The following is a 1153433-nucleotide window of genomic DNA, read 5'->3' on the forward strand; positions in this document are numbered from 1 at the left end:
ATCATTCATTGATACTTTAAAAACATATGTTTAAAGCAGGGTCCTGGTCTGAATTAAATGCTGCAACTGCATATATCCCGATAAAGACGTGCAAATCTTTATTAATAATTTGAGTGTCAGCTGATTGTTGTGGCCATACCCATACGAATCTGGAGCAAGAGTCAACAGCGACTAAGATGTATTTGTTTGCACCATCAGGTGTCAAAGGACCACAGTGGTCCAGGTACACACATTGTAGTGGTTTGTTGGAAATTAGGAGGGGTGTCTGCGGTGGGCGCTTGACAGTGGATTATTTTATTTGTTGACAGATGCACAACAAAGGACATTCTGTTTGGTCTGTTTATATAGACCTGGCCACCAGTTACGTTTTTGCAATAAGGAAATAGTAGCCACTGCAACTGCATGGGCAGAAGAAACTCCCTCATGGACCACTTTTATTAACTCTGGTCTCTGCTCCTGGTTGGGGATCACACTATCACCCAAACCTGGGCAATGTTCTGTGCACTTATGTGGTAGGAATGTTTGGCGGGATATGCCTGTTAAGGGCTTGCTGTCTACTGAGGCCTTCACAGCAGCCAGTGTATCATCATCCAACTTCGTTCTGGAATTAGTAATTGCAGCAACAGAAGCCATGGCTACTGCTGATTTGGCTGCTTCATTGGCCAAAGTATTGCCTGAAACGTATATCACTAAATGTTAATGACCCATTGTATGAACTATTCAGGCATTGGGTAGCATCTTTTTCAGATCTGCTACTTTCCTCCAGAGTAATCTGTGTTTGATGGTGTTCCCTTTTGAATCTCTGAACCCATTTTTATGCCAGCAATGTATACATTAATTAAAGGACTAGACACAATAGTATGAATCATACACTATTAGTGTTAGCTGTTCCAGATCCTTATGTTCCAGTGGCAATACCAGAGCTTTAAGCTCTGCCAATTTTGCAGTGCAGTCCCCCAGGGTCTGCATGTAAGTGTTCTGATGAAGGAATTTGCCATCCTTCATGACACCACTCACAACCGCACAGGCTGCGGAGCACTGGTTTTTGTGCCTACCGCCGGTTGTGCTGAACCATCAATATAAATTAGTGTCTGATATTGATCAAGAGGCAAGATGTGTTGGCACTGAGTATTCAAGCTCTTAGTGAAGGAATTCCTTTGTCTGAAGTTTAAGGTAAAAAATGTAATCTACATCACTGGAAGTCAGAAGCATTGCTCATTGGTTCCAACGTGGATGTAATGCTTTAGCATTTGGGATGCTGGCTTTTGTAACAGCCTTTAGGGCTGGTATGGGGGTTACCCTGGGCTTGTGTTCTCTCTTTTATAACAGCCATCTGAACAGCAGTCAGAATCTTTTCTTTGGGAGCAAAACGTTGTTCAGCTGTGGAGTACAGGTGTGATTTGTATGATATAGAAACGCTATCACATTCATTCGGTATTACATAGGTGAATCCGATGGCACCAGCAATTACTCTGATGACCACATCTATTTTGTTATTACATGTGTAAGTGTTTTGCTTCAAGCATGTCTTGCTGCAATGCTCTTAGAATGTGTATGTGTTCGACTGTCCAGTACTTACCTGAAAGGTCGGAGCGTATTAAAGCATACAGCGGTGTAATGCGTTGTACATAGTCTGGAATATAAATTCAGCCAAAGTTGAAAAAGCCCAATAAGGACTGCAGCTTTTCAATGGTATTTGGTAGTAGTAATTGTGCACATTATTCTAGAAAATGGGGCACCGAGCTCTCTCCTTCATCAGATAACTCGTATCCCCAAAACATGACACAGAGAAACGCAATTTTAGTTTTCTTTAAATTTAATTTATAGCCTATTTCGGCAAATCCCAAAACAATGGGGGATACCCATGTCAAATGTTACAAGAGATCATCATATGTAAGGTGGATATCATGGACATAGGACAACGCCTCGTGGTCAATCTCATGTAGAATTGATGTTACACATGCTGAGAACAGTCCAGGGCTGTTCCTATACCCATCTGGGACCCTTTAAAATGTTTGTTGCAAGCTTAAAGGGCTAAATGCTGTTAAATCCCCGCCTTCCAGTGCTATATTATGCAAAAAAAAACTGTTGAAGATATCCAAGGTTGCTTTGTATTTTTTGCACACTAAGGACCTCATTACAACTTCAGGGGTCTTACAAAAAGACCGCCAAAGCTGCGGTCGGCCCTAAACCGCCAGTGCCGGTGGTATTTGTGGCTCCCTATTATGACTTTTCTGCTGGGCCAGCGGATGGAAACAGGGTTTCCCTCCGCTGGCCCAGCTGAAAAGTCACATCAACATTGCAGCCGGCTCATAATAGAGCCGGTGGCAATGTTGATGTGCAGCGGGTGCAGCAGCACCCGTCGCGCATTTCACTGCCCAAAATGCGGGCAGTGAAATGCGCGATGGGACTGTGCCTGGGGGCCCCTACACTGCCCATGCCAAGTGCATGTGCAGTGCAGGGGCCCCCAGGGGCACCCCGAGTCCCCCTTACCGCCAGCCTTTCCATGGCGGTGTTTACTGCCATGGACAGGCTGGCGGTTGGGGACTCATAATCCCCAGGGAAGCGGTGCTTACACCGCTGCCGTGGGGATTTTGACTGCCTGGCGGAAGCCTGGCGGTCAGCTGGAGGGAACGGCGGTATGGCCGCGGCTAATGCGCCACAGTCATAATACACTGCTGGTACACCGCCAGCCTGTTGGCGGTGTTACCGCCGGTGTACCGCCGGCCGCCAGGGCCATAATGAGGCCCTAAATTGTTAATCAGTGCTGTGCTGTCTGCATTTTGGATAGCAAATGTGCATGTTTAACTATTTAAGTGTCTGAAATGTAAAACTATTCTATAAGAATGGTCCGGCTTAGCTACAGGTAACAAGGTGTTGTTCATTGGTGAGACTCAGGGCTCAATTATACCCTGATACTAAAGTTGTGCGAGTATTTCTCTCACAGGTGTTTTTGCCTCATGTTTAATAGGATATTGAGGTTGAAGTTGTGGTTGTGATCCAATAGGTATTATGTAGTATGAAGAGTCTCCGTCTCACCCCACATGACTGCAGTACAGTGCAGTGGCTTGTGCCAATGCCCTATCTACTGCATGTGCTTCCCCAAAATCCCTAGAAATAAGAGTTAAGAAAGAGGGCATAGTAACTCCTTCTCTGAACAGAAATTTGTGAGCAAATTCTGGTGGCCAATCCATTTCTGTCAATAGGATATCATAGCACGGTGTCAATTTTTCCAGAATATTACATTAATTGTGCACTTAATGTCTCCTTCGAGGTGTAATTTAATTCGGTAAACTTTTTCGGGGAGAGGCACTCATGGCTGCAGTTTCGACTTCTATATGGTCGTTAGTTGCTGTCACATCCATAAGCCCTTGAAGATTCTGGCAAACTATTGTGACTTCTGCTGCACTGTTTAGCACAGTCAGTGCCCACCTCCTGTTCTTCATTAAAGCTCTCAACATGCGTGGCATTTCGTGCCAAAATAGATGCCACCTTTTTCTTTTTAAATTGTTTTTGTTGCGGAGGTTTCTCTTCCTTTTTTATGGAAGTTTCAGTTCGGAATGCCCACCTCTCTCACTTCGTTTATCCAGTGAATCCTGAAAGGAACAAGATTGTTGTGTATCAGTATATTGATATGTATCTGGAGATTTCAAACTATCTCTATTTCTTAGCTCGTATCATTTATCACAGGTCTCTGGACATAGAGACTCTCTGTTTTACATCATCATTATTTTGTTTTTGTTTATTCTAGCATTTCTTAGAACCCTCGGTTACTCGCTTGGTAGAATCCTTATTGGATTTACCTTGTAGTTGTGGTTTACTCAGTCTGGCTCCCAAACTAACCCGACCTATACTAGAATAGGTCTCAGTTATAATCTTTGGCAGCTCGTGCTCCTGATGCTGAACAGGAATATCTTGGAGCCGCATGCGGACTGCCAGAGGTACTGCTTCCCCTTTAAAAATCCTTAATATTATTGAGAATACTGTGGCATAGTTGCCCATTAATTGCATCCTCAAGTCTAAGGCTGGGGCAGCCCTGTATTCATCTTGAATTTGTTTCAACCCTTCTGGGAGATTTGCAAGTGTCGGTGTACCTTGTGCAGTAGTGTAGGGTGCAGAAAATACTGCACCCCATGTGGCGCAGCTGTCCGCTGAGGGAACCGTCTCAAATGGCAAGCACAGTGGGAGAATGCTATGTATATCTTACGGTCTGTATGAGGAATCACTGCTTCCAAAGCACTTATTTTTTATGCTAACCAAAAAGGAATTTCTTCACATTTGGTAGGTACCTTACCCCTGATCAAATGCATTGTCGCAGGATTAATGCCTGCCATAACCATCTGTGGTTGTGCTGGAGCAGTGTCTATATACTTGTACTAAATTAATATATAGGCACGCACTGCTACTGTCATGGTGTTAGCATTTGGGCGTGGTGTATATGTGGCCAGTAGGGGCCATGTAGGGCCTTCATCACTTAAAAGACCTAGGCCCATATTTATACTTTTTTAGCACATTGCAATTGTATTTTGTAAGTTTGCGCCGTTTTTGCATCAAAAAGCGGCGCAAATACAGCGCTACAAAAGTATAAATATGGGCCCTAGTCTAACGTTGTGTGCAATGTGTGGGGTGGGTGCCATCAAGCCAATTGTCGTGTTTTTTATAAGATAGAAGAATATCTAAATGTGCAGATGGTCTGTATTGTGCAAGTGCATTAAAAGGAGTGTAGTGCTGAAATACATATGTGTTTCCATCCACTTCTGGGAAGGTGTCCGAAGAATACAAAAATTCAGGACTATATGCTGGATTTGCCTCGACTACAAATGCAACTGCTCCTCCCTTCTCTGTGAGGCCATTATTTATTAAATGATTTGTGAGGTGGAACCTCATGTTTTCTGAAATTGAAACCCGTTGGTGTTCTGCCATATTTCAATGTTATGTAGTTCAGAGATAGGGACACCAACTGGGGATTTAATCCTTTTAAAAATTCAAGCTTGAACAGCCTACAGTAAAAATAGGTACTGTCTATCTTAGCTGAGGAGGATATCCCTAAAACCACAGACATCTCCATATAAGGTAATTAGGGTGCTTTTAGCATATAGTGAGACAGAGATACTTGGGAGATCCTTAATTCAGTGCCTAACCAACGTTGGGAGCGCCATGGCATAAAGACTCTTGTAATAGTAAAAAGACTGCTGGACTTGGGCGTCAGCACCACTGGGAGAGGGGGATTGAGTTTATCCTGCGCCGTGTGACAGCTGTCAGCCTAACCCTTCCAGCCAGCTAGCAGTACCTCACCAGTTCTCAAGAGTAAAAGGTGATTTGTGGCAGTCCTTAGCATGTCATCAGGATTTCTCAGGCAAATCTCAGTCACATATGTCTCACACATACAAAGCCATAAACGAAGTAGGACTAGGTTCAATAAATGTTATTTATTTAATTTATCAACTGCATTCTATGTAAAAAAAGCATATATTGTGATTATGAGGATAATAAAACATAATAAAAGCAAGGCAGTGACAAGAAAAGTGAAACATAGGAAAAGTCCCACCATACTGTCACAGTAATGGTTCTAAAATCCCTACCTGCACTACTAGGGTTCTCTACAAGAGCATGGCAGTGTAAGCCCTAATCTGCCCATCAGGCCCCCCTGAGAGAACCCCATACCTGTGATTGTACGTAAAGAAGAGGTCTGTTGGTCTACTGCGACTCCTCCCACTTTAAGGAAGAAACTTTGTCAGGTCTCAGCAGAAACTTGAAAAGGCGACGTGCAGTGTACGATGGCAACTGGTTTGAATTCTCATCTATCATGTAGGGGGCAGTAAGGTGTTTTATAATAAAACATCTGTGTTCTGAGAAAACTGCCCTGACGTGACAACACGTATCTTTCAGTGTATAAGAGTTGGGGACATTATGAAGGATTTGTACCGGCAATAAATTGTAACTTATCATGTACAACCTTAAAAAAGGCACAGAATGAAAATGCTGTGCAACGAAAACAATAACCAAAGTCTGTGTAAAAGGGCAAGTTGATAAAATAATAAAAACATCTCCACTGAAATAAGGCTTCTGCTAAATTAATGGAGAAATAAAAATGCATGCCTCGGGTGAAAGGGTACAAGCTGCAGGCCTAGGCTATAATAACATGCCTGTGTAATAGCTAAAGTAACCTCACGCCACCTGCTTCTGCTTGCCATCCAGCGAGCTCAGGCAGGTCATCAAAGGAGGCAATGTCCTCCTCAGTAGGTTCTAGAGCAGCCTCCTCTGGTGCCACATCCACCTCCTCTGAGAGACAAACAGGGGCTGGATTCCTACACCACCTGCTCTTCCCTCTCCGGGCAGTTGTATAGGCCATTTTTCCAGGCTCCAGACCCTTTTGAATTCCTTTCTGGGCAGCTATGGACCTGATGGTCGCACAGACCCACTCAGGCAACCCCAACATTCCCAGGTGGGACCTGAGCGTCACTTCCTTCCAGGCAGTGTGCCCCAGATTATTTCCTAATAGACAGTCTAAAGGCATGGCAGGGCTCACAGCAACTTTCAGAAGACCTGAGACTCTCCCCCTCAAAGGGAACTAGAGCCACAGGGTAGTGGCTCTCTCAGTTGTTTGCTACAGCTTAGTTGAATGTATTAGGAATGACTTGCTCTGAGGACACCAGACGACACCTTACTGTAGTCATGCTGACTCCTGTGTCCGTTAGAGCCTCCACCTTCTGCCCATTGATGGTGACCCACTGCCTATGCTTTGCAGAATTGGAAGGCATGTGGGCTTTGGGCACCATCTATTCCTCACCCAGGGACACTAGGGTAATCTCACTGACTTTCCCATACTAACTAGGGCCATCTCCTCCCCAAGCACTACACTCGCCAACCCTGGGATTTACCTCCAGTGGGAGGCTGTGCCCTCTTGGGACACTTGAGGTCACACTTGTAGTGCCCATACTCATAACACACATAGCACTTGGGGTTAGATTTGCTTTTACTTGAGAAGTCTTTCTTGTGGTGGCCAGATTGGGATGGGGACCCTTTCCCTTAAGAACTATTTTGGGGGCCCTGAGAGGACTCCTTCTTTTTACTTCCCAGCTCTTTCTTCTGGTGGGAACTCTTTTGGAAGTCCCCCCAGATGCCTTCTTGGACACTCTGGTGCTGGCCTAGAGGTCGCCTCCTCAGCAAACAACCTGGGGTCCGTCAGCTTGCAGTCTACCAGGTTTTGGTGCAGTCCTGTATAGCAACTATTGAGCATGTGCTCTCTCAGAATCAGGTTGTACAGCCCAGTGAAATCATCCACCTTGCTGACCCTCACCCAGCCGTTCAGTGCCTTGCAAGCATAATCCTGAAAGAAAGTCCACCCATGTCTGGATGGGAAGCTTGTGGCTGTCTTAGAACCTCTGTCTATACTTTTCAGGAGTCAACCCAAACGTATAAAGAAGAATGGCCTTCATGGGGGTATACCTAGTCCGGTTCTCTATCTCTAGAGTAAGGAGTTTGTCCCTCCCTACTGGAGGCATATATTTCCACAAACAACCTCGCCAGTGCCCCTCTGGAAATTTATGGGCCCTCAATGATTACCTCACTGACTGAAAGCCACTTATCTATATCATCCCTCACCCCATAACTGGACACCAGGTCTTTGGGAAGGTGGACTCTACCTCTACAGTAGATACTGTTGATTTGCTGCCACCATTGCTGCTGGACTCTGCTTACTTGGCTTTAATGTCCAGCTCCTTTGGGTTCAGTTCATGATCCAGCATGATCTTTTCCTCTTCTACCCTTAGTTTGTCCAGTTCTAGCTAGAGCTTGAGCTTCCTCTCCTCCCTCTTGTCCTCTAGCTGTACTTGAGGTAGGCCTCTGGAAGATACACTGCTCCCTGCCGCATCCCGGGAATCCTGACTCTCCTCCTGTGGGCAGGGATGTTCCTCCCGAAGTCCTTGATTCTCCTGGGGGCCTTGGTCCTCTTCCTCATCGAGTTCCAGGTCCCCTTCTGCATCATCCTCCTCCTCTGCTGCTGTTTGCAGCCTCTTGACCGTATTATTGGCCCAGAGGGCTATCTGTAATTCTAATTTAGAAGCCTTCTTGCCCACTTTTAGCCCCCTCTCCTTGCAGAGCTTTTGCAGCTCAGCCTTGTTGAGGCTGTCAACACTGATCAGATCCATCTCCATGGTAGCAGAGGAAGGTAGGGTCAGTTAAATTTGGAAAAAAACAAAAACGATCAATGGATACTAAGGAGAATCCATCAGTCCTGATGCCAAATTATTTAATTGGGATGTTCTTGTAAAAACCAATTAGTATATCGTCCTGCAAAAATACAAGTCCTGATCAACACCACTGAACACCAATGTGAGAAATTGGGTTGTTGGTTGACTGGGGTGTGAACCCTGTTCAAGTAACAGCCACAATCACTTGCAGGGTGAACCACAAAAAGCAACTAAATTAACCTGTGCAATGTGTTAAGTATATATGCAGTACACAAATGGCAACACAGTGAAAACACACAATAAAATTGCCAAACCAATTTAGAAAAATAGAGAAAGTTATTAATAAATTATTTTACACCAAAACCATGAAAAATCCAAAGGGTAGAACCAGAGTTCTGAAAGTTTTAAAGTTTAAGGTTAAAACTAGCAAGTCCTCAGTTTTAGAAAGCGTCCCCCTAGGCACTTTTAGTACCACAAACAAGGGTCCAGGAGTGGAGGGAGACCTCTTGGGGGTGCAAGACTCACTGGATCCAGATGCAGGTATAAGATGATGGGAGCCTGTTATGTCCCTGTGGCTTAAAACAGAACAGCTGAACTAGCCCTTGGAGTCACTTCTGGAGACCTGGGTATAGGTGGTGGTGCAAGGCTCTGCAGCAGGGCAGGTCTCTGAAGGTCCCAAACAGGCTCCAGACAGCAAAGCAGTCCTTTCGGGCACAGCAGCAGTCTGGCAGAGTGTACAGAAGGTCGCAGCAGCAGGCAGTCCTCTGTGAGTCCTCCCACACGCCCAGTAGTGAAGAACAAGTTAATTACCTTCGGTAACACATTATCTGAGAGACTATCTAGCTCCAGATTCCTTACCTTTGAATTCCCTGGCATCAGATTCGAAACACTTTGCCCTTCAGTCCTACAGGACTTCTTAGGGTAAGTAGAAATATCCGCAGCCCACCGCTAGGAGGTTATGGCTTGGGTATCTCTCCAAAGGTGAGAAATCCGCAGCTAGTAGTCTCTAGAAGATGAACAAGTTAGTTACTTACCTTACACCCACCCATGCCTCCCCACTCTGCGGATATGTTTAGTAGTGGTAAGGTTTATCCAGTGCTTAATTTGTAAATAAAAATGTGCCGGTGCCCAAAGCCCTCCTCTTAAACATGTGGCTGCTGCAATTAAATGTGGTAACTCGGAATCCTGTGGTGGCGTAAACCTGAAGGCATCTCAGGCCTTTTCAATCCATGTAAAGCCACTTCCTGCCCCTTGAGCTCACTCTTGCAGCTTTCTGCTTTCTCCCTTTGTGACGCTTTTTCGTTTTTCACTTCCTCCGTCTTTCCCATGTGTGTCTTTTGCTCGCAGCAAATGCTTGAGGCAGAAGAATAAGCCCTGGCCCTCAAAAATAAGTGCTGGTGCTGAGCACCGGAAACAACAAGCACAAATTAAGCACTGGGTGTATCCCTTTCAGGGCCCTAGTTTTGTACAGACAAAATGTTGGTTCTATCCATGACTCTGCACTTCTGGTGTGGAAGTTTTGTGGATAAAAGAACTAATGTACGCGCACCGGGGTGGCACCTTTATAGGCGACCGTGACGTCACAGACAACTCCAATTATGCTGATGAAGCCACACGGAGGCAGACGACGCACGCGGATCTTAATGAAGCCATCTGACGGCGCGCACAGGGTATTGCTCAGCAAAAAGATTCCGGATTCGAAGAAGACGTCAGGGAATTCAAAGGTAAGGAATCTTCAGCTAGAAGTCTCTATCAGATCTGAGGAGCAGGTCTGAGAGCACTCCTTTTGTACCCTGGTTCCCTGCTCCTGGAAGTTGAGAGAAGTTTCCAGAATGGTTCTCTGAAGTTCCAGGAATTTCTGAACTCCTCTGCCCTTGCTCCTAGCTGGCTGAACTGACAGTACAGGGCTGTTAAGCCTATTGTGTGGTGACAGAGCCCAGCCTATTCAGTTGCAAGTGGGGCTGTGCTTAGTTCCACCCCAGTCAAGTCAGTTTATGGCCCATTGAGGCTCTGCTAATCCCCCTCTTGTGTGACTGTCTGGGGTGAATCCACAAAGTTACAACTGTCAGTTACACTTAGTCATGTGACCTTAGGCAGGTTACAGGCACAGAAGGCTAAGGGCAGGAAAATGTCAACCTTTTAAAGGTTGCATTTTTGAACTTTTTATGATAAATTTGACTTTACCATTAAAGAGGGTTTATCATTACAAGTTCATGGGTACCAAACATGACATATCTACCACCTCTGGTTCAGGAATTACAACTTATTAATTTTAATAAAGAATCCCCAGTGTTACCCTATGGGAGGGGTAGGACTCTCAGTAGTGAGAAAATTAATTTGGGGATTTTTCACTAGTAGGACATGTAAAACTAAAATGTACATGTCCTACATTTTACTCACACAGCGCCCTGTCCTATGGGCTACTTAGGGCCTACCTTAGGGGTGACATATGAAATAAAGGGGGAGTTTAAGACTTGGCAATAGGTTTTAAATGCCAAGTCGACATGGCAGTGGGATACTGCTTTCAGGCTGCAATGACAGGCCTGGGACACGTTTTAAGGTGCCAGTTAAGTGCGTGACACAATACGTGCTGCAGGCCCACTGGTAGTAATTAATTTACGGGCCATGGGTATATGGTATACCACTCTACAAGGGACTTAAATGTAATTTAAATATCAAACCATTTTAGGGAGGTGTGCACTGAGTCCTAAGGCCAATAGAGCAAAAATCCAGACTAAATGGAGGCAAGCAGGCAAAATGTTTGGAGGACCGCTCCCCAAGGCTAACAGGTCTAACACCTGCACTGGGCAGAGGTGAGACCTCCTCTCCCAGGCAGGATGGACATTCCACGACAGGGAGCTTCAAAGGCCTTGCCGCCTTTTAAATGTGTCCCAGGTCTTTCTAAATGGCGGAGATGACTAACCCCCTGTCCTGACTCCTCTTTTGACAGCAGCAGAGGCGGGAAATTAGTTAAATTAGGAGGAATGCCCACTTCGTCCCAGTTGCATCCCTAAGGTGGATGAGCTAAAGGGGACACTACTTTTCAAATTCCTCCAGCTTGTTTGGAAGGAATTGGGCCACTAGGGTTAGGGTTCTGTCCACTTCCCAATGGAAGTGGGCATAAGAAGGGTGTAGCCACTCTAAGGGTGGTCAGCCCAATGAATACGACCTGGCAGTCCCTGTAACGACCCTAAATTGAGTAGTTAGGTGGCACCCCTGAACCCAAGAACTCAGATTTCAACAACATAAGACCCAGACAAAGAAGAGTTGCAGAACAGGACAAGAAGAAGCAGCTGACCTGGAACCAGCCCCACCGGCTTGCCTGCTGACCTCAAAGGATCCAGCAAAAGAAGCCAACTCGACCAGCCTTCAAATAAGGACTCAAGTCCCTCATGGGCACCAGACTTGCCCTGCAACAAGAAACTCCCAGGAAAGGACACTGCAACTGGTGGAACCCTAAACACTCAACACAACTGCATCCGAGGTCCACGACCTGAGGTGAAGCCAACTGACGGTGCCAACGTGGGACACAGCTGCCCAGAGACTAAGTCCAGTGTTGTCTCACTGAGAAGCCTGTAGCCTCTGCATGCAGGCCCCTCTCCCACAGATTTGTGGAGAGAGAAAATCCAACGGCTACAGCAACCAATGTACCCGTGACCCCTGACCACAGCTGAGGTGGGCAACTGGTGCCAATGACGTCCTCTGGCTCTGAAGGACTGGGGTCCACCCTGGGTCCACCCTGCCAGACTCCCCAACACCGCCTGCAGCCTCAATACACAGGACGTCCTGACCACGAGTACTCCTGGACATGAAAATCTGTTGCCTAAAGACACACCCCTGCACCCATCGCCCCTGAGCACAGAGGTAGAGGACCAAAGGTGCACCCACATCCCTGAGCACAGCACATCTACTACCTGCCTGTTTGTTGTCCCTGAATGGCTTCCTAGCCAGAGCCTGCAGTCTGGCTTCACGAGGACCAAACTCCCATAGGAAACCTTTGAGCACCTGTCACCTTACTGCACCTCTGCACCCGGCTGCCCCAGTGCCACCCGGTATGACCTGTTGGTGTGGTTCTGATCAGTGCCCAGTACTTACCTTAACTCCCTGAGATTGGCTTTGCAAGTCATTGTTAACCCTATGTTTGCTGAACATTGTTTTTTCTCCATTGGACAACATTGAGAGAACTCTGAAAATTGCACTGTGTCCATTTTTGAAACTACAAAGCATTAATGCTTAAAATTCTACTTAGCTGTTTATGAAGTTCTTGGGTTTGAAACATATAGAAAAAGAATTGTTATTTTTCTAAATTGGTCTCAGATTTTTTCCTTGAGTGTGTCTCATTTATTGCCAGTGTTTGACAACAAATGCTTAGCACTACCCTCTGATAAGCCTAACTGCTGGCCCACACTACCACAAATAGAGTATTAGTCCTATCTACTTTTGCCTCTGCAATACCAATTGGGGATCCACTGGACTCTCTGCACAGTGTACTCCATTTTAGTGCCTATATAGAAAGCCAACTTCCTACACTAGACACAAGTTCTTTCTGCAGAATCTGTTGGCATCGCCACAGCCACACATATTTGTATAGCAATAACAACATCTATGCTGAGCTCTTCTAGATGATTTCAAGACATCAGAACACTTGGAACCCCAATAAAAGCTAACACATGTTTCTAATTTTTTTAAGGATTAGGTATCATGTCATCCATCTTGGAAGCAAATAGACTGTGACCTCAAAAAGGCAGATGAAGCACAGGCGATTTCTGCAGACCCTCACTGTCCAATCTTGAAGAACGGCCACTGATCAAAGCCAATGGTAAAATGGCTGAGGCCAGACTTTGTGTGACTTGTAAAAGGGTTTCAAGTGAATCCAGTGATTTTGAACCACTTTTTAACATAGGAAAGGGTGTGCAATACACTCAGCACAAATTTTAAATTTACAAACAGATTCATCCAACACAGTCTCAGTCAGTGTTCACCATTCAGAAATGCTCCTTTATTATTATGCTTTCAGGGTATATCAGAAACATATATGTGTAGACATTCTGTACAAGGTAGACGCAAAGTAGGTTTGAAATGGATGAAGGAGCTTTGGTTCATAAAACTGTTTTATATTAAATAATTACAGAGTTTTAGCAATTTATCTTATGTACATGCACCGTGATAGGAATTGATACGTACCAGCACCATTACTCGTGGGTTTGTGCCTATATGTCAATTGTTTTAAAATGCAGATATTTTTATTAGGTTTCTAAAGTAATTATAATGATTTAAGGCTTTCTGTGAGATAGGCGATCTGCCCCTGAACAGATCCTCTTTAAGTGCGATTTCAATAAGCCACCGGTGACTGCAGCTGTTTCACCAGAGATTCTGCTGCCGAGGGGTGGGATGTGTTGGCAGTATAGATCTAAAAAGCAGGGTTTATAAAAATGTGCTTAGCAGGGATGAGTAAAAGTGGTCAGTTTGTGTCCCTCAGTATACTTCCCACGCTTACCCTGATGACAATAAATCACTGTTGTCTTGATCTGATTGGAGCTGCAAGAGACTCTCAAGACTCTTCGAAAATTTAACTTAAATATAAGTAGCTCAAAGTGGTAACATTTGAACATATCTGCTTCAGATTGTTCCTGGGTCCGAAAAAGTCAAATTTACTCTTAAATGTAAATCCAACTAAAACAGCTATGAACTTTCAAATTATAACTAATCTAGCTTTGCTACCACAGAAGAAAAACTGAAGGTCAACGAACGATGTGAATTGCAAAAAAATGCTTTTTGTGGTGGAGTGACTCATTTAACCCTCACCAATGTGTAACAAAATCTGTCCCACATACATTTGGACAGGTTGCTGATACATGCCTTTACAGCGTCTAGTTATCATATGATGAAGGTTTAGAGCATATGCAAGAGGAGAAAATAATTCTATGAAGTTCCTGGACTACTTCATAAAGCTAGGCACTCTCTAAGTCCCTACTTTGGTTGTAAAAATAGTTCCTTGAGGTATTGTTCTTAGTCCAGTAGAATAGATGGTCTAGACATCAAGAAGAGAACATATGAACTTTGTGGAACAATATTCTGTGATCCTCAACGCCTGAGGAAAGAAAATGTAAATGTGTTCAGCTATCCATGTGCTCAAACTGTTGTTTTCAGTGTGAATGCTGCACAGCTAATCATCCAGCTGGCAGAGTAGAGCAACGCCTCGTTTGATCCAATGCTGCACAGGTTTATCAGTCGGTAGCAACAGTCCAATGACAAAGTTCGTCGAGTGTCCTGTGGTGGACAAGGTTCCTTTGCGCTCGCTGGTCTTGTACAGTGGACACACATAAGCATTTGATTTCTTGATGGCTGATTTTTTATCTGGGGAAAGAAGTAACATATTACACGTATGAGACTAGAGAATGAAAAATGAATATGGATTTCAGATATTTTGCTAATATGCTCATTTTCTTTGGCCTTTTGCAAAACTGTAAATCCCTAATTCCTAAAAAAGAAAATGAAAAAAAAACGTAAATGTGTCAAGGACAAAATTCGATAAAAAGACTGATAAAGAGACCACCTGGAGAAAACAGTCATGAGGATACGAAGACACATTTAGCAAGACATAGTAGTCTACAGTGATATACAGATTAGTCAGGTTTATTCTGAATAATTACGTCAGAGTTGAACTCCATACCTCCGGTCACAATGTAAAAGTTACCATGAACTAGTGACTGGTCAGATGACCAGAACCATGTGCATCTTAGGGATTTCTTTAGTGCCGTATGTACCTGGAGTGAACTGATGTAATTCCATGGCATTCATTTTTGGTCCCATGGCACAGTCGACAGATGCAAGGGAGTGCCCTTTCTGGGCCTTGAAGGTTGCCTCCCACTGTCACCCTACTTTCTACATCAAAGCCATCTTACGACCATTGGCACATTTATCTCTACCTTAAAGCCAATGACAAGGTCGTACCTCCCAGCGTTTGTGATGGAGATTTGGACCTGGATTAGAATACAGGGCTGAATAAATTCTGGGTGCACTTGGTATTGAAACACCATCTTCGATATATAATAATTATGTGGGGTTTAAAGGCAGTTTTACTCGAAATAAGAAAAGGTAAATAGTTAAGTATTGGTGGGCCAATCAAATGGTAATGTTGGCTACAGACTGTAAAAAGAGTTGTAACACTAGTTCAAGTGGCTATATTTCAAATGCAATTATTGACTATTTTGTACAGTTTTGCGATAAGTATGATAAACCGGGTGCAATGCTTTCCTAAGAAACAATATAAAAATGTATAAAGCAGCACACTATATTTTTCATATAGTTATTGAAACTAATGGCATGTTGCTAAGTTTTGTGAAAAAGCAGTTGCCAATGTATTAAGTAATGTGTGAAATATTATCTTTATACAATTTTTACGTTTGTGATAATTTGTTCTGTTATATGATATATTGTGTTGCACAGGTACAACATAACAGTATTGTGAAGACTTCTATGCGTATGACAATTCCTTGAAAGAACATGGATTTAGGGGTCGCTCAATTTGATTCTTCATCTTGGTTTTTGGGAAAGAGGACGGTCAACTTTAACTGGTACTTGGGCCATTTGGTGGAGACTACAGGAGTGTTCAATTATCTAGGTATTTTATTTGTATCAACTGGCTTCTGGAGGTAAATCTGTCCAACACCCACAAAGGCATCTGATGCATTGTATCCTCACAAGTTGGAGGGGAAGATGTGACGGTGTGTCCTGTGGCTTTTTAATTCAACAAAATGGTCAGGGTTTGTGTGGACCTGTGAATGTGGGGACTGCGATGTAAACTGTAACCTAAAGGGCCATTTTAAAAACTATTGTTAACAATGGAAATATATTAAAGTGCAAAAAGTGTGAGCCATAAACATTCATGAATAAACTCTACATATCAAGTTGTGAGCTATGGTTCAAATGTAATAAATCCCTGGATAAATAAATAGCACATGATAGTGGCCTGTTCTAAATTCTATTTCAAAGTATTTGTGATAAAGTACAACTCTCTGTGAAGAATTGTGAGACATATTATAAATTCAAAACATTTTCATTGACCGTTTCTGAGCTGTGGTTTCATAATAATGGAACCACCAAATACTTTCAGAAATTTGCTGTTAAATTATACTGAAACTGATTGACAACTGCATTTGATGACCTTATAACTTTAACTAGAAAAAGTAAGGCTTAACGCTATGTATTGTTATACAGGAGTGCCAAGTGTTGATATGCCACATGGTAAGGTGTATGATGTTGCAAGAGTTGTAAGTAGGACTAGACTTTATGATGCCTAGCTGGTAACTGTGAATGTGGGGTAGCATGGTGTGAGAAAACAGGGCTGATTGCAGAGGCCCCATAACTTTTTGCCCCCATTTTCCACTTTATGCTGGTGTTTTCCTGACTCTGATGGTGCCCAGGGTACTGCTAACCAGTCCCAGGGCCTGTGCTCTGTGTAAAATGGATATGCAAATTAGGCTAATTATAATTGGCTAAGTTAACCTACCTATAAGTCCCTAGTATATGGTAGGGCATGTAGGTTTAGGGACCACAGCATAGGTGGTGCACACCTAGGTGCATTGCTGAGGTGCCCAGTGTCATTTTAAAAGCAAGCCTGCCTTGCTGGCTGCTTTTAAATTAAAGTTATATGCAAATTCGACTTTGGAATTAAAGGTACTTCCAAAGTCTTAAACTACCTTATTTTTACATATAAGTCACCCCTAAGGTGTGCCCTATGTGCCCCTAGGGCTGGGTGCCATGTAACTATAAGCAGGGACTTTATAAAAATAGATTTATAAGCCCTGGTGAGGTAAAAACAGCCAAATTCGTTTTTCCCTCATTGAAGTAAATGACCTTCATAGGCTAGAATGGGCAGACTTTATTTTAAATTTTAAAGTCTCCTTAAATGTTACATACCAAGAATTTGGTATCAAATTGATTGTTGTAATAAATCCCCCAACTTCCAGTTGTTGGATTTAATATAACTTGTTCAGGTAAAAAGTTTAGACTTTACCTAAAAAGTTGCCAATTTCAGCTCTGCATTGTTTTTGCTGCTGTGCTCTGATTGGCCAGCCTGCAGCAGCTTCTGCCAGGCTGCCTTGATGAGGTGTGAAGTGGCCAGACTTCACACAAAGGAATGTGCTTGGGGGAGAGAATCTCCCCTCAGCAGATGGTGAGGCAGGAAGGGGGAGGGCGGCCAAACTGGTCTTCAAAGGCAGAGAAGGACATTTGAAGCACCCAGCAACACCCCCACATCCTGCAACCCCAGACAACTAGGTGCCCCCTTGATTAGATTAAGAGAGGGCAGGAGAGGGGTGTGTTTATGATTTTTAGCCACACCAGTGGGTGGGCTCAGCCAGATGTAACCTCCAAAAATCAGATTCAGCCATGTTGGATTTTTGGAGACTGTTGCCTTTTGGGATGGATTTTTGCCACACTTCCCAGGAAGTGGTCATCACAGGGGGACGACCCTGTACCTGATTGGAGGATCAGGACCCCCCTGCTTTTCACCCAGGAGCAAGGATAAAACTGGCAGACCTGCACCCACGCCTCAGATCCCCTCCAGAATTCAACAAGAAAGGAACTAAAGAAGAAGAAGGACTGCCCTGCTGGACCCCTGGCCTGCACCTGGACCCTGCACTCAGAAGGACTGCACCAGCTGCACACTTGGGCTTCACCACAAGAAGGACTTTGCCTGGCTTCAACTGGTTCAAGGAGGGACTCCCTGTTTGCTACAGGTGAAAAATTGCTAAACCAGAGTCACCTGCACCAACTCCTGAAGAAAGCGACCAGCTGACCAGTGTCCAGTGGCCAAAAAGGAGTTTGCGCCAGGTGCATTCTGGGAGTTGAAGTCCGCACCCCCCAAGGACCATCACAGTACTTCTGGACCCTTGGGGTGAGCTGTGGACCCCAAAAGAACCTTAAAAGAACATCTGGGTGAAGCCCCAGAAGTTTGGAAAAGATTTGAGAATTTTTGGAAAAAAGCTCCAGAGAGGGACTGACCCGCCGCGGAAATTCTAGCCGGCTTGCCTCAACCGCGACCCGGCCTGACTTCGTGGTTCGTCCCGGTAAAGAAAAACATCCAAAAAAGAGACTAAGGGCCTGATTCTAACTTTGGAGGACGGTGTTAAACCGTCCCAAAAGTGGCGGATATACCACCTACCGTATTACGAGTCCATTATATCCTATGGAACTCGTAATACGGTAGGTGGTATATCCGCCACTTTTGGGATGGTTTAACACCGTCCTCCAAAGTTAGAATCAGGCCCTAAGTCCGAACGTAAAAAGTTGACCAGGACCTCCCAGCCATCGTATCCGAAAAGGGCTCCATGGACGTCGGATCAAGATCCAGGTTTACCCCGGTCGAAGGATTTTCATCTCGAAAAAACGACTAAGTCCGAAGGTAAAAGTCTCCACCGAGGAAACCCACATCGCGTATCCGGACAAGGGCTCCAGGAGGTCGGATTCAACTGGCAGGTTCGTCCCGGTGAAGAAAAACTTCAAAATAAAGACTAAGAGGGTCATTCTGACCCTGGCGGCCGGTGGCCGCCAGGGCCACCGACCACGGGAGCACCGCCGACAGGCTGGCGGTGCTCCAATGAGCATTCTGACCGCGGCGGTTCAGCCGCGGTCAGAAGCGGAAAGTCAGCGGTCTCCCGCTGACTTTCCGCTGCTCATTGGAATCCTCCATGGCTGCGGAGCGCGCTCCGCAGCCATGAGGATTCTGACCCCCCCTACCGCCATCCAGTTCATGGCGGGAAAGCCGCCATGAACAGGATTGCGGTAGGGGGGGTCGCGGGGCCCCTGGGGGCCCCTGCCGTGCCCATGTCAATGGCATGGGCACGGCAGGGGCCCCCGTAAGAGGGCCCCAAAATGTATTTCACTGTCTGCCTTGCAGACAGTGAAATACGCGACGGGTGCAGTAGCACCCGTCGCACCTTCCCACTCCGCCGGCTCGATTACGAGCCGGCATCCTCGTGGGAAGGTCGTTTTCCCCTGGGCTGGCGGGCGGTTTAACTGGAACCGCCCGCCAGCCCAGGGGAAAACTCGTAATACCCGCCGCGGTCTTTTGACCGCGGCGCGGTAATTTGGAGGGCGGGATCCTGGCGGGCGGCCTCCGCCGCCCGCCAGGGTCATAATGAGGCCCTAAGTCAGAAGGTAACTTTTTAACCGAGGCCTCCCGCGACCTGTAGCCGAGCAGGGCTCCATCGCGGTCGGCCTGAAAGTTTGACTTTGCCCCGGTCGAGGTGCAACCAGATGACCCGATTGGCGCTTTTTGTTTCTAAGCGCTAGAAAAGTAATAATTCTTTAAAAATTCATATCTCCGGTCCCCTGAACCGATTTTAATCGTTTTTGTGTCATTTTAAAGATAAAAATATAAACTATTTTTATAAATTGGTTTTGGATTTTTAAACTGTTTCCTGTGTTTTATTTAATTACTGTTTTGTGATATTTGAATGCTTTACACTTAGGGGGTCATTCTGACCCTGGCGGCCGGTGGCCGCCAGGTCCACCGACCACGGGAGCACCGCCAACAGGCTGGCGGTGCTCCAACGAGCATTCTGACCGCGGCGGTTCAGCCGCGGTCAGAAGCGGAAAGTCAGCGGTCTCCCGCTGACTTTCCGCTGCTCGTTTGAATCCTCCATGGCTGCGGAGCGCGCTCCGCAGCCATGAGGATTCTGACCCCCCCTACCGCCATCCTGTTCATGGCGGGAAAGCCGCCATGAACAGGATGGCGGTAGGGGGGGTCGCGGGGCCCCTGGGGGCCCCTGCCGTGCCCATGCCAATGGCATGGGCACGGCAGGGGCCCCCGTAAGAGGGCCCGCAAAGTATTTCAGTGTCTGCCTTGCAGACACTGAAATACGCGACGGGTGCCACTGCACCCGTCGCACCTTCCCACTCCGCCGGCTCGATTACGAGCCGGCATCCTCGTGGGAAGGGAGTTTTTCCCTGGGCTGGCGGCCGGTCTTTTGGAGACCGCCCGCCAGCCCAGGGAAAAACTCATAATACCCTCCGCGGTCTTCTGACCGCGGAGCGGTATAATGGGGGCGGAATACTGGCGGGCGGCCTCCGCCGCCCGCCAGAATCAGAATCACCCCCTTTGTCTCCTAAGTTAAGCCTTGACACTCGTTGCCAAGCTACCAAGGGTAGAGCTGGGATGAATTTACTGAGACCTAACTGTACCTATGTGGAGGTTAGTGGCTTGTTGCTAGGTGTAGGTACCTACCTGCCCTACCAATAACCCATTTTCCAACATAATTGGAAGCAGCGACGGGATCCTGTACTTGTGTTCAATATCACGTTACAGTTTTAGGTAAAACAAATTAAAAATCCTTTAAATTGTCCTAGTGCAAAAATTGTTTTTAATTTTTAATTTGGATTAATTTCAATTATTGAATTTTTGTAATTTTTCTAAATTCTTGTTTCCAATTTTTGCAAAAAGTTTTTGTTGACACAAAACTAGGGAACCATGGAGCTTGATCTGGCTAGCCTACCCACACTGACAGTAGTCCAGCTTAGGGGGTTGTGTATTGAAAGAGGGTTGCCTGCAACCACTGATCTCTGGAAGCAAATCCTGATCACATCCCTGACAGCATGGGCTGAGGCCCAAGAGGTAGAGTCAGAAGAAGCTCCAGAGGAGGGAGAAAGTAGGGAGGATGCAAGCTCTAACCACTCAGGGGAGGGAAGGCATCTGAGCCTAAGTGAGGATGAGGAAGAACGGTCCTCAGTAGATACAGTCACTAGGGGCAGACCCAAAGCTAGTGGTGGGAAGGGGGTCGTTTCAGGAGGAGAGAACCCATCCATCAGAGAAAGAGAGCTGGAGGCCCAGCTAGCATACATAGCTTTGGAAGCAGAGAAGCTGGCCCTAGACAAGAAAAAGTGGGCATACAAAGAGAAAAGAGATGGAAGCAGCGATAAAGAAGCTGAGGTGTCCATGGGTGGGGGAGTTTGCCCCAGATTACCCAAGGGGGTAGTTCCTGCTTATGTAGAGGGGGATGACATAGATAAGTGGCTAGGGGCCTTTGAGAGGGCACTCCAAATGAGAAGGGTTAGGCCTCAATACTGGGGTTCCCTTTTGTGGGAGTTGGTCCCCAACTCAGGGAGGGATAGGCTTCTGACCTTAAGGGGGGAGGAGGCAGATTCATACCCTAGCATGAAGAAGTGCTTAGCCAAGAAGTTTGGTCTGACCCCAGAGCAATATACAATGAAGTTCAGGGACACCCAGAAGGTCAGTACCCAGTCTTGGGTTGACTTTGTGGACATTTCACTAAAGGCACTAGAGGGCTGGATTATTGGTAACAAAGTAGATACTTATGAGGGGTTATACAATCTGATCATGAGAGAGCACATCTTGACCAATTGTATCCAAGAAAGGTTACGCCAGCATCTAGTGGACTCTAAGCAGACCAACCCTAGAGAGCTAGGGGAGGCAGCTGATGAGTGGTTGAGAACCAGGGTGGTTGTCAAGTCCCAGGGGGGAGACTCCAAGAAGGGGGGGACAGGTCCCCAAAAACCTAAGGAGGGAGGTGGTAAGCCCACCACAGAGACTCCCTCTGTACCCCAGAACCCTAAGAAGGAGGAGAGTAAATCCCACTCCCACTCTAACAAGCAGAGACAGGGAGACCCAGGGTTAAAAAAAACTCTTGGACAGTAGGGCTTGCTTTGACTGTCAGCAGACAGGTCACTTCAGAGGAGATGCAGCCTGTCCAAGGAAGGTGGTTAGCACTGGGCTGTCCAGTGTAGCCATAGAGGAGGATTCCTCAGATGATGAAGTCCTCCTAGCATTGTGCTGGGAGACAGGACCAGATGGTAAGCTGGTGATCCCTGAGGGTGGGAGTAGGCACTTCCACCACATTCAAGTGAATGGGATCCCTACCACTGGCCTGAGAGACACCTGTGCCAGTCACACTATAGTGAGTGACCGGTTAGTGACTCCAGACATGTATGTCCCAGGAAAGACAAAGAAAGTCAGGATAGCCACAGGGGAGGTCACCTCCAAACCTGTAGCCATAGTGCCCCTAGAGAGGGAGGGTATCCTTGACTGGATTAGGGTGGTAGTCAGTGCTGACCTTCCCCTAGATTGTATCCTGGGCAATGACCTCCCAGAGGTGAGTCTGGTCCCAGATGGGGTGGTCGCCCAGGGCGCCCCCCCAACCCAAAGTCCTGGGGAGTCAGTCCCTACAGTTAGGAGACAGGGGTCCCCAAGAAAAGGAAAGAAGAAAAGGAAGGGTAGGCCACTCTTAAAGAGAGTTCCAGGGAGCCAAAGGCCTTCTGCCCCAGTATGGGGGGAGCCCAGAGTTGGCACTGGTGAGGCCTCACCTGACCCCAAGGAAGTCCTGAGTAGTCAGGCAGCTGTCCAGATGCAAGGTGTTGCCCCTGCACTGACAGAAGGGAGAGTGGAAGGAGGGTGTCTGCCACAGGAGGTGGTAGCCCCCCACTCTAGACAGCAAGAGGGGTGCCAGGACCCCAAAGATGCCCCTAAAGCAGCTCAGCCACCTGTCAGTGGAGAGCTTAGGGTGTGGTTCTGGGTACTGACAGCTGTCAGTAGCCTCTGCTGGGTGCTAGCCTTCCTGGCAGCACTGTACTTGGCCTGGGAGGCAGACCCCAGGGCCAATAGCAAAGTATGCCCCCTGACCCTATTGGTCATGGTGGGGTTGCTCAAGTGTTGGGTGACCTCTTTGGGTAAGCTAGGTGTTGCCCTAGCAAAGTTAGGAGTAGGGGAGGTGGGCACCTCACTACCCAAGTTGGCAGAGAGAGAGGAGGAAGACCCCCCTAGAGGGAAGTTTCAGTTTGAGTTGGGTCCTTTTACTGTTGGGATGGCATCACTAGCCAGAGGGAGTGACCCTGACAGGAGGATATAAGGCAGAGTAGGCCCTGCAAAGGGACAGCGAGTTTTCTTCACTGCCTTCCTCGCCTAACAAGCCAGGAAGACTCTCCCAGGGTTGGGCTGAGTCTCCTGGGCGTGTGAGCTGGGGGGGGGGTTGTGTGAGAAAACAGGGCTGATTGCAGAGGCCCCATAACTTTTTGCCCCCATTTTCCACTTTATGCTGGTGTTTTCCTGACTCTGATGGTGCCCTGGGTACTGCTAACCAGTCCCAGGGCCTGTGCTCTGTGTAAAATGGATATGCAAATTAGGCTAATTATAATTGGCTAAGTTAACCTACCTATAAGTCCCTAGTATATGGTAGGGCATGTAGGTTTAGGGACCACAGCATAGGTGGTACACACCTAGGTGCATTGCTGAGGTGCCCAGTGTCATTTTAAAAGCAAGCCTGCCTTGCTGACTGCTTTTAAATTAAAGTTATATGCAAATTCGACTTTGGAATTAAAGGTACTTCCAAAGTCTTAAACTACCTTATTTTTACATATAAGTCACCCCTAAGGTGTGCCCTATGTGCCCCTAGGGCTGGGTGCCATGTAACTATAAGCAGGGACTTTATAAAAATAGATTTATAAGCCCTGGTGAGGTAAAAACAGCCAAATTCGTTTTTCCCTCATTGAAGTAAATGGCCTTCATAGGCTAGAATGGGCAGACTTTATTTTAAATTTTAAAGTCTCCTTAAATGTTACATACCAAGAATTTGGTATCAAATTGATTGTTGTAATAAATCCCACAACTTCCAGTTGTTGGATTTAATATAACTTGTTCAGGTAAAAAGTTTAGACTTTACCTAAAAAGTTGCCAATTTCAGCTCTGCATTGTTTTTGCTGCTGTGCTCTGATTGGCCAGCCTGCAGCAGCTTCTGCCAGGCTGCCTTGATGAGGTGTGAAGTGGCCAGACTTCACACAAAGGAATGTGCTTGGGGGAGAGAATCTCCCCTCAGCAGATGGTGAGGCAGGAAGGGGGAGGGCGGCCAAACTGGTCTTCAAAGGCAGAGAAGGACATTTGAAGCACCCAGCAACACCCCCACATCCTGCAACCCCAGACAACTAGGTGCCCCCTTGATTAGATTAGGAGAGGGCAGGAGAGGGGTGTGTTTATGATTTTTAGCCACACCAGTGGGTGGGCTCAGCCAGATATAACCTCCAAAAATCAGATTCAGCCATGTTGGATATTTGGAGACTGTTGCCTTTTGGGATGGATTTTTGCCACACTTCCCAGGAAGTGGTCATCACAGGGGGACGACCCTGTACCTGATTGGAGGATCAGGACCCCCCTGCTTTTCACCCAGGAGCAAGGATAAAACTGGCAGACCTGCACCCACGCCTCAGATCCCCTACAGAATTCAACAAGAAAGGAACTAAAGAAGAAGAAGGACTGCCCTGCTGGACCCCTGGCCTGCACCTGGACCCTGCACTCAGAAGGACTGCACCAGCTGCACACTTGGGCTTCACCACAAGAAGGACTTTGCCTGGCTTCAACTGGTTCAAGGAGGGACTCCCTGTTTGCTACAGGTGAAAAATTGCTAAACCAGAGTCACCTGCACCAACTCCTGAAGAAAGCGACCAGCTGACCACTGTCCAGTGGCCAAAAAGGAGTTTGCGCCAGGTGCATTCTGGGAGTTGAAGTCCGCACCCCCCAAGGACCATCACAGTACTTCTGGACCCTTGGGGTGAGCTGTGGACCCCAAAAGAACCTTAAAAGAACATCTGGGTGAAGCCCCAGAAGTTTGGAAAAGATTTGAGAATGTTTGGAAAAAAGCTCCAGAGAGGGACTGACCCGCCGCGGAAATTCTAGCCGGCTTGCCTCAACCGCGACCCGGCCTGACTTCGTGGTTCGTCCCGGTAAAGAAAAACATCCAAAAAAGAGACTAAGTCCGAACGTAAAAAGTTGACCGGGACCTCCCAGCCATCGTATCCGAAAAGGGCTCCATGGACGTCGGATCAAGATCCAGGTTTACCCCGGTCGAAGGATTTTCATCTCGAAAAAACGACTAAGTCCGAAGGTAAAAGTCTCCACCGAGGAAACCCACATCGCGTATCCGGACAAGGGCTCCAGGAGGTCGGATTCAACTGGCAGGTTCGTCCCGGTGAAGAAAAACTTCAAAATAAAGACTAAGTCAGAAGGTAACTTTTTAACCGAGGCCTCCCGTGACCTGTAGCCGAGCAGGGCTCCATCGCGGTCGGCCTGAAAGTTTGACTTTGCCCCGGTCGAGGTGCAACCAGATGACCCGATTGGCGCTTTTTGTTTCTAAGCGCTAGAAAAGTAATAATTCTTTAAAAATTCATATCTCCGGTTCCCCTGAACCGATTTTAATCGTTTTTGTGTCATTTTAAAGATAAAAATATAAACTATTTTTATAAATTGGTTATGGATTTTTAAACTGTTTCCTGTGTTTTATTTAATTACTGTTTTGTGATATTTGAATGCTTTACACTTTGTCTCCTAAGTTAAGCCTTGACGCTCGTTGCCAAGCTACCAAGGGTAGAGCTGGGATTAATTTACTGAGACCTAACTGTACCTATGTGGAGGTTAGTGGCTTGTTGCTAGGTGTAGGTACCTACCTGCCCTACCAATAACCCATTTTCCAACACATGGGACATGCTGGAAACAAAGAGTAGATGGCTTCAATATTGTTGTGTGAATTTAAACAGTTCTAAGTGCCTTGAAAGAAGGGTTTCTCCTTGTTGTTGATATAAAAAGCTCTCAGGTTTCTCATTTGTATGTTTATTTTCACTTGGACATATCCATTTCATTATACAGTTACTTTCTTGTTGTCATTAACATAATTTAGGTTCATTTGTTATATCTTGTTGCATGCATTGTTATGTTGAATATGAAGGCCACTCTTTTCACCTCATTCACAGCACCCATCTACTCATTTCAGTTTTACGTTATAGGATGGTTGCTTAAAATCTGAAGCTAAGAAGACCACCTCCTCCTGGCTCCTCCTCTGTGGCATTAGAATAAGTCCCTTTTTCACATTTACAGGATATAGGAAAATGATTTGAAGCTCTGCCTTAACTGTTTAAGTAAGGCTGGCCTGGTCATGCAGATCCCTCTCTGGACTGGCTGATCACAAATGAGGTGCAGATTATGTCACAAAGGGGCATATTTATACTCCGTTTGCGCCGAATTAGCGTCGTTTTTTTCGACGCAAATTCGGCGCAAAACTAACGCCATATTTATACTTTGGCGTTAGACGCGTCTAGCGCCAAAGTATGGGCAAATAGCGTCATTTTTTTGCGTGAACGCCTTCCTTGCGTTAATGAGATGCAAGGAAGGCGTTCCCGTCCAAAAAAATGACTGCGACGCAAATGCGTCGTATTTATACTCCCGGGCAAAAATCACGCCCGGGAGTTGGCGGGGCCGAAAACCCCGCATTTGTGCCACTTTTTAACGCCTGGGTCAGGGCAGGCGTTAAGGGACCTGTGGGCTCAAAATGAGCCCACAGCTGCCCTCCCATGCCCCCAGGGACCACCCTGCCACCCTTGCCCACCCCAGGAGGACACCCAAGGATGGAGGGACCCACCCCAGGGACATTCAGGTAAGTTCAGGTAAGTATAATTTTTTTTTGGGCATAGGGGGGCCTGATTTGTGCCCCCCTACATGCCACAATGCCCAATGACCATGCCCAGGGGACAGAAGTCCCCTGGGCATGGCCATTGGGCAAGGGGGCATGACTCCTGTCTTTACTAAGACAGGAGTCATGTAAATGGCGTCTGGGCGTCGTTTAAAATGGCGCAAATCGGGTTAAGACGATTTTTTAGCATCAACCTGACTTGCGCCATTTTTAAGACGCCCTAACGCCATTTTTCCCTACGCCGGCGCTGCCTGGTGTACGTGGTTTTTTTCCACGCACACCAGGCAGCGCCGGTCTGCTTGCGCCGGCTAACGCCATTCAATAAATACGGCGCCCGCATGCGCTTCAGAATGCCGTTAGCCGGCGCAAATTTTTTTGCCGCTAAACTGCGTTAGCGCAGTTTAGCGTCAAAAAGTATAAATACGGGCCAAAGTGTTTGTCAAGCACGCAACATAACACTAAGTTGTAGATAGCTAAGATAGTTCACAGGATCTGATAAATTGCCCATCGACTGGTAGCCTTACCCGGTGGTGTAGATTCAGAAGCTTTCTTGGCTGTGTGCAGAACCTTGAAAGCATCAGTGAAGATGTCATGTGAAAAGTGTAGGGGTCCAGGGCCAGGGCCAAAGAGAAATGTAAGGCCCTCACATTGTGGCAGACTCGCTGCTACGGTATTGGGAAGCTCTGACTCTGCCAGGCTGGTGGTGATTGTGTGAGAAGAGGGTGGCACAGGAGTATCAAAAAGCTGCCAGAAAAGAAGTGTAAGAACATGGCAGTGAATGCTTACTAGATTGTGTAGGTGAAAGGATGAAGTGTGGCTCACCAGTGCAGGTGTTTGGGATTCCATGGTGATGAGTGACCTTCTGCCAAGGCTTTTGCTGGATCCTAGAGCCTAGGTGTGGTGTTGGTGGGGGCTAGTGAAGCTACACTTCTACAAATTGGATAATCTCTTGTGATATCAGTGGGACACAGATGGTTGTCTTATTTCTGCATAGGGTGGTGGCGATATTTCAGGAGAAGTTCAAAGAGAGCTGAGTAGGGCCAGTCACAGGATCTGAGGTGGAGTTGAAAACCCTGGATTATCACTTTGATAATGGAATCTTGCCATTTTAGGAACAAAGTGTTCCTATATCTGATCTACAGTGAGTTCACTCAGAATAGCAATGACTGGGACCAGAAGCTAGTGCAGTGCAAGATGGCTGCCACTCTGACAGAAACAGAATTTTCAGTCAAATGACTGTTCCAAAGAGGCTTTGTAAGAAGGCTGATTTTCAAGTAAAATAGGCAGTCTGTGAAGCTTTGCCCTTCCTTTGTTAAAGGAGCACTGCAAAATACTGTAGTTTAACCAGATTAAAAGCAGGAGCTGCTTTTAATATGCAATACAGCCAGTCATCCTATTTGCTGAGGAGTTCCGCATTTGCAGTTTTAAACTTTTAATGATTGTTGAATCGTTCAAACATTTTGATTCACATTCTTGTGACTGAAACAGCCCATTTTTGGCTACTTTTGTTGCTGTTGCCACTAATTAGCCATATGTCCTGCACTAATATTAAAACTATGCAACAAAATTCAGCTAAAAGGAAACAGGTTATATCTCCACCAACTGTCACACCAATTGCAAGATATATCACTGAGAAAACACAACTATATTCTCCTGTTGCCCTAATACCAACACTTCTCTGCACATGTTTATCTCAATGTGCACTGATCAGTTAACTAGGTATGAATGTTGTTTCTGTATTAATTCGAAGTTAATTAACCTTAACTTGCATGCTATATTTCAGGATTCTCTTGGCCCTACCGGCCATTTTATTTAAGTTAATACATTTGCAAATTTTCTGCATCCTGTAGTAAAGTGTAGCCTCGTTTTCAATGTTGGCAATTAGAAGTGTGATTTTTAGAAAAGCAGTTTATTCAGCAGTATGCTTATGTCTCATTATCTTTGTCTCAAAGATTTCTCACATTTTCTCAGTTTCCATCACGTGTTTCTGTTCCATTGACGTGTACTGAGAGAAAAATGTGCATACATTTTAGCGTTACAGGCTCAAATTGGCTTTTTGAGTGAATACTTTGGTCATTTGAAATGACAATTGCCACTTAAATTTTGCTGCTGACCTTTTTTGCATTAAACGCACGTTTAACTTTTAGGCCTCCCCATGTGTTGTGATTTTTTTTTTTAATATCACTTGGGAAAATTACGGAAGAAATTCCTGTACTTGATAAAAACACTTACACAATTTTTTTGATATTAAATATCTTCAAAATTAAATGCCAGGGCTCGCAACAAAGTGTCACGTAATGAAATTAAAATAAAAGATAATAACATAGAAATTGTTCAGCTAACTTCTTTGGTTTGCCAGACAACACCAACGAATTAAATGTTGCTTGACTTAGAAAACGGAATTTGACAATATAATTTACATATTTCCAACCTGCCAGAGAGCAAAGCGTCACAACTGTAGAACTTTTCTTAGAGAGTATTCACTCGTAAAAATAAAATTCCCTTAAAATGTTGAAAATCGATAAAGCTCATTGCGTGCCTTTGCATTGCCAACCTAATCAAGCAAAACTGAGGCAAGTAATATTTAGACTGTTGCACCATCACCACCTTCTACTGATTCAAAAAACAGTTAGAGAAATTCCAAATGTATCGGTAAAGAGTAATGAAATATTAATTCATCAGGGCTTTGAGAAGGAAACTGTAACTATTTACAAAAAATTTCTGACATACCAGACTTAGAGAAGCTGGATATAAATAGACTTTTGTTTTGTAATGAGTATTTGGGAAAATGACATCTCTACATCCTTCACTGACCCTCAGAATTGAGTAAATATCCAGGCCAATATGTTCCGGTTGTGATGCACTCTCTGGCTTCTATTAGTCATGGATGATATCCTTCACTGCATTAGTAGTGTTTTTTGTTTTTCATATTAGCAGGTTGCTGTGGTGAAGTAATTCTTGGATCGTAACTCCCTTGTCTCGTGTTCTACTTTATGTGTTTCTCCTAAATACATTTTATATGTTATGAATTATGTTTGACCTGTTTGTCTGTTTATATGGGCTTCTTGTTAGTTGTTTCATTATTCAAGTGAGCTATAATATATTTACACTTCTTCATTTCTTGTAATAGAAACTGTTATGTCTATAAAGTATGGACTAAAAAATGCTTCCTTCAATATTAAGGGTTTACAACATCTAGTTAAGAGAAGGAAATTATTAGATTACTTAATCAAATGTAAGGAAATACCATGTTTTTTCACGAAATGCATGTAGGTCATAGTATACAAACCTACAAGACGAAAAGCTGGGTGGGTAATTTTTAATCCTCATCAGCAAAATCGTGGAAAAAAAGTGTTGCTATACTCTTTACTAATACAATGAAAATCCGTATCTTAAATCATAATAATGACTTGGAGGGCCGTTTTATTTATTTTCAAATTCAGAATGACAAACACACTGTTCATCTAGATAACATGTATGCTTCTAATCAGGATTATCTAATTTCTTGGAAAACCATGTCTTCAGAAATTACGAATATTGGTAATGGGCCACAAATTGTGGGTGGGTGGTGGGCCACAAATTGTCAGTGGTAATTTTAATAATATTTCAGACAAACTATAGAATAGCAGTTCCACAGTTAAATTTCATACCTCAAAACCCTATGCACTATTTTAAGCATTTTTAGCAAATGCCAAGATAATTGCTCACTGGAGCTTACATACAAATCCTAAAAAAAAGAACCTATCACTATGTTTGACCGTGCTTTAATTACATTCGTTTTAATACTGGAAAGCCTCCATAAACATATCCCTAGTTAGAGAATAAAGACTATTTGCATTATCTGAATATACACTTTACTACATTTTGATCATTTACATGATCATGATCCAGATGACATCTCTAAATTGTATACTGGGACATTTTAACACATTTACAAGAGGAAGTACCATTTCTATTATGGCCCATGAAAATGAAACATTGAACCCCAAATTGAATTCCTTGGAGAAACAAACTGCCAAAGACAATTTATAGCTTCTCCATATATGAAATTTAAAATACAACATCAAAATCTATGTTACAAATAAAATTCTCCCCTAAGTAAAAGAGCTGTTTGTTTAACCTGTATGTGCATCCATTAGCCAAACTCATTGACTCTTATGGCTTTAATTTCTACGCATATGCAAACACAAAGCACACTTTGATACTAGATGAGAATGCTGAAGAAACAGTGCATACATTTTCCTTGTCTTAAAGAATTATCTGTGTGGATGAATCAAATTTCTCTGACATGAAATAGTAACAAAAAAGAAGAAGTTATTTATGGCAGCACCACATTATGGGGAAGCAATTCGTCACCTGTGATTTGAGGTTGTCCTTCTGTATTGTATGAGTACACAAGAAATCTAGAAATCATTTTTGACTTGAAACGCTCTTTCAGTATGTGTGAAACCATCATTGGCTGATGATTGCCAAAAGATGACTATTTAAGGCTTTATGTCTGTGTCACAAAGCCATTTAACTGACTGGTCAAAGGATTTATATGTCCTGATTGTTTTCTTGGCAATTATCATCTTGATCCCTACCTTCAAATATTTCATAACGATTCCCAAGTTTAAACATGTCAGGTTTGGTGGCTGATTTCTTTCAATTACTACTATTAAAGCATGGAAGGCTGTACCTATTTCCCCATGAGCTTAACTCATTTCTAGTAGGTAAAAAAAAAAAAAATTGAAAACCTACATGTGCAATGACATAATTTACTCAATGGAACCATAACTTCTATGAAGCACTGTGTTTTCCATTCTTTCCTAGCACTAGAACCCTTCAGTCTAAGGTAGCTGTGAGCTTTATGATGTTTCATTCATTTACATCAATGTGATAGTTTTAACAACATCAGCATGTGCAGATGATCGTTATAGTATATATTAATGAACCACTCCACACCATTTCATTCATACTAAAATTATTAGTTTTGCATCTGTATCAGCCTATACACTGCCTCCTTTAAGGAAAACCGACTGCCTTAAAAGAAAATTGCATTTTGGAATACAATCACAATAATGGTGGTCTACCTTTCTTTGCAGGCCACTATCCCCTAACTGCAGTCAATTATAGGTGGTCACAAATTGAAACTGCCTAATGAATATTGATTGATTGATTTGTCCGTTTCTGAATGGACCTAATAATACATAGATTGATTCACAAAATCTTATTCCATTTACAAAAAGTCAGTCTCCAATTTGTAACTACTTTTTGAGAATGGAGTGATAATTTACTTGGCCCTTACAGATCAATCAAACAAATAATAATTAATTCCTATTAGAATATTGGAATATTGACAGATCAACGGAAGGTAGTTAAAGGCTCAGTGCCAATAATGGCAGCTATGGGCCTTCTGCTTCAACATTCCAATGTTTTCCTTTTTTCTTTTCCCTTTTTAATTTAGAACATTCCACCTACAGTGGCCGGAATGTTCTAACAGCATTATAACCATTCTGCCTCAAGCTACACCGGTTGTTAAAGTCATGCTCCCTCATTATATATTCCCTCTGGTTCAGGTCTATAACTCAGTTTAGTGACTTTAACAATCAATATAGCCGTTGTCTGCAGGCTGTATTGTTATAGTATAAAGTATTGCAAACATCCCCCATGCCTGTCATATAGGGTTGGCTATCAACATAAACTGTTTGTAAAATAAAGCTCTGTGCCTACTGTTTTTTTTTCAAATATAAGCATAAAACCATACATAAGCTAATTGTAAACTGACTTACTTGGTTTTATCCAAATGATTGGTACAGCATCAAACAGGATTTTGGGGAATTGTTCTGCCAGTAGACCCCTGAAGAGACAAAATAAGACATAAACAAGCATACCTGTTTTCCTGATATTAATACTATACAAAATACTAATTTTAGTTAGTTTAAAAGTGTGTAGTTTTCAAACTGTTGTCTCTAGGAATTTCTGACTGACCAGAGATGAAATGTAATAACTAGGGCCGTCTCAGGTTTTGACATAAGAACCCACATAAAAGAGTCAGGAAACATACCAAATGGAGGAAACTGAAGATAGGCAGTGGCGACTACAATCATGGAGGACAAAAGCTTCCTGGTCGGCACATTTTGCCCCAGCCATCTAAGGACTGGGACTAGACTTCCAGTTTAGAAAGAGAAGAGAGCTACAAAGAGTTATTGGATGTTCAAGACTATGCCTTGCATCATCAGTTGTACTGACTCTCTTGCTTGACACTCTAGTTCGCAACCATTTCTCCATTCCCCCACTATTGTTGCTTTTCCCTTTTTTATGTTCCCTCATCTCCCTCTTCCCTACTCCTTGTATTGGCTCTCATTTTGTCCTGGACTGATCTTGTTGTTTCACCTCCACTATTGCTTTAGAATGACCTCTGACTTCCTGGGGAATTCAGCTTTGACGAAAGGGACTTGCCTTTGTTCCTTGCTATGTATTTCCTATTAGGTTTGGTGATTAACATCCTACCTTGTGGTATAGAGGTGTGCATCTCATCTAAGGTTCTCGGGCAAGGTTTCTGGTTTGCCGGGGACTATTTACGGTGACAACTCCTCTCAAACCGAGTAGGCTACATCACATTTTTTAAATGATACATACGTATTATAGGATTGCTACTCAGTCATTCAATAGTCACTGTCTACTGTTTTTCCCTCTTGACAGTGATTCAAAGCATGCCTCTGTGCAGTCCAGGTTACCTGACAGACTATCTGCTGGAAAAGAGTGACCCACTATCTCACCCTCTAATCTATCATTCTCTTCTCCCCTTTTTGCGTCAGGTGCTCTCTACTCTCCAGGAATCTGATACAGGGAGTGGGAACACCTCTAAGGGGAGAAAGTGGGAATACTTTTTCTATCCTTTGAGCCACATTATAAGGGCTGTGACAGGTCATAATATGTGCCCATGTTTTGCTGCCCTAAAAACATGTGTCATTTAATTTCCGGGGAAAGATGTGCCCATAGACCTCCGTTGGGAGATGGACCAATTTATTTTTCAGTAATGTATATACATAATTTCGATTTAATGTTAAAGTACTTTTATTAGTTGTGAAATCACAAACTCAACTCTTGCTTCTCTGGGGACTCAGCAGCCAGAGGCTATTGGGCTATTGTGTACTGTAGGCAAATAATTTCAAAAGCACCAGCAGTCCTCTTTTAAACCACATGAAAAAACATGTAAATATTTAAACAAAGTTCAACATGTTACAAAAAATGTAAAATGAAAACAATAAAAAAGCTAAAGGCTCCCCTGACAGATACATTTAGAGCTCTCCAATAAACACTTATGGACAGGTATAGAAACGTTTTTGATAGATAATTCAGACACTAGCTTCACAAATGTCGGTGGGCTTAAACTATACGAAGGTGTGAAAAAGAATAAAGGGTAATCAGACAGAACAAATTATTTATTTTGAATAATTTGTATGTTTAAAGCAGGGGTGGGGAAATGTTTCTTCTCAGGTGAATGATCATTGGTAATGTGGTGAAGATCCACAGAGTCATAAATTTGTGGGTACTCACAGACATTTCCAATAGTTTACACACACAGTTTTCTTACTTTAATTTATTGCATAAAACAGTACTTTGCAAATTAGATGTGAAACAGTCACAGCCTTCAAATAATTTCAGCCGGCACATGGGAATGGTTTTCTCCATATGAAATAACACATTTCACATGAGGAAAAAATGAGAAAAAAACATTAAGATGCAAATGCACAAACCCTTCATATATACTAGAGGCAGTCTGTTGGTGCATGTAACAAGTAGATGGACAGCGCCTTGAAAATAACGATCTGGATTTTTGTTTTTTTGTGAATCTATGTAGAGGCCTCTGTTTTTATTGAGTTCTTGTATAATATACCTGCTACAACAACATAGAATTTAACATTACATGCTGCCTTGTTTCTATCTAAGAAACCATTGATATACATGTCAACATATAAGCTTTCAGAACCCTAATGTAAAAAATATTTGTGCCCTAACTCAAATTATCTCATTCCTGGAGCTTTGCAGATTTGCACAAAACAGTGAGTCCCAAATCATTTATGACATGTGCATCTTTAGGAGGCATTTGAGCAATTATTAGTATTGGAGTATATTTGTTTATGAGCATCTGTAGGACTCTTCAGCATTATCAAATTTCTTTTACCATTAATTAATGCTTGTAAGTTAAGATATAGATTGTGTACATCTGACTGCAAATCTCTATGAATTTGATCCATAGCTGTTAACAAATGCAGGTTTTCTGGTCAACTATACAGCATGTCATTGCTTATTTTTAATCACTTGTAGTCTCTTTCACCACATGGTTTAATGGAGCTTACTATTTATCATGGAGTAAAGTTGCACAGTAATTGACAGAGCTAGACATGCTCCCCATATAGTAAGGTGTTGTCCACCCTCATATAGCAAAGGCAGTGAGTCTTTTTAGGACTTTGGGAATGTGACAGCTATTTGTAACAGTCCTGAATTACATGTTTCAAACTGTAGAGCTGTATATGGATTTCATCAATTACTTTTCCCTTGAGGGGCATTGTACGACAGCATAAAGGAGCAATTCTTTAGTAGGCAAACCATGATGGCAGAGAAGGGAAATTACTTACTATCCTTTGTAAAGGATAGCAGTAACTAACATTTATGAAGGTATATTATATAAAAAAGCAATGATGATGGAATCAATGTATCTTGGACTTATCAGTAATCGTTTTAGAGATGGCATGATTTAAATAAATGTATAGCCCCAATACTTCTGTAAATCATATATTGTTTGCCAAAACTGAAAGAAATAACAATATTCACTGTCATGGCATAAATGGATTGCAATGAAAAACCTGACCCAGGATTTTGGTATGATATGGAACATAAAACGTGGATGATACAGCACTAAATGAGGACCTGAAAACTGTCTCGATAACAAGAGTTTACTCATCTTACTAACCTCTGCCTGTCCCAGCGAGCACCATCCAAAAACAATCCATGCACATAGACACCATCTTCTGGAGAGGAATCAGATGTATCTGAAGGAATTACCTAATGGAATAAAATGATAGTTAATAATAGGAAAACATTACTGTTAGTATGTTTCTACTTTAAAAAGCCTACTATACCATTTAAAATGTCTTCAAAACAAGACAAAATGCATCCTTCCAAAAGCAAAAATGTATGAGTGGAATGATCTGTATGTAAACATGTTAAACCTATAAAACACTCTTATTTAAAAAAGGAAAAGAAAGATTAGCATGCTATGCACTTGAAAATCAGAAATCTATGATTTAACATTTAAATATTCATCTGACAGTTGGTAGATAAATAACACCCAAATTTGCTTAGCCATTATTTATTAATCTCTTCATTTCTTGCAATTGAAATCTGGAGTAAGGACTAACGTTTTGAGTTTTTAGTCATAGGGATTATTGCAGGAGAAGTATGGAAGGTCTAGACATGTAACACGCAGTCTTTCAACTCCAGCTCTGCTCCGGTCCTTGTTCCATTCATCCAGTTTTTTGCATGCCACAAGCCCCGGTCTTCAACAGAGCCCTGTGCATGTCAGAGTCATAATGCTTAAAGTGAGCCACAATGGGTAAATGGCTGACGTGATGAGGGTATTTTTTCAAATGAAGCTGTGACACCTGGAATGTGAGCAAGAAAGTACTGGCAGTTAGGGGGTCATCCGGGACACCTACCAGGACCAAATGAGATAGGTAAACTGATGCTTAAATATGTGTACAATGAAGGTAACTGGAGGCCAAATATGCATTGCATTAGAAACAATTCCCAGGTACCTGTTCTTTTTAACATAATTCAAAAAATGTCATCTTGTTCATCTTTTGCTACTATGAAGATGCATCAACCCCAAAGAATTCCCAAAAATAGAACTCCAAAGAGAGGAAATCCAGGATGGAAGAAAGAAAAAAATGCCATTGATCCTGCTCAATGTCGAGGAAACTAACACTTTCCAATGGGATTAAGCCTACATATTCAATGTTGGGACCTGGATCCCTTTCAATGTTGATGCCAAAGCAGCACCATGCTTTGGCATTGGGCAAATTTTCGATGGTTAAGTAATCTTATCATCCTATATCTCAGACTCATTTGACGGCACACCACTCAAAGTTAGAGCTAGAAGAGGAAAACACTTATGAACAAATCTACAGCACCTCATCAATTGAGGAAATATAGCCATCCAAAAAATGACCCAGCTAACTTCGATTAGATCCTAAATCTAACTCTGTCATTGTCTTAAGGGTCAGGAAATGTCATGCCTCAGACCCCAACAAATCTGCTACTTAGATAGTGAAAGCAAGTGGATATATGCCATGTGGAAAAAGATGTGCTGTAAGACTGCCAGGACTACAGAGCTCCTAGGGTGGTATGCGGAGCCCTATGGGGAATGACGTACAAGTTTGCAAATGATTTTCCAAAAGAAAGAAAACAGGATTTCTGTGAGCTAGTGCGGCAAGACCACTTTATGTCAAATCAGGTTTAAATGACTCCTTTGAGTCTGATGATCTGGGAGTTTTCCAGTTTTTGTCATAGCATTATTTAGAGATGGTCAGCTTGGTTACAATTGGTGTCCTTTAAACTGGATGTTCCATTGAAGATTCACAACCTTCCATTCATTCAGTAAAGCTACAGAAGAAGAGATGATTTGCATCACAGATAAATCTGAGCTATTTAAACAGTGAAGCTTGGAGGAACACACACAATTCTTTAGATCCTTGTCACAAAGACCACAGATACTACCAGTGGCATAGGGTTCAATCCACTTGATGGGCTACCAACCCCATCAGTAAATAGCAATAGCCAAAGCAAAGGTACTCCTACCAATAAAAACATGTCTCTTGATCAAAATCATTCAACCAGCCACAATCGGCCAATCTGACTGTATGTCCTCCATTCAGTTGCAATGAGTTGTCAATGCTTCCCCTCCATACACCACTCTGGTGGAGGGTTGTATTTTGTATTGTCTAGAAGAGATGTGAGACATTACCAGTTACATGTGGGTGCTTACCCTTGTTCGAGATAAATACTCTCTTTGTTTCACAGCAACTCTTCTTTTTATTACACTAGTATCTACATCATCACAAAGTTCACAGTCGACTTTTGACTTTATAAACCAGGTACGCCACCAATCACACTCTGACTGAGTTGATGTCTTTGTCTGTTTACAGTACTCCTCTGCTTTTTGACAAGGTTTGTGCTACATATAAATGACCCACACATAACATACACACCAACTTGCGGACCTCAGCTAGGCCACTGACATCTTACTAAAGAAGATAGCAACAGAACCTATCTTCAGTCTTCAATGCGGGAAAGGCTAGCTAATAAAAGGATCAGGAGGGAAACATTCCATATGCCAGCACTTCATTAAATCCTCCCTGACCTTAAGAAAGAAGACTTGATGTGTGTAATTGATCTTCAGGAAGCTTATTTCCACTTACCCATTCTGATCATAAAAAAGCATCAAAGTGTCTCTGTGTTGTGATAGGAAAACCACCCTTCCAGTACAATCTCAAGTCCGCTTCTCTGAATTTCTCCAAACGTATGGTGTTAGTTGTAGCCCACTTGCGTTGTCAAAAGATCTACATTTATTTGTACCTGAATGTCTGGCTTCCCAAGGCTAGAAACCCAATCAAACTAAAAAAAGATCTTAAAATCACAACCTAAATTCAGGCTGCAGATCAGCTACCAAAAGTCAACATCAACTCAAGCTCAAACCCTAAATCATATGGGAGCAACTGTAGACACAGATCAGGAAAAGTGCTCCCTTAATAAGACAAAGAATCATACATTTGGGAGAAATGTAATCTCTTAAAATTGGTTTTTGTCCCAAGCAGGGATAAAATCTCTAGCCTTGTGGTGCAAGGCAGACAACCTACTGCATGTGTCCAATAAAATATTTAAAAATCCTTATTGAAGATATGATTAAATTCTTGGACTGATATTAGTATGTATTAGCTCTAGTTTTTCACTACCATCTTGGACGATAAAGGTTGCGGTCCTCGGATGGACCTTTTTATATTACAGAACCTCTTTCTGTTCTGTTCCATCTATATGGATCACAGTATGAAAAATATAGAGATGACGTAGCCTGAAATAGTTTATATGGTTTTATAGAGTATTGTCTTTTTGTATTATATGTGTATTTGTTGTTTTTTACAGCCCTGAAGAAGTCTACATCATGTAGACAAAACGCCTTGGCTTGTTATATCTGTTTGTCATATGAATTGAAATCCTGATGTGAGGAACACAAATAAAAGAACAATTGAATATATTGGAAATTTGTGATTGATATATTATAGATGGTGCATTGCCAGCTCCGGAATGCATGACATATCATCTTTTCACCTATTGGGCAACAGGTGTATATGGCAGTAGCACAAAGAGACTTCTGGGATTGGCCTGCTGCTCACATTTCTTTGTGATCTGTTTTCTTAAACCTATTGCATGTGGTACTATTCCTTCTGGATTATGCTAACCACATGGGTATAACAAAGGCCTTTATTTCAGGAGGGGATGATCATCTAGGACACCTGACTGTGCAAGATTTGCGGACTACAAATGAGAGGTCATATCACATTATTTCCAGGAGCTCAGGCTGGACTACCTGACTTGGAAGGCATTTTGGCTAGACTTAATTTGAGTAATTTTAGAAAATCTTTGTTACGCTTGTTATACGAAATAACGCCACTTCGCATAATACATATCAGTCACTGTAAAGATGCACCACATACATGCCATTTGCAGTAAAAATGTACAGCAAGTGCGCAGAAACAACTTAACATAAACTACTGTTGTTTGTGGTGCTCTTGTTTTTTTAAACTCTTTGTTGTGTGAAATATGTTCTTGCATCAAAAATTGGCGCAATTATGCATTCTGCACTAAAATATAGCACTAAATGATGGATTTGCATTTCTTGTAATTGCACATAATTTTTCTGAAATTTTATGAAAATATCACACACCCTATACTTAGCAGATGCTTTAAAGAGAACTGCAAATTAAGGACTTGATTTAGAACTCGGCGTACACGTTACTCGGTCACAACGGTGACGGGTATCCCATCTACCACAATCTAAATCCCATTCTATCCTATGGGATTTAGTTTTCAGCGGATGGGATATCCTATAGCAATATGGATTGCTATAGGAAGTTTTCCTGGACAGAGCTGTTACAATATATCTTTTCTCCAGTGTGCAAACCACATAGAGGCAAAGCTTTGCCTACAAGAGATGACTACTAGGTTCTCTTGACAATGCTATTTTGATGAACCGGTCAAAAATGTTAGTGTGCGCTTTCCCGCCCACCCTGTAACTCCAGAACTGATTTTTCAGGTTGCAGCCGTCGAAAGCAACATACTATTTGCCTCGGAGTGACGAAGGCAATGATGGTTCACAGACCTTCTTCAGCTTTCTCTGTCACTAAACAAGAAATTACCATGCAAACCAAACTTAACGACCAGGCCGCAATGTCAATTATTTCATCCAAACCTAACAACAATGAATTTAGCAGTGTGACTTTTGAAATCAGATGATTTGGAAATCTGAATTTGCCACAACCTTGCATGGATATCCTGAAGGAAGTGAAAAGACCTTTAATGAGAGTTTCTGATTTCTTCAATAGGTTGTGTTTATGGTGTCAGGAACAAGGCTGTAATCCTATATCTATCTCAAAGTTAAGATGCAGGTCTCCTTGTTCAAATATCAGCTGGCACCTATAATGAACTGCAGAAGAGAGTAGATTCATGCATTCTTTGTCAAACTTCGAAAAATAAAAGACTTCCATGAAGTCTTTAACATTTTTCTACCAATTAGAGCACATTCAAAACCTTGGGAACTAAATTTATTGTTTTCTAAACGAATGGGTCCGCTTTTCAGGTCATGAACCAAACTTAATTGCAGCATCAATCTTGGAAAATTGGCATTTTATGATGCCATCACCTCTTCTCTAAGAGTCGGTGAGTTACAATCTCTATCCTCTATTGATCCTTATACATGTTTTCCATTGCAATAGAGTAATTATAAGAACTCACCCTCTTTTCTACCCAAAGTGGTTTCAGATTTCCCTATCATTTAAGGTACAACCCTTAGTGTATTCTTCAGCAATCTGGATACACCTAATGAACATTTTCTCCACTCACTAAATGTCAGGTACATTTTGTGTTTTAATCTAGTTAAAACTAGGTCAACAGGAAAGCCTAATCAACTCATTATTAATTTTGGATCAGTATGTGCAGGCTTAGCAAGCTTGATACAGTTAATACGTTATTGGATTGTGTCTCACATGTCTTATTGTTATCAATTAGGTAAGACCTGAAGCCCATTCTGCCACAAAAAAAGCAGCCACTACAGACGGTTAGGAAAGATTCTGCTAGCTGAGATTAGTAAAGCAGCCAACTGAAAAACCTTTGCAAGGCACTATTGGCTTGAATGAGACACCAGAGCTGACTCCATAGTTTATGAAGCCACCATTAAAAATCCTTTTATTAAATGCTCATCAGAGTGCTTTTTTATGACATTGTAGAATTGCTGTTCTTTATTCCTAATGGCCAAGAGCTGCTGAAAGCTAGAGATGTCCTTGCTATTCTAGTCTAATGTTTATGAAGAGCCTACAATGCAGAGGAAATAGTTACATGTTGTCCTGGGTCTGCATTGTAGTGATCTTCATTTTAGTCGTAAATTACCCTCGCGCCTGCCTATCTCTTTTCCATGCCATGTCAGCTTAAGGTTAGAGATATTGCCTTTGTTAAAACTCTACATACCATTTAAAAAGAACTGATTCTGAGAGGCAACTGGCTGTACAAGATGTTCTGGGATTCAAATCATGTAGTATTCTTAAATGAACATGGTGGTTTTTCTTTCTTTTATGATAATGCCTATTAGGCCTCCTTTCTATTAGTGTGCTGCAATACATTTTGTAATGGCGTACATAATAGTATGTGTTTTGAGTGTTTTGGAGTCTCTGGACATAGCAGGGAATTACTATAAAGATTATGGGGGTCATTCTGACCCTGGCGGTCACTGACCGCCAGGGCCAACGACCGCGGAAGCACCGCCAACAGGCTGGCGGTGCTTCCTGGGCCATTCTGACCGGGGCGGTAAAGCCGCGGTCAGAAAAGGGGAACCGGCGGTTTCCCGCCGGTTTACCCCTGGCCCAGGAAATCCTCCATGGCGGCGCTGCTTGCAGCGCCGCCATGGGGATTCCGACCCCCTTCCCGCCATCCTGTTCCTGGCGGTTTTTACCGCCAGGAACAGGATGGCGGGGACGGGTGTCGTGGGGCCCCTGCACTGCCCATGCCACTGGCATGGGCAGTGCAGGGGCCCCCTAACAGGACCCCATAATGATTTTCAGTGTCTGCCTCGCAGACACTGAAAATTGCGACGGGTGCCACTGCACCCGTCGCACCCCAGCAACCGGAGCCGGCTTCATCGTTGCTGGGTCTTTCCCGCTGGGCCGGCCTTTTGGCGGTCGCCCGCCGGCCCAGCGGGAAAGCCAGAATGGCCGCCGCGGTCTTTTGACCGCAGTGCGGTCATTCGGCGGTTCGCCTATGTGTAGGAAAGTGCCACTGTTGGCATGGCTACCCCCCACTTTTTCTGAGTGAAAGTGTGCTGTGACTCTGCTAACCAGGCCCCAGCACCAGTGTTCTTTGCCTAACACTGTACCTTTGTTTCCACAAACGGCACAGCCCTGGCACACAGTTAAGTCCCTTGTAAAAGGTACCCATGGTACCAAGGGCCCTGTGGCCAGGGAAGGTCTCTAAGGGCTGCAGCATTTATTATGCCACCCTAGGGGACCCCTCACTCAGGACATGCAGACTGACTTGCAGCTTGTGTGTGCTGGTGGGGAGAAAAATATATAGTCTACATGGCACCCCTCTCAGGGTGCCATGCCCACAAACCACTGTCTGTGGCATAGGTAAGTCAGCCCTCTAGCAGGCCTTAAAGCCTCAAGGCAGGGTGCACTATACCACAGGTGAGGGCATAGCTGCTTGAACAATATACCCCTACAGTGTCTAAGTCCATTCTTAGACATTGTAAGTGCAGCCATATTGAGTATATGGTCTGGGAGTTTGTCATTACGAACTCCACAGCACCATAATGGCTTCACTTAATACTGGGAAGTTTGGTATCAAACTTCTTAGCACAATAAACCCACACTGATGGCAGTGTGGGATTTATTGTAAAATGCACACAGAGGCATCTTAGAGATGCCCCCTGTATATTAGCCAAACTGCTAGTGTAAGACTGACCGGTCTGTGCCAGCCTGCCACTTTCAGACAAGTTTCTGACCCCATGGGGCGAGTGCCTTTGTGCACTCTGTGGTCAGAATCAAAGCCTGTCCTGGGTGGAGCTGCTTTACACCACCCCCTGCACGAACTGTAACACCTGGCAGTGAGTCTTAAAGGTTCAAGCCTCGGGTTACAGTGCACCAGGGCACTCCAGCTAGTGGAGATGCCCGCCCCCCCCAGAGAAAGCCCCAATTTTGGTGGCAAGTCCGGCAGGAAAATTAGGGAAAACAGGGAGGAGTGACCATCCCAGCCACAACCACCGCTAAGGTGTCCAGAGTTGAGTTTACCCCCTCTCTGTAGAGTCCTCCATCTTGGTTTGGAGGACAGGGACCAATAGGGATAGGAATGTGCCCCCCCTCCCTAAAGTGAGTGGGCACAAGGAGGGTGTAGCCACCCTCAGGGACAGTAGCCATCGGCTACTGCCCTCTGAGCCCTAAAATGCCCCTAAATCTAGGATTTAAGGGCCTCCCAGAACCCAGCTCACCAGATTCCTGTCAACCTATAAGAAGAAGGACTGCTAAGCTGAAACCCCTCAGCAGAGAAGGAGGAAGATGACAACTACTTTGGCCCCAGCCCTACAGGCCTGCCTCTTGCTTCAAAGAACCTGCAAAAAGACCAGTGACGCGCCCAGTGGGCCCAGCAACCTCTGCCAACCCAAGGGGACTGCCCTGCACCCAAAATGACCAAATAACCCAGAGGATAGCGTCTCTGTCTAAAGAAATTTACAACCAAGGACTCCCACCTCACTCCAGATGCGTGAATCTTGACCACTGTGCACCCAATGCCCGTGGCCCATGTCCAGGTGGTTCACCCAGAAAGAGAGGGTCCCCAAGCAAGCACGTGCCCACCCTGGGTTGAACTCTCCACCCCTCTACGACGCCTCCTGCAGAGGGAATCCCGAGGACTCCCCTGACCGCAAAGCTCCAGACGAAGATATCCAATGCCTAAGAACACACTGCACCTGCAGCCCCCAGGCCTTGGAGAAACTGACCCCCATGCCTCAGCGTTCAGCAGGTGGACCTCCTCCCTGTATGGCCAGTGGTGTGCCCGAGACACCCCTCCCGGACCTCGTCTGCAGCCTCTGAGTGACCCCCGGGGTCTCCTCATAGACCAGCATTGGAAACCCGACGTACTGTTTGCACCCTGCACCCGGTCGCCCATGTGCCACTGAGGGGGTGTGTTTGGTGCCTACTTGTGGCCCCTCCAGTGCTCTTCTAATACCCCCTGGTCTGCCCTCCGAGTCGCAGGTACTTACCTGCTGGTTGACCTGATTCCGAGTACCCCCTGTCTCCGTAGGAGCCCACGTTAAATTTGCTCAACTTTGACCTCTGCACCCGGCCTGCCTCGTGTTGCTGGTGGTTGGTGTTTGGGGTTAACTTGAACCCCAACCTGTGGACTTCCTAAAACCCAGAGACTGAAACTGTAAGTGTTGTACTTACCTGTAAAACAATCTAACAATTTCTTCCCCCCAGGAACTGTTTCTGAAAATTGCACTGTGTCCATTTTTAAAACAGATTATTGCCAATAATTCAAAAACTGTATTACTTACCTATTTCAAACAAAGTACTGTTGATACCTGTGTGAAACATGAAACTTTTAAGGTACTTACCTGCAACTTGAATCTTGTGGTTCTAAAAATAAATTAAGAAAATATAATTTTACAATATAAAAATCATTGGTCTGGAGTTAAGTCATTGAGTGTGTGCTTCTTCTATTTTCTGTGTGTGTACAACAAATGCTTTGCACCACCCTCTGATAAGCCTAACTGTTCTACCACACTACCACAAAAGAGAGCATTAGTATTATCTACCTTGGCCTCTTTTAAGCCTCTCGGAACCCCTGGACTCTGTGCACACTATATCTCATTTTGATATAGTATTTACAGAGCTAGCTTCCTACATTATGACTATCAAGGAAGATCCTACAATACAGAAAGTGATGTAACACAAGACTATATATTTGGTTGCTTTAATATTTAGCATGTGGGCAATTTCCTAACACAGTAGCCCATGAAGATTTGATGATAAATGTTTAGGAACATCCGGTAACTGAATTAATTTTGTGAACATTGGATGTTTTCATCTTCTCAAAATGAGTTATGAAGTTAGTGTGGCACTGCACAAAACTTGGAGCTGGACTTACAGTTTGTGTGTGCATTTGCTAGGAAAATATCATAGAGACCCTTGATGCTTTCTTTTTAGCTACATCTGTATTAGTGTTTGTTACCCCTTGTTCAATGTCCCTCCACCTACACTCCAGCGTGATGTCCAGGGAACAGTCTGCTGTACATTGCTATAGATTTCCTTTATATTGTCTGTCTAAGCTGTCCCTCTGTTCTGCTTAGACAACATAGGTTAGATTAAGCAACTTTCTTGTTTCAGTGGTCCAAATTATGACAATCTGTATTTCTAGCACCCCTAGCTACCCTACCTGCAATTTCTATGATAATGTTTTCTACACTAGGGGCCATATGTACGAACACATTTTCCCATTGACACAGAATGGGAAAAACCCTTTGCTACATCTGGCCCTAGGAGTCTACCCCTTTTGCTCATAATCTTTATTAACTTGTGTCTTCACTGATAAAATATTGGTCCTAGTACAGGTTCTCATAAAGCCTGGTTGGAGAAATTGTACATGTGACCTACTTCATGCCATTCCATTTTTCAAAGTTTCTCTTTTTTGGATGAAGCAATATTTCCTTATTCTCTATGTCCAACATATCTGACCACATTTCCATCGGTTATTTAATTTGACTGAATAGAAAAAACAAACTGGTATAATTTGCATGCTTTTTGCTTGAGTCTCACTTTCAATCACAACAGGGGTTCTTATATTATCATACGCTAGTAACTATGCTACTGAGAATGCCCACTGTTTGTCCAACCTTCTGCTTTCTGTTAGGAAAGTCTTTCTTCTTATCTTAGTTTTTCAAGAATACAAAGTGATTTGAAATTGATATTGTGAGAATGTTCAAAGTGGTGTTACTATAGTCCTTATGACATTTTGTTGATGTTTTTTCAGTTGATGCACTTGCAGCGCTGCCCTGGCAGATTACATCCGCCGGGACCGCCAGACTGTAGGCTGGCGGCAGCCTGGCGGTGTCGGCGGTTTGACCATGGCGGCTCCGCCAAGGTCATAATGATACAGCCAGACCGCCACCAGGGTCATAATGACCCCCTAAGTGTCTTGTAGATTAGGAAGGAGTAAACCAGCAGAAGAAATAAAGGTGGTCAGACAATTATCATGACTTTAAAAGAAAGTGGGTCATCACACAATATTGGGCCGCTGTGCTGGTATAAGGGCTGATTCGTTGTGCACACAGCAATGGGAGGTGGTGAAATTGAACAGTTTAGCTACAAATGTGTATGTGCAATTCGTACATGTAGCAAGGATGCAAATTGTGTACTAAGGAAAAGCCAACTTATGCACTCAAGTTCTTTAAAGAATACAGAGGGGCTTTGCTTTCTCATCCCTCTGTCCCCGCTGCCATGAACCCTGGCCATCTACCGGTTAAATGGACCTGGTTGAGCCATATGACACCTCCTCACACAGCGGCGATGTCCCTGGAGGGCTGTAACTGCAGGTGTGGAGTCCTGTGGTGTCACAGAACAAAGAGTCTAGCCCCGACATGGCCGATTAGTAGATCCTCAGATGTCGGCGGCTGGGTGCTGAGGAAGACGACCTACCCATGGGAGCCGGAGACCAACACCTTGCAGACTGCGTCCGATTCCTGAGGACTGTCAGTTTCCTGGGGGACTGGAGCCTTGTGATATAATCCTCCGGCACCTTGCACTGGATGCCTCACCAGCAGCATGGTGGCCACGTGGCCTTAACATGATTGTGGACGCATTTCAGTGAGTACACCAGCCGCACAGAGAGCCGTGCACCTTGCCTTCACACGTGGCGCCAACATATTGTGCAGCTGAGAGGACCCTTGATCCCCATGAGGGATTTTGTAGCCGATAGAGCTCCCTCTGCCAAGACTTACAAAGACCCAGAATCTGCTACCACAGGTCAGGCGGCCATTTTCTTCCCGCTGGACTTTGCTGGCCTGCTTCGTTTTAACTGCATAACTTAACAATGGGCCCACAGTGTCTCCTCATTTTTGCGCCCTAAATGGTCACAGTGGTCTGCACCGGGAGAGACGCCCCACATTGACAAGACTGACACCAGGGGGCACTCTACCTCTTGAGGCTCCTGCCTGCCTGGGGGTGAAGGGGGAGGCATGTATTGAACAACAGACAACCTAGGTCTGCAGACTGGGCCCCGGAGACTGCCCACACTGCAAACCACATGCGACCATGGTAGAGGACCAAGAGTCCTTGCGTGGAGTGCACAGGGCATGGCACAGCACCGTCGTTTGAAGGCATTGACCTTTTAGGCCCAAGATGATCCAGCTGGAGGGGTGCCGCAAGCCGCTAATCCCTTCTTCTGCGATATTGAAACCCTGAAACATCTATCCTGGAGGTCAGCGCTGAACCCAGGTGCTCACGACTTCTCAACCTCGCCTGCACTGCTGAAGCTCCTGAGTCAGCGTGGGGTGTGCTGTGAGAGACACAAGACTGGTTGTGTTACCCACCTGGCATCTCTATCACCCTGGAACGGGATGTTTGCCCTTCTCTGGGATTCGTCCCACCATCACCTGCCGGGAACCAGGTGCTTATACTCACGCTGCTCCTCTCCAGGCCGTAGGGATGTTGGAGAAGTCCCTGTAGATACACCACTGAAAGGTCCATCTCCGTTCTTTAACTAAGCACTGCCCTCCCTCACATCCATACCATATAAGAGAGGTGATCAAGCCCGCACCAAGAAGGACCATACCAAAAAGGATATTCTGCCTAAACAGACTGGGTGTAGAATGGGAGACAGGCCTCCCCCTCAGATGGGTCGTGACAGGAAACTGAACAGCTCCAACAGGAAGTCATATGACTGACAACTGCAGATTGACTTATAAGCCCATGCAGAGGACCTTGAAAATCAGTCATGGCAGAACAGCATATACATACGTAGGCCCCTACCAATGCTGAAGAGGCTGACATCACGGCCTAAGTAAGGGCCCTGTTTCTCCAGATCCTGGAGGCGGCACCAGACAAGGAAATCCAGCCTGACAGGATCAAACATGGTCGGCCATCTGCGACATGAGAACACCCACCCAGCCAACAGCCTAGTTTGCGTCCCTGATTTTCAGCTTAAGGAACTGATTCTTCTCAAAGTCAGGAACCTGCACCCTTTGAAGTTCAGAGGTCACATGCTAGTCCTATACCAGTACTTGTCAGCTGGCACTCTACAAAAAAGGAGGGAGTTCCACCCAGTCACAACCCATCTTTGCGACAAGGGAATACCCTACTCCTGGGGACACTCCTTCCACATTGTCTTCCACTGGGAAGGGAAACTATACCAACTTCGATCCCTGACGGAGTCCTGAAGGGTGCTGCAGACTGAGGAGCCTTCTGAGAGCGCTCAGCAGGCTAGCCCTCGGGAGCATAAGCCCAGGAAATGCTCTTGATGATTAGGGGACAGCCTCCCCAAGCAGCCACCAAACAGATCCTGAGACTTTGGTAACTGAACACCATGTGCTAGAGTCATTGTCTGAAGAAGCTGGCAGGTGAGATCCTACTTGACCACAGTGGAGGCTCCAGGATGGTATCTGAATTCTGAATGGCCGGGATTGGTGGCGTAGTGGGATGGGGTCAGAGACAAGGCACTATGTGGATCTGCGGACCCCTCTGCCCACATACCTCATGGGACTATGCTGGGCATTCCTGGCTCTTAATATTTGTTGTGATGTTTTTGTTATTATTGTTTTTTTGGTTGTTGAAAATTGAGTACATTTATCCTCAGAAGGCACACTACACATTAGGTGGTTATCGATACATGAATCCCCTGAATTCTTGCCGCCTCTGAGTGTACATAGGGATACTCTCAAGGTGAATGATAGCTTAAGTGCTGTGACTGACACCCCTTTAACACACGATAAACTAAAAGTTATCACCCTCAATATAAAGGGGCTTAACAACTCAACCAAGTGCTGTGCCATCCTATTCTATCTAGAACAAACCAGAGTAGACCTGTGCCTTTTACAGGAGATGCACCTACTTTGCAGGGACTGCTATAGACTTAGATCCCGAGACTTCCCACACCGATACTTCTCATCTGCTGACACCAAAACAGTAGGAGTGGCTTTTCTAGTTTCACACTCCTTCAGTGGGAAAGTGAGAAAGAAACTGGCAGAGATAAATGGCGGAGCAGGGGCCATATCTTCCGAGGGGGTCCAATGGGTACGGGAACTGGGACTCACAGACCTCTGACGTGAACACTGCCCCCAGCCCTGAGACTACCCATTTTATTTCGACGCACAAAAGACCTATGCCGACGATTATTTTTTGGGGACCACAGGAATCCAGATTTTGCTTACAGACAATGAAGTAGAAACTCCTTCCCTATCTGAACATGCCACAGTCTCTCTTGTTCTAAGTCTCCTGCCCCCACAGGGGGCAGTTCGGCCTTGGAGGATGACAGAAACCCTTTTTCAAAGGCCTAAGGTAGTGGAACAGATAACCCAAGCAATCCCAAACTACCTTTACCTAAACGACACCGCTGATACCTCAATCTCCTTCCTTTGGGAGAATCTAAAAGCACTGATTTGGGGAGAGCTAATAGTGGTCTCTGTTGTGATAACAAATTCAGCGGGAAAAGAAGGAACAGTTGCACTAGCAAAGTGCTGCTGGTAGAAAGGATTCACAAACACACAAGTGCACCTCGCTTTTGGAGGCAGCTGGAGGCAGCTCTAACACAGCTCACAGGATTCGATTTTGACATGGCTGAGTATGCTTTGCTTAGAAGTCAACATTTCTTTTATGTGGGGAGGAACAATTGTGGGTGCTTGCTGGCCAACCTGATTCGTACCCTAAGACAGACTTCAGGGGTTGACTCCCTCCGGACGCACAATTACACCGAAATTGTAGGGGATGCCCCCATCGCATCAGCCTTCTGCAGATTTTACAAGTACCTCTACTTCTGACAACCCCTTAATATTCACATTCATAACTCAGAGGCACCTGCACCGAGCAACTGACGGCAGAGCAGGCTGAGTCGCTTGATCGCCTGATTAGGGAAGAAGAGGTTATATCAGCCATCGCAAGACTGAAGCCTCTTAAATCACCAGGACCAGATGGCTTTCTGGCTCTATTTTATAAGAAGTTCTGCCCGATCCTGGCACCCATTCTGATCCCAACTGTTTAACGAGATAACTGGACCGGGCATGGTCCTGTCTTCCATGGTGGAGGCATCTATAGTTGTCATTCCCAAACCAGGGAAAGATCCCCAACGGTGCGGGTCCTATCAATATCCCTCCTGAACATGGACATTAAGCTACTCACCAGCATTCTGGCATCCCAACTGAACCCTGTGATGCCAGGACTGATTGACCCGGACCAGGTGGGTTTTGTCCCTCAAAGACAACATAATGACAATACCAGAGGAATCATACACCTGTCTGATAAAGCCAAATGTTCCAAATGGTAAACTATGCTCCTGGCCCTAGACTGGGAGAAAGCTTTTGACTGGGTGCACTGGCCAGACTTGGTCCCCATTTCCTAACTACTGTGGGACGAGGCAGGGGAGTCCCCTCTCACCTCTGCTATTTGCTTTTTATATGGAGCCCTTCACGCAATGGGTTTGAGACACCCTATGCATTATGAGTGTCACCTTTGGTGGGGAGATGCATACCCTTGCACTCTACGTTGACTATGTCATTTTCACACTGGATAATCCTCAAGAGGCTCTCCCTGCCTTTGTAGACAGGAAAGAGGCCTTCTGCATTGCTGCAGGCTTTCAGATAAATATCCAGAAGTCACAGGCCCTTAACCTCTCGGTTCCCCCAGAGACGGTGATGCTCCTTGCACACCAATATTCAATAGAATGGCAGCCCATCTCTATCCCATTTTTGGGATTACAGCTTGCCCCAACTGTTCCCTTAATTACGAAACACTCCTCCAGCACATCAAAAGAGACTTGGCACAGTGGAAGCTTTATCCCCTCTCCTGGATAATCCGGACGGTAGCACTAAACATGATTGTGCTCCCAAGAATCCTATTCCTCTTCCAGGCACTACAGATTGAATCTCCAAGGGACATGCTTCAGTCACTGCAGAGCGAACTGCACTGCACTGCTTTGAGTGGTCCCAGATTAGCTGGACATTAAGTTATCAGTCGCCATTGAAAGGGGGACTGGGGATCCCAAACCTACCCTCTTACCAAGCCACCCAACTCTGCTATACGGTGGAGTGATCGAGGGAGGAATCCAAAAAGCGCATACTGTTATGGGCTGAGCAATCACAGGTACCTCCCTTTGGAAGATTCCGTTCTTGACCCATCTGCAGAGGCCGTGGGGGCCTTTAATCCTCACCAGTCACTAAAGCAGTCTTGGAAGTGTGGGAATGAGTTGCACAGCACAAGGGCTTTCCCCTCCCCACTGACCCCAATAGTCAGAAATGCAGCTTTTACACCTAGCCTAGATCAAGTTGCATTTCGCCACTGGTTGAGTGCTGGCTGTCACTCTATAGGACACTTTATTGATGAAGAGGGCCTGCTCTCTTTTGAGCGATTACGAGATGATTATGTACTCCCAGAGTCAGAAAAGATGCGATATATGCAGATCCAGCATTGGGTTATGCATCCAGTGGTGCGCTTGGGAGCACAACGCCACTCACGGCTTTAGGAAAATGGCTCCTCATGAAAAATAATGACAAATGCGTCATCACTGAACTATATGCAATTTTGCAACACACTCCCCCAGTGCTTAAGACACTGGCACAGAAATGCTGGCAACTGGAGTTGGGGAGGTACGCTCGTGGATAGGGAGGGGGAAGAGGTGTATTACAGGGCACAACACACAGTGCATAACACATCTAGAATGGAGACAGTCAAACAACTCGCCACATATTGGTACATATTGGTACGCTCGCACAGGGGTAATCCCACTCATACTTCAGATTTTTGGAGGCACTGTGGATCCCCCGGGATGCTGGTACATTTGCTTTGGGAATGCCCTAAACACACGCAATACTGGGAGGGAATTCTGAATGATATTGACACCCACCTCAACACTCAGCTACCCTTTCTTTCCTGCTCAAATCACGCAGGTGGTGACAGATTGGCTTGGCATTAGGGACGGCCATGCAAAACATCCTTGCTCACTGGGGCACTGACACACTCCCACCTCATGTCGGGTGGCTTCACCGCGTGTGGCATGTGCTTGGTATGGAGAAGCTCATGGTAGTCCTTACTGATCAGGAAGATTCCTTTAGGAAGCTCAGGCGTCCATATCTGGCTAACATCTCTAAGGAGTTCTAGGAGTTGACCTGTCCCAAATATTTGAGACTCCTGCAGCTGACAGATGTAGATGAAGAAAACTAAACCTGTTCCATATAAATGGGCGAACATGAAGACTTATACAATGAAAAACTCTTGTGTTTTTTTCTCTAAACACATGGAGCGGTTCTTCGTATGAAACTGCACATCAAAAAACTCAGAAACTCCTTGTTAATTGTAATTTCAGAATGATCACAAGAGACTACAACTCCAATGATTCCTAGGGGTTGTGGGCTACACACCTCATTCGCCGTGCTGCACCCAGCCTTCACTGTTTGATTTAAAAAAGTCATACAGCCGTCCAAGCTTGCTCATTGGCGGTCTATAGAAGTGTGTGTAGGTTCATCAGTGGTGTCGGATCCTTGACGAAGTAAGTCACCATCCACAAGGGGCTGATCAAAAATCCCACAGGCCGAAGAGAATATTTATTCTGTTACCTGATGCCTGCATAGGTTTCTAAGATGGGAGTTGTGAACCTGGGTCAATGGATTAATGCTAATAGAGGGACGATGTGAGCGATTACCTGTACCGGTTTTACTGGGCTGAACACACATGACAGTGCAATTATGTAATTCCTAATCAGAGAATTATCCTTACCGCACCCCTAAAAAAGGTCATCACCTGAGCCTTGGCGGGAGCTGTGAATTTTGTAAATTGATTACATTGCACATTTTAACTTTCACAAGTGAGGGAGAACGAATCACGCATCTCACCACCCGTGGCGTTCGGTGTAGGAAATAATGGTAGCATGAATTTTGTTGTCTTGCAATTACAGTTCATTTGATTTAGAGTCCTGTGTCATCTGGGATAGATCATAATTATGTTTGTATCACAGGGCCCAAGCTGAAGGAGGCCCCAAAATGTGAAATAGAAAACATGCATGGAGCCGATCTATATGGTGGTTGTGATTAGATTTAACCATCTGAAAAAGAAACATCACTGACCAATATTTTGACTGTACCTCCTTTTCTCAAGTGTGTGACTACAGGACAGCACCCCTGCCAGATGTGGCAGTGGCTTTTTTATGCATGCAGTTGGAATTCGTAAGTATGGGAATGGTGCCTCATGTATGACCAATGCATGTATGTGGCTTTACAGCGGACTTGCAGCAAAATATACGGCGCCATGTGTTTTTAAACCTATCCCTATCGATATGGTACTTCACGCATGACCAATGCATGAGCAGGTGTACCTAACAGCTTTACACCTGAATAGCTGCAACACAGTATTATTCACCAGCTTTACAGCAAAGGTGATGGGTTAGAAGGAATGACTATCCTTACAGCATGAGTACTTGACGGTTTTACAGCTTGTTAGCCGGAGGCTTTAGAGCAAGAGTGTTAAGTTTACACAAAGTCACTAGTCCTCACATGGGCCTTGGTGGCGTTTTGTCCCAAAATTGACAGTACAGTCCTAGGGCACAACTCAGCTTTAAACATTTAGGGTCAGGATTATTAAGGAGATTGATGTGGTGTGATGAAGCTAAAGAACAAGTAACATACCTTTGGTAACACATTATCTGGTAGAGACAGAATCTAGCTGCAGATTCCTTACTTTAGAATCCCCCCTAGTACACCTGCCTGTCTGGAAGAGGGTGTTGCGCAACTCTGTGTCAATGTCGTCCACCGGATGTGATGTCAGTGGAGTCCATATACCCGCCTCGCCAATGTGCTGATTTCAGTTTCTTCTGTGACTATTTTCCACGCTCAAAACATGGAGCCAAACATAGAAACTGCCTGTCGAAACAATGTGTTTTAAATAAAAGACACACTTGTGTTCAACAATCACCGAATTCTTAATTTTAGGTGTTGATTTCTAGAACAAAATCTTTTGAGACAAAAGAGGATTCAGTTCGCAGAGCGGGGAGGATTATTAAGGAATCTGCAGGTAGATCCTGTCATTACCAGAGAATGCGTTACTGTAACTTGTTCATCTGATAGAGACATCTAGCCTTAGATTCCTTACTTTAGAATCAGATAAAAAAGGATAGTAACCCGGAGGAGGGACTGCGAACTGAGACCTTCAAAAAAGTCTCTAAGCATCACAAAACGGGTCTAGAACAAGAGAAAAAGACCAGACAATCATAATAACTAAGGTGAGTGAAATTATACTGTATGACATTGAAACCTGTGGAAGGAACTACAAGTAAATAAAGCCATAAGACATGAAAAACATAGGAATAAGCTCATCCATGTTAGTATGTCAAATGTGTGTCAGAAGTGACCCAACAACATTGAACATTTCCAACCAGAAGAAAACTGGTCTAGTAGAATACCTGTAGGAGGCTGGCCAGGCTTATAATGGGTACCTGGTAATACTTACACCTTGTGCCAGGTCCAGTTATCCCTTATTAGTAGATTAGTAGTGTTCTAGTATCTTAGGCTGATAGAGATAGCTATAGCAGAGCAGCTTAGGCTGAACTAGGAGACATGCAAAGGTCCTACTTTACCACTTATATCATATAGCACTATATCATAAGAATCACAATACTCAGAGTTACTAAAAATAAAGGTTCTTTATTTTAATGACAATGTGCCAAAAATATCTAAGAGGATATACTCCCTTAGGAGGTAAGTAAAATACACAAAATATACACCCAAACCAAAATCACGTAAGTAAACAGTTGGAAAACTAGTGCAAACACTGTAGAATACAATAGGATGCAATAGGCCTAGGAGCAACCCAAAACGTATACTAAGAAAGTGGAATGCGAACCACTTAGGGACACCTGGCCTAGTGTATTGTGTAGAGGGTCACTGGGAGTGTAAGAAAACACTAAGGGTGTCCAAGGCCCTGAAAAGTAGGAGTAAAGTGATACTACTTTCCCAGAAACACACTAAACTCGTGATAGGAGATTATGCAAAGGTCACAACAGACTGCAAAGCACTGAAGACGGATTCCTGGACCGGAGGACCTGTAAAGGAAGGGGACCAAGTCCAAGAGTCACGAAAGTGTCCAGGTGGGGCAGGAGCCCACTAAACCCCGGATGAAGGTGCACAATGGCTGCCTCCGGATGGAAGAAGCTGAAGATTCTGCAACAACGAAAGGTGCCAGGAACTTCTCCTTTGTGCAGAAGATATCCCACGGAGTGTTGAAGGATGCAGAGCTGTTTCTTTGGAGAAAGACCGCAAACAAGCCTTGCTAGCTGCAAAGGTCGCAGTTGAAGAAAAAGGATGCTGCCCGGGCCCAGGAAGGACCAGGAGGTCGCCACTTGGAAGAGGAGACAGAGGGGGCCCTCAGCAACACAGAGAGCCCACGCACAAGAAGGCAGTACCCGCAGAAGTACTTGAACACGGGTTTAAGAAAACTGAGCACAGCGGTCGTCTCAACACTACAAAAGAGGGTCCCACTGGTCAACTCAGCGAGTTGAGCAATGCAGGACGGGGTGCTGGGGACCTGGGCTAGGCTGTGCACAAAGGATTCCTTGCAAAAGTGCACAGAAGCACTAGCAGCTGCAGTTAACACAGTACACAGGATTACTATCTGGAGAAGGGAGGCAAGGACTTACCTCCTCCAAATTTGGAAAGTTGGACCACTGGACAGTCTGGGACACTTGGTTCTACCACCTGTGTCCCAGGGGCCACGCTCATCAGGATGAGAGGGGTCCCAGAGTACCGGTGACGCTAAAGTTTGCTGCCTGCTGGAACAGGGGGAAGATTCCGTTGACCCACTGGAGATTTCTTCTTGGCTTCCAGTGCAGGGTAAAGGCAGACAGCCCCCAAAGCATGCACCACCAGGAAACAGCCGAGAAAGCCAGCAGGATTAGGCGCTACAATGTCGCTAGTAGTCTTCTTGCTACTTTGTTGCAGTTTTGCAGGCATCCTGGAGCAGTCAGCGGTCGATCCTTGGCAGAAGTCGAAGAGGAAGATGCAGAGGAACTCTGGTGAATTCTTGCAAGTTGTTATCTGAGGAAAAGCCCACAGGAGAAACCCTAAATAGCCCTCAGAGGAGGATTGGCCACCTAGAGAGGTAAGCACCTATCAGGAGGGGTCGCTGACGTCACCTTCTGGCACTGGCCAGTCAGAGGCCTCCATTGTGCCCTCACACCTCTGGATTAAAGATGGCAGGGGTCTGGGACACACTGGAGGAGCTCTGGGCACCACCCCTGGGGTGGTGATGGACATGGGAATGGTCACTCCCCTTTCCTTTGTCCAGTTTCGCGCCAGAGCAGGGACTGGGGGTTCCCTGAACCGGTGTAGACTGGTTTATGCAAGGAGGGCACCATCTGTGCCTTTCAAAGCATTTCCAGAGGCTGGGAGAGGCTACTCCTCCCCAGCCCTTAACTATTTCCAAAGGGAGAGGGTGTAACACCCTCTCTCAGAGGAAATCCTTTGTTCTGCCTTCCTGGGACTGAGCTGCCCAGACCCCAGGAGGACAGAACCCTGTCTGTGGGGTGGCAGCAGTGGTAGCTGCAGAGAAAACCCCAGAGAGCTGGTTTGGCAGTACCCAGGGTCCATAGTGGAGCCCCGGGGATGCATGGGATTGGCACCCCGATACCAGATTTGGCATGGGGGGACAATTCCATGATCTTAGACATGTTACATGGCCATATTCGGAGTTACCATTGTGAAGCTACATATAGGTATTGACCTATATGTAGTGCACACGTGTAATGGTGTCCCTGCACTCACAAAGTCCGGGGACATTCCCCTGAACTATGTGGGGGCACCTTAGCTAGTGCCAGGGTGCCCTCACACTGAGTAACTTTGCACCTAACCTTCACTAAGTGAAGGTTAGACATATAGGTGACTTATAAGTTACTTAAGTGCAGTGTAACATGGCTGTGAAATAACGTGTGCGTTATTTCACTCAGGCTGCAGTGCCAGTCCTGTGTAAGATTTGTCTGAGCTCCCTTTGGGCGGCAAAAAAATGCTGCAGCCCATAGGGATCTCCTGGAACCCCAATACCCTGGGTACCGAGGTACCATATACTATGGAATTATAAGGGTGTTCCAGTGTGCCAATTAGAATTGGTGAAAATGGTCACTAGCCTATAGTGACAATTTTAAAGGCAGAGAGAGCATAAGCACTGAGGTTCTGGTTAGCAGAGCCTCAGTGACACAGTTAGTCACTACACAGGTACACACATTCAGGCCAGAGACTATGAGCACTGGGGTCCTGGCAAGCAGGATCCCAGTGAGACAGGCAAAACAAACTAACACACATGTAAAAATGGGGGCAACATGCCAGGCAAGATGGTACTTTCCTACAATACCTATGAGGAAATACATTCTCGTTAGTAAAAGAATTGTGTATAGGACCACAGTAATAAAAGTTCATAAAGCGTTAACAGCATGGAGCTAGCATCACCTATGATCAATACCATTAAAAATCTGTCCCTAGAACAAAACTGGTCTAGAGCAAAGACTGGGCATTCATAATAATGTAGATGAGCTGTAACATACTTCACAACCTAGGACCCATGGGAGGAACCGCATATACGGAGTCATGAACATTCAAAAACATGGAATAAGGAAAAAACATGTTAAAATTACCAATTGGTGTTAGAGGTGAACTAACAGAATTAATATTAAACTACTCGCTCTCCAAAGGGGATGCAAACCCATGTACAAACACCTCATCAATTCTGTGGAAAGGACCACAACAATGACATCACAAAGATAGAGAAAATATCAGTAAAAAAAACTCTACCCATGACCATGGGACAGTGTTGCCAAATGAAGTACTAACTATAAATGTATTTGTTCTTATATGTACGTTCTACCCTGATAAAACACAGAACATCAAAACCTGTCATCAAGCATTACGTCTTACCCAGTACAGGTATACCCTATGAGACCAACACTATAAGACACACAGGCCCTCATTTTGAACCTGGCAGTCCGAAGACCGCCAGGGCCGTGGTGACAGTCTCACCGCCAACGGGCCAGCAGTGAAGACCACCATATTATGGGCATAGGGAGTGGCCTCTGCCAAACCGCCACATCCCTGCTTGTACCGCCAGGGCGGTTGGACAGCCGGGCCAGAGATTAGCATCTCCTACCCGGCGGTCCACTGAAGACCGCTGGCGGCATCACAAGTCAGCTTTCCACCAGGGTTTCCTGTCACCAGCAGGCAACTCCCCCAACCCCCACCTGCAATCCCAATACCCTCCACCCCCCTTCCATACCAGACCCCCCTTCCAGAACTGCACCCCCCTCCCGCATACACACACATATACACACACACCCACATGCACTCTGCATACACTCATTCAGCAACACTTACATACACGCATTCACTCACATGCATCCATACACGCATTCACTAACATACATCCATACACTCATTCACCAACACCTACATACATGCATTCACTCATGCGCATACATACACGCATTCAAACACACATACACACTTACATTCACACATGCAGACAACACCCAGTCACACATGATACCCCCCACCCTCCCACCCCGTCAGACGATCGACTTACCTTGTCCGGCGAGGAGGTCGTCCGGCAGGGAACAGGTGCTTCCACCACCGGTAGCGCCCCGCCATCAGGACACCACCAGGCCTTATTACAGGTCGTAATGCCAGCGCGATTACTGGAGGATTTGCACCCAAATTGCGGCAGAAATCCTTCAGTACTTGTAATAGGGGTGGTCGGAAGACCACCAGCACTGCCGGTCTTCTGTCGCCCGTGGCTTCGGCGGTCTTGTGAAAAGACCGCCGAAGTCATCCTGAGGGCCAGAATGTTTATCTCTTGCAGAAAATCATACAATTTCTTCTTTAATAAGGAGTTGAAGACAATAATAGCAACCATTTAGTATATAAATGTACCTTTCCTCAGGAAAAGTAGCTAGAGATGATAAAACATCTTCAAGATATTATTAATATATACCTGCTGACGTAGTAATATAATATACAAAGACCTATGTAGTATTATTATATATACCTCTCTTTTAAAAAAGGGGACCTTGGTAAAGTGGAGGAAACGAAGGTGAATATGTGACTTCCATGATGAATTAGGTTCTTCAACAGATGAACTATAAAAGTTGTTATGACACAAAAACTTTAAAAATGTCAAGATTCTTAAATAAAAAGTATTTGTCCGATTTTGTATACTCTGTTTTATGACAACACTTAATACTTAGTGAACTCAACCTACAACAACTAGAGTCAGGGCATGATGAAAACAGTTGTATCTAGAAGAGGCATTAACTCCTAAATGCACAACAGGTATAAATATCTTCATAGAGAAGAAAAATACCCCTGAAGAAGGTAAAACCCTTCAGAAAAGAAATCTTTGAATGCAAACACAAAAGCGCAGAGTAGCTCCTAAGAGTCACTAATATTAATATTATATACGAGAGTGAACAGAATCCACAGAGAGACACTTCTCAATGAAGATCCATGATAGCCTGACATAAGCCAGAAAAAAAGAAGAAGAATGTTCAAGGATCATGCCCATACAAATGTCTACACCAAAGTGTAGAACATCCAACAAACTATGGTGGCTACCCGATATAAAACCTTTAAGATCAAGACTGAAACAAAGAAAGTCTTAAAGTCGCCAAGATGATAATCTCTGATTTCCAATGTATCAAATCTACCAAAAGTAGAAAACTAATACTACCATATCATCAGTAAAGTAGAATGTACATAACAAACAGTGCAGAACAACAGCTACCTTGTTTGCCAGTTCAAGAAAGACTTAGGAAATAGACACCATTAGTGCTGTATAACACTAAGGTTGCATTAACAATTAGAGGAAGAGGAAGAAGAACTTCTTCACAACAATCCCATTTCTTAACCCCTTCGCTGCCAGGCCTTTCCCCCCTTCCTGTGCCAAGCCTTTTTTGGCTATTTGGAGCAGTTCGCGCTTAGGCCCTCATAACTTTTTGTTCACATAAGCTACCCACGCCAAATTTGCGTCCTTTTTTTCCAACATCCTAGGGATTCTAGAGGTACCCAGACTTTGTGGGTTCCCCAGAAGGAGGCCAAGAAATTAGCCAAAATACAATGAAAATTTCGTTTTTTTAAAAAAAATGGGAAAAAGGGGCAGCAGAAGAAGGCTTGTGGTTTTTTCCCTGAAAAGGGCATCAACAAAGGGTTTGCGGTGCTAAAATCACCAGCTTCCCAGCTTTCAGGAACAGGCAGACTTGAATCAGAAAACCCAATTTTTCAACACAATTTTGGCATTTTACTGGGACATACCCCATTTTTACGATTTTTTGTGCTTTCAGCCTCCTTCCAGTCAGTGACAGAAATGGGCATGAAACCAACGCTGGATCCCAGAAACCGCAACATTTCTGAAAAGTAGACATAATTCTGAATTCAGCAAGTGGTAATTTGTGTAGATCCTACAAGGGTTTCCTACAGAAAATAACAACTGAAAAAGAAAAATATTGAAATTGAGGTGAAAAAAACAGCAATTTTTCTCTACGTTTTACTCTGTAACTTTTTCCTGCAATGTCAGATTTTCGAAAGCAATATACCGTTACATCTGCTGGACTCTTCTGGTTGCGGGGATATATAGGGCTTGTAGGTTCATCAAGAACTCTAGGTACCCAGAGCCAATAAATGACCTGCACCCTGCAGTGGGTTTTCATTCTATGCCGGGTATACAGCAATTAATTTGCTGAAATATAAAGAGTAAAAAATAGCTATCAAGAAAACCTTTGTATTTCCAAAATGGGCACAAGATAAGGTGTTGAGAAGCAGTGGTTATTTGCACATCTCTGAATTCCGGGGTGCCCATAGTAGCATGTGAATTACTGGGCATTTCTCAAATAGACGTCTTTTTTACACACTGTCTTACATTTGGAAGGGAAAAATGTAGAGAAAGACAAGGGGCAATAACACTTGTTTTGCTATTCTATGTTCCCCCAAGTCTCCCGATAAAAATGATACCTCACTTGTGTGGGTAGGCCTAGCGCCCGCGACATGATATGCCCCAAAACACAACGTGGACACATCACAGAAAACAGAGCTGTTTTTAGCAAAGTGCATACCTGTAGATTTTGGCCTCTAGCTCAGCCGGCACCTAGGGAAACCTACCAAACCTGTGCATTTTTTAAAACTAGAGACCTAGGGGAATCCAAGATGGGGTGACTTCTGGGGCTCTGACCAGGTTCTGTTACCCAGAATCCTTTGCAAACCTCAAATTTTGGCTAAAAAAACACTTTTTCCTCACATTTCGGTGACAGAAAGTTCTGGAATCTGAGAGGAGCCACAAATTTCCTTCCACCCAGCGCTCCGCCAAGTCTCCCGATAAAAATGGTACCTCACTTGTGTGGGTAGGCCTAGCACCCGCGACAGGATATACCCCAAAACACAACGTGGACACATCACAGAAAACAGAGCTGTTTTTAGCAAAGTGCCTACCTGTAGATTTTGGCCTCTAGCTCAGCCGGCACCTAGGGAAACCTACCAAACCTGTGCATTTCTGAAAACTAGAGACCTAGGGGAATCCAAGGTGGGGTGACTTGTGTGGCTCGGACCAGGTTCTGTTACCCAGAATCCTTTGCAAACCTCAAAATTTGGCTAAAAAAACACATGTTCCTCACATTTCTGTGGCAGAAAGTTCTGGAATCTGAGAGGAGCCACAAATTTCCTTCCACCCAGCGTTCCCCCAAGACTCCCGATAAAAATGATACCTCACTTGTGTGGGTAGGCCTAGCGCCCGCGACAGGAAACGCCACAAAGCGCAACGTGGACACATCCAAACTTTTGAAAGAAAAAAGAGGTGTTTTTTGCAAAGTGCCTACCTGTAGATTTTGGCCTCTAGCTCAGTCGGCACCTAGGGAAACCTACCACACGTGTGCATTTCTGAAAACTAGAGACCTAGGGGAATCCAAGATGGGGTGACTTGTGTGGCTCGGACCAGGTTCTGTTACCCAGAATCCTTTGCAAACCTCAAAATTTGGCTAAAAAAACACATGTTCCTCACATTTCTGTGGCAGAAAGTTCTGGAATCTGAGAGGAGCCACAAATTTCCTTCCACCCAGCGTTCCCCCAAGTCTCCCGATAAAAATGATACCTCACTTGTGTGGGTAGGCCTAGCGCCCGCGACAGGAAACGCCCCAAAGCGCAACGTGGACACATCCACATTTTTTAAAGAAAACAGAGGTGTTTTTTGCAAAGTGCCTACTAGTAGATTTTGGCCTCTAGCTCAGCCGGCACCTAGGGAAACCTACCAAACCTGTGCATTTCTGAAAACTAGAGACCTAGGGGAATCCAAGATGGGGTGACTTGTGTGGCTCGGACCAGGTTCTGTTACCCAGAATCCTTTGCAAACCTCAAATTTTGGCTAAAAAAACACATGTTCCTCACATTTCTGTGGCAGAAAGTTCTGGAATCTGAGAGGAGCCACAAATTTCCTTCCACCCAGCGTTCCCCCAAGTCTCCAGATAAAAATTATACCTCACTTGTGTGGGTAGGCCTAGCGCCCGCGACAGGAAACGCCCCAAAGCGCAATGTGGACACATCCAAATTTTTGAAAGAAAACAGAGGTGTTTTTTGCAAAGTGCCTACCTGTAGATTTTGGCCTCTAGCTCAGCCGGCACCTAGGGAAACCTACCAAACCTGTGCATTTCTGAAAACTAGAGACTTGGGGGAATCCAAGATGGGGTGACTTGTGTGGCTCGGACCAGGTTCTGTTACCCAGAATCCTTTGCAAACCTCAAAATTTGGCTAAAAAAACACATGTTCCTCACATTTCTGTGGCAGAAAGTTCTGGAATCTGAGAGGAGCCACAAATTATCTTCCACCCAGCGTTCCCCTAAGTCTCCCGATAAAAATGATACCTCACTTGTGTGGGTAGGCCTAGCGCTTGCGACAGGAAATGGCCCAAAACACAACGTGGACACATCAAATTTTTTCATAGAAAACAGTGCCTACCTGTGGATTTTGGCCTCTAGCTCAGCCGGCACCTGGGGAAACCTAGCAAACCAGCGCATTTTTTAAAACTAGAAACCCAGGGGAATCCAAGATGGGGTGATTTGCGGGGCTCTGACCAGGTTATGTTACCCAGAATCCTTTGCAAACATCAAAATTTGGCCCAAAAACACTTTTTCCTCTCATTTCGGTGACAGAAAGTTCTGGAATCTGAGAGGAGCCACAAATTTCCTTCCACCCAGCGTTCCCCTAAGTCTCTCGATAAAAATGGTACCTCACTTGTGTGGGTAGGCCTAGCGCCCACGAAAGGAAATTGCCCAAAACACAACGTGGACACAACACATTTTTTCACAGAAAACAGAGGTGTTTTTTGCAAAGTGCCTACCTGTGGATTTTGGCCTCTAGCTCAGCCGGCCCGGGGGGGGGGGAAGAAATGCCCTAAAATAAATTTGACCCCCCACTCCCCCCAAATCCCCCCTGCCCGGGAGCGACCCTTGCTCCCCCTATGTGACATTGGCACCAAAAAACTAATCCCCGGTGCCTAGTGGTTTCTGCCCCCTTGGGGGCAGATTAACCTAAAATCGACCAATCTGCCCCCAACGGGGGCAGAAATGGTCTAAATACAATTTGCCCCCCAGGGGAGCGACCTTTGCCTGGTGGGTCGCTCCCCATCTCTAAAAAAAAAAAAAAAAAAAACTATTTGCCCTGGCGCCTAGAGGTTTCTGCCCCTCCTGGGGGCTGATCGGCCTAATACCAATAGGCCGATCTGCCCCCAGGGGGGGCAGAAATGGCTTAAAATAAATTTGCCCCCCCCCCCCCGGGGAGCGACCCTTGCCTACAAGGTCGCTCCCCTTGCGTGACGGCGCAAAAAAAAGATCCCTGGTGCCTAGTGGTTTCTGCCCCCCTTGGGGGCAGATTGACCTAAAATCGGCCGATCTGCCCCCAAAGTGGGCAGAAATGGCCCAAATACAATTTGCCCCTCCAGGGGAGCGACCCTTGTCGAAGGGGTCGCTCCCCATCTGTAAAACAAAAAAAACAAAAAAAACAAAAAAAATCCCTGGTGCCTAGCGGTTTCTGCCCCCCTTGGGGGCAGATCAGCCTAATCAAAATAGGCTGATCTACCACCCACTGGGGCAGAAATGGCCTAAAATAATTCCCCCCCCCCAGGGAGCGACCCTTGCCCAAGGGGTCGCTCCCCTTGCGTGAAATTCACGCAAAAAAAAAAACTCCCTGGTGTCTAATGGTTTCTGCCCAAGGGGGGCAGAAATGGCCTAAATATAATTTGCCCCCTAGAGGAGAGACCCTTGCCTACGGGGTAGCTCCCCACCTAAAAAAAAAAAGGAAACATTACAAAAAGAAAAAAGAAAATAAAATAATCCCTGGTGCCTAGAGAAAAGGCCTTCCCAAAAAAATGCCCCCCCTGGGAGCGACCCTTGCCCAAGAGGTCGCTCCCTTTTGACAATTTCAGTAAAAAAAAAAAAAAATCCCTGGTGTCTAGTGGGGTTTCAAAAGCCGGATTGCAAGCAATCCGGCTTTTGAAACCCTGTGAGAGACTTCAAAGGGAAGGAAATACATTTCCTTCCCTTTGAAGCCCCTCCGGGCCTCCCCCATGGGATTGAAAGATAAATTCTTTGCATTTCTCCTTCAATCGCGCTGGAAGCTCTGGGGAGACCCTGTGACTAATCAGCGCGCGCTCGCGCGCTGACGTCACAGGGGGGGGGTTGGGGCGGTCGGGGTGGAAGGGGAAGGGCTTCCCCTTCCACCCCTGACTTGGGCTGTGTGCCGAGGACGTAGTGGTTACGTCCTCGGCACAGCAGCACTGTGCCGAAGGACGTAACCACTACGCCCTCGGCACAGAAGGGGTTAAATAATATACTGACACTCCTATGGAGTTGTTAATATTACAAGTTCCCTAAAGGGAGATTATACCTTATGAATACAAGATCTCACCTTTTGCAGAGGGAGCAACTCTGCCCCCTCCCAAATGAAGGTGAAATAGCCCACAAGCTAAGGAATCCCAACTGTGTTGTATACATGTTCATTGGGCATACAGAACAGTATTCTACTTAGAGTAAGGTACATACTATGGAGGTATCAACTCTTGACCACCCGCTCTTCTTCAGGGTTAAGTAAGTAACACTAGCTTTATATCAGGTTCAAAAAGAGACAGACAGCTAAGAAGCTGTCATTGACAAGTCTGAAGTAGAGAACTACCACTTTCACCCCACGTAATAAAGAAATATCAGCCTTGAAACATCATGCATAAAACCTCCTGCAGAGTTCTAAAATAATATCCCATTACTTAATATCTAACAGTCTATAGAAAAAATAACAGCTGCTGAAAGCAGGAACATCCACTGGGTACCATCATTAGGTGGAACAGACATAGAACAGAAAAACTCTCACAATACTGCCAAAGCATGGCTGATCTACTAGTACAGGAGGTATTAACTAGACTGAAGGATAGTGTTCCACCACTATTGTCATGAAAACACCTTAAAGCAGAGTCAGCCTGTGCACCAAATAGACGGACACCATCAAAAGGCTTATCGGTTAATGTGGCTTGAACTGCCTCCAAAAATCCAGAGGTGCATAACCACGCACGGCAACGCAGTGCCACAGAAGAGGCCATGGCTCAACCCACAGTCAGTAGTATCCATACCGCAGCAAATGATTGCCTGCTGGCCATCTTGAAACATAGCAGCAAAAGAGTCCGTCATATCATCTGGAAGCATAGGCAAAATGCGTTCCAATGAGTCCCATAACTAATGTGAAAACCGAACCAGAATGCAAGACGTATTCACTGAGCATAAGGCAGAACTCATGGAAGAAAAAGTATGCCTTCCACAAACATCCAGACTTCTGGAATCTCTATCAGCTGGGGCATGTGGTAGAGCCTTAGTATCATGGGAGGCTAAAGCAGCCTGTACCACCAAACTATAGTGAGTGGGATGTCTAATTAAATAAGCTGAATCACACAGGGCTGGTCAATGCCTATGAGATATAGCCCGATCAACATGGGCCCCTGTATCAGGCTGAGCCCAAGGCCCCACCTAAACATCATGTAGGGCTTCACTGTAACGATGTCCTTGATGGAGAACATCAACATGAGGATCAGAGGACAATTTTACTGAAGGAAGTGTCAAATCCATAAACATAGCAACTTTTCCCAGCATGTCAGCTAGAGAGAAACTCACCTCCGTAGCAAGGACAGGGGGTGAAAGTTGGCGTGAGGGTTTGAAGAATCCAAACCACTAGCCGTAGCTAGGTCAGCTATCCAGCCGTCCTCTATAAGAGGCTGCTCCACCTATGAAATGTGTGGTACATACACAGCCTCTTCACCATGGTCCTCAGAAGTACAAACATGAGGGGACTCCCCAGAATATAGAGAGTGGTCAGGGATAACTGACATGACTGGTGCCATCGCCATACCTGACGTCGAGAGGATCCAATAAGGAAAATCCTCAACTTTGATGCCAACTTTAGACAGGGAAAGGGATGGGGGGTCGATAGGCCGCTGTGGTCAGCTGACTGGATACCAGTGCTGAAGGTGTGAACACCAAAGGGCTGTGCACCGGAGCTGTAACAGCTTTGTCAACTGAAGCCAGAGTCCTAACTGAAGCCGAAGACAAGCCCGTTGGTGTGGACACATTCAAGACGTCTTGCACCTCCTTGGGGCCCACATGCCCTCCAGGGGAAGGTGAATTCTCAAAAACAGTGTGAAGGGAATTGTAGAATTAACACATCTTGGTGATAGTGGCCCCAGCGTCAGGAAAGGGAGGGAAACATGGTACAGACTCAGGCCTCGCCTCCTCAGCCGAGGAATGATGAGAGGCCGAATGCAGGAAACTCAGTAACTTTATGACTTCGACCACTTACGTCAGGACTTACAGCATAATGTCAATGGAGAAGGACATCTACGAGAACCACTCCTTGACAGGCCCTGTGACCAGACTTCGGTGTTAGAAGGAGACTGTGACTGACATGAAAACTGGGACAGCTCCGACATCCATGCCGCTAGAAGCTTCATATGGAGCTCCCTCAGAGCCTTCGACCAGAGACGTTGGCAGGAGCGCAGTCTTTGGCTTTGTGGTGCTCTACCAGGTACCACATACAAACAGAGGGGGGGGTGTAGCCTCCATTTGTCATCCAGGGGACACTCAGGATTTAAAGCCTGAAGGCATAGACAGTAAAAGCACATTGTTCCTTCGAAGTAGGTCTAAAACGGCCTAACCTAAAGTTACCAGATGCACGTTGCAAGCGTGGAAAAGTAGGAACTGATATTGGCACATTGGCACATAGGCGAAGGGGTTATATGGACTCAGCTGATGTCACATCCAGTTGACGACGTCGACACGGAGTCTCCCAACACCCTCTAACGACCCGTAGACATACTAGGGGAAAAAAGTTTCTGGTTCCAGGCTCGCCCCTGGGAGGGATCCTAAAGTAAGGACTCTGCAGCTAGATGTCTCTATCAAATACCATATTTGCCTTTACAATATACAGTTCCAAATAAAATTAAGATGTGGTACCTTATCAAGACTACAGCATGTTTCGGCATAGCAAAAAATTGTTTTAGAGATAATAATTGTAGGAAATTGGCCCCTTGTTTGCAATACCCCCACCCCCTGTTTTTTGCAGGCTATCTGATGCTAACTTGACAGAGTATGTGCTGGGATCCTGCTAACAGGCCCCAGCACCAGTGTTCCTTCCCTAAACTGTACCATTGTGTCCACAATTGGCACACCCTTGGCACATAGCTAGGTTCCCTGTAAAAGGTACCAGTGGTACCAAGGGCTCTGTGGCCAGGGAGGGTCCCTAAGAGCTGTAGCATGTACTGTGCCACCCAAAGGGACCGCTCACCAAACACATGCACAATGCAATTTTAGATTGTGTATGCTGGTGGGGAGAAAAAGGTGAACTTGACATGGCACTCCCCTCAGGGTGCCACAAACCACTGCCTGTGACATAGGTAAGTCACCCCTCTAGTAGGCATTACAGCCCTAAGGCAGGGTGCACTATACCACAGGTGAGGGCATAGTTGCATGAGCAATATGCCCCTACTGTCACTAAGTCCATTCGTGTACATTGTAAGTGCAGTGTGGCCATATTGAGTACATGGGATAGGAGTTTGTCATTACGAACTCTACAGCTCCATGATGGCTTCACTGAAGACTGGGAAGTTTGGTATCAAACGTCTCAGCACAATAAACCCACACTAATACCAGTGATGGGTTTATTGTAAAATACACCCAGAGGGCATCTTAGAGATACCCCCTGTATTTTACCCAACCCTTTAGTGCAGGACTGACCAGTCCGTGCCAGCTGGTCACTAACAGACACGTTTCTGACCTCATGGGTTGAGAGCCTTTGTGCTCTCTGGAGTTAGAAACAAAGCCTACTCTGGGTGGAGGTGCTTGACATATCCCCCCTGCAGGAGCTGTAACACTTGGCGGTGAGCCTCAAAGACTCAGGCCTCTTGTTACAGTGCCCCAGGGCACTCTAGCTAGTGGAGATGCCCGCCCCTAGACCAAGCCCCACTTTTTGCGGCCAGACCGGTGGTAGTCCAGAGCTGAAGTGACCCTCTCCTTGCAGAATCCCCCATCTTAATTTGAAGGATAGGGACCAATAGGGTTAGGAATGTGCACCCCTCCCCAAAGGGAGAGGGCACAGGAAGGGTGAAGCCAACCTCAGGAACAGAAGCCATTGGCTACTGCCCTCAGACCCCTCTAACACCCCTAAATCTAGCATTTAGGGGCTCCCATGAACCTTACCCCCAGAATACTGGCGACCTCATGAAGAAAAAACAAGAAGAAAATAAAAGGACTGGTAAGCTGACCCCATCAGTGAAGACTCCAGATGACAAATGACTAGGCCCCAGCCCACCCGGCCTGTCTGCAGCTTCAAAGTCCCCTGCTCCAAGAAGGTGACGCATCCTGCGGGACCAGCAACCTCTCCAAACCCTGAGAGGACTGCCTACCCAGCTGAGGACCAAAAACTACCAAGGAAAGCGGCCCTGTCCAGAAGAAATCGCCAAAAGGACTCCAGAACTGCCCTGGATCCGCAAATCCTGTTCACTCTGCACCCGACAGCCTCGGCCCGAGTACAGGTGGCCCACCGGTCCAGAGAAGGTCCCCAGGTGATTCCGACCTCGAGTCCACCCTATGTTGATACTTCCTGGCCAACATAATGTCACCTGCAACCTGAATCCAGAGGCTCCCCCGACCACGACTGGATCCGACGAAGATACCCAAAGCCCAAGGAGACCCCTGCACCTGCAGTCCCCTGGCCTTGGGGAGTCTGACTGACAGTCCATCAACGTCCAGCGGGTGCCTCTCCTGCCTGTTCAGCCTTTGTTTTCCCAGAACTGACCCCCGGACCCAGCCTTCAGCATATTTTGTGACCCCTGGGGTCCACCCATTGAAAAGCATTGGGCGCCCAGCTCTGTGTTTGCACCCTGCACCCGGCCGCACCGTTGCGGGTGTGTGTTTGGTGTGATCCTATGGCCCACCTGGTGCTGATCTAAACCCCCCAAGCCTGTGTCCTGGAACCACAGGTACTTACCTGCAATCTGTTTTCTACCAAGCACCCCCAGATTCCATTGCAAACCCAATGCCAACTTTGACCTCTGCAACCAGCTGGCCCCGTCTTGCTGGTGGTGCACTTTTGGGGTCAGCCTATACTTTGACATGTGGACATCCTAAAACCTGAAGACTTGAATTGTAAGTCATGTACTTACCTATTTTCTGTGCTAACACTTCCCCCCTAGGATTCTATGGACTCCTATGGAAAATTGCACTGTGTCAACTTTTGAAACAGATAATTGCTACTTACTTATAAACTGCTTTATTTGCTAAAACCAAACAAAGTACATTTGATACATATGCCTGATACCTACTTACAACTGTAATTACCTGCAACAAAGTTCTTCTGATTCTAGTAATAAAGTCACAAAATATATTTTTGCTAAATAAAAACAATTGGCCTGGAGTTAGTTATTGAGTGCCTCATTTCTTGATTGCGTGTGTACAACAAATGCTTTGCACTGCCCTCTTATAAGCCTAATTGCTCAACCACACTACCACAAAAGAGAGCATTAGTATTATCTATATCTACTTTAGTCTCTGTTAAGCCTCTGGGGAACCCTTGGACACTGTGCACACTATACCTAATTTTGGTACAGTGTATACAGACCCATCTTCCTAAATTAATTACCCTATTATCAGTCATGTATATGTTGCTAAAAAAATGTGTGTGTTGTCTTCCTTTAGGTACTTTCGAATGTGAAGTTGCTTGTTTCTTGGACAGGTGAGAGCAATAGGCCTCACTCTTATGCATGAACTATGAGTGTAGACAGGCAGGGACATTTTGGCAGCCCTGACAAAGGCCCCAGACCAGATGGGCTCTTAGCAAGGACCGAAACATGTTAGCTTAATTAAAGGTTGCTAGGAACACTAAGGAACTATTGTTAACAGTTTTTTCTGGATACCTGCTTCTAACAAGTTGGTACTTTATCTAAGAACTCCCAAAGATTTGGTTGACTCCCTCCTGTTGGTATTATCCTACCAGGGTGTGGATCGGAGCCGACAATGAAGCATGCCAATATCAGTGAGTGAGGAGTCTACTCCAATCCTTTGGGATGACTAAATGGTGACTGCAATGGTTGTTCCCGGTTCTTGCACGCCCTCTGTTTTCAGGCCTAGCCGCTGTAGCGTGTGTAATAGATATAGATATAGATGACCCCTCCCCCCGCAGACCACAAGGGATGCCTAGGAGGTGCCAATCGGAAACACATTGGGGGTCATTTCAACCCTGGCGGTACAGGACCGTCAGGACTGAAATGACGGAAGCACCGCCAACAGGCTGGCGGTGCTTCCCTGGACATTACGACAGCGGCGGCAGCACCGCGGTTGCACCGCCGGGGCCTGCGGTTTTCCGCCACAATGGCCCCGGCGGTAGTAATCCTCCAGGGGGGATTACGAGTCCCCCTACCGCCAGCCTTTTCCTGGCGGTTTAAACCGCCAGGAAAAGGCTGGCGGTACGGGGAGTCACGGGGCCCCCTGACAGGGTCCCATGCGGCTTTTCACTGTCTGCTATGCAGACAGTGAAAAGAGCGACGGGTGTAACTGCACCCGTCACACGGCCGCAACACCGCCGGCTCCATTTGGAGCCGGCTCCTATGTTGCGGCCAAGATCCCAGCTGGGCCGGCGGACGGAAACCAGGTTTCCGCCCACCGGCCCAGCGGGGATCTCCTAATGACCGCGACCGCCGCGGAAACCAGGTTTCCGCCCAGCGGGGATCTCCTAATGACCGCGGCCGCACGGCGGTCAGATCTTGGCTGCGGCTGTAGCCGCCCGCCAAGGTCATAATGAGGGCCTTTGTGCCTTATCTTATGGAATTGTTGTTGTGAGGGGGTGGGAGGATGGAAGGGGTACAGGGTATTTTCATTGTTGTACCAGTTAAGTAATTTTCAAGGCACTACACCACCTCTGTGGTTGTTCTGTTTCAACTGTCATGCAATGATAATCTTAATATTAAAAAGATTTGAACCATAAAGAATACAGAGGGCTTGGCAGATGACAGGCTCAAGCGGTGCCAGGCTGGACCACTGCATAAGAATGCCTTTAAATCCTTCAGTGATTGAGAATGCCTGAAGCTGGTCAACATTGTTTAATGGAAGGAAATGTAGAAAGTGAGAGTTACATTTTTTAGGTCTGATTATGAAGCATATAATGAAAAACAATATAGGTTGCTACCTTCCTATGTACTCTTCTTTTATTTCATCTGTCTCCATGACTTCCACCACCCAACTGTTCCTTTGTCATCCAAAGTGGTTGGTTAAATATATTTCTGATTTCATTAAGGTTGGTTTTGTCTTGAAAGAAACTCCTGTGGCTGTTCTGAAGTTGACTTTTAAGAAGACCACGTTGGTGCAACACAAGATAAGCACAAACTGTAAACATCTAAGTTCATACTCTGCCTTAAACAAATATTTGAAAAATTATGTAGACTTACCTGAAACTCGTAGCCTAAGAGGTCGATAGGAATTGTGTACTTCCTGGCATAGTTTTGCATCGCACCAGTTAAAAATGCTTGAGTAAAGTAAAACCCAGAAACCCAGAAAACATGAGGTTTTCCATGTTCAAACCAGTCCTAGAAGAAAAAGAAACCCATTAACAGAGCGATTTTAATTTTATTAAACTGTGTCACTTATAGTTTTCTCATTGCACAATAGTATTGCTGACAAAGTTGGCAGAAAATCACGCACTGATACCATGAAAAGCATGTCAGTGAAGAAGTTCATGTTTTTCACCAAACTCTGGGCCTCATTACAAGGTTGTCGCGCCAACAGTCTGCCCGCCATTCCTGTGGAGAGGAGGCCGCCACAGAGCTGGCGGTCTCTCCCCAGGCCGATTACAAGGTTTACACTGGGCTGATCAGCGGAAACCTCAGAAACCATGGAAACCATGCAGCGACGTTGGACTCAGCTCCTCTTGGTGCTGAGGCCAATGCCATCGCATAGAGGGTGCCTCCAGCACCCTAGGAATATACACTGTCTGCCATGGCAGACAGTGTGCATTCCGAAGGTGCTGGGTGGGGGGGGCCCCTGCAGTGGCCATGACATGGTCGAGGGCAGTGCAGTGGCCCCACTGTGTCCCCCAGCATTGGCTTTCCGCCAGCATCTTTCTGCCATAGTTGCCCCCACTGTTTGCCTGGTGTCAGTGTGTTTAGACTGTAGTGCACTGGGATCCTGCTAACCAGGACCCCAGTGTCAGTGTTCTCATCCCTAAAGTACAAGTTGCTTACCTTCGGTAACACTATGGCCCTCATTACAACCCTGGCGGTCAAACACCGCTAGGGCTGTTTTGAAGGTTGCACCGCCAACAGGCTGGCGCTGCAAACTCGGGTATTACGACCGCGGCGGAAGCGCAGCGGTCGCACTGCCAGGACCGGCGGTTTTCCACCACAGTGGTCCCGGCGGATTTAATCGTGCAAATGATTGAGCTGAATGAGCATGCAAACCCTCAGGGGGTTGCTTTTTCACCAAAGCGTGGCACATCTTGATGCAGAGGACTACCTATCACGAGATGGTCCTCTTCTGCACCGCCTTCCCTTTCTCCGCACCCACATATCCCTCCCACAAAGAGTTGATCGTCCACCTGGAATTCTTTGGTACGATCTAGTTCAAACACCAACGCTCTTTTTGGGTCCAGACGGTGGAGTCTCTCCTCATGAGAGGCATGTGAGGGTGCATAAAAACTTGGCAAGGTTATATATTGGTCTATGTGAAAGGGCGTTATCACTTCGGGAATAAAGGAAGCCCTGGTGCAAAGCATCACTTTGTCAGGATCCACTGCTAGCAATGGTGGTTTCGAAGAAAGAGCCTGAAACTCACTTACTCTACGAGCAGAGGTGATGGCAATCAAGAAAGCTGTAGAGGACAGTTGTGGAGTGGCTCAAAAGGGGCACCCATGAGCTATGTGAGGACCAAATTCAAATCCCCTTGGGGCATGATGAACAGGACGGGAAAAAACCTTTGAGTGAGGCCTTCAAGAAACCTCCCAACAATGGTAGATTTGAAAAGAGAAGGTTGGTCTGGTAGCCTTAAGAAGGCAGAGATGGCAGTCAAATATCCCTTAAGGGTGCCCAGAGCAGAGCCCTGATGGGCAAGAGAGAGAATAAAGAGGAGAACCTCTGAGATAGGTGCAGAGAGGAGATCAACAGATTTGTTGATACACTGTGCCACCATTTTCTTCCAATGATAGACGAATACCGTTTTGGTGGAGGGACGCCTGGCTGCCAAGATGACATTACAGACTTCGGGTGGAAGGTCAAAAGCCGTCAACTGTCGCCGCTCAATCTCTATGCAAGGAGGCGGGGACTGGACAGGTTCGGGTGTGTAACCGTCCCCTGCTACTGCGACAGAAGATCCCCCCCAAAGGGGCAATCTGATCAGAGGATCGATGGCCATGCTCAAAAGCTTGGGATACCAGTCTCTTCATGCCCAGTCTGTCACCACCAAGATTACGTGGGCCCGGTCTTGCTTTATCTTCTTCGGCGGAAAGGCATACAGGAGGCCTGAGTTCCACTGATGACTAAAAGCCTCACCGTGCGGGTGCCGCCTTGGAAACTCCAAGGCGCAAAACAGCTGACATTGTGCGTTCTCTGTGTGGGCGAACAGATCTAACCAAGGCTCTTCCTGCTGCAGAAAGAGACCTTCCGCCACCTCTGGATGGAGATGCCAGTCGTGATTGACTATGCATTGACGGCTGAGTTTGTCTGCTCTGACGTTCAGAGAGCCCGCCAGATGTTGAACCACCAGGGAAATGCATTGGCGTTCCAGCCATGTCCAGATGCGAAGAGCCTCCTGACAAAGGGTCCACGACCCCACTCCGCCCTGGTTGTTGCAATACCATGTGTTGTAGGTGAACACCTGCACCACCTTCCCTGTGAGAGAGGGAAGTAATGCTTTCATTGCAAGTCTGATCGCCTGGAGCTCCAAAAGGTTGATGTGGAGCCCAGACTCCGCCAGAGACCAGAGGCCTCTGATCTCCACCTCTCCAATGTGGCCGCCCCATCCCGGGAGTGATGCATCTGTCACTACTGTGAGATCTGGTTGGGGAAGGGAGAGGGAGCTGCCATTGACCCAATCTGGATTCAAAAACCACCACTGCAGGTATTTCACAGTTCCCTCTGAGATCTGAACCATGTCGGAGAGATTCCCCTGATGCTGCGCCCACTGGAACTTCAGGTCCCACAGAGCCCACATATGCCATCTGGCATGTTGGACTAGCAGGATGAAGGAGGCCATGAGGCCCAGCAGCCTCAGAGTCATTCTTACCGAAATCCAGGATAGAGACTGAAACATTGGTATTATAGCACGAATATCCTGAACTCTCTTTTCGGGAGGATAAGCCCCAAACTGCACAGTGTCCAGAACAGCTCTCATGAAAGGGAGCATCTGAGAGGGAGTTAGGTGTGACTTTGGCACGTTGATAGTGAACCCCAGCGAATGCAGGAGGTTCGCCTTGGTCTGGAGGTGGGACACGACTGTCAGGGGCGTGTCCGCCTTCAACAGCCAGTCGTCGAGGTAGGGGAAGACTGGAACCCCTAACCTTCACAGATGAGCTGCAACCACTACCATCACTTTCCTGAACACCCGAGGGGCACTGGTAAGGCCAAAGAAGTGCATGGTGAGCTGAAAGTGCTTGTGAGCTACCACAAATCATAGGTAACGTCTGTGAGTCAGCAGAAAGGGAATATGGAAATAGGCGCCCTGCAAATCCAACGCAACCATCCAGGGTCCAGGGCAGAAAGGACCTGAGCCAGGGTTAACGTCATGAACTTTTTCTTCTTGAGGAAGAGACTGAGGGATAGGTTTAGGGCGAAGGCCCTTGTCCTTTTTGGGCACCCTCCCTATGGCTCCCTTGGCCAAGAAAGCTTTGACTTCCTCGCAGAGAAGTGCCAAATGGTCCTCCGATACATGATCGAATGATGGTGGTATGGTTGGAGGAGAAGTCTCGAAGGGGAGGGAGTAGCCCCTTTGGACGATCTGTAAAACTCACCTGTCCATGGAAATGGATTCCCAGTGGGGCAGGTGATGGTGAATCCTGCCGCCAACTGGTCCCGGATGTCCCAACAGACTAGGAAGGTTTTGAGGCAGAGGAGGGGATGGGGGTGGAATGGGTGGCCTGCTGACTCCCTGATCCACGAGCTCAGTGGATCCCGTGTCCGCGCAGGGGCTGTACAGCATCCGTGGGTCGGTGGCCCGGTAGAAATGGACGCGGTTAGGTGCCACTTCTGTAGCCACGAAAGGAACGAGAAGTGGACTGAGGGGGGCGAGGAGCGGCTGTGAGGCCAAGGGACCATGCCATAGCCCGGGAATCCTTGTCTCCGAAGAGACGAGTGCCATCAAAGGGCATGTCCATCAAAGATTGCTGGACATCCCCTGAAAAGCCAGAGGTCCTCAACCAGGCGTGGCATCTCAGTGCCACTGTTGATGCAAAAGATCTGCCTAGTGAATCGGTTGTATCCAGTCCACAACGTATCATGAACTTGGCTGCATCTCTCCCATCTGTCATGGCTTGGGAGAGAACATTCCGGGCCTCTTCCGGAACTTGAGGCAACACTTGTGTGACCGTATCCCAAAGAGTATGGGAATAGCGGTCCAAAAGGCATGTAGTGTTCACGGACCGCATCGCTAGACTGGCAGAAGAAAACATCTTCTTCTCTAAATTGCCCAGTCTTTTTGATTCCCTGTCTGGGGGAGCGGTAGGGAATGCACCAGAGGATGAAGAAGCCTGGATGACAAAGCTCTCAATCGTAGGGTGTTGGGTAAGGAAATATGGGTCATTCAGCGCAGGCCGATGGTGGCGGGTAATCCTCCTATTCACAGGAGCCATTGTGCTGGGTTTGGACCAGGTCCCCAGAAGACCGTCCGAAGGGCTTTGTTGAAGGGAAGAAGGGGTTCTGAGCTGGAGGCACCAGGTTGAAGCACTTCGGTCAGGAGGTTAGGCCTGACCTCCACAGAAGGAAGCTCGAGGTTCAAAACCTCAGCAGCCCTTCTCACCATCATAGAATAAGACGCTCCCTCCTCCATAGTCACGGTACGGGGAGAAAACATGCCAGTGTCAGGGGAGGTTTCCAACCCACTGGCATCACACAAATTCTGTACCCAGTCCATTTCAGGCTGAAGCTGGTCTTCTAAAGGGTCCAGCAACTCCACTACACTATCCCATTATCCATACCTATAGTAATAGGGTTCAGGATCAACCCTGGGCATAGCAGAGCCCATGGAAAACAGAATCGGCATCGAGCGACGTCGTTCTGGCTCTGGGCCGTGGGGAATAAGTATAGGGTCGATGTAGATTGTGCGCCCATATGGTGCTGGGAGTGTCGACATCTGACCTGACGCCTGGGAAGGTCGCGTTGGCACGACCGGCTTTGGGACGAATCCAGAAGTGGATCCTGATGTGCCCTCCTGAGTCGGGACCGAAGTCGCTGACTTTGAACCCGAGGAGGCCCTCACCGACTCCCCTGGGCCCAAAGGCACCGCTGGTGGGTCGGGCTGTTCAAATATGAGCCGCATGGCCTCATAGAACTCCTTAAGTTGGGCAGGGGTAGCATCAGCTCCCAGAAAATCGGGGAGGCACGGAGTGGACCCAGATTGAGGCTCCGAGGACGGAGGCCTAGAGCGTTGACGCTCTTCCCGCATTGCGTCGTGCGAGCGACAGGGCAAAGTCAAAGAGCGTTTTGCCTTCTTTGACTTCTTCTTACCTGAATGCCCAGATGACTTGGACAAAGAAGAATGGTGGTGACTCCGTGACCGGTCTCCTGACCTTCCTCTTGAACGGGACCGGGAACGAAGTGGAGTCGAGTGTCGGGCCGCCATGAGCTTCAGGGACTGCTCCCTTAAAGCTTTTGGGTTCATGGCCCGACACTCGAAGCACGACTCCGGGTTGTGGTCTCGCTCCAAACACGAGAGTCACACAAGGTGCGGATCCGTCACCGACATCATGCGGTGACAGGAGTCGCAGGGCTTATGGGACATCCCTCGACACATCAAAACTCAGCAAAATCGAATTCAACAAAATGCCACAGTTAGCCAAAAAATGACTAGGGTTGCTCTTCTTCGGATCTGCGCATAGGCTGGCATAGAAAGAAAAGAACTGACATCAGAGCACCGTGGTGGCACCTATATACGACCGCAACATCATCACGGCGACCACGACGCCTGCGAAGTCGACCAACCCCACCTAACGGCACGCAGGGGTACAATTCTAAGAAAAAAATCTCCATATCCAGTCTACGCCTGGGGAGATTCTAAGGTAAGGAATCTGCAACTAGAAGTCTCTATCAGATTTTAGTTGTATGGCAACTTTTACAACCAACAATTGGCATACTGGTGCATCCGTGTAAGTCCTTAGCATATGGTACTTAGGTATTTAGGGCATTGGTACACCAGGGGTCCCCCATGGGCAGCAGCATGTATTGTGCCACCAATGGGGGCCCACGCAAACTGTGACTACAGGTCTGCCACTGCAGCCTGTGTGAAATGGTGCATGCACCTTTCACTGCAGATATAAGGTTTGCTTTATATCATGGTCACTGCACTCTGACCCTGTAAGTCACCCCTAAGGTAGGCCCTTCAGCCCAAGGGCAGGGTGCACGGTTCTAAGTATGAGGGCACCCCTGCATGAGCAGCGGTGCTCCTACAAACCCCAGACTCTATTTCCTGGACTTTGAGATTGCAGGGAAGCCATCTTAAGGTATGTAGTGGACACCGGTCAACATGAGTTGTCCAACTACATAATGACTTCACCGAACACAGGCATGTTTGGTATTAAACATGTTGGAATCATGCAAGATAGAGATGTGGCCACTTCTTCTTTAGAAATAGGTGTTGCTGGGCTGTGGTGGGGGTGCCTTGGAGTCCCACCAGACTGCTTTGAAGGGCACATTTGGTGCCTTCCTTTCATAAACTGGTTTGCCCAGTGCAGGAACGCCCTGTTCCCGCTCTGGTGTGAAACCACAGAAAGAACAGGGGAGTGAGCACTTCCCTGTCCAGCTACCGCCATCTGCAAATCGATGACTGGTATGGGACACCTCAAAGACTACTCATAGGATCTTCCTGCATCGACTGGACTAAACAGCTGCACTTCTTCGTCCACCGTCCTACAGGAAAGCATCTCCAAGAAGGGTGGGCATTTCCCTCCTGCACCTGGGCACTTCCGGCTGGTCTGGACTCTGTCCCCTATCTCCTTCTTAAAGGAATCCACACCTGGTTTTCACCGACCTGGTCCACCGGTCACAACAGCAGCTGGACAACCGAGGTCCTCACTGACTTCAATAGGAGATTCCGACACAACTTCACCCCTAGGCACCTGGGCTCCCTTGTGTAGGTACTCCATTACTCTGGGTATCCAGGGGTGACGACCTTATTCAACCTCCCTTGTCCCAATGGGTTTCCTAGGGGTCCTCTGGGAAGGGTCCTTAAACGGGAAAACTCCAACTGCAACTCCCCAATTTTATCCTATGGACACTGACCTTGGGTTACATCTCTGCATACAGGGGAATCCTACCTACTTACCATTAGGGTTCCAGTACTTCCCCAATCCTTAGGGCTCTTGGGTGGTAGTGTAGGTTGGGAGTGACTTTCGCATCCCATTATTTTAGTATATGGTTTGATCCCCCATAGGGTCCCATATTATTTCATGCCTTTACTTAGCTGTTGCTAATTATATTTTTGGATGTTCATATCTTTAGTTAGGAGATATACCAAAGTTAGTTCTAGAGTGTGTGTTACAATAAATATAACCTATTTTTCTAACTCTGGTGTGGTTCTTTCCTATGTGTACATCACTGACTGACCTGTGTGTTATTTTTGAATTCTTTATACCCTCCTGGATAAGCCTTAGCGGCTCTCCACAGCTACCCTTATGAGAGCTCTGGTTATCGAGAGCTGCCTACATTATCACTAAGGGTTGCCTGGACTCAGTACCGGGTTCCTCACCTATAGGTGTACACAATACACTAAGTCAGCCTCTTAGAGCCGCCATCAAAAGACTGGCAGAACTGGACTTGTGATCAGCACGGTGGCGCTGAACTCAGCACCACCGTGGCTGACCACGATTCCGACCGCCGCCAACCCGCCAGGAACAATGTTCCTGGTGGTGCGGCGGTCCCCTGGCGGTCTGACCACCAGGGTCGTAATTTGGTGGTCAGACCGCCAGGAGAGCTGCGGTCCGACCGCCACCGTGATTCTGGCAGTCTAAAGACCGCCAGACTAGTAATGCGACCCTGTGTTTTTTTTGTGTTTGGTTTGGTGTTTGTATGGCAGTGGGATGGAAAGTGTTGATAAATATATTTATAAGCATTTTTAAATGTATTACTTATTAATTATGCAAATTGTTTATTTTTTCTGTGAATAATGTGTCATAAATATTTTATATAAAGTTTATAATTTTTGTTTATTTGGTTAAAATGTTTAATTCACAAACATTTGTTTTTGATTATGAAGTATTTTTAATATTTATATTTATTTTCTTTTATTTCTTTTTTTGAAAATAATGAAACTAATATTTATTTTTTTAAATAGTTTTTATGTTTTGAATGTAATGTCATTTCTATTAATATAAATTAAGAGATATCTATTTCAATAAATAAATATATTGTACTTGATACGTTTTAGTGGTTATAATTGTTAATTATCTTTGCAATTTCTTGTATTTAGTTACTTGGATTCTATATTATTTTAATATTTTTGTTCTGTTACCTAGGATTGGGAAGTCTAAATCTGATTTGATTAACAGAGAGTGTACTGCTATCTTAGGACTTTTAGGTACGATCCTTCCAAAGATGAACACTTTCCTTGTGGTTGCAAAGGTTGGAGTGGGAATTGGCAACCTGACCCGTACAATACAACACTCTCCTGCTGTTGCTTAGGTTGGAGATGGAATATTAAATATTCCCCCTCCAAAATACAACACTTTTCCTACTGTTGCTCAGAATGGAGTGGGAATAGTAAATCCTTCCCTTTGAAATACCCACATTTTTCCTATTGTTACTCAAGAGGGACTGGGAATAGTACATTTGATTTTCTTTTGACATATGTGCTTTTTTATTGTTCTAATAATGGGGGCTAATGGTTTTGTATTTAATATTTAACACATATTTTAATGTTTATTACATTGAAGTTCAAATTGTACATATGTTTTCGCTTCTAAGTTATATTTATTTTTATTAGTGTTTCTTAGATTTCTTTTTAGATTTTTTTAATTCTTTTGTATTTATCTAGAGTTTTTAAAATATATTTTTCATAAATGTTTTATTTTGATTGAATGTTCTTTTACATTTCAAATTGTGTTTTATTGATTGAGACATTACTTTCAGTAGTGTTTTCTATTTAATTTTAATGATTTAATAATTACATTGTATACTTCTATTTTTAATGTTTCATTAATTACATGTAGCTATTTATGTACTTATATGAAATTATTTGTATGTTTTTGTTTCATTGTTATATTTTTGCTTAATACTTTTATGTATTTATATATTATTTTAGTACATTTTTATTTTAGATTTATTTTAAGGTAACTGTTACATGTCAGTTATTTCATGTATATTTTTATATATATACACATACATTTCAAATTGTGTTTTATTGATTGAGACTTTACTTTCAGTAGTGCTTTCTATTTAATTTTAATGATTTAATAATTACATTGTATACTTCTATTTTTTATGTTTCATTAATTACATGTAGCTATTTATGTACTTATATGAAATTATTTGTATGTTTTTGTTTCATTGTTATATTTTTTGCTTAATACTTTTATGTATTTATATATTATTTTAGTACATTTTTATTTTAGATTTATTTTAAGGTAACTGTTACATGTCAGTTATTTCATGTATATTTATATTTTTATATATATACACACATACATTTATAAATGTAATATAATTTTGAAAGGTAATTGTTTCTTAAGGGCTATTATAATGCTAAACACTTTTAAATGTATATACTCACCAGTGTTATATAAATATTTTTGTCTATTATATTCTTATAATCAATATTTGTGTTCTTTACACAGTAAGTATGTAAAGTTTTTTTTTCCATTTCTTTTTATTAAAGATTAACACATGATACAACAAAATATTCATGTAGAATAACATCAAACAATACGTCTGCACTCCATAGTTCTGGATTACAGTGGATAGTCAGGGGTGTTAAACAATCCCATTTTGGGTGTATGTAGTAACAGTTAAGCCCTGTGTATGTGTCAACTCATGTAAAACATTGATAAGGGAAGGAAGGAAATAGTGCGAGGGGCCCGGGTGGATATTTGAAGGTAATAGTATCCACCAGGAGGGTCAGACAGCTGCTATGCCGAACAGGAGACACTTCATTGTGGTCACAAACATAACTATGTAAAGTTGAGACTTTTGTCCTCAATATTTTTAGGCAATATTTTGTATTGCAATATTTTTTACCTCAGTATAATGTCATAAAAACAAGTTGTAGTAAAATGATCTTAACTGCTTACAAGGTGTCCTATGATCGATGTGCCTCCCAGGACAACCTTTGGTTTTTGCCACAGTCTGGCATGGAAGTCTGTTCAGAGATGAGGACTACAGGGCACTCCAGCAGCCAAAAGGAAGCTGGATTCTTAGATTCTGGCATAGAGAATTATAGACTTGATGTTGACTGTGATGAAGGTCTCAAATAGTCAAATATATTTGACTCATGCTAGGGAAATTGGTTTCCATGAGGAACACCAGACTCACCCATGCTAGCTTGACACAACAACAAGCACTTCCTCAAAGAAAAAGAAGTGTGGTATATGTGTAGCACCACTTTAATAAACTTACAGTCAAGCAATAAGAAGATATATGTTTTAAAGATATATGTTTTAAACTAATGATGAATATGGTAAGTAGGGATCATGAATTATTGTAAAAACAAAAAGTGTTCCATACAACTTATTATGAAGTAAAAAAAGTGTTTATTCTGTGGGATGCTGTACATCCAGACTTAGGCACACTCCACAGTCAACTTGTGATTAAGTGCAGTCTGGCAAGAGCAGGTGGTTTGTCAAATGTATTACCCTCAGCCTCAGAATATTTTTGCACAAAAGTTTGGAGGTATTCACAGGCAGGGCTTCGCAGGACTTTTGCGATCCTGCAGTAGTTTTAGACATAAGAATTTCAGAGCTGGTCAATCTACTAAAGGTTAGCTTCAAACAAGTGGTAATGTCTTCAATTTGCAAGCTTACCACCTTGTCCTAGCCAAACAAATGAAGAGAATTCCCCACATTTTACAAAATCTTCTGTAACTTCCTTCCTTGTACTACAGTATTCTCCAAAGTTTTTGGAAAGACTCATTGGACATCAGATTACAAGCGCACGTTGTATGAAGACTCAGCCCCGCATTCAGTTCAAGGCCACACAAATGGCCTCATTATGAGTCACCGCCAGACTCACGATGGGAGTCAGACCGCTGCGGTCATAGTGGTCCAACCACCACATTATGACCATGGTGGAGCCGCCAAGCTGCAGCCAGCCTGCAACCTGGTGGTCCTGGCGGTTGTAATCCACCAGGGCAGCACTGAGTCCCATTCCGCTGTTTACACTGCTATGGAAAGGCTGGCAGAATGGAGGAGTCGGGGGGCCCCGGAAGCCCCTGCACAGCCCATGCACCTGGCATGGGCAGTGCAGGGCCCCCATGCACAGCCCCGTCACGCATTCTACTGCCCGAATTACAGGCAGCAGAATGCGCGACGGGTGCTGCTGCACTGGCCACACTGCCACATTGTAGCCGGCTCGATTACGAGCCGGCTGCAATGTTACGGCCCTGTTACCCGCTGGGCCGGCCCAGCTGGAAACTCAAAACAAAATATGGTTGGCAGGGTTTACCCCGCCATGGCGGTATGATGGCGTGATGAGTTTGGCGGGCGGCCTCCGCCGCCTGCCAAACTCATGAGGCCATAACGTCTAATTACAACTAACTTGGAATTCTTCAGCATCAGCTCCAACTCCCTGGTCTTCATGGGGACCTTTTTCACTACCCAGACACCATGGAGGTGTTACGCAGGCTGTTAAATCTACCAAAGACAATTAGTGTACAGATTTCTTTCCTAGCAGACAGCTTGTTCTATGCCCAGGAATTTCTGCATTTTCAGAGTCAGACTAGAACTTCCACAGGAAAAACAGGTGCCCTAGTTGGGTGTGGGCCACATGTCCTGGAGTTAAAAAAGATTCTAGCACCTCTAGAAGTGAATAAATATTATGGTTCTATAGATTCAAATGCAAAGATGGAGAATGCTTTCTAATACTGAAGCAGGGAGGCAGACATTCTTCAGAATAAGGAAAGTCTTCTTTTTATCACCACCACCAGGATTAACTTTCCAGAGAGTGAAACATGTAGACAAAATCAAACTGTGATCTATGACTCCCCTTAACACATCAAATTAAAGTTCCTGTATTTTCCCCTTCTATTATTTTCAATAGTGTAACCCAGTACCTGTTTCAGAGCAATGTTTTATGGCAAAGCCATCCCAGAGTTTTTCTCAGTATTAAGAAGCAAGATGTTTGAAGCCAAAGTTACTTCTCTGTATCTCTCCCTCTCTCAAAACTCTCCAAGGCCACTCCAGTTCCTCTTATCAAGTGTCAATGAAACTCCTCTCATCTCAGGCATCTTCATGGCCGTTCCTACTGAGAGAGGCTCCATCTGTCTGGGAATGGACACTCTAGAAAAGGAAATAAAGTTTTGTGGCTTCCTGTTCACAAGGAACTTGACCTAGCAGTAGGAGAGCAAGTTTCCCTTGTTGCTAACACCCACTGTGTTGGCATCTGAAGCTAGGAAATTGGCCACTGTAGCCCCAGGCAAGTTTAAGTAAGACAAGTTGTTCCTTAACACTGCAGCCCTCAATGCAAGTTAAAGACTAAATTCTGATCCTTGTGCAAAAATGTGTTTGAACAGGGATCAAAATATTGAGTTGTGTGCTAATTATCACACCCTCATCGTTTTTCCCTCACAAATTCAGGCAGATCAAACCAGCCAAAATTTATTGGGAAAAAAAGGCCTGGAGAAAAGGCAAAGCATGCAGAATTTGGAGTGTTAAAAAACAGATTCCTCCATGTTATGCCTCGTTTTCCTGTTGAAAACTCAGAACAGAATTATTTACCACATGTGGTAAACACCTCACACTGGGCTACTGGCATTTACGATGCGTGGTAGGTACCCCGCCCTAGACTGAGAAAGTTGTAATGATGGCCTACGTTTAAGATTTCTCACACTGCCTATGACCATAGGCAAAGATGTAGGAGCTGCCTAGAGACCACATGCCATGATATGGTGAGATTGTGTCTTTTTGGCTTATTGTGCCACTTCATATGTCTGCACAGTGTGGTGTCTGACTTGGACAGGAAGCAGAGCTTAGGCTAAGTCAACCCTGTGATTGCCAGTATGGAAGGACTCTCAGTTGTGCCTAAAGACGTATGTGGTATGAGCCACTAGGTGCCCTGTGCACAGCCATGAAAAAAGAGGACTGAATATTTTGACTAGATCATTTCGAAAAAAGGTTTAAACTCTATAGAAAATATTTCTTTTTATTTTACAGAATAACAAAGAATGGACAACTGAGGCATTTTACCAAGGTATGGATGTGTTCTATAACGTCTTTCTGCAGACATCTGCTGGGGTTGATGGTGTCAAGATGGTGGCAGTTGAAACTAGACCATGGAAATTCCTTAAAAAGCACTGAATTGACACATTGGTTGTGTAAATGCCCAGTTACATTGTAGTGCCTCTGTTTCAAGGACTCAATCAGAAATCAAATACTATGGCAAAAGTATTTGTTACACATATCAGTCAATGAATATCTTAAAAAGTCTAATTTTACGTATGATTTACCTAAGAAGGATTAAGAAGAAAGTGCTGTTAAGAGTGCAAATATTTGAACACTATACACCAAACCTTTAATCTGAACCAGACCAATTTACAAAGCTGAGGTATTTTCAAGGCGCCAGTACTTCAAACCTGGGAGTAAATGTACTATGTACTCATTGCTTCATTTTCAGGACCACGTGCTGGAATAAGACCTCTTTGCTGAAAATAATCTTCACACAGATAACCTGCAGCAATTAACTATAAAAATGCATAGTCACTTTGGCATTTGACAGGGTAAGCAAGCACTGCAATGCCAGATTTCTCCTCACCACACCATTCCATAACAATATGAGGTTCAGCCAGAGGTTACAAAACAGCAAAATATGCTCCATCTCCTAGATCTCTCCTACCTTACAGGAACAAAAAAGTTAACTTACGGGTAAAGTTTCATTAGAAAACATACTGAGCCTTGCTTGAGTCAGTCTGTTCCTGATATCTGGTGCCTTATTTGTATACACATACTTTTCCTTTACACATGGATATTTATGTTTAACCTCTTTCAGCAAACAACACCAATGTAACCTTTTTAAAAGGCCATGCCCAGAAAAATGCAATATCATGATTTGTGGGAAGTATGGCTTAATAAAGTCCCAACTGGGTTGGGAATTGTTCTGGAAGAGTAGTTCCCCACCCTGAAGGAATAAGATAGGGATTTAACATAGAAAAATAGTGTGATCATCAGGTGTATTTTGAGACGGAAATAGAGCTCATTGCTGCTTGGGCTACCATATTTCAACCAGACTTAGTAAAACATAAAAAACGAAAAGTACAGTATCCTTTGAGCTGTGTTCCTGTATTTGCATAGAGATTTAGGAGATTAGGATACGGATTTGAATGTGAGTTTGGCAAAGGCAGACAGCGTTCTTTCAGCCAGGGAAGCAGGGCAGCCAGTCAGTACTAGGATAGGACACAGGAATGACATAAGGGATAGCAAAGAGTGACAGGTGTTAGAGGAGTGGAGAAGGTTGCATATGTTTTCGGAAGATGGGTGAGATGGTGAACCTTTGAAAGGGTAGATAGTAAAACTTGTGGAAAGGGAAGAGACTTGAGAATAATGACCCTATGAGTATGTATTTGATGGACCAACCTTGGAAATGACACCTAGAGGAAAACAGGTACATTTCTGAGAAAGAATTTGAGAGCAATACTATGGTTGCAACTTCAAATCATGAACCATACATATAATAACATTCAATTCTCTAATCCACATGGATTATATATTACTGTTCAAAAGACATGTTGAGTTGTGTAAGATCAACAACAATGCAATTAGTTTTTTGCAACTTTATTAATGCCTCTTATATGCAGTTTATTTAAAATAGTATTAACCTGTAAAAACATTAGAGGAAGTGTGAAAAAACATACAGTCATCACTTATGTAGCATAATTTGACATACCTGTAAACATTTGAGCCTTGCAAGAAAATCTGTGACATAGCTTCCCAAGGGTTTAAGACTTGGATAGGACCGTTTAGCCCAGTTCTCCGGAACCTTCCCAACGAGTAAACTTCCAGAAATGGCTTCCAGCTCAGAATCCATAACAACCAGTCCTTTAATTGCCTTTTGAAGGTTCTGGAGCGTGGTGCGTACGGTTCTTAATAAACTGGAAATAACAATAACATCCATGCTAGTGCAAATCGGAATATAGTACCATAGGAACATCAATAGTACATCAAAAACACATGCATTGGTATTTTCACAACCCATACACACAAAATATTTAGAGGCGTTGCTTACATAACAGCCATTCACTCACCAATTGGGCCAAAACAAAAATAATGCTCTCTTAAATCAAATGGAAACATTTCTATGAACCCCTAGAAAAGTGTAAATAACCACCAGCATAATTTGTGTGCTCTCTTATCCAGGAAAGTCATGGGTTCTATGACTCACTTTGAACTTTTTCTCCAATATTCTGTTTGCATCACAACTGAAGAGTAGAAAGAAATCCTTGATTTTTGTGACCTGTGCCAAGAGTAATGTATTCCTGTTTAGAGATCAATCGCTGTGCAGAATAGTGATAGCTACGTGGGCATTCCTAAAACAAGGGTCCACTAATGTTTGTAGTCCAAGAATTTAATTTGCAACCAAATCTGAAATCGTCATCTCCTTAAATAATGGTGTCTAATGTAAAATCAAAAATTAGGGATTACAGGGATCTCTGCATGATTTCACAAAGGTGACAAGTAGAGCTCAAACACTAACAGTTATACTGAGCAGCCTAATTTGCAGGACTAATTCTTCCCACTAAAATGTAGAACAAATGAATCATGAAAATGGTCTGCTAAACTAAATATTTATAGAACTAGGGGGGTGGTGGTTGCAATCGCTACTCTTTAGGAAAGATTTTCTGCAGAGGTCTTAAGACTTGCTTACGTAAATTCTCTACGTTTTAATTTATCTTTGCTCACCAATATACTAGTGTGGGAGTCATAACAATACTGTACACTGATCTCTGTACTTATGTTCCTTGACTCGAAAGTTGGATGAATCTGTCATGCACACTGGAGAAAAATCTTAAATTCTAGTTTTCTGTCGTATGCAGTCACTATTGAGTGTTGCTTATACAAAAAGCAGGCATTTTTGATTAGTCATAAATTTTACCAACTACAAACCACAAGCACTGTCCTTGGCATTCTTTTATTGAAATGTGCAAAAATGAACCTTTCAGGTGAAGATATCACTGATTTGATATCTTCCCTCTATGACCTTAAAGGTACTGGAAAAAACAAGCAACTCATGACCTACCTGGAGCAGAACCAGCTATCCTCTACCTTCCTATCGCTTGCCCAGACTACATGCATCCACCAAAGCAGAAGTGGAGGACGTGCCTTCTCCAAATAGCAGCAAAAACATGGAACAGCCTCCTCACGCATCTCTGGACCATCACTTCTCATTCGGGAATCCATACAGCCTTGAAGACCTGGCTATTTAAATGAGCCACTGAGACCTGCAAGTGCCTTGATACCCTCGAAGGTGATTAGTCGTGCTTTACAAATCCTGTTTGATTGATTGATGGCCCTCACAATTTCAATGGGCTTGGTAATGGAAGTTACTGGCCCATCTGGAATTATGGAAATGCGGCAGATATGTTTTGTTTCGTTTCACTCAGAGATTTCAACTGGTGAAAGCAGCTGAATTGCCCAAGGACATCTTAGGGGCATAATGAGTAGTTATTAGAGGAATGGGTTACAGAATTACATTTATCCCCAGTAATTCCTCATTTGTTAGTGGACCCACATGGTGCAACTCGTTATGGCCTACATTATCTAAGGATTGGGAGTAAATTTGCTACCATTGATTAGAAAGCGAAGGGTGTGCTTTCGCCGGTTGTGATAATTGTAGCACAAAGTTACCTCAGAAAAAACTGTGAATGCCAATGAACCTTTTTCATTAAATTCATTTGCAGGAAGCTGGCCTGCTATGTGGTGAGCACATATGGTGTTATCACCTTATACCAGGTCCAGGTATGCCCTATTAGTAGGCAGTGTCTAGGAAGTCAGAGCTCTCTAGAGGTAGTGGTGGATGAGCAGCCAAGACTTATCTAGGATACATGCAAAACTAATGCAATACCACTATAGTCACACAGCACTTACACACATGAAAGAACCACACAGCGTTACAAAAATAAAGGTACCTTATTTTGGTAACAAAAATACTAAAATACTGTATAGGCAATACTATACTAGCAGGTGAGTAAACACACTATTATATACACATTAGTAGCCAGGAATTAGTATAGAAATAAATGGAAAACGGTGAAATAACAGAAAATAATGGAGATCCGAGGGGAGACCAAACCATATACTAAGTAAATGGAATGCGAAAGGCAGTCCCCCACCCAAGGAAGTGGAATCTGTAGAGGGGAGCTGGAGGAACTAGGAACCCAAAAAAGTAAGTACCAGGGTACCCCCCAGCTACCAGGAGAGAAGATGTAAGTACCAGTTTTTTCCCTAAACCCACAGGTAAGCTTTGGAAAAGGACTGTGCACGACCGAAGCAAGACTGGAAGAAACCAAAGGTGGATCCTCACAGAAGGAGACCTGCAAATGAAGGGGACCAAGTCCAGTTCCAGTTGGAGTGTCTGGTTGGGGCAGGAGCCACTACCACCCTTCTGGAGATGCAGGACCAGGTCGATAGTGAAGACCAGGGGTCGGCTGTACAGCACAGGAGCAGGAGAAAAGTTCCAGATGTGATGAAGTTGATGTCCTATGTTGGAAGAAGAGATGCAGTTAGTCAGTGGTGTGGAAAAATGAACAAAAAGCCTTGGCAAAGGTAAGAGTCGTAGATGAAGAGTTGCAGAGCTGCCGGGGACGAGGAAGCTTCAAGGGGGACTCAACCCAAGGAGGGGAGTCCCAGGTGACCCTCAGCAGTGAGGAGAGCCAGAAGATGAGGATGCATCCCCCACAGGCAACTCACAGGCAGCAGGCACAGGAATCGCAGGGAGGCCCACTCAGCACACCTGGAGAGGAGTCCCATGTTGCTGGAGCAGCATGCAGGAGACTGTGCTTTGCAGGGAAGTGTGCTGGAGGCCGGGGCTACACGGAGCCTGAAGATCCCTTGGAGGAAGAGCCAACAAGCCTTGGTACCTGCAAGAGTCGTAGTGCATAGGGGTACTGTCCTGCAAGGAGAGGCAAGGGCTTACCATCTCCCAAGTTGGACAGCTGATAGAGAGGACCAAGGGTACCACTCCAGACCACAACCTGTGTTGCAGGATTCATACTGTTTTGCAGGAGAGAAGCTCCATGCACCCAGTTGTCATTGCAGTTGGTTCCTGTGCATTCCAAGGGAGATTCCTTCTTGCTTCTTGTGCAGGCTGGAGACTCGTCACCCTTAGAGGATGCACAGCCAGGGAAATGTTGCAGTTGCTGGAAGGAGCCAGAGAAACAATGTTGCAAGGCAGAGTCGTTGCTGGAGCTGCAGATTGTCAGTTCCTGGAGCGTCCAGTTGCTGGCCCGGTGGCCAAAAGGTATAGTAAACGATGCAAAAGAGTCCTGCTGGAATATTGCACATCGAATCTGAGCACCCACCCAAGAGGGAGACCCTAAATAGTCCAGGAAGGTGGACTGGTCACCTAGCAGGGTGACCACCTATCAAGAGGGGGCTGTGACATCACCTGCCTGATCTGCAGCTAGATAGAGTCTCTACCAGATAACGCGTTACCAAAGGTAAGTAACTTGTTCATCTGATAGAGAATTCAAGCTACAGCTATTCCCTAACTTAGAATAGATACACAAGCCATAACCTCCTGGCGGTGGGCTGCAGACAGATCTCCTTACATTAGAAAGTCCTGTAGGAACGAACGGGCACAGTGCCCATCTCTATGGACCTGATTTTCCAGGCAGTAATGTCTTGCAAATGTGTGCAAGGATGCCCACATTTCTGTCTGACACATATGCAGGACTGGAACTCCTTGTGCTAGCACAGTGTTATCAGCCTTGCCCCAGGTGGAATGAGCTCACAAGCCCTCAGAAGGCTGCTTCTTGTCCAGTGCATAGCAGATCTTAATGCACAGAACGACCCAGCGCAAAATTGTTAGTTTCTGCACTGCCTGGCCTTTCTTTGCTCCCTGGTACCCCACAAAGAGTTGGTCATCCACTGGGAACTCTTATGTGCGATCAAGGTAAACGACAATGCTCTTTTTGGGCCCAATCAGTGGAGTCGCTCCTCTTCTTTTGAAGGATGCAGTGGAGCAAAGAAAGTGGGCAGGGTGATGTTCTGGCCTAGGTGAAATGGGGTCGCCACCTTAGGGAGGAAAAAGGCACGAGTTCTGAGTACCACCTTGTCCGGAAACATGGTGAGATACGGTAGCTTAGATGAAAGAGCCTGCATCTCACTCACCCTCCTGGCAGATGTTATGGCCACTAAGAAGGCAGACTTGATGGTAAGAAGCCGGAGGGGACAATTATGCAGTGGCTCAAAGGGAGCACACATAAGAAATGTGAGAACCAGATTTAAGTCCCATTGGGGCATAACAAAGGGCGTAGGGGTAAACATATGTACAAGCCCTTTGAAAATTCTATGTACAATAGATGATTTGAATAATGAAGGCTGATCAGGCAGGCAAAAGGACACCGATAAGGTGGAAAGATAGCCTTTGAGAGTGCCCAAGGCAGAGTCCTGCTGGGCAAAGGATAAGACAAAGAGAAAAATGTCACAGAGAGAAGCAGAAAGAGGATCAATAGATCTTTCTGTACAATAATTTACAAACGTTTCCAATGGCAGGCGTTTACCCTCTTAGTGGAGGGACGTCTGGCTGCCAAAATAACTTTACAGACTTTGGGAGGAAGGTCGAAGGCTGTCAACTGTCGCCGCTCAATCTCCACGCATGAAGGCAAAGAGTTGACAGGTTTGGGTGGAGAACCTTCACCTGCTGCTGCAACAGAAGATCTGCCCGAAGGGGCAGCCCGATTGGAGGATCGATGCTCCTTATCAGAAGCTCAGGATACCAGAAACTTTGTGCCCAGTCTGGAACCACCAGGGTTAATTGGGCCCATTTGTTCTTAATCTTCTAGAGAACTCTGGGTAGAAGTGGTATGGGCGGAAAGGTGTACAGGAGGCCTGAGCTCCACTTACGACAAAAAGCGTTGCCGAGCAAGTGCCGCCTTGGAAACTTCAAAGCGCAATACTGCTGACTTTGCGTGTTCTATGCGGAGGCAAACAGATCTAACCAAGGCTCTCCCCACTGCTGAAAGAGTCCCGGTGCCACCACCGAATGGGGACACAACTCGTGATCTGCTCGGCATCGACGGCTGAGTTTGTCCGCCCTGGCATTCAGAGACCCTGCCAGTTGTTGAACCAACAGGGTTTTGCCATGTTGGTTCAGCCAAGCCCAGAGACGCAGGGCCTCTTGACAAATAGTCCATGACCCCATACCACATTGCGGTGGTGTTGTCCGTTTGCGGAGGCGTTGTCCGTGATCACTTGCACTATCTTCTCTTTGATAACAGGAAGAAATGCCTTCAATGCTAGTCGGATCGCCTGGAGCTCCAATAAATTGATATGGAGTCCGGATTCCACCGGAGACCATAGACCGCTGATCCCCACCTCTCCCAGATGGCTGCCTCATCCCAGAAGTGACACATCTGTCACCACTGTAAACTCTGGTTGGGGAAGGGAGAGAAGTCGGCCTCTGACCCAATCCTGGTTCACTAACCACCACTGCAGAACTTTTACAGTTCCCTTAGAGATCTGAACCATGACGGTGAGATTCCCCTCTGGAACTTCAGGTCCCACTGCAGAGCCCTAATATGCCATCTGGCATGTTATACGAAGAGGATGCAGGAGGCCACGAGGCCCAGAAGCCTCAGAGTCCGTCTCACTGAAATCCAGGATAGAGGCCAAAACGTTGGAATCAGAACCTCAACTTCCTGAACTCAATGCTCAGGAGGATAGACCCGAAACTGCACTGTGTCCAGAACTGCTCTGATGAAAGGGAGCGTCTGAGAGGGAGTCAGATGTGACTTCGGCATTTTTATAGTGAACCCCAGCGAATGCAGGAGGTTCGCCTTAGTCTGTATTTGGGTGATGACAGCCTGGGGTGCAGAAGCCTTCAATAGCCAGTCGCTGAGGTAGGGGAAGACTGAAACCCCTAACCTGCGCAGATGTGCTGCGACTACCACCATCACTTTGGTGACCATTCAAGGGGCGCTGGTAAACCCAAAGGGGAGCACGGTAAACTGAAAGTGCTTGTGGCCCTCCTTAAACCTCAGGGAATGCCTGTGGGCAGGCAGATGGGTTTATGGAAATACGCATCCTGCAAGTCCAACGCTACCATCCAGCAGACTAGTGTGAGCATTTTAAATTTACCCTTTTTGGGGAAGAGACTGACGTCCCGCAAATCCAGAACAGCATGAAGATCCTTGTTCTTTTTGGTTTTCAGAAAGTAGCAGGAATAACAACCACTGCCTACTTCTGATATCAGGACCCTTTCTATGGCTCCCTTGGCCAAGAGAGACGTAACTTCCTCACGGAGTAAAACTAAGTGATCTTCCAACAGCCGTTCTTTTGACGGAGGCATAGGGGGAGGGAAAGACTGGAAGTGGAGGAATAGTCCTTCTGTATGATCTGCAAGACCCATTTGTCCGATGTTATGGACCGCCAACTGGACCTGTATGGTCTTGCAGAATCACACTAGGGGGACTTGGGCATTGTGGAGGAGGGGGGCTGGGTGGTGGACGACTTCTAGCCAGACCCTCTGGGTCTGAAGGCACCATGACCCCGTCCCTGCGCAAGATGTTGGTCTGGCGGACGATAGTGGCTGGTTTTTGGGTGTCGTGGTACCCTCAAAAAGCGTGAAAGACAGACTGCTGGCGAGGGACTGCAGAGAGGCCCAAGGACTTGGCCGTAGCCTGGGAGTCCTTGAAGTGTTCCAGCTCTGAGTCTGCTTTTTCCCATCGAAGGGCAGGTCCATAAGTTTTGCCTGGACATCCCCCGAAAAGCCAGATATATGAAGCCAGGTGTGGAGTCGAAGAGCCACCATTGACGAAATCGCTCTACCCAGTGAGTCAGTCTTATCCAATCCACACCTGATAGTAAACTTGGCTGCATCTCTCCCATATTTGACTGCTTGTGAGAGAGTATCCTGCACGCCCTCTGGGACCTTAGGCACGACCTGCGCCACCATATCCCATCAAGTATTGGAAAAACAGCACAAGAGACACAAGGTGTTTACAGACCTCAATGCCAGACAGGAGAAAGAAAACATCTTCTTCCCAAGCTGGTCCAGCCTCTTGGATTCCCTCTCCAGGGAAGTGGAAGGGAAGGCACCTTGGGAAGTGGAGGCTTGGACCACCAAGCTGTCCGGGGTGGGGTGTTGTGCGAGGAAGCTAGTATTACCCAGAGTTGGGCAATGGCGGTGACCAACTGACCTATTTACAGGAGGCCCTGTGCAGGGTTTGGACCATGTCCCCAGCAGGATATCCGTGAGGGCTTCATTAAACGGTAACATCGGTTCCGATATTGAAACCCCTGGCTGAAGCACCTCGGTCAGGAGGTTGGTCCTGACCGACACCGTAGGCAGATCTAGGTCCAGGATCTCAACTGCCCTGCGCACCACCATAGCATTTGATGCTCCCTCCTCCGTAGCCACCGTAGGAGATGAGAGCATGCCAGTATCTGGAGAGGTGCCCAGTCTACTGGCCTCTCCTAACTCCTCATACCAGTCCATTTGCTCCAATTGAGACTCCAGAGGGTCCTGAGACCCCTCCCATTCCTCACCAATGCCTGGCTGATCACAGAAAGGCTCAGGCAATGATCTGGTACCTGTTGGTGCCATTGGCACCGGAATCGGCATTGTGAGACATTGTGCCGGCTCCGGATCATCAGTTATTAGAATGGGGCTTGCACCAGGCACCGGTGGTGCCGGGAGCGCAGATGTCGGGATCGATGCCAGAGGAGGCTAACTGTGTGGTCTTGGCGTCGTTCCGTATCTGATATCAGATCCAAGAGACCCCATTGGCACGAAGCCACTGGCGTGGAACCTGATGGGGCCCCTGCTGACTCCACAGGGCCCAAAGGTGCACCCACGGGGCCAGCACGCTCAAATACGAGACGCATGGCCTTGTAAAACTCTATGAGCTGAGCGGGGGTCGCTCCAGCTCCAGGAAAGGGGGAGGGAAGCTCAGAGTCAGCCCTGGCAACAGTTCAGTGGAACAATGCCTGGAATTTCAGCTGACAGGCAAGGTGAATTCAAAGTCCGCTTGGACTCATTCTTCTTGTGCCTCTTCTCCAAGTGCCCGGAGGACCTTGAGTGGGACGAAGAGGACTTGGTGCTCCTGGAGCGGTCCCGTGACCTCCTCCTCGACTGGAACCGTGGCCTCTGAGGAGTTGCACCTGTGCCGCCGATTGCTGGGCTGCCATGAACTTCACGGACTGCTCCCTCAAGGTTTTCGGAGCCATGGCCCGGCAGTCGGAACACGACTTCGAGTCATGGCCTTGATCTAAGTACCAGAGACATACCTGGTGTGGATCTGTCACTGACACGGCACAATAGCATGTGCCACACAGCTTGCATCTGGTCTTTCTCGAGGTCGTCCTCGCATAGACACAAGAAATATCGACAAAAAGGCTGAAATCGACCTGTCAAAAAAAGGCAGAGGGTAGCTCTGCTTAGGATCTGTGTTTTAACCAGCATGAAAGGAAAAAGAACTGCCATACGTGCTCCTGGGTGGTGCCTTTATAGGCGACCGTGACGTCACAGACGGCTCAAGCGATGCCGATGACGCCACGCACATCCGAACGTTGCCACCCGACAGCAAAAGTTCTGGATTTTAATCTGACGCCATGAAATTGTAAGGCAAGGAATTTTCAGCTAGAAGTCTCTATCAGATATGTTGGACAAGCATAAATGACATACAGCTAAGGAAGAGGAGAACAGTCAAACCTAACAGGTAGCAGGATAAAATAAATTAAAAAACGAGGGATGCAGGGCAGCGTTACCATTGTTCATGCTTGGAGTGTTCTTTAGAAGCAAATTTATCAGAAGAAGACAACTTGGTTTCCTGAAATGGGGTGGCTTACATGTTTGGGGCTAGGGTCTTTTTTTTAACAGGGTCTCCTATTGTTTCTGACATTGGTTTCAGAATCCATTATTACACAAAATAACATGTGTAGGAAGCTGGCTCTGTTATGCTATATTGTAGGAAAATGCCTCTCATGGCATGGTTACCCCCTAACCTTTTGCCTTTTGTTGATGCTAGTTATGATTGAAAGTGTGCTGGGACCCTGCTAACCAGGCCCCAGCACCAGTGTTCGTTCCCTAAACTGTACCTTTGTCTCCACAATTGGCACAGCCCTGGCACACAGATAAGTCCCTTGTAACTGTTACCCCTGGTACCAAGGGCCCTGATGCCAGGGAAGGTCTCTAAGGGCTGCAGCATGTCTTATACCACCATGGGGACCCCTCACTCAGCACATACCCACTGTCTTACAGCTTGTGTGTGCTGGTGGGGAGAAAAAGACTAAGTCGACGTGTCAACATCAGGGCAGTGCGCGCTCTACGGGCAACTAGAATGCAAAAACCTAATAATTTCAAACTAACATAATTTATGCATTGTGCTGATATTATGTTGTTTAACCTTTTGCATTGCAGAGTTTAATCCTGAGGACTTATGTTCAGCATGCACATAAATACTGTTCTCATGTAATGTACTGCTGCAGGCTTTCAGACTGTGTCAGGGTGTGGTCCCTTTCCAGGGCCTTCTAGAAGCTTTCCCTGCAGCATGCCTGGGTGTGGTTGGTGGGCTGGGCTAAGACTCTATAAAAGGGAGCCAGCCCAGCTCCACATGCTCACTATTCAGAGGTCCCGGTGCAGAGCAGCAGCAACTTCCTGAGCTCCTGTTCCGGCGGCCTACTTTGATCCTTCAGGCCTTGCCCTTTTTTCACTTTCATATGTGATCCTAGATCAGGGCAGTAAGACGGAGGTCGGGCTGGGTCCCCGACTCCGTTATCGAAAACTCTCGAGTTCTTGGGCCTAATCTTTGCATGATAATCTATAGTACTCTTGTGCGTGTGAATGTGCGCTTGGTTGCTTCGCGGCGTTTGCATGCTGATACTCGAATCGGCAAGACGCGCAATTCGTTTTCTTGTGTGTTAACTCTTGATATTCATTGTGCGCTACCATTTTATGGCATTTACAAAGGTAGCATTCGAATCGGCAAGATGCGCAATTCTTTTCTCGTGCTTAATACTTGATATTCATTGTGCGCTACCCTTCCTAGGCAGTTACATGGTGGCATTCGAATCGGCCAGACGCGTGATTCGTTTTCTTGTGTGTTAACTCTTTATATTCATTGTGTGCTACCATTTTATAGCATTTACAGTGGAAGCATTCGAATCGGCAAGACGTGCGATTCTTTCCTCGTGCTTAATTCATGTTAGTCATTGTGCGCTACCATTCCTTGGCAATTACATGGTGGCATTCGAATCGACAAGACGCGCAATTCTTTCCTCATGCTTAATTCATGTTATTCATTGTGCGCTACCATTCCTTGGCAGTTACATGGTGGCACTCGAATCGGCAAGACGCGCAATTCGTTCTCTTGTGTCTTAACCCTTGATATTCATTGTGCGCTACCATTCCTTGACAGTTACATGGTGGCATTCGAATCGGCACACCGCGCAATTCGTTTCTCGTACTTGATTCATGATGTTCATTGTGCGCTACCATTACTTGACAGTTACATGGTGGCATTTGAATCGGCAAGACGCGCAATTAGTTTCTCGTGCTTAATTCATGATGTTCATTGTGCGCTATCATTCCTAGGCAGCTACATGGTGGTACTCGACGCGCAATTAATTTCCTGTGCTTAAAATCACAGTGTTCATTATGCGCTACCATTTTAAGGCATTTACTTAGTGGCTTTTGAGTTGGCAAGTCGTGTGATTTATTTCTCGAGTCTAATTTGTGTTATTCATGGTGCACAATCAACCTATGGTATTTTTACTACCTATGTAAAGATTTGCAATGTGCGCAATTCATGTTCCAGCAATTTGAGAGAACAAAGAACCATATTGTGTGTTTCTCAAACACGGTTCATATGATGGACTAGAAATCATTCAGATTCTTTCCTGATCCTCATGTAAATGATAATTCTTGAATTTGAAAATTGCATTTAACCTTTCTTGATTCCCTCACAGGTATGCAGTCATCTTGAAGCCTAATCATTTTAAGTCTATGCTTAGGTTGTCCATGTTTTCAGAATGACAATGCTTAGAGTCATAGGGCCTGATTCTAACTTTGGAGGACGGTGTTAAACCGTCCCAAAAGTGGCGGATATACCACCTACCGTATTACGAGTTCCATAGGATATAATGGACTCGTAATACGGTAGGTGGTAAATCCGCCACTTTTGGGACGGTTTAACACCGTCCTCCAAAGTTAGAATCAGGCCCATAGTCTAGTATTGATATTCATATGATGTAATTTTGATATTGTGTGTTTTAACCTTTTTGCTTCCTACAGGTCTCCTTCCCAGCTGTTCCCTTCCTAATCCCCTTTTCCCCACTTGGACTCTCTTAGACTCTGTGACAATTCTAATCAGAGTATTGGAGCTGTCTTGTGGTGGAAGTGTTGGGAACGTGCACAGACCCTGAGGATCTGGTGACTCTGACAACATGGCACTTCCCTCAGAGTGCCATGCCAACCTCACACTCCCTGTGGCATAGGTAAGTCACCCCTCTAGCATGCCTTACAGCCCTAAGGCAGGGTGGACTATACCACAGGTGAGGGCATATGTGCATGAGCACTATGCCCCTACAGTGTCTAAGCAAAACCTTAGACATTGTAAGTGCAGGGTAGCCATAGGAGTATATGGTCCGGGAGTTTGTCAAACACGAACTCCACAGTTCCATAATGGCTACACTGAAATCTGGGACGTTTGGTATCAAACCTCTCAGCACAATAAATGCACACTGATGCCAGTGTGCAATGTATTGTAACATGCACCCAGAGGGCATCTTAGAGATGCCCCCTGAATACCAATCCAACTTCTAGTGTAGGCTGACCAGTTTCTGCCAGCCTGCCACACACCAGGCATGTTGCTGGCCACATGGGGAGAGTGCCTTTGTCACTCTGTGGCCAGGAACAAAGCCTGTACTGAGTGGAGGTGCTTCTCACCTCCCCCTGCAGGAACTGTAGCACCTGGCGGTGAGCCTCAAAGGCTCACCCCTTTTGTTACAGTGCCCCAGGGCATCCCAGCTAGTGGAGATGCCCTCCCCTCTGGCCACTGCCCCCACTTTTGGCGGCAAGGCTGGAGAAGATAATGAGAAAAACAAGGAGTCACCCACCAGTCAGGACAGCCCCTAAGGTGTCCTGAGCTGAGGTGACCCCTGCCTTGAGAAATCCTCTATCTTGAGTTTGGAGGATTCCCCCAATAGGATTAGGGATGTGCCCCCTTAGGGTGGAGGCACAAAGAGGGTGTAGCCACCCTCAAGGACAGTAGCCATTGGCTGCTGCCCTCTCAGACCTAAACACACCCCTAAATTCAGTATTTAGGGGCTCCCCAGAACCTAGGAAACTAGATTCCTGCAACCTAAGACGAAGAAGGACTGCTGAGCTGAAAAACCTGCAGAGAAGACGGAGACACCAACTGCTTTGGCCCCAGCTCTGCCGGCCTGTCTCCCCACTTCAAAGAGAACTGCTACAGCGACGAGTTCCACAGGGTCCAGCGACCTCTGAAGCCTCAGAGGACTACCCTAGATCTAAAAGGACCAAGAACTCCAGAGGACAGCGGCTCTGCTCCAAAGAAGAAACAACTTTGCAACAAAGAAACAACTTTTAAAGGACTGCATGTTTCCCGCCGGAAGCGTGAGACTTTCCACTCTGCACCTGACGCCCCCGGCTCAATCTGCGGAGAACCAACACTACAGGGAGGACTCCCCAGCAACTGCGACCCTGTGAGTAGCCAGAGTTGACCCCCTGGGCCCCCCCAGCGACGCCTGCAGAGGGAATCCAGAGGCTCCCCCTGACCGCGACTGCCTGCTTCTAAGAACCCGACGCCTGGTAAAGACACTGCACCCGCAGCCCCCAGGACCGGAAGGATCCGACCTCCAGTACAGAAGTGACCCCCAGGTGGCCCTCTCCCTTGCCCAGGTGGTGGCTACCCCGAGGAGCCCCCCCCCCCTTGCCTGCCTGCTTCGCTGAAGAGACCCCTGGGTCTCCCATTGAACTCCATTGCAAACCCGAGGCCTGTTTGCACTCTGCACCCGGCCGCCCCCGTGCCGCTGAGGGTGTACTTTTTGTGCTGACTTGTGTCCCCCCCGGTGCCCTACAAAACCCCCCTGGTCTGCCCTCCGAAGTCGCAGGTACTTACCTGCTGCCAGACTGGAACCGGGGCACCCCCTTCTACATTGAGGCCTATGCGTTTTGGGCACCACTTTGACCTCTGCACCTGACCGGCCCTGAGCTGCTGGTGTGGTAACTTTGGAGTTGCCCTGAAACCCCAACGGTGGGCTACTTTGGACCCAACTTTGAACCCTGTAGGTGGTTTACTTACCTGCAAAAACTAACCAAAACTTACCTCCCCCAGGAACTGTTGAAAATTGCACTGTCTAGTTTTAAAATAGCTTATTGCCATTTTTGCCAAAAATGTACATGCTATTGTGTTGATTCAAAGTTCCTAAGATACCTGAGTGAAATACCTTTCATTTGAAGTATTACTTGTAAATATTGAACCTGTGGTTCTTAAAATAAACTAAGAAAATATATTTTTCTATATAAAAACCTATTGGCCTGGAATTGTCTGCGAGTGTGTGTTCCTCATTTATTGCCTGGCGTGTATACAACAAATGCTTAACACTACCCTCTGATAAGCCTACTGCTCGACCACCCTACCACAAAATAGAGTTTTAGAATTATTTCTTTTTGCCACTATCTTACCTCTAAGGGGAATCCTTGGACTCTGTGCATACTATTTCTTACTTTGAAATAGTACATACAGAGCCAACTTCCTACAACTCTGTCCCCACTATTATTTGCTCTGGCCATTGAGCCCCTGGCAACCCGGATGCGAAGAGATGGAGTGGGTATGGGAGTGGACTGGGGACACGCTGAGCATATCATATCGCTATATGCAGATGATGTACTCATTTACCTTAGAGACGGGGAAATTGGCGTCCCGTGGGCTCTCAGGATCCTGGAAGACTTTGGGGCGGTGTCTGGTCTTCGTCTTAATCGAGGCAAAACATATATGTTCCCCATAACACCGGAATACGAACGCCCGGTGGCTTGCCCAGAGGATGTGAACTGGGCTCCAGGCACCTTCAAGTATCTGGGTATTCAGGTGTTCCACGACGTGGCGGACCTTCGGGAGGGTAACCTTGGTAGAGCACTCCGCTCATCACGGGCTTCCGTGGGGTTCTGGCGATCCCTGAAACTAACGATTATGGCCAGAATAGCGTTGTCTATAATGATTATGCTCCCCCGCCTCCTTTAGTTCTTTGCTAATTTGCCCCTGCAGATCCCCTCGGCGTGGTTCCGTGAGTTGAATACCCTGCTTAGGGAACTGATAAGGGACGATGGCCGGAGACGTACCTCGCTCTCAACGCTCTGCAGAGCAACCCATCTGGGTGGTCTGGGCACCCCAGACTTTGAATCATATTATTTGGCATCCCAATTACAGTGGGTAGCCGCTTGGTTCGCCATTAGGGGGCAGTTGGACAGGTGCACCTCCCACAAAGCAATTGACACAAATTGGATTATGGCGTGCATGATAAACAGGAAACTCGTCCCTCAGTCGGACAGCTTGATGACAAGGGTAGCGATGTGGTGCTGGAAGAGATGTGCAAAGAAGGTTGGGGTTGGTTCTCCGTACTCCCCGGCATTACCATTATTGGTCCTGGTGCTCGAACCAGGAGGGAGCAACCCTTTAATGTTTTAAATCAAAGTTCTATACTCACCTGTGTGAAGTACCTTACAATTAATGTACTTACCTAATTTGAATATTGTGGTTCTAAAATAAATTAAGAAAATAATATTTTCCTACATAAAAACGTATTGGCCTGGAGTTAAGTCTTTGGGTGTGTGTTCTCATTTATTACCTGTGTGTGTACAACAAATGCTTAACACTACCCTCTGATAAGCCTACTGCTCGACCACACTATCAGAAAACAGAGCATTAGTATTATCTAATTTTGCCACTATCAACCTCTAAGGGGAACCCTTGGACTATGTGCACACTATCTCTCACTTTGAGATGGTATACAGAGTGCCAACTTCCTACATATATCAAAATGAGATATAGGGGGTCATTTGACCCCGGCAGTGAGAGGTAATCTGGCGGCAATACCGCCAACAGGCTTGCGGTACATACCACCACATTATGAGAATGGCAGGTTGGCTGCAGCCAACCTGCCACTTCTCCACTCATACCACCAAGGTGGTACGGGCTGCCGGGCCGGAGATGTCTATCTCCAGCCCGGCAGCCAGAATAGTACCGGCGGCGGCATTATGAGCCTGCCTACCACCATGGTTTTCGTGGCGTTAGCAATGCCACGAAAACATGGCGGTAGGCCCTACCGGTGACAGGGAATTCCTTCCCTGTCACCGGTAGGCGGCTCCCCCACACCCCCAACTCACACCTGGCACCCTCTACCCACTCCATCCAAACTCCCACCCACCCCCTCTGATTCTCACACTCACCCCCACCTCCTCTGATCCTCACACTCACCCCCCACCGATCCTCACACTCACACCCCCAACCCGCAGACATGCACCACGCATACACCCAATCACTCACACTGGCATACACGCATTCATACATGCGTACTTCCAGACATGCTGCACACATTCTGACAATGATCACACTGACATGCAGACACGCACTCACTTCACCATTATTACACACATTCACTCACATGCATACAACACACACAGACGCATTCACACCGATACTCAGACATTCATGCACACACTCAGACACACACACACAACACCCCCCACCCGCTAACCCCACTCCCCTGTCGGATGCCTGACTTACCTTGGTCGAGGAGGTCTTCTGGCAGGGAACTGGAAGAGGCACTGCTACCGGCAGCAGAACACCGCCAGGCCGTATTACTGGACATAATATGGCTGGTGGCGTTCTACTGGTATGATGGTGATGGTGGTAGCAGCGCCAGATTACTACCATCCGCCAGTATGCTTCCTGCCGGATTCCCGCCCTTCTTGTGGCGGAAGTCTGGCAGTGATCATAATAGGGCGGACGGATGGTAGCCACGGTCACAGTATGTTGGCGACCGTCACCGCAGCAGTAGGTGGTTTTAACCACCAATGTTATAATGAGGGCCATAGTGTGCACAGAGTCCATGCGTTCCCCAGAGGCTTAACAGAGGCTAAAGTAGATAATACTAGTGCTCTCTTTTGTGGTACTGTGGTCAAGCAGTTAGGCTTATCAGAGGGTAGTGCAAAGCATTTGTTGTGCACACACAGACAATAGAAAAAGTACACACTCAATGACTTAACGTCAGACCAATGGTTTTTATATAGCAAAAATATATTTTCTTAATTTATTTTTAGAACCACAAGATTCAATTTTCAGGTAAGTACTTCAATAGATTCGAATTCCACACATGTCTCAACAGCACTTTGTTTGAAATTGATAAGTTATATAGTTTTTGAAATATTGGCAATTATCAGTTTTAAAAATGGACACTGCAATTTTCAAAAACAGTTCCTGGGGGAAGAAAAGTTAGATTGTTTTACAGGTAAGTACAACATTTACAGTTCCAGTCTCCGGAGGTTAGGAAGTCCACCGGTTGGGGTTCAAGTTAACCCCAAACACCCACCACCAGCAACACGGACACGCCGGGTGCAGAGGTCAAAGTGTAGGCAAAATTAACATGGGCTCCTATGGAGACTGGGGGCACTCGGTTTCAGATCTGTAGACAGGTAAGTACCCGTGTCTTCGGAGAGCAGACCGGGACGTTTAGAGGAGCACTGGGGGGCCACAAGTAGGCACCAAACACGCACCCTTAGTGGCACTGGGGCGGCTGGGTGCAGGGTGCAAACAACGCATCGGGTTTCCAATGGTTCTCTATAAGAGGACCCCGGGGGTCACTCAGAGGCTGCATGCAAAGTCCAGGAGGTCGTCTCGGGCAAACCACAGGCTGGACAGGGAGGAGGGCCACCTGCTGAACATTGCTGAACATTGCTGCACTGGCTGTCGGTTTCTCCAAGGCCTGGGGGCTGCGGGTGCAGTGGATCTTTAGGCGTCGGATATTTTCTTCCAGAGCTTTCGCAGTCAGGGGGGTCCTCGGGATTCCCTCTACAGGCGTCGTCGTGGAGGGGTGGAGAGGTCAACCTTGGGTGGCAACTTGCTTGGAATCGCCTGGGGAGCCTCTCTAGCAGGTTGGGGTTGGGCCACACGGGGCGTGGGCCTCGGGTGCAGAGTGGTTATGGCGCACGCATTTGGAGTGAGGTTGGAGTCCTTAGTTGTTGGGTTCTTCTTGGACAGGGCCGCTGTCCACAGTAGTTCTTGGTCCTTTTGGGTGCAGGGCTGTCCTCTGGAGCTTGGCAGAGGTTGTAGTCCCGCTGGATGCGTCGCTGTTCTTTTGCAGTTTCTTTGAAGCAGGAGACAGGCTGGCAGGGCTGGGGCCAAATCAGTTGTCGTCTTCCTTCTTCTCTGCTGGGGTTTTCAGCTAAGCAGTCCTTCTTCTTGTTAGGTCACCAAGAATCTGGTGAGCTGGGTTCGGGGAAGCCCCTAAATCCTAGATTTAGGGGTGTTTTAGGTGTCAGAGGGCAGTAGCCAATGGCTACTGTCCCTGAGGATGGCTACACCCTCTTTGTGCCCACTCCACTTGGAGAGGGGGGCACAAACCTAATCCTATTGGTCCCTGTGCTTCAAACCAAGGCAGAAGATTCTGCAGAGAGGTGGTCACCTCAGCTCTGGACATCTTAGGGGTGGTCCTGGCTGGGGTGGTCACTCCTCACTGTTTTTCCTAATTTTCCAGCTGGACTTGCTGCTAAAAGTGGGGCTTTGATGGGGGCAGGCAGCTCCACTAGCTAGAGTGCCCTGGGGCACTGTAATCCGAGGCTTGAGCCTTTGAGGCTCACGGCCAGGTGTTACAGTTTCTGTAGAGTGGAGGTGTGAAGCACCTCCATCCAGGACAGGCTTTGTTTCTGACCACAGAGTGCACAAAGGCTCTCACCCCATGTGGTCAGAAACTTGTCTGAAAGTGGCAGGGTGGCACAGACCGATCAGCCCTACACTAGCAGTTTGGCTAACATACAGGGGGCATCTCTAAGATGCCCTCTGTGTGCATTTTTCAATAAATCAGACACTGGCATCAGTGTGGGTTTATAAGTTTAATGTCAAACTTCCCAGTATTCAGTGAAGCCATTATGGAGCTGTGGAGTTCGTAATTACAAACTCCCAGACCATATACTCAATATGGCTACAGTGCACTTACAATGTATAAGAATGGACTTAGATGCTGTAGCGGCATTTTGCTCATGCAGCTATGTCCTCACCTGTGGTATAGTGCACCCTGCCTTGAGGCTGTAAGGCCTGCTACAAGGGTGACTTAACTATGCCACAGGCAGTAGTTTGTGGGCATGGCACCCTGAGAGGGGTGCTGTAGGAAGCTGGCCCTGTATATACTATACCAAAGTGAGATATAGTGTGCAAGGAGTCCAGGGGTTCCCCAGAGGCTTGGCAGAGGCAATATTAGGTCATACTAATGCTCTATTTGTGGTAGTGTGGTCGAGCAGTTAGGCTTATCAGAGGGTAGTGTTAAGCATTTGTTGTACTAACACAGACAATAAGAGAAACACACACTCAATGACTTAATGTCAAAGCCCAGCTCACCTGAGTTCTTGTTCAGTTCTGATGGAGGTTGAAGACAATCCGACCCCACCCTGAAACTGCTTGTTCCAGCACACTAGTTTTTAAAACAGTGCACTAAGAACAGAAGCTCAAGGGAAGGGGGGAAGTGGATAAAATAAAAAAAAGAGAGACAACACCGTTCTTGCGTTTCCACTGTTGAAGTGCTGCACAAATCTGCGGCCCTTTCTGACTTCTGTAGAAACTGGTGCCTAATGAAACATAAACAAAGAACAGATAAGTGCAACCTATTCCTAAATGGGTTCCTGACTATCCCTTTATTTATTAGAAATTCTCTTCTAAAAGTACCTCTTGGATCCTGGTCTCTAGTTTCCAGGTTTGGAATGTGTTACTGCTCTGGGATGTGTTTTCTATTACTGTAAAACTTTTTTCCCATATTTCCAGAATCTTTTATAAAACAAATACTGTACTTTTACATCAAAATACAGCATGTAATTTGTGCAAGTCCTTGATTTACTGTTTGCCTTGCTGTTAATGGTTTCCACTGTTCGATTCTTAAAAGTTCCATGAGAAAAAACAATGTTTGCTTCACAAAGTTCTGCAAAATATTCTTGTAACAAAGAGTTTGAATCACAATGTTCGTGGAAGGTATTTCGTTTCAAATTGTCTATACACGAATCCAGAAATTGTTGTCAAAGTTCTTTCAGGTAATAAAAGGTTTTGTACTTACTTGTTGCTGGCAAGAGATACTGATCAGTCTAACCTTGTCTTCTTTCTCTTTTGCAGGTTACTCATAGGAGAGAGGCTGAAGCAAGGAGGAACCGGAAACCGGAAGAAGGAAGAGCCAGAAGCTGCGCCCATTGAAGTCAATGAAAGTTTGTAAAGAGCAGGAGTGCCAGCGCCGAGGGATCTGTTCTCAGGTAAGCGGGAGGTAGACGAGCACAAGCACTGGGTGAGGCTCGTGGGATGCCTTTTATAGACAGGGCTGGGTGTGGTTTGAAGGGCTGGGTGTGGTCCTCACATGCTGCACATGTTCTTGGAAGGTGTGCAGAGCTGGGTGTGGTTTGAAGAGCTGGGTGTGGTCCTCACATGCTGCACATGTTCTTGAAAGGTGTGCAGAGTTTCAGTTATTATGCAAATGAGTTGGATTAACACATGGCCTAGGGAGGAGTGTTTTAAAGAAGCCTTGGTAAAAGCAAGGCCCAATGTGTAAACAAAACAACACATTAAACAACATACACAGAAGCCTGAGGGGGGGGGGGGGGGAGGTGAGATAACAAGAAAGGCTTTCAATAGTAAGTTTAAAAGGGAGCTATTACAGAACCCACTAGTGCAGTGAGAGGGGACATGCTCTTTGCTGTGTACAAACCCTAACAGTTGCCCCCCTCAAAGGCCCTCCTACAGGACGGGGTTTTCCTGGATTTTTTAAATAAAACCGTCTAATCAGCTATGGGGCATGTACATATGATGCTGGTTCTCATGAATTCTCAGATTCATCATATCCTTTCCATTCTACTAAATAAAACAGACGTCCACTAATTCTTTTTGAGTCTTTTATGCTTTTCACTTCATATTCCAGATTTCCCTTAATTGGTATGGGTGGAGGTGGTGGTTCAGGTCGGGTTTTTGAGTTGTACGGCTTAAGCAAGGACACATGGAATGTAGTATGTACTGGATATTCTTTTGGTAAATCTAATTTTGCTGTTACCGGGTTTACTATGGCAGTTATACTAAAGGGTCCAATGAAACGTGGTTGCAGCTTTCGGGATCCCTCTATGTTTAGGTTCTTTGTGGAGAGCCATACCTTGTCACCAATTTTATACATTGGGGCCTCAGACCTGTGTTTGTCTGCTTGTCTTTTCATGCTTTCCTTGTACTTTAATAAATGTTTCCTGGCTTTGTCTTGTATGTCACCTAACCTCGTTAGTCTATCCGTTACTGTAGGCAACAGGGAATCTTCTAACAAAATGGGTATAGCTCTTGGATGATACCCCTGCAAGAAATAGAATGGTGAGCAAAGTAGAGCTGAATGCTCAGTATTATTATAAACAAACTCTGCTACAGGGAGAGCTTCCAACCATTCACTAGAATAATCAGCCAATAAACAACGTAGCGTTTGAAGTAAGGTTTGGTTCAGTCGTTCAGTCTGTCCATCTGTCTCTGGGTGGAAAGCAGTGGATAAGGCCACATCTATTTTCAGTTTTTCACATAATTTTTTCCAAAATCTGGAGTTGAACTGGCTCCCTCGGTCTGAAATCACTTTGCTTGGCAAACCATGTAAACGCACAATTTCCCGTATAAAAATATCGGCAAATTCTGCCGCCGTGGGTAATTTCCGTAATGGTACAAAATGTGCCATTTTAGATAAAAAATCCACTATAACCAACACTGTTGTGAAGGATTTTACAGGTGGTAAACCTACAATAAAGTCTACGCTCACGGTGTGCCACGGTTGTTTGGGTGTTGGCATTGGTATTAACAAGCCGTCAGGAGCCTTATGAGAAGATTTATGTCTTGCACAAATTGGACAGGTAATGACAAATTGCTTAATGTCCTTTCTTATAGTGTCCCACCAAAAGTGTTTTTGCACATTTTCCAGGGTTTTTACCCAACCAGGATGACCTGCCAAGGGTGAGGCGTGATGCCAAATTATCACCTGTGTTTGTAATTCAGAGGTGGGCACTAACAGCATGTTGTCGTGATACAATAAACCTCGTTGTATTGTGTTATGGGAATCCTTTAACCAATCCTGAGGTGCTATTTGCATGTGTGCATTATATAGATCTGTGATGAAATCCTTCTGTTGTACTGGTGCCAACAACTTTTGGGGAGGAATAATGGGTTCTCCTATTTTATCTTGTTTCATGTCTGAGGTATGTCCGTATCTAGATAACACATCAGATTGAATTTGTTGTGCACCTGGTCTATAGGTTATAACAAAGTCAAATGTGCTAAAAAAAATTAACCAGTGCATCTGACGTGGTGTTAGTGCTTTAAGTGATCCAAAAAACTGTAGGTTCTTATGGTCAGAAAAGATTGTAACTGGGTACTTGGCTCCCATTAAATGGTGCCTCCATTCTGAAAAGGCTACTTTGATAGCTAGTAGTTCCCTTTCAGCCACAGTGTAATTTTGTTCAGCTGGCAATAACTTTTTGGAATAGAAGGCTATAGGATGTAACTGGCCATCTACTGCATCTCGTTGAGAGAGAACTCCTCCTAAAGCTACTTGTGAAGCATCCGCTTCAACAAAAAAGGGCAAGTCAGGATCAGGATGTTTCAGAATTGGGGCTGAAGTGAACTTTTGTTTTAGGAGTTGAAAGGCGTGTGCCGCCTCATCAGTCCAAAGAAATCGTTGCCCTTTCCGCAACAAGGTAGTTATTGGGGCTGCAATGTCTGCAAAATGTGCAATAAACCTCCTAAAAAAATTGGCGAAACCCAGAAATTTCTGAATATCTTTTACAGAGGATGGTTCTGGCCAATCAGCAATAGCACTGATTTTCTTTACATCCATAGTTATTCCTTGAGGTGACAGGCAGTATCCTAAAAAGTCCACCTTGTTGACATTAAAAGTACACTTTTCTAACTTAGCAAAAAGATGATTTTCTTTTAACTTTGATAATACTGCACGAACATGTTGGGTATGTTCTTCTGAGTTCTTAGAGTAAATGAGGATGTCGTCTATGTATACTATGACACAAACGTCCAGGAATTCGTGTAGGGCCTCATTTATAAAGAACTGAAAGGCCGCAGGGGCATTACATAACCCAAAGGGCATTACTGTGTACTCAAATAAACCAAACTTTGTCTTGAAAGCTGTCTTCCACTCATCCCCCTCTTTTACTCGGACCAGGTGGTAAGCTCCCCACAGATATAGTTTAGTGTATACAGTAGAATGTCTTAATTGATCCAACAACACAGGTATTAGAGGAAGAGGATATTTATTCTTTATTGTAGTCTTATTTAGTCCTCTATAATCGATACACGCGCGCAGGGATTTATCCGGCTTCGGGATAAAAAAGAGTGGAGATGACACCGGAGATGTGGAATGACGGATGAACCCAGACTGTAGTAGGTCATCTAGGTAGGTTCTTAAGTATTTGGTTTCTTCGTCAGTCAAAGCATATACTCTGTTATTAGGTAAAGGGGCCCCTGGGATAAGATCTATACGGCAGTCATAAGACCGATGTGGGGGCAGCACACTAGCCTTTACTGGATCAAAGACGTCTTTAAAGTCAGAATATTCAGGAGGGAGACTTGGTTCATCTTGTGTAACACTAGCACAGTGTAATACTGTGCTCTGTTCTGTACCTGCTTCTTGATAGCAATTGGTTCTACAGAAAGAGGAATCCAAAGTAACAGTTCTATTCACCCAATCAATTTTTGGGTTATGAGTTGTTAACCAGGGTACCCCGAGAATCAAACCAAAATTAGGAGTATCTATCAGATCAAAGCTAATCACCTCTGTGTGCCCGTTCTGACAGACCATAACAAGTGGACTTGTTTGTTTTGTGATTAATCCAGAGGTCAATTCTGACCCATCCACTGCACATACTGCTTCTGGACAAGGCTTTAGGCACATAGGAAGTCCTAAGATTTCAGCTAACTTATTATCCACAAAATTTCCTGTCGCGCCTGAGTCCAGTAGGACAGGGAGAGAATGCCTCACTTGGGTAGTAACAATTAAAACGACCTGAATTATGAAATGTCTAGGTATGTGCGGTACCCTGAAGGCTGCAGCATTAGAGGTTTGATTAAGATGTTTTCTCGAACAAGTAACCTCTCCCCTTGTCGAGCTTAATCGTTTCCCGATTCAGTTGAGGAGGTGGAGGAAACAGCACCCTTTCGTGGAGTTTTAGGCTTTACTGGACATTCTCTGGCAAAGTGACCTGCCCTGCCACAATATAAACATAATTGAAATTTTCTCCTTCTTTCTTTTTCCTCTGATGTGAGTGGACCTCTGAGTGTCCCTATTTGCATAGGATCTGGTTCAGGGAGTTTATTATCTGTGTCTTTCTTCTTGTGTCTAATAAAAGTTAACCGTGATTCCAGTTTGTATTTATCTCCCTTTCTTTCTCCTAGTCTATGTTCTAATTTCACAACTAAATCTACAAAGTCTGAATAGTCTTTTGGCAAATCAACGATATGAGCCAGCGCGTCTTTTAACTCGTCTCTCAAACCTTTATAAAAAAGGGAGACACGCTTTTCTTCTGGCCACTGTGTCTCAGTGAGTAAACGATTAAAACTAGTGAGATAGGTCAATAAATCCTTGTTACCTTGTTTAAGATTTAAAAGCTCATTATCACTTGCCTGCATGAAAGTGTGTTTTGCAAAAAGGCTGGTCATGGTACGTTTAAATTGATTCCAATTATGGAGGATGGGATCATCTCTATCCACGAAAGGAATTGACCAATTGGCTGCTGTGCCACCCAAATAAGACAAGACGAATGCCACTTTCGTATCATCAGTAGGGAACTGTTGTGGCTTACAAATGAAGTGTAATTGACATTGATTGATAAAAACATGGAATTTGTTACTATCTCCATGAAAACGTTCAGGTGCTGCTAAGGGCACAACATTAGGAACATTAACAGTAACCTCAACTGGGGAAGGCAAAGTTGTATGTTTTGATGGCGCCCCTGTCTCTGAGGAGGTTTTAAACAAAGGCGTAGAAGCTGTGTTCCACTGAGATCCCCTAACTTTATACCTGCTTAAATCCTGTTTTAAAGAGGTATTCTCCAACTTTAATCTCTCTATTTCCTCTTGCATATGTTGCAAGATGCCAGACACTGATTCATTATGAGCCAAGTCCTCATTTAGGGCCTGCGCCATATCCGTGACGACAATGCCCTCTATTTCTTCCCCGGTATTCATCGTCCACCAGAACTGAAATTTTTTAAAGGCTTGTGCTTCTGTCAAAGCCCAGCTCACCTGAGTTCTTGTTCAGTTCTGATGGAGGTTGAAGACAATCCGACCCCACCCTGAAACTGCTTGTTCCAGCACACTAGTTTTTAAAACAGTGCACTAAGAACAGAAGCTCAAGGGAAGGGGGGAAGTGGATAAAATAAAAAAAAGAGAGACAACACCGTTCTTGCGTTTCCACTGTTGAAGTGCTGCACAAATCTGCGGCCCTTTCTGACTTTTGTAGAAACTGGTGCCTAATGAAACATAAACAAAGAACAGATAAGTGCAACCTATTCCTAAATGGGTTCCTGACTATCCCTTTATTTATTAGAAATTCTCTTCTAAAAGTACCTCTTGGATCCTGGTCTCTAGTTTCCAGGTTTGGAATGTGTTACTGCTCTGGGATGTGTTTTCTATTACTGTAAAACTTTTTTCCCATATTTCCAGAATCTTTTATAAAACAAATACTGTACTTTTACATCAAAATACAGCATGTAATTTGTGCAAGTCCTTGATTTACTGTTTGCCTTGCTGTTAATGGTTTCCACTGTTCGATTCTTAAAAGTTCCATGAGAAAAAACAATGTTTGCTTCACAAAGTTCTGCAAAATATTCTTGTAACAAAGAGTTTGAATCACAATGTTCGTGGAAGGTATTTCGTTTCAAATTGTCTATACACGAATCCAGAAATTGTTGTCAAAGTTCTTTCAGGTAATAAAAGGTTTTGCACTTACTTGTTGCTGGCAAGAGATACTGATCAGTCTAACCTTGTCTTCTTTCTCTTTTGTAGGTTACTCATAGGAGAGAGGCTGAAGCAAGGAGGAACCGGAAACCGGAAGAAGGAAGAGCCAGAAGCTGCGCCCATTGAAGTCAATGAAAGTCTGTAAAGAGCAGGAGTGCCAGCGCCGAGGGATCTGTTCTCAGGTAAGCGGGAGGTAGACGAGCACAAGCACTGGGTGAGGCTCGGGGGATGCCTTTTATAGACAGGGCTGGGTGTGGTTTGAAGGGCTGGGTGTGGTCCTCACATGCTGCACATGTTCTTGGAAGGTGTGCAGAGCTGGGTGTGGTTTGAAGAGCTGGGTGTGGTCCTCACATGCTGCACATGTTCTTGAAAGGTGTGCAGAGTTTCAGTTATTATGCAAATGAGTTGGATTAACACATGGCCTAGGGAGGAGTGTTTTAAAGAAGCCTTGGTAAAAGCAAGGCCCAATGTGTAAACAAAACAGCACATTAAACAACATACACAGAAGCCTAGGGGGGGGAAGGTGAGATAACAAGAAAGGCTTTCAATAGTAAGTTTAAAAGGGAGCTATTACAGAACCCACTAGTGCAGTGAGAGGGGACATGCTCTTTGCTGTGTACAAACCCTAACACTTAACTCCAGACCAATAGGATTTTTATATAGAAAAATATTCTTTCTTAATTTATTTCTAGAACCACAAGATTCATTTAGCAGGTAAGTACATTAAATGAAAGGTACTTTGCATAGATATAAACAGGACTTTGAAAGGAATCAACAATGTACACAGTTTTTCTTAAAATGGCAAACAGCTATTTTAAAGTCGGACACTGCAATTTTCAACAGTTCCTGGGAAAAGAAAGTACAGTACAGTTTTGGAGGTAAGCAGTCAACTTACAGGTTCAGTCTCTGGGGAATAGGTAGCCCACTGTTGGGGGTTCAAGACAACCCCAAACACCCAGCAACACAGGGTCGGTTAGGTGCAGAGGTCAAACAGGAGCCAAAATTATTTGGGCGCCTATGGAGGCAGGAGGTACTCCGGTTCCGGTCTGCTTGCAGGTAAGTACTCGCATTGTCGGAGGGCAGACCAGGGGGGTTTAGAGGAACAATGGGGGGCCTCAAGTAGGCACCAAATATGCACGCTCAGCAGGATGGGGCGGCCTGTTGCAGGGTACAAACAGGGCATCAGATTCCCAATGGAACTCAATGGGCGGACCCGGGGGTCACTTAGGCGCTGCAGGCAGGGCACAGGGGGGCTTCTCGGGCAAGCCACCTACTGGACAGGGAGGAGGGCCGCCTGCTGGTCACTGCTTCAGTGGTGGTCAGTTTCTCTCGAGTCTGGGGGCTGCGGGTGCAGTGCTTCTCCAGGCGTCGGATATCTTCATCCCGGGCAGTTGCGGTCAGGGGGATCCTCAGGATTCCCTCTGCAGGTGTCGTCGTAGAGGGGTGGAGAGGTCAGTCCAGGGTGGACACTTGGTCGGAATCGCCTGGGGGTCCTCTCTGGCTGGTTGAGTTCTCTGGACACAGGGCAGGGGTGTTTTGGTGCAGAGAAGTTTTGGACTCATGCTTCTGGAGTGAGATGGGAGTCTTTTTAAAGATGGTTGCTTTTTCTTCTTGTTGGACAAGTCCGCTGTCCACTGGAGTTTCTTGGTCCTCGGTGATGCAGGCACTCCCCTGGAGGCTTTTCAGGGGTTGCTGGTCCTGTAGAACGCATTGCTTTTCTTTTGCAGCTTTTTGAAGCAGGTGACGGGCCGGTAGGGCTGGGGCCAAGTCAGTTGTTGTGTCCTTCTCTTCTCTGCAGGGCTGTCAGCTCAGCAGTCCTTCTTTCTTGAGGTCATCAGGAATCTGGTGAGCTTGGTTCAGGGTCGCCCCTAAATACTAAATTTATGGGTGTGTTAGGGTCAGGGGGCAGAAGCCAAAGGCTACTGTCCCTGAGGGTGGCTACACCCTCCTTGTGCCCACTCCCTGTGGGGAGGGGGACACATCCCTAGCTCTATTGGTCCTAGTCCTCCAAAGCAAGATGGAGGATTTCTCAAGGAGGGGGTCACTTCAGCCCTGGACACCTTAGGGGTGGTCCTGGCTGAAGGGGTGACTCCTCCTTGTTTTTCCTCATTATCCCTCAGGACTTGCCGCCAAAAGTGGAGGCTTGCCTGGGGGCGGGCATCTCCACTAGCTGGAGTTCCCTGGGGCACTGTAACACGAGGACTGAGCCTTTGAGGCTCACTGCCAGGTGTTACAGTTTCTGTAGGGGGAGGTGTGAAGCACCTCCACCCAGTGCAGGCTTTGTTTCTGGCCACCAAGAGCACAAAGGCTTTCACCCCATATGGTCAGAAACTCATCTGAAAGTGGCAGGCTGGCACAGACCTGTCAGACATACACTAGCAGTTTGGCTAACATACAAGGTGCATCTCTAAGATGCCCTCTGTGTGCATTTTTCAATAAAACCCCACACTGGCATCAGTGTGGTTTTATTGTTCTGGGAAGTTTGACACCAAACCTCCCAGTATTCAGTGAAGCCATTATGGTGCTGTGGAGTTCGTAATGACAAACTCCCAGACCACATACTTAATATGGCTACACTGCACTTACAATGTCTAAGAATGGACTTCGGCACTGTAGGGGCATATTGCTCATGCAGCTATGCCCTCACCTGGGGTATAGTGCACTCTGCCTTAGGTCTGTAAGGCCTGCTAGAGCGGTGACTTACCTAGGCCACAGGTAGTTGTTTGTGGGCATTGCACCCTGAGAGGAGTGCCATGTCGACTTAGCCTTTTTCTCCCCTCCATCACACACAAGCTGCAAGGCAGTGTGCATGTGCTGAGTGAGGGGTCCCCAGGGTGGCATAATACATGTGGCAGCCCTTAGAGAGACTTCCCTGGCCACAGGGCCATTGGTACCATGGGTACCTTTTACAGGGGACTTAACTGTGTTCCAGGGCTGTTCCTATTGTGGGAACAAAGGTACAGTTTTAGGGAAACAACACTGGTGCTGGGGCCTGGTTAGCAGGGTCCCAGCACACTTTTAATCAAAGTTGGCATCAACCCTAGGCAAAAGGTGTGGGGGGGGGGTAACCATGCCAACAGTGGCATTTTCCTACAGGTGCCATGTTGACTTTGCCTTTTTCTCCCCACCAGCACACACAAGATGCAAGGGCAGTGTACATGTGCTTGGTAAGGGGTCACCTAGGGTGGCATAATACATGCTTCAGCCCTTGGAGACCTTCCTTGGCCACAGGACCCTTGGTACCATGGGTACCTTTTACAAGGGACTTAACTGAGTGCCAAGAGTGTGCCAATTGTGGCAATAAAGGTACAGATTTTGGGAAAGAACACTGGTGCTGAGGCCTGGTTAGCAGGGTCCTAGCATACTTTCAAAGTTGGCATCAACACTAGGCAAAAAGTGGGGGGTAACCATGCCAACAGCAGCACTTTCCTACAACATGCCAAGCAGCATTGCCCATATGGAGGCTTTTAAGTTACCGTTTTAAACGAACAGATCAGAGAAGTCCACTCTTCCCCCTCAAGATGCTCTAGACAGCTCAATGGGTTTTAATTGATATCAACTGACTTGTTCACATATCTACAGTTTACATACCCAAGGGAGACAAAGCATGTGCACGTGCAGGCAGCACGCAGCTAGCTGTCTGGGTCCTACATAGGGTATTGTGACCCTTTTCCCCACCAACCTTCAATGGTTAGATTGTTTGTTGCTGCACTAGTGGCAGAGAGAAACAACTGCAAGCCCATGGTGTTCTGGACTAACCTCTACCCCGTGGACCTGTGTGTTTGACACCCAGGTTAGCTCCTCTGCATGTCCAGGTATGCCCTATAATAGAAATCCTGTAGATGACCTTACCTCTGATGCTGAAGCAAACCCCTCAAAAAGGAAAGAATAGGGATTTCCTCACAAGTAGTGTGTTAACTCATAGGGAAATCCTAGGATTCCCGTTTTGTGTGGGGCGCCTCCACACCTCAGACAAAATGATGCCGGGGATCACCATAATGGGTTGGGCCCATGGGACTCTTGCCAGTGCTCGACCAGGTCCAACAGCTACTCCCACCATTATTCACTACCTCAGCAACAATTGGGATAATCTGTTCAGCGGAAGTTTGCCTTCAAAGGTGCCTTATTGTTGGGGAAAGGTGCGGCTTAATGGCCAGAGCTGCCCACCGTCGAACTTGGGAACCGAGTTCGCGTCCTAGCGTCAGCTCCATATGCTGTGATTCTGGGCAAATCACTTAAGCTCATCGTGCCAAGAAAATAAAACGTGTTCCTGTGTAATATCACTGGTGCTTACATAAAGCGTTCCAATACCTTCGGGTCAGATTTGAGCTTTATGAAATTTGAAGAAGAAAAAAAAAATCCAGCTATGGTTAAAGCTGTTGGGCTGTCCGCTAGTAATAATGTCTACACAAATTATGTGGTAATGGCATAGCCACAGACCCATTGTTATTCATCTCAAAAAAAATCTTTACAAATTTCATAAACAGCTGTAATTGTAGTTGCATAAGCACTGCTGAACAGTTCATTTATTTTAACTGTTCAAAGTAGAGGGTATTACACTGACCAGAAACATTTTGTTGTGACACTACCACGTGAGGGTATGGTAGACGACTATTGAGTTTCAAACATTCTGTTACCAAGGTATATAAAGGTAAGTACAATCTATACTACTTTTACGTACCCACTGTGTTGATATTTTGATTGTCAGTATGTGTGCTGTGTTAGGAAAAACGATAGTCTTGGAGAGCAGTAGGGACTTACGCAGTGCACTCTGGCCTATTTGCGTTTAGCCTTTACCAGCGATGCATTGAAAACTCTTTCAATCAGGGTTTCTAAAAGGCGCCCGGCTCGTCACATGGTGGAGGAGAGGCATCCTCCGGAGCTGTATGGTGACAAGGTCTGAAGAACTGCTCAGTTTGTTTGCTAAAGGTAAAAAAATATATATTAGAAGAAAGTGCGTTCCATATTTATAATGGCCTACTCTGCACGTACAATTTTTGGAATTTAAGAGAACACCTCTATCTTAAACCGGCTCATGAAAAACACACCAAAAGGAAACTCAAACTGGAGATTTCTCGTCTCGGCTAATCTGATTGAGTTAGTCCTCTCTTCCCGCAGTAATTTTATGACAAAGATACAGAGGGTTTAAGGAAGAGTTACTTATTGCATCAATCTCCTCTAATATTATCGAATGTGTCTTTAATGATAGTAACTTGTTCATGCTTTATCGTAGCTCGGTCAGTCCAGATCTCATTCAGCTCCAATATCCAGAAGAAATGCGAAGACATACTTTTCATGTACATCCTCAAGCAGCACCTTATCAAGGACTTTATTTCGTTTTTAGGGAAAAGTTCCTGATGTCATCTGGACTCTAAGGTGGAAACTATCCATTATTGACAGCTATCCCACATAGGATTTCATTTTGTGTATTACCCACCCCATAGCCACGTCCCCATTGTAAGATGAGCTCATGGAACAGCAGTATGGCAAAAGGAAGAGGAGCAACAGGGAGCCATGCACAACATGACATTCTTTATCAATCAATCCTTTAATCAATCAATCAGTCAGGATTTGTATAGTGCGGCTTATCACCCTGGGGGAATGCAGGCGCTGAGGATCTTCAGCCTTAGTCGAAGAGCTGGGTCTTTAGCACCCTCCTGAAGTCGGTGAGTGAGTGGGAGGTTCACAGGTGGAGGGGAAGGTCATTCCAGGACTTGACGGCGCAGTAGGAGAAGGAACAACCGCTACTGCAGCTCAGTTGGATGTGGAAAACATAAGCAAGGGCAAGGGAGGCAGAGTGAAGGTTCCTGGTGGGAAGGTGGGACGTCAGGTGGTGGTTGATGTAGGTGGGTCTGATGTAGAGGGCTTTGTAGGCGTGAATCATCAGCTTGAAATGGCATGACAGTTGGATGGGGAGCCAATGGATGAGGTGGGGGAATATGCTAGTCCATTTGGGAGGTCGGGATGAGTCTGGCTGCATTGTTCTGAATGGTCTGGAGCCATTTGAGGAGCTGTTTGGTGGTTCTGGCATAGAGTGCGTTTCATAGTCAAGTCGGCTAGAGACAAGGGCTTGGGTAACTGTTTTCCTGGTAGTGAGAGGGATCCAAAAGAAAATCTTACAGAGCATGTTGAGGGTGTGGGAGCAGGAAGAGGACATGGCGTTAATCTGGCACTTCATGGTGAGTCGGCTGTCTAGGATGATGCTGAGGTTGTGTGCATGGGCTGCGGGAGTCATTGTCGGGCCAAGTGCAGTAAGCCACAAGGGGTTGTCCCATCAGGAAGTGTAGTATACGAAGATAAGCACTTCCATCTTATCCATGTTCAGCTTCAAGCAGTTAGACCTCATTCAATTGCCAATGCTGGTCATGTAGTTCGGGAAGTTGGATCTGGTGGTGGAGGGATCTTCCGTGAGGGATAGGATGAGTTGAGTGTCATTGGTGCATGAGATGATGTTGGTTCCGTGGGTGCGGACAATGTCGGCAAGCGGCATCATGTAGGTGTTCAAGAGGGTGGGGCTGAGGGAGGAGCCCCGGGGGACACTGCAGATTATGCTTTTGCGTTTAGTGGTGAAGGGTGGTAGGTGGATCCTCTGTGTTCATCCTGTAAGGAATGAGGGCATTACCCTGGATGCCGATGTGGTGGAGTCTGGTGGTGAGAGTGTGGTGGGATGCAGTGTTGAAGGCTGCGGAGAGGTCAAGAAGGATCCGTGCTGCAATCTCACCTCGGTCGAGGAGGCTTCTGATGTCATTGGTTGCAGCAAAGGCATTGGAGGTGGTGGTTGGTGACAGCAGAAAACAGTCAATGCACCTGAAGCCTGTACCACGGGCAGAGATATTTCACCATTCCCAGGAGGTCTGTATTTTTCCTAATTGCTGGACGTAACTATTCTCTACAATTGCCATAATATTTGATGAGTCTGAGTGGATGTATCATATAATCAAAACACAATTGTATTGTGTGCAAAAAACTACTTTTCTAATACAATGTTCTTCCTGCATTTATTCTTCAGCAAGAAGGACAGCCGTATGTTTCACTGCCTTCACAACAAGCTATTAAAGAGCAAAACTGGTTACATTGGAAGCTCTCCACCTACCTGTGAGTAGCTCTCCAGTGTGCAGTCCAGCTTACTAAATTAGAAGTGTTTGCTTGGTTAAATTACTGCGTGGATACCAAAATTGAAAAGTGGGTATTTCAGATGAAAATAAGTGTATTTCCAGAACCCATAATATCCAAAATATATTTAAAGTTGATATTTGAATGACAAATCATGCAGACTTATTACTAATCTTATTACATTGGCGTCAGTTTCAGTGCAGATGTGGATGTTATGTATTATCCTTGTAGAAGCTTTTCAAATTGACAAAGTCTTTTTTACATTACTGCTAGCAAACCTGCACAAAGTGATCACAGCTGGTAACCTTTCATACAGTAGTGTAATCTTGTCTGATGTGTACAACACTGATAATATTAACAGCTTGGGATGGTTTTCATTTAATATAAATGTCTCCTATTACTGAAAGGTTTGGAGATCCCTGGTGTTAGTGAACATTTGTAACTGCAGGGTACCTGTGAGAGTAGATTGGTGTCAATTCTTCTTAGTAACAGCGTGGCAGCATCTCTCTCTCTCTCTCTCTAACTCTCTCTCTCTCTCTCTCTCATACTTCTCTGAATAAAATCATGGAGCAGGACTCAATGAATAAAGCATGATCCCTGAAAGAAAATGTCAGCTGGTTCTTCATTTTCCAAGCGTGCAAGTCCTGAAAAACAGAGATTGCAACACCACAAGAACCTCATAGTGTACCTGTACATGAGAGGCTGTTGGAGTTGCACTGTGGGAGGGGAGGGTTCCTTCTATAAAGAGGTTAATCAAGTAGCGAATGGAAGGTGAAGCAGAAGTTTTAATCCATGTAGTATCAGGAAAACCTTGTGTAGGAAGATGGCTCTGTACATACTATATCAAAATGAGATATAGGCGGTCATTCTGACCCTGGCGGTAAAAACCGCCAGGGCCGTGGTCCGCGGGAGCACCGCCAACAGGCTGGCGGTGCTCCTTTGGGCATTCTGACCGCGGCGGTACAGCCGCGGCCAGAAATGGAAAGTCGGCGGTCTCCCGCCGGCTTTCCGCTGCCCAGGGGAATCCTCCATGGCGGCGCAGCTTGCTGCGCCGCCATGGGGATTCCGACCGCCATCCTGTTCCTGGCGGTTTCGGCCGCCAGGAACAGGATGGCGGTATGGGGTGTCGTGGGGCCCCCGTAAGAAGGCCTCACTTAGAATTTCAGTGTCTGCTTAGCAGACACTGAAATTCGCGACGGATGCTACTGCACCCGTCGCACCCCTTCCACTCCGCCGGCTCCATTCGGAGCCGGCTTCCTCGTGGAAGGGTGTTTCCCGCTGGGCTGGCGGGGGGCCTTTTGGCGGTCGCCCGCCAGCCCAGTGGGAAACCCAGAATGACCGCCGCGGTCTTTTGACCGCGGTACGGTCTTTTGACCGCGGTACGGTCTTCTGGCGGTTCCCGCTTGGCGGGCGGCTCCCGCCGCCCGCCAAGCTCAGAATCACCCCCATAGTGTACACAGAGTACAGGGGTTCCCCAAGAGGCTTGACAGAGGCAATAACAGATAATACTAATGCTCTATTTGTGGTAGTGTGGTCGAGCAGTTAGGCTTATCAGAGGGTAGTGTTAAGCATTTGTTGTACACACAAGCAATAAGTGAAAACACACACTCAATGACTTAACTCCAGGCAAATAGGTTTTTATATAGAAAAATATTATTTTGTTAATTTATTTTTAGAACCACAAGATTCATTCAGCAGGTAAGTACACTAAATGAAAGGTACTTTGCATAGTTAGAGTTAGAACTTTGAATCAAAACAGTAATGTACACAGTTTTTCATAAATGGCAATATGCTATTTTAAAAGTGGACACAGTGCAATTTTCAACAGTTCCTGGGGAAGCGAAGTACAGTACAGTTTCAGAGGTAAGTACCACACTTAAGGGTTCAATCTCCGGGGTATAGGTAGTCCACTGTTAGGGGTTCAAGGCAACCCAAAACACCCAGCACCAGTAATACAGGGCCGGTCAGGTGCAGAGGTCAAACAGGAGCCAAAATAACATGGGCGCCTATGGGGGTACTCCGGTTCCAGTCTGCTGGCAGGTAAGTACCAACATTCTCGGAGGGCAGACCGGGGGGGAGTGGGAGGGGGGGTTTGGAGGAGTACTGGAAGGGCCCCAAGTAGGCACAAAAACCACACCCTCAGTGGCATGGAGGTGTCTGTGTGCAGTTTGTCAACAGGGTGTCGGGTTCTCAATAGAACTCTATGAAGGGACCCGGGGGTCACTTAGACGCTGCAGGAAAGGCACAGGGGGGGCCCTCGGGCAAGCCACCTACTGGGCAAGGGTGAGGGCAGCCTGCTGGTCGTTGCTGCACCAGTGGTCGGTTTCTCACAGGCCTGGGGGCTGCGGGTTCAGTGCTTCCTCCAGGCGTCAGATATCTTCATCCCGGGCAGTCGCGGTCAGGGGGTCCTCAGGATTCCCTCTGCAGGCGTCGTCGTGCGGGTGCAGTGAGGCCATCCCAGGGTGGACACGTCATCTGAGTCGTCTGAGGGTCCTTTCTGGATAGTTGGTTTCTCTGGACATGGGCTGGGGCGTCGGGTACAGAGTAGTGGCGACTCACGCTTCTGGAATGAGGTGGGAGTCCCTTTAGATTAAAGATTAGAGAGATTTGTAGAGCGCATGACTACCCGGAGACCTCCCATGGATGTCTTTGCTTCTTGCTGGGCAGAGCCGCTGCCCACGGGAGATCTTGGTCCTCGGTGATGCAGGTAGTCCCCTGGAGTCGCTTTTCGGTAGCAGGGTGTTTGAAGCAGGAGACAGGTCGGTAGGGCTGGGGCCAAGTCAGCTGTCGTCTCCTTTTCTTCTCTGCAGGGTTTTCAGCTCAGCAGTCCTTTTTCTTCTTGTGAGGTCATCAGAAATCTGAAGAGCTGGGTTCAGGGTTGCCCCTAAATACTAAATTTAGGGGTGTGTTAGGGTTAGAGGGCAGTAGCCAATGGCTACTGTCCCTGACGGTAGCTACACCCTCCTTGTGCTCACTCCCTCTGGGAGGGGGGCACATCCCTATCCTTATTGGTCCTACTCCTCCAAAGCAAGATGGATGATTTCTCAAGGAGGGGATCACTTCAACTCTGGGGTGGACCTGGCTGCAGGCTTTGTTTCTGGCCTCAGGGAGCACAAAGGCTCTCACCCCAGGGGGTCAGAAACTTGTCTCTCAGTAGCAGGCTGGCACAGACCAGTCAGTCCTGCACTGAAGGGTTGGGTAAAATACAGGGGGCATCTTTAAGATGCCCTATGTGTGCATTTTTTTAATAAATACAACACTGGCATCAGTGTGGGTTTATTATTCTGAGAAGTTTGATACCAAACTTTCCAGTATTCAGTGTAGCCATTATGGAACTGTGGAGTTTGTTTTGACAAACTCCCAGACCATATACTTAATTTGGCCACACTGTACTAACAATGTCTAAGAATGGACTTAGACACTGTAGGGGCATATTGCTCATGCAGCCATGCCCTCGTCTGTGGTATAGTGCACCCTGCCTTATGGCTTTAAGGCCTGCTAGAGGGGTGACTTACCTATGCCACGGGCAGTGTTCTGTGTGCATGGCACCCTGAGGGGGATGCCATGTTGACTTTGCCTTTTTCTCCCCACCAACACACACAATCTGCAATGGCAGTGTGCATGTGTTAGGTGAGGGGTCCCTTAGGGTGGCACAATACATGCCGCAGCCCTTAGGGACATTCCCTGGTCACAGGGCCCTTGGTACCACTGGTACCTTTTACAAGGGACGTATCTATCTGCCAGGGGTGCACCAATTGTGGAAACAATGGTACATTTTTAGTGAAAGAACACTGGTGCTGGGGCTTGGTTAGCAGGGTCCCAGCACACTCTTAGTCAAGTCAGCATCAATATCGGGCAAAAGTGGGGGATGGGGTAACTGCAAAAAGGAGCCATTTTCCTACACCTTGCTACTGCCCTACTCTATCACAGATACTTTGCAAGAATACACAAAGGTGGATCCCTGGTGTGCAGGGTACCGCCTTTGAGCACATGGCTACCAATTTTGAACAATTTCAAAGTTGCTGATTACAGTGGCACTGCAAATTTGGAGTTAGGTGCAAACTCCTTTTTCACCCAAAATGGGTTTATAAGTCAGGCACTAGTTGTACCTGAGATAGATATTTGTTTCAGCTACATCTTGTGCCAATTATGAAATCCAATAAAGCAACATGCCAGTTATGGGTGAATTCATACCCTATTTGGATGTAATTCACATTCCAAACTCCCAAACTCAGAATTAAGTGCAAAGTTTGCACCCTCTAATTGCCCATCTCACCCTAACTCTAATTGGCAGTTACGCAATGTGCACCTATATTTGGCAGCCCCATTACAATCAGCCCAAACAAATTTTGATCCTCTGACAGAGTCACTGTTTCAGCCCTTCTGTGAAGCAACCCTCCCACCATAGCTACCTTTCCTTTGTGCTTAGGTTCCCCTTTATTTCTAATATGTATACTGTTTATGGGAACTATGATGTTATAGAACACTTCAAACTACAAATCTAGTGGTGTTCAGGGTCACCTTTTGATGTTCAGTGAAATTGGGGGGAGAATCTGTTAGTCTGTCCTCCTTGCAGTCTACACTAGTTGCAACAATATAGAGTTTTGGAGTACCGCAGCTGCAATCAAGAGTAATGCCCACTGGTCTCCACTTCTAATTTCAGTCCAGTGGCCTAGGACAAATGTGGTCCATGCACACTGAATTAATTTATTAATAAATAGAGAAGTTTGCAAATATTATGTGCATAGTGCCTGTCTGACGTGTGCGCACAATGCACAGTTCACAATTGCCATAAGTGCACCCATCATTAATACCACATGGAGGTTAGCTGTTGCTTACATACAGCAGCAAGGAAAGCCCCATCCCCCAAATCATCTTCTATCTCCAGGACCTGTATGGAGAGAATATACAAGGGTTCCCACCACAGCGGATACCTAGATATTGTACCTGGCCAGCTTTACTTAGGCACTAGCCATTAAATTACATTCTTGTAATAAGGAATTGGGTGCCTTTCCTAATAGAAGGAAAATATCATCACATTTTCAGAGGATTACGAAACTCAAGAGCAACTAGCATTTCCATTGTTGCTGGAGCCACAGAAGTCAGACTCTACTGCAAATTCACTGCATTGCTCAGTATTGCCTTTTTAGGCTTTGAGGTTCAAGGTATAGGAACATTAATAGTGAGGGCTTTTTGTTGGAGGATAGATCAGCTGGTTTGAGTTACCCCTTGCACCATCCAGGCAGTCTTCTTTCTTTACAAAAAAAATTGGGGAATACTTACAAGCCTTTTTGCATCACTCTTAGACCATGTAATGTGGTGCATGAGTGAAAAACTGACAAATGAGATTTATGAAGCCACACAAGACCACCTCTACTTCTTAGAGTATCCTTCCACCAGCCATTGCAATCAACAATATTAGTTCTCACTTTAATTTTGTACTCTCAGCTAGGAGAAGAAAGCTATGCAAACAACTCAGCGTTAAACAAAATCCACTGAACTAAGCAGGCCAAACCAAAGAATATTTACATATGCAGAATGCAGTCGATGAGTATAGAAAATACAAAATATTGGGTGTATAATGGAATAATTAATTACATATAAACTTACTTGTTGAACCTCTCCATCTCCTGTACTAATACAGTGTTCATACTCTCTTCATATCTTACAGGATATTTTTCAAGTGCAGCTTCTATGTCAAAATCCTTTGGCAGCTGTGAAGAAATCACTTCATTAGAGAGGCTGATGATCGTTATTAATCATTTACATTGATAAGACATTCCCACAGACATTTGAACATCGTCTGTGTGGAAATGCTGCCTTTGTTTGCAATAAGAAACATCCACATTTAAAAATGAAAAGCACAGTGAGGGGGAATGGCTTGGACATCAAGCATGGCAGTCACAGCTTACTAGAGCTTCTGACTGGTACCCATCCACCACCACCCTGTTCACCATGGGCCTGGTACTTCCCATGGGGTAAACAAACGGAAAGCTTGAAGCAAAAGAGCCTGTCTGTTGGTGCTACACAGATGCCACTGTGAACCTCTTACTATTCTATACCATTCTAACCTATATTCCAAATGCTTACTGATTATAATGACGCTCAGTCAGCAAGTCATTGGCTACTGAGATCTGGGTTAAGCACTCCCCTGCCGACAAAAGATTGCCAGCACAAGTTCCCATTTGGGTGGTCTTCTGAAAGCTCAATATGAACGCAACAGAGCAGCAGCGTACCTGTGTCACAATTAGTTCTCTGCAATCTTATGCCCACAACTAAGGGGCTTACCAGTCACATTTCCTGTGTTCAAAGAAGCTTCTGGATCTTCAGCTATATCCATTTACAGATTTTCAGCTTTTAAGACACGGTTCTGAAATTCCTATTTATTCCAGATCATTGCTGGGTTTTGTGGAAACCAGCTTGCTTTTGTTGTTAAAGACTCCAAAACCTAGAATTCCGTGGTCACTGCTTTGTCTCCACTCATGCAGAGGGACCCAAATAAGGCTAGAGGAGTCCAACACACCAGTGACTGCTAGGTGCTAGCTTGCTCACAGCTGAGACGTGATCATAGTAAGCGCATTTAAGCTTCAGTTCTCTTCAGTCCAGCACTGATCATTGTGTGTTCCTGTTCGTCTGACCCTCTATTTCCAGAATGTTCTTGTTTCCTTAGTTAACGCTACCCCTTGTTCCTTGTAGTAGCACTGTTCTAGAGTGCTTCTTTGACTCCTGGTTCCTGAGCTAGCATTACTTTAGTGTATACTTTGTTTTCATGAACTCTCCCTATTTTTATAGTTAACTTTTTACCACATGGGGCATCAGCACTCATTTTTGGGACCAGCGCTTAATTTTCATCATGAGATTTTGGCCCAGAGCAACCGATAAAAAGGCACAAAAAAGGAGGAGGAGAAATATGAAAAGTCTGGGAAAAGGTAGGGATGAAAAACAACATGCAGGAGGGTGCTAAAGAGATAAGAGAGGGAAAAGTGATGAAATAAAGCAACACTAGGTGGATTCAACAGCCATGGGATTTTGCAACCTCTCCTTTGGCTGGAAAAACGTTGAGTCCCCTACACTATTTTTTTCTTCATGCAGTGAGCACTGCATGCAACTAAATAGGATCTTTTAGCCACAGGTTATTTCATTTTAAAATCAGTGATAGAAGCAGACCCTCTATCCTCCAATGTTACCCTTATTTTCCACTGTTCATCCACATTGGTTGGTTTAACCAATTTTCTTTACTCTATAAAGAAATACTGAGTTTCAACTGATGCACCCTACGCAGTACAGAATTGCCGCTGGCTCTATTATGAGCCGGAGACAATGCAGTAGGCCCTTTCCCGCTGGGCCAGCAGGCAGAAACTGTGTTTCCACCTGCTGACCCAGCGGGAAACTCGTAATGGGCCCGGCGAGGAGGCTGCCACACTGACGGCAACCTACCTGTCGGGACTTCGGCGGACGGGCTTTTCCATCCACTGAAGTCATAATAAGCCCATATTATGTGCATCAACACACCTTGAAATGTGTGCTGTGGGCACAAATATGGACAGTGCTCCCTATTACTGAGGCACTGCCCCCAGGGCAGACATGAACTCATGGCTGCCCTGGGGGCAGCGCAGTAGTAAGAGACGGAGTAGCTGCTTGAAGCAGCCATTCCATTTTTCACTGTACTGGAGGCACCCCCCTACACTTTAAAGCGGGGATCGAGATCCACCTGCAGGTGGGTGCAGTATGTGACTACACTTGCTTGCAGGGAAGTGTCTGTCTCTCAAATGGGACCCCATTCCGCTCCTTCAGAATGCTGCCCTCTGGGGTGCACTGACTATGCCACTCTTTTGTGGTGCACACTCAGTGTGCTTCCTTACACCCTCTTTGCTCCTGCACCCACATACATAACACAGCATAGAGGTAATGTGCTTCCCTCATTTGCAAGGGGCTATACCCTTATGGAAATGAGGGAATGTCACTTTAGGGTAGCACTGGTGCTACACGTGCACCAACACTTTCTGTGTTACAGGAGGGGGCTACACTAGTGTCTGCAGCTCATTCTGTAATAGAAAGTGCCCCAGAGGCACAGACAATAGGTGCACATGCCTGTTGTATCCCTATGACACTGCCTGTAAGACAGCCCCTGCTCAGATCAGCAGGTGAAATATTTGAATCCTATCAGGGTCAACACATGAGGTCAATTAAATATGCACTCATTTGCAACTGTATTAAGAATCTTACATGGATGTTTCACATAATCTGTTTTGACCAAAGAGCTATGAAAAAAAGAGATTATTATTATTTGTGGATGTGTCAGAAATTGTTAGGCAAAGGGATATATGATTTGACATGGACATTACAAGTGAAGCCAAACCATGGGCTCTCTGCTGAACACACTGATAACAAGAGTACCATCTAAAAAATACGAAGTGTGTTGTATATTTCAAGGACACTCAAAATGTGATGTAATCTTCAATTATGCTGGCCTTGCACAAATATTTTTGTCTGCTTACCTTATTGAGGACATCTTTTGCAATGTCAAACAAAGTGGTATCACTGCCCCCGGAAGAGCCGCCTGTTCTAGCTCCACCCTGTGTCAGCAGCAAAGATTCAAAAACGATTTTGGTCTGTTGAAGGTCCTTAGAAATGTCCACGTTTTCATGTAACCCAAACACCTCTGGGTGCTGGGCAGCAGGAAGTACCTGATAACAGAAAACAGTGAAATAAACAGGGTACAAAAATACTCTGCCTAACTAGCACATGATCTACAAATGGTCCATGTAAGCAACTCAACGGGATTACAAGCAGCATGGATTACAAACCAGACACACAGGAAGTGGCAAGTCATATTTTAAACTTTTCTAGTCCTTTACCCTTCCACCATTCATCAAAATACACTACATGAAGGTGACTTTCAGCTCATGGTCAGTTTTGGTAACCAACATTTTGCCACTGCTAAACAAATTAAAACTCAAACACATTTTAGTTTCATTGTATCGCTGATCACAGGCACTTCAACCTCAACCAGGTGAGATGTGAAAAATTTTTGAGCGTGGTTCTGGCTATTGGCCACAGCTCATTCCAATCACAGGGTTTTCATTAAAATACCAGCTCGAAGCAACCACCATAATAGAAACAGAGAGGTAACTTCTCAAGGAACAGTAGCTGATGGGAAACAAATTTAATACTCAGCGAAGGTATGCAGGTTAGAGACCACACAAGACCCTACAATGGACAATATGGTGCTAAGAAGTATTAGCTAGGTTCTTGTAGGGAGGAGTTTGTAGCAAAGATGATTTTATAATTTAAATCAATGATTTTCTGCATACCATCAAAATGTTGGAATTCTTTTTGATATAACCCATTTCTTTACCACTTTTATGCTTCGTTTCATAGTTACATTTATTCATACAATCTTCACTGGATTAGGTCGTCATTTTTTTAATGAAGACTTTTAAAGTGAGTCTATCCATGGGAATATATGTTTCAGAACTCACTAAAAATACAAACAATCCTGTAGGCTCACATGACTGATTGTTGAGCTATATGCGGCACCATAAAGCAATGCATGGGAGGTACATGGATTACAGCCTTCCAATGTCCATGGCTAATTCAGCTAAGCCTGTACATTGCCACATGCTTTAGGATGTCTAGAATTTGGTCACATTTGCTAGTAAGCCTGCAAAAAGTGTCAATGAGAGATACTGCAAAGAAAATGAGACAGAGCATTGAAAGGAAAACCACGAAAATTAGATGTTAGATAGACTGGTATACAGATAAGGATATGTGGTAGGGGGGCATCAAGGGGAAAACGTCTGAAATAGACCTAATGGAATGAGAGGGCGAGATGAACCAGAAACTGGAAGTGATGGGGGAGGTGAAAAATTGGTAGAGGTGGGGTGAATAGAAACTAAAAATAATGGTAATGGGAGAATGAGAATGGCGAAAATGGAGTTGAAAAAACTGGGAAAGATGATAGTAAAACAGGAAATGATAAAGATGGGGAGCACAATGAGAGGAATTACGTGAGAGGAAACATTAATAGCAATGACAATGATACAAACAAGTAAAATAATGAGTGGTAGATTTTGAGGCGAGAAAGAAACAGGTGAGAATTGGCAGCAAGAGAATGAGCAGTGTGGAAGTGAGAAAAAACAGGAGAAAAGGGAAATTAGAATTATGCTTTAAGAGAAAAAGGTGAGAAGCACAAACATGTGAGGCAATTTGGCAGAGAGGTAGATTTCAAGTTAAGAGAGGACGAGACTGGTAGGTGAGAGAGAATTTCGGGTATGATGGATGAGGAAGGGTAAGGCCAGAACTAGAGGTAACAATGTCAGAGGACTGGTAGTAAATGGGAAAAACTGAATTGATAATGAGTCTAATACAGATACAGGCAAAATGGAGCTATACAATTGGGAAGTAAAAGGGAAACTGGGAAAGATGCAGAGAAGAGAGTGAGGGAAATGAAATAGCGTTTCTCTTTGTTATGTATTTAATAGCGTTTGCCTTTGCACAAATCATTCATGAACAAAATATTTCAAAGCAGTTCTGCCTGGTAGGGGTACCTCTACTCTATCACCCATTCTTCTAAGTCATTAAAAGTGGATGGATATCTGACTATGACTCCAAGTTCAACACACTACCATGCTTTTCCATGGAAAATGGAATTACCAGGCAGCCTCACGGCCTCAATGACTTCAATCGAGTACATGGAAGTGATGATTGTAAATAACGAGAGGGACCATTTTGTTTAATTTTTAAAAATGAGATGCATGGCCATTTAAAAATAAATAGGAGGCACGAAAAATATCGTGCTCCATTCTAGTTAACAGTTTCCCATCACTGCTTTCTGGAGTGCAGCAATGAAACTGAGGGCGCACAGGCTGCAACAACATTCCGCCAGTGATAGCATCTGGAGATTGCTACCTGCAAGCCTACAACAAACTGACCCACAAGGGTTAATGAAAATGAATCCCGTCCGGCTCCCAACAACAAGTGTCCACTTTATGAGTGACAGTCCTGAGGTTTTCTAACCTGGATTCCAGCAGGAACCGAATTATTTTTTGCTGCCATTCCCCCCTTTCTGACTCTGCTCAGTGAATGTTAAAGTAATCTTCCAGCTTCTTGATCCCAGTCCTGGCCAGTTATCTTTAAATGCATTTTCCCCACCTGCCTTATTTTCCTCTCTCTACTGCATTATGTTCTAGTTTTCATTGAGCTGAACACATTCTGTATCATGCCAAAAGTCTTTCTGACTTTAACCAAATTGATATCCAAATACTGGTTTCTAAATAGTTGAACCCTGTAAAACCCTGTGCAAACCTCTGACCTTTTCTGCTTGGATACACCTACAGGAATATTTTTCCCGCATCCAGTATTTGTTGCCTGATCCTGTTCCTTCTCTATGACACATCCTTTTTTTCTTTCATGGGATATGCCTTGCTCTGCAATTTGTTGCCTGCTCTGCAGTTAGTTACAACCGTCCTCTGCTTATTTTGACTTTTTACCCTGTCTGTCCCAGCGGTCATCCACAAAGAAGAAAAATGGAAATAAACACTCAGAAGACCCAAGGATGAACTCTTCAACTACCTGAGTCCTAGTGAACAAGTTACTTGCCTTCTGTAATACATTATCTTTTGGAGACTCTATCTAGCTGCAGATTCCTTACCTTTGAATTTCCCCAGGTGTCAGGCTCCACGCGGAACCAAACTGAGCCACACGATGGCTCACGCAGGGGTATTGCACAAGCACATGTTTCCGGATCCAGTGTGACGCCTCAGGAAATTCAAAGGTAAGGAATCTGCAACTAGAAGTCTCTATCAGATATGTTGTTTTTGAGACCTGTGTGAGGCTTGTTTCATTTTGATACTGTTCCCTTATGCTGCGGTCTGTTCCCTACCCTTTCTGCCACAAATACCACTAAAAGTGCAATAGTGAGTAAGCACTTTGGGGGTGATTCTAACCCTGGCGGTCGGTGTTAAAGTGGCGGCCAACCCGCCAACAGGCTGGCGGTCCAAAAAATGGAATTCTGACCCTGGCGGGAACCGCCAACACAGCCCGCCAACTTAACACTCCGACCGCCGCGGCGGTACAGACAAACAGCGCGGCGGTCACCGCCAACAGGCAGGTGGCAGACAATGTACCGCCCACACTATCACAACTCACCAATCCGCCACCTTTTCCGGGGCGGGAGCACCGCCGATAAAAACACGGCGGAAACAGACTACGAACGGGAAAACGCTCACCTCTACGCACTCCACGAGGACGGAGGACAGCATGGAACCCGAATTGAACATCATACCTGCTCTCGTCTACCTTCTCATCTACCACGAGTACGAAGTCCGGCGCAGACGACAACGGTGAGTACTGCACCTACGACACACGGGAGGGGGAGGACGAAAGGTTACGGGCACACACATATGTGCCCCCCCCCAATCATGTACTCACCAATGCAGAGCACCAAGTCACAGTGACACCACCCAAACACCCCTGAAAAATGCTAGGACATAATCATATTTGGAATAAATATTTATGTACCAAAAAGCTCCAGAAAATTAGCGTACAACCATGAAAGATATCCACAACAAAACAAATGACATACACATCAGTGTATAACTGAAGTACCAAGTCCTGCACATCCTACGAATTCAGCATGTCCGTGGGCCAAAGTCTTGAGAAACAAGGGCAAAGCCCACACAGGAGACCTGAGTCCTTTGGAGAGAACACTGCAGGGGCATCAGATGTAAAAACTACAGGCACCTCAGGGGGAAGGGAAGGGGGGGGGCACCACAGCCACATGAGTCCACGACGCCAGATCCACGAGGAGCCACCATGCCCACTGTTCAATCCTGGGGAGTGCAAAGCCACAGTCTCTCAATGTCTCTACAGTGGGTGGGCTGCCCACTGGACCAACCTGGGGAGTGCAAAGCCACAGTCTCTCAATGTCTCTACAGTGGGTGGGCTGCCTACTGTTCAATCCTGGGGAGTGCAAAGCCACAGTCTCTCAATGTCTCTACAGTGGGTGGGCTGCCCACTGGACCAACCTGGGGAGTGCAAAGCCACAGTCTCTCAATGTCTCTACAGTGGGTGGGCTGCCCACTGGACCAACCTGGGGAGTGCAAAGCCACAGTCTCTCAATGTCTCTACAGTGGGTGGGCTGCCCACTGGACCAACCTGGGGAGTGCAAAGCCACAGTCTCTCAATGTCTCTACAGTGGGTGGGCTGCCCACTGGACCAACCTGGGGAGTGCAAAGCCACAGTCACTCAATGTCTCTACAGTGGGTGGGCTGCCCACTGGACCAACCTGGGGAGTGCAAAGCCACAGTCTCTCAATGTCTCTGCAGTGGGTGGATTGCCCACTGGACCATCCTGGGGAGTGCAAAGCCACAGTCCATCATGTGGATGACAGTCTCCACTGGTCAAGGAGGAGGCATGGTGGGCACAATGAACCATCAACGGTGCTTGAGACGGCGGGGCCCAGCGGAGCGGTGCTTGAGAGGAAGGGCCCAGCGGAGCGGTGCTTGAGAGGAAGGGCCCAGCGGAGCGGTGCTTGAGAGGAAGGGCCCAGCGGAGCGGTGCTTGAGACGGCGGGGCCCAGCGGAGCGGTGCTTGAGATGGCGGGGCCCAGCGGAGCGGTGCTTGAGAGGAAGGGCCCAGCGGAGCGGTGCTTGAGACGGCGGGGCCCAGCAGAGCGGTGCTTGAGACGGCGGGGCCCAGCGGAGCGGTGCTTGAGAGGAAGGGCCCAGCGGAGCGGTGCTTGAGAGGAAGGGCCCAGCGGAGCGGTGCTTGAGAGGAAGGGCCCAGCGGAGCGGTGCTTGAGACGGCGGGGCCCAGCGGAGCGGTGCTTGAGACGGCGGGGCCCAGCGGAGCGGTGCTTGAGAGGAAGGGCCCAGCGGAGCGGTGCTTGAGACGGCGGGGCCCAGCGGAGCGGTGCTTGAGACGGCGGGGCCCAGCGGAGCGGTGCTTGAGAGGAAGGGCCCAGCGGAGCGGTGCTTGAGAGGAAGGGCCCCGCGGAGCGGTGCTTGAGAGGAAGGGCCCAGCGGAGCGGTGCTTGAGACGGCGGGGCCCAGCGGAGCGGTGCTTGAGACGGCGGGGCCCAGCGGAGCGGTGCTTGAGAGGAAGGGCCCAGCGGAGCGGTGCTTGAGAGGAAGGGCCCAGCGGAGCGGTGCTTGAGAGGAAGGGCCCAGCGGAGCGGTGCTTGAGACGGCGGGGCCCTGTTCAGCGGTGCCTATCTCCACGGCGGGGCCCTGTTCAGCAGTGCTCTTCTGCACCGCGGGCCCTGTTCAGCGGTGCCTATCTCCACGGCGGGGCCCTGTTCAGCGGTGCCCATCCAGCAGGTCAAGGGAGCCAGACCTGGCCTGGACTCCGTGTTCAGTCGCCCTCGGACCGTGACGTATCTGGACCCTTCGGGGACGGACTCCTGGCCTCCTTAGTGTCCTCCTTCCCAGCTGGGATGTGGCATGTGGGGTCCACCTTCTCCGCGCTCCTGCTGCCCTTCCGCTCCTTTGATGGGGCTCTCGGGCCCTTGCCTCCCCCAGATGGTGTGGGTGGTGAAGTGGCCGCACATTGCTCCTTGGGGGCAGCCCTGTCGGTCCTCGCACGGCGGTCTTTGGTTTTGCGGGTCCTCTTGCCGGGGGGGGGGCTGGACGTGTCCTTGCTGCAGCTCGATGTGTCACTGCTGGCAAAGGGTGGGCTCCAGAACCCAGGCACAACAGTGACACCCGAAGCTGGGCTGGTGGTGGCTGCGGTGCTCTTGGGACTCTTTGAAGATGGATGGGGGAGGTCATCGGGGGGAAAGAGGTTAAGGTTAGCCAGGTAAAGTTTTTTAGGGCCAAGGTAAAGGGTAGGAGAAGTGGAGATGGAAGTGGAGGTAGAGGAGGTGGTTGTAGGATAGTCAGGTGTGCTGTCATTGGGTGAAGGTGCTGGTGCTGTAGGCTGTCGTGAGGTGGATGGCTGTTGGGTGGGTGGCTGCCTGCGTTTGTGTGTCTTGGAAGAGGGGTGACAGACACAGTGGGAGAGGACACAGGGGATGTGTACATGGCAGTGGGGGTGGTGACTGCACGAGTGTGGACTGTACTGGAGGGTGAGGTGGTGATGGAAGCACTGGCTGATGTTGGGGTGCATGCAGGTGTGAGTGTAGACGTCACAGGGAGGGAGGAGGGAGACAAGGAGGAGGGGGACACAGGGGTGGGAGTGGCTGTTGGCATGTCTGCATCTGGGTGTTGCTCGGGTGAGTGTTTGCGGGATCTGTGGTGCTTGTGTTTGGATGAGCTGCTCTTGGGTGTTGAGGTGTGTGCAGGCTGGTCTGATGGTGTGGATGGGATAGGCTGAGGAACAGGAGACAGAGACAGGCTGGAGGCAGTCAGAAGAGGGAGGCTGGAAACAGGGACAATGGCTGCCGTCAGTGCTGAGGCCAGAGCCGTGAACGCTCGTTGATGGGCAGCCTGACCCGAATGAATGCCCTCCAGGTACGCATTGCTCTGTTGCACCTCCCTTTGCACACCCTGGATGGCATTCAGAAGGGTCGTCTGCCCAACAATGAGCGTCCTTACCAGGTCAATGAGCTCCGCACTGAGGGCAGCAGGGGCAACAGGGGCAGGGGCTGAGGTGCCTGGGGCGAAGGAGACGCGCGCCTTCCTGGGCGAAGCGGCACGGAGCGAAGACTGAGGGGCTGCTGGGAGGGCGGGGCTGGTGCGCTGGGTGGCGGCTGTACCTGTAGAGCCGGGGGGCACGGATGTTGCCGCCACCCCTAGGGAGCTCCCATCCGAGGACGTGTCGCTTTCGCTGCTCTCACCAGCGGTCCCCGTCGTGGTGCTCCCCTCGCCCTCCGGATCACTGGTGCCCTCGGTGTCTGTTCCTGGGCCCACCGGGGCCTTGTGTCCTGCAGCTCCCTCGTGCTCCGATGCCATATCTCCTCCGCCTGATGATGCTAATGCACACATGCACAAGAAGATGAAGAGAAAGGGTGGGGGGAGAAAAAAGAAGACCAGGTTGAGTGCATGCAATGTCAACACCGTTGGCGGAGAGGACAGACACAGGTGCCTAATGCACTAAGCCGCGCATTCGGGGTACACTACTCAGTACTACTGACTAAGACAACAGGCCAAGAGACGTCAAACGCGCACATGGGAGATGCAGGACCTTCAATGGCTGTACTTGTCACCCTACAGAGGTGGGGGCCGGGGGCACAGGGCCATGCCTAAGGGAGAGGACTACACTACAGAAAGCGCCCTGGCTTAATGTCACCCACAGCCCTCCTCCCCCACCCAGACGCCTCCACTGCGCAGAAAGATAGAAGAATGTGCTGATACTCACCCCCTTGTGTCTGCTGTGATGTCTTAATGCGCCCATCCAATTCAGGGTAGGCCACCGCCAGGATCCGGGACATCAGGGGGGTCATGGTGCGACTGGCACCCCTCCTAGGTTGGGAGGCCATCCCCAGCAGTGTTTCTGCGGTCTTCCTTGTTCCGCGGCGGATGTCCTCCCACCTCTTGCGGCAGTGGGTGCCCCGTCTGTTGTGGACCCCCAAGGTCCGGACTTCCTTGGCGATGGCACGCCAAATATCGATCTTCTGATGGGCGCTGACCTATTAGACATGTACAGGGTGGAAAGGAGGAAATCATCAATGGCCTGCATGTTAGATGTAATTGCCCCCCCCCACCCACTTTGCCATATGGCACATGCTCTCATCTGTCGGGCGTTGCACTCCTCATTCGCCCCCCACCCCACCCCACCAACTTACATCCACCCCAATCCACACAGGCATAGCCCATTCCATTAGCACCCGGGGTACTCACTTGTTGGTCTGGAGGACCGTAGAGTAGCGCATACTGGGGGAGGACCCCATCCACGAGCTTGTCCAATTCTTCAGACGTGAAGGCAGGGGCCCTTTCCCCAGTCACAGCAGCCATTGTATCTTCCAGACCGAGGTCACAGCAGCACTTGCAGTATAGGTCCTCTCCTGTGGATGATCAGGTCTCGAGTGATTAAGCAGATAGAAAATGGCGGTCACGTCCGCGGCGGTGCGTACCGCGGCGGTGCGTACCGCGACCGCCGGCGCACTTCGTTATTGGCTCCTGAAACCCATAGGCTTCAATGTTAACCAATGCGGCTTTGCGCCGCGGTCTTCGACCGCCTACCGCACGGTGTGCCCCGCCAGCGCAGTGACCTCACATCCCATTGTCCCACTTCACAGGTCAGGCAGCCGCCATTTCAAGGGCCCACATGGCTTAATTTTGACTGCGACACACAGGCCTAGGCCTTGCATTGCCACACATACACGCCTTTCAACCCATTGCCATTCTTTAACTGTGCAAGCTGTCTGTACGTACCTGTGGTTTGGCTGACTCTGTGCTCCATGTTGTCCTTCCTAGGCACCGTCCGCTGGGACTTGGGATGAGAAGGAGGAATCCTCGCGTGTACCGACCGCTGGTGGACCTGTCGACAATGGAAGAACGCCATATAATCCTTCGATACCGACTTGACCGTGCCACTATCCATGAACTGTGTGCCCAGCTGGAGCCAGCCCTGATGTCCCCCATCCGCCAACCCACAGGGATTCCCCCTCTGGTGCAGGTTTTGTCAGTCCTCCATTTTTTGGCCAGTGGGTCATTCCAGACCACAGTGGCCATGTCATCTGGAATGTCTCAGCCTATGTTTTCTAAGATTTTGAGCAGAGTGTTGTCTGCCCTGATGAAACTCATGCGGAGCTACATCATTTTCCCCGAGGAGGGTGACTTGCCCACAGTGAAGGGTGATTTCTATGCCCTTGGACATATCCCCAACATCATTGGTGCCATTGATTGGACCCATGTGGCTTTGGTACCCCCAAAAGACGATGAGCAGGTGTACCGAAACAGAAAGAATTATCATTCGATGAATGTCCAGGTGGTCTGTTTGGCTGACCAGTACATCTCCCATGTAAATGCCAAGTTCCCAGGGTCAGTGCATGACGCGTATGTGATGCGAAATAGCAGCATCCCCTATGTGATGGAGCAGCTACAGAGACAACGTGTGTGGCTAATAGGTGACTCTGGTTACCCCAACCTGCCGTGGCTACTGACCCCAGTAAGGAATCCCCGGACAAGGGCAGAGGAACGCTACAATGAGGCCCATGGGCGTACAAGGAGGGTGATTGAGCGAACCTTTGGCCTCCTGAAGGCCAGGTTTAGGTGCCTGCATATGACTGGTGGATCCCTAATGTACTCACCAAAGAAGGTGTGCCATATCATCGTGGCGTGCTGTATGCTTCACAACCTGGCTTTGCGACGCCAGGTGCCTTTCCTGCAGGAGGATGGTCCAGATGGTGGTGTTGTAGAAGCCGTGGGGCCTGTGGAGAGTGAAGAGGAGGAAGACTCTGAGGACGACACAGACAATAGGGACAGAGTGATACAACAGTATTTCCAGTAACACCCAGGTAAGAATCACCCACGCCATTTCACAATTGCTTCTAGCCTCCTGCATCTATACTTTCTGTAGTTCCCCACAGATGTTTTTTATTAATTTATGCCTTTCCCTTCCCTTCTCAGTGCTGTCTGACTCAGTACCTGACTTCTGCTTGGTTCGCCCATGAAATACAGCGTATTGACATTGGTATGTTGTCATGACTAATTGACAGAACAGAAATTGAACAGTAATATGTTATCCCTTTGTTAATAATACAGCATGACTCAAAACAGGTTTGTGTGCAAAATGTGATTTATTTACAGTGCTAGATACCGGTACATGTGATTCTAAGGGTGATGGGTGGGGGTGGAGGAATATCCATGGCAGAGTCCAGTTCTCAGTCTCACAGGTGCATTGTTCTTTTGCCTGTGGAAGGATGGAGCATAGGCAGTTCATGGTTGGACAGGGTGGCAATGTGGGACAGTGGGAAGACTTGAGGGGGTATGTCCTGCTGGCGGGGGTCTTGACATCCTACTCTGTCTTTTTCTTTGGTCTCAGGCTCCTCTTACGGGGTGGTTGTTCTTCAGCAGGAGGTGGGGTTCTGGGGGGCTGTCGAGGTGTTGGGACCTCCTGTCCACTAGCGCCGGCGGAGGTGGTAGGCTGTTCCTGGTCCGGCCTAGTGACAGGGGCCCTGTGTGGTGCACCATGGTCCCGCAACGCGTCCTCTATCCTGTGGAGGGCCAGGACGATGGTCCCCATTGCGGTCCCGATGATTCTCAGCTCCTCCCTGAAGCCCATGTAGCGTTCCTCCTGCTGTGCCTGGATCTCAGTGAACCTGGCCAGTACCGTCGCCATCGTTTCTTGGGAGTGGTGGTAGGCCCCCATGAGGGTGGTGAGGGCCTCTTGGAGAGTGGGTTCCCTGGGCCTCTCCTCCCCCCCCTGTCGCACAGCAGCCCTCCGAGCTGCCCGGTTTCCCCCGGCCTCTGTCCCCTGGCCGGTGTGCCCGCTCCCACTGCCCCCAGGTCCCTGTTGTTGTTGGGGTGTCGGGTTAGCCTGGGTGCCCTGTAGTGGCAGACACACCGCTGATTGAGCTGTCCTAGAGACAGAGGCATGGGCCCGCTGGGTGGGAGCTGTGCTGGTGTCGGCAGAGGGGGTCGGGTCTGGTGTGGCCTGTGTCTGGGTGAGGGGAACCGACTGCCCAGAGGTCCCCGATGGTCCGGGCTGGTCATCAGGTTCACTGTCGACAGAGCTGCTATCCTCAGTGTGGGCCTGTTCCGGTGGTGGGATGGACACTTCTGGACCCTCCTGGCTGGTGTGTTGTCGTTCGGGTCCTGCATGGGGTAAGAGAGTTTGGTTATTGTTTCTGTGTGTGCAATAGCATGCGTGTTGTGGGTGCCCTTGTCCCCCAGTGCAGGCATTCCCTGGAGGGAGGTGTTGTGAGGGTATTTAGTGGGGGGGAGGGGTTAGTGCAGTGGTCATGCTTAGGTGATGGGTGTCCATGGATTGTGTTGGCATGCAGGAGTTGGTGTTGGGATGGGTGGGTTGTGCTGGTGAGACATTGTCAGGAAGGATGTGTGCTGGGGGGTTGGGGGTGAGGGTGGGGGTGTGGGTTGGCATGCTGGTGGGGTGTGGGGGATATAGTAGTTGAGATGGGACTTACCAGAGTCCATTCCTCCGGCTACTCCTGCGAGGCCCTGAGGATGCAGGATGGTCAAGACCTCTTGTTCCCACGATGTAAATTCGGGAGGGGTGGGTGGGGGTCCGCCGCCAGTCTTCTGGACCGCGATGTTGTGCCTCGAGACCATCGACCGGACCTTCCCCCGTAGGTCGTTCCATCTTTTGCGGATGTCCTCCCTATTCCTGGGATGCTGTCCCACCGCGTTGACCCTGTCCACGATCCGCTGCCATAGCTCCGCCTTCCTGGCTATACTGGTGTGCTGCACCTGCGAGCCGAAGAGCTGGGGTTCCACTCTTAGGATTTCCTCCACCATGACCCGGAGTTCTTGGTCCGAAAAGCGTGGATGCCTTTGGGGTGCCATGGGGTGGTGTGGGTGAGGTGTGGGGTGGTGTATGTGATGAGGAGTGTGTTGGTGAGTGGTGCTTTGTGCTACTATGTGGTGTGTGTGATGGTGTAGTGTTCCTCAGTGTGTCTTGCTTTGGATTGTCTGCTGTGTCTCTCTCTCCTTCTCTCAGTATTTGGGGTCGCAGGGGTTTGTGGGTGATGTGGGTGTTTGTTTTATAGTTGGTTGATTGTGTGGGAGTGGTGTGTGTATGTGTATCAGGTGTGTGTTTTTCAAATTGTCCAATGTGGCTGTGTTTTGGTGATGTGTGTGTATTCTGACCGCGGCGGTGTGTACCGCCAATGGAATACCGCGTTTGAATGACCGCCGTGTGGATTCGTGGGTTGTAATGGCATGGGCGTATTTCTGTTGGCGTGACGGTGGAGGTTTGGTCATCTCCAGTTTATCGCTGCCCGCCGATGTGGCGGGCTGCAGTGGAGGACGGATTTTTGGAGGTTTGGCCGTTATGGGTCAGAATGACCGTGGCGGTCTTCTGACCGGCGGTAAGGGCATTTTACCGCCGAGGTCAGAATCACCCCCTTTGTCTTCTATGAATTAAATGTTTTTCATGATGGCTCTGCTAGGGTAAAAAACTCAAGGTGCAATGACATTGCTGGTTTGCAATGTGTTTATGACTCACAATTTCCATGTTGACATTCATTGCAAACCACAAGGATTGGGGTGGAGAAGAGCCATTATTTTCCTTAGGATTCACAAGGACATGTATCAAAGATCTGCAATCAATCTGACACTTACAAAGCACTGAAAAACTACCCACTTCCATTATCAGTCAGTAGCCATTTGTATAATGAAAGTTATGACAGATTGTTAGACCTGACATCCTTTGAGTGGTATTACACCAAACATTTTACCTTCACACTTCCTGTCTTTGTTTTCTTTAGGACTCTGTGCATTTTCCCACTGCTAACCAGTGTTAAGGTGTTTGTATTCTCTTCTTCAACATGTTATAATTGGCCTACACCTAATTGACACATTTAATTTACTTGTAAGTCCATAATAAATTACACTAATGTCTCCAGGGCCTGTAAATTACATGATAATAGTTGGCCCGCAGCCTTACAAACCTGTCCCAGCCCTGCCATTGCAGCCTGTATGTGCAGTTTTAATATGCCATTTTAACACATATAAGTCACCCTTAAGATAGGCCCTAATGGCTGATAGGACAGGGCACACTGTAATAAGAAAGTAGGGCATACGTGCTTAAATTTTACATATTCTGGCAGTGAACAACTCCTAAAGTCATTTCTCACTGCTGTAAGGGCTATCTCTCCCATTGACTAACACTAGGTTACCTTATTACATTTGATAAGTGATAACTTTGGACTGGGTGCAGGGACATGCTATTTACACTCAAATTAGTTTTAATTTAAAATCCTCTTTAATGGTGAAGTCTGACTTTGTCACAATTCTGAAAATGCCATTTTTAGAAAATTGGCATTTTCTTGTCCTAACCATTTCTGCCTTCTGCCTGTGTCCTGAGTCACATGACTGTGAATGGCTCTGCTGTTGGTGTTTGTGTATTGCTTCTGTGGGCAGGATGGGCCATCCTGGTGGGATGACTGGGTGAGGCTGCACCCACCCCCACTTAAATATCAAAGGGCTTTGCCTCCTGTGCACACAAAGGGAACTGACACCGGGCCTACCCTGCCTTTTATCTTCCCAGACTTCTTCGAGTCTTGACAGTATATGGGAAGAACTTTCCAAAACTAGATGTGGGGGCAGGACAGGGCACCCCACACACAAAGTCTGGCACCTGGTCTAAATATTGGACCTCCAGACGAACTCTTGAGAAGAATCCCAGACGTGTGGACATTTTAGAAGAAGGCCTTTCTTGCTGCCAGAGGACTGTTTTGCGGTCTGAGAAGGAAGACTGGGCCTGCTTACCTTCATCCAAGGGTTTGGAGGTTTTGGATTTTTTTGTGCTGTGCTTTCACTTTATTCCTGTTTGTGTGCTGCATAAATATTTTGCACATTGCCTCAAAGTTAAGCCTGGCTGCTTTGTCCCAAGGTACCAGAGAGTTAAGCAAAGATTAATTAATTGACTTTCATGGTTCATCCTGACAAGGATTGTGGTTGTTCCCAGTGTGGTGATTCCAACCCACTTAACCAATAACCCAATTTCTTACAAAGAGGGACAGCTTCCAGTGCGCAAACAACAGCTGGGAGGGAGTAGGCAGCAGTATTTGGACTCCTGTATGCATACTGTCATGCCCTTTTGCAAGGTGACACTTTTCTGTATTGTAACTACTATCCCTTAGTGGATCAGGGGTTGCAATGCTATCAACATGCCAGCATGAATGTAAAAAAAGAGATGTGCTATCTGTTAACAGCCTCCATTTCTGTAGTTGCAGCTGGCAGCAAGAATTTGCAGAAGAAGCCCTGCCACGCTAATACTGATGAGGCACGGTTGAATTAATCATTGTGACCACCCACCTTGTGATGTGTCAAACTGACAAATTCAGCAGAGGGAATAGAATTTGCGTGGTCACTATGCAGGTCCCGTACAAACACAGTGCTGCAAAGTGATCTGGTCAATATTACATTCGGGCCATTGCTCCTTATATAGTTGTTCTGTCCTGCATATCATACAGATATTATCCCCTGGATGCATTTGGCCTGCAATATCAGTATTGTTCAACACTTTTGTGTTCAAATGTCTCTGTAGCGAAAAGTAATTAACAACATAAAGATCAAAAAGGTGATACCTGAGCTGGGCTCTTGCAGTGCCCTGCACAGTTCACAGTTTCGTGGCAGTACCCACCCCTCAGCAGATCTGGTGAGCTAACTAAATAGGCCAGCACCCCACAATGAAAATTGGTGCAGCACCACTGATTCTTGCTGGTTGGTTAGAATACAAACATAAAGCACATTTTAACAGTTTAGCTGAATCTTTGCAGATTGAATATCAACTGACTGCTAAAAGAACAAGAAGTACCTTAATAAATTCAATGTACTCTTCATACGTTAATTTTGGTGGTGCAAGATAGCTTCCACTTGGAGAAAATGAATAGCGAGGGTTGTCAATTATTTCTGTGTTATAAAAATCTCCTAGAGTTGTCAGCAGCAGACGCCTGTCCCAGTCATCTGTGACTCGGCCACCGTAGTTGCATTCACCAGTCAGGTATGTTATAGCTTCAAATGGCACATGGTCATATTCACTGATAAACAGCTGCAATGGAAAAACAAAATGAAAATCAGATATTTCAACTCTTTTTCAAGCAACTGCACGATTGTATGTTCTATATAATTTGGGTTTCATAGAGAGGAGGTGTAGGAAGCTGGCTCTGTACATACTAGCTCAAAGTGAGAGATAGTGTGCACAGAGTCCAGGGGTTCCCCATGAGGCTTGACAGAGGCAATAATAGGTAATACTAATGCCCTATTTGTGGTAGTGTGGTCGAGCAGTTAGGCTTATCAGAGGGTAGTGTTAAGATTTGTTGTACACACAGAGACAATAAAGGAGAACACCCCCTAAATGACTTAACTCCAGGCCAATAGGTTTTTAAATAAAAAATATTATTTTCTTAATTTATTTTAGAACTACAAGATTCAGATTGCAGGTAAGTACATTAAATGTAAGTTACTTTGCATAGGTAAAGATATGACTTTGAATAAAAACAGTAATGTACACAGTTTGGCATAAAATGGCAATAAGCTATTTTAAAAGTGGACACTGCAAAATTCAACAGTTCCTGGGGAGGTAAGTACAAGTTAGTTTGTGAGGTAAGTAAAGCACTTACAAGTTTAGTCTCCTGGGCATAGGCAGCCAACCGTTGGGGGTTTAAGTCAACCCCAAACACCCAGCACCAGCAATGCAGGGCCGTTCAGGTTCAAAGGTCAAAGAAGAGCCCAAATAACATAGGCGCCTATGGAGAATAGGGGTGCTCCAGTTTGTGTCTGCTAGCAGGTAAGTACCTTTGCTAGCAGGACCTTTGCTGGTCCTCGGGAGCAGACCAGGGGGTTAGTAGAGCACTGGGGGGGGGAGGGTGCCAAACAGGCACACAAAATACACCCTCAGTGGCACAGGGGCGGCCAGGTGCAGTGTGCAAACAAGGCGTTGGGTTTTGTAGTGGAATCAATGGAGGGACACAGGGGTCACTCTGACGATGCAGGCAGGGCACAGGGGGCCAGACTGGGCAAGTGTGAGGGCTGCCTGCTGGTCACTGCTGCACCAGTGGTTGGTTTTTCACGGGCCTGGGTGCTGCGGGTGCAGTGCTTCTTCCAGGCGTCCGGTTCTTTGTTACTGGGCAGTCACAGTCAGGGGGTCCTCTGGATTCCCTCTGCAGGCGTCGTCATGGGGGAGTAGGGAGGTCGGCTCAGGGTGGACACGTCATTGGAGTCGCCTGGGGGTCCTCTCTGAGGTGTTGGTTTCTCTGGACATGGGCCATCAGCGTCAGGTGCAATGTGGTAGGGACTCACGCTTCAGGAGTGAGGTGGGAGTTGCTTTAAAGATGTTTCTTCTTGATGCTTTGGACAGAGCCGCTGTCCATGGGAGTTTCTTGGTCCTTTGGAGATGCAGGGCAGTCCTCTGAGTCAGCAGGGGTCGCTGGGGCCGCAGGATGTGTTGCTGTTGCAGGTTCTTTGAATCAGGAGACAGGCCGGTAGGGATGGGGCCGAAGCAGTTGTCATCTTCCTTCTTCTCTGCGGGGCTTTCAGGTCAGCAGTCCATCTTCTTGTTAGGTCGTCAGGAATCTGATTTCCTGGGTTCAAGGTCGCCCCTAAATACTAGATTCAGGGGTGTGTTTAGGGCTGGAGGGCAGTAGCCAATGGCTACTGTCCCTGAGGGTGGCTACACCCCCTTGGGCCTCCTCCCTTTGGGGAGGGGGACATATCCCTAATCCTATTGGGCTAAATCCTCCATGCCAAGATGGAGGATTTTCTAAGAAAGGGGTAACCTCAGCTTTGGACACCTTAGGGGCTGCCCTGGCTGGAGGGTGATTCCTCCTTGTCCTTGCAGCCAAAAGTGAGGGCTGTGTCCGGGGGGTGGGTGGATCATTTCCACTAGCTGGAGAGCCCTGGGGCATTGTAACGTCAGGCTTGAGCCTTTGAGGCTCACCGCCAGGTGTTACAGTTCCTGGAGGGGGAGGTGTGAAGCACCTCCACCCAGGACAGGCTTTGTTCCTGGTCACAGAGTGCACAAAGGCACTCACCCAGTGTGGCCAGAAACTAGTCTGGAAGTGACAGGCTGGCAGAGACGGGTCAGCCTAACACTAGCAGTTGGACTGGCATTCAGGGGGCATCTCTCAGATGCCCTCTGTGTGCATTTCTCAATAAATCTCACACTGGCATCAGTGTGGATTTATTGTGCTGAGAAGTTTGATACCAAACTTCCCAGTATTCAGTGTAGCCATTAAGGAACTGTGGAGTTCGTGTTTGACAGACTCCCAGACCATATACTCTTTATGGCTACCCTGCACTTACAATGTCTAAGAATTGGCTTAGACACTGTAGGGGCATAGTGCTCATGCAGCTATGCCCTCACCTGTGGTATAGTGCACCCTGCCTAAGGCCTGCTAGAGGGGTGACTTAGCTATGCCACAGGCAGTGGGTTGTGGGCATGGCACTCTGTGGGCAGTGCCATGTCAACTAGGTCTTTTTCTCCCCACCAGCACACACAAGCTGTGAGGCAGTGTGCATGTGCTGAGCGAGGGGTCCCCAGGGTGGCATAATACATGCTGCAGCCCTCGGAGACCTTCCCTGGCCACAGGTCCCGTGGTACCAAGGGGGCCCTTTTACAAGGGAGTTATCTGTGTGACAGGGCTGTGCCAATTGTGGAGACAAAGGTACAGTTTTAGGGAAAGAACACTGATGCTGGGGCCTGGTTAGCAGGGTCCCAGCACACGTTTAATCAAAGATGGCATCAACAAAACGTTAGGGGTAACCATGCCAACTGTGGCATTTTCCTACAGGAGGCTTCAGCGTTCACCTTATGGAACCTTAGCACTGGAGAAAGAGTTACAGAGGATGCGTATCTTAATCCTAGCTTGGTTTAGCTCACTATTTCAAGACCTGCCTCAATACAAAAAAAATTGTATTGCTGCATGGCTCCAAAGCAAGCATGTACCAATGCCTCACTCTTGCCATCAAGATGATTAACAACCCAAGTGAATATTTTCGAAGGCTCGGATCTGATGAGACCGCATGCAGTAGGAGAAAAGAATGGCAATGTTTAAAGCAATTTGTTAAAAGGGAATATCATCTTTCAAAAATCGATATGTGAACTAGGCATGTGGAAAGACATTTAGGGCCTGATTATGAGTTTGGTGGACGGATTACACCGTCCGCTGAACTTCTGACGGGGAGGTTGCCGCCATACTGGCTACCTACCCGCCGGGTCCATTAAGAGTTTCCGCTAGGTCAGTGGGCGGAAACCTGAGTTTCCACCCGCTGGCCTAGCGGGAAACAGACCACAGCATTGAGAATTGAGCTGGCGGCAATGAAGTAGGATGCAGGGTGTTGGCCAAGGGGGTTCCTGCACTGCCCATACTAAGTGCATGGGCAGTGCAGGGCCTCCCCTGGGGCCCTCTGCACCCGTTCTCCGCCATCCTTTTCGTGGTGGTGCTACCGCCATGAAATGGCTGCTGGACAATGAGGTCATAAACCCCAGGGCAGCGCTGTAAGCAGCGCTGGGATGGCGGATAGGGACCGCCACACCGCCGGAATCCCTGATCCTGGCGATGTTGGCAGTCCCACCATGGCCCGACCACCAAAGTTGAAATATGGTGCTCGGACTGCACATTGGTGGTGGTCTGATAGTCATCCGTGAGTCTGGAGGTCTAGTGACCGCCAGACTCATAATGAGGGCCTTAATGTCCTGTACGTTTGGCATCCACTGTAAAACAGCCTTAGCCAGATGAATAGGCTGAGTGCATGTGTCCATATTTCAGGGTAGATTTAAATAGTTATTTAGCAGGTCCTCAGTGCTGAAGATGAAAACTTCAATGCTTATAGTTTGGGATGAAGAACTCAAACTCCAAACTGTATTAAGTGACACATGTGTGGCAACATGTTCAACCAAAATGTTTCAGATTATGACCCTTACCCTACCTACACGGTTGCCTTAAAGTCGGTCTGCTTTCTCTCTACAATAGTTTGCAAATTGTTCTACTTACCATTGGAATTGAAGTGTATAGTAATTTTGTGGATGAATCTACCCCTGAAACTCACCCACTGACTTGTTTGCCACCTGCCTGGTAGCAGAATGTTGCATGTATTCTTCTGTTTTTCTTGTAGATAGATCTATATTAGTCTATGTACATAATAGGAAATGCAGAACAACTTTCTGTCGTCCAGCGTCATACTCTTTTGAATCGTCGCTCCTGTTTTCTGCTTGCTGGTTTTGCAGACCCGGGACATGTTTTCCTCTGAGGTGCACCTTGTTTTTCAAAGTTTAGTTATGATTGTCTGGATATTATTTTGTACGTAAAACTTGGCTATTGACTGCCCCACTAGACTTATCTGATTAAGTGCTAATAGAAATGAACTAAGCAAAAACCTGTTCTTTCTTAATCCCTTGACAAGTATATTAAGCACCGTCTATTGCAAGGATCTCCCCTGAAAGTACTTCAAAACTTTTACTGCCCTTTGCTACTACTGATGATTGAAGGGTATCAAAGGATAATGCTTGAAAAGAAATTTGATTCAGAAGTTTTTTTTTGGCATCCCTGCCTTGTTTGTAAAGCCACTTACCCATTTATTGGTGAATAGCTGACCAGCGATGGCGAAGCAACCGCTGATTTAATTCTAAACTGCATTCAACATAATCAGTTCAAAAAACCTACAAGCATCTACCATCGACAGTCATCCTACTGACCTAATTAATGCAGTTAAAATTCTGGATTTTTGGTGCAGCAGAGTTTAGACGTCAGCCGCACACAACTCAGCTGTGCTGAATACAGTACTATTTTATATTGTTAGTATAAAATAATGTATTTTTGCTTGGCTTTAGAAGTTGTGGTTTCAAAACTTTATAAATTAGTTATTTAAAAATAAGGAAGGTATGAAATTCTTACATGACAAAATGTTGGAGGATGCAGACACAAGAGAACACAGAAATAGTTGGCAAAAGGCAAGAAGGATTCAGCTAGGAAACACAATTATTACTGTGAGACAGCTGACCACCGGAATACATGTGTCTAGTTGAGAAAATATAGCAAAATTACTTCAAAACTAACTATGTATTAAGATTGAAGAAATACAGCCAGAAAGACCACCTTTGATTGATCTAGCTGCAGAAATAGTGCGGAGAAACACAAAGTTAACACAGCTGGTGCATAGGAGTCTAGAATCATTGTTTCAGAAGCTCCCATATAAAAGACAGAGATCCCTGAGGCCCTTTGGCAAATGCAATTTAGTAAAGTATTCTATCTATATTTGTGTGCATTAAAATACTACAATAATACAAAATGAACTTACCATGTGTTAATTTTCCATACCATGCTTTTTTATTTTATGTCCCATTCCCTGTAATTTTTGGATTTATTTCTATATTTCTGTATATTTAATTTGTATATTTATCTTAGATTCAATATCAGGATGTGTAATTGGCTGAATCCAAATTTAAAAAATGAAGCATAATACAAAATAATATGTATTGAATAAAAGTGTTTCAGTGTTCTTTTGTAATGTGGACTACACAGTTGATAGCATAATAATCTATGAAAGATCAAACACTAGAACTGGATATTAACCACATTTAAGATTTATCAACATTAAACTGCATTTTACATCTACAGTAACATTCGGTTTTTAGATGTTGATTATTGTATAAATGTGGTCTTCGTGGCATATCTAGCACATATAACACCTTCCCTTTTTCAATGTCCTCTCTATATTTTTTCAAGGAACACAACTGCACCCTTATAAATACGTTGTATGTTATATTATCCCAGAAAAATATTGCCTGACATAAATATTCCATCTTAATTATACTCTACAACATACTGCCCTGATGGTTGCAGATTTTCTATAATTATCTCCAGTTCGGTGATACATTAGCAGACAATATTTAGGACACAATATTTATTTCAGGAAATATTCTGAAAATGATTTTCTGTTGCCACACCTACATAAATAGTTGTTCTGAACACAGTAGTTTTAGATTTGTATTAAAAGCACAAATCACATTTTATATTATTTTACTAAATACTATTCAAGGCTTCATTTACAGAGTCAAGGATTTCATTATACATTTGAAAACGTGTCAAAATATATAAATGCCAACTACTTCATTATAAAGTCACAACATCATAAAATATTGTTTGCTTCAACAAGGAGGCTGGACAATTTCACATGATCTCAAAAGGGTGATGAGGCAGACTATGCATCTCCTGCAAGAAATAAGTGAGTACATATATTAATTGTGTCCTTAGTACTGCAGTTAGAAAACTCTGACGAAGCACAGTGCGTTGTTATACTCCATGATTGCTCATGTTGAATGATCAGGAATCAACCCTCTGTAGAACTTCATGTTTCACATGTAGCAGTTATCCAGAAATAAAGGTACAGAAATAAATATACAGAGTTACATTACCTGCAGCTGTCTGATACTAATACGTAAATCAGACTCATTGAATCCATAAGGGATGTTCCAGCCAAGGGGACCAAATTTCTTCCTCTCTTGGACCAATGCATGGAAAAAGCAAACCCCATATAGCAGCTTCTCCCATGTCTTAAAAAAAGAAAATAATAAAAAAAATTGAACTTTGCGTGCTTTATTTGCATATAGTGATTTCAGCTCATTGTAACTTTAAGTAATCTAGACCATTGCTACCCAAAAGGAGACTTGGAAGCAGTTGCACATTTAACTCTATGGCGTTAACATTACTTGCATAATCAGAGTTCCTTGAAATATATATTGTCACATGGTATTGGTAATACTTTAAATACTTACAAACATGAATTTAATATGCAGCAATTTAAACACAAAGAGGTGGCCTCACATCATTACTTATCAATAAATGGCATTGCTCTGATTACATGGCTTCATGCAATTTGTACTATGCTCATATGTAACTGTCATTCACGGGCACAGTTCCTATTCCATCAGCTACCTGGACCCTCACCTCCTGCCATATTACAAATTGAGGCAATCTGGGCATTTATCAATAGATCAGGGGACTGTGGAAGGGCACTGAACAAAGGAAAGACACTCAAAATGAGGAGTAACAGTCAGTATAACATTACCACTACCCTACTTCAATGTCATAGTTCTTTCCTATTCTCAGCAAAAATGCAGATTGCACAGCATAAAGAAGAACCTGGGAGGAGGAGGGGAAGGCAGCGTTCTATAGTACAGGCTAAGGAAAACAGAGCTGCACAGAATGTAAAACTATTTCAGATTCCAGGAGGAACCCTTAAGACCACAGTGTCTGCAAAAATGAGGTGTTCGCCTGTATAGCTGGCCTGCACATCTTGCTTAAAGGTCTGTGCTTTAAAAATGTAGCAAAGCAATTTTATCTCACATTGTTTCTTTTTAGTCAACAGATAGCGAATCAGCTCCATGAAAGGTGCAACAGCAGGTGATAAAACAGGCAACCAATTTGTCAATGTTGGCCAAAGTAGCTGCTCAGTTGGAGACAAAAGTGACATAAAGTTCTTAAAGTTAATCAGTAGATTGGAGAGACATAGTTTTACCAACAGAAAAATGTAAGATTGACCTGACATTCAAGTTATTACCCAGGAGGAGCCGCGTGAGCCTGAGAAGAAAGTAGCAACACTAATCTCCTCATTCAAATGAAATTTCAATAGTGAACTAATAACATTCGTGGCATGTGCCCTCAATATTACCTTTTCCTGATCTAACATGGTTTACTTGTACTTCTGTGATCTACATAGGCCTAGCAGCTGAGTAATGCAACTGGCTAAAGGTATGACCACCAGCATGGAAGGCTGTCGGGAAGGAAGCTTGATATCAAAGAACACCATAGGTTCAAAAGGTTTGGGCATCAATCTGAACAGAATTATTTTGAAGTCCCAAAAGGCTGTGGCCACAGAGAACAGTGCTTCAAACCCATCTAAATACATTTGATGATTTAACATCCTCATTGGTGGAGTCCTTATGGCTGGTTCTATAGGCCTCAATAGCCACTATGTAGGTCCTACAAGTGTGCACCTGCACATACAAGTCAGAAAAGTGAAAATCTCATCCTCTAAGCAAGTGAGTGGATTAATCATCTTTAGCTAGGTCCAATTACAGGAACATAGTCACTTGCTTCAGTATTGCTGTACTGTGGTGGAGGACGTCGTGGCAGTCACCAGAATGCCCAAGTCCTCTACAGAGAGGCCAAGGCAAAAGAAGATCTAATTCTTCAGGAGAGAGAGAAAAAGTCTGCTGCAGCATGTTTCCATCCATCTCTGTGAAGGCAAATGTAAGGAAATGCCTCCTTGGCATGGTTGCCCCCTGACTTTTTGCCTTTGCTGATGCTATGTTTACAATTGAAAGTGTGCTGAGGCCTGCTAACCAGGCCCCAGCACCAGTGTTCTTTCCCTAAACCTGTACTTTTGTATCCACAATTGGCAGACCCTGGCATCCAGATAAGTCCCTTGTAACTGGTACTTCTAGTACCAAGGGCCCTGATGCCAAGGAAGGTCTCTAAGGGATGCAGCATGTCTTATGCCACCCTGGAGACCTCTCACTCAGCACAGACACACTGCTTGCCAGCTTGTGTGTGCTAGTGAGGACAAAACGAGTAAGTCGACATGGCACTCCCCTCAGGGTGCCATGCCAGCCTCTCACTGCCTATGCAGTATAGGTAAGACACCCCTCTAGCAGGCCTTACAGCCCTAAGGCAGGGTGCACTATACCATAGGTGAGGGTACCAGTGCATGAGCATGGTACCCCTACAGTGTCTAAACAAAACCTTAGACATTGTAAGTGCAGGGTAGCCATAAGAGTATATGGTCTGGGAGTCTGTCAAGCACGAACTCCACAGCACCATAATGGCTACACTGAAAACTGGGAAGTTTGGTATCAAACTTCTCAGCACAATAAATGCACACTGATGCCAGTGTACATTTTATTGTAAAATACACCACAGAGGGCACCTTAGAGGTGCCCCCTGAAACTTAACCGACTGTCTGTGTAGGCTGACTAGTTCCAGCAGCCTGCCACACCAGAGACATGTTGCTGGCCCCATGGGGAGAGTGCCTTTGTCACTCTGAGGCCAGTAACAAAGCCTGCACTGGGTGGAGATGCTAACACCTCCCCCAGGCAGGAGCTGTGACACCTGGCGGTGAGCCTCAAAGGCTCACCCCTTTGTCACAGCCCAGCAGGGCACTCCAGCTTAGTGGAGTTGCCCGCCCCCTCCGGCCACGGCCCCCACTTTTGGCGGCAAGGCTGGAGGGAACAAAGAAAGCAACAAGGAGGAGTCACTGGCCAGTCAGGACAGCCCCTAAGGTGTCCTGAGCTGAGGTGACTCTGACTTTTAGAAATCCTCCATCTTGCAGATGGAGGATTCCCCCAATAGGGTTAGGATTGTGACCCCCTCCCCTTGGGAGGAGGCACAAAGAGGGTGTACCCACCCTCAGGGCTAGTAGCCATTGGCTACTAACCCCCCAGACCTAAACACGCCCTTAAATTTAGTATTTAAGGGCTACCCTGAACCCTAGAAAATTAGATTCCTGCAACTACAAGAAGAAGGACTGCCCAGCTGAAAACCCCTGCAGCGGAAGACCAGAAGACGACAACTGCCTTGGCTCCAGAAACTCACCGGCCTGTCTCCTGCCTTCCAAAGATCCTGCTCCAGCGACGCCTTCCAAAGGGACCAGCGACCTCGACATCCTCTGAGGACTGCCCCTGCTTCGAAAAGACAAGAAACTCCCGAGGACAGCGGACCTGCTCCAAGAAAGGCTGCAACTTTGTTTCCAGCAGCTTTAAAGAACCCTGCAAGCTCCCCGCAAAAGGCGTGAGACTTGCAACACTGCACCCGGCGACCCCGACCCGGCTGGTGGCGATCCAACCCCTCAGGAGGGACCCCAGGACTACTCTAAGACTGTGAGTACAAAAACCTGTCCCCCCTGAGCCCCCACAGCGCCGCCTGCAGAGGGAATCCCGAGGCTTCCCCTGACCGCGACTCTTTGAATCCTAAGTCCCGACACCTGGGAGAGACCCTGCACCCGCAGCCCCCAGGACCTGAAGGACCGGACTTTCACTGGAGGAGTGACCCCCAGGAGTCCCTCTCCCTTGCCCAAGTGGAGGTTTCCCCGAGGAACCCCCCCCTTGCCTGCCTGCAGCGCTGAAGAGATCCCTAGATCTCCCATTGACTTCCATTACAAACCCGACGCTTGTTTCTACACTGCACCCGGCCGCCCCCGCGCTGCTGAGGGTGAAATTTCTGTGTGGACTTGTGTCCCCCCCGGTGCCCTACAAAACCCCCCTGGTCTGCCCTCCGAAGACGCGGGTACTTACCTGCAAGCAGACCGGAACCGGGGCACCCCCTTCTCTCCATTCTAGCCTATGTGTTTTGGGCACCACTTTGAACTCTGCACCTGACCGGCCCTGAGCTGCTGGTGTGGTGACTTTGGGGTTGCTCTGAACCCCCAACGGTGGGCTACCTTGGACCAAGAACTGAACCCTGTAAGTGTCTTACTTACCTGGTAAAACTAACAAATACTTACCTCCCCTAGGAACTGTGAAAATTGCACTAAGTGTCCACTTTTAAAACAGCTATTTGTGAATAACTTGAAAAGTATACATGCAATTTTGATGATTTGAAGTTCCTAAAGTACTTACCTGCAATACCTTTCGAATGAGCTATTACATGTAGAATTTGAACCTGTGGTTCTTAAAAATAAACTAAGAAAAGATATTTTTCTATATAAAAACCTATTGGCTGGATTTGTCTCTGAGTGTGTGTACCTCATTTATTGTCTATGTGTATGTACAACAAATGCTTAACACTACTCCTTGGATAAGCCTACTGCTCGACCACACTACCACAAAATAGAGCATTAGTATTATCTCTTTTTACCACTATTTTACCTCTAAGGGGAACCCTTGGACTCTGTGCATGCTATTCCTTACTTTGAAATAGCACATACAGAGCCAACTTCCTACATTGGTGGATCAGCGGTGGGGTACAAGACTTTGCATTTGCTGGACTACTCAGCCAATACCTGATCACACGACAAATTCCAAAATTGTCATTAGAAATTGATTTTTGCAATTTGAAAAGTTTTCTAAATTCTTAAAAGACCTGCTAGGGCCTTGTGTTAGATCCTGTTTAGCATTTCTTTTAGAGTTTAAAAGTTTGTAAAAGTTTGAATTAGATTCTAGAACCAGTTTTAGTTTCTTAAAAAGTATTCCAACTTTTAGAAGCATAATGTCTAGCACAGATGTGAATGTGGTGGAACTCGACACCACACCTTACCTCCATCTACAGATGAGAGAGCTAAGGTCACTCTGTAAACTAAAGAAAATAGCAATGGGCCCCAAACCTACCAAAGTACAGCTCCAGGAACTTTTGGCAGAGTTTGAAAAGGCCAACCCCTCTGAGGATGGCAACTCAGAGGATGAAGATAGTGACTTGGAGGGAAATTCCCCCCCTCCAGTCCTACTTAGGGAGAGCAGGGCTTCTCAAGCCCTGACTCCACAAATAATAGTCAGAGATGCTGGTTCCCTCACAGGAGGGACCAACAACTCTGAAATCTCTGAGGATAACTCCAGTGAAGAGGACATCCAGTTAGCCAGGATGGCCAAAAGATTGGCTTTGGAAAGACAGATCCTAGCCATAGAGAGGGAAAGACAAGAGATGGGCCTAGGACCCATCAATGGTGGCAGCAACATAAATAGGGTCAGAGATTCTCCTGACATGTTGAAAATCCCCAAAGGGATTGTAACTAAATATGAAGATGGTGATGACATCACCAAATGGTTCACAGCTTTTGAGAGGGCTTGTGTAACCAGAAAAGTGAACAGATCTCACTGGGGTGCTCTCCTTTGGGAAATGTTCACAGGAAAGTGTAGGGATAGACTCCTCACACTCTCTGGACAAGATGCAGAATCCTATGACCTCATGAAGGGTACCCTGATTGAGGGCTTTGGATTCTCCACTGAGGAGTACAGGATTAGGTTCAGGGGGGCTCAAAAATCCTCGAGCCAGACCTGGGTTGACTTTGTTGACTACTCAGTGAAAACACTAGATGGTTGGATTCAAGGCAGTGGTGTAAGTAATTATGATGGGCTGTACAATTTATTTGTGAAAGAACACCTGTTAAGTAATTGTTTCAATGATAAACTGCATCAGCATCTGGTAGACCTAGGACCAATTTCTCCCCAAGAATTGGGAAAGAAGGCGGACCATTGGGTCAAGACAAGGGTGTCCAAGACTTCAACAGGGGGTGACCAAAAGAAAGGGGTCACGAAGACTCCCCAGCAGAAGGGTGATGAGACAACCAAAACTAAAAATAGTAAAGAGTCTTCTACAGGCCCCCAAAAACCTGCACAGGAGGGTGGGCCCAGAGCCTCTTCACAAAACAATGGGTACAAGGGTAAAAACTTTGATCCCAAAAAGGCCTGGTGTCATAGCTGTAAACAGCATGGACACCAAACTGGAGACAAGGCCTGTCCCAAGAAAGGTTCCACTCCAAACTCCCATCCAGGTAACACTGGTATGGCTAGTCTCCAAGTGGGATCAACAGTGTGCCCAGAGCAAATCAGGGTCCACACTGAAGCTACTCTAGTTTCTGAGGGTGGGGTGGATTTAGCCACACTAGCTGTCTGGCCGCCTAACATGCAAAAATACAGACAGCAACTCTTAATTAATGGGACTAGAATAGAGGGCCTGAGGGATACAGGTGCCAGTGTCACCATGGTGACAGAGAAACTGGTTTCCCCTGGCCAATACCTGACTGGAAAAACTTACACAGTCACCAACGCTGACAATCAGAGAAAAGTACATCCCATGGCAATGGTTACTTTAGAATGGGGAGGGGTCAATGGCCTGAAGCAGGTGGTGGTCTCCTCAAATATCCCAGTGGACTGTCTGCTTGGAAATGACCTGGAGTCCTCAGCATGGGCTGAGGTAGAGCTAAAAACCCATGCAGCAATGCTGGGTATCCCTGAACTGGTGTGTGTGAAAACAAGAGCACAATGCAAGGCACAGGGTGAAAAAGTAGAGCTGGAGTCTGGAAAAATGGCCCAGCCTACCAAGAGAACAGGAAAGTCAGTTGGGAAACCAACTGCAACACAGCAAAAGAAAGGGAACCTCTCTTCTCAGGAAGAAGTTCTGCCCTCTGAGGGAACTGAGCCTTTGGAGCTTGAACCTTATCAGGTTGAGCTCTTAGGCCCAGGGGGACCCTCAAGGGAGGAGCTGTGTAAGGGACAAGAAACCTGTCCCTCTCTTGAAGGCCTTAGGCAGCAAGCTGCTGAAGAGTCCAAAGGCAAGAAAAATGGAACACATAGGGTCTATTGGGAAGATGGGCTCCTGTACACTGAGGCCAGAGACCCCAAACCTGGTGCCACTAGGAGAGTGGTAGTGCCTCAGCTGTTCAGAGAGTTCATCCTAACATTGGCCCATGACATTCCCCTTGCTGGACATTTGGGACAAACCAAGACGTGGGAGAGGTTAGTCAACCACTTCTACTGGCCCAATATGTCCAACATGGTTAAGGAGTTTTGCCTCTCCTGCCCCACCTGTCAAGCCAGTGGTAAGACAGGTGGGCATCCAAAGGCCCCCCTCATTCCACTTCCTGTGGTGGGGGTGCCCTTTGAAAGAGTGGGTGTGGACATAGTTGGTCCACTGGAACCTCCCACAGCCTCAGGAAATATGTATATCCTGGTAGTAGTGGATCATGCTACCAGGTATCCTGAAGCTATTCCCCTTAGGTCGACTACTGCCCCTGCAGTAGCCAAGGCCCTCATTGGTATCTTTACCAGAGTGGGTTTCCCTAAGGAGGTGGTGTCTGACAGAGGTACCAACTTCATGTCAGCATACCTAAAGCACATGTGGAATGAGTGTGGAGTGACTTATAAATTCACTACACCTTACCATCCACAAACTAATGGCTTAGTTGAGAGATTCAACAAGACATTAAAGGGCATGATCATGGGGCTCCCAGAAAAACTCAAAAGGAGATGGGATGTCCTCCTGCCATGTCTGCTTTTCGCTTACAGGGAGGTACCACAGAAGGGAGTAGGGTTCTCACCCTTTGAACTTCTGTTTGGTCATCCTGTAAGGGGACCACTTGCCCTGGTTAAAGAAGGCTGGGAGAGACCTCTCCATGAGCCTAAACAGGACATAGTGGACTATGTACTTGGCCTTCGCTCTAGAATGGCAGAGTACATGGAAAAGGCAACCAAAAACCTTGAGGCCAGCCAACAACTCCAGAAGTTTTGGTATGACCAAAAGGCTGCACTGGTTGAGTTCCAACCAGGGCAGAAAGTCTGGGTTCTGGAGCCTGTGGCTCCCAGGGCACTCCAGGACAAATGGAGTGGCCCTTACCCAGTGCTAGAGAGGAAGAGTCAGGTCACCTACCTGGTGGACCTGGGCACAAGCAGGAGCCCCAAGAGGGTGATCCATGTGAACCGCCTTAAGCTCTTCCATGACAGGGCTGATGTGAATCTGTTGATGGTAACAGATGAGGATCAGGAGGCAGAGAGTGAACCTCTCCCTGATCTTCTGTCATCAGACCCAAAAGATGGCACAGTAGATGGAGTGATCTACTCAGACACCCTCTCTGGCCAACAGCAGGCTGATTGTAGGAGAGTCCTACAACAGTTTCCTGAGCTTTTCTCCCTAACCCCTGGTCAGACACACCTGTGTACCCATGATGTGGACACAGGAGACAGCATGCCTGTCAAGAACAAAATCTTCAGACAGTCTGACCATGTTAAGGAAAGCATCAAGATGGAAGTCCACAAGATGCTGGAATTGGGAGTGATTGAGCGCTCTGACAGCCCCTGGGCTAGCCCAGTGGTCTTAGTCCCCAAACCTCACACCAAAGATGGAAAGAAAGAGATGAGGTTTTGTGTGGACTACAGAGGGCTCAACTCTGTCACCAAGACAGATGCCCATCCAATTCCAAGAGCTGATGAGCTCATTGATAAGTTAGGTGCTGCCAAATTTCTAAGTACCTTTGACTTGACAGCAGGGTACTGGCAAATAAAAATGGCACCTGGAGCAAAAGAAAAGACAGCATTCTCCACACCTGATGGGCATTATCAGTTTACTGTTATGCCCTTTGGTTTAAAGAATGCCCCTGCCACCTTCCAAAGGTTGGTGAATCAAGTCCTTGCTGGCTTGGAGTCCTTTAGCACAGCTTATCTTGATGATATTGCTGTCTTTAGCTCCACCTGGCAGGATCACCTGGTCCACCTGAAGAAGGTTTTGAAGGCTCTGCAATCTGCAGGCCTCTCTATCAAGGCATCCAAATGCCAGATAGGGCAGGGAACTGTGGTTTACTTGGGCCACCTTGTAGGTGGAGGCCAAGTTCAGCCACTCCAACCCAAGATCCAGACCATTCTGGACTGGGTAGCTCCAAAAACCCAGACTCAAGTCAGGGCATTCCTTGGCTTGACTGGGTACTACAGGAGGTTTGTGAAGGGATATGGATCCATTGTGACAGCCCTCACTGAGCTCACCTCCAAGAAAATGCCCAAGAAAGTGAACTGGACTGTGGACTGCCAACAGGCCTTTGACACCCTGAAACAAGCAATGTGCTCAGCACCAGTTCTCAAAGCTCCAGATTATTCTAAGCAGTTCATTGTGCAGACTGATGCCTCTGAACATGGGATAGGGGCAGTTTTGTCCCAAACAAATGATGATGGCCTTGACCAGCCTGTTGCTTTCATTAGCAGGAGGTTACTCCCCAGGGAGCAGCGTTGGAGTGCCATTGAGAGGGAGGCCTTTGCTGTGGTTTGGTCCCTGAAGAAGCTGAGACCATACCTCTTTGGGACTCACTTCCTAGTTCAAACTGACCACAGACCTCTCAAATGGCTGATGCAAATGAAAGGTGAAAATCCTAAACTGTTGAGGTGGTCCATCTCCCTACAGGGAATGGACTTTATAGTGGAACACAGACCTGGGACTGCCCATGCCAATGCAGATGGCCTTTCCAGGTTCTTCCACTTAGAAAATGAAGACTCTCTTGGGAAAGGTTAGTCTCATCCTCTTTCGTTTGGGGGGGGGTTGTGTAAGGAAATGCCTCCTTGGCATGGTTGCCCCCTGACTTTTTGCCTTTGCTGATGCTATGTTTACAATTGAAAGTGTGCTGAGGCCTGCTAACCAGGCCCCAGCACCAGTGTTCTTTCCCTAAACCTGTACTTTTGTATCCACAATTGGCAGACCCTGGCATCCAGATAAGTCCCTTGTAACTGGTACTTCTAGTACCAAGGGCCCTGATGCCAAGGAAGGTCTCTAAGGGATGCAGCATGTCTTATGCCACCCTGGAGACCTCTCACTCAGCACAGACACACTGCTTGCCAGCTTGTGTGTGCTAGTGAGGACAAAACGAGTAAGTCGACATGGCACTCCCCTCAGGGTGCCATGCCAGCCTCTCACTGCCTATGCAGTATAGGTAAGACACCCCTCTAGCAGGCCTTACAGCCCTAAGGCAGGGTGCACTATACCATAGGTGAGGGTACCAGTGCATGAGCATGGTACCCCTACAGTGTCTAAACAAAACCTTAGACATTGTAAGTGCAGGGTAGCCATAAGAGTATATGGTCTGGGAGTCTGTCAAGCACGAACTCCACAGCACCATAATGGCTACACTGAAAACTGGGAAGTTTGGTATCAAACTTCTCAGCACAATAAATGCACACTGATGCCAGTGTACATTTTATTGTAAAATACACCACAGAGGGCACCTTAGAGGTGCCCCCTGAAACTTAACCGACTGTCTGTGTAGGCTGACTAGTTCCAGCAGCCTGCCACACCAGAGACATGTTGCTGGCCCCATGGGGAGAGTGCCTTTGTCACTCTGAGGCCAGTAACAAAGCCTGCACTGGGTGGAGATGCTAACACCTCCCCCAGGCAGGAGCTGTGACACCTGGCGGTGAGCCTCAAAGGCTCACCCCTTTGTCACAGCCCAGCAGGGCACTCCAGCTTAGTGGAGTTGCCCGCCCCCTCCGGCCACGGCCCCCACTTTTGGCGGCAAGGCTGGAGGGAACAAAGAAAGCAACAAGGAGGAGTCACTGGCCAGTCAGGACAGCCCCTAAGGTGTCCTGAGCTGAGGTGACTCTGACTTTTAGAAATCCTCCATCTTGCAGATGGAGGATTCCCCCAATAGGGTTAGGATTGTGACCCCCTCCCCTTGGGAGGAGGCACAAAGTGGGTGTACCCACCCTCAGGGCTAGTAGCCATTGGCTACTAACCTCCCAGACCTAAACACGCCCTTAAATTTAGTATTTAAGGGCTACCCTGAACCCTAGAAAATTAGATTCCTGCAACTACAAGAAGAAGGACTGCCCAGCTGAAAACCCCTGCAGCGGAAGACCAGAAGACGACAACTGCCTTGGCTCCAGAAACTCACCGGCCTGTCTCCTGCCTTCCAAAGATCCTGCTCCAGCGACGCCTTCCAAAGGGACCAGCGACCTCGACATCCTCTGAGGACTGCCCCTGCTTCGAAAAGACAAGAAACTCCCGAGGACAGCGGACCTGCTCCAAGAAAGGCTGCAACTTTGTTTCCAGCAGCTTTAAAGAACCCTGCAAGCTCCCCGCAAAAGGCGTGAGACTTGCAACACTGCACCCGGCGACCCCGACCCGGCTGGTGGCGATCCAACCCCTCAGGAGGGACCCCAGGACTACTCTAAGACTGTGAGTACAAAAACCTGTCCCCCCTGAGCCCCCACAGCGCCGCCTGCAGAGGGAATCCCGAGGCTTCCCCTGACCGCGACTCTTTGAATCCTAAGTCCCGACACCTGGGAGAGACCCTGCACCCGCAGCCCCCAGGACCTGAAGGACCGGACTTTCACTGGAGGAGTGACCCCCAGGAGTCCCTCTCCCTTGCCCAAGTGGAGGTTTCCCCGAGGAACCCCCCCCTTGCCTGCCTGCAGCGCTGAAGAGATCCCTAGATCTCCCATTGACTTCCATTACAAACCCGACGCTTGTTTCTACACTGCACCCGGCCGCCCCCGCGCTGCTGAGGGTGAAATTTCTGTGTGGACTTGTGTCCCCCCCGGTGCCCTACAAAACCCCCCTGGTCTGCCCTCCGAAGACGCGGGTACTTACCTGCAAGCAGACCGGAACCGGGGCACCCCCTTCTCTCCATTCTAGCCTATGTGTTTTGGGCACCACTTTGAACTCTGCACCTGACCGGCCCTGAGCTGCTGGTGTGGTGACTTTGGGGTTGCTCTGAACCCCCAACGGTGGGCTACCTTGGACCAAGAACTGAACCCTGTAAGTGTCTTACTTACCTGGTAAAACTAACAAATACTTACCTCCCCTAGGAACTGTGAAAATTGCACTGTGTCCACTTTTAAAACAGCTATTTGTGAATAACTTGAAAAGTATACATGCAATTTTTATGATTTGAAGTTCCTAAAGTACTTACCTGCAATACCTTTCGAATGAGCTATTACATGTAGAATTTGAACCTGTGGTTCTTAAAAATAAACTAAGAAAAGATATTTTTCTATATAAAAACCTATTGGCTGGATTTGTCTCTGAGTGTGTGTACCTCATTTATTGTCTATGTGTATGTACAACAAATGCTTAACACTACTCCTTGGATAAGCCTACTGCTCGACCACACTACCACAAAATAGAGCATTAGTATTATCTCTTTTTACCACTATTTTACCTCTAAGGGGAACCCTTGGACTCTGTGCATGCTATTCCTTACTTTGAAATAGCACATACAGAGCCAACTTCCTACAGCAAACATCTTACTTCTAAAGCAGTTGAAGTTCTGAAAAATACATTTTGCAGAACAAGCTCCAGGCCACTTGGATGACTGACCCTCCTGGTCTGTCCCTAATCTTCTGCAGGACTCTCAGAGTAATGAAAGGAAAAGCTATGCTTCAATTCAACAACAAGCCATCTCCAGGTGTTGGGTTACTTGCCTATCTAAGATGCAAATTGAGAGCAACTGAAGTACAGGCGAACGAGGAATGTGAGTATGACTGGGCCATGCTACGAAGATGAAGTCAAGGTCTTCCTGGTGTGAGGAGAGTGGCGTCACTAGCTGTCTGCCCTTGGGGTTTTCACTCCCTCATTGTGAAACACTAGTAGAAACTTGCTTTGACTGATCACTCACTCCCACAGTGCCACTGCCATCTGATTTAGTTACGATTAACAAATGAACAATTTCATGTTTCCTGGAAAAAAAGAGGTGGTGTTTCCCATGTGAACCACCAATACTCTATTGAAAATAAGTCTTTCAGCATGACAAAGGTATCATTAAGCTTAAACACATTTATATGGAGAGACACATCTAATTTGTCCAACTTTGTTTTGCTATAGGAATACGCCTAGTTTGCTCTATATCAGTACGTTGACGAGTCAGCTATGGACGTTTGTGGCAGAAGAGTTACAAACAAAAGGCATAGCACTGTGAGGTTAGAAGTAGGGGCCAGATGTATCAAAGGTTTTTACCCATTCTATGTCTATGGGAAAATGTGTTCATACATTCAGCCCTATGTTCACAAAATCTCAAGGTCAGAACCAGGGCTGGGTGAACGAACAAAGGCTTGGACTAGCTGATCAACGATGATTTTAATGCTCCACCAGGGAATGTTTCAGAAGTTTGGTACTTGGTCCACTTTATGCAGGATGTCTAGAGTTGATGAAGTGATCCATTGTTAAGCTAGTGGCTTGATCTGATATAGAGCAAGTAATGCTGCTCTATGACTTAAGTCTCTTAGTGCCCAAATGAATTGTATTCTCTTGGAGAGAACACAGACACCTACGATCTCAGTCTTTCATTCAACACACTTTAGCTACCTCAGCCTTTGGTGCATGGTTCAGTAAGAATAAAACTACATTACTCAGTCTCGACATTATACATTATAATGGATCAACAAATGGAGGAAAACAAGAGATAAAGAACAGGAAGCAAAAATAGACCAAATAATTTTCACAGCAGTATCTGATAAGAATTTTATTGCCCAATAAAATAGCACAGACATTAAGCCGTGGGGTGGAGGAATGTTCACTTACTTTGGAAGAAAAGGGATGAGTCAGCTCTAGCACAATATAGTGACAACAGAACAATGCTTTTAGAAGGGTTGACATAAAATTAGTATGGGTAGGGATGTTTTGTTTTTACTTAAGACCTAGTCTTGCCAAAGGGTGGAACTATAGTTCAATATACCGGAAAAGGCTTGGATTGACTGCCTAGTAACTTATTTCAGTGCTCCACCTGGTGGTGATACAGGGAGCCTGTGTGGAGCTTGCCTTAAGGACGACTCCTATGCAAGATGCTTGTAGTCCTAATCACATCTGGAACCACTAGTGAAATGCCCTCATTTGTGAGGCAGTGTCTATGGGCTGGCTAATGGCTAGGTCTCTCTTTGGAGGAGAGAAGAACTCTGCAAAATCCTAGTCTAGTATTACCCCTATTAAACTGTATCTTTTGTGGGAAAACACATGATGTTGAATCGTTGACATGAAACCCAAAATCAAACTGAGTTTAGAAGGCCAGGGAGAGTCCAAACTCTACTGTTTCGCTTGCAGATACTATGATGAGACAATTGCCCAGATGTGGGTGCAGTGGACATTTTGCAGCTGCAGAAAGACAGACACCAGGCCAGGAGCTTAATAAAGTCCTGGCATGATGCAGTGAGAGCAAAGGATAATGTTCCCAACTGGTGGTCTTAGTTTCCCACTGATGATCACAAGTAATTCCTGTATTAAAGCAGGATGGGTGTGTGAAAGTCCTGTAGGTGTACTTAACATAACCAATGATTATTCTGTACACCATCCAGGACCTTTGTCAAGGTCAGCATCTAAAACTTTTGCAGGGGTGCAACTGATTGAGATCATAGAGATCTAGAATGGGTTGGAGTTTTTGACTGTAGTGGAGACAAAACGTTTACTGGTGTGAAGTTGCCTCTCAATGGCATTGATAAGAATGGTGCAGTACCAGAAAAGTAAGTAGGCCTTAGATTTGCCCTCTTGTAAAAGTCCTCTTCTTGGGCTGCAGACAGTAGCACCAGGAAGAGCATGTTGCTCCCAGAGGCTTGGGGTGAAAAAGGCTCAGGATTTGAAAGGTTAAAAAACATTGGCAAGGTTGTGGTCTGCTCATTACTTCCTGAATAGCACTAAGACATTTTGCTGTTCACGTTTCTGTCTTGTACTGCTGGAGGATATCATTAGTAGGAGGGAGCAGGTTCCTATCAAATAGAAGGTTGATTTTAGCAGTGGTGATGCAGTACCAGAAGAAGGACAGTTCATGCTTTGCTGCTTTAATGCCTTGGCTAAGCATAAAAATATACTTTTTCTAGGCACAGCTGAGCAAGGAGGTTTATCGATCAAATTCTTGTTACAAGTGTATCTGAAAGCTCACCACTGCAGTGCTGGCGATAGCCTATCTTAGTAAAAAAACTGTCTGACTAGAACATGTTTTCCCCACAGGATTCAAGACATTTGTCACCCTCTTCCACATGTGAAGAATGAGCTTTGCCCTTGAAAGAAGCTGTCATTACCATAGTAGACAGAGCAGAGACTGCACTATATTTGGAACCCAGTACTTGCTGATGAAAAGCTTGATTGTAGAAGCCTTAGCGTGTTGTTACCTGCAGATTTCTAGAGCTTGCTTGAAGGGATGGGACATTGCAATATACTTTGGCTTTGAGATATTCTGCAGGGAGATCTCCATTTGGTAAAGTATAGGAAACATTTAGAAAAGGTTAGTAAACTTGGAAGTTAGTAAAAATATAATTTTTTAAGCATTATGTAAATTCATTTTATATATGTATTTTACATGTAGAACAGAAGGAAAGAAAATGCTATAGCAATATTTACCCATTCAAAATAAATGTATAATTAAATTAAAGGTATTAAATTGAAATTATTTTTCTGAAGTTTAAATTGAAAAATAAATAACCATATACAGTCAAGTATTTTTATTATCAATTACTTATTATCAAAAGTGGTGTATAGAATTAATTAATAGTAATTTATTTATATTCCAATAGCATTTAATCTTACAGTAGTTCCTAAATTAAAAAAAAAAGATAAAATATATTATATATAAATAATAAGTTTTATTTTTAGATTGGTTACATTAAATTGTATTAATTTATATTTCTAACTACTTTAAAGACTTTTATTTAATTTTACATTATTTCCTATTTAGTTTTATTTTACTTCCCTACTGTCATTATTTTCTACGGAAAGTATTGTAGTATCAGTAGTTAGCCATGTGTGTTGCTGGACTTAATACTGTTTCATTTTGCAGTAATGAAGTAAATTTGGCACGTCTCCCTTTTTCAGGGGGTTGAGACATGTACGTTTGTACTTTTGAGTAACTTTCCACTCAGATTTTGTGACTAGCCATAGACAGTAGAGTTACTCCAAAGAAAGCATCTAAAACCTTTGCAGGGGGTAAACTTATTATTCACAATGAGATAGAGGCATAGTCAGGATCTCTCACGAAACTGGGGGCTGCTTGCCCACCCAGGTTAGTGCAATCAGTTGCGAGCGCTGTTGGTGCAGAAATTGGTTAGTGAGCGCAATAGGGAAACTGAGGAAGAGGTATCGAAATTTAGGCAGAATTACCATTTTCAGTACGGCAATGTGCCCTGCAATAGAAAGTGTCAATCAGGACCACGTGGAGACTATGGTCCTCATTACGAGTCTGGCGGTACCTAGACCACTAGACTTGCGGATAGAAGTCAGACCAATGCGGCAGTCGAAGCACCATATTTCAACTCTGGCGGTCAGGCTGCGGTGGGACCACCAGCACCGCCAGGATCAGGGATCCCGGTGGTAGGTGGTGGTCCTAATCCACCAGGGCAGCGCTGCCCTGGGGATTACAAACTCGTTCTCTGCCAGTCATTTCATGGCGGTAGTACCGCCATGAAAAGGTGGCGGAGAACGGGTGAAGGAGGCATGGGCAGTGAAGGGCCTCCCTGGCCAGCAACCTCCCAATGTCCACTGTCTGCTCTGCAGACAGTGAACATTGCAAGGGTGCTGGTGCATCCTGCATCCTACAGCATAGCCGCCGGCTCGATTACGAAACCAGGTTTCCGCTTACTGACCTAGCAGGAAACTCTTACTGGGCCCGGCAGGGAGGTAGCCATTATTAGACCCTATGTCTTCAAGCCACAAAATGGCACGGCCATACCTCGCCCTCCAGAGCTTGTCCAGGTCTCGGATGAGCCAGATTACTGGATATCACACTGGCCCTGTCGCATATTGGAACAGATGTTCATTGGGGAAAGGTAGAGAGCTGTCAGTTAATGGAAATAGGACCGATTTGGACCAGTCAATGTGTAAACCTGAAAAACCTTTGAATCATATTATTTCACAGGTCAGTGGTGTAAGGTTCTTGCGCGGTTTGTGAACCTAGAGTGTAATACCACCAGCCCTCTGGAAGTGAAGCCAATGCTGCAGTGGGCATGGCGCTGCCTCAGCTGCGCTGCCAAGGGCTCCATCACCACCTCAAAAAGGGCAGGCGAGAGTGGGCATCCCTGCTGTGTTCCATGGGTGACCGGAAAAGGCACTGATAACATGCTATTGAGTCGCACACGGGTGGTGTGGAGGCTAAAGAGGAGCCAGATTTGATGTAGAAATCGGGGGCTCAGTCCCATGTGTGCAAGCAGGGGGAATAGGTATGGCCACTCCAGGGAGTCGAAGGCCTTGGTGGCGTTAAGCAGCGCTGCAGCTGCTGGAACACAGGGATTCAAGTGATGCAAGAGGGTGTGTAGTTTGTGGGAGGTGGACCGGCCCTGAATAAGTCTGGCTTGATCTGGTCTAACTCTTTTTGGAAGCAAAAGGAGAAGACGGTTGGTGAGTACCTTGGCAAAAATCTTATCATCCACATTTATCATAGATAGTTGTCTGTAGGAGGAGCAGAATTTCACTGGTTTGCCAGGTTTGAGGATTATCACTATGACCTCCTCGCACAGGGATGGAGGTAAGTAATCCATCTCTTAATGATTCTTCAAACATAGCTAGCATGTGCGGTGCAACGATAATAGCAAATGCTTCATAAAATGCTGTTGGTAGACCGTCCAGTCCCGGTGTTTTATCATCCGGGAGAGTTTGGATGAACAAGTTACTTACCTTTGTTAATGCATTATCTGGTAGAGACTCTATCTAGCTGAAGATTTCTTGCCTTAGAATTTCCTGGCGTCAGCTTGGAATCCGGAATTTTTTGCTGAGCAGTACCCTGTGCGTGCGGTTGGGTAGCGTCATTGGATCTGCGTGGCCTCCTCTGAGTCATTGGTGCAGTCTGTGACATCACGGTCACCTATAAAGGCACCACCCCAGCACGCGTACGTCAGTACTCACGATCTTCCACACCAGAAGCGCAGAGTGATGGATAGAACCAACAGTTTGCCTGTGCAAAAACTAGGACCCTGAAAGGGATTAACCCTAACTCTATTAGACATATCTGCAGTGCGAAGAGGCATGGGTGGGTGTAAGGAATCTGCAGCTAGATAGAGTCTCTACCAGATAATGCGTTACTGAAAGTAAGTAACTTGTTTATCTGATAGAGACTTCTAGCTGCAGATTCCTTACCTTAGAATAAATACCCAAGCCATAACCTCCTGGCAGTGGGCTACAGATAAATATTCTCACACTAGGAAGTCCTGTAGGACCGAATGGGCACAGTTTCTGACTCTCCGGACCTGATTGTCCAAGCAGTAGTGTTTTGCAAGCGTGTGCAAAGATGCCCACATTGCTGCCTGACAGATATCCAGGACTGGAACACCTCCTGCTAGTGCAATGGTAGCAGCCTTGTCCCTGGTGGAATGGGCCCGCAAGCCCTCAGGAGGCTGCTTCTTGGCCAATGCGTAGCAGATTTTAATGCAGAGAACAACCCAGCGTGAAATGGTTGATTTCTGCACTGCCTGACCTTTCTTTGCTCCCACGTACCCCACAAAGAGTTGGTCATCCACGTTGAACTCTTTTGTGCGGTCAAGGTAGAACGAAATGCTCTTTTTGTGTCCAGTCAGTGGAGTTGCTACTCTTTCTTAGAGCGATGTGGTGGAGCAAAGAAGGTGGGAAGGGTGATGGTCTGACCCAGATGAAATGGGGTCACCACCTTGGGGAGGAAAGAGGCACGAGTTCTGAGAACCGCCTTGTCTGGGAACATAGTGAGATATGGTGGCTTAGATTAAAGAGCCTGCATCTCACTCACCCTCCTGGCAGATGTTACGGCCACTAAGAAGGCTGTCTTGATGGTGAAAAACCAGATGGGGACAGATGTGTAAGGGCTCGAAGGGAGCACACATGAGAAATGTGAGGACAAGATTTTAGTTCCATTGATGCATAACAAAGGGCGTAGGGGGAAATATATGTACAAGCCCTTTAAGAAATCTATGTACAATAGGAGACTTGAAAAGTGAAGGCTGATCAGGCAGCTCAAGAAATGCTGATAAGACGGAAAGATAGCCCTTGAGAGTACCCAAGGCAGAACCCTGCTAGGCAAGAAATAGTATAAAGAGAAGGATATCAGAAAGAGATCAGAAATAGGATCAATAGATCTTTCTGCACAATAATTTACAAAGTGTTTCCAATGGCAGGCGTATACCGTTTCAGTGGACAGGCGCCTGGCTGCCAAAATAACTTTACAGACTTTGGGAGGAAGGTCAAAAGCCATCAACTGCCGCCGCTCAATCTACATGCATGTATATGCAGAGTTGACAGGTTTGGGTGGAAGACCCTCCCCTGCTGCTGCAACAGAAGATCCTCCGGAAAGGGGCAGCCTGATCGGAGGATCAATGCTCATTTTCGGAAACTCGGGATACCAGAATCTTCGTACCCAGTCCAGAACCACTAGGATTACTTGGGCCTGGTCGTTCTTGATCTTCATGAGAACTCTGGGCAGAAGTGGCATGGGCAGAAAGGTTTTCAGTAGGCCTGAGCTCCACTGACGAAGTAAACTGTTGTTGAATGTGTATCGCCTTGGAAACTCCAACATGCAATACTGCTGACATTGTGTGTTCTCTTCGAAGGTGAATAGATTTAACCAAGGCTTGCCCCACTGCTGAAAGAGTCCTTGTACCACATCCAAATGGAGACGCCACTTGTGATCTGCTAGACATCGGCAGCTCAGTTTGGCCTTTCTGGCACTCAGAGAACCTGCTAGGTGTTGAACCACCAGGGTTATGCCTTGCTGTTCAGGCCATGTCCAGAGATGCAGGGCCTCTTCACAAACGGTCCACATCCCCACCCGCCCTGATTGTTGCAGTACTACATGGTGGTGGTGTTGTCTGTGAACACCTGCCCTAACTAACTAGTTGGAGTGCCCTGAGCTCTAACATGTTGATGTGGAGCCTGGATTCTGCCCGAGACCAGAGTCCTCTGATCTCCACCTCTCACATATGGCTACCCCATCCCAGGAGTGACGCATCTGTCATCATTGTGAAGTCTGGTTGGGGAAGGGAGCGGAATCTGCCTCTGACCCAATCGCGGTTCATTAACCACCACTGCAAGTCTTAGGTAGTTCCCTCTGAGATCTGGACCATGTCAGAGAGATTTCCCTGATGCTGCACCCACTGGAGCTTCAGGTTCCACTGCAGAGCCAGTGTATAACATCTGACATGTTTTACTAACAGGATGCAGGAGGTCTTGAGGACCAGCAGCCTCAGAGTCATTCCCACCTAAATCCAACATTGGGATCATAGCCTGAATATCTTGGACTCGCTGCTTGGGAGAATAAACTAGAAAGTACACTGTATTCAGATCTGCTTTGATGAAAGGGAGCATATGAGAGAGGGAGTCAGGTGTGACTTTGTCACGTTTATAGTGAACCCCAGAGAATGCAGGAGGCTCGCCATAGTCTGGAGGTGGGAGACGACTGCCTGGGGCAAACTTGCCTTCAACAGCCAGTCGTAGAGGTAGGGGAAGACTGAAACCCCTAACCTGCGAAGATGAGCTGCGACCACTGCCATCACCTTGGTGAACACTCGAGGGGCACTGGTAAGGCCAAATGACAGCACTGTGAACTGAGAGTGTTTGTGGCCTTCCTTGAACCGTAGGTAGCACCTGAGGACCGGCAGGATTGGGATATGGAAATACGCATCTCGCAAGTCTAGCACTTCCAACAAGTCTTCTGGGTCCAGGGTAGACAAGACCTGAGCCAATGTGGGCATTGTGAATTTCTCCTTCTTGAGAAAGAGATTTACGGTCTGTAGATTTAGAATAGGGAGAAGACTCTTGTTCTTTTTGGGTACCAGAAAGTAGCGGGAATAACAACTCTTGTCTACTTCTGATATCGGGACCCTTTCTATGGCTCTATTGGCCAAGAGCCGTAACTTCCTCTTGGAGCAGTGACAAATGACTCCCGCCAGCTGTTTGAATGTTCGCGGAATAGGTGTGGGAAAGGATTGAAAAGGCAGGTCATGGCCCTTCCTGATGGTCTACCTCCAACTAGGCAAGCATGGTCCTACAGATGCAAACTATGAGGGCTTAGAGGCTGCAGCAGTCAGGAGCTGTGTGGTAGATGACTTCTGGCCTGCAGATCCTCTAGATTGGAAGACCATGCCCATGTCCTCGCATACCATGGGTTGGGTGCATGGGATGGTGCCTGACAAAGGGCTGGCACTGTGCCATTCCCTTTCTGTAACCACGAAGGAGGTGAAAGGCAGATGGTTGATGAGGGGTTGCAGAGAGGCCCAAGGTCTTGGCTGTAGCCAGAGAGTCCTTAAAGCACTCTAGCGCCGAGTCTGCCTTCTTGCCAAACCACTGAGTGCTATCGAAAGGCATGTCCATCAAATGTGCTTCAACATCCTCCGAAAAACCAGATGTCCTCAGCCAGGCATGGCACATTAATGCCACTGTTGATGCAACCACTCTGCCCAGTGAGTCAGTTGTGTCTTGTCCACACCGTATGGTGAACTTAGCTGCATCTCTTTGGTCTTCCGCCACTTGGGAGAGTATGGCCCGGGCCTCCTCTGGGACCTGAGACAGCACTTGCGCAACCATGTCCAAAATGGTATGGGCGAAACAGCCAAATAAGCATCGAGTGTTAATTGACATCAGTGCAAGGATGGTGGAAGAAAACAACTTCTTCCCAAGATGGTCCAGCTTCTTGGATTTCCTTTTCAGGGGAGTGGAAAGACATGCGCCATGGGACGTAGAGGCTTGGACAACCAAGCTCTAAAGGGTTTCTGTAGGAAGCTGGCCTGATGTGTGGTGGACACTAATGGAGTTAGCACACCTGAAAGAACCACAAAGTGTTGAAACATAAAGGCACTTTATTATTGTAACACTGAACTAGATTACTTATAGGCAGTCCCCCAGTTGGAGGTAAGTACACATTATATATCTCCACAGTAATAATTAGGAAATAGCACAAGAAACAAGCATTGGTAAAACTTTGTGACAAATAGTGAGGGCCCTAGTGGAGGGCCAAACCACATACTAAAATAGTGGAATGCGAAGTGAAGTCCCCAACTCAAAGGTATGGGGTCCCACATCACTGGAGCAGCAGACAGGAGACTGTCCTTGCGAAGATGAACTGCTGGTGGCCATTGCTACTCGGAGCCTGAAGATCCCTTGGAGCAGGAGACAACAAGTGGTGGTTGCTGCAAGAGTCACGGTGCACAGGGGTACTGTCCTGCAAGGAGAAGCAAGGGCTCCCAATCTCCCAAAATGGGCAGAGGGCAGAGAGGACTCAGGGGACCATTCCGGAGTACAACCTGTGTTGCAGGATCCACACACTATTAGAGGAGAGCAGATTCACGCAGCTGGACATCATTGCTGTAGGTGCCTACAGATGCAAGGGAGTTACTCCTTCACTCAAAGGGAGATTCCTTCTTGCGTCTTGGTGCAGCTGAAGTCTTGTTGACCCCAGAGGATGCACAGCCATGGAAATGTTGCAGTTGCTGGAAGGAGCCGTGGAAACAATGCTGCAAGGTGAGGTCATATCGGGAATTGCAGTCTTGTCGGTTCCTGAAGTGTTCATTTGCAGTTCCGGTGGCCAGGAGCAGAAGTAGAGGATGCAGAGGAGTCTTGGTGGGGTCTTGCACACCGAATCTGGGGTCCCACCCCTCAAGGGAGTCCCTAAATAGCCCTACTAGAGGGATTGTTCACTTTGCATAGTGACCACATGTCAGAGGGGGTCACTGACATCACCTGTCTGTCCTGGCCACTCAGATGCTCCCAGGGGCCTCTGCACATCCTATTGTTAAGATGGCAGAATCAAGTAGCCACCTGGAGGAGCTCTGGCCACAACCCCCGGGGTGGTGATGGACAGGGGAGTGGTCACTCTCCTTTCCTTTGCCCAGTTTCATGCCAGAGCAGAGCCCAGGGGTCCTTGGGCTGGTACAAATCAATTTATGCAAGTAGAGTACCAAATGTGCCCTTCAAAGCAAACCGGTGGCTCAAGGGAGAGGGTGTTACCTCCTTCTCCCACAGGAAATCCTTTGTTCTGCCTTCCTCTGCCTGAGCTGGTCAAGCAGCAGGAGGGCAGAAGCCTGTCTGATGGATGGTAGCAGCGTGGGCTGCCCGGAAAACCCCAGAAGACTGACAGGAGCAATACTGGGGGTCCTCTAGGGAGCCCCAGACTGCATGGAATCATACAACCAATACTGGCAACAGTATTGGGGTATGATTCTGACATGTTTGATACCAAACATGCCCAGGTTTCGGAGTTACCATTATGTAGCTGGACATAAGTACTGACCTGTGTCCAGTACAAGGGTAAAATGGCTTCCCCGCTCTTACGAAGTCCAGTGTAATGAAACTGGAGTACGCAGGGGCACCTCTGCTCATCCAGGGGTGCCCCCACACAGAGGGACCTGCACCCTGCCGTCTGGGCCAGGAGGCCCTGCCACAGGGGTGACTTACAGTGACCTGGTGTAGTGACCTGTGGTGAAAGGGTGCGTGCACCTTTTCACGTAAGCTGCAATGGCAGGCCTGCATACCCATTTTGCATGGGCTCCCATGAGTGGCATAATATGTGCTGCAGCCCATGGGAGACCCCTAGTGTCCCAATGCCCAGGGTACCTAAGTACCATATACTAGGAACTTATAAGGGGATACCAGTATGCCAATTGTGGAGTGCACAAAGGTTCAAGGTAACCACATTTGGAGGGAGAGAGCACAATTACTGGGGTCCTGGTTAGCAGGATCCTAGTGAAAACAGTCCAAGCACATTGATAGCAGGCAAAAAGTGGGGGTGAACATGCCAAAACGGGTACTTTCCTTCAGTGGGGTGTTTACTGTGAAAGTTAGGGTCACCCAGAGTGGGTCGATGGTGACGGGCAATCATCCTATTAACAGGAGTCACTATGCTGGGCTTGGACCAAGCTCCCAGCAGGACGTCTGTAAGTGCTTCCTTGAAGGGCAAAAGGAGTTCAGATGCGGAAGCCCCAGGCTGAAGCACTTCTGTCAGGATGTTGGTCTTGACTGCCACTGAGGTCAAGGACCTCCGCTGTCCTATGCTCCATCATCACATAGGATGCTCCCTTCTCCGTAGCCACAGTGGAGGGAGAGAGCAATCCAGTGTCTGGAGAGGTGTCCAGACCACTGGCCTCTCCTAGCTCCTCATACCAGTCCATACCATACCAGTCCATGGATCTTTCTAGCTGGTGTTCTAAAGGGTCCAGCGAACACTCACGCTCTTCTCTCATGGCTGGCATTGTAAAATAAGGGTCAGGCAATGATCTGGCACCTGCGGGCATCGTCGTCACCAGAATCGGCACTGGATCACTGGGTATAAGAATGGGGCCAGTGGCTGAGAGCATCAGCATCATGACCATCACTGGGGAAGGTTGCCTGGGTATGACCAGTGCCAGTCCGTATCCAGGCTCAGATCCCTGAGACTCCACTGGCACTGAAGCAGCCGGCATTGATCCCACTGGAGTCTCATCTGATCCCGGGGGGCTCTAAGGGGTCAGACCGCTCAAATAAGTGGTGCATGATCTTGTATAACTCTTTAATTTGAGCTGGTCTAGAGCTGGGGCCTGGAAAAGGTGGGAGACTCGGAGTCAAACTGGCTAACCGCTCCACAGAACCCTACCAGGAACGCTGATGTTCCCTGCTCGTCTCATTGGCCGACAGACAAGGTGAAGTCAAATTCCTCTTGGACTTCTTCTTGTGCCCCTTTCTCGAGTGTCCCAGAAACCTCAAATAGGAGGAAGAGGACTTGGGGCTCCAAGATCAGTCCCGCAACCTCTTTCTCAACTGGGACCGAGACCTTCTAGGAGTAGTGGGCGCCGGTGTTGGCGACTGCCGAGTCGCAAGCAGCTTTAGGGACCACTCCCTCAAAGCCTTGGGTGCCATAGCCCAGCAGTCTGAGCATGGCTTGGAGTCGTGTCGAGCTCAAGGCACAACAGGCAAACAAGATGGGGATCAGTGACTAACATGGAGCAGTGACAAGCGCCACATGGTTTGAACCCAGCCTTCCTTGAAGACATAATTGACACACCCGTAAAAAAGCTCAACAACATGTCCAAAAAAGGCCTGTCAAAAGGCAACAGAGGGGTTGCTCTCTCTGGATCTGTGCTACCTGGCATGGAAAGAAAATAACTAATGCCTGTGTGCCTGGGTGGTGTCTATATAAGTGGCTGTGATGTCACCTCTGGCACCAACCACGCCACATGGAGCCAAATGAAGCCACTTGACGTGCACAAGGGGTATTGCTCAGCAAAAGTTACCAGATCCAGCATGGCACATGGGAAAATCAAAAGTAGGGTATCTGCAGCTAGAAGTCTCTATGAAATCTCATTGCTACATTTCAGTCTCTTGCTGGAAATATATATTTGGAAGGTGAAGGAAGTCTAACCATGCCTAGAAGTGACAACCTGTGTGTTTAGTATACCTTGAATTAGGGCAAAGCTCTTCATAGCTGAGTTGCAAAATTGCAAGGTGCCTCCTTTACAGATTTTTCTGTACTATACAACAAACAAAAAAGTAATGGTTTCAGAAAGAAGATCTACAAAACTGTAACTTGAAAATTTTTCAATAGTGTACCAGGTTTCAAACAGTTTACAAAGGAATACATATTTTTATTCAATCAATCCTTCAAGTTCAGTTAAAGACTGAGGTCCACATAATCAAATTTTAGGTTTTGCGACTCGCAGAAACCGATGTATTACAGTGTCTCAGACACTGTTAGGCATTCCCAAATGGGTTGCAAGGGTCTTCCCTCATTAATATTCATGAGGCAGGCCACAAATTGCGACCCATTTGGGAACAGCAACACTCAAAGGGTTGGTGGCTTGCTGGGGTCAGCAGACCACCTTGTGGGCTGAATTTAAAAACATAAAAAATAAACGTTTCAGTTTCATGTTTTCAGAGCAGGCAGTGGTCCGTAGGACCACTGCCTGCTCTGAAAAAATTTTGTGCCCCCATTCACAAAGTGGATGGGGTCCCTTGGGACCCCTTCACATTTATGATTGGGTTAGCACCAACATAAAATAGGTATGAACTGCGATTGTTTGTGACTGTATTCACGGTCAGAAAACAATCATACATAACACTGTGACTCGCAATTAGGAAGGGACGCCCTTGGCACGCCTCTTCCTAATTGCGACTCGGAAACCTATTTTGCGATTCGGTAAATATCAATCACAAAATAGAATTTGTAGATGCCAAAATGCTTTTTTCTGTGCGCAAATGGCCCAATTCTGGGAATCGGGCTGTTTGCGCATAGAAATAAACTTTGTACATCTGGCCCTAAATAACACAGTCCCTGACACAAAATACCAAGTAAGTCAACTGCTCCATAACAACAGAAAAATATTTACCAGCTCCTTTCCTGGGCATCCTTGAAAGAAGCTCATGTCAGAGATGGGGTCGCTGATGTAGGACTGAAGCATATTTAGTCTCAGACCTGTGGGTGGTTCATTGGTCATCTTCACTCCATTCTGAAGAATAGTAACTGGAAACTAGATGAGAGATTGACAATATCATTTAGAACAAAGCGCTCTAGTGTTTCTTCACAATTTACAATTTATAACTAAATTATTCACTATCCTGCTGCCTCATTTCACTGTTTTTAACCTGGAGCCCACTCACGCCGCCCTACTTTCAATACTTTTATATTATGTTGGCCCAGCTGAAAACTTATGATCCACAGCCACAGAATGTCGAATATTTCGTTTTGCCTTTTTTTATTCCACATGCTTTGTCATTACAAAAATAATGTTAACTATGAATCAAGTGTCAGGCCAGTTCTTGTATTGACTGAGTAGGTTTTGACTGCTAAGATAATGGAAATACAAGTAATGAACTGTAAAACTAATTGCGAGTAAAAGTAATTAAAACTGACATAATAACATGCTATGTAACTGTAAAGCAAAAGCCCACCCATGGGCATCTTGGAGGACAACAACAGACGTCTATTGTTATCCAAGTTAATCCTACTCATTTTAGCAACTACACATGATGAAAGACTGAGTGACTTAGTGGGATTTGGACCTATGAAGATGGGTCAAACATACATTCATGAAATCGGTGCATTAGTCCATTTTGCCACCAGACCAGGCATAATGCACCGTGGGAATAATGCTGCAACATGTTAATATGTGAATCATAACATGTGAGATATTCATAATGACTCCTTCTGAGTAAGCCTCCATTGTCTGAGCAGGTTGGCCACTCCACATTTTGGTCCACATGTACTACACTTTTTCCCTGTGGCAAATCTTCCAATTCTCTAAATCAAAGTGCCTGTGACAGGCGAAATGACTTTTCTAATGTACTAAATCTATTTATGAATTCAAAGTTGCTTTTCTCAATCAGTAAATGGGTTTAGAAATGATTACCAATTTGCAATTTTGAAGGGGCATATTTGGGATGTCCCTTCCTTACCATGAATCAGTAACTATGTAGAAATGGCTTGCAATAATAATTCTGGTTGCAACCACTGACCAGTTACAGACTATCAAATGTGGGTGGCAACTGATTCGCAAAGGGGAAGCAGGGTGCTTTGGACGCCTTCTCCTTTGGGAACCATGGTGGCAGCATCAGATGGAGTAAAAGTGGTCCAGGTCTATTTGGTGGTCCAGTGGTCTATTTAAATATAGCCATGCTTCCTTTAAAATAACACAAATGCTCCATTAAAAATGATTTCCAGTTAATAAATACTAACACAGGCATGGTGGTCTGCTGTCCTTTGCAACCTGCCTAATAAATATCAATTAGGCAGGTTGTTCTTGCACCCCTCCAATTCCTTATTTTGTATACTGACCTATTACTACATAGGTCGGTTCCACAAATGAAACGCTGGCCACAAAAACGTGGGTTGCAAATTGTGACCACATTTTTGCAACCATTATAATTGGTACACCAGCCCACAGTTTGGTATTTCACCATAGCGAGAAATATGTGAGCACCCCAGAATATACTTTCTTAAGGTGAATGAAAAACCCACAAAGTGTTTCGGGAGATTTCTGAGAATTTGGTTGTAATTAAATTAGAAGTGGGAGCGGGAGCTTGTTTCCTGAGAAATAAACCTAATGGCCTCTATAGGCAGGGAAATTTTTTCTTGTAAGTGAGGCCCATAAACATTTACCGTAAAAATAACAGGCTTGGAAAATGAATGATGGTCATCTCTCTCTAAATACTATGGTTATTGCTGATGAAGTCAGAAGAGGCTAAGCTAATGGTTACTCAACAGTTTCAACAGCTCTAAATATAGTTGGGAAATCTCAGGTTTGGGGAAGTAAGCATCAGGAACGCTATTTTTTATGTTATTTCTGTTCTACCAAACCCTAATAAGTACCTTCATCTGTTAACCGATGACTGGAAAACATTAACAGGCATGAAGGCTGATACCCAAAACATACTAATCACACTCACACAGTTTTAGTGAAAGGTTGAAAGACATGGATTATCTGTAGAGCCCTTCCAGGAACAAAACAAAACACCCACTCTGCACGTAGGTCTCTCAGAGTTGCCAAAAGGTTGAAGCTTTGGTGAAAGGTACAATAAGGAAATCAATGTAATAAAATAGAACATACATAAACCTGCAATCTCAATTGGTACCATGTTCATAAAGGATACATAACTTCATCTTAGGCATTGCCTGTTCAAATTAGTTTTGACAAATACAGCAATGAATAACAAAATATGTAATTGATTAGGAGCTGAATTTTATTAACCTTTGGTGATGGATAACTTGTCAGCCACAATCTAAAGTCAGCATGGCACAACTCTGGGTTGAAGTCTTCACAAATTTTCTCAAGTGTTGGCATCCAGGATACAGCAAGATGACAGTTTTGCAGACACACCCAGGTTCCTCCAGACATCGCCTCTTTAATCATTTTCGTAGCAATTGGTCCTTGCCCCTGACCCAAGGAGATGGCTTGAAATTTATCTCCAGTCATGTTTTTGTCATTGGCAAACTTAAGCAGACCTTGCAGGGTATAAATGACATGGTTATTTTCATTGGTAAACCTATCCCAAATGAGCAAATCAAATCCTCAATGTGTTATTTAGTTCGGCAAGTTGATTTCAGAAAGAAAGTATTTTTTCTGAATGGTTCTGTGCTATGCTATCAGAACATCATAGTCTATGTACTGTCTGACGAAAATATAGTGTTATAAATATTTTTTATTAAAATATTATCCCATTGCAGTTCAGAATTGAAAATCTACACCAACCGGAGAACAAATTTTGCAAACAATATTTAGGCAGCAATGTTTATGTCAGATGATATTTTTGTAATAGGTATTCTGAAATACAACTTTCTGGGGTTTTTCATTAAATAAAAAGGGAACAAAGTTATGAACGTGTGAACACGTAATCTGTAGTGGTGGTATGGGATTTACTCTTTTTATTTACATTTAGTAAGTATATATTACTAAAAGCAAAATTCTTTAATTTAATTTTATGAATAATGTTTGTCTATGGCGATTCTGGATGATCTGAGCATCATACAAACCCCCAAACCAGGCTGCTGCGAAGGCAAAGAGTTCAAATTTGCATCTAATAACATAGTAATGCAAATCCAATTCAAAGAATCAGATTTGTACTTGATTCGGAATTATATTACTCACAATTCTGTCTAGGTTAGGGTGGGAGTTGAAGGAGTCAGGGTAAAAATGAATTTTGTGTAATGTGCAATTGGTATAAATAACATTAAGCCCTGGTACAGAACCATATGAAGCAGCAGCAGCTGCTTTCACTTGGTATGCCAAAAGCTTTGGCAACACTGTTCACCCCATGGTTTCACGGATGTCCCACTATATTTGCTGATCATAAATAAGATGGTACATTCAATTTTTCCAACATCACCCATAGCTTATATCTAGGGATACGATCAGGAGTTGCCTATATGGTGGTGCATGCTATTTAATTGTTTCTTAAACTGAACAGACTTCATAACTATCAACATTAACTTAAATGCTTGTTTTTTGTTTCCATCCCAGATTGACCAGCTGGTTGTAAGTGTGCATAAACATTGTTTTAATCAATTGTTCTAATCTGCAAAAACACAGGTTTGCATACTTATACGTATAAGTAAGCTTATGGGACATTAGTTTTGCAGGGCCTCCCAAAATCCTTTCATGTAAATGGGATCTCACTCCCCCCAGCCTCCCAAGTTGGACGTGGTCTAACACCAGTGAAAATAGCACTTAATGGGCTGAGATATCAATATTTACAGATAAAAATCTGTTGTCTCTCTATCACATTTCAAACATGAAAGTTGGATAAAAATCTGTTCTACTTCCCTTTACATAAGCAGCAAATATAAATAGAATTATTTTTGCTCCAATTCCCATTGGAATGGCTCTTAGATACTCTTTTGAAGTGAGAAAGGGATCTCTTTGTGGATAGAAGAAGCACATCTCCGTGGATTGAATGTTGTGAGGCTCATGCAATTGATCAAACATCCCTAGTAATTCTTCATTTCTCATAACTTTCACCAGTGTACATGCAAACAGATCTGCATTGTTCATGCAGATCTCATAATTCCAACGGAGCCAGGAGAAGAAGCTACTTACCTTCGGTAACGACTTATCTGGTAGAGACTCTATCTAGCTTCAGATTCCTTCCCTTAGAATTCCCTGGCGTCAGCTTCGAATCCGGAATTTTTCTGCTGAGCAGTACCCTGTGCGCACCGTTGGGTGGCGTAGTTCGGATCCGCGTGCGTCATCCGGCTTCGCGTGGCGCCGTGAGTGTCGTTGGAGCCATCTGTGATTTCACGGTTGTCCATAGAGACGCCACCTCGGCGCACGTACGTCAGTTCTTTTTCCACAACTTCCCATGCCAGAAGCGCAGTCATGGAAGAACCAACAACTTTTTTATTTTTTTATTTTTTACGCTTGATTGTATGAAGAAAAAAGACATACCTTTAAGAAAGGCAAAAATATATAAACATGATATATATATATATATATGTATATATATAATATGTATATATATATATATATATCTGCAGAGCGGGCAGCTTGGGTGGGTGTTAGACCTGACAGCCTTAGGGTAGTCACCCCTAACTTTTTGCCTGCCTCCCTCCATTTTTTTGGACACTGTTTTTGCTGGTTTATAGACTCTGCGCACTTTACCACTGCTAACCAGTGCTAAAGTGCATATGCTCTCTCCCTCAAAACATGGTAACCTGGAATCCTACCTGATTGGACTATTAATTTACTTATGAGTCCCTAGTAAGGTGCACTTTATGTGCATAGGGCTGGTAAATTAAATGCTACTAGTGGGCCTGCAGCACTGGTTGTGCCACCCACTTAAGTAGCCCCTTTTTCCTTGTCGCAGGCCTGCCATTGCAAGGCCTGTGTGTGCAGTTTCACTGCCACCTCGACTTGGCATTTAAAAGTACTTGCCAAGCCTAGAACTCCCCTTTTTCTACATATAAGTCACCCTTAAGGTGTGCCCTAGGTAACCCCTAGGGCAGGGTGCTGTGTAGGTAAAAGGCAGGACATGTACCTGTGTAGTTATATGTCCTGGTAGTGTAAAAACTCCTAAATTCGTTTTCACACTACTGAGAGGCCTGCTCCCTTCATAGGCTAACATTAGGGCTGCCCTCATACACTGTTGAAGTGGCAGCTGCTGATCTGAAAGGAGCAGGGAGGTCATATTTAGTATGGCCAGAATGGTAATACAAAGTCCTACTGACTGGTGAAGTCGGATTTAATATTACTATTCTAGAAATGCCACTTTTAGAAAGTGAGCATTTCTTTGCACTTAAATCCTTCTGTGCCTTACAATCCACGTCTGGCTGGGCTTGGTTGACAGCTCCTTGTGCATTCACTCAGACACACCCCAAACACAGGGTACTCAGCCTCACTTGCATACATCTGCATTTTGAATGGGTCTTCCTGGGCTGGGAGGGTGGAGGGTCTGCTCTCACACAAAGGACTGCCACACCCCCTACTGGGACCCTGGCAGACAGGAGTAAACTGAAAGGGGACCTGGTGCACTTCTTAGCCACTCTTTGAAGTCTCCCCCACTTCAAAGGCACATTTGGGTATAAAACAGGGCCTCTGCCCTACCTCATCAGACACTTGCTGGAGAAGAAACCGGAACCAGAAACTACATCCTGCCAAGAAGAACTGCCTGGCTGCTCAAAGGACTCACCTGTCTGCTTTCTACAAAGGACTGCTGTCTTGCTGTTGCCCTGCTGCCTTGCTGAACTCTTGTCTGGCTGTGAAAGTGCTCTCCAAGGGCTTGGATAGAGCTTGCCTCCTGTTCCCTGAAGTCTCAGGACCAAAAAGACTTCTTACTTTCACTTGGACGCTCCGTGCGCCGAAAATTTCGACGCACAGCTTGTTTCGCGGTGAGAAAAACGCCGCACACCGACGCTGATCGACGCAACGCCCTCGGGACGATCGAGACTTCGACGCACAACCTCGCAAGGACAAAGCCGCCCGACTTTCCAGGAGAAATCGACGCGACGCCTACCGTGAGTGCGAAACTTTGACGCACGGCCTCGCAAGGACAACGCCGCCCGACTTCCAAGGAGAAATCGACGCGACGCCTGCCGTGAGACCAAACTTTCGACGCACGGCCTCGCAAGGACAACGCCGCCCGACTTCCAAGGAGAAATCGACGCGACGCCTACCGTGAGATCGAAACTTCGACGCGCAGCCCCGCAGAACGACGCGCAGCCGGAAAACAAGCAGGAGAATCCACGCACAGACCCGGGACATCTGGTAATCCCCGCGATCCACAAAAAGAGACTGTCTGCGCGCCGGAAAACGACGCCCGACTTCCCCGCGTGGAAAAGAACGACGCAAGTCGGTGTGTGCTGAGAGGAAATCGACGCACACCCCCCTTTTTCCACGCATCTCTTCACCTGTGGCCCTCTGAGGAGATTTTCCACCAGAAACCAGGTACTTTGTGCTTGAAAGACACCTTGTTACATTCTAAAGACTTAAGACCCTTTATATCACTTTCCTGTGATAGTTCTACAATTTTCCATTGCATCTTTATTCTTTTTGACCTACAATTATCCTGATAAATATTATATATTTTTCTAAACACTGTGTGGTGTATTTTTGTGGTGCTATATGGTGGTATTGTATGATTTATTGCACAAATACTTTACACATTGCCTTCTAAGTTAAGCCTGACTGCTCGTGCCAAGCTACCAGAGGGTGGGCACAGGATAATCTTGGATAGTGTGTGACTTACCCTGACTAGAGTGAGGGCTTTTGCTTGGACAGAGGGTAACCTGACTGCCAACCAAAAACCCCATTTCTAACATTGGTGATCAGCGGTGAGGATAGGACTTGTATTTGTGCAGTGACATACAGTAGCTAAGTATTTCACTACCTACCCACAGTTGAAGGTCAACTTGGTTTTTATCTCTTTTTGAAAATCCGTTTTTTCCTGACAATTTTCAAAAACTAAATCCTCACTCAACATGTCTCTGACTGGGTCTCAGACAGGGGACTTTGACCTAGTCCAGCTGGATACATACACGGTCAAACAACTAAGAGGATTCTGCAGGGCATTAAGGGTACCCACCCAAGGGGCCTCCAGAAAGGAGGACTTTCAAGTGGCGCTGAGGGCCTGGGCAGAAGCCCATTTAGAGGATGAGGAGGAAGAGGAGCCAGAAAATGGCCCCTCAGAAGGATTTTCACTATCTATGGATGGTGTTACCACTGCAATTGTGCACCCTTCCAGACCAGGGAGCAGTGTCTCCATGCAAAGCCTGACCGCAGAGGAAAGGAGAGAGGAAAGGGAGTTCCAATTGCAATTGGCAAAACTGAAAATTGAGGCACAACAGGAGGAGAGGAGGGCAGAAAGAGAAGCCAAACAAGCTGAGGCTGAAAGAGCAGCCAAACAGATTGAAGCTGAAAGAACAGCCAAACAGATTCAAGCAGAAGCTGAAAGGGCAGCCAAACAAGCAGAAGCTGAAAGAGCAGCCAAACAAGTGGAAGCTGAAAGAGCGTTGGTTGAAAAGAAACTATTGTTGGCTCATGAACTGAGTCTCAAGGAGCTGGAGATCAAGGCAAGACAGTCTGAATCCAGCAATAATGGTGGCAGCATACAGACAGGACCTGCTGGAGAAAAGAAGGTTCGTATACCCAAAAATGTGGTGCCCAGTTTTGTGGTGGGAGATGACATAGATAAATGGTTAGCTGCTTATGAAGTTGCACTAAGGGCTCATGAGGTTCCTTAAGGGCAATGGGGGGTAGCTATGTGGGGTTATGTGCCGCCATTGGGGAGGGACACACTTCTCACATTGGATCCACCGGATCAAAACACATACCCACTCCAGAAAGCCACTTTACTTGCCAAGTTTGGGCTGACCCCTGAGGGATACCGTCAGAGGTTCAGGGACAGCACCAAACAAACCACACAAACATGGGTAGATTTCTTTGATTTCTCTAGTAAGGCACTGAATGGATGGGTGCGGGGCAACAAAGTAGCAGATTATAAAGGTTTATATGACTTGGTCCTGAGAGAGCATATGCTTAATGTTACTTATACCGATTTGCGCCAGCACCTAGTGGATAGTAAGCTGACTGATCCCAGGAAGCTTGCTGAGGAGGCGGACCTCTGGGTTAGCACCAGAGTGTCCAAAAAGGTACCTGGGGGGGGACTCCCACAAAGGTGGTCAGGGTTCCCAACAGAAGAAAGAGGGGGGAGATAAACTTGCAGATAAGGAACTCTCTAAAGGCCCCCAAAAGAATTCCCAGGGAGGGGGTGGCAACCCTTCCTTTTCCAAATTTGGGAAAAAGCCAGGGACATTTGACAGGTAAGGAAAATCGAGCCCCAAATGCATGGAGTGTTACCAGTATGGTCACTATAAAGGCGATCCCCAGTGCCCCAAGAGGGCACCGTCCACTACTGGACAGGTCCCTGGGTTGACTAGTGTAGCACTCGGGGGGGAGATGGACCCAGATAGCTGTGGGGGACAGGTAGAGATTTCCCTAGTGTCCCTGGGAGAAGGAGAAATGATGTCCAAGGTCCACATGCCTAAAAATACTTCCAAGTACCGGCAGTGGGTCCTCATTGATGGGCAGAAGGTGGAGGCTCTGCGTGACACAGGAGCCAGTATGACTACTATCAAGAGTCAGCTGGTGTCCACAGAGCAGATAATCCCTAATACATTCCACCAGGTCATAGTCGCTGACAATCGCGAGAGTCACCTACCGGTGGCTCGGGTTCCCTTTGAGTGGGGGGGGGTCTCTGGTACTCTGAAAGTAGCTGTGAGTCCTGCCATGCCTGTAGATTGTCTGTTAGGCAATGATCTAGAGCATACTGCTTGGAAAGAAGTAGAGCTCAGATCTCACCTGGAGATGTTAGGGTTACCTGAGTGGGTCTGCATGACCACCCGGTCCATGGCTGACCGAGAGGGAAGTCAAGGGCATCTGGAGCCTGGAACGATGGCCCAGAGAGCTGCCAAGAGGAGGGACGAGGGGCGCGGGAAACCGGCCCCAGAAGTTCCCACAGTGGCTGACGGGGCTCCTGAGGAGGAGACTCCCGAGCCAACTGGGGAAGACATTGCCACCCTAGGTGACTTACCTGAGCTTGCTGGCTGGCAAGTTGAGGGTGGACCCACCAGGGAGGAATTCTGCAAGGCGCAGAAAGAGTGTCCCACTCTAGAAGGGTTGAGGAAACAAGCCTTAAACCAGGCAGCAGGTGACGCCTCTGGCAATCACCACCTATATTGGGAGAATGATCTCCTCTACAGTGAGCCTAGGGTTCCGGTCTTTGGGGCAGCACGTGTGCTGGTGGTCCCCCAATGTTACCGAGCCTTCCTACTGGGTCTGGCTCACGACATTCCCCTGGCAGGACATTTGGGACAAGACAAGACCTTCAACAGGCTTGTCACCCACTTTCACTGGCCCAAAATGAGGACACACTCAGACAAATTCTGCAGGGCTTGTCCTACCTGCCAGGCTAGTGGTAAAGCAGGAAAGAGGGTTAAAACCCCCCTGATTCCACTTCCTGTCGTTGGCACCCCCTTTGAAAGGGTGGGCGTCGACATTGTTGGCCCCTTGGACCCCAAAACTGCCTTAGGCAACAGGTTTATCCTGGTTTTGGTGGACCACGCCACCCGGTACCCAGAGGCAATCCCTCTGAGGACCGTAACTGCATCGGTGGTAGCCAGAACCCTGATGGGGATATTTACCCGTGTGGGATTCCCCAAGGAGATAGTGTCTGACAGAGGCACTAACTTCATGTCCGCGTACATGAAGCATCTGTGGGATGCGTGTGGTGTAACCTACAAGTTCACCACACCCTATCACCCCCAGTCTAATGGGCTTGTGGAGAGATTCAACAAGACCCTGAAAGGCATGATTGGTGGCCTCCCTGAGGCCATGAGGCGTAAATGGGACGTCCTCTTACCATGCCTTCTCTTTGCTTACAGAGAGGTCCCCCAGAGGGGGGTAGGGTTCAGTCCCTTTGAGCTTCTCTATGGGTACCCCGTCAGGGGACCCTTAAGCATTGTCAAGGAGGGATTGGAGAACGCTCCAAAGACACCCCCTCAGGACGTGGTCAGCTACATGTTGGCCCTCCGCAATCAGATGACCCGCTTCTGGAAAGAGGCCCAAAGTAACCTGGAGGCCAGTCAAGAGGTGATGAAACAATGGTATGACCAGAAGGCCACTCTGGTAGAGTTTCAACCTGGAGACAAAGTGTGGGTAATGGAGCCAGTAGAGCCCAGAGCTCTCCAGGACCGCTGGTCTGGCCCATTTGAAATAAAGGAGCGGAAAGGGGAGGCCACTTACCTAGTGGACCTCCAAACCCCTAGGAACCCCCTAAGGGTGCGCCACGTGAACCGACTAAAAGCTCATTTTGAGAGGTCGGAGATCAACATGCTTCTGGTCACAGATGAAGGAATGGAAGAGGAGAGTGAACCTCTCCCTGACCTCCTCTCTGCCCAAGAAGGTGATGGGTCCGTAAGCGGGGTCATTCTGTCTGACTCCCTGACTCTAAACCAGAAAGGAGACTGCTATGAGCTGTTGGAGCAGTTCTCCCCCCTCTTCTCCCTTACTCCTGGACTGACCCACCTCTGTGTTCATGATATTGACACCGGTGACAGTCTCCCTGTGAAGAACAAAATTTACAGGTTGTCAGATAAGGTGAAGACCAGCATCAAGGAGGAGGTCTCCAAGATGTTGACGCTAGGGGTTATTGAGAAGTCCAGTAGTCCCTGGGCCAGCCCAGTGGTGTTGGTCCCTAAGGCTACTGCCCCAGGCGCGAAGCCAGAACTCCGGTTCTGCGTGGACTACCGGGGTCTCAACTCAGTCACACGGACTGATGCTCACCCCATCCCCCGAGCTGACGAGCTCGTGGACAGGCTAGGCGCTGCCAAGTTCCTGAGTACGTTTGATCTTACTTCAGGGTACTGGCAGATCGCCCTGACTGAGGGGGCTAAGGAAAGGTCCGCCTTTTCCACCCCTGACGGCCATTACCAGTTCCGGGTGATGCCGTTTGGATTGAAAAATGCCCCCGCTACCTTCCAACGGTTGGTTAACGGGGTCCTGGCTGGCAAGGATGCCTTCTGTGCAGCCTACCTGGATGACATAGCTGTCTACAGTTCCAGCTGGGAGGAACACCTGCTCCACCTCAAGGAGGTGCTTCAGGCCCTGCAACAGGCAGGCCTGACCATCAAGGCTAGTAAGTGCCAGATTGGGCAGGGTTCCGTGGTGTACTTGGGGCACCTAGTAGGTGGTGGCAAGGTGCAGCCACTCCAGGCCAAGATCGAAACTATCAAGGCCTGGCAACCACCTCGAACCCAGACTGAAGTGAGAGCCTTTTTAGGCCTCACCGGATACTACCGCAGGTTTGTCAAGGGCTATGGTACCATTGTGTCCCCCTTGACAGAACTCACGTCCAAGAAGCAACCTAGGTTGGTGAATTGGACAGAGGCTTGTCAGAAAGCCTTTGACGCCCTGAAGGAAGCCATGTGCACGGCCCCCGTGCTCAAGGCCCCTGACTACTCCCAGGAATTTATCGTGCAGACAGACGCTTCAGAGCATGGCATAGGGGCAGTTCTAGCACAGCTGAATGAGGAGGGCAGAGATCAACCGGTAGTCTTTATTAGCAGAAGACTATTACCACGGGAACAGAGGTGGAGTGCTATTGAAAGAGAAGCTTTTGCTGTGGTCTGGGCACTAAAGAAGCTGAGACCCTACCTGTTCAGGACTCACTTCCTAGTTCAGACAGACCACAGGCCCCTCAGATGGCTCATGCAGATGAGGGGTGAGAATCCAAAACTCTTGAGGTGGTCCATTTCCCTACAGGGGATGGACTTTACGGTGGAACATCGCCCAGGGGTTGACCACGCCAATGCTGATGGTCTCTCCAGGTACTTCCGCCTTAGCGATGAGAGCTCCCAGGAGGTCGGGTAGCTCTCCCCACTTTCAGCTGGGGGGGACACATGTTAGACCTGACAGCCTTAGGGTAGTCACCCCTAACTTTTTGCCTGCCTCCCTCCATTTTTTTGGACACTGTTTTTGCTGGTTTATAGACTCTGCGCACTTTACCACTGCTAACCAGTGCTAAAGTGCATATGCTCTCTCCCTCAAAACATGGTAACCTGGAATCCTACCTGATTGGACTATTAATTTACTTATAAGTCCCTAGTAAGGTGCACTTTATGTGCATAGGGCTGGTAAACTAAATGCTACTAGTGGGCCTGCAGCACTGGTTGTGCCACCCACTTAAGTAGCCCCTTTTTCCTTGTCGCAGGCCTGCCATTGCAAGGCCTGTGTGTGCAGTTTCACTGCCACCTCGACTTGGCATTTAAAAGTACTTGCCAAGCCTAGAACTCCCCTTTTTCTACATATAAGTCACCCTTAAGGTGTGCCCTAGGTAACCCCTAGGGCAGGGTGCTGTGTAGGTAAAAGGCAGGACATGTACCTGTGTAGTTATATGTCCTGGTAGTGTAAAAACTCCTAAATTCGTTTTCACACTACTGAGAGGCCTGCTCCCTTCATAGGCTAACATTAGGGCTGCCCTCATACACTGTTGAAGTGGCAGCTGCTGATCTGAAAGGAGCAGGGAGGTCATATTTAGTATGGCCAGAATGGTAATACAAAGTCCTACTGACTGGTGAAGTCGGATTTAATATTACTATTCTAGAAATGCCACTTTTAGAAAGTGAGCATTTCTTTGCACTTAAATCCTTCTGTGCCTTACAATCCACGTCTGGCTGGGCTTGGTTGACAGCTCCTTGTGCATTCACTCAGACACACCCCAAACACAGGGTACTCAGCCTCACTTGCATACATCTGCATTTTGAATGGGTCTTCCTGGGCTGGGAGGGTGGAGGGTCTGCTCTCACACAAAGGACTGCCACACCCCCTACTGGGACCCTGGCAGACAGGAGTAAACTGAAAGGGGACCTGGTGCACTTCTTAGCCACTCTTTGAAGTCTCCCCCACTTCAAAGGCACATTTGGGTATAAAACAGGGCCTCTGCCCTACCTCATCAGACACTTGCTGGAGAAGAAACCGGAACCAGAAACTACATCCTGCCAAGAAGAACTGCCTGGCTGCTCAAAGGACTCACCTGTCTGCTTTCTACAAAGGACTGCTGTCTTGCTGTTGCCCTGCTGCCTTGCTGAACTCTTGTCTGGCTGTGAAAGTGCTCTCCAAGGGCTTGGATAGAGCTTGCCTCCTGTTCCCTGAAGTCTCAGGACCAAAAAGACTTCTTACTTTCACTTGGACGCTCCGTGCGCCGAAAATTTCGACGCACAGCTTGTTTCGCGGCGAGAAAAACGCCGCACACCGACGCTGATCGACGCGACGCCCTCGGGACGATCGAGACTTCGACGCACAACCTCGCAAGGACAAAGCCGCCCGACTTTCCAGGAGAAATCGACGCGACGCCTACCGTGAGTGCGAAACTTTGACGCACGGCCTCGCAAGGACAACGCCGCCCGACTTCCAAGGAGAAATCGACGCGACGCCTGCCGTGAGACCAAACTTTCGACGCACGGCCTCGCAAGGACAACGCCGCCCGACTTCCAAGGAGAAATCGACGCAACGCCTACCGTGAGATCGAAACTTCGACGCGCAGCCCCGCAGAACGACGCGCAGCCGGAAAACAAGCAGGAGAATCCACGCACAGACCCGGGACATCTGGTAATCCCCGCGATCCACAAAAAGAGACTGTCTGCGCGCCGGAAAACGACGCCCGACTTCCCCGCGTGGAAAAGAACGACGCAAGTCGGTGTGTGCTGAGAGGAAATCGACGCACACCCCCCTTTTTCCACGCATCTCTTCACCTGTGGCCCTCTGAGGAGATTTTCCACCAGAAACCAGGTACTTTGTGCTTGAAAGACACCTTGTTACATTCTAAAGACTTAAGACCCTTTATATCACTTTCCTGTGATAGTTCTACAATTTTCCATTGCATCTTTATTCTTTTTGACCTACAATTATCCTGATAAATATTATATATTTTTCTAAACACTGTGTGGTGTATTTTTGTGGTGCTATATGGTGGTATTGTATGATTTATTGCACAAATACTTTACACATTGCCTTCTAAGTTAAGCCTGACTGCTCGTGCCAAGCTACCAGAGGGTGGGCACAGGATAATCTTGGATAGTGTGTGACTTACCCTGACTAGAGTGAGGGCTTTTGCTTGGACAGAGGGTAACCTGACTGCCAACCAAAAACCCCATTTCTAACAGTGGGTGTAAGGGATCTGCAGCTAGATAGAGTCTCTACCAGGTAATTTGTTACTGAAGGTAAGTAACTTGTTCATCTGATAGAGACTTCTAGCTGCAGATTCCTTACCTTAGAATAGATACCCAAGCTATAACTCCTGGTGGTGGGTCTTGAGGATATATTTCACACCAGGAAGTCCTGCAGGACCTAGCGGGCAAAATGCCCCTCTCTCCTGACCTGGCTATCCAGGCAGCAATGTCTCGCAAACGTGTGCAAAGAAGTCCACGTTGCTGCGTGGCACATGTCAAGTACCGGCTCGCCACTAGCTAATGCAGTGGTAACAGCTTTTCCTCTGGTAGAGTGAGCCCTAAAGCCCTCTGGAGGCTGCTTCTTGGCCAAAGCGTAGCAAATCTTTATACAGAGAATGACCCAGCGCAAAATGGACCGTTTCTGTACTGCCCGACCCTTCTTTGCACCAATGTATCCCACAAAGAGTTGGTCGTCCACCCGGAACTCTATTGAGCGGTCAAGGTAGAACAATAACACTCTTTTTGAGTCCAGCCAATGGAGACGCCCCTCTTCCTTAGAGGGATGAGGTGGCGCAAAGAAGGTGGGCAGGGTGATATTTTGACCCAGATGGAAAGGGGTCACCACCTTAGGGAGGAAAGAGGCACAAGTTCTGAGGACTACTTTCCCAGGATAAATCGTGAGATACGGCGGTTTCGATGATAAAGCCTGCAGCTCACTCACGCTCCTGGCAGATGGCTGTTTTGATAGTGAGCAGCCAGAGAGGACAGTTATGTAAAGGCTCAAAAGGAGCACACATTAGGAAAGTAAGAACAAGATTAAGATTCCACTGGGGCATGACAAAAGGCACAGGTGGAAACATATGCACAAGCCCTTTTAAAAATCCTTATCTGATGGGAGATTTGAACAAAGATGGTTGGTTGGGCAAGCGTAGAAAAGCTGATAAAGCAGCAAGACAGCCCTTGAGAGTCCCTCAGGAGGAATCCTGTTGGGCGAGAGATAGAATAAACAAAGGGATATTAGATAGAGAAGAAGAAAGAGGATCAATAGAGCTCTCTGTACAATATGAAACAAAACGTTTCCACCGGCAGGCGTAAATCGACTTAGTAGAGGGATGCCTGGCTGCCAGCATGACATCACAAACTTCGGAAGGGAGGTCATAAACCATCAACTGTCACCGCTCAACCTCCACGCATGAAGCCGCAAGGTTGACAGGTTCGGGTGAAGAACTTTCCCCTGCTGCTGCCACAGAAGATTCTCCCGAAGAGGCAACCTGATTGGAGGACTGATGCTCATTTTGAGAAGCTCTGGATACCAGACTGTCCATGCCCAATCCGGAGCCACTAGGATTACTTGGGTCCGGTCGTTCTTGATTTTCTTGAGAACCCTGGTTAGAAGAGGTATGGGTGCAAATGCGTACAGGAGGCCTGAACTCCACTTGCGACGAAAAGCGTCACCTAGCCATAGCCCACTTGGAAACTCCAACGCGTAAAACTGCTGACATTGCGTTTTTTATACAGAGGCGAACAGATCTAGCCAAGGCTCTCCCCATTGCTGAAATAGTCCTTGCGCCACCTCCGGATGGAGACACCATTCGTGATCAGCTAAGCATTGTCGGCTGAGTTTGTCCGCCCTGACGTTTAAAGAACCTGCCAGGTGTTGAACCACCACAGTTATGCCCTGCTGTTCCACCCATGTCCAGAGACGCAGAGCCTCTGGACAAAGGGTCCACGACCCCATGCCGCCTGCTTGTTGCAGTACCACATTGCGGTGGTGTTGTCTGTGAACACCTGCACTACCTTCCCTTTCACAACATTAAGAAATGCCTTTAATGCTAGTCGGATCGCCCGAAGCTCCAACAAGTTGATACGGAACCCGGATTCCACCGGAGACCAGAGACCCCTGATCTCCACCTCTCCCAGATGACCACCCCATCCCAGAAGTGACGGATCTGTCACTACTGTGAGAGCTGGTTGAGGAAGGTAAAGGAGTCTGCCATTGACCCAATCGCAATTCACTAACCACCACTGCAGATCCTTTGCAGTCCCCTCCGAGATCTGAACCACGTCGGAAAGATTTCCCTGATGCTGTGCCCATTCAGGTCCCACTGCAGAGCCCTCACATGCCATCTGGCGTGCTTGACCAATAGGATGCAGGAAGCCATGAGTCCCAACAGTCTCAGACTCTGTCTCACCGTAATCCAATATAGAGGCCGAAACATCGGTATCATAACCTGAATATCCTGGACTCGCTGCTCAGGAGGATAGGCCCGATACTGCACAGTGTCCAGAACAGCTCCGATGAAAGTGAGCTTCTGAGAGGGAGTTAGGTGTGACTTCGGCACATTGATAGTGAACCCCAGCGAATGCAGGAGGTTGCCGTCGCCTGGAGGTGGGTGACGAGAGCCTGAGGCGTCAGAGCCTTCAACAGCCAATCGTCGAGGTAGGGGAAGACTGAAATCCCTGACCTGCGCAGATGCGCTGCTACCACCGCCATCTCCGCTGTGAACACCCGAGGGGCACTGGTGAGACCGAAAGGGAGCAACGTTAACTGAAAGTGCTCATGGCCCATCTTGAACCGCAAGTAATGCCTGTGGGCGAGCAGGATGGGGATATGAAAATACCCATCCTGCAAGTCCAACGCTACCATCCAGTCTCCTTGGTCTAGGACAGACAAGACCTGAGCAAGAGTGAGCATCTTGAATTTCTCCTTCTTGAGGAAGAAGAGATTGATGTCCCTTAAATGCAAGATAAGGCGAAGACCACTGTTCTTTTTGGGTATCAAACAGTAGCGGGAATAACAACCACTGCCTACTTCTGACATCGGGACCCTTTCTATAGCTCCCTTGGCCAAGAGAGCCGTAACTTTCTCACAGAGCAAAACCAAATGGTCCTCCATCAGACGTTCTTTTGTTGGAGGGATAGAGGGAGGAAAAGACTGGAAGGGGAGGGAATAGCCCTTCCGTATGATCTGCAAGACCAATTTGTCCGTTGTGATGGAATGCCAGTGAGAGAGATCAAATTGAATCCTCCCTCCAAATGGCCCTGCAGAACCACACTAGGAGGGCTTGGGCGCAGTGGAGGGGGGGCTGTGTGGTGGCCGACTGCTGGCCAGACCCTCTGGGACTGATGATACCACGACCACGTCCTTTCCCGGGATGGTGTGAAGCCTGAGGGGGGCTGAGTTATGGCTGGCGTGGTACCGCTCCCCTTCCGAAGCCTCAAAAGGGACGGAAGACATGCTGAAAGGCCCAAGGATCTGGCCGTAGCTCGAGAATCCTTGAACCTCTCAAGCGCGGAGTATGCCTTCTCACCAAAAAGGCAAGAGCCACCAAAGGGCATGTCTATCAAACTTGACTGGACATCCCCTGAAAAGCCAGTTGAACGTAGCCGGGCGTGGCGACATAGGGCCACTGTCGGTGCAATCGCTCTACCTAGCGAGTCGGCCATGTCCAATCCACACCTGATTGTAAACTTGGCTGCATCTCTCCCATCCTTGACAGCCTGGGTGAGAGTGTCCTGATCGCCCTCTGGGACCTGGGGCAGCACCTGTGCTGCTGTATCCCATAAAGTATGGGAGAAACGGCCCAGTTGGCAAGAGGTGTTTACTGACCTCAATGCCAGGCTGGGGGAAGAAAACATTTTCTTTCCAAGCTGATCCACCCGGGGGGAGCGGAAGGGAAGGCACCACGGGAAGTAGAGGCTTGGACCACCAAGCTCTCCGGGATGGGGTATTGGGTAAGGAAACTAGGGCCGCTTGGAGCAGGTCTATGGCAGCGGCCGACTGGCCTATCCACAGGAGTCCCTGTGCTGGATTTGGACCATGTTCCCAGAAGGATGTCCGTTAGGGCCTCATTGAAGGGCAACATTGCCTCTGATATAGTCACCCCGGGCTGAAGCATCTCTGTCAGGAGATTCGTCCTGACTGGCACCCTGGGCAAGTCTAGGTCCAAGACTTCAGCTGCCCATTGCACCACCATAGCATAAGAAGCTCCCTCTTCCATAGCCACATTACGAGGAGAGAGCATACCAGTATCTGGAGACGTGTCTAGTCCACTGGCCTCCCCTGGAGCCTCATACCAGTTCTGTTCTTGCTCCGGGTCGTACTCTAAAGGGTCCTCAGACCCCTCCCACTCCTCTCCTGTGCCTGGCTGTTTGGAATAAGGCTCAGGCAATGATCTGGGACTAAAAAGCGCTGTTAGAGTCAGCGTCATACGACGTCGCTCCAGATCATCCTGAATGAGGATGGGACTACCACGGGTATCGGATCCTGGGGTCCCCAAGGGTGCCGAAGCTGCCGACCTCGAACCCAATGGGGCCCCTGCTGACTCCACAGGGCCTGAAGACCGAGGGTGAAGCCCACTCAAAAACAAGGCACATGGCCTCTAAAAATTCCTTTATTTGAGCGGGGGTCGTTCCGGTCCCCGGAAAAGGGGGAAGACGCAGAGTTGGCCCTGGCGACGGCTCAGCAGAACCGTGCTTGGAACGTTGACGTTCCCTAGACGCCTCGTTGGCCGACGGGCATGGCGAAGGCGAAGTCCGCTTGGACTTCTTCTACTTCTTGTGCCTCTTACCTGCGTGATCGGATGACCTGGAATGCAAGGAAGAGGACTTGGGGCTCCGGGAGTGGTGCCGCAACCTCCTCATAATGCGGGACCGTCACCTCCTTGGAGTCGTGCCGACCGAAGACAGCTGTCGGGCCGCAAGACGTTTGAGGGATCTCTTCCTCAAGGTCTCCGGAGCCATGGCACGACAGTCGGAACACAAAGCCGAGTTGTGATCCTTCTCCAAACACCAGAGACACACTCCGTGTGGATCCATGACCGACATGGTGCGATGACATGCGCCACACGGTTTGAATACAGTCTTTCTAGAAGACAAGCTTCAAACAATCAAGACGAGAAAACCTCGATGCCTGTCGAAGAAAAGGGTAGCTCTTTCCGGATCTGCGCTTAACCGGCGTGGAAGGAAAAGAACTGACGTACGCGCAACGAGGTGCGTCTATATAGACAACCGTGACATCACAGACAGCTCTGATGACGCTGCCGACGTCACGTGGAGCCGGACGTCGCACACGAATCCGAACGACACCACCCGACAGTGCGCGCTGGGTGCTGCTCAGCAGAAAAATTCCAGATTCGAAGCTGACGCCAAGGAATTCTAAGGTAAGGAATCTGCAGCTAGAAGTCTCTATCAGATAACTGCTGTTAGTGGTCCCACTGAAATTAAAAGTCACCCCATAACAAGTCCCTTACAAATTTCTTTGTCAATCAGGCCCAAAGTGTACAAGGGAATAATATTTTGCGACATATTTAATGTGAAGCAGCCATGGTCGTCAATTCACCAAAATGCGAGGGGTAGTGGAAGAGACATCACATGCCATTTCATCTTTACTTTCACTCATGCACTAATGCTTACATATACATATACGTTCACTCATACACGCACTCTCTTTTACATAACCACACTCTCACCTGCAAGCACACATAACATACATTTTAAAGTGTTTTTACTTACCTCAGCTACCATGGAGGGTCATATCCAAGCTACTCTATTTTTTATTACACTAATAGTGAATAATTCATTATTCACTATTAGTGTAATAAAATACTGATTGAAAACAAGGAAGTAGAGCTCCAAGCAACGTCCTTAAGGACAAGCTACCCCTGTGTTCCTGGCACTGATTTTACAACCTCTGAGGCCAGGGGTCACAAAGGCAGTGCCAGGGGTCGCAAGGGGCAAGCTGGGGGTCGCAACTGCAACCCCTGGCAACCCCTAAATGATGTCCATGGAAGCAGCCAGTTAGGTACAGTGGAAGAAATAGGGTTAAGGTCAATATATCTGCATAAGTAATGAGAAAAAAGTAAATTTCCAATAAAACTTTCAATAGACACTCAAATAGACTATTTTTTTTTACAGTAGCAAAGTTAACAGTCATTGTAAAATAAAGAAAGGGAAGAAATAACAAGTTGTTCAAAGTCTTATAGACTAGCAAGGAAGTGTGTTCAATCACTGCAATAATAAGCTTAGCGTAATCCTACTTAAAGCTAATGCAACTCTATGAAATACACTAAAATAGTTCAAATAAAGCAGATTTCCTCTGATAACTTACTAGCCATAGGATCCGCTCCAGGGGACAGAACAAAGATAAGTGGAATTGTAGCATTAGAATCCAAATAGCTTTTTGACAAATCAAATGGTGGTGGCTCTACAAACTTCTTCCCAAGTTTGTCGGTCACATAATTAGATATAGCAGGACTAATCTGTTTGAAAAAAGAAATGCAACATTTAAAGGTAGACCCATAAATAAATTATCCTAAACATCCTTCCAAGTGCTTTTGCTACTACTGTAAATACACCACAGAAAGCAGTAATTTTTATTTCTGATAGTGACCTTTGTTCAGGCCATTAACAGTAGAAAACACCCCCTTGTGGTGATAACAGTCACCATTAACAACCCTCCCTATAATTTAGAGCCAGAAAATGATGGCAAATAATGAGGGGTAATAAGAAGAAAGAGTAATGAATACAGAGTTTATGTCTGACAGCTTGTGGGCAATATGTAGAATTATAGATGGGCAATAGCGAAAAAAGGGGATGGTTTTCACTGAGGTATTCTGAGTGACATCAAATAAACAAGGAGAGCAAAGTTTGAGCTGTTTTTGATGTCAGTCTGAATCTTATGTCAAAGCATCAGTTATTCACTTTTTACCTGTCTACAATTTCATGTTTTTTATGCCCCCTAAATCATCTGTTACAGTATTCAACATCCAAGCTAGGGCAGAAGCAAAATGGGACAGCTTCCCATAACATGAGCTCTCCTCTCTGTCCTAAATGTAAAAGAACATATGCCTGACAATCACACTCACCCACTACCCCTGTGCCTTCCTTTTCCTTTCCCTCCCACAAATGTGCTTTCTGCTCATCATCATCAGAATAGAGAGCAGGGCTGCACTTATAGACCCTCAGAGAACCCTGCCAAAAGCCTATAAATGTTTTCTAACATAGCAACAGTGATAAACAACTTTTGTTGCCCACTGTAGCTACAAAATAGCAACGAATAATCAGAATTACAATCTGGTATTCATTATAGTTTGTGTTCAGTGAGAGCCAAATGTAACATCAATAACTATAGTTGTTTAATAGTGACTAGACAGTGGAACAAGAGAAAATTTCCAATTGTCAATCAAAACCCTGATGTTACCTGGCACTCCACCATCCTGCCAACCTCCCACACCACCTTTAGCATTACCTTCTCCCTCCCACTTATCAAAGGGGACTTATCTGGCATCTTGCCATGTATTTTCACCATCTTCCGCATTTACCCTCCCCTCCTCAACTAAAATGTAAAAACAAATGATGTCCAGCCACCCACTCACACACACTCTCTTCGATTCCTCCTTCCTACACACAATTATTGAAAATAATACCTGGCATTCTGCCACCCTCCCACACAACCCTCTGCATCTTTGTTGGCTCTGCTAACTGAAAGTTCTGCTCTGTGTTGTCCATCAGAGTAGAGAGCCAGCACTGTTCTGAAAAGGTCCTAGACAGCCTTGTCCGAATGACCCTAAATTTCTGTAAGTACATAACAGTGGAAAAATGGTAGGAAACCTAGCCATGGTAATGGGCCATGATAACTGGATTTCAAAATAGGTATTGACTATAGTTGACAATATTTAGTCTCAAGCATAGCCATACATAACAAGACAATTAACACCTGTACACCTAATCTCAACACACGCCAACACATCTACCATCCCTGTCAGCTTCACATCACTGCTTCATACTACCACTGAAAATAGACTTCAATCAAACAAGAATTGTTAATGGCAGCATTTCAATTGACATAGTTAATCACAATATTACATACATAGGGCTAATTTTATTTTTACAAAACTTACATTAAGGCACATACATTGCAAAAGAGATCAATCACAAAATACTTTATCAATCAAATGCAGAAGGAATGCAGACTGTGTTAAAACAAACACCTGCACTGCTACCAAAAGAAAGTGACTCGTTAAAACTGAGTGGAAACAACACAGAGTACGAGAAGAACAAACAGCCAGAGGCACAGAGCTCTAGTAGTTAAGAATATGTAAGAACAGTTATCAAACCAGAGAGTAGGTGCACAGGACAATTAATAGTCAAGTGTGCTTAAGAAGCCAAGTGCAATGCGAAAAGGTCAAAATGGTTAAACAGAAGACATTTGAAGTCTAAGTTTGGAATTTAAATTATTACATTATATATATATATATATATATATATATACACACACACACACATATATATATATATATATATATATATATATATACATAGATATATTTTCCTCCAAATGGCCCCCATCAAAGCACGCTCTATTAAGTCGGTGCTCAATGTCAGGGACGGGCCAGCTCTGTGAAATATTTTTCACCAAGCAACACGAGGTCAAACACGGCACACACAGGAAACCTTGTGTTTGTTGATTTATTCTTACAAAAGAGATGAATATCCCAAACTACACCAACGCGTTTCAACCACCAAAGGTCTTGATCACGTGTAGTTTGGGATATCCATCACTTTTGTAAGAATAAATCAACAAACACAAGGTTTCCTGTGTGTGCCGTGTTTGACCTCGTGTTGCTTGGTGGAAAATATAGTGCAACTGTAATGCATTGTGCAGTATTGTACATGAACAATGGTAGAAATCAAATTGTAAGGAGTAAAATCTACTCCCAAATTACAAACAGTGTTCGATAAAGGAAGAGATCAACATAAAAGAGGTAAAAGGTAAAATTGGTCCAGGCACAAGACTGGTGAGTGATAATGAAAATAAAACAGTTTAGTGGGACTTATATGCCAGTAGCTAGTAAACATCCACACATTAACTGACAATAGTCAGTTAGAAACAGTGTAATAAAATAAGACATAGAGAAAAAAGATATGTGCACATCTTCAGCCTAGTAATCAGAAGACATTCCAAAGAAGTATTGCTAGAATCCAGAGTTTAAGGATGACAGAGAAAACAAAAGTATCTATTCTGGAAACCTTGGTGATTAAATGAATAAGTAAATTGGAACACAAATACTGACTAACTCAAGAAACAGCAGAAATACTGACTAACTCAAGAAACAGCAGAATGTCTTGAAAAATCAGACAAGAACAAAAATAATCCTGATTCCACCAGAAGAAAGGAAATTGTTAATAAGAACAGTGTAATTGACAATTGTAAACACAGCTGACATGTCAAAAAGAACAGAAAGGGAAAAGTCTTGATGGACAAGCACAGGTAGGATGATTTGTCATACAGATGGGTTTTGGTAAAGTAAAGTTACCTGCAGGAATAAGGACTGGAAAGGATACGGAACAGAGACCAAAAGGAGGTGGAATTCGCAAATCTAAAGGGCTGTTAATAGAGTACTCCAAAGCTTTGAGAGAAAGGAAGTAGAGATATATACCTGTTGTTAGAAAGCACAGAAGGGACCAGTGATAATTCCATAGTTACTGGCATGACTGGGTGAATGCTTGAAAGTTTCAGGAAATACATCAGCAGAGAGACAACTGTTCAGAGATTAAGCTAGGCAGGGAAGACTGAAAGGCAAATCAGATGGCAATATGTATGACTGAAGAGGAAAAGTAGAAGTACTGGAAGGATTAACGTTCTAAAAAAAATCTAGCAAATTTAGACTCTGAAATAAGAGAAAAAAGAAGCAAACTGAGAGAGTACAGGTTATAGAAATGAAAAAATGAAGATAGGAGTTTACTATAACTGAAGCAATTAAAGGCTGTTTGTGAAGAGTGAACAAAAAGGTTTACATGTGCTATAGGGGAATTGACTGTATGGCCTTTTGACTCTTTAGCAACCTGTACAAGCCTTAAAAGGAAAGGAAAGCAGTGTTTTTGTATAAATGGGTATGCATTACAGGCATAGCCCAAAAGAAAATAACAGAGAGCCTTACATGAAAAATGGTGAAAATGGTGATACAACCTTGGTGTTACATATATATACACAAGGCATTGGGGCAATCATGGTGCATCTTAAAATGTGAAACGAATGAACTTTTAAGAAGCACAATCGCCTAATAACATTTGGTAGTGTGAGCATAAGAGAGTTGCTGTTCTGTGTTGGTAGCATTAAATAGGATGAACTGAGAGTTAGTTCTGGATCCCATGTTTGCAGCAATGTTACTGAATTGTCATGTTACCTTTCAAGCAATGTTCTAAAGATACTTGTGCCACTCTGCTGGTGTCTTTTGAGGTGCATTGTCCAATTTACCAGTAGGTGATTGCTGCATGAGAATACTACTTTGTGGAAATGCTTGAAGGAAATGCATGAGAGGTGACAGTAAGCATTGCTTCCCAGAGAGTGTAGAATCATTTTGCACTCAACCTGTTTAGGATGTTAGCCACCGATTTGAGCTTGCAGACACATTGTTGTAGCAGGCAGACAAACTGAGTATTGTATTTCAAAATCTATAAAATGCTTAAAACCCCTATTTGGGGCACTGAAGCACTTGTGTACATGGTTAGCACGCTCCAGCACTTAGGGTGTGTGGTTGACAGTTTTTTTTATTCTATGTGGGAAGTGTTTCCAAGCCATGTATAACGACCACCAAGGTGTGGTTAACTTGTTAAGGAATGCAGCAGTTAGTCATGTGATGGATCAGGAAGTGTGAGGGAGAGGTATGAAGTTTATTGTTTTCAGTAAGCTGGCAGCATTGAGCAGCTCTGCAGGCCCCTTTATAGTATTTCTTATAATCATAGTCCACTTCACTAGTCATTTCACTTTTGATATTTTGCTTAAAGTTTATGGTCATGAGTCAGATATCTGATTTTCATTGTGAAATGTGAGATGCCAAGAAGTGTTTATAGTATGTAGGTTTGTCAAGACTAAATCAAAGTTCTCTGTTGGCCAGTGACACGCGGTAGATCTCTTCAGTTATTCCATGCCTGTTTAGTTAGTGATGGGTGATTAAATGCTGTGGGCTGGTACACAAATAGCTGATAGACAAAACCCATAGCGGTTTGTCTTATGTGGGTGTCAAGCAGTATAAGGGGATTATGCAGCCTGCATGAACCTCAATCTACAGCTGAGTATTATGGTAGTAGTATTGAAGTGTGCCAGGAAAGTCATATATTGTATTGTAATTGAATTTAAAATAACAGTTACTGCTCTTGTCAAGGAGTTAAAGTGCTTTACACTGGGCAGCACACTGCTCTGAAACCCAAGTACTGATTTTTTCGCAGGGGAATACCACAGCACATATTTCATGACAGTGTGAGGCATATTACAGAAGTTACTGGCTCCTTCTGTATTTCTAAAATGCAAAAAGGGTGCAAAACGTGGGCACAAATAACTGTTGCAATTGCAGCACTTGTAATCTAAAATGGCACTAAAAGTCTGTCACACTTGGTTGGATATTTTATTATTTACTGTTGGTTAAGTCATGCCCAGTATCATTTCATTGTCAACAGAGAAAAAGGAACATTGTAATCCAAAAATATTACTTCAAAAGCACGTAATAAAGAACCTGTTACTTACTTTCGGTCTTTTCAGACTTTTGATTGAAAATGTATCTTTTGTTAGGTGGTCATACCGTTCCCTACTGACCACATTAAGCCTGAAAATTCACCTGCATGTTCAGTGTGGGCCACTGAAAAGGTCTGAGAGGATATTTTTTTCTCTGCTAAATGGATAATATGTATAAATTTTCTCCCTACATTCACAGAAATCTAATGCAGCATTGAAATGCAGGCGAGATTTCATCAACAATATTTCCATAAACAGATAAGCCACTTTATTAAAGTGAAATCAGTATTTGAACTAAGCTTGTTACAGAATGATGACCGTCTAGCAGAGCTGATAAACTTGACTGATGAAGTCATGTCTCTTTTTACTTTTCCTGCAACATATGCTCCAGAACAGCTTAGCATCCTACGGGCCAATGTGGTGGCTCTTTGGAATGCCCCGAAGGCAGTGCTACTTTAGGCTGACAGAAATCTAATCCCTTAATGCCTTCAATTTAATTTGGCCCTAAAACTTGCTTCTAGGACAGTAGCAATGAAAGGATGTTTGCTATGCTGCTTGTTTTGTACACATCCTCTACAACTAGTTCTAAGATAATGTTGAAATAAAATATAGTTTCCTTGATAACTATTGTTTCAATTGGTTTTAATTGTATGTATAATTAATGTAATAATCCCTCCGATTCTCCTAACTCTACTCTGATACAACAGGAATTACCTTTACACTCTCTTGGCTCTCCCAGTGGTGTACCTTAAAAAGGAACTCTTTGTGAGTGCCTATGTTACTGGAAACGTGAAGTAAGGAAAGGACGAGATGGTGGTACAGCAAGTGTCTCTTAAAGGAATTACAGATGGACTAGCTTTTGAGATGAACTGGCTAATGTCAGGATATGTTTGTCACTATGTGCAACAATAAATGATGACGTTCTTGGTGGTCACAATGACCCTGGGGATATAATTTCAGAGGTGGACCTTATGTAGCCCCAAGGACCTTCATTATGAGTATTGTGAAGGTGTGGCAATAACAGAGGTGGGAATCTCTGGGGTGATGTGTGTCATTTGTGGTGGCAGGAGGAATGTAGGGCAGGCTTGTGTCTGTCTGGGGGAAGCACAGACTGCTCCTTCTTGGTTGATGCAGAGGCCTGACAAGGGCTGGGCAATTTCGTTGTCCGCAGCCCCTGTCCTTGCCGCATTGTATAGGCTCCGATATCTTTGGGTCTGAAATTATGTCAAGTTTGCAGACCTAATAATTCTAGCCCCAGAGTAACTTGGAATTGCGAGATGCAGAATTTCACCTGGAGTTCTTGTTCCATGTGAAATACAACTTGTGATGAGGGCCCATATGGTCATTCTTCGCTTAATTCAGGCTCCAGGGTCACAGCCTTTAAAAGTATGTTAAATCTAGGGACCACATTGTTGGACCATTACATTTTGGCCTCAGTTTTTACTCAGACCTCAGCAGACATTGCATCAACTGTAGCTTCTATAAGTTTATCCTATATGTAATTGAGTATGTCTTAATCACCCTATCCACTGACTGTTAATAAAGCTGTAGAAAGTTTGTTAGGGGAGAAGTTTTCTTTTTTAGATTTCATGCCAGCTATTGTGCCATGTTGCGGAACATCAGGATCACAGTTTACCTACGACAGGGTTATCTACTATGGTAGAAATCCCCTGTTATCCAGGCAAGCCATGAGATAAATGGAGGTGCCTAGGCTCATTCATTATTTTGGGTACATTGCACATTATTTTGTTAATTTCTAGAATCCAGAGTATTGACTTGTAGTTTGTCTTACGTTAGCCACAAATAAGCTGGTAGATCTAACACTAACATTAAAGTGCAAAGTGGGCACGTTGTACAAAAGCACATAATTCAAAAGTCAAATCATACACACATCTTATAGTGTACTTTCCCTGCAGTATCTCTTAACAGACATGACTTGGAAAATAGCTTTAGGTCGAGCACATAGGGACCTGCTGCATGACACTGATTTACTATGGCTGTGGCATGAACTGTCAACACTGGCTGAGCGAGATGCAGGGATTCCGGGCTCTCATTTTGGATTGGATCAGCTAACTAGTTTTATAGTCCCCATCAGCAGTAGTAAAGCCGTTTTTTTTATAAAAACTGCTCAAAATAAATATCTGAATGAAGAAACTGAAATGTTCATCAATGTTTTGATGTTTGAGGTTCAAAAATCATAGATTGTAATCCGTCTATGGTTTGCAGCAAATGATTTCACTCTATTATCTTACCTTATCAGGTCTCAAACTTCGAAGAATTATGATGCTTTGCAACGAATTTAAATTTTCATCCAGTGGTTTTGGCAATGGAAGGTTGTGTGGTTCTTTACTGTCATAGATTTTACGCCATTCATTTACATTTTGACGAACATGTTCCCTATAGAAACAGAAAATCTCATATCTTGTATACTTGTTAAATAATATTCTTTACTGTTTAGTTCACTCTACAGTACAATACTGATACACACCATTTTGCATAAAAAAAAAATATATAAAACAAACATTTAAGTGAACAAATATTTAATTATGCTATAACTAGACTTGAAAATAGTTAGACCCTTACAAATCATCTCAGGTGTTGTTCCTAAAAGTTTAAAGGACATATTATCATCTATATGATGTGACAATGCATAAAATAAATATTAAATATTAAACTCTTAATTTAGAAAACAAAGGACAATCATGGAAGTTGCTTGGGGCACATGTACAATTTACTGGTCACAAAATACTAGTTGCAATTTGCGATCAGTATTTCTACAAAAAGTAAATATATTTATGTACTGACCTACGTTCCATTGGTTTGGTTCTGAAAAAAACAGAATCAGGCTGAGTAGCAATATGACCTACCTCATTCATTGGGGAGGGGGAGGGGCTGGAAATCGTGACCTAATCACATGGATGGTGGCCTGTAAGGGTCAGCAGAACACCATCTCTGTGACTGATTTTCAATAAAGTAAACATCTTGTTTTTCAAAATATCAGCCTGCGTTTAAAAACGTTTTTTTGTTTTTTTTTAAGTTTAACAGTTTGTAGTTGTCCCCCAAACTACTGCCTATTGCTCAACGAAAATGTTTACATTCACAAAGGAGAAGAGGTCCGAGAGGGCCCCTTCCCTTTTGCAAATACATCACCATCTCCTTTTGGGTGCCATTAAATGTCCAGTTGCCTTGAGATTTCGGTCGCACAACATTGATACATAAGATGCTGATTCAGTATTTGCAAGGGATGCCTACAACATGCCCCCTTTCCAGATACCGAAAGGTTTTTCATTAAAAATCCAATTTTAGGAGTTAGACAAACTTCCCCAACTCTCAAAAGGGGGTTAGTGCGCAGGAAAAAGCTTTTTAAAAGTCCCAAACACAGAATCAGAGTGTTTGGGGTCCGATCAAATGCTTAAAACATCTGGCTCATAACACCAAGATATATTACAGTTTATACAGAATCTTTCCTTACAAAGATGTCTGAATATAACTTAGGGAGGTTTAATAATACAGCGGTACTATCTTCAAAGCATTAATTTTCAAAAATTGGGCTAAAGTGGATGTTTTTAGGGTCTTTTTTAATTTGGTTGCTAAATAAATAATTGAAAAAAATTTAAACATTTTTAAATTGAGGAATGAGTAAACCTGCAAATGAGCTTTATGCTTTACACACAGTGAGTTATTTGTTGATTGGTAACAAATAGCAAATCAGGATACAAACCAGCAGGAAATCGATTGCTTTGAAGTAGCTAAACCTGATTTTATTGGTCCATAATTGAGAAATAGTTGATTAGACAGACGTTCTGATTGGTTTATTCTTGTCTAAATAACAAAGTTAGACCCAACCGACATCTAATGAGTATGGAGAACACTCTGCTCTTATAGAGTGGTTGCTGAAGAATACAGAAAAGGGGATAGCTTGATTGATATGAAATTCTGAGATGATAGGCCTGATTGAATATTGGCCGATGTGTTACCCCGTCACAAAGGTGATGGATATCCCATCCGCTGAAATCTAAATCCCATTTTATGCTATAGGGTTTAGATATTGGGGGATGTGATATCCGATACCGCTGCAACAGAATAACAAATCTGCCAATATCGAAATTAGGCCCTATGTTTCGAAGAAAAGAAGGGTGAGTTCTCATCACCACTGTTCTGTATTGGAACACAGTAAAGGGATCGCCAGCCCCAAGAGCTTGTAGGTCACTGACTCTACAAGCAAAAGTGATGTCAACTAGGAAGGCTGTTCTCCAAGATAGATGATGCAATAACGCATTGTGTATGGGTTTGGAAGAAAAGCTCATTCATTCATTTAAAACAAGTATTAAATTTAACTCCCAAAGTGGAGAAGGCATTTTAACAGGATTGTACTTTTAAGCCATTGAAAACGTTATTTCCGACTGGCAGTCTGAAAAAAGAGACTTGGATAAAACCTCTCTTGTAAACTGCTATTGCCGCCGAGAGAACTCGATAGAGGTGAACTGCTATCTGACTTTAGCCAGATGTAATTGCTATGGCAACACCACTTCCTGACAGTCAATGGGATTAAAACTTTGTTGTGGGCACCACATATAAAATCTTTTCCATTCAAAAGAGTTTGACACCCTTGTGGAAGGTATTTTGCTTCTCTCAGGGTATCATTGCAAGCTTGTGGTGGGTTCTAATTTCAGGACCATGCTGCCAAATTCAACATCAGATTGGGATGACATATTTGGCCCAGTTGCCCTATCAGTAAGCTTGGTCTGCACAATAGTCTTTTGTGTGGGGACAGTGATTTGAAGAAGGGTTATGAACCACTACTGGGGCAATTATTATCATTGTTGACTTGGAGCTCCTCAGTTTCAGAATAACCACTCCTACTAGAAGAATTGGAAAAAGTATTTAGTAATGTTTCTGACCAGTTCATCAAAAGGCATTGCCCATTGACCACAGTTACAAATCTCCTGCAGTTATATATATAAATCTTTTGTTAGAAGCTCCAGCCAGGAAGATGGCTTGCAATACCTTTCTGTCTAGGAATTATTCATCATTTTCTTCAAAGAATCTGCTGAGAAAATCTGATGTTTGATTTTGTTGCCCCGGGAGATGAACTGCCTTTATGGGAAGTTCTGGGCTACCAACCATATCCAGATTTTCAAAGCTTCCAGCGAAGTGGGGTCTTGACCTGAAGCCAACTTGCTTGTTTATGTAGTGCAGTGTGGTGATAAGCTCTAAGATCTGACCGTCTATCAGGCACAACTGGAATGCCATGAGAACTAAGTGTACTGAGGTGCGCATCTCATCCCAGTAATGAGGTATCTGTTACAATCGCAGTTACCATGGAACTTCCTGCATTAGTTTGTTTGCTTTAACCACCTGACCAGAGACTGTTTAAGGAAATTTGAATTTGTTGTACCAGTTACTCTTCTGTTGCCCCCATTTGAAATATTGCTCCAGTGGCCACATACAGAGTTTTGTATTTGGCAAAATTACAATCTCAGAATTGATGAAATCTGATGGGCAGTAGAATTTGGAAACCTCTTGAGATGCTGACACGTTTATCAGATGGAAGACACTCTGTCCTCCAAAGAAATCACCCTTGTTTTGTATCTAGAGTCGCTCCCAACTAAGTCAGGTTCTGAACCAGAGTTGATATGGATTTCTGGTAATTGAGTTGTAGGCTCATCAATGAAGGAGCAATCTTGTGATTTGGAGATCTTCCTTTAGTCTGCTTGGGTTTCTTGATTTGAGAAGACAATCGTTCAGGTATTGCACCATATAGATCTTCTGGTGAAGTAAGTGGGCCCCTACCACTGCTATGCATTTGAAGAAGGTCAGAGGAGCGGGCTTCAGTCCAAATGCACAGACAGCATACTGGTAGTACACCTTTCTTACCAGAAAATGAAGAAACTTTCAGTGCTTCTTCATGTATAAGATGGGGAAATATGCATCCTGAAGATCAGTTGCACACATCCAGTTTGTTTGCACTGGATGAGGGAGAATTGGTTGGCTAGTTGCAGGTATAAAATGGGTCCAAAGTACTTCTTTGGTCTCACTATCTTGAATAGATGCCACTGACACTTAAGATAGGGGACCACTTCAGTTGTTTTTTTTTAAGCAAAGTAGCTGTCTCTTTGCACAGGTCAGCTAACAGTTTTTTTAGCTTGGATGCCAGCAGTATGGGCGGTGCTCTGAAACTATGCGAGTAACCATCTGCACAACACCACAACCCAAGTGTTGCTTTTAATGTTTCACCACTTTTTGCATGCTGTGAGATATGACCCCTCACCAGAGTTGAGCACTACGAGATAGGATAGATAAGTCACTTTCTGGTTTTGGATGGGTGCCATCCAAATAAGTTGGCTGACTGGGTTTATTTGATCATCGTGACTTGGCACCTTGTTAGTGGTGGTAGGAGTACCTCTGCTAAGCTTTCTCTTGCTGCTGATGGGGCTGGTGGAGTCATCCAGGGGACTGAACCCACCGCTGTTCATAGTATTTGCAGTTTTTATGGACATACATACACCCTAGTACTTCTTCCTTTCCCCTAATCCCGCCGCTTTTACAGTCTCCACATTGTTTTTCATGTGGACAGTTTCTTCTTCCATATGGTGTTCAAACAGTAAGGATCCAGAAAATAAAAGATCATTTGTGCCTCTGTTTTCAGAGATGTGAGCCAAAAGCAAGATGATCTTCTAGAAGTAATACCATGACAGTACCCAGTGATGTTGGCAAATCAGAAGAGTCTACTCATACAATAATGTTCTGTTTGAAATCAAGAGGACTTCCTGTACTATCTCAGTGAAAACCTGCAGTCTGTCTCTGGGCAACTGCTCTGCAAAATTGTATAAAGTTTCCTAGAGTGCCCAACCATATCTCCATATAAGAGCTGTAGCACTGGTAACCTTAAGGGTAATATTAGTTGTACCACAGATATTCTTTCCTGCACCGTCAATTCTTTAGATCTCCCTGTAAGTGGAGCAGGTGTTTCTGGGGACAAGGTGTGGCATTTTCTGACTGCTGATGCTATACCCGAGTAAGGCTTTTTGGTTAAGCTGATAGAATTCCAGAATGTGTATTTTTACAATAGGTAAGTAGCTGTGGTCTTTGCAGTACCCAGAGTCAGAAACATTTTCCTCTGCTAGCATACAAGACCATCAGCTAGAGGAAGTGATGGCCTGGTATTGAACAAGGCTGTACTTTCCCATGATCCCAAAGACAATCGTCCAGGTATTGGCACATGTGAGGAACTTCCAGAGGAATATTCAGTTTTGCAGCAAGGACATCCTCAAAGGCCTATAAGAAATGTTCCAGCTGGTGAACCAGAAAAAGATGTGGGGTTAAAAGAAGAAAAAGTGTCTGTGTCCCATCTGGCCATATTTAAGGACAATGAAGCTGACCTTTCATATTTATGCTTCCATGGCTGATGACAAACCTCTGAAGGAATATCTTGCAGCAGCACAGGTGAACATAGTGCCTCTGGTGGATAATTCTTAGGTGATTGTTTTAGGAAGAGGAAGCCTTTTCATAATTGGTGATGGTGAGTCTAGCCCTGAAACCTTTCCCTTTGATGTCAGACGTGGAGGCAGATTTAACAGTCTCAAAGGTATTTGCACCAGGTCCCCCACAGGAAATCTGAAGACGAAGCCCCAAGTGGAAATGGTGTTGCATCCCGGGTAAAGGACAATCTGAGACACTCTGTTCGTGAAAGAAATCTCTGCTATTGATGAGGCGGATTACAATGGAATGCTCAATGTTGGCCTTTGTGATCCTGTATAAGACCTGACCTTGAGTGCTTCGTCGTTGATGCATGTCTCAGTGGTGAAGCATATTTTGACACTGAATGGTGACGTTGATCGAAAAGGTGAGGTCAGACAATGGGCGTGTTTTGACATCCAAGATCTTCCTGATTAGTTGTTGTGCTTTGATTTCAACAAAGATCCAACTCCTGACAGCAATCTATTTGATGTCAACAGATCCTTAGGAGAAGAGGGCTTACTCACAGCAGGAGAAGAAACTTCTCAGGTGGATTTTTGTTGATTTGCCTTCTCTTTGGCCTTCAGATCCTTACGCTTGCCCCTTAGTTTGAGGCCTCATGATCTTTATGTATCCTTTTGAACACTTTGAAACAAAAGTCATATTTAGCAGTGGAATGTGAACTTGGGAGGCAGACCACACAGCCTTGATAAGTATCTGAAGCTGGTTTATTCCTGCCACATGAAGGGTAAATGGTGAAGGCATCATGACTGGAAAAACTGACTGGAAAATTCAAAGAAAGGTTGAAAATATTTTTGTGTGATGAAGAACTTTGAATGATAATGAAAAAATGGAAGCTGTGAGTGAAAAGCTGTGGAAATTGGCTAAAAGCAACTTCCACAATGTTTTGAGGTCCCACTCTCCAAAGCTGGAGAAAAGAACTCTCTGTCATCAGGAACTGCCAGAACACAGCATTTTGGGATAAGAAGCATCTGTAGTTCTTAAAGGGACAGGTGGCCTCTGTTTTCTACAATGCCAATAAAATGCCTATTGGGCCTCATTCTACCATTTTGTAGTAGCAGATTCGCATTACCAATATATTTCTGTAATGGTATTTTTAGTGCAGGAGTGTAAATTCTGGAAAACATTGCCCTTGAAAGGCTGTTTAGAGAGTGCTGTTTACATACTAGACATGCTACTTTGTTCATTAAAAGTTCCTGGGTCCCTGCATGCAGTGAGGAATTATATCAAAATGTATGACCATCAATGATGATCCTATGATGAAGAAAACCAGTTTGCTATTATTAGCATAAGTAGGTGTGCCAGATGATTATGATAAATTAAAGCTCCCATCTGCATTTTGTCTTCTAGGCAAAGCAAGCGAGGCCTGAATATCCCTCCTAAATTGTCTGCCCCAAAAGAAATGATGGAATCAGGCTTCCCCTCATACGTTTTTAAAATGGGGGCAAAAGAAGCACCTATGAGCATGATCAATTGTACTAAGCAACTGTAGAGCAGCATACTGACCTACGAAGGGAATTCCATTTTCGAAAGACAGACAACCGATAGCTTCAATATTTGAAACACTTGACCTGTTTCAGAGTTGCACCATTTAATATCATTCATATAATTTATCCTGGGGATTTGAGCCAAAAACATTTTTGGAAAAACATTAATTGAAACAATAAGCTACAGAGGATTAACCGAGCTTGCAATTTCTTCTATGATTGGTCAATTAACAAGGTAAAGTCAAGATGCATTAATTAATTTGCTTTCTCCTTTTCACTGCATCATTGCTCCAGTCACACTAGGGGGGAATTATTAACAATGTTGTTAAATAAAATCGCTGTAAATATGCAACTTGCTAAGCTAATTATTAAAGACTATCTATCAATGGTCCAAACCCCAGTCCAACTGTCAGGTATCAGAATACAACAATTTAGCTGCATCACAAATACTCGAGGAAATAAATACACTTTCTAAAATTTCCCATGGTAATGTATTTGGGATCTGTCAGAAACATTAGACATTTCAGTATAGGTCATGCATAGATTCCACAGTGAGATGATAAATTATTTGTCAGTCATCTGAGAAAAGATAAATGCTTGGTTGTCGATCATAAGAAATGTAGGAAAGCCAGCCGGCACCACCAGTAGCATTCCTTTTTCCTAGTCCCAGTCTACTAGGCATTGCAACTTTAACCTGACTAAAGGTTTACCAGCAGAAGTCAAAACTTATAGTAAGAATATGAGTCTGCAAAAGAGGGGTTTCCTTTCTTATACACAGGGACATAGGGGCTCCCAGGAACCAAAGAGGTATAAATCCTTCTTCCATTCAGACATTAAAAGCATTTTAAAAACACCAGCACTGGCCCGCAACTGATTTCAACATAATAGTTGTAATACTGTCCAGGCGTGTGGAGCGATGGCAATTTAATGATGATACACTTTTTTCAATAGGGGGATGTTGAGCCTTCAACGAATATGTCAGCCTTGTAAGCAAGCAGCTAGTATTTCATGACAATAAAATGAACCATAATCTTCAATGATAAAAAGGGATTTTGTGGTTTCTAGTTCTTCTCCTCCTTTGGAAGCCAACTGCCAAAATGGGGAGAGAGACTCCCCTGCACTAATCAAGGGCCTGCTGGGAGATGAAAAAATACATATTAAATTTTTCCACTGAACAATTTAGCCCTTTTTTCATCTAATTTCTCTGGAAAATCTCTTTAGTCTAAATCTACAACTGAATTTACGTTAAGTCCTTTAGGCCACCACCTCTAACTAGTTTAACTCTCCGCTGTTCGCTTAATGGGTATGTTGCATTTCACTGCAAAATACCCTGAGTATCATTAAATATCGACCCTATAAACCAGTTTAGTTCAATTGGCCTCAAGGATTACTAGAAATGGCCCTACATAAAATAGGAAAATATTGTTAATCTAACATACTCTTTGCCCCCTTTTTCGGTGTTCCAACTGATGATCCCGGAATATAAATTCTAGGACTAAATGTTGTACAAAAGGGAAGGTTTACAAAACAAAATAAAAAATGAACCACTGATAGAGCAGAATGTATTTGCTATAGGGGAGCCTGCAGGAAAAGAGAAAAATAAACAACTCTTTCAAAAAGGGTATTTTAGCTTTTACACAACACTCTGGTTAGAGCAATACTCAACACTCTATAATGGTCACAAATATCATGGCAACGAGAAGTCAGTGATTAAGTTAATACCGAAATCACCCATATTCCATGTTAATTAATTTAATGCTAAATCAGAGGTTTCCCAAAAAAACTGATTAATTAAGGTTAACCTCTCTTTCATAAGAAGGTTTGGTCAAAAATACATATTAATCACAGTTAGTTATTAGTCAAAGGAGAATTTGAGATCAGAGTACTGTGTGTGTGTGAATGTGTCACCAAAATAAGTTAGTTCTTACACTATCAGCAAAGATCACAAACTGAACAATACACAAGCCTCATATTTTAATTATTTATGAGACTAGTATTGTATCTTAAAAACACCCTTATCCCCAAAAGTCATTTTAAAGCTACAGAGACCAAGTCAAGTCCCGAATTGTAGTGCTAAGTCTTAAGTCAATTGTACTTACCGTAGCTCAGTATTCCTATGGGCATTTGTCCCTTTGGACCCTTGCCCGCTGTGGATAAGGGAGAGAGCAGAAAATAAAATGGATTATGATTAAAAGCCATGATGGCCAATAAACGACTTTATGAAACTAAGTTTACATCTCAATCCTAATTGTTATATCTGCCAGCTGTGCCCCAAAACAATTTTGTTCCGTTTACAGATCATTTTGTGGAAGCGCATTTCTGGTGGAAAAACAGGCAGACTCAGTGTTGAACGAAATTCCGAAGAGGTACAGGACTTGCTGACGTCCACAAAATTACTTATGTACCTGTAGCTCCTACTCTCCCGATTAGATATCTTTCATGCTCTTTGAATATTCTGTCATCAGGCTGGGATATAGTTGTACACGGAACTACCTAAAACAAACAACTTATCATCGATGTTACCTGAAATATGGCTTTTCTCTAAAGCCATTCTTGCATTTCGAGTAATTTGAAGGATAGATGTCTTCTCTGAGGCCTGCGAGTCTGCAGTTTGATAGGCTGAAAGAGCAGTTCTGCAGACTGAAAACTATTATCTCTAAGATTTATTTATTTCTGCATACCGCTATAATTCCTAAAGCTAAAACTCTAGGATGTGTAACCCGAGACACACATCTGCGGTATCAGGCTTGACCCTCTTATTTCTCCATCAGTGGACGAATAACTCTGCTGTGTAATGCCAGACCCTTGAATCCCCACAAGGGTTAGATCTGCTATCTACTTAAAGGTAAGGTTTATGCACCTGGGGAAGTTGTGGGGTATTTCTTCTGTGTGAGGCCAAACGTTATTATGTTTCGTGTCCTCATGTTCCATCATTTAGTTCTTTTATTTGGGGAGAGATGGGGATTTGAGTATAAGACTATTAATTATATCAGAAAACTCACTTTGAAAATCTAGTTTTTTACCATGTTGTTTAGTGGTGTTTTCCTTCATCAAAACCCTCAAGGCGCAAAGCCTACGAATTCCAAAATCATTGGGTATGTAACCATAAAATAGACACAAAAGCATTTTGGACTCACAAACAGGGTTTACCGACCCAAATTAAATACTAATTAGGAAGGGCTGTGAAAGGGGCATTACTTCCTAATTTCAGTTTGGTGTATCATGTATCAGTGGTTTGGGACTGCAATTGCAGTTGTGAATCTTTGACTAGTTACCAACACCTCAAAGCATGTGGGATATGAGTCAAATAGGGAATGTGTCTATTGGTATACCTTCTCTTTTGTGAATGATGATAACATCCTCAGCGTAGGTTGAGACAGGGCATTTTGGAAAGGGAATTGGCAGTGATCCAAAAGACCACTGCCATTCCACCAATGTTTTCTGCTGTACAAAAAAGTTTCCCATTTAGGAATGGAAACGCGGGGAGGTGGAGTGCAGGTAGGGTCACTAATATCCATTAGTACGTAAGTCCCACTGCAAAAAAAGAAGTTGCAGCTTGTTACCAGTCTCTTTGTACATTAGGCCCATAGTGTTTTGACATTTCCATTAATCAGTGTTAATCCATGCAGTGGCGTAACAAAGGCCCCCACAGCCTCCGCAGTCTGCAGTGCGGGGGGTGCGGGATGAGCTCCAAGGGCTCCCCTGAGCACAGTTCATTGTGCACGGACGCGAGGCCCCTGACTGGGTCCGGGGGGGAGAGGCCCCACCTCCAGGTACTTTACAGAGGGGCCCCCTCAAGTTTTGTTACACCACTGAATTCATATTTATATTGCTTTTATTTACCTCATAAATATACACTCACACCAGACTGTATGTAGAGCTTTAGCACATAAGGCTCTCATTACAAGTAAATCGGTAATACTGAACCTAGTGCAAACTGTTTTTTTTCGTCCAATGTAATCTTACAACCTTTATGCAGATTTCAGAACTTCCACGCCCACATTTCACCAGGTAAGACCTGGAGAAATTTGTCGGGGGTGGGTGGATGGGGAAGGCACGAAATTTGAGTTTTGGAGCTCGGAAAGAGCTAAACCACAAGGCATTACCTCATGTGCACATATACAGCAATGAAGCTTTATCAAGGAACCTTGGCATTTTAAATGCCCTTTGCTGTCAACGTGCACTGCTACTAGCCTTAAACGTACCAAAGCCAGTATGAAAAGGCAATTTAAAGAAGATCTAATGTGTGCATATTTCCATTTCAAAATACTTATACAAGCTGAAGATGGGTAAACAATTTGCTCTGTGCAGTAGGTATGTGTAAAAATCAATAAAATGAGGAAATTACAAGTGCATGACACTGAGACTGTGAGACGAATTCACCCAATATTTGGGGATACACATTTTTATCTGAAGGAACGTATATCTTTGAATATTACCTGAGTCCTTTAAATGATGGCAAATCACTAGCCCGGCATATTTCATCCCAGCTCTTATCTGGCAGCCATGAGGGGTCTGGATTTGGTAGTTTGTTCTCGAGACCAACTCCCCCAGTCAACAAGAACATGAATTCTGCATATTCAATCTCCTTCTTGGCCCTGCATGGAACCACAGTGCACAAAAACAAACCTTTTAAAGAGTACAGATACAATCTGGAATGACAGCCTGGTGGTTTAAATACATCAGATTCGCATTGGCTAAAACCAGCATATCTGACAGGGACACCTTAATCTGTCACGAAGGCCCATCAACTGATGGGATGGTTGTCTTTGGCACCACATCTCCTTACACATAACCACTTTAATTATTTCTGCGAAGGGAACGTTTGGTATCCCCACTGAAGAGCAACACGGTAAGCAAACAGCAATCTACATTAGCAATAACAGGGACAGGGATTTTGCATCTTACATTATTCATGACACTTATCCTAGAAATATTTTCAGTACTGGAGAACTGTTTGGGAAAATGGGATGAAGAATAAAGGACCAATGTAGGCGTGTGTTAATTATGTACACAAGAGAAGCAACGTATTTAGAAAGGACTTCCAGCCTTGTTTAGAGTTTGGTTGAGGTGGATACTTCTCACACAGATGGTGGAAGTCTCAGTCTGCCATATTACAAGTACATATCACTTATGGCACTTAAAATGTGGCAAACAGTGCGTCCTATCCGCAAACTCCAAATAAGTCCCTCTGCTTTAGAGTTTTAGACTATGGACAAGATATTTTCCACATACACCTGCAGAACAGTCTATTGAATGCACTTTCTGTACTTTTTAGGAGTAATTAAGCAGCTAGAATTAGCCAATTTGGCTTTGGACATGTTCCTCACATTTTTGTATGGAATGGTCTGCTGATCAGTAACATAAAAAGAGGTAAAAGAGAACAGTGTTGCTTATTATTTGTACAGTGCTTCTTACAGGCGTGAACCCTGCTTCAATGAGCTTGAGTTACTGCTAAACCTTGAAGCGAATCACTCGTAATTAGCACATAAACACCTCAAAACAAATATACGATTGAAAAGGCACATAAAAATGCTATTTTTAAATCACACTTGACCTTCAAGAAACAGGATCACTTTAGGGAAAGGAAAAAATTGTGTGTTAACAAGATTTAAAGTAACAGGAGTATACAAATACCAGGTTGCTCCTTCACATTTGCATGGAATTGCTGACCAATCGATCGACTTAAATTCATCAATGTCAAGGTAAGTGCAGCAAAATGAAGACTTTTGGACTGATGAACAGCAGAAGAGTAAATTAGTTTCTGGTGCAAACATAATTTTGTCATTGTCAATTAATAAAAAATTATCTTTTTCAAAGGGCAATGCAAGGACTTTTAGCCATTTGCTGTACGTCAGCTAAAACTAGCTTCATACTTCACACTTCAGGTATAGTGTGGTAAAATGAAGGCATATTACTATGTAAGGAATACCATATAATGCTTTCCGGCATCTATATACGTGAGCTACAGTTCTAATGTTACTGATTACAAGGTCCTGTTTGGAATCGTGTTTTCGTCACATGTTGATAGATTTGATGAAAATGTTCCCTCTCTAGATTTTCTTTAACTATCTCAGCTATAGGAACTGACCAAAAGGAATTTCTTAACATGATGTTGTAGTCCCAGTGGCATTACTTGTCTCTCATGCCGCACTGGCGTTGAAAAATGTTACCTGGATATGGTGACACCCAGCACATAAATGGCATTGGCACGCCTAACAAAACACAGCCACTGCAGGTTCACACCCCAGGTACGCAGTGAGAACTGTAGTGAAACCCAGAGAAAGATGGATTTACATACATTTTGATCTGTGGCCCCAAAGATGTTGAGGGCCATGACCAATAATGTTCAATGTGGAAAACCTACTTGTAATCCTAGTTTTTGACCATGGAGTTCTTTCCACATTAATAAAAGGTAGAACATTCTTCGGACATGTATGAGATCCTGGAACACTATATATAGATATATATATATATATATATATATATACACATATATATATATATATATATATCAATCATATAATAAGGGAGAAGTGTGAGAGTTCATTTTTCAAGTCCAGTGAAAATCATAACAAGAAGCCAGAGTTTAAGACAGTGGCCGCAAGTCACAGAAGGAGTGGAGAGCATTTTTGAATTTGGAGGGATTACCCATGTTTAAGAACCGGAATTACAAGTAACGCTTCCTTCTTGACAATGTGACTCTCTCCAATACTCATAAAAGTTAGAAGAGATGCTCCAAAAGCAGATTCTATTTCAATTGAATGCATATGAAACCCTTGTTGATGGCCGTTTCACCTCTGTATCATCAAGTGTCTGTATTGTAAGATATCTGGAGCCAAGCGGTCAATGTTTGAAGGCTGTGGTTTCAAATAACTCTTGACATCCTGGACATAAGATATGGTCTCATTGGAAGATTATTGTGCGGGTTCAGAGACAAGTGGAAAAGGTCAGGGAACCACCAGTGATGTGGCCAATCAAATCAATTAAAATCATTTTGGCAATCACCTCAGGGAACAGAGGAATTCATTGAATAGCATAGAGAAATTCTTTTTACAAATTTCTTGTAAGGGAAATTCTCAGACGTAATGGCTCGGAAGAACCTGGCGGCACAAATGCAACACTTTGGGGGTCATTTCAACCATGGCGGTACCGGACCGCCAGGGCTGAAATGACGGAAGCACCGCCAACAGGCTGGCGGTGCTTCTAGGGTCATTACGACTGCGGCGGAAGTGCCGCAGTCGCACCGCTAGGGCTGGCGGTTTCCGGCCACAATGGCCCCAGCTGTAGTAATCTGCCCAGGGGATTACTAGTCCCCCTACCGCCAGCCTTTTCCTGGCGGTTTGAACCGCCAGGAAAAGGCTGGCGGTACGGTGAGTCGCGGGCCCCTGGGGGCCCCTGACAGGGCCCCATGCGGCTTTTCACTGTCTGCTATGCAGACAGTGAAAAGCGCGGCGGGTACAACTGCACCCGTCGCACGTCCGCAACACCGCCAGCTCCATTTGGAGCCGGCTCCCATGTTGCGGCCCACATCTCCGCTGGGCCGGCGGGTGGAAACTCTGTTTCCGCCCGCCGGCCCAGCGGGGATGTCAAAATGGGCACCGCAGGAGTGCGGCCGCATTGGCGGCCGCATGGCGGTTACAATGTTGTAATGAGGGCCTTTGTGTTTTCCTCTGCTCCAAAAAGATCAATATCTAGTACTTCCCAAGATGTCTTTTAACACACTGTCATTCAAAACCCATTCATGCTATTTAAGTAAAAGGGAACTGTTTGGTGTTCAGGCTCTCTAGAAGGTGAATGGCTATGAAATGTATAATGAGTGTTGCAGACTTTGAAACCTAAGACATTCCAGTGTTTGTGGCAGATTGGTAGATACAAATAAGCATTGTACAGACACAAGATAAACATCCATTCCCTATGCTGGAGAGCGGGAAAATGTGATGAAAAGCTAACATTCTGAATCTTACCTTCTTTACCTATTTGTCTGTTCTTTTCAGGTCTATAGTTGGACACAACTACTATTTGGGTTCTATTTTGCTGAAAAAAGTAGCAAGAGTAAACTACTTTTTTCCACTGATGTGCTTTGAAACTAGCCCGGCCTACAGAATTCCTATCCAAGAAGCATGTTGTTTCTTGAATGCGCTGATACGGACTGATCAATTGAAGGGCCATAGATATATTTGTGACAAAATCAATAAACAACTTCCTCGCAGAGCTCTGTTCTCAACCAACCATAACCTGCTTTGCATTCCTAAGATTAAAAATGCCAGTACAGGAAGGCATTCCTTCTCTTTTTTGGCTCCGAATTTCTGAAATCCTTTGCCAGATCATATTAGATGAGACAGATGAGATAATTTATTTGAGGGCCTCCTGAAGACCCACCTCTTCAGAGAGACCTAATGTAGGCTGGTTCATCTTCTGTCTATTCTTTTACTGTGTCTTACTATCACCTAACACTGGGACATTCCTTTTGGAGCAACTATTTTGCGCTGTATAACTCTATTTCATTCATTCATCCAGCGTACAAGGATGTTTCCATTTCAGTAATATTTGTGGATGAGACGAAAACCTGATTATAGATGCTTCAACAACTAGGAGGAGGCCAGATTAATAAATACATGACTAAAAGAATTTGGACTTGGGGTCTTACAGTAAGACATTTAACACCTTCCTCAAAGCAAAATCAGTGCACACATATGGCTTGAGAGTGAAAAGGTCATTAGCTCAGAGGTTCAACGAATCTAGATATTTGTTTAGTCATCTAGAATGATCGTTTGTCAATTAAAGGTAAATAATTTGCTTTGCCTATTATGTCGGCGGGAATCAATCAACCTTCCATGAAATAAACAATAAATAAACGCTGGAAAGTCAAGTTCCAGTCTGGTATTGCATTTTGGCAACACTGTTTAAATTCATTTCTATAAAATAAACACTTTGAACGGCTCCATTTAACATAAGGTAATAGAGAAATTCGGCAACATCAGAATTAAATACGTTTTACAATCTTCTTACATGAGAAGGTTGCAACAGAGTAGAAATGAAAAGAGCAGCTTGTCCTTCTCAAACAGCGAGCGGCACACATTGCAGTACAAGTTGTAAGTGAAGTGGTCATTGAGGTAACGCAGACGTTTTTCCAAGATTTTGGATTTGTTACTGAAACAAGTAGAAAAAGATAAAATCAGATAAACATCCAAGCAGAAAAAGAGAATCGACAGAGAAACAAGAATTTACTTTTCTCTTCTGACTGTCTGTAATTAACAGATTAGGTACATTGTTATTCATGGCTGACATATTAATAAATACTTTAAAATGTAAATTACCTGAAACCAATGGTTCATAATAAAGTATTTTAGATTCATGGCGCTAATATATTTGAATTCGTGCTGTGTTGTGCGTAAAAACCAAGATTGCTGTATTGTGAGGAGGGTAAAAAAAAATTGTACAGCACTTCAATTTCAGAGCGGCCTGCTGTTGTCATACTTAGTGCTGTGCAAAAAAGCACAAAACGTTGTGCCATGATGCAAAGGTAAGCAAGCGGTGTTTAGAGTGGGGATGTTACTAGAGGAAATAGACTCAAGTACAAGTTTCTACGTGCACGACCGTAGATGGGTAGCTTGCTTAACCAGTATAATTGGCAGAAATTATATGTTAGAAATGTGAGTAAACCATGCGACTTTCCTTCAACCACTGTTTTGCACTTGCTTTCATTTGGCAGTAGGATTTATACACGGCCACATCACACTTTTAGGCAATCTGGCTTTTCTTGGAATTCTGGGGTGTCTGCTATGTTCCTGCCCCATTACATCCCCTTTATACCTTACCCAACTTTTGAAGCGAGACAATATTGCCATCTGCACTACTTAGTGACCTGTGGTGCAAAAGGGAAGTACATATGGGCCAAGGTCTCCCATCATAAGCCAATGTAGTACACTCATTTCCAAGTCAATTAATGTTTGCTCTGCTCCTCACCTCTAGGTATAACCCCCAAAATACACTGTGTACCATTACCTCATGTGGACTAAAATGTTGTCTCACCAAGTTCTTTTGCACGACATGATGTGATCTAACACATTTATGTGATCCAATATGATACATGTGCTAAAGTTAGTCAGTTCCTTATCTTAGGCTCAATGGTCCCCCATCAATTGTCACCGATATCCGAATCACATTTTCTACACAAACCCCTCCTGACAATATAAAAACTATACATCCTCAAACTCACAGCCAACAATTGACAGTAGATAATCTTCACAAGGAACAAAGCTTGGAAATGCAAAGCAAACCGAACTTCTTCACTGCCTCTTGCCAGCTGGCAGTTTAGCACCACTCCTTCATATCAATCAAAAAGGCAAATAATGAAGGGAGATGAGATGAGTATTAAGGAGCAAAACACCAATGGAAATACCATTAACACAAGATACTAGATCCCTTTCACACACCTTTTTAAGTTTCCAACCTAGTTACAGGAAGTAATGCTTGAACCTGTTTTACCAGGGTATTCCCCTCACCGCACTGTTTTTGCTGCACAAATCCCTACTGGTAACACAATACCAAGAGCAATTTGCATGGAACCCTTGATTAAAATCGGGTTGAAACACCATGTGTGACTGATTTTTAACTTCTCACAGAACTCAGTATGAGGTGATGGTGTGGTACGTCTGTTCCAAATCTTCAAGCAGATGTAGAGCGAGAAAACTGTAGGAAAAGATGAACCCCTGTTGTACAAGTGACAACAGCCTGGAAAAAGGAAGAAACTGCAAGTTTTAAACTTTAAATTTGTTAAGGTCTGATTTACAGAAGCTGCACCTTCTATACTAAATGTATTTTGATGACATGAGCTGTATACTGCAATGCCGTCTCCACAATGTTTTGTGGTTGCAGTCCCGCAGTGCACACAATTGCAGGCTTTGCGATGGCACAAAACAAAATCGCAGAGTACCAAATATCTTTACAAGTTATAAATCTGTTTGCATCTCAAAATACACACAATATAATCAGGGGTGGCTCCTCCGCTATGGAAGCAGAAAAATAAAGGGATAATAAAAATATTTTATTATCTCTTTCATTTTCTGCTTTTGTAGGGCGGGCGGGGCCATCCTCCTCCATGTCAACAAGTGGAGGAGGAGGAGTGGTGCACTTCTACTGTAAGTGTGCATGTCAGTTTGGCCGGCCCTGGAAGGTCAGCCAAACTGACATGCGCACTTAGAAACTCTCCACTCTGCTATATTTTACAACTGGGTGGAGACCAAGCGCAGTGCCCCATTCCCTCCCTGAGCGGCATTTTTGCCCGTTGAGGCCAATCGCAGCACTTCTTTCATGCTGTGTAACAGCATGAGAGAAGCATGGGATTGGTTAGGGAGGGAAGAAGACAAGAGGCAGCGGGAGTGGTGGATCACGAAGGGGCAACTAAGTTTTTTTTTTTTTTTTACTGTCCGCTTCCCTCCACCGTGCCCCCAGCTCTGTGTGCTGCCCCCTCACCCCTTCCTGGCAGCAGCCACAACTGATTATAATTTTTTGCAAATGTTAATGAAGATAGTTCGTGAAAGGAGAGTTTCCATTCCTTGCAAACAGCAATAAAATGTATTATTTGAGACCACAAATATGCAGAGGTCACAAATCACTAAATAGACAATGATACCTCTAAGGGGGTGGAAGCATTTTGCAAAGTGGAAGCTGTCCATTATGGACACCTTCCACTTTGAGCATGTAGGATGAAGCATCAGAAGAGCAGACAGCTATTCAGTTGGCCGCTGAAGCCTCCCTCTATGACCCTTTGCATCACGCTATTTTATTTTTAAATTGTGGCCCCAGTTATTTAAAAAAACAGCAGCTGCAATGCTTTTATTTTGTAAACGGAAATGGAGGGATGGAGAACTACTGTTGCTCTTAGGCCTCCAGGCCCTCAGTTGTAGACATTTGGACAGATTCGCCAATGGAACTGGGTGAGTCCTTGTAAATATGTTTTGTCACAATAGTAAATTAGTACATAAATGGCAGTGGAAGAATATTCTTGATCAGTGTGAGGATATTGCTCAGAAATGTCCTCTTCAATGAGACTCAAGAATGGTACACTGGCCACTATGTTGTTAATGTTGAAAAGACACTTTTTGTGCAGAAACAAAGGCCAGCCAGATTAGCTCATTGAAATTAGCACACAACGGTGACACTTTATTGTGCGCCTGGCACAGACCAGGACAGTACACCCGATAATGTAGAAAAAAATGTGCTATCTCTTGCCTGCAACTGGAGAGTGCAGTGTCATAAGGCAGACCAGCAGTTTCAAACCACTGGTCCACTTTTCAATGCAAGGGGATGCGCAGTTCCGAAAGTGGGGCTTGGATCCATCACAGATAGGAGCAGTGAGTGACTGTACTGGCCTGCAAGGATGTCTGCATGTTCCTTGGGGCCCTGTGTCCATCATTCATGGGTCACCCCTGGGGGTACAATGGTTGTGTGCCACCTCATAAATGGGACATATACCGTGTGCCTCACAACAGCTTTATGTAGCTGCATCTGTAATACGATGCAGGTGCAAGAACAATCATTTTCTTTAGTTTGCATAGGGTCATGGCCCCATGCAAATGAGCGACTGCCCTCTTGGGATCATGTGAGCAACAGGGTTTGACTGGCCTATAGGGCAACCAGGCAACACCAGGCTGGCTGGTCTGACATGTCAGTGTATGCACTAGTTCGTCAACTGATTGTGGGCTTGTTGTACAATGTGGTGGGTCGGTTTTACGGTCTGGTGGGCCCATTTTTACTGTTAATTTCTCTGATTGTAAAACAAACATTGTCTCAGCAAGCTCAACTCTGTTCAGGCTTTAATACCTTGCAAAAACGCTTACAAGTTCAAATCTGCCCCAATTTCCAAGCATCGGCCACCTTAGCTATTTAATTCACTAGTGGGGCCACTTATATTTTGGTGCATGGGCATATTTTCTGTCCCAGTCTGATCCTGGACTTCGAACCCCAACCCACATCTACGGACTTCCTCGGCAGATACACCACCACTGTAACCGACAAGAACCACACACTGACCACCTTAAACATCCTCTCCACCCAGGACATCACCTCCTTCATGAAATCCATCCACTCGAGAACTCCCACAGACCCATGCCCAAACCACATCTTCAACCTTGGAAACCAAAGGATCTGCCAGGAACTCACCACCCTGCTCAACACCTATATCACCACTGCAACATTTCCTGATGCCTGGAAACACGTTGGGGTCAGACCACTACTCAAAAACACTCCGCCAACCCCAGTATACCCAAAAACTACTGGCCAATCTCCCTGCTCCCATTCACAGTGAAGGTACTGGAAAATATCATCAACAAGCTACTCATGACATACCTGGAACAGAACCAGCTACTCAATGCCTCCCAATTTGGCTTATGCAGCAATCACAGCACCAAAATTGCCCTGACTGCAGCCACCAACGACATCCGAACCCTCCTCGACTGAGGAGTAACAGCGGCTTTGATCCTCCTCAACCTCTCAGCAGCCTTCGATACCGTATCCCACCACCTGCTGATCAAAAGACTCCACTACATCGGCATCCAAAGGGATAACCTCAGATGGATCACCTCCTTCCTCACTGGAAGAACCCAGAGGATCCACCTTTCACCTCTGAACCCATGGGGATCACCTGCGGGTCCCCCTGTGCCTATCCCTTAGCCCTACACTGTTCAACGCATATATGACCCTGCTGGCCAACACTGTCAGATACCACAGTCTATTTGGTCTGCTATTTGTTTATTTTTTATTTAGTTGTTTAATTATGACAACCACTTTAGGTTGATTGACTGTACACCTCTATGGGGCTCTTGCATTATTTACTTTGCATATATGTTGGTGGACTCTTTGCCACTTTGGTGGTTTTATTTCTTCACTGGGTGTGTGATGTACTGGCACAAACTGGACCTTGGATTGAGCAGATTATTCATTGTTTCTTTATCAATTTGTCTAGAGACTGACTTCATGGATGGAACCTCGCTCTCTCTGTATATTTTATAAGCCTTGGATAATATATCTGTGCCCTGAGGAAGGTGTGTGACCTGTTGGCCACTTTACACTGAAACGTACGTCGGCACCTTTGTTCATTAGGAGGAGCTTGGAATTTCCTGGACTATGACTCTGAAGTTCAAGATGTCCACAATCTACATAGCAAAGGATTATATAAGGAGGAAACAATAAAAGAACCCTTCTAGGAACAGTTTGAATTGGAGATGCACCTTGGTCATTGGTGGACATTGAGCTATATTCAATTTATCTCATATGCAAATGATATGATAGTGCCTCCTCTTATGAAATATTTGTTGACCTATGTACTAACTAAGTAATTTGCCTTTTTTACTCATTTTTTATTGATGGATGAGTGTGGTATACTTGAGTATGAATGATGGTAGAGAGAGTTTTCCATTTTTTTACTTTAGAGCGCTCGTACATATATCTATATATCAGGTATTTATGATGAATAATAAATTTTTGCTTACTCTATTTAATATAGCTTAGTTTTTTATGTATGTATATATATTTCTTGCTCAACGGTAATTATTTTTTTCAGGATTCTTGTTGGAACCTTGATAGAAGGTGGGGGTTTTTTTCTCCCTTTTCCTTAGATCCCACAGTCCCAACATAATTTCCTATGCAGAGAACACTCAACTCATCCTCTCACTCACCGACGACCCCTCCACCACCAGAACCAACTTCCACAGATGCATGATAAGCATCACTGACTGGATGAAGAACCACTGGCTGCAGCTGAACATAGACAATACGGATGTACTGATCTTTGGCAATAGCAGCAACACATGAAATGGCCATCAGACCTAGGACCAGCACCCACACCCTCCAACCATGCCAGAAACCTCACAATCATAACTGACAAGAAGCTCACCATGAAATCACAGCTCAAAGCTGTCTCCTCCGCCTGCTTCCTCACTTTGCGCATGGTACGTAAGATTTTCAAGTGGCTACCACTACACATGAGATGCAGCGTGACACAGGCCTCATCACCAGCCAACTGGACTACGGCAACACCTTCTATGTAGGAATCGATGCACACCGCGTACACAGACTTCAAACCGTACAGAATGCTGCAGCCAGACTCATACTTGGCCTTCCCCAACAGACCCACATTACACCCCACCTCAGGCAAATCCATTGGCTCCCCGTACAGAAGAGATGCCTATTCATGTTGCTGACCCACCACACAAGGCTCTACACCACCAAGGACCTGTGTACATTAACAACTGCCTGAACTTCCACCAACCGTTGAGAAGACTATGCTGTGCCACCCTTTCACTTTCCCATAATTCCTGCATCTACCAAAGCAGAAGTGAAGGAGGCTCCTTCTCTCACATTGCAGCAAAAACCTGGAACAGCCTCCCCACACACCTCCAGACCATCACCTCACTTCCGCAATTCCAAATGGCCCTCAAGACCTGGCTGTTCGAATAAACCTTCAGGACCTGAAAGTGCCTGGTTACCCTATCAGGTGATTAGCCACGTGTTATAAATCCTGATTTATTGATTGATTGATTGGACTGCACACGTTTTATGCCAGTGTGGACCTTATTACAGAAGATGCAGTCAGTGCAAGTGTACTGGCTCCCCCTGTATTTCCAATGTGCACCCAGGGTGCAAAAAGCAGGTGCAAAAAGCAGGCACAAATGCCTTGTGTGCCCCTGGGCACAGTACATGCCATGGAGTCAATCACACTTGGTTGTTTTTTTTTGTTTTTTTTTACTGTGTTTAAAGTTACACCTCAGTGTCACACTTTCTGTGTCAGCAGAGAAAAACATTAAAAAGAAAAACATTGAAATGCAAATATATTCCTTCAAGACAACATAATAACAAAATCAAGGGTTTCAGAAGAAAGCTCACTGTTTATAAAGGTAAATGGAGGGAAAAGCTGACCAAAAAGCATGTGTGTGTGTGTGAAGGGATGTTTCAGTGAAGGGATGTTTCACCTGCCCTACAGGGTGCAATGGCCTACAGGGCAATCAGGCACTAACCAATGGGCTGGCCGTTTCTTTTTTTTTTTTTTTAGCAATTTTAGTTTTATGACCAGGTGGATCGGTTTTTGTTAATGTTTATTTCCAAATTTTACCACTTTATCCCATAGTAAAATTTTACATCTGGTAATAAAAGAATGATAACTGGAGATAAGCTTGTTATGCCGCCATCTGCAGAAAATATTAAATTCAACATTAAAATTAGCATACCATGCACGCCACGAGGATTTACTTTATTGCATAAAGTGCAATGCAATGTCTGTTTGTAAAACTGTATTAATAGTTAAGCATCTATGCATCCCCAGCATAACATCTGCACAGTACAGAGGTAGCCACTTTACCCGTCACAGACTTTGCACTCTCAGAGGACCTAGGAGCCACTGACATTTGGGGTCTTAGCTCACACAGCACTTCTTACCTGTCCATGATGGAGTTGATGAAAAGATTGACAAACCAGCTCAACGAGTACTGGTACATGGGATCGATGTTGGCTAGATCTGCAATGCTAAAGAACAGCACCGAGGAATGTTTGGCAATTGGTCTGTAGCCCTCACGAGATTCTGCTATTTTAATTTCAGTTTTTTCAGCAATCTAAAGAAAAGGGAACAATAAAATTACATCGGCGGTTGTTAATATCGATTAGGCTGGTAGAAATAATATTTAAAACTTGAATGCAAAAAAGCTAATTTCACGTTATTTTACTGTGTGCCGATATCATTTGCTGTTGTGTAAACCAATTTGAAAATTGTCTCCGGTCAAATTTTTACGGACACTTTTGTGGCATGCAGAAAATATAATGCATTATTATATCAACAAAGTGTAACTCGGAGAAACAATGCTAAAGTTTATAGAAGACCAGGTGGATGTGAAGAATAAAGATTAAAATACGTTTGTACATGGGCATTTATAATATGTAGTAAACCACGGATGCATTTCTCTTTACCTGACCAACACCAAAGGCCATTTAATAATCAATTTGTACGTGTGCACAAAATGTTGTGTACACCTCGGTCTATACAGTCGCAACCACATTTATTTGATTTATGCATCCGATTACAAGGGGGTTTATCATGAACAGGTGTACTGGCTCAGAAAATTTAGTACTTGTTTTTATGGTCTTGAAAGCACAGCTGTCACTAGACAATTTTGTGAGCATCACTAGAGAAGGACTTTGGCTCCACCCACATGTTGGGAGTCAGGAATCCGTGTTTTGATTGGGCATAAGATGTGTAATTTCACAAAAAGTGCTTGGCTCCCACACAGCTGTGACCATTTTGTTTATTTATCCAGCTGACTGAGCCTGAACTTTCAGGAGTAGGCACGACATATTAAACAGCCTTAGATAACTAGTTAATTGCAGCACAGATGGAAGGAGGGCAGCATTAACCTACATGGATGTTTAGTTATAGCTTGACAGTGTAACGGTAGCCTAACTTTTTAACAAACACCAATATTTTTCTACACTTCCTTTCTTCCACACAAATACATATCCATTCCCATGCTATTTACTTGTAGTGCTTCACATTACCATACATCATCCCTTTAAAGCCACAACTATTGGCACTGCCAATGCTTGTTATCTGATTGTACCATCTAAAGCAGTGGTTCGGTTCCCAACCTGTGGTCCGGGGACCCCTGGGGGTCCGTGAAGCCTTCTCAGGGGGTACGCGAGAGCCTAGAAAATTTAAAAATATTAACAAATATTTACAAATTAGGTCCCCAGCTTCCAGTAATGACTCAGGCAGGGGTCCCCGGATTCCCATGATGATTCTGTGGGGGTCCCCGTGTTGCATTAATGTTAAAGTGGGGGTCCACAGAAATCAGAAGGTTGGGAACCACTGATCTAAAGCACATATATTCAACTTGGAATTTCTCAGAGCTCGTGTAGCTGCTTCAGACAGCACAGTTTACAAACAGTGCACAGTGGTTGCTTCTCTATTTCTGGGATTTTCTGTCTTCAGCTCATCCATTTAGGGTGATCACATGTCCTTAAATTTCACGGACTGTCTGTTATTTGAGCCTCAAGTCTGTTGCCCGGAAAGAGCCCTTTCACAGACACCTAATGTCTGTAAATCTGCACATTGCTGGGAAATGAGTTGTCCCCCTGCGAGAAGCCTCATTTCCTAAATACTCACGGGGCCAGGTCACACCCCTCCTGTGAACTCCAGGGTCTGCAGCAGCCCCTCCCCGACCTGGCACAGACTGCTATCAGCCCATTATCATTCTTTTTGCCGGCGATTTAACATACAGAATGATAATGGTCCTCTCTCTGCAGTCACAGCATGGGCTGGGCCTCTTCGTGTCCCACCTATAGCATGGTATTCTGATTTGGGTCAGAGGCTGGTGTCACGGCACCAAGGGCCAAACTCTGGGGAGGGCTGCATTTTGATACTTATTTTGCAGGATTAAAGGTACAGACTCCAGAGTCCCACTGTGCCAGTTTAAAATTAAAACGTCAATTTAACTCTGGTGATTAATGCATCTGTTGAGAGATAGAGTTTTGCCTAGTGGAGTTTTGATCCATCTAGAAGCAATGCAGAGGGATTGTGTTCCTACATCAAAACACAGTGTATATCATGCACATCTAAACATTGTTTCTTATGTAGATAGTTCAGTGAGTTACTGTTTTTGTCCCCGAGATACTTTTTATTTAATTTCATAAGATACAATCTTGATAAAGCACAGTGAGCTATGAACAGGGCCACTGGAATGGTGCGTTTCGCATAATTGTGGACTTGCCACATCTGCCACATAAACCATCATCTGATGCATAACCAGCAGACTTCAGCCAAAAAAGGATTTGGTTTCTAGCACAAACAGCAGAGTGTTGCTGCACAGCAGAACGTCCTTTGCAGAAGCTGACTGGTCAGTTTTGTCTTGCTAATTTATATATTTGGGTATATTAAACCAGTATTAATGAGGTACAATCTAGGCCCAGAAAGTTTTAACAAATGTAAGAATCAGAAAATAATGAAGTAATATTAACACAAAATAAGCCGCATTATGCAGTATCATTTGTCTTTTCCTCCCACATAATTTAGACAAACCTGCCGCATAATTTGGCCCTCTCCTGCCACATAATTCCGGTGTCCGTGGCTATGAAAAAGAATCAAAAAGCAGCGTGGAACCTGCAAGGCATGGGTTTCCAATCTTATTGTTTTTTCCCAAATTGTTCATTATTCTAAGGTTGGTAAATATGGTTCCTTTGGATAATAATAAATACTTATTAGAGAAAACAAACTCAACCACTATGTTATGTTTTAAATCCTGCATTAGTATTTCAGCAGACTAAGCACACTTTTCATATAATGCCTGCCAGTATGGATGACATGTGGCTCATACATGTTGTAGTCCTCATTATCTTATGCAGGGCCACTGGAATTATGCTGCAGGGGAAGGCCAAATTATGCGGCAGGGTTGAGCAAATCATGCAATAAGAAAAGCTAAACTATGCAGTGTAAATGCGGCACATTTTCTGAAAGTATTATTAATTATTTTGTCATTTTTAGGGTCGAGCCTGCGTCGCATGTGCTTGCGCATGCGTTTCGCTTGCAAGACGCTTTAGGAGTTAGAAAAGGGCTCGGAGCCCTGTTCACGTCACGTCAGTTGTCTTTCTTTGGTTCGTGGGCTTGCCTATTGAAATCTGCTTGCTTTCATTAGTTGAAGGCACGCATATGTCATGCCTTTTCCGGTGGTTAGCCCTCCTCGAGCGCAGCGACCAAGTACTGAAAACATGCGAGGCTTGCTGTTTCCCGTCTGGTTTGTGGACTACTTTTTATCTTTTTGTTCGCAGCATGATCTTGCTTGGCAGAAGTCGAGCGCTTGGCATAACATCAACCCTGTTACATAGTTAATTGCACTTTTGCCGGTTACGTAGATAATTGGACTTTTGCCGATAGGTTTCATTACAAGTGAACTGTAGCAGCGCGATCGCTTTTTTTTTCCTTTCAATGTGGAAAGAAAAATCCGGTTGGGAGTTTACAACTGCTAATAGCTGTACTCGGAGAAATGTGAGACCCTGGTGCATTGCAAATGCTTGTTAAACATGTCAACACTGTCTGGTTATTGGTTGCCCCACATTAGTACCAGTTTAACACCCAAACATAGCAATAAGCAACAGAAAGGTGACCAGTCAACCTTCACAAAGGGCTTACCACTGCACAGAAACATGTGGTGCTGTGATTTTAGTAACTTTTAAACCGTTTGAGCTAAACTCTGTACACTATGCAGCAGATGATGGATTATGTGGCAAATGTGGCAAATCTATAATTATGCAAAAAATGTCACAGCTGCACAATTGCATAATTCTAGTGGCCATGGTCTTAAGTATCATTTCCAGTACATTGAAATACACACTTACACACCATTGTCTCTGTATAATACGTGTGTGTGATATAACTTACTCTGGCACCCTACTCTACCTTGCTTACTTAGGATGAGTAGCATTGTGAAAGGAATTACATGCAAAGGAAAGCGGGTCTATGTAGGGATGAGGGACAGCATCAAGGACATCAATTCACCAAAATGCCGGGGGGTAGTGGAAGTGACATCACGTGCCCTTGGACCTCCACTTTCACTCACACATACAATTTCACACTCACACACACCCACTCTTACATAAACACATTCTCATCCGCAAGCACGCACACAACATACATTTTAAAGCATTTTACTTACCGCAGCTGTCATGGAAAGGTATATTCCCAGCTAATTGTACTCCATTGTTATTACACTAACAGTGAATAATATATCATTATTCACTGTCAGTGTAATACAAATTCACAGAAAACAAAGAGTGGAGTACCGACTGACATCATGGATGTGCTACCACTATGTTCCTGGCACTGAATTTGCCACTTCAGAAGCCAGGGGGTCACAAAGGAAGTACCAGGGGTCACAAGGGACAACCAGAGGTCGCAGCTGTGAACCTTGGTGCCCCCTAAATGACATCTATGGAAAGCATTGGAGGATTGAATCTTTGGAGAAGAAGGTCTTTGGGGGGTGGGGCACAACAAATATTCTCACACCATCTGGCACCAGCATTAAAGCTAGCCCTATCACGGATGTAGCTATCATTCCGTCAGCCCTTATATTGCCCCAGACCCCGAAGTAAAATACTTCAGCTGACTGTGGGATGGAGTGGTAGGAAGGCGCTATGAATGGAAGGATTTTACTTTATTTAAATATGTGTTTCTGTAAAGTTTATATTTCAACATTTCCAGCTAATGGATAATTGTAGGAAGCTAGCTCTGTATATACTGTATCAAAAGTAGATATTGTGTGCACAGAATCCAGGGGTTCCCCAGAGGTTTCACAGAGGCCAAAGTAGATAGTACTAATGCTCTCTTTTGTGGTAGTGTGGTCGAGCATTTAGGCTTATCAGAGGGTAGTACAAAGCATTTGTTGTACACACACAGGCAATAAATGGAGCACAAACTCAATAACTAACTCAAGGCCAATTATTTTTATATAGCAAAAATATATTTCGCTACTTTATTTCTAGACCCACATGATTCAAGTTGCAGGTAAGTACATTTGCAAGTAAGTATCCAACCTATGTATCAATACCACTTTGTTTCTAATTGGCAAGTTATATGGTTTTTGAATAAATAGCAATAATCTGTTTTAAAAGTTGACACTGCAATTTTCGGAAACAGTTCTGGGTGGGGGGGAGTTAGCACAGTTTTGAGGTAATTACAAGATGTACAGTTCCAGTCTCTAGGGGTTAGGATGTCCACAAGTTGGGGTTCAAGTTAACCCCAAACACCAACCACCAGCAACATATTGCAGACCGGGTGCAGAGGTCAAAGCTGAGGTTGATTTAACATGGGCTCAGATGGAGGCCTGGGGGACTCAGAATCAGGGCTGCTTGCAGATAAGTACCCGTGTCTTTGGAGGGCAGACCAGGGGGGTTAGAGGAGCACTGGGGGGAGCCACAGGTCAGCACTAATCACACTCACATAGTGGCGCAGGTGCAGCCAGGTGCAGGGTGCAAAGACAGCCTCGGGCTCTCAATGCTTTCTTATAGGAGGACCAGGGGGTCACAAAGATGCTGCAGGTGAAGTCCAGGGGGTTGGTTCCAGGAAACCAAAGGCTGGACAAGGAGGAGGAGGGCCACCTGCTGGATGATGCTGTGCCGAATGTTGGAATCCCCAAGGCCAGAGGGCTGAGTGTTCAGGGGTATACCTTTTGGTGTCTGGAATCTTCATCCAGTTCTGTTGTGGTCAGGGAGGTCCTCCTGACTTAGGCTGCAGGAGTCATCATGTTGGACAGAAGGGGTCAAGCCTGGCTGGGCACTTGCTCAGAATCGCCTGGGGATCAGCGCTAGTCGCTGGGCCATCTGGACATCGGCGTCATGTGTCGGGTGTAGAGTGGGCAGGACTCGCGGATCTGGGGCGATTCTGGAGTCCTTTGTTAGAGTTTGTTCCTGGACAGGGTTACTGTCCATAGGAGTTCTTGGTCCTCTGGGGTGCAGGCAGTCCTCTTGAGGCTTTTAAGAAGTTGTTGGTCCTGCAGGATGCATCGCCTCCTGGTTGCAGGGCTTCAGAAGCTGGAGACAGGCCTGTAGAGCTGGGGCCAAGTCAGTTGGTGTCTTCAGGCTTCTCTGCTGGGGGTCGACTTAGCAGTCCATCTTCTTTTCTTCTTGCTTCTTCTTGAAGTCACCAGAAATCTGACGAGCTAGGTTCAGGGGAGCCCTTAAATCCTGGATTTAGGGGCATTATAGAGGTCAGAGGGCAGTAGCCAATGGCTACTCTCCCTGAAGGTGACTACACCCTTCCGGTGTCCACTCCCTTTGGGGAGGGGGACACAGACATAACCCTATTGGTCCCTGTCCTTAAAACGAAGATGGTGGATTTTGCAAGGAGGGGGTCACTTCAGCTCTGGACACCTTAGGGGTGGGGCTAGCTGAAGTTGTCACTCCTCCTTGTTTTCCCTAATTTACCCGCTGAACTTGCTGTCAAAATTGGGGCTTTGTCCAGGGGGTAGGCATCACCACTAGCTGGAGTGCCCTTGGGCACTGTGACAAGAGGCCTGAGCCTTTGAGGCTCACCCCCAGGTGTTACAGTTTCTGCAAGGGAGAGGGGTGAAGCACCTCCACCCGGTGCAGCCCTTGTTTCTGGCCACAGAGAGCAAAAAGGCTCTTACCCCATGTGGTCAGAAACGCATCTGGGAGTGGCAGGCTGGCCACTGGTCATTCCTGCACCCGAAGTTTGGCTAAAATACAAAGGGCATCTCTATGATGCCCTAAGAGTGCATTTTACAATAAATCCAACACTGGCATCAGTGTGGGTTTATTGTGCTGGGATGTTTGATACCAAACTTCCCTGACGTCAGTGAAGCCATTATGGAGCTGTGGAGTTCGTAATGACAAACTCCCAGCCCATATACTTTGTATGGCCACACTGCACTTACAATGTCTAAGAATGTACTTAGACACTGTAGGGGCATATTGCTCATGCAGCTATGCCCTCAGCTGTGGTATAGTGCACCATGCCTTAGGGCCGTAAGGCCTGCTAGAGTGGTGACTTACTTATGCCACAGGCAGTGGTTTGTGGGCATGGTACCCTGAGAGGGGTACCATGTTGACTATCTTTTTCTCCCCACCAGCACACACAAGCTGCAAAGGCAGTGTGCATGTGCATGGTGAGGGGTCCCCCATAGTGGCATAATACATGCTGCAGCCCTTGGGGACCTTCCCTGGCCACAGGGCCCTTGGTACTATTAGTATCTTTTACAATGGACTTAACTGTGTGCCAAGGGTGTGCCAATTGTGGAAGCAATTGTACATTTTTAAGGATAGAACACTGGTGGGTGCTGGGGCCTGGTTAGCAGGATCGCAGCACACTCTCAGTCAAGTCAGCAACAATATCAGGCAAAAAGTGGGGGGATAAGCGTGCTAAAAGGGTCACTTTTCTACAATAACGAAGAGCACAAGTAGAAATGCCTGCATGTCAAGACCAAAGTGCTCTAATCCCAGAGGTGTCTAGTGTCACACTGTAACCTGCCAGACAAATGCTCTGGGCTGGATCATTGGATGGATTTCTCTCCCCTTCTTTGAAAATTAACATTCAGTGATTTTCTGTCTGCATGCCAAACGGCAGCAGAGCATGTACATGGTCCAAAACAAGTCTGGACACCTGTATCAATTTTTTGAGGGATATAACTAACATTTCAAGCAACAAACACAGCAAGTGAAGTTGCTGTGCTGCGTTCACGAAAGGGAAAGAGAAGAGTAGCACAATATTTTCAAAAACATGGTGCATTCGAAATGGGATTGAAAGGTCTGATATGCAAGTGACAAAGTGAACCTTCACATCATCTCTGTTCATTCCTTATTTAACCTCTTCATCTCTCAGTTCCCTTTTCTCTCTGCGTTCCCTCCTCTCTCCTACCTTACCAATCGTCTCTGCCTCTCACAATGCCCCCACATGCTTGCTATCAGTTCCTTATACCTTCCATTTCATATACTCCCTCTACCCTTTGCTCTCTTTTCAGCCTTCTTCTCCCTGTCACCCTCAGCATCTTTCTGTATCATTTTTTGCTCCTTTATGTGCCCCATCTTCTGGTGCCTTCTTTTCACCATTGGTTCTTTCTTTCAGTTAGCAGTTCCTGGCCTGCTTCCATCTCTCACTGTTCATTCTCACTGTACAAAACGTCTGTCTCTCACTCAAAGTATATAGCCCTCTCCTCCTTTCTCACCATCATGTCTCTCTCTTTTTTACACACCCTAGTAGTGCTGCTGCCTATGAACTCTAAGCCTATGTTCAGTAACAAAGCGCTACCTCTACTATTATCATTCAGGGTACTGGGGTAGAATTGTGAAAACTGACCCGTATGTTGGCTGCTTGGAGTGTATATGTTTGCTAGTTTTTTCATCTTTAATCTGCCCAGCTATGTGTGAATGCTTGCTCAACACACCAATCAATATTTAAAACAAACTAAACATAAAACAACTTTGGCTTGTACTTTTGTGAGCTGTGTATTTTGTAATCCTGCAACATCTTCCGGTGTGTGTAAAAATGACCTTTTGTCTGGCATTTTTGTCCTGAATTTTGACCCTCTGTCCTGAATTTTTGCTGTCACTGTCCTGAATTTGGCTTCTTATCAGGTGGTCACCCTGCATCCATTAGCTAAGAGAAATTCAAAGTGAAACGTATATGCCTTAGACAATGTAATCTCATAAATAGAGGCCCTCATCTCTGATCTAAGACAGCGCTCCCCTTCATGATAGGGCCTAAAACCCGTTTTGTGATTAATGTAGAGCAAACTATATTTTTCGTCAGTTACCACAAGCATTTCTAGAAGTTTTTCTTAACTGAGAATATGGTTAAAAAAAGAAGTTAGAAACAACTTCATAAAATGAGCACCAGCTAATGATAAATGCAAAATAAGCATTTGCGCTAACCACAAGAGAAGACGTGTGCGCAGAATGATGACTAGGCACATATACACAGAAACGAGTCTGAAACAGTCAAAAACGGAATTGCGCCAACCAATCTGTGCGCAGACTCGCTTTATGATACAGTCCCTCTTTAGATGAGACGCAGTGGAATTGTGAGTTCGTTTGAGTGCCTCAAAGTGCACATCTTTTCCCGAATCAGGAATGTGCACACGGATGCAGTCTGCACGACCACTGACCATCCACTTTGCTATGCAGATGCTCAAACATTGACCATTTGGCACCTGCGTATGGGCAATACCATCTGCGCAGAGATAACTGCAGTATCTCAACTCAATTTGCCCATTTGAGCTGTTTAGTTCGAAATGCGCTCGCGCAACCCACGCATGCGTCAACCTGCCTCTTCCCCCGCAATGTACGCTAACACACCTGTTGCTTCTTCGTGATCTCGTTTGACATGAGCTTGGCAGAGTCTAATATCTGAATAGCGCTCTCATCCTCCAATATGTTCCCTTCAGAGGACTGCAACGTTTCCAGAATCTTATCCTCGATCTCTTTCAGTTGTTTCTTATTGGCAGCAGACTGAAGGATAAGAGCATTTCTTTCTTCTTCCAGTTCTGGTCTAATAAAAAAAAGAAACATGCCACAGTATTCAGTTGTACATTTTGTACTAGAAAATACAACTCAACAAAAATATCATTCACCCTACCTCTCTTTTTGGAAACCTAAGATGTATACTGTAATACATACAAACACCCGAAGAAGCTATGAGGATAGTGTAGCCAGTAGGAATATTATGCTGGTAATGGAGAGGTTCTTTGTCCACTATCAATAACTATCCAAAAAATATCTAGTGCTTCTCACCATTGGTTAACGCTACTGTAGTTCACTTTTCAAAAAAGCTATATGCCCACCGTGCACTGCGCATACACGTATGTGTTGTTCCTGAAATCATTTTTCAGGTGTAATCTGTACAGCCACTATTCCAATTTAGATGTGAAGCTGGCTACTGAAATGAATCGCTAACATGAAATACCATCATCATCTTTGGAAGAGATGACGATTTAACCCCTTTTTACTTTACCTTTGTAAAAAAAAAAAAACTGTTTGGCAAACCCCCCGATAATGCCTGCATTAACTGACCAACCTGGTGGAAGGTACTGCAACCATGGAATCTGTGTTAATAACACAATTACCCACGGAACACAAGCCTAGTAGCCTCAGCAGAGAATGATAAGGTGGGCTCCTGTGGCCTCTCCTGAATATGCTCTGGAAGGAAACTACTCTCTTTGTGTAGAGAAAACCATCAAGGCTTCCCTCCCTAAAGACACGTCCGGCCCTGTCCTGCCACCACTCTGGAGCGTAGCCATCTGCTAGCTGTCTCAGCAGGTCCACCTATCTTTTGCTTTAAAAAATGACACAAAAAATAGTACATACATAAATAAATATGCTTTGCTACAATAGTTAGTATAGGTGAAAGTAAGGTCCATTACTTTAGCAGGGAGAGCTCACATCTGCCCAGTCAGTACACTATAGCAAATACACATTCCTGTTTTGTCAGTCATCAAGTGGAAAAATCCCAATGATGAGGGTGGTGTTTTGCCTTTGTATCAGATGGGCTGGTTTGTGAAAGAAATTCCAGAACTTTGCCTTTGTTTGGATCCTTGGGGCCCTGTATGTTTTCCTTAACATGTTTTTGCCGGTAATTGCAGCCCTTTTTGACAGCCTCATTTACAAGAGGAAAGAGAGAAAATGTCTTCCTGAGATTTAGGCAGAGCCTGCTTCTACCTTTCCTGAATCTCTGTACTAGTAGCATGTGTCTCAGAAAAGGTTGGGCTGCGAAAATCTTGAACCAAGAGGAAGCTCCCAACATAAGTAGCTGCCTCCAGTATACCTGTGGTGTTAAAAGACATAGGTACACCCCTACCTGTTGTGTGAAGGAACTATGGGGGTCATTTTGACCCTGGCGGTCCAAGACCGCCAGGGCTAAAAGGACGGAAGCACCGGCAACAGGCTGGCGGTGCTTCCAGCCCTATTACGACCGCGGCGGAAGTGCCGCCGTCGCACCGCCGGGGCCGGCGGTTTCCTGCCGTTTTAGCCCCGGCGGTGATAATCCGCCAGGGCAGCGCTGCAAGCAGCGCTGCCCTGGGGATTATGACACCCCTACCGCCAGCCTGTTTCTGGCGGTTTGCACCGCCAGGAAGAGGCTGGCGGCACGGGGTGTCCTGGGGCCCCTGGGGGCCCCTGCACTGCCCATGCCCCTGGCATGGGCAGTGCAGGGGCCCCCTAACAGGGCCCGGCCAGCTTTTCACTGTCTGCATAGCAGACAGTAAAAAGCGCGACGGGTGCAACTGCACCCGTCGCACGGCCGCAACACTGCCGGCTCCATTAGGAGCCGGCTCCTATGTTGTGGCCTCATCCCCGCTGGGCCGGCGGGCGCAAACTTGGTTTGAGCCCGCCGTCCCAGCGGGAATGTCATAATGGGGGCCGCGTGAGTGCGGCCGCACAGCGGTTACCGCCTGGCGGGCGGCGGTAGCCGCCGGCCAAGGTCGTAATGACCCCCTATGTCTGCCCAGGACTGCAGCACCCTGATGTACCACTTACTTGTAAGGTTTCTAGAAGCTGAAAAGAATCTGGCAAAGGGGAAGCTGATGAAATTCTGGAAGAATCCGATTCACATTATGTACTGGAAGCATCTTGTCTGTCTGCTCCGGTGGAGCGAATAGCATCTGAATCAAATGTGTCACTGGGCCAATCATGGCACCCAGTTTGAGATAAACACCAAGAATCCAACAAGAAGTAGTCTTCTGTACAACATTTACATAGCAATGGTCTTTGCAACCGCCAAGGTAACTAGCCCCCCCAAGCCATGCTAGGGCTCTCTCATATTTGATAGTGAACATTCTTTGCTCCGCTGCCTTAGGATGGCCATTTGTGATAATAGACTCATTTCGTTTTGTGGATGTGAACAAAGTGCTTCACTTCAGGTGTGGTGCATGACCCACCAGCCAGCTAGGTCATTAGAAATTATGTCCTTCACCCCCTGATGGAGGGAGCTGAACGACAGCTTCCTCCCTTCCGTGAATCTACTGATGCACTGAATGCACTGAAGGCAGAGCTGAATCCTGAGTATGTGCCATGTTTGTTTTCTTGGCATTCAGATTTACTGAAAAAAACATCCTAAAGCAGAAGTGTCCTTCGTGAAAATAAAATTAATGGCACATATGCACAGGGAGTTTTGACCCTGCATGTGGGGGCCATTCTTTGTTTTCCCTTGTTCAGGTCTGCCATGACCAAGGCGGTGCATGAGGGCAAATAAAAGCAATATTGTTCAACCTGTTTTAAACAGGGAAGGGCGACCGCCTCTATGACCCAGCAATCCAGTGGTGGACAGGTCATTAGGTTAAAGTTTCTGATGGTGAGGCCAGCTAATGCTTCACCATCAGAACTCTGTAGTTTCACCAAACGTAAATGAGGCTGGGGAACAGTGAGTTTGGTGGGACAGGTGCAATACCGAGTTATGGCACCTCTAAATGAGGCCCAAACTTTAATACCATGCATTATTTATTATAGATTTAAATTGAGTATCTTTATAACATTTGAACTCCTTATACAATGTCCTCCTTTTTCGAGTCACTTTCCTTTTCCGAAACATTCATCCATGCACTTTAAATAGTTTGATGCTGAAAGTTATTTTGTTCCATTGTTATACAATTAAGGGTAGATTTGTTAGGGGCAAGCACATTTTCTCCGTGGATTTCCTTGTTGACGAGGCTTTGCTACCAAAGATGGGCATAGTTATTCTTAATAAATACCTGCGTGCCTCCCTCTGAGGATCCCCCTCTTTTCGACAGTGAGGGAGCTTTTCTCCCACACATTTTGCAAAGTCTTACATGCATGGATTTGTGTTGATATTGTATTTTTGGCTTTTGCCACATTAGCATCAACTTCATTGCCTCCTGTGTCAGAATGTTCATATATGTGTTGGGGGCAATTTCTACCTTAAATTATATATTCACTCAACAATTACTGATTCCTTTATGCAAGTTCATTATTGTAGTTGTTCAACGCATAAGACATTTACAGAAGGGAGTGGAGCAGCTTCTTAAGTTCAAAGAAGATGAATTTCATCAGCCAAATTACATTTTGTTTCATTTTCCACCAGCACAAATCGTTTAAAACTATCATACAACCTTAAACAGGACCATCAGTTGCTAGGAAAACGATCTTCAGAAAACTCTCGCCTAGATTGGAGGCTTTGATTTAGTTGTAGGAAAGGTATCCCATTAAATCTGATTCATTGAGTTTGTTCTAATTCTGTAATTAAATTATTCAGCACACTGGATGTGCCCTGAGACACATACAAATGAAATAATCAAAGAAAAAGATACTTTGGTTGATGAAATATAGCACCCGTTTAGATCTGACTCATAATGCAATGTCCTTGCCACTATGTGCAGAATTGTGAATTACAGCAATTTGCCATGGTTGTGTATCTCACTATTGAGGTCGACAAAGTCAAACTATCAAATTATGCATCCGCTACATCACCTACCAGTACCTCACAGGATAAGCAAGCACAAATGCACTGTTTGGATTACACATCTTTTTACATTGTGGTAGGGTGGTTAAGTTAATGTGGTGATTGCAATATTTTTTATTATGCTTCATATCACAAGTGATATCTTGACCCTGATCCTTTAACTTGCTATAACCTCTTTACCAGTATGGATTTTCCATCCAGTTTACTGTGCATTGTCCATAAGAGATACATCATGAATTGAGTCAACCTAAAAATGTATAATTTCAGGAGGCTGAACATGGTCTTAATACAGTGTTTGAAGATGATACATTTGATGAAAAGGGTTCGTCATATTTAATACCTCAGTAGTGTCGACGTATTTTCCTCACCTGAGACACAAAATCTCCATTGATTAGAAAGAGGAAAATGGAGTTTGCATTGGCACTGGGTCCATGGAGCAGTGCAAAATCACAAGAATTTCAATCATTCTGGTGGCATGTATTGTACGTTGAATGCTGTGGCACAGCCCACCAACGTCAAACTTACTTCTAAAGAGCTTAAGACAACTGGGGAGCTGCTTCTAAGCACCGAGAAGATGGAGATGCAAAGGGACGTGCAGCCTAACAGAAAGATCACTAAGCAAAAGTTTTTTGAAGAGTGGACACAAATTGTCAATATTTAAGTGATGGGAATTTATGCACAATAAATGAGAAAACTTATATACAGACGTAGAATAACATGTATTGACAAAAGTTAAATACCAACCTCTCTTTTGCAACAACAATGCCTAGCAGTTGATCCTCAAGTCCTTCTGGAGTGATCATAAAGTTCAGCAAGGAAACCTTCGTGGCCAGCTCGGGCAGATAATGTGGATTTCTGAGCTTGGTCGTTATGTAGAACTTAAAATCCACAGAATACTCAATAATGGTCTCGCCGAGCCGGATGCAATCAACACCTCCTACAGGCAGAGAGGTCAATCATTAGCTCACACAGAGTAACACATTTCGATTTCTCAGGAATGAGATTCCTTCAAGTAGGTGGTGAAAGTGAATTAACCTTGAAAACACATAAGAAGCCCACTAAACAGTGTACCACTGAGACCAGGAGTTTTAGGTGAGTGCAGCGTGTGGTGCAAATACTAAGGGCCAGATGTAGGAAGATTCCAAAGTGCGAGTTGCAATTTGCAAGTCCCAGCGACTCGCAATTTGCAACTCGCAATTTGGAATGCAGAAAGGTGTCTCAGACACCTTCTGCGAGTCGCTATGGGGTCGCAAAAACCCACCTCATTAATATTAATGAGGTGGGTCGCAATTTGCGACCCCATAGCGAGTCAGGGCACTCACGGGGATGGTGGCCTGCTGGAGACAGCAGACCACCATGTCCGTGACTGCTTTTAAATAAAGCAGTCTTTTTTTTTCAAAGTGTAGCCCATTTTCCTTAAAGGAAACCGAGTTGTACTTTGAAAAAAACCCGAAACCTTTAGTTTCGGTATTTTTCAGGGCAGGTAGTGGTCCCTTGGACCACTGCCTGCTCTGGAAAGTTATTTTTGTTTCCAGACACAAAGGGGAAGGGGTCCCATGGGACCCCTTCCCGTTTGCGCCTGGGTTACCATCCACTTCAAGTGGATGGTAACTGCGCTTTCATTTGCGACCGCAATCGCGGTCGCAAATGAAAATGCATAGCATTGCGAGTCGCAAATAGGAAGGGAACACCCCTTCCTATTTGCGAGTCGGAAATGCATTTTATGAGTCGGAGCCGACTCGCAAAATGCATTTCTACATAGCAAAGAGGCTTTTGCGACTCGCAAACGGCGTTTTTGGCCGTTTGCGAGTCGCAAAACCCTTGCTACATCTGGCCCTAAGAGTGCAGTGAATGTGCACTCCGTTGGCAATGCCCCCCGTAGGAATGGGGAGTAATGGTTCCACAACCCCCTCTGCTCCCTGCCATGGACATCATTTAGGGGTTGCTGCCTTTGTGGCCCCTGGCCTCAGAGGTGACAAAGTTAGTGCCAAGAACACAGGGATAGCTTGCATTACCAGCGTCAGGCTCCAGCCTCCTTTTCTGCTCAACTTTTATTACATTAATAGTGATTAATAATCTATAATTCACTATCAATGAAAAAAATAAGGGAACAGCAGGGTCTGGAACGGAACCTCCACTGGCATCTTGGGTAAGTGAACTGAAATGTTTTTCAGTATATTTTATGTGTCCCTGTGGATGAGAGAACGTTTGGGTGAGAGAGTGTGTGTATGTATGAGCATGTATGTTAGTACGTGGGATAGTGTAGGTGAGTGAGTGAGACTGTATAGGTGGATCAGAGTAAGAGTGAGCAGGAGAGTGAGAACGAGTGAGTTAGGTTAAGAGTGGGTGCAATTGTAATGTCATGAGGGTTATGGTCATGTGACATCACTTCCTGTGACATCATTAAGGCCAAAGGGTGTATGATGTCACTTCCGCTACCCCTTGCATTTCGGTGAATCGATGCCCATGCTCCCTACACAGGAAACTTGGGGAGGGGGAGCGAAGCTGTGATGGCAGCCGTTTTTATCTCCTGCTTTAAAATTGCCTTTTTTTTTTACAGTTATGGCCACATACGTGTCCATAATTAGTTAGACAAATAGATCATCTACCAGCATTTGGGAAACATTTCAATAAATAAAATACACACTAAGGAATGCTTCACCTTTGTTCTTATGCTGCACTCAACTTCACATCGGGTCTGAATGTCACAAAACAATGTAACCAATACGAAAAATGGTGCTTCTAAGCAGGTGTACTATCTATGTTTATATGCTTTGCCCATGACATGTTTTGGCACTTTGAAGTCACAGAATATGGTCTAATAAAATCTTTAGAGCAGTGGTTCTTAACCTGTGATTTGGAGCCCCCCCAGGGGTCAGTGAAGCATACTCATGGGGTCCACAACTGCTTAGAAAATTAAATAGAATTAACAGATTATTAAAGTGAAAGTAAATAAAGAAACACGTTAGAAAACTGACATTTTTCAAATATTCTGTAAATGTGATGGAATTTGAAATTGGAGGCTAAAAATTAAGTTAGTATCCTCAGATTGGTACATGGGAGCAGAGCAAATGCATCAAAAAGAATACAGTATTGATTATGAGGGCCTCAACTGAATTTAGAAAATCTCCATCCTTAAAATTCTGATTTATTATATTTTATTGTCAATTAATCAGAATACTTAATAATTTGTGTATTTTTAGAAGAATGTTTATTTCAGTATTTTTGCGTATTGCTTTGTGGTTCAAATCATCAAAAATTCTTAGACTGGTGTCATTAGTTTCTAATTATGGCTCATTGAGGGTCTCCAGATTCCAATAGGGATTCAGTGGGAGTCTCCGGGTTCCATTAATGATCAAGTGGAGGTCGACAGAAGTCAAAAGGTTAAGAAGCACTATTTTAGAGCGATAATATTATGTCTTCTGAGTCTTCTTTCTTCCCTTCTTTTGTCAGGTTTTCCTCAAGTCTTGTTTCACGCTGACGCAGAACTTGCGTCTCTACTCAATGCTGAACTAGAACATTACCTTACTTTTATATTATTTCTCGATCATGGAATGTGGAAGTACCAGCCGCGGTTTCTCCCTTAGAACGGAGGAGCGTCATCCTTCTGAGAGTGCAGCAAATACGAAAAATATAATGGTAATAAAACAAATTACAATTGTATTTTTTATGCTTATGCTGGTAGTAGAGTCTGAGGGCAGAGACATTGCTGCTGATTGGCAGCGGGGAGGAGTGGTGTGCACTTCAGTGCGCATGTCACTTTGGCTGGCTGTCTTGCTTCAGCTAAAGTACCACGCACACTTTAAACATCCCCAGCCCAAGCTGTCTTAGACAGCAAGGTAGAATGTAGACACAGACAGACCTCCAGTATCCCGAGAGGGAGCGTCGAGCTAGCCCACTCCAGCTAATCCTGGTGCTTTTTTCACACTGCCTAACATTTTCAGCAGCAAGAGAACAGAGTCTCGATTGGTAGAGGGGAGCTGGCTGAGACTCTGAGGCCCATATTTATACTTTTTGACGCACAACTGCGCCAACGCAGTTGTGCGTCAAAAATTTTAACGCCATTCCAAAGCGCCATGCGGGCGCCGTATTTATTGAATGACGTTAGCCGGCGCTGCGGAATGGTGTGCGTCAAAAAAAATGACTCACACCAGGCAGCGCCGGCGTAGGGGAAAATGGAGCTTGGGCGTCAAAAAATGGGGCAAGTCAGGCAGAGGCAAAATTTTGGCCTCAACCCGATTTGCGCCATTTTTTTTGACGCCCAACCCCCATTGAAATGACTCCTGTCTTAGCAAAGACAGGAGTCATGCCCCCTTGCCCAATGGCCATGCCCAGGGGACATATGTCCCCTGGGCATGGTCATTGGGCATAGTGGCATGTAGGGGGGCACAAATCAGGCCCCCCCATGCCACAAAAAAAATACGAAAAAAAATACCTACCTGCACTTACCTTTCTTTCCCTGGGATGGGTCCCTCCATCCTTGGGTGTCCTCCTGGGGTGGGCAAGGGTGGCAGGGGGTGTCCCTGGGGGCATGGGAGGGCACCTCTGGGCTCCTTCTGAGCCCACAGGTCCCTTAACGCCTGCCCTGACCCAGGCGTTAAAAAACGGAGCCCATCAGGCTGGGCGCTGTTTTTTAAGGCCTGCCCCCTCCTGTGCGTCAAAATGACGTCACTGTATAAATAAGGCGCACAGGCCTTAAAGTCATTTTTTAGAAGGGAACGCCTACCTTGCATATAATTAACGCAAGGCAGGTTCCCCCTTCCAAAAAATGGCGCACATGGTGGAACTTTGACGCCCGCTGCGTCGAACGTCAAAGTATAAATATGGGGCAGTGTTTGCGCCGAATGTGCGTCAAAAATTTTGACGCACATTCGGCACAAACAGAGTATAAATATGCCCCTGAGAGTCTGTGCTGGAACCAGAGACTGTTGAGATGGAGAGGAGCAGTGAGGTTTTTATTTTTATTTAACTTAACTCACTGACAGACACTGTGAGAAACTTGAAGTGACTTCATCCTCAACTTCAAAGCTCTCAATCGTGGCCCGTTATAAACACTGTTTAAAACAGACCACGATTGAGAGTTTTGGCGGTGAGCCTAAGAGCACTGTTGGTTTGTATCAATGCCTATCAGTAGGTCAAATATTCGCCCACCAGTTTTATTTATTAGCATCCGCTACTGGGAAGTACAAACCATTAGTGAGAGAACAGCTGTTCCCAGCATAGACTGGAAAACACCTTCAACGCTGTTCTTCAGACTCACGGGCTATTTCAGAGTTCTTTGGAGCACAATGATGTTGTGGCACATCCTACTTTTGTTAGTTAATTAAAGTGCACTATCATCCTATTAACTTCAGTAAGGACTTTGGTGATTAAGCACAGCACCAAGAATGAGGTGGTTGGGCCTGTAATGCTCTATGAAAATTAAGATGCTCATTGACCAATTATACAGTGCTTAATTTGTAACAAAATAAGTAGCAGGGCCCTCCTCAGGAGGACACTGCAGCTTGCACCACCCATTGCCTCTGCAGCGCTGCCAATGACAGTACCAACACAATTGCTAACCATCACACTCTTACAAGTGTAGCAGTTGAGGCTGTTCCAGAACCCCAAAGATATACGAATGGCTTGGGCACCAGGTATTTGTGAAAGGAGCCAGCATTAGTCATTATCACACTATTGAAACGTTTATTAGTCTTTGCTGACTAAGAGAGCAGTTGAGCTATTGGCTAATGTGAACCTCACCTCTCGACACTGTACCAGTTCCACACCACCTTCCAACACAGAGACCACTGAAACACAAGCTTACAATCAGCAAGATCATAGAGTGTGAATGCGCGTTGGGCGTCAGATCAGAGAGTATCACCTAATGTCAGAACTGAGGCTTTAGAGGAGCTGTCTGGTGTGTCGTGTGCAGACAAGATTGACCTCCCATGCCTGCTGATTGTGCCATAAATGCCAACGCTGACCCCAACTTGCTTTTTTTTGGTACACAAGCTGAAGTCACATCTGAAGTGACTCTCCTGTTGCTAAGGAAGTCTTCTCTACCTGAAAGTTATTTTGATATCAGGGCTTGTGGATTGTGGTGTGCATTTAGCTGAATCAAACTACTTGCGCAATGTGATGGATTAAGAGGAGGGAAATAACGGTGATCAGATACATGTAACTTGACAGAATATGGAGGATGCAAGTGTCTTGACACCCCCTTCCCCCCCACCCCCCAATATTGGGCCTCCTGACAAATGCGTCCTGTGTGGTTAATATCACACACAATAAAATCTGATTTTATTGTGTGTAATATTTATTATCTATTACAAGTTTTGCCTACAAAGTGGGGTATAACATACAGTTTTTGGTGCTTACTGCACAAAAATTCACCTAATATTGTTTCAGGCATATTTACCCCAATTAGTTAAAGCAAGTTTGAACGTCCATCATTTATCTGGGAGTTGCAGAGGTTATCAGACCCAGTATTCAGAGTGCGATAAAGTCCCCAAAAACTAATAATTCCGATATGTGTAGTAACAGGAGTTATCTACCTACTTTAGGTGAGAATAGGAATTCGTCTTTTCAATGACCACTGCAAACACATTGGTTGTGCCAGTGTGGTGACACTGAGATTTCCTTTTGAATGAATCAGAATGTATGCCAGATCCTAGTGTGGTTCAGGAGAGCAACCTATGGAAGAGTCCGGAAATGGCCTTTTACAAATGTCAAAATTAAGTGGTATGGGATGCCTCTTGCCCGAGTGAAGGACACATTTGGAGAATTTAAATTTGAGTGGCCTTTCATCACGTTTTGAGGGACTTTGTTACATTTATTTGTTGGATCTCACTGTAAACACATTGGATTTTACTGCCTTTCTTCACTGTGGACAAGGGAGGCAATGTTCTTGTAGTGACATTAAATCACACTACTCTGCTTTGTGTCACCAGGGCCTTTTTTTAGAGTGAAATATCTGTCCACATATTGCTGGATGCACATTGTATTATGCACAAAATAATGTAAATGTATGCATGTGGTATTTCTATAGTGCACCTAGCCAAAAGGCAGCAAAGTGCTGTACTGGCTCAAACACATGCATACAATCAATGGGTTTTAGGAAAGGTAGTTGGTTTGTGGTTGTACCATCCTGCAAGCCCAATGTATTATCATCAGATGGTGTAGACGTTTTAATATGGACATATATCCAGTGCTTAATTTGAGCCGGTGCTCAGGACCCGCACTTAACTGTCAACACCACCACTTATGACAGCCTGCCACATGGTGACACTGTTTGTGTAATTCAGAGATGAGCACAACAACAATCAGGGAAACTCCTAATAGAACTGATATCACACATGAAGATAGGAAAAACCCATTTTCAATTCTCAGTGATCATCTCTGTTGTAATAATCTTCATAATGAGCCTTTAACTTCCTTTTCTCTAGAGTGCCACGCATTTGAAGCCATGTTGAGGCAAGAATTCCATTTCCTTACCTCATGAGTGCACCCAAGCACACCTACAGCGGCCACAAGTGTCCTTTTTAGACATTAACTGCTTCAGTTTTCTGCAAATCTTAAATCCTGAGGGCCATTTACTCATGATGATAATGCTCGATAAAGTGAAAGAAAAAAGGAAAAAATAAACAAATCCGAAAGTGTGATCCCTGATCATGGATCTAAGCCAATTCTTGAGTCTAGACAAAAGGGTGTGGAAAATGGAACTAATGAGGTTTTGGGAGGGTAGTGCCATTAATGTGTCATCACATTTGGTCTACATCACGCAAAGCCAGTGCACATCTGAGACACAAGTAGCACTATCCCAATAGTGACAAAGTGCAAAAATAGTTTAGATGTGGCTGACTTGTTTCAAAGATAAATAATCTACACAAAAATAGCATAATTTAGAAAATGTATTTAATGAGGTGCGCGACAGCCACTGGCAAAGGAACATGCACATGAAAACATTCTTCACAAGTATATTTGTTTTTATTTTAGCATTTTGTCATCTCTGAAGCTTGGCTCTGACGGTAGCAGATGGAAATATTTGAGCCCAGCAGAACAGCCTTACTAGGCTTTGTAAAAAAAACATAATAATACAGAGACGTTCGCTTCAAGGACTAATTCCAGGCAAAACCCTCCTACAGAAAATAATGTTTCCATCATTTCAGTGCAAAAAGTGGAAAAAGGAAACAAAGATCTGTGTGACTGAATTCTTTCTAAACCCAAACTGCTTACGTAAGAACCATTAACGAAAGCTTAAGGGCCCACATGAAGTAAGGAGCAATATGATAAATATAATGTTACACATCAAATGCAACTATACATGTTTACCCAAACTCTTGGACATCGGATTCATGGACAAGCATTGCCATTGTCACTGAGGATAGTGACACTGTATCTTTTATTTCAGTGAGAGGGTGGAGATTAGAGGTAGATGATGTCGAATCTAGCAAGACAATCAGGGTACCACGACTGACCAGAGAGGAAAGCAGCTAGAAGTCATAAATAATGAAGCCAATGAGAGCCAATGGAATTAGTATTATACGCTTCATATGATAGAAGAACATTGATAAAAGGAGATGAGGTGTTTATGCACCACCCTTCAAAACCAGTCACTAATTATACCTACAGTCACTAAATGACATTTTCCGGTCAGTTGGCATCACGTGAGTACTGGGTCACTTTTCAGTGACAGCAGCATTTCTGACAGTCTCAACTGCCTGGTAAAAACAAATGTCAGGAGTGTTTCACTGTTTCTGCAATACATAACACTTCTCGGCCACAAATACTGGACACTCACTCCTACTATGGTTAGTTGTGATACCGCAGTTCTTGACACATCATGTAAATTATTATATTTGATAATTATACAGTAGTGATCAATGGAAATGAACGTGACCTAGTGTTCGATTTCCTGCATTTGCTAGTGCTTCGCTTCCGTATCTCGAAATGCATTTTTGTTCATCTTGCTACTCAAGAAACACGACTTTGGATCGTGGCCAGAGCCAAAAAACCACAAACAAACATCATGTGGATCTGTAACCGATATCTGTTGGATGTAGGTCATATATAGTTTGAACCCTGAAGATTTTGGTTTTATTCTGCATCCAAAAATTTCTAAAAGAATCTAACTAGCAATTGTAGAATGACAGTTGAAGCTTTGGATCCCTGTCGGTTGGTGCAGAAAGAAAGGAACCAGCACCAGCTCAAGCAGTTGACGTATATATGAAGGGAAGCCAACATCACAGAAGCACGAGCTGCAGTTGCGCGTGGAACCATGACGTCACACAACACCACCGGTCGGTGCTGAAGGACATTGCTATAGAAAAATTTACGGATACAGTCTGATGCCTGGGGGCATCGAAAAGGTCTAAAATCTGCAATTAGAAGTCTCTATCAAAAATCCATATTTCACAGAAATAATATAATAATAATGAATAATTTCACATGATTCTGAAGAATTGAAATATATTAGCCAATTAAGCATTCTAATAAACAGGAAGCCTAGAAACCTGTCCTCAGACAAATTTTCTAGTTACTAGGCAATTTGTTTTTGCACTGCGTGGCAATGCAATTGAGTAATAAAAAATAGCAAGGCAATTTAACACCCGCTTCCTCTAACCTCCTTTCTTAAATCAGCATTCTACTCATGTAAAAGAGACAAGAAACGAATATATTGTGCAATCAGCAGTGTACCACTGAAGTGTCACCTCACTAACTAGTAGTAGACATAGGGGGGCTTGGAGGGTGAGGATGAGAAAGGGAAGAGAAGAAAAGAGAGAAGTTCTGGTGGTTGAGCTTTTCATGCTCCCCCTGCCACAGGAAAGGTCAGCAGGGACTAGTGGGGGAAGGCTTGACTTCCGTTACAGCCTAAACGTCATACGATTCTAACGCCCGTAATTTTACACTGGAATTCCTCTTTGCCTGACTCGTAACCAGGCCCTAAGTCACCCAACACATACAGAACAAGTAAGGTTTAATAAGCCATTCAGGAAATCCAAGGATATTTACTAATAACTTTGCCTTCGGTCTCAGGTGTATGATAATCTTATAACTCGCTGCGCTTATATTATAAGTTTATAAACCCTGTGAGGGGATACAGTGGCGGCTCCTCCATTAGGGTGGAGGAGCATCGCTCCCCCCAGCAGCAGCAGCCGCTGCAAACCTTTAACAACCAAACGTTAATAAATTATGTTGATTATTGTTTGGTTGTTAAACGGGCGGGGCCAAGGGGTATGACGGGACAGTGCACTCCCCCTCAACACGCATGTGTGTTTCACTGGCCATCTCAGGCCGGCCAAACACACATGCGCAGTGTGCTCTCTCCAGCCTGGCACTGTGTTGCCAGGCTGGAAAGAGCATGCACAGGCTCCCAGTCTGCCTGGGAGCACCCTCACTGGGCGCTTCCAGCCAATCCTGACGCTGCTTTGAGCAGCGTCAGGACTGGCCGCAGGACGCGAGCCTGTGCCTGGAGGAAAGGAGGGAAAGAGGAGCGGCGGTATGGCAGCAGCGAGGCGAGGCAGATAGGTCTTTAGTTTTTTACATTGAATTTTTTTTAAATTATTATTCTCCCACTCTTCTCCCCCAAATCCACACGCAGTCCCGCCTCTTTTAATCCCCGCGAACCGCGACTGGTGGGATATGCTGGCTATTAAACTCCCACTTTAGTGTTATTAGCCAAGTTGAAAGTGAGGGCTTTCCAAGACACAGTCAGCACTTAATGATAAGTTTACCTCACGGCAGCCAGATATAATAAATCTATTATGATATTCACCCAATAAGGGCAGAATGTTCAATGGGAAATTGCCCGAGTGTAGAGCCTCGTTGAACATAAAACACTAAGCAGCTGGAGGTGGCTTCACATGCATTAAAACAAACATCGACACACACATGTAAGCTTGCAAAGTAAAATCCACACTTTAACAAAAACATATATGTTTCTTTTTTTACCTTCAGCTTTTCCCATATGGCAAGATTAAGGAGACACATAAAAATAGTTAGTTTGTATTATGAACTGAACTGGCTTTTACGCAATTAATTAAACAGACCTCATATTTAAGTGTCTAGTTCATCGTGTACCTTGTTTAAATGTCTGTCTGAGAAGTAACGGCTCGAGTGATGGATCCAGCTCCTCTCCCACATTTTCTAACAGGAGTGGGGTACCAAACTGGATGCAGTTCTCCAGGGTCCTCATGTAATCTGAATCTGTCAGTTTGATGACATTTAACTGGTTGTCCTTTTCAGAGTTCTTTATCCATTTGTTTGCCTGGCCCTGGGGGTCAATCATCAAAGGCCTGCAATGTAAACAGTTGTGAATAATAAGTCAATAACGTGTGTTCCTGACCGATGTAAATTTTAAAAAACTCTATCTATAGATAATTATGCAGGCACTTTTACGGTTATGTCATCTAGCTATAAAGCCGATTGCCGGTTTATAGATTGCAAATCTGATTTGTCTGTATTAAAAAAATACCAGAGCAGATCAATAATTAAATTGCCCAAACACTGATATAATTATCAGCACATAACAGATTACATTTCTCTACAAAACAGAGGCTTACAATTACTACATTGCATAAAAGTTGGTACATGAAAAATATTACTGTCTTTTAGTTCTTAGGAAAATTGCCATATTAAATCACACTCTAAATGCAGTTAATATGTGTGCTGCACCACTATAAAAGTTATCGTAATAACAAGTTGTCCTGGTTGCAATCTGTTACATCTGATTGTACTTTTTTACCCACTTTTCTAACTGTAATCGATGTACTGCACCACCTAGTTGAACCTGGTGTAGACAATGGCCACCAGTTGCACCTTAGGACGACATCACCACACCCTACCCAATACGTGCTCTTTCAGCCCCTATGTCGCGTGCACCTATTCATTTTACCAGGTCCAATCTTCGTATCCACTCAATCTTTGTTTCCTCTCTTACAGCCCCACCACCCCAGCCTACGTTCTCACCCCATCCCAGCTGGATGTGAATACCCAATGCCATGTCCAGGTATCACACCGACTGCTACTTCCTTCCCCACAACACACCAAATCTAAGACTGAGCACATAGCAAAGCGAAGTACAGGAACAGGAGATGTTCTTGTAATATGGAGGGGGTGACAGTAGCAGTGATGTGGTATTTTCCTAGTTGCGTCCCTTTGCTCCCATTCTTTCCTTCTTATTCAGCTTTTGTCCTAACGGCACCCCCATTCTTTTTTGAGTTCTCCCCTCAGATTGAAGGTGGACCCTAGTGGATCAGTGAATGGTGAATGGGTTTAGGGAATTGGGCTGGACCGTCCCGTCCATTAGAATCACATGTCAAAAGGGAGAACTGTTCGGGAACCACAAGCTGCAGTCTGTGAGTTTGTGAGCTTGCTGAGTCCTGTTTCCCAGTTGATAGCAGACGGCAGTTAACGGGAAACAGCAGCAAAGCGAAACAGTAAGCGCTGAAGATAGTATGAGAAGGTTACAAGGCACATTAGATGGATGGAGGTGCATAGGAGGCACAGTGGGGCCCTGATTTAGTTATCTGACTGAGAATACATGTAATTAATGCTGTAAGCAACAAAAGCGCAATAAAGCATAAATCATCATATTATTAAAATGCCCTCAATCGAACTAAAGGTTGAAACATTTATGAGAGGTTTATAAAAGAAGAGTAGGATCATAGGATTGAGACTGAAAGCTTCAAGGAGGCGTGGCTTGGTGAGCCAACATGGTGGGCGATCTCTGAATAAGTTCCGCACCAAACCCCATTATCCTACTTAATTACAGCCGGTGAGACTGCCGCTGCAAACCTTCAACAACCAAAAGATAATAAACTATGTTTATTATCGTTTGGTTTTGTTAAAGGGGCGGGGCCATGGGGTATGACGAGGGGAGTGCACTCCCCTCAGCGCGCATGTGTGTTTGGCCGGCCATCTCAGGCCGGCCAAACACACATGCACAGTGTGATCTCTCCACCTCAGCACTGTGTTGCCGGGCTGGAGAGAGCATGCACAGGCTCCCAGTCTGCCTCCCAGCCCATCCTGATGCTGCTTTGAGCAGCATCAGGACTGGCCGCAGGGCAGGCTGGGGGCCTGTGCCTGGAGGGATCGAGGAAAAGAGGAGCTGCAGTAGCGAGGCAAAAAATGTGTTATTCTCCCACTCTTCCCCCCCCCCCACAAGCAGCCCGTTGCTTTTAATCCTGCGAGCCGCTACTGATTGCAGCCCTGGGGAGATGTCTGCTTTCCTTTCAGTGGCTGTGGAGCTGGGAGGGTCACAGCAACAGTCCTGCCTAAGATGGTGGGGGTGAGCGCCTGTATCATCGACCCTACTCGTGTACTGGCCCTCATGGACCTGGGGACATGGCCAGCAGAGACAGTATGTATCTTAGGAGTGTCAGACCAGAGACATCAATGCCAGTCATTCTCCTCCTCCCACGGCTCCCTGCCTTCCATACCATGGACGCTGATCAGCGGCATCTGGCAACAGAGGAAGTGGTTGGAACATAGGGCAAGCACCTTTGGAGCATCTGAGGCAACTACAGATAGGGAGCCCTTTCCAAAATCATAAGACTGTGCTCCCTGAAGTCCCTTCAGTGAATGGGGCACTCTGACCCTTGTCTACAGCCCCAAGGATACAAGCCCCAAGGATAGGTACTGTGCACCTTCCAGGGTTTGCCCTGGGGCCTGGATTTGTGCTTCTCACTGGGTGGCTCTGCTTACTCCACTGCTTTTCTCAGCCCCCTTCAACACCTATTTAGCCCTTCTCCCACTGACAGGACTGCCCTGCATTAATTGGCGTTTCTATCAACTCCACCACATTCTCTGTATAAAACAGTGGATTTTTATGACAGCACTCACATATCTATGCAACACTTGAAGCTCTTAGGTCCCCCTGCCTGCTTTGCAGCCGCGCCCTTCTACCTTGCAGGCTGCGGAGCTATTACACCTGGATATACCTTCCAAGACACACTTCAGAGGCCCATCCGTGCTGATGCTTGACATTTAGGCAGACTGTCTACTGCAGTGCCCTCTCTGGACTGATAGTAGGCTGTCTTGTGGCTTCCACTGTGTGTCCCTCGCCACCAGTCTGGTGCAAACTTTGCTGTATTTTCCCAGCTACTGCAGCTTCAAACTCGGTGGTTGATCTTCGACCTGTCCCCATCATGTTGGCTGATAAACAGGTCTCGCCTGATCTGAACCCTCTATTTCTAAGTTTACCAGCTGCTTCACAAATCTTGGACTTTCACCTGCAGCTGTTTGCGACTCTCCAGGAGACTGGTACAATCTTTTGGCTGCTCCTGCTGTGCAGAGCTACATCTTCCTTGAGTGCTCACAAATGATGAGTCCTGCTGTTTCTCTGGTTCTGGGAATGCCCCCTCAGCAGATATGAGGTGCCTTCGTTCTGGGGCCCATCATGGACCTCCGCATCCATCGGCCCCCAGCCTCACTTGAACAGAAGGAGGGGGTCTTTTCAGAGCCCTCCCCCATCTCCACCACTCTTGATGACTAACTAGACATTGTCCTGGTGGTGAGAAAAATACTGGGTATTTTTAGAGAACCTGATCAGCCTTGGGGACAGATCTGACTCTATTACGCAACAATCATTGCAAATTAGCTGATAAAGTCACTTCTACTGCAGACTCAGAACGTGCAGAATCAGTTGCACACACTGCATGATAAAATTTACTTCTTGGAGGAGAGGGTGAAGGATGCAGAGGGCCACTCCCGTAGAAACAATGTCCGTGTTGTGGGTCTTACAGAGAATGACAAAGACCAGGAAGCAGTGGCCTATTTAGAAGCATAGTTCCGCAGTTCTTATCTCTCTGCTGCCCTCCCGCCTTTCTTTCAATTGAAAGGGCACACCGAGTGCAGAGAGGCCTCTTCCAGCTGCCCCACCAAGACTGCCAGTGGTACGATTATTGCACTACACGGATCGTGATGTGATCTTGAGACAGGATTGCAAACTTATTGATCTGGCAGTAGAAAATGTACGTGTGATGATTTTTCTTAATTATATCCTGAAAGTATAACCTCAGAAGATCTCATTTCTTTGCTGTCAAGCACAGACTTCAGGAATCCAACATTAAATGCTCTCTTATTTTCCTAGCAGAGCTCCGGATTGTGATGGATGGCACGTCACTCTTTTTCACAAACCCTAAGGAGGCATAGGACAGGCTGAGTGGCACCGGGCTAGGGGGAACCATCTTGTTGCAGCCACAGGCAGAATGGCCAAAGGCCTCCGATGGACAGTGACAGCACCGTAGGAACTGCCTGCCACTGCAACTGTCCCAGTCATCACATTCACCCAGCCTCGAGCAGGTTATACAGGAAAGACTGCAGGTGCTGCAAGCAGCTACAGTGTTCAAAGACCCTGCTCCGTCCTCAGACCCTGGCGGAGATGACTCAAAATAATTCAAAGATGCAGAATCCCCAACATCTTGCTTTCTCTTGTCGGCCTCCATCACACCACCTACTCTAAATCCATGAACAGCAGACTTTTCTTTAAACTCTTTCTTGTGGTGGATCATCTCCACATTTATCTGTTCTTTTAGTATGCCCTAACTGTGATGTATATTACAATTTGTTTAACACGTCCTGCTTTTCTTCTCAAGGGTTGGAGCACTACATGCATGTCTATTTAATTAGGTATCTGTTACATGTGCTGAAATAGTTCTTTAAATTTCTTGCAGTATATCCACTAGACGTTCTATTATGTTGTGTAAATGTTGTTGCTCACCTACTTCCATGGCTACAAGTAAGACTCTCTTGCTCCTAGCTTTATAGTGTTACAGTAGACCTGTAACCATTTTAACTGTTGTGCTAATGGGGCATGGCACTTCAACCACGCTGGCTGATGGATCTGCTTCTGCATGCTTTCTGTTGCAAGGTGCGGATATTCGTGGATGCCTACCTCCAACATCCCCCAATATGCAGGCTCTAAGCCTGCTGAGTCTACCTCCCACTGGCTTCCTGGTCCTGTCTGATGTTTTAGGTGTAGCATCTACCTAGGATCTCTACTCTTAGACCAAGCCTCCTAACCCGGGCTCTGGATCTTCAGAGAGGCGCCCTAGTTGCAAACATCTGCATCAGACTGCCATTTAGCTGGATGCTATTAACGTTACCTACATGCCTCTGTTTGACGGTCCAATGAGTTTACTATCATGCAACCCCAGCACTATCCCTGGCGCAGAGCTTCCTTGTTGGCTGCTCCTGCCAAACCTGTTGCCCCAAGTGTGTTAGCGGCTCACACTAAGAGCACTAGGTGTCACTTCTCTAGCTTGTGCCCTATGCTCAGTGGGTATTACTCGCTGGCCTCATGCCATTCCTTCTACTGTGGGGTCCTTCCGTCTCGAAAGCTCCATGACTCCCACCCCTCTTTCAAGGCCTGAACCATTGAACCTGCTGTTGTGTTGCTATGCAAATTCCATTTAGTTCGCACTTGAAAATGTCATGTGCTCTGTTGGGATGGGGCTGTTTCCAATATTAACCATGAACATGTACCATCATGCACTTGGGTTCCATTGTACTTGTTATTATCAATTACTGTTTTCTCCTGCTCCTTGTTAAGCCATGCCCATTTGTATGTAACACGCACATCTTCCCAGGTTCCATTGGAAGCCTCATGTGACACATGCTTTTCTGGAACACTCTTTGCTTCCTGTATAAATAGCTCCTCCGAATTTGCACTGGGGTTTGGCCTCGTACCTGTATCTGAACCCACATGAGTCTGTCAAGTCCTGTGCAAGCAGCTTCCCTGCACTCACCTCCTGAGATGATAGGGTCTCCTGTGCTCCTGTTCAGCGCAAGCTTCATTCCTGCACTAATCTCCTGAGTCACCCGGACTTCCCTCACTTGGCTTCTGCACCATCTGGCATGTCTTCCAGAAACCACCCGACGTCCCAGTCTTCTAGGTCCTTTCCACTGACTTTGAGAGCCTGACTTGAAAGAACCCTCAGAGCCTCTCCTCTATGAGCTACGGGTTTGCTTGTTTGCACTTTCTAGCAATGACCTGCCTGCTGTCTCCTAACTACTGTAAAGTACTTTTCAGGGTAAGTACCTGATTCCAGGTTAGTGCGCACTAATCTCTACTAGTCCTTGCAGGCCTGTCTGTTAACCCTTGTGTCTGTCATTGGATATCTTCACTAAATCTTAACTTTCTGAACTGTTGCCCATGGACTAGGGACTGTTTCCTGAATCAGCTTGTACCTCCAATTCTTGAACTAAATATTATTATGTTTTCTGGCATATATTGGGAGTGTTAACAACTCCAATCTGGAACTGAGAGATATTCAGACTTCTAGAATATCTCAGAAGTGCCTGTAACTCCAATCTGTGTTTCAGTGAGAACCATGTATCTAGAGTCTTTCATAGTGCCTCTCACTCCAATCCATTTTCCTAATCCAAGCTTGCAAACCTAAGTGATTCCAACTTTGTGTCTCAATGCACTCTTGTTTTCTAATATTAAAGATAAAGACTCAAAAAGTGAACAAACGCTAGAACAAAGTACCAGTAATACATATACACAATTACATTATATGGTCACTTTCTTGGTTAAAGTTTAAGTATTATAATGTTCTACATTTGTAATTGAACTAACCAAAGATGTTATGGCATGTTGGTACATTACATTGGTACACTTTAAATAGTTGTTATGCCCCTCTTTCTTATCTGACCGTACCCTCCTCCACACAGCCTCTCTCACCACCACAATATGCATGGGTCTTGGAAGCAGCTTCAATGAGACTCTCACAACCACTGATCTTATCCCATGGATCAGAATAAAAGCCTCTGACCTTCTGAAGTCCTAAAGGGGACTTAATAGTCCCCCCAATCACAACCATCCAAGGAAAAACGATCTGTATTGGGCCAGCCCAAGACTACATTAAAAGTATTTTTGCAGGATAACAGTTAATGTGGTATAGATAGAGATTTCAAGGTTGTGCACTGAACTCTAAAATGAGTATACTTGGGTTTGAAGCATCTTAATCGTACAATGTCACCTCTATTCAGAATTGTTGAAAAATGATGCACAATGCGTAACATTGTTATTGGTGAGCACCCACCACTATTGAAGTCTTTGAGTTGCAAAAACGCAATTTACTCATGCTGCGCTGAAAGGGTTGGTGGGGCAAACACACGGAGATGACACCATGATGGCAGAGTGGGACCCTATCATAGATGTCTCGCCTGGAGGGATTCAGGAAATGAGACATAATAGGTATTTTCACCCTTAGAGGCGTAATAACATGCGTCGCCTTCAAATCCTTTTGTGATCTACAGCAGACCTATCAGCTTTATTGCAGTCAATTTTATCAGTACTTACAGCTTAGACACGTCATCACTCCTCAAATTTGCACCTTAGACACACTCCCTGACTGCACTCACTTAGAGAGCAAACTTTTGTCGGGCATTTGGGTGATGATAAAATATCTCAAATATACAGGTCACTGGACGCCCAAAGCCCTCATAACCTTGTGGCACTTTGAGCAAGCTGGATGGCTGATGTTGGCGACCTCGACGACAATGAATGGTCTGAGGATCTCAGGTAGTCAAGGAAGGGGGCCATTCGGGCTTGTCTTCCCCTTATCCAACTCAAACATTTTCATAGAATTTATTACATTAGGCACCGCCTATGGCATATGTGGTTGGTGAAGTCCCCGAAGTGTGTTCATTGTCAGACAGTGTAAGGAACCTTCTTACACAAGTTATGGAACTGCACAGCATTAACCTCTTTCTGGCTGGGTATTGTCAATTGGCTAGGCAAGGTTCTCTCCTGGCCTATCCCTCTAGACCCCGTATTAATACTACTCCACATTACTGATAGCCTAGGAGGCAACAGATATAACGAGGCACTACTCTTCTTGTGGCTCACCACTGTCAAAAGGGACATAGGACGGGCGTTAAAAGTTTCCCCCTCTCACAGGGCATGGAAGCAGGGCTTGGACTATTACATGGGGTTGGAAATTCCTATATACAAGGCAAGGGGTTGCCCACATAAACAGTATAAAATATGGCAGCGGTGGGCACACTATCGGGGCCGGTGTTGGCACATCCCAGCAATGCTCTTACCGGCTTGGGCGATGCCGTTAGGGGCCATGATGTCACCTAAATGGAACAAGGCAAGCTGAGATAGGCTGTATCATATTGGGGATGGGATCAGGGGGGACAGGGGAAGGGGGGGAAGCTGCTGTACCTGATTTATGTTGCAGTTTAAATTGTTTTTTTCATTACATACGCTGTATCCTGTTGGCCAGCTGGCCAGTTAATGTGAAAAGCTTAATGAAATATGTTATATATAAAATACACACACACAATTTGCTTTGTGGAGTGTTCTCAGAAGTACAGTCTTGTTTTTCCTACCACAAGCTTGCAAGGAAAATAAGAAACTATTGGGGCTATGATGTTTAAAAATTAAAAGTATTCAAATTCATTTTTATATAGAAGGTGATCTGGCACATTTGAGGTTGGTCATTTGCCATATGAAAATGCATCATTTACCAAAAAATCAATGAGATCCCTATAATTCAGTGCAACAATTTTTAAGCAAGTGCTACATGCAAATTGTATATAAGTGCAAAGAACATTTTAAGCATTCCTTCAGTTAGTTCCTAACAGTGTTCAGATCTTTTGGTTACTTACCAACGCCTTGAGTTGCCAACAATCACACCATTGTCAATAGAAAAGTTATCAGTTGGTAAACCAGCAATGTTCCAAGCTCTGATCTTTATTGGATCTCCAAGAGTCTTACTGAGAGAGAAATCCTCAGAACAAGGGATGTGTTTGCTCTATAAGAAACACATTATTTTGTAAATTATTTCAGACAATATTATGTGAAAAGAAAGCACAAATTTGCTCCACCATTTGTTTCTGTACCATATTTCCATAAAGTATTGCAAAAAACAGCTTACCTTGCACAACCGACTCCAATCCCTGGCACACTCCTGTCGAAAACCAGCAGTGAAAGCCCCCAGGTAAGCAATCACACCCGCTGAGATAAGAACATCACCTGTCAAGTTATCATATGTGTTTTGAAGATCATCTGCAGCCTTTGACCATCTATGGTTGAAAAAAAATGGTGTTACTTCACTGTGTCAAAGGCAAAGGACTACTTATTTATTTACAGCAAAGACCAAGGGGCTAAATCACCAACTCTTTGGCTCTAGTGTGTCATTCATACAATCCTAACACCTGACTACTCTCTTATGGAATTAAATGTGCACAGTGAAGTTTTACTCACTCCTCAAAGACACTCACTAAATCAATCAGGATTTATAAAGCGCAGTTAATCACTTGATAGGGTACCCAGGCACTGAACATACTGCATCACTCCTGGAATCCTGGTTAGCCAGATGATTGCACTGTACATGCTACTGTCAGAATCCTTCAGTATAAAGCAGCAAAGGTACGGGAACTTAAGCTGTAGCTTTGGAAGGTGGGGTCTTTTGCTACTACAAAAACATCTGGCATGAAGAAAACAGAAACCACACTATCCAACTATAAAACTGTTTTTATACTCAGGGAAACCATTCCAGAAGGTCCAAAGTTACACAAAGTGTCTAGCATCCTAAAGGGCTTACACACTTTAAAAAAACAAATAATTCACTATAACATTCACCACAGGATATCTATCATGTCCGATCCAGAAATACAAATACATATACTATGGTTTATGTGGAAATAAGGGCCAATTTAAACAAATGAAACAATGACAAGGTTTTTGCAGGCATGGACTTAACATAGGTACACCCATTGCAGACCGGCCCTTTCTGCGTGGTAAGAAACAAAATATGGGCCTCATTTAGAGTTTGGCTGAGGGGATTACTCCATAACAAACATGACAGATATCCCATCTGCCATATTACAATTTCATTATAGCCAATGGAACTTGTAATAGGGCAGACGGGATATCTGTCACGTTTGTGATGGAGTAACTCCTCTGCCAAACTCTAAAGCAGTCCCTCTGTCATCAGTACATGCACAGAAAAGAAACACAGAGTAGTGATTCGCCTGCCACCCTGTCTGTGTGCACATGGACCTCCAATGTGTAAGAGGGGAACTGATAAGTTCCCCAAAGAGTAAGTGCAGTCTCTGACCATACACAATAAAATATTGTGTTTTTCTGTTGATGAAAAGAGTAAAAATGGGGCACATTTCTGTCCAAAAACAAGAAGTCTTGGTGACTGAAAACAGAGTTTCCAAGGCATATTCAGATTAAGGACCAACCATAGGTGCTGATCAATTCAATAAATACTCTAATAACTAACCAAGGTCAACATAAAACGAACGAACACACATTTATGTCACATAAAGCACACTTACAATTGAGATATTAAGGTGAATTTTTGGTATTGTGGCAGAGCTATTATCTTAGAAAAATCCCTAGGAGTACTCCCTGGGCAATTACACTATCTGAATCTGTCAAGAACATGACCATATATTGGACATCTCTAGGTTTTGGTGTATACTTTATAATTTTATTAACTAACTCAAAGAGTGCTCAAACTAAAGTCTAATTCAAGTTATTTTTTCTTTTCCTGCATTAGTCATTAATCTCCAGTACCACAATTGCCTCAGAAAATTCCACTGTGTAATATTAGAGACCTTCAAGAGAGCCCTAGGAAACAATTACAGTACAATTATTGTCAACCATTCCATTCTGTATAATACCCTATTCTGAGCATAGCAAAGGCAGAACAAACAAAAATGTGTGCAACTTTGTGAGCTCAGGGTATAACTGTTAGGGCTCTTGATACAATGAGTCAAGGCTCCTTTGTCGTAGAGCTACAGATTCTCATTACGGGTTCATCAGGATGGTAACTAATACCTACGCCCAGCCAAATTCATACAACTAAATACAGTGGGTCCACTGTGCTCCCATGGACTTTTAAGTCCACTTTGGCAGGTAAATCCTATTACTTCTCCATTTCAAATTAGATAGGCACTCGCAATCAGTGGTGGCCCTCTTGCACACACACCCCCTGCCAGCAGCAGCTGCTGCAAACCTTTTACTACAAAACAATAATAAACTATGTCTTATTATTGTTTTGTAGTAAAAGTGGCAGGGCATTGGGGATGACAGCCCTGGATGGGAATGCACAGAGCACTCCCCTCAGTGCACATGTATGTATGGCCGGCCGTCACGGGCCGGCCAAACACACACGCGCACTGTGCTCTCTCAAGCCCGGCACTGTGTTTCCGGGCTTGAGAGAGAAGGCACAGGCTCCCAGTCTGCCTGGGAGCACCAGGGCTGAGCGCTCCCTGCCATTCCTAATGCAGCTCTGAGAAGTGTCAGGATTGGCTGCAGGACAGGCTGGCAGCCTGTGCCTGCAGTCTGCATGAGGGGAGTGGCGTGGTGGAGGCGAGTTAAGGTAAGTGTATTTCTTTTAATTAAATTAATCCCCTCTCTGCATGAGCCACGCCACCCCTTCAAAGCCCTGCAAACCACTCTTGCTTGTAATATAGGCTCTGGTGACAAAGTCCTTCATTGCAAAGATTGCTCAAGACATTATCAATTAAGGTGACTTTTGGTGATGTTCTCTCTGTCCTGCACACTCCTTGATTAAACATTTCCTTGGTGCCAGACTGGAATTTGAAACTTTTTTCAGTGCATCATTTGACTCCAATGTCAGGTAGTAAGTACCATATGACACAACTTCAACAGAACTGATGTAAGCACTTCAAATGGCAGCTAGCCATTGGTAATGCCAGTCTCATCCAAACAACCTTTCCTACACCTCCGCCGAGGAAAGATACATCAGGGAGGAAGCAGAACAAATATATATATATATATTTTTATTTCACTTAAAATAACCAAAGGTTACAGGGACGTTATAGTTAGGCTCACATTTTAAAAGTATATAACCATAGAAACTCATCAGTCAGAGTTACCTAAAGTAACTATAGCTCGTGTCCTAAGGTAACTATAACTCACACTCTCTCCATGCACGTTTATTTTCATAAAAAATGGTACTGCAAATATTACACTAATATTATCAACAATGTTATCAAAGATGTCATAAGTGCCGTAATTTGTGGGGTCATTAGCAGTGCATGGTGAGGGAGCAAGTTATGGTTACCTTAGGGCACGAGTTATAGTTACTTGGACTAACTCTAACTATAACTAGTCAATTTCTATGGTTTCATATGTTTAAAACATGAACCTAACTATAACACCCCTGCAACCTTTGTTTTTTTAAGTGAATTTCTATGTTTTTTATTTCTATTTCCTAACAATAACGTCCCTGTAACCTTTCGTTTTTTTCAGCCAATTTCTACGTTTTTTTTTATCATCTAATAATTTTCATTACTATATCTTAATCCAACAACCGCCATGCATGGCCTTTGGCCGTGCGCAGAGGAGGTTGCCAGCAAAACCTTGCCTTCAGCCAGACCCTCCGGCCAACCCCCCTTAACCACCCAACACCATGCAGTGCACGGCCCCTTGGCCGCGGCATCTCTGGGTGTAACAAAAGGTGTGGGACGGTGTGTTTAGGGGTGAGAGTGGCTGTCAGATTGTCTGTCTGGGTGTAAGAGTACATACATCAGTGATTTAGTGGGTGCGTCAGTGTGTGTGCGGGTCTGTGAGTGGGCGCACGGGGTCTCAGTGGGTCTGTGAATGGGTGCATGAGTGTCTGAGTGGGTGTTTGAGTGAGTGCGTAAGTGTCTGAGTGGATGTGTGAGTGGGAGAAAGATTGAAAGAGAGAGAGAGAGACTTTTGTAGGAGTTTATGTATGATATAGTTAGAATGAGATATTTCTGCACAATTTTATAAGAAAACTGTATTTGTAATTTTTTTAAAGTAAAATCACCTTTCATTTGACCCTTAAACATTTTTACTTAAAAAATATATAATAAAACAGGGAAGCGAGTCTGGCTGGACTCGAACCCTCAATGCTCATTGTGAAGGTCTGTGACCTTCACACTTAGCTATTTTTGTTTTTTAATTTTTGCTTTTTAGCCCTTTATGGGCTATCTGGGACCGTGAGGTGCCCTGAAGTACTCCCCTGCGGTCCCAACATGTTTTCATTTATTTAATAAAATGCCCTTTACGGCTATCTGGCACCACAAAGGAAGCCGCAAAGCTTCCCCGCGGTCCCATTGCTTTAGCTAGCATTTCCGTGTTTGCTGAAGCAAACCTTTCATCTCTGTTCCTTGCATGCATATCTGTATGCAGGGAGCAGAGATGAAAGGTCTACTTTCAGACAGCAGGACCTGTTTGAAAGGTCCCGCTGTCTGAAACCGGAATGTGTGCTGTGTTTGTTAAATGCCCTGGGGGAGGTGGTCCCTGGGGCTATAGGGGAGCCAGGAGGACCCCACCTATTAAAAACAAAAAAGAGCCGCGGGACCTGGTCCACGTGGTGGCTTATTTAAAAAACAAGTGCGGCAGCCCACACTTATTTCTTATTTTTAGAGTGGATTCACGATCCCGTCGCAAATGTACTTTTTTTTTGTTAAATGCTTTTTAGCCCATGGGGGCCAGGTTCCTTTGCGACCCCAGCACCAGAGCTATGGGGTCATGTTGTTCATACCCTGGCCCCTATTGTATTTTTTATTCTTTTTTTCAGGGACTCGGCTGCCGAGTCCCAAGAAGTCTGCCAACACTTCCTTACTGAAGTGTTGGCAGCCAATCATATGTCAGCACGAGATTGGGAGGGGTCGCGATTCCTTCGCGTCCCTAGGTATACAAATTTGGATTTTCTTTTATTTCTCTAAATCTACTTAACAGGTTTACACCAAAACAAAAAAAAGGTCACTTTCTAGACAAGGACCTACCTTTCTGCCAAACTTGGTGTAATTCCGTCCAGTAGTTTTGGTGCTCTCGCTGTCAAAAATCCCTACGGAAAGATGTAAGGAAAACGTGTTTTGAGCCCCCCCCCCATTTTTTCTCAGACCCACCCCCACCTCGCCCCCTCCAGACGGATCACCCCAAAACTTTCCAGACAGCAGCTGACCTGACTGGCAAATTCTTTTTTTTTAAGTTTTAAAGTTTCCTGAAGATACATCAAGCGGTGCCAAAGATATGGGCAAGTAAAAAATGCTTTTTATATTGAAACTAGGTCCTAACTATAACTATTTAGTGATGACTGCCAGTAGGTCATATACATATACATAAATATATATATGTATTTACACATTACCTACTGGCTAGTAGGCAGGGCCACTGGAATTATGTGGCAGGAGAGAGCCAAATTATGTGGCAGGGTTGAGTAAATTATGTGTCAAGAAAAGGCAAACTATGTGGCCTAATGCAGCACATTCTGTAATAGTACTGCTTCATTATGTCGTAATTTTTAAACTTTGTAACACTGTCTGGGTATTGGTTGCATCTCTTTGGTACCGATTTAACACCCAAACATAGCAATAAGCAACAAAAACATGACCTGTCCAGCTTCGCAAAGGACCTTCCACCACGCAGCAACATATGTTGCTGCATTTTTAATAACTTTTGAACCGCTTCAGGTAGACAATTTTTTTTGTTAAAATTTGCTGATTATTCAGAATATGATGGATTAAGTGGCAAATGCGGCAAGTCTATAATTATGCAAAATTGCTGCAGGTGCACAATCACATAATTCCAGTGGCCCTGCTAGTAGGTAGTCATAGTTAGGACCTAGTTTCTATAGGAAGAGCTTTTTTTATTTTTGCCAATAACTTTGGCACCACTTGAAGAATCTTCAGGAAATTTTACGACGGTCGGTTCAGCTGCTGTTTGAAAGCTTTGGGGAGATCTGTCAAGCGGGGGCCAAGAAATAGGGGGAGTTCCATAATGCATTTTCCCCATTCACTTTTCCATATGGTTGTTAGACACGCCCTCACAGGGCTTATATTAGCCCATGGGACCACCACCTCCCCGGAGCGATGATGCAAAAATATGCAGATGGCCACACGGCTCCCCAGGGATAAGTGTCTATTATTACTTCCCCCCCCACCTCCCCGGGGCAATTCATTCAAATTAAGGGGGACCATGTGTCCTCCCACAGCCCCAGGGACCACCACCATCCCAGGGCTGAAATAATATAAGACTGTCATGGATCACCGGCCCCAGGGTCCATCACATCCTCAGGGCTAAATAGAAATAATGGAGGGGTGGCAATAATGGTCCCGCTGACTGCCACCACCAGGGCCGGCTTCTGCTATGTCCCAGGGTGCCCACCCCCTGTAGGCGAAAGCTGTCAAAGTGCTCTTGCTCTCTGGAAGTAGAGGGTTCATCTCTTTCCGTGCCCGCAGTCATGCAATCAGGGAAAGAGATGAAACAAGTGCACTTGCACACAGGGAGCTGCATGTTTAGCAACTCTCTGTGTACAATAACAATGCCGGCTCCCCCCGGTCCCTTTGCACACTGTGTGCCCTCTGGGCACTCAGGAGACATGGCCGGACCCTGGGGGATTTATTCATTGAAAGCTGGGCCCTGGGGATGGGGTTCCTGGGGTCGAGATCGGCCCAGGAAGCGGGGCTCCTCTATTAAGTGGATTTACTCAGCAATTGATGATGATTAATGAAAACAATCTGAAATCCTTTGTGGGGTGGATTCTTTCTTGTTCTCTCCTGGTGAGAGCAGAGTACATGATTCTCCTTTTAAATTGCTACTAGTATGCAAATGTTTAAATCACCTGTAAACTGTGCCCCCTTGGGCCCGCTCTGTTCACTTTAGTAGTAGGGACTTGTCTTTCTGTCCTTTTGCCAGAATGATGAACAGCTTACCAAAGGGCCCCAGTGCATTTCTTACTGATTTTGGTGCCACGTTCTTTATTCCGAGGAATATGAAGACATCTCCACAAAACAAAAGAAGCACTTACATCATATAAATATGAGGAAGGACCCTGGTTTAGCAGACATTTACATCTTTGTAGTCTTGTTGGCCTCTCTATAAGAGGATTCATAGTATCAAACAATTCTAAAGAAAGATGCAACAGGAGCAATCATGTTGCCAAAATGCACACAAGGTTACTTGTGACATTTCCTTGTGCTCCATTACACAGCTGTAGTGTAGCATACATACTGGACATTTACCCAAGAAGGCAGAAAGAACTCCACTTGGGTAGAAACTTTGTGCAAAGATGTGGACTCCTCTGTGGCTGAGTCACTCACACAGCTGACATACCCACACAGACACAGACACACACAGACACTCACAGACGCACTCAGGCACCCACTCAGACACTCATGCACGGTGTTGCTCTTGTGTAAACTAAGAGTAAATGATGCCAAAGAATGCAGCACTCCTAGACTGAGTAATGAATTTGTTAAGGCACTTCCCAGGTATCAAATAAAAGCACACAAATATTTGAAAATAAGCATTTAACTCAAATGAAGTGAAACATATGTATGCACAAGCAGTTAAACAATCACTGACATAGATGTGCAATGCATCAACAGTGAGTATATATGGTTGTAAGGAAATGCCTCCTTGGCATGGTTACTCCCTGACTTTTTGCCTTTGCTGATGCTAAGTTTTGATTTGAAAGTGTGCTGAGGCCTGCTAACCAGGCCCCAGCACCATTGTTCTTTCCCTAACCTGTACTTTTGTTTTCACAATTGGCACACCCTGGCATCCAGGTAAGTCCCTTGTAACTGGTACCCCTGGTACCAAGGGCCCTGATGCCAGAGAAGGTCTCTAAGGGCTGCAGCATATCTTATGCCACCCTGGGGACCCCTCACTCAGCACAGACACACTGCTTGCCAGCTTGTGTGTGCTGATGAGGACAAAACGAGTAAGTCGACATGGCACTCCCCTCAGGGTGCCATGCCAACCTCACACTGCCTATGCAGTATAGATAAGTCACCCCTCTAGCAGGCCTTACAGCCCTAAGGCAGGGTGCACTATACCATAGGTGAGGGCACAGTGCATGAGCACTGTGCCCCTACAGTGTCTAAGCAAAACCTTAGACATTGTAAGTGCAGGATAGCCATAAGAGTATATGGTCTGGGAGTCTGTCATACACGAACTCCACAGCACCATAATGGCTACACTGAAAACTGGGAAGTTTGGTATCAAACTTCTCAGCACAATAAATGCACACTGATGCCAGTGTACATTTTATTGTAACGTATACCCCAGAGGGCACCTTAGAGGTGCCCCCTGAAACCTTAACCAACTACCCGTGTAGGTTTTAGCAGCCTGCCACACTCGAGACATGTTGCTGGCCACATGGGGAGAGTGCCTTTGTCACTCTGTGGCTGGTAACAAAGCCTGTACTGGTGGAGATGCTTATCTCATTGATTTCAATTACAAACCCGACGCGTGTTTGCACACTGCACCCGGCCGCCCCCGTGCTGCTGACGTTGTACTTTCTGTGCTAACTTGTGTACCCCCCGGTGCCCTACAAAACCCCCCTGGTCTGCCCCCCGAAGACACGGGTACTTACCTGCTGGCAGACTGGAACCGGGGCACCCCCTTCTCCATTGAAGCCTATGCGTTTTGGGCACCTTTTTGACCTCTGCACCTGACCGGCCCTGAGCTGCTGGTGTGGTAACTTTGGGGTTGCTCTGAACCCCCAACGGTGGGCTACCTTGGACCCAAACTTGAACCCCCTAGGTGGTTTACTTACCTGCAAGAACTAACTAACTCTTACTCCCCCCAGGAACTGCTGAAAATTGCACTAAGTGCCTAGTTTTAAAATAGCTATATGTGATTTATTTGAAAACTGTGTATGCTGTTTTGATTATTCAAAGTTCCTAAAGTACCTACCTGCAATACCTTTCATTTGAAGTATTACATTTAAAATTTGAACCTGTGGTTCTTAAAATAAACTAAGAAAATATATTTTTCTATACAAAAACCTATTGCCTGGAATTGTCTCTGAGTGTGTGTTCCTCATTTATTGCCTGTGTGTGTACAACAAATGCTTAACACTACTCCTTTGATAAGCCTACTGCTCGACCACATTACCACAAAATAGAGCATTAGTATTATCTCTTTTTGCCACTATCTTACCTCTAAGGGGAACCCTTGGACTCTGTGCATACTATTCCTTACTTTGAAATAGTGCATACAGAGCCAACTTCCTACATTGGTGGATCAGCGGTGGGGTACAAGACCTTGCATTTGCTGGACTACTCAGCCAATACCTGATCACACGAAAAATTCCAAAAATTGTCATTAGAAATAGATTTTTGCAATTTGAGCTATTTTTCTAAATTTTTAAAAGTCCTGCTAGGGCCTTGTGTTAGTCCCTGTTAGCATTTCTTTTAGAGTTTTAAAGTTTTGTGAAAGTTTGAATTAAGTTCTAGAGATAGTTTTAGATTCTTAAAAAGTATTCCAACTTTTAGAAACATGGGGGGTCATTCTAACTCTGGCGGGCGGCAGAGTTCCCCCGACAGAAAACCGCTCCGCGGTCTGAAGACCGCCGCGGTGATTCTGTGTTTCCCGCTGGGCTGGCGGGCGACCGCCAGAAGGCCGTCCGCCAGCCCAGCAGGAAACCCCTTCCCACGAGGAAGCCGGCTCCGAATGGAGCCGGCGGAGTGGGAAGGTGCGACGGGTGCAGTTGCACCCGTCGCGAATTTCAGTGTCTGCTGAGCAGACACTGAAATTCTTTGTGGGGCCCTCTTACGGGGGCCCCACGACACCCCTCACCGCCATCCTGTTCCTGGTGGTTGAAACCGCCAGGAACAGGATGGCGGTGAGGGGGTCGGAATCCCCATGGCGGTGCAGCATGGCGGATTCCCATGGGCAGCGGAAAGTCGGCGGTACACCGCCGACTTTCCGTTTCTGGCCGCGGCTGTACCACCGCGGTCAGAATGCCCGGCAGTGCAACGCCAGCCTGTTGGCGGTGCTACCGCCGACCCCGGCCCCGGCGGTCCTTGACCGCCGGGGTCGGAATGACCCCCATAATGTCTAGTGCAGAAGAGAATGTGATGGAACTCGACCTCACCCCTTACCTCCATCTTAAGATGAGAGAGCTAAGGTCTCTCTGCAAAATAAAGAAAATCCCAATTGGCTTAAGACCCTCCAAACAACAGCTCCAGGAGCTTTTGGCAGAGTTTGAAAAAGCCAACCCCTCTGAGGATGACACCCCAGAGGATGAAGCTAGTGACTTGGAGGAGACTTCCCCCCCTCCAGTCCTGCATAGGGATAACAGGGCCCCTCAAGCCCTGTCTCCAAATATAATAGTCAGAGATGCTGCTTCCCTCACAGGAGGGACCAGCACCTCTGAAATCACTGAGGATAGCCTCAGTGAAGAGGACTTCCTGTTAGCCAGGATGGCCAAAAGATTGTCTTTGGAGAGATAGCTCCAAGCCATAGAAAGGGAAAGACAAGAGATGGGTTTTGGTCCCATCCATGGTGGCAGCAACATAAATAGGGTCAGAGATTCTCCTGACATGTTGAAAATCCCTAAAGGGATTATAACTAAATATGAAGATGGTGATGACATCACCAAATGGTTCACAGCTTTTGAGAGGGCTTGTGCAACCAGAAAAGTAAACAGATCTCACTGGGGTGCTCTACTTTGGGAAATGTTCACTGGAAAGTGTAGGGATAGACTCCTCACACTCTCTGGAAAAGATGCAGAATCTTATGACCTCATGAAGGGTACCCTGATTGAGGGCTTTGGATTCTCCACTGAGGAGTATAGAATTAGATTCAAGGGGGCTCAAAAAACCTCGAGCCAGACCTGGGTTGATTTTGTGGACTACTCAGTGAAAACACTGGATGGTTGGATTCAAGGCAGTGGTGTTAATGATTATGATGGGCTGTACAATTTATTTGTGAAAGAACACCTATTAAGTAATTGTTCAAATGATAAACTGCATCAGCATCTGGTAGACCTAGGACCAATTTCTCCCCAAGAATTGGGAAAGAAGGCGGCCCATTGGGTCAAGACTAGGGTGACCAAGACTTCCACAGGGGGTGACCAAAAGAAAGGGGTCACAAATCCTCCCCGGGGGAAAAGTGTTGAGACATCCAAAAACAAAAATAGTAAAGAGTCTTCTACAGGCCCCCAAAAACCTGCACAGGAGGGTAGGCCCAGAGCCTCTTCACAAACATTTTTGGGTACAAGGGAAAAAACTTTGATCCCAAAAAGGCCTGGTGTCGTAGCTGTAATCAGCCTGGACACCAAACTGGAGGCAAGGCCTGTCCCAAGAAAAGTACCACTTCTAACTCCACTCCAGCTAACACTGGAATGGCTAGTCTCCAAGTGGGATCAACAGTGTGCCCAGAGCAAATCAGATGTCACACTGAAGCTGCATTAGTCTCTGAGGGTGGGGTGGATTTAGCCACACTGGCTGCCTGGCCTCCTAACATGCAAAAATACAGGCAGCAGCTCTTAATTAATGGGACAAGTGTAGAAGGCCTGAGGGATACAGGTGCCAGTGTCACCATGGTGACAGAGAAACTGGTTTCCCCTAGTCAATACCTGGCTGGACAAACTTATCCAGTCACCATCGCTGACAATCAGACTAAAGTACATCCCATGGCTATGGTAACTTTAGAGTGGGGAGGGGTCAATGGCCTGAAACAGGTGGTGGTCTCCTCAAATATCCCAGTAGACTGTTTGCTTGGAAATGACCTGGAGTCCTCAGCATGGACTGAGGTAGAATTGAAAACCCACGCAGCCATGCTGGGTATCCCTGAACTGGTGTGTGTCAACACAAGGGCACAGTGCAAGGCTCAGGGTGAAAAAGTAGAACTGGAGCCTGGAAAAAGGGCCCAGCCTACCAAGAGAAAAGGAAAGACAACTGGGAAACCAGCTGCAACACAACAACAAAAAGAGAACCTCTCTTCTCAGGAAGAAGTTCTGCCCTCTGAGGGAACTGAGCCTATGGAGTTGGAACCTTATCAGGTTGAGCTCTTAGGCCCAGGGGGACCCTCAAGGGAGCAGTTGTGTAAGGGGCAAGAAACCTGTCCCTCTCTTGAAGGCCTTAGGCAGCAAGCTGCTGAAGAGTCCAATGGCAAGAAAACTGGAACACATAGGGTCTATTGGGAAGATGGACTCCTTTACACTGAGGCAAGAGATCCCAAACCTGGTGCCACTAGGAGAGTGGTAGTGCCTCAGGAGTTTAGAGAGTTCATACTGACCTTAGCCCATGATATTCCTCTTGCTGGGCATTTGCGACAAACCAAGACGTGGGAGAGACTAGTCAACCACTTCTACTGGCCCAACATGTCCCAGAAAGTCAAGGGGTTTTGTGTCTCCTGTACCACCTGTCAATCCAGTGGTAAGACAGGTAGACACCCAAAGGCCCCCCTCATTCCACTTCCAGTGGTGGGGGTCCTCTTTGAAAGAGTGGGTGTGGACATAGTGGGTCCACTTGAACCTCCCATAGCCTCAGGGAACATGTACATACTAGTAGTAGTGGATCATGCTACTAGATACCCTGAAGCTATTCCCCTTAGGTCGACTACTGCCCCTGCAGTAGCCAAGGCCCTCACTGGTATTTTTACCAGAGTGGGTTTTCCTAAGGAGGTGGTATCTGACAGAGGTACCAACTTCATGTCGGCATACCTAAAACACATGTGGAATGAGTGTGGAGTGACTTATAAATTCACTACACCATACCATCCACAAACTAATGGCCTTGTTGAGAGATTCAACAAGACATTAAAAGACATGATCATGGGGCTCCCTGAAAAACTCAAAAGGAGATGGGATGTCCTCTTGCCATGTCTGCTTTTTGCTTACAGAGAGGTGCCTCAGAAGGGAGTAGGGTTCTCACCCTTTGAACTTCTGTTTGGCCACCCTGTAAGGGGACCACTAGCTCTTGTGAAAGAAGGCTGGGAGAGACCTCTTCATGAGCCTAAACAAGACATAGTGGACTATGTATTTGGCCTACGTTCAAGGATGGCAGAGTACATGGAAAAGGCAAGCAAAAACCTTGAGGCCAGCCAGCAACTCCAGAAGTTGTGGTATGACCAAAAGGCTGCAATGGTTGAATTTCAACCAGGGCAGAAAGTCTGAGTTCTGGAGCCTGTGGCTCCCAGGGCACTTCAGGACAAATGGAGTGGCTCTTAACCAGTGCTAGAGAAAAAGAGCCAGGTCACTTACATAGTGGACCTGGGCACTTGCAGGACACCCAGGAGGGTGATCCATGTTAAGCGCCTTAAGCTCTATAATGATAGGGCAGATGTAACCATGCTGACGGTTACTGATGAGGATCAGGAATCAGAGAGTGAACCTCTCCCTGATCTCCTCTCATCAAACCCTAAAGATGGCTCAGTTGATGGAGTGATCTATTCAGACACCCTCTCTAGCCAACAGCAATCTGACTGTAGGAAGGTCCTGCAACAGTTTGCTGAGCTCTTTCCCCTAACCCCTGGACAGACACACCTGTGTACCCATGATGTGGACACAGGAGACAGCATGCCTGTCAAAAACAAAATATTCAGACAGTCTGACCAAGTTAAGGAAAGCATCAAAGTGGAAGTCCACAAGATGCTGGAATTGGGAGTCATTGAGCACTCTGACAGCTCCTGGCTAGCCCAGTGGTCTTAGTCCCCAAACCTCACACCAAAGATGGAAAGAGAGAGATGAGGTTTTGTGTGGACTACAGAAGACTTAATTCTGTCACCAAGACAGATGCCCATCCCATTCCAAGGGCTGATGAACTGATTGACAAATTGGGTGCTGCCAAATTCTTAAGTACCTTTGACTTAACAGCAGGGTACTGGCAAATCAAAACGGCACCAGGAGCAAAAGAAAAGACAGCATTCTCCACACCTGATGGGCATTATCAGTTTACTGTTATGCCCTTTGGTTTAAAGAATGCCCCTGCCACCTTCCAAAGGTTAGTGAATCAAGTCCTTGCTGGTTTAGAGACCTTTAGTGCAGCTTATCTTGAAGATATTGCTGTCTTTAGCTCCAGCTGGCTGGATCACCTGGTCCACCTGAAGGTTTTGAAGGCTCTGCAGTCAGCAGGCCTCTCTATCAAGGCATCCAAATGCCAGATAGGGCAGGGAACTGTGGTTTACTTGGGACACCTTGTAGGTGGAGGCCAAGTTCAGCCACTCCAGCCTAAGATCCAGACTATTCTGGACTGGGCAGCTCCAAAAACCCAGACTCAAGTCAGGGCATTCCTTGGCTTGACTGGGTATTACAGGAGGTTTGTGAAGGGATATGGATCTATAGTGACAGCCCTCACAGAACTCACCTCCAAGAAAATGCCCAAAAAGATAAACTGGACTGTAGAATGCCAACAGGCCTTTGACACCCTGAAACAAGCAATGTGCACAGCACCAGTTCTAAAAGCTCCAGATTACTCCAAGCAGTTCATTGTGCAGACAGATGCCTCTGAACATGGGATAGGGGCAGTTTTGTCCCAAACAAATGATGATGGCCTTGACCAGCCTGTTGCTTTCATTAGCAGGAGGTTACTCCCCAGGGAGCAGCGTTGGAGTGCCATTGAGAGGGAGGCCTTTGCTGTGGTTTGGTCCCTGAAGAAGCTGAGACCATACCTCTTTGGTACTCACTTTGTAGTACAAACTGACCACAGACCTCTCAGATGGCTGATGCAAATGAAAGGTGAAAATCCAAAACTGTTGAGGTGGTCCATCTCCCTACAGGGAATGGACTTTATAGTGGAACACAGACCTGGGACTGCCCATGCCAATGCAGATGGCCTTTCCAGGTTCTTCCACTTAGAAAATGAAGACTCTCTTGGGAAAGGTTAGTCTCATCCTCTTTCTTTTGGGGGGGGGGGTTGTGTAAGGAAATGCCTCCTTGGCATGGTTACCCCCTGACTTTTTGCCTTTGCTGATGCCAAGTTTTGATTTGAAAGTGTGCTGAGGCCTGCTAACCAGGCCCCAGCACCAGTGTTCTTTCCCTAACCTGTACTTTTGTTTTCACAATTGGCACACCCTGGCATCCAGGTAAGTCCCTAGTAACTGGTACCCCTGGTGCCAAGGGCCCTGATGCCAGGGAAGGTCTCTAAGGGCTGCAGCATGTGTTATGCCACCCTGGAGACCCCTCACTCAGCACAGACACACTGCTTGCCAGCTTGTGTGTGCTGGTGAGGACAAAACGAGTAAGTCGACATGGCACTCCCCTCAGGGTGCCATGCCAACCTCACACTGCCTATGCAGTATAGATAAGTCACCCCTCTAGCAGGCCTTACAGCCCTAAGGCAGGGTGCACTATACCATAGGTGAGGGCACCAGTGCATGAACCCTGTGCCCATACAGTGTCTAAGCAAAACCTTAGACATTGTAAGTGCAGGGTAGCCATAAGAGTATATGGTCTGGGAGTCTGTCATATACGAACTCCACAGCACCATAATGGCTACACTGAAAACTGGGAAGTTTGGTATCAAACTTCTCAGCACAATAAATGCACACTGATGCCAGTGTACATTTTATTGTAACATACACCCCAGAGGGCACCTTAGAGGTGCCCCCTGAAACCTTAACCAACTACCCGTGTAGGCTGACTGGTTTTAGCAGCCTGCCACACTCGAGACATGTTGCTGGCCACATGTGGAGAGTGCCTTTGTCACTCTGTGGCTGGTAACAAAGCCTGTACTGGTGGAGATGCTTATCACCCCCCCCTTGCAGGAACTGTAACATCTGCCGGTGAGCCTCAAAGGCTCACCCCCTTTGTTACAGCACCCCAAGGCATTCCAGCTAGTGGAGTTGCCTGCCCCCTCCGGCCACGGGCCCACTTTTGGTGGCAAGGCCGGAGGAGATAATGAGAAAAACAAGGAGGAGTCACTGGCCAGTCAGGACGGCCCCTAAGGCAACCTGAGCTGAGGTGACTCTGACTTTTAGAAATCCTCCATCTTGCAGATGGAGGATTCCCCCAATAGGGATAGGAATGTGACCCCCTCCCCTTGGGAGGAGGCACAAAGAGGGTGTAGCCACCCTCAGGGCTAGTAGCCATTGGCTACTGCCCTCCCAGACCTAAACACACCCCTAAATTCTGTATTTAGGGGCTCCCCTGAACCTAGGAACTCAGATTCCTGCAACCTAAGAAAAAGAGGACTGCTAAGCTTAAAAACCCTGCAGAGAAGACGGAGACACCAACTGCTTTGGCCCCAGCTCTACCGGCCTGTCTCCCCACTTCTAAAGACACTGCTCCAGCGACGCTTTCCCCAGGGACCAACGACCTCTGAATCCTCAGAGGACTGCCCTGCTCTAGAAGGACCAAGAACTCCAGAGGACAGCGGCTCTGTTCACCCAAGACTGCAACTTTGTTTCAAAGGAGCAACTTTAAAACAACTGCGTTTCCCGCCGGAAGTGTGAGACTTGCTACTCTGCACCCGACGCCCCCGGCTCGACTTGTGGAGAAACAACACTGCAGGGAGGACTCCCCGGCGACTACGAGACCGTGAGTAGCCAGAGTTGTCCCCCCTGAGCCCCCACAGCGACGCCTGCAGAGGAAATCCCGAGGCTCCCCCTGACCGCGACTGCCTGACTCCCAGATCCCGATGCCTGGTAAAGACTCTGCACCCGCAGCCCCCAGGACCTGAAAGATCGGAACTCCAGTGCAGGAGTGACCCCCAGGAGACCCTCTCCCTTGCCCAGGTGGTGGCTACCCCGAGGAGATCCCCCTTGCCTGCCTGCATCACTGAAGAGACCCCTTGGTATCCCATTGATTCCAATTACAAACCCGACGCATTTTTGCACACTGCACCCGGCCGCCCCCGTGCTGCTGAGGGTGTACTTTCTGTGCTAACTTGTGTCCTCCCCGGTGCCCTACAAAACCCCCCTGGTCTGCCCTCCGAAGACGCGGGTAATTACCTGCTGGCAGACTGGAACCGGGGCACCCCCTTCTCCATTGAAGCATATGCGTTTTGGGCACCTCTTTGACCTCTGCACCTGACCGGCCCTGAGCTGCTGGTGTGGTAACTTTGGGGTTGCTCTGAACCCCCAACGGTGGGATACCTTGGACCCAAACTTGAACCCCGTAGGTGGTTTACTTACCTGCAAGAACTAACTAACTCTTACTCCCCCCAGGAACTGCTGAAAATTGCACTAAGTGCCTAGTTTTAAAATAGCTATATGTGATTTATTTGAAAACTGTGTATGCTATTTTGATTATTCAAAGTTCCTAAAGTACCTACCTGCAATACCTTTCATTTGAAGTATTACATTTAAAATTTGAACCTGTAGTTCTTAAAATAAACTAAGAAAATATATTTTTCTATACAAAAACCTATTGGCCTGGAATTGTCTCTGAGTGTGTGTTCCTCATTTATTGCCTGTGTGTGAACAACAAATGCTTAACACTACTCCTTTGATAAGCCTACTGCTCGACCACACTACCACAAAATAGAGCATTAGTATTATCTCTTTTTGCCACTATCTTACCTCTAAGGGGAACCCTTGGACTCTGTGCATACTATTCCTTACTTTGAAATAGTGCATACAGAGCCAACTTCCTACAATGGTTATATGTATGTGCTAAATAATTAAAAGTTAAAATGCATCACCATGAGGAATACATTCTTCATCCTTGCCAGCACAGACTAAAGGAACCCTCAAAACAGCTGAGGATCACACATGGGATCAATAATTTCTGAGGCAGTGCACCGGCTTCAGGGTGAGTTCCTAACTTAGCACCAAGTTTCCCCATCTTTCATACCCTAAACTAACTCAAAAGGAAGATTCTAGTAACCCCCGCCCCTTCTGTTATGGAGTTCAAATACTGGCTGTACTTGGTCGGTGCCGAAAACACGAAAATAAACTAGCCTGGCCTCAATGCGCATTCCAGAGACAGAGCTGTACCTTTCCTTGATGAAAACATCCCCAGCCTGAGGCTTTCTTAATATGGCCGCATCCACCATAATTTGTTCCAACACGGTATGACACTGTTCTGGTGAGAAAAGCAAAAACACGCTCTGTTTGGAAGACAAGCTCAGTGTGGAAAAACCCTGCACTGCCGCTGTGACGGCACCCGAAGCTAAGCACAAAATGGAGTCCATGGTCAAGATGTAGCTGGTGGTCAAATACAAATAGCGTTACATGCACCAACTCACAGACCTACTCAGACACTCATGCATCCACTCACAGACCCATTTAGACACTTATGCACCCACTCACAGATCCAATCAGAGACTCACTCACCTACTCACAGACCCACTCAGATACTCAGGCACCCACTCACAGACCCACATAGACACTCACACACCCACTCACAGAGACACTGTCACACCCACGGTCATACCTAGAGACACCCTCTCACACCTACTCTCACACCGACATTCACACCAACATAGCCCCTCTCACATCCACACTCTCACACCCAGACACTCTCAAGCCCATTCTCAAACTCAGAGACACTCTCTCACACCTATTCTCACACCCAGCGAGACAGGCCTTGCAGCTAAGTCCCACACTGCTAATTACCCCAGATACAGCACACATCACAACTCTTATAATGTCAATAAAATATCAAGGAAATATTAGCAATCTAATTATTAAAGAAAAAACTGTGCATGGCAGGTGTGTGAGTTATAGTTACTGCAGTGCGCAAGTTATATTTACTTGAAATAACTCCAACTGCTGAATTTCTATGGTTTTGTGTGAGTAAATTCAGAACCTACATATAACATCTCTGTATCCTTTGTTTTTTTAAGTGAATTTTTATGTTCTTTTTCATTCTATTTCCTAACTATAACGTCCCTAAAACCTTTTGTTTTTCAGTGAATATATGTATTACCTACTGGCAGTTATAGTTAGGACCATGTTTCCATAGAAAAATAGTTTCTTGACTTGCCTATATCATTGGCACAGTTTGACGAATCCTCACAAACTTTTTCAAAAAAAGTGTGACGTGATTCTTGCTGCACACAGAAAGTTTCAGGGTGATCAGTCAAGCAGGGGCTGAGAACAAATATGCGTTTCCCATCTTAATTCCTGTAGGAGCTTTAAACACGCCTATACCCCGAACCACTGGACGGAATTACACCACATTTGGCAGAAGGCTAGCTTCTGGTATGCAGATTATGCTTTTGGTCACTTGGTGTAAATCCATCTAGTAGTTTTCTAGAAATGAAAGAACATCCAAATTTGTATATCTCTGGCTGTGACAACTTCACAAATAATGACAAGCTCATGCAGTGAAATGCAGATCTCTGATTGACTGCCAAATCTTCAACCAGGAAGTGTTGGCAGCCATCTTGGGACTCAGTTTTAGCCTAGGTCTCCTGCACTTGGTTTTTTTAAAGCCTCCAGGTGGGCCAGATCCAAGGGGCATATAAAAAAAATAAGGAGGGGTTCAGGGGCTCTCCCTATTGGCCTTATTATTGCCCCGGTGACCGCCACCTCAGGGGGCTTATGATAGTAAAATATGCCCCCCACACACACCCCAGGGACCACCACCTCTCCAGGGCAAAATGTAGTATTTTAAATAGGGGGTCCTGTGGACCCACCCCAAGCCCCAGGGACCATGGGAGGGAGGCCTTTGCTGTTGTTTGGTCCCTGAAGAGGTTGAAACCATACCTGTTTGGTACTCACTTCACAGTTCAAACTGACCACAGACCTCTCAGATGGCTAAAGCAAATGAAAGGAAAGAACCCTAAACTGTTGAGGTGGTCCATATCCCTACAGGGAATGGACTTTGTAATGGAACACAGACCTGGGACTGCCCATGCCAATGCAGATGGCCTTTCCAGGTTCTTCCACTTAGAAAATGAAGACTCTCTTGGGAACATTTAGTCTCATTCTGTTTCGTTTGGGGGGGTTTAGGAAAATGCCTCTCATGGCATGGTTACCCCCTAACGTTTTGCCTTTTGTTGATGCCAGTTATGATTAAAAGTGTGCTGGGACCCTGCTAACCAGGCCCCAGCACTAGTGTTCTTTCCCTATACTGTACCTTTATCGCCACAATTGGCACAACCCTGGCACACAGATAAGTCCCTTGTAAGTGGTAACCCTGGTACCAAGGGCCCTATGGTCAGGGAAGGTCTCTAAGAGCTGCAGCATGTATACTGCCACCATGGGGACCCCTCATTCAGCACATGCACACTGCCTCACAGCTTGTGTGTGGTGGTGGGGAGAAAATGACTAAGTCAACATGGCACTCCCCTCAGAGTGCCATCCCCACAACCCACTGCCTGTGGCTAGGTAAGTCACCCCTCTAGCAGGACTTACAGCCCTATGAGCACTATGCCCCTACAGTGTCTAAGACACATCTTAGACATTGTAAGTGCAGGGTAGCCATTAAGAGTATATGGTCTGGGAGTCTGTCAAACACAAATGTCACAGTTCCATAATGGCTACACTGAATTCTGGGAAGTTTGGTATCAAACTGAAAGAAGCTATGTGCTCAGCACTGACAGAGGAAAAAACTATTTCTCGCAGTTGAACAGGGGTCATCAACTTGCTGGCATGAGAAAGATGAAGAGCAGTGATAGGCCCTACTGTGATGAATTTTCACTTTATTCTTTGCTTGGCAGGTTATGCTATAATATAATCACATATATTTGCTCTGTACATTGCAGATTAGAATCACTTTGATATATTTTCCTTTCATTGATGTGACTATTTTTAAACATGTGCCTCCAACCTACAAATCTCCTCTCTCAGGAACCTCGTGGTGAAGTAAAAATAAATGTCTTCTTTAAACTAAGAAGTGCATTCCATAGATTTTTGTCAGCTCGGTCATTAGTGAAAACAAAACATTTTGGTGTAGAGTCGTCAGTCTGGGAGTGGAATTGGAGATTGGAAGTACACGATTTAAAAGTGTAATTTTGTTGTTGTTTAGAGAATTAAAGGAAGCACCGCAGACCATGTTTGAAAATGCATGTGAAGTTAAACTGCCTTATGGTGCTGTGACAAACGTGTTTTCTTGTTTATCAGGACTTTCTACGTTTTGGGATGAGTGCGTGGATAAAACAAAAGTGTTTTCATATTTAGAAAAGGTGCTTTTTGAAAGGAGTGATGTCCCTTTTGTTCTTGACAGAAGGGTTTGGATACTTTTGTCTGCTTACAGAAAAATACATGAGAGATGTAAACAGTTAGAACATGAAAATAAGAATTTATGTGAGCAAATTAGCCAGAACAAATTATTGCAAGATAAAATTGAAATCTACCAAGCTGTTACAGGAGAATCTGGCTTTTCACATTCCAGTAATGAGGAGGTTAAAAAAGGTGGGGGCCAGTGTGAGCCTCATGAGAAGAGCGTAGTTCTCTGTGCGCAGAGCAGAATACAGTTTTTGGCAGGAGTTAAAGTGCATTCTTTAAAAGATTACACTGATCAAGAAGTTGATGATGTTACTGGTATAGTCAGACCACTTTTGCAAAGTACGATGTGTAAAATTAATTCAGCCAAGACAGAGGTACTGTCACAAAATGTGCAGTTTCTGGGAATTCAGTGGAATCCAGAACATAGAGAGATGTTGTCACAGGTTAAACAAAAGATTTTAGAGTTTCTTACTATTTGCACTAAGCAAGAGACACCGAGTTTCATGAAATTGTTTGATTTTTGGAAACAGTATAGCCCTCATCTGAGTAAAAGTTTAACACTTTGGTACAAAGTAGCTAGGAAAAAAACATGAGTTTCAATGGAGTGAAGAGCAGCTGTGTGCTTTTAATTTGGCAAATTAAATAATTCAACAGACGGATTTGTGCGCAGTGCAAGAGGGAAACACTGATTTACATGTAAATCAGGGACAATATGCCAACTTGAGTATGTGGCAGAAATAGGGGAGGACAAGGGCGCCCCTGGGGTTTTCGATTAGAAAACTATCTGACTTTGTGGAGCACTGTACTCCTTTTGAAAAACAGTTTTTGACTTGTTATTGGGCTCTAGTGAATACTGAGCAAATGACACTAAATTATAATGTAGTTCTGAAATCTGAAATATCAATCATGCAGTGGGTGATGAGTTCGCCTAAATCTCACAGTATAGGACAGGTACAAGAGGCTAGTATCATACTTTGGATCTGGTGCACACAAAACAGGGCTCGAGTAGGACCGACAGACACTGCAGCCCTACATGAACAGTTGTCACAAGCCCCTTTACAGGATGAGAAGAGGGTGCAGGGAGTACCACAGGTAAAAGAGTCACCAGTGGAATTGAGTGCACCATTTGAATTCTTGTCCCCTGAGGATAGAAAGCGTGTTTGTTTTACTAATGATTCATTGAAATGCGTGGGTACTAAAAGACATTGGAAAGCAGTGTTATACAATCCAGTTACTGAAAAGTCGTTGTCTACCACAGGAGAAGCAAAAAGTAACCAATATGCAGAGTTGTACAATGTGTGTCAGACTTTAAAGCAAGAGCAGCTTGAGACATGTCATTTTTACACTGATTCTTGGTTCACTGCCAATGGATTAGCCGTTTGGCTTTCCACATGGCTTGCACATAACTGGTTCATTCATTCAAAGGAGATGTGGAGCAAAGAGTTGTGGCAGGAAATTTGGGAAATGTTAGAACAGAGTAAAGTCAGGGATGCTCATTGCCCCATTGACTCATTAGAACACTGGTTCAATTCCCTTGCAGATGTTAAAGACAAAAGTGCAAAGACAGAAGTGTCAACCCAGAATTCTGACTTGGTGGGGATGGCTAAGTGGGCGCACCAGAAATGTGGACATCTGGGAGAAAAAGCCACTTACAGGTGGGCAAAGATTAGAGAGATGCACATTCCACTAGAGTTGATAAACACTGTGATTTTGCAATGTCCTATTTGTCAGCACACACAACAGAGATCTGTCCCACAAACAGTCAAAGATCAGTTAGGGAGAGGAAAGTTACTAGGACAGATATGGCAAATTGATCAGGTTTTAAGGGGATTGATTGATGCAGATTACCAAGGAGAAATCAAAGTTATTCTGTTAAATAGTGCAGGAGCTCATTTAGTCATACAGACTGGAGACAAAATTGCCCAACTTTTCATAAGTGCAGTGAATGGAGGTTTGGTAAGGAAGGAGTCTGCCCCAGCCCTTCTAACAGTGCAAGGAAAGGGAAGCTGTGGTACAGCAGATAAAAACATCAGTGCTAAGGTGTGGGTTGAATCCCCAGATGGCCCTCCAGAACCTGCAGAAATTATAGCAAAGTACTACGATAACGTCCGACTGCTGATAAAACAAGGAAAGGAAAAATGAGAGCACATTTCAGATGACAGATGACAAATGTTATTTGCAAGAAAAGTCATACTTTTTTCTTTTGCAGATCCTACTACAACTTGCCACTGACCATGAGTGTGCTGTGTGGTCTTCCTTTGGGCATTTGCGTGTGGGATCGGGGGAGGGACCGCACCCCCAACCTGAACCTGATTGATTAAAGTACAAAACCCATGGTTCCATTTTGCGCAACTGGCGCCTCCGGTTGAAGTTCTACATGGGATCAATATAGAGTAAATGTGTGCCTCCAACCTACTAATCTCCTCTCTCAGGAACCTCGTGGTGAAGTAATAATAAATGTCTTCTTTAAACTAAGAAGAGCATTCCAGAGATTTTTGTCAGCTCGGTCATTAGTGAAAGCAAAACAGCCCCCCCCCCCCGGACAATCCCCCACTTTTGTCGGCACGTCGAGGGGAGATCATGAGAAAATCAAGGAGGAGTCACCCTCAAGCCAGGAAGGCCTCTAAGGTGTCCTGAGCTGAGGTAACCCCTGCCTTAGAAAACCCTCCATCTTGCTTTGGAGGATTTCCCCCAATAGGATTAGGGATGTGCCCTCCTCCCCAGAGGGACGAAGCACAAGGAGGGTATAGCCACCCTCAGGGACAGTAGCCATTTGCTACTGCCCTCCAGCCTTAAACACACCCTTAAATCTACTATTTAGGGATGACCCTGAATCGAGGAAAACAGATTCCTGATGACCTGAAACAAGAAGAAGGACTGCTGACCTGAAAGCCCCGCAGAAATGACGGAGACAACAACTGACTTGCCCCCAGCCCTACTCCCTGTCTCCAGACTCAAAAAACCTCCACAGTGATGCATCCAGTGGGACCAGCAACCTCTGAGGATTCATTTGGGCAGCGGAAAACCGGCGGGAGACCGCCGGTTTTCCGCATCTGACCGCGGCCAAACCGGTGCTCCCGCCAACCCTGGCCCCAGCGGTCCATGACCGCCGGGGTCAGAATGACCCCCAGAGTGTCATCTGACTTAACTGCAACTGTTACCATTTATCAAATCATTATTTTTTATTTGTCTCTCTATATGAGTATATTATACTGCTCCTATGTTTTTTTCTATCATATAAAAACTTAATAAACAGAAATTGAAACAAATCCACCTGGACAGCAAATAATTGAAAATTAAGCCCATTTTGCAATAAATGAGGTAGGGACTGCAGCGGAACAAACAAGACATAAAATAGTTGATTTGGGAGACTTAGGGGGGTCATTACGACCTCGGCGGTCTTTTCGCAAGACCGCCAAGGTACCGCCGTGCTGAAGACCGCCAGTGGACCGCCAGTGGACTTTTTCGGACGGAAAGCCGCCAGCAGCCATACTGGCGGACGGCGGGAAAGTGGAGGTTGCTCAACCTCCACTGCCACGTCAACAGAACACCGCCCACTGAATCACGTCCCGTGATTCGGTGTGGCGGTGTTCTGGTGACAGTGTGCTGGTGGCGGAGCTGCCCCCATGGATCCCGTCCCCTCCCAGAGGATCAACGGACAAGGTAAGTTGATCGTCCGTTAGGGAAGGGGGTGGGCAGTGTTGTGTGTTGTGCATGCATGGGGGTGTGCGTGTGAGAGTATAAAGGGGGTGAGTGAGTGAGTGTATGCGTGCGGGGGGTGTTGTGTGTATTGGAAATGTGTGCGGGTATGTGTTGTAGGGGTGTACGTGTGCGTGTAGGGGTGTGTATATGTGCATGTTGGGGGTGTGTGCATGTAGGGGTGTATATATGTGCATGTTCGGGGTCAAGGTGGGGAGGGGGGTTGTGCCACCTTTGGGGGGTGGCAGGAAAGAATTCCCTGGCACTGATAGTGCCTACCGCCATGGATCTCATGGCGGTTCCCAACCACCCGAGATCCATGGCGGTATGCAGGGTCCTGATACCGTCGGCGGTCTAGTGGCGACCGCCGGGCTGGAGACCGCAATCTCCAGCCCAGCGGTCTTCACCGCCATGGCGGTCGGAATGGTGAAGTGGCGGATGACCGCAGCAGTTAATTCCATTTTTTTCCCCGCCGGCCTGTTTGCGGTCTTACTGCTGCTTTACCACCGACCGCCAGGGTCACAATGACCCCCTTAGTTGGACAACTAAATGACAGGCAAAAGCAAATATATGTGGAGGTGAAAGTTAGATCTGCGCATGGATTGCTCCATGACAAGAAAGAGTGTGTGTACAGGGAACCACATGGTGCTCCTGGCATGATCTGTGGTTGAATCTGCATCTGAGTCACAGCAAGATGGCCGGCGGGTGAGTGTGATGGAGTTAGCAAAGCACAGAGTAGCGGAGTGGAGTTGTGGAGTCAGAGGCCGAAGAAGTAGCATATAGCAGCATCGCCCACAAAGCAACCGGCAAGCCCAGCCACAAGTAGAAAAAAGACGGTGAGTGGTACGGGGGGCGAGGTCGCTTTCTGAGTCTGGTAACATGCGGAAAGGGCAGAGGTGGCATCTGGATGCCATGATTAGGGGAAATAGTGCTAATTTGTTTGGAGAGTACGTAAGGTTTATCAAGTACCGGACTCTGTGGAGGAGTGGCTAGGCTACTTTCACCCCCAGAAAACAACACACGACGTTAAGTCAAACTCAGCTGACATACCCCATCCCCCGCCCATGATCAAAAAGGTCTGGTGGAGATGGTGAAGACAGCCCAGCTGTGCCATCTTTTGATTACACGGAACACGCTGATGCTCCATAGTAGATATATGTGAGGCCTTTCCCCTAATAAATTATCAAAGAGATTATAGTAGTGCTTATGATTCTCTACATATACCAGACTTGAGCTAACGGGGATCGGTAGGGGTTGAAGCAGCTGGGAGGGCAGATCTAGGCTGCCCTGGAGGTGGGAGAAGGTCGAGTGATACTTCAAAAGCAGTCCGTGCAGCACATATGAGGCTTGTAGTTCTCTTGTGATTCTCCAGCGTTCAACAATACTCGCGATGAACCATTGAAACCAAGATTCTCAAGCAAAGCTCTTAAACCCACAAAGTCCACAAATTTCTGCAACCATTGCAGGATCTAAAGGGCTTTCAAGTAAAGAGACTCAACTAGACAATTCTCTAAGGGAGCCAAGGCAAGTACAGGCACTACAAGGAATGCTTGGTGTAACACAGGTGCTAATAGTTTCATCTGCTTCTCCACCAGAGAGACCAGCAACCCCAATGGCATCAACATCATCCTTGGAGATGACACTGTTCAAAGCAATGCTTATTCAGATCCTAAAGGAGCTGCAGGACCTGAAATTATCACAGAAAGAGGCCCATAGAAATACAGCTGAACAGTTCGGTCAAATGAATACCAGCATTCATCACCTGTTCTCCTGCATTTCCCAGGTGGAACAGTGGGTTTCCGATTTGGAGGATTTGAATAACAAGCATGAAACTTGGATATCGAAAATGCAGGAAGAACTTGAAGAACTTCAGTTAAAATTACATTAAGCAGAAAACAGATCTTGAAGCTTCAAACTAAGGTTGTGAAGCTGGATATATGGTTAACAAGGTGGTATCAGATCTCATTTATAAGCATAGCATTCCAGGCAAGGCTGCAGCAAGCACAGAGTTAACAATCATGCAGGTGCATTTTATACCAGCGAAGAGGCAACCACGTGTGAAAAATCCACAAACTATACTGGTGGACTTTGGTGACTTCAGAATCAAGGAGCAAATCTTGTTGCATACCATTAGAACTAAAAACTAAAATTCCGCTGATAATTTTTCCTTTTGAATTTTCTCTGATATGTCTATTACAGCTGCACACTGTTACAGTCCAAACTGCTGAAAACACCCAGCTTCATTTCTCAGTCCTTCTTTGCATTGGCTAGTGCAGCAGTATGAGGGGCGTCTGTTTTGATAAAGTGGGAAATTCAGGGGAAAGGTTTTTAGGAGATCCTCATCCCAAATGGATAGTACTTAGTGTTAAAACTGAAAGACAATATGTGCTCTTGGTCCCTTTTTATGGCCCCTAGAGAAGACGAGACATCGTCTCTGCAGGAATGATACAATTTTTTTATTCCAATCTCCGGTCTTTTGGTGGTTGGAGGAGATTTTAATATTATACAGGATGTAAAAATGGATGCATCACATAAGAATAAGTCCCAGAATAAACCTAGAGTGTCACATCTTTCGGCAAAGTTTATTAGAGGCTTGGCCCTACAAAATCCCTGGAGAGTAGACGATTCTCAGACTCAAAAATGTATCTGCTTTTCCAAAAGGTTTAACTCTGCCTCTGGGTTTGATTTCATCCTACCCTCATATCAATGGGCCAGGGGAAGCACAAGCATTTTGCTTAACCCCTTTTCAGATCATTCAGTTCCGTTGATCAAATTAAATATACCAGTAGGACACACAGAGCGACCATAGTGGACATTAGGCAAGTCCCTACTTCCGGATGAAGGGTGGATTGAGGCCCTTTAATCCTCTGTTACAGACTTCCTAGATAGGAATGCAGACTCAGCTACCATTTTTTCAATCGGGGAAGCATGGAAAACATTTATTGGGGGGGAAGCCATCTCTTACAAAGCACAATTAACCAAGTTAAGAAAAGAGAAATCATGATCCTGCAGCAAGAACTCGATCGAGCAACACAGCCCTGTCCGGTCACATATAATCAGGCCTCAGAGGCCAGGATGCAGGAAGCTTGATTTAACTTGAGGGAGCACTATTCATCACAGGAAGTAGTCAACCAGAACACCTGCTTCCAGCAATATTATGGAGAAAATGAACATGTTGGAAGGTTTTTGGCTTGGTCGGTCAAAAAAAGCAAAATAGTGTGGCCAGCAAGTCTATTTTTGATAAGGTCCAAGAATCCATGGTCATTTAACCTGATGAAATAGATAGGGTAATCTTAGCTCACCATACTAAACTTTATAAGCGGTTAGTTCAGAACAAATTAATGAATATCTGGGGAGAGTTAATCTACCTACTCTCAGTAATCAGCACCAGGCATCCCTAGTGGTGCCTATCGGGTTGACTGAAGTATAGGAGGCTATCAAAAATTCCCCTGGCGGGAAGGCCTGTGGGAATGATGGACTGCTGGCCAAGTTATATAAAACCCTTATAGAGTAGATTGCAGGGTTTCTAGTACTTTACTTAATGACATACTCAATGGAGGTGAGGTCCCCAGCTCCTTTACCCGTGAAGTGATCATTAATATTCTCAAGAAGGATAAACATGCAGACAAATTGGACTCTTATTGATCGATTAGCCTCTAGAACAATGACTGCAAGCTATTTGTGAAGATATTGGCCTCCAGAATTACACCCTAGCTCAGGATGTGGTCCATAGGGTTCAGTGCAGGTTCCTTCCAGGAAGAACTATTTGCACTAACACCAACTTTCTGCTACAGATTATTTTACAAAAAACAAGATGAAAGCCGCAATAATCATGTTGGACGCAAAAAAATCTTTTGACTTATTGTAATAGGAAGTCTCGTTTTTAATCTTGCATAGGTTCAACTTTCCCTACAGACTAGTTAGGCTACTTCAAAATCTATAGCAGAAAGCTGGAGCCAAAGTGCTAATTAATGCACATATAGCTGGTACCATTTCAATACGTCGCAGGGCTCGCCAGGGTTGTCCCTTTTGCCCCATGCTTTTTGCATTTTTTATCAAGGCCCTGGCAGCGGCCCTACATCAAGATACCTCTGTAAAGGCTCCTCCGCAGGATGCTCCAGAACTAACATTATTTACTGATAACATGATTTTGTATCTAGCGGCAGAGGTGCAGAATATAGAAAGAGCTTCCACCAAGATCAAGGTATTCACAGACTTAGGAAGCTATAGAGGCAACCACACCAAATCCGAGGCACTCCTTCTCAACAATAATGAGCTAATCGTGCCAACAGAGATGCGGGCATACTTTCGGGCCTCATGGCCCATCAGATACTTGGGGGTATATGTTTCCCACAATTTTGCATACTTTTATCAATTAAATGATCTGTCCACTCTAAAAGAAAAAAGCCCAAAATCTCCTTTGCAGCTAATAGATGCTTTCGTTAACAGTTATTGGCCGTACCACACTAATTAAAATGATGAATCTCACATTATTTCTCTTCACACTGTCTAATGCTATTATTAAAGTTCACTAGAAATTTTTCTGGGCGGTCAATCAGATGTTGAGCCAGTTCATATGGGCAAATAAGAAACCCCAGACGAAGCTGGAAACACTCCCATTAACCATTGAAAACACTCCCGCACTTCAAAAAAGTACTATGAGGCGGCATAACTTGACTAAGTCACTCAGGCAGCTATTTCTTACAAATCTGATAACAATTTCTGTCTCAAACAGATGTTGTCCAAGGACAATATTCAACTCCCTTATTTCCTTAAAGTGTCAAGACTGCCGAAGCATACTGGGTATACATTTCTCCATGTAGTGTGGTCTGGAAATGCTTAAGCAAATCGCAGGTGAATTGTTATGTATGTGAGGTAAGTAGGGAGTCTGCGTACTCCAGTTGAGGTTAGTAGGAGTGTGCGTACTCCGTAGTATGAGAGTAGGAAAGTTGTCGAACTTCACATGTGTGTGGCTCTTTGTGCTAAAAAATTATCCACAGGGTTGTAGGTGATATACGGACCCTGCATGGTCTAAGACTCCGGAGTATATTGACAAGTGCAGCAGACACTTGGTTATATGTTGTAATGTGTCTGGTTTAGTAGGTTGATCGGGCGTGGTCAACAAGTTGGTGTGTGTGATAAATGAGTAAAAGAAATTTTGACTGAGATTTGGCTAGTTCTTTGTGCACCAGGACAGACCCATTGATCAGTTGAGAGTAACATTTGCGGGCCGAATTTAGCTTGCAAATGTGGGAGACTGAGAAAGAGGAATAGCTACATGAGCAAAAGAGCCATTAGTGAAAATCCGTAAGGTCTCTGAAGCGATTGTGTCCTTTCCTGTAGTAAACCAGCAGGTTTGTTTTAGTTATTGGTATTTGGTTAAAATGCTCGCAATAATTTACATTAGTTGTGTGAATTGAAGTAGGAGGACAAGCCGCAAGACTTTGTCAGCCGCTGTGTGCGAGTGTGACGTCAGGGTGTGCCGCACTGGGATAGGTTGGTTAGTGAGAAGAGTCGCAAGCGGATTGGCAGCTGTCTGTAAGGGGTAATTGGTTGAGTAAGTGGGTGAAGGGAATCTTGGGAGTAAAAGTAATTTTAATATTGAACGAAGGAAACAGAACAGACAAAATTAAGTTTTTCGAAGCGGTCAGAAGTGCCATGAAAGGTGATTCTTACATTAAGGTGTCAGTAGGGGAGTCGACCCCACCGGAAAATTCTCCAGCTTATATTGTAATGGAGGAGCGAGGTATAGCACTCTGTTTGTGGTTGAAGCAGTGGTGTAAGCTAACAAAGAAGCAAGGGTATTTAACATTTCCAGAACATGGGACATTTAATTTGAGAATACTGGACCTATTGCGAATGGCATTATATGAGATGAAACCGTTACCAAGACCAGCACAGTTCGAGGCTTTAGTAGTTTGGGAACTGGTGGCCAGACAGCAACAAGAAATGAAGTTTAAAAAGAGAATGAAGCGAGTAGAGAAATCTTTAGCTGAAGCTAGATGGGATTGGGAACAGAATTGATGGAGAGCGGAGACACTACAGTGTGCTAAGTTGTTTCCTGCCAGTACGGAGGAAGATGAGAGCAGAGAAAGAAGATGGCGCTAAAGAGGATGTAAGTGCAGGAAAAAAGAAAAAGAGAAAGTCTTATGTAGATGATGAAGATTCTGACGTTGAGGATCTCATTACGCAGTTGTTAAGGGATCGACCTCCACGCTTTACGACCTATTCAGGGGGTCCCGGGACTAGTGCCACTACAACTGCTCGAACACAAGTACAGGGAACTGAGGGAGCAGCTCAGACAGGTAGTAGACAAATACCAGTGGTAGTACAGAGTACACCTAATGCAGGAGCTTCTACTGTGGTTCAAGCGCAGATGCATCCACCTTTGGTACACAGAATTTATCCAGAAGTACCAGTCCTTGAGACAGTCTTGAACATAATGGTGCCAACAGAGCAAGTGCTTCCAAGGCCAAAGCTAATTCAGACAGAACAGACTCCAATGTTATTGCCTTCAGCACAGGCGCAGGGTTTGCCGAAGTTTACACCAATGACAGGAACACAGTCAGATATTACACCAGTCATGAATCAGGCAATGGGGGGTAACATTTCCGCAAGGCGCGAGTGTTAGAGTAGCTCCAGATGCAATATCGCTACCAATTATTGTTGGTCCAGTGGTACACTTATTGCGCAAAAGAAATCAAACGCAGGGGAGCAGAACGAAACGTCACAGAGCCTTGTGAGAAGGGGAGTGAGTGATCCCATGCAGATGATGTCGTCCGCATGTCAGACTTTCAATGGATCTAGACCTTTAATGGATCTTAGTCCACTTGTAGCGCTTCCAGATACAGTGAATGGCCCGAATGTGAGTCAGAGTTTGAAACTTTTGACACCGCAAGCTTCAGGTGCAGTGGTGCAACAACTACCAGTGCCAAACGTGAGTAATATTTCATTACAGGGATTGTCAGCTCAGCAATTGAGTGAATGGTTAGATAGTCTAAACACTCCTCAAAACGCATCCAAAGGCAAAGAGCAGATAAATCGTGTGAGGTTGAATATAGAAGCAACTGAATAAAGTTGAGGGAACAATGGGTGTGAACAGACTGGAGGCCTATACTGAAGAAGAGTTGAGGTATTTGTGCCCAAAGATTACAAGAGAAGTGAGTAAAATACATCAGAAATTGGCAGACCTAACACAGAAACATGACATTAAGATTGAGAAAACGAAGCATTTGAAACGCAGTTACGGATTAGATTTCGAGGCAGAGGATTTTGAACACATGAAATCATCAGGAATGAAGGCACATTTGAGAGAATTGCTGCAGAGTGCTCAGATTTGGGGAGCATTAGAGAAGTGGGAAGGTAGATGGACAAAGAAAAAAGATAAGCGGAAGCGGGATTCACAAGAAGGGTCTGAGGATGTTCGAAAAGGAATCATTAAAGATGCTTCCAATGAAAGAGATTCCAGGAGGGCAGTTTGTTCATGTCCCATGGCAAAGGAGTGATATACTGTCATTTACAAATGATTTCCCAAAATTGAGAGAGAAGCCGGTCGAGTGGTATCAGCAGACAGATAGATTTGGGAAACTTTCCAAATGTCTGTGGGAGGACTTGAACACGCTATTGGAGATAATAGTACCAGCTGACTTATGGGTTGTGTGTAAGAGAGCAGTGGATTGGCCAACAAGTGAACCAGAAGGGGATAAAGTAACAGGTGCACCTTCACCTGAGGTAATGAAAAATTATTATAAGGTTATTGAATTCCAGAAGTCAAGAATTTCTCCCAAAAATATTGATTGGCAGAGGATTGCTAGAACAGTTCAGGAATCTAAAGAGTTAATACATACTTACTATGAAAGATTGTTAAAAGCATTCAAGGAGTACAGTGGCAAGGAAGCAATTGAGCCAAAAGACATGTTGCATTTTGTGTTCAGGTTCGTCAAAGGTTTGAGGCTAGAAGTAGGGCAGATGATTAAGAGTCATTTGATTTGCTGGCAGGCAAAGCCGACTGATGAAGTGTCGCAATATGCAAAATACTGTAGTGATGAGATTGAATGAAAACAGAAAAAGTTGAAGGAGAAAGCGATGGTGATGCAAATAAAGGCAGCTCAAACAGGAGTGCAGGGAGCTATAGTACTGCCTATGCCGCCGCAGCAGAGAGCTGTTATGTTTCAGCCGCAAGTGAGGGGTAGAGTACGTGGAGTTGACATGATGCATAGTCCGGAGTTAGGGACTGAAGTGGTTCAGAATGACATGCAGGGGATGAAAAAGACTTTGCTGTGTCTTTTGTGCGGAAACGTGGGACACTGGAAGCGGGACTGTCCATTGATGGCGCAGGATGGTTTTGTTCAGCAAGGTGATGTCAGTACATTTCAAACTGTGAAAGTCCCAAGAATGAAAGGATTTATTCCTAATGTTCAGAATCGAGGACAGAATTTCCTACTGGTACCGCAAATGCAGGCGCACAATTAACCCAATTGCAACCAATACAGCAAATGCAAATACCTCAAGCCCAGATGGAACAGCAACAGGTGATGCTTACTCAGCAGGTCACAGGTCAGAGACAAGATAATAGTAATCACACAGTGCACCAATTTCCATTTTACAGTGAGGATGAAATAAAAGAAGATTGGATGAGTGACAGTTGTTCGGATGAAGGAGCTTGTATGCTTGCAGCTTCCCTAAAAGTAGATCAGAAAGGACCTTTTGTGAAAGGAAAAGTGATGGGCTACAAGGTTTCATTCTTAGTGGATACAGGAACTACACGCTCTACAGTAAGAAGTATAGAAGTCCCAAATTTACCTCTTTCAGGCAGGACAGTTCAAGTTGTGGGATTGGAAATAGACAGTTGGCAAACCCAATCACAGAGCCTGTGCAGGTTGAAATTGGCAATTATCAGGGATTGGTGTATTTGTAGATTTGTGGTGTGTGACTCGAGTCCCGTAACTCTACTGGGAAGAGACTTACTGTGTAAGACAAGATGCTCCATTAATTGTTCGGACACTGGAATAGAAGTTCAAACAAATAGTGATGATGAGAAAGAACAGGTGACTGAAATGATGGTTAACAATGCCAATGAAGAATACCTGTTGATTGAATTTTTCTCAGTGTTTACTGTGAAAGAATTGCATGCAGACTTGCAGGGAACAGTGAAGGAAGAAGTCTGGGACCTGACAGGTAAAGAAGTAGGTCTGATTAAGGGAGCAGAACCGATTAAGATTACTCTGAAGCCCAATGCAGTATTTCTGCAGCTTCCACTGTATAACATGCCGCAAGATGTTCTAATGAAGGTGGCACAGATAATTGGAGATTTTCTAAAACAAGGAATTTTGAAAGAAGTATTGAGCAGCCCATTCAATTCACCAATAATGGGTTTAAAGTACCATGTGGGAAAGTGCTTGTTGTGCAGGACTTGCGAAAAGTGAATGATTTGGTGGTTAAATGTTGTCCAGTGGTGCCAAATCCAGCAGTGATCCTGTTTCAGATTCCTTGTGATGCAGAGTGGTTCACAGTGGTAGATCTGTCACAAGCTTTATTTTCTGTGCCTCTTCATAAGGATAGTAAGTTTCTTTTTAGTTTCAAATTCTTAGACAGAGTCTACAGCTGGTGCAGGCTTCCACAAGGGTATACGAAGTCACCATCCCTGTCTAATCAGATCTTGAAAAAGAACTTGGAGTCATTGGAATTGCCATACCAATCGACTCTAGTGCAGTACATTGATGATTTGCTGATCGCATCCAGAACAAGGGATGAGTGTAAACATGACTCGTTTGCCCTGTTGAACCATTTGGGAGAATTTGGACATGAAGTTTCACCTGTAAATTTGCAGTATTGCCAAAAATCAGTAAAATACCTGGGACAACAGATTGAGAAGGGATTAAGGAGAATCTCCAGAGAGAGAATTACCATGATTTTGCAGAGAAGTCCCCTGACTTCACAGAGAGATGTCAGGATGTTTCTGGGAATGGTGGGGTACTGCAGACAGTGGATTCCGAATTTTGCTGAAATTGCTAAGCTTTTGTAGCAGTTGACACATAAGGAAGTTACAGATCCCATTACCCTAGATGAAAATCAGATGAAAGCATTCACTGAATTGAGAGAGAGTTTGTGCAGAGCTCCAGCATTGGGAATGCCTGATTACACAAAGGCTTTCACTTTGTTTTGTCATGAACGTGATGCTTGTTCTTTGTCTGTTTTGACACAGGTCCATGGAGGTGCTTATTTCCCAGTAGCTTATTTTTCAGCTACCTTGGACCCGGTTGCAGCAACTTTACCAGGTTGCCTGTGTGCAGTAGCAGAAGTTGGTCAAAGTCTTTCCCAATGTGAGGGGGTAGTCATAGGATACCCTTTGACGGTAATGGTACTGCATTCTGTTAATATTTTACCGACAAGGACAGAAACGCAATACTTGACAGGTGCAAGACTGACAAGGTATGAGACGGACATATTGGGTGCTCCACATGTAACATTAAAGAGATGTACAGTGCTAAATCCAGCGACATTGCTTCCAAGTGATACTGTTGAAATTGAAAAAGAAGACGTTGAGCATGATTGTCTCGTGGTAACTGAACTGTGTACAAAATCGAGACCTATATTAGAGACACACGTTTAGAGGAAAACAACCACATTGTTTTTGTTGATGGTTCGTGTCTCAGAGATGGAACAGGCACACTGAGAGCAGGATATGCAGTATGCACAATTACAGGCACGTTAGAAGCTTCATGGCTTCCAGGTGTATATTCTGCACAAGTTGCAGAATTAGCTCTTACGAGAGCATGCTATGTTTCTGCAAGATTAAGAGTCACAATCTATACTGACAGTCAATATGGATTTGGAATTGTTCATGATTTTGGCCAGTTGTGGTCGCATCAAGGTTTTATAACCTCTACTGAAACACCAGTGAGAAATGGCGACTGAATAAGAGTTGTTGAATGCAATACAGTTAACCGGAAGAAATTGGTGTGGTAAAATTCCTTTTACCCACTTCTCTTTTCTTTGCTGGTAGAGTGGAGAAACATTATTTCCTTGATCACTCCCCTTGTTTTTAAGCTTGATCTAGACCCCTCGCTAAGAATAAACACACTGATGGTAGGGTCTAGAGCCAATTTTAGTATACCCTCTCCAGCTTTTCACTTCTCCTCGTGGGTCTGAACCAACTCCTACATCTAACCACAGCACACATTTAAAAGATCTCTGGCAAAGAGTCCACCAGAGGGGCCCATCAGACACTGCAACACCAGCCCGACAAGGAGCAGGCTCTATGATGAAGCATGACACCCATTGGGTGTGTGAGGGCCCTGACTTCTCCTTTTAGTAGTGCCTTTTCGACCTGTAGTCATCTCTTTGGTACAGTGCACCTTGTTTATTTGTACATGTTAAAGGACAGCCTGTTTTCAAAACACTGTTTCATAATGAAACTCAGAAGTCTTTGGGAAGCATTGGAAATTTGAATATTTGGTCAACCTTCCAATACAAAGAGTTACTAAGGAATATGCAACAAATATTTGATATTCAATATGGAAATATTTTGAAGGATATTAGAGTAGGTGTTCTTTCAAAGGAGGGAAAGCCTTTGCTAGAAAGTTATCTTCTTAAAAACTGTTTCCAATGAACAAGACAGCTGCAGAGCTAATGTTCACTTTCATACAAGAATGAAAAACAACTGTGTCTAATGCCTACACTGGAGGAGTGTGCTTCTTTTAAGAAAGATTTGCTGGAATTGGAGAAAGAAGAAATGTTGGCACTGACAACAGCAACAGACAAAATGGAACACCAGGGTTTTACAGTATTCATAAATGAAAAATTACAAGCAAAACTGGATCCATTAGAAAAATGTGTCTCACGGACTACAGGATTGGAGAAATGTTTAAGTGTTTGCAAGAACTGTAGAGAAATTTTGTGTTGAAATATAAATGTTGAAAAAGAATTAGTTAATGGTTCTATGGGTAAAATATTGAGTTCTTTAGCTTTCCTAACAGGATTGAGGTATAGTACCTAGCAGTTAAATTTGATCAGATTGACAGGGTAAAGCAGATTGGAAGGTACTTTGTAAAGTTTTTGCTCGTGAAAGACATAAATTCAACGGAAACTGTTTCCAGTTTCTGTAGCATATGTTTTTATCATTCATAAATCTCAAGATTTAAGTCCAGATGCAGCATGTAATAATGTTAGGAAGTCAGTATTTAAGAAAGGTATGTCAGATGTAGCCTTATCTTGAGTTAGGACATTGTGCGGTTTGTATGTAGATGCATTTGATGATATCAAAATAAGTGCATATTCAAGTTGTGTTAAAAAAAATACGACCAATTAAGAAGTCTTTATGCTCTCTATTTAGGACAGTATCCCATTAATGAAAAATGCACCATCTGTCCAAAGCGAAAACCTTCAAAGAAGTGTAGTGATGATGTTGGAAAGAAGGAAATGAAAGAGAACAAGGAATTTGTTAAGAAAGAAAATTGACAATGAGGGCGATATTCTTGGTTACCAGTTGTCAAACCCCTCTGGTGTCAACTGCTATGCAAATGGTGTTCTAAACACACTCTTTCAATTACCTCATGTTGTATATGCAACTGAAAAGAAACAACAGAAGTCACTGTGCTCTGCACTGTGTGTTTTGTTGCAACGTTTACAGTGATAGGACTGTGACACATTGTGCATCACACATTTGAGACCTTGTAGATATATGTAGTGGATCTTTACCGTTTATTCGAAACACTCAAGAAGATGCACCAGATTTTCTGTGTATCTCAGAATAATTACGAACTGATGACTCATGGATGCCTTTGATAACCAATACCCAATTGTATATGTGATGACTGCCTTGTCGATTTGTTAATAAAACAATAAATAAAGTTTTTTTTTTTAAAAAGGCATTAGGTTCTATATATCTACATATGAATGTTTCTACTGATATCATTACTAAAATAAGAGAGACCTATATGTTTCATTTCATAATTACAGGTTTTGACAAATCCACAAATCTGAAATGGTGTGTCCATTGTTGACATTGTGGTCGTTGTCGATGACGAGGTTGTGGTTGAGGTTGTAGCTGTCATCGATGACGCGGGTGTCTTTGATGTGGTAATCATCGGCAAGCTGTTTGTCAACAGTGTGATAGGAAGCATTTTCAATTTAACTGTCATCACACATTTGAGACCTTGTAGATATATGTAGTGGATCTTTACCGTTTATTCGAAACACTCAAGAAGATGCACCAGATTTTTTAATGGTGATATTTGCTGTTTTAGAAAAAGAGGAAGTACCTCCTGATGAGTTATTTTGACTTACTTATTCATGGAGTGTGAAGATTTCTCATTCACATCAAGTACAGAAATAGATTTGGAGTGAGTTATTTATTTAACATTACCAGATTACAAAACTGTGACTTTTGACAGATTGTTGAAACAAGCTACTCAAAATAATACATGCCCAAACTGTTGACAGATCTTGTGTCAACATTACGTGTACAAATAAGTGGCAAGTATATTATTTTAATGCAGAGCAGATGGCAGTAAACTGGAAACTAAGATTACATATTGCATAGATCATGCAACAATTACTGGAGGTGTTTCTAGAGGCATGTACATGGGGTGTGCTCCCGCCTACCATGAGGGAAGGGGAAATATGCATGGTTCCAAAGCCAGGAGGGATAAGACGAGCCCAGCAGCATATCGGTCCATTACCATAATTCCGACGTGAAAATGCTGAGCAAAATCTTGGTGCTTTGGTTGGCTCCCCACATGCCTACATTAATACATGAAGACCAATGTGGTTTTATTCCGGGCCATAATACGCTAGGAATCTAAGACGACTGACGCATGTCTTCCGTGAAGCACAGGGCTTGATACTGAAATGGTACTGGTCTCTATTGACTTAATTAAAGCGTTTGATACCGTGGGCTGGGGAGATCTGTTGGAGGTCCTTAGAGTGGCTGACTTCAGGACACAATACAGTGAATGGGCTAAGCTGCGATATACAGCCCCTCTGGCTAGAGTACGAGTTGGTCAGACCAGATCAGGGGTGTGGGAGCTGGATAGAGGGACACAACAGGGGTGCCCCCTATCCCTGCTTCTCTTTGCCCTGGTGATAGAGCCATTGGCGATAAAGGTCAGAAGGGAGTTAAGGGCTTGGGGCATCCAGCTAGGGGAGACACGCCATGTCATCTCCCTATACGCTGACGATGCACTGTTTTACATATCGATCCTTAGAGTGGCAGTACCCACGCCACTGCAGATACTAGGTGAATTTGGAGACATCTAAGGGCTTAGGATTAATCATACTAAGGGGGTCATTCTAACTCTGGCGGGCGGCGGAGGCCGCCCGCCAGAGTTCCCCCGACAGAACACCGCTCCGCGGTCTGAAGACCGCTGCGGTGATTCTGTGTTTCCCGCTGGGGTGGCGGGCGACCGCCAGAAGGCCGCCTGCCAGCCCAGCGGGAAACCCCTTCCCACGAGGAAGCCGGCTCCGAATGGAGCCGGCGGAGTGGGAAGGTGCGACGGGTGCAGTTGCACCCGTCGCAAATTTCAGTGTCTGCTGAGCAGACACTGAAATTCTTTGCGGGCACTGCAGGGGCCCCCAGGGGCCCCACGACACCCCTCACCGCCATCCTGTTCCTGGCGGTCAAAACCGGCAGGAACAGAATGGCGGTGAGGGGGTCGGAATCCCCATGGCGGCGCAGCAAGCTGCGCCGCCATGGCGGATTCCCATGGGCAGCGGAAAGTCGGCGGTACACCGCCGACTTTCCGTTTCTGGCCGCGGCTGTACCGCTGCGGTCAGAATGCCCGGCGGTGCACCGCCAGCCTGTTGGCGGTGCTACCACCGACCCCGGCCCCAGCGGTCCTTGACCGCCGGGGTCGGAATGACCCCCTAAGTCTCTGATATTTCCATTGGCTTGCCTGCATGGCATCCTGGAGGAGCACCTCCCAGATTTGGGGCTCCGCTGGGAACTGGACTTCTTCCCTTACCTGGGGATAAATGTAGCATATACCCCAGCTCAACAATTCCATCTTAACATGGGACGAGTAATGTCCTTGCTTGAAAACTCAATTGAATTCTGGAATTCACTTCCCCTGTCCTTAATGGGCAGAATTGCTATTTCTAAAATGGTGCTCCTCCTCAGATGCCTGTATGTTTTCCAGAACTCAATGAATCCCATTACAGCACGTACATTTAAGCAGCTGAACTCTTTATTGATCTCCCTACTGTAAGCAAGTAAATGGGGCAGGGTGGCTCTAGCCACATGAAATAGAACATACACGTTGGGGTGACTGGAGGTCCCGCGATTGGAGTTATATTACTATGCAACACATGTACAACACGCAGACAGATGGCTAGACACTGTCCCCAGCTGGGAGATGCGGCTGCTGACAGGATTGACAGAGGTAAACAGACTCCCGGAACTATTGGTGGAGGGGACCGACACAGCAAAAGATGCTCCATATATAGTACCGCAAACGGCGGGGATATGGCAGCGGGTTGTAGCAACAGTGATAAAACGAGCACCATTTCATGAGAAACTACCCATATGGATCCTAAAACCAGTTAGGCAGATGATGACTGACATGTCCTTCTGGGCATGGAGGGATGGCGGGTGTGAGCAGCTGGGAAGCCTATACCCAGATGAATACTTTTTCACCTTTCAAAATGCGTTGCACAGACTAATTTGGGACTAGGGTAGTACCTGCACACACAGGCTTACCAACTATGGTGCAACAGATATGGCCAAGCTATCACTCTGCCCCCCCGTTGTCACACACAATGTGGGTATTACTGATGGTGGGATCTAGCAGACACATGATCACGCTCTTTTATAGAGCCATGAGGGAAGACACAATCAGGGACCCACACGAGCCTGTGACGCATGGGATTACGATGTCGAGACACCTATTGAGGATGCCGACTGGGTACGCATCTGCGAACTGACTCAAGCTGTTTCTAGCAATGCCCGTTTTCGACTCATACATTACAATTTCCTGCATAGGACATACATGACCCCCAGTGCTCTGAACCACATGACAAGAACGAGACGGGACGCCTGCCCCTGATGTGATGAAAAGGGAGCAGATTTCTTACATGTGGCATGAACATGCTAAGCAGCACACACATATTGGGAACTGATAGTCGACGAAATGGCGCACATTACACACCTTCCTATAACTCTTACACTGCAGTGCTGCCTGTTGGGTAACTTCAAACGCCACAAGGGCCGAAAAATGACCTATAAATTTGGACAGCTAGCTATGGTACTAGCACGACGAAGAGTTGCCATTACATGGATGTCACAGCTGGCCCCAACAATAGAGAGATGGCGCAGAGAGGTAGCAGAGTGGTCCCTGGCCGAGAAAACGTATATCAGACTGAATAGGCGGGGTGATAGATGCCAGGAGGCTCTTACCACATGGAGATCTCTTTGTGATAAATTGTTGGGTCCTTGGCAAGAGAGGACTACAGACTCAGAATATAGCGACAACTCTGACGATTTGGGAGGGACGGGCATGGGAAAACCAGAAGAGGGGGAGCCACCTATCGCCAGCAAAAAGCATATATTAATAAATCCTAAGGGGAGCAATTTATTCTAGATGTTTGAGAATGGGGATCATTGTGTATCTCAGAATAATTACGAACTGATGACTCATGGATGCCTTAGATAACCAATACCCAATTGTATATGTGATGACTGCCTTGTTGATTTGTTAATAAAACAATAAATAAAGTTTTTTTTTTTTAAAAGGCATTAGGTTCTATATATCTACATATGAATGTTTCTACTGATATCATTACTAAAATAAGAGAGACCTATATATTTCATTTCATAATTACAGGTTTTGACAAATCCACAAATCTGAAATGGTGTGTCCATTGTTGACATTGTGGTCGTTGTCGATGACGAGGTTGTGGTTGAGGTTGTAGCTGTCATCGATGACGCGGGTGTCTTTGATGTGGTAATCATCGGCAAGCTGTTTGTCAACAGTGTGATAGGAAGCATTTTCAATTTAACTGTCATCAACAATGCTTTTGACGACGTTGCGGTCTTCAACAATGTCTTTTCTGAGAGCTTGTGCTTGTGCTTTTTTAAAACTGGCTCAGAAGAGGATTTTACTGGTTTTATTGATACTTCCACAGAAGACGTAGTTGGTTCAGACCTAATTTCAGATGTTCCAATTTCTCCTCATGAGAGGAGTCTGTAGATGACTGGTGGTGCATCTTTTTTCAAGGCCTTTTTCTGCCTCTGAGGTAACCCATGGTGTGACCTCTCCCTTTTCCTAGATTTTGATTGAGGTAGCAGAATTATCTCTATCCTCTTCCTCAGATATAACCACAGTCCTATGAGGTCGGAATAATCTTTTCTTAAGCACTCCTGACATACTGGAAGACAGTTGAAAGTATTCTCATAAAAAGTCTCAAGAAAACTGAGGAGAGCTTAGGGAGACTCCCTCTCACACAAAGTGTGGTGGAAAATATGAGGGAAGAGGCCTCTGCTGGGTTCTAAAGGGCGAGTTCACCTGATTCACTGTAGTTTGGTTCTTTTTAGATGATGTGAATAAGCTATTAAATTCAATGTCTTTTGCCATTCTATGCTACGCTTATTACTTACACTGGTTTAGAATATACAGTGGGACTCCCACTTCAACAACCGGGATGATTCAAGCATCTATGAAAGATACTCCAACACTGGGCAAACCATAGTTCTGTGAGAGGGTCTTATGTATTACTTCAATTAAAAAACAAGGGGAATAATGGGTCATCAAGATAAAAAGTGAAACAGTGCTTCCATTAGGCTGGCTCCATGATTCTTTTGCAAATGCTCAAATCACATTGGTATTTTCCTTGGCAGCTATCACACAAACAAAGCACATGTTTTGTTTATAGGGATGATGAATCTAATTACAATACAAAGGTAGTGAAAACAAAATATTTTTTTTTTAAAAAGTAAATCTGTTTGATGCATTTATTCTGATTGTACCATGCAATATGTAAACTAGAAACACATGTTTAATTAAAAACAAGGAAAAAATGTTTGTCTGCTGCATTTTCCCAATATGTTCATTACTCTGAGTTAAAATTAATTATTGTCATGTATTTAGTAATCAATAAAAACCTTACTTACCTTGATTTTTCTCCACCAAGTCCTCCAATAAGCTTCTCTGCTCGTTCCAGCTTCTTAGCGCACAAATCCACCTGGAACTCTAGCCGCACTTTTTCATCTGTCTTCTCGCGAAAAGTCTCTTGTAAAGCTGCAAGTCGATTTTCCACCTCTTTTAGCTCTGCTCTTTTTTGATCCAACAGTGACATGGTGTCAGCTAAGGACTGCTGTGCTTCTGCCAAGCGTGCTTTCTTGGGGGCAACCACCTACGGCATCACCAATAGATAATACACTGATGACTACAATACTTATAAAGAGTGAACTTTATATGGATAATAAACTCTACAAAAGCAAATACGTCTTCTGTTGCTCTGTAAAGGAGCCAGTGCTATATTCCTGCAACCTTCAAAAAGTTTATTTTTATAATAAAATTCAGCATCGAGGTCAATTGGAAGCAAACCTTGTGGCAGACAGTGTTAAAGTCCCCAATAAAGGGGCACTACTCCCTACCATCATCTGTAAAGCTACTCAAGACCCACTGAGAAATAGTCACTACCCTGAGCATCTACTACTTCAGCCATGTAGGATGCTTAGCTGTACTGTACCCTTGCTGGTCAATAGCAAATTAAAAAAGACTCATCATTAGGATGCAAGTGGCCTGGAGGACTGGTGGTCTGTTAACTGTAAGGCTCAGGAATTTCAAAGGCTAGATGATGCATTCTCTGGGGGACTGCCTCCGCTTTCCCTGCCTCCCTTCCATTGTGACCCTAAACAGCTAATACACACACAGGCAATAAATGAGGAACACACACTCAAATACTTAACTCCAGGCCAATAGTTTTTATATAGAATAATATATTTTCTTAATTTGTTTTTAGAACCACAAGTTCAAGATTTTAAGTAAATACATAAAATGCAAGGTACTCCACACAGGTAAGTTAGGAACTTTGAATTAGGGCAATAGCATACACAGGTTTAGTAAAAATGGCAATAAGCTATTTTAAAAGTGGACACAGTGCAAAAATCAACCTGGGGGAGGTAAGTAATGGTTAGTTTGTCAGGTAAGTAAGACACTTACAAGTCTAAGTTCCTGGGCATAGGCAGCCCACCGTTGGGGGTTCAAGGCAACCCCAAAGTTACAACACCAGCAGCTCAGGGCGGGTCAGGTACAGTGGTCAAAGAGGTGCCAAAAACACATAGGCGCCTATGAAGAACAGCAGTGCTCCGGTTCCAGTCTTCCAGCAGGTTAGTACCCGCGTCCTCAGAGGGCAGACCAGGGGGCTTTTGTAGAGCACTGGGGGGACAAAAGAAGGCACACAAAACACACCCTCAGCGGCACAGGGGCGGCCGGGTGCAGTGTGCAAAGCAGGTGTCGGGTCTGTAATTGAAATCAATGGACTGACCCGGGGGTCACTCTAGTGGTGCAGGGGGGCTTCTCAGGCCAGCCACCGAATGGGCTAGGCAGAGGGTTGCCTGAGGGTCGCTCTTGCACTGAGGTTCAGTTCCTTCTGGTCCTGGGGGCTGCGGGTGCAGTGCTTGGTCCAGGCGTCGGGTTTCTTGTTGTAGGCAGTCGCGGTCAGGGGGAGGCTCGGGATTCTCTCTGCATGCGTCGCCTTGGGGGTCCAGGGGGGTCGTCTTGAGCTACTCACGAGGTCGCAGCCACCTTGGAGTCCTCCCTGTGGTGTTGGTTCTCTGGAGCTTGAGCCGGGGGCGTCGGGTGCAGAGGGTGAAGTCTCACGCTTCCGGCGGGAAGAGTGAGGTCTTTAAAAGTTGTAAGAAAGTTGCAAAGCTGTTGCTGTTGTTGAGCAGAGCCGCTGCTCATAGGTGTTTCTTGGTCCTTTGGTTCAGGCACGTCCTCTGAGGCTTCAGAGGTTGCTGGTCCCTGTCGGATGCGTCGCTGTTGCAGTTTTCTTCGAGTCAGGAGACAGGCCGGTAGGGCTGGGGCCAAAGTAGTTGTCGTCTCCGTCGTCTCTGCAGGGCTTTCAGGTCAGCAGATCCTCTTGTTTCAGGTTGCAGGAATCTAATTTCCTGGGTTCTGGGTTGCCCCTAAATACTACATTTAGGGGTGTGTTTAGGTCTGGGGGCAGTAGCCAATAGCTATGGTCCTGGAGGGTGGCTACACCCTCTTTGTGCCTCCTCCCTGAGGGGAGGGGGGCACATCCCTAATCCTATTGGGGGAATCCTCCAATCTCAAGATGGAGAATTTCTAAAGGCAGGGGTCACCTCAGCTCAGGACACCTTAGGGACCGTTCTGACTGGTTGTTCACTCCTTATTGTTCTTCTCATTATCTCCTACAGCCTTGCCGCCAAAAGTGGGGACAGTGGCCAGAGGGGAGGGCATCTCCACTAGCTGGGTTGCCCTGGGGTGCTGTAACAAAAGGCATTAGCCTTTGAGGCTCACCACCAGGTGTTACAGTTCCTGCAGGGGGAGGCGAGAAGCTCCTCTACACAGTGCAGGCTTTGTTCCTGGCCACAGAGTGACAAAGGCACTCTCCCCATGTGGCCAGCAACTCGTCTGATTGTGGCAGGCTGGCAGAAACTGGTCAGCCTAGCACTAGGAGTCGGACTGGTATTCAGAGGGCATCTCTAAGATGCCCTTTGGGTGCATTTTACAATAAATTCCAGTGTGCATTTATTGTGCTGAGAAGTTTGATACCAAACGTTCCAGATTTCAATGTAGCCATTATGGAACTGTGGAGTTTGTGTTTGACAAACTCCCAGACCATATACTCTTTATGGCTACACTGCACTTACAATGTCCAAGGTTTTGCTTAGACACTGTAGGGGCATAGTGCTCATGCACATATGCCCTCACCTGTGGTATAGTGCACCTTGCCTTAGGAAGAGAAAATGACTAAGTTGACATGGCACTCCCCTCAGAGTGCCATGCCAACCTCACACTGCCTGTGGCATAGGTAAGTCACCCCTTGTAGGAAGTTGGCTCTGTATATACTATTTCAAAGTAAGAAATAGTGTGCACAGAGTCCAAGGGTTCTCCTTAGAGGTAAGATAGTGGCAGCGACGCATCCGATAGGGACCAGCGACCTCTGAAGCCTCAGAGGACTGACCTGGACTACAGAACCAAGAAACTCCCGTGAACCGGCGCCCTGTTCAAAACCAGCTACTTCTTTGCAACAAAGAAGCAACTTCCAAGGACTTCACGTTTCCCACCGGAAGCGTTAGACTCTACACTCTGCACCCGACGCCCCCGGCTCGACCTGCAGAAAACCAACACCTCAGGGAGGATTCCCCGGCGACTGCGAGCCAGTGAGTAACCAGAGACGACCCCTCTGAGCCCCCACAGCAACGCCTGCAGAGAGAATCCGGAGGCTCCCCCTGACCGCGACTGCCTGTAACAAGGGAACCGATGCCTGGAACCACACTGCACCCGCAGCCCCCAGGACCTGAAGGAACCGAACTTCGACGCTGGAGTGAACCCCAGGTGACCCTCTGCCTTGCCCAGGTGGTGGCTGTCCCAAGAAGCCCCCGTGCCTGCTTGCACCGCGAGAGTGACCCCTGGGTCCCTCCATTGAAACCTATACAAAACCCGACGCCTGCTTTGCAAACTGCACCCGGCCGCCCCTGTGCCACTGAGGGTGTGTTTTGTGTGCCTACTTGTGTCCCCCCCAGTGCTCTACAAAAACCCCCTGGTCTGCCCCTCGAGGACGCAGGTACTTACCTGCTGGCAGACTGGAACCGGAGCACCCCTGTTCTCCATAGGCGCCCATTTGTTTTGGGTACCTCTTTGACCGCTGCACTTGACCGGCCCTGAGCTGCTGGTGTGGTAACTTTGGGGTTGCCTTGAACCCCCAACGGTGGGCTGCCTATGCCCCAGAACTGAGACTTGAAAGTGTTTTACTTACCTCCTAATCTAACCTATACTTGCCTCCCCCAGGAACTGTTGATTTTTGCACTTTGTCCACTTTGAAAATAGATTATTGCCATTTTTACAAAGACTGCACATTATATTGTTTTCATTCAAAGTTCCTAAAGTATCTAAGTGCAGTACCCTACATTTAAAGTATTAACTGTAAATCTTGAACCTGTGGTTCTTAAAATAAACCACAGGTTGGATATTTTTCATTATAAAAACCTATTGGCCTGGAGTAAGTCTTTGAGTGTGTGTACCTCATTTATTGCCTGTGTGTGTACAATAAATGCTTAACACTACCCTCTGATATGCCTACTGCTCGACCACACTACCACAAAATAGAGCATTAGAATTATCTGCTTTTGCCACTATCTTACCGCTAAGAAGAACCCTTGGACTCTGTGCACACTATTTATTACTTTGAAATAGTATATACAGAGCCAACTTCCGACAAGGGGTGACTTACCTATGCCACAGGCAGTGTGAGGTTGGCATGGCACTCTGGGGGGAGTGCCATGTCGACTTAGTCATTTTCTCCCCACCAGCACACACAAGCTGTGAGGCAGTGGGCATGTGCTGAGTGAGGGGTCCCCACGGTGGCATAATACATGCTGCAGCCCTCAGAGACCTTCCCTGGCATCAGGGCCCTTGGTACCAGGGGTACCATTTACAAGGGACTTATCTGAGTGCCAGGTCTGTGCCAATTGTGGAAGCAAAGGTACAGTTGGGGAAAGAACACTGGTGCTGGGGCCTGATTAGCAGGGTCCCAGCACATTTTCAAATCATAACTTAGCATCAGCAAAGGCAAACAGCTAGGGGGTAACCATGCCAAGGAGGCATTTCCTTACAGGTGACTGTTCTGGTTTCGGTGGGGATCCATTTGTAAATCTTTCGGAGCATGCAGAGGGTGTTAAAGCAGGAGGAGGAGATGGCGTTGACTTGCTGGTTCATGGAGAATGAGGAATCCAAGATGAATCCTAGGTTGCGTGCGTTATCGGTGGGAGTCCGAGCGGATCCGAGAGTGGCAGGCCACCAGGAGTCATCCCATGCGGAGGGTGTGGAGCCAAAGATGAGGACTTCCATCTTGACGGAATTGAGTTTGAGGCAGCTGTTGTTCATCCATTCGGCGATGGCCTTCATTCCTTCATGGAGGCTCGTCTTGCTGGAGTCCTTGGTGAGGGAGAGGATCAGCTGGATTTCGTTGGTGTATGAGATGATGTTGAGGTTGTAAGATCGGGCGATGTTAGCGAGTGGGGCCATGTAGACACTGAAGAGGGTCGGACTGAAGGACGAGCCCTGGGGAACGCCAAAGATGATTTTGGTGGCTTGGAAGCGGTATGGGGGGAGGAGGACTCTCTGGGTTCAGCCGGTAAGAAAGGAGGTGACCCAGTCCAGGTCCAGTCTGTTGCAGATTCCTGCATTGCTGAGGCATGTGCGTAGGGTGTGGTGGCAGACGGTGTTGAACGCAGCTGAGAGGTCCAGGAGGATGAGGGCAGCAGTTTCGCTGTTCTCGAGTATGGTTATGTCTTCGGTGGTGGCGATGAGGGCAGTTTTGGTACAGTGGTTGCTGCGGAATCCTTATTGGGAAGGGTGCACGGTGCTGTTCTCCTCAAGGAAGTGGGTCAGTTGTCTGTTGACAACCTTCTCGATGACTTTTGCCGGGGGGGAGGAGCAGGGAGATAAGCTGGAAGTTCTTGAGGTCCTTTGGGTCTGCCTTGGGTTTTTTGAGGAGGGCGTTGATCTCAGAGTGTTTCCAGCTCTCCGAGAAGGTGTCGGACTCGAAGGAGCTGTCGATGATCTTCTGTAGTTGGGGTGCGATGACAGAGCTTGCTTGGTTGAGGATGTGGTGAGGGCAGGGGTCGGATGGAGAGCCGGAGTGGATGGTGTTCAAGATTTCGATGGTGTCGTTGTCATTGACGGGGGTCCAGGAGAGCAGAAGGATTGTCAGTGGTGAGTCTGTGGTGTTGGTGGTTAGCGGGGGGGTCTGAGTGATGAAGCTGTTGTGGATGTCTGCAATCTTGTGGTGGAAGTAGGAGGCTAGGGAGTCGCTGAGGTCTTGAGATGGCAAGATGTCATTGGCGTTGGAGGTGAAGTTGGAGAGTTCCTTCACGATGTTGAAGAGCTCCTTGTGGCTGTGTGCATTGTTGTGGATTCCATCTTTGAAAAGTGGTTCTCTTGGCGGTTCAGATGAGTTGGTGGTGTCTGCGGATGGTGTTTTTGAAGGCTGTGTGGTTGTCCTGTGTCTGATCTTGGTGCCACTTCTTTTCGAGTCCTCTGCAGGTCTGCTTACATTCGTGGAGGTCTACGGTAAACCAGAAGGCCTTTTTGTCGGTGCATCTGTTGAAAGGATTCTTGATCAGGGCGAGAGTGTTGGCACAGGTGTCGATCCATTGCCATAAGTTGCGGGCAGCTGTGTCAGTGTCCGTGGTGTCAATGGGTGGGTTCCAGGAGAGGGTCATGATTAGTTGGTCTTCGGTGACCTTGTTCCAACTGCGGTGGGGAATCCGTTGTGGGTGGTGGTGTGTTGTGGGTTTCTTGATGGAGAAGTGGATGCAGCGGTGATCTGTCCAGTGGAGTTCGATGGTGTGGCAGAAGGAGACGTGATGGCTGGCGGAGAAAATAGGGTTGAGTGGTTGTCCTGCGGAGTGGGTCGGAGTCGTGACGAGCTGTTTGAGGCCGAGGTTGTCGAGCAGGGTGGCGGTGTTGTTGTCATTGGTGTTCTCAAGGTGGAAGTTTAAGTCCACAAGGAGTATGTAGTCAGTGTATGCGAGAGCGTGCGTGCTGATGATGTCGGTGATGGAGTTGCTGAACTGCTGTCGGGGCTGGGGGTCTGTAGACGAGGGTCCCTCAGAGGGTGGTGTTTGGATCAGTGTGGATCTGGAAGTGCAGATGTTCGGCGGTGCTGAGGATGTCTTTTGTTGTAGCCGTCTGGGATGGCTATGGCGATGTCAGGCGCTGAGGAGGGGTTCATCCAGGTCTCAGTCAGAAAGGGGACGTCTGGAGAAGCTGAGTCGAGTAGGTTCCATAGCTCTACTGCGTGTTTGTGGACGGAGCGGTGCTCAGAAGGATGCATCTGAGATGGTTGCATCTTGCCTTGGTGAGTGTGTTGTTGGCGTGGAGTCTGGTGAAGGTGTAGTTTCTGCAGAAGAAGGGTCCGCGGGTGATATGCGGGGAGGTTTGAAGGCAGACGGCAGAGCGGCCGGTGTTGAGGGCACGGAAGGGGGCGGTGTCATAATGAAGATGTGCGTGGCGGCGGTTGGGGGGATGAGAGCCAGGGGTTCCGGCACTGGGCGTGGACAGGTGCAGGCGGCTTTGCCTTGGCGCGCCAGCGGTGTGGCCGAGCTGTGGCCATTAAGTAGGGAGATGGGGGGGGGAGAGGACAGCTGGGAGGCGGGAGTTGGGGCAAAAAACAGCATGAAAAAGGGGCAGGGCTGCGGGGGCAGCAGCAGTGGGGGTGCAGTGTGAGGGAGAGGAGGGGGTGGCCTAAGGGGCAGCAGTGGTGGGGGAGAGAGAGAGGGGGGAGAGCAAGAGTGAGAGAGAGAGCAAAGTGGAGGGAAAAAGCAAAGAGAGAGTATAAAGCAAAAGTCAAAGTCAAGAAAGGAGCACTGTGAAAAACGAACGACAAAAGGGGCAAAGAGGGGGCAGACACAGAAGAGAGAGCACACAGAGAGAGAAGCAGAGAAAAAGAGGAGAGAGGCAGTCTAGTGGAAAAGCAGAGCTCTCCCACTTGACACCAGGGATGAGATGCAGGCAGAAGCCTGCTGGTGCAGGAGGACCTCAAACTCCTGACAGGGGTCAGGAGTGCAGAGGAGCGAGGGATGAGGGCTCCTCTTACCAGGTGGAGCCACGGGAGGCAGAGCAGTTCACTGACCAGGTCAAGGATTCAAGTGGCATTGAGTGAGTCAAGTTCAGTTTTTTCTTGCAGGACTTTAGGAGTACAATGGAAGGGGGCTTTCTGAGATAGCAAGCAATCTAAAGATGTAACGTGTAGAAAGTAATTTGAGGATGTAAGCTGTAAAACGAAAACATTATACATAGTGCTCCAAATCTGGGACAGACAGCTTAAACATGCAAGGTTTAGTGTACACATCACTTAAACATTAAGGGCCTCATTATGAACCTGGCGATCTCATGACCGCCAGGTTCACGGTGGCGGTCGGACCACCACCAATGCGGTGATCCAAGCACTGTATTATGACAGCGGCGGTTGTGCCGCGGTCGGACCTTCAGCACTGCCAGGATTAGTCGTCCCAGCGGTCTGTCGGATTTGGCGGTCCTAATCCACCAGGGCAGCGCTGCAAGCAGCGCTGCCCTGGGGATTACAACTTTGGTCTCTGCCAGCCAAAGGCTGGTAGAGAACAGGTGTGGGGGGCACTGTAGGGGCCCCCCAGGCCGGCAACGTTGCAATGTTCACTGTCTGCTTTGCAGACAGTGAACATTGCGAGGGTGCATGTGCACCCTGCGCACTACAGCATTGCCGCCGGCTCTATTACGAGCTGGAGACAATGCTGTGAGCCATTTCCAACTGGGCCAGTGGGCTGAAACTGAGGTTTCTACCCACTGACCCAGTGGGAAACTCATAATGGAACTGGCGGGGAGGCAGCCACAATGGTGGCAACCTCCCCGTCGGGATTTCGGCAGACAGGCTTTTCCGTCTGCCGAAATTGTAATAAGGCTCTAAAAGTCTAGCCTGCTGTGTGACAGTCCTTCTAAACCTAGTCTGGAGTATGCCAACCTTGGTACAGCTCCTGTACGCTGCACAGTATAGTTTATAAACCTTCCATCAAGTGGGGTTATACCTTCACAATCATCACTTCGTGAATATAAGGCCCTACTTCAGATGTAGTGCTCTGGAAAGTGGACTATAGCCCATTCTGCACTACCAGAAGTAGTTCCATGCAGCTCCCACTCAAGCAAATGGTCATTAGGAACCTTTGAGCAGGAGGATACTACCAGAAAGAGGAGCTCTCTATATTCAAACTATAACATTGTAAACAATGTATACTTTTGCCACCAAACCAAATTTATTGCAAATCATTTCAGACATATGTCTTTAATTTTAGAACAATATTAATGATTACAACGGTAATAAAAGTTGGTCATTAAGGATTCTACTCACATTTACGTGTTTTAAATCGTTGTTGCCTGGACACAAGTGCACCACTTGTCCTGAGGTTAAATTTTGAAACTGCACTGCGCATACCCAAAGTTATGAATATCATCTGGGAAATTAACCCCACCTACTTTAGGTCTTGTGTATACATAGACTCTATGGTAAATGCCTCATTTATTAGACCTTGGATATGCCAGCAATCCAGGTTAAGAGCTAAGGTATTTGACATATTGTTGTAGGAACACTGAGGGTAACAGGGAATGTGCACCTTCTGATTAAATCTATTAAATACTAATTTAAACAAAACTGTTTGTATTCAAATATGTACACTTGATGTCCTTGAAATTGTGCTACTCCAGTTAGTTTGAGTACAAACTTTAAAGCCATACCTTTGCAACCCTGTCATACACTTCCATTGCTAGAATCCATCTACACAGTCCCTCAGCAGCAGATGAGGCTTTAGCTACCTTTGCGGGATCAAAATCAGGATTAGTGATAAATTCACTACGAATCTTCTGCATGACTGCAACCTGTAAAATAAAGATTTTTTGTGAAGCAACTGGTTTATTATTTTATTGCTAAGCTAAGTTTTGACATTTTGGAAGCACAGCAATAACATTTGGAACCTTTCATTACCTTTGTTGATTGTAAGCTGCTGAATGTTCTCATATAGTATGCCTTGTCCTGCAAGCGTGTTTTTCTACATTTTTCTCAAGATCAGGTTTCACTATGTCTAATATTTGAAGCTTTAGACTTTAAGCATTTAACCCAACTTTTATTAAGATATTATACATTAAATATTATATATTAAAACTCTCCTAGGAATGGTGGAAAACTTCATGTCATCTAGGGTAATAACTATACTTGGGATAATTGAGCAAGTTTCAATCACAATTGTATTAAAACCAACAGAAATATACATACCACAAACATAAGCATACAATTTGAGTAAAGCTCTGGAGATCCAGAAGTTCCCTAGGATTAAGCATGAAATTGTAAAGATCACGTGTACTTTTCCTCTGCACTTATATAGATTACGTGTACTCTTCCTCTGCACCTGTATATGTGGACTAACTGCATTCGTTCATTAACACATAAAACTTTATTTCTCTCTTTCCGAAATAGGAAAATATTTTTCCCGGTGAAGTAATCCCTTCTGCCAAATACCTATGGAACATGGAGATATTTTGCTCCTGTTCCGATGATGGAAATACATTAACTCATATGAGAAGTGGTAGGTGTGTTTCTAAGGTGGAAAACTGCATACAAATGAACTACAGGCTTGTGGGTGAACATTTTGCATGCTCTCCAGCATTAACACACCTTAATATCACCCCTAAGCCAAAATATGGCACCGTGGATAGTCTGCTAGATTGGTTGTTTTTGTCCTCTACCAGGTTTCTTTTGTGGCTATCAATATCAATATTCCAAGATCCTGACTAGGTAAGTAAATTTGCCAATGCAGACTTAATATCTGGGCACCTAACTTAACTTAAGAGCATTAGAAACCTGCAAATTAGGCTAAATGTAATAAGGGAAGCCTGTCAGACATATCTATGCCAAAGTAGAACACCACTTAGGATATTACCAATTTTGGAATGGCTTTACAACTGCAGTCATTTTCTAGTATTCCTAGCTGTACCTAACACATTTGTAAATTAGAAAACATCCTTCAAAGCTAAATGACTTAATTGTGGGCTAATTTGACAGATAGAAGAGAAATCTATACCTTATCTTATTCTAAGTTTAAAAACATGTATTTTAAGCAAAGGATTGGCATAACAGTTATCACAAGCTATCTGAGACATAGGCTGCTCTCAGAATACTGATCTGGAGATCCAGAATTAAATGTTTTTGGGTGATCAAGATAAACCAATGATATGAAAAGTAATTCTTCAACGAAAATAGTCCTCTAAATAATTTATCCCACTAGGTATGGTTTTAGCCAAAGATTTATACATAATTTAGCTGTCTAGAGAAGACCATGTTTTTATCGCTGTATGAAATAAGCTAAGTGGCTTATGGATACTCCAGACAAATGAAAGTTTCCAAAAAAGAAATAGCTCAATTCAGCAAAAAAGGCATGCTGCTCTAAAGGAATGTTTTCTCATTTAACCAGAATTAGAGCAGCTACATGAGTGTTTTAAGTGGTGTGGGAATGTGCATATGAAGCAAACATGATTTGTTTTGGAAAGAAGTAGAAACAGAAACTTACCGGAATATTATCCTTGTCATATACCCTGAGATCTCTCAGAAAATTCATGTCCCCCAATAGTTTCTTACTTGGACCCCAGTAATCAAGAATCTGCAAAATGAAAAAAATTATTTGCTATATGCAACTGAAACATACAAATATTCCCTGATTTACTAAAATTCATGGATCACTGCATTACTGAAGGCAAAAGAAAAACTCACCTTCAGAATTATAACAAATAGCCCACTGGTGGTGCTTGTGCAAAAAGAAGTAATTTTGTGCAATGTTAAGGAGCCAAGGCGAGTCGTGTTGTCAACGATTTGTAAATAATAGACACATACTAGTGCACATTTCTATAAGCAAGCAACTGCCTCTTCAGCAATTTCCGTATCTTGTGTAATTTGATGGAATTTACATGTATTAATTATAGTGAGAATCATGCAGTTTTTCTTTTACCAATTGTTTACACCTGCTTTCATTGGGTTCTATGATGTGACATAAAGTCAGGTTGTTCTCTGACATGGCTTTGCAAGGAATCCGAGGGATGTTGTGTGTTAAATCCTAGGAATGTTTGTGCTTTTCCTGTCATCGAAAACCCTCTTTGCATATATTAACAGGTGTTTGTTGCTGCGCAACACAAGACCTTTTCAAACAGCGATCGCGTAAATTTTTCATCACTTTTCAGCACAAGAACGTTTGTGTGTGAAATCTGAATGATGCTGTCATTTGTGCCAATTTCTGTCAAGTGACCACTAGCACAAAGTCTATGTTAAAGACAAATATTGTTGCTGCACCACATAAAACACAGCCTAAATAGCAAATCAATGAGAAATAAGGTGAATCCCTGATACTGTAAAATCACTAATTTGGAAGTTGAGTAGACTTTTCGTAAATTTTCTAAAATGTAGAACTTGCAAGTAACCCTGCAGAAAGTGAGGTAATAAGATGTCTTTAAGTATGTTTGCAGAAAGGACAAATTAAAGGTTCCTTTTAATGCAGAGGACATGGATAAGTCACAGGCCGATCAAATTTGTAATTGCAAGTAGTGTTTATGGAGAAACTAGCATTCAATATAAACAAATAAGATCAGTTTTTTTAAATACAAGAAAAAAGAACCACTGTTAAGGAAAAGGTGCTTTTTCCCTTTTGTTTATTCCAGGTATTGTTTCTTGATGTACAGTCATTTCTGAAGTACAGCCAATACGTACATAGGCGTGGGCTTTTTCAAGGTCTTTTTTGTGGGCAAGGATGACTCACCCACGCTATAGAAATGTAAGAGCAAGACCACAGTGACTAGGGTATTGAAGGTCTGTGATGTCAAGTGTCCCAACTCCCCTTAAGTTTGTAATGAACAAGTTACTTACTTGACTGGATTCAGAAGATTTTTGCATGAGCAGTACCCCTACGTGCTGTTGGGTGGCTTTGTTCAGTTCTGCAAGGCAACAGCAGTATCTTTGGCAGCGAAAGTGATGTTTCGGTCACCTATATAGGCCCCACCTAGGTGTGCGGACATCAGTTAATTTTCAAAACTTTTCACGCCAGAAGCGCAGAGTCACGATGTGAACTGATGAATGTGTGTCCAAACTAGGGCCCTGTAAAGGGGGGCAACCCTAGTCCCAGAATCTGCCCACAGAGCGGGGAGGCATGGGTGAGTGTGTAAGGAATATGCAGCTAAATATTGTCTCTACCAGATGATGCATCACTAAAGGTAAGTAACTTGTTAATCTGATAGAGATTTCTAGCTGCAGATTTCTTACATTTGAATAGATATCTAAGTCATGCCATTCTGGTGGTGGGCTGCGGACAAATATTCTATACAAATTAGTCCTGCAAGGCCGAACAGCCGAAATGTCCATTCATGTGGACCTGACTGTCCTGGCAGTAGTATTTTGGAAACATGTGCAGAGATGCCCACGTTGCTGCCTGGCAATCCCCAGGACCGGGACTCCACAAGTCAACACCGTGGTTGCAGCTTTTCCCCTGGAATTGGCCCGAAAGCCCTCCGGCGGCTGCTTTTTAGCCACAATGTAGAAGATCTTGATACAGAGAATGACCCAGTGTGAAATGATTTATTTCTGTACTGCATGACCTTTTTTTAGCTCTGACACAGCCCACAAAGAGTTGGTTGCCCACCCAGACCTCTTTTGTGCGGTCATGGTAGAACAACAATGTTCTTTTTAGGTTTAGACAGTGGAGTGGCTCCTCTTCTTTAGAGGGATATGGAGGAGTGTAAAAGTTGAGCAGGGTGACAGACTGTCCCAAATGAAATGGGGTCAACACTTTTGACAGTAAAGAGGCCCTGGAGCAAAGCACCACTTTGCCTGGGAGCACAGAGAGATAAGTAGGCTTGTATGACAAAGCCTTCAGCTCACTCACCCCCCAGACAAATGTTATTGCCACTAGGAAGGCTGTCTTGATAGTAAGTAGCCAGAGGGGACAATTGTGCAGCAGCTCAAAGAGAGCACACAAGGTAAGTGAGAATCCGATTTAAGTCCCAATGAGGCATGATAAAGGGCGAAGGGGGAAACATATGTACAAGCCCTTTGAGAGACCCATTTACAATAGGGGACTTAAATAAAGAGGGTTGGTAAGGCAGCTGCAGGAAGGCAGACAGAGTAGAGAGATAACCTTTAAGAGTGCCCAGAGCAGAGCCCTGCTGAGCAAGGGTCAATCAATCGATCAATCAATATTTGTAAAGCGCTGGGGGGAAGGAAATTCATCCAAAGAGCCACGTCTTGAGGTTCTCCCTGAATATGGTGAGCGATTGGCTTTGTCTGAGGTGTAGGGGGAGGTTGTTCCAGCTCTTTGCTGCAGAGTAGGTGAAGGATCGTCCTCCGGCAGTGGTTTTGCAGATGAGAAGGATGGTGGCCAGGGCCATCTGGGCAGAGTAGAGGGATCTGGCAGGGTGTGAAAGGAGACACAGTGGTTCTGGTAGGCTAGTCCTGCATTGTATATGGCCTTGTACGTGTGGGTGAGTACCTCGAAGGTGATTTCGCTTCTCGATGGATAGCCAGCGCTGGGTCCTCAGGTGTTGGGAGATGTGTTCTCAGCGAGGGAGGTCCAGAATGAGTCTGGCGGTGGCATTTTGGATGAGTTGTAGTTTTTTGATGTTTCTAGTTGAGGTGCTGGCGTAGAGGGCGATGCCATTGTCGAGCTTGCTAGTGACTAAGGTGTGGGTGATTGTCCTGTGACACTCTGCTGGGATCCATCTGGAAATCTTCTGAAGTTTGCAGAGTGTGTGCCAGCAGGAGGAGGCGGCAGAGTTTACCTGGCAGGTCATTGATAGGGAGGAGCCGAGGATGATTCCTAAGTTGCGTGCATGCTCAGTAGGTGCAGGGGGGGGCACTGAGGAATGTGGCCCACCAGGAGTTGTCCCATGCTGAGGTGGCATTTCCGAAGGGTAAGAATAGAATATCAGAAAGAGAGGCAGAAAGAGGGTCAATAGACTTTTCTGTAAAATATTTTACACATTTTTGCCATCAGCAGACATATACCATTTGGTGGAGGAATCCCTAGCTGCCAGAATAACATTACAGACTGCTGGAGGAAGGCCGAAAGCTATAGACTGTTGCCACTCAATTTCCAAGCAAGGAAGTGGGTAGTTGACAGGCTCAGGTGGGGAACCTTCCCTTGCTGCTGCAGCAGAACATCCTCCAGAAGGGGCAGCCTGATCGGAGGATCAATGCTTATCCTCAGAAGATTGGGATAGTAAACTCTCTGTGCCTAGTCCGGAGCCACAAGAATGACTTGGGCCCGGTCATTCTTGATCTTCTTGAGAACTCTGGGCAACAGTGGTATGGGTGGAAAGGTGTATAGGAGGCCTGAACTCCACTTCAGATGATAAGTGTCTTCAAGCTAATAGCTGCCTTGGAAACTCCAAAACGCAAAACTGCTGACATTCTGCGTACTCTTCCGAGGTGAAAAGATCTAACCAAGGCTCTACCCACTGCTGAAATAGTCCTTATGCTACCTCGGAATGGAGATGCCACTTGTGATCCGCCATGCATCTCCGGCTGAGCTTATCTGCCATGTCGTTCAGAGAACCTGCCAGGTGTTGAGCGACAAGGGTTATGCCGTGCCCTTCCAGCTACGTCCAGAGGGCCTCTCCACAAAAGGTCCACAACCCCACTATACCCTGCTTGTTGCAGTACCACATGGGGATAGTGTTGTCTGTGAACACCTGCACAAACTACCCCTTGAAAGAGGGAAGAAGTGCCTTCAATGCTACCTGGATTGCATGGAGCTCCAGAAAGCTGATGTGGAGTCTGGATTCTGCTGGAAATGAGAGTCCTCTGATCTCCACCTCTCCCTGATGGCCATCCCATCCCAGGAGTGGCGCATCTGTCACTACTGTCAGATTGGGTTGGGGAAGGAAGAGGAGTCTGCCTTTGACCAAATCACGGTTCGTCAGCCACTACTGTAGGTCTTTTGCAGTTCCCTCAGAGAACTGGACCATGTCAAAGAGATTCCCCTGATGCTGCGCCCACTGGAGCTTCAGGACTCACTGCAGAACCCGCATATGCCATCTGTCATGATATGATTCACCAGCAGGATACAGGAGGCCATGAGGCCCAGCAGCCTCAGGGTCATTCCCACCAAAATCCAGGATAGAGGCTGAAACATCAGTATTATAACCTGAATATTCTTATTTTGCTGCTTGGGAGGATAAGACCGAAACTGCACTGTGTCAAGAAAAGCTCAGATGAAAGGGAACATCTCAGAAGGAGTCAGGTTTGACTTCAGCACATTTATAGCGAACCCCAGCTAATGAAGGAGGTCTGCTGTAGCCTGAAGGTGGGAGACGACAACCTGGGCTGTGCCTGCCTTCAACAACCAGCCATCTGAAAGCCCTAATCTCCGCAGATAAGCTGCAACCACCTCCATCACCTTGGTGAACACCCAAGGGGTGCTGGTATGGCCAAAAGCGAGCACGGTAAACTGAAAGTGCTCGTGGCCTGCCTTGAACCGCAAGTAACATCCGTGGGCAGATTAGATGAGGATGTGGAAATATGCACTACTAGCCAGTCTCCTTCGTCTACGACAGACAAGATCTGAGCTAAAATGAGCATCTTGAATTTCTCCTTTTTGAGGAAGAGATTGACAGTTTGCAAGTCTAGAACAGGGCGAAGCCACTTGTTCTTTTTGGAAATCAGAAAGTAGCAAGAATAACAACCACTGCCTACTTCTGATAACAGAACCCTCTCTATGGATCCCGTGGCAAAAACAGCTGTAACTTCCTTTCAGAGTAAAGACAGATGATTCTAGGAAGTTGGCTCTGTATATACTATCTCAAAGTAAGAGATAGTGTGCACAGAGTCCAAGGGTTCCCCTTAGAGGTAAGATTGTGGTAAAATTAGATAATTCCAATGCTCTATTTTGTGGTAGTGTGTTCGAGCAGTAGGTTTATCAGAGGGTAGTGTTAAGCATTTGTTGTACACACACAGGCAATAAATGAGGAACACACACTCAAAGACTTACTCCAGGCCAATAGGTTTTTATGTAGAAAAATATATTTTCTTAGTTTATTTTAAGAACCACAGGGTCAAGATTTGAAGTAAACACATAAAATGCAAGGTACTTCACACAGGTAAGTTAGGATCTTTGAATAAAAGCAATATCATATATAGTTTTTGTTAAAATGGCAATAAGCTATTTTAAAAGTGGACACAGTGCAAAAGTTCCTAGGGGAGGTAAGTAAAAGTTAGTTTGTGAGGTAAGTAAAACACTTACAAGTCTCAGTTCCTGGGCATAGGCAGCCCACTGTTGGGGGTTCAAGGCAATCCAGATAGGAAACAATGGAGGGACCCGGGGGTCACTCTAGCGGTGCAGGCAGGCACCAAGGGGGGGGGGCGCTTCTCGGGACAGCCACCACCTGGGCTAGGCAGAGGGTCACCTGGGGATCACTCCTGCACTGAGGTTCAGTTCCTTCAGGTCCTGGGGGTTGCAGGTGCAGTGGTTGTTCCAGGCATCGGGTCCCTTGTTACAGGCAGTCACGGTCAGGGGCAGCCTCTGGATTCTCTCTGCAGGAGTCGCTGGGGAGGCTCAGGGGGGTAGTCTCGGGCTACTCACGGGGTCACAGTCACCAGGGAGTCCTCCCTGTGGTGTTTGTTCTCTGGATCTCAAGCCGGGGGCATCGCGTGCAGAGTGGGAAGTCTCATGCTTCCCATGGCAAAAGTGAAGCCTTTAAAGATGTAGAAAAGTTGCAAGTTTGTTGTAGATTGTTGAGCAGGGACGCTGCTCACGGGAGCTTCTTGGTACTGGGGGTCAGGGCAGTCCTCTGAGGCTTCAGCGGTCACTGGTCCCTGTTGGATGCGTCGCTGGTTGCATGTTTTCAACTCAGGAGACAGGCCGGTAGGGCTGGGGCCAAAGCAGTTGTAGTCGTCCGGCGTCTCTGCAGGCTTGTAGGTCAGCAGTCCTCCTTCTTTGGTTCAGGTTGCAGGAATCTGATTTCCTGGGTTATGAGGTGCCCCTAAATACTAGATTATGGGGGGTGTTTAGGTCTGGGAGGGCAGTAGCCAATGGCTACTGTCCTGGAGGGTGGCTACACCCTCTTTGTGCCTCCTCCCTGTGGGGAGGGGGGCACATCCCTAATCCTATTGGGGGAATTCTCCGAAACTAAGATGGAGCATTTCTAAAGGCAGGGGTCACCTCAGCTCAGGACACCTTAGGGGCTGTCCTGACTGGTGGGTGACTCCTCCTTGTTTTCCTAATTATCTCCTCCAGCCTCGCCGCCAAAAGTGGGGGCAGTGGCCAGAGGGGCGGGCATCTCCACTAGCTGGGATGCTCTGGGGTGCTGTAACAAAAGGGGTGAGCCTTTGAGGCTCATCGCCAGGTGTTACAGTTCCTGCAGGGGGAGGTGTGAAGCACCTCCACCCAGTACAGGCTTTGTTCCTGGCCACAGAGTGACAAAGGCACTCTCCCCATGTGGCCAGCAACTTGTCTGGTTTGTGGCAGGCTGGCAGGAACTGGTCAGCCTACACTAGAAGTCGAATTGGTATTCAGAGGGCATCTCTAAGATGCCCTCTGGGTGTATGTTACAATAAATTGCACACTGATATCAGTGTGCATTTATTGTGCTGAGAAGTTTGATACCAAACTTCCAAGGTTTCAGTGTAGCCATTATGGAACTGTGGAGTTCGAGTTTGACAAACTCCCAGACCATATACTCTTATGGCTACCCTGCACTTAGAATGTCTAAGGGCTACATATATATCATGACGCCACGGATCTCAAGGAGGGGAACCTAGGTCGAGCGATCAGGTCAATCAGAGGCTTCTTTCCCTTCTGGCGTTCACTCCCGCTGTCCCCGCTTGGGAGAGTGGTGATTGCAAAAATGATTGTTCTCCCAAGCCTACTATACTATTTCTCCGCCCTGCCACTAACACTCCCTCGGGCCTTTTTGGGGCCTCTGACCAGCCTGCTGACCGACCTGGTGTGGGGCAGTGGGCGCCGAAGGGTGGCCTGACCAGGATTTATCTACCATTGGAGCAGGGGTGACTGGGCGCCCCGCAGTATAAGCTGTACTATGCAGCGGCACAGATACATTGGATCATGGACTGGCTGAGGGACCCTCTCAGTTTGGAAAGTCGGATGGGGGGGGCACTCCTGGGCCATTCAAATGTGTTGCAATGGCTTCTAGGTCAGGACGGTCTGCCGCACCTGCGTAATATTCTGATGAACGTGGCTGGCGCCGGTATGTAATGGGGGAAACGGCCCCCACCCTATTCACCCAAGATCCCCCTGCTTGCCATTCCAGGCATAGGGAGGATAGCTGGACAACACGGACTAGCTGCCTGGTCCATGAAAGGTATACAGACAGTAGGAGACATTTTTGAGGAGGGACGTTTCCTGACATATGAAGCGCTGGCGAACGCGCACGACCTGGGACAGGGCTGGTTCATTGCATGCGGGGCTCTGCATCAGCTGGTGCCCGGTACATGGGGAAACGGGAACAGCGAACCACAAACGGCCCCTGTATTACATGAATTGCTAACGGGAGCAGGCATGCAATCTGAGATATCATGGATATATAAAACGCTACTTGCTTGCCCTGATGAGGCGCAGACACAGGCGAAGGCTAGATGGGACGCGGTTTTGCCCACGCCATTGACCCAGCGCACATGGATTACAGCACTCACCTCAACACGAGAGGTATCATGTAACTCTCGCTTTCAGTACATACAATTTAACTACCTACACCAGACTTATTTATCCCCAAATCGGCTCAAGCGCATGTTCCCACAATCTACTCCGGAGTGCCCTAGATGTGGGGACCCAGATGCTAATTTCTTCCATATGACGTGGTTGCATGATGTCACTTCACGGACAGCTGCTTGGTCGGAAATCTCTCTATCCCCTACACCCGAATCCTGTATATTGGGGAGTCACTTGCGACGCAGTGGTAGGAGGCAGGCACACCGGTACGTAGACCTAGCGTTTATTTTATTTAAACGTCTCTAAGCAACACAGACACAAATCGTTGGTCAAACGAATTGTTACATTGGGCCAGAGCAGAAGCGCAAGTACTGCGCTCCCTCCGCGACAGGGGGACGATGGTCAAGGGGGTGGACACATGGGATTCCTTTATTGATCAACTGGAGAACAAAGACGATTCCCGCCCACCCTGAACTGTAGCTTCTATATCCATATATAACACAAATACACATACGGAGGGGGACATGGGATCACGGAATTCGGGTAGGAATGTCTAGATTGTTGTTTTGATGCTTCGCAGGTCTGCCCCTATGCGCTGCACGATGGAAACAGTGTCACTGATACAGTTGCGTGGCCCCGGTGATCCCTACCCTGAAATTGGCCCTAATCATGTGGACACAGGGGACGCGCCTGCTGGGATGCTTTGTGGCCAGGGGGTTCGTCTGGGCTGTCCCCGGGGCGCTCCTCCCCCACTTCCTTCCCTCTATGTGTGGCTGTTTCCCCCTCTGCCGTGCTCCTCCCACCTCCTTCTCTCCTCCTCGATCCCACGACCTGTCTATGGGTCCCTACCGAGCAGTTCTGTTCTTTCCACATTGGTTGATTTTACAATTTTTCCTTTCTTCTACTTTTAAGTTTTAGTCAATAAATGCTCTGTTTATATGCAGTAGTTTATGACATGTTGTTCTATTGATTTGGATGCTGGCATTGTACCTGGCCGCATATCTGGATTGAAGTGTAGTAAATTGATAAACTTAATTAACAGATTTAGAAAAAAAAAACTGGCATGGAAGGAAAAGAACTAACATCCTGACACCTGGGCCTATATAGGTGACCGTGACTTCACTTTCGTTACCAACTATGCCGATGATGCCACACAGAACCAAACAATGCCACCCGGCGGCACGCAGGGGTACTGCTCACGCATGTGACGCCTGGGAAATTCAAAGGTGAGGAATTTAGAGCTAGAAGACTCAGAGTCCACTTAAAAAAATTGGTTGACCTAGTGCTCAGTTTTTTAAGTCTGCCATTTTCAGTCTTTGAATATTACATATAATCACTTAGCAGCACGGAGAACTCACTGAAATGCTTTTTATGTAACGGTCATGTCATGCATATATAAAAAACTGACACAAGACAGGAACAAAGGCAATTTACAACCAATGTGCATAAATCATTATTGCAGCAAAATATTAATATCTGAATTTGGACAATAATGAACAATAAAATTTAGAAATGAAAGAGTAATGAGCTGTGACTTATCCACATCCCCTATTTTGTAAATAAACATTCAATGATACCTAACTGGGAACCTACTTAGATTATACTTCTTGTTTACACCACCACATTTTCAATGTTCTGAGGTTTAGGAGGGATTACTTTTCAGACATAAGGATACAGTACCCCAGCAGTAAGAAAAAGCAAACTAGAAAATGTGAATGAACCTTTTGATTGGTTCATTCTCCAGTGAATCATTGAGGTTATTAGGATCGAAATACAACAGAAAGTTGTGTTCAAATTCTATAGATTAAAATGTTGAGGATTCATTATTTGGTTGTGCGAGAAGGCAATCAATAGCTGGGAGCAAACAAGAAACAGATACATAGTATTCTAGCATCATTTCTCACAGAGACAATAAAACAGCAGAAAAAAAAAATGAATTACCAAATGGAAATTGAATTTATAGCACATAAATTACATTACCTTTTCTCCTGTCCCCGCAGGATCCAAAATCTTTTCAGGTTTTATTTCTTTCATGACGCAGATAGCTGACATGACTAGTTTGACACCATGCGGAGGGTTCTTCATTGCCTTTACAATTGCAATGTCAGAAGGCTGGAAAAATGGACACACCAAATAGGTTTAGGAAATGTTAATGAGGAAGAACGATTTTTATGGGCATGTTAAAAATATATTCATAATCTGGTTGAGAGAGTTTAAACTGCAATAATAAATGTATTACTGCTAATCTCTTTTACTCCAAACTCAACTGTTTAGACATTATTTTGTATGGTGCCAGGCATCCTAAAAGAGCCTCTTTCTGGCCTGCCGCACAGTCAAGAGTTTCTATAATCAGGGTGATTTTTGCAGAACAATATTCTCATATCTCATAACTATACACTAAGAAGCAGAGCTAATAACCATGTTTACTCCCTGGCCTCTAAACTGTACAGGTCACATGATGCAGGCCCATGCCTACACTCTCTCCGTAATACCATGGATGTATAAGTTGTGAAAAGAAGCTCCTATGCCAAAGTCTGAACCCTGTGCCCCCTCACTTGCAGGGACATGAAGGAGGAACCACCTATGATAGGTGTAATGTTCAAAGAAAAAAGTACATGCAGAACCCCTCCCAAGGCTAGGACAAACGCACTACGGATGTCTCTGACTATGAAAAGAATGACTTTGTGAGGTACAGCCGAGTGAGATCAAAGTGCCATCCACTACACCTTGGCACATTCCAACTGGCACTTGTATGTGAATTGACCTAGAAGCACAGGCCATATAGTCGATCAACCTCCCCACTAACCAGATATGGAAGCTACTTTTAAAGTAAGTAAAATTAATATCCATGGATCGCGACAAAGTCCCTGAAGGAGAAGGCCCATGGCAGCTGGTCAACCAACCTTAATGGACCAGATGCACTCCCAGGGAATGAAAATCCAGCTGATGAAGTTAAGATTTGGTCTGATTCTGCTAAACGTCTATTGGTCTACTGGTGTGGCAGAAGAGAGTGTGATGGAGATAACCAATGCATGTTGTGTGTCCCAATAGTTAAATCCCTGGTCTAAGTCCACATAGTCTGTACCTGCAAACCGCTATTGCCCCACTGAAGATATTGTCTATGACCCATTCTGAGATCCCTAAACATATCGGGCATGCAATGAAGTCCTGCAATGCTGTTTAACAGGAGAATCCACCTAGCTATCAGCTCACTTATTGACATTTTTCAAAACTGCAACTTTAACCCTACAGTCAGAGGGGGAGCGCTGCCCGCATATAACAGATCCTTTTGGAAGATGACAAAAAGAAACCAGCATGGGCAGCTCCCATAGGGCTACATGATGTTGCTAGCACATCTCAAACCGCACATAGAAGAGCACAGTAAACCGATGCATCCAATATAGAGGCATGCAGGAAGGCTGCCAATTTCATAAGATGCTTTGGAAGTCTACAAATCAGCTCACCGCTGGAGACAACTGTAAGGAAATGCCTCCTTGGCATGGTTGCCCCCTGACTTTTTGCCTTTGCTGATGCTATGTTTACAATTGAAAGTGTGCTGAGGCCTGCTAACCAGGCCCCAGCACCAGTGTTCTTTCCCTAACCTGTACTTTTGTATCCACAATTGGCAGACCCTGGCATCCAGATAAGTCCCTTGTAACTGGTACTTCTAGTACCAAGGGCCCTGATGCCAAGGAAGGTCTCTAAGGGCTGCAGCATGTCTTATGCCACCCTGGAGACCTCTCACTCAGCACAGACACACTGCTTACCAGCTTGTGTGTGCTAGTGAGGACAAAACGAGTAAGTCGACATGGCACTCCCCTCAGGGTGCCATGCCAGCCTCTCACTGCCTATGCAGTATAGGTAAGACACCCCTCTAGCAGGCCTTACAGCCCTAAGGCAGGGTGCACTATACCATAGGTGAGGGTACCAGTGCATGAGCCTGGTACCCCTACAGTGTCTAAACAAAACCTTAGACATTGTAAGTGCAGGGTAGCCATAAGAGTATATGGTCTGGGAGTCTGTCAAACACGAACTCCACAGCACCATAATGGCTACACTGAAAACTGGGAAGTTTGGTATCAAACTTCTCAGCACAATAAATGCACACTGATGCCAGTGTACATTTTATTGTAAAATACACCCCAGAGGGCACCTTAGAGGTGCCCCCTGAAACTTAACCGACTATCTGTGTAGGCTGACTAGTTTTAGCAGCCTGCCACAAACCGAGACATGTTGCTGGCCCCATGGGGAGAGTGCCTTTGTCACTCTGAGGCCAGTAACAAAGCCTGCACTGGGTGGAGATGCTAACACCTCCCCCAGGCAGGAATTGTCACACCTGGCGGTGAGCCTCACAGGCTCACCTCCTTTGTGCCAAACCAGCAGGACACTCCAGCTAGTGGAGTTGCCCGCCCCCTCCGGCCAGGCCCCACTTTTGGCGGCAAGGCCGGAGAAAATAATGAGAAAAACAAGGAGGAGTCACTGGCCAGTCAGGACAGCCCCTAAGGTGTCCTGAGCTGAAGTGACTCTAACTTTTAGAAATCCTCCATCTTGCAGATGGAGGATTCCCCCAATAGGGTTAGGATTGTGACCCCCTCCCCTTGGGAGGAGGCACAAAGAGGGTGTACCCACCCTCAGGGCTAGTAGCCATTGGCTACTAACCCCCCAGACCTAAACACGCCCTTAAATTTAGTATTTAAGGGCTACCCTGAACCCTAGAAAATTAGATTCCTGCAACTACAAGAAGAAGGACTGCCCAGCTGAAAACCCCTGCAGCGGAAGACCAGAAGACGACAACTGCCTTGGCTCCAGAAACTCACCGGCCTGTCTCCTGCCTCCCAAAGATCCTGCTCCAGCGACGCCTTCCAAAGGGACCAGCGACCTCGACATCCTCTGAGGACTGCCCCTGCTTCGAAAAGACAAGAAACTCCCGAGGACAGCGGACCTGCTCCAAGAAAAGCTGCAACTTTGGTTCCAGCAGCTTTAAAGAACCCTGCAAGCTCCCCGCAAGAAGCGTGAGACTTGCAACACTGCACCCGGCGACCCCGACTCGGCTGGTGGCGATCCAACACCTCAGGAGGGACCCCAGGACTACTCTGATACTGTGAGTACCAAAACCTGTCCCCCCTGAGCCCCCACAGCGCCGCCTGCAGAGGGAATCCCGAGGCTTCCCCTGACCGCGACTCTTTGAACCTAAAGTCCCGACGCCTGGGAGAGACCCTGCACCCGCAGCCCCCAGGACCTGAAGGACCGGACTTTCACGGGAGAAGTGACCCCCAGGAGTCCCTCTCCCTTGCCCAAGTGGAGGTTTCCCCGAGGAATCCCCCCCTTGCCTGCCTGCAGCGCTGAAGAGATCCCGAGATCTCTCATAGACTAACATTGCGAACCCGACGCTTGTTTCTACACTGCACCCGGCCGCCCCCGCGCCGCTGAGGGTGAAATTTCTGTGTGGACTTGTGTCCCCCCCGGTGCCCTACAAAACCCCCCTGGTCTGCCCTCCGAAGACGCGGGTACTTACCTGCAAGCAGACCGGAACCGGGGCACCCCCTTCTCTCCATTCTAGCCTATGTGTTTTGGGCACCACTTTGAACTCTGCACCTGACCGGCCCTGAGCTGCTGGTGTGGTGACTTTGGGGTTGCTCTGAACCCCCAACGGTGGGCTACCTTGGACCAAGAACTGAACCCTGTAAGTGTCTTACTTACCTGGTAAAACTAACAAATACTTACCTCCCCTAGGAACTGTGAAAATTGCACTAAGTGTCCACTTTTAAAACAGCTATTTGTGAATAACTTAAAAAGTATACATGCAATTTTGATGATTTGAAGTTCCTAAAGTACTTACCTGCAATACCTTTCGAATGAGATATTACATGTAGAATTTGAACCTGTGGTTCTTAAAATAAACTAAGAAAAGATATTTTTCTATATAAAAACCTATTGGCTGGATTTGTCTCTGAGTGTGTGTACCTCATTTATTGTCTATGTGTATGTACACCAAATGCTTAACACTACTCCTTGGATAAGCCTACTGCTCGACCACACTACCACAAAATAGAGCATTAGTATTATCTCTTTTTACCACTATTTTACCTCTAAGGGGAACCCTTGGACTCTGTGCATGCTATTCCTTACTTTGAAATAGCACATACAGAGCCAACTTCCTACATTGGTGGATCAGCGGTGGGGTACAAGACTTTGCATTTGCTGGACTACTCAGCCAATACCTGATCACACGACAAATCCCAAAATTGTCATTAGAAATTGATTTTTGCAATTTGAAAAGTTTTCTAAATTCTTAAAAGACCTGCTAGGGCCTTGTGTTAGATCCTGTTTAGCATTTCTTTTTGAGTTTAAAAGTTGTAAAAGTTTGAATTAGATTCTAGAACCAGTTGTAGATTCTTAAAAAGTATTCCAACTTTTAGAAGCAAAATGTCTAGCACAGATGTGAATGTGGTGGAACTCGACACCACACCTTACCTCCATCTACAGATGAGAGAGCTAAGGTCACTCTGTAAACTAAAGAAAATAGCAATGGGCCCCAAACCTACCAAAGTACAGCTCCAGGAGCTTTTGGCAGAGTTTGAAAAGGCCAACCCCTCTGAGGATGGCAACTCAGAGGATGAAGATAGTGACTTGGAGGGAAATTCCCCCCCTCCAGTCCTACTTAGGGAGAGCAGGGCTTCTCAAGCCCTGACTCCACAAATAATAGTCAGAGATGCTGGTTCCCTCACAGGAGGGACCAACAACTCTGAAATCACTGAGGATAACTCCAGTGAAGAGGACATCCAGTTAGCCAGGATGGCCAAAAGATTGGCTTTGGAAAGACAGATCCTAGCCATAGAGAGGGAAAGACAAGAGATGGGCCTAGGACCCATCAATGGTGGCAGCAACATAAATAGGGTCAGAGATTCTCCTGACATGTTGAAAATCCCCAAAGGGATTGTAACTAAATATGAAGATGGTGATGACATCACCAAATGGTTCACAGCTTTTGAGAGGGCTTGTGTAACCAGAAAAGTGAACAGATCTCACTGGGGTGCTCTCCTTTGGGAAATGTTCACAGGAAAGTGTAGGGATAGACTCCTCACACTCTCTGGACAAGATGCAGAATCTTATGACCTCATGAAGGGTACCCTGATTGAGGGCTTTGGATTCTCCACTGAGGAGTACAGGATTAGGTTCAGGGGGGCTCAAAAATCCTCGAGCCAGACCTGGGTTGACTTTGTTGACTACTCAGTGAAAACACTAGATGGTTGGATTCAAGGCAGTGGTGTAAGTAATTATGATGGGCTGTACAATTTATTTGTGAAAGAACACCTGTTAAGTAATTGTTTCAATGATAAACTGCATCAGCATCTGGTAGACCTAGGACCAATTTCTCCCCAAGAATTGGGAAAGAAGGCGGACCATTGGGTCAAGACAAGGGTGTCCAAGACTTCAACAGGGGGTGACCAAAAGAAAGGGGTCACAAAGACTCCCCAGCAGAAGGGTGATGAGACAACCAAAACTAAAAATAGTAAAGAGTCTTCTACAGGCCCCCAAAAACCTGCACAGGAGGGTGGGCCCAGAGCCTCTTCACAAAACAATGGGTACAAGGGTAAAAACTTTGATCCCAAAAAGGCCTGGTGTCATAGCTGTAAACAGCATGGACACCAAACTGGAGACAAGGCCTGTCCCAAGAAAGGTTCCACTCCAAACTCCCATCCAGGTAACACTGGTATGGCTAGTCTCCAAGTGGGATCAACAGTGTGCCCAGAGCAAATCAGGGTCCACACTGAAGCTACTCTAGTTTCTGAGGGTGGGGTGGATTTAGCCACACTAGCTGTCTGGCCGCCTAACATGCAAAAATACAGACAGCAACTCTTAATTAATGGGACTAGAATAGAGGGCCTGAGGGATACAGGTGCCAGTGTCACCATGGTGACAGAGAAACTGGTTTCCCCTGGCCAATACCTGACTGGAAAAACTTACACAGTCACCAACGCTGACAATCAGAGAAAAGTACATCCCATGGCAATGGTTACTTTAGAATGGGGAGGGGTCAATGGCCTGAAACAGGTGGTGGTCTCCTCAAATATCCCAGTGGACTGTCTGCTTGGAAATGACCTGGAGTCCTCAGCATGGGCTGAGGTAGAGCTAAAAACCCATGCAGCAATGCTGGGTATCCCTGAACTGGTGTGTGTGAAAACAAGAGCACAATGCAAGGCACAGGGTGAAAAAGTAGAGCTGGAGTCTGGAAAAATGGCCCAGCCTACCAAGAGAACAGGAAAGTCAGTTGGGAAACCAACTGCAACACAGCAAAAGAAAGGGAACCTCTCTTCTCAGGAAGAAGTTCTGCCCTCTGAGGGAACTGAGCCTTTGGAGCTTGAACCTTATCAGGTTGAGCTCTTAGGCCCAGGGGGACCCTCAAGGGAAGAGCTGTGTAAGGGACAAGAAACCTGTCCCTCTCTTGAAGGCCTTAGGCAGCAAGCTGCTGAAGAGTCCAAAGGCAAGAAAAATGGAACACATAGGGTCTATTGGGAAGATGGGCTCCTGTACACTGAGGCCAGAGACCCCAAACCTGGTGCCACTAGGAGAGTGGTAGTGCCTCAGCTGTTCAGAGAGTTCATCCTAACATTGGCCCATGACATTCCCCTTGCTGGACATTTGGGACAAACCAAGACGTGGGAGAGGTTAGTCAACCACTTCTACTGGCCCAATATGTCCAACATGGTTAAGGAGTTTTGCCTCTCCTGCCCCACCTGTCAAGCCAGTGGTAAGACAGGTGGGCATCCAAAGGCCCCCCTCATTCCACTTCCAGTGGTGGGGGTGCCCTTTGAAAGAGTGGGTGTGGACATAGTTGGTCCACTGGAACCTCCCACAGCCTCAGGAAATATGTATATCCTGGTAGTAGTGGATCATGCTACCAGGTATCCTGAAGCTATTCCCCTTAGGTCGACTACTGCCCCTGCAGTAGCCAAGGCCCTCATTGGTATCTTTACCAGAGTGGGTTTCCCTAAGGAGGTGGTGTCTGACAGAGGTACCAACTTCATGTCAGCATACCTAAAGCACATGTGGAATGAGTGTGGAGTGACTTATAAATTCACTACACCATACCATCCACAAACTAATGGCTTGGTTGAGAGATTCAACAAGACATTAAAGGGCATGATCATGGGGCTCCCAGAAAAACTCAAAAGGAGATGGGATGTCCTCCTGCCATGTCTGCTTTTCGCTTACAGGGAGGTACCACAGAAGGGAGTAGGGTTCTCACCCTTTGAACTTCTGTTTGGTCATCCTGTAAGGGGACCACTTGCCCTTGTTAAAGAAGGCTGGGAGAGACCTCTCCATGAGCCTAAACAGGACATAGTGGACTATGTACTTGGCCTTCGCTCTAGAATGGCAGAGTACATGGAAAAGGCAACCAAAAACCTTGAGGCCAGCCAACAGCTCCAGAAGTTTTGGTATGACCAAAAGGCTGCACTGGTTGAGTTCCAACCAGGGCAGAAAGTCTGGGTTCTGGAGCCTGTGGCTCCCAGGGCACTCCAGGACAAATGGAGTGGCCCTTACCCAGTACTAGAGAGGAAGAGTCAGGTCACCTACTTGGTGGACCTGGGCACAAGCAGGAGCCCCAAAAGGGTGATCCATGTAAACCGCCTTAAGCTCTTCCACGACAGGGCTGATGTCAATCTGTTGATGGTAACAGATGAGGATCAGGAGGCAGAGAGTGAACCTCTCCCTGATCTTCTGTCATCAGACCCAAAAGATGGTACAGTAGATGGAGTGATATACTCAGACACCCTCTCTGGCCAACAGCAAGCTGATTGTAGGAGAGTCCTACAACAGTTTCCTGAACTCTTCTCCTTAACCCCTGGTCAGACACACCTGTGTACCCATGATGTGGACACAGGAGACAGCATGCCTGTCAAGAACAAAATCTTTAGACAATCTGACCATGTTAAAGAAAGCATCAAGGTGGAAGTCCACAAGATGCTGGAATTGGGAGTAATTGAGCGCTCTGACAGCCCCTGGGCTAGCCCAGTGGTCTTAGTCCCCAAACCTCACACCAAAGATGGAAAGAAAGAGATGAGGTTTTGTGTGGACTACAGAGGGCTCAATTCTGTCACCAAGACAGATGCCCATCCAATTCCAAGAGCTGATGAGCTCATTGATAAATTAGGTGCTGCCAAATTTCTAAGTACCTTTGACTTGACAGCAGGGTACTGGCAAATAAAAATGGCACCTGGAGCAAAAGAAAAGACAGCATTCTCCACACCTGATGGGCATTATCAGTTTACTGTTATGCCCTTTGGTTTAAAGAATGCCCCTGCCACCTTCCAAAGGTTGGTGAATCAAATCCTTGCTGGCTTGGAGTCCTTTAGCACAGCTTATCTTGATGATATTGCTGTCTTTAGCTCCACCTGGCAGGATCACCTGGTCCACCTGAGGAAGGTTTTGAAGGCTCTGCAATCTGCAGGCCTCTCTATCAAGGCATCCAAATGCCAGATAGGGCAGGGAACTGTGGTTTACTTGGGACACCTTGTAGGTGGAGGCCAAGTTCAGCCACTCCAACCCAAGATCCAGACTATTCTGGACTGGGTAGCTCCAAAAACCCAGACTCAAGTCAGGGCATTCCTTGGCTTGACTGGGTACTACAGGAGGTTTGTGAAGGGATATGGATCCATTGTGACAGCCCTCACTGAGCTCACCTCCAAGAAAATGCCCAAGAAAGTGAACTGGACTGTGGACTGCCAACAGGCCTTTGACACCCTGAAACAGGCAATGTGCTCAGCACCAGTTCTCAAAGCTCCAGATTATTCTAAGCAGTTCATTGTGCAGACTGATGCCTCTGAACATGGGATAGGGGCAGTTTTGTCCCAAACAAATGATGATGGCCTTGACCAGCCTGTTGCTTTCATTAGCAGGAGGTTACTCCCCAGGGAGCAGCGTTGGAGTGCCATTGAGAGGGAGGCCTTTGCTGTGGTTTGGTCCCTGAAGAAGCTGAGACCATACCTCTTTGGGACTCACTTCCTAGTTCAAACTGACCACAGACCTCTCAAATGGCTGATGCAAATGAAAGGTGAAAATCCTAAACTGTTGAGGTGGTCCATCTCCCTACAGGGAATGGACTTTATAGTGGAACACAGACCTGGGACTGCCCATGCCAATGCAGATGGCCTTTCCAGGTTCTTCCACTTAGAAAATGAAGACTCTCTTGGGAAAGGTTAGTCTCATCCTCTTTCGTTTGGGGGGGGGTTGTGTAAGGAAATGCCTCCTTGGCATGGTTGCCCCCTGACTTTTTGCCTTTGCTGATGCTATGTTTACAATTGAAAGTGTGCTGAGGCCTGCTAACCAGGCCCCAGCACCAGTGTTCTTTCCCTAACCTGTACTTTTGTATCCACAATTGGCAGACCCTGGCATCCAGATAAGTCCCTTGTAACTGGTACTTCTAGTACCAAGGGCCCTGATGCCAAGGAAGGTCTCTAAGGGCTGCAGCATGTCTTATGCCACCCTGGAGACCTCTCACTCAGCACAGACACACTGCTTACCAGCTTGTGTGTGCTAGTGAGGACAAAACGAGTAAGTCGACATGGCACTCCCCTCAGGGTGCCATGCCAGCCTCTCACTGCCTATGCAGTATAGGTAAGACACCCCTCTAGCAGGCCTTACAGCCCTAAGGCAGGGTGCACTATACCATAGGTGAGGGTACCAGTGCATGAGCCTGGTACCCCTACAGTGTCTAAACAAAACCTTAGACATTGTAAGTGCAGGGTAGCCATAAGAGTATATGGTCTGGGAGTCTGTCAAACACGAACTCCACAGCACCATAATGGCTACACTGAAAACTGGGAAGTTTGGTATCAAACTTCTCAGCACAATAAATGCACACTGATGCCAGTGTACATTTTATTGTAAAATACACCCCAGAGGGCACCTTAGAGGTGCCCCCTGAAACTTAACCGACTATCTGTGTAGGCTGACTAGTTTTAGCAGCCTGCCACAAACCGAGACATGTTGCTGGCCCCATGGGGAGAGTGCCTTTGTCACTCTGAGGCCAGTAACAAAGCCTGCACTGGGTGGAGATGCTAACACCTCCCCCAGGCAGGAATTGTCACACCTGGCGGTGAGCCTCACAGGCTCACCTCCTTTGTGCCAAACCAGCAGGACACTCCAGCTAGTGGAGTTGCCCGCCCCCTCCGGCCAGGCCCCACTTTTGGCGGCAAGGCCGGAGAAAATAATGAGAAAAACAAGGAGGAGTCACTGGCCAGTCAGGACAGCCCCTAAGGTGTCCTGAGCTGAAGTGACTCTAACTTTTAGAAATCCTCCATCTTGCAGATGGAGGATTCCCCCAATAGGGTTAGGATTGTGACCCCCTCCCCTTGGGAGGAGGCACAAAGAGGGTGTACCCACCCTCAGGGCTAGTAGCCATTGGCTACTAACCCCCCAGACCTAAACACGCCCTTAAATTTAGTATTTAAGGGCTACCCTGAACCCTAGAAAATTAGATTCCTGCAACTACAAGAAGAAGGACTGCCCAGCTGAAAACCCCTGCAGCGGAAGACCAGAAGACGACAACTGCCTTGGCTCCAGAAACTCACCGGCCTGTCTCCTGCCTCCCAAAGATCCTGCTCCAGCGACGCCTTCCAAAGGGACCAGCGACCTCGACATCCTCTGAGGACTGCCCCTGCTTCGAAAAGACAAGAAACTCCCGAGGACAGCGGACCTGCTCCAAGAAAAGCTGCAACTTTGGTTCCAGCAGCTTTAAAGAACCCTGCAAGCTCCCCGCAAGAAGCGTGAGACTTGCAACACTGCACCCGGCGACCCCGACTCGGCTGGTGGCGATCCAACACCTCAGGAGGGACCCCAGGACTACTCTGATACTGTGAGTACCAAAACCTGTCCCCCCTGAGCCCCCACAGCGCCGCCTGCAGAGGGAATCCCGAGGCTTCCCCTGACCGCGACTCTTTGAACCTAAAGTCCCGACGCCTGGGAGAGACCCTGCACCCGCAGCCCCCAGGACCTGAAGGACCGGACTTTCACGGGAGAAGTGACCCCCAGGAGTCCCTCTCCCTTGCCCAAGTGGAGGTTTCCCCGAGGAATCCCCCCCTTGCCTGCCTGCAGCGCTGAAGAGATCCCGAGATCTCTCATAGACTAACATTGCGAACCCGACGCTTGTTTCTACACTGCACCCGGCCGCCCCCGCGCCGCTGAGGGTGAAATTTCTGTGTGGACTTGTGTCCCCCCCGGTGCCCTACAAAACCCCCCTGGTCTGCCCTCCGAAGACGCGGGTACTTACCTGCAAGCAGACCGGAACCGGGGCACCCCCTTCTCTCCATTCTAGCCTATGTGTTTTGGGCACCACTTTGAACTCTGCACCTGACCGGCCCTGAGCTGCTGGTGTGGTGACTTTGGGGTTGCTCTGAACCCCCAACGGTGGGCTACCTTGGACCAAGAACTGAACCCTGTAAGTGTCTTACTTACCTGGTAAAACTAACAAATACTTACCTCCCCTAGGAACTGTGAAAATTGCACTGTGTCCACTTTTAAAACAGCTATTTGTGAATAACTTAAAAAGTATACATGCAATTTTGATGATTTGAAGTTCCTAAAGTACTTACCTGCAATACCTTTCGAATGAGATATTACATGTAGAATTTGAACCTGTGGTTCTTAAAATAAACTAAGAAAAGATATTTTTCTATATAAAAACCTATTGGCTGGATTTGTCTCTGAGTGTGTGTACCTCATTTATTGTCTATGTGTATGTACACCAAATGCTTAACACTACTCCTTGGATAAGCCTACTGCTCGACCACACTACCACAAAATAGAGCATTAGTATTATCTCTTTTTACCACTATTTTACCTCTAAGGGGAACCCTTGGACTCTGTGCATGCTATTCCTTACTTTGAAATAGCACATACAGAGCCAACTTCCTACAACAACCTATCAATCTGTCCAAGTAGGAGAAGTATGTCCCACAGTTAATAGGTCTCAGACAGGCAGTAATAGTTCCCTGTCATGCCCCATCGACATTCTAAAACTGCACCTTCAAGGAGTGCTCTAAGGGCCACAGCTGACCTCTTCCCCAATAAGTCTAGAAAGCATGTTTGGGCGTATTTAGCACCTTACATATCTGTATGAGGAACCCTAAGGCTATACAATGATGGCGCTCTTAGAAAGAAGTGACATTGCTTAGGTACGGCCATCAAGTCATTCAGAAGCAGATTTCCCACATTAGAACTGCTGCATGAGGCACTTTAAAGTCATATTGTAATGGAGCTTCTGAAATACAGTGACATTGTTTAGGCTGATGACAATTGCTTTATAATGAGCATTGTTATATTTGTATTTTGTTTGCACTAATGTCTGCGTTATTGCAATGATTTTAATTATCTGTACAGTCAGAATAAATTTTATTCTGATTGTGATATCCCTTCTCTAACATGAGCAGCAGTTTGAATCTTCAAAACGTTCTGTTGAGATTCAGATCCCTCTCTGCCAGGCAGCAACAGTTTGGAGATGATGTTATAAGCAGACATCAAGACAAAGCTTGGCAATCTCCCAGTAACACTCTTGTTGGACAAGAAGAAGGGTGAGAAGAGAATAATATATAGGGTGATTTATGGCCACAATCTTTTAGACAAAGTTGGAAGAATGATATACAATAAATTATTGGAAAACGTTAATAAGGAGTGAGACCACCCCACACTTCTCCATGGTGAATAGATGCAGGGGAAGAAATGCACAATTTGGTCTCAAAGACAGAAAAAGAATGGAACACGAAATTAAAAGTATTAGCATGATATCCCTATCACACCAACACGTTATTCTAGTAAAAGATCACTTGTCCGGCCCACAACCTAACTTCACCACTTTGCAGTTGAGGGAGCGACAATACAGCAAATCTGCAGATCAGAATCCAAGGACACAAGAAGACCAGCAACAAAGAAGACCCAAGGCTCGAGAACTGCATTGCTTCTGCACAAAGAAAAAGGTGCCAAACCCTGGCTGCTGCGCCCAGGGTTCAACAATCACTGCTGAGGGGTTGGTCGGACATCAGGCGGACTCTAAAAATCCCCAGAGGACCTCAACTCTTCTAAAAATAACCAAAGTTCTCCCTCCAGAGTGAAGGTATCACTCTCTTGCAACAAAGAGCAAAAGACAAGTGAAGTCCAGTTCACTGACCGGCTGCTGACTAAAAAACTGGATGCCACAGCAAAGACCAAATTTCATCTGAAACACTAGGAGGATAAAATCTGCAAGTGTGCCAAAGTTGGTGGCACTGCGACCTCCAGTGAATGAACCGTGCAATAGCCCCAGGTACTGGTCACTCAACAATGGACACCAGGAAGGAAAGTCCACTTCGGACTCTAAAAGTACCAGGAGGAAGCCCCAGTTAAGGTACTCCAGAAATCACCAGAACTACACACCAGAGTGGCCCTGCTGACCTGTAAAGTGACCTCCTTCCTGCTTCCAAGGGCACTTTTGCGCACAGCTCTTGGCTCATTCATCTACTCTGCAGTCGGCCTCCCTGGGCACTGAACCAAAGAGCCAGCTGTGCTCTAAGGGTCCCCACCACTTGCAACTGCTAGACTCCAAGGAGACCACCCTGACTCACCCTGAAGTCCACCTATGCATTGTTTTTGGAAGTGGTCCCCCGCAGTAGTCCTGCACCAGCTCCAAGGACTTTTCAGCAGCTCTTCCCACCAAAACTGGAACCGCCCAAACTCTTCCAGCCACCCCAAAGGACTTTTTGATTACCTCAATGTAAGAATAAAACGAGACACTGGTAAACGTATTGCCTGATTTTATAGTCATTTTTTACGTTTTCTCCTGTTGATTCCTATGGTGCTTAATTACACACAAAAATACTATTTTTTTACTAAACTTTGAAAAATCATAACTTCAAAAGTACTTACCTGATTTTGATGATCTTGGTCTTAACATTTTAATAAACATCTGAAGTATTTTTGTAAATTGGTCTTGAGTTATTCCTTTGCGTGTGTGTTTTGCTTTATTGATATTGTGAGTACAAAAATGCTTTGCACTTCACCAAGATTGGCCTAACTGCTTGACCAAGCTACCATAAAAATTAGAGCATTAGGTGGTCTAGTTTTTACCATGGTGTGCCTGGTTTTGCACACTACATAGAGAGCCAGCCTCCTACATTTGGTGTCTCAGCGGTGGGACAAGGACTTTGCATTTGCTGATAGCACTTTGTCAATTTGTGAGCACATGAATAACTCTCCAAATTGTCTTTAGCTTAACTGCATTCTTTTGCAAAATTTTAGACTAATTGCCATGGCCCTGGTTAGGTCCCTACAACAATAGTAAGACTTTAAAAGCCCCTACTTTAGTTGGCCTTATCCAAAAAGGGGTCCAAATTTATAAAAAGGTCTCAACTTTAGTAGCATAAACATGTCAGATGCAGACAACAAGAGCGAGAAGCTCGATCTGGCCCCCTACATGACATATACCTATGCCCAGTTAAGAAAGCTCTGCAAGCTGTACAAAATTCCTACTGAAAAAACATGCTAAGGTAGACCAGCTTAGATTCCGGGTAGCTCAGCATGAAAAAGCCCACTCCACAGAGGTAGTAGATGGTGAAGTCTTTGATGGACAAGAAAACACTGTGGACAATGGGGGTGAAGGTAGATCCTCTTCCATTAGCATTGTTGCACCCACAGAAGAGGATCTGGTCTTAGCCAAGTTAACCAAAAGACTGGTCCTTGAGACTCAGATTGTGGAGCTTGAAGCTAAAAGAAGAGTTGGGCCTAGGACGCATCTCTGGTGGCACCATACAAGTGTTAAAGGAAACACTCTTCAACCTCAAACTCCCAAAAGGGGTTGTCCCTCCCTTCTCAGAAGGGGATGATATAGTGAAATAGTTTTCTGCCTTTAAAAGAGTTGGCATTGGGTGGGAATTTGAGAAAAAACATTGTGGCAAACTGTTGTGGAGATATTCTCAGGAAAGTGCAGGGATAGGCTCCTGACACTATATGAGGCAGATTCTATGTCATAGGACCTTATGAAGGTATCTTGATTTAGGGCTTTAGGTTTACAACTGAAGAGTACTGCATAAAGTTCAGGGAGGCTCGAAAACCCCAGAGCCAAAGTTGGGTAGTTTGTGGACTATTCAGTGAAAATGCTGGGTGGTTAGTAACAAGGTACAGGTGTTTTATGGGCTATATAACCTGTTCATGAAAGAGCATCTGGTAAGTAATTGTTACAGTGAGAAGTTACATCAACACCTGGTATACCTAGGTTCACTTTCTCCTCTAGGGATGGGGAAGAAGGCAAACCACTGGGTCACGACAAGGGTGACCAAAAACGGCCACTGGTGAGGGAGACCAAAAGAAAAAGGCCAGAGCCAAATCAAATACAAAGAGTCTTCTCAAAGTCCCCAAAAACCTGCACAGGAGGGTGGGTCCAGAGACTCCTCACAGTCTAGGGGTGGGTAAAAAGGAAAGGACTTTGATCCTAGCACGGCTTGGTGCTATGAATACAAGAATAGAGGGCACCAAACTGGTGCTCCTAGCTGTAAAAACAAAAATAATGCTTCTAGACAACCTGCAGTAAATGCAATTGCTAATCTGGGATCCCAGTTGTGGCCTGACCATGTCAGTGAACCCACAGAGGCAACAGTAATCACAGAGGGAGGGATAGAGTTATCCTGTGCTGCCTGGCCAAGTAATATGCAAAAATACAGGCAGCACCCTTTGATAAATGGGAAAAAAGTTGAAGGCCTGAGGGACACAGGAGCTAGTGTCACCATGATGACCCAGCACTTGGCCCATTCCCATATGTTCCTAGTGGGGAAGTTTTATTCTCTCACCAATGATAATAAGGAGACAAAGTTCCATTTAATGGCTATGTTTACATTTGATTGGGGGGGGAATAGGAGGTCAAAAATAAGTGGTTGTGTCCCCATCCATCCAAGTAGATTGTCTGCTTGGAAATGACCTGGGGCATTCGCCCTGGGCTGAAGTAGAACTGAAGACCTATGCTTGGGATCCCAGAATGGGCCTGTGTTAAGACTAGGACACAGTATAAACTTCAGTGAGAAAACGGAGAGTTGGATCCTGAAACAGTGAACCAAACTCCTAAGAGAGTAGACATGAAGACTGGGGAGCCAGCTTCAAAACAGATCACAAGTCCCCTCTTCTCAGGAAGAGGACTTATGTCCAGAGGGAACTGAGCCTGCAGAGCAGGGGCCTTTCCGCCCAGAGCTCTTGGGCCCAGGGGGCCCTCTAGGGTGGATCTGGTGCCATGGACAAAAAACCTGCCCCCCTCTTGGAGGCCTGAGGCTAGAGACCTCAAGCTTGGTGCAACCAGGAGGATGGTAGTAACTGAACAGCTCAGAGAGTTTCACCTCACTCTAGCCCATGACATACCTCTAGCTGGGCAATAAAACTTGGAGCAGACTAGGAAACCATTTTTAATGGCCTGGATTGTCTCAGAAAATAAATGACTTTTGCCAGTCCTGTGTCACCTGCCAAGCCAGTGGCAAAGCATGTGGCCACTTAAAGCCCCCTAATTCCACTATCTGTGTTGGGGTGCCCTTTGAAAGGGTAGGGGCGGATACTGTTGGCCGCCTTAACCCTAAAACAGCATCAGGAAGTAGCTATATCCTAGTGGTAGTGGATCATGCCACTAGATATCCTGAGGCTATATCCCTTAGGACCATTACTGCCCCTGCAGTTGCAAAAGCCCTCCTGGTAATTTTTTTTTTAATTTTTTTTACCAGAGTTGAGTTCCATAAGGAGGTAGTATCAGAAAGATGGTCAATCTTTATGTCTGCATACTTGAAACACATGTGGTAGGAATGTGGAGTGACTTACAAGTTCACTACCTCATACCATCCACAAACAAATGGGTTGGTTGAAAGGTTTAACCAGACCCTAAAAGGCATGATTGGAAGACTCCCATAAAACCTCAGAAGGAGATGGGATGTTTTACTTCCATATCTGCTTTATGCCTAAAGGGCAGTGTCACAAAAGGGAGCAGGATTCTCTCCATTTGAACTTTTGTTTGGGCTTCCTGCTAGGGGACCACTGAGTTTGGTAAGGGAAGGCTGGGAGAGGCCACTCAAAGAGCCCAAGCAGCACATAGTGGAATATGTATTTGGCCTACATTCAAGGATTGCAGAGTACATGGAAAAATCCAGCCAAAATCTTCAGTGCAGCCAGGAACTGCAAAAGCACTGGTATGACCAAAACGCTGTTATGGTGGAATTCCAACCAGGGCAAAAAGTTTGGGTGTTGGAGCCTATAACTCCAATGGCTCTCCAAGACAAGTGGTCTGGGCCCCACCCCATTCTTGAAAAAGTCACCTACTTGGTTGACTTTGGCAGTTGCAAAAACCCCAAGAGAGTAAATTCCTGTCAACTGCCTAAAACCCTAGTATGACAGAGCCAATGTGACAATGCTCATGGGTACAGATGAGGGACAGGAAGAAGAGAGTGATCTCCCTGATCTCCTCTCCAGCAACACACAAGATTTTTCTATGGATGGGGTGGTCTGATCAGACACCTTCACAGACCAACGGCAGGTTGATTGCAGGCAACTCCTCAACCAGTACGCTAAGTTATTCTCTCTGACAGCAGGGAAGACTGATTGGTTTACCCATGAAGTGGACACTAATAACAGCGTGACTTTCAAAAACAAAATTTACAGACCGTCAGATCATGTCAGGGAGAGCATACAAGCAGGAGTCAAAAAGATGAGACCCTGGGATAGCCCAGTAGTTTTAGTCCCCAAACCTCACTCCAAAGGAGAGAAGAGGGAAATGAAGTTCTGTGTGGCTAACAGGGGCCTCAATTATGTAACCGAAACTGATACTCACCCAATCCCAAGAGCTGACTAGGGACAGCCAGAAATCTGAGTACTTTTGATCTAACATCTGAGTACTGGAAGATTGGCCTGACCCCAGGAGCAAAAGAGAGGTCTGCATTTTCCACTTCAAGTGGGCATTATCAGCTCACTGTTACGTCTTTTGGACCAAATAATGCACCTGCTATCTTCCAAAGGTTGGTGAACCAAGTCATTGCGGGGCCGGAATCCCTTAGTGCAGCTTATTTGGATGACATATATGTCTACAGCTCCACCTGGCAAGGTCACCTGATCCACCTTGGAAAGGTCCTTGAGGGTCTGTGAAAGGCAGGTCTAACTATCAAGGCCAGTAAGTGCCAGATAGGGCAGAGTAAAGTTGTTTACTTGGGCCACCTGGTAGGTGGAGGCCAAGTCCGAACCCTCCAATCCAAGATCCAGACCATTCTGGCTTGAGAAGCTCTCACACCCCAGGCACAGGTGAGGGCATTCCTTGTCTTGACTGGGTATTATAGGAGTTTTGTGAAGGATTATGGCATCATAGTGGCTCCCCTCACTGAATTAACCTCCAAGAAAATGCCCAAAAAGGTTAACTGGACACTGAGTTGTTAAAGGCCTTTGATACTCTGAAGAATGCAATGTGCTCTGCTCCAGTCCTACAAGCTCCAGACTACTCCAGGCAGTTTACTGTCTAAACAGATGCCTCAGTACTAGGGGTAGGAGCAGTCGCAGCTCAGAAAAATGATGAGGGATATGACCAGCCTGTTGGTTTCATAAGCAGAAGACTACTCCAAGGCCAGGTCTGGGACTGCAAGAAGCTGAGGCCATACTGAATTGGCTCTCAATTGTTCAAACAGATCACATGCCTCTCAGATGGTTACAACAAATGAAATGTGAAACCCCCAAGCTACCTAGGTGATCTATTTCCCTAAATGGAATGAACTTTCAAGTGGAACACAGACCTGTGACTGCCCATGCCAATGAAGATGGTCTTTCCAGGTTCTTCCACTTAGATGATGAAGACTCACTAGGGAAAGGGTAGTCTCACCCTCTTGACTTTGGGGGGGGAGGGGTTAATGTGAGAAAGGGCCTCTTTTGATTTGGCTAGCCCCCACTTTTTGTCTGGTGCTTGATGTGGTTTCAAAGTCGTTAGCGCCCAGGGCCCCTGCTAACCAGGTTCCCTGGACAAGAACTCTTTCCCCAAACTGTTGGAAACACCTTTAGGTGGCCCTATAAGTCCCTAGTAAATTTACTAATGTATCCAGGGCATGAGGTACTAACGGTATGCCCCTGAGGGCAGCAGCACAAATTGTGCCACCCTCAGGGACCATGGATCAAAGTGCACCGAGCGTTGCCATTGCAGGCTGAGTGTCCTGGTGCAATCCTAAAATGCAAAACTGATTTGACACACAGCCTGTGTACCCTGTCCACTACACATTGAATGCAATATAGGTTAGTCACCCCTCTGACAGCCTTCCAGCCCTAAGGCAGGGTGCACTATACTGCACGTGTGGACATAGATGCATGAGCAATATGCCCCTACTGAATACCTGCCAAACCTGGGACATAGTAAGTTAACAGAGTAGCCATTTTACATGCATATGCTGGACACTGGTCAGTACGAGTTTCACAGCTACATGATGGCCACTCTGCACCCTGGGTTGCTTGGTATTAAACAACTCAGAATGCTAAATATAAATTGGTACCAGTACCAGTATTGGCTTTATTGCAAAATGTATCCAGGGGTCACCTTAGAGGTGTCACTTCAAAAGCTAACTACCCTGGCATGGTTGCTGGCTGGTCACAACCAGCCTGCCACAAACAGACAGGATTCTGGAACCCTGGGGTGAGAGCCTGTCCTCTCTGGGCCCAGACTACAAAGTCTTTCCTGGGAAGAGGAGTTACACCTCTTCCCCCAGGAATGTGCACAGCCCTGCCTATGAGCTTCAAAGGGTTTACCACCCTTGAAACTCAACCCCCAGCCCTTCTGCTAGCAGCAGATGACTGCCCACATTGTAAACTCCCACTTTTGGTGGGAGCAACCGCAGGAAAATGCAAAAGACAGGAGGAGTGGCCATCCCCAGCTTGCACCACCCTTAAGGTGTTGCATGCGAGGTGACCTCTCCATTTAATTTTCCTCCATATTGCATAGTAGGGAAATAGCCTATCAGGGGTAGGGAAGTGATGTCTGCCCACAGGAAGTGGTCACATAGTGGGTGTAGCCACCGCATGTCAATGAAAGTGGCTTGAACAGTCTCTGAAAATCAGGCACGTTGACGTAGTACCACTGAAGAGGCCATGGCCTGACCCATAGAGTCAGTGGTAGCCATACAAAAATGAATGATCGATTTAGTTGCCTTCTGACCATTTTGGATGAAAGGGGCAAGATCATTCCGGGTCTCATCTAGCAGTAATAGCAAGATGCATTCAAATGAGTCCCACAATGAATGGGAAAAACATTCAAGAACACTAGACGTATTGAGAGTGCAGAGCAGAACTAGTGGAGAAGAAGATAAGCTTGATACAAGTGTCTAGTCTTCTGGAATCCGTCAGATGAAACATGAGTTGATATCATGTGATGCAGAAACAGCCTGCACCACCAAACTGCCAGGAGTAGGATGCCATAGGAGGCAGAGCGGAGGGCCAGGTGCTGGTCGGTGCCTGTGAGATATAACAGATTAACAGGGGACCCTGTATCAAGCTTAGTCCAAGCCACCAACAAAATGTCATGAAGGGCTTCACTGTAAGGAAGTACCGGCTCAACCCATGTTTTGCTGTGATGGAGAGTACAAATCAGAGGATCAGTAGACAATTCCACGGAGTGAAGTGTCAGATTTAAAACTTCAGCTTGTCAGCTAGAGAGGAACTCACCTCCATAGCAAGGGGGGAGGAGGAGGCCAGAGGCTGGAGAAGAGTCTAGGCAACTAGTTGCCTCTACATCAGTCAACCAGTAGTTCAGTAGGAGGCGGAGTATCGTGAGAAAACCCAAACTCTTCCTCAGCACCTTCGAAACCATGTCCCTCTGAAGGACAAATTTAAGGGAACTCCCCAGAAACCAGAGGGAAGTGGCTGGCATGACTGGTGCCGTACCAGACGTCAATCGGTGCCGAAAGGACGCCATCTTCATGTTGGAAGGGGAGAGGGCTGCAACTTCAATCAGCGCCGAAGTTGGCTAACTAGATACAGGCACCAAAGGTTGGAACCCTAAAGGGTTGTGCAACTGTGCCATAGAGGCTTTGCCAGCAGAAGGCCTAACTGAAGCTGAGGGTGAACCCGTCGGCATCAACACAGTCAAGGCCTCCTGCATCTTTTTGGGGCCCAAAGGCATTCCAGGGGAAGGTGATTTCCCACAGATAGCATGAAGTAAATCAGAAAATTAATGCATCTGGGTCAAAGTCGCCCTGGCCCAGAGAAAGGGAGGGAAACATGGAACAGACTTGGGCCTCGGCTCCTCAACCGAGGAATGGTGGGTGCCGTACGCAGTGAATTCGGCAACTGCAGCAACTTTGACTGCTTGCATCATGCCTTATCCTGTGAAGTCCATGGAGAATGACGTCCACGAGAATGACTCCTCGAACGGGCCTGCGAACGGACCTTGTACGAGAAGGAGATAATGGTAAATGGGAGGTGTGGGACAGGTCTGACAGCCGCAAGGCCATAAGCTTCATACGACACTCCCACAGCGCCTTCGGCCAAAGTTGGCCACAGGAGTCGCACTCTACGGAGACGTGGTGCTCACCCAGGCACTACATACAGATTGAGTGGCTGTCATTTGTCGTCCACAGGATCCACTGGGTTTAAACCCTAAATGCATAGATGAACAAGTTACTTACCTTCGGTAACGCTTTTTCTGGTGGATACACTGACTACCTGTGGATTCCTCACCTTATGAATTTGATCCTTGCGCCGGCATCGACGGAGAGTCTTCTTGCTAGCTGTCTACGTCGACGAGGACGTCATAATGGCACGGCTCCATGTGACTCCATCTGATGTCAACGTGCCAATAAGAGGTCCTCGTCGACGTACTGACGTCAGTTTCACCTCATTTTTTTCGTGACTTTGAGGCGAACAGGTGTAAACCGACCATCAAAAATGATATATATAAATATATACGAACACACAAATTTTGTCCATTGAATCCATATATTTACATTATTACCTTAAATACATGAATATACAAAATTATATAGATATATGTGTATATATACATATATATACAAATATATAAATATTAGAAGAAATACTATTCCAAATACTGCAAGATAAGAGTGTAACCAGGCAGGCAACGGGGAGGCGGGAGGGACTGTGAGGAATCCACAGGTAGTCAGTGTATCCACCAGAAAAAGCGTTACCGAAGGTAAGTAACTTGTTCTTCTGATGGATACAACTACCTGTGGATTCCTCACCTTATGAATAGAGTCCCAAGCAGTACCGCACTCGGTGGTGGGTGCCCGCCTGATTACACCAAGAAATCTTGCAATACCGAGCGAGCAAAATGACCGTCCCTCCTCATCTCAGAGTCTAAACAATAATGATTTACGAAAGTATGGAGGGACGCCCAAGTTGCCGCTTTACATATATCTATTAATGGAACTCCTCTTGCTAGGGCCGAGGATGCAGACTTAGCCCTAGTAGAGTGGGCCCTGATACCTTCAGGAGGGACTTTTTTCGCCATAGAGTAACAAACTTTAATACACAAGATGACCCACCTGGAGAGTGTTCGTTTCTGGACCGCTCTGCCCTTTCGCTGTCCAGCATACCCAACAAACAGTTGATCATCCAAGCGAAAGTCCTTAGTCCTCTCTAGGTAGAAACTCAGGGCCCTCCTAGGGTCCAACCTATGGAGCCTCTCTTCCTCTTTAGAGGGGTGGGGAGGAGGGTAAAACGCAGGTAGGGTGATAGATTGCCCTATATGAAAAGGGGTGACAACTTTCGGCAGAAAAGCAGCCCTGGTTTTTAGAACCACTTTATCAGGGAAAAACATGGTAAAAGGAGGCTTAACGGAAAGTGCTTGAAGCTCTCCAATCCACCTGGCAGAAGTGATTGCGATTAAGAAAACGGTCTTCAAGACAAAATATATCAATGGACATGAATGCATGGGCTCAAAAGGCGAACCCATTAAGAATGTCAAAACAAGATTTAAGTCCCACTGAGGCATGTGAAAGGGAGTAGGAGGAAATCTATTCACCAAACCCTTAAGGAACCTATTTACAATTGGAGACTTAAATAAAGATGGCTGGTCCGGAAGGCAAAGAAACACCGACAGAGCCGCCAAATAACCCTTAACTGTAGCTATCGCACAGCCTTTCTTTGCCAAACTAAGAGCAAACAAAAGTACATCTGAAAGGTGGGCTTTTAAGGGATCTTTGTGGTTCCCTCCACACCAAAGCACAAATTTTGCCCACCTACCGGCATAAATAGACCTAGTGGAATGTCACCTGGACGAGAGAATAACATCCACTACATCCGGAGGGAGAAAAAAGGAACTCAGGTTGCCCCGTTCAATCTCCAGGCATGAAGGTGCAGGCTCTGGAGGTGGGGGTGTAGAACCTGCCCCTGCGATTGTGAGAGGAGGTCTGCCCTGAGAGGGAGACGGAGCGGAAGGCACTGAGAGAGTTGAAGCAGGTCTGTATACCATACCCTTCTCGGCCAGTCCGGAGCCACCAAGATGACTTGGGCCTGGTCTTGACGAACCTTCCTCAAAACCCGAGGAATCAAGGGTATGGGAGGAAACGCGTAAAGCAACTGGCCGCTCCAGGACATCTGAAACTCGTCCCTCAACGTCCCTTGCATCGGATACTGGAGGCTGCCAAATAACGGGCAATGCGCGTTCTCCCGAGTGGAGAATAAATCCACCTGATGAGTACCCCACATCCCGAAGATGTGGAGGACTAGGTCCGGATGGAGACGCCACTCGTGATCTAATGAGGAGTGACGACTGAGACCGTCCGCTCATACATTCAGCGCCCCGGCCAAATGATTTGCTATTAAGCAGATCTGATGGTCCTGAGCCCAGGACCAGAGTCGCAGTGCTTCTCTGCAGAGAAGGTACGACCCTACTCCTCCCTGCTTGTTTATATACCACATCGCGGTAGTGTTGTCCGTCAGGATTTGAATTGACTGACCGCGAAGGGAAGGGAGGAAGGCCTTGAGCGCCAAACGTACTGCCCGCAATTCTAACAGATTGATATGCAACATCTGTTCTGCTGGAGACCAATGACCCTTGATCTCCAGGTCCCCCAGATGAGCTCCCCACCCTAGAGTGGAAGCATCCGAAATCACTGTGGCCACTGGAGGAGGCAGTGAAAACGGTTTTCCTTGGGAAAGGTTGCCGTCCTCTGCCCACCAAAGAGAACCGCTCCAGCGTCCTTGGAGATCTTTATTGAATCCCTGAGATCCCCCTTGTGCTGGAACCACTGTCTGCGGAGGCACCACTGAAGAGCCCTCATATGGCAGCGAGCATGAGTGACCAACAGAATGCAAGAAGCAAACAGACCTAGCAGGCGTAAGACCTTGAGGACTGGAACTGCCGCTCCAATTTGAAACAACGGAATCAGCGCCTGAATGTCCCAAACCCGCTGAGGCGGGGGTAGGCCCGAAACATTGTCGTGTCCAGTACTGCGCCTATGAACAGGAGGCACTGAGAGGGCTCCAGGTGAGATTTCGGCACATTTACAGAAAAACCCAGATCGAACAACAACTGGGTTGTCATTCGCAGATGAGACAACACAAGCTCTGGAGACTTGGCTTTGGTCAACCAATCATCCAGGTAGGGAAAAACTGCTACCTCCCTCCTTCTGAGATGTGCTGCAACAACTGACATCACCTTCGTGAAAACCCGAGGTGCTGAAGTAAGTCCAAAAGGAAGGACAGCAAACTGGTAGTGTTGCGATCCGACCACAAAACAGAGATACTTCCTGTGCGACTTGATTATGGGAACATGAAAGTACGCGTCCTGCAAGTCGACAGACACCATCAAGTCTCCTTCGTTCAACACCAATAGCACCTGCGCTAGGGTCAGCATTTTGAATTTTTCCTGCTTGAGGAACAAATTCAAAATCCTCCATCTAGGATCGGCCGCAACTGACTGTCCACTTTGGGAATCAGGAAATATCTTGAATAACACCCCTGACCCCTTTCCTGCAACGGCACCAACTCTATAGCGCCCTTTGCCAACATGGTGACAACCTCCTGTTGCAACAACAGAAGATGGTCTTCTGAACAAAAGGAGGGACGGGGGGGAAAGGGAGGAGGGAACTCCTGAAAGGGGAGAGCAGAGCCCTTTTCTACAATTCCTAGCACCCACGAGTCTGTTGTAATTGACCTCCATTTCTGCAGAAAAAGACTCAATCTTCCCCCTACAGGAGAAGTATGGATGATAAAGTGGGGAAAACTAGGGCTGCTTCTGCTGTTGTCCACCAGAGGAGGATGAAGAAGAAGAGAGCTGCTGGGCTGGACCTCTAGCCCTACCCCTACCCCACCCTCTAAAGGCACGATAGGGCGGATTGGCAGGTTGCTGGGCGTAAGACTGTGACCTTCGAAAGGCAGAGCCTCGAATGAACCCTCGAAACATACAAAAAGGTCGATAAGGCATTGTAGTAGAGGTCTGTAATCCCAGGGACTTAGCTGGAGCCCGACAGTCCTTAAACCGTTCAAGGGCAGAGTCTGCCTTGTCCCCAAACAGCTTTTCCCCGTCAAACGGAAGGTCCATTAAGGTGGATTGTACGTCTGATGAGAAACCAGAGGACCTTAACCAGGCATGCCTCCTTGTAGCCACTGATGTTCCCATGGCCCTGGTAATGGAATCCGAGGTATCCAGGCCAGATTGTATAATCTGCTGTGCAGCAGCTTGAGCATCCAAGAAAAGGGACCCAAATGATTTCTGCATCTCCTGTGGCAGATCCCTCGCCATCTCCTTAGCAGAGTCCATTAGGGCATGGATATATCTGCCTAGCACACAGATGGAATTGGTAGCTTTAAGGGCCATGCTGCAAGATGAAAAAATCTTCTTTGAAGACTGCTCCATCCTCTTGGATTCCCTATCAGTCGTAACTCCAGGGAATGTTCCAGGGGCAGTCTTTGCAGAACATGATGCCTGAACTACCAAGCTCTCCGGAGTCGGGTGACGAGACAGAAAAACCAGATCTCCTGGGGCACTTCTATGACTCCTCGCCACTGCTCTGTTCACAGCAGGAGATGTCACTGGCTTTTTCCACAGGTCCAAAATAGGCTCAGTCAAAGCCTCATTGAAAGGCAGCAAAAGGTCAGCACTGGACGAAGAGGGATGAAGTAACTCTGTGAACAGGTTAGTTTTTACTTCTGCCACGGACAGAGGCAAATCCAGATACTCAGCTGCGTTTCTCACCACTGCATGGAAGGAAGCAGCCTCTTCAGTAAACTCCCCCGGAGACGCAATGTCCCACTCCGGGGAAGTATCCAAACCACTTGCAGTGGCAAGACCCTGGAAGTCATCAGAAGGCTTGATCTCGCCTTCCTCAAGCTGTCTGTATTCCTCCTCCTCCAGAAGTCTCAATGCCTTCCTCCGAGATCTAAGATGTGTTTCCAGGGCCGGCGTCGACAAAGAATCCATCGACGCCGACGATCTTGAACCCCGAACAGGGCTAGGAAGGCTCCTAGGCCCATCCGGCGCCAGTGCCGGCGCCGACACAAAGTCGGCAGATGACTTTCTCGAAGTCGATTGGCCGGAAGGTGATGGAGCCGGTCTGGATGGAGACAATAACGACGCCGGATGGTGCGGAGAAGGAGTCTGTTGACGTGCAGGCGGGTCCACAATCACAGGAGGAAGACTCCTGCCAGGGGAGACCCTAGGCGCCGAACCGCCAGTCTCCTTAGGGCAGAAGGGCATGAATGGAGCAGCCCTGTACAACGCCGGCGAGCCCAAATTGAATGCCAATGGCCCCGTGGGACCCGCCGGTGCACCAGCAGGGGCGATGGATTGAAAGACAGCATACATCGCATCAAAAATGCGGCCGGATCCGTCCCTGGAGTCTGGAAAGCCGGTTACTGCTGTGCAGATGTCTGCTGAACATCAGGATCCCTCGGCGCCGGCGAAAAGTGAGGGCTACATCGAGTGACCTCAAAAACTGAAGGCGCCGGTGACAACTCCGGACTCTCCTGCTGAGGCGTAACAGTAGGACTCATCTCCCATGTCTTCTGGCGTCGTGAAGAACCTCGACCTCAAGCGACTCCTCGATCAGCTCCGCTCCGAACGGCGCCAAGAGTCATGACGGCGCCGAGAGTCATGATGACGCCGCTTCTTATGCTTTTTGGGAGAAGCATGGGAGGAATCCTTCTTATGGCCCTTCTTCTTTGCTTTGGCCAAGAAGAGCTTCGCCTCGCGCTCTTTCAGAGCTTTTGGATTCATGCTCTGACACGAAGAACAACCTTCCACATCATGTTCGGAACTAAGGCACCAAATACATTCTGAGTGGGGGTCGGTCACTGACATCCGAGCCCCGCATTCTCTACACGGCTTGAAACCGGACTTCTTCGGAGGCGACATTGTAACCTCCAAAAATCGTTACCAACTGGCCAGGAAGAAAAACCGTTGGTGTCGAAGCACGGAAAAAAGGAAAACTGACGTCAGTACGCCGACGAGGACCTCTTATTGGCACGTTGATGTCAGACGGAGTCACGTGGAGCCGTGCCATTATGACATCCTCGTAGACAGCTAGGAAGAAGACTTTCCTTCGATGCTGGCGCAAGGATCGAATTCATAAGGTGAGGAATCCACAGGTAGTTGTATCCATCAGAAAGAGAAAAGCACAGAGCCTAGCACACAGCAGAAAACAGCCTAGAAAACCATTACCGGATCTATGTTGCAAGCAGGGAAAAGAAGGAACTGACATCAGAGCATCAGAGAGGAGGTTATATGGACTCTGTTGACGTCACATCCAGTGGACGCTGTTGGTATAGAGTCATGGGACACCCTCTTCTGATGCACAGACGTCCTGAGGGAAAACATTTCCGGATCCAGTCTCACACCTGGGGAGGATTCTAAAGTAAGGAATCTGCGGCTAAATGTCTCTATCAGATAGCCTGATTATGAGTGAGTCAGTTAATTCCGACTTGTGCATAAAACCTGGAATTACGAGTTAAAATGTATTTAACATATCCGATAATTATTGGATGCTTTAAATATCTCAAGCTTGATTAAATTTCACCAGGTCAAACCTGCCAAAATTTAGCAGGGGTAATATGTACAGTAGTGACTGTACTATGCAAATTTTGGTGTATTAAACACCAAAGTCTGTAAGCTATTCTCCACAAACTCTTAACAGGTGCTATGTCTCACACCCAATAAATAACGTACCCTGTGGAATCATTATTTATCAGGTGCATGAAATAGCACCAATACTCGTAATCAGGGCTTAAGTGTCATATCTGAAGGGATCCCTGATGAGTTTAAGTCAGGACAATGGAAGGGGGTTGCTCTAGTATTTGTTCCCAGTCCAAGTGACGTGAGGTCCATGTACAGGAAGGAGCCAATGGAAAGTACACACTTTCAAAACAACACACTTGCAAAACAATTTTACAAGCATTTAGTAACACCATTTTTTTTTATTAAAAGCTCATTCTCATGTTAGAACGCACCTGTAATAGGAAAGCACACAGTTTCATTGGGAAATATTAGAAACCTATTTCTTACAAAGTAAATAAAAATAACTTTAGGCATCTTCTGTGAGCTGTCAATCATCAAAGCCTCACACCATTTCATAAACTGTGGAAACCACATACATTAGGGTTACAGTAACACATTTTGCTCCTTACCTTAAGGGTGTCAAGTGCAGAGAGTGCTGCTTCCAGAGCTGGAATTGCCTCTGCCAAGTCACTCTCACACTCATTCTTAAGGACCTGTGCTTCTGCGGCTTTCTGCGTCGCTACTTCCTCATCAGCCCGTACTGTCTTGCTTTTTACTTCCACTTCAGCAGATTCCTTCTCTATAATCTATAGTAAATATATGTTTTTACATAAAATTGGCCATTTTCGAAATGTTACATACCTTTTGATGGAAAAACAAAACCATTAATTGTGTACAACAGAACGTAAAAGTGAAAATTCCTAAATGGAAAAGTAAAACACTTGAGTATTGTGCGGTGCCTACTAATCAAAAGTGCACAAAACAAACCAGCTTGTATATGACAAATCCTAGTAATTGTTATCAGTTCCCTGAGGTCAGACGGTCTGAGTCTGCAGACAGTTCTACTCAGTCAAGTGTTTGAGCTGGTTCTTGTACAGTCTGTTGCAGGTGGATGGTCGCCTCTTGGGATGTACAACAACTTGGAAGCTTAATGTTTTTATTCTCAGGGCACTTCCTGAGGGCTCTTAGACGTGCATCATGGACTGCTTTATAACAGATCTACTTTTACTTGTAGACCTGGATTCACCTGGTAGATGATGCTCCCAACAGTGTCCCAAAGGGCTTTCCCCTTTTGGTGTGCTGCGAGTGTCAGACTTGTCATGCCTGTTGTCCAAATTAAATGTTTGGCTACAGAGTCTGGAGATCTTCTCAGTTAGACAATTAGGATCTCTCCAACACACAAATTGTGTTCCTTGCACTACCCTACAAATGATGAATCCGCTTATTGGTCAATTTGTGTGACTTAATGGTGAGAACTGGATAAAGCTCTATCTTGATAGAAAAGGAAATGATTTTATAGCAAGAATACGATGCATATATTGGGTCAAGGATAGTATTCTATGGCACAGGGATTCTTCCGGGATCAATGCAACACACTGCAGAAATGTACTTGCACCTGCTCTACAGATGGCACAGCAGAGAAACAAAAACAGCTGGTTCCGACCGGTCAATCATTATCTGAAGGATTACAGGCTTTAATTCAAAGAGGGTGGCAGAAATGCTCCGACTGGCAGGTGCAGTGTGTCACTGCATCTGCCTGCAAAAGGATGTCTGGAGAGATTCCCTAGAATGCCTGTATCTCCTCAGGCTATCACATTCAGCAATGGAAGGAAAGGACAACAATGAATTGTTGTAATAGGAGTCTAACTTATAGAAAGGCCTGTGTTTGGTTCGCCAGTAGGAATTTTTGCCATGTCAGGACTGCAATGTAAAGTGCGTAATTAGGAGTACTTTGATATTTCAACAGGTCTTTGTGGCTGGGAAATAGAGAATGGAATGTATAAAAGGTCTACTCAATGTATAAGTGAAAATGTTACCAAGAAAGTCATAGCCACATGGAGACAAACGTCAGAGACATGGAGTCCCTATTGTATCAAATAGGCCTGTGAAAGCAGGTAGCTACAACTTCAAGTGCTGTGCTGGTATGTGATCACAGGCCAAATAGGCCTGTAACAGTAGGTACCCTAAGCTCAACTGCTGGTGTGTGATTCTAGGCCAAATAGGTCTGGAAGAGCAGAAAGTTAAATGTTCAGAGGTTGGGGTGTGATCAAGGCCAAAGAGGCCTGGAAAAGAAGACAGCCATGAGCTCATGTGTTGGTGTGTAACTAAAGCCATGGCTCTCATTAATGGTGGGCATAATCCTAAGTCTCCCTACTTGTATATGTCTTACAATTAGATAGCATTAGATAACAAACATAAACAAGGAATGGGGAATGGTCCAGAAGCCTCTCCCAAACTTGCACAACGAAAGAGAGTAATATAACCATAATGCTCACTGTGAAACAAATCATTGTAGTGAATTAAGGCAAGTTTCCCTAAAACCTTATTTATAACTCGTTCTCTGGTGGCAGGACATGGGACTGGAGGACACAGTCTCTGATATGGACTATGTACACGTTTGTTCTTTAAAACACATCCTTCAAAGTCCCTATATCTTGACCAAATTAGAAGGGCAATTTTAAAGGCTTTCCTGGCACGGGGATTCTGAGAGTAGTAATTCATAACCGATGTAGACTAGTGTTGGATGAGGTACTGGGATTGTCTTACATCTGCAACTATTAAGGGACTGCCCATTTAAATATGGTCAGTGAATGGGTGTACAAACCCAAAAAAGACTTCCACTATTTCAGTTAAGAAGGGATTTATGGCATCCTTGAGATGCTCCTTTGGAAGGCACCACCCCACAGCAGCTACTGCTGACTGAAACATCAGTGGTCCAAGTTTGGTGAGTAGAAACAAACCATATGGGATGGAATTTAGGACATCATGCTTCAGACCACACCGTACAAGAGATGAAGAAGTTAAAAGGTTCAGGTGGCCAGATGGACACTGGAATATGAGTGGAGGCAACATGCCTCATAGACAGAAAGTAACAATCTTTGCAGAAACCGAGACTAACCTCTCAGTGTATGGGTGACACAAGTATAAATTTTTGCATCTGACAAATGCTATGTACCTACCTTTTGAGAAATTATTGAGCTTCAACTCCAGTCATCTCAACAGCCTAGCATATTTAATGGTCAATTTCAAGAAAACCCTTGCTTCTGCTCAAATTAAAATTAGTATTGTTGTGCTAATACCTCAGGTAGTATTATGAAACTGCTTTGATTATATAAATACAAGTGGATTAGGTACCCAAAAAACAATTTCTGCAGTCATCACCCATCCACAGCACAAAAAGTTGTAATGATGAGGAAATATCTCACAGGAGTACAACCTCACTATAAATTACCTGCAGTATCGGTAATATTGGGTATGGTATTACATTGTCATTTTTCTAGCCATCTTATGATGAGGGCCTAGGGTTTGAGCTCAGGCTTCTTTTCTCTTCTGCCATATTAGCAATAATTTGTGCCAGATAAAAGCAGGTAAAAATGCAAGCAAAAGAAAAATTCTAATGATTGTCCTATTTCATGTTTACCTTCATCATATTTGCATTATCCACTTTGGCTTCCTCAAGCTTAGGCTGAAGATCAACTAGTTCTTTCTTCATCTCACCCACCTACAATAGATAGTTGAACAAAATTAGTGTACTTGTGTTATATGTAGAAAGAGAAATTGTACATTTGACAAAAGGGAACATTAAAAATGTAATTTACCAAGTACTCAAAATGTTCCTTACCTTCTGCAACATTCTTTCTGACAGATGGCTCTGCTTCTGTAGATTCCTTACTTGAATCATTCTAGAAAATTCTTTGTGATAGCTGATCACTGGTGCTACCACAACATTGATAGACAGATGTGACCTTAATCATACTAAATGGTGATGGTGACATCAGCTGCATCCATGTATTCAATGCCCCATCAAGGATGAGAGCAGAGGACAAAGATATACACAATGGGAACTAAACCCTTCATAAATCTTAGCCTCACAACAGAACCTGGAAGGTTCTGTGAAAAATCATGCTTACAAACCATGGCATCAGGCAGCAAGCACGGACTATATACCTGAATAAACTATCCCAGCGGAAGGACCACAGGCAGACAAAAGACTGCCCATCCCTTCCTTTGGAAGCTAACATGTAAACATGGCTAGCCTTGCCAACCAAGCGACAGTAGCATCTGTAGATTCAGGTGTAGCAGCTTTCCCCCTCTTCTGGAACAGCAGATTCTTTGCAATTAAAAGAAGAAGGGGAGTAGAGCAGGTGAGCTGCATAAGGTCTGGATTTCAGAGATCAGGGCTGGCTTTAACAATGGTGGCGCCCAGAGCAAAAATAATTTTTGGTGCCCCATGACCACCTCACATAAATTTCTTTTGTTTTAAAGCAGTTGTAAAGGCTGGTTTTACTAATCCACTCAGCTATCCAAATAAAATATAGATTTTGTTATTTACAACAGGCATATTAATTATCCCTCTACGCTAATTTATGGCCGTCAAAACTGCCACTGGCCAAAAGATCTTTCGCTCTAGCAGGAACATTAATCACAAGAGATATCTTGATATTTTAATTGCTTCCTGAAAGCTGGACGCACAAGGAAATTCACAACGAAATTTTCAGCAGGTGCTTTTAAAATGCAAGTTAAATCATAAGTTATTACTAAAATGGTGCCCCCCCATGAGATCGGCACCCCCCCTTCCCAGGTCAGCACCCAGTGCGGCCGCACTGGTCACACTGCCCTAAAGCCACAGATGCCTTGCCCAATCCGGTGCAATAATAATTACATGAGCTTTGTGTATTCAAATCTTCTGAATTACTTTGTAAATGAATGGTAGAGGAGGAAAAGTATAGTGCAGTCAGTGGATTTGACAGTGGTGTAGATGAAACATTCGGCGGAGACCTTTTCCTGGGGAACCCCAGCATACAGAAGGGGTTGCATTCCTGTTCTCACTAGTTGCAAACAGAGGATAACACATTTTCAACATCTGTGTCATCTTCAGTATCCTGTTGATAAGATCTGGAAGCTGAAAAGCATCAGACTCAGAGCCAAAAGGCTCATGACACCTCAGGAATCTTTCTGGAGCTGAAGTACGCACCTGAGGGTATTTTACTGTTTTCAAATAAGATTTATATTTGTTCCTGGTTGTATGTACAATCTCTTCTGTACTAGAAGGCAAAGGAATCAGTGTCCTAAATACCGGTGGTGTTAACCATGAAGATGCCAATTTTGGTGCATAAATGGGCTCTGGCAGTTGCTTTACAGCAGAAAATGCCCACTTCTGTTGCTACTTTGTGGTTGGTAGTGGAGCCAAAACTTGCTGATGTCATTATGGCATCAAAGAAGTGGACTGTATTGCTGTCATCCGGAAGGATCCAGGCAAGGGCATTGCATTTACTGCCAGCATAGTCCCTTTGGAAGCTCCTGAGGAAGGTAAACTTACCTGCTTTAACATTTGGAGAGCTAGAATTTATTCAGAAGAAGCATACCTTGGGTCTTCTATTGTTGGAAGCAGATCACATAAAGCATTAAAGACAGATTCCTCACCAAGAGAAGCATCCTTCAGTGGCAACAGAGTTGGTCTTCAAGAAATCTTGTGCTAAAACCTTTGCATTTGCTGTATTTCTTGCAGAATGTCCATACATGTCGAGACAAAATGCTCTGTGTATAAGGTTCATCCTCATATTCCTTCAAGACCTGACAGGTATCACAGGGTTCAAATAAGTTCTTTTCTTTTGAATGAGTAACTGCCATGGTGACAGAGGAGATCTCTAGTTACCAGCCACCCAACCACAAAATGGAAATAGACTCACTTTTTGCAGAGTGACTCGATGTAATGTAGAATAACAGAGAAAATAAAAGTTAGGATAAATAGTACTGGAAAGAGCGCTGAGGATTCACATCCATTCACCAGAAGTGATGGAAAAACTGAGCAGCTGAGTCTCTGAGAGAGAACAGCCTTCTGTGTTTTCCACTTCATTGACCAAAGTTCAGGACATACAAATGCATGAGTAGACTATGTTTAGTATACTGCTTTTTTAGTGTTGTCTAAGTGTATCTATATACTGCTACATTAACATTGATTACCAATGGATCCCATCCTGATGTTAATTAATAATCCAATTATGGGAATCTATGAATGATCCAGTGCTGGATAACTGATGTCACTAGTATCATGGCACCCTATAAAGAATATATTACACCACATTGGGCGACCTTGCTGCACTGCTGTGAAGTCAGTGCAGAAACACTCAGCATTGATGATCGGCTATGACACCAAATGTTCCCATATCCAATGTGTGCCCAGGGAATGCTTCAAATAAGGAACCTGTCAGAGCACCTCTCTAGAATAAAAAAGGAATTTAATGCTTCGCCTTTAACTAGACAACAGTAAGTCTGAAAGATTTTACAAAAATGGCAATAAGAAACTGAGCTAATGGTCTTCAAATCATCTTCCAACTGCCTGGGTGATCTAATGTACTAAGAGCTAAGAGCAAAGCTGTTACAGGAAAAGCAATATAAAAACAGGTAACCAGAAACAAATATTATTTATGATTATTGTGAGCATTATTACTATCACAGTTAATAATGTTACATGGCATGGCAAGGGTACACCTCTCAAACAGCTGGTACGTTTCTATTGCAAGCACTTTTTGCAATTAGTTGATTCTAAAAGATTATTACAGGCAACCTCTGATGTATCAGTGACCTCTGGGACTAATACCCTACATGTGTGGCCTGCATGTGAACCTCAATGCCGCCAGACTAAGCCAGCAGAACACTCTCGCTCTGCACATAACAGAGCACTCTAGGCTGGGTTTGCACTGGTCATGGGGAGTAGGGCAGCAGTGCCTGATGTGCCTCAAGCATAAGGCTTCAGACCAAGCATTTTAACCTTCCTCTCACACTTCCCCCATAGGTGTGACAGCTGGCACACCATCACACATCATAGAGTGGTACAGGGTACGCTGTACGCACTGCTATCAAGTGAGAATGAGACACCTGCAGTCAGAAGACAAAGGCCAGGGCTTCAATATTAAAAAGGAATAATTCTGAAACCCCATACCACCATACCATTCAATAAATTTGCTTTTGCCAGTAATAAATAGTCCCTTTCTAAAAGAGGACGAACCGACTCTCACAGTTGTCTGCAATGCCATCCCACATGAAACTAAGCAACATGCAACCCACAAATTATGATAGCTTAAAAAAGCAATCAAAACTATTGCTATGTCTTTCAGAGGCTACAAGGGCGCACCAGTTCCTTCTGTGAAACAAAAGTGTCCGTAGGCGCAAATGCACTTTGCACCCTGGAACACTTCCATAATCAGTCTTTAACTGTGTAGCCATTTTTCTTAAGATTCATTTATAAATTAAGTTAATTTATACAACTGATGTCAAGCAAAAATAGAACCCCTACAGAAGTAAGACTGCTTTACTTCACATACACGTTCAATGTACAGCACACATTGTCAACGTAAAGAAATGTATAAATGTACATTTCTTTACAAATCTACATGGTTTCACATCCCCAACACACTCACTTGAGATCCGGCAAATGCTAATTTATCCAAACCATTCGTGTATCTCTTCTTTGCCTTCATCACAGTATCGCGCTGTTGATTCAAAAGTTGACGGAAGGCAGCAATTAGTTCAAGATAGGAAGTTGGAGTAACATAGTTGTGCCTCCCTAGCTCCCGTAAAAACCTGCAGCAAAAGATTACCATTTTTAATGGAATAACTTCATTTAAAAAGCATGCAAGAAAATTTGTCCTATGCAGGGCATGTATGAGAGAACATTTTTTACAAGAATGAGTATTAAGACTTAGCAGTTTTATACTTGCCATCAAAAGTTCTATACCTGCAGTCTTTTTTGTTTTGATAGATTTTGGATATGTATATGTGTCTGAATTTTCTAAACATTTGTGCAAGCGCAAGTCTCATTTATGAAAACTTCACACATAATCATTTATGGTATGCCTCAAGGAAATACAGAGCAATAAACTGGTATCATGACCAAAGAATAGTTCTGTTAAGTGTGACTATGGTAATGTATGGGAGACAAATAGTGTGTCAAAAATATTGTGATATCCTAAACAGCAAGACAGAATACAGAAGGTAAGGATATCACTCTCTGAGGTACTTAATACAATTTCTTAAAAATAGTTGTGTATAATATTGCTTATTAATTATTTTGTTGTGTTGTGTGCTATTTGAATTTATTTATTGGTGATTTGTGTCTGTAAGGGGAGTGGGGTGGAAAGTTTTTTTGTTTGAATATTTCATTTCAAATCACTAAATGTTCAATTTTAAATGTGATAGTTTAATTATTAATTATGTAAATTATCTTCATTCTACATTATTATATCTTTTTAAGTAAAAAGGTAATAATAGTAATTGTTTACATTATTGATTGGGATATTATATTTCTTTTAGTTATATCTACACTACATTTATATGCACATAAATTGTATTAATATATTAATTGTTTGTAACATTTTAATTTTGTTTTGTATTATTCATAAAATTAATGTGTACTGTTAATTTTTCAAATATTATTTTAATTAGTTTTCGGTGGGGGTTGGATTTTTAGGGTTGCATGTTGAATTTATTTTTAAATACATACATTTTTATGTTTTTAATAGGTCAATTATATATTGTAAATTTTCAAAGCATTATATTTAATGTGCAATTTTTTATTTTAAAATTTTTGTAATGTTAAAAAATATATATTTCTGAAAAATTTGTTAGAATATATCTTAGGTTAGGATTTATTTTAAGTGTATTAGGGGGAGCAGTAGTAAATTTTTTCTGTCTTTAACAAGTTCAATATTGCTGCTTATGGTCAATTGGTTATAGTAAGGGCCTCATTACGACTTTGGCAGTCGGACCAGCCTACTGCCAAAGCTGCAGGGAAGGCCTCCCCACCAGACATATTACGATGTTTCCACCAGGCTGACTGGCAGAAACATTGTATTATGACGTTTCCACCAGTCAGCCCAGCGGAAACAGTGCCAGGGCACTGGCCTCGGCTCCCATGGGCAGTGCAGGAGGCTCCCTGTGGCCCCCAGCACTGGCTTTCCACCAGCCTTTTCACGGCTGGACTCTGCCATGAAAAGGCTGGCGGAAAGAGGGCTCATAAACAGCACGGCACGCTGAATTCAGCGCAGCCATGGATGACCACGACTCCGACCGCCACCACCCTGTAGGGATCCATGATCCTGACAGTAGCCGCAGTCCGACCGCCTGAGTCGTAATCTGGCAGTCGGACCACCATGAATTTGGTGGTCCGACAACCACTGCAAGTTTAGCAGTCCCAAAACCACCAAACACGTAACGAGGCTCTAAATGTGACCCCTCCAAGATCCAACATGTCATCTACTGTTGATAAGGTTTGTGTAGGAAGAGTGAATCTGACCCCTCAAAAGTCCAACACTTTCTCTACTATTGCTCAGGTTGGAGTGGGGATAATAAAGCTACCCCCTCCAAAGTCCAACACTTTCCATACTGTTGCTTACATTTGAGACTGAATAGTAAGCTTAACCCTTACAAAGTCCAACACTTTCCCTCCTGTTGCTTACTTTGGAAAGGAAATAGTACATTTGACCTCTGCAAAGTCCAACACATTCTCTACTGTTGTGAACATCGGAGAGATAATAGTAAATCTGACTCCTCCACAGGCCAACACTTTCCCTACTGTTGTTGATGTTAGAGTAGGCATAGTCAACCATAATAGCTATAAAGTCCAACACGTTTCTTATTGTCACTTACTTAGGAGTGGGAACAGTGAATTAGTCCTCGTACAAGTGTAATTTCCTTTTTTCTTTTTAATCTTCTTTTTTTAAAATTTAATTTCAATAGTTATTTCCATGAATTTTTTTTAAGGATGGTTTTTCATTTTTTGACGTATTAGTATTTTTAATACATGTTTATTATAATAATCTAATGTATATAAAAAAAAAATATATTTGATATATAACCATTTTTATTATTTATATTTTATGTTTTATTTTTAATGTTTCTTTTATAATTTTGATTCTTTGCATATTATGGGGATGATTATGAGTTCGGCTGGTGGAGAACGAGGTCGTAATCCCCAGGGCGGCACTACTTGCACTGCTGCCCTGGGGGATGAGGACCGCCACCTACCACCAGACCGCCAGGATTCCTGATCCTGGCAGAGCTGGTGGTCTCCTCAGGGCCTGACCGCCAGGGTTGAATTATGATGTTCAGACAGCCGCTTTGGAGGCAGTCGGACCACCATCCGCGAGTCAGGCAGTCTAGTGACCACCAGACTCGTAATGAGGGCATACGTTTATTATTTTTCTTATGTTTAATTTAAAGCACATATTTTATTGTATGTTTGCAAGTTATAATCATTTTTGTACTATGTTTTTAAATGTAATAATTTAATTTTGTGATGAGATGTTGGCCATCCATACTTTTGTAGTCCATAATATATCCTTTATTTACAAAGTATAGGAAGAAGATATTTTTTCCTCAACAATTTGTTTGCAATATTTTTGCATTTAATTTTTTTTGTCTCTGATATTTTGACATATTTCCTAATTGGCATACAGAAGCTCTTTGACGGTGAGAATATTTGCCATTTTACTTGCTTCTTTATGGGACCACATGCCCAAATCATACTTACTAAAGTTTATTTCATGCATGGCTTTGGTATTCTCATAACAGTATCTTTAAACAATTTTAAGTATTAATTTTGACTTGTGTCACTCTATTCATGAAACCTGTGTATGAGCTAAATCACAGTTTTCTAGTTTGTTATGAAATCAATACCTATAGTATGGACACATTTGTCAAACTTTACAGGCAGCACTCTGTTTTTAAGTTAGGAACCCATCAAAAGAAAATTATGCATTATGGAAAAGCAAATCATGCATCAAGAAAAACAAGTTACTTACCTTCTATAACGTAGTGCCTAATGAATGATTCATCTCTGGCAGATTCCTTATGTGAACCCCCTCATCGAGGTGCAGAGTGGATCCTGAGAGGTTTTAATGCCATAGCATCTCATCAGGTTGAAGGAACTGCATTACACCGCCACCAAGGCTGCAAAAACTTTTCTTATGAGGTCACGTTTCATTTTGGAAAAGTGCCCCTGTTTCAGTATCATCAAACCAAATCTGATTTCCAAGGCCAGGATGTGACAATTAGCAGTAGAAAACATATTTGAGGAATACCAGCCATTTTACTGTGAGGAGTGAGTGCTGCAAGAAATCAGCGGATGCTGGACCATATGTCAGAAAGAACATTAATAAATGTAAGTAACCCAACCTTATAACAGACAGGTAACTTCCACAACATCCCTCCAGGTCGTGGGTCAAGGATAAGCACTTGGTCACACAATTGGAGAAAAGTCCTTTTAAAACCAGATGCAGTGTTTCTCTCCATGTACAAACAATGTTTTAAAAGAAAAGCACAAGACTACATTGCCGCCTCACAGATTTTTTGTGCATGCATCTCCTCAAAAATGCATGAGTAGCAGTAATACCCTAGACAAGTGAGCTCTAACAGACTCAAAAAGATCTTTACCACCGAGCTCATGACAGTATTCAACTGAGGGAGAAATCCATCTGGAAATGTTTCGCTTGACTACAGACCCACAATAAATAAATAAAATACACAATATATAAAATATCATCTACACTGAACAAACTCCTCCCATGAATATAGTGGCTAATTACCATTTTCGGGACTAGCCTTTGCAATCACTTCTCCTTAGAAAGATGAGGATGGGAGCAGGAAAATAAACAAATAGGCTGACTGAAGTTTAAATCAATAGTCAACCCTGAGCAGAAAACAAAGTTTTCACTCCCAAAGTGACACTATTTCTAGTAAGAGACATAAAGAGAAGAAGAGAACATGTCCTGCAATTCACTAACTCTCCTTTGTGAAGTGACAGCTGTAAGAGACGCTTTCTTTCATGACAAAAACTTAAATTAACATTTCAGGGACTTAAATCTCAAATGGAGAACCCACCAAGAATGCTACCACTACATTTTAATTCCATTAAGCTACTAGAAAAGAAGTGAAAGTGAACATATTCTTCAAACAATGTAAAAATCTTTTAAAAATCCTCAAAAATGTGGTACTTGTAAAATAGCGCACTGGGATGATTGCCCAGAAACCAGTTAGGGACCGTCTGGCAGCTTTGCAGTTGTACAGCTGAGGCGGAATGCCCCAGGCATCAGCAGTTAGAGTTATTGGTCATTCATGTATTTTTGACTCAATCATACACTTATACTGCTGTTGACAATAACTATCCTGCCCTTTAAGCTTACCAGATTTATAGTGTGACTCGGCATCTCCATCTGCTAGCAGCTTCACAACTGCAAGTCACCCCTCATCTCCATGCTGTCCTGTGTTTCGGTGCTTCACGTACACAGACTGAAGGATACAACTCCACTTGTATCATACAGTTTGTGTGTGTCTGCCTTCCTGTAGAGATGGTGGCTAGAAAGAAAGGCTGCATGGTCTGGTGGAGCACATTCCTGTGCATCTCTCATCAAACGTTGGGAAACCAGGTCAAAGCCCTGGGTGGAAGAGGTACTGCTGCACACTGAGGAGACACTGCTGCAGGTAGGCCATACAGCCTGGATCAGGCTGCTACCAATGTGCAGGTATTTGCAGATGAGGCGAGAAAGACAGCAGAGGAGGCAAACGACAGCAGAGGAGGCTAACAAGACAACACAAGAACTGAGCCTCCCCATTACTGCAGTGCTTAATCACGATGGCCTGACACAGAAGATCCTCATGCCCTTTTCTACCCAAGTAGGCTGAGCCTTGGACAGGTGGGGGGGGGGACTCAAAAGAAGTATTTTCAACCATCATCTTCAGCAGAATGAGGGGGCAAGACCATGCAAATTCCCCTCCTAAAATGTATTGCTCCTGGGGAGGTCGTTAAGCTGTTACTGTTGGGCGAACAGGATCACATTTTGACTCCTCCACTGGCCAATTCTAGCATATTAACCATACAGAAAGCAGTGGTTCCTGAAGTCAATGGCAGTAGGGACTACCTGGCACACAATGGTAAGGCCCTTGTTAATTGTTTTGCTGGGAATATGCTGAGTGACCTTAAAGCATTTCCAAGTCAATTCTGTGGCTGAGGAGGTTATGATTAGCTTTTACTGCCCCCTCTAAGACTCAGCCTCACCCTAACTCTGCTAGTATACCCAAGACTATCCTGACTAGAGAAAAGATGGCTGGGCCTTCCACAAGTTTAATAGCCGGTAGCTATGCAGCAGGTTGTAGTCTTTTAATCAATCAAGGGGAACCGTTTCTACTAAAGAATACTTACCTGGAAAAGGCTATAGCACACATGAAAACATCAGAAAGGATGCAAGCTTTTCTTTAGCTTTCAGACTATTAGAAGCAAGTAGTCTAGCCTCCAAATCAGGGATGGAGTCTGACTTTGAATCTGGCAAGAAGCAAACTGTTGTACAGCCTTATCATTGTAGTAACAATTCTGTAAGAAAGAAAAATGAGATGGAGGCACAAAAGACATGGGCAACAGAGATGGGTGAGGGTTTTTTCGAAAAATCACTGAGAGAGAGGACATGGCCTAGGGGAACCAAGGATCATGAATTACTTTGGGATCCTAATGGGACTGAACCAACCCCACTAATTTGCTGGCCTCCAATCTAGCGCATATATCCTCAAACACAACTAAAGGCAACAAGGGTAACCTTATGTTTAAGTTCCGGCTGCAGCCCGGGATGTTGGCCCTGCATAAGCTAGTGGTATATAAAGTGGAAAGGCAGTTGTGTTGACTATCTTTTATCTATGGTTTACTGCAGCTTATTATGAAAGTATACAAGAAAGACTGCTTGGAACAAAAAAACTCTGACCCCAAAATCCAGGTGATATTGCATAAAATGTTAAAAACATGTACACAATTAACAGTCTGATACAGAACCTAATTAATCAAGTCTATCAGAGGCAAAACATATTACCCAAAATCAAGTTGCTCAGCATGGTACCAAAATAAGAAATGTGACTTTTAAGGTTGAGGATATGGAGAATCATTTGTGACGTAATAATCTCCCTGTGCTTGGTGTGTCTGGAGAAAATGATGGGGAGGGATTGAAAGCACACATTGTTCATCTTTTTAAACAGCAATTTCCCCAGTTTACTGACTGCAACATGGACTACCAAGATACAGCAACAACAGTGAGGCCGAAGTGTATCTCTGACTTTTATAAAATTCTACTGAATTTCTTTGGTGCCCAAGAGGAGACGGCAGAGAGCAAAACTGAAAGAGCAGCCACTCTTGTAATATTTCAAATTGTACATGAAATACAGATGAAACTGAACATTTTCGATGAACATAAAATAAAATGATTAAAGATATTCATTGTCCTCTAAAGAGGTTCTTTAGGCACGATGCACCCACAGCCGGGCGGAGAACCATAAGGAGCCCTGTCAAAAATATTCAAACCAGTCCCCTCTCACTTCTGTCCCACCCTCCCTCTCCTTCAACCCATCCATTTTCTCTTTCCTTCTTTCCTCTCACTCTTTGGTCTCTCCCCATACTCTCTGTGTGCCTCCTCTCTCTCTTTGCTCATTCTTCCCAGTGTATCTGCTGCAATAAACAGGCAGATGCTCCATGAGTGGCAGTGTGACCTAAAAACAATCCTACCAGGGGACGAGATCAAAATTCTGCCCTTTAACATTATCGACAAAGGGCCAGATGTCTCATCAAGGCCTTTTGCAATTCGGAAATAGCGATTTTTAAGAAATCGCTATTTCCGACTCGTAAAGTGCCATGTATCACATTTGTGAATCGGTAATAGCGATTTCTTAAAAATCGCAAATGCTATTACCGAATCGCAAATTGCGATACCGGCCTCATTCGCACCTATGGGCCTGTTGGCCCATATCTGCAAATTTTTTGCATTTCCAAATTCAGAAATCGCAATTTTGGAAATGCAAAACCCCAGGGTGCTGGGGGCCTAAGGCCCCCTTTGCTGCACCCCAACATTTTTTGGGGGGGCATGTAAGGTGCACACATGCCAAAAGGGCATGTGTGCTTTACATGTACAATTTAAAAATGCATTTTAAATGCATTTTAAAATTTTGCACATGGTTAATTAGCGATTCCTAAATGCCAAAATCGCATTTAGGAATTGCTTCATACATGTGCTAAGGAATCGCAAATAAGGAATTCGTATTTGCGATTTCTAATTTAGAGAGTCGCAATTTGCGACTCTCTAAACAGGGTCGCAATTTTAAGGAATTGCTATTTTAGCGATTCCTTAAAATTGCGTTCAGAATGTATTTCAAACATTCTGAAATGGCATTTTGCATTCGCAAACGGGCATTCGCACCGTTTGCTAATGCAAAATGCTTTCATACATCTGGCCCAAATTACTCTGAATATGAATCTTACTGAATAGGCTCTGGCTGCCTGGGTGGAGGCACACGCGGGTCCAGTGATCATCATCCCTGCTGAAATGTGAAATCAAAAATATATAATAAGCATTCTATGAAGGGCAATGGGTCGGAGCAGGATGGTCCACCTTCACAAAGAGGAAGTTGTCCCACATGGATGGCTTCTTCTTTGCATATGGAATCCACCCTCTTTCAGGAACTGGTATTCAATGAATGGTTTGCAACAGCAATAGAAATTGGTATGGTACATTTAAAAAAAAACAGCAACCACAACATCATGCAAGCGTGCGCACGCACAGTGATGCTTGCATGCGTATAGGTCATCAAGCTGGGGCCACCTTTGTGTCATGAAGCTTACACACTTGTGGATGATGATCCACTAGTGCTTCTAAATCATAGTGATTTTTTTTCCCAATGTTGAACAGCATCAGCAATATCAGGAACCATTTTTTTCTTTTGTCAAAAATCATTCACCTCTGACAAAGGAAACAAGCAGTGGTAAACCCAATAGCACACCACTTGTTTTAGAAGACCAGGGGCCAGATGTATCGAAGAATTTTGCATTCGCAAATGGTGCAAATTGCAAAATTCGGCCGTTTGCGAATGCAAAATCGCCTTTCTGAATGTAAGAAAGGCATTTGTAGTGCAATTTTAAGGAATCGCCAAAATAGCGATTTCTTAAAATTGCAACCCCATTTAGAGAATCGCATTTTGCGATTCTCTAATTAGGAAATCGCAAATAAGTAATCCTTATTTGTGATTTCTTATGCCAATGTAACAAGCATTTCCTAAATGTGAATTGGGCATTTAGGAAATGCAATTACCACCAAATTCAATTTGGTGGTAACCATGTGCAATTTTTTAAAATGCATTAAAAATGCATTTTTAAAAATGACATGTAATGCACACATGCCCCTTTGGCATGTGTGCGCCTTACATGTCCTTAAATATTTTTTTGGGGTGCAGCAGAGGGGGCCATAGGCCCCCAGCACCCTGGGGTTTGCATTTCCCAAATTGCGAATTCCTAACTGGAATTTGCAATTTGCGACATGCAAAAAAATTGCAATGGTGGGAATGGGGACAGATTCTCTATTTGCGATTCGGTAATAGCATTTGCGATTTTTAAGAAATCGCTATTACCGAATTGCAAAAATCATACATACCTTTTTGCATTTCTGAAATAGCTATTTCCTAAAAATCGCTATTTGAGAATCGCAAATCGGTTGTATGATACATCTGGCCCCAGATCAATTGGCTTTGCTAAGGCTCGAGTTTTTTTCGGCCAGCGAAGGGGAGAAATAGAGGGTGCACAGGGATCCCGAGGGAGAGCGACATTGAGGGTCTGTTTCACTACCTAATCCAGTAGATATAACAACCTGCACAGTCTCCCTCTTCGGCATTGCGGGGTGAATTCGTCAGCCAGGGAGCACAGAAGCCATGGATTCCATAAGTGTAGGTGCTCAGAGTTGCAAGATGAAACTTGTGAAGTTATTTAGATAGTCTCCAAAAACAGACAGGATTCCAGCACTTGGCCAGGGGAACACTCACCCCATTAAAGGGAGCCAAAAATGTGGTTCTATCACTTGAATACCTGGCCTTTGTTGTCAAACTGAATCATAGCAATTAGCTTGCAGTTTTTGGGAAAGCTGTAACGACGGAAACGTAGAAATACTTTACAGTATCACATCAATTGGAGTCGGTAACCCTCCCGCCCCCACCACCACCACCCCACGCACAGAGATATGCAAGGAGCTTATGCTTGCCTGGTAAATCACATCTCACACTGTCATCATTTGTATCTAATTTGAATCTAAACGAAACTTTTAAGAAAGGATTGCAAAATGATTCAGATATTTTTCACTGACTTGTTCGACAGGGAGATCGCTGAAGTGTGGAAGTGTTTGCAGATAGGCACCACTTCACGCTGCTCATTTTCTGAAAGCTGCAGGGTTTCCAAAAACTTGATGGCAACACGTTCCAAAGCATCCTCAGGCCATGGCTGGAAAAAAAGAGAACATTTATCAACAGACATACAGTATGACAGCATAAATCTGGAAGTGAGTTGGAAACAGTTTCAATTTCTCACGTGGCAAGACATTTTTCCGACCAGTAATATTAACATAACCACATTTGCAAAAAAGTTGTTAAAACTGTAGTTAGATATCTATATTAGGGTTTTCATTTGGTGCAAGGTTCAGAGTCAGGAGGTACAGAAAAATATGAAGATTTATTCGACTTAATTTACTAATTTATATATTGTGTTTATGTTGCTGCTAAGCTTATCAGTGACACCATCAAGTCACCTTCCTTTTTGATGTCAGGTATGAGGTCACATAGAAAACATACCTGCAGCCCTTATAGACTTTAAAAATTTGTAACATTAATTTCCATTTAAATCACAGGGGCCAACACTTCAGCTAGGCATGTAGCCTTGACGTACCTGCAATTCAAGTTTTTTTTTTATTTCATTTTCTTTTAACCTTGAACATACCATTCTGACTGTATAAAAGTCATTAACAAGAACGCTGGATTCCTTTAGAACTTCCTGCATACCAATGTTTGAAGCATTAAAAGTCTTCAGACATTTTTTCTGAACCAGTGATAAGTTATTTAAGCCAAGCAGGAGTGAGTAGGTACATTTAGTTCATTAGTTCCAAAAAGATAACGGATTAGCCTCTTTGATCTCAGAGTTTCAACAGCATAAAAATCAAGGAGTTGCCAAATGGATAACTACAACAGCCAACCTCTGATTTTTGTGTGAAATACAGTTGAGAAAAGTCTGCTAGGGCAGAAGCCATATTTTTCCAAAACTGTAAGGATGAAAGCCCCAGACCATCTCTGGAACTGTACTATCCTCGCCATTTTCTCTTTGCCCATCAAGTTTATGGAGCCCCATCCAGAAGGGCCCCTCAACTAGAAAAGTATGTACTGATGACAACGAAACCCACATTTTTTACTATGTTCGGTGGTTTCTACAGCTTGAGGAATGCTTAAAAATAGGTGTTGTACAGCAAATCTGATGATTCGTGACTAAGGAAACAACCCTCATCAGTAGAAAAAGGAACTGAAATTGTAAGAGCTTTTGTTTCTAATTACTGTCCAGTTAACTAAAATATGACTTTATAATAACATAAGACATATCGCACAAAAAGGTGCCCAAAGAATCAAAGTTTAAATATCAAGAGAAAACGTTAGACAAGGAAAAGGTACAATAACAAAGACACCCAAACCCCATTACAAATTTAAATGAAGAAAATGTTGAATGAGTTACAGGGATTCACAATTACAAAAGTCCTGCATACATACCTGGAACCAATCAATAGTACAGCAGTTGATGAGTGAAGGGAACTGCCTGAGTCGATTACGAAAAGCATCTCCAATTGGACTGAAAGCTACAACAATATGAAGATTTTCTCTGCACCGGTTCACAAAGAAGGCAAACACCGCCAAGGGACTAAGTTCAGCAGATTTATCTCCAGCTTGTGCTGCAGCCATCACATCCTTAAAAAACAAATATATTACTAATTATTTATTAATTTTATCTTATTCTACAAAGCAACCAATTAATGATACATTTGAAAACATGAGACTGGAACTGAGACAAATCAGTTATGTATCATTGATATTGTTGGTTCAGATGGATACTGAGTTGCTTTTCCGAATGATTTCATTTTGTAACAGCTCAGCTACCAGCATAGAGGCCAGATTTAGTTTTTTCCATGCTGCGTGCCAAGGTGGAGCACCACTAATCTATATCTAAACTGAACCATAAATTGCATTGTATTCTTGAAGATTACCTGGTGCAACACGTGTATTATTTTGATCACTGGCTTTAAACTCAAAATCCACAATCCAGGTTTTGCCACTCCAGGATTGTGCTTCACTCTCTAATTAGTTGGAGGATACCCCTTTGAAATATAAACAATATACCCTCAGGCCACAACTTAAAATTTATTTGTTAGTTTTACAGATTAGTTGAACAGCAATATAAGATAGACATTATTGCATAATGTTCAACTTCATATTTACTGAGAGGTCTACGGGCCACTAGGATTTTAGCACCCAGAAAGTTTTTTTGCGAACCGACCTATGTACCGATAGGTTGCTTCATAAAAAAAGAATTTGTAGTGGGTTGCATTCCAACCTAACTCATTATATTTATGAGGTACGTCACAAATTGAGAGTCACTCCAACTAGAGAAAATGGGTCTGTATTAAAAAAAAAAACTTTCAAAAAAACTTAAAAAGAAAAAATATTGAATGGACCACTGAATACTCAACCAATACCTTTGCCCAAAATTCACAAAAAGAAGGGGTACCAGGAGGCTATCGCCAACTTTGAAGTTGCAATCTATTTATACATATGGTGCAAAAATCACTATTTGTAAGCAACACACACAAAATACGTGAAATTGCAAGTAGTAAACCATATCTAAGTTAATTTAGCAAATGGTAAATACTTTTCCAATTAGGTAAAGAGGTGTGGTACACAAGTACAAAGTTGATGGTGGTCGCAAAGCCACTAAATTAGAGAATCGATAGGTTTTCAACCACTAAAATATTTAATACACCTGGCTCTATATTCTCAATGCATTTTATGTATTAAACATTACAACAGATCAATAGGGATAAATGACTAGTAAAGCTAGATACGTTTTGGATAAAAAAGATATGATCTTTAATACCAAATGGTTTGAATTATATGTTTGAATATAAACGTTTGCGCTAAAGTGGAATTGAAAATAAAATAAAAAGACTACATTGACAATGATATGAACAAGTTACACTTCAATGTGCAAAAATAGTTTTTTTTGATAATGTGCCTGGATAAGTAGGTACTGGGCAAAATTGTAGCCAGGAGATGTAAATGATTCACTGAGCTTTATGAATACTTTTTTTATAGGTCTATATAAATTCTAGGTTACGAGTCACAATCAGCTTATTTTATTGTTCCATAGGTGCCATTGATCTGTTTTAGAAGTTCCTGGAGACGTGTACAATGCACCAAATAGTTAAAATAGTAGGTTATCAAAACATTGTGGATTGCATATTGGAAAGAACATGCAGTGGTCCATGCATGGGGCCATGATCTACTTTCCCTGATGTCACTAGCCTCTACAAGCACAATGTTAACTGTGAAATATTGACAACTTACACTTTGCGAATAGTTAGCACCTGCCCTTGCCAGAAGCTAACCACTGAATGGCTTGCAATCATAAACACAGTCTCAAAGCACTTTTGAATAGCTTTGTGAATTGCAATGTGGAAGCTACACCCCTTCACCCTCCTCTTCCCCTTGGAAATCACAATGGATCAATAAGTTGCATTGTAGTTTATAACGGAAATGTTTAAATCACAAAGAATATTTGTGCTTTTCAACTTGGAACTATGTAAAGTCTTGCTTTGTGAATGTATTTTGTGAATATAGCCCATGTACAAACACTGCAGTAGAACCTGAGCTTCTCAGTGATCAGGTTTTGCTAGATGCAAAGAGACTCCAAACATATGTAAAAAATAACAATAAGAAAAATATAATATATGAGGTGGACAGGAGAGAACCTGCCCAAACCCTGCCCAAACCAATGTTCCTGTAGAAATGCTATGTTTCCTTCATTTATAGTGTATGTTATCTACCCTTGAAACATTTTTAGCAACACCTAACACATTTTACTGAAGGAGCCCTAGATAACACCAACAGAAATGGTACCAGAACATATGCTAGACCACAAAACATTCATACAAAGCATCTGCTCTAGTGTCCATCTCATGGAAAAGGTCCTAAGCAAATATAATAATCGAGACCAAGTAGCTGCTTTGCAAATATCATGCAGAAGTATCCCTAACAGAAAACCAATAGTTGAAGCTCTGACCTGAAATAGTGGACAATAATGCACTGAAGTGGAATTTTGATACCTCCATCATAGTTCTGCATGAGGTGATTGACAATACAAATGCTGTGCATGTGTCCTGAAACCATAATGAAGGATCTCTTTCTGGATTCAATATACGCAGTTTCTCCTGAGACTTACATGAGTGGAGCCATTCAAAATAGAAGGCAGCTAACAGATTAGTTCAGAGAAATACCTGATATTACTGTGGGCAGAAAAGAAGGTTACATGCTCATGTTAACTCTGCCTTTACAATGATAGTGAAATGTAAATCTTCTAGCAGTGCCTTTACCCTACTCATCTGAATATTGGTCATCACTCCAGCAATAAATTCTCAGCAAACTCCCGTCATAAAGGACACTGTGCTTCCTCCTTCTGTCTTTAACAACCAGCCCATCTGAAAGACCATGACCAGTAAATCTGAATTCTCAGTGGCATGAAACTGTAGGTTGTTGGGTCGGGGTTGCAGGCCTCCCATTGTGACAAGATGGAAAATGACACTGTTTCTTTTTGTGTTTTGCTCTGGCTGCTTTGAAGATGACTGCTTTACAATACCCTAGTCTGAATAGTCAGGTTCATCAAAATAATGATTGGTCAAACCATCCTCGTAGGAAATGACCATCTTTTGCATGGTGTTCGTCAATATTTTTGCCCAGTACCCTATTTTTGTTGAACACATTTTTAATGACTTTTAGGACTCTGTAATCGTTACTCCTGCTAACCAGTGGTAAAGTGCTTGTGCTCTCTTCTCTAAACATGGTAAACTTGGTACACCCCTCATTGGCACATTTAATTCATTTATAGGTCTCTAGTAAATGGTACTACATGTACCCAGAGCCTGTAAATTAAATACTACAAGTGGGCCTCATAACTCATTGTGCCACCCACTAAAGTAGCACTGTAAACCATGTCCCAGGTCTGCCACTGCAGCATGTAATGTAATTTTAAACTACAATTTTAACCTGGCAAAATAAACCTTTTGCCATCCCTAAATCTTTCTTTTTAATACTTATGAGTCATCCATAAGGTAGGCCCCTAAAGCTCACAGCACATGGTGCAGAGTATTAAAAATGTAGTACATGCATACTTAAGATTCACATATCCTGGCAGTGAAAAACCCCTAAAGTCTCTTTTCACTGCAACACAGCTAGCTCTCCCACAGCCTAACAATGGGTAACCTTATTTTATTTATTAAGTGATATCTTCAGTTTTGGAGCAAATAGAGAAATACTTCTTCCACTTGTGAATTGTAATTTAAAATCCTCTGTAATGCTGAAGTCGGATTTTAAATTAGTATTCTGAAAATTGCACTTTTAGAAAGTTGACATTTTTCTGCCTACAAAAATTGTGCCTTTCTGCCAGTGTCCAGAGCCACACTTAAGTTAATAGCTCTGCTGTGGTGTGGTGTGTATTCCTTCTAACCAAGGGACAAAAGGGCCTTGGGTGTGGGGAAAGTTGTTCCTCTCCTCAGCAGGATGGCCTGGAAGGGTGGGGGTTGGTGTACTCAGCCCTTCCTGAGTTTCAAAGGGTATCCTGAGGGTTGTACTCAGCCCCTTTTTGACTCCCCTGTCACTGGCAAATACAGTTTACACCGGCAGCAGCCAGACTCAGGAAAAAGGAAATAACTGTCCAGAACCAGTTTTGGGTTGACAAATGGGGTGACACACAGGCCTGCACTGGATATAGAAATGGCTCCCACAGGTCCTGTGGAGATTCAGAAGAAGGACTGGCCCACTATCTGAACCCATAAAGAAGCCTGGACCTGCTTACCTTGAATCCAGGACTCCAGAAGTGACTCCCAAGGTCCGTCAGCTGACCCCCCTCTTTGGGGTACAATGACACAACAAGCTTCCAGAGACCTTTCCCTGCAACTGCCCAGATGACAAGCACCAACCGAACCTGCTGGAACCCTGCTACTGGCTTCTGCTGGACTGAGTCCTAACCCTGAAAATGTGCCCTTCCAGGCCCTGGACCCTTGGATGGTGTTAGAGTGTACTCCTTCACTTCAAAACTGCAAGAACTGGACAGGAGGTGAAAAGCCAGATGTTCTGAGCTCTTCGCTTCTAAAAGAACCATCCCCGGCTCCTTACGAATGTGACTGGACTTCACCCAGACTACGTCAGGACCTGCATCTGACTGCTGATGCAACTTTCCGGGATAAGACCCCGGACTTTACCGCCCAGAGCTCTTTGCATCGATAACAAGCTCCGCACGCTTCCCACTAACAAGAAATTATGATTCTTGACCAGCTCTTCACACCATAGAAAACCGCACCCCAAACATGAAGCTTCAACCAAGGCCTGGAGCTTTAGCAATGCACTGTCGACAAGACATCCTTGACCAGTGATGACTTCGTAGATGAGTGCTTCTTGGGTGAAACCTGGACCAAGTTATAAGGTAAACCTTCTACCGGGATGAACCTGGGCCCTGTACCCCACCAAAAGTCCATTGTGGTCAGCCTGCACTTTCCACTCTGACCCACTCCAGAGTGACCAGATAACTGTGATTGATGTTTTGTGCTACTTGGTACTATTTTTACAAAAAAACTTTCAAAAAAACATATCTCTGGTTCTACTTATTGGATATTTGTTGTTCTGGTGTCATTTTATTTATAGTCTCTATTTTCCTAAATTGGGTTGGGATTTTTCTTGTGTGATATTTTTACTTCATTAATGTTTGTGTGCTGCAATACTACTTTACACATTGTCTCTAACTTAAGCCTGGCCTTTTTTTGTGCCAAGCTACCAGGGGTTTAAGCACAGTTTTTTACATGCAAAGATGACACATATCTTTATTCAGAGGAATGATACTCTAAGTTTCAGTCTACATTAATAATTTACAAGACCAAAGTATATGTACATACATTTAAACATTAGTAATGAATCTTGCTAACACTCTTTAACATTTTGTATAAATGAAGGAGGACCTGAGTTCCTGTTAGGGGATACACAATATATTATGTTGCTTGCTGTGGACTAATGAACAAACTGGCCTCAGAATATGCCTGGTGCACTGCAGCCTTCACTAAATATTTAAAGGCATGATATGTAAGTGAAAGATCAAAATCATTCATGTTCAAAGTATAGGCAAGTTAGCCAATGTATGCAAAAAGAATATATTCTTTGGAAGGTTCAGTGTTGATAGCTAGGAGTTCAGACCAATTCCAAATGAAGACCTCAACAGAGACCGACCAATAATAGACCACACAGGTCAAATCCACAAAAGCTGGAAGTCCTAGCTCCAATTTTATTAATTTTATTGGAGTTTTCTGCAGAAAAAAGATCATAGCACACCATGCCTTCAATGGTGTCAATCAGTAGAGGATTATTAGAACTACAGAAGTCAAAAGGTTGGGAACCACTGCTGTAGTGTGTGGGGTGCACCAGCACCCGTCGTGATTTCTACTGTCTGCAAAGTGCATGGTAAGTGCAGGGGCCCCCTGGGGCACCCTCCACCCCATAATTAACAGTCTTTATATGGCCTGGCTACTGCCATGTAAACGCTGGCAGAGAGGGGACTGTTAATCCCCAGGGCAGCATTGCTTGCAGCACTGCTGTGACAGATTAGGACTGCCAGCACCACCAGCATTGCCAGCACCACCAGCACCGCAAGTGGAAGAGAAGTGATGGTGCTGTCAAGATGATGAAGAGAAACTGAAAGAAAATGCCTGGAACTAATAATGGATTTATTCACAGCAAAATGCAGTACTATATGGCCTGGCAGGATGACAATATTCAAACAGACATTCAGCATTTGTTATAACAATGTGGTGCCAAGAATACCATATTAAATTCTTCACACATTTGTTCAGTGTCTGCAGATCTAAAATAGATTACAGTTTTCATATTTTGGGGGTAGAAAACATGTTGAGTAGAACCCCAAATCTGTGCTGTCTTTTTTTACTGAAAACGTAATAAACATATAAGTTTAAAAAACAACAACATAAAATCTTTGCACATTGTTAGAATGTGCCATTACGTTTTTCATATCCTGGACACTTACCAAAATAGCTACTCAGTTGGTCTCCCTTAGTACTTTAAATGCTTCACATATTTTCCTTTGCTACAACCAATTTTCATTATAAAATGCTTCTTCCATCACATTCACTTTGAATCCGCCATCTCACAGATATCAGAGTAGCATTTAAAATAGGTCTAACATCTTAGAAACGTCGTAAGAAACGTTGGAAAAATAAAAAGAAGCTTTGTGCAATAGTAAAATAGTTCAGTTGTAAGTTTCATAACTAATAAAGTTGCCAATGTAGTTTAGTTGACCTAACACATTTAATATCACAGCTATAAAACAAAAAATACTTCTTACATAATGACTAGGATTTTAGCACTCCACAAGATTGTCCCCAAGCACTTGCCAACACCCTCTTGCAAGAACTCCCAACTTCTATATCAACTTTTTGGAGGTGAAATATAGTGCATCCATCGCCCCCGAACTCCGCAAGACGATAAACTGCTCCATCACAACAGCCACCTTCCCTGAAGATTGGAAACATGCCAAAGTCTGCCCCCTCCTGAAGAAACCCACAACCGAACCATCTGAGCACAAGAACTTCCGACCTATCTCGCTGCTACCCTACCCAGCCAAAGTCCTGGAAAAAGCCATAAACTCGCAGCTGTGACAATTCCTTAAGGAGATCAACTGTCTGGATACCTCCCAGTCTGGAATTTGCAGCAACCACAGCACGAAGACAGCTCTTCTTGCAGCCACCGATGACATCCGCACACTCCTCGACCGCAGACACACCGCAGCACTCCTACTCCTCGACCTCTCAGCAGCCTTCGACATGGTCTCCCACAGCACCTTGTGCACCAGATTGCACGCTGCAAGAAAGCCTTGCAATGGATCCACTCCTTCTTCACCGGAAGAACACATAGGGGGTCATTACAACATTGGCGGGCGGCAACTGCCAGGCGTTGAGTGTGATGGCTGGGGTTGTAGGTTCTATGGTGGTTGGCTGGGTATGGTGTCCGAAGCTGTTGTGTAGGTTGGTGATCTTACGATGGAAGAAGGTGGCGAGGGAGTTGCAGAGGTCTTGTGAGGGCGTGATGGCGTTGGCGTTGGCATTAGGGTTGGAGAGCTCTTTGACAATGTTGAAGAGTTCTTTGCTGTTGTGAGTGTTCTTGTCCAGTCTGTCTGTGAAGGAATTTCTTTTGGTGGCGCGGATCATTTGGTGGTATTCGCGGGTAGCGTTCTTGAGGGCAGACATGTTATCTGCGGTGTGGTCCTTGCGCCAGGCTTTCTCGAGGGTGCAGCAGTTTTTTTTAGATTCCTTGAGGGTGTCTGTGAACCAGAGAGGTTTTTTGGTGTTGGTCTGTCTTGGGAGGCGTCTGAGGGGAGCGAGGTTGTCTGTGCAGTTGGTGATCCAATGCGTGAGGCTGAGGGCTGCGTCGTTGGGGTCGAGGTAATCCATCTTCCTCCATTGTCTTAGAGTTTTCTAGGACCCTCTAGCCCTTACCCCTTTATCCTTGAAGATCACTCTAGGTCTCTCCATTGTTTTAGGTGACTTCTGCACTGTCAGTTTTTTATCATGTATCATCTGCCCACAGCAATTGAGACCTCTTCAGTGATCAACCCAATAAGATGTGCATTCAAGAGGGCAATACAAGAATTATTTGCATTTTGTATCCGCAGGAGACTAACCTAGTATAGCTTAACAGCATTTTCAAGTACCCAACTCAGAAGCCAGCATCATGTTCTAATTAATTACACAATTAACTTCTCTAACTATCTTTGCTAGCAGGAGCCCAGTTTATCTTTATTTTCTGGGCACCTCACGCTATTTTCCTACAGGAAGATTGAAAAGCAGGACAACAACTAATATTAAAGTCAGAGCTGATGGTTGGGTATGGCAAAAGAGAGGGAGAGTATGGTTTTAGAGAACACTCTGTTGTATACTTACCAATACATGTTAACTTCTAGGGAAACACTTACAATGACTTTTTTTTAAAGAAAAACTGATTTCCTCTCCATGACTGTTCAACCATAGAAGCAAGGACATAGCTATCACAGGCACAGTGGAATCATCCAGTCATGTCTTGGGCTCTCTGAAGCACAATTATGACAGGTTTTTTTAACATTCAACTGGTGTATATGTACAGGGAAGCATTCACTTTGCTTGCATTAAGACCCTTGCACCCTTCTTACACAACTGTATGTGTAATTTTACAAATACAAAGGGCGTATTTAGGGATTAGTAGATAGAATACTTATCACAAAAGTGACAAATGTTTTGTCCCTCGTATTACAAATGCACTATACTCTATGACACTTGTAGTACAGCAGACATCCTACGCGTTTTGATGGAGTATCCCATCTGGCAAACTCTAAGTAAGGCCCAAAGTCGTCAATTATGTTTGAAGAACAAGTTACTTACCTTAGGTGACGCATTATCTGGTAGAGACCCTATCTAGCTGCAGATTCCTTACCTTTGGTTCTTCCCAGGCGTCAGACTGGATCTGGAAACTTTTGCTCAAGCAGTACCCCTGCATGGCTCCATTCGGCTCCGTGAGGCATCATTGGCACTGACAGTGACATCACGGTCATCTATATAGGCGCTCCCCTATAGTATTTTGTACCCTATGATAATAAGGCAGATGGGATATCAGTCACATTTGTGACTGAGTAACTTGTCCCCCAAACTCAAAAAAAGGTTGGATGAATTCAACTTTATTGGTGAGTGCTATGTCATTATGGGAAATCCAGAGATGTTCATTTTTGGGGCACATGCCAGAGATTATCATCTTTGGGGAAATAGTGGTGCCATTGTAACTGTACAAACCAAAGGGGCTTTGAAGAGAATGGCGAGAATGCAACTGATTGGGACATGAAGATAAAGAAATTGTGGTGCCTAGCCAATGCAGTGCCATTAATGCAAATGTTACTGTGATAGCGGGATGGAAGGACTGATAATTAGAAAAAGGAATTACAATTATTGGGATCTAGTTCCTAAGTCTTGAAGGAGAACAACAACGTTGTATAGAAATCTTAGCAAATATAATTCACAATCATTCATCACTGTTTACTTCCAGATAGAAACTGCAAGATTTTTGAGAGAGAAACAAAAAAGAATAGGGGCGTGGAAAGACTCAGTATTAATTCTCTCCATTTTACATTTATCTGAAATCATCCCAGTAGCTCAAGACATACGTGAGAAGATGTAACACAGAACTGTCCCTAAGACTGCACTGCATAAAACACAAGGCAATTGTGTTCTATATAAGCTTTGTGTGCAATAAATATGTTGCTTCTGTGTTTGTAATTCAATGGTTTCTTTTATAACCTGATATATTTTCTTCAGAAAATCTTCCCACCCACCTTCATAGGATACATATGGTGTATTTTGTTTTGAATTACCCTAGCAAACAAGATGTTAGCACACATGTTAAAATCAATATCTGTTTCATATGTACTGTGCATTCTTTAATACACATCTGTGACACTAATGCTGTTATTACACCCATAACTGGTAATACCAAAAGATTTTTGTTCAATTTACAACTTAAAATATTTTTGAGGAGAGCACCTAACAGACTCAAATTTGCATACATTATTATTCTTAAAATCCAAATATCTGAGTTCGGTGACAGAAAAATAACCTAATCTAGGCCACATATTCTGGCATCGACCATTACACAGATTCTTAAATAGTCAGTACTACCAAATGTTTCCTAAGGTAAAATGGTCAATTGTGGTTTGAATTATTTTTTCCTGAACAATGCTTCTACTAATATCCAATGTTTTTTCACTTTTATAGATAATTCAAATGTTAGGTGATTCTCTATTATGGTTTTGGCAGGTCAACTAAACCAAAGCACAACTTCAGAAATTAGTGACCATGCAACCATAATGTAAGGCTGCTATTTTTTAGCATTACATGCCCCTCTAGTGAACCACATCAAAGTATCAATCTCCATAACCACCCCCATGCCTATCAACTTTTATGTTTTAATTGAATGCTCAGTGAGATGAGATAAAATCACCTGAAATGTAAAACTTTAGAAAAAAGAAGTATTTTGCATCATATTTCTTCAGTAGCAACATTTCTATACCTTTTACTATTGTCTTTCTTGGGAACTATTGCCTAGAAACAGGAAACTTAGAATATGTTAACCGAATACAACTAAGTCATTAAAGAGCTTAAATTGTACTACTGTAAATTGATATGAGCAACAATACTAAGATACAAATGATTCCACTAACTTCTCAGAGAGTAAATATTATTGCTTTCTGTAAGCAGATACAATGTTAAAACGTGACTATTTACATTTAAATGTGTATAACGTTAAGGTATTCAGGACACTTTCTGTGAATATGTTGAAAATAGTTGGAGAAGATCAACTCAAAATTCTGATCTGAGATAGAACTGCAATCAAAAAATAGGTACAAGTAAACAGAAACACTAGAAACATTCAAAAGGAGCACTGGGCGTCTACCTCCATTATTTCCGCTTTTTCATCAACAGCAAAAAGGTTTGGAACTTCTCCTGTGTTAAGCAGACTGTCAACATCCTCTAGGAAAGCTTCTTCTTTAATCTGTGTGTCAGTAATCAAAAACACTGTTTTTTGTCCTTTTGCTCCTGCACTCCTCATAAGACTCTAGGAAAATAGAAAAACAGAGAATGTCATTGTTAGACCTGACAGCCTTAGGGTGGTCATCCCTAACTTTTTGCCTGCCTCCCTCCACTTTCTAGACACTGTTTTCGCTGGTTTTAAGACTCTGTGCACCTTACCACTGCTAACCAGTGCTAAAGTGCATATGCTCTCTCCCTTTAAACATGATAACATTGGATCATACCCAATTGGACTATTTAATTTACTTATAAGTCCCTCGTAAAGTGCACTGCTTGTGCCTAGGGCCTGTACATTAATTGCTACTAGTGGGCCTCCAGCACTGATTGTGCCACCCACTCAAGTAGTCCCTAAGCCATGTCTCAGGCCTGCCACTGCAAGGCCTAGGTGTGCAGTTTCACTGCCAAAGCGACTTGGCATTTAAAAGTACTTGCCAAGCCTAAAACTCCCCTTTTTCTACATATACGTCACCCCTATGGTGTGTCCTAGGTAACCCATAGGGCAGGGTGCTGTGTAGTTTACATGTCCTAGTAGTGTAAAGGCTAATATTGGAGCTACATTCATATACTGCTGATCTGAAAGGAGTAGGAAGGTCATATTTAGTATGGCCAGAATGGTGATTCAAAATCTTGCTGACTGGTGAAGTTGGATTTAATATTACTATTTTAGAAATGCCACTTTTAGAGAAGTGATCATTTTTCTGCAGTTAAATCCTTCTGTGACTTACAATCCACATCTGGCTGGGTTCAGTTGATAGCGCCCTTGTGCATTCACTCACACACAACACAGGATACTCAGCCTCACTTGCATACATCTGCATTTTGAATGGGTCTTCCTGGGCTGGGAGGGTGGAGGGGCTGTCACTTACAAGTCAGAGGACAGTAGCCTGCCCTCACACAAAGGACTGCCACACAGGATTGAACTGAAAGGGGACCTTGTGCACTTCTAAGCCTCTCTTTGAAGTCACCCCCACTTCAAAGGCACATTTGGGTACTTAAACTGGGCCTCTGCCCCTGCCAACTCAGACACTTCCTGGAGAAGCGAACCTGACCCAGAACCTGCATCCTGCCAGGAAGAACTGCCTGGCTGCCCAAAGGACTCACCTGTCTGCTTTATCTGAAGGACTGCTGCCTTGCTGTTGTCCTGCTGCCTCGCTGCTCTCTGGCTGTGGTGAGAAGTGCTCGCCAAGGGCTTGGATAGAGCTTGCCTTGTGTTCCCTGAAGTCTCAGGATCAAAAATACTTCATCTCTACAAGAAGGACATCTTGTGCGGTGAAAATAGATGCACAGCCTGCACTGCGGTGAAAAATTCACTGCATGCTGAACCAGAACGACGCAGCCTGACTTCCAGAGAGGGATCGATGCAGCACCTGCTGTGTGGTAGAAATTTTCACGCAACGCCCACTGGATCGATGCAGCCCCTGTGACTTCATCCAGTCAACGCAGGAAATCCACGCCTCGTCCCCGGGGGGGCTGAAAACCCCGCAACCTGAAGAGGATCCACGATCGAGCACCGGGAATCTACGCACAGCCGTCCCTGCGTGAAAACTAAATGCTGCGTCACCACGTGCGGCCCAAAAAATCGACGCACACCTCTTGTTTTCAACGCATCTCCTCCTTTGAACGCGAACCAGGTACTTTGTGCTTGAAAGAGACATTTATTGCTTTTAAAAGACTAGAGACACTTTACCACTTTTTCAGTGATGTCTCAACATATACTTATTGCATTATAATCGTTTTGACCTGCATCTTATCAGATAAATATTATATATTTTTCTAAACACTGAGTGGTGTATTTTTGTGGTGCTATACTGTGGTATTGAATGATATATTGCACAAATACTTTACACATTGCCTTCTAAGTTAAGCCTGACTGCTCAGTGCCATGCTATCAGAGGGTGGGCACAGGATAATTTGGATTGTGCGTGACTTACCCTGACTAGAGTGAGGGTCCTTGCTTGGACAGGGGGTAACCTGACTGCCAATCAAAGACCCCGTTTCTAACAGTCACTAAAAAACAAGTTACTTACCTTTGATAACGCTTTTTCTGGTGGATACAGTGTCTACCTCACCTTTTGAATACACCCATGAACCAGCATTCCACAGAAACTTTCTTGAAAGCTCTCTCACATGGTCATGGGCTTAGGAAGCTTCACAGCTCTGCACGTGACCTCGTGTGATATCACTGCAGCCATAAGAAGCCCTCATCAGCATGCTGATGTAAATTTCCACCCATTTTTTTGTCTCAAGGCGAACAGATGAAATTAACCTCAGTAATGTATTTACAGTTCATAGGACTCTAAATCAAGGATTCACGTATAAGAACTCATATACACATGCAATAACATAAACACAATTCTCTTTTTGGTATATGCAGACAAGCAATGGGCAGGCAGGTCGGTCAGTGAGGAATGGAAGATTTAGCTGTAGTAGAATGAGCATGAATACCTTCCGAGGGTTTCTTGTGTGCCATGGCTTAGCAAATCTTAATGCAAAGGATGATACATGTTGACAAAGTCCTTTTGTGGATCGCCTTCCCTGTCATTTTGACAAAATACTGGTCATCCAGCCTGAAGTCATATGTTCTGTCCACATAAAAGCTGACAGCCCTTTTTGGTCCAAATGATGAAGTCTTCCTCCTCTTTAGATGGCTGCAGAGGAGGATAGAAAGTAGGAAAGGACGCAAATGGAATGGACAAACCACTTTTGGCAGGAAGGCAGCCCTAGTTCTTAGAACCAACTTATCAGCGAAGAAAGTTGTGGATGGAGGCTTAGCGCTGAAGGCCTGCGGCACATTATCCCGCCTTGTAGACGTTATGGCCACAAGAAAAACTGTCCTAAAAGTAAGAAATCTCAAAGGACGATGTAAAGATTTAAATGGAGAACCATTAAATACCTGAGAACTAAATTACGATTCCACTGAGGCATAATAAACGGAGTGGGAAGGAACCGATTTTAAGTCCCTTATAAACACAATGGGAGACTTAAACAAAGAAGGATGATCTGTTAAACAAACAAATGCTGTAAGAGCAAACAAATAGCCCGTAACCGTGGCAACTCCACAGACTTGCTGTACCAAAGAAAGAGCAAAATGTAAAACATCTGACAAATGAGCCTTTAAAGATCTATAGGTTTATCACCATAAGTGAAGGGAGAAAGGCCTTGACAGTCAGACATATCACTCGCAATTCCTAACCAATTAATATGCAACAACTGTTCCTCTAAAGACCAAAGTCCTTTGACCCCCATATCCCTCAGATGAGCCCCTCACCTTAAGGTGGGGACATTAGTTATAACTGTGGCCACCTGAGGAGGAGGGTGATATGGTTTCCCTTGAGACAGATTGCTGCACACATTCTACCACTGCAGATCCACTGTAGCATCTCTGGAAATCTTGAAAGTCACCTGGAGATCCCTGTTGTGATGAAACCAGCTGTGCGGGCACCACTGGAGGGCCCTCACCCTAAGATGGAGGCATCTGTTATAACTGTGCCCCCCACTGTCTGTGGAGGTACCACTGGAGGGCCTGTATGTGCCAATGTACATGGTTGACCAACAGAATGCATGAGGATAACAGACCTAACAGGTGCAAGACCTTTAGGACTGGAATCATTGCTCAGTTCTGAAACATCAGATCATAGCCAGTATGTCCAGGAGGAAAAAAAGGCTTGACTCACTGTTGAGTCCAGTACTGCCCCAATTAACAGGGTGTGCTGAAAGGGCTCTAGGTGAGATCTGAGCTTGTTGATGGAAAAACCCAGGTTGAACAACCACTGAGTCGTTAACCGCAAGTGATGCAACACCAACTCTGGAGACTTTGCTTTGATGAGCCAATCGTCCAGGTAAGGAAGTAGTGATACCCCTAACCTACTAAGATGAGCTGTGACTACGGCCATCACCTTTCTGAAGAACTGAAGAACTGAAATAAGACCAAATGGGAGGTCCGCAAACTGATAGTGTTGACACCCTACCCAGAAGCTGAGATACTTCTTATATGTCTGTCGAATAGGGAAGTGAAAGTATGCATCCTTCAAGTCGAATGAAACCATCCAGTCTTCTTTCTCCAGCCCAAGAAGCACCTGAGCTAGGGTCAGCATTTTTAACTTTTCCTGCCAGAGAAACCAGTTCAAAATCCTGTGGTCTAGGATCAGACACAAACGTCCATCCTTCTTGGGAATCAGCAATTAACGTGAATGACATCCCTGACCCTGTTCCTCCTCTGGACCCAACCCCACTGCACCCTTTAGAAGCATGGATTAAACCTCCAGTAGGAGGAGCTAGAGACGGTCTGCAGACTTTTGCTGGGCAGAAAAGGAGGTGGAAGTTCTTGGAAAGGTATTCTTGGAAGGGTAACCTTTTTTCACAATATCTAACATCCATAGATCAGATGTTATGGATCTTCACTATTGTAGAAACTGGAACACCCATCCTCCCACCGGCAAAGCATGCTCTAAGATAGGAAAACTAGGGGTGTATTCCTGCAAAGTGGGAAGAGGAGGAAGAGGATGAAGAGGAAGATGGGGAAGTACAATTGCTCACTGTTTTCCCCTCCCATACCCCCTACAATGTCTATAAAGGGTATTGGTTGGCTGCTGTTACTGCTATTGATACTAATGTCATCCATAATAAGAAAAGCTTCTAGCAAAGCTTAAAATGTTTCTAAACTGCCTGTAATCCTTGAGCTGGGACAGAAGAGCAAGGGAGCAAGCCATTTCTTTAGTTTTTTAAACCCCTCCTATGTAGAATCAGCTTTTGAACCAACAAGTCTAGCCCCATTGAAGAGCAAGTTCATCAAGGCATTCTGCACAACTCACCCAAGCATGCCTTTTGGTAGTTATCGTTGTAGCCATTTCTCTAGTCACTGAGTCAACGGTGTCTACACCCAACTGGATGACCTGATGGGCTGCAGCCAGTCCATCATTCGGAGGTTCAGAAAAATTTATTTGAGCATCCTCTGTTTCCTTTGGAAAAACAGCTTTAGAAGAGTCCTATAAAGCATAAATGTAATGTCTCAACAAGCAGGTTGCTTTTGTGGGCTTCAATGCCATGCTGCCAGGTGAAAAGACTTTCTTTGCCGATCTTTTTAGACTACCTATCTGCTGGGGACAACGGAAAACACCCAGGTGTAAGTTAATGAAGAACAGGAAGCTTGTACCACCAAACTCTCAGGTGAAGGATGAGAGGACAAAAAGAGCAAGACTTTTGGAGCCAGTTTGTACCTCTTAGCAATGGGCCTTGAAACCGCAGAGGATGGCACAGGCTTCTGCCAAATTTCTAAAGTTGGAAAGGCAACAAGGGTTCTGAGGATGATGAAATAGAATGAAGCACCTCAGTAAGTAAGTTAGATTTAAGATTGGTATGGAAGAGGCAAATCCAACAGGTCAGCAGCATTTCTGATGACTGAATGATAAGATGTAACTTCCGATGGTGGAATACCTTTAAGTGACAACAATTCCTATTCTGGGGATGTATCTAAGCCACTTGCCTCTGCTAAACCCTCAAAGTTTGGATCCAGACACACAATCTGTCCCTCTCTCAGTTCTGGAGACCCCTATTTCACCTAACAAAATACTGCTCCTTCTCAAGAAGTCTCTGAGCCTCCCTTCAAGCGCTATGCCTCGACTCAATAACTGCATCGGTGATGCTGGCTGTGGCACCGGCGAAGTCTGCAACAGCACCAGTGACTTCGGCACCTATGTTGGAGAAGTAAGAAGAGACACCGGAGTCATAGCATGTGATGCTGGAATGGATCCAACCGATGTCGGAGAAGGTAAAACCAGTGGCGATGACATCTACGGGACAAATATGGCTGACGAAAGAGTCATCTTCCTTGGCACCGGAATAGGCCAGAAAACTTGGGCCATCGGCACAAAAGGTGCCTGCTGATAATGCGCCAGAAATCCTCCAAGGAATATGATAGTGGACTCATGAGGCCCGAATGGGCACCAGATGGAGTCATCGTTCTATTAAAAATGAAAAGGAAAATGGAATTGAAAGGGTCCGCTCATAGAGCAAGGAAGGCTGGATACTCCTGCTCCTGTTGAGGTATAGGCATGGAATCTATATCCAGTGTCAGATCTGAACGCCCAGGTGAAGTTGGTGGCAGCCTTGGACTCAAAGGTGACAATGGAAAGGCCGCTGGAGACAGCACCAAAGTCACCTCACCTCAATCTTCATGCAACGTTGAACATGGGGATACCGACTTTGGCAACTCATCTTTAGAAGAGCGACACCGGGAACCATGACTTTGCTTTTTCTTGTGCTTCCTCATCGCCAACTTCAATGAACAGGGTGAAAGTGACTTTGAATGAAGACGAGATTTCTGATGCTCTGTTTCTCATGTCTCGCCTCCTCCATAAAGAGCTTTGTCTCTCTTTCTTTCAGTGACCTGGGGCTCATTTTCTGGCATGATAAACAAGCCTTGACATTGTGGTCCTAACTCAAGAACTAAAGACAAATATCATGAGGGTCAGTGATAGACATCTGATCCTCGCACTCTTTACATGGCTTAAACCCAGACTCCCTAGGTGGAGCCTTTTTTTCCTCAAAATAATGTTGCCACACTGGAATGAATGTCGAAAGCCGTCTACCATTCCCTAATGGAGAGCATAACAGAAAACTGGAACACTTTGAAAGTGCAGAAAAAAGGGAACTGACGTTAGCACACCACTGAGGGCTTCTTATGGCTCCAGTGATGTCATGCAAGGTCGCATGCGGAGTCATGAAGATTCCAAAGCCCTTGTCGATGTGGGAGAGCTTGCAAGAAAGCTTCTGTGGAATGCTGGCACATGGGAGTATTCAAAAGATGAGGAATCCACAGGTAGCTATATCCATCTAAAATAGAAAACAAGTCAAATAATGTGGGATTACAAAACACATAAATACAACATAATGTGATCTGGTGGTATGCCTCTTGAACAAGGATATTCACACAATTGTATGTGACCAAATGATTAATAGAACTTATAGGTATTGAAAATTCATTTTTTATTCTTGATCTACAGGCCCTAAAATCCAGCTCACTTCTTCCAATTTTTTATATATATCCCGACCTACTGCTGGGCCACTATGACCCAATTTCTTTCCCTAATAACTGTAACCCAATGTGACTTCCAAGTCTAAAAAGTGAACTTAAATACTTGGCAATCTTGTCTACCAATGCATAATTAAAGGAATGGTGTGTTTCTGGTGCAAAATAGAACACACAGCACATAGATGAAGAACTAGATGTAAACTAACAAAGCTTCCAAGGCACATACCCTCACGCATTCATGCACCCACCTTCAAACAAATACATTTTCATAATCAAATACCAACCCACCCACTGTCATATGCAAACACACCAACCGTACGGCACCCACACTGTCACAACTTAGCAATGTTCTATAGTGTCATTCTAAAAAATAGGTCCACCATTAGAGATTCCTTTACAAATTGATAAACGTAAACAACCATTCTCTCAAACACATTGGCCCTCATTACGAGTTGGCGGGTGGTGGAGGCCACCCACCAAACTTGTACTGCCATCTGACTGCCAGTGCGGCCACAACACAGCCAGCCTTATTTCAAGTTTCCCACTGGACTGGCGAGTTTCCGCCCGCTGACCCAGTGGGAAACAGGGCCTTAATATTGACGCCGGCTCGTAAATTGAGCCAGCTGCAATGTGGCGATGCGGTGGGTGCAGCAACAACCGCCGCGATTTCCACTGCCCGTAATTTGGGCAGTGGAAAGCATGACGGGGCTGTCCATGGGGTCCCATGACGCCCCCATTCCGGCACCCTTTCCATGGAAGTCCAACCTCCATGTAAAGGGTGGCGGATTGGGAAGTCGTAATCCCCAGGGCAGCGCTGCATGCGCCGTTGAGACCACCAGGCAGTCAACTGGCTGTAATGCTGCGCCTCGACGTGGCATCTCTTTTTGCATTCATGGTCAGAACGCACTGCCGATTCTCGGAGTGCCGTTCCCCGCGTTTTCTGGTCACTTTGGCAACGCGTCCTGGGAAGCGTGTTTTGCGCTCCCGGTCGCGTTGCCCTTACCTACTGTAAGGCATTTTCATCTCTCATGTCGGTGGTGGCATTCTTCTGGTCTTTTTCTTTTCTTTTTCTTTTTTTTTGCCTCAGTATTCTGCCCTTTTCATGTTCATGTTTGTGTCCATCTTGTCTTCTTCCTGTTTGTATTTCCCAGCATGCTCTTTTTCTTATATACTGCCTCTTTTTTCCTATTCTTTTCTATGGGCTTTTTCCCAATTCAAGATGGTGTTCTTTTCATTTCCTGTGATGTCACTTCCCATTTTTCAGTATATAAGCCACTCAGTCTTGCTCTACCTTGCGTTGCAAACACTTCCCTTTGGTTGTGCTCTTCGCTCCTGTTCGTCGTTCCTGTTTTTGCCTTGGAGTATTTTTTGCCTTGTTTTTTCCTGTTTCCAAGTTCTGTTTTTCTTCTTCTTTTTTAGGAGTTCCTATTTGAGGTTTTTCCCCAGTTCTTGGTTTTTTTTCCCTCTGGGACTCCTTCTGGAGGGTACGGTCTGCTTTGGCATTCCCTGTCAAGTGGCACCATGGCTACTCGGAAGGGTCGCCCCTATCTGTGACTATCTGGAACCTGTAGAAGACCCGGCGTGTTCTCTAATCCTGCATCCAGAGGTGAGAAGTCGAGTGCAGTTCCTGACAGATTGCAACGCCAAAAGATTCCACGTTGCAAGGCAGCCATGGAAGATCCCCAGGGAGAGGCGGCAGAAAATGCTCAAGCCATGCTGCAGACAGTCCAACAACAAGCCCAAGTGTTACAACAATTACGGGCTGAAAACACTGCACTACGACAGGTCCTGTCTTCCCGGTCAATGGATATACCACCCGTATCTGCTGCTACTCCTCGATATTCAGGAGATCCTCTGAAGATAAAGGAGTTTTTGGATGCCCTAACAGTTTTCTTTGCCTTTCGTTCACTCCAATTTTCCTCTGATAAGCCTAAGGTGGGCTATCTGATCAGCGCCTTGTCTGGTCCTGTACTTGCTTGGGCGACTCCTCTGGTCTCTGCAGAAGATCCAGTCCTGGCTAATTATCCTGCTTTCCTGACTCTTTTCAAACAGATATTTGAGAGGTCTGGGGTGGAAGCAGCAGCTGAGGAGGCCTTATGTGATATACAGCAGGGCAATCAGGATGTTCTGCAGTATATAACTTGTTCAAACAGCTGGCAGCTGAAACCTCTTGGGTGGAACAAACCTTTATAATCTTATTCCGCTGAGGCCTGCGTGAAGAAATTAAAGATGAACTTGTACATTCTCCTCCAGCTTGTTCCTTGAAGGAATTGATGGATCAAGTCATGAACATTGAATATAGACTACAAGGGCGCAAGATGGAGAGACATAGAACGCGAGTCCCATACCAGTCTAGTAATTTTCGTACCAGCAGTCGGTGAACGGACGAAGTTCCATCCGAAGCCTCTCCATCCCCCACTGAAGAACCCATGCAGATTGATCTCGTCCGTGGTCCATTATCTGAATCAGAAAGGGAGGATAGAAGGCGAAAGGGACTTTTTCTGTATTGTGGTAAGGCTGGCCATCTGATTCGTAGTTGCCCGGTACGTCCCTCAAGACCTGCGGGAAACACCAACTCCCATTCCCTATAAGGAGGAAGGAGACGGGAGGAGCTGAAGTAACATCGATATGTTCCTCCAGAGAAAGTATGTCCACCCTGTTTATCCTCTCGGTCAAGTTACAAAGTTCACAGGATCAAGAAGAACATCTCCTGGCACTCATAGATTGTGCAGCCAGTGGAATCTATTTGGATGAGACCTGGGCTATGAATAAAGGAATTCCCCGTATTCCTAAAGAAACTCCTGAGCAGGTACACACGGTTGATGGCTCTCCTTTAACCTCAGGTCCTGTGGTGGCCTCAACTCCTACACTTTGTCTGACATTTGGGGGGCATCAAGAACATGTTGCATTTGATCTTATAGCCTCACCAAATCACACCATGATTTTAGGAATACCCTGGTTAACTTGACACAACCCCTATATCAATTGGGAAACGAGAACAATATCTCTAACGTCTTTGTTTTGTCAGCAGAAATGTTATTCCACTAACTCCTATTGGTCTCCTAAAAGGTCCTGTCAGTCAACTAAGGATAATACTAACTCCATAAACATGATTCATGGAGTCCCAGATTGTTATCAGGAATATATTGGGATTTTTCAGAAACCCAGTAATCCCATTCTACCTCCTCATCGAATCTATGACTGTGCTATGCCATTGGTTCCTGAGGAAGTCGTACCTTTTGGTAGAATGTATTCTTTGACAGACCAAGAAAAGAAGGTGCTCAAGGAATACCTAGATGATAACTTATAGAACGGATTAATTGCTCCTTCTACGTCTCCTGCTGGGGCTCCTCTTTTCTTCGCCCAAAGAAGACGAAAGATCTACGTCCATGTGTCGACTTTCGCGAACTCAATAGAATAACAATTAAGGATCGTTATCCGTTACCCTAAATTAGGGATATATTGGATGCCATTCAAGGAGCCAAGATGTTCACCAAATTAGATTTAAGGGGTGCCTATCATCTTTTATGGATCAAAGAAGGAGATGAATGGAAGACAGCTTTCCGTACTCCTTTTGGGCACTATGAGTACCGTGTCGATTCCTTTCGGATTGACCAATGCACTTTCTGTCTTCCAACGATTCATGGACTCAGTGTTCCCTGATTTATTAAACCAATATGTAGTAATCTATCTGGATGATATCTTGATATATTCTCGTGATCCTGAGCAACATACGGAACATGTACTGCAGGTCTTGGAAAGACTTAAGAAGAACCAGTTATTTTGTAAACCAGAGAAGTGTGAATTCCATAAGACCGAAGTGAAGTATTTGGGGTTCAGTATCAATCAACACGGAATATCCATGGACCCTGACAAGGTCAGCGCCATCTTAGATTGGCCTTCTCCAGCGTCAGTAAAGGAAACCCAATGTTTCCTTGGGCTATCAAACTTCTATCATCAGTTTAACCCGATCTTTGCCCACCTACAAAGTTTCATTACACAAGCAGTTAAGAAAGAGAATCTGAAGAAGGGCTCCGTCTGGACCGGGAATGCTGAACGTGCTTTTCAAGAATTAAAGAAGGCCTTTACCCAAGCACCTATTTTGCGATACCCTGATATTACCAAAAAATTTATTGTTGTGACTGATAAATCCTCAGACAGAGCCATTGGGGAAGGTCTGCTGCAGAAACAAGACAACAATGGATTAGAACATCCTATCTTTTATCTTTCTCATATCTTATCAGAAGCAGAACGCAATTATTCAGTACTGGAACGAGAATTACTTGCTCTCAAAGTAGCATGTAAGGAATGGAGGCATTTCTCGATGGGATCAAGAGAGCCTTTTAAAGCCAGGATTGATCATCGCAATTTACAATGTCTTCGGAGTTTCCAGTGTTGCAACAGTCGTCAAGCAATATGGGCTTTCTTCTTTAGCCAGTACGATTCCGTCATCACGTACATACCTGGCTCCCAGAATTCAGTGGCAGGCGCTTTATCCCGTAGATATCCTGATGTCGCTAAGAACTCTTCTCCGCACATTATTGAGTCTAGTAGAATCATCGGAGCTACTCAATCTTTTCAAGAACGCGTTAAATCGGAGTACCAGTTTCTTTCTACTTCGGAATGGGATAGAGTGACTCCTTTTTTGCAGAAGAAGGACGACTACTTCTATCATTAGCAGGCTCTTTTCTTACTTACCAAGAAAGTTCAGATAGAAGCATTACAAATGTGTCATGATTCCCCGATAACCGGGCATCGAGGAATCAAGAAGACCCAGGAACTGCTACAACGATCATTTTGGTGGCCTTCGCTTAAGACAGATACAGAAACCTATGTTTCAACATGCCCAGTATGTGCTCAGACCAAGACACCCCGAACTAAGTCAGCAGGTGTATTAAGGCCTTTACCGGTTCCCTTAGCTGCTTGGTGTACATTATCCATGGATTTCATATGTTCCTTACCTACCTCTCCTGGTAACCATGTAAACATGTTAATAGTAATGTTAATAGTAGATTCATTCACCAAGATGGCACATTTCACAGCTTTAAAAAAAGTTACCGACAGCTCCTGAAATGAGTTGCATATTCACACAGATATTTTTCGCCTCCATGGTCTCCCGCAAGAGGTCATTTCGGACAGAGCGCTACAATATGTGTCACGTTTCTGGAGAGCCTTTTGTGCCTCATTAAACATGGTGGTCTCCTTGTACTCTGGTTTCCATCCACAAACGAATGGTCAAACTGAAAGAGTGAATCAGGAACTCCAACAGTATATGAGATGTTACTGTAATGCCACACAAAGTAATTGGTCGGAGTTTCTTGCCCTTGCCGAGTGCAGAGTGTGACCAAGGCCACACCTTTTTATTGCACCTGTGGATTTCATCCTAGGACCATATCTACTGCTTCCAGTACATCCTCTTTTGTTCCTGCAGTCACTGCACGTCGGATCCGCCAAATCCAGAGCCTACTTCATACAACTCTCTTAGCTTCGAAACAAGCAATGAAACGAAAAGCAAATCGTTATGGACAAATGGCACCTTCGTATCAAGTAGGCCACAAGGTGTGGCTTTCCTCCAAATTTCTACCTTCCCAATTTTCTGTCAATAAATTCAAACCATGTTTTTATGGACCCTTTCGGATTTTGCAAATCTTGAATCCTGTTGTTGTGCGACTGCGCTTACCTCATACCTGGAGGGTTCATCCAGTTTTTCATGTGTCCCAATTAAAGCCCTTTGTTCCTGATCCATACCACCACATTTCCAGCGTCCTCCTCCTCTTTTCGTTGACGGCCAGCCTGAATATGAAGTCCAGGAAATTTGTGATTCCTGATTTTTTCGGCTCAGACTGCAATTTTTGGTTAACTGGAAGGGCTACCCTCTAAGTGATTGCTCTTGGGAGGATGCTTCCTCCGTCCATGCTCCCTGTTTGGTTCGCCTGTTTTTTGACTGTCACCCTGACAAACCTGGGGCCTCGGGGAGGGGACTTACTGTAACACCGCGCCTCGACGCGGCGTCTCTTTTTGCATCCACGGTCAGAATGCACAGCCGATTCTCGGAGCGCCGTTCCCCCGTTTTCTGGTCACTTTGGCAATGCATCCTGGGAAGCGTGTTTTGCGCTCCCAGTCGCGTTGCCCTTACCTACTGTAAGGCATTTTCATCTCCCCTGTCGGTGGTGGCATTCTTCTGGTCTTTTTCTTTTCTTTTAGTTTTCTTTTTTCTTGCCTCAGTATTCTGCCCTTTTCATGTTCATGTTTGTGTCCATCTTGTCTTCTTCCTGTTTGTATTTCCCAACATGCTCTTTTTCTTATATACTGCCTATTTTTCCCTATTCTTTTCTATGTGCTTTTTCCCAATTTAAGATGGTGTTCTTTTCATTTCCTGTGTTGTCACTTCCCCTTTTTCAGTATGTAAGCCACTCAGTCTTGCTCTACCTTGCGTTGCAAACACTTCCCTTTGGTTGTGCTCTTCGCTCCTGTTCGTCATTCCTGTTTTTGCCTTGGAGTATTTTTTGCCTGGTTTTTTTCCTGTTTTCAAGTCCTGTTTTTCTTCTTCTTTTTTAGGACTTCCTGTTTGAGGTTTTTCCACAGTTCTTGGTTTTTTTTCCTCTAGGACTCCTTCTGGAGGGTACGTTCTGCTTTGGAGTTCCCTGTCAAGCGGCACCGTGGCTACTAGAAAGGGTCTCCCCTATCTGGGACTATCCAGAACCTGTAGAAGACCGGGTGTGTTCTCCAATCCTGCATCGAGCGGTGAGAAGTAGAGTGCAGTTCGTGACACTGGCAGCAACCAGGTGGTGTCAGCGGTAGGACTGCCATGACCGCGGCGGTCTGACCACCACCGCGAGTTAAGACCGCCTGACTCGTAATGAGGGCCATTGTATTTTAGGCATTTTCAGGTAATAGCTCGATGGGGATTTAAGGATGAAAATACTGTGGGTTGTGGCAGAGCTGAGGATAGCACCTTAAATTGTGAATTTCTTATCATTTTAGGTTTTATGGCAAAGCCATTCTTAACATGTTGCTCAAATTCAACTCCCTTTCAATTTTACTTTTTTGGGGGACTTCTGTTGGTATGATATGTATATACCTGATTGTTTGTTTGTATGTGAAATTATGGATGTTTTGGTAAATGAAGTATGGAGTGTAGATGTATGATCTCCATCCCTTTCCTTTCCTATGGGTGGGGGAGTAGTTTAAATATTATAGATGGTGGTACATGCTTCCCATCCCCCCACCATCTCGTACAAGGGTGAGGTAGGTTTGAAAAATGACAACTATCTTGCTCAAGGCTTTGATAGCATGAAGCACAGGCAAGGTAGGACTTTAAAAAGAGTTGGTGAATGGCCACCCGCTACTGTACTCTGTTTTTTAGCTGGGAACATGGTGGGTGTAAGCTAAGCCCACTCCTGCACCCTGTTCCTAATTTAGAATAGGGCACATGAACTGATGGGATGGCATAGATCCTCTATCCCATCTCTTTTCATTTTTACCATTTACACTAGTTTTTGTAAGATTAAGTGAAGTGAAGCCAGAAGAAAGATGACAGCACATTCACACAACATAAGAAGCAAAAATATTACTAAATAATATTCATTAATTAAATGATGACAAGATCTTCTAAAGTAAATATTGTACCTTTAGGTCTTCTCTCCACTCATTTATTCCATAGCTTTTGGATATTTCTGGTTGAAAAATATTCATTTTTGCCATGGCCGTTGCCAACCGGGTCATTGATTGGCGCCCACTTCCCCCAACTCCAACAAGCAAAGCATTTCCTCCAGGCTGCTTCAAAATGCGACATATACGAGAAAGATGCTCTAAAACATACCTGTCCAATAAGATAAAACAGATAAATTACTGCAACTGCCTTAATTATCTTTTATTTTGTTTACAAAAAATGAACAAAAAGCTATTATGTAGGAATTAAACTTTATTCAACAGTGTTATTTTCTTTTAACCACTCAGTCATTGCAACATGCAGTTTTTGTTCAAATGCTACCTTTATTGGGAAAGATCAGAAGTATAGCAATGAGATCAAATGTCAATGCCCTGTAGTGCTAGTGTTGGTTTCCCACCATAAACCATAGATACATCCTATGTTCCGTCAGGAAGGGTACATGGAAGAAGCATCCTGGAGATCCACAGAACACAGCCAGTCTTTGATATGAAAACCTTCCAATAACCTAAGCCAGTCAGCATTTTGTAATTTGTCATTGAGAGAAAAATCTTTAAATTGTTAAAGTCCAAAATAGGGCAGAGTCATAACTTTTTACTTTAAAAAGAAAAAGGTATTGTGTCCTTTTTTGGGAGTTTGCTTAGTTGCTCCTAAATGGAGGGCCTCTCTACCTCCTGCAGAAATTCTGGGGATGCCAACTAAAGCAAGATCAGCCTAGAATCTTGATGGTGGCAGCCATGACATCTGTAAGTCATAACATTCAAGAATATTGGTGGTGTTGGTCCAGTGGTGGTAGTAGTAGCAACGTCTGCACCCTACTGGAGTATAGTAGGACCTCTCAAGTGGTTCTGGAAATGTGAATAGACCATGAAGAAGACAATGGTACTTCTTTTGCCTAGTACCAACATGACCTGAAATGTATGCATATCCTTGCAGACAAAGAGAATTAGTCAACCAAAAAGGAGTAGGAAGCCCAGGACATACCACTTGGATGGATGGTGTATAGCAATTTGGTTCTGACTATGCCAGTCTCATACTGCTGAATCATTAGAGGGTTGTACATCCTTAGAAGTATCAAACAAAGTTTCTTTATGCAAAACAACTCTAGTCACTCAACATCAGCAACCATTATCCTGCACTCTCCTTACTCAAGTTTATCTTCAGACTGTGCTATTGCTGGGCATAACGCAGAAACCAGGAAGTGTAGCCGTTGAACTTGTGCCAAAGTTGAAGATCATAGTTTGCCATGAAGGTGCTGGTTTGCCTAAAGTCGAAAGCATCAAACTGGTGCATCATCTTCATATATCTCTACAGGTGGGTGGTCTCCTTCTTCCATCACATCCACAGACTAGACTGCAATATAAGATGGCACAAATCTATTATTGCCCAGGAGCCAGTCACCCAGGCACAGAAAAATATTCCAGAACTGTTCTCAAAGGAGGTGGGGGGCACTGGAAAGAAAATTTGAAAGCCTCAATCCCCTTGTGTGATGGTATTTATTTATACTATCATTAGAACCACATCCAGTTAAGTGTGGGCAAATTAAAATGTAAGACTGGCTGACAGCAGGTGAACAGCAGACAGTTTATTCTCAAACTAAGCATGAGAAGCTGGAGGAGGTCATAAGTAGAAATGTATGAGGAATCAGAAAAAAAGTATTGGTTTAACAAATAGTTAATCACTAACCAAACCCGGTCAAAGGTTTTCAATGTAACCAGAAACACTGAATATTCGAATCGGTGCCAAGTTACTCGCCTACATTCATTTGAAGCATGAACAACTTTAATATACAAAACCAAAGCACTGCAACTTTATGTAAATATATTCCTTCATTCATCAATGATGAAGTGAGATGGTAGAAAAGGAAAGATAAATAATAAAGAATACACTTATCTACGGTTTCAGAAATAGCTGTAACAACAACAAAACAGCCAGCCAGTTTTTCTGTGACAGCAAGAGGCTGAGTACTAAGTTTGATGTTGTGATATAAAGGCTAGATGTGTCATCATTAATTACAAAAAATAAAATACAGCATTTCAAATGTGAAAAACATATTACCAATAAATTGTCCAAAAAACTTTACTTGTAAAATGTTTTAGCCCTCAACTATAGGGCAACATAGAATATACAATAAAAATGGATCACACAAAAACACAACCATGACATTTCTAATCTTCATAAATAATGTCATTTATAACAGGTTTAGAAAAACACTAAAACGTTAAAAAGATAAAGATAGAAGGCTTAAGTGAAGATATGATTAGAGGGTCGAGTTCTTCAGAAGTTTTGACTTTGTATTGAAAAAACAGCGGTCCACGTACTGTTGCTCTAGCATCAGACAGTGCCCAGCAAACAACTAGAACTTGGTTTATGCCCTGTGTAGATGAGTGACATAAATTACAATTACGATCTCTGAAAGATAAACGTTGAACAGCTTCCGAAACCTGATCTGACCCTTATGTCACCTGCTCTAACTAAAAAAAAATCTTATCTGTATAAAAGATCAATATGAATGTGGTATACTAAGATAAGAATTAACTACAAATTGATAAGATTTTAAATTATGACAGTGTCGACAGTCATTATTATATTTTCTGTTCAACTACTGACAGCTTCTTCAATTGGCCTCAGAAAGGTGGTGAAGAACCGCATGCACTCAAGAGATCGAGGCACACATGGTATAGAGCAGTATTATACAAACTATGGGTGACAGGCAAACCACAGCACACAGATGGAATGTGCAAGGCATGACCAGCCAACTGTTACAGGGTTCATATCTATCTAAAGCATTGTAATATACACATTGCATGCCAACAGGAGACACACCTCACCTCGGACAAACTCCAGAAGCTCCGCAAGAGGTTGTTGGGCAGAGTTATGTGTACCACATACTCGAGATATGCCATAGAGGTCTTGATATGGGCTGCCCAAAGGATCCCCTTTGGGGTACAACACTCCAGGTTACACACTGGGGGCAGATACATGGTGCAAGAAGGCAGTTGGATGGGGTTTCGCTATTGCACTCTATACCCCTAAAATGAATCAATCTGCCTTCCTGGACACACTTTCACCTTCGCTTATTACAAACATGTTTGCACCATGCATCTGTATAGGGGAATAGAATAGCATTCCTAGCATTATCCTAGACAGGTCTATCCTGTCTGTGCTTGGAGCCCAATCAATTCCAACATCAAAACCTCTTCAACAGTGGGCCGTAAATACTCAGGCCCCTGACATATGGTGGCTCCTGCACCCACAGGTGATGGAACACTCTGATTGCTCTTGACTTCACAACCTGCAGACTAGAATAGACCTTTTCTACTTAGGCCAGAGGCAGGAGCAAGGGTGGTGAACACTGAATACTTCAGTTGTACATTATCTGACCATAACCCCCTCAAGTTGACTCTCAACTGGGGAGAAGGCTGTCCAGCCATTCCCAGCCTGTGGTGTCTCCCCATGGAGGTGATTGCGATGCAGCGTCCCGCGCAAACTGGCTGATACTATGCAACAGGAGGATGCTGGAATGACCTCAGATGCACTCTTCTAATCAGATGCATTTTAGGTGGTCCTGAGGGGTTTGTGCATTAAGTCAGCGTAAGGGAACAGATGGGTGCCCGTGGAGAATTACTGATGCTTGAGACTAAGATATGCAGCCTAGAGATATGCTCAGTTCTAAACTCCACTACCACCGCCCAGTTATCCCAAGCAAAACTCAACCACAAAATGGCCTCACTAGGCTATTCACCACTGATTACAGGGAATTCCTGGCCCGCCCAAATATGGAGGGAGGCAAAGGAGGGGCGGCTGCTCACTTGGCTGCTTCATTCAGAAGTCCCTTGAACCCCAATATAGCATTACAAACCCCACGGCAAGAAATAATGAACACTTAACTTAAGAGGGGATTAAACAAACATTTCAGACTTACTATAGTGTGCTCTATGCTTACCCTGAGGTTGGGTACTACTACAACAATGAGGAGTATTTAGACAGCCTTCATCTACCATAGTTTTCTGTGCTCCAACATGCAGAAGTGGTTGCTCTGTTAGCTCATTTAGCTATCCAACAGATTGCAAAGGGTAAGAACCCAGACATGGATGGAATGCCGGTGGAAGTATACACCACATTTGGCCAGCAATTGTCTCCCCAACTATTTCAGGTGTATGAAGTGGTACGAACTAAATTGATGCTTCCAGATTTTTTGAAGCAGGTAGTACTGGGGGTCCTACCCAAACCTGATATGGTCTCTTTATCAGTGGGGTCTTATTGCCTATCGTCACAATTAAATTTGGACTATAAGATACTGGGGAAAATAGTGTAGTGCCTATAAAGCAAACGCTGAATGACCCTGACCAAAACTGATTTATTCTTGGTTATGTATTGGGGCAGTCCTCTGGAACCCACCTGTGGGTTGCATCATTGGACACAGAGAAAGCTTTCAATACCCTGGGGTGGCCCTACCTTTATACAGGTGTACACACAAGCTATGGAAAGATCTGGTGTGCCTATCTTGGATAAAACTTCTCTACTCTACTTCGGCGGCTAGAATGAAAACAGTTAAAATGGTATTGGAGCCTCTACAGATAGGGTGTGGTACTTTACAGGGATATCTATTATCCCTTATTACTTTTGTGCTTACCATGGAACATTTAACCTGTGCATTGCATGCCATGGACCTGGATTGGGGAGTGCAGGTTGATGGGAATTGGCACATAGTGCCTTAATTTATCTCTGTAAGGACAGAGACAACATAAGTCAATTGATCACACTATATATACTAGTTATATTTATGAATTGTGATTTGTCAGAGAATGATCTTCAATGGAATTATTTATATATAATCTCTCATAAAACATTATTTTGCTAAGAGCTTAAATATCCTCTAAACTTGGAATATAGACTCATCATAGGAGCGTTCAATTTGTGATCACAGTTAAGTTGTGTGAGGCAGACAGACGCATCAAATTGCTGCCTTCCAACAGGTTACAATCAGTGCATAATTTGAGTCGGTGGTTTCCCATACTCAGCACTGGCACTTAATTGTCAACTTTGGCTCTTAAAATAATCTGCCACATGGTGGCTCTGTTTGTGTAATTTAAAGATGAGCATAAAAACATAAAAACTGTTGCTAAATAATAAATTATGCATAAAAAATGTCTAATTCCTGCATCCCAAGCCCTTGTTATACCTTTGAGGTCTGGAATAGTCTGAATTGTCCCATTTGTAGGAGTGTAATGGTTACAGCAGGTGGTTCAAGCTGTAGTGGCCTCCTGATGAGGGCTCCAGTAATTATATATATATATATATATATATATATATTGCATCAAAAATTAGCAGTGCACTCCAACAAAGTACGAGTAATTCTTAGTTTAATGTGAAACAAAAAGAGCAGAACAACGCGTTTCGACCATTCGGTCTTTCTCGAGTTCAAACATCCAATTCACACTGCAAAACTCTTTTATAGTGAACGCTTTTGTACCATAATAATGCATGCTGGGAATAATAGTTCATACATAAGTAACTGAATTCAAAGCAAAAATTCCACAAATAAATTTCTTTACAAGGAAATACAATCATATTAGAATTCTATGAGAGTTATTTAAATAAAACAAATCCACTTCATTTTCATTTCCACTTCAATTTCTTTTTTATAATTAATTAATTAATTTAATAAATCCCCGAATTTTTAACATATTTTTTGTTGTTGTGTATTTTAATCTCATGTGAATTAGGAATTAGTTTAGAAAACATTTTTATATAATTTTTGTTGTTAAATGCTCACAAAATAATTAAGACAGTTGCTGATTTTCTCATCACAATCAAAACATTATATGATATTACAGATCAATATAAATACATTGTATTTGAATATCCGCCTATAAATGAACATAAAGTTCTTCATCATTATTGATCCCAAAAGGGGCCTTAGTTTTCATCTGAATTATGAGTCTCGATTCTAATTGTCTCAGCTTCCTAACTCGGTCCCCTCCTCTTTCATAATCCGGGACATGATCAATAGCGTAATATCTCAGTGTTTTCCAATCACTTAATGTATGTGTATATAGATGTCTGGCTGTAGCATATGTGTAGTCTTTATGAGTGATAGCTCTAATGTGCTCTAGGATTCTTTTCTTTAAAGCACAAATTGTGCTGCCAATATATTTGAGGCCACAATGACATTCTATGATATAAACTACATATTTTGTATTACATGTGATTTTTTGTTTGATAACCCATTCTTGTCCATTTGATAATTTCACTTTTTTCATTGATTGGCCTATTTTGCATGCTTTACAGGAGTTACATTTAAAGAAACCCTTTTGCTCCACCTCTAGCCAATTGCTATCTTTTTCTAGTACAAGGTGACTTTTTACTAATATGTCCTTGATGCTCGGTGCCTTCTTGTAGGAAAACAAAGGTTTCGAGCCTACTATGGGTCCTAAATCTGGATCTCTGCTTATTATTTTCCAGTGTTTACTCAAAATATTTTTAATTAATGTACTCTCTTTAGTATACTGCATGATCATTCGCACTGTTTCTTTAGATTCTCTTTCTCTTTTGTTAAATAGAAATTCTTCTCGTTTTTTGGACTGAATAAGCTTTAAATTCCTCTTAAGGATCTTTTCATTGTATCCTCGAGTTTTAAATCTCTCATATGTTTCACAAAGCTTTAGTGATAGGTCCCTATCATGAGAACAATTCTTCCTCATTCTGATGAATTCCCCCAGGGGGATACTTTTTACCAGAGGTTTGGGATGAAAACTTTTACCATGTAACACGCTATTACATGCAGTATCCTTACGATATACTGTAGTTTCAATTTTGTTGTTTTCAATGTAAATAGTAATGTCTAAAAAATGTATAGATGTTTTACTGGTTTCACATGTAAATTTCAAACCCACCTCATTACTGTTTAAAATATTAAAATATTGCATGAATTCGTCCTTAGACCCATTCCAGATTATAAAAAGGTCATCTATGAAACGGACCCATAGTAATGCTTTTTCAGCATATTCCTCATTGTTTTTATTCCAAGCTATCTCCCTCTCCCACCATCCCATTACTAGGTTGGCGTAATTTGGAGAAAAAGAGATACCCATAGCTGTACTGCATAACTGATGATAAATCTCATGATTAAATATAAAAATATTGTTGTTTAAACACATATCAATCATATCCAATAACATTTTTGAATGATCTAATTCTGAGATGTTACGTTGTTTCAAAAAATATTCACAGGCATTTAACCCAATTGTGTGATTAATAGATGTATAAAGAGAAATCACATCTATTGTGACAAGTAGATAGTCCTCATGCCAGTCCAAATCTAGTAATATTTTTAAGAGATCTCCAGAGTCCTTAATGTATGAACTAAGGCCCTCATTCTGACCTCGGCGGTAAAAGGCGCCTACCGCCGGTCAGAAATCCTCCATAATCCCGCCGCGGTCGCGGAAACCCGCCACGGTCATTCTGACCCGCAGAAGGCAAACCTCCGAAAATCCGACCACCACAACAGACCGCCAGACCAGCGGTCGGCGGAAAGGTGGAGGTGACCAAACCTCCACCGCCACGCCAACAGAAATACGCCCATGCCATTACGACCCACGAATCCACGCGGCGGTCATTCAAACGCGGTATTCCATTGGCGGGACACACCGGCGCGGTCAGAATACACACAAACGAACAAAACTCAGCCACATTGGACGATTTGAATCCCACACACCTGATACACATACACACACCACTCCCACACACACAATACAATATAAAACACACACCCACATCACCCACAAACCCCTACGCTTAAAAATTCGTAAAGAAGACAAGAGCGAGACACCAGCATCCAAAACATAACAGCCACAGCCACTCAACACCATCACCCACACACTATCCACACACAAAACAACACACACCACCACACTCAACTCACTTAAATACACATACTCCACCCCACACATCATACACACCACCCCATGGCACCCCAAAGACAACCCCGCTTCACAGACGAAGAACTCAGGGTCATGGTGGAGGAAATCGTTCGGGTAGAGCCCCAGCTGTTCGGCACACAGATACAATACACCAGTATTGCCCGGAGGACGGAGCTATGGCAGAGGAATGTCGACAGGGTGAACGCAGTGGGACAGCACCCCAGAAATCGGGAAGACATCAGGAAGCGATGGAACGACCTACGGGGGAAGGTGCGTTCCATGGTATCCAGGCACAACATCGCCGTGCAGAAGACTGGCGGAGGACCCCCACCTCAACTCCCACAATTCACATCATGGGAGGAGGAAGTCTTGAACATCCTGCATCCTGACGGCCTCGCAGGAGACGGCGGAGGAATGGATACTGGTAAGTTGAAGCTTCAATACTGCTTCCCCCCCACCTGCATGCCAAATCAGACCCCAACCCTCACCCCCATCCTCGAACCCCACCCTCACCCCCACCCCCATCCTCACCCCCACCCTCACCCCCACCACCATCCTCACCCCCACCACCATCCTCACCCCCACCACCATCCTCACCCCCACCCCCAGCACACCTATTCCCCGCCAATGTCTCACCATCACAACCCACACATCCCAAAACCTAGGCCTGCATGCGTCCACTAAGCATGGACACCCATCACCAAACATGCCCAATGCATATACACATCCCCCCCACAAGCCACCCTCACCAAAGCCCCCACACACGAATGCCAGCGCTTGGGGACACGAGAACCCACAGATACACCCATATGCCACACATTGAAACTATAACCATACCTCTATACCCCTGCAGGACCCGACCGTCAACACACCGCGGCGGAGGGGCCAGAATTATCCACACCCCCCACCCAAGAGGCCGTCAGCGATGACAGCAGCTCTGTCGATCTGGACACTGATGACCAGCCCGGACCATCGGGGACCTCTGGACAGTCGGTTCCCCTCACACAGGCACAGGCCACTACAGACCCTAACCCCTCTGGGAACACCAGCACAGCTCCCACCCAGCGGGCCCATGCCTCTGTCTCCAGGGCGCGTCAATCTGCGGTGTGTCTACCACTACAGGGCACCCAGGATAACCCACCACCCCAACAACAACAGGGACCTGGGGGCAGTGGTAGTGGGCACACCGGCCAGGGGGCAGAGGCCCAGGGAAACAGGGCAACTCGGCGGGCAGCTGTGCGACGGGGGGGGAGGAGAGGCCCAGGGAACCCACTCTCCACGAGGTCCTCACCACCATCATGGGAGCATACAACCGCTCCCAGGAGACGATGGCGACGGTACTGGCCCGGTTCCAGGAGATCCAGGTGCTGCAGGAGGAACACTATCGGGGGTACAGGGAGGACATCAGAGCCATCAACACCACCCTGGTTACCATGGTAGGGCTGCTGCAGGACCTCGTAAACAGCAGGGCGGACACTGAACAACACCCAAGGGCCCCTGCCACTAGCCTGGACCAAGAACAGCCATCCACCTCCGCCGGCGCTAGTGGACAGGAGGCCCCCGCACAGCAGCAGCCCACCAGACCCCCACCTCCTGCAGGAGAAGAACCACCCCGCAAGAGGGCCCTGAGATCTCGCAAGAAGACAGAGTAGGATGTCAAGACCCCCGCCAGCAATGGATACCACCTGATGTCATCCCACTGTCCCACATTGTCACCCTGTCCATCCTTGAACTGCCCATGCTCCATCTCTCCACAGGCCTCTGGACAATGCACCTGTGTGACTGTTACTCTGGACTCTGCCATGGACATTCCTTCACCATAGCCCCCACCGACTTGAAACCACCCATCCCATTTTGAGCACTTCAATAAACACCTATTTTGCACCAAAATATCAGGAGTCTGGCTGTGATTTCAATAGATTGTAATTGACATGACAGTGCAAATATGTCCTTGTACATGGTGAAGTCAACAAACAGCTGCCACAAAGCTGTAGTCCATGGGGAAACGAAGCACAGGACTCGTAGTGGGGACCCCAGATCTGAAATAGGGAGGGAAAAGCCAAAACTCAGTCATCATACACTGGGGCAAATAGACAGGCAGCAGAGATGCTGCAGAGTAGTTAACATTTACTAAATTATCTTTGAAATGTTACCTGTGTCCTATTGGAAGTACTGTTCAATGATTCTGTCCCTGTTGTCTGTTTCAGCCCCGTCGTCTTCCTCCTCGTCACTCTCCTCAGGTTCCACCGCTGCCACAACACCACCGTCTCGACCATCCTCCTGCAGGAAAGGCACCTGGCGGCGCAAAGCCAGGTTGTGAAGCATGCAGCAGGCCACGATGATGTGACACACCTTCTTAGGTGAGTACATTAGGGATCCACCGGTCATATGCAGGCAGCGAAACCTGGCCTTTAGGAGGCCAAAGGTGCGTTCGATCACCCTCCTAGTACGCCCATGGGCCTCATTGTACCGTTCCTCTGCCCTGGTCCGGGGATTCCTTACTGGGGTCAGTAGCCACGACAGGTTGGGGTACCCAGAGTCCCCCACTAGCCATACACGGTGTCTCTGTAGCTGTTCCATCACGTAAGGGATGCTGCTATTCCTGAGGATGTAGGCGTCATGCACTGTCCCTGGGAATTTGGCATTTACATGCGAGATGTACTGGTCAGCCAAACACACCACCTGGATGTTCATTGAATGGTAATTTTTCCTGTTCCTGTACACCTGCTCCCTGTCTCTTGGGGGAACCAAAGCCACATGGGTCCCATCAATGGCACCAATTACGTTGGGAATATGTCCAAGGACGTAGAAATCACCCTTCACTGTAGCCAATTCGCCCACCTCAGGGAAAATGATGTAGTTCCTCACGGATTTCATCAGGGCAGACAACACTCTGGATAACACCTTCGAAAACATGGGCTGAGACATCCCGGAAGCAATTCCCACGGTTGTCTGAAATGACCCACTTGCCAAGAAATGTAGTACTGACATGACCTGCACCAGAGGGGGAATCCCTGTGGGTTGGCGGATGGGGGACATCAGGTCGGGCTCCAGCCGGGCACACAGTTCATGGATAGTGGCACGGTTAAGACGGTAGGTCAGGATAATGTGGCGTTCTTCCATTGTCGACAGGTCCACGAGCGGTCGGTACACGGGAGGATTCATCCGTCTCCTCGCCCAACCCAGCGGACGGTGCCTAGGAAGGACAACATGGAGCACACAGTCAAGCAACCCACAGGTACGTACTCACAGCTAGCACAGTATACGATTCTCTATGCAGTGAATGGCGTGTCTGAGTGGCTATGCAAGGCCTAGGCCTGTGTGACGCAGTTGAAATTGAGCCATGTGGGCCCTGGAAATGGCGGCTGCCTGACCTGTGAAGTGTGACAATGGGATGTGAGGTCAATGCGCTGGCGTGGCACACCGCGGCGGGCGGCGGGCGAAGACCGCGGCGCGAAGCCGCATTGGTTAACATTGAAGCCTATGGGTTTCAGGAGCCAATGGCGAAGGGCGCCGGCGGTGGCGGGACGCACCGCCGCGGTACGCACCGCCGCGGACGTGACCGCCATTTTCTATCTACTTATCCACTTGCGACTTGAACTTTCACAGGAGAGGACCTATACTGCAAGTGTTGCTGTGACCTCGGTCTGGAAGGGACAATGGCTGCTGCGACTGGGGAAATGGCCCCTGCCTTCACTGGAGAGGAGTTGGAGAAACTTGTGGATGGGGTCCTCCCCCAGTATGCGCTACTCTACGGTCCTCCAGACCAACAAGTGAGTTTAATTCAATATGGATTTGGGGCCACTGGCTGGCTTGGGGGCCTGGCGGGGATGGGGGGCATGTTGGGGCTGGCGGGGGGCCTGGCGGGGGGCCTGGCGGGGATGGGGGGCATGTTGGGCATGGCGGGGGGCATGGCGGGGGGCCTGGCGGGGATGGGGGGCATGTTGGGCATGGCGGGGGGCCTGGCGGGGATGGGGGGCATGTTGGGCATGGCGGGGGGCCTGGCGGGGATGGGGGGCATGTTGGGGCTGGCGGGGGGCCTGGCGGGGGGCCTGGCGGGGATGGGGGGCATGGGGGGCATGGCGGGGGGCCTGGCGGGGATGGGGGGCATGTTGGGCATGGCGGGGGGCCTGGCGGGGATGGGGGGCATGTTGGGCATGGCGGGGGCCTGGCGGGGATGGGGGGCATGTTGGGCATGGCGGGGGGCCTGGCGGGGATGGGGGGCATGTTGGGCATGGCGGGGGGCCTGGCGGGGGGCCTGGCGGGGATGGGGGGCATGTTGGGCATGGCGGGGGCATGGCGGGGGGCCTGGCGGGGATGGGGGGCGTTGGGCCACTGGAAAGGAAAATGCTGAGAAACTTGAACGTGGTATTTCTCCCTCCCTGTACGTGTCACATAGGTCCGCGCCCATGAGAAGATCGGGATTTGGCGTGCCATCGCCAAGGAAGTCCGGGCCCTGGGGGTCCACCATCGACGGGGCACCCACTGCCGCAAGAGGTGGGAGGACATCCGCCGCGGGACCAAGAAGACCGCCGAGTCTCTGCTGGGGATGGCCTCCCAACGTAGGCGGGGTGCCTGCCGTCAACTGAGCCCCCTGATGTTCCGGATCCTGGCGGTGGCCTACCCTGAATTGGATGGGCGCGTGAGGGCAGCACAGCAGACACAAGGGGGTGAGTACAAGCATTATCTACTCTGTTGTCGCGCAGTGGAGGTGTCTGGGTGGGGGAGGAGGGCTGGGGGTCCCCCTAGGCCAGGGCGATATCTGTAGGCTGGGCACCCCCGTAAGCCCCTGTGTCCCCAGCCACCACCCTCAGTAGTTTGTCAGTACAGCCATCCCTGGGCCGTGTCATCCATGGGTGCAGTTGTCAACTCTAGGCGTGTAGACCATGTTCCACGGAATGCGTAGCGTACCCCAAGTGCGCAACTTAGTGCAGGGGGCATCTGTGTCTGTCATGTCCGCTAACTGTACCGGAGATCCATGTACTCAATATCCCTTTATTTCTCTCTCCCCCCCCCTTTTTGTTTGTCTTTCTGTGCTTGTGTGCATCAGCATCATCAGGCGGAGGAGAAGTGGCATCGGGGCAGGAGGGAGCTGCATCTCACATGGCCCAGGAGGGCCATGCCACAGAGTCAGACTGGACCAGTGAGACGGAGGGCGAGGGGAGCTCCACGACGGGGACGACTGGAGCCTGCAGCGACACGGACACGTCCTCGGAAGGGGGCTCCCTTGCGGGGGTGGCACCATCCGTGCCCCCCGCCATTACAGGTACAGCCGCCACCCAGCGCACCATCTCCGCCCTCCCAGCAGCCCCTCCGCGTTCGCCCCGTGCCCGCTCTGCCAGGAAGCCGGGCATCTCCTTCGCCCCAGGCACCTCAGGCCCTGCCCCTGTTACCCCCGCTGCCCTCAGTGAGGAGGTCATTGACCTCCTCCGAACGCTCATTGTTGGGCAGACTACCCTTTTGAATGCCATCCAGGGGGTGGAGAGGGAGGTTCATCGCAGCAATGCGTACCTGGAGGGCATTCATTCGGGTCAGGCTGCCCATCAGCGATCGTTCCAGGCTCTGGCCTCAGCACTGACGGCAGCCATTGTCCCTGTCTCCTGCCTGCCTCTACTAACTCCCTCCTCCCAGTCTCCTGTTCCTCTGCCTGTCCCACCCACACCATCAGACCAGCCTGCACACACCTCAACACCCAAGAGAAGCTCATCCAAACATAAGCACCACAGATCACGCAGACATTCACACACGCAACATTCCGATGCAGACATGCCAACAGTCACTACCACCTCTGTGACCCCCACCTCCTCGTCTCCCTCCTCCCTCCCTGTGACGTCTACACTCACACCTCCATTCACCTCACCATCAGCCAGTGTTTCCATCACCAGCACACCCTCCACTCCAGTCCGCACACGTGCAGTCACCACCCCCACTGCCATTTACACGTCCCCTGTGTCCTCTCCCACTGTGTCTGTCACCCCCTCTTCCACACCACACAAACGCAGCCACCCACCCACCCAACAGCCATCCACCTCACGACAGCCTATCCCTCCTGCACCTGCACCCAAAGACAGCAAACGTGACTCACCTACAACCACATCCTCTCCCTCCACTCCCATTCCCACTGTACCTACCACTCTCCATTGTCCCAAGAAGCTCTTCCTCGCCACTACTAACTTCTTTCCTGACCCTGAGCCCCCCCCTCCTTCTCGTCGGGGTAAGAAGAGCACCTCAGCCACCACCAGCCCTGCAGCCCCCTTGACAAGGGTGCAGGGGTATTGGAGCCCGCCAGCCCGCATGTCTGGATCTTCGCCCAGCAGCAAGGGGACAGGCAGCCCACCCCCTGGGAAGAGGAGCAGAAGGCGGAAGGGGCGCCGCAGGAGCCCGCCTTCTACATCCCCCCCGGACACCACCCAGAGACAGTCACCAGCCACAGCTTCAAAGGGAGGAAAGGGCCACAGGCCGACGACTAAGGAGGGCAAGGGCAGCAAGTTGGAGAGGTCAGGCAGCAGGCCTGCTGCCCAGGAGGAGCCCACAACCCCCATAGCCGCTGCCCCGGGAGGAACCGGCACAGCTGCCCCGGGAGAGCCCACCACCCCCATAGCCGCTGCCCAGGGAGGACCCAGCCCAGCTGGCCAGGAGGGCCCCACCACCCACAGCCCAGGTGGGCAGTGAAGGAGCACCATCCCCGCTGCCCAGGAGGGCACCACCAGGCAATTAGCAGTTGGCCATAGACCGTCCGCCGTCTCAAGAACCGCTGAACTGGGCCCCGCCGTCTCAAGAACCGCTGAACTGGGCCCCGCCGTCTCAAGAACCGCTGAACTGGGCCCCGCCGTCTCAAGAACCGCTGAACTGGGCCCTTCAAGGCAAGAAGCGCTGAACTGGGCCCCGCCGTCTCAAGAACCGCTGAACTGGGCCCCGCCGTCTCAAGAACCGCTGAACTGGGCCCTTCAAGGCAAGAACCGCTGAACTGGGCCCCGCCGTCTCAAGAACCGCTGAACTGGGCCCCGCCGTCTCAAGAACCGCTGAACTGGGCCCTTCAAGGCAAGAACCGCTGAACTGGGCCCCGCCGTCTCAAGAACCGCTGAACTGGGCCCCGCCGTCTCAAGAACCGCTGAACTGGGCCCTTCAAGGCAAGAAGCGCTGAACTGGGCCCCGCCGTCTCAAGAACCGCTGAACTGGGCCCTTCAAGGCAAGAACGGCTGAACTGGGCCCCGCCGTCTCAAGAACCGCTGAACTGGGCCCCGCCGTCTCAAGAACCGCTGAACTGGGCCCCGCCGTCTCAAGAACCGCTGAACTGGGCCCTTCAAGGCAAGAACCGCTGAACTGGGCCCCGCCGTCTCAAGAACCGCTGAACTGGGCCCCGCCGTCTCAAGAACCGCTGAACTGGGCCCTTCAAGGCAAGAACCGCTGAACTGGGCCCCGCCGTCTCAAGAACCGCTGAACTGGGCCCCGCCGTCTCAAGAACCGCTGAACTGGGCCCTTCAAGGCAAGAACCGCTGAACTGGGCCCCGCCGTCTCAAGAACCGCTGAACTGGGCCCTTCAGGGCAAGAACCGCTGGCCCTTTGGCAGACGTGGCAGGGCAGGATCTATCTCGGGCAGGGCTGCAGGATGTCCTCTGGCCAACTTGCCTCCTCCAGTGGCAGTGGGGTCTGTTATAGACTGTATGGACTGTGGCTTTGCTCTCCCCAGGATGGCCCAGTGGGCAGGCCACCCACTGTATGGACTGTATGGACTGTGGCTTTGCTCTCCCCAGGATGGCCCAGTGGGCAGGCCACCCACTGTATGGACTGTATGGACTGTGGCTTTGCTCTCCCCAGGATGGCCCAGTGGGCAGGCCACCCACTGTATGGACTGTTTGGACTGTGGCTTTGCTCTCCCCAGGATGGCCCAGTGGGCAGGCCACCCACTGTATGGACTGTATGGACTGTGGCTTTGCTCTCCCCAGGATGGCCCAGTGGGCAGGCCACCCACTGTATGGACTGTTTGGACTGTGGCTTTGCTCTCCCCAGGATGGCCCAGTGGGCAGGCCACCCACTGTATGGACTGTATGGACTGTGGCTTTGCTCTCCCCAGGATGGCCCAGTGGGCAGGCCACCCACTGTATGGACTGTATGGACTGTGGCTTTGCTCTCCCCAGGATGGCCCAGTGGGCAGGCCACCCACTGTATGGACTGTATGGACTGTGGCTTTGCTCTCCCCAGGATGGCCCAGTGGGCAGGCCACCCACTGTATGGACTGTTTGGACTGTGGCTTTGCTCTCCCCAGGATGGGCCAGTGGTCATGGAGTCCCCTCGTGGATCTGGCGTCGTGTACTCAAGTGGCTGAGGTGCCCCCCCTTCCCTTCCCCCTGAGGTGCCTGTCCTATTTTCTTTCTGATGCCCCTGCAGTGTTCTCTCCGTGGAGTTCTTGTCGTGGGACTGGGCCTTGCCCCTTTGCACAGGACCCCTGTGATCCACGGACAGTGGTTGGACTACATTTAGTAGCTGTATATATTTTGTACATAGTTTATTTATTTATTGGGATTAATGGTGTACATATTTCAATATATCTGCCCGTTTATGATCTCTTCTTTTGGTCTTTGCATTATTTCGGAGGGGGGTGGTTTGTGGGTTGTGACAGTGATCTGTGGGAATGCATTGATGTGTGTGTTGTAGTGGGTGTGGGTGGGTGGGTGTGTGCCGGTAATCTTTTCCCTCCCCTGTGTCGTAGGTGCCGTACTCACCGCTGTCTTCCGCGCCGCCGGGCGTGCTCCTGGTATATGAGGAGGAATAGGAGTGCGGGGATGACCTGCAACTCTGGCTCCATACTGCCGGAATCTCGCGTGGAGTGCGTAGAGGTGAGCGTTTTCCCGTTCGTAGTCTGTTTCCGCCGTGTTCTTATCGGCGGTGCTCCCGCCCCGGAAAAGGTGGCAGATTGGTGGGTCGTAATAGGGTGGGCGGTACTTTGTCTGCCGCCGGGCTGTTGGCGGGAACCGCCGCGCTGTTTGTTTGTACCGCTGTGGCGGGCGGAGTGTTAAGTTGGCGGGCTGTGTTGGCGGTTCCCGCCAGGGTCAGAATTGCATATTTTAGACCGCCGGCCTGTTGGCGGCTTGGCCGCCGCTTTATCACCGACCGCCAGGGTCAGAATGAGGGCCTAAGTGTCTTAACAATTGGGGCTAAATAAACATCTACATAATTGGAGACTCTTTCAAACAATGAATTGCATGCCGATACTATTGGTCTTCCTGGTGGCGACGTCAATGATTTATGAATTTTTGGTAGGAAATAAATCGTAGGTAACGTTGGATTTTCTTTTTTCAAGTAAATATACTCCTCACGATCAAGTAACAATTGTTGATGCCAAATACCTAGATTTGTATGTAACATACAAGTCATGTTTTTTATAGGATTTTTTGTCAATTTCTTGTATTCAGCTGGATTCCTCAGTTGTCTATAGGCTTCCGTCATATAATCAGATGTATTTAGGATAACGACATTACCTCCTTTATCCGCTGCTTTTATTATAATTTTATTGTTAGCCTTTAGACTTTTCAGTGCCAACCGCTCTTTTTTAGTTACATTTTCTGAATTTCTACTTGATCTTTTATTTTGAAGACGTTCCAGATCTTCTAAAACTAGTTCAGAGTATAAATCTATTTTGTTACCTGGTGAAAGTATTGGACAAAACTTAGATTTTTCTTTTAACCCGGATGGCTTATGACATTTTGTATTGATGTCTAGTTGCTGTAAAACTTCCATTTCTGTATAATCTTCATCTTGTAAATCATGAGTTAAATCAAACAAAGTTTTGAGATCTATTGCTTGATCAATTTTTAGTGGGGTTTCTTCCAATTCCTCTGTGATGTCCTTTTCAGGAGTAAATACTGGCTTTTTCTTTTGCTGTGTATGATATTTTAGCAATTTTAATTTCCTTACAAATTTATAAATATCAATGCGAGTATCCACAAAGTTATGGTGAATTTCAGGGCAAAATGAGAGGCCTTTATTCAGGGTTTGTAATTCAAACTTCGTTAATTCATAGTCCGAGAGATTGACTACTAAATTTGATGATTTTGTTGTTTCCTCAAGCTTCTGAGAGGATATTGTCTTTTGCCTATTTCTTTTTGCTCTTCTTGTTTTTCTCTTATTGACCCTACCTGATTTTGTTTGTTTCCATAACCACGCCCTCTGATTCTGCCTCTTCCTCTTGATAATCTCTGATCCATGTAAAGTACTTGCATTTCCTCTAAAAAAGTATTGCTAGTATCAGTATTTTCCCCTTCACTAAGTTCCACTTCTGATTCAGTCGAAGTCTCTTCTCCACTATGATTCGATTGTCCTCTATTAATCCTGGATTCTCGTTTCAATTGATCAAACCGTTTTGCAAATGTATATACTCTCCCAAACTTATAATCTTTTTCATCTCATAAAAATTTACTTTTTTTCCTCTGCTGAATTTCTTCCTCATAATTATTCAAACGTATTTCCATAGCTTGTCGCAAGGTTGTTTGCCCACTTTTATCATTTTGTTTATTCAACAATTCTTCCAATTCTTTAATTTTAGCATTTGTTTCCTCCAAATCTAATTTAGCATGTTTAATTAGAATTTTCATCATGTTCAAAGAGCATTGTGTATTGTTTGCCGCCCATTCCGTCAACAATTCAGGCTTGATGCCAGTATATGTCGGCATTAAAAATATACGTAAGCCCCTTGGAATTCTTTCTACTTCAATATATTTCTCTAGAGATAGAATTTCCCAACTCTATATATATAATCACACAAGAGAAAAACACCACACTCCCCGGGAATTCTTTAGCAAGTTGATTTAATGACAGGCAGAATTTCTTAAGCAGCATAAATCAAGCTCCATGACGCGTTTCGACATCTCGTCTTTATCAAATGGTTTAAAGTAATTTTCAATGCTGTTTTAAAACGTCTGTCTTCAGTGCGCAGAGGCATTGTGGGATTTATACCTTCATATCCCACACCTGTGAACTTCATTATTCTGTGAGAAGTTGAAAAGACAAGGCAGGTGGCCCCAAACTTGTTTGTGGAAGAGATGGACTTATCTAAATTATGGTGAGCATATGTCTCTTCGTTTCATGATTCACAGCACCGATGCGACCCTTTTAACTACATAGAGGGTTTTTACAAATTAAGCACTGGTTACCAGTAAACTAACTTTTCTTCCCTTTTGGTAACTCTATGGGATGGTATAACTCTACCCGATATATTCGTGAGGTTTCTACTAATCACTACTGTGCATGATGTTGGCCTTTGGGAAGAGGTGGCTTATGGTTATTCCTATCACTAAAACGTCTGAGCATTTAGACAAAATTAGTTCTGGCTCATCAGCTTTGAGATCTTCTAGAATAAAAACGAATCAGAGCACCAGTTCTTCAGGGCCCTTACGGACAAATATGGATCCGTTTGGCACTTCAAAATAAACTACTGTGAAGGTGCAAAAGTCTGACTCTATTGTGGAAAGCGTACGTTGAAGGACTATGCAAGACAGGTTGACTACATTCGCTGACCTACGTGGCAACTAAAAATATTAACTCCTATTTGATAGGAAGGAACCAACCAGCAAAGGTTATTGGCACCATCCATACTCCCTACATCCTCTTACAGTTGCACGTTCATAACACACACAATTTATAAAACTGTCAAAAATGTTTCTTTATATTTACGTTGTCACAATTAAAAGTTGTTTAATACTTTCACTTTCTGTACTTTTACCCCACCTTTCCTACGTATCAAGCAAAACAATCTGCTGCTGTTGAAGCTGTACTGTTTGGTGCTTTATAAAAGAATAAAAAATATACTACCTTAATTGGCTAATAGGGCTGTTTTTGTCTCTAAATTATTTGGATATATGTACCATTCAAAGTTTTTAGTTTAGTGCTGCAGGATCTAAAATGAAATGTAGCCTTGCATTTTATGTTCCATCAGACAGTATGTCTTCTTTCAAGTGGATTGTGAAATAATACAATCCTTTGGTTTAGCCACTAAAGGCCTATTGATACATACGCACATCACACAGGGCACATCTGTCCCGGAATTCAGTCCCTTTGAGGCAAAGCTTATGATGGATGCTCCCAGATTTACCATACACTTATCACTAATGCCCTCGATACAATGAGTCACCTCAGAGCCTGATGGGAAGAGCACCTAGGCCCCCTGGAAGATGAGGACTGGAGAGATGCGATGATGGCCCCCAGAATCATCATGATATCCATTGATACAAACATACTCTCTCTATTGTACATATCTTTCTCCAGGCCGTCTGTGCAAGGAGGGTCTCCTTGTACGAGTGCTTCCACTGCTCCCAGGCTCCTGCAGATTTCTATCACACGGCCTGGGCCTGCCCTGTCATACAACGATACTTGGAGGCTGTGGTTGCAAAACCTCAGCGGTGCTGGGTTGAGTAGGAGACCTCTCTCTCCTGTTGTTGATACTGGGAGTGTTTGAGGCCATGGAGGCACGCGGGCAGACCGGGCCATGTTAGGCACGGCCACCATGGTGGCCAAGAGAGATGTAGCATCTAATTGGAAATCGTCCGAACCTCCCACAATAGCTCAGTGGCACCATGGGGTAGACTGGTGCACACAACAGTAGCAGCTTGTGTACGAAGCCATGGGCTTCCCCGCCAAATACAAGATATGTAACAAATGGCTGGGAGACTTGGGGCTAGATCTGATTTATTAAATACCGACACTGCACCACTTAATTGGCTGTCCTGTGGGTTTTCTCTGGGGGAGTTTTACTTATCTTGATGCAAATATATCCAACATTGGTTGTGACGAAATGCTTGATATGCGAATGACCTGCTGTATAGTATTAAAATCAATAAAGTTGTTTATAAAAAAAAGGGCTACTGATATATCATTCGTCAATGAACATGCGATAGAAAAAGTATTTGAGAAAGTCTCTAGAAATACATGAAAGTTTACAATTAGTAACACCTCATACCTGAAAATGACCAGATTCATTCTGGTTTTATGTGTTTGATTATATTCTTCCAGACACTGCTCCACTATATCATTAAAGTGTTTAACACTTGGAATCTCAGTGTAAAGTCGCTCATCCCCTTCAAGGTCAGGATTCATATAGTCTCCAAATAACAGGCTTCGCATGTCTTCTTCGGTGACCTACGGCATGGAATCAGAAGATTTTAATTGCAATTTTTACTCTCATTTTTTGAAGGTCACCCTTTTAAATTTAAAACGAAAGTCTGGAGAAATGTACAACCGGTGAAGAATTACAAAAGGAGGAAAGACAACAGTGACTCATTATCAATGCCCAAAAACTATTTGCTGTCACAAACTACGTCCAGGGTCTTTAGAAAGTGGTGAAGGTAAAGCCCACCCCGTAGCCTTTCATCTAGTTTTAGGCTGCAAGGTCTTGGCGTGCCACAATGAATGCACACATTTTGGGCCAGATGTTGCCTCTTTCTACAGTGGCTGAGAGAGAGATCAATTTTGTATTGATTGAAGGGATGGTTTCTCTAGCTTTTCCTGGACTGAACCTGGGTGACTTGGCTTTTCAACATTCCCTGCTGTATTCCTGCCACACTGTCCTGCTCATCTGCAAACGTCTTTGTTTTCAGCTCTAATGTACTGTATGCTGTTTAGATGATTACTGATGACAAGATTAATTTAATCATCCAGGCTACTCAGCAAGCCTCGTCATCGCAGCAGCCAGTGAGTGTGCCTCAGCTCCTGCCAAGTGTCACTTACATTTCTCCATCACTGCCATGCTCTTGCTCAGGCTTGTTCAACAAACTATAATCTATGGATTCTGTTGTGCTAGGGTCTCTGAAGTGTTACAACATGGGTTAAACTGAAAAAAAAGGCGCCATCAGGTGGTCACTCCCATTGAACATATCAGTTTTACTAGATTAAAATAAATATAGCTACACTGTTCTCTGTCTGTATTCACACGATTCCTTTGCCTGCAGTTATATTCACTAGAAAAACATATAACAGACGCTCATTGTAGATGGGAAACTGCAGTCAGCACCAGAATATACGTGTTCTAGCAATACCTGCACATGGAAACACGACTGCATCTCCACACATCAACAAGCAGGTGTGAAAAGACAAATCGCATGCAGCGTTATGATGTGATTTATAGTATGAAAAGTGGTTTGATATGTGGCATTCTGTGTGGTCATTTGCAGAGCATGTGACGTTTATGACAGCGCCCCTAACTATAACGGACGAATTGCAGTGGTTTTTAGAATGTGAGTCGTAACGACATTGTTCCCGAGTGTATTTTTATGTTTTTTATAAATATGAAATGTTTTCACACCACATACTATTTTGAAATATGAATATGGAGCTACGAATTTCCTTTTCCATTGGTTTTTCAGTCAATATGTATTTATATTTATGTTGGAGTCGGCAGTAGTTGAGTTGCATTTTCCATTGTGTAAGGAAATGCCTCCTTGGTATGGTTACCCCCTAACTTTTTCCCTTTGCTGATGCTAAGTTATGATTTGAAAGTGTGCTGGGACCCTGCTAACCAGGCCCCAGCACCAGTATTTATTCCCTAAACTGTACCTTTGTCTCCACAACTGGCACAACCCTGGCCCTCCGGTAAGCCCTTGTAACTGGTACCCCTGGTACAAAGGGCCCTGATGCCAGGGAAGGTCTCTAAGGACTGCAGCATGTCTTATGCCACACTGGGGACCCCTCACTCAGCACAGACACACTGCTTGCCAGCTTGTGTGTGCTGGTGGGGAGAAAATGACTAAGTCGACATGGCACTCCCCTCAGAGTGCCATGCCAACCTCACACTGCCTGTGGCATAGGTAAGTCACCCCTCTACAGGCCTTACAGCCCTAAGGCGGGGTGCACTATACCACAGGTGAGTGAAATACCTTTCATTTGAAGTATTACTTGTAAATCTTGAACCTGTGGTTCTGAAAATAAACTAATAAAAGATATGTTTCTATATAAAAACCTATTGGCCTGGAATTGTCTTTGAGTGTGTGTTCCTCATTTATTGCCTGTGTGTGTACAACAAATGCTTAACACTACCCTCTGATAAGCCTACTGCTCGACCACACTACCACAAAATAGAGCATTTGAATTATCTCTTTTTGCCACTATCTTACCTCTAAGGGGAACCCTTTGGACTGTGTGCACACTATTTCTTACTTTGAAATAGTGTATACAGAACCAACTTCCTACACTACCTAAAAAAGTGAAATTAAAATATTACAAATGTAAAATAAGTGTTTATTTTCATCACCGAGCAGATGGAAAAGTTGTGAGACTTCTGTGATGTTGCTTTTAATTGATAATGTGCTCCTTTACCAGATTCTTTATTTTTGAAACTTGTCAGCCACAGGGCAGGACAGTAGAAAACCTTTGACATAACATCAGAGCGAGCACTGGGTGCTGCATCTTGTCACAGGACATCAATTTGGCATTAGACAGTTGTAAGGAAATGCCTCCTTGGCATGGTTACCCCCTGACTTTTTGCCTTTTGCTGATGCCAGTTATGATTGAAAGTGTGCTGGGACCCTGCTAGCCAGGTCCCAGCACCAGTGTTCTTTCCCTAAACTGTACCTTTACTTCCATAACTGGCACAGACCTGGCACTCAGATAAGTCCCTTGTAAATGGTACCCCTGGTACCAAGGGCCCTGATGCCAGGGAAGGTCTCTAAGGGCTGCAGCATGTCTTATGCCACCCTGGGGACCCCTCGCTCAGCACATGCACACTTACTCACAGCTTGTGTGTGCTGATGGGGAGAAAATTACTAAGTCGACATGGCACTCCCCTAAGAGTGCCATGCCAACCTCACACTGCCTGTGGCATAGGTAGGTCACCCCTCTAGCAGGCCTTACAGCCCTAAGGCGGGGTGCACTATACCACAGGTGAGGGCATATGTGCATGAGCACTATACCCCTACAGTGTCTAAGCAAAACCTCAGACATTGTAAGTGCAGGGTAGCCATAAAGAGTATATGATCTGGGAGTTTGTCAAATACAAACTCCACAGTTCCATAATGGCTACACTGAAATCTAGGAAGTTTGGTATCAAACTGCTCAGCACAATAAATGCACACTGATGCCAGTGTGGAATTTATTGTAAACTGCACCCAGATGGCATCTTAGAGATGCCCCTGAAACCAGGCTGGACAAACTTATCTAGTCACCAACTACTCCTCAGTTGAGAATCCAAACCCCTCAATCAGGATAGCCTTCATGAGGTCATAGGATTATGCATCTTTTCCAGAGAGTGTGAGGAGTCTATCCCTACACTTTCCAGTGAACATTTCCCAAAGGAGAGCACCCCAGTGAGATCTGTTTACTTTTCTGGTTGCACAAGTCCTCTCAAAAGCTGTGAACCATTTGGTGATGTCATCACCATCTTCATATTTAGTTACAATCCCTTTTGGGATTTTCAACATGTCAGGAGAATCTCTGACCCTATCTATGTTGCTGCCACCATTGATGGGACCAAAACCCATCTCTTGTCTTTCCCTTTCTATAGCTAGGAGCTGTCTCTCCAAAGCCAATCTTTTGGCCATCCTGGCTAGCAGGAGGTCCACTTCATTGAGGCTGCCCTCAATGCTTCCAGAGTTGCTGGGCTCTCCTGTGAGAGAAGCAGCATCTCTGACTATCACTCGTGGAGACAGGGTTTGAGGGACCCTGTTCTCCCTAACTAGGAGTGGGGGTGGGAAATCCTCCACATCACTAGCTTCCCCCTCTGGGAAGGTATCCTCAGAGGGTTTGTTCTTAGCAAACTCTGCCAAAAGCTCCTGGAGCTGTACTTTGGTAGGGTTTGAACCAGTTTTAATCGTTTTGGTTTTGCAGAGAGACCTTAACTCTGACACCCTAAGATGCAGGTAAGGAGTGAGGGTGAGTTCCATCACAATCTCTTCTGCATTAGACTTTATGTTTCTAAAAGTTGGAATACTTTTTAAGAATCTAAAACTATCTATAGAACTTACTTCAAACTTTTACAAAACTTTTAAACTCTAAAAGAAATGCTAACAGGGACTAACACAAGGCCCTAGCAGGACTTTTACAATTTCAGAAAAATAGCTAAAAGTTTAAAAATCAGTTTCTAATGACAATTTTTGGAATTTAGTCGTGTGATCAGGTATTGGCTGAGTAGTCCAGCAAATGCAAAGTCTTGTACCCCACCATTGATCCACCAATATAGGAAGTTGGCTCTGTATGTACTATTTCAAAGTAAGAAATAGCATGCACAGAGTCCAAGGGTTCCCCTTAGAGGTAAGATAGTGGCAAAAAGAGATAATTCTAATGCTCTATTTTGTGGTATTGTGGTCGAGCAGTAGGCTTATCAGAGGGTAGTGTTCAGCATTTGTTGTACACACACAGGCAATAAATGAGGAACACACACTCAAAGACAATTCCAGGCCAATAGGTTTTTATATAGAAAAATATATTTTCTTAGTATATTTTAAGAACCACAGGTTCAAGATTTACAAACAATACTTTAAATGAAAAGTATTTCACTTAGGAACTTTAGGAACTTTGAATTAGCAAAATAGCATATACAGTTTTCACACAAATGGCAATAAGCTATTTGAAAACTGGACACTGCAATTTTCAACGGTTCCTGGGGGAGGTAAGTGTTTGTTAGTTTTGCAGGTAAGTAAACCACCTAAAGAGTTCAAAGTTGGGTCCAAGGTAGCCCACCGTTGGGGGTTCAGAGCAACCCCAAAGTTACCACACCAGCAGCTCAGGACCGGTCAGGTGCAGAGGTCAAAGAGGTGCCCAAAACACATAGGCTTCAATGGAGAAGGCGGGTGCCCCTGTTCCAGTCTGCCAGCAGGTAAGTACCCGCGTCTTCGGAAGGCAGACCAGGGGGGGTTTGTAGGGCACCGGGGGACACACAAGTCAGCACAAAAATTAAACCCTCAGCAGCACGGGGGCGGCCGGGTGCAGTGTGCAAACAGGTGTCGGGTTTGCAATAGGATTCAATGGGAGACCTAGGGGTCTCTTCAGCAAAGCAGGCAGGCAAGGGGGGGAGGGGGGAGCTCCTTGGGGAAGCCACCACCTGGGCAAGGGAGAGGGCCACCTGGGGGTCGCTTCTGCACTGGAGGTCGGATCCTTCAGGTCCTGGGGGCTGCGGGTGCAGTGTCTTTACCAGGCGTCGGGTTCTTTGAAGCAGGCAGTCGCGGTCAGGGGAAGCCTCTGGATTCCCTCTGCAGGCATCGCTGTGGGGGCTCAGGGGGGTCAACTCTGGCTACTCACGGGCTCGCAGTCGCCGGGAGTCCTCCCTGTAGTGTTGGTCCTCCACAAGTCGAGCGGGGGACGTCGGGTGCAGAGTGCAAAGTCTCACGCTTCCGACGGGAAATGTATGTTCTTTAAAAGTTGCTTCTTTGTTGCAAAGATGTTTCTTCTTTGGAGCAGAGCCGCTGTCCTCGGGAGTTCTTGGTCCTTTTAGATGCAGGGTAGTCCTCTGAGGCTTCAGAGGTCGCTGGACCCTGTGGAACGCGTCACTGTTGCAGTTTTTCTTGAAGTGGGGAGACAGGCCGGTAGAGCTGGGGCCAAAGCAGTTGGTGTCTCCGTCTTCTCTGCAGGGCTTTCAGGTCAGCCGTCCTTCTTCGTCTTAGGTTGCAGGAATCTAGTTACCTAGGTTCTGGGAGCCCCTAAATACTCGATTTAGGGGTGTGTTTAGGTCTGGGGGGTTAGTAGCCAATGGCTACTAGCCCTGAGGGTGGCTAAACTCTCTTTGTGCCTCCTCCCTGAGGGGAGGGGGGCACATCCCTATTCCTATTGGGGGAATCCTCCATCTGCAAGATGCCCTCTGGGGTGTATTTTACAATAAAATGTACACTGGCATCAGTGTGCATTTATTGTGCTGAGAAGTTTGATACCAAACTTTCCAGTTTTCAGTGTAGCCATTATGGTGCTGTGGAGTTCATGCATGACAGACTTCCAGACCATATACTCTTATGGCTACCCTGCACTTACAATGTCTAAGGTTTTGCTTAGACACTGTAGGGGCATAGTGCTCATGCACCTATGCCCTCACCTATGGTAAAGTGCACCCTGCCTTAGGGCTGCAAGGCCTGCTAGAGGAGTGACTTATCTATACCTATAGGCAGTGTGAGGTTGGCATGGCACCCTGAGGGGAGTGCCATGTCGACTTAGTCATTTTATCCCCACCAGCACACACAAGTTGGCAAGCAGTGTGTCTGTGCTGAGTGAGGGCCTCCAGGGTGGCATAAGACATGCTGCAGCCCTTAGAGACCTTCCCTGGCATCAGGGCCCTTGGTACCAGGGGTACCAGTTACAATGGACTTACTTTTATGCCAGGGTGTGCCAATTGTGGAAACAAAGGTACAGGTTAGGGAAAGAACACTGGTGCTGGGGCCTGGTTAGCAGGCCTCAGCGCACTTTCAAATCATAACTTGGCATCAGCAAAGGCAAAAAGTCAGGGGGTCAAGAATGCATTTCCTTACAAGTATTATCTACGTTTGCCACTATCTTACCTCTAAGGGGAACCCCTTGGACTCTGTGCACACTATCTCTTACTTTGAGATAGTATATACAGAGCCAACTTCCTGCAACAGTGCTCACCTTCATTAACACTAAGCTTATAAATAGTACTGGTCCACAAAGCCCTTACATTTCCAGGAACATTTCAGCCCACATAATGTCTGAAAATCCAAGGATTATCATAGTTGACAGTTGATTTAGGACCTTTGGAAGGAGTACATCACCCCACACTGCCAAAGCTACCAAAGTATGCATGGTAACCTTACTATTCTCTCTGTACATTCTTTATCTTGGAAAGGCTACCCATTATTACCTATCACACAGAGGATAACTCCCTGTATTCACTAAACCCAATATGTCATACAAATCAAGGCACTAATGTTACATGTTATGCCGTGTAAACCAAGTGGCAGCCCCACACATCTTCTGCAGCAGTAGCCCTTCATAGAATGTGCAATTATTTCTTCAGACATTGTCCAGGTGGCTGTCTCATAGCATTTCATGATGCATGGACCTATCTCCATTGCAACTGTCTATTATTTACTAGTCACACCCCTACAGGCACTCTCATAAGCAAGAAAAGAGCTGTTGTTCTATCTGGTACTTTTCAGACACAGTAAAGTAGCAAGCAGCTTTTTCCCATTTTGTCAGTGTAGCATCTCCTATGCTTCAGATATGTGAGATGGTGGAAAGAACGCAAGTAATTTTATTGATTGATTTAACTTAAATTATTGGAGTGGAGGGGGCTCACTCAAAGTTAGTTTTTACTTTTTGCATACAGTTATGAAATGAGATTGTATATTACATCAGAGCTGGGCAAGGTCTTGCTGAATGCTAATGAAAGGTGTAAAAAGGAACTTTTCATCAACGGCTTCAAATTCTGAGATGCCACAGAGCTACGGACAGTAAAAGATATTTATGTTTCCTCAGCAATAGAGAGTGGCACCAAATAAACTCTCACAGTTAATACTTGTAATCCATCCTCGGCACGTTGTGGAAAATACCAACATTTCATAAAAGTTGTTAAGTTGATCCAGATACGTATAATAGAACCATCTACAGGTCCCTAATCTACATGTATGAAGATGCCTGGTAATTTTGCATCCATGTCCAAGAAATCTGGAGCTTCTAGTAGCCATGCACACAAATGTAGGTTGTTGAAATCTGGATCTAACAACATGCTCCCATCCTGTGAGAATGCACCTGAAGGCTATCAACATGATCAATGTCCCTTTACAAAGAAGGAACAGACCAGTAAGGATAAGTTACTTACCTGTAAATCCTAGTTCTCTTCCAGGGGTATCCTCATCAAAGTCATAAACATTGAATATTCCCGCCCTTGTGCGGGGACCCCGGAGCATATATATATAAAATACATACATATTATCATGTGTAAAACAGCAATGCAGGCTATAATCATAAATAGGCTAAAATGCTTTATTTCTATGCAAGTTTTTTTTTTTTATTTTTTTTTTATATATTATAAAATCACAATAGATCATAAATATCTACCTAAGCCCCAAAAACTGGACTTAGGGAAGTAAACAGCAGTAAATAGCAGAGAAAAATAGAAAAAAACCACATTGAAAAACAATGAAGCATTCTTAGCCAATAGGCTGCATGCAGGTTAACACAGGAGAACCATAAAAACTTTGGCACCGTGCCTTTAAGACCCTGAGCACCTCCAGTATCCCACCATGCCTCAGGGGTGAAGGGAAGGTGACAGTTGGTTCACAGTTAGGTCAGTACTTTTTTACGGTGACAATCTGTGTAACTGATCAGAAAGATAATCTGTCCTGCACTTCTAGGAGACTTGAGTCCGGGGAGGAGGGTGGGTTGTTTATGACTTTGATGAGGATACCCCTGGAAGAGAACTAGGATTTACAGGTAAGTAACTTATCCTTCTCTTCCAGGGGATCCTCATCAATAGTCATAAACATTGAATAGATTAGCAAGCCCATCCCTAAACTCTGCGGACTGTCTGAAAGAAGTGCAGGAAAGAATACATATTCATGCAAATAGATTTCTAAGAGAGGCCTGCCCCACCTGGGCATCCGCTCTTGCATCCGAGTCTAAACAGTAATGCTTAGTAAAGGTATGCACAGACTTCCATGTAGCAGCCTTACAAATCTCGTAAATTGGTACATTGTTAAGGAGGGCAGCAGTAGCCGCTTTTCCCCTTGTGGAATGCGCTTTTGGCCTAGCCAGTAATTGCTTATTAGCCAGTTGGTAAGTGTTAACAATACAAGACACAATCCATCTTGATATCGTTCGTTTAGACGCTGCCTCGCCTGTTCTTAAATGACCATAATTCAGAAACAAATGGTTAGAATGTCTAATCGGTTTTGTTTTGTCCAAATAGAATTTCAGCACTCTTTTCAAGTCTAAAGAATGCAATGCTTTCTCAGCCGGAGTCTCCAGATTCGGAAAGAAAGTCGGTAAAGATATAGTCTGATTGATATGGAATTCTGACACCACCTTCGGAAGGAAAGATGGGTGAGTTCGCAGAACCACTCTATTATCGTGAAAAACCGTGTACGGTTCTCTGCAAGACAGAGCCTGAATTTCGCTGACCCTCCTCGCTGAAGTAATGGCCACCAAAAAAGCCATCTTCCACGTAAGGTGCTGTAAAGAGGCCTTGTGGATAGGTTCAAAGGGAGGGCCCATAAGTTTTGACAGGACTACATTCAGTTCCCATGGAGGAGAAGGTCTCCGAATGGGAGGAAAAACCTTTTTCAAGCCTTCTAAGAAATCCTTGACTACAGGTATCGTAAAGAAGGATTCCTGAGAAGGCGACTTACGATACGCTGTAATTGCAGACAAATGAACCTTAATAGAAGATACCTGCAGACCAGACTTCGCCAGATGAAGCAAATAGGACAGTATGACATCCTCCTGAGCTCGTATGGGATTTATACCTTGTTGAGAGCACCAGATGTAAAATCTCTTCCACTTAAAAGCGTAAGAACGCCGCGTGGAAGGTCGTTTTGACTCTTTCAAGATGTTCATGCACTCCTGTGAGAGCCCTAGGTGCCCATACTGTAGGAATTCAGGAGCCATGCTGTCAAGCTCAGAGAGGGAAGGTTGGGATGTAGGATTCTGCCTTCCATTCTGCTCAGGAGATCCGGTCTGCACGGCAACCTCCTGTGAGGTTTTTCCGATAAGTTGAGTAGATCCGTGTACCAGAATTGGTGGGGCCATTGTGGCGCTATCAGAATCATTCTGGTTCTGGAGTTGTAAAGTTTGTTGATTACTGCCGGTATGAGGGGAATCGGTGGAAAGGCGTAGAGAAATATCCCTGACCAGTTGATCAACAGGGCATTCCCTTGAGATCCCGGACGGCAGAACCTGGATGCGAAGTCTGGGCATTTCTTGTTTGCTTCGTCTGCAAAGAGATCCAACTGGGGTCGACCCCATTGACCGAAGATGTCCTCGACGACTTCGTCGTGTAGGACCCAGTCGTGCGCGTCTTCTAGATGTCTGCTCAGGAAATCTGCCTCTACGTTTTGCTGACCTGGCAGGTGTATCGCTGTGATAGACATTCCCCTGGCCAGGAGCCAATGCCATATCGTTTGGGACTCTCGAGACAGAGGTAGTGATCTTGTTCCCCCCTGTTTGTTCAGGTAATACATTGTGGTTGTATTGTCTGTCTGAATTAGGAGAGATTTCCCCTGAACCAATGGAGAGAAAGATTTGAGAGCCAGATGGACCGCTCTGAGCTCAAGTAGATTTATGTGATAGCTCTTTTCCTTGTCGGACCACAGACCCTGAGCTTGGAAGGAACCCAGATGAGCACCCCAACCCTGAAGAGACGCATCCGTTACCAGAGTGTCGGCTGGAATTGTCTGGTGAAACGGAGAACCTATCGACAGGTGAGGTCTGTGCATCCACCATTGTAGTGATTGAAAAGCCGCTGCTGGTAGTCGTACTCTGTCCTCCCAGAGACCAGTCTTTTGGCTCCAGTTGTTCTCTAATGCCTCCTGAAGGGGCCTCATGTGTAGCCTGGCATTCGGGACAATGAAGATGCATGAAGCCATGGAGCCCAGAAGCGATGTCACCTGACGAGCAGTAGGTGCATCGGCTGTTAATAGTTGTAGACACTTCCTGTGGATTGATAAAAGTCGTTCCTCCGAAGGATACACTCTTTGGAGCTCTGTGTTTAGTATAGCTCCCAGGTAGTGGAGGTTTTGTGTTGGAATCAAGGTTGACTTGTTGTGGTTGATTTGAAGACCTAGAGACTCGAAAGTTCTTAGTACAATGTCTCGATGTTTTCTCGCCTGATCCGGAGAGGAAGCCTTCAATAGCCAGTCGTCCAGGTAGGGGTAGACGAATATTTTTTCCGATGTTTGGATGCTATTGGGATGTGAAAATATGCATCCTGTAGGTCGATGGAGCACATCCAGTCTCCCTGATGCAGTTGCGGAACAATCTGGTGAAGGGCTAGCATCCTGAACTTCTGTTTTCTTATGTACTTGTTCAGGAGCCGTAAGTCCAGAATTGGCCTGAAGATGCCTTGTTGACCTTTTTTCGCCACCAGAAAGTAACGGGAGTACACCCCTTTTCCTTTTTGTGCCGGAGGAACCTTTTCTACAGCTTTCTTTTGTAGGAGTGCAAGAACTTCCTTGCGTAGCAGGCTGAGATGAGAAGGAAAACATCTTGCTGGCGGCAAGTGTGGCGGAGGTTTTTTGAAAAGGAGAGAATAGCCATGTTCGACAATATTGAGCACCCATTTGTCTCTTGTGATGGAGTGCCACTCGTGAAGATGATGCGTAATACTTCCCCCCACCGGAGTGGTGCACAGTGCTGAGGGAAGCAATGCTTCATTGCTTTGTTGGTGTCTTTGCTGTAGACTGTTGAGGTCTACTTGCCCCTCGGTCTCTTGTGGGTCTACGTGCCTGAAACAGGGGACGTCCCTGTCGTTGTTGTGGCCTCTGAGACCAGTGAGGGGTTTGAACCCTCTGCTGGAATGGTCGTCTGTCGTACGGCCTGTACCTCCGCCTGAAGTCTTTCTTACGTTCCAGGCCCACTGCCCTCATAGTGTCCACCTCCGTTTTCATTCGGGCCATCTCTTCATCCGCGTGGGTACCGAACAACGAATTCCCGCTGAATGGGAGGTTTAAAATGCGTTGCTGTGCTTCCTGTTTCAGACCCGTGAGCCGTAGCCAGGAAGACCTCCTAGCGCAGATTCCGTGCGCATACCCATGCGCAGCCAAATCCGCCCCGTCCGCCGCCGCGCTGATGACCTGGTTAGATACTAGGCCCCCTTCCTGCAAGATTTCCTGGAAGTCCTGTCTATCTTCCCTGGGCAACTTTTCTGTAAATCTGTGGAGTGAGTCCCACAGAGAGCGGTCATATCTGCCCAGAAGTGCTGAGGCGCTGGAGACCGTCATAGCAGATGCCGCCGTACCGCACATCTTTCTCCCCAGGGAGTCTAGGTGTCTGCTCTCCTTATCCGGGGGGACTGTGGAAGATGATGCCACAGAGTGTGTTTTTCTGGCTGCGGCTAAGATAACAGAGTCCGGTGGCGGATCCTTCCGCAGGAATAAAGGATCTTGCTCCGGAGCTTTGTACTTCTTTTGAATCCTAGCCGGGGCAGACTTGAGAGTGGCTGGAGTCAGAAAGGTGTCCATAGTAGGTTGCAGCAAACCTGGTACTAGTGGCAGCAGTTTTCTCGAGACTGATCTGTGTTGTAGGGTCTCAAAGATAACTGAGGATGAGGTGGCCGGCTCCGGTACCTCAATATTTAGTTTCTGCGCTCCCCTTAAAAGAACCTCATTAAAAGTGGTGATATCATCCACCGGTGAGATCCTAGCAGGTGGAGAATCTGTCAGCGTGGGGGAGTAGCGCCCAACAGACGATCCTGAAGAAGACCAAGAAGGTGATCTTCTGTGTGGTGTTCGCGACCTGGTTCTCCTTCGGGAACGAAACCTGCTACGAGAAGCTGTAGCAGAGTGTGCAGGTCTTGTGGTCGGCTGACGAGAAGCAGAACGAGCCCGTCCTGCTCTAGCTGTAGGCGATGGCGTTCTAGGTAATGAGGCAGTAGGAGAATACATCCTAGAGTATTGGGAATCCGGGGATGCTGCCGGTCTATTCAGGCTCTCTAACCATCTAGGTGATAGAGTGATGGGAGAAACATGCCCCGATGAGCCCGCTCTGGAATGGGATGATGCACTCCGTATAGAGACCACCGGTGAGGGAGCTTTATCCGCTGGCTCTACTGCCTGTGACACAGCTGAAGGTTGTGTCGACGTCGATTGCATCCTCGACGTCGAAAGTTGCGATGGCTGGTCTGTTCTCGACGTCGAAGGTCTTGACGCCGAAGGCCTCGACGTTGAATGTCTTGACGCCGATCGCGGGACCTGGACCTACTCGCCGTCGTGTGTCTCGACGTTCAGTGGCGAGTGGTCGACGGCGGATGTTCATGCCGTCGTGGTGTTTTTGGCGTCGTGTCCTTCGACGCCAAGGGGCGAGATGTTCTCGACGGCGAACGGGAGCGCCGGAGATGGCTCGACGCCGAACGGCGGTCTGCCGTCGACGGAGATGTACCCCTGTGCTGTCCATGCTTCGACGCTTTGTCCCTCGACGTCGGTCTGGTCACCGTTGACGGCGATCTATGCCGGTGAGACGGTGGCACCGATGACGTCGATGGAGAACAAACAGGCACAATCCTACCTGTCGACGTCGATCTGGCCATTCCTTCTGTTGTAGGCCTGGGAAGTGAAGAGGATGTTGACTTTTTCCTCTCCTGAAGCCCATGTAGCCTGATTTTCTCTCTGTCTTTGAGAGTCCTCCTTGACATCTTCTTACAATACTTGCAGGTGTCAGGACAGTGACTCTGTGGCAGGCAGACAATACACAGAGAGTGTGGGTCTGACTGGGCTTTCTTCTTCCCACAAGAAGGACATTTTACAAAAAGAGATGGCATTTTCTGTCAGAAAAGACTGCCAAACTCAGACAAAAGATGTTATCTGTCGAGTAAACAGGAAAAACACTATTTTTAGGGATTTTTCTGGAGAAAAAACTCAGAAAAACTGAGAGCTCAATGCTCCAGGATCCTCTCAGAAGAAGCCGGAAAAAAGAACTGTCCTAACTGTGAACCAACTGTCACCTTCCCTTCACCCCTGAGGCATGGTGGGATACTGGAGGTGCTCAGGGTCTTAAAGGCACGGTGCCAAAGTTTTTATGGTTCTCCTGTGTTAACCTGCATGCAGCCTATTGGCTAAGAATGCTTCATTGTTTTTCAATGTGGTTTTTTTCTATTTTTCTCTGCTATTTACTGCTGCTTACTTCCCTAAGTCCAGTTTTTGGGGCTTAGGTAGATATTTATGATCTATTGTGATTTTATAATATAAAAAAAAAAAAAAAAAAAAAAACTTGCATAGAAATAAAGCATTTTAGCCTATTTATGATTATAGCCTGCATTGCTGTTTTACACATGATAATATGTATGTATTTTATATATATATGCTCCGGGGTCCCCGCACAAGGGCGGGAATATTCAATGTTTATGACTATTGATGAGGATCCCCTGGAAGAGAAGTGACTCTCCTGGCCAATGCAGAGCCAGTGGGTTCATTATTGTCTGAAACTTCCTGAAACTGTTTAATTTGAATAATCAGGATTGATGGAGAGAAATACTACTGAAAGTATTTTCAGGACATTGCCATATCATCTATCACGCAGATCATCCTTTCATCCTGACCGCTAAAACCAGGAGGCGTACAAGAGAGAAAAATATACAAGAAGAGCACACAAACGTCTGCTCTAAAGAAATTAGTATACAATTAGAGTGGCAGGAATGAGCATGATCCTCACTCTTAGGCATCCCCCGGTAGTCCATGGCAAAATTGGCAGTGTAAGGTACATTAAATCTTCCAAAATTAACATGCCATCCAAGTCACACTGAGGTCAATTTAATATCTCCCGATGGTGTGGCATACACCCGGGTACAAAGTTCATCAGTCTTGAGTTTCACTCTTTAAAATAAGTTTGTTTGACTTTCTACAACATTTAAATGAGAGATGTTACCAATCACCAAACAAACTTGGAAGCAAAGAAAACGAACATTCAATACCTTTAAGACCAACCACTGGAACTATTGACCACTGCTCCCTTGCAAGTCTCAACATTTGGACATTGAAAGGAGTGCTAAAGAGGTCAGATAGGATGGACTCTTTGAGGTGCTCACTATTGTCATTGGCAGCCAACGTCTCTCAACAGAAGGGAAATTGCTCTGGAAACAAGCGGCGCCAGCATGGCACAACAACAGCTTACAAAGTTTTCAAGGGTCCAAGCCTGTTGCTTCTGCGGGTGGTTAGTATCCAGGAGATTTTATATTATATTTTTGCTCAGCTGTCGGCTTATCCCTGTGATGTTCAAGCCAAGTACTTTCTGCCAGATTCCTTTGACTACATCTGATGTACGCTTGAGGTACTCTAGGCTTCCTGCCCAAATCCTAGTTTACTCATGAAATTTAGAAGTCAAGCATAGAGGAGTAAGTCACAGGGAGTTCCTTTTGAATTGGGTCAATCATTCTCCAATATTTGTAGCGGAAAGTACATTTTTAATGACTGTAGGAGACCTTTTTTTATTATAGATATGTCCATTAGTTGAGGACATTGTTTGAGAACCAAACAAAAGACTACTAAACCTACCAAGGATGACTGTGTGCTACAGCAGCTCTATTCAAACAAGATTACGCTCTTGACTGTTCCTTTATTTTAAAAGTTGCATCTTCATATATAGATCATTTTCATTTTACGCCACCACCTTCTGGAATTCAGTTTCATAATTATTATATAACAAGTCTGACCAGTGGGGGGGCTCCTCCATTAGAGCGGAGAAGCGTCGCCCTGACAAATAAAATGGCCTCAAAAGCCCCAGAGATGAAAAATAAAATGGTAATAAAGTCTACTTAGTACCATTTCATTTTTCATCCCTCATCTTGAACAGTGTCAGGACAGGCTGGGGCCTGCTGAGTGGCAGCAGCCGGGAGGAGTGTGGGCTGCCTGGGCACTTCAAAGTGAGCATGTCTCTTTGGTCGGCCGTCTTGCTACAGCCATCCAGACTTGCTCACTCTGAAACCTCTATAACCCAACTGTCTTAAAACAGCTGGATTAGAGCAAGCATAGGCCCCCCCCAGTGCCCTCAGAACCACTGAGAGAGGATAATGCCTCCAATCCACTCCTCTCATGCTGGTTAATAGCATGAGAACAGCACCAGGATCGGTTAAGGGAGTTGGCTGGGGCCTGCACTCAACATCGTACTTCAGAGGAAGAGGATGTGCAGTGAGGAGGAGGATTTGTCGTGCGTGTAAGGTAAGTTTTTTTTATATTATATGTTTACAGCACGGTGCGAAGTGCATGCCACTTCCCACCACCCATTTGCCCACACCACCACTCCCCACAGATGCCAGGGCCGTGCTGACCACCTAAAGTTTTGACAAGTCTAAGACTCAGCAACATCAGCAATCTTTCTTAATGCCCATAATACAGTGTTAAGAAAACTTTGGGCACAGGAGCATAATCTATTATACTCACTACAAACAAATAAATACTTTTGAACAATCCAAACTATTTGTACCAAGTTTTAAAAAAGTGTACTGCTTTCTATTTTGGCAATAACACGAATACTCACAGAAGGTGATTTCTCTTTCTTCAGATGTTCAAATACACCTTCAAAACTTTCTTTAAACGTTTCTTTCACAACTTCCTTCAATAAATTGTACAGCCAGGCTCGATCTCGGTCGTCCACAAGTCGATCATAAAATACACGAAGCACTTCGTGAACAAAAAGCCGGACGAATATGCGCTTGTTTTCAACGGAATCCTTCTTGATAAGCAGGCAGCCTTGGATCACGCGTGAAAAGTCACGCAGATTGAAAGTGTAATGCGACTTGGCAGGAGTCGGCAAGAGGTTCTCTGTTGCTTTTTTGTATACCTAGACCAGGTCAACATAACAGACATTTTAGTTTTTTTATATATATATATATATATATATATATATATATAGATAAATATATATACCAATAGTAAGGCAACATAATAGGCATTTTCCACACACTGCAGTCAATATATTGGATTTTCACATCATCAAAGTCAACATTTAAGGAGTCAAATAATGTTTAGCTTTTCCTATTGTTGTTGGGCAAAGTTTGCACAGAGAGGCTTTACAAACTCACCAATACTCAACAGGCACAGTTTAAACACTGGGAAATAAGGTGCAGGGACGTTGTGGCTCAGCATTAACCACATTGTAAAGAGCAAAAAGGCCTCCAATTAGTTGGTTATGGGAAAACTTGGTGCATGCCTGATGCGGATTTACGATGTAGCTTGCACCTTAAAATCTCATCAGTTGTAGGACAATTTCTGCTATAATTTAGACAATACTCACCCTTGCAGATCACCTGTTGACAGACCACGTCTATTGATGGCTCCTGGGGGACAGAAGACTCAACGGGGTAGCTTAAGACAGATAGTTTGGCTACCCAAAAAACAAACAAAGGAACAGCAAAATTACCCCCTCAAAGGATCTCCTCGTCCCATTCATTACTGTATGAGGAGGTCCCGCCTCCAGACAGGCACTTCTACTACTTCTACATGCTAGTCTTTTTTCAATTTCTATACTCAATAAAGACTCCTCCCTCCTCCATGCCTGCTAGTAACAAGACCAGACAAAAAAATAAGAAGGGAGGGAGGGTACATGACTGGGACAAGGAGGACCTTAATCGGGTTAATGAAATTTATAGATAAGTAACAGATTTATTGTCTCATTAACTCCCCTACATGGAAAAACAATCGTCCATTGTTATATTACCGAGTATATATTTTTCTCCATAGACCATGCATTCCAGCACAATAGGTCTATCTTAGATTTTGGAGTATATCAATAAATAAATTAAGTGGTATTTCACAGGGTTGCTAGGAGCAGCCATTTTGAAAATGGGCTTGATAGTGGCCACACACCAGGAATCTGCTAAACTACCAGCTGATTTTACCCATCATAAAAGGAGGGAGGTAGTTGATTGGGCCGCTCAAAATCTGCATTGTGATACACATCTGGTTGCAGGCACATTGTCTGGCCCAGAAAGTCTACTCAGCTTCAAAGGCAGAATACCTTCCTTGATGTTAGCAGGGATCAAGGTAGCAGTATTGACTACATTTTTCAGGACTACCCAACTTGAAAAGGATAATCCAAGAAGCTTCATGCTATTAACATTCCAAAAACTCTGGCCCTGAATTGCCCTCAGCTGAATATATTTGTTAAGTAGGTAGTACTATTTACATTTTCAATTATCACAGACCTGGTTTGAACTCGTTTTTTCATTTCTCCTATTCATTGTCAAAGCCAGTTATTAGGGGGAGATTGCTTACTGTCCATGTAATGTTCACTTGCTAACAGCTGACCAGTAAACCAAATAAGGCTTTGCTCTTCTGGTCCCTTAATTACTTCAGAAGCCTTCATATATGGTTGATGGATATAGCCAATTTGACCGTTTTTAGTTGGTTCTTTTGCAAGTACTTTACTTTCACACCCCTTTGTTGTGATCATCAGGCACTGACAGCTACTTGACAAGCTTTAAGGCCTTAAAAACTTTAAGATGATAGTTTTTTTTTATTAAACTTTAAGAGGGAGGTCAATTGCTGATACCAATATATTCACTTTGCATATAGGTCTTAGGCCTGTAGAAAAAACATATACATGCATAATGTATTGAAGCATTTGTTTCCTCCAGCCACCAACAATTTTAGTATGTAATGTTGTTCCCTTTCCTTGAACATGGCTTCAGTGGGAGAGCTCAATATCAAACTTATGTTTATTAATTTGTTCTTATTAACTTCAAAGAGGGCTGTGCAGGAAGCTCAAACACTTAATTGCTAATAAGGCTTTAGGCATTCACTGAATAGTCCTTTGTTTCACCCTCATGTTGAGCACTGAGAATGGTGAAGTAGGAATGTCTTAGACTAAGATAGATCAGTTATTAGGATTCCTTCGGAGCATGCAAAAGGGGATTTTCTGCCCTCATAGAATTATTTGATGAGCTAATCAATGAGAAGTCAGACATAAATCCAGCTCAAAACAACCTGCTCTGCTCAAGGACACAGATACTTTTCTCTTTAGTGCCTGAGAGCCATTCTGTTTCTCAATGTTAATGTATTTATAAGATACAGATCTACAATGAGATCCACTTCACATAAAATACAAATATGCAATGAATTCCACTCTACATGGAATACAGTTTACCTCATCAATATCTAAGAAACATTTAGAAAAGCTAAAAATGTCAAAACACATCATTTCATTTACTGTGTTAAATAAAAAAATGAATGGCATCTTTTGATGAGCGCACTCAATTTTTCAAAAACAGTAGTTTCAGCAAATATCAATGATTATGGTACAATGCGGGGCACACAAAAATAACACGCTCTAAAGTTTGTTTGGAGACTGTGCATAGATTACATAATCTAAGGTCAAGGAACATGCCCAGCCATGCTCCTGTCATAGTATTTAATGGCAAAATATTAAATCGAAACAATAAAAAAAACGATAAATACAAAACTCCAAGTTCCACTTTAAGTATGGTTGAGGATGGGCCGCAGAGCATGTAGATATCTCCATCCTTATTTTGCCCTTGCATGAGAGCATATTTTGGTCCCTGAAAGTAATCCAAATCATATGTTTAAAAAAAAATTAAATAACTAAAACTAGAAATTGCCGTAAACTCAACCCTGTTCAGATAAAAGCACTGTATCACTTTGCTAAATTTCTATCGCTTTGGCCTTAATTTGTTTACAATATAATAATATATTTTTTATAAACCTGTGTGGAGCCTCTTTTCGTGGTGTATTCATTGTGTTACTGTGTGAGTGTGTTGCACAAGCGCTTTATACATTGCCTCTGTAGATAAGCCTGCCTGCTCTGCGCCAAACTACCAGAGGGTCAGTACAATTTATCTTTGGGTCTCTATCTGACTTACCCTTGGATAGTGGTCCCTACTTGGACAGGGTGTATACCTGTGTCAACAAATTTCCCAAATTCTAACGTTAAGCAAAAGCTTGTTTCCCCAAAGGAGGACAGAGGTCATCCCATTAACATAGGTGATCAGGAGCCCCATTTCTAAGGGTAAGGCCTCAACCCGAGCAAGGACATTTACATTACAATTTTTGTGAAGTACTTTCCTCTCCATTTTATGCAGAAAGTTCCAATATTTTAAATCCATAATTACAATGACATTAAGTGAAGTTAGGTGGATTCTTACACTATAAACAGAAAGTTAATGCATAAAATGTCTGCAGCCCACAGCCCTATAAATTGTGTGAAGTGTGTTGCTATGTGCCATCACTTTCCCAGATAAGTGTGAAATATGTTCTTTCATGGAAAGATTGGCAGAGAATATTTTGCCCAAATAAGGGTATGTATTAACATATTCCAATTCCTGGATTCTTAGCCACAACTCAAACTTTCTGTTTTCTACCTCTTTTAACATTAACGATCACCACTTTGCTCTTATTGATATTAATCTTTAAATAATGGCTGACAGCAAACCTCTGCAGACAATCCAACCAACTCTTAAGCCCTCTAGGAATCAGGTCAAAAATATAATTTGCATAAAGCAATGAAGATAGTTACAATCACCTACCTTCTGGGCATACCCTCCCAAGTCAGTCAATACCATTAGTAAGTCAAGGATATATAATGAAAATAATAAAAGAGCTAACAGACAGACTTATTTAAGACAGTTGCTCCTCATTATTTTAGGTGATAGCTCACGGTTGCCCCAAGCAGGACATGGCACCAGGTAAAGGAATAAAGCGCGGTGATAAGGTTCAGTAGTTGGCCAGGAATTTTCAGATTTCTGAGCTTTCGTCATAGGGTTGGATGATCTACACGGTCATACGCTGTGGGGAAGTCAATATAATCACGTAGACCGGCATATTACTTAGCACAACATATTTTTCTAATATCTATTGAAGGACTGTGGATTATCTAAGGTAGAACTGTTAGGTGTTAAACCCAGCCTGTTCCAGCGGTATGATATTATTAGCATCCAGCCAATATTGAAGATGACCTAAAAGGCTCTTAGCACACATTTTCCCTATCAAATCAAGGAGCATTTTGCCTGCAGTTATTAGGGAGAGCAGTAGAGCCTTCCATGAAGGTGGAATTGATCTATGCCAGTAACAGTTATAGAGAGCTGCCAAAAAGACTAACCAAATTTCTGCTTCCAATTATATGATGGTGATCTGAATTTGGTCCTGGCTCCTAGCACACAAGGTTCTTGTGGGAAGAACAATCTCCTTAATTTGGGCTCTTGAAGGGCTTATTAAATCTCTCACTTTAGAGGAGGTAACCACCCAAATGCGGTACATCCTCATCAAGTGAGGGATTAGTGGAGCATAGGTTCAAAAAATAAGACAACCATTTATTACTTGAGATTGGACTAATTTTGGGCCTCATACTATATTAATTATGTTCCAGAACCTTCTAGAGTCTTTATTGATGGCAGCTTCCTGTAGATCAGTACAGATCTTATCAACTTGCTGTTTTTTAAATGGTTGCTTTCCATCTTGAGCGCCTTCTTTTTAAGAATTTTAGCACTTTCCTTCTAACCCAAGAAAAAGATAAGGATTGTTCCCCTTGAAATTTGATAATCAATTTATTAAGACTAAATTCTTTGTGGGTGACTTCTAGGGGATTGTTATTTATCGAAAGGGCACCTTGAGGAAAAGAGTTCTCCACCGCCATGGTCCACATATCTTTCTTGAAGGTAGCCACTGAGATTACACTCACTAACAATATTAAGTGGACTTTCTCATTCGCTATGCCAAGGTGCATTGTACCACCCTTAAAATTCTAAGCAAGTACTCTGCCAGAGCTAACTTGATGCTAAAACAAATTATTTTGTGACCGCTCCACAAAGAGTCCAATATCTCAACATCAGATAGAAAACTGAACATGGGGAAAGAAGTAAGGATATAGTCAATTAGTAACATCTTCCAGCTCTTGTACGTAAAGTGGGAAGGGATATCATTGGGCAATCTTTCTTTTGCAATTATATAACCATAATCCTTACATGCACCTAAGGTACTTTTACCTCTCTTATCTGGTCAACATAATGCGGGTGGAGAGGACGTGGTGTATATATAAAGCATCCAGCGAATATGCTGACAGCATAATTGAAAATAATTGCATTCAAATCCCAAACTATGAAATTAACAAGATCCTCTCTTTCTAGCCTTTGATAAATGAAGTGAAAGAAAGAGCTAATGAGGGAATCAAAAGTTGGAAAAGGAGGGAGATGAAGATTAACAAGTAAATACTGATCAAACTTCAGACTCTCCATGCCCCTGCACCTCAACCTGCTAATAACAAACCTTCCAAAAGACAAGGTGGGGAAGAGCTAAGAAATCAGTACTCCTTTGAGAATGCCTAATACACCCTTGAGAATGCCCACATGGTGGCACATAAGTGCTCTTATTGTTTTTTGTTCCATTCCTAATGGAGCAAGCCATGGGAGCCATTGTCACCTCCCCAAAGAACTAACAACACTAGAGATTGGCACTGTCAAGTCAGGCTCTATGCAGCGAAAGCCACTCCTACCTGAACTTAATTGAAGGGTTTCACAAGATGAGCAGCTGATGGAGAAGGCCATAAATAGAAGGTTATATACTCATACACTAATGCAGAAGAAAATGACTAGCGTCTCTTGCGCCGTACAGCTGACCAGTTGTCCATTTCACCTGCTGTGCGTTTCTCCGTAAAACTGAAATAAGGCATTAAACAGGATTGAAGAAGGTGGTTCACCAGGCAGCCAGTTGGGAGGTAGGAGCAGAGATAGCAACTTAAAATGTGTTTTGTGAACAGACAACAGCAAGAAATGTATTTTCCCTCCAGCTCCAATGGCAGGAGTAGCATTTCACTTAAAAGCATTTTTGAGACTACCAAATAGAGCCTGATGGATAGTTTAGTGCCCCTAAAAAATTGGTGTGACCAGAGGAGTTGACCTTGAATTCCCCCAGAATTCCAACCATCAACTTGAGAGATTGATATTGCTTGGTCAGGCTTTCTGCATGAAACTCCTACTGACACATGACATTATTAGAATGGATTTGAAAAGCTGCAGCTTGTGGAGGTGGCCCTAAGGACACGTCTAAGGACATACCCAGTAATCCCAAAGAGAAAAAGACCACCATCTCTTGCCACAGCCTTTCTCCGGTCAGCGATGAGCTTAGCCCCCTCAAGTTCTGAGTCTGGACGTAAAGCTGAAAAAAGGCAAGATGCAGAGTTGAAAGAAATGATACACCAGGCTGACACTTGCTTAACAGGGAAGGGCGGGGAGAGCAATCTGAATCACCTTCTACACTGGCACCAGCATGACGTTTTCCCTACAAAACCATTAGCAGCAGACCAACTAAAAGCCACACACTCTTCTGATGCAGTGCAGAGTGAAATCCAAACAGTCAACAGAAAAGTGCTGAGACTGTGTGCGGCCTAATATACCACATGGAGAAAAAAAGAAGAATTGTCAGTGTTGGTAGGAGTCCGGGTCTCTGTGTAATTGAAAAAAAGGAAGAAATACTGTTTACAATGAAGCAATCTTCAGTCCTTACCAGTTAGCTGACAAATGGATTCTGCCAAGGTGCACAGCTGCACAGATGGCAGGGAATTCCGTACACAAGAGGTGCTAGCTGTGCAAAGCTTTACTCTAAAGAGCTTTGGGAGCTGGAAGCAGTTTCCATGCCTCCACAAGGTGGTAACCTTGAGAAAAGTTGGGAATGTGTTTTATGATTATCACCTGCGTCATTGAACATATTAGACGATACTTGACTTCAGAAAGCAATAAAATGAATAATACACAATCTATTTAAAAGTGCCAAGAGAATGTTGTCACTGACTTACCTCCATTGTTCCATTTACTATATTGTTTCCCACAGTGTAGAATTCTGGAGAAAACTCATTAACTCTAAAGTAGAAGGCCACAATTGCGGAGAAGATTCGGACCATGGTGGCATCACTGAAGGCATTGATTGTAGCAATGTTGAAATGGCGCAGAAACCGAGGAGTGACAGCATTCCTTCCTCCACCGGGAGGGCCCATTGCCGCAATCAACTGTATGTCAACTAGTAGTATTTTAGTGGTATCTTTTAGATCATACCTTCAAAAGAGGTGAACAGTCTTGGTTAGACAAGATTGGTAGTTAACACAGTAAAACATCTGCCACCACTCTGTTCTCTATAGATCAGATGAACCTGTTACCCACAAGTTAGGCAAGACTGACATTGTAGAAATCTAATAGGGTACTTGTTGATATTCATATATATTTTCAGCTGAGGCTTCCATTAAGTGCAATCACTCAATAATACAGGTGATAGTGACACAAAAAATACAAGATTGCAAAGAAAGCTGTGAAACGTAATATACAGATAAGACATGGAACATACTACATTCAACATTTAATAAAAACAAGTGCAAAATGGGAGAATTCTAAAGTATTTTGGGCCAGATCCACCAAGACATGTGCAAGTTTAATTTCAACTTACATCCATAAAGATCTTCAGTTCTGTGTGCAAATTGTGCAAATTAAAACACACAAATTTACAATTTTAAATGCACTTATTCATATGTAATATTACATCAGACTGGCATAATGTTGATTAGGAGTAAATCAGCTTCATAGGCCATATTCTCTCTCTTTTTTTTTTTTGCAAGATTTATTTATTGGAGAATAAGCTTCACAAATACTAACAGGGGATAAGGATGAAGAAAAGAGGACATACAGAGCAAGACCAGGGTCCAGTGCAGAGGATACAGTCAGTGAACATTCACATCAGGGGATACTCCCTTTGAAGAGAGAGAACAACGAAGCCAGAACTACAGTGGATGGCCACAGCTTCCCTGACATTGTGTGCCCAGGAGGAGAGGAAGACACATGGGGGTGGGATAGCGAGGGGGTTTGTTGTGAGATGGAAGTGGTAAAGGAGTATGGAAAGAAAGAGCAGCATGAACAATTGCAGAAAGAAGACAGAGCCATACAAGAGTGTCTTGCAGTGACACCTACTGGGGGAGTATGGGGGAGGAGCATCAATGGACAGACAGGCGGGGGGCCCACAGCAGCGAACATCATCATTACTAGGGCTTGTCAATCTCCAAGTATCCCACTTCTACCCTGTCCTAGCACCAGGGTTGACATACCTGGTCCCCGGTGATCCACATTCTCAACTCCATTTGAGAACCTAAGTTCAATTTGCAAATGGCTTATTTAAAGGTGTGCGGAATTCCAGGGAACAAACTCATTTATCTATGCTCCCTCTCATTCTGTGGTTGTGCCCTTCACTCCCCAACATGCAAACACATTTACTCCTTCCCTTGGCCAGAGTAAATTTAATTTAAACAATATTAAAATATTATAGTGCCTGATTTTGAATAATTACCAGTTTCCATGGTCAAAAAACTGTCTGAGGAGTTCGATTGGCGGCTGAGCGCCATATTGCTCTAATGCAGGCATGTTCATATCATCCACAAAGATGATACACTTTTTTCCCATTGGAGGTCCATATACTCCTTTGCGTCTTTTGTCCAGCCTCCCCATGATAATGTTCTAGGTAAACAAAAGAATACAATATTTTATAGAGAAACAGGCATCAAAACAAAATGGCACTATTCACTTAATGATTATGTAACAGAAAATATTATTCTCACAGATTAATAAAAGTAGGTCATTGTTTTTGGTGCATGTCCACATGTAAAGTTTCAACCCTTAGCTATTTAAGTTTTTTATATAGAATAGATGTAGAAATTACTGTATAAATGGCTCACCCAGTATTAACGTTAAAAGCAGATATTCCTCTATTATTCTTAACATGCATATAGCCTTTTGGGGAATGCCTGGCAAAAACATAATTTTCCCACTTGGTTTGCCAAATCTTTTCTGTCAGCAAAAGGCTATCAAACATATTCCAAAAGGTTTCCAGGAGGTGTGTGGTACTATTGTGAAACCTCAATGCAATAGTACTTCAGCTCTCAATAATTATTCTATATTCTTGTAATATTCCATGGGGAAAAATATAATGTAAATTGGTTGCCGGAAGTATTTTCCTCTACTGAGCACAGCTCAGGTTTGTAATGACTCATTCTATTGTCTAATGCTATAAATGCTATAAAAGCACGTTTCCTGATGAGATCTCCAATTTCCTGAGAAAGAACAGGAAGATCAAAGGTGCTTGAGAGGGACTCCACCAGACCTGTATGGGGAGGAAAGCTGTTGAAGTCTAGGGAGTACCCTTCTGAGATGATCTGCAACACCCATGCATCTGAAACATGTGTCTGCCAAGCTGGAAGAAAAAGGGCAAGATGACCTCCCACCGGGAGGGCAGTATAGTCAGGAGCGCTTCCCTGTCTTGGGTGCAGGTGGAGGCTGAGGTTTGGAGAACGGGCGAGCACGGAAGCACTTTGAATTGGACTGAAACCGACCCCAAAAAACCCTGTGAGTGTTTCCTTCCGAGAGGGTTCAGCTCAGTGATGTGAGTGAAAAAGCAGGGCATGTTTCTGTTTTTTGAAAGTCTTGTGGAGCATTGGCTCCAAATCTTTCCCAAAAAAAGATGGCTGCCAGAGAAGGGCATATGCAACAACCTTGATTTCTGAGCTAAGTCCACCTTACAATCACATAGATACACTTGGCAGCAAGGAGAAACTGAAGAAGCCATGGCTGAGGCTGAAGCCTTTAAAATATCACAGGAAACATACACCGAAAGGTTTTCTAAGTCTCCATATTAGTAAACAGAGATGAACACTCAACCCCATCCTGGACTGTCATAGTCAAAGACTAGATGCCCTTGACCAAAGCATGAGAGGCCTAGACAGCAAAGATGGCAGCTTGAAGAGCCAGGTTCACACCAGAAAAACACTCCTTTAAGGAAGCCCCCACTTGACGATCAACAAAATCTGAAATAGGAACTTCCTAGGACATAATAGATGGGCAACCAGCAAAGAGAAAGCAGGGAATCAACTTTCAATGATGAGGGGAACTCAATATCACGTTTGGCCAGAAGATAAAGATGAGCCAAAATGTTGGCACATCCGCTTTTTCAGGATCCTTCCATTCACGAAGAAGAAGATACAGTACTTCTTTGTTGACAGCCAAGGAAGCAGGGGGCAAAAATGAAACTGCTGAAAAAGACCTGAGCTCAGACCAGGGACTTTATCCTCTATGGGATACTCAGATTGTCACACAGATATCTGAACAGTGCCAAAAGATCAGATTTCTAAAGAAATTTGGACTTGGACAGAGTCTCAGTCAATGGAGATCCAACATCCTCATCATACTCTGAAGAAGGACAGGAAGAGGACACCACCAGAGAGGATACTGAAGAGGTAGGGGAAGAGAGAGAATAGTGTGAGCTGCCAGATGCCTTGCACTTCACAAAAGCATCAGAAAGGGAGGAGAAGAGAAGCTGGAATTGATCATCATAAATTCTCATTCCCTGAGAGGATCCAGGGAGGACATCCTCAGACCTACGCCATTTTATTCTCTCCTGATCAACACTGAAGCCAATCTCTTTCTGTGTTCCATGGTAAACTGACACAGAGAAGGAAGCAAGGCCTGTTTATAAGGCCCCACAAGACCCCAAGATGTCCAAACCATGCCTGCTAAAGCAAGGGTAACACACATAGAAACATCATGAAATAGCAGTAAAGTATATCCCATGCTGCTTTATGGGTCATTTGTTTTTTACCACAGACACACTTGAACTACAACCCTCAACTGTTAGTGTGTGAATATGAGACCTTAACAATTAGGCCATAGGTGACTCCTCTTGAGTGGTATATAAAAATATTACTTTTATTAGTTTTACTATTATTAATATTGTTTCACAAACACATACAGAGAACCAATAGTCAAAAGTGAGGGAGAAAAACCACAGAAGCCCCAAACACCCAAAAAAAAATCAAGCAGGAGGAGAGCAAAGTAAAAACGCCTCAGACACTGGAAATCGTGCCACATAACTTCCAGGAACAGATGTACCCCACCAGCCTCGACCACATGGGGGGGGGGGCATTTTTTCTGTACAAAAAAACCCCACAATCCCAGCAAGGAAGGCCCAGCCAACCCCTCATACAGGGAAACAGCCATGACCTCCATCCACAGACGCAATGCCCAGCACAGCACCAAATGCTGGGAGGCAAGTAGACGGGGCATACAAACAAACCCGATGAGGCTCAGCCTCCTAGGGCCTAGTTAATTGGAATGGCCCAAAGGACCAACATATAACTTGAGGACTGGGCTCCAGAATCTTTTTATGGTAAGGTGGTGCAAGGTGATTGGAGATTAAGAGGGGGGAGGTTTTTTTTTTTGCGTACAGCATTTTTGGATTGGTTCTGGGTAAGGCATATAAGCCTGGGTAGAGGTGGAACATCCATTGTCAAGAAGTATTGGGACGAGAAATGGGGTTGAGGAGGTAATGGTACTATGCTATGCTAGGCTAAAATTAACTAGTGAAGGTCCCACCTGACTTAGGGAATAATTCAAGCATGTGAATAGGGAAGGCACAGCGCAGTTAATCAGTAACCAGGGAGTTTTGAAGGAGTTCACCTTAACAAACTTGGATCGAGAAGACAGGAAGGAAGGGAACCATATCAGCACTTAGCACTTCCATTCACATTCAGGAAGAAAGGATGGGCTATTGAATGCTGATTAAAGATTCATTATTACCAGAAGGTAGAGCTCCTCCTTATCATGTATATTTCGGTATCGTCAAGTATTAGACTGTAGGTGTTTTTATGATTCAACTGAAATTTTGAGAAAAAAGGTGGGAAAGAGGCACAGGAAGGAGAAAAACAGATTGTATTTATCACTTAATGGTGTGTGGGTTTGAGGGAGAATTCGGTGCTCACAACTGTACTCTAGTTGCTTTAGTATAATTATTACTACATTCCTATTTTCTTATGAGGCGGTGCTCTTATAAGGGAAACAATACCCAAAACCCAAACATCTAACAATCAAAGGATTGTTGAAACAAGATCTAAAATTAAGGCACAGCCCGAATCTGTGACCTGAAGGTGAAAGGTCACGTTCCGATCGGAGAGAACATGGCGGCCGGTTAATGTCCGGTTGGAAATCTACCCACGTGGATCAAGTGGCTGCGGCGGAGGGTGCCGCTGGCTCGCTCGAGGATGATGGCGCGATACTGGAGGGGTGGGGTTCCCCCCTCCCGAACTTTCAGCATAGGGTTTTTTCCTGTTTTGCAGTGGATGCAGGCTCCCGTAGTGACGCTGGGTGAGCTCCGCTTTGGAATAAGCGCGCGGCTGGCTGGAGACACTGCCGAAGACAGAGGGGGCAGAGCCAGCACAAGTTGGTGCCTGTGGGGCGCTTGAGAGTCAAGGAGGACCGCAGTGAAGCTATAAGGAGGAGGAAGAGGTGCTGCCTAATTAAAGAAGGCAAGCCTCTTTGTTTTTTGATGGAGTGCCCATCCCTGGGCCCAGGAGGTGAGCAGGGTAGTGGGACTGGGGCCAGACTGAATGGTGAAATCCAAATAAAAAGGCGCACTCGAAGAGGACACGAGGAGAGTCATTTGGTCGGGTCATCGTGGACCTCTCTTGTACAGGGGGCAGTACTGACAGATTGGGAGGCACAGAGCGCCCCACAGCTGTTATGTTTGGGGGACCGCCCCAAGTTACCCGGCGGACAGGGGTGTCGTTTTCTAAAACCCGTGTCAGTACGTGCCGGAAGGTTGATCTCCCCCGCTAATGGGGGTACGAATGGTTTAGACCCAGTGACGTGGGGAGAGGTAATAAAGTGGCTGGGTCGGCAGGCGGGAGGCAGTTGGAAGCCAGGCAGCCTGTTATACTGATTGCGTGTCCAGTGTAAATTATTTATGCAGCGCGCGGTATAAAGAACGCGCGCACTGCGGCCGGAGCGTTACCGCGTCCTGACAGAGGTAAACAGAACAAATTGGCGACGAGGGTGGGATCGAACCCACGTGGGGAAAAGCGGCGGGGCGACCACGGCAGTTTTGAAACACGCGCCAAGAAAAAAAAAAAACGCCCGAAGCAAGAAGGCGCGAGCGGAAGTCGTTTTTCATCTAGGAAATACTGGAATGAGCCCTGATGTGACGCGCGCTCAGAAAAGAACACAGTACATTGCTCCCAAAACGGCCCCAGGAGACCGGCTGACAGCCACACACGGAAAAGGAGGTGAGGGGGAGAGTGAGGCCCAGAAACGAAGGGGCACAGATAATTGGGCCTAAGAGTACACAGAAAGAAAAGGGGACAAAGGAGTACAACAAAGAGAAAATAAAGACATATATGAGCAAACAAAGAAGGACAACAACAAAGTATAGGAAAGATAGACAGAGGTCAAGGAAATTTAAAAAAAAAAAAAAAAAAAAAAATGGCTACTTTCCCGGTCATAGAGCCTTTTGTGATGGAAGGAGCCCCATCAGCACAGACTGCAAAATGGAAGTCATGGGTGGAACGTGTAGAAAATTATTTCGCAGCTGTCGCACTAGACCCGGATAGACAAAGACCGATGCTCCTGCACATGGGAGGAGCGATGTTGCACAGAATCAGCAAGACAGTGGCTAAAGAAGGGCCCCCATTCACGTACCGAACGCTGAAAAGAGCAATAACTGCATATTTTGAACCCATGGCAAATCCAGACTACGAACCATTCCTCCTGCGACAAGCCAGACAAAGCTCAGATGAATCAGTAGACACATACTATGCAAGGTTAAAGGAATTAGCAAGCACATGCACATTACCTGACCCAGATGATGAGATAAGAGCACAATTTATCCAAGGATGCCACTCAACAAAATTAAGAGAGCACATCCTTCAGATCCCAGGTAGGACGATGGCTGACATGCTGACGATGGGCAGGTCAAAAGAGTTGTCCAGGGTAAGAGCCGCACACATGGAAACTGCGCTCGCACAAACCATCAAAACAGAACCGATAAATGCCATAGCATCAGGCAGCATAACAAAAAAAAAGGACAGAACAAGATCGACAGGTGCACAACGCTCATGCTATATGTGTGGAGGAACATTTCCACACCAAGGGAAGTGCCCGGCACTGGGAAAACAATGCACCAACTGCCAAAAACTAAATCATTTCGCAAAAGTTTGCCGTTCAAATACCAGGGCAAGAGGAGATAGACAAAAGACAAGTCAAGGGGCCAAAGCGGTACAACCACCAGATCTAATTCCTGACATGGATGATGATGACGAGCCAGAAGGAACCGTGTCCATAATCCATGCAACAGAACCGGGCTGTCTAAGCCGGAAGAAAATTCCAAAGTGCCAAGTCACAGTGGCAGGGCACCAAGTAACTGCCCTCATTGACACGGGAGCGTCAATTAATATACTGGCGCAATCTGAGTTTGACCAAATGCCGCATAACCCCCCTCTACGGCGCACAACAGTACAAGTATTCGCATTCGGATCAACAAGACCCCTCCCAATGGCGGGAGTCTTCGTGACGGACATCAATCATGATGATGCAACGGTACAATCCAAGGTGTATGTCACCAAGATCGGAACAGGAATGCTGCTCAGTTGCCGTACTGCAGAAGAGTTGAAACTGGTAACATTCGCGTTCAGCATCCACGTGGGGGAGCTAGAAAGCTTACAGGAAGAGTACGCAGATATATTCCGAGGAATTGGCTGCCTGAAAGATCGACAAGTAAAACTACACATAGACAAGTCTATAGAACCAGTCGCATTGAAACACCGACGAATTGCATTTCATCTCCGCCCACAAGTGGAGGCCGAATTGAGGAAACTGGAAGAAGCGGACATAATTGAGAAGTTCGAAGGACCAACCCCATGGGTGTCACCCATTGTAGTCACCAGAAAACCCAAGCAACCAGGGGAGGTACGCATATGCATAGATATGCGCCTCCCAAATGTAGCTATCCGGAGGGAGCATCACCTCACCCCGACAGTCGATGAAATAGTGGCAGAGGTCAGCGGGTCCAAATGGTTCTCAAAAATGGATCTAAGAGCTGGATACCACCAAATAATGTTGGCTCCGGAGTCCAGAGCTATCACCACATTCTCCACCCATGTGGGACTAAGACTATACCGACGCCTGAGTTTCGGGATCGCCAGCGCGGCCGAAGTTTTCCAGGACACCATAAGAGGAGTTCTGGCTGGCCTGGAGGGAGTCATAAATGTGAGTGATGATATCCTGGTACATGCGCCCACAGTTGAGGTACACCTACAGAGGTTACGAGCAGCATTCCAACGACTGCACGCAAATGGACTAACATTACATCAGGAGAAGTGCAAATTTCTGAGAAAGGACATTGCATTCTTCGGATATCATTTCTCAGAAAAAGGAGTTCGACCTGACCCAGAGAAGGTGGCAGATATAAAGTCAGCACCACCCCCTCCTCAGTCACCGGTGTGCGAAGTTTCCTGGGAATGGTAACTTATTGCGGGAGGTTCATTCCCAATCTAACCTCCCTCACGGCTCCCCTAAGGGAGTTAACCAAGGCTCACACTCCGTGGGAGTGGAATACTACGCAGGAAAAGGCATTTCAGGACACGAAACAGGCACTATCGGCAGAGACAACTCTGGTCTTCTTTGACCCAGCAAAAGAAACAGAGCTCTCAGTGGATGCGAGCCCCACAGGTCTCGGAGCCGTGTTGTCCCAAAGAAAAAAAGAAGGCGACTGGGCCCCCGTGGCATATGCCAGTCGAGCATTGACAGAAACGGAACAAAGATATTCACACATAGAAAAGGAGGCGCTAGCAGTTAACTGGGCTTGTCGCCACTATCATCTGTATATCTATGGTCACCCATTCATTGTCTACACCGACCACAAGCCGCTGATACCGTTATTCAACAAAACAGCCTCACAGCCTCCCCAGAGGATTGAAAAATGGATTCTCCAACTACAAGGGTATCAATTCTCTGTGGTATACCGCCCCGGGGCACAAAACCCAGCAGACTATTTGTCTCGACATGCAAGACCGATTACCGTAATTGAAAATGAGGAGATCGAGAGTACGGAGGAGTATGTGAGGTTGATAGTGGAGAGATCGCGGCCACTGCCTATGTCCCTGAAAGATATACAAGACGCAACAAAAGAAGATGAGGTATTGCAATTGGCAATGTCCTGTGTCAGGGATGGGAGATGGCATTTGTTGAAGCAGAATCTGAATCTAAGAACCGAGGAAGCCAACCACAACCTACAAGCATTATTTCGAGTCAGGCATGAGCTGGCGGTGTCGCCTGAAAACTGCCTGTTGAGAGGAAGTCGGCTGGTTATCCCTGACAGCCTGAGGCAAAGAACAGTAGATCTGGCCCATACCGCTCACCAGGGCATGGTAAAAACAAAAGCCCGATTGAGAAGCAAAGTGTGGTTCCCTGACCTAGACACCTGGGTGGAGAAGACCATACAGAGGTGTCACGCATGTCAACTGGTGGGGCCGATGGATCCGCCACCCCCCATCATTACCGAATCAATCCCGGCGACGCCCTGGCAGAGAGCGAGTGCAGATCTGGGAAGTCTACCGGATGGAAGACATATGCTAGTAGTGATCGATGATTTCTCAAAATATCCTGAGGTCGAAATTTTAGAATCTACGGTCACGGAGAAGGTAATACCATGCATGGAGAAAATTATGGCAACGCATGGGATGATACAAGAACTACGAACCGACAATGGTCCTCCATTTTTGAGCAATGATTTTGCAGCATATCTGGCATCCCATGGCATTCAACATCGAAAAATCACTCCACGATGGCCTCAAGCCAATGGTGAGGCTGAAAGATTTATGAGGACCCTAAACAAAATACTGAGGATTGCGGTAGTGAGAGAGAAAAATATAGACTGTGCGATTTTTGAGTTTTTGAGAGAATATCGCCTGACTCCTCACAGTACAACTGGTGTACCCCCGAGCCATATTTGCATGCAACGACAAGTAAGGGATACCATTCCTCAAGTGGAAACCATGACAGAGACACCAGAACAGTTAAAAAATAGGCAAAGACAAGCGGAAGCGAGACTGCAACAGAGACAGGTCCAAAATGAGCGGATGTCAAGGAAGAGGAGAGCGTGTAACAGATATTTGAGTAAAGGTGAGGTGGTACTCATGAAGAATAGACATCCGGCAGGAAAATTTTAAACGACCTTTGAATCTGGCCTGTGGACTGTCACGCGAGTAAAAGAAACGCTAATGACAGCTACAAGAGGAAATGAGGTGGTGACAAGGAACATCTCATGTTTCAAGACCTACTACGGAGATCCCCCGGTTTGTCAAAGGAGCAGAGAAGACAGGAGCCATGAGGGAGAAGATGAAGAGTTCGAGAGACCAGATCTTTTCACTGAGACTGGGCTAAGGAATAGGCCTACAGGCACCAGGATTGAGTTCGGAGAGAGAGAAGTTGCACCTATGAGGGTCCCGACCCCGATCAAGGAGAACCAGTCTGTAGAGGTGCCCGTGGAGGACGACAGTCGGGAGGTGATTCAAAGAAAAGGGAGGGGAAGATATCACTTGCGATCCTGTCTATCACCCCCAGAGAGGCTGAAGGACTATTTGTGTGAGTAAAGTGAACATTTTAACGTATGTGGACCACAGTGGGCAAAAGGTCATTGGGAAAGTTAGTTGTGAGCACCGTTGGACTGTGCATTAGGTGTGTAATGCATCCCTGTCTAGTTGTTAAGGTATTTTATAGTTGAGGAGGAATGTTATGTTTGGGGGACCGCCCCAAGTTACCCAGCGGACAGGGGTGTCGTTTTCTAAAACCCGTGTCAGTACGTGCCGGAAGGTTGATCTCCCCCGCTAATGGGGGTATGAATGGTTTAGACCCCGTGACGTGGGGAGAGGTAATAAAGTGGCTGGGTCGGCAGGCGGGAGGCAGTTGGAAACCGGGCAGCCTGTTATACTGATTGCGTGTCCAGTGTAAATTATTTATGCAGCGCGCGGTATAAAGAACGCGCGCACTGCGGCCGGAGCGTTACCGCGTCCTGACAGCGGTAAACAGAACAACAGCTAGAATTTCCACAAAATCAATAAAAGCCTGAATGAAGTCCACGCTAAGTAAAGCCTCCTATCCTGAAAACTTGAATTTGAGGAAAACTCCCTTAAATAAATCAGCTGTGGAGAGTTCTATGATTGAGGACAAGAATTTGCTAATTAAGAACGTTAAGGGAATCACGCCATCCTTAATATTTTATTTTAAAACAAGGCCTGTTATGATTGACTCTCTTTTCAAGAGCAAAAGGGAGTTGATTGGAGCAATGGAGCACAGTGGTGAAGCTGGTGAGATGGTAGTGGAGAGGACGGTTTTAATGGAGTCAGTCGAGGGTACCCCCCCTCCCAGTTAGCAATATCTATGCCGCACGATAAAATGACAGCTCAGGAGGTAGTCTCCTTAAGTATTTTAGATGGGGAGGCATGTGGAGGAGGGAGCGAAACACAAGCTGTGCTTCAGAGAATTGAAGAGAAGGTTGACTCAGACTTAGGGGCCTCGACCCCTGGGTTAAAAATTTGGGATTTGGTTCAAGAGACTCTGTCCCATTTGTTTGAAGAGATTAAAGATCGTTTTGAAATATCGGAGGCTAACCAGAACTGAATTCAACGTACCTGATCTAATTTAGATGTTAAAATCGAAAATCTGACTCAGCGAACTTTGGAATTAGAGGTGGAGTTGCAGTCACTGCAATCTGCGGTGCAGGAAAACTCGTAGGAGGTGTTGCTCTTGAAGTCCATGCTTGAAAGACTTGAAAATAATGCAAGACAAAACAATGTCAGGATCTTAGGGGTAAAAGAGGGCCTGGAAGGTTCAGATATCAAACCATTTGTGATTACTCTATTGAGAGATTCCTTCCCTCCTGATAGATGGATGGATAACCTGGAATCAGAAATACAGCGTGTACATAGGGGCCCGTTTAAACAACATCCAGGGAGGAAGAATCCCCGAAAGATCCTAGTAAATTTTCTTTCATACTCAGTGAAAGAGAAGTTATTGAGTTTGGCCTTAAAATCTGGCACCCTACAAGCAGAAGGGGCATCCTTCAGGATTCGATCTGATGTCTCTAAGGAAACTGCGGATAGACAATGGGAGTTTGGGAAGAGAAGGTTGGGGGCTACAGCTCAACTGAGGTTTCCTGCTGTAATGAAAGTCATGTGGAGAAATAAGACTTCATAATTTTCTTGACCCTGCAGCCCTGGACACTTTTATCGCTCAGATTACCAAGGAGGGACACTGTGGCAGCAGCTAAATGTTAAGTTTAGATGTGAAGTTAATCCGCGGTGGGGGTGGGTGGATCGGGCAATATTAGTTGGGAGGGTTCCCTGGGGTGGGCACCTGAGTTGGGGAGCAGTAGGAAAAAAAGAAAACAAAAAGTGAATGTCCTCTATTCAAGTCATATGATGGCGCAGATAAGCCGTAGGAAGTCCAATAATAGATGTGGAGTGCAGAGTGGGTTGTTCGGGGGAAGGAAGCAGTTGACATCTGACTGGTTTGAATGGGTGTGACTGACAAAACCATTAAGAGATCATGGGTTATTCTTTGATGGAATGTTAATGGGCTTCCGGTTATTAAAAGACGTCGATCGATTTTGCAGTACTTAAAAGGTAGTCAAGCCCAGATAATGATACTGCAGGAGACCCATCTTCTGAGGGAGGAATGTTAAGATCTTTTCTCCAAGCTGGGATGGGTGGAGTCCGTAATTGCCACAGATCAAATGTGTTGCTCCAAAGGGGTAGCTGTGTTTATCAAAGCAAATTCTGGCGTAAGATTCATCCGGTGTGTGGTGGATGATGGAGGGCGCTGGATAATCGCAGGGATAGAACTATATGACGCTGTTTACACAGTAGTAAGATATTATGAGCCAAATGAACGAGTTACTTACCTTCGGTAACGACTTTTCTGGTGGATACATTAGCTACCTGTGGATTCCTCACCTAATGAATACTCCCATGGCGCCAGCATTCAACGGAAATCTTCTTCCTAGTCTCTGCACGTCGACGAGGACGTCACTCTAGCCCACGCGACGCCGTCTGACGTCATACAGGCAATAAGAGGTCCTCGACGACGTGCCGACGTCAGTACCATTTTTTACGTGCATGAGAACAACCACCCAATGCAATGAAAGAGCAAGGCAACATCCCATAACCTTGTAAAATACACAATATTGCAATGAATAGCTGTAAATTTAATATAACGAACAAATATATGCAAATCATGTATGTACACAAAGATATATACAGATATATATATATATATATATATATATATACAGATAAATATACACAAGTATCCATATATACAACATCTATTGCAACCTTGAAGACCAAGAGGAGCGCACTCAATGATTACTTGGTAAGACCAGAAAGGCAACGGGGAGGCGGGTGGGACTGTGAGGAATCCACAGGTAGCTAATGTATCCACCAGAAAAGTCGTTACCGAAGGTAAGTAACTCGTTCTTCTGATGGATACAACTACCTGTGGATTCCTCACCTAATGAATAGAGTCCCAAAGCAGTACCACGCCCGGTGGCGGGTGCCTAAATGGTCAAACCAAGAAATCCTGCAGCACCGACCGTGCAAAATGGCCGTCCCTTCTGACCTCAGAGTCCAAACAGTAATGTTTCGCAAAAGTGTGAAGGGACGACCAAGTTGCGGCCTTGCAGATGTCAACCACAGGAACCCCTCTGGCCAAGGCCGAAGTGGCCGACTTAGCTCTGGTGGAATGAGCTCTAATGCCCTCAGGAGGGTCCTTCTTTGCCAAAGAGTAACAGATTTTAATGCAAAGAACCACCCACCTGGAGAGTGTTCTCTTGTGGACTGCCTTTCCTCTCCTCTTGCCCACGTACCCGATGAACAGCTGATCCTCCAGCCTGAAATCCTTTGTTCTATCAATAAAGAAGCTCAACGCCCTCTTTGGGTCCAGACGGTGCAGTCTTTCTTCCTCTTTAGAAGGATGAGGCGGAGGATAGAACGTGGACAAAGTAATTGTCTGAGCCAAATGGAAGGGTGAAACAACCTTCGGGAGGAAAGCAGCCTTGGTCCTCAACACCACCTTATCCCCATAAAAAGTTGTATAAGGGGGCTTTACCGATAAGGCCTGCAACTCACTCACTCTCCTTGCAGATGTTATAGCTACCAGGAAAACTGTTTTTATAACCAAATACCTTAAGGGGCAAGAATGCATAGGCTCAAAAGGGGACCCCATAAGGAAAGTCAGGACCAAGGACAAATCCCATTGCGGCATAACGAATGGTTTTGGAGGATATTTATTTAGAAGACCTTTCAAGAATCTGATAACAATAGGGGATTTAAATAACGATGGTTGGTCTGGAAGACAAATGAAGGCTGACAAGGCCGACAAATAACCCTTAATGGTAGCCACTGCACAACCTTTCTGCGCTAGAGACAGAGCAAAAGACAAAACGTCCGATAGATGAGCATGTAAGGGATCAATCTGCCTCTCTCCACACCACGCAACAAATTTAGACCACCTATTAGCGTAGATAGATTTAGTGGAGTGTCGCCTGGCCGCTAATATAACATCCACTACATCAGGCGGGAGAGAGAAGGAACTCAGGTTGCCCCGTTCAATCTCCAGGCATGTAGGTGCAGACTCTGGAGGTTGGGGTGTAAAACCTGCCCCTGCGACTGCGAGAGGAGGTCTGCCCTGAAAGGGAGACGGAGCGGAGGGCACATTGAGAGTTGGAGAAGGTCGGAGTACCACACCCTCCTTGGCCAATCCGGAGCTATTAAGATGACTAGCGCCCGGTCTTGGCGAATCTTCCTCAATACTCGAGGAATCAAGGTTATGGGAGGAAACGTGTAAAGCAACTGGCCGCACCAGGTTATTTGAAATGCGTCCCCCAACGCTCCCTGCATCGGATACTGGAGGCTGCAGAATAACGGACAATGCGCGTTCTCCAGAGTGGCAAACAGATCTACCCGAGGAAACCCCCACCTTTGGAAGATCAAACGGGCTTGATCTGGATGGAGACACCACTCGTGGTCTGCCGAGAATTGGCGACTGAGACCGTCCGCACGTACATTCAAGACCCCGGCCAGATGATTTGCTACCAAGCAAATCTGATGGTCCTTTGCCCAGGACCATAGTCGAAGAGCTTCTCTGCAGAGAAGGTATGATCCTACTCCTCCCTGTTTGTTTATGTACCACATCGTGGTAGTATTGTCCGTCAGGACCTGTACCGACTGACCACGAAGGGAAGGGAGGAAGGCCTTGAGAGCCAGACGTACAGCCCGTAACTCCAACAGATTGATATGAAACATCTGCTCCTCTGGAGACCAAAGGCCTTTGATCTCCAGATCCCCCAGATGAGCTCCCCACCCTAGAGTGGAAGCATCTGTTATGACCGTGGCCACTGGTGGCGACTGCGCGAACGGCTTTCCTTGTGAAAGATTGTTGCTCGCAATCCACCACTTCAAGTCCACAGCAGCATCTCTGGAGATCTTGACAGCACCTTCTAGATCTCCTTTGTGTTGAGACCACTGCCTTCGGAGGCACCACTGAAGAGCCCTCATGTGCCAGCGAGCATGCGTGACCAACAGAATGCAGGAGGCAAACAGACCGAGCAGACGAAGGACCTTGAGGACTGGAACTACCGCTCCATTTCGAAACATTGGAACCAATTCCTGAATATCTTGAATCCGCTGAGGCGGAGGAAAGGCTCGACTCAATGTTGTATCCAGTACTGCCCCTATGAACAGGAGGCGCTGAGAGGGCTCTAGGTGAGATTTGGGCTCGTTCACCGAAAAACCCAGGTCGAACAACAACTGAGTCGTTGACAGCAGATAATGCGACACAAGCTCCGGCGACTTGGCTTTGATCAACCAGTCGTCCAAGTAAGGGAATACTGCTATCCCCTTCCTTCTGAGCTCTGCCGCAACCACCGACATCACCTTTGTGAAGACTCGAGGTGCTGAAGTAAGACCAAACGGAAGGACCGCAAACTGATAGTACTGCGATCCTACCATAAACCGGAGATACTTCCTGTGTGACTTGAGTATCAGGATATGAAAGTAAGCATCCTGCAAGTCGACAGACACCATCCAATCTTCCTTGTTCAACGCCAAAAGCACCTGAGCTAGGGTCAGCATCTTGAACTTTTCCTGTTTGAGGAACCAATTCAAGATCCTCAGGTCCAGGATTGGTCTCAACCGACCATCCTTCTTGGGAATCAGGAAATACCTTGAGTAACAACCTCGACCCCTTTCCTGCTCTGGGACCAACTCTACCGCGCCCTTTGAAAGGAGGACTTGTACCTCCTGTTCTAGCAACAGGAGGTGTTCTTCTGAACCATAAGATGGGCGGGGCGGGATGAGGGGCGGGAACTCCCGAAAAGGAAGGGTGTAGCCTTTTCCCACAATACTGAGAACCCAAGTGTCCGTTGTAATAGTCTTCCACTTGCGGAGAAAATGCTGTAATCTTCCCCCTACAGGAGCCCACTGGCTGTATCTAGACCATGCAGTCCATCACCTGAGTCCTCTAGTTCTCCTTCTTCCAGGACTCGTTGGTACTCCTGCTCCTCTAATAAACGGAGAGCACGTCTCCTCGAATGAAGCCTCTGCTCGATACGCGGAGTCGACAATGCCTCCGCCGAAGCCGAAGATCGGCGCCGATCTTCAGAAGCCACTGACGCCGCGTTCGGCGCCACAGGTAGCTTCGGCGCCGATGAAAGAGCACTCGGAGCGGATGGACCCACCGGAGTCACAGGACGAAATCCCGACGACGGAATGGAAATCTCCGGGACCAATCCCTCCGAAGTCACCGGAGCGGCCACCGGCGCCGACACCGGCGCCGAGCCCACGTTCCCAAAAGGGAGAAAGGGCATAAAGGGTGCCGGCCGTAGAGGCGCAGGATCACCCAATGAAAAGGCCAAAGGGCCAGCCGGAGCACCCCCTGGAGCCATCTGTTGGAAGATGGTATACATCGCATTTAGGAATGCGGAACTATCGGCTCCAGGGGTGGGAAAAGCCGGATACTGGGGTGCCTGTATCGAAGGCGACCCCGACGCCAGCCTCGACGTCTGCGACGCCGGAGACAACACCAGAGGCTGCATCACTTCAATCACCGACGCCTGTCCAGGTGAAGTCGGTGACGCCGGAGAAGGCAACGGCGTCGATGGATGCGGCGTGACCGTGGGACTGACCTCCCAAGTCCTCCGGCGCCGTTCCGAAGACCTGGAACGAGCCTCCTTGCTTGAATGGCGCCGTGATTCTCTATGGCGCCGGGAGTCTCGATGACGCCGATGCCTTGGCGAAGAAGACTTCTTATGATGTTTTTCTTTCTTTGACTTCGCCATAAACAACTTCGCCTCACGTTCCTTGAGGGCCTTTGGATTCATGTGCTGGCATGAATCGCAAGTCGAGACGTCGTGGTCGGAGCTTAAACACCAAAGGCAGTCGGAGTGAGGATCCGTAACTGACATCTTGCCCCCACACTCACGACAAGGCTTAAAACCCGACTTTCTCTGCGACATTATTACTGCAGCGAAGGACTACGCAGCAAAAAATACACTGTAACCACGAAAGTAACAGTTGCTCCCTCGAAGATAACCGTTTCGAATGCACGGAAAAAAGGGAACTGACGTCGGCACGTCGTCGAGGACCTCTTATTGCCTGTATGACGTCAGACGGCGTCGCGTGGGCTAGAGTGACGTCCTCGTCGACGTGCAGAGACTAGGAAGAAGATTTCCGTCGAATGCTGGCGCCATGGGAGTATTCATTAGGTGAGGAATCCACAGGTAGTTGTATCCATCAGAAGTGGATGATATCACACCATTGTCCAAATTATTTGAGAATCTTCTTGGCTTTAGAGCCCCAATTATTTTTTGGGGGGGGGACTTAAATATCTTATTGGATAACAGCTTAGATAGGTCTTCGGCGAGAATCCAAATTAATTCCCCAAAAATGAGATCTAATTTGCTAGACACAATGGAAACTTTTGGGCTTTGTGATGTGTTGCGGAAATTGAGGGGGGCAAGTAGGGAATACACTTTTCATAGTAAAAACAAATGGTCATTATTCAAGGTTGGATTATTTTTTTGATGGAGAAACAAATTTCAGACAGAGTCATGGACTTGGTCCACATGCCAATCTATATATCAGATCATTCAGCGTTCTTATTAAAAATTCAGCAGAAGGGAGGATGGGAGGATAGGAGGTGGGCATTTCATAGAAGGATGTTAGTTTTGCCTCAGCTAGTGCATTAGATTTTACAGCAATCACAGGAGTTCTTTCACTGTAATATGGCTTCAGCCCCAATTCATGTGGTTTGGGATACATATAAGGCCTGGTTCTATAACTAGTTTGGTGGTGCACTGGGTGAAGCATGAGAGGTCTCTTCAACTTGAATTGGAGGGGGAGGTAGCGAGGGTAGAGGAGGTGTTAAAGGCAGGCACAGTTAGTGAGGCAGCCAGGGGACCATGTTAGAACATTGGGAGAGTTGCAGACAAGATTTCGGGTTATGCAGGAGGTAAAGATCGAACAGAAATGGGAAGCTACTAGAGCGCAGAATTTTATACAGGGTGAAAGCTATGGTAAATTGTTGGCATGGAAGAGCAGACTGGAGTTGCGCCACAACAACATCAATAGGGTTATGAATGAGGACACACGTGGGAAGGTTGAAGATAATCACGGGATAATTGCAGCATTCAAATCTTTCTACCAGAAGCTGTATAAGGAAGATCTGGACCCAGAAGTTGGGGCCATAAATGCATGATTGGGTCAGAAGCATTTGCCAAGATTAGCCAGTGAGGATGCCCGGTGTCTGGGTCAAGTAATATCTGGTTCTGAGATTTTAGCCGCTGTTAAAAAAGTGAAGAAAGGGAACACAACGAGTCCTGATGGGATCCTCAGCAAGCTTTATGCGGCTTTAGAAGAAGTTATCATTCCAGTGTGGGTGCAGCTGTTTAATGCTATATTGCTGAAGGGTTCTCCGATCCCTAATTCCTGGAATGAGGCGGTAATCACATTATTGTTGAAACCGGGCAAGAATCCTGTGGAATGTCAATCATACAGACCGATATCTCTGCTGAATTGTGATTATAAGCTTTTTACTAGTATTTTTGCAGGGCAGCTGAATGGGGTGGCTAGTCAATTGATACATCAGGATCAGCAGGGTTTCCTACTGGGTAGGAACATGAGAAATCTTAATCATACTTTAATAGGAGCTATTGACTTGGCCACGACTTCGAATCTTCTCTAGTACTTGTGACGGTGGACGCCACTAAGGCTTTTGATCAAGTGAATTGTAAATATCTTATGGCTACTTTGACCCATATGGGAATTGATGAATCCTTTATTAATGTGCTTTTAAAGATATATAGGGGGCCGTCTGTGAAAATTCTGGTTAATGGTATTCTATCAGCGAGTGTGCAGATAGGTAGAGGTACTAGGCAGGGGTGCCCTCTCTCCCCGATTATTTTGACCTGTACATTGAACCCTTCACAGAAAGTTTGAGGTCTAACACCTGTATAAGACCTTTTGTGGTCGGAGATTTCTACAGGAAAATCACATTGTTTGCTGACGATTTGATGGTTTTCACTTCTGATGTTACTACAGCAATCCCAAATCTTCAAAAAGAAGTAAAGATTTTCTCGAGTTTGGCAGGCTATGAGGTGAATGAGGGAAAAACGGAGATAAGTTTTGGAATCAAAATTATGAAGACCCCAGAAAGGTTTTAGAGATGAGGTATTTGGGTATAAGGAGTACACACGATTTGGGAGAGTTGGACTAAAAAGGTTTAGATAAGGTGGTCAAGGAGGTTGGGGTTCTTTTGAGAAAGTGGGGAAATCTGCCGCTCACTATCTATGGTTGTGTCAACTTGGTTAAGATGTCTATTTTACCAAATATTACTTTTCTATTTGATAACATCCCTCTGTATTTTGATAAAAAAGTTATTTTAAATTTCCAGGCAAAGATCACAGCCTTTATTTGGGCCAGCAAAGGAGTTTGGTTATCTTGGAAGAAATTGAGGAGGAAGGTCGGCGTGGGTGTCTTGGCCCTCCCCGATCTCCAGTTGTATTGCTGGTCTTATTTATTAAAAAAATTAGGATGTTACTGTTATCCCTGGACACTTCAATAAGGGGATCTATGTTTAGAGAAATGTTGATAGGCTTCCTGATACATGGGTTCTTGTATAAGTTTGGGGATCCGAATGTTTTTAAGAAAGTCAGGGTGAAATGCTTACGAGCTGCAGTCACTAGCTGGTATGAAATACGATCCTTTCTTGGTGTTGGTTATTACAGTACATTAGCGCCTATCTGGGACTCTCCAGGGAGCCCGGAGTGTTTGTTAGATAGTTTGGCACTGCCCCTTAAAAATAGCGGGGTAACAAGATGGGGACAGTTAATCGGGGACGAGTCCTCACTGAGCTGGGAGTTCTGAAATCACAAGACTCATGGGTCCCTGTCTAGATTTAAGTTCTTCCAGGATAATGGGAGGCTTAAAAGTCAGGGAGGCCTGGGCCTGGAACCGACTCAATTGGAGCAGGACTTGCTGGTAACGACTGACATAAAGAAAGAAGTTTCCCAATGGCATCAACATCTATTGCTTTTAAGTTGAGGCAGTATCTCAACCGCTGGGAAGGAAATGGAGTGGATGTTTGCCAGAGGGGGGGGTTGGAAAACCTTTGGCGGACATCTTTGGTCTGTTTGTATTTGGTGGTAAAAGTAGCCACATTAAGAAGAAATCATCTCTTTTCTCTTCTTAGGGCATACTGGACCCCAGAAAGGATGGCGAAAATAAAGAAAAGTAGTGTGACCTCGGAGTGTAAGCGGTGTGGTGTCAGGGGAGCAGATTACGTAAATATGTTTGCCTCTTGACCAAAACTTCAGGGTTTTGGGGCAGAAGTGGGTAAGACAATATCTAACTCCCTGGGTGTCGCGATTGAAGTGTCCCCTCGGCTGATTATATTTGGGGTATCAGTTAGTGATGCTGATGTACCTTCTTGCCTGACCCCCATGTGTCCCTTAACTAAGTTTAATCTCTATCAAAGAGGGTTGGTGTTTATTCTAATTTTACTTGCAAGAAGGGAAGTGTGTAGAAATTGGGTTCAATCCACCCCCCTAATTGGAAGGAATGGAGAAGTACTGTTCTCTTCTTTAAAGACATAGATAAAAGCCATGCGAGGAGGACTGGTAATCGGATATGGGATCTGTTAAAGATCTGAGATGGTTATAGACTAATATCCAATGATTATTCGCCTAGACCTGGCTAGGTCTGGAACTGGGTCTTACCAGGTATCTAGACTGTCATGGGCTTCCTGCGCACTAGCGTTTGAGCTTAGCGCACCTGAATAAGTTTAATGGCGATGATGTATGGGGACAAAAAAATAAATAAGCACAGACCTATTATAAATTACATTTGGGTACTATAAGGCTGTGTATACATTGTTTTCAGCCCTGATGAAGTAAGTAGGTTACATCCCAAAAGACGAAACACGTGTTGGCTGGAGTTTGGCTGTTACAGTGTACAGAAGACGGCTGCATTGATGTGAACCAGGTAAAGTGTTGATAATGCCAAGAAAATACATTTGCAACATATTTATGGACTGCATAAAAAGACAATCTCTTACATAATAGGGTGTATGCCTTAATTGTACATATATCTATCACGTATGCAACCCAACTAAAAGAGCCAACTACCAAAATCTGAACAAAAAATCCCTATGAGAGTCTGACTCCCCCACCCCACCTCTCTGGAGCAATTGTTAATCCAGCTGACAAATCTTAGACCCGGGTAGGGGGCGGGGAAGGCAGGAGAGCAATAGTATCAACCCTTCAAAGGGGTCCAGCATTTTCTTACAACACACAATCAAATTTCTTATTTAATGGGTCCACTGTGAGCCTGCTGGAAAGTCAATGCATAGCCTTGAAACCCAACAAGTTCAGTTGTGGTTTGATAGACATTTGAGTTCTTTTCCTTCATATGATATTTGGATCCAGATGAGAATCTGAGTTCCGCCACAGAACACCCCATTCCTGTAAATAGAATCCCATTTTCCCAGATGTATATCCCTCAGGACCATGATCATTGTTCCTTATGTGTTGAGTCCCTGTCAGGTTTTTTGCCAGAACTCTGTAAACCCTGCGGAGCAAGGATTTGCCTAGATTGTCACCCTGGTCTTGAAGATTCCAGAAAATCTATTCCAGTTTATCCAAAAGAGAATTTTCAATAATTAAAGAGGGGACACCCTAAGATACCCATTTTTCAAAGATTACCCAGAGTCTCAGCCTTCGCTTCCAGAGCACAATAGATTCAGCTACATTGCTCGGGAATTCATTTATCCTCGTGGCTGATGAAGCCATCTCTGCTCGCAGGTAACCCAAAAGCTTGTCTAACCCCTGCCATCCTCCCTGTCATGCCTTCCAGCTTGGCTTGCAAGGCACTGACCACTCTTGAAACATACACTGTCTTTTGCCCAGTGCCGCTGTGTAGTGTACTGATGGAGGCTAAAATGGCCTTTGTTCATCCTATGTACTCCACATCTTCCTTATGAATTGGATAAAGACAGCATTAATTTATGATCTTTTAGGTATGTGGCACCACAGGATCCAATAAGCTTCTCTTTGAAGGAGGGGTCTCCCTTCTTTTTTCTGCAATACTGTGAATGGGATGCCAGCCTTAGAATGTGGCATGTACGGAAATCAAGACTTTGTAAAAGTTCTCAGCAAACAACGGGCCAGCTAATATTCTGTACACTGCACGTTCCAGGAACATTACGTCTTTGGTCAAGTCACCACTGCTTCTTCATATGTAAAATTACATTTTCCAAGCAAAGTTGAACATGAGCTTCGGACAGGAGCATGTAAACTCCCAGCACAATATCCAAAGCCCAGTCACACTCTCTGGACCAAAACAAAAACCTCTCACAAAGCTGGGTTCACCATAGGGCCTCTCCAATATTCTGACCTGCCTTCCTCAATTGCAGATTTCACCACACAACCTGAAGACCCCCGAACTAGCAACCAAAGAGTTATTCCACCAAAGTATGCATTACCCTGCACTCTAGCAGCAACACATGGTCATCTAGAGGTGTTGGAAGATGGTTTATTAGTAGGGGTTTGTAGGTACCCACCACTAGTAAAAAGGTAACATACACAAAATGAGGTCCAGTCAAGGTCACAAAAAATTAATCCGTTTCTCAACCCTTAGTAGATGGCAACGAGCAAGTAGGCTTAACCTAGGAGACAAGTGTATAAAGCATTTTAAAACACCAATACATTGAATAAGTAAGACACAAAACATAATAAGAATTCCACACCAATTTATAAAAATAGGAAAAAAAATTAGAAGTATAATGACAGCAAAACGACAAACATCCAACGTAGGGAACCAGCGATATGAATGTTTAAAATTAAAAGTAAAACTAGCGATCAGAAGCAAATAACGGTCAAAGGGTTAAAAAAGGTCGCGTTTGACTGGGACAAAGTAAAGAGTTCCAGACGCCTGTGATGTAACACTTTTACACTTGCTTCCAGAAGTTTTTCTTGATGCAAGAAAGTGGTCCAAAGCACCGGCCAAGGGTTCAGAGGCTCTGGCTTGCCTCTTGCAGCCTGGTACTACAACTCTAACAATGCATCTAGTCAATTCAAGTAAAATCCAGGTGAAGTTTGTCATCTGGAGTGGTCCTTGTTATTGATGTTGCAGGTAGCTCTTCAAGCAGTTTTCTACCTGTTGCTGATCAGGGAGTCCACTCCTTATCTTTTAAGTCCTTTTGTTGTGAAGCCCTGTGAGTGCAGCAGGTAAATTTCTTAGGAGTGCAGTCCTCTCTCACGCAGTCCAAGGTTCCAGCAGGGCAGTTCTTCTTCTCCAGTTGTTTGTTTTGAGTCTTTGAAAGACCACAACACCAACCCAAGGTTCCAGAATCTCGGAGTTGCTCCTTGAGACTACAGTTCCCAAAATGCACCTAGCCAAATCCTTAAACCTCACTGAGCGCTGTCCAGCTAGGTTCTTCTTGGTCGAGATGGTGCATGTGGAACTCTGTTAACCTACTGCTTTAAGGGAGTCCACTCCTTCACTTCTTGAAGAAAGGCAAAGTCCCTAGGGCTGTAGTTCCACAGTGTGCAGCAGGTGCAGTCATTCAGAGCGCAAACCTTTGGGATGCAGGCCAGGGCTTCAACTTGTAGTTTCAGCAGGGATCTGAGTTGCATGGCAACTCTCCCATATTTATTCAGTGTTCCTGGCCGGCAAGCAGGGGGAGACTTACCTCTTGAAGTCAATGGAGAATAATGTCCACGAGAACGACTCCTTGAACGGGCATGTGTGATGCTATTAATTGTGTTTGACCAATGACTTTGTGTTTCACCACTGCGCATATTAGTTGCTCAATGTTCACCAGTAGCACATTACATGTTGTATTCAGTTTAGCTGCCTATTGGCTTTGATATGGCATTAGACATTACATTTGGTATTTGGGTTAGCTGCCTATTGGCTTTAACATGGAGTTAGATATTACATTTGGTATTTGGGTTAGCTGCCTATTGGGTTTGACATGGCATTAACCATTACATTCTGTATTCCGTTTAGCTGCCTATTGGCTTTGACATGGCATTAGACATTACATTTGATATTTAGGTTAGCTGCCTATTGCCTTTAACGTGGAGTTAGACATTGCAGTTGAGACATTGCAGATGAGCTGTGTTTTTCCAAGCTGTGTTTTTCCACATGATAGACCAAGCTGTGTTTTTCACACCAGACCCTAGCTGATAAGAGCACATAGATTTTGTGTTTACCTCTCAATCCAGTCTGAGAACGAGTGAGGCTCGGAGAATTGGCCAATCTCCAAGTTTCTTCGGTTCTCACACTGAGTTTGCTTTTAAGGATGGCTCTGGACTACAGCAGAGTTAGATTGAGACTATCCTGACTTCAGACAGGAACGAGACGTCAGTTGTCTGTCTCCCGTTTGGGTAGAAAATCTCTTTCTCGCAGTTGAACCGGAGTCATCAACTTGCAGACTTCAGAAAGATGAAGCATAGGGATAGGCCCTACAGCCCTACGGTGATGCAATTTTGACTTCTATGCTTTGCTTTGAAGTTATGCTATAATATAATCACATGTATTTGCTGTGTGCATTGCAACTGAGAAGTACTTTGATATATTTTGCTTTCATTGCTGCAACTACTTTTGAACGTGTGCTTCCAATCTACTAATTTTGTCTTTCAGGAACCTCGTGGTGAAGTAATAATAATAATGTCTTCTTTAAACTCAGAAGTGCATTCCAGAGAGGTTCTGTAAGCTCGGTCATGAGATAAGAGCAGGAAAGCAGAACATTTTGTCATTAGTCGTCAGTCTGGGAGTCAAATTGGAGATTGGAAGTGCACAATTTAAAAGTGGAATTGTTTTTTTGTTGTTTAGAGAATTAAAGAAGCATGGCAGACCATGTTTGAAAATGCATGTGAAGTTAAACTGCCTTATGGTGCTGTGAGAAACATGTTTTCTTGTTTATCAGGACTGTCCGAGTCTTGGGATGAGTGCTGTGATAAAGCATATTTAGAAAATGTGCCTTTTGAAAGAAATGATGTTCCTTTTGTTCTCGACAGAAGGGTTTGGATACTTTTATCTGCTTACAGAAAAATGCAGGAGAGATGTAGGCAGTTAGAACATGAAAATAAGAATTTACGTGAGCAAATTAGCCAGAACACATTATTGCAAGATAATGCTGAAATCGATAAAACTGCTGTTTTAGAAGAATCTGGCTTTTCCCATTCCAGTAATGAGGGGGTTAAAACAGCTGTGTGCCAGTCTGAGCCTCAGTGTGAGCAAAACACCCCACAGTTTTTGGCAGTTGAAGAGCATTCCTTAACAGATAATACTGAGAACGGAGCTCAGAATGTTATTTACAGACTGCTTTTACAAAGTAAAATTAATTCGGACAAGGCAGAAGTACTGTCGCAAAATGTGCAGTTACTGGGAATTCAGTGGAACCCAGAAAATAGACAGATGTTGTCGCAAGTAAAACAAAAGATTTTAGAGTTTTTTACTATTTGCACTAAGCAAGAGACACCGAGTTTCATGAGCTTGTTTGACTTTTGGAAACAGTATAGCCCTCATCTGAGTGAAATCTTAACACTTTGGTACAAAGTAACTAGGAAAAAACATGAGCAGCTGCGCGCTTTTGATTTGGCAAATGAAATAATTCAGACTTTAGGTTTCTGCGCAGTGCAAGAGGGAAACACTGATTTACATGTAAATCAGGAACAGGGGAGGACAAGAGTGCCCCTGGAACTTTGGAGTAAGCTTTTGACTTGTTATTGGGCTCTAGTAAATACTGAGAAAATGACATTACATAAAATATCAAGCATGCAGTGGGTGATGAGTTCACCTAATTAGTTCACCTAATTCTCACAGTTTACGACAGGCACATGAGGCTAATATCATACACTGGATCTGGTACATGCAAGACAGGGCTAGAGTCACTGCAGCCCTACATGAACAGGTGTCACAAGCCCCTTTTCAGGAGGAGGAGAGGGTATAGAGAGTACCACAGGAAAGAGAGTCACCAATGAAATTGAGTGCACCATTTGAATTTGTGTCCCCTGAGGATAAAAAGCGTGTGTGTTTGACTATTGATTCAGATTTGTACAATGTGTGTCAGACTTTAAAGCAAGAGCTGTTTGAGATGTGTCATTTTTACACTGATTCTTGGTTCACTGCCAATGGTGTAGCCGTTTGGTTTTCCACATGGCTTATACGTAACTGGTTCAATTCCCTTGCAGATGTTAAAGAGAAAAATTCAGAGTCTGAAGTGTCCACCCAGAATTCTGACTTAGTGGGGATGGCTAAGTGGGTGCACCAGAAATGTGGACATCTGGGAGAAAAAGCCACTCACAGGTGGGCAGAGATTAGAGAGATACACATTCACGCACAACAGCAATCTGTCCCACAAACAGTCACAGAGCAGTAGGCGAGAGGAAAGTTACTAGGACAGATATGGCAAATTGATCAGGTTTTAGGGGGAGTGATTGCTGCAGATTACCAAGGAGAAATCAAAATTATGCTGATAACTAGAAAATAATCTGATTCATTCATACAAATTGGAGACAGAATTGCCCAACTTGTCAAAAGTGTAGTGAATGGAGGTTTGGTAAAGAAGGAGTCTGCCCCAGCACTTCTGACAGTGCAAAGAAAGGGAAGCTGTGGTGCAGCAGATAAAAACCTCAGTGCCAAGGTGTGGGTTGAATCCCCATATGACCCTCCAGAACATGCAGAAATTATAACAAAGGGCCCCAAAAACGTCCTGCTGATTATAAAACCAGGAAAGGAAGAGGAAAGACACATTTCAGATGACAAATGTTATTTGCAAGAAAAGTCATACTTTTTTCTTTTGCAGATCCTACCACGATTCGCCACTGACCATGAGTGTGCTGTGTGATCTCCCTTTGGATGTGTGCGTGTGGGGTCGGGGGAGGGACCGAACCCCCAACCTGAACCTGACTGAGTAAAGTACAAACCCCATGGGTCCATTTTGCGCGACTGGCACCTTCAGTTCAAGTTCAACTTGTTTGATTACATTCTTCCACTGGAACTAAGCAACCTTTAACAGTTAACGGTCTGTGTTTTTTCGTATGGAACTCTGACTTTCGCTTACATTCCAGAAAACCTTTCAGGTGGACCGTGTACCTTTACATGAGTAGAACTCATGCTATATCAAATTGCTATTTTAGGGACACTGTTCAATCAGTTATTATCTCAATCAGAGTATATAAGTTTCAATCTTTTCTGTGTAGATGTATCTGATGTGAAAGGTTATGAGATCAATATGTTAACCCACTTCCATTGCTTTACAGTGATTGCTTTTATCATTCAAATCTGATTTGCCTATAATGTTTTTTGTGTTGATGTTTTTGTTTTTTGTTTTTGTTTGAAATAGGTATGTAAACAAAAATGTATTGGTCATAGGGTGGAATGTGATGCTATTAATTGTGTTTGACCAATGACTTTGTTTTTCACCACTGCGCATATTAGTTGCTCAATGTTCACCAGTAGCACATTACATGTTGTATTCAGTTTAGCTGCCTATTGGCTTTGACATGGCATTAGACATTACGGCGGTCATTCTGACCCTGGCGGTCAAAGACCGCCAGGGCGGAGGACCGCGGGAGCACCGCCGACAGGCCGGCGGTGCTCCAATGGGGATTCCGACCGCGGCGGTAAAGCCGCGGTCGGACCGGCAACACTGGCGGTCTCCCGCCAGTGTACCGCCGCCCCATTGAATCCTCCAAGGCGGCGCAGCTTGCTGCGCCGCCGAGGGGATTCCGACCCCCCCTACCGGACCGCCGGGAACCGGATGGCGGTAGGGGGGGTCGCGGGGCCCCTGGGGGCCCCTGCAGTGCCCATGCCACTGGCATGGGCATTGCAGGGGCCCCCGTAAGAGGGCCCCTACAAGTATTTCACTGTCTGCATGCAGACAGTGAAATACGCGACGGGTGCCACTGCACCCGTCGCACAGCTTCCACTCCGCCGGCTCGATTCCGAGCCGGCTTCATCGTGGAAGCATCTTTCCCGCTGGGCTGGCGGGCGGCCTGAAGGCGGCCGCCCGCCAGCCCAGCGGGAAAGTCAGAATTACCGCGGCGGTCTTTTGACCGCGCAGCGGTATTCTGGCGGCCCCCGACAGGCCGGCGGCGACCGCCGCCGGTCAAAGTCGGAATGAGGGCCTACATTTGGTATTTGGGTTAGCTGCCTATTGGCTTTAACATAGAGTTAGACATTACATTTGGTATTTGGGTTAGCTGCCTATTGGCTTTGACATGGCATTAGCCATTACATTCTGTATTCAGTTTAGCTGCCTATTGGCTTTGACATGGCATTAGACATTACATTTGATATTTAGGTTAGCTGCCTATTGGCTTTAACGTGGAGAAAGACATTGCAGTTGAGACACTGCAGATGAGCTGTGTTTTTCCAAGCTGTTTCACACCAGACCCTAGCTGATAAGAGCACGTAGATTTTGTGTTTACCTCTCAATCTAGTCTGAGAACGAGTGAGGCTCAGGGAATTGGCCACTCTCCAAGTTTCTTCGGTTCTCACACTGAGTTTGCTTTTAAGGATGGCTCTAGACTACAGCAGAGTTAGATTGAGACTATCTTGACTTCAGACAGGAACGAGACGTCAGTTGCCTGTCTCCCGTTTGGGTAGAAAATCTCTTTCTCGCAGTTGAACCGGAGTCATCAACTTGCAGACCTCAGAAAGATGAAGCATAGGGATAGGCCCTACAGCCCTACGGTGATGCAATTTTGACTTTTATGCTTTGCTTTGAAGTTATGCTATAATATAATCACATGTATTGGCTGTGTGCATTGCAACTGAGAAGTACTTTGATATATTTTGCTTTCATTGCTGCAACTACTTTTGAACGTGTGCTTCCAATGTACTAATTTTGTCTTTCAGGAACCTCGTGGTGAAGTAATAATAATAATAAATGTCTTCTTTAAACTCAGAAGTGCATTCCAGAGAGGTTCTGTAAGCTCGGTCATGAGATAAGAGCAGGAAAGCAGAACAGCATGCAAATGGACATCAGTACGAGTAGGAGACCTTAGACAACAGAAAGTCCGGAATGGCTCTTACATCCGGTCACCAGAAGCTTCATGCGATGCTTCTGCAGAGCTTTTGTCCAAAGTTGACGACAGGAGTCGCATTTTTCAGCATAATCGTTCTCACCCAGGCACCACATCCAAATTGAGTGGGGTTCCATAACCGACATTTGTCATCCACAGGACACACAGGGTTTGAACGCCAAAGACATGGACAGGAAGAAGCATACTGTTCCAATTATGAAAACTCCTGACTAACCGTTACCAGATCCACTGTGCAAGCGAGGAAAAGAAGGAACTGACATTGGCACATCAACGAGGGGGGTTATATTGGCTTTGCTGACAACACATCCAGTGGATGACTTTAATTTGGAGTTGCGGGACAACCTCTTCCGATTCGCAGACGTGCTATTGGAGAAAAGTTTCCGGATCCAGGCTCATGCCTGGCAAAGATTCTAAGTAAGGAATCTGAGGCTAGAAATCTTTATCAGATAAAGCAAAACAGTGGTTTCCTTTGAAACATTACATTACTGATTCAGAAGATAGACCAAGACATTTTACAGCTTTGGCTTTGCTCTACTTGAAAATAGCAATACACTGCTTAAAAGCAGTGGAAGACAGAAAGCTTTAAAACTAGAAAATGAAAACAAAAGAATAGTTGTTCTTAAACTTGCGGTTTCTCTGTGGGGACTATTGCTTTTCTAAAGGAAATATTCTGGTGAATACTTAACAAATTATGAAAATATTACATTCTCATGTAGCTATTTGCAAACAGGTTACATGTTTTAGACCTCTTTACATCAGTCAACCATTTAAAGTTTCACCATTTTTGGCTGTATGGCTTGTGCAGAAAGCAAGCTGCACTTCTGCATTGGAGCCCATCGCTCAAATGGGGATTCTCAGTGGATCTCACTTTACCAGTTGGTACAAAGCCATCTAAGTTACAGAATGCTATTACTCCATTTGTTGTTGAAATCTTTCTATAAATGTCCATGGTGGTATTATTATTTGTTATAGGTAACCAATGTACTTCTTGACCATGGAACAAGTAAACAACAGGCAACTGCTCAGGAGCTTACTTTAGTAACTACCACAGTAAACAGAGGTATGCTCTTTTCCAGACCCTTTGTTAGGCTGCAAATTGGCAGTTTTGTACTCCATATGCTTTAGTAGAATTTAGTCAATATAACCATATTAATATCAACTCTACCAGTTAGGATTTGAAAGGCATATGTGGGCAATTGATTGTAACACACCACTGTGCCTTTAAGTCATGATTAGAGGGTGTTACATTTGGTGCAATTTTCTAATGGCAAAACAGTTAACTGGCAGGTACATAATCCTGAACATATCTGGAAATATCTGTTGGTGTTTCAGGTGCCAATCTTCTTCCTGTAGATTTGTAGCAACAGTCTGTTTCCACCACTCTTAGGAACCTTTGTCTCTTTAATGACTGTTTAGTAGATTTTAGTCACTTGCCCATGGTACACACACACATGTATTCCTTCTGTTTACCTGTGCATGCTCAATTACACACTATCAAAAATTATGAAAGTTTAGTGATTTGATTTTTAATGAATGCATTAAAGTGAATGGTACAATATGGTTTTTTCACATGTACAAGGATTCTGAAATGGCTATTATACAATGCAATATATTGAAAGAACAATTAAAACACACTTGTATCCACTGACCTGGATCTGATTAGAACTGGTGCGTGCAGAGAAGTTAATGAAAAATGGAAGGTAGTGTTCCTTATCTAGGTTGTTCATTAGTTTGTCTTTCACATAAACTGATTTTCCAGTACCAGTGGTTCCCACTAACAGTAATGGGCTTTAAAAAGAAATGCAGCAATTAATTAACATAATACCAAACTTCCGGTACATAACACTACAATCACAAAAAAAGAAGTACAATACAGACTGCACATTGGTACAAAATAAGTGCTTAATATGTAAAAAGGAATGCAATATAACTTTACTAAAAACAAAAATATAGCAAATACAATGCAAATTAGAGCCTTTGTATTATTAAAATGCAAAGAAAATATCTAACCCCAAGAATGGCCTAGCAATTTGTCAAATTACATGTTAAACAGCTAAGATAATATATTTTCAAATAAGTAGTTATGTTGGGTCTGATGTCTACTCTGCTGATTCTTAGCTTTAAAATGTTCCAGCTGAAAGCAGGGGCCCCAGAAATCTTTTTATTAAATGCATTCCAAATGGTTGGGGCTGCATGTATGTTATGTACTGATAAAGTTCAGAGTGCGGCCTGATGACCTGGGGAGGAGCGAAAAGCATGGAAGAGGATTGCTCGGAGTCAGCATTGCCGCTGGGCCTGGACTTCACCACGTCAATCCTTTGGAGGTGTGCCGGGGGAGCACAGTGCAGCTGAGACGGCCGACGGGAGGAAGGAGCGGGGAGATGGAGGTCCATGGGCTATCCCCGAATGGATTTTGGAGCAGTGGAGGGGGACCCCCGCCAGACGAGAGTTCTGGCCAAACTGGGGGGCACTGGAGGACAGAGGTGTACGCACTGAGCCGCAGGTGGGTTGCTCGGCGGTGGCAACACCCATTCTAGTGCCAGAGGTTACGACCGGTGCTGCACAGCAGGGACCAGGAGCATAGCAGCAGCTGGGGGAGGGCTGTCCTGGGGTCTGCTGACAGAGTGCTTCACCTGGGCAGCAAGGCGACCCCAGCAGAGGACTTTGGAGAGACAGAGGCCCCGTCCATATGGTGGACTTTTGGAGGGAGTGGCACCAAAGTGGGGCCCCTGGAAGAGCAAACTGATTGCTCCATGTAAGTGAACCCACCTCCACCAACACTATCCTGATTTCAGCATGTGAGGGGAGATTGGGTGTCCTCTATTCCCAGACAGAAACTGTCTATGCCACTGCTGTGTACTGGGGGGCCACACTGAGGCACAAGGATTTGACTGGACAGTAGGCACACTTTGCTTACCCCATGCCTGTGATCCCAACTGAGAGCTTAGTTAAGACTTGAAGATGGGCTCCATGGGTTCGCGGTGATCGAGGCCTTCAGAGCTGTCTTACAAGCTAAAATTGACTCAGTCTCTATGGATGTGAATTTGGTTCGGATTGATCTACGAAAGGCGGCTGCCTGATCCCTGGCAACCAGACAGGAAGCAAATAAACTCCAGGAGGAAGTGGTTGCCCTCAAGATGATGGTTGCCAGCCTCACAGCACAAATGCAGAAACTTGAAATGCATGCTGAGGATGCAAAGGGATACTCATGAAGCTGCAGTCTGCCCTTTGTGGGATTCCACAAGGGTGAGGAGGGGGCCGCTCCTAAACTGTTCCCAAAGCAGTGGATCCAAAAGTATATACATTAGGCCAGCTTATCTCCGGTTTTTGTGATTGAATGCATCCACAGGGTGCTGGTGCCTCCCCCATCGCTGGGGGACCGCGGAGAACACTAATTGCCAAGATCATTAACTACAGAGAGAGGGGCGCTATTCTGCAGGCGTTTGACAGTCAGGGTATCCTGCTCTCAAGTACCAAACTATCCAGATCTTTCTGGATTATACGCAACCGGTGCAGCAGCTGCAACAAACATCTGGAGGTGTAAAAATATGAGGACCATGGGCCTAAAATACATGCTGCTTTACCCTGCAAAGCTGAAAGTCCTGCACAAGGGATGGTCCCATTTTTTCACAAAACCAGAGGATGTGTGGGACTGGCTGGAGATCGGGGGAGACAGCCGGCTCCCATCATCCAGGTCTGGAGATACCTGACCTAGGCCACAATGGAGACACTGGAATGGATCATCGGGGAAGTGATGAAATTAGATAGTAGAGAACAGAGAGTTGGCTAGGATATAAAACTTTGACGTGGGCTGTGTACAATTGACTGTGCTGCCAGCCAGGTGGAATAGAGTGGACCTACTGCTCCTGGAATGATCAGCATGGCCACACCTTGTGCATGTGGAGGGTGCTGTGGATGCTATTACTCTAGAGGGGTAATGTTGTAAGATGTACTAATATGTGTTAAGAGTCTCATTGCGATAATCTGCCTAGCTGGAATGATGCTGAATGTGAGGTGCAGCATGCTGGACCTTCTTGTCCCCCCCTTTTCTGTTCTTAGTTCTTGTGTATGATTTGAGTAGTGGGTTGCACGTGCTGCTATTATGGGGCAGTGTGAGGCTTGGTAAACCAAAGTGGGGTATGAGGGGAGCTTCCTGCAGAGGGCAGTTCAGGGTCAGAGTGTGCTTTGGACTAATCATTTGCTGGATAGCTATGGAGCATGGCTCACCCCCACAATGCACTTTACATTACTCTGGGGGGTAAAAGGAGTAGCTTACCCACACTCTGCAAGTGTCCTGAGCATACTTAGGCTCATAAACTAGGGGACGAGCAGATAGCCTGTTATGGTGGGGCTGAGTCTGAGCTCAATATGGGGGGAGGGTCTGCAGTTAGAAGACTATGGCCCTCATTTTGAGATTGTCGGTAAAAACCACCTACAGCCGTGGCGACAGCCGACAAAAGACCATCGCTGTGGCTACCAGTCATCCGCCGTATGATGAACACAGACGGATTTCCGCCACAAGAATGGCAGAAATCCAGCTGTGGCCATGCCGGCGGATGGCGGTAAGGTGGTGTTGCTGCCATCAGCAGCGCCACGCCAGTAGACCGCCACCAGCCGTATTATGACCAATGATACAGCCTGTCGGCGTTCTGCTGGTGGCAGCAACGCCCCGTCCCGTCCCGTCTCCTGGGGGAGGACCCCCTAAACACAGGTAAGTCGGGTCTCTGACAGGGGAGGGGGCTTGGGGATGTTGTGTGTGTGTGTGTGGAGTGTGTGAATGTTTGTGTGTGTGTGGATGCGGGTGTGTGTTGAGTGTTGAATGCATGTGTGCATGTATGGAGGTGTGAGCGCGTGTATGTTGTGTTATGTGAATGCGTGTATGTATGAAAGTGTGTGCGGATGTGAGTGTGAATGGATGTATGCATGCGTGGATGCATGTGGGAAGGGGTGTGTGTATACGTGTGTGTGTGTGTGAAGGGGGCGTGAATGTAGGGAAGGTGTGGGGGCTTTGGAGAGGTAGAGGGCATGGGGGGTGTGACTGGAGAGGAAGGGGCGAGACCCCTGTCAGTGACAGGGAAGGAATTCCCTGTCATTGATAGTACCTACCGCCATGGTTTTCGTGGGGTTAAGAAAGCTACGAAAACCATGGCGGTAGACGGGCTCATAATCCTGGAGGTGGAACAATGATGACTGGCGGGCTGAAGATGGATATCTCCAGCCCGGTGGCTGTTGCCGCTGTGGCGGTCGGAGTGATACATTGGCAGGTTGGCTTAAGCCAACCCGCTAATTTCATAATGTGGCGGTAAGTACCGCCAGCCTGTTGGCAGTAGTTACCGCCATATTAACGCCGACCGCCGGGGTCGTAATGACCCCCTAAGTCTAGGCACACGTGTATGGTCACTTGGAATGCATAGGGCCTGAACCCTTTTGTCAAGCAGTACAGAGTGAATGCCTACCTGCGTAGATTGAGGGTGTGCCTTGCAATGCTACAAGTAATGCACTTATTGGAGGGGTGGTGCAGAAACTGTAGAAGAAATGGAGGGGACAACTTTACTCCTCTATTTATTCGAGCTAGGCTAGAAGGGTCTCCATTTGGATGGCATCATATGTCCTTTTTCAACTTCTCAGTTTCAAGGCAGACATTGAGCGGCGATTTGTTCTGGTGTACGGCTCTCTGGATGGGATGGAAATATGTTTTCAAAATGTGTATAAGCCAAATGTCGATGATCAGGAGTTTTTTGGTAGAGTGGAGGGGGAGCTACTCCCATACGTTGGGATGCCACTGGGCAGAGGGGTTTCAACTGTGTGCGAGACAGACAGCAGGACAGATACCCCTCCTTAGATAGGAACTAAACCTAACACGACAGCCAAACTTATAGTAAAACAATAGAGCGGGTGAACTGCAGGGATATCTCAAGGGCGCTTCACTGGACCTTAGGAAGTTTTCTTGTTTCACCCATGCCCATGGGGCATACAGCAGAGTAGATACATTCCTGGTGTCAGAAGAAGGTGGTATTTATTTAGAGGACGCCCACTATCAGGTCTGGTTCCTTTCAAAACATGTACCTCTTATGTATGGGCTGGGTGGACAGCTCCCCAGTATACTGCTATGGCATCTCTGCCAAGATGCACTGCAAGACCCATTTCATAGGGAGGAGATCCAGGAGGTGCTGACAGGGTATATGGAGTCCAGATGGCGTTTGATAGCACGCAGGGGTACGAAGTGGAGTACCTTGAAGGGGTTGGCGCGGGGCCAGTGCCTGTGGAGGGTAGGGGGCATTAGGCAATGATTAGAACAGGACTTACAAGAGAGGGGACGTGAAATAATTCATCAACGGAGATGAGCAGGGGATAAGCGGTTTGAGTGCAGGGAGCTACTCAAGGCTAAGTGTTGAGTGGGGGAGCTTTGGAATAGACTGGACTGTCACGCGAGACAGGAGTACAGACAGTGGCTCCACAGGGAGGGAGACAAGTCCGGGCAGCTATTGGCCTTGCTGCTCAAGAGGGAGGAATTAATATTGTCTTTACTTCACCCAGATGGAACAATGGAACCCTTATGGTGGGCTAATATGGGATAAACGCCTTGTTGAGGGAACACATGGTAGGGGTGTACGGGGGCTCGCTGCCGACTCTTTAGGTGAAATGAGGGCCTTTTTGGACAAGGCTGCTGTTCCCCGGTTCACAGATGCTCATAGGGAGGAATTGGAGGAGGAGATATGAGTTGAGAAAGTGTTGGCAACCATACGAATTGTAGCCTCTGGTAGATGCCCTGACCAAGATGAATTCAGTATTATGAGACCTACTCTGCTCTGCTGGGCCCCTGCCTACTGGAGACGCTGCAGGAGGCTTGGTGCTGGGGTGAATTGTCTCTGTCAATGTGGAACACCCTGATTGCCATGGTCCCTTAGCCCAAGAGGGACCCAAGAGATCCAGGGTCCCATAGGCCACTGTCAATGTTGGGAGTCAACACAAAAATACTCTCGGAGTTACTGGCAGTGGGTGAGTTGTAAATACTCTGGTCTATGAGAACCAGGGTGGGTTTAAGCTGGGAAGGGGAACCCATATGAAACTGCAACACCTCTCTCATGTGATGCATTCAGTCCGGATCCAGATTTGGGGACATAGCTTATGGCCCTAGACATTGAAAAACCTTCGATCCCTGAGCTGGGTGTGTCTGTGGGAGGTATTGGAGCACATGGGGTCGGTCTGAGTTTTTTGTCCTGGGTTTGACTGCTGTATGTCAGCCCCACTGCAAAGGTTAGTATGGGAAACATAGTGTCAGAGTCCATCTGTATTTGAAGTGGAACGTGACAGAGCTGCCCTCTGTCCCCACTCATTTTTGCACTAGCGACAGAACAACTGGCATTACGCCTGAGCCAGATCTTCAGGACTGCGGTACATGGGTTGGGAACTCTTTGCATATTGGGACTGGGTATGCTGATGGTACACTCATTTACATGAGCCACCCGGCCAACTCGGTGGTGATGATGCTAGGGATTATGGAGGATTTTCAGCGGGTGCCCAGGATATGTGTTAACAAACAAAAGATGATTCTCTTCCTTCTGGAATGACTGGCAGGCCACTTAACAACAGATATCCCTGAGGTGGAGCTCCCCAGGGAAACTTGGAGGTTCTGTTATCGGGGCATGCCAAATGCACATACTCCAAGTCACCAATATGAACTAAAAGTGAGCCGAGTCCTTGACAGTTTGGGAGCCTCCATTAGATTTTTAAATGCACTGCTGCTCTAAGTGATGGCCAGGGTGGCCCTGAGTAAGATCGCCCTTCTGCTCCGATGCCTCTATGTCCTACAGAACTCCTTTTGTGAAATACCAAGGTCCACATTCATGGAACCTAATAGCCTTCTGGTGTCCAGGAAGAGTAGAGTTAAAATTGATATCCTGAAACTGGACCCTGACGAGGGCGGGTTAGGTCTCCCTTTCTGCAGCTGTACTATATGGTTGTGCCACTACAATATGCTGCTTTATGGTGCGCAGAGGGTGGTAACGGGAAGAAATGGCTCCTTACTGGACTGGTGAAGGAGGAAGACATTCTCAAGCCCCCTGATGAGTGGCTCTGGGGTGCCAGAGGACTGTCCATATGTGGTGCGACAGGTGGCAAGGGTATGGTAAATGGCAGTGAAATGCGTAACGGGGTAGCCCTCATATGCTTGACTTCTCCCTCTCTGGTGGTTGAAGTCCTTTTAGTGCATTAAGTGATGGACATGTCTCAAAGGATGGTAGGTGGCCGTTTTAGAGTGAGGGACTCTACCCGAACAGCTCTTTCATAACGATGGACAAGGCTGGCCTTTCTTACCAATTGGGGCCTAGCCAGTTTTTGCAATATGCCAAACTCTCATGGATGGTACAGGAAGTTTGGACAGACTCTACGGAGGAGCCGGAGGAGTCTCTAACAGTCACCTCAAATTGAGAATCTGGATCTATTAGGGGCCTCATCGCCCATTTGTACACAAAGCTGAAGGGGGGTAGAGGTATAGACATGGCAGCCGTTCGTAACAGTTGGGATGTGGAGCTGGAGAAACAGCTTACAGATGGTGAGTGCGAACGTGTGCAAGCCCAGGTGAAAGAACCGGCTGGCAACATGCGCTTTAAGCTAACGCAGTTCTTTTATCTACACCATGCTTATCTTCTGCCGTATTGCTTGCTTAGGCTCTTCCCAGCCTGGTTGGAGGACTGCTCTAAAAGGTGTGGTGAGATCCTACCTCACTTCCTACTTATGACATGGGAGTGTCATGGGTTGGGGAATTAGTAGGCAACAGTGGCATAGGTCCTCCAGATAATTATGGGCACCGTGATTGAGCTGACAGGCCACAGGACTTTTGCCACACCCTTCTTGCTGGTGGTGTGATTACGTGCCTTCTGCCATCGTCCATGTCTTACTGGACTGTCCCACCATCTGTCCCTTTTAAGCAGAGGTAAGGTCCATGCTGCAGAAATCCAAGGACATGCTCCTGCCACTACCGGGCCTAGTGATCCTTCTCCATGATCTGGCGGGCCTCCCCCAACTGGCGCACAATGCTTGATGCTTGCTCACCGCTGCTATCATGGCACCCAAGGTTTGCATCCAGCAACACCAGCATTTCCTGCAACTGCTGACACATGAAGAATGGCTCACGGCCATGTACAAGACTGCCACCTATGGAAGGCATTTTATAATCTGATAGACAAGTCTGACCAGTTTTTCCTCATATGGTATCCCTTCCTGAGGAAGGACTTAACCTCCCCTCACCCTACCCCTCTGCCACAATGCCTCTGTCTCCCCACCTTTTCTGTTTTCCTTTGCAATGCCACACATGGGTGCTGCCTGCTTCTGCCACCCATCACTTCTCCTCTTTTCGCTCCCCTCTTTCCTCCCTATGCGTCTTCTCACTTCTTCCATTTCTTTCTTTCACTACGTCTGTAGATGACTCTCTCCCACCATGACCTCCGACATATGGCTGGCTTTGTTGATCCCCCTTTTTTTTTTCCTGCTTGATTGTTATGTTGGAAGAGCATTTGTCACTGTTAACGGTTGTACCTCTTTCCTGTGTCCACATTGAGTGTATATGGCTGTACTGCCATTGTTTTCCTTGGAATCCCTGACATCAATAACAATAATTACAACAAAAACAAAACAGCTATTTACCTGTAACAGTGGTTGAACATACTATCACAACTTCATTTTTAGTCAGTGCTGATGAAGCACTCTTATTGCTTACACAGGTTTTTTAAATGCATGGAAACAAAAAGTCGTAAGTATGCTGTTGTGTAACATCTCTTAATACCACCTATTTTACTACTGATCATGGTTGTGATTTTCTTCCTCCTGCTCATTTGTAGTGCAATCCTTTCTGTGTCACGATAGGAACTCTCTATGGCCCACAGTGTATCAAATAAATTTAAGGACAAGCACACACAACAGAACATTTGTAATCTACTCTTCAGGGGTATAGTTTCAAATACTCCCATTTCCAAGCACAAGGCATCCTGAAAGTCAATATGTTTGGGCCTGGCAAGGTGGTGAAATGTTTATTTTTCGCTGCAAGTATATATCACAAAAATAAAAAGAAGAAAATTGAAAGAGAAACTTAAAACAAAAACATTTAAAAAATATTATTATGCCCATACATTGACAAAGCACAAAAAGCTATTTTCACTGTGGTAGTCTAACTGTCCAATGTAGAAAATTAAAGCGCGGATTAAAATACTAATACTGCTAAATCAGGAAAAGGACCAGCTAGAAAAATAATTAAACCACTACTTTTAATGGTTATTAAACGCCAATTCAATGATGAAGTCAAATTATTTATAAATATTAAGACAAATTAACTTAGAACTGTACTTTTTACCTTCCTGAGCTTCCAGAACGCTAATTAGTTAGCATTAGCCTCTGCCAAATCCCAGTCTGTGCTCAGCCTTGAATGAGGTGGGAACAAGGTATGAATTATGGCCCAGGAGCTACACAGTAGGTTGACCTGAATAAGCAGGGATGCAGGGGGGCATGGAAATCCTTTTGACACTGCAGTGTAAACTACTGCTTCACAAGTCTGTTTTAGCTACATTTAACACATTGTGGCAATGGAAAGGGAGAAAACGGTATTCCAGGACAACTCTTGAGTATCCCCTTTCTAAGTCTGTAGGACCCTGCCTTTGTCCAACCAGATTTCTGTCTTCTAGTTTGCTGTGGGCACAGTGCCTGCTTTAAGCTGGACTTTAGCATTAGAGGCAGGAGGAAACTGGTGGTTACCATACTGCACTCCCCTACACATATATAATCATCAGAGCCCATGTTTAGTGTGGCTGAGGACTTTCGCCATTTGAAAATGTCCTGGCACATGGTATTTTGGGCCTGTTTGCAGTAAAGCAAACAGGACCTACTGAAAAAATGGGCAAGGTTGGCCTCATGAAATTTTACTCTAAAGGTTATTGAGGTTCTAGGAGTCATCCACACACACACTAGCTAGTGAAAGGCATACTTTTTGCACCCAAAGCACCCCAGCAGATCCTTTCCTTGACCTGCTGAAGGAATAAAGAGTAGGGCAAACAGGAATTACTGAACAGTGGATACAGTGCCCTCAGGAACTTTTACTCAAATAGTTTGGGAGGATCCAGGAGTCATCCCCTGTCACTAGTTGTGATAGGCATAAATATGACACCCCAGCCAAACATTTTCTGGACCTCCAGAAGACCTGCAAAGCACTAAAGAACAAGTTACTTACCTTCGGTAACGCATTATCCGTTAAAGACTCTATCTAGCTGAAGATTCCTTACCTTAGAATTTCCTGGCGTCACCTTGGAATCTGGAATTTTTTGCTGAGCAGTGTCCCATCGGGTGGCGTCATTCGGATCCGCATGGCATCATTGTAGTTGTCTGCGATGTTACGGTCGCCTATAAAGGCACCACCCCGGCGCGCATATGTCAGTTTTTTTACCCACGAACTTCCACGCCATAAGCGCAGAGTCAAGGATAGGCCCACCAGTTCGTCTGTGCAAAACCAGGGCTCTTAAACCTTAACCATATTAGACAACTCAGCAGGAATGGGTGGATGTAAGGAATCTGCAGCTAAACAGAGTCTCTACCAGATAATGCATTACTAAAGGTAAGTAACTTGTTCATCTGATAGAGACTTCTAGCCGTAGATTCCTTAACTTAGAATAGATACCCAAGCCATAACCTCCTGGCAGTGGGCTGCGGATAAATCCTCTCATGCTAGGAAGTTCTGAAGAACCAAATGGGCAAAGTGTCCGTCTCTCCGGACCTGATTGTCCAGGCAGTAGTGTTTTGCAAACATCTGCAAAGATGCCCACCCTGCTGCCTGACAGATATCTAGGACTGGAACACCTTATGCTAGCGCAGTTGTAGCAGCCTTGCCCCTGGTGGAATGAGCCCTCAGGAGGCTGCTTCTTGGCCAGAGCAGAGCAGATTTTAATGCAGAGAACGACCCAGAGCGGAATGGTTCATTTCTGCACTACCTGATTCTTCTTTGCTCCCACGTACCCCACAAAGAATTGGTCACCCTCCTGTAACTCTTTTGTGCGGTCAAGGTAGAACGACAACGCTGTTTTTGGGTCCAGTTGGTGGAGTCGCTCCACTTCGTTAGAGGGATACAGTGGAGCAAAGGTGGGCAGGGTGATATTCTGACCCAGGTGAAATGGGGTCACCACCTTGGGGAGGAAAGAGGCATGAGTTCTGAAAACCACCTTGTCTGGGAACAATATACAGTGGCTTAGATGAAAGAGCTTGCATCTCATTGCCCTCCTGGCAGATGTTATTGTCACTAAGAAGGTTGTGTTGATGGTGAGCAGCCGGAGGGGACAGTTGTGAAAGGGCTCGAAGGGAGCACACATGAGAAATGTCAGGAAAAGATTTAAGTCCTATTGAGGCATAACAAAGGGTGAAGGGGGAAACATATGTACAAGCCCTTTGAGGAATCTATGTACAATGGGAGATTTGAAGGGAAAGCTGATCAGGCAGCCAAAGGAGTACCGATAAGGCATAAAGATAGCCCTTTGGAGTATCCAAGGCAGAACCCTGATGGGCAAGGAATAGTATAAAGAGAAGGATATCAGAAAGAGAAGCAGAAAGAGGATCAATAGATCTTTCTGCACAATAATATACAAAACGTTTCCAACGGCAGGCAGAAAGGTGTACAGGAGGCCGGAATTCCACTCATGATGAAAAGCGTCGCCGAGCGATTGCCGCCTTGGAAATTCCAACACGCAATACTGCTGACATTGGGCATTCTCTGCGGAGACTAACATATCTAACCAATGCTCTCTCCACTGCTGAAAGAGTCCTTGCGCCACCTCCAGGTGGAGACACCATTTGTGATCTGCTAGGCATCGACAGCTGAGTTTGTCCACCCTGACGTTCAGAGAACCTTCCAGGTGTTGAACCACCAGGGCTATGCCCTGCTGTTCCAGCCATGTCCAGAGATGCAGGACCTCTTGACAAAGGGTCCACGACCCCACACCGCCCTGCTTGCTGCACTACACATTGCAGTAGTGTTGTCCGTGAACACTTGCACCATTCTCCCTTTAACAACAGGAATAAATGCTTTCAATGGCAGTCAAATCGCCTGGAGCTCCAGTAAGTTGATATGGAGTCCGGATTCCGCTGGAGACCAGAAGCCTCTGATCTCCACCTCTACCAGATGGCCTCCCGATCCCAGAAGTGACTAATCTGTCACTACTGTGAGATCTGGCTGGGGAAGGGAGAGGAGTCTGCCTCTGACCCAATCACAGTTCACTAACCACTACTGCAGGTCTTTTGCAGTTCCCTCCGAGATCTGAACCGGGCCAGTGAGATTTCCTGATGCTGTGCCACTGGACCTTCAGGTCCCACTGCAGATCCCTCATATGCAATCTGGCATGTTTGACTAAGAGGATGCAGGAGGCTTTGAGGCCCAGCAGCTTCAGAGTCTGTCTCACCGAAATCCAGGATAGAGGCAGAAACATCAGTTTCATAACCTGAAAATCCTGGACTTGCTGCTCAGGAGGATAAGCCCGAAACTGCACTGTGTCTAGAACAGCTCTGAAGAAAAGGGAGCTTCTGATAGTAAGTCAGGAGTGACTTCAGTACATTTATAGTTAACCCCAGTGAATGCAGGAGGTTTGCGGTAGTCTAAAGGTGGGTGATGAGAGCCTGGGGCCTAGGAGTCTTCAACAGCCAGTCGTCGAGATAGGGGAAGACTGAAATCTCTACCCTGCGCAGATGAGCTGCTACCACCGCCATCACTTTTGTGAATACCCAAGGGGCACTGGTGAGACCAAAAGGGAGCATGGTAAATTGAAAGTGCTTGTGGCCACCTTGAACCGCAAGTAATGCCTGTGGGCCGGCAGGATGGGTATGTGAAAATATGCATCCTGCAAGTCCAGCGCTACCATCCAGTCTCCTTGGTCCAGGGCAGACAAGACCTGAGCAATAGTGAGCATCTTGAATTTCTCCTTTTTTAGGAAGAGACATCCCGTAAATCCAGAATAGGGCAAAAACCCTTGTTCTTTTTGGGTAACAGAAAGTAGCAGGAATAGCAACCACTGTCTGCATCTGACATTGGGACACTTTCTATGTCTCCCTAAGCCAAGAGAGCTGCAACTTCCTCGTGGAACAAGAATAAATTATCCTCCATCAGCTGTTCTTTTAATGGTGGCAGGGAAATACTGAAAGGGGAGTGAACAGCCCTTCTGTATGATCTGCAAGACCCATTTTTCCGATGTTATGGACCGCCACTGAGGGAGATGAAATTGAATCCTCCCTCCAACTGGACGTAAGTGGTCTTGCAGAATTATACTAGGAGGACTTGGGCACTGTGGCAGAGGGGGGCTGGGTGGTGGCCGACCTCTGGCTATACCCTCTCGGTCTGAAAGTACTAGAACCTCGTCCTCATACTAAATGTTGAGTTGACGGAGGATGGTGGCGGATTGGTGGGTGGCATGTACCACACCCCTTCCGAAGCCTTAAAAGGCTTAAAAGGCAGACTGCTGGTGAGTGGGCACCGAGAGGCCCAAAAATCTGGCCGTAGTCAGAGAGTCTTTGAAATGCTCAAGCACCGAGTCTGCCTTTTTTCCAAATAGGTGTGAGCCACTGAAGGGCATGTCCATAAGGTTTGCCTGGACATCCCCCAAGAAGCCAGAAATACAAAGCCAGGTGTGACTTTGAAGGGCCAATGTCAATGAAATTGTCCAAACTACACCTAATCATAAACTTGGCTGTGTCTCCCCTATCTTTACCAGTTTGTGAGAGATTGTCCTGTAAGCCCTCCGGGACCTGGGGCAGCACCTGTGCCACCATATCACATAAAGTATAGGAAAAAAGGCCCAATAGGCATGAGGTGTTTACGGACCTCAAAGCCAGGCTGGAGGAAGAATACATCTTCTTCCCAAGTTGCCAACTTATCAGCTGATGGGCGTGGCGAAGTAGAAGTCCACTTGGACTTATTCTTTTTGTGCCTCTTCCTGAGTGTCTGGAGGACCTTGAGTGCGACAAAGACAACTTAGGGCTCCTGGAGTGGTCCCGCGACCTCCTCCTTGATTGGGACCGTGACCTACTAGGAGTCGACCCAACCGAAGCCGACTGCCAAGCTTCAATGAGCTTCAGAGACCGCTCTCTCAAAGCTTCCAGGGCCATGACCCAGCAGTCAGAACACGACTTCAAGTCGTAGTCTCTGTCGAGGCACCAGAGACATACCTGATGGCACGATGGTATGCACTACACTGCTTGAACCCCATCTTCCTCAATGACATCCTCAAACAGACTTGAAAAAGCGTCAACATAAAGGTAAAAAAAAGCCTGCCAAAAAAGACAGAGAGTAGCTCAAATCTGGACCTGTGCTTAACAGGTGCGGAAGGAAAAGAACTGACGTATGCACGCCGGAGTGGTGCCTTTATAGGCAACCATGTCATCACAGACAGCTCCAAGTATGCTGAAGACCTCACATGGATCTGAACGATGCCATCCGACAGCGCGCGCAGGGTACTGCTCAGCAAAAAAAACTGAATTCCATGCTGACGCCAGGAAATTCTAAGGTGAGGAATCTGCAGCTAGAAGTCTCTATCAGATACAGAATATAAACAGAATAGAACAGATATCAAAGCAGTACCTCCTAGAAGGTGGAGGTTCTGCAGAGTGGAAATTCTGCTGAACTGAGCAGACAAAATGACCCTTCCTATGGACCTGGCTATCAAGGCGGTAGTGCTCGGGGAACATGTACACTTATGCCCATGTAGGATCTTGACAGATGACAAAGTCAGTAACTCCCCTAGCAAATGCCATTGTAGCAGCCTTAGCTATGCTGGAGTGTGTCCTTAGGGCATCAAGGGACTCCTTTATTGCTAGAGTATAGCAGATCTTTATGCTTAAGTTTTTCCACCTTAACAGAGTCCTCTTCTGTACTGCCTTTCCCTTTTTGGCACCACTTTACCCCACAAAGAGATGATCATCAACATGATACACTTTGTACATTCAACACAGGCTCATTTGGACTTGAAGATGACTTGGACCACCTTGGGCAGGAGGAGCCATTTGTGGTCCACCAGCTGATGTCAGCTCACTTTGTCCGCCCTGGCATTCAGGGACCCTGCCAGGTCATCGATCACCAGAAAAATACCCTGCTGTTCCATCCACCACCAAATCCGCAGAGTCTCCTGACACAAGATCCAGAACTACATCCCCATCTTCTTTTTGCAGTACCACATGGTGGTTGTGTTATCTCTGAGAATCTGCATCAGCCTCACATTGGGGGTTACAGGAAAGCTTTGAGAGGCAAATGGATTACCCAAACGTCAATAGATTCATGTGGAGTCACTGCTCCAGTAGGTATAACATAACTCTGATTTTCACTTGTCCCAGTTGGCCTCCCCAAACCGGAGGCAATACATCCTGTCCTACTGTGAGTTCTGGGTGGAGTAGGGAGAGTGGTCTGCCACAAGTCTGGTTGGTGTCTACTTGCTACTACTATAGATCCCATCCTATCTTGTCAGAGATGCAGATAGTGTTGGACAGACTGCTCTAGAGTGCCCCCTAAAACTAGTGGATCAACTGTAGAGCCAGCATGTGCCATTGGATGCATTGACAAGCAGAATGTACATGGCTGGGAACCAAAGACGCCTTAGAACCATCCTCACCAGAACCAGGACTGAGCCAAAAACATATGGGATCATATCCTAAATGTCACAGACTTTCTGCGGAGGTGAAAGCATATTGAACACCACTGTTTTAAGGATAGGCCCTATAAAGGAAATCCTCTGCAGAGGCAACAGGTGGGTCTTTAGCTTGCTCATTATGAACAGAAATCTTAGACACTGGCCATGACAACAAGACAGTCGGATCGTGCTGCAAAAAATAGCCCATGCGCCTTTACCACCTTCAACTGCAGAATGATCAGTCAAAGTTCATTCAATGTCACATTTGCATAGGGACTGGAAACACCATTCTACTGAAAAGGAAGACTATGCACTGGTTACAAGCAATTATGGGGTGGAGGCGGAAAATTGTGTTGATGTTAATATGGATGGGAGGCACACATATTGGTGTCAGGAGATTTTGTGGGGGTTAACATTAAAAGGCCACTTCTATTAGGTGAACTGTTTTTGTTTTTTAGTAATCAAGGTAGTTGTGATTATTCATAGTTTAAAGCAGTCTGAATAAGTTTTTCTTATAGATACCTTTCCAACCTATCACAAGAAGGGACACAGTGAATCCAATATTCTGCATGGGATATTTGTTACCTAAACCTTTTGAGATGACTGACACTTGAATTTGGTAAGTGATAGAATTTCTGCATGCTGATAGAAGATGAAACAGAACTGTCACTGAGATATGTCCCCTACAACTCTTTAATGAGATTGAGCCGCTGACAACCTTTTGTAAGAGCTAGTTGAGAAGACGGTATAACATCCAAGTAATAGATGGCCTTTATAGGAGTTGAACATCTGATTACTAGGTAGACTCATTCTCTTATTTTTTTATAATAGTGGTTTGTTATCTGCAAACCCCCTGTAGAGGTTATCAGAGATAACAATGGTGTGATATACTTTGTAGAGGCAGACAAATGTTATTATCAGGGTCCTCATGCCATCCAGCTTCAATTGGGTTGAAACAAAAACATTTAAGGTAATGTTTTTCAAACAGCAACAATGATATAAGTAACACTCTCAATTAAGAAGTATTTCTTACTTTCCATATTTTATACACAAGTCCATAAGAAATGTATATCTGACTGTGTCCATTGTTGGAACAATGATATCTTGAATTTTTGTATTCTTCTCTCCAACACTGGTGCCCTTTATGAAGTCATTCCAATGTATCCAGCGCCCACGACTTTTGTACTGAAACAAAAACAGTATTACACCTAAAAGTTATTTATACTTTGGAAGTCACAGAAATAACATGATTATCATGTCTTTTGAAAAGACAACTGTGCATTAGAGGTGAGAGGAGGCAAGGATGAACTGACACACCAGGGCATAGAGAGAGAGGTGAAGGTTGTAGAACAGTCTCACATGCACTGCAACAAATGTACATGCTAGGAAGCAAATGGTACAGCAATCAACCAATAGAATATGGTGAGAGCCCAATGCATGCATATTTTCAGAAGAATAAAGATAAAAGCTCTAGAAGAAAGCTTTGTAGAAAGGCATACCTAAAAAGTTGCATCCCCACAACATATATTGCCCCAACAAATGTCTATGCCACCCTATACACCTAAGTAACCAATAAATAGAAGGCCATTACAAAAAGATATTACTTAACTAATTAGGATGCAAAATGTATTTTAAACACTTAAGAAGATGATCATGGGTGAACTGTGAATTTTTTAATGGAGTAGAGCACTGGTTTTCGGGTAGCTGTGAATTGGACATTGGTAGCAAATCCACTTGTTCTGCATGGTCACCACAGACTTTTCACCTTTCCCAGAACCCTATTTTTTCCAGTGCTCCTCCTCTAAAACATGCATTGTACACTGGAACTTCCTATTTGGGCAATTTAACGTCCTCAAAGTCCACTGTAAATAGTGCCTAAAAAGCACCTGTCGTGTAATGTAAGATGACTCCTGTGTCTGCTATATCCCCACATACGTTTTTCTGTAAAACCAGGATACATTAGTTTGTACCAACTGAACAAATAATCACACAAATTCTTAAACTATGCTGGTTAGATCTGGGAGCATGCAGAACATTTTTTTTTTAAAGAAAGACTATGGCCCTCATTACAACCCTGGCGGTAAATGCCGCCTACCGCCGTGCTGGCGGCCGCCAACATACCGTGACCGCGGCGGTAATCCGCCACGGGTATTATGACCCACACATAGCACTCCGCCACTATACAGACACCCACACAAGTCCGCCAGACCAAAGGTCAGTGATAAACTGGTGATAGCAAAACCCACACCGTTACGCCAACAGGAATACACCCACAGTATCACGACCCACAAATCACTGCGGCGGTCTTTCAAGCGCGGTAAACCATTGGGGGTACACACCGCCGCACTCAAAATACACACACACTTACAAAACTACACCACATTGGACAATTCAAACTACACACACCTGACACACATACACACACCACACCCACACACCCAATCCAATATAAAACACACACCCACATCACCCACAACACCTTACAGTGAAAAAAAGATAGCAAGCCGAGAGAAACAAGCAAGGAGCACCCACTCAATCAGAAGCACAGAACACCATCACCCATACACCATTCACGCACATCACTGCATACACCACAACACATCACCCCACACATCCTCACACATATCACTCGCACCACATCCATGGCACCCCAAAGACACCCCAGGTTTTCTGAGGAGGAGCTAAGGGTAATGGTGGAGGAAATCATCGGGGTAGAGCCACAGCTATCCGGATCACAGGTGCAGCAGACGTCCATTGCAAGGAAGATGGAGCTATGGCGGAGAATCGTGGACAGGGTCAATGCCGTGGGACAGCACCCAAGAACTTGGAATGACATCAGGAAGAGGTGTAACGACCTACGGGGGAAGGTGCGTTCCGTGGTAGCAAGACACCAGCTTGCTGTACAGAGGACTGGCGGTGGACCCCCACCTCCTCTCCCACAACTAACAACATGGGAGGAGCAACTCTTGGCAATCATGCATCCTGAGGGTTCGCAGGAGTAGCAGGAGGACTGGACTCTGGTAAGTCAAATCTGAACTACTTCATCCCCCCCACCCTACCTGCATGCCATCACAAACTCCTACCCCTACCCTCACACCTCCATAACTCCACCACCTCACATATACCCCACCATCACAACCCACCCATCCCAATACCAAGCCCTTCTTGCCACACCAATGCATGGACCCCCATCACACACCTGCATGGACACCCATCACCCCAGCACCCCAGCATGCACAGTAGAGAGACTCACCCAGCCCACAAAATCACCACTCACACAAGGGCAAGCTGACGGGAAATCACAATCATAGATGGAAACACACCCATGCACAATATGGCCCACGCAGATACATTAACAATGCATTTGCATCCCAACAGGACCCCTACTCAACGTCACCAGAGAGGAGGTGGCAGCTACATCCAGTCCCCCCCTGAAGAGGCCCACAGTGACGACAGAAGCTCTGCACGGCTGGATCAGGATGACCTACCTGGCCCATCAGGGGCCTCTGGACAGTCGGTTCCATTGCCACAGTCCCAACCCACCAAAGAGCTTCTCCCCCTCAGGAAACACCAACACAGCACCCACCCAGCGGGCCCATGCCACTGTCCCCAGGACACGTCAATCAGCAGTGTACCCACCACTACAGAGACCCCAGGCAACCCAACACACCCAGGATGATCAGGGACCTGGGGTCAGAGGCAGTGGGCACACGGTTCAGGGGACAGAGGCACAGGACAACAGGGAAGCTGGGAGGCCTGCTGTGCGACAGGGGGAGGACAGGCCCAGGGAGCCCACTCTCAATGAGGCACTGTCAAACATCCTGGGAGAATACCACCATTCCCAGGAGATGATGGGCCAGATACTGGCCAAGTTGCAGGAGACCCAGCGGCTGCAGGAGGAACAGTACCTGGGGATCAGGGATGACCTAACAAAAATATACACCATCCTTGTCACCAATGCAGGGGTGCTGCCTGACATGGCTCCTAACACTAGCCAAACCGAGGAACAGCCTTCCACCTCCGCCGGCGCTAGTGGATAGGAGGCCCCGCCACAGGACCAACAGGCTACCAGCACCCCACCCCATGCAGAAGGAGAACCACCCCGCAAACGGTCCTTGCAATCCAGGCAGAAGACAAAGAACATTGCCAAGACCCCGCCAGGAAATAGGACTCTCCTGATAGTCATACTTCTGTCCCACTCTGTTGCCCTGTCCACCTTGAACTGTCATTGCTCCCCTTCGTATGTCCCCTTGGACAATGCACCTGGGATACCAAGAGACTGGACTGGACTCTACCCTGGACTTTCCTCCACCATCACCCCAACCCCTTGCACATACCACTATACTTATTAGCACCTAAATAAACACCCTTAAAACAAATACCAATCTGGAGTCAGTCTAATGATTCACAGATGTATTAGTACATCATTATCAAAGCATTGCAACGTATATGTACAGTGAAATATACTACAGGGTGACCTTTGGTGGGCAGCAGTACATATAGCAGGAGCCAGAATGGGGCACAGAGATCTGAAAATAGAGAATCCAAAGGGAACAGTCAGTGGCCTTAGACATAGGGTAAGAGGCTGGCTTGTACAATGTCCAACAGATTACTGAAATGTTAAGTGGAGTTACAGTCTCTTGCCTGTGTGTCTCTGGAAGTACTGCTGTATTATATTTGTTCTGTTGTCAACATCTTCTTCTTCTGCCTTCTCTTCATCACTGTCCACAGGCTCCACCGCTGCCACAAGACCATCTCCAGGCACATCCTCCTGCAGAAAAGGCACCTGGCGTCTCAAGGCCAGGTTGTGCAACATGCAGCATGCAACAATGATCTGGCAGACCTTCTTGGGTGAGTATTATAGGGAGCCACCTGTCAAATGGAGGCACCGGAACCTGGCCTTCAGGAGGCCAAAGGTTCTTTCTATAATCCTCCTTGTACGCCCATGTGCCTCACTGTAACGTTCCTCTGCCCTTGTCCTGGCATTCCTCACTGGGGTCAGTGGCCATGAGAGGTTGGGGTAAGTAAAGTCACCTGTAAATATAGGGTGACAACTGTTAGACACACACTAACCCTTAGAGGCAATCCCATACCCAGACATCAAAATATACTGGGTGGGGACCTTTGGCTCACCTATTAGCCACACCTGGTGCCCCTGGAGTTGGCCCATCACATATGGGGTGCTGCTATTCAACAAGATAAAGGTGTCATGCACAGAGCCAGGATATTTGCCATTCACACGGGAGATGTACTGGTCTGTCAAACACACCATCTGCTCATTCATCGAGTGATAGCTTTTTCTATTCCTGTAAACCTGTTCATTTCTCCGGGGAGGGGGGTGCGGGGGAGGATGGTACATGTGTACCATCAATGGCACCAATGATGTTGGGGATATGTCCCAGGGCATAAAAGTCAGCCTTCACTGTGGCCAAATCCTCCACCTGGAGGAACACGATGTAGCTGTGCATGTGTTTCAGCAGGGTAAACAACACTCTGGTCAGCACGTTGGAGAACATTGGCTGAGACATCCCTGATGCCATGGCCACTGTTGTTTGGAAGGAACCACTTGCCAGGAAATGGAGCACTGACAGGACCTGCACTGGAGGGGGGATTCCTGTGGGCTGGCGGATAGCTGACATCAGGTCTGGCTCCAATTGGGCACACAGTTCTTGGATTGTGGCACGATCAAGTCTGTATGTGATGATAATGTGTCTGTCCTCCATAGTCGCAAGGTCCACCAGGGGTCTATGTACCGGAGGATGCTGCCATCTCATATTCTGCCTCAGCAGTTGAAGCCTATGTAAGAGAGCAGTGAGCAGAGGGTCATATTTCCACATCTATTGCACTAATGTTGATTAATTTACTTTACAGAAGCAGTATGTGAACTCGAGAGTCAGTTGATGTGCCAATGTCTGCTATGACGCAGTTAGATGCCATGCCCTGTGCCCCCCTGAAATGGTGGCTGCCTGACCAGTGAGGAGGGACAAGTGGAAATGTGGTAATTGCGCTGGCATTGTGCGCCGTAGTGGTAGGCGGTCAATTACCGCCGCGCAACTTCGCATTGGTTATTATTGGGCCCTACGGTTTCCAGGAGCCAATGGCGATGTACGCCGCCGGTGACGTTATGCACAGCGCGGACGTGACCGCCATTTTCTAATTATTCACTCACTTGCTACCGGACCTTCAACAGGAGAGGACCTACACTGCAAGTGCTGCTGTGACCTGTGTCTGGAAGAGACTATGGCTCATGTGTCTGGGGAAAGGGCCCCTGCCTTACTGCAGAGGAGTTGGAGAAACTGGAGGATGGGGTCCTACCCCAGTACACATTACTGTACGGTCCTCCAGACAAACAGGTGAGTACACTGTGAGCATGATGCGTGGGCCATGAATGTATGGAGTGCTGTGAATGTAAGCCACATGTTGGGGGGTGCTGAGGCGTCCTGGCCAGAGTGCAGCATGTAAGATGGTCAGTGTATGTGCGTCAGGGCATGGGTGGGAACTGGTGGGCAATGAGTATGACGGTCCGGACGGGTGAGTAATTTCCTTTTCTGCTGTCTTTTCCCTCCAGGTCAGCACCCACCAGAAAAAGGGTATTTGGCGTGCCATCGCCAAGGAGGTGCGGACCCTGGGGGTCTTTCACAGGCGGAGCACCCACTGCCACAAGAGATGGGAGGACCTGTGCCGCTGGTCAAAGAAGACGGCGGAGGCCCAGCTGGGACTGGGCTCCCAACGTGGAAGGGGTGCCCAACGCACCATGACCCCCCTGATGTTCTGCATCCTGGCGGTGGCCTATCCGGAGTTGGATGGGCGCTTGAGGGCATCACAGCAGCCACGGGGTGACTACAGATTCTGAAAGCTGACTTTGCGCGCGTTAAGAGGTACCTGGGTGGGGGCTGTGGGTGCCCCTAGGCCAGAGTGATCATGACAGGGTACGTCCCTTGTTGGGCAGGCTCTGGAGCACTCCTACCCCAATGGTGTAAGTGGCCATCTACTACTAGGCAGGATCCTGTGGGTTTCTGGTGTGCAGATGCTGGCATTAGGCATTGTACCCCATGGGCTGGTGACTGTCTCAGTAAATGGTTGGGCATGGCCTAGTGCATAGGGCTGTGTGTAGTGTACGCCAACGGTGGTGTTGTTGCTGGCATTGACCAAGTGTATCCTCTGTCTCACCCCCCTTTTTGTTTTGTCACCCTGTCCTTGTGTGCGTTCGAATCATCTGGAGGAGGAGCAGAGGCACCGGCGAGAGAGGGAGCTGCATCCCACATGGGCTTGGAGGCAGAATCCACTGAGGGTGAAGGCACCAGTGGGACGGAGGGCGAGGGGAGCACCATGATGGGGAAAGGAGGGGAGACCAAAGACATTGACTGCTCCACTGATGGCAGCTCCCTGGCGGTGGCATACACCTTTGTGCCCACCCCAACAACAGGTACAGCCGCCACCCCCCTTACCAGTACCACCCTCCAAGCAGCCCCTCAGTGTGTTTCTGGTGCCCGCTCACCCATGGGGGGTGGGCATCTCCTTCGCCCCAAGCACCTCAGGCCCTGCCCCAGTCAGCCCTGCTGCCCTCAGTGAGGAGGCTATTGACCGCCTGAGATCCCTCACTGTTGGGCAGTCAACCATTCTGAATGCCATCCAGGGTGTCGAGAGGCATTTGCAACAAACAAATGCATACCTGGAGGGCATTCACTCTAGCGTGGCGGCCCAACAGAGAGTATTTCAGGCTCTGGCCTCAGCCCTGATGGCAGCCCTTGTCCCTTTGTCTAGCCCCCGCCTCTCCAACTTCCTCTTCCCAGACCCAATCCCCTCAACCTCAGCCTATCCCAAGCACACCTTCAGACCAGCATTCACCCAAATCACCACACAAAAGTGTCTCAGCCAAACATAAGCACCACACTTCATCTCACAAGCACTCACACAAGCACCATGCCCATGCAAACACACCAATATCCACTGCCTCCACTGTGCCCCCCTCCTCCTCATCGTCCTCCTCCCTCCCAGTAGCGTCTCCACTCACACCTGCATGCACTACATCTTCATCCACTACATCCATCACCAGCACGCCCATCACAACACAGCCCTCACGAGCAGTCACCACCCCCACAACCATGCACACATCCACTGTGTCCTCTCCCAGTGTGTCTGTGACCCCTCCTCCCAAAGTACACAAACGCAAGCACCCACCCACCCAATAGGCATCCACTTCACAACAGCATCCAGCCCATGTACCTTCACCCAAACCCAGGAGACACCTCCTACAACCACTCCCTCTTCCTCCACTCCCAAACCCTCTCCATCTTCCCGTCCCAGTGTGTCTAAAAACTGTTCCTGGCAAACACTGACCTCTTCCCTACGCCTCCCCCCCCCTCGTCCTTCCCCTCAAGCCAGGTTGTCCTGATCCCAGGCCAGCACCTCAACCACCAAGTCGGCGGACGCTGTGGTACCTGCAACTCCCAGAGGATCAAAGGGGGCACCCGTCAGGCCAGGCAGTGTGCCACCGACCAACCCATTCCGCCACCTGCCAAGGTGAAGAAGGGGCCAGCATGCAGCATGGCCAAGGAGCACGAACCACTCAGCAAGGCCTCCTCCATAACTCCAGATGCCAGTGCCAAGGTCCCAGCAGCATCTGCCAAGGTGAGGAAGGGGCAGAAAAGCCAAGGCAAGGCACTTCAGGCCTCGGAGGCTCCAGGTGAGGGTCTGGTGCCCAACATCAGAGCCGACAGCCCTGCCACCTGTACCGCGGCAAGCACCACCACCTGCACCGCCACCTGCCCCACCGCTGCCACAACAACTGTCAGGCGCAGCATCCCCAGTGGGCAGCCGTCCGAGGCTGCAGGAGACGGGCTGGTGCCTCCCTCCACCACTACCAGCACCTGCACCACAGCCAGCACCGCCAGCATCCCCGCCGAAGGCACCGCCACCTGCCCCGCCGCTACCACAGCAACTGTCAGCAGCAGCATCCCCATTAGGCAGCCATCCCAGGTGGCAGGAGACGGCCTGGAGCCTCCCACCACCACTGGAAGCACCCCCACCAACACCGGCACTACCACCAGTTCGCAGCCTTAGTCGCCGCAGGATGGAGTTTGACCCTGCCTCCATGGAGTATCATGCTACCTGTTCCTGCAAATCTCGTGCCTCAGACACCCAGGTGAGGGAATGTGAACTGCTACACCCCAAGTGCTGCATCCCTGGCACAAAGCCCCCTCCAGAACCAGTGGAGAAAGGCATCCACTCCCCTATCCTTGGCAGGATGAAGCAGACTGGGCACAAAGCCCCCCTCCAGAACCAGTGGAGAAATGCATCCACTCCCCCTATCCTTGGCAGGATGAAGCAGACTGGGCACAAAGCCCCCCTCCAGAACCAGTGGAAAAATGCATGAACTCCCCCTATCCTTGGCAGGATGAAGCAGACTGGGCACCAAGCCCCCTCCAGAACCAGTGGAGAAATGCATCCACTCCCCCTATCCTTCGCAGGATGAAGCAGACTGGGCACAAGGCCCCCTCCAGAACCAGTGGAGATGCCACCCACTTGAGAGACTGTGGCCTTGCACTCCCCAGGAGCAAGCATTGGGCAACCCACCCACTTGAGAGACGGTGGCCTTGAATTCCCCAGGAGCAAGCAGTGGGCATGGAGACCCCTCGAGGAGCAGTGGCGTAGTACCATCTTCTGGCTGAGGTGACCCCCCCTTCACCATCCCCCTGAGGTGCCTGTGTGTTTACGATCTGATGCCCCTGCAGTGTTCTCTCCGTATTGAGGCAGGAGTCAAGTGTGGGCTTGGCCCATGATTTTTGGTCCAGTGGGCCACGGACATCTGCAAAGGACAGTGTACGGCCTTCTGTACATATTGTAAATATTTGTATATACTGTTTTTCTAAATCTGCCTATTTCTAAAATATCACTGATTTAACTCAATTCCTTTTGTCCTTGCGTTCTTCCAGGTGGTAACGTGGTGTAAATGTAATGTTGATGCATGTGTTTGTGTGTATGGTATTGTTGGTGGGGGTGTTGCGTGTGTGTGTCACTCTCTTTTTCCTCCCCCCCTCCCATGTGTGCTAGGTGCAGTACTCACCATGGTCTTCGCCACCGCCTTTGATATTCCTCGTGTTTGAGGAGGCAGACCAGCATCGGCAGGACCTGCAGCTCGGGCTCCATGGCATCCTGGTTCTTCGTTGATTGTCGAGAGGTGAGTGGTTTCTCTTCCAAAGACTGTTTCCACTGTGCTTTTGATGGCATTGTTACCGCCCCGAAAAAGCTAGCGGATTGCCGGGTTGTAATAGGGTGGGTGGTACATTGTCTTCCGCCTGTCTGTTGGAGGTGACTGCTGCGGTGTTTTTGCTGCCGCCGTGGTGGTCGGACTGTGAAAAAGGCTGTCTATGTTGGCGGTTTCCGCCATGGTCGTGATCTCTTTTTTTTTTACCGCCGGCCTGTTGGTGGTATTACCACCACTTTAACACTGACCGCCAGGGTTGTAATGAGGCCCTATATGATTTATTTGTTTTTAAATATCAAATATAATTCTCCCATGTTCCAAATGATATAATATAAAACATACAAAACCTCCACCAATGATAGAACTGTGTGTGCTGAAATAAATATAAACGTTTTTCCAAACAATATTCAATAAAATATTAAAACAAGTTAAAAAATATAACATCAGTACTCTTGGGGAATTCCCTTGAACAGAAATGTAGAAAGATTAAGCCACAAGTCAAAAAGGCCCTCATTAGCCGCCCGGCAAGATCGGACCGCCGGGCGGCCAACAATGCGGCCACACCCCAGCCACGGCCATTTGGAGATCCCCACTGGGCCAGCGGGGATCTCGGCCGCAACACAGGAGCTGGCTCCAAGTGGAGCCGGCGGTGTTGCGGGCGTGCGACGGGTGCAGTTCCACCCCTCGCGCTTTTCACTGTCTGCATAGCAGACAGTGAAAAGCTGCCCGGGGCCCCCAGGGGCCTGTGACTCCACGTACCGCCAGCCTTTTCATGGCAGTTCAAACCGCCAGGAAAAGGCTGGCGGTAGGGGGACTCGTAATCCCCTGGTCAGTGGGCAAGCAGCGCTGCCCTGGCAGATTAAAACCGGCAAGGCCATTGTGGCGGGAATCCGCCGGCCCCGGTGGGGTTACCGCGGTGTCGTAATGACCTGGGAAGCACCGCCAACCTGTTGGCGGTGCTTCCGTCAAAACAGCCCTGGCGGTCTTGGACCGCCAGGGTTGTAATGACCCCCAAAATGTCTACGCTACATATGAGTGACGTTTAAGTCTTTTTGCTTGTAATCATTTTCCTCCATATCTAATGTGTCTTGGGTGTGGACCATTTGTACTTTGGTACACCTCTTCTTCATTTTTACAATTGAGGGGCCATGTGTAGATTAGTTCTGCTTACAGGGTCCTCATTTCTTTGAAAGGCATGTCAATGCGTTTTGACCCCCATTTAATTTGGGGTCTCCTCAGCACAGGATTCTGGTGTGGTGTATTTAGAGGCGAGGGAGAGGTCTATTACTGAAAAGGGGCAACATCTGCTTAAATGTGAGGGAACCCAATTAGGGTGCACCCTGCCTTATTGTGTAGCCCTAGAAATTACTTCATATGATTGAATCTTCATATAGGCAAATACTTCTTAGTTAGTTATGTTGGAGTCCAAGGTCATATGGTTCTTTAGAGGACCTTTTGTGTGAAAATATCTGTCATATTTAGTGACAAGATTTAGTGCAGGAGTTGTGATAGTCATCTTTTGAAAGAAGCACAAACCTTACTGAATTTAGGAATTTCTACATACCTTTGGCTTAAAAGAAACCTTATATTGAGTATTAGGGGGAATATCATGAAACCTTTTTATGTCAAAGGTAAAAAAACACATTGATGTGTGCATTCTTTCTGGGGGACTTCTTCCTTGTACCTGCAGAGTTCTGCAAGGTCAATTGTCCAGCTTGGAGTTAAAATAGCAACAAATGGATGCATGTATCATTTTAAAAACATTCAGTCTACATTTATCCCCAAACTGTCTCAGATGATTTCTTCTGTCAGTCGCTGGGATGAATGCCAAAAGCAGCATTCAAAGAAGGGTCCAGGTGTTTGAATGCTCATGGTTAATGCTTTTAAACCACATTGGGGAAGTACTGGGGGATAGATGGATGGTACAAATGTATACTGGGTAACTCAGGCATGGGGCATAGCTTAGCCGCTAGGAACTGTACTTTGACGTGGACAGTATTATTAACTGCAGATGTCTGTTTACATTCAGGATACTTGGTTGTGTAGGGCCAAAAGCGAATATGTAGAAAAGCCCTGTCATTGGAACATTGTTGCGGTTCAGATTAGGGACTGAATAGGTTCAAATGTGCTGCATTTCAGAAAACTTGTTCAAGCCCAAGTTGATGGTACAAAATTTAAGGATAGTTGGTGCTTCATTTTTAAGCAGTAAGCTGGTCCTTTTACTCCTGTATACTACCCCCTTACCACTTCTCATACTGCCCATTTGATCTCATTCTGAAAGGGTTAAATAAAATGTTTTACCCAGGGCGCGTCAGTTAATTATCAAATGCAGGACTTGTACTGGCTGATCCTTTATTTTACCCCATGGATCGACCGTACCATGTACAAATTATTGCAGGAGCAAAGGACTCCATATACGAAATTCTTAGTTTTACAAATACACAATGTCGTATATATTGCCTTCTAGCCCATGTGCATGAATCTTGTACCCTCGATTGTTTGAGAACAAATTAAACATTCACCACATTTAAAGTTCTTGAATGAGTTCAGAGTTTCATAGATTTCTAATTGTTCTCTGGGTTTGGGAGAAGGGTTCTGTGCAAGATGCCATAACTAAAGAGAAGTGTTCCTAAAGAACAGAGTTAAGCTGACAGCTGTTTCTAGTTTGTGGTTGCTTTGTGGGCAGACCCGACCCTAGGTTGGGACCTGGAATCTGACATAGGAGACAAAATGGGCTACACAACCTTGTTGACTATGGTAGTACTGTTTGCATAGTGGCATCTCTCTATGAGCAGCCTAGGGTTAATCGTGTCACTAGAGGGGTATGCAGGTGAGGAGCAGGGTTCCTCAGGCACAGTGGATAGGGTAGATGTTGAGAGGGGTACTGGCAGGTTCAGAGGATCACCAAACAGGCATGTGCCAATGCAGAGGGGGTGAATTGTCCCTGTTATACCCTAGCTCTCAACTGGAGGGGGGCCTGTGTAGCAAATCTGCCTTTCTGCATGGTCACCCCAGTTTTTAAAAAACTTTTCCTTGTCCATGTTTTTTCTGGCTTTAGGACTTGGTACACTTTACCACTGCTAAACAATAGTAAGGTGTCTGTGCTTCCCCTCTAAAACATGTGCTGTACATGGAAATCCCTAACTGGTCTATTTAATGTCCATGTACATCCATTGTAAATGGTGCCTAAAGCGCATGCTTAGCATGAAAAGTTAAATGTCATATGTGGCTGCAATGCATTCTTACACTATACACATATGTGACAAAAATATACTTCTGCCAGGAAATATGCTAGGCTGCAGTTTAAATGCGCCAAAGTGACACATGACATGGGAAAGTGTCTTTGCTTTGGAGGAAAAGACTATTTTTATATATTCATAAGTAATTCCTAAAGTGTGCCTTACACACCCATGGGGCAGGGTGATAATATATAAAAAAAATAGGGCACACTTGCAGATGCCAAGTAGCACTTCTCCTATTCATTCCTAGGACCAACCTGGAGAGCCAGGTTCCAGCAAAAGTAGTAAGGAAAACCAGTTTGGATCCTGTCAGTTAAAGGAGTGGTCAAGAAGCTGTAGACAGGCCTGTATGGTTGTAGCTGGGCCCTGCTATGTTGAAACAGAGTATCCTGGGTAATGTTATACTAAGGCATGGAGGAAGTGTTGCAAAAGGAACTATGGGACTGCAAATTTTCTCCATTCACTCTCTAGTACATAGGATAAATCTGGAACCTCAATTACCACCTCCTCAGAACATTCCTGGATCTTGGAAGTATCCATTCAAAGACGAAAGCACTGCTGAAAAAGCATCCTGACTTTGCACTCCTGCTCCCCGCTGAAAGAAAAGGACTTGCGCAAGAACCTGAGCAGAAGAAGCTTTTTTATCAGTTAGAGACTAAGGGCCTGATTTAGAATTTGGCAGATGGATTACTCGGTCACAAACGTAATGGATATCCTGTCCATCTTATTACAAGTGCCATAGGATGTGATGGACCTGTAATACAGCGGACGGGATATCCATCACATTTGTGATGGGGTAAAATGTCTGCCAAACTCTAAATCAAGCCCAAAGTCTTTGACAGGGAAAACCCGTTTGGAATATTTAAGTTCCACTCCATTGCTGTTGGCTTGATATTACACCTATGTCCCAATCCACAGTGAACTGCTGTTTTTCCATAATGGTTGTTTTTTGCCTATGTGCTTAAATATTTGAAACATTCATATCTCCAGTTCTGCTTAACACTATTTTAATGACCCTGCAGTCTTTTTCTCATTAACATTTTCACTATTATTAGAATTGGGTTAGGGGCTTTATTATGTTGTATTCTATACTTTAAAATTGTCACCACGAAGAGCACATGACATAAAACATTTTTGGATGTACTCCACAAACATGGGGTCCGGGCTTCTCCTTGTTAATTGTAATATTTTTCTAAAGTAAATTCCTCGACTTCCCTCCTGTTAATACTTTTTATTTTGACGTGAGCATATCCTCTTCAAACGTTTTAGGTACTAACTCCTGTGCACAATGTAAGCATCAAAATTGCTTTTCGTACCCATCCATGATTATCATATGGTTGACCATAACTCTGCTTATTTTAATAAGTGCACAGTGATGCACACCAAGGACATCCTAGAGTGGGAGGTCAAGCTGTTTCTGGCTTAGGTTTTCCATCATAGGCACGTTTCCTGCCACCTCCCACAGAAAGAAAAAATCTTCGAAGGGGAGATCCTTTTCCTCCTATCCTAAGATGCATAAACATGTGAAACCTAAAGACAAGGAAACATCAGGACAGTTCTTACTCCTCTACCAGGAGCAGATCCACTTAACTGGCAAAATCTTGGGACCTCAACCTCTAATTCTGATGAGATTCTTAATCTTAAAAAGGTCTCCAGATTACTCTGTCCTTGTGCTTGACCACTGCACATTTTTACAATTTGAAAGGAGCTGCAATGGCACAACCCGTGGCCCTCGCTTCACAGAAGCTGTTGGCTGTGCCTCATGTAGTATTATCTATGAGAGGCAACTGGTGGTCTCTATGGTGTAGCTGTAATGAAGACCCAAAATGACCATGAATACAAAGCTCTTGGAGTGGTTAAGGAATAGCATGAATAGTGATACCTTTGGTGTAGTTCTCAAAATCATCTGTGGAACAGATGGGATCCATCCAGTCTAAGATTCTGAAGACTGAGGAGAGCTTGAGGTCTGCCAAGAAAAGAGTATGATTTTTAGAACAAGGCCTTCGCTGACACCTGCCACTCACTTCAAGGCACTCTTTGGTGCGGACTGCATGGTGCTTTTTAGGCCCATAGTAAAACATATGCATTCATGGAACAGGTGAAATCTGTTCCTGAGAAGGCCAAGGGCATCTTGTGATCCATCAGAAAAAGAGAGAATGGCTGGTTTCAAGAATGAGTTATTGGCTGAGCTTGTGTCAGTTTTGCTGCAGTTTGCTTGCTTCAAAGGCACTCTTGAGGACAGGCTCTAAGGTTTTGACAAGCGAGATGCAAGGATCATACATAACGAACAAGTTACTTACCTTTCGTAACAAATTATCTGGTAGAGAGTTTCTAGCTGCAGATTTCCTACCTTAGAACTCCCTGGCTTCAGTTTCGAATCCCAAATTTTTCTGCTGAGCAGTACCCTGAGTGCACCGTCGGGTGGCGTTGATTGGATCCGCTTGCGTCATCAGAGTCGTTGGAGCCGGCTGTGATGTCACGGTCTTCTATATAGGTACCACCTCAGCACACGCACGTCAGTTCTTTTCCACAACTTCCAACGCCAGAAGCGCAGAGTCATGGAAGAACCAACTTTTAACTTTTTTTTTCCCCTCTTTTTTCTGATTGTCTGAACAAAACATCATGCCCTGGAGAAAGGGGAAAAACCTGAATAACATATATCCGCAGAGTGGGGAGGCTTGGGTGGGTGTAAGGAATCTTCAGCTAGAGTTTCTACCAGATAGTTTGTTACCGAAGGTAAGTAACTTGTTCATCTGATGGAGACTTCTAGATGCAGATTCCTTATCTTAGAATAGTTACCCAAGCTATAACTCCTGGTGGTGGATTACAAAGATATACTGCACACAAGAAAGTCCTGCAGGACCGAGCGAGCAAAATGTCTCTCTCTTCTAACCTGGCTATCCAAGCAGTAGTGTCTTGCAAACGTGTGAAAGGAAGCCCACATTGCCGCCTGGCAGATATCCAGCACCGGCACGCCTCGAACTAATGCCGTGGTACCAGCTTTCCCTCTGATAGAGTGAGCTCTCAAGCCCTCAGGAGGCTGCTTCTTAGTCAAAGCGTAGCAAATTTGAATACAGAGAATGACCCAATGCGAAATGGTTAGTTTCTGGACTTCCTGTCCCTTCTTTGCACCAACGTACCCCACTTAGAGTTGGCCGTCCACCCGGAGAGTAGAACGATAACGCTCTTTTTTTGGTCCAGCCGATGGAGACGCTCCTTTTCTTTAGAGGGATGCAGTGGAGCAAAGAAGATGGACAGGGTGATATTTTGACCCAGATGGAAAGGGTTCACCACCTTGGGGAGGAAAGAGACACGAGTTCTGAGGACTACCTTGTCAGGATAGATCGTGAGATACGGCTGTTACGATGATAAAGCCTGCATCTCACTCAATCTCCTGGCAGATGTGATCACCACTAAGAAGGCTGTTTTGATAGTGAGTAGCCGGAGAGGACAGTTATGTAAAGGCTCAAAAGGAGAACACATTAGAAAAGTGAGCACTAGATTAAGGTCCTACTGGGGCAGAACAAAAGTGGAGACCCCATTCGTGATCCACTAAGCATTGCCGGCTGAGTTTGTCCACCCTGGCGTTCAGAGAACCTGCCAGGTGTTGAACCACAAGGGTTATGCCCTGATGTTCCAGCCATGTCCAGAGACAAAGGGCCTCTTGACAAAGTGTCCACGCCCCACACCGCCCTGCTTGTTGCCACATCGCTGAAGTGTTGTCTGTGAACACCTGCACTACCTTCCCTTTCACAACAGGAAGAAATAACATTAATGCTAGCCGGATCGCCCAAAGCTCCAACAAGTTGATATGGAACCCGGATTCCGCCGGAGACCAGAGACCCCTGATCTCCACCTCTCCCTGATGGCCACCCCATCACAGAAGTGATGCATCTGTCACTACTGTGAGATCTGGTTGGGGAAGGAAGAGGAGTCTGCCTTTGACCCAATCGCAGTTCACTAACCACCACTGCAGATCCTTTGCAGTTCCCTCAGATCTGAACCACATCGGTAAGATTTCCCTGATGCTGTGCCCATTGGAACTTCAGATTCCATTGCAGAGCCCTCATATGCCATCTTGCATGCTTGACCGATAGGATGCAGGAAGCCATGAGTCCCACCAGCTTCAGAGTCTGTCTCACCGAAATCCAGGATAGAGGCCTAAACATCGGCATCATAACCTGAATATCCTGGACTCGCTGCTCAGGAGGATAGGCCCGATACTGCACTGTGCCCAGAACAGCTCCAATGAAAGTGAGCTTCTGAGACGGAGTCAGGTGTGACTTTTTCCACGTTTATGGTGAACCCCAGCGAGTGCAAGAGGTTCGCGGTCGTCTGGAGGGGGGTGACGACAGCCTGGGGCATCAGAGCCTTCAAGAGCCAATCGTGGAGATAGGGGTGGGGTTTTGGGTGAGGAAACTAGGGTCATTTGGAGCAGGTCTATGGGGGCGGCCAATTGTCCTATTCACAGGAGCTCCTGTGCTGGGTTTGGACCATGTACCCAGAAGGACATTTGTGAGGGCCTCATTGAAGGGTAACAATGGCTCTGATGTAGCACCCCCCCTGGCGGAAGCACCTCCATCAGGAGATTAGTCCTGACTGGCACAGTAGGCAAATTTAGGTCCAAGATCTCAGCTGCCCTACGCACCACCATGGCATAAGATGCACCCTCCTCCTTAGCCACAGGGGGAGGAGAGAGCATGCCAGCATCTGGAAAAGTATCCAGTCCAAGGTCTTCCCCTAGATCCTCATACCAGTCCTGATCATGCTCCAATCCATACTCTAAAGGGTACGCAGACCCCTCCCATTCCTCTCCTGTGCCTTTCTGTTCTGAATAAGCCTCAGGCACTGGTCTGGGCCTAATCGGCGCCGTCGAGGTCAGAATCGGCGTTGTACACCTTCATTCTAGCTCCGGTTCATCTGCAATGAGCATGGGGCTACCACCCCCGGTGGGTGCCGGTGGTCGAGGTAGCGTCGACGTCGGGCCTGGTGCCAGAGGAAGTCGACTGTGAGAGACCGGCACCGGTGCAGATCCGCTATCGGATCCCGGGGCACCCAACAGCGCCGAAGCCACCGACGTCGAATCCAATGGTGCCCCTGCTGACCCCACGCAGCCCGAAGACCCAACGAGGGTGCAGCCCACTCAAAAACAAGGCGCATAGCCTCGTAAAATTCTTTAATTTGAGCGGGGGTCGCTCCAGTCCCCGGAAAAGGGGGAAGACGCAGAGTCAGCCCTGGCGACGGCTCCGCTGAACCGTGCTCGGAATGTCGGCGTTCCCTAGACGCCTCATCGGGCCGATGGGCGTGGCGAAGTCGAAGTCCACTTGGACTTCTTCTTCTTGTGCCTCTTACCTGAAAGCCCCAAAGACCTCAAACACAAGGAGGATGACTTGGGGCTCCCGGAGCGGTGACGCGACCTCCTCCTAGAGCGGCACCGTGACCTCCTCGGAGTCATGCTAACCGAAGACGGCTGACAGCACGCTAGAAGTTTGAGAGATCTCTCTCTCAAGGCCTTCGGAGCCATGGCCCGACAGTAAACACGTGACTTTGAATCGTGGTCTTTTTCCAGAGAATAAAGAAACACCTGGCGTGGATCTGTAACCGACATGGTGCGAAGACATCATTCAGACAATCCAAAAACTTTGACAAAACCATAGAAAAAAGGGTAGCTCTTTCTGGATCTGCGCTGCGGTGCTTGAGATGAAGGGCCCAGCGGAGCAGTGCTTGAGATGAAGGGCCCAGCGAGCGGTGCAGAGACGGCGGGGCCCAGCGGAGCGGTGCTTGATATGAAGGGCCCAGCGGAGCGGTGCTTGAGATGAATGGCCCAGCGGAGCGGTGCTTGACAGGAAGGGCCCAGCGGAGCGGTGCAGAGACGGCAGGGCCCAGCGGAGCGGTGCAGAGACGGCGGGGCCCAGCGGAGCGGTGCTTAAGATGAAGGGCCCAGCGGAGCGGTGCTTGAGATGAATGGCCCAGCGGAGCGGTGCAGAGACAGCGGGGCCCAGCGGAGCGGTGCAGAGACAGCGGGGCCCAGCGGAGCGGTGCATGAGATGAAGGGCCCAGCGGAGCGGTGCTTGAGATGAATGGCCCAGTGGAGCGGTGCTTGAGATGAATGGCCCAGCGGAGCGTTGCTTGAGATGAATGGCCCAGCGGAGCGGTGCTTGAGATGAAGGGCCCAGCGGAGCGGTGCTTGACAGGAAGGGCCCAGCGGAGCGGTGCTTGACAGGAAGGGCCCAGCGGAGCGGTGCTTGAGATGAAGGGCCCAGCGGAGCGGTGCTTGAGATGAAGGGCCCAGCGGAGCGGTGCAGAGACGGCGGGGCCCAGCGGAGCGGTGCTTGAGATGAAGGGCCCAGCGGAGCGGTGCTTGAGATGAATGGCCCAGCGGAGCGGTGCTTGAGATGAAGGGCCCAGCGGACCGGTGCTTGAGATGAAGGGCCCAGCAGAGCGGTGCTTGAGATGAATGGCCCAGCGGAGCGGTGCTTGAGATGAATGGCCCAGCGGAGCGGTGCTTGAGATGAATGGCCCAGCGGAGCGGTTCTTGAGATGAATGGCCCAGCGGAGCGGTTCTTGAGATGAATGGCCCAGCGGAGCGGTGCTTGAGATGAAGGGCCCAGCGGAGCGGTGCTTGACAGGAAGGGCCCAGCGGAGCGGTGCTTGAGATGAATGGCCCAGCGGAGCGGTGCTTGACAGGAAAGGCCCAGCGGAGCGGTGCAGAGACGGCGGGGCCCAGCGGAGCGGTGCTTGAGATGAAGGGCCCAGCGGAGCGGTTCTTGTCACGGCGGGCCCCAGTTCAGCGGTTCTTGTCACGGCGGGCCCCTGTTCAGCGGTGCTTCTCCCGGCGGGCCCCTGTTCAGCGGTTCTTGTCTCGGCGGGCCCCTGTTCAGCGGTTCTTGTCACGGTGGGCCCCTGTTCAGCGGTGCTTCTCCCGGCGGGCCCCTGTTCAGCGGTTCTTGTCACGGCGGGCCCCTGTTCAGCGGTTCTTGTCACGGCGGGCCCCTGTTCAGCGGTTCTGGTCACGGCGGGCCCCTGTTCAGCGGTTCTTGTCACGGCGGGCCCCTGTTCAGCGGTTCTTGTCACGGCAGGCCCCTGTTCAGCGGTTCTTGTCACGGCAGGCTCCTGTTCAGCGGTTCTTGTCACGGCGGGCCCCTGTTCAGCAGTTCTTGTCACGGCGGGCCCCTGTTCAGCGGTGCTTCTCCCGGCGGGCCCCTGTTCAGCGGTGCTTCTCCCGGCGGGGCCCTGTTCAGCGGTGCTTCTCCCGGCGGGGCCCTGTTCAGCGGTGCTTGTCCTGTGTTTCTAGGGAGCCAGACCTGGCCAAGACTTCCCGCTCAGTCGCCATCCGACCTTGCGGTCGCGGGGCCCTCCTGTGATGGAGTCCTGGACCCGTGGGTGTCGTCCGTCACAACCGGAATGGGGCTGGTGGGGCAGCTCGCCTGCTGCCTGACTTCTCCGCCCTGCTGCCCTTGCCCTCCTTCGCTGAAGCTCTGTGGCCCTTGCCTCCCTTTGATGATGTGGCAGGTGACGGGGCAAGGCTACTGTCCTTGGTGGCAGCCGTCTCAGGCTTGTCGCGCCGGCCCTTCTTTTTTTTTGTCCTCTTCCCAGGGGGTGGGCTGGCTGACCCCTTGCTGCTGGCCGATGTTCCTGCCCTAGGAGCTGGTGGACTCCAATAGCCCTGCACTATGGTCACAGTAGATGCAGGGCTGGTGGTGGCTGAGGTGCTTTTTTTACTCTTACCAGATGGAGGGGATGGGTCAGTGATTGGAACGAGGTCAAGGTTGGAAAGGAAAAGGACTTGGGAAGGACAGGGACGTGTAGGTGTAGTGGGTATGGGAGTGGAGGAAGAGGATGTGGTTGTAGGAGAGACAAGTGTGCTGTCTTTGGGTGCAGGTGCTTGTGACGGAGGCTGTCGTGAGGTGGATGGCTGTTGGGTGGGTGGCTGTCTGCGTTTGTGTGCTTTGGAAGAGGGGGTGACAGACACACTGGGAGAGGACACAGGGGACGTGTAAATGGCAGTGGGGGTGGTGACTGCACGTGTGCGGACTGTAATGGAGGGTGTGCTCGTGATGGAAGTACTGGCTGATGGTGGTGTGCATGCAGGTGTGAGTGGAGACGTCACAGGGAGGGAGGAGGGAGATGAGGAGGTGGGGGACACAGAGGTGGTAGTGACTGTTGGCATGTCTGCATCTGGATGTTGCTTGGGTGAATGCTTGTGGGATCTGTGGTGCTTATGTTTGGATGAGCTGCCCTTGGGTGTAGAGGTGTGTGCAGGCTGGTCTGATGGTGTGGATGGGATAGGCAGAGGAACAGGAGACTGGGACTGGGTGGAGGAAGTCAGAAGAGGGAGGCTGGAGACAGGGACAATGGCTGCCGTCAGTGCTGAGGCCAGAGCGTTGAACGATCGCTGATGGGCAGCCTGACCCGAATGAATGCCCTCCAGGTATGCATTGCTCCGATGCACCTCCCTTTCTACACCCTGGATGGCATTCAAAAGGGTAGACTGCCCAACAATGAGTGTCCTGAGGAGGTCAATGACCTCCTCACTGAGGGCAGCAGGGGTAACTGGGGCAGGGCCTGAGGTGCCTGGGGCGAAGGAGATGCCCGTCTTCCTGGGCGAGCGGGCACGGAGCGAAGGCTGAGGGGCTGCTGGGAGGGCGGGGCTGGTGCGCTGGGTGGCGGCTGTACCTGTTGTGGCGGTGGGCACGGATGTTGCCGCCACCGCTAGGGAGCTCCCTTCCGAGGACGTGTCGGTGTCGCTGACGTCTCCACGGGTCCCCGTTGTGGAGCTCCACTCGCCCTCCATCTCACTGGTGTACTCGGAGTCTGTTGTATGGCCCTCCGGGGCCATGTGAGATGCAGCTCCCTCGTGCGCCGATGCCACTTCTCCTCCGCCTGATGATGCTAATGCACACATGAACAGGAAGACAAAGAAAATGGGGGGGGGGGGAGAAATGAAGACAGGTTGAGTGCATGCATTGGCAACACCGTTGTCGGAGAGGACAGACACAGAAGCCCCCTGCACTAGGCCGCGCAATCGGGGTACACTACTCAGTTATTGTGACTAGGCCTACAGGTCTATGGAAGACAAATACACACATGGGTGAGGCCGGACCATGGATAGCTGTACTTGGCACCCTACAGAGGTGGGGGGCGGGGGCACAGGGCCGTGTCTAACGGAGGGGCCTAGCCTACAGAATGCGCCCTGGCCTAGAGATAGCCACAGCCCTCCTCCCCCACCCAGACACCTTCACTGCGCACAAAGATAGCAGAATGTGCTGATACTCACCCCCTTGTGTCTGCTGTGATGTCCTCACGCGCCCATCCAAATCGGGGTAGTCCACCGCCAGGATCTGGGACATCAGGGGGGTCAATTGGCGGCTGGCACCCCTCCTACGTTGGGAGGCCATCCCCAGCAGAGACTCGGCGGTCTTTCTGGTCCCGCGGCGGATGTCCTCCCACCTCTTTCGGCAGTGGGTGCCCCGTCTGTTGTGGACCCCAAGGGCCCGGACGTCCTTGGCGATGGCACGCCAAATGTCGATCTTCTGATGGGCGCTGACCTATATGACATGTACAGGGTGGTAAAGGAAATCGCATCAGTTTTCTGCCTGGTCAATGTGAGTGCCCCCCCCCTCCCCAACCTTGCCATGTGGCACATGCTCTCATCTTTCGTGCGTTGCACTCCTCATTCGCTCCCCTCCCCACCTTCTTACATACACCCCACTCAACACAGGCATAGCCCATTCAACGTGCACCCTGTGTACTAACCTGTTGGTCTGGAGGACCGTAGAGTAGCGCATACTGGGGGAGGACCCCATCAACAAGTTTCTCCAATTCTTCGGAAGTGAAGGCAGGGGCCCTTTCCCCAGTCGCAGCAGCCATTGTATCTCCCAGACCGAGGTCACAGCAGCACTTGCAGTATAGGTCCTCTCCTGTGGATGATCAGGTCTCGAGTGATTAAGCAGTTAGAAAATGGCTGTCACGCCCGCGGCAGTGCGTACCGCGGCGGTGCGTACCGCGACCGCCGGCGCACATCGTCATTGGCTCCTGAGACCCATAGGGTTCAATGTTAACCAATGCTGCTTTGCGCCGCGGTCTTCGACCGCCTACCGCCACGGTGTGCCACGCCAGCGCAGTGACCTCACATCCCACTGTCACACTTCACAGGTCAGGCAGCCGCCATTTCAAGGGCCCACATGGCATAATTTCTACTGCGTCACACAGGCCTAGGCCTTGCATTGCCACTCATACAAGCCTTTCAATGCATAGCGATTCGTGTACTGTGCAAGCTGTGTGAACGAACCTGTGGGTTGCTTGACTCTGTGCTCCATGTTGTCCTTCCTAGGCACCGTCCGCTGGGACTTGCGAGGAGAAGGATGAATCCTCCCGTGTACCGACCACTGGTGGACCTGTCGACAATGGAAGAACGACATATCATACTTACATACAGGCTTGACAGAGCAACTATACATGAACTATGTGCCCAGCTGGAGCCAGACCTGATGTCCCCCATCCGCCAACCCACAGGGATTCCCCCTCTGGTGCAGGTTCTGTCAGTACTCCATTTTTTGGCAAGTGGGTCTTTTCAGACAACAGTGGCCATATCATCTGGGATGTCTCAGCCTATGTTTTCTAAGGTTTTGTCCAGAGTGTTGTGTGCCCTGATGAAATACATGCAGAGCTACATTATTTTCCCTGAGGTGGGCGAACTGGCTACAGTGAAGGGTGATTTCTATGCCCTTGGACATATCCCCAACATCATTGGTGCCATTGATGGGACCCATGTGGCTTTGGTTCCCCCCAAAGAAAGTGAGCAGGTGTACAGAAACAGAAAAAGTTATCATTCGATGAATGTCCAGGTGGTCTGTTTGGCTGACCAGTACATCTCCCATGTAAATGCCAAGTTCCCTGGGTCAGTGCATGATGCGTATGTCATGCTGAATAGCAGCATCCCTTATGTGATGGAACAGCTACAGAGACACCGTGTGTGGCTAATTGGTGACTCTGGTTACGCCAACCTGTCGTGGCTACTGACCCCAGTGAGGAATCCCCGTACCAGGGCAGAGGAACGGTACAATGAGGCCCATGGGCGAACTAGGAGGATCATAGAAAGGACCTTCGGGGTCCTGAAGGCCAAGTTCAGGTGCCTCCATATGACAGGTGGATCCCTAATGTACTCACCAAAGAAGGTGTGCCATGTCATCGTGGCCTGCTGTATGCTTCACAATCTTGCTTTGCGACGCCAGGTGCCTTTTCTGCAGGAGGATGGTCCAGATGGTGGTGTTGTAGCAGCTGTGGAGCCTGTGGAGAGTGAAGAGGAGGAAGACAACGGGGACGACACAGACAACAGGGATACAGTCATACAACAATATTTTCAGTAGCACACAGGTAAGAATCACCCACGCCATTTTACATTTACTTAAGGCCTCATGCGTCTCCACTGTCTGTGTTTCCCCCCAGTTCCTGTTAACTGATTTGTGACTTTCCCTTCCCTTTTCAGAGCTGTATGACCCACTGCCTGACTTCAGCTTTGTTTGCCCATGGACTAAAGCTTATTGAAATTGGTATGTTGTCATCACAACGTAACTGGACATTATTGCACCGTTATGTGTAATACATTTGTTAAGAATACAAGCAGACTCCTGTTATTTTAAGTGCAATAAGTGATTTATTTTAAGTGCTACATATAGGTACATGATTGTAAAAGGGTGATGGGTGGGGGTGGAGTAATGTCCATGGCAGAGTCCAGTTCTCAGTCGCACAGGTGCATTGTCCATATGCCTGTGGAAGGATGGAGCAGGGGCAGTTAAAGGTTGGACAGGGTGACAATGTGGGACAGTGGGATGACATCAGGGGGTATCTTAGGCTGGCGGGGGTCTTGCAATCCTACTCTGTCTTCTTGTGAGATCTCAGGTTCCTCTTGCGGGGTGGTTCTTCTTCTGCAGGAGGTGGGGTTCTGGTGGCCTGTTGTTGTGTGGGGGCCTCCTGTCCACTAGCCCTGGCGGAGGTGGTAGGCTGTTCCTGGCCTGGGCTAGTGACAGGGGCCCTTTGGGGTGCCACATGGTCCCGCAATGTGGTGACTATCTGGGTAAGGGCCACGACGATGGTCCCCATTGCGGAACCGATGTTCCTCAGTTCCTCTCGGAACCCCATGTACCGTTCCTCCTGCAGTGCCTGGATCTCCTGGAACCGGGCCAGTACCGTCGCCATCGTCTCCTGGGAGTGGTGGTAAGCTCCCATGATGGAGGAGAGGGCCTCTTGGAGAGTCGGTTCCCTGGGCCTGTCTCCCCCCCTGTCGCACAGCAGCCCTCCCAGTTCCCCTGTGTTCCTGGGCCTCTGTCCCCTGGACGGTGTGCCCACTACCACTGCCCCCAGGTCCCTGTTGCTGTTGGGGTGGTGGGTCAACCTGGGTGCCCTGTAGTGGTGGACACACCGCTGATTTACGTGTCCTGGAGACAGAGGCATGGGCCCGCGGGGTGGGAGCTGTGCTGGTGTTCCCAGAGGGGGTTGGGTCTGGTGTAGCCTGTGGCTGTCTGTGGGGAACCGACTGTCCAGAGGTCCCCGATGGGCCGGGCTGGTCATCTGGGTCCAGGGAGACAGAGCTGCTGTCATCGCTGGGGGCCTCTTCTGGGGGTGGGATGGACATCTCTGGACCCTCCGTGGCGGTGTGGTGGCGTTCGGGTCCTGCAGTGGTATAAAGGTATGGTTATTGCTTCTGTGTGTGGCATTTCGTGTGATGGGTGGGTGTCCGTGTACCCAAGTGCAGGCATTCCCTTGTGGGGGCTTTTGTGAGGGTGGCTTGTGGGGGTGATGTGTGTGTGCAGTGGGCATGCTTTGGTGATGGGTGTCCATGCTTTGTGGTCACATGCAGGGCTTGGTGTTGGGATGGGTGGGTTGTGATGGTGAGCCTTTTGCTAGGAGTTGGTGTGATGGGGGTGGGGGTGAGGGTGGGGGTATGATTTGGCATGCAGGTGGGGTGGGGGTGGGAAGCAGTAGTGAAGATTTGACTTACCAGAGTCCATTCCTCCGCCTACTCCTGCGAGGCCCTCAGGATGCAGGATGTGCAAGACTTCCTCCTCCCATGCTGTAAATTCTGGGGGAGTAGGTGGGGGTCCGCCGCCAGTCTTCTGCACCGCAATGTTGTGCCTTGATACCATGGAACGCACCTTCCCCCGTAGGTCGTTCCAGCGCTTCCTGATGTCCTCCCGATTGCGTGGATGCTGTCCCACCGCGTTGACCCTGTCCACTATCCTTTGCCATAGTTCCATCTTCCTGGCAATTGTGGTGTGCTGCACCTGTGCCCCGAAGAGCTGGGGCTCTACACGGACTATTTCCTCCACCATGACCCTCAGTTCGGCGTCAGTGAACCTGGGGTGTCTTTGGGGTGCCATGGGGTGGTGTGGATGAGGTGTGGGGTGGCGTTTGTGGTGATGAGTGTGGTGCGTGTGGTGGTGTGTGGTGTTTGGTGCGTGGAATCTGTGTGGGTGATGGTGTTGTGTGCCTCTGTGTTGTGGGATTGTCTATTCTGTGCTCTCTCTCTAGCCTTCGTCAATAATTTCGGGTCGTAGGGGTTTGTGGGTGATGTGGGTGTGTGTTTTGTATTGTGTTGGGTGTGTGGGAGTGGTGTTAGTATGTGTATCAGGTGTGCGTGTTTCAAACTGACCAATGTGGCTGAGTTTTCTATGTGTGTGTGTATTTTGACCGCGGCGGTGTGAACCGCCAATGGAATACCGCGTTTGAAAGACCGCCGCATGGATTTGTGGGTCGGAATGGTATGGGCGTATTTCTGTTGGCGTGACGGTGGAGGTTTGGTCATCGCCATTTTTTCGCTGACCTTTGGTGTGGCGGACTTTTGTGGTTGTCGGGTTTTTGGCGGTTTGCAGGTTGCGGGTCAGAATGACCGTGGCGGTTTACCGCGGCCGCGGCGGTGTTATGGCGGTCTTCTGACCGGCGGTAAGCGCCTTTTACCGCCGAGGCCAGAATGACCACCACAATCTTAAAATCAACTTTACTAAAAGATGTATTTTTAAATTGTGACCTCATAGACCCCAAACTCCACATGTCCATCCGCTCCCAAAGGGACTCTACACTTTAATCAGATTTAAAGGTAGCCCCCATGTTAACCTATGAGAGGGACAGGCCTTGCAACAGTGAAAAATTAATTTAGCAATATTTCACTGTCAGGGCATATAAAACACATTATTATATGTCCTACCTTAACATACACTGCACCCTGCCCTTGGGGCTACCTAGGGCCTACCTTAGGGGTGTCTGACATGTAAGAAAAGGGAAGGGTTAGGCCTGGCAAGTGGGTACACTTGCCAAGTCGAATTTACAGTTAAAACTGCACACACAGACACTGCAATGGCAGGTCTGAGACATGATTACAGAGCTACTTATGTGGGTGGCACAACCAGTGCTGCAGGCCCACTAGTAGCATTTGATTTACAGGCCCTGGCACCTCTAGTGTACTTTACTAGGGACTTACTAGTAAATCAAATACGTCAATCATGGATAAACCAATTACATACAATTTTACACAGAGAGCATATGCACTTTAGCACTGGTTAGCAGTCGTAAAGTGCTCAGAGTTCAGAAGCCAACAGCAACAGGTCAGAAAAAATAGGAGGCAGGAGGCAAAAAGACTGGAGATGACCCTGCAAAAAGGGCCATTTTCAACAGAGGGTAATTCAGACTTCAGAGATTTCAGACCTCAGAAACAGCAACAGCTTTTTGAAGCAAAAACAAAAGTTCAAAATGGTAACTCTAGCTCATAATTTGCATTGTGGAGCAAAATGCTTATTTTCACATTTCAATTATATGGAGTCATATGTGCTTGCATTTCACCTATATGACAACAAGGTCATAGCATTTTCAATCTGATTTACAGTCTTTCACATAGGTTGTCCCATGGTTCTGAGGGTATCTACTGAGTTTAGGGTCGTAGTGGTGATTTATCTTCCCCAACAGGTGATACATGAGCTTCTATAACTTGACGATTGTTCATTAACTTACTGTTGGCAAATGCAGTAAGTCTACATCTCCAACTAAATGGATGCCTACTGTTTGATCTGTCTTTCCCTCTAAGTCCCTAAAATACAAATCTGACATCCTTGCATCAACCACAGTTTACTGAGTGGTGAAGGGAAATTTGTTTCCCCATAGCAGAGAGTTCAAGACATTTGGCATATGATGTTGATGCTTTGTCCATCAGTGAGTCTTAGGCCTGAATAATGCTTGAAATATGCATCTTTCTCTTTCTCCAGGCAAGGCTTAGGATGAGGCCATTCTAATGCTGTCTCAGCAACTAAAGGAATCATCATTATGCCAACCTTTAATGTGTGGCATTGGTTTCATAGCCATTACCTGCCAGCCTCCAAAGATAAGCAAAAGGAAAAAGGGTGACAACTCACCAACCATGTTACCTGTAAGGAGGTCAGGTGACAATTATGACATACGCATCCTTATATACTGTATGAGTGCATGAAAAAATTTGAAATGTATTTGTGACATTCTCTGAGGCCTTTCTTTCAAAAATAAGATAGTTCAAGCATCGCCTATTTCACATTATTTTGCACTATAGAAAATACCAAAGTGTATTAAATTAATACCTCATATGCGTAGTCATAGATCAGCCCTTTTTCCTCAAAAGGACATTCCCATTTTCCAACCGATTCTGGTACTGGATGGTCCTCATCCTTCCCGGATACAATATTTCTCATGAAGTTATCAAATTTGCTTTGGCTGTCAGTATCACAGCTCCCACCAATCGACCATATCATGGAGAAAGCAAAACAACCCTGATTTGAGAAAGAAAACACTTTGTAATAATAATTACAGCACAGAAAACAGGTTCTGGTATTAGTCACCTGAAAATTGACATAAACCCAACCCAGATACAATACATTTTGCTGTAAATGTCTACAATCTGCTTTAAATTAAGCATGAGGTTGTTAAAGGAATGTATTGTGTCACACTTAGGCACCATTTACTGTGTTTATTTGATGTAGCTTAACCTCTTTCATGTAGTTTTTCATCTATGAGTGCTATTAACTTGTAACCGTTGGCTTTGTACGGTAAATGTTGCTTTTATTCTGTATGTTTCCTTTTATTTGATTGGGACTGTATGACTGAACCACGCGTGTTATTATCATGCATGCCTTTACAACACGCCCATGAAAACGCAAATGCTGTTCCTGTGGCATGTCTTTGCACACATTTAAATAAAGTATGAAGCTGTTTATATATATATATATATATATATATATATATATATATATATATATATATATCCATATATACACCCACACATAAAACCCGTACCCACCCTAAACCCTAAGAATACTCTTGCTATCAAAATACCCTTACCCACCCTAAACTCTACAAATACAAATAACATAACATGTGTATTGTATAGTGCACATAACCCGTAGGTATCTAGGCGCTGAATAACAGATGTTTATTGTTACCCAACTCAATGATACTCATTTATACACTTGCCACTCAAATACCCTTATGCACCCTAAATTCTAAAAGTATTCTTGCCACCAAAAAACCCTTAACCACCCCAAAACCCTGAAAATGCCTATATATATATATATATATATATATATATATATATATATATATATATATTTATATATTCTACAGTAGGTATAGTTAGGGTCATGTTTCCATAGAAAAAGCATTTTTGGCTTGCCTATATCTTTGACACCGTTTGACAAACAAATCTTCCAAAAATATTATTTAAAAAGTGTGCTGGTGATTCTTGTTGTGCACAGAAAGTTTGGGGTGATCCGTCAAGCGGGGGACAAGAAAAAGGAGGGGGGACGTGTGTTTCCCTAGTTAATTCCCATAGGAGTTTTGAACAGGAGTACAGCCAGGTGACCCCAGGAGGCCCAGGTACTAGGGGCATGCCAAAAATAAGGTGGGGGGGTCTCCCTCTTGGCCTTGCCAAAGCCCTGCATGCTGCCACCTCCCCAGGGACATACTAATAAGATATGCTGGGGTTGTCCGGTGCCCCTGCAGCCCGGGTGATCGCCACCTCCCTGGGGCGAAGATTTAGATGTGAGCTGGGATGGCTGCACGGCCCCCACAGCCCTGTGGACCGCCAGCTTCTTGGGGTTAAACAAATAAGGTATTTTGAGGGGTCAAGTGGCCCCCCCAGCCCCGGGGACCACCACCTCCCCAAGGCCAATTTAATATATTATGCAGGGGGGCACAGAGCCCCTCCACAGCCCTGGGGATACCAACCTCCACAGGGTGAAGATTTAGCTGTGTGAGGGGGCCATGCAGCCCCCCCACAGCCCCAGGGGCCACCACCTCCTCAGGGCAAATGTAAAATGTTATGTGGGGGGCCACAGTGGATGACTGGCGGATCTGATGAAAGGAATGAGGCTAGTCCATTGCAAACTGCTCTGAACTTGAATATATTTAAGTGGACCAATGTCACCTTATGGCGCTAAAGGGAGCTATTATTAGTGGCAATCAGCTTCTTCCAGTTGTAAATACTTTGTGTTATATCAGGGTGTAAAAAAAGCTTCTTGAAGAACCAGCAATGTCATGTACTCTTCCTCCTGAAGCAGCTGAACTATCTCTTTAAGGTATATTATGCAAAACAGCTACTTTCTCAGGAATGTGTTCCGTTGTTTTAGATCCAGTATGGGTCTATATTCCTGTGCCTTCTCCCTGATGAGCAAGTACGTCAAATAGAACCTCTTGTTGCACTGAGACTTGGGCATGGGCTCAAAAGTATTTTTCGGCAGCATGCAAATAATTTCCTCCTTCATTAGGGAAAGGCATTGACAGGCACCTTGCATCAGCTCTGTTACAGGTGTTTTTGGATGAATTCCAAATTATGTTGTTATACCTGTTATCATTAGGGTGCTCTTCTCCCAAATATTTTGCCTTACTATTCCATTTTTTTATCTCATTTTTGTGTTCCTTAGAGCTCTGTCCAATTTACCACTCCTGAGCAGTGCACAAATGTGTGTGCTCACTCCTTAAAAAATGGTAAAAGTAGCTTTCACCCAATTGCCACATTTAATTTACTATACACGCCTATCAATGTGGTGCTACCTCCACCCAGGGCCTGTAAATTAAAGGCTACTAGTGGGTCTGTAGCACCAATTGTGCCACCCACTTAAGTGGCCTGTCAGAAATGTCTCCGGCCTGCTATTGCAGCCTATGTGTGCAGTTTTAAACTACCATTTCGACCTAGCAAAATAAACCTTTTGCCTGACCTAACCCTTCCTTTTTAATACATGTAAGTCACCCCTAGAGTAAACCGTTGTGTGTTACTCCCAGGATGTGAGAATAGGGGGAATAGGTTTTGGCTGGATGGGCCATCTCTGACTTGATGGTGGGGGGGGGGGAGAACCTATCACCTAACACACTTGCACATCACAAAGATGTTGCCTCAACACACTCACAACGGTTTTCACACTGGTCTTTTGTGTCCCTGGATGAGCTGTGGCCAAGGCAGGCAGGCAGGAAATTCCAGATACCTTTGGGGGTGTATATCCCAAGAACCTTCTTGCACTTCAAGGCTGGCACCAATTATAAACATTGACCCTCAGACCCAACTCTTAAGTAAATCTCTGGACCTGTGGAAGACTCAGAAGGACTGCTATGCCACTCTACTGCAGGAGGGACTGCTACTCTGCTGCCCTACTTCTCCGCTGCCCCTGCTGCCTGAGTGAAAAGGAGTAGTCCTGCATTAAGAACCGAGGACCACCAGAGTGACTCCAAAGGCTATTTGGATGGCCACCTGATCAGAGCTTCAGGGACAGAAAAGGCTCCAACCATCTTGAACCCAGCACCTAGACTCTGCCTGCTCTGAGTCTTGCCCCCTAAGTGGGCCACCCCAGTCCTGGACCCTTGGAAGTGGGCCTGAAGGTGCTCTACCAGCCCACCTTCAGTGTCTTGGGCAGAACTAACACAGAGTGATGCATCCTTACAGCTCAGCATAGGAACCACCACTGCCTGGCTCATCCAAACACAGGACCTCTCAGCAAAGCCCCTAGCTCCTCTGAAATGCAGCTGCACAATGCAAGCCTGACGCAGAACCTTGAATTGCAAGTCTCCGTTGACAACTTCTTCTGAACCGTTGGTGAGTGATGCCTCAAGTAATTTATTACATTTTATTCTTTTTTTCTGAATTGGTGTGGGATTTTTCACTTTATTACTGTTTGACGTACTGCATAAATACTTTATACATTGCCTCTAAGTTAAGTCTGAATGATTTGTGCCAAGCTACCAAAAGAGATGAGCACAGGTTAATTGGGTTTGCTTGTCATTTCAACATGACAGGAATTGTAGATGCTGCTTAAATAGGCCTACACCCTCCCCCCACAAGTATTCCAATTTGCTACAATGCCTATAGTGTGCTATAGCTAGAGCCTACTTGTCCATAGTAATTGCAGACCACTCTTGAGGAAAGTATCCTGTTCTATTCAGTACCCAGCTCTTGCAGCAATTATTCCCCAATCACAGCAGGGATGGGAGAAATCTGTAGCCGGTGCAAGTCTAGTGTCACTTTCTCCATGACATCTCACTACCTCTCTTCCTGGCAGGAGATATGCCATATTGTTATGCTTTTGAGGTTCCCCTGTCCTAATGCACAGACGTATGGTGTCTTACAGCAGATGTACTGCTATTGTTGTTGTGGGTGATAAGGCTGATGTAGCTGGAAGGCACATCTAAATCATCGCTATCCTTAGGTTCTTGAGCTGTGAAAGGATAGTTGTATAATTGCTTGAAGAAAACGCCACAATCTTGCTGTGTCAGTCTCTCCTTTCAGGCTCTTAAGGGCATCATTGACCACATGATTTCCCATCAGATGGGATGTCCAGAGTGGGATTTTGCACTACAGGGTGAAAATGGTACACATTAACCTTAATTGGCATCTAGCACTAATGTTCCCGCAAGTTGATAGAATCCAAAATTACAAATATCCATCAATCGTAGAGCTTAGATGTGAAGCAGTGAGGGGCTTGCACAGGATCCCCATAGCGGCCTCCTGAGACAATATGTTGCTTGATCTACAGACTTTCTGAGACACCCTCACTGAATGAAAACCTCCTTATAGATTAGCTTTATATAGCGACCTCACTCACCCTAACGCCCACCACTTTACCTCTTACTATTACCTTCCCCCTGTTCACTTCTCATGCACATTGTTATCACCAGGGAGTATTACGACTGGGACACATGGAACACCTGACACACAATTGAGAGAATAAATATAGGAGGGAAACCTGTGAGAGTGGGAGGTGGGAAGTTATCGAAGTACCTGAGATTTCTTGACGTCATGACCATTGTTTCTATCTGTTCTTATTACTGTAACAATCTTATGAGCCAGTTATTCCTACTGAACTACTGACCCACATGCTGCCCTAAGGCGATGATGTTGAGCTCTGTATCCATTTTGAAGTTTGTACTTCTGACTACTCTTGAAAATAATAAAATAGGCTGTGGACACACTCTGCTTCCCTTAATATCGCAAGAAATTCCTCTCTTCCCCTTCTTGAATGAGCTCCAAAAAAGGGCTGTTATCAGTTCACATTTGCTAATTATAGTGGCCTGGGGGTGTGGCCAAGATGGCGGCGTGAGCGGACGCATTGGTCCGAGCTCTGCTGCCTAGGCCCTGGATTCACTTCCCGACCCCGATCGGGAGGGCCTGTGGGGCCCGGCCGGGATGCCTGGAGTTGTGGGGCACCGGGGGCCCGAACTTTGAGGACGCCCGCGGGCGATCTGTTGTGCGCGTGAGGCCGCGTGTCTTGGGCCGGCGCCCGCGGCTGCCGAGCGCGGTGGACCGCGGCTCGCGCTGAGCAGCGCGTCTGGAGCCTGGCGACCTGCTGGGTGACCACAGGGGTGCGGCAGCAGCTTTAACAGGGGCCGCAACACCCTGGTGAGGTGGGCCTGTGACGGGGGCCCATTGGCGAGCTCGGTTCTGGGGCCGGAGAGGCAGGGGGCCCGCCTGCTGGCCCCGACGGGGAGAGACCCCAGAGAAGACGGCGGAGGGGCGAGGGCGCCCCTGAGTAGCTGTGCCCTGCAGTGGAGGAGCCGGTAGTGGCGCGGTGAGACTGGGTCGTCGGTGCGGGCGTCCTGTGGCGGCCTTTACTCAACACGAAGACGAGCTGTCTTGAGGAGTAGCCCCACAAAGTTCCCTGCAGAGGAAAGGCCGACGGCTGCTGGTGAGAATGTGCACCCAAGAGAATACGGCTTCCGGCGCTGACGCGTAGAGGTCCGGCTGAAATACCTGAGTTGAAGTTGTCAGAGGGCAGAGGAGATGGCGACTTCCAAGCCCAAGTGGGACCGGACAGTAAGAGATATGCTGACGGGGGATGCCCGGTGCCGGGGGGGCCCCATGAAGAACCGCCGGCCGCGAGGTCCCGTGAGGCAAGGAGGGAGATAACAGAGGATGAGGCGGCCCCAGTCACGAAGGGCTTCCTTACCTCCTTGTTTGAATCACTCCGCAGCGACCTGCAGGAACTCCGCAAAGATATATCTCACGAGGTGAAGGAGTTGCGGGTAGAGCTTACATCCATGGGTGAGCGGATAACCCAGGTTGAGGATGGGGAAGCTGCCCGCGGGGAGGAGGTGGCGGTCCTACAGCAGGAGGTTATACGCTTGCGGGAGCAGCAGGATCTCCTTCAGATGACGGTGGAGGACCTGGAGAACCGCTCACGCAGGCATAATATCCGTATTAGAGGAGCTCCGATTGGAGCTGAGAAGGAGGACATTGGAGACTTTGTAGTGGCGTTGTTCCGCTCAGTCATTGACCTGGAGGAGTCCCAGGAGATCGTCCTGAATAGAGTACATCATGTGGGCCGATCTGGCGGAGCCGGGGACTGCCCACCAGATATTTTGGCATGTGCCCACAATTATGGGCTGAAAGAAAGCATTCTGCAACGGGCACGCAATCTTCCGCAGGTCCACTTTAGAGGCCATCAACTGCAATTATACCAGGACCTTTCGGTTCAGACCTTGCAACGACGGCGGGAGTTTAAACCTATCACAGAGCACTTACGTGTGCATGCTGTGTCCTACTCATGGGGTCAACCGTTCCGCCTTGTTTTCCGCTGGGAGGACCAGCTTCAGCAGGTGAAGTTGTTATCTGAGGCTAACCGGATCCTGGGCCTGGAGGGGGATATTCAGGGTCCGGCCTTGAATCTGGGTCCGGCCGGAGGAGATCGTCCGCACTGGTGGAGGAAGGAGGAAACAGCAGCGCCCTACGGTGTCGGAGCAGATCTCGGAACGTCAGTCGGCAGTGAGCAGTGTGGCGGCTGGGACAAGTGCCTAGGCGAGGAAGGACGGAGTGCTGTCGGACAGCAAGGGGTCGCTGGTTGCGGGCCTGTGTCTGTCTGAGCGGGGTCTGGGCGGCGGATTCGATGAACTTAACGGGCGAACTTGTGTGGTTCTATGGCCCTGTTGAGACTTTTCCTCTTTGGGATGTGTGTGAGAGGACTTCTTCGTTGTGAGCACCTGTTGTGCGTTATGGATATATGTTGGTATGCTTCCCTGCGAGTCTGGTCATTACGGGTCATAATAGTTTGCCATGTGACTTGGAGCGGCTGAGGTGCTGTTCTGGGTCTTGGTCCCCCCGTGGATCCTCTCCCCCTTGAGCGATTTCCTCCCTGCGATGGTATGACAGTTAAGTGTTTAAGTTTGAATGTCCATGGGCTTAACAGCCCGACCAAGCGGTTAGTGATTTTGTCAGGTCTAGAGAAATCCGGGAGTCATATCTGTCTATTACAAGAGACCCACTTGTTGCATAAAGATACGTTTCGCATGCGCTCAAAATGGTTCCCTAGACAGCTCTGGTCCTCAGCAGCTACGAAGCATGCGGGGGTGGCAATATTGCTTTCGAGGACTTTTGCTGGGGAGATAGTTGGGAAGGTGCACGAAGTGCCAGGCAGGTTCCTGGCGATTAGAATAAGACTCGGGCCTTCTCTTTCACCATTGCTTCCCTTTATGCTCCGAATTCCCAGCAGGAGGCCTTCCTGAGACATGCGGTTTCCCCTATACTTAGCTCGCCAGATAGTGCCAATTTGGTAGGTGGAGATTTTAATCTGGTGATGGACAACGAGCTTGACCGCTCGGGCCAACGCTTTGGGCAGACCGGGGCATTGTCGGAGGTGGGGCGTCAGTGGCTGGCTGAGTGTGGGCTGGAGGATGTGTGGAGGAAGTCACATCCCACGCTCCGAGTGTACTCTTTCTATTCAGCGGCGATCAAGACTTATGCACGGCTCGATCTTTATCTGGCCTCACACGAGTTTATGCCCCGGGTCAGAGAGGCTACGATTGAACCCAGAGCCTTGACTGATCATGCCCCAATTACTGTAGAGCTCACCACAGAGATGGGTCGAGTTGGCACTCCGAGCTGGCGCTTTAGGGATTCCTTGCCCCAGAGTGAGATAGTGGTGGAGTCGCTCCGATGTGCGATTACGGATTATATTAGCTTTAATGATGATGGCAGCACTTCCGTTGAGACTGTGTGGGAGGCGTTGAAAGCAGTAATGCGGGGCGAGGTGATGGCACTGTCCGCGTGAGATAATAAGGCAAGGAGGGAGGTAAGGGAGGAGTTAGAGCAGAGGGTAGCTGTCCTGGAGTGTTCCCACTGGCGCGCCTAGAATTTGGCGGGAATTAGAGAAGGCAAGGCAACAGCTGAAGCAACTGGACTGGGATAGGGCGGAGTATGCGGTAGTGCGACTTAAGCATTAATACAATATTGGGAGCAATAGATGCGGAAAGCTATTGGCGCACCGGTTGCGACGTCAGCGGTCAAACTGATTTGTTCTCCTTCCAGTGAAGAGGCCCGCACGAGTGACCAGATTGCTGAGGCATTTGCGGAGTTTTACCGGAGTTTATTCACGGCGGATGAGTGGGACAACGCGGTCCTGGATTCTTATTTAGAGGGCATAGCAATCACTCCTCTTGGTGAGATGGAAGCGTCCCTGCTAGATCAACAGATAAGGTCAGAAGAAGTTATATCAGCGATCTCCCGCCTAAAGGGTGGGAAGTCCCCTGGCCCTGACGGGTTCACGGCATTGTTTTATAAGACCTTTTGTGTGGAGCTCGCCCCGCTTCTCTTGAGGCTTTTTAATTCCTTTCGGACGTCGGGAACCATGACACCTAGTATGCTGGACGCTACCATTGCTGTTATACATAAACAGGGCAAGGACCCATAGAAGTGTGCTTCATATAGGCCGATTTCGCTTCTGAATATAGATGCCAAACTATTCACTGGGATTCTTGCCGCCTTAATTCTTATATGCCGGGTCTTATTGATCCGGATCAGTAAGGTTTTATTCCAAACCGACAATGTGGCGATAACACGAAGCGGCTTCTGCATCTGCTAGATAAAATAGACAGATCTCATAGAGAGGTGCTTTTCCTCTCTATTGACACCGAAAAGGCGTTCGATAGGGTTCACTGGCCATACCTCTTCCGGGTTCTGGAGCGCTTCGGTCTGGGCCCGGGTTTCAGGTCTTGGATCCAATGCGCCTATTGGTCCCCTAGGTCGGCGGTTCGAGTTAATGGTGTGCTCTCTATGCCGTTCCCGGTCAGGCGTGGGACCAGACAGGGATGCCCGCATTCCCCCCTTTTGTTTGCGCTATATATGGAGCCCCTCGCGCAGCGCTTGCGGGATAGCCCCTTGGTTTCCGGTGTGAAATTCGGCGGAGAACACCATCTTATTACCCTGTATGCAGATGACGTGATCCTTACCCTTGCGGAGCCCGCAACCTCGCTGCCTGCACTTATGGAAATACTAGTCGAGTTTAGCCAGGTGTCGGGATTTAAGGTGAACATGCAGAAGTCTCAGGTCCTTAGTCTGTCAGTAAGCTCTGATCACGAGGAGGACTTGAGGGCTTGATACCCCTTTATTTGGGTGTCTTCGCGTCTTTCCTATCTTGGGGTTGAGTTGGCGACGTCTGCTGCAAAAACAGCAAGCCTGAACTACACAAAGCTGGTTTGCGATATACAGCGGGACCCGAAGTTGTGGGGGAGACATAAGCTGTCTTCGCTGGGTAGGGTGGCTGCGGTCAAGATGACAGTCTTGCCGCGGATATTGTATATGTTTCAGGCGCTCCAATTAACCCCTCCTCCCCGGATGATTGCCACTCTACAATCGGCGATCCTGAGATTTATATGGGAGGGTCAGCCGGCGCGTCTCCCGCGACAGGTCTTATACCGCCCTAAGAGCAGGGGGGACTGGCGATTCTGTGTCTTCTGAGATATTCGGAGGCATTGTTGGTGTGTTTTCATCTATATGTTTGTGTGGTTCTCATCTGCGGGACTAGCACCCTGAAAGACTTTTGGGCGTTGCCAGTTGGCACATGGCTCTGCAAGGAGAGGACTGGCTGGGAGGTTCCTTTGGGCATGGCCTTGGGATTTATGGGAGGGACTTTTGTATGAAGATTTGGAATTGCTACTGTGCTGATACATTTTATCTCATGTTCCACGATGAGCTGTATTTTGTATGTTTATACTTTCAAAACAATAAACAGATTTGATCCATAATTATAGCAGCCTACGTTTGCTATTGCATTAGCCACCCCTACAGATTTTACTGTGCCTTGTTATAAGACCCATTTGCTTAGGGAGTTCAAGCGGCCTCCTTCCCTCTCTGGAGGTGCATTACATGGAGATGAGGGATTGAATCAATAGTGCTGTGCTGCTTGTTGTATGATTGAGCCTTGTATAAGTGTATAATTGAGTCTTGGGGTGACCTAGCAGGCATGCCAGTGCAGAGTCAGGTGCTCTATACTTCTTTTCCAAGCCAGAAACAGCCGCTGAGAAGGTAGTTGGAATCTTCCTTAGTTTTTCCGCCTTTGCATATGTGGACCACCATGGGTATGGCTCTTGAAGTCTTTGGTAGGTCTTTAAAATCATATAGAAAACAATTTGTTGCACTTACATCAATTAGAAAAATCTTTTAGACACTTTCTCTCTATGAGACATTGAAAGTTGGAAATGCAATCTGGTGGGAATCTACAGTTGGTGGATTCACTTTGCCTACAGAGTTTGCCAAATAATCATTCCATTAGGTGGCCTCCTCCAGGACCTAATTTTCCTCTTCTTCTCCAATATAATCTTCTTCCACACTATCTGCTTCTACTATCCTTGGTGGCGGTAACAGCGGTAGAGAGTGATTGTGGAATCAGTTGTTGTGGCAACAGCTGTGGTTGTTGCAGTTGTGGAGGTTGCTGCAACTGAGGGGTGGCTCTGGATGAGAAGCCTTCAATTGTTTGAGAAAATTTTAAATAATAATCAACAATCAATGCCTGGAGACCCTTTATCAGACCTAAATGTACATGCATCATTTGAGGCTTATATCAAGGCTCCTTGTAATAAGGATCATATGGGTCTATTCACAAAGGTTTATTTACACATGATTAAATCTACATGTTCACAATTTGGTCTTTAGAGTAAATGTACCACCTCCAGCTATTCACCATGTCTGGGTGTAAATTTACTCCAAATTATAGCCTTACATATCTCTGCTCCCTGAAACTAGGGGGAGGGGCCTCATATATGAGTGTAAAGTTACCCTGGTGATGGGAAAGCATAGAGGAAATGATTAAAGCTTATTAATTTTTTAAAGAATACATTTTGCTTTTATGGCAAAATATGAATTTAAATAAATTTATATGTATTTCTACCCTAGGACTGTTAAAATAAAATGTACTAAATATTTAATAATTGAAATACATTAATTTATTTTAGAAATACTACTTTTTAAACAAAATAAAAAGCATCCTACCTACTAATTTTATTCTTAATTAGCATTTACTAAATGTAATTAAAAGTTGCATTAAATAATTAAACTACATTTAAATGTTTAATAAACGTTTAAAATGTATTTTTAACAAGTCAACTATTAATTTTAAACTAATATATTATTTAATTATTAATTTTGCATAGTTTTAACACTAAAACATATATAATACATGTTGACGGTTGCCTCTCTGTAGTTATAGCTAGGTTAGATTTTCCAGAGAAAAGCATTTTTTTCCTTAATAACTTTGGTGCCTTATGATAAATTTACAGAAAACCTTCAAAAACAAACGTTCATCCACTTTGGCTACATCATGGACAGCTTTGCAAAGATCAGCCAAGTGGGGGCTAAGAAGAAGAGTGGGTCTCTAAAATGCTATTTTTTCATTTTAATTACCATGGGAAAATTTGCGTTGACCAAATTTGGCAAAAAGAACATTACTCAGAAAGCATACTTTTGTGATTGGATGTAACACTTCCAACCGTTTTTGAGAAATTAGTGATTGAAGAGGGGCTCAAGTTGGTCACTCATGAAACACTAATCAGAAAATGAACCCACAGCCTTTAGAAAAAAATCTAAAATTAATTCACCATTAGTACATTCGTGTTTTATAGAGCTACACTGCTGTATATACAATTGAAGTACATCAGGGTTTCAGGGATAACTCCACAGCTGTAGACTCAGAGGACACAATCTACTGGCACTTCCACTGCTGGATCATCACAGGATGATGGCACTGTGTGACTTTGACAGCTGCAGCAGCACAACCTGGTAGGCCCTAAAAATAACTGGTTTTAATTAACAGCTGGCTAAGCAAAAAAGAACAAGTGTCACACACCACTTGTGCAAACTAACGCTCCATAAGTGTAAACCTAGCCAGTACTCCCTGAGAATGAAAAGGATGTGGAAACATCTGTAGACTATTCAGCTATACACCCCAACCACACAGCTTGTGCATAATGCAAGAAAACACAGCAGGGGCAGAAGGTGGAAAAACTGTACCTAGGAGGTGCAGCACTAAGATCAACAACATGGAGCATTTCGCTACATACTGAAAGAACTGTCTGACATTTGTGGCTTCTGAGGAGACCGATAAAATAATTATTTCTACAGTCATGTAAGGCCACATGAAGAAAGAACATAAAGAGTTGGACAAAAAAAAAAATTAAGAAATAAAAAAGCTACATAAAAAAATAAAACAAAAATTCAAAGTCTAGTTTAGTTTAGTTTAGTTTAGTTTAGGATTTTATAAACTGCATGGCTACCCTAAGGCTTCCCAACGCTAGGTGAGAAGGTAAACGGCTTCACTAAACTATTAGACCAGCTAATCACTTGTTGGTTGATCTACTCAGGATTAAGGGAAGAACCATGCTTTAAGCATCTTTCTGAATATAAGCTCATGTTCCAGACATCTTATTTTCAACAGTCAGCCTTCTATAATTTGGGGGCTAGATATGTAAATGATCTGCCTGCCCATCTGATTCTTCAAATTCTTGGGATCTTCAGGAAATGACCTTGAGCGGCTCTAAGTAGTCAAGGGGGAGTATGGTGATAACAGGCTTCTTAGCTCATAAGGGCCTTTTGAGTTTAGAAGTCTAAATGCCAGAATTAGGGTTTCAATGGGCAGCCAATGCAATATTCTCATGGCTTCTTTTGCTGATTCTGATCTAGGGACTTTCAGCAGCATTCTTGCCACTGCATTCTGCACTACCTGTAGTTTTTCCTGGCATATTTTGGTAAGCCTAGGTAAAGAGAATTCCCGTAATGTAGATGGAAGATTACCAGCGTTTCACTAGAATATTCTGGGATCAACTCAGGATTCTCCATATTGTCTCTTAATGTGTCAAAGCAGACAGAAGCTAATTTGGTTGCCTGAGAGCCCATGGTAAGATCTTTATCTATCCACATTCTCAGAATTTTTATAAGGGGTTTGGGTTTTAGGAGGGTTCCCCAAGTAATCTGGCCCGCCTAGTCCAACTGATGCCATTTGTCGCTGTTTAATTTAAGGCAACAATTGGTCATCCATTTAGCCACTTTATCTAAACATGGGGCCAGTTGTTGTCCAAGATTCTGTCCATTTGTTAGTGACGCTACTAGTTGTGTGTCATCTGTGTAAGATACGATGGATAGACCATGTTCCGGAATGATATTTGCCAAAGGTCTTAAATAGTTGTTAAAAAAGGTTGGGGTTTAAAAAATAGAGTTCATTAAAAAAAAAATACTAAAAACCTTTTACATAAAAAATAGTTAGTAAAAACAGTAGAAAACACTCAAATATCAAATTGTACAGGGGTGAAGATCTGCATTAAATCTCCTTTATATAAAATTAAAGTTTTTGTGCTGAGGGGATTAGGCGTGGCCTTGTGCCCAACCACCAGTCCTTATGGCTATATGCCATGCACAGCAGGGTTGTCCATCTGAAGAAGGTGCTGTACATGCTGCCTGCAGAATATGATATAAAAATCCAGAATTTCACTGAAAAAACCTAAAGTAATTTTATAGTGTGTCGGTTGCAGAGCCATGTTTCAAAGTAGGTTGTGTATTGAAAATAAAGACAGTTTCCGAAAATCTGTGCCAAAAGCGGAAGCTTCTGTTCACTTCTAATTATTCACCTGTAGATGTTTGGTCATATGCTTATGTGAAATATATGCTATACAGAGTGTTATAGACAGATTGCATGCAAACTGGGCATTTATGAGGTGTAGATTTTTTTTAAGAACTTCCCTTTTCATTTTGAGGCTTTCCACACTGTCATGGGGTTAATCTATTTAGAAATGGTGTAATTTACACTGTGCTTAGAATAATGGCTCCAAGGTTGTATGAGATTCTGCTCTTCTCAGTAATGTAAATAATGTATTTTGCCAAACTATGGAGGGTTGTCCATATTGCTTGGCTAAAATTGCCTTATCAGGAGCTTACAGTAAGTATTCAAAACTATGGACTGAGATAAATAATGGTGGACTGGGATGCGGCTTGAATAATTACCAGTGGCTGGGATTAATTCAAGCTTTCCATCTATCATTTTTTTAAAATAATATGGTATGTTGCCCTAGTGGGACGGCTATGCCCATAAATTAATCTGGAACCAAGCTATACCTGGCTGATGAGCCAAACTAGGGCGAAACCAGTCCTGAGTTGCTTGTGCTCTGTTTCAAAGAGGACCGTGCCAGGCAGTTCAGGCTAGACTGTTCCCACTGGAGCTTATTGAAGACTGATTTGCACATGGCTGGGACCAAATTGAGAGGGCAGGGTGTGCAAACTAACAATGGACTGGGATGCGGCCCTGAGTAATTACCAGTGGCTGAGATTCATTCAAGCATTTCACTCATCACTTTTTTGTATACTTTAGTTTATCGGTGGGTAACGCATACTTGTCAACCTCATGACTAAAAATTAAAGGTTATGGGAGATATTTAAGAGTGTTATCCCTTTAAAGTGAATAGGGAGCTAACATTATTTTGTACTGTTCAATGCTTAACATGTAGGTGACTACATTCAAATATATGGGCCACTTTGCTTGTTGGGCAGGTGAATACCAGTGAAACAGGTTGACATCCACCATATATGGATGAGTTAGTTCAGATATATGTTATGTGCTGTGCATGTTGCAAAAGGTTATGCCCATTATGACTTGATTGGTGACAGATAATTGGGAACATATGTAATTTGTTGAATTATCTCCTGTCCACAATGCCTATAGAATACTGACAATTATTGGATGATGTACCAGTAATGTCATCAGTGATGTCATCAATGATGCCATGTAAGATGTTGTGAATAATACAATATGTGAGGTCATAAGCACTGCATGTCGGGGGTGCAAGTTATAGGTTGTTTATTAAACTATAACTGGCCTGTTTAAGTGGTTTAGGGGTTTTAAACGTTAGTCCTTGTTTCATTCCTTCATCTAATTATAACATCATGTTAACTTTTGTTTTTTTCAGTGACTACATACATACACAAATTTTAAAAGTCAAAATAATGTACTTACCTTAACAATATTTCTTCTGGGGTGTTATATTAAGATCCGGCGTTAATTATTTTCTATAAGTTTGTTGCAGTTCTGGCCTTGTGTGGTGTTCAACGTACTTTAAGGCTGGGTTGGAGTAAATTCACTACTGTTTTGTCACCTTTAGGGCAGTAGTAACTTTAGAAGTGCAGTTTGTGAATAGCAATGGCCTTACTCTTTTGTGGGTGGGTGGAAGTTTTTATTAGCATGCCACACCCTGAACTCCTTCTCACCCCTCCATAAAGTAGTAGATATTCTCCATTTTCCCAACACTCACCCTAGCCGAATTTACTACTAAGTAGTAAATTTACATGTGCAGAGATCTCCTCATAAAAATAATAGGAGAGGTGGAGCTGGAGATTTCCACCAATAGTATTGTGAATTGCAGTGTGTAGTAAGTAAGCAGTACAACTGTAGTACTACTTTACATACTACAAAATCCAGTTGTGAATTGGGCACATAATGGATATCATCATTGTAATGCTCATAGTGTCAGGAACGTGCCTCCACTGGATGAGGCACAGGAAGGGGTAGGTTGCCTTGGAATAAACTGATCCTCCTCTTGGTTATCACCTTCTTAGCAGTTGAATTTGACATTGCCCAGGCGATAAGCAGATCAGAGAGAGCGATTATCTTCTGAATACTCATAGGTCCATTCCTCTTCAATTCTGAATAGTTTTGTAGGTGGAACATGGAAAATATTACTGTGCAACAGCGGTATAACAAAAGGTTCAGTGGCAAATGGGGTACAGTGTACACTGTTTAACTTGGTGTCCTTGGTGGTGCCATCAACAGTAGAACCGTCAACACTGGTGTCAGCAACTAGGAGCCTGTTGACAGTGGTATCCTCACTGAGAGACCAGTCGATAGAACGGCAGTTGATGATGGGGCCATCGATGAGGGAGCTGCAAACAACAGTATTGATGGTGGTGGAGTCATTGAGGATGGATGCGCTGACAGAGTACCCATCGAAAATAGCTACAACTTCATAGACAAGTACTTTTTTATATCATAGCTGATTTTGTTGCAGGTGAGGATGGCAAAAGCACCTCAGATGAAGCCATTGCAGGAACTTAAGTTGAGACTTAATTTGTGCTGTTGTTCATGAAGGTATTCCTACAGTCTTTCCGGACCTGGTAGACAGAATTTTAGGCATCTCAGCGAGCTGATCCATGACCAAAGACTCCTCAACTTAGAAGTGCTGCATCCTTATCCTTGTGATGCTTGAGACGTTTCTTAAAGAGGATGGAAGGAGCACTCCTGAGTGACCCTTCATCTTGAGAAGGTACCGAACCCTGCTCTCCTCATCGTGAAGTGTTTCTGAGGAGAATGTTCTGCAGAATTTGCAGTCCTAAGGTTTGTGTTTCGGATAGAGGAAGTAAATTTACTTTTTGAATGGGTCCTTTGCATGAAGACTTTCCCCCCAAGCTTAACAGGGCTTGGAGAGGGCTTTCCTTAAAGAATCTGACATCCTGGATACGAGGGTAAAACCTAGTTCACAACCCACAGAGCCAGAAATTCAAGCAGAACTGCCAACAGCATTTGATAAAACCAGAAACGTTTAGAGAAGCACTGTCCTGTAGCAAAATAAACAGAGCTCAGTGGAGACTCCGTGAACTCACGCTGTGTGGTGAATATCTGACTATTAATGACTTCTGGGTGAAGCTGCACTGGCTGAAATTCAGGTCTTTCCAAATGATGATGAATAGTTGCTACATATGCACTGTTTTGTAGTTGTTTCTAAGCTGCTAAGTATGTACGGGAGGCTCCCACTTCTATGATGGGAAAGTTCAAGCATCTGGATCTAGGAACGATCCAATGCTTGAGAAACATGCAGTTTCTAAAACTTGTGTTCCGGAATCCCTCACATGTGCAGAGATATTCCACCTCTGAATATTAGAGAGAATTCCATGTTGAAGAAGACTTAGGCTCATATTTATGCTTTTTGACGCAAAACTGCACTATTATTGAATGGCGCTAAACTTAGGCTAGCGTTTTAGAAGAAGATGCTAGCTGGGTGGGCGTGGCGGTAGGGAAGGAGGGGGTTGTGCATCAGAAAATGACGCTAGCCTGGTTAGAGGCAAAAAATGCCTTTAACCAGACTAGCACCATTTCCTGACGCACAACCACCAAAAACATGAGCCCTGTCTTAGGAAAGACGGGAGTCATGCCCACCAATCCAATGGCCAGCACAGGGGACAAGTTAGGGCCCCCAATGGCAAAACAAAAAAAATGCTTACCCATCATCCGGTATCCCTCTGGTGGGGGTGGGGTTGTTCCTGGGGCTTGGTGAGGGCATCTGTGGACCCATTCCATGGTGTTTAAACATGGAAATGGGTCAACAGGCCCCTAACGCCTGGTCTGACCCATTATTTAGCCCCTCCTCCCACCCGTGTGTCATTTTAGCACGGGGATAAATATGAGGTTGTGAAGATAGCATACTTTTTTAGATAGGAACACCTACCATGCATCTAATTGATGCATGGTAGGTGCACAGATCCAAAAAATGGTGCAAACTCCTATATGTTGACGTTAGACATGTCTAACGTCAAAATATAAATATGGGGTTCGTTTTGCACTGAATTTGAATAAAAAAAGTCACAAATTCTGCACAGAGTATAGCTATGCCCCCAGTTACCAATACTGCACTTTAAACACAAGAACATGATGGATTTTGTAAGTCTGTTAGTAGTAATATAAATGCCAAAAATTGGCTCTTCAGCTAAGAACACACATTATTTTGCTTGTGGTCTTTACATCACTGTAATTTCAAACACAGTTTACAAGCTTTAAAGGTGTTTATGTTGATCTTACTTTGCAACGGCACAAGGGCCTGATTTAGAGTTGGGTTTTAAAGAAAATCCTCAGATTTCTGAAGGTTATGCTAATTCCAAAGGGATTCACTAGTCAAATTTCCTTAACCAAAGGAACTGCATGGTGGAGGAAAATTAGCTGGTGGTTTGGCCTTGAAACGTGGCAGTTTCAGTGGAAAAACAGAGGATTTTCCTATCACTTTCATCTGTTGACCTGAGCTAGTTATCTTGATGCCCACCTGCACAGTGCTTATGCCTTTGACGAGGTGAAACTGGCTGATGGTAATCCAATGCCTGGTTTCTATAGGTGGGGTCAAACCTGAGTAAATTTGCATATACTGCATGACTGCGCACATTTGCAAAATGATTGTGCTTTGCCTGTGAAATATTTCAAAACAGAGCCATGCATCATTTAATAAACTGCATAATTTCTACAGATGTTTATATGAAACAATGCAAATAAAATAGAGACCATTTAATAACTATTATTGAATACGATGAAAACGACATTGGTGAAAGCACATACAGGTCTGAAGGACTATCAGAAGCAAAACGTAAATTAACCATTGTTAGGAAATTCAGATCTGAAAGTATGGCTCTGCGCATGTACTGTAGATCATAATCGAAACTGATCATCAACAGACTATGTTGATATTATTATACCCATGGCAATATCAATCTGAGCAATCTAAACCATCGTAATTTCTGTATCTTTCCGATATAATGTAATATGCAGTTTCGGCCGGGTGAAAAGTGTTTTGTTCTGCATAGATTCACACACACCGCATACCTATTCAACGCGGTTTAAATTAGAGACTAACCATTATCCATGTCCGGACATTTTTATTCAGTGGATCCTCTTGTACAACTTCAAACAGTAGCATTTCAAAGAGCCGAGTAAGTGAAACAATTGTGTTGCTGTTGCTTGTAGGAACCAATTCCTAATAAATAAAAATAATTTTAAAAAATGAGCAAATTGCAAAAGGAAATTAAACTAGCATAAGACATTTATGGGTTTGAATATGACCCTGCAGGGTTCTCAATAGTCTGCAGACATTTTGCACTGCACAGTTTTTCAGATATTCTCTTTCAAGCTATTCAACAGTTCGGAGAACAGTGGGTTTATAAATCTTATGCCATATTTGAATTATAGCCAATTATTATTTTTGCAGCATTTAATCACATTGTAAAATGAATGGGATATGTAACCATACAGAAGAATCTCTTAGCAGGATAACAGGATTAACCTTTCTAAAAAAAACATATAGAACATGGATTATAACCTTGCAAACTTTTCGAAGGAACCGTAACGCAGGTCGAATCAGCCAATCAAAAAGATCTAACAGTAGTGCTAGATGATCTTTTTGCTTTAAGGCATCTGGCAGTGTGTTCAACCACGATGTTACAAGGGGCATCCAACCTAGCTGTAGCGGCTCCAGGTAAATCATACCACAACGGCTCACTGTAGCAGGCTGAAAAAGATGAAAAATATTGTTGAGTTCACTCTTAATTTATTAAGCAAAGTCATGGAGTGGGTGCCGGCTAAACAAAAGCCGCATATCAAACCTGTACCTTACCGATGCCTGAGAAAGATCCATTGCTTCAAAAATAAGGCTCATCGGAGGGGACATCTGTATGATTTCTCCACTCATCAGACAAAGCTGAAAAAACATAGTACATTGATTTGAGGGCCGCAACAGAGTAGCCAATGACAACCACTGTGTACCAAAATACATAATCTCACACTGTGTTTGCAGATTGTATGAATGCTTACACTTTTGGCATACATGAAGTATCCTGTTTGCTGGCACATACAAACTCTCCCTTCCAAGAATGATTTGCCTCCCTATGTAGGATACACTCTTTCAGAAAGCCTGAAAAGCGATTACAAATTAGAACTTATAGATACTGTGGAAGGTGGTAATGCCTTCCTTTGGGATCCATGCACACAACTCATGTCTCCAAAACTATGCCCACTGGTTCAGTGGTGGTAAGCCTCTGTGAATTGGAACCCTGCCATGATTTAGTTAAATCAATGTCTTATATTTAGAAATCAATTGTTGAGTACCATCAAAAGGGGGACATTTGTGAGCACCTAAAGGAACAACTGTAAAAAGAAGAGAATCTTTCTGCTTGAAGACCATCAACTACGCACACGTTGAGTGTATAACCTAGATCTAGCAAATAGGCCTAAGTGACTTCCCAAACAAAGAAGCTTGCAGCTTAATAAAGGTGGGCCAGGCATACAAGTAATTTGTTTTTGAATGTACAATGGCCATTTTATTTGAGGGTCAATTTCAAAGATCAAGCACCTTGCCACTTTTCCCACTAACATTACCACCTTTCAGCATTAATGCAGGCTTAACACAAGGATCAATCATTGCCCCTTTCTTCGGTCTACTTCAGTCTAATACTGAACCTGAAAAATTCCTTCAACTTGACATACAACATGAGACTCCAATCATGTTATAACTAGGAATCACAATAGATTTGGATAAATCAGACTAATGTCTCTGAGCTGTCCACCAATGGATGCTTATTAAGCAGTTTAATTTAACTAATTAAAAACTGAGTTGTTGACATGCAGATGTTGGAAGAACTATCATACTTCATCAATCTGCATCTCAAGAGTACATCTCAGCGGTTCTAGGAGCACTTTGTTGGCTAATTAGCAACAGGTGCTCAACCTTCAAAGCTCTACAGCTGACCAAATCTATTTTCAAATCAATGGGACATATTCCTCTGCACCAGTGGCTAAACTGTGGAATGTGATTCCAGTGATAGTAAGAATCAAGGAAACCCACATTCAGTTCAAGAAATCTATGAAAATGTGTCTCTTCTCAAGACAATACAATGATAATTAACTCTAACCATCACATAAGCAGTGAAGAAAGACCGTTTTAGGCCTAGGTTGCTCTGAGTGGGTGGACTTTGCAGACTGTAACTTTTGTAGCCCCTGAAGCTCTCAGCAACCATTAGATGTAGCCCAGTCACGTGACAATACTGAAAAAGGCCAAGTTTATCCCAAAGAGATGCAGAGTGTCATACATTCTACTGCAGCACAAGGCCAGAACTTGCCTACCCATAAGAAGAAACAAATCAGTGGGACCACATGCTCTATACAAGACAGTAAGGATCTTGTACTGTGTAAGCACTGCTGGGAAACTATGCACACACGTTTGTGTAAACAATGGCATCACTATAAAGTGTAATCAGCTGTAATATTAACACTGTGTTATTAAGGAGATTTAAACCTTGCCTTATTTAAAATATATTAAGGATGTGTTACAATGGTATCTAACCTGCTTTCAGAGCACCTGAACTGAAGTTGTACCTAACATATAAATTCCTATAAAACTGCTTACCGACCACCTGTAAACAACTTTATTGCCACAAAGGGATTTTAGATTATACTATTTCTACTTCATTTAATCAAGGGAAGCTTCACTGTATTCAAAATGTGTTCTTACATTAGGTTTACCAGGTATGAACTGTGCAGATCAAATGAAATGTAACCTACTGTCCAGCTAGGACCACCAGGTTTTCCAAAAATGCCACAGACCATTCTTCCACAAGCTGCACTACCGACTCCAAACTAACCTTGGAATGTTCATCTGTTACTTCTGAACCAATACTCCTTACACATACTAAGAATGATCATATAGTGCTGTTATTATGGGGCAATCTGTCGCACACCTGGGTGGGCCTCCCACACCAATCTAAAAGGAAATGTATACTAACATCACCTATAGGAACACCACCCTTGACATATAGTTGTATTTACCATTCACCAGCTTCGAGAATGGGTATGACAATTATTTTAATGAGTTGGTCTGTCTAGATCATATACTACAGCTAGTAGTATAATTCCCATTCATATGAACAACTCTTCCTTTGCTGCTGGATCAACCCAAACAGGATAGAATGCAGCTGGTATTATAATGCCCAGTCACATTGGTTTCTCCTCCACTGCTTCTGGGCAAACCCTCCAGAGCATATGCTGCAGCTACTAACTGCCACATTCTCATTTACAAAGGTTGCACTTCTGCCTCTATCTAGACCAAACTCCCAAAAGCCCATACTGAGACTGACAGTCTTTCTATTCAAATGTGTTAATCTTCTGCCACTCCTATGGGAACGCGGTGGATTAAGTCAATGGAAACATTGGGTGGTTCACACTCAGTGTTTTCACCAGTATGACACAGTCTACTCTAAGATGGTAAGCACTGTATGCGTGTATGACGCATCTTTGAATACCTTCATGCTCCTAGCAACATAAGGTAAGCTTTCTCTTCCTTACATGCTTGCCATCAAAACTCTTTCTATATAGTCCTCATTGAAGGGGCACATCTTTACCATAGAGTGGTGTACATCTGGTGGCCTGTATTAAGTGGTGCTGAGAGGGTGTGGAGAAGGCCTACTGTAAGGCGGAGGGTAGACAGTGCTGGTGGTGGCTTGCAGTTTGTGCCATTGGGGAGCCCATCTCTAGGCAGTCACTCTCATTTTACAAGAGAAGGAGTAAGGACGTGGAAAGAATTAAGGAGAGTGGTCCCCTTCCTGGTCATGACAATCTTTAACAATTGAATCAGTTATAAAGGAACATCTACCTATAGTGGTTGACATGAAGTTTCTGTGTCGAGGGAACTCCAAAGTTGTAATGCGTGGTTGCACCTAAAACATTGTGGCCCTCCATTCTTTAGGAATTAAACTAAATATTAAGCAAGTTCAGGCTGACCACAATGGTGTGTGGGCCAGTTATAGGGACCAAGTTAGGCCCACTGAGCAAAGTACCTTAAATCCTAGGTGCACAGCGTTGCGAGGTTCTGCGTCGAGGATGCGTCATGCAGTGGTGATTCAGGGCTGCCCTACGAAGTACTGTATTGAGAAAAGCAGCGGTCCCATGTGAGGTCCTGGGACGAGGATGCATCAACAGTGGTGGCTTTAAGGAGCTGCAAAGTCCTACGCGTTTGTTCTGGCTGGACGACAGCTGGGCTGGTGGAGCACCTTCAGGTCCAGTTCCTAGTGTTCAGGTCTGGGGTGGCACCACTTTAGAGGCAAGTGTGCTAGGTAACAACCCCATCCCCTATAAAGTCAGAGATGGCCCATCTTGCCAACACTTATTCACCCTATATCTCACTGTTTGGTAGTAATACTCAAAGAAACAACTGCCAGCTATACCTAGTCACTTGACCCATTATATAGGTGCAGGTAGCAAAAAGTTGGAATAAGAAAATTACAACTTTCTAAAAGTGGCATTTAAAGAACTGTGTCTTAAAGTCTGACTTTACCATCAAGGAAGTTTTTTAATTACAATTCTTTAGACACCAAACAAGACTTTCCTACCTACTCCCAATTGAAAGTTATCACTTATTAAATGTTATAAGGTAACCCAATGTTATCCTAAGGGAGAGGTAGGCCTTGACGTAGTGAAAAGCAAAGTTAGAAGTTGAGTTGTTCGCTACCAGGATGTGTAAACGTTAAAAGTACATGTCAAACTTTTTCAAATCCAGCACCCTGACCTATGGTCTCTGTATGGCCTACCATAGGATGACTTATACGCATTAAAAAGGAAGGATTAGGCCTGGTTAAAGGTTGTGCCGTGGTCTGGAAACTTTGGTCCACTCACAGTCAGGCCCAAACTATACCTTAACCCCCATCCCTTCCATCATGTGTTAAAGTTAAAAATCATATTGGAATAGGAGACAGAAGGTTTGTTTTAGTGATTGTGTGAGAGGTTGAGTAAATCAGCCACTAAGCTGATGGAGTGAACTGAAAAATAATTGGTGATTGTGAGACTCTCCATTAGTGTGGGTACTGTGACCTGAGCCTGTGCTATTGATGACATCATGTGCTGGTTCATTTGTATGCTTCTGTGCCTTCTAATAAACCTTTTATGACATTGTACATTTTGCATTGTGTGTAGTTGTTCTCTACTACATCGATGTGTAGACGTCAATGATCTCATTAATCAGCTTACAGAGGAAGTGATGAGGTGCTCTAAGTGTGAGTGAAATAATGTGTGGCACTATGAAAAGCAGATTACATATTTGGGAACTAAAGTTTAGCACCTTAACTGGTCAATATCCCATCATTTGAGTTTTTGTATTGTATTCAGCTCTGCAACCCATGCCCTTAATTAAGCCTTAACTAAAGTTTTCTAGTAAATGTCATTGTTTTTCTTTTTTGAAAATGCTGAATCCCATAGCCTTATGGACACAGTTATTAATGAGGATCAATGTCACCAGGCAGGAAAGAGCCTTAATGGCCCTTTGCATTATTGAGCATTAATGTCCCTCAGTAATAATGACCTTAAAAGCCCCTCACTGTGAGTATCAACAACCACAGTCAATAAGGACCCTAAATGGTCTCAGGTTTTAAAGAGCTTTTATGTCCTCATGCATGATTGGTCCCAGTTAGTAGACCATTAATGATCCATCATGGCAGGGAGTGTGAATTTTGCACAGTCAGTCAGGAACCTAAACGGCCCCAGATCTTAATTAGCATAAATGGTTCTAGCAAATAAGGATTTTTAATGCATACACACCCTTCCATTTATTAATAAGCATCCACAGCCCCAAACGCTAATGATCAAGCTCAGTAATGAGTATTAATAAAAAAAAGTTGATGTCCAAATTGAGCTGCCAGTGCTCCTCTCTCCTAGGGTGAGTGTACACTTTCAGTGCACCCACCATTCAGCAGAGTCTAACATACAGCTGGAGGGGCAATTAAATCGTAGTGGACCACCCACTGAAGATCTCAAGAGTTGATGCCTCTGGACAGAAAAAACACAGGACACACAAAATGGAAGCAGATGCCACAATTGACAATTAGTGCTGGATTTTCATCTCAACAGGCAGTGTGAAGGAATTTTCAAATAAAAAACGATATCCCTTTTTGTACTCCCTCGAACCTTAGACTTGCCAATCTGAATATAGTCTGTCACATTTCAAGAAACCATCCAACAGGAAGCCACCACTCATTGGTGTATCATGTTGTAAGGACTGCACCAAAATGGCTTCCTCAGAAGACATATCCAATGGCAGCCATATCTTAAACAGTGATTTTTTCCTTTACGATTTGAGGACTTTCAGTACTAAGGATGATAACCTCTTAATGTTTGCCACACTTGGGCCTCTATGGTGTAGGATGTATTGATCTACATCACTGTGTGGTATAAAACAGGTTAAGCTGAGGGCACAATCCCAATGGCTTGTAAGCTCCCAAGATCCCTCATACTTTCACATTATTTGGTAAAATGTGTCTCTAAATAATGATTCCCTTGTAGAGACAAGTCTAAAATACAAGTTTGGGCATGCGGCAAAAAAATGGAATGGACCTTGCAACCTAATTAACCAATTCAAAATCATAAGGCTTAAAGTGCCTGGATATATCATACCATTGGTCACCATCTGCGTCAAAGCTTCAGTCTGGTGTTCAGCTAAATTGTCCACTGACTACTCTACCTCCTGTAAACAAATGCTGGTAGTACCCAAATACCAGAAGCACAGACCTTTTTGCCATAATATTCATTCTTTTGATTTCTCTATTTAGAGGCAAAGTCAAGAAATCAGTAGGCCCCCTTCTGGCATCAGCTGCAATAACAGTCTTTTAATGTTTTGTGAGATCAAAAGCATTCCACACCATAGGTCTGTACTACCATATCCAAGGACTAGAAATTGCAGGCACCAAAGCTGGTGTTTCCCTTTTGTCTCTAATGAGATTTCAAAAGCTATTGTACTTGGGAGTAAAAGTGCCTTGTCCCTTTTCACCTTGTGTAAAATATCAGGGACACTGTGAAGTCTAGTTGTGCAGTCCAGCGCCGGAGGTGCCCAGGACTTCCAAGATGGCTGCCATCAATGTCCCTGAGGAAGGGAACATCGTTGTTCCAGGACTTCAGACAGGAGTCCTAAGACCTCCTGAGCATGTCAACAACATAAAAGAAGGGCTCTACCGGTCTACAGTCATTGGCCGTTTAATACAGCAGGCAGATCCTGATCGGAGTGCAGGAGGAGAGAGGATGCTGGAAGATGCTGGCCGGAATGCGTTGGTAAGAGAACATGCCCTGGATTGGGGAGTCACAGAAACAGCGGGAAGCTCAATGAGGAATGAAAACACCGTGCACCAGGAAAGGAATGACCGCTCCAGGAGCACTACTTTCCAGTCCAGTGACCCAGGAGAAGAGGTGGACGCTGTGACGTTCAATGCCACGACCCTGGAGGGCTGTGGTCCCAGGCAAGTGACAGCACCGCATGGTAGTGTATTAAGGAGGTGGTGGGCTGGTGTGCAACCACATCAGAGGGGTTACTGGGGAAAAGTGAATCACGCATAATTCACAGGCACCACCTGGTGAGCACAGTGGAGGGCACCATAGTAAGAGCACATACATTGATCCTTCTTTATTTTTGACCCATTGCTGTATGATTTTGTTTGAGGGTCAAGCTATGCCTGGACTTTGCGAATGCAGAAGACCAGAGAAGATGGAAAGACGATGGGAGAGAGACAAGAGTCACAACCATAGTAGAGGGAGAAGAGAAAATCCCATACCACAATCAAAACTCTCATAAAACAACTACTGCAGTCCAGAATCAAATCACTATAATAAAAAGGTCAAAACTAATTTATGAATGGCCATATCTTTTTGACAGGGGAGCCAGAGTGATCACAGTGGTGTCAGAAGTGGGATTCCGAGTGTATCAGCTACCATGACACAACCTATAATAATGGAGGCAATGGTCACTCTGCTGGCTGATGGACAATGGTATCTGCAGCTAGTGTTGGAGCAACAGGGGCAAACTGCCCAAACTGAACATGAGGCACTTCAGGCAGCTGTAAACGACCAAGCGGTTCGACTGAACGCCAATCTGAAGATTCAGGACATGGCCATCCTACAACTCTCAGATGCCATATCTAGTGCAATGGTACATCCCAATGTACCAGGGAGAGTCCTACAAAAATACCTGGAAGGATATGACCCTGACAACATTTTTGTAAACTTTGAGAAAGCGGCCACAACAACGACTTGGCCTCTCGAGAGATGGGGACAGTTATCAGGTGAACTGCAACCTGCATACTAATCAGTCAATCCTGCTGAGATAACATCTTACGCAGACATTAAAAAGGCTATACTGAAACAACTAGGGTGTGGTCAGGAGTATTATAGGACCCAGTTTCTGAAGGAAAAGTGGACAGCCGGAGACAATCCCCGGACACTGTACTATAGTATCAGGGACTTGAGTATTCAGTGGGTCCAACCAACCATATCCTCCCTAGAGGAGATAACCAAAGGAGTATGTCTGGAACAGTGCCTAGAGGCCTTGCCCAGCAACACACAGTTCTGGGTGAAACAACACCCACCCTCACAGTTCAATCTGCAGTCGATGTCGCCTGTACATTCCATCGCTCCCCTGAATTTACAGTACATTCAACCAGATCCACTAAAGCTCCACCAAAACTGACCACACGGGGAAGGGGAGGCGCTAGGTGAGAACAGGGTATCTCTCCCTCATAGAGAGCCAGCCAAACCATTGGTTGGAGGAACAGGGCAACTATATGGCCACAGTGTTTCCACTGCATAGAGTGGGGACACATTGTCCCCTACGGGTCGCTGCCAGCAAACCCATGGTGGTAGGGTATGCTAAGGGTAGAGCACTGGGGAGGAATCCAAGGCATATAGGTAAAAGATTTATCTGAATGGACAGTTTCTTTCTATGATACAGGATGTCACCACATAGTAGTCAATAAAAAAGTAGTCCCCGTCAAACAAATATGAGAGGGGGAATATGTGCAGGTGACATGCGTGCATGGAGATAAGAAGACATACCCTTTGGCCAAAGTAGGAGTGGTTCCTTCCTTGCCCTAGAAGGTATTACTGGGTAGGGATAAACACCACTTCAATGAGTATTAAACCAAATTGACAGCCAGAATACTATGAATGGATGATTTAGAGAAGCGCCCTCCTCTGGAACCAAGATAGACATACCGCTATTGAAGGGAGTGAAAGCCCGAAGTGAGAAAAGAAGGGAGAAGGCCTGCTATAACTTGTTATCCCAACCCACAACTATGTGCGTCCTTTCATCCACAGAGGGAATCCCGGCTCCCACTAGGAGTTTGGCCCAAAGGGACAAAAGTACCCTAATGCATGCGTGGGAACAAGTCACAGAGGACGTGCCTGGACAGGTAGGCGCTTTCTGCTGTATCATACGGGGGGTGTTGTATAGGATTACTTGGTAAAGCACACAAAACACAACAGTTAGTCTTCTTAGACTTCCGAGAACAAGCTTTACACTTTGCTCATAGCCAGGCTGTGGGTGGACACTATGGACAAGAACATACTTTGAAATACTTAAACAAGAGGTTTTATTGGCCAGGAGTGTACTGGGAAATAGGTAAGTTTTGTGTAGCCTGTCCTAGATGTCTGCTGCTAAATCCAGCCAGAGTGCCCAGTTCACCCGTTCGAACACTTCCTATCATTGAGGTACCTTTTCAGCAGGTTGGGATTGACCTTGTGGGCCCTCTAACACCATCCGCCCGTGGACATCAGTACATTCTGGTCTTGGTGGATTATGCCACCTGTTATTTGGAAGCAATACCCCTGACCAGAATGTCTACAATGTCTGTTGCCCAGGCTATGTCCCTTGCCCAGTCTATTGTGTCAGCTTTTTACCGGGTAGGTTTCCCACAGGAAGTCATAATGGATCAAGATACACCCTTTATGTCCCGAATAATGAGTCAGATCTGTAATTTCTTACGTTGTCCAACATATCCGGAGGGCAGTCTATCATCCACCAACAGGCGGTCTAGGTGAAAGGTACAACAGGACCATCAAGACCATGTTGAGGAAAATCATATATAAGACAAGGAGAGAATGGGACAGAAAACTGTCTTTAGTCTTGTTTGCCATCTGAATCCATTAACAGAAGTCAACAGAGTTTTCCCCCTTTGAGCTACTGTTTGGTAGGATGGCACATACTCTTTTGGACATGGACATTGAGCACTAGACAGAGGAGGAGGATGAGGGCAAACCCCTACTCTGATATAGTGCTGCACTGAAAGAGACCTTGTCTACTCAACGGGAGGAGGTACATGCCAATATGGAGAAGACCCAACTAAGGCAAAGGCCCTTTATTGGGATAGTGTGGAGGCAGATGTTTTCAGAAAGCTTGCTTCATCTAGATTAGCTGAAGAATATTATTATAAGTCTTTGACTGCTTATGAATCTTTCTGGGATCTGATCACAGTGTCTCTGAACTAGAAGCTATATTTCCAGTTTAGATTGGGTACACAGCCCCTGAATACATTTACAGTTGGTTGGTCCACTGGGGCCACAAATACAAGTCCGGTGTACACCTTGTCAAGGGAAAGTGTTGCTCAGGTCCTCTTTGCTTGCCCGTACTATGCCCATCCTCGCATTATTTGGTTGGCTCCTATTGGCAGATGACAGTCTTCTTGTGGCTTTGCACATTTTAAGGTCAGAACCCGATTCTTTGTTTGTAGTCCCATTGGCCAAATTCTTGGGCATTACGTAGAATCTCTGCAGGAGGGTCTGTTAATCTTTCTAATCTGATATTTGGACTATTGATTTTACATTGCTACATTTTGGTTGTACATATTTATTTGTATCATTGTTTTAAGGATCTTGTTTGGATGTGATGAAGTTATATTTTTATATATTTATTAGACGTGTATTTGTGTATATTTGTCTGTGCTTTTATGGCTTTGGCTGAAATAAAGCTTTGTTGATGATAACATACGATACAGGAACAAGACTGAGAGAGTTTGTTCTGGAGGATAAGGTGTTGAACTTGTTACCTACAACAGAAAAGAAACTTCTTGCCACATGGCAAGGCCCTTATCAGATACAAAAAAAAGTGACTCCAGTGACAAATAGGGTATCCATCCTACATAGAGGACCAGTAGGACAGATATAACATTTCAATCTCTTGAAAACAAGGGAAGATGCCCCATCAAGCGAGCCTAGTAATTCCCAAACAGGATTTGAATATTTGTAAACCCTTAAACATCCCCATTCAATCAATCGTAGGCAATGCCAAGGAGCCAGTGAAGATAGGGTATGCCCTAACCATTGAAACAAACAGTTGATGACTCTGATAGACCAGTGTCCTGGTCTTATGTCAGGGGTGCACATCCCTAGTGCCCCGTAACATCACCACAGAAGGTGCCTGAGTAGCCAAGCTTAAATCATACAACATCCCAGCAGCTACATAACAGGCAGCGTATCAAGAAGTAGAAGCTATGGTAAAAGCAGACACCATAGAATAATGCTGAAGTGCTTGGCCCAACCCCGTGGTCCTAGTTTGAAAAGGAGATGGGAATGTTCATTTTTGTATTGATTTCCATCAATTAAACGCTTTTTTGTGGTTTGATACCTAACCCATGCCCGAGTTGATGAGTTGGTGGAAAGATTGGGTGGGGCTAGGGTCATGTCCACGATAGACCTGACGAAGGGATATTGGCAAATACCTGTTTCTCCCAAAGCCCAGAAAAAGACAGCTTTTGCAACCCCTTCAGGCCTGTACCATTTTAAAGTTACGCCATTCCGTATATATGGGGCCCCTGCCATCTTCGAAAGGCTCATAGATATACTGTTGCAGGGCCACCAACCCTAAGCCACAGCATACCTGGACGATATACTTGTATACCGTCTTGATTGGGAAATGTACTTGTAACCCTGGAGGCAAATATTACATACCCTGAATCAAGCAGGTCTCACTCTAAATCTTTAAAAAACACCTTGCTACAGAACAAATTGAATACTTGCGGTTCATCATACAACTAGGGCCATCCGTCCCTAGTTGAATAAATTAGAGGCCATTCAAAAAATTTTCCTTCTTGAGACTATTGTGATATTATCGTAGGTTTGTTCCACAGTTTTCCAAGATTGTAAGTCCACTCACAGTCCTGCCAACCTACAAATATCCAGGAAAGCAGATACAGCAGAATGACGCACAGGAGCATAGCTGCCAAAGCTAAAAGTACTCTATTCTCATGTGCCCAGATTCTGACAAGGCTTTTGTACTGCAAACTGACACCTCTGGTCTGGGCTTAGGGGGCATTCTATCACAAACCGATCAACAGGGTGAATTACGCCCAATATTGTACCTCAATCACAAACTGTTACCCAGAGAGGTACGTTATGCCACCATAGAAAAATATGCCATCAAGTGGGCCATGGAAAGCACTGCAGTACTACCTACCTTGGTGCCCCTTTATTCTTCTGACTGATCATGTCCCTCTCAACTGGCTTGCACAACATAAAGACACGAAACAGAAAGTGTTATGTTGGCTCTTGGCCTTACAGCCATTTTTGTTTCAGGCTTTCCATGTCCCAGGGAGGCTGCAAAACAATGTAGATTTCCTCTCCCATTGCCCTGTCTCTAAATGACACATTCTTGTTGGGAGGGCAGTGTAGTCTGGTTTGGGCAATGCCTGGGACTTCCAAGATTGCCGCCTTCAATCTCCCTGAGGAAGGGAACATCGCCGTTCCAGTAGCTCAGGCAGGAGTCCTAGGACCTCCGGAGCATGTCAACAACATGAATGAAGGACCATCCAGGTCCACGGCTGTCAGCTGTATGATGGAGGATGCGGAACCTCATCGGAGGGCAGGAGGCAAGACAATGCAGGAAGGTGCTGGTCCAGATGCACTGATGAGAGAAGATGCTGGAGATTTGGGGAGTCAGGGAAACAGTGGGAGGTTCAACGAGGAGTGAAGACGCCGAGCCCCAGGAAGGGAATGACTGCTCTAGAAGCATTACTTTGCAGTCCAGTGACCATAGAGAAGAGGTGGATGCTGTGATTCTCGAATCCACAACTCTGGAGGGGCGTGGCCTCATGAAAGTCTCGCCGCTGCATGGTAGTGCATTCAAGAGGTGGTGTGCTGGTGTGGAAGCGGATCAGATGGGGTTCCTGGGAATCATGTTCACAGGCACCATCTGGTTTGTGAGCACAGTGGAGGGCACCATAGGAAGACCACATACATTGATCATTCTTTATTTTTCCCCCACTGTTGTATGATTTTGTTTGAGGATCACACTAATCCTGTGCTCTGCAGCCAGAGAGGACCAGAGAAGATGGAAAGAAGTGGAGAGAGAGCCAGGAATCACGACCATAATAGAGGGACAAGAGGAAATCGCATACCACAATCAAAACTCTTATAAAACAGTTATCCCAGGCCTGAATCAAGCCACCATAATAGAAAGGTCAAACCTCATTTCCGGATGGGTATATCCTTCTGACAGGAGAGCCAGAGTGATCACAATTAATTTCTTGGATAGTCAATAAGCTTTAGCCCCAAAGCTGAACACAGTCTTTCTAAAATGGGTGTGTGTACAGTATAGTCACCTAAGAGTCAAGCTGGCACAATGTCTTTCACTGCTCTATTGACTGAAATCCTCAGACCACTTGAATAAGGCAGCAGCATCCTGTCTTTAATATCACCCCTTCTCAGTAAAAAGATTATCAGCAAAATGCATGTATCCTTCACCCATGTCATGGGGCTCCTGGTTAACGATTTAAATCATCACATTAAATTTTTTGGCTTGATTATGAGTCACCCGATTGATTTCGGCCAGTGTGTAAACCCCTGTTTATGTATGGGTCAGAATTACTAGTTGAGTGTTATTTAACACATCTGATAATTGTCATTTGTGTTAAATACTTCAAACTTAATTAGATTTTGGCAGGTCAACACTGCCAAAATCTAACATGGGAAAACCATATGATAATTACTATATCACATGGATTTTGGTATGTTAAACACAAAGATCTCCATGTTATACCCCAGAAACTTGTAACAGGTGCTATTTATCACACTCGATAAATACTGAACCCTGTGGCATTATTTACCAGGTGCGATAAATAGCACCTACACTTGTAAGCAGGCCCAACGGAACAGCTACAAGGGCCAACTTCCTCCCCGTTTACCCAGGGTGCACCAAAGCTTCCAGGAAAACCTTAAACTACACAAGACCCTGAATGATCATCTGCCCTGGGGACTGGGCTCTCCTTTGATTGACTATCACCTAAATGAATCTGTCAAGGGATGTTGTTCTATTCGTTATTCTTTTTTATGGGTGAGCGCAAAGCGCTCTGGTCATAAAGTAATCTCTTTGGGCTTCAAACCACGCCCAGATCACGTCAGTCTCTTTCATTGGTTCCTTGGCTTGCTCTTTAAAATCTGCTTGCTTTCATTTGTGAAAGGCATGCATACGTCATGCCTTTTCCAGTGTTTAGTCCACCTACACAGCACCGGTAAACTACTAGAAACATACGAGGCTTGATGTTTTGAGCCTGGTTTCTAGACTACTTTATCTGTTAATTTTCCACGCAGCGCGATTGCGGTGGGGTTTACATAGCGCGATCGCGCTCCGTTTTTTTTCTTTCACTTTGTGTGGCAAGAAAAGTTAGGTTAGGAGTTTACAACGCAAATAGCTCCAACTCGAGCAAATGCCAGCCCCGTTGCATTGAAAATGCTTGTCGATATTCTCTCCACATCTAATACTAAGCATATTTATTTTATTTATTTATTTGAAAGCCACAATTGTTGAAAATGCAAAAACCTAAGCTAAACTAGGAAAAATAAATGCAGCTGCCATGCACATGTCAGACAACACAAACTGGCATTCTAACAACACTACACACCAGCAGACATAGACATTTTACGATGTGCTATACCACAGCATGTACTCATATTGACAAAGCAGAAAAACACCTCTACTGTGTAAAATGTGTTACCTTTTTGTTGTCATCCAATACAGTGTTCATGCTTTCAATCCAGAGTGTATCAATTGGACCATCGAAAACTACCCATTTGCGCTCTGTTGTTTCAGACAAAGCAAATTCACGGAAAGTATTTGCAACAATACCATCAGTCCACTTGAAATGAAAAAGAGAGAAAATGAAATATTGTTAATGTTTTTGGAATACTAATGGACAATAGGTTCATGCATCACACTTTCAGGAGGTAGGCAAGTGTTAAGCATTCACCTCAGATTCTTTAACCATCAGGTGAGCTGGAACACTGTTAGTTACCCATGTAGAGATGAGCTACTATATAGTGCATATTTTTAGATTGCACAGTCAGAGAACACTCTAGGGATTTGAGGGTAAGATGGTTCAAATCAGATGTACAAGTGTGATGTATGAATATGTTCCTAAACCCTAATTGTTTTCAAAAGGTAAGGCATCCAAAGCCTGACCTTATCATGAAGATAAATAGTCATTATTCCATCAATATGTTCAACTACAGGAAGACTTGAGGTAACCAATGTTACACTTATGATGCATTAGATACATGAAAATGTTGGATGAATGACGTAACTCAATAGAAACATATTTAATAGGGATGTTGAATCGCTTATCTATTTTTTCTCCTGAACTAAGACTATTAAATGCTGTGAAACTAATAAATCAGGCAAAGCATCTGTATATCATTCTATAAATGAAACAGTTACAGCTCACATGCTACTATCCTTCAAGGCATTTTACAGTATTTCCCCAGCATTATGATGTACAAAATAGGCAACCTTAAACTTTCACAGTTAATTCTTCATTAATATGCAATTTGAGAACTACATATGTAAAATTGCTGAATAGTAATCACGTGCATTGAGTTTAAAGTGCACTCTGGAACAATCAAAAACACACACACATCAGGAACAAAACTAGCATTCATTTAACCCATTCATATCATGATTCATCAAACACATGCAGGCTACACATTTAGAGACTCTTTCCTACTGAACTCTCACAGTAGAAAATACAACCTTGTGAAAGTGGTCATGTTGAAGGTATCGATTGAACATCATGTGAAATCGAATCACATAGCACTCTGTGTTATTTACGACATCAGGACTGCTATTTAAAGGAGGAGAAATAGAGAAACCTGTCCCCATGAAAGAAAGAGCATTGCAACTGTTTGATTACAGCTTCTACATGGGTTGCAGAACAACCAGGGATAAGAAAGCTTTCACAATGTTACTGAAAAGGACCTTTTTGTGGTGAAATGGTTTCAAGAGAAAGCACAGAATGCTTTCCCTTTAAGGGTGACCTTGTCAGACAAAGACAGGTATATGTCATAAATATTAAAAATCAGAGATGTATTTTGTCTCTTTGAAGCTCAATGCGGCAATTAAAGTGGCATTAATTAAGACTACTTAAGAACAAAATGTGTAAAGGAAAGGGGAAACAGTGACTACTAGAAAAAGTATCTGATGGCTAACAAATTCAGACACAATTTTTGCAGATCCTTTCTTGAGAGCAGGTGCAAGTATAAACATGGAAATGTATTGAAGAGTGATTTACTTCTCTAAGACTTTATAGGAAAGTCGGAGTAATTTAGATTGGTGGTAGGATATTGATTTTGATGAAACATTCATAAACACAAGGTTATAGGGAAAATGGTTTGTGTACTGTAAAGCTAACTCTTTAGCAACCATGGTTGCAGTTCATCCATGGAAGAGAGGATAATTTATGATGCCACTTTTCTGCCCCTTAATGTGCAGTTCTAGATTAAGCTTAACAAACTTTTTACTGACCATATACAGGTGGTTTGAGTCCCAGAAATTAAGGGACCGGATGGGGTTTTAAGAATTAGTGAACAGTTACTACTGTGAATGAAAGTCTGAGTGACACTGTTGATAAAGTGATGATAAAAATTAGTCATAACCCAGGAAAAACGAATAACAATGGTAATTCCAGGAATTCAGGCTCTCTGATGATCACACTTCAAATGTTGATGTTAGATATCTAAGAAGACACCTAGGGGATAATTTAGAGCTTGGGGATTGTGACATACACCAAAAACTGGTGTATGTTATAGCTGCCCTGTACATAGGGTGAACAGATCATCCCGAAGGTTTTGGTGCATTGACCAAACTCTAAATTACGCAAAATCATTCAGATTCCACTTGTGTAGAGCTCAGTGCACCCTGGTATGCATGAGGGCATATTCTTCTCTACTGCCAGAACAGACTGTGACAAGACACACGTTTTGACTTAGGTCCACAACTCACACAGCTATTGTCAGCCAACAGAAAGTGTGCAATAGCATTCACTTACCTACTGAGGAACAACAACAATGTACGTCTGTCTCTGCACACCAAACTTGCATCTCATGAAAAGTATTGAATAAAGCTCTCCTCAGAACCAGAAAAAAGGATGCATTTCTTCCTCCCACTTCCCTCATTCTGGCATGTGGGAGAAAAGGTTTCTTACCCGTAAAACTAGTTCTCTTCCAGAGGAATTCTCATCAAAGTCATAAGTACTGAATCATCCCACTCACATGTGAGATCCCAGAGCACTTTGCAAAATATATCTATATATGCACAAGTACATTTAGCAGACCAAAAAACACATATACAGTGAAAATAATAGGATTTGCAGTCTCTAAAGGATACAACTGACCAGATTTTATTTATGTTTCATTTTTAAAAATATCTCTAACTCAAGTAATATACTCATTGACTCTACGATGACTAGAAATATCTGCCACAAAGATCTTTTTCTTTAAGGAAAAATAAAGGGACTGCAGGGCAATGCATATAGGCTGAACAGCTAAACATTAAGGCTGGTACTGAACGTTTAAGAGCCTCACCCTTTCACTAGTGCCCAGTCATCCATCCCAGATGAGAATGAGGTCAGCTCATTTTGACAGAGGCAAAGATCATGGAAAAAGTATAGAGACTTCTGTTTCAAACTCCTAGCAAAGGAGGTGGGAGGGTTGCTAATGACTTTGGTGAGGATTCCCCTGGAAGAGTACTGGGATTACAGATAAGACTTGTTTCCTTCTCTACCAGAGGTTCTCATCAATAATCATATGCACTGAATAAAATAGCATAACAACAAGAATTGCAAGCAAGAAGGAAAAATCAGAAGTGTTACCACAGTTACTTCAAAGGATTTCTTAAAGAGGTGCGACCCAATTAAGCATCAGCTTTTGAATCTGGATTCAAACAATAGTGTCTGGTAAAGATATGTATTGATCTACATGTAGCAGCATTTTTAATATATTTCTAAAAAAAAGACACATTTCTTAGTAGAGCCATAGCTTTTGCTTTTTTTCAATGTGCAAGATAAGGGGATATCCCAGAACGGCTTCAGATGTTTTAGCATTGCCTTTGTAGTTAGATTTAGCCAATATCAAAAAAAGAATTAGCTTTTAGGTTAGATCAAGCGCTCCTGCAAAATACTCTCCAAGGAGCATTTTAAAGGCGTAGTCATACTTGAAGCATCCTAATATAGGAAACACATACCATGAGTGTCAATTGTATCGTGACATACTGAAGAGAAAAGTTTAATGTGCAACAAGCATTAAAGAATGATACTTGATTATACGTAAAGGAGAGTAGCTAAAGCAATGCAGCATTCATGTTACGTGCCCAAGAAAAAAGTATGCTGTGCAAATAAGCAAGAAGGAATATCCCTTCTGCAAAGTGCAATGTGCAAGATACAAGACACACAGTAAAAGACACTGAGGTGAGGTAACAGCGGCTGGAGAGTACGCAAGAAGGGATATCCCAAGGGTACTTTAAGTGTGCCCTTCGGGCGTTCTACAAAGTGCAATGTGCAAGATACAGAACACGCAGCAAAAGAGCTAGAGGCAAAATAACAGCAGCGCAGACGTACTCCACTCGAGGATTAGCTTGAAGTCGAGCAATTCAGAGCGGCGCCGTCAATAAGTGATTCAAGTATTACATGGAAGTTAGGGTGAACAGATAGTAAAGCTGAAAATGTAACTGTCATGGTTTTTGTGCGATTTATCGCAAGCCCATACCTCACAACATATGCATGTAGGATAAAAAGGTGACTCTGGAGACCAATCTTGGCCTGACTAAGAAGCACAAGCTTGTCTGTGTTTGGAAGTGGGCCATGTGGTTGCCTCACAATTTAGGAGGATAGCAATTTGCTTTGTTGAGGGACTCTGACAGATCAAGGATATATAAGTTGAAACGCAGAGGAGTGGGCACGTGAACATGCTTTAGCCCTGCTTTAATAGTAATCTTCCTCAATATGCAAGAACCAACCCCCAGTTTTACCTGCACCCAGATGTTAGTATACAGCAGCTCAACTGATTTCAATAAGTTAGCTGGTAGACCCCAATCCTGAAATGTACACCACAACCGGCCTCTAGGTATGCTGTTAAATGCAACTTTGAAGTCTACAAAGGAGTAAAGCGCAGAGCCACATTTGAGTTTCGTCGCACAAGAGGGCCAGCACCATCAAATTGGAGGTGGTGCCACAATTGTCCTTAAAGCCGCACTGGTAACCGAGTCTTGAGTGATGCAGTATGTGAGGTCATAAGCAGTGCAAGGCGGGGGCACAAGTTATAACTGTAACTGGTGAATTTCTGTGATTTGTTTAGTTATAAACTTTATGTTGGCACTGAAATTTTTATCTAACTATAACGCCACTGTAACCTTTGTTTTTTTCCTGTGAATTTCTAAAGTTTTTTTAAAGATAAATTATGACATAATTAAAATTCCTAGCTATAACATCACTTTAACCATTGTTTTTCTGTGATTTTCTAGGATTTCTTTATTTATTTATATTATTATTATATATATAATCTATATATTATATACATATATATATATTGATATATATATGTATATATATATATATATATGTATATAGACACAGACATATATACATATAGACACACACACACACACACACACATATTATATCATTACCATACAAAAAGCCAACACCACCATGCACAACTGAGTTGGTTGTAGGGCATGGCCTGCAGCAAGGCCCTACATCCAAACCCCTGCAAGCAGGCAAACCCCTGCCGAGGGAAGTGGTAGAACCTCCCCCTCAGAAAGACACTATTGTTCCTGGGGCCCTTTCTTTTTAAAAACGAGAAGGGCTATGCACAGCCTCATCTCCCCAAGTCCCTATTAGCCCCGGGGAACCCATCTCTTCCCCCAAAGTAAAAAAAAAGGTATATTAATAGGGGAGGAGACGTATGAGGTTATCACCCTACCCGAGCCTTAAGAGGCCTCAGGGAAACCCTCCACTAGGGCCAAATACATTAACATTAGGGGGAGAGGCCATGTGACCCAGCCTAAATGGGACCCGGGATACCATCTAATGGGGCCATACTTTAATTATTGGGGAGGGGGACATGTGGCCCCTCTCCCTGAGCCTTAAGAGGCCCCAGGGTCCTCATCCTCAGGGCCAAATACTTTTACAATAGGGGAGGGAGCATGTGGACCACCTCCTTAAGCCACAAAGGGCCCAAGGATGCCATCCCAGGGGCCATATCGTAATTATAGAGGAGATGCGTGGCCTTCCTTCTCCAAGCCTTAGGAGGGCTTGTGGACCCCACCCCCTAGGGCCACTCCCTGGGGCCAATTATCATAATTAAGGGAAGGGGGGGCCGCACATCCCCCCATTCCCAAGCCTATTGTGGTCCCTATGGATCCCATTTCCTGGAGCCATATATCATAAAAAAGGAAAGGGGAGGGAGGCATGCAGCCCCCCCCCCACCAAGACTTATTTGTCCTCCAGAAACCCCATCCCTGGGGCAAGACTCTATTATTATACTGAACATTATTAATCCCTAGAGACCCCATCCCCTGTGGCCGAATGCAATACTGAAGGGGAAGGGCATGAAGTCCCCCGCCATGAGCCTTTTTGGACACTGGGGAATCCGTCTCTCAGGGCCACAGGTGGTTGTCCCATGGAGGCAGCTCTCTTTTTATGCTCCCTCCAGGTGGGAGCAATATCTGTTTTCCGGCCCTCAGGTATGCAGTCAGGGAAACAGAAGTCTCCTACCACCAGGCGGGAGCATGTTTTAATCTCCCGCCCAGTGGGAGCAGACATGCGTTTCCTTCTCGCTTTTGCGGGCAGGGAAGGCATGTTTGCTCCCACCTAGTGGGAAGTGCTCTCTCCAGGTGGGAGCAAATACATTTCCCTGCTTGCACCAGTGTGGCAGGGAAACTATTCTGTCCAGGGGTGGGCTTCCCGGCACACAGTACTTGAGCCAGTCCTGGGGATGTGGTCCCCAGACCTTTAGAGGCTCAAGGAAGGGTAGGAGAGTGCCCCCTTCCTTTTTAAGTTATTTTATGGCCCAGGTGGATGGGCCGTGTGCTCCAACTTTTTTGTTGAAAACACCCCTGGAATGAGGTTCCGGTTCCACGGCTCCTCACATTTGGCTTGTTTCCGGCCACAGGGGATGGGGTTCCTGGGGCCACAAATCTGGCTCATGGGGGGTGGGCTCACCTCCTTCCCCTTAAAGTATCTGGCCATGGAGGATGGGGTCCCTGGGGCCCAAAATGGCCTGGGGGGGGGCTACTCACGCCTCCTCCCCAACTATTTCTTGGGCAGCAAATCCTGTGGGGGTCAGAGAAAAACAAACAGATATTTTTTTTATTTTGACACCAACAGCGGGTCCCTCTGGGTCTCCTCGACAGGGGCTGGGGCTGCCCCCTAAATTATATTTATTTTAAAACTTCAGGACAGGGCTCTACGTTCTGGAGTCCTGGAATGGCTGCCAGCAACGTTTTTCTCATGTTGCTGGCAGGCAATCAGAGTGCTGCTCTCGTGGCAGTTTGACTTCTGCAGGAGCAAATTAGCCCAAGGGACGAAAAGCTCCCTAGGCCAATCAAAATGCTCCATTTTTAGATTGGTGCTTCTGCAAGAGTCTCTCGATCCTCTCGTTGATCCAACCATCCAGCTATAGAAATATTTTTTTACCCTTAATTTCTAAAACAGTGGTTCCCAACCTGTGGTCCGGGGACCACTGGGGGTCCACAAAGCCTCCTCAGGGGGTCCGTGACTGCTTAGAAAATTAAATAATATTAACAGATTAGGTCCTCAGCTTTCAGTAATGACTCAGTGGGGGGTCCCCGGATTCCAAGAAAGATTCAGTGGGGGTCCCCGGGCTCCAGTAATGATAAAGTGGGGGTCCACAAAATTCAAAAAGTTGGGAACCACCGTTCTAAAACACTACTGAAAGGATTTACACTAAATCATACTCTGAGGACCAAGATCTAGCTTCCTGCCAAATTTGGTGTAATTTCGTTCAGCAGTTTTTGCTGTAGCCCTTCTCAAAGAAGTCCATGGAAAATGCATGGGGATATTGTGTTTTCGGACCTCTCTTGTTTCTCGACCCTTGCATCACGGATCACCCCAAAACCTTCCATGCACAAACTAGTCAAAAAGGGGAACCCTTTTGAGAGAGTTTTGTGCAGATTTGTCAAACTGGGCCAAATTTATTAGCATTACAAAAAACACTTTTCCTGTGGGGGAGCAGCTGACCTAACTATAACTACCTAGTTGTGACTGCCACTGGATAAATAAATAAATAAAAAGCATTTTTTGTTTTGCTAATAACTTTGGTGCCGTTTGACGAATCTTCAAAAAACTTTCCAAAAAAGGTGCTACTTTTTGACTAGCTGCTAATCCCCGTTGCTTACGGCCAAAGGCTTTGTGCATTGCAGGGGTGGATGGTTATAGGGGTTGGCTGCAGCAGACCAGGCCCTGGGGCCAACCCCCACAGGGCACGGCCAAAGGCCATGCACAGTGCAGGCTTGGGTGGACACAGGGGTTGGCCACAGGCCCTGCGCCCAACTGCTGCAGCACACGGCCAAAAGCCATGATTGGATTAACGTAAAGTAATTAATTACTGTATGTTAAAAAAGCATAGAAATTCACTGAAAAAAACAAAGGTTACAGGAACATTATAGTTGGAAAATAGAATTAAAAAAAAATTCACTTAAAAAAAAATAATGGTTTCAGGAACGTTATAATTGGGCTCACATTTTAAAAGTACCAAACCATAGAAATTCACCTGTTATAGTTAGAGTTATCTCAAGAAACTATAACTTGTGCCCTACGGTAACTATAACTTGCACTGCTAATTACACCACAAATTACAGCACTCAAGACATCTTTGATAACATTGGTTATATCAATGTAGTATTTGCAGTCCATTTTTGGATGGAAAAACTGTGCATGGTGGGGTTCATTTCTGCACTGCCCGATATTTCTTTGCTCCCACGTACCCCACAAAGAGTTGGTCATCCTCACGGAACTCTTTTGTGAGGTCAAGGTAGAACATCAACGTTCTTTTTGGTCTTCCTTAGAGGGATGCGGTAGAGCAAACAGGGCAGGCAGGGTGATGTTCTTACCCAGGAGAAATAGGGTCACCACGTTAGGGAGGAAAGGGACGCAAGTGCGAAGCACTACCCTGTCCAAAAACATGGTGAAATATGGAGGTTTTGACGAGAGAGCCTGTATCTCACTCATCCTCCTTGCAGATATTATTGTACTAAGAAGGCTGTCTTGATGGTGAGCAGCCAGAAGGGGCAATTGTGTAAAAGCTCAGAGGGAGTGCACATAAGATGGGTGAGAACCAGATTTGTGTCCCACTGAGGCATGATAAAGGGTGCAGGAGGAAACATATGTACAAGCTCTTCTCTATTTACAATAGGAGATTTGAATAATGAAGTCTGATTGGGCAGCTGAACAAAAGCCAATAAGGCAGAAAGATAACCCTTGATTGTGCCCAGTGCAGAGCCCTACTGGGCAAGGGATAAGATAAAGAGAAGAATGTCATAGAGAGGAGCAGAAAAAGGGTCAATAGATCTTTCTCTACATTACTTTACAAAGCGTCTTGGTTGAGGGACGCGTGGCTGCCAGAATAATTTTACAGACTTTGGGAGGAAGGCTGAAGGTTGTCAAGTACTGCCGCTCAATCTCCATTCATGAAGCCGCAGAGCTGACAGGTTCAGATGAAGAACCTTCCCCTGCTGTTGCGACAGAAGATCTTCCCAAAGGGGCAGCCTGATCGGAGGACTGATGCTCATTTTCTGAAGCTCGGGCTACCAGACTCCCCATGCCGAGTCCAGAGCCACAAGGATTACTTGGGCCCGGTCATTCCTGATCTTCTTGAGAACTCTGGGCAGAAGGGGTATGTGTGGAAATACATACAGGAGGCTTGAGCTCCACTCGGAAGAAAAAGTGTTGCTGAGAGAGTGCCGCCTTGCAAACTCCAACGCGCAATACGGCTGACATTGCACATACTCTGAGGAGCCAAACAGATCTAATCAAGGCGCTCCCCGCTGCTGAAAAAGTCCTTCTGCCACCTCCAGATGGAAACGCCACTTTTGATTGACTAGGCATCAACGGCCAAGTTCGTCCAATCTGGCGTTCAGAGAACCTGCCAAGTGTTGAACCACCAGGGATATGTCCTGCTGTTCTAGCCATGTCCAGTAAAGCAAAGCCTCTTGATAAAGGGTCCATGACCCCACTCCGCCCTGCTTGTTGCAGTACCACATTGCGGTGATGTTGTCCGTGAACACCTGCACTATCTTCCCTATGATAACAGGAAGAAATGCCTTCAATGCTAGTCGGATCACCCATAGCTCCAGTAAGTTGATACGGAGTCCAGATTCCACCGGAGACCAGAGGCCTCTGATCTCCACCTCTCCCTTGTGGGGACTCATCTCTCACTACTGTAAAATCTGGTTGGGGAAGGGAGAGGAGTCTGCCTCTGACCCAATTGTGGTTCATTAACCACCACTGCAGATTGTTTGCAGTTCCCTCCAAGTTCTGAACCATGTCCCTGATGCTCTGCCACTGGAACTTCAGGTCCCAGTGCAAAGTCCTCATATGCCATATGGCATGTGGCATGTTTTATTAACATGATGCAGGAAGCCATGAGGCCCAGCACCCTCAGAGTCTGTCTCACCGAAATCCAGGATAGAGACTGAAACAACAGTATCATAACCTGAACAAAGGAAGCTGGCCTGGTATGTGGTGGGTACCTATGATACCTACACCTTATATCAGGTCCAGGGTTCCCTATTAGTGAAGTGCAGGCAGTGTATAGAAGCCAGGCTGTCTAGAGGTGGCTGTGGATGAGCAGCCAAGGCTTATCTAGGAGACATGTAAAGTTCATGCAATACCACTATAGTCACACAGCACTTACACACATGAAAGAACAACACAGTGTTACAAAAAAAGGTACTTTGTTTAAGTAACACAATTACCAAAAGTACTAGATAGGCAACTCTCCAATAGGAGGTAAGCAAAACACACAAAATCAGTAATCACACTAGTAATCAGAAATAGGCATAAAAAGCAATAGAAAACAGTGCAATAGCAATAGACAATAGTGTCCTTAGGGGAGCCCAAACCATACACAAAAACATGGAATGTGAATGCAGGCCTCCCACCCAGGTAAGTGAAATCTGTAGAGGGGAGCTGGAGGAACTAGGGGCTCCAAAAGGTAAGTACCACAGTGTCCCCCAGCGACCAGGAAGAAAGGAGTAAGTTTCTGTTTTTTCCCAAAACCACCAAACAGACTGAAAAGAAGGCTAATGCACCACCCAGACAAGACTGCAAGAAACCAGCAGTGGATTCTGAAGAAGGAAGACCAAAAAGAGAAGGGGACCAAGTCCAGAACTCATGGAAGTGTCCAGTGGTGGCATGAGCCACTACCCACCCGTCTGTGGTTGTAGGAGTTGGTCGACAGTAGGACGAAGACAGTCAGCAATGCAGCCCTGGAGTCGGTGATGAATTTCTGGAGGATGCAGTCAACGTCCCATGCCGGATGGAAGAATGCAGTCTGTCTGTGGTGTGGAAAAGCCACCAACAAGCCTTGGCAAGGGCAAGAGTCACTGTAGACAAATAGTGGAGCTGCCGGGGACCAGCAATGTCCAGGAGGACTCAACCCACAGTTCCAGTCCCTCTGGGACAGGGGAGTTCCAGGGGGCCACCAGCAATGCAGAGAGTCCAAAGAAGAAGAGGCAGCCACTACAGAAGACCCACTTGAAGAGGACCCAGGAGCCGCAGAGGAGCCCACGCAGCATAACTGAAGAAGGGTCCCAGGGCGCAGGAGAAGCATGCAGAGGGCTGTACGTCACAGAGTAAAGTGCTGGGGACTGGGGCTACATGGAGCTTGAAGGTCCCTTGGAGGAGAAGCCAACAAGCCTTGGTAGCTGCAAGAGGTGCAGTGCATGGGGGTACTGTCCTGGGTGGGAAGGCAAGGGCTTACCTTCACCAAAGTTGTACTGCTGGCAGAGAGGACCAAGGTGACTACTCCAGACCACCACCTGTGATGCGGGATCCATGCAGCCAGTTGTCGTTGTGGTTGGTGCCTGCGGATACAGGGGAGTGATTCCTTCTTTCTCCTCATGCAAATTGAAGGCTTGCTGCCCTCAGAGGATGAGCAGCTGGGGGAATGTTGTAGAAGCTGGAAGGAGCCAGAGAAACAATGTTGCAGGACAAAGTCGCCCCTGGAGCTGCAGATTGTAGGTTCCTGTTCGGAGTTACCTTTATGTAGCTGGACATAGGTACCTATGTCCAGTACAGGTGTAAAATGGCATCCCTGCACTCATGAAGTCCATGAAAATGGAGCTGAAGTTCATGGGCGCACTTCTGCTCATGTAGGGGTGCCCTCACACACAGGTACCTGCACTCTGCCCTCTGGGCTTGGAGGGCCTACCCTAATGGTGACTTACAGTGACCTGGTGCAGTGACCTGCATCCTTTCACACAGGCTGCAATGACAGGGCTGCAGATACACTTTGTATGGGCTCCTATGGCTGGCATAATACATGCTGCAGCCCATGGGGTACCCCTGGTGCCCCAATGCCCTGGGTACCTTGGTACCAACCATATACTAGGGACTTACAAGGGGCACCATTGTGCTAAATGTGGGGTATTTGTGGTCCAAGCAACCAAGTTTAAGGGGAGAGAGCACAGTCACTGGCGTCCTGGTTAGTAGGATCCCAGTGAACACAGTCAAAACACACTAACAAACAGGCCAAAAGTGGAAGTAACCATGCTAAAAATAGGCTACTGGGGGCGTGTCCAAGATGGCGGCACGCTAGGACGTGCTCGTCCGCGCTCCGCCACCTCGACCCACAAAACTGCTCTTCGACCCGACCGGGGGACGCCTGGAGGCCCCCTCAGAAGTGCGAGCACCTCCGTGGGCTTGTTGACATCCGGCGGTGGCCCTGAGTTGAGCCGCGCCGTCCCGCGGGGAGAGCGGCAATCGGCCTTGGAGCCGCAGCAGGGCCGCGGAGCGGAGTGGGAGACGACCTGGGCCGCGAGGTGGGCCCTCCCCCGGCGGCCATTGGATTTCGGCGCTGGGGGGGTCGGAGGGCCAAGTCTTGGTCTCGGGAGCGGCGGAACCGCGGAGAGGGCCTTGGCCCTGAAAAGCCAGAGCACTTTGAAGGAGGGGGGTGCCCCCATATGAGGAATTGGACTGGGGGCTGGAGGCTGGTGCCCCCCACCCTGGCGCATATGCGTGGGGCTGAGTAAAGGATTGTGGCCCCGAGAGAGGTCGTGGGGCCCTGCTGCTTTGCCCCAATACTGCTGCACCTCATAGCCTGAAGCTCAACTAAGTGAGGGCCCACATATATAGTGGAAGAGGCAGTTGAAGTGGATATTTGTAAGCGGTGGCTGCCGGGTCTGGGACTCAGGTGCGGTCTCTGACAGGGCGGTAGTTGGGGATCGGTCTCAGACGGAGACTTTGGAGGCTTTGTAGGATTGATCCGGCGAATCGAGATTAGGCCGGCGTGCCATGGCGATCTCTAAATCTAAACGTGAGCGCTCAGTGAAGGAAATGCTTGCGGGGGCACGCTTGACATCGGGGAGTATGGCGGAGGACTTACCTGTGGTGAAGGCCCTGGAGAGTCGGGTGGAGACGGACCCAGATCAGAGTTCTCCCGTTACGAAGGGCTTTTTGACCTCCTTGTTTGATTCGCTCCGGAGCGATATCCAGGAGCTGCATAGAGACATCTCGCATGAGGTGAAGGAGTTGCGAGGAGAGGTCACCTCCTTGGGAGAACGAGTGTCGCAGCTAGAAGATGGTGAGATCCCTTGTGGTGAAGAAGTGGCAGGCCTGCAGCAGGAGGTAGTCCGCCTCCGAGAGCAGCAGGACCTCCTCCAGATAGCGGTTGAGGACTTGGAAAACCGCTCGAGGAGACAAAATATTCGTATAAGAGGGGCTGCGGTTGGTGCTGAAAAGGAGGACATTGGGGACTATGTGGCGGGCCTGTTTGCTCTCTGCTTGGCTCGGACGAGACACAGGAGGTGGTCCTGGATCGGGTTCATCGGGTAGGACGGGCTGGTGGCCCTGGAGACCGCCCTCCAGATATCCTAGCCTGTCTCCATAATTTTGTTTTTAAAGAAAAGATCCTACAGCAGGCCCGCAATCTTCAGCAGGTACTCTTTCGGGGGCATGAGCTCCAACTATTTCATGATTTATCTGTGCGGACTCTGCAGAGGCGGAGAGAATTCAAACCGATCACGGATCACTTGCGAGCGCACAGTGTGTCCTACTCTTGGGGCCCTCCGTTCCACTTGGTCTTCCGCTGGGAGGATCAGCTCTGGCAGGTGAAATCCGTTTTGGAAGCCAGCCATATTCTGGGTCTGGAGGACGTAGGCCGCGAGGCGAGCGGGGACCCGACCTTACATGCGGGGGTCCTCCCTGTTGGCGGTGGAAAGAGAAAAGAAGGAAGCTGCAACACCCGACGGCCTTGGAGCTGAGGTCGGAGAGAGAATCTGTTTTGAACAGTGCGGCCGCCGGAACTTCAGCCTAGGATGGGTAGTCGGGGTGCCCTGGTCTGCTTTTGGCCGCGCTGCTAACAACATGCTGTTTCTTGAAGAGGGTCGGGGTGCGGGGCGATGGACCTGGTTACTAGACATGGTTGGATATAATGCCCCGTGGAGACTTCACCTCGCGAAGATGGACGATCGAGGACTTCTGTGTTCTATGCACCTGTTGTGCGTGTTAGTTGAATGCTGTTGGGTTTCCCTGCTAAACTGGCTCTTTGTACAGATATTCCCAGGCCTGGGTGTGGTAGGGGGTCTAGATTTCTATGCGGGGTGGCCCTCTGGCGTGCTCCCTTCTCTGTTGCTTGTCGCCCTCATTATAGGATATGATTATTAAATGTTTAAGCTTGAATGTTCGGGGGCTCAATAACCCCACCAAGAGGCTAGCCATCTTGTCTGCCTTGGAGAGATCGGAGAGCCATATATGCCTTCTGCAGGAGACGCACCGAGTCTCAAAAGATACTTATCGTATGCGCTCTAAGTGGTTCCCCAGGCAGTTCTGGTCTTCGTTGCCATCAAAGCATGCAGGGGTGGCGATATTTCTGGCACGCTCATTCCCCGGGGAAGTGATATCAATATTGCACAAGGTTCCAGGGAGGCTCTTAGCTATGAGGTTGAGACTGGGGGGATTTTCCTTCACGATTGCTTCCCTATACGCGCCTAACTCCCAGCAAGAAATATTTCTAAGACAGGCTTTGACTCCGCTGCTCCAATCCCCTGATAGTGTCGTCCTGCTGGGGGGCGATTTTAATTTGGTGATGGACGGGGACCTGGATCGTTCAGGTCACCGGTACAGGCAGGCAGGGTCTTTGTCAGAGGCTGGTCGGCAGTGGCTGAGTGAATGTGGTCGGGTGGATGTGTGGAGAAGTGTGCACCCCACGTTAAGAGACTATTCCTTTTATTCAGCAACAACTAAAACATACGCTAGGTTGGACCTCTTTCTGGCAACGCAGGAGCTTCTCTCCCGGATTGGGGACTCGGTGATTGGGCCGCGAGCCCTGTCAGACCATGCCCCGGTTACATTTGAGATTCATATGAGCACGGAGCGGGTAGGCACATCGGGGTGGCGTTTTAGGGACTCGATGCTTCAGAATGGCGCTACGTTAGAGGTGATTCGGGGGGCAATAATATAGTATCTCAGCTTTAATGATGATGGGACAACAAGCATTGCGACGCTGTGGGAGGCACTGAAGGCTGTGCTGAGGGGCGAGGTGATGTCGCTTTCTGCTAGGGACAATAAGGCAAGGAGACGACTCAGGGAGGACTTAGAGCAGCGAGTGAGTGTGCTGGAGCGTTCACATAAGCACACCGGCGCACCTAGAACATGGCGAGAGCTTGAGAAAGTGAGGAAGCAGCTGCAGAGATTGGATTGGGACAGGGCAGAGTATGCGGTAGTCCGTCTTAAACATAAGTACTACACGGGAAGTAATAAATGCGGGAAGCTACTGGCACATAGGTTGAGAGCGCAGCGTCAATGATAAAACTGGTTCGCTCTCCCTCAGGAGCAGAAGCGCGTATGAGCGACCAAATAGCGGAGGCTTTTGCGGAATTCTATAGAGGATTATACGGGGCCGAGGAGCCCGGCACCTTAACCCCAGAATCCTTCTTAGAGGGTATAGCAATTACTCCCCTGACTGAGAGGAAGGTGACCTCTTTAAATCAACCTATAATGGCAGAGGAGGTTATATCAGCAATCGCACGGCTGCAGACTGGGAAGTCACCAGGCCCTGACGTTTTTTCTGTGCTTTTTTATAAATCCTTCTGCATGGAACTGGTTCCCGTTCTACTGCGACTCTTTAACTCCTTTCGACACACTGGCACCCTCACACCTAGCATGCTAGATGCTACTATTGTGGTTATTCCGAAGCCAGGGAAGAACCCAGAGGATTGCGCCTCTTATAGGCCGATCTCCCTCCTGAATATTGATGCCAAATTATTTACTGGCATTTTGGCACACCGTCTCAACTACTACATGCCGGGTCTTGTGGATCCCGACCAAGCGGGATTTATACCGCATAGGCAGTGTAGCGATAATACCAAGCGATTGCTTCATCTACTGGACAAAACTGAACGCTCTCATAGGGAAACGCTCTTTCGATCTATCGATGCTGAAAAGGCGTTCGATAGGGTTTACTGGCCATATTTATTCAGGGTACTAGAGCGCTTCGGACTGGGTCCAGGTTTCATGGCATGGATTCGCTCCGTCTATCGGGCGCCTCGGGCTGCGGTCCGAGTTAATGGGACACTCTCTTTGCCATTCCCTGTTCAGAGGGGGACTCGGCAGGGGTGCCCCCTTTCGCCCCTCTTGTTCGCGCTTTATATGGAGCCTATGGTGCAGAGGCTCTGGGATAACCCTCAGATCACGGGCGTGAAGTTTGGGGGGGATGAGCATCTCATATCGCTATATGCGGACGACGTCATTCTTACTTTGGCAGATCCCGCGACCTCATTGCCGGTGCTAATGGATGTATTAGAGGAATTTGGACAGGTATCGGGATTCCGAATGAACATGCAAAAGTCGCAGGCTATGGGCAAGTTCATCAGTGATGAACATGAAAGGGACCTGAAGGCCCGATTCCATTTCATATGGTCTTCCTCTGGGCTTCCATACTTGGGGATTGAGTTGGGCTCCACGGTTTCCCGCACGGCGTCGCTGAACTACACAAAACTAATCCGGGAGGTGCAGCGTGACTTAGAGACATGGGGGAGACTCACATTGTCTTGGTTGGGCAGGGTGGCGGCAGTGAAGATGACCATCCTGCCACATATATTGTATCTGTTTCAGGCGCTTCCGCTAGAGCCCCCGCCGCGAACGATAGCGACCCTCCAAACAGCGGTTCTAAGATTTATATGGGAAGGGAAAGCAACGCGGATACCGCGATGGGTCCTGTACCGCCATAAGATGGAGGGCGGGTTGGCAGTCCCCTGCCTCCTTCGATACTTCCAAGCAGCACAGTTGCGCTTTCTCTTGGAATGGAGCCAGCCGTCTTCCGAGAAACATTGGTGCTTCATGGACCAGGCACTGGCTGGCTCTCATATATGGAAGGAACCCTGGCTTAGGCGCCGTCACAGAGCGCGGGGCTGTATGTATCCCCGGTCATGGAGGTTTCTATGAAGGTGTGGGATCAGGTGGCCGGCAGGGTGGGCTTGACGACCTTCCCGTCCCCAATGACTCCCCTGGGTGCGAACCCTGATTTTGGTCCGGGACTCCAGTTAGAGGCTCTGCATCGATGGTACGAGGGGGGCTGTAAAAGGGTGGGATATTTATTTGATGAGCAGGGGGTGATCTCCTTTGACCAGCTGAGGGAGACATTCATCCTGACTGAGGCTGACAGGATGATGTACTACCAGATACGACACTGGGCCCTGCTTCCAGCCAATAGGATATTAATAGACAGGCTGTTAACACCGTTTGAAAAATGGATTCTATTGAAAAAGGATAATAAGCGCGCAATTTCTGAGCTCTACACTCTCCTGTGGGGGAGGCCCGTCCGCCTAAGACTAAGAGTCAACTGAGATGGGAGAGGGAACTGGAGAGAGACCTATCGGAAGAAGAATGGGAGAGTGTTTTCTATAGGGCGCACCACACAGCCTACAACGCAGCAGGCACCGAAACAGCCTATAAGGTGGCCTCCTCCTGGTACTACACCCCAACAAGGATCCATGCTTGGGATCCCGCTAAATCTAATCTCTGCTGGAGGGGGTGTGGGGGAGGGGGGTCGCTTGTTCATTTAGTATGGCACTGCCCCAAATTACATCGGTATTGGGAGAACATAATAGACATTATCGACACAGCGTTTAACACTCAGATCCCTAGATTCCCTGCGTATATCTTGTTGGGCCTTCCTAACCCTCTCACTTTCCCCCTGAGATCATTGAAAGGACGTCAGATGGCCTTAGCTTTAAATGCTGCAATACAGTTGTTGTTAGCAGTGTGGGGGACTGACCAGATTCCGACAGTAGTTTCATGGCTACACAAGCTCTGGTTTATTCTCGCTATGGAAAAGCTTACCCTGACTTCTCAGCAGCGGGGTGAGGACTTTAAAGAACTGTGGCAACCATATTTACAAATTCTGTCTGGGGAATTTTCAGAATTGACATGTCCGACTTACTTGGGGGTTCTGAACTTGAACTGAGTGCATGTGGGCGAGCCTATAGTGGAGATGTATATATAGGACCGGGACTACACTGTAACGTTTTACCGCTGCGCATGGAATAAGCTGTCTCTTAATATAATGCTAATATTTTGATGTATTGCGTATGCGATGTTCTATACTTGAAAGCCAATAAACAGATTTGATCTATAAAAATAGGCTACTTTCCTACACTGAATATCCTGGATTTGCTGCTGAGGAGGTTGGGCCGAAACTACACTGTGTCCAGAACAGCTCCGTTGAAAGGGAGCATTTTAGAGGGAGTCAGGTGCGACTTCGGCATTTTTATAGTGAACCCCAGCGAATGCAGGAGGCTTGCCGTAGTCTGAAGGTGCGTGATGACAGCCTGGGACGAAGGAACTTTCAACAGCAATTCTTCGAGGTAGGGGAAGACTCAAGCCCCTAGCCTGGGCGGATGAGCTGCCACCACCGCCATCACCTTGGTGAACACCCGAGGGGCACTGGTAAGGCCAAAGGGTAGCACAATAGACTGAAAGTGCTCCTGGCTACTTTGCATCATAAGTAGCGCGTTGTGCCCAGGCAGGGTAGGGATATGGAAATACACGTCCTGCAAGTCCAATGCTACCATCCAGTCTCCTTGGTCTAGGGCAGGCAAGACCTGAGCCAGAGTGAGCATTTTGAATTCCACCTTTTTCAGGAAGAGATTGACGTCCCGCAAATCCAGAATAGGACTAAGGTCCTTGTTCTTTTTGGGTATCAGAAAATAGCGGGAATAACAACCACTGCCTACTTCTGATATCAGAACCCTTTCTATGGCTTCCTTGGCCAAGAGAGCAGCAACATCCTCGCTGAGCAAAATCAAGTGATCATCCATCAGCCGTTCTGGTGAGGGAGGCATTGGGGGAGGGAAAGACTGGAAGGGGAGGAAATAGCCCTTCTGTATGATCTGCAAGACCCATTTGACCGATGTTATGGACCGCCAGTGAGGGAGATGAAATTGAATCCTCCCTCCAACTGGACATACATGGTCTTGCCTAATCACACTAGGAGGGTTTGGATGCTGTAGAGGTGGGGGGCTGGGTAGAGGATGACTTCTGGCCATACCCTCTGAGTCTGAAGGAACCACAACCATGTCCCTGCCCCAAGATGCTGGCCTGGCAGAGGACGGTGGCTGGTCTGTGGATGGCATGATGCCACGCCTCTTGCAAAGCCTTGAAAAAAGCGATAGACAGACTGTTTGCGAGGGGTCACCGAGAGGCCTAGGGACTTGGATGTAGCCCAGGAGTCCTTAAAGCGCTCCAGCGCCAAGTCTGTCTTTTTACCAAATAGGTGGGACACATCGAAGGGCATGTCCATGAGGTTTGCCTGTGTAGGAAAGTACCCTCATTTTGGCATGGTTACCCCCACTTTCTGCCTGTTGTCAGTATGCTTAGACTGTTTTCACTGGGATCCTGCTAACCAAAACCCCAGTGATTGTGCTCTCTCCTGCTAAATTTTGTTGCTTAGGACTTTGCACACCCTACAAGTGGCATACTGGTGCCCCCTATAAGTCCCTAGTATATGGTACTTAGGTACCCAGGGCATTGGGACACCAGGGATTCCCCATGGGATGCAGCATGTATTGTGCCACCCATGGGAGCTCACGTCAAATGTGTCTGGAGGACTTCCATTGCAGCCTGCATGGAAAGGTGCATGCACACTTTCACCACAGGTCACTGCACCCTGTCACTGTAAGTCACCCTTATTGTAGATCCTCCTAGCCCAGAGGGCAGGCTGCAGGTTCCTGTGTGTGAGGGCACCCCTATATGAGCAGAGGTGCCCCTATGAACTCCAATTCCATTACACTGGACTTTGTAAGTGCGGTGTGAGACAGCGTCAGTAATGGAGGGACACTGGTGTCCTTGGTATAGTAGTTTATTAGGGTTAATACAGGTTTTTACAGTCTCTAAGTCTGTTATCCTTGGTCTGTTTTTGGCTCTATGTCTTTTCCTTCTTTTCACGTTTTCTCTCTCATTTGTTCTTCTTTTCCAGAGGGTGACTCCGGAGGAGCATGCAAAGAAAGAAGAATACAGAAGGTTGGTATGTATGTTCTCCTTTGTTTTACTTTCCTTCTTTCTCCTCTCTGTTTCTGACTCTTTCTTCCTACCTCTTTGTTTTTCCTGTCTTCTTTTCTTTTATTGTGTAGTTAATTTCACTTCCTCTCTGTTATAGTCCTTCTGACTAGCTTGTGGTCTTCCTTATTTTCCTGATCTGCTTCTTTCTCTTTTATCTTCTCTTTGTACTTTCCCTTTTCTGTCTGTCTCAATTCATTTCCTTTTCTTTAGCTGAGCTTCTTCTGTCCTGTCCTATTTTCTTGTGCTGGTTTTTCTACTTTCCTCAAAATTGCTGCAGTGGAAAATTCATTTGACACATAAAACAAACCAAAAAAATCTCATGGAGCATAATCTGCTTTGTCTTTTTCCCTTTAGCCTTGGGTTTTTTTTTCTCTCTTTTCTCCTCTATCTATACAATATATAGATCATACCAAAACAATTTTGAAACAGGGAATGGAAAATCAATTTGAAAAAATAAGAGTTGTCTATCTGAGGTTGTCTCACTCCTTTTCTGTATCCATTTTGAATTACAAAAGGAAACAAAATGAAAGAAACAACAACAAACAAGAAAAATATTAAGCGTCCCTCTTTCCCACTCCGTATCTGGTTTGGCCACGCTCTTCCTAGAGCGTGGCGGGCTTCAGCATTCTGCTGTCTCCTGAGCGTCACCTCTGAGGCTTGGCTCCGGTGTTCCTACAGGGAGTGCAGAATTATTAGGCAAGTTGTATTTTTGAGGATTAATTTTATTATTGAACAACAACCATGTTCTCAATGAACCCAAAAAACTCATTAATATCAAAGCTGAATATGTTTGGAAGTAGTTTTTAGTTTGTTTTTAGTTTTAGCTATGTTAGGGGGATATCTGTGTGTGCAGGTGACTATTACTGTGCATAATTATTAGGCAACTTAACAAAAAAAAATATATACCCATTTCAATTATTTATTATTACCAGTGAAACCAATATAACATCTCAACATTCACAAATATACATTTCTGACATTCAAAAACAAAACAAAAACAAATCAGTGACCAATATAGCCACCTTTCTTTGCAAGGACACTCAAAAGCCTGCCATCCATGGATTCTGTCAGTGTTTTGATCTGTTCACCATCAACATTGCGTGCAGCAGCAACCAAAGCCTCCCAGACACTGTTCAGAGAGGTGTACTGTTTTCCCTCCTTGTAAATCTCACATTTGATGATGGACCACAGGTTCTCAATGGGGTTCAGATCAGGTGAACAAGGAGGCCATGTCATTAGATTTCCTTCTTTTATACCCTTTCTTGCCAGCCACGCTGTGGAGTACTTGGACGCGTGTGATGGAGCATTGTCCTGCATGAAAATCATGTTTTTCTTGAAGGATGCAGACTTCTTCCTGTACCACTGCTTGAAGAAGGTGTCTTCCAGGAACTGGCAGTAGGACTGGGAGTTGAGCTTGACTCCATCCTCAACCCGAAAAGGCCCCACAAGCTCATCTTTGATGATACCAGCCCAAACCAGTACTCCACCTCCACCTTGCTGGCGTCTGAGTCGGACTGGAGCTCTCTGCCCTTTACCAATCCAGCCACGGGCCCATCCATCTGGCCCATCAAGACTCACTCTCATTTCATCAGTCCATAAAACCTTAGAAAAATCAGTCTTGAGATATTTCTTGGCCCAGTCTTGACGTTTCAGCTTGTGTGTCTTGTTAAGTGGTGGTCGTCTTTCAGCCTTTCTTACCTTGGCCATGTCTCTGAGTATTGCACACCTTCTGCTTTTGGGCACTCCAGTGATGTTGCAGCTCTGAAATATGGCCAAACTGGTGGCAAGTGGCATTGTGGCAGCTGCACGCTTGACTTTTCTCAGTTCATGGGCAGTTATTTTGCGCCTTGGTTTTTCCACACGCTTCTTGCGACCCTGTTGACTATTTTGAATGAAACGCTTGATTGTTCGATGATCACGCTTCAGAAGCTTTGCAATTTTAAGAGTGCTGCATCCCTCTGCAAGATATCTCACTATTTTTGACTTTTCTGAGCCTGTCAAGTCCTTCTTTTGACCCATTTTGCCAAAGGAAAGGAAGTTGCCTAATAATTATGCACACCTGATATAGGGTGTTGATGTCATTAGACCACACCCCTTCTCATTACAGAGATGCACATCACCTAATATGCTTAATTGGTAGTAGGCTTTCGAGCCTATACAGCTTGGAGCAAGACAACATGCATAAAGAGGATGATGTGGTCAAAATACTCATTTGCCTAATAATTCTGCACTCCCTGTATTTCCTTCGCCTGCATCTCGGTCATCTCCTCTGTGGGCGTCTTGTCTCGCAGTGGCGGTCGCGGCGGCATTCCCTCTTCCTCTGCTCCAGGGTTTTTAAATGGTCCCTCTTCTTCCACATTCTCGGCGTTCTCCGGCGCAGTGAAGAAAGCATCCGGGTCAGGATCTGAGATACCGGAAGTGCCCCCGGGGGCCTCAGACGTCCACGGACGTACCCCCGGGGCACCCGAGGGTCAGGTCCATGGAGGACGCTCCTTTACATGCGGGTAAGCCATTTCACCCGTGTACTGGACACAGGTCACTACCTGTGTCCAGCTGCATAATGGTAACTCCGAACCTGAGCATGTTTGGTATCAAACACATCAGAACCATGCCCCAATACTGTTGCTAGTATGATTACATGCACTCTGGGTGCTCCTTAGAGAACCCCTGCTCCTACCAGTCTTCTGGGGTTTTCCTGGTAGCCTGCGCTGCTGCCATCCCTCAGACAGGTTTCTGCCCTCCGGCTGCTTGACCAGCTCAGGAAAATGACAGCAGAACAAAGGATTTCCTGCCTGTAGGAGACAGAGGTTCACACTCTCTCCCTTGCAAAGGGGTGTGAGAAGGCTTGGGAGGGGTACCCTCCCCAAGCCACTGGTATGCTTTGAAGGGCACATTTGGTGCCCTCCTTGCATAAACTGGTTTGCACCAGTCCAGGGACACCCGGTGGGTGCCCAGAGCTCCCCCAGGTGGCCACTCAATTCTGCCATCTTGAATTCAAGATGGGCAGAGCCCCCTGAGAGCAACTGAGTGGCCAGGTTAGGCAGGGGACGTCACAGCCCCCTCCTGATAGGTGGTCACCTTGCAGGTGGCCAAGTCCCCTTTTAGGGCTATTTAGGGTCTCCCCCTTGGGTGGGTCCTCATATTTGACATGCAAGATTCCAGCAGGACTCCTCCACAACATTTAATTCATCTTCTGGCCACTGGAACCGCAACTGAAATCTTCAGGAACTGACAATCTACAACTCCAGCGACAATTCCGCTTTGCAACATTATTTCTCCGGCTCCTTTCAGCAACTGCAGTGAAATGTGCTACTGCACCCGCTGCACATCAGCATTGCCGCCGGCTCTATTATGAGCCGGCAGCAATGTTGATGTGACTTTTCCGCTGGCCCAGGAGAAAAGTCACAATAGGGAGCCAGGAATACCGCCGGCACTGGCGGTATTCTGGCTCCCGCAGCCTCGGCGGCCTTTTTAAAAGACCGCCGAGGTTGTAATGAGGTCCTATGTATTTTGTGTAAAAAAGTTACCCAATGTTCCTGTTGTATTTCGTCTGTGATATTGTGCTGCCTTATTGAATGTCTGTTTCTCATATTTCTACTGAAGATATATCCATAAATGTAAGAATTATTACAAAAATAACTCCAATGCAGAAAACTGTGTTTTATTGTCTCTGGTGTCATGCTTCACATTGGCTTATTTGAACTAGGCCTTGAATGATGGACCAGGCTACCCTGACAGAGAGTCAGACAGTCGTGGGTGGCCAATCTACCTTCGCAACTGCATACTTCAGCCCTAACCTCTTAAGAACACTATGGATCTTCTTGATACTGCTGTGTGGCTCTGCTACATCAAGAATCAAGAAAACAGACTGACATCTAGAGATCCTGATCAGTCACGGATCGCGCAGTAGGAACCACTGTTTTGTTGGGAGCATTGCTGCCCTATGTGTTCTCAACTAACTATGACCAGCACAGCATTTGCAACCAATTTAGTGATAGTGGCCAGTATGTACTGTGTCTAAAGTGGGCACCCAATTTGCTATTGTATTTCATGAGCCATATTTTGTTGGTTGTTCGTATGTGTTTGTAGAGACACTTACGTAGCGCAACACCTGCCAGGGAGCAACCAATCACTGGGCAGCAGATGATAGGATAGTTTATTGAGCTGAAATGTGAAATTTCTCTGTTGATTTATATACTTACGGCGTTGTTGTGTTAGTCTGGTAGTACAAAATAACTATGGAAAGAGGGGTCGAGGCACATGCTGTGTTACAGTAAAGATTAAGGGGGTATGGTACACGACTTTTCCTGGCCCTAACAGTTCCAGGAAATTGGACAATTAAATTTTGACTGACATCAACCTAAATAAGCAGTTAATAGTTCATTAGCCATACAAAAACTAAATTAAAAACTGGAAATATTCAAAACATTTTAATTGGATGGTGCGCTTAAGATTTAGAAAATTCTTTTTATGACTGCACATACATGTAAATACATAGAAACATAATACCTCATGAGATACAGCATCAAACTGCCCAAAGAGTTGGCCCATGGTAATCGATTTGGGATTCACAGTCCTGAAAATGACCTTCTCCTCGTCAGCTCCATGTTCATTCATTAGAGACAGGGTGTCAGCGAGGATATTCAGAACTTTGGTTTTCCCTGCAAAAGGCTCTCCAACCAGCATAAAACTATGAGATAAAAGAACATATATTAACAGATGAGAATAAAGATTTGATTTTTTTGCTTCAACCTGTAACAATATGACCTTGGTAAATAAAGACTGGTGTACAGTTTACCCTTTCCGTCTCAGCTACTTGCAAGCTCTGTGTCTATGGTGTTAAAGAACACTTCGAAAAGAACCTGTTGCATGAAAGACATTGAAATGGCTTTAGACCAATGCACAGCATTCGGTCTGCAACCCATCAGTGGCGTTTTACATTAGAGGAGACCTCGATGAGTCGGTGCTAGAGCTAATACTGTAAATCTGATTCACATCCTTTTACATTGCCTTCGCTGAACTTTTCTACAGCAAGTATTAAAACCTGGGATGAAAGACCTAGTTTTGAACTGGGTTAACTCATTTATTTTGAAAGGTACACAGGATGTATCACTTCAGAAGACCATGGGCCTGATTCTAAACTGTAATTTCTCATGTAGAGTTAGGTTTTTTTTGGATATGGAAGAACCATACCTAACTTTTTCCAACCAGTAATTCTAGATGGAAAAATTGCCTGAGGCTCTGGCTGCAGCAGCCAGTGGCAGCGCCTTTAACGTGAGCGATCAACAAACATTCCAGGTACATTTTTAACTGAGCAGACCTCTTGGGTAATTTTTGAAGGCAAGACTACAAGCGGCAGTGTTTTGAATGTGAGTGACCAGAAATCAACTTGAAACTGCATTTTCGAGTTGAATGTTTAGCCAACTGTACAGTTCGGGTAATATTTTGAGCGTGATATGCATTTCCACTAATTTTGTGATAATTAAGAGTTTTGCACAACCTTAATAATTACTCACATAGACTACTGCAGCAGACATTATTACTGTGCACACATATCTCCTACGTACAGTGCTTGGAAAAGTCAAATACTTAACTCCAAAACGTTTATCTCTTAAGTACTTGTAAAGTGACTGAAGTATTCACTGTTCACATAGTATTCATGAAGAAGCCATGAATGCATCTGATGTATATGTATGTGTTCTATTTCTTATCAATATTTTTTTCCGTTCTGGAAACCTGGCAGTGCAGAGCGCTGGGTTGGTTCTGGAATGAACAGGAGGTTGTCAGTTGCCTGTTCGTCCCTGAGCCTGTGGTCAATGCTGTTGTGGGTTCTTATTCAAATACACAAGTGAGAGAGCGTAGCTTATATAATCTATATTAACATAAAATGTTTATGAATTAAGGTTTGATACTACCGCATAGAAACTATGATAATAGCAATTTTGCATAGACGTGCGCTTGAATTGTGACCACAAAGAGTGGCCACCAATATATACGCAAACTAATAATGATGACCAAAATGTTTATGTTACGTTCAATTGAGCTCATACTAACATTTGCGTTATTAAATCTGTATTGAAAACCTCATAGGCCTTAAATTAGCATGAGCTGCAGCTTAGCTGCCTGGCTCTCATATTAAATGCATTTTTCTATTTTCCAGTGTGCTGACTCACAAGGGGCCATGACCCTGTTTATTCTTTTTCTTCGACTTGGAAGATGAATATAACCATGTTAGATCCGTTCTCACCATCTCCCCTCGTCCACAGACTAAATGTTAAAAGTGAATTCAAACAGTGTAGACTAATGTAATGTACAAGGTCATTCAAACCGGTGAAGACAATGGAACTGCTGACCAAAAGATGTGCAAAGAATTACAGGAGGATGAAATCACACCGGACGTGCCATTTCTGAAGACGTCAATTATAAGGACCAATCAAAGACTTGTAAAACAATATGGGGTAAAGATTAGGATACCTAATGCTTATTTGATAGGTTAAAGATAGTGGGGTATAACAAACAACCAATAGAATTTTGGGGGAATGTACAACGAAAAAGGGATAAAAATCCATGTCACAGGGAGGTCATTTAGGTGGGTTAGGGAATGCTATTGATTTTATCCAGAAACTCTGTCACTCTGTTTGGTGGTTTACTTAAACCATCCTCGCCCCTTAGAGTTGCACATTTATACTTTTCCTCCATATGAGGGAAGTGCCCTTTTGCCCAGAGCTGAGTTCTGACTGATGGCGAATTGGCTGATGTCCTGAAGACGAAGACTGAACCTGTGCGCTGACCTAATCCTTGGAGGGTAATTATGACAATGCATTTGTAATTTGTCTGTTTGCTTTTCCTTTCTAGGTACCAACTGCTTGCTTTTGACAGAGACCTTAGCCAGATGTTTTCCAAATTAGTGTTCTAAATTGTTTTGCATGAAGCCCAACATGCTAATGCTAATCAGTGGTTAGGACAGGTGTTCACTAAAACTGACGCAAAGAGACAAACGACTGACATTATGCTTTGTTGAACTGACGTGTTATTGACACTCTGCTAAAATTGATCTATGTTCACGCCGTGTTACGTTCTGATGTTTGTGATTCTCACCTCCATGAAAGCTTATCAAAGTTGCCATATTGTGACTATGCTATTATGTTTCTTGGTGTTGAGATTAACACATTTGCTATTAGATTGTAATTAATAGGGAATAAAATTCATAAAATTCTACTAAACAAGGTGTGGTTATTCATGGCTGAAAGGTCATGGTAGCGTCTTGAATTGATTAATGACTTTGACTAAAGTGAAATGCATTTTCGGGATAAATATTGATGACATTATTGACGTATTGATTGATATATTGATTAGCTATCTCGTCCTAAGGTGTCTCTCAACTGGGTCAAAAGATTCATTGGCCTAAAACGAGTCCTGATGTGAAATAAATGATCAAAGAGGGACGCGTTAACAGTTCTGGTAGCAGAGTGACGGTTTGGCCCTTTGGGGCCCTAGGACGGAGAATCATTGTTTAAATTGTTTTACTGAGATAATGCAAATTGGAGGTATGATGTGTTTCTAAATTCACCATGACTTTCCCGGGATCTCGGAGCCTGCCTAAGTGAGTTGGGAATGTTCTTGGCGTCATAGTATGTGTGGTGTAGGATTTGCGCTTGCTCAGCTTATGCATTTTGCAGGTGAATTGTGAAGTTTGTGTGTATTTAGGCCAGGTAATGTTGTTTTTAGAAGGAGTGGGCGTACTCCGCAGTATGAGAGCAGGAAATGGCGCTTTGTGCTCAAAATTATCCACATGGTTGGTTGTTCATGTACGGACCCGTCGTGGTCTAAGACTCCGGAGTATATTGACAAGTGTGGGAGACACTTGGATTTATGTTGTAATTTGTGCGGTTTAATAGGTCAATCAGGCGTGGTTGACAAGTCGAGATGGAGTCGAATTGTATGTGTGAAACCTTCGATGGAGATTTGGCAAGTTCTAAAGTGCACTAGAACGATCCATTGACAAGTCGAGAGTAGGATTTGCGGGTCGAATTCTGCTTGCGTATGCGGGAATTGAGAAGGAGAGAGCAGCGGCAGAGGCTTCAAGTGAAATCTCTGTAAAGTTCTGAAGCGAATGTGTTACCCTTCCTGTAGTAAACCGGCAAATTTGTGTTGTTATTGAAGGTGCTCGCAGTAATTTTGCATTAGTTTGGTGTGAATCCAGTGAGGGCCGGACGAGCCGAAAGACTTTGTCAGCTGCAGTGTGTGAGTGTGACGTCAGTGGTGCCGCGCTGAGATAGGTCAGTTGTCGAGAGGGGTCGCGCACGGATTGGCTGCCGTCCGTGAGAGGCAATAGGTTGAGAAAGGTGGGTGAAGAGTGTCCTGGGAACTAAAGTCACCTTCTGATCGAATACAAATAAGAGAAAACGTAAAGATGAATTTTGTCAAGGCTTTTAAGAGTGCTCTGAAAGGAGACGCATACATTATAGCGAATGAAGGGGAGCCCACACCGCCTGAGGGAACTCCGGCTTACATAGTTATGGAGGAAAAAGGTGTCGCGCCATGTTTATGGATGAAACAGTGGCGCAAATTGACAGAAAAAGAGGGATGTTTGGCGTTCCCAGAAAATGGGACGTTCAATACGAGAGTGCTAGAAAATCTGAGGTGGATGTTAAGTGTACAGAAACCACCTCCGAGGCCAGCTCAGTATGAGCCTTTAGCGATTTGGGACTTAATGGCCCTTAAACATAGACAAGAAAAATCCCAAAAAAGAATAAAAAGGGCAGAAAAGACTTATGCAGAAGCTAGGTGGGATAACGAGAGCAAAATGTGGAGACGGGGAATAGTTGATGGATTAAAATAGTTCCCAGCAATAACACAGGGAGAAGAGACGCAGGGAAAGAAGGCCTCCTGTAAAACAGACAAAGACTCTAGTAAGCCTAAAGAAACTAAGAGACCTTGGGAAGAGGAAGACGATTCAGACGATGAAGAATTAATGGATCGGATATTACATGATCGCCCGCCACCTTATGCGGCGAGCGACAATGTCCTGAGCACTAGTACGGGTCCTGGGAACCAGACGCAGGAGAAGGTTAGTTATTGATACAGTACAGACTAGTGATACGGCTTCGATACAGAATGGTGTCAATGTACCCACTGCGCCAGACATGCAGATACAGTTGCAACCTCCACCGCAGATACAGGGGATCTATCCAGACGTCCCAGTGTTAGAGACTACTACAAATCCGATGGTGCCGCCAGACCCGATATATACAAAATCGAGGTTAGTGCAGATTGAGCCAACTCCACAATTGGTGCCCCAGTCGCAGCCACAACTGATACCAGGATATAACCCAGCAGCAGGTCCTCCATTAATACCTGCTCCGGCTTCAGAGGATCAAACCTTTGGAGTCGCTGCTCCACGGGGTTTGGGACCAGGTCAGACACCAGCTGCCATATCATTACCAATTACTGTTGGTCCACCGGTGCCATTGTATGCACAAGTTAAGCCTGGTGTATGTGATCAGGGAGTAATGACCCAAGATGCAATAAGAGGAGGGCCCATAGGAACTCCCCAGTTAATGGCCCCAGGAGAGCAAGCGGTTGAAAAACCGAGGTCCTTGTTAAACCTTAGCCCAGCTGAAGCACCGTTGTAGGCAATGAGACAGGTAGGGCTAGGAGTGCTAACCCCACAGATGATAAGTACGAATGCTTCACAATCGCCAATGATGCATGCAGGGAACATTTCACTGCAAGGTTTTACAGTACAACAGTTGAATGAGTGGTTAGAGAAGACCTATGCTTCACAGAAGACTACAGTAACTGCAGTAGAATCGGAAAGGGTGGGGAGAGATGAGTACCTGAACTTTGTGAGACTGGGGGTGGAACTAGTGGAAGGAACAATGGGGGTGAACAGGCTAGAATCATACACAGAAGCAGAATTGAGATACCTGTGCCCTAAGATTACTAAAGAGATAGGCAAGGTACATCAGAGATTAGCGAACCTGGCAGACAAGTACAACATTGATATTGAGAACACTAAACATTTGAAAAGAAGTTACAGGTTAGACTTTGACTCAAAAGACTTCGAGCATATGAGGTCTGCCGAAATGAAAGCGCATTTAAAAGAAATACTGCAAAGTGCGCAAATCTGGGGTGCGTTAGAAAAATGGGAAGGCAGATGGGCAAAGAAGAGAGATAAGGAGAAAAGTGACAGTCCGGGGTCAAGTCAGGCTAAAGCTTCACCTGATACGGAATCAGTAAAAATACTACCCATGAGAGAAACAGCTGGTGGAGTTTTAATTCATGTGCCGTGGTCCAGAGGAGACATCCTATCTTTTACAAATGATTATCCCAGATTGAAGGAGAAACCGATCGATTGGTATCAACAAACAGATAGATTTGTGAAGCTTACAAAGTGTCTCTGGGAAGACTTGAATACCTTTTTTGAGATTATTGTTCCGCCTGATTTGTGGCTCGAGAGCAAGAGAGGGGTAGACTGGCCGACGAAGGAGCCGGCAAGGGATAAGGTGACCGGAGCACCCTTTGAGGAGGTGATGAAGTACTATCAAAAGGTGATTGCGTTTTTGAAGCAGAAGTATCGCAGAAGGTGACTGATTGGCAGAAAATCGACCGGACCTCACAGGAGGTTAAAGAGTCAATTCATGCTTATTATGAGAGATTGTTGAAGGCATTCAAACATTACAGTGGTACTGAGACCATTGAGCCAAAATACATGAACCATCTTGTGTTCAGATTTGTTGAAGGGCTGAGACCAGAGGTTAGCCAGATGATTAAGAATCATTTGATTTGTTGGCAAGCAAAGCCGATTGATGAGGTGTTGCAGTATGCAAAATACTGTAGTGATGAGATTGAGCTGAAGCAGAAAAAGTTGAAGGAGAAAGTGATGGTGATGCAGATAAGGGCAGCACAGGCTGGAATACAGGGAAATGGAGTTCAACAGATGATACAGCAGCAACCGCAAGGGAATCGTGTGTTTCAGGCACAACCAAGAGGTCGAGGTCGAGGTTTTGTGAATCGCGGTCCAGACTTAAATACTGTTGTGTTTCAAAATGACTCACAAGGGATGAAAAGGATGTCCCCATGTCACGCGTGCGGGGGCGTGGGGCATTGGAAGCGGGAATGCCCGAATGTGGTGCAGAATGGTGTCGTTCAACAAAGCATTAATGTCGGTACATTGCAAAATATGAGAGGTCCAAGATTGAAAAATCAAAACCCGAACTTTCAAAATAACATGGTCCAGATGCAAGGGTTACAGCCCATGCAGCAAATGCAAATGCTGCGTGTTCAACCAGCACAAATACAGCAAGTACAACAGCAGGTTCCTATGGTACCTAGACAGCAAATGCAATTACCACTAGCTCCGATGGGACAGCAACAGGTGATGCTTCCTCAGCAGGTCACGGGTCAAGTGATGAGTCAAAATAATACAGTACAGCAATTCCCATTGCGTGGTGAAGATGGAATGAATGAGGAATGGTCGGATGACAGTTCAGACAGTGAAGAGTGCAGGCTTGCAGCGTCTCTAGAGGTAGATCAGAGGGGACCCTACGTAGAGGGAAAGGTAATGGGTCACAAAGTTTCATTCCTGGTTGATACCGGAGCTACACGCTCTACTGTTAGAAGTGCAGAGGTTCCAAAATTACCACTTCCAGGGCGTACCATAAGGGTGGTCGGAGTGGCAAACCAGTACCTGACAAATCTGATTACAGATCCAGTGCAAGTTGAGATCGGCAACTTCCAGGGACTGCATAAGTTTGTTGTCTGCGACTCAAGTCCGGTATCCCTACTCGGAAGAGACTTACTGTGCAAGACGAAATGTTCGATTACCTGTTCCAATGATGGAATCGAAGTGCAGACAAACAGTGATGATGAAGGGGATGATGGTCAGTTCTCAGGGTTCGAAACAGGAACCACAAATGAAGATTACCCTTTGATTACCTTGTTACCGATGCTCACAGTGATCGACTTACCTGCTGAGTTACAAGGGACTGTGACAGAGAAAGTGTGGGATTTGACGGGAAAAGAAGTGGGATTGATAAAAGGAGTAGAACCAGTTAGAGTACAAGTGAAGCCAAATGTAGTGTTTCCCCAGGTGCCACAATATCACATGGCACAAGATGTTCTTATTCAAGTGTCACAAATAATTGCGGACTTTGTGAAACAGGGGGTCCTGAAAGAAGTGTTGAGCAGCTCATGTAATTCACCGATAATGGGTCTGAAAAAGCCTTGTGGGAAGGTTCGAATTGTGCAGGACTTAAGAAAAATAAACGAGATTGTGGTAAAATGTTGCCCCACAGTGCCCAATCCAGCAGTGATTATGTTTCAGGTCCCGTGTGATGCTGAATGGTTCACCGTTGTAGACCTGTCACAAGCCTTCTTTTCGGTACCTCTTCATGAGGACAGCCAGTTTTTATTCAGTTTCAAATTCTTGGACAAGGTGTACAGTTGGTGCAGAATTCCTCAAGGGTTCTCTGAATCACCGTCCATCTTCAATCAGATATTGAAAAAGGACTTAGAATCCTTAGTACTGCCTTTTAACTCGAGTCTAGTGCAGTACATTGACGACTTACTGATTGCATCCAGGACAAGGGATGACTGTAGGTATGACACAATTGTCTTACTAAATCATTTGGGAGAGAATGGATATAAAGTGTCACCCAAGAAGCTGCAGTACTGCCAGAAAGAAGTGAAGCACTTAGGACACTTGATTGAAAGATGGTCCAGGAGAATATCGAAAGAAAGGATAACAGCCATTTTGCAATTGAACCCCCCAACAACAAAGAGAGATGTCAGGATGTTTTTGGGAATGGTGGGCTACTGTCGCCAGTGGATACCCAACTTCTCAATTATCTCTAAACCTTTGATAAAGCTGACAGGCAAAGAGATTAAGGATGAGCCGTATACCATAGCCTTATCCAAAGAAGAGCTTGAGTCATTCATGGAATTGAGAGAATGCATGTGCAGGGCACCAGCTTTGGGTATGCCTGATTACACAAAGCCTTTTCTACTGTTTTGTCATGAACGTGATGCTTGTTCTTTGTCTGTCTTAACACAGGTCCATGAAGGTCCAAAGTCGCAAGACTTTGGCCCTCATTCCGACCCTGGCGGTCCAAGACCGCCAGGGCCGCGGGCAACGGAAGCAACGCCAACAGGCTGGCGGTGCTTCATTGCCCATTCTGACCGCGGCGTTAAAGCCGCGGTCAGAAAAGGGGATTTCCCCTGGCTGGGCTGAACCTCCATGGCGGCGCTGCAAGCCGCGCCGCCATGGGGATTCTGACCCCCTTCCCGCCAGCCTGTTTCGTTCGGGAACGGGTGTCGTGGGGCCCCTGGGGGCCCCTGCACTGCCCATGCCACTGGCATGGGCATTGCAGGGGCCCCCTAACAGGGCCCCAGCATGATTTTCACTGTCTGCATAGCAGACAGTGAAAATCGCGACGGGTGCTACTGCACCCGTCGCACACCTGCAACACCGCTGGCTCCATTCGGAGGGAATTGATGCCGCAAACTGAAAATGACATGCTTGAACCTTACATTAAGGGTGGTCGATACACTAGATGAGCTAAAGACACTACAGGGTCGTGCTAGCAAAGAGGAAAAACGCTCCTGGCAAAGAATGCAATGTGTACAGAGGGCTGACGACTTGTGGGTCTCAGAGGAGGGGAAATTAGTTTTGCCAAATAGCCTTCTGTCACAATTTGCTAGGCTCTATCATGGACAGGCTCATCTTGGAAGAGATGCAATGATCAGGTCATTCAAAATCGATTGGTTTAACCCAAAGTTCAGACATGCCGCAGAGGTTACCTGTCACAGGTGCATCATCTGTCAACAGATGAATGCCGGAAAAGGGACTGTGGTAACTTTGAGCCACATAGGGAGAGCTGGTGGTCCATTTAGCAAGATGCAGATGGATTTCATTGAGATGCCTGTTTGTGGAGGATTGAAATACGTGTTGGTGATTGTGTGTGTTTTCAGCCATTGGATTAAAGCTTACCCCACACGTAGAAATGACAGTCTCACAGTTGCAAAGCTGCTGCTTAGGGAACTAATACCCAGGTTCGGGTTTCCGGTCTCTATAGAATCAGATAGGGGCAGACACTTCGACAATGAGGTGATTAAGCTCTTGTGTGCCGCACTAGACATTGAACAGAAGCTGCATTGTAGCTACTGCCCTGAAGCATCAGGACTAGTAGAGCAAATGAATGGTACCTTGAAATCAAAATGGCAAAGATGTTCGCAGCTACCAATATGAAATGGCCAGATGCATTACCCTTAGTGCTGATGTCGATGAGGAACACCCCTGATAAAAAGACAGGACTATCACCCCATGAGATCCTCATGGGCAGAGCTATGAGGTTACCCTCAGTACCTGCAAATGCTCTAGTAAATATCACGGATGATATGGTGTTGGACTACTGCAAAGGCTTGGCTGATGTGATTCGCTCTTTTTCTCATCAGGTGGAAGCTAACACATTGCCACCCATCGGTGATCCAGGTCACACCCTGCAAGCCGGTGACTGGGTAGCTGTCAAGAAGCACGTGAGAAAGTCGTGTTTGGAGCCGTGCTGGAAGGGGCCATATCAAGTAATCTTGACAACAACCACTGCTGTGAAATGTGCAGGAGTTCCAAACTGGATACATGCCAGTCACACAAAAAAGGTAACGTGTCCATCTGATGAGGAACTTGAAGTTTCCGGCACAACAGTCCCAGAGAGAGAAGTCACAGGGCTAGAAAACAGCCAAGAGAGAACTGAGACTGCAGGAGAGCCCACTGAGAACAGCCTAGTCCCTCAAACAGTAAATGAGTTCGACAGAGGTGACAGTGTGCCTATCTCAGTAGAGGCAGCGGGAGAACTAAATCGAGGAGAGGTTCTCCCAGAAGTAGACGGATACGGGTTAGAACTTGAACCCGTTACAGATCCAGAAGAAGAAGAAGGGGAAATAATAGAAAGAGACCATAGTACTCCGGCATCCCCTGAGCCAGTTGCAGGTCCATCAAGAGAAAACACCATAGTACAAGAGGAGGGTGCTGTTCAGCGTCCTGAAAGAACAGGCAGAAAGAAGACGCATAAGTGAGATAACTGGCACGAGAAACAGGCTGCAAGAGAAAAGAGTGTACCAGGTGAAACAATAACAGAAGAGACTGATACATCTCGAGTAGAGGATCTAAGTGAAGGAGAATTTCAAGGTGAACGCAGATTGAAAAGAAAGAGAACCGCAAACAGGAGGTACGCAGGTCCTGAGTGGGCATATGCAACAACATCTGAATGGCAACAAGAATTCTTAGCATTCTGTTTTGATCGAGAAGTGCCAGGCCAATACTACGGTACCTGAGGTGACTCAAAGAAAGAGACTTTGTTACAAAGAAAACGGAAAACTTATGAAGAGAGACTTATAAATTACCGGATGAGACATGATAACCTGATTTGACTTCGAGAACTCGATTATGACAAGCTGCTAACCTGACTTGACAAAGGGATCCTGGAGTGATTGAAAAGCTGTAAATACACGCAGAGAGAAAGAGACTTTTGCATTAAGAAAAAAAAAAAGAGAGTTTTATCAAGTTGATTATTATTCTGCTATCTGATTCTTTACAGACATGGCTTATAATAGAGGTAGTAACAAGAAGGGCAAGGTGTGTGGTTGGTTGAGTCTTATATTAGGTATTGTGTGTGCAATAATAATTGTGGGAGTGATTGTGCGAATGCCGTGGCTGGATAAGAAGGTGACTAACAATGCTTCAAAACCTGAAACTACAACACTAACACCGTGGGAAAAGTTTGAGCAGGATGCAAAGCACTTGCATGAGGGAACTAACTCAAAGGGGGAACTTTCCACTAATGTCTTCTATCGTCTGTTGAATGAGTACGTTGAAACCATGGATGCAAGAAACTGTTATGTGTGTACAAAGATTCCTTCTTCAGTGCAAGAAGGAGTCACTTACCATAGCCTTCCATTAACCTACGGGATAAGTTGTAGCTTGCATGATCAAGAGCATGTACAATACTTTTATTCAAATTTGGATGTTGTGTTTTCCTTTGTGCCTGTGATTGAGTTTTTGAATAAGTTAGCTAAGGAGCATAGTATAAAATTAGTGAGAGGTTTCTTTGAACCGACGCTTACATTTGGGACAGCTTATGCACACCGCAACAATCTGAATTGCTTATTGACACCTGTAGAGAAAAGCTTTTTAGATCACATTGGATGATAGACGCAAAGCATTGAAAGAAAGATTAGAGAAAGGGTTAGAAAAACGCACATATGCAAATGATTATACTTACACTGCAATAAAGACGCAAGGCAAACTAGCTATAGATGCACTGCATGTAGGGAGGCTTTGTGTATATATAGGCCAAAACACGAGCATGACACTTTATTTGTGGGAACGAGTGAATGCAGACATGTGTTTTTGTTTCAGAGTAAATGGACTTTCATGTTAAATGGACAGGATCCAGCGATCCCTGGGATCTATTATATCTGTGGACTCAATGCTTATTACGTCTCCCTAAGGGATGGTATGGGACATGTTATTTCGGAATAGTTTTCCCAAAGATTTACCAGATTGATGACTTAAAGCAAATACCTAAAACGTCTGAATTACAACATGTTAGACAAAAACGAGAGACAGCGGCTGCTGTCGTTGGAGACATATTTGGAGCCATAATTCCTTCAGTAAGGATTATCTTAAACTCCATAAAGATTCAAAAGTTGTCTACTATTGTGGATAACATGCTGACGAATTTTACAGGGGCTATACTCCTGATGGATACTGAACTTGCTGCAGAAAGAGCTATGTCTCTTCAAAATCGGCTTGCTTTAGACATTCTTTTAGCAAAGAGTGGGGGGGTCTGCAAGATGCTCAACGAGCGTCATTCTTGCTCATATATACCTGACAATAGTAAAAAGATTAGAGGTATGCTTACTAACCTAACTAAAGATAGTGCAGATTTGAAGGATTTGAAGGAACCTGGGGCCAGATGTAGGAAAAAAGCTAATTGTGACTTGCAATTTGCGAGTCCGTGCGACTCCCAAATTGCAAGTCGCAATTTGCTATGCAGAAAGGTGTCTCAGACACCTTCTGCAACTCGCAATGGGGTCGCAAAGACCCACCTCATAAATATTTATGAGGTGGGTCGCAGTTTGCGACCCCATTGCGAGTATGGGCACTCACGGGGATGGTGGCCTGCTGGAGACAGCAGACCACCATGTCCGTGACTGCTTTTTAATAAAGCAGTTTTTTTTTTCTATCTGCAGCCCGTTTTCCTTAAAGGAAAACGAGCTGCATTTAGAAAAAAAAACGAAACCTTTTGTTTCGGTATTTTTCAGAGCTGGCAGTGGTCCATAGGACCACTACTTGCTCTGAAAAATTGTTTTTGTGATCATTCACAAAGGGGAAGGGGTCCCATGGGTACCCCTTCCTGTTTGCGAATGGGTTACCATCCACTTCAAGTGGATGGTAACTACGATTTAATTTGCGACCGCGAAATTGCATTGCATTGCGAGTCGCAAATAGGAAGGGAACACCCCTTCCTATTTGCGAGTCGGAAATGCATTTTGCGAGTCGGATCCGACTCGCAAAATGCATTTCTGCATACCGGTGAGGCTTTTGCGCCTCGCAAACGGCGTTTTTCGCTGTTTGCGACTCGCAAACGTCTTTTTACATCTGGCCCCTGGAGTGTGGGAGAAATTAGGAAAAGGAATTGCCAGAGTAGGGAGCTGGTTTAGCAATATTTGGAATGGGGTACTTGCAAAAATATTAGGGGGTCTATTAATCGTTTTGGCCTGTCTATTAGGATTATGGGGAGCATGCAAAATTAATGATAAAATCAAAAGAAATTGGACAAAGAGAAGCAAAAGGAATGAGGAAAGTGAAAGGGAGAAAATGTTTAATGAAATTTGGAAGAGTTCACACAAGGGACAAGATGTTGAAATGCGCATTATGCGTAAAGTGAAAAATTAGAGTGAAAGGTTAGAGGAAAGGTTTGTGATGACGAACGTCATCAGAGGAGGGACTGAGAGAGCGTAGCTTATATAATCTATATTAACATAAAATGTTTATGAATTAAGGTGTGATACTACCGCATAGAAACTATGATAATAGCAAGTTTGCATAGACGTGCGCTTGAATTGTGACCACAAAGAGTGGCCACCAATGTATACGCAAACTAATAATGATGACCAAAATGTTTATGTTACGTTCAATTGAGCTCATACTAACATTTGCATTATTAAATCTGTATTGAAAACCTCATAGGCCTTAAGTTAGCATGAGCTGCAGCTTAGCTGCCTGGCTCTCATATTAAATGCATTTTTCTTTTTTCCAGTGGTCTGACTCACAAGGGGCCATGACCCTGTTTATTCTTTTTCTTCGACTTGGAAGATGAATGTAACCATGTTAGATCCGTTCTCACCATCTCCCCTCGTCCAGAGACTAAATGTTAAAAGTGAATTGAAACAGTGTAGATTAATGTAATGTACAAGGTCATTCAAACCGGTGAAGACAATGGAACTGCTGACCAAAAGATGTGCAAAGAATTACAGGAGGATGAAATCACACCGGATGTGCCATTTCTGAAGACGTCAATTATAAGGACCAATCAAAGACTTGTAAAACAATGTGGGGTGAAGATTAGGATTACCTAATGCTTATTTGATAGGTTAAAGATAATGGGGTATAACAAAAAAACAATAGAATTTGGGGGGAATGTACAATGAAAAAGGGATAAAAATCCATGTCACAGGGAGGTCATTTAGGTGGGTTAGGGAATGCTATTGATTTTATCCAGAAACTCTGTCACTCTGTTTGGTGATTTGGTGGTTTACTTAAACCATCCTCGCCCCTTAGAGTTGCCCATTTATACTTTTCCTCCATATGAGGGAAGTGCCCTTTTGCCCAGAGCTGAGTTCTGACGGATGGCGATTTGGCTGATGTCCTGAAGACAAAGACTGAACCTGTGCGCTGACCTAATCCTTGGAGGGTAATTATGACAATGCATTTGTGATTTGTCTGTTTGCTTTTCCTTTCTAGGTACCAACTGCTTGCTTTTGACAGAGACCTTAGCCAGATGTTTTCCAAATTAGTGTTCTAAATTGTTTTGCATGAAGCCCAAAATGCTAATGCTAATCAGTGGTTAGGACAGGTGTTCACTAAAACTGACGCAAATAGACAAACAACTGACATTATGCTTTGTTGAACTGACGTGCTATTGACACTCTGCTAAAATTGATCTATGTTCACGCCGTGTTACGTTCTGATGTTTGTGATTCTCGCCTACATGAAAGCTTATCAAAGTTGCCATATTGTGACTATGCTATTATGTTTCTTGGTGTTGAAATTAACGCATTTGCTATTAGATTGTAATTAATAGGGAATAAAATTCTTAAAATTCTACTAAACAAGGTGTGGTTATTCATGGCTGAAAGGTCATGGTAGCGTTTTGAATTGATTAATGACTTTAACTAAAGTGAAATGCATTTTCGTGATAAATATTGATGACATTATTGACGTATTGATTGATATATTGATTAGCTATCTCGTCCTAAGGTGTCTCTCAACTGGGTCAAAAGATTCATTGGCCTAAAGCGAGTCCTGATGTGAAATAAATTATCAAAAAGGGACGCGTTAACACAAGTTTCCTTCTTCACAGAAATCTGCTTGTGGAGCTTTCTTGGACTTCAGGCTTGCACTCTCTGCCAACCCACCCCGCGTGCTACAGTGATGAGCGGATTGTCTTTGTTTGGTGGATGGCACTGGTATAAAGGAGTTAGGGCCAGATGTAGCAACAAAGCAAATTGCGACTTGCAATTTGCGAGTCCGTGCGACTCGCAAATTGCAAGTCGCAATTTGCTATGCAGAAAGGTGTCTCAGACACCTTCTGCAACTCGCAATGGGGTCGCAAAGACCCACCTCATTAATATTAATGAGGTGGGTCGCAGTTTGCGACCCCATTGCGAGTATGGGCACTCACGGGGATGGTGGCCTGCTAGAGTCAGCAGACCACCATGTCCGTGACTGCTTTTTAATAAAGCAGTTTTTTTTTTCCATCTGCAGCCCGTTTTCCTTAAAGGAAAACGAGCTGCACTTGGAAAAAAAAAACGAAACCTTTAGTTTCGTTTTTTTCAGAGCAGGCAGTGGTCCATTGGACCACTGCCTGCTCTGAAAAAATATTTTTTTTTCCATTCACAAAGGGGAAGGGGTCCCATAGGGACCCCTTCCCGTTTGCGACTGGGTTACCATCCACTTCAAGTGGATGGTAACTGCGATTTCATTTGCGACCGCTTTCGCGGTCGCAAATGAAATTGAATAGCATTGCGAGTCGCAAATAGGAAGGGAACACCCCTTCCTATTTGCGAGTCGGAAATGCATTTTGCGAGTCGGATCCGACTCGCAAAATGCATTTCTGCATAGCAGAGAGGCTTTTGCGCCTCGCAAACGGCGTTTTTCGCCGTTTGCGAGGCGCAAACCCTTTGCTACATCTGGCCCTTAGTGTAGTGCCACCTCCAACGACAGGAGTCTCACAGGTAAAGTAAGTATTTATTGTAGGAACGCAGGCAGCACCGTCTGCTCTTCATCACTACAACTCCAATCCATTACAATTCTAGAACACCTCTACCCTCAGTGACAGTTCTCATAAGGGCGCGAGCATTACGATGTTAAAGCATAACAATAAAACAATGCACAGCGCATGCGAGACACATGACATAACACATCTTCCCCCTTCATAAATAAGAAAAAAAAACGGAAAAAAAAACCTTACAATCATAATATCCAAATCATACAATATTAATGTGCTGGAATACAATATATTAAAAATTAATTTATAACATATGTCTAAAGAATTGTCGTTGTTAATTCCTCTTGTCACCGCCTATTCTACTTCATAATCCTACAACCATTAAGGTTTATTTCTCACATGTTTTTCTTTTTCCTTCATATCTGTTCTTGTACTATTCCCATCCGCCTTATCTTGCATGTCATCAACAATGTCATCACCATCCTCCTGACTTTCCACACACACATATCTCATTTTTCTCTTACACCTTTATTGGCTGCAACCTGCCTATGAGCATCAACCTTTTTCCTTTCAACACCCGCTGTTACCTCCAAATCCATCCATACTTACACTCTTTTTAGTAACCACCTCATTCCACGTGTTCTCACTGTTCAACACAGCAATTATTTTTAAATTCCAAACCTTGCCATCAATCAAAGTGAGTGCATTACGCAAAACTTTAATCAGTTTCAAAGGTTCAGTGAACTGACTTTCCTCCTTCTTGACCCTCTAATGTTTCCTTATTTGACCATCATTCCCACTTCTACTGTAATATCTTTAGTGTTTTTCCTCAAATCATATTGTTTTTTTGTACCTCAAATGAGTATTCACAACTTTTCTCTTAACATCTTCCATGGAAAAATCCGTAGTAGAAGACTATACTAACCACTCAGGATTAGCTTTGGTCCTGGCCTCCCTTCCTCTGATGAGTTCAAAAGGGGAAACACCCAACTCATCATGAATGACAGTTCTATACATCCAAACTGTTTTGAAAATTTGGATTTCCCAATTATCCTAGTTCTTAATGGCTAATTGCACAGCATTTTGATCACTCTATTAAAGTGTGCTACCATACCATTTCCAGTGGGATTATATAGGGATGTGGTTCTATGTTTGATACCCAAACTGGAAAAATAATTCTGTGTCTTCCCAGACATGAACTGAATGCCATTGTCACTTATTAATTGTGTTGGCAATCTCTCACATTAAAAAAAATGCTATCCATAAATGTTAGAACAACATAAGTATCTACCTTTTTCACAATCTTGATGGCTGTTCATCTAGAAAAAGGACCAATCAAATCTACCACATATTTCTGCTCCTCTCCAATGGGCCACATGATGTCTATTGCTACAGTTTCTATGGTTTATGCAGAACAATAGGTTCACATATACTGGTTCTTAAGATCTTTAATGTCTGAATTAGAACAAGCAATGCGCTCTCTTACCAATCTCTCTACAAACACATCTGAACCAGGTCACCAATACCACCTTTTGACTATCTGTTTGGTTTTGACAATTCCTTAATATTCTTCATGATATAAGCTGACTAATTTCCTTCTGAAGGTAACTGGAAGAGCAACCTTATCAACCCTTTTCACATTGCCACCTTCTACAGATAACTCACTTTTTACTTCCCAAAAACGTTTCAAATCTATAGACAATTCAGATTTGCTAGACCAACCTGATTTAATAAATCTGGCTAAACTTTGCAAGAAAATATCCTTAGTACACTCTTTTTCCCATTCTTCTTTCTCAACACCTACTACACCTTGATCATGAATCAATTGATACTGAAATATTCTCATTTAGATTTCTCACACTCTTGAATGTCCAATGGCATTCTTGATAGAAGTGAGCCATTACATAACTTTTGTCTGGAATATATTCTACCTCATAGATGAAAAACTGCAGTTTCATGGACATTCTTACTATTCTAGCCAAAGCTCTAAACAAACCTTCAGTTGTCAGAAGCTTAACAAGCGGCTTATGACCAGTTCTAACTGTGCATTTGTTACCCCATACAAACGGTCTGAAACATTCCAGTGCCCACACAAGCCACTGCTTTCTTCTCTATAACAGAAAACGTTTCTTCAATTGGTGACAATGCTCTTGATGCATAAGCAATTATTCTCTCACATTCCTTTGTATCTTTTTGAGTTAAACCCCACCCAATCCTTTGCTACTTGCATTAACAGTAACCAGATTCTCCAAACTGGGGTCAAAACATTTTAGTGCAGCACCTAGACAATGGCACTCTTGACTTCTTCACATTCCTTCTGGCGTTCAAAAGACCAACAAAATTTGCTTTTGTTTTTCAATAGTTGTCTCACATTGTATATCCTACCAGAGAAACCCTCAATAAAATTACAATAAAACTCTACAAGTCCTAATAATTATCTTAATAATTCGTCTTTGTTTGCAGGAGCTGGAGCATTGCTAAAAGCTTCCACTAAATCTGGTTTTGCAGAAATGCTCTGTTAGCTTCTACTAAATCAGGTTTTGGAGAAATACCCTCCTCACTTAACACATGATCCAGGCATGTCACAGAATGCATAGCAAATTTGCATTTAGAATAGTCTACTGGTAAGTTCCTGTCGAACAAGTTACTTACCTTTGGTAATGCATTATCTGGTAGAGACTATATTTAGCTGCAGATTCCTTACCTTTGAAGTTCCCCAGACATCAGACTGGATCCGGAAACTTTTGCTTGAGGAATACCCCTACATGCCATCGGGTGGCTGCATTTGGTTCCTCGTGATGTCGCCTGCGTCATTGGCGCCGGATGTGATGTTGCAGTCACCTATGTAGGCGCCACCCAGGTATGCAGATGTCAGTAACTTTCTTCATGACTTTCCACGCCAGGAGCGCACAACCATGAAGTTAACTGACAAATGTGTGTCCAAACTAGGGCCCTGAAAGGGATCACCGTAACCCAAGCAAATGAGTCCCCAGAGTAGGGAGGCATGGGTGGGTGTAAGGAATCTGCAGCTAGATATAGTTTCTATCAGATAATGTGTTACCAACGGTAAGTAACTTGTTCATCTGATAGAGACGTCTAGCTGCAGATTCCTTACCTTTGTGTAGATTCCCAAGCCATACCATCCTGGTGGTGAATTACGGACTATTTTTTTTACACTAAGAAATGCTGCAGGACTGAACGGGCGAAATGCACGTCTCTACGGACCTGTCTGTCCAGGGAGTACTATTTTGCCAACTTGTGCAGAGATGTCCATGTTGCTGCATGACAAATATCCAGGAGTGGAACACCGCGTGCTAACGCCGTGGCCACAGCATTGCCCCTGGTGGACTGGGCCCTCAAGCCCTAGGGAGGCTGCTTCTTGGTTAATGCGTAGCAGATTGTTATACAGACAACAACCCAGTGCATAATGGTTCATTTCTGTAACGCCTGGCCTTTCTTTGCTCCCATATAACCCACAAAGAGTTGGTCGTTGATGGTTGAACTCTTTTATGCAATCAAGGCAGAACAACAATGCTCTTTTTGCGTCCAGACGATGGAGTTGCTCCTCCTCCTTAGAAGAATGCAAGGAAGCAAAGAAGGTGGTAACAGTCTATCCCATATGAAATGGGGTCACCACCTTTGGGAGGAAATAGGCACCGGTGCGAAGCACCACTTTATCAGGAAACACTGTGAGATTTGGAGGCCTGGATGACAAAGCCTGCAGCTCACTGACCCTCTGCGCAGATGTTATGCCCACAAGAATGATTTGATGTCAAGCAGCCTGAGGGGACCATTATGATGTGGCTCAAAAGGAGCACACATCAGAAATGTAAGAACCAGGTTCATGTCCCCCTAAGGTATAATGAAGGGCAAATGTGGACACATATGTACAAGCCCTTTAAAAAACCTATTTACATTAGGGAACTTAAATAAAGAGGGTTTATAAGGCAGCCACAGAAAAACAAATAGAGCAGACAGATAGCCCTTAATCACGCCCAGAGCTGGGCAAGGTACAGAATGAAAAGAAAAACATCTGAGAGAGAAGCAGAAAGAATATCCATAGACTTCTTTATACAATATTTTACACATTTTTGACAATGGCAGGAGTATAGCGTTTTGGTGGAGGAACGCCTGGCTGACAGAATAACATTACAGACTTTGGGAGGAAGGTCAAAGACGGTCAGCTGTCACCGCTAAATCTCCATGCATGAAGGCGCAGAGTTGATAGGTTCAGGTGGAGAACCCTCCCCTGTTGCTGTGACAGTAGAGCCTCCCGAAGGGGCAGCCTGGTTGGAGGATCGATGCTCATTTTCAGAAACTTGGAATACCAGACTCTCCATGCCCAGTCCAGAGCCACAAGGATTACTTGGGGCCCGATCATTCTTGATCTTCTTCAGAACTCAGGGCAGGAGTGGTATGGGGGGAAAGGCTTAGAGGAGGCCTGAACTCCACTTGTGACGAAAAGTGTTGCAGAGTGAATGCCACCTTGGAAACTCCAACACGCAATATTGCTGACATTGCACATTCTCTTTGGAGGTGAACAGATCTAACTAAGGCTCTCCCCACTGTTGAAAGAGTCCGTGCGCCACCTCCAAATATAGACACCACTCATGATCCGCTAGGTATCAACGGCTGAGTATGACCGCCCTGGCATTCAGAGAACCTGCCAGGTGTTAACCCACTAGGGTGATGCCCTGAGGTTCCAGCCATGCCCAGAGATGCAGGGCATCTTGTCAAAGGGTCCACAACCCCACGCCACCCTGCTTGCTGCAGTACCACATGGTGGTGGTATTGTCCAAGAAAAAAGGCAGTAACTTCACCTTGACAGAGGAAAGAAATGCTTTCAATGCCAGCCAGATTGCATGGAGCTCCAGCAAGTTAATGTGGAGTCCTGACTTTGCCGGAGACCAGAGTCCTCTGATCTCCACCTCTCCCAGATGGTTGCCCCATCCCTGAAGTGATGCATCTGCCAGTACTGTAGAGTCTGGTTGGTCTAGGAAGAGGAGTCTGGCTCAGACCCAATCGTGCTTCGTAATCCATCAGTGCAGGTCTTCGGCAGTTCCCTCCGAGATCTGGACCACATCAGAGAAATTTCACTGATGATGCACCCACTGGAACCTCAGGTCCCGCATATGCCATCTACAATGATTCACCAACAGAATGCAGGTAGCCATGGGGCCCAGCAGCCTCAGAGTCAGTCTCACTGAAACCCAGGATAGAAGCTGTAAAATCGGTGTCATAACCTGAATATCCTGGACTCCATGCTTAGGAGGATAAGCCCGAAACTGCACTATGTCCAGAACAGCTCCAATGAAAGGGAGCATCTGAGAACGGGTCAAGTGTTACTTCAGCATATTTATAGGAAACCCCAGTGAATGCAGGAGGTCTGCCATAGTCTGAAGGTTGGAGATGACAGTCTGGGGAGAAGCCGCCTTCAACAGCTAGTCGTTGAGGTGGGGGAAGACCCCTAACCTACTCAGATGAGCTGCGATCACTGCCATGACCTTAGTGAACACCAGAGGGGCACTGGTAAGGCCAAAGGGGAGCACGTTGAACTGAAAGTGCTCGTGGTCTAACTTGAACTGCAGGCAACACCTGTGGGCAGGCAGGATGGGGATGTGAAAATATGCATCTTGCAAGTCCAATGCTACCCGCCAGTCTCCTTGGTCTACAGCAGACAAGGCCTCAGCCAAATTTAGCATCTTGAACCTTGAAGGTCTCCTTTTTGAGGAACATATTGACAGTCTGTAGGTCTAGAATAGGGAGTAGGCCCTTGTTCTTTTTGGGTATCAGAAAGTAGCTGGAATAACAATCACTGCCTACTTCTGATATCGGGACCCTTTGCATGGCTCACTTGGCCAAGAGAGCTGCGACTTCCTGTCAGAGCAAAGTTATGTGGTCCTCCGCCAGCCGTTCATGTGTCAGTGGTATTGGGGTAGGAAAGGATTGGAAATCCAGGGAGTAGCCCTTCTGAATGATCTGCAGAACCCAAGCGTCTAATGTAACAGACTGCCAGTGGAAGAGATAATGTTGATTTCTCCCTCCAGCTGGACAAGCATGGTCCTGCAGAATCATACTAGGAGAGCTTGGAGGGTGCAACTGCATGGGGCTGGGTGGCAGATAATTTCTGGCTTCCAGATCCTCTAGGTCTGAATGCACTGCGCCCATGTCCTTGCATAGCTTGGAGTGCAAGCACAGGATGGTGGCTGGCATAGGGCTAGCGCAATGTCATGCCCTTTCCGTAGCCACAAATGGGGTGAAAGGCAGACAGTGGACAAAGGGTTTGCCAAGAGGCCCCAGGACTTGTCCACAGCCCAAGAGTCCTAAGAGCCTTCCAGCGCCAAGTCTGCCTTCTCTCCAAAAAAGCCCCGATGAAGGGCATGTCCTTAAGGTTTGCCTGGACATCTCCCAAAAACCGTATCCCATAAGGTGTGCGAGAAACAGTCCAGTAAGCATGAGGTGTTCACCGACCTCAAAGCCAGATTAGTGGAAGAAACCATCTTCTTCCCAAGTTGGTCCAGCCTCTTGGATTCCTTGTCCAGGGGACCAAAAGGAAATGCACCATGGGAAGTTGGGGTTTGCACTACCAAGCTCTCAAGGGTAGGGTGTTGGCTGAGGAAAGTAGGGTCACTCAATGCAGGGCGATGGTGGTGGGCAATTGTCCTATTTACAAAAGCCCCTGTGCTGGGTTTGGACCAGGTTCCCAGCAGGACACTAGTAAGTGCTTTATTAAAGGGCAAAAGGGGTTCAGAAGTGGAAGCCCCAGGCTAAAGCACTTCTGTCAAGAGGTTAGTCTTGTCAGCCACTGAGGGCAGTTCGAAGTCGTGGACCTCCGCTGCCCTATGCACCACCAATGCATAGGGAGCTCCCTCCTCTGTAGCCACAGTGTAGGAAGAGAGCAAACCAGAACCTGGAGTCCACTGGCCTCTCCTAGTTTCTCATAACAGTTGAAAGATCATTGCAACTGTTCTAAAGGGTCCAGTGACCCCTCCTAATCTTCTCCCATACCTGGCTGTTGAAAACAATCCTCATGCAGTGATCTGGCACCCATGGGCACTGTTGACTCTGGAATCAGTGTTGTGTGACGTTGCTTTGACACCGGATTGTCAGATATAAGAATGGGGCTGGGGGAAACTGGCAGTGCTGGAAGCATCAGATCAGTGCCAGAAAATGTTGTGTGGGTACGATCGCCACCAATCAGAATCTCAATTCAGACTCATGGCCTTGCAGAAGTCTTTTTACCTGAGCAAGGGTTGCTCCAGCTCTCAGAAATGAAGGGAGGCGTGAGTCAGACCTGACATTGATACCGTGGAACCGTGCCTGGAACACCAATGTTCTGAATTTGTTGCATCATCCGACGGACAAGACTAAGTCGAAGTCCTTCTTGTGCCTCTTCCCCGAGGCTCTGAGGACCTCAAGTGGGAGGAAGAGGACTTGAGGCTCCTGGAGCAGTCCGTGACCTTCTCCGTGAATGGGACCGTAACCTTCGAGGAGTTGCACTGGATAAACGTCATCTGCCAGGCCGCAAGCAGCTTTAGTGACCGCTCCCTCAAAACCTTCAGTGCCAAGGCTCAGCAGTCCGAGGACGACTTCAAGGCATGGTCTAGCTCGAGACACCATAGGTAAACAAGGTGGGGTCCATAACCGACATGGCGCGGTGACAGGCACCATACAGCTTGAATCTTACCTTTCTAGATGACATACTCGACACACTTTCAAAAATACTCATCATAATGTTAAAAAAAAGCCTGTCAACAAACAACAGTGGGGCAGCTCTCTCTCCGGATCAGCACTAACCGCTGCGGAAAGAAAATAACTGACGTCCGCACGCCTGGGTGGTGTATATATACGTGACCACGACGTCACATCCAGCGCCAATCACGCTGCCACACGGAACTAAACGAGGCCACATGACTGTGCACGCAGGGGTATTGCTCAAGCAAAAGTTTCCAGATCCAGTCTGGTGCCCGGGGAAAATCAAAGGTAAGGAATATGTAGCTAGAAGTCACTACCTGATATTTAAGATCTCTAAAACATTGCTTACAATCTTATTGTGCTCCTGTTCATTTATACCATTAATCAAAATACCATATTAAAAGCACCTAACTTTTTTTTTTATAGTGAAAGCAATAGGTTTTGTTTTTACTATTCAAAAGTAGGGATATCTGATGGCATGCTGCAGATAAATCAAGTGATGTACACCATTTAGCACCATCTAGTAAGGCCAGCATTTCAGAGATATTTGGAAAAGGAAATTTGTCTACCACAATGTTGTTGTTAAGGTAACGCAAATCAATGCATAAATTAATTTCACAATTGTTGTGTTTGGCAACTACCACAGGTGAAATTCACTCTGATGCTTCCACTTCTTCAATAATGTCAGCTTTATACAGTTAATCTAGTTCCTTCTGCACCGCCTTCCTTAACAGAACAGGAATATATTACTAACTTTATGATTGAGCATTATCTTCCAGTAAAATATGATGTTTAAAATCTGTGAAAATTTTACCCCAAAAACATTGGGAAATTTCTCTAGCATCACACTTCCAATCCTCTCATTATCATCCATAATCATCACCGGTTCTATACTACTTGGGTTCTATATCATGTTAAGATTTTCTTGGTCATGCCATCCCAAAACAAAGTGTTCCCTTCTTTCAATATGTAATTTTCTTTCTATTTTTTTAATCTAAAAAGTAAAGGTCTGTAACCCAACATTTCAATTTTCTTGCCTGAAAACACTTCAGGTCTAATGTCAATTTCAAGTATAGCAAAGGGCCCTTTTTGGCACGGTTACCCTCCTACTTTTTTCCTGATATTGATGCTGACTTTACTGAGAGTGTGCTGTAGTCTTGCTAACCAGCCCCCCGCACCAGTGTTCTTTCCCAAAACAGTACCATTGTCTCCCCAATTGGCACACCCCTGGCAGAAATCTAAGTCCCTTGTAAAAGGTATCCATGGTACCAATAACTCTGAGGCCAGGGAAGGTCCCCAAGTGCTGCAGCACGTATTATGTCATCCTAGGGGACCCATCACTAAACACAAGCACATTGTCATTGCTGCTTGTGTGTGCTGGTGGGGAGAAAAAGACTAAGTCGACATGGCACCCCCCTCAGGGTGCAATGGTGACAAAACACTGCCTCTGGCGAAGGTATGTCACCCCTCTAGCAGGCCTTACAGCCCTATGGCAGAGTGCACTATACCACATGTGAGGGCATAGCTTAATGATCAATATGCCCATGCAGTGTCTAAGTCCATTTTTAGACTTTGTAAGGGCAGTGTTACCTTAGTTGAGCTGAGAGTCCGTCATTGCAAACTCCACAGCTCCATGATGGCTTCACTGAAGTCTGGGAAGTTTGGTATCAATATTCTCAGTACAATAAACCCACAATGATGCCAATGTTGTATTTATTGAAAAATGCACCCAGAGGGCATATTAAAGCTGCCCCTGCATTTTAAACAAACTTCTAGTGCAGGTCGACCGGTCTGTGCCAGCCTGCCACTTCCAGACAAGTTTATAACCTTATGTGGTGAGAGCCTTTGTGTTCTCTTAGGCCAGAAACAAAGCCTGCACTGGGTAGAGGTGCTTCACACACCGCCTCTGCAGGAACTGTAACACCTGGTGGTGAGCCTCCAGGGCTCAGGCCTCTGGTTACAGTGCCCCAAGGCACTCCAACTCGTGGAGATACCCACCCACCAGACAACGCCCCAATTTTGGCGGCAAGTCCAGCAGAAAAATTAGGAAAAACAGGGAGGAGTGACCTCTTCAGTTAGGACCACCCCTAAGGTGTGCAGAGCTGAAGTGACCCCCTTCCTGCAGAATCCTCCATCTTGGTTTGGAGGACAAGGACCAATAGGGTTAGGTCTGTGTCCCCCTCCCCAAAGGGAGTGGGCACAGGAAGGGTATAGTCACCCTCAAGGACAGTAGCCATTGGCTACTGCCCTCTGACTCATGTAACACCCCGAAATCCAGGATTTAAGGGCTCCCCTGAACCTAACTTGTCAGATTTGTGGTGACCTCAAGAAGACAACAAGAAGAAAGAAGAAGGACTGCTAAGCTGACCCCCAGCATAGAAGGCTGCAGACACCAAATGACTTGGCCCCAGCCCTACCGGCCTGTCTACAGCTTCTGAAGCCCCCTACTACAAAAAGGTGGAGCATCCTGCAGGACAAGGCACGTCTTCAAAACCCCAAGAAGACTGCCTTCCCACCAGAGGACCAAGATCTCCTGAGGACAGCAACCCTGTCCACAAAGATACTCCAGAAAAGGACTCCAGAGCCGTCCAGGATCTGAGAATCCTGCCCACTCTACAACCATCACCCACAGCCCATGTCCAGGTGACCCACTGGTCTATAGCAGGTCCCCATGCGATTCCGACCTAGTGTTCACCCTGGGTTGACCCCTCCTGGCCACCACAACAACACCTGCAGACTACATTCAGAGGACCCCCCTGCCCGTGCAGGATGTGGACAAAGATACCCAACGCCAAAAGGTATCCTGCACTCGCAGCCTCCTGGCCTTGGGGAACCCGACCTCTGGTGCAGCAAAGTGCAGCAGGCGGCCCTCCTCTTTGTCCAGCCTTTGGTTTCCCTGAACTGACCTCCTGGACCCAGCCTGCAGCCTACTTGTGAACTCCGGTGTCCCCCTATTCAGCTGAGTTTGCACACTGTACCCAGCCGTCCCTGTGCAGCTGAGGGTGTGTGTTTGGTGCCCCCCTGATGCTCTCCTAAATCCCCCGGTCTGCCCTCTGAGACGCGGTTACTTACCTGCTGGCAGATCCAATTCCGAGTGCCCCCAGTTGCCATAGAAATCCATTTAAAATCTTGCAGCAACTTTAACCTCTGCACCCGACCTGCCCCGTGTTGCCGGTGGTGGGTGTTTGGGGTTAACTTGAACTGCAACCTGTGGACATCCTAACCCCTGGAGACTGGAACTATAAGTCTTGTACTTACCTCAAAACTGTGCTAACCTTTTTTCCCCCCAGAACTGCGTTTGAAAATGGCACTGTCAATTTTTAAAACTGATTATTGCTATATACTTGAAAACCGTTTAACTGCCAAATTGAAAAAAAGTGGTGTTGTTACATATGTTTGCTACTTACCTGCAAATGTACTTACCTCCAATCAGAATCTTATGGTTCTAGACATAAAGTAACAAAATATATTTTTGCTATATACAAACAATTGGCCTGGAGTTAGTCATTGAGTGTGTGCTTCATTTATTGCCTGTGTGTGTACAACAAAAACTTTGCACTACCTTCTGATAAGCCTAACTGCTTAAAAACACTACCACAAAAAAAGCGTTTGTATTACCCATTTTAGCCTCTGTTAACCTCTTAGCTGCTGCGCCTTTCCCCCCCCAGTGCGTCCCGTTTTTTGGCTATTTGGGGTAGTTCGCGCTTAGGCCTTCATAACTTTTTGTCCACATAAGCTATCCACGCCAAATTTGCGTCCTTTTTTTCCAACATCTTAGGGATTCTAAAGGTACCCAGAGTTTCTGGGTTCCCCTGGAGGAGACCAAGAAATTAGCCAAAATACACCTAAAATGTAGGTTTTTTTCAAAACAATGGGAAGAAAGGGCTGCCGAAGAAGGCTTGTGTTTTTTTCCCTAAAGATGGCACCAACAAAGGGTTTGCGGTGCTAAAATCACCATCTTCCCAGCTTTCAGGACCAGGCAGAGTTGAATCAGAAAACCAAATTTTTCAACTCAATTTTGGCTTTTTACTGGGACAAACTTCATTTTCACTATTTTTGGTGCTTTCAGCCTCCTTCCAGTTAGTGAAAGGAATGGGTGTAAAACCAATACTGGACCCCAGAAAGCTAAGCATTTCTGAAAAGTAGACAAAATTTTGAATTCAGCAAGGAGTCATTTGTGTAGATCCTACAAGGTGTTCCTACAGAAAATAACAGCTGAAATAAAACAATATTGAAATTGAGCTGAAAGAAACAGCCATTTTTCTCCACGTTTTACTCTGTAACTTTTTCCAGCAATGTCAGATTTTTTTAAAGCATTATACCGTTACGTGTGCTGGACTCTTCTGGTTGCAGGGATATATAGTGCTTGTAGGATCATCAAGATCCCTAGGTACCCAGAGCCAATACATGAGCTGCACCTTGCAATGGGTTTTCATTCTATTACGGGTATACAGCAATTCATTTGCTGAAATATAAAGAGTGAAAAATAGGTATCAAGAAAACCTTTGTATTTCCAAAATGGCCACAAGATAAGGTGTTGAGAATCAGTGGTTATTTGCACATCTCTGAATTCCGGGGTGCCCATACTAGCATGTGCATTACAGGCCATTTCTCAAATAGACGTTTTTTTTACACACTGTCTAACATTTGGAAGTAATAATTGTAGAGAAAGACAAGGGGCAAGAACACTTGTTATGCTATTCTGTGTTCCCCCAAGCCTCCCGATAAAAATGATACCTCATTTGCGTGGGTAGGCCTAATGCTCGCAACAGGAAAGGCAATATGGACACATCACATTTTTACACTGAAATCTGACGTGTTTTTTGCAAAGTGCCTAGCTGTAGATTTTGGCCTCTAGTTCAGCAGGCACCTAGGGAAACCCACCAAACCTCTGCATTTTTGAAAACTAGACACCTAGGGGAATCCAGGATGGGCTGACTTGTGGGACTCTCACCAGGTTCTGTTACCCAGAATCCTTTGCAAACCTCAAAATGTGGCCAAAAAAACACTTTTTCTTCACATTTCGGTGACAGAAAGTTCTGGAATCTGAGAGTAGCCACAAATGTCCTTACACCCAGCATTCCCCCAAGTCTACCGATAAAAATGGTACCTTACTTGTGTGGCTAGGCCTAGTGCCTGCATCAGGAATAGATCACACAACGGTCAATGTTGGTCCTTACATGAGGCAACTGTTGACCCTGGGGTGATCCATTCCTGACACAGGCACTAGGTATAGGCACTCAAGTGGGGTAGTGTTTTTATCAGGACAGGTGAGGAATCACTGGGTGGTAGGAATTTTGTGGATCCCAGCATATTCCTGTAGTTTGTGTGACAGAAATGCAAGAAAAATCGAGTTTTTATTCATCATTTCAGCTCTGCAGGGTATTCTGGGTAAGAAAACTTTGGGGAATCCGCACAAGTCACACCTTTGTGGACTCCCCCGGATGTCTAGTTTCCAGAAATGTTTGGGTTTAGTATGTTTCCCTATATGGCCACCGAACCCAGGTCCATAAACACAGGTGCCTGCCTAACAAAACCAGTTTGTTTTGTGATAGATAATTCTGATGTCTCCATAATAGGATTTGGGCGGTGGAATTTGGGGCTAAACTAAACTGGGGAGCTCCCAAGAGAGCGCTCTCTCTCTGTGCTTGCCGCCGCATTTACCTGCTCTTTGGGTTGGGCTAACCCACTATTGCCCCGTTGTACAGACTGTGCTTGCGAAGGGACAGCAGGACTGTCCTCATCACCTCCCTCATAGTTTACTGGAAGAGGAGTTATCCAATGGGACTTCTCCGACTGAAAAATCACTCCCAGAGTCTGCACCATTGTCCTGTCCCTCAGATGCTGTCTCAGTATCTGCTGTCTCAGTCTCAGAGCTGTCCTCTATAACCCGAGTGCCGGCGCCATCAAGATGCCATCTCTGCTATTAGCCAAACTGTTGCTCTAAAACACTAGCCTACGCAGACAGACACAAAATTGATGGTGTGTGTGATACGTGCAACAGTAGAGGCCACCTTACCTGCGCATCATCCCTCAATCAACACGTTCTTTAAAAACACTCAAAAAACACCTTGTCACCTACCATTCGTAACAGTCTTTAGCACCTCCTGCGCCCAGTCCAACAATCATTATTGGTGCTCCCACTCCCATGTCCTCCTCCTCGAATTCCCTCATTACCATCCAGCAAAAGTGCCTTTCATCTCTCCATAGCCGCCCCCCATCCCGCACATACGTTTCATTTGTATTATAGCGCAGGAAATGGCTGACTTTACTAATGTAGTCAGCTATTTACATAAAATACAGATTTGCTCTTTGCAGTAGGCATATAAACCTTCGGCACTTCTTTATGGCACTAAAACTGCCACTAGACAAAAGTCTGATCCTTTTGTACCAGAAACATAATCACAAGACTTACTCGACTTTTTTATTGCTGCCTAAAAGCTACAGTTGAAATGCGTCAGTTGAAGTATGTGCATTGCTTTGAAGACGCAAGGTGCAACTGAAAGACAACTGGTGGCAAATATATATATCACTTTTATATGTGGGTCTGGTTTTCCTGGGGGCCGATCGCAGCCCCCAGGGAAACCACACATGCATTGACAAAAGTGATCTATATATATATATATATATATATATATATATATATATATACATTGCTGCTCATGGGAGAATCTCATCGCGAAAAATGGTGAGCATGTGCCCTTTTGTTTTTCACAATACCGATGCGGCCCTTGAATTGGATGAGGGCATGGAGGCGATGTGGATTGGAAATCAGTATATCTAATAGTTTTCTAGGAACGTGGGCAGAGAAAATGAAAATGAAATAATTACTGTGACATTGAGATGATTTATAAATAAACACGACTTGTGAATTCTGTTTAAAATATCGGCATGAGAGTTAGATGTGCAGATGCACGGAGATAAAAGCAATGAAGTAATTAAACTATTTTATGGGAGCCGTTTTGAAAGTGAAAATGTATCAAGCCGTGCTGATTATTAAAATGGAAATAATGATGTCACAATTTATGAACAAGCCCCAGGTGGAACACACTAGAGAACTATAAATCCCAGAATGCACCAGTATAAGTGAATATGTCCCAGAATGCTTCGCGCATATATAAACTGTGATTGTGCTAATAATGTGAATACAGACGAGATACCACTTGAGGAAGACGAGAGTCGAAACGCGTTGTGGGGTCTGATTTTATGCTTTTTGGAAGAAATAAATGGTTACCACAAAGAGAAACCTCCGGGAGTGCAGCGCCTTCTGTTGTGTTTGAATATATATATATATATATATATATATATATATATATATATATATAGATCTATCTCTATATAGATATATCTATCTACATGGATATGTCTATAGATAGATCTGTTTATATATATAGAGAGAACTATCTATAGATATATCCATGTAGATAGATAGATACATATATATATATTTTTTTTTAGTAGTTGTAGGGTCCCCAAGGAAACCCTACAACTACTAAAAAAAAAAGTATTGCCCCCACAGGGGGTCGCCCTGCCCACAGGCGACCCCCTGTCAAATTCTTTATTTTCTTTTCTTTTTTTAAAAAATTAACCCGCGGGGGCACCTACCTGATTATAAAAAAAAGGGGGCCACCCCCCCAAGTGAAATCCCTGTTGTCTAGTGTCGTTTCCTGGCCCTCGATCCCAGCTGTGTTGCGATCGAGGGCCAGGAAACGCGTTCAGGAAGGCCTTGTATGAAAGGGGAGAGTCTCCCCTTTCATACGAGGCCTTCCCGAACGTGGGGAAGGCCATTTGGGCCGCTTCCTGCTCCGATGGGGAAAACAACAATGTGACGTCAGCGCGCCGCGTGTCACAAAGGGCCGGGTGGGGAGCGGGGGGAGACACGGAAAAGCTTCAGTGTCTCCCGGGGAGTGAAAAGAAAAAATTAAATCCTCGGGTGCACCGAGGATTTTCAAATCCCCTCCCTGGTGTCGGCCACTGGTTGTGACCCGCACCAGGGAGGTAGTGCGGGCATCGGCCAGTGGCCGACGCCCGCACTTAACGGGTTAAACCTCTGGGGAACACCTGGACTGTGCAGTATATCTAATTTTGATATAGTATATACAGGGCCAGCTTCCTATTGGAAGTAACCTCTCTCCAATGTGATCTATATACTTTTCTTGCCATATATCCTGATTGACAATAAAATAAGGTGATCCTGAGGCAGCATACATTTGGAATTCCACCCCACCAATTTTCATTAAACAAATGGGTTTCTTCCTTAATTTGTCATTTCCACTTGTTACATTCAACACAAATGAATCCTTTGTGCTAGATATTCTATTGACTTGCTCCTTAGCATCAGAATTTCATTCCTCTTCAAGACATTTTCCTTTTACACTCTTCTTTGTTTTTGCAAACATTGGTGAAGTATACAATCTTACCGCATTAGTAACATTTGGCCTTAAATGCAGGGCATGATTTGCTGTATGCAAGATGTGACTCACTGTCACAACAGCAACATGTTACATTTTCTCTTTTTTCTTCTTCTGACTATACTTATTGTTTCACTCCGCTACATAGCAATTGTCTTTATTTTTTATTTTAATTAACACCTCTTCATGCACGTTGCTAACCTCCCCCTTAACAGACTTTACACAGTGGCTAGACACTTCCCCTGCAATCTGTAAAATATCTTGTAAGTCTGCATTGCCGTTAAACCACAATCTCTCCTGGGTCAAAGGGTCCTTGGTACGCAAGACCACTTGAACACGTATGTAGGAAGTTGGCTCTGTATGTACTATTTCAAAGTAAGAAATAGCATGCACAGAGTCCAAGGGTTCGCCTTAGAGGTAAGATAGTGGCAAAAAGAGATAATTCTAATGCTCTATTTTGTGGTAGTGTGGACGAGCAGTAGGCTTATCAGAGGGTAGTGTTAAGCATTTGTTGTACACACACAGGCAATAAATGAGGAACACACACTCAAAGACAATTCCAGGCCACAAGGTTTTATATAGAAAAATATATTTTCTTAGTTTATTTTAAGAACCACAGGTTCAAGATTTACAATCAATACTTCAAATGAAAGGTACTTCACTTAGGTATCATAGGAACTTTGAATCAGCAAAATAGCATGTACAGTTTTGGCAAAAATGGCAATAAGCTATTTTAAAACTAGACAGTGCACATTTCAACAGGTCCTGGGGGAGGTAAGTATGTGTTAGTTTTGCAGGTAAGTAAACCACCTACAGGGTTCAAAGTTGGGTCCAAAGTAGCCCACCATTGGGGGTTCAGGGCAACCCCAAAGTTACCACACAAATCAAATCAAATCAAATCATCAACATTTATAAAGCACGCTACTCACCCGTGCGGGTCTCAAGGCGCTAGGGGGGAAAGGGGGGGTTATCGCTGCTCGAACAGCCAAGTCTTTAGGAGTCTCCGGAAAGCGGAGTGGTCCTGGGTGGTCCTGAGGCTGGTGGGGAGGGAGTTCCAGGTCTTGGCCGCCAGGAAGGAGAAAGATCTCCCACCCGCCGTGGAGCGGCGGGTGCGAGGGACGGCAGCAAGTGCGAGGCCAGCGGAGCGGAGGGGGCGGGTGGGGACGTAGAAGCTGAGGCGTCTGTTGAGGTATTCCGGTCCCTTGTTGTGGAGGGCTTTGTGTGCGTGGGTGAGAAGACGGAAGGTGATCCTTTTGCTGACTGGGAGCCAATGCAGGTGTCTCAGGTGTGCGGAGATGTGGCTGTTGCGGGGTACGTCGAGGATGAGGCGGGCCGAGGCGTTTTGGATGCGTTGCAGGCGGTTTTGGAGTTTGGCGGTGGTCCCGGCGTAGAGGGTATTGCCGTAGTCCAGGCGACTCGTGACAAGGGCGTGGGTCACGGTTTTTCTGGTGTCGGCGGGGATCCAGCGGAAGATCTTGCGGAGCATGCGGAGAGTGAGGAAGCAGGCGGAGGACACGGCGTTGACTTGCTTGGTCATGGTGAGAAGAGGGTCCAAGATGAAGCCGAGGTTGCGGGCGTGGTCTGCGGGGGTCGGTGCGGTGCCGAGGGCCGTGGGCCACCAGGAGTCGTCCCAGGCGGACGGGGTGTTGCCGAGGATGAGGACTTCCGTTTTTTCAGAGTTCAGCTTTAGGCGGCTGAGCCTCATCCAATCTGCGACGTCCTTCATACCCTCTTGTAGGTTGGTCTTGGCGCTGGCGGGGTCCTTGGTGAGGGAGAGTACAAGTTGGGTGTCGTCGGCGTAGGAGGTGATGATGATGTCGTGCTTGCGTACGATGTTGGCGAGGGGGCTCATGTAGACATTGAAGAGTGTCGGGCTGAGCGATGAGCCTTGAGGTACGCCGCAGATGATCTTGGTGGGTTCTGAGCGAAACGGAGGGAGGTAAACTCTTTGGGAGCGGTTAGCGAGGAAGGAGGCGATCCAGTCCAGGGCCTGGCCTTGGATCCCGGTGGAGCGTAGGCGGGTGATTAGGGTGCGGTGACAGACGGTGTCAAAGGCAGCCGAGAGGTCGAGGAGAATGAGGGCGACTGTTTCACCGTTGTCCATCAGGGTTCTGATGTCGTCTGTGACTGAGATGAGGGCGGTTTCCGTGCTGTGGTTGGTTCGGAATCCGGTTTGTGAAGGGTCGAGCAGGTTGTTGTCTTCCAGGAAGGTGGTCAGCTGTTTGTTGACGGTCTTTTCTATTACCTTGGCTGGGAAAGGTAGAAGAGAGATGGGGCGGAAGTTTTTCAGGTCGCTTGGGTCAGCCGTAGGTTTCTTTAGTAGGGCGTTGACTTCAGCGTGCTTCCAGCATTCGGGGAAGGTAGCAGAAGAAAAAGAAGAGTTGATGACGGTCTGGAGGTGCGGGGCGATGATGTCGTCGGCTTTGTTAAAGATGAAGTGCGGGCAGGGGTCCGAAGGGGCGCCGGAGTGGATAGAGTTCATGATGGATTTGGTTTCTTCCGTGTTGATGTGGGTCCAGTTGTTGAGGGTGATGTCCGGGGAAGCGGGTTCAGTGGTGTATGGTTGGGTCTGGTGTCCGAAGCGGTCGTGGAGGTCGCTGATCTTGCGATGGAAGAAAGTGGCGAGGGATTCGCACAAATCCTGTGAGGGCGTGACGGCGTTGGCGCTGGCGCTGGGGTTGGAGAACTCTTTGACGATGCTGAAGAGTTCTCTGCTGTTGTGGCTGTTTTTGTCTAGTCTGTCGGTGAAAAAGTTCCTTTTGGCAGTGCGGATCAGGTGGTGGTGTTCGCGTGTAGCGTTCTTGAGGGCGGTCATGTTGTCAGCGGTGTGGTCCTTGCGCCAGGCCTTCTCAAGGGCACGACAAGTTTTCTTTGATTCTTTGAGGGTGTCAGAGAACCAGAGAGGTTTTTTGGTGTTGGTCTGTCGATGCGTGCGTTTGAGGGGAGCAAGGTTGTCAGCGCAGTTGGAGATCCAGTTTGTGAGGTTGAGAGCTGCGTCGTTGGGGTCGGTGGTGAGGGTGGGTTGGTTGGCGGCGAGAGCGGAGAAGAGTTGCTCTTCAGGGATCTTGTTCCACTGTCGACGAGGGATGGGTTGAGTGCGGAGGTGGGAGGTCTCGCGTCGGAATGTGAAGTGGACGCAGCTGTGGTCGGTCCAGTGTAGGGCAGAGGTGTGGCTGAAGAAGACGTGTTTGCTGGCGGAGAAGATAGGGTCGAGCGTGTGTCCGGCGATGTGGGTGGCGGTGTTCACCAGTTGTTTGAGGCCGAGGTTGGCGAGGTTGTCGAGCAGGGTGGTGGTGTTGGGGTCGTTGTTTTGTTCCAGATGGAAGTTGAGGTCGCCTAGAAGGATGTAGTCCGGTGAGGCGAGGGCGTGCGGGGAGATGAAGTCGGTGATGGCGTCGCTGAAAGAGGCGCGAGGTCCGGGAGGACGGTAGACGAGGGATCCTCTGAGGGTGGTCCTTGGGTCGGTGCGAATCTGAAAATGCAGGTGTTCAGCGGCGAGGGGGGGGTCTTCGGTGGAGGTGGTGACGCTGATGGAGACCAGCAGCTCAGGGCCGGTCAGGTGCAGAGGTCAAAGTGGTGCCCAAAACGCATAGGTTTCAATGGAGAAGGGGGTGCCCCGGTTCCAGGTAAGTACCTGCGACTTCGGAGGGCAGACCAGGGGGGTTTTGTAGGGCACCGGGGGGGACACAAGTCAGCACAGAACGTACACCCTCAGCGGCACGGGGCGGCCGGGTGCAGAGTGAAAACAGCCGTCGGGTTTGTAATAGGTTTCAATGGGAGACTCAGGGGTCTCTTCAGCGAAACAGGCAGGCAAGGGGGGGGACTCCTCGGGGTAGCCACCACCTGGGCAAGGGAGAGGGCCACCAGGGGGTCGCTCCTGCACTGGAAGTCAGATCCTTCAGGACCTGGGGGCTGCAGGTGCAGTGTCTTTACCAGGTGTCGGGTTCTTGGAATCAGGCAGTCGCAGTCAGGGGGAGCCTCTGGATTCCCTCTGCAGGCATCGCTGGGAGGGCTCAGGGGGGTCAACTCTGGCTACTCACAGGGTCGCAGTCGATGGGGAGTCCTCCCTGTAGTGTTGTTTCTCCGCAGGTCGAGCCGGGGGCGTCGGGTGCAGAGTGGAAAGTCTCACGCTTCCGGTGGGAAACGTGGAGTCCTTTTAAAGTTGTTTCTTCGTTGCAAGTTTTGGTTTCTTTGGAACAGGGCCTCTGTCCTCTGGAGTTCTTGGTCCTTTTAGATGCAGGGTAGTCCTCTGAGGCTTCAGAGGTCGCTGGACCCTGGGGAGCGCGTCGCTGTTGCAGTTTCTCTTGAAGTGGGGAGACAGGCCGGTAGGGCTGGGGCCAAAGCAGTTGGTGTCTCCGTCTTCTCTGCAGGGCTTGAGGTCAGCAGTCCTTCTTCGTCTTAGGTTGCAGGAATCTATATTCCTAGGTTCTGGGGGCCCCTAAATACTCGATTTAGGGGTGTGTTTAGGTCTGGGGGGTTAGTAGCCAATGGCTACTAACCCTGAGGGTGGCTACACCCTCTTTGTGCCTCCTCCCTAAGGGGAGGGGGGCACATCCCTAATCCTATTGGGGGAATCCTCCATCTGCAAGATGGAGGATTTCTAAAAGTCAGAGTCACCTCAGCTCAGGGCACCTTAGGGGTTTTCCTGCTTGTTTTTCATTATCTCCTCCAGCCTTGCCGCCAAAAGTGGGGCCGTGGCCGGAGGGGGCGGGCATCTCCACTAGCTGGAATGCCCTGTGGTGCTGTAACTAAGGGGATGAGCCTTTGAGGCTCACTGCCAGGTGTTACAGCTCCTGCAGGGGGAGGTGAGAAGCACCTCCACCCAGTACAGGCTTTGTTACTAGCCACAGAGTGACAAAGGCACTCTCCCCATGTGGCCAGCAACATGTCTGGAGTGTGCCAGGCTGGTAAAACTAGTCACCGCACACTGGAAGTCGGGTATGTTTTCAGGGGGTATCTTTAACATGCCCTCTGGGGTGTATTTCACAATAAAATGTACACTGGCATCAGTGTGCATTTATTGTGCTGAGAAGTTTGATACCAAACTTCCCAGTTTTCAGTGTAGCCATTATGGTGCTGTGGAGTTTGTGTATGACAGACTCCCAGACCATATACTCTTATGGCTACCCTGCACTTACAATGTCTAAGGTTTTGTTTAGACACTGTAGGGGCATAGTGCTCATGCACTTATGCCCTCACCCATGGTATAGTGCACCCTGCCTTAGGGCTGTAAGGCCTGCTAGAGGGGTGACTTATCTATGCCTGGGGCAGTGTAGTGTGAGGTTGGCATGGCACCCTGAGGGGAGTGCCATGTCGACTTAGTCATTTTCTCCCCACCAGCACACACAAGCTGGCAAGCAGTGTGTCTGTGCTGAGTGAGGGGTCCCCAGGGTGGCATAAGACATGCTGCAGCTCTTAGAGACCTTCCCTGGTATCAGGGGTACCAGTTACAAGGGACTTACCTGAATGCCAGGGTGTGCCAATTGTGGAGACAAAGGTACAGGTTAGGGAACGAACACTGGTGCTGGGGCCTGGTTAGCAGGACTCAGCACACTTTCAAATCATAACTTGGCATCAGCAAAGGCAAAAAGTCAGGGGGTAACCATGCCAAGGAGGCATTTCCTTACAACGTATTAATTGCTCTTATAATCTCTCAAATTCACAATCCAGGGATAGTTTACGTAAAACATTCACATACTCATCCACACTCCCATTTGCTACTTGCTTGCTCTGGAAAAGTTTGTAGCTGACTATGCCTATACAAACATTTGATGCAAAATACTTGTCAAAAGACTCAATAGTTTTTTCAAAGACATTGACTTTACCACCATTTAGAGTTGGCGGTAATTGTTCAAATACCTTTAAACCCATAGGCCCGCTGCATGAAGGAATATGTTTTTTTTTATTAGGAGCCATTTTACCATCAATGTCAATGGTGCTTAAGTAACAGAGAAAAGAGGATTTCCAATCAGGCCATTTCATGCATGGTTCTCCACCAGCAGGCCAAAATGCTTGTGGTGGTGTAAGGAATCATTTTTAGCACTCATGACTGCAACAGTATGCAAAGTATCCATCTTCACTAAAACAAAGCTCCCCAGCAATTGAAGCAAAAGATCACAAAACACTTCAATAAAACTGTTCACATATAGTGAATATGGAAATGATAAATAAATCAAGGTGTGCACATCACTGTAGAAGTGCAAGAAATGGTGACCATCAAGTTATGCGAGTAGATCAGTCAGTACCTTCTCCAGTCTACTGGGTGCAGAAGTGGTGTGAACATCCGTAAATGTGGAAAAGATGAAAGGTAATTCCAGGAAAGTACTCTCTTTTTTGGCATGGTTACCCCCACTTTTTGCCTGCTATCAGTGTGCTTAGACTGTTTTCACTGGGATCTTGCTAACCAGGACCCCAGTGACTGTGCTCTCTCCCTCCAAATGTGGTTACCTTGGACCTTTGTGCCCTCCACAATTGGCATACTGGTGTCCCCTTATAAGTCCCTAGTATGTGGTATTTGGGTACCCAGGGCATTGGGACACCAGGGGTCCCCAATGGGCTGCAGCATGTATTATGTACCCATGGGAGCCCATGCAAAATGTGTCCGCAGGCCTGCCATTGCAGTCTGTGTGAAAAGGTGCATGCACCCTTTCACCACAGCTCACTACACCAGGTCACTGAAAGTCACCCCTATAGTAGGCCCTTCCAGCCCAAAGAGCTGGGTGCAGGTTCCTGTGTGTGAGGGCACCCCTGCATGAGCAGAGGTGCCCCTACGAACTCCAGTTCCAATGCACTGGACTTCGCAAGTGCAGGGAAGCCATTTTACCCATGTACTAGTCACAGGTCCACTATACCTGTGTCCAGCTACATAATGGTAACTCCCAACCTGGGCATGTTGGGTGTCAAACATGTCAGAATCATACCCCAATACTAATGCCACTATTGGTGGCATGCCTCCATTCACTCTGGGGGCTCCAAAGAGGACCCACCAGTATTGTTCCTACCAGTCTTCTAGGGTTTGCTGGGCAGGCCGTGCTGCTGCCAACCCTCAGACAGGATTCTGCCCTCCTGCTGCTTGACCAGCTCGGGCAGGGGAAGGCAGAACAAAGGATTTCCTGTGGAAGAGGGAGGCAACAAAGCTGGGGAGGAGTAGCCTCCACAAGCTACTGGTTTGCTTTGAAGGGCGCATTTAGTGCTCTACTCACATAAGCCTGTTTGCACCAGTCCAGGCACCCCGGGTCCCTGCCCTGGCATGAAACTGGGCAAAGGAAAGGGGAGTACCACTACCCTGTCCATCAACACCCCTGGGGTGGTGCACAGAGCTCCTTCAGGTGGCCACTTGATTCTGCTATCTTGAAAACAAGATGTGCAGAAGCCCCTGGGAGCATCTGAGTGGCCAGGTCATGCAGGTGATGTCAGTGACCACCTCTGATAGGTGGTCACCATGTAAAGAGATCAACGCCCCTCTGAAGGCTATTTAGGGACTCCCTTGCGGGTGGGTCCCCAGATTCGGCATGCAAGACTCCACCAGGACTCCTCTGCCTCAATCTCTTCTGCTCCTGGCCACCGGAACCACAACTGGACACTTCAAGAACTGACAAGACTGCAACACCCAAGACGATCTTGCCCTCCAACATTGTTTTACCCAGCTCCTTCCAGCAACTACAACATTTCCACAGCTGTGCATCCTCTGGGGTTGGCAAGACTTCAGCTGCACCAAGAAGCGTGATGGAATCTCCCTTGGAGTGAAGGAGTCTGGCTGCGTGATTCTGCCCTCCTCTAAAACTGAAGGGTCCTGCAAAACAGGTGGTGGTCTGGAGTGGTCCCCTTGGTCCTCTCTGCCCTCCGTCCATTTTGGGAGATGGTGAGCCCTTGCCTCTCCTTACAGGACAGTACCATTGTACACTTCAACTCTTGCAGCAACCAAAGCTTGTTGACTCCTGATCCAAGGGATCTTCAGGCTCCGAGTAGCCCCAGCCTCCAGCACCTCATACTTCCAAGGACAGTCTCCTCTCTGCTGCTCCAGCAACGTGGGACTCCTCTCCATGTGCGCTGATTGGACCTCACTGCAACTTACCGTGCCTGCTGCCAGTGGGTTGCCTGTGGGGGCTGCTTCTGCTTGCTCTCCCGACTGCCGAGGGTCAGCCCGGACTCCCTCCAAGGATCAAGTCACCTGGACCTTGCTGGCTCTCTTCAGCCTTGCAACTCTTCTTGTGCGCCAACTTGCACATGCCAAGGCTTGTTAGTGGTCCTTCTGACCACTGACCGACTGCAACCCGGTGACTGACTGACGTGGGACATCATCTGCATGGCCCTCGACTTCCCTGCAGTTCCTGGGCTCCACAGCTGATCTTCTACCTCCCCCATTGATGTGGATCTTCATCCACAGAAGAGTGGATAATGGCTCCTGCCCCATCTGAGCACTCCATCATGGACTGAACTCAGTCCCCTTCTTTTACAGGTCCTCTTCTTTCAGAATCCAGCTTTGGGTTCCTCTGGTCTGGTCCTGTTCTTGCAAAGTTCCTTTTATAAGTCTTCTTGTTAGTCCTTGGGAAGACCAGGTACTTACCTCTGCTCTCCTGGTTGCTGGGGGTCACTTAAGTACTCACCTCTTGGAGTGCTGTGTTCTCCCAGCTCCCCTCTAATGACTCCATATACTTGGTTGGGGGATTTTACTTCCCATTCCACTATTCTAGTCTATGGTTTGGCCCTACCCTAGGTCCCAGCTATTTTCTATAGTTTCTTGCCAATGCTTGTTGTTTCCTATGCTAATTCCTAATTATTACTCTCTCTATATATAGTGTGTTCTTACCTCCAGTTGGGGGACTGCCTATAAGTAATCTAGTTCAGTGCTACTTTAATAAAGTACCTTTATTGTTGTAACACTGTGTGGTTCCTTTCAGGTGTGATAAGTTGCAGTATGACTGCTGTGGCATTGCAAGTGCTTTACACTCCTCCTAGATAAGTCTTGGCTGCTCATCCACAGCTACCTCTAGAGAGCCCTTGCTTCATAGACACTGTCTACATTCACTAATAGGGATTGCCTGGATCTGCTATAAGGGGCCAACACCATATGTGGCTACCACACACCAGGCCAGCTTCCCACAGTAATAATATTTTTTTATAATAATTCAGGTGTGCGCATCACTGTATGATTAAAATCTACAATGCGAGTCTTGAATAATGAAAGAATACTCACACACATATAATGCGAGGTATGCATGTCATCGTGAAGACTGGGCATGCACAAAAGCTAAGGTAATGTGTGCATGTCACCGTTAATTAGGATTGTACAGAAGGATCCTTGAAATGACCACAGAGTTCTTAAATACAAGGTGTCCACATCTCTGCAGAGTAGGGAGCGCAATATGTTCTCCAATAGTCAAGGAATCCTTGAAAATGGCCACAGAGTTCTTAAATACCAGATGAGCACATGACCACAGGGTAGCGCCTATGCTCCGCAATGCCAGTGGTCACAGAGCCTTCTCAATATGGCATTACAGGTTTGCGGTAGAGACAATGCCCCAACAGTGGTGCTGACATGCAGAATGGGGCAAGCACTAGAATTCAATGACGAAATCGCTCCAAGGAGGGCAGCTCGTGCAATCTCACACTTCACTTTAACTGGGAGTCAAAATTTATGAAATCTAAGAAAATGTGACTGCAGCGGACGCTTGCCACCTGCTTTCTTAGCACGTTAATCTGGCACCAACATAAGGTAGAGTAGTGACTGAACGGAAACACTGTTCAATAATGTAAATCTCTGCATGCAGTTCCTCTATGAACACCTTGCTAAAGATAGGAACACCGTGGGTCCCTTGTCGCCATATGTGTAATGTCACCTCCAACAATGAGAGGAGTCCCACAGGTAAGTAGGTATTGTAGGAAAGCAGGCAGCACAGTCTACTCTTCATCCAGTAAGTAATTACAACTTCAATCCCCTACATTTCTAGAAGCCCCCTGCCCACAGTGACAGTTCCCTTAATACAAAGGAGTGAGCATTACAATGTTAAAGCATAACAGTAAAAGAATGCAAATCCTATGGAAGGCTGTTGTGATCTAATGTGCATTCTGTTACCGTGGTAATGGATAGAACGGGGGTTCTCTGTCAGTGGCAGTTGCGGCTGGCTGGTTATGGGAGCTTCACGTTAAACAGAGCGGTCTCGCAATAAAGAAAACCATTTGAAATATCAATGCTTCAGTGTGATTGCAACATAATTTGGCAACGACGGAGCACCAGCACAGCCATCATTTCATTCTCTGTTTCAATGTATAGCACACGCTAATGTGAGTTTTCTTTTATTTTCAACTGCCTCGTTGTGTGTGTGAAGGGAGCAGCATTGGCGTGTGAAGGCAACAGCATTAGCGTGTGGAATCAGCAGCGGTAACAGTTCTTCACTTAAGTTAAACTTGGCTATTTCATCGTGGACTCAGCGCGAGCACTGCAATGTGTGCTCAGTGTAAACAGCACCTCAGCGCTTGCGCCTGTGCGCGAATCTGACGCTTTACGCTTTCTCATGCGTATCATTCATGTAATAGAAACTAACAAAGGATTAACACGCTGAGGCTCGCAAAAACATTTCCATGACAACTTAGCTTGTATGTGTCAAGTAGACAATCGTTTTAGTTCTGAAGGCATTCAATCGATGTTAAATGAATACAACTCACTGCACTGAAATATATTTTGAGAAATACAAAGTAGTTGAGTAAGAGATTTATAGAAATAAATAAAGAATAATATATATTTTTTGTTTGGTAACCTTCTGGCCATGGATACCTCAATTTCACCACTTCCATCAATTTGTACCTCATTCTGGGATACCCTCAATAGAATGGGAAGGATGGATAGATATTTTTGACAACTATTTGGAAGCACTACATGGTCAAGAATTTAGCTCTAAGAGGAAAAAAAGCAATATTATTGAACTTGTTAGGAAAAGAGGGGCAAAATATCTTCAAATGTTTGCCAATTGCAACGAGTGATTCAGAGCAAGTTATCGAAGACGAATTTGTGGAGGCAAATGTAAATCAGATTCTCTAAAAGTACAAATATAGTCATGAGACGTTATAAGTCTTATACACAGCCTCAAAGGGAAGGTGAATCCATTGATGATTTTGTAACACAATTAAGAAAGTTATCTATCAAATGCAAATTTGGAGCAATGATGGATGAAATGATCAGAGACCAATTGGTGGCACAATGTAAAATTAAAAAAACATTCAGGAGAGACTTTGGGCTATGAGGGATCCGTCTTTAAAGGATGTAATCGAAGTGGCTCAAGTTATCGAAGAATCAAACTATTGCATGCGTGAGATCAACAGAAAAGATATTAAGGAAGAAACTCAAGTCTCTCCAGTAAGTGCAGATGCTGCTGTTATGGTGCAGAAAAAGAGCAATTATCAAGCCGCGAAATATGGTGCTCTCGCTAAACCTTTGTACAAAGTTTGCAGCAAATGAGGGAGCCCATATCACAACGCTGACTGTAGTAATTGTTATACCATAGGTAAGGAGTGCAGAAATTGTGGTCGCAAAGGTCACTTTGTCAGGATGTGTGAAGATAAGAGAGTAAAGAAAGGAAAAGTAGCAGTGTTATCAGAAGAAGTCTCTGAAACATCAGATTTGATGGTGAATAGAGTTTTATGTGCAGGGGAACAAATCAAATTGCTTGGAAGGAAAAATAGACCAAAAGCGCTTTTCACAATTTAAAGGAAAGACGTAGAATTGATGATCGATTCAGGGTCATTGTACACTATAATTCCTAAGAACATGTTCAACTTTGTGTGGCCACATGTGCGATTGTTACCTGAAGATATCAACCCAGGGGGTTACCAAGGTGAAAAGATTGAAATAATTGGATATATGTTAACAGATATACAGTTTAAAGATCTGCATATAAAAGGGAAGGGCTATGTTGCAAAAACGGGTCCTCCAATTTTTGGGCTGGTTCCATCAATATGATTTGAATAGTGTGATAAGGCAACGTGCGTCTGAACAAATAATGGTGGTGGAGAACAAGTCATGTGAAGATATATTACTGGAACAACAAAGTGTTTTCAGGGAAGAAATGGGAGTTGAAGGGGTACATACACAAATGAAGAGAGGGGCAATTCCTGCCCAGTATAAGCTGAGGAGAGTTCCTATAGCAGTAAGAGGAGAAGTGAAAAGTTTGCTTAAAGAAATGCTACATAATTGGATAATTGAGCCAGTGGAAACATCGGAATGGATTTCTCCAGTAGTCATCACTAAGAAAAGCGATGGAAATGTAAGGTTCTGTGTTGACTTAAGAAATTTGAACCAGAATATTGTAACAGACACTTTTTTTTCGTTGCCAAACATTACTGAGTTGATTTTGTTATTAAATGGAGCTAGATTTGTTTCTAAAATTGATCTAAAGCATGCTTACCATCAAATACGTCTTCATGAAGAATCTAAGCATTTGATAGCATTCATCACAATGGAGGGCACGTACCACTTTTTGAGGATGCCTTTTGTTTTGTCATCAGCAGCAAGCTTTTTTCAGAGGATGATGGAAGAACTATTCCAAGACATGGATAATGTTATATACTTCCAAGATGACATACTAGTCTTCGGAGATAGCATGGAAAAGCACAATAGTACATTTAGTCTTGCGTTAAGAAAGACAGTTGGGGCTGGTATGACTGTTCCAAAGGAGAAATGTAAATTTTTGGTTAAGGAAATAGACTACTTGGGACACACGTTGGCAGCCAATTGTGTAAAACCTAAAAGAGACTTGTTGAATGCCATAAGTTCTGCACCAAAACCCATGGACAAGGACCAAATTCATAATTTTTTGGGTTTAGCTGAATTTTACTCGAAGTTCAACAAAGACTTTTCCATTAAAACTGAAAATTTGAAAATACTATTGAGGAAAGGTCAAAACTTTATCTGGAATGATGAGCAGGAAGAATGCTTTTGCCAAATCAAAAATGACATATGTCAGGCAGGCATACTTACCCCGTTTGATACCAAAAAGAACACTATACTGACTATTGATGCTAGTGCAATTGGATTAGGTGTGGTGTTATCGCAATTACACGGAACACAGGAAAAAACTGTAGCTTTTGCTTCTCGCACTTTGACTGCCACGGAACGTCATAATGCAGTAATAGAGAGAAGCATTAGCGGCTGCATGGGGTTTGGAATATTTTAGAACTTATATTTGGGGTACAAATGTCATTCTACGTTCTGATCACAAACCGCTTTTGAAGATTTTGTCCCCTGGGGGAGCTGGGAAAGGTTCGGCAAGGTTGGCGTCACATTTACAGGAATATAACTACTGTATTGAATTTATTCCTGGATGGAAGAATTCTCTAGCCAATTGTTTGTCTTGCATGCCTGTTGATTGGAGGAGTGTAGATTAATGAAATGTTCAAAGAGGAGACCATGAAGATGCTGTGGCTAGTGTGGGAGAGGTGTTGTCTGGGATGTATGGCACTGTAAGTGAGGCAGAATGGTCTACGGCAATGTCTAAAGATGAAGTTCTCAAACAGATTATAGAAATGATAAGACATGGTGTGAGAAGGGAGAGTGCTACACCGAGTTCTGTAAGACCTTTTTATAAAATGATTGATGAGTTGTCGGAGATAAATGCACGAATTGTGATGTGCGGTGATAAAATAATTCCCCCAATTGGTGTTCACAAGGTTTTGTTTGATGTGGCTCATGAAGGCCATTTAGGTCAGACTGCTACAAAAAAAAGGTTGCACATGGATTATTGGTGGCCAGCAATGGATAGCGATATTGTGGAATGGGTTGAGCGGTGCATTGAGTGCAAAGAATGTGAGAAAAGATTGAAGGTGGGTTCTCGTAGTGAAGGGAGCAATATTCAAGATCCTGGTATGCCCTGGCACAGTGTTTGTATGGACTTCATTGGACCAATGTCATGGTTACTTTCTAGGAAACGGTATGCCATGGTACTGGTAGATGTTAACACCAGGTGGTTGGTTGTCAAATTTATGACGGAAATCTCTTCTAAGAAAACTATAGCAATGTTCCGTAAAGTTTTTATGGAGGAGGGTTTTCCAAGAGAATTAATAACTGACAATGGTACACAATTGACCTCAAATGAGATGCAGGAGTTTTTGCTTTCTTGTGGCATTAGACATTCACGCACTGCGTTGTATAATCCACAAGCAAATGGCATTGTAGAAAGGGCTAATCGCATGATTAAGGGTGCTTTACAGCTGTCAGTCACTAATGATAAGTATGTGGAAAGTTTGATATATGATTTAGTATGGGCGTATCGTATCACTTTAAATTCAAGCACTAAGGAAATACTTTTTATGAAGATGAGAGCTAGGTCGCCTGCTACTAAATTGAATCCTTCATGGATGCAGAACCTGTTAGAAGGAAATTGTGATAAGATAAGTACCAACAAAGACATTCAGAATAGTGATAAAGAAATAATTCAACCAGGTGATTGGGTAAAGGTAAAGGATGGATGTATTAAGAGAGGTGTTGGAAGATTTAGAGGGCTGTTTCAAGTAAAAGAGGTTCATAGATGGCACATAATATTGAGAAATGGCGAATGTTGGAATTTGAAGAGGGTTGCCAAATATGGAAAAGAAGGTTTATTCAGGGATTCACTTGACAAGAATGTTCGCAATGGATTATGATGATGAGAGATGAGGATTTGTTGGGAAGCAAAGATGAGTTCAAAAATAATATAAGAGGAATGCAGGTTGGTGGTCATTGTTCAGATGATAGTATCTGTGAAGGATTACATACTTCAAGTCTGACTCCTTTTGTTAGCAAATTGTCTAGTGGAACCACCAGAGTGAGGAAACCTCCTAAATATTTATTAGATTACGTGCAATGAATTAAGCATTGTTATTCATAGTACCGTGTTTCATGTTAGGGTATTTTAGTGTTTTAAACATATATATTTATTTGATTATTTGTTTTTTGTTTGCTCTTATTATTTATAGTTTTGTTTTTCTCAAAACTTTCTTCTGTGTATATTTTCAATTTAAAGGAGGAGGATGTGTTGTGATCTAATGTGCATACTGTTACTGTGGTAATGGACAGAACGGGTGTTCTCTGCCAGTGACAGTTGCGGCTGGCTGGTGATGGGAGCTTCACGTTAAACAGAGAGGTCTCACAATAAAGAAAACCATCTGAAATATCTATGCTTCAGTGTGATTACAACAAAGGCACCTGCAAGACACATGACATAACAGTTGGGCTCCAGGGTGAGACTATAAGCGAAGGCGTGCTGGTGAGCCTTTAAGAGAGGCATTTGTTTTTGGGTCAAGCAGGAACTGAAAACAAGAGAACCCCTAGCATTCCTCTCCCCGTCCAACCCCTCTAAGTTTCTGTTTAAGACCAAAGCGTACAGAATGTGGGCACCGCTGAACGTGTCCCAGTATTGTCAAACTGCACCAGCCCACCAGCAGCATATTTCACTCCAGCCATCTCTATGCAGGTCAATAATAACTGCCGGATCCGAGATCAAACTGGATCCCATCCTTTCCCATAACAATTTGGTGAAGATTATGAACAACAGACAGTTAATCTCAGATGCATGGTCTGCCTCAATTAGAAATGGACACATGATCATTTCTTCAAAGGTCCTTTGTGAGGTCACAACCAAACGCGAATCTAGAAGAGGTGACTCATGATTCTGCAGTACCAGGCCCTCAGAGGGATGCAGAACTAGGCTGTGGTATGTGGTTGTGTGCTTGGGCTGCCTTGTCATCCCTTGAGGTGATGTCATTGTCAGCTACGTCCCTGGTTATATTGTGAATGCCACCTACTCTGGGTGGCTGTAGGTGGTGGCGGTCGAGAAGGAACAGGGCTGGGCAGAGCTCACAGAGGGGCCAATTAATACGACATAGCTTTAAATCTCTATTTAAAAATACATTTATGTTCAAACTACATTGAACTGCGACTTGCTCGAGAACCAGTCACAGCCTCTCAACCCTCTGTTCTACATTTTGATAAATTATTTGTGGCTTCACACTGATCTGGTACATGGCTAGGCGCTCTTGCCCACTGTACAGGATGCACTATTATGAAACAGAGAACTATACTATCAAAAATGCCAGTGGAACAAACACGATAACATAAGTATGATGTATTATGGTAATCGTACCCGTGTCTCACTATCATCATTTCATAGGTCTGTATGATTTTGTCAAGAAAAACCTTGACAGGCTGAACATTATGTTTCTTGCAGCAAATATGAGCGTCTTCCAGAAAAACCTAAAAGGAAAACCAAAGAAACTTTCAGAGATCTGCTTTCTTCAATAAAACATAAAAGTCACATTCTTACGGTGATTATGTAAAGTAACAGAGAGAAAGAGAGGAAGGGAGAGAGGTAGGGAGTAACAGAAAGAGAGACAGAGAGAGAAAGCATCCGAGAGCTACAGACGGAAATAGAGATGGGGTAAGAGAGAGAGAGAAAGAAAGAAGAGATACGAGAATGATAGTGGGAGAGAAGGGACTGGACAGCGACAGATAGTCAGGGATAGATAGAGACAGAAAGAGAGAGTGTGTGTCTGTGTGGGTGTGATTGCCTGCATGTCTTATTTCTCTATAACCTCGGATTCTTGTGAGGCGTCTAATAATGTAGTTCACACTAATACAGCAAGAGGTGTTTTGCTTTAAGTATGTACTACAGTTAGATATTGTGTTTCTATAATTAGAATCCATGGGGCCCTAGTCTCAAAGAGCACGCCTTCTGCCTTCTTTTTAAAAACCAGAACATATTGTGGAGTCACCAAGGGCCATATGTACGAACACATTTTCCCATAGACACGGAATGGGCAGAACTGCTTGCTACATCTGGCCCCAAGTTATTAAAGTTGCAGACCCACTGGTCAAGGATCGTAAGACGTTAATTGAGGTAACCTTGTGCAGAAAATATTCATCACAATTAGTAAATAATGCCAAAATATGTTCGCAATGTGTAAATCAATGATAATGCCAATAGAGCTAAGACAAAAATAAACTAAATGACTCACCTTATAGTCCGCTTCAGGCAGCTGGATGCCTGGGAATAAATCACTTGTTATGCCATTAAAGAGGGGTATGTCATGTGACAAAAACTTGGGCTCGTTCACATCTTTAATTGATCGAAGAAGCTGAAAGCAGTGGAGGAAAATAAAGCTATTGATAAATATGTAAATAACAAGAATAAAATGCAGTTCGAAAAGCGTATTGTGCAATGCTATTGACTTGGAAATGAGTTCCCATACCTACCTCCCCAGGATCTTCCTCAAAAATTATTTTAAAACACCCCCTATTAGGAGTAGACTTCCTAAAATTGAAACCAATGCACTATGGATCTATCTCCCAAAAATAAGAAAAAGCTGCTAGGGGTTCTCAATGGACAAAATGTAGAAATTATTTATTATTCAGTGACTCGCATCCTTCTGAAGGTGATTAAGAAAATCTCCTTGTGGTAAAACAGATCAATTACTACAAAGTGCAAACCCTGAAATCTCCTCGCTTTTTTATACAATTAGCAGAAATCGTGGCCTTAATCTTGGACGCGAAGCAGCAAGAACAGGGAAGATCTCACTTACTTTTACAATAGCGTAAATAGTATTTCTCCTTCCTAACAAATGTGAACACTTTATTGATCCTCCTTCCGAGTTCAAGTTTGGCAGATTAGCTAACCATAGAAACGGGTGATGGAGTGATTTGCTCAGGGTCCCAAAATATGGTCAACTCATAGGCTAAATTTACTACTCAGGTTTTCTGGCCCCACAGTTGGCAACTTAGGCAAACACCATGTGTTGTGCATTAGCAGAAAACCTGGTTTCCGAAGACATCTTTGGAAATAATGACTCAGAAACTGATTCACAGAATCAGAGTCTATGTCATATGTTCTGTTGTGTTATGTGAATATCTCTGTGGGAATTTATGCATGCAAGTACATTTTTAATTGGAACATTCCATTATTATGGTGGATTTTCAGACAATGCACAGCGCACAGAACAAGCCCAAAATCAGTACTCACAGGAATGTTACATAACCATTCCGAGCCTTGAAACACTCATAAAACTAATTCAAAAAGTAAGTATATTTCCAGGATGGCTATGGAATGGGACATGAAACAGGATCTAGGATAATGAGTTTCCCCAAATGTATCTTTCTTTTGAAAATAAAAAGAAGATATTCAGTATTCTAGTGCATGGTTCTGTTAAACTTACTCTTGTAGAATGTAAAACCTATGAACAATCTGCAAGAGTAATGATGAGGGTGGGGGAGTGTTGTTTGGAATGTATGTAAATGTGCCCTGGGGACTGATTTGAATCTTGTAAAAGTCAGTTAGTAACATGCACAAATGGTAGGTATATGGCTATGATTCATACATTTTAGACTTTTACAGGATTGCCAACTAGCCCCTTAGCCACTATACCAAGTGCTGAATTTCTTAACAGCAGAAAACTATCAGAATCCATTGGATGAAATCTGAAAGTATGAAGACAACATTAGACATCATGTGCTTTACACATCTCTCCCTGCAGCATGAGATTGTTAATTTGTTTTCCTGGTAAATACGCTCATTAGTAACCTGTTATTTCCATATGTATTACAAATCAGTCATTTAAAAATATTGACCTTCATTCATAAAGCCCTAAATGGCTGCATTATGGTGAGAAAGGGTTTCTGTGACATTGCGCTAACACATCTTGTTAACTATATGTAATATTACTGGTTTTCTACCTCACTACTTCGTTTTCTGTATATACCAGTAATAAAGTCAAACAGGTAATAAAGGCACCGAGCCATAACTCACAATGCACCACTATTCTAAAAGCACTCACAGGACAGTGTACATAATATACAAATCTCTAAGCTTCATTCCCTGCACTACAAGGATTGGCCTCCAAATGGGATCCATTGTGCAAGGCCAACAACGGATCCCATAAGAGTTCAGACAAGTTTGGATGTCGTCCATCAGAGCAGATGAGGAGCGAGTGGTCTGGGAAAAGGAAAATCATATCAGCAAGCAAGAAATATTTTTTAAGTAAAATTTAGATTCAAACAATTTTTTGGGAAAAACTAAGATTTACAGAACAGAAAGGTGGGGACATGATCTGAGAATTTTTGATCTGGAGCAAGCCCCATCATTGTTTTCTTAAATCAGGAAAAAACACACAATACACAAAACTGTACAGTAACAAACCCAGGGCCTGATTTATTGTTTGGCAGACGGGATATCTGTCACGTTTGTGATGGATATCCCGTCTGCCGTATTACGATGACCATATGATATAATGAGATAGTAATACGGCACACATGCTAAAACGTGTTGGTGAACCTTGAGGTTGCTAATAGAACTGATGTAAAAGTCCAAGCTTCTCTAAGTCATTTGGGGTTATTTGGAGAAGACTAACAAGAACTAAAAAAAGATTGCAGAATCAGGCTGGAGTATATCAGAAAGAAAGTACTCCTCCAAAAGTTGAAAAATATGCCCATTAAAGATCCATGTTAACCTCACCATGACGGTGTTTAGAGTCAAAGTAGAAAGATCACCGCTGGGCCAGAGGAGAGCTCTACATTTGGCAAACTGCAGCCCATTAGCATGGGAGACCTAATGTCCTCCACCACCTTGACACTACCTTTTGCCAAAGACTACATCTGGCCTCATGTCTCCCCTTTTAGAAATTTGTGCTGAAGTGCTTCCTAAGTGCAGGGCTTATAAGGTTAGAATTTATATTGTTGATGATTTTACTTCTACTAGGAAGTGTGTAATTTTGTGTTGGGGTAATTACTGGTCACTTTAAAACAAGAATGTGCAATGTAATTGCCTTCATTTCCAGATGAAATGGATCGAAGTCCTTGAACATTTAATCTTGCTGGTTGCGATATTACTTTACCAAGAATTTACATCTTGGGGAAGATCAAACTAGTTTTTAAAGCAGTATGTGGATCACAGGGTCCGTTTTCTGTTCCATTTAGGATCATACTCAGGGGGTCATTAATTTTATTCCTGTTTTTCCAGCCAGGAAGTAGAATATTCAAGTGAAAATGAAATACAGTAGAAAAGAGCTTCTTTGTCTGTTTAAAAATGATGACAGTGAATCACAAAGGTGATAAATACAGCAATGCTATGACTGCAAGTCTAGTAGGTGGAAGTATATAAATGTGGAACACAATGAAAGGAAGAGCGAAAATGTGCTGAACATTAACTGTATCATAGAGAGTATGTGACTGAGGAATGGAAACTCAGAGTGAAAAAACATTTACCCAGAAAAGGTGACACCTGCACTTGACAGGTCAACGTACAGACCAAACAAGCATGAAAGTAAAGATACTGAGTCTATTGATTTTTAAGACAATGCACAAAGTGGTGTCTATGGCTGTCGTTGAAATCAGGATTTTACTTACTTTTCGTTTTGGGTGCAAACGCCCATTTGTTCCTGGAACATGATCCTAAGTAGGGTGTTGTTTGCCCAAGAGGCTATGGTAAATGCTATTTATCCATGCACAAATCAATTACCCTAAGCTATTTGTCCACAGGTTTACAGCACATAACTCCTGACATCAGCCTTGTTGACAAACAGCATGAAATTCCAATCTGTGCACCCTGCAACATGTTCTTTGGTGCACCAATCAGAATTTCTCGCAATTGGCAAACAGGATTCTTGCCTGGTTTTACTTGTGGGTATGAAGCACTGAGTACATAATTTGTATATCAGCAAGTAGTACATATGCGGTATGCACATGGGCAACTACTGCCTGATGTGGAATCCTGTTTCAAGTGTAAATGGGAGTTTTCTCCTCAAACCAGTCCTTCTGTAGATACATCATGTTACCTTTTAATGTGAGCAATGCCCCCATGTTCAATTCTGATGTGAGGTACCACAAATTTTAAACAATTCATGCATTCTTGTATAAGGTTTGTGCAATTTCCAAAAACAGTTTCACAAATTTGCGCTGGCCTTAGTATCCAGGTACTCTACTCTCTAGGAGCTTCATTAATTTTTTGGTGGCATTGCTGCTGAGACCGCCAATAAGTTTGGGGTGAGTCTGCCGTCAAGCCGGTGGCCTCACCCCATGCGTATTATGATGTTTCCACCGGGCTGACCGGCAGAAACATCCCAATAGAAAGTACGCATTCTGAGGGTGCTGGCAGGGGCCCTCTGTGGCCCCCAGCACTGACTTTCTCTGCCATAAAAAGACTGGTGGAACATGAAGTTGTGATCAGCACTCCAGTGCCGAACTTCGCACCCCCGTGGCTGACCATGACTTCGACCACCGACAACCCGTCGGGGTACCTCATTCGGGCGGAGGCAGCGGTCTCCTGGCGGTCCAACCACCAGGATCATAATCTGGAGATGGGACCACCAGGAATGTGGTGATCCGACCGCCACTGCGAGTTTAGCAGACCATGGACTGCCAAACTCGTAATGAGGCCCTAAGTCTTAAAAAAAACTACTATTTTAAATTTCTAGTTTCCTTGAAACATGGAGCTTGACCAATAATATTTTAAATATTTTCTTTTTGACAGTAAGTGAGAGCTATAAACATATTTTTTATAGGCACAGGGATTTCTCTTTCTCTTATAACAGTTCAAAATACTCAGTACAATTTGAAAAATACTCACAAGTATATCTTCATTCTCATTTGGAAATTTAAGCTTCAGGTTTCCAGCAGCTATTAACACAGCTTTCACTGCACGCATACCGTAGTCATAGTGGAACTGAGATGAAAGTTGTTCTGAGCAAAGCCTGTAGGTCATTACTATCTTCACTGACATCGGTTTGGCACGAAGAAATCCATAGGAGTACAAAGATATCTCCGCTATCAAAGCATAATTAGGAACCATCATTGCCACAGTGCGGAACAGAACCTGCAACACAATTTATAAGGACCAAGCAGGCTTAATATGTGTTTCTTAAAGCAGATCTAAGACAGCAATGCTCATCGAAATGTAATGCTCTCAAGGAAGAGAAAGGAAAAAAAATACAAATACATTTGTAATTATTAAATATGATTTAGAACTACAAATTTGGGCTCCATCCCTTAAATTTATTACATTTTTGTTCTACTGTAGCAACCAAGCGCATATTGTATAAAGTAGGTTTGCAATTGAATAAAAATATTTTCTAATTAAAAAATAATTTAAACAAGTAATTTCAACACTTTTGCACTAAAGAACAAGTTACTTACCTTCGGTAACACCTTATTTGGAAGACACTTCTAGCTGCAAATTCCTCAACTTTGATAGATACCCAAGCCACATCCTCCTGGCCATGGGGTGCGGACAAGTTTCAAAACTAGGAAGTCCTGCAGGATGGAACATGCAAAAGGACTCTACTGTCCAGGCGGTAGTGTTTGGCAAACTTGTGCAGGGACACCCTGGCTGCTGCCTGGCAGATGTCCAGGACTGGGTTTCCACGAGCTAACGCCGTGGTCGCACCTCTCCCTCTGGTGGAATGGGCCATTAAGCCCACAGGAGGCTACTTTTTAGACAGGGCATATCAGATCTTGACACAGAGAATGACCCAGCAAGAACTGGTTTACTTCTGTACTGCCCAACCTTTTTTCACTTCAACATATCCCACAAAGAGTTGGTTGTGCACCCAAAAGTCTTTTGTGCAGTCAAGGTAGAGTGACAATGCTCTTTTTGGGTACAGACGGTGGAGTCGCGCCTCTTCTTTAGAGGGATGTGGAGGAGCGTAAAAGGTGGGGTGACAGATTGTCCCAAATAGAATGGGGTCACCACTTTCGGGAGAAAAGAGACCCGGGTGGGAAGCACCACTTTGTCAGGGAACACAGTAAGATAGGGAGGCTTGTATGATAAAACCTGCAGCTCACTCACCGTCCAGACAGATGTTATTGCAACTAAGAAGGCTGACTTGATGATAAGTAACCAGACGAGACAATTGTGTAGTGGGTCAAAAGGAGCACACATGATGTACATGAGAACCAGGTTCAGGTCCCACTGAGGCATGCTGAAGGATGATGAAGGAAACACACGTGCAAGCCCTTTCAAAAACCTATTTACAATAGGGGACTTAAACAAAGAGGGTTGGTTAGGCAGCTGCAGGAAGGTGGACAGAGAAGAGAGATAACCCTTAAGAGTGCCCTAAGCAGAGCACTGCTAGGCAAGGGTAAGAATGAAGAGAAGAATGTCAGAAAGAGAGTCAGAAAGAGGGTCAATAGACTTTTCTGTACAATGTTTTATACATTTTTGCCAAAGGCAGGTGTATACCGTTTTGGTGGAGTGACACCTGGCCACCAAGATAACTTTACAGACATCGGGAGGAAGGTCAAAAGCTATCAACTAGTGCCGCTTAATCTCCATGCAAGGAGGTGGATCGTTGACAGGTTAAGGAGGAGGACCCTCCCCTACTGCTGCGAAAGAAGATCCTCCCGAGGGGGCAGTCTGATCGTTGCACATCTTCAGGATGCCAGACTCTCCGTGTCCAGTCCAGAGCCGCAGGAATGGCCTAGGCCCGTTCATTCTTGATCTTCTTGAGAACTCTGGGCAGAAAAGGTATGGGCGGAAAGGAGGCCTGAACTCCACCCAAGTCGAAAAGCATCTGTGCGAAAGCCACCTTGGAATCTACAAAGCGCAAAACTGCTGACACTGGGTGGAGGTAAGCAGATCTAACCAAGGCTCTACACACTGTTGTAAGAGTCTTTGGGACACCCCTGAATGGAGAAGCCACTTGTGATCCGCTAGGCATCAACAGCTGAATTTGTCTGCCCTGGAGTTCAGAGAACCTGCCAGATGTTGAACCACCAGGGCTATGCCCTGCTGTTTCAGCCATGTCCAGTGCCTCTTGACAAAGTGTCCACGACCCCAATCCGCCCTGCTTGTTGCAGCACCACATGGCAATGGTGTTGTCTGTAAACACCTGCACCAACATCCCCTTGACAGAAGGAAGAAATGCCTTCAATGCTGGCCGGATGACATGGTGCTCCAACAAAATTATGTGGACTCCGGATTCCGCTGGAGACCAGAGTCCTCCAATCTCCAGCTCTCCCAGATGGCCGCCCTGTTCCAGGAGTGACACATCTGTCACTACTGTCAGATCTGGTTGGGGAAGGGAGAGGAGTCTGCCTTTGACTCAATCGCAGTTCGTCTGCCACCACGTAGTTCCTTTGTGGTTCCTTCCGAGATCTGGCTTATGTTGGAGAGATTCCCCCGATGCTGTCCCCAATGGAATCTCAGGTTCCACTGCAGAGCAGGCACATGCCATCTGGCATGATTCATCAGCAGGGTGCAGGAGGTCATGAGGCCCAGGAGCCTCAGTCATTCTCGCTGAAATCCAGGACAGAGGATCTAACATCCGTATCATAACCTGACTATCTGAGACTCACTGCTCGGGAGGTTAAGCCCAAAACTGTAGTGTATCCAGAACAGCTCCAATGAAAAGAAGCATCTGAGAACAAGTCAGGTGTGACTTTGGCACAGTGATAGTGAACCCCAGGGAATGCATGAGGTCCACAGTAGTCTGAAGGTGGGAGACGACAGCCTGGGGCGTACCCGCCTTCAACAACCAGTTGTCGAGGTAGGGGAAGACTGAAACCTCTAACCTGTGCTGATGAGCAGCGACCATCCTCATCACCTTGGTGAACACCTGAGGTGCACTGGTAAGGCCAGAGGGGAGCACAGAAAACTGAAAGTGCTTGTGGCCTATCTTGGACAGCAGGTAACGCCTGTGGCAAGCAGGATAGGGATGTGAAAATACACATTCTGCAAGTCCAATGCTACCAGCCAGTCTTCGTGGTCTAGGGCAGACAAGACCTGAGCCAAAGTGAGCATCTTAAATTTCTCCTTTTTGAGGAGGAGATTGACGGTTCGCTGGTTTAGAATAAGGTGAAGACCCTTGTTCTTTTTGGGAATCAGAAAGTAGTGGGAATAACAACCACTGCCTACTTCCTCTCAGAGCAGAGACAGGTGATCCTCCACTACCGCTTCTTCTGCTAGCGGTATAAGGTGAGGGAAAGATTGAAAAGGGAGGGAGTAGCCTCTCCGAAAGATCTGCAAGACCCATTTGTCCAATGTGATGGACTGCCAGTGGAGGAGATGATGTTGAATTCTCCCTTCAACGGGGAACCCATGGTCTTGCAAAACCATACTAGCAGAGCTTAGAGGCTGCAGTTGCCTGGGGGTGGGGTTGGTGGCAAACGACTCCTGCGTACCAGACCCACAGGGTCAGAATGCACCACACCCACATCCTCGCACAGCTTGGGAAGCTTGCACAGGATGGTAGCAGACACGGGGTTGGCGCAGTGGCATTCCCCTTCCATAGTTATGAAAGGGGCAAAAGGGAGACTGGAGGCAAGTTATCACTGAACAGCCCAAGTACTTGGCCGTAGCCTGCAAGTCCTTGAAGCGCTCCAGCACCGAGTCTGCTTTCTCTTCGAAGAAAGAAATATGCCCATATAAAGGCATGTCCATGTGGTCAGCCTGGAAATCCCCAGATGTTCTCAGCGAGGCATGGTGCCATAAGGCCACTGTCGATGAAACCACTCTGTCCAGTGAGTCAGTTGTGTCAAAATCACACCTAATAGTGAACTCCCATCCCTCACTGTTTGGGACAGGGTGGCCTGGACCTCATTCAGAACCTGTGGCAGCACTTGCACAAATGTATCCCACAAGGTATGGGAATAATGGCCCAACAGGCATGTGGGGTTCACTGACCACAATACTAGGCTGGCGGAAGAAAACATTTTTTTGCCTAAGCTATCTAGCCTCTTGGATTCCCTGTCCAGAGGAGCAGGAGGCATCATGCCATGGAAAGTTGAGGCTTGGATTACCAAGCTCTCAAGGGTGGGGTGTTGTGTGAGGAAACTAGTATCACCCAGGGCAGGGTGATGGCAGCAGGCAATTGTCCTGTTCACAGGAGGCCCTGTGCTGGGCTTGAAGCAAGTTTCCCAGCAGGGCATCAGTCAGTGCTTTATTAAAGTCCAGCAGGGGTTTGGATGAGGAAGCCTGAGGCTGAAGCACTTCCGTCAAGAGGTTAGGCTTGACCTCCACAGAGGGAAGTTCAAGATCTGCTGCCCTCTTCACCACCACTGACTAAGATGCTCCCTCCTCTGTTGCCATTGTGCGGGAAGTGAGCAAGCCAGTACCTGGGGAGGTGTCCAGTCCACTGGTATCTCCTAGTTACTCATACCAGTCCAATGAAGTTGGCATCTCAAGCTGGTATTCTAAAGGATCCAGTGACCCCTCCAACCATTTCCTCATGCCTGGCTGCTCAAGAAAACACTCAGGCAAGAACCTAAGACCAATGGGTCCTGCTGGTGCCATAATCAGCGTTGATCGACACCGTTGTGACTCCGAGTCGTCAGGAATGAGAATGGGGCTGATGTCACCAGTTTGTGCAGGCGGCACTGGGAGCATCAGGATCAGTGCTGGAGAAGTTTGTGTTGGCACAAATGGCGTTGATACGGATCCAAGATTGGATCCATGAGACCCTATCAGAGCCAAGGCTAGAGCTGTTGCCGCAAAACCTGTTGGGGCCTCCTCTGACCCCGCGGGGCCCAAAGGCATACCAGAGCCCTCTGCCAGCTCAAACACAAAGCCCACAGCCCTCTATATGTCTTCTAACTGAGCGGTGGTAGCTCCAGCTCCGGGACATGGGGGAGGCACGAAGTCAGACCTGGCAAAGGGTCTGCAAAACTGTGCAGTCGAAGTCTGTTTGGACTGCTTCTTCTTGTGCCTCCCCGCATATCCAGAGGACCTTGAGTACGATCAAGAGGACGTGGGGCTCCTGGAGCATTTCCACAACCTTCACCTCAATCGGGACCAAGATCTTTGAGGAGTTGAGCTTCCTGCTGTCGATCGCCGGGCCTCAAGCAGCTTAAGGGACCGCTCCCTCAAAGTTTTCGTTTCCATGGGCCAGCAGTCTAAGCATGACTTTGAATCATGGTCATGCTCGAGACATCATAAACAGACCAGATGGGGGTCTGTAACCGACATGGCGCAGTGACATGCACCACACAGCTTGAAACCTGCCTTCCTAGAAGACATTCCTTCAACACACTTACAAAAATAGTCAAAAAGAGACAGAGGGGTAGCTATTCTCCAGATTAGCACTAACTGGCACAGAAAGAAAAGAACTGATGTCTGGGTGTCTTGATGGTGCCTATATAGGTGACCACAACATCACTTCCAGCTCTGGCGCCGACAATGTCGCACAGAACCGAATGAAGCCACGCAATGCCTCACAGGGGTACTGCTCATTCAAAAGTTTTCAGATCCAGTATGACGCCTGGGATATTCAAAGGTAAGGAATCTGCAGCTAGAAGTCTCTATCAGAGTAAGTACACTATTTTTAGTTCTTATAGAGAATCACATAAGACATCCAAATACCTAATTTCTCATACAAAAAAGAAATAAAATAAGTGCTTGAAATATATACCTTTTTGAGCTCGTATTGATCCTTATTGGCTCAGGTGTTACATGATAATCCAGTAATCAGTTATCAATCACGTTCTAAAACAACATTAAGTAAGATTTAACATTTCAACTACTAGAACACACACTGCCCTTCGGATCAATTCTTCACTGAAAATAATCTTGCCTCCAGTTTCCATCCTTTTGAACAGCGAACTAGTCGGAGAAGAAATTAAAAGTATATCTAACATTGGATGCCACTAGTTGCCATAATGTCCTAGTTGGAAACAGTGTGTGGTATGAGAACTGAAGAAGAGGTGTATTTGAGGAGGTCCTGCTGTGAACTGATATCACACAAAGCCTAGCTCAATCATATGCCATTTTTCCCAATCATCTCTGAACAGTGGGAGGCTGTCGTCATTTTAAATGTGCATCAAAGCAATGTAATAGCCAGAATGATGGGTGTTGAGGTAAATATTAAAGTATTAAAAGAACAGTAATTTGCCATTGCAGTGCCAATCACAGTATTCATAAATTCTGTAATTACTGTTTTGTTTGTGTGCAAAAAAGTAAGATGCAATGCCATGCGTGTCATAAGAAGGTGAGGTGAAATTGCAATAGTACCACAAAACGACCAAGACTGGCTTTCGGGTAGCACATGCACAAAAGAAACACCAATCCTCACAGGCAATACATGTACAGGTATCTGGAGATGCAAGAAGAACCACATGAAGACAAAATACATAGAAGCACACAAACTCACACATGTATCCTTGGCAAGTTGTTTCCTCTCATGTGTGAGACAGTCAGCCAGCCCATGGATTTTAGGTAAGGTAAAGGATGAAATTCGTAATACATTTTTATAACAATTTAAGCAAAGTTACTAGTTCCAAAGTGCAAAGCTGAAGGTGTCTCACTAGATAAGGATCACCTACCAGCTATGCCTATGCAAAACGCCATACAAAAATGGATGGGTAGATTTTTTTGCATTTTACAACACAAATAAATAGTCAAACTAATTTGTTACACACAATCTTTTAAATGTGGCAATTTTGCTGCTCAATCAAAAAGTTTATATTTTATCATTAGAAACTGTATTTCAACTAAAACTGTGAACAAATGGAGATTGTGGCAGCCTGACGACTAACTTATGCAAAGAATGGATTTCTTTCTACACAATGAGGACAGCAACAACAGAAACCACACTGGCATAACGCAATACTTAAACAATTTTCTTGAAGCATGATGCGTACATTCACCATACCTCACCCAACTACAAAGCTTTTGTAGGAATTTAGAATATTATTTGAAGGGGTGAGAACCCACCTCAAATAATAATCACAATCCTTGTCTAGGGGAAGCACAACAGTCACTAAATACACCTGCTCCAAGACCCAGTAGCTATGGCACAGAGCAGCCATCATTAATTTAGAGGCAATGAGTAAAGTATTTACACAATAATCAAACAGCAGTAAAGTGAAGACAAAACACAAGAAAATTCCAAATCAATTGAGAAAGCTAGAAAATATTTTAATAAATCAAAAGTCACCAAAATAGACAAACATCCAACTAGAAGAACCAGAGATATTACTTTTTAAAGTAGGATCTAAAAATATGACAAAAAAGCACTAAACATCAAACGCAGGCAGCTGGTCACACTGGACCAAGACAAGGGTAAGATTTGAGGCCAACTGTGATGGAGCACAGGTCCGATACGAGGGTCAGGTTCATCCTGGTGACAAAGTTACATTCTCACTTCGAAACCTTTATGGAGGTAGAAAGTCTTCAGCAGAACCAGGTAGCCAACTGGATTCAAGAAAGGGCTCTACAACAATGGGAGGGACCGAGCAAGGTCTCAAAGTCTATTAGAGGCTGCTGAACACTGAGCCAAGTGAAGCTTTCAGTTAAGGAATACACTCGGAGCACAGCCAAGGGTCCAGGACTGTGTGGAGAGTATTTGGGGGGTAAGAACACACTCATACAGAGGACAGCAGATAGGACCAGGTCAGGTCCAGGTGAGAATGGTCAGCTGGAAAGAAGAAAAATGCCCCTCAAAGCTTACTTTAGCACTGTAGCTCAAACAGGCATTCAGCCAACTGACCACTAGAGTCACTTCTTGGGTCCTGGGTTCAAGGCAAGTAGGCTAGTTCTTCTTCTGATTCTTCTCAGGTTCAGAGGTGTTCTGGCGAGGGTAATGGGGATTCCACCTTTATGCCCATAGCCGGTCTGTGGGTGAGGATAACCAGTTACCATACCATAGCCAACAGGGTAAGAATTCCCAGTTGTGACCCTACTCACCTTTACAGAAATTCCTGTGGGTTTTACTGTAAACGTTCCCAAGGTGGCAGGACCTTCTCTTAGAACACCCTGGGCACAACCAGAGGTGGGACAATGATAATGGGCAAACCCTCTTTTGTAGCAATTTTAAACCTGTACTGGGGCAGACATCCCACCATCTGGGTTTGGAGCAAAGCTTCCTAGAGGGACAAAGAAAGGGCAGGCCTGGTGTCAGGTTCATTTGCTAGTGAAAGGATAGGCCTCTTTGAAGTGTAACACATCCTTGGGCACACCACCCAGGTCATCCCGTCAAGGAAAGGCCAACACCTCCCCACACCAAAGCCCTTTGTCCTCTGTCTCGGAGCAACCCATAACTAACAAAAGGGAGCCACCAAAAGTTAGGAGACAGTTGAATCCTGGCAGAAAGGCCTCCAGGTGTTTATGCAGGGAGATGTAAACAAGAGTCCTTGAATTTCACTTCTTCTCTACCGAAATTAAAATTATACTGTGTTATTATGTAAATTAGTGTTTTCCTATTGGTCAGCTAACCTTGACACAGTGAAAAAGGGTTTTGGGGACTTTTGGTCTGTCAGGGTATGTGTAACAATTTCTACATGTCCTACTTTTATATACTGTGCACCCTGCCTTATTGGACAGTATGCCTACCTTAGGGGTGACTTATAAATATTTGAAAGGAAATTTAGGGCTGTAAAAGGGATGATTTTGAAAGGTCAAATTGGCAGTTAAAAAAACTGGCCAGCCAGGCTGCAGAGGAGACATGCTATACAGTGCTACTCTAGAGGGTGGCACAATGAGTGCTGCAGCCCACTAGTAGCATTTAATTTACAAACTCTGGGTACATGTAGTATAATATACTAGAAACTTCAAAGTAAATGAAATGGGCCTATCAGGTCTGTGCCAATTTCAACTCATTTTAAGGGATAGCACGTCACTTTACTCCTGGTTAGGAGCCAAATAGGTTTTCCAGCTTTCATCAGAACCCAACTATCTATTTACATAAATGTTTCTTCATTGAGGGAATAGAGTGTCATTCCTCACACATACACATGCCATCCATACATAGGAGTGTGGTTAGTATCACCACAGTTAGCTCCTGAGCCTTATGGTAGGGCAAGAGAGTCTTGGTTATTTAACAAGTTCTTGTTGTCTGTGAGAATAGGACATATAATTCTTTTAGGATGAGAAAAAGGTGCAATTCTTACTACTTTATAGAACCATGCTTGTGATGCACTGCATTCTCAATTTAAGGATATTTTGTGTACCCCCAAAAAAGGAAAATAAATCCATTCAGTGAATTATTCCCATAGGCTACTGTCCATTGATCAGTGTTCATTGCTTTTGAGCTAGGTTTGGCCAAACTATTTATTACATACAGACATTAGAAAAACATTTGTACTTGTAATTAGTAATCCAACTGATACAACAAAGAACATACCCTACCTTGAGGTTATCTGGTAATTCAGAGCGTCCTGCATAACCGGGGTTCATTGTGATGGCCACAAAGCAGTTAGGATTTAGCTTCAGTTCGGTCCCTTCAAAGTTGAACACTTCCAGATGCATCTGGATGGCCCGTTGAATGCAGAGGATCTGCTGAGCTACCACAGACAACACCTCCAACTCTATTCGATTAAACTCATCAAAACAGGCCCAAGCTCCAGAGGAAGCCAATCCTTTGAAAAACTAAATGAAACAAAATGACACAGGAGCAAGACTTGCATATTCATACAAAATACTCAAGCAGTAATTGATAGTGACTTTATCAAGTAGCTTCATAATAATATGACAACTTTAGTTGAGGTAGAAAAATTTACTTACTGTTTAAAAAAGGTGCAGCGCAGTATAGAGAACAAGGACAGCACACTTCTGTCCCTATTATATGTTTACATATTTATAAAATGATGTCTTCTTGAAAGGACTGATGTTACTGCAACCACAAAGTAGTCTTTTTCAGTATGGGATACAGGACGACAAAGCACTTAAAGTGAACTTGTGGGGACCTCCTCCCCTTTTCCACTGCCACCAATTACAAAGTCTGCATTTTAATCTTAAGCATTGGTATGTCTTAATTCACCTGAGATCTAAACAATGTTGTGACATTAAACGGAAGCTCAAGGATCTTTTGTTGAGATTGGGGTGTTAATGAAATAAGCCTCTAGCATTAGGATAAAAGTAAGGAAAGACCATGGGTAGGAAAATGCCCCTTTAAATATGGTCACCCCCCACTTTTTGCCCCCAATGCTGATGTGCATGACGCTGTTAGTGCACTGGAAGCCTGCTAACCGGGCCCCAGTGCATGTGCTCTCTCCCTAAATTGTTTTGTTGACATGGTGAGTTCCTGATTGGCAAGACTGTGCCCCCTTATAAGGCCCTAGTAGATAGTACCCAGGGCATAGGTGGTAAAGGGATCTCCAGGGCTGCAGCACGAGTTTGTGCCACCCTAGGTGACCTTCACAAATTGCTGGTGGCAGGCCTGCCACTGCAGACTGCCAAAGTGGTGCAAACTGCTCGAGTTCAAATGTGCCCACACCATGAGTGGCACAGTCCCATGCACTCCCTTGTATAGTCGTCAGACACCCCCAAGGAAGCCTCTACATCCCAGGAGGCAGAGTGCATTATATTTAAGGTACAGACATATAAGCATGAGCTTCTATATCTCTATGTCTATGTCTTTCCATTAAGGTACATTATACATGCAGGCCGGTCCATAAGATAACGTGGGACTTAAGCCCAGGCACACCAGTGCTGCTAGCTCCTTCATAGTACCGCCTAGATATGTCGAGTTTGGTGTCAAAAAACCTGCTTTCTCTCCCCTAAAATGAATCTGGTGTTGATGGACAGCTGGCATGCACCCAGGTGGCACACTAGAGGTTGCCCACTTGTTTACTACCCTTCTTTATGCTCTGGCCAAGCAGGCCACACTTTTTTGCGAGCCTGTTACCACAAAGACAGGTTTCTGACCTCCTGCCAGTCAGAAACAAAGGCTGAGGCAGAAAGGAGGTCACACCTCGTGAATAGAGCCATCAAGGGGAGAGCTTCAAGAGCTTCACTGCCCCTGATAGTCATCTGTGCTGTCCCCCAGAGGACAGCACAGATGGCTTGTGGACAGGTGGGAAATTAGGTATGCAGGACTGTGCACACCCCCAGCAGCTGACCTCACTTCTAGGGTGAGCAGTCCGGTCTGTGAAGTAAATTTTGATTTCTGCCATCTTAGGAGTGGCAGAATAGAGGGTTTTCGGTAGCTAAGGGTGACCTGTCCCACCGGATGTGGTCACCTCAGATTAGCTGGAGGAGCTAGCTGCCCATTGGCCACTGGCCTCCACACCCTAACTCACCTAAATCCAGGATTTAAGGAGCACCCCTTACATCAGAATGTCGGATATGATCGACCAACTTCAAAGAAGGACCAGGAGGAGCTCTGCATCACAGACAACAGGACTCTGCCCACTGCAACAAGACAAAAGAGGGATACTCTGTCCCTGAGGCACCAGACTAGGAGCTGCATGACCGACTCTCATCCTTGGCTGAAATTCGACACTCCTGACCAGAGGGACCCCTGTGGAAGCCAGGAGCACCTGGAGTCTCCCTTGTACTAGTGGCACTAGTCCCCTGCAAAATGTAGGTAAAAACACATGCAGATTCTGAATCTTCACCGGCCATCGGGCCTGTTGTGGGATCATTGAAAACCAGGTGGTTGAGTATCTTCTGGGAGTTATAGTCCAGCCTGCCTCCAAGTTTCAGGTCGCTACCCAGCTCCCTTGGACTCCAGGAGGTTCCAAACGGATTTCTGCACTCTTATTGCTGCTAAGGCCTGTTGGTTGCCAGTCTGGTAACTAACCTCTTCACTCAATGCTGCAGGAGAAGGGCACAGCCTGCAACTTGCCTCCTACATATGCAACCCAGCTGAGATTTTGCAACTCTTTGTCAGCGATGTTGTGTAAGCAGTAAAATCAGTACCAGTGTGAATACCATTCTGCACCACTGACAGCCAGGACAACTGTGTACCCAGACCCCACAGACCAGGTAGAAGTGAACTGACTGCTGTGGCCTAGTTCCAGGACCACACAACCCTTTTCCTAAGTGCATTTTTGCAACCAGTGATATTTCTCCCATAGACTTCAATGCAACGTTTAAATGCCAGTTCTGCTGTGATTTGATATTGTTTCTCAAATATATAGCTCCAGTTTTACTTACACAATTCTGTTTGTTTTGGTGTCTAAATTTATATAAAAATAGGCTCTATTTTTATAAATTGATGTTGGATTTCTTTCAAGTCCTGTCAGTTCCTTATGGTCCATTTGTGCTGTGAAATACTTAACACATGTTCCTCTAAGTAAAGCCCGACTGCTCTTTGCCACACTACTAGGACTGAGCTAGGGATTTACTAGTGTGAATCCAAGGACATTCTCTGGAATATTATGAGAGTATTACATGGTGAGAACAACCCCACGCCACATAATACTCCATTTTCCTAAACCATGACAGTTATTTGTGGTGTCAACATCTGCTGTATCTGGGATCTCACACATACAGACACAGAAATATACCATAATAGAACCAAAGAATCCGTAAAAGGGGTTTCTTTGAGAACTTTGGATCAAACTCTACTGGTCTAAACAACTTATCCTAAAGCCTGTTCAATGGTTGGCTAAAAAAAAAGTTCATAAAAAAGTCCATCATAAGTTCCAGGAGCCACAGAGCAAATGGAACAATACAACATGCTTGGAGCTTCATTTGAATAGCTCCTGTATGAAATGCAAGAGTAGTGGTCCAAATGCTAAGCCTCCTCACTGCTCTATTGTTTAAATCATGATATGAGAAAACCATTAAAAGGAGAACTCCTAGATGCAATAGACACTGCAGAAACACTAGATAAAGTATTCCAATCAACAGATGAGTCAGAATCTATATCTGTGTGCCTTAGGTAGCACCTCCATGCATTCTTTCTATCAATGGTGATGTTTTCCACAAGCCTCTTCCTCAGACTCAGTATCTCTTATGAGGATGGCCAAAGGGAGTCTCAATTCTAGAAAATGACAACCTTTTTCTGGAGAAATCCCATCTCCTGGCTGTGGCTGAAGCAGAAGCTGGATAATACGAGGATCTTCTCAGAAGAATCTGACTTTCTCGACATTAATGAAAGTACCATGATAGTGAGTGTTTAGACAACATATGTTTGTCAGATCATCAACCAGGAAAAGGAGTGTCACAACGTGAAGTGGCAAAAGTGGTGTCTTCAAAGAAGAAGAGGGAGGAAACTTGCCCTTCCCCAACAAGACTGACACACGTGCTGGAGGAAAAGCTCTCTTGTCAATCTCTCCTTTTTAGGTTTCGCCTGTACAGCGCTTGTGCTTTGCTTGCGAAATCTTTTATCTTTAAAAAGAAAAATCTTAAAGGGGGCTAGTAGCCCACCCATGACTTACCTGGACTTACCATTGGCTGGCTCCCACCAGGCTCCTACATCACATTACTTACCATTGGCTGGCTCCCACGTGGTCTCCACATCATACTACTTGCTCCCACGTGTCTCTTAGCTGGTCAATGCCTCCTCCTCGCCTCGGTCGTCGTGCAATAAAGGCTGGCCTCAGGCCCAAAGACTGCTTCCGGTAACTGTCTCCTTCCAATTGCGGCATGTAGGTGCTTCTTATGTACTTTAAAAAAATATTTTCTCCAAACTCACATTTTTTATAATTTTATTTTGTACTCAGCACTCCATATGAGTGTGTCTGCAGGCTGTGTGAAAGACCCCAGTATGTCAGGGGACTGGAGTGAGGAGTGCAACCCGCCCTGTGTATTTCTTTGAACTGTGACTGGTTTAGTTTTGCTCTTCTCCGTAAAGGATGGGATGCTGGGGTCACACTATTGGTGATTTGAGTCTGCCAGCGCCTTTTGTCAGTCAGTGAGGTAACCGTGTTTATTCTATCTCCTGTGGATGGAAGAAACTGCCACCCCTGGTGGGACAGGGGACTCTGAGGCTTTGAAGGCAGAATCCCATGCACACACATGCCCCGCAGGGAAGTATTTCAGTTCCTGTCCTGCTGGGTGGGTCATTTGCTTATGGAGCTTAATATCTCTGTAGCAACGGCAAGGTGACTGTAGCTCAGTACAAGGAACTGAGGTAACCAACGACGTGCACAATTAAATGCCAGCACAAAGGTTTCCTGCATCCATTACAGGGCGTAAACCTCACATAAATCCCATGTTTTTGACTTTTGTACGTGAGTGGATTACTAAAGTGTACCAAGGACATACAGTGAGATGGTTCAACAGCTTTATGCCAGTTTTATTGTCAGTAAGAATTGGATTTTTGATCAAAGGGAAGGATGCAGCTTGGGTCGTAGAATGTGTCTACCTTGACAGCACACATGAGACTTTAGTGAGACGGCATTTGTGGGCAAGAGCTACACCTTAAAGCAAAAACTATGATTCACAAGCCAGCAACATTTTCTAATGAAGGGACACTTGGCTCACTGTAGGTTTCTGGCGAGAAGATCGCTTAGATTAGAGTTCCATTGGCACAAAGGCTTTCACTTTTAGGTGGAGTAAATTGTTAACCTTCGTCTGTAATTACTTTCTGTGTTATTTTTTTCTAAAACTTCACTTGCCATACGATCTTCAGTAAGTTGGTGAAATTTTCGAAAAGACAGGTAAAGAAATCTGATATTTTTGTGAGAGGACATCCCCTGCAAAACCTTTTTGATGGGTTAAATTGCGCGAAACATGGACATGAAATCTGAATTCACCCACCTCTACTTGTGATGGGTAAGGGGAAGTCGCAAGCATAAAGACTATGGATAGTCCATACAACCCATTCAGGGCTCACATTGCATTGGTCCATCATAGGGGCATTGTATGGTTAAGACGAATCTACCATAGCCCTTTAGCCCTGAGGATACGTCATCAGATAGCACAAAACCATAATGTTTTTTTTTGCAGAAGGACTTGCTTTGGGGCAATTAAACTTCAATGACAAGAGTGCCTTGTTTTTAAAAGGGATAAAGACATGGTATGTTTAATGCAATGATTTGTGGACCAGGGATTAAAACCATAATCCTAAAATCCAATATATAATATCAACATGTGTAAAATGCACGGAGCAGAAAGATGTCCATATACTAGGCACCACCTGGTGCTAGTAAAAAGTGTTCTACTCTATTAGTAGCTATTGTATTACACATTGGGCAAAGTCTTAGGCATAAAATAGGGTTTTCATCAAAGTTTTGATGCAGAAAAATAGCACAAAAATTCCCAAAAAACTACCTGAGCTCGGTCGAAGTACTATCTATATGGACGAAGCAGCCTTCTTAATTAAGGATTGTGGAAAATTAGGAGTACTGTTTATTAGAGCCTGTATGGGAACACCATGACGTTTGCCTTAAGCTTGAACGGTCAAACGGATCAAACATTACTAAAAACATAGCGACGTGCTCGCAGCACAGTGGAAAGGTTTCTTTGTAAAGGTTGACTGGCCATCATTAAGTTACTTATTGCTGTGATTGGTTATTAAACTGGTAATAATGAGCTGATTGCACAGGCAGTGTTACCATGGGTGTAAATGACAAAATAATAAAACAATTGTATCACAAAATGTGCTTCATTACGCCGCACAATGTATTTTGTCTTGCCGCACGGTTTAGCCAAACATGCCACATAATTTAGTCCTCTGCTGTCCAAATGGTGGTGGAGCATTCAAGACCACATTTTGACCACATTGATAATACGGTGCCTCAGGGTGTCATTTCAAGTCTCTTTGCCATCTTGTCTTCCCGTATTGCTTTCCGATTAAGGGAACGGTAATTTTATACAATTATTTCTCTGGCGTTGTTCTTGGCACCATTTATCCCAGCTCTATGCATCCTAAATGGGGGGGTTTAAATGGAATCAGGCACATGACCTGCCAAAGTAGTGAATCCACGATTATAACACCGTTTTCAGGACACATTAGTGGCAAGGGGGTACTCCGACACATCTGCACACCCTGTACACATATGCATGGAAGAATTACCATTTTCAAAATGCAATAAAACGGATACATTTGCAAGTTTCGATGACTGCGCGTGGTTTTGTTTTCACTGGGTGCCATTTTGATATGGGAGGTGTGTGAAAATGTATAACAGTATTAACTGGGTTGTATTTTTCAGCCACGCCGTTGTCACTGGTTTTAGAAAAGGACAACTTTCCAGTGTTCTCAACTCATATACATAACAAGCATTGGCAAAGCCAATATGTTTCACCTCTGTGAAATCTATTGTTTTTGTCAATGTTTTTAAGACATGTTGCACAGAGGCGCTAGGTGTTGTACAACATGGCTTAAAGTTTTTTAAATGATCGATGACTCGGACAGCGATGACCACGTCACGGTGCTTTTTTATTTAACTTTTTGCTATTGCTTGTTTAAATTTGTGGTAAACACCATCTTTGCCCCTCGGCTTCTGTTCAGCTTTTATCACAAATTTCACAGTCCTTAATAGAGTGTGTGTGTCAAGAAGATAAACCACACAGACATCACAGTCATCTTTCCATGACATTTTAGCACCACAGGCTACACATCTGTCTAGAAGTGCTTGAATGGTGGCTGAAGGGAACCACAGGTGAGCATACCTTCTGGAAAAGTTGATAAGTAAAAAAACTTTCTTTTCAGAAAAAAAGATTTAAGGAAAGAATAAAACATCAAAGACAGTGAATTATAGCAAAAAAAAAAAAATTTGGTGACTGACTGCATATAGTAAAAGCATAAAAGGCTTGTGATCTTCCTTAGAGGATGGAAAAAAGCAATCCATCTTGCTGAATTTTTGGGCATGGCGGCTGTGAGAAACGACTGTGATAAACTGGGTCATTGGTTGGCTGGGGTGCGAGTCCTGGTTAAGCAGAAACCACAGTCCTTGTTAGGATGAGACACAAGTCAACTCCAAATAAACTTGTGCTCGACCCTTTGGTAGCTTGGCACAAAGCAGTCAGGCTTAGCATGGAGGCAACGTGTGCTGTATTTATGTACACTCCAAACAGTAAAAAAAAATGAAAGTCAGCACTCAAAAAGGATCCCCAACTAAGTTAGAAAACCAGAGTAAAATGTAATAAATAAAGTAGACTAAACAACAAATCTCCAATCAGTAGAACTGGAGTTATGAATTTTTAAAGATTTTAGTAAAAATAGCACCAAAAAGCGCCAATTTGGGACACCTAGTCACACTGATCCGGGTCAAAATCACACTTTAAGGCTGACCGCTATGGAGCACAGGTCGGCTACAGTCACCAGGTTAGGCCAGCTATAGTTTACCTTCTCGAATACGTGCCAAGAGTCCTGTTCACAATGAAGGGTCCGTGAGGAGCAGGGAGAGCTTCACGTTGGTGGTCCCCTGCTAGATTTCAATGCTGTGGTGCAGACAGCGAGGTCTTGGTGCAGACAGCGAGGTCTTGGTGCAAAAGTGCCCTTTGTGGTCAGGAAGGGCCCAACAGCTTTTATTCAGTTCCATGAGCCACACCAAGGGTCTAGCACCTGAGGGTCACCACTTGGGGGTAGGGAGCTCACTGCTGCTGTGTCCACGACTGAAGTTGCAGGTAGAATTCTCTTCTCACCCAGACAAGAGGGCAGCAGATAATGGGTCAGCACAACAGGGCAGAAGTTCCTTTAGAGCAGCAGTCCAGCAGAGTGGCAATCCCTTCAGCAGCACAGCAGTCCATCTTCTTGGCTGAGTATCCAGAAGCCCAGAAGTGTACTGAAGAGTTGGTATCTGAGGTCCAGTATTTATACCCAGTTGTGCCTTTGAAATGCAGAGGTGCCCTGCCTTCCTGACCCTAGTTTTAGACTAATACAGGGTGTATGCAGCCATTTTGTGTGGATACATGACACAGACAATTTAAGTGTACGTGGGGCTGGGCCTAGCTCCTGCCTCCGACCCTGCAGTGATGGCCCATTCAGTCACACCTTAGCGCTCTAATTTGTGTGGCTTTCTAGGAGGAATAAACAAAGCCCAACTGTCAACTAAACCCAGTCATGTGACCTAGAGACAGGCTGCAGCACTAAATGGCCAAGGCAAGAAAATGCCAACTTTCTAAAAGTGGCATTATCAAAATTGTAATTTAAAATCCGAACTCACAATAAGTTAAGTTTTAAAATTACAATTCCAGAGACACCAAACATGAAATGGTTATCTGCTCCCATTCGGAAATTAAACTTATAAAATGCAATATGGTAACTCCCATGTAATCCTAAGGGAGACGTAGGCTTTGTAGTAGTGAAAAATGAATTTAAGAGTTTTTCACTACCAGAACATGTAAATCTCAAACGTACATGTTCACCTGTTTAAAAACAATGTACCATGCCCTTTGGGTAGTCAGGGGCCTACCTTAGGGGTGGCATATATGTATTAAACAAGAAAGTTTGGGCCTGGCAAATTGTTTGTTTTGCCACGTCGCAATAACAGTTTAAAAATGCACAGGCTGCAATGGCAGGCCTAAGACATTTTTTAAGTACTACTTAAGTGAGTGCCGCCATCAAAGCTGCAGACCCACTATTATCATTCAATTTGCAGGTCTTAAGGACAGGTAGTGGCACTTTACTGGGGAGTTACTAGAAAATTAAATATGCCAATTGAGTATAAGCCAATGTTACCATGCTTTTGGGGAGTGGGCACAAGCACTTTAGCTCTGGTTAGTAGTGATGAAGCACACAGAGTCCTAAGACCAGCAAAAACAAAGTCAACAAAACAGGAGGTGAGAAGGTATAATGTTAGGTTGGAAACCACACTAAGGATGCAAGGCCTAACAATGGCATGATGCAGTCTTCTAAAGTTCATAAAGAAGCAAGGTGAGCTTGCACTGTGGTGGAGTATTTTGCATTGAGGGTCCATTCCCTGCACTATAAAGTCACCAATTGTGAGACAATAAGAGAAAAGGCACACCTGTATGGATAACAAGCTGCACAACAGAAGAGGATACACTGAAAAAGAGTGCACTGGAAAGAGTTTGTATTAGAGAGTGGAGACTGTATCAAGGAAAGAAAAAGGATTAGGGAAAGGAAGCTGCAGTGAGAAGAGGCAGTACTGAAAAGAGGAGGACTCACAAGTGAAACAGGGAAGGAGTGCACAATCGAGGAGCTACAGAGCAGGAGCTACTCGAGGAAAAGGTTATAGATTGAAGAGTGTACACAGAGTGGCAGTTATTTATGGAATAGGCCATGCCTGGAGGAGGCTACAATTAGCAGAGACTGCACAGAGGAAAGTGCATACTAAGGATAGGCACAGCTCTGGAGTGAACCCAATGAGGAGGAATCCCCTTACAGCAAGGTCTCAATAGAGAAAGGTCCCACTGGGAATATGTCACACTGCACAGAGGCAGCACATACAAGAAGCTGCACAGGTAAACAGAAATAATGAGGAGAGAACACTACATTAATAACACACCACACCAGGGAGAATAATTCACGCTGGTGAACGTCATCCTGGAATATTGGAGGCAAAGTGGAAAGGACTGAATAGAGAAAACCATGCCAGAAAAAGACTGCTCTAAGTAGAGTCGTCAGTAGGGTGATGAGACATCAAACTGGCAAGAGTTGGTACTGAAGGACAAGACACATTGGGGAAAAAAATCTCCTACGGTAAAGAGAAACTGGGACCAGGCTGCCCTAGTAATAAGATGGATGAGATAAGGCCATGCAGAGAATAGGCCTTTCATGGGAAATGCTGAGCAGAGAAAAGGTCACAGTGAACCAAGGCTACCGTAGGGAGAGGCCAAACAGTGCATATCAACCATTGAGGATAAATGCAATTCCCCCAGGAGAAACGCCCTTACACAGAAGATACACTTGAGATTGACTACAATTAAGGGGAACCAGGGGTGTGTGGCCATGCCAGCACCTAAGATGGCTGCATGGCGCTGAAGCTCCAGAGTTGATGGCCCATTTAGGTCAGTTTTGTGAGGCCATCCAACGTCGTCCGTTTGCCAGTGCAGTGCTGGTGATCTACCTACACCATGACCGGCAATCCAATTTCCTGACCACCTGATGGGTGCCTGTTTGCTCTGGTGAGGGACGGGTGGCAGCCTAGCGCTATCCTCAGGGATCCTGAAGTGACGGGGCCATGGGTGAGTCTGAGGATCTGAGGCTACAGAGCCCGGCTCGCTTGCTATTGCCCTGCCTAGCCCCGACTTCCTTTGACCTCTTGCTGCGAAGCAAGGTTTCTGCGGTGCGAGATGCCCTCACTCCATGCAAGGCATGAGCTGGTGCTTGGCGCCTCTAGGCCCATTTGGCATGGCCCTTTGCATCCCCCACAGGTCCCTGCTTCTGGATATTGTCTGGCGGCCTTTGTGGGTTGCGGACCAGCCTCCTTCCCTCGTCTGCAGCTAATTCCTTCTCAGTGTAGAGGAGTGCCCCTGTCTTCATCTGCCTACATATGGAGGACAACCAATTTCCGCTTTCAGTGGTGCTTCTGGGCCTGTCCAGCCTCATGCTGTTCCTACCATGCATCTTATGGTCTGCCCATGAGTGGCTGTTTATAGACTCTGTGGGCTGTGAGGCCTGCTTCCCTACCTCACCGGCTGCTGCAATCTGACCAGCACAGAAGACTACCCCTGCTCTTATTCTCCTCTTTGTGACAGATGACCATTATCCTGCCTACAGAGCACACATTCTGAGGCATCTGGTGGCCCTCAGGAACCCCAGGATGAGGGGTGTCTGCTATAAAAATTCTAGCTGTGGCCCTTCACCCACCTACAGTTTGTTGACTGCAGCGACTACCCCCTTGCCACACGGTAAGTTCTTTGCCCCTCTGGCTACTGTCTCAACTATCTACAGCGCATCCCCCTTTGAGTGCGCTTCTGTGTACTGGGGGCTTGTTGGAGTCTGCCTTCTCCACTGGCCGCCTTGACCCAGCCTGAGTGCTGGGGGCGACTTGTTGCTGCCGCTCCAGCCGGGATGTTCACCCCTTGCAATTCATTACATTCACACATGCAGACAACACCCACTCACACACGCACACACAACACCCCCTACCCTCCTACCGCCCTCCCTGTTGGACGCCTGACTTAGCTTGTCCGGCGAGGAGGTTGTCCGGCAGGGACCAGGCGCTTAGCCCGTCAGCAGCACCCCTTCATCAGGACACCAGCAAGCCGTATTACAAGTGTAATACGTCTGGTGGAGTCCATTTGGCGGGGCAGGGCCAGTGATGCAACCGTCCATGCGCCTCTGCCCGCCAGCGTGACTACTGCAGGATTTCCGCCCAAATGTGGCGGAAATACTGCAGTACTTGTAATATGGTGGGCGGAAGCCCGCCAGAACTGGCAGTCTTCTGATGCCTGCAGCTTTGGTGGTCTTTGAAAAAGACTGCCAAAGTCGTAATGAGGGCCCATGTCTACCGCAGTGGGCCGGGCTCACTATTGTTCAATTCCTTACTTGGGCTATTGGTCTCCCCATTAACAAGCTGTTATGTTTACTTCAACAATGACACGGTAGCACCCTTTGCATGTTAATCATCTTTCTCTCATATTCCAGAGCCATTCTACATGAGGGCATCAACTACCATAGTGTTGCCGCACCCTGCGGTGTATACCACCTTGATTAGAGTTGATATGCTCTGTTGTATGTATGGGATTTGACAGCTCTATGTTTCGCTGGTGTGGGTGTGGAAATGGGTTTCTTTTGATTACATATTGTCACATTTGCAGAGCTTGTTCCACCTCTCCTTATGTTTTTTAAAGGCAACTGGGTTCCAAACATAGGGGATCTGAGATGAGGGACCAGACCTGTTGTCTTGGAATATTTGGGGTCCCAACAACCCCAGGAAGGGTAAGCAAGTACTCTCCTATCTGTCCCGCAATGGCACTAAACTTGCATTTCTTCAGAACACACATCTCTCCCCAGGGATGATTGCAAATATGCATCGACATGGGGGACAATAGGTTCTTTGTCTGTTATAGCTCATACCCCTGTGGGTGTGTACCCTGATTCATAAACGCATCTCCTTCACATACTGCAACAGCTTCTTAGATAGAGAGGGCAAGTACATAATTGTTTCTGGTATCCTGGCAGGCAAATCAGTCCTTCTACTTGATGTTTATGCTTCCAACCTCGATTCTCCCTACACCTTCCATGAGCTCTCAGGTCTCATGTGGTGCTCAGAGGCTGAATTGATTTCTTTGTGTGGTGATTCGAATTTTAGCCTACAACCAAATATTAGGCGGGCTATAATATTAGTGGCAAATCCTGAGCATCTTACATGACATTGTAGACGCATTCCAACTCACTGATGCATGGCGGTCATGTAATGTCACCGTCTCTGACTACATGTTCGACTCTGCGCCGGATGCTGTTTGGACTCGTATTGAGTACTGGTTTGTACCAGAGACCCGACCCCCACCTCCCTCCGGATATAACTCACCTCTCCAGCACTCTATCCAAACATGTGCCAGTTTGGATGGTTTTGCAGATATTGTGCAGAGGTGATCGGACTATTTTACCCTTAACTCCAGTTCAATCAATAAGCAGGCTGCCCTATGGAATGCCTTTAAGGCGTATATCTGTGGTGTCTGCATTGCAAACATGCTGGTATACTTTGTGGTATTAGGCCTGACCTAAGCCACAGAGTCAGTGCTGCTTTGACAGGATGACCACCTTCATAGACAATCAGTCCTACTGGAGGAGTTTTGGGACCTTGCAGAGCAGGAGTTGTCATATCTGGGTAAATATGCCCTGGCACACAGATTTGGCGAGGATGAACGTCTTGGACATACACTGGGACACCTCTTGCACCCTAATCTCTGTAATAACCATATTACAGAACTCTTGACCACTGCGTGTGATCTGGTGTTCGATTCCACTAGTATTATTATGGAATTTTTTAGTTATTACCAACACCTTTATACAGCTTGCACAGTGGCAGATTCCAATGAGATCTTGGACTACCTGGCTGAGGTAGCAATGGTGTGGTTGTCAAATGGGCTACAGCAGTTTCTGGCTTCGCCCATCATTAGAGAGGAAATAAGTCAGGTAATCGATGCACTGGATGGCTCCAAGGCCTCAGGACTAGACAGCCTAACAGGTAATTGTTATAAGGCATACAAACACATCCTCACTCCTCCCACCTCCTTGAAATCTATGTAGAGTCTCTTGCGTCTGGCTCTCTCCCCCACCAGTCTTAGAGAAGCCATAATCACGCTGCTACTTAAGCCTGGTGAGGCTCCTAACTTCTGCACATCCTACCGGCCACTTTCAACCTTGACAACAAGTTTCTTGCTAAAGTCATCGCTATACACCTCGAGTTGTTAATGGAACTAATTATATCACCAATACAAGCTGGCTTTGAACCACATCAGTCCACCGCCCTAAACTTCTGGACAATTTTTGCTGTGCTGAATTATATCTCTCCAGATTTCCCCACTGCTGTTGCTCTTCTAGATGCTGAGAAGGCATTTGATTTGCTTGAATGGCCTTTTATGAAGGCGACATTGTTCAAATTGGGTCTTTCGCAAGGCTTCCTTGATCTAATCATGTGATTATATTCCAGTTCGGTGGCCCACTCACACATTAATGGCTTTATCACTGCCCCGTTCTTGGTGTTCAGGGGGACCCGACAACGCTGCCCCCTGTCAACCTTAATTTTTATAGTTGCCCTGGAACCACTTGTCAGGCAACTGTAAGAGAAGCACTTATACCATGACTTGAGGTTCCAGCATAGCCCACCTCTGATTTCAATGTATTCTGACGATATTATTTTGTTTGTCCGTGACCCTACAATTAACCTTGCTGTACTTATTCGTGAAATTATCAATTTTGAGGGCCTCTCAGGACTCTCTATCCATTTGAACAAATCAGAGCTCTTCACGCTCATGGACGACACGTGACCAAGCACACTGAAATATACCTTGACCTACTGTGACATCGTGCTCTACCCGCAAAGAGAAATGGTGATCCACCTAAACTATGGCCCGGCGGTTGATGGACTAATTACCCAAGTTGAACAATGAATTAAATTACCATTGTCCATGGCAGGACGTATAGCTATTAAAATAGTAGTTTTCCCCCATTTTTTATACTTGTTTACCAATATAATGATCCCCTTAAAAGCTTTTTCACAACATTGTGTAACCTTTTACTTCACCTCATATGGGCAGGTCATCGACGTAGGTTGAAGTGGGAAATTATAACGCTCCCAAACGACAGTGGCGGATTTGGTGTCCCAGATCTCCATCTCTATTTTCTGGCTGCACAATGTCATTTCTCTTACTTCTGGTGTGACACAAACGCTCACCTACCATACCTGGGGCCAGAGATAGATCAGACAGGTCAACTCCCACTTTCTGCTGCCTTGCCGCTAGGACTTACGAGAGATCCTGTTGATATTAAAACACTGTCTTCTACTAGCTGGGCTTGGACAAAACTTTGACGATATCTGGGTGGTGGTACACACTCCTCCCCAGCTATACTCAGACCAATAAGCGCGTGCCTCCCCTTAATACAGGAAAGACTTGTTCAATGTTTAATACAGAAACATGACTTACATACCATAGGGGATCTTTTGCCAATGGGCACATTAATACACACAACTTTCTTTCCACTATGGGGGTTTCCACTCATTTGGACCATGTTATACTTTGACTCTTACATGACACATTACGAGAGAGAATCCCCTCATAACCAGTAGCCCCTGACAACTTATCCTCTTTGTCACTTATTATCTGGACAACTGAGAGGTCACGCTTGGTCTGCCTTCTTTATCAAGTTTGCATTGCTTTGAAACCCAGTTCCGTGAAAGCCCATTCAGCTTGGGGACAGTCACTGTCAGACAAGACTTGGTCCTTTTATTGCGTGCAGCCTAAGCTTGTCTCTTCTAATTATAGACATATGTTGCCTCATTATACGTTTCTCCACCACGTCTATACCACCCCGCAAGGATTGGCAAAAATTGACCCCACCCATTCCCATGAGTGCCTGAAATACCAATCTGTCCACGCTGATTTTCTACACCTCACATAGGCCTGTCCCAAGATTCAGTCATACTGGCTCCAGATCCTGGCATTGCTCTCCAGTATGATAGAAATCCTGTTAGAGTAGACCCCCATCTGACACTCCTGGGTTATGTTAAGCCTTTTCCACCAGGCTATCACTCATTTACAGCAATAGCATTGCTACTGGCCAGACCCAGAATAGCCATTTGTTGGGGCAGTGGTCGGCCACCCACCAAAAGTGAATGGTCAAAAGACATGATTTAGTGCAACACCACCAGTGAGGCTATGCTGCACTCCAACCCCTCACCTCGAGGCCTAAGGGTGTTTGGCAGCCTCTGCATGACTATTTACTGACTGAGGACACTGTGGCCTCCAGGAAGGACACTGTGGGAACCTCACACTATGTGCCCACCATCGACAAGCCCTGAGGGTTTTTGAGATATTTTACATTATTTGTTCACCCCCATTGAACGCCTACTATCCGGCCCATCTTCCTGACACCCCCCTTTACCTCCAAGTGCCCACTTTCCACCTCATGTATTGCAATTGCTTTTTCTCTGCATGTCATATGTGTACTTGCAGCTGCTTAATGTGTGGCACATTCCTCGATGCTTTTTAGGGTCGAGCGTGCGCAAACGCTCTGGCCCCTGTTGTAATCTCTCTGTGGGCTTTGGTTGGTTTATGGGCTTGCCTTTTAAAATTCACTTGATTTCATTAGTGAAAGGCATACAGATGTCATGCCTTTTCCGGTGTTTAGCCCTCCTCTAGAGCACCGGTAAACTACAGAAAACATACAAGGCTCTGTGTATACCAAATGGCTTCTGCACTATTTATTTTTATTTCCTACGCAGCGCGATCTCGCTGGTCAGTAGTGGCGCACTTTGCATGACATCAACCCTGTTACATAGATAATTCTACTTTTGCTGGTTACATGGATAATTCTAATTTTGCCGGTTGCATGGATAATTGCACTTTTGCCGATACATTTTACTGCGAGCAAACTCCTGATTCCTTTTCTGTGTCTCGTTCACGCGCATGGTGACCATCGGCTCGCATATGAGAAACTGTTAGGAGTTTAGAACGCTAATAGCTCTAACTCAAGCAAATACGAGACCCATTGCATTGCAATTTCTTGTTTGTATTTGTTTCTTCTTCCAATAAAACTGAAAATACATTTAAAAAATAATAAAGAGGAGTCATGCTATGGCGGGGCAAAATTGGGTAGAAGCAACAAATGACAGAAGCCATAATTGGAAGACCCTGTATGGTGGGACACTACACTGAGAAGAACAATTTGCACTGAGGATGAGGCTCACTGGAGTAAAGCCACACAGGCAAGAGGAGATTGTACAAGGAAAGAGAATGAACTAGGGAAACTCTAATTGGGAAGGACAGTACATGGAGGGATGAGGCTATGTTGGATAGGAAAGGAAAGGCTGCACAGTGGTAAAGCCACAGTGGAGGAAGGGTAAAATAGGAGTACATATGATGCTTTCTGCTAAATAGCAAGTGGAAATTATTTGCAATGGTAAGAGGAGTATTGACACCACTAAGAATTGAAATCATTTGTACTAGACATTTAAAGATGAAAAATGACAGCCCAATTACATGCTACATTTGCTATGTCTGATATAACAACATTAACAAATGTAAAGTTGGAAAATTAGATGAAATGTACGTAAATAATAAAAGGAGATGGAAAGTTGTACATATACTAAAAAAAAAATGTTAATACTGTAAACATATAATAATGGATATGACAATGTATATGATTATAGTCCATTACTGACTCAATATCCAAGATCAATATCTAAATGGGAAAACACAAGCTGTAAACATAAAGGTCATAATCACATTCATTGAATACACATTCGTTTTTTCAGTATGAATTGTTCCCACATTAAGTTTTAAATTAGAAGATATTTGAGACAATACTACATATTACCTTCCCCATTGCTAGATAATCCAGTCCATCAGAGCAGTTAAAGACAACACACTGCACAGCAAGCGCTTTGGCTAAATCTTTTGTGGTCTCCGTTTTGCCTGTGCCAGCGGGACCCTCTGGTGCACCCCCAAGATTTAAATAAAATGCTCCAATCTGCAAAATGAAATAAGATGAAATGAAAAAAAACTGTCAAATGAACTCACCACTTCTGAGTATTCCTGATTGATCAGAAGTAAGAACACTATCATGGAAATTCACAGAGTTATAAACTACCTACCACATTTCAGGCCTTCTGAGGAAATGCCCCAAGGATTTCGAATTCATAACCACCATCCATTTATCAGCCAAGCACTCTATAGCACTTTGAAAATCATTTATTGTCGAAAATCCTTTGACACTCTAATGTAATAACCCCCCTCACACCTGTTAATACAGTACTCACCCTATTTCAAGTACTCTTTAAGTAAGATCCTTGTGTAGATTCCAAATGCAGTCCTTGTCCTGGCTCATTTGCCAAAACACTGCATGAATAATGCTTATGTTGATATGTTCCCCCTTTACAAGATTTGATATATTATTTATATTTAATGTATTTCACACGTACAACTTTTTCCACTAAGTCATGTTGAGAAAGTACTCAGGTTAAATTATGAGAGTGGTGGGGAGATAGGTGATATGACTGTACAAGTGGCAAAGATGGTGAATAAGACCTATAACTTGTTATTGTTTCATACACAAATAAATAATTAAAACATATCGAAACAATACATGCTAGTAAATGATCAGAATATATATAATTTATCATAGGATATCTGAAGAAATTGTAAAACTTTATAAATATAACCCTCTTAAAATGTATCTCACACAAAAATGAACTATATTAATATTGAAGCAATACAAAAATGAAGCACTTGCAATAGGTGCAAGAAGGCCCTGATCCACATAGAAGTCGGACATCCCAGCAGGTGTAGATGTATACCTTATATATGGGAGGCTGAGATTTCCAACTTGTGGGATTTTCCACAGAGTCTACCACCATATGTCAGGAAAATCTAAAAGGGATGTACTCATCACCAATTGTTTTTTTAATAGAAAAATGATATCATAATCTAAAATACAAGAGTTCATTGTGCAAAACCCAATTGAAAGAAAGACATATATCTCCAGCAAACAAGATTTTGGGTCACAGTATTCATGGGGTAGAGAACTACATACATTTTATCCACGGATATTAATTTAGGTTATGCATATATGCCAGAGAAATACAAAGGCCCTAGTTTCCTGGAAGGCACTTGTATTCCTTAACTGTACGTATTAGGAAAAGGTTTGTTCCTGAAAATTAGCAAGCAGTGGGTTAGTGTATACATGGACGTAATTTAGGGGTCGCAGGCGCGACCCCTTGCTTGTCCCTTGCGACACCAGACCCTGCCTTTTCGGCACCTCACGTCAGAGGTGGCAAAGTCAGTGCCGCGAACACATAGGCATTTCGTGCTAAGAATGGAGTACAATTAGCTTGAATATGATCATTCCTGTCAGATCAGGAGAGTCAAAAATGCTTTTAAATGTATGTTGTGTACGAGCTTGCGGGTAAGAGTGTGTTTATGGAGGCGACAGTGTGTGAATGTGAGTGTACATGTAAGCGTGTGTGTGACTGAAAGGTCAAATGGTGTGTGATGTCACTTCCGTTACGTCTGTTATTTCTGTGAATTGACGTTCATGGGGATTTGAAAGTTCAGATTTTTTCCTTTATGGTCAACGTTAAAATTATTATTTCGTGTGAAACCCTCCATTCTCCCTGGTTGCCTTATGAACTGAAAGTGGGGTTTTGTATGTTTTTTCTTACAATTTAATACAGTTACTATTGGGTAGCTCGGGATTAAAGTAGCATTATATTGAACTGTAGGAAACATAGCTAATCGATTTAACCAAAACACATATCTGTATCTGTTTACATCATTTGTACTGATCATCTTTCCCCATTACACCCCTGTGGAAAAAACAATACACACAACCCCTTGGTGTCATAAATGAAGAACGAAGAAAATTAGATACATTCTACACAGGCAATCAGGATTTTTATGTGGTATTTCTCCGTTTTTTACAGGGTGTCAGACAAACTTATGGGGGAAAATCTTTTGTGTGCTGGTCTCACCCTGGTGAAGTGACAGACACAATACCTACACCTGAGTTTTAAAACTCTAGTTCAGAAAACAGTATAGCACACCGCGGTAGCAAAATCCATATTAAACAGTCTTGAGAGCTGTATTTATTAATGGGTGCCAATACAGGGAAAACACTCCCTTGGCACAGGCCAAGGTAATGATCTATAGCTTACACGTTTTTCATGGAAACTCATTACGGCCACCAAACCTGGAATCCTTAAACAGTGATAAAGACCACCGTTTCAGGCATGACTCCATTAAAACCAGTCTACTATGTTTTTTTTTTTTTTAATAAGGACACACACATTATGTATTTTCTTCTTGATCACAAAGAACACAAAAAACCCTTATGGAGAAAAAAATATTATTTCGGAATACCGTGGCCAAAGACATAAGCTACGCATCGCGAACTTGAAAATGAGATGATCATAAACCAACCCTCAGAAGTCAACCTCCATATCTGCACATCGTTTCATCCTGTGAAGTCGCCATGTTTGTTTCTAAAGCATCGTGTGACCAGTCACAGGAAAGATCCTAACATTCTTCTGCAAGGTAAACGAGGGTAAAGCAATCCCTGCTGAGGGCATCTAAAGGAGAGGGGGGATTGAACTATATAAAATAACCTTTGCAACTGGGTAATGTCAGATATGTTGACCGGTGCCACTTTTACCTCAGTAGCAAAGCGTAAAATAATTCAGCTCGATACGTCTGAACACAATCAATACATTGAAAAGAAAACAGGAATGACAGCCACTCTCTTCGGTTTCCAAAATGCAGGGTGTTATTTACCCAGAATTAACTAGCTTGACATCGAAAAAAAGCACATATGTTATAGCAAGTGTTTATCTGAAGTTATTCAAAACGCAGCTTGGAAGATCTGCTGAAAGGCATACCAGAGTTCGGTAACATCGGTCTGTCAGAGGAGTGATGACGAGCCGCGGGGAGTTGCCCAGATACTCGTAGGCGTACTTCACATTGCAGTTAATGATGCGCACGCGGGCATTCTCGTCTTCCCAGGAGTACCGCAGCTGCGCGAGCCACTGGAAGTCCGTATCATGTGAGACACCTGCACATAACAGAGGAAGTCTTGAGCTGGAGCCAGCAAAATAATGTTTTTTTCCACAAGGATCGAAAAAGAAATGTTAGGAATTATAACATCATATTAGCATGTCGGAAATCACTTTAATAAGTCAAATCTTACTTTTAAACAAGGTTGTTTCCAAGACTGATAACCGTTTTCCGTACATTATACCAAAATAAGTATTTAGAAATTTGAGAACAGCGCACAGGACTGAGAGACGTTTCTTCAGCATTTCGCCAATTAAGAGCATCTCTTGGTTCGTTAGCACAGAACCATTGGGTGGACTTTGGGCTTGATAGGACTGAACTTTAGAAGTTGCAACCACTATTTGCAGTGCTTCGGAAAAAACACGCCTGAATTGAGAGGAGATATTTATGAGTGGCGCCCGAGACTATCGATTATCCACTCTTAATAGTCACATCTAAGGCTGGCAAGATCCTACGTGTTCCAGTAAAAAAACAATCACTGAACATGTCGTAAATGGAACTGTAGGTGGGACGTAAGACTAACAGATGCCCTGTAAAAGGCTCACTCATCCCGGTAGGTAAATATGCAAGAGGTATGGGTATGTCATAGTTGACTGTGGGTTTTTGCTTGTTGTCAACGATGATTACATAGAAGTCACCGGTGAGGAGCGAAGTTTAGTCAGGAGGTCAAAAGAACTGAATTGTCACACACGTTTTTGTTTTGCACAGGCTTGTTGTCATCCTGCCTGGACTGTTTTTACGGGGGGAACTCCAGTTTTTCTTGTGAAGAGATGGCTGCAGGTTCTTTAGGATGTAAGTTCCCCATTTGAGCTGCTTTTGTGGAAGTGCTTAGTGGATCACTTTTTACGGAATCATCCACAGACCAGGGGCTTTCCTCTTAGTAGGTTGTTTCTTCATCTTGAGTACATACAGCGCCGACCTAATTTCCCTGTACCTCAGAGTCTTTCAATGAAAGGTTTTACAAATGTCACAGCGTGAAGCCTTGTGCGCTGGATAAAGCAATACACACACTGATCATGTGTGTCATCAGTAAACATTTTTTCATAACCACAGGTAATGCAGGATTTGAAAATATATTTTTTTCTGTCAGTCATGTTGACAGTTGGTGACATAGGAAACATCCTCCTTGTCCACAAAATTGAGATTTCCCAGAAGATCACCCTCACAGCAGACTGAAAGCTGAGAAGCTGAAGACAGGGCTAGCTCACCTCCAGGGCTGACCAAGAAAAAATTAGAATAAAGTCACTGAAAGATTAGAGCACAGCTGTTCTCAACGACTCCCTCATTCATCCCATCAGCAGGTCCCTTAAAAGTTAAAGTGCTCTCAGAAGATAGAACAGCAATCGGAACACAAAGACTTATCACAACGTTAGTTCAGTCTCATCATTGGTGAATCTTGGCAAATGTGATCGCAGTTGCGCCACCCTGTACGGAGTTGAGGAGGGTGACCCCTCCCAACAGACCCAATATGAAGGGAACTCTTGACCACCCTAGAGTACTTTCGAAATTGCAAAGAGCCTACACCCAGTTTGACAGACTGCTGGCTAAACCCCTATACCTTGTTTATTCACCCCCACCCCCAATTCCATGCTATTTGTTTTCTATGCTCGTATTTAATTTTCTCCCGATTTAATTTCATTTATTTCTGCCTTTGTAGAAAATTGCTGACATAGTACATTTATGTTGTAAATAAAGTGTGTTGCTAAAATAAATTTGAATGCATTTGAAGTTGTTAAAAGCAGCCTTGAAACATTCTTGAACATCATCTACATAGTATTATATTACCAACTAAAAGCAGCACAACAGCAGTATTAAGAGTAAACAATACTCTTGTTTACTCTTAACTTTTTATGGGGATCCATAACTTTAACTTTTTGTGGGGATCCATGAAGGACTGATGCAACACAACAGCCCGTTCAAGAAAAGATGCAGACTGGGACAAGGCAGGGACTACATACCCCGTTCCTTGACTAGACTGTGTACTTCTTTATTCCTAGATCAACAACTGAAGCAACCCAGCTTAAGATAACCAGCAGCACCACGAGCCAATGACCACAGCTAAGACATGGACTAGCATGAGAGATTGCACAAGATGTTATGATTACACACGACTGTGCCCCTTCAAGAAGCAGAGACCTGATAAAAGTCCCAGGCCTGTGTGTCAACAAAGGGGCAAAACACATGGCTAGTCATCCGTAAAACACGGATGCTGACTCTAATAAACAAAGCTATGATGATGCAGACTCCCAAAAAAGTAACTCTGCATTTCTTAGGAGCATAAGTGAAATTATGTATTGATTAATGTTATAAGAATTGGCAGTGCCCCTATGCATGCATGCATAACAGCCTAGGAACCCCTTACCTAATCATTTGAATAGACAAGGACAACATTAATGTTATTCATGAGCTAAGTGAAAGCACTCTCCACTCATGTATATGACCCATTGAGGATTAGTAGCCCTCACCTTTTTCTTGTGAGTGGACCATTTCATCACTGTTACAGTTCGCAATAACCTTAAGGCATTTCAGGTTGCATCTAGTTTGATGGGCCTGGATCTTCTTGTTACACAGTGCTTTAAGGGTTCCAAGCTCAGTTATTTTTCTGGCTCCTGGCGCCAAGGTCCTTGAATACTGTACTTAGCTTTGTTTGCTTTTAAAACTGGCTCATTCGATGTCCATTGTGACTTTGTGTATTTTTTCTCATTTCCTGACAAGTTTTTCTCCCCTTTTCGCAAAATGCCATTCCTTTTTGCAAACTGTCCCAGGTGAGGCAGGAAAGATAGGGCCTCATCGTGTATGCAGTGTCTGCCTCGGCATTTTGGGTCCTTCTGGATTCTCACAATCCTAAAAGGTGTGAGTGCTGCTGCACCGTCTGCAGGTGCGCTTTGAGATCTCGAAAGAAAATCTTCCAGCATCGACAGGAAGAGAGGCACAGCCAGCAGGGATCTCTCTCTGAAAGGAGATATGAGGAGCAATGAGTGTTTGTCCACACCTCGCTCTGAGAGGATGCCCACGGAGGGAGATCAAAAAAGAGATACCAGAGACAAAAACAACATTCCCAGTTGACATCCACGACCCCACCGTCGGGAAGAAGTTTTGTACCCACTTGGCCTTTCATTGTTTTTAATTTTAACGTTTTTTATTATTACTATTTATATATTGTTATTTGTGAACGATGATTCACAAAACGTTACTCTCATGGGTCGTTAGCGGACCTCCTGCCAGTTTTGTGAATCTGATCCCAGGTCCGTGAACTCAGCGAAGGGCCCAACAAGGGTAGAAGAGTGGCTGCTGTAGGATTTATTTTTGTAGCAGGGTTCATGTGCAACAGAGCCTTGCTGCAGCTCCACAAGACCTGCCACAGATTCTGCAAACTCCACTGCAAAACATATATATATAAAAAAAAAACAAATGTGCCCAATTTGGAGGTCTCTTTGCCTGCCCGCTCCACTTTAGCTACAGGGGCAGGGTATGGTCTGCATAATCTGTTATGGATCCTTCAGTTTTTTGGCTTATCCCCCAACTGGCATATTTAATTTACTTTTAAGTCTCTAGTAAAGCGGTACTACATGTACCCAGGGCCTGTAAATTAAATGCTACTAGTGGGCATGCTTAACTGATTGAACCACCCAATTAAGTAGGTGTTTAAACATGTTTCAGGCCTGCCACTGCAGCTTGGGAGTGCAGTTTCAAACTACTATGTCGACCTTTTGCTAGGCCTGAACCTTCCTTTTTAATACATGCTAGCCACCCTTATCGAAGGCCCTGCACAGCCCAGAGAGCAGAATACAAAGTTAGGCATGTACATTTAAGTTTTACATGCTCTGGTAGTGAAACACTCTTAAATTCGTTTTTCACTACTGTGAGACCTAACTCTCCCATAGGCTGACAATGGAGTTGCCTTATTACATTAAAGATGTGATAATTTCCAAATGTAAACAGTTCATGTTTGGTGTCTTAGTCTAACTGGAATGAAAAATCCTGTGAAATTAGATTTTACAGTACCATTTTGAAAAAGCCACTTTTAGAGAGTTGACATTTTCCTACCTTAGCCATTTAGACCAGATGTACAAATATTAGGAATATTATTTTCCTAATTGTGATTATCCCTGAATCGCAGTTAGGAAATCGGTATTCCTAATGTATCAAATTCGTCTATTCCCAAATAGCGATTCCTACTTAGTAGGTCGCAAATCAACCTAACTCATTAATATTAATTAGGTAGGTCGCAATTTGTGACCCATTAGGAATTGTAGCCTTACCAGGGATGGTGGCCTGCTGAGATTAGCAGACCACCATGACTGCTGGCTTGCTCTGCTGACTTGATGCCTGCTGCCCTCTTGCCTGGGTGAGGAATCCCAAAATGATCCAAGAGCTTGTTGGCTGGCCTCCTGACTACAGCCTCAGGGACAGAATGCTCAAACAACCTTGAACCCAGCACTTGGACTCTGCCATCAGCGAGTTCTGTCCTACCAAGTGGTGCCACCCCAATCCTGTACCTTTGGAAGTGGGCCTAAAGATGCTCTCTGCCAGCCTATCCATGGATCCAGAAGAACTTATGCATCTCCTCTGCTTCACAGTGCAACCCCGAGGAGAACTGATACATTTCCTCTGCAGCCAGGGTTCTCCCGACACAGGCCCTTGCATAGCAAATCTCTAATTGATTGCAGCCTTGACAACTATACAGGTCCTTGCATCACAGCCTCACAACTCCTAGGAATGGACACATTGCCTCGGCTGCAGAATGCATCCTCAATGCCAGACTTCCCCTTGTAGCCCTTTCTACAGGATCTTCGATGATGACGCAGGATCTTGCATCGCAGCTCCACAGTACGTCAAAACCGACGCATCGCCACGCCAACATGATGCATCCTTGGTGTCGGACCTTGCAATGCTCTGCAACCAGGACTTAAGGTACTCTCATTTAGCAGGCCTAACTGGGTCCCTGTAGCCAGCCCGAGCTCCATCACGAACACCTAAACTTGTGACTTTGTCCAGGACCAGCGCTACCAGATATCCACAGTTGGCTCTTTGCGCCTTTAGCGCTATTTTTATTGAAATCTTAAAAAACACATATCTCTGGTTCAACTGACTGGGTTTTTGATATTTTGGTATTGTTTTATTTATAAAAAAATAGCCTATTTTCCTAAACTGGCGTGGGATCCTTTCGTTGTCTGTTTTCACTGTGTTACTGTTTGAAGTGTTGCACAAATACCTCACACATTCCCCCTAAGTTAAGCCTGACAGCTCTGTGCCAAGCAGTCAGGGGGTGGAGTACAGGTTAATTTAGAGCTTGCTTGTGACTTCACCTTGAATAGGATTGTTGTTTCTGCTTTAGTAGGGTTTTACCCCCCTCAAACAGCAACTCAAAATATATATTACATGATCTATGTAATTCATTCATTTTATTTATATTTATTTTGAGGTGAAGAGCCCAGTAACCTCACCTTTTTATCATGCTTTCTTACTTTTGAGTCATCCAATTGCATCCTATCAACTGGCTTACCTAAAGTGGAAAGGGTTTAAATTGCCTAACAGTGGCATTCAAGGGTCCTTATACTTCAAGGAGTACCTTCCAGTCATCCGTTTATGCATACAATTTATAAATCCCATATAGGCATCCTACTGGGATGGCATCATCTTCAACAGTGAAACAGTTGCCAGATCAAGCAAGTTCTGGGCCTCAGCACCACTACCATCTGTTTGCGATCTCAAATCATTAAAAAATGACACCACCAATGGCTCTATTTCCTAATGAATATCCTTTAACAAAATAAGTGGGATCCGGTATACGAGAAATTGTTATTTAGTTCACAACATGGTAGTCAATACAAGGCCTTAAGATCCTCACTTCTTTCTCTGCAAAGAACAATGAAAAATCCCTAAAGTTTACCAGAAACGTTTTAAAATACTTTTTGTGGACTGTCCTATAGATATTATCAGATCCATTTTTTCTGTGATGATAAGCTTGATATTTTGTCATCTGAGCTTTCCTTTCTCTGAATCAAATCTATGGGGAAAGAATAGGTTTGATGTTCTGTTATCATACTTTATGCAGATTTGTAGAGTGTACTATCCCCTGCAGCATATCCAGGCGCTGATGGAGTAGCTGGTTGTTCTTTTTTAATGTGAGTGGGAATCTTGTGGTAGCTGATTAGCAATAGTTAAGCTGGGTCAGAGTTAGTTCTCTCTGGGCACTGCTGGTGTCTACACTAGTATTGGAAAGGTATAAAGCATCTTTTTCAGTCTATTGAAGGATGGTGCTAGCACAAGAGCCCTAAAATGGCATTCAAATAAAGTTAAAAAAGCATGCATCGTAAGAGTTCATACACCTTCTGGTTAGATCATATATATTGGCACATGAAATGAAGCTGTGCATGGTGTCACCCAAATTGAATACTGGGCTATCTATGATATGTACGACTATTGGTCAGTAGATCCTTATAGTTTAGAGGTACTGAAATAGATAAGGGCATCTATAATGACTTCTGTATTTGTCAAAGGGCCACTGGGAAAGTAGGAATACATTAGGCAAAATATTCATGATGCATTTGCTAGTAATGATCAAGATTCTTCAGTCTACTCACCAGTAGCAGAGAGGAAACATTAAAAAGGTAATTAATTAGAATTTCAGTTCTCCATCAAAGGAACGTTTGCTAAATGCAACCGAATATCTCGACATTCACATAGGATTCAGAAACATTTTCTAATTAAAGTTTCTCTTTTAAAGAACACGCTGGGCTAGATGTACGATCACTAGAAATAGCCGTTACCAAATAGAGTTTTTTGGCAAATCGATACTTGAAAATCGCTATTACTAATATTTAAAGGCATTATTTAGCCCCTATTTCCAAAATAGTGATTCAAAGTGGGTCGCAAATATACCCACCTCATCAGTATTAATGAGGTAGGTCACAATTTGTGACACACTGTGATTTGCTGCCATCACAGGGATGGTGGCCTGTTGGGCTCAGCAGACCACCACGTCTGTGATTGCTTTTATATAGGGCAAATTTTTCGTTTTTCAACGAAGCCTGTTTTTCTTTTTAATGTGTTTAATAAGAAAAGTTTCATTTATTTAGGAGCAGGCAGTCGTCCCTTCGACCACTTCCTGCTCTTAAAACATATACTTTCAACCTTTCTCAGAGGGGAAGAGGTCCCGTAGCGACCCCTTCCAATTTGCGAAAGGGTTACCACCCACTTCGAGTAGGTGGTAAAGTGCTATTGTTTTGTGACCACATTTTGATAGCAAAACATTCTTACATACCAATGTGAATCGGTATTTGGAAAGGATGCCATAAACACGCCCCTTCCAAATACCGATTCGCAAACTCAAATTGTGATTCAGTAACAGTTTACTAAATCCCAGTTTGGGCTTTGTACCTTTGGACATGCATTTTTGCTTTCACAAATGTCACAATTCTGCAAATCGGGCCGTTTGCGACCTTAAAAAGGCATCATACACCTAGCCCTATGTTTTTAACCAAAATAAATATTTAAAACGATGCCCTTATTAACTATAACACCTTGGTCATATTTTTTTAACTGCTTTTTATTTTTTTAAATAACCTCCATGATCACTACAACTATTCTAAAAAAAAATGTCATAGTGTATTTTCTCTTTGCACAATGGAAATGTATAAAAAAATAAATGTAGCATACACTGCCTTCGGTCTTAACAAGTAACAAAAGCCTGCACTGTGAATTTAGGGCTGCAGGCTGACCATCTCATGAGGACCTATGGGAGTATCTGCCTCCGCCCTGGCATTCGCTGTGATTTCTCTATTCACTTTATGCACAAAGCTGATGAAAACGCAGAAAAATCACAAAGCAGCTAGCTATTATTGAGGCAATCAACGCCAAAGGATCTGGCAGTTTGTCCCTATCAGTGCTGCCATCAAGGTACTCAACGTCATAATCACTGAGGTTAGGGAGAGTGAAGTCAAGAATATGGTACACTTTGCCAGGGTTGATGTAAAAGCATACACTGTCAAAAGAAAGATGTCAAGGAGATTTAAATTCCCACATTGTGCAAAAAAAATATTCTTGTAGGAAGCAAAGTCAATGATTTTTCCTGAGGGACTCCCTCTACAGTGGTCATCAGAAGAAAATAAACAAGTCATACTTGGTTCATGTTTTATTGCAATCCTGGATTCTTAGTAAAGTCTACAGATAGAAAACAACCCAAAAAATTGTTATGAAGCCATTAAATAGAATTACATGCGGTCATGGTACCTGTCATGTACACAAATGAACTGAAGATGTATGTAGGAGATGCCATATATGCCTTTTGGAATCATCATGCTCTCCTGGCATCGCATGACACCTGACAAACTCTTGGCATACATATGGAGAGCACTGGTACCTCAGAAAAAAAGAGGTAAATGTTTTAGAACTCACAATCTTGTGAATAATTCACAAGATGTAGAACCAGCAAAAGAATATTATGGCTACATTTAAGATCTAGTATGGTGTGAGGTCCTGGCCCCAAGTGTAACAACACGCTGCTTTAAAGATGCTAGTCTGAAATGAAGGGCATATTAAAAAGTTCATAGTTTCAGCATTAGTGACCTTTAAACATTTTAGTATGGCAAATAGGAAAAAAACAACATACCGGTCTCAATCATTTCATTTACAACATCTCGAGCATGCACATCAATGGTTACTAATGCTCCCAGTGTTGTTCGGGTTTGCTTCGACAACTTTCCTCTCACAAGTTCAACAATGTCATTAAGCTGGATCTGAAGCTTTTCAGCATAATTCCGCAAGCCCTGCACATAAAAAATACACACAATTGTAGTAATATATCATACAGAAACAGGCAGATTAATGGCTGCCTAGATGCAAGCATGCAAAAAAAAAACAAACACATGAAACACATTTTGCTAGCAATCAGTGTTACAAAATGGCATGCGGCCTTCACAGTTTACATAATTACGATGTTTTCCTGAGGGAAACCTTTGAAGAATTACCACACATAATTGAGGCATCTGTTCAAGGAGACTCTGATATCTTTGCCAAATGAAAGCAATGTAAGCATGAGTGATATCCTAAAACAAAAAAATCTTCAGAAAAGTATATTAGTGCACTGACAAAGGTAACAGGCAAGTACTAATATTCCCAGTAATTATCATAATGTGGACAGGACTTCAGTTTATCATCATCAAATTATATTTCTTCAAATTATCAAATAATTGTACATAAAGAGAGTTGTTTTTAAAAACAGAATAGATCAAGTTACATATCTTTGTTAATTGTCTTTCTTGTGGGTGTGCATTTTCCTACAGATTCCATATGGGCACCCTTCCACTAGGCAACAAGTTGGCTTTGCGGAATAATATAAATCACTGGTGATACATAGTACTGGGTTCCATGGATCACACATTTGGTTAGGTCACATATTAAAAGGCTCAAGAGTAACTTCTTCTGTGAGCTACAAATCATAGGTCTGAATGCTAGATGGCCAATTTAGCCTTCTAGATCAGTACATGGATTAGAATTAAACTGAGTAATGGTGGAACACAGATTTGTGTGGTCCATCCGGATCTGAACGCGCAAACTGTGCACTCAAGGGAGATAAACCCTCACATCAGGTCAAATCACTCTCAGATGCAGAATTGACCTCTCCCCTTGGACAAAAGTCATTTATTGATAAATCACCCAGGTGAACCCACAACCCTGAAGATAAGCATCAGTGCTTACTGAGGAGGCAGAGACCTAAAGTAGTAGCCCACCATTCTACTGGTCCAATTTGTCCACCAAAACAGAGACTGAAGAGAGTGCTCTCATGCAAAGACAAGCCAGAGAATCAGAAAAACAGACAGTGGCGGTGAAGCCTAACAAATGAAGCACAGCTCTGACAGGCTAATGGTCAACAAAATCTGAGATGTGTGACTACTTGAGAGATGTGAGTCTAGTCTATTTTAAGAAGGGAAAGTTCAGAGATGGAAAGTGTTCAGAATCACCCCTATAAGCTGTAGGTACTTGCATGGCATGGGACTGGATACAGTTTACTTCCATCAACTGAAAAGCCACAATCCATGCAAAAAATACATAAAAGATTTTGCCAAACAGAAGCCTGAGAAGGGGCTATCAGCAGCCACTCAGCCAGACAGGGCTATGAAAAGTGCCCTGCTAAAGAACGAGCACTACTACCACTGCTATTACTGTGGGAAAGACCCTCAGGACAGAAAATATCAGAAAGGGGCACCTTGAACTGCAGATGCAATAACCTACTGTAAGTCTCAGTTACCTCCACCGAGTTTCCATTATTGACACATGGAAGTAAGCATCATGTAGATCTATGGAGACAAGCCAATTCTGATCCTGAAGGGATTAAGGAACCTGAAGCAACATCAGCATCTTCAACTTGTCTATCCTCGGATATTTGATACAATTCTTGGTAATAGCAATGAGAGTAATCCCCCTGACGGTTTGAGAAAGGGAAACCATCTCTATAGCTTTCTTTAGCCAAAGAGCTGAGATCTTATCCATCAAGATGTCTGTGTTGGGAGGGGGAGGAGAAGTGAAGGGAGGTGGATGCAGGCATCATTTAGAAGGGAAAGGCAAAGCCCGGGTGAACACTATCTGAAACCTAACAATCCATAGTAAATTCCAAACACTTCTGGAAGAAGGATGTCACTCATCCGTTGGGTTAGAACTTGTGAGTACTCAGCATACTTTTGTGGGAGCAGTGGTTGAGGGAAAGAGAGCACCTACTGATAGATGACCCTTACATTTCTTCAACCTCAAAGAGCTGTTTTTGCTGCTGAGGAGACAAAGGAAACTTTCAATGACTAGCATACTGATGACTATAACCCCTAAATTGATGCTAATGATAAGTGTAGGAAGTTGGCGTTGTATATACTATCTCAAAGTGAGAGATAGTGTGCACAGAGTCCAAGGGTTCCCCTTAGAGGTTGATACTGGCAAAATTAGATAATACCAATGCTCTATTTTGTGGTAGTGTGGGTGAGCACTAGGCTTATCAGAGGATAGTGTTGAGCATTTGTTGTACACACACAGGCAATAAATGAGGAACACACACTCAAAGACTTAACTCCAGGCCAACAGGTTTTTTTATATAGAAAAATATATTTTCTTAATTTATTTTAGAACCAGAAGATTCAAGATTTTAGGTAAGTCCATAAAATGCAAGGTACTTCACACAGGTAAGTATAGAACTTTGATTTAAAACAGTAGTGCACACAGTTTTGGTTAAAATGGCAATAAGTTATTTTAAAAGTGGACACAGTGCAAAAATCAACAGTTCCTGGGGGAGATAAGTTTGGTTAGTATTTGCAGGTAAATAAAGCACTTACAGTCAGTCTCCTGGGCATAGGCAGCCCACCGTTGGGGGTTCAAGGCAACCCCAGAGTCACAGCACAAGCAACACAGGGACGGTCAGGTGCAGAGGTCAAAGGAGGGCCCAAAGCACATAGGCGCCTATGGAGAACAGGGGTGCTCCGGTTCCAGTGTGCTAGCAGGTAAGTACCTGCATCCCCGGAAGCAGACCAGGGGTTTTTTGTGAAGCACTGAGGGACACACCCACAAGCACACAAAACGCACCCTCAGCGGCACAGGGACGGCCGGGTGCAGTGTGCAAAGTAGGCCTCGGGTTTGCTATTGAAGGCAATAGAGGGACCCGGGGGTCACTCTGGCGATGCAGGCAGGCCACAGGGGGCTTCTCGGGTCAGCCACCAACTGGGCTAGGATGAGAGCCGCATGCTGGTCACTCCTGCACTGGTAGGTGGTTCCTCTCGGTCCTGGGGGCTGCGGATGCAGTGCTTGGACCAGGCAGTCGGGGTCAGGGGGAGCCTCTGGATCCACTCTGCAGGCGTCGCTGTGGGGATGCAGGGGGGTCGACTCAGGGTGTCCACGTCGTTGAAGTCGCCTGGGAGTCCTCTCTGCGGTGTTTGTTGTCCTTGACTTGAGCCGGGGGTGTCGGGTACAGAGGGTGAAGACTCACACGTCTGGTGGGAAGTGAGAATCTCTTTAAAGTTGTTTCAAAGTTGCAAAGTCGTTGCAGTTTCTGAACAGTGCCGCTGTTCTCTGGAGTTTCTTGGTCCTTCAGGTGCAGGGCAGTCCTCTGAGTCCTCAGAGGTCGCTGGTCCCATGGATGCATCGCTGTGCAGGTTCTTTGAGTCTGGAGACAGGCCGGTAGGGCTGGGGCCAAGTCAGTTGGTGTCTCAGTCGCCTCTGCGGGGCTTTCAGGTCAGCAGTCCTTCTTCTCTCTCTTCAGGTTGCAGGAATCTGATTTCCTGGGTTCAGGGTATCCACTAAATACTGAATTTAGGGGTGTGTTTAGGTCAGGGGGGCAGTAGCCAATGGCTAATGTCCTTGAGGGTGGCTACACCCTCTTTGTGACTCCTCCCTGAGGGGAGGGGGCACATCCCTAGTCCTTTTGGGGGAATCCTCCAAAATCAAGATGGAGGATTTCTAGAGGCACGGGTCACCTCAGCTCAGGGCACCTTAGGGGCTGTCCTGACTGGTAGGTGACTCCTCCTTGTTTTTCTCATTATCTCCTCCGGACTTGCTGCTAAAAGTGGGGGCTGAGTCCAGAGAGGCGGGCATCTCCACTAGCTGGGATGTCCTGGGGTGCTGTAACAACAGGCAGGAGCCTTTGAGGCTCACCGCCAGGTGTTAAAGTTCCTGCAGTGGGAGGTGAGAAGCACCTCCACCCAGTGCAGGCTTTATTCCTGGCCACAGAGTGACAAAGGCACTCATACCATGTGGCCAGAAACTCGTCTGGTTATGGCAGGCTGACAGAAACTGGTCAGCCTAGCACTAGGAGTCGGACTGGTATTCAGGGGGCATCTCTAAGATGCCCTTTGGGTGTATTTTACAATAAATTCCTCACTGGCATCAGTGTGCATTTATTGTGCTGAGAAGTTTGATACCAAACTTCCCAGATTTCAGTGTAGCCATTATGGAACTGTGGAGTTCATAATTGACAGACTCCCGGACCATATACTCTTTATGGCTACCCTTCACTTACAATGTCTAAGGTTTGGCTTAGACACTGCAGGGGCATAGTGCTCATGCAACTATGCCCTCACCTGTGGTATAGTGCACCCTGCCTTAGGGCTGTAAGCCCTGCTAGAAGGGTGACTTACCTATACCACAGGCAATGTGTTGTGGGCATGGCACTCTGAGGGGAGTGCCATGTCGGCTTAGTCTTTTTCTCCCCACCAGCACACACAAGCCGTGAGGCAGTGTCCAAGTGCTGAGTGAGGGGTCCCCAGGGTGGCATAATACATGCTGCAGCCCTTAGAGTCCTTCCCTGGCCACAGGGCACTTGGTACCAGGGGTACCATTTACAAGGGACTTATCTGTGTGCCAGGGCTGTGCCAATTGTGGGAACAAAGGTACAGTTTAGGGAAAGAACACTGGTGCTGGGGCCTGGTTAGCAGGGTCCAGGCACACTTTCAATCATAACTGGCATCAACAAAAGGCAAAAAGTTGAGGGGTAACAATGCCAAGGAAGGCATTTCCTTACAATAAGATACTGATGTTGGTGGAACTAAGGATTTGGAACAATTAGGCCAAGAGCCTCTGCTATGACTCTCATTTGTGCCCATATGTCCCCAGAAAATGCAATTGCAAGCATCCGTGTATGCCTCCTCAATATGAGGTCTAAACCAATGAATTAAAGAGGAACTTCCTCCATTTCAATACTTGGTAGCACGGACACTTTCAAAGCAGGAGTTCCATAGGCCACCCGGTCTCTAAACACTAACTGAACTCTTCAAGCAACTTCTCGCTTGCTCATGAAAGAACCTTCCTTAATGCTTGATTCTAAAGTGCTAATAAAGATGAAGCTGTGGAAGACTTCTGGATGGTTCTGTCTGACTCCCTGTCAGGTTGAACTGAGTGAAAAGACTCTTTCTTTCCATCTAGTCCCAGACACTTGCACAGCTAGACTATCTGTAGGTGGATGACTTCACAAGAATGCAAGATCTGAAACAGCTGAACATGATTTTCTTCCTGTAGTCCTTAACAAGCTGAAGAAGGCTGTTTTTTTCCTCAAACCTCTATAATCTGATCTGTATTGCCTCTTTCATGGGTAAAAACTGCTACTTTGAGATGTCGTTGACTGACCCATATACAGCTTGATAATCAAAAACTTATCAACTGACTTCTTTACCACCATCATCAAATGGGTTCTATCTGCTGAAGCTGGAGTATCAGGAGGTTGAAAGTGAGACTGTGCAGATAGTTCCCGTTTGATTCCATTCTCCAAATCCATGAATTTAGCAGAATCTCTGTAGGACTGGGGCAATAAAAAGTCCTCAATATGTTTTTTCTGTATGATGCAGACAACAAAATGCCCTCAATTCCTCAGATGTCATCTCTTCCCCCAAAACAACCCTAACAAGGCTGGTTTGAAAAATTCAAGGCAACATATACACATTCAAGCAGATGCCCCAATTAAGAAGTGAGACCAAAGTAACATGCATCATACCCAAAGTCGTCACTGGAGCAGAAGTTACCAGAGATAGAGAAGAAATTATGACAGTGACTCCGTAATAGCAACATATTATACTTTTAGACATGTGATAACTTAGAGGTTCCAAATAGTGCTTCCAGAGAGTAGTGGCCAAAGATAGCCAGAATTACATTTTTAAATTCTGGATGGTGCGTTTGATCCCAAATAACTAGAGCAAGCTTCCAGAAGCTTTGCCTTTCTTTTCCTTGATATTATTGCTCCAAGAGGGCACAAAGATTACATGACAACATGTCATGCGCTCTGCCCAGACACTGCATATGCAGAGGATGTGGATCTAGTATGGACAGAGACTTCTTGCAAGACAAATAGAGAATAAATCTGATGACTCTGGAGAAGACATTCACATATAAAAAAAGGTAAACCACAAAAACAGTTGAGCTCTGGGCTTGTGTCATTCTCATCTTGGGAAAAAGAAACTAAAGTATGCAGTGCCCAGATGGCTTATCTAGCCTATGCTGTAACAATCAGAACCTTCATGGAATAGAAGTACAAGTTAATTACATTTGGTAACGAAATATCTGGTAGAGACATACTCTAGTTGCATATACCTTACCTTAGAATTTACCCCAGATTTTTCTTCGAGCAATACCCTTGCGCATCAGTAGATGGTGTCGGTCAACTCTGTGGGCGTCGTTGGTGCCGTAGTCGCCGCGATGACGTCCGGAGTAGTACGTAGACACTGCCTCAGCAAAGTGATGTCAGTTTCTTTTACCGACTTTCCACACCAAAGCGCAGAGCCGCTAAGATCACTGAGATTGGTGTGCCAGAGCTAAGGACCTGAAGGGGGAACCCCTGTCCCTAGAAATCAGTTCGCAAGCAGGAAGGATGGGTTGGTCGGAAAGGAATCTGCAACTAGAATATGTCTCTACCAGATATTTGGTTACCAAAGATAAGTAACTTGTACATCTGATTGATACTTCTAATTGCAGATCCCTTCCCTTAGAATAGATACCCAAGCAATGCCATCTTCCGTGGTGGGCTGCGAACCAAGATCATACTAGGAAGTCCCGCAGGACAGAGCAACCAAAGTAGCCATCCCGACAGACCTGACCGTCCAGACAGTAGTGTTTAGCAAACGTGTTCAGGGACGCCCACGTAGCTGCCTGGCAGATACCCAGGACAGGAACTTTGTGTGCCAACGCAGTGGAAGCAGCAGTTGCTCTGGTAGAATGAGCACGTAAGCCCTCATGGTGTTGCTTCTTGGCCAAAGCGTAGCACATTTTGATGCAAAGAGTACCCATCGAGAAAGGGTACTTTTTGCACTGCCTTCCCTTTTTTCGCACCCACATACCTGACAAAGAGTTGATCGTCCACCTGGGAATCTTTAGTAAGATTAAGATAGAATGCCAACCCTCTTTTTGGGACCAGACGGTGGTCTCTCTCCTCCTCATGGGTAGGATGTGGGGGTGCGTAGAAAGTAGGCAGGGTGATGGACTGGCCTACATGAAAAGGCATAACCACCTTTGGAAGGAAGGAAGCCTTAGTGCGCAACACCACTTTGTCAGGGTACACAGACAAGCATGGAGGCATGGACGAAAGGGCCTGAAGATCACTCATCCTGTGAACAGAGGTGATGGCAACAAGAAAGACAGTTTTGAAGGTGAGGAAACGTAAGGGACAATTGTGCATCGTCTCAAAGGGAGTACACATTAAATAAGTAAGGACAAGATTGAGGTCCCACTGAGGCATGATAAATGGAGTGGGAGGAAATAAATGGGTGAGACCTTTCAGGAATCTACTCACAATAGGAGATTTAAAGAGTGAGGGCTGGTCAGGTAACCTAAGAAACGTCAAAATGGCAGATAAATACCCTTAAGGGTGCCCAGAGCATAGCCCTGCTGGGCCAAAGAAAGTATGAACAAAAGAACCTCGGAAAGAGGGGCAGAGAGGGGATCAACAGATTTGTTGGTGCACCATGCCACAAATTTATGCCAACGACAGGCGTATACCGTTTTGGTGGAGGGATGCCTAGCTGCCAAGATAACATCACAGACTTTGGGTGGAAGATCAAAAGTTGTCAACTGTCGTCACTCAATCTTCACGCATGAAGGCGGAGATTGGACAGGTTCGGGTGGAGAACCGTCCATTGTTGCTGCGACAGAAGATTCGCCTGAAGACGCAGTCTGAGTGGAGGATCGATGGCCATACTCAATAGCTCTGGATACCAGACTCTCCGTGCCCATTCTGAAGCCACCATGATGACTTGGGCCCGGTCGTTCCTGATCTTCTTGAGAACTCTGGGCAGAAGTGGTATAGGCAGAAAGGTGTAAAAGAGGCCGTAGTTCCACTTGGGACAAAAAGCGTCTCCGAGCGAGTGCCACCTTGGAAACTCCAACGCACAAAACAGCTGACATTGCGCGTTCTCTGCGGAGGCGAACAGATCTAACCAAGGCTCTCCCTACTGCCAAAAGAGACCTTGCACCACCTCCGGATCGAGACGTCATTCGTGATCGGCTGTGCATCGACGGCTGAGTTTGTCTGCTCTGGCTTTGAGAGAACCTGCCCGATGTTGAACCACCAGGGTAATGCCCTGATGTTCCAGCCATGTCCAGAGACGTAGGGCCTCTTGACAAAGGGTCCAGGATTCTACTCCGCCTTGTTTGTTGCAGTGCCACATGGTGGTGAACACCTGCACTACTTTCCCTTTGAGAGAGGGAAGAAATGCCTTCAACGCAAGCCTGATTGCCCGGAGCTCCAGAAGATTGATATGGAGCCTGGACTCCGCTGGAGACCAGAGGCCTCTGATCTCGACCTCTCCGATGTGGCCGTCCCAACCCAGAAGTGACGCATCTGTCACAATAGATAGATCTGGTTGGGGAAGGGAGAGGAATCTGCCGTGGACCCAATGTGGATTCGAAAGCCACCACTGCAGGTCTTTCGCAGTCCCCTCCGAGATCTAGACCATGTCCAAGAGATTCCCCCTGATGCTGCACCCACTGGAACTTCAAGTCCCACTGCAGAGCCCACATATGCCATCTGGCATGTGTCACTAGCAGGATGAAGGAGGCCCAGCAGCAACAAAGTCAGTCTTACTGAAACCCAAGACAGAGGCTAAAAAATCGGAATCATAGCCTGAATATCTTGGACTCGCTTTTCAGGAGGATAAGTCCGAAACTCCACTGTGTCCAGAAAAGCTCCAATGAAGGGGAGCGTCTGAGAGGGAGTCAGGTGCAACTTCGGCACGTTTATAGTGAACCCCAGCATGTGCAGGAGGTTCGCCGCAATCTGAAGGTGGGAGATGACTTTCTGGGGCGAGTCCGCCTTCAACAGCGTCAAGGTAGGGGAAGAATGATACCCCTAACCTGCGCAGATGAGCTGCATCCACCGCCATCACTTTCGGGAACACCCGAGGAGCGCTGGTAAGGCCGAAGGGGAGCACGGTAAACTGAAAGTGCTCGTGGCCTACCACAAATCGTAGGTAGCGTCTGTGGGCAGGCAGGATGGGGATGTGGAAATACGCGTCCTGCAAGTCCAATGCTACCATCCAGTCTCCTGGGTCTAAGGCAGACAGAATCTGAGTCGGGGTGAGCATTGTGAATTTCTCCTTCTTGAGGAAGTAGTTCAGGTCCCAAAGATCTAGGATAGGACGTAAGCCCTTGTCCTTTATCGGCACCAGAAAGTAGCGGGAATAACAACTGTGACTTACGTGGGCCACAGGGACCTTCTCTATAGCTCCCTTGGCCAAGAGAGCCGTGACTTCCTGGTTGAAAGTGCCAAATGATCCTCCAGGAGTTGGCTGAGTGATGGAGGCATGGCTGGTGGAGCAGATTCGAAATGTCGGGAGTAGCCCTTTCGAACGGTCTGCAAAACCCACCTGCCCGTAGTGATGACTTCCCAGTAGAGCAGGTGATGGCAAAACCTGCCACCAAGTGGAAGGGAATGAGGGGATAGACTAGGAGGGTTTGGAGGCTGCAGCGGGGGTAGAGGTGGAATGGGCAGACCTCTGGTTCCCTGTCCCACGCCACACGATTCCGCATCCCCAGCCACGCAGCGGCTGAACAGCATGGGTGGCACGGTGGCTGGGTAGGGGACGCAACAGTTAATGGCCCGGATAGGGGTGAAAAGTGGACTGTGGGGGGCGAGGGGCAGAGGAAAGACCAAGGGGCCGAGCCGTAGCCCGGGAATCCTTGAATCTCTCCAAGGCCGAGTCCGCTTTGTCTCCAAAGAGACGGAAGCCATCAAAGGACATGTCCATGAGGGACTGTTGGACATCCCCAGAAAAGTACGCAACCAGGCCTGGCGTCGCAAGACCACTGTCATAGCAACCGATCTGCCCAGAGAGTCGGTCATGTCAGCCCACATCGGATTGTGAACTTTGCCGCATCTCTCCCATCGTTGACTGCTTGGGAGACGATAGCACGGGCCTCCTCCGGTATCTGCGGCAGGACTTGTGCAACCATATCCCACAGAGAGTGGGAATAGCGGCCTAAAAAGGATGCGGTGTTCACAGACCACAGCGCGAATCTGGAGGAAGAAAACAACTTCTTCCCAAATTGTTCCAGCCTTTTTGATTCCCTATCCAGGGGTGCGGAGGGAATGCGCCTGAAGAAGAGGAAGCCTGGATGACAAGACTCTCAGGCGTGGGGTGTTGGGACAGGAATTTAGGGTCGTTTAGAGCGGGCCGATGGCGGCGTATGACAGTCCTATGCACAGGAAGCCCTGTGTTGGGTTTGGACCAAGTACCCAAGAGGACATCGGTGAGGGCTTCATTGAAGGGTAAAAGGGGCTCAGGTGTGGAAGCCCCTGGTTGAAGCACCTCTGTCAGGAGGTTGGACCTGACCTCTACAGTGGGAAGCTCAACGCCAAGGACCTCAGCCGCCCTACTGACCACCATGCCGTAGCCAAGGTAGGAGGAGACAGCATGCCAGGGTCTGAAAAAGTGTCCAGTCCACTGGCCTCGCCCAATTCCTGTGCTCAGTCCAAAGATGGGTCGTAAGGGTTCAGGGACCCCTCCAATCCTTCTCTAAATTCATACCTATAGTAAAAAGGGTCCGAATCCAACCTGGGGTGAATAGGCCCCATCGAAGACAAAGGCAGCGTCGGCCAACGCCGCTCTGACTCTGAGTCGTCAGGGATAAGGATCGGGTCAATGTTGATAGTGGGCACTACCGACGTCGGGAGCGTCGACAATCGACCCGGTGCCACGGAAGGTCTCAATGGTGGGGCCTGTGCGGATCCGTGAGTGGATCCGGAGGAGACCTCAGAGACCGGAGCAGAAGCCTCCAGCGCAGAACCCTAAGGCCCCTCAACCAAACCCCTTGGGCCCTAAGGCGCCGTATCGGGGTTGGTCACTCAAAGATGAGACGCATGACCTCATAGAATTCCTTAAGTTGGGTGAGGGTCGCTCCGGCTCCAGGAAACTCGGCGAATACGACGTCAACGACACCCACAGAGTCGACCAATGCCACCTACCAACGAGCAAGGGTATTGCTTGAAGAAAAATCTCCAGATCCAGTCTGATGCCTGGGGGAAATTCTAAGGTAAGGAATCTGCAACTAGAAGTCTCTATCAGATCAGGACATCAAGTAGTGCCCCATGGAGCCGGATAGTGGCTAAGAAGTTGAACATTTCTGGATCAATCTAAGAGCCTGAAGTGGGTTCTTAGACATAGATAAATGTTGGTATCTTGTAAAACGGTAATATATAGATCTACTAAATTAATGTAGCAACAATATAAACTATGACTGATGCAGTCACATGGCGAGAGAGACTGTCACAAGGGAAGGTAACTGAACGATACCCTTCTGAAGGTGTTCTTATGGGTGGCATAAGAAAACCTTTGTTGTGCTTATTCGTAAACTTCTTAAACTCCATAAGCAGTTGTTATAAAATGTTATTAACGTAGAGTAGAAGCTAGAATGTGGTTTTTATAATAATTGCAGTGTGCTAAAGCAGCTGAGATGAAATCTAAAAAAGAACAAAAAGAAATTGTTTGCAAGGTCAAACAAAAGAAAAAAAGAGGTTCGGGTCATGACAAGAATAAAAAGAATTCATCTAAACAACAGGAAAAGAAGAACCATTTAGCTTGCCATAAGAAGTGCCCACAGAAATGTGGCGAATGAGGTACTATTGGGCACTTTGTTAAAGTATGTAGGAAAAGTCAATTTAACAGAAAAATAGGTGTAGTCAAGGCTGATTCTGAATCTGATTCAGATTCTCAAACAGACAAATCTACTGAAGAGTGTTTTAATACAGAGAAAGAGTGTGTACGTGGGGTTGAGAGGCTCAAGAAAATAGACAAGTGAAACTTATCTCCAAACATTCTAGAAATTAACCAGTCTGTAATGTCAAGTTTGATGGGGTTGCAAGACTCAGGGTCACAGTATACCATTGTTGATAAAAGTGTGTGGGATGAAAAATTTGCTGGTGCCTTGAGTAATTCCTTACACCCGTAAGATGTAACTCCTGATAGCTTCAAATGGGAATCCATCCAAGTGATTTGGTTACAGGGGGTTAACTTTTGAATTAAAAAGTGGAGGACCTTTAGCAAACTGTATGTAGCATGGTCCGTTTGTTCTAGGGTGGATCTACCAGAGAGCATTAGACATCATTTAAGACCCTAACAGCCAAAAACAAGTTTTAGTCACTAAATGCAAAGATAGAAGTGGAGTTGAAATTAAGAACAAGTTTCCAGAAGTTTATTCTGGAAAAATTGGGACATTGAAGCGATATACACACAAGATAGCACTAGAACATAATGCAAGATAGTACTAAAACATGATGCGGTTCCCAAAGTGCAGAAAATTGCAGAAATGCTGTTGATTTTGAGAAAAGAAGTTGTACAGGAAATGGAGAGGTTGTTGAGGGAGAAGATAATTAAACAAGTCAACAGTGCTGAGTGGATTGCCCCAATAGTTGTTGTGAGGTGAGCTAATGGGAAAATTTACTTATCTGTGAATTTGAGAAATTTCAACAACAATATAGTTGTGGAAAGTTCCCCTTATCTAAAATAAATGAGATGCTGTCATGTACTAAGGGGATAAAGAGGTTTATGTCAATTGACTTGTCTTCAGCATATCACCAAATCGGGCTGCATGAGGACAGTAAAAATGTAACAACTTTTGTGGCACCTTCAGGGTGTCTTCAATATGTACATATAGCATTCAGACCAGCTTCGGCAGCAGTCGTATATTTCAGAAGCTAATGCATAAGGTATTTAAGGGCATTACTGGCCCTATCTTTTTCCAAGATGACATATTGATCATGGGTGAGAGCGAGGAACAACATGATGCCAGGGTGAATGTGGTACTGCAGATTTTGCAGGACAATGGTTTGACAGATGAATTCGCTAAACGTGAACCCAAAGTGAAAAGTTTGAATTACCTGAGTCACAAGGTTACATGTGGCAGCATAAAACCAAAAGAAGAACTTTTACATGCTGTCAGAGAAGGTCCCTCTCCCACTAATAAAGATAAATGAAGGTCCTTTCTAGGATTTATGCTAAGTTTGTTCACAAGTTTTCAGAGAAAACATATAGCTTGCACCAATTACTGAAAAATAAGGTGAAACAAACTGGAATCAGATTTTGAATGCAAAAAATAAAACACTTGTAAGACAAACAATTTACATAGATTTGACCACAAATTAAGGTCTATTCTAACTACGGATGCCAGTAGTAGAGGCTTTAGTGCCATGCTAAGTCAGAGAGATGATAAGGGTACTAAGTACACAGTAGCATTCGCTTCAAGAGCATTACCACCTTCCAAGGCTTGACACTCAATAATTGAAAAGGAAACACTAACAATCATGTGGTGTTTGGAACACTCTAGGAACTATGTTTGGGGGTATGAGATCAACATTAAAGTGTGACCACTGCCCTTTATCGAAAGTATTGACTCTAGAGGAATTGTTAAATACTACTCCAAGAATAGCAAGGATGTCTGTAAGATTAATGGACTATTGGTATAAACTGCATTTTCTTCCTAGTGTTAAACATCAGGTGGCCGATTGCGTGAGCAGGCTCCCATTACCATTAGAAGAAATGTTTAAAGGAAATAATGAGAAAGAAAACATTGAATGGGCATGTGATAAGAAAATGTATGCCATTATCAGGCAAGAATGGAAGAAGGCTTGTGAGGATGATTTAACTTTGGTGAATGTAAGGAAATTTGTGGTAGATGTATAGCCGGAAAATAAATCTTTGAAGGGGGAACGCACGTGTTTTCCTGGGAAGTACATAATGAAATCACTGTGATGAATGGAAATGTTTTGATAGGTGTAAGAGTTGTTCCGCCCAAGGTTTGAGGAATTCCATTGTCAAATTCAGCAATGAAGGACACTTAGGAATAATTAAAAGTAAAAAGAAAGTCAAAGGTAGTTATTGGTGAAGGTGGAAAGAATTGTCAGAGAATGTGAATTGTGTGAAGAAGCTGACAAGTCACAAGTGTTCTTGAAACCACCTCTACATCCTTTGTCCAGACATGGCATGGGAAACTATCGGAGTTGACATTATGGGTCCAATATTTGATGAAGATGGTGAAACTTGGTATGTATTATTAGCCATAGACTACTTTACTGACTGGCCAGAAGTCAATTTTGTGCACCGTGCAACCACTGAATCAGTTATGTCATTCTTGGATGAAATCTTTCAGAGAGAGGGACTCCCTGAAAGAGGTGTGAGAGATAAATGAGTATGGTTCAAGAGTAAGGCTATGGAAGATTTTCTACTGTGCAATGGGATTAAACACATATTTAGTTCTCTCCATCATCCTAGCCACAATGGAGAAGTTGAGAGGTTTAATAGAGTTATTAAGGAATCGTTACAAATGGCAAGGAGTAGGAAGTTGAGTTGGAAGGTGAGCATCAAGAGAACTGTGTGGATGTATCATACAACTCAGACAGTTAATGGGCTCACCCCTTTACCAATATGAGGGAAAGAGTTCTCTACATGAAGAATAATCAAGGGTGGTTAGTGATCCGTAGGTGGTTGCATTAGTCTCCATTTGAGGTAAAAGAAAACATTTCGAAGGCTCAAGAAAATTACAAGAAGTACCATAATATTAAAAAGGGAGTTAGATAATGTCAGGTTAAAGAAGGAGATATGGTAAGAGTGAAGTTGCCCTTTAGGGTTAACCAAGGTGATTCTAAGTTTTCTAAACCATACAAGGTTGAATACATTTTCACTAATTCAGCAAGGTTAAGTAGTGGTAAAATTTGGCATATGAGTTGTTTTGCGGAAAGTAAGAAAGGAAGTAATAAGGGAGAAATCAACAAGGATGAGCATCACTGGATGGATGAGTTGTGGATGACTGATAGAGGAGTTGAATGTAGTAGTAAACAAACTGAGGTTTGTTAGCATGGTGATGCTGACAATCCTGATGATGAGTTATGTGAAAATGAGAATTATACTACGAAGGAAGCAGTACATCCTGAGGATGATGCTTGTGGTGATGTGGTAAAAGGTAAAACTCAGAATGCTCAGTTGAATAGCAGGTCTGGAAGAGGAGTCAGGCAACTTGCATACTGGGAGGATTACAGCACTTGATTTTTAACTGAATACTTGCAATACTGAATTTCTTGAAATTTACTGCAATATTTTTTTTTTTTTTTTTTATTTTGATTATTGGTTATCTCAAGTATTATATGTATGGAAAAGTTATGTATCTGTAGATATAGTTCTGCATTGTAGGAATCTTCATTGAAGTCATAAACCTTGAATAATTCTGTGTTGGCCTGCGTGGACCCCGGAACACCTTCTTCAATAAATATATTTTAAAAATCCAAGAAAATATGTTCATAGTGCCAATCACTGGAAGTCATTTTCCCATATAAATGTAGTGTAGACTGTCAAATATGTACTTTTCTGGAGAGTGCTGGCAGAGAACAGCAGTTTGTATGTACCATTTTTGGTTGCTTGCAACACATTGTCATAGAAAAGGCTGTCCAATACTAGACACAGCATCAGAAGGAAAAGACAGCCTATAGGCTAACACTGGGAAGCTTAGAAAAAAAGGGCCCTAGAGAGACACCTCTGTAGGAAAATGGCTCCTTGTTGCAGTTACCCCCCCACAAACACACACACTCTTTTTGCCTGATATTGATGCTGAATTGACTAAGAGTGTTCTGTGAACCAGTGTTCTTTCACTAAAAATTTACCATTGTTTCCACAACTGGCACATCCCTGCCACACAGATAAGTCCCTTGTAAAAGGTACCAGTGGTACCAAGGGCCCTGTGACCAGGGAAGGTCCCTAAGGGCTGCAGCATGTGTCGTGCCACTCTAAGGGACCCATAACCTAACACATGCACACTGCCATTTCAGCTTGTGTGTGTTGGTGGGGAGAAAAAGGCAAAGTCAACATGGCATCCCCTCAGGATGCCATGCACACAAAATACTGCTTGTGGCATAGGTAAGTCACCCCTCTAGCAGGCCTTAAAGCCCTAAGGCAGGGTTCACTATACCACAGGTGAGGGCATAGCTGCAGGAGCAATATGCCCCTACAGTGTCTAAGTCCATTCTTAGACATTGTAAGTACAGTGAGATTAAGTATATGGTCTGGGAGTTTGTCAAAACGAACTCCACAGTTCCATAATGGCTACACTGAATACTGGGAAGTTTGGTATCAAACGTCTCGGAATAATAAAACTACACTGATGCCAGTGTTGGATATATTAAAAATGCACACAGAGAGCATCTTAGAGAGGCCCCCTGTATATTCCCCATCCTTCAGTGCAGGACTGACTGGTCTGTGCCAGCCTGACACTGAGAGACGAGTTTCTGACCCCCTGGGGTGAGAGCCTTTGTGCTCTCTGGGGCCAGAAACAAAGCCTACACTGGGTGGAGGTGCTTCATACCTCCCCCCTGCAGGAACTGTAACACCAAGCAGTGAGCCTCAAAGGCTCAGGCTTTGTGTTACAATGCCCCAGGGCACTCCAGCTAGTGGAGATGCCTGCCCCCCAACCACAGCCCTCACTTTTGGTGGCAAGTCCGGGGAGATAATGAGAAAAAGAAGGAGGATTCACCCTCTCAGCCAGGTCCACCCCTAAAGTGACCAGAGCTGAAGTGACCCCCTCCTTGGATAATCCTCCATCTTGTTTTGGAGGATTTAGCCCAATAGGGGTAGGGATGTGCTCCCCTCCCAAAGGGAGGGAGTACAAGGAGGGTGTAGCCACCCTCAAGGACAGTAGCCATTGGCTACTGCCCTGTTACCCTAACACATCCCTAAATTCAGTATTTATGGGCGACCCTGAACCCAGGATTTCAGATTCCTGACGACCTAACAAGAAGGACAGCTGACCTGAATGACCGCGCAGAGAAGAAGGAAGATAAGAACTGCTTTGGCCCCAGTCCTACTGGCCTGTCTCCTGATTCAAAGAACCTGCAACAGCGAAGCATCCTGTGGGCCCAGCGACCTCTGCCAACTCAGAGGACTGCCCTGCAACTCCAAAGGACCAAGAAACTCCCATGGACAGCGGCTCTGTCTAAAGCAAAAAGAAGAAACCATCTTTAAAGAGACCCTCACCTCACTACAGAAGCGTGAGTCCCTACCACTCTGCACCCAATGCCCCTGGCCCGTGTCCAGAGAAACCAACACCGCAGAGAAGACCCCCAGGCGACTCCGACGAAGTGCCCACTCTGAGTCGACCTCTCTGTACCCCCACGACGACCACTGCAGAGGGAATCCATAGGACCCCACTGACTGCGACTGCCCAGTAACAAAGAAACCCGACGCCTGGAAGAAGCACTGCACCCGCAGCCCCCAGGCCCATGAAGAACCAACCACCAGTGCAGAAGTGACCAGCAGGCGGCCCTCACCCTTGCCTAGTTGGTGGCTGGCCCGGGAAGCCCCCCCTGTGCCCTGCCTGCATCATCAGAGTGACCCCTGTGTCCCTCCATTGATCTCTTTACAAAATCGCCTTTTTTCCCACTGCACCCGGCCGCCCCTGTGCTGCTCAGGGTGTATTTTGTGTGCCTGCTTGGAAAGGCCCAACCATCCCCCAGTGCTTTACAAAACCCTCCTGGCCTGCTCCCAGAGGACGCAGGTACTTACCTGCTAGCAGACTGGAACCGGAGCACCCCCTGTCTCCATAGGCGCCTATGTTATTTGGGCACCTCTTTGACCTCTGCACCTGACCTGCCCTGTGTTGCTGGTGCTGGGTGTTTGGGGTTGACTTGAACCCCCAATGGTGGGCTGCCTATGCCCCAGAGACTGAACTTGTAAGCAATTTACTTACCTCAAAAACTAACCTGTACTTACCTCCCCCAGGAACTACTGAATTTTGCAGTGTCCATTTTTAAAATAGCTTATTGTCATTTTATGCCAAACTGTGTACACTACTGTTTTAATTCAAAGTTCTATCTTTACCTATGCAAAGTACCTTATAATTAATGTACTTACCTGCAATTTGAATTTTGTGGTTCTAAAATAAATTAAGAAAATAATATTTTTCTATATAAAAACCTATTGGCCTGGAGTTAAGTCATTGAGTGAGTGTTCTCATTTATTGACTGTGTCTGTAAAAAAAAAGCTTAACACTACCCTCTGATAAGCCTAACTGCTCGACCACACTACCACAAATAGAGCATTAGTATTATCTATTATTGCCTCTGTCAAGTTCTTGAGGAACCCTGGACTCTGTGCACACTTTCTCAAATTTTGAGATAGTATATACAGAGCCAGCTTCCTACAACCTCCCACAATGCACCGCAGTGGCAGTTAGCCTGAGATGTCTGTTCTTTTTTACGTGATGCGGAGAATACAAAACACCTTGACATCCGTAGAAGAGGGAGGGTGTTTATGACTTCAATGAAGATTCTGACAATGCAGAACTATGTCTACAGTTATGTAACTTTTCCTTCTGCATCGTACGATCTTCATTGATAGTCATAAACCTTGAAAACGGTAGCAAGCTAGAAGAAAAACTCTCAACAGCAGCTGTCAAGCTGTAACGATCTGTGAAGATTTACAATGAAAAAATTCATTCATTTTTTATGATTTTCTTAGTGTTTCCTAGCCAAACCTAGATTCAGTCTGTGCATCAGTGTCTGGACAATAGTGTCCTTTGAACGTGTGTAGAGCCCTCCAAGTGGCTGCCTTACAAATGTCTAGAATTGGAACTTGCCAAATCCAAGCTGTGGTTGCAGTCTTACTCCTTGTAGAATGGGACTTAGGTTGGCCTGGCAAGGGCTTGTGTGCAACCTGGTAACATAAAGAAGTGCAAGAGAAAATCCTTCTAGCTGAGGATTGCTCAGAGGTTGCTAAACCTTGCTGTAAAGAACCATAGTTGATAAGCAAGTGAGTAGATTTCCTATAGATTTGGATTTATCTAAATAGCATTGTAGCACTCTTCTAACATCAAGAGAATGTAATGTTCTCTCCGCTGGGGAAGTGGGATTTGGAAAAACAAAGTTGGTATTGGCTGATATGAAACTCTTGATACCACTTTATGTAGAAACAAAGGGTGTGCATATAGAACATCTTTATCGTGGTGAAAAACTGTGAAAGGTTCTAGCGAGGCAAGAGCCCATAACCCACTAACTCTACAAGGAGAGGTAATTGCTATTAAAACGCTTTTCCATGACAAGTGTTGCATTCTTTGTTTTATGGATAGGTGTGAAAGGGGGCCATCAATTTTGATAATATCAAGTTCATTTCCCAAGCCAGAGAAGGTCTGCCTGGAGAGAAGACCTTCTTCAGTCCTTCAAGAAAGTCTTTAACTACTGAAATCTTTAAAAAAGATTGTTGAGCTGGTGACTTCCGATATGCAGTGATAGCTGCTAAATGTACACTGATAGAGGACTGGGGAGATGTAGTAAGTAAGGGAGAATTTCATTTTCTTGCACTGTAATAGGGTCCTAGTTCTGAGCATGACACCCATGCAGAAACGCTTCCACTTAAAATCATAGCAGGCCCTTTTGGAAGGACGCTTTATCTCTTTAAAATGTTCATGCAATCTTCTGGAAGGTTCAAATGTCCATACTGGGTGATTTCAGGAGCCATGTTGCCACATTCAATACTGGATCGTTGGGTGCAGAATCTTGCCAAGGAGTCTGGTGAGGAGATCCGGTCTGAATGGCAGACTCTTGTGGTGGGCTATTGATAAGTGAAGGAGATCTGGATACCACCATTGTCTCGACCAATCCGGAGCAATCAGGATCATTGTGGTGTGCGACCATATGAGTTTCTGAATTACTCTCAGAATGAGTGGGATTGGAGGAAAAGCATACACAAATGCAGTTGACTAGTCTATCAAAAGGGCACTGGCTAGAGATAGCACCTGTAGAGCCATGTCATTTATTGTTGTGGGCGGTGGCAAACAAATCTAAGTTTGGGGTGCGCCATTCTTCAAAGATGTCATCGACTACTTCATTGTGGAGAACCAATTAGTGTATTTCCTCGTGGAAACGACTGAGAAAATATGGCTGTATGTTTTGAGGTCCTGGTATATGGAAAGCTGTGATGGAAAGGCCTCTTGCTAGATCCCAGTTCCACATTGTTTGAACTTGAAGAGACAATTGTCGTGAACTTGCACCACCTTGTTTGTTTATCTAATTATGTACTGGTGTTGTCTGTTTGAATCATGATGTAATTTGAAGTGAGAGACAGTAAGAAGACATTTAGAGCTAGATGTACAGCTTTCAGTTCCAGTAAATTGATGTGATAGGATTGTTTTTTTCGAGACCAAGGGCCTTGAACGGTATGATGCCTCATCCTGCTAGTAATGGGTCCAATGTGGTGATTTGTGATGGTGTTACTTTCATAAAGGGAACTCCTGTAAGAAGATTCTGAGGGATGGTCCACCAGGAGAGAGTATGCTGTGCATTTTCTGTAAGGAAAATCTGATCTTTTCAGTGGCCTGTGTTTCTAGACACATTTAGAGAGGTCTTATATAAAGTCGAGGGTTTGGGACTATGGAAACGCAGGATGCAACTGACCCTAGAAGAGATGCTACCTTGCAAACTATTGGCTTTTTCTGCAGCAGAAGGTGTGCACACTTTCTTTGGATTGATAACACTCTCTCCTCTGAAGGAAACACTTTTTATTTTTGGGTGTCTAAAGTTGCTCCTAGGAATGAGATATGCTGTATTGGCGCAGTGATTGATTTTCTAAATGGATTTGTAGTCCCAGATTTGCCAGAAGAGATGTTGTGGTTGCATAGTCCTTCTTTGCCTTGGCTACCGAGTCTATTCTTATTAGCCAGTTGTCAAGATATGGATATCCGAAAATACCTTGTTTCCCTTGATGTGCTGCTACCACTGACATGCGTTTGGAAAAGATGCAAGGAGTTGATTTTAGGCTGAAAGGAATTACGACCTACTCATAGTGGCACGTTCCTACAACAAATCTCAGGAACTGTCTGTGATGGTGGATGATTGGAATGTGAAAGTACACATTTTGGAGGTCCACTGCACAAAGCCAATCATTTTTTCCTGATGTGGGGGAAGATGAGGTGCAGTGACAGCATTCTGAATTTGTATTTCTTTATACATTTATTGAGGATCCTGAGAACCAGAATCAGTCGAAATTGATTGGTCTGATTTTTCTTTTGGACAATAAAGTATCTGGAGTAAACTCTATGGGGTCTCTGATGTCATGGAACTTCTTCTATTGCTTTTTTCTGCAAGAGAATTGATGTTTCCTGTTTGAAATGGGTTGTCGTGACTTGCTGTGGAGGGACGGATGGTGGAGTAGTTGTGAAGCAGACAGCATATTCGTTGTAAATCATGTATAAAGCCCATTTGTCCGTTGGTATTCTTTTCCACTCTTCCAAGAAATGTGTCACCACTCCCCCACACCACCCTCACCCTAGGAGTGGGAAACTGTGGAGTGGGGTGTACTTTTCATTGCTTTGCATGCAAAGAGTTTTTCTTGTGGACTGTGAGGGTTTTTGTGGAGAAGACCGTTGTCTCGGATAGCAGCCTTGATTTATCTTGTGTTGATGTAAATACTGGTAAGTCCACCTAGGGGTTTGAACCCTATGATAGTTGTAATTCCTGTCTTCAGGCTTGTATTGTTGCTTAAAGGTCTTTTCCTGCTCTTCCAAGCCAACTGCCTTTAGTGTTTCTGCTTCAGTTTTCATACAAAGCATTTCTTCTTCCGTTTGTTGCCCCAACAGAGACAAACCAGAAAAAGGTAAGTTCTCAATCTTTACTTGCGAGTCTGGGTTTAAAGATGAAAGTCTTAGCCATGATGTAGCCATGATGTACGCTGGAGAGAGATGCCATGAGAGAAAGTAGTTTCTGAAAGCTCTACTGAGTCCACAGCAGCACTGATTGATTATATATTTGCACACCCTCATTAGTCATTTCAATGTAATCTTGTTGCCTGTGAGACTGTAGCTCTTCCATGAAGGATTTCATGCCTTCCAAAATCTCATGATGGTATCTGCCCAAGATTGCTGCAGAATTGGCATTGTGTAATTGTGTGGACACTGTGCCACATCTTCTTCTCAATAATATCCATTCTTTTGCTTCCTTGATACAGTGATGCTGTTGATTCTGGAGCTGAAGCATGTTTTCTTCCCACCACAGTTACGATGATAGGGTCGGGTTTAGGATCAGATTTAGGAAATTCCAGATCCTGTTGTGGCAGTTTGTATATTTTCAACAGCCTGAGTGTTGCAGATTTGACTACTGCTGGGGTCAAGATTTTTCTATTGGATAATGTTCCTGAGACCTGGAAGCATAGGTAAAAAAGGTCTCTGAGTCGCACTAGTCTGAAGTCTCCAGGATAATAGACACTGTATGTTATGGAGGGTCAACTGGTATATTACGTTGAAAGCTCCTCTCACTAAAGCATCTTGGAATGTGATGATATCATCCACAGGCGAAACTCAACTTGGGGGCTTAGCTGGTGATGTCGGCATGTAAGAGAAGATGGAAGTTTCATCCAGAGATCTCGATCTCCTGGAGGGAGACAAGGATCTTGTGGGAGACTGTTTATTCAGAGAAGGAGCCTTCAACTTGTGTCTTGGTGACATAGATGTTGCTCTAGATAACAGTCTCACTGGTGACAAATGTAATGGTGGTAAAGGCACTTGCACAGGTTCAGTGAATGGAATAATGGGTCAGATTGGTGTGAGACCTGTATCTTGTTCAGGAGAAAGAGGCTCCGACCGCTGTGATGATCCTGACCAATTTGATTAAGGAGAAATCTCCATGTGTGTGATTCTCTATATCGAAAGTGGAATCACCAACATCGTAGATGTCTTCTTCAACGCTGATTGGTGGAATTTTGACGGAAAACAGTGAGACCTTGATTCCGAGTGATGTGTGTTTGACTTTGATTGGTGGGATATGATTCTGATGTCGATAGTGATCTCGACAGCTGTGCTGTGACAGTTCTTGGAACCAAACCTCTTGACAGAAACATCAATGTCTTTGATGTCGGTGAATGGAGTCAATGGAAGTGATGACAGTGCCAAGAGGGAAACTTTTTGACCTCAGACCTATTCTTGGGGAAGTAAGTATCTGTTTTTCTCTGTTTTTCTGACGAGTGGTGTGAAGCATTCTTTTTCTTTTCTTTTTCTCTTGGTCTGCTTTCATTCCTCCACCCAGCCATGCAGCCTGATGCCTTCCCTGTTCTTCAGTGTTTTTTTGGACATTTTGGATGTTCAGGAAATAAACATACTGCACATACCTTGTGGGCATCAGAAGAGGCTTTCGTTCTGCTACAAGAAGGACATTTTATGAAGAGAGCAGACATTCTGAGAGAAACTCTCTTCAGAATTTCTGAAAAAATTGCTGCACTTGAGCATACCAGCCTTAAAATGTCAAATGAAAAGCTTTAAAAAGCACTGGGAAGACTTTTTCCAGAAATCTGGTTGGAGAAAGTACCAGAGGCGTTCTGAGATCCTACCTCAAGGAGCCAGAAAAAAGTACTGAAATGTTCAGGCTAACTGCCACTGCAGTGCATTCTGGAATGGGGTCTCTCTAGGGTCCTTAAAGGTAAAGATCCTTTTTTTCTAAGCTTCCTAGTGTGAGTCCTTTCCTTCCTGTGTAGTATCTAGTATTAAACAGCCTTTTCTACAACAATGTGTTGCAAGTGTCCAAAAAAGGCCCTTGTAGTATATAAAAGCTGCTATTCCACTCTAGTACGCTTCAGGAAAATACATCTCTGGCAGGCTACACTGCATTGATATAGGAAAATGACTTCCAGTGATGGACACTATGCAGATATTTTTCTGGATTCCTAAAATATATTTATTGAAGTTGGTGCTACGGGGTCCGCGCACGCAGCAGGGAATTATTCAAGGTTTATGACTATCAATGAAAATCCTACGATGTACAATATGCATTTTAAGTTTTGAATTTGTGTGAGAGGGAAGATGTGTTGTGTTTATTCTTAAACTTTTCAAACTCCTTAGCAGTTGTTATAGAATGTCATTAATGCAAAGTATAAGCTAGAATGTTATTCAGGTAATAATTGCAGTGTAGACCTGCATGTTCCACAGTATGACAGTTGCTGATTGGAAACTTTGAAGGTTGAACGTGTTGGCCCTTCCTTCTGGATTTACTTAAATAAATATACTATTACTTATCTGAACATCTGAATAGATTACTCAACCTTCTAAACCATAAGGGAGGAAATACAATTGAAGATGTTCTATAATGGTTTCAACTAGCAGGAGGGAGTAATGGCCTGTTAAAAAAAGGTGGAGCAAAGCCAGATTTTACAGTTTTATGAAGGAATGCAGTGTTCAATGATTTTCCAGTCGTACTCAGTTTTACAGGGATGAAAGAACAGGATTATGTCTTGACCAACCCATCAAGACTACTGCCTATAGGAAAATAGGAAGATTTTAGGGCCATATGTATGAACACATTTTCCCATAGACATAGAATGGGTAAGAACCTTTGATACATCTGTCCCATAGTGCTTTTGCAACATATGCTCTAACGTAATATAATGCCCACATTTAAAGCTAATAATACACATTTGAAGAAGTTGGGCACCTAATGTGTTTTTAGTTGGATTACCTCTGGCCCACTGCGAATGGATTCATAGACCTCACTAGTCCAGTACATCTGAGAGACACACAGTACAACTTGGCCAGGCCATTCTCTCACCCAGTCTTTCCTTTGTGTTTCAGGATATGCCTACATCAACAGAAAAAAATGACAAGTTACGCAGATTTTGGTGGAAAGTAATATTTTTAACATTATCTTTTAACACATAGCAGTGGTTCTCAAAACATGAAAACATGTTAATGGCATTCATGTTACAGGCAGATATTCTGTTCTCTCCACTCAGACACACACAGATTCACTTTTCCTTGCTTAAGTTTGGAAAACTTGAAACAGAAAATTCTAAATCTGTTCACAAGTCTAACACACGCAAACACTCTTTTGCCTCTGCTGCCCAGGATCTGGTTGCAGATATGACAATATGGTAAAGTATTCAATTCAAACCATGTCCCCATAGCCATTCATACCTGGTAGAAAAAGCAGACCAAAAGAAGGCGCACATAGCACACATATTATGGCATGCACACGTGTCACAGGAAACATGATCTATTGCCTAAAAAATGCTATGGTTATTTCTGAGTTGCTAAATACAGTTGCTTTAAATTTAGACCATAGGATCACTGGAGATTTAATTTTGGAGCTGGTACAGCACCCTCAAACCCAAGGCTGAACTGGGAAAATAAATTATTTGTGTATAAAACCAAGAGAGTCCCAAGTATGTGCCACAAAACGTTTGATAATCCTGATGCTGAAAAAGTTTCTGTTATCACAGAAGAAAAGAGAACCGTTTAGCTTAGGGTATAGAAGTAGGGCTGTCTTTTCTTGGTTAGTTCCAAATCAGAGTCCAATAAATTGTTAATACATTGTCATTCACTAGTGATGACATTAATATTGTGTTGAGAAAAAGGTCTGAGCTCAGAGGGAATTGGATGTAAAAATACTGGAAAAGGGGAGAAGGAAGAGGTTGGCACAATCTATTGAATGGGATAAGTTAAACTGTATATGCCAACAATGAGAAAGTGAAATTATGTTGCATACTTTTCCGTAATATACTTAGTTTTTAAGTCCACAAAACACAGGAACGTGACAAGGACAATACACAACCACATTCAGATTAGACAGGCATAAAAGTAAGAGTTCAGTTTGCTTCTGAAAAGAGTGGAATGCAGAAGTCTTATCTAAGGGACAGCAACACATAGAGCTGTTTGTTCATTATAAAAATGTTATGCTTTAAAGACACATAGGGCCTGATTTAGATATAGGTGGAGGGTATACTCTGACACAAACGATACAGATTTCCTGTCTGCTATATTCAGATCTCCATAGGATTTAATGGGATTGTAATATGGAGGACAGGATGTCCATCAGGGTTGTGACAGAGTATTCCCCTCCGCCAAGATCTAAATCAGGCCCAAAGTTTTAAAATAAAACAGTGGCTGAAAAAAGTAATGTAACCAAAGTGTGTGAAGGTGAACTGACTATTCTTGAGCGGGCAATGACATCCCGAACACTTTTAAGCATTGTGTCTTCCACTTGGATAAGCCACTTCTCCACAGCTCCTCGAGCTTCAGAAGTTGAAATGATCTGGATGAGTTCCACTCGCTCAGCTTCAGAGCTGTACATTGCCTGGATGTCCAGATTGGGAAGGAAGTCTAGTTTTGCAATGCCCTCAAAACACTTCTTCAGATGAGGCTGAACTCTCATTGGATCTTTAGTCTCAGACAGGATCTCCAACATTTCATCATTAGACAAAAAGAAAAAACTGGAAAATAAAAGAATAATTCAAATTATACCTCAATTTAAAAATGTAACATATAGCACAAAACATGTCTAAGCAGCTGTAGCACTTAAGGGTTAAATGTCCTTGTACAGCTCTTAAACAATCACTATTCCCAGAACTTGTAGTGATTTTACTTCGTATATTTTGCATAATTATGAATTCTATACCAATTATTTTTTAGCATGTAATGTACTATACTATTTGCCTTACCTTGCCTCTCTCCCACAGGACAATCCAAATATCTATGGGACGTTCATTCAAGTCGGCGCTTAGTTGGCTGTCACTAGGATACACAAACTATGCAAAGCACCTCCTATTATCACACAACCAGTACAGACAGAAGTGTTTTTCTGTTTGCGGGTAAGGCAACACATCTTTATTGAATCTCAGGAAGACATATCAATTTACATGTTTTGAAATACTGGAGCTTTAAAAAGGCAGAAAAGAAAAGATACAGCTATCAAAATGCTGGTAGATCTCATCTTTAAAAATATGTATGTAATCCCAGGTAGGACAGCAGCGAGAACAACACTGAGATGATTTAATGTCATATAACATAAATTTTAAGTTTTCAGGGCTGCATCTTAATTGAGTTGTTTTCTGCTGAGCTTTTTGGTGGAAATTACTGAGCCCCTTAAAGAAAATGCAGGATTAATGGATTTAAGAGCCAACTAGAAGGAAGAACAAAAGTTCAATGCAAATCGTGTTCTTGGATGGGGGCTTAGTTCATATTCATAAGTAACAAGTGTTCTTTTCAATCCTTAACCCTCTGGAGCAGATTAGAGTCTCTAGGTGAGCAGAATTAGGTACGTATCACTAGGGAATTACTTTGCAGTGCTCCTCAAGATCCACTGTGTCCAGGACCACATCAAGATTTGGTTAATACCAATTCTATTGATAGTTGTTAGAGTAATGATAATGAGCGTTAAATTGGGAGTGGATGTGACCACCGTTTGAAGGGTTTGAAAGTGTAGGGCAATAATCATCTCTACCTCTGAAGCCAATGGATGGTCCCCTGTATTTATTGATTAGACCATGTGGATTGCGCACACCATCACAAGTGACTACTCGGCTGTTATAGAAAGAGTGAATGTTGCATGGGAAACCATTGTTCTGTTGCTGAGGCTGCTGGTGGTTACCTGTCGCCCGATGGGACAGGTCCATTGAAGAATGTGTTGCACCATCACTTGTAGGTGTTCTTGTTGAGGTTCGAACTATTATACTTGAAGAGACTGGTTGGAGAAGGTCTGGTTGTAACTGTCTTGATACTGTATTTCTGGTTTCAAGCACATTCCTATTGCATACTATTTTCAAGATCTTGAATGGGGTATCATTCACCTTTATTCCATTGCTATGCCCCAGTTTGCTTGAACCAGCCTGGACAACATGTGACTGAGTTGCAGCAGGGAAAAGCGGATGGCCATCAAGAAAGAGCCATACTTTAAGAACACACTACCATCCCCTAATGATAATTGAAGGTGAAATACAACTGGCAGAACAGAACATTATGGGGGTCATTCCGACCCTGGCGGTCCAAGACCGCCAGGGCCGTGGACCACGGAAGCACCGCCAACAGGCTGGCGGTGCTTCCCAGCCCATTCTGACCGCGGCGGTAAAGCTGCGGTCAGAAAATGGAATCCGGCGGTTTCCCGCCGGATTTCCCCTGCATGGGCTGAATTGGCAGCGCCGCCATGGAGATTCCGACCCCCTTCCCGCCACCCTGTTTCTGGCGTTTTTTACCGCCAGGAACAGGATGGCGGGAATGGGTGTCGTGGGGCCCCTGGGGGCCCCTGCACTGCCCATGCCACTGGCATGGGCAGTGCAGGGGCCCCCTAACAGAGCCCCATAAAGATTTTCACTGTCTGCATTGCAGACAGTGAAAATCGCGACGGGTGCAACTGCACCCGTCGCACCCCTGCAACTCCGCCGGCTCCATTCGGAGCCGGCTTCATTGTTGCAGGGCCTTTCCCGCTGGGCCGGCGGGTGCTCCTTTGGCGGGCGCCCGCCGGCCCAGCGGGAAAGCCAGAATGCCGCCCGCCAAAGTCAGAATGAGGGCCTATATATTTTGTAAATGGTTTTGAAGAACAAGTTACTTACCTTCAGTAACGCATTATCTGGTAGAGACAGGATCTAGCTGCAAATTCCTTACTTTAGAATCTTCCCCAGGTGCAAGCCTGGATCCGGTAAGTTTTTCCCTATAGCACATCTGCTTATCGGAAGAGGGCTTCACGTAACTCGGTATCGATGTCCTCCACCAGATGTGATGTCCACGGAGTCCATATAACCCCATCCCCAAGGTGCCAATCTCAGTTCCTTATTTTCCTTGCTTGCAACGCAGATATGGTAAAGGTTATTCGGGCCGTTTGCGGCCCACCTCACGTTTTTGTCATTTGGAACAGTGTACTATGTTTTCAGGGTTCGAATCCTGTAGGTCCTGTGGATGACAAATGTGGCTATGAACCCCCACTCGATTTGCATGTGGTGCCTAGGCGAAGAGTGGGACTCCTGTCAAACTTCTGTCGAAGGCTGTGCAGTAACATCGAAAGAAGCTTCTCGAGGCGTGGATGTCAGAGCTTTCCTTGTCTTCCGGTCGACCAGGGTCTCCTTCTTGGACTGACGTCCATTCGCAGGCCCTTTCAAGGAGTTGTTCTCGTGGGTGCCATTCTCCATCAACGTCGAGGGGTAAGTCTTGACGCAAAAGGGCAAAGTCACGAAAGTTGCCGAATTCACCACATAGACCTCACACCATTCCTTGGTTGAGGAAACAAGGTTGGAGTTTATCCCATGTCTCCCCAATTTCCAGGAGATAGGGCAACTCTTGACCAGATACGTGAATATTACACTCGCCTTCATGCTGTCTTTGATGAATCACCTTCCTCTAGAGTGCCTGTTGGTCTCAAGGAGGTTAGGAGTGCCTTGACAATGTCTGCACCAGCTGGTTCGCCCTCAGCTTCAGTTAGGCCTTCAGCGTCAGATGACAAAGCCATTAGGGTGCCAGTGCACAGCTATTCGGGGTTCCCACCTTTGGTGCCAGTATCCGATCAGTGGACTCCGGCGACTCTACTGGCAGCGCCGATTGAAGTTGAATCCGTCTTTCTGTCTGAAGTCGAAATTGACGAAGAGAAATCACCATCTCGGAGCCAATCAACGTCAGGAATGATGCCAGTCATGCCTGTTATCCCTAATCTTCATCCACAAGAGTCCCCTCATGTTTATCCTACTGAGGGAGATGGTGAGGAGGTAGTAAAGGGGTTGTAACCTCATAGAGAGAACAGCTGGTTAACTGACCTAGCTACGGCTAGCGGCTTGAATTCTTCTCCAGCCTACTTTCCCACCCTGGACTTTCTACAGAGGCGAGTTCCTATTTTGTAGACAAGCTGAAAAGGGTTGCGATAGTGTTGGGTCTGACTCTTCCTTCAATGGAATTAGCTTCAGATCCTCCAATTGATGTCCTCCAACAAAGCCAAACAGGGGTTAAAACAGTGATTCCTTACAGTGAAACCCTACATGATGTTTTGTAAGGGGCTTGGGCTAAGCCTGATACAGGGGCTTCTGTTGACTGGACTATATCCCACAGGCATTGACCCGCCCATGGTGATCCAGCTTGACATCCTACTCATTGAAGTTTGGCCCGCCATGATATTGAGTCTCTCCCACAAGTCCAGGAGTCTAGATGTCTGTGATAGGTATATTTTTTTGTCCACAAGTTCTGCTCTATGCTCTGTGACTACCACTTGTGTTCTTGGACATTTCTCTCATTCTTTATGGGACTCATTAGCGAACATCTTGCCTGCGCTTCCGGAGAAATCAGGAGCACTCTTGCTCCTATGATTCAAGATGGCCAGCAAGCAGCTAAACTAATAATTTGCTGTGGCATGGATACCACTGACTCTGTGCATCGAGCTATGGCTTCCTCAGTTACGCAACGTCGCTGTGCCTGGTTACGTACCTCAGGGTTTTCCAAGCCAGTCCAAGCCACATTGCTTGACATGCTGTTTGATAGTGCCCATTTATCTAGTGCACAGGCAGACCGAGCTTTAAGGTGTTTTTGTGACAGTAGGGGTGGAGCAGTGAATTTTCTTGGTTCCTCTCTACTTTTTGGCCTAGTTCATAACCCCTGTACTGTCTAGGGAGGTGTTATTTGTTCTTACTTATTCCACAGAAGAACTATGCTTTGGCAGGGCCGTGAGGCGTTTTTAGTAATACATCTGTTACAACGTAATTGTGGCACCTGGTGGGTGTTCCTGCTTTTGGCAGGTGCTATTTTTCCTCAATTTATTATTTAAGTGTACAGTGTCCTGGGACCTTATGGGGCATTTCATGCCTGATGTTCAAGGCTACTTTCATGATTGTCTTTACTTGGTGTAAAGTAGTGGTTTTCTACTACAAGTTTGTCAATAAGAGCCTCTTAGCGAGTTATAACTTTTTTAATACACCAGATATAAAGGTGGCATTGCATACCATACTCTAAGTGGAGTATTTGAGTATTTGCTTGTATGCTGGTGAGTATTTATATATATTGTTGTTTATCCCGTGAACTACAGCACGCCGTGACTTACTTGGTAGAGGCCACAAGGAGGAGGGTTATAAATGCTGCGGAGATGGAGGAATTGAGTGCTTGGGAACCTGAGCAGGGAAAAGAGACGACTAATTAGAATTGGGCAGTAGGCACACTGAATGGGATCAGCAAAATCGCAAAGCATCCGATGTTGTGGAGCCTTTTGTCGGATCCATATTTGACTTGGTGCAGCCATTCGGTGAGCATTCTCTCACCACTTGTGGATTATATATATATATATATATATATATACGCAATTCTTCTAATACCGTGTAGAAGATTACACTGACAACAAATGGAAGTCCAAAATACTTTAATCACCAATGTTTCCTCCCAGTACAACGCATTTCACATTTCAGCCGTAGCCTTGCTCACGTATATACAGGGAGTGCAGAATTATTAGGCAAATGAGTATTTTGACCACATCATCCTCTTTATGCATGTTGTCTTACTCCAAGCTGTATAGGCTCGAAAGCCTACTACCAATTAAGCATATTAGGTGATGTGCATCTCTGTAATGAGAAGGGGTGTGGTCTAATGACATCAACACCCTATATCAGGTGTGCATAATTATTAGGTAACTTCCTTTCCTTTGGCAAAATGGGTCAAAAGAAGGACTTGACAGGCTCAGAAAAGTCAAAAATAGTGAGATATCTTGCAGAGGGATGCAGCACTCTTAAAATTGCAAAGCTTCTGAAGCGTGATCATCAAACAATCAAGCGTTTCATTCAAAATAGTCAACAGGGTCGCAAGAAGCGTGTGGAAAAACCAAGGCGCAAAATAACTGCCCATGAACTGAGAAAAGTCAAGCGTGCAGCTGCCACGATGCCACTTGCCACCAGTTTGGCCATATTTCAGAGCTGCAACATCACTGGAGTGCCCAAAACCACAAGGTGTGCAATACTCAGAGACATGGCCAAGGTAAGAAAGGCTGAAAGACGACCACCACTGAACAAGACACACAAGCTGAAACGTCAAGACTGGGCCAAGAAATATCTCAAGACTGATTTTTCTAAGGTTTTATGGACTGATGAAATGAGAGTGAGTCTTGATGGGCCAGATGGATGGGCCCGTGGCTGGATTGGTAAAGGGCAGAGAGCTCCAGTACGACTCAGACGCCAGCAAGGTGGAGGTGGAGTACTGGTTTGGGCTGGTATCATCAAAGATGAGCTTGTGGGGCCTTTTCGGGTTGAGGATGGAGTCAAGCTCAACTCCCAGTCCTACTGCCAGTTCCTGGAAGACACCTTCTTCAAGCAGTGGTACAGGAAGAAGTCTGCATCCTTCAAGAAAAACATGATTTTCATGCAGGACAATGCTCCATCACACGCGTCCAAGTACTCCACAGCGTGGCTGGCAAGAAAGGGTATAAAAGAAGGAAATCTAATGACATGGCCTCCTTGTTCACCTGATCTGAACCCCATTGAGAACCTGTGGTCCATCATCAAATGTGAGATTTACAAGGAGGGAAAACAGTACACCTCTCTGAACAGTGTCTGGGAGGCTGTGGTTGCTGCTGCACGCAATGTTGATGGTGAACAGATCAAAACACTGACAGAATCCATGGATGGCAGGCTTTTGAGTGTCCTTGCAAAGAAAGGTGGCTATATTGGTCACTGATTTGTTTTTGTTTTGTTTTTGAATGTCAGAAATGTATATTTGTGAATGTTGAGATGTTATATTGGTTTCACTGGTAATGATAAATAATTGAAATGGGTATATATTTTTTTTTATTAAGTTGCCTAATAATTATGCACATTGATAGTCACCTGCACACACAGATATCCCCCTAACATAGCTAAAACTAAAAACAAACTAAAAACTACTTCCAAAAATATTCAGTTTTGATATTAATGAGTTTTTTGGGTTCATTGAGAACATGGTTGTTGTTCAATAATAAAATTAATCCTCAAAAATACAACTTGCCTAATAATTCTGCACTCCCTGTATATATATATATATATATATATATATATATATATATATAAATATAAAGTCGGGTTTCCTTAACTTGTGGGCTATTACACCTGCATTTGAGGGTACAGAGTTGGCAGGGAGTTAGTTTTTTTTCATTTGTGAGATTATGAAATAATACTAGTATCTCTTACAGGGAACTTGTAAAATTAACAGCTCCTTGGGAGTTTCAATATGTTGTTTAATCTCTGCTCAAAGAGGTTTCTTTATAAGTATGCTACAGCACTAAGGGTATCTGTTTAATAAGTCTTTTTTGTACTGTCAAATAAGGTAGCTGTAGATCTACACTAATTGTGGTGTATGTCTACTTTTATCTATGATATGGTAGTATCAGATTTTCTACTTTTGGTACATTGGATATTTTAGAAGCCAGAAAGTATTTTCTTGGGGACTTTAAGACTTTCCTTGTTTGATCTTAAAAGGTTTTTAAATTAGATAGCCATCACAGTTTAATGGATTTTCTATACTTTGGTGTGGATATTTGGATGTGTTGACATGTTCTTTGAACAGTATCCTTTTCTTTTCCTGACATTTCAGTTTATCATGGGTCTTCATGGAGACATATCTCTCTGCAGATTCTATTCAGTCTATTGTACAGAATAATAATTATTATTGACTCTTTAGGAGTTGATCTGTGCTTGGGCTTTGCATTCAAGACTTCCTTTTTTCCAGAAGGGTTTTACCCTCTTCAGGGGTACTTCTTCTTCTCTATGAATATATTTATGACTGCTGTGCGTAAGGAGGTTATATGTTAATCCCTTATCTAGGTACATCATCATTTACCTGACTCTAGTTATTGTAGGTTGGGTTCACACTTTGAGAAGTGTTGTCATAAGACAGAATATACAAAATCAGACTGATTCTTTTTATTTCAGAATCTTGTAAATTTTCTGTTTTTGCGTCATTGACAATTTTCTAGTTCATCTGTAGATGAGTCTTAATTATCATTAGAATCACATACTCACCTTTGGTTCCGCTGTATTACCAAGGTCCCTTTTACATATTTGCTGTTTTTTTCAGCCTTTAAAAATTATAATAATATATATGTATTTTGTTGGTTACTACATAGGCATTTGTTATACTCTGTCAGTAGTTATACATATTGAGAATATCTTGAAGATGTTTTTATCATCTCTAGCTACTTTTCCTTGGGAAAGGTATGGTTATATCCCAAATGGTTGCTATAATGTTGTCTTCAAATTCTTTTTAAAGAGGGCAATTGTATGTATTCTCTCCAAGAGATGTGTGTCTTATAGAGTAGGGCTGGTTAGGACATACCTTTACATGGTAAGAGGTATTGCTCAATGGCATGTTATGCTGCTCTGTGTTCCAACAGGGTAGAACATGCATCAGTCTACATATAAGAACAAACGGATTTATCTTCACTAGCTCATTTGGCGATATTGTCCAATGGGCATGAGTAGTGTTTCTTACCCATATTTTCTTTGTCTTTATGATGCAATGGCTATGGTCCTTTCCACAGTATTGATGGGGTGTTTGTGCGTGGGATCACAACCAATTAAGGGAGCAGGTAGCTTAATATTAATTTTGTTAGTTCGCCTCTAACACCGATTGGACATATCAGCATAGATTTTCTGTATTCCATGCTTTTGAATGTTTATAACTCCTTATCTGTGGTTCCTCCCAGGAGTATTATGCCGTGAAATATGTTAGGGCTCACCTACATTCTTATGAATGCCCGGTCTTTTTGAATTATTCTACAACTTTTTTGTTCTAAGAACATATTTTTAATTGTATCACTCATGCGTGATGCTATCTCTATGAAATTACAGTTTTTATGACTTTTTATTACTGTGGTCCTTTACACAGTTTTTTTTTTTTACTAATGAGGATGTCTTTCCTCATAGATATTCTTATGAATGCATGGTCTATTGCTCTTGTACTAGACCAGTTTTCTTCTGGTTAGAGACTTTCAATGTTGTTAGGTCACTTCTGACATACATATGACATACTAACATGGATATGCTTATTCCCACGTTTTTCATGTCTTATGGTTTTATTCACCTGTGATTCTTTCCACAGGTTTTGAAATTATAGAGTATATTATTACTCACCCAAATCATTATGATTGTCCGGTCCTTTACATGTAGGCAATAAGGTAACTACAAACTAAAGCACTGGTTCAGAGAATACTCAGTTGAAGCAAGTTGTGTGGATGTGGCCAACATTTGAGCAGGATGGGTCTTAACTCATGGTAGGTCTAAAGCAATGTTTTTTGCAAAAAACATTTTATTCGCATCTTGAATTAACTTCCTTACTTTGTCATTTATTATTTAAAATATGTTCAACAGCCAGTGTGGTCAACGGCTAGTGTATGTATACAGCTATATCATTTCCAGTTAAAAAACAACAATTAGTACACAATAATCAGTATCGCTGTATTTATCCACAACCGTCTTATTCCTTCTCTCCCTGCAACTCCCAACCTCCCTACTAAGACTGAAGATGGGGTTTTGTCTTCAGTGAGGTAAGTCATTTGCAGGCAATAGAAGTTTAGGTTTGCTTTACTCTATTTCCCCTTGGTAGGTCGTGCAAGCGCTGCTTTTCCGACACCTTATTATCTATATAGACTATTAACCACATTCACCTCATCACTATCACTCGTTCCCAGGCTTGTCTTTCAAAGATCCTTTGTTATCGTTGGTAAATACTTTACGTTTGCCCTTCCTTGAGGCGGTTTTGTTATCGCCTTGGGGACCGACTCGGTTACATGGATAATTGCAAGTCTGCTGATATGTTTGACTGCAAGCGAACTTCTTTTTCCTTTTGGGTGTCTCCTTCGCGAACCCGCCAATGGCAGCCACGGGGCTTTGAATCGGCTCATTTATGACAACTGTTTTACTTTTTTTACTTTTGTGTGCCTTTTAGAGTTTTCAGACTGTAAACATTGTCCTTTTTGTATGTTTCATTAGGTTAGTCACATTTTATTGGCCAGCTAAAACGGTAAACACTGCATATGTTTCATGTGCTTAGTGCAGTCAAGCAGGTTGTAAATAGTGCTCTGTCTGTCTCATGGCTAGTGATGCAAGAGAGCACGAGGGGAAACACTACCTGTTTGTACAGTGTGTTTAGCATGGGATGCCACATCACCGGCAGATACATTGGACTACTGTATGATGCTTAGTGTAGGCAGACTGTAAACACTGGGAAGACACGGAGGGGGAAAACACCGACCACAAGCTCTTCACTACTTGTATCCTGTGCTTAGTACAGGCAGACACGCAGAAACGGAGAAGGCACTGCACTGTTTGCACCATGTCCTTAACGTGGACTGGCGCAATGAAAAGCAGCATAGGCTTCACAGCTTGCACCATATTGCTTAGTGTGTACAGGCCCCAGAGAGTAAATACTGCACTATGCAAACTATGTTATTATTGGCAGCTAAAAAAGACAGAAGGAGGAGGGCACAGGTTACACCATGGGCTTTATCAGATGTGCACACAGGGAGGAGACACTGCACTGTGTGCAAAGAGCTGTTATCTGTAGAAATAATAGACCGAAGGAGGCAGTGCACAGGTTGCACCATGGGCTTAGTCAGACAGGCACACTAGGAGAAGATAGTGCACTGTGCTGAGTGCTTTTGACTGGCATCTATATGAGACTGATGTTTTACATTGTACAGAGTGTAGGCAGACAGGACACGTTGCACTGTTTGTAACATGTGAGCAGACTCATGCACTGCATGCAACAGGCATTTCTCACTGTACTTACATTTTGGAGACGTGCTTAATGTTATGTAACAAGCAGAGACTTGTTACATGCTCTTGGACCCTGAGTAGATAGAGTACCTGCTTTGGAGGCCCTATGCTGAACCAACTCTGTTTTCTTAACCTGCCCACCACTCTCACTTGCCTCCCTCTATCATTCTCCTCTCTCATACTGAATGTTAATTACCAATAGTTCTCCATCTTTTTCTCCCATACCTTTCCCTTCTGGATCGTCCCTCTAGCCTTGCTTCATCCCTTACATTGCTTAAACAGTTACTTTTTTTTTCTCTGCTGCACCTCACCTATTTTCCCAGTGTGTGTCTTTTGTTGCTCTTTTCCTCTCTCCCTATAGTTATCCTTCTCTTTCTGTGACTTTGTCCACTTCTCTTTGCTCCTTTCTCCATCTTTCCATTTCTGTCCCCATACCTTTGTTGCTGAAGTATTTCTCCATGTTTAGGTTGAGCACTCAAGCGCTTTGACCTGTTTTAAGTATTGTGGGCTTTTAACCATGCCCACCTCACGCCCATCACTTTCACTGGTTCATGGGCTTGCCTTTAAATTTTTGGGGTAAACGCATTACATTTGTCCCTCCTTGCAGACTAACCCTGTTACATGGATAATTGCACAATTGCCAATATGTTTGACTGTGAGCAATCTTTATTTTCCTTTTGTGTCCCTCTTTTGCGCTCATGGCGGCCGTGGCGCTTTGAATCGTTTCGCTTTTGTCAGCTAATGTTTTACTTTTCATTTTCAATTTATTTGGCAAGTAAAGTCCAGCTAGGAATTTACAACACCAATATCTCTAACTAAATGCAAGACTGATTGCATTGCAAATGCCTGTTCTTAATAGTCTTAGAAGCATAATTCCTTTAGTCTCTGTGAGCATGTGATTTCTCTGCAATACTTCTCCATGTATGATAATACTGGGTGCCAAGTTGCTATAACTTTGTCTCTGTTCTTAAAAGTGAGGGCACTGTGTCTCAAATCGTACCATATCACACTCTTATCTCTGATTTTGAAGTTATTTTCCATTGTCAAGTAATCAAAGTGTTCAGTCCTGTCAACAACTGGAAAATTACTTTCCATTCAGCTTTGCGCAGGTGATCTCAGCCGTAGTATAGCAATCGCCAGATCAGCCAAATCAGAATCACCATGATCTCTTTAATTGCTATTAGGGCTTCTTTTCAGAAGGTTAATTTTATTGGACATGCTACCCATGTGTTAAAGCAGAATCCCTCTTCCCTACATTCTCTTCAACCTCTGTTTATCCTATATAGTGTCAAGTACCATCTCACCATTACCTTGATTGAAGACGCCCCTGTGAAACAGCAACTTTGTAATTGAAGTTGTCACGCCATAGCCCTTTCGAAGATGTGTATGACATTATTTTGTTTTGTTGTTTTTTTCATTTAAATATGTAACCCCATGATGGTTGTTCTGTTGAGCAGGCTGATAATTTGTAGAGTTGTGAAACAAGACATTTAATACCCCCACAATACTATACATTTTTGTAGCTGCTTTTTAAGGTGGATAAAGTTCCCAGTGTTGCATAGCTGTTATCTAACTTTCTTGTTCACCAGTCTGATATGTGTGTTTGAAGTTTTCAAAATATCGTATGGTCCATCCCCAGAATAGGTCTGCCAGTACCCTGCAATCCCCATCTCTCCGACTAAATGCTCCTCCTTCATACCTCACTATAAAATCTGTGTTAAAGTAAACTGGAGTCAACTGTGAAGAAAATAGTTGATTTTTTAGGAAGGGCTATGACTTCCCAACAGCAGTTGGGAGCACATCATTTTTAAGGAACCATAAAATGTCTGATAGCGTTCTCCCAGCTTGTGCCTGATCCAAGTGTTTATTGAAGCATCTTAGTGAACATTTGTCCAATTATTCTAAGATGGGCTGCTCTATTATTATAGTATATATATCGGAATTTCCTAAATCCACTATTTTGGGGCATTCAAAACTTTATGTGACAGCCTTGCTGCCTTCTCTTGTCAAACAAAGCTCAGTAATAAGTTTTGGAGTGATTGGAAATTGGAGTGTTTAATCCTGAACAGCACAGCTAGAAAGGCACACAATAATCTAGGGACAATTTTTGTTTTAATTGCTGCAATTGTGCCTAAATACGAGACATAGGTTTGTCTCCACCTTTACATATATCGTTTACTGTCTGCTGCTAGTGGTGGTATGTGGAAAGCATACTACTTGAGAACTTGTGGTGTGATCTGTTACCCCTAATATTTTACTGAGTGATCCAATACTTTAAATGGTTTTCTTTTTTCAGAATGTCTTTGTCATTTTGATTTACACCTATAGGCAAGATAACTGATTCATCTGAATTGACTGTATGCCCCAAAGTTTCTCCCTATTCAGTGAAAAGGTACAGAAGTGGCGAGGAAAATGTGTTACTTCTGTCTTATAGATGACCATATAATCTTCAAAGAGCGAGATTTTATGTTCCAGTGCTCTGAAATTTATCCCATTTATCTCTGTCCTTTACTTAAAGGGCAGAGGTAATTGTTTTATAGCCATGACAAAAGGACAGGACAGCCCTGTCTTGTGCTTCTTCATAGGAAGTGATTTGAGAATATTCTGTTCACAGACAACCTTGCTTTTGGCCTTTTGTATACCATCACTATTCATATCCAATCATCCCCCAAACCAAATCTTCCCATGATCTTTGTACAACTGCTCACCCTCTTAAAGGATATTTCAGAGTCTACCACTATAAGAGCCACTGAAATGTTCTCTTTATTTGTCATTTTCATGTATAAGGCTTGGCATGACCTGGGCAATCAATGAAAGATAACATTTTCGGGGAACATCACTAGCAACGCGGTCAATGCAACGCTGTGCATTGAACACGCTGCCATTACCACGCATATGCATTTACTACGTATGCGCTTAGCACGCATGCCTTTACCATACATATGCTTGGTAACGGCAGAGAGAGCAGTCTGGGCATAACAGGAAGGAGAAGCGACCAGAGGAGAGAGAGGTGAGTGGGGCTGGGTTTGGGGGAGTGGAGGAGGAGGGGTTTGGGGTAGATTTTAGGACAGGGTCAGGGGGTCGTGGTAGTTTTTAGGACAGGGTGGGAAATTTTTTAGGGTTCAGAGTGGGGGTAGTTTTTAGGACAGGGTAGGCTTTAGGGGGTAGGGTTGGGTGGGGGGTCGGGGTAGTTTTCAGGATGGGGTAGGTTTTAGGGCAGGGTAGGGTTTAGGGTGGGGTAGTTTTTAGGACAGGGCAGGATAGGTTTTAGGGTTTAGGGCGGGGGTGGGGTAGTTATTAGGACAGAGAGGGGTCGGTTTTAGGACAGGGTGAGTAGGTTTTAGGTTTCAGGGTGGGGTGGGGAGTCAAATAGTTTTTAGGACAGGGTGGTGTTGTTTTTAGGACAGGGTGGGGTAGCTTTTAGGTTTTAGGGCGAGGGCGGGGGTCAGGTAGTTTTTAGAATAGGGTGGGGTAGGTTTTAGGGTTCAGGGTGGAGCCGGGGTAGTTTTTGGGACAGGGTGGGTTAGTTTTTAGGCCAGGGTAGTTTTTAGGGTTTAGGGCGAGGGGTCGGGTTAGTGTTTAGGACAGGGCTGGGTCGGTTTTAGGACAAGGCAGGGTAGCTTTTGGGTTTAGGTTCATGGCAGTGTGTCCGGGTAGTTTTTAGGACAGATGAGGGTAGATTTTAGGGTGGGTGATCAGGGTAGTTTTTAGGACAGGGTAGTATAGGTTTTAGGACAGGGTAGGTTTTAGGGTGGTGGTGAGGGGTTGGGGTAGTTTTTAGGACAGGACATGGCAGGTTGTAGGACAGGGCAGGGTAGCTGTTAGTGTTTAGGGCAGGGGAGGGATGGTTTTAGGGTAGGGTTTAGGGCGGGGCTCGGGGTAGCTTTTAGGACAGGGCGGGGTAGGTTTTAGGACAGGGTAGATTTTAGGGTTTAGGGTGGGGTCGGGGTGGTTTTTATGACAGGGTGGGGTTGTTTTTAGGAAACAGGAGGTTTTAGGGTTTAGGGCGGGGAGTCGGGGTAGTTTTTAGGACAGGGTCACTTTTAGGGTGGTGGGTCGGTAGTTTTTAGTGCAGGGTAGGTTTTAGGTTTCAAGGTGGGAGGGGTCGGGGTCGTTTTTAGGACAGGGTAGGTTTTATGGTTTAGGGTGCGGGGTCGGTAGTTTTTAGGACAGGGCGGGGCAGGATTTTGACAGGGCAGGGTAGCTTTTAGGCTCATGGCGGGGGTCAGGGTAGTTTTTAGGACAGGCAGGGTAGGTTTTAGGGTTTAGGACAGGTGTGTCGGGGTCGTTTTTAGGTCAGGGTAGGTTTTAGGATTCAGGGCAGTTTTTAGGACAGGGTGGGGTAGGCTTTAGGACAGGGCAGCGTAGCTTTCAGGCTTTAGGTTGAGGGGGCGTCAGAGTAGTTTTTACAGCAGGGTAGCTTTTAGGGTTCATGGTGGGGATAGTTTTTAGGACAGGGTGGGGTAGTTTCTAGGACAGGTTTAGGTCGGGGGTCGTAGTAATGTTTAGGACAGGGCAGGATAGGTTTTAAGTCAGGGCAGGGTAGCTTTTAAGGTTTGGGGGTGGTGGGTCGGGGTAGTTTTTAGGGCAGATTAGGTTTTAGGGCTTGGGGTGGTGGGGAGTCGGGTAGTATTTAAGGACAGGGTGGGGTAGTTTTTAGGACAAGGCAGGGTAGGTTTTAGGGTTTAGGGCGGAGGGTCTGGGTAGTTTTTAGGACAGGGCGAGTAGGTTTTAAATTTCAGGGTGAGGTGGGGAGTCGGATAATTTTTAGGACAGGGTGGGGTCGTTTTAGGGGAGGGGAGGTTTAAGGATTCAGGGCAGTGGGTCGGGGTAGTTCTTAGGACAGGGAGGTGTAGGTTTTAGGTTTCAGGGCGAGGGTCTGGATAGTTTTTAGGACAGGGAGTGCTAGTTTTTAGGACAGGTAGGTGGTTATGGTTTAGGGCAGGGTTGTTTTTGGGACAGGGCGGGGTACATTTTACCACAGGGCATGTTAGCTTTTAGGGTGGGAGCGGGTTAGTTTTTAGGGCAGTGTAGGATTTAGGACAGGGGGCCAAAGTAGTTTTTAGGACAGGGTGAGATAGTTTCTAGGACAGGGTAAGTTTTAGGGTTTAGGGAGGGTTGGGGGTAGTTGGGTAATTTTTAGGACAGGGTGGGGAAGGTTTTAGGACAGGGCAGGGTAGGGCGGGGGTTAGGGCTCAGGACAGGGTGGAAGGGGCAGTTTTAAGGGCTTGGGCGTGTGGAGTATGGTGTCAGGTGTAGGGTGCAGGGCAGGAGAGAATTTACCACACATATTCCTTTACCAAACATGCTTTTACAACGAATTTCGTTGTAAATACATGCGTGGTAAAGGCATGCATGGTAAAGACACAGTCGTTGTAGAGCCTTCGGTGTAAAGGCATGCGTTATATACGCATACGTTGTTCCATCATACATCCGCATTTTCATATGGATATTATTGTCCACATTTAGTAGGGCTATGATGAGTAGACCTGGGGGTCTCTGCCCACCTTTTGCCTCTGACATGGATTCTGTAGATTCCTCACTATCCGCTATCAATTGATATAATGGCATTGGTAAAGGGGGCAGTTAAGCAGGTTCTATTTTGCAGAATCCATCAGTGGATCTATCTGGTCTTTGTAGGAAGCTGGCCTGGTGTGTGGTGGACATCTATGGTGTTGGCACATTATACCAGGCCCATGCAACCCCTATTAGTGAATGAAGACAGTGGCTAGGAAGTCGGGGCTCTAAAGAGGTAGCTGTAGGTGAGCAGCCAAGACTTATCTAGGAGGAGTGCAAAGCGAAATCCACAAAATCGACCAAATCCTGGGAAACTCCTTTTTGGTCTCCCTGAACTTGATCCTGTATTGTTCTGTGGTTGGCCCAAACCCATCTAAGAGTGCATTCTTTAATGCCTCGTAATCATCTGCATCTTCCTCCCTGGCAGTGAGGAGTTTGTCTCTGCCTTTGTTAGTGAAGGAGAGCCACAAGATTGCTGCCCACTGTCTCTGAGGGACCCTCTGTACTTTACAGGCCGTCTCCAAGGCAGTGAACCACTGGTGGATATCATCTCCTACCTTGTAAGGTGGGACTATTTTACTCAGACTCCTAGAGTCATAGGAGTCCCCCTGGCCCTGGTGACCCTAAAGTTATTGCTGCCACCATGGGGAGCTATCCTCAAATTCTGTTTTTCCCTCTCCTCTGCCCTTTCTAGAGCTAACTGTTGCTGAAGCAGCCTCTGTTTGGCCTAGTCTAATTTCAGTCTGTGGAATTCCCTATCTAGGGACTTCCCCCTGAATTAAAATGGTCTGTCTCATAGGTGGTCCTTGAGACATGGGTGTGGACAGATGAAGAGGACCTGTCCCTCCTTCTGGAGACCCTTTGTATCAACCTTATAGGAGTAAAAGTGGGCCTACTTGAGTGAGTCCCATTTTCACTACCTGCAGTGCTTCTAACAGGGCTATGGTGATCCCCAGTTTCTTCCTCAGTGTAACGTAAGCCTACCCTAAGACTGGAGGTTCAGTCTCTACTTCTTCCTCCCCCTGGCTGCCTGAGTTTTCCTGGTCAGCCTGGAGTAGTAATCCCAGATGCAGGTTCTTCTTGGGAGTTCTCCCTGTCTTCAGCTTCCTGGAAGCACACATCTCCCTCAACTCTTGAAAAGTATAGTCCTCATACTGAGAGTCTGGGGCCTGAGATGGGTTTTCCACTGAAGACAGTTTCCCCAGAGTAGTGTGGGTGCACCTACCTACTCTAAGTAACTAGACTACCTAAGTTTGGAGAAAGGGCTATGCCAGACCCCCAACTTACCCAAACTAGGAGACTAGTGATCCTAATCACTAAGTGCAGTGTACCCTAATGTCTACTAGTGGGATTTCCTGTGGAAAGCTACCAGTGATAGAGTGGTAAGGCAAATGCAAGTGTCTTATCCCATTGCTGCACCACCAATGTAGGAAGCTGGCCTGGTGTGTGGTGGACACGTATGGTGTTGGCGCCTTATACCTGGCCCAGGCAACCCCTGTTAGTGAATGAAGACAGTGGCTAAGAAGTCAGGGCTCTTTAGAGGTAGCTCTGGACGAGCAGCCACAACTTATCTAGAAGGAGTGCAAAGCACTTGCAATACCACAATAGTCACACAGCAACTTATCACACATGAAAGAACCACAGAGTGTTACAAAAATAAAGGTACTTTATTACAGTAACACTACAACACTACACTTATCGGCAGTCCCCCCAACCGTAGGTAAGTTTACACTATATATAGCAATCAGAAATTAGCATAGAAACAACAAGCATAGGCAAGAATTGTAGAAAATAGTGAGGTCTCTAGAGGAGGGCCAAACCATATACTAAATTAGAGGACTACGAAGTGAAGTCCCTCACCCAAAGGTATGGAGTAGTTAGAGTGGAGCTGGGAGAACTGGGGACCCCAGGAGGCGAGTACCTTAGTGACCCCCAGCAATTAAGTGAGCAGAGGTAAGTACCTGGTTTTCCCAGGGACTAACAACAGGGCTTAGAAAATGGATTATCAAAGAACAGGACCAAACCAGAGGAAACCAAAGGTGGATTCTAGAAGAAGAGGACATGCAGAAGAAGGGGACAGGGTCCAGTCCGCGATAGAGTGTCCAGTCGGGGCAGGAGCCACTACCCACCCCTTGGATGAAGATCTAAGTCAACGGGGGAAGAAGAAGACCAGCTCTGGAGTCCAGGAGCTGTAGAGGAATCCTTGGAGTGGTGCAGGGGTGTCCCACATTGGTCGTCGGGTTGCAGTTGATCACTGGCCAGGTGCACCACCAACAAGTCTTGGTAAATGCAGAGGAAGCAAAAGAAGAGTTGCAAGGCTGAAGAGGACCAGCAAGGTCAAGGGGACTCGACCATTGGAGGAGAGTCCAGACTGACCCTCGGCAGTTGGGAGAGTCAGCAGAAGCAGTTGCAGCCCCCACAGGCAACCCACTGGCAGCAGGCACAGTAAGTTGCAGTGAGGCCCAATCAGCAAAACTAGAGAGGAGTCACACTTCGCTGGAGCAGCTGAGGGGAGACTGTCCTTCGAAGGATGAAGTACTGGAGGCTGGGGCTACTCGGAGCCTGAAGATCCCTTTGAGCAGGAAACAACAAGCAGCAGCGCGGGCTGCCAGTATAACCCCAGAAGACTGGTAGAAGCAATGCTAGGGGTCCCCTTCGGAGCCCCCAGAGTGCATGGGATCATACAACCAATACTGGTAAAAGTATTGGGGTATGATTCAAACATCTTTGATACCAAACATGCCCAGGTTCGGAATTATCATTATGTAGCTGGACACACCTGTGTCCAGTACATGGGTACAATTGCTTCCCCGCACTTACGAAGTCCAGTGCAATGTAAGCTGGAGTTCGTGGGGGCAACTCTGCTCATGCAGGGGTGCCCTCACATACAGGTACCTGCACCCTGCCGTCTGGGCTAGGAGGGTCTACCATAGGGGTGACTTACAGTGACCTGGTGCACCTTTTCACACAGGCTGCAATGGCAGGCCTGCAGACACATTTTGCATGTGCTCCCATGGGTGGCACAAAACATGCTTCTGCCCCTGGCGTCCGAATGCCCTGGGTACCTAAGTACCATATACTAGGGACTTATAAGGGGACACCAGTATGCCAATTGTGGAGTGCACAAAGGTCCTAGGTAACCAAATTGGAGGATGAGAGCACAATCACTGGAGTACTGGTTAGCAGGATCCCAGTGAAAACAGTCTAAGCACACTGATAGCAGGCAAAAAGTGGGGGTAACCATGGCAAAAAGACTGTACTTTCCTACAGTTTTCGTGTTCTTTTATTTAAATTTATTTTTATATTGGGTTTTATCAAGGCCACAACAAATACAAAATACCTCAAACAGTTGAGGCAGACAACCAGAAGAGAAAACAAGCAGAGGAACCCTGAAGCAGTAATTCCCAGTATGCTGTTAGTTGTTCTTGGCAGTAAGTCACATCACACAACTAGTTAATCACGCTGGCGGCATCCCCAGTGTATTGCAATCGGACTCCAGGCCAGGAGTAATAACTTTGCAGCCAAGAGATGGACCCCATCGGGAACATCCCTGATGTATTTCAAAGGAGAAATCAACGGAGATCCATGGGCCAGTGATCAGTGATTGAGGCAATATAGAGGGCCGACCAGAAGCGTTCCACTGCAGGGCACCCTCAGACCAAATGAAGGAAGGAAGCTCCGTTATGTCTGCACCTGCAGTAGCAGGCATCATCTGAGAGCCCCATGTGGTGCAATTGGGCAGGGGTGCAATAGATTTAATGAAGGAATTTAATGTGGATTAAACACAGTTGGTAGTTGGGGCAGAGTGCTTTAGTCAGCTTGCAGCAATATAGCCAGTGTTCAGCAGTGAGAAGGGGGTCGAGCACAGCTACACAACTGGGAACACCCGGGGGGGGGGGGGGCGGTTGAGGAGATAGGTGCCTTATCTTGCATGACCCCGTAGAGGCACGTGATCAATTTCCATGGTGAGGGGTTGATCAGGATCATATCCAGTGCATGAAATGTAGGAGGCAGCTGGGAATGAGTCATGCAGGGCTTGACATACAGCTCTGAATCTAAAGTATGTCAAGTGGAGTGTGCTGCCCAATGCAGTTATGTGTTGCACTGTGAGAAATCGTTCCTCCAAGTATAAATCGCCCAGTTTTAGGGAGAAGCATCCTGGTCAACTGGTGGGACACCCGGTTATGATCTGCCGCCAGGAGATGTAGATGGCCACCGAGTAAAGCGTTAGGTGAGTAGTAAATGCTAAAGCAGGCCCAGGGCCACATTGTATCCCATGCCCAGACCATACATGTGAATGTGTCTATTTCAGCCAGAGGGCCCTGGGCAGGCAAGTACAGTGTGGTGTTTAGCAGGCAGGAAGCCATGAAGGAGGCCTCAATGGCCAGGTGGGGTTGGAAGAAGAATGGATGTATCCAAAAGTGCGTATATTGTGTTTGTGTGCAGTAATAGTATAGTTCCATGTCCGAGGCGCAGAGTCCACCTTGTTTGAAGGGAAGATTTAGGGCTTCCCAGGAGACTTTTGGTTGCTTGCCAGGTCAAGTCAGAGTCAAGAGCTGCGTACAGAGTTGTGTGAAGAAGTTGGCAGTGAGTGGCAGAGGAATAATAATGAAAAGACATCAGAATTTCTAAAAAATTAGCATCTTTACAATGGTGATTCTTTCTGCCATAGAGAGGGGCGAAGAGATCCATGATGACATATGCACCTTGAGCCACGTTATCGTTGTGCCGCAATTGGTTTTGCATATCTTGTCAACGTCTCTGCTGATCCACATGCCTAGGTAGCAGCCCAGTACATCTGCCCATTGCATGGGATATTCGGAAATCAAGCAGTCTATAATGGATATGAGTGGGAAAATAAATGATTTTGACCGGTTGCCAGTAAGGCCATCAAACTGGAGCAGCTCACGTATCACTGGGGATATGTTGTCATGTGGGCCCTGCAAGTCTAGTGTGATATTGTCTGGGTACATAGGTCTAGGATACTCTTCGTGTGGAAGGCAAGCCCAGGCATGTGTGGTGCTCTCGCAGGCGGGCTGCCAAGAGCTCCATCACAAAGGTGAATAGGATAGGTGAGAGGGGGAAGCCTTGTCTGTTGCCCCTGATGATAGGCAAGGGGTCATGATCTCACCCTAATGCGCAGTCTGGTGCATAGAAGCATCTTGAGTAGTTTGATCCAACTGATGAACCCAAGGCTGAGGCCCAGGCATCCCAGCAGATAGAACAGAACAGGCCACTCCAAGGAATCAAACTCCTTGGTGGCATCAAGCAAGTGGGCCACCGCCTTGTGGTGAGGGTTTATGGGGTGCACGAGTGCAAATAGTGTGCAGAGGTTATGATACATGTTTCACCCAGGCACAAAGCCCGAATGGTCCTGGCCAATGATGTCAGGCAGTACTGAAGTCAGGTGAGTTGCGACTAATTTAGTGAGAATTTTATTATCCAAGTTAATTATTGAGAGAAGGCGTTAGGAGTGACAATGGTTGGGAGGTTTTCGGGTTTCAGAATGGTGTTGCTCACTGCCTCACACAGTATAGGGGGCAAATGCCCCAGCCTTCATGTCTCATCATTAACTGTCAAGAGGTGAGGGGCAAAAATCTGGGCATATTCTTCATAAAAAGCGGCATTCCAGACATCCAGTCCAGGTGCTTTATGCCCAGGCATGCCCTGAATCCCCTGTACTATGTTTTTGGCCGAGAAAGGGACATCGAAATACGGCTGATATGAATGGTCGAGAAAGAGGAGTTGAACAGAGTCCAGGAACTCATCTAATCGGGCTGGGTCATGTGCAATCTTTGGAGGTGTAGTGATTGGTGCAAATGGTCACCATTATGTGCTTAGGGCCCTCTAGATCTGAGTGAGGAACCTGATCATCATCTAGTAGCTCAGTGATATAGTCACTAGCCCAGGGCCAGCACAGCAGTTTGACCAGAATCCAGCCAGCCTTGTTTCCCTCCCCATAGTGCCGGGCCGTAACCTCTGTGCCAAGATAGTGGGTCTCTCACAGAGCTGCCAACTCATACTTGCCAAGCTTCTGCTTGATGGCACGAGGATGGCTGCATTCCCGGAGAGGAAGAAGGCACGCTTGAGTACTCAAACATCAGATTCAAGCTTAGTGAGTTGCGTACAAATCACTCTCAGCACTCTAGCCTGCTTAGCAATTCAGACACCACAAATATAGGCCTTAAAGGCCTCCCAGAACGCGAAGCAGAGGACACAGATTGTGAATTGAGGAAAAATATTTTACAGTACTCAATTGAACCTCATCTCAGAACGTGTCATCAATCTCTTTATTTAAAACTCCTCCTGTGATAACACCCCCAACTGCAAGCCTGATCTGAATTACGTTCCTGGTAGGGAGGAGGCATGGCCAAGAAGGCCAAGATAGAGGATGTCAGCTAACCAAGCTCGGCACTGCCTTCTCATCATCCTGCACTGTACATACCGGCGGATGGCCATACAGCCCCCTAACTCCCTGCCCGCAATGGGGGAGCTGCCAGGAACCTGTCCTGCTCAAGAGTTGGACTCACCGACCTCTGAGGGATACTCCACTCGACCCCTGCCTGGCCACGTGAATTTGCAGCCTTCTCTGTATGACACTCCTGTGAGGGGAAAAGGCAGTGACCGACTGGTGCGGTGAGCCTGGATCACTATCGGAGTAGTAAACTGGTTGTGGTACTTGCAGAAACAACGGTCCTCCCTCATGGAGTTGAAGAATGATGCTGTAGTCATAGATCTTACTCTGCTGCCTGACGACCATCGAAAACTTTCAGCTAGGGGATGGACCCCAGAACAGGCAGTGACACCTCCTCAAACACAAACCTCAGACCTACAATCCCATCTCTCCGCTTTGCAGGAGAAAGTTCAAATCCTGGAGGAAAAGGCTGAAGACGCTGATGGAAGATCTTGGTGTAATAATATCAAAGTGGTGGGCCTTCCTGAAGGTGTATATGGACCCCTATATATTTAGTTTAAACCCTGTGGAATTATTGTCACAATTGTTTCTCTGTGGAAAGTGCTCACAGAATCCACATGTGTCAACTCCCTCCTGGTGGTCCACCCCACCCATCAGTGGTGTGCCTCATGCACTATCCCGACTGAGATACCATCTTGAACGAAGCACATAAACAAAACAATCTGACGATTGACAATGCCTGGGTAATTGTGTCTCAGACTACACGTTGGCAGTACAATGGAACATTGCACTTTTCTGGAGGTGAAGTGCAAACTGTGGGAACACCATGTCTAGTATGCACTTCTTTTTCAAGCACGTCAGGCGGACGGCAATCCCCCATTCTTCACTGGCCCGGCAGATGCTTGGTCATGGACGGAACAGTGCAGGGTGGTTGACTCTGGTCCCTCCCCGGCTTTGTGCAGACAAACACAGGGCCTGATTTAGATTTCGGCAGACGGGTTACTCCATCACAACAGTGACTGATATCCCATCTGCCAAAATCTAAATCCCATTGTTTCCTATGGGATTTAGATTTCAGCGGATGGGATGTCCATCACCACTGTGACAGAGTAATCCATCAGCCGAAATCTAAGAAAGGCTCACAGTTAGCAGGAAAGAAATGCAAGAAGTGTCCACGTCACCCACCTTTAACCACCCCTCGGGTGCATAGTTCCCAAACCTGGAGGAATTCATCCAGGAACGCCATAAGGCACTGCAGATGGCAGCAGACTTTTGTGATCCTGCATCACACTCCAACACAAAGATGACTCCAAATCCCTGGGTGTCAATTGTAATTGTATTTATATAGCGCTTACTATTACTGGTGAGTCATTGAAGCGCCGTTCTGAAAGTAACACACTACTCCAGAACCCAAGACAATCAGTGGTGGATTAGTATAGGAAAATATGAGTACAGTATTACTATTAGTATATGGAGGTATGAGTTAATTTGAGCAGAGGACATTCAAGTCTGTTCGTTACATTGAATAAACCAATGGAGGGGTAGAGGCGGGAAGAATCTAGAACTGTTAATTGGGAGATTATAGTAGTAAAATGAGGTTTGGGATGAGTAAAGGAGAAATGGAGGAGGGAAGAGTCTGTAGAAAGGGATTAGGGAGATCATATTAGTAAAATGGAGTTTGGGATGCGTCAAAGGGGAGATAAATTAGGGAGAATTTAGTAGGGTTGTTTGGGAGATCATAGTAGTAAACTGAGGTTTGGGGTGAACCAAGAAGGGGAGAGGAGAGAAGTCTGTGAAGGATTATTTTGGAGATCACAGTAGTAGAATGGGTTCGGGAGGAGTCAGAGAGTGGAGATAGGGGACAGATTGAGAGAGGTATGGGTGATGGTGAGACAGAGTAAAACATTCAAGAGTATTTTTTTCCTCTCTTACACCTGAGACTGCCCCTCCGAACACTGATGATATGCTCACAGTGACTCCCCAAACATCAGATGATATCCTTTGACCAGCTGTGTAATGGTTCATACATAATTTATTTCCATTTACCCCATCCTCTTCTAGTTGTGCATTTTTGATTTGTCTTTTGGTTAGTGGGGGAGGGGTAACTTCATACTTGTTCATATTCCACACTGTGGCCACCTCTAATGTACATACTCTTACCTCACGGTTAAAACACTGGACTTTAATAGATGTGTGGTGTCATTGTAACCCTAACACTAGAGTTTACTCATACTACACACAAGTGCATGGCCTCCAGGTTCACACAGCTAGATTTATTTTCACTCCTGACATCGTTCCCCATATAACAAGCACGGACTACCTTGGCTGTAGGCACTCTGACCATAACGTTCTCCTACTACAGCTCAGGTGAGATTACACCCATCGTCAACACCCTCCATCAAATACAGGCCTCCACACTAGAGGACCCCCCATTTCATGCTTCCATAGCTAATAATGTTATGGAATACTTTGAAATTAACAGTGGTTCAGCCTCATCTACCTTAACAGAGTGGAATGTATGCAAGGTATCTACTGAGGGACACTGTGGGGGTCATTCTGGTCGCCGCCCGCCTGGAGGGAGCCGCCATATGGCCGCTCCGCGGTCGAAAGACCGCGGAGGCCATTCTGGCTTTCCCTCTGGGCTGGCGGGCGACCGCCAGAAGGCCGCCCGCCAGCCCAGCGGGAAACCCCTCCCACGAGGAAGTCGGCTCCGAATGGAGCCGGCGGAGTGGGTATGTGCTACGGGTGCAGTGGCACCCATCGCGTATTTCAGTGTCTGCAAAGCAGACACTGAAATACAAAGTGGGGCCCTCTTACGGGGGCCCCTGCAGTGCCCATGCCATTGGCATGGGCACTGCAGGGGCCCCCAGGGGCCCCACGACACCCCTCACCGCCATCCTGTTCCTGGCGGCCGGAGCCGCCAGGTACAGGATGGCGGTGAGGGGTTCGGAATCCCCCATGGCGGCGCAGCAAGCTGCGCCGCCATGGGGGATTCCCAGGGCAGCGGAAAACCGGCGGGAGACCGCCGGTTTTCCTCTTCTGACCGCGGCCAAACCGCCGCAGTCAGAATGCCCTGCGGGGCACCGCCAGCCTGTTGGCGGTGCTCCCGCATCCCAGGCCCCAGCGGTCCTTGACCGCCGGGGTCGGAATGACCCCCTGTATGTGCAACGCACTGAACATGCGCTGACATTTTACTAATGACATCTCTCAATTAGAAGGTTGGATATTAGGACTGAAGAACTGGCCCAGTCATCTGGCACCAGTCAACTACACCAATCCGGGCAGGAAGACCTTGCCCTGCTGGAAATGATACGCTGCCTTAACTATGCTGAACAAAATAAAATTATGCATGCGGATGCAGACCACCCAGGTATACTGTTAGCTTCATTGATATGTCAGGATGAGGACAAATGTCCTATCCTGTCTATCCATACCGATGACGGGCAATTACTGCACACACAGAGAGACATAAATTCCACCTTCACACAACACTACACATTGCCATATACATCAGCAACTGCAATATTCTCAGATGCCATAAGCAATTTCCTGTCAGGTGTAACTCTACCACAGATCTCACTGGTGCGTGAGGCAATCCACCCCCTTGCCACCAGCAAAACCCCAGGACCAGACGGACTGCAAGCCTAATTCTATAAAGTGTATGCATATTTGCTGGTACCCCATCTATAATTTATTTATCATGCAGCTCTCACTCCAGTGTCCTTGCCACCTACTTTGACAGATACTCTCCTCATCTTGTTACCTAAACTGGGTAGAATTAGAATCCTACAAATGTCTTGCACTACTGAACATAGATCATAACATTCTAGCTAAAATTCTAGCAGATCGTTTGGCCCTCCTGGTACCTGAACTAGTTCACTCAGACCAAAATGGTTTTGTACCTGCTAGAAATACATTTCTGAATCTTTGTCGTTTTTTTGTGTGCTTCAACATGCCCCTGAGCACTATCCCCATTCAGGGTGTCTAGTACTGGACTTACTTAAGGCCTTCAATTCCCTTGAGTGGCCCTTTTTGTTTGATGTACTCCAGTGGTATGGACTGGCACCCCACTTCCTTAAATTGATGAAATTATTGTACACTAATCCCACGGCTAGAGTTAAGATCAGTTGCTATGCCTCGGATCCCATCATAATTTAGCAGGGGACTTGCCGGGGATGCCTGTCATCTCCCCTTGCGAACACAGGGCAAACACTGGGGGCCCCCCCTGGGTGACACGCACGCATGCTTCACTCAACACAATTTGAAGGCACTGGGATGCAGACCTTAGCCATTTTGGTCTTTCCTTCCTTAGTGTCCGAAAACACCAGTTTTAAATTAATTCAGTTCTATATTGTGCACCCGCCTACTTAACTCCAAATAAAATAAACTGTTACTTTTCTTGCACTGACACTGCTTGCCACGTTTGTTTAGCACATGACATCAGCTTGGCACACAAACCTTGGTCTTGCCCCTTACTACTTGCCTACTGGACAGATCTAACCACACACCTAACGCATAGTACAGGAACTGTTGTGGCTTACACTTGGGAGGCTTGCATACTGATGCTCTATCGCTGCACGAAAAAACCTTGGGCAACATTACAGTTTGCGGACCTTGCCCTCCTTCTGGAGAAGCATCTGATCACCCGTAAGTGGAAGGCAGCAAACTCCCTGTTGGTCTCTGCGTGGGTTTTATTCATGCTGGCATGGGCCCAGGTGGGGAGAGCAAACTTCTACACAGTGAAGAGTTAAAAGGTCTTGGTTGCTAAAAGTGGTCAGCAAGCAGTTGCAGGGAACATGGTGGCCAGCTAGCAGCTGTCCAGGATGCCGCCCAAGGGAAAGCCCATTAAAGGACGATAAGAGCCACCTGCATCGCCTTGTGAGTGGTGCAGCGGCGAGGGGGCCCCCCTTCCTCTTACCACTGATTTGGGGGTGCAGATTGTGGATGGTAGCCCCAGGTGTCCTTTGTTGGGTTGTGGTGGCCGGAGCGCTCTGGGAGCAGCGCACCGGGCGATGGAGGCGACTGAATTGGAGGTCACATCAGGGGAAACAGCAGCACAAGGTAAAGCTTTTGGCTTGAAGGAGAGACAGGTGCTAGGACAAAGGAGAAGACTCACGGCAGAGGGACAAGGCAGACAAAGGGAGCGGGCAGCTCCTTCTGTTAATGGAGAACGCTGATCAACACCTAGTCAGTGAGATGGGCCAAGGAGCGGGGGCCAATGTTGTGGTCCAATGCGCTAGAAAAGCACCTTACATGAAGCTGGGTTGTACCGAGAGATACTCTTAAAGGTCTTTTAGACCTCGTAACTTACAGCAGGGTGGCAGAAAAGACAGTTTCGGCCTAGAACAGACGAAAGTAAGGGCCCCTGTAAGAACGATTAAACCCCAGTTGAAGAACTCTTTAGTGAAGGCTCCCCATTCCAAAAACCTCTTGGCAAAAACAATAGTAGAGAGTCTCCCAATCGAGAAAAAGGATTCTTTAATCAAAAACCCTCAGAATTATGGCTTCTTTAAAAACCTACTTTAAAATTTGAACTGATATGAGTGGCTGCTTTAGAGAGGATAAGGTGAAGCAGAGGGAAACAAAAGAGCATGGTTACAAAGCGAGAGTCATGGAAGTTGAGAGAACTGACTCTGCAGAGTCTTCTACCACTGTTGCCTCACCAATGCTAACAACGCACAACAGATTTGCAGGTTTGGCGGAGGTCGCTTCTGATCTAGCCAATAGGGGGATTGGTATGGGAGAGAGCAGGACGTAGCCTGAGCCCCAAGAAATTGAAGACTTAGGTACACAGAATAGTGGGTCCAGTGGGTGGGATCTGGTTCAGAAGACCCTCGCTCAATTATCTCAAGAGATCAAAAAGCGCTTTGCAATTTGGGAGGAAAACCAGAAGGGGATTCTGGCCACTTGCTCCAGCCTAGAAGCCAAAATCGAGAACTTAACCCAGCATACTCAGGACTTAGAAGAGGGAGTTCAGGTCCTTCAAACTGAGGTGCAAGAAAATGCTCAGGAGGTGATGCGCCTAAAGACAAGACTAGAAAGAATAGAAAATAATGCTAGAAGAAATAATGTCAGAATCCTAGGGGTGAAAGAAGGGTTGGAAGGGGTGGATAGCAACACAATTGTAGTCAATTTGCTGAGGAACTCTTTTCCCACAGACAGTTGGATAGATAATCTTGAAGGAGAAATTCAGCGAGTTCATAGAGACCCTCTTAAACAATACCCTCGGCGGAAGAGTCCTCTGAAGATCTTGGCAAATTTTCTTTCATATTCTGTGAAAGAGAAAATATTGAGGCTAGCCCTAAAATCAGGCTTACTGCAAGCACTAGGGTCAACTTTCAGGATCAGATCTGACATCCCTAAAGAGACAGCAGACCGACAGCGGGAGCTAGAGAAAACATTGGAGGACCTAAAGAAGCTGGGTGCCACAGCACAACTGAGGTTTCCAGGTATTATAAAGGTTATGTGGCAAAATAAGATGCACAACTTTTCTGAACCAGCGCACTTGGATGATTTTATTCCTCAGATAAAGAAGGAGGGCTTACCCAAGTGGAAATGAAGTGTGAAGGTGTGTTGATGGTTTTCCTTAGGGTTGGGTGAAATTGGCATTAGGAAATGCCGAGCGATAGATTGGAGGTTTCCCAAGGGGAGGAACTTGTGGTGGGGAGCGGTGGGAGAAAAGAAAAAAAAATTGACGTCCTCAATTTGAATCAAGTGATTAGCAGTCAGATGGAAGCACCAACTAGATCTACTGGCTCAGAGCACAGCAGGAATTGGAATGGAAGGAATATGTTTGGGTGAAAGAAATATGATGAAAACTTGGCAGATTCTCTGCTGGAATGTAAATGGGCTTTGGGTAGCTAAAAAGCAGCATATAGTCTTACAGTATTTAAAAGAAAGTAACGCCCAGATGCTTCAAGAGAGACATCTCTTGAGACGGGAGTGTAATGGTCTTTTCTCGAAGCAAAGATGGGTCGAGACCATAGTAGCAACAGATCAAGCACATTGCACCCAAGGAATTGCCCTGGTATTAAAAGTAAATTCATGGGTGAGTCTAGTTCAGTATAAGGGGGATGAAGGAAGGCAATGGATAATAGCAGAGATAAAGGTCTATGACTCTGTGTACACACTAGTAAGCTACTACTGCCCAAATGTGGATGATACCACTTTGTTATCTCAGCTCTTTGCAAACCTTCTTCTTTTTAAAGCTCCTATAATTTTAGGGGGGGACTTTAATGTCTTATTGGATAATGCTTTAGACAGGTCCTCAGAGAGGGTACAAATTAGTCTCCCAAAGATGAGAACTTATTTGTTAGACATGTTGGAATTTTTTATTTATGTGATGTTCTGCAGAGATTGAAAGGGAATTGCAGGGAATATACTTTCCATAGTAAAAAAAAATGGACATTACTCAAGGTTAGATTATTTCTTCATGGAAAGAAAGGAGATGGAGAGAGTTATCGGATTAGATCATCTGCCCATCCACCTATAAGACCATTCTGCTTTGATGTTAAAAATCAAGCATAAGACTGTATAGGAGGAAAGGAGATGGACAATCGATAGAAGGATGTTGGTACAGCCCGAGTTAGTTGATAAGATAGTACAACAATCTAAAGAGTTTTTTTCCTGGAACAAGGTGTCTGCCCCAATACACGTGATATGGGATACTTATAAGGCTTGATTAAGGGGGACAATAACTAGTTTAGCGGCCCATTGGGTAAGGCAGGACAAATCACACCAGGCCCAATTGGAGGGGAACATCATGAGACTGGAAGAGGTGCTAAAAACTAACACATTAAACAGGGCAGGAAGGGTGGAAATGTTGGAGGAGCTACAAGACTTACAGTTAAAGTTCAGGGTCATGATGAAGGAAAAGGTGTCACAGCAGTGGGAAGCTAGCAGAGCACGTAATATAACACAGGGGAAAGTTGCGGTAACCTGTTGGCATGGAACACCAGATTGGAAACGCGCCAGAATAACATCAAGAAGATTATGAGTGGTGACAAAGGGTTGGTGGTCAAAGATAACTCTAAGATAACAGCTGCTTTTAAATCCTTTTTTAGGAGTTATTAAGGGAAAATCTGGAGTCAGATTTACGGGCAGAAGAAGCGTTGGCTTGAACAGAAGCATTTCCCAAGACTATCTAGCGAGCAAGATCAATTATTGTGTCAGGAGATATCTGCTAGCGAGATCTTAGTTGCAATAAGAAAGGCAAAGAAAGGGATAGCGGCAGGACCCGACGGGATCCACAGTGAACGTTACGTGGCAATGGAGGAGGTTATTATCCCAGTTTGGGTACAGTTCTTCAATACCATATTGCTGGAGGGTGGTCCTATTCAGAGTTCTTGGAATGATGCAGTAATCTCATTAATATTGAAGCCAGGCAAAAATCCCCTACAATGTCAATCTTATTGACCAATATCGCTACTCAATTGCCATTATAAAGTCTTTACTACTATTCTAGCAGGGCGCCTAAATAAAGTTGCGGGCCATCTGGTACATCAAGATCAGATGGGATTCTTGCCTGGTAGGAATATGAGAGATCTTAACCACTAGCAATTGTGACGGTGGATGCCACTAAGGCGTTTGACTACGTGAATTGGCAATATCTCATGACGGTATTAGCCCACTTTGGAATAGGCAAATCCTCAATTAATGTGTTGGCAAGGATTTATAGTGCACCGACTAAAAAGGTTTTCATAAACGGTAACCTGTCTTCTGAAGTGAAGATAGAAAGAGGGACTAGACAAGGTTGCCCCCTCTCACCGGTCCTCTTTGATCTTTACATTGAGCCTTTGTCAGAGAGTCCAAGGTAAAATCGGCAGATAAAGCCTTGCGTGGTAGGAGATTTTTATAGGAAAATTGTATTATACACAGACGATTTGATGGTATGTACCTCAAATGTAATTTCCGCCCTCCTGAACCTTATAAGGGAAGCTACGGTCTTCTCAAAGCTGGCTGGTTATGAGGTAAACAAAGAATAAACAGAGATAATTATATGGAATCAAAATTGTGAGGATCCTCTCAGAGATGAGGTATTGAGGCATAAAAATAGCACAGGATTTGGGAAAGTTAGCAGATAGAAATCTGGAGAAGGTGGGTGGTGAGGTTGGGGTTCTCTTGAAAAAATTGGGTAATCTGCCACTTAGATGGGCATGTCAATTTAGTGAAGATGTCTACCTTGCCAAAAATTACTTTTCTAGGATAATATCCCCTTAAACTTCGATAACAAGGCTATTTCAAATCTGCAAGGGAAGATAACCTCATTTAGCTGGGCCAGAAAAGGAATTCGCCTATCATGGAAAAAACTGAGGAGGACGGTTGGTGTCAGAGGATTGGCTCTTCCTGATTTGCAGGTTTACTGTTGGGCTTACCAGCTAAAGAATAATTGGGTGTTGTTATTGACTCCAGATGAGTCATTATTGGGGGTTATGTGTAGGGCAATGTTGGCAGGTTTACCCGTGGACAGTTTCTCCTATAAATTTGGGGCACTGAAATTCTTCAAGAAAGTTAGGTTGAAGTACTTACAGGCAGCTGCCACCACTTGGTACGAGATTAGGTCCCAGCTAAGTATTGGCTATTATAGTAAGTTATCTCCGATCTGGGATTTACCAGGGACCCCGGAGTGTTTACTGGATAGTTTAGCTTTGCCTCTAAAACAATGTGGAGCTACTAGATGGGGGCAGCTAGTCAATGATGGTGAAATGCTGACATAGGAGTTTTGGAGAAATAGGACGGAGGGACTATATCCAGATTCAAGATTTCCAGGTGAATGGGTGGCTTAACAGCCAGGAGGATCTGGGCACTGAACCAATTCAAATGGAACTAGATCTGCAGACATTAGGGGCCACAAAGAAGGACGTCACACTATGGTACCAGCATCTTTTAACAGCGGTGGAGATCTTGATGCAACCATTGTATACTGTGTGGAGTGGATACCTGCCGAATGAAGAGCTGCAGCAGTTATGGCAAGTATCCTTTGCTACACTATATTCAGTGGTTAAATTTGCTGCCTTAAAAAGAAATACATTTTTCACCCTCCATTGAGAGTACTGGATGCCCCTGAAATTGGCAAAGATAAGAGGGCGTGCAATCTTCCAATGTAAGCGGTGTGGTAGCAACGAGGGAGACGAAGTCCATATGTTCGCCTCCTGCCCGAAACTAAAGGGATTTTGGATCGTGGTGGGTAAGACAATCTCTGACTCCTTGGACCTTATAATTGAGGTGAGCCCCATTTAATTATGTTTGGGATATTGCCTCAGGAAATTGGTTGCCCCCCAATCTACATCATAGAGGCCTTGTGTTATACCTGCTATTACTTGCAAGGAGAGAAATTTGTAGAAGTTGTGTTCAAAACTCTGCACCTAGTTGGCATGCATAGAAAAGATCTGTCCTTTTTTTTTTTTAGAGAAGTAGATAAAAGAGAAGTAAAGAGAAATGGGAAAGGGTTCTGGGGCGGCGTGAAGTTTTGATGTGTTCAATGTGCTTTCTTGTCCGATGATTAGTCGCACCTGACTGGCTAGGCTGGGAATCTATTCCATCTTATGACCTAGAGGGACGTGTCTCATGAGCTCACTAGGTTGGCGGTATCCTAGTAGGAGCTCAATGGTGACATCATTGTGAGGACTGGAAAAAAAAAAAGAGGTAAAAGGTCTCTGTAAATATCACATCTCTGAAACTTGCGACACTCCTGGAGAAATAATGCGAGGGGCACCAACTACCCCACACCCTTCCTGTGAGCTCTAGAAGCCTACATCCTTCTTTTATTCCTTCAACTTTTATAACACAGTATGTCCCTACTACAATATCTGGGTCTTATCCTCATCTGTGTAACCCTAATGGTATCCTCCAGATTCAATACCTTTGTGATGTACTATTCTGCCACCCTGAATGAGTGCAGTGACTGTTTGGTTTCATAGTGTTCTTTATTTCTTTATTCTAAATCTATTGCATTGGAAATTTGTTCTTTGACATTACTTTCCAAAAGACTCTACTTATGCGAATTTTGACTTATCAACTGTTTTTTTATTTACTTCTCCTTCTAAGGTCCTGCATGGCGATCACATGTAGGGGCCCTACCTGTGCTGATTGTGGAGTCATGTAACACTGTTATATCTGGGCAATCGGTTGGACGCATGATGTTTTACACATCTTATTGTGTTGTAACAAGTGTCCTGTGTTGGAAATGTGATTTTAGGAGGAAAATTCAAAAATGCCCATAAATATCATCTAAAAAAACAAATTCCTGGTAGGCCGGATTCAAGTGGCACTTTGTCTCTTTGTGGAGAAACTTCTACATTATGATCAATTAAGAAGCAATTACCTGTTGCTGTGCCTAAAGGAGCACGACACTGGGTTAATCTTTTGCCTATTAGAATGTATGAGGAATGGCAGTTGTTTTTCAACAACGGCCAAGAGTGAATTCTTGTAAAAGGAAGATTTTTCTTTTGGCATATACAAGACTGGGGATTTGTCTCCAGGGAAAGACATGGTTGGACCATCCTTCTGTTAGAACAAATGTTGATCCTCACTCAGTCCTGAGGATGATACCACCATTTGTGTCATTAAAGAGGTTGACTTTCGCTGGGAATTTCTTCCTTTGGTTTTATTTTCCTTGATGCACTCTGAGGAAATAGCCTTTGTGCTCTTGATGTTTAATCCCCTTGATTTTGTGGTTCCTACTGCATTGATGTACCTATTGTTTCTCTTTTTTAAATAATTTGCGTTGAAGTGTTGTGCCGCATTAAGGTATATATTTTTATAACTTTTGAAAATAAATGAAATATTTTTTTTAAACTTGCTCTTTGTATATAATTAACTTCCCTGGTGGCATTTCGCTGTGTTTTTGAATTTGCATAGTTGGCATGAAGACCTAGCTCGTGAAGAAGGCATGTATTGGTGCTGGAATCCCATTATGACTTTTAATAGCTAGTCATCTAGATATGGATATAAGCAAATCCTTTGTCTACCGCCATGCACTTTGAAAATATCCTCAGTACAGAATTTAGATTGAAAGGAAGCACTCTAAACTTTCCAGTGTTTCTGTATTATTTAGGTATAAAAGTAGGCATCTTGCAAATCTATCAAAAACCTCCAATCTCTTTTCAGGAGGATAATTATTGTGGGATAAGGCTAACATCCTGAATTTTTCTATTCTGATGTACTAGTTGGCCTGCCGCAAAGACTATACAGCAAGAACAAATAGGCAACTATAGACAGATAGATACACATCAAATTTTATCACAATAATATCTTCTTTTGGATCAAGGCAGTTTAATCTTGTTTTGTGTTTTCTTTTAGATTTGTTTGCCACAAAATAACCCCAAACACAATAAAAGAAAAAAGGATAAAAACCTTTGCTTTCTCACAGCACCAAAACAACAAGCAATGTGTTACAATCAATCAACGAGTATTTACAATTAAAGTTTTAGCCCACGCTTATCCTTATATACATTTCGGCCTCCATTGTTCCCTATTTGTTCTTGCACGTATGGCCCAATACTATAGTGGGTAAGGTTGGACAAGCCTGACCTAAACAACAAAGACAATTTGGGGCAAAACATATCTGGGGTAAATCTTTCCATCAATGTCTTAGAGGAGCATGTTTTATTGTCCTCTTCCTAATTTTGATCATCTCAGATATGGTCCCTGTTGATGGTGCTGCTCTCGTTGTGGACCATGTGGACAATATGCCCATGGAGAAGATATACCCGCTGCCTATACTGACATTTGCAGACTCTGTGTAGATATTGTGATCTGAAGAATTTCTTTTCTTTGAGACCCACTGGCTGTAGTATCTCAGACTTTTGCCTCATTCTCCCCATCTCATCATTTGTGTGGGTGCCAAACAAAATTGACCCTGACAATGAGAAATTTATAATTTTCATTTGTGTTTGAGGTTTTAATAATGTCAGCTTCAATAATGACTCTCTCCACAGAGAGAGACCATGATTTAAGTGTGCAGCAGACAAACCTGCAGCATCTGTAGCCTTACTCATTACTGGCATGCTCACAATCTGACCGTCCTGAATGACTTCCAGGAAATATTGTATGCATGTGTCTCAGTAAGTTCTCTATCAACAATGACAGCGACTCCCATAATGACCTGTTTTATCTGTCCAACAAAGCAGTGTCACTAGCATTTTTAGAGCAATTACCACTGTGCCATAAACTTTGTGTCCTCACATCTATCACCTTGCTTTTGTGGTCTGGTGGGTTTAAGATTCTGGAACAGCTGGATGTTTTTTTGCAACAATCATACAATTACAGTGTCAGATTTTGGCTCTTGAAATACATGCCTAGGATCACGTGCTGATGTTTTATGTGTCTTCTGGAACCTTTGTGTTGCCATTTTTAAAGTTCCAGGACAAATTCATTTTTCCTCCACTAATTCAGCAAAACTTGTAACCAGCAGTAATGCTGGCCTTGGAGCTGCTCTAGGCTAAAGTGTTTCCATTTTTACAGAAACTGCAGATTGAAGCATTGCCAGTTGTGTATTAAGTTTGTTTGCACCCCTCATTAATACATCTTGAAATTTATTAATATCATCCATTATGGATGTCACATATGATAAGTAGCTGGGGACGTCGGAGTGTATGCTGAATGGGAATATGAAATGGAATACACCGATGTAAATGGGGCTCTAGACCTTGAACTTCTTTTTGTCTCTTCAGTGTTACTAGAGGAGGTGATTTTGGGGTATGAAAGGGTGTTGGTGGATGGTTTGCCAATAACATCTTCCTTATCGGAGACATAAATCTGCTCCTCTGAAGCAGGTGTGAACAAAGATCTAGAGGTTATAAAGGATTCTGAATAGGATTCACATCAGGAATCACCATCTATGGCATTTGTGCCAGAAGAGGCAAGACTGGAGTTGAAAAAGAGATGCCCTGCTGATGACTCTAAGGAGGCAAAGTATCTCAAAGTTAAGTTCCCCAATGTCATTGAGTGTTTCAGCTGCAACAGTAGATGTTTTCACAGCGATGATGGAATTTTCAATGTCATCTTGATGGCAAAGTATTTGGCATTGCAGAGAGTAAGATTGGTGAAGACCTTGCCATCGATATTTTCAGCGTCAGTCAGTTCTCCTTTGCCTTCAAAGGGCAACATTGAGTTTTAAATGGCAAGCATATTAGAGCTGAGGTGTGCCTCGACATCGATCCAAAAACTCCTGTGACCTCTGGGAGTATGATGAATTAGACCAATGAAGCCCTATGTCTCATTTTTCATTCGATCTCTCCTCCCAGGAGTCTCCCTTTGGAGACTACATGGGTGCAGGACTTACTCTCTCTGACCTGACTTCTGCATATCCTTGTCTCCAGCACTGCTTTTAGATCCTCTAGGTGGGTCCTAAGACAGATGCCTTCCCTGTCTTTTTGACATTTTCCTGCAGAACCCACCTGACTTCACCAAAGTGTAGGTGAAAGACACACTACACAGATAGGGCCAGATGTAGCAAGCAGTTTTGCCCATTCTGTGTCTATGGGAAAATGTGTTTGTACATATGGCCCATAAACAGGGATAATTGCAGCCTTCCTCATCTCACAGGATGGGCACGTTGCAAAAAGTGAAGGCACTGTAAGAAAGCATCACCTCACAACATGGGAAAAAATAGGTGGTCTTAGGAGAGAGAAAATATCCCAGAAGTGTTCTAGGATCAAGTCAGCATTAGTTGGAAAACACTGGGACTGTGGGGCAAACTACCAGTACAGTACACCTGAGAGAAACAAGATGCTGAGATCAAAAAAGAGTAGTCTCATCTGCTGTGGCCCTAACCTAGCAGGCATTGTTTACTTTCATATGTCTCTACTGAATTGGCTATTCCAGTGAGAAGAAATTAGCAAAAGACTTCCTGCTCAGCTCTATGGAGGTGACATATAAATTACTTACTTTGACAGGTCTCACTTCAATGAAGTGTTTTTTATGTTAAAGAAGTGTTCCAGGGTCCCTGCACAACTTCAGAAATATTCTATGCGTATGACCATTACTAAGGATCACTAGGATGCAAAAATAGGGTAAACATTCCCAGGGCTCCCTGCAATAAATGCTTTAAGATCATTGGACCACACACAGCTACCACATGTGCATCTCTGTGGACAGCTGAGCTGCTTACCTTAGTTCCTGCAGAACAATCAGTACACAACACAGAACACAGTCTCGGGAGCCACAGATAGTAATTAGATTTAATATATCATGATCTCTGTAACTCAGTTAACTAATCATTTCTGTAACCCTATTAGCTAAACTGTGAATGGCAGGAAGCAATCTCACCCAAATCCAACAATCAGTTCATAATTCTAGGACATTGTTTATTTGTTATCTACAGAGGAATGAGCCCATTATGGATTTTGATAATGGACAGTGTTGTCTTACCTGAATACTAGTATCTGATTACAAAGTTATCAAAAATATAAATACTACAAAACTTGATAGAGTGGTTATTCCAGACTGCCACTCTTTTAATCCTACATAGGCAAAAAAAGTAGATGTTAACCCATAAGTAAACACATTACACCTTTTCAGAAACGTTAACCCTGGTCTAATATCAATTATAAAAGACATCTATCTCAGAAAGTAGCAAGAGACATGAATTTGTGGAAGTTGATTAAGGGTTTCCAGGCAGAGCAGGTTCGATATCTGGTTTGTCTTTTGCTACTCCTTCGATTGCTCTTGCTATCCTTGGTCTCAGGGCTCATGAAGGCAGGGCAGAAACTAAACATGGTGCTGAAACCCCTATTTACTTTCCATAAATTCCACCTTTTGCCCTTTCAGTTGGAAAAAGCTGTCAAGCCACCTATAGGCCTTGGGAGTCAAAGGCCAGGTGGTGCCATTTTCACAACTCCTGACATTTGGAAAATCGATGTCCAGGCATGAATTCTGGAAGTCTGACTTTGAAAGGGGAGAGAACATTAGTCTAGAACCCAAAAGGGAGCACCAGTAACCATCATTCTGACCAGGCCTACTCAGTACTTTCATTATGCTGGCACACTCATCAAATACTTACCGAGGAAAAAATAGCCGTTTCTTCTCAAGGTAAGCATTAAGCCCTTTCATGATTTTATCCAGAAGTGAATTGGAATCTTGAAGCTTCTCCAATAAACCGGTCAAAGAGGTTGCAGCAAGTACCTTTAAGAACACAAAATAAAAACAACAGCATGTAGCTCATAAAGAAGATCAGACTGCAATTGCTGTCATCTCCTAATTTTATTCTGTCTGTAGTGGGCAAAACAGTCATATGTTCATAGCTGCCCAAAAGGATAAATTACAGATTCAGACGACAGTTAGAATCTTCAATGTTTCACCCTCCTAAGAAGGGTGTGATCCCTTCACACCTACAGAGTCTTCATCAGGACTAATTATGGAACAATCTGCATACATAATAGTGCATAGAAACTGAAAGTGCCACTCGGAATATATGGTCACACCTTGACCGGGGGAAAGTCTAAGTTTAAGGCCAACTGTGATGGAGCCCTGCTCGGCTACAGGAAGCGGGAGGCCTCAGTCAAAAGTTTACCTTCGGTCTTTTTCTTGAAGATTTTCTTCAGCGAGACAAAGTCATTAATCCGATCCGACGTCCGACCTCCCTGAAGCCCTCTTGCAATACACGTCGTAGGAGCCCTCAGTGAAGAATTCTACCTTCGGACTTACACAAATTTTCAGTAAAGAAATATTTTCCAGGCTGAAGGTGAATTTGAATCCAACGTCCCTGGAACCCTCCTTGGATTTGTTGCGCAGGAAGTCCCGGTCAACTTTTTACGTTCAGACTTTGTCACTTTTTTTGGAGCTTTTTCCTTCCGACAGTTTTCGACCCTCCACACTCCACAGCAAGCCAATTTCAAGGCAAGGTCATCCGATTGCCTTTCCAGGAGCATCCGGTGAAATCCTGGAAATCTGGGGCTCTGGATCTTTTCAGCGGGACAAACCTGCAAGTCGGGCCAGGTCGCAGTAGAGGTAAGCCAGCTTGACTTACCACGGCGGGTCGGTCCTTTTATGGAGCTTTTTACAAAAAGTTCTCCAATCTTCTCCAAACTTCTGGATTTTCTTCCAGAAGGTCTTTGAAGGTCCTTCAGGAGTCCGCAGCTCACCCCAAGGCTCCAGGAGCTCTACGTTGCGCCTTGAGGGTTAGGATTCCAACTCCCAGAATGCACCTGGCTCAGAGCCTGATTACGACCTTGGCAGAGGGGATTACTCTGTCCCAAACATGACATGACGGATATCCCATCCGCCGTGTTACATGTTCTATAGGATACAATGGAACTTCCATCACGTTTGGGACGGAGTAATTACCGCCGCCAAGGTCGTAATCAGCCCCTCAAACTCCAAAATAACCACTGGACAGTGGTCAGCTGGTCAGTTTCTTTAGGATTTAATGCAGGGGGACTCTGATTAGCTATTTTTCACCTGTAGCCAACAGGGAGTCCCTTCCTGAACCAGTTGAAGCCAGGTAAAGTCCTTTTTGTGGTGAAGCCCAAGTGTGCAGCTGGTGCAGTCCTTCAGAGTGCAGTGTCTAGGTGTAGGTCAGGGGTCCAGCAGGGCAGTCCTTCTTCTTCTTGTCTTATTCCAGGTAGGGATCTGAGGTGTGGATGCAGCTCTGCCAAATGTATTCTTGCTCCTGGGGTGAAAAGCGGGGGGGGCAACTGTCCAATTACAGGCAGACCACCACCCTCTTGGATGACCACTCCCATGGAGCAACAATCCTTAAAAATCCAAAATGGTAGAAACTGAATTTTGGAGGTTAGGTCTGGCTGAGTCCACCCAGTGGTGTAGCTAAAAATCCGTAACACACTCCTTGGCTGCCCTCCCCCTAACCTGTTTTCATCATCTGCTGAGGCAGATCTCCTCCCCCAGGCACTTTATTTGTCTTCAACTCAGGCCACTTCACACCTCATCAAGGCAGCCTGGCCAGGTTGCCAGAGGCTGGTCAATCAGAGAAGGGCACTACAGAGCTGAACTTGGCAACTTTCAGGTAGAGTTCTAACACTCTTTCTCTGAACTAGTTATATTAAATTCAACAATGGCAAGTTGTTGGATTTATTTTAACAATAGGTCTGATACCAAACTTGACATATTTATCTCCTTTTGGGACTTTATTAAGTAAAATAAAGTCTCCCCATTTTAGCTTACGGAGCCCGTTCACTACAGCGAGGAAAAAAAAACAAATTTGGCTATTTTTCCTCACCAGGGTTAATAAAACAATTTTACAAGGTCCCTGCTTATAGTTAAATATCACCCAGTCTTAGGAGCACTTAGGGCACATTTTAGGGGTGGTTTACATGTAAAAATAAGGTACTTTAAGACTTTGGAAGTACTTCTAATTCCAAAGCTGAATTTGCATGTAACATTAGTTTAAAAGCAGCCAGCAAGTCATGCCTACCTTTAAAATGACACTGGGCACGTAAGCAGTGCACTTATGGGTGCTCTACCTATGCTAGGGTTCCTAAACCTACAAACCCTACCATATACCTGGGACTTATAGGTAGGTTGACATAGCCAGTTATAATTTGTCTAATTTGTAAATTCACTTTACACAGAGCACTGGTCCAGGGACTGGTAAGCAGTACCCAAGGCACAGCCAAGAGCCAGTAATCACCAGTATCTATCCAAAAAGTTTGGGGGTGACTGGGAAAAAAAGGAGGACTTTCCTAAAAACAATACACTCAGGACCGCTTTGATATCTTATTGTAGAGGGGCGACCAAGTCAACCTAAGGCAATTATTTTATCACCAATTGTCTATAGATCCAATATGTGTTCTCAGCAAGAGGTAATATGGAATTGTAATCCGCTGGATGTAAAATAACTAGTTACATATTAAACAACACGCAGTAACAAACACATTAGATGCCTGCAAAGACATCAAGAATTCAAAATACGAGTTCAAGTACACAGTTCACTACATGCAGTAACAAACACTTTAGATGTTATGCAAAAACATCAAGAGTTCAAATTACAACTACATTCGCTTTCAGCCACTGCTGAATGCAGCCACCTACTTATTGAATTCATGAATTCTTTAAGTCCCCTGTTGAAACTGTTCAATAAGTGGATCCACTTGCATTCGCTCAAGTTTAGAAGACTCGAAATGCCCCCCTCTCCAGGGTTCATAGTGATCTTCTCAACTGCCTACCATTTCAGACTGTCCATAGGATGACCGATCTTATTGAAATGTTCAACCAAAGGAGCCCCTTGGGTCTGCATCGTATCCTGCTATTAGCTCTGATGAAGACCCTATAGATGAAAAGGAATCACACAGTTCTTCGAAGGGTCGAAACATCGACAATTCTAACTGTTGCCTGCACCTGTAATTTCTCCTTTTGGGCAACCATGGACATAGGGCTTTTTCACCCACTACAAAGTAAAATTGGAATATGACAGACAGGCTTACTGAAAGAATCTGCAATCGGCTGTTTTTACATAGATGTACAGTCACTTTTTGATGCACTGGAGGGGCACCTTTTTCATTTTGCACTTATGGAGCATCTGATTGTTAGATTCAATGTCGTTTGGTCATGAAACTTCTATGACTGCATGGCATTTATTCAATAATTGCTTTGTCTGGGCTGACATGATTTTTAGTTTAAATAATTTCGGATTGTGTTGATTAGGCATTTGTATGATTTCAGATTGTATTGATTTTGTATATAATTTCAAACAACAGAACCAGTATTCTATTTACCAAATGATACTCTGAGGAATACAGGGTTACCGCGATGTCATTTAATGTATGATTACGAGTTGGCCGGTATATAACGAACCATGAGCAAACCCTTGTTTACGTACCAACTGGAATTATAAATTGGAAGGTATGTAATGCATCCGGTAATTATCAGATGTGTTAAATATCTAAACATTTGTTGAATTTCGGCAGGTCAAACCTGCTGCAATTTAACGGGGGAAGGCATATGGTACTTACCGTATCATGCGGAATTTGGTTTGTTAAACACCATAATCTGCATGTTATTCTCACCAACTCGTAATAGGTATTATTTATCGCACCCGATAAATAATGTACCCTGTGGTATCGTCATTTATCAAGTGAGATAAATAACACCTAGACTCGTAATCAGGGTCCAAGTGTACACTAATTACAAATAAACATTTCTCAGAGCAGATAACAAACGGAGATGTGCCGGCAGGGAATGGGAGGCGAAAGGAGGATAGTGTGACATAGGTTATTGATTGCCCCAGGAGTCTCTTAGATACTGGTTATCATCAGTGAGTACAGACTGACAAAACAGAATAGGTCAATGCTTACTTTCTAGACACAGGTTTTCAGTGACTGTGAGGAAATAATTAAATACTTAAGTAAACAGTAAAAGTTTGGAAGAGGAAGTCATACTAACTCTGTGATAAGAACTATCAAAAAGAGCTGTTTCCTGTGCACCATCTCCATAGGACAGGCCCATGCACAGCCTGATGAATACATTACTTTATAGATCTTTTTGTAACAATTGTCAATTTAGAAGTGGCAAATTCCAAGATAAATGGTGCAAAAACTAAGAATGGTGCGGTAGGAGTTAAACAGACAAGGATGGGAAAGGAGAGTGGAAGAAAGGTACTACAAGGATAAACAGATTTGAGGGGCTCCTTTACAGGTCTGGCATAGGCCAAGACCTTTTAATTTTACTAAAATTATATGCATAAACTACTTACTTATTGGGGCTTAAAGCCATTCCTCCTCATCCACTGGTCTGTTATTGTGTTATTCACGCCTTTCATCCACCCACTACAGCATAGAGCATGGGGCAATAGCTCAGCTCACTTCAGTCATTGACTGACTTCACTGTGAGTGATGGGACTCTGCCTTTTCACAAGAAGCACATCCGCATACAAGGTAGTTCCCTTAAGTGCCAGGGACTGTAATCGGAATGGTGTTTTTAGACCGAAAATATTTTTGCTTTTATCCAAAGTTTCTTTGTAGAGTGATGAGGTGTTGGCAGGTCCCCAAAAATATGTTTTTGCAAAAAACAAACAATCATTGACAAGGCTAAAAGGCTGGTGCCCAATCCAAGGCATTTTGTCCTTCTGTATGTTTGTGTTATTGAGAGATCAGCATATAAACCTTTAATGTCATGAATGCAGTGTACGTTTCACAAGGGTGATAATAGCTACTAAATTAAATGAACTGTGACAGCTTAAACTAAAAAATAATCTGATAAAGGTCCCCCTATCTTATAACTCAACATTTACCTACTCCGCCCTTTATCTTATAAACTGTGGTTTCCAGCTCATGTAATTAGCACAAACATGTCCACAACTCCTAGAATGTAGGCTATTCAAGATCTACCCAGCCCTTGGCAATACATTAGCAGTCTTGGAAATCCACTGATAGCCTCAAATGTGTTTCTAATACAATTGAGCTCTTACTGATCTCATCTTGCAACTCCTTCATACCAGCACAACACTACTGGATCCAACAAACGTCCTTGACTGCTTTAAACTATCATAGAAAATGGCAAATCACTTGGCTTTCTCCTTACAAAAAACTCAAGTCCCACAATCATATCAATACGATGGCTAGAAATGCTAATGTTTAACATGTTCTTTCCTGAAATAACAATACATCAAGAAAGTAACCATACCACTGATCTTATCCAGACTAGACTTTGAGAAAGTCGTCCTTTCTGGCACCCAAAAACTAACCTCAGGATGAGTGCCGAAGGTCTGGAATTTAATGCCTCTGGCTATTCACACCACTTCTTCTTTTCCCGCCTTGAAAAAGGAACTAAAACTCTTTACTCTGAACCTCCACTTTGTTGCCTCCACTCTCTAGCCATGTGCCTTCCGCAGCACTAAGGTCTCCATACTGCACACCTCACTGTCTCTTCATCCCAGGTCACACAAGTCCTCTTCCACAACACTGTTAATCTCCTGCAAAGGGACCCTTATCACAGTCTGTCTCAAAATATGGTCCAATATGCTACTTGACAATGGCTCTAAGTGACAGATGACCACTCTTCTATGCCAAATGTGCTGTAACATCCAAAGCACATTAAATATAGTTCTCACAATTTGGAGCAGACTTGCATGGCCCAGGACTGTACATGCAACTTGACAACTGGTCCTTTGAAATAAATGACCCTTTGGCACATTCTTAACCAACTAATTTCCAAAACCCGTGAGAGGCTTAAATGTATCTCCAATCAAAATGTTCATGTTTAAAAGATAAATTGTCTGCAATCTGACAATGTGGAAGAACAGCTGTCTTTATGCATTTGATGGCTGATGTGATGGTTTATATACCACTTAATGTTAGCCAACACATCATGTAAATTTTTTACAAATAGCCAGAAACATTTCAGAAATTACACCATCAGACAGTAGTGCGAAGAAACAATCCAGAATAACAATGTACCTGCAACTTATATATGCAATGATTTGCAACCTCCACCCTGGTGCAAATATGCCTAATCCTCCCCTATAATGCATATTGAAGGTATATTTTTTTATTTAATGAAACACTTTGGCATCTCAACAAAACAAGGAATTTCTGCACATGGTTTTAACCATGCACAGTGGGATATAGGTGTAGGGTACCCGTTATGCTCTGTTCCATTATGCCCAGTGCCCAAAGTGCCTCCTGAATCCAGTGTTAAAGGCCTTCAACCCTGCCCATTTGGCTCTGGGTCAGGGTATGGCCCGAGGTCATGCCCTGCAGCCAGGCAATGTGACCCCAGAATCAAATACATATACATGTTGTCACTCGTACTTATAATATATTTGTCATCAAGGGATACAAACGCAATGTCATCCATAAACTGATACATAGCTGCCTTACTCATTGTTTCCCACACTAAGTAAACCTCTATTGAAATATGGGAGTGACACACAGGATTATCTCAAAGAGGAACAGTTCTAATGTGTGATGAACACTTAGATTCCTACTCAGCTGACCTTAGATGGCAGCCAAATCCCTTTATATTTGAAAATGGAAAGGCGTATGTAGGAAAGTGCCCTTGTTGGCATGGTTACCCCCCCCAACACGTTTTGCCTGCTATTGATGCCAACTTGACTGAGAGTAGGCTGGGATTATGCTAACTAGGTCCCAGCAACAGTGTTCTTTCCCAAAATCTGTACCACTGCTCCCACACTTAGCAGACCCCTGGCACACAGTTAAGTCCCTTGTAAAAGGTACACATGGAACCAAGGGCCCTGTGGCCAGGGAAGGTCCCCAAGGGCTGCAGCATGTAGTAATCCACCCTGGGACCCCTCACCAAGCACACCCACACCCACACTGCCATTGCAGCTTGTGTGTGCTGCTGGGGAAAAAAGGCTAAGTTGACATGGCACCCCTTTCAGGGTGCCATGCCCAACAACTACTGCATGTGGCATAGGTAAGTAAACCCTCTAGCAGGGCTTACAGCCCTAAGGCAGGGTGCACTATACCACAGGTGAGGGCATATCTGCATAAGCAATATCCCCTATAATGTCTAAGTCCATTCTTAGACATTGTAAGTGCAGTGTGACCATATTGAGTATATGGGCTGGGAGTTTGTCATTACGAGCTCCACAGCTTCCTAGTGGCCTCACTGAATATTGGGAAGTTTGGTATCAAACTTCTCAGTACAATAAACCCACACTAATATCAGTGTTGTATTTATTGAAAAATGCACCCAGAGGGCATCTTATAGATGCTCCCTTTATGTTAGCCAAGTTGCTAGTGCAGGATTGACCAGTCTGTGCCAGCCTGCCACTTTCATATGAGAAACAAAGCCTGCTCTCAGTGGAGGTGCTTCACACCTCCCCCCTGTAGGAACTGTAACACATCGCAGTGAGCCTCAAAGGATTAGGCCTCCTGTTACAATGCCTCAGGGCTCTCCAGCCAGTGGAGATGACCACCCCCCAGGGAAAGCCCCACTTTTGGTGGTAAGTCCAGTGTGAAAATTAGGAAAAACAGGGAGGAGTGACCACTCCAGCTAGGACCACCCCTAAGGTGTCCAGAGCTGAAGCGACCCCCCATCCCTGCAGAATCCTCCATCTTGGTTTGGAGGACAGGCACCAATAGGGTGAGGAATGTGCCCCCCTCCACAAAGGGAGGGGGCACAAGAAGGGTGTAGCCACCCTCAGGGACAGTAGCCATTGGATACTGCCCTCTGACCCTTGGTATGCCCCTAAATCCTGTATTTAAGGGCTCCCCTGAAACTAGCTTGTCAGATTCCTGGCAACCTCACAAGAAGAAAGAAGAAGGACTGCTAAGCTGAACCCCAGCAGAGAAGACTTAAGACGCAAACTGACTTGGCCCCAGCCCTGCCGGGCTGTCTCCAGCTTCCAAAGCCCTGCAGAATGAAAGCGACGCAGCCTGCAGAACCAGCAACCTCTGAAAAGCCCCCAGAGGATTCCGTGCACCACAGAGGACCAAGAACTCCCATGGACAGCGGCCCAGTCCAAGAAGAAACTCAATCCAAGGACCCCAGAGCCTCCCTGGATCAGCGAGTCCTGTCCACTCTGCACCCGACGCCCACGACCCATGTCCAGGTGGCCCAACTGACTAGAGCTGGTCCCAAGGCGATTCTGAGCAAGTGCCCACCCTGGGTTGACCCCTCCTGTCCAACACGATGACGCCTGCAGCCTAAATCCAGAGGACCCCCCCTGACCACGTCAGAACCGGGCGAAGATACCCATCGGCAAAAGGTACTCTGCACCCACCGCTCCCTGACCTTGAAAAATCCAATCTCCAGTGCAGCACAGCAGCCCTCCTCCAGGTCCAGCCTGTGGTTTTCCAGAACTGACGCCCTGCACCCAACCTGCAGCTTCTTTGTAACCCCCAGGGTTCCCCATAGGAAAGCATTGGGAGCCCGACGCTGTGTTTGCACCCTGCACCCCGCGGCCCAAGCGCCATTGAGATTGTGTGTTTGGTGCTGACCTGTGCCCCCAAAGATACTCCTAAAAAAAAAAAAAAAAAGATCTGCCCTCCGAAGGCACAGGTACTTACCTGCAAGCAGGCCTGATTCAGAGTGCCCCCAGCCCCCGTAGGAGCCCATGTTAAACTGACCTCTACTTTAACCTCTGCACCCAGCCTGCTCCGTGTTGCTGGTGGTGGGTGTTTGGGGTTAACTTGAACCCCAACCTGTGGATATCCTAAACCCCAGAGACTGGAACTGTAAGTCTTGTACTTACCTCAAAACTGTACTAACTTATCTTCTCCTCTAGAAGTGTTTCTGAAAATTGCACTGTCAACTTTTAAAACAGATATTTGCTATTTTCTTGAAAACTATTTAACTTCCTGTAGGAAGTTGGCTCTGTATATACTATCTCAAAGTGAGAGATAGTGTGCACAGAGTCCAAGGGTCCCCCTTAGAGGTTGATAGTGGCAACATTAGATAATACTAATGCTCTATTTTGTGGTAGTGTGGTCGAGCAGTAGGCGCATCAGAGGGTAGTGTTAAACATTTGCTGTACACACACAGGCAATACATGAGAAACACACACTCAAAGACTTAACTCCAGGCCAATAGTTTTATATATAGAAAAATTTATTTTCTTAATTTATTTCAGAACCACGAGGTTCCAATTTGAGGGAAGTACATAAAATGCAAGGTACTTCACACAGGCAAGTATAGAACTTTGATTTAAAACAGTAGTGCACACAGTTTTGGTTAAAATGGCAAATGGCTATTTTAAAAGTGGACACTGCAAAAATCAACAGTTCCTGGGGGCGGTAAGTAAACATTAGTTTCTCAGGTAAATAAAGCACTTACACAGTCAGTCTCCTGGGTATAGGCAGCCCACCGCTGGGGGTTCAAGGCAACCCCAAAGCCACAGCACCAGCAACACAGGACAGGTCAGGTGCAGAGGTCAAAGGAGGGCCAAAAACACATAGGCGCCTATGGAGAACCGGGGTGCTCCGGTTCCAGTCTGCTAGCAGGTAAGTACCTGCGTCCTTGGGGAGCAGACCAGGTAGGTTTTGTAGAGCACTGGGACACACACACACACACACAAGCACACAAAACACACCCTCAGCGGCACAGAGGCGGCCGGGTGCAGTGTGCAAAGTAGGTGTCAGGTTTGCTGTAGAGAACAATGGAGGGACCCGGGGGTCACTCTGGCGATGCAGGCAGGGCACAGTGGGGCTTCTCGGGCCAGCCATTGACTGGGCTAGGATGAGGGCCGGCTGATGGTCACTCCTGCACTGGTCGGTGGTTCCTCTCGGTACTGGGGGCTACGGATGCAGTGCTTGGTCCAGGTGCCGGGTTCCTTTGTTACCAGGCAGTAGCAGTCAGGGGGAGCCTCTGGATCCTCTATGCAGGTGTCGCTGTGAGGGTGCATGGAGGTCAACTCAGGGTGTCCACGTCGTTGGAGTCGCCTGGGAGTCCTCTCTGTAGTGTTGATTTCTCCAAATCCGAGCCGGGGGTGTCGGGTGCAGAGTGTGAAGGCTCACGCTTCTGGCGGGAAGTGAGAGTCTCTTTAAAGTTGCTTCTTTGTTGCTATTTTGTTGCTGTTTCTGGACATAGCCGCTGTCCTCGGGAGGTTCTTGGTCCTTTAGGTGCAGGTCAGTCCTCTGAGTCCTCAGAGGTGGCTGGTGCCGCTGGATGTGTCGCTGTGCAGGTTCTTTGAGTCTGGAGACAGGCCAGTAGGGCTGGGGCCAAGTCAGTTGTCGTCTCCGTCGTCTCTGCAGGGCTTTCAGGTCAGCGGTTCTTCTTCTTTCTTCAAGTTGCAGGAATCTGATTTCCTGGGTTCCAGGTCGCCCCTAAATACTGAATTTAGGGGTGTGTTTAGGTCTCGGGGCAGTAGACAATGGCTACTGTCCTTGAGGGCGGCTACACCCCCATTGTTCCTCCTCCCTGAGGGGAGGGGGGCACATCCCTATTCCTATTGGGGGAATCCTCCAAACCCAAGATGGAGGGTTTCCAAAGTGAGGGGTCACCTCAATTCAGGGCACCTTGGGGGCTGTCCTGACGGGTAGGTAACTCCTCCTCGTTTTTCTCATTATCTCCTCTGGACTAGCCGCCAAAAGTGGGGGCTGTGTCCGGAGGGGTGGGCATCTCCACTAGCTGGGATGCCCTGGGGAGCTGTAACAACAGACATGAGCCTTTGAGGCTCACCACCAGGTGTTACAGTTCCTGCAGGGGGAGGTGAGAAGCACCTCCACCCAGTGCAGGCTTTGTTCCTGGCCACAGAGTGACAAAGGCACTCACCCCATGTGGCCAGAAACACATCTGGTTGTGGCAGGCTTGCAGGAACTGGTCAACCTAACACTAGGAATTGGACTGGTATACAGGGGGAATCTCTAAGATGCCTCTGTGTGCATATTTCAATAAATTCCACACTGGCATCAGTGTGCATTTATTGTGCTGAGAAGTTTGATACTAAACTTCCCATATTTCAGTATAGCCATTATGGAACTGTGGAGTTCGTAACTGACAGACTCCCAGACCATATACTCTTTATGGCTACCTTGCACTTACAATGTCTAAGGTTTGGCTTAGTCACTGTATGGGCCTAGTGCTCATGCAACTATGCCCTCACCGGTGGTATAGTGCATCCTGTCTTAGGGCTGTAAGGCCTGCTAGAGGGGTGACTTACCTACGCCACAGGCAGTGGGTTGAGGGCATGGCACCCTGAGTGCAGTGCCATGTCGACTTAGCCATTTTCTCCCCACCAGCACACACAAGCTGTGAGGCAGTGTTCATGTGCTGAGTGAGGGGTCCCCAGGGTGGCATAATACATGCTGCAGCCCTTAGAGACCTTCCCTGGCCACAGGGCCCTTGGTACAGGGGTACCAGTTACAAGGGACTTATCTGTGTGCCAGGTCTGTGCCAATTGTGGGAACAAAGGTACAGTTTAGGGAAAGAACACTGGTGCTGGGGCCTGGTTAGCAGGGTCCCAGCACACTTTCAATCATAACTGGCATCAACAAAAGGTACAAAGTTAGGGGGTAACCATGCCAAGGGAGGCATTTCCCTACACTTGCCAAATTGGATCAAACTGGTATTGATACATATTTTGGATACATACTTGCAAATGCACTTTCCTGCAACTTGAATCTTGCGGTTCTAGAAATAAAGTAACAAAATATATTTTTGCTATATAAAAAACATTGGGCTGGAGTTAGTCATTGAGTGTGTGCTTCATTTATTGACTGCGTGTGTAACCAACAAATGCTTTGCACTACCGTCTGATAAGCCTAACTGCTCAACAACACATCACAAAAGAGAGCATTAGTATTATCTACTTTAGCCTATGTTAAGCCTTGGGGGAACCCCTGGACTCGGCACACTATATTTCATTTTGATATAGTATATAACAGAGCCAGCCTCCTGCAACGTATACTTCTTGAGCTTTCTAGATTTGCATGTAAGTCCATCGTGCCATAGTCTATTGTTGTTTTAACCACTTAATTATTGAAATTGTCCACCTCAGTTGTATAAACCAATCTCCGTACATGTAAACCTGATTTTACCACATAATAATTATTAATATTAGGGAAGGACCATATATCCCGCAATGAAAGGCATAATTTTGACCGACGAAACACACCTTTGCTGCTCATCACAAGAAAAAAATCATATTGTTGAGCTTGTTAAAAATAGTTTTGTAGAATGTACAAGAGAGTTCTGAAAAGGAAAGAAAGAGAGGTGTGGCAGCCATCTGGAAAAATGGCCATTTCCAGAATCTGTGCAGTACCAGGATACCTCAGGAGTTCATCCGGCAACCAAAACAATGTTAAAGACAACCATAGATTCATTGTGTTTCTTGGGGGAACACACACTGAGGTGGCGGAGATGTGTGGCATCATCTTCTCAGCAAGTGGAGTGTTAGTCTGGCCTTATTAATCTTCATTAAACATGATGCAGGCAGAGCAGAGCCAAGCCACGTAAAGGGGTGGGGTATTTATTGTAGACTGGAAGATGGTATCAGTGAAGAGCAAGGGAAGAGAGAAGGGTGATAAAGCAGATGTTTTTCCACCTAAGCAACTTCAAGATGACAAAGGCATCACTGCCTAGAGAATGTGCAGCACTGATTTACATTGAAAACCTATATTCAAGCTTGAGCACAATGAAAGGATGTCCACATTTGAGTGCATTGTACAGTGGGTGGAAAGGTAACAGCTCTGAATCTTCCATAGTTAGCATCATTGACAGAAAAAACACAATTACTAATGAACAACAATAAAACCATCACTCAGAGGACAGAAACCTCACACTGTCAGACAGAGCCAGATATGGGTGCGACATTTTCCAGAGGAGCGACATGGAGAAAACCCAAAGATAATCATGGCAAATTGGATAATGAAGACACTGGACTGCGACATAGAGAACAATCTTATTTTTGTGAACAAATGCCACAGGATCAGGATGAGAGCCTCTCCCACCCCACCAAAATCCAAACAAAACAGCACTGGACAGACATCCCAAAACACTGAACAAGAAGCTGGGGCTGAAGGAGATCTCCAACATGAAGGACACAAGATGCTGTTGTTCTAGGAAATGGTACAGGACACTTTGAAGAAGAGAACATATCTGAATAAAATATTCTTTGCACATGGCATTAAGGCAGGACTTCTGCTATCTGCAAAACAATGTATCACCCATAAGGGGAATGGTTATGGACCACATTTAAGGTCAGCTGAGGATATGGCCTCCACTTCCATGATGGAGGGTCACCAGTATATTTAAGATCACCAACTCTATGGCATGGAATATTAAAGATAAGAAAGCATTTTCCAGCGTGGTTGTTCCTGTGAAGGTTAAAAAGTTTGTCAAGCAGGCTCCTTGTTTGTTGCTGTTTTCAGGGAGACCCTACTTTGGCCTGGTGCACCAGTGGAGGATGTCCAATATGTCAAGGGTTTTTGATCTGCAGAGCTAGCTGAGGTTCTTCCATCAGAAAACAAATGGTTCTTTTATCCCCATAAATGTCAAGGTCAGAAGGGAATCAAAAGTTTGAGCGTGTTAACCACCAAATATGGTTGAGTTAAGAACTGTTGTTTGAATGACCATGACATACCATGATTCAGCGTGTAATATGTGATGATGAGGGCAATTAAATTGTTTTTCTTGGAATGTTTTGAAGTCGACTTCCATGTTACTACTATTCTGCACCTATCTGATCAGCAGAACAAGTTCATGTGAATTATGTTCTGGAGTCATATATGGTTGAGTGTACTCCCAACATATATGGAGTTGTGCATTTGTATAGGTAAAACAACAACATGTTAAAAAGGAACTGGCATTGTGACATAACCGACATTTTGATATGGTGAACCCCTAGCCCACTTTGGTGTCTGCACTCTTGCATCAGACACATTCTCCAGTGTTTGCACAAACCTTGTACAAACAGTGTACATGATTACTCTAATTTTCATATTTTTTGGATTATGTTCTGTGAATTCAAATAGGCATATTAAAACATTACCTTTGGGTCCCTAACACAGTGCTTCATGATCTCCCTCCAATTCCGGTCTACAGTCTGAAAGAGACGTCCTTCTTCTGGCATTTGTTGCATGATATCCTCTGAAGAAAATATGGGCTCCAGGTATAGCCACTGAGCTTGAACTTTTAGCCATTCATCAATAGTTTCTTGAATTAACATCAGTCGGTCTTCCCATGCCTAACAGAAAATATTAGAAAAGTCACGAACAATATCTTCAAACACTAGGGTTTCTAGAAACTGTGGAAAATAATGTTAACAAGGTACATTGTCAGTAATGGTTCAGCTTTGCATTTATAGGTTAGGCCACAGTTGCAAAACAAGAAAGCCTACAATAGTTCTTTTGACATATGTGTAACGCATGCATTGACTACCATATACTCAATACATTTAAGCCGGCTGACTTCAGGAAAAAGGTTGGATTGCTATGGTGAAAATAATTTCTGCTCTGCTCACCCAGAGGAATTACTTTTAGAAACTGCAAAAGGCTTCTGTTCACACAGTGTCAGCGCGCAACAAACACTTTGGACCTGATGAATCAAAATTCTCTGCAATTGCAAAGGCTGAGATGTGTAAAATCACATGCTTTATGACCGCAAAAAGAAAAGCAGCAAAGTGCTAAAGGTATTTGTGTCTCAGAATTGCCTTAGATACCAGCAAGGCCCACTTTGTGATCTATACAGAATCACAAAATAAAGAAAGTGTGAATGGGGCGTCTCATCTGCTTTGTAATTTGCTATGGAAATTGTCAATAGTTTGTGACTGCAATTGCAGCTCAAAACCATTCAGCTTATGGTAACTCGCTAAAGGGAATGGTATCAAGCTGCAAATTGAAAGCCAAGCATCAACCTTGTGAATGTAAGCCTTTGGCATTGGAAGCAGCAGATAGAGACCCAGGGGACCATCCCATGCTCCCCAAAGCCCACTGTTATACATAGAATGCTGAATTGTATGTATGAAAGCAGTCCCTTTCCCTCTAAGGGGACAGGGCCTGCTAAAATGTATTTATAATCCTGCAAATTATTCTAATGTTTTCCAGAAGCATTTGTGTGTGAGATTTATCCTTGTGACTCCATGAGTTTTTGGAATAACTGGTTACATTGGTGCTGTCCTTTACAGGAACATTACGCATAATGCTCTGTCAAGTAGTAACACCTATCCCAGTAGCTGACAACTAAGTCATGAATCTCAATATCATCCCCTGTGACTACCAGTATTTGGCCACTTTTTTATGACTACCTATGCTCATTAGGTCTAGATGTTGTAATTAGCAAGACATGCCTTTTTGTCTGCTCCCTAGCATGAATATTTGCTCAACAGGCTTTAAATATCACCTCTGAGCAACTTCCTAATATCAACTGTGTTAAAGGTGACTTTTGAACCGGCGCAGTCTGTGTTGAAACAGTGGCCAACAGCATAGGAAAAGACATGGAAAACTTTGAATAGGCTGGAGCCAAGACTAAACCTGTAGGTACCAAGCCAAAGGCGGTTGCTGGAGTAAGGCCCTAAGATGCTCTGATGGCTGATGGAGGGAGTCAGAAAATGCTATGGGTAAAGCAGTTAGCATTGCATGCTTAAAGGTCTTTAACTGTTGGATAAAACAACCCACTTGACAAAAGATGCAACCTCTGGACCTTGTTTTACCAGTTCCCACAGTAAGAACAAATGTATTTCTCTACTGAGTGAGGCTTATCTGTTTCTCTGTCCTCTAAATTTCTGACCTTTTAATGAACATTCAAGTTGTTTACTAACTTTTGAAGAGTTTAGTTATAGAGCCAATATATGTGTACAGGGCAACACATAGTAGAATATTTTTACCTATACCTATACGATACTTGAAAGTTGTGTTACTGTGAATTCACAATAACTGTGCATGTTAATGCTTTATTGGTGTAAATGCCTCTTATGCAAATAGTCGCTGACTGTACAGTTACTCACGTATGTTGTTTCTCCTCTCAGTATGAAAAGTGTGAAAAGTGCATGAGTGGATTCAGAAGGCTCCTGACAAACGGGTACACAGGGAAATACATTAGGGCAGAATCTGAATTTCTCATTGATTAATTGGATCTATATATTATGGGCCAGATTCACAAAGGTAAATTTACATGTGATTTACTCGTGTGAAAATCTGCTCTTGCGCTTAAGTGTAGGTCCACATTTTTCTGCTACTTACCATTTCAAAGTGCGGATTTGCACCTAAGGTTAGATTTACATATCTCCGTCCCCTCATTTCAGGGGTGGAGACATCTAAGACTAAATTTTAGTCTAAATTTTACTAGTAATCTTTTAGATCTCCGTCACCAGGGTAGACGTTTCCTAATGATAAAGTATAAGGGAAAATATTAAACTTTGGTAATTCTTTTAAAAATATGTCAAATAATTGAATTTAAAATATATTGCGAAGCAAGGCTTTCCATAAGTAATCCATTTGACAGGGTACAAATTGCAAACAACAAACATAAACAATTTGAATAGTTGCTAAACAACAGTAGTTTCAAATCATGTGAGGAAAATAATAAGCCTAGGAAGTATTTGATCTAAAACTATATGAGACAGGTACATGAATTAAAGAGAGCCTTTTCCATGAGGTTTCTCCATGAGGTTTCGCAGAGTGTTAAGGGACACCCACTCAAAAAAATAAAAGATGCAATACAGTTTCAAGTGCCCCTAAGCAGACAGGACAAATGTTATTCCGAACTCCAGAATTCTCCCATTTTGAACAGAAAGAGAGAATTGGGAAAGTACCATGTCGGAACTTCAGAAACTGTTGCCTGGCTAGTGGAGTTGTAATGTAGTCAAGGAAGTCCTCAAATTTGCTATGGTCCTTGAGGAACATAAATTCGGAAGGGACCCTTGCCTCCTATCACAGACTACCTGTCTCAAGTGGAAAGACCAGAAGAAGTCCTTGACACATTTCTTAGTAACCAGCATTGGATGTCCCGCAACTCCTCAGGAATCAGCAAGACCTATTTGGGTTAAGGTGTTTTTGCTGTACTTGCCCTTGTCAGAGTTGATTATTTCCAGAAAAGCACTGTAGATTTTTTCAGGAGCAGGAGTGTGCTTCAGTCTCCAACAGTAGAGGACAGGTCTTATTTGCCTTACGCAGAACAGGTCCCAACGCAGAGGAAGGATGCTTTTAGGCAGGACCAATAAAGATCTAAGAAAGTTGTTTTCAATATATACCAAATTAGTGAGCCCTGCATAGCCTCACAACTCTGCCCAATAAAAAGCACAACCTGGTTTAGATTTTCTGAAGTTTTAGGTTGTGAGGTGCTGAGGGATTGGGTTCATTGTGGTGATTTTACCCCAGCTGCGGCAGGTGTCCTTGTTGGTAGTGGTGGGTGCATAATGATCGCTGCCTGCGAAGGTGAAGTGGACGTTGACGTGGTCAGCCCAGGTGTGGTGTGGGTGAACTTGATTCTGTTGCATGAGCTAAAGATGGCATCGAGATTGACTAGGTATTACAGAAAAATCTTTCAAAAGAGGCAGAATCTCCAAAGGGAATACTATCCCTTAGCAAAGGCTACATATCTTCAGTAACGTATGCTCTGATGGACTCTGCTCTCTCTCTGCAGATTCTTTATTTCCCACACAACTACAATCAGCTTCCTAATGTTTTTGGAGTCTACTCATTTCTGGAGATGTGTGGAAACTGATCTGTGTGGATGCACCAATTACACTCTTAGGTATCATCCCTTCCATCTGTTATAGGGTATCACCAGTGTGAGAACCTACAAGATAAGGGGTGCCAAAACATTGACAAATCATATTTCCTGGGTTCCAGCCCATATAACAATGTAGATAAAGAAATTGCAGAAGGAATTTAGTATGCACCAGAATCATTGCTACCAAAGACACAAAACTTTCCTTCCAATGACTATACAGGCAAGTGAGTGAGAGAAATTTATGTCAGAAGTTAAAAATTAACCATTCTTTCCTACATTTACATACCTTAATTTCTTTTTCAAATGGTTTACTAAAAGGTGATCCCCTCATAGTTTGTGTTTTCACAATCTGATCATCTAGCGTCGTCTGTATCTCATCCACTGCTGACAAAATGGAAACTCCAGTCTCACGATAAACGCTTGTACTAAAGGAAATACCTTCCCAAATATCAACCATCGTACGCATTGCTTTCTCCAATGAGAATTCCTATGCGGATCAGAAAAGGAAGCATGATTAATCAGCAGCAACCGTTTCTGACGAACAAGTCTTCATTAAGTCTTTTATCTGTTGTCTGGTCTGAAGTTGCAAGTGATTTTAAGTAAATGAAAGTGATTCGAACAGACGTAAAACAATGTGTCTTCCATTTTACCTCTATTTTTAAGCTACATAAATGAAAGCCTGTCTTCACTCTTTGTTTTAAAAAAATGTCACTGCAACTTTTATAAGCTGGTTTAACCACAAATACTTAATCCTGAATATACAGCCTGAAAACTATTGACTGACTATGCTATACAAATGTCAGATAACATATAATAACATAACATAAAATAACGTAACATTACATGACTTAACACAATGCCATATTAGCAATCAGCCATTCTCCAACCTTTGAAATTGTCTTTGATACTCAAAAATACGTTTTATGGAGTCAGTAAGTAAAGGTTATTTTCAAGCTTGTGATTTCTTAAAATGCTAAATCAAAATGATATACTTCTTTTGCTAACTTTATAAAAAGAAAGGATAGGAGACATAGCCCATGAGAAGTCTGTATTTTCACAAATAAATGATTTTTTGTTTAAGGATCATTTCAAAACATTAGAGTTAGACACTTTTGTTAAGTGCAATTTGAACTTCTATTCATCTATCATGTTGTTTACAAAAACATTTTCATAATCAAGAAAATCCACTTTCATACCTACATCTCCATCCTAAGTATGGATTCACACTGAGCTCTTATCTATGTTGCATCCATGTGGTAGGTGCAACATTCAGAAAAAACAATGCATGAATATTGACTCCCGAAGCTCTGTTGTATGTTGGGAGTGGGTATTGCTCTTCCATTAACAAAGGCAGCACCTCTTTCCCTGCTCTGTTGGCATTTCCAAAGAACACACTGTGAGGCACTGAATGGGCAAGAGCTACATGAAAAGACCACCAACTTGGAGATTAGCCAGCTCTGCCCCCATATTCTCGATCTTAAATGGCTTCAAAGTCTCAAAAGATGGCAGATATCTTTTAAAAATCATAAAGGCAATATATAACATACCATAGTGTTACTTTGATACAGATATTACTATTTCTACACGTAACCTGAAAGTACTAACACTGAGTCAACCTAATAGGACCCATGGCACATTTGCTCCTTTCCCTCTCAACGAGGCTAGGGCTTCTGTGATGCCCCAGTGCCTTGCCCACCTCGATACAAGCTCCAATATTTAGTAACTGAATAGCATCCAAATATCCTAATTCTAGCCATAGACAGCTGCAAACAGGCAACTCTCCAAAAATATTATCATATTGTAGAAAATTACCATGTTTTTGTGATTTCCACCCAGGTTTTGCCCTATCTGTTTCCCTGGATTTAGAACTCTGTGCACTTTGCCCCTGCTAACCTTAATAAAGTGTGTCTGCAGCTATGCAAAAAAACCTTTAAAAAAAACAAATGAAATGAACACCATAACAGAAGTCAGGGATGTGAAGCAAATCACAGAACAAAAGGTGAGACAATGAGAGAAAGAGAAGGAAAGAGTGTGCAGGGGTGTAGCTTCAATTTGTGCAGCAGCTGTAGTGGCACCATGCCCCAGAGGCCTAAGCTGCACACTGAACCCTGTTTACGTCTGTATTTTGTTTTTCAAATAGCAGCCAGGGGACCATTTCCTTCATTGCACTAAGGCCCACATTACACTGGCTATGCTACTGAGAGTGTGAGAGGGTCTGGCAGGAAGAGTGGAATCAAGAACATATGAAAAGAAGAAAGAAACTGTGACAAGAAGAAAGGGCCACAAGCACGATAAGATGGATGAAAAGGTGAATGGACTGATGGGTGAAATATAAAACAACATTGAATGGGTGGATGAAAGAAAGAATGGCTGGAATGATGAAAGGCTGGATGAATGGGTAGATAGATGAATGGACATTTGGATGAATGAATTGATAAAAGGAGAGTGAAATAATGGGTGGATGAAAAAGGGATGTATAGTTGGGAAAAGGATGAATGAAAGGAAGTGTGAGTGGAAGGATTGGTGGAATAGTAATGATGAAAAGGTGGATGGACAGAATGGTAAAGGAAGGACAGATGGAAGCATGAAAAGGTAAATAGATGGATACATGAACAGCTTAAAGGATGTAGAGATAGATGAACAGAAGGTGGAATGAAGTTGCCTCATATAGTGTGAGTAGAGTTTATTCGCTTCCCTCACCCAATAGTATTCGAGGTACAGATCAAAGTGGGGGGTATTTTAATTTTCTGACTACTCCCTCACTGCTTGTAAGTATTAACAAGTAACCCCTAAGTACACTTTGGCACCAGTAAGGTACAGTGTCTGATATTTAAAAGTGGGCCATGTGTAAAATTAAAATAGGCATGTTCCTCCAGTGACTTCACCCCAAAAACTATTTTTGCTGGTAGGGCTTTAGCTGAATCCTAGAAAACATCAAAGTACAGAAGATAAACTTTGATCTAGAGAATTTCACAGGATAGGCTACAAAGGTCATTCGAAGACTATTTTCATATTTATAAAAAATACAATTCATTGGAGAAGTTGGATGTTGAATACATATTAAGGACAGCTACCTTTAAAAAGTTACTTTTTCCCTGCCTGCAGCTCCAAGTGGATAATTTGCATTAGGTCTACAGTACCTGCCCAACCAGTACTTAGCCTTAATGAGATATGAAAACTTCTCCTACAGGTTAATAATTGCTTAGGCCTAGGGAAAGGAAAGACTGGGTGTGGGGCATTCAGGGCCAGATGAACAAACATTTAGAAAAAATATGTTACTTACCTGTAACTCTTCTTCTCCAGTACTGAAATCCTTAATAGATTCACATGCTTCACATGCTTGAATCATTCTGGTCGTCTGGATGGGAGTCCACAGTATATTCTAAAGCAGTAGAAGTAATCGTAATAGCTTACAATTGCAAAAGACTTTAATAGCTTGTTCACATTTAAAAAGAACGACAACCAATCTGGTGACAGCACCCTCCAGAACACTCCCAACAGTGGCATCCTCTCACAGATTTTAGAAGCACTAGTGTGAAGAAACATATTGTGACAAGAAGGAGAGCCTATAGGGGGAGGAGGGTGGGTCGCATGTGAATCTATGAAAGATTCCAACACTGAAGAATGAGAGTTACAGGTAAGTAACACATTTGTTCTCCAGTATTGGAGAATCTTTCATAGATTTGCATGCTTGAATCAGAGTAGCAAGCAGTTATACAACATCTTATAGAAACACCCTGTGCAAGTAAAAGCAGATGGTCGGTACAAATTATACACTCGAGAATATGAGGCTCACCTTATTGGAAAAAATGTTGAAGTACTGCTTGACCCACTTCTGCTTCATTGTGGTGATCCGTATCTAGACAGTAATGCTGCGTGAAAGTATGCTTGGTTTTTCAAGTTGCAGCCTGGCAGACACTGTCAATCGAAACACCAGCAAACACAGTCGCTGTGATTGATATTGCTCTAGGGGAATGCACCTTGACCTTAGAATGAAGAGGCATGCCAGCCTTTGGGTGGCAGAATTGTATTGTTGATGAGATCCATCTTACCGTACCTCCCTTATTATGGCTACTGTATGCCACAAACAACTGTTCCGATTAGCGGAAATCCTTTGTACAGTGTATATAGAACTTTGAGCATCTTTTAACTTCAAGAGTATGCAAAGCTTTTTCCGCAGGTGTCTGTGCTTTTGGGAAAAATGTTCAAAGAACAGCAGGTTAATTGAGATGGAAGCCTGTCAGCACCTTAGGTATGAACCTAGGGTTAGTTTGAAGGATAACCTCATTATCTTTGAATTGCAGAAAAGGCTCTTAAAATGTGAAGGCCTGTAGCTCACTTACTCTTCTTGCGGACATTAAAGCCAAAAGTAAGGCAAGCTTCCATGGCAAGAATTTAAGATCCGCCTTCTGAATTAGTTCTAAGGGTGTTTTCATAAGATGCAACAGCAAAATGTTGAGCTGCCATACCGGTGGAGGTGATCTTATTGGAGGAAATTTTCTGAAGAGCCCCTTGAGAAATTTCTGGATTAGTCTATTCGACCATTTAGAAGGAGAGCCTGTAATTCTTCTGTATCTAGAAATCGCTGCCAAACGTACTCTGATGGAAGAATGCACCAGACCTGCCTTGACAAGAGAGAGAAGGTATGGCAACACATGCTCAGGAAATGAGGAGCTAGGATGTAAGAGTGGGTTTTGACACCATAAATAGAAAAGCTTCCATTTCAAACAATAGGTCTTTTTTGTAGTCTCAGCTCTGGTCTTGCCATGATATCCCTACACTTCTGAGGACTATCTAGATGTTGGAGTTTATTGTGTTTGGGAGTCATGCCAATAAATGTAGAGAAATTGGGACTGGATGAAGAATCTGCCTGCAATTCATTGATAACAGATCCGTCTGAGGCTTGAGCTGTACATGAGATTCCTCTGACAATAAAAGGAGCTCCGTAAAGATATGTCGCCTGGGCCAAGGAAGAGTGATCAGTATGAGCTGACAAGGCTCCCTTTTCATCTTCTTGATAAACCTGTGAACAAGAGGGATCTAGGAAAAAGCACAGGCAAAGATCCCTGATCATCGTATCAAAAACGCATTCCCCCAAGACCCTTTGTGGGGATCCCAACTTGCGCAGAAGCTGCATTTTTTTCGTCCTTTGGTGCAAAAAGATACACGGCTGGCATCGCCCATCTTTGGAAAATTGTGTTGATGATCATTTGCTTTAGCTCCGATTCGCAACATGCTTGATTTGTCCTCCTAAAAGTGTCTGCTAGGATATTGTTGACCCCTGGCAGATGCTCCTCTCTGATATTGACTGGATGAGCTAACGCCCATTTCCATATGCGCTGAGCTTCCCGTGAGAGGGCTTTAGATTTTGTACCTCCTTGATTGTTGAGGTAATGCATGGACGTTGTATTGTCCATTCTGATCAATTCTGATGAACCTTGTATTCTGGAAAGAAAGACTTGAAGAGCAAGGTAAACTGCTCTGAGTTCTAAAAAACTGATGTGGCGTTTCGACTTTTGGGAACTCCATTTGCACTGTATTTGCAGATCCTGTAAATAGGCTCCCCAGCCCTCCAGAGGAGCATCTTTTATTATGACATACTCCTTGATTGGGATGTTACTTCCAGAAAAGTGATCCTCGAGGAGGGGGAGAGGATAGATTTTTGAAAGTTCACTGTGAGTTCTAATGTTTGAAATGTCTGAAGACAAGTTGTGGTATCTTCAGACACTTGGTGAAAAGACAGTGCTTTTATCAGCCGTCGTCGAGATAAGGAAAAACTTGAAGGCCCTTTTGACGTAAGAAACCCACTACTGGAGAAAGACTGGAGCAAGACATTTTGCAAATAACCAGGGTGCGCACCTGAGACCAAACAGGATCACTCTTAACTGGTAATGAGTGCCAGCTACTTTGAACCTGAGAAACGTTCGATGCCTGGGATGTATTGTAATATGGAAGTAAGCATCTTGGAGATAGAGGTTTGTCATGAAATCTTTATAATTGAGAAGACTGAGAATCTCCTGGAGTGCAATTATGCAAAAAGTGTGCTTTTTGAGGTACTTGTTGAGTTATCTGAGATCCAGAATGGAATGCCATCCTCCTGATTTCTTGAGGATCAGGAAAAAAGAGAATAGAAACCCTTTCCTCTCCGCAAAGATGGAACTTTTTCTATGGCACCTTTGGCCAACATAGCCAATGCTTCCTTACGAAGAAGACTGAGGTGGGAAGGCAAGGATTGCGTTGGTGGTGTAGGAGGTGGTATTTTGGTAAACGCAGGGGTGTGCCCATATGTGATGAGGTCTAGGACTCACTTGTCTGTTATGATCTTCTCCCACTGGGTTTTGTAGCTCAAAATTCTGGCTCCCACTTGATGGTGCTCCATAGAGGTAACCGATACTGAAAGGTTATCACTACTACCTCGTGTTGTCTCTGGTCAAAGTGGTTTGCTTTCTCCTAGGCTGTTGTTTGGAGTATGCCGCAGATGGTGGTGTTCAATGGCTCTGACCTTGCGGAAAACCTGGTCAGAAAGGCTGTTGGAAGGAGAAATAAGGCTGATACTGCTGATATCCACCTCAAAGGGAGTATGTTCCATGTCCCTGTGCTCCATGAAAAAGTGTCTTTCGATATTGGAGGGTTCCTAGTTATCCTGCTGTTTCACTGTCAGACTTGATAGCAAGCAGTGCATCATCAATGTGCTTACAAAATAAAGCCTCACCATCATAAGGCATTTCCAAGATTTTTGTTTGAACCTCTGACCAGAACATAGTAGCTTTTATCCAGCCTTTCCTCTGAGAACTGCTGAACCTGCTGAGACTGCCAGAAACCAGTAGAGGCAATATCCATTGCGGATTCTATGGTCTCAGATGCTGACCTTTCACCCTCCTGCAAAATCTTTCTGCCTTCCATTTTTTGTCCTCTGGCAAAAAATCCAAGTATGTGGCGATGTCAGAACACATCTGGTGATCGTATCTGCTAAGAACTGCAAGGGAATTAGCTGCTAGGACCGATGTGGCTGCCATAGTGGACGCTCTTTTTCCAATAGTATCCAATTGTCGGCCTTCCTTGTCAGAAGGATTGGTTATCCAAATAGATGGATTTTTTGATTGGAGTTTAGCTGCTCCAGAAATCGGCAAATCCGGTTTCGGATGCCCCATGAAACAAGCTGATGATCCTTCTGGTGCCTTATATTTCTAGTCAATGTGAAGTAGTACTCCTTCTATCGTAGCTGGTGTCTTCATTATTTTGAGTCCCTCTTCTCATATATATAAGCTATGATAGGAATTGCTTGTACTGACTTCCTAGCCTGTTCTTTAAAATCATAAAGGAAGCAATCAGATTGTTTTGTTGTTATCGGTAAGTGAAAACGTGTTGCTGTTCTTTCCATAAGAGTGTGAAATTTGCCAATATCTTCAGGTGGAGAATCAATTGGCTGTGGTGCTGAAGGAGAATCAATCAATCAGTTCTTGTAAAGCGCAACTACTCACCCGTTAGGGTCTCAAGGTGCTGGGGGGGTGTAGCGTTTACCAGTGAGGTGATTCTTAAAAAAGCCATGTCTTCAGTTCCTTTGTGAAGCTGAGGAGGGAGGTGGTTTGTCTGATGTGGAGAGGAAGGGCGTTCCAGGCGGTGGCTGCAAGGTAGGAGAAGGAGCGTCCTCCTGTTCTGGTTTTCCTGATGCGGGGTATTTATGCAAGAGAGAACTGGACTGAGCGTAAGGCCCTCTGGGGTACGTGGAAGTTGAGTCGCTGGTTCAGGTAGGTTGGACCGGTGTTGTGGAGGGCTTTGTGTGCGTGGGTGAGGATCGGGAAAGAGTTTCTTATTGATCCCGGCATAGAGTGCGTTGCCGTAGTCCAGTCTACTGGTGATGAGGGCGTGTGTGATGGTCTTTCTATGTTCGATGGGGATCCACTTGAAGGACTTGCGTAGGAGGCAGAGGGTGCGGAAGCAGGTGGAGGTGACTGAGTTGATTTGATGGTTCATGTTGAGGTCAGAGTCCAGTATGCTTCAGAGGTTGTGGGTTGGCTGAAGGGGTGGGTGGGTTTCCGAGGGTGTGTGGCCACCAGAAGTCGTTCCACATGTTGGGTTGAGGGCCCAGGGTAAGTACTTCTGTCTTGTTTGGTTTGAGTTGAAGGCAGCTGTTTCTCATCCAGTTAGCGACTGCTTCCATGCCTTTGTGGAAGTTGTGTCCAGCTTTGTCGGGTTCATTGGAGAGGGAGAGGATGAGTTGGGTGTCGTCGGCATAGGAGATGATGTTTATTCCGTAGCTTCTGATGAGGGTGGCTAGCGGGGCCATGTAGACGTTAAACAACGTGGGTCTGAGGGAGGATCCCTGGGGCACTCCACAGTTGGTGGGTGTGGGATCTGCGAGGAAGAGGATTGAATCCAGTCCAGGGCCTTGTCTCTGATGCCGGCTTCGTGGAGTCTTCTTATCAGGGTGTGATGGGAGACTGTCGAAAGCCGTCGAGAGGACTAGTAGGATGAGTACCACTGTCTCTCCCTTGTCCAGCAGGGAGCGGATGTCGTCTGTTGCGGCCAGGACAGCTGTTTCAATGCTATGGTTTTTCCTGAATCCGGATTGGGAGATGTTGAGGATACTGTGGTCTTCTATAAATATAGTGAGTTGGCTATTGACTGCTTTTTCGATGACTTTCACAGGAAATGGAAGAAGGGAGATGGGCCTGAAGTTTTTAAGTCGGTGGGGTCTGCCGAGGGTTTCTGGAGGAGGAGATTGATCTTGGCATGTTTCCAGTTGTCGGGGAAGGTGGCAGCAGCCAATGAGGGGTTGATGGTGAGGCAGAGCTTGGGGGCGATGGTGTCTGTGGCTCTGTTGAAAATGTGGTGAGAGTATGGGTTCGTGGAGGCCCCGGAGTGTATGGACTTCGTTGTTCTCAGCGTATCTTCGGTGGTGAGAGGGGGTCCAAGTGGTGATTGTTGGTTTGTTGGTAGAGGGGGTTCTGTGCGTAGGTTGTCCTTGCTGAAACTGTCGTAGATGGTCTTGATTTTGTGGTGGAAGAGTCTATCGCAGAGGTCCTGTGAGAGTGGGATGTCTGTTGTTTCACTGTTGGGTTGGGCGAACTCTCTGATGATGCTGAAGAGTTCCTTACTGTTGTGTGCTTGTGAGGAGATTCTGTCTTGCATAGCTTTCTTTCTTGGTGTTTCTGATGAGTTGGTGGTGTGCGGTGGTGGAGGCTCTGAAGTTGCTATGGGCTTCTATGGATTTGATGTTTCTCCAGATTTTCTTGAGACGGAGACAAGTCTGTCTAGATTGTCGGAGTTCGGGGTGAACTAGCTGGCTTTCTTTGCGTGGGTGCTGTTGTTCTTTTTGAGGGGGGCTATGGTGTTGGCGCAGTCGACGATCCATTTGGGGGGAAGGTGCTTGCTGCGGTGTTTGGGTCGTCGTTGTGTGCGATGGTGGGGGCAGCGATGGCGAGGGCGGCGGTGAGTTGATCGTCGGTTATTCTTGTCCAGTTTCTATGTGATGGTTGGTGTTGGGGTCTGATGACGGTGGGTATGTTAAAAGTGAAATGGATGCATCAGTGGTCTGTCCATGGGAGTTCTGTGGTGTGAGTGAAGGTAGCAGAGGTTCCTGTAGTGAAGATAGGATAGAGGGCGTGTCCTGCTGAGTGTGTTGGCTCCGTCACGATTTGTCGGATTCTTATGTTGTGGAGGTTGTCTAGGAGGGATGCGGTGTTGGGGTCTTGTAGATTCTCGAGGTGGAAGTTGAGGTCTCCCAGCAGGGTGTAGTTGGTGGCTGTGATGGCTTGTGCGGAGATGCAGTCCGTGATGGAGTCAGCAAAGGGTGTACGTGGTCCAGGGGTGGCGGTAGATGAGGGTTCTCTTGATGGTGGATGTCGGGCTGGTGTGTAGCTTGAAGTGGGGGTGGCGGTAGATGAGGGTTCTCTTGATGGTGGATGTCGGGCTGGTGTGTAGCTTGAAGTGGAGGTGTTCTATCAGGCTTGTGGATTCTTCTGAGTCTTCAGAGTGTGTGTTCAGGCAAAGGTTGGACCGGTGGACCTGTGGATGATGGCGATTCCCTCCCCAGGGCGGCTGGGGCGGTCTTTCCAGGAGATCTTGTATCGGTGGGGGATTGCGATGTCCGGGCCTGAGATGGTGTTGGTCCAGGTCTCGATGAGGAACGCGACGTCCAGGGTGGTGCTGTCATGGAGGTCCCAGACTTTGGTAGCATGTTTAAGGAGGGAGCCGACGTTGAGGAGGATGCAATTCAGAGTTTTCGGGGTCGGAGAGTTGTTGCGGTGGGATGTGCTGGGTCCAAGGTCTTGGTGGTGGTGTAAGTTTGGCGGCAGCTGAAGGGACTGTGGGTTTTAGCTGGAGATGCTTGCTTGCAGTTGTTGTTGCATCCTGGGTTGAGTGCGATGAGTGCTGCTGATGTGTACAGGCGGCGGGTAGCAGGACCAGGTTCTGGCACTGGTCACATTTGGGTTGCAGATGGGCGCAAACAGGCTTGCCTTAGGCTTGCCTTCTATGGGCCAGCATCAAGCTCCCTGCGTGCAGCCACCATTAAGTAGGAAGGGGGGAGGAGAGGACAGCTGGCAAGCGGGAGCTGCAAATGGCATGAAAAAGGGGAGCGGAGAGCAGCGGCAAAGAAAGAGAACAAGAGCGAGAGAGAGAGAGAGAGGAGAGGGGTGGGGCCGCCAGGGCAGCAACAGCAGGGATAGAGAACAAGAGAGAGGAGAGGTGCGGGACAGCAGCGGCAGGGAGAGAGAGAGGGGGAGAGTGAGAGAGATACGAGAATGAGAGGAGTGAGGAGAAAACGAGGAAAAGATAGAGGAAAAGTGCAGAAGTGAAAGGCACAAAAGTACAGCACACAAAAGAATAAAAACAAGGATAAAAGAGAAAAGAGACATAGGGCAGCCTAGCAGAAGAACAGAGGTCTCCAACTAGACACCAGGAAAGAGGCGCAGGCAGAAGCCCGTGGGTCGAGGAGGGCCTCGAACTCCTGACCTAGGTCAGAGTTCAGGGACAGAAGGGCTTCACTTGCCGGTGGAGCTAGGCAGTGGCAGAGCAGTTCACTGACCAGGTCAGTGAGGTTGCTCTTCCTATCGTGCAGCGGCTGTCATTAAGTAGGTGGGGTGAGGAGAGAACAGCTGGGAGACGGAAGCGGAAGTGGGAAACAATGCAAAAAAGGGGGATGGGCCACGGGGACAGCAGCAGCGGAGATAGAGAATGAGAGAAAGGAGTGGGTGGGGCCGCAGGGGCAACAGCAGCAGGGATAGAGAACGAGAGAGAAGAAGGGGGCAAGGCTGCAGGGGCAGCAGCAGTGCGGATAGAGAAATAGAGAGAGGAGGGGGTGGGCCCCAGGGGCAGCAACGACAGGGAGAGAAAGAGAGGGGGGAGAGTGAGAGAGATGCGAGAATGGGAGGAGTGAAGAGAAATGAGGAAAAGATAGAGGAAAAGTGCAGAAGCAAAAGGCACAAAAGAACAGCACACAAAAGAATAAAAACGAGCAGAAAAGAGAAAAGAGGCAGAGGGCAGCCTAGCAGAAGACCAGAGCTCTCCCATTAGACACCAGGGATGAGGTGCAGGCCTCGAACTCCTGACAGAGGTCAGAGTTCAGGGACAGAAGGGCTTCACTTGCCGGTGGAGCTACGTGGTGGCAGAGCAGTTTACTGACCAGGTCAGTGAGGTTGCAGTGGAATAAGATACTCATCCTACTCATTTGTTACAGATCATGAGTCACAAATCTCATCTTCTTCTCTTCATCCTCATGAGACAAGGAAGATGTCAGGTCACCCTGAGGAGGCATAGCAGTATCTTGGTGTCATCCTCAGAGTAGGTGGCGTCACTGGCCACAGTGATTGAGGGCCAGGAGGAAACACCTAGAGTTATCATGAAGCATACCCTGTAGGTCTTGAACTAGGGTTGCTGGTACCTGGATTATATTCAGTGATGGAAAGTAATGTTAAGATTGATCCATAGTCTGATGTAGCTGACTACCATATTGATGGCCTTGATACACAGGCTCCTAGTACTCTTCGCCATCTTCCTGGTATTTGACAAGCAGTTCTGATGGGCTGTGGGCTGTACCAAAGGGACCCTGATCATCGTTATCTGAATCATCAACATCTAGCAAATGTCATGGGGGGAAAGGAGGCACAATGCTAGGCAAGGTAAGTTCTGGGCACGGTACCAAAAGGGTAGACTGCAGCCTCTTTGACAACGTTGTCAATGGGCGTGGTATAGACTGAGATTTGGATACTTTGTCCTTTAAAAAAATTACTTCTTCCTCTAATTGTAAAGTTGTTGGTCTTGTCGATGAGGTCTTTGCGACTGTGTCGTCGTTGGTAGTGCCATCGATACGAGCTTCCCTTGCTTCGTCAATGATATGCTCGTCAACAGTGCAATCCTCATTGGCGGTGCGCTCTTCGTCAATGATGTGGTTCTCGTCCACGATGCAGTCTTTGTCTGCGGTGTGGTCTTCGTCAAGGGTGTTGTCTTCCTTGACCGCATGTCCATTGTCGGCGGTACTGTCATAGTCAACGTTGTAGTTGTCGTCGACAACGAGGTCATGGTCGTCGTCATAGTTGTCACTGATGCAGTAGTCATAGTCGATGCAGTCGGTGAGCTGGTTGTCGACAGTGTCATAGGATTCATTTTAACTTTCACAGTCATCAACAATGATTTTGATGATGACACCGTAGTCGACGATGTGTCTGCCAGTTTTTTTCTTTTTCATAACAGGCTCAGAAGAGGATTTTAAAGGTGTCCTAGATACTCCCATGGAAGGAATGGAATGTTCAGATCTGGATTCTGTCATTCCAGCTTTTTCCTTTTGAAAGGAGCCTGTAGATGCTTGTTGATGCATCTTTTTGAAGGCATTTTTCCTGTGCTTGAGGTGACCCATGGTGTGGCCTCTCCTAATTCCTAGATCTAGGTTGAAAGGTGGCAAAAGTGTCACTATCCTCCTCTTCAGATATGACCACAGTCTTTGGTTTTAGCTTTTGGAGCCTCGCAAAAGAAGTCCTTCTCTATCTTTAAGTGTCTTTGTAAAAGGTTCTGCATATTTTGCAGTCTTTTACCTGGTGGGCCGACTGAAGGCAATAGATAAATTCTGTGTGTGGATCTTCTGAACGCGCCCTCTTCTTACAACAGGTCCCACAGGGTCAGAATAATCCTTTTTTTATCACTTATGACATATTGGAACAGAGCTGGAAGTGTTCTGGTAGAAGCTCTGAAGAAAACTCATCAGAGCTGAGGGAGACTCCCTGTCACACGGCGTGCAGTAGAAAATCTGAGGGAAAATGCCTCTGCTGGGAGTGTTCTGGAGGGTGCTGTCACCTGATTGGTTGTGGTTTCGTTCCTTTTAAATTATGTGAATAAGCTATTAAATTCAATGTTTTTTGCAGTCTATTACGATTACTTCTACTGCTTTAGAATATAAAGTGGAACTCCCATCTTGATGACCAGGATGATTCAAGCTTGTGAATTTATGAAAGTTAATCTAATACTGGAGAATGGAGATTTCCAAATAGAGATTTTTTTTCAGAATCGTTATTTGGTATTCTGTATCCTTAATTACTGAAACTTAATTTAGCAAATCCCAGTGGGTCGCACATTGACCTACCTCACGAATATTAATGAGGGTTGTCACAATTTGGGACCCTTTAGAGCTGACAGCCATCACAAGGATGGTGGCCTGCTGAGGTCAGCAGACCACCACGTCTGTGATTGCTTTTAAATCAAGTGTTTTTTTTTTTAAATGAACCTGTTTTCCTTAAAAGAAAGTGAGAAGCATTTTAAAAAAAAAGAAAAAAAATGTAAGTTCAATTGGTTAAGAGTTCTTTTAAAAATGTTTTGGTCAGCATTCACAAAGGGGAAGAGGTCCCTTGGGGACTGCTTCCCATTTGCATTTGACTTACCACCTCCTCTGAGGAGGTGGTAAACGATTAATGATTTGTAACTGGATTTCAGACACAAAACATTAATACATAATATTATGATTCAGAATTTGGAAGGGATACCCTAAACGCGCCCGTTCCCAATGCTGAATCAGTATTGCGTTACAAACCCAAATTGCAAATCAGTAACTTCTTACTGAATCGTAATTTGTGGCTTGTACCTCAGAAAAGGCCAATTATATGAATTGGGCGTTTGTGACTGGGAAAAATGCTTCGTAAACCTTACTGTTAATCTCTAGCAAGTCAGAAAGGACAGAAGGGATGAGCGCAGGAACTTCATTCGTTTAGAAGGGACACAGGTGAAGCCTGCCCATTCATAGTTAGTGTAAAGGGAGATCCGAAGGCTGTACAGCCTTTATTCCCTAAGCCCACGCTAGCCAGGCTGGCACCAAACTCAGTGGGAGGGAAGATACCCTTAGAACAGGTTTGGTTGAAATAGATACAGGAGAGGGGACAGTTCGTTTCCCTGGCCACACATCTAGGAAGACACCAGAATGGGTCAGAAGGAAGAAATGATTCAATCATCTTGGATTTTAGGAGTGAGGGGAGTGAGAGCATCCACAAGTCAGCCTAGCTATTGGTTAGCGCTATCCATAAAGGTGAGACTCCAACCAACCCTCCTCAGAACCCTTTCTGGGCCTGTGGAAGATCAGAAAAGGGACTGGATCTGTTTTCAATGACCTGAGAGTAGCCATGAAGGGCTGGAGCTGCACCCTCTTGAGCCCAAGAGAAAGAAGTGGCTCAAGATTCAGTTGGCTAAGCGCTTGTGTGGCTATAGAAACACAAATAAGTGCAAGAGGCCTTTTCCTGAAGTGACCAGTTGACCAGTATCAACTGGACCATCCTGGTGGCCTTTGTTGGGACGAGTCCTGATCCCTTAGTACTGTCCATGAGGTCTAGGAGCCTTAGAAGTGACCCAGAGGAGCAGCTCCAGAAACCCTGAATAGTAAGGACCTTTTCGTCTTCCAAGACCTCTGCAGCCGTCAGGAGTACCTGACAGCAAAGGTATCAAATTTCAATGGACCTTCCTAGGATACAGCATAAGACATGCCCTGCTGGAGGATTTAGAGCTCCACATAAAAAGACTCTAGGCCTGAGTTAGAGATTGGGGGGCAGGTAACTCCGTCACAAACGTGATGGGTATCCCGTCCGCTGTATTACGATTCCAGTAGGATATAGTGGAATTGTAAGACAGAGAAGGGAACATCCGTCACCTTTGTAACAGAGTAACCACATCAGCCAAACTCTAAATAAGGCCCTAAGTCAGAAGGCAATATATTTGACTGGGACAAATCAGCATGGTTCCCCGCTCCATTGAAGTCAGCCGGAAATCACCCTGCTAAGTCCCTTCTACTGCTTCTATACAAGATCACTGATTCTTAGTGCTTTTGATGCTATTTTTCCTTAAAATGTTAAAAATTCATATCTCTATTTCTCATTATTGGATTTTTATCATTTGCATTTTGTTGTCATTTTGTTCTTTAAAATGTACACTGTTTTTAAAATTCAGTGGGCTTTTTATTGTTTGGTGCTTAGCCGTTATTACTGTTTTGGCACTGTGCAAATACTTTACATACTGTCGTAAATTAAGCCACTCTGCTCTATGCCACAACTACATGGAGGTTCAGTGCCTTTAGGGTTCACCCTGACAGGTTAGTGTTAATATATCTTAAGGTTAGTGACTGCCTCCTCAAATAATGATCCATTTTCTTAAACATATGTATTCCATTAACATCACAGCACATATGGTACACACCATCACAGGTCCAGTGTCCCGACAATATTTCTAAAATACTGTCCATGTGCACAATGTAGGCTGTGTGTGCCATTTTCTTCAGTGCTGGTAATGGTGGACTTAGCAAGATACTATTTTTGTAGACTTCCCTTTGTCTCTGGAAAGATTTGTGGCTCTATAAGAATTCATACCTGTGATCTGAAAGTTGCACACTGTAGTAGTTGTTCAACTTACCTTACAGGAACCCCGTCAAAAAGAATAAAGCTGGCACTGAGGAATACACTTTAGAGGCAAAAGCAGTGTGTATGCACATGTGAATAGAATATAGAAGCCTTGTATGCTCCCATAAACAGTGCTCAAAACAGGCCTAACCCTTGACCTGAAACCACTGTTAATAGAAGTTGTATGCATCCCACATGGTATGTTGCATGATGCTAAAACTATCCAGCATGATTCAAAAGCCTTTCTTTAGGCTGCAGGCACATTAATTGCTTACCTTGCTTGCTCCTGCACTTATTTGTTCAAATTTCTCCAAATAAGGAGTAAGGTTTTCTTTTAAAACCTTCCTCAGTGTAGTTCCTGAGTCTGGAGTTAAGTCGTAGCCTACAATATCGGACATCTGGTGCCAGTGGCGAGTCCTGATACCCGGGTTGCAGAGGGTGACCACCAAAGGGATAACTTCCTAAACAAGAAAACATTTGTAGGCAATTATGTTGACATAACCAGCAGTCTTCACATATTTACATACGCACAATAGACAGATTATCTATAAAATGACAACATTAACCACTGTTAAAAATGTTATTCAATTCAGTTAATTTTCTGGAAGCTATTCAAGGAATGTTGCATGCTTAATCTGAATTTTCACAAAATCCGGTCCTCAATACTCACAGAAAAAATTGTAAATGTGTTCATGTTAGGTGACATAGTACTTGTAGTGCATATAGAAAAGGCTATAAAGGTTGATGAATATGTGTTGAGTTTCAGCTGGTGTCTACCATTTTAAATCAGTCCCAACTCTAAGTGGACACAGTCCAGCTAGCTCTAAAGAATTGATTACTAACATTTTCAAAAGTTAGCTGATTTAGGAAAGTAGGATTTGTCATAAAGCGGCTGTAACACAAATCTGAAGACTCAGCACCTACAGGTAAGCAATGTACTGGCAGGGCTGATGAAGCTGTGAATAAGTACTACCCGATCCAAACCCAAGATGGTGGGAGCTTACGAAGTATGGTTATCTAATGAGGAAGGATACGTCATGCGGATGTTAAATTACATATTCCACTGAAGAGTTTGAAATTCCATAACCCATGGCAACTTGTGGCTTGAGTGGGTTCACAGAGAGAAGTATGTGGCAGGGAAAAGCAGGGCATATGTTTCTGTGATGAAGAAAAGCATGTTACATTTTGCTTATGATAATATATTTTATTGACTATTTTGACATTCGTGTAGTGCAAACACACAGTCATGTTACCAGTTGCATATATGTAAGTAAGTTTGTATGCATGTATGTTTCTTTGTGGCATTCAATAAGCACAAACTTAGCCGAAAGGCTCTTTCCCATAGATGCAACTGATAATGCAATCGATATATGTGCTTGCTAGGCTGATATGGTAAAGCCCGTAGCTGTATTAGCATCACAGAGAAGCTAGAGGAGCTTTAGGTGTTGTCAAACAAGCCACACCAAAAGTTTTTTTTTTTATGCCTGCTGCAAAATTGCAGTGGATTTGCGAATCTGCAGCAAATGTTTTTAAAAAAAGACCCTACTCTCCCTATGCTGCTTCATCGCTCTTGCTCCTGCCTTCTCTTTGCTTTTTCCCCTGTTTTTGAGTGCTTTCTCCTTGCTTTTAACTTGTTCTCACTGCTTTCTACTTGCTTTTTCCTCTGTGTTTTCTGCGTGCCTTCTCTTTGCTTTTCCCTCGTGGCATGTGGCTAGATGCACGCAGGGGTTGGTTTAAAAATAAAAACATAGAAACAAACTTTACAGGGACGTTAGAGCTAGGAATTAGCATCGAAAAATCCTTAGAAATGCACTATAAAACACAAAGGTTACAAAGACGTTATAGTTAGGATCAGAATTTACACGCACAAAACCACAGAAATTCAGCTTCTGGAGTTATTTCAAGCAACTGTAACTCTTGCCCTAAGGCAACGATAACTTGTTCAATTTCCATGCACTGCTAATTACCCCACATATTACATTAGTAATTGCATTGTCTATGACATAATTGATAACATTGTTGCAACATTTGATTAAATTATTGATCTGAAAACTGTGCATGGTGAAGGCACAAGTTATAGTTACCTTACGGCAAGAGTTATAGTTGCTTGAAATAACTAACAACTGAACTAATATGCTTGTGTGTGTGTAGATTTTGATCCTAACTATAACGTCCCTGCAACCTTTTTTTCTTTAGTGAAATAAATATATTGTGTGTGTTAATACATATATATATATATATTATTCATTGAAAAAAACAAAGGTTGCAGAGACGTTATTATTAGAAAATAGAATTAAAAGAACCATAGAACTTCACTTAAAAAGCCAAAGATTATAAGGACATTATAGCTAAACTCATGCTTTACACATAAAAATCCAGAGAAATCACCATAGTTAGAGTTATCTCAAGTAATTATAAACTCGTGCCCTAAGGTAACTATAACTCGGGACCCCGTAATTCACAGTTTTTTCATCAAACATTTTACTGCAAATATTACATTGATATTATCAATGATGTTATCAAAGATGTCATGAGTGCTATAATTTGTGGGGAAATTATCAGTGCATGGTGAGGGAGAGAGTTATAGTTACCTTAGTGAACGAGTTATAGTCACTTGAAATAACTCTTACTATAACTGGTGAACTTCTACGGTTTGGTAAGTTTAAAATGTGAACCTAATTATAACGTCCATATAACTTTTGTTTTTATCAGTGAATTTCTACATTTTATAACGGAAAGTAATTTTCATTACTATTTGTTAATCCAACCACCATAGCGCACGGCCTATGGCCGTGCATGGCTGTGGTTGGCAGAGTCTGGCCTATGACCAGTCCCTGTGGCCAACCACTCTAACCACCCAACAATATGCTGCGCATGGCCTTTGGCCGAGTGCAGAATGGTTGGCCGCAGGGCCTGGCCTGAGGCCAGTCCGTGCGGCCAACCTCTATAATAACCCATCCCCACATGGCCCCATCTCCCCAGGCCGATCTCAGCCCTGGGGACCCCATCCCCCAGGGCCTGGACTAAATATTTAAGCTTTTTTGTGGGGAAGGCCGCTGTTGGCCCTCCGGGACCAAAGCACGGCCTAATTTTTTATTCTTTGGAAGAGAGAGGGCCACATGACCCTCCTCCCCAGGGCCGTTCTCGGCCCCAGGGCCAGGCCATGTGACCTGGGTGCCCCCCAGGGCACCTAGTCACAATGTTGGGGTTGGTGGGGGGACACCTGAAGGCTCCCACGGTCCCAGCTGGCTCCCCACCTCCTGTGAAAGACAGCACTGCTGTCACATAGAGGGAGCTTCTAAAGCAGCTCCCTCTCCATTACAGCAGTTTCCTCTGTCTCCCTGCATGCATCTCCGCGGGTAGGGAGACAGAGGAAACTTCTGCTTGCAGCGAGGGAGAGCTGTTTGACAGCTCTCCCTTGCTGCAAGCAGAGTGTTTGCTGTGGCTTGGCAGCAGCTGTCAAATCTGCCACCAAGCCACAGCGAATAGCTATGTTCCGGGGGTGGGCTCACCGGGACATAGCAGGAGCTGGCCCTGTGGGGTTGCTGTCCCCAGGGCCATCATTGAATCCCCTCCAACAATCTATTTAGCCCTAGAGAGACCCCACAGACCCCAGGGCTGTGGGGTCCAAAATGGAACCCATTTTCTTTATTTAATATTTGCCCTGGGGAGGTGGAGGTCCCAGGAGCTGAAGGGGGGCTGAGAGCACCCCTTGCATTTAATTTTCATAAAGCCCCAAGGAGGTGGCAGCCCCGTAATAAAAATGTAACTGCCTTGAAAACTGGCCCACCTGGGGGCCTCACAGAAACAAGCATACGCTTGATTTTTTGCCACAAATGTGGGGCACATTTTTTTTTAAAGAAAGCTTTTTAGCCGGGATGGGGGTATTCTCTGGGATACCACCACCAGAGCTTAGGGGTCAGCGTGTCCCAACCATGGCCCCATTTCCTTTTTTTCATATTGTTTAATGGCTTTGAAGTGTTGGCCGCCAATCAGAGCTGCGCATTTCCCTGCAGGAGTTCGTCATTATTCGCAAATACATCGCAAACAATCTGCGTCCCTAGATAAACACATTTATTTTTCCTTTAATTTCTCAAAAACGACTGAACAGGTTTACAGCAAATAGGAGAAAGTGTAATCTGCGTACCGAAAGCTAGATTTCTGCCAAATTTGGTGTAATTCTGTCCATTGGTTCGGGCTGTAATCATGTCTAAGGGCCTTATGGGAAATAACATAGGAAACAACTTTTTTGACCCCCCTTTTTCTCGGCCCCCACTTGACGGATCACCCTGAAACTTTATATGCGCAACAAGAATCACAGGCACACTTTTTTGAGAAAAGTTTGTGAAAATTCGTAAAACAGTGCCAAAGATATAGGCAAGTCAAAAATGCTTTTCTCTATGGAAACATGGTCCTAACTATAACTACCTAGTGGCAACCACCACTAAATATATAAATATATAACAATAGCTCACCTCTTTGAAATAAGTTGCAAAGGGCTTCTTGACCCACTGCCGCAATTAGGTTGGAAGTGGAATCAAGACAAAAGTATCTAGTAAATGTATGTCTATTTGTCCATGTGACTGCCCTGCATCAGTCAGGTAATAATACTCCACCAAAAGAGCTGTAGAGGTTGCTACACTTCTTGTTGAATTAGGACGTACTTTAGTTGTGAGCAGCCTTCCTGCTTTTTTGTGGCAAACAGCAATAGCTGCTAATATCCAAATTGCTATGCTACCTCGTGACAGAGTTTATCCCTTTCTTGAAGATGCAAAGGCAACCAGAAGTTAATTAGATTGTCTAGAAGTTTTAGTCCTTTTGATACAAAATGTCAAGCACCTTTCAACATCCAAAGAACGTGGAGCTCTTTCTGATTCCTTTGAAGGATACTGGGATTATTTATTTAAGACAACAGATTTGTGAAGGCGAGCATCTGTTGGTACCTTAGGTATGAAATGAGGGCTAGTACATAAATGAACCCTGTCCTTCCATGAAAGATATTTGATGTCTGCCTTGTATATGGGCTCAAAGGCCCTTGTATCAATTGTGCCAAGACTATGTTCAGCTGACATGTAACTGGTGTTTTTTTCCATTGGAGGGGTAAGCTCTAAATCGCCCATTTGAAATTCTTTAATAAGCCTGTTTGACCATAAGAACTGTTGATTGCAGGAACTCCTGACTCATGACATTGCTGCCAGATGAACACTGATTAGACTATGCGATAAGCCAGAAAAACTTAAGCAGAATAGGTATGATAATAACTGTGACGATGTTGATGAAAAAGGGTGACAGTTATTTGAAGAACACCAAATGCAAAATCTTTACCATTTTGCCTTGTATGGTTGTGGATTCAGCTCACACTTTCGCAAATATGTCTCTCCACTGTTGTGAAATATTCATCTGGTGTAACTCATTGTGTTCAAGAGCCAGGTCGCTAAGTACAGTGATTCCGGATTCGAGTGCATTACTTGTTCATTTCTCATGCAGAGTAATCCCTGGACGGATTTGAGTGGAATGTGCGGCTGTTCGGACATTGGGATAAGTTCTGTGTACCAAAATTGTCTTGGCTATGGCGGCGCTATTAGAATAATTCAACATGGCATCCTCTTTAATTTGTTCAGAATCAGAATCAGAGGGACCAGAGGCGGTGGTGGAAAGGCATAGGCAAATATTCCAGTTAAAGCAGTTTGAAAGGCTTTCTCCTAATACTCTTTGGTCATGAATTTGTTTGCATAAGATTGTCATTTCCTATTGAGTGAGGTAGCAAACAGGTCTAAGGTTGTTTTTCTCAGTTTGTTGAATATTGTGGAAGCTGTATTTGTGACAAATCTCATTCATGGCATTCTCTTAAAAATCTGCTTATACTATCCACCCACTAGTTTTCCCTGCCTCCCACATACTCCACTTCATGGACACCTTGTGTTGTAAACACCAATTCCAAATGTCTTCTGCATCCTTGGACAGTAGATGTGATTTTGTTTCTCCTTGTTTGCTTAAATAAAACACCGTGGTTGTGTTGTCTGTTTGAACACTTACCACAGATCCTTTTATTCTTGGCAAGAAAACACAGAACCACAAGGCCAAGGCATACGTTTAAGTACATGTCCTGGTAGTGAAAAATACTTACATTTGTTTTACACTACTACAAGGCCTCCCTCTGCCATTGGATTACATTGGAATTACCTTATTACATTTTATAAGTGTAATTTCCAAATGGGAAGAGGTAACCAGCTCATGTTTGATGTCTCTGGAATCACAATAAAAAATCCTATTTTATGGTGAAGTTGGATTTTAAATTGCAATTCTGGAAATGCCACTTTTACAATGTTGACATTCTGCTGCCTTACCCATTTAGTGTCTGTAGACTGTCTCTGGTCACATGACTGGGTGTAGCTGACAGTTGTGCTTTGTGTATTCCTCCTAAACAGCCAGGCACAATAGGGGGCTTTGTCCCTGGATCAACTATCATTGCCAGGATGGAAAGGAGGAGCTGGGGACATCTCCATTTACATCTGAATAGGTTGTATCTTGCCTCCCCACAACGGGCTGCACGCCCCTTGCAGTCAGTCTGGAGCCAGGACAGGGGAAGAAGGATGCCTGGGGCTTTCAAAGGGAAAACTCTAGAAGCATCTCTCCTACTTCAAAGGCACAACGGGGTATAAATACTGGATCTAAGACACCAACTCTTCAGTACATTTCTGGACCATAGTATCCACCAGTGATCCAATGCGTCAGGGACATAACTGGCTTCCAACAGCCTTGCATCTGCACCTGGGCTCTGTCATCTGTGAGTCTACCCTGCCAATTGGTGCCACCCCAGTCCTGGACCCTTGGAATTTGGCTTAAATTGCTTTGCCTGCCTCTGTGGATCCAGCAGAACAGGCATACCTCCTCTGCGGCGCTATGCAACCCCAAGCAAAACTGACACATCTCCGCTACTGAATGGACTGGACCAGTTGCAAATACATTCAATTTTCACTGCAGCCAGCATCAACTTTGGAACCGCTGCTACATGGCGCATCCTCAGCTCAAGCCCTTCCGTCTCTCATTGACAGCAGTCTGGACAACAACATAATACTCCTCAAAACTCCGTATTTTGTATCACATGTCCTTATCAACAGGATTCCACCTCGCGCCGCAGCCTCACTGCATGTAGGAACTGATGCATCGCCTCGGATGTGCGATGCATCTTCGACACAGATCCAAGTAACGCTCCACAAACTAAGATTTAAGGTACTCTGTTCAGCAGGTCTAACTGGGTCCCTGTAGCCGGCCTGCGCTCCATTGCAGTTAGTCTGAACTTTTTACTTTTTCCCAGTCTGGCGCGACCAGATATCCACAGTTGACAAATTATGCATTCTGGGGTTATTTTCCCTAAAAACTTTAAAATTCATTATCTCCGGTCCTACTAATTAGATTTTTGTCATTTGGTCTTGTTGTATTTATTACACACTGCTCTATTTTTCTAACTCTGTTGTAGGATCATTTTGCAGTGTGTTTTCACTGTGTTACTGTTTGAAGTGTTGCACAAATACTTTACACATTGCTTCTATGTTAAGTCTGACTGCTCTGTGCCAAGCTACCAGGGTATTGAGCACAGGTTAATTTGGGGTTTGCGTGTGCCATACCCTGACAAGAATTGTGGTGGCTGATTGACCAGGGCTCCCTCCCCAGTCAACCATTAACCTAATTTCTTACATTATATTCCTCATCTGTATCCTGGCATTTTACATGCAGCTATGATGAGCTACTTGCAGCCCCAAAAGGCCCATCATCATCATCCTCCTTGTCTGGAACTTATATTTCTAGAAGGCATACTGGTGGGTCTGGGAGCTGCCTTGCTTCAATGTAGGGATAGTTAGCCCTGATGGCTTCTATATACATGGCCTTAATTCTTGACTATCCGATGACGTCTTCAAGCTTACGTGTCGGCCTTTGGCATATTGAGTGTTTTTAATTCAGGTTGGTCCAGACTGGTCAAGTCACTATTCCTTTCGTGAGCCGTGTTACGGGTGACGCAAGGAGGTTTCTGTCTGAAACGGAAACCAGAGCCGCTGAGCGAGGAGTGTGAGGAGCGGGACAGGACAGGAGAGGAGGCGGAGGTAGGTGAGGGGGCTGAGGGGCAGCATGAGGCAGCGCGAAGCACTGGTGCTGGCGCGGAGAGGTGAGGAGGTGGTAAGGAGGAGGAGGTGGTTGCAGCAGCGTGCAGTGTGCAGGGGCAGGGGGTATGAGAGGTGTCAGGGTCAGGCTGGTTGGGCCGGGCTGAGGCTGGTTGTGTGGACGCGGTAGTGTTTGAGGCCTGTGGTTGCAGAGCGAGCAGGACCGGCCAGGCGGAGGCTTCACTCACTCGCCTCCACTGCCTGGCTTGCCGTCCTGCTGCTATCGGCATCTGCACCATCTCTCCCTCATGCCCCCCTGGTTCCTCCCACCCGGCTCCCCCCACTCGGTTCTGCCCTCCCCATCCCCCACTAACTCGCTCTCCTGCCTTTCTTGTCACGGTCTTGTGGCTGGGAAAACCCACTCCGCACCCGAGCCTTGTGTCTTGCCTCGCGTCTTGCCGCCTGCGCCCCCCAGACCTCTGAGCCCTCAGCTCCTCCCAAGCCCCCCCACCCCGGTCAGGCACCCGGTGGTGCCAAAAAGCAGGCAGAGTCAGGTAGAGGGGAGAGGGCAGCAAGGAGGGTTGGTGCTGGTCGGACTGCCCCGCCTTGCCCCGCCTTGCCCCTGACCGCCCTTTCGTCCATTCTGCCCCCCCAAGGGCTCTCGCAGCTAAACAGGCTAAACAGGCCTCCTGGTCCCCTTCATTTGGACCCTCCCACCCCGGGCTAGACACACACAAGGGTTACAGCCACCATTAATTTTGTTGATCCTTACAAACACAGCAGAAAGGTCTCCATCATGAAACAACTCTGTCACAACTGCTCAGCCTTCCCCAGCTAGTACAACCTTGACACCTTTAGGGCAACCTGCACAATTCCACAGGGCAGAGGTGCATGAGGAGCCAAGGCAGACTCCAGAGAATTCATGGTGGGCTTCCCCCCAACAGAGCGCAGCCCACCAAATTAATCTAGCGCTCCATGGAGTGAAAGCGGCGTAGCATGACTTTATCAACAAGATAGGACAGCTGCCCACAGATGCTCTGGCTATACCTTTGATGACCCCTGATGCTGCTTGTCAGGGAACCGCAACAAATGATTGATCTCAGGCCCCCCTCCCCTTCATCTCTTCCAGCAAATACAAAAACAGAGGGCCTCAACACAGGGGCGGACAAAGAAATTCTATTCTACCTAAACACTCAAGAGTGGGAAGATATGCTTTTTGCATACTCCCAAGATTCCCCTTCTGCCACTCGACTTACTTCAGAACCCAGCCAGCAGTCTCCAGATGACGAAGCAAGGAACAACGTGGCCATTCCACCTCTTAGTCAACCGTCTCCCAATGACGGTGCAGGGACTAGAGCAAGCACAGACGCAAGCGCCACATCAACAACTGGACAGGACCCTGCTACAAACCGTTTCAATCCACATACGGATGGCACCTGGGCCTCCCTGCTTAACACCATGCAGCTTCTATTTGAAGCACTCCACTATCAATTGGACAAAATGGTCATACAGCTAACTCTGCTCAACACCTTGGCAGTATTCGTAGCAGGCATTGATGAAAAATTAGGCAACCTCAAATCCCTCTTTGTGCAGTCACAAGATAACTCCATGAGCCTTTCCACAAGCTGCTCATGAGGACCCATAATAGACAAACTAGCCACATTACCTTTGATGCTAACCAACATCTCTAAAGATGGGAGCCTCCAGTCAGCACCCACACTTGCATCCCTCATCTGCCCTTTCCACACAAGTCTTGGGAAAGATTCACTTGGGTCCACTCAAGACCACAACCATTGGCCTAAGAACAAATAGCGATGACAGGGCAAATGGCCCCATCCAGGAGACTCCTGCAATAGCAAACTCTTGCAATCTGTCCCCAACAGTAAACGTACCCGAACCTTCAAGGGATATACTCTCAACTGGCAGTCCTGGGGATGGCAATGCCACGGTGAAACTCAATGCCAAGCAAAGACGTACTCAGTGGAGGAAAGGCCGTAAGAAGCGAATCGCAGGGAAAGAAGCCATCCCGGAAGTGGCCCCCAAACAATACCCGACATCTGGGCCTCCAATGAAGCTATGTCTCCCGGGTCACCTGGTCTAACAACAATCTCTGTGGTCCCATCCTCGAATTTGGCCACCAAGCAGAAGAACGCTGCCAAAAGCGACCACCCCTGGCCTGCAGAAGGGGTGGGCATCACTAGGGAACTCCAGTCTTCATCTTCCAGAAGTCACAGACAACTTACACAAGCAACTTCCCCCATTCCCTCCCCAGTCCAACTAATGGCCCCTCCTCCACAGGTCCTGGGAGCAACTATTATACCTCCTAGCCCCACACATTGCGCACAAGTGGGGAACTCTACAACCAACAGGCCAAACAACTGCTGGAATCTGGGAGGAGACTCCCCCCCCCCCCCCCCCCAGGGAACCCTCTGCATCTGCTGCAGAAACTCAAAACTCGACCAGATCCCTCAACCACCAACTCATTACTTTTTCATCCTCACTACAAATCTAAGAGATCTGGTGATATTTTGAACAGGGGGAATATTCTTCAGCTACTTTCACATATTCCCACCACAAGCAGCCTCAATTCAACTGATCTCCTAGCAGTAGAATTTCTCCACCCAACTAACACCACTGCTCCTGAATCCACTAAAGCCACATGTAAGACAAACCTAATCGCCCAAACAATCCTAGGAGAAAGCACAACCTTCGAACACTGGGCTATCAGTATTAAACGCACTGTGAGGTTGGCTACCCAACTCCTTTAGATCCTGCCTTTGAATCAGGCCCCCAGTGCAAGGAAACACGCTCCATACTTAGGAGCGCTCGGGGCAACTGCAATAGGCAAGGGTGACAAACCTCAGACAAAAAGCTGGGCTCTACATCGTCAAAGGAGATCCTCCACATGTGCTCATGGAACGTAAACGGCCTCCTTTCCAAAGCTCTTGACCCCGACTTCATCCAGTACATCAGCACTTTTGACATTATACTAATGCAGGAAACTTGGCTGGATGAACCATTCAACTTGCAGGGTTATTTGTGCTTCATCATCCCTGCAAACAGGAAAGCGAAGTATGGACACCCGCAAGGTGGCCTGGCGACTTATGTCTCTTTAGAACTAACAGTTAGAGTCACCCCTTTGCACCCCACCTGCTTCTCCATCAATATTGTGTCACATACTGCCACGACGTGTGCGCCCACAGCAGATATAGTTCTCGTAGACACCTAACTTCACCCCAAACTTAAACTCAGTGATGCTAATAATCTAGTGGCTCTACTCTAGAACTACATAAGCAGAGGCGTCATAGCCGACGTGGCTGACATCATCAATTTCCATCTATTAGGTTCCTCAAAAGATGAAACCGCAACTGCCCTTTCCAGCGCTTGGGACCATCCCATACAAGGGGCCAATAAATACGACCGTCCCACAAAGAACAGCAGGACCTTGCTGAATGGCTTAGAATTGTTACAGCTAAGAGCCCTGAATGGCAGATTTACTGAGGACTCGCCTCCAGCAGCATCATATTTTTCAACCACAGCCCCTACCACAACTGACTATACGTTTGTTTCCCTTCCACTATTCAAGCAAGTAGCCTCTTACCATCTAGGCAACAGGAGAGAGAGCGACCATTGCCCACAGGAATTATCCATCATCCTGGGGATAACCAAAATGGAGAAAAAGAATATTGCACACATTACCACTTTCACCACAGACTGTAAAAGTGTCAAATGTGGGCAATCAAACATTGATCATGTCATCGAAGCAGCAATCGATCTCGCACTGGAACTAGAAACAAATAACGACAGCAAAGTGCAGAAATGGGAACAACTCACAACACGGCTTAGTGGAATTTTTGCGGAACCAATTACTAACAGGCGACTGCTACTTCCTGCAGCCGTAACTCACTTGGCACAAGTCCACAGGACAGCACTGCGAGATGCAAACAAAAAAATCTACTCCAGTATAAGGCGTCTCCATGGCAGCCCAGGCAATCCAGACCTTTTGACAATCCTAAGGCACCACAAACAGTCACAGAATAAGCTCCAATGGGCAATCAATAGGAGCTATTGTGAAGACTTGTGGGCCAGGCTACACTCGGATGCAAGGTGTAACAACAGCGCACACTTCTGGTACACAATATGCAACCTCACACATCCATATCATGGTGTCATTACATCGCATATACCAGAAGCTGTCTGGGCCAAACATCTTGGAGTCCATTTCAGTGGCCCGACATCACTTAGCATGGTCAGACAAAGCACGACTTTGCCAGGAACTCTTCTTCCACACAGGCCCTTGTTAAAGAGTATGCTCACATTACTCACTGACTCAGTCACTATAACAAATCAGATAGCCAAGAGCCGGAGAGAAGGCGTCCCGGGACCAAAGGGACTCCCACCTGCAGTCTTCAAGTACAATAGACCCTTCTGGGAAAAGATTTGTGAACCTCTCTACCTGGAAATAGTTTTGACCGGAACGATTCCGCAGTCCTAGAAGGGGTCCATAATCTCCCCCATCTTTAAAACTGGGGACAGGTCGCTCCCCGATAGCTATCGTCTGATTGCCTTAATTGACAATGACGCAAAGTTCTTTGCAGGCCTGGTATTGGATCATCTGCTTGCATGGTCTACTGAAAAGGGAATAATCCCCACGACTCAAACAGGATTCTCCAAACATACTGGCACGATCACGAACCTCATGGCCATTGCCCTTTTAACTGACAAAACTATAACACTGAAACGTCAGCTCCATCCATGCTTTGTTGACTTCAAGGCTGTGTTAGACCATGTGGACAGGAATCTGCAGTGGAAGTAGCTTGAAACCTGGGGGCTTCCACATCCATTCCTACGCCTGATAATAGCCCTTCATACAGACACATGGGTCCAGATAAAATTGGGCACAGGCACTCATCTCTCAAGGCGGATCCCTACTACCAAAGGTCTAAAACAGGGTTGCGATTTGGCCCCCACACTGTTCAACCTATATTTAGCAGACTTAGGGGGTTATTCTAACTTTGGAGGAGTGTTAATCCGTCCCAAAAGTGACGGTAAAGTGACGGATATACCACCAGCCGTATTACGAGTTCCATAGGATATAATGGACTCGTAATACCGCTGGTGGTAAATCCGTCACTTTTCCGTCACTTTTGGGACGGATTAACACCTCCTCCAAAGTTAGAATAACCCCCTTAGTGGGTTCACTCACCTTCACAAACTTACACCCTCCAAAAATTGGGGACCTTGAATTACCATGCCTCATGTATGCTGACAAACTCGTACTGATGAGCCATACGGAAATGGGCCTTCATAGACTACTAAACACCACTCAGCCACTACTGCCTTGACAGCAACCTTTGGCAAAACACGTATACTGTCAATTAGATCAAAGGCAACCTCGAGAGCTTGGTTTTGGGGCAAGACATGATTTGTTCAAACAGACAAGTATAAATATCTTGGAGTCGTTATTGACAAATCGGTGAACTTTGTGCATCAAAGGAAAAGCCTAATGGGAAAAGTCTAGCCATAGCACTATCTTTAAAAAAACTAAAAACCTATCTGAATGGGACGTCATTAATCCCCCTCTTAAAAGTTCTAAAAGCTAAGCTCCTGCCCACAATAACATACGGGAGTGAAGTACAAAGAGGCAGGGATTCAGATATCTTAAACTACGCAGTGAGCAAAGTTAACCGGACGATCTTTAACATCCCCAGATTCACCTACCTTACCCAACTGAGCCTGGAGTTTGGTCTACTGAACCAATCCCTGGCTCAACACATTGCCTACATAAAGTTCTGGAGCAAAGCCCGGGGTGCCTCCCTGGGCACTCTTAACTACCATATGTGGCAAGAGCTTCAACGTAAGAACACCTCCACTTTCAGAATCCATTTAGATGATTCACTTAAGAAGACCGGGCTCACCGACCTTTGGAGGACCCCAATCCCACAACAACGCCTTCAAAAAAGCAGCTGGGAAATCACTTAGGCTTCAGTCACTACTGGAGGACAAAGCAGCCTTCTCACAGAGGTCTAATGCATGGATGACTTTGCACACTTACACGTCTTTGACACCAGTCATACCTAGGCCAGGGCTTCTCGAAACAAATAAAGGATCAATTCTTAAAGTATCGACTTGATCTCCTACCACTTGCTTTAAATGCGGCCCCCTGGCTGAGGGACATAACCAACTCTATCTGCCGCCTGTGTGGTGAGGACACGGAAGACCTCCTCCATGTCCTCTGCTCATGCAATCATCTTCCACTAGGACAAAATCCCTGCTAAAGATTTAACGAAAAAGGCATACGGAGGCAAGTAGTGATGGCGTGCTTTGCACCTGGGGACCTGCAGTTGAACTGTGCTTTGGTGAAGTTTCTATTGCAAGTGTCACAAAAACAAGATTTAATAAATCAGCACCATCCTCCCTGTGATTCACAGAGGATAGCTCACAGCTCAGTGCATGACAATGGACTATAATGGCATTAAGCGATGCTCTACTCACAATAGAGCAAGCAAAATCTTAAGTAGCAATACTCTACTATGTTTTAAGATGAGCTCCTATGGAGGGCAAATCGAAACGACTGGACAATGTGCATAGTCCCTCGATGATGACTTAGTAACTTCACAAATGTATTTTTTAAAAGTGTTAGCCTCTTTTTCATCTTTGTTATGGTTTAAGTAACTAAACAATATATTTTACTTACTTTACTACTGGTGGCAAAGGGGAAACCTTGTTTGGTGAGGTTTGTTCAGGTCCTATTAGGGGTTTAGTAATGGCCATCCACAGGCCTAGTGATGAAGTTGACTTTGAGGTTACAACCATGGTTGTCATTGGTGTAGCCATTGACCAAAGCTCTTGACCCCGACTTCATCCAGTACATCAGCACTTTTGACATTATACTAATGCAGGAAACTTGGCTGGATGAACCATTCCACTTGCAGGGTTATTTGTGCTTCATCATCCCTGCAAAGAGGAAAGCGAAGTATGGACACCCGCAAGGTGGCCTGGCGACTTATGTCTCTTTAGATCAGTTAAAGTCACCCCTTTGCACCCCACCTGCTCCTCCATCAATATTGCGGTTGTCGACAATTGCGCCGACAGATTGTCCGTGGATGGTGTAGATGATGGAGCAGCCGTCCTCTGTCTCAATGACTATGCATCTGCAGACAGTCTTGTTGATGATGAAAACATAGTTGAGATCAATCTTGATGTTGAAGATGCAGTTGATACAGTGGTAGTAGATTTCATGTAATGTAGACATCATAGCCGTCAACGGTGCCACTGACAGTCTCATTGACAGCAGTGCTTAATTATAGCCAGTGGTTTCCCGTGCTCAGCACCTGCACGTTATTGTCAACATCGGCTCTCATAGCAGTCTGACACATGGTGGACCTGTTTATCTAATTTTATGAGGAGCACAACAGGAGCCGTTTAATAATTACACATACATTAAAATCACTAACACCTGCCACACAAAGCTACAAGAATAGCTTGGGCGGAAGACATTAGTTATTTGTAATGTATATTTTAAGTCTGAGTTGTCACACTTGTATGAGTGTGATGGTTAGTACTAATGGTACTGTCATCGGCAATGCTTGTGGGGCAATAGATGGTGCAAGCTGCAGTGGCCTTCTGAAAAGGGCCCTGGAACTTATTTGTTTACAAATTAAGTACTGGTTGACGGTTTTACCTTTGATATGGGTGATCTGTGAAGAGAATCTTAGGTACACTTCTTGATATCTGCAAAAGCTAAAGAGGTTTGAAAGGAGTGGAAGGTTCTGACCATGATTGCTTTTGTTTGGAGGATCCTGGAGTTGTTGTATAACTCGACTTCTTCTGATTCGGACCTTTGTCGGTCTTTCTTTTTTCTGTCCCTTTTAATAACATCTTAGGTGGCTTTTCACCCAACTCCTTACCATGTCTATCTTTCTTCAAGTTTTCTTTTTGTCTAGAGTCAGTGATCCTTTCTCACTGGAGACTTGAGTTTCTGTCGTTTTCACTTTTGAAACCATAACTTTTAGTTTCTTGAGAGAAAACGTTCTGCAATATTTGCAGTCCTTAGGAAACAATCCTCTCCTTGCCACAAGGCATACAGGGCCTAAATAAGTCATTTTTGAATCCCTCTGACATGTTGAATGTCTGTCAGAATAAGGTACAGGCGGTGTTAAATCTTGTGTAGATGGGATAGAGTTCAACTGAAGCTGACAGTAACAGTTTTCCAGTAAAACTGAGCAGAGCTCAAGGAACTCCCTTTCACAATCATGCAGTTAGAAATCTGAGGTGTGGTGACTCTGGAGGAGAGGAATTAGGCAGAGGGTTCTCTTGATTGGCTAAAGGTTGGTTTTACCTAAAAGGATGTGGATTGGTATAAAATCTAACAAGGTTTGACTTTATTATTCAGTGCTTTGTTATACACTGCTAATTATAAATAATGTGGGACTCCACATCAACAATGGGCAAGCATGTGCACCTATAAAAGATTCAAAACTGGAGAATCCAGATTACTCAGCCCTGATATTTGGCAACCCCAACATTCATCTGGATAAGCTGTGGGCATCTGAGAAAAACTTTGGGCACCAGCACTTATCATTTTACAAAGTAAGCTCTGGCTCAGATAGTACTGCATCTGACAAACCCGACACATGAGCAATATCTACAAAAAACAGAAATCAAAATGTCTTTAATTTAAGATTCTGCATACGTTTTCTTATTCATGCAAATTGTTGCACAATTTGCCACATAAGAATCACATGGCCGCCTGAGGAGTAGTTGGAATGAAACAAGATTTTATCACCCAATTAGGAAATGGCACCACATACACATTTTCTAGCATGAGGTAGTCAGCTCTATCACTGAGGAACATGTGTGCTTCCCTACACAAATACACTGAGTACTGTGTGTTTTGGACGAAGAGAAGCAATCCTTCAGGAAATGTATGTCTACTGCAACTTTTTAACTGAATACAAAATTGCATCACTTGGATGTCAAGTCCAAACCTGCATCAAGAACTCCCTTAAAGAGTTACCAGGTTGCAGTGAGATGGGAATGAGTAAATGTTATACATGTGGATACTAAACAATGGTTTTATTTGTCACTAATTTGACGATGTTAATGGATCATGTGATGTATAATGTACCACAACAAACAACTGACCATAATTGTGCTTCTGGAAGAAAACTAGATCTCCCAGTGAGATGTGCTTCTGACATAAATGCAACTAAAAATGAAAGTTGAAGGTGTATTGCAAGAATACCAAAGTAGGTACAACTTGTTAAGGGCATTTAGATATCAGTTAAAGAATGTCTAAAGGCCTAATAGACTCCTCCTTAGAACACCAAAAATATCAATTGAAAAATACTACTACTTTATTGCAATATTGAGGTCCTCCGAGTTCCATGTCATATATGTATGAGTCTTTAATTATATGACAAAATTCAGGAACATAATAATCTGAAGAGACTCTGATGTTCAAGAACAATGTTCCTGCAATTAAACCAATCGAGTGGCATGCCCTGTACTTCGATCCAGGATCCAGTATTCAGGATCTAAAGTCTGTTGAGCGGGCGCTTGAAACACATCTAAATCTGGATTTGGAACCAGGAGCATACAGAGGATTTCAGAAACATATCAATGTGCCACAGTAATCTCTTGAAAGCAGGCCATTATGGCTTAAGGTAAAGACACCCAAATGATTAAACACCACATACTTAAAAATATAGCAATGGCACTATTGAAGAAATCTAAAAGGTATGTATGTTAAAACATATGTTAAGACTTGCATTACATTCTACCTTTTTACCTTAAACTCTTTAATCTGGTCCATCACCATAGAACACATTTGAGCAGTTCGACTCTCTTTAACTTCTTCGTCCAGTTTTTCTTCTGTAAGTGTTCTCTGATGACCTGTTTTCTGCCTTTCTAGGTCTGCTTTCTTCTGCTTTTGTTGGAAGAACCTTTGCATTTTGTATATTTCCCTGTAGAATTCATCTACCTCACCCTCCATGATTTCCCCATTCAAATCCAAAAAAGCTCCATCCATCCACCTAGCAGTAAACAAATCAAGACAATATACAATGAAAACAATAATCAGGGAAATGAAAACATTTACCTGTATGCAAGCTCCTTGGTATTTTTATTTTAAGCTAGACGGCCATCACAAATGTTGACATAGTTCACAAATGTTTCTAGTTCGTGGATGGTTGGAAACAGCAAACATACGAGAAAGCCTTCAATCACCCATCACTTCTGGGAGTTTGTAACTTACTGTAACACAATTTTTCCTGAAACCTATATGCTTCTGGAATGGAGTGCAACTCGTAGATTGGTTGTGACCTACAGTATATGATCAATGTGTTCATTGTGATTAAGTACTGCGAGGCCACTGCCAGTCATGCGTCCATTGGTCCATAAAGTCATCTGCTAATGTTGTACATGGTTGGTAAGGAGTTCTGTCTCACTGTTAGATCTATATTAGAGCTTTTAGTTAACCTCACTTACAGATTACCTTTCAGACTCCGTTTCTCTGACCTAACTGTGGCCCCCTGGATGTTTCCAATTTGATCTACATATACAGTTACAGTTGAGTTGTTAATTATGACCTATTTTTATTGGAGCCATACATATTAAACTCAGATTGGACTCAAAGTATTTCTTACATACTTACAAGACTCACCTCCAAGAACTTTCTTTGGAACCTACAAGACTCTACCAATAAATATCTTTTGAGCACTAATCTAAGAGTTACTATAGTTTGCTTCCCTCTAAGCCTTCCTGTTTTGGGTTAGTGACCTGCTACTTGCATGATCACGACCTTCAACCTGGTCCTTATCATAGTGTACTGTTACTTGTATAACTGTTTTGGGTGCAAAGTGTTTGGGGGATGTCTATGGGTCAGTGGTCATACACACTACAAAATGATCAGACTGATAAATGCTTCATCCCGTCAGAGTCAAAACATCACAATATAATTAATTATATTAATGGAAACCGACAAGTCTAACTTAATAAGGTCTGAATTATTACCCTGTCACAGCCATAAGCACATCATCAGCAAAACACAGAACAGGGCACTAAAGTTCAAATTCTCTAATATGTGCCTTATCAAAGCAACCTCAGATGGAATGGTACCTTAAAAGAACATCAATACACAGACTGCTCTTTGTGAAGGGGTGTTTATAGTCATTTTATTTACATATTTTGGATCTTTTGTTCTGACAATGAGGCACAAAGAACCCTAGAGACTGAAAACAATAAAGAGGAAAAGACACCTGTAAGTTGAAAGACTTTGAAAACATCAAATACATAATTTATGTATGCAGAACCAAAATATATATAAATTGTATTTCAGAAAAGGACCATCAAAATAACAGTCCAGCAGGAGTGTCAGAGAAACCAAAAAGGATTTATCGAACGCTTGGTTTGTATTGGCCCTCATCATCTCCAAATAGGACAGTAGATAGATCATTAATAGCCTATTCTGTGACAATTTGAGAGACACTACTTATTTCCTGTGTGAGGCAGGAGCTGCGGCCATGGCAGCAGTGGTGTAACCATAGCCCACCGCAGGCCCCTGACATGAGAGTTCCTGAATGGGTCTGGAGCGTAAGGGGGTCCCTCTTCATGAATCTTGAGGGAGGACCCCTCAGGTTTCATTACAGCACTGCAAGGCAGCACTCCCTGGATTGTACACACATTGATGGGATGGCTTACAGCCCAAAGAGGGTTGGGTAAAATCAACGACTGCTCTCAACCAATCCTACGGTACTCATCCACAATCTACCCCAAGGCTAAGAGCCCTTAAACACACCTCTCAATGGTCAAGGGGAACCCCCCAGTGTGATGCCCATCTCCACACAGGAGCATAAGGAGACCCCAAACAATATCAAAGTGGAAGTCTGAAGTGAAAGTGTCAGTCTGCATGTGGTGCATGGCACATGTTGAAATTTACTCCCCAGGCCAGCTACTAAGTAAGATCTGATCCAATATATGTAGACCTAGTTGGAGGCTTCAAAAATATTCAAATATACCAGTGTACAAGCATATACCAGTTTTTCCTAGAAATACGTAAGGGCTAGTACTGTGCCTGGTGCAACCACTGAATTCGAGGGTGGGGGGTAAATTACCCCACAGTTCGAAGAAGAGTGGCTACAAATACAACAAAGCTTTACTTAGTACTTTTAAATTATCACAGCAAAATCCACAGATGTTTACTCAAAACACCTTTTCCATGGGTGTCCATCAGTAGTAGCAGTTGTTACCCATGGCTTGCCATTCAGTACCTGACACTGATCTTCCTACCTTTGATCTTACAGTTCAAAAAGGCAGTAGCAGGAAGAGAAAGCAAACAGGGCTATGTAAGCCATGTTCACTTTTACATTCTGTAGACTCCACTTTTTAGATTAGCCGGTGGCCAGCTAATAGAAGGCTGTTGAGGGCCCACAGGTGAGAACACACAGTGGCAAAGCCAATAGGTTTGGTGTTGTACCCAGTCTTTTTGTAATCCTTGGTCTGTTTTGTCATGCTTTTTTGTAAAAATGTATTGCTGCCCGGCCCTCATCAATCTAAATGAAACATTGGCTGAAAACCACTATAAGTATTTTATACACATAATTTAGTTGAATCAAAAGGTAATGGCTAACACAAACCTAAAAAAAGCCAATTGGTCTACATTGGCTTTTTTGAGAAAGATAGTAAGAATGAAGGAAAATGTAGGAAAGTCCTCCTTTTTGCCCTGGTCATACCCAACCTTTTCGGACAGATACTGTTGGTTACTGACTCTTGGCTGTGCCCTGGGTACTGCTTACCAGTCTTAGTAAAAACGAAAGGTGGAAGGAATGAAAGAAAGGATGAAAATGAAAATGAAAGAGAAAGAAAATAGGCAGGAAAACAAGAAGGAATGAAAGAAAACAAGAAGGAATGAAAGAAAAGCAATTAAAAATGAAAGAAAGAAAGAAAGAAAGAGAGCTAGGGTTGGCAAGATTGACCGAGCACACTGGTTAGCTTCAATTCAGAGTTCATGTGTACTCATGTGAAAAAGCAGCATTCATGTAAACAAGGCCACTCTGAAAGTAATTTACAACAGCATTAGCAGGACATGAGATCTAATAAAGCAGGAATGTGCCCTGTTCTCACATGAAAAGCTTCCTGCTAAAACATCAGACTCTAAAGACAAAGATAATGCTAAAGTGATTATAAAGTAAAAACATATACACTGGCACTTACGGGAACTACCTTGTGTGCAGATGTGCTTGTTGTGAAAGAGCAAAATCCTGTCACTCAAAGTGAAGTTAACCAGTGGTTTAATGGGCTGACCCATTGCCCCATGCTGTATGCTGTGGTGGGCAGAAGCAAAATGTGAATAACACAACAATGTTGCACCTTTTTTGTTGAAGCTGTTTGTCACACACAACATTGTGTACAATACTACACAGAATTAGTTTTATAGCACCAATTCCTCTTGTTTAGATAGGTTAATTGTCACTCTCACTTCCTTGCTCTTTGTTGGATGGCTTTCCTTCCTATTCTGTGTTTGTTTTGCGCCTAGATAAGCTATATTCTTCCACTGCTGATGTCATGGAACTAGTTTATTTTTACATCCCATGGAAGTTCATGTCTTGTTCTTCTAAGGGCACTTGCGCTCTTTCCCTTGCTACCCCATTCCGTCTCTTCCCTATCACTCTCCTTCCCAATGCTCCTCTACGGTGCACCGTAAAACCAGATGGGAGCCTGTACCCTAGATGCTGTGTTCTCCCCTCACCACAGAAAGTCAATAATACCAACCAGTCATCTTAAAGGTATAGAAAACATTGTTCTTCTGTAATTTAAAGATGTGAAAGATAGTGGCTATGATGTGTTTTGCATCATGAGTTACGTGGCCACACTGTGTGGGTCAAAACAACAATATAAAAAACTGTTTTCTACACTTGCAAGATGGCTACAATGTTGCATCATCACAGTGGGTCACATGAGGTGGCCCTCTTGAAAGTATAAAAACATGTTTTCTATGCTTTTAAAGTGGCTGCTGTGTTTTGTGGCATAATATGATGATGTGACTCATATTTCATCACATAACACAGCGGCCATCTTTTAAGCATAGTAACAGTCTTTTCATACATTTTACATTGATATTCTCCACTCTGGCCTTTGCAATGCATGCATATTTAAAAGCCTCCAACCTTGTCAAATACACACAACATTGGCAAAGCGAAACCCATTGGCTTTGCCCATGCTTGTTCTTTTAGCTGTAATAATCACATAAACTGTTAAAATAACTAACTGACGCAGCAAATACCACACACCCTGGGGAACACTACTACATAGTTATCCCTGTGTTTATCTAGTAATCGAAGGCTAAGGTTGCACTTACCGTTTTTCCGTCCTTTGCCATTTGTAAATCAGTCCAAAAACCTTATGATAGGGCTCAATGTTAACTTTGATAAAATCCAGCTCAGGGTAGGTGCTCAGTTCCTGTTTATAGAGAGCTTCTTCTTTATTAATAAATGCCATTGTCTCCTCTGCTTCTTGTATACGTTTTTGCATTGTTCTCACGTCATTATTGTACTGTAATCAAATCAAAGGGCAGCCCTTTAATGGAGGATCATTTTAGATTTTTACTAAATAACATTTGTTTGTAGGTTTAAAGGCAGGCACACATCTTCAGTTAACAGGCCCAAATCAGCACTGTTCGCAGAGTCAGACGGTTAGACTTAGTGGTGAAAAGAGAAAAGGAAAGATGCATATGCCAAAAGAACAGGTCTGAGGAGGACACAGATCCTCAAGACACAAGTGGATGCATGCAGCATGACTACATAGACACTTTTGGAAGTCTGATTGGCCTAAGGGTCTAAAATCTTACTGGTGATCGCCAGAGTTTCGTGGTACTGTGATTTTGACCCCTTAGATTTGCTACTCATGGTGCAAGCTCTCATGCCAAATAGATCTGTAGCCTTTTAACAGTAATATTTGGAGTGATCTAACTTATTGAGTCGTGTTTAATTTGCAGGGCGTCACAGTGAATTGGAATTGGGTGGCCCTAGGTCATGTTTGTTGCCAACACTCTCTACTCTGTTGGTCACTTTGTTTGATATGGCAATTCCTCAAGAGCTCTGCTCACAAAGCAGGTCAAATACAACAGAAATATCTAGAGAGGTAGATTCACAGCTGTCGAGCATTGTTCTGCCAGGGCCAACATCACTGTATTTGAAGTGAAGGTATTTACTATTCAAGCCAACAGCTAACAATAACGAGATTTAGAACGATGAAATCAGGTCTAACTTAAGAAAAAGACTACATTATCAAAGGAATATGTGATCATAAATTAATATTGTGGGGGAAGTGTGTGTTAGAGAACTGGCTGGTGTAACATGGTATTGTCAGCATGATTGCAAACTTCTGCTTTTTTTTCTGTTCAATTTTATACATCCCAATAAAATGCTTTATACAAAAATAAAAATCACCTTTACCCATTTAAACATGTGAGTATTTGAGGTAAATGTAATAATCTACATGTTAGCGTTGGTATTTAACTGCAACGGAGCCTTGTATAAATTGTATAGAGGGAGAGCGCGTGTAAGAAGAAATATGGACCATAGCACATTCAGGAACCAGTATATATTGTAATGCTCATCGAAAAAGTATAGAATACTAATGTCTAAAACCTGCTGCATCATGTCCAGTTCAGAACATTCTGCAAATTCTTCCATTCGGCGGGACAGCTTTTCCAGTTCCATCATTAGTTTTTCTTTTTTGCCCGTGAGTTCCATTTCTCCTTTGCGTTTAGCTTCCTCAAACAACTGAAAAAAGATTTTTTTTAAAGGTGAAATAAAGAAATGAAATACGTGTAAGGCCATCATTCATGTTACTTGATATTAAAAGATGATGCTGTAATCCTAAACCCAAAAAGACAATAGAACAACAACATTAGAAGGGCCAGCAATGAATAAAATGATTACATAAGGGGAAAGTGCTCACCATTAATTGAAGCTGCTCTAGATCTCATTACGAATTCAAATGTTGAATAATGTAAGTAATAACATCAATACCTTCCCATTGCGAGTGAAAATAATGTACGGGGCACTTAATAGAATATCATTTTATCAACGGATGTTTTCCAAATAGATATCTGAATCCCTAAATAAGAGGATGGCCATTTATTTTCTAAATTGTATGGGCCTAACACCTTTTTCCATTTCTAAGTAGGACTGATCACTTAATTTACAGACTCAGGATGAGTGGACATTTGCACCTTCAGGTGGAAATTGCTATTTGTGGACAACCCGGAGTGTCAGATTCTCTGTAGTGCTATGTTTAGGTGAAGGAGCGTGAAAGGGGCACTACATGTGTCTGGAAATGCAAACCCTACTGAATATCCTCATACCCCCCATGCCTGGTAGTCTTCACAAACATTTCTCAGGTGTTTTGGGACCCTGGAGGCGAACAGGAATCTAGTTCAGCAAAAGTAAGGAGCTCCAGGTTCTGCACGGGTAATGGGAAAAGGTTGACCATGTGAAATACATTTTCACTGTAAATTAAAAAATAAAACAAAAAAAATCAAGTTTCTGCTAGGCTTACTCAAGAAAGGATCTCGCACTGTCTGAGAAGGAAGGAACTACCCTCATGTCAAGAAAAGCTGAGGTCATATAGGTTCTGGGTGTTGTTTTTTATTCTACTTGGTGTGACCCTACAACACAGAATTGCGGTATAGATGGAAAAATGTAGGAACCTTACTATATGACTGATAATAAAATAGCAGAATGCGTGATTAAAATCCAATTCAAACCAGTAACTAACTAAAAACACAACTCAAATTAGTAAAGTGCATTTTTTCTCCTTTACATTTAACTTCTTAGGTTAGACTCATACAGCCAACTCGTGTTTCACTCTGGTGATTTAGATAAAATGTTTTCTTAAGATTTCAAAGATATCTTTCAGCATATCTTTTGGAATGCCCCAATGTGTAAGACTGACACGCAGGTCACGTTACACGTTTATGTCGGTAATAGCAGCATAATCAAGAAAGTCACTCATGTCGTTATTTTAAATCATATTAACGTTTAGTGTTTCTTCTGTCATTAGCTGCATAATTGAAACATGTGTCAGCATTATGATTCTCATCTAAAAACTAGAAGGAAAAAAAGAACATACTGTTCTGAAATGGATTTGAATTACTCGCCCTGATATTTCGTATCAGTAGTATGCTAAAGTTACTGAATTCTTCTGTACTCTAGCAGAAAGTTTGACCTGCAGACAAACGGTAGGAGGACAAATGGATGAACAGGAGAACATACAGTATATTCAGTGCTTAGATTCCTATGAAGGCTCCAGGGTACCTATTTGAATCCCAAAGAGGCAGAAATGCAGGGAAATAACATATCCAAGGCTACAATGTGTATATTTGGAGCTTTTAGAAATGCTTTCTGAATCCGGCCCATTTTGAGTAACATAATTGTAACTTTTGTAATATTTTCCTGTGTAATTGACTAAAGTTAATTAGATTTACGGAAGTTGTAAACATTTCCAACTAATACTTAGCAACAAAAAGAGCAGACCAGAATTGGCTTGAACTGAGATTATCTCTTTGCTTCAGGCACAAGTTCTACACATACTAACCTCATCGTTTTCATCAAAAATAGGATTAATCTTCTGCGGCCAAAGGAATACAGTGGAGTTGAGTTCTAGATCTTCATTCGGAAAAATGTAAACATCTAGTAGGTAATTCAACCGTCGATGGCACTCCTAAAAGTAAGATGACACGTTTACTTTCGAGAAAAAAAAAATGTTAAGATAATTATTCATACATTTAAAATTAAATAATCTCCATAAAACAGTAAAAAATAAAAGTCAAAATACCACTACTCAAGGGGACAATGTATGTAAAGGAAAACATTTGATTAAAAAATGTACACTTAAAAAAGATCTGCATATATAATTAATTCCAAATGCAAATATTTGTGCAGTACGTTTTCATCATACTAATTCCCAAACGCAAATGGCATACTTTCCAATACTTTAAAACAGTGGTTCCCAACCTTTTGATTTCTGTGGACCCCCACTTTAACATTAATGGAACCCAGGGACCCCCACTGAATCATCATGGGAATCCGGGGACCCCCGCCTGAGTCATTACTGGAAGCTCGGGACCTAATTTATCAATATTTGTTAATATTTTTTAATTTTCTAGGCTCTTGCGGACCCCCTGAGAAGGCTTCGCGGACCCCCAGAGGTCCCCGGACCACAGGTTGGGAACCAATGCTTTAAAATACATATCTTGTCAAAACAACATACACGTCAATATAAACCACAATAAAAATCGGTTTGGTAAATTGCTGGTAACCACACTGTATTTTGCAAGAATATCCTCCTACCCATCAAAGTTGAAAAGCACCAACGGCCTGATGTATCAAAGGGAGTTATCCATTCAGTGTCTATGGGGAGACATATTGATACATAAAGGCCTAGTAGTCGCTGTCCCCCAGATATGGGAGAGGAAAAATACTGCCCCTCTGGTGTGGGTGTGAGGGGAGGTTATATTTTCTTTAATAGGGACTTACATGCCTATACACGCAGATGTACACAAGTTCCCATGGACTACGTGTCAATAGTGTTCAATGCATCTCAAAAACTTAAAATTACATACTGCCAGTATTTTACTTACCTGAAAGATTGTGGTCAAATATGCATCTAGACTTTCTGTATGGAACTGACACAAACAAAACCAAAATGCGAGGGCTTAATGCAGACATCTGCAGTCCCTGCGGTGTATGGGTCTCCCATCACTTCAGGGGGACCCCCACATTTCAGGGGGCCCCAATTCTTCAGGAGGCCTCCATTTAGCCCAAGGCCAATGAATATGTGTAAGATCTAGAGGCTCGGGAACCACATGACCTCATGTACGGGACCTATCATTTTGTGTTACACCACTGACAAAGGGAAGATTTAAGTCAGCTGTATTTGTACCTGAAAGGATGCAAGCATCTGGGATTCGAGAAACGTGAGCTGCAGAGCTTTCTGCTCTGAAATCTGTTTGATATATGACAGGTCTATACCTTGCTTGTGCCTTAACGGTTTTAGCCTTCAAAAGAATTCCGAAAGAGTGATTACAAATTAAGCTTAGAACTATTTACCTATTAATGACCAGCTCATAGGAGTAATTCAGTTTAAATATTGTGCTATCTCTTGCAATAGAAAGATAGGTGGGTAGATCGATATGCTTTTGAATACTGTAATAAGTGGATAAACTACAAATCAACTGAAGTCAGAAAGTAGAGTGATGTCCAGCAGGTCATCATTGTAGGAAAGTACCCTCTTTTTGGCATGGTTACCCGCACTTTTTGTCTGCTGTCAGTGTGTTTGACTGTGTTCACTTGGATCCTGCTAACTAGGACCCAAGTGCCTGTGCTCTCTCCCTCTAGATTTGGTTGCTCCTGACTTTGTACACCCCATAATTGGCATACTGGTGCCCCCATGTAAGTCCATAGTATATGGTACTTTGGTACCCAGGGCATTGGGGCACCAGGGGTTCCCTATGGGCTGCAGCATGTATTATGCCACCCATGGGAGCCCATGCAAAATGTGTCTGCAGGCCTGCCATTACAGCCTGCGTGAAAAGGTGCATGCACCCTTTCACTACAGGTCAGTGCACCAGGTCACTGCAAGTCACCCCTATGGCAGACCCTCCTAGCCAAGAGGGCAGGGTGCAAGTATGTGTGTGTGTGTGAGGGCACCCCTGCACTAGCAGAGGTAACCCCACAAACTCCAGATCCATTGTCCTGGACTTTGTAAGTGTGGGGAAACCATTTTACGTGTGCACTGGACATGGGTCACTACCTATGTCCAGCTATATCATGGCAACTCCGAACCTGCGCATGTTTGTATCAAACATGTCGGAATCATACTCCAATACTGTTGCAACTATTGGAAGTATGATTCCATGCACTCTGGGGGCTCCTTAGGGGACCTTCAGCATTGCCACCACCAGTCTTACAGGGTTTTCCAGGCAGCCCAAGCTGCTGCCACCCCTCAGACAGGTTTCTGCCCTCCTGCTGCTTGATCTGATCAAGCCCAGGAAGGCGTAACAAAGGATTTCCTTTGGCAGAGGGAGGTAACACCCTCTCCCTTTGGAAATAGGTGTGAATGGCTTGGGAGGTGTAGATTCTCCAAGCCACTGGTTTGCTTTGAAGGGCACATTTGGTGTCCTCCATGCATAAACCAGTCCACACCAGTTCAGGGACCCCCAGTCCCTCCTCTGGCACAAAACTGGACAATAGAAAGGGGAGTGACCACTCCACTGTCCATCACCACCCCAGGGATGGTGGTCAGAGCTCCTCCAGAGGGTCCCTGGTTTCTGCCATCTTTTTACCAAGGTTGGCATTGAACTCTGGAAGCATCTGAGTGGCCAGGCCAGGCAGGTGACATCAGAGCCCCCTCCTGATAGGTGCTTACCTGGTTAGGTGACCAATCCCCCTTTCAGGGTTATTTAGGGTCTCTCTCTTGGGTAGGTCCTCAGATGTGGCTTGCAAGACTACTTCTGGCCATTGTAACTGCAACTGGACCATCCAGGAACCAACAACACTGCAATCAACAAAGAAGACTCTTCTGCAACTTTTTTTCCACAGCTCCTTCCAGCTTTGCAACATTTCCCTGGCCGTGCATCCTCAGAAGACAGCAACTCTTCAGCCTGCACAAGAAGGAATCTCCCTTGGAGTGAAGGAGTCACTCCCCTGCAACCACAGGCACCTACAACAAACGATGACTGGCTGTGTGGATCTCCCCTCATTTTGAGCTGTGTGGATCCTGCATCACGGGTGGTGGTCCGGAGTAGTCCTCTTGTTCCTTTCTGCCAGCTGTCCAACTTTAGTGGAAGTAAGCCTTTGCCTTCCCACGCAGGACAATACCCCCATGCACTGCATCTCATGAAGCTGTTGAGGATTGTTTGCATCTCCTTCAAGGGATCTTTGGGAAATGTGTAGCACCAGCCCACAGCACTCCATCCTGCAAAGCGCAGCCTCCTGCATGGGTCTCCGGCGGCATGGCATCCTCTTTTGTAGTGCTGCATGGGCTTCTTCTGCAACTCCTGTGTCCCCATCCTGTGGGACTCCTGTGGGTGCTGCCTCTGCTCCTGTGGACTCTCTGTGATGCTAAGGGTCCCCTGTGACTCCCTCTCCTGGATTGAGTCCCCCTGAGCCTTTCTGGTCCTCGGCAGCACCACTTTTCTACTAACTGCAAGTTTGCCTTTGCCAAGGTTTGTTGGTGGAATTCCTGCACCGACAGCCATCTGCAATCTTCCTTCCAGCATGGGACATCTTCAGAATCCACCAGGAACTCTTCTCGGCTCCAGGCTGCAATGCTGATTTGTTCTTCATCACTGTCGACCAACTCCTGCAAGTACAGCTGGGTGGGTGGTAGCTCCTACTTCTCCTGGAATCCACTGTGACTCTTGGTCTTGGTCCCCTCTCTTCACAAGTCTTCTTTCTTCAGGAATCCACTGCTGGTGTTCTTACAGTCTTCCCTGGGTGTCTTCTGTTTCTTCTTTTCCTCCTTTTGAGTGGTTTGGGGAAAATCCAGTGATTTACTCCTGCTTTCCTGGTCGCTGGGGGTACTGTGTTACTGACCTCTGTGGTTTTCTAGTACCCCCAGCTTCCCTCTACACATTCTACTTACCTAGGTTGGGCTCCTGTGTTTGCATTCCATTTTTTCAGTATATGGTTTGTGCTCCCCCTAGGGTCACTGTTGGTTTTCGTATTTGCACAGTTTTCCAACCTTTTCTATGCCTATTTCTGATTACTAGTGTATATATTTAGTGTATTACTTACCTCCAATTGGAGGGTGGCCCTTCTAGTATTTTGTGGTATTGTGTTCCAAAAATAAAGTACCTTTATTTTTGTACAACTGAATGTTTTCTTTTATGTGTGTAAGTGCTGTGTGACTACAGTGGTTTCGCATGAGCTTTGTATGTCTCCTAGATAAGCCTTGGCTGTTCATCCACAGCTACCTCTAGAGAGCCTGGCTTCTAGACACTGCCTACAGTTCACTAAGAGGGGATTCCTGGACCTAGTATAAGGTGTAAGCACCTTAATTACCCACCACACACCAGGCCAGCTTCCTACACAGTTTGTAACATAAAAAAGGAAACCTTGTGAATGCGTTATTCGACCTTTCACATCCCAGTGTGCAGAATGTACGTTCTGGGGTGTGTCTAGATTTATTTAAGGAGGGAGGACTAGAGAGGAGTGATGGGGTGATTGAGTGAGAGGGAAGAGATTGCCAGGTAGGTGTAATTTCAAAGATTAAGCTAACTCTGTATCAAAGCAAAGGTGATGCCCCACCCACAACTCCGGACAACAGACTAATTGCCCCACCCAACAGCAACATCCACATTGCTTCATCTAAAATTCTTTAAAGTGATATAAGACTACAACCTATCATATTGTCATAAGTGGGCCTCTTATTGTCATGTGGCAATGAAGAAGTTGATGAGCCCTGAAATATCCCCCACTAAAGGTTCATGCAGTGAAGGAGAAGCTTTAGTAAGCCACATCTGAATTGCTTTGAACCATGGTGCGCTGGTCGCATGCTGGACTGCACTTCTGACATGTTCATCCTACAATGGGAGGACAGGCTAGTCAGGACACTGGTTCAGTGAGCTCTTGCTGTTTACCAAAAACAGAGTAAGAGTTCTACGCCACTGGTGGACAACAGGCCTCCCCAGTGGGCTCTTGTAAGCCATGCTGCCACAGGATGAGCAGGCTCTGGATGGCAAGCCTTCCATGCTTAGAGCTCAGGGTGCAAAAAAAAGGAAGTCGGGGTGGTTTGACTCTTCTCAGTGACTCAACGGCCATTCTCTACTGTGCAAAATGATGAAAGAAATTTAGTAGGGGCTTGCAAATAGGTGCCCTAAACAGATAGTGAGTTTTACTGCAAGATATTTAAAGTAAAACTTTACTCTACTCCTGGCATGAATGCTGCATTAAAGGCCCATATAAAAAGTAGTAAAACTGTAACACCTTGTTCCTACAGACCCCTCACAGTATTTTTTTCTATTAAGCTGGAGCTGTGAGAGGTGGGTGTGTGGTACCAATGGCAGCATAAGAAAGAATCGAAATGTGATAGAAACAGGGGAAACCTAATAAGATATTAACATGAATGCATGCTCTTCACAAATACGTGAGGTGGTCTGTCTGGTTTGTCATGGGAGAGGTGCTATTTGTAAAGAGGTAGCACGCATTACCTACTGAGAGGAACAAGTATTAGCAGATGAACAAAATGAAATAATAAATAACGGAAACATGATGCTCAAATCAGTGATGATGATTCGTTATGCTTAGATGTAAAACAGTCCCTCTTGCATTGCAACGGAACACTCGCTCAGGAGGAATGATAGATGAATCAGAGGTAACATGGGGTAAGAGGGGTATTCTACAGAGTTTATTTGTTCCAAGAAGTAATGAACAAAGTCTTCAAGCACTGGCTGGAGGGGACTGACCCAAACAAGTCGATCCCATAAGGGAGAATATCCCAAGCCCACTCAATATATTGGAAAGAATACGTCTTGTAGATAGCTGCGCTTTCGAGACAGATATAAGAGAGAATGCTTGTCCAACTGCATGATGTTTCGGAAAGAAAATCGTAGCTGTGATTTTTTTTGTTTAAACTATCTTTTAATCATTGGCTTTTACTCTTAACTTTTGATATCAATTTAGTCTATGGTTACATGAGCTGCTGTGATCATACCTTGCAACAGCACTTTTGTAAATCATGTTAAAGTTGCCTTTTTGAGACCGTGTCAGACACTATGGGAATTATTTATAGCTGGTGAAATGGGGGAGGCATCTACCCTACTTGAAGTAGCACTATATTTAGGCACATTCTGAATGCCCCGTCTGGCCTATTTAATGTACACATATTTGTATATACTCCCAATACAGCAGAGGGATATTCTGCATCTACCAAATACTAAATATTCCCCTTGAGATAGTTTGGGAGCGGTGGAATGTCCCCCTCTGCCACAAATTGGAAGATGTCCAATCCGCCCTATTTACCATATTAACCTTTGCATAACCTCCTAATAGGACAGAGTGGAAACTCTGCATCGGCCAAACTCTATCTAACCACCTAGAGTTGTTTATAGTTTGGCAGATGTGGACTCTCCTCTCCGACAGTAATTGGCAGTTGACTCGTCTGCCATATTTACTGTTTATACATTTGTATGCACTATATACGCTTGTAACAGAGCAAACAGGACACTTTACAGGACACAAACTCGAAATAATTCCTGAGAGCTATTTAGATTTTGGAGTATGTGGAATGTCTCCTCTGCCAAAAGTGGATGGATGTCACGTCTGCCCTGCTTAGAGTGCTTTTCAATTAGTTGAACGGGACATTCACCAGTTTTTGGCAGATGTCCAGCATCTGTCAAACTCCAAATAACACCCATACTGTTAGAGAGGTTGTGTCTCAAAATCTGAACTGTATGTTGTGTATAACGCGACTAGTGTAGAAATATAATCAAAATGATTAATTGCATTATGGTTTGTTGGAAATGTATTTAAGTAAACTATATTGCACAGAATGTAATTCAAAAGTGTTCCAAAATGGTTATTTAGCAGCTACAAACTATTGCAGTATACAGAAAGATGAAAAAACACATTTCGAAAGGACTCCTAGAGAATAAATTAGAGAAGTCTGCACAAGATCAGCGATCTATGGCAGCAGATTCCTAAGTGAACCACTCTAGAACATGTTAAAAGACTTTTTGCGGCCTAACCAGTCTTCAGAGGTATTGTTCGGTCCAGAAATATCCTCTTTTACTCACATGATGGTCTGCCTCTACATTTGGGATGCATGTTCTAGTACCAAACACTGTGAACCAATTTTTTTATGTGAGTTACCTTATTTGTTCGAGTAATGACTCTTTAGCCCATTGTTGTCTTTATTGAAGCACGAATTATCTCTCACACCAAGTGTGAGTCTCGAGCTTTGAACGAAAATATTGAGCTTAGTCAGTGTCAATCGAAAATGGTTTTATTGGATCGTAGCCGCCCACGACTAACTCACTTTTGTTTCAAAACATTCAAACCTTTCTCCCATGGACTACAGGAATGTGAGCTATCTTATCTAAAGCATGGCTTGTCTTCCAACTTTACGTCAAAATCAGACTTTGAGATTCAAGAATGTACTGAGGACACCCATGTGTCAATTGGCTTTCGGAATAATCAACAATTATCTCAGGATCTGCGGACCTGCTGCTTGACCAAGCAACCCTGTAAGCATGTAATGATACCTTCCCTGCTCTTGTTGGCATACCTTTCCCCTCCTAAGGAACATGTCTTGCCATGAATTACAGGTATCAAAGATATATAAAACACCAAAATGAAAAAAATATATTAAAAATAAGAAAGGAAAGAGGCCTTCCTCCTATTTGCCCTTATTGAGTGTGGTTAAATCCATGGATTATGTGGCACCTATATGGTTATCTCACAATGCCTACTTTTCCCTGCACTGCAAAGAGGAATTTATAATTGAACCCTGTTAGAAATGGGGTCTCTATTTGGTACTGGTATGTACCCTGTCCAAGTAGGGACCCTCACTCTACTAGTCAGGGTGAGGTTACACAGCAAAGATAACCCCTGCTCACCTCCTCTGTAGCTTTAAAAGAGTCAGACGTATCTCAGAGGCTATGTGTAAAGTATTTGTACCCACACACAGTAAAACAGTGAGAACACCACAAAAGTACTCCACACGGGTTTCGAAAAATAGCCAATTTTTATCTGAGTAAAACTAGACCAAAATGACAAAGATCCAAAATACACAAGTAAAGATAAAAAAATTCAAAGATTATACAGTATGTAGATAACACAATAGCTCCAACTGGGACTATCACTGTATCTTGACGGAGTAGCTTCCAACAGTCCAACCCCAGTCATGAGGGAGTGTTGGCTGGTCACAGAGTTGCATAGACCCTGGGTACAGTACCTTGGAAAACAATGAAGAAACAAAGACATTACCGGGAGTCGGGGAGGTGAGGTGTCACTGGACCCGGTGAGGCATCGGTTCCTTACTGCTACTGGGAAGGTGAGGCGTTGGTTCCTTACTGCTAGGCAAGGGAGGTGAGGCGTCAGTTCCTTACGGTTGCAGGGGAGGTGATGCGGAGTCGGTGGCGAGGTGTTGGTTCTTTATGACAAGGCAGGGTCGATGAATCCAGATGGTCAAGATGCAAGGCGTCAACTTTGCGGATTTGTGATCACACCATGGGGTCACAGGTATTGTGGCAGAGTCAGGTGTCACGGACGTCAGTGACACAGCACTCAGGAGTCACACTGTGACGGGACTTTGGAGGATCTGTGGCAGGACTTTGGAGGATCTGTGGAGGCATCAGACTTGTATTGCAAATTGCGGTCATTCCTCTCAGGGGGGACCACAGCTTCGGTGCAGGCAGCAGCATGGAGTCGGAGAGCAGCATCAGCTCTAAAGTCGCTCTGGAGTAGATATGCTTAGTTTCTTCTTGGTTGCACCAGAACTCACCTCCAAGGGCACAGGTACTGGATTTGACATCACTTGGCAAGTCTTGACTCTCAGCAAGAGAGCCCAGGAGCTAGCAGGTGAAGTCTTTGATGGCCCTGAGACTTCTTAAGAGGAAGCAAGCTCAGTGCAAGTCCTTGAAGAACCTTGGAATGCAGGATATAGAAATCCAAGTCTAGTCATTTCACTCCCAGAACAGAAGCAGCAAGAAACAGGCCAGCACAACAAAGCAACAGGCAGGGTGGCAGTCCCTCCTACAACATCCAGCTCTTCTTCCTAGAAGAATGTCTTAAGTCCAGAAGTGTGCTAACTATGTGGTGTCAGAGGTCCAGTACTTATACCCATTTCTGTTGTTGAAGTAGGCAAACCCCAAAGAGAAGTTTTTGTAGTGAACAAGACCCTGCCTTTCCTGGCCCTAGTCACAGACACACTACAGGGGTGGAGACTCTTTTGTGCAAGGACAGGCACAGCCCTATTCAGGTACAAGTGTCAGCTCCTCCCACCACTCTAACTCAGGAAGATCCATCAGCCTGGCAATGGGCCATCAGGATACGCAGGGCACACCTCAGCTCCCTTAGTGTGACTGTCTAAAGTGAATGCACAAACTGCCCAACTGTCATCCTGGACCAGACATGTATTCCACAGAGAGGCCGAGGCACAGAATAGATAAGCAGGAAAATGGCCACTTTCTAAAAGTGGCATTTTCAAACTCACAGTTAAAAAACTAACTTCACCAAAAGATGCATTGTTAAATGTGAGTTCAAAGACCCCAAACTCCATATCTCTATCTGCTCCCAATGGGAAGTTACACTTATAAGATAATTCAAGGCAATCCCCATGTTACTCTATGGTAGAAATAGGCCTTGCAATAGTGAAAAACAAAGTTAGCAGTATTTTACTATCAAGACATGTAAAACACACCAGTTCATGTCCTACCTTTTAAATACACTGCACCCAGCTCATGAGGCTGTCTTTGGCTTACCTTAATGGTAAATTACAGATAATAAAAGGGAAGGTTTGGGCCTGGCAAGTGGGTGCACTTGCCAGATCGAAATGACAGTTTAAAACTGCCCCCAAGGCACTGCAGTGGCAGGTCTGAGATATGTTTCCAGGGCTACTCATGTGGGTGGCACAATCAGAGCTGCAGGCTCGCTAGTAGAATTTGATTTGCAGGCCCTGGGCACACACGGTGCACTATACTTGGGACGTAATAGGAAATCAAATATGACAATCATGGATCAACCAATCACCAATACAATTTAGACAGAGAGCGCTTACACTCTAGCACTGGTCAGCAGTGGTAGAGTGCCCAAAATCCTGAAGCCAGGAAAAACGAAAATCAGCACAGGATCAAAAATAGGAGGTTAGAAACAAAAAGACGTGGGACACCTTACCAAGAGCTGACAGGTCTAACAGACCGTAAGGAACTTTTGAGTAAATATACATATATATTTTAGTATTACAAATGGCACTCCTGGCAGATTCAGAATTGGGCTACCTTTTAACATGTTTCAGTCTTGCAAACCTAGAAGGGATAGTAGAATGAGAGGGGTTGCAGTATAGAGCAGCAAATGATGGAAGAGTAGAAAGCTACCAGAAAAAATCATAATGTAGTGTTAAGATAATAACAAGGAACATGAAGAGGTTTAGAAAATGCACACAAGAGGTACAAAGTGTATGCCTACCTAAGACGTAGGGGGAGACAAATCACAATGCTGTAAGAAATGCACCTCTCTGAGAAGGAAGGGAGGAAACAAGCATTGGAGTGGGCAATTGTCCTCACAAGATGCTTATCTTATGCTAGGGTTGCTCTTATCTGGGTGAGCCCGAGAGTTTCATATACACCTCATAAAACACAAATTCACAGCACAGGTAGATATGTTCTAGTTAAAGGCGAATTTGATGGAGTAGCGCTGGTACTGGCTGCCATATATGTCCCTCACAATCCGCACATTTGGTAATAATCCTTAATTCACATATTCATAATCTGCATTCCAGGCTGGACAAAATATTCTGCACTCAGACCTTATCTCTTAATGTAATGCAAATTGAGTACCTCTGCAGAACTATTTTACACTATAACAATCTATTGATAAGGGCACAACTACGACAACATGGGAAATCAATGTCTGGATGGAGGCTTCAAATTTCGACCCTTTAAGACCCCCTTTTGAGGAACATCATATGGAAAGAAATAAAACATAATTTGGATGACATTGAAGGCATGGTATTAGATAAGACAGACTATTGAAAAGACATAGCCCCTGTAGAGAAACACCTATTGGTCTCCTTGGTGATACAGAAAAGGACACATCCTCTACAAAGAGAAAAAAGGTTTCCCAGTTACTGTAACAATTAACATGATTAAATGATAGGAGTTACATATCCCAGAAAAACGAAGAAGGGTGCAAAGCTGGGAAGCTGTTGGCTTGGTTAATTAAGCCTGAAAACTGGGGAACCCTGATAATAAGTATCCAAAACAGCAGAGTAGTCACAGTGGATTAATGAAGCATTTGCCTAATTTAAAACTTCACTATACATGGAGGGAGATAAGGACTCAAATGCTGACATAGAGAACTTTCTAAATGATGAAGGATTAATGTCACTGTTTTCAGAGAAAATCAAAGCCCTTACTTAGAGATAAGGAAAACCCCTGAGTCTAATGGGATGTCACTAAGCTTTATGTAACATAAATGGTCTTTGTGGCCCCAAGATTAGATATCATGTATGAACCTGCAAAAAAAAGGATGGCTCCTTATAAAGGCTAAAGAGACCTTGATAGTACCATTATCCAAGAAGGGAAACAGTTCAGAGATGTGATATCATGCAAACTTCTATCGATACTCAGTGTCAAATATAAGCTCAATCCTCAGTAAGGTAGTTGCACTTAGGATAGCTACTCTAATACCAACCATAGTTCCCCCCGATCAGAAGAGGTTCATCCCAGGATGTAACATTGCCTTCACTTTAAACAGTTCTTCAATATTCTAGAAGAAGTACCACCTAAAGCCCCACATCAGGTAGTGATACCAGTAGATCTGGGGAAAGCATTTGACAGTGTTAGCAGGAAGGACATTAATAGCATACTGAGGCATCTGGAATTTGAGGAGTGAATTATCAATCAGGCTTTTGTTGTATTGTACAACTGCAGCAAGAATCTAGACAGAAAGGCTAGTATGTGGTAAAATGAGGACCCTCAAAAGACTGCCCACTTTCACCTTTAATTTTTACAATTCCAATGTACCACTGAAAAACATTGTAAGGGCACACAATCGAGAAAGGGACATAACTATTTTGAGCTACTCCCATGTTATATTGCAAAACACAGGCAATGTTGTGCTTTACCTAGAAAACGTCTCCTAGGGCAACTTCAACAATGGGGATAGTTTTGGGATGACATCTGGATTAAAGGTGAATAGGAATAAATAATGTGCCTTCTCTCTTAAAACAAACCAACTTAGCTTCAGCATCCAACAGATGGCTGTAGTAATCAGATAGGGAGAATAGATTTTCCAGTACTGACTGGTGAACTTCTATCAGGGCGAGCCGTATGTGATTGAAGACAATATCAAGAGAGTAATTATTTCCCCTACGAGATATAGAAGTATTTGAAACTCACTTCCATTAATGGTAATGGGAAATAAGACACTAGCAAAAATGGTTGTACCCACAAACTGCTGTATTTTACCCTAGTAATGCACCTTATTACAGATTCTACAGTTGGACTCAAATAGGCACAGAGTGGTTGTAAGTAAGATGCCGTTACCAATTTTGGAGGACGGATTTCGGGTATCCAGCTACAAACTCTACTAGTTAGCTGCAAATGTTCAATGTATGGTAAAATGGTTCTTAGACAGCAATACCTCAGAGGAAACATATATGATGTCAGACTTAATAAAAAAGGAAGTACCGGGTCAGGTGCTACTAGGGATTAGGAACCATAGTAAGAAAATAGGTAGGCTAATTGAAGTAGCAAGAAAATGCTGATGCCTATGCTAAAGATATACCTATACAATACTTGACAACCCTGTAAAAGATAGAGAAACGAACATGTGCTCGAAAAAGAAAGGATGCTTTCGAGATGGTTAACCTGTGTATATTTCAAGGCCTGCTGCAGGTAAATGGAATCCATAAAGGGCTTTTTGTGTGCTAATAAAAACCTGTAGGTTTAATACATTCAGTCTGGTGAATGAACAGTACAGTGCAACCACCTGCCTGTTCTGTACTGCAGTTGCTGATTATCATTAGGGAAAGGTAGACAGGCAGTGGCTCTACTATACAGTGCACCTATAGATGCTATTAGGGCTAAGCTAGATAATTTTAGAGCGACCTGGTCCAGATACATGGACACAGACCTTACCAAAAAGGACTGGGAGACTGTGAAAGGATGGTTCTGACTATCTGGTCTGCTCTGATGTTTTTGTATCAAATGGTTTTTCAACTTTTACTTTGAGGGAGCCTCACAGTTTGGGACTCACCCACAGTAAACTCATGGTAAAATGGACTGCATATGTTTACCCCTGGTGCCGCCTTGTTGAGCAAAGGCTGCTGTGACACAGCAAGGGTAGGAGGCCCAGGGCTGGTTACACATGATCACGTGTGCACAAGTGTGTGCACCCATTTGAGGGCTGCACAGGGAGGATTCCTGGCATACGCAGGCCAAGAACGGCTTAGGTAGCCTGGTGCGGAAGGGACCATGCAGAGTGGGTTGTGACCTGGACTAGGCCTTAGGAGATGGGTGAACACATGTAAGGGATAGTCAGTGTGCTTACTGTCTTGACTGTAGTGACACTCCATTATATGTCAACGGGAGGGGTTCGCCTAGGGCGCAGCTCCAGTTTCCTAGGGTCAACAGACTCCAGAATCTCACCAATGTACACTGTAACCCGTATGAGAAGAATAATGCAGTAGGTTACAAAAGCATATTTGTACAGCTTATGCATCATTGAGGAATGTCATCTTTATCTGACAGCTCACAATTAGGATCAAATACTGAACTTCTGTTCAGCTGTAGGAGCAGGGCCTTGCATCAATCATTCAGCTATCATTCCGTGCCAGGAACTGAGCCTGCCCCAGGCCCCCCAGAGAGGAAGGGCTCTTTGGAGGAAGTGCTGGGAGAGACCCTGGCAGGAATGTCAGGAAGGAGGGGCTGAGTCTCTCAGAGCACATGTGGCAACTGACTCCTAGGCAACACCATTTTGAGCTATCTCAGAAGACTGTGCAGGAAGGTTGGGACAGGGGCGGAGAAGTGATGTGGTGCATCAGGCTAGGCCAGAGGCGCAGCCCTGCTGAACACTTCCACCCCCACTTAAAAAGTCTCTCTTGGCTGTACTTCCCTGCAGAACACTGGGACTGAAGACGGGCATCATGGACTTCTGGAAAGACAAACTCCCTTAAAAAGTCTCTCTTGGCTGTACTTCCCTGCAGAACACTGGGACTGAAGACGGGCATCATGGACTTCTGGAAAGACAAACTCCCTCACTGACCCTTGGGGCACACCCCACGACCAGGCAAGCTGGTCCCCTTACTCCCCCTAAGGACCAGTTGGGCGAAAGACTAGGATCTGGTGCAAGGAGAGCACGCTGCCCAGAAGAGAGGAAGGCACCCAAATGAAAGGCTTGCACATGGAGTCAGTGCAGGCAAAGAGGCCTAAAGAAAAAGCTCCAGGTGGCTAGGGCTCGCTACCAGGAGCAGAATGAGCCGACGAATGTTGAAATTGGCCCAGAGATGTCCCCAAGGGAAGGTACGCGGCATTTGATCCCCAAGGAGGACTACCAACAAAGTGCATCAGGCTCAGCTGTGGATTCTAATGCTGCCCCCAGGGTGGACCAGGGCCCGGGCTGCCCCAGAGAAGAATGGAGCAGGGGAGTGCTGTCACGCATTCCCAGAGAAAATGAGGCAGTGAGAGAGAGCTGTTGTGCTCCTTCGAAGGCGAGGAGAGCCCCGGACCCTGTCCCAGGGCCCCACAAAGAAGCCAAGTCGGGGGATGCCATTGCACCCCCACGAAGATGGTGGGAGCGGCCCTGGACCCCACCCCTGGTCCCCACAAAGAAGCAACGTCAGGGGGCGCAATTGCACCCTCGCAAAGATGGTGAAAAGGGCCCCAGACCCCATCCCAGGACCCCACAAACAAGCAAAGTCAGGGATGTCGTTGCGACCCCCACGAAGAGGAAGATGGGGCCCCAGACCCTATCCAGAGGCCCCTGATAGCCAGCGAAACAAACAAAATCATCACAGCAGCTCTCTTCAGAGCAGTGGGATAGATGTTCATCTGTTATGCACGCTCCAGAGGCTGTGCCCCATAATGCACTGTGGGACCTGGTCCAAGTCTATGGGAGGGAAAAAAACACTTGTTTGGCATGGTGGTGACCCCTAGGAGACTAGGAGAGAGGGGTCACCACCAAAATCATCACCACATGCAGGGGAAGCTGCAGGAGGAGCGCAGCCTCCCCCCAAGAAGTTATCAAATGTCCACGCCCTCAGTTTCAGGGGACTTGGAAATTATAACCCATCAAGGGTTTCAATGTGTTTTCAAGCCCGTCCTAGCTGGAACTCTTGTTTCAGAGTGGTGGAACTGTACCTTCTAGAGGTGAAGATCATGGCTGCAGTCCGTGTGACCTGAATGCTAACAATGGATTGCTACAATGGTGAACATCCTCTAGGGGTGAAAGTCAGTAATTACAAGTACTTCTACAAGAATGGGGTCCTTTAGGCACTAAGGTTAAAATGGTAGCATTTATGCTAAATGTGATTCAAAATGTATGGATGCAGCATTGTGGCCAATGATATGACTAGTGTAGGGTCATATGAAATGGCACCCTCTAGGATTGAAAGATGGTGTTACATAATCATTAACAACCAATTGATGTCCTTTAGGGACTGTACCAAATGTACATAATTTTTATGTTGAATGTTTCAATGTGGAATATGATTAACCTTGGCCCCCACCCTTGAGGGGTGTGGATGGACTTCACAGATCATGCTGAGGTAATCCTAACAGCACAAACTTGCCTAGACATGTTTCTTGTTGATGCTTATTTGAGTAATGAGATTGACAGTCACTAGTGATCAAAGTAGATGTACTTTCTTGTCAGTATTAGGTGCTCTCACTAGAAGTTACAATCACACATTGCATTGGAATACAAATGAATGTTCTGCCATGTGGGTTTTTGGTTTATATCTCCCTTTGGGAGAGACAAGAATGATTATGCAATGTCATCCGAAAGTAATTCCATCAACTTGTGTATGTTTGTAAATTGTGGCATAATTTATGTGCGTAATAAAAGTACTTTTACTTTATCCAAAGAATAAGCACAAAAAGCACAGACAGGACAATCATTTATTGAGTGTTTTTCTTGTGTGCTTGTGAATGGTGATTACTAGCCAATACCACCTCCCTTGAGTAAGCCTTGGACAGATCTGCAAGGCTACCCTATGAGAGCCAAGCGCTACCATGGGGTGTTTGGTTCCCAGTGGTGGTCGAGTGCGGACCCTTTACTTGTGGAGGCTACACAACTAATGACCCACCCTCCGACAGAGACTATTTTAAGAAGTAAAACTAAAGTTTTTCATAATGTGAGATTTAAATTACTACATTAACCTACCTGCACTAAACCCATCAAAATAATTTAAAAAAACGTAGCCTACCGCAAAATATGAATTCACAAGATGCCGTGTACCAGATGCAGATTGTATACATCTGACCTGGATGTGTCAAAATATATTAGGGTCCTGGTTAAGGGTCAATTTGTGTACAGGAAACAGAATAAATGGACCCAATAAACTCAAACCTGAACTGTGGCTGCTCGGTGCTCAGTCAGACACTAAGACCAAAGAAATGGAAATAAAGCAATACATTTGTTGACCTAGCAATGGTGTTATATAGGAGAAAAATCTTATTGTCCTGGAATGCACTTAAAGCTCTGGATATTCGGACCTGGGAAAAGACATGAACTACTGGGCCTGAAATGAGAGTGAGACATTATAAGCACCGAAACAGAAGGGTCCAGGAGAGCAGGGAAAGTACTAGATTGGGAAGCATTGATACAACTATACAGAGAGGCCATGGGAGACAGGTCTGAGCCAGAATGTGAGTTGGGGATATTAATTATATATGTATAATATATATATAATGTGCAGGATTACTTTAGGCTGGTTACGGTAACTATGGTAGTAAAGATAACAATTTATACAACATTTAACAAATAGAGAAAAATATAACAAAGAGCCACTAAACATATGATATCATACTGTAGCTGGGGTTGTTATTGACTAAAAACATTGCTTCTTATTGTTTTCTGTCACAAACCCTTGCAGCAGGCTATGGGGCAAGCAGGGGCTAATGGGGGCAAACCTGGTGGTAGAGGCCTTTTACTCCTGATGTCCCAGGACCTGACCTACTATGGATCCTGAGTAACTGAGCCAAGTACCCCTTCAGCACTTAATCATCAGTGGTAGCTGTGGACAAGCAGTCAAAGGCTCCCTCAGGGGGGAAGTGTAGATGCTGATTAATGAACATGGCTGAACATGGCTCATAACTAAAAGTGCACTCATCATTGTCAATAAATTTGTGTCTAGTCAAATATTTGTTTTCGTATGAAAAAGAAGTATTTTATTTCTAACTCTATATGTTCAAACATATAACTAGTGTTCATTTGCCAATTCCCTGTGCCACCCTTTTCCTTGCAAAATGGCTGGGGCTATTCTCCATTCACTGGTGGCCGCATACATGGAATACTCACTACTGGGCCATACTCAAGAGTTCTCTTTTGACTCCTTACGAATTAGTCAAAAGTGTCTATGGTGGAGCAGCATCTTCAGCAGCGAGTCCCCTGGGGCCCAACAGGTCCAAATCAAGTCTTACCTGTACCAGTGCCGCACCCTCAGCACAGAAGTGTTCGGCGTTTCAGCAGGTGCCAGACCACGGGCATTCACAGGCTCTAATACTGTTTTGAAATGTACACGCCTGTGTGGCAGCACCTGGCAGGCACAGGCTTTCTCCCAAGAGGGACTGCCAGCTTTCAACAGTGATTAGAGATACTCCTAACCAGCACAGACATGGTAAGTCAGTCTTTCCCACATGAGGGAGGGAGGGTGGTGTCAATCTTCCAGCTCCCAACCGAAGCCCAGTGATGGTGTGACATCTTCCTCGGCATCTTCCACAGTCCTCAGGGGTTGGTCAAGGGCAGTTCTTGATGCACAGGTTCGAACCACCGCTGGCAGTTGCTATATTTTCCCAGGCAAAGGCCTAAATTCTTGGCAACAGTAGTACCAGCAGCCCTTCTGGGGATAGAGGACAGCTGCGGCAATTAAGAGCAAACCGTAGACTCCGGCACTACAATCACCCACAGCACGTTGGATCCTACTGGCATATGGGGTTGCAGCTAAGCGCACATGAGTCTTTGGCATGCTTGTCACACAGTCACTTCAACAGTGGCCTCCTCTGGCATACAGGGGTCACTGCAAGGAGGAGGAACAGGTTTGGTGCTCCCCCACATGATGCTTGATGCACAACTCAATACACCGTGGCCCTCTCCTGGCATACAGGGGTCACTGAAACAATCCTGTACATGGGCAACAACCAGATCGGTGGACAGCTGTATCCTCACACCTTGCACAGGGAGTCCTCTCGCTAGGGCTCCCCACTGAACCTCACTCCCTCCAATGCTCTCCTCTTCCTCACAGGGCCCACTGGTACTCTCACCCAGCAGGGAGACTAGCAGGCCTTGGCCCCCAGTCCTGGTCACAGGCAGAAGTCTTGCACAGATTTCCCTTCTCCTACAGCCTGCCTGGCTGCTTGGCAGATGAAATATTTTGGGTGTCTCAAACTACCCTTCTTACAGTCTTTTTCCAGATACCAAATGTGATTCAGGGTCTGCGTCTTTGACATTAGGCTCATCAGAGGGCAGTGCAAAGCATTTGTTCTACACATACAGACAATAGAAGAAGCACACACTCAATGACTTAACTCTAGACCGGTGCTTTTTATATAGCAAAAGTATATTTTCTAAATTTAGTTTTAGAATCACAAGATTGAAGTTGCAGGTAAGTACTTCAATAGATTTGTATTTCACACATATATCAATAATACTTTGTTTGAAATCGGTAAGTTAAACAGTTTTTGAAATATTGGCAATCATCTGCTTTAAAAGGTGCAATTTTCAGAAACAGTTCCTGGGTGAAGAAAGGTTAGTATGATTTGCAGGTAAGTACTTGACTTACAGTTTCAATCTCCAGGGGTTGGAAGTCCATAGGTTGGGGTTCAAGTTAACCCCAAACACCCACCACCAGCTACACGGGGCCAGCCAGGTGCAGAGATAAAGTTAAGGCACATTTAACATAGGTTCCTATGGAGATTGGGGGCACTCGGAATTAGGCCTGCCTGCAGGTAAGTAACCACGGCTTCTGAGAGCAGACCTGGGGGGTTTAGAGAAGAAATAGGGTGCCACAAGTAGGCACCAAACACACACCCTCAGCAGCACTGGGGGGGCCGGGTGCAAACAAGGCATCGGGTTTCCAATGCTGGTCTACGAGGGGACTCTGTGGGTCACTCAGATGCTGCAGGCGAGGTCTAGGGGGTTGACTTGGACAAACCAGAGGCTGGACAGAGAGGAGGGCCACCTGCTGAACGTAGCTGCACCGTAGGTCAGGTTCTCCAACGCCTGGGGGCTGCAGGTGCAGTGGTCTTTTAGGTGTTGGGTATCTTCGTCCGGAGCTTTTGCAGTCAGGGGGGTCCTCGGGATTCCCTCTGCAGGCATCGTCATGGATGGGTGGAGAGGTCAACCCAAGGTGGGCATTTGCTCACAATAGCCTGGGGACTCTCTCTAGCTGGTTGGGCAACGTGGTCACCAGCCAAAGGCGTCTGGTGCAGGGTGGTCAGGACTCACGGATCCAGGGAGCCTCTGGCACCCCTTAGCTGTGGATTCTTTGTGGACAGGGCCGCTGTCCTCTGGAGTTCTCGGTCCTCTGTGGTGCCGGGCAGTCCTTTGGAGCTTGGCAGAGGTCGCTGGTCCCGCTGGATGTGTCGCTTTCTTTGTGCAGGTTCTCTGAAGCAGGAGACAGGCCAGTAGGGTTGGGGCCAAGTCAGTTTAGGTGGGCCCTTAAATCCTGGGTTTAGGGGCGTTACAGGGGTCAGAGGGCAGTAGCCAATAGCTACTGTTCCTTAGGGTGGCTACACCCTTTTTTGTCCACTCCATTTGGAGAGGGGGACACAAACCTAACCATATTGGTCCCTGTCCTCCAAACCAAGATGGAAGATTCTGCAGGAAGGGGGTCACCTCAGCTCTGGACACCTTAGAGGTGATCCTGGCTGAGATGATCACTCCTTCCTGTTTTCCCTAACTTTCCCACCGTACTTGCCGCCAAAAGTGAGGCTTTGTCCGGGGGGTGGGCAACTCCACTAGCTGGAGTGCCCTGGGGCACTATAATCCGAGGTTTGAGCCTTTGAGGCTCACCTTTAGGTGTTACAGTTCCTGCAAGGGGGACGTGTCCACCCAGGACAGGCTTAGTTTCTGGCCACAGAGAGCACAAAGGCTCTCACCCCATCCACCCCTACACCCCACCATATGCTCCCTCTTCCGTAGCCACAGAAGGAGGTGAGAGCATGCCAGTATCTGGAGAAGTATCCAGTACACTGGCTTCCCCTAGTTCATGATACCAGTCCAAACCATATTCTAAAGGGGCATGGGACCCCTCCCATTCCTCTCATGTACCTGGCTGATCAAAATAAGCATCAGGCACTTATCTGGCCCCTGTCCGCACCGTCGAAGTCACAATTGGTGTCGTACGATGTCGTTCCGGCTCGAGATTATCTGGAATGAGGATGGGGCTCACACCACCGGTGGGCGCCGACGAAACGGGGACCTTCAACATTGGGAACAACACTTGAGGAGGCCAACTGTGTGCACTCGGCGTTGTTCTGGATCCGGTATCGGATTCTGGAGTCCAGAACAGTGCTGAGGCCGAAGCCGCCGGCGTGGAATCCTATGGGGAGGCTGCTGACACCGCAGGGTCAGAAGGCACACCGGCAGGGGCGGCCCGCTCAAATACGACACGCATGGCATCGTAAAACTCCTTGAGTTGAGCGGGGTGGCTCCAGCTCCCAGAAAGGGGGGAAGACCTGAAGTAGGCCCTGGCATCGGTTCCGCAGAACCGTGGTGGGAAAACCAACGTTTCCGAGATGCCTCGTCGGCCCATGGGTGTGGCAAAGTCGAAGTCCAGAGGACCTTGAGTGCGACGAAGAGGACTTAGGGCCCCAGGAGTGGTCCTGCGACCTCCTCCTTGATCGGGACCATGACATCCTAGGACTCGCGCCAACCAAAGTCAACTGCCAGGCTGCCATGAGATTCAGAGACCACTCTCTCAAGCATTCGTGGCCATGGCCTGGCAGTCGGAACATGACTTTGAGTCGTGGTCTCTGTTGAGGCACCAAAGACATACCTGATGGGGGCCTGTCACCCGCATGGCGTGATGACATGCACCACGTGGCTTGTACCCCGTCTTCCTCAACGACGTCCTCACACAGACTCAAAAAAACATAAACAAAAAGGACAAAAAAAGGCCTGCCAAAAAAGGCAGAGGGTAACTCGAATCCAGACATGCACTTAACGCGCGCAGCAGGAAAAGAACTGACAAACGAGCACCGGCTTGGTGCCTTTCTAGGCGACCGTGACGTCACAGACAGCTCCAAGGACACCATGTGGATTCAAACGACACGACACCACACGGAGGGTACTGCTCAACAAAAAATTCTAGATTCCAAGCTGACGCCAGGAAATTCTAAGGTGAGGAATCTGCAGCTAGAAGTCTCTATCAGATAGTAAATTCTGCTCAACCAGTCTGCACGGGGCAACAGTTATGCAAAAAATACTCTGTGTGTCGAGAGAGAGGTGAAAGTTAATATTCTCTTATTGTCAGTACCAGAGTGTGGTCTCACTGTGGTAGCACAGTCTTTTGGGATCTTTTCTGGTAATATGTGGGCACTTTTCTTCAGCTCAGGACAATCCATGCTTTGTGGTGACAATGCAATGGTTAACATATATAATGGTAGGAACAAATACAAAATTAACACTTTTACTTTACTTGTGAATAATGCTTTATCGCCTATAGATCTTGCCTACACTCCTAACTACCACACCCGTTCATGTTCTTCCTCAGCTTTACTGACTGTCTGGTCATTCTTATTATGTTAAGAGTTTTAAAGTTTACTAATGCTTTGAGTGTCTTCTTGTTATCAATCCCTAAAACAAATTATTATGATTGCCAAACTCAAGATCTATTCTTTGGGTGCTGGCAAACTTCCTTAAATGACTTTTAATAATAGTTGGGGGAGGAGCCCATGTATCTATGTTTATATAATGAGAGCAGAACACAAGCTATTCTGAGTTTTCTTCCTCATATTCTCTTTCTCACAGAGACTAATATAACAAAAATGCTGGAAACGCTAAATACAGCTGAGCTAGATATATACAATTATTGTTAAGTGCAACATCTCCATTCCTTGAATTATCTTGCACATTTACCCCATTTTGACAACTGCACACTATGTTCAAATTGTAATTGTATTTTTCTATTACATTTAGGTCATTTTCAGTCTGGTCTGAAATATTCATTGCTTTCTGACCGAAGATCCAGAATTTGTTCCAGTTGATCCTTTGAACAGACCTTATGCCTTATATTGATTTTAAAATGTGTTTTTCTAATTCAAACTTCCAAAGACAAACAGGTTAAGATAGATATTTAAGGTATGTGTCAACTTCTCTTCCAAACTGCAGTTGAGCGTCGCTCTGCTTTTGTCACACCCTGTGATTCACTTTTATCGAACAGCATCACCCAACGTGGAATGTTATAGGGATTCATATTTAATACCATGTCTACAGGTTTTGCGTAAAGGACATACTTACTGCAATTTGTTTATTTAGTTCCTGAATGCCCTTAAATTTTGCCTGCTCCACAAAAGCCATCATTTCAATCATATCTTCTGTGGTCTCAGGAACCCTTAATGCACGCTCCTTAATCTGTTCAAATTCATTGCATATCCTGCGGAAAAGAGGGAAAGAATGAACATGTAGTACCTCTGAGCAACAGCATGCAAATTACAACAAGGTGACGGCTTCCATTGGTTAACCAAGGCATGGAAAAGAACTAAATACTTGTGGCTGCTGAGGAAAACATGAACACTGACGTGAAGGGGACTGGAACATTCATTTTCTATGTAAAACCTCTCCAAATGGCAGATTCACAAAAATGAATTTTCAGAATGAAAAATCAGCTTTTCGCCTACAACACATATAGATCTCAGACTTGCTGGGTTTTTCAAGCATTTCCAGAAATAGAAGTTGAAGTCTATGAGAACCACTGATTTTCATACAATCTCTTGCTGTTGATTTTGCTTTGAGTAATATCAACACAGAGACAAGTTTGCAGGAGTAAGTACGGCGGATACAGTGCATACAATTTTATTTCTTCTCCAGGGAAATGTTTTCTCCTGCAGAGAAATCCCTTCTGCTCAACCCAAATATAGTTTCTTTAGGGCAAATTTTCATCTATTTACACTTTCATGTCCATCATTTTTGAGAGTACATTTAAGTATGCTATGGAGTGGTAAGAATAATTGGAAAGATATGTGATTATCCGCAAAGTTATGGCTTTCCAGGAACCATCGCAATTCAAAGGTGGCAACACTTAAGTTATTATATCTAACTCTGATACTCAAATGGTAAGAAAGCCATCAAATTTAAAGATTGTTTATGGCAATAAGTCCTTTCTTGGGCAAAAATATACACAAATCCAGATTCTGTAATTCAAGATCATTTTTTACTGCAGATGTGTTTTTTTGTGCATATATGTTAGATATTGATGGGCAAAAAAGTTTGCGATCTGCCCCAAGGTTGTTCTCCAATGTATTGGCGTAGGAAATCCATTGCTCCTGTGTTGTGACACTTGCTTGCTAACTACATCCAAATACCACTTCCTCTAAGTAAAATGGTATGACCCACACTTCAAATGTTGCAAATGTAAAGAAAGGATTATTCTAAAATGAAGCCAGAACATTAAGCTGACAGTGTACATAATATACATATCTATCATACTGCAAGTTAGCGATAGGTGCACAGGATGCCTGTAAAGTGCCATGCATGGGTAGAGGAAAGGCTGTGAAGTATAAATTCTAATATTCGCAAACTAGAGTGCAATCTGAATGACTGAAGTAGTATGCGTGCATATTTCAAAAGCATTAATAATACATATCTCTTTCCAATGTTGATGTCAAATGATTTCATTTTTGCCACATATTTGTAGTAGTGTCTTCAACAAATCAAATCTTGAACTAATTTCAAATGCCTGTTTAATTATTGACTTACATAACTTTACGAGTGTGCTGTATTAGTCAGCTAGGGATACATTCCAGAGCTCATTACATGTCCCAGGCTTAAGGCAAATACTATTAGTGTATGCTAATGGGCCTAACTGGAAACATTCATGAGCTGACAGCTCAAAGGTTTAGTAAGACAATGGGCAAGATGAGGGGTACACTTGTTATGGACTAACTCTCTTCCATCTGGAAGGTGTGAATGTTTACTTCTGTTCTGGTTCTATTCGATAGAGAAGTCCTTCATGACTCTACCTTTAGTAATCGTTGGGACAATTTGTCTACAACTTTCACAACAAATAAGGAATGTCTCCGTAATCTGAAGGTAATATTCGTTTCAGTTGATTTTTTTTTGTAACTCTGAAGGAGCTCTCTCAGAAAGGTCCTTCCATCATTTTTTTTAAATACATTTTATTTTAATTTCAGGTATAGATATACAAAAATAAAACAGGAATTATACCTAAGTAGCATTAAGCAATAACAATCCATTGTCTTCGGCTGGTCACATCACTATGACCTTGCTATGTTTGCCTTGATTATAGAATTACAAAACATTCAAATCACTTCCCGATAGATAAACACACTGAGGTTTCAATCATTTTGTATAGTTTATACATTATTAAGGAACAGTTCTTACCATGACTCCCGGCTTTCCTTTTACTTGGCTTACTATTCCTCTAAATACTGCCATATAGCTGTAAACCTTTTTGTACTCCCTACAGGTTTTGAGTATGCTTTTACATCTAACATTTTGTTCCACCAGTTCTGCATTGTAGGAATCGTTTGAGTTTGCCAAAACTGGAGTATTAATAATTTAACTACTGCAACAACTATCACTATAAAAAAATTTGTTGATATTTTGCGTACAGGTGTGTTTTCTCGGATACTCCAAACAGGACTAGGCTTGGATCCAGCTCAACCCTTGAGTTAGAGCTGTGATTTATTACCTTCTCTATTTCCAACCAAAAAATAGTTAATTTGGGAGGGACAGTCTAAGAAAATATGCAGCCAGTTCCCCTGCCCCTCCTGATGGCAGAGAAAACATTGATCGGGAATTGATGGAAACATTTTGTGTATCTTCTCAGGAGTGTAATAAGCCATCCACCTGGAAAGAAATTACATTATTTTATAGTTAGCTGCCCTCAAAGATTTGTACCCCACTTCTGAAATAATTCTCCAATCTTCATTCAATACTACAGATTGTGTTGTTTTGGAGGTATTAATCCTGAAATCTTTAATTATTTCAGAAGCGGATCGATCAGCTAGCAATCTATACAAGTTTCCTGTACCGAGTACTTTACTCCTAATTAGAGCCCTCCATATCAGTGTTCTTGGGTACTTGCCCACGGTATATTAGCACTAAGAAAATTGGAGATCTGAAAAAAGCTCTGAAAAAGTCTAGTTGCCATATTCCCCAGCCTAGTTTCGACCTCCACCCAAGTAATGTATCTACCTCTTAGAAGAAAATCCCCAACTCTTTGAACCCTTTGCTATTCCATTGAGCTATCCCTGTTTCTGGAAGGTGTAGGCCAAACTATTTACACTCCTGTAATTGTAGAAAAATATAACCTAATGGTATTTGATGTGTTTTACTTAAAATCTCTGCTGTTTTACTAAAATCACGAATATATTTATCTCAAGATTATTTCTGGAAGTTTCGTAGTTTTAATGAATGCTGGAAGACTTATTGCTGATTCTGCGATCATCCTATTGACCAAAAATATTTCCAGGGTTTCTCTGCTAATTAAGTATTGTGCCAATATATCCTGCAGTGCAGCCTGATAATAAACTTGAAAATTAGGAAGTGCCAAGCCCCCTTGGTTTTTATCGAGTTGTCTGACTGAGAGCCTCACCATTGGGTTTTTTTTCCTCCATATAAAACATTGTATCATGGAATCCAGTTCACGAAAATAAGAGCTATTTATTCCTATTGGTACATTATGAATAAATAAAAAAAAGGGGAGAATTGACATCTTGGTTAAGGAGACTCTCCCTATCAGAGTCAATGGGAGAACCATTCATCTGTCCAAAAGTGCTTGTACTTTTGCAAGCATCCTGGCATAGTTGAGGTTAAATAAATTACCATAATTCTTCATAACATAAATTCCCAAATACCTGATGGGTTTGGATGAATTAGCTTGCTGTTGCAAGGCATGAGGAAGATTCTCTGTTCCTGCGTTAAAAAAGAAGAACCTCTGTTTTGCTTCTGTTAATCTTATAGCCCCCATTTGAGTATACTCATTAATTCTATCCAGTACTCTTTGGATATTGTCAATCACTGGTTTTAAATATGAAATGATGTCATCAGCGAAGAGCTTAATTTTTGGCATAGCTGCTATTGGCAACATAATTTCATTCGAGCTGTGTATTATATGGGCCAGAGGTTCGATGAAAAAGGAGAAGAGTACAGGGGAAAGAGCACACCCCTTTCTAGTGCCTCTTTTAATCTGAACTGTGCCTCTGACCCTTGAATTAATGACAATTCTGGCATAGGCATCCTGATACAGCTGCCTTATCATCGACATAAATTGCGAGGGGAAGCCGAATTTGGTCAGGCTATATAATAAGGCTTCCCAGTTGACTAGATCAAAGGCTTTCTCTGTGTCAAGCATTATCATTACCGCAGGGATTTTATTGACCGAAAAATACTCAATTGCCTGTATTAAGACATTTGTATTGGATGTCATCAGTCTGCTGGCCATAAAACCGTTTCGGTCTTTATGTATTAATTGTTAAGCAACTGGTGTGATCCTAATAGCCCAGACCTTTGTTAACATTTTATAATCTGCATTCAGCAGACTGATTGGGCGGTTTCAATGGATTTTTATCCTTTTTCAAAACACTGACTATTGTTGATTCTTTGAATGTTGGAGGTATTTCTACACCCTTGAGTATTGCATTGCATAATTCCGTTAGGAACGGTACCAGCTCTTCGCAGAAGGTTTTGCAAAATTCTATTTGGGAGCCATCCCCACCGCAATTGTTTGCACTTGCCATTTTCCAGATAGCTCCCTTAATCTCAGATGGCGTAATCTTCTGTGCTATATCATTTTGAACATTTAACAGCATTTTTGGTAGCATAATTGGCTTGTAATATTGGTCTAACTGTGAGAGTTAAACTGTGTAATCAATCTCATAAATTCTAGAGTAATGTGACATAAATACCCGAGCAATATCCTTCTCATGAGTAATGATGGCACTTGTCTCAGGATCCTGAATTTGATGTATTGTGTGGTTTTCGTGTTTTATACAAGTGGTCCAAGCCAAGTATTTACCTATTTGTTGACTTTCTTCATAAACCTGCTGCTGATAAGCCCTCGAGCTCTTTATCAAGAATAAAAAAATCTTTTAACTTTGCTTTCGTTTGATTGAGATTACGCCTTGCCGCTTCCTGCTCCTGCTTTCATACAATCAACTGTCGCCTTGTCTATTGCCATCTCAAGTTTTTTACTTTCAAGCTCTCACTGTTGAGTCTGCGATGCTTTAAAACGAATACTCTTCCCCCTGGCTGTAGCTTCAAATGCCTCGCATACATTGAACACAGATGCAGGATTCTGATTGAGCTGGAACAACTCCTGTATCAATTTACTCGTATCTGTGACCCACTCCTGATTACGAAGTAAAGATCTATCAAACTGCCATCTGGGTCTCTCCTTGCTAACTGCCTCTAATTCTGTCATCACCATGACCGCTGAATGGTCTTAAAAAGCGTTTGCCATATATGCGAACCAGCCTTCTTCAACGTACGAGATATTAAAAAAAGACTATCTGGGAGGCAGTTTTACAGCGGTGTGAAAAGCAAGTGTATTGAGTGGCTACAGGGTTTTCTTCTCACCAAGGGTCTATTACCTGAAAATCCCTTTTTATTATATTCAAGATTCTTTTAGTTTCAGGTTTTAGTTGCCTTTTCGCCTGATTAGACGCATCTAATATTATATCTTGGATATAATTGAAATCCCCTCAAATAATAAAGGGGCCCGTGGCACTCATTGCTATATTATAGAGTTGCGCTAGTGGCTCTACCTCATCCATGATTGGGCCATAGTAATTAACCAGAATAATTTGAACTCCTGGTTGTATGACTTTGCACCAGATCCACCTCCCCTTGGGGTCTCTAATGACCTCTTTTATAATCCAACCGACTCAGTTACTCAAATATATTGCCAACCCTCCTACTGCCAGCCCAAATGAAGCGAACAGAGCTGCTGAGTATTGTTTTGGGTATATATTTTGGGACTATTACTTTTTAGATGGGTTTCTTGAAAATAAATGACTTCGGGATTGAATGATATCCGCCATTTTAGCATTGCCTTATATTTCTGCCTATTTGAAATGCCATTTGCATTAAATAATCTTAAACCTGACCATACTTTTTAGTTAGCTTGATAGTAGCCTTTTTCCAGCCATACCTAGGGTCTGCTACTTTGTGGAAGAATCTGAATTTTCTCAACCTTTTAGTCCCCCCCCCCCATGTGCAGTCCCTTACTCCAACCCTGGCCCCATCCCCATCCCTCCCCTTCCTCCCTGAGTGAGCTCAACTCGAGGCTCTCCCGCCTAGGGACTCTTAGAGTACTCCCCTCCCTTAATCCCACCCAGTGATCCTGCCTTGACGGTACTAGCCTGTTGTGCTGCCCTGCCCCATTACCCCTGCTGTGGTGCCTTGACATAACACCATTAACACTGCAGCATCCTGGAGGCATCAAGGTCTTTCCCTTTTTCGGACACTAAGTGGATTCTAAGCATTGTTTTTCAACTGGTTCCCCTTCATCAAAACATTACCAATTATAATCACAGAGGGCCACAGAGAGTAAAAAAATATTCCCTTAGTGCCACCCTGAGAACAGTTTTCCAACTAACTCCCCCCAAACCCACCACCCCTACCTCTTTGGCTCATACTGATGAGCAGACAGCTACTGACTTATGTGTTTATGGATTATTACTATATCCCACTCCCATCTGTAACCCGTGTAGAATTCAGAAACGCCTTGCAGCCCCATGCGAGCAAGCAGATAGCTACTGACTTTTAAAGCTTAGTACAATGTTTTTTACAACCCCCTCCCATCTGTGCCCCATAAAGAATTCAGAAACGTTTTTGCCACCTCCACTGTATGGAATATATTAGCATGTCCTTTATGAAAAAAAAATCAATTTTGATTGCTGGACCAGACCAGCTGGTGCCCCTATATTCTGGAAAACCTTAATCAGCTCTTTAAACTCTCGGCGTCTGCGCACTGCAAGTGCAGACATATCAGAGAGGATTTTAAATGAGTAGTCTCCCAGAGTTGCAGAGGTCCTTGCTTTAATGGCCAGAGAGAGAATTCTTTCTTTGATGCGATAATCTCCAAAGTTGACCACTATCGTGCGTAGCTATTTTGCACCGGGGGGGCTGGACTGCTGGGACTCGATGGGCACATGTAAGATCTGTCTTACTGTCGGCTAGGTCCATTAGAACATACTGTTTGATCAAGTCTGAGATTAATTTACTAACCGTCTGCCCAGTCTCTCTCGCTTCCAGTATCCCTGTGAACCTTAAGTTAGAACGGCGGGAGCGATTCTCAGCATCGTCGACCAGGATCTGCAAGTTGGTCAGTTCAGCTTGATATCTAACAATTGATGCTTCCATGTGAGATCCACCGTCCTCTAGAACTTATACCCACTGTTCGACTTCCTTAACACGAGTACTCAATTGCTGCATATTGCTGTTGATGAGACCGAGCTGGGCTTCCGTCCTACGATTTGCTTCCTCCTGTGATAGTTTTAATGCCTTAAGTTCACTAAGGATCTGAAGAAGCAGAGTCTCTGAAGTTGAGGAGCCCTCACCCACTTGTACTCCTCCTATCTGATTGGGGAAGCCCGCCTGGGGATGCCAAGAACCAGAACCAGAGCAGGCTGGAGAGATCATATTTTCCACTATTTTGCCAGCTTCTTGTTGCCCCGCAGTGTCCCCTATCTGTATTGAGTCTGGCATTGGCGAATAGTTTATTGTCCCAGGAGACATATAGGGGGTCTGAGCGTTGCTGAGTATTCGGTAAATTATAGGATAATGGAGACTAGCAAAGAGGTACTGAGTTACATTTAGCCCGCCCCTCCTCCGTTAAGCATTCCACTGACAATGCTTAGGTGATTCCTTGGCTCTTTGGAACCAATCGTGGTAAATAGAGGATATGTCTGTAGCTGGCCATTTGTGTTAGCCTGACCTTGTTCTGTCTCTTCGGAGAGGCACAGGTCTCATGGCAGGGTCTGTTCATCACAGGTGTTCTGCAAGTGGCCCTCTGTCCAGTTCCCAATTATATTTTCATTATACTCAGATTCCATATTTACTCCTTTTGCTTTAGAGGTAGCTTGATAGGTGCCAGAAGAAAGTGGTGTTTGAGAGGGGGGTTGCAACACTGGGGAGTTTGAGCGTGGGCTAAAGCTTTTTTCCCATGAAGTGGGGCGTTTGGTTTTTGGATTTTACGCCACCTTTACGTGTTTGCCTGTCGGACGTGCCTTAAGTTGGAGTTCGCAGGCAATCCTTTTCATAATGTGGGGTATCATTTTCTTCAAAATATAGCAGAGTCCCCCTTCTGTTAACTATCCACTACCGATTGATTGCCACAATCGGCACCCACATCTACATGGGCTGCTTCCATAGCACACCAAGCTGACTAACCCTGAAAGAGTACCTAATGCTCCCTCTGGGAGGGGCGGTTAATTTATGCGCAATTTGAACATGCCTCAGCTCCCTCCGCTATGACATAGGCATAGGCACTAGACAAGAAACACGTGCAAGAGCAATTGGACGTATACGGGGCGGCAATATCTATAAAATAGTTTAGTTGGTTGAGCGCCTGCTGAAGTATGCTGATGTAGCAGAAAAACAGTCAAATGTCATCAGAAATGTTTTTTCCTTTCGACTCACTCCTGCCCTCAGTATTGTCCGTGACCACTTGCGTGCTGCTTCTCCTGTCCTGCCCCGCCTGAGTCACATTTCCCAGTTGTAAGTAGACTCCAGAAAATAGGCTCTGAACTCTGAGAAGGGGCAAGGGAGGCTTCCCAGGCTCCTCTGGGCAGCAATTGAGCTAATCCATTACCACCGCTGTTTCCTCTGTGTTCCCGGCGTGGACAGCTTCCATTCTGCGTCCTCTGCCGTGCTGTTTTCCCAATACCTCAGTCGCTGCAGCGTTAGCCATGGAGCGTGAAGGGAGCTCCTCACACGGCTTCTCCTAGAAGATAATTGCAATTGGGTCCTTCCATCATTTTTATTCTTTACCAGAAATATCTTTTTACCAGACTTATATTACAGTACTAAAAAGTGATGGGTGGGTTTGAATTTACCTCTCTGTGTTCCATTTCAGCCCATCATTTTAGTCTGTGCCATTTCAGTGACCACCCAATACAAAAGAAACTTACCTGCCCCAAAGGTGACAGACCATTCCTAACTGCTAGGCCTTGACCCCTCTGCATGGAAACACAGGCAGTCCTAATCAAGTGTCCATTTTGCTGGCCTTATCTATGAGAGGCAGCCTGAGTCCTAATGCATCATGGTCGCTGTGACAAATAACTGAAGTTGTGCCTCACTGCTGGTACTAAACAAGGCTGAAATTAGTCATGGTGTGCTTTAGTTCCCATCTACAGCAGTTATTGGCAATTAGCTATAGCCGGATCAAGACTGATCAGCGTAAGCTTGGTCCCTTGGTCCCTGTCTGGAGAGGCGCAGTCAGCAAAATACATTAAGGGCTGGAATGTGGCCCAATAACGTACAGGGAGCTGAGCATAATTCAATCATTTTACCATCACTTTTTTGTTTTTCCTAATGAAGTGTCCTAAGAGCGACATATATGTCCAAATATGGTCCAGTGTTTGCTGTACTATAAGACTCTTATAGCACCTCAATAATGAGGCCCAACAAAGTTAAATCTTATTTTGGGTTGCCTTTGAACATCCCTGTTCGGAAGGGACAGGCCCTGGAAGTTAAGACAGGACTGTTGGAGGAAAAGACTTGGGTTGATTTCTATAAGATTGATCCCTGTCTGGTGTGGCACATTCAGCAAAACAATGATGCACTGGAAAATCGCCTGCCCAGTGGATGACCTTAAAACACGCATTACACCCCCACTTTTTTGTTACTGCATCATTTTACTGTGAAAATTGGTGATTTATGTGTGGGGATGATTTTAAGAATTTAAAAAATAACCAAAAGTGGTTTCATTTAATGGCATATTTGCATTGGTTCTTAAATAAACCAGCATAATTATTTAAATGCAGGTTTCAGATCAAAGAAAAGAAATGCAGACCCTGTTGTAGGTGCAAACAAAATACAATGGAAGGCTTTTTCCAGCTTGAAAGAACATGCTCCAAGGCTGTAACCACAATCCTAAATAAGTTCCCAACAAATATTGAGAACTGTGCTTCTGGTTGACAGTTTGTTTGCCTTCTGGGGAGGCTTTTACCCAGGAAATTTATTGACAAAGATCTAGAAAACCAGATAAGGAGACAGTTTCAGAATTAAGAGTGTCTTTAAATGTAAAAGAATTTACATTTTTAAAACACCATTAGTACTATCATTATTCGTACAACCCAAAAGAAAATAGATCATTGCAGAGTGAACCACTTTTATCTCTTTTACCACTATTTTGAGTAACACCCGCACCTGGCACTGAAAGTTCCTTGATTCTAGCTTGCCCATTCCTGAGCTAGAGCACCTCACTACATAGTTTTGTTCATTTTCTTCTGATGTATTATTTATGCTGGTATGCTATTAATATTTTTACTAAGGCCTGTTATTTTCTCATGATTTAGGGAGTCCAATTAAGTCATTATCACTTCCAGTTCTGGTCACTTCCAGTTCTGGACACAACTATAAAATAATAATTCCATGAAGAAGATTCTGTAACTATGTAGCTCGGGTACACTTTTAATTAATACTTTGGTATGTGAGCTCTACTGGACTGTCACATAAGAGCCTATTAATTGCTGTCTTAAGCAGTTGTACCTAGTAGACATACAAGAGATTATGTTTTTTTTTTCCCATAATCATTTATTTTACATAGTCTGTCCTCAGTTCGTGAACTACCTTAAACACCAGACCAGGAAGTGATGCCAGAGGAGGGTAGGGAGCACAGTCTATGGATTGCAGTAGAAAGTACTATTTTTCATTTATAATTCTTACATTGTTATACTGTTACAGAAATATCTTTAAGTAGAACAATTGAAATGCAAGGCAGATTTGAGAATGTTATTGTGAAATCCTGCTTTATTCCAGTCATCATTCATAACTTTATTCGATTTTGTATAAAATCGTACAAGTGTACAAGGCAAAAACATTTCATCACAAAACATACATAAACGACAACATATCATCATAAATATCTAAAAATCCACGACTGTTGAAAAAAACAAAAGGAAAAGCAGTACAATAACAAAATCAAAAACTTCCATTAAGGAAACAACGTTTGCAAAATCCTAGCACACAGAACATCATTTATGGTGTCTCATCAGAAGAAAACCTTACAGAGATCAAGAAGCAAATAGCAGCATTGTAACCTAGAATAAAAGGACAAATTAGACAGAGCCTAATATATTGATCTAAAACCCCAAGTCAGGTATAAAGAAACACTAAAACACATTTTTGGTGTAGATTAAAGCTGTATATATAAAAAAGCAGGTTTGGCCTGTCTTAAATCCGTGGCCTTAAAACATGGCGAAGAATATTAAATTTAGGAAAGATAAGAACAATGTGCATAGTTTCACAGATTGAAACCTGATCACAGGTGCAAGGCGGTAAATCAGTAATTGTATACCAGATACTTTTTGTACAAAAAGCAATTGATGAAATATGCGGAGTCTGAAATAGGTCAATAAGCGCTGTTGATGATTAGACATCTCTAAAAGAAGGTATGGTTCTATCCCACTTACTGATTTTACCATTATGTACTGGTGCACAAATTGTTTGGATAGAGCAGAAGCCTCCCTCTTGGTTGCCACTCTGAGAAAAAAGGCTTGCTTTAGTCAAACAATGTATTTTTTTAACGATGCCCTTGGGGTTAGAGAATAGCTCTGGTCTCCCAATGGCTCACAAATTTCCCCTAAAATCGTGTAACCAGGGTATATGGGACATATTATCCAATTTCAAACAATCCCATATATCTAACCAGTTGAGGCTTAACTCCTCCTTGAGCCAAACTGTTGATGGAGCACTGGAGCCAAAATTAAGCTTCTCCACTGTGCACCGCAGTAAAAGGGGGGCAGATTAATATAATCTGCGATATAGCTCATCCCAGCTCCTCATGGACAATCTCTGAGGCACTGTGTTGTCCTATGCCTAAAAAACCCTTCAGAAATGAGTTTCCTCCACCAGAGCTCGGGCAATAGTGGCATATCCCAAGGGCTCAAAGCCAAAAGTGGATATAGGGATACACTTTACTTTGTGAACTTCTAACAGGGTTTTCATTGGCTTCTGTCCCAGGTAGGAAGAAAACTTATTTACACTAGCAATAGCCCTCTTGAGACACCCTGTATTTATTTTTCAACAAAGGTTGTCAACTAAGGCCAGAATCTATTAAACTCCTACGTAAAATTGTCCACCTTGCTTAAAACCTGTCCCTGCACTGAAAAAAGAAAGAGGTTTAGTGTTCTTAGGGCCCAGGACCATGACGTGGGATTTTTTTTTTACAGTTGGTTGATAGGCCTGGACTGTCCATAAAATCTATAAAAAGACCTAAAAGCAGCTAAAAGCTCCTGGCTGTGCATGCGAGTAAAACCACATCATCTGCATACAAAAAAGCAGGGAGCAATCTCCCACCTGCTCTTGGACTGTCTAGACCCTGATCAGAAAGCACCCCGTCTAAACAGTTAATATATGTGATAAGAAGAAAGGATGCCAAAATACAGCCCTAGAAAACATCCCTCTTTAGGTTAAAGTGCTTGGTGCAATCCCCATTTCTCCCAAATCTGACTGAACCCGTCAAACCATGATGAAGATCCCTTAAGAAGGTAACCAGAACTTGTTCAAAGACATGCTTCCCAGCTCTGCCCATCTCTATTGACCGTTTCAAAGGCAGAGCGGAGGTCCATGAAAGCAAGATGTATCAAACCCCTTTTGGCTCTGGTAAATTTGTTGATTGAAAGATGTAAATTGAGGTTCTGCTCCACCATGTTCCTGCCAGATCTAAACCCATACTGGAGGTCAGACAATATGTTATGTTTGTTTGCCCATTGAGTTAGTCTCTCCAGAACGACCCAACCAATAATTTTTACCTGAACATCAATTAGCGAGATAGGTCCATAGCATGCGGGTTCCTTCCTGTCCCCCTTCTTGAACACTGGCACTATCACGAAGTGACGCCATACATCTGGCAAGGAGCTGCTAATGGCAGCATTAACATGGAGGGTGAGGAGAGGAGGCCATAGGTCCATTAGGGACTTAAACAAGTCCCCTGAGACCTCATTTGACCCAGTGCCTTACCTGAGGGGAAGGATAAAATTGAATTTCTTACCTCCTACCACTGAAACCTAAACTTAACTTTGTATGTAAATGGTGTAAGTGGCTCAGAATCCTCACCATGGTATAATGCAGAGAAATGATTCACCCAGGCCTGGGCTGGCACTATGACTGCCTGGTCAGATACCTGATCCTCTTTACAACCCTCCAGAATGTGGTGATATTCCTCATGGCATGAGCTGTCAGAAGGTCCTCCTATAATCCTTTCTTTAATTCAAGCACCCTGTTTTTAATGATCCACTATATATAGCTCTATGCTTTTTCACCTTTCAGCTATCTCTAGGTCTTTTTAAGCAGGTAGGAGCGCCTTACATGCCCTTGTGCAATTCTTATCAAACCATCTATAAGGGGCTGTGGTATCGGTCAACCCCGGTTTAGTAAGGGCAGAATTGTTATCTGTGCATAGCATATCAAAAGCCCTTAGGATACTGTCCTGAAACGCCTCTCCATCCAAACAATTCTGGAGGGCAGATTGGCAAGAAGAAGCCAATTCAGCATTAAGAACCTCAGGAATAACCTTGTCCCAGTTTAGTCTCCATCTCTGACCTTAAAGGCTAACTAGGGCTTTAAAAAGAAGATATGAATCCATCTGCTTCTTGCCCCAGTGAAAACTAGCAGAGAGACGGTTGTGATCACTAAAGATATTCTGGTCCACTGAGAAATTTTTCAGAGAGGAATATAGGACAGCTGAGACATATATATAATCAATGTAAGACTCAGTATCAGGACCTTTAAAAGTCAGGGTGCTATTATCTAAGAGCACTACTCTTAAATCCAACAGATTAACCAAGTTAAAATCTAGAGGCAGATCATTAATCAAATCCCCCTGTATCCTATGCTTGAGGTAAACTTGGTCATCATCCTCACTCTTCTGACTTTTGATACCAGTAACAATCTGTACAGGGGTGAAGGTTAAAATCTCTATGTATCAGTGCTGTATAATAAAAGGTATAAAAAGCTTTTAGAAACATCACCACATTACTGGACTCCTTTCCATAAATCGCAAAGTATACATTAATCCATAAAAATCTAAACTTATTAGCAAATATGAGAAGAACCCCAAGAATGTGGGAAGAATTGAAACCACTTCCATTTTATGGGTCAGGCCCAGTTCAACAAAGGCTGCAAAACTCCCATTGCTCTCTCAATGGAAGATGGTACTGAATTAATAGTGAAAAAGGCATACCCATCTAAGTAAAGACCCACTAGCATGTCCCACATCTCTTTGAAGCATATAAAGTCATACGAAATTAGCATCTTAGACTATTCAGGGTCACCAGATTTCCCTTGCACACCCGTAGTGTTCCACCTTAATGCCTTAAGCTTCCTGGATGTGGGTGTCATACTTGTAGGACCCTTAATAACAGTTTCTGGTCCCAGTCAGTCTTGATTATTGAGCCCACTCAACAATTCATATGGATAGGTCGAGGCTAGATTGGAACCTTTGGCTCAGAACGTAATTATGAGCAGGCACCACAGTATCCCCTTGGCAAGGGCACCGCTGACAGTTCAGCCCCAAGTTTGTGGACTTGTAAAAGAATCCCAATGGCAACACTGAGATTCTACTGGAAATCACTGGAATGGTCTGAAAGTTGACTAAAATAAAGCTTGCCCTGTGAGCATTACAAAAGTGGATGACTATACAATCCCCTGCAAATGTTTTAAGAGCACTACCAATCCACCCCATTCTTTGAACAAGCATGATTTCCTCAAATAAAGACTGTCTAGCGTCAATGGGGATTCTCACTGCAAGCCAGTGAACAACCTTATTCTTAAGTTGCTGGAAGTCTTGGCCAGGTTGCATTAGCAGGTGGACATTGGCTAGGGCCAAGACACATGGGGTGTAAGCTGGAGGGAGCTTGATAGAAGCAACAGAGGATGAGGGGCCCCAGGCAGGCCCATTTAAATCTTGCTGGACATGCCTTAGGACGTCAGGCTCTAAATCTGGAGCACAGATGCCTATCACAGGCCTTCCCCCAGCCCCCAAATTAGTATCCCCCTTTAATGCTGGGGGAACCAACTGTGCTGCAGGTACAGAGCCAGTAAAGTTGCACATAGTTCTAACTTCATTAGCCGAAATGCCAAAATTAACTGTCCCTGGGTGCATCCAAGTGTTGAGGGAGGATGCGATCCATTAAAACCAGCTTTTCCAAAAGAGGGATTTAACCCTTTCCTCCAGCTTGTCAAATCTTTGATTAAAATTCTCAAAGGCAGAAAAGATTTTTGTTTCCTATTGCTGTCTCTCAAAGAATGTGATGAAAGATATAGTTCAGGACATCAAAAGCTGAGAACCCACAGCGCAAATCATTTAGTTTTATCTGTTTATGTCTTTAACATCTCACCTGCATGGTCACATTTTCTTTGCCCACATTCACAAATGGTGCATAGTGTATGAATTATACACCCCACTATGATGATAAAGGTACTCACCATTCTAGTATGTCTTACCAATAGTATTAAGCGCAAACATTTGGTCTGACTAGCCAGCACAAACAGTTACTAACATGTTAGATACTCGCAGTATTCTCAAAAGCGATCTTGTGCACACTCCATAGGATCAGTCCTGTTCTCGTCCCTAACACTAACCTTACTTTAAACAGAATATCAACCATACTGGTAGGCAAGTGTGTGTTTAGGATTGGAACATTTCGAAATAGGTGATCTGTGAATAAGGATTGATAAATTCTCACTTAAATTCAATGTTCTGTCACCAAAAGTGCAATACAGAAACACAATGTTTTTTTTTGTGGGTGTGGGGGGGGTATCAGGTCTATAGGGAGAAAACAAATTAAGCCACTACTGCATTGGTAGTATGCTACCTAGAATGTGCATGTATGAATTATGTATTTTCTTTATTTAACATGGAACAAACACAAGCAATACCCATTAACAACAACAATCTAAATAACAAAATGAGTACTTACTTTTCATTTTCAGCCCTATGTTTTGCGACCAGGCTTTCAATCAGTGTATTTGCAAAGCTTTTGGCTTTATTAGCCAAACCTTGTTTCAGATCATCACAATCCAAACGCACCATCTTGAAATGTGCACGAGAATCCAGATTCATGATTTCTTTGGCAAGGTTGTGAAATTCTTCAATACGCTTCAAAGAACAATAGCAACATTTTAATCTTCACTTTATGTTTTGCTAAACCTAGTAAAAACTTGAAAAACTAGATTTAGTAGATGAAATTGTCTAGTTTAGTATAGATTATTGGAGCAGCAGTCTTATGCATTCTGATTTTTTGGGTTTGTGTTTTTACTGATCACCAAATGATACACTTATATCTTCACCGCGTGTGTTACCATTCAATTTTTCGGTTTGGTGTCACTATTTATCATATTAGGTTAGCAAAGCATTTAGAAACATTATTGATTAGTACTGTTGGCACATATCTAGAAACTGAAAACCAGACATTTATATTTCAGATGATTATAGCTGTAAAGTATTCAGCACGCAAAATATTTCAAATAAGAAGGAAATATGATACAGATGTTAACATAGTTCTTCACCATAAACACCCTTCATCTGTTCATGAGCTCGAACATTTTCTCCAATGGGGGATGGGTAACATAATAATTTAATCAAACAGATCTCTTTATTCCAACATCCTGCAATTTTAGCAATCTAAATATCGAACACTGTGTAGAGATACCTCAAAAAGCTGACTCAGAGACTCTTTAAATCCAAATAACAAAGGAAACAGATTTCCTACCACCCACAACCAAATCATTAGCTGGCATCCAAACACATAGATGAGGAGGTTGATTGCTATCAGGAAGAAGGGTATTACAGTACTACTATTTCATGCCGGTTCGTTTTCCTTTAGGCCATGGGATTATCTTAATTTTCTTGACCTTTTGGATGTAATAGTAACCGTTACCAGGGGTGGCTCCTCCGTTAGGGAGAAGAATCGTTGTACTGCTGCCAGCAGCGGCAGCTGAAACACTTTTACAAGAAAACAATAATAAACTGTGTTTATTATCGTTTTCTTGTGAAAGTGCGGGGCCACGGGGGAGACGAGCAGTGCAGGGGAGTGCACAGCACTCCCTCTTAGTGCGCATGTATGTTTGGATGGCTGTCTCAGGCCGGCCAAACACACTTGCGGAGTAAGCTCTCTCCAGCCCAGCACTGTGTTGCCGGGCTAGAGAGAGCATGCACAGCCTCCCAGTCTGCCTGGGAGCGCCCTGGCTGGGCTCTCCCAACCAATCCTGATGCTGCTCTGAGCAGCGTCAGGACTGGCCGCAGGGCAGGCTGGGAGACTGTGCCTGCAGCAGAACAGCGACGCAGTGGTGTCAGCGCCGGCGATCGAGGTAAGTGGGTTTTTAAAAATTATTTTAATATTTATTCCCCGTGCGCCGCCCCACCCCTTCCGCGAACCCTGACTGACCGTTACACCTATCTAAGAGAACAGAACATCAGAAAGACGACTTCTGCTCACTTTTGAAATTAAATATTCCTAGGAGGGGTCTATTCTACCTAGGGATCATCGCATAAATGTGATTAAAGACCAAATAATGCAAAACATGCACACTAATCTCCATGTTGCTGCATGTATTCTGGGAGGCTATCTCACAATAATGCCTTAGTTACAATCTTCTCCCTTGTGAACTACAGTCTTAGATGACCCAGTAGAGTTATGATCTCTCCATTAACCAAATGAACGAGTTACTTACCTTCGGTAACGACTTTTCTGGTGGATACATTAGCTACCTGTGGATTCCTCACCTAATGAATACTCCCATGGCGCCAGCATTCAAAGGAAATCTTCTTCCTAGCTTCTGCACGTCGACAAGGACGTCACATTAGCCCACGCGACGCCGTCTGACGTCATACAGGCAATAAGAGGTCCTCGCCGACGTGCCGACGTCAGTACCAACATTTTTTACGTGCATGAGAACAATAACCCAATGCAATGAAAGAGCAAGGCAACATCCCATAACATTGTAAATCACACAACATTGCAATAAAATGGCTATAGATTTAATATAACTCTCTTTTTTAAAACAAACAAATATATACTAATTATGTATATACACAAAGATATATATATATATATATATAGCAAAAACGAGATGTCCTCAATGAAAGATATATATAGATTTAATATAACTCTCTTTTTTAAAACAAACAAATATATACTAATTATGTATATACACAAAGATATATATATATATATATATATATATATATATATATATATATATATATAGCAAAAACGAGATGTCCTCAATGAAAGCACACTCCCAACTGGTTATAATAAGGGTTTTGAAAACAAAGCCAGCAACTCACGGTGATTCCTTGAAGCATTTTCATTTTTTCTGGCCTTTAGTAGTAAAGTCATCTCTGGACACGTGTTTCCGGGTAGATCCCATCATCAGCAGAGAAAATATAAAAAGTATTCCACCCTCTTGGGTGCAGCCAGTGCTGGATGTAATTCAGACAATCTCTTTAAAAGCACCGAGTGCGAGGCTCTTCAGCTAGTTTGATTAATTGCAGGCACCTGATGAATCCATTAAACTACCAGTCCTGCCCCTGTGGGCCTCTGTAATGGCAAGTGCACACTGGTTATAGTAGTCCTGCAAAGTCGTATTCCCCAAGTGGGTTGCTAGAGCCAAACACGAAAAAATGAAAAACAAAGTGCATAACCTATGTAGGCAAGTTCACAGTAAAATTGTCGGTTTTGCTAAAAATATCCCAACCATGTTGTTCAAATGTGACCATGAATCTAGACACAACGACCTGCTCCGATGTGCAGTGGGCGCTTTCCCGGCTGGACAAGCCGGTTATAAACAGCAAAAACGAGATATCCTCAATGAAAGCGGACTCCCAACTGGTTATAATAAGGGTTTTGAAAACAAAGCCAGCAACTCACGGTGAGTCCTTGAAGCATTTTCATTTTTTCTGGCCTTTAGTAGTAAAGTCATCTCTGGACACGTGTTTCCGGGTAGATCCCATCATCAGCAGAAAAAATATAAAAAGTATTCCACCCTCGTGGGTGCAGCCAGTGCTATTTTCTCTATGTTTATGTACCACATTGCGGTAGTATTGTCCGTCAGGACCTGTACCAACTGACCACGAAGGGAAGGGAGGAAGGCCTTGAGAGCCAGACGTACAGCCCGCAACTCCAACAGATTGATATGAAAAATCTGTTCCTCTGGAGACCAAAGCCCTTTGATCTCCAGATCCCCCAGATGAGCTCCCCACCCTAGAGTGGAAGCATCAGTTATGACCGTGGTCACTGGTGGTGACTGCGCGAACGGCTTTCCTTGTGAAAGATTGTTGCCCGCAATCCACCACTTCAAGTCCACAGCAGCATCTTCGGAGATCTTGACAGCACCTTCTAGATCTCCTTTGTGTTGAGACCACTGCCTTCGGAGGCACCACTGAAGAGCCCTCATATGCCAGCGAGCATGCGTGACCAACAGTATGCAGGAGGCAAACAGACCGAGCAGACGAAGGACCTTGAGGACTGGAACTACTGCTCCATTTCGAAACATTGGAACCAACTCCTGAATATCTTTAATCCGCTGAGGCGGAGGAAAGGCTCGATTCAATGTTGTATCCAGTACTGCCCCTATGAACAGGAGGCGCTGAGAGGGCTCCAGGTGAGATTTGGGCACGTTCACCGAAAAGCCCAGGTCGAACAACAACTGGGTTGTTGACTGCAGATGATGCGACACAAGCTCCGGAGACTTGGTAAGGGAATACTGCTATCCCCTTCCTTCTGAGCTCTGCCGCAACCACTGACATCACCTTCGTGAAGACTCGAGGTGCTGAGGTAAGACCAAACGGGAGGACGGCAAACTGATAGTGCTGCGACCCTACCACAAACCGGAGATACTTCCTGTGTGACTTGAGTATCGGGATATGAAAATAAGCATCCTGCAAGTCGACAGACACCATCCAATCTTCTTGGTTCAACGCCAAAAGCACCTGAGTTAGGGTCAGCATCTTGAACTTTTCCTGTTTGAGGAACCAATTCAAGATCCTCAGATCCAGGATTGGTCTCAACCGACCATCCTTCTTGGGAATCAGGAAGGACCTTGAGTAACAACCTCGACCCCTTTCCTGCTCTGGGACTAACTCCACCGCGCCCTTTGAAAGGAGGACTTGAACCTCCTGTTCTAACAACAGGAGGTGTTCTTCTGAACAATAAGATGGGCGGGGCGGGATGGGGGGCGGAAACTCCAGAAAGGGAAGGGTGTAGCATTTTCCCACAATACTGATAACCCAAGTGTCCGATGTAATAGTCTCCCACTTGTGGAGAAAATGCCCTAATCTCCCCCCTACAGGAGAGGAGTGAGTGGGAAATGGTGGAAGCCTATGGCTGCTTTCCCTGCTGCACCCCTCCAGAGGACGAGGAAGAGGCAGAGTGCTGCTGAGAGGCTCCTCTGGTGCGGGCCCTACCCCTCCCTCTAAATGATCTATAGGGGAGGGAAGAGGTGGGTTGCTGGAATCTCCCCCGAAAGGAAGAGGAGGAAGAGCCACGCCCAAATCCACGAAACCTCCTGAAAAATCTGGAGGAGGCAGAAGAAGAAGGGGCTTGCAGCCTTAATGATTTGGCTGTGGCCCTGCTTTCTTTAAATCTCTCCAAGGCCGAATCTGCTTTGGCTCCAAACAGTTTGTCCCCATCAAACGGGAGGTCCAACAGGGTCGACTGCACGTCCGCAGAAAACCCTGAGTTACGGAGCCAGGCCTGCCTCCTTGCCACCACAACCGTGCCCATTGCCCTAGCCACCGAGTCGGTCGTGTCCAGCCCAGACTGGATAATCTGGGTTGCGGCAGCCTGGGCATCCAAGACAAAATTCAAGAGTCCCTGGGGAAGCTCCGTAAATGAAGATGAAATATCGTCCATGAGAGCATGGATGTATCTCCCCAGAATACAAGTCGCGTTGGTGGCCTTAAACGCCAAACTACAAGAGGAAAATATCTTCTTGGATTGTGCATCCAGCTTTTTAGAGTCTCTGTCTCCTGGTACCGTCGGGAAAGATCCAGGCGCTGACCTAGAGGAACAGGAGGCTTGCACCACCAAGCTCTCCGGCGTAGGGTGTCTAGACAGAAAGCCAGGGTCAGATGGTGCAGCTCGATATCTCCTGGCCACAGCCCTATGAACAGCCGAGGAAGATACTGGCTTCTTCCACACCTCTAACACCGGATGAAGCAAAGCCTCATTAAATGGCAAGAGAGGCTCCGCTGCAGCAGAGGCCGGATGCAGTACCTCAGTCAGTAAATTCTGCTTCGCCTCTGCCACCGGCAAAGGCAGGTCCAGAAAGTTAGCCGCCTTCCTCACCACAGCGTGAAAGGTAGCAGCCTCCTCCGTATATTCCCCTGAAAAGGTCCCACTCAGGGGAAGTATCCAGCCCACTGGCTGTATCCAGACCATGCAGTCCATCACCAGAGTCCTCAATCTCTCCTTCCTCCAAGACTCGTTGGTATTCCTGCTCTTCCAAAAGACGGAGAGCACGCCTCCTCGAATGTAGTCTTTCCTCGATACTCGGAGTCAACATGGCCTCCGCCGAAGTCGAAGATCGGCGCCGATCTCCAGAACCATCCGACGCCGCGTCCGGCGCCACAGGCAGCTTCGGCGCCGAGGAAGGAGCCGGACGAAGAAATCTTGGAGTCTCCGATGGACCCGCCGGAGTCACAGGACGAAATCCTGACGTCGACGGGATGGAAACTTTCGGGGCCAAAACCTCTGGAGCCACCGGAGCGGCCACCGGCGCCGACACCGGTGCCGAGCCCACATTCACTAAAGGGAGAAAGCGCATAAAGGGTGCCAGCCGTAGAGGCGCAGGATCACCCAATGAAAAGGCCAAGGGCCCCGAAGGACCAGCCGGAGCACCTCCTGGAGCCATCTGTTGAAAGATGGTATACATTGCATTCAGAAATGCGGTATTATCGGCTCCAGGGGCGAGAAAAGCTGGATACTGGGGTGCCTGGATCGAAGGTGACCCTGACGCCAGCCTCGACGTCCGCGACGCCGGAGACATCACAAGAGGCTGCATCACCTCAACCACAGACGCCTGTCCAGGCGAAGTCGGTGACGTCGGAGAGGGCAACGGCGTCGATGGATGTGGCGTGACCGTGGGACTGACCTCCCAAGTCTTCCGACGCCGAGCCGAAAGCGACCTCGAACGAGACTCCTTGCTGGAATGACGCCGTGAATCCCTACGGTGCCGGGAGTCTCGATGACGCCAATGAGACCTTGGCGAAGAAGACTTCTTATGATGTTTCTTCTCCTTTCTCTTCGACTTCGCCATGAATAGTTTAACCTCACGTTCTTTCAGGGCCTTCGTATTCATGTGCTGACATGAATCACAAGTTGCGACGTCGTGGTCGGAGCTTAAACACCATAGACAGTCGGAGTGAGGATCAGTAACGGACATCTTGCCGCCACACTCTCGACAGGGCTTGAAACCCGACTTCCTCTGAGACATTATTACCGCAGAGAAAATCCACGCAGCAGAAAATACACTGTAACTATGAAAGTAACAGTAGCTCCCTCAAAGATAACCGTTTCGAATGCACGGAAAAAAGGGAACTGACGTCGGCGAGGACCTCTTATTGCCTGTATGACGTCAGACGGCGTCGCGTGGGCTAATGTGACGTCCTCGTCGACGTGCAGAAGCTAGGAAGAAGATTTCCGTCGAATGCTGGCGCCATGGGAGTATTCATTAGGTGAGGAATCCACAGGTAGTTGTATCCATCAGAAATTAAATATTATGAGTCATAGTATTTATGATCTATTATACATGGGAATTATGAAACATAGTAATGCAAGTTGCTTAAAAACGCAAGACGTACATACTTTAAGTAATAATGCTATGTTTACTTCACCTGAAACCTATGCAAAAACTTTTCCACTGGAGATGAACAATAAGGAAAAATACTGGTAAGTATACTAATTACTTCTCCTGAATACCCAAAAACTGTAAAGTGCTGTACACAACGGTATCCCCAGTTTCCGGTGCTTCGATTGCTCGAGGGAAAGGAGACACCATCCTGTAGCCTTTGTGCCACTTGACAAGTAGATGTAAGCATGAAGAACAAGTTACTTACCTTCGGTAACAAATTATCTGGTAGACTCTATCTAGCTGCAGATTCCTTATCTTAGAATTCCCAGGCGTCAGCTTCAAATCCGGAACTTTTCTGCTGAGCAGTACCCTGCGCGCACAGTCGGGAGGCGTTGTTCGTATCCGCGTGTGTTTTCTGGCTCTGCGTGGCGTCGTCAGCGTCATTGGAGCCGTCTGTGACGTCACGCCCTTCTATATAGGCACCACCCCGGCCCGCGCACGTCAGTTCTTTTCAACAACTTCCCACGCCAGAAGCGCAGAGTCATGGAAGAACCAACTTTTTTCTGATTGTTTGAGCAAAATTACATGCCGTGGAGAATGGGTAAAAATCTGAAAAAACATAGTATATACATCCGCAGAGCAGGGAGGCCTGGGTGGGTGTAAGGAACTTGCAGCTAGATAGAGTCTCTACTAGATAATACCGAAGATAAGTAACTTGTTCATCTGATAGAGACTTCTAGCTGCAGATTCCTTACCTTAGAATAGATGCCCAAGCTATAACCTCCTTGTAGTGGGCTGCGAAGATATACTTCATACAAGGAAGAGTGAGCTCTCAAGCCCTCAGGAGGCTGATTCTAAACCAATGGGTAGCAGATTTTAATACAGAGAATGACCCAGCACAAAATGGTTCATTTCTGGACTGCCAGACCCTTCTTTGCTGCAACATGCCCCACAAAGAGTTGGTCGTCCACCCTGAACTCTTTTGTGCGCTCAAGGTAGAAGCTCTTTTTGGGTCCAGACGGTGGAGACGCTCCTCTTCTTTAGTTGGATGCGGTGGAGCAAAGAAGGTGGGCAGGGTGATGTTCTGATCCAGATGGAAAGGGGTCACCACCTTGGGGAGGAAAGAGACACGAGTTCTGAGGACTACCTTATCAGGATATATTGTGAGATTCAGCAGATTTGATGATAAAGCCTGCATCTCACTTACACTCCTGGCAGATGTGATCTCCACTAAGAAGGCTGTAAAGGCTCAAAAGGAGCACACATAAGAAAAGTAAGCACGAGATTAAGGTCCCACTGGGGCATAACAAAAGACGTAGGTGGAAACATATGTACGAGCCCTTTTAAGAATCTCTATACAATAGGCGATTTAAACAGAGACTGTTGATCAGGCAAGCAAAGAAAAGCCGATAAGGCAGAAAGATAACCCTTAAGAGTCCCTAAGGAGGAACCCTGTTGGGCAAGTGTCAGAATGAAAAGAAGGATATTAGAAAGAGAAGAAAGAGGTTCAATAGACCTCTCTGTAAAATATAATACAAAACATTTCCAACGGCAGGCGTAAACCGTCTTAGTAGAGGGACGCATGGCTGTCAGAATGACATTACAGACTTCGGGAGGGAGGTCATAAACCATCAACTGATGCCGATCAATCTCCACACATGAAGCTGCAGAGTCGACAGGTTCGGGTGGAGAGCCTTCCCCTTCTGCTGTGACAGAAGATCCTCCCAAAGAGGCAAACTGATTGGAGGAATGATGCTCATTTTGAGAAGCTCTGGATACCAAACTCTCTGTGCCCAATCCGGAGCCACTAGGATTACTTGGGCCGGTCATTCTTGATTTTCTTGAGAACTCTGGGCAGAAGTGGTGTGGGTGGAAAGGCGTACAGGAGGCCTGAATTCCACTTGTGGTGAAAAGCATCGCCTACGATAGACGCCTTAGAAACTCCAACACGCAATACTGCTGACATTGCACATTCTCTTCAGAGGTGAACAGATCTAGCCAAGGCTCTCCCCACTGCTGAAAGAGTCCTTGCGCCACCTCCGAATGGAGACACCATTAGTTATCCACTAAGCATCTCAGGCAGAGTTTGTCTGCTCTGGCGTTCAAAGAACCTGTCAGATGTTGAACCACTAGGGTTTTGCCCTGGTGTTCTAGCCACGACCAGAGACGTAGAGCCTCTTGACAAAGGGTCCACAACCCCACACCGCCCTGCTTGTCGCAGTACCACACTGCAGTAGTGTTGTCCGTGAACACCTGCACTATCTTCCCTCTCACAACAGGAAGAAATGCCTTTAATGCTAGCCGGATAACCCGGAGCTCCAATAAGTTGATATGGAGCCCTGATTCCACCGGAGACCAGAGGCCCCTGATCTCCACCTCTCCCAGATGGCCGCCCCATCCCAGTAGTGACGCATCTGTCACTACTGTAAGATCTAGTTGGGGAAGGGAGAGGACTCTGCCTTTGACCCAATCGCAGTTCACTAACCACCACTGCAGATCCTTTGCAGTTCCCTTCGAGATCTGAACCATATCGGTAAGATTTCCCTGATGCTGTGCTCATTGGAACTTCAGGTCCCACTGCAGAGCCCTCATATGCCGTCTGGCATGTTTGACTGATAGGATGCAGGAAGCCATGAGTCCCAATACCCTCAGAGTCTGTCTCACCGAAATCCAGGATAGAGGCCGAAACATCGGTATCCTAACCTGAATATCCTGGACTCACTGCTCAGGAGGATAGGCCCGAAACTGCAGTGTCCAGAACAGCTCCGATGAAAGGGAGCTTCTGAGAGGGAGTCAAGTGTGACTTTGGCACGTTTATAGTGAACACCAGCAAATGCAGGAGGTCCGCCGTAGTCTTAAGGTGGGTGACGAGAGCCTGGGACGTAGGAGCCTTCAACAGCCAGTCGTCAAGGTAGGGGAATGTCTGAGAACCCACACCCGCGCAGATCAGCTTCCACCACCGCCATCACTTTGGTGAACACCCGAGGGGCACTGGTGAGACAGAAGGGGAGCACGGTAAACCGAAAGTGCTTACGTCCCACCATGAATCGCAAGTAACGCCTACGGGCAGGCAGGATGGGGATGTGAAAATACGCATCCTGCAAGTCCAAATCTACCATTCAGTCTCCTTGCTCTAGGGCAGACAAGACCTGAGCAAGAGTGAGGATCTTGAATTTCTCCTTCTTGAGGAAGACATTGACGTCTCTTGAAGCCAGGATAGAGCGAAGGCCCTTGCTCTATTTGTAAATGAGAAAGTAGCGGGAATAACAACCACTGCCTATTTCTGACATCGGGTCCCTTTCTATGGCTCCCTTGGCCAAGACAGCCGTAACTTCCTCGTGGAATAAGACCAAATGATCCTCCATTAGCCATTCTTTTACTGGAGGGATAGAGGGAGTGAAAGACTGGAAAGGGAGGGAATAGCCCTTCTGTATGACCTGCAAGACCCATTTGTCTGATGTTATGGACCGTCAGTGAGGGAGATGAAATTGAATCCTCCCTCCAACTGGATGGGCATGGTCTTGCAGAACCATACTAGGAGGGCTTGGGCGCTGCGGAAGAGGGGGGCTGGGTGGTGTCCGAACTCTGGCGAGACCATCTGGGTCTGACGGTACCACGACTTCGTCCTCGCACGGGATGCTGTGAAGCCGAAATATGATGGCTAACCTGTGGCTGGCATGGTACCGCGCCCCTTCCGAAGCCTCGAAAGGGACGATAGACAGACTGCTGATGAGCCGGCGCTGAGAGGCCCAAGGATCTGGCCATAGCTCGAGAATCCTTGAACCTCTCAAGCGCAGAGCCTGCCTTCTCTCTAAAAAGGCAAGAGCCATCAAAGGGCATGTCCATCAAACTCAACTGGACATCCCCCGAAAAGCTAGTAGAACGTAGCCAGGCCTGGCGACGGAGGGCCACTGTTGAAGAAATCACCCTACCCAGTGAGTCGGTCGTGTCCAAGCCACACCTGATGGTAAACTTGGCTGCATCTCTCCCATCCTTGAAAGCCTGGGTGAGAGTGCCCCGTACGCCCTCCGGGACCTGGGGTAGCCCCTGTGCCACCGTATCCCATAAAGTGTGGGAAAAACGGCCCAATAGACAAGAGGTGTTTACCAACCTCAATGCCAGGCTGGAGGAAGAAAACAACTTCTTTCCAAGTTGGTCCAGCCTCTTGGATTCCCTATCCGGAGAGGCAGAAGGGAAGGCACCACGGGAAGTGGAGGCTTGGACCAACAAGCTCTCCGGGGTGGGGTGTTGGGTGAGGAAATTAGGGTTGTTTGGAGCAGGTCTATGGCGGCGGCCGATTGCCCTATTCACAGGAGCCCCTGTGCTGGGTTTGGACCATGTTCCCAGAAGGACATCTGTGAGGGCTTCTTGAAGGGTAACATCGGCTCTGATGTAGCAACCCCCGGATGAAGCACCTCTGTCAGGAGATTAGTCCTGACTGGTACCATAGGCAAGCCTAGGTCCAAGACCTCAGCTGCCCTACGCACCACCATGGCATAAGATGCACCCTCCTCCGTAGCCACAGTGGGAGGAGAGAGCATGCCAGCATCTGGAGAAGTATCCAGTCTACTGGCTTCCCCTAGATCCTCATACCAGTCCTGTTCATGCTCCTCAGACCCCTCCCACTCCTCTCCTGTGCCTGGCTGTCCTGAACAAGCCTCAGGCACTGATCTGGGCCTAATCGGCCCCGTCGAAGTGGAATCAGAGTCGTACGATGTTGTTCCAGCTCTGGATCATCCGTAATGAGGATGGGGCTACCACCACCAGTGGACCAGGCGCGGGAGGAGGTCAACTGTGAGAAACCAGTGCCAGTCCGGATCCACTATCGGATTCCGGGGTCCCCAACAGAGCTGAGGCCGATGCCGCCGACGTCGAATCCGATGGGGCCCCTTCTGACCCCGCAGGGCCCAAAGGCCCACCCGAGAGTGCAGCCTGCTCTAAAACAAGGCACAAAGCCTCCTAAAATTCTTTCACTTGAGCGAGGGTTGATCCGGTTTCTGGAAATGGGGGAAGACGCAGAGTTGGCCCTGGCGACGGCTCCGTGGATCCACGCTCGGAATGTCCACGCTCCCTGGATGCCTCGTCGGCCGACAGGCATGGCAAAGTCGAAGTACGCTTGGACTTCTTCTTCTTTTTGTGCCTCTTACCTGAATGCCCTGAAGACCTCGAATGCGAGGAAGATGACTTGGGGCTCCTGGAGTGGAGCCTTGACCTCCTCCTAGAGTGGGACTGTGATCTCCTCACGCTAACCAAAGACAGCTGCCGGGCCGGTAGAAGCTTGAGAGATCTCTCTCACAAGGCCTTCGAAGCCATTGCCTGACAGTCGGAACACGACTTCGAATCGTGGTCCTTCTCAAGGCACCAGAGACACACCTGGTGTGGATCCGTAACCGACATGGTGCGATGACATGCACCACATAGTTTAAATCCTGTCTTTCTTTAAGACATCGCTCAGACAATCAAAAAATCTTTGAGAAAAACGTCGAAAAAAAGGGTAGATCTTTCTGGATCTGCACTTAACCGTCGCGGAAGGAAAAAAACGGACGTACGCGCGCCGGGTTGCTGCCTATATAGAAGGCTGTGATGTCACAGACGGCTCCAACGACACTGACGATGCCACGCGGAGCCGGACAACGCAGGCGGATCCGAACAACGCCACCCGACGGCATGCACAGGGTTCTGCTCAGCAGAAATATTCTGGATTCGAAGCTGACGCCAGGGAATTCTAAGGTAAGGAATCCGCAGCTAGAAGTCTTTATCAGATAGAGACAGGCAACTACTTAGAAGGATCACTGTGAGGAAAAATCTTTTTGACATTAAGGAAACATCAGGGCAAGCTAGAGGTGAGACTGAACACAAACTTCACAAGTGGGATTCCAGGCATTAGATAAACCTGAAACCAAGACTTTATCAGAACCAGGAGAAACTGGAATCCAATTGAGGGGCAAAAATGACTAACAACTCCAAAACATACATAAGACTGCATTGTTCTGTAGTCAAGAATGAAAGTCAGTGGCTTAGATAGTAACAGACAATAAATGAAACAGACAGGAACAGGAAGAGCAGTCACAGGAAGTACATCCAACATCTTGGATTACGTGATCAACATGTGCTACTTAACGAATAATGATGAAGGTGACCATCTCTGATTGGGTTAAATGTCCAAGTTCAGAAAATACTACTGTGTGCCTATGTGCTACTTCTGTTCTCTTCCCTAGGATCCACGGCACATAACCAACAATTCTAGCCCTTTGTGTGGCTGCCTTTAACAACATGCAGGAGAAGGAGAATGCCACGCAAGGTCCTTCAACCGGAGGCCGCATCCACATGCCACTACCAGAGAACAAGAACCCTCACGGCAGTTGAACCCACTAGGCCTGACAGCAGCACCTCGCCGGCTGCATATTCATTGCCTGGGAAGATTTCACGCAGCCTGTAGCAGACTACAGTAAAAACTATTTTTGGAGAAAAAAAATGTTTTCACAATATCACCTTAAATTTCTGAATAATCCTAGACAGTTCTTTAGCGTAAATGTCCCAATTGCAGTTGCAGCTACCACGAAAGTTTCATTTCAGCCCACATATTTAAGCAGGCATCTGTCCATGGGATTAAAAGAAAAGACCAGCAGGTGTGAAAGTGCAACATTAATTTCAGGTATACAGGTTGTATCGATGCTAGAGGAAACATTTTATTGAGGTCCTCTAAAAATGTGTGATTAAGAATACCATAAAAATACATTTAATAAGGGTCTTTTTTAGAAGCACCTTTTCTATTTGCAACAATGAGAGAGAAATTCATTATAAAAGTGGACTACTTCATTCTGCTTTTAAAATACCCAAAAGATATGAAACAACTTGGAGCGAAGATCCAAAATAATAATGGCTTTCATTTTATTGTGTGGAAAAAACATTGTAGAAGGCCTTCATCTTCATATATGCCCGAACATTGTTGGATTAAATTTACATGACCATACTGCCTGCCGGACTTCAGAATCCAAGCAGCCAAGCTTAATGACCTTGAATTGTTATGAGAAGACTCAAGCATTGATAAATCAATGTATAATGTGTCATCAAGGAGATCTGTAATGGTCCAGTACCACCTGCCATAAACCCATGGTGGCACTATGCGCCTTGTGCCCTTAACCACTGAACATAAAGTAATGCAGACTACCAACTTTTTAAAAGAGCACAGATAGTTCGATCTAGGGATAAGAGCAGTTGAGGACGACACTCTAAATGACTTATTTGTGGATAATGTTTGCAAAGATTATCCTTCCTCATATTGTTCATTCACTTAAGATGTTTTGTCAAAAAACTACATATCACAATAATGAGGAGTGCGAAGCCAAAAAATCTAGGTACCCTCACCCACCCAAATGTTAAACCAAACAATGAAAATTGGAAGGTTATCCTTTCTTCTCTGTACCCTAAATCCTACGAGCAATGGATTGTGAGACCCTAAAATCTCTTCGTTTTTTTATTACGATCCTTACCCACTGGTACTACCCGTGACATGCTTCATCATTGTATCTTCACACACTGCACTGCACCTTGTGTGACTGGGTGGGCTGAATGCAATTTGTAAACCGAGCACTTTCTAGACAAGAATTATTCTAGCTAGAATTGCCCACAGGATCCTACGTTTGTGTTATAACCCAGGGTCCTTTGGTAAGGTTAAAAGCAGAAAAAAATGATGTAGCTTGGTATAAAGGCCCAAACATCAAGATGGGTTAGAAATGTTTCAGCATCACTAAGTGCCCTGAAGGGTCAACGGGCTTTCTTCAGCATCAATGAAAATATAATGTCTCTTCTACTGTGGTTGCTGTTACCACTTGTCTACTGTATTAAAGGTGTGACGCTCTCACACTCTGAAAAGCATGCATACTAGTACAAATCATACTTCAGGAAATCATTCTCTAATAGTCTAAAAGGAGAGAAGAAAAGATAATTTATCATATATTTATAATTGGTACGGAGTTGTGCTGCATTCAAAAGTGTAACATCATGCTTCTGAAATTCCCACACCACAACTTTTACCATAAAGCACAGATTTCAGATAAAAACACATTTAAAAGCATAGCACACATTGTGTAATGCGATGTCATGCAAATACACATGATCAAACTCCAGTCGTATTTACCTATGCATTTGGTCAATAGCATCTAACTCCATAAGGCTCCAGGGGAGGACAGTCCCTGTAATCACCCATTAGGAATGTAAAAGATAATCATGATTGTAAGTGTGCCGTCCACAAAGCCATTGGTACCCTCCATAATTAATTATGCCCCCGAGACGTCCTTTAACAAGGAAATTCGTCCTGCCTTGTACCTGCATAGAAACCTCCAAGCATTGAATGTTGCCTGCTCACGTCCTGAGCATCTATAAATATGCCTCTCTATATCAGAGGAAATCCTGATGCATCTCCCTGCATCAGAATAGAACATATGTTGCGCATTAGGATGCACATGTTCAGTGTATAGCCAACGTGCAGAGACATGGTCAGGCTCCCTTGCACTCGCAGGGTAATGTCAAAAACTAGACATTGTAGGTCAGCAGACAGAGACTATGGATGAATGGCTGGCTCCATTCTTTTTCACATGCAACAGAGTGATGATAGCGTATGTGTACACTACACCATAGGCATAAAAGGGAGGTCCTCATGCCAGGTGCCATCCTTCCACACTAACAAGAGCCCCTTATCGGTCTTCGTCCTAGTTCCTCCAAACCCTATTTCTCACCTTGTGTGTTCCAATGAGGTCTTCTCTTTCTCTGCTTCCTTTCAATCTGTATCTCAGCATTCTGGCCTCTCATATTATTTTTTTCCGTATTGTGCTTATGCTCAAAACACACAGATAACAATCTGCAAAGATGGAACACTGACAAAACAAGGGAGCCAGTTGTAAAAGATTTATACTTTCACATATGGGTGAACCCAACAAAGACAATTTGCGTCTCGGTCTCAAAAAAAGAGGTCTAATCCTGTTTTTCTCAACCTAAACTTCAGGTTTTCAACCACAATCAAAGCTATTCCTTGCATACATGCCAACATTTCAAAACAGAGAATTAGAAGGAAAGAAAAAAAAATATCTTAAATTGAATAAAATAATGTTTTAATGGAAGAAAGCTAAAATAAAACCATGTCTGCCCTACAAAAGTCTCCTAACTTAAAATCAGGAATGCTGGCTTCTATGTTCTTGTCACACAGATCAACAAAAGATCATGTGGGGTGTGGCCAAGCAGGCAAGATGGCAGACGTGCATTAGCAACGTTTCAACCCATCCACCCTGCAATCGTCGATTAATCCTACCCTGAGGTCCAACACCCATCTGCACACAACTGAGCAGTGGTGACGACTAGCCTAAACTATTGGGCTCCCTGCCCGTCGTGGCTCCTGAGACCCAGAGGTGAGCGAAGTGAGCTGCTCCTTCTCCTAGACTCCCAATGCAGAGGTCAAATGGTGCCCCCCCTCCCAAACCCCTCCTCTGGAGGCGGATGACCTGGACCTGTTGATTACCGGCTGGGCTGAAAGAGTCAGGGCCTTTGTTACGACAGCTGCAAAATGAATGGGCCTGCATATGTTACCCGGTGAATGCCTGGCAGGGTGTGGACACTATTGAGACAGCGATGGTCATCTCATCACTGCTGTGTGGCCTTGCTCCTTGCCTCCATAGTGACCCATTCTCTGCCGTTCACCCCCAGCCTTCATGGACAGCACCTGAGACCTGCCCAATCCACAATGGTGCCCTGATTCTCCGCTAGACTCCTGCATACCGCTTCAGCTCTTCTGGCCTTGCGCAGCATTCCCTACTGGCCTCCGCATACCAGCTCTGAGGGGGTGACCTGCTGCCTGGCCACAGAAGGCCAAGACGCCCTTTTGCCTGCAGTGATCCAGATCTGGGGACCCCTCACCAGACTGGTGACCCAGCGCCTGCCTGGGGTGTAATGGGTGAAGCCCAGCCTCCACTGCCAGGTGGAAGGCTGGACAGCGCATCTAATGCCAGAGTGGCGCAGACTACTCCGCCACCACCGCAGAAGCCTTGTTCCCTCCTCAGACATGGTTTGCCCTGAGGTGCTCCCCATTTGGCTCGTCGTGGCACTTTGATACTCCCTAATGCGGGACGCACACACCCTTCGACTGCAGCTTTCTATCCTCCTGCTGCGGGCCCCGCATGGAGGCTGCACATTAACTGGGGGGGCCTCAGTGGAACACAGGAGAGTGTTTGGCCATACATGAATGACTTACTAAGCTAGAAGTATTGAAGGCGAGGGCGGTAGTACGACTGTACCCGAGTCCCTTCATGCGCCAAATTTTACCCCAGTTAACAAAGCCTAGAAACCTTGGTGGAGTCAATTGAGGAACACTGCCCTCATACTGGACAGGACAATGTGGAGTCGTCCCCTGCACTATCCTCTCCTGTACTACTAATAACTGCCCCCCAGTGACAGCGGGGATGCAGAGGTGGAAGACCTCAGTGTCCATGCCGGAACACAGTGCATCAGCAGGGTGACCGCCGCTACATCTGCAACTCTAAAGTACCTTGGTGCCCAAGTCAGGGTACGGTGACTTCACCACACCCCGGAATGTGAGACCTAGCACTAGCCTCATCTTTACTCAGGCTGCTGCCAACAGGACTCTGTTGTGACCTCGCAACCCCTACAGGACAGACTGGACCAAATTCTGGCTGTTTATGAGAGCTCCCATAAATCCATGGAGACTCCCTGGGGTCATTAGTCACAGAACTGATTTTTCTCGGGGATGATCACCATAAACTCAAGGCTCAAGTGACTGAGGGAGAATAATCCAACCTCAAACCTCTGACAATGCACAAACCACTAGTAACTTGCAAGACCAGATCCACGTGCTTGAAGAATAGGCCGACGACACAGAGGGCTGCTCCTGCCGCAGCCACTGGCCGAATCATAGGCCTACCAGAGGGGGTGGAAAGGAAGGATCCTCTAAAATTTCTGGACTCTTGGTTCTGTTCCTTTGTCTGTTCCCTGGACCTCACTACCTTCTTTTCACTGGAATGAGCACATCGTGTCCCTGCGAGACGTGCCCCCCCCCCCAGGGTGCCACATCGACCCATGCTGGCAAAGCTTCTCTAAATCGGGACAACAATGTAATCCTACGGGCCTCCTCTTACTGGAGGATATACATGTTATGATATTCCCGGATTATAGGGTTGCTGTGGAATATCAACAAACCACTTGTCTGGCAGCTAAAAGATGCCGCAGACAGCTAGGGGTTGAGTATTCCCTGCTTTATCCCAAAAGGCTCAAAATCATCCATCAGGCCAAGGGTCACTTCTTTACCAACCCCAAGGAGACAAGGAGACAAGTAGACATGAGACTGGCTGGATTGCTGTCTAGCCACTTTGGCACCTGTCCCAAAACAAGCACCACTGTACCAGCCAAGCTGTGACGGAAATGGGGCACCCGTACATGGGGACCCCCCTCCTCCTGCCCCAAAATCTCCCTCACTGACCATCCTAGACCTGGAGCCAATAAATTAGAAATGAAGGCAAGCTCTGGGTGCTGCCGCACATTTGAATGCAGACACTGCTCTCAGATATAGACAGCTGTCCCCACATTTTTTCTATAGAGGGTAACTCGGACTCGTCCCAGGTCTCCACCTAGCCTTCTCCAGCTCTCCCGTTGGTGACATCTCATACTTACATTTCTGTCTCCGTTTGCTTAATGTTGTTATTCATGCACCTCTGTTGCGCCATACTTGCTACTGTGCTCTGTCTAATCCACATCGCTTCCTACCACCTGGATGAAGGCAAGGTGCAGGCACACCCCACTTTTCAACACATCTGCACTACTGCTCCCCATTACACTAACTCTCTGCTATAGGGTTGCCTGGTACGTCCACTTTCCCTCCCACCATGGCTACCCTCTACATCGTATGATTCGTTTTCACCACCAGTCAGTTTGAGTGCTCTGCCCGTTGTGGAAGGCTCTTTTTGTTCATAGTTACATGTCCTTCCCCTATCCTTCACTGTTCCTGACTAAGCGTCATAGAGGCAAACATGACACGACCCTTATGGGAACAGGGACAAGGGGGTACATAGAGGCATGCACCATTCCCATGTGGCCTCACCACTATCATGCCCTACCAATCCTACAATGGCACCTGAAGTCTCCACTAGATTCCTCACCCTTAATGTCAAGGGCATGCATACTGTACAGAAACGATACTCCATTTTTTCTTGTCTCAAACTGCACTATCCTTATATAGTCTTCCTCCAAGAGACACACACTACCTTAAGAGAAGTGCCCTGACTCCAAAAACAATGGTTAGGTTTCATTTACACCCCATATATTCAGTGCATGCCAAGGGCATATTAATATAGGTCCACCCAGGGACTACTTTTCAGGTGCTCAACACTATAATTGATAAGAATGGGTGTTATGTTTTTCTAAAAGGCCATCTCAACAGCCTCTCAGTATTACTCGGGAGCGTTTACACTCCCAACGCTAACCCAAGTCACCGTTTGGATGACACTTTCTAGTATTCTATCCAAAAAGACGCATATTCCACAGATCCTGGGAGGGAACTACAACCGTGTTCTCAGTATCCAACTCTATTGTTCCCACCCATGCCTTTCACAAGCCCCTCCATACACCCAGTGGAGCAAGTTCACCGACTGGGTGCGGCACTGGGCACTGGTAGATGCTTGGAGAGCTCTGAACCCTACAACCCACGTCTACTCCTTCTACTCTCCACCTCATGATCTATTTGTCTGCTGATGAGACCATCTTCTGTACTCCCACACACTTGCATCCTCCTTACAAAATGCAGATTATCTATCTCAGATTGCTTCTGACCATGATGCTTACACTGTTGATTTGCATTGGGGTACCACGTGCTTAGCCCGTGATTGTTTAGAGGACCCTACCGCCTGAGACTCCCAGGCTTACAACGTTCGTAATTTCTGTGTTGAAAACGATGGCACTGCCTCTAACAAACTCCTTGAATAGGATGCATTCAGGCCTGTCACCCAAAGCATCTGCCTGCAGAAAATTGTCAGGGTTTATCTTGTGTTGGACAGGGAGATTGGTTAGGCTCAGCATTGCCTTCCCAGGTTGAAGCACATGGGCCAAGCAAGATACTTCCTGTCTTCCTTCACTGGAGGAGGCCAAACGCCACCAATCTCTCTTTTGGAGCGCTTATGCTGCTACAACTTCACTTCCTATGTGGCTAAAACACACATGGAAGGCCACCTCCTTGCTTAGCTGATTCACCAGGAACAAGAGAAGACCCCAATCCTTGCACTCCGTTCTCCTTCAGGGGCGGCTCTCCACACACAGCATGACATCCTTTCACAATTCCATAGTGATTACTCCCATATGAACAAAACATCAGATACGGTTCACAGGCGTAACCCTGACTTGTTCCTTGCACACCTTCCTATTCCTAGCTTCGACATGATCATCCAGAGAGCGTTAGATGTTATAAAATCCCCTCGGGTTCCATGAGGACTCTGTTTTCTTTATTAAAACATTCTGCCCTCTAGTGGCGGAATGTTCTAAAAGCCTTACAGCCCTTCGTAGCTGGGCTACACCGGCAATTAAAGTCCACTCTCTTGTTAAAGGCCTTCCTTGGAGCAGCCTTTAATTACCGGTATAGCCAGCTACAACAGGTTATAATGCTATAAAATACCCTCAGTTCATAAACCTTGAGAAATTTTCACTTATTTTATGTCACAAAAGGGAGCTCAGTAATTAGATTGTTATAACTGAAAAGTCTGTATCACCATCAAGAAGCAGCAGCAGAACAAATATTCTGCTAAATCTATAGCCGAATCTCGGTATGGGTTGGGGCTTAGTGATACAATGTCAAAAACATGTTAGTCACAGTGAATAAGTTTGTCAAGACTCCTGGGTGTGCTACAGTTAATAACTGGAATTCCCACTCTGAAATGGGTTTGGAGTATCTAAGTGATGTTATAAAACTAAACTACTATCTTATTGATTTCAAGAAACAAATTCAACTTTTATGGTAGAGAGATACACAATTCATCAAGAGATCCTAAAATACCCTGGTTTTGAGAACAGGAAATCCTTATCTATACTGAAAATGGATATTTAGTTCTTTAACCATCTCCACAATCCCTAAAACACAAATATCTCATTGAGAGACTCAAATACAAACTGTATCTATGAGACAAAGATTATGGAAACTATTATGATAACGACTATGAAGAGATATAGTCAACTACCTACCATCAGTGGGAAAGAATTATATTATTATTAATTTTGTAGAAGGTTGGATGCAGATCACAAAGTTAGGCATGAGTTTACTACCAATATTATGCAACCAGAAGGAGGAACGAAAGATATGGAGAGTAAACATAACTTTCATCTGGCCTTGTGGGGTACTGATGAAAGAGGACATGGTCAACGTATTTTACTTTCGTGTGTGCAACAGGAATATGAAGAGAATTTTTGTACCCTCTGTTAGAAATTGGATTTCTGGGTGGCAGAGGTATGCACCCTGTCCGAGCAGGAGCCACAATCCTAGTCAGGGTAAGTCAGATAGGTCAGGCTAAACTTAAGGGGCAATGTGTAACGTATTTCTGCAATACTTCAAACAGTAAAACAGTGAAAACACCACAAAAAAAGATGCCACATATAGATATAAAATAGAACCTAATTTCATGAGTAAAATAAAACCAAATGACAAAAATCCAATAAGTAGAAGTCAAGATTACATTTTTAAAGTTTAAAATGCAATATAGTGCAAATAAACATAAAGAGCCAACCTGGGCTACCTGGTCATGCTAAACCGGGTGAAATCCAGAAGTTCGGGCCGACTGCGATGGAGTACAGGTTAGATACAGTCCTAAAGAAGTCCCATTGATGTTTTACCTTCTCAGAATTGAGCCAAGAGTCCCGTTTGCAGGGAAGAATTGCACCGGAAGCAAGGAGAGTGTCGCTGGTAGTGGTTTGTGGGTGAGAAGACTTGGCTGGGTGCTGCAGACGGGCGGGCTGGAGCCTTGTGGTCATGAGTGGCAATGCTTGCTGTGGGAGGAGACAAACTTCTGGCAGTCTTCATGTGAGCGGAGCAGTTCCGGTGCGAGAAGGCCCCTTTGTGGTGTGAAGAGCCCAAAGGCTTGATTTCAGAAGCCACAAAACCATTTTAAGGGCCCAGGACTGGTGGGGCACCTCTTTGGGGGTCAGGATCTGCTTGAAGACAGGTCCAAGAGCTGTAGAAGATATGTTGGAAGTCTTTTGTGTCCCTGAGACTTCAGAAGAACAGGAGGCAAGCCAGCAAGCCCTTGGAATCACTCTGGGTTAGAGAGATTCAGTTCCAATCCTTCTCCCTACCAGGCAAGGAGGGCAACAGGCAGCAAGTCAACACATCAGAACAGGAGTCCGGCAGAGTCCAGCAGAGTGACAGTTCTTTTAGCAGCACAGCAGTCCTTCTTCCTGGCAGTGTATCCACAGATCCAGAAGTGTACAGAGTTGGCAGTGTCCAAGGTCCATTTCTTATACCCAGTGCTGTCTTTGAAGTGGGTGAGACTTCAAAAAGAGGCCTTTGTAGTGCCCCTGAGTCACTGTCCTTCCTGTCCTGGCTCAATACAGGGGGTTATGCAGCCCTTTGTGTGGGATCAGGACACAGTCCATTTAGGTGCAAGTGTCAGCTCCTCCCTCCCATCCTACCTAGAATGGGCCATCAGTATGTGGATGACCCATCAGTCACACCTAAGCTCCTACATGTGTGGCTGTCTGGAAGGAATGCACAAGAGCCCAACTGTCACCCACCCAGACATGTATTCAGAAACAGGCAGAAGGCACTAAATGGTTAAAGTAAGAAAATGCTAACTTTCTAAAAGTGGCATTTTGAGAATTACAATTTAAAAACCAACTTCACCATAAGTTGGGATTTTCAGTAGTGATTTACACTCCAGTCTGTTATTTAATGGACTGCATGCACTTTTTAAATATTTGTGCTAGTGGGTGACTGCTCTTTCTTTGTATATATTTGCATTTCTATTTAACTATTATGTGTATGGGTTTATGAATGCCCTTACGTTTTATGGTTCTTAAGCAAAATAAACGTAACTATAAAGCCGGAAGGAATGTGAAAATCCAGAGTTAGAGAAACGCCTTTGGTGCCACAGATGTATAACTTAATTTACATTTTTCAAATTAGTACTGGGAGTATCCTAGGCAGGGTGTTCCAGATCATAGCATTTGACTGGCCAAATTCCAAATGAGAACTTGATTCGGCAAGTGGGATAAAGTATTTTGACTGTAACTCCTACTACAGATGGTCTCTACTATTCTCCACGTTTGGTCACCACGCCACCTAGTGGCTAGGATAACATATCTTTTTCAAAGTTGTTAATAGAGAGCTTTGCACAGCTTTCATTTTCACAGGGCAGTGAAATTCTCCTCGGAAGATTAAAAGTATTTTAGAGCACAAAAACAAACTGACCTTAGTCTTGTCTGCTGAAAGCAAGGTTCCCAATCACGATTTCAATGTCTTGGTAGTCAAACGTATCATCATTTTCGTAGTATAAATAATTCTAAATATGCCACAGAAATATATTATTTTACACATTCAAAAGCAGTGTTATAACTTACTTCAGTACATTCATCAAAGGTGTGCTCTTCTGCTAGAAAGGTCTGAACCTGCGTATCTGCTGTGCCGTCAACCAACCAACTAAATCTTTCAACTGTAAAAGAAAATCCAATTGAGAAGCACAATGTAGAGAAATATTATAAAGTTACAATTTCAACACTAGAGTGAGGTACTGACTATATTTTTAATTCTCACCGTATGATTCAAAATGTTCCTTCGGTGCTTCAAAATTTTTATCGATGGCGTCCTCAAGGAATTCAATAGCCCAATTCATAACGTCTCTGGAAAGTGTGGCTTCAAGAGTCACAGGTGCGCTGCTTCCTGAGAGCCACGACTGCACTGTTTGGATGTTCTAAGAAACAAAAATACATGTTGGACTATCAGTGATATACACGGAACAATAAAGTATTAAATCAGTGCACGGGCATTTCTATTTAGGAATTTCGCTACGGCAGTAATCAAGAGCAGAAGGACAGCTCAACAAAGTCTTCTGTAAATATCTTGCTTACACTATTCTGAAAACCGGTGATCGAACAAAACCTACCATATAATCTGGAAAAAAGTCAGACTGATGTGCATCTTTTGGAAACATGCCTACAATAATGCATCCAGAACCATTAATAAAAGCGCTGTAAAATTCAGTGACCACAAAGTGATTTGTCACAAGTAGTTTTGGGGCTAACAGACCAACACTGAAGTGTAAGCTGTCCCTTTATTAGGTAACAAGTGAGTGCTTCGAATAAATACCAAGTTAATAGGGGCACGCACCAGGGCTGTCCTCTGTCCAGGAATGCCCTCTGCCCCCCTTGATGTTAGCATTGCCATTAAGCCTCTGGCAGCTATAATGCATCAGGTGGGGGAGCACTGGGGACTGCATTCCATTTCCCTATATGTTGATGGCATACTTCTAAATGTGAGACATAAATGGCGACTTGTCATCAATACCTCGGTATTTGTCAGTGTTTTGGGGGTATTTTAGGCCTGGGAGTTAGTTGGGAGTAAATCATGTATTTTTCCATTGAGCCCCAATCTTTCACAAAAGGCAGTAGAGCTGGAAGATGGACAGTTGTGCTGTCAAATTTATCACAGTGAACCAGATGGTACCGTGTGTGCATCTATATGTGCTTTGAGAGTGCAAAAAACATTTTGGTTCTCTCTGACATTGTTGGTTGGTTGGATCGCAATATGAAAAAAATGGTGGTACTGTCACGTCTGTTGTATTATTTTGTCAGTCTCTCAGGGATGAGCCCTAAAAAAGTATTTTGTGATTTGGACAGATTGTTGGTCGACCTGGTAGAGGGAAAGCACTAGAAAAACGAAGCAATCCCCCAACTGAAAGAGGGTGGTGGCTCTAGATTTTGACAGGTGGAGAAGTGTGGCTCAATGGTTAGAGCGGCAGACCCTGATGCAGAAATCTGGCCTGGGACCAGGGTTCAATTCCTGCCTTGGTGGGTCTTGGGCTCAATTTCCTCAGACCTGATAATTCTCGCATCGGTGCCTAATCTAATTCATGGGTCCCACTCTGTAACTCTGGGCAATAGCTTGCTTAATCTCCACAACGGCCCCAACAGCACTTGGATGCCTAGCTTCACCTTGGAGGTTGCCCAGGAGTGGGCACCTCACAGGGAAAAGCCAGGAGGGGTTCCACAGCGGTATGCGTACAGCGCCTTGAGACCCTAACGGGTGAGTAGTGTGCTATACAAGTACGAAGTTTACAGTTTACAGTTTTACAATGTTTACAGGTGTTATATAGCAGACCAGCTCCACTGGGCTTCTAAATGGTTGGCAGGACACAACCTCGCTGAAACTGGACACACATTTATGCAGCTAAGAGATGGGGCAATGCAGACAGTACTCTTCCCTAGGACCAGAACACCTAAGGGGCTTACGCTACTAATCTATGTCGCTGTCAGTCATTTAGGGAAATGTAGTCTTACTCGTTCAGAGAGACTGCATACTCAAATGATTCCAATAAGGGGTCTACCTACAACGGCAGGTGGTGTAGGTTTGGATAAATTGGTAAATTGGAAAGAGGTGGGAGTCACAACAGTGGGGCGCACTTTGATCCCGACTGTCATGTTTTCCTTTTTTCACAAAATATTTTGGAATGGATTTTTAAGGATACATTTCATACTTCAAACAGAGACAACCTCTTGTATTTTTAAATACATCCATCTAAAAGACCTTTTTAATTTGATCCTCTTTCTTTCATTCTTTCTTTATCAAATTTAATCACCCTTGTTAATAGCCTATACCTAGAAAACAACCAAGCAAGAGGAGTGAGGATGAGATGAAAGGGCAACACACTCACAGAAGAATAAATGCAATTTTCAACAAGTACCCAATAATATTCACCACTTGCATGTTTCTTTTTAAATTTAAAACCTTACATTAAGGAAAACCTCATGCAAAGTGGATTGAAATGATATGGCCGCATGGCAGTGCTTTAGTCTCCAAATTCTCATTATCATGTCCACAGCTGTTTCACTTTTGTCTAGATTTTGAAACCTGTTCAAACACTGATTTTACCACCCCTTGTGCAACGATGCTAGTAATCCCAGCAAAGTCTCTTGTGATTCTTCCTTCACACCAAATACACTAAATGCATAGGGTGTGCCCCTGTATCCCCTGCAGCTAAGGTACTCGGGTCCACATATGCACATACGCAGTGAGCCAGGCTATTATGTCTTTGCCTTTATTCCCTTGTGGTGCCTTGGTCCATGCCATCTGCACTCTCTCTCATGAAAACAAAGGGGGTAGGGAGCACACGTCCTGACACATCAGCACCCAGTTTTCTCAGATGCATTATGGAACATGTGGTGCATGATAACACTTACTTCAATTAAAAGTATTGTGTTTTCACGAGTTTCAGGACATTAGTCTTTCTTCAGAAGAAAGTAACGCTTAATTTTAAGTGTGCTGGTCATACCTTCTCAAGGTCTTCTCAGGTTTCTGTACCACTCACAGAGCAAAGGTGCATCAACCAGAGTTTAACAGCTCGCCAATTCTCTCATGAAGAAGGTTGTACAATATGAAGCACTCCAAATGTGCCATCTGAAAGGACTACCCACAAAAGGTTTTACAACAGTGCTGTTTTAGGTTTAGTGTAATTATTCACACACTATGGTACATTAAAGTATGTAAGTAGGCACTTGGAATATTTTGAATCCAGAAGGCATAATATCACATGCCTGGCTTGTATCTGTCATTTGATGATATGGCTTTAGGGCCTTCATCATGCCTTATCGGATCCCCAGCCCACACGCGTGGACACTTTCGTTTTTCCATGATTGGTACTTTGATGATACAGCAGTATGCAGTTCTCCCACACTACACGTCACATTTTAGGGTCACTAGTCTTGACACCCTAGCACACACACAAACTCCCTCCCTATGCAATCTTCTCCCGTGCATGGCATGCAACTCTAGGACCACAACATTATTTCAGCCCGCACACAACACTTTTCACACAGTGTGCTTTGCCTCACAGGGGTAGCCGGGTTTTATTTTGATGTCACGTTTTCAAGTTCTTGGCTTCAGCATCCCTGGGCCAAGCATGTTATCCTCCTCTAGAACCTCAATGTCCATCACAGGCTTTAGAAGCCTGCCGCCCACACTGCTACATTTTCAGATTGATTGGATTGGCACCCCGACTGCTCAGCATGTGACTAACCCCTATGCCTCAATGGTGCATTTTCGTGTCACAGTGATTAACAATAAAATGTCTCAACATTTTCCCCTTTCTCCAGTGATTCGGCCTTTTAAACATAGCTCAACTGCAAGTCTCTATTTATAGTCATTAACATGTAATCCCTCTACACCGTTCTATATTTTCAGATTTCAAGATGTGGCTCTCTAGGAATCAAGCATTTTACCTACTGATCCTCTCATCACACCCAAGCTATATACTGGGGCCTGCAGTCGTTGAATCCAGCATTGCAGTGGGTTTTCCTTTCCCCCACTACTCAGGGTAACTTTTTGGACTGGTTGGCTACTGTTATTCCAGTTCCCCCTCTCCTCACTCCCATGCCAATTTTTTAGGTCAAAGACATTGCCCTAGTGACCTAGTGCATATACATTCAATATTTCACAACACCCTATTAGATACCGTGCCTGTTTTCTTCTATCCAAATTTAACGTCCAGTAGAGAATTTTGGGTCAGGTCATTCCTGCATCTCCACTGGGTTCTTAGGCCCCATTTCAAGCTCACTGGTCTACGCAGATTTACTGCTATAATTAAAAAACATGTTGCGATTGAAAAGTAGAATGTATTTTCTCAGAAATGGCGAGCTGGTATTGAAAGCTATAATGGGTTTTGTACCAGAGAACCATGTTTAAGTCTACATGTGCACCACTTTTGCATTATTTATCAAATTACTAGACTGCATATGAGAAATGCCTCTTTCTAGACATTTGTCTAGTCACATCATTTGTAATTTGTTGTACTAAACTAAGAAGATAAGGTTTATCTTGAAGTGCTCAGATTTTCTTCCATCACTAGTAATCTGCTTAAACAGATCCACAACTTCCCTCCACCAAGTGAAAGCCATGAAAGAAAGAAGCAGCCACTGGGTCAAAATGTATCACTCAGTTGCACAACAATTGACTCCTGGGATACACTTCTTCAAGAAAAGGTCTCTGAGTGGATTAGTGTGGGTAGAACGCAGAGACAAAATGCCAGGTAATACGTTTGAGAAAATAATTCAGTCATGTCAGCATTTGGTCATACCTAAGTGTAGGGGATAAATATGTGCAACTATAGATCCCTTGTGAGTGCATAGCCATGCCTGCTCTGTGCAGAGCCCCAGGCCCGCAGTATGCATGTATTCACTTATGACAGTTTCCTAGTGGCCACATTGACTCCCCTTCTTTACAACTGGCGGCCCCACTTCTTAAGCCAAAATGTTGGATTTACATGTCACTGCCACTCGAACTGTGGAAATATGCACTCCAAAACATATGAAGAGATCTAACAGCGCCAAGGCCTCACTATCAGCTCCTCGCCAGTGTGCGAAAAAGCAAAACATTACATATAACAAAGATCCAGTAAATATAAAGATTTGAGATGCTGGATGTTAGGATGGTAAAGGCAATTAATTTTTATAGTTGTTTACACAGCAATACACAATAAATTCATTTTCAGCGTGTTCTTTTCTAGAACGTGATTCCCAAAATAGTAAGAAACTGTTACAGTCCAGCGGATATGTAAAGCATGCCCTCATGCATCTAACCTTGTGTTTTATAAACAATTGTCAGATAAATAGATTGCTTACTGCATTACTTTCCTCACAAGAATGGAAAAAAACAAGGCATACGTTCAATATGAAAACATATTATCCCAGCACATGTTCTGCTTGTGTTCATTACAACATATCAATAATTATTGCCCAATGTAACAAATACAGTAATCAATGAAAAGCAGAAAACCCTTGTGATTTAGCAGGGTGTGGAGAAGCACCAATGAAAATAGACATGCATGTATATTGACCCACCTACATAAATTTAGGAGATGTAGGTAGATTAGAGATAAACCATACCTGTAGAGTTTGTGAAATCCGTGTCACTACAAACAGAATTACATCTTCTAAATCTTGAAAACTTGGGTAAAACTCCATTTTCTCATCATCAAAGATCAATTGCATCTTAAACAGCGGGAGGTGTTGTCCATCGTCTAGATCATAGAGCTTCACATATGTTTCAACACTTCTCTTTAATACTTCTCTGACCTGAATTGAAGTAATTGAGTGAATATTAAACCGTTCATTTCTCAGCCAAATATTTAAAAGCCTAAACACAAATTCAGCACAATCAATTAATCAATGACAAGTTTATACTGAAATGTCGATATCTTTGAGGAGTAATACGATGGTAATATCAAAGTGAGTTGCAACCCAGTATGTAAGGTCCAAAATACCTATCATAGGCAAAATATTGCAAGAAACAAAAAACAAGATTTGATACCAAATTCAATCAGCATAGGTCGAAATACTGCGAAGTTGAAAAGTGGTTCTAACAATGGCATGAGGATAAGCTAGTCAGTTTTTCTAATTTCTCTTCATGAAATTTCATTGTGTGATTCTTATATGCTTTGCATAAATGGATCTAATTGCAAAGATGAGGGTGTGAAACATCAGAGAAAACGGTTGAACATAATATATAATAATTGAATAAAGTATGCTAAAGGATCTTGTGGTTAGTTCCAACACCATGCATAAAACGTCTGCAAAAACAATAGATTTAAACATATCTATTAGGAAAATGGAAAATGTAGATATGACTTAGCACTGAAGGGAAATTAAGTGACTACAGTCATGTAAAATTCTTAAAAACAAGTACTCAATTCAAGGGATTATATTGTGAAAACAAGGTCAATTAAAATATAATATGCATCAAGTTCTCCACAAGTCAAACATTTCGGGCAAACTATCTTCTTACAATTTAGAAAGGCAAATATATCTTTACGAAAGTAGCCTCTTTAGTATACTTGAAGATACAAAAGTAAACAAAATTAGATTAGGCATTTAAACATTTTGCAGCTATGTGTAGGAACTTGTAAGAATAAGGCTTCAGAAGCTTCTTCGTTGCATCATGCAGAAGGGTCATGTTAACAAATGTGCATAAGAGTCTTAACTGAGGACCTACACAATATGACGCTATCTACTGAGTTACCCTTAAGCTCATATATGGATTTGAACCTCCCAATATTCCTAGCAAAGTTGTCCAAAGTTGTTGGAAATGGTGCACAAGAAACAGCCACAATCACTAATGGATTGAGGTTGTTTCCTGTGCACCATTTTTACCAAATTTGGGCGACCTGGTATGCTGGTCACCCACTGGGTTCAGATGCATGGTTTGTTCAGGAGACACACTCCTTGTCATGGTCCTTGGGTCCTGATGAAATTGTTGAAATGTATAGCAATTAAACATGTGGACCTTCCCTGATGAAATGGTCTTAATGTATTCCAGAATTTCATTATGCACAGAGGGGACCTAGTAAACTTCTCTGCACTCATCTGATACACATATTGTTTAGCTCTTGAACTAGATCTCCTTTTAGCGTCTGAGAGCTACACAACACCTCTAGTGACTTGGGGCCTCATTATGAGGCTGGAGGGCTTCAGACCATCATCACAGTGGCGGTCAGACCGCTGCACTCCAGGCAGCCCGACCGCCACATTACGACCCTGGTGGTCAGACCGCCAGGGAACCACCGTCCCCACCAGCAACATGGTCCCTGACAGGCTGACGGCAGTCGGACTCGTGGTCAGCTACAGCGGCAATGAATTCAGCACCATTGTGCTGATCACGAGTCCCCTTTCTGCCAGCCTTTTCATGACGGTCAAACCACCATGAAAAGGCTGGGGGGCCACAGGAGGGCCCCTGCACTGCCCATGACCATTGTAGGAAAGTAGCCTCTTTCTAGCTTGGTTACTCCCACTTTTGGCCTGTTTGTCAGAGTGTTTGACTGTGTTTACTGGGTTATTGCTAACCAGGACACCAGTAGTTATGCTCTCTTCCTTAAATTTTGTTATTTGATACTGTTATTACAGTATTTTACCCACAATTGGCACACTGGTGCCCCCTTATAAGTCCCTAGTATAAGGTACCAAGGTACCCAGGGCATTGAGTTTCCAGGGGATCCCTATAGGTTGCAGCATATATTTTGCCACCCAATGGGAGCCCATGCAAAGGCTTCTGCAGGACTGCCATTGCTGCCTGCGTGAAACGATGCAAGCACCCTTTCACTGCCATTTTTCACTACACCAGGTTACTTATAAGTCACCACTATGGCAGGCCTTCTAGCCCAGAGGGTAGGGTGCAAAGTACCAGTGTGTGAGGGCATTCCTGCACTAGCAGAGGTGCCCCAACGAACTCCAGGCCCATTTTCCCGGACTTCGTGAGTGGGGGACGCCATTTTATGCGTGCACTGTACATTGGTAACTACCTAAGTCCAGCTACATGATAGTAATTCCGAACATAGCCATGTTTGGTATCAAACATGTTGGAATCATACCAGAAGGCTTTTGCAAGAATTGGTTGTATGATTCCATGCACTCTGGGGGCTCCTTAGAGGACCAGCAGTACTACCATTACAGCCTTCTGAGGGTTTCCAGGCAGCCCAAGCTGCTGCCACCTCCCAACAGATATCTGCCCTCCTGTTGCTTGAGACGCTCGAGACCAGGAAGGCAGAACAAAGGATTTCCTTTGGGAAAGGGGTGTAACACTCTCTCCCTTTGGAAATAAGTGTTACAGGCTTGGGAGGGCCACTGGAAATGCTTTGAAGGGCACATTTTGGTGCCCTCCTTGTATAAACCAGTCTACACCGGTTCAGGGACCCCCTAGTCCCTGCTCTGGCGCAAAACAGGACAACGGAAAGGGGAGTTACCACTCCCCTGTCCATCAGCACCCCAGGGGTGGTGCTCAGAGCTCATCCAGAAGGTCCCTGGGTTTTGCCATCCTAGATTCAAGGCTGGCAGGGAAGGCTGGGAGCATCTGAGTGGCCAGTGCCAGCAGGTGATGTCACTGCCCCCTCCTGATAGGTGGTCACCCAGCAAGGTGACTAATCCCCTTTTCAGAGATATTTAAGGTTTCTCCTTTGGGTGGTTCCTCAGATCCGGATTGCAAGACTCCAGCAGGAATCCTCTGCACCCTCCACTTTGACATCGGACCGGAGCAACTGCATCTGGACTCTTCAGGACCCTACAAGCTGCAACAGAGAAGCAAGAGGCCTTCTGCAACATTGTATCTCTGGCTCCGTCCAGCAACATTTCCCTGGTGAGCTTGCATCAGAAGGAAGAAGGAATCTCCCCTTGGGATGAAGGAGTCACTCCCCTGCTTCTGAAGGCACCAACTGCGACGACTACTGCCTGTGTGGATCCCCTCTCCTGCTGAGCTGCGTGGATCTTGCATCACATGTGGTGGACTGAAGTGGTCCCAATGGTCCTCTAGTCCAACTGTCCAACTTGGGTGAAGGTAATGCCTTGCATGCCCACGCAGGACAGTACCCCCATGCACCACGTCATTTGCACGCTTTTTGGCTTCCGTCCTCCAAGATCTTTGTACATCTTGAAGCTCCAGCCCACAGCAGTCCTTCCAGTGACGTACAGCTCCCTAAATGGTTCTCCGGTGACGTAGGAGCCTTTTTCGTAGTGCTGCATGGGCCTCTTCTGCAACTTTCATGTCCCCGTCCTGTGGGACTCCTGCATGGGCTTCTGTGGGCTCTCTGTGTTTCTGAGGGCCCCCCTCTGACTCACACTCCTGGGTAGAGTTCACCTGGTCCATCCTGGTCCCCGGTAGTGCCATTTTCTGCTAACCACAAGCTTTGCATGTACCAAGGCTTGTTGGCAGACTTCGCAACACACACCTGGCTGTAATCCTCCATCCGGTGTGGGACATCACCTGCACCCTCCAGGAACCCAACTTCGTCTTCCTGGGTGCAGAGCTGACTCTTCTTCTTCACCAGTGTTTCACCTTTTGCACCTTCATCCTGGTGGGCAGGGGCTCCTGCTCTTCCTGGACTGTTCTGTGCTTCTTGGACTTGATCCCCTTTTTCCAAAGGTCCTCTGGTCCAGGAATCCACTGTTGGTGTCTTGCAGGCTCTTCTGGGCTGTGCATAATTCTTCTTTACTACTGTGTGTGTGTTCTGGGAAACGTACTGTGAATTATTCCTGTTTTCCTCGTTGCCTGGGTGGGTTGTGGTACTTATCTTTGGGCTTTCCTAGTACTCCCGGCTCCCCGCTACACACTACACTTGCCTAGGTGGGGGACAGACTTTCGCATTCTACTTTCTTAGTATATGGTTTGTGCTCCCCCTAGGCCCATTTCTTCCTATTATGATTTTCACTAATTGTACTATTTTCTAACTGTTTTTATGCTTATTTCTGCATACTAGTGTATGTAATTTGTATATCACTTACCTCCTAAGGGAGTATAGGCTCTATGGTATTTTTGGTATTTGTGTCACCAAAATAAAGTACCTTTATTTTTGTAACACTGAGTGTTTTCTTTCATGTGTGTAAGTATTAAGTGTGACTACAGTGGTACTGCATGAGCTTTGCATGTCTCCTAGATAAGCCTTGGATGTTCATCCACAGCTACCTCTAGAGAGCCTGGCATCTAGACACTGACTGCACTACACTAATAAGGGATACCTGGTATAAGGTGTAAGTACCATCCGTACCCACCACACACCAGGTCTGCCTCCTACAACCATGTTGTGGGCCGTGGAGGGGGCCCCTGCCCAGCACCCTAGGTATGTGGACTGTCTGCTTTGAAGACACTGCGTATTCTGAGTTTGCTGTAGTGCTACAGTACTGGCCTTCCCGCCGGGCAGACCGGTGGGAACGTCGTAATACGATGTTCCCTCCGGTCAGCCCAGTGGGAACATCATAATACGACTGGGAGTGAGGCCGCCGGGTTGACAGCAGTCCCATCCCCGTGAGTTTGGCAGTCGGTTCGTCCGACCGCCAAACTTGTAATGAGGGCCTTGGTATCATCTTGTTTTCTGACATTAGGAGTAGCTAAGTAAGAGATACCTACTCACTTTGTTATTTCCCGTAGTTTTATGGCTGTGGGTATCTACAAAAAAATTTGTTTCAACCCAATTTTTAGCCCATCCTGTCTTCACTTGGGAGAGAGCTAATGATGTTGAGAAGCCCAGGATGCGTACTCACTGGACCTGTGTTACCATTCGGCTGCTCCTGTAAGGTGCGTCCTTCAAAACATGAAGACTGCTTGCTTTTCTGTAATGTTTGCGGTTTTCTTTGTGAGAACTGTTTACAATGGGCGGCAATTCAAAAGCCAGGACTGCATTTGGCGTAGCATTATATCTTCCCCTTTGGTTGTAAAAACATGTGCATTTCACAGCATTTCTCTGATTGGGTATTTTAATTAATTAAAGATCTTTTACTTAACATGCTTTATGACAGTACTTACTGAAAAGCTGGAAAGAAACGTGGGTCAATGGGGTGTTATGGATTTTACCGATAACCTATGCAAAGATCAACAAGGGATATAATTCACACCTATATGTAAGTGAGCACTTGACTTATTTGTGCCTGCTAAGCACAGGGGCATAGTGTCTTGAATTATTTTTAATCTGAAATGCACAGTTTGAGAGCCCCACTATAACTATATGGATATTTTAGAAAAAAACATTTGTGCACTTCTGTCTAACGTAGCAAGCTAAAGAACAGACCAAAAAAACTTTTTTTTTCCTGTGGACTAATGGATTGAACCATATCAACTAGGTATCTACAACAAATCAGAAAATAGCAGCTCTACTGATCATGGCCTTGTACTACGAAAACGACTCCTCCTAATGACTAAGCATCTCTAAACTAAAGGCCTCTTTAACCTAAACCTTGTTTAGTTTGCACGTATTAACTCAATTTCATGAAGCGGTTAAAATTCAGCAGGTCTTTTTCTATTGCTGTACACAGTGAGTATGAATCTCACCTTGATATTCCCTCAATGTCAAGGGTCTTGGGAGAATACGTCACAGCAGTCCCCTGTTTTTCAAACATTTTTAAATATTGTATCTATTTCCATAAAATGCGAAAAACAGAAAGCAAAGCCCAGTACAAAACAGCGTATTGTGCGTTGCAGGTAAAGAGTGAGTGGAAAAACTATGAGTAAGAGAACTGAAATCACAGTACATCAAACTATAATGTGAATGTCACATACCATAACACAATTATTGTTTCACTTCACCAGGGCCACATATTCACAGAAGAGAAAAATCAAGCAACAAATTCCCCAAGCTAGTTAAGGACACTATGTGGCAGGGGCAGGTGTGGCATAAGGCCTACCATTACGTGCAGCCTGCTACTGTGGCAGTGATAGGTGTGACATTTGGCACACCATTACTGTAGATCTGGTGTCTTAGGTATCATTAGTGCCCATTTAAAATATGCGTTGGAACGACAAAACACGTGAAAAGTCAAACACACCTAAAAAGAACCGCAGCTGACCAACATGGGCCCTCAAAAGATACCGAGATACATATTCTTCGAATTCTCAATAACCAGTCTAGGGCTGCCCTTGAAACTGCTGGGAAGTTACATCGAGAACCGAATGTTCAAATGTAATTTCCAGGAATACATGCTAGCCTGCTTCAATGATGCAGAATAATGGCGTAAGCGATGTGAAGTCGTGGACTAAATAAATGGAATGCCTGGTTTATTTTTATCCATGCAGCATTCTTATAACAGTGGTTCCCGGATTTCTTAGCCATGAAAAAGGTGGAGAAAATGATGACTGCTTGGACTGAGTTTGAGAACTGGTAGGAGGTGGAGGTATTCAACTTAGATACAAGTCTGGCCATCGAATTCTTTAAGGGCGGTAGAAGTGAGATGTCTGTACATGATTCTGTGTCTTTAGTACACATATAACAGTTGTGAGAAGTAGAAACAAGTCATACTGACAGCAGGTAAGGCTTGGTAGGTACTCCTGGTTTGCACACGTTTTCATACCTGTTGTAAGATAATTACAGACTTTAATACCAAGGCCTTTACCATGATGGGCCGAGCGCAACATTTTTTGCTTTAGGGTGGTGGGGGAGGCATCTAAAGTTAATATATTAACTCCCAGAAATTGCAGGTTATATGTTTGGATTTTAGAAACCTCGCATGTAAAAAAACAGATGCCTGGTCCATTTACTAATTAATGTATGTGCGAACCCTCGTGCGAGACGTACTGCCGGTTTACAGATGAGCATACGGGCAACTGACCAAAATGCCAGGGTAGCGGAAGTGACATCACACGCCTTTAAGCTTTACTTTCACTCACACACATGCTCACACGTAATCATACATACACACATTCGCTCTCACTTAAACACACTCTCACCACAAACGCCTGCGCACACACCATACATTTTAAAGCATTTTTTACTTTTTAGCTTCCAGGAAGGGTCACGTTCCAGCTTATTGTAATCCATTCTTTATTACAGCAACTCTAACTAATAAAATATTATTCACTAATAATCGAATTAAAAAATTGGCAGAAAACAAGGAAAGTGGAGTCGCAACTGCCTTCCATAAGGGTGAGGTGCCCCTGTAATCCTGGTACTGATTTTGCCACCTCTGTGGCCAGGGGTCACAAAGGCAGGGCCAGGGGTTGCTACTGCGACCGCTGGCGACCCCTAAAATGACGTCCATGGCAAGCCCACGCGTAAAAAAAAAATGTTAATATAAGCCAGTGGAGTAACGCAGGCCCCGGCAGCCCCTGTGGCACAACGGCTCGCCCCCCACCCCCCTCCTTCATCAAGGCTTTAGGGGCCTCAGCCTAATAGAAAGAAGCCCGTTTAGCCCAAGGCCAATTATATCCGTGAGATATCGGAGGCTCAGGGGTCCCTCTTTACATTCTGCAAGAAGGCCCCATTACTTTGCATTATGGTTTGACTTAACTTTCAGGATTCCAATTAATTAACAGACAATCACCCTTTTGGTTTACTTGAGTGCAACATTGTTTACCTGATTAGACATGAGTGTAGATACACAGTTGTAGAAAGAGTCGATTCTATCTGGTTTAATGCCAAGCAGGGCATCCTTCTGTGTAAAGAGGTTGATCACTTTTGGGTACCAGGTGTTACGTATCTTCTCTTCCATGTTTGTACAGGCCAAGGACACGTTGTTTCTCAGCGATTCACAATCAACCGCACCCTTCCCCCTGCCATCCAACAAAAAAACAAAGGTTATTCAATGTGGTGGTTTAAAACCAGGTGGACTGATGACGAAAGCAACTGTACATACAACACGTACCCTAAAAGCAACTGACTAGGCACATGTAGAGGAATGGTTTCGAAAATAGCCTTTTAGTACAAAACGCATGCAGGCACAGTTGAAGTATATTTTCTCAGTGGGTATACACTAGTCACTAGTCATTTAGCATGTACTGCCAGGTAGACATAAGCAAATACATGTTGTGAATTGTTAGCGATACAGTACTGGGTACAGAGAAATGTTCTTTTCTCTACTCTGGATGGCCATTTTAAAGTGCCTACATGTAGAGATGATGTAAATACCTATATGTTTCGCTACAGATTTCTGACCCCCTCACCATGAGAAATAAGTCCTAGATGTACTAAAATTCTAGTCGCAACAAGGGGTTGCAAAGTGGGCACCAGCATTTTGCGATTTCTTTTATTTTGCAATGCGACATATGTACTAACAAGTTGTGCTGCAACATTTCCAGTAGCAGGGAGTTGCAGAACAGTTTTTCTAATGAATATTAATTAGACAGGTCGCTATGAAACACAGGGATGGTCAGCTGCAAGGACCAGCATACCACAATCCTTGTGTTTGCATTCCCAAATAGGAAACTTTATTTTTAAAGCAGACTATGGGCCTAATTTATGTCTGGGTGACCGGTGGAGAAGCCGCCTGCCCATTTTAAAAATGACCACCAAGTAGGTCGCCATTCATCAAAACAATGCCATTGATAGCCGTCAGGACGTTTCCTGGCAATACATATTACTCTGCACTACTGGACTATCTTTGCAGGACAAAACCTTGTAGCAGAGTATTTGTTTTCACTAAAATCCTGAAACAGGATTTTTTTAAAAAGATAAAATATAATGCTTCTCCTTCCATGGGAACATTATGTTTTTACTGTTCCTTCTGGTGGTAAGGCACAGTGAAAAATGACAACATGACATCCCATCTAAATTGTAAACATATAGCCATTTTCTCTTGATTTGATTGTATTCCTGTTGTGGTCTATTTCTGCTGCTTCTGTAATTGTGATTGGGACACTTCTAATTCTTAAAGCTCACCCAAGTGAAGTAGGGCCCTGTGTGGCTGGAGATTGCAGAATTTTGCTGGAGTTCGTTCCATTGGTTGGTACATAAATCAGGAGCTCCAGTGACTTCCCAGTCTTTTTCATTTGCTGGCATCTAGTTCCACTCCTTGTGTAGTTTACAGAGCACTTACTATCTTCTATCTCCAGGATGTTTCTGCTCATGTCTTGTTGATCAACATTAAAGGAATCCCTTTGTGTCAAATATGCCCTATTAACTGCCTAATATAAAATGTGATGTGCAGAGATGCAAGGGGACAACTGTATTCTCTGTGTGTTTCTTTGTATACCAGGATAATGTGTTTTAAAAGTAGTAACACAGAATAATGTTAATTTAGTGATAATAATGCTAGCCTAGAACTATTCATTGGTCTAAATGTGTAATTTAGAGTGGTTAATGTAATTGACCCAAATTAAAGGGGACATAATGGTATGACCCATCTATTGACTCAATTTCCTTTCTTCTGAAACCCAGTAAACAGCAGCGTGTTGGCAACTCAGTCTTCTTCTCACACTATTAGTCCGATTTATCCAAAGCTTTTTTCCATTGTTTCTGTTTTAGACCCACATAACCTGCTAAGCATCAATTTGATATTATTTAACATTCTTTCTGGAAGTGCTTTGCTGCACTACTGCTGAGCATCCCCAGGAAGTCTTAATTCATGATTTGTTTATCTCATACAAGAACTCTACTACATATGGAAATATTTTACAGTGTTTAAGTTGTGGCAGTTAATTTTCATGCACAGACGTCAAATACAGTAACAAAGGCTATTACTGTTGAATATTCTTCTGTTACCAGTGTTCAGGAATAACGTGCAAATTTGGGTATTGCTCTGTGCTGCACTTCAGTAAAATGCCAATGACAGCATAAGTCACAGCACACCACTTGACAGAAAGTGACATCACACACAATTTGACCACCAATCACATCATATGGTTGACCCCTTAACCCACCCTTAATAATTCCAGAATGCCTTATCTGCTACCCAAAGGCTTGCTATAGGCATGAAAGTGTAAAGAAAGAAAGAAAGAAAACTGGACTTTTACAGCTGTTTATTTTCCTCTCCTGTCAATGCGTTTGTGAACTACGAGACCAGCGGTAGCAATGGTAGCACCAGGGGGTATGAAATGGCAAGCAAGTTGTAGCAGCTTCTACTACTGGTTACATCTGATCGATGTCAATGTGCCCTGTGATGGCACCATGGATATTCACACCTGGCTACATTTCTGTGATTCTTGTGTCACTAGTACTGGAATCTTTCCAAATGTCTTTCATTTCAGGCTGTAGTAGTGACCAAACAAATGAAACTCATGGCTATTTAATGGGAGATTGAACTAAGGGTTGTCATGTAGTACCATAGAATACAGTTTCAACAGTCTGTGGTACAGAGCATGGACATGAAGCATCCTTCCTTCTGGCAAAAATAGAGTTGCCTTCTAAGATTGTATCCTGCAAACAATGCAAAGGATAAATGTATTCAATGCTGCAAAATGCAGTATGAGCAAAACCATACCTAAAGGACCGTGCGTGTACTGCCATCCCTTGTTATCAATTTTCTAAAATATTCTTATATGCCTAAATATCTTATAAAAGTTGTTTTTTGAAGGGTAAGGCCTATTTGACACAAAAGCTGAAATTTCTAATCCTGCTTGGTCTTCTGGCCCAAAGTTGATGAAACGAAGCATTTTCACCCTTTCGTTTACAACTCCTTCAGGAAAACATTTAACCCAAGTAAGGGATGTAGACGTCACACAAATGTTAGTGGCCCTCGGAGCATCATTGAGCAAATATTGCCCAGATAAAAACCTCCCTAATTGTGAAGTGTGCCCAAAGATTAAAATGAGCCCCCACAAGTCATTTATTTATTTTACTCTGGTTCGGAAGATGGCTCTGCTGCCCCAGTTTGAAGTGTTAGACCCCCCCAACCCGAAGTTGTGCCCCTTCCATAACCCCATACATGGTGTAAAAAGAAGAATTTACTATAAATCAGCTTATTTTCATTAATTTCTAAGTTGTGTGTTCCAAAACTGCTCACGCTCAGTGCCAGTCTCTCTTTGCTCCATATTTTCTCTTTCCTTTTCCGCTTGACTCCATCCTTCCTCTCCCCATTGTCTAGTTTCTTGCCCACTGCTCCCCACACTCACCCTTCCTTCTTCCCACCATCCCACTACCTCCTCTTTATCCACTCCTTGCCCTCCTATTTTCTCTTTGCTCATGCACTCCCATCTTTCCTTTACCTCTTTCTGCATCCGGCCTCTTCTAACCTCGGCTATGGGTCCTTCTAACTTCCTCTTCTGCATTCTCGGTCGTTGCCCTGTTCTCATCTTCATTCTACTCGTTTCTCATTTTGCCACAACATATCCCTTGCATTGAGTCCTGCCCCTCATGCTGCCTGACCTTTCCTCCCCCATCATCCCATCTCCCTCCCTTCTTCCCTTTTCACCCTCGTCCATCTTCTCTTTAACCTCCATCTGTTCTTATATACTCTATCTCCTCTTCCAGTCCTTCTTTTCTCCCACATCTTCTTTCTCGAATCTTACTCCTTCCTATCCACTTCACTCCCACTCTGTCCTCTTCTCTAGTTTCCCTTCCACCCTCAGGTTCCACCCACCTCCCTACTGTTCCTGCCCTCTTCTCTCTCCTAATGCTGTCTCCCCTTGCATTCTACTCTCTCACCCTTACCCTCTCCTCCTCCATCTCCGTACCGATCTAACCTATGTTTCATTCTCAGTACCTAGTTTTCCCACTTCCTTTTCCTCACTTCCACCTTCCTGTTCACTCCCACTCTGCCCTCCTCTCTAGTCTCACTTCCTAAACTTGTCTTGTTGTGATGAACCAAACCTCAGTTCTGTGTTTTCAGTTTCAATATTTGACCCTTTGGTCTATGTTAAGTTAGGGGCGTAGCTTAGTCACTAAGACTGGGGGGGGGGGGTGGGGACATGGGAGGAGGGAGGGTGGTCAGGGGGAAGAGGGGGAACTTCATATTTCCCCAAAATAACTATGGCATATCTTGTGAAAATCTGGACATAAGGAGGGCTTAAGGGGCAGTTCTTATTGTTAGGAGTACTTAAAACACAAAATTTACAAACTAAGCAACATTTTTGAAGACCTTCAGAACAGAGACAAGAGAGCGAGTGTGTGTGTTTGTATGTATGTAAAAATCCTAGGTGAAATCCGTCAGACACGTCACCGGACACGACTGAAGGCACCCGTGCCCAACTATTTACTACAGAAAGCATTTTTAGGTGGAGTGTAACATTCAAAATACACCCCTCAACTAACTGTACGACAATTATGTCACTGTTTAAAGGGCTTCCATATCTCTTGGTGTTTGCCACCATGTATAACGGTAAAATAAAATACAAATTTTAATACGAAAAATATTTGTTTTTACCTTTCACCCGACACATCCACCACAAGCAGGTTTGAAAAGGTGTTGAAGCCCAAGTCTAAGATGGTCCTCAGTGCAGGGTGAAGGATGTGCAGAGAGGCAGCGATTTGGTTTCTCGCATCTACAAAACTTTGATGCCAAGGTTTTGAAAAATCCAGCCCTCTGTAAGGTAAGAGTACAAAAAAATGAGACAAAATGCTCGGGCATAACATTTATTATCTAAGTTGTATCAGAGGTCATCAGCAGCAAATCAATTGCTGCGGAAATGTGCAAGCTGCACCAGGACTATATTTACTCACAGTGGAGACTCTGGCAGGGGTTCCCGGTCTTCTCTCTCGAGCCCTTTCAGATCGGGTATTGCAAGAACACTTCGAACTACAATTAACGCAAAAGCACGTAAGGGTTAATCTGTGATATTCACATTCAGTGCCAAAGTAGTCTACTTTCATGCAATGTGGTGTTTGTATATACAATTTGAGGTCTTCTTTTACACTCTGTTACACAGTACCACCCTTCAAATAATAAACATTTACAAACTAAGTATTAAAAATGTTGGATTCTCTATCAGAATAACTACACAAAAATGCACATAAAATCGGTTAACAACAATTATTTTAGCTGGTAATGTTCACTTCCAGAAAGTTCTCAAGCATTTAGTGACCTGTCAACTTTATTTACGTTTGAGTATTTGTTTTACTCAATTTTACAACATATGGATTGGCATTATTATCTGGAACCGACGACAAACTCACCATCTCAACAACTTTCCAAACTAAACTAACCCAAATCCTTTCCCAGTTTCTCAACCCACATCCGATCCCCTGTGGTACCGTGTTCATACCAGCTTCCTTGACGGCCATCACAATAAACAAGGCCCACTGCCAATCTGCCCATCTAAAACGAGTCTATATCGTACCTATGACTGTGAAAGAGATGTAATTAGGAGTCATCTAGAAGGTTTACAATGTGCGGGTATTGGGGCACTGTAGCTCATTACGTTCTCCGTATAAAACACATTATCAGGATGCCCCTTCATTTCTAAATTCCTTCCCTTCTTTGCACAGTTTCGATAATTTCTCAATGCCAAAAACCAAACACATTTTCTGTAACCAAATATTCCCTGTTGGGGTTGTGGGAGACCCCAGTGGGAAAGGATGGCCTTTGTCTCTGCCAATAATCTTCTTCTTTGTGAAGCAAAGTGGTTAAATCATCTCAGACCAGCTACCCAGCAGCCAGTAGTGTGCCAGAGTTGTCCTCTAACCCTCTCAGTACTATCCTCTTGATTTAGGCCAAGCGGGAATAACCATAACACATGCATCACCTTGCCTAAGAACTTCACCACAGTCCCTCCAATATGTGCCACTATGATCACAACACTAAATCTCACTGACACGTATTCCCAGCAACATAGGAAGTTATAGAATCGTCCTTCAAACCCCTCCCCACCCAGTTGCATGCTCTGAAAAGTTGTTCGCTCTAAATATTATATATTTTGACTGGTACTAAGGCTATGCTTAGTTCCTTTTCCTACGCAATGTGATTATAGGGTTACCCATACTTCATGGGATCATTAAGAATCTGATATGTGTAAGAAATGGCATGTACCCTGTCACCGAGATTGAGAAGGAATTTTCTAAAGAGTTTGAGTGTTCTTGTCACACCTTTCTGCACTTGCCAGTGCAGGACCCATTGCCTGAGCTGCATGCATCTACATTTTCAGTCTCTAACAAAGCATTCCCTAATCTATTTGAAGAGTTTGATTTCTTCACACAAAACATGTTCCTAACAGTCAACCATCCTTCCTCACTCCAGGCTACGCTATCCCCATCCTCCACACCCAGAATGAAATCTTTATTTCAACACAATTTGAAGAAAGGGGAGGGAGAATAGGTCAACCGAAAGGACCTGACAGCATAACTCCAGACTCGCAACATTTTCCTCATAATGGGGGAAATGTATAGTTTTGTGCCCCTGTAGAGCTTTGGTAGCCAAGGCATTTTCCACTGTGCTCTGCTGCTCAGTATGTGCTCAGTCATACAGCAACCACTCTCTGCTTCTTTCACTGTCCATTCAAAAAGGAAGAGCAAGTGTTTGGCTTGGAACTCTACGGTGGAGCATATATTGCACCATTTCAGTCGCTACTCTTTCCCCATGCCAGATAAAATTCAAGCAATATCCCTGAAACCATGCCTAAAATGTTTTTTTCACAGAGAGGGAGACTGACTATAAAATACAGAGGCGCTTGAGCAGTGAGGATAGGTTAATAGCTGCTACTGGTCCCATCCACAAAAGTGATTGATACTTTTAATTTACCAAGTCAACTCTAACCATAGAAGGTTGGCTAGATCAATCTTAGATATCGAATGGGGTTGTTACACCAATCAGAGTGAGTATATTGCACTCTGGAGATTCAGACCAAGTGTCAAAGGTCCTCTGAGACTGATCTTACACTCCAAGGCTCATTAGTAAAGTGGTAGGTACTGTAGCAGCACCCTATGAGAGGTCTATGATCGATAGCAATATGTTATCAGAGAATAACGTGAAATTAAACTCAACACTCCCTAATCTAATACCGCTCATGCCCTCATTTGGTCTGATCTGCAGCACCAGAGATTCTAACATAAGAGGAAAGACGAGGGGGAAGCAGCATCCCTGCCTAGTTTAATCCACATCTGCAGTCACTCCAACATACCATCATTCAGAGGCATCTGGGCATTCAGAGTCTGATAACAAGTAAGAACCCAGCCCAGACAATCCCTTCCACACAGCCTAAAGAGGGCAGCACATCACTGACCAAGTATACTCTACTGAATACCTTTTCAGCACTCAAAGACATTAATGCTGTATTTCCATTGCCACTGCCCTCCACACTGATGAGGTTCAGCACTTTTTTGGTTTTGTTCCTTTATAGCATGCCACTAACGAACCCAGCTTGGTCAGGGTGTACCAGCAAAAGCATCACTACCTGCGGCCAGGCAGCAAGAATCTTTTTTTTAGCTATCTGGCATCAATGTTCAGCAGCAGAGTAGTCCTGTTAGATGTGCAGTCTCAGCAACTTGCGAGGACTGAGTATTGTAAAGATGGTTGCCTCTCGTTAATGTGGTGACCGCTACATTTTGTGTCACCTCCTGGCAGACACTCTTTAGAGCATGGATACTCAAAGTACGGCCCGCGGGCCTCCTGCGGCCCCTCTGACCTTTACATGTGGCCCCCTGAGCAACATGAGCACTGGCAGCTGTTTGCTCGACTCTGCACTAACAATAAAAATATTAAATACACACACAATCATTTATTTCAAACTTAATTGGTATTAAAGAAAGGAAGTAACTAGGGACTCCTGCACTTAACTTTAGAAACAACTTCATTTTCAAAGACATCGTGCAGCACAAGTGTAAAACTAAGACAGTCTCTTTAAAATTAAAAACGTGTATTTAGTTAACATGCAGAACCTTTTTGCTTCAGCACAATTTATTTTATCAGTGCACTGAGATGTATTCCTTTAAAAGTGATCGTTTTCAAACATACATTTGGAAACATAAATTTTGAAACATTAATTATTTCCCTTATCCTGAAAACAGAACCAATAGTAAATTGAAGAGGCCAGTCAATTGGTATGTGTACTTTATCGGTGGCCTGGGTTCCTATCATACATTAACAACATTATAGTTTATTAAATCAAACATAGAGGCAGGTTTTGTGCAGCGCCCACCATGAATCATGTATTTCGAGGTCATCTTAAATGTGATAATGCAGACAAAGGAGTGAAGTGAGACTAAACAATTGCCTAGGATCACACAATTTGGAAAAGTGGGTAAGCCGGGATTCCTTCCAGATTTTCTGGTTTTCCATTGTTTATTTCAGCCACTAGATGTATATCATTTGCTTCTCATACACCTACCTTGGCACCAATCCCCCGAGTCACCCCACTTGACCGCCACAGCCCTGGCATCAATGCGGCCCCCAGGCGCGTGACAGACCAAATGTTTTGGCCCCTGGGAAAATGTTTGCGAGTACCCATGCTTTAGAGCATGTGGTAGCTGGGAATAAATAACTTTATAAAGAGCCACCAAAAAATCTTTAGGTCCCTGCAACTTTGAGATCTGGAGATTTCTCATGGCCTTTAGCCTTTTCTTCTTAGTAGTCATAACTTTCAGTTTGTCCCTTTCTATATGACAATTGTGCCAGTGTTGCTCTAGCCGATAATCTGGCCCACTGGCTGCATCATGAAGTCCAGAGTATCCAGATCTCCATGGCACAAAAACCTCTAATGGTGGATATGTAGCTGTAACTTGCCTTTGCTGCAAGCAAACTGGCTACAAGCTTTCTTTGTTTATTCTCTTCCAAAGAAACACTTATCTAGTTTTGCAAGGTAGCAGTTTAGCCTGTATATCTCAAGATTTCTGATCTGACCCCTCAAACTCACCACTTTCCTCCACAGGTGCTTTCACTGAGTGCATATTTAGACCTTCTCAGCCTCAAGTAAGTCACTTTGCTTCTCTGGTAAAACAGCTTCCCTCATTGGTTTGAGATGTGTGGCTCCAGCTATAAGGTGTCTCCATAAGACTATTTGAAGGCATCCCACAGTTCTGTCATACCCAATTGCCCATTATCAATTATAGCGAGGTATTCTATGATATACCTGTGTATGTTTCGTAAACCAACCTGGGCCTTCAACAAGGCATCGTTTAGGTGCCAGGGCACATGCGTGTTCTCGCTGAGCCATCATGCCAATCTCAAAACATGTTGCTGAGCCATGATCTAATAGAGGCACGAGCCCCATCTCCATTTCCTTAAACCCTGACACCAACTGTTTATGCAACAGGATATAATCCAAACACGCATCATTTTTTATGGGCTGCTGATTTATGTAGAGTTCTCGCATCAATCAGTGTCGATGTCGCCAAATATCAATCATCCCTAAGTCTTCCAGCTAGAATTTCTCCAGGGTGAGAGCATCGTAGTACACTCCTACCAGTTCTGTTTTCATTACTGGTGCTATTCATTACCATGTGTAGCTATTCGCTAAGAGTCAAATGCTGTGGAACACGTCAGGTAAATGAGGTTCCTGTCTTTGTTTGGGAACATATATTGGTGCCATTTTAAGAGGCAAACCCTGGTATATCCCTGAAGCATATTCCTCAATTACCTTTCTTATGGTCAGAAACCCTAATGTAGAAGCTTCAGTGCAGCAAGGGCCCCACAGTGCTTTGTTTTGGCTGATGAAAAAACGGGATGAGGTAATCCCCAGAACAAAGTAGATGCTGATCTTCGCTTAAGAAGTGAGTTTTGTGTAGAAGGCCTATATCGTTATCTCTCTCGACAATTTGTTTTAGATTATCAGACATATGAATGGGTAATTCAGACCCCTGACACTGATTGTCCTGACTGTAACCTGCATACAATAAGGCTATGTGTAAGTCAGGGGGGTACATTAGTGATCGGTGCATGACTCCTTGCTCTTTTCCTTGATAATAAATGAAGGTCTGTGGCGTGGATCTCATAAAAGTACTCCAATGCCCCTCCCACCCAATCATAACTACTCCTACCGTGAAACTTTCTAATCCACCACACAGAAACCACCAAACCATTTAAATCCTGCTAACATTCTGCCCCAAAACACAGACAAGATGGTCAGGCATAACTAAAGCAAGAAAAACCTTCTAACCATCATCAGTACCCAGACATTATTTGGGGATACATTTGTGCATGGCACTAACCATTACCCCATGAACCAGAGGGTAAACCAGTGATGGGAGAAGGCCCGGATGCTCAACACAAGCAGCATCTCCCTCTTTAGTAGGAGAGACATCCCAACTTCTTGGCTCACATCCCCCAGACGTACACTCCCTGCTGGATCTCACAGTGCGGGCCAACATCTGCTTCACCGTCTTGCTTCAAGAGGTACGGCTTTGATCGATGTGCTGTGTCCATAGGCCTCTAGATCTAGACTCTACTCTTCTGTCATGTGGTCTCCGGTGCTCTGGCTTTCTGTATGCTGGACTGACGTTCAAAGGATGCTTGGATCAGGTAATACATGTGCTTTTCACCTGGGGCAGCCGGGAATGATCAGAATGTGTTCACGACCAACATGTACACGGCTCCACCCTCAACTGTTTTCATAGTAAAGAGATTCACATTCCATGAGAATCCCTACATTTTTAAACATAGAAGTGATACCTTTACTATAGAAATATGTTCTGTTACTATAGACGCACATACTATTCATTGTCTCACCACTAGCAGATGGGCTCAGAACTGTAGGAAGCTGGCCTGGTTCCCAGTGAAAACTGTCTAAGCACACTGATAGCAGGCAAAAGGTGGGGGTAACCGTGCCAAAAACAGTGGCTTTCCTACAGGAACACCGTAGTGTTTCTTGGAAATTAGAATATTTTGGGTGTTGATCAGAGGTATGGTTAGAGTGACAGTGACAAGAAGCCTACATTCAGTAAGAATTGTAATGTAAGAAAAACAAAAACTGTTTATAATCTAGGAAACTAGACCTCCTCTTCACTTGGATAGTCAATGGTTCACAAGTTAACCTAAAACACTTTCAAGCTGCAAATGTATTCCCATAGGTAAGTAACCCTTGTCTTTTGCAGCATGAAACTATTCTAGATTCAAGAGCTTATGCACTAATTGCAAATAAGCTCTCCATGAAATTGGAATTGAAATGAAAGGGCTATCAAAATGATTCTTCAAAATAGCCATGCCCTCGCTTGCCTCTTATTTTGTATGATAAATCACACAGTAATATTTAGCTAATGTATGAACTAAGGATCCTTTAACCTTTCTGCATATGTCCAATAAAGAAACAATACTAACAAAAGCCAAGGGTGCTTTATTCTATTATGTGGAGTGAGCCCGGTGTATGTGTTAAAATATCTTGTGAGCTAGCAAACAACACAGCTAATATTCCTGTCACCAACACAACCACAATAGATTTCCAAATCTCCAGCAAATATCTTCCTTGGAAACCATGAGTACTCCTGCAATTGAACTGGCAGACTGAGGTTAATCTTTAAAAAGCCAGACATTTCCCTCTCCCAAAGTTCAGCAGCAGTGACAAGGATGCAGGAGAAAGAGTGCTACCTTCCGAACTGAACTGTGGGGAAAGGACACAATAGTATATAAGTCAGCCATTTAAGCAACACAGAGAACAGGTTTTCAGAAGAAACAGACAGGGTAAATAATGCTGCTCAATTGACAAAATACACCAGTCAAGAACCATGGGCGAGGAGACCACAAAGAACAATAAATATAATCACATTCCAGCGCTGCTTCTAAGTTCTCATTCTGGGTTCAGTTTATGACATTAATGAACAAGTTACTTACCTTCGCTAGCACATTATCTGGTAGAAACAATATCTAGCTGTAAATCACTTGCCTTTGAATTTCCCAGGCGTCAGACTGGAAATCAGAGACTTTCGTGTGAGCAGTACCCCTGCGCGACATAGAGTAGCTTTGTTCAGTTTCGCGCATCACTGGTGGCGTCATTGGCAGCAGAACTGATGTCGCACTCACCTATATATGCGCCACCCAGGCACACGGATATCAGTTACTTTTCGTGGCTTTCCACACCAGAAGCGCAGAGCCATGAAGTGAACTGACGGATTTGTGTCAAAAATAGTGCCCTGTAAGGGGAACAATCCTAGCCCTAGAAATCTGTCCGCGGGGAGGAATGGGTGGGTCTGTAAGAAATCTGCAGCCAGATATTGTCTCTATCAGATAATGTGTTACCGAAGGTATGTAACTTGATCTTCTGATAGAGACTTCTTGTATCACCTTTAAATAGATACCCAGGCTATATCATCCTGGCGGTGGGCTGCGGACAAAATATCTAAACTAGAAAATCCTGTAGGACTGAATGGGGGAAATGCCTGTATCTGCAGACCTGACTTTCCAAGCAGAAGTGTTTGACAAATGTGTGCAGGGACACCCACGTTGCTGCCTAGTAGTTGTCTAGGACGGGGACTCCACGAGCTAACACCATGGTCGCAACTTTTCCTCTGATGGAATGGGCCCATAAACCCTCAGGAGGTTGCTTTTTAGACAGGACGTAGCAGATTTTGGTGCAGAGAATGACCCAGCACAAAATGGTTAATTTCTGTACTGCCCGACCTCTTTGTGCACCAACATACCCCACAAAGAGTTAGTTGTCCACCCGCAGCTCTTTTGGGTGGTCAAGGAAGAACGACAACGCTCTTCTTGGGTCTAAACAGGGAAGTAACTCCTCTTCTTTAGAGGGATGTGGGAGAGTGTAAAAAGTGGGCAGGGTGATAGGCTGTCCGCAGTGGAATGGAGTCAGCAGTTTCTGAAGGAAAGGGCCGGGTGTGAAGCACCACTTTGTTAGGGAACAAAGTAAGATAGGGAAGCTTGGAGGACAAAGCCTGCAGCTCACTCACCCACCGGGCAGAAGTTATCCCCACTAAGTAGGCAGTTTTGATGGTAAGCAGCCAGAGGGGACAATTATGTAGAGGCTCTAAGGAGCACACAGGAGATACTTGAGAACCAGGTTCAGGTCTCACTGAGGCATGATGAAGGGTGAAGGAGCAAACATATGTACAAGTCCTTTCAGAAACCTATTTACAATAGGGGTCTTAAAAAAATAGGGTTGGCCAGGCAGCCGCAGGATGGCCGACAGAGCTGAGATAACCCTTAAGAGTGCCCAGAGCAGAGCCATGCTGGGCAAGGGTAAGAATGAAGAGAAGAATATCAGAAAAAGAGTCAGAAAGAGGGTCAATAGACTTTTCTGTACAGTATTTTACAAACTTTTCCTAACGGTGGAGGGCCACCTGGCTGCCAAGATAACTTGACAGACTTCGGGAGGAAGGTCAAAAGCTATCAACTGTCACCGTACAATCTCCACGGAAGGAGTTCGAAAATTGACAGGTCGAGGTGGAGGACCCTCCCCCGCTGCTGCTGCAACAGAAGATCCTCCTGAAGGAGCAGCCTAATCGGAGAATCCATGCTGATCTTCAGAAGCGCTGGATACCAGACTCTCCGTGCCCAGTCCGGACCCACAAGAATGACTGGGCCTAGTCATTCCTGATCTTCTTTGGAACTCTTGGCAGAAGTGGTATGGGTGGAAAGGTGTACACGAGGTCTGAACTCCACTTCATACAAAAAGCATTTCAGAGTGAGTGCTGCCTTGGAAACTCCATTGAGCAAAACTGCTCACATTGTGTGCTCCCTTTGGAGATGAACAGATCTAACCAATGATCTCCCCACTGCTGAAAGAGTCTATGCATCACCTCTTAATGGAGACATTACTCATGATCTGCTAGGCACTGACTGCTGAGTTTGTCCACCTTGGCGGTCAGAAAACCTGCCAGGTGTTGAACCAGCAGGGTTATGCCATTCTGTTCCAGCCATGTCCAGAGAAGCAGGGCCTCTTGACAGAGGGTCCATGACTCCCACCACACCCTGCTTGTTGCAGTACCACATGGCGGTGCTGTTGTCCGTGAACACTCGCACTAACTTCCCCTTGACAGAGGGAAGAAATGCTTTCAGTTTATGTGGAGTCCGGATTCTGCCGGAGACGAGAGTCCTCTGATCTTCACCTTTCCCGATTGGACGACCCATCCCAGGAGTGACACATCTGTCACTACTGTAAGATCAAGTTGGGAAAGGGAGAGGAGTCTGCCTTTGAACCAATTGCAGTTTACAAGTCACCACTGCAGGTCCTTTGCAGTACCCTTCGAGATCTGGACCATGTCAGAGAGACTCCCCTGATGCTGCACCCACTGGAACTTCAGCTGCCTCTGAAGAGCCCACATAAGCCATCTGGCACGATTGACCAGCAGGATGCAGGAGGCCATGAGGCCCAGCAGCCTCAGAGTCATTCTCGCCAAAATCCAGGATGGAGGCTGAAACATCTGTATCATAACAGTGAAAGGGCTCGTGGCCTACCTTGAAACGATGGTAACGCCTGTGGGCAGGCAGGATGGGCCAAGAGAGCTGTAACTTCCTCTCGGAGCAAGGTTAAATGATCCTCCGCCAGCCGTTCTTGTGTTGGTGGTATAGGGGGAGGGAAAGATTGGAGAAGGCAGGAGTAGCCCCTACAAATGATCTGCAAGACCCATTTGTCCGATTTAGTAGACTGCCAGTGTAGGAGATGATGTTGGTTTCTCCCTCCAACTGGACACCCATGGTCTTGCAGAACCAGACAAGGAGGGCTTAGAGGCTGCAGCTGCTAAAGGGTTGGTGGCTGATGACTTCTGGCTACTAGACCCATGGGGTCAGAATGCTCCTCATCCACATCCTCAAACATTTTGGGGAGCCTCCACAGGACGGTAGCTGGCATAGGGCTGGTGGGTTGGCACGCCCCTTACGAGCCACAGAAGTTGCAAAAGGCAGACTGGGGATGAGGTGCCACTGAGAGGCCAGAGGCCTGTAGCCCGCGAGTCCTTGAAGCGCTCAAGTGCAGAGTCTGCCTTCTTTCTGAAGAGATGAGTCCCATTCGAAAGGCATGTCCATTAGGTTGGCCTGGACATCCCCCGAAAAGCCAGATTTCCTCAGCCAGGTGTGGCCCCCTCAAGGCTACTGTTGATGAAACCGCTCTGCCTGTGCCCAAACCACACCGGATGATGAACTTAGCTGTATCTCTCCTGTCGTTTACAGCTTGGGAGAGGATGGCCCAGGTCTCCTCCGGGACCCGTGGCAGCACTTGCACAACCATATTCCACAAATAGGCAAATGGTGTTCACTGACTGCAATGTTAGGCTGGTGGAAGAAAACATTTTCTAGCCTAAGTTCTCTAGTCTCTTGCATTCCCCGTCTGGGGGAGCGGCAGGGAATGCGCCATGGGAAGTTGAGGCTTGGACTACTAAGTTTTCAAGGGTGGGATATTGGGTGAGGAAATTATGATCACCTGGGGCAGGGCGATGGCAGTGGGCAATTGTCCTGTTTACAGGAGCCCCTGTGCTGGGCTGGGACTAGGTTCCCAGCAGGACATCAGTCAATGCCTCATTAGAGGGCAAGAGGGGATAAGATGAGGAAGTCCCAGGCTGAAGCACTTCCGTCAAGAGGTTAGTCTTGACTGCCACTGAGGGAAGTTTGAGGTCAAGGACCTACGCTGCCCTCTTGACTACCATTGTGTAAGATGCTACCTCCTCCGTAACCTCAGTGGGAAGACAGCAGGCCAATATATTGCCAGGCAGTCCAGTCCACTGCCATCTCCTAGTCCATCATATCGATTGGGTTGTATAACGTATTCCAAACAGTCCAGTGTACCCGCCTCTCTTCCTCCCTGCCTGGCTGCTCCACAAAATGGTTAGGCAATGATTTAGAGCCACTGGGTCCTGTCAGCGGGTGAGGAACATCAGAGTTCTAGGCACAATTCTGCAGAGATGCTGTCAGGTCCAACGCCAACTCCTGTCGATCAATGCAGTTCTGACTCCGAGTCGTCTGGGATGAGAATGGAGTGGGCTCCAGTAGCGCTGGGAGCATCAGCTTTGGGATCAGCACCAGAGAAGGTTGAATTGGCACAACAGGCACTGATACGGATCCATGGTAGAATCCATGAGACCCCAATGGAGCCGAGGCTGAAGTCTTGGGCCTACAACCTGATGGGCCTTCTCCAATCCTGTGGGGCCAGAAGGTGGTCCAGAGGGATTCGGCCCACTTGAATATGTGGTGCATGGCCCTGTAGAAGTCTTATTTGAGCGGGGGTCACAGGGAAAGGCAGGGAGAGGTCACAGGGAGAGGCACGGAGCAAGACCTGGCAATGACTCTGCAGAACCGTGCCTAAAACATCGATGTTCCTCACTCAGTGCATCAGCCGACGGATGAGGAGAAGTTGAAGTCCGTTAAGACTTCTTCTTCTTCTTCTTCTTCTTCTTGTGCCTCTTCCCTGAGTGTCTGAGGGATCGAATGTGATGAAGAGGATTTGCGGCTCATGGAGCAGTGCCGCAACTGTCTCCTCAATCTCATAGGAGTCACGCTTGCTGGTGTTGGCCGCTGGGCTTCAGCCAGTTTTAGGAAACGCTCCCTCAAAGCCTTTAACGCCATGGCCTGGCAGTCCTAGCACAACTTTGAGTCATGGTTGCGCTTGAGACACCATAAACAGACCAGATGGGGGTCTGTAGCCGATATGGTGTGGTGACAGGTGCCACACGGCTTGAAACCTGCCTTCTTAGAAGATATTCCTTTGACACACTCCAAAAATAGTCGACAAAACTAAAAACTAAAAACTGTCAAAAAAAGAGGCAGAAGGTAGCTCTTCTCCTGATCAGCTCTCACTGGCATGGAAAGAAAAGAATTCAAGTCTGCATGCCTGGGTGGCGCCTATATAGGTGACCACAACGTCACTTATGCCGATGATGCAGCGCGGAACCAAACTAAGCCACCCGACGTCACGCAGGGAAACTGCTCATTCAAAAGTTTGCGGATCCAGTCTGACGCCTGGGAAATTCAGAGGTAAGGAATCTGCAGCTAAGTGTCTCACAGATCATTATGACAAAGTCAATCTTCACCAGCAGGATTGTGGTGCAATGCACATAATGATATGCACTACACAATAAATGCACTCCTTAAGGTGTATATGGAATATAAATATTTGCCTTAACTATAAATGCATCAAACTGCTGAGATGCTTAATTAAATCTCTTGCTTTACAGCTAACACTGTTAGGCCATAGCATATTACTCACCCAAATATCTCTTCATGCTCTTTTCAAAGTCTTTTGTTATCTCTTGCAAAAGCTCTTGAACCAAGTCTTGTTTTGGCTTTCCTTCTTTCAGGGACTGAGGCACCCGTGACAGAATAGAGTCCAACCACTTATTCTGGATTGGAACCACAGGACTACTTTCTACTCGCTCCTTCATGAAGATGTAATTTAACTGAAAAGAGAAATGTAATACTAGAAAAGGACCACGTGTATGATCAATTCACCTCGGTATGCAACTCAGTGTCAAACTATATTATAAATAGGCAGAGTTAAATGTTAAAATAGTGCATCAGTAAAACTCTCCATTTAAAACGCAGACTAATAAATATTGCTTAGTTGACAAGAAAGGTACTGGTGTTGTTTTCCTCCCCAATTGCTCCTACTGCATCTGCTTTAACACTTGTCTCAAAGGGGCAGTGGCTGACATCCACCTACCTTTCCAAGTATGATCTTTGAGAAGTAGGAGCTTTCCAATTCCTATTATGGTTCGATTGTCAGCTTGCAGAACAGCTTCAAGTCCCTTGCTGATTATGCTGTGCTGTGGGTGATTGTGGGTCTGATGGGTGAAGGGTAAACCATGCATGTGGAAGCAAATGTCTCTACACATCCTCTACTTTTCTGAATTGAGGAGGCATCCCTTCATCCAGCTTTGGGTAGGTTAAAAGCTCATTTTAGCAATACTTGGCAGGCAAAATTAGAATGATTTAGATCTGTTTCCTGATCCCTTATGTTTCATCTCCCCATCAGGACATCTTCAGTGCTCCACCAGACTGAGCCTACACTGGGTTAGTTTACCAAGTCCTCCTCTCCAACATTAGATCATGCTCAACCTTCTGCAGGTGAAGCCCAGATTGCAGTGCTAGGCCGCCTGAAAGAGATTCTCAAAGCAATTCTTTGACACATGCACACCCGAGAGGATAACATTTACTTTTTTAACAATAAGCCGAAATCCAAGCCAAAATAGTATATTTGGCTGAAAATGCACACAATACAATTATTATCCATGAAAGCCATGTGAAGGAACATCTGGGCAGTGGTATTTAACATGTTTCTGGAAGCAAAACAAGAAATTGATAATTACTGACTGTTCGAAAAGATCGCAGATTGTATGGAAATGCGAAATTACAATGCAAAAGGGGAAGGATAGAAATCAAAAATTGAAGCTCTGGTGGATCTCGGGAAGAGCTGCTGCACACATTGGATGTGTCCAAAGACACGGAAAGCATTAACAATTTTAAGGGAGCCTGACATGAGGCAAGAGACCCTGACGTAACCCAAAACTAAGGAGCGATCAAATGTTAGGTGAGGACCAAAGCTGACAAACTTCATACTGGGAAGAAGAAATCTACTTTATATACCGTATGCCATATACCCAGGAGGTGGATGGTTTTAGGACTGTCCTATTCCACGCTCTTTTATACCTTTTTTCTTTATGTCTGTAACTTCTCAATCTCCATATTAGGGGATGAATAGGGAGGGCTGGATCATGGACGGCTACACTATTGTGTGGCTTGCATGCTGTTGCTAATTTAGATTCAGCTCCTTAAAGTTGGCATCTCTTTTCTCCTTTCGGTAGGAACCTCTGCCACACTTACACAGCTAGTTCCAGGATCGCTCATTTGGGAACACAATGCCACTTGTTTGCTTTCTTGTAGTGATTGTTAGGAGATAGCTCATTTCAGCCAGATGAAATGAATTAACTGCTCTACGTCTCTCTCTCACAGTGCAACAGGAATGCTAGCCTATTATATAAACAGCATCAGTGCAATTATTCAGTGAGAGGAGCACTTCTGTACTGGGCCTATCATGAATCCGCTGTGCACTGTGACTGAGATGCAGGCCTGCTGACTCTGACCTCCTTCCTACCAAGGGGATAACTTATACTGGCTTTCAGACACCCAACACTGAGGTATGGGGTTTAGACCATCCCAACTGATCTGGGAGGGATATTCCCTCTATGCTCTCTTTAGTATAGTATTAGATACAGATAGCAGTACACAACAGCATTAGCAACAATTGCCATGGTTGAACTGTTTATCTTATTCACCATTTTTGCAATCTTGATTACCTTAGTATAGTTAGCTGGGTTCTGGTTGCATTCCCCCACCCCCCCACTTTTTGCCTGGTTTTTAGATGCAACTTTGACCGAAGTCCACTGGGTCCCTACTAACCAGGTCCCCAGGGCCAGTGTTCCTTCCCTAAAACAAGGCACATGGGGCCATATGTACGAACATTTTTTCCCATAGACAGAATGGGTAAAAACCTTTGCTACATATGGCCCATGGTCACTTGATCCCCAAGTGACCAGACCCTCCAGCCCCACTGTAAGTCCCTAGTAAATGGTACCCCTGGTACCTACGGCATGAGTACTTAAGAGGGCCCCTCAGAGAATCACAACATGTGCCACACTGAGGGACCCAGCACCAACCTTATGCAGACTGCCATTGCAGGCTGCGCGACAAGGCGCTCCCAAAATTGAAAACATGACATGGCACACAGTCTGTGTGCCATGTCCCCTAAACACTGCATGCAATATATGTAAGTCACTCCTCTAGGAGGCCTTACAGCCCTAAGGCCAGGTGCATTAAATTACATGTGAGGGCATATCTGCATGAGCAGATATGCCCCTGCTATGTCTTTACCGATTCTCAGACATAGTAAGTGGCCACGGAAGCCATTTTAAATACATGTGCTGGACACTGATTACTACGAGTTTCCCAGCTACATGAAGGCTTCTCCGAATATAGGGATTTTTGGTATAAAACAACTCTGTTTAATAAGCCCTCACTGATGCCAGTGAGGGATTTATTAATAACTGCACCGAGAGGGCCCCTTAGAGGTGCCCCCTGAAAACCTACAAGCTACTAGTGGGTTGACTGTCTGGTCCTGACCAGTTGAGCCACCATGGATGCATTTCTGACCCCCAAGGTGAGAGCCAGCACTCTTGTGAGCCAGAGACAAAAGCCTGTACTGGGGGGGAGGGGGTGTTATCACCTCACACAGGCATGATAGACATTCCATTACCTTTGTAATGCAACCCAGGTCTCTCCAGATGGTGGAGATGACCGACCCCTCTGTCCTGACCCCACTTTTGGTGGTAGCACAGGTGGGAATATTAGTTAAATTAAGAGGGGTGCCCACTTCATGCCAGTCCCACCCCTAAGGTAGACGAGCTGAAGTGGACACTACTTTTCAAATTTCTCTATCTTGTTGGGAAGGAATTAGGTCACTACGGGTTAGGGTTATGGCCACTTCTCAGCAGAAATGGTCATGAGAAGGTTGTAGTCACCATAAAGGTGGTCCACCCATTGGCTTCCACTTAGCACTCCCTGTAACTCCACTAAATTGAGTATTTAGGTGGGACCGCTGAACTCTAGTACTCAGATTTCAACAACCTAAGAAGACCTGGACAAAGAAGAATTGCACACATAGAAGAGGAAAAGAAGAAGCAGCTGACCTGGAACCAGCCCCTCCGGCCTGCCTGCTGACCATGAAGCATCCTGCACAAGAAGCCATCTTGTCCAGCCTCCAATGAAGTCTCAAGTCTCCAGAGGACAACGTACTTGCCTTGCAACAAGAAAATCCAAAGAAAAGACTCTGTAGCTTCTGGAACCCTGAAACCTGACACCAGAAGTGATTACTGCACCAGACGTCCACAACCCAAGGTGAAGCCAACCAACAGTGCCAGCACAGGTCCCCATATGCCCAGAGACCGAGTACAGTGTGGTCTCACCCATCTTGGTATCTCCCGAGATGCTTGCAGCCTCTGCATGTAGGCGCCCTCTCCCACAGACTTGTGGTGAGAGAAAATCTGACATCTCCAGCAACCACTGCACCTGTGACTTCTGACGTCAGCTGAGGTGGGTCATCAGTGCCAACAACATCCCCTGGCTCCTAAGAGCTTGACTACACCCTGGATCCGCCTCTGCCGGACTCCCCGATGACGTCTGGAGCCTCAACACACAGGAACTCCTGACTGCAAGTGCTCCCAGACGTGAAAACCCGATGTCTAAACACACCCCTGCATCCGTCACCCCTGGGTACAGGAGAAGAGGACCAAAGGTGCACTTATGTCTCCCGAGCACTCCAAGTCCACTACCTATCTGCTTTTTGTCCCTGACTGACTTCCTAGCCAGAACCTGCAGCCTGCCTACACGAGGACCAAAGTCCCATAGGAAACCATTGGGCACCCAACGCCTTACTGCACCTCTGCACCTGGCCGCACCAATGCCGCCCAGTGTGACCTGTTGGTGTGGTTTTAATCAGTGCTCATTACTTACCTCAACTCCCTGAGATTGGCTTTGTAAGTCGTTGTTAACCCTGTGTTTTCTGGACACTGTTTTCCTCCATAGGATAACATTAAGAAGAACTCTGAATATTTAACTGTCCATTTCTGAAACTGCAAAGTATTTATGCTTAAAATTCTACTTACCTGATTGCAATTTCTTGGGTTTGAAATATATAGAAAAAGAATTGCTATTTTTCTAAATTGGTCTCTGACTTATTCTTTAAGCATGTGCTCATTTATTGCCTCTGGGAGTACAACAAATGCTTAGCACTTCCCTCTGATAAGCCTAACTGCGCGCCCACACTACCACAAATTGAGCATTAGTTTGATCTGCTTTTGCCTCTGCAATACCAACTGGGGATCCACTGGACTCTCTGCACAGTGTACTTTATTTTAGAGCACTATGTAGCAAGCCAGCTTCCAACACTTAGAATGTCTCATCTTGAAAATAATCACACCACAAGCTTTTTATACAAGAATACAATTATTTCAATAAATTTCAATAAATCTTTTAAAATGCTTTTTGTATCTTTCCTTTGTGCAAGAGTGCCTAACAAAAGGTAAGATCTGTTTTCCACTGATTCCCTGGGAATCACAGTGTCATTATCGAGGTTGCAACAACATCTTTCCCTGTTCTGTTTGGGGGTGGATGTGGTACTGAGATAGCAGAGGTACAACACACACTGATGGTATACATGGACTGAATTTCTTTATTGTGAAGTTCATATTGGTCTAATACACAGTCCTGCTATATTTGCAGGAAACCTATAACAACATGATCAAGTGATAGGTTTCATAGGTGTGCTGTAGAGTCCCTGACATCCTTATTTTGATGCATTTCAAGATATAAGTGGAAAATAAACAAACCACTCAGAAAAAGAATTCTTAGAGAAAAAAGGAAATGGTGCCCCAATACACAGCAAAATCATACTAGACAATAAATCCCTCTACCTTAGAATTTTGGAAGACTACACTACTGCATCATGCCCCGCAGAGTGTCAATTATTGGGAAGATACAGGTATACAATCATGGATGTCTTTTAGGGTTCACCTAAGGACGCAGCTTCGACCCCTGGCTTGCCTCTTGTGGCCCCTAAAACTGGATTTGCGACCCCTGGATGTAGAGGTGGCAAGGTCAGTGTCTGGAACACAGTGGTAGCTCATATTTAAAAAAAATGCAAAAATGCTATTAAATATATGTTGTGTGCGTGCTTCCAGGTGGGGGGGGTGTTTATATGAGTGTGTGTGTAGGTGTGAGTGTGTGTAAGCATGTGTGGACAGTGAAATTTAAGGACTAAGTGAGTGTGATGGGTGTGCGATGTCACTTCCTCTAACCCTGTCATTTTAGCGAATTGACATTAATGTATTCAATGTCCTCTACAAATTGATGGGTTCATAAACGCAGGGAGATTGATAAGACTTTTCTGAATTCATGGAATTCCCATAGTGAAAAACTAGGATCACAAGTAACTTTCCTTTTTCACCATGGGATTCTCTCTGATTTTCATAAAAGGTAGAATAGAGTAGCAAGCTAAACCTACCCCAAATGTGTGATCACAACCACAAAACTTAAAATCCTAGGCAAGTAAGTTGTGAAGAGGAGACTCACCCACTTGAGTATTGCAGTCTATGTCCAGATAATATTGTTTACTAAAAGCATGGCCTGATCTTTAGGTGGTGGCCTTACAAGCATCAGGAATGGGGATATTTCTCATTAGTGCACCAGCAGAATTTCTCATCAGTGAAGCAGCAGAATGTGCCCTAAACGTAACAGATAAGGGCCTTTTAGCGTTTTCATAACTCTTAACAATGCTAGAAACTATCCAATTGACTACAGTCTATTTAGAAGTTATACTTGTTTAGCTTTACAAATCTCTTGTCAGATCCAAATATTAACAAAAGTTGATATTGAGGCTATGTATCAACTTCTCACCCGGTGACTTTGGATTGAGGAAAAACGTGGAGAAGGAAATAATGTAATGTGAAATTCAGAAACAATTTGTGGCCAAATGATGAGTTTGTCATGACACTTTATTAAGATGGAATGGAATGTGTGAGTACTTTTTGCCTTTGTTAGAAGATTTGAACTGCACATGTGGGATTTTTCTTCCTCTTTCTAGGTCAATCGACATTAGAGTCTATTCCTACATTTTCATTTTCTAGACCTTCTCTTCTGTATGAGGACCAGAAGAACAAGTTGCTTACCTTTGGTAATGCATTATCTGGTAGAGGCAGGATATAGCCGCTGATTCCTTACTTTAGAATCTTCCCCAGGCACAAGCCTGGATCTAGAAACTGAGTGTTGGAAGAGGGCGTCGCGCGGCTCCATATCGATGTTGTCCACTAGATGACTTCAGGGTAGTTCATATAACCCCCTCGCCGACACACAGACTTCAGTTTCTTCCATGACTATTTTCTGCACTGAAAACATAAAGCCCCATATAGAAACTGCCTATTGAAACTGCATGCACAAAAGACACCCATATGTCATGCAATCACCAAATTGGTAATTCAAGGTGTAGATTTACATAACAAAACCTCTGAGACCAAAGGGGACTCAGATCACAGAGTGGGGAGGATGGGAGGATCATTAAGGAAGCCGCAGCTAGATCCTGTCTCTACCAGATAATGCGTTACTTAAGGTAAGTGACTTGTTCATCTGATGGAGACATTTATCTGGAGATCCCTTACTTTAGAATCAGACACAAAAGTCATAGTAACTCGGAGGAGGGAATTTGAACTGAGATTTCCAAAAACAGTCTCCAAGTATCACAAATCCGGTCTAGAACAAGAGAAGAAGACCGGACAATCATAATAATTAAGGTGAGTAATAACGATATCAAAACCTGTGGAAGGAACCACAGGTAAATAAAACCATAAGACATGAAAAACATGGGAATAAGCTCATCCATGTTAGTATGTCAAATGTGTGTCAGAAGCGACCCAACAATATTGAGAGTCTCTAACCAGAAGAAAACCGGTCTAGTACAGGAGAAATAACCATGCATTCATAAGAATACCTATGAGGAACACATACTCTTTACTAAAAGACTGTGTAAATGACCACAGTAATAAAAAGCCATAAAAACATTAATAGCATAGAGATAGCATCACCCATGATCGAAACCATTAAAAATCTGTCCCTAGAACGTAACCGGTTTAGAACAATGAAAAAAACAGGCATTCATAATAATGTAGGTTAGCCTTAACATATTTCACAACGTAAAACTCTTGGGTGTCACCACGGATAAAGAGTCACAAACATTCAAAAACATGTGATAAAGAAAATTCATGTTAATATGACCAATCGGTGTTAGAGGCAAACTAGCAAAATGAATTTTAAGCTACTTGCCCTCTTAATGGGATCGGAAACCATGCACAATCACCCCATCCACACTGTGGAAAGGACCACAGCAATGACATCATAAAGATAAAGAAAACATGGGTAAGAAACATTACTGATGACCGTAGGACAATATTGTCAAATGAGCTAGTGAAGATACATCTATTTGTTCTTTTATGTGAACTGAAAATGCATGTTCTACCCTGTTGGGACACAGAGCTGAATAACATGCAATTTAGCAATACCTCTTACCATGTAGAGGTATATCCTAACCAGACCTACACTATGAGACACACATTGAATATTTATTTCTTGCAGAGAAAACATGCAATTGCTTTAAAAAGAAGTTTAAGACAACAACAGCAACCATTTGGCATGTAAATACTTTCCATAGTAAATGTTGCTAGAGATGATATAAACATCTTCAAGACATTCTCAATAAATCTACCTACTGACATAAGAGTATAATAAACAAACGCTGATGTAGTAACCAACAAAATATATAAATATTTCTATTTATTTATTTTTAAAAGCTGAATAAAAACAGCAAGTATGAAAAAGGGAACCTTGGTAGTGTGGTGGAAACCAAGGTGAGTATGTGACTCGTATAATGAATAAGACTCATCTACAGATGAACCAGACAAAGGTGTCAATGACGCAAAAACAGAAAACCTACAGTATTCTGAAATAAAAAATCCATCTGATTTTGTATATTCCATTTTATGATAACACTTCTATAAGTGTGAACCCAACATATAACAACTAGAGTCAGGTAACAATGAAAACAGTTGTACCTAGATGAGGTATTATCATCTAACCTCCTCATGCACAACAGACATAAATATATTCATAGAGAAGAAAAAATACCCCTGAAGAGAGTAAAACCGTTCCAAGAGGATGAAAGCCTTGAATGCAAATGGAAAAGCGCAGAACAACTGCTAAAGAGTCAAATAATATTAATTATTCTATACAAGAGAAAGAACCAAATCAACAAAGAGATGTGTCTCAAGGAAGACCCATGATAAACTGACATATGCCAGGAAAAGAAAATAATTATGTTCAAAGAGCATATCGACAGCATAGAAATGTCTACACCAATGTGAAGAAAATCTGTCAACTGTGATGGCTATCTAATATAAAACCTTTACAACCAAAACAAGGAAAACCTAAGGTACCCAAATTGATACTTCCTTGCTTCTAAAGTATACAATTTACCCAAAAAGTACAAAAAACTGATGCTACCATATCATATGTAAAAGTAGTCAGTACACCGCAATTAGTGTACATCAACAGCTACCTTGTTTGACAGTGCAAAAAAAGAGTTAGTAAACAGACACCCTTAATGCTGTAGAATCCTTATAAAGATGCCTCTTTGAACAGAGATTAAACAATATATTGACACCCCCAAGGAGCTGTTAATATTACAAGTTCCCCCTACGAGGGATAATAGTATAATTCCATAATCTCACAATTTAGAAAACAAACTCTCTGCAGAGTGAGCAACTCCGTACACATAAATGAAGGTGTAATAGCCCACCAGTTAAGGAATCCTGACTGTGGGCGGATACATATGAATGCTCACCGGCACACAAGCAAATACTCCACTTAGAATATGGTATATACCATGTAGGGAAGAACCCTTAAGCACAAACTCTTCTTCAGAGTAAAGTAAACAATATTACCTTTATGTCAGGTGTATTAAAAAGTGCTAACACTCTAAGAGGCTGTTAACTGACAAACCTGAAGCAGAAAGCCATTGCTCTACACCAAGTGATGACAATAATGAAAGCAGCCTTGAAACATCAGGCATGAAAAGCACCATAGGGTTCCAGGGCACTATACACCCCAATAACAACTTAAGGAAAAATAACACCTGCCAAAAGCAGGAACACTCACCAGGTTCCACCATTAGGTGGAACACACATAGCTGTGAAATAAGTAAAGACAAATAACCTCCTACTAGCTAAAGGGTAGAAAAGAACCAAGCAAATTCGCCATTCTCCCCCTACTGTCATGAAAACACCTTAAAATGGATTCTGCCTGTGCATCAAATAAATGGGCACAATCAAAAGGCAAGCAATGTGACTTGGACTGGTTCTGGAAATCCGGAGGTATGTAATAAACAGGCACGGTGATGTAGCGCAACTGAGGAAGCCTAGCTCAACCAATAGAGTCAGTAGTATCCATACTACAGCAAATGATTAGTTTAGCTACTTGCTGGCCATCTTGAATGACAGAGGTATGAGTGCTCCTGATATCTTCTGGAAGCGGAGGCAAGATGTTTGACAATGAGTCCCATAATGAATGAGAGAAACATCGTAGAACACAAGATGTATTTACAGAGCATAGAGAAGAACTTGTGGGGGAAAAATATGCCTGCCACAGGGTCTAGACTCCTGGAACCTCCATCAGATGGGGCATGTGGGAGAGACTCAATATCATGGGAGGCCAAGGCAGCCTGTACCACCAAAATTCGATGAGTAGGATGTCTTAGGAGACAAGGTGGATCACCAGGGGCAGGTCCTGCCTGTGAGAAATTGCCCGATCATCATGGACCCCCCTCTATCAGACTTGGACCAAGCCCCCAACAAAATGTTATGTAGGGCTTCCCTGTAAGGAAACAGTGGTTCAAACCCTGTTTGGCCTTGATGGAGAACATCAATTAGGGGATCCGAAGTTAATTCCAGTGAAGGATGTGTTAGATCCAAGCCTGCAATAACCCTTCTCAGCATGTCAGCAGGAGAGGAGCGCTCCACCGTAGCAAGTCCTGGGGAGTATTCGGTAGGCCTGAGACTGGGGAAGAATCCAAGCCACTATCTCACTATCTGCAGGTAAGTCAGCTAGCCAGCTGCCCTCTCACTGAGGTTGATGAATATCCAACTCCTCTACCACCTGTCCATCATGTCCCTCAGAAGGGCAAACATGAGTGGACTCTCCTGAAAGTGGAGGAAGATCAGGGATAACCGGCATGAATGGGGCCGTACGAGAAGTCGACTGGTAGGGAGAAGGTGATTCCTTAATGTCGATTTCGACTTCAGATGGAGAGAGGGATTCGACTTCGATCGGTGCAGCCATCAGAGATGCCGGAGTCGGCTGATTGGTTACCGGCACCGAAAGTGGAAACCCCGAAGGGCTGTTCATCGGCACCGTAACAGCTTTGTCAACTGAGGCTAAAGGCCTAAGTGAAGCCAAGGGTGAAACCACCAGATTGGACACAGTCAGGGCACTTTGCACCTCCTTGGGACCCACAGGCACTCCAGAGGAAGGCAAGAGTCGCCCCAGTCCCTGGAAAGGGAGAGAGACTCAGGGTAGACTCCGACCTCAACTCGTCAACCGAGGAATGGTGGGAGGCTCTATGCTGTGAAGTTGGCAACTTCCGTGACTTCGAGCACTTGTATCAGGACTTACCTATTGATATCAATGGAGAATGGCATCCACGAGAATGACTCCTTGAATGGGCCCACAAATAGATGCAAAGGGGATCTTGATCAACAGGAATTCTGGGACGGCTCTGACATCCGCACCGCCAGAAGCTTCATACGATGCTCCCCCAGAGTTTTTGGCTGAAGTTGACGACAGGAGTCGCACTGTTCCCAATCATGGTGCTCGCCCAGACATCACATACAAATCGAGTGGGGATCCATGGCCAACATTTGTCATTCACAGGACCCACAGGGTTTGAACCCCAGAGACATGGACAGGAAACAAATCACACTGTTCCAATGACAAAAACGTCAAAGTAGGCTAAAAGCGTCGAAGAAGGTCATTACTGGATCTGCATTGCAAGCACAGAAAAGAAGCAAACTGACATTGGCACATCAGCGAGGGGGTTTTATGGACTACATTGATGTCACATCCGGTGGACAGGGTTGATACAGAGTCACGCGATGCCCTCTACCAACACGCAGACGTGCTATAGGAAAATCGTTTTCGGATCAAGGCTCACACCTGGGGAAGATTCTAAAGTAAGAAATCTGAATCTAGATGTCTCTATCAGATCAAGATGTTTCATTGAATGACAACCCCAATATCTTTTGTTGTACATGAAGGGTAAAAGTTGTAAGCCAAGGCCAAGGCAAACGTCTTACTGAAATCCCATGACAAATGCCTGCTGTGGCCAGATCAGTAATATCTCTAGCTGCAACTATCAGGCTATCTGAAGTTAAAATGCCTTCCTTTACTATTTCAAGCACGTTATCCCTATTTTTCATTGAAAGGGACTCCAGGAACTGATTCATTGAAACTCCACAGAAAGCAAAACAGGGTACTCAAAAGCACAGACAACTTGGCAGCTTTCACTATACCAAAGTTTGCAGAAATCCCATTTCCTACTCTCTCTTTGTTCTAGTGTTTTTTTTTTTTAGCAGATTAAGACAAATTGATCCAGCTGCAAAATATTGGTCCTTTGCGCCTACCACAAATAAGGAATCTACAGGCAACACTTCCCTCTAGAACTTAGGGTTAGGGAAACTTATTTTCCAAGTGACGTTTGACAGACCATACAAAGAAGGTATAATCCATTAGTGACTGTTAGGTTTCAAAGGTATGGGAACTAGCAAAATAATAGTTTGACCTTGAGGTTTTGTTTGAATTGTTTAAAAAATGATTAAAATGCTGACTTCAGGAGTTGTTGCCTTGAGATTAAACCTTTTTAATGCACTATTCAAGAGCTCATGAGAGTCCATTAGGTCATCAATAGTCGAGATCAGTGATGACCCATCCAAGTCTGGAGCTTGAGATGAAGACCTGCATCATCTCCATTTTTTAGAAAGAGATTCTAATTGGAGACCAATGAGGGTCTTTTTTCTTATCTGTGTCTCTTGTGTAAATGTCTAGATGTCGATCATTCTGCCCTCATAGTGTCATGACAAACTTAAATGCAGGCTCTTCGGACCATGGAGAAACTGAGAAATCTAAATACAGCTGAGGGGGCTGTTGCAGAAGAACCCTCTGTGAAGAATTTGATGCAGGAGAAAAGGACTGGAAATCATTCTAAAAAACAGCACCTGCTACATTCTCACTATCGGGATGTCATATTTGGAGATGGGCCAAATCTTTTCCAGGTCTTAAAAGTTAAAAGTGACTGAGGTTTTGGCAAAGAGTGAGATACTCTGAATGATAGGGAGCCCAGCAACGTAGATAGGTCTCTGAACAGATGCTTTTACTTTAACCCAGATATCTCAGAATTTCTCAACATCGAGGTACGGGTATGTCTCGTCATCCAATGTGTTGACCTCAAACTCCTACGTTTCGTCCTCCAGCTGTTCAACATCGACAGCCTTGACGATGGCCAGGATAGAGTGTCCTAGTGATGATGAGTTACTGTCCATTCACCTCCAAAAGTGGCAGAAGCAGCATCATTGGAGGAAGAGAGTGGCATAGGGATCTCTACCACTCAAAGCAGTATTGGATGAGGGAGTTGAAGTTTTAAGCCTTGTCTTGTATTTCATTGCCCGAAGATTAAATGCTCCCTAATCCTCAGCCGGCGATGTGATATTTTTTGACAAATCCCACTGTCCTTGATGGAGTGAGAGCCAGGAAGACAAACCTTACAGACATCATTGTCATCATTCCCTAACATTTCTTCCCTGCAAGCTAGACGTTTATCAATAAATGCTGCCCTAATGGCCAAAAGCCACAGCCAGGAGAAACAGCATCTGGAAAGGTGGGGGGAAAATAAACCCTTATTCCAATGGAAAAGGTAAAAAGAAAAAAAGATGTTGAATGAAAGACGAAAAATTAAAACCCTGGTGTTGGTCTATCAAGAAACCCCAACTGCTTAAAATACACTATGCTGGGATTAATTTAATAGTGCAGACTTCATAGATTCTTAAAAGAGCAAGGTTTATTTCCTAAATGTGTATTGTTTTTATTGGGACACCATTTCCTGTGTATTGTTTTACACTATGAACACGGTTAAATACCTCTTGGGCATGCTTGTTGTTTATTTGGTTTTATTTGGAAACCTGAAAAAATTATAATTGAATTCTAGGATTTTGCACAAGAGCTGAGATATTCCAATGATAAAAAAATGAGTTGACGTAGTTATTAGCGCAGGTGTTCTGCACTGAGATGATCTTGCTGCTGCTATCTGCAGCGATTCTGACTCAGATTCAGAACACCTGCCCAGTGAAGCGAAGCAGAGACTGGAATCTCCTTGTCTGCATACCAAGATGTGTTCTTGGATGACTTTAAATAGCTCACTTATTTCAGGATTCCTGCTGGGATGGTGAGGGCAGTGTTGCGTTTACTCCTTTTTCCTTCATTGATGATTGGTAATTCCCTCCCTGAAAATTACATTGCCTGGAAGAAACACGACAATGTTTCTAGGCAAGGAAAGGTAGGGTCAAGGGGATGGATGGTCACTTTGGTAGGTGAACATTCATGGTTCATGCTTGCGGTTATCCCTTGATATGGCTCAGTGGCTGGTACCCTCATGGTGTGGAGTGTGTTCTACATTTTCAAGTTTAGTTCAACTGGAGTGATTCTAGTCCTGTGAAGGTTATATGTTTTCGTTTCCATTTCAGCTTTCTCCCTTCAGGCCAAATGACTATTGCCCTACTACCTAATACAGATGCCATAACTTCTTGCGTACTCTGGCCTATGAAGGTTGGATCAGTTGTTGGGTGCTTGTATAAACATCTGTACAAACCTGTGTCAAGCTCATCAGGTCACTCTCTCACTCCCACATGATTAACTTGGGGCTGGGGTTGCATTGATTGTTCTAGGGTGGCGACTGGGAATAGTGCACGTTTAGATTGCTTCAACAAGGCCCTCAGTAATGGATACTGATTTATGACCTGGAATTTAAGAGATCTGTCTCAGTTGACCAAATGCCATAGGGCGCTGCCTTATTTGATACGTCAAGACATTCAATTTGCCTTCATACAGCAAGTATGCATTTTTTTGAAGCAAGAATTTAAGGGCCACATGTACGAAGCATTTTGCCATCACAAACAGCAAATCGGGCCGTTTGCGACGTGCAAAATGCAATTTGGGATGTACAGACCCATTTTTGCGATTCAGTAATCTATTTACCGCATCGCAAAAAGGGTTTGCGAATCGCAATTAGGAAGGGGTATTCCGTTCCGAATTGTGAGTCGCAGTCCCATGTATGATTGTTTTGTGACTGCAAAGGCGGTCACAAAACAATCACAGTTAGCACCAGTTTCAAACTGGTGCTAACCCATTCGCAAACGGGAAGGGGTCCCCATGTGGCCCCTTCCCCTTTGTGAATGGCAGCGAAAACATTTTTTCAGAGCAGGCAGTGGTCCTACAGACCACTGCCTGCTCTGGAAAAATTAAAAGAAAACTTTTCATTTTTTGTTTTTGAAATGCATCTCGTTTTCCTTTAAGGAAAACGTGCTGCATTTAAAAAAAAAAAACTGCTTTATTTAAATGCAGTCACAGACATGGTGGTCTGCTGTCTCCAGCAGGCCACCAACCCTGTGAGGGTGGTGTGATGCTATTAATTGTGTTTGACCAATGACTTTGTGTTTCACCACTGTGCATATTAGTTGCTCAATGTTCACCAGTAGCACATGGTATGTTTTGTTCAGTTTAGCTGCCTATTGGCTTTAACATGGAGTTAGCCATTACATTCTGTATTCAGTTTAGCCGCCTATTGGCTTTGACATGGCATTAGCCATTACATTTTGTATTCAGTTCAGCTGCCTATTGGCTTTCACATGATATTAGACATTACATGTGATATTTAGGTTAGCTGCCTATTGGCTTTAACGTGGAGTTAGACATTGTAGTTGAGACATTGCAGAGATGTCTGTGTTTTTCCAAGTTATGTTTTTCCACAAGATGAACCAAGCTGTTTTCTTCACACCAGACCTTAGCTGATAAGAGCACGTAGATTTTGTGTTTACCTCGCAATCCAGTCTGAGAGCGGAATGGCTCGGAGAACTGGCCATTCTCCAAGGCCGTTCAAATCTCACACTGAGTTTGCTTTTAAGGATGGCTCTGGGCTACAGTGAGTTAGATTCGAATCTGCTTGACTTCAGGCTGGAGCTAGACGTCAGTTGCCAGTCTCCCGTTTGGGTAGATAATCTCTTTCTCGCAGTTGACCGGAGTCATCAACTTGCAGACCCCAGAAAGATGAAGCTGAAGATAGGCCCTACTTGCCCATACGGTGATGAATTTTGACTTTTATGCTCTGCTACTATAATCATATATATATATTTGCTGTGTACATTGCAACTGAGAAGTACTGTGATATATTTTGCTTTCATTGCTGCGACTACGTTGTGTGCTAGAAATCTAATAATTTGTTTCTCAAGAACTTGTGGGTGGAGAAGAATTAACAACAATAAAGGTCTTCTTTGAACTCAGAAGTGCATTCCAGAGAGGTTCTGTAAGCTCTGATAGGAGATATGTAGGAAGGCAGAACATTATGGCGTAGTCAGCAGTCTTGAAAGTCGAATTATAGATTTCTACGTGCACAATTTAAAAGTGTAATTGTTTTCTGTTGTTTATAGAATTACAGAAGCACGGCAGACCATGTTTGAAAATGCATGTGTAGTTAAACTGCCTGATGGTGCTAGGAGAAACATGTTTTCTTGCTGTGATAAAGCATATTTAGAAAATGTGCCTTTTGAAAGCAATGATGTTCCTTTTGTTCCTGACAGAAGGGTTTGGATACTTTTATCTGCTTACCGAAAAATGCAGGAGAGATGTAGGCAGTTAGAACATGAAAATAAGAATTTACGTGAGCAAATTAACCTGAACACATTAATGCAAGATAATGCTGAAAGCTATAAAACTGCTGTTTTAGAAGAATCTGTCTTTTTCCATTCCAGTAATGAGGGGGTTAAGACAGCTGTGAGCCAGTCTGAGCCTCCGTGTGTACCGGGCATAAAACAAAATATCCCTCAGTCTTTGGCAGTCAAAGTGCATTCCTTAACTGATAACACGGAGAACAGAGCTCAGAATGTGATTTGCGAGGTACCGTCGCAAAATGTGCAGTTACTGGCACAAGTAAAACAAAAGATTTTAGAGTTTCTTACTGTTTGCACTAAGCAAGAGACACCGAGTTTCATTTGCTTGTTTGATTTTTGGAAACAGTATAGCCCTCATCTGAGTGAAATCTTAACACTTTGGTATAAAGTCACTAGGAAAAATTATAAGCAGCTGCGCGCTTGTGATTTGGCAAATTAAATAATGCAGACTTTAGGTTTCTGGGCAGTGCAAGAGGGAAACACTGATTTACATGTAAATCAGGGACAGGGGAAGAAAAGAGTGCCCCTAGCTAGGATCATACACTGGATCTGGTACATGCAAGCCAGAGCTAGAGTTACTGCAGCCCTACATGAAGAGGTGCCACAAGCCCCTTTTCAGGATGTGGAGAGGGTGCAGAGAGTACCACAGGTAAAAGAGTCACCAGTGAAATTGAGTGCACCATTTGATTTTGTGTCCCCTGAGGATAAAAAGCATGTTTGTTTGACTAATGATTCATTGACTGAAATGTTGTTTTCTAGCACAGTAGAAGGAACAGTGTTGTACAATGTGTGTCAGACTTTAAAGCAAGAGCTGCGTGAGATGTGTCATTTTTACACTGATTCTTGGTTCACTGCCAATGGTTTAGCCGTTTGGTTTTCCACATGGCTTGTACATAACTGGTTCAATTCCCTTGCAGATGTTAAAGAGAAAAATTCAGAGAGAGAAGTGTACACCCAGAATTCTGACTTAGTGGGGATGGCTAAGTGGGTGCACCAGAAATGTGAACAGCTGGGAGAAAAAGCCACTTACAGGTGGGCAGAGATGAGAGAGATGCACATTCCCCTAGATTTGATAAAAACTGTGCAGCACGCACAACAGCAATCTGTCCCACAAACAGTCACAGAGCAGTTGGGGAGAGGAAAGTTACCAGGACAGATATGGCAAATTGATCAGGTTTTAGGGGGAGTGATTGCTGCAGATTACCAAGGAAAAATCAAAATTATGTTGATAACTAGAAAAGAATATGATTCATTCATACAAATTGGAGACAGAATGGCCCAACTTGTCAAAAGTGCAGTGAATGGAGGTTTGGTAAAGTATGAGTCTGCCCCAGCCCTGCTGACAGTGCAAGAAAAGGGAAGCTGTGGTGCAGCAGATAAAAACCTCTGTGCTGAGGTGTGGGTTGAAGCCCCAGATGACCCTCCAGAACCTGCAGAAATCATAACAAAGGGCCCCAAAAACATCCTGCTGATTATAAAACAGGGAAAAGAGGAAGGGCACATTTCAGATGACAAATGTTATTTGCAAGAAAAGTCATACTTTTTTCTTTTGCAGATCCTACCACGTTTCGCCACTGTCCCTGAGTGTGCTGTGTGGTCTCCCTTTGGGTGTGTGCGTGTGGGGTCGGGGAAGGGACCGAACCCCCAACCTGAACCTGACTGAGTAAAGTACAAGCACCATGGATCCATTTTGCGCAAATGGCGCCTTCAGTTCAAGCTCAACTTGTTTGATTACATTCTTCCACTGGAACTAAGCAACCTTAACAGTTAACTCTCTGTGTTTTTTTGTGTGGAACTCTGACTTTCGATAACCTTCCAGCAAACCTTTCAGGTGGACCGTGCACCTTTACATGAGTAAAACTCATGCTACATCAAATTGCTATTTTAGAGACACTATAATCTCATTCAGAGTATAAAAGTTTCAGTCTTTTCTGTGTAGATGTATCTGATGTGAAAGGTTATGAGATCTATAGGTTAATCCACTTCCATTGCTTTACAGTGATTGCTTTGATCATTCAAATCTGATTTGCTTATAATGTTTTTTTGTGTTGATGGTTTTTGTTTGAAATAAGAGGTGTGTGAAACCAAAAATTCATTGGTCATAGGGTGGAATGTGATACTATTAATTGTGTTTGACCAATGGCTTTGTGTTTCACCACTGCGCATATTAGTTGCTCAATGTTCACCAGTAGCACCTTGTATGTTTTGTTCAGTTTAGCTGCCTATTGGCTTTAACATGGAGTTAGCTATTACATTCTGTATTCAGTTTAGCCGCCTATTGGCTTTGACATGGCATTAGCCATTACATTTTGTATTCAGTTCAGCTGCCTATTGGCTTTGACATGATATTAGACATTACATTTTGTATTCAGCTCAGCTGCCTATTGGCTTTGACATGATATTAGACATTACATTTGATATTTAGGTTAGCTTCCTATTGGCTTTGACATGACATTAGACATTACATGTGATATTTAGGTTAGCTGCCTATTGGCTTTAACGTGGAGTTAGACATTGTAGTTGAGACATTGCAGAGATGTCTGTGTTTTTCCAAGTTATGTTTTTCCACAAGATGAACCAAGCTGTTTTCTTCACACCAGACCTTAGCTGATAAGAGCACGTAGATTTTGTGTTTACCTCGCAATCCAGTCTGAGAGCGGAATGGCTCGGAGAACTGGCCATTCTCCAAGGCCGTTCAAATCTCACACTGAGTTTGCTTTTAAGGATGGCTCTGGGCTACAGTGAGTTAGATTCGAATCTGCTTGACTTCAGGCTGGAGCTAGACGTCAGTTGCCAGTCTCCCGTTTGGGTAGATAATCTCTTTCTCGCAGTTGACCGGAGTCATCAACTTGCAGACCCCAGAAAGATGAAGCTGAAGATAGGCCCTACTTGCCCATACGGTGATGAATTTTGACTTTTATGCTTTGCTACTATAATCATATATATATATTTGCTGTGTACATTGCAACTGAGAAGTACTGTGATATATTTTGCTTTCATTGCTGCAACTACGTTGTCTGCTAGAAATCTAATAATTTGTCTCTCAAGAACTTGTGGGTGGGGAAGAATTAACAACAATAAAGGTCTTCTTTGAACTCAGAAGTGCATTCCAGAGAGGTTCTGTAAGCTCCGATAGGAGATATGTAGGAAGGCAGAACAGGTGGCTATTCCCAATGGGGTCGCAAATTCTGACCTACCTCATGAATACTCATGAGGTAGGTCATTTGCGACCCCCTTGCGAATCGCAAACAGTGTCACTGACACTGTTGTAGATAAGGTTTTGCGACTCAGATTCGCAATTTGTGAGTCGCAAAACCTGTATTTCGTACATGTGGCCCCAAATTGCAAACCAGATGGATGGGAAACTGTAATTTGCAACCTACTCATCCTAGGCATGTTCTGACTTGGATTAAACCTGGCGACCCATCTAAAACACTTTTTGTATACACTGAAAAGGAGATTAGATATATAATTGTGAAGGGTTGCCGGAAAGGGGACTTATATGCTTCGTTAATGTTTATACGATGAATGTCATCTTACTGACTTTCTGCCTAAGGTGGCAAAAGCTGGCAGCGAGTTCAGGCAGGATGTTACATTCGGGGGAAAGTTGTTGATTTCACATTGGACAAATGCTTTCCCCTGTTGCCTCTTCAGTAGATGCCAGCCTTGTTCTGACTAATTCAGACACTGGGCACAATAAGATTGTGGCAAGGTTTGCACTTGTCAGCCAGGGAACATTCTTCCTACTCACCAGTGCAAAAATTGCATACCAGACTTCATCTGTTCTTCCTTGTTGCAGAGGTCGTGACAAGACGATGAACATGGAATACCTTAGTTAAATTCTTTCATACCACAATCCTCTACTCTCAACACTGTGCTGGGTAAATGGACACTGCACTCCTGTTTCCAAGTCCCACATTCATTTTGAATCACAGTTATATTGGACATTGTTGTGAATGTATGAATCAAAAAAAGAAATCACCTCCACAGTGTCTTGTCAGAGGGTCCTACGGGGGCCCTGCGATGATTCTCAAGTGTGTGTTTCTGCTGAGGGGTATTCTCGTAATCCATGCCCTTCTAAGTCATGGAACTTCCATCCTAACCCCTACCTCTCCCACAAGAGGCCTACATTTCTTTTGTAGTAACTGCTCCTGTGGAGTTTATAAGGTTCACAGACACTGTTTGGCGGATATGACACAGAGACTAATCAACTAAGTGGATGATCGTCAGGTGTATAGGGGCGGCAGTCAAACTATTTGCAACATGAAGGTATGATAAGAAGTGAGCTCAATACACGCATCAAAGTAGATAAAATGATTCAGATAACAGACCCATTCACCCATCAACAAAACCTAGAAATAAAAAGCATGTTGCCACTGGCTAGCATATCAAGATGCTATAAATAAATGAGAATGGTATTCTGTCCCTGGTGGCAGTTCAAACAAAAGGTTTAATATTTTAAGGTGAAAACGCATATACTCACTCTTCGTCTGCGTTGTTCACTGTTCATCTACAAGTAGAAACATATTTTATGTTATTAAAATTCTAAACCAATTTAAAATATGTACACATTGCTAGCCATTTGGTGACGGGAAATGGCAGTCATGCATGGCTTATATTGCATTTTTAGTCCCTGTGAACATTCCTAGGATTCAGTGCACAAAAGATGTTTGTGCCTGCCTGTATGCCTTGTGTCAAGGTGCCTAATACTCATCAACAACCTTTCACTAAGAAAACGATATTCAAGCACAAAGGCAAGTTTGTATCTCAATTGGGATTACAGTTACTACAGGTCTGCCACACTCAAATGTTGTTTTCCAAGTGTAACGTTCGTCAGACAATTCTGCTGTCACTTACACGAGGAAAAGAGGTCTTACAGAGGTGTATCAGCTGCGCAAACTCTGATATCCCAGTTTGCTCGCATGCACAGAAAGGAATTAGACACAGAAGGGAATTAAATTTCCATTTTGCGTTGCAAGCCCACCAACCACCCTGGCACAAAATATTTAGGCAGTATTGAGAGCAGGTTGGGCAAGGTAAATTCAAGTGTAATGACCTAATTTACAAACTGCCTGTTGTAGCAAGTTCTATAGTACTACAGTACTACTGTAAAACTTACTACAAAGTGCTATTCACAAACTGCACGTTTGTAGTAAGTTACACCTTTTAATAAGTTTACTACTTTATTATATTCACCAACTGCACTTTTGTAGCAGTTTACACTTCTGAGTAAGTTTACTACTTTATAGTATTCACAAACTGCACTTTTGTAGAAATTAACATTTTTTGTAGTACGCCCCTTTCCTTTCTATTGGAGGGGGTTGCAGTTCCAGTCACTGACCATCTAAGTAGTGCTGGACTTACTACAAAAGTGCACTGTACTACACATGTGCAGTTTCTGAATACTCAGTATTAAACTTACTAAAAAATGTACACTTACTCAAAAGTTACATTTGTGAATCAGGTCCTATGTGTTTTGTAGCAGGAAAAAGGCAGTGAAAGAGCTCAGAGTAAACAAATTAGTGTATCAGGGACGTTTATGAGAAGAAAAGCAGGGCCCCGGTGAAACACAGGAAGGAGTGAGGTAGAAGGCAGTCCTGGCTCTCGAGCAGCATGCTGAATCAGAAGGTGGGATTGACTGAAGGTCGTGAGATACAGGGCAACAGAGACTTGTAGGCCTCAAAAGTTCTTTCGGTTAAGGCTTTGTCAAGTAGGAAAGATATAAGGGCTGTGGGGTGTTATAGCCTTAGAGGAAGGTTAATGGGGCGGCTCCTCCATTCGCGCAGGGATACAACGATAATAAACTATGTTTATTACTGTTGTATTGTAGAAGAGGCGGGGCCATGATGAGCACAGAGGGGGAGTGCTCAGCACTCCCCCTTAGTACACATGTATGTTTGGCTGGCCATCTCAGGCCGGTCAAACGGATTGGAGAGAGCAGGAAGACTCTCCCGGTCTGCCTAGGAGCGCCCTGGCTGGGCGCTCTGACCAATCCAAACGCTGCTGTCATGCTGCCAGCAGCATGACAGCAGCATTCAGATTGGCTGCAAGGCACACTGGGAGCCTGTGCCTGCAGCAAAGGAAAGAGGAGCTGAGCGGTGGTGGTGGCGGCGGCAGCATATTCAGGTACATTTTTTTTTTTTTTTATTATTAATTTTTCTTAAACACCCCCTGCGATCTTTTCCTGAGGTTAATATACTAGCTGGAACTAATTCTTATTCTTAGAATAATGTCAGGACATTTATGGTAAGAGCAGCTAAACCATAGGATCTTTAGGGTCGAGCCTGCGTTGCATGCGCTCGCGCATGCGTATCGCAGCGAGACGCTTTAGTATTTAGAAAAGGGCTCGGAGCCCTGTCAACTTCACATCAGTGTTTTTGATTGGTTCGTGGGCTTGCCTAATAAAATCTGCTTGCTTTCATTAGTCGAAGGCATGCATACGTCATGCCTTTTCCGGTAGCTAGCCCTCCTCAAGCGCAGCGACCAAGTACAGAAAACATGCGAGGCTCGCTGTTTTCCATCGGGCTCGTGGACTTCTTTTTCTCTAATTTACGAGCGCGATCTCGCATGGCAGAAGTCTAGCTTTACATAGTTAATTTCACTTTTTCGGGTTATGTACATAAATGCACTTTTGCCCGATAGGTGAAAAGTCGGGTTAGGAGTTTACAACGCGATCAGCTCTAATATGAGCAAACGCTTGACCTGTTGCATTTATCTTTTGCTGACAGCGCGATCTCGCTTGGTAGAAGTCGAGCGCTTTGCATAACATCGACCCTGTTACGTAGTTAATTGCACTTTTGCCGGTTACGTATATAATTGCACTTTTGCTAGGTTTCACTACGAGTTGACTGTAGCAGTGCGATCGCGCTGTTTTTTTCTTTTTTATCTCGTGCTGTAATTTAGTAGTTCAGATTGCTTTGGCATTAGCATAAAATACTTTTGAACAACCAAAAGATGGGTTAGTGGTACTGAAGTCTTTGTGTGATGTTACGCGGGTTTATTTGGAGTAGCTTAAACGAATTCGTTAGTGGCTTGGAGCTTTCGGATCTTGCTTGGGAAGGCTGCTATCAGCATTTTTGGGAGGACTGGCTAGTGATGTTCTGTGGCTCAGATTAACATTGGCTTAAAGGTTTATATGCTAAGCTCTCCCTCCTTAATCGGTGGGAACAGATCTAGCAATCCTTCATTCTAACCCATATCTTAGCTTGGTCCCGTATTATTTCTAGGTGCTGCTTTGCATGGGTTGGAAAGGTTTAGGCATTGCAGCCCTTGGTGTGCATCAAGTATGGCAACGCTACTCTGCACAGCGTGTGTTCGTGTGTTCTCCCAGCAAACAATGTCGACGACTGCCAAATGTCTGTAATTCTTTGTATTCTTGCCTGTGGTGTTCCTGGGCTAGTTTCTGCTGGAGCTATGCCACCCTAACAACTTGTAGATTTCCTTCTAATTTAGACACCAGCCTTCTCTTGATTTCCAGCCGCTTGTCCTTGTGCCCTTTGACTGATTCGGTGTAGGGCTTTCTCAGATATTCCCTGGCCTCACGCCTCCTATTCCTGTGCCTTGTTGACTTCCTTCACCTGTACAATTTACCACAGACCTAAACTACAAAAGCAACCTACTACCCCCAGAACATGAGTTGCATGAGCACCAGATTGGTGTGTGTGAGCAACTACTGTGGAACTGACTCCCTGATATGTGCAGGCTGCAATATATACTGCGTTTATTTCAGCTATGGTCATTACTACAATGACTGAATAATTAGGAAAATACCAGCAATGGTGAGTCAGGAAGATCAGTGGTTCCTTCTGCGGTCTGACGTGATCGTCACTAGTTCGAATCCCAGGGGGGCATCTCGGGCTGCTCTGCTTCCCAAATCAACAGAGTGTACGCCATTAAACTGATTAACATTGACACCTGTCATTTACAGGGCTTATAACCTCCAACATGCTAAATCAATTGTTGTGACAAAACAAATTGTTGCTATCATTAAGTGCTTGTTTTGTTTTTAAATTGGGTTATACGGTGCTACGGGAGTAACGTGTATCATGTTCAATATGGTCCAGTGCTACTTTCAGTTCGCATTCTGCAGTCTGCCCCTGAGATCTTAGCAAGTTGGACTGGGGTGAAAAGGGTATATGCACTTATTATTTTGTTAAGGGGTAGTTGGAGGCAATGGAAGAAATAGCAAATAGTGTCTGGGGAAGAACTTGGAAAACATCCTTTATGGCCAGACAGAAAAGAACGATTCATAAAAATTCTGAAATCACATCAATGACAGTGATATTGCATCTGTGCTCTTTTTTTTTTCAATTTCATGTGGCAAAAAAAGTCTGGTTATGAGTTTAAAATGCTAATAGCTCTAACTCAATGTAATGCGAGATCCGTTGCATTGCAAATGCTTGTTTTTCTTCTCACTTCTCGGTGCGCAACAGCACCATTTGCCCCCTATTTAGTGCGCGCTGCTGGCACGCTCTCTTCTGGCATTATTAACCTTTAAAAGGGGGAGACCCTGGGCATTGTTTCTTGGTGCTTGACAGCACCGTTACCCACATCATGTGCGGCCCCAGCAGCCTCCCCACATGCCACGGGCCGCGCTTCGGCTGAAACGGGGGCAGCTACCGCCTGATGTACGGCCACCACAGCCGTTGGCTCACTGTTTTCTTGGCGCACCGCTGGTGGGGGGTTGCGGTCGTCAGGGCACTGCCACTTTTGCATAGAGGGGCGGCAGGATAACCCTTACCAGGTTGTGTGCCTGCGGGGCTGGAGCTGGAGGCGCGTCGTGAACTCTCACACTAGGCGCTCTCCCACGAGGGGGGCTTCAGGTGTGTGGCGAACCCACTCGTCGCGATTGTAGTGTTGGGGGCCCTAGGCCCTCCTGCTACTGAAATAAGGGATACAGACACAGTAGTAAGAACTGGCCTCGGGCACATGCGCCCGGCCCCTTATATTGGCAGGGTCACCTGACTGGTGAGGCCTGTGTTGGGTGGATGTGTGGTGTACATGTAAGACTAGCCCTCAGCTGAGTGGCTGGCAGAAACACTAGAAAGTGTCCAGCAGGACACTACAAAGAGTAGGAAAACACCTAATCGATTCAACTGACCATGTGACCATATCTGTTGAGGCATCATAAGCGGTGCTTAATTGCCCACGTACTACCAGTTACCCAGTAACTGCACTTCTTTCATTTGTAAGGAACAGCAGCAGTGCTCTAGTGCTTTTAATCAGGGCGCATCCGCATTTCTCAGCAACAAACAGGTGTTTCGGAAAAGGAATACCTGCACTTCTATATTTCTATTTCAAGCACTGCCCATAACTACGAAATTTGTAAAGTGGAAGCTCTCCTTAAGGGACAAAATGTACTCTGTGTGTGTGGTGCCTGCATGGATATGAGGGAGCGGGCACCAATCTTATGTTCTGGTGGTGCTTCCGCTCATGGCCCTTTTTCAATACGCTGTTTTTCAGGCACTTTGCAGATGCTGAGGTCTGCTTCCCTTGGAGGCATGCTCTGTCACTTCAGCCTCACCCATCGGGAAGGATTTTCAGAGGAAGTCTTCCTCTTGAATATGAATTAAATAGATTTTCTGCAAATCCTTGTAAACATCTTCTTTATATTGCTCTAGAACAGTACATCAGGTAAAACACAAAAAAGTGGCCATCACATGGCAGATACTGTGCAAAGACAGAACTGCGCTGCAGCCCTGCCAGTCTTCTTTTTGCCTCTACAGTGTTGTAGCAGTGTGATTTATCAGGAAAATTATTATTATTAATAGTATCATTATTAGTAGGGTGGTGAAAGTGTAATTCTATTGGAATTAGCAAGGCAGATTTAAATTAGGATGCTAAATGACAACATTTTTAATTTTCACTGCAGATAGATGAAGAAGTTGGAAGTGCTTTAATTACAGGCAGGGCCGCTGGAATGGTGTGGCAGGAAAATACCAAATTATGAGGCAGGGTTGATCAATTTATATGGCAAGAAAAGTCAAGTTATGAATGTATAACGTGAGCAGCTCTAACTCAAATAAATGCGAGACCCATTGCATTGCAAATGCTTGTTTGTTATTTCAATTTGGCATCACACCCAAGCTCCCTTTCCTAAAAGAGTGAAATTATTCGCCCCCCATTTTGATTAGTACAATAAATGGTTGTTTGAAAATTGACATTTAAAGATTTTCATGTTGCAAAAATGGGCACTAACATGAAAAATGCAGATTAAAAAGAGTGTTAGTAGTAAGTGAACCAAGCGAACACCCAATTTTACTGAAGCCAAATGTGTTCCACAATCAAATGTTAAAGCCCATTATTCATTATAGCCTTTACTAATCAAAATATTGTTGTGCCTTCAAACATACCACAAATAAAGAAAATGCAAAAAAAGTATCCTACTATTTTAACTCACGCTTTCAGGAAGTTCAGGTTCAGGGGGAGTAGGCACCCTCTTCCTTTTCTCGTCCATTGTTTCTTCGTAAGAATGTAAAGCCTCTTTAATTCTAAAACACAGTTCGAAATTAGAAGAAGGAAACCTGAGTTATGTACAAACAATAAAACAAATCGTGAGAGTATGAATGTAGTCACATGTGAGTCAGCAAGTGCATGACTCAGGGGTCTAGGGGCCACAGCCAGTATGCATATGGAAGACTTCACCTGCCCTTGTGTTCTACGTTAAAGGTGGGTGGAAGTAATGATCAATAAAAGACATTCTTTCCACGACCCCTTTCCATGACCCGAGAGAACAGCCATGCATCGTGCCCAAACATGATTTATAATGACCCTGGTAAGGTTTCAGCAAAGGCACATTATTATTGGTGGTACCAGCTGGACAGACTGGTGAACCATAACTGAACCAAGTTGCACAATTCAGCAATGAGTTTGAAATCACGGCTAGCTACCACATCAATTAAAGAGGATGAATTCATTTTAATAAAATTGGAAACCTATAACGTGAGGCAACGTTTTCAAGGAATGGTGGCACAGGTTTGCAGCTAAGCATGCAGTATTTGATGATGAACTAAATAAGAGTTTAAATTAAACAACTGATTCCACAATACCATCTTCTGTTAAAATAAAAATAATTATTGAGTTGGTCAGTTGGATCATCACCTTTACATAGTAGAAATCATTAGCAGAAAAAAGAGGTGGGCCTAATATTATTTGTCAAAAATGCATGGGGCTAACAACAGGGATCATCGATAAAGAAAGACAACTATCACAGAAAAGAAGAGAAATTGCTTACAGCATGCAAATCAATTGGTCAGATGTACAGTCACTTATGTCTTGAGCATCTTTTGAGGATCACAATTGCATATAAGTAAATGAGGCTTTAGTGCAGCCAGGTGGGCTGAAATCTTTATACACCAGAGATTTGACTGGAGTAAAAGAAAGTCTAGAAATGGGAAGCTTAGTGTGAACATGGTTTAGACAGGATCATTTGTGTGCTAAATTGGAGAACGTTAATCTTGTGTGCAGCATGGAATATTCGTGCTGTGTGATTGCCTCTGGAAAACCATTATGGATCAGTCAGAAATACATGTAGGAATGCGGACGAGTTATGAGGTTTTCTAGAGTTTGCAAAGTTCCAATCGATGTGTCTTCACTAATTGTGACTTACCTGACTAGCATGACCAGGACAAAAGTGCAGTTTAAACGGGATGGTAAAAAGGAAATGGCTTTCCAGAAACGGGTGGTATTTTCTGTTCAGGACCAGTAGTAAAGGAACCAGATTGTGCTAAAATTTATCACCTGGAAATGGTTACTTCTAGTAGTGCAAAAGGGGCAGTATTATTTCAAGGACAGGATGATGGGAGCTGGCATCATGTATTGCACAAAATGTAACTACTGAGAAGTGGAATCTTGGGAATTGTTTTCAAGAAAGTTAAATGTAGCAGAATAGCAACTACACAATATTTGACAAAATGTTGATATAGCTAAAAGATCCTAATCAATACTGAAGGCAAGGCTTGAAAATGCCATGATGCAAATTAAGATCATCACTCACCTCCACCCAGGGACCACTTTATTGGTCCCCCCGTGGGATATTTAGAAGTAAACAGATTTTACATTAAAGGTTCTGTTAACTAGTTATTGGTAGTGTGGCCTAAGCAGAAAAGCTATCCCCTAGGGGAAATGGGGCAACTTATAAAATAGACCAGTCCACAAAATAAAAAACTTGGCGGTTCACACCAAGTTTAGTTAATCATGATTATAGCAAAATAGGATGAGTGGATGGGGAATTGTTATACTGCTACCCTATTATGCTCTTCCAAATCAATCAAAGGGTGCTGATAGTAAAAACAGAGGAATATGGGTGTGGATTAGACCCAGTCTGTACATAGCAAAATAATCAAAACAAGGAAAAGGGGAATTGCATTAGAAACGCAGTCAACTCAAACATAACGTGGAACCTGCATTCAAATAGGCATTTGTACCTGGTGAGCGTGGTTAAATCTGGCACTGAAAACTCAAATGAATAGGGTGAAAGTGACCCAAGTTATCAAGTTTAAATCAGTTGTAGAAGCTTTTGCACCTTGTCAAGTTGATTCAAAGAGCATAAGTGTCTGGGAAATCAGAACAAGGTGGTTATGTTGAATCCTCATCTGGACATTTTGTTCAAAATGTAGATTGCTGGAATCTCTATTGGCATATGGATCTACAGGATGCTGAAAGTGGTGTGAGTCATGCCAACTGCATGCTGAGGTTGCAGTTGGTGGTTTGAATGGGAAGTTTGGAGCTGTTTGGTCAGAAATGGCAATTCTACACTGTTGAGGTGTTTTGGTAGGCAGTGTCAAACTTTGGTGCAGCAGTTAAGTTTTTAATACACCTTTACAAGTAGTTTTCCAATGTTGCAATTTTTCAGGTCAGCCAAACAGACTTCTCTCCAAGTGGGGAAACATTGTAGCATCCTTCCTATAACTTGCAGTCTTCTGGGATTACAGTGGAGCCCTAGGGATACAATTCACTTCAAAACTCTCACAGGTCACTTACAGACAGAAGAATCCTTACGACAGATCATAGCTTTTTCAGTGATCTGCTCATATACATTTTGCAGAGAGTTGCATCCTGGAATGCTTTAAAGTCAGAAGCTGTAGGAAAATGCCTCTGATGGCCCTAACTTTTTGCCTTTTGTTGATGCTAGTTATGATTGAAAGTGTGCTGGGACCCTGCTAACCAGGCCCCAGCACCACTGTTCTTTCCCTAAACTGTACCTTTGTCTCCACAATTGGCACAGCCCTGGCATACAGATAGGTCCCATATGTGGTACCCCTGGTACCAAGGGCCTTGTAGCCAGGGAAGGTCTCCAAGGGCTGCAGCATGTCTTATGCCACCCTGGGGCCCCTCACTCAGCCCTAAGGCAGGGTGCATTATACCACAGGTGAGAGCATAGTTGCATGAGCACTATGGCCCTACAGTGTCTAAGCCAAATCTTAGACATTGTAAGTGCAGGGTAGCCATAAAGAGTATATGTTCTGGGAGTTTGTCAAACGCGAACTCCACAGTTCCATAATGGCTACACTGAATTCTGGGAAGTTTGTTATCAAACTTCTCAGCACAATAAATCCACACTGATGCCAATGTGGGATTTATTCAAAAGTGCACACAAAGGGTATCCTAGAGATGCACCTTGTATACCAGTCCAACTACTAGTGTTAGGCTGACCAGTTTCTGCCAGCCTGCCACTAGCAGAATGGTTTCTGGCAACATGGGGTGAGTGCCTTTGTCACTCTGTGGCCAGGAACAAAGTCTGTACTGGGTGGAGGTTCTTCTCACCTCCCCCTGCAGGAACTGTAACACCTGGCGGTGAGCCTCAGAGGCTCAAGCCTGGTTTTACAGCGCCCCAGGGCACCCCAGCTAATGGAGATGCCTGCCCCTCCGGACACAGCCCCCACTTTTGACGGCAAGTCTGGAGGAGATAATGAGAAAAACAAGGAGGAGTCACCCACCAGTCAGGACAGCCCCTAAGGTGCCCTGAACCGAGGGACCCCTGCCTTAGGAAATCCTCCATCTTGTTTTGGAGGATTCCCCCCGATAGGATTAGGGATGTGTCCTCCTCCCCACAGGGAGGAGGCACAAAGACGGTGTAGCCATCCTCCAGGACAGTAGCCATTGGCTACTGCCCCGACCTAAACACCCCCCTAAATTGAGTATTTAGGGGCGACCCTGAACCCAGGAAATCAGATTCCTGAAACCTGAAGAAAGAAGAAGGACTGCTGACCTGAAAGCCACGCAGAGACGACAGAAACAACAACTGACTTGGTCTCAGCCCTACCGGCCTGTCTCCAGAATCAAAGAACCTGCACAGCGACACATCCAGTGAGACCAGTGACCTATGAGGATTCAGAGGACTGACCTGCACCTAAATGACCAAGAAACTCCCAAGGACAGCGGCTCTGTCCAAATCTGCAACAAAGAAACCAACTATAAAGAAGACTCCGGCCTCACTTCGGAACAAAGGAACCTGACGCCTAGAAGAAGCACTGCACCCGCAGCCCCCAATACCGAGAGGAACCAACCACCGGTGCAGGAATGACCAGCAGGCGGCCCTCATCCTAGCCCAGTCAGTGGCTGGCCCGAGAAGCCCCCCTGTGCCCTGCCTGCATCGCCATAGTGACCCCCAGGTCTCTCCATTCATTCCTATTTACAACCCGATGTCTTGTTCACACACTGCACCTGGCCGCCCCTCTGCCGCTGAGGGTGTATTTTGTGTGCCTGTTTGGGAACCCTCAGGGCTCTACAAACCCCACCCCCTGGTCCGCTCCCTGAGGACGCAGGTACTTACCTGCTAGCAGACTGGAACCAGAGCACCCCTGTTCTCCATAGACGCCTATGTTATTTGGGCCCTACTTTGACCTCTGCACCTGACTGGCCCTGTGTTGCTGGTGCTGGGTGTTTGGGGTTCACTTGAACTCCCAGCGGTGGGCTGCCTATGGCCTGGAGACTGAACTTGTAAGTGCTTTACTTACCTGATAAACTAACTTGTACTTACCTCCCCCAGGAGCTGTTGATTTTTGCAGTGTCCACTTTTGAAATGGCTATTTGCCATTTTTGCCAAAACTGTGTACTTTACTGTTTTAATTCAAAGTTCCATACATACCTATGTGAAGTACCTAACAATTTATGTACTTACCTAAATTCTGAATCTTGTGGTTCTAAACTAAATTAAGAAAATAATTATTTCTACATAAAAACCTACTGGCCTGGAGTTAGGTCATTGAGTGCGTGTTCTCATTTATTGCCTCTGTGTGTACAACAAATGCTTAACACTACCCTCTAATAAGCCTACTGGTCGACCACACTACCACAAAATAGAGCATCAGTATTATCTAATTTTGCCACTATCAACCTCTAAGGGGAACCCTTGGACTCTGTGCACACTATCTCTCACTTTGAGATAGCATATACAGAGCAAACTTCCTACAGAATCTTGTTAGAGTTTGTGACTCATTGTCAAAGTCATTTACCTTTATTTTGATTAAACTTGTGCTAGCTTTATACACATATACACATACACACACACACACAGACACACATGCTGCTCCTGCGGTCATGGCCAGTGGGATGGAGTGGGCAAACCAACAGAGCCAGTGGGGAAATATATCATAGAAAAGGAAGTTACTGCTCACTCAGCTCGCTTGATACATGAAGCTTTATATCAGCAAAAACACCATATTTAAAAACAGGGTAGAGAAAGTCATAGGGGAACAGGCATCATCTATAATAATAGGAACATGTTGCTGGCATGGCCACAGCCAGATTTCCACCATTCTTGTGGCGGAAATCCGGCTGTAGTCATAATATAGCGGATGGCTGGTAGCCATGGTGATGGTCTTTTGGCGGCCGTCGCCGCGGCGGTTTTTACCACCAAAGTTGTAATGAAGGCCTATATTCCTTAACTTGTTTGCTGTAACAACAGGCTTTACACTTTTCTCACTGGAAACATTCTTTCAATTCTTGCAACTGTCTCTCTCTCTCTCTCTTAATCATTATATCATTGTAAAAAACCTGTCTCTTAGGAAGTTACCCTTTCTCTATGTAATGGTAGTTTTTTTACCCAGAATATTTTCTAAAGTAGGGACACAAGTGAATATTCCCCAATTCACTTCAAAAGTCTTACAGGTCACTTACAGATAGAAGAATCTTTTCAACAGATCACAGCTTTTCCGTGACCCTGCTCATATGCATCTTGCAGAGAAGTGCATCCTGGACTGCTTTAAAGTCAGAATCTTGCTAGAGCTTGGTAGGGGCGCAGATTCTTCCCGATGACTTTGTGAATAATAAGAGCTTGAGCAGTGATCTGCAGAGCTCTGATTGGCTGCCAACACTCCAACCAGGAATTGTTGCCAGCCATCATGGGTCTCAGCATCAGCCGAGTCCCAGAAAAAGAGTGAAAAAAAAGAAAAAGGGCCAGGGTAGGGGCACCCTGACCCCTTAGCTCTGGTGCCAAAGGGACCATGCCAGGGCAAAAAAAATTTTTTTTTTTTTTAATTTTTGCTGTGAATTTGCAACAACTTAACAAATTTGTGGGGAAAAAACAAGCACAGTCTCCCGCACATGTTGTAATAAAGCCCCCGGATGGATCAGGTCCCAGGGGCATATGAAAAATAAAGAAATGGAGTGCACGGGGCCCCCTCCTATGGCATTTTTATGCCCCGGAGACCACTGCATACCCGGGACTTATAAATGTAATGATGCAGGTGGGCCCGCTCGGCCCACCTGTGCCCCGGGGACCGCCACCTCTCCGGGGCAAATTATGAAATCAATGCAGGGGGCATGCTGCCAACACGCCGTCATGGGTACCCCACCTCCCCAGAGAAAATTATGAATGTGATGCAGGGAGCCCCCACAGCCCAAAGGACTGCCACCCCCCCAAGGCAAAGTATGAAATTAACACAGGGGAGGCCCACACAGTCCTCCTCCCGCCGCAGCCCCAGCGACTGCCACCTTCCTGAGGCTGAAAAAAGACAATGAAGGGGGCCGTTGCAGACCCCCGCCCCAGGGACCACCACCTACCCGGGGCAAAGTGTTATGTTGGAAGGGGCTGCGCGGCCACCCTCATTAAACCAATAATGGCCCTGGGGACAACCACCCCCCAGGGGTGGTTCCTGCTATGTGCCATGGTGCCCACCCCGGGACATAGCTGTTTGAGCTGACTTGGCGGGAGCTTTGGCAACTCCCTCGGAGTCAGAGCGAACACAACTTCGCTCCCAAGAAGCAAGAGCTGTCAAAAAGCTCTCGCTTGCTGGGAGCGGAGGTTTCCTCTGTTTCCCTGCACACAGACATGCAGGCAGGGAAACAGAGGAAACTATTGCTCTCACAGACAGGCAGCTCCCTGCCTCTGACAGCAACACCGGCTCCTGCAGGAGGCAGGGAGCCGGCTGGGACCCCAGGGGCCTTGAGGATTGCCCCACGGTCCCAGTGCAAACCGGGTGCTCTGGAGGGCACCCAGAAGAGATGGCTGGGCCCCGGGGCATGGGGTACCTGGGGACCAAACTGGCCTGGGGAGAGACGGGGTGTGGCCCCCCTACCCAAAAAATAAAACAAAAATAAAAGACAGGGCCCAGGGGATGGGGTCCCCAGGGCTGAAATCGGCTAGGGGAGAGGGGGCCATGCATCCCCCCTCCTCCCCAGAAAAAAGTATTTGGTGAGGCCATGGCCATGGGGATGGGATCACTAGGGCAGAGATTGGCCCGGGACGGAGGCTGCACCAGCCTCCCATTGAATTGTAGTAAGCCCCAGGGGAAGGGGCCCCCCGGGGCCGAAATTAGTCTCCCTCCCCCACACTGGCCATTAAGCCAATGAAGTAGCACTTACTAACTAAGCAGTAGAAAGTGCTCCAGTTGAATAGACATTTTGTGCAAAACTGTGGACTCTTGTTGGATAAATGAGCAGGTGAGTTTCCGTTCTAGTCATGATGCTCATTTCACAGAAATTAAACCTCAACAGAAAGCACTTACAAATATAAGCGTAGCAGGCGCCCCAGTTGAAGCTCCACTTCTGGAAAGGACAAATGATCGTAACTGTAGGGATTGGCAAAGGCAAAGCAAGTGTGTTTACTTTCTGATTCCTTATTAAAAAATGATCTGAAATCTTTCCTGAAGGAGACTGCATCTTTCATCTATAGGTGCGCAATCAGACAGTCTCACACCCAGACAGACACTCTCACAGCCACTCTCACATCCAGAGACTCCCATCCCTCACCTATTTTCACACCCAGAGAGACAGGCCCTGTGTCCAGCTCCCGCAGCGCACGATCAAAGGCCGCGTGCAGTGTGTGGATGGGTGGTTGGGGGGGGTTAGCTCCAGGGGCCAGGCCCTGTGGCCAACCCCCACCGTACACGGGCAAAGGCCATACGCGGCTGTGGTTGGATTAACACATAGGCCCTCATTCTGACCTTGGCGGGCGGCGGAGGCCGCCCGCCAAAGTCCCGCCGTCAGATTACCGTTCCGCGGTCGAAAGACCGCGGCGGTAATTCTGACTTTCCCGCTGGGCTGGCGGGCGGTCGCCTTCAGACCGCCCGCCAGCCCAGCGGGAAAGAGGCTTCCACGATGAAGCCGGCTCGGAATCGAGCCGGCGGAGTGGAAGCTGTGCGACGGGTGCAGTTGCACCCGTCGCGTATTTCACTGTCTGCACAGCAGACAGTGAAATACATGTAGGGGCCCTCTTACGGGGGCCCCTGCAATGCCCATGCCAGTGGCATGGGCACTGCAGGGGCCCCCAGGGGCCCCGCGACCCCCCCTACCGCCATCCGGATCCCAGCGGTCGGACCGCCGGGATCTGGATGGCGGTAGGGGGGGTCGGAATCCCCGCGGCGGTGCAGCAAGCTGCGCCGCCGTGGAGGATTCAATGGGGCGGCGGTACACTGGCGGGAGCCCGCCAGTGGTGCCGGTCCGACCGCGGCTTTACCGCCGCGGTCGGAATCCCCATTGGAGCACCGCCGGCCTGTCGGCGGTGCTCCCGCGGTCCTCCGCCCTGGCGAGGGCCATAGTAATGAAAATGAATTTACGTTAAAAAAAAATGATTTTTGTTTTTTTTTAAACAAAGTTACAGGAACGTAATTGTTAGGAAATATACCGTATTTTCCGGTGTATAAGACGACTTTTTAACCCCTGAAAATCTCCTCAAAAGTCGGGGGTCGTCTTATACGCCGGTATACGGCGTGCTGAAACTTCAGGGACAGGCGCCCTGTAGCTGAGCCACCGTACGCTGCATTTGGAAATGAATTCCAAGCGTACGATGGGCTCCGCGTCCCACAAAGATTCAGTTACCGTACTTGTGGACACGGAGCTGATCGGTCTTACCGTATGCCAAAATCCTCGCTGGCAGTTGTCTGGGCAGGCGCGTGTTCCTGCGCGTGCCCCAGGCTATTCAAATCGCGCTATTACGGTACCATAGAAACAAGATTTGTTTTCTGTTTTCTGTTTCTTTCTTCTCGCGCATAGCACATATTAGGGAATTACCATATAGTAACAGCCATTTTGGATTGGGATATGACAGTATTATAAAAAAATATATATTTTGACTGCATTTAACTTTGGTTGCACTGCAGTTTCAACAATCTTAAATGTAAATTCATTCTCTGTGATTGGCTGGTTGTTGTATACTTGGTGATTCTGAAGGAAGGCAGTCTATCTGGTGAGCAGATACATGTGGTGGTGAATACAGTACAGTACAGCACAGCACCAGTACCAGTACCAGTATCTGTACCAGTTCATACAGTACAGCACCAGTACATACAGTACAGTATACAAATGGCTAACAGACAAGACCCCATCCTGGCTCCACCAGCAAGAAGAAAGAAATATGATGCCGGTTTCAAACTTAAAGTTGTAAACTTTGCCATGGAACATAATAACTGTGCTGCTGCAAGACAATATGGAGTAACAAAAAAGATGGTTCGGGACTGGAAAGCAAATGAAAAAGCATTAAGGAGTATGCCAAGGGGTAAGTGTGCATTAAGAAGAGGCACCCCACATTGGCCAGAACTCGAAAAACATGTAGCAGACATGGTGAATGAGCATCGCCAAAGTGGTTATATAGTGACACGAAATCAAATTTGTTTGTTTGCCCTTCAGTGGGCCATATCTAACCCAGATCACAGCAACAGATTTAAGGCCACTGTATCCTGGTGATTCTTTGAAAGGCATAATGTGGTACTGAGGCAAAAGACGAAAATTGCACAAAAATTACCTGCAGATCTTGAAGCCAAAGTAAATAGTTTCCATCGATATGTAATACAACAGCGCAATAAACATGGCTATGCGTTAAGTAGTATCGGAAATATGGATGAAACTCCAATGAATTTTGATATGGTTGGAAATAGAACTGTCCATCCAAAAGGTGAAAAAACAATTTTAATTAAAACAACAGGACATGAGAAGTCCAGTTTTACAGTGGTACTAGCATGCACAGCTGATGGTGCCAAACTGAGACCAATGATTATTTTTAAAAGAAAAACAATGCCGAAACTCAAGTTTCCTGTTGGTTGTTTTGTACATGTACATGAAAAAGGCTGGATGGATGAAGAAGGGGTAAAGCTATGGCTTGATAATGTATGGAGCAGGCGACCAGGTGGACTTATTCAAAAACGTAGTCTACTGGTGTGGGATATGTTCAGGGCTCATTTAACTCCCAGCACCAAGAAAAGGCTGGCAAGAATAAACACAGATGTGGCAGTTATTCCTGCAGGATTGACATCGTTGGTATAGCCACTGGATGTGTGCCTAAACAAGCCATTTAAAGATTGCATTCGAGAACAGTGGAATGAGTGGATGGTTAGCGGCGAAAAGTCATTCACAAAAGGAGGAAACATGCGTGCTCCACAGTTGGATGTTTTGTGCAAGTTTGTCATAAAAGCCTGGAATGATATTGATGCAGAAACAGTAATCAAGTCTTTCAAGAAGTGTGGCATATCAAATTCATTAGATGGTATGGAGGACGACTACTTGTGGCAAGATGAAGAGAAAGCCGAAGCTGAGACCATACCATCTGATACGGAATTAGATCCATACAATGACTGCCTTACAAATGTACCACAAGATGTAATTGATTTACTTATGATATCAGATGACGAACAGGAGGATTTTGAAGGCTTTTAAAGAGAAACTGTCAAGCCAGCAAGTCCTGTAAAAATAGCTTGGAGTTATGATGGGCGTTGCTGACTCCCTAGGATCTTGCCCGGCACTTGCTCTCTCTCTCTGTTTGTTTATCTTCCTCCTATCATCATCAGTTCCAGTTTGGTTGACAGCTTAGAAAACAAACAGCATGGCAGTTCCCATGGGATTATTGTTTTATCCTTCCTTTCAGCTTTAGAGTGAATTAGGAAAAGTTTAATCCACTTGCACTGTTTTATGTTTACATATTTGATGACAAACAGCCTTATGTTTATAAGTGACAGTTTTCCTACTACGTACCTGCATGTCATAAGCATTTGAATTAAAATTACCATATTAAAATCAAATCTGATGTTTTTTTATTTTTATTTGGTGTGCTTTGGAAGAGGGGTAGTCTTATACGGCGAGTATAGCCCAAACCCTATATTTTAACAGGAAAAGTAGGGCGTCGTCTTATACGCCGGAAAATACGGTAATTTTTTTAAAATTAGAAATTCACTTAAAAAAACAAAGGTTACAGGGAGGTTATAGTTATGTTCTGAATTTACTCACACAAAACCAGATAAATTCAGCAGTCAGAATTATTTCAATTAACTATAACTCGTGGCCTAGATGTGCACTGCTAATTACCCTAGATATTACAGCACTCATTACCACTTTTATAGCATCATAAAAATAACAATGAAACATTAGAAGTCAAATTATTGAAGAAAAAACTGTGCATGGCGGGGATGCGAGTTATAGTTACTTGAAATAACTCTAACTAAACTTATGGTTTTAGCCGAGAAAATTCAGAACCTAACTATAAAGTCCCTCTAACCTTTGTTTTTTAAGTAAATGTATTCACGTTGCTGAGTATCATTACAGCAATAGGAATCTGCTCAAAATGTTCGCTATTGATCAAATCAAACAAGAACCCGGAGGAGGCAATAGAGCTTTAAAATTACGTTGGACAGAATCAAGATATATAATGGAATTAGATACAAAAAGTCCAGCAGGTTGGAACATTGAAGAGCAGCTTAGAGTACACATAGGAGATTAATGAGTTTTGTGCTCTTCTAGATCATGTTTGCATTGTAAGGTTCATACCTGTATGCTTTATTTGTTTTTAATGCTCACTTCACTTTTTTCACATTTACAGGAAGGAGATGAAGGGAAATGGAGCTCTTTGGACCTTGGTTCCAGTACCCCATACTCTTTTCTTCTTTGAAAAAAACTGATGCTGATGTTACCACAAGCTAAGAAATGTTTTTGTTTATGAGTTTTGATTGGTATGTTATGTTTCCAACACTAGGTCATCACTTGTTGTTTTATACTATGGTGGCAATTACTCATTCTGCCTACAGGCTGCCCAGCGGGGCGTTATATCGAGAGTTGGAGAGTGATGCCACTATCGACGAGAATACCGTTTTTTATTCACACACTTGTCTGAAACAGAAAATGATGGCAGAATGTGTGTACTGGTTATGTACATCCAATTAACATCATGAAGATCATGTCACTCTTTAAGGACAATTTAAATACTATTAGTCAAATTTTTTAGGTGGTATTAGTCATGCTCATATGTTAATTTATAATATGTGATCAATATTCTCTGAATGCTTTCTGAAATTTTCTTTGCAATTGAATATATATGCAGGGGGAATTTGCCACATTCAGGAGGTCGACATGTGTTTTGATGCTGTTTAAGTGATTTCGTTTTTTCTTCTACTCTACTAGAGACTTTACACATTTCAAAATGGCGCTGATTTCTACTTTTGAAAACAGCAGTTTATGCTTTTTAGTCCTTCTTCTGTTTTTGTTTCATCCACACTGAGTGTACTTTAGATCACACACATAAGGTGAGATGTCGATATTGTGAATGGAAGGGTCAAAACGCATCAATTGGGGCAAAAGACTTTTACCACCTTTGGATTTGTGAGTGTGTGTCTTGTTTTGTCAAGAGTTTTTTCTCATAAATAAAACTAGCGGCGGTTGTCACTAGGTCGTTTTGAAATATATATTACCCAGGTTGCAACTAGTTATGTCTGCTTTTCCATAAACAGGGTGCGTTTTAGTTTGCTAATAACCTTGGGGCCGTTTGACAAATCTTCATGAAACTTTTAAAAAACAAAGTCTACATCTACCTCAGCTCCTCGGCACCTTCCTGGAATGTTTTGGGGTGGTCCGTCAAGCAGGGGCTGAGAAAAAGAGGGGGCTCCCAAAGCAGAAAATCCCAATGCATTTTTCACAGACTTTTTTAGAAAGCTATATCACAAAAACTATTGAACGTCATTACACCAAATTTGGCAGGAAGCTAGATCTTAGTTCAGAAAGCGTGTTTTTTGTTATCAGGTCTAAATCCGTTCGGTACTTTTGCAGATATTAAGCTCCAAAAATATTTGTATATCTGGACGGTTGGGTTTGAGGGACTCTCGTGAGAGTCCTTCAAACTCAGTTTTAAAAAATAGAGCCTTCTGATTGTGACAGGAGTCTTCTTTACCCTTGGGCCATATTGCTACTTCGGGGGCAAGGTTCCCACGAGACCACGACTTTGATTGATTGCCTGCAACATGAGGAAAAATTTTACAGGCAGTCATTACAGGACTCAGGGACTTAATCCGCTGTCCTGCATCTAATTTAAAAATATATATATTAGGGGGCAGGGTAGGGATACTCTGCCCCCGAGGCCCTATGGGGGATTCCAGCAGGACCCCAGTGGGAACAAAATACTTTTTCTTTTTTTTTTAAAGTTGTGATCCCGCAGGACCCACGTGGGATTGAGCGAAACCCACAGGATCACATCTCATATTTAAAAATGTATTAAACGCTTGTTATCAATTTATTACTTAGGGGAGGGGGCATGAGGCTGAAATTCCTGAGCCTTAGAAGGCCTTGCGGACCCTATCCTCTGGGGCCGAAATTTATGGTAATAGGCAAGGGGTGCACTTCCCCCACCCTAAGCCCAAATGGGCCCCGGGGACACATCCCTCTGGGCTGAACACTTTCATTTTAGGGAAGGAGGGCATGAGGCCCTCCTCCCTGAGACCAAATGGGCCTGAGGACCCCCATCCCCAGGGGCTAAAGATTAAGTAGTTGGGAGGAGATGTGCAGACCCCCTTCCTCGACCCTTACAATGACCCAGGGCTTTGTAAACGTATTATATCAGGAAGGGCCTAGGGGTCAGCACTCATGTCTTCAATGTAAGGAAAGGACTAGGGACATCATTCCATCTCAGTGGGCCACACAGCGGTCTTCCTTCCTATTGCCACCTCCAGCGGTAGGGGCTGCACAGAACATGGGTATGGTAGGGGACCAACTCTGGGGAATGTTTTCCTCTGACACTCACTTCCAGTCACCCTATGGAAAAACATGTGTAGAATGCCAAGGGAGCTGCCTTTAGAATCCTGTAGGTATGCTATCCTCACCTGTAATTGTAGATATGTACCAAAACCATTCCACCTCAATCAAGGGGCAAGACTGGTGCAGGGAATACACATACCAGAACTAATTAGACCAGAGGAAGACCCGTGGGACATGACGGAAGATATGCTGTCAGGAATGCACACAACATGATAAAATGGGTATACCTAACTGGCCCCTCTCTCTCTTTTGAAGGAAGGTTTGGTTCAAGAAGGATAGTGAAAGAGGAACTAATAGGAAGCAGCAGAGGAATGCTTGCAACCTTAAAGATTAGATACTTACTAGGCACTTCTAATTTACTGAGAGAATGGGGATCTGCATCAGGCTTTGAAGCCCCCCTATTCAAAGTCACTACTCTTTCCATTGTTGGATCTAACACCACCCATTAGCTGAATTCAGGAAGCAAGTGGGGTGAAGAACTGTATAATAGCCCAATGGATACAAAAGGGGGATGTTTCTTTAACAAAGGGTTCTGAGTGATATTAAATAAACAAGGGTGAAGCTCAAATTGCCTAATATGTCACTCTGAACTCGAGGTGAAAAACAACCCTTTTATTTACGTTTTACCCATCTATAATGTTATCTTATGTATGGCCCCAAAAAACATCTACCCCTGCATTCAACTGAGGAGTAATGGGGAACCATACGTAACATGGCCTCTCTTCCCTATCCCCCATGTAAAAAAATAAAATAATACTTCGCCTCCTGCCACCACCACCTCAACCCTACCACCTTTTCTATGCCATTGCACCCCCACACATCCTGAAGCGCTGCTCTGAGCCAACACCTCACAGACAGGCTTTCCTACAGTCCAGTCTGGAATTCCTTTATGATGTAGCAGAACTAAGTAAAAAGGTTCTGTTATCCACTGTTGCTACTTCATAGTAGTGAATTACTGGAGTTAGACTCCAGTCAATCATGCTAATGCCTCTCTAGGAGAGCTATGCATAACGAAAATATGCATTCCATCAAGCATGTATCCTCTGTGGGCTTATAGCTGAAGGCGAGACAGTGACCCAGTATTTGGAATCTCAGTAAGACTATGAAAATAAAGACGTAAGATGGGTGTATTGGCCCACAAAAATTAAAGAACAGAGACTTGGAGTCATTTGGATTTGAACCTATACTCTGGAATATTGTTCCATAAAGTAGCATGAACAGAGTGTGAATAGCTCACGGTGCTTCCAATTTAACATTATCTAAGACCTAGCTTAGTGTTCTGTGTCCATAAACATGGATTCACCCTTATATGGAGCTGGCCCAGTTTATGGATTTTACATTCTTTGCAATTTAATGTGCTACCAAGACTGTTTAATGTTTAGGAACATATATTATGGCATTAAAGGTCCCTTTTTAATAAGAGTCAGACGAAGGACTTTATTAGCTGGTCGCAGCCAGTCACCTAAATACCTTCAACAATGTATTATAGCCCCATGGCAGTTTCCTCCTCAATTGCTTCATTGCTGTTTGCTACATTACACTAAGAATAGAAGGTAGTAAGTGCATATATGTTGTTCTGCATGAAGGGCTCCCGTTAGTATCTGGATCCCAGCACCTTATGGCAGATTTCTCGAGCCAGTGTCACTCCCCAGCACCAAAATAGCATCACCTGGAACTCTTAATCAGTCGCTCCAAACTCATGACATGTGAAGAGTCTGTCTTCTTCATCTCTCTGTCCGGTGGTAGAGGACGAAGGCATACAATGGATCAAATGACTTTCCCTGCTCACTGAGCATAAGAAAGGAGGCAAAGAATACATTGAGCCGGTTATTCTTACTCTCACTTCAGTAATCTGATCTTGACACCCAGGAGGTGAACAGAAAATATTTGAGTTTCAAATTCTAGACATATGGTGCATTGACCTGGCTGAACATACGACCTTTTCATTATGTACATCCTATTAAAATGGCATAACTGTATCATAACAGGGGTACTCAACATAAATATTACTTCACAACAGAACTCTGTCCTATAAGAACAAGTTACTTACCTTCGGTAACTAGGTATCTGGTAGAGACTCTATCTAGCTGCAGATTCCTTACCTTAGAATTCCCTGGCGTCAGCTTCGAATCGGAATTTTTTCTTAGCAGTACCCTGCGCGCGCGCCATCGGGCGGCGTCGTTCGGATCCGCGTGCATCGACCAGCTCCGCGTGCGTCATCAGCGTCGTTGGAGCCGTCTATGACATCACAGTTGTCTATATAGACGCCGTCTCGGCGCGCGTGCGTCAGTTCCTTTCCACAACTTCCCACGCCAGAAGTGCAGAGTCACGGAAGACCCAACAGTTATGTATATTACCTCTTTGACTGTTTGAAGCAAAAATACTTTCATGCCTTTAAGAAAGGCAAAAATGGCAGTATCAAAAATATACATATGTACACATAAATACATATATATACATATATATATATATATATATATATATATATATATATTTACATAAGAAAAAATATCCGCAGAGTGGGGAGGCTTGGGTGGGTGTAAGGAATCTGCAGCTAGATAGAGTGTCTACCAGATACCTTGTTACCGAAGGTAAGTAACTTGTTCATCTGATAGAGACTTCTAGCTGCAGCTTCCTTACCTTAGAATAGATACCCAAGCTATAACCCATGGCGGTGGGTCTGAAGGAGATTTTTACACCAGAATGTCCTGCAAAACAGACTGGGCAAAATGCCCCTCTCTTCTCACCTGGCTATCCAGGCAGTAGTGTTTTGCAAACGTGTGCAAAGAAGCCCACGTTGCAGCCTGACAGATGTCCACCACCGGTACGCCACGTGCTAACGCAGTGGTAGCAGCTTTCCCCCTAGTAGAATGAGCTCTCAAGCCCTCAGGAGGCTGCTTCTTTGCCAAAGCGTAGCAGATCTTTATACAGAGAACGACCCAGCGCGAAATGGATCGTTTCTGCACTGCCCGACCCTCCTTTGCACCAGCGTACCCCACAAAGAGTTGGTCGTCCACCCGGAACTCTTTAGTACGGTCAAGGTAGAACGATAACGCTCTTTTTGGGTCCAGCCGATGGAGACGCTCCTCTTCCTTAGAGGGATGCGGCGGTGCAAAGAAGGTGGGCAGGGTGATATTTTGACCCAGATGGAAAGGGGTCACCACCTTGGGGAGGAAAGAGACACGAGTTCTTAACACTAAGGTGGCTTTGAAGATAAAGCCTGCAGCTCACTCACTCTCCTGGCAGATGTAATTGCCACCAAAAGAACGAGTTACTTACCTTCGGTAACGACTTTTCTGGTGGATACATTAGCTACCTGTGGATTCCTCACCTAATGAATACTCCCATGGCGCCAGCATTCGACGGAAATCTTCTTACTAGTCTCTGCACGTCGACGAGGACGTCACTCTTGCCCACGCGACGCCGTCTGACGTCATACAGGCAATAAGAGGTCCTCGCCGACGTGCCGATGACAGTACCAACATTTTTTACGTGCATGAGAATAATAATAACCCAATGTAATGAAAGAGCAAAGCAACATCTCTTAATATTGTAAATCACACAACATTGCAATAAAATAGCTGTAGATTTAATATAACCTTTTTTTTTTTTTTTTTTAACAAATAAATATATTTATACATACGAATCATGTATATACACAATATATATAGATTTATATATAAATATACACATATATACAAATATCATATATGCAAAATGTATTGCAACTTTGAAGACCAAAAGGAGCACACTCAAGGATTGCTTGGAGAGACCAAAAAGGCAACGGGGAGGCGGGTGGGACCGTGAGGAATCCACAGGTAGCTAATGTATCCACCAGAAAAGTCGTTACCGAAGGTAAGTAACTCGTTCTTCTGATGGATACAACTACCTGTGGATTCCTCACCTAATGAATAGAGTCCCAAAGCAGTACCACGCCCGGCGGTGGGTGCCTAAATGGTCAAACCAAGAAATCCTGCAGCACTGACCGTGCAAAATGACCGTCCCTTCTGACCTCAGAGTCCAAACAGTAATGTTTCACAAAAGTGTGAAGGGACGACCAAGTTGCGGCCTTGCAGATGTCGACCACAGGAACACCCCTGGCCAAGGCCGAAGAGGCCGACTTAGCTCTGGAGAATGAGCTCAAATGCCCTCAGGCGGATCCTTCTTTGCCAAAGAGTAACAGATTTTAATGCAAAGAACAACCCACCTGGAGATTGTTCTCTTGTGGACTGCCTTTCCTCTCCTCTTGCCCACGTATCCGACAAACAGCTGATCCTCCAGCCTGATATCCTTCATTCTGTCGATATAGAAGCTCAACGCCCTTTTTGGGTCCATGCGATGTAGTCTTTCTTCCTCCTTTGAAGGATGAGGCGGAGGATAAAACGTGGACAAAGTAATTGTCTGAGCCAAATGGAAGGGTGAAACAACCTTCGGAAGGAAAGCAGCCTTGGTCCTCAACACCACCTTATCCCCATAAAACGTTATATGAGGGGGTTTAACCGATAAGGCCTGCAACTCACTCACTCTCCTTGCAGATGTTATAGCTACCAGGAATACTGTTTTAATAACCAAATACCTTAAAGGGCAAGAATGCATAGGCTCAAAAGGGGACCCCATAAGGAAAGTCAGGACCAAGGACAAATCCCATTGAGGCATAACGAATGGTTTTGGAGGATATTGATTCAGAAGACCTTTCAAGAATCTGAGAACAATAGGGGATTTAAATAACGACGGTTGGTCTGGAAGACAAATGAAGGCTGACAAGGCCGACAAATAACCCTTAATGGTAGCCACTGCACAACCTTTCTGCGCTAGAGACAGTGCAAAAGACAAAACATGTGACAGATGAGCATGTAAGGGATCAATCTGTCTCTCTCCACACCACATAACAAATTTAGACCACCTATTAGCGTAGATAGATTTAGTGGAGTGTCGCCTGGCCGCTAAGATAACATCCACTACATCAGGCGGGAGAGAGAAGGAACTCAGGTTGCCCCGTTCAATCTCCAAGCATGTAGGTGCAGACTCTGGAGGTTGGGGTGTAAAACCTGCCCCTGCGACTGCGAGAGGAGGTCTGCCCTGAGAGGGAGACGGAGCGGAGGGCACAGTGAGAGTTGGAGAAGGTCGGAGTACCATACCCTCCTTGGCCAATCCGGAGCTATTAAGATGACTTGGGCCCGGTCTTGGCGAATTTTCCTCAACACTCGAGGAATCAAGGGTATGGGGGGAAACGCGTAAAGCAACTGGTCGCACCAGGTTATCTGAAACGCGTCTCCCAACGCTCCCTGCATCGGATACTGGAGGCTGCAGAATAACGGGCAATGCGCGTTCTCCCGAGTGGCAAACAGATCTATCCGAGGAAACCCCCACATCTGGAAGATTAAACAGACTTGATCTGGATGGAGACGCCACTCGTGGTCTGCCGAGAATTGGCGACTGAGACTGTCCGCACGTACATTCAAGACCCCGGCCAGATGATTTGCCACCAAGCAAATCTGATGGTCCTTTGCCCAGGACCATAGCCGAAGAGCTTCTCTGCAGAGAAGGTACGACCCTACTCCTCCCTGTTTGTTTATGTACCACATCGTGGTAGTATTGTCCGTCAGGACCTGTACCGACTGACCACGAAGGGATGGGAGGAAGGCCTTGAGAGCCAAACGTACAGCCCGTAACTCCAACAGATTGATATGAAACACCTGTTCCTCTGGAGACCAAAGCCCTTTGATCTCCAGATCCCCCAGATGAGCTCCCCATCCTAGGGTGGAGGCATCCGTTATTACCGTGGCCACTGGTGGCGACTGCGCGAACGACTTTCCCTGTGAAAGATTGTTGCCCGCAATCCACCACTTCAATTCCACAGCAGCATCTCTGGAGATCTTGACAGTACCTTCTAAATCTCCCTTGTGTTGAGACCACTGCCTTCGGAGGCACCACTGAAGAGCCCTCATGTGCCAGCGAGCATGCGTGACCAACAGAATGCAGGAGGCGAACAGACCGAGCAGACGAAGGACCTTGAGGACTGGAACTACCGCTCCATTTCGAAACATTGGAACCAATTCCTGAATATCTTGAATCCGCTGAGGCGGAGGAAAGGCTCGACTCAATGTTGTATCCAGTACTGCCCCTATGAACAGGAGGCGCTGAGAGGGCTCCAGGTGAGATTTGGGCACGTTCACCGAAAAACCCAGGTCGAACAACAACTGGGTTGTTGACTGCAGATGATGCAACACAAGCTCCGGGGACTTGGCTTTGATCAACCAGTCGTCCAAGTAAGGGAATACTGCTATCCCCTTCCTTCTGAGCTCCGCCGCAACCACTGACATCACCTTTGTGAAGACTCGAGGTGCTGAAGTAAGACCAAACGGGAGGACCGCAAACTGATAGTGCTGCGACCCTACCGCAAACCGGAGATACTTCCTGTGCGACTTGAGTATCGGGATATGAAAGTAAGCATCCTGCAAGTCGACAGACACCATCCAATCTTCCTTGTTCAACGCCAAAAGCACCTGTGCTAGGGTCAGCATCTTGAACTTTTCCTGTTTGAGGAACCAATTCAAGGACCAGGATTGGTCTCAACTGACCATCCTTTTTGGGAATCAGGAAGTATCTTGAGTAACAACCTCGACCCTTTTCCTGCTCTGGGACCAACTCTACCGCGCCCTTTGAAAGGAGGACTTGAACCTCCTGTTCTAGCAACAGGAGGTGTTCTTCTGAACAATAAGATGGGCGGGGCGGGATGAGGGGCGGGAACTCCCGAAAGGGAAGGGCGTAGCCTTTTCCCACAATGCCGAGAACCCAAGTGTCCGTTGTGATAGACTTCCACTTGTGGAGAAAATGCTGTAATCTTCCCCCTACAGGAGAGGAGTGAGTGGGAAACGGTGGAAGCCTAAGGCTGCTTCCCCTGCTGCACCCCTCCAGAGGACGAGGAAGAGGCAGAGTGCTGTTGAGAGGCTCCTCTGGTACGGACCCCACCCCTCCCCCTCCCTCTAAATGACCTATAGGGGAGGGAAGAGGCGGGTTGCTGGAACCTCCCCCGAAAGGAAGAGGAATAAGAGCCACGCCCAAATCCCCGAAACCTCCTGAAAATTCTAGAAGAGGCAGAGGAAGAAGGAGCTTGCAGTCCTAATGATTTGGCTGTGGCTCTGCTCTCCTTAAATCGTTCCAAGGCTGAATCTGCCTTGGCTCCAAACAGCCTGTCCCCATCAAACGGGAGGTCCAGCAGGGTCGACTGCACATCCGCAGAGAACCCTGAGTTTCGGAGCCAGGCCTGTCTTCTTGCCACCACAGCCGTGCCCATCGCCCTGGCCACCGAGTCGGTCGTGTCCAGCCCAGACTGGATAATCTGGGTCGCGGCAGCCTGGGCGTCCGAGACCACATCCAAGAGACCCTGGGGAAGCTCCGTAAATGAAGACGAAATATCATCCATCAGCGCATGGATGTACCTCCCCAGAATGCACGTTGCGTTGGTGGCCTTCAACGCCAAACTGCATGACGAAAATATTTTCTTGGACTGCGCATCCAGTTTCTTGGAGTCTCTGTCTCCAGGCACCGTCGGGAAGGAACCAGGCGCTGACTTTGAGGAACAGGAGGCTTGCACCACCAAGCTCTCCGGCGTAGGGTGTCTAGAGAGAAAGCCAGGGTCAGATGGTGCAGCTCGATACCTCCTGGCCACAGCCCTATGAACGGCCGAGGAAGACACCGGCTTCTTCCACACCTCCAACACCGGATCCAGCAAAGCCTCATTAAATGGCAAGAGAGGCTCAGCTGCAGCAGAGGCCGGATGCAATACCTCTGTCAGCAAATTCTGCTTCGCCTCTGCCACCGGCAAAGGCAGGTCCAAAAAGCTCGCTGCCTTCCTCACCACAGCATGAAAGGAAGCAGCCTCCTCCGTATATTCCCCTGGAGATGAAAGGTCCCACTCAGGGGAAGTGTCCAGCCCACTGGCTGTATCCAGACCATGCAGTCCGTCTCCAGAGTCCTCAATCTCTCCCTCCTCTAGGACTCGCTGGTACTCTTGCTCTTCTAAAAGACGGAGAGCACGCCTCCTCGAATGAAGTCTCTCCTCGATACGCGGAGTCGACATGGCCTCCGCCGACGTCGAAGAACGGCGCCGATCTCCAGAAGCATCTGACACCGCGTCCGGCGCCACAGGCAGCTTCGGCGCCGAGGCAGGAGCCGGAGGACGAGGTCTTGGAGCCGATGGACCAACCGGAGTCACAGGGCAAAATCCTGACTTCGACGGAGGGGCAACCTCCGGGGCCGAAACATCCGAAGCCACCGGAGCAGCCACCGACGCCGGCACCGGCGCCGAGCCCACATTCCCAAAAGGGAGAAAGGGCATAAAGGGTGCCGGCCGAAGAGGCGCAGGATCACCCAACGAAAAGGCCAAGGGCCCCGAAGGACCAGCCGGAGCAGCTCCTGGAGCCATCTGCTGAAAGATGGTATACATCGCATTAAGAAACGCGGTACTATCGGCTCCAGGAGTGGGAAAAGCCGGATACTGGGGTGCCTGGATCGAGGGCGACCCCGACGCCGGCCTCGACGTCTGCGACGCCGGAGAAAACACAAGAGGCTGCACCACCTCAATCACCGACGCCTGACCAGGCGAAGTCGGTGACGCCGGAGAGGGCAACGGCGTCGAAGGATGTGGCGTGACCGTGGGGCTGACCTCCCAAGTCTTCCGACGCCGAGCCGAAGGTGACCTCGAACGAGACTCCTTGCTGGAATGACGTTGTGAGTCTCTACGGCGCCGGGAGTCTCGATGACGCCGGTGAGACCTTGGCGAAGAAGACTTCTTATGATGTTTCTCCTTCTTCTTTGACTTTGCCATGAATAACTTGGCCTCACGCTCTTTGAGGGCCTTCGGATTCATGTGTTGACATGAATCGCAAGTCGAGACGTCGTGGTCGGAGCTCAAACACCATAGACAGTCGGAGTGAGGATCTGTAACTGACATCTTGCCCCCACACTCTCGACAGGGCTTGAAACCAGACTTCCTCTGAGACATTATTACCGCAGAGAAGACTACGCAGCAGACAATACACTGTAACCACGAAGGTAACAGTAGCTCCCTCGAAGATAACCGTTTCGAATGCACGGAAAAAAGGGAACTGTCATCGGCACGTCGGCGAGGACCTCTTATTGCCTGTATGACGTCAGACGGCGTCGCGTGGGCAAGAGTGACGTCCTCGTCGACGTGCAGAGACTAGTAAGAAGATTTCCGTCGAATGCTGGCGCCATGGGAGTATTCATTAGGTGAGGAATCCACAGATAGTTGTATCCATCAGAAAAGCTGTTTTAATAGTGAGCAGCCGGAGAAGGCAGTTATGCAAGGGCTCGAAGGGAGCACACATAAGGAAGGTAAGAACCAAATTAAGATCCCACTGGGGCATAACGAAAGGCACAGGCGGGAACAGATGCAGAAGCCCTTTCAAAAACCTCTGTACTACAGGTGATTTAAACAGAGATGGTTGATCGGGCAACTGAAGAAAAGCCGATAAGGCTGCAAGATAGCCCTTGGGAGTCCCCAAGGAGGAACCCTGCTGGGCAAGAGACAATATAAACAAAAGAATGTTAGACAGAGAAGAAGAAAGAGGATCAATTGACCTCTCTGTACAATATGAAACAAAGCGTTTCCAAAGGCAGGCGTAGATCGACTTAGTAGAGGGACGCCTGGCTGCCAGAATGACGTCACAGACTTCAGGAGGGAGGTCATAAACCATCAACTGTTGCCGCTCAATCTCCATGCATGAAGGCGCAGAGTTGACAGGTTCGGGTGGAGAACCTTCCCCTGCTGCTGCGACAGAAGATCCTCCCGAAGAGGCAGCCTGATTGGAGGACCGATGCTCATTTTGAGAAGCTCTGGATACGAAACTCTCCGTGCCCAATCCGGAGCCACTAGGATTACTTGGGCCCGGTCGTTCTTGATTTTCTTGAGAACTCTGGGCAGAAGTGGTATAGGCGGAAAGGCGTACAGGAGGCCTGAACTCCACTCGCAACGAAAAGCGTCACCTAGCGATAGCCGCCTTGGAAACTCCAACACGCAAAACTGCTGACATTGCACGTTCTCTGCTGAGGCGAACAGATCTAACCAAGGCTCTCCTCACTGCTGAAAGACTCCTTGCGCCACCTCCGGATGGAGACACCATTCGTGATCCTCTAAGCATTTCCGGCTGAGTTCGTCTGCTCTGGCGTTAAGAGAACCTGCCAGGTGTAGAACCACCAGGATCATGCCCTGGTGTTCCAGCCATGTCCAGAGATGTAAGGCCTCTTGACAAAGGGTCCATGACCCCACACCGCCCTGCTTGTTGCAGTACCACATTGCAGTAGTGTTGTCCGTGAACACCTGCACCACCTTCCCTTTCACAACAGGAAGAAATGCTTTTAATGCTAGCTGGATCTCCCGAAGCTCCAGCAAGTTGATGTGGAGCCCGGATTCTGCAGGAGACCAGTGACCTCTGATCTCCACCTTCCCCAAATGGCCGCCTCATCCCAGAAGTGATGCATCTGTCACTACCGTTAGATCTGGTTGGGGAAGGGAGAGGAGTCTGCCTTTGACCCAATCGCAGTTCACTAACCACCACTGCAGATCTTCTGCAGTCCCCTCCGAGATCTGAACCACGTCGGTAAGATTTCCCTGAAGCTGTGCCCATTGGAACTTCAGGTCCCACTGCAGAGCCCTCATGCGCCATCTGGCATGCTTGACCAATAGGATACAGGAGGCCATGAGTTCCAACAGCCTCAGAGCCTGTCTCACCGAAATCCAGGATAGAGGCCGAAACATCGGTACCATAACCTGAATATCCTGGACCCGCTGTTCGGGAGGATAAGCCCAATACTGCACTGTGTCCAGAACAGCTCTGATGAAAGTGAGCTTCTGAGAGGGAGTCAGGTGTGACTTCGGCACATTTATAGTGAACCCCAGCGAATGCAAGAGGTCCGCCGTCGTCTGGAGGTGGGTGACGAGAGCCTGGGGCGTAGAAGCCTTCAACAGCCAATCGTCCAGATAGGGGAAGACTGAAATCCCTGACCTGCGCAGATGAGCTGCCACCACAGCCATCACCTTTGTGAACACCCGAGGGGCACTTGTGAGACCGAAAGGAAGCACGGTAAACTGAAAGTGCTCGGGCCCACCTTGAACCGCAGGTAACGCCTGTGGGCTGGCAGGATAGGAATGTGGAAATACGCATCCTGCAAATCCAATGCTACCATACAGTCTCCTTGGTCTAGGGCAGACAAAACCTGAGCAAGAGTGAGCATCTTGAATTTCTCCTTTTTGAGGAAGAGAATGACGTCCCTTAAATCCAAGATAGGGCGCAGGCCCTTTTTTGGGGGGGGAAATCAGAAAGTAGCGGGAATAACAACCACTGCCTATTTCTGATATCGGTACTCTTTCTATGGCTCCCTTGGCCAAGAGAACCGTAACTTCCTCGCGGAGCAAAGCTAGATGGTCCTCCATCAGCCATTCTTTTGTCAGAGGGATAGAAGGAGGGAAAGACTGGAAGGGAAGAGAGTAGCCCTTCCGTATGATCTGCAGGACCCATTTGTCTGTGGTGATGGAAAGCCAGTGAGGGAGATGAAAACGAATCCTCCCTCCAACTGGACGGACATGATCCTGCAGAACCACACTAGGAGGGCTTGGGCGCAGTGGAGGGGGGCTGTGTGGCGGCCGACCTCTGGCCAGACCCTCTGGGTCTGATGGAACCACGACCACGTCCTCTTCCGGGATGCTGTGAAGCCTGAGGACGGTGGCTGAACTGTGGCTGGCGTGGTACCACACCCCTTCCGAAGCCTCGAAAGGGGCGAAAGACAGACTGTTGTCGTGCTGGCGCTGAAAGGCCCAAGGATCTGGCCGTGGCTCGAGAATCCTTGAGCTGGACTGGACATCCCCTGAGAAGTCAGTAGAACGTAGCCAGGCGGGGCGACGTAAGGCTGCTGACGATGAAATTGCTCTGCACAGCGAGTCGGTCGTGTCCAAGCCACACCGAATCGTAAACTTGGCTGCATCTCTCCCATCCTTAACAGCCTGGGTGAGAGTGTCCCGTACGCCCTCCGGGGCCTGGGGGAGCACCTGTGCCACCGTATCCCATAAAGTATGGGAATAACGGTCCAATAGGCAAGTGGTGCTTACGGACCTCAATGCCAGGCTGGTGGAAGAAAACATCTTCTTCCTAAGCTGATCCAGCCTCTTGGATTCCCTATCCGGTGGAGCAGAAGGGAAGGCACCACGGGAAGTCGAGGCTTGAACAACCAAGCTCTCAGGAGTGGGATGTTGTGTCAGGAAACTAGGGTCGCTCGGAGTGGGCCTATTGTGGCGGCCGACCGTCCTATTCACAGGAGCCCCTGTACTGGGTTTGGACCACGTACCCAGAAGGACGTCTGTAAGAGCCTCATTGAAGGGCAACATCTGCTCTGATGTTGTCACGCCCGGCTGAAGTACTTCTGCCAGGATATTCGTCCTGACTGGCACCATAGGCAAATCTAGGTCCAAGACCTCAGCTGCCTTATGCACCACCATAGCGAAAGAAGCACCCTCCTCCATAGCCACATTAGGAGAAGAGAGCATACCAGTATCTGGAGACGTGTTCAGTCCACTGGCCTCCCCTAGATCCTCATACAAGTCCTGTTGCAAGCCACATTCCAAAGGGTCCTCAGACCCCTCCCATTCCTCTCCTCCATCTGGCTGATCTAAATAATGCTCAGACAATGTTCTGGGCTGAATTGGCTCCGTCGAAGTCGGAGTCGATGTCGTACGACGTCGCTCCCGCTCCGGATCATCCGGAATAAGGATGGGGCTGCCACCGGTGGGCACTGGTGGCGGAATCGTCGATGTCAGGACCCGGCGCCGAAGGAGGTCGACTGTGTGAGACCGGCACCGGTCCGGGTCTGGTATCGGATCCTGGGGTCCCCAACGGTGCCGAGTCCGAAGCCGCCGGCATCGCATCCGAAGGGGCCCCTGCTGACCCCGCGGGGCCCGAAGACCCACCCGAGGGTGCAGACCGCTCAAAGACGAGAGGCATGGCCTCGTAAAACTATTTTATTTGAGCGGGGGTCGATCCGGTCCCCGGAAAAGGGGGAAGACGCGGAGTCGAACCTGGCGATGGTTCTGCAGAACTGCCCTCGGAACGTCGACGTTCCCTAGACACCTCGTCGGCCGACGGGCGTGGCAAAGACGAAGTCCGCTTGGACTTCTTCTTCTTCTTGTGCCTCTTACCTTCGGATGACCTCGAATGCGAGGAAGAGGACTTGGGGCTCCGGGAGTGGTGCTGCGACCTCCTCCTACTGCGGGACCGTGACCTCTGCGGAGTTGCGTCGACCAAAGACGAATGTCGGGCCGCAAGAAGCTTAATGGATCTCTCCCTCAAGGCCTTCGGCGCCATGGCCCGACAGTCAGAGCACGAGGTGGAATCGTGGTCCTTCTCCAGGCACCAAAGACAAACACGGTGCGGATCTGTCACCGACATAGTGCGATGACATGCACCACACGGTTTTAATCCTGTCTTTCTCGAAGACATGACTTCAAACAGTCAAAAAAGCGTTGACAAAACCGTCGAAGCAGGGTAGCTCTTTCCGGAACTGCGCTTTACCGGCGCGGAAGGAAAAGAACTGACGTACGCGCGCCGAGATGGCGTCTATATAGACAACCGTGATGTCATAGACGGCTCCAATGATGCTGACGACGCACAGGGAGCTGGTCGACGCACGCGGATCCGAACGACGACGCCTGACTCTCAAAATATGCACAGATTCAGATATATTGTAGGCATGAAAATCAATAAAGTGGGAATTCCTCTATGGTCTTCAATGCAAAGCCAAGACAGATTTATGTTTTTAAAAAGTTAAACAGCAGGACCAAGAAATAAGTCATGTACAGTTTATGCTACTACACCACTCAACACTTTATTTTGTCCGTTCACCATTTTAGAAAGGATTGAAAAATTGTCCCTTTCCCATGGACGTAATTTAGGGAACGGCAGGGATCGCAGCTGCACTCCCTGACTTACCCCCTTGTGATCCCTGGCACTCCCTTAGCAACCCTTGGCCTCAGAGAGTTGCAAAAACACTGCCAAGAGCATGCAGGGGCTCCACATTCCTTACTGTCTGCCTGTTTCTCATTAAACTAATAGTGAATAATATTCTATTATTCACTATTAGTGTAAATAAAAGTAGAGCACCCTTACGACTTGTGGTGACCGCTGTGATAAATAAAATGGTTTTAAATGTATGTTGTATGCGTGCGTGCGGGTGAGTGTGTGTTTCAGTGAGAGGGAGCGTGTGTATGTGTGAGAAAATGTGTAAGCGCGTGTGTGTGAGTGAGTGAAAGTGAATGACAGCCAAGTAATGGGTATTGAGTGAGATTGTGTGAGATCAAGGCCCAGATTTACTATTCATTGATGCAAGGTTGCTGTGCTGCCTTGCATCAAAGATGTGCATTTTTTCTCTCCCTTTGCACTGGCACACTTTTTGCAGACATGCGCTAATGCACATAACCTTGTGCCAGAGTGGCACAGGGTGTGTGCATTCTCTAAAGCATAGGTTTTGTACTGGCAGGGATACATTCCAGTACAAAAACTATGTGTTAAGGATTTTCCCACTTTGTACTTGTGCTGTACAATACAACATACATGCAAAGTCGGAAAAAATGAGAAGAAATGAAAACATTCCTCCTTCTTACCCCTGCATCGAGGGAGAGATATGTGTCAAAACCCAGGGGTAGTTGCACAGGAAGTCCTATGCATCATCCATGGAACAACCCTTTGATACAAAATGATGCAAAGCAGTGCACAGTGCAACTTTGCATTACTTTGTGGTAATATCCAAAGCAAATCCTCAATTTTTGTGTTGTTAGGTTATGTAACATCCCTTTCTGGAAAAAAATCAGGGTCAAGGGTCATACAATGTCACTTCCTGTGATGTTATTGAGGTCAGAGAGTATGTGATGTCACGGCCGCTGCCCCTGACATTCTAGTGAATCAATGCCCTTGCCCCTTCCCATAAATTTTTCGAGCTGCTTGAAGGTCTAATGCCAAATGGGTAATTATCTAGCTTTAGGACGGACTGCTTGAGAGTATCAGAGCATAGTCAATAAACATTTAAAACGTGTACTTCTTTCACTTTTACTGATAACTGACTCACATAATATCATTATGAAGCCTTTGCTGTTCCCTCGATCGTCGATGTGTCAACAATCTCCTATGCGGCGGCACCACAGTGCTTGTAGATGCGACAGGAATAATCGGAAACACGACTGACGGCATTCGAACAGTAATCGACTCTTCCGGACATGGTTCTGTTACTCCGTTTGAAGTCTCCATCTTAAAAGGCAAAATCAAGATATAAACATTCCCATCATTCTGCAGTGAACATACTCATTTGAAAAATAGCTTAATAGTGTAATTTACCCTATATTAGAACCTTGGAAAATATGGAGCTGTATTGAAGACAATGGACTATCAGAGGATAAATGATAGCTGATATAAGCCTTTTGCTCCAACATTCCAATGTTTGTCTTTCTGTTTATCTGTTTAACTTGGAGCATTATATTCTGGTGGGTGGAATGTCTAACATTTTTATAGCCATCATGCCTAGTTAACACCAGCAGTTAAAAGCTCTCTCCTTCATTATAGTACTTAATCTGGGGTTTGAGCCTATAACTGTAGTTCGGGAGATGGGTTTTAGTGACTAATATAGCCCTCTGTGGAAGCCTATCACCCTATAAATATGACCACTGACAAAAATATTAAAATAAGTAATCTAGATAACACTATGGCCATAGTTGAGTTGAAGATGTTGGTAAACAATACTGAAGGTTAGGAGCCAGTGAACTATAAAGCTTTATCTGTCTTAATTCACGGGTGCAGCTGACGTGAATGCCCCCAGGCAGTATCCGCAGTGGGCTACACACTGCAAAGTCCAATGGGAAAGCATGGTTTCTGAAGATAACATACTGTGCAAACATGATATTTTTGCAGGTTATCAAATGTTAAGAGTACAACTAAACTCTAGATTTTGTCAATGTAAAATCTCAGAGCAGATTTGAAATACAAAAGTATGGAAATATGTTTCCTGGATTATATGGAGCTCAAGGGAAAGCCATAATTTCACAGTAGATAAAGACTTCTAACCTCATGCACTCTGCCTAGAAGTATAATGTATTAGTGCAGGAGGGTGTGATGGTCATAAAGGACCACAATATCCATGTAAAAGACTATATGAATCTGAAGAGGAAATAATATAGTTGTATGGTAGACTCATCAATAAACAAAGAGGGACTCTGAAAGCGGGAGATTTGGAAAATGGTCCGGTGTATAATACTCCCATTTAAATCACAAAAATAAAGAATACACAGTTCCAATACAGAAAGAAGAAGTGCGGTCCCTGCAGAATCCCAGGGACAGGAAAAAGAGATCCCTGGTAGACTCACACACTATCCCGGAGACAGGTTAACTTTCATGTCAAACCAAATTCTTTTTAGAAGGCTCTGCTAATGTGGCAAACAATGCTACAATAATCTAGAAACTAGGGTTGCTTCACACATTGTAAAATTGCACACAATTTCAAATGGCATTCCGTTTTGACTCAAACATTTTTTGTATTCCACCCCTCCAAAATAATAAAATGAATCTTTCTACAGAAACAAATCGGTTGACACCAGTGTTCACTGCAACAGACGACACATCACCAAAATATAATAAACAAGGAAAATATAACAATGCAAAACTGTAACAACAACAAAATATGTGTTACATTGCGCCCCATGGTGAACTGAATGACCTCTATGCACTTGCGTTTCATGTCAAATCTGAACAAAAGAGATTAGCTTCCGACAGATAATTCTTTATAGTGATGCTGCTGCGGTGCAAGCTTTTTTGTACACATAATGTAACAAGAGCACACTAATGCAAATTACAGTCTGGCTGGCCTGAGCATTACCGGTAAACTGTTTAGAAGGAGCTAAGAGCGCAGAAGGACTGGCCAGGGTGTCGGAATGATGACTTCTGGGGAAGAAGGAGAGAGCTAAGGACTGGTCTGGACTGAGAGAAGCAGTACTGACCTAGGCAGGATGATAAACCCAAAGGAGGAGACAAATGAACCAGAACTGTCCTGAACACCATTCACAAACTCTATAGAACAGGAGAATAGCAAAGCAGGAATGTCACGTGGCTGAGTAATCCCTATGAAGAAGACTGAATAATTCTCTGGATCAAAGGAGAAAAGAGAAGCAGGAATGGGATTCTGTCCTTATTCCGTCTCCCTACTCTATGAGTGTTTACCATAATAGTAATTTGCATTTTTTGTATATAGCACTACATAGCACATTTAGGGTGTTAGAAAGCACTGTAAAAAAGATATGTCACTACCCAATTTATGGTACTCGTATTCAGTTGCTGCTGCCTGGGGAGACAGGGGGCGGGGCGGGACGGGGCGGCGGGGGGGATTTTAATAAACTTAAAAAATATATAAACTAAGCGCCACTCCGCTTCTCCAGCACTGCCGCTCAGTCTTGCATTGCAGGCACAGGCTCCCAGCCTGCCCTGTGGCCCATCAGACGCTGCTCAGAGTAGCGTCAGGATTTGCTGGGAGAACTCTGGCTGGGCGCTCCCAGGCAGACAGGGAGCCTTTGCAGGCTCTCTCCAGCCCAGCAACACTGTGCCGGGCTGGAGAGAGCACACTGTGTATGTGTGTTTGGCCGGCCTGAGACACCAGGCCAAACAAACATGCACACTGAGGGCAGTGCACAGTGCACTTACCTCGGTGCTCGTCATCCCATGGCCCCACCCCTTTCATAACAAAGGGATAATAAACATGGTTTATTATCGCTTCAAAGTGAAAGCTTTGCAGCTTCTGCTGCTGGCGGAGGAGGGTGGAGGAGCCGCCACTATTCGTATTGCCTGTGAGGGACTGCCCTCCTTATAACAGGTCAATGATCTCAACTATATTAGAGATCCTGAAACCAGTAATGGCATTCTTTGGTATGTATTAATAATCCTTCAGCTGCAGCCTGTGTTTTGTTCTGTGCTGAGCACTAGTCCTAGATGGCTGTAAGCAAAGGGAGAGGGAGCAATATTTTTTGACATGTTAAATACCCTGACTATTCCCAGGAGGCAACCGAAATATTGTTTACCCTCTTAAAAGAGACCTAGAGGAGCAGGAGGAAAGTACTACTACAACCAATGTAAACATAGAAAAATGAAAGTTTCTTTCGTACTGTCCTTCCTCTACCTCACTTTCCAGCAGCCACTTCCTCCTCTCTCCCTCAGTTCCCTTTCCTCTCTCCTTTACTCCATCCGTCCATTAAGTCTGCAACTTTCCTACCTCTGTATCTTACTTACTTGACCTCAGAGGTAGTTGCATCTAGGTGTGTGTGAAATTCATGTAATTTACTTTTGCACACAATGACTCCTTGCGTCAAGACACATTTTACAAAAGCACCGCAAACATCCGTGTGCGTTTTGCTGCTCGCAGTACATTTTTATCACGAACGACACCCTTGCGGTACATTTTTAATTCAAATGACGTGTAATTATCTGAAGTGACGTCATTGTGGGAATTTCACTTAATAACTGTAACGCAAAATTCTCAAAATTGCACAAATTACACCGGCGAGTTAAACTTCACCCAAATTTAATTACGTGGGCAGCGCCACGGTGGTAGCGTAAAGCAGAGCAATCTCAGTACACAATAGGTCTGTGACTCAGCATGGGAAAAAAGTTCATTTGATTGCTACTGAGGGCTCACGAACACACTTTTACTTTCATACTACAGTCACACTTAACCCTCTGTCTACCTCTCAAAAATAAGAAATATTGCTAAAAAGGGGGAAGTTATTTCACTTTTGTCCAACCTCGCAATAATAGCAAATATATTTGTACATTGTGAGTGCAAGATTTATTGAAAGAGCGCTTTGTTTCTCGTAGCAGGAAAGGTGAAAAGCATTGCATTAAATTCACATTTTGTCTACAGGTGAAGATTAGGGTCAGCATTTTGAATGTGTGTTAATGGTTCCTGGTTCCTTCTGTTTTACCCGGTACGGCCCTAGTGTTTGACTGGAAAAGGTGGGATTGATTTTACCCAAACTTCAGAGGGGAAAAAATATATAAACGCTGTCACTTAAAGGCTTAATTGAATGAGAAGTGTATGAAATGTAACTGCGTGGCAATGTGAGAGGAGCTGTGCGGCCACTCAGGCACGCACGTGAGAGGAAACATAGCCCTCCAACAGTTATCTAAGCACAGCTCAGGTTCTCAGTGTGCCGAGCTGTACAAGGAACATCCCGCCTGGGTGGGGAGGGACCACACCAGGGGAACTATGGCTTCCAGCCCCAGGTCAAATAAGACTGGTTACAGGTCTTCATAATAACCCATGGACCCGGTTTCAGGATGTGAAAATCGGGATTGTCACAAAAAGGATTCAGACACAAAATCGGCTGAGGGGAATCTTCTTTCTAGAGCCTATTGCTATGAGGCCACTATTAGTTTGATTTACAAAGGCTCCTAGACCAAACTCTTTGCTTTCCCCAGACTGAAAGGGCAAGGTTTTCCTACTTTTCTCCAGGCGGCTGGCACTATCACTTTTGATATAATACCAGGAAGACAGGCAGTTCTTAATATGGTAATTGTTGTTTATGTTCAGAGAAAAAATTAAATTGACTGAAATAGTACATCTGGAAGTGCGAATGTAACATAGACTGGAAGTTGAATGGAGGAGGCTAAACAGTATTGGCATTTATTTGGAAGTGACAATTCTTACCTCCCAAAGGTGAGAAGGATATGTGGCAGTTCGGCTAAAGCATATAAGAGGTGGCTAATGGCCTAGACCAGTGGTTCCCAAACTTTTGACTTTTGTAGATTCCCACTTTATCAGTACTGGAATCCGGGGACCCCCACTGAATCATTATTGGAATCCGGGGACTCCCTGAGTGAGTCATTACTGAAAACTGGGGACCTAACCTGTTAATATTATTAAATTTTCTAAGCAGTCACAGGCCCCTTGAGGAGGCTTCACAGAGCCCCGGGGGTTACCCAGACCACAGGTTGGGAACCACCAGCCTAGACCATTTCAACACTGTCTAATAATAAAATAACCTTCAGACCTTCAGTGCCTATTTAGAATGAACACTCTTGATAAGTTTAGGTGACCCTTCTAGTTTATTTCTCCTTTGTGGCTGTCTTGTGTCTTGTTTTGGGGAATTACGTTAGCCAGCCAGCAACTCTGATGGTGGGGTGGTGAAAGTGGTATTCTATTGGAATTAGCATGGCAGATTTAAATTAGGATGCTAAATGGCAACATTTTCATTCTTGCTGCAGATAGAGGAAGAAGGAAAATGGAAGTGCTTTAGTTATATGCAGGGCCACTGGAATTATATGGCAGGAAAAGACGAACTTTTGAGGCAGAGTTGACCAATTTATGTGGCAAGAAAAGTCTAGTTATGAATTTATAATGCCAATAGCTCTAACTCAAGCAAATGTGAGGCCTATTGCATTGCAAATGATTGTGTTACTTGCAGTTCTTAAATTGGAATCCTTCTAACAGATAACCGTGAGCTATGAACTGGCATCAGGCTAACTGCATGAGTTTAAAAAATAAATTTTCCTCAATCTTTTGTTATTATAAGGTTGCTAAAAAGTGGTTTTTTGATTAATAAGGTTTTGTTAGTGCAGACAACCCTAAACAATGTCTTAGGTTTTAAATTCTGACATTGTGTCCCCGTATTGACAAATTATACTGGGACAAATTTAGCATATTTCAGTGTGTCCAGCTCAATAATAACTGCCAGATCGGGGATCCGACTACTTTTTGTGACCAGTAAATTAGTACATCTGACTCTGTCGCGTAGGCTCCCATTATTCTAATGAGATGACTGGATTTTGAGTGGCAGAATCGCCCGCGGTGTGGGAGACTGAGTCTGACCCACTGCGGGTGACACCTGTCGCTCCAATCCGGTGTTTGCTCCGGCTAACTAGCAGTGCCTCATCTCTACTCAAGGATTGGGATGACTGGGCAGCCGGGCGCATGACATATTTGGTTTCTCAGGGAAGCCGTGGTCACTCAGATTTCATCCGTTTCTCTCAGTTACATTTAGTCTCATATATAAATGACAAACAGAGGCAGTATATGTTTCCATAAAGATTTTAATAAAACAACTGCATCTTAGATAGCAAAGCGTGAGCTGCAACAACCAGGACTACACAGCATGACAGTATTCAAATTGTGACGAGGAGAGTGAAGCATAAAAATAACGCTATCATATTGTCACTACAGTCAAGAGACTAACTCCTACCTAGACTATAATAGAGCACAGCGTGTTAAGCTCTAATTCCTCCCTTCAGGTTCCCCTGGGAAGACATCATTCCCCATACCTGAGCAAAGGCCTGCGGTCTGCATTAGCATCTGTAGCAAAGCATTCGGCAATCAGCATACAGTCGTGGTTCTCTGGTTGAAATCTCCCTCTAATGTGTAAGGGAAAAGGAAGTGTTTTTTATAACAACACAGCTGATGTTCTGGGAAAATGTCCCTAGGTAAGGATGTGTGTTTTCTACGAATGTTGGAGACTAAACCTCTACCACGTTCACCAGCAATGTACTGTGCCATAGCCTTGGAAGAAGCACAGAGTGAGCAAGAGTGTCTTGTTTGAGAACAGAGTGCTGGCCTAGGCAAAAACAGTTAGATAAACAGAAATTAAAACAAGACCATAAAAATGGCTATTGTAACAATAATAAAATGAAGCCGAATAAAATATATCTAGGTTAAGGTGCACAGCGGCTTGGCCTAATGTCTTAAAATAACGTGCATGAAGCTATAGCTAAAATTACTACACAACAACTCTAATAACACTTCAAATGTCACTTGATTCAAGGTATTTCTATTTACGTAATAAACATGTATGTCTGTGTCATAACCGAAATATATCACACTTAGCCAACAGTATTTTAATTTTTGTTTCTCATCATTCAAGCTCACCTCTATGTAGATCCTTGAGGCAGGAGTCACTGAGCGATTGTTGCCACTTGTTAATGATGCAATACAATATATACTAGTGAAGACAGCCACAACTCAAGATGCTAACGTTTCTTTCCTGTCCCTGATGTCAAACAAAGTACCGTCCTAATTACCAATCACCAAAAATTTCTAAATTGTGGTGAGGCCTCCTCCCTGATAAGCTATGGAAATCCATATGGAACTATTGGTACCACCTTGGCCAAATGTATGAACTCCATTTTGAGGTCATACCTTTAGAAATTGCCTGTTTTGTATGATCTTTAACAATTTATTATTAAAACCACCTCCTAAATACTTGCATAAAGTGACATTATGCAGCTGACATCAATTATTAACCAAATAAATAATCAATTATTCTCCAAATAAATGTGTATTTTTTTACTTAATTTAATGATTTTTTTTTTTGTGAAGGGCCAACCTACTCGATGAACAATAAATGTCATGTTTAGTCAGCTATCTCTTTAGACCAATATGTGTGCAATCAAGCAGGACTAAGTCACCTGCATATTAACTTTGCTATTCAAAGATTCCCCCACACTAGTTGAAATATATCAAATGAGATGAGGGGGTCGAATATGCTGTGTAAATAAAAATGAACCATTTGAAAATGTAAATTTAAGGTAAAAAAGACCCAAGCAAATGCCTCTGAAAGAGAACGTGAGGAGTAAGACGAATTGGTAAAAAAATTAACTCTGTTTCTGAACAGACTATGAGGAAGGTTACTAAAATGTAGAAGTTAAAAATGCACTTTAAAACATCCTATACTGATAATATGTATGACAAGCAGAATAGCGAAACGCCAAGATAAAACGTAAATAACCCCGAGAACCGTAAGGAGAATGCAACATCTACTAATCAAGCACATTCATCAAAAATGCTATGGAGAAAGGTTTAAATAATGGAGAAAAATGCTAAACAAAACGATCTAATTCAGGAATGTATTTGCATTGGTTTGTATGGGCTATCCCGAAATAGAGACTTATGTCAGGATCTTAGATAGCAGGAGACTAAGAAACTGGTTTCTTGCTGGAGTGACTCTTCTTGAACTTACCCCAATCAATTAGTATCCAATCGTGGGGACGCTCTGAGGGTCTAAATCCCTCCCTCCCAGAAACAGGAGTAGAAAAAATAAAAATATATCGACCAACATAAAGTGAGAGCCATACCCTGAGACATTTGAATTGCCATTAAGGGTGTACAAGACAAAAGTATATTTGGCCTCAGATAGAGATCAACACCTGTGTAAATGTCCAAAGCATGTCCATATCAATGGGATGCATCAGGCAGACCCAATGGCGTAACGAAACATGAGGGCACCCCCCCCCCCCCCACACCCAATAAAACCCACCCACCCCCTTTGTTGCGCCACTACCCAGACCAAAGCTCAAACAAACATCAGACAAATCCATAATAATAGAGCTCAAACAAACATCAACCCTTGTGAATGCATCAGACAATAAGAGTTTCCTATATTCACCGTTAATAGGAACCTTGGAACACCTTGAGACGTGGTAGAAAGTAGCCCTTGGGAACGTGATACAAAAGCAGCAACGGTCTTTTTCCGTTTTCAAGTCCATGCTTGGCAAGCTGCTCCAGTCCAGGCTTTTCTTCAATTATTATTGACTTGCATTGTTGCTTCTTAGGGCCATATGTACGAACACTTTTTCCCATAGACACAGAATGGGTAAAAATGTTTGCTACATCTGGCCCTTAGTCCATTGCAAAACTAAGGCTACAAGTCCGAGATTTCAAAGAAAAAAACTGGCCTGGAGGAGCTCATCACGCCTGGGAAATGTGGCAGTCGTGTAACAGAACTTCCAAATTAATAGCTCCTTCTTTGTATCCAGTTCTGAAGTCCGTGCCAGCAGCACTTTGCATTCTGGGACTTGCAAGTGCACATTTAATGCGAACGATCTTCCATGCAGACTGCTGGTGAAAGGTGACTTACATGCTAACACTATGATACATCGGAATTGGAACACATGGCAGTTATACCAGGGAAATAAAAGACTCCTGGAATGTACATTACAACGCCGTGTAGACTGTGAATGGGTTGTAGTGTAGATAAGCTCCCGCAAAATGACTGCAAACAGACGTCGTTAATAAGACAATGTGTTTAGCACACCTTCCGTGGGTTCAGACCCCCTGCTTACCTCTAGTTTGGGGGTCCTCGCCCTGTGTGGGGGGTCCTCGCCCTGTGTGGGAGCTCCCTCGCCCTGCAGTCCGCTCACTGATGCATCCAGGTAAAGGAAGGCTGCCTCCCTGGCTGCTAGAGCAGGGGCTATCTACTCTCGCCCGCAGCCTCTCCGGGACGCACAACTCCGTTGCCCCGGGAGACGGAACAACTTCCGCACTGCTGCGCGAGCCCGCGACGCCGTGCGCGCGCACATCACAAACGATCACTCGCCTAAGAGAGGGCACGAGGGAGCGTTTCACTTTTCTAGCACCAGCAACTCATGTTATTAAGTGGAAGGTGCATACGTAATATCAAATTATGGAACAAACATGATGTCAAGACAATGTAGGAGGCGTCCACAGCAGTATCTCCTACCGACACTAGAGTGCATGTAATCGCGTCTCGTAGCTAAACTTTAAAATACAAATACAAACGGCAAAACTCTTTTTGAAAACAAAAAACGTAAATACTATATGTGGTAATGCTGGTATTCTCCCGTTAAAACAATTGGCCCACGGCTGAGAAATGTTTGTTTTACTCTTCCTTTCAATTAAAGTGCAGGTATGCTGGACCCCACAATACCCGCTTGTTAATAACACTGTCTATTGTAATTATAATTGTATTTATATAGCGCTTACTACCCCTGAGGAGGCGTCCAAGCGCTTTTCGGCGAGTAGCACGCTACTCCGGAACCCAAGAGTAATTAGTGGTGGATTTATATAAGGAAATATGAGTACAGTTTTAGTATTATTATCAGTTAGTTTGAGCAGAAGATATGTGAGTTTGTTAGTTGGATTGACTAGCATAATGGAGGGATAGAGGAGGGAAGAATCCAGAAGTGTTAATTGGAAGTTTATACTAATAGGATGAGGCTTGGGATGAGTAAAGGAGAGATGCAGGAGGGAAGAGGCTGTGGAAAGGGTTAGGGAGATCATAGTAGCAGGAGGGGTTTTGGGTGAGTCAAAGGTGAGATACATGAGGGAGAATTTAATAGGGTTGTTCGGGAGATCATGGTAGTAAACTGAGGTTTGAGGTGAGCTAGATGTGGTAGAGGAGGGAAGAGCTTAGGCAAGGTTATTTTGGACATGAAAGTAGTAGAATGGGTTTGGGATGAGTCAGAGTTGGGATGGAGGATAGATTGACAGAGACATAGGGTGATGGGGAGATAAAGTAAAGCTTAGGAGAGAGTAAAATGTATATTATTTTTTATTTATGTATTATTTTATTTATATATTTTAATTTTCTTATTTTTTTATTTAATGTAATTATTTATAATTTGAATTTTATTTATAGATTTAATTTTATTTATTTTTATATATTTGCCTCTAGTGCAGTAGGACTAGAGTAATAAATAGATAAGAAAATACATAGTAAGGGAATATATGTGCAAGGAATATAATAATGGGTATAATAATATGAGAAGAAAAGTAGTATTTTATAAACACAGACTTTCAAGATTTGTAGTATTTGAAGTTAATTAATAAGTGTACTTTTCTAACATTCATTTATCTTTCCTCAATTTTTGAATAGCAAAATGCTTGATGTTAAATAGTTAAGATAACATTTGCTCATTGTGATATAAAAAAGAAAGCAGGGATTCATAAGTATCTAAAATAACAACATATCTAGGAGCTATGCAATGACTTATGAACATGATGAGCATAGAATAATATACACATATATATGGATATACACACACACACACATATATATATATATATATATATATATATATATATATATATATACACATGCACCCACACACACATACACACATATATATATTTAACCGTGAGTAAATATACATTTGTTAAACAGGCTTAAAGAGTTTGTGTATAATTTATTATTATGAAATAGTAACAATACATATTTCTTGAAGAACTATACATATCTAGAATATACACATAATCAGATTATAAATATTTATCAACACAGGCACATGCAGTCCATTGCTGTTCGAATATGGTGGTTATGAAGGAAAGAGCCAACCCTTGAGTAGTTTTCTGAAGGCAAGATAGTTATCCGTGGATCTTATATTTGGGTGTAATGAATTCCATAGTTGGGCTGCTTGAACAGAGAAGGATGTACCACTTATTGTCTTTTTCTTGTATGGTGGTGTTTTAAGAAGGGGTGGCAATCTTGAGCAGAGGTTTCTTTGTTGAATGTATTTGGTTATTTTATTTCTGATGAAAAGCTGTCCTGTTCCATGTGTAGCTTTGTGGGTGATTCAAAGCAGCTTGAAGGTGGATCTTCTGGCAATGGATAACCAATGTAGTGCTCTCAAGGCAGGGGAGATGTGGGCTTGTAGCTTTACATGCAATAGTAGCCTGGCAGCTGAGTTCTGAATACGTTGTGGTTTTTTCATAATAGATTGTGATGATCCATGGTAGAGGCCATTGGCATAATCCAGTTCGGATAGTACAAGAGAGATAGTAGCCTGCACCTTGTGTGGAAATAAAAGGTGGGGGAAGATACGTTGCAGAGACTTCAAGGTGATGAAGCTTGATCGTGCTAATTTGTCCACTTGGCATTCATTTTTAACTTGGAGTCCATGGTAATTCCAAGGTTTTTAACTTCCTTGGATACTTGAGGAGGTGGTCTAAGATTGGCAGGCCAGGCGCACAGTGGGTCATAATTTTTCCAGTCGCCATATGTGAGTATTTCTGTTTTGGAAGCATTCAGTTTGAGATGGCTCCAAGTCATCCACTGATCAATTGCTCTGAGGCAACTAAAGATTTGTCAGTTTTCAATGTCTTTCAGCATTCCAACTTAAGTAGTATTTGTGTGCCATCTGCATAGTTGTAGCATGTGAGTTGAAAATCATTGATCAGCTCTGGTAATGACATCATGAAGATGTTGAAAAGCATAGGTGAGATGATTGATCCTTGGGGGGCCCTTGCTTTTTTGATGTAGGGTTTGGACGAGAAGGGGGTAGAATAGTTATTAGTTCTGTTTTGAAGATAGGATGTAATACAGTCAAGAGAAGTCCCTTCTATGCCCTTCTTCTTGGAGTCTTTGAATTAGGGTGTCATGGTAAATAGTATCAAAGGCAGCTGAGAGGTCTAAGAGAAGTAGTGCAGCAACTCCATTGCGGTCAACTGTGTTTTTAAGGTCATCCCAGATTGCTATGAGTGCCAATTCAGTGCCTCTTCGTGGGCGGAATCCAGTTTGGTAGTCTGAAAGTATGGAATTTTCTTCAATGAATTGTGACATCTGGGCAAATGCTGCTCTTTCTATCAGTTTGTGCAGGAAAGATCCATTTGTGATTGGTCTGTAGTTGTTGGGGTCCCGTGGGTCTAGGTTTGTTTTCTTTAATAACAAAAATATGTATGCCTTTTTCAGGTCTTCAGGAAAAGTTCCTGTAGTTAAATAGTGATTGATGAGTCTTCTTACTGGTGTGGCAGCAGAAGTAGATAAAAGAATGTTCTTGAAGATGTGTGGTGGACAAGGGCAGAAGGGCAACCGGAAGGCTTGCTTGCTTTGACCAAATCCATACATTTACTTTGTGATATTTGTTTGAAGGAGTGCAAAGGCTGGGTTGGTTTTCTCTTGGAGGGGGTTTTAGGAAAGGGGTTGGTGCTGATGGTTTTCTTCTGTTTTAAATAGGAATCCAATGTGTCTTCCTTGGTTGTGGAATGAGTTGCCAGTTTGTGAAATCTTGAGTAGTGGGATGACTTCCTTCCATGCATTTAGGTTTTCGAAATTCATTGAGAATTTTATAAAATTCTTTAGTTGCAGATGTAGCATTTATAATTCTGTCTAAGTAGTACCTTTTTTTTTAGCTTTTTTTGATTGATGACTTGTATATTCTGTTACGTTCGTGTAGATGAAGTGTGTCTTGAATGCTGTTTGTTTTGAGACAGGTTTGTTGCAACTTTCTGATTTGTTGCTTTATCTTTTTAAGTTTTGTGTTTCTCCAAGGTCTTGGTTTTCTTTTGTCCTGCTTAGTTTTTCTGAGTGGTATTAGGATGTTGAAAGCTTCCTGCAGCCACTCATAAAGTTCTGGAACAGAATTAATTGTGTCTAAATCTGTGTTGGCTGTTAGTTTTGTTTCTAAGTCTTCAAAGTTGAGTTTGCTCCATTGTCGATAGATGCATGTATGTAAGTTGCTATGGTTTGTGTTGATTTGTGGTGTTTTATGTTGGAAAGTTATCAAATGGTAGTCTGTCCACGTGATTGGCATGATGCTTTGCATGGTAACTAGTTCAGGCTTTGCAAAAATGACATCTAGGATGTGTCCAGCGATGTGTGTGGGATTGTGTACAATCCCTGGTGATAACTTTTGGATGGGGCACATTGGGGGTTTCAAACCAAATGTTTAGGTCCCAAAAATGCACAGGTTTGATTAAAATGTTATAAGGTTGAGACTGTATCTAGAAAAGTGTCTGGGAATGTTGAGTTGTTAGATGGAGGTCTGTAAGGGAGGAGAAAGTTACATGAGGAAGTTGGTGTAGGGTTGCATCTTGTGAGGAGGGCCTCACAACCTTGTATGGAAATGTTGTCTGTTTTACTGAGATTTATTGTTTGAATATAATAGCCAGTCCACCTCCTCTCTTGCCTATATGGTTTTGTGTGATGGTTTGATAGCCCGGAGAAATGGCTCCATGCAACACTGGGGTCATGTCATCCCCCAACCATGATTCTGTTATGAATAGTAAGTCAGGTTGTGTGTCCGTGAGCAGATCGTAGATGTGGTGCTTGTTTTTTGAGAGTGAACCAGCATTTATGAGCAGGCAGTTTAGAAAATTAGTGTTTGTGGTGGTGTTGTTTTGTTTTGGAGAAGGGTGAGCAGTATATTTTGAGCTTGTGGCATTTGTGTTGTTAGTTGTGATAACTGTGTGAGGGTCACAATAGTCCTGTTTTTCAATATAGTGTTCCTCTAACAGCAGGCTTAGGGGTCTATCATACATTTAGAGAGCCATAGCGCTGGCTGTCCGGGACGGCCATAAGTTTTCCTGTCATTGCACTCTTATCATGACCACTAGCAAAAATAAATTTTTGACGGCACAAAGAGACTTCATAGCTCTCTAAAATAAAGCATATCTCTGTAGCTACCCCAATTCCTGTAGCAGTGGTCTCCAACATAGGTCTAGGAGAGCTAGTACATGACAGACTTTACCAGTGATGATGCAAATGAGTTCCAATTAAATCCATTGTATACAAATCTTTATTATATTGATACAGCAGCAATCACCTCGCATGTTTGAATTTTTTCCGGAACCGGAAGCAGAACCGCAGCAGAGCAGAGAGCAGCGCAGCGATGCATTCTACCCGCCGTCAGGAACTCCTCACAGTCTGTGGCCTGCAGCTCATGGCCCCTCCTGTGGAAGTGGCCCGTTTGACCAGGTGCGGCTAGTTGGGGGGGCGAGGGGGAGTTTAATCGAGGCTACCGCTGCCTGCCATCACCATCGCTGCAGCTGCCTCAACAAACCTCAACAACCCTCCCAGCACTCCTGCCTCCGCCACTGAGGGTCAGGAGCCTCTCAGCCTTCTCAGAGCACAGCGCACAGCATACTGGCACACCGGCACACTGGTAAGAAGCACCCCCTATCCCTCCCAGGGGCCTTAGATCCTGCCTGATATAGCCGGAGCTGGAGGGCAGGTTTGCAGGGTGGTAGCAGAGGGCAGCAGGTGGTTTGGGGGCTTGGAAAGGCCAGGTACTGCCAGGAGTGGGGTGACAGCGCCACACACCGCTCCCCCCATCCCTTCCATCTCTGCCTGCTGTGCTCCTTCCCGGGCTCTTTCCTAGTTCACTCATTACCTGCCCCACCTCGCCCCTCCCCTGCCTCACCCCAGCTGGACTCGGCTGGACCGTGAGCACCAGTACTTCCAGCACTCCAGGTGGCGTGCTTGTGCCCCTCCACTGCTGCCATCATTTATCCAATGCCAGCCTATCGCTATCTATAGCCTACAGCCTACAGTCCACAGCGTGCAGGAGAGGCAGCATCCTGAACACAAGCTGGTCTGCTGCACCAAGTATTCCCAGCCTTGTAGCGTGCTCGTGCCCCTCCACTGCCTCCATTGTTCACCCAGTGCCAGCCTAGTGCTATTTACAGCCTACAGGCCAGAACACATAGGCAGATTGGACAAAGCACCCAGTCCACTAGGCACCAGGAGCGCAGGTGCAACATGCACAGCTGGATGAGTCGGAATTTTGTCCAGTGGGGTAACGACATCCACCCCATCTTAGCTGGACATTGCTGCCACCACTGCCCACCGGATAAAGAAAATCCATTTATTTCCCTTCCTTTTTATTCGACTCCACTGCAGTGCGGATGTTATCAGAACCAAGTGTATCAATAGCATCAGTAGCAGAAGGGGCAGTGTCCTCGCTCAGCATATGAGTCTGGTACAGGTGGGAGGACAAGCGCAGCTGCTGTAGCCAGCCGCTGCTGAGTGTTGAGCCCTGCAGGTTCACAGAAGCGGCCCAACTAGGCCTGGGTATGGATTGTGAACTCGTTATTGAGACCCGCTCGTTCCCGCATCTAGAGTGAACCCCTGAGACTTCCTCCTTCTTCAAGCAAGCCGGGAAACCTTGCCAGTAAGGTTGCAAAATCTATTCACCGCATCACATCAAGAGCTAGTGCCAAAGCAGCAAATCAAAGCAGCACGCAAGTAGTGAATCTTTGATTGCTGGGGAAATAAGGACTAACTTGAACAAATCCCACCATTGGTTGCTGCCTCTTTCAACGTTAGTAAGTAAGCTAGTATAATGCATTTCGGCAAGCTTCGGGTGGATCCCGATGGTGGGAGGCCAAGACCCCAAAAAAGAGCAAGGGATTGCCACCCAGTGAACTCCCCATTAGTATGTTTAAGCACCTCTGGAACTGAAGGGATACAGCCTACTGAACAGAGGGAACCCAATTTGGAATCATCTTCAATGCCATCAGCAAAAAAAAGCAGAGTACAAAATCACAGACTTTTTTACTACTGGGCATTCATGTTTGCAGGAAAATAAAGTACTGACAGATCTAGCAAATGCGGTAACAGATGTGGAAACCAGGCTCAATTCTGAGGAAGATCCCCGTCCGGGAGATCATTCTTTCACCCCTGCAAGGGCCTGAGAGGTGGGACTTCAGTAAGGAGAGATCGAAGGTCGAAACTGACAGGCCAGATTGTTCAGGGTCGATCCTAGACCTGTATTTCAGTGTCTGGGAGGATCCGCCTCCAAGCACTCAGATAAGGAAGGAGTCGGACTTGCCGGCCTTGGGTGGGATTTCTGACCATCCCTTGACAGAACTCGTCGATATGGACTCCATTGAGGGTAATACTAGTACGGTACAAGGGAAAACTGTTCCTCCTCATGAATCCAGTCAAAAGCATGAAGAAGACATGTTACGTAGCACCATTTCCCTTAGTCCATTTCAGGATAGTACCAGCAATTCCCAGCCCCAATCGGATGTTCCAGTCAACACGTGTCTCACTCCCGTCAACACTGGATGTCATGGCAACCGCAATAAAGCATCAGGCAAACAAGCAAGATATTCAAGTCGACTTACTCAACATCATGGCTAAATATATCGTGGGTATTGATTCAAAGCTACAAGCCCTCAATGATTTGATCCAGAGAGCTCAAAAACAGAATTAGGTACAACAAGTGGCTTGTGGCTGTGTGGTCTCAGGGAATAATCCTCAGATCATCGTCCCCATACTAAATGAAATATTAGTGGAAGTCAGAGTTTAGGCCCTAAGTACCAGGGAAAGACTCCGTGTTTTAGAACTCGACGAAACAAGAAAATGTGAAGAAGAAAACATTGTCATGGAAAATCTGTCAAGAGAACCCTTCAATGCATCTTCCCCACAAGCTATGACACAAATAGAGTCCGGAAACACACTTAGCAGTTCACATGAAGGGGTCCACCACACAGGGAGCCATTGCAAGAATTTAAGTACTATTAGAAAAATTGAGGTGAATGCCTCCAATAGTGCCTCACAAAACCCAGTACATTTAAGGTCTAAGAGGGAAAAGAAGAAGCAAAGGAAAGCAAGGAAAAAAGCAAGATCAGTTAAGCAGAAAAGTATATGTCAATTTTTTACGCATCACAAACATCCAGCCGTCAGTAATGCTAAAGCTAATGCTTTTTTGCCATTTGACACCAAATTGTCCGCAACGATTTAGGAATGTCCTAGTTCAGGCCCAAATTCTCAAAGTGCTTCTGTACCCCCAGCAACAGAGAGCCAAAGACACCAAGGAACAAAGCCCTCTCTTCGGTCAATCAACTGCAGGAGAAAATAACATGGCAAAGTGTCATATTCTATTAGTAAACCAATCAGTAAAGGACCAGTTCCCAGGGTATGTACGCCAGTGAATTCTCCAATAGTCACAGAGTCTCCTGGCATAGTAGAACATCAGCCTTTAATAACAAAGGATTTCAATCAGGATTATGAGAAGGTGGGAAAGGCCCAAAGATGGAATGAAAGGAGTTCATCCAGCCCGAGCACGCAGTCAAACTATCTGCCTCAGCATCAACCGGATACAGGTTATAAGCGCTTGATCCAGAGCAATGAAGAATTTATAAATGTCTTATTGGCGGCGATGCACAAAGAGGCGCATAAACTACTTCTCATTCCCCATTTTAAATCAGAGGGAAATTTTGACACCCTGAATAGAGGAAACATTCTTAAATTGATTGGGGAAATAAGAGGCCTATCCCAGATCTCATCGGTGGATCTGCTCTCTGATGAATTTAAACTCCATCCACTTGGGAGCGATCGAGAGGCCACACTCACCACTTGGTCTAAAGCAGGCCATGTGCAACAACTAATTTCATACTCCGACACCTTTTTATCATGGGGCATTGAACTACATCAAATAGACCGTCCTCGCTACCCAGGTCCATTGCGGGCCCTGAGGAACTGTAATAAATCAGTGTTAAGAGGGGCAACAGGGGAAGATACAATCCCTTTGGCAAGGGGAAACATAGCAGTTGTGAAACATGATGGTGAAACAGGAATAGGCCACATATTTTGGGCCTCCAAAGAATTTCTTCCTTCTATTTTGCAAAAATGTCCCTGACAGCTGTCAAAAGGTCAGGAACCAGGGTTCAGTTAGTCCATATGTCAAAATTTGTTTATGGAACGTTCATGGTATTCAAACGCTTTTACATGATCAAGAAGTACAATCCTTTTTCCAGGAATGCAATATTATCCTACTCCAAGAAACCTGGTGCACAGAGCTGATTGCGGTATCCGGGTACTTCGCCTCATACATTTCAGCAAGGTCCAATAGCAAATACGGCCATGCAAAGGGAGGCCTGGCGACCTTGATTTCCACGGCCCTCATATGCCACAAAACCTCAATCGATATAGAGTCAAACTGGATCCAGGCAACTAAGATCACATTAGGCAGACCACAGTGCAGCCAATTAGATCTTAATCCTCATAAATGTGTACATTCACCCAAATGGGGAGGAATTTGGAAACTCTGGGTGAATTCGTCAAAACTATACTGAGACAATACCAGGAGTCAACACTCGTCATTAGTGGCGATTTCAATCTTAATCTTTTGCCCCCAAAAGGAGGAAAAGCAAAGAACCAAGGCGCAAGCGCCCACAGACATCGGCTAGAGAAATTAGGTCTATCCTTACCAAATGGAAACAGCGAAAAGGACTTTCCGGCTTCTATTACATTTGTAAGTGGGAAAAAAAGTTCACCCCTCGATTACACCTTCATAAATTCCTCTGGTAGGGCCCTGGTAAGGAATTTTCAAATTAAATGCAGAGCGGAGAGCGATCATTTTCTACAAACAGTGGAACTGGCATATAAACTTGAGTTGCTACAGCCCTCAAATGATTTAATAAGTCCTCCAGAGTTGTTTAAACTTAAAAGATTGAAATGGAGTGAGAAAGGGATAGCATCAGTGATGGATGAGGTGTACCAGATGGCTTGTGCCCTGGGAGAAAGAAAAACACTTGCGGATATGCAACAAAAAGAGCCGACCCTCAACGTGGATTGGGACAAAGACTGGGCCGTGCTATGTCGCAGCTTGTTGGTAAAATTCCCGGCCTCCTCTAACTCAACCTTCCAGGGATCGTCCTACGTACCCAACAGGGACCGTGTTAGTCAACCGTGGTTCAACAAAGCTTTGCGCAACCAGAAATTACAAAGTGCGCGTCAAACTAGGAAAACTGTAAAAGCGATCCAATGGGGAGAAGGCAAAGAAAATCACATTTTATGGACATTGAAAAAAAATTATTGTTTCGATTGTTGGTCTGCAAAAAGAATCTTTCAGGAACATGCATGGTCCAAATTATTATGGGCAAGTCGAATGTCAAACAGCAAGCTCTTTTGGGAGTTAGAGAACCACCTGGCAGTGGGGAAAAGCAGACACCACAATTGTGGTATAACTCAAGCAGCCTGGGTAAGCCATGTCTGTACGCATAAATAGAAATAGTACACTGTTCTAATGTATAAGTATGCAGGGTAAAGAAAAGTCAGTAATTTCAGGAGAGCCCTCAAGCATCCACTAGGATGTCAAGTATCATCATTGGGCAGTCTCCTCGTCAGACCGGTGCTGCAATGTCTGGCGGACCACCCCACAAAGGTGGTGGTACTCTACCGAAAAATATGTAGCAGAAAATAATTAGGCCTGCGATAGATACTGACTGTGAGAAAGAAAAAATAGGAGAGACAAGTGAGTTAAAATTAGCTCTGAGCCTTAAGCATCATAATTTAATAAATCAAGTAAAGGTTCAGGCCAAGATTAAAAAAGAAAAACAAGGGAAGTGAATGTGGGGAGTGATGTCCCACTACACTCCATACAAAGGAAAAAGGTAGTGTCCCTACTCCTAACGTATTCTGGTCAACATGTTTCGCGTCTCTAGGGTCAAAGCGTGATCCCTTGACGCTTCATCAGGACTGTGACAACTACTTCTCCTATTGAATAAGCAGTAATAAGTGCTATGAGGTCACTTACTGAGCATAGACTATTTGTCAACGTCGATTGGTCAATTAGTAACCCTGCATAGAAGTGAGAACATAAACATTGAATAGAAATTGAGTGGTGCTAAAGGTGATGCACACAGTAACAACCCCGGTTCACGGTGTGGCACATACGAACAAAACATAGAAGGCTTACCATCCCATAGTACAGAATAGGCATCATAGGACGCGCAAGCCTCAAGCCAAAGAAGAATTACTAGCCATGAAAAACAAAGCGAGCCCCATCATCGCCCCCCAACTCCGCACAATCATCAATAGCTCTTTCGAGACCGCCACCTTCTTAGAGAGCTGGAAGCACGCCGAAGGCAGCGCCCTTCTGAAGAAACCCAAAGCGGACCCGAAGACCTCAAGAATTACCGTCCCATCTTCCTCCTCCCCTTCCCGGCGAAGGTCATCGAAAAGATCGTCAACAGCCAACTGACCCGCTTCCTGGAATTCAACAACACGCTGGACATCTCCCAATCAGGACTCTGCAGGAACCACAGCACTGAGACCGCCCTCAGTTCCGCAACCGATTACATCAGGACCTTGCTTGACAAAGGCGAAACCGTGGCCCTCATCCTCCTGGACCTCTCGGCTGCTTTTGACACCGTCTGCCACCATACCCTCTGCACTCGCCTCTACAACGCAGGGATCGCCACAAAGCTCTTGACTGGATCACGTCCTTCCTCTCCGGCAGAACGCAGAGAGTACGCCTCCCTCCCTTCTTGTCGAGGCGCACCAAAACCCTCTGCGGCGTTCCCCAAGGATCTTCTCTCAGCCTGTAGTGCTTCTGCTCTTATCTAGTTTTTAGCACTTATATAACATACCAGGAATGCACTTCTGAGTTCAAAGAAGACTTTTATTGTTGTTAATTCTTTTCTAGCTGCAATTTTTATGAATGACGAATTATTAGATTTCAAGCACACGTTAATGCACAGTTTGCAATATACACAGCAGGTTATATTTATAAGATATTGAATGCAAAGCAAAACAAATACTTCACCGTGTGAGAAACTATTTACAGCTTCATCTTTCTAGGGTCTGCAAGCTGATGACTCCCTGTCAGCTGCGAGAAAGAGATTTATCTACCCACACGGGATGCTGGCAACTGGCGCCTAGTTCCAGCACGAAGTCAGGCAGATTCGAATCTAATTCTCTGAAGCCTGTGACATCCGTTACAAAGGTGTGCCCCCTCCTCTCATTGAGCAACTAATATGCGCAGTGGTGAAACACAAAGTCATTGGTCAAACAAAATTAATCAAATGGCAGGACACAGCCCAACCCTTTTTAACATCTACATGGCACCGCTCGCCAACATCGTCTGATCCCACAACTTCAACATCGTCTCCTATGCCGATGATACCCAGCTGATCCTCTCACTCACCAAGGACCCAGCCACTGCCAAAACCAACCTACATGACGGACTGCATGCCATCGCCATCTGGATGGAGAAGAGCAGCCTCAAACTTAACTCGGACAAAACAGAGATCCTCATCCTCGGCTCCAACCACTCCGCATGGGACGACTCCTGGTGGCCAGCCACCCTAGAAACCGCACCTACACCCACCACCCACGCACACAATCTAGGCTTCATCCTAGACTCATCGCTCACCATGACCCAGCAAGTCAACCCATTCTCATCCTCCTGCTTTAACATCCTCTGCATGCTTCGCAAGATCTTCAGATGGATCCCCACCAAAACAAGAAGGACGGTCACCCACGCTCTCGTCAGCAACAGACTGGACTACGGCAACGCGCTCTATGCAGGAACCACAGCCAAGCTCCAGAAGAAACTACAACGTATACAGAATGCCTCAGATACCTGCACTGGCTCTCTGTCACCAAGAGGATCACCTTCAAACTCCTCATCCACGCTCACAAAGCTCTTCACAACATAGGCCCAGCCTACCTCAACGAGCGACTCACCTTCCACACTCTCACCCGCCAACTCTGCTCCGCCAACCTTGCCCTCGCCGCCATCCCTCGCATCCATCTTACTACAGCCGGCGCCAGATCCTTCTCCCACCTCGCCGCCAAGACCTGGAACACCCTTTCCGCCCACCTTCGACAGACCTAGGACTTCCTGACCTTCAGGAAATGCCTCAAGACCTGGTTATTCGAGCAGTAGCAGCCCTTCCCTCCCTCCCTCTCAGCGCCTTGAGACCCTAGCGGGTAAGTAGCGCGCTTTACAAATGTTCTGATTGATTGATTGATTGATTACTGTTGTTGTCTGTATTTCATATTCATCATGGTAATGTAAAGGATCCACTGATAACACGTAACAAGGAAGATGAGATGTCTGATCCTGTTGTCTTTTTATCATCACTATAAAGCAGACATTTTATTGCTTAAGCGCTACAGAAAAACAGTATCAGTCATATAAGTGTAGAAATACTATTTAGAAATCATTTTCTTCTATTGTAAGTCCTGAAACTCACTCGATGTGAGAACATTTTAAAAGGAACAGGTTTGGTTAGCACATTTAAAAATACATTTTCTGTTTGCTGAGTAAATAAGATGTTCTGCCTGTGTGTTTTTTTAAAAGTTAACTGTGTTGTGAGTTTTAAGATTGAGGGATGGCTGTTGGTTACAGCCATACATGTGTTTCATTAGCAGCATATAGCCAAGTTAATTACCACATGTCCTTTGAAAAAAGACACAATTGCTATAAAGCAACGAAAATTGTATTACATGTTTTCCTGAAATGATTGTACCGCCTTTATCTCCTACCACCCCATACAAATGTCTAGGTGTGCCAGTGTATAAGCCTGGCATAATTCCTTGGAGAAACTCACCTCTCTAGCATTGGCACTAACATGTACAGAATATATTATTGTATATTCACACAACTGCTCTTTAAAATACACAGAGTTGGCTTTGGCTGCACCTGGAGCGATATATCTCTCTCACATTCTGCTGTTGGATGCCTGAGATATCATTCCACCACCTATAGAGTGAATGCATTACAGCGCATGAGGGACTATGTTACAACTCAAATGTACACAGAATCATTACCCATTTTATTCTTTATAACATGCAGGTGCTGGACACAGAAATAAATCCCTTTTTAATTTGTTATTTCACTGTAGGAGGCATATTCAAATGCTTAAGTCAGGAATTGTGTGCAAGTCAAATGCACACATATTCACAAATGCTCACACAAACGAGTGCACAATCCAGCTACTTCAAATAAAGCAAGCATTGGTAATGTCACCAGGTTTGGCTTTAGTTGTAACAATGAAACACAGCCATGCGCAAATGCAGTTTGCATGCATTCACATTCAATTCAGACCAAAAGTCTTTTCCAGTGCTTATTTTTCTGATGTTCGCCATTTCTGGCTTATTGGACTTCCCTAATCTCACCCCTGATAGCGTTACGCTTTTATTTAGTAAAGTCAAATCAGGCTTCCCACTTGACCCAGCTCCACTGCACATTCTTGCTAAAGCGGCTGCACTCACCTTTCCGGTAATGTTGGTAATGGTCACTCTATATCTTGCAAAAGGTATAGTGCTCCCTACACGAAGACATGCCATGGTTAAAACCCTTCAAAACTGGATCCCCTTTGCCAAGGAAACTACAGACTTATCTCTCTTCCGTCTGAGTAAATTGTTACAGAAACATGTAAATCAGTATCTCTCGGATGTTTTAGAAACAAACAATACCCGTGACCCCACCCAGACTGTATTTCGCCCTAAGCATAGCACTGAAATCGCCCTGCTGACAGTAGTAGAGGAGTAAAAAATGCTGTTGAATTGAAGAGGCATGACGGCCATCATCCTCCTCGACCTTTGCGCAGCATTCAACATGGTAAACCATGACATCCTCATCAACAGAGCCCGCAGTGCAGGAGTTAAAGGTCTGGCACTATAATGGCTTACCTCCTTCTTGAAGGACAGGACTTTTCAAGTCTTTGACAGATCATGATCACCAGACATTTACGCTTTTTAATACATACATGGATCCATTAGCAGATATGGTACTATCATTCTGGATATTCCTGGTATCGTATGCCGATGACACCCAACTGGTGTTCTCTCGGACCCAAGCACAAAACCCCCCAATCCCATGCACTAGGACCCTGCCAGGAGAAAGCAGCTGTCTGAATGACAGACTCCTGCCTCAAACTCAAGGGAGAGAAAACAGAGCACATGGTACTGGACAATAACATAAATCCCCATATCAACCTGGGTTGGCCTGATAGATTAGGTGCACCCACCTCCCCTCAAGGTGGTTATTAAAAGCCTGGGGGTATGGTTGGACAAATCATTTGACATGAAAGCACAGGCCACAAAACTCTCTGCATGCTGCTATGGCATTCTCAGAATGCTCCGTAAAATATTACACTTGCTCCCCCCTATCCAGAAGACTTGAAGTGCAAGTACTTATTCTCTCCCGCCTGAACTATGAGAATTCCCTTTACTTGGGAACTCCAAAATTGGTAATCATAAACTACAGGTAGAACCACCACACCTCTCTGCCTATCCAACGTTAACCACCCTACACGGGGAATCAGTCGAGCAATGGGTCAAATTCAAAGCCATATGTGTAACCCTGAAACCTGGCACATCCAAGTGTTTGTCAATATGTAAAAACTTTTTGACTCATATCTTCAGAATTCATTTAAAATGAAACGCTCCACAATCCAATATGGTGAAATCACTGTATTTTATTGATCCATTTAAAAGTCACAAGATCCACAGCCAACGCGTTTCGTTCAAATGGACTTCTTCAGGGCTCATAATCTGTATAATCGAGGCGCTCCACGGCAAAAACGCCATTCTGTCAACATTAGGATGTGCCAGGTCTCCCTTTTTTCAATGTTTAAAACTTATGTTTTTTTTAGGCCTAAGGGGTTGGTCCTCTGGACCTGATCACCCACAGTGTCTTCTTCATTTGTGACTACTGATGAAGGTGCGGCAACAATCACCTCAACCCTGATGCTGTCTTGAATAGCCATATGTATAACCCATAGGGCACTCCAAATAAAAAGCCCTGTAATCCTCCGACCTCTGATTGCCCACTACACACCTAACAGAACCCTCCGCTCCACCAATGCGCACTTGACTGCATTATCATCCATAAGCAGAGCAGGATTCTGTGAGCGCTCCTTTGGCTACAAGGTGGCCAAACTATGGCACACCCTCCCCCACTCACTGAGACTCACCAACAACAACCTTAAATTCTGAAAACTCCTAAAAACATGTTTTATTATAATTAATGCCCCCCTGAGAACATGGGTGGAATTGTTGTTGCGTTGCTAGCGCTGGGATACCTAGAGGTCGCCATGCCCTCTACAAATATACATTGAATAAACAGAATAACAACTGACCTGTGGCAATGAATGCCTTCTGTAGTGAGAGCCAGGAAGCGTTTTTTCCTAAACTTTCTTGGCAGTAACAAATATAAGTCTTGAGGTGTCAGCAAAAACATGGCACAAGTGTGAGAGTGTAACCCTCCTGTGTTCCTTAAAGGGAATTCAGAAGCCACGTGTACCTGGATCCCTCACTGGATAACCTGTGGCTGGCACTTTGCTAAGGACAAACTCTGGGACAGGGCCTATCCCACGGACAATGTTTCAATTTGCCAACTTTGCATATGTCATCACCCACTGGGGTTGATGGCCCTAACAACTAGTGACTTGCACAGCACCACAAACTTGCAACCACTTAGGAGCCCGTGCTTCCCCCCAACTCCTCCTCATAATCTGCAATTCTGTCCCTCTTGAAGATGCTCTGGGGACCATGCCAGTCACAGGAATCTACCCTCCAACAGCTCAGAGCTTCCCTTCCACCCAACAGGTGATGTTTAAACTGTGGTAAAATGCCCCAGGCCCCTCTTTAGGGTTGGCTCCGTGTCATGTCAGGGAGTGTGCAAAACCTCCAGAAATAAAACTGTCTGTGCATGCTTAATGCATGTCTCAGAGACTCTAGTAGCAGTGCCTGGTGTCTGCGAGGCCCTGCTGAAGGTCTATAAGGAGGTTGTACAGAAATGCCTATTTTTTATGCCTCCCACCCCAATATTTTCAACTGATGCTGCTGGTTTTTACGACTCTGTGAGTGCAATGAGGCCTGCTAACCAGACCTCAATGCCAATGCCCAAGCACTACAGTGTATGTCAAATTGGCTATACCGAATTGGAAATGACTAACACACCTGTAAAACCTTAATAAATTGTACCCAGAGCAAGTAAAATTGTGCCACTCTGGAGGTTCCCCAAGCAAAACTAGACCCCCAGTCTGCCACTGCACACTGGTAGAGCAGCCCTGTACAGCTAACCCAACTTTGCCATTGAAAGCAATAGCAAAACCACAACTTTACCTGGAAATGTGTGTAGGTCACCCCTCTGGCAGGCAACCAAACACTAAAAGCATGGTGCAACATATGACACAAGCAGGACATGTACTTTACATGTCTTCATAGTAAAACACACAAAAAACAAAAATGTTTACTATGGAAATACTTGGTTGCTCAATTGGAAAGTACAGGGTTACCTGCTGACCCCTCAGCTATGCTAACTCCTGAGCGGTGCTACCAAAGTGGACAGTCCGAGGTATCACATAACTCAATAAATTAAGCCTGACTTGTATCTCAAGTCGAAATTAATGTAATTTGTTGCAGTGTGCAGCTTTAGCAAAGCTGCAATTTTATTGCCTTGATTGCCTTAAAACTCCTGTGTCTTGCTGGGCACACATGGAGCCTGCTCGACGAGACAACGCTCCTACCTCCTGGAGGGAGATGCTAATGACTCTCGGGAAGAACAATGATGGATTGCACGCCAGGGAGGTGTCACCTCCCTCCTGCAGGAAGCCACTTAGGTGTTATCCCTAAAAGGCAGGCTTCAAAGGTGAAGCTACCTTTGAAAAACAGATGCGGGACACTAGGGGGTAGTGCTACTCCATAGTTGAGATAGACAGGCTGGCACAGGGAGTGTAGTAGAGTGGAGTGACGTACAGTGGGTTGGCGTAGCGTGGCATAGTGGAGTAGAGTGGATATGAGTCACAGAGTGCAGAGGCATGGAGTGGCTAGAGGTGGTTGCTTTGAGTATCATAGAGTGGAGTAGAGTGTTGTAGAGTGGAGTGGCATAGTGTGGAGTATAGTGTCAGAGTGGAGGGACAGAGAGTGGAGTATGGTGTCATAGAGTGGAGTGGCCTGGAGTGAAGTGGCATAAAGTGGAGTGACACAGAGTGGAGTAAAGTGTTGTAGAGTGGAGTAGAGTGTCGTGGAGTGGCGTAGTTTAGAGTAAAGTGTCATAGAGTGGGGTGGGTTAGAGAATCATAGAATGTAGTGTCATGTAGTGGAGCAGACTGTCATAGAGTGGAGGAGCGGAGAGTGGAGGGATGTAGAGTGGAGGTTCATAGAACGGAGTGGCATGGCATAGAGTATTGTGGCATGTTGTAGAGTGGCATAGATTGAAGTGGGATAGTGTGGATTGGCATAGTTTGGAGTGACATAGAGTGGAGTGGCATGTCGTACAGCAGAGTGGAGTGGCATTGAGTGGTGTGTCATAGAGTAGACTGGAGTAGTGTGGGGTTGTTTGGCATGTCGCAGTGTGCCTTAGACTAGAGAGGGGCATATCATACAGTAGAGTGGAGTGGTATGGTATAGAGTGGAGTGGCTGGTCGTAGAGTGGAGTGGAGTGTTGTACAGTTGAGTGGCGTGTTGTAGAGTGGAATGGAGTGGAGTGGTGTAGAGTGTATGTTGTGTTGTAGAGTGGAGTGTCGTAGAATAGAGTATGTGTCGTAGAGTGTTGTAGAGTGAAGGGGCATAGAGTGGAGTAGAATGTTGTAGAATGGAATGGTGTAGAGTGGAGTGGCATAGTGTGGAGTATGCATAATGAGGTAGCGCACAGCTATTACAGACAACACATTTTCAATTGAAATGACCAATACAATTGTACAGACATACAGTTTGACTGATAAAAGAATACAGAGCACAATCAATAATGTGTGGAGCTGTCATCACCCAATCTACTGATTTGTTTTAATCATCTTAAAATATTTGTTTCCGCCACACTTCAAAATTACGAACAAAATGTGCTTCATTTGTGCTTTCCCAATTCAGATATATCCGGCAATATCTGCACAGTTCATTTATAGACATTTATCTTTTGTTGTGTGTGAAAAAAGCCTTTCCTTTTACAGCAAGATGTCACATAAGTCCTCTCACTCTGAAGTCAGAGAAAGAAAAGAAAACACCAAGCTCCCTTGGAAGAGAGAGCCTGACATTTGACCTCTCTCTTTGAATGCACAGTAAATGTGACAAGATAAGAACAAGACTTAAGGGCCTGTCTACACAAAGCAAGCACTTGTGGAAGAATACAGTAAATAGGCTACGCTCCACAGGAAGGATGAACTCAAGCTGGACAGCCTAAAACAAATAAAGCCAGCAAATAGAAAGCAAGCAAATGTGAGTTACAAAACGCAAAGCCAATGGTAAGCACCTGGCGGAATGTATTCCCAGGGAAGCTTTCAGAATGTCTTAAGAGGTCATTAGCAAGTCATAGGATTCGACCTAAAAAGGGCTTCTAATCACATTAGCCTTAATGATTCATGACAAAATTCAGCCTTGCCACAATGAGGCAGTGTGGCAGTGGGCATAGCGATAAGAAGGACTACGGTACTCAAGTGAAAAGGTGAGTAAATGTGTTTTATTTATACAAATTTTGAATTGGTAACTGTCCAAGGTTAGAGGCCTGCTTGGTAGTGATTCTCTGTTGTCTCCTTCTTCCCAGGGTTCCCGATGACTGGAGATGATATTCCCTGACGGTGTTTTTATACTGTCGTGTATTTAGTGCAAGAGAAAAGAGAGGGAGAGAGAGAGAGAGAGAGAGAGAGAGGGATATGTGCACTCCCCACAGATAGGATATTGTAGTGACCGAAAGCTTAAGGGTCCAGTGAAGTCACCTCAGTGAATGGTAAGTAGATTTCCTTTATTTCTGTGCACTTTGCAGTAATTTAAGGACCCCTCTTAAAGTCCTTCCCTCACCCCTTCTTGTCCCCCTTCCCTCTCCTCCCCCTTCCTCGCCTCCCACAGCCTCCTCCCTCCCTCTCGTCAAACGAAAGCTGTCCTTTAAATAGGACCGTACCTGGTTGAGCCACGTCCCTCCTGGGACGTGGCGGTGTTCAGGCTCCTCGGGACCTTCCCGTCCCTTGGGATTAACTCCTGGACTGGCCTCCTTCTGTTCTTCCTCCTGTGCGCGGTCGGCTCTCTTCTCTGCTCCTCCTCCGTGTTCCGCTCCTTCCTCCTTGGCGTCTTCTCTTCCTAATGCACCGCGCGTGCGTAGTCCGTCTTTTCTTTCTATCCTATCGGGAACCCGGATATCCGGGTCCCCAGGTATGGCGATCGCGTCCTCTTCCGTCTGTTGTCCAGGTAAGGATACGGGGATCCGGTCATCCGGGTTCCCGGTATCTTCGGTGACATTTTCCCAGGGGTCGTTGGAGCGGCATTCCGCTCCCGGTATCATGTATGACATAGCCGGGGAGTCCGACTGCCGGCTACAGGCAGGATTTCAAAAGATGTGTCGTAACTAAGTATCTTTTCCAAGTTATACGCACTACTAATTGCTGCATAAATGAAACAGAAAGCAATACAAGAGATGAAGGACTAATGATTTTCAGCTACTATATCTGACAGCCCACTGGTACGGCTAACTCATTCAATACCAGAACTGCATAAGCCGTAGAAAATGTAAAGAACACGCCCACAATTATGCCCACAATGGAAGACATCTTTTAACAAATTGTTGGTGACCATTTTGGAGTATTTACCAGTTCATATAACTCCCTGCATATCATGTTAGACAGTAATGCCTTGTTCAACTGTTTTCAGACTAACAGTTCAACATTGCTGCAAAATGATTTTATTTGGTGGGGCAACGTATTAATGTCAATTTAAATTTGGTATATTCGGATCATTTTAACATAGTGCACAGCCAACAGTGGGAAAAAAATTGCAATAAGAAGATAGGCAAAGCCAAAATGTCGTGTAACGTCTTTGAAAGGTCGAGATCTATTGGCTTTGTTAATGGTTGTTTAGCGTGCTGAAGTTTGGGGACATTCTGGCAAATGTTCTCGCGATGGTTAGAGTGAAGGCAGGTCATGTACCAGGAACAGTGATGCTGCACTTAAGAGTACAGGTTGGACATGCTCCTGCAGTGTTCAAGTGGTTTTGAACACGTAAACTTGAGGCTAAAGTGTGGGGTTATACAACAAGAATATTCACTTTTAAATACTGTGGTACAAAAATATTGTAACAAACATATTGACTACAAACATATGTTGAAGTTAAATTTGTAAGTATAGGTTAACTTTAGTTAACGACGTATTTGTACATTGATGATACATATACCTAAAATTTAATGGCACATTCTTCTTAAGTGCACAAGTGCTAAGCACTTGACGACAGGACAAGTACACAGACCCGCATGTCACAGCCTTACACCAAGCTCTGTAGCATGCCCTACCATCACTCCAAGCCTTAGGAAAATCTGGGGAAGCCAACAGGACATGTTCCACACATAGATAGGGACAAGTCCTGAAGTGCCGAAGTGCTACAGAACATGTACACTACTCGATGGAGTATAGCTGCGACATTTTTCTGGAGTGTTAAGTACTTGTACCCTTCAGGAGAACGTCCACATTGCACTCCAAACTGAGGATCAAATCACACCATTATCCCCAGCACTGAGGCTAGGAGTGCGGTCAAAACATTGCCCTAGAGTGCACAAGGTTGCAATTTGGAATGAGGGTAGGGCAAGCTGCTGCAGTTCACATGCGTTGCTGCTGCAAACACAGGCAGGTCCTGCACCTGCACTTAGACATGCGCTGTTGTGCGTATGTGCTGAGGTCAGGAGTGAAACATTGTTTCGGCTACAAGGGCAACCATAAAAGTGCATCACAATAACTTCGAGAATATTCTCAAATCATTCAGTCGAGCAAAATACGACATAAAAACAAAATTATATAAAAATAACAAAAAGCAAAACAGGGCATAGGCACTTTGAAGAGGTAATTTATGAGAAACCTCATGAGTCCAGCACCACAATAAATCAAATCCAAAACCGATCAGCTGGGGGAAAAAAAGAGACAAATAAAGTGCTTTTCCATAATAACAGATGTTAACACATACCTCCAAAATCAGTTATAGGTATGCATTAAATATGATCATAAAAATTAATCAAACCCACCTAGAACCATATTCAAAATTAAATGAACAGTTTCAAAATGACCCGATTTTCATTTGGCAATAGCACATTTTAAAAGAAGAGCAACTATTTGCACAAATAGAAGGTGAATTTGGCTGCTGTAAATAGACCAAGGTGGCACTACGTCTTCTAATTCCTTTCTCCTTTATAAGTGGAATTAAAAACCTCTAGACAGAATAAAACTGACAAAAAAACTCTGGGGAGAAGATTCATCGCATGAGCATACTAAGGGGAAAATTTAAGAAAAGTGGCACTGCACCAAGTGCAGCACCACTTTTCTTACACCCCTTAGTGCTCCCCCTAATGCACTATGTGTGTGCCGTATTCAATATATGGCACACCATGGCGGTAGTTAGGGAACTAGCGTCAGAATTTTTTACGCTACTTTGGCGCTTTGAAAGATTACCGTAAAAAACGTTGACTATAATAGTAGTATGCCAAGATTATGGAAGACCCTTTTTATCGAGGGCATCAAAATAGTTTCACAGCAAAGGCGCCCAAAACTCCGGTACAGATTTATCTAGGTCTATGGGGACTCTGTCCAGCCCTGGGCCTTATTAAAGGGATACTTAATAACAGCCTTTTGAATTTCTTCAAGGGTAAATTCCAAGGCTTGGGGGAAAGACATCTCTTCCTCATTTGGTTGGGTAAGGGAGCCAGAACTATGTAATACATTAAAGTGATTAACCCAGTCCTAAGGACTAATGGAGGTAGTAACAGAGTTGTTTTTGCCCCCCTTGGATTTAATACTATTAACCACTGCCCAAAAAGCCCTGGTATCTATCATTCTACATGCCAAAAGCAACTTTCTCCAGGATTCAATTTGGACCTATGTCGTTGGGCAGTCATATACTTTGCTCTCTACTGTTGAATTTTCCAGCTGTCCCTGAGCTTCTCCTGCAGGATCTCATGTAAGTTTGCCGAAGCCTTCGTGCAAAATTGATCAAACCATTTGACCTCGTAATTCCCGGGTCTACTTGGCCTCTTGATGATATTGCTTACTATTTGTCCCAGATGGACAAACTGATTGGCCACAACCCGATCGTCATCAGAAGGGGTGAGACAGTTAAACTCTTTATTAAGACACATACATTTGACATGAGGGCGTTTAAGTCTGCATTTCTCCATTCTAAAATGGAGACCTTGCATCTTTACAGCTAAAGAGAATGAGGCCATACCCTTAGCACCTACTCCCCCTTAGGAATGTGTAAACCAACAGATAAAGGGATATGATTGCTATATTCCACGATTCCCCCTCTAGAGACCGAGCCCATTACATCCCGCAATACGATAATATAGTCAATGACTGAGCCATACTCACCCCTCTTAAAGGTGGCTTTTGAGGGATAGAGAGGTTCCCACAGTTCACTGGTATTAGTGAGGTCAAATGATTTAATAAAATGGAACAGTACTTGGCCTCTCTGATCCTTGCACGGGCATGCACACCCTGGGCTGATGTTATCAAACAATATCCTCCTGTGTGAGCGCCAGTTTTATATTAAAATCTCCACCTAGATTACTCCAGTACCCTTTGTGCAAAGAACTGAATTTGATATCAAGACCTTAAATAAAGTCTGAAAGTAATTTAATATTTACGCTAAAATCAGACCCAGTACACCCCTTATAGGAATTATTAAAAACAGTATTCAAACCACTGGGCCAAGTAGATATAAAGGCTTGGACTAAAGTGCTATCAGTGCATACTGGGGCTAATTTTACACTCTAAGGCTACTTTAAGCCAAGGCATTAGCCCCATCCTTACCCTGCCAGAAGGAGATGCAGCTGCTGGGACCGAGTAGGAAGCATAATTGCATAGGCCAATGTCATGAGTAGCCCAGTTCTCTTGAAAAAAGATAATTGTAATTATGTATCAAATGTAATCCAGTTCTCACTGCCCAATTTGCTGGCGAGGCTAGCAATATTCCAAAAGAGTATTTTAACCTCTCCAGTGGTTTCAATTATATTGGATGAGTTGAATAGCCAAGAGTCAATATTTTAACATTGCCAGGCTTATTTTGAATTTGGAAGGAAGTCATAATCAAATCGCCTGCAATTCTCAGATTTCTGAAGGAAACAATGACTGATTCTCCCGTGAATTTTTTGTGCATTCTCCTCACTTACCCCACCCTTCTTGCCATAAGAATTTCATTAAATATTTTGCCAAGACACCTTAAGTTCCCATGTATCCAATAGATTTGTGAATTACATCTTCAGTAGATTCAGTTACCTCTGGGCGTAAAATTGGCACTTTAACTAAGACAGTGACAAAAGGGCAAGCTTCCAGCGGATCGCACCTAGAAACAAGACCTAGATCTGAACCCATCTTCCTGGGAGATGTCTGGAGATTTCCATGTGTCCTATGAGCCCCAGCTTGTAGTCCAGACGCCTTGTGGTCCTGCCGGGAGCAAGATGTAACTAGACCGCTCTTGCGGACTCCTTCAATTACAAAAGAATCTTGTCACCACCTCCCCACCCTCCAGTAGGCGAGGCTCTTGAATTGGGCAGAATAAAGTATTTCCTGCAGTCAAAACTTCAGTTCTTGCAGGTTCGTGGGTCTGTTTGAAGTCCAGTTCACATAATTTCTTCTCAGTGCACCCCAGGCGATCATGCAACTTGGAATCCAAAATAGCCTCATCATCCTTTCTAAGCTGGGAGACCATACCCCAAAAGGCCTCTTTAATTGAACCAAAACAATTTGTGCAACGGATTCCCATGTAGGACTAGATTGTTTTGAGGTAACAGTTGTTTTGCAATTAGCCCTGTGCTTTTGTTTAGTACTCGGCAACTAAACAGGGGCCCCATCCGCACATGCTTCGGTTAACGGGCGCAAGGAATCCTCACCCGAGACAGAATTTTATTTTAAGGAAACTGGCTTGTGAATGTATGTATGCCCTCGCATTTGGTGGGTGCTCAAACGTTTGAGCAGTGGCGGCCGGCAGCTTTGGGAGGGGGGCTGGCGGGGCACACACACACACACAAACACACACACAGACTCATTCTTTCACACACAGACACGCACGCACGCACGCTCATCCATTAAGAACACTCATTCCATTCAAACATGCACGCACGCACCAAACATTCATTTTACACGATCACACACATTCATTCTTTCACACACGCACGCACGCACATCCATTAACAACACTCTTCACACTCAAACATGCACGCACGCACCAAACATTCAATGTAAAACATAACACACATACATACACACACACAAACACTTACCTTTAGCCTCCAGGTCCCAGGAGGGTTGGGACTGCTGCCTTCCCTCATTGGCTGACCTGAGGTCAGCCAATGAGGGAAGGCAGCAGTCCCAGCCTCGTCACAGAGTGGGATGGGGTCAGTAAGACTGCTGACCCCACCCCACTCTGTGACGAAGAGTCACTGATTGACACTCGCCCTGGGCACTTCAGGGCTTAAACCTGAAGCGCCCAGGGAGAGTGTCAATGGGTGACGCTTTCCTTGTCACCCAGGGGAGGGCCACAGGCACCTTTGCTGGGCCGAGGAGGTCACGCCCATAGGGGTTGTGATCTCCTCAGCCCAGCAAAGTTCAGCTCAGGCAGCCAGGAGTCTGCGCAAATCGCGCATGGCTCACTCCTGGCTGCCTGACCTGAACACAAAGAGTGTCTGTCAGGCTGACCTTTGTTCAGCCTGACAGACACTCTTCATGGGGTGGGGGGGCGTGGCCCCTCTGCCAGTGGCGGCTGGTGACCTTTAAAAGTGGTGGGGCGTAATCCTTGGCTCGAACTCCAATGAGCTTTTTCTTGAAGGGTTCTCTCACACTTTCTTACACTGAGGGCCTCATTTACAAAGATTTGGCATGGGGCAGCGCCGCAAGTCTTTTTGCTGCACTGCCCTATGCCATATCGAAAGGGCAGGAATGCACCGTATCTAGAAGATACAGAGCATTCCTGCCCAGTCATCCGGCGTGCAATTTGGTGCCTAGTGCCAAACCAGAACCCTTACACCATTGTGCAAGGGTATCCACGTTTTTGGCAGGATTGCTTTTGTGCAGGAAGGGGGGAGTTTTCTTTATTCTACGTGTGCTGCAAAATGCAGCACACAAGGAAAGAGGAAAACATGAGGAGAAATTAAAACATTTGTCCTTCTTACACCTGCTCTGGGGAGGCATAAGGTTTCGGCGCTGCCCCAGGTTTATGTGACTTTGTAAATCTGGGACTGCGTCAAAATCCATGGGTTTTGCATGGGAACACCCACTGCAACGCCCATAGAAAGCCTTCTTGACCCAGAGTAAGGCTATGCAGCACTTTGCGTTGCCTTGCCTTACTCCATATCTATGAGGCCATGCAAAGCCATGCAGGGTCACCTCATATATATGACTGGGAGGCCTGCACCACCAAAGCGTCTAAAAAAGTGGCTCTCCGGCGGCACAGGCCTCATGCAAATAACGCCCTTAATTTACAGTCTAACTTTAACTCACTCAATCTCAATCTGTTTCACTAATTCACACAGTCTCACTCATTATATTCTGACCCACTCTGTCTCACCCAGTCCCACTCATACTCACTCATTTTGAATTACTAATTCTTACTGTGTCTCACACACAGTAACACACAGTTACACTCACTTTTGTTATCCTCACTCACATTCATTCTCACACATACTCGTCCTTAGTATCACTCATTCTCACTCACTCTTACTCACACCTTCACTGACTGTCTCTCACTTTAACTCATACACAGTCACACTGACATGCTCACAGTGCTGGAATTTCACCAGCCCTAAACAATCTCCCTGATGGCTGGCACAGGCACCTTCATGCATCTGTGTCCTCAATCAAACAATGTTTCTAGCTGCCTTAGTTTGTTGTTGGAACTGGAGCGAGCCTGCATTTTATTTTTTTATACCAAGAGTGAATAATTATTCACTATTGATACAATAAAATGGACCACAAATGGACCACAAAACAAGGAGGATGTAGTGTAGCTGTGGCACCCATAAAGAAGAGCCGCCACTGGTCCAGGGACACCAATCCATCAAACCAATCCATCCACTCAATCATCCATCCTTTCACTTATCCACCCCCTTTCATCCATCCATGCATCCGTACTTTCAATCATCCATCCATCCTTTTGCTCATCCATCCACGCTTTCGCTCCATATATCCATCTTTTCACTCCACCCATCCATCATCCTCCCTTTGGCTCATCCATCTATCCACCCTTTCGCTCAGCCATCCATCCTTACACTCATCCATCCACCCTTCATCCCATCCATACATCCGCTCATACATCCCTCCATTTACCCTTTCACCCAGCCATCCATCCTTTCACTCACTCATCCATCTTTCCATCTATTCATCTATCCATCAATTCACCCTTTCACTCTTCCATCCATCCATCCTTCATTCCAGATATCCATCTACCCTGCCTGTCATTCATGCATCTATTGTTTTACTCATCCATCTTTACATACATCCTTTCCCTCACCCATCCCGGCACTCCTACATCCATATTTTCACTCCATCTATTCATCAACTCATCCATCCTTTTACACTTCCACTCATCCATACATCCTTTCGCTCATTAGTCCATCCATCCATTCATCCATACTTTCTCTCATCATCCATTGATCCATCCTTTCACTTCTCCACCCAATCACCCTTTCACCTATCCATCCATCCACCCACCCACCCATCCATCCATCCATCCATCCATCCATCAATCCATCCATCCATCCACCCTCTCACTCATCCACCCTCTCTCCCTTTCACTCACACACCCTCTCTTCCTTTCACTCTTCCATTCTTCCATTCATCCTTTCACTCATTCATCCATGCAGCTACCCATCCACCATTTCATCCATCCATCCATGCATCCATCCATCCATCCATTCATCCATCCATCCATCATCCATCCAAACATCCATCCTTCCTTTCACTCACTCACCCTTCCAAATTAATTATGAGCCTCTGTCTGCTGAGATGAAGACAGAAGAGGCCCATCAAGAACCCCCCCCCACTGTAGCTACTAAAGCAGGATGGTGTGGGGGTGAGAGGAACGATGCCCCTGATGAAAGCAAAAGTTTAACTACACACTTATCTCTTAGTCCATATTGCAATTGTTATCTGCAGCTGGTTCTCTTGAGCCTCTATGGAGTTGAGATGAGCTGTCATGTTCCACTTCATAATGTTCTTTTCAAAGTGAACCCAAATGCAGTACTAAACACTTGTTCCTGCCAGGAGAGCAGCCCCCTGCATCCCTCCTACAGCCTGCCCCTTTGTGATGATGGTTGCCACCCACTCCCTCCTTGTCTCATCAGCCTGCCACACCCTCAGCCATTGAAGTGAATACATCCTTGCTAACTCCTCCCAGGGCCACTGTTTATTCACCCTAAAAGCAACCAGATCAATTGCATTGTAATTCAGCACTCCCTCTCCTATGATGTCACTGATGTAGCTTCTGCCTGCAGGTAAAAGAAAACCTCACCCGGCTGGCACTTGCACCGAAGGATATCTGCAAAGTGCACTAGAGTTCACCCAAGAGATTCAGCACACTGTCTCGGAGCAGTGATTTCTTTTCAGCTGCTCTGTGTTTATTTCCCTGTTCTTGCCTCTTCCCGAGAGTGGCAGAGCAACGCCCCTTTTGCCTATTAACACCAGTCGCCCCTTGTCCTTCCCTTACCAAAACCTTATTCACAGAATCCTTCTGAGTTCTCACTTTCTGTAAACAGTGCTGTAAATCTTGTTCTTATCTTGTCTCATTTGTTGTGCAGTCAAAGATCGTGGACAAATGCCAGGGGTTGTCTTCCAAGGGCGCTTATTTACTTTTCTTTCTCTTATTTCAAAGTGAAAGGATTTATGTGACAATCTTGCTGGATAATGGGGGTGTGAAAGAGTTTTTTTCCTAGCACAAGACAACATCTAAATGAACTGTGTAAGTATTTCAGAATATATCAGACTTATGAACGCACAAATGAAGCTCTTTTTTTGTTATTTCTGAAGCGTGTTGGAAACCTATATGTTAATATGATCAAAACCAATCATTAAACTAGGTGATGACATTTCCACACATTTGTGGTTGTGCACTATATGTCTGTGCAAATGTAATGGTCATTTCACTTAAAAATGTGTCGTCTGTAATGGCAGTGTGCTACCACACCAATACTCTACTCTACCCTGCAGCACTCCACACCACTGTACTCTACCCTGCAGCACTGCACACCACTGTACTCTACTCTGCACCACTCCACGCCAATGCACTCTGCACCACTTCACGCTACACTTCTGTACTCTACTCTGCACCATTCTACTCTATGCCAATGCACCCTTCACCACTCTACTCTACACCACTGCATATTTCACCACTACACTCTACAGCATTCTATACAAGACCACACCAACTTACTCTGCACAATTCCACTCTACGCTATTCTGCCACACTGCATCATAGAGTGGATTGGTGCAGAGTGGAGTGGCGCAGAGTGGAGTGGCGAAGATTAGAGTAGCGCAGATTAGAGTAGAGTGGCATAGAGTGCAGTGGAATAGAGTGCAGTGGCATAGAGTGGTGTAGAGTGGTGCAGAGTAGAGTAGCAAAGATCTGAGTGATGCAGAGGGAAGTGGCGCAGAGTAGAGTCAAGTGGCATCGAGTGCAGTAGTGTAGAGTGCCGAGTAGAGTTGAATAGAGTGCTACACCACTGCACTCAATGCCAATACCCTCTACACCAACTCTATGCTCCTGCACTTTATGCCATCCATTGTATGCCACTGTAATCTACTCTGCACCACTGCACTCCGTGACACTGCACTCCTCACCATTTTACGCCATCAGACTCTATGGCACTCTATGCAACTGCACTCTACCCTTCACCACCCTACTCTGTCACTGTACTCCACTCTCTACCACCCCTTTCTGCCACTGCACTCTATGCCACTCTTTTCTTAAACACTGCACTGTAGGCCAATGCTCACTGCACCACTGCACTCTACTCCACATCACTGTACTCTGTGTCACTACTCTCTATGACACTCCACTCCACTGAACTTTGACACTCTACTCTGCAACACTGCACTTTCCACCACTGAACTCTATGCCACTCTACTCTGCACTACTTCACTCTACGCACAGCACTCTATGGCAGTATACTCCACTCTGCACCACTCTATGCATCTCTACTCTGCACCAGTCTATGCCACTGAACTCTATGCTACTTGACTGTACTCTGCACTCTACACCACTGCATCCTGTGCCACTGCACTCTTCACCACTTTACGCCATTACTCTCTGTGCCACTTTACGTAACTGCACTCTACCCTGCACCACTCCACTCTGTCACTTCACTTCGTCACTCTACTCTGCTCTGTACCACTCCTCCCTGCCCCACTCTACACCACTCTACTCTTAAACACTACACTCTAGGACAATGCTCTCTACACCACTGCACTCTACTCAGCATCACTGTACTCTATGCCAACTCTCTTCGCCACTCCACTTAACTGCACTCTGACAGTCTATTCTGCAACACTGCACGTTCCGCCACTGAACTCTATCCCACTCTACTCTGCACTATGTCACTCTACAGCACTGCACTGTATGGCAGTATACTCTACTCTGCACCACTCTATGCAACTCTACACTGCATCAATCTATGCCACTGAACTTTATGCTACTCAACTCTCCTCTGTGCTCTACCTCTCTGCACTCTATGCCACTCAGTTCTACATCACTGCCTTCCTTATCACTCAAATCTACGCCACTCCACTGTGCACCACCCTACACCACTCTACACCACTGCACTCTATCCCACAGCACGGAATGCCACTCTACTCTAATCTTTGCCACTCCACGACGCTGCATTGTAAGCCGCCTAATACAATGCACTGTGGTTAATACAACACACTCTATGCCACTATACTACTCTGTAACACCCTATGTCAATGCACTCTACACCAGTCCACTCTACTCTATGCCACTCCGGCGTATGCCTCTCTATTTGACTCCACACAATGCCATTCCAGTACATGACACTCTCTGCCACTCCACTCTACAACACTCTACTCCACTTTTCACCATTACACCCTACGACATACCATGCCACTCTTTTTCATTACACTATCTTTTAGACATGCTGAACAGCAGCCATGCTTGTGAACAACATGGTTACAACACATTGGCAAAGCCAATAGCTCTTGCATAGGCGAGAAGTATTGGCTTTGCCATTGCTTGTTAAAAGGGTTACAGAAACAAATCTGTATAAATTACACATGGTATTAGGTGTACTCATAAAGAATTGTTACTCATATGTTAATGGTGGTTCAATTCCCTATATAATAGAAAATTGACATTATGCATAAGAATGATGAAAGCCATAACAGTAGTAACAGGGAAGCAGAGGATGATTACATATTTTTTTTTTAAACGTGATTTTTTTAGGTAATTCTATCGCTAATTCAGTACATAAAGAAGTATTTTCCTCTTTAAAAATGTGGATACCGACAATGGTAATTTAGTGTCGACTGTAATAGTACCTTGTCTGCGCCTATGGGGAATAAACATATGCTAGTAATTGAGATCCTTAAACATATGCTAGTAAGTGAGATCCTCCGTGAGTTTGAACAAATATGGATTGTGGTGGTTCAGTACTGCATTGCAAAAAGGGCATAACGTCCAAATGGCAGGTCAAACCACAAGCCATATAATGATTTGATGGATCAATATTGCAATAATTTATGTGATATTGAATCATATTATGTGGATGATCATCATGCTGATGCATCTAAAAAAGTAAAATAAAATCAGCTTAAACGCCGCAGATGGTAATTTTGAATTCTGAAGGCAAGCTCATGTTTTAACCGAGTGTGTAACAACACCCAAATTCTGCTGAGTGGTTTTACCCACCTTTTGTGGATGACTGTATAAAGTACAAAATCAAAAGTCCTGTTGACTATGTCCAAAATGAGGTCAGAATGCACTAGACCCGGCAATACAGGTAAAGCAGAATTAATCCCAGCCCTAAAACCTAAAATAGTTACCTTCTTCAGTAGAGGGAGCTGGGATCTCAGGAGATGGGTTGCTAGAGCCTGCTGTTCATGTCAAGACAAAATGTTGGACACCTTGGTTCCATTGAAAAAAAATGTATTTATTGCTAAGCAGGCAAAAACACAGGTGAACCTCTAGATCCGGAGGTAGCTTCCAGGTAGGCTAAAAGGACATTATGCTTCTTGGGAAATTAGAATAGATCCAAAATTGGGGGAATTTGCGGATTCCTAGATAGGATTGCATAAACAGGGATCTCTATTTGGCAATGGGATTGGACGTTATGTGCAGGACTTTGCTTCACTGGCTAAAGCTCACTGGTCACCAATGACGATGTTTGATCAGGTCTCTTCAACAGCTGGAGGACACAGCAGTCACCTAAACGGCCATATCAACTAACTCATATCGTTTATGAAGGTGGGAGGCAGGTTGACCCTTTTTTGCACAAAATTAGGAGATAATTTCAAGTTACCCATGGGTTCTACATACTGCCTAAGGGTTCCTAACCGCAGTGGTACAGACCAGGTTTTCCATTCCAATCCAGCTCTCCCAGGAGGGAGTAGATTTAATTTCACTGGCGGTCCAGGAATTGATCCAGAGGGGGGCAATAGAGCCTTGCTTTGCACCTTCCAGAGTGCCCATAGGCAACATATTTTTGGCTCACAAAAAAGCAGAAAATTTCAGCCAGTTATAAACCTAATAGATCTCATTCTATTCTTTCTTTATTAGCTCTTTATTTAAAAATGGAGACACTTACACGTCTGATGGATATTCTTCGCCTGCAGGACTGGATTATGCATTCGATTTAAAGGGTGCATAATTAACTGGGCCAATAATTTACAGTCACTGAAAACACCTGCAGTTTCTCTGGCAGGGGCAGGTGTACAGGTTCAAGTCTCAACCATGTGTTCTACCCTCCACTCCTAGGTGTTTCACTAGGCTGTTTAAACCATTAGGGGAACCTCTCAGGTTCCTAGGGCTAAGGATAGTGGTAAACTTGGACAACACAATATTTCTAGATCAATAAAAGGACCTTTTATTTGAGCATGAAAATATTGCTGAGAGCAGAGTACCTTCCAGTACTATGTAACATGGTTGCGGATTGATGCTCAAGGAATCAATATCAAAGCAGCAAGCAGCAACTGGCTGCTGGATGGTCAGATTTTTGAGAACCTGAACAGGATTTGAGGACCATTCAATATAGACCCGTTTGCATCTCAAATGACAACTCAGTTAGAGGCACTTATGCTAGAGGTCAGATCCAGGGCTGGTCTAGTCAAAATCTTTATGTTTTTATTGCCTTTCTTCATGATATCCAGGTTTGTGGCTCAAATTTACAGGCAGTTGGGGAAGGTGGTCTCAATAACATTATAAACATAATTAAAATAATAATAATTATCATTATTATTATTAGTATTAATATATTTTGGATTTTGTAGATCGAGTGGCTACTCGCATCAATGTCCCCAGCGCTGAGGGCCAGTAACCACAAGTCAGAGGAAGGTTGAAAGTTAGAAAGCCTGCTTGAACAACCGGATTTTTAGGCACCGTTTGAAGGTGCTCTCGTCTTTGGTAGCCCGTAAATGATGGGAAAGTGCATTCCAGTGAGAGGCGGCAAGGACCGAGAAGTAGCCGTCCCATTACTTCTTCCTGGTTTTGGGCACAACAGCCAGCAAGGCATCTGAGGAGCGTAGAGCTCTCATTGGAAGGTAATGAGTGAGTCTGTTTAACAAGTAGCGGGAGCCAACCTCATAGAAAGCTCTGTGAGCCATCACTAGCCCGCTGAACTGAACTCTTTGGTGGATAGGTAGCCAATGCAGATCCTTGAGGTGCGCATGAATATGGTCATATGTTCAGAGATTTCATAGAAGTTGGGCTGCAGCACTAGGCACCAACTGGAGGCTCTTGAGTTAGTGCTCTGGGAGTCCCCAGTACGATGCATTGGTGAAATTTAGCCGTGAAGTTATAAACACGTGAACTACTGTTTTCTGCTAGTGCGAAGGAACCAGGAATAAAAACTTTTTCAGGGATCTTAGGAGGCTGAACCATACTCCTACCACACTGTCCACCTGCGATCTAAAGAACTGTTTATTGTTGAATTTTACCCCCAGGTTACATGCAACTATGATAGGGATGGGGGGACAGAGCTGGTGATAACACTGCTCTGGATGTAACAGCATTGGTACCCCTTCCTTCTGGAGCTCTTGACAAACTGTCTAATTCATCTGCCACTCATTTCACAACCACCCTCCACATTTATGACCCATTCACATACAATGCAGACTGAGATACAAACATTAGAAAAGATGGTTATAAAGGATATAGACATTCTGAGCAAAGAGAGAAGATATGATAAGTACAATCACACTCTCGATGAGAGCATAGCCATCAGGGATCTCAGGAACAACACCGAGGTGGTAATCAGATCAGCAGACAAAGGGGGTGAAATAGTTATACAGGCATTCTCTGACTATAAGATTGAGATACTGACCCAACTGAGTGACTTGCTACAGAAAGATTACAAATGACCCCACGGTTGGGCTGAGAGCAATGATAGCAAGTATGAATCAAAAGGGGTTGGATCTTGGTTTTTTAAGTAAGAATGAATAATTGAAAAGAATTAAGGACAACAGTGATTTATACTCTGCTCAAGATCCACAAAAGGTTGGAAACTCCACCAGGAAGGCCAATCATATTGGGTTGTTGTTCAATCTTAGAGCCACTCTGTCAGTATCTAGACCTGTTCCTTAAACCATGGGTACCACTGACTACCTCATACATCAGAGATAGTATGCATTTCATTAATATGATTGAAGCCACACCACTTTAATAAATTAACTGAGCTGTTGATTACTATGGAAATGCAGTCATTGTACACTAATATTCCCCAGATTGAGACACTCAGGGTAATCAAGGACAATATTGATGCACGGAAACAGTCTACACATATCCCCAGTTGGGTTATAGCTGAGTAATTTAAATTCCCTTGACACAAAAACATTTCCAATTTGAAAACAGTTTTTATTTTCAAACAAAGTAAGTAGCAGTGGGTGAACGCTTTGCACCGGATCTGACAAATCTCTATATGGCCTACTACAAAACACACAAGATCTTTATACCAGACAACTCTTTCAATAATAACATACTAAAATAGCTATGTTATATAGACAATGGGGGTCATTATGAACACAGCGGTTTTCACCGCCGTGTTCATGCTGGTGGTCCTTCCAGTGACCGCCAGCCCCCCTGGAACTCCGCCGGCTGTATAATAAAATTCTGCTGGGCCGGTGGGCGGAAACATTGTTCACGCCCGCCGGCCCAGCAGAATGCCTGGTCGGGACATTGCCGGTGGCTCCACATGGAGCCGCTGTCAATGCCTCTGTGTGGCAGGTGCAGCTGCACCCGTCACGCAGATCACTGCCCTTAAATCGGGCAGTGACCTGCGCGATGGGGCGCTGCACAGGGGCCCCTGCACCACCCATGCCAAGTGCATGGGCAGGGGCCCCCAGGGGAGCCCCAGAGCACCCCTTCCACCAGCCTTTCCCAGGCAGAGAAATCCACCAGGGAAAGACTGGTGGAAATGGGATCATTATCCGAGGGGCAGCAGTGCTGCCCTGTCGGATAATGATGCCGTCCACCGCCAGGCTGCCTGTCGGAGGCAGCCTGGCGGTGGAGGCGGGCCTCCCTGTCATCATTATGTGGTGGTCTGGGCCGCCATGCCCTTTGGCGGGATTTCCCACTACCGCCGGGATGGCCACCCAGACCGCCAAGTCCATAATGAGGGCCCTTTGCACAATTCCTTTGTATCCTTAGGAACTGTACCAAAAGAGATTTTTTCAGAGAATCAGATATCCTCATAACAAAACTAATAGACAGAGGATACCCTCAATGATTAGTAAGACAAACAAGAAAAAGAGCATGGTATAACCATAGAGAATACCTGTTGGAACCACAGCCTACGGAGACAGCCAGTATCGTACAGTGTATTGAACCGCCTTCAGTCCAGATAGTAATGAGATCAAGAAGATCATACAGCGACATTGGGGGATGGTAAAAGAACACTTGACCAATAAAGAAGAGCCACTATCCTCCTTCAAACGAGGTAGAAGTCTCAAGGATGCTTTAGTGCAGGCTGCCTCCATGCAGCCCCTTCAAAATACTCTCAATACCTTATGGGAACTCCTGACAATAATGAGTCATTAGAAATGTGGTCACTGTGCTGTATGTGAGGACAATACAAATACGAATATCTACATCCATAAAAACAGTAAGATTTCATTGGCTGGTTTTTAGGTCGAGCGTAAGTATTCGACCTGTTGTATACTTAAGTATACTTATACTGTAGGCTTAAAGCGATTTCATTTGTTGGTTGCAGTGTCCTTTAAAAATTCTTGCTCGCTAGTAGTCAGTTCTACCTTCTTTTTCTGTTTCAGAGCAGTGACCAAGTACTGTATTGTTCCACTTTGGTTTCTTTATCTGTTGGTGTGACTATTATTGACATTCCTTTGGTGCTCCCCTTTCACTGTAGGTGTTTTAGGTTGGTAGCTGCCTGCGTTTTATTACAGCATACCGTTCCTCCCACCTCCTCCCATGTCGCTGACATTTGTTTTGGCTTAATTCCAAGGCTGTTCTCATTGCCTCCAGCTCCTAAAATAAGCTTATTTTACTAAACTAACACCCGGTCATTTAGCTCACTGCACACAAAAGTCACAATATGCCCTTCCTGGTAGAATGTAGCTAAACCTAGAAGCAATGATGTGGAACTTGCTAAGCCTTGCATCACATTGTAGAGTGTCTCTCTCTCTCTCCAGGGCCCCTCCCTGCCAGCATTCATGACATCACACAGAGGGCATTGCTTATCTCCTTTATTGGGGCCATAAATCTTCTCAGGTTGCTCTGCTAACTTCATCAGAGCTTTGTTGAAATGCGAGGCAAAGATGCTTCCAAGACTTTTCATTCTGTTAACATACAAACACTGTCCTTGGCCTGAAAGGTGAAATTCCCTTTCTGTTCACATTCAGTATATTTTTCACTTTGTTTGCTTTGCCAAAATTGCAGACCAACTTTGCCGCTCCTTCTGTATCCCTTGAACACCTGCTTCTAAGGACATACACGCTCTCACCCATACAAGCTTCTTTGCATCCCACTTGCAGTTTTGACACAGCTGCTGCAGAAAGGACCAAACTATACAGCAGGGTTGACCAATAAATGTGGCAAAAAAAGTCCAGCTATGCATTTACAATGCCAATATCTCCAACTCAAGAAAATGTGAGATCTCTTATGTTGCAAAAGCTTGTCCTAATTGCACCACTCAGGATCTCATTTATGTGATTTGCTGCCCATGTGATCACATTTATGTGGGACAAACTACACAAAAGGTGAAATGCAGAATTCTATAGCATAGGAGAGTAAAATGTTGGACAACCGGAGCACCACTTGTTAAACACTTTCCATACCGGCAAGGATATAAAAGGTCAGGTGGTGGTGGAACATATCTTGCTGGAACAACGTGGTGGTGACAAACCAAGTGTATTATCGAGAAAGGAACTGTTCTGGATGGACAAATTGGAGTAAATAAATGAGGGCCTTGACACAGTAGAAGATTAGAACCAAGCAGCATTTATATAAACACTTAAATCCTCGGACACAAGAGTAACATGGGGAGTCCGCAGTCTTATAAATTGCTTTTGATTGAGCTCCTCCTGTCTATTAATATTGTCTCCCCACTAGATTTTGTTTTTAAAAAAACATTTGGAAAATTGTAAGATTACATAGGATGATACGTATGTTTGTTGCTATCACAAACTGCGCCTTGGTATAACTGTATAGAAGCATTTTAAAAAATGGGTCATGTTAGACCTGACCGCCTTAGGTCATCCCCCAATGTTTTGGCTGCCTCCCTCCACTTTTCTGACACTGTTTTTGCTGGTTTTAGAACATTGGTTCACTCTCAATTGGCATATTTGGTTTACTTATAAGTCCCTAGTAAAGTGCACTAAATGTGCCCAGGGCCTGTAAATTAAAAGCTACTAGTGGGCCTGCAGCTCTGATTGTGCCACCCACATAAGTAGCCCCTTAACCATGTCTCAGGCCTGCCATTGCAAGGCCTGTGTGTGCATTTTCACTGCCACTTCGACTTGGCATTTAAAAGTACTTACCAAGCCTTACACTCCCCTTTTTATACATACACCCCTAAGGTAGGCCCTAGGTAGCCCATAGGACAGGGTGCTATGTAGGTAAAAGGTAGGACATGTACATATGTGTTTTATGTGTCTGGTAGTGAAAAACTCCTAAATTTGTTTTCCACTACTGTGAGGCCTGCTCTTTTCATAGGTAGGCATCAGGAATGCCCTCATATACTTTTGGAGTGGTAGATTCTGATCTGAAAGGGGTAACCAGGTCATATTTAGTATGGCCAGAATGATAATAGAAAATCCTGCTTATTGGTGACGTTGAACTTTATATTACTATATTAGAAGTGCCACTTTTAGAAAGTGAACATTTCTCTGCACTTAAAATCCATCTGTGCCCTATAGCCTGTCTCCAATCAACGTCTGGGTTGGGCTGATTGACAGCTCCCTTGTGCATTTCACCCAGACAACCACAAACACAGAATACTCAGTCACCCCTGCACTCATCTGCATATTGAATGGGTCTTCCTGGGCTAGACGGGTGGAGGGCCAAACACTTACATTACAAAGGCCAGTGCCCTGCCCTCACACAATGGACTGCCAAACCTCCTACTGGGACACTGGCAGATAGGATTGCACTGAAAGCGGAACGTGTGCACTTCAAAACCACTCTTTGAAGTCTCCCCCACTACACAGGCATTTTTGGGTATGTAAACTGGATCTTTGACCCCACCAACGTAGACACTTCTGGACCTTCACCTGCCCCTGTCAAGAGGTACTTCCTGGAGGGAAACAACCTTAACAACTACGTTTGAATTACTACTTGCTTTAACAACGAATCTTGAAGAACTACTGGGTCTTAACAACGAAGTTTTGAACAACTACTGGTTTAACAACGATTTTACCTTAACAACTAATGCCAGAACAACGAATTTTAAAGTAAGTGAATTATTTTTTGATGAATTTTAAGGTGAGTTTTGTGTTTTGTTTTTTATTTGTTTAGGGTTCAATTATTATATGTTTAGTTTTTTAAAGTATATTGTGTGGATTAAGTAATGGATTCTATGGGTTGTGGGTGTTATGGGTGGGGTATTGTATTAATACTCAGGTATTATTTTAAGTACTTGTGTTTTTTTATATGGTGTAATTTATGTTGTGGGTTTAGGGGCGGGATATATGGGATGTAGGGGTTATGGGTGGGGAAGTGTATTAATACTCAGGTATTAATTTAAGTACTTGTGTTTTTTTATATGTTGTAATTTATGTTTTTGGTTTAGGGGCGGGATATATGGGATGTAGGGGTTATGGGTGGGGAAGTGTTTTAATACTCAGGTATTAATTTAAGTAATTGGTTTTTTTTATATGTTGTAATTTAAGTTGTTGGTTTAGGGGCGAGATATATGGGATGTAGGGGTTATGGGTGTGGAAGTGTATTAATACTCAGGTATTATTTTAAGTAATTGTGTTTTTTAAAAAAAAATTCATTTATGGTGTAGGTTTAGGGGCGGGATATGTGGGATGTAGGGGTTATGGGTGGGGAAGTGTATTAATACTCAGGTATTAATTTTAGAACTTGTGTTTTTTTATATGTTGTAATTTATGTTGTGGGTTTAGGGGTGGGATATATGGGATGTAGGGGTTATGGGTGGGGAAGTGTATTAATAATCAGGTATTAATTTAAGTACTTGTGTTTTTTTATATGTTGTAATTTATGTTATTGGTTTAGGGGTGGGATATATGGGATGTAGGGCTTATGGGTGGGGAAGTGTATTAATACTCAGGTATTATTTTAAGTAATTGTGTTTTTTTATATGTTGTAATTTATGTTGTAGGTTTAGGGGCGGGATATATGGGATGTAGGGGTTATGGGTGGGGAAGTGTATTAATACTCAGGTATTCATTTTAGAACTTGTGTTTTTTTATATGGTGTAATTTACGTTGTGGGTTTAGGGGCGGGATATATGGGATGTAGGGGTTATGGGTGGGGAAGTGTATTAGTACTTGTGTTTTTTTATATGGTGTAATTTATGTTGTGAGTTTAGGGGTGGGATATATGGGATGTTGGGGTTATGGGTGGGGAAGTGTATTAATACTCAGGTATTAATTTAAGTACTTGTGTTTTTTTATATGTTGTAATTTATGTTGTGGGTTTAGGGGTGGGATATGTGGGATGTTGGGGTTATGGGTGGGGAAGTGTATTAATACTCAGGTATTAATTTTAGTACTTGTGTTTTTTATATGTTGTAATTTATGTTGTGGGTTTAGGGGCGGGATATGTGGGATGTAGGGGTTATGGGTGGGGAAGTGTATTAATACTCAGGTATTAATTTCAGTACTTGTGTTTTTTTATATGTTGTAATTTATGTTGTGGGTTTAGGGGCGGGATATGTGGGATGTAGGCGTTATGGGTGGGCAAGTGTATTAATACTCAGGTATTAATTTAAGTACTTGTGTTTTTTTATATGTTGTAATTTATGTTGTGGGTTTAGGGGCGGGATATATGGGATGTTGGGGTTATGGGTGGGGAAGTGTATTAATACTCAGGTATTAATTTAAGTACTTGTATTTTTTTATATTGTAGTTTATGTTGTGGTTTTAGGTGCGGGATATATAGGATGTAGGGCTTATGGGTGGTAAAGTGTATTAGTAATTGGGTGTTAATTTACATAGTTGGGTATTTTTGTTTTGTTTTGTGAAATTGGTGTGGGGTAGTATATTCATATTTGAGTATTTTATTAGGACTTTAAGTATTTTTTTATCTTTTATTAAGGGTATATTGTGGATTATTGTTTGGAGTGTATGGGTTGTGGTTGTTATGGGTGGGGAAGTGTGTTAATACTTGGGTATTAATTTAAGTAATTGTATTTTATTAAATTTTGCAATTTATGTTGTGGGTTTTGGTGTGGGATATATGGGATGTAGGGGTTATGGGTGGGGAAGTGTATTAATACTTGGGTATTAATTTAAGTTATTGTATTTTATTAAAATTTGGAATTTATGTTGTGGGTTTAGGGGTGGGACATATGCGATCTAGGAGTTATGGGTGGGAAGTATATTAGTAGTCTGGTATTATTTATTGTATTTGGTTATTTTTTTATTTTTTTTTATTGAAAGTATATTTAGAATTAGGGGTTGGATATAGGGGATGTAGGGTTTATGGTTGGGGTATTGTTCTTATGATTAGTTTTTTTTTTCTATGTTTTAGTTTTTTTTTTTTTATGTTATTTTTTTTTTTAGGGATGCAATTTGGTTTATTGGTGGATCATGATTTGGACATGTATTGATAGTTTATAATTTTTTATTATGTGAGAATTATTTTTTTGTGTTATATTTTTAGGTTTTGTATTTTTTTGTTGTTGTTATTGAAGGTGTAAAAATAATTGTGTTTAAAAATAGTTATGTTTAAAAATGTATATTTGATTTTTTAATAGTATAGTAGTTGGTATAGTAGATTTTGGAATATAATAATGTTACATTTTTTTATTTTAAATATTTATTAGATTTAAAAAAGAAATTGTGATTTTTAAAATTTGTTAAAATGTTTTTTATTTTTTATTTTGATTATTTTTTTTTGATCTGATGTAATTAATATTATTCATATTTTGTAATTATTTTTTGGGATGTATAATTGTATACATATATTAATTTGTCTTAATATTATTTCTAAAAATTAATTAATTAAATAATTATTTGTAGATTATATATAGAATTTTTTTTTTGGTGTTAGAAATGTTTGCATTTGCAATAATGTTTTTTTTCATGTAAATGTAATTTTAAAAAAATAAAAATACCATTCTTTTTTTTAAAATATTTTTTATTTTGAACATAATCAAGTTTAAAAAATGAAAAAAAAATGTTTTAAATTATTGTTTGAAATTTACAGATTTATAGAATGTTTTTATTTATTTTTTTATATTTCTTTATCTATTTTCTGTGGTATTTTCTTATTTTCCCTATTATAGTCTATGAGTGAAATAGTCAGTTTTCTATATTTAGTGCTCTTCCATTTTTACGTTGTTTGACGTCTTCTGTGTTCAGTCGGTGGAGCGTCGCGGTCAAGATAGGACGGAAGCGGAGACCTCGTTCAGGTAAGTGGGATTATAATTTTTTTTACAGTATGCAGTAGGGTATTTTTATTACAGAAATAGTTGTTGGAGGTAGTTATAAGGTAGGTAGTAGATTTTCGGTGTTTGTTATGTTTCTTATGTTTAATTATTTGTTATCGTATATTTTTGAATACGACAGTGGTTTCGTAAAAGTAAACAAATTTGTTTAGCAGTGTTTTATCTTACAAATGATTATACTGCTTTTGTAGTAGTTGGAAAGAAATGTATATTTTTTTGATAAATTTAGTTTTGGGATTAATAGGTTTTGTGATTAATTTTTTATTTTGTGTTAGTAGTATCCTTTATATTGTTTTCATGTCCTTTTCTTGATAGTTAATGTTTTAATTAATGATGTGGCTTTGGTTAGTAGGTGATTAATTTTTTTACTTTTTTTTGGTAAAAAAAAGTATATTTGGTATTTTACGTTTTTTAGATATTTCTCCAATTTCTGGTTTGGTAAAGTATTATATTTTATTTCTTTCATTGTTTTTATAGTATATAGAGTTGTTTTTTGTATCATCCATGCAATATGAATATTTTTTATTTGTTTTTGGATGACTAATGTTTTTTTTTTTCTTTTCTAAGTATGAGATGCTTCTTTCTATATTAATGAAGAAGATTTATTCAGCATCACATGTTTGGATAAAGACATGAAAACTTGAAAGGTAAGAACAATTTTTGTTGTGTAAATTTAGTGTAAAAAAAATTGAAAAATGCCAATTTAATTGATGGTGTTTGGTGTTTTTTAGAACTGGCAAGTAATTTTTCAGTAGGTTAGTGGTTGTTAGTAATGTAGAATATATGCTAGACTGTTGAGGTACTCTGATGGTGTTATTGTATCAAATTGTTGTATTTTTGCCAAAATTCTTTTGGTCATTTCTTTGCTTTTTTTTACTTGTGCGTGGGTTCAGGTTACCTGACAGTGATTGAGCAAGTCTCATTTCTTGGAAACTTTGTTCCTTTTTCAAAATTTCCAAGAAATGATACAGGTTTGGGTGGGGTTTACCTATTACTTTATTGAAGGCGTTGTGCCATCCTTCAATGGCATTATTAGTCTTTGCACCACCTTCTAAACAGGTTTGGTAGCAGTTCCACCATTCTATTGGAAATCTTGGTTTTCGTCTGCGACCAGATCTGTTTAGGTGTCCAATCCAGGTTTCTTCGAAGTAATTTAGTAAGGGTTCTAATTTGTCTTCATTTTGTGTATAATAGTTAGATTCTGTTATTGCGGTGTAATACTCATCTACTTTTGTAGGTGGTACAAAGCATAATGCTGTGAGTTTTTTTAATTCAAATTGTAGTATGCAATCTGAGAAATATTCTCTACTTAGGGATGATTTTTGTATTCTACGCCAATATGCTTGTGAAAAGTGGAAAAAGCATCCTTGAATTTGGGTTTGTGGATATATTTTTAGTATTGTATTTATCATTGATAATTCGAAATCTAGTATTACTTTTCTAGGTGTTTTATTTAATGTTTTGTTTTTGATTGTTGATAAAAATTCATTGTATGTAGAGGAATGTTTATCAGGTAGTAATGCATACACTAGGGGGATTGTAGTGTTATTTTTTGTGGCATGTATGGTGTAAATTTGAGTGAATGGATGGGGTGTAGATTTAAAAGTTCCATCCATCATCCAAATTTCACTATTTTGTAGGATTAGTAAGTTGGATGTTGTGCTGAATATTAAAATTCTTTTTTGAGGGTTTTCGTTGTCGTGAATGAGGAAAGTTCTAGGTTTTGTGGTGGGTTTGGGGGAGTGGGGTGTTTTTGGTTTTGGGGAGGGGGTGGAGGGTCAGGGGGTTTTAGGTTTTGGGATGGGGTTGGGGCGTTTTTGGTTTTGGGGAAGTGGTGGAGGGTGAGGGGGTTTTAGGTTTTGGGGTGGGGTTGGGGGGTGGGGCGTTTTTGGTTTTGGGGAAGTGGTGGAGGGTGAGGGGGTTTTAGGTTTTGGGGTGGGGAGGGGTGGGGGGGTGGGGCGTTTTTGGTTTTGGGGAGTGGGTGTGGGGTCAGGGGGTTTTAGGTTTTGGCGTGGGGTTAGGGGTGGGGCGTTTTTGGTTTTGGGGAGGGGTGGGGGTAGGGGTTTTTCAGTTTCGGGGTGGGGTTGGGGGGTGGGGCGTTTTTGGCTTTGGGGAAGTGGGTGTGGGGTTAGGGGGTTTTCGGTTTTGGGTTGGGGTTGGGGGGGTGGGGTGTTTTTGGTTTTGTGGAGTGGGTGTGGGGTTAGGGGGTTTTCGGTTTTGGCGTGGGGTTGGGGCGTTTTTGGTTTTGGGGAGGGGGTGGGGGGTCAGGGGGTTTTAGGTTTTGGGGTGGGGTTGGGGGGGTGGGGTGTTTTTGGTTTTGGGGAGGGGGTGGGGGGTTTGGGGGTTTTAGGTTTTTGGGTGGGGTTGGGGGGTGGGGCGTTTTTGGTTTTGGGGAGGGGGTGGGGGGTCAGGGGGTTTTAGGTTTTGGGGTGTGGTTGGGGGGGTGGGGTGAGGGATGTAGGGTGAATGGTGATTATTAGTAATGCTTTTATTAAGAATGCTTTTACAATGAAATATTGTTGTTAAGGCATTTGTGGTAAAATTATTAGTAGTAAGAACAAGGTTGGTGTTCTGTCCTTGTTGTTAAGGTACTAGTTGTTTTGGAAGTTGGTGTTTTGTTGTGAAATTTATTTATGTTTATAGTCCAGCAGCTGTTTAGAGGTAAGTGTTTGGTGGCGTTGTAATAGTTATTTTTTTAATATAATATATGTACTGTGTTTGTGAAGTGTTTTTAATTTTATTGAATTTATGTGTTTGGTGTTAAGTTAAGGGGTATTTGAATAAGAATGTTTGTTTAGTTTTATTTAACTAGAAAATCTGGTTGTATGTTATAATGAAAATATTATACTTACTTTGAGTTTATTTTCTTATTTCAGATGTTATTTTTTTTTAATTGATTTATTTCACTTTTTTATGTCTTCTGGTGTTTTTGGGGGTTCTTGGAGTCTGTAAGAAATAAGAAAGAGTGTATTATTTAGTTTATTCTTTTGTTTTATTAATTATTAATTTTTTGATTTAGAAGTAATTTTTTTAGTAGGTTTGAAATTTGGTGAATAATATTTGGTTTTTGGTTAAATTTATTAGGTGAATTAATTTTTATTTTTAACTAATTAGTAGATTTAATATTTTATATATATATTTTAATTATATTATGGTATTCGTTATTTAACAATTTTTTTAATGCAATTGTTTATGGTTTAGTGAAATTGTTTTTGAATAATGGTAATGGTTTACCTTTGATGGTGAAGGTGTGGTGTTTATCTTTTTGGTCAGATTCTTGATATTTATGCCTGTAACAAAATAGTACGAAAGGTACATTAATTATATATTATTTTAGCTGTGGTATAGGTTAGTACATTTCTTTATATTTATTTATGGATATTTTACCTTGTTATCTCAGTAGATGGCGGTGTTGGATGAATTATATTTTAATTCTTTTCCGTAGTGATATGCTCGTCTTCTCTGTAAGTTGTTCGGTTTAGTAATGAGTAGAAAATGGAGGTCGTTGGTATTTATATGTGTTTTTGTAAGTATTGTTTTATTTGTAAATTGAATGTGTTTTCGATGTGTTTTTTTATTATAAATTCGTTTGTGATGTTAGATATATATAATTGTGGATTGTATTTGTTTTGTAGTTTGTATTTTTTTTTATGTTCGTTCTCGTTTGTTTAGTAGAGGAAGTACTTCCTGGGTCATGTAGAAAGTGTTGTAGGACTATCGTTTTATGTAGTTTTTTTTTTTTGTGTTGTGTTTGTTTTATAATTATTTAAGTATTATTTATTTTGATTTAAAACGGTGTTTATATGTTTTGGATTTTTGTGATGTTTTGTTTTTTGTATGTAGGAAATATATTGTTATTTTCGATTTCGTTTATTTTTTACGCAGTACTGTAGTGGTTTTAATATTTTATTTATTAATTGTTATTGTTTAGTTGTGATATTAATTATTAATATTTTTCGTTGTTTGGAGTTCGTTTTAAATATATTAGGTGTTTAGGCGTTTTCGGTGTTGGGTATTATTTTTTTGGGTATTCGTTGTTTGGCTAGTCGTTTGTTTGGGTAGTAGTTATTTTAGGATTCGTTGTTTAAGTATTCGTTGTTTGGGTAGTAGTTTGTTTGGGTATTCGTTATTTGGGTAGTCGTTATTTAGGTAATATTTTTTTGGGGTAGTCGTTGTTTAGGTAGTAGTTATTTGGGGAGTCGTTGTTTAGGTAGTTGTGGTTTACATAGTAGTGGTTTAGTGGAATATTCGTGATTTAGTGGTTTTCGTAGTCGTTAAATAGGTGTTCGTTGTTCAGGAATAATTTAGTTAATGTTTTTTTTCATTGTTTAGACTTCGTTGTAAAATAATTCGTTTTATAAGTTTTTTCGGTGTTGGGAAGTCGTTGTTTAAGTAGTAGTTGTTTAGGTAGTAGTGGTTTAGTGTCATATTCCTGCCTGGATGCCCAAAGGACTCATCTGGACTGCTTTGTAAAGACGGACTGCTGCCCTGCTGTTGCTCTGCTGCCCTGCTGGCCTCTGACTGTGCTGAGCAGTATTCTGCCTTCCCCAAAAGTGCTCTCCAAGGGCTTGGATTGAGCTTGCCACCTGTTTTCTGAAGTTCAGGGCCAAAAAGACTTCATCTCTTGAGGAAACTCCTTGTGCGTCGAAAATCAACGCGTCGCCTGCTGGAATCGATGCAAAACCTGCATTGCAACAGAGAAATCACCGCACAGCCGACCGGAATGATGTAGCCTCCACTTCCTGACTGGAAATTAGATGCAGCACCTATCTTGCAATGGAAAATTTGTTGCATCGCCTAGCGGATCGACGCAGCGCCCGTGTCTACTTCCAGCACATCAAGGATTTTCCCTACATCGTCCCTAGGCATCAAAAGATCCCCACATCGCAGTGAGGAACCAAGACTGTGCACTGAAAAACAACGCAAACCCCTTGCAGCACAGAAAGAAACAATGCATCGTCTGTGCCGCATTGGAAAATCCAACCCAACATCCTATTTTTCCACACATTTCCTTCTCTGCTGTCTCTGTGCGTGATATTTCTGACACATACCAGGTACTGCGTATAACAAAGAGAAAACTGTTCATGTCTAAGGATTAATACTCTTTTAAAGCTTTTAAAAGTGATATTTCAGCTTTCAATTATTGGAACTTTATTGTTTCGACCTTATTTTATTCGGATAAACATTATCTATTTTTCTAAACCTGTGTGGTGTATTTTGTGGTGTTTTCACTGCATTACTGTATGATTTATTGCACAAATACTTTACACATTGCCTTCTACGTTAAGCCTGACTGCTCAGCACCTAGCTAACAGCACAGGATAATTTGGATTGTGTGTGACTTACCCTGACTAGGATTGTGGTCCCTACTTGGACAAGGGTGTATACCTCTGCCAAATAGAGACCCGATTTCTGACACAGGTGATCAGCGGTGAGGATAGGACTTGTGTTTGTGCAGTGCCAAACAATAGCTATGTAAACACTACCTACCCACAGTCAAAGATCATTTTTTGATTTGCTTCTTTTTTCTGACATTTTCTAATCTAATCCTATACAACATGTCTCTGGCTATGTCTGCAAGTGGACCTGGAGAGTTTGACCTAGCCAAGCTGGAGACATATACTCTCAACCAGGTAAAGGGTTTCTGCAAAGGGATGGGGGTACCTACCCGTGGAGCCTCAAGGAAGGAGGAGTACCAAAAGGCACTGAGGGTCTGGGCAGAAGCCCGCTCACAAGAGCATGTTGAGTTGGGAGAGCAAGAGAATGGCTCTCCAGAGGATTAACCAGCAGGAGTGGGAGGTGACACCCCTGATTTTGTTCCTCCTGTGAGACCCGAAAGCACTGTCTCCCATCATGGCGCAACCGCATAGGAAAGCAGGGAAGAAAGAGAATTTCAACTACAGTTGGCAAGGTTTAAAATAGAGGCAGAGGAGAGCTGAGGCTGAGAGAGCCTTGGCAGGGAAGAAAATGATCCTGGCTCATAAACTGAGTCTGAAAGATCTGGAGCTCAAGTTTAGGCAGTCTGAGTCTAGCAGTGATGGTGGCAACTTACATACAGGACCTGCAGGAGACAAAAAGATTTGTATACCCAAGGATGTAGCGCCAAGTTCTGTGGTGGGAGATGACATTGATAAGTGGTTTACTGCCTGTGAAGTTGCACTAAGGGCTCATTGGGTTCCTGAAGAGCAATGGGGGGCGGGCATGTGGAAACACGTGCCAATACTTAGGAGGGTCACAATTTTTACATTAGAGGTTGGGGATCTGAACAAGTATGCCCCTATGAAAGCCATTTTGACTGCCAAATTTGGACTGACCCATGAAAAGTATCGCCAAAGGTTCAGGGACAGTGCCAAGCTCCCCAACCAAACCTGGGTTGATTTTTTTTACTTTTCTAGTAAGGCTCTGAATGGTTGGGTGCGGGCAGTAAAGTAAATGATTACATGGGTTTGTACTATTTGATCCTGAGAGAGCATATGCTCACTATTTGCTTTACAAAGTTGCGCCAGCACCTGATTGACAGTACGCTGACTGAACCCAGGAAGCTTGCTGAGGAGGCAGACCTATGGGCTAGCACCAGAGTGTCAGAAAAGGTATCTGGGGGGACACCCACAAAGGTGAGCAGGGTCCTCAACAGAAGAAAGAGGCGGGAGAAAAACTTAAAAATAAGGAGTTTTTAAAGGGCCCCCAAAATAATTATCAAGGTAATAGTGGTAACCAGTCGCAGTCTGTGTCTAAAAAGAAAGGGTTCTTTGACCACAAGACAGGGAGGTTTGTACCCCAATGCATAGAGTGCACTAAGTATGGTCACTCTAAGGGTGACTCCAAATGTCCCAAGAGGGCACAGCACCCCACTGGAGGGCAGACACCTTGTTTGGCTAGTGTAGCACTCGGGAGGAGGTAGTCCCAGTTCGTTTTGGGGAACAGACAGAGGTAACCCTAGTGTGCCTGGGGGATGCATAAATGATGTCAAGAGCGCACATGCCGGCTAATACTTCAAGGTATAGCCAGTGGGTCACCATTAACCCCTTCACTGCCAGGCCTTTTCCACCTCATGTGCCGAGCCTTATTTTGGCTATTTGGGGTAGTTTGTGCGTAGGCTCTCATAACGTTTTGTCCACATAAGCTATCCACACCAAATGTGCTTCTTTTTATCAACATCCTAGGGATTCTTAAGGTACCTAGACTTTGTGGTACCCTTGAGGAGATCAAGAAATTAGCCAAAATACAGATAAAATTTGTTTTTGGGGGGGAAAGATGGGAAAAAGTGCTGCAGAAGAAAGTATGTGTTTTCCCCCTGAAATTGGCATCAGCAAAGGCATTGTTGTGCTAAAATCACCATTTTCCCAGTTTTCATGAGCAGGCAGACTTAAATCAGAAAAACACATTTTTCAAAACAACTTTGGCATTGTACTGGGACATACCCCATTTTTACAATTTTTAGTGCTTTCGGCTTCATTCTAGTTTGTGACAGAAATGGGTTTGAAACCAATGCTGGATCCGGGCAACTAAACATTCCTGAAAAGAAGACAAAATTCTGAATTCAACAAGGGGTCATCTGTGTAGATCCCTGAAGGTTTTCCTACAGAAACTAACAGCTGAAATAATAAATATTGAAATCGAGTTGAAAAAAACAGCCATTTCCGTCCACATTTTCTTCTGCAACTTTTTTCAGCAACAGCAGATTTTTGAAAGCAATATACTGTTATGTTTGCTTCACTCATCTGTTCGTGTGGATATATAGGGCTTGTAGGTTCATCAAGAACCCTAGGTACCCAGAGCCAATAAATGAGCTGCACCTTGCAGTGGGTTTTCATTGTATACCGGGTATACAGCAATTCATTTGATAAAATATAAACAATGAAAAATAGATATCAAGCATACATTTGCATTTCCAAAATGGGCACAAGATAAGGTGTTGAGAAGTAGTGGTTATTTGCACATCTCTAAATTCAGAGGTCCCCATACTAGCATGTGAATTACAGGGCATTTCTCAAATAGTCTTCTTTCTTACACACTGTCTTACATTTGGAAGGAAAAAATGTAGAGAAAGACAAGGGGCAACAACACTTGTTCTTCTATTCTGTGTTCCCCAAGTCTCCCAACAAAAATGGTACCTCACTTGTGTGGGTAGGCCTAGTGCCCACGACAGGAAACGCCCCAAAACGCAATATAGACACATCACATTTTTTACAGTGAAATCTGATGTGTTTTTTGGAAAGTGTCTAGCTGTGTAGTTTGGCCTCTAGCTCAGCCGGCACCTAGGGAAACCTAGCAAACCTGTCCATTTTTTAAACTAGACACCTAGAGGAATCCAGGATGGGGTGACTTGTGGGCCTCTTACCAGGCTCTGCTACCGAGAATCCTTTGCAAACATCAAAATTTGGCAACAAATACACTTTTTCCTAACATTTCGGGAAGAAAATTTCTGAAATCTGATGGGAGCCAAAAACTTCCTTCCACCCAGCATTCCCCTAAGTCTCCCGAATAAAAATGGTACCTCACTTGTGTGAGTAGGCCTAGTGCCTGCGACAGGAAATGGCCCAAAACACAACGTAGACACATCACATTTTTCTAATGAAAACTGACCCGTTTTTTGCAAAGTGCCTAGCTGTGAATTCTAGCTCAGCCGGCACCCAGGGAAATCGAGCAAACATTATACATTTCTTAAAACTAGACACTTAGGGAAATCCCGAATAGAGTGACTTGTGGGGCTCTGACCAAGTTCTGTTACCCAGAATCCTGTGCAAACCTAAAAAATTGCCAAAAAAAAGCCCTTGTCCCTCACATTTAGGTGCTGCAAAGTTCTGGTATCTGAGAGGAGCCACAAACTTTCTTCCATCCAGCATTCTCCCAAGTCTTCCGATAAAAATGTTACCTCACTTGTGTGGGTAGGCCTAGTGCCCGCAACAGGAATTGCCCCAAAACACAACGTGGACGCATCACATTTCCCCAATGAAAACTGATATTTTGTTTGCAAAGTGCCTAGCTGTGGATTTTGGCCTCTAGCTCAGCCGGCACCTAGGGAAACCTAGCAAACCTACACATTTTTTAAAACTAGACACCTAGGAGAATCCAGGATGGGGTGACCTGTGGGGTTCTCACCAGGTTCTGTTACCCAAAATCCTTTGCAAACATCAAAATTTGGCAAAAAAACACTTTTTCCTCACATTTCGGTGATGGAAAGTTCTGAAATCTGAGGGGAGCCACGAACGTCCTTCCACCCAGCATTCCTCTAAGTCTCCTGATAAAAGTGGTACCTCACTTGTGTGCATAGGCCTAGTGCCAGCAACAGGAAATGCCCCAAATGCAACGTGGACACATCACTTTTTCCCAAGGAAAACGGGCATGCTTTTTGGAAATTGCCTAGCTGTGGATTTTGGCTTCCAGCTCACCCGGCACCCAGGAAAAGCTAGCAAACCTATACATTTTTTTAAAATAGACACCTAGGGGAATCGAGAATGGGGTGACTTGTGGGGCTCTCACCAGGTTCTATTACCCAGAATCCTTTCAAACCTCAAAATTGAGCCAAAAAAAACACTTTCTCCTCACATTTTGGTGATGGAAAGTTCTGGAATCTGAGGGGAGACACAAACTTCCTTCCATCCAGCATTCCCCCAAGTCTCCCAATAAAAATGGTACCTTATGTGTGTGGGTAGGCCTAGTGGCTGCGACAGGGAAGGGTCCAAAACACAACATGGACACAACAAAATGATCTATTACAAAACTACCTGTTTTTGCAAGATGGGCACCTGCGTTTTTGGTCCTGGGCTTGGCAGCCATCTAGGGAAACCTATCAAACCCAGATTTGTTTTAAAACGAGACACCCAGTGGAGCCCAGGGAGGTGTGGCTTGTGTGGATCCCCCAACATTTTCTTACCCAGGGTCCCTTGCAAACCTGAAATTTAGCAAGAAAATTCACATTTTCCTCACTTTTCTTTGTAGGATCACCGTTCCAGCACATATTGCCTACCACACAATGTTCCCCTCGGTCTGCCGATAGAAACAATACCTCAAATGTGTGGGTGGCACAGGTGCCTGCGACAAGGAAGGGCCAAAAACCTGTAGAGATTGAGGGGATAGCACAGCGATTTGATAAGCAGATTTTTTAAATACATTTTTGGGCTGACTCTGCTATGGGGACCCACAAAGGTGAGGGATCATTTTACTTGGGAGAGTGAGGGGAATGCTGGGTGGTAGGAAATTAATGCAGGCGCGGTGATCCTACAAAGAAAAGTCAGGATTGTTTTTTTTTTTAAAGCAAATTTTGAGGTTTGCAGAGGAGTCTGGGTAATAAAATGTTGGGACATCCACACAAGCCATGCCTCCCTGGACTCCACCGGGTGCCTAGTTTAAAAAAAATTCTGGGTTTGGTAGGATTACCTAGCTGACTGCCAGTCCCGGGACCAAAAACGCAGGTGCCCTCCCCCAAAAACAAGTAGTTTTGTAATAGATAATTTTTTGATGTGTCCATGCCACCTTGTGTTTTGGCCCCTTCCCTGTCATGTGCACTTGGCCCACCCACACAAGTGAGGTAGCATTTTTATCAGGAGACTGGGGGGAACAGTGTGTGGTATAAATTTCTAGTTTATTTTTGCTTCTGGAAAAATATAGTACAGAAATGCAAGAAAAAGGTGTGATTTTAGTCACATTCTAAAGTGTACAGGGCATTGTGGCCAAGAAACTTGTTGGGATCCACAAGAGGCACACCACCCTGTACTCCACTGAGTGTTTGGTTTTTTAACTAATCTAGAGATGGTACTTTTTCTAAAGAGAAGAAGCAAGTACACTACCAAGACTCTTACTTCTGAGATGTTCCAAACATTCAAACTGTGAAAAGAAACATCCATAGGTTATGCTAAAAAGACCCCTCATCCACCAACCTAGTTGGTGGCATGCTTCATCATTGGGGTCCCACCCGAGACACCTAGCATGTCACGGGTGTGCTTTGATGCCTGATTACAGTGGAGCATTTTTTTTCTCCATTTTTTGTTTTATCACACATACTGGTTGGATTTGGCACGAGGGTGAGTGATGGTTCAATAGATCACATTTTATTAACAAGAGATTTCACAAAAATGAAATGCATTTTTTAATAACTGAAAGGTCAAAAAACTGAACCAATTACTCACAGCTCATGAGCTGTAAAGCCACATGAAGACACCAACCGCTTTACAGTCCATTCACACACCTTTCATATGTGACATACACAAGACCATTCACACCGCCAGCCACAGGCCCAGCACATTACAACACTCACATCAACAGACAGCACCATTCAAGGGCCTATTACTTTCATATGCTCACATGCCTGACACAGGAATCACACCAGCTGATGGAGTCTGTTGACTGGCATTTGGCTAGCAGTGTGTTGTAGTGGCCAACAGCAAGTCACTATTTACACCGCCAGCCAAGCGCCACTCCACGCACACCGCCAGTCAAGCACCACTACATGCACGCAGCCAGCCAAGCGCCATTCCAAGCACACCGCCAGCCAAGCGCCACTCCACGCACACCGCCATCACATTATTTAAACAAAAATGAAAACACTAACTAATTATAAGTAAGTACAAAACTACAAACAAGATAGAACAGGCAGTTTACGCTCACCTTAGTTCCCAATAATTCTTTTGGGAGTGGTCACTTCTGAAACAGCCGGCCACACACAGCCCAGGCTTAGAAGAGCAATCGGGGCAGTACATACGAGTCTCCCTCCAGATACCTCTTTGGGTACAGATTCTACATTTCTTTGTAGGAAAGTGTTTTTGGGAGTGGGAGGAATGTGATCAGGAAAGTGGCAATCTTTGAATCTAGCCACATCCTCCACCACTGCTACTCTAGGAAATCCTGCCTGTCCCACCACAACAATGGTCTCTAACACAGACTCCCGAAATGTAACAAACTTCATCTTCGGCTCAGGGGAACAGTCCTTGAACACACTAAAAGCATTAAAAGTTGCTAAATGGAAAAAATGTAGTGCCAACTGTTTATACCAAACGTAAGACTTACGAACAGCAGTGTAAGATTCCAACCTCTGATCTACTCTATCTACACCACCCATGTGCTTCTTGCAGGCTAAAATGTACGCAGGTTTGCACACTTCAGCAACCTGGCCCCATACAGTCACAGGTGAAGTATGCTCATCATGGATGGTAGTCAGGATGTAGACATCCCTCCTGTCTGCAGATTTCACAGCTAGCAGCTCATCATTACGCAAGGCACTGCACAGTCCCCTTTCAAGTTTTTTACACACAAGCTTCCTTGGATAGCCTTTACAGTTAGAGCGGACTGTGCTACAAACAACAGTGTCCACTCTGAACAATTCCCTGAACAATTGCACTCCAGTGTAGAAGTTATCTAGGTACAAATGGTGACCTTTGTTATGCAGTCGTCTACCAAGTTCCCACACAGTTTTCTCACTAACTCCAAAAGTGGGCGGACAAACAGGGGGATCAATACTGGAATCCCTACCAGTGTAGACCCGGAAATTATAAACATATCTTGTGGCATAAGTCTGGCACTGTTGTCCCTCAAATACTGTTCAGCATACTAATTAGTCTGCTCAACAATCTCTTCCCAAAATACATTGTCCATAAACCACTGAAAGAAATTGATAGGCAAAAGGTTTTCCATATTCACTATACACCCCAGGAGACCAGTAAAGGCAGGCAACTCTGGCTGCTCCATGTCTGGGGTCAGAGTTCAGGTCTTGGAAGCCTTTCAGCCCCAGGCTGCTGCACTATTGGCACATCAGTGTCCTCCTCCAAAACAGGCACTTCATCCACACTGAGAGTGGCCTCCTCATCAGATGATTCCTCTCAGAAAGAAAATCCACTGCCAGAATCTTGCACTTCCTCCTCTGCCTGAGATGCAGAGTCAGTCTCATATTCATGGTCAGAAGTTGACTCAAAAAGCATACTAACAACCTGCTGAGCAGTCACCCTGCGGCTAGCCATGGTCCTTTCTAAGAAAAGCAACTTGACAAATGCGACAACAACAAACAGCACTGTGTAAAATAAGTAACAAACAAAGTGTGGCTTTATCACAAAGAGTTATGTACTCAAAAACTATAGCACTCACTTGCCTGAAAAAGCTAGAACCACCAGCCACTACTCTGCACAGATACAGCAATCAACAATGATATCCCACTAAAAAGGAAAAAGAAAAGAAAATTACACATAAGACAACACAAATATCATTGTGCACAAATCTAAGGACAATGTCACACACAATCCTGCATTTAGTACACCATTTACAAAAATGTAATTTATGCATGGCAACAATACTCATTTAGAGTAAATTGTTTTTTCTTACCCAAAACATGCAACTACGCGAACTGAAGATCAACCACTGCCAAAACCGCAAGAATTCACCACAAAGGAAGCACAAGCTTTGAACTAGAACAAAAAGGAGAAATAAACCGTTGTAATCACAAATACAAATACTTCGCCAGTTGACTAACACCCCACCACCAAACATTTCGACATTTTCCCTGGTGTCTAGTGGTTTCTGCCCCCAGATGGGCCTAAAAAAAACTATGCTGATATGCCCCCAAGGGGGTGCAGATATGGCCAATAGTTATGTGGCCCATTTGGGGACAACCTTGCCCAAGGGGCCGCCCCCTCACACAAACAAAAACAAAAGGAAAAAAAACCCTGGTGTCTTTTTGGCTTCTACCCCCCTTGGAGGCAGATGGGCCTAAAAATAATAGGCCAATCTGCCCCAAATGGGGGCAGAAATGGCCAACAGTCACATGCCCCCTTTGGGGGGTGACCCTTGCCCAAGGGGCTGCCTCCCCACACAAAAAAACAGAAACAAAAACAATCTGTGGCGCCTTAGTGGATCAGATAGGCCTAAAAAAATAGACCGATTTGCCCCCGAGAGGGGCAGAAATGGCTAAGGGTTATGTGCCCCCTTTGGGGAGCGACTTTTGCCCAAGGGGTTGCCCCCAACAAACAAAAATACACACATCGATCTCTGGCACCTAGTGGGTTGTCAAGGTCAATCTAGCCCTTGGGGGGCCAAAACACGGATCCAATATTGTCCCCAGGGGCGCGACCCCTGCTTAAGGGGTTGCGCCCCTAAATCAACAAAAGAAATCTCTTGTGTCTAGTGGGTGGATTCCTGCTCCACGATCGCGGGCCTCGCCCCCGATCGTGGAGCAGCAATCCATTCAAAACAGGCACGGGGGAAAGGGAAAAAGGAAAAACTCTTTCCTTTCCCCCTGTGTCTGTTTTCCCTCCACCAACCCCCCACCTCTCCCTGCGGAGAAGGACTCACAGAAAGGATGCTTCCAGCATGTCCCTGGCAGCATCTCATGACATCGGCGTGCCAATGTCATCAGATCGCCGAGGGGGAGGTCGGTGTGGCAGGAGAATCATTTCCCCTTCCATCCCTGACCGGGGGGTGTGGCTGGGTGACCCACGAGGGGGGCGCTAGAGCTCCCCCCGTGGGCCGGGTGCAGGATGAGCTGGTCTCGTCCTCGGCACAGGAGCACTGTAGCCGAGGACGAGACCAGCTCATCCGCGGCTCCCAAGGGGTTAATGGGCAGCAGGTGAAGGTTCTGCATGACACAGGAGCCAGCATGACTATTGTCAGGGGTCAGTTAGTGTCAGCAGAGCAGGTCCTATCGAACACATTCCACCAAGTCATAGTGGCAGACAATCATGAGAGCCACCTACCAGTAGCTCTGGTTCCCTTTGTGTGGGCGGGAGGTCTCTGGTACTGTGAAAGTATCTGTGAGTCCTCCCATGCTTGTAGATTGTCTGTTAAGCAATGACCTTGAGCACACTACCTTGACCGAGGTAGACCTAAGATCTCACTTGGAGATGTTGGGATTCCCTGAGTGGGTCTGCATGACCACAAGGTCCATCGCTGCCTGGGAGGGGAGTCAAGAGCATCTGAAGCCTGGAAGAATGGCACAGACAGCTGCAAAGAAGAGGGGCAAGGGGTGTGGGAAAACAGTCCCAGCGGTGGTTAACCGGGTCCCTGAGGAGGAGATAAAGAGTGTCCTACTCTTGAGGGCTTGAGGCAACAGGCCTCAGCTCAAGCAGCAGGTGAAGCCTCTGGCCATCACCTTATCTATTGGGAGAATGATCTCCTTTACTGTGAGCCTAAGGTACCGGAGGCTGAGGCAGCATGTGTGCTGGAGGTCCCCCAGTGTTACCGGGCCTTCCTTCTGGGCCTGGCTCATGACATCCCCCTGGCAGGACATTTAGGGTAAGACAAGACCTTTGCCAAGCGTGTCACCCACTTTTATTGGCTCCAAATGCAGACAGCCTCAGATGCATTCTGTAGGTCATGTCCTACCTGCCAGGCCAGTGGGAAGACAGGGAAAAGGCTGAAAGCCCCCTGATCCCACTCCCCGTCGTTAGCACCCCATTTGAAAGGGTGGGCATCAACGTCATTGGTCCATTGGGCCGCAAAACTGCCTTGGGCAACAAGTTTATCCTGGTTTTGGTGGACCATGCCACCCGCTACCCAGAGGCAATCCCTCTGAGGACGGTGACTGCACCAGTGGTGACCAGAATTCTGATGGGGATCTTTGCCCGTGTGGGATTCCTGAAGGAGATTGTATCTGAAAGATGCACAAACTTCATGTCTGCATACATGAAGTCCATGTGGGATGCGTGTGGGGTGACCTACGAGTTCACCACACCCTATTATCCTCAAATCAATGGTCTTGTGAAGAGATTCAACAAGACCTTGAAAGGCATGATCACAGGCATTCCTGAGGCCATAAGGCGTACATGGAATGTCCTCTTGCCATGCCTTCTCTTTGCTTATAGAGAGGTACCCCAGAAGGGGTTAGGGTTCAGTCCCTTTGAGCTTCTCTACAGGTACCTTTGTCGGGGGACCCCTAAGCACTGTAAAGGAGGGGTGGGAGAAAGCTCCCAAGAAACTCCCCCAGGATGTGTTCAGCTACATGTTGGCTCTCCGCAACCAGATGCACGGCTTCTGGAAAAAGCACCAGAGCAACCTCAACGCCAGTCAAGAGATTATGAAACGCTGGTATGACCATAAGGCCACCCTGGTGGAGTTCCAGCCTGGCGACAAAGTTTGGGTAATGAAGCCAGTAGAGCCTAGAGCTCTCCAGGGGTGCTGGACTGGCTCGTTTGAGATTAAGGAGCGTTAAGGGGAGGCCACTTACTTAATGGATCTCGAGTCCCCTAGAAACCCCTAAGGCTTGTCCACGTGAATAGACTGAAGCCTCATTTTGAGAGGACTGATGGGGGTGTGAAGGAGGAGAGTGAACCTGTCCCCGACCTCCTCTCTGACAAAGAAGATGATGGAGCAATACTCCTCCCTGTTTTCCCTCACCCCTGGACTCACACACTTGTGTGTTCATGACATTGACACAGGAGACAGTCCCCCTGTAAAGAATAAAATGTACAGGTTGTCAGACAGGGTGAAGGCCAGAATCAAGGAGGAAGTTGCAAGATGCTGGCTCTTGGGGTAATTGAGAAATCCTGCAGTCCCTAGTCCAGCCCATGTGGTGCTGTAACCCAAGGCTGCTGCACCTGGCCAGAATGTAGGTTCTGCATTGATTACCGGAGTCTCAATTCCATCATTAAAACTGACGCTCATCCCATCCCTGAGCTGATGAGCTAGTAGACAGGCTAGGCGCTGCCAAATTACTCAGTACTTTTGATCCCTCATCAGGGCACTAGCAGATCGCCTTGACTGAGGGGGCCAAAGAGAGATTTGCTTTTTCCACTCCTGAGGGACATTACCAGTTCAGGGTGATACCCTTTGGTTTGAAAAATGCCCCGGCTATCTTCCAACAGTTGGTTAATGGGGTCCTGGCTGATAAGGATGTGTTCTGCGCAGCCTACATAGAATATATTGCTGCCTACAGTTCCAGCTGGGAGGAACACCTCCTCCACCTCCAAGAGGTGCTACAGGCCCTGCAACAGGCAGGCCTGACAATCAAGGCCAGTAAGTGCTAGATTGGGAAGGGTTCCGAGGTGTACCTGGGACCCTTAGTAGGTGGTGGCAAGGTGCATCCTCTGTTGTATAGCTATTTTAGCTATATTTTAGACATGTTATTCTAGCAAACTAGGCCTGCTGTTGTGCACTTTAGCCTAGTTACATTTTATTCAGCATTGCTTTACTTTTCTAGCAATAACCACATTTGTGGATTGTTCTTTCGCCTAGGAAAGAATTACGTGCCCAGCAGCACATTCATTTCACTTTGTGCTTTCCTCAAGGCTGCAGTCAGATAGGGTTGCTGGCAAAAGTTGTACGCTGTGTCTCCGACATTCACAGAAACACACATATTCCTATGTGGGGACCCTTTCCTAGAATTGTTTTATTATAAAAACAGTCCTTTGTCCCATACACGTTAGAGGGAGATTCCAGCCAGATGACCACGACTGCATGCTGATTACCTCGCTACAGCTGCTTGCTTAGAGTGCCGAACCCCTCAGACAGACCACAGGCCCCTCAAATGGCTCATGCAGATGAGGGGTGAAAATCCTAAACTCTTGAGGTGGTCCATTTCCCTATAGGGCATGGACCTTTCGGTGGAGCATTGCCCGGGGTCTGACCATGCCAATGCTGATGGTCTCTCCAGATTCTTCCACCTTAGTGATGAGAGCTCCCAAGGGGCTGGGTAGCTCTCCCCACTTTCAGCTGGGGGGGACATATGTTAGACCTGACCACCTTAGGGTGTTCATCCCCCAACTTTTTGCCTGCCTGCCTCCACTTTTCTGACACTGTTTTTGCTGGTTTTAGGACTCTGCGCACTTTACCACTGCTAACCAGTGCTAAAGTGCATATGCTCTCTCCCTTAAACATGGTAACATTGGTTCACTCCCAATTGGCATATTTGGTTTACTTATAAGTCCCTAGTAAAGTGAACTACATGTGCCCAGGACCTGTAAATTAAAAACTACTAGTGGCCCTGCAGCATTGATTGTGCCACCCACATAGGTAGCCCCTTAACTATGTCTCAGGCCTGCCATTGCAAGGCCGGTGTGTGCAGTTTCACTGCCACTTTGAAATGGCATTTAAAAGTACTTGCCAAGCCTTAAATTCCCCTTTTTCTACATATAAGTCACCCCAAAGGTAGGTCCTAAGTAACCCATAGGGTAGGATATGTACATATGTGTTTTATATGTCCTGATAGTGAAAAACTCCTAAATGGGTTTTCTACTACTGTGAGACCTGCTCTTTTCATAGATTAGCATTAGGACTGGCCCCGTATAATTTTTGAGTGATAGATTCTGATCTGAAAGGGGTAACCAGGCCATATTTATTATGGCCAGAATGATAATAGGAAATCCAGGTTAGTGGTGAGGTTGGATTTTATAGTACTATTTTAGAAATGCTACTTTTAGAAAGTGAGCATTTCTCTGCACTTAAAAACATCTGTGCCTTACAGCCTGTCTCCAATCAACGTGTGGGCTGGTTGAGAGCTCCCTTGTGTATTTCACCCAGACAACCACAAACTTAGGACACTCACTCACCCCTGCACTCATCTGCATATTGAATGGGTCTTCCTTGACTGGAAGGGTGGAGGGCCTGACACTTACATTACATAGGCCAGTGGCCTGCCCTCACACAATGGGCTGCCAAACCCCTACTGGGACCCTGTCAGTTTTTGCTCTAAAAGGGGAACTTGTGCGCCTCAAAACCACTCTTTGAAGTCTCCCCTACTTCAAAGGCATTTTGGGTTTATAAACTGGGTCTCTGACCCCCACCAACTTAGACACTTCTAGACCTACACCTACCCCCGTCAAGAGGAACTGCCTGGCTGCCCAAAGGACTCATCTGGACAGCTTTGCTGAGAAGGACTGCTGCCCTGCTGTTGCCCTGCTGCCCTGCTGGCCTCTGACTGCACTGAGAAGGACTCTGCCTTCCCTAAAAGTGCTCTCCAAGGGCTTGGATGGAGCTTGCCTCCTGTTTTCTAACGTCTCAAGGCCAAAAATACTTAATCTCTTCAGGAAACTCCCTGTGTGTCAAAAAAGTGACTCACCGCCTGCTGGAATTGACGCAAAGCCTGCATTGCAATGGAGAAATTGCCACACAGCAGACCAGAATGACGCAGCCCCGACTTACCGACTGAAAATTCAACGAAGAGTCTACCTTTTGATGGAAAATTTGACGCATCGCCTTCCTGATCGACGCAGCGCCCCTGTCTACTTCCACTGCCTCAAAGATTTTACCCGCATCATCCCTGGGTGTCAAAAGATCCCTGCATCGCAGTGAGGAACCAAGACCGGGTGCCGAAAAACGACATAAACCCCTTGCAGCGTGGAAAGAAACAACGCATTGTCTGTGCCGCATCAGAAAACCCGACGTAACATCCTATTTTTCCACACATCTCCTCCGCTACGGTCTTCGTGCGTGATATTTTTGACACATACAAGGAACTGTGTGTATCAAAGAGACAACTGTTCATTTCTAAGGATTACGACTCTTTTAAAACCTTTTAAAAGTGATATTTCAGCTTTTGAGTATTGGATCTTTGTTGTTTTTACCTTCTTTTATTCAGATAAACATTATCTATTTATCTAAACCTGTGTGGTGTATTCTTGTGGTTTTTTCACTATGGTACTGTATGCTTTATTGCACATATACTTTACACGTTGCCTTCTAAGTTAAGCCTGACTGTTCAGCGCCGAGGCACCAGAGGGTGGGCACAGGATCATTTGGATTGTGTGTGACTTACCCTGACTAGGATTGTGGTCCCTACTTGGACAGGGGTGTATACCGCAGCCAAATAAAGACCCCATTTCTAACAGTCATTCAGTGATTTATTTGCTCACTTCCCCCTATTCATTAACACATGTTATTGGTGATTTTTTACTGTGTATGTCTGTATAAAATATAATAGGAGTTGCATTACACCTTGTGCGAAATACCACACATAGAAGAGGTGTATATAGTTTTTGAATTCCCTCCTGAGGTTTTTAGAAGACCCTTTTTTTTACATAATTTCTTTTTCTCTTTACATCATTTCTTTTTACATTACATTCCCCTGACAGGATAATATGTCAATGTTTCCTTCCAAGTACTCTAACATAGTCCTTCTTAATTGAGGTGTTTCCCCCTTTTTAGGTGGAGCCTAGGCAGTGTGCATGCGCTTTCTGCAAGACATGCCGTATTCAATCTATGGGCTTTAACCATCCCACTATTGCCATTTGTTCTTTTTTGTGCTTGTCTTAAATGCATCATTTTTATTGGTGCTCTTTTTTAAATGTCCATCCTTTGTATGCTTAGTTCCTTCCCAGGCAATTTTACTAAGAGAAATTGTTTGACAGCCATCACACTACGTTCAAGCTTCCTCCTGTTACAGCATGTGATGACCCCATCTCCCTTCTGGGCATTGCAGCCTTAGTGTTCTTTTTTGGTTGTCCATAGCAATGTCTTCACACCACACCAGTGAAAACACACCGAAGGGCTCAGGTTTAGTTTGTGATGGCCCTTTGTTCTTGGATCTCTCTCTCTCTCTTTCTCTCTCTCTCTCCGGCTCTCTGCCTCTCTACCTCTACCACTCTCTCTACCTCTCTCTACCTCTACCGCTCTCTCTACCTCTCTCTCTCTACTTCTACCTCTCTATCTCTACATTTCCACCTCTACCCCTCTCTACCTCTACCCCTTTCTCTCTAACTCTCTCTCTGCCTCTCTCTCTACCTCTCTCCCTCTCTTTCTCTATCGCTACCTCTCTATGTCTACCTTTCTATCTCTACCTCTATCCCTCTACCTCTCTACATCTCTACCTGTCACTCTACCTCTACTTCTTTACCTCTACCTCTCTACACCTCTACCCCTCTACCTCGCTACACCTCAACCTCTACCTCATTACACGTCTAACTCTCTCTCTACCTATCTCTCTGCACCCCTACCTTTCTCTCTACCTCTCTACTTCTACCCCTCTACCTCTACCTCACTACACCTCTACCTATACATTTACCTCTCTCTCTACCTCTACCCCTCTCTCTCTCTACCTCTCTCTATCTACCTCTACCTCTCTCTCTATATACCTCTCTACCTCTACCCCTCTCTTTATACATCTACCCCCTCTCTCTACCTCTCTCTACTTCTCTCTCTCTCTCGCCACCTCTCTCTCACTACATCCCTCTCTCTCTCTACCACTACCTCTCTCTCTCTTTGCCTCTCTACCTCTTCCTCCCTCTACCTCTCTACCTCTATCGCTCTACACCTCTACAGATACCTCTACCTCTCTCTATCACTACCTCTATCCCTCTCTCTCTACCTCTGCCTCTCTATCTCGCTATACCTCTCTATCTCTCCCTCTCCCTCTACCCCTTTACCTCTCTACCTCTACCCCTCTACCTCTCTACACCTCTACCACTCTCCTCTCTACCTCGCTCTCTACCTCTCTCTCTACACCTCTACCTCTGCCCCTCTATCTCTCCACACCTCTACCTCTCTCTCTACATCTACCCCCTTGCTCTACCTCTACCCCCTCTCTCTCTCTCTATCTCTTTTTCACTCTACTTCTATCGCTCTCTCTATCTCTACCTCTCTACCTCTCTCTCTCTTTGCCTCTCTACCTCTTCCTCCCTCTACCTCTCTACCTCTATCGCTCTACACCTCTACAGATACCTCTACCTCTCTCTATCACTACCTCTATCCCTCTCTCTCTACCTCTGCCTCTCTATCTCGCTATACCTCTCTATCTCTCCCTCTCCCTCTACCCCTTTACCTCTCTACCTCTACCCCTCTACCTCTCTACACCTCTACCACTCTCCTCTCTACCTCGCTCTCTACCTCTCTCTCTACACCTCTACCTCTGCCCCTCTATCTCTCCACACCTCTACCTCTCTCTCTACATCTACCCCCTTGCTCTACCTCTACCCCCTCTCTCTCTCTCTATCTCTTTTTCACTCTACTTCTATTGCTCTCTCTATCTCTACCTCTCTACCTCTCACCCCTCTCTCTGTACCTCTGCCCCTCTCTCTATATCTCTCTATCTCACCCTCTCTACCTCTATCTAGCTCTCTCTCTTTACCAGTACCTCTCTACCTCTACCTCCCTCTACCTCTCTACACCTCTACTAATACCTCTACCTCTCTCTACCGCTACCTCTATCCCTCTACCTCTCTACCTCCACTTCTCAACCTCTATCTCTCTATCTCTACCTCTCTACACCTCTACCTTGCTACACCTCTACCTATACCTGTACCTCTCTCTACCTCTAACCGTCTCTCTACCTCTACCTCTCTGTCGACCTCTACCTCTACGCCTCTACCTCTATACACCTCTACTTCTCTACACCTCTACCTCTCGCTACACATCTACCTCTCTCTCTCCCTCTAACCCTCTCTACCTCTAACCCCCTCTCTCTCTACCTCTACTTCCCTCTACCTCTCTACCTCTCTACACCTCTGATACCTCTACCTTTCTCTAAAGCTACCTCTACCCCTCTACCTCTAGCTCTCTACCTCCACTTCTCAACCTCTACCTCTCTATCTCTACCTCTCTACACCTCTACCTCGCTACATCTCTACCTATACCTTTACCTCTCTCTCTACCTCAGTCTCTCTACCTCTCTGTCAACCTCTACCTCTATGCCTCTACCTCTATAACCCTCTACTTCTCTACACCTTTACCTCTCTACACCCTACCTCTCTCTACACATCTACCTCTCTCTCTCTACCTCTACCCTCTCTCTCTACCTCTAAATCTCTATCTCTCTCTCTACCTACCTCTACCTCTCTACCTCTTCCTTCCTCTACCTCTCTACCTCTTCCTCTATACACTTCTACTGATACCTCTACCTCTCTCTAAAACTACCTCTACCCCTCTATCTCTCTACCTCCACTTCTCAACCTCTACCTCTCTATCTCTGCCTCTGTACACCTCTACCTCTCTACACCTCTACCTATACCTGTACCTCTCTCTACCTCTAACCGTCTCTCTACTTCGACCTCTACCTCTATAACCCTCTACTTCTCTACACCTCTACCTCTCTACACCCTACCTCTCTACACATTTACCTCGCTCTCTACCTCTAACTCTACCCCTATCTACCTCTAACCCTCTCTCTACCTCTCTCTCTAACTCTACCCCTCTCTCTCTACCTCTAACCCTCTCTCTATCTCGCTCTACCTCTACCCCCTCTCTCTCTACCTCTAACTAACCCTCTCTCTCTACCTCTAACCCTCTCTCTACCTCTCTCTCACCCTCTCTACCTCTCTCTCTCCACCTCTACCTCGCTACCTCTCGCTCTACAGCTCCCTCTCCCTCTACCTCTACACCTCTGCCTCTGTACACCTCTCCCTCTCTCTCTAACTCTCTCTACCTCTACCTATCTACCTCCCTCTACCTCTCTTCCTCTCTCTACCGCTCTACCTCCCTCTACCTTTTAGCCTCTATCTACCTCTATCTCTCTGCATCTACCTCTCTACATCTCTACACCTCTACCTCTCTACACCTCTACCTCCCTCTCTACCCCTATCTATACCCCTACCTCTCACACACATATCCAGGGGTGTTTTTTCAACTGTAGTGGCAATGCGCGCTGCTAAACAACACCACAATAGAAACCCCAAAATAGTGCATTCACATCCAAAAGGCGAGACCTATTGGCTATGCTAATGCTTGCTTAAAATGTAGGCCGGCGTAAATCAATCCTCGGGTGCCTATGGTAATTGAGATGAATCTCATAGGCCTTTTCTGTGCTCATATCACCGCACACGCAAAGTCATTTACATACAGTGACTTCTGGAACACGTGCTTTCGGTCTTCGAAGTACACAGGCCAGTGCGATAGTCACGGTGCTGCGGTCGCACTGTATTGTTTTGCCAGCTTACAGCACCCAACTTGAGTGGTTGGGTTTATTTTGATAAGAGCACTCTCAGTGCATCAGTCTATTACTGTTGAAAAAGCAGGGCCCTGTTTGTCTTAATGATACATTACTGACTGCTCCCAGGCTGAGCCGTTGGGTTGTTTATTCTGGACAGGTGTTTGTTCTGTGCAGTGGCGGCTCCTCAATTAGGGCAGAGGTCGGGGGTGACGAGCAATGAGGGGGAAAAGCGCATGTGTGTTTGGCCGGCCAGCTTGGGCTGGCCAAACACACATGCGCAGTGGGGTCTCTCCAGCCCAGTAACACAGTTGCTGGGCTGGAGAGAGGCTGGAGAGAGCCTGCACAGGCTCCCAGTCAGCCTGGGAGCACCCTGGCTGGGCGTTCCCAGCCAGTCCTGTTGCTGCTCTAGGCCTGTGCCTGCAGAGGAGCGGGAGGAGCGGATGGAGCGGCAGCAGAGGTACGTGGTTTTGTTTTTTATTTTATTATTTTTAATTTAATTCCCTCCGCCCCTGCGGTTCCTTCTGCATGCCGCAAGCCGCGACTAGTTCTGTGTCATTATTCTTTTAAAGTTTCCTCCATAAAAACGGGGCTCTTTTGCCTTTCTTGATTAATTCAACACATTGTTGTCGTTTAGAACTGTTATTGGCTGCTTCGGTATACTTCCCGGTCTGGATAGTATCAGAAGATTCCTTTACCGCATGATACCATGTTAGGCACGGGCCCAAGGAGGCATCCTAGAGTCTCACCTTACGAGGCATTTCTTATTAGCACCTTATAGCTTTGCCTGCTTGCTTAATTACTCTATAGGTCCTTCCTTGTCAACAATGATATTGCACATATCTTTTGAGCACCTATACTTAGACATTTATCTATTTTTCTCCAGCCTTGTGATATTTAATTGAAGTGGGTGAGACTTTCAGTCTTCCCTTCAGCTGTTCGAGTGAGTGCAAGTGTTTACTGCACAGTACACTGGACGTTTTAAAATGCCATTGCGGCAAGGTCCATACATCTCAACAAGGATTTACTGATGGTGTTGGCAACCTTGGTTGGTAAATGTTTTTAAATAGTACATTATGGCACATAGACTTATGTATGTAAACAGATTTAATTTGGTGCCACAAAATGATTGATAGATGGCTCGTTTGTTCTCAGGTGTCTCCTTTAAATGTTTTTGTCCTGATAATAACCCTTTAAGTTGCCCTGTGGGTCGAACATCAACAATTTTGTACAGTGGATTGGTTCTTTGTAGAAGTTAACTAAAAGATTTTAACACTCGCACTTTTGATTGTTGCTTGTTTTATCCATACACCACTACAAGTCCTTTGATTACATTTGTACCTTGTATAGCACCTGTGAACTATTATTCCACCCAGACACATGCACTGCGCCGTAACGCTTCTAGGAGCACCCATGTTTGCATATTATTCTTATACAAATTGAATGTCTGATTTGAATAAGACTATTGCTTTTATGAAAATATCTGTTCTAGAAAGTATCCTATCTACTGTAGGTTTATTTGTAACTATTGCAGTGGAAGTCTAGAGTTTTACTTCCCCCTTTAGGACCATTTGTGTTTTGTTTGATATCGTACCCAGGTCCCAGCGTTACTAGGTGTCCCCATATACCTTGCAAATGGGAGGTATGGAGTGGCTGGTGTATGGAACGAAGTAGGGATCTGATTTCTTGGCCTCTTTGGTGGTAGGCCAAACGTCCTATAGGCCTATTAATGGGTACAGCTTGGCAAAATCAGCAGGTCATCATAAAATTGATGGTAGGTGTGTTGGTGTACACCTTTCAGTCTGCAGACTGATGAAGGGAATTAGATATGCAAATCCCCTTAAGCTAATATGCTCTACATTCTGGGATGTTCATTTGGTATTACAGTTGTTTCAGTCTGGCGAGGATAATGACAAACATTCTTTTAAATCACTTTACATCAAGTTACATGCTTGGTGTCCTTTAGGAGGGTATCAGATGGTAGATCTAATAATGCTTGCACCTTTGTAGAGTGCCTATAATTTTCTACACACCCTAAACCGTGTGTGATAACGTGCCTTAAGAATTATGTAAAGGTAACTGAGAACTTGAGAGCATCTGGCATCCAATTATGAATTTTATTGCATAAGCCATTTACTCTGGTAATCACAACTATCCTAAGTAGATGGGTGAAAGTGTTGATAGCCCTGGCAGGGAAGATACAGGCTATTTTGGAGCCCATTCTGGACGTGAGGTGATGGCGTCAGTAGTGTCTTCCCAAGCCTGGGTACCCGCTAATGACTACCCCACACATGGAGCTGTAAGCTCCTCAACATTCTAAATCAAGCTTTCATTACATTCTGTTCTAGCAATTATGTCACACTGATACAGAATTCGTTGGGAGCCAGAAAGGTTCAATTCTAAATCATGCAAAACACTACATCCCTCTCTCTTTTAAATGAAAAATTAACATTTCTTGAAAATCAGTAGATATATATATATATATATATATATATATATATACACATGTACAACTATATTTCTTCAATCAATCTTCTTGGAGCTTTGATCATATGGCCCAATCTGGTTACTAGAAGGTGAAAGTGGTTGTCTTTATTGTCAGAGATTGCCAGGGATTGTAAAGAGGCATTATCCATCACTGCGTTTTCTTTCACCACTTCGAGTTGATGACGATGAAACACAGGCGTAAAATTAGAAGAGTCTCTGGTAATAAACTACCCAAGGCACTGGGCAGTCACCATGTGTCCTTTCATAGACACCACTTGGAAATGTTCAGTATCATAAGGAGCATCAGGTTTTCTTTTGAGCATCTGTTGGGTGATCACCAAATCTCCTTTTCTAAATGAGATATCTTTGCATGTTGCCCCTTGCCTGCATAAGCTTTAATTTTCTGTTTGTTATCCAAGTCCCTTGTACAAACCATGTTTTAACTTTTATCTCTCTTGGTGGTCCATTGGGATAACTTGGTTGCCATTGCTCTCCCGGACATCAAAATCTCAGTACTTTCACTTTCACTGTGGTCAAGTGGGGTATTAAACAATAAGCTTGTAGAGTAGAATTCAATACTGTTTTCAAATTGAGCTTTTTAAGGGCTGTACTCTGCACTGCTTACTTTAGTGAGCTCATAAAACACTGAACAAATTCTTTACTGTTGAAGGGTGACCATTGTCAGATTTTTAGAATAGCTGGTATGCCCCATGTCGCAAAGATGCCGTCAAGTTTTCCCGCATACTCATTCATGAGTCGCGGGTGAGACCTCTTCAAGCACAGGCAAATGTGAGTATTCATCTACAATCAGTGGACTAAATAAATCAATGTCTATTCTCTCCCAGGCATGTTTAGGGAGTTCTGGCATGTTCAGAGTATGTTGAGTAACATTGGTTGACAGGCAATTGCATATGTGACAGGCTTTGAGTTCCTTTTCAACTCTTTCATCTAGGTATGGAAACCAAACTTGATCTCAGAGAGTTCTTTTTGTTGTAAATGTACCACAATATCATTTGTGAGCCACTTCAATCACTTTCTGTCGCACTCTCGGAATCAGGATTATTGATCATCGTAGTATAATTCCTTCTTGAGTTACGGATAATTCATCTTTGACATTTTTGTACTTTTGAAATTCCCCATCATTATTGAGAGGTCGAGTGTGTTTGTTCCACGATTGACATGTAATTATATATTTTAACTTCAGCAGGTCACCTTCATGGCTCCTGGCAGTGACAATCTGGGATAATGATACAGCATTTAGTGTACTTGACTTGACAATGAAATCAATGCAGGCTTCAGCTGTTTTGGAGAGAGTACTGTGACCTTGTGTAGGCACTCTCAAAAAGTAGTCAGCAGGATTCTGACCCTTTCGTGGATGATGCACAATTGTATAATCGTACTCTTGTAATCGTAGTCCCCATCGTTCAATGTAAAGAGGCATCTTGGCTCTTGGATTGCCAAAGATGGTCAGCAAATCTTGATGATCAGTTACCAGCACAAAAGGCTTTTGGTACAGGAATACAAGGAAATGTTCACAAGCCCATACACAGCCACACTTTCTTTCTCAGGTTGGGAGTAAAGCATGTTCTGTTTGAGACAAACTTCTACTAGCATAGGCCACAATATACAGTTGAGTATTTGGGTGTCTATAATGTTGTGCAAGGATAGCGCCTAACCCAACCAGGCTAGCTTCGACCACAACCTCTGCATGAAACATTTGATTAAAGTGTGCCATTTTCTGGAGCATTTTCAATGGCTTGTTTGATTCTCTTGAAACTTTTCTCACATATGTACCTTGGACAGTAAAAGGCCATGCTAAGAAAAGAACATACCACTGAAACATCTTGTGGGGGTCAGCATTTGATAAAGCTTCTACTTTTGCAAGGTCAGGTGTCATATCCCCATCAAAAAAGATATGGCCAAATAATTTCAGTTTCCTCTTCTTGAACTCACACTTGTCTGCATTCAAAATCAAACCTGCATCACTGAGTAATTAACATACTAGTGTGAGAGCTCTATCATGTTCCTTCCTTGTAGTTTGAAAACGAATATGTCATCGCTAAAACTAAATGCATACACAACGGGCTGGATGATGCGTTGAATGACGTCTTGGAAATGTTCTAAAGCCGATGACACACCAAAACTAGGTCTCTTGTATCTAAACACACCAACTTGTGTAGAAAAAGTTGTAATGTATCTGCAGATTTCTTCAAGTTCCAACTGATGATAACGTATATTTAAATGAAACAGAGGAAAAACCTTGGCACCATTCAATTGCATTTTCTTGTCAGCAATGTGCTGTCCTGGATGTGGTTCTCATTCATTTGCCTTGTTTGCCTGGCACATATCAACACATATACGTACAGATCCTTTTTGGCCACTACTACTATGGGAGAAACCCATGATGTTGGACCAGTGCAATGCTCAATAATGTCATGCTTAAGTAACAATTCAAGTTCTTTTTCAACAGCTTCTTGTAAATGTAAAGCAGTTCATCTGTCTCTCTGGGCAACAGGACGGATATCCTCATTAGTATGCAGCTTTAGTTTCATATTTTTTAACTTTTCTAAACCATGAAACAACAAAGGGAACTGACTTACTATTTTGTGATGAGCATCCATGTTGTAATTCACAGAAATCAGTCCCATGCCAGGAGCCATGTTAAAACTGAGCAAACAGCCACTTGCCGCTGTACCTTGAAGCACATAGAGCAATACTTGTACCTTCATTTTCTTATGCTTCACTGTCGCTCTAAATAAACCTTTACTCTCTATGGGCATCGATGCAGCCCAAGTATACACTTTGGTCTTTAACGACATAACCTGCAGTTATAGAGACACTTCACTGTATTTCTTTCAGGCCTTATATTTATCGATGCACTACTGTCTATAATGAAAGGTATTTAACATCCATTTATTTTCAATGTAAACCTTGGACAGTGTTTTTGTATGATTTGGCTGCTTTGGCACGTCAACTCTTTGACTGACATTTTTCTTCACATACGACCAGTCCGACTTGTGCACGCTTTTCTGAGGTAAACATCGTCATGGCACAATCACTTTCACTTACTATTGAGGCAGAAGAACTGTTTGACAATGATTTTGATGATGACTGACTTTGTCTAGTACTTATTTGCCTCAACTGATGTTGCCACTTGGCCTTGTGTGATGCATCAAATGTTGCTTCTGGAACTTTCTGGTGGCCATTTTTCTTTGCGCCATGACGCACTTACTTCTTTCTTTGCTTTACACATCGTCACAAAATGGTTCTCTTTCCCACAGCCTTTGCATATCTGTCCAATGGCGAGACACTTTCCTTCGTGTGGAAACGAAAATCCACATCTGAAACACAACTTCTTTTTACATGTAGACATCACTTTGTGTCCTTCAGTCTATTGCTTCGGATTACTTTTTACACTCATGACTGACTCAATCTGGGCACCTCTGGCCTACAAGTCAGCAGCTTGTCTCTCAGCATGTTCCTCAGCTCTGGCAGCCATCAACACTTGCTCCAGACTAAGAGTTTCTTTCCGCATTTGTCGTCTGAATGAATCAGACCAGGATCCATCAATAATTCTAAACCACAAGGCTTCTTCATTATTACATTGTATAGTGTTTGATTAGTGTGTCAAGTCTGCACAAATTCATCGATTGTTTTACCAACTCTTTGACATTCTTGACTGAAAGCGAACCGCTTCATAATCAACTTTTGGTACTGGATTAATTTGAGATTCTAAGAATTATTAATCTGACGGTATATGACTTCTTTGTCAGTTTTTGTCATTTTCTTTATGACTTCTTTTACACAATTGCCAGCAAGATTTTTGAGCTATTTGAAAATATTTCTGTATGCTGTCTTTTCAAGTGAATCAAAGAAATCTTCAAATGTCTCCATCCAGGCAGTCCATCTGTTGCCAATATTCTGCTTTTTGGCAGAATCAAAAGGTAGTAATGGTTTCAGGAAGGTGGAAGCATTGTGGAGCTTACTGACATGGAGAGTAGCATGCTCCCTGACGCTGTAGGATGATTGTGTTTGTGCAAACCTTCTTTAAAGTCTTTTGACATGTGAGTCTCAGGATCGTCCTTCACATTAAGTGGAACGGTGTCTTCTCTCTTAGCTGTCATTTTCATGTTTAAAAACCCAACTCTTTGAGAACCTATTGAGTTGTTCTGAGCCCTACGTGGCAGCTTAGTGAGCAACTGCTTTGGATATGGACAGCCCTGTAAGCACAACCCGGAGCACTTCTCCTTGAACTACTCAGTGGAATGTTGTGGCACAATGACTCTCTTTAGCGGGCTCAGTAAGTTATTTATTTTCTCTGTTCTTTACATCAATTTGCTTTTTTCTGACACCTGGTTGATATCTGTCTTGCAGCACTTCTGTTCACAGTGTTATTTGGTAAATTGTGTCTTTAACTGTGCTTTCTAAACCTGGTTATATCCACCTTCAGCGTTAACGCTCCGTACAATGTATGAGTTTATTTTGCATGGCAGTGCGGTACCTTTTTGTATGATCTTGGTGATAGCTTCTTGACCAACAATGCATAGACTTCTCAGTAAAGGTTTCTTGTCGTTCACATGCTTCACACCGGCTGGAGCTGCACTTTTACTGCACATATGCCAACCGTCGACTCAGCACTTCAACGAACTTACATGTGGCACACACAGGCAGTTTGCTTGGACCACGGCAAACTCTCCAGGAGAGCACTTTGTTCTTCAGGTTACTTATCCCCTATCTCGTCGCCAGTTGTAGTGTCTTCCCTAGCCTGGGTACACACCAATGACTGTGCCACACGTGGAGCTGTAAATCACACTTCTTTATTCCTCTGCGTGTACCTGTGAACTCCTCAAGATTCTAAACTAAGCTTTCATTACATTCTATTTTAGTGATTACTTCACACTGATACGGAGTCCGATAGGAACCAGAAAGGTTCAGATCTAAATCATGCAAGACAGCATCAAAGGCCTGTTGGGTAGGAGCTGGATTGGAGGACATCCTTAATTCTACAGCTTGAGCTAGGGTTTCAACATTTAAGGCATTATATTTTGAGAAGATTCAGCCTGCAGCAGTGACAGCTGTGCCGAATATGAACCTGCTGTCTTTTATTTAAATTACAGATTCTCCTAGACGGTTGTGAAGGAGAGTCCTGATTTAATTAAACACAAAGAAGATGACCGCTGTTATAGTTAGGTTCAGAATTTACACCCACAAAACCATAGAAATTCAGCTGTAATAGAGTCATTTCAAGTAATTATACCTCATGCCCAAAGGTAACCATAACTGACACCCCCGCCATGCACAGTTTTCTCATCTATTTTAAAAGCAAATGTTGCTGAGATATTATCAATGATGTCATATAAGATGTTATGAGTATTGTAATATGTGTGGTAAGGGCAAGAGTTATAGTTACTTGAAATAACTCTAACTATGACAGCTGAATTTCTATGGTTTTATGCGTTTAAATTCTGAATCTAACTAGAATGCCACTGTAACCTTTGTTTTTTTTAGTCAATTTCCAAGGTTTTTTAAATGCTAATTCTTATATAAAACGTCCCTGTAACCCATGGGATTGACAGAGCTTGGCCTGCATGCAGACCCTGTGCCCAACCCTCCACGTAAGCCAACCATATGAGTAACCCTATGCATGGTTGATGTGCATGTGTGATTGGATTTTTTTTTTCCATTGGGCTCCTGATCCGCAGATATTTTAATGAATTTACACTGGGGACTCCCTGGAGACCCATGGTGGATCTGCAGATCGGTCCAAAAACATTTTAGGCAAATTTTCACCGATGAGGGGTCACTCAGGGATCCCTCCATCTGTCCAATGGGGTCAGGATACCCCTATCCTGACACCTTACGTCACTTTTCAGTTTAATTTTTCCTTCCCCGCACCAAGCAGATATACAAAATGGAGACCGCTACTTTTCTCTCAGGTTGCGGTTAGCCAATCAGGGCCTTACTTTGACGTATAGATCCGCGTCCCCCGATATCTATATTTTGTGTTTTGGGACAACCTTTTTTTTCTCAGCCCCCACTTAATGAATCTTTGAAGACAGCTGCAGAAGTGAGTGACGTACTAATTTTGAAAATGTTGTGAAAATTCGTGAACCAGCATCAAAGATATTGTCAAAACAAAAAATGCATTTCCTATGGAAAGTAGGTCCTAGATACAGATATATATCACCCAGTGGCAGTCGCCACTGGGTAGTTGTAGTTAGGGCCACGGACAAAGGGGGTCATTCCGACCCTGGCGGTAAAAACCGCCAGGGCCGGGGACCGCGGATGCACCGCCAACAGGCTGGCGGTGCATCCTTGGGCATTCTGACCACGGCGGTACAGCCGCGGTCAGAAACGGGAAACCGGCGGTGTCCCGCCGGTTTCCCGCCGCCCTAGGGAATCCTCCATGGCGGAGCTGCAGGCAGCGCCGCCATGGGGATTCCGACCCCCTTACCGCCAGCCTGGCGCTGGCGGTAACGGTTGTCGTGGGGCCCCCTAACAGGGCCCCACCAAGATTTTCAGTGTCTGCCCAGCAGACACTGAAAATTGCGACGGGTGCAACTGCACCCGTTGCACCCCTTCCACTCCGCCGGCTCCATTCGGAGCCGGCATCCTCATGGAAGGGGGTTTCCCGCTGGGCTGGCGGGCGGCCTTCTGGCGGTCGCCCGCCAGCCCAGCGGGAAACTCAGAATTACCGCGGCGGTCTTTTGACCGCGCAGCGGTATTCTGACGGCGGGACATTGGCGGGCGGCCTCCGCCGCCCGCCAAAGTCAGAATGACCCCCAAAGTCTTTACAAAAGTCTCAAAAAAAGTCTCATTCAACTCAGCTCTTTCCTGGAAACTTTCAGGGCAATCTGAGGTGGTCCCAAAGCATACACCCCCCTGTAATTTTCATTGGAAATTTAGACACAGCTACAGCCGAAATGGCTGCACAGAATTACATCAAATGGGCAAGAATGCTAGATCTTGGGCCAGCAACTGCGTTTTTTTTTATTTGGTGAAAATCCATCTAGTAATTTTTGAGAAATTAAGGTTCAGAATTTCTGTCTATATAGAGAAGTGGAGAATCCATAGATCCAACAGAACTGAAGATTAGATCTCACTGGCTACTCCCAAATCAACAAAAATGTGGCCTATGCCATCTTAGGACTCAGTGACTCAGTCCTCTTTCCGAATAGAAAGTTAAAAAATATATATGGGCAGGGAAGGGTAAGGATACCCTGTCCCACTAGACTTGTTTTTTAGTGGTACTGTGGTTTCTGCTGAGGATCCTAGGTACCGATTTTAGGGCCTCCATCTACTGGGGCTATTTCTTTTTTTTAGGAGGAGGGGCTAGCAGCCCCCTCCTTGAGCCTTACAACCTGGATGACTCCTGTAGGAAAGAAGCCTCTTTTTGGCATGGTTACCCCCCTTTTTGCCTGCTGTCATTGTGTTTTGACTGCGTTCACTGGGATCCTGCTAACCAGGTCCCCAGTGACTGTGCACTCTCCCTCTAAATTTGGTTGCTTGGGACTTTACTCACCTCACAATTGGCATACTGGTGCCCCTATATAAGTACCTAGTATATAGTACTTAGGTACCCAGGGCATTACGGTGCCAGGGGTTCCCTATGGGCTGCAGCATGTATTGTTCCACCCATGGGAGCCAGTGCAAAATGTGCTTGCAGGCCTGCCATTGCAGCCTGCGTGAAAAGGTGCATGCACTCTTTCACTACAGGTCACTGCACCAGGTCATTGTAAATCACCCCTATGGTAGGCCCTCCTAGCCCAGAGGGCAGGATGCAGGTCCCTGTATGTGAGGGCACCCCTGCATGAGCAGAGGTCAGTAGGTGTTCGATGCTGGTGGGTTTGGGGTGAAAGTTTCTGTAGATGGCTGTGATTTTATTGTGGAAGTAGTTCGCTAGTGAGACGCAGAGGGTCCAAGGGGTTTGTATTGTGTTTTCGGTGTCTGCTGGGCAGAAGAACTCTTTGACGATCTTGAAAAGTTCCTTCAGACAGATGGTGCTTTCTTCCATGCGGCTGAGTAGAGTGACCTTTTTTGCTTCTCTCAGGTGGAGATGATATTTGTTCAGTGCTTCTTTGAAAGTGGTGGGGTGTGCATGGTCTCTGCTGCTGTGCCACCATCTTTCTAGCAGTTTGCATTCTCTCTTGAGTGTGTGGAGTTCAGGGGGTTAACCACCTTGATGGTCCATTAATTTTGAATTTGTTATCTCTCTGAAAACATTGCTAATAGAAGGGACTTAATGGTAAACTAGCTGCCACTGAGCAACATATTCACTTTTGTGTCTGACCGACAATTCCCTCAAAGCTTTTCTGTGATCTTTAGATCGTCGGTTCCAGTTTCATATCTGGAGCCACAGCACTGAACCTTCCTCTGTCTTTCACCACAAAATGTCTTTAGATTAATTTTCAGTAGAGGTATGGTTTTCCACCTCTAGCTTCTTCACTTTTCCAAATTCCAGGACCCATATCTCAGGTAGTTTATGCAATTGAATTTGCTAAGCACAGCAATCATTGACTCCACAGTTTTCACGCACAGTTCCCAATCACATTCCAAATCAGCGTGTACCAAATTTTTCACTAGAGCTATCATGTGTAAAAATTTCCTCAGTACTTGCAAAGCTCTGATTTTTCTTCAAATATTTTGGAAAACTCTACAAACTTTGTTTTTCAGGTTTCTGATTTTGAACTGAGTGTATTGAACATTGGCTGGCTTTGCATTATGTCTTTTGAATGAAGTGCACCCTTTGCCTTGTTCACTTCTGAGATAAGATACGCAAAACCTAATTTGTCATTCTTGTTCAAGAAAGCATTTCAACGCAATGTTTCTATAGCCTCAGATATGATGAGCATACCTTGTAACGAACTAACATAATGAGTTACGCTCAGTACCGACTAGACACTTTTGCTTCCAAAGAGTTCAACCTCAATAAGTGCATCGTCTATGCCACATTTACTAAGTTAACTTCCTGCACACCGCAACACAACTTCTGTCATGTGGAAAATGCCCATCATTGGATAAAGCTCATCATATTCTACTGGATTGCTCCTAGAAATGTCAGCTAAAATATCGCAAACACCTTCATAGCAGAAAATTGGCAGGATAGGCTGGTCTTTAAGCTGAGCACGCACATTTTGGACATTTATTAGAGCTGTGTATAATGTTGCGTAGTTTGTGATTGGAGATGTTATTACTGGTAAAAACCTAACCTTATTCAGTGGAACGGTATTCTGGAACATCAAAGCAGAAATTCCAGCCCACGAAAGAACTGGCTTTTCCTCGTCCTTCAGTCCGCACCGAATAAGCGATATGATAAATTCAGTTAAATCAGCTTTTCAGATTGCAGCACCAGGTAGAATAAGATCCATGTCCTCAGCCACTTTGAACCATTCTGGTAGGCTGGGACATGTTGAGGGCTTATAGTGATTTTGCACATGTTGGCAAGGCAATTGGGTTGTAATTTTGCAGCTTCGTTTGTTTATGTCTATAGCTGGCATGCCTTGTTTTCCAGAAGCAACTTCATTAGTACAGTCTTGAAAAAGTGCTGTGGTAGTATCATGTGTCCTGGAGGTTCCAGACAAAGAAAAGCCGTATTCAAAATCAAAATTATCAAGAGCAGCAACTGTAAATCCTTTCCTAGTAAAGTGACTTGGAAGTGGTGTGTTGTTGGAGTCACAAGATTTTACAGCATGAGCTGATTATAGGTTCTTGCTCTGTACTATGTCATTATAACTTGTTGATAAACAAATCCCATTCATTGACTTGATTAGCTCTCTGCTTTTGCACTTATCATAGATTGCGTGGGCAGTCATGTGTAACGGAGTTTTCTTTTTGCTGTGATGTAATTCATAAAACATGATTTGGAAAAGACAGTACATTTGCACAGCATAAGCCTGTCAGCTCATGGGATTGTATTCCACTTCTTCGCTAATATCTTCAAAGCCATCAGCAATGTTGTTGGTTTCTTTTCCCAAATACAAGAACTTTAGTTTCTAGCAGTTTTGCTTTGCTGATGTCAAACAATGATGTAAAAAAAAATGTTAGGATAACATAAAACACTCTTGTCGACTCCCATGATTTGCAGAGCTCTGGGCATCTCAATGTTGACCATTATTTCTCTGATCTCACCGAGACCCTCAATACGAGTCTGGCAGCCCATGGACCACCAGACTTGTGCCGACAGGGGCGGTCCGACTACCACGTTATGACCGTGGCGGAGGCACCACAGTCCGACTGCCAGAACCGGCAGTTTGCCGCCTGCCAGTGCCAGAAGTCTCAACATGCCAGGGTAGCACTGCCCTCCGGATTACAACATGCGTTTCTGCCCACCTTTGCATGAGGGTCCCACGTGAATCACAATTAGGAAATTGCAATTTCCAATGTGTGAAACTCTGAGTTCCATTTACGATTCCAAGTGGGTCGCAAACAGACTTCTCATTAATATTCATGAGGTGGGTTGCAATTTGCGACGTATTGGGAATCTTAAAAAAACAGGGATGGTGGCCTTCTGGGGACCGCAGACCACCATGTTTCTGTTCGTTTTTAAATAAAGTAACATTTTTGAATTTTTTTTTTTGTTATTTTTTTTTAAATGTAGCCCATTTTCCTGGGTGTGTTTCAAAAAGAAGGATGAAACGTTTCAGTTTCATTTTTTTTTTTTTTTAAGAGTGGGCAGTGGTTCCTGGGCACCTCTTCCCATTTGCGAATGAGTTGCCACCAAATTGAATTCGGTGATAAAAAGAGAATGTTTTGCAACCGCATTTTGGATACATACCCAACTGCAAGCCGCGCATAAGAAGGGATGCCTTTAACACGTCCCTTACTAATACCAAATTGCTAACCTATTTTGTGATTCTTTAAGAGGTTACTTTAGTAGGCTGGCCTGGTTTGTGGTGGACACCTATGATGTTGGCATCTTATACCAGTTCCAGGCAACCCATATCAGTAAGTGTAGCAGTGTCTAGGAAGCCAGGGCTCTCTTGTGGTAGCTGTGGTGAACTGGCAAGACTTATCCAGGAGTAGTGTAAAGCACTTGCAGTAGTCACACAGTAACTTATCACACATGAAAGGAACCACACAGTAGAATACTTTAAGAAATTCCCCCCTCTCTTGAGGTAAGTACAAGGATTAGCATAAACACGTTAGAAACAGCAAGGGCTCTATTGGGGGGAGGAGGTTAAACCATATACTAAAATAGTGTAATGAGAGAATGGGTTCCCTATAATAGGGTATGGAGTAGTTAGTCAAGGGCTGGGAGAGTATGGAACCCCAAGAGGTGAGTATCTAGAAGACCCTCAGCGACCAGCAAAGCAGAGGTAAGTTACCTGGTCGCCCCATGGGCTAACATGGAGATTTAGGATTGGAACAATGCAACAACAGGATGTGACCAGTGGAATCCAATGGTGGATTCCGGATGAAGAGGACCTGTGGAAGAAGGGGACAGAGTCCAGTCCACACAGGAATGTCCAGGCAGAGCAGGAGACAATGGCCACCCTTTTGTGGGTGAAGATCCAGGGCGACAGTGATGGATAAAGGCCAGCTGCAGACTCCAGGAGCTGCAGAGAAGTCCCTGAAGTCACAGAGGAGCTGTTGCCGGATTGCAGATGGGTCAGTGGCCAAGAGCACCACAAACAAGCACAAGCAAATGCATACTGGAGCTGAAGATTTGCAGGGCTGGAGAGAACCAGAAAGATCCTGTGGACTCAACCCTCAGAGGGAAGTCTGGGCTGACCCTCAGAAGACAGGAGAGCCAGCAGAAGCAGTTGGAGCCCCCACAAGCAACCCACTGCCGTCATGCACAGTAAGTCGCAGTGAGGCCCAAGCAGCACACCTTAAGAGGAGCCCCACGTCGCTGGAGCAGCAGAGAGGAGACTTGCAAAGGTAGAGTGCTTGGGGCTGGGGCTAGGGCTACTCGGAGCCTGAAGATCCCTCGAAGCAGGAGTCAACAAGCCTTGGCTGCTGCAAAAGTCACAGTGCACAGGGATTCTGTCCTGGAGGACAAGGCAAAGGCTCACTGTCTCCCAAGTTAGACAGAAAGCAAAGAGGAGCTAGGGGGACCCCACCAGAACCACCACAAGTGTTGGAGAATGTTCGCTGATCCAGAGGAAAGAAGATCTCAGCAGCCGGACATCATTGCCTTAGGTGCCTGCTCGTGCAGGGGAGTGACTCCTTTACTCCAAGGGAGATTTATTCTGGCTCCCTTGGTGCAACCGAAGTCTTGCCGACGTCAGAGGATGCATAGCCGTGAAAATGTTGCAAAGCACTGACAGAGCTGCAGAAACAATGTTGCAGGGCGAGGTCGTCTCAGTGTTGCAGTCTTGTTCGGTTCCTGTGAAGTCCAGCAGCAGTTCCGGTGGACAGGAGCAGAAGAGGTCATTGCAGAGAGGTCCTGGTGGAGTCTTGCACACCAAATCCGGGGATCCACCGACAAGGGAGTCCCTAAATAGCCCAAAAGGGGGCTTGATCACTTTGCAAGGTGACCACCTATCAGAGGGGTCACTGACATCACCTGCCTAACCTGACCTCTCAGATTCTCCCAGGGGCCTCTGCCCATCTTGGTTTCAAGATGGCAAAATCAAGTGGCCACCTAGAGGAGCTCTGGGCACCGCCCCTGGGGTGGTGAACAGGGGAGTGGTCACTCCCCTTTCCTTTGTGTAGTTTCTCGCCAGAGCATGAACCGCGGGTCCCTAGAATGGTGCAACCAGATTATGCAAGGAGGGCACCAAATGTGCCCTTTAAAGCAAGCTGGTGGCGTGGGGTGGGGTGGCTCCCCCTCTCCAGTCTGGTAACACTTGTTTCCAAGAGAAAGGAGGCTGCACCCCTCTCCCACAGGAAATCCTTTGTTCTGCCTTTCCCTGCCTGAGCTGGTCAAGCAGGAGGGCAGAACCCTGTCTGGAAGGTTGCAGCAGCGTAGGCTGTTTTCAGACCCTGGAAGACTGGTAGGAGCAATACTGGGGGGCCTCTAAGTAGCCCCCAAAGTGCATGGAATCATGCCACCAATACTGGCATCGGTATTGGGGTATGATTCCGACATGTTTGATACCAAACATGCCTAGGTTCAGAATTACTATGTAGTTGGACCACCTGTAAGTGCCCTGTGGCTCCTGGGGTACCAATGCCCTGGGTAAACAAGTACCATATACTAGGGACTTACAGGAGTACAACAGTATGTCAATTGTGGGGCATAAAGGGTACCAAGGCACCCAAATTTATAGTTGAGAGCACAATCACTGGGGTCCTGGTTAGCAGGATCCCACTGTAAAACAGTCTAAGCACACTGACAACAGGCAAAAAAGTGGGGGTAATCCTGCCAAAAAGAGTGACTTTCCTACAGTTATCGAATCGCAAACTAGGTTTTGGTACTTAAGAAAATGCTTTTTTTACGGTCGCAAACAGTCAGATTCTGTGAATCGGGTAGTTTGCAACCTGAGAATTACACCGTACATCTGGCCCTTACTCTTTTGTGGGTGGGTGATTGTATTTGCATGTCCATCTCTAAATCCCTCTTAGCCCGCCACAAACCCCACCCATTTAAAAGTAGCTGTTACGTATTTTCCAGCCACTCTCCCAGTGTCTCCCACATTTATTAACAAAATGTATACCTGCATGTGCACGGAGACTCCACACATGTGGCGGAGATCTCCACACCGAAAAGATAGAAATGTGGTGGGAGCGATCTCTGCACGTAGATAAGCCAACAGCATTTTGCACTACAAGTCTAGTACTACTGTAGTACTGTTTCACGTAATACAAAACACAGCCTGTGAATTGGGCCCAATGTCAACACACTGCGATCAGTAGTACCAGTTAAGGGATCTATAATCTGTCTGCAGTCTATCTTTCGGTGCAGCAAAGAAGCTTCTCTAACAAGAAGACGAGCAGCGAAGTTATCATTCGCATGCACATGCAGTGGCACAGAGGGTCCCATTTAGAGTGGGAGGCATTTTCCTTGCTTGAATTAGCAGTGATGGCTGGCAGAGATGATGTAAATGTGGCTTATTGTGCTTTCTCACGGCACATCGATACGTAGCAAATGCATTCATGCAGAAGCAGGTGTATGTGGCTAAGCTTTGGAATAGATAACAGAGCTGAAAGGAAACGTGGGTATTAGGTGAGTCAAAAGAAAGATGAAGTCAGGGCGAATGTGTATAGATAAATCATGGAGTGGTATACCATCCACACCAAATTGAAATAAAAATGCTTGCAAAAAAAATACTGAACTTTTAACATCTTCAGCAATACCAACAAACAATTTGCAATCCAAAATGTACTAAGTAATCCACAAGAGACCAACAGGGAGTTCCTTCAAAGTGCCATAAACCATCTGACGAAGACTCATTAAAAAGTATGTAGAAAATGTAAGAAGGAAAGGAGAAGAGTATCCCCGACTACAGCTCCGAGACTGAAACTGAGACTTTAGAGGCCCGAGTGGCATTCACCCTACAGCAGATATACACTAGAAGGTATAATATATTTTCTTAAACATAAGGTGTTGCTTGGGTATCTAGCTCACATGAGGACCACAAGGAAAAGCTAACTAATGCAATAACAATGATAGCACTACCCATTCCTTGAGTCCCGTGCGATCTACAACTCAATAAACATGCACATATTCCCAGCTGGTGAACCCATTTAATTTCACATAACCACAACCTACCACTGAATTATTATGCACGTGCACAAGTCAGAGAACAAAAATTGCTCGGATGTCTCCACGACTGATACTTTTACACATATCCAGAGTGACATAGGTGGCAACAGATACAAACACATACTCCTCTTCCTTGGAGTAACACTTGCTAAAAGAGATATAGCAAAGGCATGGAAACTACCCACTACAGCTCCGCGTGCACACAGGGTATTGATTATTGTATGGGACTTGTAATACTGGTGTACCAGGCCAGCGTGTGCACCAAGATATGGTCCAGATGGGCAGATTATCGAGGCCTAGTCCTCCCCACAACACAAACACAATTACATGGGTTTAACAATGAAAAAACGCCCACAAATCACCCGAGATCACCTACTGTAAGATTACATCAATGACAGCTGGACTAATGTATGCTGGGGTGGGAGTTAATGATGGGTCATTGGTTAATTGTACTCAAACCTTATCATTGGTTACTGTTATGGTGCACTGCTATTGTTAAACAGCAAACAATAAATGCAATAAACCCTATTAAAAAAAAACTCGTATGTCACTCTCACAGAGGAGTCCTGCTCCAGAACCCATGCAATCCACCAGTAAGTCTAGTCCATATGGGCTGATCATCATCTTGTCCTCAACTCCATTGCCTTTCAAGGTCCCTTGCAATGTCACAGGATGTCCACCTAAACTTTTTAAAAACATTAATCCCCCCTCTCATGTATAAAACTCTATGTAATCTGCCTCTCCAAACTAGGTCGGTGCCAAATTCTTTCATACATGTCAAGGTTCAAAAATACAGCCTGTCCTTCAAATACCACACCTATTTCAAAATGATCTTTTGTAGCTAAATGACTCCAAGAAAATCCCCTACAACAACCTGGTTTCAAACCACAAGGAACTAGAAAAGCTTTAAAGGCGAGGGATGCATAATCTTACTTGCAAAGGGCTGAAAGAAACCCAGCATCATCAATGAATTGGTTTCATTTTTTTCTCAGATGATACGTGATCTCTGAACTGAGTTCAAATACAACTCATAAATCAGGATTATTAGATGGCACGAGGCTTAGTGAAAGGTCAGTTTGGATGCATAGTGGGTGTTTAAATTAGTTTGATTGCTTGCAGCCAATTACATCTGCAAGAGCAAAGAGACAGTTAAATTATCGGACCGAAAACACCGTAAAATATGCTTACTATCAATGTTTCTATCCAATGTAAAAATGTTGATATATATTACCTTTTTAATTCTCCCCAAGAATCCAGCTTCTTTTAGTAAATGTGTGTAGACATATTTGACAAGTATCTTGCTCTGACGTTTATTCCTTTGATTTAAGAGAGTTGGTGACACTTTTTCAATGGCTCCCTTTTAAAGGAGTCTGACCTTTTTGTAATGGTCAGTATTTTAATACTCGAGTTATAAATACATTAAAAAAATAGTCGAATTTGAATACGGTGAACAAAGACCTTGCAATCTTTTTTGCACTGTTCAAACCATTGAAATAATCAAGCAATCCATTGAAAACACCAGCAAATTCATTACAGTTTCCTTGTGGAAGAGTGATTTTCTGTAGATTTATTTCTTCCTCCACACTCCCTGAACCTATCTTTTGGGTTAAATGACTTATTTGGCAGGCATAGGCTGGAAGTCTTTGTAGGAGGTCTATTTTTGTAGTCCTGCTGGGGCTAGCATAATATTTTCTTCTTTTAAAAAGGGAGTGTTATTGAACATTTTTAATTAGGAACATTACATATTCTGCGCTACACTACAGTTAAAATGTTGGCACATCAAAAAATTCACCATCATGTTTTGTGGTAATTTTTGTAACGCGCATCTTGAAAATTAAACAAGAAGGAGCTAAGAGTTTTGCACTGTGTGAACACAAACACTAATGTTGCGTAGCTGCTGTCTATGGGGGTATAGGGGTGGCGTCAAGGAGGGAAGGATGTGGAGTGCTGAACAAAGGATGGGAATCAACACGAGAGAATGTGCGAGGAGGGTGTGGTGTTGTCAGAAGATGGTGGAACTGTGGGGGGTCAGAGCACGAGAGAGTAATCACTGTGAGCGAAACTCAAGCCATACATGGTGTTGTAGAGGACACTTACCTCAAGGAGAAAGGGAGTAATCTTTGGAGGTGAAACAACATGGCTTCCCATTTCATAGCTATGGAATACCTGCAGAGGCCTCTTGCATCTTCTCTGCGAATAGCAGTATTCTCCTGCCAGAAAGCTATTGATGGGAGCAACTTGGCGCACTACTTGAGGGCTATGGCTAATTTAGCTAATAGGAGCAAAGATCTAAGAACTGAGCGGCTACTCAATTGTTTGTAAATGCTGAGGGCACGGGCTGCCCAGGTTTTAAGTCCCCCGCAGTTTATGATGTCAACAAGGGTGTCCATGACAGCCTGCCAGTGTTGTGCTAGCTATGGGCAGGACCTAAGCCTCTAACAGACGGTTCGCACCATTGGAGCTACAGCGTGAGCAAAGAAGCAGCGTTTGGAAATACTCAATTTCATTATTAGGGATAAGGTGTGCTCTGTGGAGAACTGGATGTTCTTGAAACAAGGTATTTCTGGATACCTAATTGGAGAGCTCCAGTCCAAGTGTCCACTCAGTTTTGTAGCACCCTGCAAAAAAACAATGTTGCATGGCTCACTGAGCCGCATGAGGGGGAACAGAGATGTGCTCCTGTAAAGCTTTGTATATCCAAGTGACTAAATGCCAATCCAATCCCATTACCACATGTTTTTGTATAACAGCAGATGCTTCTTGCTCATCAGTTATATTCAACAGGATGCAACAAGGCTGTTTAAGCTGACCATGCACCAGAAACTGCCCAGGGTGGACACTGTGTTTTGCTATATGTTGCATAAAGGGAGTCAAGGAGCTACTGGCATTGTAAATTCATAAATGGACTTTTCTTGCCACATAAATTGGTCAACCCTGCCTCATAATTTCGTTTTTTTCTGCCATATAATTCCAGTGGCCCTGCATATAACTAAGGCACTTCAATTTACCTTCTTCCTCTAGCTGCAGCAAAAATGTTGCCATTTAGCATCCTAATTTAAATCTGCCACGGTAATTCCAATAGAACACCACTTTCACCACCCCACCATTAGAGTTCCTGGCTGGCTAACAATCCCCCCCAAAAAAAGACACAAGGCAGCCACGGAGGAGAAATAAACTAGAAGGGACACCCAAACATATCAAGAGTGTTCGAACAGTGATAGTGTAATAAAGATGTTAAGTTGGCCTGAATCATGGTCATAAATGTAATAAGGAGAGATTATTAAAACATATACAATTATCATATTGACCTTTATCAGAAATAACAATTTGGCATTAGACTAATGCTCAAAACACCCCCCAGAGGGTACCATAAAAAAAATATTTGTAAGAAACATGGTCATGTCACCATATTGTTAGCCCCTAGAGGGCATAACCCCACAGGAAAAAAAAAAACACAGGAGAAAGTAATGCGGTGTAACCATATACTTAGCCTCTAGAGGGCATTTTTTTTGGCTAGAAAGCATGCGCAATGATATTACAAACAAAACCTTTAAAACCAAACTTCTCCCAGCTGTAAAACAAAAGTTTTACCCATGAGAAAGCTTAAAATACACTAAATGGTGGGAGGGGTTATTATTTAGGGGTGCCCCTTAACCTAATGTGGGGACCCAGCAATGAAGTAGACAGAAAGAGCGTTTTGAAAGTGATCCCATTGTCATGAGCAAAAATGTTTTGTAAAGGTAATGCCCTGCAACGCATTATAGGGTGTGTTTTCCTGTCACAAATATTATAGTATGTTAACAGCAATGCTCAGAACAGTCCCTACAGGACACCACACTAAAAAGAGCATGTTGAAGAAACATGGTCATGTAACCATACAGTCAGCCCTTTAGAGAGCATAACCGCATGAAAAAAGAATGGGAGAAAGTAATGTAGTGTAACCATATATGTAGCCCTTAGAGGGAGTAGTGCATTACACATTTTCAAGGCTAGCAGGCCTTTTGTAATGATATTACAAACAAGGCCCATAAAACCTAACTTTTCCCAGCTGTAAAATAAAAGTTCCAGCCATGAGAGAGCTTAAAAAGATAATAAAAATGGTGGTAGGGGTTATTATTTTGGGACCCCCGCTAACCTAGTGTGGGGACCCAGAGACGACCTAGACAGGAAGAGTGTGTTGTGCTGAACGTTTTGGTGGTGGTCCCATTGTCCTAGGACCACCACAGGCTAAATTATGAGCAAAAAAGTTTTGTAAAGGTATTGCCATGCAAAGTATTATTCGTGAGAGTTTCCCCGATTGCAGTGAATATGTAGCATTGGCTCTCCCGCTGTGCCTGGAGAGTTGCTTATGCTTTGAAGATTTCTGTTTTATGTAAAGCATTCACCAATTTTAAAGGGAGAGCCACAAAAAATTACTCCAATTAGGTAACTATGGACAATGTGATAAGTGCAACAATACTGCTGATCAAGTTCACGGTGTTGTGCATGATCGTGCTGTGAGCGCCAGGGGCGCCATGCAGCACGAGAGGGAGACAAAAGAAAAAAACAAAGTCTGCCCTTGCTGAAGTATATCGCCACTCATGCAATAATCCGTGTAATAAGGGCAGTCTGCAAGGCATGACAAAAACAGCATCAAGGTGGGACAAACGTAAAGCATTTACCAATGACACCAAGTGATTTTTAAAAGGCAAGCCCAGAAGCGAATGAAAGTGATGGGCTTGAGATGGGTGTGGTTAAAAGCCCACAATACTTACAACACATCAAAACGCTTTTGCACTCAACCTAAAAAGTGGCCCTTCTGAAAACGGTCTCCCAATGTGTATAAGTTTTTCTTGTGCCACGAATGCAAATCCTTGACTCTGTCATGCCTCAAGTGTCTAGGCAGCCCTCGAAGAGGAATCTCAGAGGCATGACATGACACGAGTTTGAGAGCTCAGCATATGCATTTGCTGGCTGTTATTGCTAATTTCGGATATGTGGTGTATAATTTGGGCTTTGGAAGAAGAAAGTAGAGGAGTCCTACCAGTGTTAGTAGGCCCTGCCCTGAGCCAGCGTCGACAAGATATTGACCAGCGAGACCGCCATTAAGGCTGGGCTGCAAGATTTTATGCTCTTTGTTTAAGCTGAGCTCATTTACAGCCAGCTGTCATTCCTCAGTTTCTCTAAAAAAAAGACAGACTTAAACTAATGTTGTATTGATAATCTTGGCCAGCAATGGAAGTATATAGTTGAGGGTAATCAGTGCCTGACTGCCATTCCAGCATAACAGCATGATTAAGTATATGGGATTAAGCGATGGGATCAAATAAACGTTGACCGTGGGGGTGGGTGTGTGCGCGCTCACTTCAGCAACAGGCTTGTCACTGTGATAGACATCTCTAGTAATAGACCAAATGTGTCAAGAAACCCCTTTTTCGCATCAGTTTCCCTGTTTTACTAGACAGGACGTATGGCTTGATTTGCTATGGCACAGATAGCAAGAAACTCATTTTGAGAACTCGCCACTTCATTAGCATCTCCAGAAAGAAAAGAAATAAGCAGTGCAGAACTGTGCTGCCTGTCACAAACACAACACTGGAATGCACAGATATACATCAGCCTTCAACACACCATTTTGGAAGAGATGGGAAGGCGACATTATTCAATAAGTGAAACAGGCCACTGAATATCTTTATTTCAGTTTTTTCAAGAATCTACTCGTGTCACTGATTACCTATTTTGTTTTTATATCAATGAACTTCAAGTTTTTTTTTTCCATTCCCTCGATTCCAGATTCCCTATCACAGTTCACATATTTAAACATTTATAGAGTATGCCATTTAGTTCAGCCATTAAAATCCTACGTGAGGGAAAAGTACCCCCAAGTGTGGGAGTCCTGACCGAGGAGTTCTGTGACAATATCAAAGGCACAAGGTAGACCATAAAAGGCTTTCACATGGTCACAATCTTAAAGGTGGCAATATCCTTAAAATGATACAAGGTTTACCTGCATGCCACTCATTTACTATATTTCCTTTATTTTGGCATCGTTATCCTTCTTCTCAGCACTTACTTTGAGAACGTGTTTCATATTCCCGTCCTAATCATCCAAAGTCTCAATTGTATTTGCCCACCCAATCAGAGCTGCACTGTCATAGCGCGCTGTTCTGGAATTTCCTGTTGAACTCTCAGTACTGCGGTTCTTTTTTTTCTAGTCCAGTTCCTCCAGAGAACAAAGCAAAGATCACTTTACTCCTTACGTTTTGTTAGCACTCCTACACCAGCACAGTGTTATCAACCAAACTGGATAAACCAATTTTGCTTGCCTGTCTATTGTGTTGATGTTAGATTGAGGGTCGTCAGTAGCGAGTTAGTGTTGAAAGGGTTGTGCACCATCTTCAATCCATCTCTTCACAGAAAGAGTCGATGCAACGCCTGCAATAAATTGCTACCTCACAGCAACGAATGGATTTTCAAACGACAGATACAAAGCACACACCAATTGAAGCTGTCGAATAGGAGGCCTAATAACCCTTGGCAATACCCTATGCCAGCCAACCAACCAACCAACGAACGACCAAGGGGTGGTTAAAAGCTAGGATGTTGGTCTATTGTGAGAAAATTGCAAAATAAAACAAAAAGGTGCGCATTTGAAAGCCAGAATGTGCTTGTACTAAGTAAATAAAGAGCTTGACGTCATAAAAAGATTAAAGACTACCATATAGTCTAAATGTATTAACCTGCAACAGTGAAGGGCTATTTTCAGAGCAAATACAATTAGGACTGAAGCGTTCCATTTTTTGTCCACTTCAAATCACCGTTCAGCTTTCTCTGCGTTCAGTTCGAAAGCGCATTCATTTGGATGCATTGTACACAGATTTTTAATAAAATAATCTATTAACGTCATAAAAATGATTTTAAAAAGGTATGATACTCCAGAAATATTTGCCAGTTTCATAAATATATTCAACTTTAAAAATATTAGGGTAACAGGCAAATATGATGAACGTCACTGCAATGGAGTTCCAAGATGCATACGGTTCAAAATATTTAATCAAGCTCATGCCTGTACAAGAAAATTGAAATCAAACAGTACATGTTAAATCCTCAAAGAGAACAGCACTTTAAAATAAGCTTTAGTGTTTGAAATGCTAATCAAAATCCACTAATGCACAGTCTCGCTCTGCACCACTACATCCAAAGCTGTAAATGTGTTTCACAGTTGATGAAGGCTCAGATACACTGCAATCATTGTAGAATGGCCAAAGGATTTTTTCACTGGGGCAAAGCATCTCTTCTTTGTTGCACCCTTGGTGCCAATTATATTGACACCAAGTTAAAAATGTGCCATAAATTCATGTTCAGACACTACTTCCACTTCAAGTCACAAACAAGTGCTATGTGATCAGAGGGATGTGACACGCTAGGCAATGCCTGATGTGTAGTCACTTCTTCGTGACTTGGCAAAGGGATTACTTGCTCAACCTCCAAAGCATCGGAGTCAATAAAAATGTAATCCAAACATCCATGAAAGCCACCCACATAGTTGGTGTAAGCAGGTTCCCCACAAGCACTTTTCAGTTTGAAAGAATGAGTGAGCGACATGTTACACCTCTCTTCCTCTCCATTGGACGTCCAGTCTTCATGATCCTCAGGTACACACCCATTTCTGAAATAATTATACATGCCAGATGATGGTGTACTGTTGAAATCCCCACAGAAAATTATTGGTATTCCAGGATACAACTCAGATGCAACATGCTTGATGTGTGTAAGAGCTATGGCACTTTGAAGAAGGCGTATGTTACCACCTAGGAAAACAAAAAAGCAACAGATTAATATCATTAAATTACCGGTATCATTCCATACGTATAAATAGAACATTTTACTCCCTTTGAACCACATCCCAGTTTCATCTGATTTCAACAGGACAAAGTAGTGGCGAACCTGTTAACAAATACAGCGTTCGCAAACGTGGAATAAATTCAGCACACAGCCACTACAGAAAAAGGCTACAGTAGTATTAAATTTAGTCTCCAGTTTACTAAGTAAATTGTATGCATTTTCTGAGTTCAAACAACCATTATAAATTAGAAAAAGCATTGATAACATACAACCACATCTAAAAAAAAAAATACAATGAACTGGAAAATAAAATGTAAATGTGTTAGTGATAATTTGATAAAACACACCATTTAAAAACAGCCACCATTAGATTTCCCTTTCAAAAATAATGTTAAGTATCCAAATTGGTGATACTTCCTTAGTTGAATTAAACCTGCTGCCCACAAACACAATATGCTTTCAGCAGTCAATACAGGATCAAAAAGGCATTGTCCTAAGCAGTTCCTCTACATGCCAGTAGAATATCACAAAATACACATAATTAAACTAATATTTTGTGAATATTTATCTCGCATATGCATTTCACAAATCCTAACAATGCTCAAGTTAAAAGCAACCACAATCACACTACAGTCATTTTTTAAATATATCTGTGTGCTCAGAACTGTAAATCCTACAATTCATCTGAACATTTAAAATGTGGCAAACCACTAGTTTACTAAATTTTAATTTGCAGAAAACCTCATCATTCCATTGGGGGTCAATGATCAATCTAACACTGCTTCATAACAAACTCCATTGTTCCACTTTGAAAACCCTTGTCCGACCAATCTGCACCAAACTATGGGGGAATTGCTATCGCAATTCAGGCCTTCATGGTGCCTTATTTGGTGTACACTGGTAAAATGCTTAAAAAGTATAAGACTGTTTCCAAAACATGCTACTTTTTAAAATAATATTGGATTTTCCGTAGGGGTTTTTCCCCTCAGTGAATCTCTCTGAAACCACCTAACTCCAACAAATATAAATTGCACAGCAGTTTTTCTGTCATATGGTCCCTTCTCTAAATTTGGCGAATTTTCATTTAGCAGTTTGAGAGACCAAAGGAATAATGTGAGCATCCAGAACACATGGAAAATCTACCAACCAAAACAGAAAAGAAGCCTTCACCCAAACCCCCTCTAGCATGGCCAGGACAAGTGCGTAGTAATAAAAAGCTAAATTAATGCTGTTCAGCCTCACCAAATGGAAGGAGAGGGTTAAAGATGTAGATAGAGAGGCTGGGAATGCTGGCAGGGAGCAGAAGTCTGGATGCTGTGGGTGAGCTGACAGGCGTCCACGACATTCCACTTGTTGTGCAGTAAGTCCGGAAGCAGATCTTGGGTTCTTCTGGGTTCAGCTGGTTGAGTCAATGCTCAGCTTCCACAGGTCACAACCCACTATGATTCACTGATGCACGCTGCTTCAAGGTGGCGGCTCTTAATCTTCACCGTGGCCTTCACATGGCACACTAAGGTCGAAAAATGGCCAATGGCATGATCAGTGCAGCAGTCCCGATGTGGACTGAAATCTCACACTCTGCTTCAAGGATCCACTCACCAGGCAGCCCACTGAACCTCGCTCCCTCTAGGTGCTCTTCGCCATTCTTATGGGGTCCTCTGGTTTCTGCAGGAAGATGATGGTGCTCCAGGGCAATTAGTCTTGATTCTCCAGTGAGGATAGGAAACCTTAGCCACAAGTCCTAGTCACAACAGGCTGATGCTTTGCCGTGATTCTTCACTGTAATGTACAGCTACAATTTTGAAAGGCTGAACTTCCTTTGTTACAAAAACGTTTTCCAGACACATGTGATTTAGTGTCTAGTTCGTGTGGAGGGCCCTGCGCACTTTGAACTGCCCAGTCGTCTGTCCTGTCCTTTGTAGCTCTCTGTCACTCTTGATAGCCCCACAAAACAGGCCATGGGAGTGGATGGCAGGCTCATTGACATATGCAAATCAAAAGGTTACATAGGACCTCATACCTATTCTTTATGATTCCTTTACAAGCACCATCTCCTTCCTGAGGTGTGCCATGGTCCCATGTCCCAAAGACCGGTGAGAACCATTTTGAAGTGCACAAGAGATCCTGGCTGTTCCTTCCTCCAGGTGTCCCACCCAGCTCCCAGGAATGCAAGCAATCGACAATATCTGGGATGGTTGCTCCACAAGCCTTTCAAAGGCCCTGGGCTACCAATATAGAACCCACAGACCTCCACGCACGGTACCACACACAGGCACACATACGTGACAGCAGCAGATGTAATCCTATGAGCACTGCGCAGCACTACGCAACTACGTGAGCTAGACCAAGGACGAGTTAGATAGAGTGGAACTTTACAAGAGTGGGCCAGAAGGTCTTCTTCCAGTGACACAGGTAACTCCACTAATCTTTATTACAAAAACAGTAGACTACAATCACCATGCTCTTGCTACAAGTGCTAAATGGTGTTGCTCACTCATGCACCAATCTCATGCATAGTCTGTTCAGCACGTCCACCATTGAGGGTAGATAACTTTTTCAATTCCCCCCTACTCTTGCATAGTATAGGTCGTCATCTGACTCCTGTTGCCGCTCTGGTTGTTCACTGGCCCCAAAGAGGCCATATTCTGAATATGTTATCATGAGGCGAATCATTTCCACCCACAACTACAGGTCATCCATGGCATTCTCATCCCTCCACACCTCACTTATATCTTCCAATCGATGGCTAGGCTTCTTTTTGGATAAAAGCATTCCCACAGCTGCAAATTTACTTTTGAATTGAAATTGCTGCTTCGATTTGGTCAAGCCCTATAGGCAATGTGTCACAAACAGCCACTGTCAAGTTACTCACATGGTGAGGTCTAACCACTACTGCAGCAATCAGCAACTGGCTGGCAAGGCCAGGCCATGTGCAAAAAAAGATGCATCTGCTACACTGCAGCTGATCGGGCCACGAATATGCTTTTAAGTCTTAGTGGAGTAAAGGAAGTGTGTTGTAAGCAATAGAAATGTGACAATTTAGACCTGACATTGCTAGCCACATACTACACCAATGTTATGGCCCTGCTCCATTCATTCTCACATCAGGTTAGCATCCCACTGTTGCCGGGCTTAGAGCAGCATTTTCTTAATGTCTCTTTTTAAATCACTGCATAGGCGCAAGATCAGGGTCTTATAAGACCAGTTACTGTTTAGTCAGTTAAAGGTTTTGTGTATGTGTTGAAAAACCACAGATGTAATCTAAAAAAGTAAGATTACTGTGAATTAATTAATTAAAAGGACTGAGAACTGCAAACCGATAACGTGTTATGAATTCTGTTTGCAGAAACCTTTAAAGTTAACCACTATGGCGCTGATTCTGGATCTGTCAGAATTCAGGTGCTTTTTAATCGCAGCATATAAATAACGATACGCTACGGTACGTAATCTATTGGATGCAATAAATAGCTAATATTATGAGTTTTGGAGAATAACATGCAGAGTTAGTGCTTACCGCACCAAAATCTGCATGGTATGTAAATACTGTAAACTTTTACGCTGTTAAATTTGAATAGGTTTAACATGCCAAACTCTAATAAAGAGTAGGATATTTAATGCACCCAGTAGCTACTGGATGCGGCAAACACCATCCAACTCGTTATTAAAATTAAGGCTCCCGTGTTTTCGCTCAAACGGATTTTTAAACATGAATACAGAGGGAAATCTACTTTTCCTTTGTATTTATAAATATAAAATGTAAAATACATGCTGCAACCCAGGGTCCCTCTTCCTGATAAGATCTTTGATTATGCTGGAAACTCCTTCCTGTCTTGCATTGCTCTCTGCTCTGTCTGCGCCCCCCGCACCCCACATAACTGTTTTCACCAAATCATGGTTGGATCCTTGCGTCACTGTCTGTGTGGGCATAGCAACACTTCTCCAGCCCAGCCCCATACCTCTTTGCCCTTTATTTTTTGACACTCACCCCACTAGTTCTTCCTTTCTACGTGCGTTGTGACCTGCAACCACCCCCCGATTGTTAAGAGGCCTCCTCATGCGCCTGACACCACTTTGGTCCTCAGGCTTGCCGCCTGCCCAGCTGTTCGTTGCTGGCCCAGCCCTATTGATTTCAACATTTCTGGGACTCGAGGGAGCCCTGTGCCTTCCAATCTTCCCAGCCAGTCCAAAAGGTAAGTTAAAGGGAGGGTTGCCTTGCGGACTTGGGATGTTCATGCGACTAGTGCAGAGCAATGGTGGGGGAATGATCTTTTGCAGTGTCACTGTAGGCGGCGAGGTGAGTAATACTTCGCTCCCGATTCATACTTCTCTGTACTGCCTTGAAACTCAGATTTTAATTGCCTAAATAGTGCAAGGCAATGGTGGCCAAATGGTCTTTTGTAATGTCACTGTAAGCGGAGCAGTGAGCGATCCTTCGCTCCTGATTCACACTTCTCTGCACCACATTCAAACTCGGATTTTTATTGCCTGAATAGTGCGGAATGATTGTAGGCAAAGGGTCTTTCGGATTGTTATAGTAAGCGGAGAGGGGAATTGGCCTTCACTCCAGATTCACACTTCTCTGCATCGCCTTTAATCTCAAGCTCTGTGCGCAATCCTACACTGATTCTCAGTGAGCAATAATATCCTCCTGTTAGAATGACCTTCTTGCTATTAAGCAATAATAACCACCACACTGCGATTTTCTTAATAGTGTTTCCTAATTTCACTCTGAAATGGTAGGTCAGCAAGCACAAGGGCTGTGATGGTATTTCAGAAGAAACTGTTGCCTGGTCTCTATTCGTTTCAAGAAGCATGTCTGTGCTCCTCAGGGATGGCTAAGACTGAGGCCCTCATTATGACCGCCAGAGAACCACCGCAGTGGAAGTGGCGGTCTCACCAAAGCAGGCCCGTCGCATAATGAGCACAGCGGTGTGGCCGACTGGAAACAGCCACACCACCGCCAGTCCCACCAGTGCAGTCGGACTGCCGCAGCCGACAGGGGCCTTCTCTGGGCCAGTAGCATGTCTCACACCGCCAGCCGTATTACGAGGGTGCAAACCACCAGGGTTTTTGTAGCGGTCACCCTGTAAACCCTGGCAGTATTGCACCCTAAAACAGGAAAAAACATTCCTGTCGCACCTACACGCATCCCCAATCACACACCCCAAATATACACTTTTTTGTGAACCCCCCCCCACTCCAACTACAGTTGTCCCACCTGTCTGGACCTCACAGTGGCCCACGTTGAGGAGGCTGCCTGGTAGGGGGCAAATGATGGCAACCCATTGGTTGGTGTACAGCCGTGCAGTGACCGCTGTGCAGAGATTTGCCATGTAGCACAGTGGGCAGAGTCATGATGTTGTGGCAGTGCTGGTAGTGGGACCGCCTCTCTCCCACCCTGACGGTGTTTGTAATCCGACCGGGTTTGGGCGGTCACCTGCCTTTGTCTTCTAATGCGGCAGTCAGGGGACCAGCATCACTGGCGGTATTTCAGTGGCCGTGAGCGCAGCGGTCATGCCGAAATACCAATGAACATGAGATGAGGGCCTAAATGTGGGAATGGTCTTTCACAATGTCACCGGAATTGGAGAAGTGAGCGATCCTTTGCTCCAGATTCACACTTCTCTGCACCGCCTTGAAACTCAGGCTCTGGTGTAGATCCCCTCTAAGTGCTGCCTGGCATCTTAGATTACCGAGTTTACCACTCCCCTCCCATATGTACCTCTGTGAAAAAGGTTGCTGGCCTTTCCAGTGTTTTTTTTTTTAAACAGAGTTCCAGCACACAGACATTTCAAGGCATGGGCAAAGTGGGCTCTGGCCCAGGGCTCCAGTCCCTCAGGACTCCACTGATAAAGCCAGCTCTGTTCTGCAGAGTCCTGCTCTGATGACCTTGAACAATTTGTAAACAGATTGTTTTAAATATTGTTTTCCTTTAATGTGTGTGATGTGTGAGAATATATTACAAACAATTTGCGGAAAAAATGTGTCTCTGTTGCATGAAACATCCACATCACAGTACACATATGAGAAATGGGAGGGTGTCAGATAGATTATTTGCAGTAATATTAGTGAGCTGCTGATGTGTTGCAATACTGAAAACACACATCACTATCCCTGAATATTCGATGTAAAGACATTAAAGAATTTGGACGAGTGTGCCTGTGTACGGTCAGTGACATGGCCAAAGAGGGCATGAAAGAGCTGAAACCTGATCATAAATTCAAATCTGTACTGAACAGGGCCGCAAGATACGTTTGACCCAGGGCCCCCAAAATGTCCCTGCCAGCACATCCCTAGATTATTGCAACCAGCAAAATGAAAGATTAACACTATACTCTGTGTTAAACAAGCAGCAGCTAGTTGTAAGACAAGTCTGACAAGGCTTCTGCTGTAAACTGAGAGTAAATGCGACAAGATTAAATTTGTACCTGTTTTTCCTTTCGAAAACCAGAAACCAAATTAGTTATCTTGAAAGGTGCTGACATATTTTAGAAGCTTCCAACGCGAGCTATTTTGAGTGGAAAACTACCTAATTATCCATCTACCCAGGGTTGAATTTGAGGACTTGTTGTTTTGACCAACATATCCCTGTCATGAGCCAAAAAAAGTTATAAAGAAGATAAAATGCAATTATTCATTACTAAAGATGTACAAACTAACAAATGTCAAAGAGGAACAGTGATATATTTAAATTTCTTTGAGGTAACATTTCTACATATCTGTATCAAGTTCTCCTGTGCTGATAATCGCTGCGTGTTTCATCCTTGTCACATACAGTATTTTAAACATCAACCAAATGGCTGCTTAACTGTTGAATCCTTACAGTTATAGAGATGGTCCGCAAACGTAAGGACATTGATGATTACGTGCTTGAGTATTCAGAATTTGAAGCAGTGACCCTTAAAGGCATGAAAATGTTCACCTGCAACTCATGCCGAACAACTGTTGACATTGAATACAGGGCAGCGGATAATATCAAAGCTCACCTGAGGAGTAAAACGCATGAGAGACGTTCATCTTCAGTCATAAAGAAGGCCCGCACAGAGCAAATGACCATGGAGCAATGCACTACTCGTGCACGCCAAAATATTGAAGAGGCTGCTGATATCCCACACAATGTTGTGAAAGCTGTGTGTGAAAGTGGTGTTCCACTTCACCAGACTGATGGTCCAATTGTAGAGCTGATTAAGGCAGCTGTGCCCCGCAGCAAGGACAATGTGCAAATCCATCCAAATGTATGAGAAATATTTTCCCGAAGTATTTGACACACAAATTGCAAACATAAGTCGGGCTGCAGCAATTGTCCCTATCTCTTTTATCAATTAATGAAACCACAAAGGTGCATGGTGACCCAGCCATTGGAACATTGTCACTTATTACACTGATCATGCAGACAGGGTCGCCGCTTATCCTCAGTTGATGCCACTGTATCTGACGAGTGTAATTCTGCTAAAATTGTCTTCATTGTAAACAATGTGTCTCAGAAGTTGGGTAAATCGTGGCATGACCTTGTTGCTGTATGTTCTGATTCTGCATGACAAAGGCAGTAAGTGATTTGCACGCTGCACAGAGTCTCAATTTCATTCAATTAAAAGATCCATGTCATTTTATCCATGCTGCAGTTTCCTATGCTCTGTCTCAGCCTGAGAAAAAGGACATGTATGATTTTCTAATAAAAGCTGGAACAGTATTTAAGTATGCACAAGACACAAAGCACATTTATTCTCAAGGAAAAGTAGACAGGAGAATGAAATATCTAAGGCTGGTTGTTGTGATCCGATGGTTCAGCTGGTATGAGAGAACAGTAAGACTTTTGGAAATATGGCTCTACTTCCTTGCTTTTGTAAACAATGAAGAAGACACTGGATCTAAAGTGGATCAGCTACAAAGACCACTTGGTCCCAATAGTGCAAACCATCAACCTTTCTATTAGAAGTTACATTTCATTGTTTAAACTCTCACTGCAATCAACACTCAGAAGAAGCAGGAGTCAGATGTTGACATGGCTTTGGCATTGGAGCAAGACCCAATGATCACCGCTTTATTGCAAATGTAACCATCAACAAAAGCACAAGCCCTTATAAAAAAGAGATGATTACTTTTAAAGATGCACTGAAAAGCAAGAGGGAAGCTGTCCTAGGTAGGAACATAACAGGTCAAATGAGTTACAGCTCTTTTTGGAAACGGATCATAATCCTAGATCCATTCAAGAAAGCGCATCATAGTCAGAATTTTAAATATTACAAAGATTTATTCTTGTTGGCTGGAGTTTCTGATGACATAATAAATGTTGTGAAGAATTCAACAAATATTTATTGCACAATATTTCACACAATGAGATCAGTGCAATGACATACTGGCGTTCTCAGAAGCAAAAATGGCCAACATTGTAATCTTGCCTTGAATCTTATGGCCATTCCAGTATCATGGGAAAATATTGAACGGGTATTCAGTGGCCTTCGTTCCATCAACAAACCAGAAAGTCTCAATGTCTGCAAGGTCTCTTGAAATGCACATGTGCTTGTACTACTATAGCAAAGTTCTCATGGACATCTAAATTCAGTGTAAAACTTAACAAGGTTTGCGCATCATTTACCTACATTTCGGTCCAAGGGAAAAAATTGCTGCACAGGTGACACACACACACACACACACACACACTGAAATAATTTGGTTAGCTATTAAATGGGCTGCAGGTAAATCCTTACCTTCACTCTTGATTTAACTTTTTTTTTAAAGGTAATATGGTATTAATGTCTTAAATTAAAAATTATGCTAAAGAGCCAGATATGCTGCCCACCAAGAGCCAGATAAGCTGCCCACCAATAAATATGTATGTGGAGGGGTTATAGCTGACATCACTGTGAAGAGCCCCTTTTTACATGTAAAATGGTATCACACACAGAGTCCAGTAACTGTGAAAAAATAGCTTTGTCATGATGTGCACTAAATAAGCATTTGTTTTGAACAGAGTATTGAAGCTTCTCATATTAACTTCTGACCCCAAGATTCGGATTCAATAGGTAGTAAAAACATAAGGCATTAGCATAAATTTGAAAATTACCTTTTGGGTGAAAGTATAGGTGGGTGTTAGCAACACATATCTTTCTAGAAGGATCCTTTGTCCACTGAAAAACAGACACCTGCAAGACAATATTTCAAACATGTTAAGAAAAAAAAAATATACAGAAAACGCATGCAATACCATAATGTCTTCGGCATAGCATGTACCCTCACTCTACAAAGAAAGGTCAAGAGAAATGAAATATCTACCTGTGTTTGAAAATCTAAACATCAATAACATTTTTCAAGGGCTATGTCAAAGATAAAAGAGGAATGTTATTGACGTCAAAAAGGCAGATTGAAGTGCACTATCTTTTTAGTCCCAACGCTTACTATTTTCTACATTTATCACTCGCTTTTCTTTTTCCGGAGGTTACAAACCCAGTCCATCAGAGACCTCTGGACTCAGTCCAGAGCATATTCCCTTTACCTACGGATCCGTCTTGCTCAAAATTTCAGCCATCAAACACATAAAAGGGTGAAGGGTGGAATGCTTGCAATTTTTCTAACCACTGGCAAACGCTTGAGGTAGCATTCCAACCCTTCTTTCTTTTGCTCAACATGCTTGACCCCGCTCCAATAGGAACAGTCGTGCCCCAATTGCCAAGCCAGGTCCTCCTCAAACCAGAACACAACTCATGACCGGTTTCAGCCTGGTTAGGGCTCATTGGTCAGCTATAGCTTGGCTCCTGTAGCACATTTAGTAAGGGACCCACATATGGGCCCATTCTTTCCAGTTAAGGTGCTAGCTACATCAAGCACGCAAAAATAGATGCTTGCAATTTTACTAACCACTGGCAATTGCTTGGGTAGCATTCAACCCCATCTTTCTTTTGCTCACCACAGCACCTCAGGTTGGGCCCGGTGATGCATAAATCGGTATCAACCCAGCCCCAATAGGAACAGTCCAGTCCGAACTGCCAGGCCCTTCCTGAACTATAGCACAGGCAACCCAGGCACGGCCTGGCAGTTCAGGCTGGACTGGACCTATGAAGAGCAGGGTCAATGCCAATTTGCATATGGCTGGGTCCAAACGGAAGTCATTTTTAATTATATGAAACAATACTTGTTTTGGTCTGGTATTAAGAAGTGGTAGTCTAGGGAGGTCGCCAAAATATTGGTGAGGTTACGTTTGCAACTCTCTCAGTTGCAGCTTAGAGCCATATACAGTAGCTGGAGTTAGTGAAGCGGGAGGACAATACCCAGTCACTTTGCCTCATTTTACTTATTCTTCACTACAGGTCTGCCACAACAGCTTTTTTTGTTTTGTTTTATAAACATAAAGCAATGCCTAATGAATGTGAATACGACAGTATTTTTGTTCGGTGCTTTGTAGCAGTGTTGCCTTTCTGTCACTCTAACGCTCCAGCCAGCTAGGTGGACAATGAACAGATAGGCATGAAGGAGTTTCTTGAAGACAGCCATTATGGATGGACAAACAATAACTATGATCCATTCCAAAACTGAAATTCGGGTGGGCAAAACTTTTTGTTGTAGTTTCCTAATACAATGCAGGAAATTCTCAGTACAACAGTGGAGCAAATGCATGCTGTTCTAAAGAGCAGCAGCCAGGGCCTGAACCAACTGCTATCTTTTTCTCTCTACAGTGCCACTGAACAACAAATTCAACTGAGAGGCCAAGCAAAGGTTAAGCTCAGCTTCCCAGTTGTAAGAGACACTAGACAAATAAATGAAGTCTTATCTTTGAAAAGTGAGAAAGATCATATATGGTGTGGTGGGCAATAAAGAGAATCTTCATTTAATTTTAGCTACAGTAAGGCAAAACAATGGTCATAGCATTATAAGATTTAGGCAGACTCAAATGAAGGAAGGTCTTGTAATCCATACAAGTACTGAAAGGAGCAGATGAATACTTTTTTACAAAAGTATCTCATAAGTAGGAGAGGCTGCAAGATGACTAAAGTCAGTATCAAGCCGGCTCTTGTGGCTAAGAGGTTTAAAAGACCAAGGAAGCAAATTGGCAAGTAAGATCATGCAATGCTTCTTTCTGCACTTTCACAAAGAGTCCTTTGCTACAGCCATGACAGATTACTCTCCCAAGTGGCCCAAACTGAGCAGGATGGGGAATGTAACCACATATTGTCCATTAAGTCTCAGAAAGCATACTTTGCACAAAAGAGTTACTGGAAAAACTGATTTCTGACAATGAAGTAGATAGAGTTCATACTGGAATTGTGTCATATGTTAAGGAAACTGGCATGTAGCACAGTAGTTACATTATTGTATTTCTAATATGTTTAGCAGAAAAGCGTGCCTATCAAACATTTAAAACACAAGTGGAAGTATAAACAATTTAGTCCTACTCCAATATCCAGGAACAGCATTCTCACTAACAAATCTAACGCCAAATGGAACAAACAGGTACCATAACTCAAATATAAACACTTTTTGTTTAAAAACAGTTAACAATCAGTTCGTGAATCACATCTCACATGCATACAATTTCTAGTATTTACATTTATCAATCAAATTACAGAACTGGATCTTGTAGATGTGAGACCAATCATTGATTCTAATCAATAAAAACCTTCTTAATTTCCTACATGGCACTTTATCTAAGCACGAAAAGTCGCAGAGTTCCACAAATATTTCAATTTTTAAAACAATTGAATGCTTCTTTAAGATGTTTTAAATCTATTTTTAGAAACTGGGTGCTTGCAGATCTCCTATAAGTATTACAACTGGGGAAAGGAGACCAATCAGACATATTTACAGTGAATGTTTACAGATTAAATCCTGTCAAGACCACCGCACCCCCAACAAAATTCATTATGGTTGAGATTATACCAAGAGAGATATATCTTCTCGGGGACAGCTCTAAACAAGAGAAACATCTTCAAGCTCCATACCCCTTCATTGGCTGCCAGGAGGTCTTATTCAATTCCCTGTGAATTGCTTGGATTATATAACCAAGTGGTTCATCAAAAAGGTGTTCTAGGCTGGAACCTTCCACCACATCTCACAAAGATCATCTATCAAAGTACTCCGGTGCAATGGAATACTAATTGTGCTGATTTCCATGCAAAAACATTGAGAGGTTTCCCGAAAGTACCACTATACACGGACAAAATTCATCAGCTGTGCAACTGAGGACAAAGCTTGTCTTGCATCTTGAGATAAAAATGGTATTGCAGACTTAAAGTGGATGCAAATATTAGATCTAAATATTTTTAAATGCCACGCAAATATTAGACCTAAATATTTATATGCCACAACACACATCAAAATAGTGCCATTCACTATTCATATGGATTTAGCATTCCTGAGGTTGTGGTCCCCAAAAAGTATCATCGCTGGTTCTGGTCCCCACAAAGTAGTACAGAAAGCAGCGATACATTTGGTAAGATGGATTTGTGCCCAATTCTCTACAGATAATTTTTTATGTAATACAATAGGAGGTATGTAGGATCCATGAAAATTCAGTGAGGAGAAATGGGATGATTGAAGGACATTAGAAAGGTGGGCTAGATAAAGCCCAGATAGCAGTGGGCCGAAAAGACTGCCCTGGTTAAAGGCAGTGCCACCTGAATTATGTAGTTCTTAAACATTTCCCTAAAACTACAGATCTGCTGCATTTGCCACATCTGATGCTAAACTATAGATTAACAAAAAAGTAGTTCCTTGTTTAAATCAATCAGTTACTAAAAACATGGCGATATTTGTTCCTTTGCAGTGTCAGGCCCTTTGTAAAGGTTGACTGGCCATCTTCCAGTGATGTATTGCTCGGTTTGGCTTGGTACTAGTAAGGCAAAATCGTTTGCTAAAAAAAGTGTTAAAATGAGAAAAAAATGATAAAATAATGAAGGAATACACAAAATATGCTGTATTACACTGCATAATTTGCCTTTTCTTGGGAATAATTTAGTCAACCTTGATGAATAATTTAGGGCCAGATGTAGGAAACACTTTGCGAGTCGCAAACGGCAAAATCTGCCGTTTGCGACTCGCAAATGCGTGTTTCCTATGCAGAAATGCATTTTGCGAGTCGTTACCGACTCGCAAAATGCATTTCCGAATCGCAAATAGGAAGGGGTGTTCCCTTCCTATTTGCGAGTCGCAGTGGTATGCAACTCCATTTGCGACCGCGTACGCGGTCACAAATGGAGTCGCAGTTACCATCCACTTCAAGTGGATGGTAACCCACTCGCAAATTGGAAGGGGTCCCCATGGGACCCCTTCCAGTTTGAGACTGGACCCCAAAAAAAAATTTCAGGGCAGGGAGTGGTCCAAGGGACCACTCCCTGCCCTGAAAAAACCGAAACAAAAGGTTTCGGATTTTTTTTAAATGCAGCTCGTTTTCCCTTAGGGAAAACGGGCTACATTTAAAAAAAAAAAAAATGCTTTATTTAAAAGCAGGTCGCTAACATGGAGGCCTGCTGACTACAGCAGGCCTCCATGTTAGCGAGTGCCTATACTCGCTATGGGGCCGCAATTTGCGACCCACCTCATGAATATTCATGAGGTGGGTCATTGCGACCCCATAGCGAGTTGCAGTCGGTGTCTGAGACACCGTACTGCATAGCAATTTGCGAGTTGCAAATTGCGAGTCGGAAGGACTCGCAATTTGCAACTCGCAAATTGCTTCCTTCCTACATCTGGCCCTATATCCCCTCCTGCTGCATAATTACAGTGGCCCTGTTTAAAGGTCATTAGAAACTTATCTGGCTATATAAGTGACCATCCAAATCATTCTCGATGGAGGACCATTTACCTGGAATATAACATTACACCTGGAATAGCGCATTGCTGCAGCTTATATCAAAGCCTCTTTATCCACCAGCTCAAAAGCAGCACTGATGTCAACAAAGCTCAAAAATAATAAAACACTATCCTCGACTGACTTCTGCGCAATCAAATATAAGGAGAAGCGGTGGTCCTTCGTTTAGTGGTCTTCTCTAAATATGCTCCACTCTATTCTGTGGATCAGAAAAAGCTTTGCACCGATTTTAGCAACTCTCTTTGAAAGGCTTACTAGATGGCAGCTGGGTGGCTTAACTGCCATTTTATCATTTAGAACCAAATGATAAAGTCAAGAGACTTAATGAAGTGATGAAATAATCCATACAATTTGCAAAAAAAGGTGTGGCTTATGTGTGTTGATAATATGCGGGTGATTAAATGATTTGAGTTGGTGAAGAAAATCAGAATGCAGGCAGTGGTGGGTTAGGGTATTAAGGTAAGGCAGAGGGGTTGTATTAGCAAAAACGTTGTGGTATTAAAAGAGACTACTAATGTTTTCAAAGATGTTAAGGAAATTATCTGTCAGGGAAGCAGCAACAGTAGTAATGTTACTACTCCAGGGTGGGACACCGTTATGAGAAGCACTGAGAGCATAAAGAGGCTATTTCTTTCTTGAATGAAGGGGGATGGCTGTTAAGAGATTTTATGAGTTTTTTAAAAGCATCTAGTTTGGAGGATGTTGTAGACGTTGTAGAGACAGAAGATATGCTTCCTCGTATTATTAAAGTGGACTCAGTTTTGGCAACACTGATCAGTCAGGTGGCTATAAATCTGAATGCCCGCTGGCCCATGAGGCGCAAGCTTTAGTTAAAGGTTTTTTTTTACAATTTCTGTGGGAATCTAAGAAGGCACGGCGTGCCCAGTCCTGTTAGTAGAAATATAGCAGGAGGCTACGTGAATGGTTGATGCCTCTTCAGATGTTCTTAGATATCTTTCCTAGGTGCAGCCACCACGTTATTAGCCAGAAAGAACCTGTGGATATGTGATTGGAAGCCAAAGTCTACCAACGAATCTTCCCTTCTAAAGATCCCTTTTGATGGGAAGAAATTGTTTGGAGATCAACTGGATGCCATGACCAACAAAGCACTTAAAGACTGAAAGCATGCTCTAACATACAGGGGTGACGTTTTAACCTTGTACAAGTACTGGGGCTGTTCTTCATGCAGACATCCTTTCTGAAAAATATCTGGATGATAGAATTGCCCTTCACCCAGTTCCAGCAGTTGTGCCAAAATTTTATCATCCATATCTTAAAAATCTGAAAGTGATTTTGCCTGTTTCCCCCCCCCCCCGATCACGAGTCGGAAGAAGAGACCAGGCTCCACAAATTGGATGTGAGAAGGGCTTTTCTCATACACCTTGATAAGGTATCCTCCTTCGTAGCAGCCGATTATTTGTTATTGTTGGGCCAGCTACGAGGGGTGAAAAGACTTCAACTGACTCACTTAATAGAAGATTAGATCGCTACTATCATTAGCATACACAGCAACCAATTACCAGGAGCTCTTTGGGGTGCAAGGTAGATCCTCATTCAGGAAGTCTACATATGGAAGAAGTCCAAGGGCATAGATTGGAGAAATATGCAGGGTAGCCACCTGATTTACGCCATAAACTTTTATTAAGCATTTACGAGATAATGCAGGATTTGCAGGTTAGGGGTTTTTGGTCCCAAGGTTCACTCTATGGGGGTACAGGAGAATATTTATTTTTGAGATGTATGCAATTATTGTAACGATTTTAAATAATTGAATTAATAAAGTAATGTATTCAGTCTTGCTGTGAGTATATAATAAAACATTTCAAAAGGCGACCGAAAGCGTCCTGGATTCTTGCTTTCGTACGTGTCATTTTGCAATAAAGGAAAGCTTGAGGTGGTAATGCCTCTATTACTTACTGGTAATTTCATTACTCTAAGCCTCGATTGCTCACTTTCATCAATTTCCCTTCCTCCCCTCCAGCCCATTCCGGGCCATCTTGTAAGTATGCGTCTTTTGTCTTGTTATTAACAGGACAGGGTAAGGGAGGATGGCTTAATTTTGCCAAGCAATGCTGGGATTGAGTCTGTGAAGGCATACCTGCCTCGTTCTGTAATGGACGGGTGAGAGAATAAGTAAGACAGTAATGTAATTAGCAGTAAAAGTAACTGAGGCATTCCTACATAACAGCTTGATCCGCCACTTGAAGGCTCTATTAATGGCTGCTGTTCACCAACTCTCGTACTTTGTTCGTTTACATCAGTTGGGGAAAGAAGGGGATCACAACTGTTTGCATCACAAAAGGGAGGCAGCAATACGTTTCATAATTATGTCACATGCCCAAAAGCACAAGGACAGATTAGGTTTTCCCAATAGTTTCACAACTACGATCACAAGGATACGGACACTAGTAATGGTGCCGGTATCATTATTTTAGTTAGGTGGCGCAAGGATGAGAACAAGACCCCAGGTTCCAAAGACTTAACATCGGTCACTATACAGCACCTCTAATCAACATCCTAAAATGCCAGGGTTAGCTGCCCTGTGGCCAAGTAGGTACCAACAAGACGCCCGACTCCTCGCCGGGGATAGTACGCGCTACAGATGCAATTTAAAAACAAAAGGCTGCGGTCACAGCAGGCCAGTTTGAGCGCAGATTAGCCCCGTATATTCAACAGTACGCCCACCCACTCGATCACCTGTAAGGCAGTGGCCTTCTGCAGCAGCTGCTCCTTCGCTGCCCCGTACTCCGACAGCTTCTCCAACAGACTGGCGTGCATGGGCTCCCCCAGCAATGCCTCGCTGAGGCAGATATCGTGCTGGCTAAGTAGAACGAGTTTCTCCGGCCGGTAGAAGGTGGCGAGGCCTTCGTGCTGCTTCTCCTTCAGCTTGAAGAGGCCATGCAAGCCGAAAGCATCCAAGGCTGGGCACAGACTGTCCGTGAAAACGGGGCAGTCCACCTCTTGCAGGCAGAGCAGGTCTGCGTTGTAGCCGCTGAGCTCCTTGCGCAGTAGGGTCTGCCGGTAGTCCATGTCCAGGGCGTAGGGCGCACAGTAGGGGTAGAGGACGACCCGGGAGTGCTCCGTCTGCGCGTAGGTGTCCGCCAAAATGTTGTAAGAGACGGTGCGGAGCAGCGGATCACCGCTCACCCGCTGCGTGTACAGGTGCCGCTGCTCAAAGGCGCACACCCCGGGCCCGGCCTCCACCGTGCAGCTGGCCTCTACCTCCCAGGCGGCGCCATACCGCGGGGGTTCCGCACTGCCCGGGGTGCAGTGCAGCTTCAGCCGCAGCCCGATGTCTGCGTTGGTCGGTGTGTAGACCCGCTGGTTACCGACCGGGGCCCAGCCTCCTGGCTCCTCAGGCGCCTCCTTGAACCAGCGGAAGAGCGAGGCCTCCAGCTGCCCGAATTCGATGTGCAGCGCAGGGCAGAGGGGGAAGCCTGCCATGATGTGGCGGGGAAGCTGCGCCTGGCGGAAGGCGGGCGGGTTGCGCTCCACCATATACCTGGCGTCGCCCACGTGCAGCACGGCGCCGTCCCGCCAGGCCTCGGCGTTGAGAAGCTCATCGGGCAGCGGCTGCTCCTGGTAGTAGAGGCGCACGGGCGGCTCCGCGGGCGAGGCAGACGGGGACGCCTTTCCGCCGCGCTTGCATTTCTTGGCCTTGCTGCTCTGGGCTGCCTTCACAGCGTTGGTTGCGATGCGGGCCAGGGCCCGGCCCAGTGGCTCCGACTGGTCCCGTTGCATGTGCTTCTGGCTGCCGTCAAGAGTGAAGGAGAGAGTCAGCTTGGGCTCCGAAGGCACGCACCGCACTACAGCTTTCTCCATTCCGCGAAGTGGGCTACAAGTGCTGGAGCGGGTGTAGGAACGGAGCGGGTAGCCCGGGACACTCCCCAGTAGCTTCCAGGCTAAGAGCCTCCGCATCAACCCGGTACCGAAGGACAGAGGTGACTCTCTCTAGCGTATGGGACAAGGCAGCCAAGCCATTCATTACCGGCTTCCGGGATCGGAGTTACACCGGCATAGACACAGAAAAAAGACGAACTTGTACATCGCTAGGAAAGAGAAGTAGGTTGGTGATATCTTACACGAAGACCAGTTTGGGAAGGGGTGAGTGTTCACTTTCGATGTGGTGAATGTGGTGAAATAAGGAAAGCTCTATATATATTTATTTTTTTCACAGAACATATTGTTGAAAAAGCCTTGGTTTCTGCTGTGTGTCGGCACCTTGCGAGGTGTATCGTAAAACATGAACATCCCTGAAATGTTAAGATGGCCGCCTTATTCACGCAGTCTAGAAACAGAATCGCGATGTAAGTCTGTTTTTTATTTCGATTTCTTGTTATACAGTATGTGAAGTTATTCCTCTAACAGGCAGCATCCTATTTCTGCTACAACAAACGTAGTTGGAAACGGGACATTTTACATATGGATGCCCTTGTAATGTGGTTAGTTATTGATTTGTTAGTATATGATGTTGGCTCGCGCTCCCGTTGTTGTGAACAGTTATCTTTTAATAGATGGTCAGCGTTCCAGGCGGGAGGCCATTCACCGATGGACATTGCTGGCGGTGGATGGTATTCCTGACCTGGCCGTGGGCTCCGTTTATTTACTCTGGAAATTAAACTTCATATAAACGAACAGATTCCAGGGGCCAGATCGAACAGATTCCAGGGGCCAGATGTAGCAAAGGGTTTTTCCCATTCTGTGTCAATGGGAAAATGTGTTCGTACATATGGCCCCTGGTGCGGTGAAGTATTTGAATTCTACAGCCCTGAACTCATTACGTTGTAAAGAATACAGGTAGACTTGGCAGGGAGTACATTTTATGTCAAGAACGGAGGCTCCTATTATGCTTCTCTAACTTGCTTTATTTTAATAGCAGCAGTCAAGAAGCTACGACTCCCATGGGGCTTAGAAACAGAAAAGCCAATGGGAGAACAACAAAAGGAACCAATGCACCAATCACAATACACGGGCATACGTGACCACTAAGCTTGACTGCGACCAGCCCTCTTTCTTGCTGCTCGTAGTCAAGATAAGTGGTGTTATTTACTTCTATCGTATTATTTCAATGTTTATATAGTGACGTGTTGAATTATTTTCATTTTTGTTTGAATTGTTTTTCTTTAGTTTATGAGCGTTGCTTCCAGCCCTTGGGCTTCAGAAGCTTCGCTCACTCGCGCTCACCCTGAGGCATTTTTCTGCCTCCATTCGAACGTTCCAAAGCAACGCTCCTTACCGTTGCTCTCCTGAACGCGCGCGTTTCGCAGCCTTGTGGAGCCTCGACTGCTCCTTTCAAGCCGTGTCGCTCCTTTGCCTCGCAAGTATCTCCTCAGGCAATCTTTTTTCCTCGGTCAGACACGCCTTAGGGGCATATACTTACTTTCAATTCAGTATTTCCTGGTTTGGGTTAACCCTTTCAGTAGTGGCTTTTTTCCCTGTCACAGTTATATCTGTTTTTCTTCCTCTTTGCTTATACTGTACAGTATTATGGATCCTCAGGATTCTTCCTTATCTCATACAAATGATTTTGGAACCCTCATTAATGAGGCTGTGGCTAAAGCTGTTTCAGCTTCTATGTCAAAAATGTCAAAGAATTTTGAGACCACTGTTCAAAACATGGTCTACAAATCCTTCCTGGCCCATTCTGCGGGGGATAGCAGAAAAAGAAAATTAAAGGATTTGTACATACAAAAACCATCCGATGGCGCTTTTCTGGCTGGTGAAGTTTCTTCACCCAGGGATGAGGACGAGTTTCCTCCCAGGCCTCCTTCTCAGGAGGGGAATAGTAATGTTTCTGGAAAATGTAAATCTAAGACAAAGCATTCTGTTCTAGCGCCAAAACAAATTGTGATTTCCCACATTTCAGATACCAATGATGATATCGGTGATGCGGATTAGGCGGATGACGCCTCGGATATATGGGGTTCACAATCTCAGCCTACCAAAGTTACCTTCCCCGCCCCCTCGTTTCTCCACAGAGATGTCCACCCTCATTTCAGAAGAAATAGCATCTCTTCTGGCAAAGCGAGCCACCCAAAAAGCTCCCCTAGATCCCTCCGGTTTCATCAGTTCTCTCTTTCTGGTGCAAAAGAAGAACAAGAAGTTCAGACCCGTGATAAATCTCAGAGATTTCAACCAGTTTGCCGTTTATCGCCATTTCAAAATAGAGACCATTATACATCTCAGGGACATTCTCCTTCCCTTCGATTTCATGGTCCGTCTGGACATTCAGGATGCTTATCTTTCAGTCCCCATTCATCCGAGTCACAGAAAATATCTTCAATTCCAATGGCTAGGTCAGTTGTATCAGTTTCCCTCCCTTCCATTCGGCCTATCTTCCGCACCTTGGTGCTTCACCAAGTTAATGAAGCCGGTCACGGCTCATCTCAGGTCTTTAGGCATCAGACTCCTAATTTATCTCGACGACATTCTCTTATTACATCAAGATCGTTCCACTCTCTTATCTCAGTTGCAAATAACTTGCTCCCTTCTGTCCCAACTCGGGTTTCTTCTCAACAAAGCAAAGTCAAATACTCTCCCATCTCAAAGGATAGACTTCTTAGGGTTCGAGATAGACTCCTCTTCCTCTACTCTCCATCTCTCGTCACAAAAAGTACATACCATAAAGACAGAAATTCCAAAAACACTCAGCAGATCTCAGATTTCTCTCAGAGCTCTGGCCAGGATTGTGGGTCTTCTGTCTGCTTCAATTCAGGCAATTTTTCCTGGCCCTATACATTACCGGGCTCTCTCTTCAGAGGCTCAAAATCCGTCATCTCAGAAGAGGTCTTGCCTATTCAGAGATGGTGGCTCTCGATCACGAGTCTCGTTTAGAACTCCAATGGTGGATAGACCATTTAGACGCCTGGAACGGCAGGGCTATTTTTCCATCAGCCCCCAATCTTGTGTTAGAGTCCGATGCAAGCCTGACGGGTTGGGGCGCCTGCTGTGGCTCAATCTCGACTGGGGGTACATGGTCACTCGAGGAGTCCAAATTGCACATCAATTATTTAGAGATGCTTGCGGGGTCCTTTGCAATCAAAAATCTGGCAAAGGACAGAGTACAGTGTACCATCCTCCTCCGCATGGACAATGTTTCGGCTGTCCGTTACATAAACCATCTCGGAGGAACCAGATCGAAACCTCTAGCAGACCTGGCAAAAAGTCTTTGGGAGTATTGCCTCAACAAAATATCCCTCTCAGCAGAATATCTTCCAGGCTCCCTCAACCAAACGGCGGACTGGCACTCGCGCTTCCTCAAAGACTACAGCGATTGGAAGCTTCATCCCTCAGTTTTCCGTTCTGTACTTCACAAATGGGGTCCTTTTGCCATAGACCTTTTTGCTTCCCGTCTCAACTCTCAGTTGCCCCTCTTTTTCAGTTGGCGTCCAGAGCCTTCCGCTTTGGCCTCAAACGTTTTTCTGCAAGACTGGTCCAAAACTACCAATTATGCATTTCCTCCTTTCTTAATGATCACCAGGGTATTGGCCCAGATCAGGCGCCAGAAGGCCACATCAGTACTGGTGGTCCCTTTCTGGCAGTCGCAAATATGGTTTCCCCCTCTCTTGGAATTGGCAATCGACTCCCCCCTTCTTCTCCCTTCGTTCCCTTCTCTTCTTCTAGACCCGCTCGGGAATCCTCATCCCCTTGTTATCAACAACACTCTTCAGCTTTCGGCATGGAAGGTGTCGGGACTTCCCGACCTCCCATCCCAATTTTGGATGAAGCTGCAGATCTCATCAGTAAGGCCTGGGCCCCAGGTACCAGAAAGGCATATAGTTCCACCTGGTCGCTTTGGTCTAGCTGGTGTGTGGGAAGGGACCTCGATCCAGTTTCAGCAGATGTAAATTATGTAATTAATTTTTTGGCTGCACAGGCTGGCTTAGGTAAATCATACAGGGCAATCAATCTATATCGATCAGCGATTTCCATGCACCATGATCACATCAATGGGTAACCTGTGGGGAAACATCCCCTTCTTTGCCGCTTGTTAAAGGGAGTAACATTTTCTTGTCCTCCTTTACCTAAATACTCAAAGTTATGGGATGTGAATGTAGTACTGAATTTGTTTTTATCTTGGCAAGATAATTATGAGTTGGCTTTAAAAATGCTTTCTGCCAAACTCACTATGTTACTCTGTTTAGTTTCCATCAAACGATTATCTGGTGTTAGAGCTCTAGATGTTTCCTTTCGACAGTTTGCCCCTACAGGGGTATTATTTTCTGTTCACAAACGCACCAAATCTAATTTGCATACAGTTTTTTACCCATATTTTCCCAATCAACCTAAGTTATGTGTTGGACAATGTCTTAAATGTTATGAAGAACGCACGGCCTATCTCAGAACGTCTTCCTTTTCCCAATTGCTTATTTCTTTTCGCAAACCCCACAGGCCTGTTTCCTCTGCAACTCTTGCCAGATGGGTTCGCTGGGTAATGTCTCTGGCGGGTATAGATACCTCTGTTTATGGGGCTCATCCCACTAGAGGTGCTATGGCCTCTAAGGCCTTTTGGGTTGGTTCTAGTTTGGAAGACATTCTGAGATCAGCCGATTGGTCTAATGATAATGTTTTCAGAACATTCTATTGTAAACCTGTACATACTGCAACTTCTGTGGTGATTAATATGCTTTAAAAAAGCACAATAGGAGCCTCCGTTCTTGACATAAAATGTAGATTTTCCTAGTAGATTATGATGGAAAGTCTTAATTTTATTAAAGACACGGTGGCAAGTATTATCCCGCCTCAAGTAGGACAATTTCCTGATTTTGTCTTCTTTTCCCTCCCTCACAGCAACATCATTGACATCTCAACCAGCTACCTGATCGGACCCTGGTTCTACCGAGCTCGTACGCTCCCTCTGAAGCCCGACTTCGTTCCAGTGGAGTCTCCCGAACATTTCCAGACTTTCTCCTCGTCTCTTCTTTTGCTTGAACTTTGTTTAGGAACTTTGTTCTTTCATTTTGGCAGTTGCAATTATTTTCACTATATTTCCGTTGTTTTCACACATGGACTAACTTCTCGCATCAAGAAAGAGGGCTGGTCGCAGTCAAGCTTAGTGGTCATGTATGCCTGTGTTTGTGATTGGTGCATTGGTTCCTTTTGTTGTTCTCCCATTGGCTTTTCTGTTTCTAAGCCCATGGGAGTTGTAGTTTCTTGACTGCTGCTATTAAAATAAAGCAAGTTAGAGAAGCATAATACTCGCCTCCGTGTCTTTAATAAAAATTAAGACTTTCTGACATAATCTACTAGGAAAATCTACATTCTATGTCCGGACCAGATGCTTCGGCTTATCCTAATCTCTTATCTTTATTGCAACACACCGCAGCCAATAGAAACAATAAAACATTAAAAAAAACTACATTTCCCATAAACACAAGCCTCGTAATGACACTCCAACCAGGCTCCACTATCTCATATATAGCACAAAGCATGCAAAGTCCCTCCTCTTTCTTTGCTGCTTCGCACAAGAGATAAGTGCCTCATTCTGTGTATTTGTACATTTTATCATTTTCTCATAGTGTTTGCTTATGTAGTTTTAACGAGTGCGGCAATTGCCTTCAAGCGCCGTTATAATTTTCCTTTTAGTGGCTTTGCCGCGTTGCTAGGAAACGGTCTTTCAGACCGCTTTGCTTCAGTGGGGGGCCTCTGGGGAAGCGCGGCCTCCGCAGCACAGTCAGCTTTCTGTGGCTGCGTTTGCGCAAACCTCGAATCTTTCGAGTTTGCCAGCGCCCGATTGGCAGCCTTGAGAGCTGGACACCTGCCGATTCCAAGCTCCCCTCATACGCCCGTTGGGGGCTGCAATAATACTGTGAGAGCCTTGCTCGAGGGGATAACGTGCCAGGCCCCTTCTCCCCTGATTGTTTTCTTCTTTTCACCGGCAGAGAGAGGTCTGTTAGACCTTTTGGCACAAGGGCTCCCCCCCCCCCCCTGCTGACTTTTTTACAGCAATATAATTGGGACCGCTGCTTGAAATTGCCTCAAATTGCCAACATGGCACATCAGGATGATTATTTTGGGGAGTATACAGAAGGCCAACACATGGAGGAACGCCTGGTCGAGGCTCTTGATTACCATGTGCAAGACTCTGTAAATAAGGCCATAGTGAAGACTTTGCAACCTTTTGCTCAGCCTTTGCGCAGGCGTTTTGGCACAGGCTCGGGGAACCCCATACCAAATGAGGTCGAAATAATCGAGTCTGGCCGGTCTGATTTGGACCCCTTTGAGCATACCATTAACACAGTATTAAATGAGCATGAATATGGTGCCTTTTTCGATCAGGGAGCTGATTCAATGACGCAATCAGGACGCAATTCCTCGGACACCTCTTCCACATATGATTCTGAAGATAAGTCCTCTTCTGATAAACGCAAAGGCAAGCGCAAATGCAAAAAACGCCATTATGAAAAATCTGACCTTTCTACCCCTCCTGCGAAGAACTTGCTCTTCGATCCAGACAATATCATTTATCCCAAATCAACAGAATGGACTCAGTGTCCGGAAGTGGCTGCCTACACATGATAACATATCTTGAGAAGTTCTCCAAAGACCCGAAGAAGGGTATTGACAGAGACTGGCGCGGTTGCCAGGACAAACGTCTGGATATCTCTGGTCCTCTAACTAAAATCCTGGACCTAGCAATCCAGGCCAAAGAATCGCAGGAACCCATTGACCCAGACACTTTGCTGGAATGGGCACTAAGGACCATTTGCCTGCTGGGCAATGCTAATTGTTCAATCTCCACTGAACGCAGGAAAACATTTTTACTACGCATCGACCCAAAACTTGCAGAACTGGCTTCAGCGGACGCTGGAATGGCTGCCAAAGGCCTTTTGTTCGGCAACAGGTTCATCAAGGACCTTGCCAAATACGTCGCTACATTTTCAGCATTAGACAAGGCCCAGACTTCTATTTAAAAAGTGTTTAACAGTGGCCTTTTTCATAGGGTGAGTGTTTCAGAGGTCGCTCGTCAGGCCGCTTCTCCTCCCACACCTCTCGCCCCTACCAAAGAAACTGTGGAGAGTCCACTTATCAGCCCAATTCCAACTTCTACCCAAATAGAAGTCACGGTTACAAGGGTCGTAACCCCAGAGGACCTCACAGAGGAGGATACTACAGACAAAACACCTCTCAAGCAGGTAAATCTAATATCTTACAAAGATGTTGTTTTGGGGGGGAAAGTGAATCTATTTGTTCAAAATTGGCTTTTGATTACTCAAGACGCTTGGGTGTTGGACGCAATTTCAGGCTATCATCTAGAGTTTTTTTCAGAGACCCGTCAATCCGAGATCCCGCCTCCTCTCAGTTTTTCCCAACAAGAGATGCTTTTCATAGATCAAGAATTAGGGACCCTGCTCCAAAAAGGCACGATTGTCGAATCATGTCCTCACCCAGGAGGTTTTATAAGTACAATTTTTCTGGTTCAGAAGAAGGGAGGGGGGTCTCGTTTAGTTCTCAACCTGAGACATTTCAACTTCTGGATAGTGTATCAACACTTCAAGATGGAAGGTATCCATCTTCTCAGAAATCTTTTACAGGAAGGAGATTGGATGGTCCGCCTGGATCTCAGAGATGCGTATTTGACCATTCCAATATTTGCCACACATCACAGATTTCTTCAATTCCTTTGGAGAAACTGATGTTACGAATTTTCCGCCCTCCCTTTCGGTCTTTCTTCAGCCCCTTGGTGCTTCACAAAAGTAATGCAACCGGTGATGCAGTGGTTATGGGAAAAAGGAGTTTGTCTGATAATTTATCTAGACGACATTCTCATTATGACCCAAGAGGAGCTTCTTGCTCGTCTTCATCTTTCATGGACAATGCAGCTCCTACAAGATCTCGGCTTCATTATAAATGTGGAGAAATCTCAGCTACAACCAGTACAGAACATAAAATTCTTAGGGTTCAGGATAGATTCCATCGCAACTCTGTTGAAATTGCCATTGACCAAAAGACTTGCTATAAAGAAAGAGTTGAGGAAAGCTTTGTCTGCTCATTCGATTTCCTTGAGAGTACTTGCCCGTCTGGTGGGCCTCCTAGCACCATCTATTCAGGCCATTTTTCCGGGACCCCTACACTATTGTGCCCTTTAAAGGTTAAAGATTCTCCATCTTCGCAAAGGTCTGACGTACTCCGAATTGATTGTCCTGTCTCACGAAGCCCGGGCGGAGCTTCAGTGGTGGCTGAATCATATGGACGCTTGGAATGGCAGGGCGATTTTCGCCTCGGTTCCGGAAGTGGTCATAGAGTCAGACGTCCGCAGATGGGGCTGGGGTGCCAGGTGTGACCAGATAGAGATGGGGGTCCCCAGAGAAGCTTCAGATGCACATCAATTGCTTAGAACTTCTGGCGGGTTCTTTTGCAGTGAAGAAGTTGTCCCCATCCAAATCGAAAAGTTGTATTCTCCTGAAAATGGACAATATTTAAGCAGTTCGATATATCAACAAGTTGGGGGGAACCCAGTACAGGATGTTGGCAGAGATTGCCAAAGACTTCTGGTATTTTTGCCTAGCTCATCAGATTTCTGTGTCAGCGCAATATATTCCGGGGAAAGTGAATATATTGGCGGACTGGAATTCCAGGCATCTGAGAGATGCCAGCGATTGGCATCTCCATCCCAGGGTATTTCAATTCCTGAATCATCTCTGGGGCCCGTGCAAAATAGATCTTTTTGCTTCCCGGTTGAATTCTCATCTCCCACTTTTCTTCATTTGGAGACCGGATCCGAATGCCCTCAGCTCCGATGCCTTTCTCCAAGACTGGACGGGGGATGTGCACTTCGCCTTTCCCCCGTTTTCCATGATCCATCGAGTTCTCTCGCAAGTAATTCGGCAGAGAGCGGAATTGATTCTGGTAACCCCGTGTTGGAAGGCACAGTCTTGGTTTCCGCTGGCACTGACCTTATGCTGTGCTGCTCCAATTCAAATCCTTTCTTCAAGGAGCCTATTATTGGTTCCCATGGGGAATCCTCATCCCCTAATTCTGGAGGAGCAATTATTTCTCATAGCCTGGAGGATATCAGGGCACCCTCTCAAGGTACTGAAATTTCAGAAGACACTAGATTCTTCCTTTTCCAATCCTTGGCACCTAGCATGCATAAAAGATATGCCTCCGCCTGGCGGAGATGGTTGGATTGGTGCGGTCAAAGGAGTGTGGATCCCTTGGGGGCCTCAGTGCAAATGATAGCAATTTTTTGGTCTCATGTTGTGGCTCCAGGACTTGCATACAGGACAGTGAATAATTTTAGATCTGCCATTTCGGCTATACGTCCTCACGTTGAGGGTAAACCAGTGGGTGAACACCCGTTAATTTGTAAATTATTGCACGGCGTTCATATGCTTCGACCTCCTCTTCCAAAATATTAATCTCTTTGGGATGTCAACGTTATCTTAAGATTCTTGGTGGCTTGGTCTGCCAATGAAGGTCTTTCAAGAACACAATTGCCAGCAAAATTGACTATGCTGCTTTGTTTAATTTCATGCAGAAGAGTTTTGGATGTCAAAGCCTTGGACATTACAGGTAGAGTTTTTACTCCTACGGGAGTATCTTTTCGCATCTCTAAACGTACGAAATCAAATTCTAAATGTATTAGCTATCCAGCTTTTAGAGATACTTCCAAACTATGTGTGGTAAATTGTTTAAAAGTCTATGAGGATGTTTCTAGAGAATTGCAAAGAGATGTGAATGGGCAATTGTTAATTTCCTTGCAGAAAGCTTTTGGCCCAGTTTCCTCAGCGACTCTCGCGAGATGGGTCAGATGGTTGTTGCAAGAAGCAGGAATAGATGTCTCTGTTTTTGGAGCTCATTCTATTTGTGGAGCTATGGCTTCTAAAGCTTTCAATTCAGGATCCAGATTGGAAGATATAATGACAGCAGCTGACTGGTCATCAGACCCTATGTTTAAATTGTTCTATCATAAGCCAATTGTTGATGTTGCTTCTAGTGTGATCGCTCAGCTTTAAACTAGCATAATCCGAAGCCTCCGGTCCTGACATAGAACCAAAAACTTTCTAGCTTACGCAACAAGAATTTTCAATTCTATTAAGGACAAAGAGGCGAGGATTATCCCACCGGGAGTGTTTGATTATTATCATATATAAATAAAAAATGTATGTTGTCCCACCCTGCATGGATTTTACAGTATGATACGTCAACATGTTACCGCTTTCTCTTCTTCTTTATAGAGGAGAAACCGACCTGATAGATGTTGGAGCAGTCTTCTAAGAGTTGGAGGAGGTCTAGTCTTCCTGCACCGATGTGCTAGTCCTTCCAGGTTCCTGTTTCAGAAGAATGTTGTTGTTGGACTCAGTTTCTCGAGGATGAGTTTGTTTCAGGTTCTCTTGCCATGGACGTGCAAAGAAAGAGGACAGACTTTGCGTGCTTTGTGCTATATATGAGATAGTGGAGCCTGATTGGAGGGTCATTATGAGGCTTGTATTTATGGGAAATGTAGTTTTTATGTTTTATTGTTTCTATTGGCTGCTGTGTGTTGCAGTAAAGAAAAGAGGTAAGCATAATCCTCGCCTCCGTGTCCTTAATAGAACTGAAAATTCTTGTTGGGTAAGCTGATTGTCCTAGCTTTCGCATCTGAAAGTTTCTAGTTCTATTAAGGAAACCAAATCAACGACTATGCCTTTTCTTCTCCAGCACTACACTTCTCGTGATAAAAACGACATTATGGCATCAAACTCTGTATCCAGTATGAGAAGCGTATGCATATACAGCTCCCTTCTTTACACCAATAAGGGTCTGGACCCATGCCCTGGGTGCCAGTGTTAGAGGGTCGAAAAGAGTGGAGCTGTCTGTATTAAGGTCATTCAGACAACTGAGTTCCTGTCACAGCTCCAGTCATAGTTTTACCATTGCTGCAGGCGCTGTTTTTAACGTTCTATTAGTCTGCTTTCTTGCCATCCTATCTCCCCTGCTGCTGCACATTGTAACACCCTCCCAAATAAACAATTTGGCACCAGCGGGAGGAGCTAATCTGTGAGTGAGTCAGGTGAGTTGGTGGAGGAGCATAGATAATGTGTTCAGAGCCCAGTCACTGCTTTGATGTAATCAGCCAACTACTGACAGCTGAACACAAACAAACATTTGCACTTATAAGTGTTTAGCCATTCAGCACATTATCTTTGGGTCCTACAACATCTACTGTTATTTCAGATGCCCCTGTGAACGACCACACACATTCGAGGCTTGACCTAAAAATGACTCCTGGATCAGCTCTTTACGCCTGTCATGGAACAGTTTATGAGCATGTTTAATCAAACAGCTCTTGTTCAGCAGGAGCTTTGAATCCCATGTACATATATCACAAAAGATTGAAACTACAAGACCCAGAATGCAAACTACTATTTGTGGTTTGAAAAGCCAGACTGGCTTAGTAGATGAAATGGGAATCTCATCACAAGGATGCTTCTGCATGTTTGGATCTGTCAGGACCTGCAGGATGCAGCTTTGTGTTATTTTCTGATAAAAGATGTTTTGTGTCGCTTGTTGTAAGGAAAAACTCCACGGACATGTTTGAGTAATCCTTTAATTGGAGCCCTGCAGCGCTGTGACAACAAGCCAAAGGGCAGCTGCCATGGTAGTCTGTAGAATAGAAAACATCCTATGGACTGCAAACACAACATAAAGAAAGGCGATGTAAAGGGGGATGGGGAAAAACACATTCATAGATAGGGAATATATCGCACGCGTACTGTGAACTGAATTGCCTTTAACAATTTACTTTTTTATATTTAGCAGAACAGAGGCACTGGGTGATAACCTAGTTCTCAGCATTTCAAAAAGTTAATGTGTGCACCCATGTAGAAATTGCCAGTACAGCATGAAGTTTCAGCTCGCAGTGTTACTGTTTCATTTCTGTTTTTTTTTGCTGAGCTCTTGGAAACCACCCCTCCCTCTTCTTTTCACAGGAGGTCAGAGGCACCTCTGCCCTCTTCCTCTTCTCAAGCCGGGTTCTGAGGCATCTTCATACAATGCGGGGAGCGAGCCAGCAACAGAGTCATATGATTCCTTTCCTGCCACTCGCTCTTTAATCACATTAAAACAAAAAACAGAAAGAGGGCGATGGGGTTGCAGGGCAAGCGAGTCAATTTACTGCATTTGTATTCTGCTGAATAATAAAAAAAAGTTCGAGCTTCCGCAAGAATTTTAATTCGATTAAGGACACGTAGGTGAGGATTATGCTTCTCTTTCTATGCTACTCCAGCAGCCCATCAGAGAAGTTTATCCCAAAACATATCCCGTAGGTCAACTAAGATCACAAGACTAACCAAAGAGAGGTATATCATAAAAGGCTGTAACACTAAACCACTTTCTCTTTCTTTGCGTATGCCTTCAAACAGACAAAATAGTCAATTAGCACAGTAGAACCAAAGTCAATAAATCGAACCAGGTTCTCCAACAGGAAATAGTCCCACTCAGGAAACTTGAAGATCCATATCCAAACATAGGATGTCCTATTTAGGAAAACGAACATCGTCCAACGACCACCACGAACTGAAGATTCCAGAATTATTTCTGCTCAAATCCTAGGGAATAGACAACATAAAGACCAATCGTAGTATCCACGAAGGATATAACTAACAAACATGGTAAAATCATCAATACAACATTTGTCATAACAGGGAGGGTAAAGCAAATTGACATCTCAATGAAAATGTAATACTTAACTTGTAAGACTAGTCGTCAATTGTCACATAGTGGGATAATCCTCACCTCTGTGTCCTTAATAGAAGTTAAATTTCTTGACGCGTAAGCTCACATTTTTTTTTTATTCTGTCAGGACCGGCGGCTCAGATTATGTTTGTTCAAAGCTGGTCCACCACAGCTGCGATATCGACAATAGGCTTGTAATAAAAAAGCCTTGAGTGTTGATTCAGTCGACCAATCTGCCGCTCTCATAATATCCTCTAACCGGCCCCCAAATTAAAGGACTTAGAAGCCATAGCTCCTCTAACTGAATGGGCTCCAAAAGTGGAAATATCAATACCTGCTTCGGATAATAACCATCTAATCCATCTAACCATGGTGGCAGAAGTAACCGGACTAAACGGTTTTAGCGGAGCAATTAGGACTTGACCACCCGGATTTCTCCTGAATTCACTCGTAGCTGCCTCATATGCCTTCAGACATTGCACCACACATAACTTAGAATTGTGAGGGAATGCTGGACAGGACACAGATTTAGTACTCGTTTTAGTACGCCTGGATATGGAATAGGAAACCCGGTCCAGGAAGAATATCCTACCTGCTAAGTCTAGAGCCTTGACATCTGCTACTCTTTTGCAAGAAATAAGACACAAAAGTAAAGTCAGTTTGGCCGACAGTTGTTTGCAAGACAAATATTTATTTTCTGGCCATGAGCTAAGAAAAGATAACACACATTAACGTCCCAAAGGGATGACTAAAGAGGCTGAGGAGGATTAGATAAGCGAATGCCCCTCATGAGTTTACAAATCACTAAGGGCCACATGTACGTAGGTTCAGATTTGCGACTTGCAAATTGCGAGTCGCAAATCCAAATGTAGGATGGTGTCCTTGACACCATTTGCGATTCGCAAGGGGGTCGCAAATGCCCACTGTAGGAAGTTGGCTCTGTATGTACTATTTCAAAGTAAGAAATAGCATGCAGAGTCCAAGGGTTCCCCTTAGAGGTAAGATAGTGGCAAAAAGAGATAATTCTAATGCTCTATTTTGTGGTAGTGTGGTCGAGCAGTAGGCTTATCAGAGGGTAGTGTTAAGCATTTGTTGTACACACACAGGCAATAAATGAGGAACAACACTCAAAGACAATTCCAGGCCAATAGGTTTTTGTATAGAAAAATATATTTTCTTAGTTTATTTTTAAGAACCACAGGTTCAAGATTTACAATCAATACTTCAAATGAAAGGCACTTCACTTAGGTATCATAGGAACTTTGAATCAGCAAAATAGCATGTACAGTTTTGGCAAAAATGGCAATAAGCTATTTTAAAACTAGACAGTGCAAATTTCAACGGTTCCTGGGGGAGGTAAGTGTTTGTTAGTTTTGCAGGTAAGTATACCACCTACAGGGTTCAAAGTTGGGTCCAAGGTAGCCCACCGTTGGGGGTTCAGGGCAACCCCAAAGTTACCACACCAGCAGCTCAGGGCCGGTCAGGTGCAGAGGTCAAAGTGGTGCCCAAAACACATAGGCTTCAATGGAGAATGGGGTGCCCCGGTCATAATCATAATCATAATCATTAACATTTATAAAGCGCGCTACTCACCCGTGCGGGTCTCAAGGCGCTAGGGGGGAAAGGGGGGGTTATCGCTGCTCGAACAGCCAAGTCTTTAGGAGTCTCCGGAAAGCGGAGTGGTCCTGGGTGGTCCTGAGGCTGGTGGGGAGGGAGTTCCAGGTCTTGGCCGCCAGGAAGGAGAAAGATCTCCCACCCGCCGTGGAGCGGCGGGTGCGAGGGACGGCAGCAAGTGCGAGGCCAGCGGAGCGGAGGGGGCGGGTGGGGACGTAGAAGCTGAGGCGTCTGTTGAGGTATTCCGGTCCCTTGTTGTGGAGGGCTTTGTGTGCGTGGGTGAGAAGACGGAAGGTGATCCTTTTGCTGACTGGGAGCCAATGCAGGTGTCTCAGGTGTGCGGAGATGTGGCTGTTGCGGGGTACGTCGAGGATGAGGCGGGCCGAGGCGTTTTGGATGCGTTGCAGGCGGTTTTGGAGTTTGGCGGTGGTCCCGGCGTAGAGGGTGTTGCCGTAGTCCAGGCGACTCGTGACAAGGGCGTGGGTCACGGTTTTTCTGGTGTCGGCGGGGATCCAGCGGAAGATCTTGCGGAGCATGCGGAGAGTGAGGAAGCAGGCGGAGGACACGGCGTTGACTTGCTTGGTCATGGTGAGAAGAGGGTCCAAGATGAAGCCGAGGTTGCGGGCGTGGTCTGCGGGGGTCGGTGCGGTGCCGAGGGCCGTGGGCCACCAGGAGTCGTCCCAGGCGGACGGGGTGTTGCCGAGGATGAGGACTTCCGTTTTTTCAGAGTTCAGCTTTAGGCGGCTGAGCCTCATCCAATCTGTCTTCCAGCAGGTAAGTACCCGCGACTTCGGAGGGCAGACCAGGGGGTTTTTGTACGGCACCGGGGGGGGGGGAGACACAAGTCAGCACAAAAAGTACACCCTCAGCGGCACGGGGGCAGCCGGGGCAGAGTGCAAACAGGCGTTGGGTTTGCAATGGAGTTCAATGGGAGACCCAGGGGTCTCTTCAACGAAGCAGGCAGGCAAGGGGGAGGGGGCTTCTTGGGGTAGCCACCACCTGGGCAAGGGAGAGGGCCACCTGGGGGTCGCTTCTGCACTGGAGGTCGGATCCTTCAGGTCCTGGGGGCTGCGGGTGCAGTGTCTTTACCAGACGTCGGGTTCTTAGAAGCAGGCAGTCGCGGTCAGGGGGAGCCTCTGGATTCCCTCTGCAGGCGTCGCTGGGGGGGCTAAGGGGGTCAACTCTGGCTACTCACAGGGTCGCAGTCACCGGGGAGTCCTCCCTGTAGTGTCGGTTCTCCGCAGGTCGAGCCGGGGGTGTCGGGTGCAGAGTGGAAAGTCTCACGCTTCCGGCGGGAAACGTGCAGTCCTTTAAAAGTTGTTTCTTTGTTGCAAAGTTGTATCTTCTTTGGAGCAGAGCCGCTGTCCTCAGGAGTTCTTGGTCCTTTTAGATGCAGGGTAGTCCTCTGAGGCTTCAGAGGTCGCTGGACCCTGGGGAACGCGTCGCTGTTGCAGTTTTTCTTGAAGTGGGGAGACAGGCCGGTAGGGCTGGGGCCAAAGCAGTTGGTGTCTCCATCTTCTCTGCAGGGCTTTCAGGTCAGCAGTCCTTCTTCGTCTTCAGGTTGCAGGAATCTGTCTTGCTTGGTTCTGGGGGGGCCTAAATACTCAATTTAGGGGTGTGTTTAGGTCAGGGGGGTTAGTAGCCAATGGCTACTAGCCCTGAGGATGGCTACACCTTCTTTGTGCCTCCTCCCTTGGGGGGGGGGGTGCACATCCCTAATCCTACTGGGGGAATCCTTCATCTGCAAGATGGAGGATTTCTAAAAGTCAGAGTCACCTCAGCTCAGGACACCTTAGGGGCTGTCCGGACTGGCCAGTGACTCCTCCTTGTTTTTCTCATTATCTCCTCCAGCCTTGCTGCCAAAAGTGGGACCGTGGCCGGAGGGGGCCGCATCTCCACTAGCTGGAATGCCCTGTGGCGCTGTAACAAAGGGGGTGAGCCTTTGAGGCTCACCGCCAGGTGTTACAGCTCCTGCAGGGGGAGGTGAGAAGCACCTCCACCCAGTACAGGCTTTGTTACTAGCCACAGAGTGACAAAGGCACTCTTCCCCATGTGGCCAGCAACATTTCTGGTGTGTGGCAGGCTGGTAAAACTAGTCAGCCCACACTGGAAGTCGGGTATGGTTTCAGGGGGCATCTCTAAGATGCCCTGTGGGGTGTATTTCACAATAAAATGTACACTGGTATCAGTGTGCATTTATTGTGCTAAGAAGTTTGACACCAAACTTCCCAGTTTTCAGTGTAGCCATTATGGTGCTGTGGAGTTCGTGTTTGACAGACTCACAGACATATACTCTTATGGCTACCCTGCACTTACAATGTCTAAGGTTTTGCTTAGACACTGTAGGGGCATAGTGCTCATGCACCTATGCCCTCACCTATGGTATAGTGCACCCTGCCTTAGGGCTGTAAGGCCTGCTAGAGGGGTGAATTATCTATGCCATAGGCAGTGTGACGTTGGCATGGCACCCTGAGGGGAGTGCCATGTCGACTTAGTCATTTTCTCCCTACCAGCACACACAAGCTGGCAAGCCGTGTGTCTGTGCTGAGTGAGGGGCCCCCAGGGTGGCATAAGACATGCTGCAGCCCTTAGAGACCTTCCCTGGCATTAGGGCCCTTGGTACCAGGGGTACCAGTTACAAGGGACTTACCTGGATGCCAGGGTGTGCCAATTGTGGAAACAAAGGTACAGTTTTAGGGAAAGAACACTGGTGCTGGGGCCTGGTTAGCAGGCCTCAGCACACTTTCAAATCATAACTTGGCATCAGCAAAGGCAAAAAGTCAGGGGGTAACCATGCCAAGGAGGCATTTCCTTACACCCACCTCCTGAATATTCATGAGGTAGGTCGCAATTTGTGACCCCCTTGGGAATGGCGGCCCTCACAGGGATGGTGGCCTGCTGGAGACAGCAGACCATCATGTCTGTGACTGCTTCTCAATAAAGCAGTTTTTTTGTTGTTGTAATGCAGCTCGTTTTCCTTAAAGGAAAACGAGCTGCATTACAAAAACAAAAAATGAAACGTTTTTGTTTCATTTTTACAGTGACATTCACAACGGGGAAGGTGTCCCCTTCCCTTTTGCAAATCGGTTAGCACCCATTTGAAATGGGTGCAAACTGCGATTGTTTTTAAGACCGCATTTGCGGTTACAAAACAATCCTACATTGCACTGCGAGTCGCAATTAGGAAGGGGACACCCCTTCCTAATTGCGAGTCGCAAACCTGCTTCTACGATTCGGTAACCAGGTTACTGAATCGTAAAACTGGGTTTGTGCATTGCGATGTGCTTTTTGCACATCGCAAACAGCCAAATTCGCTGTTTGCGAGGTGCAAAAAGCTACCTACATGTGGCCCTAGGTGTTGACCAATTGGTTTGCCCAAGACGGGCAAATGCCCGGCCGAAATCGCTGACCGATAGTTATTAATAGACCTATAAGCGAAACCAAATGCTGCCAATGCTAAAAAAAATAATCACTAAATTGACATCAGCTTTAAAGGGATGGGAATCCCTTCTGCACACCAATGTACCCATCATTTCCAAAGGGAAGCATATCATTTGTGTGTGTTAGAGGCCCAAGCTTGGTGAATGTAGAACGAAGCTTGCAATGAAATGCCTGGCAGGAGCCAGCGCTGCCGGAAATTCTCCATGCTACCAGCCGGAGTTAGCCTGTCACAATCAAGGGATGAGGGTTCCCCAACGGGTCCTGTAACAAGTTGCCCTGAAATGGAATCAGAACAGGGAAGTCACACAAAAGCTCCAGAGCAAGAGGGAACCAAACCTGAGCCCTCCATAGAGGGGTCACTAGAAGAATCTCTGCCCGTTGCCGGCGAACTTGCCCCAGAACTCTCGGAATCATGCTGAAATGAAGGAACGCATAACCCAGGAGAGAGGACCAATCATTAAGAAATGCATCCGTGGCCAACGCCTCCTGATCTGGTCTCCAACTGAAGAACCTTCAAAGTTGATGGTTCAGGCGAGAGGCGAACAAATCCTTCGAACATGGACCCCAACAGTGGTTGAGACAATGGAGCACTCTCGAATGGAGTTTCTAGTCGCTGCCACCCTGGAGAAATCTGGAGTTCCAGTCCGCTACAGAGTTGTTGACCCCCGGTAGATATTCCGCATTCACCGAAATTCGGTGTTGAAGACAAAATTGCCAAAATTCCTTGGCAATCTGCACTAGGATTTTCAATTTCATACCACCTAGCTTGTTGACATATCTGACTGCTGACATGTTGTCCATCCGCAGCAGAATGCAACAATCCGACCGAAGAGGACACAGGCTCCGGATCGGAAATGTACCCACTAGTAGTTCCAAACAATTGATGTGGAGCTGGAGTTCCTCCTCCGACCATCGGCCTCCTGTAGTCTGGGTCCCGCAATGGGCTCCCCAACGCCATCTGCTGGCATCAGACTCAAGAATGACATCTGGTGAATTGCCGAATATTGCTCTGCCATTCCAGGCCTTCATATGCTCTAGCCACCAGGCTATTTCCGTTTTTGCTTCCTCCGAAAGAGGGATCTTGTACGCATACAACAGTCCCTTGCGAAGATGAGATATCTTGAGCCTCTGAAGAGCTCTGTAGTGAAGGGGACCCGGAAAGATAGCTTGGATCGAGGACGATAGGAGTACCACCATCCAAGCTAAGTTCCTTAGAGACACAAATCGTTTGGTCAACAGGAGATGTAACTCCTTTATGTTGCGTACTTTCTGTTGGGGCAAAATCAACTGAGACCTTACTGAGTCTATCTGGAACCACAAGAATTCCATCTCCTGGGATGGAAGAAGGCAAGATTTGGATTGGTTAATCAAAAACCCCAGATCTTAGAGCAGCTGAACTGTCCACGAAAGGTGTTTGTGGAGAACTAAAATGTACAGAGCCATGAGGATCAAATCGTCGAGGTAAAAAATTAACCTCACTCCTTGAGCGCAAAGGTACTCTACCACAGGTCTCATCACCGTGGTGAAGCACCAAGGAGCAGACAAATGTCCGAAGGGAAGGACCTGGAACTCGAAACACTGGCCTAGCCAAATGAATTGGAGAAAACGCCAATGAGAAAATACCGGAATGCTCAAATACGCATCCTTCAGGTCCAAGCGGACCATCCAATCCCCATCTTGCAGAATATCTCTCAGAAGATGGATACCCTCCATTTTGAAATGCCTGTAAACTATCCAGGCATTGAACTCTTTCAGGTTTAAAACTGACCTTGAACCTCCTCCCTTCTTGTCCGCCAGAAATATAGGGCTGATAAATCCCCGGGGATGAGGAGAAGACCGGCAAATAGCCCCTTTTTTTTTTTTTAGAAGAGTCTGCACCTCTAAGCCTATGACCTCTTGATCTCGAAGGGAAAAAGGAGAAGAGGGGGAGGGGAAACCTGACATGGGGTTTGATAAAATTCCAGCCTGAAGCCCTGCACAGTTTCCAACACCCAAGGGTCCTTGCTCAATTTCTGCCATTCTGTCAGAAATAACTTAACTCTGCCCCCAAGCTCAACCTCTGAATAAGGAATAATTCTCACCTGCATTGGAGGACTCTTGAGATGCATTCTGTTGTCCTTTGTAGTAGTTTGCGATACCTAGCTGGTCCCCCATGGGGACCAGTGTGATAGAATGTTGGATCTGCGGTTTGTCCCCTATCGTATCCTCGCCCACAACCAAAAGTCTCACGTCTGGGGTCTTGATAGTAGTAACAGCCCGACGAGCAAAAGAGTGTCCAGAAACACCTTCTTGAGGGACAATTGAGCTTTATCCATTGAGTTAAATGTAGCTGTAAATTTTGAAAGGTCCTTGATGAAGGGAGCTCCAAAAATAAGTCCTTGAGCCATCCAGATTGATTGTCATCTGAAGGTGCGAGGGGGGCAGCCAACCTTTATGTCGGGCAAAACTTTCAGAATGGTGGGTAACAGTACTAGAGCCTTCTCAAAGGCTTTATTGACAGAGAGTTGTACACTATTATCTAAGGCCCCAACCAGACTTTCCTCCAAAGAAGGAACATCACCACCAAAATATTCATCCTCATCATAGGAATATGATTGTGCCATTATTTCCTTCAGAAGGGTCCCAAAAGGACTGAAAATTATGGGATATCCAAGGGCTACAGTCAGGGTGAGTGCACAACTCGAGCAGGCATAAGGTGAACTAATAGAGCTTGGAGGGAGCTGCCTGCAGCACTCTAGGCAGAACCTATGCAAATGTTTACAACCCTGAACAATCCTAAGCCCCAGGGCGTAAGGGAGCAACAAGAGCACTTTCAATCTGGCCCTGAAACAGAGCACAGCGATCTGTATTGGCACGATAATCAGCCACTAAAAGCAAGAGGGCCATTCATTAAAAACGGAAGCCTTTCCTTCTGTTTCTTATATTAAGACACGTTAGTTTGTTTCTGAGCACTGCCGCATTTATTGAAGCGTGTGGTGATCGAAAACTAACGCGAGCATGTGCTCACAGTCCCAGGGGATTAAAAGTAGAACTGCGGGCGCGAGGCACCGCTCTCAGCTCCGCTCCCACTGCATCAATAAAATTGAACGCAAGAGCAACGCGCTTGTAAAATAAACACTGAATAATACAACTGTAATCATAAAATCGACAGTAAAGATAAGGAAACTTAACTGGCTGCGGAAGCAAAGAAAGAGGAAGTGGTTTAGTGTGACTGCCTTTTATAGTATACCTCTCTATGGTTAGTCATGTGACCTTAGTCGACTTATGGTATATGTTTTGTTTTGGGATAAACTTCTCTGATTGTCTGCTGGAGTAATAAAGCATAGAAAGAGAAGCATATTCTGAGCCTCCGGTCCTGACATAGAATTCATTCCGCTCTTCTGTTGCTTCGAAGCACTGTGAATAACAGATGTCACAGTTAACTAATATAAGATGCTTAAATAACCAACCATGGAACTGGATAGAAGGCTGAGTGTGCTCTGCCGAAATGTGAACTTTTGGTCTTAAAATCTGGTGCTCTTGCAAAGCGCTCATGTTCTCGCTATATAAAACTGCACACAATGTATGGTTCAAATATGAATTGATTCGTTTACAAGGGTAGTTCGCCATTGGGTGTGTCCTAGTAATGGCTTATACAATATTTGCTTAATGTGAACGCCCTGTTAAATGTCACAGCAGATTCCTCTAAGATGATATAATGAACCACTAGGGGACCAGTATTCATGAACTATGACATTATCCTGGCAACGGCTGAAATTCATTTGCAGCAGGCTTTTTCTAACCTTTCGGAAATGCAGAGCAAAGTGACTTTGCCTCAAACATGGCTCAGAAATGATGGTAGTTAGTCAACCATGGACCCTTATGAAATATTTTTTGTGGGTGATCAGAAAATGTTTACCTGGTACTTATACTTTCGTTATTGCAGACATTGCTGAATACATAATGAGGTGAGCAAATCATTTTTTCTGAGGACAATTCAGCACAAGAAAAGGTCTTAATTGTCTCCTTATGGGGTGCAAGGCAAAGACAATAGGTTAAGCAAAATAAAGGAAGGTATGGTGTCAGTTTAGAAAGGTACAGAGTGATGGGGCACAGCTTTTAGCAGTAGACATCAGAAGGAGGGGGCAGGGTGACTAAGTCCCAAAGATGGAGCTACAGGCAACAAGTACAGTGCAGCACCCTCCCCCCACGCCCAAACATGCACACAATTCATGCAAAAAGTAAAAGGTTTAGGGTGTCATTATTTGAATGATAATACAACCTTTTTATACAACACTTGCAATGTTACAATATCATACATTGGGTTTGTACTTTCGTTACGTTGTTAATGGCGGGTTAGTATGACACTTTTAAATGCTATTTATTTTCAATGAGAAATACATTTTTCCAGGCATTGTCCATAAATGATCCCATATTTACCAACCATATAAAACACTTTTTGTTACAACAGTGCCAAAAAATGTAGAGGAATTAGGATGGCAGCAATTATATCATCTGAAAAATGCACCATTTCACTTGAAGAAGCAGAACACTGAGTGTTCAGGAGTGGAGGGGGGCAAAAGGGGAGATGTCTGTGATGCTGATGAAGATATCTCTTCAGTCACACGTTGGTCCTGTGGTATCTTTAACTCTATGTACACATCTCTTTCTGGGGGTGAAGCAGGAAAAAGTATACATTGGGTGGAGGAGTGAGTTGCTGTCCTCAAGGCTGGAAAGACATTTCTTTGAGTTACTTTGAGGGGAGGGGTGGCAGCAGCCTTTGTCCTGACGTGAGACACCAGCACTGAGCGGAGGAACCCACTACCACGGAATCCTCCATTTCATCTGCAATCTGCATTAGAACCAGTGAGCAGAGTGGTTCAGACTGCAACCCCTCTCAGAGATGTGCAGAACAACAAATGGATTCACATTGCTGCACATGGGTGTGCCCTTTTCACTGCGTTTTACACACACAAATACAAGTTCTCAAAAGCCATGTGCACATGTAAAGGAAGATTAGATAATGCTACTAAGCGATAACAAGTAAATGAGGCAGTGAAAGCTGCAGTGTGCATTTTATCTGACACCGAAACGGCTGTTACTAGTGTGTATTGGTCGGGTGGAAGGGAGCGGCTGTCACCAGTGGTGTGTGGGGCTGGCAGCATTGGTCATTAAGCAGCTTTTGTTGGAGGTGGACTCCTCTGGTGGGCATTCTCTTGTTACGTCCACAAAAACGATAAACAGGAACGGAAAACTAAAAACACAAGCACATTGTGTTACAGCCAGAAACTAACAAAAAGAAATAGTGCGTTGAAAGTAACTCAAATGGCCAGAAGTAAAATGTAACAGGGCCAGTGACCATGGGAGGGAACAACACACCAAAAGGAGGGACAAGTGGCAAAGATTCACCACTGAAAAGAAAGGAATTCCGAAAGACACACAGGAACGAATGGAAAGCGATGGGTGTGCCGAAAGCCCACAGAGTAGTTACAGCATGTCTCAAAGAAATAGCGCATGTGCTGCCTATGTGAGACCTAAAATGTGGCTCTCTGCTACCTCTTTTTATTCACCAGCACCACCATAGGCACTTGGGGCCAGATGTAGCAAACGAAATTGCATTCGCAAACGGTGCGAATCGCTAAAATTGGCCGTTTGCAAATGCAAAACCGTGGTCTGCGATGCATGAAAGGCATTCACAGACCAAAAATAAGGAATCGCAAAAATTGCAATTTGTTTTTTTTTGCATTGCAACCTGGTTTTGCGTCTCGCATTTTGCGCCTCGCAGTTTGCGACATGAAATACCGAATCGCAATTAGCGATTCGGTATCTCAAGTCGGAAATTGCAAGACGCAAAATGCGACAGGCAAAACCAAGTCGCAATTCGATGCATCAAAAAATCGCAAATAGCGATTTTTCGCAGAATGGCCTTTTGCGCATGCAAAATACCACTAAGTGAAACCAGGTGGTAACCAGATGCAACCTATATAAAGAGGCCCAGAATGCCTCAGACTCTTTTCCACAATGGCTGCACTCTACGTCATGGCGAGGAGAATGAGGATCTTGGCAGGTTTGAGGAGAGGGAGGAGGAGACAGGAGCGCATTTTCAGAGTGCGCATTGCCCTTTTTGACCAGACAGAGGAGGACATTTTTGAGAAGTACAGGTTAAGCTCAGCCATGATACTTGACCTGATAGCTGAGCTACAACCCATACTGCAGCGCACAACACACAGGACCAATAGCATACCCACCCATGTGCAGGTATTATGCTCCCTGCACCTACTTGCCTCAGGGAGCTATCAAGGGGTCATAGCAGCAGCTGGAGGAGTATCACAGAGTGCCCTCTCTAGATTTTTCAATGCATTTATCAACGCCATGCTGAGTAGGATACACCAGTACATCAGATTCCCCCACACCCCACAGGAAATACAGCAGACAAAAATAGATTTCTACCAGATAGCACAGTTCCCCCACATCCTAGGTGCCATAGATGGGACACCTGTTGCAATCTGTCCACCATCGGCCACAGAGTATGTGTACCGCAACCGTAAGTACCAACATTCCATGAATATACAGGTGATATGCAATGCCTCCTATATCATAACTGATCTCGTGGCCAGGTACCCAGGGAGCACACATGATTCATACATCTTTCGCCACAGCGGGATTCACACAAGACTGCTAGCTGGGGAGTTTGGTGAAGGGTATCTACTAGGTATTGTCTCTCTGTACACTGGCACATTGATGGCGTTGTGACGTCAGATGGCTCACTTACTCATCATACCCTCTGTTCCTTCCAGGAGACAGTGCCTACGCAGTTCGCACCTACATTATGACGCCCTACCTCAATCCTACAACACCTGCAGAACGGAGATACAATGCAGCACATAGGGCAACCCGCAATGTGGTGGAGCGCACCTTTGGGCTGCTGAAGAGTCTCTTCCGGTACCTCCACAAAAGTGGAGGGGCACTACAGTACAGCCCGGACACGACATGTAGAATAGTGGCTACTTGTGCGATCTTGCACAATATAGCTACCACCAGGGGCATACCTGTGGAAATATCTGATTCAGACTCTGAGGATGATGATCCCATTCCCCCTCTACAGTCAGCAGACAGGACCAGTGCAGCAGAGGGCAGGCAAAGGCGTGCTGACATCACACACAACCATTTCAGATGTAAGTAATAACAACACAACTCCACTGACATGTGTACTTGTAGTTAGAATATTTATTACCTTAACGTCAGGTAACATAAGTTTCACTAGCAGCACAAATAAGATTATGTTACTAAAAAAAAAGCAGATAACAGTATCTCACTATTCAATCATAGTTTACTGTATCACACAATGATAAAACAGTCCCCTGTGGCCATTACTTTCACTTTCTACGGCCACGCAAGCCACTCGAGTGCGCAGTGGCCTCACTGGTACTTCTGTTTTCGGCCTCAGTGGCAGTGCTGTGCCTGGCACTGCGATGCCTAGCATCATTGGTGGGCACTGCTACGCTGCTTAGGCTAGATGTGTCCTCAGTGTCCCCCAGTCCCAGTTCACTGGGTGTGGCGGAGCGGTTACCCAGCATATTGTCAAGCACATTTGTGATCTGCACCAGTCCCTGTGCCACATACCTACTGCTGTGCGCTGCCTCCACATGTGCGGCCACAGCACGCCGCGATATGAGGGCTGTTAAATTTGCAAGACGACTGACCGAGCAACAGAAACCACCAAACATCCCCATAAAACGCCTCTCCTGTATTCGGTGGCTGACTCTGTCGTGCCGCAGCTCTGTACACAGTTCCCTCACTGCACTTGTCAGCTCCCTGGTGTTCTCAGAAGCTTGGATCTGCCCCTCATGCATTTTTGTGAGGCTGGAATTGAGGAACTCCAACTGCTGATGCAGCCCCCCCCCATGTTGGAATTGTGTGCCTGCATCTGCCTTTGTAAAGCTGAGATTTTCCTGTTTTGCAGGCGCTGCTGTTTCAACATAGCAGATTCCAGGCCACCGAAGACTGATGGCCCCTCTCCTGCTTCAAAATGCTGTGCGCCTACATAAGTAGGCCTCCTGCGGGATGTTGTGCTAAGCTGGGGCTGGGACTCCTGCATAACAGTGCATCTGCCATCTGGGGAAGGTGTGTGACTGTCATCCCGCATGTCATCAGAGTCCTGGCTCAATTCAGGTAGCAGTACAGCCCTAGCCCTGCGTCTGATAGGCGCTATATTCTGTGACTCACTGGTGTTTGAGTCAGATGCTGGGTGGGTTTCCGTATCCCCCACAACGGCACTTGCAGATGCTGCTGGGCCTGGGCCACCTGTAACGACAATGTGCAGCATGTCAGTTATGTATGTATCACCAAAGGTCACAAAATGGTAATAAATGTACAGTTACATCATATCACTATGTTGTGGGTGTTGTGTTCTTCTGGGTGTCACTCGGCCTAATTACATTCTATGTGCTACTTTCAGCTCTGGGTTGTGGACTACCACTCCCATAAGGCATTGTTGTGCCGCTTCTAAGATGTGGAATGGACTACTTCTCACAATGCTTTGCACTACTTGCTAATTCCTAAGCAGCATTTGTACATACACATATGGGGTTACATTTCAATATTGCACTTACCTTTACTGGTGCTTGGTGTGCCGGATGTGTCAATGTCAGTGACCCCACTGACAGCTTCTGGGAGGAGTGTCGACTCCACCAGGTCTTCCATCGGGGTGGAGGTTGTCTCGGTGGGTGGCCTGCCTCCAGTGGTCCTTGCCTCCTGCAGTCGTTTTGCCACCCTCTCCTTGGCAGGGGAACGCAGGTCGTACCACCTCTTCTTGACCTCCTCCACAGAGCGCTGCACAACTCCCACAGTGCAGATTTTTGTCTGAATGTCTGCCCAGAGTCTGCGCTTTTCACTCTCAGGGACCTGGAGGGAGCTTTTTTCCAAACAACTGGTCATGGCTCCTCACCACCTCCTCAGTGAGCACCTCAAGTTCCTGCTCACTAAACTTGAGTTTCCTTTTCCTCTCTCCCTTCTCCTTTCCCTGTGCAGAGGTGTCCATGGTGGTTGTGCAGTCCTGCCTTGTTCACAGACTTGCTCACTGTGACTGGGCTATGTCTCTCTCAATGCTCCTTTGGGTGTGGCACCTGCAAACTGCCTGGGATGACTCACTTCCTGCTTGTGATGTCATCGGGCTCTGCCAGGTGTGCATTCTCGCAATTTGCGATTTTCAATTACCGAATCGCAAATTGTGTTCTCGCAAATTGCGATTCGGTATTTGTGCCTCGCAAACCACAAATAGCGATTTTTAAGAAATCGCTAATTCCAATTCGCAAATATGTTACATTGCATATTGCGACTCGGAGATAGCGATTTCTTAAAAATCGCTATTTGTGATTCGCAAGCGCCTTTCTTGATACATCTGGCCCCAAATGTATTTTCATCCAGAGAGCTGTCCTGGCAAAGGCCGACTCTGCCACCAATCATTTTTTTTGTAGTGAAACAGCAGAGTAATGAAAACTTCTCAAAAATATTTTTACCTTGTTATGCAATAATCAGTAATACAATTCTGAGCTCCACCAGCTGATCTTTCAGATTGTGTTCACTGTATCCGTGTAAATAATTTGTCAACTCTGACAGTTATTGAGACTGACATTGTAGTAATTAGATGCAGCTGCTTCTGAGGGTTAGGGGAGGCTAGGTGGTTATAAACATAGGTGGTCATTACAACCCTGGCGGACGGTGTTAAAGCTGCGGAAATACCGCAAACAGGCCGGCGGAAAAAAAAAGGGAATTATGACCCTGGCGGTAACCTCTAACAAAGACAGCCACTTTAACACTTCGCCCGCCACGGCGGTACAGACAAACAGCGTGGCGGTCACCGCCAACAGACAGGCGAAAGACAATGTACCGCCCACACTATTACAACAGGCCAATCCGCCACCTTTTCCGGGGCGGATTCTCCGAGGATAAAAACATGGCGGAAACAGCTTTTGCTATGGGAAAACGCTCACCTGAACACACTCCACGAGGAACGACGACTCCATGGAGCCGGAACTCCAAATCCTACCTGCCCTTGTCTTACTGCTCCTCTACGACCAACAGCGACGTAGGCGCAGAACATACCGGTGAGTACTGCATCTACGACACGGGGAGGCAAAAGTTAGGGGAACACCCACTAAACACCCCCACCCTCGCATATCACAACATACACACCAATGCAGTCAAAAATATCACATTAACAACCCACAATTCCCCCGGAAGAATGCAAAGACAAAGTGAATTGCGGTCAAACATTGTAATGTGCCAATATACATGTCATACAAAAATATACTGATATATATCTCGAAATCTGTCATAATTATATATACAATACAAGAAGTAGTGCAGATATGTACACAACAATGTCCGTGCACCAACAGTCCAAAAATGCATGGGCGAGGCCCACAATAGATACCTGACCAAAATCTGAGAGAACACTGCCGGGGCATCAGATTGAAACACTACAGGCACCTCCGGGGGAAGGGAAGGGGCGGCACCTCAGCTGGATGACTGCAAAGCCAGATCCACGACGGGGCTCCATGCCCATTGATGTATCCTGGGGAGTGCAAAGCCACAGTCTCTCAAGTCCATACAGTGGGTGGTTTGCCCACTGTACCATCCTGGGGAGTGCAAAGCCACAGTCTCTCAAGTCTTTACAGTGGGTGGTTTGCCCACTGTACCATCCTGGGGAGTGCAAAGCCACAGTCTCTCAAGTCTTTACAGTGGGTGGTTTGCCCACTGTACCATCCTGGGGAGTGCAAAGCCACATTATCGCAAGTAGATGCAGTTCTCAACTGGTACTGGGTGGGACTGGTGCCCTGACTAGATGAGTCTCCCCGTGAAAGTTCCTGTACTGTCACTGTCCTAGCTGCACATGGGATAAGGATGCCCGATGTGGCGGCCTATTCATACCCACACAGTCTTTGCCCTGTTCAGCGGTCTTCACCATGCCAGTCTTGGCCTTGTTCAGCGGTGCTTTGCCATGGCGGTCTATGGACTGTTCAGCGTTGCTCTGACATGGCGGTCTTTGCCCTGTTCAGCGGTCTTCACCATGCCAGTCTTGGCCTTGTTCAGCGGTGCTTTGCCATGGCGGTCTATGGACTGTTCAGCGGTGCTCTGACATGGCGGTCTTTGCCCTGTTCAGCGGTCCTCACCATGCCAGTCTTGGCCTTGTTCAGCGGTGCTTTGCCATGGCGGTCTATGGACTGTTCAGCGGTGCTCTGACATGGCGGTCTTTGCCCTGTTCAGCGGTCTTCACCATGCCAGTCTTGGCCTTGTTCAGCGGTGCTCTGACATGGCGGTCTTTGCCCTGTTCAGCGGTCTTCACCATGCCAGTCTTGGCCTTGTTCAGCGGTGCTTTGCCATGGCGGTCTATGGACTGTTCAGCGGTGCTCTGACATGGCGGTTCGGATACTGACATTGGTGTGTGGCATGACGAACTCCACACTGGACATTGGTGTGTGGCATGACGAACTCCACACTGGACATTGGTGTGTGGCTTGACGTTCCATCATCGCCCAGCGGGGCTGTGGGATCCTGGTCCCTCCTGGGCACTGACTCCGGCGGTGGTCTCCTGACCAGTAACGATACGTGGGCCCTCCTGGGCTGTGACTCTGGCGGTGGTCTCCGGACCAGTAACGAGACTTGGGCCCTCCTGGGCACTGACTCCGGCGGTGGTCTCCTGACCAGTAACGATACTTGGGCCCTCCTGGGCACTGACTCCGGCGGTGGTCTCCTGACCAGTAACGATACTTGGGCCCTCCTGGGCACTGACTCTGGCGGTGGTCTCCTGACCAGTAACGATACTTGGGCCCTCCTGGGCTGTGACTCTGGCGGTGGTCTCCTGACCAGTAACAAGACTTGGGCCCTCCTGGGCAGTGACTCTGGCGGTGGTCTCCTGACCAGTAACGAGACTTTGGCCCTCCTGGGCTGTGACTCTGGCGGTGGTCTCCTGACCAGTAACGAGACTTGGGCCCTCCTGGGCTGTGACTCTGGCGGTGGTCTCCTGACCAGTAACGACGGTGCTGGCGGTTGTGTCTGGACCGCCGGAAATGATGGTGCACTTCTCCGCCGTGACACTCACAACAGGCTGGGCAGACTTCCTCGGGACCTTCCCCACCTTCTTTGGAGTTACAGCTGACTCACCAATCGCCTTCGATCCCATTTCAGTTGTTGTCCCACCAGGAGTCTTGACACGGTCCCGTCGTCCACTCTCCAATCTCGGAGCCTTTACAGGGGGTGGGCTACCAGTGCCTTGGCCCGGGTCCTACTGCCTGCCTTGGTGGACGGTGCACTCCAAAAACCTGGAACACGCACCACTGGCGGAGGCTTTTTGGCTGAGGCGCTACGATGGGACTGATGAACTGGAAGGGGGGGGTGGGGGCAAACAGGTCAATTTGACAGAGGGACAGTTTCTGACGGACACTGGGATGGGTAGCTGGAGGGGGTCTGGGAGTGGAGGTAGAGGAGGTGGTTGTAGGAGGTGTCACTTTAGGTGTTTTGGGTGCAGGTGCAGGTACTGGAGGCTGTCGTGAGGTGGATGGATGTTGGGTGAGTGATTGCCGGCGTTTTGGTACTTTGGGAGGGGGCTTCACAGACACACTGGGAGAGGACACAGGGGACGTGTAAATTGCAGTGGAGGTGGTGAGTGCAGTTGAGCGGCTTGTGGTGCTGGGTGTCCTGGTGCGAGTCCTAGTGCCTGTAGATGTGGTGCATGCTGGTGTGTGTGTAGACGACACTGGGAGGGAGGAGGGAGAAGAGGAGGAGGGGGACACAGTGGGGACAGTGGATGTTGCTGTGTCTGTATGGGTGTGATGCTTGTGTGAGTGCCTGTGGTGTGTGTTGTTCCTATGTTTGCTTCAGCTACTTTTGGGTGTTGACTTGTGTGCATGCTGGTCTGTAGGTGTGCTTGGGATGGGGTGGGGTACAGGGGATTGGGTCTGGGTGGAGGAAGTTGGAGGGGGGAGGCTGGACACAGGGACAATGGCTGCCATCAGTGCTGAGGCCAGAGATTGCAGGGTTCGCTGAAGGACAGCCTGACCAGAATGAATGCCTTCCAGGAATGCATTACCGTGTTTCAACTCTCGTTCTACACCCTGGATGGCATTCACAATGGTAGACTGCCCAACAGTGAGTGACCTGAGGAGGTCAATGGCCTCCTCAATGAGGGCAGCAGGGGTGACTGGGGCAGGGCCTGAGGTGCCTGGGGCGAAGATGATGCCCACCCTCCTGGGTGAGCGGGCACGGGGCGAACGCTGAGGGGCTGCTGGGAGGGCGGTGCTGGTAGGGGAGGTGGCGGCTGTACCTGTAGAAGTGGGGCGTACAGATGGTGCCGCAGGGGAGCTCCCATCGGGGGACGAGTCCGTGTCGCTGGTTGGTGATCCTGTGGCCGACGTGAAGATCCCCTCGCCCTCCGTCCCACTGGTGCATTCAGAGTCTGTGGTGTGGCCCTCCATGGCCATGTGGGATGCAGCTCCCTCGTGCTCCGGTGCCACTGTACCTCCGCCTGATGATGCTGATGTACAAAAGGACAGGGAGAGCAGGACAAGGGGGGGAGACAGAAGAAAGAGAGTTTTAGTGCATGGCATTCCGCTACCGTTGGCGGACAAGACAGACGCAGCAGCCCCATGCATTACGCCGTGCTCCTGCCCTCTGCACATGCAATTTCTGGGATATGGCCTACATGGCAATGGTCGAAATCTGCGCACATGGATGGCAAAGGGGCAACTATACATCAACTTGCCTCTGTTCTGAGCTGGGGTAGAGTCCCACATGGCCTACATTAAGGAGGGGCCTTGCCTACCTAACTCGCCCTGGCCTAGGGACACCCACAGCCCACCTCCCCCACCGAGACACCTCCACTGCACGCAAAGTCCACAGAATGAGGTTGTACTCACCCCCTTGTGTCTGCTGTGATGTCCTTAAGCACCCATCCAACTCCGGGTAGGCCACCGCCAGGATCCGGAACATCAGAGGGGTCATGGTGCGACGGGCACCCCTCCCACGTTGGGAGGCCATCCCCAGCTGAGCCTCTGCCGTCTTCTTGCTGCAGCGGCGAATGTCCTCCCATCTCTTACGGCAGTGGGTGCCCCGTCTCTGGTGGGCCCCCAGGGTCCGGACCTCCTTGGCGATGGCACGCCAAATGTCCCTCTTCTGGTGGGCGCTGACCTACATGACATGCACAAGGAAAGAGGAACAGTCATTACCTACTGCACCGTAAATGTGAGTGGCCCCCTCCCAACTCTGTCCATGTAGCCCATTCATCCCCATGCATTTCTGTTGTAAGAACTCTGCCCCCTTCCCTATCCACTCAGCCCTGTCCACCCAGGCCTAGCCCATCCAACGTGCTCCCTGTGTACTAACCTGTTGGTCTGGAGGACCGTAGAGTAGCATGTACTGGGGGAGGACCCCATCCACAAGTTTCTCCAACTCCTGTGTAGTGAAGGCAGGGGCCCTTTCCCCAGACGCAGCAGCGATCGTCGCTTCCAGACCGAGGTCACAGGAGCACTAGCAGTGTAGGTCCTCTCCTGTCGAAGGTCAGGTATCTAGTGATTCAACAGATAGAAAATGGTGGTGACATCCACGGCGGTGACGTCCGCGGCGGGGCGCATCATCACCGCCAGCACACCTGTTCATTGGCTCCTGGGACCCGTAGGGTCCAATGTTAACCAATGCAGCATTGCGCCGCGCTCTACGACCGCCTACCGCGACGGTGTGCAACGCCAGCACAGTTACCCCACAATTCCATTGTCCCAGTTTAGAGGTCAGGCAGCCGCCATTTCAGGGGCCCACATGGCTTCATTTACTACTGCGTCACACATACCGAGGCCTACACTCAAAACATTTCCCGGATGGGTTAATTGTCTGTTGTAGTCTTGTGTGTGATTGTGGGTACATACCTGGAGGAATGCTGACAGTTTCTTCGCTGTTGTCCTTCTTAGGCACCGTCAGTTGGGACATATTGGAAGATGGCGGAATCCGCCGGTGTACCGACCGCTGGTGGACCTGTTGACAATGGAAGAGAGACAATTGATCGTGACCTACCGGTTCGACCGTGCCACAATCCAGGAACTATGTACCCAGTTGGAGCCAGACCTGATGTCCCCAATCCGCCATCCGACTGGAATCCCCCCTGACGTTCAGGTGCTGTCAGTGCTCCATTTCCTTGCAAGTGGGTCATTTCAGACTACTGTGGCCATGGCATCAGGGATGTCCCAGCCTATGTTTTCCAACGTGTTGTCCAGAGTGTTGTCTGCCCTGCTGAAACACGTAAGGAGATACATCATGTTCCCTGAGGTGGAGGATTTGCCTACAGTGAAAGGTGACTTCTATGCCCTTGGACATATCCCGAACGTCATAGGTGCCATAGATGGGACCCATGTAGTTCTGGTCCCCCCGCAGGAGTGAACAGGTGTACAGGAACAGGAAGAGTTATCATTCCATGAATGTCCAGATGGTCTGTTTGGCAGACCAGTACATCTCGCAGGTAAATGCTATGTTCCCTGGCTCAGTGCATGACGCCTACATCCTGCGGAATAGCAGCATCCCTGATATGATGGGTCAACTCCAGAGGCACCGTGTATGGCTATTGGGGGACTCTGGTTACCCCAACCTGTCATGGCTATTGACCCCAGTGAGGAATCCCAGGACCAGGGCAGAGGAACGCTACAATGAGGCCCATGGGCGGACTAGGAGGGTGATCGAACGCACCTTCGGCCTCCTGAAGGCCAGGTTCAGGTTCCTCCATATGACAGGTGGATCCCTATTCTACTCACTGAAGAAGGTGTGCGACATCATCATCGCCTGCTCCATGCTCCATAATTTGGCATTGCAACGCCAGGTGCCTTTTCTGCAGGAGGATGATCCAGATGACGGTGTTGTAGCAGCGGTGGAGCCTGTGGAGCCTGTGGACAGTGATGAGGATGAAGCTGATGAAGAAGAAAACGACAACAGGGAGTCAGTCATACAGCAATATTTCCAGTGAGACACAGGTGAGTACATTTTCAGGTTTAACATAACATTAACCTTCACACGTCTACCTCTATCCTGTACCTACATTTCACTCACTATTTGTTAACTGAGTTGTCCCCTTCCATTTCAGTTTCACTAATATGGTAACCTACGTGTCAACAGCTTGCACCCTTGAAAGGCTTGTGATGTGTGAAATTGGTATGTTGGCCTTCCAATGGGTAACCATTGTTGACACTGTAATTGACAATACAAAGTTCAAAATCATTGACTGACTCGAGTTGTATTGGTGTTTCAAGGGTGTTTATTTAAGTGCTTAACAATGAAGGGGGGTTGTGAAATGGGGATGGGTTATGGTGGAAGAATGTCCATGGCAGAGTCCAGTCTATTAGTCTCACAGGTACATTACACATCTGGCCATTGGAAGTGGAGCTGGGGCAGTTCCGATTTGGACAGGGTAACAAAGTGGTACAGTGGGGGGACAATCAGGGTGGTCCTTATTTCCTGGCGGGGGTCTTGCCATCTTGCTCTGTCCTGTACCTGGATCTCAGGGACCGCTTTTGTGGTGGTTGTCCGTCTGCAGGGGGTGGGGTGCTGGTGTGTTGGTCCTGTGGCGGGGCGTCCTGTCCACTAGCGCCGATGGAGGTGGTAGGCATTTCATTGTCGTGGCTAGTGTCAGGGACCCCTTGGAGTGCCACGGTGTCCTTCAAGGTCTTTTGAATGTCCGTCAGCACCCCTACAATGGTGCCCAGGGCGGAGCCTATGGTCCTGAGCTCCTCCCTGAACCCCAAATACTGCTCCTCCTGCAGACGCAGGGTCTCCTGCAACTTGCCCAGTACCGTTGCCATTGTCTCCTGGGAGTGGTGGTATGCTCCCATGATGTAGGAGAGGGCCTCGTTGAAAGTAGGTTCCCTTGGCCTGTCCTCCCTCTGTCGCGCAGCAGCCCTACCAGTTCCCGTGTTCCTGTGCCTCCGTCCCCTGGACCGTGTGCCCACTACCACTGCCCCCAGGTCCCTGTTGTTGTTGGGGTGTTGGGTTAGCCTGGGTGCCCTGTAGTGGTGGACACACCGCTGATTGACCTGTCCTGGGTAGGGAGGTATGGGCCCGCTGGGTGGGTGCTGTGCTGGTGTTACCAGAGGGTGTAAGCTCGGTGTTGGGCTGTGGCTGGGCAAGGGGAACCGACTGTCCTGAGGCCCACGATGGTCCGGGCTGGTCATCAAGATCCAGTAGGGCAGGGCTGCTGTTGTCACTGTGGGCCTCTTCTGGGGGTGGAGTGGTGTTGTCTGGACCCTCTGGTGTGGTGACGTTCCTTCGGGTTCCTGCGGGGTATGAGTACATGATTATTGCACCTGTGTGTTTCATGGTGTGCAATGGTTGGGTGTGCGTGTACACCAGTGCAGGCATTCCTGTGTGGGGGCTTGTGTGCTGATGGTTGTGGGGTGTTGTGAGTCTGTGCAGTGGGCATGCTTTAGTGATGGGTATCCATGCTTAGTTATGTCATGCAGGTCTTGGGGTTGGGATGGGTGGTTGGTGTCATGGGTAGATTAGTGAGGATTTGGGGTGATAGGGGAGGGTGTGAGGGTGTGATAGTATGCAGGTAGGGTGGGGGATATGATAGTTAAGATTTGACTTACCAGTGTCTGTTCCTCCAACGACTCCTGCGAGGCCCTCAGGATGCAAGATGGACAAGACTTGCTCCTCCCATGTTGTTAGTTGTGGGGGAGGAGGTGGGGGTCCGCTGCCAGTCCGCTGTACCGCGATGTGGTGCCTGGATACCGTGGAACGCACCTTCCCCCGTAGGTCGTTCCACCTCTTCCTGATGTCCTCCCTATTTCTTGGGTGCTGTCCCACAGCGTTGACCCTGTCCACTATTCTTTGCCATAGCTCCATCTTCCTGGCTATTGATGTGTGCTGTACCTGTGAGCCAAATAGCTGTGGCTCTACCCGGATGATTTCCTCCACCATGACCCTGAGCTCCTCCTCGGAGAAGCGGGGGTGTCTTTGGCGTGACATGGGGTGGTGGTGTATGTGTTGATGAGTGTGGTGAGTGTAGTGGTATGTGGTGTTTTGTGCGTGGGTGTTGTGTGGGTGATGGTGTAGTGTGCCTCTGTGTGATGGGGTTCTCTATTCTGTGCTGTCTCTCTCTGGCCTTCTCTCAGAAATTCTGGTTGTAGGGGTTTGTGTGTGATGTGGGTGTGTGTTTTATATTGCGTTGGGTGTGTGGGAGTGGTGTTTGTATGTGTCTCAGGTGTGTGTATTTGTAATTGTCCAATGTGGCGGTGTTTTGTAAGAGTGTGTGTATTTTGAGCGCGGCGGTGTGTACCGCCAATGGAATACCGCGATTGAAAGACCGCCGCATGGATTCATGGGTCGTAATAGCATGGGCGTGTTTCTGTTGGCGTGGAGGTGGAGGATTTGTTTCCGCCAGTTTATCACTGACCTTTGGTGTGGCGGTATTGTGTGGGTGTCTGAATTTCGGCGGATTCCGTGATGTGTGTCATAATAGCTGTGGCGGAATTCCGCGGCCGCGGCGGTGTGTTGGCGGACTTCTGCACGGCGGTAAGCGCCTTATACCACCAATGTTGTAATGACCCCCATAGTGTCTTGTGCTGCAGCATCTGCCTGCAGCATTATGTTGGTTGTCATCCTGTGTCTAGTGTGCATGAGTGAATGCTCCCGAACTCTAGCTTTCAGTTTACTGTTCCTCATTCTGGCTTATCACCAAGCTACTTGTAGTTTGCCACCCCACAGAAGTTCACATGTGTACACACACTGCTTGACTATGGAAGTATGTCACAATATCAATAAAAGGTATTAGTGTGGGCAATGCACTAGAGTCCAAGGCCACCAGGGTATCATTGTGTTAGACTGCGCTCTTTTTTGTTGCCCCCACTACATTGCTGATGAGGCAACAACAGAAACTGTGCTGCCAGTACTCCTGACCTTCTGACCCTGCCCATCACTGACGAAAGACGAGACCCATCTGTAGGAAGTTGGCTCTGTATGTACTATTTCAAAGTAAGAAATAGCATGCACAGAGTCCAAGGGTTCCCCTTAGAGGTAAGATAGTGGCAAAAAGAGATAATTCTAATGCTCTATTTTGTGGTAGTGTGGTGATACAGTAGGCTTATCAGAGGGTAGTGTTAAGCATTTGTTGTACACACACAGACAATAAATGAGGAACACACACTCAAAGACAATTCCAGGCCAATAGGTTTTTATATAGAAAAATATATTTTCTTTGTTTATTTTAAGAACCACAGGTTCAAGATTTACAAGTAATACTTTAAATGAAAGGTACTTCACTTAGGAACTTTAGGAACTTTGAATTAGCAAAATAGCATATACAGTTTTCACACAAATGACATATAGCTATTTTAAAACTAGACACTGCAATTTTCAACAGTTCCTGGGGGGGTAAGTGTTTGTTAGTTTTGCAGGTAAGTAAACCACCTACGGGGTTCAAACTTGGGTGCAAGGTAGCCCACCGTTGGGGGTTCAGGACAACCCCAAAGTTACCACACCAGCAGCTCAGGGCCGGTCAGGTGCAGAGGTCAAAGTGGTGCCCAAAACGCATAGGCCTCAATGGAGAAGGGGGTGCCCCGGTTCCAGTCTGCCAGCAGGTAAGTACCCGCGTCTTCGGAGGGCAGACCAGGGGAGTTTTGTAGGGCACCGGGGGGGACACAGGTCCACACAAAAAGTACACCCTCAGCGGCACGGGGGCGGCCGGGTGCAGTATGTAAACAAGCGTCGGGTTCGCAATAGGATTCAATGGGAGACCAAGGGGTCTCTTCAGCGATGCAGGCAGGCAAGGGGGGGCTCCTCGGGGTAGCCACCACCTGGGCAAGGGAGAGGGCCACCTGGGGGTCGCTCCTGCACTGGAGGTCGGATCCTTCAGGTCCTGGGGGCTGCAGATGCAGTGCCTTTACCAGGTGTCGGGTCTTATAAGCAGGCAGTCGCGGTCAGGGGGAGCCTCGGGATTCCCTCTGCAGGCGTCGCTGTGGGGGCTCAGGGGGGCCAACTCGGGCTACTCACGGTCTCGTAGTCGCCGGGGAGTCCTCCCTGTGGTGTTTGTTCTCCACAAGTCGAGTCAGGGGCGTCGGGTGCACAGTGCAAAGTCTCACGCTTCCGGCGGGAAACGTGTGTTGGTTCAAAGTTGCTTCTTTGTTGCAAAGTTGCAGTCTTTGTGGAACAGAGCCACTGTCTTCTGGAGTTCTTGGTCCTTCTAGATGCAGGGTAGTCCTCTGAGGCTTCAGAGGTCGCTGGACCCTGTGGAACGCGTCGCTGGAGCAGTGTCTTTAGAAGTGGGGAGACAGGCCGGTAGAGCTGGGGCCAAAGCAGTTGGTGTCTCCGTCTTCTCTGCAGGGTTTTTTCAGCTCAGCAGTCCTTCTTCGTCTTAGGTTGCAGGAATCTATCTTGCTGTGTTCTGGGAGCCCCTAAATACTAAATTTAGGGGTGTCTTTAGGTCTGGGGGGTTAGTAGCCAATGGCTACTAGCCCTGAGGGTGGCTACACCCTCTTTGTGCCTCCTCCCTGAGGGGAGGGGGGCACATTCCTCTCCCTATTGTGGGGATCCTCCATCTGCAAGATGGAGGATTTCTAAATGTCAGAGTCACCTCAGCTCAGGACACCTTAGGGGCTGTCCTGACTGGCCAGTGACTCCTCCTTGTTTTTCTCATTATCTCCTCTGGCCTTGCCGCCAAAATTGGGGCCGTGGCCGGAAGGTGCGGGCAACTCCACTAGCTGGAGTGCCCTGGGGTGCTGTAACAAAGGGGGTGAGCCTTTGAGGCTCACCGCCAGGTGTTACAGTTACTGCAGGGGGAGGTGAGAAGCATCTCCACCCAGTACAGGCTTTGTTACTAGCCACAGAGTGACAAAGGCACTCTCCCCATGTGGCCAGCAACATGTCTGGTGTGTGGCAGGCTGCTAAAACCAGTCAGCCTACACGGGTAGTCGGTTAAGGTTTCAGGGGGCACCTCTAAGGTGCCCTCTGGGGTGTATGTTACAATAAAATGTACACTGGCATCAGTGTGCATTTATTGTGCTGAGAAGTTTGATACAAAACTTCACAGTTTTCAGTGTAGCCATTATGGTGCTGTGGAGTTCGTGCATGACAGACTCCCAGACCATATACTCTTATGGCTACCCTGCACTTACAATGTCTAAGGTTTTGCTTAGACACTGTAGGGGCATAGTGCTCATGCACGTATGCCCTCACCTATGGTATAGTGCACCCTGCCTTAGGGCTGTAAGGCCTGCTAGAGGGATGACCTATCTATACCTGTAGGCAGTGTGAGGTTGGCATGGCACCCGGAGGGGAGTGCCATGTCTACTTAGTCTTTTTATTCCCACCAGCACACACAAGCTGGCAAGCAGTGTGTCTGTGCTGAGTGAGGGGTCCCCAGGGTGGCATAAGACATGCTGCAGCCCGTAGAGACCTTCCCTGGCATCAGGGCCCTTGGTACCAGAGGTACCAGTTACAAGGGACTTACCTGGATGCCAGGGTGTGCCAATTGTGGAAACAAAAGTACAGGTTAGGGAAAGAACACTGGTGCTGGGGCCTGATAGCAGGCCTCAGCACACTTTCAAATCATAACTTGGCATCAGCAAAGGCAAAAAGTCAGGGGGTAACCATGCCAAGGAGGCATTTCCTTATACCATCTGTTCGGCAAGAAAACAGAAAGAAAGAGTATGAAAGGGAAACGTGATCCAACACGCGGTCCGCAGAAGGCGCCCTCTAACACTGCCAACCATTTGTGGCACCCTCATTAGAGAAAACAAAGAGTGACGCATATGCAGCACAGTGGACAATGGGCATCTCCCCATCATATACAGTGAAGACCATGAGATGTGGAACACCAAGTACTCAGAGAAAAAAATGAAAAAGAAGTGCTGAGTGACACAAATTCATAAGCGGGAAACGAGATATAAGGAGTAAAGAAATCCAAAGCCAAAAAAACCTACAATCAAGACAGCCACACTTCATTTGCCACTCATGGAAAAGGTGCACAAGCTTAGGTACAACCCCCAACTCCAGAAATAATCCTTTCACCTGTGTAATTGCTACAGCTCAGGTGCCCACCCACATCAGAAATGTAGCATGCAACATAATGCCCTTCAGTAGTCTGGCTGTGACCGCAACAGCTGTTCCCAGGTGGGCCACAATGATGGGCAAATTAAACATCTACTTTACTGTCACAAGTCAAATGGACGCTAATATAAAAAGATCACCGTTATATCACGATGCTGAGGAAAAAATTACAAGCTATTTCGAAACTTATCAGACACCAGAAAATGAAAATAACTACAAAGTAGCAGTTGTGGCGCTACAGGCCCAATGTAATCCACAACTCAGCACAGATCATGAGCTTTTGTCATCTAGCAAGCAAAACAAAAGAAGGAGAATCAATCAATCAGTTTCCGTATACACCTGAGAGTCTGGAAAGCACATACCTAGATGAAGAAGCCAACAAAAAAGTACATGCCGAAATAACTCAAGGATGCCACTCAGTTGACCTACGACAGTGGATGCTATGAAAACCAAGAACAACCCTCAATGCGATTCTTACAATGGGAAGATTACACAAAGTAGCTGATGTTCAAAGTACCACAATGGAAAAGGCTATGGCAAAGATGGAACTAGGAGAGCGCGAGCATGCAAACAAGCTGCAGATGATGTTAAAACCACTTGACAAGAGTATGCTGAGGTGGGTGCAGAAGACAAGCTGCTAAAAGTGGAACCTTCTCTGCAAACCTGAGAACTATGGGCCTGATTACAACTTTGGAGGAGGTGTTAATCCGTCCCAAATGTGACGGATATACCACCAGCCGTATTACGAGTTCCATAGGATATAATGGACTCGTAATACGGCTGGTGGTATATCCGTCACTTTACCTTCACTTTTGGGACGGATTAACACCTCCTCCAAAGTTGTAATCAGGCCCTATATGCTCTAAGCAAGACACAGCTTCACACTGGTCACACCCCAAGTGCAGAAGCACCAGTGAGCAGGAACAGCAATAGAGAAAAGTAATGATGAAGATGACTATACGTTTCTAATCTCTGCTGTCGATTAGTGGTCAAGGAACAAAAGATCATTCTCTATGTGCAAAGTCTTCATCAATCTCACAGAAAGCACTTATGGACACTGGGGCATTGGCTAATATGATGGGCAATACACAATTTCACTGAGCCCAACCCACGTTTAGGGAACAAAGACCCACTACCAGTTGAAGACGTCTTCAGCACCTCTATTAAACAAAACAGTCGTACAGTGACAATTTTTTTTCTTCATATTTGATGACAGCACCCTCATCAGTTGTACCACTACAAAGGCCCTAGGCCTAATCTCCTTCGCTTAATGTATCAACACAGGTAAATCAGGCACAATCATCCACAAGTTCAGAGACTCCTCCAAGGGACTAGGATGCCTAAAGGAAAATCAGTGGAGCACCAAATTGGTGAAACCTCCAGGCTGATTGCCCTGAGGTGCTGAAGTGTCCCATTCCACCTGAGACAAAAAGTAGAACAGGAGCTGGAATGACTCAAATGGAAGGGGCCGAGAAGGTGAAAGGGCCAGCGCCGTACGTTTTTCCTGTGGTGGTGACCATAAAGAGCCAGAGGCCATAAGAATATGGATCAACATGAGATTATCCAACATAGCAATTCATATATAATGACCAACACATTACACCTACTCTTGGCAGCATACTGGCAGACCTAAATGGGGCAAAGTGGTTTTCCAAGCTGGACTTAAACAACAGATGCCACCAACTCATGCTGGACAAAGAGAGTCCATGCATAAGGACATTTTCCACTTATGTACATCTGAAGTGGGACAAAAGACTATGGGCCTGATTTTAACCTTGGCGGACGGCGGAGGCCGTCCGCCAAGGTTCCGCCGCCAAATGACCGCACCGCGGTCACAAGACCGCGGCGGCCATTCTAACATTTCCTCTCAAAAAGAGCGCCCGCCGGCCCAGAGGAAATGCCCCTGCAACGAGGACGCCGGCTCAGAATTGAGCCGGCGTAGTTGCAGGGGTGCGACGGGTGCAGTTTGCACCCGTCGCGTATTTCAGTGTCTGCATGGCAGACACTGAAATACTTTGCGGGGCCCTCTTACGGGGGCCCCTGCCGTGCCCATGCCATTGGCATGGGCACGGCAGGGGCCCCCAGGGGCCCCGCGGCACCCCCTACCGCCATCCTGTTCATGGCGGGTTTCCCGCCATGAACAGGATGGCGGTAGGGGCTGTCAGAATCCTCATGGCGGCGAAGCGCGCTCCGCCGCCATGAAGGATTCCCCCGAGCAGCGGTAAGTCGGCGGGAGCCCGCCGACTTGCCGCTTCTGACCGCGGCTGAACCGCCGCGGTCAGAATGCTCGTGGGAGCACCGCCAGCCTGTTGGCGGTGCTCCCGTGGTCGGTGGCCCTGGCGGCCACCGGCCGCCAGGGTCAGAATGACCCCCTATGCTTTGGAGTCTCATTAGTTGCCAAAGCCTTGCAAAATGCAAGACTCTGAACGGGTGATTGGCATCATAAATATGAGTGACACACATTCTAATTCATGTACAGTCACTGGCAGAGTACAAAAAAAGATTACATGACACTCTAACACCTTTGCGAAGCAGGCTTGACCATACGCAGGGACAAATATAAGTTCCTGAAAAGAGACATAGGGGGTGATTCTGACCCCGGCGGTCTTAGACCGCCGGGGCCAGGGTCGCCGGGAGCACCGCCGACAGGCCGGCGGTGCCCCGCAGGGCATTCTGACCGCGGCGGTAAAGCCGCGGTCAGACCGGCAACACTGGCGGTCTCCCGCCAGTGTACCGCTGCCCTATTGAATCCTCCAAGGCGGCGCAGCTAGCTGCGCCGCCGAGGGGATTCCGACCCCCCCTACCGCCATCCAGTTCCCGGCGGTCCGCCCGCCGGGTACCGGATGGCGGTAGGGGGTTCGCGGGGCCCCTGGGGGCCCCTGCAGTGCCCATGCCACTGGCATGGGCACTGCAGGGGCCCCCGTAAGAGGGCCCCTACAAGTATTTCACTGTCTGCTTGGCAGACAGTGAAATACGCAACGGGTGCAAATGCACCCGTCGCACCTTCCCACTCCGCCGGCTCGATTACGAGCCGGCATCCTCGTGGGAAGGTCGTTTTCCCCTGGGCTGGCGGGCGCCCTTTTGGCGGCCGCCCGCCAGCCCAGGGGAAAACTTGAAATACCCGCCGCGGTCTTTTGACCGCGGCGCGGTATTTTGGAGGGCGGAATTCTGGCGGCCGGCCTCCGCCGCCCGCCAGAATCAGAATCAGGCCCATAATGTTCTTTGCATCTGTATTCTCCAACAAAGGTCTTAGCAGCGACTCAAACAAAGTTGAAAATATCAGACTGGCACCAGCAACAAAAACAGTCACGTAAGTTGGTAGTCTTCTAGGTATGATAAACTACTTCAAGTGTTTCATTCCAAACCTGGCCACCATGTCACAACCAGCCCGGAAGCTCACCAAGTCAATGAAAGCATGGGCCTGGTAACAGAAATATGAAACTGCGTTTAACAACAGCAAAGAGCCAATTCTGAAGGGCACAGTAATGCACTGTTGTGACACTGAGACAAAATATAAGTGTCTATAGATGCCAGCCCTGTTGGACTTGGCGCTTTTCACTTCCTGGAACACAAAACTGAACACAGGAATCTTATTACGTTTGCCTGCTACACATTTACAAACATGGAGAAAATGTATTCCCAAATCGTTCAAGGGGCTCTGGTTATCCAGTGGACATGCAATCACTTCCACCTTTAGTTCTTTGGGTAGCGTCTTCATGGTCCTAACTCACCACGAGTTGCTACTCACACTATTTAAAGGGACCTAGCAATTTCTCCAAACCTGTATCAAGAAGCTCCATTGCTACAACTCCATCGGTGAAGTCACGGAGACACTGCAAGGACGGCCGGCCGGAGAGACGAACACTGGTCCTGACTGCTGCTGTTGGAGGGGACTGCAGCCAAAGGCAATTGAAGGGGTTTTAAGGGTCTAAGAGTTTGTTTAGTGGAAAGGATTTCTAGAACCCTAGGGCCTATGGCACGGGAAAGAGCACGGACGCCTGCTATGTGTGTTAACACAGTGTAGACAACGCACTATAATCCTGTTTTTTTAAATATATTATTTCCTGGTGAAGGTGAAGGGAAGAATAATATTGTAACGCAACAAATCTAAGACCATTTGTTTTTTGTTTTTCCCTTCTTTCTGAGGGGCGTCTGCAAACTTGACAAGGGCCTGTCTGGGGTTACATAAAGGGGAGAAATGTGTTCAAGAGACTGAGAAATCTGCCTCCCCTAACAGAAGATTTTGTAATTTTTATTGAAGCTGATCCTTGTTATGGAATTGTAAATATAAGAATATAAAAGACTCAACAGCTGTAAACTCTCAGCTGACACTGGGAATCACATTGTCGCACTAAGAAAACCTCAAGCAATTCTGAGAGTCAGAAGGAAGCTGTAAATGTGTGAGAATGCATTTCAATGCGGTGATGCAGGAACCATTGTTGAAATGTGTCTGTGTCACTTGTGATGAGTGTCACTTGGCATGGCTGCAAGACATCAGGGGATTACAAAAACAAAAGCCCAGATGCGGGAGAAAGTGTGTTTCCCTGTGATAACAAACTCTGAGAGTCCATGATCACATCAGGTCTCTTCTGTCAAGCCACAGATACACAGAACTCTGCAGTACCCGGCATCACAAAAAGGGCTTGCACAGAATGTTCAGGGAGGGTGAGCCCCGACCTCTGCAGCCTACCAGATAGACAAAAACTCCTTGCCGTGATGAATGCATGCTCCAAAAATCCTGCAGTCAAAATAGTAGAGTCAATGGCATTTGTGAAAAAACAAGCCCCAAGCTTGAGAAGATCTTACAAGTGTATGGGTTCCCAGTTCATCTGAAAACAGTCTGCCGTTCTGTGGGCAGGATTTCCAGGAATGCATGCAAAAGTTGCATATCCAACATAATCCAATAATACCACTCTGGCTGCAAGCCAATGACGAGGTGAAGCATTTCATGCAGACCCTAAACAAAACAATGTGCACAGCAGGTGTGAGGAATGACATCAAGTGGGTGCTGCACAACTTCCTCTGCATCTGTATGTACAGGAACATCCCTCCTTGCACCACAAAGTGATCACCATTGAGTGTGCTATTCAAGAGAACTACCGGAGACTCAATACCCACTGCCTCTGGGTGGCATTCATCTGCAATTGATCAAGAGCACAGCCAACTAAGGAGGAAGGTGAATAATGACAGTGCAACCCGAAAGAAAAGAGCTGTGTACCCTGACATATTCATTGATGATTATGTGTTAGTTAAACACTGGCATCCAGGTTTTTGCAAAATAAGGCACTGAGACTGTCACTCACAGTGTGTCCATGTTTAAAAAGACAATGCCCCTAGAGGCATGGGTAGTTCCATGACATAGCTGGAAGGAGAGGACAATCAGTGTTGGGAAGATAATGAGGCCCAATGGCTTTCCTGCAGGCCCCGCAGCTCACGGCTTCCCAGCGGCTTCCTAGCTGCAGCCACACTGTGCATACGATTCACGTCATGTCAAGTGCCTCACAACCAATGGCTTTAGTCCTGATTTAATCAGGATAAATGTTCTAGTTTTGGCTGGTAGTGAAGAAGCACGATGAATCCATGGATTATTGTGCTGCTTCACTACCACATGCTGCTTCACTACCAGCCAAAACTAGAGTACCTTGATTACTGTACTTTAAATTGTGGAATTTAAGGGCCAGATGTATGATCACGGCCCATTGCGATTCGGAAATAGCGATTTTTAAGAAATCGCTATTACCAACTCTCAAAGGGCCATGTATCACATTTGCGAATCGGTAATAACGATTTCTTAAAAATCGCAAATGCTATTACCGAATCGCAAATTGCGATACCGGCCCCATTCGCAGCTATGGGCATGTTGGCCCATAGCTGCGAATCTTTTGCATTTCCAAAATTGCGATTTCTGAACCAGAAATCGCAGTTTTGGAAATGCAAAAGGCCAGGGTGCTGGGGGCCTAAGGCCCCCTCTCCTGCACCCCAATTTTTTTTTTTTTGAACATGTAAGGTACACACATGCCAAAAGGGCATGTGTGCTTTACATGTTAAATTTAAAAATGCAGTTTTACTGCATTTTTAAATTTTGCACCAGGTTACCACCTGGTTACAGATCATGGTATTTTGCATGTGCAAAATACCATTCTGCAAAAAATCGCAATTTGCGGTTTTTTACAGCATTGCCTTGTGACCTGGATTTTGCAAATCGCAAATTGCGATTCGCAAAATCCTGGTCGCAACGCAAAAAATTGCAATATTTGCGATTTCTACTTTGTGGACTGCGAATGCCTTTCATGCATTACAGACCAGTATTTTGCACTCGCAAACGGCCGATTTTTCTGTTTGAGAGTGCAAAATATTTTCAGACATCTGGCCCTAAGTTTCCAGTAAATGTGATATATTATTCACAAACTTCATCATACAGAAAGTTCTTTATGGTACAAGCGCTGTCATGGAAGTTAATTCATATTCTTCCCCCCAGGGACCAAGCAGAAAGGGAAGATAATTTGTGAAGCTAGAGAACCCGATATACGCTTTGAGAGAATCTGACACATTAGGAAAGGATGAGAAACGTTTTGCAATACTAAGAGACTAGAAACTTGAGTGGTAACATTTGTTTTGTGTGCCCTTTATTTGGTGGGTAAGGGATGTAGCGTGCCACCTAGCACAAAGAAAAATGTGTTTACGCAGCCTGTGATATGCATGTACATCATGATGTAAATAAAAGGGATTAGCATGCACAGTAGGGTGACCACCTGGTAAGGAAGCAAAATCTGGACAGGACTGTAAACAATTTAGGCTAAAGGGTCAAATTTCAGGACAAAAGTCAAATTTCCCAACACATCCAAGGACAGGCCACACAAAACTACTTTATCAGTGCGTTTATTTACTATTTTCTTCATAGCACTGTTTATTCATTTTGATCTTTATGTGATTACCTCTAGGAATGCTACATTCAAGTGGCACATTATCTCCTTGTTCAGTAGTAAATTAATGCTCTTGGGCACGGTGTGGCAGCCGCGCTATCCAAATTTACCCAATCTTTCTTGGAATGAAAGCAACAGCAACATTTTGATTATGTTTCTAAACATTTTAAAACCTATGGCATATAGTTTTAGAAAACATTGCTAACTGGGAGGTTGACCTGGCCAAATCTCTGCACGATGCAGACTGAGCTAACGTATTGGAATATCCCCATAAAGTATCCTGCGGCTTCGGTTTTAAGTATATCCAACTTAATATTCTGAACTGAACCTAACTTACTACTGCCTGAATTACAAAATATATCATGGAGCCGCAGTTGCATTTGTCCTTGCTGTGTACCCCACACTCTTTTATACTGCCAGAGAGTTGCGGAGGTGCTGTCAACCATGATGGGCTGTGTACTAACAAATTCCCCAGAAATGGTCCTATCCGGCATTTTCTCCGCCCTGTGTTCGAGAAACCTTCCACCAAATTCCTTGGCCTGGCTCTTCTAGTAAAACACAATATTATAATACTGCAGTGGAAGGATCCATTTCCTCCGACTATGGTAAGTTCGATCAAGGGCTTGCTCTCTTCATTTTTGACTGAGAGCACCCTATTACACAGGGAGGAATGAGTGGTCTGAGAAAATATTTTATTGCACAGAAATGGGATATTTTGGTGGAGGGCTTTAAAGACTGCACCAAGGATGATACACTTGCGCTGTAACCCACCCCTGACACACACACTCTTGGTTTCTATGCACTATTTGTTCTTGCAAAATTTAGGTAACTACACAAGATACTGATCTAAGGGCACCTGTCTCTGATGCACTGCTGGATTTCCAGCCACACTGCAACACTTTCCTTTAAGCACCACATGGTTCATTGCTCTGCTTCCCTACACTGATAGTTAAGGCAGCAGTGACTGGGCAAGAATGGGGATTAACAGTTTATTATGGGTCACTTTGTTACACAGACATTTTTTTAAACTGTGTGCTAACTTTTCATAAATGTTTATAGCCCAGCACTATTCTTCTGTAAATGTATGATGGAATCTTTTGCCACATACCTGACTAAAATCATGCAATGTAACCTTTTTTTGACATACAGCAATGAAATTCTTTAAAAAAAAATGTATATAGTAGTATTTCAATTTGGTATGTTAGATCAGAACATTGCATTAATATTAATTAGAAGTGAGCGTTTCTATACACGAACTTTGAAATATTCCTTAACCCGCCCTCTTGACAATACAAGGAGGGGACAAAGTGAATAAATTATGTGGTGTTCCATCATGGCTAATTAGTGTTATGGATGGTGGAACATTACAGGCTAATAAAAGTGAGCTTTTGTACACAGTCCATCTTAAACTGAATTACTTGAAAGTGCTCTCAAATGTCATTTTCAAGTAAAGATCCTACAATTTATTTATGTAGGGAATCCAGGATTTTAACCCAGGCTTCAAGGTTACACATAGTGCACTTAAGCCTCTGACTAGATTACTTTCTTTTTCTCAATCCCCTTTAGAACTAGAAGACAGTGTGTGACAAGTGGTCAATTTTATATGTTCCCTTCCTCGAAGGACCACATTGGAATGCTTTGTTGTTGTCAGGATAGTTGTCTTTATTAGATGTTGTGTATTCCACTCTTGAAGTCTTAATATAAGGAGTCACATCTCTTCGCAGGTCCTTCTTTTACTTATAGGTTGCTTCTTCTCTTTTTTTTTTAATTAGATGCTGGACCGGGTCCTTGGAAAGGATGACAACCTCTGAAAAACAGAGGTATGGAATCAGGTAAGTATCTTCTCTCTCTGAGTTAGGGGTTTTAGGGTGGGGTTGGTGCTCGCGAGGGGAAGTAGGGTGATGAGGGTTCCCTTGGTGCTCACCCTCATTTAACACAAGTGCGCTCCAAGTCCATCTGTGCTATCTTCCGATCCCCCTTCTCCATCTTTCTCACTGCACACAGTTTCCTCTCACTACGTGTACATGCCCCTACAAAATCTAGACCGTATCTTAGCAAGCTAAGGGACGTGACGTGGTTTCCAGGGTTTAATTCCTCTCTCTGGTGGTGCTCTCCATTCTTTGGACTCTCCTGCTTTCCCCTGCTGTTCCTCGTTCTGGGGTTCCTCCTTTGATCGTAACCTGTCTGTCTTTAACCGTCCTGTCACCAGTATCTCCTCCTCCTGCATCACGTCTCTCCTTCCCTCTCTCTGCCCGTCCTTTTTCTGCCCCTCTCTGTGCTCCGTGACCTTTTCCGGCGTCTTCACCCGGAAGTCTTGAAGGCTTCCGGGACTTGTTCTTTCTGTCGTTCCCTCGGGGTACTCGCCTGGCGGCCTGCTGGCGAAAGAGGAGTGATCCTCTCCGCACCTGCTATTGGACTCCCTGTTACATGACTTCCCCTCCAAGCATGGCTGATAGGGCCAGGTAGATAGAAGTGCTAGGAGGGGAAGTCTGCTGTCATCTGCAGGTTTCCTGGAATGTGAAGGGTCTGAAAAGAGAATGGTTTAAGGGCTATGAACCAACGTAAGATGTGCGGATTGGTATTGTTATTGCGAGCAAGCCAGGTCAATGTGGAATGGTCCATTAATATTGTGAACTTTCCCTTTTCCCTTTTCCCTCGTCATCTTCTTCTTCCCAATGTTCTGCTGCTATGTCCAAAAGAGTCCTGGGCTGTCTTCCAAAAACGAATTCAAAAGGGCTATATCATGCGGAAGACTATATGTGAGTGCGTATGGCGTAAAGGACTAAAGGACTAAAGGGAGTTTCCTATCCCATTCTCTCCCCGGCCTCTGAAATTGTTTTTTTCAGTAGGGATTTGATGGTCTTGTTATATCTCTCTACTAAGCCATCCGTTTGTGGATGATAGACAGATGTCCGTATATGTTTTATATTCAGTAACTGACAGACTTCATTAATGAGTTTAGACATAAAAGGAGTATCTTTGCTGTGTAGCCATTTTAGTTATAGCTTCATACATGTTATTTTAGCAAACAAGGCCTGTCGCTGTGCACTTTAATCTAGATATGTTTTATTCATATTATTTTAACAATAGCCACATTTGCGTCTTGTTTTATTTTCTCTATCTAGCTGTTCTTTGCCTAGGCCAGCACTGCATTCTTAAACAAGACATTTCTTTCACTCTGTGCTTTTCTCAAGGTTGCAGTAAGATAGGTTGGCAGCAAAAGTGGTACGCTTTGTCTCTAATGTTCACAGAAACACACACACTCTTACATGGGGAACCTTTATTGGAACATCAGCTGTTTTATTATAAAACACTACTTTGACCCATGTACGTTAGAGGGAGATTCCAGCCAGATGACCACGACTGTATGCTGATTACTGAGTGCTTCGCTGAAGCTGCTTATGTAGACTACAGGCCTCTTGCTCAGGTATGAGGGATGATGTCTTCCCAGGGGAACCTGAAGGGCAGAATTAGAACTTACCATGCTGTGCTCTAACATTGCCAAAGTAAGAACTGTTCCTAACGATCTTAGTGACAATATGATAGTGTTATTTTTATGTTTCACTCTCCTTGTCACAATTTTAATCGTAAAGCTTCATCGTCCTAGTTATTGCAATTCATGCTTTATTATCAAAGATGCAGTTAATTCAATAAAACCTTATTGAACTATACTCTGCCTCTCATTGTCCTTGCATACGTGAGACTAATGTAACTGAAAGAAACGGATGAGATCTGAGTGACTACGATTTCCCTGAGGAGTCATTTGTGTCAGGCGCTCGGTTGCCCAATCATGCCTGCTCTTGAGTGGAGATGAGGCACTGCTAGTTAGCCGGAACAAAATCCAGATTAGGCCGATACATTTCACCTGTAGTGGGTTCAGACTCAGTCCCTCACAGTCCAAGTGATTCTGCCTCCCGAATCCAGTAGTCTCATCAGGATACTGAGAGCCTATGCGACATGGTGCCAGCAACGTTTGGTCAGGCACTAATTTTGGGGTCCTCCTGAGTATCTCTGTCTCACTACATGCAAAGACACCTCAGTACTATATACAGAGACGTCTGTGGTATTGAGGATTTTCTTCCTCAGCTAAGTAGGGAGTACCTAACTAACGCTGTAGGTTGTTCAAGCTTGACATCTAAAAGGATAATACCCATCTGGTGTGCTTATCTCTGAACAAAATTAACCATTCATTATAGCGAACCTGCAACAGGTAGCAAGTGCAGTCAGTATGCGACCACCCCTTACTGCACATTTATTGGCACATGGCCTAACGGCCCAGGGGGGTCCTGTTACATTTGTTGTTGAGGCTCATCCAGCCTATAGAACAGAAATTTTATTTTCTTGTGTCACATTTCCGTCAGCTGATGGGAACACAAATACATTTCACCACTATACACCTCCAAACATACCTGCACAATATAGAGCATATGCATGTCTAGAAATACCTCTATCTTATCAAGAACATAATAATTGGCTTGATGGCGCCCTACCAAATACAATCTTACAAGTGAGATTAGGTCCTCTGAGTACTGACTGTCCTACTTGGCCTTTATTGGCCACTTATACACCGCACCCTGCTGCAGCAACCTTGACGGTAGCTGAAGTCCGTAGCTTATATGCTGAGTTTACGGCAATATACAGAGGATTAGTACAGTTTGTAATGCAAACATTAAATACAAACCCAGCACGTGCTGCCCAGGCGCAACCACATGCAGTAACACCAGGTATTAATCCTGTACATTCGATCATGGGTTAAGTACCCGCCAAACGAGAAGAGATTCTGTTTTGGTTAGCTCAAAAATATATGCACTGGAAGCAGTATTTCCCCATGCAGGACCTCAGGATAAGCATAGAATATTAACTATGTGCTTGCCATTCAAGATGGTTCCCACAGTAGATAACTGCAAAACATGGGGCACAGTATTTGCCATGCTCTATACTACCGCACAGGCTACACCGACACTTGCCAATTTACCGGAATTATTCAAACAAATTCAGGATGAATACGGGGCTGCCCTGGCCTTAGACTTGGGAATGCAACTTATGGGCAATTTTGACACTGTATCTTCATATTAAAAAACCTTAAAGGGGAAGCAGTTGCACTAGCAGTGCACATGTGGCTCCGGGACGTTCCTCCACAGGATCAAGAAGGTGAGCTGCCAAAGATTATAGCAGAGACCTACTCTAGGGTTTTGGGGGCCAGACCCACAAAACAACAGTTTCAGGGTAAAGCTAATAAATATTCTAAAAAGCAAGCTTCTGAGGGTTTGAAGAAATGCTGGAATAAAGAACAACAAACACCTAAAAAAGAAAGAGGAGTATCTCCGCATACGGAGACCCCACAGAATAGATGATCTCAGAAATAGAGATAATATAAAAACGCCTGACAGATGTCAATATACTGATACACGCCAATCTCGTTCCTTTCAGGACTCACCGGAAAAACGCAGTGACAGAGGTGGGCGGTCAGAGCGTAGAATTGAGTACGAGAAACCAAGACAGGAATCACATCGCTCTACAGAAGTTTTGGTTAAAAAAAGAAGATAAACTTCCAAAACAAAAACCCCAATTTAAAAGTGGCAGCAGTTGCGATTCGTCATGTCACACAAGAAGAGGGCTCTATTGAAGAACAAGAAGTGGGCACTAGTGCTGCACTGGAAGTTAAAGCAACTGATGACTTCTTACAAGTTGAAACTGCGGACATGTGTGTCTTCATGCCTGATAGGGTGTACAAAGTAACGTTACATTTAGAAGGAGACATTGAACGCACAATAGACGCGATCTTTTGGGACCGCATCATAAACATATAATATTCTACTGGCCAAAAGGGAGTGACCACCTGAATTTGTCCATACTTGCCCATATGGGGAAGAGGTTATTAAACCTTCTTTCTTGCCCCTTGTTCCCGATGAGGTTGCAGAATCCTATGCCATTGGTTATTGGCGCAGGCACCCACATTATATCGCAATCACAAAGGGTGGGATAAAGATTCCCCCTGTCATGTAATTCCTATTAAGAACCAACCCCAACCTCAACCACAGTATCCAATAAAACATGATGCTAAAGCACCCGTGAGGGAAATCCTCACACAACTGGAGTACCAGGGCGTAATCGAACCCTGTGTCTTGCCAATGAATAATCCTTTATTCCCTGTAGCTAAACTTGACCATTCGTACGAATAGTCCTAGATCACAGACGCTTAAACAGTCATACACGCACATACGCTATACAAAACTCACACAGCACAGCACTTATGAACAACATAGTGTGCAAAAAATACCAAACAACACTGGATATATCCAATGTTTTCTTCTGCCAAAATATAGCGCCTGGGAGTAGAGACCTAACAAGTTTCAGCTCACTAGGCTCCCAGAAAAAATACTGTTGTTTACCCCAGCCCAGTACTGTTCGTGTAACTTCAATATTGCACGACATTGACCCTGAAGCATTGTCCTATGTAGATGATATCTATCTCACGGATGATGAATTACTGCAACATCTAAGACGGGCAGCCCACACTGTTGTAGGATTTGCCGAATTGGGTTATAAATTCAGTTTCAAAAAGACAAATATAGCCTTCCTTAGTGTACTGTTTCTGGGATACAAGTTATCAAGTGAAGGAAAGAGCCTAGCCCCACAATTCTTAGAAAAATGCACGCAGTTACAACCTCCAAATACCATTAAAAAAGCTCCAATCCCAATTGGGTTTTCAACATTTTGGCAGAACTTCCGTTCCAGATTACGCATCCCGCATAAAACCCATATATGACTTAATACGTCCTGACTTTTCTAGTAAATTTTGGACAGTTGAACACATATACATTCTCAGAGCCTTGCAAACAGACATGCTTGCAGCACAACACCTACACACAAGCAATAATAAAAAACGTCTGGTCATCAGAGTAATTGCTGGTGCAATAGGTTTCACCTATGTAACTGTCAATGAGGGTGAGACGGTCCCGATTGTATACAATTCACATTTGTATTCAGCAGCAGAACAACGCTTTGCTCCCACTGAGAAAATTCTCACCGCTGTTTAGATGGCTGTCATTAAAGAAAGACCACTGGCCCAGGGGAAACGCATTATTGTTGTATCTCCAATTCCAGCCCTTGAGGCTGTTACCAAAGCTAGCGTTACAAATGCTAAAGCATTACATTCACGTTGGATTAACTGGGCAACGTCTTTGACAGCCACTGATGTCAACTACATTTTTGACCCAAAATTACAAACTCAAGAATTTTTGCAGTATGAACTAGAATACCCAATTCCAGCAAATACATTGCCTATTGAACAATACCAAAGTGTCATGTATACTGATGGCTCAGCACAACCTGCAATAGGCACAAATCATCAATACTCCGCTGCTTGCACAGTCGTAAGCGGCTATATGGAGGGTAATAAATTCTGTCCACAACATACTTTCACGCAAACCCTAAGGGATTGCACTGCACAACTGGCAGAGCTAAAGGCTCTGGTAATGACATTGGAACATATGGATCCTTCACAGCTAACACTGATTGTCTGTGTTTGGTACTTCGTACTATTGTGTCCAGTCCTTCAATGAATATCTGCATTACTGGCGCCAGAAGGGGTTCAGAGATTCCAAAGGTAACAACATCAAAACACAGATTTCTGTGGGGGAAAGTTGCGGATCTGAAGGAAACGCTGTCAAATGTCGATGTGGTACATACACTTGGACACCAGTGCATTGGAATACACGTTACTCCAAACACCCTGGCTGATGAAGCAACCAAATCAGCAGTAGCTACGGCTTCTGTTGCTGTAGTAACTCGTTCTAGAACAAAACTAGACATTGACATATGGGCTGCCGTGAAAGCCACGGCTGAAGGCACACCCTTTCCAAAAAGCATTTCCTGCTAAATATTCCTACTGCATGGGAGGCTTTCTTGACGTACAAGTAAAAATACCAGGTGTGGGAGTTCGGGTAATTCCCAATAAAGACCTAAGACCAGAGTTGATTAAAGCAGCGCATGAGGGGGTCGCCTCTGCCCATGCTGGTGTGACAGCTGCAATATCATTATTGCAAGCACGTTATTGTTGGCCAAGTCTATACAAACTGACCAAGCAGTATGTCCTTTGTAGTAACATCTGCCAACAAATTAAGGGGTCCACCGTCAAACGCCCACCACAGACACCCGTCCTAATGTCCAACAAACATTTACGTACAATGTGTGTACTTGGACCACTGTGGTCCCCTAACACGGGACAGTGCATACAAATACATCTTAGTTGCTGTTGAGTCCTGCTCCAGATTTCTATGGGAGTGGCCACAACGCTCAGCTGACGCTCGGACTGTTTTTAAAGATTTGCAAGTCTTTATCGGCAGATATGCAGTTGCGGCTTTCCACTCGAACCAGGGCCATGCTTTTGCCTCAAGGGCATTCAGGGACGCCATGACTTCGTTAGGGGTCCAACTCCATTATTTGTCTCCATTTCATCCAGAGGGAAATAATGTAGTGGAGTGGCAAAACGAGATTTAAAGCAATTCCCAACAGCCAGAGTGTTAGGTACAGCTCGTAGTTGGCTTATGGAGTCCAGAGAGCACTTTATAATCTGCCTAGAATGTCCCTAGGGGGTCGTACTTCATACGAGTGCCTTTTTGGAACTCAAATGTATGTTCCGGTTCATGATGGCCCTGGCGTGAAGGCAGCAGAAACACCTTTTGACATAAATAAATGAACGTGTCACTGTCTTGCAGGAATTACAACAGTTCTGTGACGACAACGCTTCTGCCAGTGCTGCCTCCGTAGGAATTAAGGATGCATCTATAACACCTACCGGCTGAATTCCAAAGGTTGGGGATCTAGTATGTGAAAAAGTTGCGTGAAAAAAGAGTTTGGTCCTTCTTATCGTGCACCGGTCCCAGTCCTGGGAATACACGTTACCAGAACTTTAATTCTACTACCGTTGCCTGCTGCTAAAGATAACCTCTTTGTCTCAATCGATAATGTCAAGTTACACCATATGGCCGATCCTGCACAGCAGACCACAAGGAGCAACCAGTAGAATCCCTCTCACTACTGGTCAAGATGTCGCTCTACAAGTTTTGAGCAGCAACGCTGAAACCTCTCCGAGCTTGGGGACGATGGAAAATGATCTTGCATTAGTTCCACTAACATCAATTGTAACAAGTAACACAGAAATTGCTGATCGATTTGATTCAACTTCTACACAGACGGATGGCGTCATTTACAGTGAACTACCACAGGAGACCCCTACCAGTTCGACACCTTCAAATACGGTTCCAGTTTTTGCACGAAATGCTTCTGGATACTTTGCCGACATCAATGACACCTTTTCGGACTCATTTGCCTCTTCTACATCTGAAGTGCCAAAAACACATAAGCTGATAAATTGGCTTAAAACAAATTACTTTATTTTCCCATGGAACTATCTGTGGCTTTCCTTGACTATTAGCTTTCCTCCTTTGGGTTGGCTTTGTCATTACATTCTTTCTATTAATACATGGTCATTACCTTCCTGAAAGATCAACAGTTGAACTGGTAGATGAGGTCCTAAAACCCAATTTTTCTTTTCACAAGTTCCGCAAAGACTTGTCTTTCGTGAACATTTCTGCTATACCAATTCCTGATGGGATTGTTTAGGATAAAGTCACATTTATATATTTACAGCCCAACAGTGGTCATTCAAAAACCATATGTGTTGAAACTTTCCATGAACAATGTACTAAATACCTGGAGTTGTTTCTGGTGACTGGGATGTGAAAACAGTTCATTCTATGATGACTGAATTGCAGTATTTTACTGTATTTGAAAGTGGGGAGGTTTATCAATCAAAGAGAATTATGGTGACTTGTTTTGCTATTATTATTATGGACACCATTTCTTTCACAGAGCAAGTACCCCAAAAACTATTTTTAATTACACACAATGGGAACATTGCCCAACTCCACCACAAGGAAGTTCTAAAACATATTCTAAAAAATTTGCATATAGTTCTGGGCACAATGTTAAAATTACTGGGGCATATTATTTCAAATTACCATTGATGGAAAATGTACCTATATTATTGACAGATAAAAAATTCATTTTTTCAGATTCCTTTGTTTCCCGGTAGGCTATAGAAGGCTATGAATATTGGCTGAAGTCAATTGAATTAAAAAGTGTGTGGGGAACAAAAAATGGCAAATAAGGGGAAAGGAAGCTTTATTCAGAGCATGCCTCATACCTGTTGAAATGATATTTTTAAACCAAACGGTACAACAGACAAGCTGTTTAGGCTTAGCTAAAATTGCTAAAAATGCATCCAGTATTCCTACCCCAGCAAAATTTTACAAATGGCAAAAATGTATAAATGCAACAGAAGATCAGCTCGATGAATGGGTCGAAAATGGCACGTTAAATGCTTCACTTTCACGTCCTGGTGGGTGGTTATTGTGGCCAATGGATACCAATGGGTGTCATAAACGTTTTATAAACTCCAGGTTTTTTTTTTTAGAACAAGTAGGCCTGACCCTCGCTATGTGTCATCTGAACATGCAGTTATAGGGAAACTATGCCAACAGTGGTTGAAGAGTTTCTCACTAGATGCTGTTAGAGAACACCTCAGTCTTCTGTCTAATAACACTGATTTACAGGATTAGGCCCCGAAAACAACGCAGGAAGCGCTTCTTATATGCAGTCTGTAATGAAATTTGGAAGCTTTCTCAAAAAGAAGCTGCTGCCCGGTTAAGGTAAATAGATCAGGAAAATTTACAGAAAGCATTAGCTGTTGTAGATAATGGGATTAAAACCCTGTCTGACCGGATATACACCTTAAACAACATTGTTTCTTCTGCAATAGACAAAATACAAAGTGATATGTCCTCTTTACAGAGTCAACTAAGGTCCATTATGCAGTTAGGTTGGACACTACAAACACTGAAGGCAGGTCGCGTTCCCTGGCAACACGTTAGCGCAAGGGACATATTTTCCACATTTAATTTAACGCGACAACAACAACTAATGGCTAAGAAAGAAGCAACTTATGTCATGTTAAATATTGAAAAGTTGCCTTTTACTGTGGCTGAAATACCATCTGCTGAGTGGTTAATACACGGGGTCATTAATCTGCCTATTTCAAAACTTCAATTCACGGCCTGCTCAAAACACATTCCAGTGGGCAGATATGAAAGGCTAGGAAATAGTTACATCCATGTGGTGTGGGAGCTGCCCTTCTCGTACAAACGTCTCAGTGGCATGAAAGAGATCTTTCTTAGCGGTAGTGAATGCAAGACTTCTGTCAGCCATTCCATGGTTTGTAAACAGCTGTCCTTGCACGGGGCGTAACGCTTCAGCATCGATTTTGGCTTCTGATCTGAAGAGAGTTCCAGCCCCCTTGATTAGACCTGCGTTCCAGGTGCTCTCGAATGGCAGCTATGTACTCCTCAATAGTGAAAACTGTTGTGGTATGCAAGCCCGAATAGTTTGTTGTTTCTTTCTCTAAGATTGTTACATGCTGCGGGAACATACTTTTTTCTCCTACACAACAGTGGGAAGTAGCTGAAATTTGGCCCCATGTCGCTACTTCAAATGTGAATTTTGACAAGTTGAGCAGACTCAAGGCTTTATTGTTTCAAAAACATGTGGCGCTGACATGTGCACGCGAGACCTATGAACTTTAGCTTGCAAGGTCATCAGCAGAGATACAGTCCCTTTTAAGTACTAACTTTCCGAGACACTTTGGTGAGCTCGTGGGACGAATATTTAATTCATCCAGTACTACTGGAATCGGAAATTTCTTTAAGGCTGGGGATTCTGGTTTCATTCACACCTTCTCTTCTATATTCAGCCTAATACCTTCAACCATCCACTCAATATTCTCCAGTACTTTCGGGGGATTTCTGATAACTTTGGCTATAGTAGGTGGCATTTTGCTATTGCTACTTTTTCTGCACAATGGCTGTCCCATGACAACAAGGAGGACTGAAAGCGCTTCCACCAGCGCAACTTTGTCTTGAACGCATGATGCAGTACTTTGGAGCATCACTCCTGGTGGAATAGGAGTGTGACTGGTCTCTGTCATTCAGACCGGTTTTACATTGTGTGCAGCCTGTGTTTCGGTTCCTCTGGTGCTTGTTTGAACACGCACTAAAAATTTGTCTTCCTAAAGCGCTTGCTTTCATTGGATGATGATCTGTTGATGTTCTCGCTGAGGGCTCATTACTAGACATGCGCATTGAAGGTGTGTTTGCTATGGGAAGCTTCTTATGAGTTGCCCTTTGTTGATTATGCAACTCTAAACCTATTGTTGGGCACATCACGGAACGCTGCTGCCTTGGCTGGAGCTCAGGCTTTAGAACCCGAATGTTCCTTGGTTTTCCTTGGTGATGAACTTCCTACTTTAGCACCTGCCGAAGTGGATGATTTCCTGTCTTCAGTTATCCCGGATTCAATTGGCAACTTCCAAAATGACATTGACTTTTGAAATTCAACTTTTTTGACGCCACTCTTAACATTTAAAATGTTCCTTCTAATACATGCTGAAGTGTCTTTTTTAACTTGTCATCATTGTCATTCTCATATATATGCCTTAGGTTGAATTTTAGTAGCTTTTATATATAATTAGGCTTTGAACTACCTTTACACAGCAAGAGGAGGGTGTTGTGTAGCCATTTTAGTTATAGCTTCATACACGTTATTTTAGCAAACTAGGGATGCCGCTGTGCACTTTAACCTAGTCATGTTTTATTCATATTATTTTAACAATAGCCACATTTGCGTCTTGTTTTATTTTCTCTATCTAGCTGTTCTATGCCTGGGCCAGCACTGCATTCTTTACCAAGACATTTCTTTCACTGTGTGCTTTTCTCAAGGCTGCAGTAAGGTAGGTTGCCGGCAAAAGTGGTACGCTTTGTCTCTAATGCTTACAGAAAGATACACACTCTTACGTAGGGATCCTTTCTTGGAACATCAGCTGTTTTATTATAAAACAATACTTTGACCCATGTACGTTAGAGGGAGATTGAAGCCAGATGACCACGACTGTATGCTGATTACTGAGTGCTTCGCTGCTTATGTAGATTACATGCCTCTTGCTCAGGTATAAGGGATGATGTCTTCCCATGGGAACCTTAAGGGTAGAATTAGAGCTTAACATGCTGTGCTCTGACATAGCCTAGGTAGTAGCTATTTTTAAGGATCTTAGGGCCATATGTACAAACACTTTTTCCCATAGACACAGAATGGGGAAAAACCTTTGCTACATCTGGCTCCTAGTGACAATATGATAGCATTATTTTTGTTTCACTCTCCTTGTCACAATGTTAATCCTGTCATGCTTCATTGTCCTAGTTTTTGCAATTCATGCTTTATTATCTAAGATGCAGTTACTTCAATAAAACCTTATTGAACTATACTCTGGTTGTCTTTGCATACGTGAGACTAATCTAACTGAGAGAAACGGATGAGATCTGAGTGACCACGATTTCCCTGAGGAGTCATTTGTGTCATGCGCTCGGTTGCCCAATCATCCCTGTTCTTGGGTGGAGATGAGGCACTGCTAGTTAGCTGGAACAAAACTCGGATTAGGCCGACAGGTGTCACCTGTAGTGGGTTCAGACTCAGTCCCCCACAGTACAAGTGATTCTTCCTTCCAAATCCAGTAGTCTCATTAGGATAATGAGAGCCTACGCAACACCTTGGTCTGTTAACAACTGATTGGGGAAACCTACCCAGGAGAAAACTCGATTAGTGCCTGTGCCACTGATTTAGTGTTCATGCTTTTTAGGGGAACTGCTTTGGGGTATCTGGTAGCATAATCCCCTAGAACCAATATATATTGGTATCCTTTTGTGGATATTATTAAGGGACCTACTAAATCCAGGCCCACTCATGAAAAGGGGATTCTATTATTAGGAGAGGTTGCAACAGTACCTTAGTTTGAATATAGGGGTCATTCAGTAAGCATCTAGGACATGAGGTGTAGTGTTTTGGTATGTCAGAATAAACACCCGGCCAATAGAAGTGTCTCAAGAGATATTCCTCTGTCTGTCTTCTCTCTACCATAATGACCCCCTCCTGTTTGGTTGTGTTCTAAGTGAAGTGCTTGGCTTCGGAAGGGTAGCCCTACTATTAACTGAGATTGAAGGGTATCCTGAGTTTTCTCATTGCCTTATAACAGTCCTCTTTTCTTGTTGAAAAAAATCCCTACCTTGTCTGGTGGCCCTCGGACGACTTGGGCCCAAGCATGTTTTACGGTGGGATCTTCTCTCTGACACATGCTGAAACTTCCAGGGGTATCATCCTGAGCGTTAAATAAAGGAGCAAGAGAGACAATATTAGCTGGAGTTGTCTGTCCTTTCCTTTTTGTTTCTTTTCAGAGACTGTGAGCTCGCTTTCTGTTACATCCCTCAACTACTGTTTCAGAGGAATGAACCTGTATAGAGGGACCCCAAAGGACTTTTGAGGTCGACACCTTGTGGAATAGTAGGGCAAAGTCCACGTATTCTGTCCCAATTGCTATGTCTTTTATGAGCTGGGGAATAGCTCCTACTCTTAGAGATTCTTTATTCCCTCTCCATTCCAGCTCAACTACTGCAGTTGGGTACATCCTGGTTTCCCCTTGTACACAAGACATAGCGGCTTTCTCATCATCCTTCCACTGATGTGCAGTTACTAACTCAGATTTTATGACTGTGTCGGAAGCCTGAACCCAGTAGGGCCCTAACCTATTTATCATTTACTCTGGTTTCTATGAGGTAGGTAGTTTTGGGGTCTGAGCTCAGAAAGACTCTACCTTTGGATAGTCCAACTTCAATAGGTTCAGGAGTTTGTTGTTTTTGGGGGCAGTTGTGAGCGATATGACCCCATTCCACACAATGGAAGCACTGGCGAGCCTGGTTAGTTTCTTTCTCTAATATGCATGGACTCTTTGGTAGTTTGGTATTTCCTCCTAGGAGAAGGGTTGCGAGAGTAGGGTGAAGAGGGAAAGACGTTTCCCAGAGGAATGCCCCCTTTTTGTTCGTACGAACAGTGATGGGCACAGGCTAAGTCAATGGCTTTTGATATAGACATCTCTTTGTTTTGTCAGATCCAGGTTCTGGTGGTTAGTGGGAGGGCCTCCAAGAACTATTCTAATATAACCTTCTCAAATACTTCTTCCTTTGTAGATTCATAGGGGCATAACCATTTCGCAACAAGAACCTGCATTTTATAAAACAGGGCCCTGGGGTTATCATGAGAAGTCCATTTCTCTTTCCTAAATTTCAACCTATAATATTCACTATCATACCCTAGCTTTTCAAGTATAGCGGTTTTTATCTCGAGGTACAGGGCATCCCCTCCGGGATTAACAGCTTGATAGGCCGTTTGTAGTTCTGTGGTCAATAAGGGTGCTATATACTGTCCCCACCTTTCCCTTGGCCAAGAGGCCGAGGTGGCTACTCTCTCAAAGCTGACAAAAAAATCATCTGGGTCTTCTCCCTGTTGATACCTCTACAATACAGAGATGGGAACATTGTGGTGAACCTTCAAGCTCACAATAGTCTCCGTTAACTTCTGTAAAGCAGTCTTGTGAACTAATCGATTGTTTATTATCAGTGTAGACTGATTCTTTAAGGCTTCTTGTAGCTGTTCTCGCTCTTTCTGAGAGGTACGTAGCTGTTCTTCCTTTACTATTTGTAGATGTCTTTGTCCCTCGGCCAGTTGACAGACAACATCATCCAAGCTAATAGGGTTATCCATGATCTGGAGTCCCTTCATGGTTGCCACTGTGACAGGTGGTGGACCACACTGGACGCTTTGTTGTTGTCAGGATAATTGCCTTTATTAGATGTTGTCTATTCCACTCCTGAAGTCTTAATATAGTGAGTCACATCTCTTTGCAGGGCCTTCTTTTACTTATAGATTGATACTTCTTCCCTTTTTTTTATTAGAAGCTGGACCAGCTCCTTGGAAAGGATGACAACCTCAGAAAAAACAGAGTTATGGAATCAGGTAAGTGTCTTATCTTTCTGGGTTAGGGGTTTTCGGGTGGGATTGGTGCTCGTGAGGGGAAGTAGGGTGATGTGGGTTCCCTTAGTGCTCACACTCATTCAAAACAAGTGCACCTCAAGTCCCTCTGTGCTATCTCCTGATCTCCCTCCTCCCACTTTCTCACTGCACACTGTTTCCTCTCACTACGTGTACATGCCCCTCCAAAATCTAGACCGTACCTTAGCAAGCCATGTCCCTCCTGGGATGTTGTGTGGTTTCCGGGGTTAAATTTCTCTCTCCGGTGGTGCTCTCCATTCTTCAGACTCTCCTGCTTTCCCCTGCTATTCCTCATTCTGGGGTTCCTCCCTTGTTCGTGACCACTCTGTCTTTAACCATCCCGTCACCGGTATCTCCTCCTCCTTCTGCGTTGGGTCTCTCCTTCCCTCTGTCTGTCCGTCCTTTTTCTGCCCCTCTCCGTGCTCTGTGACTGCTTCCGGCGTTTTCACCCGTAAGTCATGGAGGCTTCCGGGACTTGTTCTTTCTGTGGTTCCCCTGGGGCACTCGCAGGGCAGTCCATTACCGAAAGAGGAGTGATCCTCTCCACGCCCGCTACCGGACTCCCTGTTACACAGTGTTTTGGTACAATTCTGTCAAATGAATAGTACACTGTGTTAAATACAGATCATAGGATAATCTGACACAATAACTAAAAAAAGAATAAGCATTGGCAAAGCCAATAGGTCTCACCTATACAAGAGCTATTGGCTTTGACAATGTTTTTTGCCATGTTGTATGCCAGTGTGGCTGTTGTTCAGCATGGCTAAACATTAGTGGCGTGGAGTGTCAGAGTGGAGTGGGGGCTTAGAGTGTCGTAGAGGGGATTTGTAGGAGTGTCATGAAGTGGAGTAATTGGAGTACAGTTTTGTAGAGGGAAGTAGACTTCAATGGTTCAGTGGCAGAAAGTGTTGTAGAGTATTGTTGATTGGGGTAGAATAGGGCTGAGTGGGTGTTAGCGGATTGAGGAAGTGGGGTTGATTGGATTATAGTAGAATGGAGTGGAGTGGATTGGATTGGGGTAGAGTGGGGTGGATTGAGTGGAGTAGGGTCGATTGCTGTGGGGTGGATGGGAGTGGGGTGATTTGAAATGGGGTGAGTTGGATTGAATTAGGGTGGATTTGATTGGGTAGATTAGATTGGATTGAGGTTGGTGGTTTGGATGGGAGTGATAGGGCTGGGGTTGGGTGGGTGGATTGAATTGGGGTGGAGTGGATTAGCTTGGATTGGAGTGGGGTGGACTGGATTCACTAGATTGGAATGGGGTGGATTGGACTGGATTGGGGGATTGGACTAGAGTGGGTGAATTGGATTGGAGTGGGGTGCACTGAACTAGGGTAGGGTGGGGTGGACTGGATTTGGATAGAGTGTGGTGGATTAGAGTGAATGGGGTGGATGGCATGGATTGGAGTGTGGTGGATTGAAATGGGGTGGGGTGGGGTGGATTGGGGTGTGGTGTGGTGGGCTGTAGTGGGATGGATTGGATTGGGGTGGATTGGAGTGGGGCAGATTCAAATGGGACAGATCATTTTGGATTGGAATGGCGTAGATTGGAGTGGGGCATATTGTTTTGGATTGGAGTGGGGCAGACTGTTTTGAACTGCAGTGTGGCAACTTTTTTTTAATTGGAGTGTAGCAGTTTGCAGTGGGGTAGATTGTATTGGATTGGGGCAGATTGTAGTGGGACAGATTGTTTTGGAATGGAATGGAGTAGATAGAAGTGGGACATATTGTTTTGGATTGGAGTATGTGGGTTGGAGTGGATTGGGTGAGTGGCTTGGTTTGGAGTGGGGTGGACTGGTGTGGGGTGGATTGGAGTGGGGCAGATTTGAGTTAGTTGGATTGGGGGTACTGCACAATATGTGGTAAAGCAACATTTCAGAAATTACACATAAAAGAAACAATGTTGCTTTACAATATTTAGAACAAGATAATCATAATCTTTTGAGAACAGCAAAAATAAAAGAAAACATGAGTGCAAAGTGAGAAAAGACGACTTGACGAAATAAAAAAAGTTAGTTCTAAAAAATAAAACTTCGCAATTTTATTTTCCCTGCAGGGCATGTGTTTTTGCATTGCCCTAGAGCCTAAAAGAATAAAAAACAGTATCCTAATATTTCTGGCTTTTTAAGACATTACAGGACAGATTTAGCAAGGTTTTGCATTTCCCTTTTGCCACCAAGGCGCTGCAGAACCTAGAATGATTTGTACCATGCTATGCAGATGTACCCTGCATGGCTTGGTAAATCTGTTATAGCACAAGGCAGCACAAGTCGTTTCCCTGTGTTACATTATGCTGGGAAGGAATTCCATGGGTGGAGCTTGGATGTTTACATGCGCCTACCATCTATTCTAAGGATTCCCAGCTATACCAACACTGGTAGACCTGGGAATGCGTTTGAATTGTTTGCCTTCCCAGAAGAGGTGCAACAAGGAGAAATATCTTTATTTCTCCTTGTTGTTTCCTCCTTCTGAGTGTGCTGCAGGAAAATGCCTCTAAGGAGTGTTTCGCGCAGGAAGGTGTCCTGCTCTGCTAAAAAACAATCAGGCCTGCAACACAGGCACCCTTGCACCACTGCGTTGGCACTAGGCTGCAGGTTGTACACTAGCGAAGGTGGAGGACAGCAATGTGCCAAATTTTGATATGGCGTATTTCTGCCCTCGCCCTTCATGCAGCGCAGCAAGATGATAAAAATAACAAAATAATCGGTAATTATTTTGTTGATCTTTCACCATCAAGTAGCTAAATATAAAATGAGACACGCCCCAAATGAAAAATAAATGAAAGTTAAACTATACAGTGGGGGACATGCATTATTTTATGTCATGAAACTTCTGTTGGTTAATGCAATCACTACGGATGCCTATGTGTGCAACCAGAGGCCCTAGAACTGAATCCTGTTTGGTGCAGTAAGGAGAAATGACAAGTATTGTTAGAGCTCAGAGGTCCCTTAATGCACTCTGAATGTTTAATTCATCATTTTAAATGTGCATTACATGGAGTATAATCTAGTCTGCCACAAAATGGTCATATACATTTAAATCAAGACAAGTAGAGCTTGTAAAGTATATATTTCAGTAATATACAGAATATACTTATTGCAAACCTTTTTTATAACTTGCCATTAAAAGCATGCACTCCACAGCTCAGCTTGTAGCACCCTTTCAGTACTTCTCAAAAAGGAAAATATCTCTGTCACAGAAAGCTTAAGGTGATTCCATCAATTAAGGCCTATCGTAGCTCCAGAGCACCTTTTACCATTGCAGATTTACCCAAATGCATACATTTGCATTTCTTTCTGGGAAGCAGACATCCTGAGAAGAAGGCTTGTTTGTTGTTTGTGTCTGCCCCTCCCTCAGGAATACAGAAAAGGAGACTTCCTTCCTTCAGCTGGGGAATGTGTCCTTTAGGTGAAAGGCCAAAATTTTGGACAAATGCTGTCCGTTAAACCTTTTACTACGGACAACGGACATGGGAGTGATATTACAGGCAGTCATTGAAAATTACGGACGGTTGGTCACCCTAATTCACAGTTCGCCAGAATCCAAGACCACGAGAGTGTCATGTCATGATGTGAGTTTGTGCTCCTTTGTGTTGCCCCACCACACTGCTGGAGGCCGATAGACCCTGGCCAAGGCAAGAGAGTCCAGGTCTCAGGTAGAAAAAAATGCCACTCCCAACCTCAGTGACACTGAGCTCTGGTTCAAATTGCTGTCCACTAATGGTCCATTGTCCACTTGTGCTATGACATTGGAGTACTTGGCATGTGGTTTTCAAGAGCATCCTGCACAGTCCCCTTGTTTTGTGGCTGTGTAATGGAAGAGGGGTCAGGTTGAAACCTGCCCTTTCCAGAATTAGTGAGATGTGAGCTGAGCCAAATGTGTTACTATTGCTTGTTCAACCCAAGTATCCTTCGGGGACAGATTCGAACTATGAAATGGCCCAGGAACCTTCAAAACATTTGTTAGGCACTACTTGTTAGTAACGGGTAGATCATTAAAATTAAAGAAGGTGCACTTAAAAAGAAGACACCTGGATCTAAACATTCCTTGGACCAAGGGAGCTAATTGAAGAACACAATTAAAATGCCTTTGAAGCCTTCATACAAGGCAGCATTGCCATGTAAAGACCGCTTTTACTTTAAATTACACATTTCTAATTTTGGGTTGAGTCAGAAACAACATCTTTATAGGTGTACAGGAAATAGACACTTGTACGTGGTTGAGATAAGGACTACTTACACTTTCTCACTGCTATTTACTCGTAGACCCTATATGGTCTCCTGGTTTACCTCGTTGCACTCAATACTGTTGTAACTATTTTCAGTTGCAGGCCTTGAAACAATCTTGGCTTTATGGGATGAAAATGCTTTCTGCTCCTCTACAAATGCAGCAGGACTACAGAGCCTCACCCTCTTTATCCTTCAAGTGGTTATAGATTTATTTGCAAACAGCAGGACACACTTCACTTTGGAACTCTGATAGGGCCCATCCAGCGTTTCATACTTTTTAAGGATGTTTAAATAGATACCAATGTTGGATAGTCATAATACCTAATATTTAGGCACCAGGAGATTTTTCACTTTGTGGTGCAAATTAAAACTATGAAACAGGAGTACACTACAGGGTCTGAATATGTGCTGTCAAAAGAAAAAAAGGTGAACAGATGGGATCCCCTGATTTCTTATCAGTTCCAATCAGTTAAAGAGAGGAAGAGAAAGAAATGGGAGCCCTATGCCATGCATCCCATACTGTGAACTTCTGTAGATCTAGTGTTGTCTGCAATACTAGTGCACCTACTTAATGCTTGACTAGCTCTGATCTTTGCTAAAATCATGCAGGTCTGTTCTAGGTCAGCAGTACCTGCACACTGAATGTTATTTTGACAGGCGTTGTACACACTCAGTTCTTCATTCGCAGTCTCTGCAATGCACACATAGAGCTCTGGGGCTGCTTTCTGTTTTTACAGAAGTCAGGGGCTACAGAGGCTGAGTCAAGTCCAGAGAATTCCACAGACTATCTTCAAATGGTATATGTAAAGTTAAGCCAGTTCCCCCTGAACCATGATTCTTTGAGTAGCCATCATGGTCATAACAGAAGGATCAGAACTGTTCTTGATATCACCACTGTTTGAGACTCAGAGTTGGTTCGCTGTTCTAGTTATCTTGCGAACCGCCTGCCCCCCTTCATCATTTTCTGGATCTGTTGCTGGACCCTCTGGGCCAAAGCCACCCTATAGTCATTCTTCACCAATTTCACTTCGTGGCATAGAGACTTACAGGAGTTGCTGGCAAGTGGCAGGAGTTTCAGAGCACGCTCTAAACCTCAACAAAAGGACTTGTTCAGATGCAACTCACAAGCGATACAAGTTGGCCTGAAGCAGGTGGTCTCGCTGGTGCATGGAACAAAGTCTGGGTCCCATGAAAGCAGATATAACATTTATTTTAAACTTTCTGGCCTCCATAGCATCAGAAGAGTCATCTTACAGAACAATTCTTGCAAACTGGCATTCTCGGCCGGTCATATCTCTTTAGCCAACAGACTTATTGATGAGCATACTTTAGTATCCAGACTCCTAAGAGGTATCAGTTTCTCTGCTCTCCCTCAGCCCAGAGACTCATGCTTGTGGGATGTCTCTGTGGTTTTGATTCAAGCTTGGCCTAATAATTGTCCTCTGTCCAGGAAGTAATGTTTTGCCAAACTGGCTTTGCTCTTATGTTTGGTTTCTTGTAAGGAATTGTCAGATGTTTGAGCACCAGACCTGGTGGGTAGTTACTTTACTCCGAAGGAGTTTCTTTCGTAATTTCCAAAAGGACAAAATCAGCCACCAGACATGCCTCCTTTCCAGCTTTATCAGGATATTTTAAGTTAGGAGTGGTTCATTGCCTTTATGGTAGTGTGACCTTGTTCTAAAGATCTTCTGTCGCGTGACAATTGTTAATCTTTTGTGTTTCTAGTCTAACACTTGCTTGCTGGATCAGATGAATTATGTCAGAGGCGGGCATTGATACCACCATATTTGGTGCCCAATCTATCAGAGGAGCTACAGCTTTGAAATCTTTAAATGTTGAACTTGGTTGGAGGACATCATCTACATGAAGAACTGAGCATGAGATTCAGTGTTTAAGGAATTCTTTTACAAATTAGTAAAGTAATTTGGTTTCCATGATAAGCTTTGTACGTTCATATTCTGAAGACATTTTTCCCTGTAATAGAATCGAAAATGTGAAACATCCATGAACAAGAATTTTCAATTCTGCTAAGGATATGGTGGCAAGGATTATCCCACCCATGATGTTACTTACAACTGTAGGTGAGTGTATACGACAAATTTTATTTTTTTCCCCCACCCCATTGTTACAGAGTTAACACTGTATTGATGAATAGACACTAAGAACCTTGTTTTATTTAGTTTCAGAGCAAGAGTATTTGCCTCGCCCGCTTCATACTTTGGATTCTTTCCTTGCAGCAAGAAGAGGAGGTCTACATAAGCATAGGACTGTTTATATTGACACCAGCCTATGATTGGTTGATGGGCTGACTATTGATGGGACTTATAGTTTAGCCTCTTTGAATTTTGGGTATTGTAGTCTGTACCATACTACACCCTGTTTTCTTTCAATGGTCAGTTCAATTGCTGCGCTGTTAAATAAAACAGAGAAGACAATGCATATTCACCACCTTCATGTTCCTAATATGATTAGAAATTCTATTAAATTTTTTATTCAAGTCAGGTGGCAGATCCAGGAGATCTACAACAGCTTCCTCCTGGAAAATCCTGGCACCGGAACCTGTGACCGACCCAACCACCCACCCACCCCCCAGAACCCACCCATACCATCCACGGCTGGTCCACGCACACCACAGAGGAAACAGTGAACATCATGAACAGCACCCACCCTGGAGCCCCCTGGGACCCCTGCCTGCACCACATATACATCGGAGTCAGTGCATCCATTTCCCCTGAGCTCAGTAACATAATCAACTGCTCCATCAACATGGGCACCTTCCCAGAGGACTGGAAACACGGCAAAATATGCCCTCTCCTGAAGAAACCTTTGGCTGACCCATTAGAACTAAAGAATTTCCAGCCCATCTCGCTGCTACCCTACCCAGCCAAAGTATTAGAGAAAGTAATCAGTGCACAACTACGGAATTTCATTGAGGCCAACAACTCCCTGGACAGCTCCCAGTTCGGCTTCGGCAGCAATCACAGCACAGAGACAGCACTCCTGGCAGCCACCGACAACATCCGATTACTCCTAGACCGTGGTCACACCGCAGCACTCATACTCCTTGACATCTCAGCAGCATTTGACACGGTCTCCCACAGCACTCTGCGCTCCAGGCTCCATTTCATAGGAATCCACGGAAGAGCCCTGGAATGGGTCCACACCTGCCTCTCCGGGAGGACGCAGAGGATCAGTCTCCCAACCTACACTTCCAGACCCACAGATGTGAACTGCAGATTCCCCCAAGGATCCTCACTGAGTCCCACACTGTTCAACATATACATGGTCCCTCTTGCTGCCATCATCAGAAGCCACGGTATGAACATTGTGTTATATGCCGATGGCATAAAACTCATCATTTCCCTCACCAAAGGCCCGAACACGGCCAAAAGGAATTTTCACTTAGGAATGGAAGCCCTCTCCAACTGGCTGAGAGAAAGCTTCCTCAAGCTCAACTCTGACAAGACAGAGCTCATCATCTTCAGAAACACCACCTCAGCTTGGGACGACTCCTGGTAGCCCACATCCCTCAGCGCTCCCCCTGCCGCACTGACCGAGCACGGCCACAACTTAAGAATCATCCTCGACTTCTCCCTATCCATGACCCGCCAGGTAAACACTGTTGCCTCCTCCTGCTGGCACACACACTGCAAACTTCGGAAGATCTTCAGATGGATCCCAGCAAACTGTCGCAGGACAGTCACCCATGCCTTAGTCACTAGCAAGCTTGACTACGGCAACGCCCCGTACATCGGCACCTCAACTAGGAACATCAAAAAACTTCAATTCATCCAGAACTCCGCAGCCAGACTCATTCTGGACTTCCCTCACTGAGAACACATCTCCCAACACCTGAGGACCCTCCACTGGCTACCAGTCGAGAAGCGAATCACCTTCAAGCTTCTCACCCACACGTACAAGGCCGTACACAACACAGGACCAGCCTACCTGAACCACTGCGTCACCTTCCACCCCCCTGCCGGATCCCTCCAGTCCACCCAGATGGCCCTGGCCACCGTTCCTCGCATCCGCAAAACCACCACCAGAGGACGATCTTTCACCTACACTGCAGCAAAGAGCTGGAACAACCCCCCACTGTACCTCACACAAAGCCCGTCGCTCACCATCTTCAGGAAGAACCTCAAGACGTGGCTCTTCGGATGAGGCCTATCCTCTCCCCCAGCACCTTGAGACCCTCAGGGGTGAGTAACTAAATGCTCTACAATTACTGATTGATTGATTGAGATGGTGAAGTATCATGGTACCAGGCTGATTTTGCCATAAAGTCAGTGTCAGGCACTTTATGCTTGACATTACATCTGTGAAAGAGCAGGAAGCTCGGCACATCACATCACATCACATCACACACTAGCTGATAAAGGTATCAAGCGTTACATGGCAGTAGCCATAATGTATAGCATCACAATCACACGATTCTACTTGTGGCACTCTGATGTCTGAGAACACAGTGTTCCATGAGGCCACGGAAAAGAATCAGTTTCTGGAGCCTCTGCCTGTAGATGTTTCCTGTGCTGTAATCTTAATTAAAGGTGTCCTGAGTAATTAGTTTTATGTGGTAAGGCCATTAAAACTTTGCGCCAGCCCGAGGATTGACTCACCATCTAGGTGGATTACTTGATGGTATAATAAAGCATGCTCCTCAATTGATGTTTTGTGGCTAATAAATGCACTGACAATGCAGATCTGTCCCAGTTTAAAAATATATATATGTAGGACACAAATATGCTTGCAAACACAGGGCACACCATCCATAATGTGGAAGCCATTATATAGTAGATTTGGAAAATATTTAGTGGCTGCTGATTGAAGGGATTTGATATATGATGGAAACTTGTCATTCTGTTTAATTGGAGCAGAGGACCAGAAAATGTTTGAACATCTTTCGGAGATTGTTCCCAATAAGTCTAGATTTGTTGAATGAGATGAGTAGACTAAGGCTGTAGAAAGATTGTCTCTAGTTCTCTGATGACCCAAGTACTGTAGTTGAAAGATATACATTTTACTCCACAAGGCTACTGACAACTATGTAGCAGAATTACGGGAGTTAGTAGATTGGAACAATACATAAGATAACAAATTGTGGTGAATTGCTATAATAAAAATACACAAGGATACCTCTTAGGCTGCTAGCTTATCTGAAACCAGTGACATCACCAACAGGATAGAACATTCAGCCATGGCTTTCAGAAAACTAAAAAAAAATGGAGTATTCTTCTTTGCCAGCTTTTACTTTGGGAAATGCAGCAACTGTGACATCAAAACGGTATTCAATGAAAAATGACCGTAAGAAATAATTAATATGTGGGGTACTAAACTAGTAAATTGTTACATATGTGGTTCACATACCTAAAGAGCTAATATGAGTAATTGTCCAGCATGTAACAAAAAGTGTGACAGATATAGCAAGCTTGGGTACTTTGCTGAGGTGTGTAAAAACAAAGAACAGTACACTTAAATACAATACAAACAGTAGTGTGGAAGAGGGAATGCATAATTGCGAGTTTGTTTTTTAATGGTTAAGTAAGTCTTATACAGACATGCAAAAAAGAGCCTTTTTGTGAAAAGCTGACGTCCGTCTCCCACAAATTGATTGTGCAGTATTGTGCTTGAGTAATGTCATTGTCTGGCTTGGCTTCCACCATGGTACGAGTAACCTCTATCATGATTGTGAGAAACTGGGAAGCAAATTGTTAATAGATGGGAGGGATGAAACTGACTAGTCTCACAGCTTATCTTTAGCTAACTGTGAACTATTTATTGCCCCAATACCTTTTCTTTGCTTATGGGATTGTATATTTGCTCTAAATCTCAATCGGGTAGCCTATGAAGGGTTACAACATCTAGATAGGTGACCTTCACTATAGGATTGTGGGGCCCAGCTGTGATCTAGTACTAGGTGTGCAACACCTGTAGCTTTCTGTCATCAGCCTGAACCTTCCCATTCTCATCTCTGATCTCTAAGATATGCCTGTGGGCTTCACTAGAATGCCTGGGTTTGCCAGGTGTATGCCAATTTTGTTTCCTCCTTTATGGAAATGGGTCACTGGTCAAGCTCGTATGTAATTGACTCGGCTGTTTTCTAGAGTACGGTTCTGCCTCCTTACTGTTATTAGCTTTCTTCAGGATTTCATGGCGGGATTTGCTTTGTTTTCCTTTCAGCTCTTTATATTCTCCAGTCCGACTCTGGTGCCATTGTTCTTATACATTAATGTTGAGCTGCCTCCTGTATAAGTAAGCTTCTCATTACCACCTTGAAGACATCCCATATTCCTCCCTTAATAGTCTCATCAATGTTGGTAAATTATAATCTACACTTTTCACACTAATTGTTCCGGCATCACTTACCCTTACATGAGGATCTGTTTCCAGTCATCACGCAAAAGATAACGTTATTGGGTCATGGCCAGATTAGGTCTAGTGACTCCTATCTATGCCTTCCACTAGGTGCAGTAGGCGCTTTTCTAGCAATAATTAATCTGTTTATGGATATGTCTGGAGTGTGGCAGGAAGTAGGAGTAATCACTCCTCAATCACTCACCAGTTGGTGATGGTATCACCATGCGTCAACCAGACCTCGGCCCTAGAGCCAGACTCTTCCTTTCATTGAGAGCTTGGGTGCTTCACCACCAAATCTTTGCTGTGAGCCATCTTAGGCATAGTTCACTACCAACCTCAGCATCCCCTCCCATTTAATACAAGGTTCAGGTGTAATTCAACTTTTTCTTATGTAGTCCGTTAGAAATGTCTCTTGTCCCTGTTGGCAGCATATATCGCTCCGACTCTCAGTCTTCTGCCATCCATCTCCCCATTTTGTCTGTTTTGGCGTTATGCTCCACAAAGGCATGTCACAAGCTCTGTATGATAGCCAATCCTGCTGCTTTGGTTGGTGCCAAGGATGGGCATTGTTTAGGTTAGTTTCAAGAGAGTAATCTGTGTTGGTCTGCTGAAAGGAGAGGTGTCTCCAGTAGGAAACAAATGTGGCTCAAAATCATGTAATTTAATTCCTATAGGATGCTCACTTTGTTGAGCTGTTGAGACCTCATCAATGTCCCCTGTACACTCAGTAACTCAAGGTTAATCTGTGGAAGTCTAGGATGTTTGAGGGTATTACCCCCCCCCCCTCCTGCCATCCTTCCCCCCCCCCACCCCCAAGCCTCCACTCCACCTGGATCCATCTCCCACCAAGTTTGCTGTCTTTAATAATTTCAGGGCAACCACTCCACCCTTCATGACCCACAGATCACCTGCCTAGCCCCTAACATTCAGTTGCATGGGTCACCATCCGGAACATCTCTGCTGACATTTCGAAGATGCAGAATCACTCTGTTTGCGTGCTGCAATTTCATCTGTGTTAGGGCACTCTCTCTGCCTACCTGTGCCCCTCCCCTATCTCTCTCTTGTGGTTGTCATCTCTCAAGACGTAGCAGGAACTGGGAGAGGGCTAGTCAGCTTGCCTTTTAACATCAGAAAATCTGTAACTGGCCTGAATGCCTTACACTTTGAAAGTGTGAAGAGAGGGGTCTTGAAAGAGTTATATTTTTGCCCCATTAAAAGATACCAGTTCTCCCTAGTGTGCTATGGACATTATAGCTCCCTTGTCCTCAACGAACTGTACACGTCAAAACATCTAGGAGCGATGTTCATGCTCATGGCATTGGGTCACTCTGTGTGTCCTGTTCAATCTTATTGATTCTCCTTCTGTTCTCTCCAGTATGACGTCAAAGGAGGTTCAAGGTGTATCACTGTGGGCTATTTTTTTGGGGATTTCATGGATGTAATTTTGTTTTCATCTAGAGTGATTATACAAATCTTCACATTTCCCCTGGAGAAGCATATTATGTTTCTTGAGCATCTGTGGGGTAATCAGAGTCCAATGTAACTGACGTTGTGGAGGATGTGGCGCCCTGGTAGTAGGTGTTATACGGCAGAGTCTGTAATTCTTGCTGTACAGAAACGTTGCAGCACAGCCGCACCCACCCCAGCATCCACATGTATTATATGCCTCCCACGATGGGGGTACCACACCAATGTACAATCCTTTGGGGCTGATCCTCACTGGAATTGTTAGTACAGATCTAACTGCAGAAGGCACTGCTCTTCTTACTCTTTAGGACTGCATCTCTGTCTCTCCCTGGCACCACACTAATACTTCCAATGGTGTGTCACCCCTGAGTTTCAGTATTCTTAAGAGGCCGCCATCTTGGGCCTGCTCATGTAACGTCCTCTCTTCATTATCTATTCACGCATATGTACGTGCATCAGCCATTCTGCAAGACACAATCACTTTGCATGGAGGTCTCTGCTGGTCTGGGCTGCCTCTTCATGCCGTGGATACTCACTTAAGACAAAGAAGACTTTACCACACATCCATGGTGCACCAAGAGGGGTAATTTTCTAGGCCTGCTGTGAAAGATGGAGGCAGATATGTCTTGTCTGTTCAAAACTTTGACCACTTTGGGAGTTATGTCTCAACAACACAGAAGGAGATTGCACGGCAGGAAGCCTGGGTACTACTATGCGGCAGTGCATGAGGCAAATGGCCAACATCAAGAGGCAGTAAAGGAGAGAAATGTACACTTTCCTGGAGAGCTGTCTGGAGGCAACCCAGTTTGCAAAGCAAAAGCATAGGGAAAAAAAAGAAACCAACTCAAGATAAATGAGTTGCTAGAAAGAGAAATCCTTGGAAAAGAATTGCCCGCATTAGTTATGAGATTACCAAGCATGCCCCAGGATCCCTGTGAATAGTGACTATATGCAGTCCATCTAAGGATGCAGGAAGATGAGAAAAGGATAAGGAAAGGTCTCTGTGGGCTGATGTCCCTTTCTGAAGATTGACCCTAAAAAGAATGGATTGTGGAGCCCTGCAGGCCACCCCAACCCATCCTCCCCTACCTCAATCTCACCACACACTTCCTCTTTTCCAAAACTCATATTTCAACCTTAATCTCCATAACTTCTGCTTACAGCTCATATTTTCCTCATTCTGCACACTTTCTCTACTTACCTGTCCCTCCCTCCTTTGTGAACTCTAGAATGCAAGTTAGTATTTCTTTTATAGTAAAAGGCATTAATCAAAGGGTCCTTCTCACCCTCGTCTGACTTTCTTCATCTCCATACTCATAAATTTGCTCCCCCCCTTTATCTCCACAATGTAATATTTTGACATCTATGACATGAGCTTAAACTTACAGGATGACATTGTCGCGTAGGCTCTTATTATTCTAATGAGACTACTGGATTTGAGTGGCAGAATCGCCTGCGGGGTGGGGGACTGAGTCTAACCCACTACAGGTGACACCTGTCGGCCTAATGTGGGGTTTGCTCTGGCTAACTAGCAGTGCCCCATCTCTACCTGAAAGCAGGGATGATTGGGCAGCCGAGCATATGACACAATTGACTCCTCAGGGAAATCGTGGTCACTCAGATCGCATCAATTCCTCTCAGTTACATTAGTCTCACATATACAAGGACAGCATAAGGCAGTATATGTTTCAATGAAGCAACTGCATCTTAAATAATAAAGCATGTACTACAATAACCAGGACGATGAAGCATGATAGGATTAAAATAGTGATGAGAAGAGTGAAGAATAAAAATAACGCTACCATATTGTCACTAAAGTCATTGGAGTAATACCTACCTAGGCTATGTTAGAGCACAGCATGTTAAGCTCTAGTACTGCCCTTCATGTTCCCCTGGGAAGACATCATCCCTCATACCTGAGCAAGAGGCCTGAAGTCTGCATAAGGAGCTGTAGCAAAGCATTCAGCAATCAGCATACAGTCAGGGTCATATGGCTGGAATCTCCCTCTAACGTGGATGTCACAGAGAAGTGTTTTTATAATAAAACAGCTGATGTTCTGATAAAATGCCCCTATCTAAGGATGTATATGTTTCTATGAATACCAGAGGCAAAGCGTTACCACGTTTACAGGCAACCTATCTTACTGCAGCCTCGAAAGAAGCACAGAGTGAAAGAAATGTCTTGTTTAAGAACGCAGTGCTGGCTTAGGCAAAGAACAGCTAGATCGGGAAAAATAAAACAAGACCACAAATGTGGCTATTGGTAAGATAATAAACGAAGCTGAATAAAATATATCTAAGTTAAAGTGCACAGCGGCAGGCCTAGTTTGCTAAAATAACGTGCATGGAGCTATAACTAAAATGGTTGCACAACAACATTTGCTAGAAATAAAAATTAAGCTATAAAGATGTCTGGGTGAGATTGTAGGGATAATCCATCCTAAAATAGGTACCATGAATATATTCATACCCTTATGTTGCACTACTGGGTGTACCTTTGGATACCTTCAAGATCAGAGTGTACAAGAAGAAGAGACTATTTCAGTAAGTTTCCCTTGTCATAGGGATGTTGGTGCCCTTGGGCAAGAATACACTTTATCACGGAAGAACTTTTCAGCCAAATTTTGGCCCTGGGAGCCAGACGAAGGAACATTGAGGGCCTCATGAAAACTTGATTTAGGAATGTCTGGTGGACATAGTAATCTTCCAGAGATTCATAACACCCTAATCTCAGGAGTTGAGGAAAATAATCAGCTTCCCTCCTATTTTAAATATCGGTGCCTAACGTTAACCTCTGGTGTGGACAAGTGTGCAGTGGGTCAAATAAAAAAGAAACATGACCTCTTGCAAAAGGCCCTGGTCCATGCCTTGTACAATGCAGAAATATGCATTAGTGAAAGCAAGAGAAACAGGCATAATTATGCTGGGATTTTCTACATTGCTGGGAAAAAGGTTTGAGATGGGAAGGAATGGCAAGCTTTCTATCTTCTGCTGCCTGCTTCTCCGGTTCCTTCAATGTAAGGACAAATTGGGTATATCTTGAGCAAAATAGCACTGTGAGAGGGATCATTCTTCCAAACTGTAGGCCAAAGCTGGTGGCTCGTTGCCACAGCTCAGATGGAGCCTGGGAGGTGGCAATCAGAGTATCCAATGCTGTATCCGAAATGGTACATATTTCTCAATTATGTTAATGAGCACCAGTCAAATCCCTCTTCCAGAGTTGAGAAAAGATTGGAAATCCTTTATAAGAGAGCCAACCACATAGGTCTCAACAAGTGCAAATGAATGAAGATGCAATTTGTTATTCATGTTAATAAATAACATTCTCCGTGGCAATCATGGTGGGATTTGCAAAGACGGAAAGCAACATTTTAATACTGACTGGCAAGTACTCCTCCTTAATTCCCAGGGAAGGGTACATCTTAGGTCACCAATTTGAAATGAACCCCATCTTTGTTTTATTCGTGCAGCTTTGCAATGTGCATTCCCTAACAAAGGGAAGGCACTGTAAACTATACTTATGCCCTATCTATAAAAATATGCATAGGCCTAATAGTGCAATAGATAAAGCAGATTGACGTCCTACGTATATAATCACCTGTATATATTTACAATCTGTGCACTGCATACCCAGAAATATCAGTTTAAGGGGGCCCAGCTTTCAAAATGAAAGAGAGAGAGTTATTCCTAAGTTCCCCATTCACTTAGTTCTGTCATGCAAAATGAGAAGCAAGATTGTTTTGAGGAGGTTGAAGAATTCATCCCTTGGATAACAATATCTTTGAGGTAGTAGATGCCTCTATACATGGGCCTTTTGGGTAGAAACGGACAGCATTGACTGCGTCTCTGTCACAGCACCTTCCTACAAGGGAAGAGTTGGTAACAGCTGGTGGAACTAGTGAGCCCTGCGGGCCAGTGGGTCAGATTCCCACTAAGTTCAAGCATAAGTGGTAGGAATCTAAGGAAGACAACACATTTTACAGGCTTTCTTAGCCTGGTCTAAAAAGTAGACAAAAAGGTAAGACTTGTAGAGACTGATCTACTCCTAATGCCTCTTGCGACGATGCCACAAATAATTCTGTGTCTGGCCGTCCCCTACTTCAATTCCAATCTTAGATTTAGACGAAAGAAATCCCAGAGGGAAATCAGATGATAGCTATGAAGCCAGCACACCATTGCATCCAAGCACAGAAAACACAAGTTATATGACTAAGAACAACATTGCAAGATCCCCACAGGTGTGCTCAGCCCTGAAAACATTTATCACCCCAGGTCTGCTGATTGGGAACCGGACGATACATGGTTAGTCCACTTAGAAAGCCCTTAGATGAAGTGGTAAGGGGACGCCTTAGAGAAAATGCCCTTCAACTGACTTTGGAAGGCAAAGTAGCCGCAACTTCCAAGACTGATGGTTAGATGGACACGTTCCTTGCAAAATTTGTCAAAGAACCAAAGAGGAGACAAGAGAGGCGAGCATGCTGATCTCTCCAGAGATTCTTTCATGCTGTACCTAATGAGCTGTGATTTTTTTTGGGTGATGCAAACTGCGCCAAAGGTTGCTGCTTATCAAGGTGGACCTGAAAATCTGAGATCTTGCACAAGAGGTATGCTCTCTGGCTAAAGGCTGTACAGGGGACCTTTTCTAAATGAGCTGGGCAAGTATGTTTCCACATTCACCACCCTTGACGAAGCCCAAGCTTTAATTAAAAAAAAAAAAAAAAGGGTTTTGGAGGGCCTGGAAAGGGAAGAGGGTGCTGTGCTGAACAGTACCCATCCAAGGCCCTCACAGAGGACAGTCAGTTTTCCAAGACCAGTCCCACTTTGGAGGTTTCCTCCCTCAAAAGATGTAGGTAGATGCTTGAGATCCCGAGGTTCCTTAAAAAAAAACAACAACTGCAGGGGAGGCTACTCCAATACCTCTGGTCTCTTCTTCCTGTGTAATGATAGGGGACAGGTTGACCTGGTTTGTACACAAATGGCAGGAGTAGTCCAAGGATCTATCAAGGGTTTCGTTATAGACTTCAATGGCTCACTAAGGCAGAGGCATAAGCCAAACCCTATCATTCTCAGACAAGTACTTCAGATTAGGAGATCAGGAGGTGCCTGCCCTGGAAAGAAAAGGGGCTATTTTACACACACTGGTTCATCACAAAGGGTTTCTAAGCAACATCTTAACAGTTTGATAGACAAATGTCATAGTCTAGTAATAAACCTCAGTAAGTTCAATGAATGGTTGGTCTTCTGATATTTCAAGATGGCTTGGATCAACCTACTCAGGGATATCCTCAGCAAGAGGGACTGGATTGTGGTTCTAGATTTGAAAGACACCTACTTAACAATTCCCATTTTTCAACCACATTGCAGGTTCCTTCAGTTCCTATTGAAACCCAAGTTATAGTGATTCAGAGCACTATCCTTTGGCCTATCATCAGCAGCCTGGTGCTTCACAAAGGTTCTGAGATGGGTCATGCAATTCCCCCTACACAAAAGGAGTGAAATGTATACTGTACATCTACGGTGTCTTGGTTATGGAACCTTGTCCATATCGTCTCACAAAACATCTGGAAATAACCATCTTGCTGTTACAGAGTCTGTGATGCATAATCAATCAGGAAAAATCAACATAGAACAAAACATTTCTAGATTTTCACATAGGATGCAGGCGATACTGAAGCTTCTGAATGCAAAGATTGTAAGTATAAAGAAGGAGTTCTTGTATCGTCCATCTAGGTCATGGTCCCAGGACCTCCTCACTACCAAGCTGTGCAATGGTTGAAAGCATCACATCTGAGAAGAAGATTGATGTATTGGGAACAAGTGACCCTTAAGTCAGAGGCCTGAGAGGAAGTTTAATATTGGCTTCAATGTATGGATGCTTGGAATGGCAGGGTGATATTCAGATTGACATCGGACCCAGTACTAAAATCATAGATAGATTTGGTCGGGGGACCAAATGTGGAGCCTGAACAATTAAGTAAGAAGGCCTGAGATAGTAGCATGACCATGAGGGATAAGTTGGCTTAGAAACGCTGGACTTGTCGCTGTGCGGAACAAGGTCTGAAACCGAGGGGAGCCCAAGATTGTACAGGACTTGAATTTCTTACCACATATACCATAAGAAGGCCAAGCTTACAGGTTGGTAAATAGTTTTAGGTCTGCCATTTTAGCAGACAATGCCTTGGTGGTTGGTGTGGCAACTGGTGAACATCCAATGGGTTATGAGAGGGGTGAGATTCTCTGAATCCCAGAACCAAAGTACTCTAGTCTTTAGGTTGTCAACAAAGTTACTTACCTTCGGTAATGATGTATCTGATAGACATATTCTAGTTGCAGATTCCTCACCTTAGAATCTCCCCAAACATCAGACTGGATCCAGAAACTTTTCTTCGAGCAGTACCAAAGCACGCTGTCAGATGGGGTCGGTCGACTCCGCGTGCATCGTTGATGTCTTGGTCGCCGTGATGACATTGCAGTCGTATATATGCGCCACCCCAGTGCACTGACATCCGTTTCTTTTCATGACTTTCCATGCCAGTAGCGCAGAGCCATGAAGAACCATAAGAATGGTGTGCCATAACTAGTGTCCTTAAAGGGAAGTCCCTGTCCCTAGAAATCAGTTCGCAGAGTAGGGAGGATGGGCGGGTAGGTAAGGAATCTGCAACTAGAATATATCTCTACCAGATACATCGCTACCGAAGGTAAGTCACTTGTTCATCTGATAGAGACTTCTAGTTGCAGATTTCTTACCTTGGAATAAGCAATACCATCCCTGGTGGTGGGCTGCAAACTAAGATCACACCAAAAAGTCCTGTAGGACCAAACAGCCGAAGTAGCCGTCTCTGCGGACCTGACTATCCAGGCAGTAATGTTTAGTGAACATGTGCAGGGATGCTCGCATTGCTGCCTAGCAGATATCCAGGACAGGGACTCCAGGTGCTAACGCTGTGGTAGCAGCTGTTGCTCTGGTAGATTGAGCACACAAACCCTCAGGGGATTCCAGTTTTCCGCCAAAGCTTAGCACATCTTGATGCGGAGGACAATCCATCACGGGATGCACCACCCTTCCTTTCTTCGCACCCACATAACACACAAAGAGTTGATCGTCCACCTGGAAATCTTTGGTACGATTGAGGTAGAACGCCAATGCTCTTTTTGGATCCAGGCGGTGGAGTCTCTCTTCCTCACAAGAGTGATGTGGGGGGGACATAAAAAGTAAGCAAGGTCGTTGATTGGCCTACATGAAAAGGTGTCCCCACTTTGGGAAGGAAGGAAGCTCTGGTACGAAGTACCACTTTGTCAGGATGGACAGAGATAAATGGTGGCTTCGAAGAGAGAGCGTGGAGCTCACTCACTCTGCCAGCAGAGGTGATGACAATCAAGAAGGCAGTTTTAAGAGTCAAGAGCTTCAGGGGTCAGTTGTGGAGCAGCTCGAAAGGAGCACACATGATATGTGAGGACCAAGTTCAAATCCCACTGGGGCATTATGAACGGGATAGGAGGAAAAATGTGGGTGAGTCCTTTAAGAAGTCTCCCAACAATGGGAGATTTGAACAGAGGAGGTTGGCCTGGCAGTCTTAAAAAAGCAGAGAAGCAGAGAGGGCAGACAAATAACCCTTGAGGGTGCCCAGAGTACGGCCCTGCTGGGCAAGAGAGAGAACAAAGAGAGATGGCAGAGAGAGGTGTAAAAAGGGGACCAACAGATTTGTTGCTACACTATGCCACAAATTTGTTCCAATGACAAGTGTATACTGTTTTGGTGGAGGGACGCTTGGCTGCCAAGATAACATCGCAGACTTTGGGCGGAAGGTCGAAAGCTGTCAACTGCTGCCACTCAATCTCAACGCAAGGAGGCAGAGACTAGACAGTTTCGGGTGAAGGACCGTCCCCTGCTGCTATGACAGAAGATCCTCCCAAAGGGGAAGTCTGATCAGAGGATCGATGGCCGTGCCCAATAGCTCGGGATACTGGACTCTTTGTGTCCAGTCCGGAGTCACCAAGATTACTTGGGCCCGGTCATGCCTGATCTTCTTCAGAACTCTGGGCAGAAATGGTATTGGTGGGAAGGCGTAAAGGAGGCCTCTCAAGACGAAAAGCATCACAGAGCAAGTGCCACCTTAGAAACTCCAATGCGCAAAACAGCTGACATTGCACGTTCTCTGCGGATGCGAACAGATCTAACCAAGGCTCTGCCCACTGCTGAAAGAGACCTTGCTCCACCTCCGGATGGAGACTCATTCATGATCCACTATGCATTGACGGCGGAGTTAGTCTGCTCTGACATTTAGAGAGCCTGCCAGAAATGCTGTGGCGCTCCAGCCATGTCCAGAGGCGAAGAGCCTCTTGACAGTGGGTCCACGATCCCACTCCGCCCTGCTTGTTGCAGTACCACATGGCTCTGGTGTTGTTGATGAACACCTTCACCACTTTCCCTTTGAGAGCGAGAAGGAATGTTTTAAATGCAAATCAGATCGCCTGGAGCTCCAAAAGATTGATGCGGTGTGCGGACTCTGCCGGAGACCAGAGGCCTCTGATCTCCGCCTCTCCCAGGAGTGACGCGTCTGTCACTACTGTGAGATCTGGTTGGGGAAGGGAGAGAGATCTACTGCTGACCCAATCTGGATTCGACAGCCACCACTGCAGATCTAGTGCAGCCTTCTCCGAGTTCTGGAACATGTCGGAGATGTTCTCCTGATGCTGTGCCCACTGGAAAGTGCTCGTGACCTACCACAAATCGCAAGTAACGTCTGTGGGCTGGCAGGATGGGAATGTGGCGATTAGCGTCCTGCAAGTCCAACACTACCATCTAGTCTCTCAGGGTCCAGGGCAGACAGGACCTGCAGTAGAGTGAACATTTTGAACTTCTCCTTCGTGAGGAAGAGATTGAGGGACCCGAGATCTAAGATACTGCGAAAGCCCTTGTGTTTTTTGGGCACCAGAAAGTAGCGGGAATAACAACCATTGCCAACTTCTGGCACAGGAACCCTCTCCATGGCTCCCTAGGCTAAGAGAGCAGTCACTTCCTCACAGAGAAGTGCCAAATGGTCATTCGATAGATGATCTATGATGGTGGCATGGTCGGAGGGGTAGTTTTGAAGGGGAGGGAGTAGCCCCTTCAGACAATTTGCAACACCCACCTCTCCGTGGTGATGCATTCCCAGTGAGGCAAGTGATGGCGGATCCTGCCGCCAACTGGTCCAGGATGTTCCAACGGACTAAAAGACTTGGAGGTGGTGGAGGGGGAGAGGGTGGACTGGGTACACCCATGGCTCCCTAATCCACAAGCATGTGGGATCCCGCGTCCGTGCACAGACTGTGAAACATGCACGGGTTGGTGGCCGGGTGGAAAAGGGACATGGCTGGGTGCCCCTTCCTTAGCCACGAAAGGGGCGAAAAGTGGACTGTGGAGGTGGTGAAGAGCAGCTACGAGGCCAAGGGACCGAACCGGAGCCTGGGAGTCATTAAAGCACTTGAGCACAGAGTCCGCTTTGTCCACGAAGAGATGGGTGCCATCAAAGGGCATGTCCATTAGAGATTGATGGACATCCCCTGAAAAGCCAAATGTCCTCAACCATGTGTGGCGCCGCAAGGCCACGGCCGATGCAACCAATCTACCTAGTGAGTTGGTCATATCCAGCCCACAACGAATCATGAACTTTGCTCTGTTTCTCCCATTGGTATCAGCTTGGGAGAGAACCACCCAGGACTAGAGGCAGCAGCTGCGTGACCGTATCCCAGAGCATATGGGAGTATCTGCCCAAAAGGTATGCGGTGTTCACAGGCCGCAACGCCACACTGGCAGAAGAAAACAGTTTCTTCCCAAAGTTAGCCAGGCTTTTTGATTCCCTATCAGGATGAGCAGAAGGGAATGTGCCAGAAGAAGAGGAAGCCCGGACCACAAGGCTCTCATCGGTAGAATGTTGGGTCAGCAATTTAGGTCGGTTAGTGCAGGTCGGTGGCAGAGGGCGACCATCCTATCCACAGGAGCCCATGTGCTGGGTCTGGACCAGGTACCCAGTAGTGTATCCGTAAGGGCTTCTGTAGGAAGTTGGCTCTGTATGTGCTATTTCAAAGTAAGGAATAGCATGCACAGAGTCCAAGGGTTCCCCTTAGAGGTAAAATAGTGGTAAAAATAGATAATACTAATGCTCTATTTTGTGGTAGTGTGGTCGAGCAGTAGGCTTATCCAAGGAGTAGTGTTAAGCATTTGTTGTACATACACATAGACAATAAATGAGGTACACACACTCAGAGACAAATCCAGCCAATAGGTTTTTGTATAGAAAAATATCTTTTCTTAGTTTATTTTAAGAACCACAGGTTCAAATTTAACATGTAATATCTTGTTCGAAAGGTATTGCAGGTAAGTACTTTAGGAACTTCAAATCATAAAAATTGCATGTATACTTTTCAAGTTATTGACAAATAGCTGTTTCAAAAGTGGACACTTAGTGCAATTTTCACAGTTCCTGGGGGAGGTAAGTATTTGTTAGGTTAACCAGGTAAGTAAGACACTTACAGGGCTTAGTTCTTGGTCCAAGGTAGCCCACCGTTGGGGGTTCAGAGCAACCCCAAAGTCACCACACCAGCAGCTCAGGGCCGGTCAGGTGCAGAGTTCAAAGTGGTGCCCAAAACACGTAGGCTAGAATGGAGAGAAGGGGGTGCCCCGGTTCCGGTCTGCTTGCAGGTAAGTACCCGCGTCTTCGGAGGGCAGACCAGGGGGGTTTTGTAGGGCACCGGGGGGGACACAAGTCCACACAGAAATTTCACCCTCAGCAGCGCGGGGGCGGCCGGGTGCAGTGCAGAAACAGGCGTCGGGTTCGCAATGTTAGTCTATGAGAGATCTCGGGATCTCTTCAGCGCTGCAGGCAGGCAAGGGGGGGGTTCCTCGGGGAAACCTCCACTTGGGTAAGGGAGAGGGACTCCTGGGGGTCACTCCTCCAGTGAAAGTCCGGTCCTTCAGGTCCTGGGGGCTGCGGGTGCAGGGTCTCTCCCAGGCGTCGGGACTTTGGATTCAAAGAGTCGCGGTCAGGGGAAGCCTCGGGATTCCCTCTGCAGGCGGCGCTGTGGGGGCTCAGGGGGGACAGGTTTTGGTACTCACAGTATCAGAGTAGTCCTGGGGTCCCTCCTGAGGTGTTGGATCTCCACCAGCCGAGTCGGGGTCGCCGGGTGCAGTGTTGCAAGTCTCACGCTTCTTGCGGGGAGCTTGCAGGGTTCTTTCAAGGCTGCTGGAAACAAAGTTGCAGCCTTTCTTGGAGCAGGTCCGCTGTCCTCGGGAGTTTCTTGTCTTTTCGAAGCAGGGGCAGTCCTCAGAGGATGTCGAGGTCGCTGGTCCCTTTGGAAGGCGTCGCTGGAGCAGGATCTTTGGAAGGCAGGAGACAGGCCGGTGAGTTTCTGGAGCCAAGGCAGTTGTCGTCTTCTGGTCTTCCGCTGCAGGGGTTTTCAGCTGGGCAGTCCTTCTTCTTGTAGTTGCAGGAATCTAATTTTCTAGGGTTCAGGGTAGCCCTTAAATACTAAATTTAAGGGCGTGTTTAGGTCTGGGGGGTTAGTAGCCAATGGCTACTAGCCCTGAGGGTGGGTACACCCTCTTTGTGCCTCCTCCCAAGGGGAGGGGGTCACAATCCTAACCCTATTGGGGGAATCCTCCATCTGCAAGATGGAGGATTTCTAAAAGTTAGAGTCACCTCAGCTCAGGACACCTTAGGGGCTGTCCTGACTGGCCAGTGACTCCGCCTTGTTATTCTCATTATTTTCTCCGGCCTTGCCGCCAAAAGTGGGGCCTGGCCGGAGGGGGCGGGCAACTCCACTAGCTGGAGTGTTCTGCTGGGTTGGCACAAAGGAGGTGAGCCTTTGAGGCTCACCGCCAGGTGTGACAATTCCTGCCTGGGAGAGGTGTTAGCATCTCCACCCAGTGCAGGCTTTGTTACTGGCCTCAGAGTGACAAAGGCACTCTCCCCATGGGGCCAGCAACATGTCTCGGTTTGTGGCAGGCTGCTAAAACTAGTCAGCCTACACAGATAGTCGGTTAAGTTTCAGGGGGCACCTCTAAGGTGCCCTCTGTGGTGTATTTTACAATAAAATGTACACTGGCATCAGTGTGCATTTATTGTGCTGAGAAGTTTGATACCAAACTTCCCAGTTTTCAGTGTAGCCATTATGGTGCTGTGGAGTTCGTGTTTGACAGACTCCCAGACCATATACTCTTATGGCTACCCTGCACTTACAATGTCTAAGGTTTTGTTTAGACACTGTAGGGGTACCATGCTCATGCACTGGTACCCTCACCTATGGTATAGTGCACCCTGCCTTAGGGCTGTAAGGCCTGCTAGAGGGGTGTCTTACCTATACTGCATAGGCAGTGAGAGGCTGGCATGGCACCCTGAGGGGAGTGCCATGTCGACTTACTCGTTTTGTCCTCACTAGCACACACAAGCTGGCAAGCAGTGTGTCTGTGCTGAGTGAGAGGTCTCCAGGGTGGCATAAGACATGCTGCAGCCCTTAGAGACCTTCCTTGGCATCAGGGCCCTTGGTACTAGAAGTACCAGTTACAAGGGACTTATCTGGATGCCAGGGTCTGCCAATTGTGGATACAAAAGTACAGGTTAGGGAAAGAACACTGGTGCTGGGGCCTGGTTAGCAGGCCTCAGCACACTTTCAATTGTAAACATAGCATCAGCAAAGGCAAAAAGTCAGGGGGCAACCATGCCAAGGAGGCATTTCCTTACACAACCCCCCCCCAAACGAAAGAGGATGAGACTAACCTTTCCCAAGAGAGTCTTCATTTTCTAAGTGGAAGAACCTGGAAAGGCCGTCTGCATTGGCATGGGCAGTCCCAGGTCTGTGTTCCACTATAAAGTCCATTCCCTGTAGGGAGATGGACCACCTCAACAGTTTAGGATTTTCACCTTTCATTTGCATCAGCCATTTGAGAGGTCTGTGGTCAGTTTGAACTAGGAAGTGAGTCCCAAAGAGGTATGGTCTCAGCTTCTTCAGGGACCAAACCACAGCAAAGGCCTCCCTCTCAATGGCACTCCAACGCTGCTCCCTGGGGAGTAACCTCCTGCTAATGAAAGCAACAGGCTGGTCAAGGCCATCATCATTTGTTTGGGACAAAACTGCCCCTATCCCATGTTCAGAGGCATCAGTCTGCACAATGAACTGCTTAGAATAATCTGGAGCTTTGAGAACTGGTGCTGAGCACATTGCCTGTTTCAGGGTGTCAAAGGCCTGTTGGCATTCCACAGTCCAGTTTACTTTCTTGGGCATTTTCTTGGAGGTGAGTTCAGTGAGGGCTGTCACAATGGATCCATATCCCTTCACAAACCTCCTGTAATACCCAGTCAAGCCAAGGAATGCCCTGACTTGAGTCTGGGTTTTTGGAGCTACCCAGTCCAGAATAGTCTGGATCTTGGGTTGGAGTGGCTGAACTTGGCCTCCACCTACAAGGTGTCCCAAGTAAACCACAGTTCCCTGCCCTATCTGGCATTTGGATGCCTTGATAGAGAGGCCTGCAGATTGCAGAGCCTTCAAAACCTTCCTCAGGTGGACCAGGTGATCCTGCCAGGTGGAGCTAAAGACAGCAATATCATCAAGATAAGCTGTGCTAAAGGACTCCAAGCCAGCAAGGACTTGATTCACCAACCTTTGGAAGGTGGCAGGGGCATTCTTTAAACCAAAGGGCATAACAGTAAACTGATAATGCCCATCAGGTGTGGAGAATGCGGTCTTTTCTTTTGCTCCAGGTGCCATTTTTATTTGCCAGTACCCTGCTGTCAAGTCAAAGGTACTTAGGAATTTGGCAGCACCTAATTTATCAATGAGCTCATCAGCTCTTGGAATTGGATGGGCATCTGTCTTGGTGACAGAATTGAGCCCTCTGTAGTCCACACAAAACCTCATCTCTTTCTTTCCATCTTTGGTGTGAGGTTTGGGGACTAAGACCACTGGGCTAGCCCAGGGGCTGTCAGAGCGCTCAATTACTCCCAATTCCAGCATCTTGTGGACTTCCACCTTGATGCTTTCTTTAACATGGTCAGATTGTCTAAAGATTTTGTTCTTGACAGGCATGCTGTCTCCTGTGTCCACATCATGGGTACACAGGTGTGTCTGACCAGGGGTTAAGGAGAAGAGTTCAGGAAACTGTTGTAGGACTCTCCTACAATCAGCTTGCTGTTGGCCAGAGAGGGTGTCTGAGTAGATCACTCCATCTACTGTACCATCTTTTGGGTCTGATGACAGAAGATCAGGGAGAGGTTCACTCTCTGCCTCCTGATCCTCATCTGTTACCATCAACAGATTGACATCAGCCCTGTCGTGGAAGAGCTTAAGGCGGTTTACATGGATCACCCTCTTGGGGCTCCTGCTTGTGCCCAGGTCCACCAAGTAGGTGACCTGACTCTTCCTCTCTAGTACTGGGTAAGGGCCACTCCATTTGTCCTGGAGTGCCCTGGGAGCCACAGGCTCCAGAACCCAGACTTTCTGCCCTGGTTGGAACTCAACCAGTGCAGCCTTTTGGTCATACCAAAACTTCTGGAGCTGTTGGCTGGCCTCAAGGTTTTTGGTTGCCTTTTCCATGTACTCTGCCATTCTAGAGCGAAGGCCAAGTACATAGTCCACTATGTCTTGTTTTGGCTCATGGAGAGGTCTCTCCCAGCCTTCTTTAACAAGAGCAAGTGGTCCCCTTACAGGATGACCAAACAGAAGTTCAAAGGGTGAGAATCCTACTCCCTTCTGTGGCACCTCTCTGTAAGCGAAAAGCAGACATGGCAAGAGGACATCCCATCTCCTTTTGAGCTTTTCTGGGAGCCCCATGATCATGCCTTTTAATGTCTTGTTGAATCTCTCAACCAAGCCATTAGTTTGTGGATGGTATGGTGTAGTGAATTTATAAGTCACTCCACACTCATTCCACATGTGCTTTAGGTATGCTGACATGAAGTTGGTACCTCTGTCAGACACCACCTCCTTAGGGAAACCCACTCTGGTAAAGATACCAATGAGGGCCTTGGCTACTGCAGGGGCAGTAGTCGACCTAAGGGGAATAGCTTCAGGATACCTGGTAGCATGATCCACTACTACCAGGATATACATATTTCCTGAGGCTGTGGGAGGTTCTAGTGGACCAACTATGTCCACACCCACTCTTTCAAAGGGAACCCCCACCACTGGAAGTGGAATGAGGGGGGCCTTTGGATGCCCACCTGTCTTACCACTGGCTTGACAGGTGGGGCAGGAGAGGCAAAACTCCTTAACCATGTTGGACATATTGGGCCAGTAGAAGTGGTTGACTAACCTCTCCCACGTCTTGGTTTGTCCCAAATGTCCAGCAAGGGGAATGTCATGGGCCAATGTTAGGATGAACTTCCTGAACAGCTGAGGCACTACCACTCTCCTAGTGGCACCAGGTTTGGGGTCTCTGGCCTCAGTGTACAGGAGTCCATCTTCCCAATAGACCCTATGCGTTCCATTTTTCTTGCCTTTGGACTCTTCAGCAGCTTGCTGCCTAAGGCCTTCAAGAGAGGGACAGGTTTCTTGTCCCTTACACAGCTCCTCCCTTGAGGGTCCCCCTGGGCCTAAGAGCTCAACCTGATAAGGTTCAAGCTCCAAAGGCTCAGTTCCCTCAGAGGGCAGAACTTCTTCCTGAGAAGAGAGGTTCCTTTTCTTTTGCTGTGTTGCAGTTGGTTTCCCAACTGACTTTCCTGTTCTCTTGGTAGGCTGGGCCATTCTTCCAGACTCCAGCTCTACTTGTTCACCCTGTGCCTTGCATTGCGCTCTTGTTTTCACACACACCAGTTCAGGGATACCCAGCATTGCTGCATGGGTTTTTAGTTCTACCTCAGCCCATGCTGAGGACTCCAGGTCATTTCCAAGCAGACAGTCCACTGGGATATTTGAGGAGACCACCACCTGTTTCAGGCCATTGACCCCTCCCCATTCTAAAGTAACCATTGCCATGGGATGTACTTTTCTCTGATTGTCAGCGTTGGTGACTGTGTAAGTTTTTCCAGTCAGGTATTGGCCAGGGGAAACCAGTTTCTCTGTCACCATGGTGACACTGGCACCTGTATCCCTCAGGCCCTCTATTCTAGTCCCATTAATTAAGAGTTGCTGTCTGTATTTTTGCATGTTAGGCGGCCAGACAGCTAGTGTGGCTAAATCCACCCCACCCTCAGAAACTAGAGTAGCTTCAGTGTGGACCCTGATTTGCTCTGGGCACACTGTTGATCCCACTTGGAGACTAGCCATACCAGTGTTACCTGGATGGGAGTTTGGAGTGGAACCTTTCTTGGGACAGGCCTTGTCTCCAGTTTGGTGTCCATGCTGTTTACAGCTATGACACCAGGCCTTTTTGGGATCAAAGTTTTTACCCTTGTACCCATTGTTTTGTGAAGAGGCTCTGGGCCCACCCTCCTGTGCAGGTTTTTGGGGGCCTGTAGAAGACTCTTTACTATTTTTAGTTTTGGTTGTCTCATCACCCTTCCCCTGGGGAGTCTTTGTGACCCCTTTCTTTTGGTCACCCCCTGTTGAAGTCTTGGACACCCTTGTCTTGACCCAATGGTCCGCCTTCTTTCCCAATTCTTGGGGAGAAATTGGTCCTAGGTCTACCAGATGCTGATGCAGTTTATCATTGAAACAATTACTTAACAGGTGTTCTTTCACAAATAAATTGTACAGCCCATCATAATTACTTACACCACTGCCTTGAATCCAACCATCTAGTGTTTTCACTGAGTAGTCAACAAAGTCAACCCAGGTCTGGCTCGAGGATTTTTGAGCCCCCCTGAACCTAATCCTGTACTCCTCAGTGGAGAATCCAAAGCCCTCAATCAGGGTACCCTTCATGAGGTCATAAGATTCTGCATCTTTTCCAGAGAGTGTGAGGAGTCTATCCCTACACTTTCCAGTGAACATTTCCCAAAGGAGAGCACCCCAGTGAGATCTGTTCACTTTTCTGGTTACACAAGCCCTCTCAAAAGCTGTGAACCACTTGGTGATGTCATCACCATCTTCAAATTTTGTCACAATCCCTTTGGGGATTTTTAACATGTCAGGAGAATCTCTGACCCTATTTATATTGCTGCCACCATTGATGGGTCCTAGGCCCATCTCTTGTCTTTCCCTTTCTATGGCTAGGATCTGTCTTTCCAAAGCCAATCTTTTGGCCATCCTGGCTAACTGGATGTCCTCTTCACTGGGGCTATCCTCAGTGATTTCAGAGGTGTTGGTCTCTCCTGTGAGGGAACCAGCATCTCTGACTATTATTTTTGGAGTCAGGGTTTGAGGGACCCTGTTCTCCCTAGATAGGATTGGTAGGGGGGAATTTTCCTCCAAGTCACTATCCTCTTCCTCTGAGTTGCCACCCTCAGAGGGGTTGGCCTTTTCAAACTCTGCCAAAAGCTCCTGGAGCTGTATTTTGGTAGGTTTGGGGCCCATTGTTATTTTCTTTATTTTACAGAGTGACCTTAGCTCCCTCATCTTAAGATGGAGGTAAGGTGTGGTGTCGAGTTCCACCACAGTCACATCTGTGCTAGACATTTTGCTTCTAAAAGTTGGAATACTTTTTAAGAATCTACAACTGGTTCTAGAATCTAATTCAAACTTTTACAAACTTTTAAGCTCTAAAAGAAATGCTAAACAGGATCTAACACAAGGCCCTAGCAGGTCTTTTAAGAATTTAGAAAACTTTTCAAATTGCAAAAATCAATTTCTAATGACAATTTTGGAATTTGTCGTGTGATCAGGTATTGGCTGAGTAGTCCAGCAAATGCAAAGTCTTGTACCCCACCGCTGATCCACCAATGTAGGAAGTTGGCTCTGTATGTGCTATTTCAAAGTAAGGAATAGCATGCACAGAGTCCAAGGGTTCCCCTTAGAGGTAAAATAGTGGTAAAAATAGATAATACTAATGCTCTATTTTGTGGTAGTGTGGTCGAGCAGTAGGCTTATCCAAGGAGTAGTGTTAAGCATTTGTTGTACATACACATAGACAATAAATGAGGTACACACACTCAGAGACAAATCCAGCCAATAGGTTTTTGTATAGAAAAATATCTTTTCTTAGTTTATTTTAAGAACCACAGGTTCAAATTTAACATGTAATATCTTGTTCGAAAGGTATTGCAGGTAAGTACTTTAGGAACTTCAAATCATAAAAATTGCATGTATACTTTTCAAGTTATTGACAAATAGCTGTTTTAAAAGTGGACACTTAGTGCAATTTTCACAGTTCCTGGGGGAGGTAAGTATTTGTTAGGTTAACCAGGTAAGTAAGACACTTACAGGGCTTAGTTCTTGGTCCAAGGTAGCCCACCGTTGGGGGTTCAGAGCAACCCCAAAGTCACCACACCAGCAGCTCAGGGCCGGTCAGGTGCAGAGTTCAAAGTGGTGCCCAAAACACGTAGGCTAGAATGGAGAGAAGGGGGTGCCCCGGTTCCGGTCTGCTTGCAGGTAAGTACCCGCGTCTTCGGAGGGCAGACCAGGGGGGTTTTGTAGGGCACCGGGGGGGACACAAGTCCACACAGAAATTTCACCCTCAGCAGCGCGGGGGCGGCCGGGTGCAGTGTAGAAACAGGCGTCGGGTTCGCAATGTTAGTCTATGAGAGATCTCGGGATCTCTTCAGCGCTGCAGGCAGGCAAGGGGGGGGTTCCTCGGGGAAACCTCCACTTGGGTAAGGGAGAGGGACTCCTGGGGGTCACTCCTCCAGTGAAAGTCCGGTCCTTCAGGTCCTGGGGGCTGCGGGTGCAGGGTCTCTCCCAGGCGTCGGGACTTTGGATTCAAAGAGTCGCGGTCAGGGGAAGCCTCGGGATTCCCTCTGCAGGCGGCGCTGTGGGGGCTCAGGGGGGACAGGTTTTGGTACTCACAGTATCAGAGTAGTCCTGGGGTCCCTCCTGAGGTGTTGGATCTCCACCAGCCGAGTCGGGGTCGCCGGGTGCAGTGTTGCAAGTCTCACGCTTCTTGCGGGGAGCTTGCAGGGTTCTTTCAAGGCTGCTGGAAACAAAGTTGCAGCCTTTCTTGGAGCAGGTCCGCTGTCCTCGGGAGTTTCTTGTCTTTTCGAAGCAGGGGCAGTCCTCAGAGGATGTCGAGGTCACTGGTCCCTTTGGAAGGCGTCGCTGGAGCAGGATCTTTGGAAGGCAGGAGACAGGCCGGTGAGTTTCTGGAGCCAAGGCAGTTGTCGTCTTCTGGTCTTCCGCTGCAGGGGTTTTCAGCTGGGCAGTCCTTCTTCTTGTAGTTGCAGGAATCTAATTTTCTAGGGTTCAGGGTAGCCCTTAAATACTAAATTTAAGGGCGTGTTTAGGTCTGGGGGGTTAGTAGCCAATGGCTACTAGCCCTGAGGGTGGGTACACCCTCTTTGTGCCTCCTCCCAAGGGGAGGGGGTCACAATCCTAACCCTATTGGGGGAATCCTCCATCTGCAAGATGGAGGATTTCTAAAAGTTAGAGTCACCTCAGCTCAGGACACCTTAGGGGCTGTCCTGACTGGCCAGTGACTCCGCCTTGTTATTCTCATTATTTTCTCCGGCCTTGCCGCCAAAAGTGGGGCCTGGCCGGAGGGGGCGGGCAACTCCACTAGCTGGAGTGTTCTGCTGGGTTGGCACAAAGGAGGTGAGCCTTTGAGGCTCACCGCCAGGTGTGACAATTCCTGCCTGGGAGAGGTGTTAGCATCTCCACCCAGTGCAGGCTTTGTTACTGGCCTCAGAGTGACAAAGGCACTCTCCCCATGGGGCCAGTAAC

At 45.1% G+C, this 1153433-nt stretch overlaps 2 protein-coding genes and 1 long non-coding RNA gene across 3 annotated transcripts; 1 reads left to right on the plus strand and 2 right to left on the minus strand.

Annotated features, from left to right (window-relative positions):
* Positions 1-13176: 13176 nt before the first annotated feature.
* On the minus strand, positions 13177-950191 carry DNAH12 (dynein axonemal heavy chain 12). The gene is made up of 75 exons (XM_069206470.1): positions 950027-950191; positions 941010-941188; positions 911827-911917; positions 905911-905937; positions 885053-885242; positions 872703-872778; positions 872407-872565; positions 867685-867880; positions 859747-859935; positions 854405-854561; positions 854212-854303; positions 830742-830920; positions 814870-815005; positions 792062-792187; positions 790111-790245; positions 788820-789013; positions 784254-784497; positions 766637-766822; positions 750782-750982; positions 746816-747010; positions 732470-732591; positions 693986-694268; positions 692519-692638; positions 667706-667862; positions 658917-659089; positions 655862-656014; positions 638422-638661; positions 628933-629178; positions 624335-624454; positions 623464-623573; positions 575242-575422; positions 550663-550803; positions 536490-536573; positions 536196-536384; positions 535734-535853; positions 516917-517105; positions 488905-489056; positions 472881-473019; positions 443092-443258; positions 441560-441815; positions 434297-434599; positions 418143-418321; positions 397226-397418; positions 382430-382591; positions 371402-371596; positions 369961-370094; positions 360226-360388; positions 356226-356306; positions 353215-353391; positions 324595-324726; positions 314482-314571; positions 312656-312796; positions 303307-303548; positions 260572-260719; positions 260303-260448; positions 251759-251973; positions 241442-241634; positions 236584-236776; positions 227173-227345; positions 219748-219888; positions 215175-215333; positions 212835-212882; positions 204022-204166; positions 196367-196517; positions 178292-178545; positions 175934-176074; positions 149657-149794; positions 143060-143293; positions 128173-128361; positions 125285-125388; positions 87040-87244; positions 72205-72342; positions 35622-35713; positions 32434-32501; positions 13177-14549 (listed from the first exon to the last, which is right to left on the minus strand). Exons 2-75 carry the CDS (start codon positions 941186-941188, stop codon positions 14359-14361), a joined length of 11952 nt encoding a protein of 3983 aa, XP_069062571.1. The 5' UTR covers positions 950027-950191; the 3' UTR covers positions 13177-14358.
* An 89844-nt stretch (positions 950192-1040035) lies between these two features.
* On the minus strand, positions 1040036-1059030 carry PDE12 (phosphodiesterase 12). The gene is made up of 3 exons (XM_069206472.1): positions 1057664-1059030; positions 1050230-1050308; positions 1040036-1041131 (listed from the first exon to the last, which is right to left on the minus strand). Exons 1-3 carry the CDS (start codon positions 1058882-1058884, stop codon positions 1040689-1040691), a joined length of 1743 nt encoding a protein of 580 aa, XP_069062573.1. The 5' UTR covers positions 1058885-1059030; the 3' UTR covers positions 1040036-1040688.
* On the plus strand, positions 1058961-1064161 carry LOC138259051 (uncharacterized). The gene is made up of 3 exons (XR_011198626.1): positions 1058961-1059070; positions 1059144-1059273; positions 1063757-1064161. It is a non-coding gene; the product is annotated as an uncharacterized lncRNA (long non-coding RNA).
* The last annotated feature ends 89272 nt before the right edge of the window (positions 1064162-1153433 follow it).

Source organism: Pleurodeles waltl, chromosome 9 (assembly GCF_031143425.1).
Source record: "Pleurodeles waltl isolate 20211129_DDA chromosome 9, aPleWal1.hap1.20221129, whole genome shotgun sequence".
Taxonomy (NCBI): Eukaryota; Metazoa; Chordata; class Amphibia; order Caudata; family Salamandridae; genus Pleurodeles; species Pleurodeles waltl.

Coding starts and splice junctions, on each gene's coding strand:
- DNAH12 (XM_069206470.1), bottom strand. CDS start 941,188: ATGGAGACTTCAAACGGAGTAACAGAACCATGTCCGGAAGAGTCGATT. Junction 854,562..859,746: donor GGATTTCACAAACTCTACAG/GTATGGTTTATC, acceptor TTTGTTTCTTAG/AACATCCAAACAGTGCAGTC. Junction 314,572..324,594: donor CTGCGGGGACAGGAGAAAAG/GTAATGTAATTT, acceptor TTCATTTTGCAG/ATTCTTGATTACTGGGGTCC.
- PDE12 (XM_069206472.1), bottom strand. CDS start 1,058,884: ATGCGGAGGCTCTTAGCCTGGAAGCTACTGGGGAGTGTCCCGGGCTAC. Junction 1,050,309..1,057,663: donor AGAAGGCCACTGCCTTACAG/GTGATCGAGTGG, acceptor ATTGTCTTGCAG/GTGTCTGTTTTTCAGTGGAC. Junction 1,041,132..1,050,229: donor CCTATACTTTCACCCAAAAG/GTAATTTTCAAA, acceptor TTGTTTTCCTAG/GTGGTAACATACGCCTTCTT.